A 1153433-nucleotide genomic window follows, 5' to 3' on the forward strand; every position below is an offset into this window, starting at 1 on the left:
CCTACTGCAGCAGCCCACAATAGCCAATCAGCTTTCTGTCTACTGACATTAGATCAAAAAACAATTAAAGTACATCTCTACAATACATGCCCAGCTTTAAGTTGCTAATCTACACAAACCCACCCACTCACCCATGCCCACTACATAAAGAAAAGGGCTAGGTGGGGGTTGGTAATTACTATCCTTGATATAACACAGAAACTGAGCACTGAGCATTGACTAGCTATAATGTTCTATAGAGCATATAATAGCTCTTCAGTTCTGACATGATCAATAGGTATTTTTTGCGCTTATCACACAGATATAGCCAAACACCTTCAATTATATATTAAATAGACAAAAAGGCAGCAAATATGAGAGGCTCATTGTTTGGGTTTGCATACACTTTAACCACTTGCCGCCCTGCGGCTCTTGTTCTGGGTGGACGGCATATGATCACGCCCAGAACGGCCACTCTTGCGCGCCCCTGGGGGCACGCAGCACCGCGATCGTGGCCGCGCCGTGTTTGCTAGGACATGGCATGACCCTGATCTCTGTAAAGAGCCGCGGCCGTGGCTCTTTGACCATGTGATCGGCTGTGTCCAATCACAGCCGGTCACATGTAAACACGGAGATGCCGGTAATTGGCTCTTCTCGCCTCACACTGACAGAGCGTGAGGAGAGGAGCGCCGATCAGCGGCATCCCCTCACAGGGTCAGTGCCCTGATTACAATGAAGCGCCCACAGTGCCAGAAGTGAGTGCCCACCAGTGCCAGCAGTGTGCCCACCAGTGCCAGCAGTGAGTGTCCACCAGTGGCAGCAGTGAGTGCCCACCAGTGCCAGCAAACAGTGTCCACAAGTGCCAGCAATCAGTACCCATCAGTGATGCCAGTCAGTGCTGGCTATCACTGCTGCCCATCAATACCTATCACTGCTGCCCATCAATGTCACCCATCAATGCCCATCAGTGCCACCTGTACCCACCAGTGCCGCCTATTTGAGCCCATCAGTGCCACCCACCAGTGCCACCCATCAGTGCTCACCAGTGCCACATATCAATGCCAACTATCAGTGCCCATAAGTGTGGCATATTCGTGCCTCCTCATCAGTGCCACCTAATCAGTGCCCATAAGTGCCACCTCATCAATGCCCATCAGTTCAGCCTATCAGTGCCCATCAGTACCGCCTCATCAGCGTCCATCGGTGAAGGAGAAAAATTACTTTTTACAAAATTTACTGACAGAAACTAAGATTTTTTGTTAATAAAAAATAAAAAACTCAGAAGTGAAATACCACCAAAAGAAAGTTCTAATTGTGTAAAGAAAATGATAAAAATTTCACATGGTTACAGTGTAGCATGACCGCGCAATTGTCATTCAAAGTGTGACAGCGCTGAAAGCTGAAAAATGGCCTGGGCAGGAAGGGGGTGTAAGTGCCCGGTATTGAAGTAGTTAAATTAGCCTGTATCAGTTACTGGACTGTCACTTCCACATGCATCTCCTAGTTTCCCAACTTGTTATTCTTAACTAAAATAGTAGGCAAGAATCTGCAGTGATTGATGAGAAAGATGAAAATGTCACTCATTATACAGAACTAGAATAGAGAAGCCAAGCTATCAAACAAACATATGTTCAGAGATACAGGCGCTGCACTTCTCCTCTATAATCCTTTATAAAAAGCTGACACCAGCCTTATTGCAGTTTATTTACACAGTGCATATTCTACAATTCAGCTCCTGCAAAAATCCTCTAGAATTACTTGATGCTTATACAGTGATTACAGCAGCAGGAATAACCCAGCCCTGCAAAATTTTCTATTCCACGTTGAGTAGAGCAAATTGCCCATTGATATTAGCAACTGCAGCTGAAATGGAAGATGACAGACTAGACAAGCTATTAGGTCCTTATCTTCCACGGAGTTCTTTGTGCTACTGTAGGCTGCAAAAACAGTATTTGCTGCCTGGATATGCACAATCGTATAGATCTAACGGATAAGCTAGATGTAAGTAGAGATGAGTATCTTATTTCAACTAATAATAAACGTGTTCCATCATTACTACTGTCTTATTTTAACCAGCTACAAGCAATAATTTAATGTATAACATCCAGGTGAATAATCTTCACTGATGGGCTCCGAGAAGCTCTGCATAGATTTCTATGAGTTGAATAATGTATTTCCTGCATTATTACTGACATTTTCATTATTTTTCAAAATTTGCTCCTTCTATACATACATGATATTAGGGGGTGGGGTGCAGATTTATACCACAGCACATTACTAAGCACTGTTAGGGAGATTTAAATATATTTAAGGGGCCAGTGCATCTAATGCCTTGTACACACGGTCGGACATTCCGACCACAAAATCCGTCTGATTTTTTTCAAAATTATCCAAAACTGGTGTTGCATACACACGGTTGGACAAAGTTGTCAGAAAATCCGATCGTTTGGAACGTAGTGACGTTTGTTGAGTACGACGGGACTACATAGAGGCTAGTAGCCAATAGCTTTGGTCTCGTTATTGATCTGAGCATGCATGGCACTTTGTCCATCAGAATTCTCTACAAACGATTGGATTTTTTTGTTGGAAAATTTTAGATCCTGCTCTCAAATTTTTTCCGTCTGAATTTCTGACAGAAAAAGTCCGATAGAGCCCATGCACGATTGGATTTTCCGACAATATAATCCGATCTGACCTTTTCCGTCCGTGTGTACAGGACATAAAAGTGATATTTTAGGTACAGGGGGAGCCTGATGAGCCCAGTTAGTCCTTGTCTTCTTGGATGTCTTAGCCCTTGTACACACGGTCGGAAATTCCAACGCAAAATGTCCAATCGGACCGCGTTGTCGGATAATCCGACCGTGTATGGGCTCCATCTGACTTTTTCCGTCGGAATGTCCGACCAACAAAGTTTGAGAGCTGGATATAAAATTTTCCGACAACATGATCCGATCGGACTTTGTCCGATTGTTTGTAGAGAATTCCGATCAGACAAAGTGCCACGCATGCTCAGATCAAGTTACGAGACCAAAGCTATTGGCTAATAGCCTGAACATAGTCCCGCCATAACAAACGAACGTCATCACGTTCTGAACGATCGGATTTTCCGTCAACTTTGTCCGACCGTGTGTATGCAATACCAGTTTCGGACAAAATCCGGCGGAAAAGAATCTGGTGGATTTTGTGGTCGGAATGTCCGACTGTGTGTACAAGGCATTATATAGTCTAACAACAAAGTCTCTATTGCTAAAATGACTCATTATGCTGGTTTCTTAAAGAGTAACTCCACTTCTATTGAGAAAAAAGCATTCCCATTTGGGTTATCTATGTACATTGCAAGGATTTTAATAAACTTTGTTCCAGATTCCTACCTTTTGTTATTCTGAAGAAATCCCTGTGTGTTTGTCTGTGTCCATGGGTGTACAGAACACCTCCAGGTTGCCATATTGCATTGCACTTTACAGAAAATTACAGAGCTACATATTGAAAAAGAAAGGTCATTTTTAATAACATTCAATAACAATATGATTTGAGTCGCAATTGTATATGCTATATTATTAGTTTTTTCCCCTGCGAAAGTGGAGTTACCCTTTAATAATAAAAAAAAAAAACAGGGAGTATTGGCCACAGCTGTGCAGTCCCAAAAAGTAAAGCACATACATTTCTGACCCAGATTTATCAAACCATCAGGTAGTTTAATTCTAAAGTAGTAATGGGTATATGGTGCAATAGGTGTTGTGTGTACATAAATGTCTATGCAGAACAGAAAATGTTCATATCGGAGTGTTGAGGGTAACTTTCCGCTAATTTCAATGCACCAGATGCAGCACTTCTGAAGAGACTGAAGTATCTCTAGGCAAACAGATAAGACGAACAACAGAGTACAATCTGAGTGTAGTATAGTAACAGATCATCCAGCCGGACATCCAGAACTTTCCAGGCTGCAAGTTGTAGGAAGAGGCTCCCCATCCCAGATGCATGAGCTGACCACTCATAGATTACATACAAAAAGTGAAATTTTTTCTTCTCATGTTAGTTGTTAATTTACTAGTATTTCTTAGTGCTACAACTAATGCTGCACTAAGTTTGCTGCCCCCCTTTGTGTTCTCTTGGTCCTTCAGGTGTATCCATCCACCCAGTATTTCTATCCTGGTCTGAAGTTCCCTGTTGTTGTGGGACTGTCCACCGGAAGTTCTTACTACAGTATGTGAGATGTCTGATTTTAACTATCACAAAGTGAGTTGCCATTTGTATTTTATCAGTAGACATCCACGTTATTTATATATCAAAAAAACAAAAAAATTGGATAAAATAATTTAGGCCACATCTCGAATTACCCCCTCATAAAGTGAACCTCCTGTGGCCAAGCTATAGACACTTATCGTATGTTTTTATGGGTCGCTTAGCCTTGTTCTTAAGTCCTATTAACGGAAACATAGAAACTGGGGTGCCGAAAAATGTCAGCAGCTGCTCTGGACTGATGATGAGTCAAAATTTGTAATATTTGGCTGTAGCAGGAGGTAGTTTGTTCAATAAAGGGCTGGAGAGCCGTACAATAATGAGTGTCTGCAGGCAACAGTGAATCATGGTTCACTGCTTCCTTGCAAGTTTACATGGCTTCCTCTGTAGGTTTGGGTCTGCATTTCTGCAAATGGAGTTGGGGATTTTGTCAGGATCAATGGTGTTCTCAATGCTGAGAAATAAAGGCAGATAATTATCCATCATACCATACCATCAGGGAGGCATGTGATTGGCCCTGAATTTATTCTAGAGCAGGACAATTGCCCCAAACATACAGCGAATATCATTAAGAACTATCTTCAGCATAATAAAGAACAAGGAGTCCTGGAAGTGATGGTTTGGCTCCCACATAGCCATGACCTCAATATCATCAAGTCTGTCTGGGATTACATGAAAAGCCTACATCCTCGGAATATCTGTGGTTAGTTCTCCAAGATGTTTGGAACAACCTACCTGCAGAGTTCCTTCAAGATCTGTGTGTAAGTACCTAGAAAAATGTATTCTGTTTTGAAGGAAAAGGTAGTCACAGCAAATGTTGATTTGATTTGGATTTGTCTTCTGTTCATTTACTTTAAAATGTATTCATTGATACAAATAAACGTATAACATAACACTTCTATTTCTGAACATTTTCCTAATGTACACAATTTTTGTCAAACCTGCCCAAGACTTTTGCACAGTATACAGTATATATACTGTATATAAATAATTGTGTGAAATCAGTCAGCGCAATCGAATACTAAATAATAATTCATGTAATAAAAAATAGTAGCTGCTATCAATCAAAGTGTTTTCACTCCACCTATAAAAAAAATGCATAAATAAACAGCGCTGCGCTACTAAAAATACAATGTGCATAAACAATACAATGAAGACATGAACTAAATATTCCAGTCCATGAAAAAGGATGAGTAAAATAGGTGACAGAAAACAATCCACCATTTGTGTAAAGATGATCCAAATAAACTGTGCTCGTGCTCTCCTCCACCGGTGTATTAAGCTGTTCACCTCATATTTGGACCCCTGTTTCACCAGCGGGTCAAATAAAGCAGTTCCCTTCTGGGGCTATCACAAGGGACTGGCGTAAAGCTGACTCCGGAAGTCCTCAATTCCATACATTTCCTCTAGGTGGTTGACAAGCTCTCCCAGTGTGCAACAGTCAGCATATGTATTAAAACAGAATGACGAGATCTAGTGATCTCCTTTAAAACTAATTTATTCCCATAAAAGATGAGTCAAACATACTCACAAGTAAGGCACTATAAGCGGTGCTAGCTGTACAGGCATAGCTACAAACCAAATTGGATAGCCACGGTGTGACCACAGAATGTGGGCTCCGTCCCCTATATGCGTATCTTTAAGGCGCAAGGCGTAGACTTCTTCAGTAGGGTTCTACTACCCTACCCTACTGAAGAAGTCTATGCATGGCACCTTGATGATACGCATATAGGGGACGGAGCCCACGTGCTGATGTCGCACTGCGGCTATCCAATTCGATTTGCATGTATGCCTATACAGCTAGAATGGCTTATAGTGCCTTACTTGTGAGTATGTTTGACTCATCTTTTATGGGAATAAATTGGTTTTAAAAATGGAGAGCACTAGATCTCGCCATTCTGTTTTTATACTTATGCTGAGCGTTGCACACTTGGAGAGCTTGTTAACCACTTAGAGGAAATGTATGGAATTGAGGACTTATGGTGTCAGCTTTACGGCAGTCCCTTGTGATATCCCCAGAAGGGAACTGCTTTATTTGACCCGCTGGTGAAACAGGGGTCAAAATATGAGGTGATCAGCTTAATACACCGGTGGAGGAGAGCACGAGCACAGTTTATTTGGATCATCTTTACACAAATGGTGGATTGTTTTCTGTCACCTGTTTTACTCATCCTTTTTCATGGACTGGAATATTTAGATAATGTCTTCATTGTATTGGTTATGCACATTGTATTTTTAGTAGTGCAGCACTGTTTATTTATGTGTGTGTGTGTATATATATATATATATATATATATATATATATATATATATATATATATATATATATATATATATATATATATAGATAGATAGATAAGCAGATACAAACAGGGAAATGTTCATATCAATTCTGTTACACAGCAAGGCAGTGCTAAAGAGGAGCAATGAGAGATTTATTATAATTTTGAAGTCTAATTTATAAGTTCCATTCTCTGCTTTTTTAAAGAGTTACCGCAACAGTTTATAACCTATTACTACGTGATCAAGTTTTTGTTTTGAGTGAAAATCTGTCTTTATAAAATCTGTCTAATCTCCAGTGGTTATTCTGTTGCAGACCTGTGTCTCATTTGGCTTTGCCTAGACTTTTATAAAGTAATGGCAGCCTATTTTTGCATTTACTTTTATTGTGTATTATCTTATTTGAATTATAATAATTCAATTATTTTAATTGGTTTATCTTATTTTATTGCCTGTTGAATATCTCAATAGTTTTTATTAATAGGTGAGCCCCTAGTATCTAAGAAGGTCAGAGTAAAGCTGCTTGTTAAACTTGCCTAGATGCAACACCGTACTTTTTTTTTTTTGCATAATCTCTACCCACACTTCCGCCTGTCAATCTTTCTGAGATGTAACAAATGCTGCACTGTATGAACAATTGGGATTGTACATCTAGATAGAATTGCATACATTGAGAGTAAAACATGGGAAAAATATGGGTTTAATCAGATTTTTAAGGATTGTTAATATGAAAAAAAAAAAAGTCAGGCATAAACCGTTAATGTGGTTCATGTACTGTATAGGGGGTAAGTGAATGCATATGCCTGTTAACTGACACAACTTTAAACCAAAAATCACAAGGTGAAATACCACCTGCATGGCAATTATTCCAGTGTTGAAAATAAAATTTTTTTTTTTCAAATATAAGTTTTATTAAGAATTTTCACACATATAGGGTAGAGTCCCCAAACAAGAAAGTACAACATAGACAGTGAAGGACGCAGCCTCCCGAATGTGCATCACAGTAACAGAAAGTACAATTGCCAACCTTGCAGTACATTGTAAATAGCGAGTGGATCCGACAGGTATCACTCCCGCCCCCGATTTCGGTGGAAGGGCCAAAGACATATCAAGGCCGATCAACATCTCCAGGACCAGGCCCGCTGACAGAGGTCAAGGCTATTGTAAGCAGGCAATAGGTAGCAACCAGAAGAAGAGGAATATAGTGAACGCACAAACAGAAGAAAGAGGGGGGGGACAAGAGACGTGGGAAGGGGAGTGGGATAGGGTAGGGAAGCAGTGAGGGGAGAGGAGGGGGGGTTTGAGGAAAGAGGGGAGTAGGGAAAGGAGAGACAGGGAATTAATTAGGAAAGAGGAATGGAGGCGATTCAGAGTTCCCCCCATTGATGAAAATAAAATTTTACCTGGACACTTGATCAACAAAGCCCTGCCTGGGAACTCCTTCACTGATGCATTTCACCCAAGGACAGGCTTAATCATGTCTATGTGGAGATGTTATGAACCCCTTTTCTTGTATAGCAGGCATCAAAGGGATAGGAAGTTAAAGAAAATCTCTGCAGTAGGATCACAGACAGCAATGAAAGACTGATAGAAAAAATGAAGTAGAACTAAAGTGAAAACTTTTTAATTTTGGGTCAGGTAGTGTTATAAGTTTTTTTGGACAGCGGAAGTGCAGACAGTCTATATAAAGACTGTGGATACACACTAGGACCCAATGGTCGGCACAACCAGAAATATATTTGCAGCAGTCATAGGGGGCTCATCCTTTAGATGATTGTATGTATAAAGGTTGAACTCACGGGGTGTTTTACTGGATATATATTACTGGGCTTCAATTAGACCTGGTTTTCCCTGATAGAGAGTGCGCTTCCTTCTCCCCATTCTTTGGTGTGGATAATATTTATGGGCAGGATGGCGTCTATCACCAAACAACACTTGGGACTGCTGGACTCTCACCTTTACAGAGAATTGATGATCTAGGTCCCATCTATCACCCTGTGGGAGTGCGCTATATACGGTTCTGATACTGGATGGTCTCTGGCTCACCTTTTTATCTGTCTGGGTCTGGTCTTTGGGGGGGTTCCAGCTGTTCCCCACATTTATTCTGATCAGCAGCACCCACCCAACCAGTCAGGGAAGCGAGAAATCTTTGTGAAATGCATTGACTTTCGAGAATGGAGTAATTGAGACATTGTTCCTGATAGCGACATTTATACTATCAGCAACACAGCAATTTATGCAACTTTCAGCACTATTTCATGTCAGCTGTGTGTCTCCATTTCTGGGTTGGGTATCTGTTACTATGCGTACAGAGGGTGTTGCAATTGTTTTTATATTCAAGTTTTTAATTGTTGGAGAAATAGAATATTAATATTTTTTATATAAGCTGCCTTATGTTGTGCCGATAAAGTCTGCCTTATATGTTAAATAGGCTTCCTAATTTTTTTTCTGTGTGCCCTCCAATAGTGAGGGAATTCCTGGTTGTCACTGGGTTAACCAAAACTGGTGTCCTATTAGAAGCCTTCCCCTCTATTTCTGTACTGGTGACAACCCAAAATGTGTTTTCTTTCATTTTCACTCTTAGTGATAACTGTAACCAAGACCAATAGAGATGGTGAATCTCCTTAACAGGGGTACAGCAATAAAACCTGACAGGTGTTCTAATCCCTCTCTACTCTATCCAAAACTAAAAAAAAAATGTTGCCTTTAGTGCCTCACTCTATACAAAAAATGTATATATATCTATACAGTATCTCACAAAAGTGAGTACACCCCTCACATTTTTGTAAATATTTTATTATATCTTTTCATGTGACAACACTGAAGAAATTACACTTTGCCACAATGTAAAGTAGTGAGTGTACAGCTTGTATAGCAGTTTAAATTTGATGCCCTATCAAAATAATTCAACACACAGCCATTAATGTCTAAACCACTGGAAACAAAAAGTGAGTACACCCCAAGTGAAAATTTCCAAATTGGGCTCAATTAGCCATTTCCCTCCCAGTGTCATGTGCCTCATTAGTGTTACAAGATCTCAGGTGTGAATGGGGAGCAGGTGTGTTAAATTTGGTGTTATCGCTCTCACTCTCTCATACTGGTCACTGGAACTTCAACATGGCACCTCATGTCAAAGAACTCTCTGAGGATCTGAAAAAAAGAATTGTTGCTCTACATGAAGATGGCCTAGGCTATAAGAAGATTGCCAAGACCCTGAAACTAAGCTGCAGTATGGTGGCCAAGACCATACAGTGGTTTAACACTGCGCTATATACAGAGGTTGTCTTTGGGAAATAGACGTATGAGTGCTGCCAGCATTGCTGCAGAGGTTGAAAGAGTTGGGGGTCAGCCTGTCAGTGCTCAGACCATACAGTATGCCACACACTGCATCAAACTGGTCTCCATGGCTGTCATCCCAGAAGGAAGCCTTTTCTAAAGATGATGCTCAAGAAGGCCCACAAACAGTTTACTGACAAGCAGACTAAGGACATGGATTACTGGGACCATGTCCTGTGGTCTGATGAAACCAATATAAACTTATTTGGTTCAGATGATGTCAAGCGTGTGTGGCGACAACCAGGTGAGGAGTATAAAGACAAGTGTGTCTTGCCTACAGTCAAGCATGATGGTGGGAGTGTCATGGTCTGGGGCTCCATGAATGCTGCCAGTATTAAGGGGCTACAGCTCGGTGAGGGAACCATGAATGCCAACATGTACTGTGACATACTGAAGCATGGCATGATCCCCTCCCTTCAGAAACTGGGCAACAGGGCATTATTCCAACATGATAACGACCCCAAACATACCTCGAAGACAACCACTGCCTTGCTAAAGAAGCTGAAGCTAAAGGTGATTGACTGGCCTAGCATGTCTCTAGATATAAACCCTATTGAGCATCTGTGGGGCATCCTCAAATCATCATGGAGGATTGGAAAAGGACTCCAGTGGCAACCTGTGAACCACTGGTGAACTCCATGGCCAAGAGGGTTAAGGCAGTGCTGGAAACTAATGGTGGCCACATAAAATATTGACACTTTGGGCCCAATTGAAAAAGTGAGTGCCTCAGAGATGGGATTTGTAAGGCAATTTGGAAATACGAAAAATATATATATTCAAAAAAGTTTTTTTATTACAAAAGTCATCAACATGTAAAAGGTTTCCAATTAGGGCAACACAGCAGAAAAAACACATGTACATATATCCTAATAGTGATCATCTAAAAGTGGTATCACCCACTACATAGGGTTAAACCATCCATACATATTCCAAATGATGGTAAGTAGTGAGAATCTCCAAAGCGTTTCAAAATGTGTATAAATTCTATTCTTCTTCAGGGGTTAATACCACTTCTGAAAGTAAAGAGTACAAATGCAATTTAGAATCCAAAAATGAATATCATGTGAACCTTTGAACAATTTTAGAATGTCAAAAACTTACATAGCCACTATATTATTGGAGAGAGCATTCCCTTAACCTCAATGGTTATCATCAAGATCCGAAAAAATAGCCTTTCACCACATAAGAGGACCACTGGAAGAAATCCCTTAAAAGTCACCCAAAAAAAAAGGGGAAGAAAAAGGAGGCCCAAATGTTCAGACTGCAAAAACTGAAAAAAGAAAAATGTAAGAAAGGAATATATCTATCAAAATAAATTCCAATCTGAATTAATGACAAATCCTTGCCTCACAGGAGATCCCTTAATTCCCCCAAAATGGGGGAATGCCTAGAGGCAAAGCAAAACAAAAATATAACCAAAGGTCAAAAAATATACTTACTGGGTGAGAACCTCACATTTATTCCACCAATCATCAAAAACCTATGGCCTTCCAAGTAGATTGCAGCCAGTGACTTGCCCCCCAAATGTACAGTAACCTCACTGTGGAGCCTTCAACGGCATATTGAGGAGAGGAATGGCGCCAATGTGATGCCTGGAATTCCCTTATGTATCATATGAGGGCTGTCACGTAGGCCGCATGTGGTGCAAGTGATGACGTGGCACCGGAATGCTGCACAAGGATCGGTGTAATGACACCGCACACGAGGAGGCACCGTGACGTCATCCGTCAAAGGAAAAACTATGGACTGATGTCACATGTAGTGCCAGAAAAAGCGGGAATCTCATTGTGTATCTAGTGCCGCACAGTGCACAGCACAAACATGGGGAAAGGGTGCATGAAGATAGAAACTGCACCCAAATGGGCAGCATTCCATGAAAATTCCAATGTTCTGGGGGAATTTAGGGATCTCCTGTGAGGCAACCATTCATCATAAATTCAGATTGGGGTGTATTTTCATAGATATAGTCCTTTCTTACCTTTTTTCAGATTTTGCAGTCTGAACATTTGGGCCATCTTTTTCTCCCCCTTTTTTTGGGTGCCTTTAAGGGATTTCTTTTTTCTTTGCAGTTCGCCCGGCGGACTTCTGGCGCTGTTCCCACGGCGGACATATGCGTTTACATTGTGAAAGAACTTTGACCCATGATGACACATCCATACAGGACAGCCAATTGAGACATTTCAGCACATGGATAATTAGACATTCCTCCTACCTTATAAATAGACCTGATCTGGCGGCCATTTTACATTCGGTCTTTTGTCAATGTAGGGAGAGGTTGCTGTGTGGAGCAGGGACAGACTGTAGTGACACAAATCACTAGCTATTAGGTCCACAAAAGTCCTTTTAAGGACTGGTATAGGTGTACAGTATATAGGGTTCTGGTGCACTGCTGCTGACTGCTGTGCTGCTGATTGCTGAGTGCACTGCTGATCGATTCTGCAGCTGTCCTTTGTCAGTGTAGGGACAGGACACTGTGTGGAGCAGGGACAGTCAGTTTAATTACTAGCTATTACTATTAAATCCACAAAGGACTGGTATAGGTGTACAGTATATAGGGTTGTGCACCTATAATATACTTTCTTTCAAATATAGAAAGCTGAGCTGAGTGCTGACTGATTCTGCAGCTGTCTTTTATCAGCGTAGGGACGGAGGGACAGTCTGCAAATCACTAGCTACTAGGTCCACAAAGGTCCTTTTAAGGACTGGTACACTGTAAGTGTACTATTTGATGTGCAGTATATAGGGGTGTAATACACGTATAAAATACTTGCACATATAGAAAGCATAGTATAGTGCATTTCCACTGTGCAGTATTGTGACTGCTGAGCGGTTCTGCAGCGATACTACAAAGAGTGACAAACGCAATTAAAAAAAAAGTATTATAACTGGTGTGATAGACCAGTGGCCCCCAAAATGACAGATTGAAGCGAGGTGTTATATACCTTCTTCCACATACATACTGCACTTCTCTAGAGACTTTTGTCACATGGTCATTTAAAAAATGACAGGCAGAGGAAGAGGCAGGCCCTTCCGCAGGGGTGGTAAGGGTAGGGCAGGAGCAACAGACTTGAGCCAAAGTGGCAAATTGCAAAAGGTGCGTGCGATTACGTCAAAGGACGCACCAGACTTGGTTGAGTGGCTTACTCAGCCTTACTCATCTGCACCCTCCTCATCCTCTCAATCTGCACCCTCTTCACTCTCTGCTGTGTGCACCCCCAAAGACACTACCAACAACAGTGGTCTCTATCACGGTGCTGGTGTCAATGCTCTCTATCACGGTGCTGGTTGGGTGTCAGTGCTCCCTATCTCGGTGCTGGTGTCAGTGATCCCTATCACAGTGCTGGTGTCAGTGCTCTCTAACTCTGTGCTGGTGTCAGTGCTCTCTATCTCGGTGCTGGTGTCAGTGCTCTCTATCTCGGTGCTGGTATTAGTGCTCTCTATCACGGTGCTGGTGTCAGTGCGCTCTATCACGGTGCTGGTTGGGTGTCAGTGCTCTCTATCTCGGTGCTGGTGTCAGTGCTCCCTATCACAGTGCTGGTGTCAGTGCTCTCTATCTCTGTGCTGGTGTCAGTGCTCTCTATCTCTGTGCTGGTGTCAGTGCTCTTTATCTCGGTGCTGGTGTCAGTGCTCTCTATCTCGGTGCTGATGTCAGTGATCTCTATCATGGTGCTGGTGTCAGTGCTCTGTCAGGGCACCTGAGACCAGGTGACAGGTGCACCCTGTAGGAGTCGAAAGTGCACTGCTAGGTAGTGGACCTTAGGACTGACTGCTGCGGATTGTACCCAGGGAGATTCAGGACACAGGTCTACAGGATCACTAACACAGATCCCAATGGAAGCTGTAGCATAGATTCCCCAGGGCGCGGAGTCTAAGGCCGCGTACACACGCGGGGACTGTTCGCTCAACTTTGTCCACTGAACAGTGTTTCGGCGGACAGTCCGCTCGTGTGTGGGCTTTCAGCGGACAGTTTCAGCGGACAGTCTGCTGAACAAAGTTTTTCGGAAATTCCGAAAAACTGTCCGCTGAAACTCTGTTTCAGCGAACAGTCCCCTCGTGTGTAGGCTTGTTCATCAAACTAAGTTCCGCGCATGCTCAGAAAGGATTTACACGCCGAAGTTTGCATTGCAGTGTATAGGACGTCGTATTTTTCGTCCCGTCGTACGTGCCGTTCACGTCATCGCGCACGGTTTCAGCGGACTGTTCGTTCGTCGTGTGTGGGCAAGTCCGTCCATGCTAATTTTGAGCGGACTGTCCGCTGAAACTGTTTGGCGGACAAAGTTGGGCGAACAGTCCCCGCGTGTGTATGCGGCCTTAGAGCCAGCGGGTGTTTGCCAGAGCCTCCAGTGGTGAGGATGGACTTCGCTGCAGTCTGGCTCCAGGTCACGGGCCCTAGGGTCCCACAGCTCACGCTCACAGTAGACTACAGGAGAAGGAAGCAGCAGGCTGGAACGACAAGGATAGTAAGGGGATACGGTAGAGGTCAGGGCAACTAGCAGACAGGAACAACAGAGTACACGCCAAAGGTTCAGGGTCACAGGCAGACAGGGATGGTCAGGGATATGCAAAAGGTCAAGGTCACAAGCAGACAGGAATCGTTGCGAACACGCCAAGGTCGGTAACAGAGTCAAACAGGAACCAGAAAGCCAAACACACAATTAATACACAATGGTTGATCAGCATCCATGGCTTGCAGTGCACAGGTTAATATAGGGTTCCCTGATAGGGCCTGGGGTGGGGCCATGCTTAGAGGAGAGGTTATAAAAACCACCAGGTGGAAGTGGCTGGCCTCTTAGTCTGAACACAGAAGGGGAGGTAAGCAAACACAGGAAGATCACTGTATGACATGCTCTCTATCTCGGTGCTGGTGTCAGTGCTCTCTATCACGGTGCTGGTGTGGTGTCAGTGCTCTCTATCTCAGTGCTGGTGTCAGTGCTCTCTATCTCGGTGCTGGTGTCAGTGCTCTCTATCACGTTGCTGGTGTCAGTGCACTCTATCACGGTGCTGGTATCAGTGCACTCTATCACGGTGCTGGTGTCAGTGCTCTCTATCACGGTGCTGGTGTCAGTGCTCAGTCTCTATCACGGTGCTGGTGTCAGTGCTCAGTCTCTATCGCGGTGCTGGTTTCAGACAGTGAGGAAGAGAGCAGCGGATAAGCCAATCAGCAGGCAGTGCCAGCCCCATGGCTGAGGATCAGCACTGCACTGGCACCTCCGGACCACCGCAGTGGAGCCCTGCATAGGTGGGGGTAAGGGCCGGGCAGATGGAGAGGCTCAAGCACAGGTTGGCACACTGGGACACTGGCACAGGACTGCGCTGCCCTGACTGTGGCACTGATCATCTCCTGCACACCCTTCATAGCCTGCCCTAACCTTGCCTCTCCTCCATGGCCTTCAAGCGCTCCTGAATTGTCAAAAGTTCACAGATAAAAAAAGAATGTTTGTCGTTGTCGATCCCAGATTCACTTAATACTTTTGTTATGTCAGTGTCCATGTTGTGGGACTATGTGTGCATAGCTAGTAAGTATTTTGTGGCTGAAAATATGACTTGTAGGTTTTTAAGGTTCGCCTGCCATTGAAGTCAATGGGGTCCGCCACGCACTTTGCGGTTCGTGAACTTTTGGCCGCGTTCGCGACGAACGTCCAGTCAGAAGTTCGTCCATCACTACTTATGTGGTGAAAGGCTATTTTTTGGGATCTTTATGATAACCATCGAGGTTGAGGGAATGCTCTCTCCAATAATATAGTGGGTATGTACATTTTTGACATTCTATAATTGTTCAAAGGTTCATATGATATTCATTTTTGGATTCTAAATTGCATTTGTACTCTATACTTTCAGAAGTGGCATTAGTACCTGAAAAAGAATAGAATTTATACACATTTCGAAATGCGTTGGTATTCCCACTACTTACCATCATTTGGAATTTGTATGGATGGTTTAACCCTATTTAGTGGGTGCTACCATTTTTAGATGATAACTATGCAATATTATGATATATGTACATGTGTTTTTTATGCTGTGTTGCCCTAATTGGGAATCTCTTATCATGTTGATGACTTTTGTAATAAAACATTTTCTTTGAATATATATGTTTTGTATTTCCAAATTGCCTTAAAAATTCCAATTATATATAGGGATGATGGAAATTTACACGCCAAGCTGCATGAGTCATTCAATATACTTTGGGCCCAACTTGGACATTTCCACTTAAGGGTGTACTTTTGTTGTCAGCGGTTTAGACATTAATGGCTGTGTGAGTTATTTTGAGTGGACAGCAAATTTACATTGTTATACAAGCTGTACACTCACTACTTTACATTGTAGCAAAGTGTCATCTCTTCAGTGTTGTCACGTTAAAAAATATTATAAAATATTTACAAAAATGTGGGGGTGTACTCACTTTTGTGAGATACTGTGTATATATATATATTTTATATATGTATCTGACAATACTCTGGTACTCTGGAATATTTGTGAATTTGGTGATATCGTACTCTGATCCATTGATCATTGACTCAGACAGGGTACCTCACCTTATTCTTAAGAAAGACCTATTAGAATTTACAGGACAAATGTTCTATTATAAGGTGGGATTCTCAGGGGTGGTATATCATGAGGTTGTAAGTGACAAGATCCAGAAGACGCAAATCAGGACTCATCGTTCACTAATGTGTCAGGTGTGAATGTCTGAATCCATAAATAGCTTTCTTAGCCAGGCAGCATATGTGACACAATGGGGATCTTACACAAAGTTCCCCGCTGACAGCTGTTCTGTATTCTCACCATTATTTAATACTTTGCCAAGGTAAAACAGAACAACCTAATATGTAAAATGGAAAGTGCATTAAAAAAAAAAGAAAATCATGTTTGCTGTAATGCAATAAATTGCTACATTTAGCTAAGAAGAAAAGTGCCGAACGTACCAACTAAACTAAGAATCATCTCACATCAATGATTGCACTAAGAACTGACTTCTGACTGCTCTGGGTAAGAGAACATATTGCAACTAATACTTTACTGCCATGCTACGGCTTAGACTAGAGAAAGTTCATAATTCCTATAAATAACCTAAATTTACCAACTGGATATATGCATTGACTTACAAGATCAGCAGCACAATCAGCACATACTTATTAAGGCCCCATCTAGAATCACAAGCTTAATTGCTGCAACACTCCCCGCGATTCCAAAACACGGCAAAACCCGTGTCGCACATTTGTCACACACCCCAAATGTAGTGAGATTGTGCATGTAAATTGCTTTTTCAAAATCACAAACACGAATGTTAGTTCCCACAATTTGATATCTGAATGGGGACTTCCAATTCCCCTTGTATTCTTTAAAGCAGTGGTTCTCAACCTCAGTCCTCAAGTACCCCCAATGGGTCATGTTTTCAGGTTTTCCTTTACTTTGTACAGCTGCTTTAAATCAATATCAATGACATGGTATTAATAAGAGCTATTTTATCTAAGGAAGGTTCCCTAAACATGGCCTGCTGAGGGTACTTCTACTCCACTGCTATAAAGTGTATATCAGGCCCAAACCATTTTTTTTTTTTTTGTAGTTTGAGGGTTAGGAATGGTTAAATGTAAAGCCTAGGCTGACTAAAAAGATACACTATATTTTCAAAAGTATTGGGACACTTGCCTTTACACGCTCATGAACTTTAATGGAATCCCCACCTGGGCAAAATCACATACCTGTAGGTGATTTCTAGTTCTGGGTCTGGGACGTGCACACGCGCCGCCGGCGACCCACTGCCGCTGTAACTGGACACAGCGGGAGCCAATCAGCTGGTCCGGCGGACCCGATGTTCGCTGGCACCCTGCAATCGTTCCTGAGTGAGACAGAACAGGGGTCTGCCTATGTAAACAAGGCAGATCACTGTTCTGTAAAAGGGGAAGATGGAGATCTTGTGTTTCTGCTAAGCTAAGCAGGAACACGGATCTCTGTCTTCCCTCAGTCAAAGCATCCCCCCACAGTTAGCAAGCACTCGCAGGGAACTCATTTAACCCTTTGATTGCCCCTGACGTTAACCTCTTTCCTGTCAGTATCATTAATACAGTGACAGTGCATTTGTTTAGCACTGATCACTGTATTGGTGTCACTGGTCCCCAAAAAGTGTCACTTAGTGTCAGATTTGTCCCATAGTTTGTAGATGCTATAACTTTTGTGCACACCAATCAATATATGCTTATTGGGATTTTTACCAAAAATATGTAGCAGAATACGTATGGGCCTAAATTGATGAAGAAATTTGAATTTTTACATATTTTTATTGGATATGTTTTATAACATAAAATAAAAAATATATACATATTTTTTCAAAATTGTCAGTTTTTTTTCATTTATAGGGCATAAAATAAAAACCGCAGAGGTGATCAAATACCACCAAAAGAAAGCTCTATTTGTGGGGAAAAAAGGACATACATTTTATTTGGGTACAGTGTCACACGACCGTGCAATTGTCAGTTAAAGTAATGCAGTGTTGTATCGCAAATAATGGCCTGGCCATGAAGGGGGGTAAACCTTCTGGAGCTGAACAGGTTAAAGTGGTGCAGAAATCTTGTGCAAATTCTATATCTCACACAAACCAGATTTTCCCTATAATCAGTTATAATCACAGATTGCTATGGGTTTATATACATTGCATTGTTTGCTGGTACTTTTTCTAAAACTGACCTCTGTTTATATTGTTTTTTTTTTTTGTTGCTTTGGTCCAGCTTTGATCAGGGCCATCTTTAGGACAGAGCAAAAGGGGCAGCTGCCCTGGGCTCCATCATTTTAGTGAGGCCCAAAGCAGCTGCCTCATACTTGCCAACTATCCCAGTTTAGATTCCCTCGTCCCTTGAAGTTTTAGTCCTGTGCTGTGTTCCGATATCGCAGTGTGTTGCCATGTACAGACCATGTGTTTACCTGTAAATAACCTGTATTGATATGTAAATAGAGGCAACATTAATATGTAAATAGCCATGGATTGGCTGCATTGATATGACCCCCCCCCCCCCCCCCCGAGGTCATATCCACCATCACTTTTGCTGCCCACTGGGGAGATAAAGGGGCATGCTTGAAAGTCCTGCATACAACTGTGGTCATTAAGCATAACATCAGCCTGTTCTGTAAAGGTAAGCAAATTGGAGGTGGAATCTTTTTTTTAAATAACATGGTGCCACAGCACCCTGAGTTTTGGTGAATGTTAATACCCACATATCAGCAGATTTGTGAGGGTGTCATTAACAATTAATGGCACTGCTGTGTATCTGTTAAAGGGCAGCACATTTATGTGGTGTCAAGAAAGTTATTTTGCATGCTTTCCCAAGACATACAAATGTGAACGCAGGCTAAATGTCTCAGTTACATTGGTGGTCAGTGTAAATCTTCTCATTACATTGGGGCTTGATGTACAATCCTTTCATTCACACTGGTGGCCAGTGAGAAGGTCTCCTTTACATTGGTGTTCATTGTAAATTTCTCCTAACACTGGTGGTCACTGTGACCGCTCCTATTACACTAGTGGTCAGTGTAGAAACTCCTCTTTATATTGATAATCAGTAAAAAAAAATCCAAACTTGCATTTGTGGTTGAATGTGATTACATTGGTTGTCGATGCAGAAACCCCTTTAAATTGGGGGTGAGTGGAAATCCCCCCTTCAGGGGCGTAACTAGAAATCACAGGGCCCCATAGCAAAATGTTGTATGGGCCCCCCCCCCCACAAAAAAATAATTAACTAATGCCATTGAACAACAGACTACCACATCCATGTGGCACAGTACCCAGGCAACGGTTTATATTAATTTTTAACAACAAAGTATGCAGTATACTGTATGCAGCCCCTGAAGGGAACACATTGCAGACCTCCAGGCCTTCTAACCAATTTCTGTTCTGTTATATAAAACAAAATAGTTCAACTCACCATAATGCAAAATCAGTGGGATCCCTGAGCGTGTAACTTGCCATCATCGCCTGCCACCAGAAGCAGATCTTAACTTGTCACACGTTGCAGAATGTCACCTGCCACATGTTGCGGATTGTCCTCTTGCCACATCCCAGATTGTCACTTGCCACGTCACTTGCCACGCATTATGGATTGTCACTTGCCACGTCCTGGATTGTCACTTCCCACACATTAAGGATTGTCACTTGTCACATCACCTGCCACACGTTGCGGATTGTCCACTTGCCACGTCGCCTGCCACCAGGTGCAGATTGCCACACGTTGCAGAATGTCACCTGCCACATGTTGCAGATTATCCACTTGCCACGTCCCGGATTGTCACTCGCCACACATTACGGATTGTCCCTTGCCACGTCCTAGATTGCCACTTGCCACACATTACAGATTGTCACTTGCCACGTCCTAGATTGCCACTGGCCACACATTATGGATTTTCACTTGCCACGTCCTAGATTGTCACTTGCCACACATTATGGATTGTCACTTGCCACGTCCTAGATTGTCACTTGCCACACATTATGGATTGTCACTTGCCACATCCCGGGTTGTCACTTGCCACGTCACCTACCACAAATTACGGATTGTCACTTGCTACGTCACCTGCCACACATTACGGATTGTCACTTGCCACGTCACCTGCCACACGTTACGGATTGTCACTTGCCATGTCATGGATTTTCACTTGCCATGTCACCTTCCACATATTACAGATTGTCACTTGCCACATCCAGGTTGTCACTTACCACATCACCTGCCACACATTACGGATTGTCACTTGCCATGTCCCAGGTTGTCACTTGCCACGTCACCTGCCACACATTATGGATTGTCACTTGCCACGTCCCCTGCCACACATTACGGATTGTCACTTGCCACGTCACGGATTTTCACTTGCCACGTCACCTGCCACACGTTACGGATTGTCACTTGCCACGTCACGGATTTTCACTTGCCACGTTACCTGCCACACATTACAGATTGTCACTTGCCATGTCGCCTGCCACACATTATGGATTGTCACTTGCTCTGTCACTTTCCTGCTGTGTCACAGAGTCAGGCAGCAGATAGTCAGGCAGCAGAGAGATAATGTCATCTCTCTGCTTCCTGGCTGCCTGCACAGTGAGGGGGAAACTGCACTGCAGGGATGCAGGACGGGCGCCGGGCAGTGAGAGATGATGTAATCTCTATGGTCCCCCACCCGTCAGCTCCCTGATTGGCCATCCCGCTCACGCCCACTCTCACCCGCGGAGCCGCCCGCTCTCGCCCGCAGAGCCGCGAACCACCCGCGGAGCTGCGGGCCACCCGCTATCACCCACGGAGCTGCCCGCTCTCGCCCGCGGACCACCCGCGGAGCCGCGGACTACCCGCTGTCAAAATTGCCCTTACGCTGGTGTGCAGTGTAAATCCCCACTAACATTGGTGGTCGGTGTAGAAGTGTCACCTTACACTGGAGGTCAGTACAAAACTCCTTGACTATGGTTGGCAGTGTAAATTCCTTACACTAGTAGTTGGTGTAAATGCTCCTATTACATTGGTATCAGTGGAAAATCGCCCATTACATGGTGGTCAGTGCAAATTCCCCCTCACTTTGGTGGTCAGTGCAAATTCCCCCTCACATTGGTGGTCAGTGCCAATTCCCCCTCACATTGGTGGTCAGTGTAGAATCCTCTACTATATACTTGCCAAAGATTCCCAGCTTTGCTTTACATTCAGATATTGACCCAGTGTATTGTCTCCTAACTAATCCCATCCCTCCACCACTGCCACTGATCCCATCAATCCCCCAACATTGCCACTGATCACACCCCCCCCCCCCCCCCAGCATTGCCACTGATCCCAGCAGTTCTATGATCCTTAGATGTTTTCTGTCTACTGATAAGTCCCCTCAACTCCCAGTCCATGGTTTGCAGGCAGTGAGCAGATGATGTGCTGTAACATTTAGCAACCAATCAGTGAGTAGTAATGATGTGCACTAACCTCTTGCAACCAATCATTGAGCGGTAAGGATATACAGTGACCTCTATCAACCATTTAGTGAGCAGTAATGATGTGCAATGACCTCTAGCAACCAATTAGTGAGTGGTAAGGATGAACAGTAATCTCTAGCAACCAATTAGTGAGCAGTATTGATGTACAGTAATCTCCGGCAGCCAATCAACAAGCATAAGTCATGTGCTGTAACCTCTAGCAGCCAGTCAGTGAGCGGTAATGATACACTGAAACCTCTGGCAACCAATCGCAATCACTGCCTGATCTGTTAGTTAAACGGTTTTTGAGTCTAGCTGCTATTTATTGTATGTCTCAGAGCAGATGGAGAGCGAAATTGCATGGGGGGGGCAAGAACATGTTTGCCCAGGTTCCAATCAATATTAAAGACTGCCCTGCTGAATTTTTCTCAAGGAATGAAAGACATTCTCTGATTGAAAAAAGTGAAAACGCAAGGCAGTGATGTAATGATCTCCACCTTGTCCATCCAGAAAACATCTTGCATTAATTGAGAATACCACAAGGCGTTCTGTGAATGGTGTCCATGGCGAGAAAGTGGCCCACTGTGGTTACTATGCAGAACAGCAGCTACTTGGCAGAGGACCTGGAAGGCATCAGTGATTGCTGTAGTAGCGGTGACTCCTACAGTGGTTCTTCACCTCCACAGTGGTGCCACAGACATGGCACATGCATACTTACATTGGTCCAAGCTAGACCAATGTAACTATGCAATAAAATCCATGGCGGGGGGGGGGGGGGGTCAGCTTTAAAGCTCAACTCCAGGAAACTTGAAAACTCTCCTTTGCAGTAGGACTTCACCCACACTGCAAGGGCTAATTGCTTGTTTAGGGTGCACAGAAAAGAAAATTTACTGACTCGATCCTCCAATCCTCCACCCTGCTAGACTGGTCCCCACAGTGTCTTCTCCCCCATGCTTTGGCAACCTAAGGGCCTGATGTCATCAAGACCAATAAAAACACTGGGTACAAGGATGCTGAGGGACAGTCCACTGCTGAAGCATCGGGGAGCTAAGGACTGGGTTAGTAAAACTGTTTTTAGGGCTTGTTTACACTTGCAATTTTGGGGTTTGTTAACTTTTTACTGACACCCACAGCAAATCGCATTAACACAGTGAGATTGCTATGTGATCCGATGAAATGCTGGAAACACAGCAAATCCTGTGCAATTCCCGCATCACTGAGCCTAAACGAGCCTTACTTCCCCAAGAATAAATAAGCAGTTAAAGTATTACTGAACCCAGGACCCTGCATTCACTATATCTGGTCTCCCACAGTACACAGAACATGGAAATACAATTATTTTAGTAAATATAAACCACTAAATACCTTTTCTCATCAGCAGTATATTGAAGTCTTGTGACTTCCATCAGTGTCTGGTTAAAGCTTGCAGGAAGTGTTTTCATTCTACTCTGACTGTCCTATTAGGCTGCAGGGCCGCTGGCCCACCGTCTGGATATGTCTGGACAGTGCTGATTGGCCCGGTGCTGATCACATGCACCTTCCCAAGAAAAAAGAAAAAAATACCCTCTAGCAATACACAGCAAACTAAACATGTGCAGAGCGTCCCCAAGGATCTGTTTTTGGGAGAAGGATTGGGGACTGTGGAAGAAGGGGAGGATCAGAGAAAACAGGATCAAACAGCCTTTTTACACAATGCGCAGGATTAACCCCTTAGGTTCCACAGTATAACCAGCATGCATTACTGCATATACAGACTGATTTTACTGCTGTGGGTTTAGTAACACTTTAACCACTTCAGCTCTGGAAGGTTTTACCCCCTTCATGACCAGAATATTTTTTCCGATATGGCACTGCATTAATTTAACTGTGAAATGCGCGGTCATGCGACATTGTCCACAAATCAAATTTATGTCCTTTTTTTTCCCACAAATAGAGCTTTCTTTTGGTGGTATTTGATCACCCCTGCGATTTTAATGTTTTGTGCTATAAACAAAAAAACCTGACAATTTTGCAAAAATTAACAGTATATTTTATTTTTTGCTATAAAACACATCAAATAAAAAATAAAAATCGAATTTCTTCAAATTTATTTAGACAAAAATGTATTCTACATATTTTTGTGCAAAAGTTATAGCTTCCAAAAACTACGGGGTATATGTATGGATTTTTTTTTTTTTTACTAGTAATGGCAGCAATCAGCGACTTATAGCAGGACTGTGATATTGTGGGGAACAAATCAGACACCTAACTGACACTTTTTTTGTGAACCGGTGACACCAATACAGTGATCAGTGCTAAAAATATGCACTGTCACTGTACTAATGACACTGGCAGGGTAGGGGTCAACATCAGGGGCGATCAAGGGGTTAAATGCAAGGCCAACATGTTTTTCTGTGTTCTGTGTGCGGTGTTTTTACTAAGCAATGTGATGTTTTTTTCTATCTGCTTTGGAGGAAGAACAAAAAAAAAACAGCACATTCCTGCTGTCAGGAGAGAGGCCTGTGTTTGTTTACCTACACAGGGCTCTCTTCAGTAATGTCCAGAGCTGATTGTCGGGTGCCAGCGATCAATCAGGGCCGGTACCTGCTAAATAGTTTGTGCTGCAGCCAATCGCATCACAGCCGGGAGAGCAGGGGCGTGCGAGCGCGCTCCCTAGGCTGGCGCGCGGATCACGTACTGCACAGGAAAGCCGTTTTGCTGCCGTATATGTACGGTATATGGTCGGCAAGTGGTTGTAAAGGCACAAGTTTTTTTTTTATTTCATAGGAATGCATGAAGGTAAAAAAAAAAACTTTTGTGCAGCAGAACCCCACTAATACTTACCTGAGCCCCCTCTCAATCCAGTGATGTCCATGAGAGGGACTGCCACTTCTGACTGTCAATCACAGCCAGTGAGACAATCAGGAGACGGAGGGGACAGGTCCATGTGTGAATAGACACACAGAGCTGCGGGCATTCAGCAAGGGGGAGGGGCCAGAAGTACCAGCGTGGGACCCAAAAAGAGAAGGATCCAGGCTGCTCTGTGCAAAAACACCTCACAGAGCAGGTAAGTATACTACGTTTGTTATTTTAAATACAGTGCTGGCTGGTGGTATAATTTTTGGGGGTGACAAACAATCCACCCCCCTGGGGCGGTTGGGTGACATGCACTCCCCTCAACCCCCCCCCCCCCCCCGGTCGGCTGTCAGTCCCCAGCCCTGCACCTACCCCATCTAGGTTGTGGGCAGCACTTCTTCCAGCCGTCTTCTCCTCCTCCTGATGCTTCACAGCGACTTCCCATGCGTCTCCTCCCTCCTTCTCCTCGATGGCCAATAGGATCACTTTTCCTCTCTGCTATTCGGGTGATGGGTCTCAGGACCCGCTTCCTGATTGGCGGGGAGGAGACAGGAAGACCATTAATTTTCTATTGTCACACAACTGAGTGGGCTCGGGCGCAGTGCTCTGCCTCCGAGTCCACCCTTTTTCCCTTTTTTAAAGCCTATTAGAGCCTCCAGCTCTAATCACGTGCTTCTAAAAAAACAAACAAACATTGGAATCCATGAGTCTGGCACCCCGCATGTATATCAGGGTGCTAGACGCATAGATTAGGGGGGTAGTGCCCCATGCGTCCTGAAATACGGACCACCACTGTTTAATAATAAATAAAAAACACAACTTTAATATTCATTTAACCTATGGGTGTTTAAACTGTTTTCCTGCAGCTGCTGCGGAACTACAAGTCCCATCATGCCTCTTCCTTGGGGAGTCATGCTTGTAATGGTCAGCCGCTTGCAATGCCTCATGGGACTTGTAGTTCCGCAACAGCTGGAGGAAAACAGGTTGCGCACCCATGCTTTACAGCACTGCAAGGAAGAATGTTCAGCTTTCTTGGAGCTGGGTATTAAATAGTTACATTACATGTAGCAATGATAAATAAATAGTATGGCTATACAAGGGGTAATAACAAGGCAACAAGTGACAAGAGAATTACAAGTGGTGTGCTAGACATCATAAAATTCATCTAAATATTTTTCTGAGTCTAATAACTAGCAAGAAAATCAGACTTTAAACGTGCTTTTAATCCTTAGAGCTATAGGTGGAGGATTTCCTCAGCCCAAGGTCCTGCAGCCCCCTGCTATGCAGTGTAGATTTGTTTTCTGGGGGTCAGTGTTCTAATCCTCCTGACAACTACACCCCCCCCCCCCCCCCCATTGTATCTTTTTGTCCACTAGGGGGCCATGCTAGACTGAGCACAGCTGAGGGCTGGAGAAGGAGAAGGAATATGCCAGCGCTAGCTCTGTGCACTCTAATAGACCCCAGTAGCAGGCACAGCTCCGGGTGCACAGTGTTCTAGAGGCAGTCTGAGCCCACCAAGCCGGCAATACAGGCACAGCCAAGGGCTGCCAGAGGAGCTGGACTGTCCCCAGCAGAGGACAGGGACTGGAGCCTCCTTATTCTGCAGGATTGTGCTGAACAAGCTGAATATTCTTCTATCACAATCAGCGCTCTTCCCATCCCGGAGAAGACCTTCCAGCCCGGTGAGTTCTCTACTTCTTCTCCATCTGCATGTCTTTCAGCACCTTGGACAGCGCACAGCGCGATCAGCACCCTGGACAGTGCTCGCTCCTATTACCGGCACAGTCCCCAATTACCGCATGTACTGTACATACAAGGCAACGTGCGGTCCAGGGATAGCCGCCTATTCCTCCTAAGCCTAGCCGTCTTATAAAGAGATGCCTTGCACTTTAAAAATGCATTTTAAACTTATAGAAGGGGGACTGTGCTGTACTGGCATTGCTGAAAGGTGGCTGCTTCAGAGAGCATTGAAAGCAATATTAAATGCAAAATCAAAAATGTAATAAGTTGCAATATACCAGTTCTTAGATGAGATGGCTGCATTCGTTTCCTTTTTTTTTTCCTCCCCTTTATTTGTACTTGGTGATCCAGTCTGTAAGTCAATTATTTTGCAACTTCCTTTAACAGACTAAAAGTGGCAGTTAGAGAGGGTTGAGACAAACCAATATCCACTGGCAGGGGTGCTTAATGCTTATCATGGTCAGCTATTATTCATTTATGTGAAACTGTTATTGGAAAAGGAAAAAAAAAAAAAAGCAAAAACAAGTTGCTGTAACTGCATAATAAGAATTAGGCAGGGCTTGTCCACACTTAGCTAAATCAGTTAGGGCTTGTTCACACTTAACTACATTTTTAATGCTTAACAAATGCTCTTATAGCGTTAGTATGGGCGTTAGACTCACTTTAATGAGCGTTAGTATGGGCATTAGACTCACGTTAATGAGCGTTAGTATGGGCATTAGACTCACGTTAATGAGTGTTAGTATGGGCGTTAGACTCGCTATCTTTAGTATGGGCATTAGACTCACATTAATGAGCTTTAGTATGGGCGTTAGACTGGCGTTTTACAAGCGTTATTGATGAGTTAAAAATGCTCCCCAAATGCTCTTGAAAGGAAGGCATTGATAGGCTTCAAATGCCTCCTGACTCGACATGGGGCTTCAATTTTGAAGCGACAAAACACTTATACCCTGTACACACGGTCGGATCTTGTTGTCGGAAAATCCGATCGTGTGTGGGCTCCATCTGAGTTTTTCCGTCTGAATTTCCGACACACAAAGTTTGAGAGCAGGATCTAAAATTTTCTGACAACAAAATCCGATCGTTTAAATTAAAATCGTGTGTAGACCATTCCGACGGACAAATTGCCATGCATGCTCAGAATAAATTACGAGACAAAAGCTATTGACTACTGGCCCGTTTATAGTCCCGTGGTACAAGTTCTACGTCACCGCGTTCTGAACGATCGGATTTTCCGACAACTTTGTGCGACAGTGTGTATGCAAGACAAGTTTGTGCCAAAATCTGTCTGAAAAAATCTGAGGGATTATGTTGTCGGAATATCCGACCGTGTATACAGGGCATAACACTTCATGTTTTCATAGTGTAAACAGCACCGTGTGCTGTCCATTGTATCATTTACATTGGCATTTGAGGGGCATTTTTTAGCTCCTCTCAAACACCTGCTTTTAATGCCAGTGTGAACTTAGCCTTATGCTTAATATGTTAATAAAGTTCATCCGAAAGGGCATCTGCTAGTGCATCTAACACTGTCTAAAGGTGTCTGTTGCATCTCCATCCAAAGTGAATTCATTTATGTGAAACTTTTATGGAAAAGGAAAAAACTGTTTCTGTAACTGCTTATAGAGTGTTAGGCTGGAGTATGGCTTTAATTTGTTTGTCAAGTCCATCCAAGGCTAGGTTCACATTTATGCAACCTGCGGGTAAAAAGCACATTTAGTTCAATAGGCTGCCCTATACGTAGAAACGCAGGGAAAGAAATCCCTTTTTTTTTTCAAATTGCTCTGCACTGAATTACATCACCATATGACTTGACATGCATAAATTATCCACATTTGCTGATGTATGGGGGTGCCGTTAAGAAATAATGACACCCTGTGTGTCTACCAAACAGCAGCTCATTTTGCTTGTGGGTCGGGAACGCATGCGACTTTGGTAGCATTCCCAACCCCCACGGGTTTTAACCTAGCCTAAACCAGTAAGTAAATTATTTTTCAACTTCCTTTAACAGACCAAAAGTGGCAGTTAAAGGATTGAGACAAACCATTTACCACTGACAGGGATGCTCACAATGGTCAGCTTTTATTCATTTATCAAACATGTAAAAACATTGTTTCTGTAACTGCTGACTTTAATTTGCTAGTCAAGTCCATCTACGGCCAGGTTCACCCTTGTGCAACCTGTGGGCAAGAAGCCCATTAATTTCAATGGGTACCCTATATGAAGAAATGCAGGGAAATAAGTCTTTTTTTTTCTTTTTAAATGTGCTGCACTGTGTTGCATAGTACCGTAGCACCATGCAGCGTGGCAGGCAAAAATGATCCACGCTGCTGATGCATGCAGGTGCCATTAAGAAATAATGGCATCCTTTGTGTCCCGTATCTATTAAACAGCAGCATGTTTTGCTTCTGGGTCAGGAATGCGTGCAGCTTTGTTAGCGTTCCTAACCGCCACAAGTTTGAACCTAGCCTAAATCTGAGGGTTTCTCAACTAAGGTTCTTCCAGAGGTTGCTAGGGGTTCCTTGAGCAATAAACAATGTTGCCTCTCAGATAAGGTCCCAGTGACACCATTCATCTTCTGAGCTAATTGTAAAGGGGGTAATTCTTTCCGATGACCCCAAGTGTAAGGAACATTCTTCCCAATGTGTAGGAAACGCTTGCGTCTTTGGTAGCATTCCCAACCTACACAAGTTTTACCACCGCCTAAAACTGCTAGTGCAGGGTTTCTCAACTAATGTTCCTCCAGAGGTTGCTAAGGGTTCCTCAAGCAAAGAACAATTTCTGCCTCTCAGATAAGGTCCCACTGACACCACTGATCTTGTTATCCATCTGTAAGGGGGTAATTCTTTCCAATGACAAGTGTAAGGAACATTCTTACTACTGACCATCACACTAATGTGTCATGAGTTGTAGATATAGTCATTTTTAGCAGGGGTTCTCTAAGACCAGAAAGTTATTGCAAGGGTTCCTTTGTGTTGAAAAGGTTGACAAAGGCTGTGCGCTAGTGCCTACACCACTACCCTCACCCCAAATTTCACATGCTGCTGTCCAAAGGTGTCTCCTTAACTCCCCAATCCAGAGTCAAGGAAGTATTTTACTGCCCACATCACAAGATAAAAATAAAGGAACAAAAACCTTAAAAAAAAAAGAAAAAGAATGCAGCCAACACATTTAAGGATTGGTAAACTGCATTAAAATACAGTTTTGCTTTTGGGTTTAATACCACTTTATTCTGTCTACCTGGCTGTTACACCTATATAGTGATGGCCGAACGGTTCGCCCGGCGGTCGTTTCGCGGCGAATTTCCGACATTCGCGGTCCGCACGTTCGAACGCCTTTTTCCGTCGTTCGCCGCGGCGGACTTACGTGTTTAATGTATACAAGAACTTTAACCTTTGGTGACACGTTTATCATGTGATACAGGACAGCCAATTGAGACATGACAGCACATGGACACTTGTACATTCCCCCTAACCTATAAATACACCCGATCCGGTGGCCATTTTACATTCTTTCTTCTGTTACGATAGGGACAGGTTCCTGTGTGGAGTAGGGAGAGATAAACCACTAGCTATTTGGTACACAAAAGTTCTTTTCAGGACTGGTATAGGTGTTAGGTGTTGATAGGTTTGCTGTGCTGCTGATTCTTGCAGCAGCCTGAGTGTCTTTTGTTAGTTTAGAGAAAGGGAAAGGACGGTGTATGCTACAGGGACAGCCAGATTAGTCTTTCATCATCATCATCATCATCATCATCATTAGCTGTTACTATCAAGGTCCACAAAAGAGCTGTTCCAGTAACCACTAATCGTTCTCTTTTTTTGCCAATTTGTATAGGGACAGGAAGGAAGCAGTGTTGTCAGGCAGTGAGGGTAATTTTAAAGACTTGCTGTTATTATTAGTTCCACAAAGGTTCTTTTCAGGACTGGTATCAGTGGTACAGTAATAGGCTTGTACATGTATAATATTCTTTCTTCCAAATATAGAAAGGATATTATACTTGACTGCTGCCCTTCTGCTGCAGTCTGCTAAACATTCACAACTCACTTGTTCCACAAAAGTTCTTATAAGGACTGGTAACTTGGTATAGGGTGCTACGGTACATAGGCTTGAGTGCGGTACAGTCTGCTGTTCTGTAAGGACCGCTATCGGTCCACAATAGATAGGGTTGACGTGCACCACTGCTGACCGCTGCCCTATACTGCAGCAGTCCTTCAGCGGTATAGGGACTGACGTACAGTCTGCTAATCACTAACACACAACCTGCTTGTTCCACAAAAGTTCTTATAAGGACTGGTAACTTGGTATAGGGTGCTACGGTACATAGGCTTGAGTGCGGTACAGTCTGCTGTTCTGTAAGGACCGCTATCGGTCCACAATAGATAGGGTTGACGTGCACCACTGCTGACCGCTGCCCTATACTGCAGCAGTCCTTCAGCGGTATAGGGACTGACGTACAGTCTGCTAAACACTAATACACAACCTGCTTGGTCCACAAAAGTTCTTATAAGGACTGGTAACTTGGTATAGGGTGCTACGGTACATAGGCTTGAGTGCGGTACAGTCTGCTGTTCTGTAAGGACCGCTATCGGTCCACAATAGATAGGGTTGACGTGCACCACTGCTGACCGCTCACCTATACTGCAGCAGTCCTTCAGCGGTATAGGGACTGACGTACAGTCTGCTAATCACTAACACACAACCTGCTTGTTCCACAAAAGTTCTTATAAGGACTGGTAACTTGGTATAGGGTGCTACGGTACATAGGCTTGAGTGCGGTACAGTCTGCTGTTCTGTAAGGACCGCTATCGGTCCACAATAGATAGGGTTGACGTGCACCACTGCTGACCGCTGCCCTATACTGCAGCAGTCCTTCAGCGGTATAGGGACTGACGTACAGTCTGCTAATCACTAACACACAACCTGCTTGTTCCACAAAAGTTCTTATAAGGACTGGTAACTTGGTATAGGGTGCTACGGTACATAGGCTTGAGTGCGGTACAGTCTGCTGTTCTGTAAGGACCGCTATCGGTCCACAATAGATAGGGTTGACGTGCACCACTGCTGACCGCTGCCCTATACTGCAGCAGTCCTTCAGCGGTATAGGGACTGACGTACAGTCTGCTAAACACTAATACACAACCTGCTTGGTCCACAAAAGTTCTTATAAGGACTGGTAACTTGGTATAGGGTGCTACGGTACATAGGCTTGAGTGCGGTACAGTCTGCTGTTCTGTAAGGACCGCTATCGGTCCACAATAGATAGGGTTGACGTGCACCACTGCTGACCGCTGCCCTATACTGCAGCAGTCCTTCAGCGGTATAGGGACTGACGTACAGTCTGCTAAACACTAATACACAACCTGCTTGGTCCACAAAAGTTCTTATAAGGACTGGTAACTTGGTATAGGGTGCTACGGTACATAGGCTTGAGTGCGGTACAGTCTGCTGTTCTGTAAGGACCGCTATCGGTCCACAATAGATAGGGTTGACGTGCACCACTGCTGACCGCTGCCCTATACTGCAGCAGTCCTTCATCGGTATAGGGACTAAGAGTTTTGTCACAGGGTCATTTAAAAAATGACAGGCAGAGGAAGAGGCAGGCCCTTCCGCAGGGGTGGTAGGGGTAGGGCAGGAGCAACAGGCTTGAGCCAAAGTGGGAAGTTGCAGAAGGTGCGTTCAATTACTTTAAAGGATGCACCAGACTTGGTTGAGTGGCTCGCTCAGCCTTACTCTTCTGCACCCTCCTCATCCTCTCGATCTGCACCCTCTTCTTCACTCTCTGCTATGTGCACCCCCAAAGACACTACCACCAACAACACGACCACCACCACCACCACCACATACCTTCCGCTTGAGTCACTGGAATTATTTTCCGATCCATATCAAGAGGACATTTCTGATGCGCAGCCACTCTTGGTATTGGATCAGGAAGAGGAGGTAGCAACAAGCGCTACTCAGCAGTCTGACGCCAGTACCCAGATCAGCCCAAGGAGGAGGTTGGTCCCCGGTGTTGCTGCCTACTCCGAGATCTCTACTTATAGCGGTGGGGAAGGTGACGTTGATGATGACGTGTCTAGTGATGTCACGTGGGTGCCCACAAGAGAGGAAGAGGAGGGGAGTTCAGAGGGAGATATGGACCAGCAGATAGGGAGGAGAAGCAGCAATGACTTACATTGCACAGCAGGGACAAAGCAGACTGCAAATGTATCAGGAGCGAGTCATCGACCATGTACGGTCACATCTGGCGCTCCCAGGACACCGGCACATGGCTCCGCAGTGTGGGCTTTTTTTAACGTGTCCGCTGCTGACAATAGCGTTGCCATCTGCAATCTTTGCAGTCAACGCGTTAGTCGCGGTAAGCCCAATACTCACCTAGGGACGACCGCCTTAAGAAGGCACATGAGCAGCCATCACCGAGCCCAGTGGGAGCAACGGAACACACAAAGCCACACTGCAGGCTCTCACCGTCCAGCCTCGTCTTCTACTTCTCCTTCTCCTCTCTCCTCACAATTGTCCTCCACTCCACCTTCCATCACGCCAAGCTCACATTTTTCTGCAAAAAGGCAGGCTTCCGTGGGCCTAATGTTTGAGCGTAAAAAAATGATGACGCCGGATAACCCTCTTGCCCAACGGTTGGCGGCTGGCTTGTCAGAACTCATAGCCCGCCAACTACTGCCATATAAACTGGTGGACTCGGAGGCCTTTCGCAAATTTGTGGCCATTGGAACACCACAATGGAAGGTCCCAGGAAGGAAGTATTTCTCAGAGAAGGGCATCCCAGAGCTATATGGCCATGTTCAGCGGCAAGTGAATGTATCTCTGGCACACAGTGTCGGTGCCAAGATACATCTGACCACAGACACGTGGTCTAGCAAACACGGGCAGGGAAGGTATATCAGTTTTACTGCCCACTGGGTGAACCTTCTGACGGCCGTCAAGCATGTAACCCGTGGCACCCGTGTAGATTTGGTTTTACCGCCACGGATTGCATGCAGGCCTGACTCTTCTTCTCCTCCTCCTACTCCATCCTCCTCCCTCTCCTCCTCAGCTGCCTCCTCCTTTTCCGCTGCTAGCGTCTCTTCCACTGCACCGCCCAAGCTCCCCAGAACCTATTCCACATGCCAGGTGAGACGTTGCCATGCCGTGCTGCGTCTGTTGTGCCTGGAAGCAAAGAGCCACACTGGCCCGGCACTCCTTTCAGCTTTGCGTTCACAGGCAGATGAGTGGCTAACACCGCTCAATTTGACAGTTGGTAAAGTGGTGTGTGACAACGGTGCCAATCTGCTTAGCGCATTGAAACAGGGCAAAATCACGCACGTGCCGTGCATGGCACACGTCTTAAACTTGGTCGTGCAGCGATTCCTTGTCAAATACCCTGGGGTCCAGGACATCTTGCGGCAGGCAAGGAAAATCTCGGCCCATTTCAGAAGATCTTACACGGCCATGGCTCGCCTTGCTGACATTCAGCGGCGACACCATCTGCCGGTCAGACGTCTTATTTGCGATTGCCCGACGCGATGGAACTCAACCTTCTATATGCTTGATAGGCTGCTCCAGCAGAAACGTGCAGTTAACGTCTACCTGTATGAACTCTGCGAAAGAAACGGTTCTGGGGAGCTGGGTTTTTTTTCACCGCGCCAGTGGCTGCTCATGCGCGACACATGCAGACTTCTGCGGCCATTTGAGGAGATCACCAAACTGGTCAGTCGCAGCCATGGCGCCATCAGTGACATGGTACCTTATGCCTTCTTTCTGGAGCGTGCATTGCGTCGTGTCATTGATCAGGCTGTGGAGGAGCAGGAGCGGGAAGATGAGGAAGTCGCAATGCTGGATGAATTCCCAGGGGGGGCTACTCTATCTGAGACAAGTCAACAACAGGAGTCTGATGAGGAGTCAGAGGAGGATGGTGCCGGGGCGGATGAGCAGGAGCAAGAAGAGCATGCTTTAAACCTTTCTGGGATCCCTGTTGTGCGAGGATGGGGAGAGGAGAATGAAGAGGACGACATTATCCTGGATGATGAGCAGGAGCCAGGCCACCACACCGCTTCCACTTTAGTGCAAATGGGGGCCTTCATGCTCCAGTGTTTTAATAGGGACCCCCGTATAAAAAGCATGAGGGTCAAGGACCAGTACTGGGTGGCAACGTACTTAGACCCCCGGTACAAACACAAAATGGCGGAAATGTTACCGCCGTCGCAGAGGGCTGTCAGAATGCAGCACTTCCAGGCCTTGCTTCGAGAAATGCTGCATTCTGCTTTTGCGTGCGCTGGCAGAGGAGCAATTCCCACTCCCAGAGAAGGATTTGCGGGTACCAATCCAACAGCGCCTGCAAGAAGAGGCCGGTTTGAAGATGTGTTGGTGACTTCGGATATGAGGTCATTCTTTCAGCCGACCCATCGACAGGTGTCATCCGGATCCAGCATCAGGGAACGCCTAGACCGTCAGGTGTCCGACTACATTGGGTTAACGGCCGATGTGGACGCTCTGAGGAGTGATGAACCCCTAGACTACTGGGTGGGCAGGCTTGACCTCTGGCCAGAGCTTGCCCAATTTGCAATCGAACTGTTGGCTTGCCCCTCATCCAGTGTCCTGTCCGAAAGGACGTTCAGCGCAGCAGGGGGGATTGTGACCGATAAGCGTACTCGCCTAGCTCACCACAGTGTTAACTACCTCACATTTCTAAAAATGAATGAGGCATGGATCTCGGAGGAATTCAACACATGTGACCAGTAGACCATGTATATGTCTATAAACTATTTTTTTAATCAAGCACACAGACCTTCTTAATTCATTTGGCTCACTTCCTTGACCCAAAAAAGCACACCGTACTATATGCCCCTACCCTCCTCTTTGAAGAGGTTGAGCGGTGTCATATTTCTACTGGGGCTGCTTATGATATCCCTGTGCTGTGCTGACTTCCTCCTGGGGGTTCTTATTATGAAGGGATCACACTATCCCTGTGCTGTGCTGACTTCCTCCTGGGGGTTCTTATTATGAGGGGATCACACCATCCCTGTGCTGTGCTGACTTCCTCCTGGGGCTGCTTACGGTGCTGCTGTCAGTGCTGTATGTCACGGTGCTGCTGTCAGCGCTGTATGTCACGGTGCTGCTGTCAGCGCTGTATGTCACGGTGCTGCTGTCAGCGCTGTATGTCACGGTGCTGCTGTCAGCGCTGTATGTCACGGTGCTGCTGTCAGCGCTGTATGTCACGGTGCTGCTGTCAGCGCTGTATGTCACGGTGCTGCTGTCAGCGCTGTATGTCACGGTGCTGCTGTCAGCGCTGTATGTCACGGTGCTGCTGTCAGCGCTGTATGTCACGGTGCTGCTGTCAGCGCTGTATGTCACGGTGCTGCTGTCAGTGCTCTGTATTACGGTGCTGCTGTCAGATGCCTCTATCACGGTGCATGTGTCATTCCGGTATGTCACGCTGCTGGTGATCATCTCCTGCACCCTCTTCTTTGCCTACCCTGGTCCCTGACCTTCCCTCTCCTCCATTGCCTTCATTAGCTCCATAGTCCTGAATTGTTAGAACAATTTCCCAAATAAAATAAAAATGCTTGTAGTTATCGATCCCAAATTCACCTCATACATGTATTATGTCATTGTCCAGATGGTGGGACTACGTTTTACCCCCTAATAATTACCACGTGGCCGCAAATTCGACATGAAGGTTTGCAAAGTTCGCCTCCCATTGAAGTCAATGGGGCCCGCGGCGAACGTTCGGTTTCGCGAACGTTTGGGTCCGTTCGCATTTCGCGTTCGCGAAACGTCCCGTCGGAAGTTCGTCCATCACTACACCTATAATAGGTTGAAGAAAAATGGAATTGTGCTAACTCTAGCTGGCTGTTATTCTTTTGATTGATCGTGCTTACGAGTCTGTCCCCTATGGTATCAGTGGAAGGGTTGTACGTTTCTTCTAACCAATGAAGGATTTCTGAAAGTTTGGTAATTATTCGCCAGTCTCTTTTTTTTTTGCCTCTGTAACTCCAAACATTAATACAAGCAAATGCTCTGTGCTTAAGTTTCTGTCTGCTTTCCGGCTATATGAGGGGAGGAAAAATAGAAAGCAATTTAATACAGAGATAGCTTGCAGCAGCAGTTGAAGCAGTGTTTAATATTGATCCAGGCTTCTGCAAAATGCTATTCTGATAGAGAGGATGAAAAGCCTGCTCTTCACAGTGTGCCTTTTTCATATTTATATATTTTCATAGTGAGTTGCCTTAGTCCCTTACTCAGTGGATGAAATGATTTCTGGAGCACCATTGAGTTCCTTCAGCAAATCACTCCAAAGTCCCTCTCCAGCTTCTTGTACCAACGCAGAATAACTCAATCACGGCAAAGTTCAGCCTTTCAGGTCTAGCATTAATAAACACACACACGCGCCATGAGCATAGATCATCGGGTCAGGTGCTAGACTCTCATCTGTAATATGAGGAGAAGATAGCATTGGAGACCAGCAAATAGAGCCATGGTTCATTTTTGGACAAATCTAAAAATAATTGGGTCTAATACCTTTTGCTGTAGACTATTTTATTGAATTATACTTTCAATTAATTGGTGTATCTTTACTTTATTTTGCTGTTATCTGAAAAACTTTCCATAAGAACACAACTGAAAACTGCTAATGTTCAAAAAGATTTAGCTGTGTTGTTTATTGCAGCCTTTCTCAGCCAGGGTTCCATGGAACCCTAAGGTTCCTCCAGAGGTTGCTAGGGGTTCTTTCAACACTGAGCAGCTTGAACAAAAATGTAACCACTGAGAAAAATATACTTTTTAGTTATCTGTAAGGGGGATTCTTCCTAATGGCCAAGAATGTATGGAGTATTCTTCCTACCAACCATCACACTAATGTACCATGAGCTGTAGATATAGCAGTTATTTACAAGGGATCCCTGAGCATGGGACATTATTTCAATGGTTCCTGTGTGTTAAAATTGTTGAAAAAGGCTGATTTAATGTTTTTAGCCATTTCAGGCTGATGTAGGCTCACCAGAGGCTGCCCACATTTTTCGATGGAATTACTTTGCAGGAGTCAGCTGTGTAAGAAGATGTTTCTTACCACAACAGGCTTATCGTAATTGTCCTCAGTTCCTATATGTTCCAAAATCTCTATATTACAGAGAAGCTCCAGTCTGTAAAAAAGAAAAAAAAAAAGAAAAGTCAGCAGCTACAAATTGTGCTGATTTTTCATATAAGGACACTTACCTGTCCAGTGATCCTGTGATGTCGGCACCCTCAGCAGATATGTCAAATGGCTTCGGGTGCAGTCTCACTTTGCTTTCTGAATGGTACTGCTGTCTTCTGGGACCTGAAGGCAGTGGGGGGGGGGGGGGGTGAGGAGGTTCCAGAAATGTTGTAGATTGCTGATCAGCAATCTTATCCAGAAGTGTGTACCTGTCGAATCCAGGTACCTGCTCCCCCCCAAGTGCTAGATTTGGCAGTGGAGGGTGGAAGGGTACAAACAAGATGACTAATTGGTAGTTATTGCTTATTTTGCAAACCAAGTTGCAATTGAGATTTACAGGCAAACTGTAGGTCCTTTTTCTTTTATACCCAATATGTTTTATGACACTTATGACTACTGTAAATGCACTATGAACACCTGCATGCATGTACATTATTGTAATAGAATTAGTGCTGCACACATATCCACAATACATTGCATCAGGTGTTCTTACACCTAAGCTTCCAGGCATAGTGCAATGTAAATCTTAAAGCTGAAGTTTAGCTAAAAAAAAAAGAAAATCCTTACAGCTTCAGTCACATCACTCACCTCTAATGAAGTATGTATCAGAGATCGCAGTGAAATCAATGAAAGAACTTCGCTCAGTGGAGGAGGAAGGAAGTGGTGTGTTCCCATTGGATCATCTGTACTGTGGTTCTACCTGATAACCTGAAGTTTTTAATCACTGCAAGTTCAGAAACAGGAAGAGAACAGGGCATCCCTGCAGCGAAGATTTCTTGAGAATCTAGCTGCCTTCACAATATGGGATATTACAGGTAAGAGATGTGGCAAAAGCTGTTTTTTTGTTTTGTTTTTTAATGCTAAACTTCAGTTGTAAAGGTAATATAAAAAGGTATATTGTCCCCTGAGGAAGATAAGGCAATCTCCTTGTATCGACACGCGTTGGGTAAAGGGGACAGGACAGACAGCTAGGCAGCGTATCTGCCGAAGATAAGCGATCAGCATACCACCCAGTTAACGGCCGGCATATCTCGCTGTTTCACGCTGTTATAGAGTGGCGCTCTGACGCCCCATGGTAATGTGAGAACCCTGTGTGGGATTTTTAATGTGTTTGCAATAAACATTCTTTATAAACTACACTATGAATTCCTCCTCTCTCTATTGATATATTGAGGCACAAGAGGGACCCCACTGGTACACTGAGGTATATGTGAAGTCCACCTAGGATTCCGGAGATACAGCTGAACTATTTTTAGGTTCTAAAGCGTGTATTGATCTAGCCTAAACAGTGGGGTCACACGCTCTAAGGTGAGGGGCTAATACCTATTGGGGACACCGGAGTGTGAACACAACACTTTAATATTGATTTTGATTGTACAACATCCACTGAATCGCATGAAGGATTTTGCAGCACTCGTGGACTGGAATTGTGAAATTTGCACAGCGCACTTTAGCACTTTTTATACATTTTCACATGCTTAATATATGTATGAACTTTTAGATTGATGTTTTATATTTATGTGCACTTTTTTTTATTATAAGGATGTTATGATAATTTTCACGAGTGCACTTTATTTGCAGCGTTGCATGTATATGGTAGCACTATTGTCACTTTATTGTGGATGATTTATAGTTTTTTTGAAAATTTTATTTATAGCAGTGCACGGATATTGAAGCACTATTGTCACGTTATTTTTGAAAGTTTAATTGTGATAGCGCAGTGTACTACAGTATATTTGAACTAATTTTGCACGACTCATGAGACATGTATAACGTTAGCAGGTGATTCAAAATTCGGAACAGTGTCTGTTAACCCTATAGAGGTACATAGTGGTGGCTCACAGGACATTGCATTATTTATAAAATAATAAATTATAAGATAACTCTCTAATAACTCTCTACTATGGGAAACACTTTTCTTTTTAAACTTTCACAGAGAAACAGTGTTTAGGATCTTAGCAGAAAGCCACACGTATCTGTTAGTTAAAAGAGAAGTATGGGGTTATGTTTTTTTTAAGAATCATACTTAGGTGGATGCAGCATCAGTCTGATGCTGCTTCTGTCCCTCGCCGGCTCGAACACTGAGAACTGACCGTTCAAACACAGCTGATCGCTCAGTTCTCAGGGCTCCCTAAGCATGGAGCTGGTAACTGTCAGTCACCGGCTCTCTGCTCTGCCCCCCACCCGCGCTTAATGGAGAGGGGGTGGGAGAGGCCGGCTCAGGTTCTCAACGACTAGCTGAGATGCTGAGCCTGGTGCTGGTCCAGGCATGTAGGTGAATCCCAACTTCATTGTCCTGATCTTGCCCAAGCCTTGACCAGCTCTGTGATGTTAGCAGACAGAGGACTTCAGCCCGCTAAAACGGGGTCACAGGAGTACAGAACTGCACTCCTGTGATCCACAAGAGGAGTACAGCCAAATGAGCTATGGCTTCTCCTTTAATGAGATCATATAAAATGTGGACTGTCATAGAATCAATCAGTGTTCACATGCATGGCATGAATTACATACATAGCAAAATCCTTCTAATTTTACACCAGATCTAAGTGAAGCATCTGGTTTTGGTCCTGAATGGAACTGCAATCTAGAAATTATAGGACTATATAAAATAATAAGAAAGTATGTTATAACAGCTATAAGAAAGATGCACCAACACACGGAAACCAATCAGAATGAATCTTAAACTGATCTGACTACAATAAACTAAAACCTGTTTGGTTGCCATGGGTTACCGCACACAGCGATCATATCTTATTCTGCTATATTAAATATACTGCGCTCCATATTGGGAATTACGCAGATAGTTAAACATAACAGGAGTAATATTCTCCCCTATAAATATTATTGGAACTAAGCAAATATTTCTTATGTGTTTTCATGCTTGGCATAACAGGATAATGTTCTTCTCAGCCATCATTTAGACTTCATGCCACCACTGGATGGGATCATCAAGTAACATATATTATTTCTAGTATAAACTGGTTTAAAGAAGGGGCGGGGGGTGCAGTCAGTAGCAGCTGAATGCTCATTTCTGATATAAATATTTAGCAGCAGTAATGGGAAGCGAGTCGCAGTAGCATATATTATACCCTGTCCCCTTGGAACTTATAGTTTACATAAGTAGCAATTTAGCAAACTCTGGAATTATAGCTCTGTTTCAGCAACTGGGGGCATCTACAGCTACCACGTACGATATTAAAACATAAAATGCCGCTTGTCAGTCTTGAAACCTTCCACTTAATCTATAAAAATTGATATAATGGATCAATTAATCTAAAAAATGAATCACGAGATGGGAAATGCTTAACCTTTTGTCAGCTGATGAGCCGTAATTTAACATAAAAGTGGTGGACATTTATTTAAACTTTAGAAGTATAGTGCTGAACTTCATTTTACAGTCATATATATATATATATATATAAACATTCCTCCCTGGGTGCGTACTGCACAAAACATTAATGCTATACGGTGCACCATCCAGCCATAGCAGCTGTAAACTTCTCATAGAGCTTTATGGCTGCCGGCAACAGGGCTGAATGGTCCACCTGGCAGCAGGGCTCAATGATGCCAAAGCCTCATTCACCAGGGCTAAACATTCAGGCTTTAAACCAGGGGTCTCAAACTGGTGGCCCTCCAGCTGTTGCAAAACTACAAGTCCCATGAGGCAATGCAAGACTGACAGTTACAAACATGACTCCCACAGGCAGAGGCATGATGGGACTTGTAGTTTAGCAACAGCTGGAGGGCCACCAGTTTGCGACCCCTGCTTTAAAGTGATATTAAAGGAAGATTTTTGGTTTTAAATAACAAACATTTCATACTTACCTGCTCTGTGCAGTGATTTTGCACAGCGCAGCCCCTATCCTCCTCTTCTCCGGTGCTCCTGGCCCCTCCCTCTTGCCGATTGACCCCATAGCAAGCAGCTTGCTGCGGGGGCACATGAGCAGGCTAGCTCCCGAGCCAATGCTGTGTGACCATTATAAACATACATACAAAACGTGGCTCTGCCCCACCCTTGCTCTCTCCTCATTGGCTCACTGGCTATGATTGACTATCATTGCTGTCTCAGCCAATGAGGAGGAAGAGAACCAGGAGAGCCGCTGCTCTTGTGCACATCGCTGGATTGGGATGGAGCTCAGGTAATTATTAGGGGGGCTGCTGCACACAGAATGCATCAATGTAAAAAACTTTCAACCTTTGCAACCAATTTAATTAGCCGAATTAGAAGCTAAGTGCATTTCTGGCAGATTCTGGCAAAACAGGTATTTAAAAAAAAATGCACTTGCAGAGCCTTTAAAGGGATAACACATTGGGAAATGTGCTGCATGTGTGTTTTTTCCCTGCTATACTGTTACTGTTGTTCAGTATATGAATGAATGAATATATATATATATATATATATATATATATATATATATATATATATATATATATATATATATATATATATATTTCAGTATATGAGTATATATTTACATTTACATTAATGGCTGTGTGTTGAGTTATTTTGCGGGGGCAGCAAATTTACACTGTTATACAAGCTGTACACTCACTACTTTACATTGTAGCAAAGTGTAATTTCTTCAGTAACATGAAAAGATTCATAAAAATGTGAGGGTGTACTCACTTTTGTGAGATACTGAATGCCTAGTGTAAATTACCCTGTTTTCCCATGACCAAGGTGTCAGAGGTGGGGTCTATAGCTACTCATAGAAGTGAATGACTGTACACCCATATACTCGTGTGAGTGCCAGTGTTTCTGTGCATCAGCATTTACCTGCACATGCGTGTACATTGTATTTCTTGAATGCAAAATGTGCACAATTGCAAATAGGGTTGCCACCTCATCCCTTTAAACCTGAACACGTATTAATTACACAGGTTCTGTGGCTGATTAAGGTGGTAATTAAACTCACTTGGGGCCTTATCTGCATTAAATCCTCAGAACTTGTGTAATTATTATGCGGTGAGGTGCATAGGCATGTGCAGGGGTGTGCCAGGTGTGCCCGGGTACACCCTAATTACTGCTTGCAGTGCCAATTCTCTCAATTGTGTGGGCTTCCCCCCATGTTGTGCCCCCCCTCCCCACAGTGCCGCTGGCTTCCTTTCTCTCCCCCGGCTTCTGCGGGGGGCGGGGGGGTGTTTCAGAATGGAGAGTGGGGGAAGGTGCTGGTAAATATGTAATTTACCAGCCCCTTCCTTTTGAAATTGAACATACTCACTCACCATGTTCATCCTCATGCCCCGTACACATGGCCGGATTTTCCGATGGAAAATGTTTGATGGGAGCTTTTTGTTGGAAATTTCCGACCGTGTGTAGGACATTTTCCATCGGAATTTCTATCACATAAAATTTGAGATCTGGATCTCAAATTTTCCGACAACAAAATCCGTTATCGGAAATTCTGATCGTGTGTACACAATTCCGATGCACAAAGTTCCACGCATGCTCGGAATCAAGCAGAAGAGCCGCACTGGCTATTGAACTTCATTTTTCTCTGCTCATCGTATGTGTTGTACGTCACCGCATTCTTGAAGTTCGCAATTTCCGACCAACTGTGTGTGACCGTGTGTATGCAAGACAAGTTTGAGCCAACATCTGTCTGAAAAAATCCATGGATTTTGTTGTCGGAATGTCCGAACGTGTGTACGCGGCATAACTGTGTAAACCATGTTTACTATGCTTCGGTTTGTGAATGAACAGGAAGCCCCTCAACACAGAGCACTTCCCATTCATTCACTGCCCCGTGCAGCTGAGGCTGCAGAGAAAGACATTTGTGTTTGAGCTTTGGTCTGCGCTCCCTAATGCAATAAGCTGCGCACACTTATTGTGAGGTGGCAACCCTAATCAGAAAAGACATCATACAAGCATGTGGGGGTAAGCATGCACAGAAGCATTGGCATTCATATAAGTACAGGGGTATATAGACATTCACTTTTATGGCCAGCTATATACCCCAGAGGTGTGGGAAAATGCCTGGAATTTTACATTAGGCATATTTTATGCCTGTAGACAGCCATATGCATGAGGCCTTAAGCCTCATACACACGATCGGACTTTGTGCAAACTTTCCAGTGGATTTTTGTACAAAGGGCGTTGGCCATAAGCTTGTGTTGCAGACACATGATTGGACTTTTTAGGCAACAAACACGAACGTAGTGACGTTTCAACTTCAAAAGAGGATGTTCAATTCCTCCAGCGCCACCTTTGGTCAACTTCTGTATTGTTGTCTGATCTTTTGCATTGGTTCTGAGCATGCGTGTTTGTACTTTGTACAAAAGTCCGATGGTTTTCTGTACACACGATTGGACTTTGCTCTATCAGACTTATGTTGTCAAAAAGTTTGTCCGTTCGCACAGCCAACAAAAGTCAGATGAAAACCGAAAAAGTTTGTCTGACGGAGCGTACATGCGGTCGGATGTCGCCCCCAAAACAGCTAATTTGCATGTTTGTTGTCAAAAAGTCCGATCGTGTGTATGGGGCCTTTAGACTCCTTGAGATAACACAGGAAGTATGCACAGGACAGTTCTGAATTTCTGACGTGATAAACGGTTTTATTTTTTTGTTTTTATCGGTTTTTTTTTTGTTTTTTTTGTTTTTTGCACTTATCGAACATGTAAAACAAAATACTTTCATGAGTTTCTTTTTTTTTTTTTTTATAGCAGAAAAGCGGAAGGGAGCAAGCAAGAGAAGGTCATTGTTAAGGTTTATATACACTTTAATCCTACAGAGTTATCAGAATACAATATTTTTACAACAGTGGTTCTTTAATGAAAGTATTTACTGTAGGCAATGACTGCTTGGGCTGCATGGTGCCTTATTAAAGGTGAATTGTGCACCTCTCCTGAGCCTCTAATTCAAGAGTATCTCACTTGACTATAATGGGAACACAGCTAGTACCACACAAAGCAACAACGTCTTCACAGCATGCATTAGTATGGCTCCTATCCTGGTAAAACCAACATGCACTCACGTACTGCAAAGCAGATCATTATTTTGAGGCTGTAGGGAGTGGGGTTATTGTTACATCACAAACTGCTACAGACCTACAAACTTAACTGAACCTTCGAAATACATATATGGAATTATTATTTTTTTTGCTTCCTGAAGGATTGATAATTCTGTGCAATCTTTGTTGTGATTGGGGCTACTTTGCCAGACAGAGCAGCCTACGTCGGAAAATGCTAGTTGTAGGTCTGTTAGTCTATTTGGCTACAATATTTTCAAAAGGGTTGATTATCCTCCCTGGCGGTATGATTATGTCAGATTTTTGATGCTCAAAGCTGTACAATGTTTTGCATGGAAATTTGGCGTTTTTATATTGTAGGCCTGTAATTCTTAGCAATAACACATTTAAATCTGCCCAGTCTAGTAGACATCCTGGGTATGATAAAGTTTGAAACACAAAATCATAAATTAGAATATAATAAATAACCATAAATATACCAAATAATAATATAATAATAATAATATTTTTTTCAATAATGTAATCAAATCAAAAACACTGAAATTTGCTTGGTTGCAGAATTGTCGCTGTCATTACTTTCAGTGTCTGATGATAAATTTCCCCGCAAATCACTATCGCTCAATTCTGCAAGTGATTCTAATTTATTATTGCTGTTTTCTAGCTGGTGTAAAACCACTTTTGATGTAAAGGGACAGTATTAGTTGCTACGCACAATCTCCAGTTTCCAGATAGAAAGAACAGTATATATAATATATAACTACATGCAGGGCACTGGACAAAGCACTAGGGAAAAAAGCAATGTGAAATAATTACATACAGTAATGTAATCTGTAAGATTAGTGTACTGTATGTATTGTCTGTCTTTCAGTTTTTGAATTTGGCGCCGTGCTCTGTCACTGTGCGTCACAACGCTCGCAGGGAACAGAGCTCGGCACTGTGATTGATTGAGCTGAGACACGGGCCACACACACACAGCGGGGAGACATCGCAGGATCCTGGGGACTAGGTAAGTAACTTTGCCTGGATTCTGCAATGGGATCCCGAGTGTCTCTCGCGGTTACCGTTTTTGGTGCTGAAAATTCACCCTGAGCCACACTCGGGAATACCACCATGGAGCTTAAGGCTAGGTTTCCACTATTGCGGCCCCAAAGTCACGTGATTTACAGGGCACCTTTGCAATGCGATTTTTGATGCAATGTCATGCGACTGGCAAGAACCATGGGAGAACAAGTTGCACCGAAGTCAGAACAAAGTAGTACAAAAACATTTTTTGTAGCCACTGTGACTTGAGTTGCACCAATTAGAACAGGGGCCATTGAAATACATGGATTTTGACTTGTTATGTGACTTCACATGTGTCAAGCGCACAAAAACTTGCAGTAGTGTAACACAGAGCCTTACTAAAGAAAAATAGTTGTTCATTTGGGAAGTTGAACTTTGCATGGGAATTTTCTAGAGGTCGACCGATATGGGTTTTTCTCTGGCCGATGCCGATGCTGATATTTAGAAATCATGGCGGCCGATAGCTGATATATGATGCCGATTTTTTTGGGCCGATATGTTAGGCCGATTTTATTTTATTTATTTATTTTTTTCCTTTTTTGTTATTTTTTTTTTTTAATCCCCCTTGATCTAACACACCTTTCCCACTGGGGCGTTTTTCAGGCGCTTTTGGGCTAAAAATAGCGCCTGTAAAGTGCCTGCAAAATGGCTCCCCTGCAGTCTGTGTGAAAGACAGAGTGCTTTCACACTGAGGCGATGCGCTGGCAGGATCTTAAAAAAAAAAAAAGTCCTGCAAGCAGCACGTTTGGAGTGGTGTATACCGCTCCTCCACCACTCCTGCCCATTGATATGAATGGGCACCACTGCCGAAGCGCATGCAATGCGATTTGGCAGCAGTGCTTCATGGGCGCATTTAACCTCTTCCTTGGCTGCTAGCTGGGTTATATGTGCCCCACTAGCAGCCAAATAGCACCGCTAAAATGATGGTAAAGAGCCGCTAAAACTTGCGTTTTACCGTCAACGTCTGCCCGCTCCAGTGTGAAAGCAGTCTTCATAAGGCTGCTTTCACACTGGGGCGGGAGCGGCGTCGGCGGTAAAGTGCCGCTATTTTTAGCGGCGCTTTACCGTCGTTTTAGCGGCGGTCTGCGGGCGCTAGCGGGGTGGTTTTAACCCACGCTAGTGGCCGAAAAAGGGTTAAACCCGCCCGCAAAGCGCCGCTACAGCGGCGCTACAGCGGCGCTTTGCCGGCGGTATTGCCGCAGTGTCCCATTGATTTCAATGGGTAAGAGCGGTTTAGGAGCGGTGAATACACCGCTCCTTCACCGCTCCAAAGATGCGGCTAGCAGGACTTTTTTCACCGTCCTGCCAGCGCATCGCTCCAGTGTGAAAGCCCTCCGGCTTTCACACTGGAGTGAAAGGGGCCGGTTTTTTTCAGGCGCTACACAGGCGCTATTTTTAGCGCTGTAACGCCTGAATGCCGCCCCAGTGTGAAAGCAGCCTTAGTGATACAGAAAATTTCTTACATTTAAACATTTATTAAACAAAACAAACCTCCAATCAGTTTACTTGTATGTATGATTTAGATAAAAAAAAAAAAAAAACCTATATATTAAATAAAAACAGGTAGTCAAAACTTTTGGACGAAAAAAAAAAAAATGGGCTAACTTTACTGTTTTTATTTTATTTTTATTTTTTAAATAGTGTATTTTTTTCCTAAAAAAATGCATTTGAAAGACCTCTGTGCAAATGCCGTGTGACATAAAATATTGCAACAACCGCTATGTTATTCCCTAGGATCTCTGCTAAAAAAATATATATAATTTTTGGGGGGTCTAAGTGATTTTCTGGCAGAAAATACAGGATTTTTACTTGTAAGCAACAAGTGTCAGAAAAGATTTAGTCTTTAAATGGTTAAACTGAGAACTTCTACACAGAGATGACTTCATTCATTCAAGTGTAAACATTGTATCTTTCTGTTCTTTTCTTGGCAGCCTGCCCAGAGAGGAGGAAAGGGTTTCTATGAAGACTCAGGCAACTTACACTGACTTCTAGTACAGAAGTCATTTCTAAGTCCCACTGCAGTTCTAAATCGGCTTTTTTATTTAAAAAACGGCAAATATCGGCCGATATATCGGCCGGCCGATATATCGGTCGACCTCTAGAATTTTCCCCAGAGCTTAGGTAATGTGGTGAAATGTCACTTCGCATATGCAACAAAAATAGGGGAAACAGCATTTCTGCTTGCACATGATTGGATAATTGAAGTCAGCAGAGCTTCAGCTTATTCTGTAAGAAACGTCCTTTGCAAAGTGCAACTTTTTTTGCTAACATTGGACACACACTATACAATTTTCTGTAGATTTACCAAAACCATATAATAAGATGAGGTCAAACCTTAGGAGTTTCAATTTGTATGCAATCAGGCAGGATATGGTAAATCTAAAGGAAATCAGACAACAAAAGTTGTATAGTGTGTATGGGGTCTAATTGGACAGTTTATTTGCCTTTGATAAATCAACCCCAATGACCCAGAACAAGTAAACAGATTGTGAAAATCATAAAGAAAAGTCCTCCTCTGCACGATTGGTCCAGGCCAATGACACAAAAGGCCTGAATTACTAAAGCATATGTGTGTATGCTGTCACGTCAATGTGTCAGTGGAGTAGTTTGAACAACCCATCTGTTAAGCATACTTATGCCAATGTCACTAACAATGTAGTTTGCTGTGGGGTGCGTACTACTATTCAAACATATGCCAGCTAAGTGGTGGCATACCTATATTAAAAATAGGATTTTCAGTAATATTTTAGTGGTTATGTATTTACCATCTGTAAGCTGTTTTGCATTTACACTACTAAAATGTAAAATGCTATAGTTCATGCCGTATATGGGCAACAGTAGTACACATTCAGAAGTACAGGCTTTAACTAAGGTACACAGTGTGGGTTATTTACTAAAGGCAAATCCACTTTGCACTACAGGTGCAAACTACAAGTGCAAAGTGCACTTGAAATTGCACTGAAAGTGCCCTTGCAAGTAAAGTAAATCTGAGGGGGACATGCAAGGAAAATAAAAAACAGCATTTTAGCTTGCACATGATTGGATGATAAAATCAGCAGAGCTTTCGCTCATTTCAGATCTACCCCTTAGATTTACAGCGACTGCACTTCCAAATGCACTTTCAGTGAAATTTCAAGTGCACTTTGCACTTGTAGTTTGCACTTGTAGTGCAAGGTGGATTTGCCTTTCATAAGTAACCCCCAATGTGTTGTGCTGCTTGTCATCGGAGGTTTCAATTACAAATACCCATACCTATCTAGCTTATGTGCTCCGGTAGCATGGTGCAATAGTCTTTCAGACTTGTTATATTGTTTTTCACATGCTCATTTCATCTTAGTGGGCAATTCTGGTGTTTGCTTTGCAAAAAAGCATATATATATTTATGTATTTATATATATATATTTCAGCAAAAATGTCCCTTTACTCTCTAAGCAAATACCAAATTGTAGTAGAACTATGGCTTCCCATAAAAAAAAATCTTATGTTGAAAAGTCCAGTCGTGTGTATGCGAAGTCAAAAAAATATGTGTGGAGTCTACTAGTGAAGTCCACCTAATGCAGTTTCCTGTGATGGGGTGGCAACAATGCTGCTCTGCTGCTGAATTCAGAATAGAGTTGCCACTCTCATGTAGGCTTTGCCTGTTTGCACTACCATGGGGGAAGAAGATGTTGCAGGGGGTGTGGCTATCGACATTGTCACTGCTGACCCACAAGCCTGTAGTTTGTCAATCTGAACCTGGTCACACCTAGCCCTGATCACTACTTTCTGCTGCTGCCTCTGTTGATGAAACCTTTCCGCTGTGAGATGAAGTGTCTGGGGAGGTGGAGGGTGTGAGACATACACTCACTGGTCATTTTATTAGGTACACCTTGGTAGTACCGGGTTGGACCCCAGTTGTCTTCAGAACTGCCTTAATTCTTCATGGCATGGATTCAACAAGGTGTTGGAAACATTCCTCAGAGATTTGGTCCATATTGACATGATGGCATCACACAGTTGCTACAGATTTGTTGGCTGCACATTCAAGATACAAATCTCCCGTTCCAACACATTCCAAAGGTGCTCTATTGGACTGAGATCTGGTGACTGTGGAGGCCATTGGAGTACAGAGACCTCATTGTCATGTTCAAGAAACCAGTGGTGAGATGATTGGAGCTTTGTGACATGGTGCATTATCCTGCTGGAAGGAGCCATCAGAAGATGGGGACACTGTAGTCATAAAGGGATGGACATGGTCAGCTACAATACTCGGGTAGTCTGTGGTGTTTAAATGATGCTCATTTGGTACTAAGGGACACAAAGTGTGCTAAGAAAATATCCCCCACGCCATTACACCACCACCAGCCTGAACCACTGATACAAGGCAGGATTGATCCATGTTTTCATGTTGTTTAAGCCAAATTCTGACCCTACCATCTAAATGTCGCAGTTGAAATTCAAACTCAACAGACCAAGCAAAGTTTTTCCAATATTCTATTGTTCAGATTTGGTAAACCTGTGTGAATAGTAGCCTCAGTTTCCTGTTCTTAGCTGATAGTAGTGGCACCCACTGTGGTCTTCTGCTTCCAGGTTTGATGTATTGTGCATTCAGAGATGGCATTCTGCATACCTTGGTTATAACGAGTGGTTACTTAAGTTACTGTTGCCTTTCTACCATCTCAAACCAGTCTGCCCATTCTCCTCTGACATCTGCAAGGCATTTTCATTCACACAACTGCCGCTGACTAGAGATTTTCTTGTTTTCGGACCATTCTCTGTAAACCCGAGAGATGGGTGTGCATGAAAATCCCAGTAGATAAGCAGTTTTTGAAAAACTCAGACCAGCCCATCTGGCACCAACAACCATGTCACGTTCAAAGTCTCTTAAATCCCCTTTCTTCCCCATTTTGATGCTCGGTTTCATGAATTTTACATGTGTTCGTGAATGTCTCTTACGGACATGCATGTCGGTAGCGGATATTCATGGACACATGTAAAAATCATGTCCTTGAATTTCATGATGGTTGGCAACGCTAATACCAGCATCAAAACCTTATACTGTATATATGATCATATTTGCAGTTGGTTTTCAGAGACGTTAGGGTTAGTTTTTGTCATAGTCTCTTTTCATTCCAAGCAAGTCTATTTTGTTTTTAAATTCTGCAAAACCTGGTTGAGTATTTGAAGTGAACGCAACTTAAATAAAAAAGACTCCTCTAGTAATTCAGCCCTTTTCTCTATATATCTTTTGCATTTTTCTATCAGTAATAATGATTTTGTTTCAACTAACATGTAGTTTACATTTAGTGGCTCTTTGGCTGTTGTAGGAATATCCTTTGTGGAGGACTTCAGCTAAGAAAATAATCCCCCACTATTTACAGTGCCTTTCAAAAGTATGCACCCCCTTGGGTTTTTACTTATTTTGTTACATTACAGCCTTTAGTTCAGTGTTTTGTTTTATCTGAATTATATGTGATGGATCAGAACACAATAGTCTGAGATGGTGAAAAACATATACATAAAACTATTTTTCAGAAATAAAAAACTGATAATTGGCATGTGCGTATGTATTCACCCTCTTTGTTATGAAGCCCATAAAAAGCTCTGGTGCAACCATTTACCTTCAGAAGTCACATAATTAGTGAAATGATGTCTAATGTGTGCAATCTAAGTGTCACATGATCTGTCATTACATATGCACACCTTTTTGAAAGGCCCCAGAGGCTGCAACATCTAAGCTAGAGGCACCACTAACCAAACACTGCCATGAAGACCAAGGAACTCTCCAAACAAGTAAGGGACAATGTTGTTGAGAAGTACAAATCAGGGTAGGTTATAAAAAAATCCAAATCTTTGATGATCCCTAGGAGCACCATCAAATCTATCATAAGCAAATGGAAAGAACATGGCACAACAGCAAACCTGCTGCACACCAAAACTCATGGAGCGGGCAAGGAGGGCATTAATCAGAGAGGCAGCACATAGACCTAAGGTAAACCTGGAGGATCTGCAAAGTTCCACAGCAGAGACTGGCGTATCTATACATAGGACGACAATAAGCCGCACGCTTCATAGAGTTGGGCTTTATGGCAGAGCGGCCAAAAGAAAGCCATTACTTTCAGTAAAAAACAAAATGGCACATTTTGAGTTTGCGAAAAGACATGCGGGAGACTCTTAAAATGTATGGAGGAAGGTGCTCTGGTCTAAAGAGACTAAAATGTAACTTTTTGGCATTAAAGAACACACCATGCATGGCACAAACCCAACACATCACATCACCCAAAGAACACCATCCCCACAGTGAAACATGGTGATGGCAGCATAATGCTGTTGAGATGTTTGTCAGCAGTCAGGACTGGTAAACTGGGCAGAGTTGTTATTTTGTTGTTTGCTTCACAATAATTTAAAAAAATCTTCAAATTTGTGGGCATGTTCTGTAAATTAAATTATGAAAATCCGAAAACAATCCATGTTAATTCCAGGTTGTGTGGCAACAAAACATGAAAAATGCCAAGGGGGTGAATATTTTTGCAAGGCACTGTATATATTTAATAATATCAAAGTAAAGATCATCTGTTTTTATATTTTTAGCATCTGTGCTAGATGGTGGAATCAGTTTTCCTGTACTACTACCCATACATGCGTAATCAGTAAGGCATAAACTAATGATGATGCACAAAGCAAAGTAAACCGTAGCAAGCTAAATTTTTCTTTTTTTTTTAGCAAGCTGAATTTAATTTTACTGTACTTACATCAGTGAAATAAGGTTTCTGGTATGGGTTGCTGCCTTTTGAAAATCATTGCATTACCTTTTTGTATATGCTGAAGTAAGGGAAGAAAGCGCTTTCTGCGGTATAAGCGGCACATGCAGCAAAAAGCATACAAATGGTATAGAGCTATGCAAGATGCAATTATTTGTTCCATTTTGTTATCATACATACAAAAAGGTGGCATTAAAAATCCACTGGGCGTTGACTGGACTACATTTATCATTCTGCCTTCCTTAAGCCATTTTACTTTTGATTGCAGCCATAATTCTTTTATTGTCCCTGTCTATATCCAGGGAGGCTGTAACAACCATAACTAATTAAGGAAAACATGCTTTACTCTTTCAGAAAAGCACTAAAATCTGTACTTCATTATGATTATCCTTTACATCGATTTTCTCTTCCTGACTGTGGACCTTATTTCTGTTAAGTGATGGAAGCAAAGAAATAGTTTGCATCCTGATTCATGTTTTTACTTGCTTTTATTACTATTATACTTTATACAGTAACAAAGCATTCTATAGCATCTTTCATAGTATGCTGGTACATGTATATCCATATTTGTTCCTAAATGAAGTAAGAGAGTCTCCTCCATACTTCAGTGGCTAAACAGACATCTGGAAATCCTTCAATTTTTTTGATTACAGTGCTGATTCACTATTATAGTGTTTAGGGCAGCCTTTCTCAACCTTTTCAACACAGAGGAACCCTTGAAATAGTTCTCCGGTCTTGAGGAACCCTGATAAAAATTAGAAATTTACAACTCATGATACATTAGTGTGATGGTCAGTGGGAAGAAAGTTCCTTACACTTGTGGTCATTGGGAAGAATTACCTCCTTACAGATAGCTAAAAAGATCAATGGTGTCAGTGGGAACTTATCTGAGAGGCAGAAATTGACCAATGCTGAAGGAACCCCTAGCAACCTCTGGAGGAATCCTAGGGTTCCACGGAACCCTGGTTGAGAATCACTGATTTAGGGGCTCAGACACCATTTCTGTGACTTGAACTTGAGGAGTTTTTGTTCATACCCAACGTCTCTAAGTCTTCTCCATAGTTTTTGAAGGATGCACATGTCTTGAGGTTCCATAAAATGGCTTGTTGTCTCATAGAATGGGCAGGTTGGCTACAAAATTGCCCATAAGACTGGACTGTGTCTTGGGTTGTGTCTTATCAGCTTTTGTGTTCCTTTTGTACCTTTTATGAGCTTCTTATGTATGAAAGTAAATGTACCATGAACACATTTTTAAAAGGTAGGAAAAAGTGCACAGTACTATGTAATCCACATCTTCAGTGGGCAATGGAATAATGCTTATCCACAGTGAAATGTGTGCAAAATTGAAGCCTGCTCACAGGCAGTAGGAAGTACATTTGGTCCAGCAACTCCAACAGTAGAGGGCATCCATAAGCTGAGTTGGTAATAACAGAAAGAAAAAGAAAGAGGAACCAGATATTTTTTGCTTGAGACAGCACATATCAGATCAAAGGTGATCAGTCCAGTAGCAGCCTGCACTCTATGGCCAGTGGCTGGGCTGAAATAGCTGTAGGGATAGCTGCCACTTCTGTAGAACGGGACCTACTGCACAGATCTTCAAACTAGCAGCAATGAAGATCTTCTGGGCACACCACTAAGGAGAAGGGATGAAAGCTTTGTCAAGGAGAAGGTCAAGTAAGCAAGGTGAGGCAATGTATACACTTTGTCAAGTTTTGTGATTGTAAAGCCTCGTACACACGATCAGACTTTCCGACGGGAAATGTTCGATGACAGGCTGTTGGCGGTAAATCCAACTATGTGTACACTGCATCAGACAATTGTTGTTGGACTTTCCGTGGACAAATGTTGGCTAGCAGGTTTTTAAAATTTTCACGGACAAATGTGTGTTGTCAGATTTCCCGAGCGATTGTACACAAGTCATTCGGACAAAAGTCCAAAGTACAAACACGCATTCTCAGAACTAAGGAAGAGCCAGAAGCAGTTGGTCTTGTAAACTAGCATTCGTAATGGAGAATTAACATTTGTGACGTGGCAAATTATGAAGTGATTTATCTATATATCTAGTGATATCAAGAATAATATTATTATGCTTTTTTTTTTTATTTGGGCAAGTTACCACAACATCATTATCCCGCAGTTTTTAAGATCAAAGATACAACTATGTTGGAGTCCCTTGTCAATGTTACATTGTATTGTTTTTAAATGTAACTGCCTACTCCCAAAATGTAATTTGAAGTAAAACACATAGCCAAGTATTATTCTCCACATTTTTTTTATTGTGCATTAAAAAAAGAAAACAAATAAAATTAGACATGCTATCTGCCAACAGAACTTATCAAAAAGTGCATTCTATGCATTCAAAAGTATAGAAAATATACCAAATCAAATCATTATTATTCAACCAAAACAATAATGTCAAAACAATAACTCCAAGGCCAATAATAAATAACACGTTATCTCCTCCAACTCCGCAACATGGCTAGTTGACGAACGGAGGTTCAGAAACAAACTGAAAAATGCAAAATGAAAAGTGCGAATCAACACTCACCAAACTTCTACTGACACGAAATTAGCAGAAGGAGCCCAAAGGGTAGCGCTAAAGAGCTGAAAAACAACGTAGTATATTACTAGGTTTGAAATTGTTGGTTAACAATTGTGTGGCCGTGTGTAAGACAAGTTTGGGCCAACTCCCATTGGACAAAATTCCATGTTTTTTTTGGCGAACAATTTGATCGTGGCATAACAATTACATTTTAGAACTGAAATCCTACTTTTATCAAATGCCAAAGTAATTTATTTTTAGGCCATCAGCTATCTTGGGATTTATCCAGGTCTGCGCTTACCACTTAAAGTCATTTTTTCAACTTTCCATCTAGTAAATCTTCTGTCCTTGTTGTTTTAACTTTGGATAGTAAAACATTTTTTTTCTGCCAGTAAATACCTTATACAGCCGATTTCCTGTTTCTTGTCTGATAAAAAGCCTAAGCTTATGATATCATGCACAGCTCTTTCCCGCTCACTCTCATGTGAGTTTGCCAGGAAGGTGTGTGGGGGGGGGGGGGGGGGGGTGAGTCATAAGAGGGCCAATGAGAGCTGCAGAGCTGGAGGTGTGCCTCTGTGTGTCTGTGTAAATCCAGGAAGTGAATAGACAGCAACTTCAGCTGCCCACAGTTAAAATGGTTGCAGCCAGACTCAGTGGAGGGAGATTTCTGCAGCATATTTGGCAAGTACAGAATCACAGTATATATGAAACAATATGCAAAGTGGTTGAAGGGAAGCTTCAGAATGGCAAAGATGTTTTTATTACAAATTATGTGAGCAGACTGCAGTTCCTCTTTAAGGTCTTCTTCAACAATGAGATTCTCAAGTGCTAACTCTTTAGTGCTGTAGTAACCAACCAGAATCCATTTTATACTGAAAAGAAAAGGAATTGAGTCAGTCAACAGTATGTGGATTCAAGCATGCTTGATACAAACATAGACCTATACTCAGACAAAATAAAGTAAAAAAAAAAAAAAATGGGGCAAACTAGATGGACCACTTGGTCTTTTATCTGCTGTCACTTTTATGTGTTGCTAACCCAAGCCCGATACACAGAAGCAAATATGTTGAAATAATTGTATGTGATCACTCAACGACGGAGTCATGTGCACATGAAACCAGTTTTATTGTTTTATTTTCAGAAATTAGTTTCATTAATAATTCCCACACCGTTGTGTTTTTCTTCTCTCCTTTTGTCCACAGTTCATTAATTTCCCGAGTAAATTAGGAGTATAAAATAATATAGTTACAAGCTTCCTTTTCTTGCCTTTGCAGATTTATATTTTGCATTAACTATGGGCTCTTAAGTTTCAAATAAATATTAAGCTGTGAAATGAAATTTATAAGCCAGGTCTCCTTGTAGTCTTGATGTTTCTTCTGCCATTTCTGTTTGATGGAGCATCAGTCAGAAGCAGGAATGTCCCATTGCCTAGAAATGTTGGGTTATTTTTCATTTTTTTTTCTTGGCTTTAAAAGCCATAAACTAAAATAGATCCGTGTGCGTGATTGTTCACTATAATAACACATGTGCAGCAATTTTCTGCACGTCTTTGGCAGGGAAAATGTAGGTTTGGATGTTCCAGCTTCTTAGCTGAATTCACAGACTACATAGAAAAAAAATGGAAATCGCGCCTTTGTGATGGAGCAATGCTCTGCAGATCTGTCATTCCGCAAAGGCATTTATAAAGCAATTTTTGTGCCATGGATGGGGTAATGGAGCAATGACAACACAACCAAGATTGATGATTTTTTTTTCTACTTGAACATAATTGATTAAGAAATTGCAAGGAGGTCTCTGGAATATTAGTGGGGTCAATAACTGGTTGGCAGTAGACTCACTTGGTGCTAGGAAGCAGCCGTAATTCAATCTTGTAAGGCCAGGTATAGGTATTTTTTTTTTTTTTATCACTCAGTTAGGCTATTTGATTACAGTAAAGATGAGACACTGAAAATACATACCCATACACCATTTTACATTAGCTGGAGATGCTTCCAGAGCTGTATGTGCTACGTGGTACCAGTGTCCTCTGTGTTAAAGAATAACTCTTGAGGGGGAGAAAAAAACAATCCTCTATGGAGGATTGCAGTGATTTTAACAAACTTTGTTGAAGAGTCCTACCCATTTCTCCTCTAAAAGAAAAGCTGATTGTTTGATTGCGTCAATGTGCACTGTAAATCTGAATGCGAGGGACTTTTTTATCATTAATCAGCTGATGCACATGCAGTGTTCTAATGAGGAAAGTTGCAATGTTACCATCCCTTTATATCCAATTAAAGTGGATGTAAACCCACTCTCACCCTTTCTAAACTACTGCAATATTAGTTATCTAGAAGGATATACATGCCTCCTGCATATATACTTATTTGTCAAATGTCCCCCCTCTGTCTGCTATGAGACCCGAAAAACTGCAGCTTTTGTGGGTGGGTCTGTTTTCCAGGGCTCAGTGGGTGGAGTCGTGATGTCAGTAGACTCCCCGCCCACCTCTACACTCCCCTTGTCAACATGCATTTTCTCCTGTGTATTTCTTACACTGAACTTCTGCTATGATCTCTAACATCCAGTCAAAACCCAGAAAAGTCCCCACATGACTTCAGCATGCCAAATCATGCTGAGGTGTGGAACAGCCAATCCTTGCAGAGCAGCAGAAGAAAGTAGTGGGAGGAAATTAAAAAATAATCCATGTCTCTTAGGCTAGTGCACGAGATATGTAAATCACCTGTCACTCACAGCAAGGGGGAGGATTTGACAAAGTTTTTCTCTGTTTGTCAAGATTTATCTCAATGAACAATAAAAGAGGATTGCTCAGAGCTGGATTAACTCTTTGTGGCAAGACTGGGCTCAAATGATAGGAAATCTTATACTCTACATTATGAAATTTTTTTTTTTTTCGGGTTTACATGCACTTTAATCCCCTGGGAGCATCTGAATCTTTTGTTGCAGAGGATGCCTAAAATCCGAATTGTATCTTAGTACAGACTTCTGGGAAAAACAGTGGGCCAATCACACGAGCAGGAAATTACATTTCTAGGTAAGTTCTGTACACCAACTGTATACAGAAGGCATCCAGGTTGTCAGACTGCATTGAATTTTACAGAAAATGTCAGTGCTTCTGATTGAAAAGGAAAGGTAATGTTTAATAACATCCAATTACGCTATGGCTTGTGTAGAAATTGTATGTTATTTATTTTTTATTTGCTATTTTCTTCAACGCAAATGGAGTTACCCTTTAGATTTAATGGTAGAGGGGTGGCGCCATAGCTCCAAATGCACACTCTGTCATTACTGTCTGTATTTACAACTAAAGCTCCCTAGGCAGGTCCAGCAAGTGTCCCAGGGTGTGAGAGTGCAGAAAACAATTACAAGGGTCAACAAGCTTCAAATAGATAGACTTCACAGTTCAAGGGAAACTTGGTAGGTAAAACACATGGTGCACTTCCGTTAGCTTATTCAGGTGTTCTGTTCATTATCATCCAGTATAAGCATGGATTAAGGGGATAGAGGTGATATAAAAAAATCAGCATTATTCATAAGTACATAAAGCTGCATGGTGTCTGATATTATGGATGTATCTGGAGTTGGCAATGCTGGAGGATCTTCAATCAAATGCTGAATGACTGACAGCATCTGTGTATGTCCTCCAGGCCAGCTCACATTAGATGCATGGAAGATATCACAGCTGTGCCTCCTGAACAGTTCCCTTCTGTGTACAGCTCTGGCTGGGTGTTGTAGTTCCTCAACACAACTGGAGAGACACACATTTCAAAATCCTTGTGTTGACTTTCTCGTGTGGTCATTTTTGTAAATCTTATTGGTTTGCTTAGAATTAGTACTAGAAACATAGAAAAGTGCCGCTAGAAAAATAACTGAGGTGTCCATCAAGCCTGCCCTTTTTATTTATTTATTTATTTTATTTTTTTAATATGTTTTGAATTTATTTTTTCAGTTTATTTGTTTTTTTGTTTTAATTTTGTGAAGGTGTAAGGGTTTTTTTTTTTTTTTTTTAATAACAAACATGTCATACTTACCTCCACTATACAGCTCGTTTTGCACAGAGTTGCCCAGAACATCGTCTTCTGATCGCCACATTTACTAGTATAAAAAAAATTTAAAAAATAAAAAATTCCAGTGTGTTTGTATATATATATATATATATATATATATATATATACACCAAAGTTTGTAGTCACTATAAATTTTGCTCAAACTAATCAGTATACATTTAGTGGGATTTTTTTTAGCAAAAATATGTAGCACAATACATATTGGACTAAATTTATGAAGAAATTCGATTTTTTTTACATTTTTTATTGGATATGTTTTATAGCAGAAAGGAAAAAATATTAGCGTGGAAAATAAAAACACAGTGGTGATCAAATACCACCAAAAGAAAGCTCAAAAAAATGGCCTGGTCATAAAGGGGGGTAAATATTCTGAAGGTCAAGTGCTTATAGGTCTCAATCATATCTCCCCTTTCCCATCTTTCCTCTAAACTGTACATGTTTAGTTCCTGAGGTCACTCCTGATATGTTTCATCCCCCTTTCACCATTTTTGTTACACTTCTCTGGACTCGTTCTATCTTATCAATATCTTTTTGTAAGTGAGGTCTCCAGGAACTGGAAACATTATTCTAAATGAGGTCTCACTAATGATTTATATGGGGTAATCAGAACCTCCTTCCTCCTGCTGGTGATCCCTCTAGTGATGCATCCTAGAATTCTATTCGCTTTTCCCAATGCTTGGTCACACCGTTTGCTCATTTTTCAATCATCTGAAATAAGTACCCCCAAATCTTTTTCTTCTGTAGTGCTGACCAACACTGTAACCCCGATGTTGTACTCTCTCTCAGGGGATTCTTTTTCCATAGGTGCATTATTTTACATTTATATAATGTAATGGAAATGGTGTGCTAATTCAATGAGTGAGAGTATCCAACTACTCTATAATTACGCAACATAAACACACAATATTGTGAAACAATAATACTAACACACACAATAATGAATAAGTATAGTATTTTGAGTGAACAAAATCCCATAAAGTTGATGCATCTAGAAGTCTTCCTTACTCCAATAAGTGCAACTTAACACTAAAGCCCCGTAACACACGAGCGGACTTTTCAACATCCAAAGTCTGACGGAATGATTCCGTCAGACTATTCGATCATGTGTGGGCTGCAACGGACTTTTGATTCGCAAAAGTCTGACAGACTTTAGAAAATGGAACATGCTTCAAATTTTTCCGACGGAACTCTGCCGGACCCAGTTCCTACCGAAAAATTTGCTTGTGTGTATGCTATTCCGACGGACTAAAACCGACGCTAGGGCAGCTATTGGCTACTGGCTATGAACTTCCTTATTCGAGTCCAGTCGTACGTCATCACGTTCGAATCCATCGGAGTTTGGTGTGATTGTGTGTGGCCAAGTCCGCTCATTCGGAAAGTCCGTCAGAACTCCGGCAGAACTCCGGCGGAACTCCTTCAGAAGTCTGTCGGACATAAGTCCGCTCGTGTGTACGGGGCTTTATAATCAGTGATAATAAACCACCTCCTGGTGAATTGCCCTTAGGAGAAGACCCTTTGGGTCCAATAACGGTATTGTGGTCATTAAAAACCTCCTGAGGGATAACACTGCTGTATCTTTAGTCTTTTTGGTCTCTTCAAATGTACTCTGAACATCTTCTTCAACATTAGCTCAAGGTATAAAGAAAACCTTCATTGTGCAAAACTGCTTCAATAATCTGAATTTTATTGCACTAAAAATGCTTACTCACATAGCAATCTTCTTGTGCATTACATAATATAGAAAAGCTCACCTCCTCATTTCTCCATCTGGATTTCAGAGACTACGGAAGTGACGTCGTCACTCCGCCCGATGCGTTGCTTCACTGGTGATGTGACTTTTCCCCCTGTGTGGATTTGACGATTTTCGGCTCTCCTCTCCTCACGCATGGTCAGCATTAGAGGTATTCTTGCCGATAACTGTCAAATCTGGTTTACATTGTGATCAGCTGTGATTGGACACAGCTAATCAAGTGGTAAAGAGCCTCCATATTTGTGTCTTTAACCACAGATCACAGGCAGCTTGAGCAATGTAAGGACATCATATGATGGCCTCCTGGCAAAATGTGGCTGCTCTGTAGCTGCCATTCGGCTATAGCGTGGTCACAAAGGGGTTAAAATTATCTGTCAAGGGTCCAACCACTACAGTATACCTTAAAGTTCTTTGAGATGAATACCATCGGGGCCCATTGCTTTATTAAGCTTTAACTCAGCCAGTTCATCTGCTACCTCTGTCTTCAAAAATGAACGATCATTACTAGAACCAACATGATTCTCCAACTTGTTATTGTTAGTGCAATTTATTTCTGAGAAGACCAATAATCAAGGTCACACCAGATTTCATCTGACAAAAATACCTGAAAGAAAAGAGCCTTTTTCCTAGCAACTGGATTCCTGCTTTTATTTTCTAAGATGCACTATAAAGAACAGGTATCTGATTGTCTATTATAGCTCACACCGCCACTAAATCAATCTTAGTAAATAAAGCAGATGATATTGGGAGTGCAGTTAGTTTGTATACAATACTGTTGATCCATATTGGCTAAATATAGTATATGCTGTGCTCAGCGTCTGTGATATTAATGGTAAGTGATTGGCATAATTCAGTCATGAGCAGTTTTAATGGCACACGGGTTCCCTATGGGCAGGAGCCTGTAATGAAAACAGAGGTTAACACATTTTAATGACCTCAGCTGTGTGGTCTGAATTTTCAATGCCACACTCCGGCAGCTGATGCCCCTCCCGCCCATTAACCCTGCGAGTTTGAAGTTAACGCCCATTGAGTTTGAAGTTAACGAAGGCCTGGCAAGCATGCAAACCACTGATTGATCAGCTGATCAATGAGTCCCTGTGCTCATTTAATTTAATCAGCAATCAATTAGCACTAGTGCAGTAATTGTGTGAATGCTGGATTGTCTGCATAGCCCTCACAAAACACAAGCAAAGCTCTGATGTGTTGCCAAGCAGAATGTGTCAGGACATATGCCAACCTCCTTAGCCAGTTCACTATGGCTACAGAAGTGTGGAGCACAATGCATTCAGGTACTTGAAGGGGAAAAAAAAAACTGACATAAGCCTGGGGGTATGTGTGCATTAATATACAGAAACCTCAGGGAGAAGCTCTGTACACCCCACCAAACAACATGCGTTTATGTGAAGGCCTGTAAATTGTTAGTTATGAGGATTTAAATGTCCTATTAACTACAATACAACTTTAGCTAAAAGTAAAAAGAACCGAGACTTATGAATATTAATATTCTGACTTTATTTATTAGAACAGCCTAAGTTTGCTTATTTGTGAATGGACCAGAGGAAGTCTAATGCCGCGTACACACGGTCGGACTTTCAGGCACAAAAAGTCAGATGGAATCTTTTCATCGTATATTCCGATCATGTGTGGGCCTCATCTGACTTTTTTTTAACGAAAATTCTGATGGACCTAGCAATAGACATGTTTTTAAATCATTCCGACAGAACCAATTCCTAACGGGAAAAACGTTCGTCTGTATGCTGTTCCAACGGACCAAAAACGACGCATGCTCTGAAGCAAGTACGAGACGCTAATGGCTACTCGCTATTGAATTTCCTTTTTCTAGGCCCGTCGTAAGTGTTGTATGTCACTGCGTTCTAGATGGTCAGACTTTGGTGTGATCGTGTGTAGGCTGTTTCAGTGGAACTCCATCGGAAAAACTGAGTTTACTCTGACGGAAAAAAGGGTCGTGTGTACGCGGCATAACAACTACCAATTGTCTGACATCCCAATATGTACATTCAATATTCTGAAAATGGTATATGAGGCAATATCCCTAAATGCAAGCACACTGGAATGGAAATCTTCATAGCAACCATATCTATACTACTGAGACCTCAAATGGACACCACAAATTGGTCCAAATCCTGCCCTCTTTCTTTATTAAACCTCGCCCTTAAAATTATGGAAAAATTACTCACTGGAACACAGTGATTCACCAAAGTCATAAAGAACAAGTGGCTTTCATTCCCAGTAGGCAACCAACAGACAATGTGCGTTGGTTACTTCACTTAATTCACTTCCTTTGCCAGGAAAATGCCAGTCCCCTTGTATCTTACTGTCACTTGATATATGAAAGGCACATGCTACCCTTCTGTGGCCTTATCTTTTCTATACCTTAGGAAAATGAGGTTTTAACTCAAACTTGAATCAATGGGTGTGCCACTCCATACCTTCTTCTCCAAAGCCTAACCACTTGCCGCCCCACCCCAGTAAATGAGCAGGCTCAGTCACATATAATATATATATATATATATATATATATATATATATATATATATATATATATATATATACGCACAGTACATGCTTGTGCAAGAGGCATCTCGGCACGCTCCTCCTGGGACCGGTAACCAGTAATCGGATATCATGTGATTGCTGTGACTAGTCATAGTGATCACACAATAACAAAGTAAACAATCTGTCATGAACAGCTTGCTTTATTGCTTTATTGTAAATCTCTCCTAAACCTCTGCGGTTTAGGAGATATTTCCAGCACCTACAGGTAAGCCTTAATATAGGCTTACCTGTAGGTAAATGTGGTTGCACAGGGTGTACAAAAACATTAAGCAAGCTGCTCAAGAATAGTTCACTGTAAAAGCAAGAACTGTGTAAAAAATAAAAATCTCTGATCACCTCCCCCCATATCCAGAGTAGTACAGTGTCACTATGGTGACACTAAGCTACTCTGATGAAAGGATGCAAACAAAACCCCCCCCAAAAAAATCCTTAAAGTGGTTGTAAAGTCAGAAGATTTTTTTTATCTAAATACAATATATGCATTAAGATAAAAAAGCCTTCTGTGTGCAGCAGCCCACATAAGCCCCTCTAATACTTACCTGTGCCCCCTCTCTATCCAGCGATGTCCACAAGTGCCTTGGTCGCCCAGGACTCTCCCTCCTGATTGGCTGAGACACAGCAGTGGCGCCATTGGCTCAATTGTCAAATCAACCAATTTGGAAAGGGAGGGGTGGGGCCAAACCACAGCTCTGTGTCTGAATGGATACGCAGAGCTGCAGCTTGGCTCAGGTGCCCTCCTAGCAAACTGCTTGCTGTGGGGGCACTCGGGGGAAGGGCCAGGTGCTCCAGCCAGGGACCCAAGAAGAGGAGGATCCAGGCTGCTCTGTGCAAAACCACTACACAGAGCAGGTAAGTATAACATGTTTGTTGTTTTAATAGAAAAAAAAACAAGACTTTACAATCACTTTAAGAAATTAAATAAACACTTTTTTCCTTTGGGCTGATCACAGATCGGGGTAAAGGGCCAATCACAGCTGATCACGGAAGTAAACAGAAGCCAGTTATTGGCTTTTTTTTCACTCACACTGACAGCGTGAGATGAAAAGAAGGAAGCCGTTAACCAGCTTCAGTTACAGGGACATTGGTCCCTTTATTGGCGATCAGTGCTGCTAATCAGTGCCCACCATGCTGCTAATCTGTGCCCACCAGTGCTGTTAATCAGGGCCCACCAGTGCCACCTATCAGTGCCCACCAGTGCTGCCAATCAGTGCCTCATCATTGGTGTCACTTATCAGTGCTGCCTATCATTGCCGCCTACAAGTACATATCAGTGCCACCTGCCAGTGCCCCCTATCAGTGCCCTTCGGTGCTGCCTATTAGTGGTCATCAGTGTCATCCATCAGTTCAGCCTCATCAGTGCCACCTCATCAGTGCCTATCAGTGCCCATTAGAGAAGCTTCATCAATGAAGGAGAAACATTTTATAACCAATATTCAGCCTTTTTTTTTGTTTATAAAAAACGTGGTGATTAAATACCACCAAAAGAAAGCTCTGTTTGTGCGAAAAAGAATGATAAAGATGTCACATGGGTACAGTGTTGCATGACCATGACTTGGGCAGGAAGGGGGTAAAGGTGCTCAGTAGGTAAGTGGGGTTGTTTTTTTTCTCCAAAGATATGTAGCAGAATACATTTTGGCCTAAATTTATGAAGAAATAACATTTTATCAGACAGGTTTTTATAACAGAAAGTATCTTTTTTTTTTTTTTTCAAAATGTTCAGCCTTTTTTAAATTATATACGGTAATAAAAACAAAACAAACAAAAAACAGTTATTATAAAAACCACCAAAAGAAAGCTCTATTTGGATGAAAAAAGTGTTGCACCACTGTACAATTGGCAGTTAAAATAGGAGTGCAGAGTGTCCTGGTCATGCAGGGGGTAAAACCTTCCAGAGTCAAGTGGTTAAAAAACATGCTGGCTTTTGCTCTCCCAGGCTTCTGAAGGCACACGCCAAAGATGCCCAATGTCCCTCTTCTTTTTAGCCTTTGCAGTTGTACTCCTAGCTATATCAATGTAACAAAATTCCAATATAGGAAGTCGCAGGTTACAAACATGAACATTGCATGATTGCAGGCAACGCCACTATTACAAATCTTCTTGCAAACTAGATTTGAGAACATCTCAAGCTTAGAGTTTAATAACAATAAGTTGAAAACTTTGACCAAAAACCTATAACCAAACATGGCCTCAACATTACAGTCCTCTTTCCCTTTCCAGTGGGAAACAAAAGGCATAGAATACCAGGGAATTCATATAACATGTAGGTATGAAACAATATACTTCAGTTATCTCAGCCCTGCTGAAGCAAACCAAACTAAACCTAGAATAATGGAAGCACAATCAGATATGGCTAGGAAGTATAAAGTGAAGAAAATGACCCTTCTCCCAAAAGTCCTATAATCATTAGATTATTACCCCTACATGTTACGGCCCAAGTATTGCACCTGCTACATTATTTACTCCAATTTATTTTGAGGGCATCCTACCATAGGTTCACTCCTACACATATCTGGTGAGAATGCCCAAATAGCAAAAGCTCTCTGGATTGGCGTCTACCACACACTGTATTTACATTATATTTTTGCCAGAACTATTTGGAAAAACTCTTGGAAAGTCCTATTGAATTTGAAACCTGAATGCTGAAGCATGTAGATACACATATTAGATACATTTTGTATGTGTATTTACCTCTTTTTATTTAGGACTGAATGATTACCTTCTTGCATAAATCCAATTTTGATCTTCTCTTTAACCACCTTCAGACCGGACCATTTTGCTGGTAAATGACCAGAGGTCTTTTTACAATTTGGCACTGCGCTGTTTTAACTGGTAATTGCGCGGTCATGCAATGTTGTACCCAAACAAAATTTGCGTCCTTTTCTTCCCACAAATAGAGCTTTCTTTTGATGGTATTTGATTGCCTCTGGGATTTTTATTTTTTGCGATATAAACGTAAAAAGACCGCAAATTTTGAAAAAAAATGATATTTTCTACTTTTTGTTATTAGAAAAATCCAATAAACTCAATTTTAGTCATACATTTAGGCCAAAATGTATTCAGCCACATGTCTTTGGTAAAAAAAAAGTCAATAATTGTATATTTATTGGTTTGCGCAAAAGTTGTCACATCTACAAACTAAGGTACGTTTTCTGGAATTTACGCAGCTTTTAGTTTACGACTGCCTATCTCATTTCTTGAGGTGCTAAAATGGCAGGGCAGTACAAAACCCCCCCAAATGACCCCATTTTGGAAAGTAGACACCCTAAGGAAATTGATAAGTGGCATGTTGAGCCCATTGAATATTTTATTTTTTTGCCTCAAGCGATTGAATAATGACAAAAAAAAATTTTTTTTTTTTTTTTTACACAAAGTTGTCACTAAATGATATATTGCTCACACATGCTATGGGCATATGTGAAATGACACCCCAAAATAAATTCTGCTGCTTCTCCTGAGTACGGGGATACCACATATGTGGGACTTTTTGGGAGCCTACCTGCGTACGGGGCCCCGAAACCAAGCACCGCCTTCAGGCTTTCTAAGGGCGTAAATTTTTGATTTCACTTCTCACTACCTATTACAGTTTTGAAGGCCATAAAATGCCAAGATGGCACAAAACCCCCACAAATGACCCCATTTTAGAAAGTAGACACCCCAAGCTATTTGCTGAGAGGCATTTTGAGTCCATGGAATATTTTATATTTTGCCACAAGTTGCGGGAAAATTACAAACTTGAATTTTTTTTTATTTTTTTTTCACAAAGTTGTCACTAAATGATATATTGCTCACACATGCTATGGGCATATGTGAAATGACACCCCAAAATAAATTCAGCTGCTTCTCCTGAGTACGGGGATACCACATATGTGGGACTTTTTGGGAGCCTAGCCGCGTACGGGGCCCCGAAATCCAAGAACCGCCTTCAGGTTTTCTAAGGGCGTAAATATTTGACTTCACTCCTCACTACCTATTACAGTTTTGAAGGCCATAAAATGCCAAGATGGCACAAAACCCCCACAAATGACCCCATTTTAGAAAGTAGACACCCCAAGCTATTTGCTGAGAGGCATGTTGAGTCCATGGAATATTTTATATTTTGCCACAAGTTGCGGGAAAATTACAAACTTTTTTTTTTTTTTTTTTTTTCACAAAGTTGTCACTAAATGATATATTGCTCACGCATGCCATGGGCATATGTGAAATGACACCCCAAAATAAATTCTGCTGCTTCTCCTGAGTACGGGGATACCACATATGTGGGACTTTTTGGGAGCCTAGCCGCGTACGGGGCCCCGAAAACCAAGCACCGCCTTCAGGCTTTCTAAGGGCGTTACAGTTTTGAAGGCCATAAAATGCCAAGATGGCACAAACCCCCCCCCCAAATGACCCCATTTTGGAAAGTAGACACCCCTAAATTTAGGGGTACACTAGTGAGACTAGGTAATAAATGGCGGGTGCCCTGAAACTATAAAAAAAATAACTAACCAACCAGCGTCACCTGTAACAGTTATATGGTGATCACTGGTGAAAGGGTTAACTAGGGGGCAATCAGGGGGCTTTATGCGGTAGTATATGGGGGTCCCTGGCGCTATAAAAAGCTGCGGCGAACCTAAATACCTACCTGCCTAACTAGCGTCACCTGTGACACTAATACAGTGATCAGAAAAAAACGATCGCTTATTAGGCTGGGTTCACACTGGAGCGATGCGGGAACGCCACGAATCCGCGGCGGGTTCCCGCATCACATGCCTCCCGGCGGCAGTTCACACTGCCCTATGCGAACTGCTGGGAGTGTCAGTGAAATGTTAATGACACCCCCAGATCAGTTCGCATATCGCAGTGCGATCTGCAAACTCGGATCGCATGGTGTGAACACCCATGCGATCCGATTCTGCTGCGGACCAAAGAAAGGGTCCCGTGCGAGTTTGCGGCGGGTGCGACACGAATTCAGCCATACTATCTGTATGGCTGAACTCGAATCGCACAGAGATCGGATGTGATTTGCACTGCAGTGCGGTGCGAATCACATCCGTTCTCATAAACCGCTGCAATGTGAACCCAGCCTTAGTGACACTGGCGACGGGGGGTGATCACGGGGTTAAACCTTTATTGGGGGGGTTAGGGGGGTACCTTAGAACTAAAGGGGGCTAACCCTAACTGCCCTAACAGTTATTACAGTCACAAATGACACCCGCCGGGTGATCAGGGGGTTAAACCTTTATTAGGTAATAAATGGCGGGTGCCCTGAAACTATAAAAAAATAACTAACCAACCAGCGTCACCTGTAACAGTTATATGGTGATCACTGGTGAAAGGGTTAACTAGGGGGCAATCAGGGGGCTTTATGCGGTAGTATATGGGGGTCCCTGGCGCTATAAAAAGCTGCGGCGAACCTAAATACCTACCTGCCTAACTAGCGTCACCTGTGACACTAATACAGCGATCAGAAAAACGATCGCTTATTAGGCTGGGTTCACACTGGAGCGATGCGGGAACGCCATGAATCCGCGGCAGGTTCCCGCATCGCATGCCTCCCGGCGGCAGTTCACACTGCCCTATGCGAACTGCTGGGAGTGTCAGTGAAATGTTAATGACACCCCCAGATCAGTTCGCATATCGCAGTGCGATCTGCAAACTCGGATCGCATGGTGTGAACACCCATGCGATCCGATTCTGCTGCGGGCCAAAAAAAGGGTCCCGTGCGAATTTGCGGCGGTGCGGCGGGTGCGGCGGGTGCGACACGAATTCAGCCATACTATCTGTGTCACTGTGTCAATTGGTGTCACTGTGACTGGGGGGGCAGGGGTAATTGGGGGGTGATCGGGGGGTAAAGGGGGGGGTGTGAGTGTGCCTGGCATGTTCTACTGTATGTGGGGTGTGTTGGTGCAACTCACCGAACCTCTCTCCTCGGTGCCGGAACGAAAACTACCGACACGGAGGAGAGAATACATCACTTCCTCTCCTGTGTTTACATTACAGGAGAGGAAGTGATGTCACCGGACATTTTCATTCGCCGGGAGCGATCGCGAGGGGGTGGCCATGAATGAATGGCCGTCCCCTCGTCCGGGATCGCTCCCGAACGAATACCGACCGCCGCAGGCACCGGGCGGGGGCCCGATAGGGCCCCCGACCGGCGGGCAGGCAAGGACGTACATGTAAGCCCTTATGCCTGCCCGTGCCATTCTGCCGACGTACATCGGCGTGCGGCGGTCGGCAAGTGGTTAAGGTGAAAACATAATTATTGAGGGTGAAATGTATTTTCACTTTCTCACTGTTGATATGTTTTAAAGCTGGTGTTAATGACTTACAGATCATTATGGGGTTCCTTAAGTAGAGTATAGTAGAAAATGCTTTCTTTCACACTATTCTCTATTTGAATTTACTGTATAAAGCCAAGTCAAAAACAGACCAGCCAGGTAGAGGGAGGATTGCACTGACTGTTTCTGTTGTGTGTCCATGTAACGTTGAGCAAACAGGCAAACAGATAAAAATTTAAGATTTAGGTATATGAGAGCCGTTTTACATACCAATGGATTTTTAATTCTGTTCATCCGGTCCTGAGGTATAAACAACACTTTCATACAGGGAGGTCTTGCCAGGCAGTGGAGAAGACTTTCTCTGCTGTGGTTTCCCTTTTCCTTACTGGTCCTCACCACACCATCCGCCTGTGACTGGACAGTGTAAAGAGAAGCATCGCTCGTCTGCTTATACAGAAAGAGGCTAATTCAAGGTCAAACTCATTTATACATACACTGCTTGTTAAAAAAAAAAAAAATATATATATATATATATATATATATATATATATATATATATATAATGCATTACTGAGTACAGAGCTGCAATAATTTGTGCCTTTTTATCTACCCTGGATTCAGCTATAAGCTTCAGCCATTGAGCTCTGTAAACAATGGGTTGCTTTTCAGTAAAGTAGTTAAGTATAGTTTGGTAGACATAAAAAAGAGCCATTTTCACCAGATAGACATTTAATTCTGAAATATTTACATCAAATATGATTTCCTGATTGAAAATACATTTTAAAATTATTTTCTTTTTAGTACTGATCATCATAAGGAAAAAATGAAAATGTAAAAAAAAACACTGTACCATCCATTTAATAAGTTACAAATATGTATGTAAATCTTTCTGATTTGAGTATTTGAGTTAAAGGTAGATCTGGGATTTCTTAAACTGAAAGTTGGCCAAAAAAACCTTCTGTACAGTAACATGAAAGGGTCCTTCTTCCTGAAACTTCTTTGAAGGGAACTTAGAAATTCTTCTGCTGTTGTTCCATGTATTAATTTAGGAACTGATTTATAAAGCACAGACTGTCCTAACTGCGGCCATACCACTGCTTTTCAATAGAAAAAAAAAACTGACATATTTATAAATTGCTTTACAAATGGGCTTTCTGCTTTGCTTGCTTTAGACTCTGAAGCGAATACAGACCCATTTATTTTAATGAATGCAGGGACAAAAAAAAGTTCTGGAAGGAAAACAGTCACATAACTGGCAGGTAACGTATTCTCTGCCACAAAGGACATCACAGGCACCACACTGCAATCATATGATGTATGCTTTATGTAGCCGCCTCAACCCCTGCTTTAACCCCTACAAGCTTGCAGCACCTTGCTGCCACCATGTGCATTGCACTCAGTTGTGGCGCGGTGGCCACGACATGTGAATACATGTACATAGGGGGAGAGGTTTGGGGGGGGGGGGGGGGTGTTATGTTTCTTTCTTTTTTTTATCATTTTTCTGGCTCCCCCTCCCCTTTAATTTTACTTTCAATCTTTTTTTATTGACAAATTTCAAAAAGATAGTGAACAGGACTGTCAGTAATCAAAGATGACTTGGAATACAGGAGTATGATACACAGAAATACAATACCTGCCCAAACATACAAGGGGGAGAGCAAATGCAATATATAGAACATAGCGGTTGCCCCAAGGGCTTTAGTCATCAATTTGGACTATTGTATCATTGGGGGTTGGATGCACAAAGAGCCGTGCACCAAGTTAATGGTTGCGAAACATACGGTCCTTGGGAGCCCAATCAGCGTTGGGACTAACTAGCCAGTAAATTGACAACTGGGATCCCGGAGAAGACCAAGTGATGAACACGGATGATATAGGGGTTTTGTGCTATACTGAAGCCACAAGGCTATCATAACCTCGACAAGAGCAGGAAGAACTGAGATGAGGGCCTGAATCTCTACTCCTAGACCTGCCATTATAGTAACACCAAATAGGTAGTTGCCTAGAGAAGACAATGTCAGATTGAACATGTAATAAAACCAAACTTGCAAGAAAAAAAGAGGCATTAGAAAAGAAAGGATGAAAACAGTCACCAATGGGGGGCTGTAATACAGCCATGTATTCAGCAATCATTAGGGATGCCCCCCCCCCCTTAATTTTACCATGGTTCCCATCCATACTGTACTACAAATTTGTCTGCCTCAGTTAATCTGCAGGTCCGTTCCCCACCCCCCCCCCTTAATTTTACTTTCAATCTTTTTTTATTGACAAATTTAAAAAAAGATAGTGGACAGGACCATCAGCAATCAAAGTTGACATGGAATACAGGAGTATGATACACAGAAATACTTTATCCGCCCCAAACATTCAAGGAGGAGGGAATATAGAACATAGCCGTAGCTCCCAGGGCTTTAGCCATCAACTTGGACTATTGTATCATTGGGGGTTGGATGCACAAAGGGCTGTACACCAAATAAATGGTTGCAAAACATATGGTCCTTGGGAGCCCAATCAGCGTAGGGACTAACTAGCCAGAAGGTCAATTGACAACTAGGATCCCGGGGACGACAAATTGATGAACATGGATGACATGGGGGGATTGTGTTATACGGAGGTGACAAGGCTATCATAACCTCAACAAGAGCAGGGAGAACTGAAATGAGGGCCCGGAGCTCCACTCTCAGACCTGCTATTATAGTAACATCAAGTAGGTATTTGCCCAGAGTATACCATGTCAGATCAAACATGTCATAAAACCAAACTTGCAAGAAAAAAAGAGAGGAGAACTGAAAGAGAGGGAAAAAAAAGAAAAAGGTGGAAGTTAGAAAAGAAAGGGTAAAAACAGTCACCAAGGGGGGCTGTAATACAGCCATGTTTATCATTTTAACCCTCCTCCCTCCTTAATTTTACCATGGTTCCCATCCACACTGTGCTACAAATTTGTCAGCCTCAGTCCATCTCCATTACCTGGGGAATTAGTAGTTTACAGATGATAAATTACATTTTTACTTGCTTTACAGAAAGTGACAAGGACAATGCATTTCTGGCAAGATCAACAGATATTTTCTGTACTTGCTGAAAATGTTCTTTGCTTGAAAAATGAAACATAATGCAGCCACATCTAAGGATTGTTAGGTTGTAATATATTAGTGTTTTTTCTTTATATTTGGTTACCTTTATGCCGCGTACACACGCCCGGACTTTCCAGCAGACTAGGTCTGACGGAATCTGTCCGTCGGACAATCCGATTGTGTGTGGGCTAATCCAATGATTTTTCATTAAAAAAAATCAGATGGACTTAGAAATAGAACATGTTTCAAATCTGTCTGATGGACTCAATTCCTATCGGGAAAACCGTTTGTCTGTATGCTGGTCCGACAGACCAAATACGATGCAAGGGAAGCTATTGGCTACTGGCTATTGAACTTCCTTTTTTAGTCCCGTCTTACATCATTGCATTCAAAATGAACGGACTTTCGAACGGACTTAGTGCGTTCGTGTGTGACCAAGTCCGTTCATTCAGAAAGTCCGTTGGAACTCCTCTGAAAGTCCGTTGGACCTAGTTTGTCGGAAGGTTTTTTTATGACGGAAAATCCGCTCTTGTGTACGGGGCATAAGTCTTCTCTCCTAAAGAGATGACAGTGCGATGTTCCCTACCCTCTACCTTTAATGGTACTTCTTCCAAGTCCAGCATCTTATTACTTCAGTCATTGGACAGCCAATGGTGATGTAACTTCTGTGTTCGTGTACTGGAATGACATGGTTTGTACATCTGGCTCCATTCTTAGCACCTTAAATTGAATTAGATGATGAATGAATGGACAGGAATGGACTGCCTGTGTGCACTGCACTGCGTATGTGCTGCATATACATACAAAAAGCATTGCTGGGGTAAAATATTAAAGAGTTTTCTGACAGAACTTTAATTCCACTTTAGTACTTGTACTGTGTGTTAGCTAAAGAGATATAGCACGGCAGTAATCTCTTTTCAGGTAGACCATTTCTCATTGTAACCTGGAACTGATATTGTGCATTTTACTTTGAGGTATTTACCCCTGTAAACAATAGTTTTAAACTACTACATACATGGAAAAATGTAAATAAATATGAAAAAAAGCTTTTTTTATTTTAGTCTTGACCTGATAAAAAAAAATATTATTTACAAAACCATTATACATTCCATTTGAACAAACTGCATAACATCTCCAATCCTGGAAACAGTACAGGATGCATTACAATATCACCCAGTACTTAAAATGTGACCTGTCTGTGCTGACAGCATTTTTTTGTACTTTAATTGTAATTTAGATTTCAATTTGATGTATTGATTGTGTTTAGTGCATGGCAGATCCCATTATTCACATCTGCGGGTAAAGGCAGGCTCTATATTATCTGCTTGGAACAAAACTGTAGCAATTACATGTATTCTCAATGAAAATCAAGTATTTAAAATGATGCAAGATTTGAATTACTTTCTTTCTGCATACAGCCTTGGTGTAAATTTATTTGGCAGTCCTGCTGACAGGCAGCGCACACTGCCTCGGCTAGCCTCCTTTATACAAATATGGTTGATAACACTGCACAGCGTGATGCCCAGTAAATGTAAATGCAATGCCAAACAGTTCACATGCAAAGGACTACAGATGATCACATATGTGTTTATAGTACAGGGTTCCTGGAGAGAGGGAGGAAGACTCTGGTATGCTATGGTGCTGGAGTTGTGTATGTTTGGCCTCCCTTGGGCTTCTCACCTTGAGATCGCATTATTTGCATAAAGGTAAGCTGTAGAACAAATTGCATCTCAATATTAAAATTCAGAATGAAGACACCGATCAAACTAAGCTTAGCCAGTATGAATTAAACAGAATTTTACTCCTGCTTACATAGAATGCTTGCTTAGCTGTGAAAGTTACAATATAAGGGGTGATTTTTACGGCCCAGTATACCAAAAACAGATACTGTATATCTTAGGTAATATATTTGAGGTGGAAGGCAGATATTTAAATAAAACAGATTTAACTCTCAGGAACCCTGGTGCTGAGATATCTAGGTCAAAGCACCTAGCATTTATTTACATGCAATTTACAGCAATGAGATGGCGGTACAAGGAATTGAACTCACACTGAAGCAACACCCTAATATTTAACTTTCCCTAACTGAAAATGTAACCAACCCAACACTTAAAATGTAACACCTTTCCAATACGTAACACTTTACCTGCCCCATAAAGCTGTAGTAAACTGACAAAAAGAAATGGGTCTCCAGCAAGTTTTTGACATAATGTGCTAGTATGCTAGTATACACTAGCTACTATGACAGACTTATCTGGAAAGAGACCATTCAGCGTAGCGCTGTGACGGCTTGCCTGGCACTTCCATCTTCTTCCTACCAGATTCGCAGGCTCCAGCTGTTTGAATGGCCGGGGCACAGCCGGATACTGTATGCCCTGAATGCAGAGCGTCACTGTGCATGTGCGGGTGATGCCATCGGCTGTTGCCAATGTGAATATCTCCTAAATGGTGCATGTTCAGGAGATATTCATTGTACCTACAGGTAAGTGTTATTGTAAGCTTACCTGTAGGCACAACTTTAAATACAGACTTTACTACCATTTTACCCACTTGCGGACTGGGCCTTTGACATTTGTTCAGTATCAGTATTTTTTGCTAGAAAATTACTTAGAACCCCCAAGCATATATATATATATATATATATATATATATATATATATATATATATATATATATATATATACGTATATTTTTATTTTTATTTTTTTAGTAGAGACTCTAGGCCTCTAGAGAATAAAATGGCGGCCTTTGCAATATTTTATGTGACACTGTATTTGCACAGTGGTCTTTCAAACGCAATTTTTTGACAAAAAATAAACCTTAACAAATTTTAAAAAACAAACAGTTAAGTTAGCCCAATTTTTTTTGTATAGTGTAAAAGATGATGTCATGCCAAGTAAATAGATACCTAACATGTCATGCTTTCAAATTGTACACGCTCGTGCAATGGCGTCAAACTACGGTACTTAAAAATCTCTATAGGTGACGCTTTAAACATTTTTACAGGTTACCCGTTTAGAGTTGCAGAGGAGGTTCTGTACTAACTCTTCTCTCATTAGGAAAAGTTATTTCACTGATTACACTGCTTGCAACAAGACCTGTAAATGGTGGAGAGTCTGGTCAGTCACAGGATTCTCTTCCCCATTCGCAGATCGTGTAATGCTGCGTACACAGGACCGGACTTTCCGGCAGACTAGGTCTGACGGAATCAGTCCGTCAGACAATCCGATCGTGTGTGAGCTAATCTGATCGTTTTTCATTTTAAAAATCCGAGGAACCTAGAAATAGAACATGTTTCAAATCTATCCCACGGACTCAATTCCTTTTGGGAAAACAGTTTGTCTGGATGCTGGTCCCACGGACCAAATACGACGCAAGAGAAGCTATTGGCTACTGGCTATTGAACTTCCTTTTTTAGTCCCGTCTTACGTCATCACGTTCAAAACGAACAGACTTTTGAATGGACTTAGTCCATTCGTGTGTGGCCGGTCGTTCGGACGGTCCATCAGAACTCCACTCAGTTGGGAAGATCGCCGGACCTAGTCTGCCGGAAAGTCCGGTCGTGTGTACGCGGCATAACAAGCAGTGTAATCAGTGAAAGAACTTTTCTCAACAGAAGAAGAGGAAGGTGTGTCCCCGTCAGTCCATCTGTACTGCTGTTCTGTCTGAAGACCTAAAGCTGGTAACCATTGCAGCTTTGGAAGTTCAGAGCCAGAAAGAGGATGGTGCATCCCTGCAGTGAAGGTTTCTCCAAGGTCCAGCTCCCTGCACAACATCCTTCATTACAGGTAAATGAAGTATAGGCCTAGATAAATGTATCCATATCATATCCATATCATCCTAATATTATAGTCAAGAGAACATTTAGGGGCATCCCTCATATGTCCACCAAAAAGAGCTGAATGGACTATCTCAGTACCCAAGGATCATAAGCATATTTTTATTTAAAAAAATACTATTTATCTATTCAAAGTTAAAATCAATCAAGAGATATGTCCATAATTAAATATAATATAATAAAAAATTTGTTAAAGTAACATTTCCAAAATCATTGCTGGCATTGTTAGGTAGGCACTGTCCTCAAATAAGGCTGCGGATATCCATGCTCTTGAAAGTACTTGAAAGTATGCTGAATCTGCTACATGTTTTGCAGCGAAAACCACTTCCTCAGGAGGAATTACATACAAATCATCTATAATAAAGCAGTACAATATAATTTCAAGGTGACAGACTGTCCTGTAAAAAGGTATAGGAAGGAAAGTTTTAAATACTGTAGTGCTTACCCAGAAGGAGCAGGCAAAGAGGTGCCTGTTTGCCAGCTCCGCCTGGGTAAGCACTACAGTGATAATTTTGGAAATGTCGCTTTAACTAATGTTTTTACATGTAGGAAACTTTGGATAAATAAAACTGTATTTTTGTGTTTTATATAAAAACATGTTTGTAATCCTTGGGTATCAAGATTGTCCATTCAGTTCTTTTTGGTGGACATATGAGGGATACCCCTAAATGTTCTCATTACAGGTAAATTATGTGACTAAAGCTGTAAGAATTTATATATGACTGCAACCAATAAATGATAGCAAGTAGTAAAGTAATAGTGGCCTGGAGGAACTTATTCAGTATTGGATGGCACAGTGGCTTATTGATTAGCCGTTATGCCTTGCATACCTTGGTTCGAATCTGCATGGAGTTTGCATGTTCTACCTGTGCTTGTGTGGGTTTCTTTTCGCACTCCAAAGATATGCTTGTAGGTTATTTAGCTCCTGTCTGAAATTGCCCTAGTATGTGGGTACATATTGAAAACTAATTTATTCAGTAAAGCCTATCCCACACCCACCTTACTGTCCCCGAGCCACCCCCATTAAATCATTATCTGCAGCTATTAACTTTTGTACCACCACCCCCTCCCTTTAGAATGTAAGCTCTACGAGCAGGGCCCTCCTGTACCTTTTGTATTGGACTGTAATTGGGTTGTCCCCCCCTATACATTGTAAAGTGCTGCGTAAACTGTTGGCGCTATATAAATTGTGTATAATAATAACATATTGGATATGCCACTGCACATTCTGTATATCAATCCCAAACCCAAGTTCTTGGGTGAGGGTTCAGGAAAGGCCTGTGACCTACTCTGTAAAAAAATGCAACAAGTAATTTATATGAAAAAGGCTCAGTGTCAGTCATGGTGTCTAAATAGCTGGCCTATAAAATTACCAAGAGTTGGATATGACTGAACAAATGTACAGTGCATCAGGAAAGTATTCACAGAGCTTCACCTTTTCCACGTTTTGTTATGTTACAGCCTTATTCCAAAATGGATTAAATTAATTATTTTCCTAAAACTTCTACAAACAATACCCAATAATGACAACGTGAAAGTAGTTTGTTTAAAATCCTTGCAAATTTATTAAAAACTGAGAAAATCACATGTAGATAAGTATTCACAGCCTTTGCCGTGACAAAAACTCAGGTGCATCCTATTTCCACTGATCATCCTTGAGATGTTTATACAACAACCATCTCTGCAGCACTCCACCAATCAGGCCTGTGTGATATACTGGCCAGACAGAAGCCACTCCTCAGTAAAAGGCACATGACAACCCACCTGGAGTTTGCCAAAAGGTACCTGAAGGACTCTCAGACCATGTGAAACAAAATTTTCTGATCTGATGAAACAAAGATTGAACACTTTGGCGTAAATGGCAAGCGTCATGTCTGGAGGAAGCCAGGCTCCGTTCATCACCTGGCCAATACCATCCCTACAGTGAAGCATGTTGGTGGCAGCATCATGCTGTAGGGATGTTTTTCAGACATGAACTGGGAGACTAGTCAGGATCGAGGGAAGGATGAATGCAGCAATGTACAGAGACATCCTTGATGAAATTCTGCTCCAGAGCGCTCTGGACCTCAGACTGGGGCAAAGGTTCATCTTCCAACAGGATAACGACCTTAAGCACACAGCCAAGATAACAATGTCTATGGGACAACCAGAGCCCAGTCTTGAACCCAATTGAACATCTCTGTAGAGATCTGAAAATGGCTGTGCACCGATGCTCCCCATCCAGCCTGATGGAGCATGAGAGGTCCTGCAATGAAGCATGGGGGGAAACTGCTCAAAAATAGGTGTGCCAAGCTTGTGGCATCATACTCAAAAAGACTTGAAGGTGTAATTGGTGCCAAAGGTGCTTCAACAAAAGCTGTGAATACGTATGTAAATGGATTTGTTTTTTATTTTGAATAAATTTGCAAAGATTTCAAGCAAACGTTTGCGTTGTCATTAGGGGTATTGTTTGTAGAATTTTGAGGAAAATAATGAATTTAATCCATTTTGGAATACAGCTGTAACATAGCAAAATGAGTAAAAAGTAAAGCGCTGTGAATACTTTCTGAATGCATTGTATACTTCCATACAGAAGGTTACTGAATGTGCTCTTTAAGTTGAATTGCTGGGTTTGTATTACAATTTGCATCATCTAACTTGTCACTGGAATCTCTAACATCTCCCAGAGACAAATTAGTGAAAACATCTATGCCCGACATTCGGAAATATTTCCAATTTTGCAGCAGAAGAAACGACACCGTACCCTGTTTATAACGTATTACCATAGCAAAGTATTCTTCTAACAAGGTAATTCTGTGCACAGCAAAGCAGAGCCTCAAAGCAAACATTAACTTGTATTGACAAACAGACAAATATATTTCCACTAAGAATTGCATTCATTCATATAATAGCCTAGTCTAATGTCTACATGCGTTTGCATGTTTTCTTTTTCGGTTTGTTTGTTCTTAGCTCAATGTGAAAGCGTAATGTCTTATTTGTGCGGTGTCGGTTGGCTGCCTAACGTTCTGCTAATAACGGCTACATGCAAGACAATTAAAACACAACATTGGCAATCTTTCAGTCTTATTAAACAGTATGGATTGCCCCGTCCTAATATTAGCGGGCACCTCATAATTGTCTAATTTATATAATCCTTGAGCTCAGGCCCAAAATTGGGAGTCTTACATTGAGTCTAATATGGCAGGGATTTAGAGGATTAAAATTTTGGAAAACATAAGACAATGCAGCTAATGAAATCCTGCAGTATCTCCAATTACAGTAAATATGCAAATAGAATCCTACCTACATCAAAGACCCTCATTCCTATTTACATGTTTTACTTAAAGTGGAACTAAACCCATCAATATACATTCGAGGCATGCTGTGAATTATAACTGTCATAGTTGCTTGAGTCTTCAACCAAATTGTCAAGCCATCAAATGGCTGGTGTCATAACTGATCACATGTGCAACACCATGGCAATTGCAGATCAAACAGGGGCTAAGATGGCAGCTACCTTGGCTGTAAAGGATATAAGGGTTTAGTTCCACTTTAATTTTACTTATCCCCTCCGAGCAATATATTTTTCTTTTTGGGGGAGGGTATACATGTTTAGTGATGTGCACCCCAAATGTCTACTTGTCTTGCCTAGGCGAGAATGGCATCCCCACCTGGGATACCCACATCACACAGCCTAGGAGGCTTTGGGGATACATACAGTACATTGCACATGTGCACTGGATTGTCATCAGAGGGCCAGCTGTTAGGGCCCAAAAAAGACAGCCAGCCTCCTGATGACATCAGCAAAGAAGTTGGTGGCTTGAGACCCAATGTGCAGCAGGTTTTTGCAAATTACTCATGACAATGCTGGATTTGCGGGGCAGTTGAGTATGTTTGTCTGCAGTCAACCCAGCAGTCCTGGTGGAATGGTGTTAAGAGGAAAATTATCCCCATGGTAGGGAGGAGGTGGGATTCCTCTAAAGGGCCAGAATGCATTTTTGGTAGAAAATTTAATTGGATCTCATAGGAAATAATTTTACATGTGACCAGTCTTCAATTCTGTTTAGGGATATTTTACGACTGATATTAAAATGTGATAAGGTGTTTGCACATGACCATTTGTCATATGCTACAGGCCATAATACTAAGTTTATACAGTGACTATCAATGTAGCATATATTATTAGGCATAGATCTAATAATCCTGGTGATTTTGCTTGGCATCTATTTATTACTGACCTTTTAATCATCTGCCCTCCTCTATTCATGGATTGCTTTTCATTCGTGGTAGAGATAGTACAGTTCTTAGGAAAGGACAAGGTTGGCAGAAAAGGCAGGCATAGTCGGGCACTCATGATACCTTTTCCAGCAACTGTCTAACTGTCTAACTGTCTAAGCCCTCGTACACACGGTCGGAGATTCCGACAACCAAATCCGTCGGAGTAATTCCGACGGATTAAATCCGGAAGAGGTCCGGAAATGATGTTGCATACACACGGTCGGACAAAGTTGTCGGAAAATCCGATTTTACATAACATGATGACGTTATTTAGTTACGACGGGACTACGTTCAGGCTAGTAGCCAATTGCTTTGGTCTAGGAATTTGATCTGAGCATGTGTGGCACTTTGTCCATCGGAGTAGGCTACACATGATCGGAGTATGTCCAATCTATACATTTTGTCGGAAAATTTTACCGGCAAGTTGGAAAAGTTGGTCCGTCGGATATTCCGACGGAAACAGTCCGATGGAGACCACACACAGTCGGAATATCCGACAAAACGGTCCGATAGGACACATTCCGTCAGAATCTCCGTCTGTGTATACAAGGGCTTAGGCTGGTCAGAGATGCCCCATTTGGAAATGGATTTCCCCATCCACACATGTGAGGTGGATCCACACAACTGTGTTCTGTCAGAATACAATGATCAAGTTTTTCAATAGTCTTGTTTAACAGAAGTCAATTGTTAGTTTGGTTTCTGTCAAGCGGGAACAGCCAATGATGGATCAAAATTTTGGTGGTCCCCGTTGAACCAGCCAAATTTAGATCTTTCTATGAGCAGCTTGAGGTATATGGACCTCAATTTGCATGAAAGTCGGACCAAAGTAGTACAGGGACTACTTTGAAGTTGACAAGACTTGAAGTCGCACATATATTAATGGTTATCATTGGAAACCATGGATAATGTTTTGTCATGCAACTTTGCAGTCCCAAGTCGCAGGACAAGTCGCACAAGTGTGAAAGGGGCCTAAGAGGGTTCTTCTCCTCACTTTAGAGCGATTTCCTTTCACTTCCTACTGTGTTTCTGAGGCAGGAGGTGAGGACATACCTCTCCAATAGCAGCCCCAATCCAAGCACAAGGCAATTTCTCTTATGTCCTATGGCTTCAGCTCACACCTATGTAGATGCACACTGTAAAAAAAAAAGGACAAGTTGCATTTTTCCTATGCTGTAATGCAGTGGTCATCAACCCTATCCTCAGGGCCCACTAACAGGCCAGGTTTTATGTATTACTTTGGGGAAATGCAGACTAGAATACTGCAATCATTGAGCAGCAAATGATATCACCTGTGATGTATTTCAGTATTTCTTCATTTAACCTGGCCTGTTAGTGGGTCCCGAGGACAAGGTTGATGACCACTGATGTAATGCATCACAATGCACTGCAGTGCATAAAAATCACTAACAAGTTATTAAAAAAGGAAGCACTGCACTTCAATTAATACAGTAGAACAAGTTGACAACACACACCAACACACAGTATATATGTGCACAGTAATGCATACTTTGTGGTGTCAATGGGCTCTTTTCTCTATTAAGAACTAAACAAAATTTTTTTGGGGCTTTGGATATACACTATATTGCTGAAAGTATTGGAACACTCCTCCAAATAATTGGATTTAGGTGTTCCAATCACCTCCATGGTCACAGGTGTATAATATCAAGCACCTAGGCATGCAGACTGCTTCTACAAACATTTGTGACAGAATGGGTCACTCTCAAGAGCTCAGTAAATTCAGTTGTGGTACCGTAATAGGTTGCTCACTGATTGGTTGCTAGAGGTTACTGCATATCCTTACTGCTCACTGATTGGTTGCTAAAGGTTACAGCACATCATCTCCTAACTGCCTGCACACCATGGAGTGACGAGGTGATGGAACCCATCAATAGACAGAAAACTCCTAAGGATCCTAGGAGACCTGGGATGAGTGGCAATGCTCGGGTAGGGGTGTGTGTGATAAGGGGCAATACTGGGGGATTGATGGGATTAGTGACAGTGGTGGGGGATTGGATTAGTTAGGAGGCAGTACACTATGGCAAATTCTGAATCAGGTAGAACAAAGCTGGAGATCTTTGGCAAGTATATAGTGGTGGATTCTACACTGACCACCAATGTAATGGGGAATTTGCAATGGCCACTAATGTGAGGGGGGGGGGGGGGATTTACACTGATCATCATTGTGAGGAGGAATTTGCACTGACCACCATGTAACAGTGAATTTTATGCCACCCGTCCATGTAAAGTGGGATTTCTACACTGAAACCAATGTTTTAGGAGCATTTACCCCAGCCACCAGTGTAAAGGGGGATATACAATGACCTCCATGTAAGGGGGGATTTACACTGACAACCATTGTCAAGGAGATTTGTACTGACCATCAATGTAAAGTGACACTTCTACATTGACCACCAATGTAAAGGGGGATTTACACTGGCCACCAATGTAAATGGAGATTTACACTGACCATCAGTGTAAGGGCAATTGTCCATTTACCATCCATATGTAAAGGGAAATGTACACTGATCACCAATGTAATGAAGAATTTACACTGACAACCAATGTAATGGGCAATGCATGGGAATTTTTACACTGACCACCAATGTAAGGGGAGGATTTACACTCGCCACCAATTTAAAGGGGTTTTTTACATGGACCACCAATATAAGGAAGGATTTGAAACTGACCACAAATACAAGTTTGGATTTGTTTACTAATTACCAATATAAAGATGATTTTCTACACTGGCCACGAAATGTAATGGGGATTTACACTGACCACTAATGTAATGGGGATTTACACTGACCACTAATGTAATAGGAGCATCCACAGTAACCACCAATACAAGAAGGGATTTACACTGACCACAAATGTAGGGGGGCATTCACACCGGCCACTAGTGTGAATAAAAGGATTGTATACCAAGTCCCAATGTAATGAGAAGATTTACAGTGACCAAAAATGTAACTGAGACATTTAGCATGCGTTCACATTTGTGTGTCGGGAACGCATGCAAAATCGCTTTCTGACACCACAGAAATGCGCTGCCCTTTATCAGATACACAGCAGTACCATTAATTGTTAATGACACCCTCATGTATCTGCTAAGATGTGTGTATTCACATGCACCAAAATTCAGGGTGCTTTGGACCATATTATTTTGAAAAAAGGGTTCCACCTCCAATTTGCTTACCTTTGCAGAACAGGCTGATGTTAGGTTTAATGACCACAGTTGCAGGCATGACTTTCAAGCATGCCCCTTTATCTCCTCAGTGAGCAGCATCAAGCAGAGGTAATGGTGGATATGACCTCAGGGGGGATGATATACATATGAATGTCACCTTTATTTGCATATCAATCAGGCTGGGACATGGCTATTTACATATGAATGCATACACTATTTACATATCAATTCCGGTTATTTACGTGTAAACACATGGTCTGTATGTGAGTCATCTGTACATGGCAAATAGGGCAAAGCTGGGCGGCATTAGTAAAAGAACTTCACACTGAGATATTAGGACACAGCACGGGGCTAAAACATGAAGGGATAATGGAATTTAAACTGGGATAGTTGTCAAGTATGAGGCAGCTACTTTGGGTCCCACAACAATGATGGGGCCTAGGGCAGCTGCCCCTTTTGCCCTGCCTTAAAGACGGCCCTGCCTGGAGAGCTTCAATGAATGGGTTTCCATGGTTAAGCAGCTGCATCCAAGCCTTACATCACCAAGCACAAGGCAAATCATCGGATGCAGTGGTGTAAAGCGCGCCGCAACTGGACTCTAGAGCAGTGGAGACATGTCCTCTGGAGTGATGAATCACACTTTACTGTCTGGCAATCCGATGGACATGTCTGGGTTTGGCGGTTGCCAAGAGAATGATCCTTGCCTGACTGCATTGGGCCAAGTGTAAAGTTTGGTGTAGGGGTGATTAAGGTGTGGGATTGTTGTTCAGGGGTTGAGCTTGGCCCCTTATTTCAAGTAAAGGGAACTCTTAGGCCGCGTACACACGCGGGGACTGTTCGCCCAACTTTGTCCGCTGAACAGTGTTTCGGCGGACAGTCCGCCCGTGTGTGGGCTTTCAGCGGACAGTTTCAGCGAACAGTCCGCTGAACAAGGTTTTTCGGAAATTCAACAATTCAAAGCGAACAGTCCCCTCGTGTGTAGGCTTGTTCGTCAAACTAAGTTCAGCGCATGCTCAGAAAGGATTTACACGCCGAAAGTTATAATGCAGTGTATAGGACGTCGTATTTTTCGTCCCGTCGTACGTGCCGCTCACGTCATCGCGCACGGTTTCAGCAAACTGTTCGTTCGTCGTGTGTGGCCATGTCCGTCCATGCTAATTTTGAGCGGACTGTTTGCCGAAACTGTTTGACGGACAAAGTTGGGCGAACAGTCCCCGCGTGTGTACGTGGCCTTAGGGCATCAGCTCCTGACATTTTTTTTTGGGGGGGGGGCTCCTCTTTAAGTGGTCTTTTCATTTCAAATTAATTTCACTGCAGAAAAATTTATCAGTTTGTAAAGAACCTAAAGCTGCCAGTGATTGTTCTTCCTTTTAACTTTTGCTTGATAAGGGCAAATATAAGTCAGAATCACCATGCATACAAAGATAAGCACACAATTGACCCCTATTAGCAATTCTATTAAAAAAACAAAACAGTTCTTTAAAGAGGTGATGAGATAGCAAAATATATGCCCAAATTAGACATCTTGGCATAGCGCATGTTTTGTCTGCATATTACTGGGGAAATCCTACTATTTTTGTTCATAGTACCAACAAGAGGTGAAATAGAAGAGTAGACATTTTTAAATCAGTTCCACTGGCAGTTCTCCAGATTGTCTCCTGCAATCTTCTTAACTGGACTCAGGTATCTACCAGTTTATCTACTAATTTATTAAGGTTTGCCTGCTGATTTTTTTTTATACCTTTTTCACATAAAAAAAAAGCCAGTTTCCCCTCCCAAATTGTTGTTGGATGTGGTCTTTAAAGCCTAAAGCCTAGTATACACTAAAAAAAAAAAAATCTTTTGGGTTGAATGAAATAAAACCTGACAGCACCAGTGGGAGCTGCTGTACTAACAGTCCGATGTTAGTACAGTGGTCTCCTCCATAATATATATATATATATATACATATATATATATATATATATATATATATATATATATATATAAATAAATATATATATATATATATATATATATACTGTATATATATATACACACACACACTAAACTGCCTGCACGCCACTAACTAGCCTGCCTCTAACTAACATTCTCTAAATTTTAACACTATATACGGCTGCTGTGTAAGCAGCCTTATATAGTGCAGGGCATGGATTTAGCCCCCTCAGCCACGATTGGCTAAAGACACCCTGCCTTTGGCCAATCATGGCTCTCACGGCAGAGCGTGCTGTGATTGACCAAAGCATACAGGTCAGGTGCATGCTTTGGGCAATAATCAGATGTCAAAGCACTGCGATATCGCAATGCATTATGGGGCGTTCTGCGGCACTCAAATTTGCTGCAAACACCCCATAATGTTCGATATTCAGCGAGCGGCCAAACACCCGATGTTTGACTCGAACATTGGGCCCATCCCTAGTACCTAGCCATTAAAGCAGTATTAGGCTCGTTTCACATCTATGCATGTTGCTTTTGAGCGTTTCTGCAGTGCTTTTTGCGGTGCTTTTGCCGCGGTTTTTTTACAGTGTGGTTGCTTAGCAACCATCTATATACAGTGTAAAAAAATGGAAAAAAAAAACGCAAATCGTGGTAAAACGCGGTAAAAACTCGGTACTTACGTTTTAGATGCGGTTCCATTTACTTCTATTACATTCAAAACGCTGCATTTTGCATGGAAAGTAATCCCCGACCCTTTCCAAAAACGCAGAGGCACAGAAATGCATTGATGTGAACATGTTCCACAGGAACCCATGTTAAAAAATTTCCCTGCATTTCTGCAAAATGCAAAATGCATCAAAAAACGCATTAGTGTGAATCAAGCCTTAAGCCTAAAAACAAAAAAATATTATATTGCAGCTTACTAGCTTATATGTGGTTGCTACGTTACTATTTTTTAGACCTTTTTTTTCACCTATTAATCTGGCCAGTCTGCTTTTTTGCACTCTCCAATTTTAGTAAATCAGTCCCTATGTATACTTCAAAAGCTTGCAAAAAGGTAAATAAATAGTTATCAATATCAAAGTTTATATTTTCTGCTTTGTGTCCAGTATAAAATCTGGTAGAAATCAGGAGATTTTGCTAATGTTCAATGGACACAATGGAGAGAAAGAGAGTGTGAGAGAGAGAGAGAAAGGGCGAGCGCAATAGAAGGGATTAAGAATAGAGAAAAAAATAATGTATGCCTGTAAGTGCTAGTGTCAGTCTATGTATATACATGTGTGTGCATGTCGCTGTGTGCGTTGAATGAGTACTTATGTATAAAGGAACATTATGCAATTCAGCTACAATTTTACTTCAAAATCCCAGCTACCCAACCTTGACTATGTTTCATTGTGATGGGAACAATTTGCAGCAGAGCAGTACACAAATCTGAAGGCAGAAAGCGGCGCACTAGCTAAATGCAGTAACATGCTCTGAATAGCTATTTACTTTGTAAATATTCCATTAATTCAGTGAAAATGGCAAGGTGGGTCCACAGAACCTCATTTCCCCACTGGAACTCTTGAGAAGATGCATTGAGCCTGTCTTTTTTTTCTTTAAAACCTTTTAACGGTCCAGCAGAAAAGTTGTTCATGTGTGTAATAATGTGGTTTATAAAGTACCTTTCAAAGATAATTTCACATTCAAAGTCTTCTAATCCGTAATTCCATCACAAGCGGTAAGGGTAACCAGCCCACAGTGTCACACGAGCAAGGCGAGAGATAAATAGACGTGGCAAGAGGAGCTAAAATAAATACCTTAATGGTAAAAATAAAGAGAGGTGGGAGGTTAAGAATAGAAGCGAAAAGTGCAGGAAGATGGATTAAAATAGGTCTAATGTGATGTTTATAAGGGGAACAGTGAAAGCACATTGTATACCTGTGGCACAGAGATATGAGTATTAACTACAAATATAATGAATATTAGATCTGTTGTGCAGTGTTTGGAGCTCGGTTAAGTTGGATGCTGAAAGAAGAGCTCTACACTATTTGCATCTGAAATGGCCATATAATAGAATTCTTCTTTGAACCTTGGACTAAAGAAAAATAATATATTTTTAAGATATCCTAATGCCCTTCCAGGACCTTGACATACAGTATAGATGTGCATCGAATTAATATTTTGGTCCTGAAACCAAAAATTCAGAAAAAAACGAAAATAATAGTTTTTTTAAAAATATATATATATTTTTTATAAATTGTTGTATTATATTGGACTTTTAAAAAAATATAATGAATTTAAATTAATATGAATTTATTGTCAGCCATTGTCCGCAAGAAAAGCTCAAGAAAATGTGTCTCTTTAAATTTTATGTATGTCTTTACACTGGTCCTTTGTGCTTCCACTGTCATGTTAAAAAACCTTGCTTACTGCATTTTTGGTAATTAAAAAAAAAAAAAAAAAAAACACACCAAAAGTGCACTTCCCCTTTGAAATGCATTGAAAATGCAGCAAGAATGCATCGATAACACCCCGTGTTATGGAACGGAATGGATGCGTTTTTTGACATGACCTATGAAAAACACACCATAAGCACAGTAAGATAGCGGCAAAATCGCGTGCGCTTTCGTTGCCATTATCGCCCATCCCCCCCCCCCCCCCGATACGTTTCGGCCACTGAAATTTCAATGCATCTCTAATACAGTATACATCAAATGTCATAGGTCAAAGAGAGCATCAAACAAAAAATCCTTGAGAGTCCAAAGTCTTTACTGTTCCACTGGCTACAAGAAGCAGGGCAAGGGACGGCTAATGTGTATGGGAGTAACACAATCTTCCTTCATCAGGGCTGGAGTAAAAGTAAACAAAACACACATAAAAATTATGACAAAGAACAATTGCTACTAAAAATGATCCTTTCTTGTTGTAAGCAGTTGGACAATACTTTTGACTCCTTAGGATTTTTTATTTGGACTTTTTACAATTGGATTTCTCAACTCAGGTTTATGTCCTCTCCTGGGGGATCCCCGTCTTTATGATGATCTGCTGAATGCAGTTCAGTTGGGCTCAAGTAATGGCTTTTGTCCACATTTTGATAACCAATGAAAATCAGTGTCCTCTCTACTACTACCTCTTTGATATAATTCAAATGTCTGCTGTGGTTTCTGCCAATGTATTTTGTTTTAAATATCTAAAAAGAGGGAATCCGCCCCCCCCCCCCCCCAAAAAAAAATGACATGCCAAATGCGGCATGTCAGGGAGTCATCTCCCTTAAAACGGAAGTTCCATTTTGGGGTTTGACAAAAAAAAAAACCTAGAAGCCGATTTTGCACTCCAGTATTAGTAAGTCAACCCCTATGAGTCCGTATTTGGCCAGCCCTGATTGGTGCTGTGCCAGTCACAAGACTGAAAAAAACTGTTTCAGAAGAGCAATTCAAATAAAATTATAAACATCAAAAACTTTTTTATAGCTCTCTATAAATCTTTATTGAACATCAAATGTGTATTTTCTGTGCATTAATATGGTGTAGACCGAGTCAAAGATGATTGATACTAGCTGTAATTGTATTCCTGTGGAATCTGGATCCAAGGCTATTTTTTTACTTTACAGGTATTAGCAGTTACATTAGATATACTTAATATTGCTTTATATTAAAACTAAGCGTTTTTCTGAGTTTCTTAGTGAATGTACCCAATCAGCATACTATGCCCCCCCCCCCCCCATAATGTTTAGCAACAGGAGTAAATGAAGAAGGAGGGAGGGGAGCATCATTTACCACTGTTTATACACCTACATGTGTGACTCTATAGTCACCTGGGCTGCTCAGATATGAAAAAGGAAGAAATGAAGAGCTTAGAATGAAACTGAAATGGAGCGTGCTCAATAGAGGACACCAGCTGGTCTACACAATCTCAGGCTGTAGTGGGGACACAGAGAAGATGGGAGGGATAGCTGAAGGCAGGATCAAGCAGGTATATTTCACTCTACACAAAACAAATGCTTTAGTGGCTTTTTGAGTATGCATGAAATGAGAGTTTTTCATAGTCTGGGTTTTCAAGAAAAGATAGTATAAAGATTGGCCACCAAATCTGGGATCTATAAAATATAATGAAACATTTACATATACCGCTGTGAAATACATATTTTTTTAAACTCTGCACTGTGACCCTTTTATTTACTTCACTGACTCCATGCACACAATTACTGTGGAATTCCTTATAAGTGGAAGGTTTCCAAGGACTGAGTGAATTCAGTAAATGATATCCAGGCTCGATCTTGTGCCAATCTCAGAGCAGCAAGCAGACAAGGCACAGCGCCTTCAAAGCAGTTTTAGCAGTGAGACAGGATAACAATTCTCATGTCTGATAGTTTTTCACAGGAGCATGCATTGTTTCATTTAGCACGGTGTCCCTGGCATCTCTAGTAAAGTGATTGGATCTCACGTTGCCCCATAGAAGGGACATTTTCAACTGGAAAGTATCCATGGTTAGTTACAATTGGATCTTGTCAGAATGTCTAAAGAGAGTTGCTCCCATTGCCCACAGTAACACACTTTTTGAGATGGGAACAAGGGACACCTATTAGATAAAGTATGTAGACATAGGACACACCCCCTGCCACACCCCCTTAAAGGAGAATTAAACAAGAAAAGAATTAGTTAAACCCGTTTTACATTTTATTTTTATTAGCCACTACCATTCCTTTATATTGGCTTTTGAACTTTCCAAATGCAGAAATGTAGGAATTTGATGAAAGGTTTAGCACTGGGAAACACTTTTTGAAAGATAGATAGTGTATTTTATATACAACTATATAGATCAGACCAAAACAAGGAACAAAAGAGGAGGAAAGAGGGACAGAGGGACTTTGTTCCAAATCATGGAAACAGGGGACATTTGGGAGCTATGACGGGCCTGTCAATGGGTTCTGAACGTTCAGTGCCTAGAAGATGGACGGGCAGCCTCCATATAGTTTTATTGGCTGCTTCTTAGCAATAGATGCCACCATTTTATAATACTTCCGTTTGCTCCTTGAGCCAGTGCAATTTAGCTTTGTCAACAGGAATTCTTTAACCACTTGCCGACCGCTGCATGCCGATATACTGTCGGCACAATGGCAGCGGTGGGCAAATGAGCGTACTTGTATGTCCCCTTTAAGAGACGGAGATAGGCATGACCACAGGACCGGCGGACCTGCGATCGTGTCACGGAGCCATAGAACGAGGAGATGACTATGTAAACAAGGCATTACCCCGTTCTGCCTTGTGTCATGACAGTGATCACTGCTTTTGACTGCTGAGCTCTGAGGAAGAAGGGTTTTCCCCTCGAAACGCGTCAACTGGTAGTGGTCCTGTGATTTCCTCTGTGACCTTTGGAGAGTATATGTTCGTGTAAGAGAAAATCAATTCCATAGCTCAACTCACCAACCAGTCTGCTGACCAACCAAATTAACCTGTCTGACCATCTGTTAAAAGCAGGGGTTTAGTTAGCACACATTTGCAAATGCATATGAAAGCTGCAAGGCCTCGTCATGGCACCCTGTGTTGTTTACAGTCCTAACACTACAAATTTATAAGTGTCTCCACAGTGGAAGCACATGCATGGAATGGATAGATGTGGGACAGGTGAGTATTGTTCGTTTCAGACTTTATGCTGCTACTTGGCAAATATTTTATTGCAATAATTCTACAGTCGTTTGTGAGTAGTTTTCTTTTTTATCACTTTTGATAAATACATATCCAAAAGATAATGCACAAGGCTGGTGCACCCTTTCTTCTCTTTTTAAATCAGAGATCACTGCTCCCTGTCATCAGGAGCAGTGATCGGTGTCATGTGAGTTGAAGCCCATCCCCCCTCACAGTTAGAATCAATCCCTAGGACAAACTTAGCTCCTTCATTGCCCCCTAGTGGTTAATTCCCTTTCCTGCCAGTGTCATTTACACAGTAATCAGTGCATTTTTGTAGCACTGAGTGATTGCTGTATAAATGACAATGGTCCCAATATAGTGTTAAAAGTGTCAGATGTGTCCCCCATAATGTCGCAGCCACAATAAAAATCGCAGATCGCCGCCATTACTAATAAAAAAAAAAAGAATAATAAAAATGCCAGAAAAATATCCCCTATTTTATAGACGCTACAACTTTTGTGCAAACCAATCAATATATGCTTATTGCAATTTTTTTTTTTTACCAAAAATATGTAGAAGAATACATACTGGCCTAAACTGAGGAAAAAAATATTTTTCTTTATATATTTTTGGGGGATATTTATTATAGCAAATAGTAAAAAATATTGCGTTTTTTTTCAAAATTGACGCCTTTTTTTGTTTATATCACAAAAAATAAAAACCGCAGAGGTGATCAAATACCACCAAAAGAAATCTCTATTTGTGGGAAAAAAAGGGCATCAATTTTATTTGGGTGCAACGTTGCATGACCGCGCAATTCTCAGTTAAAGCAACGCAGGGCAGAATCGCAAAAAGTGCTCTGGTCAGGAAGGGGGTAAAATCTTCCGGGGCTGAAGCAGTTAAAGAATATTTTGCTTTATGCAGTCAAATTTGGATAACACCTAAGTTATATTTTTTACATGTCTCCAACCACATATTTAATTGAAATACTGAAATCATTTGTATATGTGCTGAGGCTTTGTGCATTGCTGAAAGCTGCTTCTGATCTATTGACAGACTATATTAGGAGGAGGAGTGCAGCATTCATTCATAGATTGCATTCAATCGTTTTCTGCACTTTGAGGTGAACACTTATAAAGTGACAGTGGATTGATTCTCCAATCATTTGCTGCTATCAGTATAAAATACCTCCGAGAGGGTCTGCTGCATTTATAAGAAATAGTCCCTATCCCCAATGGTCTGTGTATTTGCCTGATTAAATCCTTTTTGCCGGCATTTACTTAACATCTACATTTCTTGGCCATAGAGACATTCAGTGGCAAGATTCATTAATTTTAATAAATTATTCACCATTGATTACTATAGAAGACTCACCACACTCTGTCTTTCTTGCAGGCCTTTAAACATCACCCTCTGTTTAAGCTACAGTGTACTTAGCTCCTTTACCTTCTTAAATGAAATACATTTTAGTAAAAAGGACTCTTTACGAGGGTTCAGTGAGAGACATATTTTGTACCTTTAGGAGTAGGTGACATTGGAGGGTCTGATGTTGCTTATTGTCATACCCATTAAAGTCTTTTATATATATATATATATATATATATATATATATATATATATATATATATACATATACACACATATATATATATATATATAAACATGTTATACTTACCTGCTTACCTTGCAGCTCCAATCCTCCTTTTCCTGGGTCCCCGTCAGTGCTCCTGTCCCCTCCCTCTTGTTGAGTGCCCCCACAGCAAGCAGCGTGTTATGTGGACACCAGAGCCGAGTCACTGCCCTGTGTGTTCATTCAAACACGGAGCCGCGCCTTGGCCCTGCCCCCTCTCTCTCCTCATTGGCTCACTGACTTTGATTGACAGCAGTGGGAGCAAATAGCACCTGCTGTTGTGTCTCAGCCGGTCAGGAAGGAGAGTCCCTGACAGCCGAGGCTCTCATGCAACATCGCTGGATTGAGATGGGGCTTGGGTAAGTATTAGGGGGGCTATGGGAGGCTGCTGCACACAGAAGGTTTTTTTTTTTATCTTAGTGCATACAATGTATCAAAGAAAATAATATAATGGAGTTTCACATTTATAAACTCCAGAGACGTTTTCAAGGACACAATTTTCAGAACAAAAATGTGAACAATGTACATATACATATGAATAGCGTGGTACACTTACCTAATGTTTTAATAACAAATACCAACAAAACTGTGGTCACTACCTTACAAGTGCTTCTGGAGGCCCAAGTAGTCCTAGGCTGATTTTGACTTTATTCAGTCGAGTATAGACCAGTCTCCTTCACACCCCACAGTGTAATACAGCTGCCTTTTAATTGATTGCATAGACCCCCGTACTGTATTGTGGAATGTGGTTGCCATGGAGAACATAGAAGGACCTTCGAAAACAAAATGGGGCACCCAGGGAATAGAGGAAGCACTCAAAGTAGTCACAATGGTCCTCAAGCACAGGATCTGCTAATATCACTTAAGATAAGTGTACTATGTTTTCTTAGATGCATATTTACTTGAATACTTGAGACTCTTTTTTGTTAAATATAAAAGCAGACTAAAAGATGTAGCATTGGCATATTTCCTGAATACATGGAAAGGTAACAGGCTAGGGCCAATGATGTGTTTAGGGAGAAACATCGTATACATTTGGTATACAACTAGAATATCAAGTGTACAGAAGTGTACAGCTGCAAGGACTTTTTTTTTACAGTATTTAGTTTCCAATAGGACAAAGTACACATAGTACTGTGTCCCATCTTCTTAGGTGTCCTCTACCGCCCCCTTGGCACATGGTTGGCATGTAGCTAGCACAGAGTTGAGGGTTTTTGCTAGCTCTGTTCCTACCTCTGTTTCCCAGCACTTGCCCAAGGCACGCATCGGCAAGAAGAACACAAAGGGAGATGAGGTGTATCCGCCTCAAGTCACTCTGCATTCCTTGTGCCCGTGCTTTCCTCAGACAAGTGCTGGGAGCCAGAAACAGAAGCCCGCTTTCAAAGCTGCCAACTCATTGCTAGCTATGGTGTCAGATGGCCATGAACCAAGGGGAGATCGCAGCTAGCATTATAGGACATTTAAGAAGACGGCACAAGGTACCACATGTACACTTGTTTCTCAAATTGGAAACTGATACTGGGTGCTTCTGCCAAACAGTGCCTCCTGCCCTCCAAACCCTTCCAGCAGATCGAGAGCTATTACCAGCATTGTACAATGACAAGATGTGGAGGTAAAAACCAAAGGAATGACCATTCTCAGACACATACTTTATATCTCCCAGGAGGTTAACTAAAAGTGATCTTAATTAAACAGTAAGCTAATTAACAACTAGTTACCTAGACAAGGCTAGGTGACTCAGGTCAGTGGCTACCCAAACAGTTCGACACCAGTATTCAAGAAGATCCAGGGCTTACCAAATTAATGTATTAACCACTACCAGCTTTCTTTTCACATACTCTACATCTTCCCACTGTGTTTCAAGTTGGCAGAGACCACCCTGGCTTCTTTGACTGTTAAATGTTATCATCTTGCATTATGAACCAGGACATCTTCCTGAATACTTGTCGCTCCCTCAAATGTCAAGGCCCATAGTCAGTAGGCAAGAGGTTCCCCTGCAGTCCCCACCAAAAGCAAAAAGTTAAAAAAATAGTGTTTTTTATTTCAAAATTATTGGTCTTTTTTCATTTATAAAATAAAAAAAAAACAGTGGTGATCAAATACCACCAAAAGAACGCTCTATTTAGGTAAAGAAAAATGATATACATTTTGTTTGGGTACACTGTTGCATGACCAGGCAATTGTCAGTCAAAGCATAACTAAAAGCAAAATGTGTTTTAGTCTTGGATAGAGTAAAGGTGGTTTAGGACCTCTGTCAGTTTATATTGTTGACCCCCGTTCTGGAGATTTGCCCTCTCGATTTGTCCTGTTTGCCATTATCAGTGAAAGTGAAAGTAAACAAAAATCCCAAATTTTGGGTTGTCCCCAGAAAATTAATAGACAGGAGATCTTCCAATGGGGACACTAGTTCTGGTGACCTGGGGGTCCTCAAGAAATTCCTTTAATTTTCAGGGATTTCCTCTCACTTCCTGCTTGGCCATTGGACAGGACGTGAAGGGAAATCTCTGCAATGGAACACAGATGGCAAAACAAAATCTGACAGGGGTTATAACCTTCCGTTACTTGATCCAAAATGAAAGAAAACTTTTTGCCCATAGTTCTAGTTTAAAGTAGCGTATGAATAGCAGAAAATTGCCTGGTCATGAAATCTTCCAGAGCTGAGGTGGTTATGGATATGGGAAAGGAACACTGAGTTTACATTTAACCGGATACAAATCCAGTAATCAAATTTTGACTTTAATGAAAAGTCAATGCTGAGGATTGTTTCTAAGGCATCCCATAGTGCAATGCATGACCTCAGCATCCCACTAATAGGTGCTATTGTAGGATGCATGTATGTGGCAGTAATGAAAGGAAATAAACACTGGCACCCTGCAGCAACATACTAACAAGTAGGATCAACCCCCATATGGTGCTTAGATTACACCTGTAATAGATGATTAAGAAATTAACAATCCAAAAAATGACCAACACTTAATCCAGCTAACCGGGGGGACCAAACTATTAAGCATTTCTAATAGCTTATTGGTTTGCACTTATGGCAATATTTCTATCAGCCCCCCCCCCCCCCCCCCCCCCCATGGTGACTGAGATTGTAGACTTCTTGGGAAGATTACTGGCCTCACAATCTCTTTCCTATTAATAACATTGGCAACATATTTTTACTAGCAATGCAGATAAATTGCTAGGCAGGGGGCAACCCATGGGGTAAAAGGTTTGTTTCAGTGATTTAACTTCAGCCCCCTTACTTGTATTTTCATACCAATGAAAAAAAAATCGAAAAGCCAGCATCTTTGTCTATCACTTTCTACTTTTTTTTTTTCTCGGCTATTACTATTCAGGTCTCCATAGCAAACAGTTAAAAACTCGATCACACAATCTCAAGGCATCCAAGCTCTTTGCATATATTGACAGATTTATAAATCCATCAGATTGATAGTCCATGACCTTGACTAGGAACTTGTGCACCTCTCGTAATGTGAAATCCCAAGGATTCTGAGCCAGTCACTGCTCCAGTAACTGCAGAAAGAAACAGAGAAAAAGACCCCTCCCTGGCCCACAGGCATTTTGACGGGCAACTGCATTGTGCAAGAGGTTCTGCAACATCTGTCACCGACTAAAGTGGTCCCTCTAATAGTGCCATAATCACAGCAGTAATTTCCTCTGCATACACCCAGGCTATGGTGCCCCTGCTGCGCCCTCACACAGAGCTGGATAGAAATATCTTGCACCTTCCTATAAAAGAATATGGAAATGAAAAGGGAAAATGCAATGAGAGAGAGGGGGAGCGGGACAAGGGAAACAAGTGGCAAGGCGGCTCAGAGAGGAATCAAGGCATAAACACTCCGCTATTCTGCTCGTCATTAGGACAGTCAATGAGACTGCACCTGGGGGGATCTGGCGCAGTAATCAGGCAGCAGACGAATCCGTGTGAATTTCTCTGACCGCAGCAGCGGGAGGTTGATATCTTCACCATTTTAACAGAGAGAGCGACAAAGACATTGTATAGGTGAAAACGAACTGTGAGCTCAGGCAGGCTGGGTGATGGGCAATGAGCATTGTTAAAATTATTTATCACACTTTATAGGCTCTTGTCCTTTTAATCATAGATCCTTTATCTCCTTCCCTCTCTATTTCTTCTCCAAGACTGCCTGCTTTGCCATGATTTTCTGAGGCTCAGCTTCAATTTATGCCTGGGCTTCTATCCACCCGCTTGCCTTGGTTCCTTACTGCTACTCTGTATCACAGTAAAGGTTATACATCGTAATGTGTCTGACATTCACAATATGGCACAATCTATTACACTATTTCTTTACTGTTCTACAGCTCTGTATAAACGTCTCCATTTCTTACACTGGATACATGCATTACCAGTTTAAACTGCTAGGTAACACATACCTAGGGTTCTAGTAAAAGAAAGCAGAGCTTTAAAACAAATCTTATGCCCCGTACACACGAGCGGACTTTTCAACATCCAAAGTCCGTCAGACCGAGTCCGTCAGACTATCCGATCGTGTGTGGGCTGCAACGGACTTTAGCTTCGCAAAAGTCTGACGGACTTTAGAAATGAAGCATGCTTCAAATTTTCCCGACGGAACTCCGCCGGACCCGGTCCCCTTCGAAAAATCCGCTCGTGTGTATGCTACTCCGACGGACTAAAACCGACGCTAGGGCAGCTATTGGCTACTGGCTATGAACTTCCTTATTCGAGTCGGGTCGTACGTCATCACGTTCGAATCCGTCGGAGTTTAGTGTGATCGTGTGTGGCCAAGTCCGTTCGGCCGAAAAGTCTGTCAGAACTCCGTCGGAACTCCGGCGGAACTCCTTTGGAAGTCTGTCGGACATAAGTCCTCTCGTGTGTACGGGGCATAACAGACACAGTCTTTTTTGTTGTATTTTGGCGCACCGTTTAACCACACTAAATTCCACACTATTTGTGTTTATTGAGCCATACAGTATATTATCATGCAGAACCAATAAATGCTAAGGTTAGCAGTCTGCCTATCAAGAGTGCTGACTTACTACTTTACATACTCAAGTAATATCTTTCCAAACAGTAGACTTAACATTATGGAGAGTACTTGACGTGCAATGGACTAATGACCCCTGAAGAAGCCCAGAGGGCCAAACATGTCGGCATTTACCCATCAAAATACAATCATGCCAAGCAGGAAGTGTATGATATAAAAGCCAAAGTGTATATGTATTTTTTTAATATGTGCAAATATTTTATGATGTCTAAATAAATGTTGTTGTTTTTTAACGTAATGTGTTCTGGTTGTTGTAAGCACCTAAAAAGTCCAGGGCTGTCCTTAATATTGATTGGGCCCTGGGCAAAAATTCTCATGGGGCCACCAACGCCAAAGCCCAACCCGCCCCCCCCCCCCCCATGCAATTTCGCTCTCCGCCTGCTCTGAGATATACAATATATAGCAGCTAGACTCAAAATCGGTTTACTGTATCAGATCAGGCATGAATGAAAGGATTCTACACCAAGCCCCAATGTAATGAGGAGATTTACACTGACCACCAATGTAACTGAGACATTTAGCCTGAGTTCACATTTGTGTGTCAGGAACGCATGCAAAATCTGCAGCTGCCCTTTAGCAGATACACAGTAATGGCATCAATTGTTAATGACACCCTCACACATCTGCTGACGTGCTGACATGTACACCTTTGCATTATAAAAACCCCTGCTAACCTCTGCACCCCAAACCTCCCCCATCCTCTCCACACCATCCCTCCACCCCCTTGAACTCTACCTGCCTACTCTGCTCATCTTTGGACCCACCTATTCGCTTGCCTTTGCAGAACAGGCAGATGTTAGGCTTAATGACCACAGTTGTAGGCAGGACTTTCAAGCATGCCCCTTTACCTCCCCAGTGGGCAGCATTTAGTATAGGTGATGGTGGATTTGACCTGGGGGGCATGATATACATATGAATGCCGCCACTATTTACATGTAAACACAGGGTCTGCAGTTGAGTCATCTGTACACAACAATAGGGCAGAGCTGGGCAGCATTAGTAGCAGCACTTCACACTGAGATATTGGGACACGGCACGGGACTAAAACTTCAAGGAACAAGGGAATTTAAACCAGGATAGTTGGCAAGTATGTAGCAGCTGCTTTGGGCCCCACAACAATGACAGGGCCCAGGGCAGCTGCCCCTTGTGCCCTGCCTTAAAAACGGCCCTGAAAAAGTCCCAAACAATTCTCCCCCTCTTTGTCCTATACATATGGGATGTGGTGTAATTATTGATCAGCGATTCACCTACAGTACGTTCACCCCTCTATACTATTACATAGCTTCCACCTGTCCCTGATTTTGAGGGACTGTCTCTGATTTGGAACAAAGTCCTGTTGTACCTCTTGTGTCCTTCATTTTGGTCTGATCTATATATTGTATATAAAATGCACTTTTTATCTCTCAAAAAATGTTTCCCTGTGCTAAAACTTCCATCTCATTTCTAAATTGCTGCATTTGTAACTTTAAAAAGCCATTATAATAGTAGTGGTAAAAAAAGCACTTGTGGGTTTAACTAAACATTTTTCGTAAAATTTTTCTTTAAGGGTATGACAGGGTGTGCGTCTTCTTTCTACATAGTTTTGCTAATAGGTGTCCCTTGTTCCCATCTCAAAAAGTTGGGAGGTATGCTATTAACTGACTTCTGTATTCAGTAATAACCAGGGAAGGAGTGTCTTATTGGGGATTCCAGGGAAGAGAGTCCTCAAGACATTGGGGCCATTGATATCTGTGGCCTTCCATCTGTTTTGAAACTACAAGTCTCATAATGCTGCTGCCTTTGGGAATCATGCTTGTTTAACCAGCAACCTTGCAATGCCTCATGGGACATGTAGTTCCACAGCTACTGAGCCACAGACTGATGAGCACCCATGTCTTAAAAGGATTCTGCAAATTAAATAAAATCCTGTACTCTTGGCTGGCACTGCCAGGACTGGCTTGGTGATACACAAGGGCTAGCGTGATGGTGGATGCTCACATATAAAAACGATCATCTTCTACGTTAGTCATATGAAAGTCGGGATAAAAAAACGAGAAACTAGCACTTGTGCAGGTCTTCCTCCACCTTCATAATATGTAATTAGCCAGGAACAAAGGAAGAGGCTCTCATACTGCTTTAAGGTTGAGACTGGGGGTGGAGTTGGTTGGGCTGTATATAATACATTGTGTTCGCTGGGTGGGCATGACTTGATAAAGGAAGCCATACCTCGTGGTAATGGTTACCATTGTCATGGTAACCGTCCTTACATCCCTCCATTCCTCTCTTGAATCATGGGCTCCTGGCTACAGAGCATGACACTGGCTGGACCATCATATTAGTGCAATTCATAGTTGTTTGCATTTGAATGAATAAACTGAATAAAACAGGGGCAGTCGTGTGCTCTCCTTCTTTTGTGTTGTTTCATATGAAAGTTGGGGCCTGCTGAAGGTGAGGAGGCAGGGAGACACGTATTTACCAGTAAAGTGATGGTGGGCAACAGGAGATGCAGCCATGATTGTGGTGGGTGAGCATAAAAGTTAGTGCGCCCATGACTCCAGGCACAGATAGGCGGTGGTGAGGCACAGGCACAGTTATTGTGACTGCAGCTCTAGAGCAGCATTGGCTAGAGTGGGCCTTTGCAAGAAGACCTTGTCACAAGTTGCGAGTTGGCAGGAAGCAGAGTGAATGTTGTTGGCATGTGATGGGCAGTGAATTTGAGCTGAAGACAGTGGTGGGCAATAATTTTGGGCTGAAGATGGTGGCGGACAGTAAATTTGTGCTGAAGAAAGTGGTGGGCAGTGATTTTAGGCTGAAGATGTTGGTGGCCAGAGAATTGGAGCTGAAGTTGTTGGTGGGCAGTACATTTGAGTGATGAGCAGGGAGCTTGAGATGCCCAGCTGGGCAATGAAAGTATTCTCATGATGCCGCATTTCAAAATTCAAATAATGGTTTGTAAGTGTTTAAAAGATTTCCAGTTATCATATATATCTGTCAAACTGGTAATGCTTTTGGGCCCATCTTTGTACTTGAACTTGATGTGCCTGCTCTATTGTCTTAATATACAGCACCTGCAGCAGTCTGTGTATTTATAGGTTAAAAAAACAGCAGTACACACATATTGCAGCAATTGACTGTCAGGCAACAGGGGGACAATTCTAGTGGGCAGGCTGGAGGAGAATCTCTAACCAGGCTCTCTTAGGCCCCAAGCTGCATAGCAAATAAGTCAACGCAATGGCAATAAGCCCACTGTTGACTGTAAAAATCACTGTCTATACAAAACTTCATTACAAAACTAATTTCACGGTGATAGAGTCATCACATCAAACATGATGTCATTATGTCAAAGGTACCAGTGCACAGGAGCGTTAAGATACATTATTGCTTGTGGACTGAAGTATTTGCATGAGTTTATATCTTACTCTAACAACCAGTATCTTTAGGTTTTACAAACTACGGATGCATTTTTCCATATAGCAATCCAAGGTACTGGGAGTTGTGTTTAGCTAATCATTGTTCTACTCCTCTCACTAGTTTGAACTCAGAGATATTTTCAGCAAGCCCTGCTCTACACACTTTTAATCACGAATCAGTTGAAGCATGGGAATGCAGACAAGCAAAACATGGATTGGCAGACACTGCAGTATACAGGTTACTGTGGTGATGGGAAACTAAGAAAAAGTCAGTGAAGTTTGGAAAATGACTGAAAAGGACACAGCCTGTCAACCTTTATCTCCATTGTTCATTTACAGAGAGCTGTGCAAACAGGATTGTATCAGTTTTATAAGGGAATAGGAATAGTGAAGAAACATTCTATAAATTCCTTTACCAAATGAACTAAAAGTGCGTAACCAAAAGGTGTAATAGTATTAACAAGTAAAATAAACTAACCTACCTCAGAGCCTCTAAAAAGTAGTAATGTTAGCAAAGTTTACTACCGATTTAATATCACAGGATCCCAGGAGCCTCTCATGGGGCCCCCTACTGACCCGGTGGCCCTTGGGCAGTGCCCAGATGCAAAACAGTTGCCAACATTTCGAAAATATTTTCAAGGACACCTTTTTTTTTATCAGTTCCTCTATACATAACAATAGTAATCACAAAATTAAATGAGTACTAATAATGGGCAGAACAAATCTGAGGAATGAGAAGATTTCCTTTAATTTGAACTAACAAAAGTGTGTCCATTCTAGAGCTGGTAACATTAAGGATATTCAATATAATTGTAAAGAACTGTTTTTGCAGGTAAGAGGCATAGTGGACTAGTATGGATGGTATATAAAAGTGGGAAGTGTGAAGGTGAGGGAGAGAAATGTGGAGGGTATAACAGTGGGCAATATGTACAGGAGAGGAGTGTACAGGGTATGACAGGGGGCACTATGTATAGGAGAGGAGTGTGGAGGGTATGACAGCGGGCACTATGTACAGGTGAGAAAGATGAAGGAATCTGGGAAAAAGGTAAATGGTTTTTGGAAGGATGTTTAGGGACTGTGTAGTGAATAAGCGGCCATACATGGATTGAAATTAAGCCAATTAAGCAGACCAATTAAGAGACCAGCCACAGTTGGTCTGTGTATGGGTTACCTGGTTGTACACAAGTCAATCGATTAATTGACTTGAATACAACCAGCCTGTCAGGTTTTTCCCAAAACAATCAGTGCTGCCAGCTATAGTTAGCAACACTGATCATTGTATTGTGTGGGTTGGGAAGGCTCCCCTGTGGCATAATACAATAACACTGCGGGAGGGATTCCCCCATTCACAGGTCAGCAGGTGAGAGGGTGTGCGGGGACAGGCTGGGGAGAGAGGACTGTCAGCAGGGGGTATGAGGTTGTCATGGAGGGATATCGATCAGCGGGTGGGGGGAGTAATTGGGAGTGATATCTTTTGGAGTAGGGACTGTCATCTGCAGGTTGGGAAATGGCGACCTGTGATATAATTTGTAGGGAGGTGGCTAACATGGGAAGTGGCTGAGGAGTGACCTGGTTGGTGGTAAGTGTGAAATGGATGATGTGTTTCAAGTTTCTTTTACATTGCGATAATGCTTACTGTCCTCTGAAAAGTGATCCGGTGGTGGATTGCTTTTCCAGGAGTGGTATAGCAGCAGCTGATGGGCATTCATGAGATGCTACTGCCAACTCCATGTGTTTTTTTTTCAATTGCTGAATGGTAATTTTACATTGTTGGACTATGCTGCTACTGCGAGCGAGTTTGGCTTGTAGTTGCAGAGTGGCCCCATTGAAATCAATAGGTGAATGTTCAAGATGGTACAGCTAAAGAAATTACAAAAAAAAAAAGGTTACAGCTGTGAAGTAAAGCATCACAGCTACGACATTCGTACAGCACTGTCCAAATGTATTTTTAAGATTTGGGTCAAGGACGTGCAGTGAGGTCAGTGGCTGGTGAGGCACTGGCTAGTATCAGAGCCAGATATACACACAGGTTACATACGCCGCAAACATTAGAGCGAGAGCAAAAATTCTAGCACTAGACCTCCTCTGTAACTCTAAACAGATTTTTTAGTACTGAAGTTTGGGTCCATTTCACAAATGTGCGCAATTGTAAAGTGTGACATGTTAGGTATCTATTTACTTGGCGTAACATCATTTTTCATAGTATACAAAAGAATCAGGCTAACTTTAGTGTTTTTTTTTAATTTTATTTTATTCATGAAACAGTTTCTTTCAAAAAACAAAAACATGTGTAACATAAAAAGTTGCAACAACCGCTATTTTATTCCCTAGGGCAGTGATGGCGAACCTTGGCACCCCAGATGTTTTGGAACTACATTTCCCATGATGCTCAACAACACTGCAGAGTGCATGAGCATCATGGGAAATGTAGTTCCAAAACATCTGGAGTGCCAAGGTTTGCCATCACTGCCCTAGGGTGTTCTGAGTAATTTTCTAGCCCAAAAAAATATGATTTTTACATGTAGGAGAGAAGTGGCAGAATTGGCCTGGGTGGCAAGGGGTTAATTACCATAAGTAATATACAAACAATTATTATATATTGTTTGTAAGGTAATTTACTATATTTTCAAAAACTGTACTTAAGCAGGTGGCTTAATGGACAAATTACTGAAGTTTGAAGTTAGGACTTCCAACCAGTAATTTCACAGTAAATAGATATATAATAAAATATTATGTTATAACTAGGGATGAGCCTGTTGTTCGAGTCGAACGTAAGTTTGACTCGAACATCAGGTGTTCGCCTGTTCGCCGAATAGCGAACAATTTGGGATGTTCGCGGCAAATTCAAAAGGCGCGGAACACCCTTTAAAAGTCTATGGGAGAAATCAAAAGTGCTCATTTTAAAGGCCTGACCCAAAGTATATAGTTGGTTAATAGTTGGTGTTGCGCTCCTATAAGTTATGTTAAAATTAACTTGCAAATTTACAGTAAAATAAAGTTAAATAAGTTAAAGTGAAATGAGCATGAAACAAGCAATAATAATTCATATATCGCAATAAAGTGCTAGTGTGCAAAAAAATAAATACATGCAAATATGAGCAAGAAGTAACTCAAATGGAACAATTGTGAATATAGGCTTAAAGCAGCCGTGGGTGAAGAAATAAATAATCTATTAAAAGTCCAAAATGTGAACGGCTGGACACTCTTTGGGGTCCAGTGTGCAAAGTGCAGATAGGACGATAGAATAACATCTGGTGGCACTGTGACTTTAAGTGCAAGGTGTTTCTTCGGTGTCAGTGACACCCGTGAGGGTGCTAAATTATTACCTTCCTCCTGTAAGGTAAACAGCATGTAGAAGAGAGAGAGGGGGCAAATCCCTTAAGGTGGAATGCGTTCCTGCGCGTTCCTCCTAGTTATCCTAGTGTGTATGGAGCTTTACCAGAGGGGATCGCTTCCTTTCCTTCCAGTCGGTGGGTGTCAGGAACCACTCAGATGCTCAGTATAACAGGTAAAGAAAAAGGCTATGAAGCCTACTATGGAGTAGTATGTTTAAAATTGTCTGAAGTTTATTTAAAAAAAAAGAAGATAACTCACATTTTCATATGTGGACTAGCGCAATGTAAAAACGAGCGCCGAGCTCGTACCTGATCGTTGTTTCCGGTGTCCGTATGCCTCAATCCTACGCGTTACGTCACAACACATGTGACTTCAACTTGATCTCAACTTCAACTTTAATCCCCAAGCAGCAGGTGGTCAGTTATAGGGTAATGTTAGGGTGGCCCAACAAGGATTATGGTCTGAGAGTGATAGCCGTGAGTACTTTTAAATTACTTTTTTTACTTTAGAAATGTCATTTTGTGCAGGGACTGTTATAAACATGGGAAAAATGCGCCACTCTACAGGCATACTATAGGCACCCCCCCAGGTACGAAATTTAAAGGAATATTTCACCTTTATTGTTTCACTTTAAGCATTATTAAAATCACTGCTCCCGAAAAAAAACTAATTTTTTTTTAACTTTTTTTTGCATTGATATTGATACATGTCCCCTGGGGCATGATCCGGGTCCCCAAATACCCGGTTTGGCTCATCCCTACTTATAACATATAGCATAATAATATATGATTTAGCTTGATTATAACGGTACCTTTTCAGCAGAAGAAGATTCTCATTCTCCCTCTTAACTGTGTGAGGTAAACCTTATACCCATAAACCCATGTATTTTCTTGTAATTAAGAGGGTTGGGAGGGAGCATGTGTCTTTTTATTGAACAGCTTGTTCCAATAGGGCTTTACCATTGGTCCAAGGCTCCAAGCTGTCCATTGAGCTCAGTGCCTCTAGCAAAAAGTAAGGAGAGGCACTGTGAGCTCATCCTCTCAGTCTGCTGAAGAGTGTGCCAGCTTGTATTTAAACTGGCCATTCTGTGTGTAGTTTCTGACAGGCTGTGAAATATCTTTGGAACCATAGGTCCTAGGAGCTCCATTTTGACCAGTGGTGGGGTAGGTCTTCGGCTACCTACCCTCCAAATTTGGGGTCTCTATGATGCTCGATCTTTGTTTTGTTTTTTTGGGCAAATGGGCCTATCTTAAAGCGGAGGTCCACCCTAAAATGGACCTCCGCTCATCGGAATCCCCCCCCCCCCTCCGGCGCCACAATCGGCACCTTTCAGGGGGGAAGGGGGGTGCAGTTACCTGGATAATCCAGGTAACTGCACCCACTTCCGGGCTAGCTCTCTGCGGAAAGGGGCGTACGTTACGCCCCTTTCCGCAAGCGCCCGCCCCCTTCAGCAAGTGCCCCGCTGCCTGCTGGGAAACACACAGCTCCCAGAGGCAGCGGGGACCGTCCGTATTGCGCCGCGCGGCTCGCGCATGCGCAGTAGGGAACCGGGAAATGAAGCCGAAAGGTGGCAGGCGGCAGGACCCGACAGACGAGCGAGCGATCGGCTTCGGGTGCCGACATCGCGGGCGCGCTGGACAGGTAAGTGTCACTATTTAAAAGTCAGCAGCTGCAGTATTTGTAGCTGCTGGCTTTTAAAAAAAAAAAAAAAAACGCGGAGTCCCGGTGGACTCCCGCTTTAAGGTAAAGGGCCTGGAGCTACAGCTCCAATAGCCCCTATGGTAATCCGGCCCTGCTTGGATAGAGATGGACCGAACACCCCCCTGTTCGGTTTGCACCAGAACTCCCAGACAGAGAAAAAGTTCTGACCTTAACAGTGAACCCTATTAACCATTTAAGGACTGAGCCTCTTTCTGAGATTTGTTGTTTACAAGTTAAAAACTGTTTTTTTTTTTGCTAGAAAATTACTTAGAACCCTCAAACATTATACATTTTTTTTCTAACAGCCTAGAGAATAAAAATGGCAGTCGTTGCAATACTGCATATTTGCGTAGCTGTCTTACAAGAGCACTTTTTTTTAAAAAATTTACTTTTTTTAATTAAAAAATAAGACAGTAAAACAGTAAAATTAGCTGAATTGTTTTTATATTGTGAAAGATAATGTTACGCCGAGTAAATTGATACCCAACATGTCATGCTTCAAAATTGCGCCCACTTGTGGAATGGCGACAAACTTTTACCCTTAAAAATCTCCATAGGCGACGTTTAAAAAATTCTACAGGTTGCATGTTTTATGTTGCAGAAAAGGCCCAGGGCTAGAATTATTGCTCTTGCTCTACCAATCACGACGATACATGTGTGGTTTGAACACCATTTTCATATGCGGACGCTAGTCACGTATGCGTTCGCTTCTGCACGCGAGCTTGTCAGGACAGGGCACGTTTAAAAAATTTTTATTTTTATTTATTTTACCTTTTAAGGGGACAGGTAGTGAGGTTGGCCATGGAGAGGAGTTTACCAACTTCATCTGTGGTAACTGGTCTAACGGAGGAGAGTATTGAGTGTGGTGTTGGACCTGATGTGTTGGGTAGGGGAGGAATTTGAATGCTTGATATCTCCTTGTGAATTGTGTCGATTTTGCTATTGAAATGGTTGGCAATCTGTTGAGTGGTAAGCAAGTTTGTGGGTACCGCCCCACCCGTAAACCCCAACAACTACCACCCATCTTCTTTCGGGAAGAGGCCCTTAAGCCTTCACCTACGTGCCCTATCAGAATCCCCCTCATATTCCCATCATCACAGTCCCCCTACATCAGTGTCCCCCTTACATTAGGGTCTCCCTTATATCAATGTCCACTTTTACATCAAGGGTCTGATAGAATCCTGGAGCAGGCTGGATTTGGTATAGATTGTAGTTTGGAAACCCCTGGCATAGACCAAAATTCCCCAGTGAGTGGCCTAGGAGTAAAATGTGACTAACTTACTTTTGAAGTTTATTTTTGTAACTTCTCAACAATTGCTTACAAATATTCGTTGTCAATTTGCAACTATATACATTCTGAAACTCTTTTTTTTATATTTTTTTTTTACATTTTTTGAAAATTGGGGAAGGATTAGACTCTCTATCAACTTTTCATTGCTGCCTGTGCTCTCATTTAGAACCATTCCCCTCTACTGTCTATGGGCATACCTGGGAACTTTTCGGCTTTTGGCCTGAGACTCTGGCTAATCAGAGAGATTACTGGAACTCAAGGTCAGCTGCTCTAATTTTCAACCCTCCATTAAGCTGATTGAAAGTAGTGGCAGCAGCATCATGTGCTTACGCAGTACAGTCAATAGTGCACAGTACAGAACTTTTCCTCCCATGATGCCCTTTCATTCCTCTCTTTGGAATCACTATTTTAAACTGGATTGCATTTGAAGAGCAGGCCCCAGGCTGTATTTAACAGAATGGAAGCTGTGGGCAAATGGGTTGCAGGATTAAAACTATGCCTCATAATTTACAAAATTTGATGTATTTTTTTATTTTTTTTTATTTCTATCTTCTAGACACCTTTAGCTAAATTTAGCAAGAGAAATATGGAGTTCAAGGGATGTTAAGAGGTGTCAGATGTTCAGAGGTTCTTTATACTGTATTTATCGGCGTATAACACGCGCTGGCGTATAACACGCACCCCAAGTTTAGGAGGGAATTTTAAGGAAAAAAACTTTTAGGAGGGAAATTTAAGGAAAAAAAAAAACTTACATTTAAATGCCCATCAATGCAGCCTGATCAGTGTCCATCTGAAGCCTTGTCAGTGTCATTTGCAGCCTTGTCATGCAGCCTGTCCATCATTGCAGCCTTGTCATGCAGCCTGTCCATCATTGCAGCCTTGTCATGCAGCCTGTCCATCATTGCAGCCTTGTCATGCAGCCTGTCCATCATTGCAGCCTTGTCATGCAGCCTGTCTGTCATGCAGCCTCTCCATCATGCAGCCTGTCCGTCATGCAGCCTGTCTGTCATTGCAGCCTTGTGCATCGTTGTTCCCTCAGTGAGTCAGCTTTTGTTTTTAAAAATGGCGCCGCCGAGATGTCCTGTGTAGTTTTCATCGGCTTTCGGCCGCCTTTGGCCGTACTCGGTGGCTTTTGCCCACCTTCGGCCGGACTCGGTAACTGGCCGCTGCCGCCCAGAACCCAAAATTCATGGAGGATCGGCGTATAACATGCACCCGCGATTTTCCCCTGATTTTAAAGGGGAAAAAGTGCGTGTTATACACCGATAAATATGGTAGAAACGCAACACTACTTTAACTTGTTTTGTGGGCTGTAGCGTTGAAAGGCAGATTTGAGTATAAAACAGACCCCAATACTGCCTGCAACAACACCTTCTAGATTTTTTTATTAAAATAATCACATGACACAAGGGGTGGAGCTTGTACAAGAGGGCACCAACATAGGTGTGAGTAAGCCCTTTAATGAGGTATGTTGACACCACTATCCCATTCTCTCTGTTACTGAGGGCCTTCAGTAAATCATTTAGGAAGTATTTAAACAGACTGGTACAAAGCCAGTTACCTGCACATCAGACCTTACTTCAGTAAAAGATGGGTATAGAGTTGCCACCTCATCCCTTTAAACCCAAACACATATTAATTACACAGGTTCTGTGGCTAATTGAATGCAGGTAAGGGACTAAGTGAGTTTAATTACCACATTAATCAGCCACAGAACCTGTCTAATTAATATGTGTTTTGGGTTTAAAGGGATGAGGTGACAACCCTAGATGGGTATCTGCTGTATAAAAACCCCTGTGCCAGCACGGAAGGGCTTTGCCTATGTAAGCAATCCAAGGAACACATTAAGAAATAAACATGAACAGAAAACCCATCTATATTATATGTAGTTAAAGCTTTGCATGGCCACAAAGGTTTGTGGTCATAGAGGGCAGAACAATTTAAGATGCCCGTAGGGTAGGTATAACTGAACTATTGCACGGACTGAAAAAAAAAAAAAAAGAAGAAGAAGAATCTGAACTGTACTACAGTTGTACACTTTAATCAGGCCTACCTTGCCTAAGCCTAGCTAAGAAGCAAGTAAATACTTAGCACATAGTGTTGACTCAATTTATCTAAAATATAAATACAGGGTTCATATTGATCCACAGAAATAATCTGTATCTAGGCTTATTGACAGCTTTACAGTACGAAAATGAAGTGTAGAAGTTGTGCGTTCTGCTAATTGCGCTGTGTAATCAGCTGTGAAATAAATTGTTAGTCACTTTCAAATGTCACTAATATGAAATATTAAGAGATTACATTACAGAAATCTAAATTAGGAATACATTTACAGTCATTTGGAAATATATTTCCAGCAGTTATCTAATGGACATTATATGCAGTACATATAGTGTTAACATGCTCTTGCGTTGTCTGTTCAGTGCCTTGCTTTTCTCGTTCTCTCTATTTTGCTCACGGTGTTTTTCACACATGATTTACATCTTTATTAGGTGCTCTGAAGACATATAAATAATCCCCCTGTTTAGATTTCTGGCACCGGAGGTAAAGGAATGAGATCTTTATGCAAAGGAAAATGCTGTTCCTTACTCGAAGACTGCTCTTTTCTTTAGATATGTGATTTTTGATAGTTGTGTCAAGTGTTATGAGAGCAATTTATCTAGTATCTTATGTACAGTCACCATGTATCTTCGAAGTTCTAAATTACACTTGTCAGCATAAACTAATATTTTACAATGAAAACTCTGTAAAGATTGGACACAGGGAATCAACTCCTCATAGTTTGTACCTACTGATGTTAGCACATACAGCCAAGTGAAAAGGTAAGTACACCCAATGGAAATTATTGACTTTTTCAACAAATATGAACAAGCAAATACTGGATCTTGATTCAAATAGGACCTACAGGTAAAAATTATATACTGCAACAAATGGCACATAACATTGACATGGTGTATTCATTTTCAGGATCCATATTATTATTATTATTATTCACGATTTATATAGCGCCAACAGTTGTGCAGCGCTTTACAATGTATAGGGGGGACAACACAGTTACAGTACAATACAAAAGGTACAGGAGGGCCCTGCTCGTAGAACTTACATTCTAAAGGGAGAGGGTGGTGGTACAAAAGGTAAGAATGGCGATTTGTCATATAAAAAAAGTACATGCTGCTATTGACGTGTATGGTGTCATCATACCAAGATCAACAAAGCTCCATAATGTCCTCAAAAAAAAAAGTTGTGGATGCCTGGGGATCTGGCGAGGGATTTAAAAGATTGGCAAATAGTATGAATCCATTTATAGGGAGAAGCATTTATAAATGGCTCCGATTTCAAATGATTGTACAGTCGTTCAGAAGCGGACGTCCTGGAAAACTCAGTCTTATGCCCTGTACACACGGTCGGACTTTCCAATGGAAAATGTACTATTGGATCGTGTTGTCGGAAAATCCGATGGAGCCCACCGAACTTTGTGGGCTCCATCTGATTTTTTCCGGCAGAATTTCCGACACATAAAAGTTTGAGTAAAGTAAAATTTTCCGACAACAAAATCCGATCGTGTGTAGACACAAAGTGCAGAATAAATTGAGACAAAAGCTATTGGCTACTGCCCTCTTTATAGTCCAGTCGTACATGTTGTACCTCACCTCGTTCTGAATGATCAGATTTTCTGACAACTTTGTGCGACCGCGTGTACGCAAGTTTGGGACAAAATCCGTCGGAAAAAATCAGACGGATTTTTCGTCGGAATGTCCGACCTTGTCGTACTTTCCAACAACAAAACCGTGGAATTTTGTTTGAATGTTGTTGGCTCCAAATTGTCTTGCATACACATGGTCACAGAAATGTTGCCCAACAATTACAAACGTGGGAACGTGGTGATGTACAAGATGACATGTACGACAAGCAGAGAAAAAGGAAGTTCAGCATGTGTGAACTTTTATACATCGGACTTGTGTACACACGATCAGAAATTCCAACAACAATGTTTTGTTGGCGGAAAATTTGAGAACCTGCTAGGCAGCATTTGTTGGCAGAAAGTCCGACAACAAATGTTTGATGCAGCATACACACGGTCGGACATTCAGCCAACAAGCTCACATCCAACATTATTTGTCGGGAAATCTGATCGTGTGTACGGGGCATAAGAGTAGACCGTTGATGCTAAAGGAAGTTCTTAGGAATTTCAAAATTTCATCACAAGGTGTTCCGCCAATTGCAGCAATTTACTCCACCTTTGTTGTTTAAAAAGAACATTAGAGCAAGACCTAAGGTTTGCCATTGATCATGAAGGCAAAGAGCAGGCCTTCTGGAAGAATGTGCCACAGTTTGATAAATCAAAGATAGATTTGTTTGTTCACAATAGCATTAGACATGTTTGCTGCAGATCAAAGACAACATTTAGGAAAAAGATCCCCATAACAACTGTGAAGCAGGATGGCGAAAATGTTTCCTACTTCAGGGCCTGGACAGGTCACATTCATTGAGTGAACAGTACATTCTGCATCATATGCTTGATGAGAATCTATCCAAAAGTTGAAGTTGAACTGGAATGGGTCCTCCAACAATTATGATCCAAAACACACTAGCGAGTTCACCTAAGAATGTTTTAAATAGTAGAAATAGACAGCTATGGACTGCCCTACTCAAAGGCCTGATACGATTTATATTAATATTTTGTATTGGGACTTTGAAATTGGGAGTTCATTGAAGGAACTCCAAAACACATTGCAACTGAAGGAATTATGCATGGAAAAGTTGTCAAAAATTGTCAGACACTGGTGGGTAGTAATCTATTCTAAAAGGGCAATACAAGCTTCTGATGCCAAGGGTATATCACTTTTTTGCAATTAAATAAAGATCTATTTTCCTGTTCAAATATTTTGAAAAAGTCAACACATTTTCTATGGGGTATACTTAATTTTTCACACGACCGTACCTTGCTCTTAATGTAGAGCTACCTACTTGTGATAGTGGTGAGTGGTGGTTGTCTTGCTTCCTCTGGCTGCTGCTGTTTGTTCTCAAAACAGGGCAGAATATAAGGACATACTTGTGGTAATTTGACCATTGCACTCATTAAAGTGGTTGTAAAGGTTAAAGTTTTTTTTACCATAAAGGAGTTGTAAACTCAGAAGGTTTTTTATCTTAATGCATTCTATGCATTAAGATAAAAAGCCTTCTGTGTGCAGCAGCCACCCCAGCACCCCCTAATACTTACCTTAGCCCCATCTCAGTCCAGCGATGTCCACAAGTGTCTCGGCCATCTGAGACTCTCCCTCCTAATTGGCTGAGACACAGCAGCTGCACCATTGGCTCCCACTGCTGCCAAAGTCAGTCAGCCAATCAGGAGAGAGGGGGCGGGGCCAGGTCACAGCTCTGCATCTGAATAGACACAGGGAGCTGAGTCTTGGCTTGGGTGCTCTCATAGCAAGCTGCTTGCTGTGGGGGCACTCAACAGGAGGGAGGGGACAGGAGTACAGAAGAGGGACCCGAGAAGAGGAGGATCAGGGCTAATCCACTGAAACAGAGCAGGTAATATGTTATTTTTTATTGAAAAAAACAAAACTTTACAATCACTTTAAGGTATTCTTTGCATTAAGGGTAAAACTTTTTCATGCCCCCTCCCATTAAATAACTAAGCCTGGCCTAAAGCCAGCACTGTGTCCATCTGCAGCAGAGCTGCTGTCTCTCTCTCTCCTCACTGGCACAGAGACAGCAGCAGGGGTCATTGCCTCCTCCTGCTGTCAATAACAGCCTGTGGGGAGAGAGTGGGGAGAGAGTGGGGAGAGAGTGGGTGGCAGGGCCAAGCCTGCCTGTGTCTATAGTAATTGAGCCCACAGGTGTGCCACCATAAGAAGTAACTTCCTATGGTGGAATACAGAGAAGAGGAGGAGCTAGAAGCGGGGACCTGAGAAGAGAAAGATCTGGACTGCTCTGTGCAAAACCATTGTACAGAGCAGGTAAGTATAAACTGATTGTTATTTAAAAAAATAGCCTTTACAATCAGTTTAAGTCCTAAAATTTGTATGTATCTGTTACTTTTTAAAAGCTCAGACCATTGGAAGGTTTTGGTTAAGTGTGTTATATGGGATTGCCTTGCATCTGCCAGTTTAATAAGATTTTGAATGAGTTTTGGTGATGTCACTGCAATGCTGCTCATTGTTCTCCTTGCTGGAGCCTTTGACTTGAGGAACCAAAACCCTGCCTCTATCAAGATGGCTGCCTCAGTACAGAGACTGTGCAGACAAAGGCAATGAAAGTCAGTAATGGGGAAAGATCAGCTGCAGGCTGACCATAGGCAATGCAGGTTACTAATCCTTTGGTCTTAGTAAATTATGGCAGTTAAAAAAAAAACACCATTTTTTTTTCAGTTTTGTAAGCCAAAACTGAAAAATACAGTTTTAAAAAAAGTATATTTTTTTTATATGGACCTTTTTAATTAACCCTTTCATGTCTAAGCCTATTTCTGGCATTTGTTGCTTACTAGTGATGGCCGAACGGTTCGCCCGGCGGTCGTTTCGCGGCGAATTTCCGACATTCGCGGTCCGCACGTTCGAACGCCTTTTTCCGTCGTTCGCCGCGGCGGACTTACGTGTTTAATGTATACAAGAACTTTAACCTTTGGTGACACGTTTATCATGTGATACAGGACAGCCAATTGAGACATGACAGCACATGGACACTTGTACATTCCCCCTAACCTATAAATACACCCGATCCGGTGGCCATTTTACATTCTTTCTTCTGTTACGATAGGGACAGGTTCCTGTGTGGAGTAGGGAGAGATAAACCACTAGCTATTTGGTACACAAAAGTTCTTTTCAGGACTGGTATAGGTGTTAGGTGTTGATAGGTTTGCTGTGCTGCTGATTCTTGCAGCAGCCTGAGTGTCTTTTGTTAGTTTAGAGAAAGGGAAAGGACGGTGTATGCTACAGGGACAGCCAGATTAGTCTTTCATCATCATCATCATCATCATCATCATTAGCTGTTACTATCAAGGTCCACAAAAGAGCTGTTCCAGTAACCACTAATCGTTCTCTTTTTTTGCCAATTTGTATAGGGACAGGAAGGAAGCAGTGTTGTCAGGCAGTGAGGGTAATTTTAAAGACTTGCTGTTATTATTAGTTCCACAAAGGTTCTTTTCAGGACTGGTATCAGTGGTACAGTAATAGGCTTGTACATGTATAATATTCTTTCTTCCAAATATAGAAAGGATATTATACTTGACTGCTGCCCTTCTGCTGCAGTCTGCTAAACATTCACAACTCACTTGTTCCACAAAAGTTCTTATAAGGACTGGTAACTTGGTATAGGGTGCTACGGTACATAGGCTTGAGTGCGGTACAGTCTGCTGTTCTGTAAGGACCGCTATCGGTCCACAATAGATAGGGTTGACGTGCACCACTGCTGACCGCTGCCCTATACTGCAGCAGTCCTTCAGCGGTATAGGGACTGACGTACAGTCTGCTAATCACTAACACACAACCTGCTTGTTCCACAAAAGTTCTTATAAGGACTGGTAACTTGGTATAGGGTGCTACGGTACATAGGCTTGAGTGCGGTACAGTCTGCTGTTCTGTAAGGACCGCTATCGGTCCACAATAGATAGGGTTGACGTGCACCACTGCTGACCGCTGCCCTATACTGCAGCAGTCCTTCAGCGGTATAGGGACTGACGTACAGTCTGCTAAACACTAATACACAACCTGCTTGGTCCACAAAAGTTCTTATAAGGACTGGTAACTTGGTATAGGGTGCTACGGTACATAGGCTTGAGTGCGGTACAGTCTGCTGTTCTGTAAGGACCGCTATCGGTCCACAATAGATAGGGTTGACGTGCACCACTGCTGACCGCTGCCCTATACTGCAGCAGTCCTTCAGCGGTATAGGGACTGACGTACAGTCTGCTAAACACTAATACACAACCTGCTTGGTCCACAAAAGTTCTTATAAGGACTGGTAACTTGGTATAGGGTGCTACGGTACATAGGCTTGAGTGCGGTACAGTCTGCTGTTCTGTAAGGACCGCTATCGGTCCACAATAGATAGGGTTGACGTGCACCACTGCTGACCGCTGCCCTATACTGCAGCAGTCCTTCAGCGGTATAGGGACTGACGTACAGTCTGCTAAACACTAATACACAACCTGCTTGGTCCACAAAAGTTCTTATAAGGACTGGTAACTTGGTATAGGGTGCTACGGTACATAGGCTTGAGTGCGGTACAGTCTGCTGTTCTGTAAGGACCGCTATAGGTCCACAATAGATAGGGTTGACGTGCACCACTGCTGACCGCTCACCTATACTGCAGCAGTCCTTCAGCGGTATAGGGACTGACGTACAGTCTGCTAATCACTAACACACAACCTGCTTGTTCCACAAAAGTTCTTATAAGGACTGGTAACTTGGTATAGGGTGCTACGGTACATAGGCTTGAGTGCGGTACAGTCTGCTGTTCTGTAAGGACCGCTATCGGTCCACAATAGATAGGGTTGACGTGCACCACTGCTGACCGCTGCCCTATACTGCAGCAGTCCTTCAGCGGTATAGGGACTGACGTACAGTCTGCTAAACACTAATACACAACCTGCTTGGTCCACAAAAGTTCTTATAAGGACTGGTAACTTGGTATAGGGTGCTACGGTACATAGGCTTGAGTGCGGTACAGTCTGCTGTTCTGTAAGGACCGCTATCGGTCCACAATAGATAGGGTTGACGTGCACCACTGCTGACCGCTCACCTATACTGCAGCAGTCCTTCAGCGGTATAGGGACTGACGTACAGTCTGCTAATCACTAACACACAACCTGCTTGTTCCACAAAAGTTCTTATAAGGACTGGTAACTTGGTATAGGGTGCTACGGTACATAGGCTTGAGTGCGGTACAGTCTGCTGTTCTGTAAGGACCGCTATCGGTCCACAATAGATAGGGTTGACGTGCACCACTGCTGACCGCTGCCCTATACTGCAGCAGTCCTTCAGCGGTATAGGGACTGACGTACAGTCTGCTAAACACTAATACACAACCTGCTTGGTCCACAAAAGTTCTTATAAGGACTGGTAACTTGGTATAGGGTGCTACGGTACATAGGCTTGAGTGCGGTACAGTCTGCTGTTCTGTAAGGACCGCTATCGGTCCACAATAGATAGGGTTGACGTGCACCACTGCTGACCGCTGCCCTATACTGCAGCAGTCCTTCAGCGGTATAGGGACTGACGTACAGTCTGCTAAACACTAATACACAACCTGCTTGGTCCACAAAAGTTCTTATAAGGACTGGTAACTTGGTATAGGGTGCTACGGTACATAGGCTTGAGTGCGGTACAGTCTGCTGTTCTGTAAGGACCGCTATCGGTCCACAATAGATAGGGTTGACGTGCACCACTGCTGACCGCTGCCCTATACTGCAGCAGTCCTTCATCGGTATAGGGACTAAGAGTTTTGTCACAGGGTCATTTAAAAAATGACAGGCAGAGGAAGAGGCAGGCCCTTCCGCAGGGGTGGTAGGGGTAGGGCAGGAGCAACAGGCTTGAGCCAAAGTGGGAAGTTGCAGAAGGTGCGTTCAATTACTTTAAAGGATGCACCAGACTTGGTTGAGTGGCTCGCTCAGCCTTACTCTTCTGCACCCTCCTCATCCTCTCGATCTGCACCCTCTTCTTCACTCTCTGCTATGTGCACCCCCAAAGACACTACCACCAACAACACGACCACCACCACCACCACCACATACCTTCCGCTTGAGTCACTGGAATTATTTTCCGATCCATATCAAGAGGACATTTCTGATGCGCAGCCACTCTTGGTATTGGATCAGGAAGAGGAGGTAGCAACAAGCGCTACTCAGCAGTCTGACGCCAGTACCCAGATCAGCCCAAGGAGGAGGTTGGTCCCCGGTGTTGCTGCCTACTCCGAGATCTCTACTTATAGCGGTGGGGAAGGTGACATTGATGATGACGTGTCTAGTGATGTCACGTGGGTGCCCACAAGAGAGGAAGAGGAGGGGAGTTCAGAGGGAGATATGGACCAGCAGATAGGGAGGAGAAGCAGCAATGACTTACATTGCACAGCAGGGACAAAGCAGACTGCAAATGTATCAGGAGCGAGTCATCGACCATGTACGGTCACATCTGGCGCTCCCAGGACACCGGCACATGGCTCCGCAGTGTGGGCTTTTTTTAACGTGTCCGCTGCTGACAATAGCGTTGCCATCTGCAATCTTTGCAGTCAACGCGTTAGTCGCGGTAAGCCCAATACTCACCTAGGGACGACCGCCTTAAGAAGGCACATGAGCAGCCATCACCGAGCCCAGTGGGAGCAACGGAACACACAAAGCCACACTGCAGGCTCTCACCGTCCAGCCTCGTCTTCTACTTCTCCTTCTCCTCTCTCCTCACAATTGTCCTCCACTCCACCTTCCATCACGCCAAGCTCACATTTTTCTGCAAAAAGGCAGGCTTCCGTGGGCCTAATGTTTGAGCGTAAAAAAATGATGACGCCGGATAACCCTCTTGCCCAACGGTTGGCGGCTGGCTTGTCAGAACTCATAGCCCGCCAACTACTGCCATATAAACTGGTGGACTCGGAGGCCTTTCGCAAATTTGTGGCCATTGGAACACCACAATGGAAGGTCCCAGGAAGGAAGTATTTCTCAGAGAAGGGCATCCCAGAGCTATATGGCCATGTTCAGCGGCAAGTGAATGTATCTCTGGCACACAGTGTCGGTGCCAAGATACATCTGACCACAGACACGTGGTCTAGCAAACACGGGCAGGGAAGGTATATCAGTTTTACTGCCCACTGGGTGAACCTTCTGACGGCCGTCAAGCATGTAACCCGTGGCACCCGTGTAGATTTGGTTTTACCGCCACGGATTGCATGCAGGCCTGACTCTTCTTCTCCTCCTCCTACTCCATCCTCCTCCCTCTCCTCCTCAGCTGCCTCCTCCTTTTCCGCTGCTAGCGTCTCTTCCACTGCACCGCCCAAGCTCCCCAGAACCTATTCCACATGCCAGGTGAGACGTTGCCATGCCGTGCTGCGTCTGTTGTGCCTGGAAGCAAAGAGCCACACTGGCCCGGCACTCCTTTCAGCTTTGCGTTCACAGGCAGATGAGTGGCTAACACCGCTCAATTTGACAGTTGGTAAAGTGGTGTGTGACAACGGTGCCAATCTGCTTAGCGCATTGAAACAGGGCAAAATCACGCACGTGCCGTGCATGGCACACGTCTTAAACTTGGTCGTGCAGCGATTCCTTGTCAAATACCCTGGGGTCCAGGACATCTTGCGGCAGGCAAGGAAAATCTCGGCCCATTTCAGAAGATCTTACACGGCCATGGCTCGCCTTGCTGACATTCAGCGGCGACACCATCTGCCGGTCAGACGTCTTATTTGCGATTGCCCGACGCGATGGAACTCAACCTTCTATATGCTTGATAGGCTGCTCCAGCAGAAACGTGCAGTTAACGTCTACCTGTATGAACTCTGCGAAAGAAACGGTTCTGGGGAGCTGGGTTTTTTTTCACCGCGCCAGTGGCTGCTCATGCGCGACACATGCAGACTTCTGCGGCCATTTGAGGAGATCACCAAACTGGTCAGTCGCAGCCATGGCGCCATCAGTGACATGGTACCTTATGCCTTCTTTCTGGAGCGTGCATTGCGTCGTGTCATTGATCAGGCTGTGGAGGAGCAGGAGCGGGAAGATGAGGAAGTCGCAATGCTGGATGAATTCCCAGGGGGGGCTACTCTATCTGAGACAAGTCAACAACAGGAGTCTGATGAGGAGTCAGAGGAGGATGGTGCCGGGGCGGATGAGCAGGAGCAAGAAGAGCATGCTTTAAACCTTTCTGGGATCCCTGTTGTGCGAGGATGGGGAGAGGAGAATGAAGAGGACGACATTATCCTGGATGATGAGCAGGAGCCAGGCCACCACACCGCTTCCACTTTAGTGCAAATGGGGGCCTTCATGCTCCAGTGTTTTAATAGGGACCCCCGTATAAAAAGCATGAGGGTCAAGGACCAGTACTGGGTGGCAACGTACTTAGACCCCCCGGTACAAACACAAAATGGCGGAAATGTTACCGCCGTCGCAGAGGGCTGTCAGAATGCAGCACTTCCAGGCCTTGCTTCGAGAAATGCTGCATTCTGCTTTTGCGTGCGCTGGCAGAGGAGCAATTCCCACTCCCAGAGAAGGATTTGCGGGTACCAATCCAACAGCGCCTGCAAGAAGAGGCCGGTTTGAAGATGTGTTGGTGACTTCGGATATGAGGTCATTCTTTCAGCCGACCCATCGACAGGTGTCATCCGGATCCAGCATCAGGGAACGCCTAGACCGTCAGGTGTCCGACTACATTGGGTTAACGGCCGATGTGGACGCTCTGAGGAGTGATGAACCCCTAGACTACTGGGTGGGCAGGCTTGACCTCTGGCCAGAGCTTGCCCAATTTGCAATCGAACTGTTGGCTTGCCCCTCATCCAGTGTCCTGTCCGAAAGGACGTTCAGCGCAGCAGGGGGGATTGTGACCGATAAGCGTACTCGCCTAGCTCACCACAGTGTTAACTACCTCACATTTCTAAAAATGAATGAGGCATGGATCTCGGAGGAATTCAACACATGTGACCAGTAGACCATGTATATGTCTATAAACTATTTTTTTAATCAAGCACACAGACCTTCTTAATTCATTTGGCTCACTTCCTTGACCCAAAAAAGCACACCGTACTATATGCCCCTACCCTCCTCTTTGAAGAGGTTGAGCGGTGTCATATTTCTACTGGGGCTGCTTATGATATCCCTGTGCTGTGCTGACTTCCTCCTGGGGGTTCTTATTATGAAGGGATCACACTATCCCTGTGCTGTGCTGACTTCCTCCTGGGGGTTCTTATTATGAGGGGATCACACCATCCCTGTGCTGTGCTGACTTCCTCCTGGGGCTGCTTACGGTGCTGCTGTCAGTGCTGTATGTCACGGTGCTGCTGTCAGCGCTGTATGTCACGGTGCTGCTGTCAGCGCTGTATGTCACGGTGCTGCTGTCAGCGCTGTATGTCACGGTGCTGCTGTCAGCGCTGTATGTCACGGTGCTGCTGTCAGCGCTGTATGTCACGGTGCTGCTGTCAGCGCTGTATGTCACGGTGCTGCTGTCAGCGCTGTATGTCACGGTGCTGCTGTCAGCGCTGTATGTCACGGTGCTGCTGTCAGCGCTGTATGTCACGGTGCTGCTGTCAGCGCTGTATGTCACGGTGCTGCTGTCAGCGCTGTATGTCACGGTGCTGCTGTCAGTGCTCTGTATTACGGTGCTGCTGTCAGATGCCTCTATCACGGTGCATGTGTCATTCCGGTATGTCACGCTGCTGGTGATCATCTCCTGCACCCTCTTCTTTGCCTACCCTGGTCCCTGACCTTCCCTCTCCTCCATTGCCTTCATTAGCTCCATAGTCCTGAATTGTTAGAACAATTTCCCAAATAAAATAAAAATGCTTGTAGTTATCGATCCCAAATTCACCTCATACATGTATTATGTCATTGTCCAGATGGTGGGACTACGTTTTACCCCCTAATAATTACCACGTGGCCGCAAATTCGACATGAAGGTTTGCAAAGTTCGCCTCCCATTGAAGTCAATGGGGCCCGCGGCGAACGTTCGGTTTCGCGAACGTTTGGGTCCGTTCGCGTTTCGCGTTCGCGAAACGTCCCGTCGGAAGTTCGTCCATCACTATTGCTTACAAGTTAAAATCCCTATTATTTTTTTGGGGAAAAAATACACTTTCATTAATAAAAAAAAAAGCTAAACAGTAAAGTTAGTCTAATTTGTTGTATACTGTGAAAGATGATGTTACACCGAGTAAATAGATACCTAACATGTCACGCTTTGAAATTGCCCACACTAGTGGAATGGCAACAAACTATGGTACCTAAAATAAATCTCCATAGGTGCCGCTTTACAAAAATGTAATGGTTACCAGGTTAGAGTCACAGAGGAGATATTTTGCTATAATTATTGCTCTCACTCTGACGATCGTGATACCTCACATGTGGGATTTGAACACCGCTTTTTATATGTGGGTGTGACTTACGAATGCGTTTTCTTTGCTGCGCGGGGACGGGGGCGCTTTAAAAAATACATTTTTTTCTTATTTATTTCATTTCTTTTTTTACATTGTCACTTTAAAAAAAATACAATTTCTGATCACTTTTATTGCCGTCACATCCTTTGTGAGAGTAATAGGTGGTGACAGGTACACTTTATGGAGGGATCTGGGGTCTAAAAAAAAACGAATCCCTCCATTGCACTTAAAAGTATTCAGATCAGCAGAATTGGTGATTCTGAATACCGTAATTTTTTTAAAATTGACGCTAAGGGGTTAATATCATGAATTTAAATGAATATAAATATATTTATCGCCCCCTTTAGCACAATAAAAACTCAAGAAAAATACATCCCTTTAAATTCTAGATGTCTTTACACTGATCCGTTATGCTTCCATTGTGGTGTAAAAAAAAAACTTGCTGCATTTTTGGTCAGTTAAAAAAAAAATGCACCTCCCCCTGAAAAGCATTGAAAATGCAGCAAGCACACATCAATGACCTACGAAAAATGCACCATAAGCCCAGTAGAATCGTGGTAAAATTACTTGTGTTTTCGACACCATTATCGATTCCTTTTTCTCCATCAGCAAAATGCCCAAAAACATGATTTTCGCTCGATATGTTTCAGCCGCCGAAATCTCGGTGCATCTCTAGGTGAAACCCAGTGCTTAAAACTGCACTTGGACTGCCCCCAACCACATAGCTCCCAACTGTCCCTGATTTGAAGGGTCTGTCCCTGATTTGGAGGGACTGTGCCTGATTTGGAGCAATGTCCCTCTGTCCATCATTCCACCTCATGTTTCCCTCATTTTGGTCTGATCTACCGTATATACTCGAGTATAAGCCGAGATTTTCAGCCTCTTTTTTGAGGCTGAAAGTGCCCCCCTCGGCTTATACTCGAGTCATCGCTGTCTGCCCGCTCGATCAGCGTGTCGAGCAGACAGACAGCGGCCATTCTATTCAAAAGCCGCGCCTCCGGCTCCGCCTTCGCCTGTGATAGGCGGAACACTGAATTTCCCAGCAGCCTGTGTTCCGCCTATCACGGACATCGTATCATCCTCGTACTACGGACGAGGATGATACGACGTCAGTGATAGGCGGAACACAGGCTGCTGGGAAATTCAGTGTTCCGCCTATCACAGGCGAAGGAGGAGGCGCGGCTTTTGAATTTTACAATGGCCGCCGAAGAGGGCACGGGACGGAGGCAAGGCAAGGCAAGGCAAGGCAAGGCACGGCACGGCACGGGACGGGACGGGACGGGACGGAGGCAAGGCAAGGCACGACACGACGGCACGGCACGGGACGGCACGGGACGGAACGGAGGCAAGGAGGCAAGGCACGGGACGGAACGGAGGCAAGGAGGCAAGGCACGGGACGGAGGCTCGGGACAAAGGTAGGCTGGACACACACACACACACACACACACACACACACACACACACACACACACACACACACATGGATACACACACACACACACACAGGGATGGGTGGATGGATGGAGACACACACAGGGATGGATGGATGGATGGAGACACACACACACAGGGATGGATGGATGGATGGATGGAGACACACACACACAGGGATGGATGGATGGATGGACACACACAGGGATGGATGGACGGACACACAGGGATGGACGGACACACAGGGATGGACGGACACACAGGGATGGACGGACACACACACAGGGATGGACAGGCATGTCTCACCCTCGGCTTATACACGAGTCAATAAGTTTGCCAGTTTTTTTGGGGGTAAATTGGGGGCCTCGGCTTATATTCGGGTCGGCCTATACTCGAGTATATACGGTATATAGTTGTAAATAAAATGGACTTTATCTTTCAAAAAGTGTTTCCCAGTGCTAAACCTTTCATCCAATGTCTAAATTGCTGCGTTTGTACATTTTAAAAGCCAATATAAAGGAATCGTAGTGGTAAAAATAAGTCCTTGTGGATTTAATTAACCTTTTTTTTTGGTTAATTCTCTTTTAAGCGGGTATGGCAGGGGGCATGTCCTATGCCTACATACGTTTGTTAGTAGGTGTCCCTCATTCCCATCTCAAAATGTTGGGAGGTATGCAACTGCTACCTCCTTTAGCTGAAGAAGCAGCAGCTGGGGGTGTACACATGCCATATCCTCTACTGCCTGCCAAATGTGGTCCATTCAAGTTAGTGGAGTCGCTCTGCAAGCACCCCGCAGCCACGGGCAAAGCGTAGCACCAGTGTAGGGTTCAAGGGTTTAAAGAAGGCAGTTAGGAGGTGATACAATGCCTGTCAAATGCTCTGAAAAGCAATCCGAACACTGAGAAAGAAAAGCTAGTGCGAATGAGCCCTAATGCCCTGTACACACGGTCGGACTTTCCGATGAAAAATGTGCGATTGGATTGTGTTGTCGGAAATTCCGATCGTGTGTGGGCTCCATCTGAGTTTTTCCATTGCACAAAGTTTGAGATCTGGATCTAAAATTTTCCGACAACAAAATACGATCGTTTAAATTTCGATCGTCTGTAGACAATTCCAACGACCAAGTGCCACGTATATTCAGAATAAATTACGAGATGAAAGCTATTGGCTACTGGCCTTTTTATAGTCCCGTTGTACGTGGTTTACGTCACCTCGTTCTGAACGATTAGATTTTATGACAACTTTATGGGACCGTGTGTATGCAAGACAAGTTTGGAGCAAAATCCGTCAGGAAAAATCCGACGGATTTTGACGTCAGAAATGTCCGACCGCCTGTATAGGGCATTAGAGATATATTAGGAATTTGTGGTAAACAAAAACAGGCTGCATTGTATTCCCCAGCATGTTGTCCCTTTCAGTAGAAGCTCCCTTGCTTTTACACTCCAATAAAACATAGCATACTGTATGTGCAGTTGCTAGGAAGGGTATAAAGTCAAATCACTGCAGAGTAATGAATTCAGCCAGATTTGCCTATGGGCAAGGTCAGACTTTTAATGCTGCATCTAAGAACGTGGTCAGTTTGGTCTATATATTGCTATTGGATACTTCTCATAGTGTTTTTCAATAGCAGGTTTGGTAGTTGAGTCAAAATGTCATTTGAAATTCCACCAAGCAAAACGCTGATATTTAGAATGTGAGGAATGAATCAAGAGTCTGAAGTTCTGGCATATACACTCCATGGCTATACTAGGACATCTGTAGTGTAAATAAAATGTAACTTTTATTCACTGCAATAAAATAGAAGTGGAGTTGAATATAAAGCTCAAAGAGCCAGAACGGTTATGTGTGGCTGGGCATACTTCATCGGGGGCTAAGAAAATACACTCTTGTGCTACAACCTTATTAAAGTGATGTGGTTTAATCACAATTTGTATTATCAGCTCAAAAGCTAACAAAAATTAATGTGGAAAGATATACTTAGTTATGTACAGCAATTTAATGTTAACCACGTCTGCCCTGGACCATTTGGCTGGCCAAAGACCAGAGCACTTTTTGCGATTTGGCACTATGCCGCTTTAACTGACAATTGCGTGGTCGTGCGATGTTGCTCCCAAACAAAATTGACTTCCTTTTTTCCCCACAAATAGAGATTTATTTTTTTGGTATTTAATCACCTCTGGGTTTTTTTTATTTTTTGTGCTATAAACAAAAAAACTGCAATTTTGAAAAAAATATATTTTCTACTTTTTGCTAAAATAAATATCCCCAAAAATATATTAAAAAAAATGTTTTCCCTCAATTTAGGCCGATACTTATTCTTCTACGTATTTTTGGCAAAAAAAATTGCAATAAGCGTTTATTGATTAGTTTGCACAAAAGTTATAGCATGTACAAAATAGATATATTTATATGATATATAGATATAGTTTTATGCCATTTTTATTAATAATTTTTTTTTTTACAAGTAATGGCAGCGATCTCCGATTTTTATCGTGACTGCGACATTATGGCGGACAGATCGGACACTTTTGCCACTATTCTGGGACCATTCACATTTATACAGCGATCATGTGCAATTAAAAATGCATGGATTACTGTGGAAATGTGACTGGCAGTGAAGGGGTTAACCAGGAGTGGGTGCTGAAGGGGTTAAGTGTGTCCTAAGGATGTGTTCTAACTGTAGGGGGGCTACATGTGTCACGACATCGGTGTATCGATCCCTGTGATATGGTACGCCGGTCTTCTGCTTGTCTCAACACCGCTAGATGTTTTTCCCGCCAGCAGTGGTGGATGGGCATCCGCACGAGGCTTGGAACGCAAGCTAGACTGCAGGCGAGGGGGGTGACGTCACCGGACATGCAGCGCGTTTCCTGAGCTGGCTAAGCCGTGAGCGACATGACGGCCGCACTCATTTGTCAAGCTCAAAGTTTGACAGGGTCAGGGGTCATACAGCTTCATAGGATAGAGGAGAATGAAAACGCCTTCTACAAGCTTTAATCAGACACTGATAGAAGTCACAAGACTGCTACATACTGCTGATGAGCAAAGGTATTTAGCAGTTTATATTTAGTAAAATAATTGCAATTCCATGTTCTGTGTACTGTAGGAGACCAGATATAGTGAATGCAGGGTCCTGGGTTTAGTAACACTCTAAATGCAAAACAGACTAACTTTTATGTAGTACTAGCAAATCACTTGTGACTGTTTTTTTGTTTTTTTTGTGTGTATATGTGACCCATATGCCTGCAATCCTAGAAAGCTAAGTAGAACAGATTTGCAACGTTCTGACACCCATGTAGCACTGAAGATGAGATGGAATCGCATTTAAAGATGCACATTAAAAAGTGGTCAGAGGGCAGGTTGTATTCTGTTGCAGTTCTGCTTCAGAGCAGCAGAGGGAGGAATTTATGAATCAAGTTGCTATCTTATAGTAAATCAGTTCCAATATTTCTCTCGCTGCTCCTGCTTGGCATTGCCTTGCTGGGCTACAGAACTAAAGTATATGTGAACCCTCACCTTGCAAAACATTCATTTTAAAATAGGCTTGAAAGGTAAAACATTTGTATAAAAAAAATTATTACATATATATATATATATATATATATATATATATATATATATATATTTTTTTTTTTTCCCCCAAGTTGGGGCCAAATTTATAAGAGGGCAAAAGGGAAAATTTCCCCAGACCCCTTGACAGAAGGTGACCCCCCCCCAAACAACAATTATATAAAGCAATATTTAAAATATATATATATATATATATATATATATATATATATATATATATATATATATATATATATATATATATACAAAGAGAAACAAAATAAAACATAAAATTAATAATAAAAAAAACATTTTCTTTTAATAAATGTGTCTTGGGAAGTAATATTTTGCCAGCCATCATCTTTAAAACTCTGGTCTGGTATGTTGTATAATTTTTCAAAAAGGAATTTTTTTTGCCACTCAAACAAACCACACCTAGAGCACTATGACTGAGTGTGACATATGTGACTTCAAAATGAAGTCGTGTCATGCATTTAAAAATGTGGGACTGTCAAGGTCTAAATCTGGCAATGCACTCTGTTCTCAGCTGCATAAGAATCTCAAAGGGCTATGGGAGGAGAAACAGCAGAACGCTGGTCTGTGCGAGGGTGGGGGTAGGGGCGTCAGCACAGGTGTAACCATTGGAGAACAGCCACAAAACTGACCATGTTGTGCTCTCATAACTAGTGTGCTCAGTTTTTAATAGGAAAGCAGAGGGACTGGCAGGAACACCATTTCACACAAAGGAAACAATACAAAGAGAACAGGATTTAAAAAGAGTAAACACAGTTGATTGATAATAAATGGCTTCAGCCAAACACTAACCAGGAGTGAAAGAAATGTATTTGTGTTATCATTCATGTGCTCTGAAAAATGGCCAAGAAATCATAAATTCTGCCAGGGTATGTAAACTTATGAGTACAACTGTACATGGTACAGCAGGCACATATCAGAAATATGAAATGTTGGAGTAACATATTCTTTATAGATGCCCCCCAATGTACAGTAAATCTAAATTAACATTTAAAAGGGCATCTGTCATAAAGCAAATCAATTCAGTGAGAAGACTTTAATAGGATCAGATATTGCTCAACTCATTCCCCAAACTCTGGGGTTGTAAAGCGGATTCACTGCCCCGGAGTTGGTATGTGGTCCATGCATAAGGGAATGGCTGCTTCTATCAGAGTCTTCTCACATGCCCATTGTGATAAATTTCCCTTAAACTATGCAGGTCACATATTCCCCATTATTGATGTTTCCTCATCAATTCCCTTTGATTTAGGATTCCCCATGCTTTTTGCAGCACACTCTAACAACATCAATAAATACAGAGATTTGACAGTTCATGGATGTTTAGGAAAATGTCAGTCCAAGCTTGGACTCAATATTATTGATATTCAATGTTCCGTATAAGAATGAGCTCAGGCGTGTTCGCAAACAGCACATGCAGAGCCCGCCAGGAAGTCGGCATTGCGCAGCGCTAATCACAGGCAGTGAGACATTGTTCTGATACGCGGCTGCAGAGATCAGGAAATGTGTCACTGCCTGTGATTAGCGCTCCCCAGTGCCGACTTCCTGGCGGGCTCTGCATGTGCTGTTTGTGAACATGCCGAAACTCATCCTTAGTTCCTTAATGTACAGCTTAAAGTGTAACTCCACTTTTGTGGGGGGAAAAAATAGCAAATAAAGAAAAAATAATATAGCATATACAATTGTGACATAAGTCATATTGTAATTGAATGTTATTAAAATTTAATTTCAATCTGCAGCCACTGTAAATCTCTTAAAATGCAATGCATTATGGCAACCAGGAGGTGTTCTGTAAACAGAATGTGTACAGAACGCCCCCCCCCCCCCCCCCCCTCCCCCAGAAACATCATTTCCTGCTTGTGTGATTGGCTCCCTGATTTTCCCACAAGTCTGCACTAACATACAGGTCAGATTTCAGGCATCCCCTGCAACAAAAATGTAATTTGTGGTGAGATACTCCCAATAGGAAATCACGTCTAAGGGGATGCAGACCCTGCAGCTTTCCTCATTAGTTCCTTGCAGGTGCAGCAGCTGATTGATCATTATGAAACCACTCCCATTAGATTCACTTTCCGCCATGGACATAGACAACACACAGGGATTTCTTCAGAATAACAAAAAGGAATCTGCAACAAGGTTTGTTAAAATAATTGTTGGGTATATACAGGCATACCCCACTTTTAAGTACACAATGGGGTTTATTTACTAAAGCTGAAAAGTGCAAAATCAGGCTCACTTCTGCATAGAAACCAAAGAGCTTCTAACCCCAGCTTATTCAATTAAGGTTTTGTAATAAAACCTGGAAACTCATTGGTTTTTATGCAGAAGTGAGTCTGATTTTGCACTTTCCAGCTTTAGTAAATAAACCCCATTGTGTACTTAAAAGTGGGGTATGCCTGTATATATAATATATATATTTTTTTACAACCACATTAAAGAAATTGTTGATTCTTATAATACAATGTGGTTAGCACTCTTGCCTTGCAGCTTTGGGTCCTGGATTTGAATTCCACCAGGAATACCATCTTCATGGCACTTGCATGCTCTCCCCATGTTTGCATGTTCCTCCCAAAGCATATTGGTAGGTAAGTTGGTGCCTCGTTAATTGGCCACAGATTACATTTGACTGTGGCAGAGATTTTAGGCTGATATGACCCATTCTGTGTACTCTGCGAAGCACTATATAATTATGAGAAATAAAGAAATCAAACCTATACAGCTGAAGAGATACAATGCCTTGCAAATGTATTCACCTCCGTTGGCTTTTTACTTATTTTGTTACATTACAGCCTTTAGTTCAATGTTTTTTTAATCAGAATTATATGTGATGGATCAGAACACAATAGTCTAAGTTGGTGAAGTAAAACTAGAAAAATATATACATAAAACTATTTTTCAGAAATAAAAAAATTGATAATTGGCATGTGTGTATGTATGTATTAACCTCCTTTGTTATGAAGCCCATAAAAAGGTCTGGTACAACCAATTATCTTCAGAAGTCGCATCATTTCACTAATGATGTCCACCTGTGTGCAATCTAAATGTCACATGACCTGTCATTACATATACACACCTTTTTGAAAGGCCCCAGAGGCTGCAACACCTAAGCAAGAGGCACCACTAACCAAACACTGTCATGAAGACCAAGGAACTCTCCAAACAAGTAAGGGACAATGTTGTTGAGAAGTACAAGTCAAGGTTAGGTTGTAAAAAATATCCAAATCTTTCATGATCCCTAGGAGCACCATCAAATCAATCATAACCAAATGGAAAGAACATGGCCCAACAGCAAACCTGCCAAGAGACGGCCACACACCAAGACTCACAGACCGGGCAAGGAGGGCATTAATCAGAGAGGCAGCACAGAGACTTAACCACTTGCTGACCGCCGCACGACGATATACGTCGACAGAATGGCACGGGCAGGCATATGGGCGTACCTGTACGTCCCTGCCTTCCCGCGGGTGAGGGGCCCGATCGGGCCCCCCCCCGGTGCCAGCGGCGGTCGGGATCCGTTCTGGAGCGATCCGGGATGAGGGGGCGGCCATTCGTTCATGGCCACCCCCTCGCGATCGATCCTGACGAATGGAAGTGAGGCGTGACATCACTTCCTCTCCTGTAATGTAAACACAGGCAGAGGAAGTGATGTAATCTCTCCTCCGTGTCGGTATTTTTCGTTCTGGCACCGAGGAGAGAGGATCGGTGAGTTGCACCAACATGACACTACACAGTAGAACATGCCAGGCACACTCTCACCCCCCTTCACCCCCCGATCACCCCCCAATCACCCCTGCCCCCCCAGTCACAGTGACACCAATTGCATTTTTTTTTGTTGCATTGGTGTCATTTGTGACTGTAATAACTGTTAGGGCAGTTAGGGTTAGCCCCCTTTAGTTCTAAGGTACCCCCCTAACCCCCCCAATAAAGGTTTAACCCCGTGATCACCCCCCGTCGCCAGTGTCACTAAGGCTGGGTTCACATTGCAGCGGTTTATGAGAACGGATGTGATTCGCACCGCACTGCAGTGCAAATCACATCCGATCTCTGTGCGATTCGAGTTCAGCCATACAGATAGTATGGCTGAATTTGCGTCGCACCCGCCGCAAATTCGCACGGGACCCTTTTTTTGGTCCGCAGCAGAATCGGATCGCATGGGTGTTCACACCATGCGATCCGAGTTTGCAGATCGCACTGCGATATGCGAACTGATCTGGGAGTGTCATTAACATTTCACTGACACTCCCAGCAGTTTGCATAGGGCAGTGTGAACTGCCGCCGGGAGGCATGCGATGCGGGAACCCGCTGCGGATTCGTGGCGTTCCTGCATCGCTCCAGTGTGAACCCAGCCTAATAAGCGATCATTTTTCTGATCGCTGTATTAGTGTCACAGGTGACGCTAGTTAGGCAGGTAGGTATTTAGGTTCGCCGCAGCTTTTTATAGCACCAGGGACCCCCATATACTACCGCATAAAGCCCCCTGATTGCTCCCTAGTTAACCCTTTCACCAGTGATCACCATATAACTGTTACAGGTGACGCTGGTTGGTTAGTTATTTTTTTATAGTTTCAGGGCACCCGCCATTTATTACCTAATAAAGGTTTAACCCCCTGATCACCCGGCGGGTGATATAAGTTTGAGGGTCAGATAAGGTCTGCGTTGCCCCAGGCAGCGTCAGGTTAGTGCCAGTACCGCTAACACCCACGCACAAAGCATACACCTCCCTTAGTAATATAGTATCTGATCAGATCTATATTAGCGTCGCCAGCAGTTTAGGTTTCCCAAAACGCATTGTTAGCGGGATCAGCCCAGATACCTGCTAGCACCTGCGTTTAGCCCCTCCGCCAAGCCCAGACCAGCCCACCCAAGTGCAGTATCGATCGATCACTGTCACTTACAAAACAACAGTTTTTCTTGTAGCGTTTTGATACAGTCGCTGACAGCCTAGGTGCTTTTTTACCTGTGAGTCTCACTAGTGTACCCCTAAATTTAGGGGTGCCTACTTTCCAAAATGGGGTCATTTGGGGGGGGGGTTTGTGCCATCTTGGCATTTTATGGCCTTCAAAACTGTAATAGGTAGTGAGGAGGCGGTGCTTGGGTTTCAGGGCCCCGTACGCGGCTAGGCTCCCAAAAAGTCACACATATGTGGTATCCCCGTACTCAGGAGAAGCAGCAGAACTTATTTTGGCATGTCATTTCACATATGCCCATAGCATGTGTGAGCAATATATCATTTAGTGACAACTTTGTGAAAAAAAATTAAAATAAATAAAAGTTTGTAATTTTCCCGCAACTTGTGCCAAATATAAAATATTCCATGGACTCAACATGCCCCTCAGCAAATAGCTTGGGGTGTCTACTTTCTAAAATGGGGTCATTTGTGGGGGTTTTGTGCCATCTTGGCATTTTATGGCCTTCAAAACTGTAATAGGTAGTGAGGAGTGAAGTCAAAAATGTACGCCCTTAGAAAACCTGAAGGCGGTTCTTGGCTTTCGGGGCCCCGTACGCGGCTAGGCTCCCAAAAAATCCCACACATGTGGTATCCCCGTACTCAGGAGAAGCAGCAGAATTTATTTTGGGGTGTCATTTCACATATGCCCATGGCACTGCGTGAGCAATATATCATTTAGTGACAACTTTGTGAAAAAATAAAATAAAAATAAAAAGTTTGTAATTTTCCCGCAACTTGTGGCAAAATATAAAATATTCCATGGACTCAACATGCCTCTCAGCAAATAGCTTGGGGTGTCTACTTTCTAAAATGGGGTCATTTGTGGGGGTTTTGTGCCATCTTGGCATTTTAGGGCCTTCAAAACTGTAATAGGTAGTGAGGAGTGAAGTCAAAAATTTACGCCCTTAGAAAGCCTGAAGGCGGTGCTTGGTTTTCGGGGCCCCGTATGCGGCTAAGCTCCCAAAAAGTCCCACATATGTGGTATCCCCGTACTCAGGAGAAGCAGCAGAACTTATTTTGGGGTGTCATTTCACATATGCCCATAGCATGTGTGAGCAATATATCATTTAGTGACAACTTTGTGAAAAAAAAATAAAAATAAATAAAAGTTTGTAATATTCCCGCAACTTGTGCCAAATATAAAATATTCCATGGACTCAACATGCCTCTCAGCAAATAGCTTGGGGTGTCTACTTTCTAAAATGGGGTCATTTGTGGGGGTTTTGTGCCATCTTGGCATTTTATGGCCTTCAAAACTGTGATAGGTAGTGAGGAGTGAAATTAGAAATGTATGCCCTTAGAAATCCTGAAGGCGGTGCTTGGCTTTCGGGGCCCCGTACGCGGCTAGGCTTCCAAAAAGTCGACCACATGTGGTATCCCTGTACTCAGGAGAAGCAGCAGAATGTATTTTGGGGTACAATTCCACATATAACCATGGCATGTGTGAGCAATATATCATTTAGTGACAACTTTGTGTAAAAGTTTTTTTTTTGTCATTATTCAATCGTTTGAGGCAAAAAAATAAAATATTCAATGGGCTCAACATGCCTCTTATCAATTTCCTTAGGGTATCTACTTTCCAAAATGGGGTCATTTGGGGGGGGGTTTGTACTGCCCTGCCATTTTAGCACCTCAAGAAATGAGATAGGCAGTCATAAACTAAAAGCTGCGTAAATTCCAGAAAACGTACCTTAGTTTGTAGATGTGACAACTTCTGCGCAAACCAATAAATATACAGTTATTTACTTTTTTTTTACCAAAGACATGTGGCTGAATACATTTTTGCCTAAATATATGACTAAAATTGAGTTTATTGGATTTTTCTAATAACAAAAAGTAGAAAATATCATTTTTTTTCAAAATTTGCGTTCTTTTTACGTTTATATTGCAAAAAATAAAAATCGCAGAGTCAGTCAAATACCTTTAAAAGAAAGCTCTATTTGTGGGAAGAAAAGGACGCAAATTTTGTTTGGGTACAACATTGCATGACCGCGCAATTACCAGTTAAAGCAGCGCAGTGCCAAATTGTAAAAAGACCTCTGGTCATTGACCAGCAAAATGGTCCGGTCTGAAAGTGGTTAAGGAGCTTCAGGAGTTCCACAGCAGAGACTGGTGTATCTGTACATATAGCCGTATGCTCTACAGAGTTGGGCTTTATGGCAGAGTAGCCAGAAGAAAGCCATTACTTTCAGCAAAAAACAAAATGGCACGTTTTGAGTTTGCAAAAAGGCACGTGGGAGACTCCCAAAATGTATCGAGGAAGGTGCTCTGGTCTAATGAGACTAAAATTGAACTTTTTGGCCATCAAAGAAAACGCTATGTCTGACACAAACCCAACACATCACCCAAAGAACATCATCCCCACAGTGAAACATGGTGGTGGTGGTGGTATCATGCTGTGGGGATGTTTTTCAGCAGTCGGAACTGGGAATCTGGTCAGTTGAGTTGAGGGAAAGATGGATGGTGCTAAATACAGGTGTATTCTTGAACAAAACCTGTACCACTCTGTGTGTGATTTGAGGCTAGGACAGATATTCACCTATCAGCAGGTAAATTACCCCAAACATACAGCTAAAGCAACTCTTGAGTGATTTAAGAGCAAATATGTAAATGTGTTGGAATGGCCTAGTCAAAGCCCAGACCTTAATCCAATAGAAAATCTGTGGTCAGACTTACAGTAAAGATTGCTGTTCACAAGCACAAACCATCCAACTTGAAGGAGCTGAAGTAGTTTTGCAAAGAAGAATGGGCAAAAATCCCAGTGGTAAGATAAGGCAAGCTCAGAGTATTATCCAAAGCGACTTGGAGCTGTGATAGCCACAAAAGGTGATTGCTTCACAATAAATAAAAAAATCTTCAAAGTTGTGGGCATGTTCTGTAAATTAAAAGACGCAAATCCTCAAACAATCCGTGTCAATCCCAGGTTATAAGGCAACAAAAACCATAAAAAATGCCAAGGGGGGGGGGGGGGGGGGGTTGGGGGTGAATACTTTTGCAAGGAACTGTATTTCCTGTTAAAAATGCATGCATTGAGGTCACATGAAGCTAATTAGTGCTTTTACCAATCTATTTTTAAAGACATTTTGCTGTAAATGCTCCAGCAGTGCATGTTTAATTCTCCATGGTGCTGCCTGCTAAACGATGGATGCAAAATACCTCCATTGTTGTGAATTGAAGAATTCAAGTCTAAAAATAGCTTCTACACATATGCAGTTGTATTTATAGCCCAGCTTCACTAGCTGCACTCAGAAATACAGCTGGAGTTTTAATTCAGACTATAGACAATATCTCACAGGCTTAGCACTTGCCAGGGACACTTGTCCTCCCAGTGTGTCTATTGGAAAGACACATTCTTCCTCTTTATTCTTCTTCCTGAGAATACTGATCACCCGAGCCCTAAACCCCTTTGTTAGAATTATTTTTATGATAGTAAGGTACACATAAAATACATATATTTGCAAGGTGATAATTAGTGCAGAATTCCTAATTTACTAAAACTGTATAGCTGGCCATGCAAATTACAATTTTCTTTTAGATTTACTAACAAATACAGTGCTTTGAAAAAGCATTCCTGCCCCTTGAAATTTTGCACATTTTGACATGTTACAACCAAAAACGTAAATTTATTTTATTGAGATTTTATGTACTAGACCAACACAAAGTAGCACATAATTGTGAAGTGAAAGGAAAACGATAAATGCTTTTCAAAATCTTGGACAAAATATGTGAAAAGTGTGGTGTGCATTTGTATTCAGCCCTCTTTACTCTGATACCCCTAACTAAAAGCTTGTGGAACCAATTGCCTTCAGAAGTTATCTAGTTAGTAAATAGAGTCCACCTGTGTGCAATTTAATCTTTGTATAAATACAACTGTTCTGTGAAGCCCTCAGAGGTTTGATAGAGAACCCTAGTGAACAAACAGCATCTTGAAGGCCAAGGAACACACCAGACAGGTCAGGGATAAAGTTGTGGAGAAGTTTAAAGCAGGGTTAGGTTATAAAAAAAAAATCCCAAGCTTTGAACATTTAACAGAGCACTGTTCAATCCATCATCCGAAAATGGAAAAAGTATGGAACAACTGTAAACCACCAAGACATGGCCGTCCACCTAAACTGACAGGCCGGGCAAGGAGAGCATCAATCGGAGAAGCAGCCAAGAGGCCCATGGTAACTCTGGATGAGCTGCAGAGATCCACAGCTCAGGTGGGAGAATCTGTTCACAAGACAACTATTAGTCGTGCTCTCCACAAATCTGGCCTTTATGGAAAAGTGGCACGAATAAAGCCATTGTTGAAAGAAAGCCAGAAGTCACATTTGAAGTTTGCAATAAGCCATGTGGGGGGCACAGCAAATATGTGGAAGAAGGTGCTCTGGTCAGATGAGACCAAAATTGAACTTTTTGGCTTAAAAGCAAAACGCTATTTGTGGTGGAAAACTAACACTGCACATCACCCTGAACACACCATACCCACCGTGAAACATGGTGGTGGCAGCATCATGTTGTGGGGATGCTTTTCTTCAGCAGGGACAGGGAAGCTGGTCAGAGTAGAAGAAGACCTGTTAGCCCTTGTACACACGGTCAAAGAATCCGTCGGAAGGTGTCCTATCGGACCGTGTCGTTGGATAATCCGACTGTGTGTGGTATGCATCAGACTGATTTTGTCGGAATATCCGTCGGACCCAATTTTCCAACATGTTGAAAATATTTCCCGACCAACTGGGCCGATCGGACATACTCCGATCATGTGTAGAGAATTTTGATCGGACCAAGTGCCACGCATGCTCAGATCAAATTCCTACATCAAAGCTATTGGCTACTAGCCTGAATGTAGTCCCATCGTAACGAAATTACGTCATCACGTTCTGAAAGTTCGGATTTTTCGCCAACTTTGTCCGACCGTGTGTATGCAACAGTTTCAGACAAGATCCGACGGAGAAAATCGGATGGGCAAAATCCGACGGATTTGGTTGTGGAAATCTCCGACCATGTGTACAGGGGCTTAGAGTCTGCAAAAGACTTGAGACTGGGGCGGAGGTTCACCTTCCAGCAGGACAATGACCCTAAATATACAGCCAAAGCTACAATGGAATGGTTTAGATCTAAGCATATTCATGTGTTATAATGGCCCAGTCAAAGCCCAGACCTAAATCCAATTATGAATCTTTGCAAGACTTGAAAATTGCTGTTCACAGACGCTCCCCATCCAATCTGACAGAGTTTGAACTATTTTGCAAAGACGATTGGACAAAAAATGTCACTCTCTAGATGTGCAAAGCTGGTAGAGACATCCCCAAAAAGACTTACAGCTGTAATTGCAGTAAAAGGGGATTCTACAAAGTATTGACTCTCTGGTTGTAACATGACAAAATCTGGAAAATTTCAAGGGTTATAAATACTTTTTCAAGGCACTGTACAAGGTGATAATTAGTACAGAATTCCTAATTTACTAAAACTGTATAGCTGGCAAATTAATTTGTACAATTTTATTTTGTTTTACCAACAACTATGTGCTAGTGTGAGGGAATACCTGTGCTGTTCAGACAATAAGGCTTCTTATCGGACAGGAGTGATTTCAAACTATACAGATCATATGCGCTTTTTTCTCCCCAGGATGGCCGACACTCTAACCATCAAGCATCCAGGTAGTTCAGTGACCCCATCAGTAAGATCCAACAGTGGTGTCTCCTCACCAGGAACACACGCATTGGTCTTTACTCCAAACAAGAATCTCCAGTAACCGCATACATTAGGCACAGAAAAGGAGAAAAGCAGAAGCCACATAGAGTAATATTGCAAAGAAACTTCTTTTAATAAAAGAAATGTGCTGCCACTGAATCATCTAGCGTTCTCATGCATGAGGACGTCACAGTCTAGCTCCGCCTAACATGTTTCTCCATAACAGGCATCCTCTGGAATTGGAGGACCACTCTGGAGGAATGAGAACAGGAGACACAGCGGGCAGAAGTATTGTCAGTCTTGGGGGGTGAATGGTCGTGGTGAATGTGTTACCAGATTTAGATACACTAACAAATGGAAGCCAAACTCAAGCTCACATTTTATTATCAGTTACAGTTTTTTCCTTTTGTGATAAAGATTTTACACAGATAGATAAATGCCGATCATTCTAAAGTGGTTCTAAATGCAGAAGGTTTTTTTTCTTAATGCACGTTATGCATTAAGATAAAAAAAACTTCAGTGTGCAGCAGCCCTCCTCAGACCCCCTAATACTTTCCTGTGCCCATCTCGATCCAGCGATGTTGCACGAGAGCCTCAGCTTTCCAGGAATCTCGCCCCTCATGGGCCGAGACAGCAGCTGGTGCAATTGGCTCCTGCTGCTGTCAATCAAAGTCAGTGAGTAAATGAGAAGCAAGAGTGGGGGCGGGGCCGAGCCATGGCTCCATGTTTGAATGAACCACAAAACAGCAGATTGGGTGCCCCTATAATAAGCTGCTTCCTATGGGGCCACTCGGCAGAAGGGAGGGGCCAAGAGCGCCAGTGAGGGACCCGAGAAGAGGAGGATCTGGGCTTCTCTGTGCAAAGCCACTGCACAGGGCAGGCACTTATAACATGTGTGTTATTTACAAACAAAAACAAAATTTTTTTTATATCACTTTAAGCACCCCTGACATTGTTAAATGGTTTGTCTCCTCCGTGTAAACTGATACATTCTGCTGGAGAGCTTGTGCTTTTGAAAAAAACACAGATTTGCTAGCTGGATCACCAGATGAAAATATAAGAAAGAAAGTCTAAACAGAAAACGAATGCAGCCACCACATCTAAGAATTGGTAAGCTGCAATATAATAAATGTTTGCTTTTGCGTTTAATATTGCTTAAACCATTTTGTGGTTGAGACATTTTTTTAAAACTTTTCAGTGCACTCATTGTAGACTTAAAAGATCGTTACTATACCACAAGCCATATATATTGTGAAAGCCAAAATCCTGAAGAAGAAAAAAAGACATTCAAACAGATTTGCCATAAATTGTAGCAATCCTCGGCAGCAGGATGTTCACTGCAGGCTTCTGATTTGCTCTGTTAAGTGCAATGATTTCAACGTAAACTGGTAAAAGGGTCCTATGGACCAGCATGCATATTGCATGTGTCCAATTATGGAGGATTTATCTGATGTTAGCACCAGAGTAAAATACTGACTGTAGTGAAAAGGATTTACTAAGATCACACCACCAGTAAAAGCATAGTTTGTCCTCATCTTTTGTCTTTTCACTGTAATCTTTCAACTTTTCCAAAGGTTTCTGTCAAGGCTCATGAAATGAAAACCTTGTGAATTACTTCACGCTCAGCCTCAATTTGTGTTCAGATGAGTACCACATCTATTTCAAAATAACCTTGATGAAGAGCATTGCTGCTTCATCCCATTCAATGGGTATGACTTTAACCTCTACGCGTCAGGAACTAGTGTTTAACCAGTGTTTATCAAGGGGATCCACTCTGACTAGATGCATTTTTGTGCATTGTGGTAAAGCTTGTTACCAAAATGCATAGTCAAGCATCCGAGAGCACCTTACCATTGTACCTTGCACCTTACCGTTGTACCTTTGCACCTTACCGCTGTACCCCGCACCTTACCATGGTACCTCACACCTTACTGCTGTACCCCGCACCTTACCATTGTACCTCGCACCTTACCATGGTACCTCACACCTTACAGTTGTACCTCGCACCTTACCATGGTACCTCGCGCCTTACCATGGTACCTCACACCTTACCGCTGTACCTCACACCTTACCATTGTACCTCGCACCTTACCATGGTACCTCACACCTTACCGCTGTACCCCGAACCTTACCATTGTACCTCGCACCTTACCATGGTACCTCACACCTTACCATGGTACCTCACACCTTACCGCTGTACCTCACACCTTACCATTGTACCTCGCACCTTACCATGGTACCTCACACCTTACCGCTGTACCCCGAACCTTACCATTGTACCTCGGACCTTACCATGGTACCTCACACCTTACCATGGTACCTCACACCTTACAGTTGTACCTCGCACCTTACCATGGTACCTCGCGCCTTACCATGGTACCTCACACCTTACCGCTGTACCTCACACCTTACCATTGTACCTCGCACCTTACCATGGTACCTCACACCTTACCGCTGTACCCCGAACCTTACCATTGTACCTCGCACCTTACCATGGTACCTCACACCTTACCATGGTACCTCACACCTTACCGCTGTACCTCACACCTTACCATTGTACCTCGAACCTTACAGTTGTACCTCGCACCTTACCGTTGTACCTCGCAAAAATCAGTCAGTATCTGCTGTGACCAACATTTGCCTCACGCAGTGCAGCACATCTCCTTCGTACAGAGTTGATCAGGTTGTTGATTGTGGCCTGTGGAATGTTGGTCAATTCCTCTTCAATGGCTGTGCAAAGTTGCAGGATATTGGCAGGGACTGGAACACGCTGTGGTAAACGCCGATCCTGAGCATCCCAAACATGCTCAATGGGTGACATGTCCGGTGAGTATGCTGGCCGTGCAAGAATTGGGATGTTTTCAGCTTCCAGGAATTGTGTACAGATCCTTGCAACATGGGGCTATGCATTATCTTGCTGCAACAGGAGGTGATGGTTGTGGATGAATGGCACAACAATGGGCCTCAGGATCTCATCACAGTATCTCTGTGCATTCAAAATGGCAGCAATAAAATGCACCTGTGTTTGTTGTCCATAGCATACACCTGCTTATACCATTGGCACCATGGGCCACTCGATCCACAACATTGACATCAGCAAGCCGATCACCCACACAACGCCATACACCATATCTGCCATCTGCCCTGTACAGTAAAAAGCGGGGTTCCCCTGTGAAGAGAACACCTCTCCAAAGTGTCAGACACCATCAAATGTGAGCAGTTGTCCACTCAAGTCGGTTACGACGTCAAACTGCAGCCAGGTTAAGACCCCGATGAGGACAACGAGCAAGCAGATGAGCTTCCCTGAGACAGTTTCTGACAGTTTGGGCAGAAATTCTTTGGTTATGCAATCCGATTGTTGCAGCAGCTGTCCGGGTGGCTGGTCTCAGACAATCTTGGAGATGAAGATGCTGGATGTGAAGGTCCTGGGCTAGTGTGGTGACATGTGGTCTGCTGTTGTGAGACCGTTTGGATGTACTGCCAAATTCTCTGAAACGCCTTTGGAGACGGCTTATGGTAGTGAAATTAACATTCAATACAACGGCAACAGCTAGGGTTGCCACCTCATCCCTTTAAATCCGAACACCTATGAATTACACAGGTTCTGAGGCTAATTTAATGCAGATAAGTGAGATTTATTACCACCTTAATCAGCCACAGAACTTGTGTAATTAATATGCGTTTGGTTTTAAAGGGATGAGGAGGCAACCCTAGCAACGGCTCTGGTGGACATTCCTGCAGTCAGCATGTCAATTGCACGCTCCCTCAAGACTGGCAACACCTGTGGCATTGTGCTGTGTGATAAAACTGCACATTTTAGAGTGGCCTTTTTTGTGGCCAGCCTAAGGAATCATGCTCTCTAATCAGCATTATATATATATATATATATATATATATATATATATATATATATATATATATGTCACACCTGTGAGGTGGATGGATTATCTTGGCAAAGGAGAAGTGCTCACTAACACAGATTTAGACAGATTTGTGAACAATATTTGAGAGAAATAGGCCTTTTGTGTACATAGAAAAAGTCGTAGATCTTTAGGTTCAGCTCATGATAAATAGGGGCAAATACAAAAGTGTTGCATTTATAATTTTGCCCAGTGTAAGGTAAGGGTTCAAGGCAGGAATATGGAAGCTGGTATTAGTGTTTGGATTTTTAAAAAGGTAGAAGCTCTTGGTGTGCCCTCCTTATCCTTGGTTTACTAGTTGTGGACCATTGATCTGAAACTTACAGCCAGCAAAGTCAGAAATCCCACCCTGGATATTTGTTCTAGTTCACGGATCGAATAATTATTGAAGCGAGGATGATAACACAGGAGCCTACACATTGAAAAACAAGTCAGCGATAGAAACTTTAATATTTTTAACCTGACAGAGGCCCCTTATGCGTTCAGGTCCACACATGGGGTTTTTCCTTAGAGCATAAGACTAACCCCTTGTTTAGGCACATACAGCGAAACCGTCATTCCTTTTTCTTCATATGAAAAGAATTTGCTATTGAAAGCAAATACCTTTTCAAGTATGTTGGAAAATCTCATTATGTGATAGCAACCACTTTCAGCGTTCAGAAGTGCTCATTACCCTTTATGGCATAATTGTTGTTAGTGCTTCTCGAAAATGGTCATATCACTTGTTTCTTTGGGCCGTTTTCCTCTCTGCGTTCATCGGGGAGGTTTGTCTTTTGCAGTCAAAAGCCCACAATGAGAGATTAACAGAAGATCATCAGGTCATCAAGTTTGTCCGTAAAGTAACCCACAGCAGATCTCAGGGCTGAACCCCAGTGAGTGGAACATGGATTCTCATGGGTCATTGTGTGTTATTGCACATTCATGGGAACTCAAAGGGGTTGGTTTATTAAAGGCAAATAGATTGAGCAGGTTTGCAAAGTGCAGTTGCACTCTGCAAGTACAGTTGCGCCATAGCTTAGTAAATGAGGTAAACCTTCACTTCACAAAGGATACCCAATCACGTGCAAGGAAAATAATAAATAAAAAAAACAGCATTTTTGCTTGCACATGAACGTATGATGGATGTCAGTAAGCACTGGCGAAACTGCACTTACAGAGTGCACAGTCTTTTTGCCTTTAGTAAACCCACCCCAAAGTCTTTGCAATATATTTCTGGTTGTAGTTTAATTTAGAACTACATATGCCTAAACCAGAGGTGTCCAACCTGCAGCCCAGGACGGCTATGAATGCAGTCCAACACAAAAGCGTAAACTTACTTAACCACTTCCGGACTACCCACTATCAATATATGTGAGTCCTTTGACGTTTAATACCATTATTATGGCTGCAGATAGCTGCCATATCCCGGTATTTTCTTCAACAGAGGGCGGTCCATTTTAAGCTAAAATTGGTCTTCATGGCGGATTCGCCACTAGATTACCTTTATTGGCTGTTGGAGAGGTGCCCACCACCCTCCCACCACGTCCTGGTCGTCTTCGCCGCTTACAGGATCCATCGCTAGTGGCTGAGATTTGATCCTTTCCCCTTAGAGGCAGGAAGTCGAGTGAGGGAATGATGGCCCCCACTCGACTCCATACCATTGGATGATGGAAGCGATGTCAAAACATCACTTCCGCCAATGAACTTAAAAAGGGACAAATTAGTTTTTTTTATTGAAAGAAAAAAAAAAAGAGACTTTTTTTAATTTTCTTTTGTTATTGCTTTTAAGTATAAATGTGAGATCTGAGGTCTTTTTGACCCCAGATCTCACATTAACCTCCCTAGCAGTATTCCCGAGTATGGCTCGAGGTGAAGATTCATTACCAAAAGTGGTAACTCCGAGCCACACTAGGGATTGCATTGCAGGATCCAGGCAAAGTTACTTAGCTTGTCCCCAGGATCCTGCGATGTCTCCCCGCTGTCTGTGTGAGCCGTGTCCTCCGCCGGATCTATCATAGTGCCAGGCTCCATTACCTGTGAGCGATGCACGGGGACGGAGCCTGGCGCCAAATTCAAAAAGTGCAAACAGCATAATACATACAGTACACTGTAATCTTACAGATTATTTTACTGTATCAAATAATTTCACCTCCCTTTTGTCCCTAATGCTTTGTCCAGAGCCCTGCATGCAGTTTTATATTACATATAATGTTCTTCCTACCTGGAAACTGGAGATTGTCCATAGCAACCAAAAAGTCTCCCGTTACTTCAAAATCTGTTTTAGACCAGCTAGAAAAACAGCGATAATAAATTAGAACACTTGAAGAATTGAGCGATAGTGATTTCTGGGGAAAATCATCATCAAACACTGAAAATGACAGCGATAATTTTGCAACTGAACAAATTTCAGTGTTTTTGATTTGACTACGTAATTTAATACATTTTATTATTATTTGTCATAATTATTTATAGATATTTATTATATTATAATTTATGATTTCGTGTTTCAAACTTTATCATACCCGGATGTCTGCTAGACTCTGGTTTGGACAGATTTATGTGAGTTATTCCTAAGAATTACAGGCCTACAATATAAAACGTCAAATGTCCATGCAAAACAATGTACCACTTTGAGATGCAACAATCGGACATAATCATACCGCCGGGGGGGTCCTGTCATGCTTTAGGGATGTTTTCATTTCCTGTAATAAGAATAAAAGTGATCCAAAATGTTCTTTTAACGGGCCCGTGTAAAATATAAAAAATATATATTTTTTAAATAAATAAGAATTTTTTTAAAGCGCCCCGTTCCTCCGTGTTTGCGCACAGAAGTAAATGCATACATATGTCGCGCCTGCATAGGTAAACTGTGTTAAAACCACACATGTGAGGTATCGCTGTGAGCGGGAGCAATAATTCTAGCAAAAGACCTCTTCTGTAACTCAAAACTGGTAACCTGTAGAAATTTGTAAACAGAGATTTTTAAGTGTCAAAGTTTGTCACCATTCCACGAGCGGGCCCAGTTTTGAAGCATGACAAAGTTACATAGTAGGTGAGGTTGAAAAAAGACACAAGTCCAACCTATGTGTGTGATTATATGTCAGTTATACATTGTATATTCCTGTATGTTGTGGTCATTCAGGTGCTTATCTAATAGTTTCAAAAAACTATCAGTGCCCCCCCGCTGAGACCACTGCCTGTGAAAGGGAATTCCACATCCTTGCCCCTCTTACAGTAAAGAACCCTCTACATAGTTTAAGGTTAAACCTAATTTCTTCTCATTTTAATGAGTGGCCACGAGTCTTATTAAACTCCCTTCCGTGGAAAAGTTTTATCCCTATTGTGGGGTCACCAGTATGATATTTGTAAATTGAAATCATATCCCCTCTCAAGCGTCTCTTCTCCAGAGAGAATAAGTTTAGTGCTCGCAACCTTTCCTCATAACTAATGTCCTCCGGACCCTTTATTAGCTTTGTTGCCCTTCTTTGTACTCGCTCCATTTTCAGTACATCCTTCCTGAGGACTAGTGCCCAGAACTGGACAGCATACTCCAGGTATGGCCGGACCAGAGTCTTGTAGAGCGGGAGAATTATCGCTTTATCTCTGGAGTTAATCCCTTTTTAATGTATGCCAATATGACATTGGCACAAGCGTATATGGTAAATATCTCCTAATCCATGCAGGTTTAGGAGATATTTCCAGTACCTACAGGTAAGCCTTATTATAGGCTTACCTGTAGGTAAAAGTAGCGTGTAAGGGTTTACAATCATTTTGTCATTTTTTTTTGTGTAAAAATGTGTCTACATATAGCGAGCACATGTAGCAGAAGAAAAATTGTCAGGCATTTCTTTACTGAAATTTTATAAATGTTATCTTCCCAAAGAAAAATATCTTCACAATCACGCCTTATTCATGTCATAATTTTTTTGGCAGCACCTATATTGGAGGTTAAACTCTTTCGCTGCCAGGTCTGTATGGACCTGACAGTGGGTTGTTCCACTAAACTGACAGACAGACTTCTGACCGTCAGGTGGAAGCATTTGGACACCTGAGCCTGCAATAATTCCAGCACCAGACCTCTGGAACTGGGTGGGCAGAGCTTAATAGGGAATTGAGAGACTAGTTTCCCATCAGGTCCACTTAGCTGTAGATTGACAGCATACAGCAACAGGTGGATTAATAAACTTGTCAGCCATGTGCCAGTTAGCCCTTGTACACACGATCGGAGATTCCGACGGAATGTGTCCGATCGGAGCGTTTTGTCGGATATTCCGACTGTGTGTGGTCTGCATCGGACTGTTCTGTCGGAATATCCGTCAGACCAACTTTTCCAACTTGGCGGAAATATTTTCCGACAAAATGCTCCGATCGGACATACTCCGATCATGTGTAAAGAATTCCAATTGGACAAAGTACCACGCATGCTCAGATGAAATTCCTACATCAAAGCTATTGGCTACTAGCCTGAACGTAGTCCCATCGTAACGAAATTACGTCATCACGTTCTGAAAGATCGGATTTTCCGACAACTTTGTCCGACCATGTGTATGCAACAGTTTCGGACAAGATCCCTCGGACAAAATCCGACGAATTTGGTTGTCGGAATCTCCGACCATGTGTACAAGGGCTTAGTGTGACAGGCGCAGTGGCCAATGAGGAAAGGGGGAAGGGAGTGCGCTGATGAAGTGTCCAGCATGGAACTTTGCTGGCAGGTATATATTAATCTACATATTTTTGACAAGTACAAGAATTGGGCACAAGAACTGACAATTTCGGAGCTGTGCCCTAATGGGATGTTAAAGTGTGTAATACAGTTTATGACACTCTTTATGAATTCTCCAATTGTTCTTTGCATTTCTGAAGCTGATTCCATGTAACTGCAGTTCAAAACCGGTACCAAGGATGCTTTAACCACTTCCTGCCCATAGGATGTCATATACCGGATAGCAAGCAATTGAGCTGCAAGTTTGAATATGACTTGCTATGCTATTACTAGACTTGCCAGGCTTTACAAGTTTGTTGCACATTTGCATCAAGTCTGCATTGTTATGGTTCAGTTATGATGCTCAATAGTCATCCCACCACAGGGGTCACTGTGGCTTGTAGAGCTCTTGATGTAGACTCACCGCTGCAACTTTGCTCATGCTAGAGACTTGCTGTGCAAATATGCTACAAATTGGAAACGTGTCAACTAGAACTTGTGCTTCAAGTGCTCCAGTGAAAATGTGCAGAAAGTTATCAGACTTACAATTCAACACTGCCACAAACTTGTGGCACATTATCCTTGTTATCTAGGATAATGTCTTGGACTTTAAGTGTTTACAATCATCAGCCTGGCATCTGTTTTTTCAGCTGGTGATGCAATTTTATGTAAAGACCCCCACCCCCAACAGGGGAGACCTGAAATGACGCCGGTGCTTCCACTGGCTTACCATAGAGATGACCAAGGACTGGAACATCCCTGATCATCTCTATAGTATAAGAAATGGTTTTGTCACTCCCGGTTTTGCCAGGATGTAAACACGCCATCACTGGCTTGTGAAAGCATTTGATTACACGGATCTTGGTTTAATCAGATGCCTTTAAGGTTTAATAAACCCCAGATGACCTGTTACTGCTCCAGCTATAATTTTGTTCATCCTTTGTGATAACAATAAAAGGAAAAAAAAATGAACGATACAGTGTAAACAAAACAGTGTTTGCACTACGCATGTAATGTATTTCCAGTAGACCGAGAGCACCAGACCTCCTGTGAAACTCTAAATTGGTAACCTGCATAGGCTTTTAAAAATTTCGCCTATGGAGACTTTTAGATACCGTAGTTTGGCGCCATTCCACAGGCATATGCAATTTTAAAGCTTAACATGTTAAGTATCTGTTTACTTACATCATCTTTTATATTTTGCAAAAAAAATAAAAAAAATGTGTGTTTGTGTGCACTAAAATTCAATAACGTGTATTTTTTTAAAAATATTCGCGTTTAAAAAACTGCTGCGCAAATACCGTGTGATATAAAAGATTGCAACACCCACCATTTTATTCTCTAGGTCCTCTGCTTAGAAAATATTTAATGTTTGGGGGTTCTACATCATTTTCTAGCAAAAAAATTAGGATTTTTACATACAGTATAGTAGATGAATGTCAGAATTGGCCCAGTTGGGAAGTAGTTAAAAGTCTGTGTACGCGAACACTATTTACATTTATGTTCTCCTGCTTTGCAACACCGTATTTGTCAGAAAGGTGACAAAGGAAAAGTAATTAACACACACACACGCATAATAGAACACAATTCAATTATATTTTCATGGGTGTCATCAACCTTCAGAAATGCAAATACCGGTAGATTTGTAAGGAAAAATAGGTGCTCCAGAGGAATATGCATTAAAAAAACAACACAAAAAAAAACAAAAAAAAAAAAAAACACCTTCAGCGGAAGAGTTTTTTTTTTTAGGTGTAAATTGTAGTAAGTGCTGAACAGTTAAGTAATGAGCAGGTGTCTCACGGAGGTCCACTTATCGCACAGGCTGCAAACTGTTGCTTGTAAAGAATCCATAAAATGAAGCTGTTTACAAAATGGAAATGGAGCTCACTGAGAAATTATTGCCAATCTGTACATGCTGCGGAGATAAGTCTACAGCAGAGGATATTTTGTAAGAGAGAGATTTATGATGGCACAGGTTTATGTGAATAATACAAATTATGTTCCCAACATCTAAAAATTATGGCTACCTAAAGCCCTACTGACTAATAAAATTAAAAGTGAAATTTGAATTATAGCTTATTTTGTAGCGTTGCAACCTGGAACTAAGTTGTTTAACTTAACATTTTACCATATATTTTACCAAATGATGTTTACAACTTACAAATTTCAAAGAGCAAAATATATTTTATTTTGCCACAAAAGCCAAATACATTTGTTTTTTTTCAACCCACCCCCCTTGTGAATCAATACTAGGGACCAACTTTGGCTGCAATTATAACAGGACTTTTTGGATATGTTAGTGGCGGCTGGTGAAGTTTTTGGACTCCGCCCCTTCATTGTGACCCCTCCCACTTCTCATAAACCACACCCCTTATATAATCCACCCAATCTGTCCCCTGTATTCCACTTCCTTCCACCCATAGTGTCAGGAGACGGCGCAGTACACGTATGTGTTCGCTTCTGCACGCAAGCTCGTCGGGACTGGGTGCTTTAAAAAAAAAAATTCTTATTTATTATATTTATTTTTTCACAGTTTAAAAAAAAAAAAAAATGGTGTCACTTTTATTCCTATTACGAGGAATGTAAACATCCCTTGTAATAGAAAAGAGCATGACAGGTCCTCTTAAATATGAGATCTGGGATCAAAAAGTCCTCAGATCTCATATTTACACTAAAATGCAAAAAAGGTTTGTAAAAATTTCTTTGCCAGCAAATTACTGTGAGTAACAAGCACAGAGCAGACCATTTACTTTGTTTGCACTTTGCTGAATAAGAATACCGCATGGCATGTACATTATTTCCTTCTGCAAGCATTATGTTATTTTTCTGCTCAATTTTACATTCTTTTAAAAATGGCTTTAATAATTCCTGCACAGTTGACTAGTACTACTACAGACAAGAATATAAAGGCCGCCAACGTCACTTCCGGCTTTCGGCTGCTTCACGAAACCTGGAAGTGACCTGTCCGTGTTTGAACGACAATGCTCCCGCCCGTAGAATCACAGTGATTTTACGGGCGGAAGCTAGTCGGCGTACTACATTTTTTTTACATTTTTTTACATTTTTTTTCTGAGACTACAGGGGGGGGGGGGGGCAGCGCCCGGGCACCCCCTATGGACGGGCCACCACTGGGATATGTCTATACTAGTTTTAGCACATCTGTATCTTGCAATTTTTGCCCATTCTTCTTAATAAAATTGCTTTAGCTTAGGTTGGATGTGAACCAGCCTGGATGTTAGTAAGATTGCTTTAGTTCAGGTTGGATGGAAACCAACCTGGAGGTTAGTGAACACCACTGTTCACATTTTATTGAATTCAGGTTTAAGCTTTGACACTGGGCTATTGGTTTTTGGTGCTATGATCCACCCATCACCATGCTACATGGGCATGGTGTTCCCATGTTATTTCTACCACACATAGCATTGTGCACTAAGGCTGAATACATCAATTTACACCTCAACAAAAAAGAAAACCCTTACTATGCGTTTAAAATGTTCGTCAGATGCCTTTCAGCAAACTTCAAATCAGATTTGGATATTTTTATTTTTCAGTAATGGTTTCTTATTCATCACTCTTCCATAAAGCTCAGCTTTGGGTGTCATTTAAATTACAGTAGCCTCATATCTTGGCAGTGACTTTCTTCAGCTACTTGATTGCTACTGTGTCTAAAGTCTTCCTTACCCACCCAAATCATGCTTTCGATGGCTGATTGCAGTAGTGCCAAATTGTTTCTATTTCTTCCAATTTTTTGGTAGATTTAACAGCACTACTTGTACCAGAGGGAAGGAGAGAATCTCTTGAAAGCTTGTCCTGAAAAAAGAACCATTGGTACAAATAAAAATATCACGTATTGTACTTTGGATTTTTGTTTAAAAAAAAAACGATTTTGTCTTTTGTCGTTTTTATATGTTCTGTGCCTTTTTCTGGAAGGCTTCAGCGTTTGTTATTTATTATGACATTACATGACACTTTAATTGCACACAGGTGGACTCTATTCAACTAATTATGTGCTTTCTGAAAGCAGCTGGTTGCATCAGGGCTTATTTAGGGCTTCATAGCAACAGGTAAATGCTTGTATAATTAAGACTTTTCAGTGCTTTCTTTGTAATTGATTTGGAAAACTATGTAGAATGTTCTACTATTCAATTATGGACTAGATCCTAAAAATCTAAAATCCCAATTAAATCAAATTTTCATTCCAAGCAAATTGTGGAAGATTCTAAGTGAAGTAGGTGGTAACAGTTATGCAATTATATAATCTTAATTTCCCTGTGTTGAAAAGGTAATATGGAATTGTTAGCAGTTGCAAATATACAACACATGGTTGTGGTAAGGTTAATTTGTGAATCAAGTTACATGGTATCAAAAGGATAGTTTGGTAAAAAAAAAAAAATAATATCACACTGTCACAGACAAGCAAGAACAAAAAACATAATAGATGCATTTTCTTTTTCCCCCAATGAAAATTCAATTAAACACCGTTGTCACCATTGTCTGTGCTACGTTTATATGTTCTACCTTAAAATAAAGAAATCAAAAGTTGAAACCTCCATAAAGAGACTAGACTGTGCATTGACCTTCTGGGATGTAAAGTGTCACCAGCATGTTGGTACCTGGATTTGCCACCTACTACCTCCCCTTTACAACTGGCAATCACATTCATAGGCCAATGATTAGACATAGGAGAGGTTGAAGCAAATAACCAAGGAACTTGGTATTTGCATATTAGGAGTACCCCATGTTATGGAATTCCTAAGGTGCTGATTTCTGAACTAGTAAGCTGGTGGCACGTTACATACCAGAAAATCCGTAAAGTTCCTTTAAAGCTAGCATTTTATAAATTAGTCCCATCAGACTCTCTGTGCCTTCCACCCAAAAAGCACTGGTCTTGTGACTTGGAGACTGACAAACTACATTACAGAATTTGAAACATAGCTTCTGGTTAATATTGCTTCTTGAAACATGCATTGTTAATGAATCCTGCAATTACAGACAATCTCTGGAGTAATGTGGTTAGTAACTCAATCTTCTGTGTGAATTACTGCCTATGTTAGCTGTGGAGTTTTCTTCAGGTCATTATATCATATTATATCATGTAACTCCTTCTGTCAACTGCTGTCACTGCAAGCATGCGAGAGAGGTTCCTGGACCATGGCTGCCACTCAAAAGCAATTAAGAAAAAAAGTAGACTTTCTAGAGTGTCTGCTGTGCTGTTCTACGAATCCTCTTAGTTCTTACTCTGCTGCATTCCTGGAGGAGTTAAACATCATGGGACATCAAGAATTTTAAAACAATGGAGGAAATAGGAACATGCATATGAATTTATTTGTTACCTCTCATCAACTATTAATTTATTTTTTGCTGACGGAGACCCACAGGAACCAGAAGGTGGCTGGACATTCAGGCTCATATGACCACCAAAAGGTCTTTTTTATGAATGATACTTTCACAAACATTCACATCTGCAGCAGGTCAACCAATGGTTTGTTTAGGTCAGCCAGTGAAGGAGGGAGAGGAAACTATTTTGAGTTGCCCTTGTATCTTGAGGGGAATCAACAGAAAATTAATCACTGACTCTCAATTCTTTCCAAGTTCAGCCAGGAGATGTCTGACAATGTCAAGGATATAACATATAGGGGTTGATCTACTAAAAGTGGAGAGTACAATATCTGGTGCAGCTCTATATAGAAACCAATCAGCTTCCATTTTTTATTTCAAAGCTTAACTGAACAGGCTGAAGTTAGAAGCTGATTGGCTACCATGCAGAGCTGCACCAGATTTTTCACTCTCCGCTTTAAATAGTAAGTCATCATTTGTATGCAAATCAAGATAAGTAGGTACAAACAGCAGAGAGCATACTCAGACTTGCTGTTATGCTAACACAGATTCATTGGACCTAGAGTGTAGGAATGTGCTATGTAATATCATTGTCTATTACTGCTTTCGAGACACCTGCAATTTAAAATGACATAGTTGAAACTATCTTTCTGAGATTTGCAGGTCCAGTAAGGGCTGATCCAATGGACAGGCAGACAAAGCACAATGGACAATACCGAGTGGGTGGGAATGAGATGAACTTTGCCACCATTGCCTTGATTGGTAGAGCTATATATTGTTGGAGATGACGCTTGACTGACTCGCTCAGTTGTCGGTCTAGGGGTGGGTAATCGTGGGGGCAGGTTGGAAGAGTTTTCTCCCAAAGATTTCTGCCCAACTTATCAGAAAGGTGTCAGTAAGCCCTTTTTGGGGGCTTGGTCTACTACCTATGGGTATGGCCACAAGGTAGTTTCTGCATTTACATGTAAAAGAAGGTAAAAAGGAACACCTGATATCCATTGAAATGCAAATTGGAAGGTAAATTTGTGATTGTTTTATTGAAAGTAGCAACAAGTGATCAAGCCAATGTATTTTGGGGGAACAGAGACTCCACCTTCCTCAGCGCTGTTGGGGTATGCTAATGGTGAATAGGGAAGGATCCCAAACAGGTGTCTATGTGACAACGAAATAGAAATAGTGAATGTCTGCTGTGTTTGCAGAGACAGCATTGATTGGTAGAGGTCCTTGCCCTTGCAATGCCTGACCTAAAATGCAACTTGACTTATTTAATTATCTTGTAGGCAGGTGCAGTCCGCTTTCTCCACTGTAGGTGGTGCTTGATCTGAGCATTACCGCAGCCTAGAGAGGAAGTCAGGAAACCTGATTTCTCTAGATTTTCCTGGTTCCTGGAGGCAGTGTTTTTCGATTGGCTACGCTGCTTCCAGGTGAACTCTGGCGGCAATCTTTTTTCAGCAGAGGCTTTATAAGTCCATGCCCTCCAGGTTTTGGCACTTTTGTGTAGTGGTTAGGGAAGGGAAAGCACCCCGGTCTGCAAGGAAAATAATTAGTGGTAGGGAAAGGTTCCAGACGAGTAGGGACACGAAATCTTGCTACAGAAACCTCTCCTTTGGGACTGGACCATCTTTACCTGCTCCTTCTCTGCATTGAACAGAACTGCTATTCTTACCCAAACCGGTGCTCTCCCGCTGGGGTTCTTTGTAGTTGAGCATACTATGCAATACAAGTTTTGAGTTATCTGCAACTGGACTCTGTCATTACGGCTGCTGTACCACGATGCACCTCCCCACAATTTGGTAAGGGATTAAAGAACTGATGCACAATAGCCACTGAAAAGCCTATATAACCCTAAGTGATAACCTCCCTTTAAATATGGCCAGAAAAGCCTGAAATTACCACAACAGACATATACTACATTTGTTAAAGCATGTTCGAGCTTTACAGCATCTTGTGCATCCCAAAATTCAGTGCACGTACCTCAGAGGCCTGCGATGAAACTTTGCATAGTGGCTTGTGAGACAAGTGAAGGGTATGTATCAACCCTTAATGATTTCTGTGCATACGGTTTCAGTCATGCTAGTTTATATAGTGTAACCTAACCACGGGTTTATTTTAAAAAATAAGAATGGTAACAGAAGCACAGAATTGAAGTAATATCTTGTCTGACACCTTTTAAATCACTTTGTAAGGATATTCCCCAACACCCTGTGTCTGAATTGCCTAAAATAGAGCACACACAGTTCTTTGTACTTGTTCTTCCACTACTTGTGCCACTGTCCCCAGTGTCCACTTATTTTCTTTTATTCATTTATGTTGTTGGGTTTATTAGTATTCAGCGTTAAGAGTCCAGGCACTCAATTCAATAAGAGAAGGATGATGACTGAGATGAAGGGAAGACTGAAGCATCTGAGAGGAGGCAGAGGCAAGGAAGAGAACAGAGTAATAAAATCTAGAGCAAGACATTCAGCAAACAGTATAAAATGCACACATATACAGTATAGTATGAAGGAATTGAAAATCAATAGGACTGAAACAGAGAGGAAGAAAAACACATTCACACACGTACTACCTTTATTTTGTCCTCATATCAGTTTTACACCCAGAATTGTCCTGTTTTATATATAATGTGTAAATTATACTCTGGAATGTATCGAACAGCTATGGTGGCTCCAGGGGCATAGCATAGCATTTCTATCAGCAGCTGCCTTTGCAAAAAAAAGTGTTAGGAGCGTTATGCATTCTAGCACACGGACAGCTGCAATTTTACTTTGCATAGCAAGGTGGAGGGATCTCCTGCTGGACAGATAATTTATAGTTCCAATAGCAGAACAGGAGAGAGGCACATTTGCTGGCTTAGGTGCTCAAGAAAATTAAACTACTATACACCAATTTTGGGGGTTATGGCTGGGAAGGAGAGAGGGTTATTGGCAAAGGGGTTATTATTGCAGTGGGCTTGTATTGACTGTGTTTATTGCTTGCCCTGGCACTTGCTGACACTCGCTGGGTGTTATTTCTGACCCTGGCACTTGTTTTTTTTTTTCTCTGGCTTGGGGAGTCTATCATTGCTGGTCCTGGAACTTGCTGGGTTTTATCATTGCTGTCCCTGAATCAAGCTTGGGGTTATTGCTGTCATTGACACTTGTTGGAAGACATTGCTGACATTGACACTTGCTGGGGTGATCATTGCTGGCTCTGCAATTGCTTTGGCTTATTGCTGACATTGATACTTGCTGGGAATTGTCAATGCTGCACCTGACACTTGCTGGCAGGACCGGATTAACATAGGGATTGGAGCTGCAGCTCCAGTCCCCTTACCTTAGGTAAGCTCATTTGCCCAAAAAATAAAATAATTGACTTCGAGGATCATGTCTCAGAAACCCAAGATGGGGGGGGGGGGGGGGGGGGCTAGCAGAAGACCTATCCCACCGCTGGTTAAAATTTGGGGCTCCTATCATCTATGGTTCCAGACATATGAGGCTCCTTGAGCAGCCTGTCTGATGCTACATACAGGGCGACCAGTTTAAAGGAGAAGTTCAGCCTGAGCTTGTTTGGCTGGGCTTCTCCTCTGGGTCACAGGAATGCAATTCGTTTTTCACTCCTGTAACCTGGTCTGAAGTCCGTTCTCTGCTATCAGTCAAGGCAGCGAGTCATCCCAACTTCCGAAGTCTGAATCCGCCAGGTGCCTGGACTGATGTGATTGCAGTCTCAGCGGCTCAGCTTCCTCATGACATTGTAAAATGAAACGTACGTCGAGGCGCGTCCTGGTTATGTCACTTTCAGTCATCGACTTCAGTTTTCCTATACCACGGCGGTGGAACGCATGCCAGACACCGAGTGGAGGCTTGGCGGCTGTGGGCTTCACCACTTGATGGTTTTCTGCTTTTATCCCTAGTGCCGGGACAAGGCACTATAAAATGTGAGCAGCCAGTGTGGCATTGTTTTTATAACATTGCTTTTATTAAATGTTATTACACTATGGTCCCGTTTTATGTTTATTTCATAATAGTTTACCCATGGTGGAAAGGAGAATCGTAAGGGTTTCCAGTTACTGCACCAGTGACAGATCAATAAAACCCACAGATATATACAAAAAAGCCTGTTGTGATCTTTCTTTTTAATTAAGGAGGTCGTGTCCATTTGGCGAGTAGGCAATTCACTCACATCTCCATTTTATGTTATTCACAAAATTTGCCTTTGTGACGGTGTTACGGATAAGATTCACAGCACAAAAGATCACTAATGGACTTTGAAAAATTTATTTATGAATGTATCGCCATTATTATGAATTGATATTTACTTAGCATGATGCACTTTAATTGTTTTGATTAGTAACTGTATATAATTTTCTGTTATATACAGTATATACATATATTTTTTGTTACACTTTTTTGATATCAACTTGAGGATTCTAGTTCTCTAGCGCCCCCTACCATTTAACACCCTAACATTCAAAAGTCAGCAACTGCACTTTTCAGGGGAGCAGCTCCAACACAAAATTACCTAATTTAGCACTTTTAAACACAATTCATCATTATGCCATAATGTACTAGTATGCACAGCATATTATCACATTGGGGTACACTTACGTATCATGCCCTCCCCATCCAAGATGAAGCTACGCCACTTGCCGTTGTGAAACGCGTTGACGTCATCACGGTCATGTGATGCCGCTCACATGAGCCCCCATCCATTGGGCATAGGAAGAGCTCGAGTTCATCCGACACATCCACGAACCCGCCTACAACCATCGTCGCATATTCAGCGTCCATCGCTCCAACATAAGATCACTGCTAGCTATGAAGTAGCATTGTCTCTTCAACTGGCCAGGGACAGCCTGAGACATATAGTGAGGACTCTAGGTTCGGCGGCCATGGAAATGGAATTAATTTACCATATCGGCCTCAGACTTGGTAAAGTAGGATCTTTTGTATGCCCTATTCAAAACTACAAGCCCCATTCTGCCTCTGCCTTTGGGAGTCATGCTTGTACCTGTCAGCCTTGCAATGCCTCATGGGACCCATAGTTCTGCAACAGCTGGAGGGCCAAAGGTCGAGCACCTATTCCCTAAAGCATATCTCTGGAGCCATTATCACTGTAATAGCTGCATTACCCACCTTGTCACCTGACAAACTATTTCCCAATGGGACTTAACTTTTATGTGACAGGATTTGGTTTGTGCATATTGTTGAGCACACGCACAGTATTTTTTACTATTGCAGCTGTTTAAATGGAAATTCATCTTGGATGAACTGTATATGTGTATACATCCTATGTTGAGACCCACTACTGCATGGCTTTTAGGAGCTAACACAACATTTGCTCATATAAGTAGCGGACTATACCAGCAGCCTCTTGGGTCCATCTACTCTGGATGTCACTATTTATGGCAATATACAATTCTGCTCTGTAGGATTTTCTTATATGACAGCTGCCATCCTCAAATATAGTTTCATCTGTTTTTCAGACACACAGCTACGCAGCATCGGAAGATATAGGCATTCATGCAATGAACTTCCGTATGAGATCCTTTACCGCAAGCCCCAGCATTTACTAGTTTCTATTTAGCATTCAGTAGACTCACCACTACATACATCTTTTGCGCTTTAATATCCCCTGGGGGACCATGCACACACAGCCCGCCAAATAGGACTTTTTTCCTTGTTGCATTTTTTGCTCAACCTCTTATGTGGTTATTACCACTGGCGGTATTTGTGTGCATGGTTAATTGGTGTCTAGACCTTGTTATTAATGTTTTGTCAGTTCTTCTTTATTTGTTCATTTGTCCATTGTGCTTGTTGCGCACTTCAATTTTGCAGTGTGCAACTTAACAAACAATTACCAGTGTGCACATTAACTGTTTTTCTAGCTTATTCTATTCATTTCTCTCTGAATATTTATTAATAAAAAAAATTTTGTATGATATTACCAGATGTAAGTATTACGTTTGGACGCCGCTTTATTCTCTGGGACTTCCCCATCTTAGCCCCTGTACACACGGTTGGAGATTTCAGGCTAGTAGCCAATAGCTTTGATGTAGGAATTTGATCTGAGCATGCGTGGCACTTCGCTACACATGATCGGAGTATGTCCGACCGGCCCAGTTGGTCGGGAAATATTTACAACATGTTGGAAAATTGGGTCCGACGGATATTCCGACGGAATCAGTCCGATGCATACCACACACAGTCGGATTATCCGACAACACGGTCCGATAGGACACATTCTGACGGATTCTCCGACCGTGTGTACAAGGGCTTAGGGTTCTCCCAACTTTTCTTTTTTGCATAGTATGTTTGGCTACGGCACCTACACCCTCTATGGGTGAATGGCACTTGGTTTATATCAATTGTTTGTACGATAAAGGTGTTATCAGTGGACTTGTCACCCTCTTGTGTTTTGTACTCTTACCTGTCAGACTGAGCCCTCCAGCTCTGTGCAGTGATCAATCTGGTGGGTCCTGGGTGCTTCCACCTTCACCCGGTCTTCCTTCCGGTTCTGTGCCGCGGTCATTTGCTTTGGCCAGGCTGCGTTGCTGTCACTCCCACACATGCTCATGCGCATCCTCTCTCTCATTCATCCTCCCTACCTTACCATTCACCCTTCTCTCATCATTTAATTTGTTATAACAAAAAATGATTTGCATTTTTATTTTTATTTTTTTGTGAAAAGACCCACCAAAATCCTCAGCACCAGGCCCATGATGTTCTTAATCCAGCCTTGCTTGCTGGTGGTTATTGTTGGCCCTGACACATGCTGGGGGGTTGTCATTGCTGTTCCTTACACATGCTGGGGGTTATCATTGGTGGCACCAGCACCAATGCTAGGGGTTATTATTGCTGCCACTGACACCAACAATGGGGCTTACTTTAATACCAAACTACAAGCCATACAAGGTGACAAACTAAAAGTAATACACCATGAAGCAACACCCGCTTTCCTGATCATACTTACTTGTTGGCCACACCCACATGTGTATGGTTATTTCCTTCTGAAATCCCTGTAAGGCGAGTGGTAGGTAGTCCAAGTAGCACACCACATATTTTTCTTAATCTCTTTAAGATTAATTTTTTGTACTTGCTGACCACTTGGGGCACTGCTAAATACTTGTGACCACTGCACCCTGTACTCCTCAGTGTACTTGAAAGGGTCTTCAGTCTCCTAGTCAGACATACACTATCTGGAATAAACACCCTGCTTTTACAAGAAAACTATTCAACAGTAATGTCCTCCATACAGCAATGGGTAGAAAATCTGCAACTCAGTTTCACCCCAGAACAGAAGACAAAATCATTAATTTCACACACTCTATATCTCTTAACCATTCCAATCCCTTCAACATTTCTGGTGATACATCACATGTGATAGATTAAATTGGGTTTGATTTACTAAATTTTGGGAGTACAAAATCTGGTGGAGCTGTGCATGGTAGCCAATAAGCTTTTAAAGTCAGCTTCTTCAATTAAGCTTTAAAAAAAACGAAAAAAAAAAAACTGGAAGCGGATTGGTTTCTGTGCACAGCTGCACCAGATTTTGCACACTCCAGTTTTAGTAAAACAACCCCAATATATGTTAAAATGTGCATCATATGCTTGCTTTTTGTATTAGGTTGTGTATACGTGGGGCGATGGGAGTTGTCTATAATCTTTTTTTTTTATTATTTTTATTTTATTATAATTTATTTTTTAATGACAGGGAAAAACAATTCTGAACCTGGAATTGGCAAAATGCTTGTGGATTGCAGGTTTATTAGTCACAGAGAAGGAGATCCACACGCCATACTTCCCCCATCTAGGTCGTGGGCAACTTTGGCTCCTTCCTGCATCTCTTTCTCCTCAGCATCTCAGGCTTCATGACGGCTTCCTCCTCAGTGGCTTCCCTCCTCCTTCCCTCAGTGTGGCGACCAATACAATAGTTTCTCCTCTCGGCCAATCAGGTCTCAGGAGGAGCCACTTTCTGATTGGCCAGGAGGAGAATCAGGAAAACAATAGCAAATATTAATTTGCTATTGTCACACAACTGAGTGAGCTTGGGGCGCAGTGTTCTGCACCCCGTGCCCACCCTTTGTTTATAGCCAATTAGAGCCTCTGGCTCTAATCACATGCTTCTAATATAAATAAAATATTGGAATCCATGCGTCTGGCACCCTGCATGTAAATTAGGGGCCGGACGCATGGAAAAGGGGGGCGGCTCCCCTTTGCCCCTAATAGACGGGGCGCTACTGCTACTCAAGCGGCTTATGTTCCGGACAATTGTTCATGGGGGCATATTGAACTAAGCATATCGAACTAAGCTTAGGTACTGCTCAGTAAACCATCCATCCTCATCCAACCCCAGTAGCTGTCAGTCTCTTAGAATTTGACTAGGCCAATGGCAGCAAAGCTGGACAGTGCACCTTTACCTTCCACCTGCACCTAAAGCCTCGTGCACCGGGGCTAAACGCACAGTGCGCACGAGTCCCAAACAGTATGATATGCAGAGTAGAAAAACAAGCAAAATGTAATGCAATGGGTTAAAGAACCTTGCAGTAAAGTTTTAGAAAGCTAAGCAAGATAATGCAAGATGCATATGAGGGAGAGCAGAGCAAGTGATGGAAACATGACAGGAAGGTGGGCGTACGAGAAACTCGAGATTTACAAAGTTCTGCAGTGACAAAAAGCAAATGTTTTATTTGACACTCTCTGGATTTTCACTCTGCTAAAAAAATAAAAAAATAAAAAAAGCAACTGGCATTCTTCTAGTGAGTGCGAATTGTTGTCTCCCTTGGCAAAGCCGTTCTAAAGCAATTTGTGTGTGAATCAGGAAAATGATTATATATTAAAAAATAAAATAAAATAAAAAAAGACATAAAGTGGAAATAATTTCTCTATTCATCTTGTACTTGCAGAGCCTTTGTACCTGAACCATGGCTTTAGTGCTGTCTGTGGAGCCATGATATAAACAGTGTTACTGGTCTGAAGATAATTTGGCCAGTAAATCGTGAATCCTTTCTCTTGGTAAAGAGACCAGGTAAAGAGCCCTCATCTGGCACTAAAGAACACAGTGGTGTCTGATCTTCATGCCTAGTGCTTCTAGAGAAAGAACTCTTCTCTATCTTCAGAAATAAAACAAACTTACTGTAGTGCTAGACCAGGATTGCTATATATTATACCACTTGAGTCAGTCTTTTCATACAAGCAGTGCAAAAAAGCAATGGTTTTGTGCAAAGTTCATTGGATGATTTTTCCATTGCTCAGAATTGCATTTATCCCTGGTCTACAAGTGTGTTATAAAGAGAATCTTTGTCTTTTCTTAAGGCTGCATTCACGCCTAAGCAGAGAGATTTTAAAGCATTTTTATTTGAGAGTTTTGCAAGCATTTGTAGCGGCCATAACTCTTTCAGGGCGGCTTTAACTTTTTGGGCTTACCGGTTACCTCCGCCTGGCTTGTTCTTCCACGTCTAGGGGTTCCCAGGGTTGGTACCCAACAACTGTGGACGCTGACACCAATAAAGTCCTTTTGAAAGGTTTGTATCTGCAGGGGTAACATCCAACAACACAGTCTCGTATGGGAACAGAGGTCAAGGGTGAAGAACTCAGGCACCTTGACTTGCAGATATAATAAAGTCTCTAGTACCACACAGAGAGTAGACACTCGCAGTTGGGCACTTCAAGGCTGAACAAATCTCTAGCCAGAGATTATGGCAATCAGCGTTTCGACTCAGAACTTGTGAAATCTCTGACCTTGAACAAGTTGTAACTGAAAGTGAACAGGAACCTTTTTCCTCAGTACCTGGAATGTTCTCGGCCTCCTTGGTAGTACTGGAAAAAGCGTGATTTCGTCAGTGTCCTTCATAACTCAGTAACCAGGCACTTCTCAGGATGCCAGCTTGTTGGCCCTCCTCCGAAGAGTCCTCCCCTGGTCACTTGCATGAGCTGCGGTGCCCCTCCAAGCCGAGAGCACACCCGGACGCCTTGAATCCTCCCTCAGTTCCGAGACTCGGGAACAGATCCTTACCCCAGACCAGGCGGGTCTATTAGGTTTAACCAACTGAAGCATGTTGTGGAGCGACAAACGCTCCCGTGACTAGGACCCCTCGCGGGGCTACCCCGGTCTAGAAACAGGAACAGACCACTAGGGCCTCACGGACGAACCACCCGTAACACGTGACCTCCACATCTTAAGTACCCCTCCCAGACTCCTCAGCGGGGCCGGCACACCCACTGATTGGCTCTGAGGAAGCCGATACCCAAAACGTCCAACCAGGCCTGGTTCTGGCCTGTCAGGTGCACCTCACTGTACACATGACCAGGCAGAACTCTAACACAGGCCAGCCAAACTGATGTCAAAGTTAACCTAATAATTAACCCTCAGAACCCCATTACTGTTCTGAGGCAAAAAACTAAATTTACACATAAATGACACGTTGTCCAAAATGTCGTCCGCTACACATATATCATACCTCCCAACATTTTGAGATGGGAATGAGAGACACCTACTTGCAAACTTATGTAGGCATAGGACACGCACCCCTGACACACCCCCTTAAAAGGAGAATTAACCCCAAAAAAAGGTTAATTAAATCCACAAGGACTTTTTTTTGACACTCCTATTCCTTTATATTAACTTTTAACATTTACAAATCCAGCAATTTAGAATTTAGATGAAATGTTTATCACTGGGAAACTTTTTGAAAGATAAAAAGTGAATTTTTTATACAATTATATACCTTATTTATACGCGTATAACACGCACTTTTTTCCCCTTAAAATCCAGGGGAAAATCGTGGGTGCGTGTTATACGCCGATCCTCCACGATTTCTCTGTGATTTTTTGGGGCTCTGGGCGGCTTTCAGCCGCCTTCGGCCCTTCTCGCAGCTTTCACCCGCCTTCGGCCCTTCTCGGCGGCTTTCGGCCGCCTTCGGCCTTTCCTCAGCGGCTTTCAGCCACCTTCGGCCCTTCTCGGCGGCTGAAAACTGCAGAGAAGGGCCAAAGCAGCCGAAAGCCATGAGTACGGCCGAAGGCGGCCGAAAGCCGTCGAGGAAAGGTCGAAGGTGGCCGAAAGCTGCCCAGTACGGCCAAAGGCGGCCGAGAACTACCGGGCGCCGCCGAGATACACAGGACATCTCGGTGGCGCCATTTTTAAAAATAAAAGCCGACAACGATGCACAAGGCTGCAATGATGGACAGGCTGCATGACAGACAGGCTGCATGACAAGGCTGCAATGACGGATAGGCTGCATGACAAGGCTGCAATGATGGACAGGCCGTAAATGACACTGACAAGGCTTCAGATGGACACTGATAAGGCTGCATTGATGGGCATTTAAATGTAAGTTTTTTTTTCCTTAAATTTCCCTCCTAAAAGTTTTTTTCCTTAAAATTCCCTCCTAAACTTGGGGTGCGTGTTATACGCCAGCGCGTGTTATACGCTGATAAATACGGTAGATCAGACCAAAATGAGGCACAAATGAGGAGGAAAGAAGGCCAGAGGGACATTGCTCCAAATCAGGGACAGTCCCTCAAAATCAGGGACAGTTGGGAGCTATGCATATATGAGCATTTTGTTAAGAAAGAAAAGAGAAGTTGGGACTTTAAATGAGACACTGGTCTCCATCACTATGCATACATGAAAAGGAGAGGTTTTAGGACTTTAAATGAGGTGGACAAATGAGGCCAGAGGATCAGTCACCATTGTATAAAATAATTTTATTGATAAACAATAACATGATAAGTATACAAGTATGGATTAGCAGTCACATCATATGTATGTACAAGCTACCAGGTGATACAGGGAAGATAATCCTTGATAGGTGAGACACCAATTTAAAATGCACATAGTTAAAGAGCTTTTTAGATAAAAGTCTATTGGTATATACACCTGGTGGGGAAAATAATTATTTGGTGCATATCTTTATCCCGACACGTTTCGTGTATCAAAACACTTTTCAGGGGCGGTTTTGCACCAGAGTCTTAGAAAGAGAGAGGATAAAACGTGTAAAAATTCAATGTGCATTGTTGTAAGGTGGGGTATGCATGTAGGGGAGGCGAGGGATCACTCACCCCAAATGGATGCTCACATGCCAAAGGAGTGTGAACTACATGAGGTTCACGGTCACAGGCCACCAAATGAATCAAGTCCGGGAGCTGAGGGGGGAGCTCAAAGGGGGGGAGGGGCAGCGCACAATGTAGTCCCCATTTGATAAGTATGTCCACACTGGTGATAACTGACCTCATTTGCCCACCTCATTTAAAGTCCCAAAAACTCTCCTTTTCATATATGAGCATGTTAGACATGTATGAAATGCATTTTACATGTGTATTCCAGTGGCAGATTTTTTTTTAGCCAAATAGAAAGCACTAGGGGGAGAAATTAGGGGTGGAGAATTGTGGTTTGGCCAGAAAACAAACAACAAAGTGCTCATAAAACGCTCATGATGAGCAGGTTTTCAGACATTCCTACTGGGGCCAAAAACAATCCAATCTGCCTTAAAGAAGTTCATGTACTTTCTGAGTGACAGAGATTTTGCTGCAGGTGACAAAATGCTCAGATGTGAACTGAGACCATTGAAATGAAGGGGATTTTGCTTGTTGAGCATCTTGGAGCTTCCAGCTACAAAAAGCTCAGGTATGAATGGGGCCTAAGGACACTTTCACACTGGAGTGGGGGGGGGGGGGGTGTCGGCGGTAAAGTGCCGCTAGTTTTAGCGGCGCTTTGCCATAGTTTTAGTGGCACTTTTCCAATAGCAGGGCCCTTTTAACCCCCCCCGCTAGCAGTCAAAAAAAGGTTAAAAGCTCCCGCAAAGCACTGCTGCCAAAGCACTTTGCAGGCACTTCAGCAGTGCTGGCCATTGATTTCAATGGCAGGGGCGTTTTAGGAGTGGTGTATTCACCGCTTCTGCAATGCCCCCTGCAAGTGCACTGCTCCAGTGTGTAAGCACTCGGGGGAGGCGTTTTTCATGCGTATTACAGGTGCTATTTTTAGCCCTTTAGTGCCTGAAAAACGCCTCAGTCTGAAAGTTGCCTTACAAACAAACAAAAAAAAAAAAAAAGCAAAGAGTATGATACTTTATTACCTAATGTTCAGAAAAGGTTGGTATGGCTGTGGTAGAGGGCACAGCTACTCGTCTTAGCCTGGGGATGGCCCCATCAGGGTGTCCACAGCATATTAGAAAGCTGGGGAGTGAGCCATACAGTTGTTGTCCACCAACAACTAATATTGTGGCTATGTACATATCAAAGACCTTAAAAATAAAACATTGCAAGTTGCTATCCGTGGCTCTGTCTTTTGCCACTTTGTCTTTAAAGTGTTACTAAACCCAGGACCCTGCATTCACTATATCTGGTCTCCCGCAGCACACAGAACATGGAAATGCAATTATTTTAGTAAACTGCTAAATGCCTTTTCTCATCAGCAGTATATACAGTAGCAGTCTTCTGACTTATATCAGTGTCTGGCTAAAGCTTGTAGGAGGAGTTTTCATTCTACTCTGATTGACTCTCCTACGAGGCTGCAGGACCCCTGCCTTTTTGTCTAGACAGTGCTGATTGGCCTTGCGCTGACTACATGCACTCTCCTAAGAAAAAAATAAAACTCTCTAGCAATACACACCAAACTGAGCATATGCAGCCTGACTTCAGCAGCTTTGTCTTACCTGGACACGTTTTGGGGGTAAAGCAAGAAGGGGAGGAGGAAAAGAGGATTAACCCTCTAGGTTCCACAGTGGGTATAACAAGCATGCTTTATTGCATATGCAGACTGATTTTACTGTTGTGGGTTTAGTAACACTTTAAGACCAGTGTTTCATTCTGTGCCAGTACAAGGTCTTCCAGCGCACAGGGCAAAGATGCCAAACTACGCACCACCCCCCCCCCCCCCAGTCATAATGTGAAAGCTTAGGGGATCCTACGCCCAACAGTCGCTTGCTTGTCAAAATCACTGTTGCCATCAACCTTGTAACAGAAGGAAGCTGCCTCCATCCCTAAAGTAACCTACTGATCCCTCCTGCCCTCCCGTGTCCTAGCCCTGGTTTCATGCCATTTGCATTCTGTTAGGTTAGCCCTTGATCTTACCCCTCCATTGTTGCTAAAACTCCTTATCTTTTAGTAGGGAGATGCTAGAACTACTCCTACCCACTAAAATTATAGCATTTGATATTTGCCCACCATTAGGTGGGGCTTAGCACAGCGAACTGCAATATCAAGAGACATCAAAGCCACAACTGGCACCTATCAACCAAGGAGGCCCTACAGCGACACAGATATCAGTCTAAAGACAAGCACAGGTACTTGCAGAACTATAGCGTTGCTGTTGCTTTAGAAACTTTTAGTCCAGGTCAGGTTGACTTGAGTTTACAGATACGACGGGTGCAAAGTAAAGGTTTTTGTTCATAAGGCTTTGCTTTCTATTACTTAACATTACCCTCATTCCACTTCCAGTGCCTGACAAAGGGTTATAACTGCCTACCACACTTGTGACATTACATTACTCAGACTTTTGACACATGACATCTTTCAGACACTAGTTACATGACTACAAAAGCCACTCCAATCCCTTGCCTCAGCATGCTTCACCCGCTGTGGCGTTATGGTAAATGCTGCTAAAGTATCCTGTACATGTCCAGTCTTAACCCAAAAAAACTAAATGTGGAAACTGAACCAGTAAGCAACGAAAACAGCAAAAATATATTAAATGCAAACATGGCCCCTATGCCTTGAACTGTATATACATATATAAAATACAAACAGAAACAGCTTGTAAATCATTACCCCAGACACATAGGATTTGTGATAGGACGGATAGGATTTGTGGTGGAAGATTATTTTCTCTATGTTTAGCTTGATAAGAGACCCCCAGCATGAAGATGTATGCACATTATTCTTTAAACCCTGCCTGTGCGGTGATATCTCACTTTGGACCTGTGTGATGATACAGGCGGCAGACAGAGACAAATGAATACAGGTGTAAAAATGGACAAAGCTGGGAAGAGATTCAATAGGATATCAATAAACCAATAGATGTGGCGGAAGAGAGACAGAGAATCAGTACCAGAGATGAAGAGATAGCATTGCATCTATTCATTACATAGGAGTGTTGCTAATGAAAAATCTCACTTTGCTCTCAAGTGCATTGTATGCCTTCCACTGGAACGATCACTTTTTTAGTTTTTTTTTTGTTTTCTTAGATATTTTACAAGACTGTTGTGTTTGTAAACGTAATCAGAAATTCTGTAAAAATAATATACCCCAATTAACATTGTTTTAATTTAGATGCTAATAAGTTCATAAATATATTCAATACATGTAATCTTATCATATGAATTTACATGGAGGCATGTCATGAAACTGCTTAGCCATTGTCAAACTAATAAATGCTGGCCATACACTACAGGCATACCCCACTTTTAAGTACACAATGGGGTTTATTTACTAAAGCTGGAAAGTGCAAAATCAGGCTCACTTCTGCATAGAAACCAATGAGCTTCCAGGTTGTATTACCAAAGCTTATTTGAACAAGCTGGGGTTAGAAGCTCGTTGGTTTCTATGCAGAAGGGAGCCTGATTTTGCACTTTCCAGCTTTAGTAAATAAACCCCATTGTGTACTTAAAAGTACTTAAAAGTGTATATGAAAAATCTGCAGAACCCATTTTCGAAAAACGAACATTCAGCCGTGAGCACAAACGATAGTGCCATCATGTAATGACCGATAAATCGTTCAGAGGTCATAAATTAATGCATTTTTTGTTTGTTTTTTTACATATACCTAGTGCAGATAGTTTGGACAGGAAACACATTAACCTTTAAATTTATCATTCGTTCGGCAGAATTTCCAAACTTGTCCTTGTTTTTTTTTCAGCTCAAAAAACATCCCAACGATTATCGATTTTGTGCTCAAAAAACAAACAAACTGTTTAAATGACCGAATTTCAGTTGATTTTTCGTATAGTGTATGGCCAGCATAAGGCAAGGATGTCATTGTGGCAAATGTGATATAATTTCAAATTGATGTGCTGACTGTAATGAGATCTGGTAAGCAAAAGCACACGTGACTATACAATTGGCAAACAGTTCCTTGCCATGCATGGGAGGATCTGAAATCTATCTGCTACCAGACATATGCCCTGTACACACGGACGGACATTCTGACCACAAAATCCGTCAGATTTTTTACGACAGATTTTGTCCGAAACTTGTGTTGCATACACACGGTCACACAAAGTTGTCAGAAAATCTGATCATTTTGAATGGGGTGACGTCAAACAAGTATGACGGGACTATAAACGGGCCAGTAGCTAATAACTTTCATCTCTTAGTTTATTCTGAGCATGCATGGCACTTTGTACACGATCGGAATTTATGCGATCGGATTTTGTTTTTGGTAAAATTTTAGATCCTGCTCTCTTGGACCCAATCCCAAGGTCCACCCAGGAAGTAATGGAGACATTTTTTTTTTATATAGCCAGCTAGACACCAAGGTCTTGGAGTGCTGACTGCCATATACATACAACCATTCCTGCCGTTGAGCGATACGAACAGCTGTGCAGAGGGAGACCTGCTTAGCGCGAATCATATCCTTGGGGTGGATGGATGATTCCGGATCCCAGGTCAGGGGAGACATATCCCATCACACTCAAGTGCGGTGAGGAGATAAGCCATATGTGATTGGCAATCTGGTAAGGCTAATACCTATAGGTGGTGGACACACAATATGGTGAAGCATATGAGGATCTAACACCGGGTGTTTCTCCTGTGGTTGTTTCGTACTTCATGGAATGGACTTTTTTGTTTATTAGATCATAATGTGTACTTATGCAGTATATTTGTGATTTATTGTTTGTCACTATTTGAGTTGTATTCACTTTTGTGCATATTTTATTAATTTTACACTCAATCATTCACGTGGTTTATCAGCATCATATATCATGTTTTTGTTTGTCTATATTTAATTCATATACATTTTTTTATATATATACAAGTGGTTTTATTATCACTGTTCTTAGATGGTACATATCTATTTTTAGCGCAGCTCCATTTGTTTTCAGGAATTTATAATGGTTCACAATCAGGTCTGCAATCTTAATTTTTCTCTACTCCAGTTAATGAATGACACTTGTTCACCAATATACCCCATCTTGTAATTAGACCATGAGCCTGGGTTCACACTGACAGCGGGAATTAAATTGTGCAAGAACAGTAGACCTTACACGATTTCATTCCTGCATGTCAGTCCCGCCATCGGGGGCAGGTTCAGCGACATCTGTGTGGGTTTCTGCACAGATGTCTATGGAAATCGCACCCCGAAGTTGCCAAAAGTAGTACAGAAACTACTTTTGGGAATTGGTGCAGTGAGGCGTCGTCACACCAAATCAGGTGATGCCATTGCCAAAAATTTCCGCTGATTTGGCATGCGATTTGACATGTTAACCACTTGCTTACTGGGCACTTAAACCCCCCCCCCCTCCTGCCCAAACCAATTTTCAGCTTTCAGGGCTGACATACTTTAAATGACAATTGCGCGGTCATACAACACTGTACCCAAATTACATTTTTATAATTTTTTTCACGCAAATAGAGCTTTCTTTTGGTGGTATTTAAGCACAGCTGGGGTTTTTTTTTTTGCTAAACAAACAAAAAAATAGAAAATTTTGAAAAAAAAAATCATGTTTCATAGTTTGTGATGAAATTTTGCAAACAGGTAATTTTTCTCTTCATTGATATGCGTTGATGAGGCGGCACTCATGGGCACTGATAGGCACAGACAAGGCGGCGCTGATAGGCACAGATAAGATGGCACTGATGGGGACAGATAAGGCGCCACTGATGGGGACAGATAGGGCAGCAATGATGGCCACTGATAAGATGGTACTGATGGGCCCTGATGAGTGGCACTGATAGGTGTTACTGATAGGTTCCACGGATAGATGGCACTGATGGTCAGCGATAGGTAGCATGGATAGGCACTGGTAAGTGACACTGATGGGCAGCACTGTTGATGAGGCACTGATTGGAGACACTGATAGGTGGCACTGTGGGCACCGGTAGGTGGCATGGTGGGCACTGGTTGGTGGCACTATTGTGCACTGGCAGGTGGCACAGGTAGGCACAGATGAGCTGGCGGCAGCTCTCCTTGATCGATGTCTCTCTGATAGCAACCGTGATCGGCTTTTTTTTTAGCATGAGGAGAAAAAATAGCCAATTACTGGCTCTGTTTACATCACATGATCAGCTGTCATTAGCTGACAGCTGATCACGTGGTAAAGAGTCGGGATTGACCCCTTACTTCAATCTGTGATCTAATGAGTCTCATAGACTCGGTGATCACAGAACACGCCACGCACGCCCTGCAGGGAGTGCAGGCCACTCGAGCAGAGGAGGACATCTATTTACGCACTCCCGGCAAAGTAGGTCTGCGCTGTAGCCATCATTCGGCTATAGCGCGGATCTGAAGAAGTTAAATCGCATGCTAAATCTCTCCAATGTGAACCAATGCTGAAGGAAAATCACAACACCAATACAATCATCACCTAGCATCCCTCTTCATGACATATGGTACATTTTTGAAGTGACAGCTTCCTGCAAGTTAGTAGAGCTCTAAATGGTTTCTAGTGGCCACTTTCCCAGTATGAGTGCTGCTGCCTACAAGATTACTGGAGGTCAACAACAGTGTATTTTTATGTAGGCGTTATGTTGGATATGTTTAAAAATATATAATTGATGTTTTCTATTAGTTTTATGAATGAATTCTTTTTTTCATCAGTTTTAATTGACAAAAAACATTCCAATAGGCTTCATTATTTCTAAGTGCTTTCTTCCTCCCTGTTATTACTGCTCTTTTTTAGCCATTTCAAGTGATGTTTCAGCCTGGCAGGATACATTAAAAAAAACTTCACAGTCTGCAGATCACAAAAGCAAATATGATGTTTCAAACTGGTATAACAAATAAGAGTAACTGGATGATTTTAGGTCCAGATCAGGACAGAGATCATTTTGTTAATTTCTTTGAGAATTGTTGATGTGCTAAGCATTAGTAGGAGTTTGGACTTTATCCTTCTTCTTGTTCACTATACTTGCAAGGTACTATTATGTAGGAAAAACATCCAACATCTATACAGGCATCATTTTGCAAATAGTTTAACGTTACATCATATGTACATAAAAATCAAAGCCACCTCCCACCCACCCATGCTTATCAAGAACCCTCCAAAGCACCTGATAAATCCTCCTAAACATTCTGATATTCTGAGTACAAACATATATGCCAAATCCTCCATCTTTGTACAGGAGTGATCCATTACTATGCCCAAGCACTGCTATGTAGTTGAGTAGGAGAAGGGGAAGGGGGCTTTCCCAGCCATATGCAGACACTAGATTTCAGAAAAAGACCATATTAGCATAGACTCACACAAAAGGGCCTTTTTTTTTTTTAAGTACTGAATAATCAGTTCATTTTTTTTACCGCCAAATACTGGAATATTTACTTTGTTTGTTAAGGCCATTCGGTTGCTGGATTTTTCTGCATACTCAAATTGAAAAAAATGTTTTTGTTGTGTGCTTCAAAATGGTATTTCCCATTCTTCAATAAGAAATCCAGTTCTTAGTAACATTTTCTATATTTATAACATCTACTAGTCTGATCAGTTTTCAGCTTTCTCTGTTTTCAGCTGGTGATTTTTTTTTGTTTTTTTCTATCAATGATTCACCATTAAATCCTATAAAAGACGTGCTGCTCCCTATTCATCTCACTCGTCACACACATTCGTTGCATAGTTGATGCGCTGCAAATGGAGATTTTAGCCTAAAATCTCAATTCGCATTTACCAGACTTTGCTCCCTGGGCTACCACTTCACAATGTTATAATTGCTGCAAAAAATGAGAGTGAATGAGATGGAATGCAGGCACATTATGTTCTAGGTTCCTATCTCAGTTTTATAAAAATGACCCTTATAGCTCCAGTTCTTGTATCAAACATTCCTCTGCTGAGTGAATTCTATAAACGTTCACTAATGACTTTGTTTACTGAATTAAATTTTTTTTTCAATACAGTGGATTCCAGCTTAGAAATTTGACGTTTTATTGAATTCTTAATGCTTATGCTGAGCATGGAATGCTATTCAGACTTCAAAGCTTAATAGGTCTTCTTAAGGAAACTTGACAGATTCTTTGAGGGACACCTACCCCTTAAGACAAATACAATTTCACAAAATGTATTAAAGGGTTATTTCATCAATTACTCTTCCAAAATGAGAGTGGATGGAGAGAGGAGAAAGAAAGACGCAAGGATGAGGAAGGAAGGTGAGCGGGGGATGATGCATTACCCAACGTAAGGAAGGTGTGAGAGGCAGAGATAACCAGAGGGAAATTGCAGGCACTTACAGAAGTGGGCGCCAAGGGACAGAGAGGAGAAAGAAATTTAATGAAGAGTAAGTAGAAAGAAGAAAGAAAATATAAAGAACGTAAGGATGAGAGATTCTTATAGGTACGCAGCATTCAAAGAGGAACGAGACGTTTGAAGTGTAAGAGGAAAACGCAACAATTTAATAAGACAGGGTAGCTGGGGGAAAACACAAAGACATAAAAAGAACTATTTAGCTGAAGTACACAGGTAAAATACATTTTAAAATCCAATGCATGCTCTGTAAAGCAACATGGCTAATTGGAAATGTTTAAACTGGAAAGGCTGGTTAAAGGAAAAATATCACTTGGTTATAAAACAGATGCCATTTATTCTTTACTTATTTTGAAGGTGCACATGGCCTTGGCACATGGTATTTGTCATTTTTCTGCTGTCACTGTGTGCAGCAGACCGTCCCACTCTACAAATCCTTTTGCCAGTAACTAGAATCCTTCTCCATCCTGAGACTATGCAAGCTAGGGAATTTCAAACTCTCACCTTTGCCTATTCAAAGGCACAAAGGCAGCATAGATCTTTTGATGCATGTCTATTCCGTTTGTGTACATCTTAGTCCTTTCAGTAATGCAACAAAGTAATCTGATTACTGTTATATAGCACTTTGAGCGTATTGACAGTGTTTTCTAGATAGTACTTGAAGTCCTTAGAAATTGTACTTGCCTGGGTTTAATAGAAGATTGTCTCATTTTGCAACATGCATTATATGCCTATATATAGAGTAAACAAACAGATAGATCAGCCTTCCTCAACCACATTATTCTCCCGAAGAACCCTTAAAATAATTCTCAGGTCTTGGAGAACCCGCGCTAAAAAAGAATATACCTACAGCTTAGAAAGTCTTAAATAAAAGAGTAAAGGCTGGTACACACGGGCCGAATTTCGTGTCGACCAGTTCAACAGAAAAATGGCCAACATGTGGTCAGTGTGTACAGTAGCTTGTCTGACAGAAGACAGTCTAACGACCAGCTTCTGTCAAACGAGCATGCTCGGAAATTAGCATCCGATCAGCGCTGGCAGCCAATGGCTGCAAGAACTGGTCAGTATATTCTGGCGGGGAGGGGGGCAGTCCTCCTGTCAGAACACAATAGCATAGCGGGAGTGATCTCCGCAGTAGCATTGCTTAATTATGACGGCAACCACTCCATTTTTTTTTCGATAAAGCCCGCCGAGTTGAATTACAAAACTTCTAGTTTGTAACTAGCTTATGTAATGTGGTGTAACTATGGGCTTATTTGACATCCCCGCCAATATTTTTAACACCTTTCTACAATATGTATTTCAGCAAAAAAATGTATATTCTAAAATTCTATTTCATATATAATTTCCCTATCTGGATTGAAGTAGTAACTATATACTCATTTCAAAGGTAAACCTATCATTTATGGTTAACCTGTGCTCGGATCATGCACACTAGTATTTACATGTGGTGCCTACTCCCAATGAAGCTGCTTGATATGTCGGGTCCTCTGTTCTTGTGCCTTTGACTTTGCGAACAGCTCTGTACTCTCTGAACAAGCTTGTAAAGTACTGCCATGATTCAGCTGGCAGGGGTGATGACATCACGGCCAGGCCAGGGTATGCACCTTTGTTTCATTTTCACTGAATTCATTCGTATTAAGTTTTTTTATTGATGGATTTTGTGGATTTGTGATATTTATTTGTATTTGCACAAATTGTCACTAACTTTAAGGGATAGTGTACCGGTTATATATTTTTTGTGTAGTTTGATCCTGTATTTGGATGCTTAGTATGCTAATTTTCCATTTTAGATACACTTAGCACAGACTTTTTTTGTTTTTTAAACAATATACTGTAGTACTCAGTAGGGATGGGCCGAACATACCCCTGTTCAGTTTGCACCAGAACTTTCGAACACTGCAAACTTTTCGACCCGAATATCGAACATCATTAAAGACCCGAACCTTTAAAGACCCGAACTTTAAAAATGCCCATTTTGAAGGCTTATATGCAAGTAATTGGGCATACAGGCATACCCCACTTTTAAGTACAAAATGGAGTTTATTTACTAATGCTGTAAAGTGCAAAATCAGGCTCCCTTCTGCATAGAAACCAATGAGCTTCCAGGTTTTATTACCAAAACTCAATTGAACAAGCTGGGGTTAGAAGCTCATTGGTTTCTATGCAGAAGTGAGCCTGATTTTGCACTTTCCAGCTTTAGTTAAATAAACCCCATTGTGTACTTAAAAGTGGGGTATGCCTGTACAATGGTTGTAGGGGTCCGGGTCCTGCACTGGGGGAAATGTATCATTAAAAAAAAAAAAAAAGTTTCTGAAAAACTTAATTTTTAAATGAGCAGTGTTTTTTTTATTTTTAAAGTGAAAGCATAAAAATGAAAAATTCCTTCCAATATAGTGTCTGGGGGTCCCCTTAGTCTACCTGTAAAGTGGCAGATCTGTACCATGTCTAGAATCTGCTGCAGCAATAATTACATTTATAAAGCCCCCCCCCCCCCCCAAAAAAAAAAAAAAAATCAAATTTTCCCTGCAAGCTGCCTTTATTTTGCTCAGCAACAACTGAGGAGCCAGTGTGTATGATGAGGCCACAATGAAGTGCACTGGGAACAAGATTTTTTGGATATATTCTGGTGTCACTTTGACTTTGGATAGAATTAATGGGCGCATAAAAATTGCTCTTTGGTTGTCGTGGCGCCTTCCCACCATAACCCTATAGAGGTAATCTTGATGAAAGCAAGAATTGGTCTTGCTGTAAAAAATTGCAATGATATTCACCTGTCAATCAGGTGCAGAAAATTTGGTCTTTGGGTGTTAATTGTGCCCATGAAACCTATACCAAAAAAATTCTTCCAGGTGAGATGATTGAACACCCTCAAAGCTAGGCAGCCTCAAAGTCCTGCAGAGATTCCACATCCCAAAAAGATTTAATCAGTGACATCGGCATCAGGAGCTTCATAGCTGGTAGTTGAGGACTGATTATTTTTTATAAAAGTCAAACGGTCCACAAAGTCTCTGGACAGATGCGTTCTATGATCAGTAACAAAACCTCCTGTAGCACTGAATGCCCATCCTGAAAGCACGCTGAATGCAGGGCAGCCCAACAACTCAATAGCATCCTGGGCAAGTTCTGGCCAATGTTCTATTCTCATGACCCAGTAAGTCAGTGGATCATCAGCTGGAAAGCTCACCATCTCTGTTTTGGCCCTCGAGATAATCATCCACCATGTGATGCAGATGCTGCTGATGGGATGTGGAAGCTGACAGCCCTGGGCAGCAAGGACTAAATAAATTCTGATATGCCTCACCTAGACAGATGCCTTCTCCAACGCTCCTCTCTTGACCAACAGAAGACTCAAAACTATGTTTTCCACGACACTGTAACCTTCTGGAGTCAGGAAAAACATTCAATAAAATCCTCTTTAAAGTGTCCTCAAGAGATTTTATCTTCTGTACTCTCTGTTGAGACTAAATTCGTTCTGAGACATTCCCCTTATAAACGGTGGCCAAGGAGGGTTGCCAACCACTAATCATCCTTCTCCTTTATGCCACGTATTCTTGGGTCCTTTTGCAGGCTTTGAAGCATGAGGTTGCCAATGTGCCTCAAATTTGCAGAGGCTTGAGAAGCAAACTCCTCGGGTTCACTCAGGATGACACCATCTGGAACTTTCTTCTCCCAGCCACGTACTAGTCCCAAGGGTCCTGGGGTTCTAAAACCATCACTTACAGATTGACGCATGTCTTCCTGTTCTGTGACATAGGAATGATGGTGTCTGCATAAAGTGGGCCTTGAGAGGAAAAGTAGTCCTCTTCCTCCTGCTGCTCTGCCTCCAGTGCCCTGTACATAATTCCACGCAGAGTCTGCTCCAGCAGGAACACAACAGGGATTGTGTCACTGATACATGCACTATCACAGCTCACCATCCTTGTGGCCTTATCAAATGGTGACAATATATGCATGCATCCTTAATGATCAGCTGTTGGTGTGGGGAAAAAAAGCCAAGGCGGCCTGAGCCTGTCATCGTGCTCTACTGGCACAGATACTTGTTGATGGCCCTCTGCTGCATGTATAGCCACGGCAGCATTCCCAAAGTTGAGTTCCACCTGGTGGGCATGTCACAAATCAAGCGGTTTATGAGCAGGTGTAATTCCTGCTGAATTTCAGCCAGCTGAGCACTGGCTGTGTATGATCACCTAAAAATGACTACAGACTCTTCTGCCAGCTTTAGTACATCTTGCAACCCTGGGTACGTATTTAGGAAATGCTGCACCACCAAATTGAGCACATGTGCAAGGCATGGCACATGTGTCAACTTTATCTGTCTAAGGGTGGACAGGAGGTGTGAGCCATTATTGCACGCCACCATTCTTGTCTCCAGCTGGCGTGGTGTGAACCACCTCTGGGCCCGTCCCTGCAGAGCTGCAAGAATCTCTGCTCTGGTGTGGTTCCTGTCCCCTAAACACACCAGCTGTAGCACTGCATGGCACCTTTTAGCCTGACTCGTGGAATAGCCCTATGAACACTTAATGGGTACCTGATGTTCATAGGACAATTCTGCAAAGGAGGGCATGGAGGTGGGGGAGGAGGAGGAGGAGGAGGGGGGTAGAGCTCACAGGTCTGGCATCATCACCACAAGCTGTATGGAGACATGGGGGCACAACAAGCTGCTGCACCGAGCCCTGTCCTGCATCCTTTCAAGTTGCAAGCAGTGTTACCCAGTATGCTGTGGACGAAATATATCGTCCCTGCCCATACTTGCTGAACCACGTGTCAGCAGTAAGTTGGAGTTTATGCCTGACTTCCTTGCCCAACAATGCCAGAACATTCCCTTCCACGTAATGGTAGAGAGATGGAACTGTTTTATGCGAAAAGTAGTAGCGACTGGGAACCTGATATTGTGGTACAGCACATTGTGCAAATTCATGGAAGGGGGCAGAATCCAGCAGGATGAAAGGCAGAAGTTGGAGAGCCAACAGCTTTGACAAGCTTGCATTTAGACGCTGGGCATGTGGGTGGCAGTGACTGTATTTTTTTTCTGCTACAGCAAATGGGGCAGAGAAATTTGCCGTCTACAGTTTACAGCTGGTGGTGTGCTGCTGGCAGATGTGCTGCTAGGACCTGGGACAACCTGTGTTATATCATCATCCTGTCAGTGGAGGCTGCTGAGAGGTAATGACACAGTATAGCAGGGGCAGGCTGAAGTGGGTAAGGAGGAGGAGGGACATATTTGTGCCTCTTTTATGGGGCTTTTAGGTGCTCTTGCCAAACGGGCTGAATGGTTGGACATGAAATGCCTTGTTAAGCATGCGGTACCCAAATGATTGGTGTTTTTGCCACATTTGATGTGCCTGAGACACAGTTTGCAGATATCAACAGTGCGATTTCCACTGGAGAACACTTGCAATACGCTGCGGATTGGGGAACATGAATGCCAATTTGTCTACCCGTGTTCCTCCCTCTCTGTAGGCTCATGCTCCTGTCATCCTCAACCCCAGAACCACCATCTGAATCCAGTAATGGCTGGGCATCATCAAGGAGCATCTCTAAAAAAAAAAAAAATCATCTCTAAAAAAATAAGCCATGAAATGCACAATACGGACGTTAGAATGTAAGCTCTGTTGGGGCAAGAACTATGCAAAAGGCTGTCTAGTATTGCAGAATATGTTGACTCGTGTTATGCTTTTTTTTCCTTTTCTTTCCTGTATTAAACTTTATCTTTGGTTTTCATAAACAGTACATTTTTATTCACTATCTGATATATTTGAGAAGAAAAAAAAAGTCTTTAAAACATTTATATGCCTCTGATTTCAATAGCTAAATATCATCTCAAAACCTTTTATTGGAAAGGTTAAACTGATAAAAGGCACTCAAAAAAGAGGTCACACAAAGAGACAGAATCTTTTTTTTCATACATCCTATGACAGGTGCCATTATAGAGCACTTTCCTAGTTTTCTGATGAAACTGGATGGGATCTTCATGTATTCAGTTGTGTCAAAGCATTATGTCTATTAGAGCCATTAAAATCTGCCCATCAATTTTCTGACCTGTCCAAGAAACACTATAGCAAAAAGAACCCGATTAGGTGCTGCAGATAGTTTTTTGTTCAGAAAACTTTATCTATTTAAGTGTAACTAAAGGCAAAACTTTTATTAGTTTTAAATCGAATGGAGAGGGATTGGAACATCTGGCAGTTTTATATTAATGTCCATATCCCCATTAAGGAGAATCCCCCTCTTTATTTGCTAGGTTGACTGTTATGACCAAAACTAAAAGAGTCCCACATTTTAGGTTGTCTCTCACAGAAATAGAGGGGCAATCTTCCAATGGTGACAACCAGGGATTCCCTCATTTTTTAGGGATTTCTGTTCACTTTCTGTTTTGACTATGGAACAGGACATGAAGGGAAATCTTCCCAAATGGTCATAGATGGCAAAAAAGTTTTACCATTTGTTTTTTAGGATGTTTGTTCTCCAGGCACAGATATTTAAATCAGAACTCCTTTTTAATTTTTTTTTAAGTCACACTTTAATTTTATACCAAATAGTTTGACATGGTAAAAGGTTAAGTGCACATAAATGAATAATATCAGGCCTACTTAAAAAAAGTCTGGTTTTTGGTGCACCCAGGTTTTATTCTGCTCGTCTTTCCACTCTCCTGACGTTCAGCGAGGTGTTTGCTTTACATCAAGTCCCAGTAATGCATACTGCAGCAGTTGGATGTTGTAGTTTACGTTAAATGGAACACCAGGAAAAAATTATGTGTGGAAAATCAAAAAAGTTAAATAAATTACCTCTAGTGAAGTATATGCTAGGACCACATTGTTGGTTACTGTAGAAATTACAGTTTCAGTTATGTCAGTTACACAGAAAAAAACTAAAAATGGTGTGCAGTGTTCAGCTATGACAAACATATAAAGTCTTAATAAGTGATGTACAAACAAAGTTCTGAAATGAATAAATCCGTGACGTGATTGAAGAAAAACTTCCGTTTGTTCAAAATAATTCCAATGACAGGTGTGTTGAGCCCAAAACACTCACCAGAAAGAAAATAATAATAAGCATCAAATGAAACACACTTCGCCCAGCATGTAAAGGATATGGACAGCCACAACCATGCACCTCCACCAATCTAGACACTCACCAGATAGCAGACATCAATAAGCCTAGAATGATTGCTATGAAGCAAATCAGATGTTGCAATCAGATGTGAATTCCAGAGGGAACATACACGAATGGTGAACATTAATGCACAATGATCAATTGCTATGAAGCATAATGGCCTCCTGTCCTGGTGTAGCGATTAGGTGATGATATCCAAAAGAGGCTGCCAGCTGGAGCCCAAATGATGCTCACATAGTATAGTATTTTATTGATAAATTCATGAAAATCATTTATAGTTTCTGCAGCATAAAAAGATAAAAATTGTCCAGAATAAACTTTCAAGAGTAACCGCCGTTCCTGCTCCGAGAACTCAGCCACAATGATGTCAGCAAGTAGGCCCCTTGCTGCTGTGCCTTATAAACCAGCACTTGGTATATACAGTGTTGTGTATGTGTGTGTGTGTGTGCACAAGATGGCTGCCCCTCGCTCCGTTACTGGAAGTTGATTGTGGGTCACCGCCGAAAGTTACATCAGCGAATGTTGTGTGCTCCTGTGTGTTTGGTCGTCTTCAGGAATCTCAAATTCTACCATGTTTGTTTACTGGTTTTTATACCTTTCAGGCATTAACCATTTAGTAGCTAATTTATTTATTGAACATAATTTATTCACAGATGTTTTATTTTTTTTTCTTGTACTGTATACTGATAGCTTTCTGAAATGTTTATTTGAAGAGTTATAAGTTATTTATGTCCTGCTTGGCACATATAAGACTGCAGCATTCACATATACTTTGCTTTAGCACATGTTTATTTAAATAGCACATCCAAGGCACAGAGCAACTTTATTACTTACTTACTTACTTACCAGCGCTTAATCGTAACTCAAAAAAGCCTTAGGTCTCATTCACTTGGGCACAAGCAAACAGTCACTTCCAGTGCTAAGATGTCCTCTGTGGTTGGAAAATAAGTAACAGCAAAGCCAAACACTAGGCGGATGCAGCCCTCCTCAGACGGGTTGATGGAAAGTAGAGCTAAAAAAACATAGGGACAAGAAGGTGCATGCCACATGCATTAGCAAACACATTTATTAATAATATAAAGCCACTGCAAGTGGATACTCACAAAGTAGTAACTGATAAAAGCCAATGAATCACAAGATGCCATATAGTGCGGACGCATGTATTCCAATATCATCATAATAAAACTACTTAAGCCAAACTCTGAGGAAGGGGGTGCGCCCCTGAAATGTGTCAGCTTGACAACCCTATGATGTTATCGGAGTACGTGCGTGTGCACTTTATGGCATCTTGTGATTCATTGGCATTTAGCAGTTGCTACCTTGTGAGTATCTTGTAGTGGCTTTATAGTATTAATAAATGTATTTAATAATGCACCTTCTTGTCCCTTTGTTTTTGTAGCTCATTCACTTGGGGGGTATCAACATGTACACCACACAATGACTGTGTTTACCCACATGCAGGATGCACAGGTGATCAAGTCCCATTGATGTCAATTGAAATGCAGTTGTTGCATGGACACAGGTTCTGCTTCCAATATGACATCCATATGAGTATGTGTCTCCAAACTCACAATGTCTGCATTTGAGCCTGTGCAATTGCACCCACACCGACACCCACATTTAAACACATGTCATATTGGGAGCAGTATCTGTATTTGTGAACCTGGTACATCCCAATCCACATCAATGGTATTTCCTGCATTTGGAAGCATGGAAAAATTGTGAATCCCCATGCAGGTAAACATAGTTAGATAGTTACGTAGTAGGTGAGGTTGAAAAAAAAGACACAAGTCCATCAAGTCCAACCTATGTGTGTGATTATAGGTCAGTATTACATTGTATATCCCTGTATGTTGTGGTCATTCAGGTGCTTAGCTAATAATATCTTGAAACTATCGATGCTCCCCGCTGAGACCAACGCCTGTGGAAGGGAATTCCACATCCTTGCCGCTCTTACAGTAAAGACCCCTCTATGCAGTTTAAGGTTAAACCTCTTTTCTTCTAATTTTAATGAGTGGCCACGTGTCTTGTTAAACTCCCTTCCGCAAAAAGTTTTATCCATATTGTGGGGTCACCAGTACGGTATTTGTAAATTGAAATCATATCCCCTCTCAAGCGTCTCTTCTCCAGAGAGAAGTTCAGTGCTCGCAACCTTTCCTCATAACTAATATCCTCCAGACCCTTTATTAGCTTTGTTGCCCTTCTTTGTACTCTCTCCCTTTCCAGTACATCCTTTCTGAGAACTGGTGCCTAGAACTGGACAGCATACTCTAGGTGTGGCCACACCAGAGTCGTGTAGAGCAGGAGAATTATCGTTTTATCTCTGGAATTCATTCCCTATAAACACGGCCCTCGCAAAGGGTATGCATTGATATGCAGCGTGTGAACAAGACCTTATATTCTTTTCACAAAATGGCGTTCTGTGAATGGACAAGGGGACAGCCAGTCATTTACCCACCCCTCCTCTCCCCTTGTCCATTCAAAGAACACCATATAAGTCTTTTTGTGAATGGGAGAGGAAAAGGAAAAGTAATGACTTGACCCCTACACTGTACTATAGCTGGAGCTATTATGCCGCATACACACAATTGGACTTTCTGGCAGACTCAGTCCGACGGACCGGAATCCGTTGGACAGATTGATCGTGTGTGGGCTCCAGCAGACTTTTTTCCCCAAAAGTCCAACGGACCTAGAAATAAAACATGTTTCAAATCTATCCGACAGACTCAAGTCCGACGGACTAAAAATCGGGCAAACCATTCGTCTGTGTGCTAGTCCAACGGACCAAATACGACGCAAGGACAGCTATTGGCTACTGGCTATTGAACTTCCTTGTTCAATCCCGTTTACGTCATCACGTTCAAAATGAATGGACTTTCAAACGGACTTAGTCCGATCGTGTGTGGCCGTTTCGTTCAGAAAGTCCGCCAGACCTCCGCCGAAAGTCCTTCAGGAAGACCATCAGACCTAGTCCGTCGAAAAGTCCTGTCGCATGTAAGCGGCATAAGTCGCATCAATTGTTTTTGTTGTTTTCTTGGAGCAAACTAATTATTTTATTCTTTACTCAATGCCCTTTCCCCTCTGCTTCACTGGCCAATGGGTGCTGGCTTCAGGCGTTGTATTGCCACTTCACAATCATAGCATTCCACCCAAAAAAAAGAAGCCCCCCTTCATCATAAAAGCACCTTTACAATTAGGCTCTTGATGGAGTGAAACACCTTAGAGGGGCAGGGGATCAAGTGGATACCCATAGCACCTGACAGTATTATATTTTCATGCCGGACTATTATGGTGGAGAGCAGCTTCCATTTCATTGATGGAATACCATGATCTTGGAATTCCGCTTAAATTTTCACATGACACATAATCTTTAATCCTTTTAAGTGGTCAACTATGCTTATAGACCTCCAATGAGGAATTTTTTTCAGCGTTGCTTCCCATTGTTGGTGTTGAGTTTATACTTCCATCGAGGCCTAGGTATGAGACAGCAACAGGTATGCTTTGAATTTCAACACGTCTGGAAAGCGCCACACTTACAGCCAAAGCGGCAGTTGGCTTGGCTTTATTTAACTTTATTCGCTAAATTTTAAACCAGACATGTCTTTCACCATTTGATAAGTAAGTCCCCAGGAAAAAGATTTTGTAGAGAAGTAGGAAGTTGGCAGGGGATAGGAAACAAAACAAGCAGTGAAATGTACAGAAATGGAAGGACGGACAGGAGGGAGAAGAAAAAAAAAAATCAATCATCCCTCAGCCCCCGTTTCTGTTTGTTTATAACATCCGCTGGGAATGTGAGTGGAATACAGATGGCGCAGCAGATTTCTAGACTCTTTAAAGCTTGTGAATTGTGAGGTGTTTTTCCTGCAGTACCGCGGTGCCCTTATTAAATGCTTTTCTGAGGTGTCGTTCTTTGCAGAAATGCTATGCATGCTACCGTTCTGAATGTCAGGAAGTAAACAGACTGTAAAGTCACCTCAAATATTTGAATATCTTTATCTGTACAGAACCACAAATGCAGCGGCTGGCCGATAAAGGGAGGAAACTGGAGGAAACAAATGTAATTGTTTTGTTATATGTCTGATTTCATTGAACCTGATTGGCTCCTATAGTCCACACTAGACTCTTGTCTACTCCATTCGGCGTCATACCAGAAACGTCTAAAAGAAAGGTTCTCCCAAAAGCAATCCAAAGATTTCAACTTTCATTTTATTACTACAGGTTATATTTAGCTTTCTTTAGGATGGAGCAACACGTTATTAGAATATACAAATCTACTGTACAGTGTATATATATATATATATATATATATATATATATATATATATATATATATATATATATATATTTACCAGCCACTTTATTAGGTACACTTGTTCAATTGCTTGGTAACACATATTGCTAATCAGCCAATCACATGGCAGCAACTCAATGCATTTAGGCATCTAGACGACTTGCTGAAGTTCAAACCGAGTATCAGAATGGGGAAGAAAGGGGATTTACGTGAATTTGAACGTGGCATGGTTGTTGGTGTCAGATGGGCTGGTCTGAGTATTTAAAAAAACTGCTGATCTACTGGAATTTTCAAGCACAACCATCTCTAGGGTTTACAGAGAATGGTCTGGAAAAGAGAAAATATCCAGTGAGCGGCAGTCGTGTGGAGGAAAATGCCTTGTTGATATCAGAGGAGAATGGGCAGACTGGTTTGAGATGATAGAAAGGCAAAAGTAACTCAAATAATAACGTGTTACAACCAAGGTATGCAGAATATCATCTCTGAATGCACAACACATGGAACTTTGTAGCAGATGGGCTACAGCAGCAGAAGACCACATCAGGTGCCACTCCAGTCAACTAAGAACAGGAAACTGAGTCCATAATTCGCACAGGTTCGCCAAAATTGGACAATAGAAGATTGGAGAAACGTTGCCTGGGCTGATAAGTCTCAACTTCAGATGCAACATTCAGATGGTAGGGTCAGAATGAACGTATTGGATCCATCCTGCCTTGTATCAGCGGTTCAGGCTGATGGTGGTGTAATGGTGTGGGGGATAATTTCTTGGCACACTTTGTACCCTTAGTACCAATTGAGCATTGTTTAAACGTCATGGCCTACCCGAGTATTGTTGCTGACCATGTCCATCTCTTTATTACTACAGTGTACCCATCTTCTGATGGCTACTTCCAGCAGGATAAGGCACCATGTCACACAGCTCAAATCACCTTGTATAATCTATGCCATGAAGAATTAAGGCAGTTCTGAAGGCAAAAGGGGGTCCAACCCGATACTAGCACTAGTATAGAGAAATCAATCTCATAGGGTAGTGTCAGCAGGGCAGAGATTGGCATCAGTAGGACAGTTAGTGATGTCAGTAGGGCAGTGGGCAGTGTCAGTAGGGCAGAGATTGGTGTCTGTAGGGCAGTGAACATTGTCAGTAGGGCAGTAGGTGGTGTCAGTGGGGCAGTAGGTGGTGTCATTAGGGCAGAGATTGGTGGCAGTAGGGCAGTGAGCAATGTCAGTAGGGCAGTTGGCAGTGTCAATAGGGCAGAGATTGGTGTCTGTAGGGCAGTGAACATTGTCAGTAAGGCAGTAGGTGGTGTCAGTGGGGCAGTAGAGGGTGTCAGTGGGGCAGTGGACAGTGTCAGTAGGGCAGTTGGCAGTGTCAGTAGGGCAGTGGACCGTGTCAGCAGCGCTAAGGGGGGGGGGGGAGGAGAGCAAAATGGGGGCCTGAACAGCAGGGGGAATCTGTGCCACAAAGGATGATTATGGTGTGCCCAGGCACATCCAGCACACCCTGTGTGCACACCTATGCTGTGGAGAGCTACTACCTGCTAAAGTGGTTCATGATCTACAGCACAAATGGACATACCTTAAGGAGCATTTTTACAGACTATTATAGAGAGCCCAAAACCTGTGGTGCTCAGGTATGCAGGCAGTTTCTGGGGTCATGCTCTGGTCCTTTCCCTTCTGTTTAAGCAGTTTCGTACTAGTCACTACATATAATGAGCAGCTCCAAATTTTACGTATTCTGGGCCAGACTTCATAATCTGAGCAGGTACTGTTTCTAGCAGCTTAAGCACATATGCACAGAGACATACCACCACAATGCATGCAAACACTTTGTACGCATTCAAATAAATACATAAATAAAATGCAGGAAAAAAATTATATCTAAAGCCCTTCAATCAGAATCTATCAAGTCTCAGCTGCACAATATACCCCTGGGGCATAAAAGGGGTTAAAAATACTTGGCTTGTGTTGTGAGATCCGAGATCGCCTTCCAGAGGGATTATGTTTAAAGAGGTCTGCTCCTCTGGGCATTTGTTTATTATTTAGAATTATTCATCAATGGTAACGTATTCTACATGTAACGCTACCTTTCTGCAGTTTATAATATCAAATGATGTGCAGTAGCTTGCATTAGGTGGTTTCATATCCAGGTGTATTTGGATTGATATCTTCCATCATGGAAAACAGCTTTGGGGCAGGACTTAATTTCAATTATAAATAGATAGAATAATGTATGAGGTATTGATTTTTCTTAAAGGCCCTTGAATATAACATCCTGGGTGAATTAAGTTTGCTTTCTTTACAGCTGAACGCCAAACAGAGAAAAACAATATAATATAGAAAAAGGCACTGCTTGACCTGCCAAATAATTTTTATTTACATTCATCCTCCCCTGAGATATACACAGCTTTGCCATATAGTACAGGAGGCTGATGACCTGCCTTGTCTCTTCTATTGTCAAGTAATAATGAGAGGTCACCTCCCCACCTCCAACCTATTCCAACCTATAGCTGGACAGTGAATGAGCAGCAGCAGCCAATGCCTTTGTCTCAATGCCTTGCCCTCCTGTCAGCACATCTGATTGGCTCCTAGTTCTGGGCCTCCCTCTCCCAGTTTGTGCTGCTGTAAAGGAGGAAATGTGGGTACTTACACTAGCATCACTTGCAAATATATTATTTTAACAAAAATTGAATAAAAATGGAACATACGGTATAAAATTGCTACACAAGCCATTCTGTAATTTATTGTTATTAAACAATATCTTTTAATTTTAATCTAAAACTGTCAAAAGAGTCAACGCAATATGGCAACCTCTAGGTGTTCTGTATGCCCCCAGGGATGCAATTTCCTGCTTGTGTGATTGGCTCACTGATTTTCTCAGACATCTGACATGAGTCTCTGATACGTATCAGATTTTTTGCATCTTCTGAAAAAGGAATAAAATTTTTGTTTAAATTGTCCCTTATGCCGCATACATTTTCCGACGGGAAATGTTGGATGTGAGCTTGTTAGCTGAAAGTCTGACCGTGTGTATGCTCCGTGGAACATTTGTTGTCTGACTTTCCTCCAACAAATCTTGGCTAGCAGGTTCTCAAATTTTCCATCAACAAAACTTTGTTGTCGGACTTTGCTATATTGTGTACACAAGTCCATCACACAAAGGTTCACACATGCTCGCAATCAAGTACGAGCCGGAAGCGATCGTTCTTGTAAAACTAACATTCATAATGGAGATATTATGTACGTCTTGTACGTTACTATGTTCGTAATTGTTGGCCAACATTTGTGTGACTAGACAAGTTGAAGCCAACATTCTTTGAACAAAAATCTACGATTTTGTTGTCGGAAAGTCTGATCGAGTGTACAAGGCATGAGAGTTAAATACTTCCAAAGAGATGCCGACACTGCAACTTCATTAGAACTCTGAGGGGTGCACCAGGTGAATATATTGAAACAAACCTCTCATTCAGGAATCAGTCTTGAAGGGATATGGTGAAACCGTTTTTTTTTTTCAGAACAGAAACCTGCTACAAAATTGACTAAAGCAGTGTTTCTCAACCTTTTTTCAGTCAAGGCACCCTTTAAGATTAGGGACAGTCTTGAGGCACCCCATTCTAAAATATAAAAAACGATTATAATAGTTTTACATAATTCAGCAACATCCACCCATGTAGGATACCCAGCGTTATGCCACGTACACACGATTGGACTTTTTGACGGCAAAGGTCCGTCGGACAATTCGATCTTGTTTGGGCTACATCGGACCTTTGCTTGCCAGAAATCTGGCGGACTTTAGAAATAGAACATGTTTTACATTTTTCCACCGGAACTCCGCCGGACCCAGTTCCTACCGAGAAATCCGCTCGTGTGTATGCTAGTCCAACGGACAAAAACCGTCGCGAGGGCAGCTATTGGCTACTGGCTATGAACTTCCTTATTCTAGTCCGGTCGTACGTCATCACGTTCGAATCCGTCGGACTTTGGTGTGATTGTGTGTGGCCAAGTCTGTTCATTCGGAAAGTCCATCAGAACTCCATCAGAACTCCGCCGAAAGTCCGTCGGACCTAGTCCCTCGAAAAGTCTGGTCGTGTGTATGCGGCATTAGAGGGGATTTTGTTCTTCCAAAGCAAATTACACCTTTGCACACTGGTACTGACTAGTATTCCAATATTTCTCTTCTCCCTCAATTTCACTCCACCGGTCAGCCACTGTGACCCGGCACTAAGGGAAAGAGTCAAACAAGGATGCTGTGGAGGCAACAGACATTCTCCTTATCAACTGTTGGCATCATTGATTGTTAGGATGACAGTGTCTAGAAAGTCCTAATGGTGCAAAATGAAAATGTGTAGCTTTACGTAACTAAAAGGCAGGTTTCATCTATCTGCTGTCTTGTATACAATTTTTTATCAATCTTTAAGAATTTTGCCTAGGCACCCCTGAAGCAGTGTTAATTTTGTCAGTGAGAATGTTTTTGTCAAAGTTTTCATCGGAGAAACGAAAAAGTACAGAACATTTTCGTCCACTGACGAAAACTATGAGGAAAATCAAATCTGTTTTTTCTAACAAAAGAAAACAGAACTGAAATGGCAAGGAATGATGTTTACCCTCATGAACTAACTTCCCGTTTTTTCGTGGAGCTCCATTCACTTCCAGTCCCAGAAAGCAAGCGAATGTGTGCAACGTGTCTGCCAGAGACCAGAGCAACACTGTGCATTACAGACAGCAAGGTCTCCCGAGTCCCGACAAGACAGTCCCACTCCTGAGTCCCGACAAGACAGACCCACCTCACGAGATGACCGCCAGCCAAGTGCCCTTGTCCGGAGCAGAGAGCAGAGCAGACTGTGAGTGTGTAGTACATTACAACTACAGCAGCTCTGAGGCTTCCCCTCAGACCACCATCCAGCATTGTGTGTGCACTACACAGGCCTCTTCTGACCACTGTGCATTATAGGCCATTCCTTCACACCTGAGACCACCATCCAGCACTCTGCAGCATTACAGGCCTTCTCAGGCCACCATCCAGAGCACTGTGCAGCATTACAGGCCTCCTCAGGCCACTGTCCAGAGCACTGTGCAGCATTACAGGCCTCCTCAGGCCACTGTCCAGAGCACTCTGCAGCTGTAGAGGCCTCCTCAGACCATCCAGAGTGGCTAAATCTGTATCTGAGTTTGTTCAAACCTTAATACCATAAATAATAACATATTCGATTTTTTTAATCCAGGAGTATCTAACAAGTTTGGAAATTCTAGAAAAATGCCTAAATAATGCATTACAATTTAACTAAACACATTTGATTTTAGTTCACTAAAATGTACTAGAGATTTTAGTTGACTAAAATATGATGACTAAAATGGGACTAAAACTAAAATTGCATTTTAGTCAAAGTCTATGACTAAAACATTTGCAGAAAACTAAACTGGAACTAAAAATAAAATGGCATTTTAGTCCCAAGACTAAAGCCTTGTACACACGATCGGACTTTCCGACAACAAAACCGTGGAATTTTGTCCGAAGGGTGTTGGCCTAAAAACTTGTCTTGCATACACGCGGTCACACAAATGTTGGCCAACAATTATGAATGTGTTTTTTCAGCACTTTAGCACCACCCTTTGGGCTCCTTCTGCTAATTCTGTGTTAGTAGAAGTTTGGTGAGTGTTGATTTGCGCTTTTCTTTTTGAGTTTTTCATTTATCTTTTTCATTTTGTGCTTTTCAGTTTGTTTCTGAGCGGCCGTTCGTCAACCAGACATGTTATGGAATTGGAGGAGATAACCTGTTATTTATTATTGGCCTTGGAGTTATTGCTTTGACATTTTTTGGGGGATTTTTTTGAATAAGAATTTAATTTGGTTAATTTTCTATATTTTTGGATGCATAGAATGCAATTGTTGGTTATTTTCTATTGGCAGATAGCATGTGTAATTTTTTTTTTTTTGCAATGCGCAATAAAAAAATTGTGGAGAATAATACTTAGCTATGCGTTTTACTTCAAATGACAGTTTGGGAGTAGGCAGTTACATTTTAAAAATACAATGTAAAATTGACAAGGGATCCCAACATAGTTGTATCTTTGTTCTTAAAAACGACGGGATATTGATGTTGTGGTAACTTGCACAAATTTAAAAAAAAGAAAAAAAAACACATAATAATATTATTCTTGATGTCACTAGAAAAAAAAAGCCTTTGAAAATTTGTTTGAAAAGCCTCCATCAGTATCACCAGCAAAGCAGCTTCATTATTATCCCATTAAAGAATAGAATTGTGCGCTGCATTTCGAGATTTCATAATTTGCCACATCACGAATGTTAATTCTCCATTACGAACACTAGTTTACAAGACCGACCGCTTCTGCTTCCAAGCATGCGTGTTTGCAATTTGGACTTTTGTCCAATGGACTTGTGTACACACGATCGGAAAAAGTCCAACACCACACATTTGTTGGCGGAAAATTTGAGAACATGCTAGCCAACATTTTTTGGCGAAATGTTCCGATGGAGCATACACACAGTTGGACTTACTGCCAACAAGCTCACATCCAACATTTCGATCAGGTGTACGAGGCATAAAGCTAAAACTAAATTGAAATTTGCTTTCAAAATGAACACTGCCCTGAAGAAGCCTCAAGGCACCCTGGTTGAAAAAGGCTGGGTAGTAAACTCCACTGAAGAAATTACACTTTGCTACAATGTAGTGAGTCTACAGCTTGTACAACAGTGTAAATTTGTCGTCCCCCTAAAAATACCTGAAAACAGCCATTAATGTTTAAACTGCTGGCAACAAAGGTGAGTACACCCCTAAGTGAAAATCAATATCTTGTGTGGCCACCATTATTTTCCAGCACTGCCTTAAAGTGGAGATTCACACAAAAATTGAACCTCCACTTTTCGGAACCCCCCCTCCGGTGTCACATTTGGCACCTTTCAGGAGGAGGGGGGGTGCAGATACCTGTCTAAGACAGGCATTTGCACCCACTTCCGGGCATAGACTCCCACAGGAGTCTATGCCTCTTCCTGTCCGGGCACGCTGTCTGCTGGGACACACACGGGTCCCAGAGACAGGCCAGATCATTCCCATTGCGCTGCCGGCTCACGCATGCATTTTGGGGAACGGGGAAGTGAAGCCACAACGTTTCACTTCCTGATTCCGTCCCCGAGAATGGCGTCGACAGTAGCCGAGAGCCAAGCGATTGCTTGGCATCGGCTGCCGACATCGCTGGACTTCAGGAAAGGTAAATGCCACTTTTTTTAGTCAGAAGCTGCAGTATTTGTAGCTGCTGACATTTTTTCGCCGGACTCCTTCTTTAACCCTCTTGGGCATGGAGTTCACAAGAGCTCCACAGGTTGCCAACTGGAGTTCTCTCCCACTCCTCCATGACGACATCACAGAGCTGGTGGATGTTAGAGACCTTGTGATCCCCCACCTTCTGTTTGAGGATGCCCCATTGATGCTCAAAAGGTTTTAGGTCTGGAGACATGCTTGGCCAGTCCATTACCTTTACCCTCAGCTTCTTTAGCAAAGCAGTGGTTCATCTTGAAGGTGTGTTTGGGGTCGTCATGTTGGAATACTGCCCCGTGGCCCAGTCTCCAAAGGGAGGGGATCATGCTCTGCTTCAGTATGTCACAGTGCATGTTGGTATTCATGGTTCCCTTAATGAACTGTAGCTTCCCAGTTCCGGCAGCACTCATGCAGCCCCAGACCATGACACTCCCACCACCATGCTTGCCTGCAGGCAATACACACTTGTGTTTGTACTCCTCACTTGGTTGCAGACACACACGCTTGACACCATCTGAACCAAATAAGTTTATCTTGGTCTCATCAGACCACAGGATATGGTTCCAGTAATCCATGTCCTTAGTCTGCTTGTCTTCAGCAAACTGCAGGCTTTCTTGCACATCATCTTTAGAAGAGGCTTCCTTCTGGGATGACAGCCATCCAGACCAATTTTATGCAGTGTTTGGCATATGGTCTGAGCACTGACAGCCTGACCCCCCCACCCCTTCAACCTCTGCAGCAATGCTGGCAGCACTCATACGTATATTTCCCAAAGACAACCTCTGGATATGATGCTGAGCATGTGCACTCAACTTCTTTCTTCAACCATGAGGAGGCCCATTCAGAGTTGAACCTGTATTGTCAAACTGCTGTGTGGTCTGCAGCTCAGTTTCAGGGTCTTGGCAATCTTATAGCCTAGGTTATCTTCATGTAGAGCAAGAACTATTTTATTTCAGATCCTCAGAGAGTTCTTTGCCATGAGGGGCCATGTTGAACTTCCAGTGACCAGTATGAGAGAGTGAGAGCGATAACACAAAATTTAACACACCTGTTTCCCATTCACACCTGAGACCTTGTAACACTAATGAGTCACATGACATTGGGGAGGGAAAATGGCTAATTGTGCCCAATTTAGACATTTTCACTTAGGTACTCACTTTTGTTGCCAGTGGCTTAGACATTAATGGCTGTGTGTTGAGTTATTTTGAGGGGACAGCAAATTTAAACTGTTATATAGGCTGTACACTCACTACTTTACATTGTAGCAAAGTGTCATTTCTTCAGTGTTGTCACATGAAAAGATATAATAAAATATTTACAAAAATGTGAGGGGTGTACTCACTTTATATGTTAGTGGATTAATTTGTGTTTTTTTTTTTTTTTATATATATGTGCTGAATTGTGCTTTGAAGGCATGTTTTTATTTGTTCAGTGACAATTGATGAGTTATTTGAGTTACTTTACATTGTAGCAAAGTGTAATTTCTTCAGTGTTGTCACATGAAAAGATATAATAAAATATTTACAAAAATGTGAGGGGTGTACTCACTTTATATGTTAGTGGATTAATTTGTGTTTTTTTCTTTTTTCTTTATATATGTGCTAAATTGTGCTTTGAAGGCATGTTTTTATTTGTTCAGTGACAATTGATGAGTTATTTGAGCCAATCCATTACTTGTTTTTGTACGTCTTCCAACTGCATCAAAATGACAACTGGAATAAGGCGCACACACACACACACACACACACACACGCACATTTTATACAACCACATCTGCACAGCCATAATACTTGTTGATTCTATTCTGTAAAACAGGACTAAATACATAGGAAATGCAATAGCAGAGTTTCTGTATATAGAAACAGCTGTTTGTTTACCACTGTTCACAAATCAAGAGCAAAGAGTTTGAGTATTTTTATTGTTATAAGACTCATACCTGCTTTTTCTATTTTATTCATTTTTATTTAACTTTTCGAATCACTTATACACAAATGCTTATGCACAACATTTCCTAATAAAAGAACTTCTGCTGCACATAGCGGTCAGCTTCTAACCATTATTTTTTTTGTTAAGTGTAAAACAAGAAATACATTTCTTCTTTAAAAAATACCGTTTGCCTGGCTTTCTTGCTGATCAAAAAGCTTATGCGTTCACCGACCTGTAATTGCCAGGCACATCAGGTTTCTGACTGTATTCTTTTCTTTCTGCGTGCTTGTACCTAGTTATTCAGAAAGTTTTAAAGTTCTTTTAAAGTTTGTTGTGAAGTTGGCTCACATGAAGAGGTTAAAGTGATACTAAACACACACTTTTTACATTTACATTGTCCCTTCTATTTCTGTATGTGGATGATAGCACTGTAATAATTTTCTGTTTCAATGGTTTTTATTAAAAGGTTTAAGCAACACAGTAGAGAATAGTTAGGTAGAGCTGCAAACAATCCTTGCTTGCCCCAAATGTGTCAGATTAACAAATAAACAGACAAATGTGGGGCTTAACACTGAATGATGAAGATCCAGAACGAAGGTGTGTGTTTCCTCCCCAACACATTTTAACTTGAATTTAGAGAAAAAAACATGAAAACCTGATACCAAAAAAAAGGGAAACGGAAGAAAAGAGGGAAGGAAGGGAGAAAGATAGCCGAGTCTGTCCTGGAATTCTCAGTCATCTAAATGAACAGTTTTACGAATCTAGGACCTGTAGGTATGTAAGCCAGGGGGACCATATTTTCTGAGAGAGGTCGTTTATCGTGCAGAATGCTTACTATCGTTTCGTTCAACATGATCCACGTTAGTTTATGTTTCATCAGAGTTATGTCTATAATAGGACTTTTCCAAGCTGACGCAATGGCAATTTTAGCTAGCAAGAATATACAGTATATGAACGTTTGAGTATGTCTAGGGATATTATCCACTGGTTTGTTCAGTAGGGCGACGCTAGCATCTTTAACAATATTGACCATTGTGACTGAGAAAATTAATGAGTAGACCCTCATCCAGAAGCGACGAACCTTGGGGCATGTCCACCATACATGTAGTGGCAAACCTACCTGGTCACAACTCATGAAGCAAGAGGCTGAGGTTCCTGGATACATTTTGGAGAAGCGCTCTGGTACCAAGTACCATCTGGCATATACTTTGTATCCCGCTTCGATCAGGGCGACATTAAGGATGCCTTTGTGGATTCGGGTACTCCATTTGCACCAGTCCTCCGCCTCAGGGCTTATTTCCAGATCCCTCTCCCATGCCACTTGATATGATAGCCTGGTAGGAGTGACAGTAAACTGTTAATAGAGCACAGAGATGCCCCCCTGGAGGGCAGCATCCTGAATGCACCTGTTCTCGAACATGGTGCGTACTGCCAGGTTGGACCTGTCTTTCCGTCGTAATTGAACGAATTGCGCGGGGGGCATCCCCAAGCTGCCTGTGAAGTGTGAGGAAGGACGTATTCCTTTGTGGTCTAGGTAGTCACCTATGCGATATAGTCCCTTACTTATCCACCAACCAAATCTATCGGGCTGCATGTCGGGGGGGGGGATTTCCGAAGAGGGGGGCCACCGGGGTATGTGCAGACTGTATGGACCATCTCCTGCAACTCATATCCCAGATGTATAAGGAATGTGAAAGCGCTGGACACAAAATAGCTTTACGATGCTGTGGGGAAATCCAAATGATAAGGTCCATTGCCAGCGGAGTGCCCTCCAGAGACTCAAGTGGAACCTACTCAGGGCAATAGTGATGGTCGTGGAGTTGGAGTAATTGAACCAACTGCACAGCCATTTAATACTTCCGAAACTATTATAGGACCTTTGGTACCCCAGATATAATGGAGGATTTTAGATTGGAAATGGCGCGTGGCAACAACAGGGACCTGGATTGGCAGACTTCGGAAAAAAAATACAATAACCATGGTAGGAGTTTAATTTTAACCGATGCAATTCTATTGATCCAAGACAGACTCACATCAGACCATGCCTTCACGTCTTCAAGTAATCGAGCAAACAAGGGAGGATAATTGGCTTTGTACAATGAGGTTAAATCAGAAGTCAGTTTGATGCCCAGATAAGAGAAGGACGACTGTTGCCATAGGAAAGGGAATTGAGATTTAATACTCTGAAGAGTTGAAGTTGGTAAATTAATATTCAGCGCTTCGGATGTATTGCGATTGACTACCAGGCCAGAAATTTTCCTGAATCTATTTAATAGGGATAGAAGATTGGGTAGTGCGGTATGGGGGACATGATAAACAATAGAAGGTCTTCTGCAAATAGGGCACACTTATGGTTCTTCCCCCCGCTTTCTATTCCCAAGATGTCTGGGTTATGGCGGATTGTTATCACCAGTGTTTTGATGGCAGCACTGTAGAAAAACATCTAAGACCCAGACCTTTCCCAGCCTGTCTGCAGGGAAACATAAGCAAGAGGAGCTTCTAGTCCTCTGCTGCTGGTCACATGTTAAAAAACAAAAAAAACAAACAGGACTCCCACAGTCCTAGCAGCCATGTTCCCTGGACATAGCCCTGGGTTTTGGAGATGCAGTGCAAATGCAGGTACACTGCTCCATATATTTTGGGAATGCCCGCAATTGTCCCATTTCTGGGGGCAAGTTCTCAAGATTATACTGGATCTCACAGCTATTGATCTTAGGAATCACCCAGCGGCAATCTTTCTTAACCTGACTCCACTTTCTGGTAAGAGGTTTCGCAAGTCACTTTTAAAACACCTTCTGAACGCAGCCAGGGCATGCATACCTAGTATGTGGTAGCAGCAGGCCGCCCCGACGGTGTCTCAATGGTTTGCGAGAGTTTGCGACATCTATCGAATGGAACAGCTTACAGCGTCCCTGCATGATAGAGAGGAGGAACACACCGCTCGATGGATGCCTTGGAGCCTGTTTAGGTATTCTGATGCATACAGAACTTACTTGTGATACTTGGCATGGGAATAGAATGGCAGTGCCGATATGGGCTCACCACCGGGATCACCGCAGTCCGTACCTCCACCTGAGGACCGTACGGGTCCACACCACCCCCCTTATTCCCCTTCTACCTTCTAACCCAATTTACCCCCCCTTCTTTTCTTCCCGTTCTTTAACCTCCCCGCCCCTCACCCCCCCTTCCATTCCCTCTTCCACTTCCCACAATCCCAATAAAAATAACTAGTGATTGCGAGGGCTTTATCAAGCTATTTACCCAGTTTTCTTTCTAATGGCTGCTGACCGTGGGAGTGGCCCTGACTGGGCTTCCCATTCTGCGAGTGACCCCAAGCCATTAATGAAGACCCCTCGGGGTCGGCCTAGGAGGGACCACCCAATGTGCCGCATTACTATTTCAGGGAGTACCGATCGGGAGACTCAAAGAACCCAGTAGCCTGATACAGATGTACGGTGATAAACTATCAAATACTCCCCACCATGTACTGAATGTATTATTTGATGTAATGAGACGACTGGGTGTCTATTTCTTTTACAGTTTGCTTTTGTATTACCTGCAATCCATAAATAAAGAATTAAAAAAAAATAAAAAATAAAACAAACAAAAAAAACAAACAACCTTTGCAATACAGAGTAAAAATAAATAATATCAATAAACTGTTTTAAATTGGCATACAAATACATATTTGAAATCAAATATGTATCATTTTGTGGAAAGATCATAGTAATATCCCTCCCAATGTAATATCCCACCCCCATTGTGTTTAGCCGGTTAATGGGCATGGAGGAGAAGGGAGTGGGCTGTTATTTACCACTGTGTATATGCCTATATGTGTAACTCTATAGTCACATGGGCTGCTCAGATGTGATAGGGAGGAAATACTCAGCATAGAAACTCACTGAAAACTGAGCATGTGCTGAGTTGCAAACAAAGCTGCAAAATCCCTAGATTAATTGGGGACATGAACAAAAGGTGGAGATACTGTAGGGAACAGCAAGACCAACCATTTTTTTTTGCAGAATACAGAAAACAAACCCCATAGTGACAGAGTGAGTATGAACAGCATGTAACAATACACCAATTATTGATAGTTTTTTATGATGTGGGTTTGGTGACACTTTAATGTATGGGTCGTAATGGACTTATATGTATGATCTTTGATATAGGTCATGGTCCCAATCCATTAGTCTCTAATATACTAATATATATATATACACCATCAGAAGGGCATATTAAGAGGATCTTTCATTTTATTTGGTTGGTTCACAGCATTAGTTTAGAGTGGGGAATTATATATTATGATGGATATTTACGCATTCCTGCTTTCCTTCTAGCTCCTCCTTTTGATACACGCCCATTCTCACACCCAGGGAACCTACCAACACGAGTATTATATGGCTACAGAGTTTTGTCTTTGACTACTGTGAGCATCCTGAATTGATTTGAACAATATTTTTATTAAAACCTTGTATTGGTAGTTGCTAATGTATGTTTTTATGCATGTATTTTTACAAATGTATGTTTGATTTATAGATATTTCCTGTCCTCCTCATTCCTGATGAAGCGGCTTAATATCCGTGAAACGTGTTGAGAAACAGAAGCTCGTTCCTTGTGATAACCTGCTTTCCGGTATGTGATGTGGTTTTATCATTTTTGTATGGGTCACCTTGTAGCTTGGGTACCAAGGAGCTTTAAGACTCAGGAGGAAACCAGAAATATTGTCAATTGAGACAGGATGCTTTTTTTTTTTTACCAATCTTATAGTTTTTGTATGACATTTATTCAATGAAAAAATTTTTTTTTTTTTAATAAAAATTTGTGTAGATACTTGAAGCACAACATGAAGTCAATTTGGCCAAATATACCTCTTGTTTTTCTAGAAAGTTTGAGAGCTCATTTATACTTTTTTGTTGTGGTAATAGCCATCATGGCATTGGCATTCATTTTGAATTGCACCAACGCACTTAGGTACCACAACTGAATTGTTGTGTATGCAAATGCACTGTTGTGTGTTATGGTGCGTTGTGTTGGTGAAGAAAAAAGGCGAGATATGATTTTTAGCATGTTAGGGTACCTCCACAGCCTATTTATTTCAGGCTGCTGCCTTAAAGTGGTTGTGAACCCATACCTAAACCTAGTGAAGTGACTCAGGTGATACACAAAAGGTGAAACAAACTCTCCTACATAAGTTGTACCTGTCTATCTGGAAGTTTTCTCTCCTCAACATTGGTTGAAAGTGCAGAATTTATAAAGCTTGTCTGAGAAAAAAAAGGGGATTCGAGATGAAATCACATTCTGCAGAGCTCAGTGAGCAGAGGTCTGAGAGCTGATTGGAGGGAAGGGGCACAGCCCCTTCACACAGCACACAGGAACAGATATGAGGTTGTGAATCAGCTGGAGATCCCTCCCCTGTCACCATTTTTCTCTTGGTGGCAGGAAAAAAAAGAAGTGATTCATGCTGATAGCAGAAGGAGGAAGCAGCAGACAGAAATTATGCTCAGTTCTCCTAATTGAGACAAATACGCACTAGAGAGGGATATGCTTTGTTCATATTTCATGTCTGAAGTTTACAACTACTTTAACTCAAAATTCGTTAATGTACTCTCGATATCAGATAAAGTCGGGCCGCAAAAATTTTAAAAAATAGGTCAGAAATGGCAGCTTATGCACTCCTTTGAATAAAAATGTAGCTGAGAAGTTGGGTTGTCAACAAAATGCATTGGGTGGGGGTGTTCATGGATTCAACTAATTCTTACATGAGAATTGAGGAAGTGTAGTATCCAGTGTGGGTTTGACTAGATGTGAAAATTCCTACTGCTGTTATGCATACGTTTCAGGTATGTGCTTTTATGTTTTAACAAAAGCATAGTTTCGTCATTGGAGGCTTTTTTTTCCTCTCCTTCTGTTCTTATTATATATCTCAAGTGTGAAAGTGTGAAAATCATGTGAATGACTCATATGCCAAATTTCTCAAGGTTTGTGAACCATAGGTCTCTTATGAGTTCCCCTCGCTCCAATCACCTTGTTTGGGCCTTGTCTGATTTCTCTACCTGGGGGGTGTCTATAGTATGCCTGTGAAGGGGCACATGTTTCCCATGCTTAGAACTGTCCCTGCACAAAGTGTCATTTGTGCAGGAAAAAAAAGTCTTTTAAAATCACTTGCGGCTATATTATCGGCTCCCGTAATACAGAGGACACTCAATTAGTGTTCTCTGTATTAACCGACGATTCATTCATTCATTGAGAAAAAAAAAAAAAGAGTGGGGGTTCCCCTAAATTCAATTACCAGGCCCTTCAGATCTGGTATGGATATTAAGGGGAACCCTGTGTCAAATTAAAAAAAAAATTGACGTGGGGGTCCCCCCTGGATATTAAGGGGAACCCTGCATCAAATTTAAAAAAAAATTTGACAAGGGGGTCCCCCTAAAAATCCATACCAGACCCTTTCTCCGAGCACGCAACCTGGCAGGCCACAGGAAAAGAGGGGGGGTGAGAGAGCGCCCCCCCCCGAACCGTACCAGGCCACATGCCCTCAACATTGGGAGGATGCTTTAGGGGCCTGCAACCCCTCAAAGCACCATATCCCCATGTTGATGTGGAGAAGGGCCTCATCCCCACAACCCTGATCGGTGGTTGTGGGGGTGTGCGGGCGGGGGGCTTATCAGAATCTGGAAGCCCCCTTTAACAAGGGGACCCCCAGATCCAGGCCCCCCCCTGTTTGAAATGGTAAGGGGGTACAAAAGTACCCCTGCCATTTCACAAAGAAAGTGTAAAAATGGTTAAATAAGACAAACACACTTTTGAAAAATTCCTTTATTAAAAAAAAAATAAAAAAAAAAGATTCCAGCGGTGCTAATCCACTCTTGCTATCCAGCGATGGATGATCATATCCAGCGATGGTGGATCTCTCAGTCCAGCGCTGTCCATACATCCGTCTTCTGTCTCCACTGCGGAAACACTGCGGGGATCCCAGCGCTGACGTTTCTTATATTAGGAGAGCGGGGCCACCCGTCACCTGACCTTGCCCCCTCTGACGCTGGTGAGGAAAGCTATGGGGTTCCCCAGTGACGTATGGGTGACCCCGCCCCCTCTGATGTAACGCAGGTTTCCGTTACATCAGAGGGGGCGGGGTCACCCATATGTCATTAGGGAATCCCTGGCTCCCCTCACCAGCGTCAGAGGGGACGGGGTCAGGTGACGGGTGGCGACTCGAACTCGAAGCTCATCCCTAATAAACATATTAGAACAAAAAGCAAAAAAAAGAAAAAGGTGGAAAGAAAAAAAAAAAGTTAAAAGACTAAGAGGCAGTTGCATTAAAAAAAAAAGCTGTAAATCCAGTATGAGATAGTATACACTTTTCTTGTACATATATGAACCAGTAAGTACTAGAAACATAATTATAATTTTCAAACCGTTTCATAATAAGGCTCATTCACAGGAGCGTCTAAAACACAGCATGTTTTAGATGTACACCGTTTATAGTTTTGTACTGCATCTAAATGCGACAGAAGACCATGCTAGTAAAAGAGCTATAAGAAGATAGCGGAGGCCCAGCAGAAGAACTGAAGAGTGGGACAAGACCCCAGAAGAGCGGGACAAGACCCCGAAGTTGGAAGAAGACCCCCGGACGGTGGCAAGCAGCCTGGTACAGCTTAGGAGGGGGGGCGCTCGCTCGTCCCCCACCCCCTTTTCTGACCGGCCGGGCTGCATGCTCGGATAAGGGTCTGCTATGGACTTTGGGGGGACCCCCACGCCATTTTTTTGGCGCAGGGGTTCCCCTTTAAATCCATACCAGGCAACAGGGCTAGCAAGGTGTCAATCTCGCCGATGGAGGCGGCGACATTTACTTCCTTCGCTAGTCCCGGCTACCTGGAGCCACATTCAAAATGAACAGACTTTTCTCCGTGTGTGGGCAAAAGTCCGGAGGACTCCCGCCATAGTCTGCCGAGTTGTCCACCGGACCTAGCCCACCAGAAAAGTCTGGTCATGTGTGGGCAGGTCCGCTCATTCGGAAAGTCCGGCGGACCTCAGCTGCAGAATCCGGCGGTATGAGAATCACTGGTGTCATACACACTGCTGTGTCTACAAACAAAAATGTGTGATGTGTGTGTAGCAAAAAAATTTAAATAAAAATGACATAGTTGCACCCAGGATGTACATATCTGTAGATTTTAAAATTGTTACATTTTACAAGTGTATGCCGGTGAAGGTGGGCCTGCATTCTGTACAAAAAATACACATGTGCCATGTGAATGAGAAGTTATATGACAATTGGGTATGAAGAAGTAGCGTTTTTAGAAGTCCGTATGAAAACCAACATATTTTTATAAGGATGGGATTTTCGATCAATAAACACATTAGATAATAATATATTTATATTAATAATATTGATGCATTACCCTCCTAGTTAGGCTGCTAGGAACATTTAGTTTAGAGCCTCTGTAAATCAGTGGAACAGGGATTGATTTCTTAGGGCTGTTCAGTAATTCACAGGGTGTTGTTCTTCTACTTTCCCCGTCTTCTAGAGAGTTCTAGAAGTATAATGGGAGAGAGAGCAGGACAAGCAGTATGAAAATAGTTATGGACGTTCAACCAATCCCTGGTGAGGTGTGCCAAGAAGGTGGAGGGAGAGCTCAAAAGTAGTATGAGGCCTGGCAGTACCAGTGCAGTGTTCCTGAGTTTAGTCCTGCAGTAGGAGACCAGGTGCAGGGGCTCTGCCCCTGTGGCAGAGAAGACTAGAGGAGCCCTTTTAAAAACATTGAGGTCCCAGCTGGGCTGCCTACCAAAAAAAAACCTTTGTCTAGAGCAGTGATGGCGAACCTTGGCACTCCAGATGTTTTGGAACTACAATTCCCAGGATACTCATCTACACTGCAGAGTGCATAAGCGTCATGGGAAATGTAGTTCCAAAACATCTGGGGTGCCAAGGTTCGCCATCACTGGTCTAGAGACTGGGTTGAGCCACAAGGATGTTGGTAAGAAGAAGTCCAACCATCCTGTGGCTGAGTAATTGCCCCCTCCCTTTTTATTTTTTATATTTTTCTATTTTTTTACAGAGGAGAAGTGACAGTGGGGTGCTTTGATCTCCTAAGGGAGTACAGGCCACTATCAGTGAAAGGAATCCTGCGGAATATTACTTTTTCAAGTCCAGTACAGCCAGGAGTTGTGCAATACAGCCTGAACTTTATACATAGCAGCTAGAAGTCTAGCAATTCTCAAGTTGTACAGTCCTACAGTTTCGGGGTATCCCATGCTCCCCATCCAAGTTACTGTTCTAATACTAAACCCTAAAAAGCAACCCCCACACTGATTTTTGGACCCAGAGGAAGAATGCAAAAAAATCTGTGTGCTCTGAGAGGGGGAAATAGGACCAAACTACCAATGGCTGGTCAATACTCAATGGTATTTCCAGAAATAGATCTGCAATACGCAAGACTAGCTCTTGAAATCACAGTCAGTTGGCAATTATGAGTGAGCACAAAAAATATATGAAAAATCAGCAGTTTTACTTCGATTTAATTAGCTTTTTTTTGGTCATCCTCCCGTTTTCACTGGGATCAAGCACAGCAGGTCTTGATTAATGGAAAATATCTGAAAAGTCTTAGTCCCCTTTCACAAAAGCTGTCCGATCAGGTCCGCTGGTCTGTTTTCCAAGTGGACCTGATCGGACCATCCATTCAGCCCTATGTGTCCGCTACATCCGCGGCTATCCGATTCGATCCTGTCTGCCAAATCCAGATGGATGGTGGTCCTATTTTCCATCCATCTGGCAGATCGGATGGGATCAGATAAAAACGGACAGGCGGTACATTTTTATCCGATCTCTCCAAAGAGGAGAGCAGGTCTGTCTCTGCACAGTGAGTGGAGACGGACCTGTCATCCGCCTGCTCAGCGGGGATCAACAAAGCAATCCCTGCTGATCAAGCAGAGTCCATCAAAACGGATTTTCTCCATATGAAAGGGGGTCTTAGAAATTCACCATATCACCTAACATATGAGGCCAGGAAATGTTTAGGACAGATTCACATTTTTGTGCGGTAATTTGCGGTAAAGTTACGGTGAATAAATCCAACCCATGAACCATGATGTGTTGCACCACATCAAACCTGTGTTAAACGCACCACAATGTACATATGTAAATCATCTGTGCATTATGGTACACTGAGGGAAAAAATAACATTTGCAAATCCATTAAAGGGCCCATTGTGGTGCATTTGTAGCCCATTCAAAGTGCTGGTCATTTGCCATATTATAACTATACCCCATAGACTTTACATCATAATCATGTTCTCAAATCAATTCTCCCATTCTTCCAGAGTTCAGATCATTACACAGCATTCTTTTTTCCTTTCAGTAGTAGCGGCTTTTCCACATTTAAATTTCTGCCATCCCTAAATGATATGAAAAGACTTAATCCAATGTCAGCCTTTGTTCAGTTAGACTTGCATTCTTCTTAATCACACAAACAAATGACGCAAATGCAATTGGCTCATATTGTTCTCTGTGTGTAGAGATTGCATTGCCATTGCTGAGTTTGTAGCTTGCAGTTATATCTCCTGATATATGGCATACTGCAACATATTCCACTTACATTAGGGGACATATTGTCACAGGAACAGAGAGGGAGTCTCCCAATGAGGGTTGCCACCCTGAAACAGGAACAGAGGGAGAAGCACAGACGCCTAAGTGTAGCTTTGTAGCAAAGATTTATTACAAGTTAAAATGAAACTACTCACAAGTGTAGTTAAAAATCAGGCATGTACAGTAGCTAAGCACTATGTCGGGTAGGGTCCTTAGAAGCGCTGTCTGGGGGGCTCCGAGGGACATGGTCATCCATCCGGTGGTCCAGGTGGTCATCACCAGTGGATTTCAACACTCCCTGGTTCATGGAACGTACTGGTGGACTGGGGATGATGCCACTTCCTGCATACAACGCTGGGATGTCTCAGCATCGGCAATGCATTAGTGGAGCATGAGCTCCTTCTTCAGGCCGTTGTGACACAAAGGCCTGAAGAAAGCTCATGCTCCGCAAACGCATCGCTGATGCTGCGTCATCCTAGTGTTCTACCTGGGAAGGATGGATGAGCACGTCCCTCTGGGACCCCCCCGGACAGCATTGCTAAGGACCCTACCCAACACAGTACTTAGCTACTGTACATGCCCGATTTAAAATTAAACTACTCACAAGTGTAATTAAACTTATAATAAATCTTTGCTTCAAAGCTACACTTAGAAGGCGTCTGTGCTTCTCCCTCTGTTTCTTCCAGATCTACTTCTTGCTTCTACGCAGAGCTGCCCCTGGACCTATATGGACTTCATTTATTAATGGACTCTGTTATATGAGCCATTCTGTTTACAGTTTGCTACACATATGTTGTTCATGAACTGGTATCTCTTTAACTTGGACATTGTTTGCAGAGCCAATAATGCACCAATAATCACCCCTTTTCTCTCTGAGACAGGAAGCATGGGAGTACTACAGAACACAGCCCCCATTCCTCATCCCAATAACATTAGGTGAGGTACTCTTTTGTACACAGAAGAGAACTCAACCCTGTCTAATAACATTGCAGAGTGTACAAGACTGAAGTAACAGGTATTTTTTGCATTTAAAAAAACCTCAAGATATTCGGCACAATAACAGATGTACACAAACGAATTAACCATTTACAGTCCTATAGCAAGGTGCTATACAAATTGAAAAAGTCCATGATAATTCATAAAGTCCATAATAAAAGTTTAAGCACAAAAGGCAGCTTCTCCAAGAGACAGAAACAATAAATGCAGTATTAAAAACAGTGTTTGATTAGGCAGCTAAATGTGCACTCACATAAATTCCCAAGAAGGAATGCCTGCAATGTAACAGCTTGTCAGCTGTAGAGGAATGACATCTGAAACCACGACGGAGGGCGGAACAGGAAGTGATGTCACACCGGGACAATTTGTTGGCATGACGTCACTTCCTCTTCCACTACAGCTGATGAGCAGCACCCGGGCTCTCTCATCCATACAATTCTGCCGCTGCTACTGATATTCTGGACTACGTAGAGGACAATCTATACAGGAGGTGATATCTGGTCACCCTACTTTAAGACCCATTATTACTGGCAGTATGGTACATTCTGTCACCATAATTCTTGTCATTGCATGCATATAGTCTGCATTTCCCTATGGACAAAACATGGGGTGCGGCACATGGACAGTATAGGTATGAGTATGAATGCACAAGAATGTAGATTTATAGAGATTCTTCAGATGTGAAGGATGTATTGTACTTTGGGGAAACCATAGCGTTGACACACCCAGGAAGTGTCGAATACTGGCAGGAGCCTGGGAGTTTTAACAAATGGGCTACCAGAACAGTAAGTAAATAGCATCTCCTTTTACAGGCTGCCTTTAGCTTAATTTAAACCCCTCAATTAATGGTGTAAAGAGTAGAATTTTTCATAATAATAGAATACCACGTTTCTTACTTGCCACCATTCCAGCATCAATAATTTACAACAAAGTTCAAAATGGGACCCAGGTAACCCAAAGCACCGTTCAAAGCTCCATCAAACCCAGTAATTCCAACTCTCCCGGGTGCTAGCTTCCTAACAGCCCACCCTACCCAGTTGCAGACTCTAAAAGGAAATAAATGGAAGGGCACACTGGAAAGATGCCCGGTTCAAGGAGTATCAAAAAGGCTTCAGCTCTGTCTCTTCCCAAGCCACGCCCCTCCAACGCATTTCACCAGCTATGGCAATCATAAACTATATTCCTATGAGTGGGTGAAACGTGTTATGCCCCATACACACTATCAGTTTTTCTGCTGAGTTTTTCCTTAAGATTTACCAAAACCATGTAGTGCAACGGCCTGCCTGATTGCATACAAATTGAAACTCCTAAGGTTTGACCTCATATTATATGGTTTTGGTAAATCTGAAGGAAAAACTGATAGTGTGTATGGGGCTTTAGAGGGTCATGGCTTGGGAGGAGGCAGAGTTGAATCCTCTCTGATATTCTGTGAATTGGGTGGCTTTCAAGGGTGCACTTCTATTTCTTTCCAACAAGATCAAAAAGGACTTTAAGACTCCTTTCACACCGAGGGATTTGCGGGTGCTATATCGTTAGAAATAGCGCCTGCAATCCGCCCTGAAACTGCTGCTCCATTCACTCCAGTGTAAAAGCCAGAGGGCTTTCACCCTGGAGCTGTGCGCTGGCAGGACGTCAGGGAAAGTCCTGCCAGCAGCTTCTTTGGAGCGGTGAAGGAGCGGTGAAGGAGCGGTGAACTCACCGCTCCTCCACCACTGCTCCCCATTGAAATCAATGGGGCAGCGCTGCATTACATTATATACACACAAAAATATACATAAAAAAAAATTAAAATCATAGTGAGAATAAAAACTAGAAGAGGGAGAAGGGAATTATCAAATTTTTACATGGACCCTCTCTTGAATTCTGATCACCAGTGTGGATGCTTGCAGCAAGTGTGCTGGTTGGTGTCTTCCATTGGCTTTGTTGTAAATAATTTGGACCCCATAGTGACAGGGTAATTTTAAAGTAAAACTACAGGCAAACTTTTTTTGCATTTTAAATAGAAAGACAGGTTATTACCCCTGTTTTTTTGCCGTCTCATTGGGTAGATTTCTCTTTACTTCCTGTCTCATAGCCACAATGAGAAGGGAGTGGAAATCCCTCCAAATTGGTAGTCACCAGAACTAGTGTCCCCATTGAAAGATTTTCCTTCTATTCTTGTTCTTGTGACAACCCTATGTTGCCTCCTCGCCGCCTGTTTTAACATACTCTGTATCAGGGCACTGTAAAGACTGACATTGGGGGTTGCCTGCCTAATACATCAGTGGGAATAATGTTTGTATAGATACGCCCCCTCAGCTCAATTGTGCATTTTTATACCCCCCAACTACAATTGTAAATGAGGCCCAGGGGCAGGCATATTACTCTGTATAATGATGCTCTCCCTCTAGTGCTGGATATTTCTCTTTTACTTGAATACTTATCAGCCACCCAACATATTCCCATTTTCTACCTTTCCTCCCTACTTTAAAATGATTGCTTGAAAAGGGCCAGTTGTAGTGAAAAGCAGCAGACTGAACTTATGGGGTCAATTCACCATATGCAAATTATTATGGATGCATTTATTATTTTCTATCTAGATAATTTTCCTTCCATACACATAAATATCAAAAATACAGTAGATGTGAAATTGTTATTTTCTCCCATGAACTAGATATTAAATTCTCCATTTCCCATGAATCACTATATTCTCCACCTCACACGGCTCTAATTCCTTAACGGTAAGGAGTGAGAACTATAAAAAATAAGAATATAAACTGCACACCAGATATTACAAAGCTGATAATGCGTGTATGTGGAAAGCTCAGCTGATCCATGCAAGAAAGCCCCTAGGCTCCATTCACACATTACTGTTCTTGTGTGTTGCATTAACTCACATAGGTTTATGTTCCCTCATGTACTGGCCATTGGAACTACCAGGAGTTTCCCGGTGGGCCGATGGCTCAGTGGGCCGGTTTCAGTGACAGCCAGTGGGGGGGTGACTTTTACGGCTATAGCCCTGAATCTGGGGCCCATAGCCCCGAGTCCCAGGGGTCCCAAACCATAGGGCCATGGCCCACTACCAGGCCGTGGCCTCTCTGAAGCCATGTGGCGGGCAGCACAGGAGAGCCGCAGAGCAGACGAGAAAGCAGAGAGATAACATCATCTCTCACTGCCCGCCCTGCATTACCGCTATTACGCCTTCACTGTGCAGGCACGGGCAGCAGAGAGATTAGATAATCTCTCACTGCCCGCCCTCTCTCTGGTGACCCTGATGTAAGGAGCAGTTCTCTGGGAACTCTGAGGTAAGGAGGGGCTCTCTGCAAACCCTGATGTCAGTGGGTGGGTCTCTGGGGACCCTGAAGTAAGGGGAGGTCTCTCTGGGGACCCTGATGTAAGGGGGGTCTCTCTGGGGACCCTGATGTAAGGGGGGATCTCTCTGGGGACCCTGATGCAAGATTGAGGCTCTCTGGGCACTCTGACGTAAGGGGGGGGGGGCTCTCTGGGGACTCTGACGTAGGTGGGGTTTTCGGGGGACTCTTTTTTTTTTCTTACCTGCAAGGCAAAGGCTCAATGTGCTAGTATTAATTGCATACTAGCACATTATGTGAAACTTACCACAAAACAAAGCCTTCCAGAAATGTCATGCCATCACTGGAGACAGCTTGCATCACCCGTCTTGCTTCCACGTGAGCAGACTATGGCTGTGTGATTATTGGTTGGAGCCGCAGTGACCTCATTCCCATGCATGAGCATGGGAGCCACCAGTCATGGCACAGGGCACTGAAGAAATGGCACGGGCAGCCATTCGTCAGTGATTTCACTGGCTGCATGTACAGTAAATATCTCCTAAACGGTGCACGTTTATGAGATATTTACACTACCTATAGGCACACCTTATTATAGGCTTACCTATAGATAAAATTTAAAGATGAACGTTTACTTCCTGTTTAAGTCGAACATATTTAAATGGTTGTCATTGGAAAACATGGGGAACGACTTGTCATGCGACTTTGATGTCTAAAATTGCATAATAAGTCACACAAGTATGAACGGAGCCTTAAAGTAGAGTTTAAAATGGAACGTAACTCCTTACAGCAACATTTTTCATTTTTTGGTCCTCTCCGCTCCCTCTTACAAAAAGGTACAGTATATAATATTTATTTATAATATTTTTTATAATTTGTATCTTTGGGTGCTTTTTGTTGTGCTACGAGGTAGCACTTCTTTCTTTTCAGTCTAGGCCAGGCCCCAATGCCTCCTGGGATTGCTACATCACCCCCTATTGCGTTTAGCAGGCACTGCTGCCCACCAAACAGGACCCATTCTAGTAAATGGGGCTGCGCTGCAATTGTGTGCAATAGTGCAGCATTTAGGCCTGTCGTACATGGGAGTAACAAACGCTGAGTTTTTTACTGATCTGAAATGAGATGCATTATTGCCTAATCGACAATGCACATCTCTGGGTGAAGATCAGTAAAGCTCGGTTCACATTGCTGCGACTTGGGATCCGACTTGTGAGACCCCAAATCACGTGACATGTGGAATCTCATGTTAGTCAATGAGAGCGGTCTTAATTAGCACTACTGAAGTCGTTCCAACTTTAAAAAAGGTTCCACTTCAAGGTGACTTCTGACTTGTGCCCATAGACTTTAATGGAAGTCACCTCCTAATCAGACCCTCATCTATATTGATGTGATTTGGATACAACATTACAATAAGATAACCCAGGCATTCACCGAAAGTCGCTTCAAAGTTGCATCACATCATACTCAATCGCTATCAAATTGCCAGGAAATCGCCCGGCAAAGTCACACCATACTTCAGGTGACTTTCAGGTCGTGGCAGTGTGAACTGAGCCTAGTATAGCGTTGAGTACAGAGCCATAAAACAAAAATAGAACATTTTACACATGCTTAGTCGTTTAATGTTTCTGCGAATGTAAGGCCTCGTACACATGGTACTGATGTTTGAGCGTTTGCATTTGTGGACGTAATTTCAGGAGCTTGTTTTATGCATATTTGCAGGTATTTATGTGCATTCACACGTACAATAGATTCCTATGCCAAATCCATGAATATTTATGCTCATACGCATGTATTTGCATACCGGCGCAACATACTGCCCAGGAATGCAGATTTTTCCTTTTTTTTTTTTTTTGACTTACTGTAAGAATACGCAGAGCTTGTTTATGCGTCTGTGTGTCCAGGCACATTGTAAACAATGGGCTGCATTTTAAATCAGTAAAAAAAAAAAAAAATGCTGTACAAGAGGCTTAAAGCGGAGGTCCACCCTCCCCCCCCCCCAAAAAAAAAAATTAAAAACCAGCACATACTGCAGCTGCTGGCTTTTAATAATAGAACACTTATCTGTCCAGGAGTCCAGCAATGTCGGCACCGCAGCTGATGTTTCCATTAGCTGTTGAGTGCTGCCGTCGCCATTACAGGTAATGGTAGCCTTTTGGCTTCACGCCAGGAACCCTACTGCGCATGCGTGAGGCCCCCTCTTCTCTTCTACTGACCAGAGCACTTTTTGCGATTCGGCACTGCTCCCAAACAAAACTGACATCCTTTTTTCCCCACAAATAGAGCTTTCTTTTGGTGGTATTTGATCACCTCTGCGGTCTTTATTTTTTGCTCTATAAACTAAAACATTGCGTCAATTTTGAAAAAAAAAAAACACATTATTTATTACTTTTTGCTATAATAAATATCCCCAAGTTTAGACTGATACATATTCTTCTACATATTTTTGGTAGAAAAAAAAATAAATAAAAAAATTTTTTTTATATATATATATATATATATATATATATATATATATATATATATATATATATATATATATATATATATATATATATATATCAATACACATTTATTGATTGGTTTGCGCAAAATTTATAGCGCCTACAAAATAGGGTATAGTTTTATGGCATTTTTATAAAAAACATTTCTTTTTACTAGTAATAGCATCGATCAGCGATTTTTATCATGACTACAACATTATGGCGGACACACCGGACAATTTTGACACATTTTTGGGACCATTCACATTTATATAGCGATCAGTGCGATTAAAAATGCATTGATTACTGTGTAAATGTGACTGGCAGTGAAGGGGTTAACACTGGGTGGCGCGATAGGGGTTAAGTGTGTCCTAGGGAGTGATTCTAACTGTGGGGGGAGGGGCTGCGTGTGACACATCACTGATCACCGCTAGGGAGCTGTGATCAGTGACAGTGTCACTAGACAGAACTGGGAAATGCTTGTTTACATTAGCATTTCCCCATTCTTCCTCTCCATGAGACGATCGCGGGTATCCCCCCGGGTATCGAGTCCACAAGACCCGCGATCCTATTCATGGAGCTCGCAGTGGGTGTGCACGCCGACGGTCGCGGTATGCTCATTTGCATAGCCGTGCCATTCTGTTGACATAAATCTACATGCGGTGGTCAGCAAGCGGTTAAGTGAGTATATTACAATACTGGCAATGAAGAAGAATTTTACTTGTAGATATGCTTGTAAACCTTAAGGCTGGGTTCACATATGAGCACGCAATGGCTCCAAGCAGGAGTACTTTGCGTCCTGGTTCACCATTTCAGGCCGAATTTTTGGCTGAATTTAGACCCGAAATGGACCAAAAGACACACAGCATTCCTGTGCAAATCGCACCGGAGCCTCGGGGCTTTCACATTGGAGTTCATTGAGCGGCTCTTTCAAGGCGCTTTGCAGGCACTATTTTTACTTTACTTTTTACTTTAGTGTCTGCAAAGTGCCTCAGTGTGAAAGGGGCCTAAGGCCTCATGCACACTGGACATTATAAGAACACCAGTAGCTTTAGCTGTAGAATGCCACAGGGATGAATGAATGGATGCAGTAGTAAAAATCCACTTTAACCTGTACAACATACAGTCTTTTAAATGCTGCCTCCCTTTTATAGTGCATACATTTTAGCATAAATCACAACTCAAAGGAGAGCCAAAGCTCTTACAGCTGACTAAAGTTGGCTGATGCCCCAAAGCTGGTCCAGGGTCTGCAGGGATCCCGACAATAATGCCAGGTTCAGCCCAGGTGGCTCGGCCTCTCAGCACAAACCATTAGATAGCTGTTGCGCTTTTTAGCAAAACTGTGCTCCCACAAAAGCTTATGGCTCAAAAACGCAGAATAGCTGCATTTTTCAGAGTAAGAGCATTGCTGAAAAACTATTCTACAAACCCACTAGTTCTGGGTGTTTTTTTCCAGCCAAAAAACGCCCTGCCAAAAATGCCAATAAAAGCCTATGTATGCATGAACACATAGGATAACATGCTAGGGAGTTTACTGGCTGCAGAAAAAAACGCCTGAAGCCAAAAACAGCAGCTTTAGGCCGGGTTCACATATGTGCAGCCGCGGGATCATGACTGGAGTCTGGTGTGTGTCTGTTCACTGGTTCAGGTGTGATTCAGGTCCTAATTTTTGCCTGAATTCTCACCTGAGCCGGACCCAAACAAGCACAGGACCCTTCCGTAATCCAGTCTGCGGCCGCCTCACTTGCCTGTCATGCAAATTGGATGCGGTTAACTCCACATGCAATTTGTAGATACGTGAACCCGGCCTTAAAAATGTTCAGTTTGCATGAGGCCCATACATCAGTAAGTAATGATGCCCGTGTAGGGTTGCCACCTGTCTGGTATTGACCCGGACAGTCCGAGTTTAGACACTTGTGCCCAGGTTTCAGTCCGCCTGTGTCCCAGGCATATGGCCGGACAAGGGGTGGCGGGATGGGTGGAGGAGCCCCGCACGCAGCAATTTACTGTGAGAGGGGGGATGCAGGTGAAGTCTCTCACAGTGCAGACAGGCTGCTATAGGACCAGTACAGAGATTACTGCGGCTGCCCCTACAGTGTGCATGTGAGTAATAACTGGGCTGGCAGATCCTGCTTCCCTTTGTCCTGTGTTCTGCTCCTCACACACTGCATACTGTGAGGAAAATAGCCCTAGAGCGGCTCCGCCTCCCAGTTCTGCCCCCTAGCTTGGCTCTCACACTTCCTTCTTTAAAGCGGGTCCTGCTGGTAAGGCATGAATGGATGTCTTAAAGAGGGCAAGGGGGCGCTGATATAAGGGACGGGGGTTCTCTCTGATCTCTGGAGGTCTCTAAGAAAGGGGGGCAGCAATGATATAAGGAGGCTGTGAGCTAATGGAGGTCTAAGACCCCTTTCACACCGAGGGCATTTTGCAGGCGCTATAGCGTTAAAAATAGCACCTGCAATCCGCCCTCAAACAGCTGCACCATTGTCTCCAGTGTGAAAGCCTGAGGGCTTTCACACCGGAGCGGTGCACCGGCAGGACGTCAGGAAAAGTCCTGCCAGCAGCTTCTTTGGAAATCAACAGGGCAGCGCTGCTATACCGCCAGCAAAATGCCGCTATTGCGGCACATTGCGGGCGGTTTTAACCCTTTCTCGGCTGCTAGCAGGGGTTAAAAGCACCCCGCTAGCGGCTGAAATGAGCCGCAAATCCGACGGTAAAACGGTGCTAAAAATAGCAGCGTTTTGTCGCCGACGCTATGGGCGGCGCAGTGTGAAAGGGGTCTAAGAAATGGTACTGACTGCTGATCTAATGTGTGGTGACCAACCATTAGATCAGCAGCACCCCCTTAGAGACCCGCATTAGCTCACAGCCTCCTTACATCAGTGTCGCCCTCCTTCTTTATCAGTAATTTCTGTTAGTGCCGCCTGTCAGTGCCCATCATTGATGCCCATCATTGTCACATATCAGGGCAGCCTCACCTGTGCTGCCTCATCAGTGCCACCTATCAGTCCTGCATATCAGTGCAGCCTCATCTGTGCCACCTCATTAGTGCCCATCATTGCCACCTACTAGTGCAGCCTCATCAGTGCCCATCATTGCCACCTATCAGTCCCCGATATCAGCGCAGCCTCATCTGTGCCGCCTCATCAGTGCTCATCATTGCTGCCTATCAGTGACGTATATCAGTGCAGCCTCATCTGTGCCACCTCATCAGGGCCCATCATTGCTACCTATCAGTCCTACCTATCAGCGCAGCCTCATCTGTGCCACCTCATCAGTGCTCATCATTGCCATCTATTAGTGAAGCCTCATCAGTGCCCATCATTGCCACCTATCAGTCCCGTATATCAGCACAGCATCATCTGTGCCGCCTCATCATTGCCCATAATTGCTGCCTATCAGTGCCGTATATCAGTGCCCATGATTGCCACCTATCAGTGCCCATCAGTAAAGGATAAAATCTATTTACAAAATATTATAACAGAAACTAAGAAACACTTTTTTTTCATTAGTTTAACAAAAAATAAAAGTTGTAATTAAAGTGATTGTAAGGGCTCTTTTAAAAAAAAAAAATAACAAACATAACTCTACTGTGGAGCTCGTTTTGCACAGAGTGGCCCCCAATCATCGACTTCTGGGGTCCCTTGGTGGCTCCTCCCCATATCAGATAACCCCCTAGGAGAAGCGCTCTCCGGGAGGGGGGGTGTTACCTTGCGGGCACGCTCCTGAGTTCAGCATTTGGCATCCATAAACACGAATACCAGACTCGGCACCCGCATCATTGGAATTGATTGACAGCAGTGGGAGCCAATGCTTGGACTGCTATCAATCTAGCCAATCAGGAGCCAGGACCCTGTGCAGAGAGGGACAGAGTGTCTCCGCTGAGGCAAATACGTGGCTCAGGTAAGTAAAACAGGGGGCCGTCAACTGCCAGAAGTATAGAATGCATTAAGGTGAAAAAACACAAGGGTTTACAACCCCTTTAAATACCACCAAAAGAAATCTCTATTTGTGTGAAAAAATTATAAAAATGTCATATTGGTCCAGCATTGCATGACCATTGATATAAGGGGATAGTGGTGGTCTCTATGGGGGTTCCTGTATTATTAGTGTGGGACACTGATCCCTGTATTATGGGGGGGGGGGGGGGTTTACAATGACCCTTGTATACAGTCTTTCAAACCCCAAATAGTGTCTTTCTAGAGCAAATAATTTGGAAAGATGGGATTAACTTAATAAATGATTAGAAATGTTATTTAATCACAAAATATATGCATAGTGTATACTAAAAACAAACTAAAAAAAGAATTACTGTGCACTGCTAAAGTGTTCGGATTTGGCTAGAAGAAAAAGTGGCAACCCTATGGTTGTGTGCAGGGGGCCTTGGGGGGTTAAAAAGGCAGCGAGGCGACTAGACTGGCTCATTTAAAAGGTTGGGTGTTGTAAGGCTGCTTTCACACTGAAAGCACCGGCCATTAGCGGTAAAGCACTGTTCATTTTAGCAGCGCTTTACCGCTGTTTAAGCAGCACTTTTGTGCCGTATTTGGCCGATAGTGGGGTGCTTTTAACCCCAAAAAAGGGGTTAAAAGCTTCTGAAGCTCTTTTCAGGCGCTTTGCAAGTGCTGCCCATTCATTGCAAAGATGCTGCTTGCAGGACTTTTCCGCATGTCCCGCAAGCGCACCGCCGTGGTACGAAAGCACCCATTGTAATGAATGGGAGGCAGTTTACAGGCGCTATTTCTAGTGCTAAAAACTGCCTCAGTGTGAAAGGGGTCTAATGGCTAAACTACTTCAAGTTGTACTTTAAGTACACCTTGAAATGTAAAAAGAAGGGTAAATGAATATCTTACCTCAGTCCAATTTTGCTGTAAAGAAAATGTTATTTTCAGGCTTCCCTGCACAAAGCAATGGAACCCAGGTGTCTGATAATGACTGTCAGGTGCTCAAAGAATCTCATTATTTGGAATCTTTGTTAAAGAAGGCGGTGCCCACAAAAAAAAAAAAAATGTAATTAGTGTTTCAATCCTGCTGGAGAAGAATAACATGTAATTTTGTTGGTTGTGATGGGTGGCATTCTACATTTTGCCCATTTTTATAAACAAAAAAAAAAGAGTGGACCACCGTGTGTTTTTAAATTGTCTCTTTCCTTTGTCTCTCTGTATTCTTGCTCTCTTGCAAAGCTGTGTTTAGTCACATGTATAATTGGATGTGAGCTAGCAGCTCCGTTAGGTATTAAATGTTAGTCACAATCCAATTAAAAATCCATCACAGCAGAGGAGGCTTTCTTGAAATATTCGCCACTGCTTCAGCCCTTCTTCAGCTACTTGGTCAGGATCACGAAAAATACACACATGAATCTATTCTAGCTAAACTTTAGTGGACACATGAGGCATTCCATTTAATTCAGTTACCTATTTCATAAAAAAATCAAAAAATAAAGTATATGTGTATATATACTGTGTATATATATATATATATATATATATATATATATATATATATATATATATATATATATGTATGTATATTTTAAAACCTGAACTCTGGGTATGATTTGTATTGCATATTTACACCGGTCCAGCTTGGCACAATACATATCTACATATGGTATGTATATCTCATACATGAATGATTGCTATGGAAGTTGCAAATCCCTGTAATCCCTGCTACTATAGAAATAGCAGCAATCTTCTAGTGAGAGGCTGCCCTTCTGCACCTTGACCACAGGAGGTCGCTATTTTTATCGTTAAAAAAAAAGCGCCTGTAAAGCGCCTGAAAGAAGCCTCATCTGCAATCTCAATGTGAAACCCTGAGTGCTTTCACACTGAGACCCCTTTCACCCTGGGGCGTTTTTCAGGCGATTTAGCGTTAACAAAAAGCGACTGTAAAGCGCCTGAAAGAAGCCTCCTATGCAATCCCAATGTGAAAGCCTGAGAGCTTTCACACTGAGCCGCTGCACTGACAGGGTGTTAAAAAAAGTCCTGCAAGCAGCATCTTTGCAGCGCTTTTGGAGTGGTGAATACACAGTTCCTAAAGCGCCCCTTCCCATTGAAATCAATAGGAAGCGCCTACAAAGCGCTTTTGGCAGCGGTGCTTTGTGAGCGCTTTTAACCCTTTATTTGGCCACTAGTGGGGGTTAAAAGTGCGCGAAAAACACTGGTAAAGCGCCGCTAGTTTAAGCGGAGCTTTACCAGCATTTTTCGGTCGCTGACAGTGTGAAATGGCTCTTAAAGCACTTAGGCTTTCACATTGGGATTGCAGATAAGGCTTCTTTCAAGCACATTACAGGCGCCTCGTGTGTCAATGCCACGTATCAGTGCCATCTGTCATCAGTGCCACGTATTAGTGCCACGTATTAGTGCCACGTGTCATCAGTGCCACGTATAAGTGCCATCTGTCATCAGTGCCACATATTAGTGCCATCTGTCATCAGTGTCACTTGTCATCAGTGCCCCATATTAGTGGCATCTGTCATCAGTGCCACATAAGAGTCACATGTCATCAGTGCCACGTATCAGTGCCATCTGTCATCAGTGCCACATCAGTGCCACGTGTCATTGTCCTGGTGCTCCAGGGCCTCCAAAAGTGTAATAGGTAGTCAACAATTTAGATGTGTAATATATGCTCCTAGAACACGTGATGGTGCTCCCTGCATATTGGGCCTCTCTAAGTGGCCCGGCTGTGGAAAAGTCCCACACATGTGGTATCATAATACTCAGGGAGAGTAGCAGAATTTATTTTGGGGCATTATTTGTGATATACACATGCCATGTGACAGAAATAACCTATTACATTGACAATTTTGTGGGAAAAAAAAAATCTTCATTTTGCAAAGAAATGTGAGAAAAAATGACAACATCAAAAATCTCACCATGCCTCTTACTAAATACCTTGGAATGTCTACTTTCAAAAAAGGGGTCATTTGGGGGGTATTTGTACTTTCCTGGCTTGTTTGGGTCACAAGAAATTAGATGAGCCACCAGTACATCAGGTGTGATCAATTTTATATGATTCCTACCACAGCTTGTAGACTTTCTAACTTTCACAAAGACCAAATAATATCCACGAAGTTAGGTTATTTGTACCAAAGATATGTTGCAGTATAAACTGTGGGCAAAATTTATGAAGAAAAATTTATAATTTGCATAATTTTATCACAGAAACAAAGAAAAATGCGTTTTATTTCAAAATTTTCGTTTTTTTTCATTTATAGCGCAAAAAATAAAAAACCCCAGAGGTGATCAAATACCACCAAAAGAAAGCTCTATTTGTGGGAAAAAAGGACAAAAAATGAATTTGTGTACAGCGTTGCATGACTGAGTAATTGTCATTCAAAATGTGAGAGCACTGAAAGCTGAAAATTGGTCTGGGCAGGAGGGGGGTTTAAGTGCCCAGTAGGCAAGTGGTTAAGTGTATGTTATTTACACTGCCAAGTTATAATTTTAACAAGGTACTGTATATTGCTAAAATGTGTTTAAAAGTTGCATTTGCAAATAACGTCTTTTAGTATTGAATCGCTTGTGTTTGGATCCAAAGTATGATGGAGATTCTGTGCTGTCTTGTATATCACGTGCACGCACATGCACACACACATATATAAATCACCTTGCTGACATGACGAGGAACATTGATGAAGAACCTCAAACCATTTTCAAGCCATCTTCATGCTTTATGAAAATCGGAAACTCATAAATATACATGCAGTAAAGTATTTATAAGCTGATGTGCAAATGTTACAACACCCAGTGGTGTGTTACCGAATGCTTAGCAGTTATTTAACACTTCTCTGTGGGGTTTTTTAGGACAGTTGAATGAATGTGCTGCTTATACCATAATATAGGCAGGTCTCATTAGCAGCCAAGATAGTCGACAGTCACGCAGCCTGACAGGTAAAAATTTATACTGTGTATCCAGGCCGCTGAAGTATGCAATTAGTGCGTTATAGTACATCTCACAAGCCGCTCAGCAGAGATCAGGTAAAAGCTCGGCCTATTGATTTAATGCTGTGTGTTGATAATCCAATCTCTGTAGTTAGTGGATAGAATGACGGAGGGAGGATGGGGATCAGTATTGCTCACACTTTCTGTTCAAGTGTAGGATTTTTCTGCATGACTGCTCTCACCTCCTCTCCAGATTCTCTATCTGTTGTGAAGCTTTCCCATATCGCCGTTTCTCCATCAATGCTCGTAGCAGCTCTACTGGCATATCAAAGTCTCATTTCAAACTTTTTAGTTATGCCAAATTGACCTGAACTCAAAAACTGAAGATTTGCTGTTTTAGGCTAGGTTCACACTAGTCCGCAAGTGCGCAGGAATCGCATCAATACCCGCATCCGAATTGTGCTGTTCTTACAAGATGCGCGGGTCTGATGTCCATTCTGAACGGCACCTCCACGCATTTCTTGTCAAATTTGTTTATTGAAATTTAACAATAAGTATACATAAATACATATGGTGGAAGCAAAAGAAAAGATCACATGCAGTGGAACCTTGGTTAACGACTAACACGGTTAACGAGCGTTTTGAAAGACAAGCAACGTTTAAAAAAAAAAAAATCCTGATTCGGTTTGCTGGTGTTGTTTTGCAAAACGAGCAGAATTCAAGCATATGGGGTGTGCAGTACAGGCATACCCCACTTTTAATTACGCAATGGGGTTTATTTACTAAAGCTGGAAAGTGCAAAATCAGGCTCCCCTCTGCATAGAAACCGATGAGCTTCTAACCCCAGCTTATTCAATTAAGCTTTTGTAATAAAACCTGGAAACTATGCAGAAGTGAGCCTGATCTTGCACATTCTAGCTTTAGTAAATAAACCCCATTGCGTACTTAAATGTGGGGTATGCCTGTACCGCATTTGGCCAGAGGTGTGAGGGCGCCAGTGAAACTTGGAATGGTTCAGAGCCGTTTGGAAATACTCAGAATCACTTGGAAATACTCGGAAACACTCGGAAATACTCAGTTCCCAAGTGTTTTCGAGCCTTTCCGAGGGTTTCCGAGTTCAGCCGAGCTGTCCCCGAGTATTTTCAAGGCTATCCGGTGCCCCCCCACCTCTGGTTACATGCGATATTGTATGCAATAGAAGTCAATGCGGAACGAATTATCTTTATTGACTTCTATGGGGAAACTCGCTTTGATATGCGAGTGCTTTGGATTACAAGCATTCCCTTGGAATGGATTATGCTCGTAATCCAAGGTTCCACTGTATATGGTAATAATATTGAGATGTAGTTCCAACATAAACTAAAAGTAAACTAAAAAGTAAACTAAAAGTAGTTTAACTAAAACAATTTTAGCGTGGATCTAACTACTCAAAAGATTGCGTCATACATTGTATAAGAAAGGATAAAACCAACTTAGACCAGGTTAATATAAGATGACCTCAGATAAATAAAAAGAAAAAGGTCTAAATTATTATCAAGAGTATATTTTTTTAAATAAATAATAATAATAAAAAAAAATGTATTAGAGAATGTAAAATCGTATACTACATATTGGAACTACCAGTATGTACAATTGGTATAATGATAACCAAGGAAATAAAAGTTCTGCTACCAGAACTATATAAAGAGTAAATTGAAGGAGGAGAGAGAGAATAGGGGGAAGACGTAGAAGAGAGAAAGAAGATTAGAAAAAAAGTAATCTTAAGTAGGAGAAAAAATAGATAGGGAATAAGGATGAGCCGAACACCCCCCCCCCCCCCCCCCGTTCGGTTTGCACCAGAACCTGCGAACAGACCTAAACTTCGTGTGAACTTTAGAACCCTATTAAAGTCTATGGGACTCGAACTTTCACAATCTAAAGTGCTAATTTTAAAGGCTAATATGCAAGTTACTGTCCTAAAAAGTGTTTGGGGACCCGGGTCCTGCCCCAGGGGACACGGATCAATACAAAAAAAAGTTTTAAAAATGCCCGTTTTTTCAGGAGCAGTGATTTTAATAATGATTAAAGTGAAACAATAAAAGTGTAATATTCCTTTAAATTTTGTACCTGGGGGGTGTCTATAGTATGCCTGTGAAGGGGCGCATGTTTCCCGTGCTTAGAACTGTCCCTGTACAAAGTGTCATTTGTGCAGGAAAAAAAGTCTTTTAAAATCACTTGCAGCTATATTGTCGGCTCCCGTAATACAGAGAACACTCAATGAGTGTTCTCTGTATTAGCCGACAATTCATTTATCCATTGATTAAAAAAAAAAAAAAATGCGTGGGGGTTCCCCTAAATTCAATTACCAGGCCCTTCAGGTCTGGTATGGATATTAAGGGGAACCCCGCATCAATTTAAAAAAAAAAATTGACGTGGGGGTCCCCCTAATATTTACCAGACCCTTTATCCGAGCATGCAACCTGGCAGGCCGCAGGAAAAGAGGGGAGGACGAGAGAGTGCCCCCCCCTCCTGAACCATACCAGGCCACATGCCCTCAACATTGGGAGGATGCTTTGGGGGTCTGTGACCCCTCAAAGCACCTTGTCCCCATGTTGATGTGGAGAAGGGCCTCATCCCCACAACCCTGAGCGGTGGTTGTGGGGGTCTGCGGGTGGGGGGCTTATCAGAATCTGGAAGCCCCCTTTAACAAGGGGACCCCCAGATCCTGCCCCCCGTTTGAAATGGTAAGGGGGTACAAAAGTACCCCTACCATTTCACAAAGAAAGTGTAAAAATTGTTAAATAAGACAAACACACTTTTGAAAAATTCCTTTATTAAAAAAAAAAAAAAAAAGATTCCAGCGGTGCGAATCCACTCTTGCTATCCAACGACGGATCTCCGGGGTCCAGCGATGGATGATCATATCCAGCGACGGGGGATCTCTCAGTCCAGCGCTGTCCATACATCCGTCTTCTGTCTCCACTGCGGAGACACTGCGGGGATCCCAGTGCTGACGTTTCTTATATTAGGAGGGTGGGGCCACCCGTCACCTGACCCCGCCCCCTCTGATGCTGGTGAGAAAAGCTATGGGGTTCCCCAGTGACGTATGGGTGACCCCGCCCCTCTCTGATGTAACGCAGGTTTCCGTTACATCAGAGGGGGCGGGGTCACCCATACGTCATTAGGGAATCCCTGGCTCCCCTCCCCAGCGTCAGAGGGGGCAGAGTCAGGTGACGGGAGGCCCAGCCCTCCTAATATAAGAAACGTCAGCGCTGGGATCCCCACAGTGTCTCCGCAGTGGAGACAGAAGACGGATGTGTGGACAGCGCTGGACTGAGAGATCCCCCGTCGCTGGATATGACCATCCATCGCTGGACCCCGGAGATCCGTCGTTGGATAGCAAGAGTGGATTAGCACCGCTGGAAACTTTTTTTTATTTTTTTTTATTTTTAATAAAGGAATTTATCAAAAGTGTGTTTGTCTTATTTAACAATTTTTACACTTTCTTTGTGAAATGGTAGGGGTACTTTTGTACCCCCCTTACCATTTCAAACAGGGGGGGCGGGATCTGGGGGTCCCCTTGTTAAAGGGGGCTTCCAGATTCTGATAAGCCCCCTGCCCGCAGACCCCCACAAAGACCGCTCAGGGTTGTGGGGATGATTCTCCACATCAACATGGGGACAAGGTGCTTTGAGGGGTCACAGACCCCCAAAGCATCCTCCCAATGTTGAGGGCATGTGGCCTGGTATGTTTCAGGAGGGGGGCGCTCTCTCGTCCCCCCTCTTTTCCTATGGCCTGCCAGGTTGCATGCTCGGATAAAGGGTCTGGTATATATTAGGGGGACCCCCACGTCAATTTTTTTTTTTAATTGATGCGGGGTTCCCCTTAATATCCATACCAGACCTGAAGGGCCTGGTAATTAAATTTAGGGGAACCCCCACGCTTTTTTTTTTTTTTTTATCAATGGATGAATGAATTGTCGGCTAATACACAGAACACTCATTGAGTGTTCTCTGTATTACGGGAGCCGACAATATAGCCGCAAGTGATTTTAAAATACTTTTTTTCCTGCACAAATGACACTTTGTGCAGGGACAGTTCTAAGCACGGGAAACATGCGCCCCTTCACAGGCATACTATAGACATCCCCCAGGCACGAAATTTAAAGGAATATTACACTTTTATTGTTTCCCTTTAATCATTATTAAAATCACTGCTCTTGAAAAAACTGACGTTTTTAAAACTTTTTTTTGCATTGATCCATGTCCCCTGGGGCAGGACCCGGGTCCCCAAACACTTTTTAGGACAGTAACTTGCATATTAGCCTTTAAAATTAGCACTTTAGATTTCTTCCATAGACTTGTACAGGGTGTTCCGGCTTTTCGAATTTGCCGCAAACAGCCCAAATTGTTCGCGGTTCGCTGAACAGGCGAACAGGCAATGTTCGAGTCGAACATGAGTTCGACTCGAACTCGAAGCTCATCCCTAATAGGGAAAAAAGAAATGAGAGGTAGTAGGGTTCCCAGGAGTAGTACATGGTAATAAACACATACCATGAATGCAGAGAATGGAAGTATAAATCGAGATTACCAAGGTCTTAGTAGGGAAGCATCAAAACTGGAAGGCAAAAAATTTGTCAGAGATTCCATATATTCTCAAAGTTGGATATTTTATCTTAAGTTATAGCCTCAGTTTTGGCATGGATCATTGCTTGATTGACTCTATTTTTAGTTTCAGCAATTATTAAGTATAGGGATTTCCAAGCTTTGGCAATTGTTTGTTTTGCGGACCCCCACGCATCTCAACCCACAGCGCAAATTGCAGGAACCACAGGGACACCGCAGAGTAAAAAAGACCATGCCCTGCGGCTACGTTTTAAAAAAGGCACATGCACTCTTTTTTCTGAGCTTCGCGTGGCACTGCAGCCTATTCCAATTCAGGCTGTGCCTGGGATAATGCAGGCCGCCGGCTCATTCACACTAGTGGTTGGCAGGGGAAGTGTTAGAACCATGTGGTTGAGCTGCGCTTTAATAACTCCTCAACCTCCGCTCCCATTAGCTGTAGAGACAGTGGCCAGGGGTGTACACGTGCCACAGATGGGGCAGTAATTGTACCCCTTGTCATTTTTGTCAGGGGTAGTGTCTGCTGAATGGGACTCATTCAAGTGAATGGGGCTGATGTGCAAGTGCCCCTGTAACTGCATGCTTTGACCAACACTTTTGTGAACGAGCCCTTTGGGAACTTTGAGTCTGAGATTATAATGGACAGAAAATGTCTCAATAAAGCCCATAAAAAGAGGAAACGGGGCACCAACTAAGTGTGGCATTAAAATCACACGCTTTATTAAAAGATAATTGTCAACTCCCTGGGTTAACGAATAAAAGGGTTGTCAATTGTATTTTAATAAAGTGGATGACTTTAATGTCTACATTTAGATGGCGCCCCCTTTCTTCCTTTTTTTTTCATTACAGAGGCTGCTTTCTACTCTAGGATGGCTGCCTTAAAGAGGAGCTGCACCTTTTAAAAAAAATATTAAAAGCCAGCAGCTACAAATATTGCAGCTGCTGACTTTTAATAAATTGACACTTATCTGTCCCAGGGTCCAGCGATGTCGACGGCAGATGACGAGCAATCGTTCGTCTCTCTGCTGCTCCTGCCGCCATCCTCTGTCAGGGAATTGGGAAGTGAAGCATTCCGGCTTTACTGCCCGGTTCCCTACTGCGCATGCGCGAGTCTCACTGCGTATCTCCACTGGTCCCCGCTGTGACCTGGGAACTGTGTGTTTCCCAGAACACAATGGGGGTGGGGCATCGTCTGCGGCGAGCTTGTCCCGGAAGTGGGTGCAGATACATGGATTATCCAGGTATCTGCACCCCCCTCCCCCCTGAAAGGTGCCGATTTCGGAACCGGAGAGGGGGAGGGATCAGATGAGCGGAACTTCCACTTCATGGTTGTGGTCCCCTTTAAGTGTGCCCATAGATAATAGTACAGGATTATATACTTAAAGCGTTTGTTACCCCAACATTTCGAATTCCTGATATGTGTCTGCTGTACCATGTGAGAAAGTCTCCTGGTCTCTTTGTATTGTTTCCTTTATGTAAAATCCCTGGTGTTCTTGCCAGTCTCTCTACAGAACAACTCCAGGTAGCCATATTGCATTGTATTACATTGGCTGCAGATTGAAAAGGAAAAGTCATTTTTAATAACATTCAATTACAAAATGATAAGTGTCACAGTTATATGCGCTATATTATTATTTCTTTATTTGCTATTTTTTTTCCCCCAGGTAGGTGGAGTTACCCTTTAACACTTGTGTATTTTTTGCTGAAAATTTGATTGATAAATGAATGCATTAATATCATATGACCTAAAAATTAGAACAATGCCATTTTATTCTCCAAGGTCTCTGCTTTCAGAAAATATATGCTGTTTTTTAAGGAGTTTAACTAACTTCATGCCTTAAAATTTTCTTTAACATGCTTGCAAAAACCTCAAAAATAGGTTTAAAGTAAAGTTTGTGATGGATCCACTCCTCTTTGGCAGTCAGGTCCCCACTCAGTGGACCAAAGCAATAATGGTCGCCATACTCCTGTACTGTTTTGCAATCTCATGACTGCGTGGCTTCATGCGTGGGCTGCTGTTGATTAATGGAGATGAACCACCCACAGCCTCTGATGTGTATTTCAGACACTCTCAGATGATGGGAGAACACTGTACGTAGCCACAAGTTTGATCAAATATATAATGGGAGCATGTGATCATGTTAAGAAGGTAGCATGGCTGCATGCAAAAAGAATTTAGCATAGCTGCATGCTAAGAAGGTAGCAAAGCTGCATGCAAAAAATAAATAAAAATAGGAAAATGGCAGGATAATTTTTTATTTTTACACATGTAAGGAATAACTTAGCAAGCCAAAGATGAATTTTGATTTGTCAGGTTTAGAGACACTTTAGCTAAAATACAGGGGCATGTTATTGCTGCATCAGCAAATCTTTGACAACTGAAACAATATAGTGTATTAGAGGGCCACAGGGCACTACATTACTCATATATCATGCCTATTAAAAGGTCAACCCACCCAAAATCATATTTCATATTTTTGTAGCTGCAGCAGAGTTAAATCACCCAGAAGATTTTTAACAGGGACTCCTGTGGAGATCTTCCCAGGTCTGCAATTATGCCACAACCATTATAAGGAGGTCCTACTGTCTCTGCTAATTTTTTAAGATTTATTTTACCTTTTTCTTTTGTTGAATGCAGCAAAAGACGTGGGAGCACATAAAGGTGAATTTCAGTGGCAGACACTATTAGAAGCTTGGATACTTATCTTACGCACACATCAACTGAAATCTCCCAACAGATAATGAAAAAACTGTAGAAGCAGACAGAGTGGGGAGCTATCATCCAGTTAGTGAAAAACTAAAATTCAGGGCTAGACACCAAAATAGCTAAACAGCTTATAAATAGATGAACTACTGGATTATGGGAATTAGTTGTATTAAGTGAATCAGAGAGTGAACTACTAAGAGATTAATTTGGGCAGGTCACGTTAATGGAAGACGAAATAAAGAGAATGAATGCGTTAGAAAAATAACTGTCTTCCAAAACAAAGATCTTTCGTATCTTTGAACCTTGCCCCTGTGTTTTCCCTCTAAGATTAAGCTTAATTAAGATTAAGGGTGAAACGCGTTAGTCAGGAGTTCTCTCATGGGTGGAGACCAAGCTGAAGCCTTTTTAACATAATTGTGATTAGCCATATGCCTGGGCAGTGTGCGGGAGGGCACCATTTTGTTGTAGTTCTTGCCTCTGTGATGACACAATTGAAAGTGAGATGAAAAACAAGGGCAACACTACTTTGACTCTCATTGGAAGAATATATTTATTCAAAAAGAAAAAAAATTCTTCCCAAATTTGCATGCATATTTTGTCAGCCCCCTTTTTGGATTCCCAAAAAATTAACCATATATAACTTTTTTTTCTGTGGGTGAGTAAGCTGCCTAGGTTATCTTTGAAAGTCCTAAAATTATCGGTGGTATGCTGAGAACTAGCCATGTTACACTTTTAGTTATATTATTGTTATATTGTTGTTAGTTACTACTAGATGGTGGTTAGTCCACGTTGTTAATAATTCAGAAGTAACTACAGAAGCTACCACCCATAGTTTATATTTTGCCTTTACCAACCTACTTATAGAGGTCCCAAATAGTCAGTAAAAGTAATCTTCATAATGAGGGCAACATTGAAAGTATGAGACAATGCTAGAAAAGCCAGAAACTGCCCCCAAAAATATCACTGTAAGCCCCATACACACGATCAGAAATTCTGCCAGCAAAAGTCGGATGTGAGCTTTTGGTCAAAAATTCCGACTGTTTGTATGCTCCATCGGACTTTTGCTGTCAGAATTCAAGCCAGCAAAATATTGAGAGCAGGTTCTCTATTTTTAGGTCGGAAAAAGTTTAGATTAGAAATTCCGACGCCCAAAATTCCTACGCATGCTCGGAAACAATTAGGCGCATGCTCGGAAGCATTGAACTTAACTTTCTCAGCTCATCGTAGTGTTGTACGTCACCGCGTTCTTGACGGTCGAAAGTTCAGAGAACTTTTGTGTGACCGTGTGTATGCAAGCCAAGCTTGAGTGGAATTCCATCGGAAAAACCATCCAAGTTTTTTCCGACGGAAAATCCGCTCGTGTGTATGGGACATTAGCTACTTATCTCAAAGAAAGCACGAAAGTAAAAAAAAAAACTATGTAGCTGTAGGTACTGTGGAGTTATTCATCCACAAATATCACAACAGAGACACTGAAGTCAGGTTTCAGACAGTTTCTAACAGCTCATAGCGCCTTCAGATTTTTATGTTTCAAGGCTGGCAGGGTATCAAGCCCCTGCTGCCAGAGAAAATAAAGAAAAAGGACTTGTGGTTTCACTGCTTCTGTTGGAAATGTTAAAGTATAACTAAAGGCAAAATCTTTCTTTCAGTTTTCGATAAGGTTGAGAGGAATTAGAACCCCTGTCAGTTTTTATTGTAGTCTGGGCCCCCGTTAGGGAGATTCACCCTCTTTGTTTGTCCTGTTTACCATTATCATTGAAAGTGAAAGAAAAAGAAAATCCCACATTTTGGGTTGTCCTCAGAAAAGTAATAGGGAGACATTTTCTAATGGGGACACTAGTTCTAATGGCCTAGGGTCTCTAAGAAATTCCCTTAATTTGCAGGGATTTCCTCTCACTTCCTGTTTGGCTATGGGACAGGAAGTGAAGGGAAATTTCCTCAATGGGGCTCAGATGATGGAAAAAAAATCTGACTGGGGTTATAGCCCTCCCTTACTCTATCCAAAATGAAATAAAAAAAAGTTTTGTCCATAGTTCTACTTTAAAGATGAATATTGCCACAGTACATGCAGGTGCAGGAGTCAGCAAGAGCTTTTAAAGTGATGTTATTGCTTGCGTGTTCATGTTACATACTTTAATGTCCATAGTCCTGGTAAAGGTTGATTCTTTAGAACACCATATTGGAAGAAATATGTGTTTATCAGTAGATGTGCAGCATTACCCTGACTTGATGTGACTGGGTCCCATGATTCACTGTTTTAAAAGACACCCACTCTGCACCTCTTCCAATTCTCCTGCACAGCTGTTTATGCTCTGGTCTGAGCAGAATGGATTCCTTAAAACAGAGTATTAGTGATGGAGGTATATTTCACCCAGACATTTAGGAGGTTACCCTTTAAGTTTATGCAAAATCTGCATATATTTTTATTTTTCCATTCTCTCTTTTTTTTTTTTTATATATTATTTATGGAACATGACAATGGCTGCACACATATACACTATATTACCAAAAGCATTAGGATGCCTGCTTTTACACGAACATGAATTTTATCGTCATCCCAGTCTTAGTCCGTAGGGTTCAATATTGAATTGGCCCACCCTTTGCAGCTATAACAGCTTAAACTCTTCTGGGAAGGCTGTCCACAAGGTTTAGGCTTGTCTATGGAAATGTAACCATTCTTCTAGAAGCGTATTGTGAGGTAAGGAACTGATGGACGAGAAGGCCTAGCCCACAGTCTCCGCTCAAATTCATTTCAAAGGTGTTCTATTGAGTTGAAGTCAGGCCAGTCAAGTTCCTCCACCCCAACCAAACTCACTCATCCATGTCTTTATGGACCTTGCTTTGGGCACTGGTCCAAATCATTTGGTGGACAGGGGATTATGGTGTGGGGGTTGTTATTCAGGGGGTTAGACTAGGTACTTTAGTTCCAGTGAAGGGAACTCTTAAGGCATCAGCATACCAAGACATTTTGGACAATTTCATGCTCCCAACTTTGTGGGAACAGTTTGGAGATGGCCCCTTTCTGTTCCAACATGACTGCTCACCAGTGCACAAAGCAAGGTCCACAAAGACACAGATAAGTGTGTTTGGTGTGGAGAAAGTTGACTGGCCTGCACAGAGTCCCGACCTCAACCTGATAGAACACCTTTGGGATGAATTAGAGCAGAGACTGTGAGCCAGGCCTTCTAGTCCAACATCAGTTCCTGACCTCACAAATGTGCTTCTGGAAGAATGGTCAAACACACTTCTAAACCTTGTGGACAGCCTTCCCAGAAGAGTGGAAGCTGTCATAGCTGCAATAGGGGGCCAACTCAATATTGCACCCTATGGACTAAGACTGGGATGCCATCATGTGCATGTAAAGACAGGCATCCTAATACTTTTGATAATATAGTGTATGAGGGGTGTCTATTAAATAATGAGACTGTGATCCCACCTAGTAAACAAAGCAGTCAGAATTGGTTTCCCTTTGAGAAAGTCACGTGGTATGTGACGCAACGCGTCAGGGAGGAGCTAGGTGTCGATGGCCGAGACCGGAAGTATCACTGTTTACATTCGTGAATTACTGGATCTTGATGTAAGTGTGGATATTTTTATGAATAAACGCTGTTTGATTATACTACACATTGGAGGCCCCTTTATTCTCTTTCCCCATTATGATATAAACCAGATTGAAAGTTGTGGAGATTCTAAGCTGGTGTCCTTGTGGTTATATCTAAGAGAAGGTAGAAGATTGTCAGCCCAGTATCCCTGAAGTGTATTCCGGTCCTTGTTTTAAGGTGAGAGGCTGGGGGAAACAAGGGGTGCACCTTAAGCACTGAAGTGTGGAGGAACGGAATAGTCTGCACCTTTATTCACTTTGCATGGTTATTATTACCTGTTGGACTGATTGCACATTCTGGATACATCTGAATGGACTGATTTTTATGCACTTTGCACTTTAAAGTTTAAGTTTGCTTGGAGCAACACCATTTTTTTATAGGTCTTATGTGATCGTGTGCTTTATGAATTGCACTTTTGCACATTTGCACATATTTATATATATATATTTTTTATACAAATATTTTTTTATGTTTGTGATATTGTATATAATTTTTATTGGGAGCAACACCGGTTCTTTGGTTTGATGGTGGATTTTATGAATTACACTTTTGCACATTTGCACATATTGATATATTTATATAATTAATTTTGAAGTTTGGGATATTGGTAACATTCCCTTTGCATTTTATATATTTTTTGTAAATTGATGCACTACATAAGGTGTTAATATTTATGATAATTTATTTATTTCACTGAGAATTCACATCTATTAGAAACGATATATGATTTATTTATCTAGGTAGCGCCACATAAACACTTTTTATTTAGATTTTTGAGTGCAGAGAACAATTTTATATGTGAGCAGCTTCCTAAAATTAATATCAGACCCATCTGGCAAAGGTTGTGCGCAACAGTATTTACCAAATTTACAGAATTGGTTATAACTGCATGCTTAGTCACCTTGAACATGTTTGAACCTGCATGACAAGCAACACTCTATGACGTTCAGTTGATTGTTAGTTGCCATTTAGTTTGGGTGTGTTTTCTGTAGTGTGCCGAAAAAATGCTACGTTTAAAAGTTGAACAACGTGTCAATTTGAAATTTTAAGTAAAATTGCACAAAATACCAAGAGAATGTTTTCAAATGCTTATTACAGTTTATGGGAATGACGGCCTGTCTTGTGCGTGTGTGTTTGAGTGGCACAAAAGATTCAGTGAGGGACGTGAAAATGAATTCCTAAAAGTTAAATCAGTGCTTAAAAGGACACGTTTTGAGTCAGTTGATGCTGTAAAGAGGAAAATGGAGGATGTGTTGAAACAGCTGACAGAAATAGATTTTCTCCATGAATATGACAAGTCGAAAACAAGACTGCAGCAAAGTATTAGTGCAAAAAGTGGATTTTTTTGAAGGGAACAGGCATTAAATTTGTAATACATATAAATAAAGGTGAGCTATTTAATCAGTCTCGTTATTTAATAGACACACCTCGTATATCGATATTTACTATATATATATCGCCTTTTTGCTTGTTTGTCTGGTTCTTCCCCAAGGAACAAAACTGCGGAGACCTTTTTTTTGGCTGATGTTGACTTGTTTCCCTTAGACTGCAGTTATTTTATTTTCTTTATTGCTGTTTTCATATTCTTTTATGCCTTTTTGGTGTATTTTTATGCGTTTTTCTATGTTCTCCTATAAAAATGTTTCTGCAGGAGAGTTTGGCAGCTTAACTACTATCTATATAACCAGTTTGATTTAAACACTACTCACTTTCTGTTCCATATACAGTAGCTGTAATATGTCCCATTCCCCAAAAACACATAAATGGAAATATTTGATAGATGGATATTTGGAAGTTTGTTTAGCCAGGTATCAATATTCAAGAAATTAAAATAACGTACCTGTGGGTTGGCTATAAATAAACGAACATGATATAAACAAAAGAATAAGTGTACAAACATGATAAACATTCTATTATTGTAGTGTAATATTAAAATTCTAGTAGTTTTGCTTGGATCAAATGAATGTTACACAAATCAATTGTATAATATGACAAACCATAAAGAATTAAAGAAGGACTCTGAATTCAGCCAGAATTACAATATGCATTTGCACAATCATGCTGAGGCATTTACAAATTATAGTAACATTTTTTGCTGTACCTGCTGAGATCTGCTTGAATCCCTAATATGTAAATGCCTTTCCCTGGCAGGCCCATGAAGCACAATAAGTAGAGGGTGAACCGTATGTTTCTTAGCAGTTTCCCAGGAAGAGGATAAAAGGAAAACAGTTGTTCTTTTTGTAAGGGCTATTTAAATTTAAAGGTTGCTTCTTTTAGTTGCTTAAAGTTCTTAAGATAGAAAGTAAGAACAGACATTTGTTTGATGATGCGAACTTAAAGAAACCAAAAAGCCCTCTAATAATACAGTGCAAAACACACTAGAACCTTTGAATGTCATTGATTTACTAAAGGAGCTGAGAATTTTCACACAATAAATTGTGTGAATACTTACTTCAATTGCCCAAGCATGTGAAAAGCTAATTCCTGTTTACCTATTTCATCTGTGCATGATTGGGTATTCCAAATGAGCAGTAGTTTTCTTTTTTGCTTAAGATAATTGAACTGATTATTCACACAATCCATTCTTAATCTTTTAGTAACTCAGTGTGAATAAAGACAGGTCCTGGGAGTATTTTACAGAATCAAATGTGGTTTTATTTACTGTATGTAGCACTACCCCCATAGGAGCCGCTGGTAATTTTGGATCCTCTGCTCTGGTCTAGGCCTCACCCTTGCTGACACCACCAAAATACCTTGTCGGGAAGCACCCAACAATTGCACAGGAATTATACACACTACACTTTAAAAGATAAGCAGAATGTACTGGTAGATTAGGATTCCAAACATATACAAAATATAACAAAGCAAATTGCCACATGAAAATCAATGCAATTAAACAGTACTGGTACAGAATACCCTACAGGGGTTCCTATAAAAGTCAATTCCCTCAGTAGCTCTCCATATGAGATGTTACACCTCAAGTGACCAGCAAAGGGGGTAGGTTTATACCTTCAAACTCTGCAGTAGGACACAGTTCTGTCCTAAGGAGAGAGTGACTCTAGCAAGTATTTATGTTGAACTTTCTGCCGGCTACATTGGGGCCCTTTAAAAACATTGGCACGCAGGGTGATGCAGATGAAACAATAGGTGGCATTCAACAGCAGTATATTATACAGCTTGGGCTCAGTAGATGTAGGAACTTCTTTATGGCAACTGCTGCAAAGGATGAGGCAAGCCCAGATGCAGCAGCTGGAGAAGAGTGGCCTAGAACATTATGCAGCAATAGCAGTCAGATGTGAAACCAAGAACAAAGTCAGTATTCTGTAGTATCAACTGCCTTATGAACTGTGTACGGCTCTTGCCTGCTATGGTTTGGGGATAGATGCAACAGCAGGTATAATGAGTCTAGTCAGTAGGTTGGAATAGCTTATTAATGGATCAGGGCTGAGGATGGCTAAGAGGTGGTTACAGCTTAAAGCAGGGTCAGAGACCTTCTCACCAGATCCCTTCTTGGCAGTCCTCTGGTGCTGACAAGTGCATTGCACAGTGGTCGGCCAGTGGTACAGCAAAGGTGACAGCCAATGCAATGGTGACCCTTACAATTATGGATGCAGATCTTCTGAGTCACTAAAGCTGCTGCAGTCACACTCTGGTTCAGCCTCCTAGTTCCAGCAAATCAAGCACAGCAGCCTGCTCGCTGGGCACAGCACAGCTTGGCACAGCACTCTCCCTCCAATCCTCTTCGGTTGGTGCTGTTCCCTAACTACCCCAGGTCTTTGCTTATATCTGACCCCTCCTGCTCCCAGGTGTCTATGAGCCTTGCCCAAACTGCTCCTGTGTAAAGCCAACTATAGCTAGGTAAGGCATAACAGGTATCACCATCTTACTACATAATTCACATTCCCTCATTAGATAAATTCTAATGAAAAACACAGGTGAGCAAAATTGCTGACTCAACAGGGAGCTGGTGGTGTGATAGAAGGTGGTTTGATTGACACACACTGTGAATGGCATACACGTTTCAAGATGCTTTAGCAGAAATGTTAAGTCGTCTTTACAGCCAATGACAGAATCCATGCCTCACCTTACTAACAGGTCCCTCACTCGATATTATAATATAAGTAATATAGCAAATGAATGTTCATGCTTCGGAATGTCATGCTTTTTAGGAAAATGTCATGGATAAAAGAATGGTGGTTCATCTCTGTGTGGCTGAGAATTATTTTCTCTCCTTTTAGCTTATGTTCTTTACGGTGGACTTGCCATGCAATATAGAAAATCCTTTTTTAATTACACATTGCTCTTAAGAAAGGGAAGCCTATGCTTCTCTACAATTGATTTGGACATTTGTTTTTTTTTATAAATAGTTTAACAGCAGTTTGACCATTCTGGCTGTGATTCTTCTCCCTGTGTCACGAAGGATGCTGGACAGCTACCTGCTGATTCCTTGGACAACACTACCTTGTGTCTTTTTTCACTATGCTTTTGCCTGATCCGTCCAGCTGCTACTTATTACTGACCTTTGGCTTGTTTACTGACTACCCTTCTGCTTGTTCCCTACCTGCTATATGTACTACTGGACCCCCTCGCCTCTTATCCAATGGTATAGCAAAGGTGACAGCTGATGCGATGGTGACATTATAGCATACAGTGCCTTGAAAAAGTATTTATACCACTTGAAAATTTCCACATTTTGTCATGTTACAATTAAAAATGTAAATGTATTTTATTGGGATTTTATGTGACAGACCAACACAAGGTGGCACATAATTGTGAAGTGGAAAGAAAATTATAATTGCTTTTCAAAAATTTTAACAGATAAATATGTGAAAAGTGTGGCATGCATTTGTATTCAGCCCCCCTAAGTCAATACTTTGTAGAACCACCTTTTCTGCAATTGCAGTCTTTTTGGGTATGTCTCTACCAGCTTTGCACATCTAGAGAGGGAAATTTTTGCCCATTCAAAATAGCTCAAGCTCTGTCAGATTGGATGGAGAGCATCTGTGAACAGCAATTTTCAAGTCTCGCCACAGATTCTCAATTGGATTTAGGTCTGACCTTTGACAGGGTCATTCTAACACATGAATATGCTTTGATCTAAACCATTCTATTGTAGCTCTGGCTGTCTGTTTAGCATCATTTTACTGCTGGAAGGTGAACCTCCACCCCAGTCTCAAGTCTTTTGCAGACTCTAACATGTTTTCTTCTAAGATTGCCCTGTATTTGGCTCCATCCATCTTCGCATCGACTCTGACCAGCTTTCCTGTCCCTGCTGAAAAAAAGCATCCCCACAACATGATGCTGCCACCACCATGTTTCATGTTGTGGATGGTGTGTTATGGGTGATGTGTTTGTTTTGTTTTTGTTTTTTTGTTTTGCTTTTAGGTCAAAAAGTTACATTTTGGCCTCATCTGACCAGACCACCTTCTTCCACATGTTTTCTTCTTGCCACTCTTGCATAAAGCTCAGATTTGTGGCATGCCTGACTAATAGTTTTCCGGTGGACAGATTCTCCCCCCTGAGCTTTGGATCTCTGCAGCTCCTCCAGAGTTACCATGAGTCTCTTGGCTGCTTCTATGATTATTGCTCTTCTTGCCTTGCCTTGGGAGGTTTGCAGCTGTACCATACCCTTTCAATTTTCGGATGATGAATTGAACAGTCCTCCTTGAGATGTTCAAAGCTTTTGATATTTTTTTTATAACCTAACCCTACTTTAAACGTCTCTACAACTTTATCCCTAACCTGTCTGGTGTGTTCCTTGACCCTCATGATGCTGTTTGTTCACTAAGGCTCTTTAACAGACCCCAGATGGCTTCAATGAACAGCTGTATTTATATTGAGATTCAATTACACACAGGTGGACTCAATTTACTAATTAGGTGACTTCTGAAGGCAATTTGTCTCACTGGACTTTAGTTAGGGGAGTCAAAGTAAAGGGGGCTCCATACAAATTATTTGTAAATAAAATTGAAAACACTTTATAATTTTCCTTTCACTTCACAATTATGTGCCACTTTGTGTCGGTCTATCACACAAAATCCCAATAAAATACATTAACATTTTTGGTTGTAACATGACAAAATGTGGAAAATTTCAAAGAGTATGAATTCTTTTTCAAGGTACCGTACACAATGGCAAGATCTCAGTCAGATCTTGGACGCGTTTTGCACCAAACAGTGCTTGCTCGTTAGGTTAACTTGGGTGTTTCTGATTTCCATATTTAAACAATAAGTCCTCAATCAATTAGCATATACACTCTAATCTCTTACAAATATTACACTAAAGTGATACTAAAGCCTCCTTTTAAAACAATATCAGGTGCTGGTTACAAGATTTAAAGCGAAGCGGTTGTACATGCTAGACATTTTTTTCCTTAAAGTGGTTCTAAAGGCTGAAGGTTTTTTACCTTCATGCAGTTTATGCATAAAAAAGATGCAGCCCCCCTACAACTCTTCTAATATTTACCTGAGCCTGATCTTGATCCAGCGATGTGCACAAGAGCAGCTGCTCCCCCCAGCACTCTTCCTACTCATTGGCAAAGAAACAGCATGGAGAGCCATTGGCTTCCACTGCTGTCAAGCTCAGCCAGTGATGAGGGAATTGGGGTGGGTCTGAGCCCCACTCTGTGTGTCAGTGAACACACAGAATGGCACACAGAGCGAGCATGCATTAGTGCCCCCATAGCAAGCCATGATCAAGCGATGTGCAGATGCTGATTGTCCAAGAACAGGATGGAAGGTGTAAAAGTTGTGGAACCACCTTGTTCCAATGATTAGTGATTGGATCAAGGTATCGGTGCAATCTGTGGGGATATAAATGTTGGGATATCTTCCTGATATTTATCACAACCAAAGAGGTCGCTTGGATGAGTATCTTCAACTCTACAGCTTATCACATTAGTTGCTTTCCAATTTTTTTCTTTACTTCTTTATGTATGATATGACATACTTATGTCATACTTATGTCATACTTATTTTAATTAATTTCTTGCACAGTGTATCTCTGTTCATAAAAAAATGTCATACAAATAGGACTGGGAGAGGCTTAGGAGCTGAAAAGCTTACGAGGAATCACTAGAGCTTTTAAAACTTAGCTTAAAACAAGAATCCCCAGTAAGCCTTCTTACAATATTTCCTAGTTGTTTACCTTATTCTGTAATTCTAAAATCATTTGTCCTATAGGTTGCTCTGGCAGGCTGGGGTGGTAATGAGTATCAGGAGACTCTGTAGCATGGCTTATAACAGTCGGGGCCAGTTTTCATGACTCTGTCAAAAGCCAGTTTTTCATAACATCATAAGAGTTGCAGATGCACTGCTTGATGTTGGCCACAGCTTACGAGGAAGTGGTATAATGAAGAAATTTCCCTTTTGTCAATGGTTTAAAGCAGTGGTCTCCAAACTGTGGCCTGGGGGGTGGATGCGGCCCTTTTCTTTTCTTTATCTAGCCCTGAGGGCACTATTCCCTCCATTGATACAAGACCCTATTCTGCCAACTGACATCAACAATAAGCCACCATTTCTCCCATTGACACCAAAAATGGCACACTATTCCTCCCAATGATACCACAATAGGGCACTGTTCCTCCCCCTAATACCAAATGTGGTGATGTTTTTTCCCACTGATGCCTGGAAAATCTCCACTCCCACTGGCCACAGCCCAGCTCCCCTAAAGTTTGAAGGACAAGAAACTGGCCCTTTGTTTGGAAAGTTTGGAGACCCCTGGTTTTGGAGACCCCTGGTTTAAAGCTAACGAAACTATCCACAAGCCTTTTTGTGAGAGAGGTTGGGGGAGAGAAACCGCAAACAATATTTTCCTTGCTTTAAAAATTAACTCCAGGAATCATCTGTATTGCAGTTACATTGGTCCAGCTTGACATCTCATACTTGATGGACCATTGAGAAAGCTGGAGATCACTGTAGTAATAACCGCTAATACAGTGATACTCATGATCTTCCGAATCCTGCATGGGTTCTTTGCAAGAGGCTTCTCCTCTACATATTGACCACAGGGGGTTGCTCGCTCTGCACCACCGTCATTCATAGAACGTCTTATAATTTTTGAACACAGGACATTCTCTGATTGGACAAGACAGAGATTGTGACGTTACTGTCCCTCCACTTCACTCCATCCAAACAGAGAAAACCTTGTATTCATTGACAAAAATACAAGGCATTCTGTAAATGGTGGTAGTGCCGAGTGAGTGACTTCCCCTGTGATCATTTTGCAGAGGGGTTAGCTGCTCTAGCAGGACCTGAGCAGAACCTCAACTATCACTGTAGTAGTGCCGACCTCTTCAGCGATTAGTAGTTCCCCAGCAGTCAGTGAGGTATGGAATATGCATACTTACACTGTGCCAGGCTGGAGTAATGTAAATATGCAATACAGATAATTCCTGAAGTTCAGCTTTAAATCACATGTGTCCTTATATTGCCGTTAAGTTTATCTTAAGCTTCTTTGTGCAATGAACATATATTTTAGGAGGACTGAGGAGGCAGGGGATTAATTAGTGATACAGGAAAGATGCAAGAATATATATAAATGTGGTGTTCTGTTAGTTCTGCATTTATGCCTAAAACATACTTAAAAAGCAGCGAACTACATAATTCACATTCCCTCATTAGATAAATTTTAATGAAAAACACAGGTGAGCAAAATTGCTGACTCTACACAACAGGGAGCTAGCGGTGTGATAGAAGGTGGTTTGATTGGCATGCACTGTAAATGGCATGCAAGTTTCAAGCTGCTTTAGCAGAATTGTTAAGTTGTCTTTACAGTCAGTGACAGAATTCATGCCTCACCTTACTAACAGGTCTTTTACTCTTATATTATAGTAATATAGCAAATGACTGTTCATACTTCTGAATTGCATGCTTTTTAGCAAAATGTCATGGATAAAAGAATAGTGGTTCTTCTCTGTGTGGCTGAGAGTTATTTTCTCTCCTTTTAGCTTATGTTCTTTACGGTGGACTTGCCATGCAATATAGAAAATCCTTTTTTAATTACACATTGCTCTGATGAACGGAAGCCCAGAAGCCTATTTTTCTCCACAATTGAATCAGACGTTTGTGTTTTTTTATTTGTAAAGAGTTTAACAGCGTTTTGACTATTCTCCCATGTGAAAGTCAGGACCTGGGTGTGAACCTGAAAACTCTGCAGTGTCTGGCTGTGGCCCTTCTCTCTATGCCACCAGGGATGCTGGAAAGCTCCCTGCCTGATTCCTTGGACAACCCCACCTTGTTTCTTGTTTCTCTACACTTTTGTCTGATCCCATTCAGCCACTACTTGTTATTGACCTTTGGCTTGTTTACTGACTACCCTTCTACTTGTTCCCTACCTGCTATATCTGTTACCGAACTTGGCTTGCCAAGCTCCTGGTAGGGCAATCCAATGACCTGGTGTTGTCAGGAATCAGCAGCAGAGATGGACAAATCTGCATAGCTACACTCAAGAAACAGGGACCAGACTATGTATGATTTATGAGATGTATGTTCAAGGAATCAAAATCCATCTAAAGTACACCAGCATACAGAATATACAGCAAACTAACTAACTATCTAACTAACATCCCGACTGAGTGACAAAAGCCTAACAAACTAACTATGAATGAATGAATGAATGAAATACTTATATAGCGCACAATGCGAACTGAATCGCCTCTAGGCGCTGTGGCGAGCTTTGATCATCTGCTAAAAGAGGAAGGTCTTGAGTTTTTTCCTAAAAGCCAGGTGATTTTCTTCCAGGCGGATGTTGATTGGTAGAGCATTCCATAGCCGAGGCCCTTGGACAGCGAATCTCCGATCACCCTTGGATTTATACCGGGCTTTGGGCACGAGGAGGAGGTTTTTGTTGGCTGATCGAAGACTGCGGTTTGGTGTGTAATGATTTATTTTCTCCATTAGGTATTGCGGAGCTTCTCTATGCACGCATTTGTGGGTGAGGCAAAGGGTCTTGAACGTGATCCGATTTTTTACGGTTAGCCAATGTAAGCTCCTCAGTATATACAATATATACAAAATAAAGGACACATATCAACCAGGGGTGGATCCAGGGTGCGGCAACGGGGCAATTTCCACCCCACCCCCCCCCCCCAGAAAATATTACCGACTCCAAGGCTTTCTCCCTCCGCCACCTCAGCATATTTAAGTTTGGAGAGCCATCATCTACATGCAGCTGCAGGAACTTTGTTTCTGCCTCCCCCTCCACTCCTCCAGGCTCCCAGGTGGCCTGAGATATATTCAATGGGCCCTATCAGTTAATTTAGGGGGGCCCTGGCAGTGGCGTCACTATGGGGGTATAGACCGCTGTGATACTGGGGCTGACGCTAAACACACTGTGCAGCATTACTGGCAGAGCTGTAGCAGAGTGGTGCGAGTGTGCCCAGTGTAATCCTGCCTTTCTAAGCAGTTACTTCCCTCTCGTTCCCTTCGCTGGCGTGACATCACAATTCAGAGGCTCGGAGCGTGAGATTGAAGACAAGATGCTGCCGGCCTGTATCCAGAGCCCATTTGCACTGAAAGTGAATGATCACTTAACTGCATTAACTCCTTAACACAACACTGCCTTAGCTGTCTTAGCTGTGTGAACTCGCTGAAGTGGTTAACACTTGGGGGAGGTTAATTCAGTTACAATGGTAATTGTAATATGCAGCATGGAGGGGGTTATAGTATTCACTGATGCATTAGTGACCAATGGTAATTAATTAACCCCTTTGTTCTGCATTAGTGGTACCATCATTGTTAATTAACCCCTTGTATGCTGCAGCATGAAGGGGTTTAAAAAAACACTGCCACTAATGCAACACAAAGGGGTGAATTAATTGCCATTGGTCACTAATGCATCAGTGAGTACATTAACCCCCTCCATGCTGCGTATTACAATTAGCAATCATCATCATCATCATGAGCCACAGCACCTGTATTGTGTGATGATCATGATAATAATGATATAGAATGACAGTAAACTTCATCTTAAGGCCTTAATGCATAAAGTGTTGCATATATAGCTGTGCCGGCATCCCATTTATTTCTACTGACACACACAGCTATTGTGTCTCAATATGTCCTGTGTGGTGGGACCCAGAATGCATGCAGGGTGCGTTCAGGGACCCGCACCAGCATGTCATAATGGGACATAGTGGCTGTGTCAGTGCAGCCATGTGTCAGAAGACAAATAAATGGAAGTGTCACTGTTTTAAACAAGGTTAGGACTGTATGATATGTTAAATACAGTTCTGTAAGCAACGATTATTATTTTCTGGCCGTGCCCTTCCCGAGACTAGACTCTGGATCCGCCCATGATATCAACAAGGTAAACTGGAGATGCATGGAGCAGATGGTGAGGGGCAACCGGCTCCTGCTAGCCTTGACCCGAAGATGTGCCTGCTTGGTCTGTTGCCGGAGTTAGACGCTGACAAACCTCTTCGCACCTTTTTACATGAAACGCTGTTCCTGGCGAGAGGGGGGATTGCTCGTGGCTGGATGCAGGCCCTCCCCCCCACTGTCCAGTGCTGGAAGAAGGAGATTAACGATACCCTTCCATATAAGAAATTGATTTATGCACATAGAGGATGTCCACTTAAATATGAGCAGATCTGGGGTAGATGGTTGGAAGATGGGGAGACATGTACCTGATTTGCTGCTATATTGATCCCTTACCCCCCTCCCCCCTCTGCCTCTCCCTTTCTGTGTATCTTCCACCCATTGGGCCTCCTCTTATTATTTCCCCCTCCTCCTCCTTCCCCCCCCCCTTTTTCAGTTACTTTTGTATTAAACTTCTCCCCTTTTTCTTTTTTTTTTTCTCTCTGCTTACTCCCCCTACCCCGGCTGATACACAATGGCTCTATCATGACTTTGCCAATGTTTAGTGTTTATTTTTCTACAGCACAGCTAATCTAATGTACTCATATAGGCGATACTGTCTTGGCCATGTTGGCCTATGTTACCCTCTGTACCGATGGCATGTTTGCTATGTCTGCTTTTTACCCTGTTTTCTGCTCCTTTCAATAAAGTTTGTTTTTCAATAAAAAAAAAAAAGGGGCAACCGGGATTGGGATCAGAAACAAGGGGAGCAGATAAGAGGCAGCAGGGCACAGGAGGCAGTACAGAAGAAAGATCAGGGCCAGGATCAGAATAAATGGCGTACAGTATCTGGCAGCAGAGCAAAACACTAGGTGGATCTAGGTGGATGCAGCATTGATCCGGTGCTGCATCTGTCCCCCTGCACCTCTAACACTGAGAACCTGAGCGTTCTCACACCTCCCCAAGCAGGGAACTGGTGACTGTCAGTTACAGTTCTCTGCTCTGCTCCATCCTCACTCAGTGATGGGCTGTGGAGGGGGACGAGAACGGCCGGCTCAGCCTCTCAGCGGCTTGCTGAGGGGCTGAGCCAGGTGTCAATCCAGGGATCTGGCAGATCCCGACTCCATGGTCATGATGACGCGGAGCCTGAACCTGCTCTGTGACTTCAGCAGACAGCGGACTTCAGCCCGCTCTCCTCTGAAAACTGGTCATAGGAGTGCAAAACGGACTGTACTAATGTGATCCACAGGAGAAGTACAGCCAAACGAGCTGTACTTCTCCTTTAAGGAGTGCCTTTCTTAGTATTGAGGGTACATATATTGCTACGTTAGAACACAGCGGCTGGTAAGCGGTGAAATGGCAGCCGTGCAGATGCACCGATCGCAGAAAATTGCACTATTCACTTTTTTTAATTAACTTTATTGAAATGTAATGGTGACATTTCATAAAATTATATTGGCCATCATGTAGTCCTACTGCACCTAGTGTGAATCTGCCCTTAGCTATGTCTTTTTGTCTGGTACACCAGATTTATTACACTTTCACTTTTTGTGTTCCTAATTCTTTAAATTCATACTGGGCTCTTATACCAAGTGAAAAATCTGCAGAATTCTCTATATGTTTTGAGTTTTGGGGATTATACACATTTGATGTTGGCACTGCCACTCTGTTGTGCTTCCCTTTTTCTGCTGCCTTGTACACACAATGAGATTATTGAACGAATGATTGCATGATTTTGCGCATGCTAGTTTCCATATTAAAAAGGAAGAAGTTAATAAAGTTATAAAAATTCACGACAGGATAAAAATTTAGAAGTGATGTCATGTATTGTATTTTCTGGGGAAGACTGTACTGATTAAATGAAAATCGTACGAGAAAGATTTTCATGTTTGTCCCTTCGAATAATATCGAATGAACTGTCGTGTTCGGGTCTCGAAAGCTCTGTACTATACATCAGATTATTTTACGATCGCTGCAAAATCCGTATTTTTCATCCGATTTTCTGATCGTGTGTACAGGACTTTAGGTTCGTTTTTCAATCTGGCAAATTTGCATTTGACTAACAATTCACTCAGAACTATGGCACGGTCATTTTATCTATGGATACTTATTATTCAAGGTCTTATTATTCCTACATTTCCTGTTTAGAAATGGAATACAGATTAACATATGTTGTGATAAGTAACAGCGAGTAATGTCTTCTCATTATCCTAAGTACACCTTCACATTTATGCAAATATTACATTTAATCTCAGATGTGCAGCTCTTGATAATGTAATATAATAATGCTATATTCTGCATTGATGAGGTCTATAAAACATTATCAGCATATGACATTAATATTTAAAAATGCAGAATTAATGACTCCTCTCGCACCTGCTGATTTGTTAATGTGCTAAGCCTCACACCGAATGCATTTATTTATTGTGAACGAGATGAGGTCTAAAACATACATTTTCATGCTGCATGGTTTGCTTACCTGAATAAATTGATATTTCAGAAAATGCCAATCAGCGAAATGATTTTTACGAGACATTACCATTAGCAGATAGAAGTAACATACATCACAGCTTCAGTTAAAAAGAAAAACCTGTTTTCAAACTGTTAGAATAGTTACTGCCTTCATTTTCTTATTATGTGCAGCCAGCCTTTGGCCTTGCCACTGATAACCAGCTGATAGCTGAAGATATCTGCTATAGAAGATCCTTGCTTCTCATTTTTTCCCAACTTCAAAGGGAACCTGTCGCAGCATAAGATTTGTATGTGTAATGCCGCGTACACACGATCGAATTGTCCGGTGGCATTGGTCCGGCAGATTGCCGGACTTTATAACGAATGGACTTGGCCACACACAGATGCTCCGAAAGTCCGGCGATTTCTAACGCGATGACGTACAGCACGTACGACGGGACTAGAAAAAGGAAGTTCAATAGCCAGTGCCAATAGCCTTTGTCTCGTACTTGCTTCAGAGCATGCGTCATTCTTAGTCCGCCGGACTAGCACACTGACAAATGGATTGTCCACTGAAAGCCAAGTCCGGACAAATTTTGAGTCAAAACTACTTTCTAAGTACGCCGGACTTTACGATGAAAAAGTCCGCTGGAGCCCACACACGATCGAATTGTCTGGCGTACTGTGGTCCGGTGGACTGAGTCCACCGGGCAATTCGATCTATTACAATTACTGTTGCCCCTTCTTTGGTCCTTATTTAGATTTGCCTTTACCTAGTTACAAGTGTTGAAAAATTCATAGGAATCTGTCACTTTTACATGCAGCCTTTCTCAACTTCTCAACACCGAGGAAAATAATTCTTCAGGCTCGAGAAACCCCTGCTAAAAATCAAACATCGATAACTCATGATACATTAGTGTGATGGTCAAAGGGAAGAATGCTCCTTACACTTGTGGTCATCGTGAAAAATTACCTCCTTACAGATAGCTAAAATGATCGATGGCGTCAGTGGGAACTTATCTGAGCAGTAGAAATTGACCATTGCTCAAGGAACCTCTAGCAACTTCTGAAGGAACCCTATGGTTCCACGGAACCCCGCTCACTGCTCTCCACACTCCCTCTGCATGTTGCTATGTACCAGTCCTTGGGTGCACATCCCTCCCATCATGAGATGTCAAATGACAAAGCAGAGCCTGGGTGGCAGATCATAAAATTTTGGCCAGCATCAGCAGTACAATTCTTTTAAAAATATATTTTTATAAACTTTATTTATCAATATTCACAGTACAGAGTTATAATTGCAAAGCTTGATACAGAATATGCATTATGAAATAAAGAGTACGTAGCAAATAGGTCTGGGTTTTTTCAAACCCAACAAAGTGGTTGTAAAACCTTTACATGTACCCAGTGAAGTGACAGGCCTTAGGTGATACACAGAGTCCGAACAAATCCTCCTACATACATTGCTTATCTGCAGTCTTCTCTTCTCTAAAGCTGTCCAAAGAATTTATAAAGATTGTCTTGGCTTTTAGAAAACAGGGTGTGAGCTGAAGTGACATACTACAGAGCCCAGTGAGGAGAGCTCTGGCAGCTGATTGGAGGGAAAGGACACACCCCCTGCACACAGCACATAGGAACAGAGCTGAAGCTGTCAATCACAGTCTGTGTGCTGGAGCTCCCTCCCCTGTCAACTTTTTTCTCTTGGAGACAGGAAAACTTCTCAGAAGTGATTGATACAGATAGCAGAGTAATGTAGCAGCAGGCAGAAATTACAGTCAATGCTCTTAATTGATTAAAGTACACACTTAGAGCAGTGGTTCTCAACTCCTGTCCTCAGGACCCACTTGCAGGCCAGGTTTGCAAGATAACTGAAATACACACAGGTGATATAATTTGCTGCTCAGTGATTGCAGTATTCTAATCTACATCTCCCCAAGGTAATACATAAATCAGGCGTTGAGAACCACTGCTTTAGAGGGATATGCTTTGTTCATATTTTATGTCTGAGGTTTACAATCACTTTAACTGATTTTATGGATTAGTCTTAATCAGGTGTCTCAGCCCTCCAGCTGTTGCGAAACTACAAGTCCCATCATATCTCCGCCTGTGAGGGTCAGTCTTGTAACTGTCAGCCTTGCAATGCATTGTGGGACTTGTAGTTTTGCAACAGCTAGAAGGCCACCAGTTTGAGACCCCCTGGTCTAAATACATATTATAGAACTTTTAAACAAATCACATGGGTCATATAGTCTGATACTGAAACAAGCAACATGCAAGATGTCTATTTTCTTAAAGTGGTTGTAAACCTAACATTTGCACTTTGCTGCATCAAAATCATTTCTAATCAATGTACATGATGCTCTTTAACCTTTGTCATTTTGTTGAAAACGAGCCAGAATCACATTCATGACGTCATTGGAGCATGCGCTGATTTGTGGCTATTAACGGCATGAGGTGTTTGCCGTCAGTCTTTTCCAGCCGATGCTGTGCCTCTGTCATCCACTCCCTACGACATTGCATTGCAATCCCGTGAGACTATAGCCTTGTGCTCTTCTTCCTGAGATACCCCATGTGACTTAGCACCAATCACCGAGGACAGAATGCAACTTGCTAAAACTACACCAAAACAACAAATATCCTACAATGTTATATTTATTTTGACTTTTATTAGTACCTCTGTTCGGAAAACAGGTACAGGTGTGTAAATTGGAGATATGACTGAATTTGTTGCCATAGTAATCATAGAATGTAAATAAGGGTTGCTTTTCACGCAATGCGCATGTGCGAGATTCCGGCCATTACCACAAGAAAGGGCGGAAGTTTTACAGTGCACAGATGCGGAAGACAGAAGTAAAAATGGTGCCGGCTTTGGACCAGAGGCATAGAAACAAAAATAAGCTGCTATAAAGTAAGAAAGGACCAAGGAGGTTTATTTATAAGATGAAATGATTTAAATGCTTTTGTGTATATGCTATATTCATTATCGGGATTTGTTTGGCTGAGTTTACTACCTCTTTAAAGTATATTTAAACTCTCACCTTGTAAAACAACCCATTCAGTTTAAAGTAGAAAAGCAGGGCAAAAAATTTGAGGATAGATTAAAAAAAAAATATGTGCAAGGGGTATGTCAGCAGGAGACTTGGCCATTGGAGGACAGGCAGGCTGTGTTTCCAGCACAGCCAGAAAACTGACGACGCTGGGATGGACGACATGCTTCTATGCTTACTGTGGTCATTTTGAAATAAGAAAGCAGGGGGACTGACAGGATCACTAGGTATTTCACACAAAAAAAGATATACAAAGAGAACAGGATAATTTTAACATAAGTGCATGGCACAGGGGACACCTATCAGTATTATGAAATGTTGGGGTAATGCCGCATACACTCGACTGGACTTTCTGGCAGACTAGGTCCGACGGAATCAGTCCGTCGGACATTCCAATCATGTGGGGGCTAATCCGATCGTTTTTCATTTAAAAAATCTAACTGACCTAGAAATAGAACATGTTTTCAAATCTGTCCGATTTCTGACTCAATTCCTATCGGGAAAACCATTCGCCTGTATGCTGGTCCGACGGACCAAATACGATGCAAGGGAAACTTTTGGCTACTGGCTATTGAACTTCCTTTTTTAGTCCCGTTGTATATCATCACATTCCAAATGAATGGATTTATTCAGTTCGTGTGTGGGCAAGTCCGTTCGTCTGGAAAGTCCGTCGGAACTCCGTCGAAAGTCCGTCGGGAAGACCGTCGGACCTAGTCTGCCGGAAAGTCCGGTTGTGTGTACGCGGCATAACATACACTGAAGTCCTGAGCATAGGCATTGGGGCATTTGACAAATCAAAGTGTTTCCAGGATGCCCAGATGTTGTAGAATCTGTCATATTGGTCCCTACTAGCTTGAAACTACCTCTTTGTTGGCATTTTTATGGTTACTTTTTTTTGGGGGGGATTGCTAGTTGTCGTCCGTGTATCCAATGTAGGGGGATCAAACCCTTTGCAGCATTCATTTAGTGTGCGTGTGAATATGTGTGTGTGTATATGGGGGGGGGGGGGGGACTGCATTTATATTGCTCTAAAGAGCGATGGATGATTTGGAAAAGCATTGGCAAGGGGCATCCGACAAGGAATCTCTTGTGACGTTCTCTATAATCTAGGAAGTATGGTCTTCTTTTTCATAATCTTTATTTACTTCATTTAGGGGGCGTGTTGGATCAATGTTCACAGTAAAGATTTATAAATGCAAAGCTTGATACAGAGTCTGCATTATGTTTGGTTAGTGCACAGAAAATATATATGTTTTTTTTTTTTTTAAAACCCAACATGATCTTTAAAGGAAAAAACTGAACCAGCAAAGTAACCAGAGGAGAGGTACCGGGGAGGGGAGGTTCTTTAACAGAACACAAGGTTTTCCAATCCCTGTCCCAGGGAGAGTGGTAAAGTAAGGAATGGGGAGAGGGTAGAGAAAAAATGAACTTAACATTTTGATTAGTCTAAATGCAGTATTGCATAAAAAGGTCACATGGGTCAAATAGTCTAATAGGAAACTAGTAGAATACAAGATGTTTATTTTCTGAAGTCCTGTACATAGGCGCAGGGAGAATTGGAGGAACCAAAGTGTATGCAGCAGTCCCAGATTTAAAAAAATCGGTCATATTGGTCTACCAGGATGAACCTACCTCTCTACCATCATAATGTTGGTTACTTTTTTAATCCATTCAGGGAGTGTTGATGGTCTTTTATGTCTCCAAATGTAGGGGGATCAAACCCATTGCAGTATTAATTATGTGGAAGGTACTATGCCATTTATGTTGCTAAAAACAGTGATGGGTGAGGTGAAAAAGCATTGGCAAGGGATTATCCGATAGGTAATCTCCTGTGACATGCTCCATTATCTAGCGGTATGGGTCTTTTTATGGCACATCCAAGATGTCCAAGTGCATAGTTCCGACCTTTCAGGGAATATTACACTGCATAAGTAAGGCCGCGTACACACGGGCGGATTGTCTGGCCAACTAAGTTCGTCAGACAATCCGACAGACAGTCCGTCCAACATTTGAATGAACGGACTTGACCACACACGATGAACAGACAGTCCGCTGAAAGCTTGCGCGATGACGTGTACAGCACGTGCGATGGTACTAGAAAAACGACGTCCAATACACTGCAATGCAACCTTCGGCCGTGTAAATCTTTTCTGAGCATGCGCCATACTTAGTCCGTCCAACTTGCCTACACACGAGCGGACTGTCCGCTGAAACCAAGTTTGGACGGACAAAACCAAGTTTGGACGGACAAAATTACGGAAATTCCGAAAGACTTAGTCCGTCAGACTGTCCGCTGAAAAAGTCCGCTGAAGCCCACACACGAGCGGATTGTCCGCTGAAACACGGTTCAGCGGACTAAGTTGGGCAGACAATCCGCCCGTGTGTACGCGGCCTTAGTCATCTGGATACTAGGAACTAGAGTGAAATTACATCTGACAAGGAATATCTTTGGATAGGATGGAGGAGATTTGCCATTCTATTGTTATTTAATAAACCGATCAGGTTCTTAGTGCACAGTGCAAGGATAGTGGCATGTAGCTTATTCCCCACCACTACCACCACTTCCCTCCACCTCCTCGTAGGGTAACAATGGTTCAGAAGAGATAGGTGCTTTCCAGCACTAGGCTGGTAATTTAAAAGGATATGTCCACTTATTTTTGACCTGATTTTAGCAAACATATGGTATAATATTAGTATAAAAAGAAGCCTTATGCTTATTGGCCCTCTACCTAAAGGAATTCACTTAATTCTAATCAGCACTGGACATGCTCCATTATCTACTAGTGTGGGTCTTTTGATGGTACATCCAATATGTCCATACCAATTGCATAGTTCTGACCTTTCAAGGAATATTACACTGCATAAGTAAGTCATCTGGATACTAGGAACTAGAGTGAAATTACATCTGACAAGGAAAATCTTTGGATAGGATGGAGGAGATTTGCCATTCTATTGTTATTTAATAAACCGATCAGGTTCTTAGTGCACAATTGCAAGGCTAGTGGCATGTACGTCATCCCCCACCGCTACCACCACTTCCCCCCACCTCTTTGTAGGGTAACAATGGTTTAGAAGAGACAGGTGCTCTCCAGCACTGGGCTGGTAATTTAAAAGGATAGGCCCCCTTCCTTTTGACCTTATGTTTAACAGTCATATGGTATAATATTAGCATAACAAGAGACAGTATGTTCGCTGGTCCTTCACCTAAATGTTTTTTTCTCAATTTCAATCAGCAGTGGAAAGCTCTTAGAATACCAGTGCTATATTTACGCCCATAGGAGATCAGAATATATGGCATACGTATGTGCAGTATTAGTAACACTTGTATTTATTGCTTTGCTTTGAATTCACTGTTTGCCTTTATGAATCGAGTGCTAATCAGTTCTTATTGTAGAGCAACAATGATATGTAAATGAATGCTGTGCAACCCATTGATCTTCTGTAAATAAAGGCCAAAGGGTGAATCCCGGCAAAGTTTAGGCATGTGTCAGATGCAGAAGATGAACCATCCTTGAGTAACATGTTTGCTCTCAGTGATTGGAAGGGTCACAGTTTTGGACGCGTAGTATATTTTACAAAGACAAAAAATGATATAATAGAAAAATATTCTTGCTCATAGAACTGCAGTGAACTACGTTTCTAGCTCTACTCCTGCTCTCCCTTTTTGAAATACACTGAGCAAAATTATAAACGCAAACCTTTTGTGTTTGCCCCTATTTATCATGAGCTGAACTTAAAGATCTACAACATTTTCTATCTACACAAAAGGCCTATTTCTCTCAAATATTGCTCATAAATCTGTGTTAGTGAGCACTTCTCCTTTGCCGAGATAATCCATCCACCTATTGCATAGGTGTGCGTTAGGTTGGCCACAATAAAAGGCCACTCTAAAATGTGCAGTGTATTGGGGGGGGGGGGGGGGTCACGGGGTCCAAAAACTAGGCAGTATCTGGTGTGACCACCATTTGCCTCACACAGTGCAGCACATCTCATTCACATAGAGCTGATCAAGTTGTTGGTTGTGGCCTGTGAAATGTTGGTCCATTCCTCTTCAATGGCTGTGCGAAGTTGCTGGATATTGGCAGGAACTGGAACATGCTGTCATATATGCCGATCCAGAGCATCCCAAACATGCTCAATGGGTGACATGTCTGGTGAGTATGCTGGCCGTGCAAGAACTGGGATGTTTTCAGCTTCCAGGAATTGTGTACAGATCCTTGTAACATGGGGCCGTGCATTATCATGCTGCAACATGAGGTGATGCTCATGGATGAATGGCACAACAATGGGCCTCAGGATCTCCTCATGGTATCTTTGTGCATTCAAAATGCCATCAATAAAATTTGCCTGTGTTCATTGTCCATAGCATACGCTTGCTCATACCATAACCCCACCGCCACCATGGGCCACTCGATCCACAATGTTGACATCAGCAAACCGCTCACCCACACAATGCCATACATGCTATCTGCCATCTACCCTGTACAGTGAAAACTGGGATTCATCCATGAAGAGAACACCTCTCCAAAGTGCCAGACACCATCAAATGTGAGCATTTGCCCACTCAAGTCTAACTGCAGTCAGGTTGAGACCCCGATGAGGATGACAAACATGCAGATGAGCTTCCCTGAGATGGTTTCTGACAGTTTGTGCAGAAATTCTTTGGTTATGCAAACCGATTGTTGCAGCAGCTATCTGGGTGGCTGGTTGCAGATGATCTTGGAGGTGAAGGTGCTGAATTTGAAGGTCCTGGGCTGGTGTTACACATGGTCTGCGGTTGTGAAGCTGGTTGGATGTACTGAATATTCTCTGAAACGCCTTTGAAGATGGCTTATGGTAGCAAAATGAACATTAAATTCAAGGGCAACAGCTCTGGTAGACATTCCTGCAGTCAGCATGCCAATTGCACTCCCCCTCAAAACTTGCAACATCTGTGGCATTGTGCTGTGTGATAAAACTGCACATTTTAGAGTGACCTTTTATTGTGGCCAGACTAAGGCACACTTGTGCAATAATCATGCTGTCTAATCAGCATCTTGATATGCCACAACTGTGAGGTGGATGGATTATCTTGGCAAAGGAGAAGTGCTCACTTAGCCCTTGTACACACGGTCGGAAATTCCGACCACAAAATCCGTCGGATTTTTATAGACGGATTTTGTCCGAAACTGGTGTTGTATACACACGGTCGGACAAATTTGTCGGAAAATCCGATAGTTCAGAACATGATGACGTTTGTTTGTTATGACGGGACTACGTTCAGGCTAGTAGCCAATAGCTTTGGTCTTGTAATTTGATCTGAGCGTGGCACTTTGTCCAATCAGAATTCTCTAGGATCATGTTGTCGGAAAATTTTATATCCAGCTCTCAAATTTTGTTGGTCGGACATTCCGATGGAAAAAGTCCGATGGAGCCCACACACGGTCGGATTATCCGACAACACAGTCCGATTGGACATTTTCCGCCGGAAAGTCCAACCGCGTGTACAAGGGCTAACACAGATTTAGACAGATTTTGTGTACAAAAAGTTGTAAATCTTTAAGTTCCGCTCATGATAAATAGGGGCAAACACAAAAGTGTTGCGTTTATAATTTTGTAAAAGTGTATGTAATTAGGTAGGTAGCACTTAGATAAGAGCAAGCTGCAGTTCACTAATTAGATAACTTCATATATCTTTGCTAGTATTTTAATGTAATACCTGATTCACTCCATGTCCGACATGTAGAGTAATTATTTTCAGTTCCTCAGGCACAGAGCAGTGTCCACAGTTCTCAACCTCACGCACTTTTTTGCGGTATATCTGGAGGTATAGGAACAAGTTACAGGGGAAACATCATATGGTGGCAATACAAAGCAGTGTGCCCAACTTAATATCCTTTATATGACATTTCCTATTATTTCATACTTAGTAAAGCTGGCCATATACAATTATCAAGTTTTGGTAGTTTCCTGCTAAATTGGCATACATTCAATCTGTGGATGGCCCTTCCAGCTCGGCAAACTTTGATCTGAAGATCAGACAATCAGCTGCATTCACTGTTCGGGTATTCCGAAAGGCATAGGTGACGGCTGGCAGAAGACAACAGACAGCAGGGTTCATGTTGTTCATCTGCACTGTTTAGCTTATATGGAGGAATCTGGTAGATTTCTTTAATTCAACCTGCAATGCAGCTGATTGGCTGCAGTCACTGTTTGGCCAACAATTTTCTGCAGGGCCACTCACAAATTAAATGTTTGCCAGTTCAGCAGGGAACAGACGAAATTGAACCTGTGTATGGTCAGCTTTACTATGTCAGCACACCGAGTGAATCAACTGTCATACTACAGATTCAGCAAAGACATGTGATGCTAATTAGTGAACTGCTGCTTATACTAGTCTAAGTGCTACCTATCTAGTGACATACAGCGGGCAAAATAAGTATTGAACACATCACCATTTTTCTAAGTAAATATATTTCTAAAGGTGCTATTGTCATGACATTTTCCCCACACGCCGTAACAATCCACGCAATCCACACATACAAAGAAACCAAAACAAATACGTTCAGAAATGAAGTTATGTGTAATAAAATGGAATGACACAGAGAAAAGGTGTTGAACATATGAAGAAAGGAAGGTACAAAAAGGCATGAAAAGCCAAGACACCGGCTGAAATCTATCAGTAATTAGAAAGCAATCCTGCCCCTTGTCATTGCAAATTATTATCAGCTGGTTCAGTCTCAACTGATGACCTACAAAAAGGTGTCTGATTACCAAGGTGTCACAAAAGAAACATCTCATGATGGGTAAAAGCAAAGAGCTCTCTGAAGAGCTTTGCAACTTTATTGTTGCAAAACATACTGATGCCATTGGTTACAGAAGGTTTTCTAAACGTTGTACCCTTGCTGACAGATGACGTGTAAACAAAACAGTTGCCAGCAGTGATGGGATGGCTCTAGGGTTGCCACCTCATCCCTTTAAACCCAAACACCTTTGAATTACACAGGTTCTGAGACAAATTAATTGCAGATTAGGCACCAAGTGAGTCTAATTACCACCTTAATCAGCCACAGAACCTGTGTAATTAATATGTGTTTGGTTTTAAAGGGATGAGGTGACTCCTTCAGGTAGATATAGGTAATTGGTATCGACAAGTACAAGCATTGGTACTTGTAAGAAAAATGGAATGGGTTTATCCCTATAGTCGATTCACTGTGGAAGTAATGGGGCTACCTATCACTAACACATCTAGAGGATGATGGGAGGGGGGGGGGTGTTTCAGGGGCAAAATGCATCTTAGCCTGAGTAATTGTATATGCTATATATGGTATATATCTTTTTTTTTTTTTTGCTATTTTATTTTTATCATTAAGGTGGAGTTACCCTTTAAATAGTAGGCATCAACATTTTTTTTTCTTTTTCTACTGTGGATTGTTTGACAGTAATAGTATAATCAAACATGTAAACAGTTTCTGTATTGTTTTATTCATTTTTTTTTAACACTGTGACTTAATGGCACAACAATTACTTTCAAAATTTAAAAAAATTAGTTGTTCAGATCTTTGGTTGTTATGTCATTTGTTGATTGGTTCATTATTATTTCACAAAACAGTACTAGAAATAACAAGAAGAGGTAATACAATGAGAAATGAGCAAGTAGAAATGTGCAAGGATACCTTTATTTATTGTAATACATCATGTATTATATTCATATGTCTCTATTATGTATTGATCAGTAACGAACAAGAGTGTTAGAAAGATGAAGCAATAATAAAATGAATTCTGGATAACAATGGGAAGCTTTATTGGAGAGCAGATGACACACATGTAGACTGAGTTACATCATTTGAGCTGAAACACAGATTCCTTAAGTAAGCTTTCTGCACGCACTGAGAATTAAGCAATCGATAGAGACTGTCAGGACCATGTTGTACAGGAGAGTGTTACTAAGTACTTTACAAACTAGAGGTGGGAGGAAAGATTAAAGCTGAACTTCAGCCTTCCCTCCAGTCTTACACAGATGCACAGCACATTGTACAAACTCCTATTCTGCGCTGGAATTGTTTACTCCGATTTTGCAGCACACTATGAGCCTCTACCAATGTATATTAGAAGCTGCAGCAAGTTAGAGAGAGCCAGCCTCATTTCCTTGCTTGAGAACATTAAGCATCATCTAGCTCTTTCCTCCCCAACATGACTGCCCTCCCCTTTCATTTACCGGATTTAAGATCTTTTAATTATAAAACCTTAGCATCGCATGTGGGAGTTACCAAGGGCAGTCTGCTTAGGATCTCCCAATTTGCCAGACTAAGCCCCTGTACACACGGTCGGAGATTTTGCCAACCAAATCCGTCGGATTTTGTCCGTCAGATTTAGTCTGATGGATTGTGTCCGAAACTGTTGCATACACACGGTCGGACTAAGTTGTCGAAAAATCCGATCTTTCAGAACGCGATGACGTAATTTCGTTATGATGGGACTAGATTCAGGCTAGTAGCCAAAAGCTTTGATGTAGGAATTTGATCTGAGCATGCGTGGCACTTGGTCCGATCAAAATGCTCTACACATGATCGGATTAGGTCTGACCGGCCCAGTTGGTCGGGAAATATTTCCAACATATTGGAAAATTGGGTCGGACAGAGATTCGGACGGAATCAGTCCGATGCATACCACACACAGTCAGATTATCTGACGACACGGTCTGATAAGACGCATTCCGACGGATTCTCTGACCGTGTGTACGCGGCATAACACCAGTCCATCAAGGCATTTTGATATTTGTAAAACTCCTCCCAAGAGCCAGCCTACTACTTGCATCAAGACTGGGGGGCTCTTGAGAGAAGTACTGTGGCGGAAGGATGTGATATTCATGAGGCTATGTACAGCAACCCCCCCCCCCCCCCAACCACCAGCCATGATCTGCCGGCATTACATAGAGTAAAGTAGAGTAAAATGATGACATTACTGGGTCTACAATATGTTATGTACTGAAAACGAAAAGATTTTATTAAAAAAATATATTAGCATGTTGATGAGAGGGGGAGGGAGGAACCAAGGGTGGCAAAAATATAAGCAGATTAACCACTTGCCTACTGGGCACTTTCACCCCCTTCCCGCCCAGGCCAATTTTCAGCTTTCAGCGTCGTCACACTTTGAATCACAATTGCGCGGTCATGCAACACTGTACCCAAACAAAAGTTTTACAATTTGTTTGAGACAGAGCTTGCTTTTGGTGGTATTTAATCGCTACTGTTTTATTTTTAAACAAATGGAAAAAAAATGAATATTTTTCTCCTTTACTGATGTGCGTTGATGTGGCTTCACTGATGGGCACTGATAGGCTGCATTGATGTGCACTGATGAGGCGGCACTGATGAGGCGGCACTGATGAGGTGGCACTGATGAGATGACACTGATGAGGAGGCACTGATGGGCACTACTGAGGAGACACTGATGAGGAACAAGAATCCCCTTGTTTTCAAAGGGCCTGTTCACAGTTGAGCACTGAGTTGCGATAAGCTCTAAAAAGTACATAAGCTTTTTTGGGGCAGAACCATGCATTTTTAGCCCTATTGACTTTAAAACACTTGAGAAGAGTATATTTTTGTGCCTACCTCAGGCGCTCACATTTAAAAAGTCCATAAGGGCAAAAATGTGGGATTATACTCCTGTAATATACCCATACAAACATGCAAAATACATATCTATAAATTGCCTGGCTGCACTCATGCTAAATGTGAATGGGAGCTACCTTTGGGGCAATTAATAGTCACCAGCTGATAAAATCTAACGTCGTCTAGTTGGCCAAGGGATGTCTGGACAAGTCAAAGAGGGCTCACAGTCATATCATTTTTCCCAGTTAGGGTTGCCACCTCATCCCTTTAAACCCGAACACATATGAATTACACAGGTTCTGTGGCTGATTAAGGTGGAAATTAAACTCACTTGGTGCCTTATCTGCATTAAATTAGCCTCAGAACCTGTGTAATTAATATGTGTTCGGGTTTAAAGGGATGAGGTGGCAACTCTATTCCCAGTCTAGCCATAACCAACCACATTGGTCCAAACAAGAGATCGGCTGGGGTGCTCTTTAATCCAAACTCCAAATTCCCACTTTTTGCAATCAAATGAGCTATGGGCTGGGTTATTGATCCGGGAATTACCCAGCCTGCAGCTCAGTGGAGCACTCAGGGAATGTTGAGAAGAATTCTGCTTGGTATCTGTGACAGGGAACAATAGGATCCTGTGGATGAAGGACCTCTGTTTGCCAGTTTCTATAACTTAGAAAGGTTTCTACGTAATGCCATCTGTTCCTCAAACAATTAAAAGAAAACTAATATCACAAAAACAGTTATTGATTCTCCGCTTTCTGTTTGCTAACAATTATCTATTCTAAGCAGTACTCAGTTTAAAAAAAAGTAATTTTAATGAGACTCCAATCAATATCTATATAAAAAAATAGCAGACCATTCTAAGTATTCCCAGAGAGAAATAGCACTGAAATGTTTAGCAGATAGGAATAAATATTAGATTGGTGTTAAATCTTATATTGCTGGAAAATAACACCGGGAATGTTTATTCCTCCCAGAGGAAAGAACCTGCCCAGAGAGGAAAGCCAATCTATCACACATTAACACCCTCCTGCTGAAGATCCTGATAAACTAGGAGATGTTTATCTCTACAGAATCGAAGGATCATTTTAACTTCATTTTGGCGAAGTACTCAAGTGCGGTAATAAATAAAGAGGAGATGTTTGAGTCTGGTAAACTATTGGGCTGATAGGAGACAGATACTGATGTTTCTCTGAATAATTCTGTATATACATTGGAGTCTGATGAGACCAGAATGTGACTACGGAAAAATGTAATTATTCTAATGGAGTGTCTCTAAAAAAATTAAAGGAGAATGGCAGAGCGGATAAAAAGGCTATTCTTTTTAGCTTGATCATGAGCTGTAACAAAGGTTGCGGTGAATTTTTCTTGTAAAAGCCTACTTGTTCTTAATGTAGAACTAAACCCCAAAACAAAAATGTTATAATAATGCAGCTTACCAGTCCTCAGATGTGATGGCTGCATTCATTTATTTTTTCAGAAATTTTTTAGCAAGTACAGAAACTTGCCCCAAATTTAGTGCCCATGTCACTTCCTGTGAGCTGAACTGGAAGAAACACACAATTTAATATTTATCTTTTATCTGTAAACGACTAATCCCATCACCTCCAATGTGATGGAGATGAACAAAGGTAGACATATATGAAATCCAGCCTGGGTGGCAATCATGCTCTCTTTAATTGATACAGGGAAGGAGTGAGCAGGTTTAGATATTAACTTTAAAATAAATGTCAAAGTACACAGAGTGACGGGGATAACTCTATGGATTCCCTGCACATGACCGCTATTCCAGTAATACTGCAATATACTGTATTTGCTTAACCTCCCTGGCGGTACGATTATTTCGGATTTTAGGTGCTAAAAGCGGTACCATTATTTTGCATGAAAATTTGGCGTTTTATATTGTAGTCCTGCAATTCTTAGGAATAACTCACTTAAATCTGTCCAAACCAGAGTCTAGCAGACATCCCGGGTATAATAAAGTTTGAAAAATGAAATCATAAATTATAATATAATAAATAATTATAAATAATTGTACCAAATAATAATATAACAATAATAAAAATTATTCAATAATGTAATCACATCAAAAACACTGAAATTTGCTCAGTTGCAGAATTGTCACTGTCATTACTTTTTAGTATTTGATGACAGATTTCCCCACAAATCACTATTGCTCAATTCTGCGAGTGATTCTAATTTATTATCGCTGTTTTCTAGCTGTTCTAAAATTTTTGATGTAAAAGGACAGTTTTGGTTGCTATGGACAATCTCCAGTTTCCAGGCATAAAGAACAGTTTTTATTACATAAAACTGCATGCAGAGCTCTGGGCAGACCACTAGGGACAAAGGGGATGTGAAATTATTACATACAGCAATGTAATCTGTAAGATTACATTATACTGTATGTTTACTGTTTGTTTCACTTTTTGAATTTGGCGCCGATCTCCGTCCCCGTGTGTCGCAACGCTCGCAGGGAACGGAGATCGGCTCCGTGATAGATCGAGCGAGACACGGCTCGCTCGTACAGCGGGGAGACAACGCTGGATCCAAGGGAGAAGGTAAGTAAACTTCCTCCTGGATCCAGCGATGCAGTCCCGAGTCTGGCTCGGGGATACCGCTTTTGGTATGAAAATTCCACCCCCAACCCAGACTCGGGAATACCGTCAGGGGGGTTAACTCCTCTTTCAATGTTTTTCTATGCCATAAGCTATAGAGTCACTCCCACCAATTTATAGACCCACAGTGTGATTGTCAACCCAGACAGGTTAGATAGATATGCATGGTGGCTTTGCAAAGGGGAAGCTCTGCCTATTTGCCCCCCCCCCCACTCGGTTGACACATTTGGTACCTTTTTTTTTGGGGGGGGGCAGGGGAGAGAGGGTACCTGGTTTTGACAGGTATCTGCTCCCATCTCCGGCTGACTTGTGGATGACTGGGGGCCGTCCACAAAGCGCAGCATGCTTTGCTCATGTTCAGCAGGGAACCAGCTGTGAAGCAACAAGGCCAGTTTCCGTGAGCCGAGATGGCAGTGTCAACACCTGAGAGCAGATTGAAAAATCGGCTTGGGTGAAAACACCGCTGCATTCGTGGACAGGTAAGTGTCAAATTGATGTCCTAATATTAAAAGTCAGCAGCTACAGTATTTTTTTCTGAAGGAGCCTGAAGCTCCGCTTTAATACTAATCTCCTACCACTTCCATCAGCTCATTCCCCGACAGTTATAACCTTTTGTACCACCTGCCCCACCCTATTAGATTGTAAGCTCTTCTGAGCAGGGCCCTCCTAATCCTCTTGTATTTTATTGTATTTCAACTGTATTGTCTCCTTTTTATATCGTAAAGCGCTGCATAAATTGCTGGTGCTATATAAATCCTGAATAAAAATAATAATAATAATAATAAGAATGCCATCCAAGAGACCATAGTGCTGTCTGGCTCTCTGCAGTTTATCTAGCTTTTTCTTTGGCAGTTACTTCCCCTGGGTTGCTGGATGCCCATGTTTGAGGGGCAGGAGTGTCTCTATGAAACATTGGGTTTGATTTACTAAAGGCAAATAGGCAATTCACTTTGAAAAGGAATTTTTCCCTACCTTAGGGAATGTAAGCAAAGTTCTGTTGACTTCCAACATCCAATCATGTGCAAGCAAAACTACAGGTTTATTTTTTTTGCATGCGATTGGGTATCAATAGCAATGTGAAATTTTACCACATTGAATCAACTAGGAAAAAATTTCCATAGCAAAGTGAATACTGTCTTTTCCTTTAGTAATCAATGCTATTGTTCAACGAATCAATCAATCAATACATCCACCACTAATTATCCAAAAACTGCATTGCAACTTGTTATCCTTTTGGGGAGGTTCATTTACCCTTTTTCATTGTCATTGTTATGCTTAAGACTGGAGTTCCTGACCTACGTACTAACTGCATCCTCAAGATCATTACCTCCAGATGTAGCCAACTGTCCCATAAAACCCTTCAGCATATTCTCTCTGCAATAGAAAGTTTCCTCCATTGGGCGTGCGCATGGTGGGTGCCGGTTTTGCCTAGGTATACCCTAATCACCCCCTGCCCTAGCAGTATAGTGTAGGTTGGCTGCATCTGTCATGAAGTCCCATGGACATTCCATCAGAGCCCAGCCACCCTAGCCCCTCTCCACTTAACCCCTCTTTCTTTCTTTCTTTTTTACCTTCTTTCCAAACGGCCGGCTTCTGTCGGACCGTCTGGCATACACACCGGCCAAATGTCAAATGGTTTTTATTGAACCAGCCGATGTCTCCCGACATTCGGCCCATGTCTACTATGCACAAGTGTAACTTTTTTCTGGTAGTCCTTACTTACATTGCTATTGTTAGTGCTTTAGTCTGAAATGTTTAACACAAGTTTTCAAGTTTGTTAGTTATATTGCTGAGTGTTTTCAAGTTACAATTCTAGCAATGTGCATGAATCCCACAGAGAGACTTCAAAGTCCCTTTGTCACTTGCTTTTATACTGGCCATAGACAGATCGAAATCCAGCTGCTTCACATGAGCGTTTGGCTTTGCCTGTTCAATAGTCAATCGATAGATTGCCTTCTGTTGAACGCACAAGCTGAGTCGATCAGTGGCTGCAGCTGCTGATTCTGCTTGCAGAATACAATGTCCTGTTGGGGGGTCATTGGGATTCCTCCATTCACCTCATTCGTATGGATGGAGGAATCTGTTTTTTTTTTTTCATTCAGCCTGCTGATTGAACAAAAAATCTACTCATCTAAGGCCAGCTTAAGTGCAAACATTTTCGTGTTGATCTTAGGAAATTAAATTAACTTTCAGTGGTGGTTCTAAAGTCTAAATGTTTTTTTACCTTGACTCATTCTTTACATTAAGGTAAATAAAGGCCACACAACTTCTCTTACCCCTACACTTATCTGGCGCCATCTACCTGCTCCAGAGTAGTCTCCGGCTCCAGCACCGCTCTCCTCACTTCCTGTTCTCACTGGAGAAATTGAGGGCAGCAGAACCATAGGCTTCTGCCGCTGTCAGTTAAACTCCTGTGAGGAGGGAGCGGGGGGGCAGGGCTTACCAGTGTTGTGTTTGTCTGTGGACACACACAGCCTGGCTCAGGAGTGCACAACACACAAGTGCCCCATTAGCACCTGGCTTTCACAGAAGGAGGAAGGAACGGAAAGTGCCAGTGAGGAACTGGCAGAAGAGGAGGAAAGGGCCCTTTCTCTGCACACAGTATTTATTTATTTTTTAAATGGAAGCCTTCAGTGTCATTTTAACATAGAGCGGAGTTTTGGATCACATATCAGGACACTAACAGTTTTCAAGCCAATGGCCAAATATGCTATGAATTTTCATTCGCTCTGTTTTGTTAATTTACTTTGGCGGATTATGGTACTTTCCAAACATAAAAATATTGAATAATGTCTCCATGTTCTGCCACTTAACCATAAGTGTCTTTGCATCATAAGAATTGCATGATTCGATGTGCTCCTAGAGGTGATCATTTAGATAAACCGTAGAGAGACAGAGAGGAATTGCATCCTTATAAAGGAAAGAACACATTACCGTGGATATTATAAAATATAATCAAGCCTGGAAAAAAAAAATAGACCCTGAATCCAATAGTAGCAGAGGAGCAGAAGAGACAATAGGAATTTTACTTTGTGTTAAAAAAGCCTTTGCCAAGAGACTGAGCCTATTCACTTGCTTTTAACAAAACCGGATGCTGTAGCAAAGAATATACTCGTAAGACAGAAAGCAGGCTTTACAACAGCTCCATTATAACCCATATTAGAGCTGCACGATTCTGGCTAAAATAAGAATCACAATTTTTTTGCTTAGAATAAAGATCTCGGTTCTCTCACGATTCTCACGAACTAAGATCATCTTTCACATTATACAAAAAAATTGGGCTAACTTTACTGTTTAGTTTTTTTTTAATTCATTAAAGTGTATTTTTTCCCCCCAAAAAAATGTGTTTGAAAGACCGCTGCGCAAATACAGTGTGACATAAAACGACAGCTGCCATTTTATTCTCTAGGGTCTCTGCTACAAGAATATATATAATGTTTAGGGGTTCTAAGTAAATTTATAGCAAAAAAAAAATGGTTTTAATTTGTAAGCAACGAGTGTCAGAAAAAGGCTTAGTCTTTAACCACTTCAATACCAGGCACATAGACATCTTCCTGCGCAAGCCCATTTTCAGCTTTCCGCGCTGTCGCAATTTGAATTGCGCGGTCATATAACACTGTACCCAAACAAATTTTCTATCATTTTGTTCCCACAAATAGAGCTTTCTTTTGGTGGTATTTGATCACCTCTGCTATTTTTATTTTTTGCGCAATAAATAAAAAAGACAGAAAATTTTGAAAAAAACAAGTTTTTCTTTGTTTCTGTTCATTTTTTTTGAAAATAAGTAAGTTTTCTTCTTCAATAACAGGCATTGATATGGCTGCACTGACAGGCACTGATAAGGCGGCACTGATGGGCACTGATGAGGTGGCCCCAATGAGGTGGCACTGATGAGGTGGCACTGATGGGCACTAATGATGGGTACTGATAGGCGGCAATGATGGGCACTGATAGGTGGCACCGCTGGGCACTGATAGGTGGCATTCAGGCAGCACTGATGAGCACTCATAGGCGGCACTGATGGGCACACGTAGGTGGCACTGATGGGTACTTATGGGTGGCACTGATGGGTACTTATAGGTGGCACTGATGGACAATGATGGGTGGCACTGATGACACTGATGGGTGGCATTACTGGGCATTACTGATATCATTTGTTATATAATGGTGCCAGTTAGTGCCCATTTGTGGGCACTGATTGGCACAGTTTGAGCATTCATTTTCACATGTGGATGGCCATGGGGTACATACCTGGCCATCCACATGTTGCTTCCTTCCCTGGTGGTCCTGGCAGCTTCCCTGGTGGTCCAGTGTGGGCATTGGCGGGGGCGCTGTGCTGATAAACAATCACCACAGACCCCCCCGTCATGAGATCTGCCGATTGGCTCTCCTCTACTCACGTCTGTCAGACGCGAGTGAGGAAATGCTGATCAACGGCTTTTCCTGTTTACATCGTGATCAGCCATGATTGGACACAACGGATGCTCTTTACTGAGATCGGTATAGTGGTGTGTCAGACTGACACATCGCACCACTGATCGCTGCGATGCGCACCCCCACGGGTACACGGCGGCTGTTATTCTGAAGCACGTCATATGATGCCCAGTCAGGATAACTGAACCACCACCTAGCCGCCATTTTGCTATAGGCCAGGCAGGAAGTGGTTAAGAGGTTAAACTGACCTCATTTACGGACCGAAGTTCATCCCTTTGATTTAAAAGAACTAAATTTTACTTTGGATCTCTTCTCTATCTCTCAGCGCTGCCAAATGTTGATAATTTTTTTTTTTTACAGCTCGGCTCTGCATTGTTTACATAGAATCGCAGAAATGGCTGATTAGGATTGAGAGGGGGTTAAATAGAGATCGTGATTTTTTTTTTAACGATTAATCGTGCAGCTCTAACTCCATATAGACAATTTTATCACCCTTAATTCCAAGTTTGTCCTTCACTAGAGCAATAAAATACTCATACAAATCCACACATTCTATAGTCCATATTACTGCTGTATTAAAAGTAAACAGGTATATGCTTTTCCCTTGACATGCATGAGTGCAACCAAAGGCAATACAATTTTATATACCTTTGGTAGAATAATTCACTAAATGGTATACAATGGAGGTTGTTTACTTTTTTTTCTTAGAAAAATGTAAAGTAGTATTAAATCCAAAAACAAAAATGCATTACATTAGAGCTTACCAACTCCTAAATGTGGTGGTTGCATTAGTTCGTTTTTATAGACTTTTTTTCTTTATTTATTTTTTACTATTTTATTTTATTTTATTTTACTTTAACAGACCAAGTTGTCCAACAAAAGTGGCAAGTACAGGAGAGGGCTGACACAAACCATTTACCACTGGCAGGAGTGCTTACAATGATCAGCTTTAAAAAAAAAATAATAAAAAGATTTACCCGTAGTTATACTTTAAAGTGATTGTAAAGCTTTGTGTTTTTTTTTTTTAAATAACAAACATATCATACTTACCTCCACTGTGTAGCTCATTTTGCACAGAGTGGCCCCGATCCTGCTCTTCTGGGGTCCCTCGGCGGCTCTCACGGCTGCTCCCCACATCAGATAACCGTTACCGCACTCCCGAGATCAGCATTTGCGTCCATAGACACGAATGCCGGACTTGAGCCCCGACCCCAACTCCCTCATCATTGGATTTGATTGACAACCCCTTTAAGTATTGGAAAGCTGCAATATAGTCTTTTTTTTTTTTTTTTTGCTTTGTTTTTTTGAGCGGGGGCGTTCAATACCTCTTTAATATAAACAAACAAGAGAATATTAACTCAAGGTAAGAGTAAATCTTAAAGGGATAGATTATCTTTTCAGAAAAAATGAAAAGGTGAACTGACACCTTAAACCCTCCCCATCCTCATGATCCGTGCTGTATTTACTTTCATGGGTGATGAGCTGTTAGTGCCCACGCACCTGGTGTTGCGGCCTAGGAATTTGAAATTCCCACTCTTCTTCCCATTCTTTCTTTAGGGTTTCTGGGAGAAAAAGCAATTCTGATTGGTCAGTGCTGGCATGTGACTGCTTTAACCAAACTGAATCTCTCTGATCTACCTGGAAGTCCTATAAAAAGTAGAAGAAGAAGAACTGAGATTTCGAAACCCCGGAACACTACACTACTGCTTGGGCACTGATAAAAGGTAAGTACAGGGGGCACCAGGTGGAGGAAGTGGGGAGGGTGCAGGGTGTTAGTTCACCTTTTAATTTTTTTGTGAAAAGGTGAACTTACACTTAGAAGTATTAGTAAAGCCCTGCATTTATATTTGTATGCACAGGTTGAACAAAGGAGAATAGTTGCTTACTTAACGTGACACTAAAGGTTCAGGTTTAAAAAAAAAAAAAAAAAACATACTCATCATCCAAATCATACTTACCTCCATTGTACAGCTCATTTAGCACAGAGTGGTCCAGAATCTGGTCTTCTGGGGTCCCTCAGCGGCTCTCTTAGCTCCTCCCTGCATCAGATAACCCCCTGGGAGAAGTTCTCTCCCAGGAGGTTATCTTGCGGGCGTGCTCCCAAGTCCAGCATTCAGTGTCCATAGACGGCAAATGCAGGACTCTGCTCTGCCCCCCGGCGGCCGCGTCATTGGATTTGATTGACAGCAGGGGGAGCCAATGGCTGCACTGCTATCAATATATCCAATCAAGAGCCGAGTACCCCCTGCAGAGAGAGATCGTCCCCATGGGACAAGTTCGAGGGTTCAGGTAAGTAAAACGGGCGGGCTGGGGGGCTGGTCACGGACAGGTGTTTTTTTAACTTAATGCATAGGATGCATTAAGGTGAAAAAACACGAAACTTTAGTGTGCCTTTATTTTAAATAGAAGTTCAGAAACACTTTTCATTTGGAGAGTTTAACACGGCAACCTCTGGGCTGCTTCTCCAGGGTTCCGGTTCTATGCTCATTACTTCTTAGAAAGTCCCCCTAATCCCTCTCCTCAAGACTACATGCCTTACTACAGATAATTCCAAGTTTATCCTTCACTGGATCAATAAAATACCCATATATATCCAGAAATTCCATAATCTATGCTTCGGTTATATAAAAAGAAGTAAACACATACATGTTATTCCCTAGACATATGTATGTATGTACAGCCAAAGGCAATATAGATATAGATGTTTGCTAGAAGAATTCAGTAAATGTTGTTTATTTGTATTTTTTTTATTGCAGCAGGGTGACTTTAAGAATATACAAGGTGCCAACATCCCAATATTCACATAAGTACAAAGCGAAAAAAAAGGTGAGGGGTACTTTAAAGGCACCATGTATTATTAACAAACCAGATCATAAAATCAGCAAAGATTTATTATTATCAGATTAAAAGCTTAAAAAGTGGAAAGGTCCTAGACAAGCCTTATACTGTTAAACATCATATATTGCTCACAAAAACATTGTTGTGTATGGCATAACATGTACCAACATATTCATCCCATGCATAACATGTAGTGCCTACATGCCCAACTCGTTTCAAAACTTGCTCTTCCTCATGGAAAATACATTGGACTTTCATATTAAAAATAAAGAATATAGTGAAATATGTGTACAGAAGGTAAAAGTTTGTTTGTCAGGGGCCTAATAGATAGGATCCATGTAAAATTGTTTGCACTGTTTGTTGCAGCAATTCAAATTATTGTGATTTTATGAATACCGTACTAACATAAATTGTACATTGCCCAATGATGATAAATACAATCCACGTCACTTTGTTAACTGTTGCACTGAGGGTGTCATATATCTGTTATTCTGTAATTGTAGACCTTTTGTACATGGGGAAAAAGAGACAGTGAAAAAGAGAACATGATCCATGATAATGTTTATGCCATAAAAACTGGAAATATATATCTCCCAATAGGCAGACATGTGGGCCAGGTCCACCACTACCACTTCCCACACCACTTCTTCCTGATTGCTCCTTAGAACATACTCCGATTCCCGTGGGAGAGACTGGGGCAAGGCACTATTGCAAAGGGAATTGCGCTGCATTCAAAGACTTAAAGCAACTAAGGCCCCTGGGTTACAGGAGGCTGTGGGTCTTCCAAAATTGATAAGCATATAAAAATGGATCAGGGCTCCTCTGCTGTTAATTGAAACTTAACAATACACATTTAATTGCTATTGTTTTTTTTGTTTATTTTGTTTTTGTTTAACAGTGCTTTTCTACTCATAGTTATGTATGTAACCCATATCCTTTTTTGGTTTGTTGCTTTTGTATATTGTTTATTTTTTGCATTCAGTGTGTACACCTTCTGTGTCCCCACTTTCTTACTGCAGTGGGTGTTTTTGTGGGGGAATGGTGTTATGCATTGCTTGGCATGGGGTAGCCCCTGGACTATTGACCACCATTTGGTATCCTGGAGAGTGTTGGGCTTGTGGAGGGATCTGTGTGAAGGATTGGTGGCCTGGTTTTTCTCCCAGTGTCCTGTGCTTGGGCAGGGGTTCTTGGTTCTGGTCCCCGCTCGGTAGGCCTGTCTAGTTCTGAGTATCTGATATGCAATCTTACTTTCCAAGGTGGCTGTCCCATACCACCGTTATGCATACATGTGACATCCATGTGGTCATTTTGGCAATGATGAACATGGTGTGCATGTGTGGAGGTGGATCCAACTGCAGGCACTCATCATGGAGTTTTGTGAGTTTGTTGTGTAATGTGGACAGGTGTGCTGGCAGGCCGCGACTCTATGGTTGTGCAGCTTCCAATGGCACCCCCTCTTCCCATTTAGGCATATATAAGGCATGGCTGCTACTGCTGTCCTCCTCCATGTTTTGGGTTGGCCATGTTCCCCTGCCTGTAATGTGAAGTTTCATTTGGCTTCATTTATATATTATTTTGATTCATAGAGTAATACCTATGTTTGTTTCATTCCTTTGGGGTTTTGCACCTGTCCCTGTGTTTTTTTTTTTTGTGTGTTTTATGTTATTTCAGTGCCTTCAGGATCTCTGTGTGTGCAGGCATTCCGCCCCTCTGCTTTGGCCGTGATAGAAATGTACAGAGTACCGTGTTTTCAATCAATTTTGCATGCTGTTCTTTCATAAATTGTGTTTATCTTCTACTCATCATCTTTGTAAGTGGACCAAAATGATGTATAACCCAAAATTAATACTATTATCACATTTTTTTGTAATTCAATTTGTATGCATAGGTTTAGAAAAGGACAAAAGGTGCTTACTTGCAGAGAAGTCCAGAAATACTTCAGTGTCCAGTATTCACCACCACATGCTCCGGGTTCCTATGCGCTACTTCCTTGAGCAGCTGGCTGGGGAGCATGCACTAATTGCTTAAACCCCCTCCTTGGGACTACATGTCCCATGGTTGCAAGGGCCACCACAGTCACTATACATGTGTGCCCCATATAGCCCTCCCTGGCTAACTGTGCTTGTCAGTGCAGGCAGTATCATAACAAAGACTAAGAATCTCTCCCAGGAGCGAATGTGAAGTGTTGGCTCCATGGGACCAAGTGAGCCGCCTGAGGGCCAGGAACCAGGAGCAGTTATCTTTGGGCCTGCTTAACTGAGAGGATGGGTAGACTTTTGGAGAGAAAGTGTAGCAAGCAAAGTAATTACTAAGGTCAGGTGCTGAAATTAATAATAACATTTTGGGGTTTGATAATTCTTTAAGTGTATTTCCACTTTTGCAGCCAAAGTTGGATAACACCTACTTTATATTTGTTACATGTTCCCATTCACATAGTATAACTTAATACTTACCTATTTACTTGCTCTTTTCTAAAACCGCCAAAACTAAAGTGTTCCACTTGTAATGTAAAGAAGAGGCTAGGAGTAATTTTCACCCTTATTAACCCTGTTTGTGCTGTGCTGGCAGATCTCCATTACCAGATGTACACTAGCTGTGCCCACTATCTGTCCTAACAAAAGGTTTAAGTATGATTTTAAGACTAGGGTGCTACATTATATGTTAATGTACTTTTAAATCAATCTGTCCTAGAGCTGCACAATTAATCATCAAGAATCGTTATCGCAATCTTGACTAAAGTGTTTCACAATTCTTTCTCTGCAAATAATTCTCTCTGCTCTTCTGAAGCCATATCAGTCAAAAAAAATGAAGAGAAAAACTGGGCAGTTGCCAAGAATCAAAACATTTTTATCAGTTGAACTTAAGTATAAACATTGTAACAACTTGTCAATGGAATAGACTTTGTGTGTAAGTGAAAAAAGTTTAACCACTTAAACCCTAAACCCTTTTCTGACATTTGTTGGTCTCAAGTTAAAATCATTTTCTTTGCTAGAAAATTACTTAGAACCCCCAAACATTATATAAATATTTTTAGTACACACCCTAGAGAATAAAAAAAAAAATGGTGGTTGTTACAGTATTTTATGTCACACTGTGAAAGCGGTCTTTCAAATGCAACTTTTTTGAAAAAATGTACTTTAACGAATTAAATAAAAAAAAAACAAAAAAAAAACGAACCAGTAAAGTTAGCCCATTTTTGTTTTGTTTTTGTATAATGTGAAAGATTTTTATTCTAAGCAAAAAAATCGAGATTCTCTTTTTGGCCAGAATCGTGCAGCTCTAATCTGTCCCTAGCAAGTCTGAATGATGAAAGCTGTTTTTAGAATCCTATGTCTAACTCTGCTCCAAAGGAAGAACTAAAAAAAGGTAAGAATTATTTTAAAATATTTTGTGGCATGGTGTGTAAATGGGAACACTTAAGAGACATATAGCAGGAGCTTCTCAAATTTGACAGCAAATTCAGTAATCACCCTGCTTGCTGCCTCTTCCTCTCCAAAAGCTTATCCATCTTGGAAGTGGAAATACACTTTAAACAATTAAAACAATCATTATCGTGTACTAACTACATTTATAGAACAAAGGTTTTGTTTCTGAACACCATGAATCTGCTTATTTATGCCAACTCCAACCTAAGCTTGAAAAATTGGGGGTGAAAACACTAACTCTTTGGGATGGGGGGAGGGGGGGGGGGGTTAGGCTGTTTTTTTAAGCAAATAGATTGCAGCATATCTATTGCTGCATAATGTATTGTAATGTTGCTAAACTAATGCTAAATCAATGGAGCTATCAGAGTTACAGGGTGAATTACTCAGTCAGCGGTGACCAATTTGTATTTCTTTTATTGTATTATTATTTGTTATCTACTGTTGTGAATCTGTCCACTACCATCCTTAAGTCTAAGGCTGGCCATAAATTATACAATTCTCTTGTACAATTTTCTTTAAGATTTACCCATACCATATAATATGAGGTCAAACCTAAACACTTTCAACTTGTATGCAATCAGGCAGACCCTTGCACTACATAGTTGAAGGTAAATCTAAAGGAAATTGAAAAAGAGAATTGTATCATGCATGGCAGTGTTTATCAACCAGGGTGCCACGAGTGCAGAGCCCAGTTTAACATGGTGCAGATGGGCCAGCTTCCAGCACAACAACAACCAATAACACCTTATGGATCAGAGGCATCAATGACTTTGTTCCAGGGCAGGCAACTTGCAGGGCCTTCCCCAACATTTAGAAGAAGACGGAAGTCCGCCTCCTCCAAACCTTCTCCACCTCCCACCCTCTCGTCCTCTGGCACACTACTGAAGCAAAAGTAGGGCTCTGACATAGACCGTGTGAATGGGAAGCTCTGTGATGTGTGACTGTGCAAATGGGGGACTCTGATTATATGGAGGACCTCTGACATGAAAGGGGTCCTCTGATGGGATATCTGAGGTAATGGGGGGCTCTGATGTGATGGGGAGCTTCTGTTGTAAGGCTACTTTCATACTGAGGTGCTTTACAGGTGCTATAGCTCTAAAAATACCCCCTGCAAAGCGCCTGTAAAGCACGTCTCCTGTCACTACAGTATGAAAGCCCGAGGGCTTTCACACTGGAGAGGTGCACTTGCGGAACGTTAAAAAAGTCCTGCAAGCAGCATCTTTGCATCACTTTAGGAGCGGTGTATACGCAGCTCCTAAAGTGCCCCTGCCCATTGAAATCAAAAGCGCCTGCAAAGCACTGCCACTAGCGAGGTTAAAAGTGCCCCACGAGCAAAAAGTGCCTCTAAAATAACAGTAAAGCTAAAACTAGCGGTGATATACCACCGGCACACCCCCGCACCTCAGTGTGAAAGTGCCCTAAAGGGGGCATCTGATATGAAGTTAATTTCATTAAGGCTGTTGTTTGCATCGTCCTAGGGTCATGTTTCCCCATGAAATGTAAACATTTTTTTTTTACTGGGTTGCCTGGAGATTTTGCATACTTTTAAAGGGTACCACAAATGAAAAAAGGTTGAGAATTCTTATCTAGAGATATAAAGTTACTCAACTGTCTAATACAGTTCTATGTGGTGACATGAGAAACACCATCATAGTCAAGTAAAGAATTTCTGCTTAAAAACTCTCAGGAATAAAGACATGTTTTTGCTTGAGCTGCCCACCCACCAATATGCAGGAGAAATGGAAGGGGCTTCATTTTACATCAGGTTGTGAAAGTATACAATGGAATATCAGGCAAAAAGTGTATAAATGTATAATTAAAATATACATTCATTTACTGCCTTACCTGTTAAAGCATTTCTTATTTTGGCCAGGTATTCTTGTAATAAGCATACGTCTGCCTTCTACTACCCAGGAAGATCATGCAGCTATTTCTTAATTTAACATTACTGCATGCTGTCTTAGCTTTACTATTTCATGTTCAGTTTCCTGTTAATTGGACAGAGGTGATGATGCTGATTAAATGCCCAATGGGGATGCCTGGAGGCGAAGAGGTGATACTGGAAAGTGCATTGCTGAACCAGAAAATATGTGTGCCACCTGACTGATTACAGATTTACAAATATAAAAATATATATGCATTTCGACTATTTCTTTAGGTGCTTGATCAGAAGTCTCACTTTAACAGCTGATCTTATTTTTCACAGGGTTAAAAATTAAGTGCACCCAAGTCTAATACTACAACCTAGAAAAAAAATGGTAAATGTAACCCTTTTGTGATAAGGGTCACTGAAGTTTAGTTAATCAGACCAAATTTAACTGTATCAATTAACCTAACTACAATTCTATGACTAATTTGTCAATTTAACATCCGGTCCTGAGAAGTAGGGATGCACACAGTTGTTCTTTCCTGGTTGCATGCTACAAAATTCATATTCTCATGGCATGGGACATCAGATGTGAGGAATTATGAAGGTGTATTGTGGTAACCAAGGTGCTTTTTCATTGGTAATGTGGTGGGTTGCAGTTCTGGCACTTCCAGCACTAAATGTATGTGATGGCAAGGGATGCTGAGGCATGCTGGAGGCTTTACTGATGCTGGCTGCCGTGGGATCTATTGTTGGAGGGAGTCTATTTTTGCTAGGGAGGTTTATTGTTGGTGAAAAGTCCAATGGGGGGGGGGGGGCAGTTGGGGGATCTACTGTTTTGGTCCTGGAAGTTCTATCTATTCTGGCTGCTGAGATATCGATTGTTGCTGGGCAGGGGTCTATTGTGCTTGGGTGGTTATATTGTTGTGGGGGTCTATTGTTGCTGGCTACAGGGAATCTATTTTACTGCTTTTCTTACTATCATTAAGCATTACATACAAAATAGATAGCACCACAAAATGCTATATATATATATATATATATATATATATATATATATATATATATATATATATATGTAGCCTCTGTCTCGCACTTGCTTCAGAGCATGCATCGTTTTTGGTCCATCGGAACAGCATACAGATGAACGGTTTTCCCGATAGGAATTGGTTCTATCAGAAAGATTTAAAACATGTTCTATTTCTAGGTCCGTCAGAATTTTTGTAAAAAAAAGTCAGATGAGGCATACACGCGATCGGAATATACGATGAAAAGATTCCGTCTACACGGCATTATGTGTGCTTGGACAGCTCCCTGAACCCTGGTGCTGATTTCCTTACTTTCACTGTGACACAAGCCAAACAGGAAGTCTCATTAGACAACAGGGGGTTGTCCATGTTATAGTGAAAAAAAGGTGAGGAGCTAGCCAAAGCTTCCAGTCATAGCTAAAATAGAAACCCATGTAAAGAATGTGTTTGAGTGATTTCCATGGTGCACACAAGGAATATGGATATAATTTATGGATATTCCAGTACCTTAAGGTTCCTGTTTTTCATTATAAAGGTTCACTTTAGAGCTGATGTGTCCTTATTTAACATCCACAACTATAGCTCTACAGGCGTTATTATCTACTGACTTATTTAAAGTTTGCATTATATTACCATGCTGTTTAAACTCATCACCCACCCAAAACTATGCATTTGATATGCATTTGATTTTGAAAAAAACAGTGTGGGGCCCTTTGGGTCTGGTATGGATTTTAAGGGGGAAGCCCATGCCAAAATTAAAAATAAAAATTGCATGGGGTCCCACCCAAAATCCATACCAGACCCTTATCGGGGCTTATCGGAGCTTGCAGCCTGGCAGGTCAGAAAAGGGGGGGACAAGTGAGCACCCAGGATAGATCTGTCCCTTCACCCCAAAGCACCTTGTCCCCATGTTGATTGGGACAACGGCTTCTTGCCCACAACCCTAGGCTGTGGTTGTTGGTTGTTCGTGGATGGGGATGGGGAGCTTATCAGAATCTGGAAGCACCCTTTAACAAGGGCGCCCCCAAATCCCGGCCTTCTCATGAATGAGTGAATGATTATGGGGTACATAGTACCCCTACCCATTCACCAAAAATGTGTACAATGTCTATAAAGACAGTACATACGTTTTTGACAATTCCTTTATTTTTTTTTACATTTATGGTGTGGGGTTCCCCTTAAAATCCATACCAGACCCTAAGGAGAACTGAATCATTCCGGAAATTTGGAATTAGTTAGAAAATGAATAAATGAAACTAAATTTAACAAAAATGCAACAAAACTAAACAAATTCCGAAACAAATCAACTAAACAAAATTAATAACATAACTAAACTATCCGAAGCAAAACTAAACCCATTTTTCTGTTTTGCACATGGCTAGTCATAACGTCACACAGAGAATGCAAAATGCTCTTCCTTCTCATCTTAGAAAATATTAAAATTTATTAATATTAATATGAATAAGTGCTACCATTATTAAAAACATTTGGAACGTCACCTGACTTATTGATGGAATTGTTACTGTTTGGTTAAAATTTGGTTAAAGTGGTAGTAACTAGCTTTGTGATTTTTACCTACCTGTAGGTAAAATGAATTTCTCCTAAACAAGTTTAAAAAAAAAATGAATATCTCCTAAACGTGCACAGCTTAGGAAATATTTACCCTGGATGCAGCTGCTGACGTCACCGACGCATGAGTTCTGAAGTTCGAGCATACCGTCGGCTCTGGCCACTCACAGCGCAGCCCAGAAGAAAGACCTGGGGAAGATGTCAGCCCTCTCAGTGGTGACATCGCACTGCTGAAAGGGCTTCATTCTAAGGTAAGAATACTAGCAAATTATGCCATTGTCTTACAGGTGTTTTTTTGTTTGTTTTTTGTGTAATTCTGCAGCAGTTTACTTATGCTTTAAGCAATAAATATAAATCCTATCCTTATAAACGAACTTAGCAAAAACGTAGTGATAAACTTTATCTATGGTTTAACCTAATCCCTATGCAACCCAAAAATGCTAATTAAGTTTCCACATATGCCCATGAGGAGTTTTCTAGAAGCTGTATCACCTGTGTAAAGTGGATTTTTGATAACAATTTACTGTAATGAGAACTCAGCAAGTAATACTGAAAGATTGGCTGAAAAGCTTACAGCCATGTCTAAGAAGATCTACCTCTCAGGACCCAAAAATCTGTACCTTTTCCAAGGCATGATTTATGCTGTCACTTACTTTGACCCGTTGAATGACATTCAAAAGACCACCAATCCCAATAGCCCTTACATGTTTTATTTATTTTTATTTCATGTTCTTTCACTTTAATCCCTCCATCATATTTCTTATTCCTAGCAAACATGGATAAGACTGCCATCACAGACACGCAGTGTTCATAACAACAGCATGTCAAAGCTTAGAATTTATATAACATTTACTGAACAAACAAATAATAGTGCAATCTTCCTCCCAGCATATTTGCTATTGAAGGTATTACAAAAAAAAAAAAACAGATGACCCTTTTGTATGTTTAAAGACTGCCTATAACTGTAATATTTATGGAATCCATGTAGGAATGGATCTTCTTTAATTTATTTTTATTACCACTAGAAATTTCTTCTGTGGGAAGGTTTGACTTTTTGCAGATGATATAAAGGTCCGTAAGACGATCAGTACGGTAAATGATTAATGACTTAGGTAAATTAGAGGAACAGTTAAGAGTTTGGCAACTTCAGTTTAATGCCAGAAAAGTGCAAAATAATGCACCTAGGCTACAAAAATCTAAAGGCAGGTTAGAGGATTAATGATACGATAATGTCAACTATGACAGTAGAATGAAGCCTGGGAGCCATTATTTCCAAAGACTTAGAGGTACCCAGGCAACATTGCTAGGCTTTGGGAAAGTCAGCAGGATGTCAGTTTATGCAGAAGGAGCTATTCAAGGTAAAAGAGAAAAATCATAATAAATATTTATAGATCATTTGTATGGCCTCACCTAGAGTCCTGTGCTCAGCATAGTGGATGGTATTTTCAGAAGAGGATCATAAAATCCACTCCATTACCAAAGAACTGAAAACTTTTATCAGTATGGAAGATAAACCCGGCTTAGGGAATATTACAGAATTATTCAAATATATATTGAGTCATTATGTAGCAGTGCTAAAGGAGGTCTGAAAAAAAAAAGAAAAATTACAGGTAAAGAGAGCAAAATTTTGTTCAAAATATGAATAGTTTTCGAAGTGACTTAAAATGTTAGGAGTCACCTACTTTGATAATATATGCTTACTTATTATTGGAAACTATATAATGTAATACTCATGCTATGTTGTTCTGTTTTATCATGTTATAAAGCCCAATAAAATTCTTGAAACAAAATATGAAAAATTTTCACAGCCTGAACACTGAGGATAAATGGAGTCAGGAAACCATTAGGTTTACAATGATATTTTGAGAGGCACAGCTGTCACTGGACCCTAAATCCTTTACCAAAAGACTGAGACCTGTTATTGACAAATACAGGAAAAGAGAAGGGGATCCCCCTTGTGGTGGACTTTTAAGACATGATATATTTGAGAAGAATATGGAATTCGAGAATATTTGAGAAGAAAAATATGTAAAACAGATTAAAAAAAAACAAGGAATGCTTTAACATATCTACAACTTATTCACCGTCATTAGATACAAAATACAATCTATACCCCTATTGTACTTTGTATCTAATTTGGAGATGGAGAGGATATGTGCTTAAAACACCAAAACAACATAGTTTCCAGGTAGCAATCATCGGGGGGAGACAAAGAGGGAGTCGGTCTGTCCGACAGGAGATCACATTTGCTGGATGTGAAGGGCGTGGATGTGGTTGTCTGACTTTTCTAAGCTGCCTAAAAGCCCGTGGGAGCATTTTTCTTGTTTTTTTAATAAACATTTTGAGGCAAGCAGCACTTTGGTTTTATCCAGGTGGGTGGTTCCCCATCTTTCTCTGAGCTAAGAGTTATGTTGGCAAATGTCATGCAGAGAAACACACATTTCAGCCCAGTAAAAAAAAATTGGGATTCCCTTTTAGAAACCATTAGCATAGGTGTGCATAGCCTATTACATTAGGGTGTACACCCCAAAGCCCACACACACGTGTGTGCGTGTATATATATATATATATATATATATATATATATATATACACACACTTATAAGTACACAACATTTTTAAATGTAATAAAACAGACGGTGTAGTCAGTAGTAGGGCAGAGGATGGTGTCAGTTGGGAAGTTGACAGTGTCAGTATTTTTTATTTATTTATTTATTTTTACAATTTTTTTTTTAGAGGCTTTGGTAAAATATAAGAAGCCTAAACAGACCCCTGATGTCTCACTTGAGAAAGAGAAAGGGACTGAGGACAGAGATTCCCCAGTCTCTTTCTCTGCAGCCTCAGCTACACTAGACAGTTAATAAATGGGAAATGCTCTGTGCTGACTGGCTTCCTGTTCATTCACAAATGGAAGCATAGAAAACTGTTTACTATGTTTCAGTTATAAATGGACACAGGAGCAATCAGTACCAAACTGTGTTCATTCAAGGAAGGAAGGGGCCAGTAAATTACATTTTTACCATCCCCTTCCTGCCCCACTCTCCATCCTGAAACATGTGGGCCTGGACAGCAAGGGGAATCTGCACCACATGGGGTTATTAGGGCGTGCCCAGTCACACCTGGCACACCCATGTGCATGCCTATAACCTTTAGAGAAATGTTTTTGGATGTCCTCTTTAGAAACCGCTTGAGAGTTTTGATGAGAATACTCTAAGTTAGACAAAACCCTCATTGTAACCCTCTAACAACACTCAAGAAAAAGAGCAGTTAAAGATAACATAAGCTTCAGAATTAATTTAAACCAGCACATATACTGGGCACAATGGCTGTTTAGATGTCTTTCAAGCTAGATTTTCTGAGAAAGAATGTACATTTTCTGAAATCATCCAACCACTTGAGATTTCATATAATTATGAATAATTCATTCCAAGCAATTATCAAAGAGTAATAAAAATACACATTTCTGCCCCACTTCATCACTTTCAATCCCTATATTTACACAGCACTAAGAAGTTGCACTCACCAGGATCATCTGCTGTATAACTGGTGGCTTCCTTATAATCAGTATTAAGCAAATATAAACTTAGTTAATACCGTCCAGAAGGACAAAATGGAAGATGGTAACCCTTCAATTAAACTACATAAAATTGGTATTAAATCACCCTTGATTTTACACTGCTACAGAGTTGATTAATATAAAGAATCTTAGCATACAAACCCTGTAGATTAATAAAATGTTTTGTAATTTAAAATTCATTTAGGTTAAGGGTTCATTTATTTAACATTATATTGTAATTTAAAGCACTGGTGTGTAATGTTTTTTTAAAACTTGAGTTCACAGGCATTTGTTTTCAACTGAATTGAATTTTCTCAAACAACTCAATTAAAATGCTAAAGCAGCCAGATCAACTCAGAAGCAGCTCTAAACAACTTTAAGCAGCTTAAGTGACTCAAATAAAGTCACAAATAAGTCAAAGCAACATAAAACCATACCACGATCATATGGCTACTAGTCTGAAGAGTCAATAAAATACATTTGCACATTTTTCAGGTCAACAAAAATGCTAAAACAACTTAAGCCCATTTACTAAAAAAATAATAATGGTGGCTTAAATATTAACATCACTTAGGGTATTAAAGTGGTTGTAAACCTTTACAACACACTTTGACCTACAGGTAAGCCTAGATTAAGGCTTACCTTTAGGTCCAAGAAATATCTCCTAAACCTATACAGTTTAGGAGATATTTGCCCGAAGACAGGCACAGCTGTCTACGGCGCATGCGCCCGTAGACAGCGGGGCGCAGGCGCACTGAGCGCGGCATCTTCAACGACGAAGATGCCGCGCGTGTCGGCTCCCTTGCGCATGCCCGGGAGTGACGTCATCGCGGCTTCGCTGAATGACAGCGGCGGAGCTGCGAGACCCCACCGAGAAGATGGTGACTTCGCTGGCTCCTGTGTCAGGTAAGTGACACATAATGGACTACTATGCGATGCATAGTAATCCATTATGCTTTGCCTTTGCAGGGAATGAAAGAGGAAGTAAACCCATTAGGGTTTACTTCCTCTTTAAGATGCTAGGGCTTCAAGTGCTACTGCAACTATTTAGAGGACATATATTTATCTATCCTGTTATGGTCACCTGGTCACCAAATCTCATAGCAATGTTTTTTTCTGGAACCTTTTCAGTCTGCCAATGTTTTTCTTTTTGTGCAAAAAGTATTCTAGGAAATTAAAAATAAAATCCAGTACCTTATATGGAAACCAGACTGCCTACTGTGCAAATAAAGGCATTCTGGACGCCCCTTGACATTGCTTTCAGTTCATATTGTATTTTAGTGCCCATTTATTCACCATATGCAGGTTCAACTCCCTGGGTTCCTATACCCACCCAGGGAGGGAGTATAAATGTCTCAGTTACCCTCCCTAAGGCCCCTTTCACACTGGGAAGGTTTTCAGGCGCTACAGCGCTAAAAATAGTGCCTGTGTAGCGCCTGAAAAAACCGACCCCTTTCACTCCAGTGTGAAAGCCCTTGGGCTTTCACATTGGAGCGATTCCGCTAGCAGGATGGTGAAAAAAGTCCTGCTAGCCGTATCTTTGGAGCGGTGAAAGGAGCGGTGTATTCACATTGAAATCAATGGGACAGCGTGGCTATACTGCCGGCAAAGTGGCGCTTTGCTGGCGGTTTTAACCCTTTTTTGGCTGCTAGCGGGGGTTAAAACCACACCGCTAGTGGCCGCAGACCGCCACTAAAACGACAGTAAAGAAAAAATAGCGGCGATTTACTGGCAACGGCCGCACCGCCCCAATGTGAAAGGGGCCTTAGTAGCTCAGAGAGGCCACACTTAATGAGGCAGCGATAACTTGGCAAGTGATCTGCTGCCAAGTGATCGTCCCATCACTATCAGAACCAGCATGCAGACAGTTGGGCCAGATCCTTAGTGTTGGTTCACACAGGGACGGCTTCAAAGTCGTCCGACTCTGAATCCGCCCGCACGGCGCAACCTCAGCTAGGGTTTGCAAACTACTTATTTAATAGAAGTCAATGCAAGCAGTTCTGAAGTGAGGGACGCTGTTTATGAGCATGATAGCAGATAGTAGTGATTCTCAGCTTGACTCTCTGTTGTTATAACATCTTAAAGAGACTATGCTATTCAAAAATAGTTTTTAATTATTCTGCAGTGTATGCATATTTTTGCTGCTGTGAACCTGTATTGCATTATTGTTTCCCACTTTGCACATGTTCAGTAAAGTACAAGTTACAGTTACTCCATCTCTAACCATTCGGACAACTACTTATCCTGGTAAATATTTACTGATAATTGTTGTCCCCTTTATGTCTTTTTTTCGTATTTTTGTTCTATGATACAGCTGCTGTCCATAAGTAATAGATGTGACCAGGGCTGCTGTCACAAATCATGGGGCCCCATACAGCATTCCTGACAGGGCCCCCCCAGCCCTGTCTCCACCCCCCCAGCCCTGTCTCCACCTCCCCAACCCTGTCTCCACCCCCAAATCTGTCTCCACCCCCCAACCCTGTCACCACCTCCCCAACCCTGTCTCCACCACCCAACCCCTTCTCCATTCCCCAACCCTGTCTCCACCCCCCCCAAGGTGCAGCAGAACAGCGGGAATGACTCTATCCGCCTACGTCCTAAAACTTAAATAAAAGTCCCTTCTCTGCTCCCACCTCCTGGGCCCTTCTGTTGACATAATGGGGCCCCAGGGAAATGTAATTTAAGCCCTGGTGAGAAAGTAGGAGTGAAGGTATTGTCTAGTAACATAATATATTAATTTTGGCTAGAAATTAACAATAAAGCTGCCCCAGGCCCCCCTGTTTAGCCGATGAGGCCAGGGCCCAGTACAACAGGAATGGTTGTACTGCCTTATCAGTAGCCCTGGGTGTGCCAGAAAGTAGAATATCATGTATAAACCCAAACTACATATATTCTCTTGGTTTCCATTCAGTGTAATTTCAATATACAGTTTCTGGTGCTCCAGCTCATAAAAATAAAATACATTTACAACATGCTAGTAGCATTTCCTTCTTTGTGTAGCTAGTAGTCCATTCTATGTATTTCAGGACATGTTGCTTGCCCATATTACAGATCTTATACAAAGCAGTAACAGTGTTCCGCTTGTTAATCGCACTCTAGTAAGATGGATTACAGGGGCTGCATTCTTGTGGATGAGTTTAGTAACTCTGTCAGCCCTAGAAAACAAATTACTATTCATCTTCAAGTTAACACAATGATGCTTTAACTCTTGTAATGTTATTTAGTTTATTTGGCACTCTACCGCCATTTCGTTAGCGAGTATGAATAAAACATGTTTGGAGACTTGGAAAAGCTTGTTTAAAACATGCTGCCACTAATAAACAGGTAATAGCGGTAATTTGATAAATGGAGCTAAATGCTAGCTATTGAGCAAATTAAATTAACATTTCATGTCATGGGGTGGGTGCTGTAAAATGCTCTGTTGCTGTATAACTACCATCTAAGAAGTGCCAGCATTTTTAAGCCAGATGGCTATGAAGGAGATTTTACCGTGCTCATCAAGGGGGTGTAAAGTTTGGTTAAGGAGTGGGACCTCTAAACTGTATAATTCTAAAAGATAATGATTATCTTACATGAGCCAAGGTATACTTTGTTTATATTTTTCTTTATAAATGATGTATATAAATAACAAAAAAGTAATGCTAAACCAAAAATGTTAGTGATGCAGTGATACAACAATACAATAAAATAAAAACTCTTGCTGTTGGTGTCACGATTGCTTGAGTGGCTGCTTTGTCATTTATTTAAAAATATATGCGTGTAATGCCACGGTCCTGCAGACTGTCTGGGTAGCTGTCTGCCCATACCTCCAATATACCTCCAGCTCCCTGGTAGTTCATTGAAAACAACAAGCCGACAGCTACAAAGGCTGTTGATACTTGTTGTTTTCCCAGTCACAGAATCCTAAATATGGATGTAACAAGTAATATGTTACACAAGGCAAACTAAAGCTAAATTCCACATACATATCTATTAAAATAATGAAAGGTAATAAAGGTTTTAAGTAGAATTATTATAATTACCTATATTACTTTTAATATTAGCTTTCTTTACTGCTTGGATACATTTTAATTAAAAAAATACAGAAAGGGGTGCCAGGCCAAAACTGGATAAGAGTCCAAGATAGAGTAATTCAAATTGTTAGTAAAAAAAAAAAAAGTCTAGGACACCACATAACAACAACATCAAACTTGTTGCATGAACTTTAGTTGTTTATGTGACATGTTTGCTGTTATTATGTGATGTTTTAGATTTTTTGGTCTATACTCATATGCATATCTAGACATATTTTTTCATTGTTATGACAGTTTTTTGCTAATTCTTGTAGCACTGATGAAGGGGATTGATGTTGCCCCCAAAATGCATTGGTGGTTTTAGATGACTTTTGTTTTAATCACTCCAGGCACTTCTTTCTGTATTTATTTATTTTGGGCTACTTTTGGGTGCCCATCAAGGGAAGCCTTTCTGGGTGTTCTCCCAGCAGCCATCAGATCCCAGTAATCAGTCTCCATTGATGTGAGGGTACTTAACCACTTGCTTACTGGGCACTTAAACCCCCCTCAGTCCCAGACCAATTTTCAGCTTTCAGCGCTGATGCACTTTGAGTGACAATTGCGCGGCCATACAACACTGTACCCAAATGAATTTTTTATCATTTTTTTCCCACAAATAGAGCTTTCTTTTGGTGGTATTTAGTTACAGCTCGGAGTTTTATTTTTTGCTAAACAAACAAAAAAAGATGCAAAAAAAAAAAAAAAAAATCATGTTTTAATAGTTTGTTATAAAATTTTGCAAACGGGTCATTTTTCTCCTTCATTGAAGTGCGCTGATTAGGCGGCACTGATAGGCTGCATTGGTGGGCACTGATGGGCTGCATTGGTGGGCACTGATGGGCTGCATTGGTGGGCACTGATAGGCTGCACTGGTGGGCACTGATAGGCATAGTTAAGGCGGCACTAATAGGCACAGATAAGGCGGCACCGATGGGCACAGATAAGGCGGCACTGATGGGCAAAGATGGGCACAGATAAGATGGCACGGATGGGTGGCACGGATAAGTGGCACGGATGGGTGGCACGGATGGGCACTGATAGGTACCACAGATAGATGGGACTGATGGGCACTGATAGGTGGCACTGATAGGTGGCTCTGATAGGTGGCACTGCTGGGCACTGATGGGCGGCACTGCTGGGCACTGATGGGCGGCACTGCTGGGCACTGATGGGCGGCACTGGGGTGCAGCACCTGAGGCAGATTTTGGGTGGCACTGTGGGTGGCACTGCTGGGTGGCACTGCTGGGTGGCACTGTGGGCACTGCTGGGTGGCACTGTGGGCACTGCTGGGTGGCACTGTGGGCACTATGGGCACTGCTGGGTGGCACTGACAGGGGGGCACTTACTTTATTTCAGGATGGCACTGCGGGTGGCAGGTGGGCACTGGCAGGGGGCAGGTGTCCTTTTAAATTGCTGGCCGTGATCGGGACTGATGTCCCGAACACGGCCGCCGGCGATCGGCTTTTTTTTTTTCTCCTCGCGCTGTCAGCGCGAGGAGGAATACTAGCCGATTACCGGCTCCGTTTTATCACATGATCAGCTGTCATTGGCTGACAGCTGATCACGTGATAAGGGGTCGGGATCGACCCCTTACACGGATCGGTGATCAGGCGAGTCTCACGGACTCGCCGATCACAGAGCGCGCCGCGCGCGCCCCTCAGGGGGCGCGCAGGCCGCTCGTAACCGGGACTACGTCAATAGACGTAGTCCCGAAAATGTGGGTCCGCGCTATTGCCGTCATTTTGCAATAGCGCGGATCCCAAGTGGTTAAAGCAGAACTTCACCCAAAAGGGGAAGCTTCACTTGTTTGCATTGGTGGTTTTGACAGGTAACTGCTCCCACCTCTGGGTCAGATCACCACGGTGATCTGAGCTGGAAGTTCAGCCCCTCCTCCTTCCCCTCGCAGCCTTCTGGGACACATGCAGGTCACAGAAGACTGCGGGACCATTCACAAAGTGCAGCGTGGCTCACGCATGTGCAGTAAGAAATGAGCTGTGAAGCCGGATGGCTTCACTGCTGGACCAGTTTAAAGTGGAGGTCCACCCTAAAGTGGACCTTCCGCTCATCGGAACCCTCCCCCCCTCCGGTGCCACAATCGGCACCTTTCAGGGGGAGGGGGGTGCAGTTACCTGGATAATCCAGGTAACTGCACCCACTTCCGGGATAGCTCTCTGCGGAAAGGGGCGTAACTTACGCCCCTTTCCGCAAGTGCCCCGCTGCCTGCTGGGAAACACACAGATCCCAGAGGCAGCGGGGAGCGTCCTTATTGCGCAGCGCGATTCGCGCATGCGCAGTAGGGAACTGGGAAATGAAGCCGAAAGGCTCCATTTCCTGATTCCCATACCCAAGATGGCGGCGGCAGGACCCGACAGACGACCTAGAGATCGGATTCGGGTGCCGACATCGCGGGCGCGCTGGACAGGTAAGTGTCACTATTTTAAAAGTCAGCAGCTGCAGTATTTGTAGCTGCTGGCTTTTAAAAAAATAAAAAAAACGCGGAGTCCCGGTGGACTCCCGCTTTAACATACCTAAGATGCCACAGCGTGCACCCAAAGCTGATGGAAGAATCGGATCGGGTAAGGACATTAATAGATCCTTGGACAGGCAAGTGTCCTTATATTAAAAGTAAGCAGCTACAGTATTTATAGCTTTTGAATATTAATTTTATTTGGAGGGGGTGGACTGGAGCCCTTCTTTAAGTCCCTATTTTGCTGATGCACTTGTCTGCTCTTATCTTGCATCCTGTACCCTGTACCCCACTGCCTTATATCTGCTCCCCTTATTCCAAATCCCAGTCCTGGTTCTCCCCTTCCTCGAATCTGTGGTATTTCCTGTGACCTGTAACCCTCATCTTGTATAGTACATATTGAATATAGTAGTGTGTAGTTGGGCTCCCTGTTAGTTAAGCATTTTGGTTATATGGTTGTGGTTCACTGTTTTCTAGTGTGTCCATGTATTTTGTTTTACTATTAATAAATATACTTTACTATAAATATAGTCTGGTCTCAGTTTCCAAGTGTAGCCACACAGATTTGGTCATCTCTACAGCAGGTTTAAGGACAGATATTTTCTGAATTACACAGTGATCCTGAGTTTTGAATGGAAGAAAAAGATATATTGCATCTTGTTCTCCTTCCTATAGGAGAAAATTAAAATGTAATGTAATAAAAAAAGTATAAAATAAAAACAAATAAAATTAAGTAAAAAATAAAAATAAAAAATAAACACAAATAGCTAGATTAGGGGTTGATCTTAGGTTAGGGTCAAAGGTCAGTGTATTTTATGGTAGTTTTTTTTTTTTTTTTACCTTGATGGAACTCTATTCTATTTTAGATATTGTTTGACATTTTAACATAGTTTAATATCTATATATTTTATTTGTATTTTTATTTTTATTGTTAATTGTTTAATTAGCTCTGTTAGTCACAGCCCCCCACCCCCCTTTTTTTTTCTCTCTCTCTCTTTCCTTCTTGTCCTTTTTTTTGGGTGTCCCTTCCCTCTTTCCTTCAACTCCCTTTAAGAGGGCAGAGGAGAGAGGGCAGGAGGAAAAAAGTTTGCGTCTTAAGCAGAAGACAATGTAGGTTATATGTATGCTTGAAATGTGCAGATATATTAATTAGACCTTATTTTGTGAGCTACATGTTTAAGAAAAATGTGATTTACGCATTGCTATGACAGGATTAGTGCATTTTCATATATTATACATTGCATTTTTTTTAAATTTAAATTTGCAATAAATTAATTAAATTATATATATTTTTTCCAATCAATTGTATTGTGTTTTAAGAGAAAGTATAGATGTGGATGCAGCTGCTGTGATAACAATGAACAGTGGAAGGTATCTTGTTAAAGTAGCCGTAAAGAATAGTATGACACACACAATGGTACTAGTGTCATACATCTGGTAATCATGTTACAAGGCATTGATCAAGCTGTGAATAGCAAGCAAACCAAAATAGAATAAAATACACTAAAATATATAGAAAAATCTTGTTCCAAGGCCCATATTGTAGCATACATATCAAACTTTTTCTAATTTGGGGCCTAAGGGAAGACACGCATGGCTCCTTTGTAGGTTTGGATTGAACACGTAAAAGAGAAGATGTAAGGATAAAAAAGGAAGGAGGTACTAGCGAAGAAATAGGGGGTGAGATGGGGGTGTGGGTGCCGTAAGTGGCCTTTCAAGGTAAGGGCAAGGGTGAGAAAGGGGGATACTAATTCCTGTCTTCTCTCTCGTCCATGGTGTGAGCGGACAGCTATGTTGGGTGCCTCTTGTATTCATCTGTCATGATGAAATGCAACCAACAGGACCATGTGTGCAATAAAAAATTATAAAAAATAAATAAAAAATAAACATTTGTTAAATTTATATCAGTGTCAGTTAGTGTCAGTGTCTGTGTGTTGTTAGGTAGGATTAAAAAAGCAAAATGCACACTATTGTTTTTGGGCCCAGCTATGGATGCAAACAAGAAATAACATACACATATGTGGTATCGCTATGAATGTCAGGAGCAGGAACATTTCTTTTGGGTTGTTTTCTGGTGGTATGTTATTTACATTTTCAAAAATTATATTTTTTTACTATTTTGTACCACTTTTCCTTTGATAATAAAACAAATCGGGAGATATCTGTTACTTTTTAACATCAAATGAAAGCCCAATTTGTTTATAAAAAAACTCCCAAGTTATAATCTTCCTGAATACACTTAGTAGTTGCGATGATATGTACAGATTTACTTACACATTCCTTGTTTCTCACCTTCTTTTGTTATATTTTTTACTAACATATGTCAAAGTTGCAAAACTGTGTTCAGGCATTAGGATTTTTTAACCTTCCATCATGAAGGGGTTAATGATCCTATATACACACGATCAGAATTTTAGGCGGAAAAAGCTCTGATGGTTTTTCCGACGGAATTCCGATGGCATTTCTGTCAAGCTGTCTTGCATACACACGGTCACACCAAATTCCAACCGTCAATGACGGGATTTCGCTCAAGCTGTCTTGCATACACACGAAACACCAAATTCCAACCGTCAATGACGGGATTTCGATCAAGCTGTCTTGCGTACACACGAAACACCAAATTATGACCCTCAAGAATGCGGTGATGTACAACACGTATGATGGGACTAGAAAAAGGAAGTTCAATAGCCAGTAGCCAATAGCTTCGGTCTCGTAGTTGAATCTGAGCATGCGTGTTTTTGCACATCAGAATTGCATACACGTGAACGGATTTTCGGATAGGAACTTTCTCCGACTGAAAAATTGAGAACATGCTCTCAATCTTTTGCTGGCCGAAATTCAGCTATCAAAAGTCCGATGGAGCATACACATGATTGCATTTTCCGACCAAAAGCTCTCATCTGTCTTTTGTTGGCCGAATTTCCAATCTTGTGTACGCGGCATTAGAGTTTAGCTTTATATGAACACCTGAATACTAATATGCTTCAATTTTGGATTTATTATATGTGGTTCATTTTGTGGAGGAGAATTCCACAGGGTTGTTTCTGGAGCAGCTGTACCTGTCTTACCCTGCAAAAAAACATACAGTTATTGGTTGCTGATCAGCACTATAATAAAGGATTCCAGACTTGACATTCCATTGGATAACCTGTCTCCCATGTTTATAAGACGGATGGCAGGGCTCCCCTGGGCCCAGAAAATGCTTGTTGTCTTTGTGTCCTGCGTTTGGCTTCCTCCTGTGAATTGTTAAGCAGCACCGATGCGCTTTGTTCCCAGCTGCACCAGTATGTTCTTAATCAAACCTGCTTCTGATTTAGCTGCTTTTTATGCAAATCAACTCATTTGAATTTGCTAACTTGATAACATTTCTGAATGTAATGACTTGAGCTGATGCTTGATTGAATCAGCTCCGATTACCAGCAACTGGCTAATTAAATGATTTAACTACAAACAGCTTAATTGATTCCAACGCATAACCCGATGGGCTCGGGGTTGCCGATATCCTCCTTCACAGTTGGCTGAGCCGGAGGGTTTGGTGTAGCGGCTGAGCCATTGCACTCTTTCTGTAGCTCACGGTACATATGTAACCTGTACCTCTGACAAGTCAACTGTGAAATCTCATAATACTCTGAAATGCACTATGACAATCTAGAATGATGCTCAACATCTGGGTTATTCTTTCTTCCATAAGCAGTTGTCTGTTTTGCAGGCTGCTCACATCTGTCTAAGGTGTTTTTTTACAAGGGAATCTGGGCCCGGACTCAGTTGTATTGAACCCTATGGTTGCTATGTCACCTCTTTATAAGTGAAAGATTTATGATACGTGACTCTACCGGATTCAAGTACGTTTCATTATACAGTTACAATGAAAAGAAATTTGTGAAAATTCATTTTGGTGTAGCTATGGAAATTCTTTATTTTATATATTTCTCATTGAAATGCTAGCAATGCAGTGTGCTGCACAATATGAATGGTTTAGTGCCATTCCTTCTGCTAACCATACAATTGCATTTATTTGAAGCATTGAGTGGGTTGGTTTTGATTCACTATGTGCACAAAGGTGCCATCTCTACATAGGGATAAGGGAAAGAATAAGAGTCTGCATCATTTGCTGACTGGAGGACATTTTGCCTTATCCAGCTGTTTCCTCCCCAGCCTGATTGTACCTGGTCCCTTTCATTCATCGGATTTTAGTCCTTTCAATCATGGAGACATAGCTCCCAACTGTCCCTGATTTCGAGGAACTGTCCCTGATTTGGAGCAATGTCTCTCTGTCCCTCTTTCCTCCTCATTTGTCCTTCATTTTGCTCTGATCTATATAGTTGTATAAAAAATGCACGTTTTATGTTTCAAAAAGTGTTTCCCAGTGCTAAACCTTTCATCCAATTTCTAAATTGCTGCACCTGTACATTTTAAAAGCCAATAAAGGAATGGTAGTGCTAAAATAAAAAGCACTTAATTGAATTAACCTTTTTTGGGGGGTTATTCTCCTTTAGGGGGTGTGGCAAGAGGTGTGTCCTATGCCTAAATGCGTTTGATAGTAGGTGTCCCTCATTCCTATCTCAAAATGTTGGGAGTTATGTGGAGGATCATCCTCATTTCGGGGCTTTAGCTAGGACGGTCTGCATACAAATGAGGCCAGCCTAGGAAGCCCACTCCGTTAGACTGAGGCCGCGTACACACGGGCGGACTGTTCGCTCAACTTTGTCCGCTGAACAGTGTTTCAGCGGACAGTCCGCTCGTGTGTGGGGCTTCAGCGGACAGTTTCAGCGGACAGTTTGACGAACAAAGTTTTTCGGAAATTCCAAAAAACTGTCCGCTGAACCTTGGTTTGAGCGGACAGTCCGCCCGTGTGTAGGCCACTTTCGAAATGAGCAAACTGTTCCCGCTCGGAGGAAAGTCTGCTCATTTCGAGCGCGTCTCCAGGTAGGCGGGGCCCGCGAAGGAGACGTCGCGGGCCCCGCCGCCTGGTATGGACTTAAAGGGGAACCCCAACGCCGAAAAAAATCGGCGTGGGGGTCCCCCCAAAGTCCACAACAGACCCTTGTCCGAGCACGCTACCCGGCCGGCCAGGAAACGCTACCCGCCCGCAGACCCCGACAACCAACGGCCAGGGTTGTCGGGAAGAGGCCCTTGTCCTCATCAACATGGGGACAAGGTGCTTTGGGGTGGGGGGGCCTCGCGGCCCCCCTTCCCCAAGGCACCCCCCATGTTGAGGGCACACGGCCTGGTACGGCTCGGGAGGGGGGGCGCGCTCGCTCGCCCCCCTTTCCTGGCCGGCCGGGTAGCGTGCTCGGACAAGGGTCTGTTGTGGACTTTGGGGGGGCCCCCACGCCGATTTTTTTCGGCGTTGGGGTTCCCCTTTAAGTACATTCCAGGCGGCGGAGCCCGCGACGTCTCCGTCGCGGGCCCCGCCTACCTGCACACGCGCTCGAAATGAGCGGACTGTTGCCTCGTGTGTGGGCGAGTCCGTTCATTTCAAAAGTTGCGCGGACTTAGTACGACGAACAAAGTTTGCCGTATTTGTCCGCTCAAAAAGTGCCGTGTGTGGGCGTGTTCGTTCATTCAAAAGTTTGAGCGGACTGTTTGACGAACTTAGTTTCGGCAGACAGTCCCCGCGTGTGTACGCGGCCTGACACCCAAATTTCAGGGCATTAAAATGTTACTAAACCCAGAAGCTGCATTCACAATATTTGTTCTCCCACAGTACACAGAACATGGAAATGCAATAGTTTTAGTAAATATAAACTGCTAAAAACCTTTTCTCGTCATCAGTTAGATCAGTCTTGCGACTTCTACCAGTGTCTGCTTAAAGCTTGTAGGAGGAGTTCTCATTCTCCTGATTGTCCTATGAGGCTGCATGACCCCTGACCCTCTGTCTGGACAGTCTTGAATGGCCCTGTGCTGATCACATGCACTCTACCAAGAAAAAATAAACTCTGTAGCAGTACACACCAAACTGAGCATGTGCAGCTTGCGCCCATGGCTCTGTTCTATCGGCAAATGTATTGGAGACAGTGGAAGAAGGGGAGGATCAGAGAAGACAGGATGAAACAGCCTTTTTACACAATGCAGAGGATTAGCCCCATAGATTCCACAGTGAATGCTGTACTGTATATGTAGACTGATTTTACTGTTGTGGGTTTAGTAACACTTTACGTTTTTGCATAACCCCTCCCAACAGTCAGCCTACTAAGCACTAAGACAGGTTGCTGTGTTGTTTTCAGGAAGCTATGTACAGTCCTCTTCAGGTCCTATGAGCCATGATCTGCCAGCATCGCATAGAGAAGCTCAGTGTCGCCACTGGGTATTAAATTAGGTAGGTACCATATTTATCAGTGCATAATGTGCACTTTTTCCCCCCTGAAAATAGGGGGCAAATCAGGGGTGCGTGTTATACGCTGACATCGTACCTCGGAGGGAAAGGGGGGGGACGAGCGCCGCCGGAATTCACGACCCGGCATCTCCTCTCCACTCGGCTCTCACTCAGCTCTCACCTCACATACACATTCCCGCCTCCGCCATCGGCATTGGACCAGTGTTCTGTCTATCACAGGAGCTGGTCCAATGCCGATGGTGGAGGCGGGACTGTGTATGTGACTGCCGACTGAGAGCTGAGTAAACAGGAGATGATGGCTTGGTGATTTCCTTCATTGAGAGATGGTGAGGCTTAATCAGGCAGCTGCATTGATGTCCCCCATGGGGATAGATCAGGCTGCAGATGGGTGCAGATCAGGCTGCAGATGGGCACAGATCAGGCTGCAGATGGGCACAGATCAGGCTGCAGATGGGCGCAGATCAGGCTGCATTGATGCTCACTGACCATTAAGTGGTTTATTATAAAAAAAAGTTTTTTTTCCTGAAACTTCCCTCTTAAATTGGGGTGCGTATAATACGCCTGTGCTTGTTATATGCCGATAACTATGGTAATTTAAAGAGAAAGGTTTTGTTTAAAAAATAAATAGTAAAGCCACATGGGAACCCTGGGCACAGCATGTAGGCATCTCTCTCTCTCCAATCTCTAGGCCAGACCGAGACCCCATCATAACCTAATGTTAGGCAATTCTTAATCCCTATTTCTCTCTCGACTCTCTACTCTTTCTCTCTTTTCTCTACTTAACCTATCCTTCATTTGACTCCCAAATACATTGGGTAACAGAAGTGTATAAGAACGTTTGGAGTTTTGTTTCACAGTTACTGTCCATAGGAAGCTGACATATTTAGAAGGGTGGGGGGGGGGGGGGTAGGACCAGGCACGGAGACCCACACCTGGCACAGCTAGATCCCCTTGGGGGTGTCGGGTGACAAAGGGGTCCCTCCAGGAGCGCTCTACCCTTTCCAGACCTTTAAGTAATCTTTGGCTTCCTGTCGACCATCATTCCCTGGACTATGACTCTGGGTAATGATTCGGGCAAGGTTGACAGATCTAGAGTTTTTCTCTAATTGTCTGCCGATGTTCTCCAAAGGCTCCTCGCTTCAGTTCTTCAAGTAATTGTTAACTCCCCTGGACTTCATCTTGGAATCCCCCTGTTTCTTATCCTGTAAGAACAATTACTTCTCCTGTTGTATCAATGTTTAGAATGCATATGTATGTTTCTCTTTTTTACAATAAAATTTTAACTTTTGAAATAAAAAATAAATAGTACGTTGAAGGGAGGGGAAATAAGGAACATGAAGAGACATATATATATGCAGATTAAACTTCTGCCTTAAAGCGGTTGTATTGCCCACTTGGTGAAGATATTCATCTTGCATGCAGCCGCTTACATCAGCAGTCCATGTGCTCTGAAGGTCCAGCGTATCATGCCGGAATTTCAGAGCTCTTTGCCGAAACAAAGGGCTCCCGCGTGCGTGGGAGTCACGCCATCGCGGCTCCATCCACTCAAAGCCCCCGGTCCCACAAACTCTGAGAAAACACAGAGGGAGCATGTCAGCTCCTTCAGCGGTGATCGGGCACCACTGTGGGGGCTTCATTCTAAGGTAAAGTATTTCATGTGCTAGTATGCATACAAGCACATTAGGCTATCATCTTGCAGGTTTTTTTTTTTTTTTTTTGCGGTTCACTACCGCTTTAAGTAAAGATATGTAAAAATATGTCAGGCAGATTGGTGATCCATAGACATGCATGGTTAGTTAAAGAGGAAGTAAACCCTTCCAAACAACTTGGACCTATAGGTAAGCCTAGATTAAGGCTTACCTGTAGGTCCAAGCAATATCTCCTAAACCTATATGGTTTAGGAGATATTTGCCCGAAAATGGGCACCGCTGTCTACGGCGCATGCGCCGTAGACAGCGGCGCGCAGGCGCACTAAATGCGGCAAATCCAAGAATGGATTTGCCTAATTTGTCGACTCCCGTGCGCATGCGCGGGAGTGACGTCATCGCGGCTTCGCCGTATGGCAGCGGCGGAGCTGCGAGACGCGACTCCCGTGCGCATGCGCGGGAGTGACGTCATCGCGGTTGCGCCGCTGTGATTCATTGGAGCTGCGAGACGCCACAAGCAACATGGATGCGGCGGACTACAGGGGACAGCGGCGACTTCGCTGGCTCCTGTGTCAGGTAAGTGACACATAATGAGCTACTATGCGATGCATAGTAGTCCATTATGCTTTACCTTTGCAGGGAAAAAAAGAGGAAGTAAACCCATCAGGGTTTACTTCCTCTTTAAGGGAGCTTTTAGGCCAGTTCATATAATGGGGTGGCATTAAAGGCTGGCAGTACCTAGAAAACAAACAAACATTCTGACCATGGCTGTAACAGGATACTGAAGATATAGCAACTAAATTCTAGGATATTTGTTAAAAGCTTACATTTAAACCTGATACTTTGTGATGTCAGAGGCAGGTTTACAGCATGCAGTTTCCAAATGAAACCAGCAAATGGAACATGCATATGTCTAGGAAGAGTGAGACCAGCTAGAAAGATAAGATGGCAGTGTTATAGCTGGATTGGTGGTTGATGGATTGACCACTGTTCTGTCTCTCAAGCCACTTACAGCCATTGACCTCTATGAATATTTAGTATAGGTTGACCTATATAGATATATGTTTAATGTCAACATACATATATACTAAAAATTTTGTAAGTGGAACAGTTACAGCTATTTTTACCTCTCAGTGAGATCATAGTATTCCAACTGACAATGCCTTCATCTTCCATTCACATGAGAAAGGAGGTGCCATCTTTAGTAAGACTTCATCTAGTGTTGGTGCCTACTTGCCTTCCTCGATGAGGGTCATGTAAATCTGGTGTCTGTGGGGCTTCCATTATGCTCTGGGCTGTGTGTGCACACATTTCTCATGGGTCACCCCTACTCCTGTCTCTCACCTTCTGACTTCTTACAAACTTACCAGTTACAGGTAACTGTAAGTTAGGATTCCCAGATTGGGTGGTGAAATGCTGAACCCCAAGCTTGGTAGAAGTTCCAACTAATTTAAATGATCATAGATGCTCCCTACTTTCTGGTAGGCTCAGTGGGGCTCCTGGGAGAATCAGCTTGTATGTAATGAAAGGACAAGAGCACCAAGCTGTGGGAATTAGTTCAGATATGAATTTGTATTTTTCACCTTGAAAGCATCGGCAAATGGATTGTTGTTGTGTTTTTGAGGTCATATAAATATTGCCCTTCATCGGGGCTTGGATTTATTTTTTGAGAACATTTCAGATAATTGGTTTGGTTAGTTTTGGATTTTTGCTGATCAAGCCTGTTCCCGTGATAGTACATGGGCCTTAAAGGAATATCTCGGAAGAATGATGTCATCAAAACAGCTGCAGGCAGGAGAAAACATTTCCTTAGTCTTCCTTCCTACAGTTATCACTAAGGCCCCTTTCACATTGCCACAATTTTGGCGTGATTTCAGGGGGAATGCCCGTGTACACTTGAGGTCTATGGACCTCAAATCGCATCAAAGTTTGAAGTCGGATGATTTAAAGTCACACAGATCTGAATGGTTATCACTGGGAATCATGGGGTACAACTCTGATGTCCAAAGTCACAGGAAAAGTCACACAAGTGGGAAAGGGGCCATACTGGATCTGGTACATCATTGCAGTTGTGTGGCAGGCAGCAGCAAGGAGATGTGCTGTGTGATACATGTGTGCACACAGCCAAAATTATAGAAACTACTGGACAGGCTGCATAATTGTAACATTCATGTGGAGAGAAAGGCAGGTTAAAGCGTTTCAAGGGCATACTGTGATCTCATAAAATTAATAAATACCATAAGTGTTACACTTATGTCCTGTACATATGAGTGGAATTTCCGTCTGAAAAATCTTGGATAGTTTTCTGATGGAATTCCGCTCAAGCTTGGCTTGCATACACACGGTCACACAAAAGTTCTCTGAACTTTCGACCATCAAGAACGCGGTGGCGTAAAACAATATGACGAGAAAATAAAGTTCAATGCTTCCGAGCATGCGTCAAATTGTTTCCGAGTATGCTTAGTAATTTTGCGCATCGGAATTGCTACCGACGATCGGAATTTCCGATTGGAACTTTTTCCATCTGAAAAATAGAGAACCTGCTCTCAATCTTTTGCTGGCAGAAATGCCACCAACAAAAGTCAGATGGAGCATTCACACGGTCGTAATATCTGACCAAAAGCTCACATCGGACTTTTGCTGGAGGAATTTCCGATCATGTGTACAGATCATTACACTTTACTTATGCATGCATGTACTTAAAGTGAAAGCTCACCCTAGATGTACTCTATGAACATTAAACAGCCATATACCACAGATACTTTGATAAAAACATAGCACCATGTTTGACTTCTGTCCGCGTTGCAGTTGTCCAGCAATCAGCACTGGAAACTGCTGGCATTTACTGGCAGCCCCATGCAACTCATGTGGGCCATTTATCTAAACTGAAGCAGCTGTGCATGGCAACCAATCAGCTATCTTCACCTTTTTCAGTAAAGCTTTAAAAATAAAAGTTAGAAACAAATTCATTGCCATGCACTAATTAATTGCACAACTGCTACAAATTCTGGCTCCATTTTTGATAAATCCCCTTCATGGTGTCGCTCAACCTCCCCATCCCCTATGCTATTTACATTTTGTGATTGCAAAGCCTGATTAAGACGCAGGGTGTAAATGGTAAACGGCTGGTAGTTCCCAATGCTGATCGCTGGACAACTGAAGTGCAGCAGAAGTCAAACAGTTCTTTATTGTTCGTAGATTTCCAAGGTGAACATTTACTTTAACATATAAATGTGTCTGTCACTAGGCCCATTATGTTTTACACTGTTGCACGACAAATGAACATAATACATTTAGTTATATTAAAACAATTAACTTGGAACATTTGTGAAAATGGGAATTCATATAACAAACAACTTGCCACTGCAGTTTTTAGAGTCCAGATTTATTTATAAAAATCCTTGTATTATTTATATAGATGTCCTTTCTGACATTTACTATTTTAAGAATAAACTGTAATGCCAATAACCAGCCAGCATCAGTCTGCCCTGTTCTCCCACACACAAGACCCATGATTCGAGTCCTGTAAACACTGCAACCTAACGGCATCATTTTATGAGCTGATGCTGTTGCAAATACTTTAACGATGCTCTGTGGACAGGCGCTAATGTGGTAATAATGAATAGACAATGGATGGTATATTGGTATTGTTTTTCCTATCTTTTTTTTAAAGCCCCCCTGTAGTTTTTAGAATTATTTAACATTTTTTAACAATTATTTAACATAGCTTAGATGTCCAGACTTGTGGGAGGTAGGTGTAACATGCAACCTTTGTGGTTTCCTTCATTAGATCTGCTGCTTTGGAGTCTTGGTTTTTCCCCATAATTTAGCCGCTGTCTGCATGCCAGTCCAGATCTGGAGGAAAATCAAAACCCTCCAGCATACTATTCGTTTAGGGCTTTTTTTTCCTCCCATGCCGCCTCTACCCAAAAGTACCCCGCTCCAATATCCTGATAATATATGAAACATATCAACAAATGTTTTCACCACTAATAAATAGTCCATATAACTACTTTATTATCTGATAGAATGCAAACCCATCCCTATATATTCTAATAAATTGTAAGTGCTTTCATCTTCTAATCCTACCTAATACCCTTATAGACTGTAAGTTCTTCTGCCTTCTGTATCTTACCTTATACTGTAATAAACTGTACGCTTTTCCACTTTATGTATCCTATCTTATACCATATTGGACTGTAAGCTCTTCTGCTTTCTGTATCTTACCTTATACCAGGGGTAGGGAACCTCGGCTCTCCAGCTGTTTTGAAACTACAAGTCCCATGAGACATTGCAAGACCCTAACAATCACAGGCATGACTCCTAGAGCCAAGGTTCCCTACCCCTGCCTTATACTGTATTATAATGTAATAAACTGTAAGCTTTTCCACCTTATGTATCCTAGCTTATACCCTATTGGACTGTAAGCTCTTCTGCTTCCTGTATCGTACCTTATAGTGTATTATAATGTAAGAAACTGTAAACTTTTTCACCTTATGTATCCTATCTTATAACCTATTAGACTGTAATGCCGCGTACACACGACCGAATTGTCCGGTAGACTTAGTCCGCTGGACCGCATTACGCCGGACAATTCGATCGTGTGTGGGCTCCAGCGGACTTTTTCATCGTAAAGTCCGGCGGACTTATAAAGTAGTTTTGACTCAAAATTTGTCCGCCGGACTTGGCTTTCAGCAGACAATCCGTTAGTCAGTGTGCTAGTCCGGCAGACTAAGAATGACGCATGCTCGAAGCAAGTACGAGAAGGAAACTATTGGCTACTGGCTATTGAACTTCCTTTTTCTAGTCCCGTCGTACGTGCTGTACGTCATCGCGTTAGAAATCGCCGGACTTTCGGAGTGTCCGTGTGTGGCCAAGTCCGTTCGTTAGAAAGTCTGGCGGATTGTTTGCCGGACTAAGTCCACCGGACAATTCGGTCGTGTGTACGTGGCATTAGCTCTTCTGCTTTCTGTATCTTACCTTATTCCCTAATAGGCTGTAAACTCCTCTGCCTTCTATATCCTCCTTTATATCCTAATAGATTGTAAGCTCTTCTATCTACCAGTATCTCACTCTGACAGGCCACAGTGGTGACAGCAGAGGAAAGCAACAAAACAATGATAGCCAAGTCATTTCATTGCTGCTCTCCTCAGTTATTGCTCAAGATAGTGACAGGAAACAATAATGATAGAGAAGAGTAGTCCTACACTATGGAGTTGAGTTAACTAAATGTCCTTAAAATTAAAAATGTATGAAAGCAGAAGACCTAAAAATAAAAATTTGGCAGTACCTATTTTGTATGTCACGCAATATTTTCGCAAATGTTGGCAAAATTATTTTTTTTAGTAAAAAAAAGAAGAGATTTAGTGCAAAGAAGAAAAAAAAACCATAACCTGATCTCCAAGTCTTCCATTAAATATAAAAGATTACACTACTTCAAATTAATGAATGAATATAAGTAGCATATTGCATACAAATGTGAAAAATCTGAAGAAGACTACAATGTTCAAAACTGTAAGAAGCTTTACATCTCTTTAGTTTGGAGTTAAGGCTTATGTAGACAGACATTGTCAAACACTGAATTTTTATTTCAATTGCAGTTCTGCTCAAACACATGTGTTTGAATCCAACATAAAAAAAGACTGCATTTGACCTGCTTTCCCATCAATGCTAACACAGCTCAATAGGACCAGCTGTATCCAAAGAAACCCAAAGCAGGTCATACGTAGCCTCCAAGCTCTTATCTGTGTTGCTCATTTGGAAAGATTTGACCTGCTTAAGACATATGTTTTTAAACATAAAGAAATGGCCTTAAAATGATTCTCTTACCTCTGGCTCCTGTGGGAATACCCAATGTTTGTTGCATAATTATTATTACTATACAGGATTTATATAGTGCCAACAGTTTGCGCAGCGCTTTACAATGTTAGGGCAAACAGTACAGTTACAATACAATTCAATACAGGAGGAATCAGAGGGCCCTGCTCCTTAGAGCTTACAATCCAAAAGATAATAATAGATAATTAAGACGTTGGTACTTCCTGTGTTTATATACATAGTGAGGGACTTTTATTTGATTGTATTTATCCTTTTGGGTATTGAACTACATTATTGTGACAATAGGGATAACATACCCCAAATTATATGTGCCTGTACAAAATAGAAATGTGTTCTTTATGGAGACATTAGGGGTCTTTTAGAGCAGTGGTTCAAAACCTCTGTCCTCAAGTACCCCCAATGGTCCATGTTTTCAGGTTTTCCTTTACTTTGAAAAGCTGCTTTATATCAATATCAATGACATGGTATTGATAAGAGCGATTTTATCTAAGCGAAGTTCCCAAAACATGACTCATTGGGGGTACTATGCCAGGAACTTATATTGCATACAAATGGTACACAATTGTTGGCCAACAAAGATGAACATAGTGACGTACGTGCGCCACCCTTTGGGCACCTTCTGCTAATGTCGTGTTTGGTGAGAATTGATCCTGAGTATGTGTGTTTGTACTTTGAACTTTTTTGTGACGGACTTGTGTACACACCACACAAAAATCTGACAACAGCTGACAATGTTGTCCGCGGAAAATTTATTAGCCTGCCATCCAACAATCGTTGGTGGAAAGTTGGACAACACTTGTCTGATGGAGCGTACTAACGGTCTGATTTTAAGCCAACAGTCTGTCATCACGCAATTTCCCTGCCGTATCTGATTGTGTGTACGGGGCTTAAATCTTCAAAAGTGAAAATAGTGATCACAACTCAATTAAATAAACAAAGTTCATGTACTGTGATGCCTTAAAATTTGTTAAAGTGGATATTGTGCCCAAAACTTCAGTACTGTAACGCTGCTATTAGTTGCACCTTGCACATATGACCCAAAACACTATTTAGGTCATACAGTATATAGTTTTTCCTTATGTTCACTGAAAGAACCTATGGTCCATTGTTTCCACTTTGACCTCTCTGGCAACAGCAATATTTAAAGGGTATATGTCCCTTTAAGATCAGGGTCCAAACCATGTGGATGTTCAGTATCGCTCCAGTATCAGAAAGCAAAAAGAACCGCCATGTTGTATCAAAAAATATCTCTAATCTTTATCTAAAACCACACTTACAAGATAAGGAAAAAAGCCTTACATATCACAATTAGATTCACAATACCGAAAACTCTGCTCCAGGCATCACTTCTGCTTTTGTGTGTGATGTCACCTGGCTCCTCCCTCCGCGTTACGTCACAAGTCACGTGACTTCGTCAGGGGGAAAGGGATTTGTGCGCATTACCAATCTTAAGCACCACCAAGTACCATGCTTATCTGTAACCAAGGTAACAAATGGCAACCATATTATCTATACCTATAATAGGTAATGTAGATGCAAATATATCGCCAACCATGTTTCTGGATACCAAAGAAGTAACAAAACAGAGACAGCCATTAAATTGTAAATAAACAATCTATGGTTATGATTAGTATGATAATTGTATGAAAGTCTGAAATATCACCAAACCTGTACTTTATAATACATATACCATACCTTACCATACCATACTAAATATTAAATATATATACTCATTGGCTGATTTATTAGGTACACCTTGCAAGTATTGGGTTGGACTTCCTTTTGTCTTAAGAACTGCCTTAATTCTTCATGGTTAGACATGTGCATTTTGTTTTGTTCTGAATTTTTTTTTTTTATGAATTCCAACAAATTCGTTAATTAACAAAAACCCGTTTAGTTAATTTTTCCGAATATTTAAAAATTCGGAAATTCAACAATTCGTAATTCCAGAAATTTGGAAATTTAAACATTCGGAAATTCGGAAATCCGAAAATACAAAAATCTGAAATAATAACTTACTAATAATAACTGTTACTAACTATTAAATTATAGGTATTGGAATTTCCTTTCAAATTTGGCTGTTAGTGAACGTAACGAATACTAATTAATACGAAGTTAAGAATTATCCAAAATAACGAATGCTGTATCTAAATGAATGGAACGTAATAAATTAATAATAATAAATAACAATAATAATAAAAACGTTATTATGATAATTTGTAACTTCAGTTAAATTCGTATTTGTTACGTTCACTAACAGCCAAATTTGAAAGGAAATTCCAATACCTATAATTTAATAGTTAGTAATAGTTATTATTAGTAAGTTATTATTTCAGATTTTTGTATTTTCGGATTTCCGAATTTCCGAATGTTTAAATTTCCAAATTTCTGGAATATATAAATATATTATATATATTATATAATTTAATAGTTAGTTATTATTAGTTAGTCAGTTATTCCTTTTGATTTATTTTTTTATTTTTTTATTCTTATTTTTTGATTTTTGAATTTACAAATTTTTAAATTTATGAATTGATGAATTGCGATCATGACGAATGAACCAAAAAAAAAATGAATGAAACAAAAAGGAACACATTTTTCGGCAGTACACGTGTCTATTCATGGCATAGATTCAGCAAGATTTTGGAAACATTCCTCAGATTGTGGTCCATATTGACATGATAGCATCATACAGCTGCTGCAGATTTGTCGGCAGCGCATCCATGATGCGAATTTCCCATTCCACCACATCCCAGTACAGTGACCTCATTATCATGTTCAAGAAACCAGTGGTGAGATGATTTGAGCTTTGTGACATGGTGCATTATCCTGCTGGAAGTAGCCATCAGAAGATGGGTACACTGTAGTCATAAAGGGATGGACATGGTCAGCAACAATACTCAGGTAGGCCGTGGCGTTTAAACAATGCTCAATTGGTACTAAGGGGCCAAAAGTGTGCCAAGAAAATATACCCCACACCATTACACCACCAACAGCCTGAACTGTTAATATAAGGCAGGATGGGTCCATGTTTTTCATGTTGTTTATGCCAAATGCTGACCCTACCATCGGAATGGCACAGCTGAAATCAAGATTCATTGGACCAGGCAATATTTTTAAAATCTTCTATTGTCCAATTTTGGTGAGCCTGTGTGAATTGTAACCTCAGTTTTCTGTTCTTAGCTGATAGGAGTGGCACCCGGTGTGGTACTCTGCTGTTGTAGTCCATCTGCTTCAAATTTCGATGTGTTATGTGTTCAGAGATGGTATTCTGCATACCTTAGTTGTAACGAGTGGTTATTTGAGTTACTGTTGCCTTTTTATTATCTCAAACCAGTCTGCCCATTCTCCTCTGACCTCTGACATCAACAAGGCATTGTCATCCACACAACTGTCAATCAGTGGATATTTTTCAGACCATTCTCTGTAAACCCCTTGAGATGGTTTTGTGTGAAAATCCCAGTAGACCATCAGTTTTTGAAATACTCAGACCAGCCCGTCTGGCACCACCATCCATGCCATGTTCAAAGTCACTTAAATCCCCATTCTTCCCCATTCTGATGCTCGGTTTGTACTTCAGAAACTTGTCTGCACTAGGCCTAGATGCCTAAATGCATTGAGTTGCTGCCACGTGATTGGGTGATTAGCAATTTGCGTTACCAAACAATTGAACAGGTGAACCTAATAAAGTGTCCGGTAAGTGTATATACACATATGATGCAGGAAAGTGGGGTTGATAGGGGCATCATTCTCATCTAGGCGAGAATCCTGGAAGTATCAGGAAGGGTCCTGAATAAGAAGGTATTTAGAAAATAAAGAAATAAATGTCCAATTGTGAGAGAGGAAGGGGGTAGGAGTGGAATGAGGGAAGGTGGGTGGGAAGAGTGAAGACCTACTTTACCATATCTGAAGAGCTTTCCAAGGAAGAACACAAGTGATGAGATTGTGGAATGATTATCAAGGCATGATATTAATAATACAATAATATCCATATGGTAGAGACTTTTCTATAAATATAATCTATATTCTTTACTCCAATTCCTGGTTTGAAGCTCTGATGTCTCTGTCTCACCCTACATGTTTTTCCAACAAAGAATTGAGATTCAGCCGCACAGTAATTTTTGGTCCCTCTTTTGCAACATTTACCTTTGAAAGGGAGTAGTTAGAGAACAGACAATAAAAATAACTGAATGTGTAAACAGATTTGCTGTTATTATTATGCAGCAGTCTCTTCCCGGATTGGTGTTTCATCTAGCGGAATCACTGGCGCTAGAATCATTTGTATTTTCAGCGCTTACTGTTACTATATCACTTGCCAGCTTTGTATTCTGCTGCCTTTATCATGCTCGTTTCAATATGCGTCCCAGGGAAACGCTGGTGCCTCACTACTGCTTATAATGATGCCACTTCAAGACGTGTTATAAAGAACAGACGCAGCTTGTTGGATTTATTGTATGCTATGAAAATGTATTTTTTTTTAAATAGCAGTGCAGATGTATTGTAATTGCAAATGTTGCTGATGGGTAAATAATACCAACCAGTGGGATAACTAGGATATACAAAGCCTGATAGAAGCTATGAAAAAAGGCACCTCATCAATGGGTGTCAATAAAAGGTTGCATAGGACAATAAAGCTCGACTCCAGCCCACACTTTCTTTTATTTAGTTTTGGATAGATTTTCATCTGTAAAGACTCTTGTCACATTTTTAGAGCTTTCTAAAAAAGGACGAGGGTAATAATTCTTACATAGGGGAATGCATTCACCCCTTCACATTAGACACACAAAAAAAAAAGAGAAATCTGAAAATGTGAATTTTTTTATCATATTACAAGTAAACAACATATCCATATATATATATATATATATATATATATATATATATATATATATTTTTTTTTTTTTTTACTGTAACCAAATTAAAATGTATCAGTCATAAAAGGCTGATATAATCTACAAATAACCTAGTTACACCCCTATCCCTAGTTATATCTCTCCATCTCCGCACAAACACCCCGACTCATATTTTTCCACCATCCATTGCTATAGACTTGTGCTATTGCTTGGTGGTGGGGTTGAGCACATTTTATAAATAATTCTTCAGGAGTCGGAAAGGATGTATTTTTTTTTTTTTAAGGATTAACTGACCTTATCAGATCACAATAACACTACTTTATGTCAACTATTGTCCTAACATTTGAGGGGAACCCGTGACCATAGACCAAGTGACGGGACCACAAGGATCTTACCCTTGGGATGAATTATGCCCCATACACACGATCGGAAATTCTGCCAGCAAAAGTCCGATGTGTATGCTCCATCAGACTTTTGCTGGCAATTTTTTCGGTCAGAAAAAGTTCCAATCGGAAATTCAGATCGTCTGTACCAATTCCGACTAACAAAATTCCTATGCCTGCTTGGAAACAATTTGACGCATGCTCTGAAGCACTGAACTCAATTTTCTTGGCTCGTCGTAGTGTTGTATGTCACCGAGTTCTTTATGGTCGAAAGTTCTGAGAAGTTTTGTGTGACCATGTGTATGCAAGCCAAGGTTGAGCTTAATTCTGTTGCAAAAAACATCCACATTTTTTCCAACGGAAAATCCGCTCGTGTGTACGGGGCATAAGAGTTGAGTTTGCGATCCAGGCCTTCTCATCCACATTAGTGTCTGACCTCAGGCTGACACCTCATCCCTTTAAACCTGAACACATATAAATTACACAGGTTCTGAGGCTAATTTTGTGCAAATAAGGCACCAAGTGAGTTTAATTACCACCTTAATCAGCCACAGGACCTGTGTAATTAATTTGTGTTCAGCTTTAGAGGGATGAGGTGGCAACCTTAGCCTGACCTCACAAATGGTCAAACATTCCCATAGACACACTCCTAAATAGTGATCGCCGAACGGTTCGCCCAGCGGTCGTTTCGCGGCGAATTTTGGCTGTTCGCGGTCCGCCCGTTCGGCGGACTATTAGCGCCGTTCGTCCGGCGGACTTCCGTGTTTACTGTGTAAAAGAACTTTGACCTATGATGACACATCCATCATGGGGTACAGGACAGCCAATTGAGACATTACAGCACATGGACACTTGGACATTCCCCCTAACTTATTAATACACCCGATCCGGCGGCCATTTTACATTCTTTCTACTGTCACTATAGGGAGAGGTTGCTGTGTGGAGCAGGGAGAGATTGCAGTGACCCAAATCGCTAGCTATTTGGTACACAAAAGTTATTTTTAGGACTGGTATAGGTGTTAGGTGTATATAGGTTTGCTGTGCTACTGATTGTTGCCACATCCTGAGTGTCTTTTGTCAGTTTAGAGAAAGGGACAGGACGGTGTGTCTGCTGTAGGGACAGTCAGTTTAGTCATTAGCTGTTACTATCAGGTCCACAAAAGTGCTATTCCAGTTATTGTTCCAGTAGCCTCTGTTTTGTCAGTTTATATAGGGACAGGCAGGAAGCAGTGTGTGAGGCAGTGAGGGTCAGTTTAATCAGTAGCTGTTACTATATTAGGTCCACAAATATTTTTCAGGACTGGTATCAGTGGTATGGTAATAGGCTTGTACACGTATAATATTCTTTCTTCCAAATACAGAAAGAATATTATACTTGACTGCTGCCCTTCTGCTGCAGTCTGCTAATCATTCACAACCTACTTGTTCCACAAAGCTCCTTATAAGGACTGGTAATAGCCTGGTGTAGGGTGTAGGGTGCTATAGTACATAGGGTTGAGTGAGGTACAGTCTGCCATTCTATAAGGACTGGTATAGGTCCACAATACATAGGGTTGAGGTGCACTACTGCTGACCGCTGCCCTATACTGCAGCAGTCCTTCATCGGTATAGGGGCTGACGTACAGTCTGCTAATCACTCACACACAACCTACTTGTTCCACAAAGGTCCTTATAAGGACTGGTAAGGTATAGGGTACTACAGTACATAGGGTTGAGTGAGGTACAGTCTGCTATTCTATAAGGACTGGTATAGGTCCACAATACATAGGGTTGAGGTGCACTACTGCTGACCGCTGCCCTATACTGCAGCAGTCCTTCATCGGTATAGGGACTGAGAGTTTTGTCACAGGGTCATTTAAAAAATGACAGGCAGAGGAAGAGGCAGGCCCTTCCGCAGGGGTGGTAGGGGTAGGGCAGGAGCAACAGGCTTGAGCCAAAGTGGGAAGTTGCAGAAGGTGCGTTCAATTACTTTAAAGGACGCACCAGACTTGGTTGAGTGGCTCACTCAGCCTTACTCTTCTGCACCCTCCTCATCCTCTCGATCTGCACCCTCTTCTTCACTCTCTGCTATGTGCACCCCCAAAGACACTACCACCAACAACACCACCACCACATACCTTCCGCTTGAGTCACAGGAATTATTTTCCGATCCATATCAAGACATTTCTGATGCGCAGCCACTCTTGGTATTGGATCAGGAAGAGGAGGTAGCAACAACCGCTACTCAGCAGTCTGACGACAGTACCCAGATCAGCCCAAGGAGGAGGTCGGTCTCCGGTGTTGCTGCCTACTCCAAGATCTCTACTTATAGCGGTGGAGAAGGTGACGTCGACGATGACGTGTCTAGTGATGTCACGTGGGTGCCCACAAGAGAGGAAGAGGAGGGGAGTTCAGAGGGAGATATGGACCAGCAGATAGGGAGGAGAAGCAGGAATAACTTACATTGCACAGGAGGGACAAAGCAGACTGCAAATGTATCAGGAGCGAGTCATCGACCATGTACGGTCACATCTGGCACTCCCAGGACACCGGCACATGGCTCCCCAGTGTGGGCTTTTTTTAACGTGTCCGCTGCTGACAATAGCGTTGCCATCTGCAATCTTTGCAGTCAACGCATTAGTCGTGGTAAGCCCAACACTCACCTAGGGACGACCGCCTTAAGAAGGCACATGAGCAGCAATCACCGAGCCGAGTGGGAGCAACGGAGCACACAAAGCCACACTTCAGGCTCTCACCGTCCAGCCTCGTCTTCTACTTCTCCTTCTCCTCTCTCCTCACAATTGTCCTCCACTCCACCTTCCATCACGCCAAGCTCACGTTTTTCTGCAAAAAGGCAGGCTTCCGTGGGCCTAATGTTCGAGTGTAAAAAAATGATGACGCCGGATAACCCTCTTGCCCAACGGTTGACGGCTGGCTTTTCAGAACTCATAGCCCGCCAACTACTGCCATATAAACTGGTGGACTCGGAGGCCTTTCGCAAATTTGTGGCCATTGGAACACCACAATGGAAGGTCCCAGGAAGGAAGTATTTCTATGAGAAGGGCATCCCAGAGCTATATGGCCATGTTAAGCGGCAAGTGAATGTATCTCTGGCACACAGTGTTGGTGCCAAGATACATCTGACCACAGACACGTGGTCTAGCAAACACGGGCAGGGAAGGTATATCACTTTTACTGCCCACTGGGTGAACCTTCTGACGGCCGTCAAGCATGCAACCCGTGGCACCCGTGTAGATTTGGTTTTACCGCCACCGATTGCATGCAGGCCTGACTCTTCTTCTCCTCCTCCTCCTACTCCATCCTCCTCCCTCTCCTCCTCGGCTGACTCCTTTTCCGCTGCTAGCGTGTCTTACGCTGCGCCGCCCAAGCTCCCCAGAACCTATTCGACATGCCAGGTGAGACGTTGGCATGCCGTGTTGCATCTGTTGTGCCTGGAAGCCAAGAGCCACACTGGCCCGGCACTCCTTTCAGCTTTGTGTTCACAGGCAGATCAGTGGCTAACACCGCTCAATTTGACAGTTGGTAAAGTGGTGTGTGACAACGGTGCCAATCTGCTTAGCGCATTAAAACAGGGCAAAATCACGCACGTGCCATGCATGGCACATGTCTTAAACTTGGTCGTGCAGCGATTCCTTGTCAAATACCCTGGGGTCCAGGACATCTTGCGGCAGGAAAGGAAAATCTCGGCCCATTTCAGAAGATCTTACATGGCCATGGCTCGCCTTGCTGACATTCAGCGGCGACACAATCTGCCGGTCAGACGTCTTATTTGCGATTGCCCGACGCGATGGAACTCAGCCTTCTATATGCTTGATAGGCTGCTCCAGCAGAAACGTGCAGTTAATGTCTACCTGTATGAACTCTGCGGCAGAACAGGTTCTGGGGAGCTGTTTTTTTTCACCGAGCCAGTGGCTGCTCATGCACGACGCATGCAGACTTCTGCGCCCATTTGAGGAGATCACCAAACTGGTCAGTCGCAGCCATGGCGCCATCAGTGACATGGTACCTTATGCCTTCTTTATGGAGCGTGCATTGCGTTGCGTCATTGATCAAGCTGTGGAGGAGCAGGAGCGGGAAGATGAGGAAGACGCAATGCTGGATGAATTCCCAGGGGGGCTACTCTATCTGAGACAAGTCAACAACAGGAGTCTGAAGAGGAGTCAGAGGAGGATGGTGCCGGGGCGGATGAGGAGGAGCAAGAAGAGCATGCTTTAAACCTTTCTGGGATCCCTGTTGTACGTGGATGGGGAGAGGAGAATGAAGAGGATGACATTATCCTGGATGATGAGCAGGAGCCAGGCCACCACACCGCTTCCACTTTAGTGCAAATGGGGGCCTTCATGCTCCAGTGTTTTAATAGGGACCCCCATATAAAAAGCATAAGGGTCAAGGACCAGTACTGGATGGCAGCGTACTTAGACCCCCGGTACAAACACAAAATGGCGGAAATGTTACCGCCGTCACAGAGGGCTGGCAGAATGGAGCACTTCCAGGCCTTGCTTCGAGAAATGCTGCATTCTGCCTTTGCGTGCGCTGGCAGAGGAGCGATTCCCACTCCCAGAGAAGGAGTTGCGGGTACCAATCCAACAGCGCCTGCAAGAAGAGGCCGGTTTGAAGATGTGTTGGTGACTTCGGATATGAGGTCATTCTTTCAGCCGACCCATCGACAGGTGTCATCCGGATCCAGCATCAGGGAACGCCTAGACCGTCAGGTGTCCGACTACATCGGGTTAACGGCCGATGTGGACGCTCTGAGGAGTGATGAACCCCTGGACTACTGGGTGGGCAGGCTTGACCTCTGGCCAGAGTTTGCCCAATTTGCATTCGAACTGTTGGCTTGCCCCTCATCCAGTGTCCTGTCCGAAAGGACGTTCAGTGCAGCAGGGGGGATCATGACCGATAAGCCTACTCGCCTAGCTCACGACAGTGTTAACTACCTCACATTTCTAAAAATGAATGAGGCATGGATCTCGGAGGAATTCAACACATGTGACCAGTAGACCATGTATATGTCTATAAACATTTTTTTTAATCGAGCACAGAGACCTTCTTTCTTCATTTGGCTCACTTCCTTGTCCAAAAAAAGCACACCGTACTATATGCCCATACCCTCCTCTTTGAAGAGGTTGAGCGGTGTCATATTTCTACTGGGGCTGCTTATTATGAGGGGCTCCCACCATCCCTGTACTGTGCTGACATCCTCCTGGGCCTGCTTATTATGAGGGGCTCCCACCATCCCTGTGCTATGCTCATTATGAGGGGCTCCCACCATCCCTGTGCTATGCTCATTATGAGGGGCTCCCACCATCCCTGTGCTATGCTGACTTCCTCCTGGGGCTGCTTACGGTGCAGGTGTCAGTGTTGTATATCACGGTGCTGATGTCAGTACTCTCTATCACGGTGCTGCTGTCAGTGCTGTATATCACGGTGCTGGTGTTAGTGCTTTATGTCACGCTGCTGATGTCAGTGCTCTCTATCACGGTGCTGTTGTCAGATGACTCTATCACGGTGCAGGTGTCATTGCTGTATGTCACGCTGCTGATGTCAGTGCTCTCTATCACGGTGCTGCTGTCAGTGCTGTATTTCATGGTGCTGGTGTTAGTGCTTTATGTCACGCTGCTGATGTCAGTGCTCTCTATCACGGTGCTGTTGTCAGATGACTCTATCACGGTGCAGGTGTCATTTCTGTATGTCACGCTGCTGATGTCAGTGCTCTCTATCACGGTGCTGCTGTCAGTGCTGTATTTCACGGTGCTGGTGTTAGTGCTTTATGTCACGCTGCTGATGTCAGTGCTCTCTATCACAGTGCAGGTGTCAGTGCTGTATATCACGGTGCTGGTGTTAGTGCTTTATGTCACGCTGCTGATGTCAGTGCTCTCTATCACGGTGCTGTTGTCAGATAACTCTATCACGGTGCAGGTGTCATTGCTGTATGTCACGGTGCTGGTGATCATCCCCTGCACCCTCTTTGCCTACCCTGACCTTCCCTCTCCTCCATTGCCTTCATGCGCTCCACAGTCCTGAATTGTCACAACAATTTCCCATATAAAAAAAGAATGCTTGTAGTTGTCGATCCCAGATTCACCTCATACATGTGTTATGTCATTGGCCATGTGGTGGGACTATGTTTGCACAGCTATTAATTATTTTGTGGCTGCAAATTTGACCTGTAGGTTTGCGAAGTTCGCCTCCAATTGAAGTCAATGGGGCCTGCCGCGAACGTTCCGGTTCGCGAACTATCGGCCGCGTTCGCGAAACGTCCCATCGGAAGTTCGTCCATCACTACTCCTAAACCTTGTGGACAGAAGAGCTGAGGCTGTTATAGCTGCAAAGGGTGGGCCAACTCAACATTGAACCCTATGGACTAAGACTGGGGTGCCACTAAACTGTGTTCAGATTAAATGCCAAAATCATGAAACACAGAGTTTTCTAGCCGTGTTTACAGGATGCTGGCTTGATTTACTACAGGATCAAGGATGGAAGACTGTGTACAGCAATTTTTCTTCGTGCTTATGTGTGTTTTTCAGCTGAAAATGTTCTGAGTGTGCTGTAGCTTTTTCTTACATGCTTTTGTGTTTGTATACCTGCTTCAATGTTTTGGGCCAATATAAAGAGAGTTTGGCCCTTACTTATGTAGGATCAGATTGAGGGCCTTTTAGAAAAATAGTAGATGGGCAGTTAAAGTACTTAGTTACTTTAGGCAAAACTGATGGGAATATGAGTTACAGGGAGCACAACCTGTAGCATCAGGGTTGCCAACCGCCAGTAAATTTACTGACAATTTGTAAAAATCTGTGATTTTTTTACAACTGCCGGTTAATATCAGGGGCTGATAATTTCAAGCTGTGTTGACTTTTTAAGTGTTAATCAAGCAAATTACTTTGTTATAGGTATTGTCAGTGTTTACATATCATGTTTATACTATTCAAATATTCACTGTTAGTTTTTAATAGGAGTTCTGTCATTTCTCAGTTTCCCAGTGAAAAATGTGCTCTGCCAGTAAATTTTCTATGTTTCGCCAGTAAAAAATGCTGCGTGAGGTTGTTAACCCTGAGTAGCATGGGTTGCCAGAGTCCGGGGCAGGGCAAGTATCGTGATTCCTACCCCATGAACTATCCTTTCCGCCATCCCTTCCACCTACAACTTCCCAGCTGGATCCACCCACACAGCCTAAGCGGGAGAGAGAGGGAAGGGAGCAGAACGGGAGTGCACACAGATTGATATCTGACTTTTCAACCCCAAATCCTTAATAATTTTGCACACAGGACAACCACCCCTACAGGCCAGCCTAGGCTATTCCATTGCTTCCTACCTGTTCAGTAGTTCAGTTTTTAAGGCATTGCTGTAATACACCAGTTCACTCAATAGAGCCGGTTCACACATGTCCAGGACGGCCGTGGTCCATATTTCAAAATGGTCCTGTGTGTGTTTGAGTCCAGTTCAGGTGCAAAATTCAGACCTGTTACTGATTGCTTTCACTTGGTGCCTGTAATTTATCCTTAAATTGCCCATATGCACACATATAAGAGTCATTTCACTTAATGTGTTGCTAATATTAACAAGCATTGATAAGGGACACCTGCAGCTAACAAATGGCTAGAATGGAAGATCATGTCACTCAAGGACACCTTCATTATGCCCCATGGAATCGATGTTGGTTTTAGGCACTTAATGCCTTGGGCTGTGCATTTGATTAGGCATGTTAAATGAAAAGTCCTAGTAAAATACATAATAATTCAGTCATAATCGACTGCAAAGTCAAAATTTACTAGCATCTGTTTCTTAATAGGGATGAGCTGAACACCCCACCCCGTTCACTTTGCACCAGAGCTTGCGAACATGCAAACATCATTAGAGTTTATGGGACACAAACGTGAAAAATCAAAAGGGCTCATTTTAAAGGTTTATATGCAAGTTATTGCCATAAAAAAATGTTTGGGGACCCGGGTCCTACTCCAGGAGACATGTATCAATGTAAAAGAAGTTCTAAAAAAGGCAGTTTTTTAGGAGCAGTGATTTTAATAATGCTTAAAGTAAAACAATAAAAATGAAATATTTCTTTATCGTGCCAGGGGGTGTCCTTAGTCTGCCTGTAGAGTAGTGCATCTTCCCCTGTGTTTAGACCAATACCACATCAAAATTACATTTCTAAAGGAAAAATTTCATTTAAAACTGCTCGCGGCTGTAATGATTTGTCAAATCCCAGCAATATAGATAAAAATCATTGAAAAAACAGCAATGGGTCCCCCAGTCAATTACCAGGACCTTGGGGTCTGGTATGAATATTAAGGGGAACCCTGCACCAAAATGTTAACAAAAAATTGCATGGGGCTTGTTATCCTCACCATGTCATATGACGTCCAGTCAGCATATCGCAACCACTTTGCTGATGTCATTATGCTATATGGCGGGCAGCAAGTGGTTAATAGCCATACCAGACCTGAAGGGCCTCGATCTCGCAGTGCATTGATGGTCTCACCAATCATTATGAGGCATTCCGCGGCCCTCAAATGCCCCGTAATAAATTTCTCTAGAATGCCCCATAATGTTCTGAATTCGGTGAATACTCAATACTCAATGCTCAATGTTCGAGTCGAACTTACGTTCGACTCGAACATCAAGCTCATCCCTATTTCTTAATTTTGGATGCATTTTTTGAAAGACATTTGTTGATTTACTAACTCTGGAGAGTTCAGAATCGAGTTTAGCTCTGCATAGAAACCAATCAGCTGCTAGGTTTTTTGTCAATGCTTAAAGTGGTTGTAAACCCTTACAAACCACTTTGACCTACAGGTAATCCTAGATTAAGGCTTACCTGTAGGTCCAAGAAATATTTCCTAAACCTATACGGTTTATGAGATATTTACCTGAAGACAGCCACCGCTGTCTACGGCGCATGCTCTGTAGACAGCTGCGCGCAGGCGCACTGGGTAAGCCGCAGATCGCGGCGATATGCCACAAGTGTCGGCTCCCGTGCGCATGCGCGGGAGTGACCTCATCGCTGCTCCGGCGCTGGAGCAGCGCCGGAGCAGCGAGACCCACGGAGACCCACCAAGAAGATGGACGCTCGGAACTACAGGGGACAGCGGTGACTTTGCTGGCTCCTGTGTCAGGCAAGTGACACATAATGGACTACTATGCGATGCATAGTAGTCCATTATGCTTTGCCTTTGCAGGGAATCAAAGAGGAAGTAAACTCATCAGGGTTTACTTCCTCTTTAAGGAGGCCATACATGGGTCGAATACGGAATAAATTTATCATTTTTCTTCCCCTTCACAATTATGTGCCACTTTGTGTTGGTCTGTCACATAAAATCCCAATAAAATACATTTAAGTTTTTGGTTGAAACATGACAAAATGTGGAAAATTTCAAGGGATATGAATACTTTTCATAACAAAAAAGTATTATATTTCAGATTACCATTACTTAGATGTGGTGGCTGTATTCGTTCTGTTCTTCTTTTAGGCTTCTATTATTTTCTTTATTTTCACCTGGTGAGCTAGCTGGTTAGGTCTATTAATTTTCAACTTCTTTGACAGACCAAGCTGTCTTAGCAAAAGTGTCTGTCAGAGGGGTTGAGACAAGCCATTTACCACTGACAGGTGCTAACTATGAGCTTCAGCTTTTATTCATGAAAAATCTTTATTCCAAAAGAAAATAAACTGTTTCTGCACAACTGCTTGAAAATTGTTAGTTGGAGTTCAACGCTGATTTGTTAGAAAAGTTAATCTAAAGTTGCCAGACTAACACTACCCTTTCCCCAGATCCAATGACTACAACCGTCTTACTGGCAGGACCACCAGGTGAATGCCTCCACCACATTTAAGGCATGGTAAACCGCAATATATTACTTTTTTTTTTTTGTACTGCTCTAAATTAAATAGACATTTTTCTTCTTCTCTGTCCTAATTTCCTAATTTGTGGCTATCCACACAGGTAGCTGAATTGAATAAACTGACACCCTATTTGCTCCACCAGCGCATAAATGAGTTAGTGTTGGTGAGAAGAAAGGACAAGTTGGGAAAACACTGAAAAAAACATGCACATAAATTATCGCAATCATTTTCACATAAAATATGTCTCAGACCTGCTGATGCCTTATAAAGGTGTCAATGGATGTTAGAGTCAGGGCTAGATAAGTAAAATCTGCTGAGGTGATGAAAGGTCAGAAGTCGTGAAACAGTTTACTTTTTCCACTTGTGTTCAGGCCTGAACTGACATTTTGGAATTTTAGCATTTGCCTGAGCCCTTGTAGACACGGTCGGACATTCCGACAACAAAATCCGTTGGATTTTGTCCGACGGATTTTGTCCGAAACTGGTGTTGCATACACACGGTCGGACAAAGTTGTCGGAAAATCCGATCGTTCGGGAACATGATGACGTTATTTCATTACGACTGGACTATGTTCAGGGTAGTAGCCAATAGCTTTGGTCTAGAAATTTGATCTGAGCATGCGTGGCACTTTGTCCGATCGGAATTCTCTACAAACGATCGGACAAAGTCCGATCGGATCATGTTGTCGGAAAATTTTATCGCCCAGCTCTAAAACTTTGTCGGTCGGATATTCTGACGGAAACAGTCCGATGGAGCCCACATACGTTCAGATTATCCGACAACACAGTCCGATCGGACATTTTCCATCTGAATGTCCGACCGCGTGTACAAGGGCTTAGGCCCCTTTCACATTTGTACAACCTGTCCCACGATTAGCATGAAAAGTCTTTCCCCATGATTTCCAATGACAACCATTCCTATTAGTACTACTTCAAGTTGTTCCCGACTTCAAAGTAGTCCCTGCACTACTTTGGTCTGACTTTGATGCCAGTTACACAGGCATTCCCTGAAATTGCTGCAAAATCGTAGCAAAATCAGAGGCGCCAAATCACGGTAAAATCTCACAACTTTGAAGTCGCAGTAGTGTGAAAGGGGCCTTAGGCTGCATTCACACCTGAGAGTTTCAAAGTTGCACGTTTATACCGCGATTTTGCCGCCATTTTGTTCAGGTCATCAATGTATAAGGCAGAAAAACACCTGTATTCTGCCCCAAAGAAGCTCATGTTATTTTCTGAGCTTAGTGCATTTTTCAGGCATTTTTCTTTAGGTGACAACATGCTTAGATGTGAACAGGTGCCATTGAAATTAATGGGATTTTGCTTGTTGGGCGTATTTCAGGTGTTTTACGATCCTTTTATGAGCTAAAAACACTCAGGTGTGAATGCAGCCTTAAAGTGATTGTAATCGATTATTTAGGAGGTCTGAAACCCGGACACACAGTTCTAAACCCGAACTGTCCAGGTGAATCCCGGACAGGTAGCAACCCTACTTTGACACTGTATATCTAAGTTATATGGTCGGCAGATCGTTACAGAGATGTGTCCCTTGTGCTGCTTGCGCCTACATTAGTTGAAATCTTTCCCCTTTGATTCCCCCTCCCTTTGCAGGTTGGGGTTATTAAAGCCAAAAGACTTGTTCTATGCGCTCATCAAAAGTGCTGACTGTGCCTGCCCTGTCCTCCTGCCTTCTTCATTTATAGAACTGTACTATGGCTTCTATGAAAGAAAAGCCATCAATTAAAGTCAATGTTTACACAGAGATTTCACAGCTGCTATCTAGGAATTGCTAGAAAGCTGTTCCACTCCATTACAACACGGCAATACATTACGTGCGTTCGTGCACATTACCGCAATGTGGAAGTGTGAAACCGGCCTAACAAATTTCAGGCGTGAATGTGTGATAAAACACGTTAAACTTACAGGATCCTATACATTTTTTATGTGCCGGTTTATCACTATCATTCTGAAATCTTTTAAAACTCGACAGTGCCCTAGGGGATTTCCAGCTCAGAACATCATTTTTTTTTAAACAACAGAAGAGAGCCAAAACTAGCACTTGGATATAAACTGTTTAGAAAATCAAAGTTTAAGGAGATGTAGGATGACTTTCGCACCAAAACATTTTTATCTGCAGCTTTGATGTTGTCCATTGGCCAGAACCATTTTAATTCTCCTTTACCAAGAAGCTACTTATGCAGGTAAGTGATGCCTGTAGATAAAAACAAATATGCAGCTTGGAACAAAGTTCAGTAATGCCTCTGCTATAGGTGAATGCAGAGATGTTATCAGCCCACCCTGCCTTGTTGCTAGGATGTTACTAAGACACTCCCAGCCAGAGATGTTATCAGCCCATCCTGCCTTGTTGCTAGGATGTTACTAAGACACTCCCAGCCATTTCAAACAACCCCCCTATGCGTTTTCTCTCCTTTTTCAAAGTTCAAAGCTCAGTGATTCTGCAATGGGGGAGATAGTGGACCAAACATGTAGGGGCGTTGGAGAGCTCACTCCTGTGATGGTGGGGTAAGCAGTAAGGCTCTGTTCACACCTGAGTGATTCAGATCGCAATCGGAATTGCAGTGATTCTGCCAACGATTCTAGATTCATGGCAAAACGCGAACACGTTTGCGATGCCATTATTTCTTAAAGTCGACTTCCACCCAAAAATTGAACTTTCGCTTATCCGATCCCCCCCCCCCCCAGACCTCCGATGTCTCATTTTCCACCTTGCATGGGGGGGGGGGGGGGAGATACCTGTCTAATACAGAATCTGCGGCGATCTATGCCATGTCCGGCCCCTCCCCCCACTGTCTTCTGGGAAACACACAGGTCCCAGTCCGAACGAGCAGCACGTCTTGCGCATGCACAATAGGAAACAGGTTGTGAAGCCACAATGCTTCACTTCCTGATTCCCTTACTTAAGATGCCTGCACTTCCACCCAGAGCTGTGGGATGGATTGACTTCGGATGAGGACATCGCGGGCGCCCTGGATGGGTAAATGTTCTTATTTTAATGGTCAGCAGCTGCAGTATTTGTAGCTGCCGACTTAAATTTTTTTTTTGCTTTAATGGCATCCCAAATGCTGGGGGATTTTGCTGCGATTGCGGAGTGACAAATCACACTACAATCGCAGCAAAAATCACAACCACAGACACTCTTGACTCTGTGCCAAGATTTGGTACCTGAGCTGCTTTGGAGCATTTTTGGAGCAGAGGGAGGCCCATTCAAATGAATGGTGCTGCTCCAAAAACACACCACTAAAAAACAAAACAAAACAAAAAAATCTAAAAGAAATGAGCTGCAGCAGCTGCCCCTGCAGATCACTCAGGTCTGAATGAAGCCTAACAGCTTGGAGTGTCTAAGCCCAATTGTCATCAACCCTGTCCTCAGGGCCCACTAACAGGCCAGGTTTGCAAGATAATTGAAACACATCACAGGTGATATCATTTTCTGCTCAGTGATTGCAGTATTCTAGTCTGCATCTCTCCAAGGTAATACATAAAACCTGGCCTGTTAGTGGGCCCTGAGGACAAGGTTGATGACCACTGGTCTAAGCAATGTCTTAGCAACAAGGCAGGATGGGAGGATGCCATTACTGGGAGTTATTCAGTGAGGACTTGGGAGGTACATGCAAGAACTACCTCTTGCGCGCAAATGTGGTGCTTAGAGAACTTTCCAATCTTCTGGCTTATAGGTACGGCGCTGACATGCCTTGCCACCCTCTTAGGACTGTGGGTGTCCTTTCATTTGCAGCGCTGCAAGACAACTAAAAGAGGGAGCACCTGGCTTGTGCATTATCTTAATAAACTTTTTATTGATGGATAAAAGCAAATACCGTATATACTCGAGTATAGGTCGATCCGAATATAAGCCGAGGCCCCTAATTTACCACAAAAAAAATGGGAAAACTTATTGACTCGTGTATAAGCCGAGGGTGAGACATACCTGTCCATCCCTGTGTCCCGTCCATCCCTGTGTGTCCATCCCTGTGTCCCGTCAATCCCTGTGTGTCCATCCCTGTGTGTCCAGCCTACCTGTGTCCTGTGCCTCTTTGTCCTTCTGCAGCCTGTGTCCTTCTGCAGCGATCTGCATGTAAAAACATACGGCAGCCATGCCAGGATCGCCGCACCTCTTCTCCTCGTCTGTGACAGACGGCGGCCATTCCACTGTTCAAAAGCCGCGCCTCCGCCTGTGATAGGCGGAACACTCAATTTCCCAGCAGTCAGTGTTCCGCCTATCACGGACATCCTCTCATCCTCGTCCATAGTATGAGGATGAGCGGATGTCCGTGATAGGCGGACCACTGACTGCTGGGAAATTGAGTGTTCCGCCTATCACAGACAGGGAGGCGTGGCTTTTGAATAGTGGAATGGCCGCCGTCTGTCTGCACGACACGCTGATCGGGTAGACAGACGGCGGTGACTCGAGTATAAGCCGAGGGGGGCACTTTCAGCCTAAAAAAAGGGGCTGAAAATCTCGGCTTATACTTGAGTATATACGGTATTATACCCACAAACAAATTCAGCCAGCAATCATATCAAAGAATCTAGACTCAACGTTCCACAGATCCACAATGCTTGACTTATATCACAGGAAGACATTTCGATGTCCATTATGGCTTACATGTTTCAAGGGGGGCCCCTCTTCTTCAGGGCTAAGGGTACATAAAAGGCCTACACCTTTTAGAACTGCATAATTTGTTTTTATCTACAGGCATAGGCAGTTTTCTGGTGAAGGTGAGATCACCCTATACGGCAGGCACATACACAGAGTGAATTTCTTTCCTGCAACCACAAAATTCACTTGATTCCCCCATCAACAAGAACTTTGCTTTATTCTCCCATTAAGACAGGCAGTGTTGACAGGGTAATCCCTCCCGCCAAGCCATTGTAATCTCCTGGGGGGGGGGGGGGGGGCATCCCTGCCGGAAGATAGTATTGCTAGTGACCATATCAGCCACCAGTTATAATCATATATAAAATCTGGCTGGCTGGTTGTACCCAAGTTAATCGATTGATCAACTTGGTACATTTAGCCTGCCCATACATGGTTTGAATCTTGGCAGATTTCTGCTGAACTGGCCTAGATTTGAACCGTAAATTGCCGGTCTAATGACGTGTAAACGTAATCGGATTTTGCAACGGGAAATGTTGGATGTGAGCTTGTTGGCTGAAAGTTTGACCATTGGATATTTGCTGTCAGACTTTCCACCAACAAATGTTGGCTATCAGGTTCTCATTTTTTCTGCCAACAAAATTTTGCTGCTGCTGTACAGAAGTCTTTCGCACAAAAGTCCACGCATGCTCGGGAATCAAGTATGAGTCAGAAGTGCTCTGTCTTGTAAAACTAGCGTTCGTGACGTACGTCTTGTATGTCACTACATTTGTAATTGTTGGCCAATATTTGTGTGACCGTGTGTATGCAAGACAAGTTGGAGCCAACACCCTACGAATAAAAATCCACGGTTTTGTTGTCGGAAAGTCTGATCCTGTGTACGGGGCATAAGAGTGAATTATTTTAAGTGTATGAAAGATAAGATGATCAGTAAAGTGTTATGATTGCAGGTTATTTTGTATGGGAGGCAGAAGAAACTTAAACTACGTGTGCAAGAAAAATGTAGGCATTGCCTGTTTCATTTTACTTGCATCTACACTGCTTAGCAACATTGTCTACAATGCAGGAACCTTATTACAAATCCACACCAAGTGCAGGGGGGCTCTTGTCACCTCTCTGATCTGAATTTTCAGAAGTCCTTTCCATTCAGAATGGCATGCAAGTGTGGATCATTTAAAAACAAAACATTAATTAGATGCCGGTAAATTATAACGGCTTAGTTAGGTTCATTTAGAGCTTTAGGCCAGAGAACGATATTCTGTAATTACTGCTTCTGTAATCCTTAGTCAGCTAGAGGTGAGTGGAGGACTGTTCTGGCTATATTGCAGTCCTCTTCAGCTGTACATTTGCCAGACACCTACCACCCCCCCCCCCCCCCCCCCCAGCACTTCCACCACCTCTTGCATTACCTGTACCACTTGCTTGGTCTCTTTGTTCTCTGAATTACTCCTTCATTTTTCAAATATTGACAGCATTTAATCTTTCATGAAATCACATTTTAATTACTTAACTAAATTGTTTTATTCTCATCAAGACGAATTGGAAATGGAAAATGTCTGCAGACAGCACATAATGTGTTTGTTCCAGTCCAATAAATGCTGGCAGGAACCTGATACTAGCATTGAGATGCTGGAAGAATGGCGGCATCACCAAAAAGGCTCCGCTCACACTAGCATGATTTCAAATGAGACTTGAGTCACACAGAATTACATGACAATGGAAATCACATTGTTTTCAAAGGTGCCGTTCACATCAATGCAACTCAGCACGGTACAAATTTTGAAAAGGTTCTTGTACTACTTTGTTGCTATTTCAGCATTAATTTGGCCACACAGAAGATAAAAATCACATCCAAGTATCATCCAAATTGCACTACATAATTGCACTGAAAATTGTATTAAAATAGTTCTGCAGTAGTGTGAACCTAGCCTAAAAATGCAACATAGGGTGCAGCTGTGCACCGTGCAAAGCAGGCAATTGCCCATCTTGGGCTCCTGAAGTAGGATTGACAGCACATTTCTCTATCGACATATAGCTAGGTGCTGGGCTACAGCAATATCGAGAAGGAGACATTGCCTTTTATTCTTCTCTCCCTCTACTGAGATACTGATGTTATGCGGCATCATTCTCCTTCAGCCAGCAAGGGGAGAACTCAAGCAAGCCCATATATTTCTCTGCAGAGCACTGAAGATCCTGGGAGTTGTAATTTGAGACTGCAGCCATATAATGGGACAAATAAAATACTTAGATTACAGATCCCAATATGCACTGTTAAGCTGCCTGGTAAAGGTATTCCTCTTGGCACCAAGGGAGTTAGAGAAAGAGAGCACTTCTATCTGGATGTTATCCTGCTAGTGGGAGACCATGCAGGTGGAGATCCAAGACTGAGACTTGGAGTGAGGACACAGGGGGCAGCAAAGCACTGCACATATCACAGCACCTGCACTGGCACGTCCACTCACCCTCTGCTTCCCACAGCTAATCACTGGAGGCTTTTGTGTAGAGAATGAGGGGCCCCCCTTCTACAGCGAGAGGTCACTCTTGCATCTCGAGGGACTGGTGAGAGGGCTATTCGCCCATTGCTGTTACTGTTAGCAGGAATTGAACCAAGTTGATGTTACTGAGAGCAGGAAACCAAGTGCACCCAATCCTCCATACCACACTAATGCTGCACTCTATACCGCACCTATTCCAAACCTAAACTGCACTTATGCCAACACTATACTGCATTGTACCAAACCTTTACTGCATCTGAACCACTTCTACCTTGATCCTGTGCCAAAACTATACATTATGTATACCATGCCTATACTATATGCAGGTTAACTGGGACTGTTAAATGCTCCAACGCTCTTAAAGGGCCCCAACGATAGCCAGTAGAAGAAAATCTCAAAGAACTGCCTCTCCTGTAATACTTAGTCTGCAAGCCCCCTTTGTTACCCCGATCTCTCCTCTACCATTCTCCTTTTCTTTTGGAAAGTGCATATTCAGTTGGTCTTGGACTAGCATTGCCGCCTAAAATGCGCTCTAGAAGTATAGTTCCAGCACTTGGTAGAACAAATTTTACTACTGCCCACTGCGGCACCTAAAGTGGCCTTGCTACTGTTTATGCTAATCCGTATGCCAAATGTCATTGTATGCCTAGTCCTTACTGTTAACCACTTATATGATAATTGTATTACCATTGTTAATCCATGGCATGCTTTCCTAATTACCAACCATATTGGGTGACAATATATTAAGTTTACCTTTACTATGTTGTTTGGTGCCTGTTTTTTTTGTTTGTTTTTTTATATTTTACTACTATTGGGTACAATTCCTGTGATATTGTAAGTTTGTACATTGAAACTGGTGTATCAGAGGGGCTGACATTCTTGAGAAGGTTGAGGCAAAGAACAGAGGACCCATCCTATCCAGAATCTCCTACAGGGGTAGTGCTACATACAGGAGCTTAGGAAAATGATGCAAAGGCCCTGCTCAGTCGTCCCCAACCCCCCCCCCCCCCCCCAGCACTGTTTAGCATGGTGAATGAGCAGAGGAAAACCTATAAATCATGAGGCCCCATAGCAAAATTTGATGAGGCCCCTAGCAACCTCTCTCTGTGGCATCTGACAGTGTCAACTACGATAAGACATGTCACTGATCTTAACATTAAATATGCCTAAATCAAGGTCAAACAGGCTTAGAGTAATTCCAATGGAAGCAGAGGGTAGCTCTTCCCAAATAAGGCATCGCATAGACAATAGGTTTTTGTACAAAACAGATGGCAATAGGTGGCCATCTCATTCAGACATTTTATGAAATCCCTGCTTTCATTAAATGTGCAAATACTTGGTATTGTAACTGATCCCGATATCGGTGCAGCCCTAGTAGAATAAATATTTAGGTAAATAGGTCTATAGTGGCAGTGCTTCTAAGCTAGAATTTTGCGACCAGTGACTACTGTATTTATCGGCGTATAACACATACTTTTTCACCCTGAAAATTTTGTACAAATAGTGTGTGCATGTTACATGCCGATATTGCAATTTGGGCTGCCTAGAAGGGAACGGGGAGGGGGCGGGACGCGAGCTGTCAGATTACATACAACGAGAATCTGCTGTTTACTCAGTGGCCTCTGTAATAGGAAGTCCCATCTCCTAGGCCAGCATTGGACCAGTGTTCTATCTATCATAGAAGCCGGTCCAGGAGGCGGAACTTTGTATTACAGAGACCGCCGAGTAAACAGGAGATTCACGCTGTATGTAATCTGATGACGCTTGTCCCACCCCCCTCCCTGTTCCCTCCGAGGCAGCAGTAATCTGAGGTGAGACTGCAGATGGGCACTGATCGGGCTGCATTCATGGCAATGGTGAGGCTGCAGATGGGTATTGATCAAGCTGCAATGATGGGCACTTATGAGGCTGTAGATGGGCAATGATGAGGCTGCAGATGGCCAATGGTGAGGTTGCATTGATGAGCACTGACCCTTATTTTGCTTCAAAGTTCTTTATTTAAAATTTACGTTTTTTTCCCTGAAACTTCCCTCCTAAAATGAAGCTGCGTGTTATACGCCCATGCGTGGTATATGCATACATACAGTATTTTTTTTGTTGTTGTTGTCCTAAGTTTCTTTTAAAGCTGACCACCACACAGACCAAAAAAAAAAAAATCATTAAAATGGTTTTGTTTTAGTGCAATTGATGTAAATACCAGAATTCTATTTGATATCTGCCTCTTTCAATCTTTTCTACAGCCATTTCAAACTGGTATGGGCAGGATTGGCCAGCAAGTGAGGATGGAGATAGGACACCACTGTATTGCTAAACCCCAAGTTTGGGCAACCCCCTTCCCTCCCACGTGGTCCACTCCTATCTAAAGGCCCTGCTGGCAGTATTTTAGGGGTCTTCTTGTTGAGTCCTCATCCTCCTTGAACCTCTCCTGGTAGTGGGTGGTCCTGAATGATGCAGAGAGTGGCTGATGTCATTATGTCAGAGCACTCTCTACATCAATGCACTATGAGTGCAGGGCACAGTGCTTAGGGGTGGGGTCATGACAACCTGCATTCACAGTCTTTCCTCAGGCTTCTAGGTTGAGTAACATTTAGCATCATTCAACCCAGGAAGGACATCTGGTCGTGAAGAAGAGGTACTGCAGGGACATCTCCGGATTATACTGTAGACTGCCAGTACTGCTTTTCTCCCACTCTATCTGGGGGTCATTTAAGAAAATGGCTTGGTTATTTAATTGTGTATTTAGCTGCTTGCCTGGGGTTCAACTTTCAACCAATTTTCTTTAAGAGCATGAAAATTGGGTATCTTAACCCAAAACCACACCTTTGGGAGACATCACCTATAGTGTTTATGGCAAATACCTACAACACATTCCACTATAGTTGGGGAAATGTGGTGAAACATTACTGCTGTATTAAAATATCCAACCCAGCAGATCAATCCCTAATGCTGTCTTCCAGGGTAATTGTTCCTACCCATACATGCACAATTCTACCAAAATCATCTCATTCACGCAACAATATATGCTTGCATAAAGCCAACATAAATTCTTGTTGCCTGTTACAGGAGCATTTACCCACTGCTAATGCTTTTGAATTATTCGTCTTTGTGTTATGTCCTCTATATTTTATCTCAGAGACAGCATTGTGTACAGTAAATGGGCATTAATGCCCGAAGTGTATTTTTAATAGTTTGAATAACCATTTAGTAATGTGAGATGGCATCTAAAACCCATCTAATCTCTTTTGGTGCATCAAAGGCTGCACTAGAAAAAATATTATCAGGTTTTTAATAGCAGAATGATTACCAATAAAACATCACTAATTCAGACAATGGCATCAAGAAAATGTGCTTTTAGAAAATTGATTTCATACATTTTCTGCCTACCTAATCCTGCAGAGATAATAATCACCTCATTTTGTCCACAGCCGTTTTGTCAGTGATGCTCTCTATGAACTAATATATATTGGGTATGTTTTATCATAAGGTACTATAAAACTATTGTATGGTCGGGTTGTGCTGGGCCTGAATGCAGCATTTTAAATATAAGGCAGAAATCCTCTGAAAATATATTTTTACAGTTTGGAGGGATCTGGATAATGTTAGCTGGTAACAACCAAAAGATCCCTGCCCCCACCTATAACTGGCCTTCACAGCAAGGAGCACATGGAAGGGCAGACACATGAAAAACAAAGACAGAACATACCATAGCTCAACTTACCAACCAGTCTGCTAAATGACCAAATTAGCCTGTCCAACAGTCTGCGTTAAAAACAGGGGTTTAATTAGCACACATTTGCAAACGCATGCATAAGCTGCAAGGCCTCTTCACGGAAAATGTGTGCAAAGGAAACCCCTGTTTTTAACGCAGACTGTTGGACAGGTTAATTTGGTCAGTTAGCAGACTGGTTGGTAAGTTGAGCTATGGTATGTTCTGTCTTTGTTTTTCATAATGTTAGCTGGGCCTTTACTGCTACTTGGGGCTCCTGATAGTTGGACAAAGTGTGTCTTTTTAGCCAAGCTTCCAGTGTTGTCTGTTAAGTGGGTTCTACGTATAAATTTCGATGGATGATGTACCAGATAGCAAATGATATAGCTCCCTCCATAAGAATTAATCAACGTTTTTTTCTATTTTTTTTTCCTTTATCAAAAGGTTATGCTGTAAGATTGGCTGAAAAGCTGAACATGGCCCAAACAGCTATACAATGGGTACTGGGATAGCACTCCACCAATTCTCAAGTTGCTGTTGATTCTAGGGATCAAACCTTTCCCCACTCTAGAGTAAGCAAAAAAAAAACAGCTATGCTCCATTAGTGGGAACATGATAATGCCAATAAAAATGAATTGGGTTGTATATAACTACATTTACTGTGCTGGCAATTAAAACATCCAGCAGTGATGGGTGTCTGGGGTTCAAGGAACATACCCAATCCTATAGCCCGTGTGTTATCTGTTCTGAACATTTTCTTTTTTTTTTTCTTTTTTCTTTTTTTTCTGTTTTATATATTTTTTTTAACTATGCTTTTGTTCTATACTGCACTAGTAATGTGTAAATCGAATGTATAATTGTCCCTTGTGGACCACTGTAACATGTACGGGCGACATCGACTGCCATATTGTGCTTTGACATTGTCTGATTTTCTATGGCATGTAACATTTCAATCTTTAATAAAAACTTCTTTGATTTAAAAAAAAAATGAAAACATCCAGCACAACAAGAAATAATCCGGAAGCTGGTATCACTGTTTTTTAGGTGGTGATCACTGTCAATGTAAAGTGATCACTCAATAAGAATAGCTAATTTTGTTAAGTGCATGAAGTAGGTGAATCCTACATGCATTGTGCATTTAGTTATGGTTCTAGAAGCAAATTGGTTCATTAAAGTTCTTCTGTCTTTTTATCTGACATGTTATGCAACTCTGCAGTTAGACTGACCAAGGGACCATACATGATTATTATCTGACTGTACAATCTTCTTTAAAGCCACAAATAAAATAGGTTGTTAGGAAGGCCCAAAAATTATAATGTTTTGGTAAACCTAAGTAAATTGTATAATCGGAATGTAGTGTGTATGGCCAGCATTGTAAACACTGAGTAATATAAATTTCAGAGACAGTAACATTAAGTCTAGCTTCACACAGGGGTGACCTGTCAGGCGACTTAGCCGCCTGACAAGTCGTGCTCCATGCATTGAACTATTCTAATGGGAGTGACTCAAGTCCCTCCGACTTAGAAAAAGTTTCCTTCAGAGCTGCTTTTATTGACTTCTCTACAGAAGTCATTTTGCAAGCTACATTGAAGTTGCACTGTATGGGGCGGCTTCAGAGTTGGGCGAGAGTCGGGCGACTTTGAAGCCGTCCTTGTGTGAACCGGCACTAAAGGGTATATTTATAAAGCACTAAATGTTACATTTATCAGGCATTCTCTGTGACAAATCGTCCTATGTCAATGTGTTTTAATATAGGGAGAATGATTGCCCACTGAATGTTCACATCAATTTTAGTCTCATCCGACCATGACACTTTTTCCATGTGGCCTCAGAATTGTCAAGGTGCATTTAACCACTTAAGCCCCGGACCATTTTGCAGCTAAAGGACCAAGCCCCTTTTTGCGATTCAGCACTGCGTCGCTTTAACTGACAATTGCGCGGTCGTGCGACATGGCTCCCAAACAAAATTGGTGTCCTTTTTTTCTCACAAATAGAGCTTTCTTTTGGTGGTATTTTATCACCTCTGCGGTTTTTATTTTTTGCACTATTAATAAAAATAGAGCGACAATTTAAAAAAAATTCAATATTTTTTACTTTTTGCTATAATAAATATCCCCCAAAAATATATATAAAAAATGTTTTTTCCTCAGTTTAGGCTGATACATATTCTTCTACATATTTTTGGTAAAAAAAATTGCAATATTTATTGATTGGTTTGCGCAAAAGTTATAGCGTCTACAAAATAGGGGATAGTTTTATGGCATTTTTATTAACAATTTTTTTTTACTAGTAATGGCGGTGATCAGCGATTTTTATTGCGACTGCGACATTATGGCGGACACATCTGACAATTTTGACACATTTTTGGGACCATTGGCATTAATACAGCGATCAATACGATTAAAAATGCACTGATTACTGTAAAAATGTCACTGACAGTGAAGGGGTAGTGAAGGGGCAGCATAGGGGTTAAGTGTGTGTTTTTTTTACTGTAGGGGGCGTGGCTTGGAGTGTGACATCACTGATGGTCTATGACAGGTAACAGAAGATCAGTAACAGGCTAACTAGGAAGCACGAGATAAGGTTTGTTTACACTTACCTCTCCTCGTTCTTCAGCTCTGTGACAGGATCATGGGACACTGGCGGGATCGGGTCTGCGGGTCCCGCGGCCATGGTCACAGAGCTCAGGACCGGGTTGCGAGTGCTCCATTGGCAGTGCACACGTGACCCACGGCTGGGCACTTAAAGGGCAACGTACCTGTGCGTGCTTGTGCCCAACCATGCCATTCTACCAACGTATATCACCGTGAGGCGGTCCTTAAGTGGTTAAGGTGCTCAGATAAGACTGGCATTGGATTATTTGACCTCAACACCAAACTATATATCTGGCAAAAATCCAATACAACTCACTATCCAAATAATACTGTTCCGACAGTAAAGCATGGAGGTGGTAATATCCTGTTATAGGGGTTTCTCTGCAGCAGGGGCTGGAACACTTGTCAGGATAGAAGGAAAAATGGATGGGACAAAATACCATCAAATTCTTGGGGAAAATCTGCTGCCCTCTGCCAGAAAGTTGTCAATGGGAAGAAGGTTTAACTTCCAACATGACAATGAGCCAAAGCACACAGCAAAAATGGTTGAAGGAGAAAAGGGTGAATGTCCTTGCATGGCCTAGTCAGAGCCCAGACTTAAACCCAATTGAAAATCTGTGGAATAACTTGAAGACTGAAGTCCATAAACGGTCACCATAAAAAATTTAACTGAACTTGAGCAGTTCTGCAAAGAAGAAAGGGCAAATATTGCAAAGTCTAGATGTGCAAAGTTGGTAGAGACCTATAACAACAGACTAAAGGTTGTAATTAAAGCAAAAGTTGGTTCAACAAAATACTGACACAAGGGGATGATCCTTTTTCCAACTCAGTGATTATGTTTTTTTATTCTTTCTGACATGTTGGTGTTATATCTTTGACTTGGATGTTATAAGTTGCACTAGTAAAATGTGTCTGCCTTCATTTCAGACTGCAAAGCAACAAAATGTGATTATTTTAAAGGGGGGCGATTCTTTTCTATACCCGTGGTATTTACAAAGGGCACATTTGGCTGTATCAAAATGTTAACATCATCTTTATTTTTAATTATTATCTTTGCAGAATGATTATTGTTAAATTATTCATTCTCCTGCTGCTAAGGCTTTAAAAAGCAGCACTGAAAACTAAAAATAGGATCACTGCTTTAGTTCAATAGCAAGGCGGAGATAGAGGAGGATTCACCTGCAGCAACCTGTTTCTGAAATCTGGTATTTCCCCAGGTCATGTTCCAGGGCAACCTAACGGGAAATGGATGCCCCCTCTCATTTTGGCTAGAAAACACATTGCAGAGCCCATAAAAGCCACATGATTGCCACTACCAGCAGGGCTGGAGAGCAGGGAACGCCTGATTACCTAACACACTTGTCTGTGAGAATTGGTGGGTCTCTGGCTGGGGGCTGATGGAATACTGTGTTCTGTATTTTGGTTCCAGTTCCATATCTGCCTCTCCTTAGGTGGAGGAGTTCAGATTTTTTTTACTTGGCTATATGATGGAGTGCCTGTGTATGGTATATATTTTTAAAAAAAGAGGGACTAGTTGGGTACAACTAAATAAATACAGCAAATTTTGTCTGCGATTGAGGAAAATCGCAGATCCATACATTTATTTAGATTGTGTTTAAAAGAGCCACGTATTTTAACCCTGCATAAATAGTGGTTTGTATTTGAGAAAATTATTCCTTATTATTTTTTCCTGCTTCCCATAGTACCAAATCCACATTGATGTTAACACAATACAAGGTTAGTTTCAAGAATTGTAATCCTTTTCCTAATACACTTCAGGGTTGCCAACCATTAGCCAGTAAACAATGAGCACTTTTCTCCTGCCAGTAAATACCAGTGACAGGAAAAGGTTGCCATTAAAAAATATGGCTGTGATGGTCGGCTTGGAACTAGGCATGTGCACTGCAGAAAAAAAAAATGTTTTAATTTCATTCTTTTTTTTTTTTTCCTTTTTTGGGTCATTCGTTATGATCTTAATTCCTAAATTCATAAATTCGTAAATGAATTTGAAACTTCGAAAATAAGAAAGAAAACGATTAAATTATAGGTATTGCAATTTCTTTTCAAATTTGGTTGTTAGTGAACGTAACGAATACGAAGTTATCAAAAGTTACGAATTATCCAAAATAACGAATGCCGCATCTAAACAAATGGAACGTAGCAAATTATTAATACATAACAATAATAATAATAAAACGTTTTTATTATTATTATTGCTATTTATTAGTATTAATTTGTTACGTTCCATTTGTTTAGATGCAACATTCGTTATTTTGGATAATTTGTAACTTTTGTAACTTCGGATAAATTCGTATTAGTTGCGTTCACAAGCAGCCAGATTTAAAAGGAAATTCCAATACCTATATATTAATAGTTAGTAATATTTTAGTTATTATTAGTCAGTTAATTCAGATTTTCGAATTTCCGGGTTTTCAGATTTCAGGGTTTTCAGATTTTCGAATTTACGAATAATTGGAGAAATTTGTTAAACGGGTTTGTGGAAATTCATTAAAGAAAGAATTTGTAACAAAATGAATTACACAGCCGGCCGTATGAGTGCCTGCTTTAGTGTGTTTGGGCAGCGCCGGTGTCTGGCAGAGGTGATACCTAAGTGTGTCGTGTTGATGTCATGGTGCAATCTAATTGAGCAGAGCAGCCAGAGCCTTGTGCGTGTATCTGCATGATGGGAGCAAGGCAAGCCAGGAGCCAGTGACTGTCACTTAGCCCTTGTACACACGGTCGGAAATTCCGACGGAAAATGTCTGATCGGACCATGTTGTCGGATAATCCGACCGTGTGTGGGCTCCATCGGACTTTTTCTGTCAGAATGTCCGACCAACAAAGTTTCAGAGCTGGATATAAAATTTTCCGACAACATGATCCGATCGGACTTTTTTCGATCGTTTGTAGAGAATTCCGATCGGACAAAGTGCAACGCATGCTCAGATCAAATTACGAGACCAAAGCTATTGGCTACTAGCCTGAACGTAGTCACGTCGTAACGAACGAACGTCATCACGTTCTGAACGATCGGAATTTCCGTCAACTTTGTCCGACCGTGTGTATGCAACACCAGTTTTGGACAAAAATCCGTTGGAAAAAATCCGACGGATTTTGTGGTCGGAATGTCCGACCTTGTGTACAAGGGCTAAGACTGTCAACACAAATGTGTTGCCTTTTATTTCGGTTTTAAACTGAATGGGTTGTTTACATACACTTTAAGGGCTGGCAGAAGAAATCACAGCATGCAGCAGAGGACTAAGTGTTTGATTCCCCCAGAAGTGTCAGACTCTGCAGGATTTTTGACCAGCAATTTATTTTTCCTAAAGCATGGCTATGCAGACCGCAGGAGAATTTTATTTCTTTTTTTTATTGTCTTTGTGAAGGGGAACCTTATTAAGCAGCTGCTTCAAAAGAAAAACACAGTATATATTTTTGTTTCTATATATTTTATTTTTTCATTATTTTCAACCCTAAAACTATAGTTTTTTATTAGGTAAATATGAAATATTGCATATCAATAAGCTATAGTTACTACCAGCCAGCAGGCAGATCTGCTGGATCCTTTTTTATGTTTTTCATGCTCTCTGCTATGTAAGAAAAACAATCTATAATTTACAGAGGTAAATAGCTCAAGCTCAGATTTACACACACAGCTGTATGTCTGCTCTGTATAGGGTGGTACTGCAGAATTGTAATCCAGATTTAATTTAAAGATAGTCTGAATGTAAACAGCTTCTGTTGCACCTTCTCCTTATAAAAACATGCATAGTGATTTGAGCCGCCAGTGTCAGGCCGCGTACACACGCGCGGACTGTTCGCCCAACCTTGTCCGCTGAACAGTGTTTGGGCGGACAGTCCGCTCGTGTGTGGGGCTTCAGCGGACAGTTTCAGCGGACAGTTGGCCGAACAAGGTCTTACGGAAATTCCGAAAAACTGTCCGCTGAAACAAGGTTTCAGCGGACTGTTCGCTCGTGTGTAGGCTTGTTCGGCCAACTAAGTCTCGCGCATGCTCAGAAAGGATTTCCACGTCGGAAGGTTGCATTGCAGTGTATAGGACGTCGTATTTTTCGTCCCGTCGTACGTGCCGTTCACGTCATCGCGCACGGTTTCAGCAAACTGTTCGTCCGTCGTGTGTGGCCATGTCCGTCCATGCTAAGTTTGAGCGGACTGTTCGCTCAAACTGTTGGACGGACAAAGTTGGGCCAACAGTCCGCGCGTGTGTACGCGGCCTCAGCCGTGCATGCTATACTACGTGTTTATTAGGCCTCATGCACACTGAACATTTTTACAGCTGCTCCTAGGGGGTGTTGGGCGTTTTTTACAGCTTAAAAAACGTCTCTCCATGTTATTCTATGTGACCGTGCACACATAGGCTTTTAGGAGCTGTAAGTGGCATAAGCGTTTTCAAGCTGGAAAAAAAAACCATCGCCAGTGCGTTCCGGAGCAACAGCGTTACAGCTGTAAAAGCGCCTGGCACGGCTAAACGCATGTTAACACTGTGTATGGTGTTAAGCCGTGTCAAACGTTTTTTAAGCTGTAGTAATTGGATTTAGGAGTGGAAAATAGAAGAGGGCAGAGAAACGCTGCTAAACAGGAAAACTTGGCTAAAGTCCCATTAATGCCGATGCAAAACACTTCTAAAAGTGTGTTTTTACAGCCACTTTTTCCTGGCGTCGGGACTGGCTTTGCAGCCCATTTTTTAATATGCCCTGTGTGCTTGGGGCCTAAATAAAATACATTTTATATACAGTACATAATAAAAAACACACATATATATATATATATATATATATATATATATATATATATATACTGAGGGGAAATTATAATGGTTTGGGGACAATTTTATTTTAATTTTGTTTACAGTGTATTATATATATATATCTATATATCTATATCTATATCTATATATCTATATATCTATATCTATATATATATATATATATATATATATAGATAGATATATAGATAGATATATACATATACACAAATACTAATTAATACACTGTAAACAAAATTAAAATTAAATTGTCCCCAAACCATTATAATTTCCCCTTAGTATATCTATATCTATCTATCTATCTATCTATATATATATATATATATATATATATATATATATATATATATATATATATATATATATATATATATATGTGTGTGTTGTTTATTATGTAATTTGGTAATATATATCATAAAATTTTTATTATTTAGTCAACATTGCTCTGTCCCTGTTGTGTAGTCTAATCTGCAAGTATTGTGTCTACCTTCCATTTGACTACTGTTTGTTAAAAATCAAAGGTGAAGATCATTCACCTGCTATGCTGCCCAGTGCTGTCTGGATGTATATTGATATATGTAGCAGGAGAGAGCATTTGCCATAAAATTTCAGATGAAATTAAAGTCTTTGGAGATTACACACCTTTGTCAGACCGCTATGGAAAAAAATGACTACGCTGCGATGTTAGTTGTTCTGGAATGACACAGGTAGTGACATTATCTTTAAAGAGCAATTCCAGGCAAGAAATGAAACAAATCAGTGAGCTGCTAATGCAAGTCAGAAAGTTCACTGAATTTATAGTAATCTCAGCTTCTCAGTAATTTGGTCAGAATCAGGACAGCTCCTGAAATTTTCTCTGTGCTTGAAAAATCCAAATCAGAATTAAGGTAGAATTCCAGGTATGGAAATTCTATACATAATTACATTGGGGCAGTTTGGACAACTATAACTATGTGTATGTATATATATATATATATATATATATATATATATATATATATATATATATATATATATATATATATATATATATATATATATATATATATATATTATTTAAATATATATGTGTGTGTACTATACTTGGCAGATGCCCATGGAAGCTGGATCACTTCCCCATGAAGTACACGCCATTACTCCAGTGATCTCCACTTAAGTCCCGTGCTGAGCGGCTATCCTGATGCGTTCTGAACACAGGAAGTTGGCTACTCAGCACAGGCGCCATTCAGAGAATGCTTGTATTTTCTGAATGACTAAAAAGCATTCTCTGATTGGACGAGGTGGAGAGGCAGGGCAGCGATGTCAACATACTTGGATTTCATTTAGAACAAGCTTTTTCCGGCACTTTTTGTTTACAAGTTTAAATCAGTATTTTTTTGCTAGAAATGTACTTATAACCCCCAAACAATATATGTTTTTTTTTTTTTTTTGCAGAGACCCTAGGGAATAAAATGGTGATTGTTGCAATTATTTATGCCACACAGTATTTGTGCAGCGGTTTTTCCAAACGTATTTTTTTTTTGTACAAAATACATACAAAAAAAAAAACACAATATATGCCCTAATTTTTATTTTTATTTATATATATATATATATATATATATATATATATATATATATATATATATATTTGTATTTTTTGTATAATATGAAAGGTGATGTTATGCCAAGTAAATAGATACTTAAAGAGGGATTCCACCAAAAAAAAAAATATTAAAAGCCAGCAGCTATAAATACTACAGCTGCTGACTTTTAATAAATGGACACTCACCTGTCCCGGGTTCCAGCGATGCCGGCAGCCGAGGCCGATCGATCGCTCGGCTCTCGGCTGCTGTCGCCACCATTCTAGGTGAGGGAATCAGGAAGTGAAGCGAATCAGCTTCACTTCCCGGTTCCTTACTGCGCATGCGCGAGCCGCGCCGCGCAATAGGAAATCTCCGCGCTGTCACTGGGACCCGTGTGTGTCCCAGCAGACAGCGTGGCAGGGCAGGAAATGGCGTAGACTCCCACGGGAGTCTATGCCCGGAAGTGGGTGAAAATACCTGTCATTGACAGGTATCTCCACCCCCCTCCCCCCTGAAAGGTGTCAATTGTGACACCGGAGGGGGGGAGGGATCCGATCAGCGGAGGTTCCACTTTAGGGTGGAATCCCGCTTTAACATGTCACGCTTTAAAATTGCACATGTTCGTGGAATGGCTCCAAACTAACATATTTAAATATCTCTATAGGTGCCGATTTAAATTCCATTACAGGTTACCTGTTTAGAGTTCTTAAGCTAGAATTATTGCTCTAGCTCCAACGTTCACAGCGATACCTCACATGTTTGGTGCGAACACTGCTTACGTGTGTGTGTGCACGACTTACATATGTGTTCGCTTCTGCACGGCGGAATGGAGGGGCTTTCATTTTTTTTTCTTATTTACTTTACTTTTTATTTTTACACTGTCCCTTGTTTTTTTTTTCTTTTTAGTACTTTTTTCTTTTATTACAAGAAATATAAGCATCCCTTGTAAAATAAATAAAGATGACAGCTCCTCTTTATGGAGAGATCTGTGTTCAAAAAGACCCCAAATCTCTTATTTACCTTTAATAGCAAAAGACCAAAAACATTTTTTTTCTATCTTTTGCTTAAAAAATTAAAAATAAAAAAAGCTTGTTTACTTCCGTCCTGGACCAGAAAGGACGTCATGACGTCGCTTCGGTTTTTCAAGGCCGTAGAAGCAATCAAAGCGGATCTGCTCTTTGATCGCCTGTGTGACCAGTCAGCAGTGCCAACGGATAGTTTCCGGTAAGCCCGAGAAACACTGGCGAGCGGCAGGAGGGGGTGTCCCTTTCCGCTGCTTCTGAAGGCGGTCTAGTGGCTCATGAAAACTTTTAAGAGAAAGCAAGCTGCCGCCTGAAAAAACGATTCTGGGGTATGGCTGAAGATAGCCAGAATCCCAGTAAACCATTTGCAAACCATATATTATATATATTGCAGTCAACAAGTTTTAAATCTCATTGGTGGTTTTAAGCAAACCCTTGATTCTGGTGCTTAGATAACAAAGCCTTTTTTATATGTGGTGGACAACAAGGGGCTTGTAATGTGTGTCATTCTGAAATTTTAGCGTTACAATTTTTTTGCATTATAAACGTGGAAAAAAAAGGGGGTCATAGAAAAAATAAACATTGTGCTCCTCCAGTGCTCATAGGCATTTTAGTGCCTATTTAAATGCATTTTGGCACCAAGCTCACTTTAGAAAGTTGCTAAACTTTTTGTCATTTTTTAATTTTACTTACTTTTTTTGGCCCACCCATGCCCCCATTCTCACTTACTGTAGGTGGGAATGATGTTTCGCTCCTCTCCCACTGCCCTCTGGCATACCAGTGTTATATATCCCAGAAGGTATCACTTTTCCCTTTCATAGAATGGAGAAGTAAACCCAGAAAGCACCAAGACTTGCACATGCGCCAACAGAGATCTGCTGCCGTGTCTGTTTACATATCGTGCTACGAATAGAAGAAAGTAATGTCTCCTGGGATATGTAAAATTGATATTTTTGCAACATTAATGTCACTTCAGATTAATTTCAACTCTCCCTCTGGTAAAAGATCTGATCAATGAGTCCTGTAAGTCTATCATCTGCTTTGGAAGAGGTCCATATATTAGGATTTTGCTACATTACACGGCAGGAGGCCTAACCTGTAGGTAATAGATATCCCTCATTTTGAAAGCAGATACAAAATGAAGGACCAATCTGTACTTAAACTTTGTATGAACCTGCCATAGTAGATCATACATAACAGAAACTGAGGGGGCATTAGTTTTCTTAGGCAAAGTAAGCTTTTAATCCTGCAATTTTATAGAAAACAAGCTTTGAGCCGAACTTTTGCTACACCCTTCGTTGGCCAGGAACTGGGAGCTTCCTTAGATATGATGGACACAACCAATTTAAAGACATTCATTCTGATTAAAACATACATTTACTATCAGTCCAATTAGCATCGGACAGGTCATTACATTTAGCAATGAGACCATCTGTTGGTACATGTCTGATGTCAGTAAAGAAATTGCTTCAGTGCCTCAAAACCATTAATGAAGGATGTTGGTATTAAATGTAATAAGGTTTATAAAAAGATAGCATACAATATGCATACTCTATATGTAATTCATTTTGATCAGATACCTGTGTTAATAGCTGGAAACTATTTTTGATCCCAAGTATTTCCCAGTTTTGACTTACATTATTAGTAAGACTTTCTCAGCCGTAGCATAAGTGATGTGAAGGCATTGAGGCATTGATTAAAGTATGATTACATCCAATCACTAACATCTCATAATGAGCTTTTATATGTTAATGTACCTTCAAAGGTAATCTTCAATATTTTTAAATCTACAGCTTCCATTTAAATAATACCTGGTGATCCTGCCATGAAAGCCCTTCTTCAAACACTGTGCTAATTGCTGGAAACCATTCTTATTCCTTAGCATTTCCCAGTTTTAGACTTTACAACCTACATTATTAGTAAGACTTTCCCAGTCGTAACATAAGTGATGTGAAGGCCTTGATTAAAGTATATTTAAAACCAATCTCTAAAATCTCATATAAGCTTTTATATGTTAATGTAACTTCAAAAGTAATATTTAATTCTTTAAAATCTAAAGCTTCCATCAAAACTCACTTATAAGGTAACAGTTTTCTGCTCCTGCCTCCCAATAGTGCTTCTGAATTTGTATCATAGGACTTTAGTTTGAGACTACAAGGGTTCCTACTAATGCACATTACACTCACCCTGAAAAAATGGCATGCAGTCATCATTGGAGTCCCTGTAGATGGGAAATGGCTTTAGGAATTCAGTAGCACTGATATGCAATAAAAGTAAAAAAAAGTTTTATGATGTACAGTGCTTTAGCACATGAGTTTCCAAACATTCGAAAATACACGGTCAGACTTTAGTGGGTCATATTGTGGCTATTGGGAGTAGAAATTGTCTTGGCATCAGTGGGAGTAAACAACCTGGCATCAGTGGGAATAAACAGGTGGTATAATACATTTTTTGTAACACACCAACAGATGGCAAGGCTGCATGTACAGTCACAGGGAGCACCGACCTTTATAATTCAGTGTGCCAAAAGATATCTTCCTGTGTACATTGGGAGCTGTGCAACTGGTGCTATTCTGACAGTGTGTGTCACCATATCTGCTATTTCATCATGATCTGCAAGCTAGAACAAATGTGAGTTTCTCGCCGGAAACAACATGATCTCACTTCTGCACCCACCCTACTTACCGTATTTGGCTCCTGCATACTTTGCCCTCTTCCCAAAGATGAGGAGCCAGCTCAAAGTTCGCATTTTGACACCATTGCGAAGATCCAGAATAAATTGTAGAAGTTGCTTGACATGCTTCCAAGAGAAGACTTCCAGGACACATTCCAGAAGTGGCAGGAATGCCTGGAGTGCTGTATTGCTGCGCAAGGGTACTATTTTGAGGGTGATAGTATGTAAACATAGATAAAGTACTTTCTTGTAAATAAAGCTAGACTGGAAACTTTTTGATAGCACCTTGTATTTGGTATTAGGGTGAATAGTGCCCCATTGTTGGTGTCAGTGGCAGGAATTATGCCACATTGTTAGTGTCAGTGGGAGAAACAGTGCCACAAGGACCACATCCCCTTGGGGCGCAGTTTTGATACCACTACAAATGAAATGTCAGACAGGGGTTTATATATACTTTAATATGGATATAAAACATTGTAGTAATGGTTAACAATTAATACAGTAATGGTTAACAAATGAAATTGATAACATGTTAACTTTGACTTTCTAACCTGCCCCAGAAAAAAAAGCTTGATTTTTTTTAGCTGGTTGTTATACAGTGGTGTGAAAAAGTGTTTGCCCCCTTCCTCATTTCCTGTTCCTTTGCATGTTTGTCACACTTAAGTGTTTTGGAACATCAAACCAATTTAAACAATAGTCAAGAACAACACAAGTAAACACAAAATGCAATTTGTAAATGAAGGTGTTTATTATTAAAGGTGAAAAAAAATCCAAACCATCATGGCCCTGTGTGAAAAAGTGATTGCCCCCTAAACCTAATAACTGGTTGGGCCACCCTTAGCAGCAACAACTGCAACCAAGCGTTTGCGATAACGTGCAATGAGGCTTTTACAGCGTCCTGGAGGAATTTTGGCCCACTCATCTTTGCAGAATTGTCCTAATTCAGTTACATTAGAGGGTTTTCGAGCATGAACGGCCTTTTTAAGGTCATACCACAACATCTCAATAGGATTCAGGTCAGGACTTTGGCTAGGCCACTCCAAAGTCTTCATTTTGTTTTTCTTCAGCCATTCGGTGGTGGACTTGCTGGTGTGTTTAGGATCATTGTCCTGCTGCAGAACCCAAGTTCGTTTCAGCTTGAGTACACGAACAGATGGTCGGACATTCTCCTTCAGGATCTCTTGGTAGACAGCAGAATTCATAGTTCCTTTTATCACGGCAAGTCTTCCAGGTCCTGAAGCAGCAAAACAGCCCCAGACCATCACACTACCACCACCATATTTTACTGTTGGTATAATGTTCTTTTTATGAAATGCAGTGTTCCTTCTACGCCAGATATACTTGGACACACACCTTCCAAAGAGTTCCACTTTTGTCTCATCGGTCCACAGAATGTTGTCCCAAAAGTCTTGGGGATCATCAAGATGTGTTGTGGAGAAATTGAGATGAGCTTTGATGTTCTTTTTGCTCAGCAATGGTTTTCTCCTTGGAACTCTGCCATGCAGGCCATTTTTGCCCAGTCTTTTCCTGATGGTGGAGGCATGAACGCTGACCTTAACTGAGGCAAGTGAGGCCTGCAGTTCCTTGGACGTTGTTGTGGGGTCTTTTGTGACCTCTTGGATGAGTCGTCGCTGCGCTCTTGGGGTAATTTTGGGCGGCCGGCCACTCCTGGGAAGGTTCACCACTGTTCCATGTCTTCGCCATTTGTGGATAATGGCTCTCACTGTGGTTCGCTGGATTCCCAAAGCTTTGGAAATGGCTTTATAACCCTTTCCAGACTGATAGATCTCAATTACTTTCTTTCTCAATTGTTCTTGAATTTCTTTGGGTCTCGGCATGATGTGTAGCTTTTAAGGATCTTCTGGTGGACCTTACTGTGTCAAGCAGCTCCTATTTAAGTGATGCCTTGATTGTGAACAGGTGTGGCAATAATCAGGCCTGGGTGTGGCTAGAGAAATTGAACTCAGGTGTGGACAACCACAGTTATAGTATGTTTTAACAAGGGGGGCAATCACTTTTTCACACAGGGCCATGATGGTTTGGATTTTTTTCACCTTTAATAATAAACACCTTCATTTACAAATTGCATTTTGTGTTTACTTGTGTTGTCCTTGACTATTGTTTAAATTGGTTTGATGTTCCGAAACACTTAAGTGTGACAAACATGCAAAGGAACAGGAAATGAGGAAGGGGGCAAACACTTTTTCACACCACTGTAAGCAAAATTGATGTTTTCTTTGCCTTTGCTTTGTGCAAGTCAGTCCAAGAAAATCTTCAGAATGTCAGTCTAATGCCCCGTACATACGATCAGACTTTCCGACAACAAAACCGTGTATTTTTGTTCAAAGGATGTTGGCTTCAACTTGTCTTGCATACACACGGTCACACAAATGTTGGCCAACAATTCCAGCTCATACTTGATTCCGAGTATGCGTGGACTTTTGTGCAATGGACTTGTGTACACACGATCAGAAAGTCTGATCTGTGCGATCTCTGTGTGATCTCACAAAGAGGACACAGAGGAGGAGGCTTATCATTGTACGGAGGACACAGAGAAGGCTGATAGCAGGTTTCACAGTGGAGAACCTGACCGCTGCTGACATCTTAATGGGTGGAAGGATCATTACTGCTGAAACTTCTTTGTGTGTGGAGAGAAACAACTATTGGAGGTCCTATAAACAGCTGACCCTATAGATATCCATATCGGAGGGATACCGGCTACGGAATTAGGATTATATACTCCTGTTACCCCATGTGGAGTGAGGAGCTCTGGTGAGTACATATGCAAGAGGGGAGAGCTGAAGAAGGAGGGGAGCACTGAAAAGTCACCTGTTTCCTTGCTGTTTTTGCACATTTTTACACTTGTGGACTGTGGTCTAAAGATTTTCATTAATTTTTTTAGTATCACCTTTTTTATATTTTTTCTTTTTAATTATTAGCATTTGGAGTTTCATATATTTTTTGACACTTTATTAATTGCGGATAGTTTTATTTATATTTGCACTTTATATTTGCACTTTATAATTATATTTGTAGATGGAAGTTTACAGTAATTTTTAGGCACTTTATTTAAAATTTAAAATTTCATGAATTTATGTGCACTGTAGGAAGATATATACGTATTTATTTATAGAGTATTTATTTGTTTCATTTTTTGTTATTTGCACATCATTGGTCTTTTTATGCATTTTTTTGCACTTGATACGCTTTTGATTTTTTATATTATGCACTAGCACTTTAGTTATAGAGATATATAATATTTTCATACACAGGTGTATATTTCTTGTTTGCACATGGTGCATGTATTGTATGTGTATTCTTTTGTGAACAGCACCATTTTCCCTTTGTTTGCATATTATACTTTTAGCTTCACTTTGGTGGAGCCCTAGAGGGAGGCTGCGGTTATTTTTTCCTAAGCGCGGATATTTTTGATTTTCTATGGAGAGAGATAGAACAGGGCTCTGTTCAGTGCTATTAGTTAGTTACTGTGCTATACTGTGCTATTTTGCCTCAATTGTCAGGGTAGAATATCAGTTTAGTGTCAGTCTAGGGATAGTGTGAGTGTAGTGAGGAGGACCATCATTCAGCTTTGCATAGTGTGCAGCTAGAGTAGGGACAGCTCAGATAGTTTCACTGTAGTTTAGTGAGACTGTGTCATTAATACATACATTAGTGTAGAGTAGGGACAGCTCAGATAGTTTCAATGTAGTGTAGTGAAACCGTGTCAGTAATCTTTACATTAGTGTATAGCTAGAATAGGGACAGTTCAGATAGCGTTAGTGTAGTGACGGTTGAACAATGTCTATTTGATTGCATTACTACCAGTTTAACGCTATTTACTTCTGTGTGTGTTACTGCCAGTTTAACTCCATATAGTTCTGTGTGCATTACTGCCAGTTTAACGCCATAGAGTTTTGTGCATTACTGCCAGTTTACGCCATATACTTTTCTGTGCATTACCTCCAGTTTAACGCCATATAAGGCTTGTGTGTGTTATTGCCAGTTTAACGCCATATAGTTCTGTGTGTGTTACTGCCAGTTTAACACCATATAGTTTTGTCCATTACTGCCAGTTTAACGCCATTTACTTCTGTGCGTTACTGCCAGTTTAACGCCATATAGTTCTGTGTGGGTTACTGCCAGTTTAACGCCATTTACTTCTGTGTGCGTTACTGCCAGTTTAACACCATATAGTTGTGTTTGTGTTACTGCTAGTTTAACACCATATAGTTCTGTGTGCATTACTGCCAGTTTAAAGCCATATCATTTTGTGCATTACTGCCAGTTTAAGGCCATATTGTTTTATGTGCATTACTGCCAGTTTAACGCCATAAAGTTTTGTACGTTACAGCCATTTTAATGCCTATATAGTTCTGTGTGTGTTGCTGCCAGTTTAACGCCATGTAGTTTTGTGCGTTACTGCCAGTTTAACGCCACATAGTTTTGTGCGTTACTGCCAGTTTAACGCCATATAGTTTTGTGCATTACTGACAGTTTAACGCCATTTACTTTTGTGTGCGTTACTGACAGTTTAACGCCATATAGTTCTGTGCGTCACTGTACATTTTGTGCATTATATTGCAGTATATTATAGTGTATCCGTGGAGTGTGTCTGTGTAGTGAGAGTAATCAAATTAAAGTGCACCAAACACCTCTTTACATTTCTTAAAGTGCATATACGTACAGATTTCAACTTCTTCTTTACATTTGCTTATAAGCACCGCCCCCTCCCTCCCAATAATGTCTGGGAGGACAACAAGGAGAGGCAGACATTCCCTTGGCACTGTAAGGGGGCCAGCAACAAATGTGTCCACAGGCAAAGGTGGACATGGTGGTCAGTCCTCAAGCAGGGCATCATTTCCTCTGTTTAGTGAGTTTGCCCGTGCTATCCAGCCACAGCATTCAGAGGAGGTGGTGGACTGGCTTACTAAACCTTCCTCATCCTTTATCACACAAGCAGGTACTAGTGTGCAGTCCCCTGCAGTTGCCAGAGTGGATAAACCTGCCTCCTTGTCCACATCTATTACTGCCATAGCCCCAACATCAGCCATTGAAGAGTCAGCTCAGTTATTTGACCACAGAGTCAGCCACTTGCTCCTTGATGATGCCCCTACTGGATTCAGATGTTGGTTCTGAGGTTGAGGATGGCAGGAACATGAGCCTAGATAGAGGGATGAACACTGGTAGACAAATTGGCATTCATGTTCCCCAAGCCGCAGCATATTGGCAGGTTGTCTCCAGTGGTAATGATGAAGATGGAGGAGATGGAGATGATGATGAGGTCACTGAATCAACTTGGGTGCCAGATAGAGCAGAGGAGGAAACTGAAGGTGAGGTGGCACAACCCCAAGGAGGCCGACAGCAAGAAAGAGTAGAGAACAGCCACCCTATTCCATCACATTCTGCAGCTGTTATCTCCCAGCCCACTCCCCTTTTTCAGCACTTCTGCAGCAGATCGCACTGTTGCTGTCTGCAAACTGTGTTTTAGGTGCATCAAACGTGGCAAAAACACCAACCATATGCATATCATTGCAATTTTTTGCCTTCATCAAGAGCACCCCTATAGGGTTACTGTGGGAATGCGCCCCTGACACCCAAAGAGTAATTTTTCTGCACCTGTTTGACAGGTGCATATCATTGCAATTTTTTGCAGCAAGGCCAATTCTTGCTTTCAACAAGAGTACCTCTATAGGGTTACGGTGGAAAGGCGCCACCAACACCCAAAGACCAATTTTTATGCACCCGGTACTTCTATCAAAAGTCAAAGTGACATCAGAATGTATCCAAAAAATCTTGTTCCCAATGCACTACATCATGGCCTCATTGTACACACTGTTGCTGAGCAAAATAAAGGCAGCTTGCAAAGAAAATTTCATTTTTTTTGGCTTTATAAATGCAATTATTGCTGCAGTAGATTCTAGACATGGTAAAGATTTCCCACTTCTACAGGTAGACTAAGGGGACCCCCCAGGCACTATATTGGGAGGAATTTTTAATTTTTAGGCTTTCACTTTAAAATCAAAAAATCGCTGCTCATTTAAAAATTACGTTTTTCACAAAAAAGTTTTTATTGATACATGTCCCCCAAGACAGGATCCAGACCCCTATAACCATTGTATGCCCAATTACTTGCATATAAGCCTTAAAAATGTGCACTTTTGATTTTTGACGTTCGGGTCCCATTAACTTTAATGGGTTCGTTATTCAGGTCTGAACTTTCGCGGTGTTCGGAAGTTCTGATGCGAACTGAACAGGGGTCCGTTTGGCCCATCCCTATTAAGGAAGTCAAATTAAGATTGTTAGCTTTAGATGGCACACACCAGATAATCTTCTATCTAACAAAAGGTCTGAACGGTCAACACTTCTCCTTGAAGTGGAACTTCACTCTCAATTAACGTCGACTATTTTTAATCCTTATGTTGCTAGCATTAATAAATATATAAGAAATATGGTAGCCTCTTGCCTATTGACTATGTGCCCTGTCTTTTGAGGGGGCTCTATTCTTTGAGAGGTGTGTGCTTGGGGGACCTTTGGAGTGGTATTGCTTTAGTTTTTGGTGCATGCCTCCCCAAAACACGCAGACTCTAGGAACCTAGGACCTAAATACAGTTTAAGGGCCTGTTTACCCAAACCAGCAATGACTGCTTCACCCCCCGACTCAGAGACTCAGAGACTCAGAATATATGGTAATATAATCATTTCAAAACAACCTGATACTGGTGTCCCCTGCTGTTATATGTAATCTTTTTATTCAGGTGCCTTTTTCTCATGGTATAATTCCCCATTGTGTGCCTCCTAGGTGTGAATTCCCATTATTAATTGAGTCGCCTATTGTTTCTGTCTGTCTGCTAGTATTGTATCCACTTCACCTCATTACCAAACTATTGTGGGATGTTATATGTTTATGGTAATTAGATGCCTGTAATTAGATTACTGTTTATGTTTATGTTAGCTGTCCATTCGATGTACTGCTATTACTGTTTACAGTTTATATTGTTTAGGACAGAGGCGTAACTAGAACCTTCAGGGCCCCAGTGCAAGAAACCATGGAGGGCCCCCCTGACCTCCAGCCAGGGCTCTTCCCACTGATCCCGGGGGCAGCAGGACCTGGATAGGAGGGGGAACAAATCCCCTCCATTTTCCTCCTGCAGTCACTTAATGCCTATCAGAGGGACAGGAGGAGAAGCAGACTTTTAGTGGCTGCAGAAGAAAAATTGAGGGGATTTGTTCCTCTAAACGCCCCCCCTCCCCCATCCAGGTGTTCAGTGGCAATTGTGACCCCTGTAGTTAGGCCCCTGGGATGAGTGCCAGTGGTGGTGGCGGGGGATGGGATTATTGGCAGCAGTGGTGGTTGAGGAGTGATAGGATCAGTGGTATCCGTGGTGGGGGATGGGATGAGTGGCAGTGGTGAGGGAGAGATGGGATGAGTGGCAGCAGTGGTGGTTGGGTGGGGATGGGATCAGTAGTAGCGGTGGTGGTGGGGGAATGGGATGAGTGGCAGTGGTGAGGGAGGATGGGATCAGTGGCAAGGGTTGTGGTTGGGGGGTGGGATCAGTGATAGAGGGGGTTGAATGGGATGAGTGGCAGATGTGGTGGTGGGAATGGGATCAGTGGAAAGGGTGATGGTTGGAGGGGGGTGGAATGGGATGAGTGGCAATGGTGGTGGGAGGATGGGATCTGTGGTGAGGGTGGTGGTTGGGGGGGTGGGATGGGATGAGTGGTGGGGAAGGGAATGGTATCAGTGGCAAGGATGGTGGTTGCAGAATGGGATCAGTGGCAGCAGCGGTCATGGTGTGGTGGATCAGTGGTGGTGTGGGGGATATTAGTGGTGGTGTTGTGGGAGGAGGGGGAATCAGTGGCAGTAGTGTTGGTGTGTGGGGGGTATCAGTGGCAGTAGTGGTGGTGTGGTATCAGTGGCAGTAGTGGTGGTGTGTGGGGGGTATCAGTGGCAGTAGTGGTGGTGTGTGGGGGGTATCAGTGGCAGTAGTGGTGGTGTGTGGGGGGTATCAGTGGCAGTAGTGGTGGTGTGTGTGTGGGGCATCAGTGGCAGTAGTGGTAGTGTGGGGGGTGTCAGTGGCATTTGTGGTGGTGTGGGGGGGTATCAGTGGCAGTAATGGTGGTGTGGGGGGTATCAGTGGCAGTAATGGTGGTGTGTGGGGGGTATCAGTGGCAGTAGTGGTGGTGTGTGGGTGTATCAGTGGCAGTAGTGGTGGTGTGTGGAGAGGTATCAGTGGCAGTAGCGGTGGTGTGGGTGGTATCAGTGGCAGCTGTGGTGGTGTGGGGGGTATCAGTGGCAGTAGTGGTGGTGTGGGGGGTATCGGTGGCAGTAGCGGTGGTGTGGGGGTATCAGTGGCAGTTGTGGTGGTGTGGGGGTATCAGTGGCAGTAGTGGTGGTGTGTGGGGGGTATCAGTGGCAGTTGTGGTGGTGTGGGGGGTATCAGTGGCAGTAATGGTGGTGTGGGGGGGTATCAGTGGCAGTAGCGGTGGTGTGGGGGTATCAGTGGCAGTTGTGGTGGTGTGGGGGTATCAGTGGCAGTAGTGGTAGTGTGGGGGGTGTCAGTGGCAGTTGTGGTGGTGTGGGGGGTATCAGTGGCAGTAATGGTGGTGTGGGGGGTATCAGTGGCAGTAATGGTGGTGTGGGGAGTATCATGGGCAGTAATGGTGATGTGGGGGGTATTAGTGGCAGTAGCGGTGGTGTGGGGGGTATCAGTGGCAGTTGTGGTGGTGTGGGGGGGTATCAGTGGCAGTAGCGGTGGTGTGGGGGGGTATCAGTGGCAGTTGTGGTGGTGTGGGGGTATCAGTGGCAGTAGTGGTAGTGTGGGGGGTGTCAGTGGCAGTTGTGGTGGTGTGGGGGGTATCAGTGGCAGTAATGGTGGTGTGGGGGGTATCAGTGGCAGTAATGGTGGTGTGGGGAGTATCATGGGCAGTAATGGTGGTGTGGGGGGTATTAGTGGCAGTAGCGGTGGTGTGGGGGGTATCAGTGGCAGTTGTGGTGGTGTGGGGGGTATCAGTGGCAGTAATGGTGGTGTGGAGGGTATCATGGGCAGTAGTGGTGTGGAGGGGGTATCAGTGGCAGTGTTGTTATTAAGCGATGGGTGCCACTCACTTGCAGATAACTTCGTTCCTCCTCCGTGCTTGGTCTTGGGTGAGCAGAGAGGCTGGGCAGAGCCTGTGAGTGAAGGTGTGGCCTGAGAAGATGGGCGGAGCGGGAGGGGGGACAGAGAAGATGGGCGGAGACTGTGCGCACAGAGGAGATGGGCGAAGCGGGCGGGGACTGTCCCCGTGAGTGCGGGAGCAGAGGATGGGTGGAGAGAATGGGCGGGGATGATGGGCGGAGCAGCCGGAAAGGATGGGCGGGGCTTACAGGACTCTCCGTGTAAATGACTATATTCCGGGCGGCGGGCCCCCCTACAATGGCGGAACTCAAGGGCCCAGTCGCAGATGCGACTGGTGCGACCCTGATAATTCCGCCACTGGTTTAGGACAATATGATTATGCTCTTACCTGATTTTGTGTGGTCTATATTCTGTGTGAGTTTACAATAAAGTCAGCTCCAGTTCGCACATAAGCTAGTGTCATCTAGTTCTTGGGTGCAATGCTAAACTATAATACCTGGTTCATGGTTCCAGAGTGGAGGAAGCTGTATGTTGGTGGAAGCATTCAAGCAGTGTGCTAGGCTGTCCATCACATACCTGTTTTACACTTTTTTTTATATCTCTGCAGTTATTTCCTGGTTTCCATACCTAGGCAAATTATGTCATACATCTTAGGAGTCTTCAGGAGAAAAGGAGGAGGGTTTTTTTCAGCTAAGCACACCCTCCTGCCTGCATGCAAAATGGCCACAACCAGAAATGCTAGGGGGTGTTTTCCATTGTGATTTCTCATCAAAATAAAGAATTGAGACGTTGAATCGAAGAATGGATGGGTGAATATGGGTGAATATAAAAAATGAATTCAACAACATTTTTGGTTTTTGGTGCTCAGGTGTAGTGTAGTTTCACTTTCAACTTTGAAGAAGAGCCTATAGCAGGCCAATATATCCTATTTAATGAATCACAATTTTTGTGGATGCCAGAAAAATGCTTAGGTAAAGTCATCATGTAGTTATAAATTCAGGTCATGTCATTTGTAAACCACATAAATTCCTTATGGAATTTGGACAATGATACATTTTTCTGGCATCTTTCAACATCATGTGGTGAAAATAGAATTCTTTGTTCTTCCTTGCTGAGTTTTAAATATGTTTTATCTCAGTGGGCACGTTCATTAGAAGAGCTGTTAGAAGAAAAAGAAATTATTAGCACATTCCATCCTGAGGTTTATGATTTCCTGTCAATCTTCAGCTAACGCATACATTTTTTTCTTGATTGAATAAATTACAGTGTGTGATTTAATCTTCCATCGTACCATTTGAGTGGTTAGCACATCTAAAACTGAGCTCAGCTTTGCTGAGATAGAATGAAGTCAGTGACATAATGATTTGCTTGTTTGAAGAGCAAGAATCGGGTCAATGATACAATGTTTCGCTAACATCCGGAGCAGGGAGTCACTGATAATATACTGCACAAGCTCAAGTCATCTATACACTTCCCAATGGTTTTATTTCATGCAGGAAATGCTGATGAACATTATGTAAGATTACAGTTTCTGGTTAACTTGGACAGATGTTGGTGAATACTAAGCAGGGATGTGTCAATAAACTGTACTAATAGATTTTCAAACATAAGGAATGCAGAAATGTGCTGAACTTTCTAGAGGTCTTGATTTGAGCCTCAATAGCATGAAAAACTTTAGCAGGTTTGTCCTTTTGTTTAGAAAATTACTTGTAGATTTAATGAACTAAAAAAAAAAAAAAAAAAAAAAAAAAAGATGCGCAAAACACCATACAATTTGTGTGTCCTTCATTGTACACGAGTCATCCTTTCTGTTTTTGTTCATTTTTTGTCCTGCGTGCGGGTAGACAATCGAAGGACATGGGTGCTTCTTTTGTCTTCATTTTGAATGCCAAAAGCCAAATGTCAAAAGCAACTCCTTAGCTATGATAATACGTCTGCTATGCCACCAAAAAAAAACAGAGTTGATCATGCCAAGGAAGATTATGGAGAAGGAAGACTGCTAAGAATAACAAATGGGCTTCTTAAATTTGTTCTAAAGTCACATTTTTTTTTCTTTCTTTAACCTCCCTGGCGGTATGATTCAGTCTGGATTTAGGTGCTGAAAGCGGTACAATTATTTTGCATGGAAATTTGGCATCTTATATTGTAGTCCTGTAATTCTTAGGAATAACTCTCTTAACCACTTAAGGACCGCCGCATGGCAATGTACGTCGGTGCAATGGCACCGACAGGCACAAGCACGTACATGTACGTGCTCGCCTTCCAGCGGGTGGGGGGTCCGATCTGACCCCCTCCCGCTGGATGCGGCGGTCCGTTTCGCTGCAGGAGCGATCCGGGATGAGGGGATGGCCGTTGGTTTCTGGCCACCCCCTCTCGATCGCTCCTGGCGAATGAGAAGCTTCCTCCCACTGTGTATAGTAAACACAGGCAGGGAGGAAGTGATGTCATTCTCCTCTGGGCGGTCTTTTTGCACCAACACTACACTAACACATAGGCACACATAGGTACACAAACCCCCCTCCCCCCCCGATCGCTCCCCGATCCCCCCCCCGCCCCCTCCCTGTCACAGTGTCACTGATTGCAGTGATCATTTATTTACTGATCACTGCATTCAGTGTCAGTTGTGACAGTAAAAACTGTCAGGGCAGTTAGTGTTAGGTCCAGGGTAGCCCCCTACCACCCCCCAATAAAGGTTTAACCCCCTGATTGCCCCTAGAGTTAACCCTCTTACCCCCTTTTGCCAGTGTCACTAAGCGATCAATTTTCTGATCGCTGCATTAGTGTCGCTAGTGTCGCTATGTAGCTAGTTATTTTTTTAGGTTCACCGCCAGGTTTTTATAGCGCTAGGTACCCCGATATATTACCCAATAATGGTTTTAACCCCCTGGTTGCCCCTAGTTAACCCTTTCACCCCCTTTTGCCAGTGTCACTAAGCGATCATTTTTCTGATCGCTGCATTAGTGTCGCTAGTGTCGCTAGTTTCGCTAGGTAGCTAGTTATTTTTTTAGGTTCACCGCCAGGTTTTTATAGCACTAGGTACCCGATATACTACCCAATAATGGTTTTAACCCCCTGATTGCCCCTATTTAACCCTTTCACCCCCTTTTGCCAGTGTCAGTAAGCGATCATTTTTCTGATCGCTGCATTAGTGTCACTGGTGCCGCTAAGTAGATAGTTATTTTTTTAGGTTCACCGCCAGGTTTTTATAGCGCTAGGTACCCCCATATACTACCTAATAATAGTTTTAACCCCCTGATTGCCCCTAGTTAACCCTTTCACCCCTTTTGCCAGTATCACTAAGCGATCGTTTTTCTGATCGTTGCATTAGTGTCACTGATGCCGCTAGGTAGCTAGTTATTTTTTTAGGTTCACCACCAGGTTTTTATAGCGCTAGGTACCCCGATATACTACCCAATAATGGTTTTAACTCCCTGATTGCCCCTAGTTAACACTTTCACCCCCTTTTGCCAGTGTCGCTAAGCGATCATTTTTCTGATCGCTGCATTAGTGTCACTAGTGTTGCTAGGTAGCTAGTTATTTTTTTAGGTTCACCGCCAGGTTTTTATAGCGCTAGGTACTCCCATATACTACCCAATAATGGTTTTAACCCCCTGATTGCCCCTAGTTAACCCTTTCACCAGCGATCACCGTATAAGTGTCACTGGTGACGCTGGTTAGCCAGTTAGTTATTTAGGTTCCCCGTCAGGTTTTTATATAGCGCCAGGGACCCCCATATACTACCTAATAAAAATGTGAACCCCCTGATTGCCCCTAGTTAACCCTTTCACCAGTGATCACCGTATAAGTGTTACGGGTGACTCTGGCTAGTTTGCTTTTTTATAGCATCAGGACACCCGCCATTTATTACCCAATAAAGGTTTAACCCCCGATCACCCGGCGGGTGATATCAATTAGGTTTTAGGGTCAGGGTCTGCATCGCCCCAGGCAGCGCTAGGTTAGTGCCAGTACCGCTAACACCCACGCGCAAAGCATAAACCTCCCGTAGTGGTATAGAATCTGAACAGATCAATATCTGATCTGATCAGATCTATACTAGCGTCCCCAGCAGTTTAGGGTTCCAAAAAAACGCATTGTTAGCAGGATCAGCCCAGATACCTGCTAGCACCTGCGTTTTGCCCCTCCGCCCAGCCCACCCAAGTGCAGTATCGATCGATCACTGTCACTTACAAAACACTAAACACATAACTGCAGCGATCGCAGAGTCAGGCCTGATCCCTGCGATTGCTAACAGTTTTTTTTGGTTGCGTTTTATATTTAAATCCGGAAGGCAGTGCTTGGTTATCGGGGTCCCGTACGCGGCTAGGCTCCCAAAAAGTCCCCCACATGTGGTATCCCCGTACTCGGGAGAAGCATCAGAATTTATTTTGGGGTGTAATTTGACTTATGCCCATAGCATGTGTGAGCAATATATCATTTAGTGACAACTTTGTGCAAAAAAAAAAAAAAATTGTAATATTCCTGCAACTTGTGGCAAAATATAAAATATTTCTGTATCAATGTTTATATACAATCTGTTGTTGGTAACATGTAAAACTCTATGCTAATTGTAAACCTGAAAATATTCTCAATAAAACCTTTTTTTGACTGTGAAAAAAAAAAAATATATATTTCATGGACTCAACATGCCTCTCAGTAAATAGCTTGGGGTGTCTTCTTTCCAAAATGGGGTCATTTGGGGGGGTTTTGTGCTATTTTGGCATTTTATGGCCTTCGAAACTGTGATAGGTAGTGAGGAGTGAAATCAAAAATTTGCACCCTTGGAAACCCTGAAGGCAGTGATTGGTTTTCGGGGTGCCGTACGCAGCTAGGCTCCCAAAAAGTCCCACACATGTGGTATCCCCATACTCAGGAGAAGCAGCAGAATATATTTTGGGGTGCAATTCCACATATATCTATGGCATGTGTGAGCAATATATCATTTAGTGACAACTTTTTGTAAACTTTTTTTTTGTGTCATTATTCAATCACTTGGGACAAAAAAAATATTCAATGGGCTCAACATGCCCCTCAGCAATTTCCTTGGGGTGTCTACTTTCCAAAATGGGGTAATTTGGGGGGGAGTTTGTACTGCCCTGCCATTTTAGCACCTCAAGAAATGAGATAGGCAGTCGTAAATTAAAAGCTGTGTAAATTCCAGAAAATGTACTCTAGTTTGTAGACGCTATAACTTTTCCGCAAACCAATAAATATACGCTTATTGACATTTTTTTTACTAAAGACATGTGGCTGAATAAATTTTGCCCTAAATGTATGACTAACCACTTCAATACAGGGCACTTAAACACCTTCCTGCCCAGACCAATTTTGAGCTTTCAGCGCTGTCGCACTTTGAATGACAATTGCGCGGTCATGCTACACTGTACCCAAATGAAATTTTTATCATTTTTTTCCCACAAATAGATCTTTCTTTCGGTGGTATTTGATCACCTCTACGGTTTTTATTTTTTGCGCTACAAATAAAAAAAAATACTGAAAATTTTGAAAAAAAAATGTTTTTTTTTGTTTCAATTTCAAAACTTTGTAAATAAGTACGTTTTCTCCTTCACTGATGGGCACTGATGGGGCTACACTGATGGGCACTGATAAGGCGGCACTGATGGGCACCAATGTGGCACCAATGAAGTGGCACTGATAGGCGGCACTGATGGGCAACACGGATGGGCGACACGGACGGACACTGATAGCTGGCACAAATTGGCACTGATAGCTGGCACTGATGGGCGGCACGGATGGGCGGCACGGATGGGCGGCACGGATGGGCGGCACAGATGGGCATGGATAGGCGGCACAGATGGGCATGGATAGGCGGCACAGATGGGCATGGATAGGCGGCACAGGTGGGCACTGATAGGCGGCACAGGTGGGCACTCATAGGCGGCACAGGTGGGCACTCATAGGCGGCACAGGTGGGCACTCATAGGCGGCACAGGTGGGCACTCATAGGCGGCATTGGTGTTATACTATAGTAATGGGTGCCAATTAGTGCCAAACAATAATGCATGCCAATCAGTGATGCCCATTGTGGGCACAGATTGGCATCCATTATGGGCACTGATTGGCACCCATTGTGCTGACTGGCATCCCTGGTGGTCTAGGGAGGATTACCTTTTCCCTGGTGGTCTGGTGGTGTCCCTGGTGGTCCAGTGTGGGCATCTTCGGGGGGGCTGTGCTGATAATCGATCAGCACAGACCCCCCCTGTCAGAGGAGCAGCCGATCGGCTCTCCTCTACTCGCGTCTGACAGACGCGAGTGAGGGAAAGCCGATCACCGGCTCTTCCCATTTACACTGTGATCAGCCGTGATTGGACACGGCTGATCACGTGGTAAAGAGTCTCCGTCGGAGACTCTTTACCGAGATCGTAGTTGCCGGGTGTCAAACTGACACCCCGCAACAACGATCGCCGCGATGCGCGCCCCCGGGGGCGCGCAGCGACTCATAATCCTGATCACGTCATATGATGTCCAGTCAGGATTATGCAACCACTTTGCAGCCATCAATTGCCTATAGGGCGGGCGGCAAGTGGCTAAAATTGAGTTTATTCGATTTTTCTTATAACAAAAAGTAGAAAATATATTTTTTTCTCAAAATTTTCAGTCTTTTTCCATTTATATCGCAAAAAATAAAAATCGCAGAGGCAATCAAATACCATCAAAAGAAAGCTCTATTTGTGGGAAGAAAAGGACGCAAATTTCGTTTGGGTACAACATTGCATGACCGCGCAATTACCAGTTAAAGCAGTGAAGTGCAAAATTGTAAAAAGACCTCTGGTCCTTAGGCTGAAAATTGGTCCGGGGCTGAAGTGGTTAAATATGTTCAATCCAGAGTCTAGCAGACATCCTGGGTATGATAAAGTTTATTTAATATTATTTATTTTATATTATTTAGTTTAATATAATAAAGAATAATAAAAAATATTTAATAATGTAATCAAATCCTAAAACACTGAAAAAGGGACAGTTTTTGGTTGCTATGGACAATCTCCAAATTCCAGGCAGAAAAAAACAGTATTTATAATATAAAAGTGCATGCAGGGCATTGCACAGACCACTAGGGACAAAGGGGGTGTGTAATTTTGTAATACAGCACTGTAATCTGTAAGATTACAGTACTGTGTGTGTTTTGTGTACTTTTACTTTTTTGAATTTGCCGCATATACACACTATTTGTTTTGTTTTTGGCTTGTATAGGATCTTAAATACACGGGATGAGATGGGCGTTATTAATAATTTGCCACCAATAAGGGGTACATGTTCAAATTACATGTTTCCCTTACTTATTCAATTAACCAATTATAATGATATGTATATTTAGAATTCTTTACATTTCTGTAGCTAAGCAAACTAAGCAAACTATTATGTCACTTAGAATATATATATATATATATATATATATATATATATATATATATATATATATATATATAAACTATGGTTTCAAGACAATTGTCTGGTCACATATGCAAGTTCCACATTTTGAGTTTCAATTTCAACACAAGCTTACTTCTTAAGCAATTAACTAAGTGTAGCAAAATCAAGGCTTGTTTATAGTGTAAATAGTATATATCAAAAGTTGTGTGATTGCAATCCAACCCCTACAAGGAAAATGTAAAAAAAGTATCCCAAACAGATGGGGACAAGAAAAGATGGGGCTTATTGAAAGGCAAAACACATTGCTAGTACTTTTGTCAAAAAATAGATAGTTTATTGATATATATGAAACATGTGGGTATATGGATAAAAACCAAACTGTTGACTGGTCCTGGTACAAAATTGCAGACTAGTCCAAATGGGCTAGTCAATAGCAACCACAGACAAGGGGGGACAGAACAACATAAAACAAATAACAAAAAACAGCTTCCGGACGAAAAGGAAATTGGTGTCAGCTTTGCTGTTCACATATAGGAAGTATCCAGCAATTGCTGAGTGTGGCACAAGCTTGCACCAATCTCCCTAGGGGCTCGAGCCAGTGTAGGGGAGGGAAGGATGGAACACCGATTGGATAATAAATATTGTATATAGCCTACAGGCTAACTATGGGAGATAGCACATGTGTTTTGTCCATCTAACACACTAAGCAGGTAGAAACAGGACAGCTGGCACGGCATGGATTGCAGCACAGTCCATAAGTGCGAAAGTATCACTATAAATCCAAAATGACTGTGGGCTTCCAAAAATCCAAAGTATCCTGCTGCAGATATATCTTTGATAAAACAATTGTTGCCAGTCAGTATTGATAAAAATTTGCCAACAAAATGATAGAATTCAGCAGTGCAAGCAACTACCATATACCATACCGCTCCGGGTTGTGTTCGAGCGCCGTCTGTGGCTGCAAACGTAGTGCACACTTTCTCATGTGTTCGATTTCCACAAGATCCCCATGTTATACCAGGGATCACTGAATAGAGCGCTGTGTTTCGTAAGACAAGCAGAACGGCTGTGTGTAGAGACTTATCACCAAATTAGACAGAGTCTGTGGATGTGCACGTCAGTCTCCTTCCTTCTTCCTTGTTGCCGTGATCATATGATCATGGATCTCCCTTCAATTAGCCGGCTTACCAGCACCGAGCGGAACTGACGTCAACGCGTTTCACATTTGGGGGGTGTGTAGCTTCGTCTGGACATACTCCCAAAGTAAGAGAACACAATATTCCATGAGATAAACATCTGTTTGTGTACATTTTAAGGCATAAACAGAAACCCTTGCCTTAGGTACTTTACTGATCAAATAATATCTTGTGTATAACCCAAATTTTCCTTGACACAATGAAACACATTCTCATTCATTGGTGCCATTCACTTACTTCATTCATACAAGACATTCTCATATACCCATACCCCACTTTTAATTACACAATGGGGTTTATTTACTAAAGCTGGAAAGTGCAAAATCAGGTTCACTTCTGCAAAGTGGGATATTCCTATATATACATATACATATATATATATATATATATATATATATATATATATATATATATATATATATATATATATATATATATATATATATATATATATATATATATATATATATATATATATATATTGACAGTATATACCTTTTAATAATATGTTTTTGAGATATATATATATCTCAAATACATATTATTAAAAGGTATATACTGTCAATTAATACATAAATTACACAATGTCAACATTAAGTTGCTTCCCTTTTTCTTTCTTAGCCACCACTTCTTTGGCATAATGCCTGGAACACATATTTCAAAATCTCTTGCTACGTCTACTTCTGCAATCACAGCCTTATCCCTAATTATTTTTCTTATCAAGAATCATTTATATCTTACTGATGGTATAAAGTAAAAAGCAAACATTTTAAAATCCTGCAACATTGTTACAATTATTCCAAACATATAATTTCCCTTAATTAAACATTTACTCTCCTCTCCAGCACGTCTAGAACACGCTGAATATAGAGTGCAAACGTACCAATATGTATTCTAGGGTAATACATACACAGTATCTCACAATAGTGAGTGCACCCCTTACATTTTTGTAAATATTTTATTAAATCTTTTAATGTAACAACACTGAAGAAATTACATTTTGCTACAATGTAAAGTAGTGAGTGTACAGCTTGTATAACAGTGTAAATTTGCTGTCTCCTCAATGACTCAACACATAGCCATTAATGTCTATTGTCTAAACCACTGGCAACAAAAGTGAGTGTAGCAAAATGTAATTTTTTCAGTGATGTCACATGAAAAGATATAATAAAATATTTTCAAAAATTTGAGTGGTGTACTCACTATTGTGAGATAATGTGTATATATATATATATATATATATATATATATATGACAATAAAGTGAACACATAAAATAATTCACAAGAATCTACATAATGCTATCGACTTTTTTTATTATTATTATTTAACCCCTAATATTGAATATACAGTACAAAGATGTTAATATTATATGTGTCCAAATTAAGTGCTATTCATTCGAGAAACAAGGAAAACATTTTGTTGAGATATGTCATTCAAATCCTAGCTGTGAATTCTATATACACACCAGTGTCAGTCCAGGGCAATTCCAGAAATCTGATGCACAAAAATGCCCTGAAGACTCGCACCAATGTGAGCACTGGCAACTCCCACAAACATTATTATTAATATTATTATTAGGGGCTCAAATGCAGAGAAAAAAAAGGATTATACATATCATTCTATGGTGCATGGTACGTATGCAAGACTGGACTATATCCTTGTGGACCCTAAAACTGGAAAGCGTGGTAGACGCGGCGATTGGAAGCATCACTGCGTTGGACCATGCACCAGCGACAGTTAAAATCAGATTTAGGGAGATGGAGAGTAGAAAGGGTACCTGGAGACTCAATGAGGCTCTAATAGAAGATGTTGAAGTAGAGAGAATTATTGAACAATACTTTAAAATGAACAATACAATAGATGTGTCCAAAGCAACACTCTGGGAAGCCCATAAGGCCCTGATACGGGGGAAATTAATTTCCATCGGAGCAGGGGCTCAAATGCAGATCAGATTTTTAAGAAGTATGGCTGTGAAGCCCACATTTATATCACTAATGCCCCTACTGTACCCATAACCATATTCCTTCTTTTTCCTAAAATACAGTGGAACCTCGGATTATGAGTAACACGGTTAATGAGCGTTTTGCAATAAGAGCTTTCTTTTTTAGAAATCCTGACTCAGGCAGGATTCAAGCCTCTGTGGTGTGCATTATCGCATTTGGCCAGAGATTTGGGGGCGCCGGTGACATTTGGAGCCGCTCGGAAATACGTGGACATACTCGGAATTACTCCATTCTCAAATGTTTCCAAGCCTTTCCAAGGTTTTCCGAGTGTATCTGAGCAGTCTCCGAGTATTTCTGAGTCTCTGCGGCGCCCCCCCCCCCCCACCTCTGGTCACATGTGGTATTGTATGCAATAGAAGTCAATGTGGAGCGAATTATCTTAGTTTCCATTGACTTCTATGGGGAAACTTGCTTTGATATGCGAGTGCTTTGATTACAAGGATGGAACAGATTATGCTCGTAATCCAAGGTTCCACTGTATACATATACATAGACATATTTCAATTAGTAAAGGCCGCTCAGTGAAATCTTGTGGTTTCAAAATCAGCTCAGCCAAACCAACTTCCACAATTTCACTTAACCAGCCTGAAAGAACAAAATATTATCTCAAGGTGGAACTTTACACCTCTATCATAAACATCATTATTATTTATATTTAGAAGTTAACTTTCAAAATTCCTAATTGCAATATTTTCCCAAACATTAAATCTAGAATCCTTCCGAACACTTTACTGTACTACATTCATTAACCACTTGCCGCCCGCCCTATAGCAAATAGACGGCGGCAAAGTGGTTTCATAATCCTGACCGGACGTCATATGACGTGATCAGGATTATGAGCCACTGCGCGCCCCTTTGGGCGCGCATCGCGGCGATCGTTGTTGCGGGGTGTCAGTCTGACACCCGGCAACTATGATCTCGGTAAAGAGTCTCCGACGGAGACTCTTTACCATGTGATCAGCCGTGTCCAATCACGGCTGATCACAGTGTAAATAGGAAAAGCCGGTGATCGGCTTTTCCTCACTCGCGTCTGTCAGACGCGAGTAGAGGAGAGACGATCGGCTGCTCCTCTGACAGGGGGGTCTGTCCTGATCGATTATCAGCACAGCCCCCCCGAGGATGCCCACACTGGACCACCAGGGACGCCACTAGACCACCAGGGATGCCAAGGACAAGGTATGCCACCCTAGACCACCAGGGATTGCAATCAGTGCCACAATGGATGCCAATCAGTGCCCATAATGGATGCCAATCAGTGCCCACAATGGGCATCACTGATTGGCATGCATTATTGATTGGCACTGATTGGCATCCATTAGTACAATATATTATAATACAATGCCGCCTATCAGTTCCCATCTGTGCCGCCTATCAGTGCCTACCCATGCCCACCTGTGACGCCTACCCATGCCCACCTGTGCCACCTACCCATGCCCACCTGTGCCACCTACCCATGCCCACCTGTGCCGCCTACCCATGCCCACCTGTGCCGCCTACCCATGCCCACCTGTGCCGCCTACCCATGCCGCCTAACCCATGCCCACCTGTACCACCTATCCATGCCCATCCATGCCAATCCGTGCCAATTTGTGCCACCTATCAGTGCCCATATCGGTGTCCATCAATGCCACCTCATCAGTGCCACTTCATTGGTGCCACCTCATCAGTGCCCATCAGTGCCGCCTTATCATTGCCCATCAGTGTAACCCCATCAGTGCCCATCAGTGAAGGAGAAAACGTACTTATTTGCAAAGTTTTGAAACTGAAACAAAAAAAAAACATTTTTTTTTTCAAAATTTTCGGTATTTTTTTATTTGTTTAGCAAAAAATAAAAACCGCAGAAGTGATCAAATACCACCAAAAGAAAGCTCTATTTGTGGGGAAAAAATGGTACAAATTTCATTTTGGTACCGTGTAGCATGACCGCGCAATTGTCATTCAAAGTGCGACAGCGCTGAAAGCTCAAAATTGGTCTGGGCAGGAAGGTGTTTAAGTGCCCGGTATTGAAGTGGTTAAGAATAGCTCTCTTTTTTTTTAAAACAACTAATTTTAACCAAACTACAATGTAGGGTGTTCTCATTGCAAAAACACTCCCTCTCTACACATCCCTCCTGCACACCCAAAAACACCTTTGTCGGCAACCTTAAGACCGTTCTATACCTTCACCCTTAACCCTTGTACACACGGTAGCAAATTCCGATGGAAAATGTCCGATCGGACCGTGTTGTCGGATAATCCGACCATGTGTGGGCTCCATTGGACTTTTTCCGTCGGAATGTCCGACCAACAAAGTTTGAGAGCTGGATATAAAATTTTCTGACAACATGGCGGGATCGGACTTTGTCCGATCGTTTGTAGAGAATTCTGATCGGACAAAGTGCCATGCATGCTCAGATCAAATTACAAGACCAAAGCTATTGGCTACTAGCCGCAACATAGTCCCGTCGCAACAAACAAACGTCATCACGTTTTGAACGATCAGATTTTCCGACAACTTTGTCCTACCGTGTGTATGCAACACCAGTTTTGGACAAAATCTGTCGTAAAAAATCAGACGGATTTTGTTGTCGGAATGTCCGACCATGTGTACAAGGGCTTAGGGGGTTATCAAAATCACATCAAAACATTTATTTAAAGTGGTTGCAAACCCTTACAACACACTTTGACCTACAGGTAAGCCTAGATTAAGGCTTACCTGTAGGTCCAAGAAATATCTCCTAAACCTATACGGTTTAGGAGATATTTGCCCGAAGACAGCGCGGCATTTCCAAGAACGAAGCTGCCGCGTGTGTCGGCTCCCGTGTGCATGCGCGGAAGTGACGTCATCGCGGCTTCGCCGAATGACAGCGCCGGAGCTGCGAGACCCCACCGACAACATGGATGCGCCGGACTACAGGGGACAGCGGTGACATCGCTGGCTCCTGTGTCAGGTAAGTGATACAAAATGGGCTACTATGCGATGCATAGTAGTCCATTATGCTTTGCCTTTGCAGGGAATGAAAGAGGAAGTAAACTCATCAGGGTTTACTTCCTCTTTAACAATTACTATTTGCAAGCGTAATAAGCACTTATACTCTATATACAAATATATTCATAAAGGGGAGACCTCCCTAGACCTTGATCCTTCCGCTATCATTAGTACACTATCCAGAAAATAAAACCTAAAACAAGGTAATGGCACCTATCTATAATTATCTAACTCTTATTATTATTGCTTCCTTATTTCACCCCTATGTGTACTAATGTATTTCATAACCACTTCAGCCCCTGAAGATTTGACCCCCTTACTGACCAGAGCACTTATTGCGATTTGGCACTGCGTCTCTTTAACTGACAATTGCGCGGTCGTGCGACGTTGTACCCAAACAAAATTGACGTCCTTTCTTTCCCACAAATAGAGCTTTCTTTTGGTGGTATTTTATCACCTCTGCAGTTTTTATTTTAAGAATAGCTACAATTTTGAAAAAAACACATTATTTTTCCCTTTTTGCTATAATAAATATCCCCAAAAACATATTAAAAAAACATTGTTTTTCCAGAGTTTAGGCCGATATGTACTCTTATACATACTTTTGGTAAAAAAATCGCAATAAGCGTATATTGATTTATTTGCACAAAAGTTATAGCGTCTACAAAATAGGGTATAGATTTATAGCATTTTTATTATTATTTTTTATTAGAAATGGTGGCGGTATGCGATTCTTATCGGGACTGTGACATTATGGTGGACACATCGTACATTTTTACACTATTTTGGGACCATTGTCATTTATACAGCGATTGATGCTATTAAAATGACAGACTGGGTCCGATGGTCTTCCCGGTGGACTTTCGGCAGAGTTCCGACATGCTTTCCGAACGGACTTGGCTACACACAAGCACACCAAAGTCCGATGGATTCGAACATGATGACGTACGCCCGGCCTAGAATAAGGAAGTTCGTAGCCAATAGCTGCCCTAGCGTTGGTTTTCGTCCGTCAGACTAGCATACAGACGAATGGATTTTTCGACCGGACTCAAATCCGTCGGAAAGAATTAAAACATGTTTTATTTCTAGGTCTGTCTGACTTTTGGGGAAAAAAAGTCTGCTGGAGCCCACACACGATCATAATATCTGATGGATTCATTCCGTTGGGCTTAGTCCATCGAAAAGTCCAGTTGTGTGTACGCGGCATTAGAATCACTCCCTAGGACACACTTAACCTCTTCACTGCCCTCTAGTGTTTAACCCCTTCCCTGCTGGTGTCATTTACACAGTAATCAGTGCATTTTTAGAGCACTGATCGCTGTATAAATGACAATGGTCCCAAAATAGTGTCAAAATTGTCTGATGTGTCCGCCATAATGTCACAGTCACGATAAAAATCGCAGATTGCTGCCATTACTAATGAAAAAAATAATAATATTAAAAATGCCATAAAACTATCCCCTATTTGACGCTATAACTTTTGCGCAAACCAATCAATATACGCTTATTGTGATTTTTTTAAAATCAAAAATATGTAGAAGAATACATATCGGCCTAAACTGAGGAAACATTTTTTTTTTTTATATTTTTGGGGGATATTAGTATAGCAAAAAGTAGAAAATATTGTGTTTTTTTTTCAAACTTGACACTTTTTTTGTTTGTTTATGAAGCAAAAAATAAAAACTGCAGAGGTGATCAAATACCACCAAAAGAAAGCTCTATTTGTGGGTAAAAAAGGATATCAATTTTGTTTGGGTACAATGTCGCACGGCCGCGCAATTGTCAGTTAAAGCGACACAGTGCCAAATCGCAAAAAGTGCTCTGATCAGGAAGGGGGTAAAATCTTCCGGGGCTGAAGTGGTTAATAAAGTATTTTGATTCTGATTGTGGACCAGAGCAATTTTTACATTTTACCTCTATTGACTGTAAGTATCTTTTATTTTCATTGCCATACAATTACCTAAGAATTAACGTAAAATGTTAGCTGGGAAGGGTGGAGTTCCTCTTTAATTTGGGTGATTAGGGTTTACAACAGGTTAGTAAGGGATTAAATAGGAACATGGTTATTGTAGCATGCAAGATCTTTAAAACAGGCATCTTATGTAGTTCAAAGATCAATTCTTGGATCTGCTATGATTGAATAACAGCATTTACAATGAAGGAATAATAACGTTGCTATATGGTAACTCTTCTTGACACTGCAGACCTTGTTCTGTTAGTGTGACTTTACATTGGAATGGGAAGATCTGCTCCTGTTTAAATAAAACAAGTCCTGGCTTTCAAAAAATGACAGGTTCCATAGACCTACAGCATATCAGTGCATACCTGGGATATTGATCAAAGATGGTGGCAGGGGAGCAAAGCCCAGAGGAAGAACTTTGGGTTGGATAAGGACAATGCTGGACTCCATGCACTATGGGTATCTATTTTTTTTACTTACATCCAGGAACAATTACCAAGAGATGAAAGTAAAATGTAAGGCTAATCATACATTATACAATTTTCTTGTTCAATTTCCTTTAGATTTACCTTAAACTATGTAGTGCAATGGTCTGCATACTTATTGAAAATGTTTAGGTTTGATCTCATAGTATAGGTTGAACTTGATGGACTTGTGTCTTTTTTCAACCTCACCTACTATGTTACTATGTAACTATGTATATGGTTTTGGTAAATCTAAAGGAATATTGTACAAGGAAATTGTATAATGTATGGCCAGCCTTAGCTGGGGAGGGTGTAATTCCTCTTTACCGTAATTAAGGTGATTAGGGTTAACTACAGGTTAGTTAGGGATTACATTGAAACACATATATATATATATATATTTTTTTTTTTTTAAACTTGCAAGGTTTCTTTAACTTTCACCACATCCAGACCAACAATCAATCCTTTGATCTCCTATGATTAAATCAGAGAAATTACAATGAAGTAATAATAACATTGCTACATGGTAACTCTTCTTGACACTGCAGATGTTGCTCTGCTAGCACCGGTTTCATAGATCTGCTCCTAAATGAATCAAGCCCTGGCTGTCAGCCTTTGGCTACATACAGCATAACACACTGTGCTTTCCGGGTTCAAGCCGAGACTTCCTGTCTCATACCCAGAACATAGTAGAGGCTATTACAAAAAGCAATGTATTCTAGCAATGAATACAAAGCTAACTCTGATTGGCTGAGTCAGAGGTTGTGACATCATCAGCCCACCTCTCTGACTGATAGAATACATTGCTTTCTCTGAATGACTGGGGTTGATTTACTAAAGGCAAATAGACTGTGCACTTTGCAAAATGTAGTTGCACTCTGCAAGTACAGTTGCTCAAGAGCTTAGTAAATGAGCAGAAGCTCTGCTAACTTCCATCAACCAATCACGTGCAAGCAAAAAAGCAGTTTTTTAAATGTTCGTTGCGTGTGATTGGGTAGTCTTTGCAAAGTGAAGCTTTACCTCAAGCTCTGAAGCAACTGAGATTGCAATTTGCAAAGTGCACAGTCTGTTTGCCTTTATTAAATCAACCCCATTGAGTTCAGTGAGGAGGGAAATGGAGAACAGCAGTGCTGCTCTCTGGCACAGCTCTGGATCGAGAACGGGCTAAGGTAAGTATTTGATGGTCGGGTAAAGCTGGGGGAACTGCACCTAAAGGCTTTTTTTACCTTAACACAGAGAAACTTCGTCCTTTACAACCTGTGACAGACTCACCCGGGACAGAGGCTTTTGGGGGGGAATGCAGGCTAGCCTCTTGTCTACTGACTATGGGCCTTGGCTTTTAAGGGAGCACTGCTCTATGGGAGGTGTGTGCCTGGGGGACCCTTGGAGTAATGTTACTTTGGATTCAAGTCCATGTCTCCCCAAAACACACAGACGCTAGGAATCTAGGCCCAGGATCCATGCATAAACTACGTGTCTAAGTTTCAATAAACAGTCATTCCTTTGGAGTTTACCAAACATCTTGTCTGTGTATGATGTTTGGGGTAAAAAGGGCTGGCATTAGCTCTTGGCCTCCTTGGAATGGTTTGGAGGGCAGGAAGCACAGTTTGCCAGAAGGAAGCACCTAGTCGGGGCTAAGTAGTTCCATCACACAACCACTTTAAGTGGTTCAGTCACTAGGTTCTACACATACAGTGGCTCCATGTGGTCCACTATGGATGGCTGCAGTGGTTTACATGGAACTTACATTTTGCTAAATTGGGTGAACGTTCTGGATTTGGAACAGTTGCATACAATTCAGTGTCAGATTAAACTCTAAGGAGGCCTCTAAGCAGCTGACATCTTGGGGACCCCCTGGAGGTTTCTCGTGCATGCACTCTAGTGGGATAACATTGAACTATGTAGTGTGCAAATCGGCCGCTAGATAGAGATGACCATCACTACATGTATGTAGGTTGCACCAAAATATTTTACAAACTGACAGCTGAAAGAAGATGAACATTTAAGAAACAAACTGTAATGTGAACCTGCTCTATGTGCTTTAAGCTGTTATTGGTTACCTTACATTTATACAGTATTTTCTCTATAGAGTCTTTAATGTAAAGTTTTTGTTTGCTTTAGTTGATAATTTTTTTATATCTTTTGTAGACAATTTAACCACTTCCCACCCGGCCAATGCATATATACGGCCGGGTGGGAGCCATCTACTCCTGATAGGACGTTCAGGAACGTCCTTCAGAAGTAGCGGGATCGCACGCGCGCGTGCCCGTGCAGCGGCGCGATCCCGATGTGCTCGTGTCACCCGGACACGGCACATCTCAGATCGGCAGGAGGGCTCTGTGATTGGCCCTCCTGATCACATGACGGCCGTGTCCAATCACGGCCGTCATGTGATGTAAACAAACAGCCGGTTGCTAGGCAATCGGCTCTCCTCTCCTCACACAGAAGTCATCGCTGAGGAGAGGAGAGCAGAACGCTGCAGCCGGCTGATGATCAGTGAGTATGAGCTGTTTTTTACAGCTTTTTACTCACTGATCATCAGTCTAGTGTCAACACACAACACACCACACAGTACAAACACAGTCCCCACATATGTCCCCAAAACACACATGTCCCCAAAACATACATGTCCCCAAATAATAAAAACACATGTCCCTAATAATAAAAACATGTCCTCCACATATGTCCCACTAAAATCACATGTTCCAATGATTATCTACACACATATGTACGTGATCACCTGCACACATATGTACATGATCATTTGCGTACATATGTCCGTGATCACACAAACCAATTATTATACACTTAACGGAATTTTTTTTACCAAAAACATGTAGCAGAATACATTTTGGCTTAAATTTATGACAAAATTTGATTTTATTGGATTTCTTTTCAAATAGAAAAAAGAAAATATTGTTTTTTTTCCCGCTTATATCGCAAAAAATAAAAAACGGAGTCGTGAATAAATAACACCAAAATAAAGCTCTATTTGTGCGAACAAAATGATAACAATTTCATTTGGGTACAGTGTAGCACGACCGCGCAATTGTCACTGAAAGCGCTAGAGAGATGAAAGCTGAAAATTGGGCTGGGAAGGAAGGGGGCGAAAGTGCCCTGTATTGTAGTGGTTAAAGTGAAGGGCCACCCTGAAAAAAAAAAATATATAAAAAATTACAAAAAAATCTAAAAAAAAAAATTTTTTTTTTTACTTACCAGAATGCCTGTTGCTAGGCACATAATCCTAATCTTCCTCTTCCTCCTCCGCGGAGATCTTCTTTCTTCTCTCCTCGTGGCGTTGTCTTCTGGGTAATGGGTCGCGCTGTGTTCTGGGAACTGTGTGTTCCAGAACACAGCGCGTCCCATTCACAAAGCGCTGCGTGACTCGCGCATGCGCAGTAGGAAACGGGCAGTGAAGCCGTAAGGCTCCACTGCCTGTTTCCCTTAGAAGGAATGGCGGCGCCGGGACCCGAGAGCCGAGGGACGGGTCGGCGCCCTGGACAGGTAAGTGTGCTTATTAAGTCAGCAGCTGCAGTGTTTGCAGCTGCTGACTTTTCATTTTTTTTTTTTTTTAAACGGCCCTCCTCTTTAAGAAAGCTTCATTGTAATTTTCTTTTAATAGCAAATCAATATCATTTTGATTCATAGTTGCCGGACCCTTAAACAGCATGGGTCCCATAGGCTGGTGCCTACTCTGCCTATTTGGTAGTCTGGCACTGATGCTATTGCACATGTTGTCTGGAATTGCTCTGTGAAATAACTAGTCACTTTGTAATAGGTTACAGGCTTAGAAACATTTTACTAGTTACAGGCATACCCCACTTTTAAGTACACAATGGGGTAAAGTACACATTTACTAAAGTTGGAAAGTGCAAGATCAAGCTCACTTCTGCGTAGAAACCAATGAGCTTCTAACCTCGGCTTGTTCAATTAAGCTTTGGTAATAAAACCTGGAAGTTCATTGGTTTCTATGCAGAAGTGAGCCTGATTTTTCACTTTCCAGCTTTACTAAATAAACCCCATTTGAAGAACTCCAAGACATGGGGTCAACTGTTTCAGCATTACAGCAGTTTCCGGGTTCTGAGGTTCTTGACCCCTTTTCAGAGCAAAACAAATCCAATGTAGGAAAGCTATCTTTATTTTCCAACTGGCTACCTCTTATGCCCCATACGCACGGTTGGATTTTCCGACGGAAAATGTGCGATTGGATCATGTTGTCGGAAAATGTAACCGTGTGTGGGCTCCATCGGACTTTTTCCATTGGATTTTCTGACGCACAAAGTTTAAGAGCAGGATCTAAAATTTTCCGGCAACAAAATCAGATTGCATAAATTCCGATCGTGTGTAGACAATTCCGACGGACAAAGTGCCACGCATGCTCATAATAAACTAAGAGACGAAAGCTATTGGCTACTGGCCCGTTTATAGTCCCGACTTACGTATTTAACATCACCTCGTTCAGACAACTTTGTGCGACCGTGTGTATGCAACACAAGTTTCGGCCAAAATCCGTCTGAAAAAATCTGATGGATTTTGAGGTAGGAATGTCCAACTGTGTGCATGGGGCATAAGTAGGGCAACCTTGATTGCCCAGCATCATCAGCAGAGGGGTTCTGTAATTTGTTGCTAAAAGTGCTTTCAGGATTTACGGCGAGGGGTGTGCATACACATGCCCTGAACCTGGAAGCAGGCAGCTATATAGAGGTACATCGATTTGCCTGTTTGGGCTAGCCGTGTGCAATAGATTGTGGGAAGGCGGCAAGTGCCTAACAAACAATGCCAAGAAAATAAACAAAATTTGATGCCGCATTTGCAGTTCATTTATTACATTTTGCTTACAGGTATTACTACAGCTGAAGATTTTAATACACAATGTTAATTTTTACCCTAAACATTTCTCTGTATAGTTGACAACTGTGAACCACTTGGTCCTAAGAACGTCTTTTAACAGAAGTGGCTCACAAATAGGAGCTCAAGGGACAAGATTAATGTGCTGCTGTTCTGTTGTTGGCTTTGTACTTTACTTGATGGGTGATAAAACAAAGCTCTATTCAGTTCTATTAAGGAGAAATAACAGAAGCGTTTTCTGTACTCTGGGACAGAGCACTAAAACATCCTATTACCTGTAAGAATGTCTTAATACTGCCATAAGATATGGTGCAACCTAGACTGCTACTAATCTGGCATTATTGCACTTTATAGGGTCTATTTATAAAGCAGTGAATTGTGACTTTTTCTGGTGGAGAATCAATCACTGACATTTAAAATATATTGCCCTAAAATATTCTCCACCAAAGAATGTCTGGAGAAACTCTCAAAAGCTGCTTCATAACCACTTCAGCTCCGAAAGGTTTTACCCCCTTAATGACTAGGTCATTTTTTTGCGATACTGCACTGCGTTGCTTTATCTGACAATTGCTAAAAATGTACTGTCACTGTTTAAATGACACTGGCAGGGAAGGGGTTAACATCAGGGGCGATCAAAGGGTTAAGTGTTCTCCTAGGGAGTGTGGGGGAATTGCTGTGACTGGAAGAAAAGAGAGATCCATGGTCTGCCTTGTTTACATAAGCAGACCACCATTCTGCCTCTCCTGTGAATGATCAGCGGGTCCAAGTGGGCCATTGCGACCACCGGACCCACTGATTGGCACCCGCTGTGTCCAATCACATTAAGTCTCCGGCAGTGCGCGTGTGCACGCCCCAAAGCCAAAGAGAAGAATCACGTACAGGTACGTGATTTTGTGCTTAAGGGCGGCCCTGCTGCAGTATATGTACATGGGGCAGTCCTTAAGTGGATAAACAGACCCCTATGTCTTAATAGGCACATTAAATTTTTTTTGTTGTTTTAAAGCGGGGTTCCACCCTAAAGTGGAACCTCCGCTGATCGGATCCCCCCCCTCCGTTGTCACAATTGGCACCTTTCAGGGGGGAGGGGGTGGAGATACCTGTCAAAGACAGGTATTTACACCCACTTCCGGGCATAGACTCCCATGGGAGTCTACGCCATTTCCTGTCCTGCCGCGCTGTCTGCTGGGACACACACGGGTCCCAGTGACAGCGCAGAGAATTCCTATTGCGCTGCGCTACTCGCGCATGCGCAGTAGGGAACCGGGGAAGTGAAGCCGATTCGCTTCACTTCCTGATTCCCTCACCTAGAATGGTGGCGGCAGCAGCCGAGGGCCGAGCGATTGATCGGCCTCGGCTGCCGGCATCGCTGGAACCCGGGACAGGTGAGTGTCCATTTATTAAAAGTCAGCAGCTGTAGTATTTATAGCTTCTGGCTTTTAATATTTTTTTTTTTTTGGTGGAATCCCTCTTTAACTAGGTATTAATCTAGTTATATTCCCTGTGTCATATGTTTGCCTTACCTTGTAATGATGGGCTCACATGTTGTGGTTGCTGTTTGCAGTGTCATGGCTGACTTATTTCCTATGTCCATATATTGTTGCAGCTAGCCTGTCCCTATTTGCTAGACGCATGGGTGCTCAACCTGTGGCCCTCCAGCTGTTACAGAACTACAAGTCCCATGAGGCATTGCAAGGCTGACAGTTACAAGCATGACTCCCCAATTCATAGGTATGATGGAACTTGTAGTTCCGCAACAGCTGGAGGGCCACAGGTTGAGCACCCATAGAGGGACAGGCAACTGCTTGTTCTGGGTCATACAGCAGCCAATGCATGTCTCCCCATTTTCTCTAGGTTGCATTACAACTTTCAGAGTGCAAATGATTTGAAGCATTGCATGCTGGGCTTTCTGTTAATTGATCTGCCTGTTCATGCCTGTGTCAGATCTAATTACTGTTTAGTTCTCACCTGCAGAGACCAGGAATTGTGGGATATATAGTTTATTCACACAAAGTGTCAGTTCTCACACTACAGACGGACTTCATGCATTAACCTGGGAAGTGCCATGCTGCATGCCTCATGCTTGAACACAAATACAGATACTGATACAGGAATGTGAAAATGAACTACACTATAGACTGTGCATACAGGTCACCAAATCACACCGTGAAACTACATGATCAATGTACATTACATGCAGGTGAGAAACATAAGGTGCAGGTAGGAAGGTTTGTAATGTCTTTAAGTAAACACAAGTGCTGCCATCGCTAGTCTCTTGGATGCCTCTGGCTTCCTTGAAAACACTGGCCTGGAGCAAGCATGCAGATCATGAATATCAGCGTGACATAAAGGGATTATATCAGGACAGCCATGGATTTAGTATTTTCAGGACAGTAATGGCCTTCTATAGCTGGAGTCACATTTGTTATTCAACCTCAAGGTACATTTGTTTGTGAAAGTTTCTATTTTCTGACATTTTGTTAAAGTAGAACAGTGTTTCTCAACTCCAGTCCTCAAGGCACCCCAACAGGTCATGTTTTAAGGATTTCCCTCAGGTGAAACGGCTGTGGTAATTACTGAGGCAGTGAAACTGATCAAATCACCTGTGCAAAATAACGGAGGGCCTGAAAACATGACCTGTTTGGACGCCTTGAGGACTGGAGTTGAGAAACACTGACGTAGAAGTCTGGCCGAAGACTAACTAAGCTTAAACCTACTTCCATCTCATTTCTAAGCCTTATGCTAACTACCCTGTAAAGCAGGGATATGCAATCAGCAGGCCTTCAGTTGTTGCAAAAAGTCCCATCATGCCTCTGCCTCTGGGTGTCATGCTTGTGGCCATCAGCGTCTTGCTATGCCTCATGGGACTTTTAGTTCTGCAGCAGATGGAGGTCCGCTAATTGCATATCCCTGCTGTAAAGGAACGATGTGTATACTTACTCAATCTTAGGGCACTCTGGTCATGTGATCTCCCCAGTGGCCAGCTTCAGGGGAGAGGAGAAATCAGCTACAACACCGGCAGAGACTGGGTGGGGACATCACCTATTGATTTACTATGGGGAATCTGTTGTCTGCTGTCCTTCCTCTCCCCTGAAGCCGGAAATGGGATTCGATCACATAACATGTCTGGAGCACCCTTATGCCGCGTACACACGAGCGGACTTTTCAACGTCCAAAGTCCAACGGACTGAGTCCGTCAGACTATTCGATCGTGTGTGGGCTGCAGCGGACTTTTGACTCGCCAAAGTCCGAAGGACTTTAGAATATGGAACATGCTTCAAATTTTCCCGACGGAACTCCGCCGGACCCGGGTCCCTTCGAAAACTCCGCTCGTGTGTGTGCTATTCCGACGGACTAAAACCGACGCTAGGGCAGCTATTGGCTACTGGCTATGAACTTCCGTATTCGAATCCAGTCGTACGTCATCACGTTCGAATCCGTCGGAGTTTAGTGTGATTGTGTGTGGCCAAGTCCGCTCCGCCGAAAAGTCCGTCAGAACTCCGTCGGAACTCCGGCAGAACTCCGACGGAACTCCTTCGGAAGTCTGTCGGACATAAGTCCTCTCGTGTGTACGGGGCTTTAGATTAGAACTTTGGTTGTGGGAACAGGTTTAAGCTTAGTTAGCTTTAAACTGGACTTCTATTTTAATAATGCCATGGGGGAGATTTTTTCTATGCAGAGCTGCACCAGATTTTGCACTCTCCAATTTTAGTAAATCCCCCCATGCCTTCATGGTTTTCACAACACTGGTATGCAAGAAGCCAGCAGTTTCAGAGTCAACCCATACTGCATTCCTCTTTATCTCTAGCTCCAGCACAGCACATAGGATGATATGGACACAGACACACTGTATAACAAGTCATTGAATCAAATGGCCAAAAGCCCAGATTGGGGGGGGGGGGCTTTATACAGTATGTATGACATGTATCAGAATAGTTGTTTGCTATATTTTGTACATAAAATATGTGATTTCATCTGCATAGGCATGTGCAGGGGGTGTGCACACCCTAATCATGTTCAGTGCCGATTCCCCCTACTGCCCATGATCCCTCCTCCCCCTCCAACCTGCAGTGCTGCTGGCTGCCCTCCTCTCCCCACCGGCTGATGTTGGCGATGTTTCAGAGCAGGGGAAGGGGCTAGTCAATATATAATTTACCAGCCCTTTCCTTTTCTAAATGAACACAGTAAACACACTCGCTCACTGTGTCCATTCATAACTGAAGGATAGTAAACTGTGTTTTCTATGCTTTAGTCTATAAATGAACAGGAAGCCGTTTAGCAAAGAGCATTTCCCATTCATTCACTGCCCCGTGCAGCTGAGGTTGCAGAGAAAGATGTGTGTTTGAGCTTTGGGGTGCACTTCTTAATGCAATAGGCTGCACACACCTATATTCACCTGATAAACACGTACAGAATGAGGTCGCATATACACACATAGATTGTGGAAAAATACTCTCAAACTGTTTTCCCATGGGATTATTAGGCCCCCATACATATGATACAACTTTTGTTGTCTTATTTCCTTTAGATTTACCATAACCATATAGTGCAAGGGCCTGCCTGAATGCATACAAATTGGAACTATTACGGTTTGAAATGATATTATATGGTTTTGGTAAATCTGAAGAAGAAAAAATCTACAGAAAATTGTTTAGGGCGTATCCAGCTTTAGAGGGTTATGGAAAGCCCTGACCTGAATCCTATTGAAATGCTGTGGGATCATTTTGAAACATGCAGTTCATGTAAGGAAACCCACATATACATTTTCCAAACTGAAGGGATTTTGGATGAAGAAGTGGTCAAACATTGTTGATGTTGGAGATGGGTGGTCAGCCAGTTACACAAAATGCCCACAATAAGCCATTTTTACTACATTGGGGAGAATGTCAGCTTTTGACTCCAAGGGTGTGCTTACTTTTCCCACAGTGCAACGATACATCTACGAATTGAAAAGGCAAATTTCTCTTGTGTTCAGGTATATCCCATTTATCTGTAGGCACTGTTTGAATTAAGATGTTTGAGATTTGTTGAGAAAGTCAACAATTTACATGGGGTGCACTTATTTTTGTACATAACTATATTCGTTTAGAGTTCTCTTTAATACTGCTTATAACATAATGGATCAGTTGTAGATCTAAGGCTGGCATACAGTACATTACTTCATAATACATTAGAGTTCTGTTCGGTTCATCTATTATTTGACTATATATACCATGTAAATGAGGTGCTCTGAGTACTGAGTGCAATCAGCAGTGATGGCTTTCCTGTAATGTTTTACATAAAGAAAGTCCTTAATAATTCAAACACAGAGTGAGATGTATCCTTACTGAGCAGCCATCTGTCATCAGTTTTGTGAGCTGAAGGAAAATATCCTTTTATACAGATATAGAAAAAAAAATTAGAATTGCCAAAAATCATTCTTTCATGATGCCAGGTGCATGGATATGTTCTTTCCAACAATCTTTGCTATTTATAGTTTTGATGCCTTATGGTGGAAATCAGAGCATGTTGTATTATGCAATGCAAAGTGACATAAAAAAAAAAAATCTTTATGGCTTCTAAGGTAGACATTAAAGTGATATTAAAGGCAGATTAAAAAAATAATAATAATAATAACAAACGTAATGTACAAACATGTACTTACCTGCTCTGTGTAATAGTTTTGCAAAGAGCAGCCTAGATCCTCCTCTTCTCGGGTCTCCCACTGGCTCTCCTGTCCCCTTTCTCCTGCCATAGCAAGCAGCTTACTATGGGAGCACTCAAGCAGGCTCGCTCCCAAGCCGCTGCTCTGTGTGTCCATTTACACATGGAGCGTGGCTCAGCCCGCCCCTGCCCTCTCCTCATTGGCTCACTGGTTGTCTCAGCCAATGAGAAGGAAGAGACCCAGGAGAGTCACTGCTCTCATGCATGGGTCTCAGGGTAGTAGCTGTACACAAGTTTTTTTTTTTTTATAGAGATGCACCAAAATTTCAGCAACCGAAACATATTGGCCGATAAAGAAATAGCTGTCGGTAATGGCGCCCGAAAATGGATGCGATTTTGCCCCGATTTTATTTTATTGATGCGTTCTTGCTGAGTTTTTGGTGAGCTTCTTTTTTTAACTGACCAAAAATGCAGCAAGCAAGATTTTTAACACCACAACGGAAGCACAACAGAACAATGTGAAGACATACATAGAATTTAAAGGAATGAATTTTTCTTGAGCTTTTCTTGCGCTAAAGGTGCCGATAATGGCCGACAATAAATTCATATTGATTTAAATTCATAATATTAATTAAAAATTTAAATAAAATACAACTATATATATATATATATATATATATATATATATATATATATATATATATATATATATATATATATATATACCATATTTATCAGCGTATAACACTCACCCCAAGTTTAGGAGGGAATTTTAAGGAAAAAAACTTATAGGAGGGAAGTTTACGGGAAAAAAACTTACATTTAAATGCCCATCAATGCAGCCTTATCAGTGTCATTTGCAGCCTTGTCATGCAGCCTTGTCCATCATTTGCAGCCTTGTCAGTGTCATATGCAGCTTTGTCATGCAGCCTTGTCCATCGTTGCACCCTTGTCAGTGTCATTTGCAGCCTTATCCATCATTTGCAGCCTTGTCAGTTTTACTTGCAGCTTTGCCTTTTAAAAATGGCGCCGCCGAGATACAGAGCCGGATGTCCTGTGTATCTCGGCGGTGCTCGGTAGTTCTCTGCAGCTTTTGGGCGCCTTCGGTCGTTCTCGGCAGCTTTTGCTCACTCTCGACGGCTTTCGGCCACTCTCGTCCGTTCTTGGCTGCTTTCGGCTGCCGAGAACGGCCGAAGGCGGCCGAAAGCTGCAGAGAATGGCCAAAAGCGGACGAGAAGGGCCCGAAGGCGGCTGAAAGCCGCCCAGAGGCTCACAACACGTGGGATCGGCATATAGCACACACCCACGATTTTCCCCTGACTTTAAGGGGAAAAAAGTGTGTGTTATATGCTGATAAATACGGTAAATATATAAATATATACAGTGTGTATGTATATATATATATATATATATATATATATATATATATATATAAAACTATAAAATTTAGTTTCAGTTTTCAGCCAATTCGGCACCAAAATTTCCATTCAGTGCCCCTCAAGTTTTATACCTTTATGCATAGAAGACATGAAGGTAAAATCCTTGAGCTTTCACAATCACTTTAAAGCAGAGTTACAGTAAAAATTTCAACTTAAAGCGGAGTTCCGCCTGAAAAAAAAATTAAGTCAGCAGCTACAAATACTGCAGCTGCTCACTTTTAAAATAAAGACACTTACCTGTCCAGGGCACCCGCGATGTCCTCACCCCGAAGCTGACCTGTCCCTCGGCTCCGGGTGGAGGCACCAACACCTTAAGTAAGGGAATCAGGAAGTGAAGCCTTGCGGTTCACAGCCTGTTTCCCTATTGTGCATGCACAAGACGTGCTGCACATTCTCACTGGTCTCTGCTGTCTTCTGGGACCTATGTGTCTCCCAGAAGACAGGGTAGGGAATGGAGAAGGGGTCAGACATGGCGGGTACTGTGGCGATCTTTGGCTATAAGTGGGAGAAAATACCTGTATTAGTCTGTATTAGTCTTCAGATGCAAGTTTTGGCTAGAGATATATTTTTCTCAAATTAGGTGTAGTAACAGGCCAGTCCCATAGCAAACATCAGAAGGAATTTATACTTAACCTTTTCTGCTCTTCCCTGCTGCCCTGTGTGTCGGTACTTATCAATTTTTTATAGCCAGTACACGTTTTACCAAAGAATGCCCCTCGTTTGCTAAGATTATATCTACAAACAAAAAAATAAATATATTGCATAATCCCAGATTGAAAGGATAACGTGTCACAAATTTGTGGCAGTGTTGAATTGTAATTCTTGTTAACTTGCTGCACATTTTCACTGCCAAGTTGTACACTTGCAGAGCACTTGAAGCACAAGTTCTAGTTGACGCTTTTCCAATTTGTAGCAAATTTGCGTAGCAAGTCTCTAGCAAGAGCAAAGTTGCAGTGGTGAGTCTACAGCAAGAGCTGTGCAAATCTACAGCATGAAAATTCAGCCACAGTGACCCCCTGTGGTGGGATGACTTTTGCACAACATAACTGAACCAGAACTTGCAGCAGACTTACAGAATGTTTGCAAAGAAAGTTGATCTGGAGTTATGCGATGGGAACTTGCTGTAATTGTGCAACTTGTGATGCCTGGCAAGTCTAGCAATAGCTTAGCAAGTCATTTTCAAACTTGCAGCACAATTGCTTGCTATCTGGGATAAAATATTTGTATATAGGTTGGTTGGGACAAGCTGTCTATAAAATAACGTGAAAGGTAACCTAAGGACATCTTTTCCTGGTCTAGAAATACACTGAAATGTTTGAGTAGTTTTAATCAAATGTTCTCAGCACATTATATCGAATGAATTTGTACTAGCTTCTTAAATGTAGACATGTTATTAGCAGTGATTAATTTATTCTTCTTCAGGAAACACTTCACGGATCTAGGTGTTAGACCTCTTAATTAAGAATGTACTAGATCAAACACTTTGCTAAAACAAATTGCATGCATTAACCAACAACCACCAATCAGAAATTCGGTTTCTCCAATGAAGAGTGGTCATAATGACGACAAATGACCAGTGGGGTGGGTGCTGCGGGTTTATGCACACTATTGCTCTTTTAACAGTGATATTACAGCCAAGTAAGCATTTCATACCTGTACTTTGTTTTGCTGATGTGTGACTTTTACAGGAGACCACAAACTTGTTTTGCTATACTGTAAAAAAAAAATAAAAAAAAATAAAAAAAAGGTTGAACTCCCATAGATTCCAGTATTCTCGCGGCAGGTAACCAGCTCAGCAGATGTGCAGCTGCCACGAACTTGGCCTCACTGTGTGTTTGCCTTGGTACAGGTGCCTATACAGCATAAATGCTAAAAAAAGAATCCTATAAATCATTCCTGAAGATGAAGATACTCATTTTTTGTACTCAATGTCATCAGGAAATGTTACTGATATCCTCGACTTCTGTTATTTGCTCTTAAACACAAAATAAATCATCTGCTTCCCTGTTCCCTGCAAGGTATCATGTAGACATCATTCATATTGGAAGTCTTTCCTTGGACTGTTGGATCCTACAGATTTAATGTTCCGTTACTAGGTATCCAGAGAATGAGCCTCAAAGGCGTCAGAGAGGCAAAAGCTTGTACAGGGCGAATATTGGGTTTCTTCCTTAGGTTTCCCACATTCTACAGAAAGTGACTGATAGAATGCAGGGATATACAGCCAGGGGAGGCAGAGCCTCACCTGCCATAAACAGAAAAAAAACAGAAAAAAAAAACGATCAAGCTTCAAAGGTCATAGCTCGGCGACCTGGGGTCTCAAAGACTAGGTAGCTGAAGTCCTACCCCACCAGTGGTAAAAATGTGGGGCTCCTGCCACCTATATCTGCTCAGATACAGGTCTTTTTGTGCAGCCTGTCAGAAGCTACATACAGAGTGGGCAGTTTAAATACAAGCTGGCACACTCTGTTTGCAGCAGACTGAGAGGATGAGCTCGGTGTGCCTCACTTCTTGTTAGAAGCACTGAGCTTAATGGACAGCTTGGCAAGGTTGGGTGCCCATCTTCCCTAGGTATAGACAGAATGCTGCTAGCCCAATAATTGTATAGAAAATAAAAACTTTTTTCTCCCATGGGCCTATATGTAGCTCAATGAATTGATTACTAGTTTGTAAAAAAATTTGCTTTATTGATATATTAAAAAAAAAAAAATTCTAACTTTACATAGTATTATCAAAAAAATATGTCAAAGAACAAAGAGTGAAAAAAGAGAAATCCATATTTATTTAAAAGGATGACAACATGAGCTCTGGTGTACAATATTCTAATGGATGTCCAAAATACCACAATAACTATGTACAATTCACCACTATGGATTGCCATATGGGGTGTCCCCAACACGTTTCAATCTCTATTGGATATAAACGATCTTCTTCAGGGGGGAAAAATGTGGATATCTTAGATTGAAAACCAAATATTATTAACCAGAGTATATTTTAAAATCATCACAGTTGAATTTTCCACGAGGATCACCCAAACGAGCGGCAAACAGGTGGCCCCAATCTGCCTTATCTTTGGCTGCAAATCAAGGGAATATCAAATATGTCACTATTTCTGGCGCTGAAGGGAATGTCAATCTATCATGTATATACAATTGATGGTCAGATTAGATGTCCATCACAGGGATCCAAATTGTAAGCTGCATAAGAATTATGTGTGTGTATATATATATATATATATATATATATATATATATATATATATATACATATAATATGTATTCTAGCAGCTTTTTATTCAATCTTATTGTTCCTCCTGCAGTATGCCAGTGTGTTTTTCCAGGTGGACGGATAGCTTGGAGCCTTAGACCAATGGTAAAGCACCATTGGAACAAGTTGTCCAATAAAAAACGCTGCTGTGGAGGCATGCAATGTGAAAGATGATGTTATGTCAAGTAAATAGATACCTAACATGTCACACTTTAAAATTTCACACTCTTGTGGAATGGTGGCAAACTTCAGTACATAAAAATTTCCAAAGGCAGTGCTTTAAATTTTTTTACAGATTACATGCTTAGAGTTATAGAGGAAGTCTAGTGCTAGAATTATTGCTCTCACTCTAACGTTTGTGACGTATGTAACCGGTGTGTATCTGGCTTTGATACTAGCCAGTGCCTCACCAGCCACTGACCTCACTGCATGTCCCTGATTGGATGCTAAGAGCAATGTATTTATTGTGCACAGTATGTATGGGGCCAACAGAACATGGGAATAGAAAGTGCCATATATAGCATTTGCACATCTTTATTTTAGATTTTAAGCACTGGCCTAGATTTTAGAATTTAAGATACTTGAAGTTAGTGTCCACTGTAGTATTAATATAAACATATATACATATAAATAATAGCATACTTATTGTTACTATTCAAGAAATACAATACTGAAAATCTATCAATGTACAATCAAACAGTAAATTAAAGTGGGTCTAAAGTCAGAAGTGTTTTTATTATGTTAATGCATTCTATGCATGAAGATAAAAAACCTTCAGTGTGCAGCAGCTTCATCAGCCCCCCATCTCAATCCAGCAATGTTCACGAGAACCTCGGCTGCCTGGGACTCTCCCTCCTGATTGGCTAAGATACAGCAGTGGGTGCCATTGGCTCCTGCTGCTGTCAATTAAAATCAGTAAGCCAATAAGGAGAGAGAAGGAGCAAGCCTACTCAGGTGCTCCCATAGCAAGTCGCTTGCTGTGGGAGCACTCAGCAGGAGGAGCACTCAGCATATAACATGTTTGTTATTTTTAAATGAAAAAAAGCAAGACTTTAGTATCCCTTTAAATAGTCCACCATATGGATGTCCATGTGGAAATAGCAAAGAAGGCATATAGTGAAATGAAAGTATTTCTAATTTCTTTCAGAATAATGTTGCACCCCACCAGGTAGCAAGCCAATAAAATGTTAGAAGAGCATTTTACGTTTACTCCTGTTCCCCTGATGATGCGCTGTGACGCAAAATGTGTTGGGTGTGACCAAGCACATGTGACGTCACACGCCCACTGATGCCAGCTGTCGGTGAGGCTCCATGCTGATTGATTGCTTTTGATTCTCCTGAACCATATGAGAAACTTGTGGTGTTTTTAACAATAAATGTATACTAGCAGTATTCATGCTATGTGTGGCCTATGTTCCTTTCTCTTCTATGGCTCCTGCCTAAGTTGGATTCAAGGTTGTGACCATGGTATTGGTGAATATCATAAGTTGAAACCCAGTGGACCATACTGATTATATTTAGAGACACCAGGAGGGGTCTATTACTTCTTATGTGCTGTAGTTGGGGATCACGATCCTCTGGTAAGAGGCTTGAGTGCAGTGGAGGGACGTGTGTATGGTGTAATTCCCTAACATTTCACATGGCTTGCTACCCGATGGGATGCGTCTTTATTCTGGGGAGAATTAGAAACCCTTTTATTTCACTATATGCCTTCTTTGCTATTGGCACATGGACTTACATCTATATTGAACTTTATGGACTATTTATGTCACTGTTAGATTGTATATTGATACATTTGTATTTCTTGCATAGTAACAAGAAGAAAACGATAATTTATGTGTAAATACTGTATGTTTTCACTTCACTTTGAAATATAGGTGCAGCTGTTGAGTCATTATACTTCAGTGCAGAAACACACTTTTTTTTAAATCTTGATATAAATAACCTCTTGTTGGGACAGGTTAACATATGAACAAAGTTATTTTGGCCCTACTTCTCATATAGATCACAAGAGTTCAGTTAGTTCTGCACTCCTGTGATCTGTTTTCAGCCGACAGCTGACTTTAGACTGCTGTCGGCTGACCTCACATTTTAATATAAGGGATCCACCCAGATGTCTGGACCGACAGCTGGCTCAGCCTCTCAGCAAGCCACTGGGAGAATGAGCCAGCCCCTCCTTAGCCCAGCGCTCCAGTGAGTGCTGGAGGGGCAGAGCAGAGAGTCGGTGACTGACAGTCACTGCTCTCTGCGCAGAGCGGAGGGGAAGAACTGAGGGGTCAGTGGTATTTGATCGCTCAGTTCTCAGTGCAGAGCCGGTGGTGTACAGATGCAGCATCGGATCAATGGTGCATTTACCTAGGTGAGTATAAATGTTTTATTTGCTTTTTAAATTCAAACCTCATACCTTTTAAAGCGGAACTCTAAAACTTGAAAATCCTCCCTTACAGTGGGGCTGCACCCCCACTCCAAAGGTTAATTGCTCATTTAGATCTTGAGGGAAGTCTATAGCCCTGATGTGATCAAGAAGCATGCAGGGACCAGAATCTTACATTGTATGTGAGGTTTCCGAAGATCAGCCCACTGTTAGAGCTTAGGGAAGTCCTGTTTACCAAGGGAGCAGAGGATCAGGTATGCAAATATGTTTTTACTCTCCTCTAGACAAAACAAGCAGTATCGAATTTTCATATTTGTTGGAGTTGAGCTTTGAAGGAGAAACTTGGTGCCATACAAAAAATAAACATATTTTATATACTCATCTCTCTGCTGCAGCGGACTCCTGATGCTACAACTATCCAATGCGGTCTCTAAGACCAAGAGCTGACCATTCAAGTGACCATGAATCTGACGGCTCTTGTTCTCTGCTTTCAGCGACAGGGGAGGGGGTGGGCGCTGCTGGTTCTGTCTCTTAGCCAAGGTAGAGCCATCTGTCAATCAGACAGGGATACTTCTTATCCATGGATTGGCTGGGCCCCATGAGCTGCTATGGGAAAAAAGCCCACTATTGTCTGACTTTAGGTCACAAGAGTTCATTAGTACATATATTCATATGACCAAAAAAAGAGAAGTATAGCCCAAAATGTTTGACTTTACATCTCGTTTAATAAAGAGTAACAGAAGAGCTAACAATATCTAACTTTCCTAGAGAAATTGCAGTTCTATATTTTAATCACGTGTCCACAAGCTTAGGCTATTAGTCAGTTGATATCTATTGAAGAAAAGGATTAGGCAGTCTAAGCTCTAATCCTACCTTTGGCTGAGATCACATGGCTAGGTGCCTAGGCCAACAGACAGCTGCGAAGGGATCACAGATCAGCATTTTCTATGGGAAAATCATTTAGCCCCTTTTATTGTTCTGTATGTATCCATCTTATCAACACAGTTAAAGTGTATATAAAGTCTAATTCTTTTAAGTCTTTTGATAGAGTAGACAATAGTTATCAACCCTGTCAGATCTTTTTCACTTGAACAGGAATACAGGGGGAATATTCCAACGGAAACACTAAAACAATGATTTGAGCTTTAGATATACTTTAACAAAAATGTTAACAAAGTATTGTACCACTTTAATTAGGACTTTTCCTGCAAAACATACAGTGAAAACTTTGTTCCAGGTGGCACCATCTAGTGGTGGTGCATGAGAGGTTTCATAACGTTTATAGCTTTTCAAAGGCCAAGCTCACTTTTGAAGCATGTTACACATTACACCCATATTTAGGGTGACCAGACAACAAAGAGCGTGTACCGCTCAAGGCTCCAGCCTAGTCTTCTTCTGTAGTACACAGCTGGGAGTGCTGGCAAGAAATAGCTCATCCTAGCTCCAATAATACAACAGACAAAAAAGGTCCTATGCTCCGCACATCACTGCAAGACCCTGTGGATATGTGAAATGACATCCTCAGCTTTGGCTCCAGCTAAGCCACGCCCCCAACACATTTCATTCTGCCTGGATCATAGGAAATCATGATTAAGCTCTGGGGCAGAGTGAAACATGTTGGGGGTGTGGCTTAGCTGGAGCTGGGGCTGAGGATGTAATTTCACATATCCACTGGGTTTTGCAGTGATGTGCAGCACATAGGACCTTTTTGTCTGCTGTTTCCAGGTTTTTTTTCTCAGAGAATAGGTGCAGGTACTACCCCCTTCCAAGTCACCCATTATTTCCACCCCCTACCCATCTCCCATGTCCACCCCTTTTAGAGAATATATCATTTTTGGTGCAAAGTAGTTTGTCTGGAATTTGTTAATGAAAGGCAGTGAAATAGGTCTCCTGCAGCCAGCAACAAAAGACCCCACCCCCAGCAACAATAAACCCCCAGCAAAAATAGATCCCTCCCAGCATCCATTGATCCCCTTAGCAAGAACATATCTCCCTGGAAACAATAGATCACTCTCAGCAACTATAAAACCCCCAGCAACAGTAGATCCCCTGGCAACAATGGACCCCTGACAACAAAATACCCCCAGCAACAGTAGACCCCCACCAGCAACAATAGGTGTCCCAGAAGCTAGCATCAATAGACTCTCCCGCAGTCAGCAACAATAGAACCATTCTTCAACAGTAGATCTCTCCCATCAAAAATTGATCCACCAGAAAAAGTAGATACCCCTACCAGCAGCAATAGACCTCCCCAGCAACATTAGAACCCCCATCCCGCAACAATAGACCCTCCAGCACACCCCAGCATCCCTTTGACATTATATACATTTAGTGCTGGAGGTGCCAAACTGCATCCCCCCCCCCCCCGTTCCCACTGAAAAAAACATTGGCTGTACCCATATTTGGAGTGTTACGTGTAACATGCTCCAGCTCATGCCCCCCAGACCTCCCATCACCATGACTCAGTATTGCACCTGCAATCTATTAATCGCGGGTGCAATGCTCTGCAGGCTTCTGTGAAAAAAATTAAAATGCAAGTTTTTTCCTGTAAACATATGTTTTGTTTTGTTTTTTCCAAAATGGTCAATTTAGCCTTTAAACCTGTGAACACTGGTCAAACTGCAGAGTAACAATCTCAACAGTGTTCCATTTTTATCCCTAAAGTCTACAGAGACCAATAAAGTCAGTCATGATAGGATCGGTGAGGTTGGAGGTATTACAGATACAGCTTAATGTGTTAAAACTAGGATCAATCTGCTAAAGCGGGGATAAGTCTTCATTGGGTCCTACCATTTTACAATTTCTAATTGTGTCCAAGCCATAAACAGTCTTTTTTTTAAATTAAGCATTGCATGTTCTTCCTGTGTTTGCATGGGTTACTTCCGGGCACTCTGGTTTCTCCCACACGCCAAAGACATTCTGGTAGGTTAATTGGCTCCTTTCTAAATTGACCCTAGTATGTGTGTACTAAGTGCTATGCACATGTGTTATCATGATCCCAAAACAAATAATTAGGTAGGGTTGAGGAAAGTGGATTCAATGTGACAGTGCTATAAATTAACACATGAAAAAAAAAAAAAAAACAGCAGTGAAGGTAAGTGAATTACAACACAAAATGACATGTGAAAAATTGGTCAGCAGTCTATAAAAAACATCAGTGTAGGTTCTTGTAAAATCCACCTCTCAAAGACAGTGCACCTCCACCACGTATAATGCACGCTTACCAAAAGGCAAGTTTTAGGCCTGCAGATAATTACTCAGCCAGGACCTCTATCTGGGGAGATGCTGGAAATCCACAGGGAGAGCAACTGAAATAGGACACCAAAACGACCGGGGAAACTCAAGCATCAACCACAAGGATGGTGGATCAGACATTGGGGTAACATATTCTTTAAGCTTTGACAAAAAAAAAAATGGAAGCCGAATGGTTTCCATGCAGAGCTGCACCAGATTTTGCACTCTCCAGTTTTAATAAATCAACCCCTATGGTGTCCAGTTAGCTTGCCCATAGAAATGGCAAGAGTCAACTGAATGGATGTATAGATACATACATACAAAGGAAAACTGTCCGCATGGCACTGTGGTAGTATAATCTGACCACTGATCTGTTCCATTGGTACAAATGCAATCAGTGCAAAAAGGTTGTGTAGCAAAAAATACAAACAAAACATTTGATGGGTTTTACTTCCTCTGTCGTTCCCTCCAAAGTAAAAGCATAATGGGAAAGTATGCATTGCATACTTGCCCATTATGTAGCACTTACCTGCAATCGAAGCCCGCGCTGTCCCCGCTGGTGGAAGCATCCATCTTCTGCCCTCTTCCTTCCAGGGCCATGGACTCCGGCTCTGTGACTGTCCTGAGCCTCGTGACGCATGCGTGCGGGAGCCGTCAGTCACGGCACATACGAGTGAAGAAACGGCACGGAGGTCCATCATCGGCACGCATTACATCATCGGCACATGATGCGGTAAACATTTCCTAAACGGCACACGTTTAGGAGATATTTCCACTACCTATAGGTAAAAGTGGAGCAGGAGGGTTTGCAACCAACTAGCAAAGGGTTGAATTTTCGACCAGAGATATGTGCCATTTGTTTTTTTCACGGCTGCATGTTTTTACAGTGCTTTCACAAATCTCAACACCTGCTGGAGACTGGGCTCACGTGATTCTATTCTTCCATAGACAATGCTTCTTCGGAGCATAATCTAGGGTAGAAAAGTCAAAGGCTACAGTAAAGCAATTGAGTGTTTGAAGATGTGTCATACAGAGGACAACAGTGCTGCTCTGATTATATACTTCTCATGATTATGATAATAACTTCTCATTGTGTGCAGAAATCTTGATCAGTACATTTCAGGCTCTATTACATATAAAGCAAAAGAGCCTGTAAAAATATTCAAAGAAAAAAAAAAAAGCGCCAATGCTCCTGTATATACCTTGGTCATTATACACTAGTGACATTGAAGATAAAGTGGAACTGGTAATCATTTCCTGCTGTAAAAAAGTTTTCACAGAGATGTCCCGTTGTTGTCCAATGTAATTCCTTACCCTACGATTATCCCTTGAACATCCATGCATTGGACAATGCTATGTCTATAGGCAGGTTAGAGAATTCCCGCAGAGCATAATTTGAACCACTACAAATGTTTCTCGTCTTGTGCTGCTCTTATCTGATCAAAACGCGATCCCTTCCTCTCAAGGTACATGACTTTTGCATTTTCTAAGGAGCTTTTGGGCCCAGTAACGTTATCTTTGCCGCAGGCCAGCTCAATCCTAAAGAAGCTATGCTCGTCCTTCTGGATTAAAAGCAGAAAAAAAAATTGAGGCCTGATACCTTGGCAATAAAAATACTTCTAAAGAATCCTGCTTGCTTGCTTCAGAGGCTGTGAACTGGGTGCTGGTGTCAGTGTTGTAAATGGTTTTATCTTTAGTCTATGAAAATCAGTCTCTCTATTCTGCAAATTTAGTGGAGCTTCACTAAGGCCTGGTTTACACCTATACAGGTTGCAGTTTGCATTTTACAGGTGGATTTTGCATTTTTCAATACACATTTTTGATCCATTGAAGTCTATGGAACCAAAAACACAACCTTCAGGTCCGTGGCCCTTTCCATAAAAAGCACAGATGTGAACGTGACCCATAAGAAACCATGTTAAATGGTTTGTAGCAGTGGCGTCGCTAGGGGGTGGCTTTTGGGGCTATAGCCCAGAATGTGGGGCCCATAGCCCCAAGTCTATGCAGGCTCTCTGGGGACCCTGATTTAAGGGAGAGGCTCTCTGGGGACCCTGATTTAAGGGGGAGGCTCTCTGTGGAGATATATATATATATATATATATATATATATATATACACACACACACACACACAACACACACACGCATATTATATACATGTGTATGCCCACCCAAGCTTATGACTTTCTTTATTACGCTGCTATGGGCTCCAGCCCCAGATCTTTTGTAGACCTAGCAATGCCCCTGGTTTGTAGTGTGTTTCTGCAAAACTGAAAACGCACAAAAAAATGCATAGATGTGAATCAGGCCTTAAAGCCCAACTCCAGCACATTTTCTTCTATGCCTTCCTTTCTCAGTGACCACCACTCCTTACATTTACTGCAGGGGCTTCAATCTAAGGTAAGTATATCATAATGAGCTAGTATGCTATGCATACTAGCTCATTGTGCCTTTGTCTTGCATGTTTTTTTTTTTTCTCCCCAAGGGATTACAATCTCTTTAACAACAGGTTGTTGGAATCCTGCAACCTGGAGACATAATGAAGATGTATTATCTCGTATCAATTACCTAAGGCAAACACAATGCAAACCCAACTGCAGCCAAGCTTGGTAAAAGAAAACCTGTAATTGGTAGACAACGCTTGCTCTTTAGAAGCAGTACTGCTTGCAATTTTCAAAAATCTGCCATTTTTTATTCCTATTCATTCAGTCATTTCAAAGAGGTTTAATTTTTCTTTTCACAGGAGAAAGCTTGAATGTTATTTCAGGACAGCTGTATGTAAAGAATGATGTCAGCAGCTAATGAAAAAAAAGAACTAGTGGCCCTTTTACAAAATTAAATTGGCATCAGCCGTTAGAAATGGAAGTATTGTAATTTAATTCTTCTGGCAGAGCAATTAAATGGAGTGAAAGTGAATTATTGCACAGGTTGCTTTGCTGTGTCGGGCAACACTGTATTTTTTTTTGCTCATTATTTAATTAAGAATCTGGTAACCGGCAAGATGTATTGATATGCAAATCTTGTTGTTTTTTTTTTGTTTTTTTTCCTGAGCATGTCCAGGAACATAGTACAAAGAAGAGTCTTGGAATGCTCTGAACATAATCAACGAACAGAACTGAGACTAAACCGAAGCAGTTCAAGCAGCGGAAATTTTTACCGGAGCCTTTGAATTAATCGATTCAATCATCCTCGTGCTGCAGAGTACTCATAGAAGAATATATGTTCTCTTCAAAGGCTAGGAATACATATTAAGTGTTTGATGAGAACTTTTCTTTAAGAAACAATATCAATGAAATTAGATAGAACAAGTTATTTGTATATTCCTATAGTTGTTTTCTTATATCTGCAGAGCTATGTTTTAATAAAAATAGGCTTGACTAATTCATATATAATATAAACTGCACAGGGGGTTGAAAGGGTGCAACTGTCCAAAGACTAGGGCACAAACATAACTACTGCTTCTCCTGTGTTACATCTATTGTCACATTATAAGATTTATAGTTCTGTTCATTGTGTCTGTGCTAATGCATAGAAGCCCTAAACATGGAGAGATTGCAAGAGAGAGGGGGGCCTTTACCCAATAATGGTCATCTAGGTCAAGGGTCTCCAAACTATGTCCCTTCAGTTGTTCAGGAACTACAATTCCCATAATTCCTAGTCATGTCTATGAATGTCAGAGTTTTACAATGCCTCATGGGACGTGTAGTTCCACAACAGCTGAAGGGCCGTAGTTTGGATCGGAGATCCCTGATTTAGAAGGTTCTTCAATAGCGCAAAAGGAAAACAAGTAAATACATCATTTAAAAATGTACACATAGGCAGAAAAAGATGTTGTAATCCTGTTCCTGAGTCAGTCTTTTGGTCCAGGCATTCCTGCTAGAAACAATAGTTGGACCCCTGAACTAAATTTTGAAAATTGCAGGTAAAATAACAGTCAACTAATAGAAACCACAGTAAGCACAGGTCAAAGTTAGTGATGGGCCAAATACTCCTAGGTTTGGTTCAAGGCTGTACTTGTCAGAAACCATGAAATCAGACTGTGACAGATGTACAGTTAAATCACACTTGTTTAATAATAAAAGTAAAAAGAATAAATGTAGTCAAAACATAGCCAAAGTTCAGTAACCGGAACGGATAGCCAGCCAGATCAAAGTAGTGGAACAGCAAGCAGGATCTGGAGCCAGAAGGGATGTCAGCAAAGCCAGTCTTTAAACAGGCACGCAGGAAATTTATTTTGATGTGACAAAGGCGAAGGCAGAGCTCCTCTGGACTGGACGGCTTAGGGCTCCTTCACATGCACAGAGCCTGATCTGCTCAGCGGGGGATCGCTCCGTTGATCCCTGCTGAGCAGGCAGAAGACAGGTCCATCTCTGCACAGGGATGGACCTGTCAGAGCTCCACTCTCCCCAATGGGGGATCGGATGAAGACGGACCGTAGAGTCAGTCGTCACCCGATCCGATCCACAGATGGATGGAAAAGTATGTTTTTCCTCCGTCACACTTTTTTGGGTCGGATGTCAGCGGACATGTCACTGCTGACATCCAACGCTCCATAGAGGTCTATGGAGCGTCCGTTCAGGTCTGCTTAAAAAACTGACAGACGGACCTGAACGGACAGTCCGTGTGAAAGAAGCCTAAGGCCCCTTTCACACATGCAGATCATATGTCCATATTTCAACCATCCGTCTTCGCATAAAATACAGACATACATGCATCCCTATGAGATAGCGGGTGTCAGCGGATGAACATCCGCTGACACCCGATATCATCCGTCTCCACTATGGTTCGATTCTGCAGACGGAGGAAAATCCTATTTTTCTATTCGTGTTTTCTGTCCATGTTTATCCAATCCCCCATAGAGGAGAGCAGAGATCTGACAGTGTGCAGGGACCGCCCTGTCATCCGCTGGCTCAGCGGGGAACAATGGAGTGATCCCCGCTGAGCAAGCGGATGTTCACGGGGCGAATCATCATGGATCCGTCCTGTGTGAAAGGGGCCTTAAGTAGGCAGGACTGACGAGCAGAATCATTAACAGCTGAGTAACTGTGGAGAGAGATTGGAGCTGGCAATTAGCGGACAGCTAAAAAAAATTGTAATTTTCTAGGCAATGGCTATAGCACCCTTAGCAATACCCACACATTCACCTGTCTCCATCATTCAAAAGGTTTAGTGTGTTTGAGTGATGCCAGGGGTGATATATCTTCCGGATTTATGCTATCTGGCTTCACTTATGCAAGCATGTACAGTGCATGCAGCATTATCTGTACATTATAATGACCCATCCTTGAAGCCCAGAGCACCAGAGGTTGTGTCTATGATAGCTGGGCTACTGCCATTGGTCCAGATGTGCACCTTTTGTCATGGTAATTAGGGAACATTTTCAGGCCTACAACAGACACCTGCATCCCTATCCTATACAGAAACAAAGTTTGTAAAGTACATATTTTTTCTTCTGATTCTTTTATATGCATTGAATAGGAGTGTGTTGGGTGTGAGTCTCAAATTTCAGGTATGACCTGCAAATCGCAAATCTTGGGTATGACCTGCAACTCACAAGTTCCCAGTATGACCTGTAACCCACCTAGAAGTGACCTTATAAATGATATGTACATCTCCGATATGAATTGCAACCCATGGAATTTAAATGACCCTGCTATGGGCCTTTACTTCAGTGCTCATAGAAAGACATAGATTGCATGACACTAAAACTAGAGATGGATGCTTATACTTGGATTAAGGAGTGGTAAAAAGTAGACTTTTATCTATCTTAACACAAAAATAGCAGAAAGACTTCTGTGAGTAAAGCATCAAACAGAGAATAAAGAATAAAACAAAATTAAGCAGAGCATGCTTTTAACCTGTTTTACAGAAAAGAATGGACAAATCCTCCCTGTCTGATAATAAACTGCCTTTTTTTGGCACACTTTGAAAATTATGCTCCCCCCCCCCCCCCCTCCTTTCAATATCTTTGTTCCATTTTGTGTTGCTGAGATACCAGGCTTCGGGGCTGGAATAAATTGGTCACCAAGGATTGACATCATTAGAAAATACAAATCAATGTTATTTGCCACCAGGAATTTTTGAAATATAACAACTGAATTTAAAAATTAAAACAGAGCAGCTTTAAAGGAATAGCGCAGATTAAAGATTACTATTGATTTTCACTGCCATGCGATGTATCAGCAGGGGGGTAAAGAAGAAAAAAATCTATCATATAAAATGTTCATATGAGAAGCATAGATGGGTAACTAAGCCTTACTCAACTGTTTCACTGTAGCCCTATTTTTAAAGTAAAGCCCCATTCATAGGTGTGCACAGCTTGTTGCATTAGGGTGTGCACCCCAAAGCTCAAGCAAATACTGTATGCATTGTGTGTGCATGTGTATATATACTGACAGTGTCAGTAAGACAGAGATTGGTGTCAGTAGGTCAGTGGACAATGTCAGTAGTTTTTTTTATTTTATTATTTTATATATATATATATTTTTTTTTTTATTATTATTTTTTTCACCAAAATTTTAGAGGCTTTGGTGAAATATCAGGAATCTAAACAGGGGGAATACCACGTGGGGTGATTAGGGTGTGCCCAAGCACACCTGGCACACTCCGTGTGCACGCCTATGGCATAACACTGTAGACAAAAAAAAAATTACCTCTGGGTGAACTGGATGAATTTATCAAATTTTATTACAGTCTTAACTTCCCCTTGTTCAGTATTTTTTTTAGAATTCTTCTTAATCTGACTGCAGCATTACTACATTAGTACTACGTTAACCTTAAGAGTCTTAAAAAGCATCTCAGAGAAGATAACATTTCTGTTGAGGGAAAAGCTCCTAATTTGCCTTCCAGCTCAGGCAGACATCTTGGAAAAACAGTAAACTAATCACATAAGTAGGAAATTAAATTTCTAGCAGTGAATTGTTTAGAAATGGGGCAGAGAAAGGGTAGCCAAACTTGGTTCTGCAGCTGTGGGGAAACTACAAATCCCATCATGCCTCTGCCTCCAAGAGTCATGGCTATGGCTATCCGAGTCTTGCAATATCTCATGAGACCTGTAGTCTCCCCACAGCTTCAGTGCCGAAGTTGCCTACACCTAGCATAGAAATGGTAGGGCACAGAAGGGGTCAAGCATAGGGGTTTCCCGCACTGATATATCCCCTTAAGGGAGAGAAAAAAAGAAATTGTTGGAAGGGCTTAGTGTCACATTTGAGATTGCTTGGGGTAATCCTACTCTGGGAGCTTTCCTATAAGCCACTTTGGGTGCCTTGGTAATAGTGGGGGCTAGGTAAGGGTCTTCCAGTAGGATAGACCAATGTCCCCTTAAAATGTGTTCCATTTGTCTATGTTGAGAATGAAATTGGGTTACAAACCAAACGGGTTTAACCATGTCAGGTGAATGTTTTTTGGAGGAGTCTACATAGTCCTGAGTTCTAGTACAGTTGTGGCGGAGATGGCAGAACTGACTTTTTGGAATGTTGTTAACCCACCGAGGATGATGACAACTGGAAAAATTAAGAAATTAATTGTAGGATGTGGGTTTGTTATAATTGGTGGTGTAAATAGTGTCTCCATCATGGCACAAGGTGAGATCTAAAAAGACGAAGGAGGAACTGATTGGCGTTCTGAAACGCGTTACCTAGGCAACAGATCATCTCCTGGTGTGATATGATTTTCCGGTTTCGCGTTTCATGGAGGTTACAGACGTCCCTCCAGCCAACGAAACGGCGCCTCGGCTTACCAGTTTACATGTCTTGCTGCTGTTTCACATTCTTGTCCTTTGTGCGGATGATCCTAGCATAAGCGCTATTGCATCTACAAGCGCATATTTATGAGAACTATGTGCGATTCCTGTCTGTTGGTGGAGCTGCCTCTTTTGTGCCTGGAGTTTTGTATGGACTATATTAACAGTATTATTAACCACTTCAATACAGGGCATTTTCACCCCTTCCTGTCCAGGCCAATGTTCAGTTTTCAGTGCTGTAACATTTTGAAAGACAATTGCACGGTCATGCAACACTGTACCCAAATGAATTTTTAATATCTTTTCCCCCACCAATAGAGATTTCTTTTGGTGGTATTTGATCACTTCTGCGGTTTTTATTTCTTGCGAAAGAGGAGTGACACGTTTTAAAAAAACTATTTTTTTTTCTTTTTGCTATAATAAAGATCCCAATTTAAAAATGCAAAAAGTGTATATTGAATGGTTTGTGCAAAAGTTATAGTGTCTACAAAATAGGGGATAGAGTAATGGCATTTTGATTATTTTTCTTTTTTTACTAGTAATGGCAGCAATCTGCGATTTTTACTGTGACTGTGACATTGCGGCCGACATATCGGACACTTTTGACACTATTTTGGGACCATTCACATTTATACAGCGATCAGTGCTATAAAAATGCCCTGATTAAATGTCACTGGCAGGGCTTAACGCTAGTGGTGCAACGGATCAAAAAACTCAAGGTTCAGATCGTTCCTCGGATCAGAGTCATTGATCGGATCATTTTTCGGATCAGCAAATAAAAAAAAAGACGCCACACTGTAATATCCACAATCTCCCCCACTTCTGTAATATCCACGTCATCTCTCCACTGTAATATCCATGTCATCTCCCCCACTGTTATATCCACAATCTCCCCACTGTAATATCCACATAATCTCCCCCACTGTAATGGACATCTCCCCCACTCACTGTAATATCCACAGACATCTCCCACACTGTATATCCACAGACAGCTGCCGGGTGTACCAAGATGGCTGCCACTCCGGAGCTAGGACGAAGCCGCGGCCTTTCCTAAGGCTGAGGCAGCGTAGCACTCTGCGGGTCACGTGGTGTGCCAATCCAAACAAGTTGACCCATTTAGATCACGGATCGGTGATGATCCGTTGCACCACTAGTTAACACTAGGAGCCGATCAAATGGGTTAAATGTGTTACCTAAAGAGTGATTCTAACTGTAGGGGGAGGGGACTCACAAGGGAAGGAGACCGTTCGGTGTTCCTCTGTACTGGGAACACACTATCGGTCTTCTCTCACCTGTTCTGTTATTGGGCAATACGGGTGCCTGGCGGACATCATGGCCGCTGGGCACACACATCGATTCCTGAGTGACGTGGCGGGCCTGCACCCACTAGACGGCCGGGAAGCCAAGGACATCATATGATGCCTGCCCAGGATGGGAGAACCCTCCTGCGGACGTCATTTGATGATGGCTGGGATGGGAAGTGGTTGATATGGACTATTTTGGACTTTTTAAAACATCTTTTTTTTTCTTTGAGTATTTTTTTGAGGATGATTTGCTTATGTACATTCTGAGTTGCACCATATCGTTTGTGTTATTTGTTACACCTAGCATAGAGAATGCTGGTTTTTAAAGTGCAAGGATACAACATTTTAATATTTTGGCAGTTTGGGAAAGTCTCAGGGCAGCACAGTAGCTTGGTGTTTGGCCCTATTCCCTTACAGCAATGGGATCCCTGGTTCAAATCCTGGTCAGGATTCTATCTGTATTGGGATTGCACGCTCTTCCTGTGCTTGTGTGGGTTTCCTTCCACACCCCAAAGACATGCTGGTATGTTAATTTGCCCCTGTCCAAATTGGCCCTAGTATATGCACATAGGTAGGAGGATGGGATCTAAGACTATAAGCTCCTTGAGGGCAGAGACTGATGTGGTACATGTAGTATGTAAAGCACTGCATACATTTTTGCTGCTATATAAATACTAATCATGGCTGGCTGTTGATAAAAATGCAATTTTATTAACATTATATTGCGAAATGGCATGTGTAGCAATTACGCAATATATGCCTTATCTTTATTTAAGAAAAAGTAAAATTTCCTTTAGGCATCACAGGGTACTGAGAACGGCAAATTTGTTTAAACTCACTTTCTAACAATTAGTCCTGGCAGTTCGATTCAGAGTATCTGCCATTTTATGCAAATGTTCCCACTATGGTAAATGTTTTCTTTATTTGTTTGGAGAAGCAGATAAGAATGTTTCCTAATGAGTTCTCGCATATAACCCCTAAATTATTATTTAGCCGACAGTGAGAAAGATTTTGTTCACTACTGCAGTGTTTGGGAAACAGCAGCAGCTAGCGGCCATAGATGATGATAAGAATTTTTTTTTTTTTTTGGATAAGCATTAATTAAGTGAAGCAGTATCAGCAAACATAATTGGAGTTTGCCTGGAACCAATAGGAAAAATACATACGTTTGTTTATGCTTTTTCTGGATTTTTGTGATTCAGTAAGTCACAGTAATAACAACTGTCTACTTTGATAAAACAGAAACCACATCATTTTACATTGCCACATATTTTATGGAATGGTTTAATCAGTTGGGGCCATTGATGGAAAAAGTGTTCTAACCACTAGGCTAATTACACCCTAAAGAGGAGGTCCAGCCTGGGTGAAAAAAATAAAAAAAATACTGTAGCTGTTCACTTTTAATATTAGGGCACTTACCTGTCCAGGGAGCTCGGGATGTCGGCACCCCAGCCGACCTTCGGATCGACTCCCTGGTTCTTCTGCCATCATTCCTGGTAAGGGAACCAGGCAATGAAGCCTTTCGGGTACTACTACTACGTAAGCGGGAAACGCGCTGACAAAACAATAAAATAAGTCCCAAATAATAAAGTGCACAACTGCACATGCATCAAAAGGTGATGAGATGTGAAGATCATGTGCTCAAAAAAACAGTTCTTGAAAGTTGTGAACACAATTGTTCCCACCATGAGTGTGCCCTTAAACAAAGACCACAACAGGTCTAGTGGCGCTTTGGTATACAAATGGCAGTTCACGTTCCACTCTCCTCTCCTCACCTGCATTGAAATCCACAGCTGGTCTGACCAGGCTTTAATATATGGATCCTTTATGGAAAATCACATTCCACTCCACTCTCCTCTTCTAAAAGTGCCACTAGACCTGTTGTGGTCCTTATTTAAGGTTAGCTGCTAGCATATAAACAAGGAAAAATAAAACATTCCAAATTGAGCTCCATCAATGGGATATTAGTGTTAGTCACTCCTTGATTTCTACCTCTCTGAACTCCATAACAAATCTCATGGATACCAGTCACATCTCTTTACACCATGCCCCCGCACCAATTAAAGAAAAACCTTACACACAGCAGGTAGCAATGATGAAAATTCAGCCACAGTGACCCCTGTGGTGGGATGACTATTACACAACATAACTGAACCAGAACGTGCAGCAGACTTGCAGAATGTTTGCAAAGAAAGTTGATCTGGAGTCATGCAATGCAGACTTGCTGAAATTGTACAACAAACTAGTGAAGTCTTAGCAAGTAATTTTCAAACTTGCAGCACAATTACGTGCTATCTGGGCTATTTGTTCACATATAGAACACGAACTGAGCAACAGCTATGCTTATAATAAATGATTGATCAATTTCATTGTACAATCTATGGGCTTCACACAGGTCTCTTTAAGGAATCACTGTGATATTCCATATACTGAATTGGCCCCCATAAGGATGTTAGAGGACAAGGTTTACATTGTGCTACATGTTTGAGTGTGTTGTTACTAATATTATCAGTCCAGTCTCCTTGGATATTCCTAATGCAGGTCACATACCCTGGGCTCTCAGCCTGGCAGGTCCGGACATGTGGCACTGTTTTTTCCTTGTTCTGGGTTTTGTTTTGTATCCTTAACCCCTGTACACATGGGCCAAATGTAGGGGGACATTGGTCGGTTAAAAAAAGGTGGCCGACATTCGGCCCGTGTATATGCCCCCCCTGTTCGACTTCTGTTGGCCAAGTATGCTGGAAAACCAGCAGCCACTGGGCTCTTGATCAGTGCTCTCAGCCATTGGTGGTGAATGCTGATCGCAGAGGTTTGGCGGGGGGGGGCATCTACCTGTCAGAACACAACAGCTCAGCAGGGGAGATTGCTGCACTTACTTCCCATAGTTAGTACAGTGGCTTCAACCAGAGCTTACAGTTTTTTTTTTTGTTCAACCAGCTGGCTTGATCGAAAAAAAAAAACTCATAGTGTGTACCAGGCTTTATTGTCTACATCCTGAGCATTGATGAAACAAAAACTTTCCTTTCCTCCTTAGTCCTTGGCCGCACCACCGGCACACAATGGCATGCATAATGCAGCTAAGCTAACCAATGAGAGGAGACAATGGGGAGACCTTTATTTTCAGGCAGGACCAAAATAAAATGACATGTAGTGATCAGATCCTGAGATCCAGCTTTCCCACATCAGTCATGTTTTTACTGCTTTTCTGTACTGTCTTGATGGCAACCTCCGAGTTTGATGTTCTGTAAGCCTGTTGAGTTGCTTTTGGGAAAACAGTTATAATGACCCTTGAAAAACAACCCTTAAAAAAAAAAAAAAAAAGAAACTTGCCAGTCCAAAACTTTCAAACCCGTTTCAGCTTAAAAAGAAAAAAAAAGACCTTTGTGTAACTGTAATTATAACAAGCATTTTCGTAATCATGATGAGAACAAAGATAAAATATCAATTTGTACTTCAAAGGAACTTCACCTCTTGTGTAATTTATTTTAATGTAAATCCTTTAAACTTATTGTTATCTTCAGTAAACATAATAGCACACAAACAGCAAAACCACTGTTGCTTGTTGTGATCCACCGTTGCGCACCAGGTCCTTCAGTGCCACCGTCCACTCTGACATCATCGGGAGCCAGCTGTATCTTCTCTGTCCTTGCAGCCAGCTCCCCGATGATGCATGCCAGATCCTTCCTCCTCAGGTGCTGCCTCGTAAGCTGATGCCTCCTGGGGTATGTGACATAGATAATACAGGCGGCTGCAGGGGCAGGTGAAAATGGAGGCAGAGGGCAAGCTAGATTGGAAATTTAGATAAAAAAGTAAACAGACATAAAAAAAAACTTTTTATTTTTTTTCCGATTGTTTAAAGGGAATGTATACAGTGATAGAAAGGATAATTTTGCTATCAAGGTCCACTTCAGCTACAGTCATGCAAAAGATGTGCTTATTATTCTTTGTTGGAACTATTTATAATGAAGCTTTTGTCACGTAAAGAAAAACAGAATTTTCATAAGAAAACATCTTTTGTTATGCATTTCTGTTATTAATTAGAAAGAAAGTACTGTATGTTCTATTATTTTCAAATATATATATATATATATATATATATATATATATATATATATATATATATTGTGTGTAAAACAAAGATAAATTGATGTATGCTGAAGGTTATCAATCTCTGAGCACTGACTAATTCTATTTTAGAATTTTCATGAAAAAAGCCTTCAAATTATTGTCTAATTGTAGAGAAGGGAGTTAGAACAATTTTCATCTCTGTGTTACTTCACGTTGGCTGCTGCAGAGGACTTTAGAGAAAGTAGTTATTGTTTTTATCCTGCCTACAAGTATAGAAAGTATATGTACTTAATTGAAAGAGCCATTATCTCTCATTCTGAGCCATTAAGTTGAATGACGCTTAATGAGGTAATGGTAGCAGGTAAGTGATTGTGTCATTATGTTCTGTAGACCGAGTAGTGCACCCACAACAGAAGGGAGCAGGATAATTAGAAAAAGGGGTCAGATACAGCATACAAAAATTGCACTTGTACTCTTGTTGTAATGGCTGCTATATGTGGTTGGCAGTTGCTCTGCCCATTTCCAGTGTCTGAGAAGTGCATTAAATGGTTTCCACCGAGGACTATATTTACATTTAGAGATTTTTGTTTCATACAAAACTTCAGGTTAAGAGGGAAGAGCATCCGTGTACATTTAGTAAAGAACTTGAACTTCTCTATGATGTACATCTAGCAAAATGACTAATCTCTTGCTGTTCTGTTTGCAGCTTACAGAGGATTATAGGAAAAAGGAAAAAAGGTAATAGATCATGTTTGTAAACTTGTTTGATTTTCTAAAATATAACATCATTTTGGCCACAGCATGACTTTATAGGTCCAAATGTAAAATGATCATTGCCATGAGAACAATAAAGTATATGTGAACCCTTACCGTGAAACTCATTTGATTTAAAATAGAAATGAAGGGCAAAACATTTGTGTATATACACAATATATTACCAAAAGTATTGGGGCGCCTGCCTTTACACGCACATGAACTTTATTGGCAGCCCAGTCTTAGTCCGTAGGGTTCAATATTGAGTTAGCCCATCCTTTGCAGCTATAACTTAAACTCTTTTGGGAAGGCTGTCCACAAGGTTTAGGAGTGTGTCTATGGGAATGTTTGACCATTCTTCCAGGAACACATTTGTGAGGTCAGGCACTGATGTTGGAAGAAGGCCTGGCTTGCTGTCTCCACTCTAGTTAATTCCAAAAGTGTTCTATCTAGTGTTCAAGACTCTATGCAGGCGAGTCAGGTTCCTCCACCCCAACCTCGTTCATCCAACTGTTCTTGAATGGATGATTAATGAGGCCTAAGCTCAGAAAAGTGTAGACCTTTCTTTTAGGAGATGCAGATTCTTGATTGAGTGGCCCAGAATGTAAAGCGGGTGGCACATTCGTGTTTATTTCTTTCAGTAGTATCAGTTTGTAGTTTACATTAAAGTGTACTATTGGTAAATTTAGAACTGGTCTCAGTGGAGAGGACAGAGCAGTGGTGAAGCTAGAAATTCCAGGGCAAAAATTCAGTCAAACCCCCCCCCCCCACACACACCTGTGATAGAAGTTCCTCATCAGTATAGCTGATTGGCTGGCCAGCATCCAGTATGGGTGAGTGAACAGGGTTGACATTTGGTCTTAACATTGTATGTATTGCTGCACGTGTAGCGTGAAGGCCTACACAATCACCACATAGGTGAGGTTTGAAAGAAGAAGTCAGCCAAGAAGGTCTTTAATAAAGCTTGCTTCTGTCTACTCTCCTTCCTTCCCAGTGGTGCCCCACCTAATCCACTGTAGAGGTGAGGTTTGAAATCACCTCTTTCTAAAGTTATGGCTGGCTTATTAAAGGCTGTTTTTTTTTTTGGGGCAGCCCTCCTTCTAAACTGCTGCGGATATGAGGATTGAATGAAGAAATTTCAAGTCTCCCCTCTGGTCAGTGCCAGTGACTGGCATCATGGGCCCCCAGGCAAAGTAATGAACTGGGGCTCTTACCAGGGAGATGATGACCTGTGGCGTGGTACTCTCACCATGGTAAAAAGTGGGTGTGGCTAAATATTGGATGTAGCTTTTTAGTCTGATTATCTAATTATCCCAAATTGAATTCATCCCTATGCACACTGTTCCACCCTTTCTACACACTTCCCCTGTATACATCAACCCTTTAAATTAAAAACACTTTTTTTTTTATTTTATTTTTTTACAATTTTTCAAAAAAAAAATGTATTTCTTTTTACAGTGCTGTTGGTGGGTTTTTGGTGAGATATCGGTGTCTAAACAGACTCGGATGTCTCTTTTGACAGGAAAATGGACTGGGGACGTAGATTCCCCTTTTCTCTGCAGCCGCATCTGCACTGAAGATGAGTGACTAGGAAGTTCTCTTAGGCTCCCTGTTCATTCACACACTGAACACTTAAGTACAATTTACTATGCACACAGTAGGTGACTGATACCGATTAGGTGCTGTGATTATTAAGGAAAGAAAGGGGCTGGTAAGTATGATATATTTACCATCCCCACCCCTTTTCCCTGCTCTCTATCTGAAGATCCCCTGTGCCTTGCAGCAGCTGGCGGGAGCAGAAGGAAGTTGGCAGCCCTGTGGAGGAAGGATATAGAGAGCACATTACGTGGCAGGCACGTGGCATTGGACATACAACGAGCAGCTGGGAGAATCTCATATGGACAGAGCGGGTGATCAGTGCAGCAGGTTGGGGAAATTACTGGAGCCGATCTTCCGTGTGGCTCTCCCTGCTGCAGCTGGAAGCCGGCAAGAGGAAGAAATTCCAGCTTTCAGCTGCTGCAGGGAGAGCCACATAGAGGATCGGTTACAGGCCAGTGATTACCCCCACTGGCTACATTGATCAGTGGCGCCCCTGCTAATGGCCATGCCCCCACCTGCCTCCCCCCAGTTTTGGCCCTGGGGCAGAGCATGCTGTGCCACAGTTTCTTACATCTGAAGTCCTGAAGAATGTATTACAAGTGCTGTCGTCCTTCTGCTCCCTGTAGTAATTATCAGTATGTAAAAGTCTATGCTATATCACATACACCTAGTAAGAGCTAGGTCAAGTTAAACACAAGGCCATTTGTATCATGAGGCAATCTGAGAATCCCATCTTAGGTAGCATCATGGAGAGAACTAATACCCCTGTGTCCTTTGGTAGGAAGTCTTTCACACACAGCCCAGTTACTCAGATGACAAGGTTGAAACCAGGAGGAGCCCTTGGGTCTTTTCTTGTGATGTCCAGGGCTTCCCAAATGCTTAATATCACTGGTCTGGGACACAAACCCATCTTTCAGAGGGACAATAGATTTCTCTGGAGGGCACAGTTCTCAATACTTATTGATAATCCTCTCGGCACTAAATAATAGTAAAGTCTGAATTTCCTACAGTGTTATAGGAAGAAAGAAAAAGGAAAAAAAATGTAAATGAAAAGCAGAGTCCTAACTGCCAATCGGAAAGCAGATTTCTTATCATTATCATCCTTCTTCTGATGTTAGAAAAAGAAAACTGTAAGATTTCTATGGCTAGCAGACCTATTTTCCTTGGCATCTGTTTTAAATGAACAAGGGTGTATATTCTCATTGTCACACTGAAGTTTGTGCTAAATAGATTTCTTCAAAGGAGCTCAGCAGTCTGTCTGCGGCTTCCAAAACATCACACAAATCCCTGTGAAGTCCCCCTGGCAGAGTGGTATCCATCAACTTACTTATTTCCACAAAGTAACATTTTAAAGGGAAATCTTAAGAAAAGCACAATGAAGTCTACTAACTAAATCCTGCAGAAATTTTAGATGAAGTGATATCAAAACAGTTTGTTTCAAGGCTAATACAATGTTTGAGAATCCTCCAAGAAGCAAGACATGTAACACACTTTCACCAAATTGAAAATAATGAAACTGTACTGTCTTCTGGTGTTAAAGCGGAACTAAACTCTCGCAATCAACATTAAAGCGGAACTTCACCCAAAAAGGGAATTTCCACCCCCCCCCCCCCAAAAAGGGAATTTCCTATCCCCCCCCCCCCCCATGTAGCATAGGATGTTTTGTATTGGGCACCACTTGTCCATTCCTACATGGCTTTCAATCACAATTATATCTTTTATTCAATTTTTTCATCCATATGCTTGTTATATATGCATGGTAATAGATAAAACACAAATTAGGTTCTCATTGGGTTTTGATACTATGAACCATGGGAACATTAATCATAAACTAACGAATCATTGAATGAATTAACTAACTTGCCTGGTTCTATCACAAATATTATAATTATCATTAATCTTTAGTGATTATGTACCGAATTTACTTTCCTGAGAATCATCCTTATCATTATCAATTATGAATTAGTATTATTAATTTTAGTAATTCAAATTTAATATTTTTATTTCATTTTATTTTATATATATTATTTTTTTTCAATTCAATTTTATTTTTAGTTTTTTTCATATATATATATATCTTAATTGAGACATTTAATTCATATTATAACCATTGTTTCTTGTCCATCGTGGTTATTGTTATTGTTTTCCCTTGTCTGTCTTTTGTAGTGTATGTATAATAAGCCTTTGTCATCAGGTTGTTTAAACGATGGAGGTATGCTGCTGTAGAAAAACCAATCATGGTTCCTTTAAATTTGTGATTCTTTCCGTGGTCCGCCCCTATTTAAAACCCATTTGCAGTCTATGTCACATGACCTGAAGAAAGGCCACGCCCCGACATGTGTAGTCAAGATGACAGCTATCTTCCCTCTCTACGCTCCTCAGCTTGCTCTCCACCTGTGCTACAAGCTTAGTTTTGGACCTGCATTCCCCGACTGTATGACGTCACATTCGGGTGTCCCCGTCCACCAGCTCCTGTTGGTGGCTGCTCCGGTAGCCTCTCAGCCCCTCTTTTGCTTCCTGGCTGACTCATTATTCCACCACACATCATTGGAGATCCGATTGAGGCTCCACACGGTCCATCCAGCTCTGCACAGGCTGCCTTCCCTCTTCCTAGTGACATTCAGGAACACATGGAGGTTTTGCCATCACAGCACTGCCCCACCAAGCCAGTCCACCAACGACTGTTGCTTAAGGTTCTGTCACAGTGAGGAGCACGCTTTGCAGTTGTTCCATCTATGCAAGGAGATGTCTAGATAATTGTTAATCCAATCATATATTATTAATAAATTGGCACATGCTTTTATCTCATCAATGTTTTAATTGACTGTTTGTCCTTTCAAGACTGTCCCAATCAGCGCTTTCAAATGTGGTTGCTCCTGAATGTAGCTATAGTATTTGCAGATGCTGACTTTAAATTGTTTGGAACCTGGCTGGAGCTCTTCTTTAACTATTTGTAATCCTTATGCTGCTAGCATTATGAGATAGATAGGAAAGTATATTATATTTGCGTATTTATTTATTTTTTACTTTTCTTTAGTTGCTTCCTTGTTTCTGACCTAGGCCAAAATGATTTCATACATCCCAGAAGTCTTCATGGGCATTTTCTTTCCTTTCATCTGGAAGGTGGGATGAGGGGCTTTCTCAGCTAAGCAAAGCCTCCTGCCTGTGTGCCTGAATTAAGGGCAGTAGCCCATAGTCACCAATCAGATTACAGTGTATATGGTCAGATCAGTTAGAATGATTCACTGAAGCAGAATTAAACAATGTCTATTAGCATGAACTATTTTATCCCTTATGCAGTTAACATTATTAAGCAGAAAGTGAGGTAAACTATATTTACGTTTTTTTTTTTTAACCTTATTTTAACATTTCTTCAGCTCATTCCTTGTTTCTGGCTTAGGCCAAAATGATGTAATGTATCCCAGGCGTCTTCATTGGCATTTCTTTTCTTTCATCTGGAGGAAGAGAGGAGAGGCTTTCTCAGCTAAGCATGTCCTCCTGCCTGAGCTAAGGGCAGGTGGATTCCAGGAAGTAAATGTTACATGAATAATCTTCCCTTACTAATATTGTATGAGCACATTACTAGCATCTTACCAATTGAAACATAACCTGCTAGATAACAATGGGGGCAGAACTCTGTGTCATGTGCCCTTTCACCCTTTGTGGATATGTAACGCCACCCTTTGTGGCGTTACATATCCATAGAAAGTCTGTTTTCCAATGGCTTTAATATTGATAAATTCAATTAACAACTAGCAAGTCCAACAGCCACAGAACATATCAATCCTCAAAGAACCTTTGAAACAGTATTAGGTATTGTTAAAATAATAATGTTCGTATACATATGTGAACATTAAGCAAGGCAAGGTTAGCGCTTACATTAATAAATGTATTACTAAAGGACCATCTGCTATCTAATGTATGTGAGGACAGCTGGGAGATTTGTCATTTTGTCATGACTACCTGTTGTATTACTAATCAGTGACATAATTAAAAGATCCCGAAGTCAGTACTTTTAATGTCTATCTGTACTGCAGATGATTTGCAGTATTCTGGCTTTTCATTAATATTTGTTTCAGACTTATGACTATTAATACAACATACAACTACACAACAATAAACCAGCATCCTATAAAAAAGCACAGAACAGAACATTATAATATGCTGAACATGTGCTACAGTTTAACCTTGATACATAGTATAGCGATGTAGTTGTAAGATGATAATTATTAATTCTTATAATATTAGTTATTCCCGCAGCATTCGGTTCATCCAGAGAGATGCATTTAATGAGTCCCAGCACAGAGTAAAGTTCAGAGTAAATATTAAAATGAACAGTAGACTTCAGAGTTCCATTTGTTCTAGTATATATTAGCAAGCATAGAAACTAATATATATATATATATATATATATACACACACATACCCTGCATCCAGTGTAGCCTATATCTACAGTGCATCCAGTGTAGCTTATATCTACAGTGCATTCCGTGGTGTACTGTTTCTAATACACTTCAGGCGGTGTACACAGTATCTAATACAGTATGTACAGTTTCTACTACACTTCTGTCATGTACACAGTACACAATACAGTGCAGCCATAGTACAGTTTTCTACTACTTTTCTGGTGGTGTACACAGTATCTAATACAGTGTGTACATTTTCTACTATACTTCTGGTGGTGTACACAATACAGTGCAACCGTAGTACAGTTGTTAATACAGTGCAGGTGGTGTACACCGTATCTAATACAGTGTGTACAGTGTCGACTACACTTCTGGTGGTGTACACAGTATAAAATACAGTGTGGCCATAGTACAGTTGCTAATACAGTGCAGGTGGTGTACACAGTATCTAATCCAATCCTGTTGTCAAGCAAGGAGGAATGGGGAGTGATATAAAATAGAGAAGACTTACGGTGTAACCAGGAGTCCACAGATCAATGAAGGGCGGAGGGCATCCAGGTTTGAGGGAAAAACCGTAGCTGGGGGGGGGGGGCATAAGCCTTCTCTATTTTTTATCACTCCCCATTCCTCCTTGCTTGACAACAGGATTGGCTTTTATGTTTATCACTGATTAAACTAGATGTATTCATGTTCAACTGCCTGTTGTGACTCTGCTTTTTAACTAACTCACTAACCCGTTGAATGCTGGATTGTTTTGTTTTGTACAGTTTCTACTACTTTTCTGGTGGTGTACACAGTACAAAATACAATACATCCATAGTACAGTTGCTAATACAGTGCAGGTGGTGTACACAGTATCTAATACAGTGTGTAGAGCTTCGACTACACTTCTGGTGGTGTACACAGTATCTAATACAGTGTAGTGTGGTGTTGCAAAACAAAATATACATGTCCGGGAAAGTCCACCAAGGAGAGGCAGACGCTCCCAGGCCACTAAACGAGGGCAAGCAGCCTCCGTATCTACAGTAAACATTGGTGGTCTTGGACATGGTGCATCCTCTGCAGGTGGCCTTGGGGCACACTTGTCCTTTTTTCTGCTGCTGGCCATGTTATTGAACCGGAACATGCAGAAGGGTTGGTGGACTGGATAACAAAGCCGTCCTTATCCTCCTCATCCTCTGTCACCCAAGCTCAGAGTAGTTTGCCTTCCAATGCAGCTGCCAAATCGGCTTATTCCACCGGCTCCTTGTCCACAGTTACTCCTTCCATAGCCCCACCATCATGCACGGAGGAGTCCCCAGAACTATTCGACCACAATGTCGGGTAAATGCTGCTGGAGGATGCACAACGATTTGAAGGCTTCGATGTTGGTTCCTAGGTTAAGGAAGGGAGTAACATGAGCCTAGAGAGAGGGGGTGCCCAAGAAGGACAAGAAACTGGCAGTCATGTTCCCCCAGCTGCAGCATACTGCCAAGTTTGTTCCAGTGATGAGGAGGGTTGGGGTGATGAGGTCACTGACTCTACTTGGGTGCCTGAGAGAAGAGAGGAGGAGGCACAAACCCAATGAGGCAGGATGTCCTCTAGGGAGCAACTTAAGGGCAGCCACCTTATTGGTTCACACCGCAGAGCTCTGCAGGTGCAGGGCGCTGCTGACTCCCTGCTGACTTTTAAAAGTTCCTTGGTCTTTTTCAACACGTGTACAGAAGATCGCATCATTGCTGTTTGCAACCTATGTCTGAAGTGTGGCCAGAACAGCAGCCTCTTGGGCACCACATGCTTGACCAGACATATGACAACTTGCCATGCAGTTTGTTGTCAACAGCACTTGAAAGACCCACATCAAAGAAAAAGGCGGACTTCTCCCTGCTCCTCATCTGAGATCTCCAACCCTACTATACCTCTAGTCCCCTCAAAAACCTGCACTGAGAGGAATGAAGGTATAGCAATAGGTGTCCCAAATACTTGCAGCCAATTTGCTAGCAGTATACCACCATCTGATTTTAGCAGGCAAATTTGACCGCACTTACAGGTTTGAAGCAAAAGTGAAGACTTTATTGAAGATAAAAATCATCAGACAACATCGTAGACATCATGACATCTATGCACACCTGGCAGAGAATAATGCATTTCACAAATTGAAATGAGCTTAGTCCTAATCTGACAAAAACTGGTAGGTATAACTGGTAGGGGGACTGATGTAAAAGGGGTCTATGATGTGAAGGGGAGGGGGGGCTGAGGACACTAATATAAGGGCTTGTTCACACTTGTGCAGAGATCCATGTTTTTCTGCAGCAGAAAAACACAGGTTTCTGCAAAGGAAATATAAAACAATTGAGACGGGCACAGGAGGCTGTGATGTGAAGGATCTTAGTCATGGCACCAATATGACACTCGGACCTCCGCTGCAAGAAAATTTTACTGAGCGAACCCCTGTAAATTTCAATTCAGTACCCCTGCTCTAGAGGTATCCCACAGGTATGAAATACAACATGGACTGGGATTTTGTAGACAGTAATTAAACCACAATTATAAAAAAAAAATACAAAAAATATGTATTATTAAACATTAAAAAACATTGATAAAAACAAATGGCTCATAATAACTCAGTACATAAAAACCACAGTGTGTCATATAATATACATACATACATATAGTTTGTATTACCGGTATATGGTCTTTATGTATTGCATAACATCAAGGTATTTATCAGCCATTTGAGTTTTCTTAAATTTTACACATTTTTTTGGGGATGTTTAATAAAATATATTGTTGTCATGTTTAACTAGTCCAGTGATGGACTGTTCCTGTCTATCACTGGACTAGTTAAAGTTATGCTTTAAACTATATTAGGGATGTGGCACTTTAACAGTGGTCAGACAAATTTTTAGGTATGATATAAAGTATAGCTGGACCAATGCAATAATGTAAAAAGTGCCATGCTTGGAATCCTTTAATGAATAGTAGGGCCAATTAGCAAATAGGCTGTATCTTCAGAGCTGATTTATATTCAAAATTTTAATTTTTCCACTGGAATGAACTTAGGAACTCATACACATGATTGGATTTTCCATAGACAAAGCCTCGGACTTTTGTCCGAAAGGTGTGTGCCTGGATTTTGGGCTCCTTCTGCTAATTTCGTGTTAGTAGAAGTTTGGTGAGTGTTGATTCACGCTTTTCATTTTGTGCTTTTCAGTTCATTTCTGAACGGCCGTTTGTCAACCAGACATGTTGTGGAACTGGAGGAGATAACGTGTTATTTATTATTGGCCTTGGAGTTATTGCTTTGACCCAAGACCAATCCAGGAACAGGAGAAGGAGGATTTATTGGATCAAAAATTGGTTGCTTTATTATTCGTGACCAATTATGTCATATGCCTTTGCTGCGGGAGCTCCAGGAGAATAATCCGGATGTTTTTTGAAATTATCTCCAGCTGACGGACCCCTGCTTTCACCAACTCTTCATTGCTGACCCCCTATATTAAGAAGCAGGACACATGCATGAGGCTTTTAATTTATTTTTTGGTTGAATAATTTGATTTGGTATATTTTCTATATTTTTGGATGCATAGAATGCACTTTTTGGTTTAGTTCTATTGGCAGATAGCATGTCTAATTTTATTTGTTTTTTTTTTAATGCACAATAAAAAAAATGCGTGGAGAATAATACTTGGCTATGCGTTTTACTTCAAATTACAGTTTGGGAGTACGCAGGTACATTTAAAAAAATACAATGTAAAATTAACAAGGGACACAAACATAGTTGTATCTTTGATCTTAAAAACTACAGGATAATGGTGTCGTGGTAACTTGCCCAAACAAAAAAAAAAAAAAGCATAATAATATTATTCTTGATATCACTAGAAAATAAAAGCCTTTTAAAATACGTTTGGCAGAACTCCATCATTATCACCAGCAAAGCAGCTTCATTATTATCTCATTAAAGAAGAAGAGAATGTGCGCTGCATTTCGAGATTTCATAATTTGCCACGCCACAAATGTTAATTCACCATTACGAATGCTAGTTTACAAGACCAACCGCTTCTGGCTTGTCCTTGCTTCCGAGCATGCGTGTTTGTACTTTGTCTGACGGACTTGTGTACATACGATCGGAAAATCCAACAACAGACATTTGCCCGCAGAAAGTTTTAAAGCCTGCCATCGAACATTTGTCTCCGGAAAATCCAATCCTAAAAATCCCAAAACAATTGTCCGATAAGGTGTACAAAAGGTTGTATTTTCCGCCAGCAGCCTGTCATCAATCCGATTGTGAGTACGAGGCTTTACCCTATAATTTTATCCACATAATTTGTAATGTCTCCACCAGTTCTAAACCATAGTGTCTATGCTGATAATTTGAGGGCATAGCTGTACAAACATGTGCAGATGATATGTGCATATACCTTTTTGTTCCTTTGTATATGATCTTTTTTTTGTTTTACATTATATAAACAGAAGTCAGACATTCATTAGAACATGTCAAATTTCACTGTCATTTTATGACAACTCATGTAATATCGTATTTGCGTGGCACGCATTCTGAATTCACAAAAGACATTTTACAATATAAAGCTATTTTTGATTAAAATATAAAAAGAATGTAAAATTGATTTGCTGCCACTATGACTGAAGGGAAACATATAAGCTTTAGAATGAAAACAAAATTATTTATCTGAGATTTTGAAGTTATAACACTACCTTCTATACTTCATGGTAAATTGAAGTTCATTATTTGGGGTGGTATCTTTGTTTAGGTTATTAACTGAATGCCAGGATTTGTTCTTTTCTATATCTTAAAAAAAACACTCTAAGCCCTTGTACACACGGTCAGAGATTCCGACAACCAAATCCGTCGGATTTTGTCCGAAACTGTTGCATACACACGGTCGGACAAAGTTATCGGAAATCCGACCTGATGACGTTATTTCGTTAAGACAGGACTACGTTCACGCTAGTAGCCAATAGCTTTGGTGTAAGAATTTGATCTGAGCATGCGTGGCACTTTGTCCGATCGGAATTCTCTACACATGATCGGAGTATGTCATTTTGTCGGAAAATGTTACCAACAAGTTGGAAAACTTGGTTCGTCGGATACTCCGACAGAAACAGTCCGATGCATACCACACACAGTCGGAATATCCGACAAATCGGTCCGATCGGACACATTCTGTCGGAATCTCCAACCGTGTGTACAAGGGCTAAGTTAGCTGATGGCTTGGGTGCCCTCAAAGGAGAATTTTGATATTCACAGAAATAGGATTAGAAGAAAGGAATTATCATAGGTACAAGGGATGCACCGATACCATTTTATTTTTTTTACAGCGACTACCGATCCTTTTTTTTTAGTACCCGCCACTACCAATTACCGATACCTACCAACAACTGTTCTGTTTACAATTTAGCTGGAAGCAATGGTACAAAGCACTGAATAGTTATTTACAGATTATATACATTTTTTTTAATGTTTTCAATGTGAAACGTGTAAATATATGTTAAAGGTGTAAAAATATTAATGAACAAAGTAAACCAAAAAAAAAATGTAGTTGTTTTAATTGTTTATAGCTTATAAAATAGAAGTGAACAAGAAAATCATCAGGAAAATAATTAAATGGAGAAGGAGAATAAGGAGTTAATTAACCAGATGCCCGCCCCACACACATTTACTGTGGCAGGGCAGCTGCTCTGGGCAGAATTGCATACCTGTGCGTGATTCTGCACTTCTGCTGGTGACCTGCTCACATTGTGATTGGACACAGTGGGAGCCAATCAGCGGGTCCAGCGGACACGATGTCCACCAGGCCCCACCCGCCGATCGTTCTTTTTAAACTTTAGCTGTCAGCAATGGTACAAAGCACTGAATAGTTATTTACAAATGAAATACATTTTTTTTTTTTTTTTATGTTTTCAATCTGAAACGTGTAAATATATGTTAAAGGTGTAAAAATATTAATGAACAAAGCAAACAAAAAAAAATAATCTTTTGTTGTTCTAATTGTTAATAGCTTATAAAATAGAAGTGAACAAAAAAATCATCAGGAAAATAATAATTAAATGGAGAAGGAGAATAAGGAGTTAATTAACCAGATGCCGACATCCCCACACACATTTATTGTGGCAGTACCTGTACGTGATTCTGCATTTCTGCTGGCAACCCACTCCCATTGTGATTGGACACAGCAGGATCCAATCAGTGGGTCAGGCGGACACCATGTCCACCAGGACCCGCTGATCGTTTGGGAGACAGGCAGAATGGCAAAAATGTAAACAAGGCAGATCGCCGTTCTGTGGGGGAAGGCTGTGATCCTGTCTTCCTGCTAAGCAGAAACACGGATCTTTGCCTTCCCACAATGAAAAGACTTCCCACAGTTAGTAAGCACTCCCAGGGAACACATTTAACCCTTTGATCGCCCCTGATGTAAACCCCTTCTCTGCCAGTGTCATTAGTACAGGGGCAGAGCATAGTTTTTAGCCCTGATCACTGTATTAGTGTCACTGGTTTCCAAAAAGTGTCAAAAGCTATAATTCACTGATCGTTGCCATTACTAGTAAAAATAAATAGATAAATACAAATTCCAAAAATCTATCCCATAGTTTGTAGACGCTATAACTTTAGCGCAAGCCAATCAATATACGCTTATTGGGATTTTTTTTAATCAAACATATGTAGCAGAATACATATTGGCTTAAATCAGTGAAGAAATTAATTTTTTTACATTTTTTGTATTGGATATGTTTTATAGCAGAAAGTAAAAAAATATTTAAAGCGCTTTTCATTGATGGACACTATAGTACAGCTTCTATGAATGGATGGGGAGGGGGAAAGGAAAGGAAAGGGTGAGCATATTTGGAAATCTTGAGTGCTTGTAACAGGTTCAGCTGATCACATTAACCCCTGCAGCACCAAAAAATTGTGGCCAGAGGGGTATAGGAGGAGAGGGCAGAACACTTTGAATTTCAGAGAGAATAGTCAGCAACACAAAGGACACTTCACATAGAATACAAGTACTGTCCCTTGTGATAAATGTAGACTTTAAAGTGTTACTAAACCCACAACAGTAAAACCAGTTTGTATATGCAGTAAGGCATGCTTGTTTTACTGTGGAAACCTTAGGGTTTAACCCTCTGCGTTGTGTAAAAAGGCGGCTTGATCCTGTCTTCTCCGATCATCCCCTTCTTCCAGAGCCCCCAAACCCTCTCCTGATAGAACAGAGCCTTGGGGGCACTCTGCACATGCTTAGTTTGGTGTGTATTGCTAGACAGTTCTTTTTTTCTTGGGAGAATGCATGTGATCAGCACAGGGCCAATCAGCACTGTCCAAACAGAGGGTTAGGGGTACTGCAGCCTCATAGGACAATCAAGGGAGAATGAAAACTCCTCCTACAAGCTTTAACCAGACACTGATAGAAGTAACAAGACTGCTATATACTGCTGACGAGAAAGGGTTTTTATCAGTTTATATTTACAAAAAGTATTGCATTTCCATGTTCTGTGTACTGTGGGAGACCAGATATAGTGAATGCAGGGTCCTGGCTTTAGTAACACTTTAATAAATGAAAAAAAAACAAAAGAGTGAGGCTGAATATACAGTAGAAGGTAGTGTGAGCACACTTTTAGAAGCATGTGAATCATAAGCAGGCCTTTTTTAAAGCAACTGCTCTGCCATAGAGTCCAGAGCTCCTGGTTGATGCTATATACAGTAGACAAAGTGGGATGGCCCTCAGTGGCAGCTCTCTAATGACAGTAAAGGATAAAAAGGTAAAATATTATGTTTTCAAACTTCCTTAATTTGCCTGAATATATAAAAGGATGTTTGTGTTAACAAAATTATTTTTGCAGTTTAATAGTATTGATAGATGCCACCTCTAACCCTGACAAGCACAAGAACCTGAGCAACAAGAAAAGGAAATCTGCTTAGTAGGTAGAGAGCTTTTACAGTACAGTTCCATAAATACAAAAGCGGGAGGACATAATGGGGTTAATTCATTTACTAGGACTGGAGAGTGCAAAATCTGGTGCAGCTCTTCATAGAAACCAATCAGCTTCCAGTTTTTTTTATTGAACAAGCTGAATTTGAAAACTGAATGGCTACCGTGCACAGCTGCATCAGATTTTGCCCTTTCCAAGGTTCAGTAAATCAACCCCATATTGTCTAAGCTAATAACTTCCAAGCAAGATTAAATTAATAGTGGTGTCATGATTCTCACATAAAAGAAACAAGGGGAGTGGGGAGGCGCCTCTCTAAGTGTAGTTCTAAAACAGTATCATTTATTGCCCAAGATTACAAAACACTTACAAGATATAAGTGGGAGTCATGCTCATCATAAGTATGTAGACCTGGCTGTTCTACTGCATCCCACAGGCTCCTCGCACGATCCGGGTAGCTGGGAAAGGTTCTGGTGTAATGTTGTACTGAATAGCTGTACATTCAGGAAAACCAGGAAGTAGTCAGGTCCATGCTGTCCAGCTTGAACCGGAAGAGGAAATGATGTCACCAGCAGGGGGCGGGAGGAAGGGGTCAGGACTGTCTCTGTGGAATGAAAGGCTACACGCTCGGAGCTCACAGGTCCTTCTACTGGCCAGTAGATGGAGCTCTGAGTGTGTAGCCTTTCATTCCACAGAGACAGTCCTGACCCTTTCCTCCCGCCCCCTGCTGGTGACATCATTTCCACTTCTGGTTTAGAACTACCAGGACTACATACTTATGACAAGCATGACTCCCACTTATATTTTGTGTTTTTAATCTTGTGCAATAAATGATATTGTTTTAATACTACACTTAGAGAGCCCCCCCCCCCCCCATTTTTTTAATATGTTTTGCAGAGTTGCTGAACGCACTCTGAGGATGGCTTTCTCTTTTTAAATCACCCCCTTACCATGGTTAAACTTTGTTTTTACCTAAAGACTGACTTATCAAAGGTACATTATTAAAAACTAAGGGCATTGCCTCCTGAAGCACCAGATACCCAATTTACTTTCTCATGATTCTCACGGCTGCAAAGATTTCAGTGGTTCCCCAGTAGTTCTGTGTCTGGATGGAAAGTCCTGGACTGTGGTTCAAGTATATTATGCACTGTAGCCATTGACTTTACCTAAATACAGCTGGAGTCCTTTGAGAATAATACACAATCCCTGATAACCTGATGCCTTAAAAACATCAGCATGGCATTATAATACTTGAACAAGGTAGTGACTGAAGTAACTTGCCAAGACGGTGGATCAGATAGAGGTCAAGAGTGAGGCTAAGACCGGAATTTAGAAGGTAGGCATCAAACACCATAGGAAAAGAATAGGAAAAGAATTAGACCTGTTCTTTTTAGGCTTTGGCACAGTATGCGAAGCAGCTGCCACCTGATCAGCACTCCCGGTGGGAATAAAACACTCCTGGATACGGAAAAGGAGAGAAGTAAGGATACGCAGTAGTAATAAAAACAGCTTTATGTCAGATGTTTGCCTGGCGTTTATTGCCTGCCTATTAAAACAGAAGCTTCACAAACTTGTGAGTAATAACCCAATCAGTTTGGTGCCCAACTAGCACATTGTCAGTCATCCCCAAAGTGTACTTCAGTTGTCCCTGAAGTGCTAGTTGGCCATGAAACCGACTGGGCAAGTTTGTGATGCTCCTGTTTAATGACTTAAAAACAAAAGCTATGTTTTATTGCTACTACACATCCAATAGTAGCAAAAGTGATACCTGCTTTTACACTATATTGTTTCTTATTCAGATCGAAGACTGGTATTTTTTTTTTCTAGTTTTTAAAACAGTATGGAATTGATTTACTAAAACTTGAGAGTGCAAAATCTGGTGCAACTGTGCATGATAGCCAATCAGCTTCTAACTTCAGCTTGTTCAATTAAGCTTTGACAAAAAGCCTGGAAGCTGCACCAGATTTTGCACTCTCCACTTTTAGTAAATCAACCCCTATGTGTCACTCCAAATAAGAGGCACAAATAGCCCCTGGAGGCAGTATCATTACTCTACATATGTGTGTGTCCACATGGAAACTCATTGGGTTTGGAGGAACATTCCTAAATAGGATGAAAACAATCTAGCTGGAGCATGTGGCATACTACTGTCCTTACCACCTTCAGCCAAACTAATTCTGGAGAAGCCAGGGCATTGCCTTCTTTTTGACCAGCAATGCTGGTAGTGGGGCCAGGCTAAGAACAGATAGGGAGTTTTAATGTAATGTTCTTCCAGTACTGAAAACCTAAGTTTGGATCAGCCTTGTCTTAATTGAAGTGATATTAAAGTATACAGTAGCTAAATGAAAACTTTTTTTTTTGTTTTGGTTAGAGAGAAAAGGGATTAGAACCCTTGTAAGTTTTTATTGTGATCTGTGTCCCCATTAGGGAGATTCAACCTATTTGTCCTGTTTACCATTATCATTGAAAGTGAAAGTAAATGAAAATTACAAAGTTTAGGTTGTCCCCAGAAAAGTAATAGAGGGAAGATCTTCTAATGGGGACACAAGTCCTAGTGACCTGGGGGATCCCCAAGAGATTCCCCTAATTTACAGGGATTTCCTCTCACTTCCTGTTTTGGCTGTGGGTCAGGAAGTGAAGGTAAATCTCCTGTATGGGACAAAGAGGGCAAAAAATAAACCTTACATGAATTATAACCCTTCCTTACTATATTTGAAATGAAAAAAAAAACAAAAAACTTTTTGTCTATAGTTCTACTTTAAATGCAATTTTTTTTTTTTGTTAAAAATAAAAAAAGATGTTATACATATCTGCTCTGTTATACATATCTCACAGGAATGTAATTTTGGCAGTCCCCCATTGGTGTAATGCCCTGTACACATGGTCGGACATTCCGACCACAAAATCCGTCTGATTTTTTCCGACAGATTTTGTCTGAAACTGGTGTTGCATACACACGGTCGGACAAAGTTGTCGGAAAATCCGAATGCTCGGAAAGTGGTGACATTCATTACATATGACGGGACTACATAGAGGCTAGTAGCCAATAGCTTTGGTCTCGTAATTTGATCTGAGCATGCGTGGCACTTTTTCCGTCGGAATTCTCTACAAATGATCGGAAAAAGTCAGACCAGATTTTTTTGGACGGAAAATTTTAGATCCTGCTCTCAAATTTATTCCTTCGGGAATTTCTGATGGAAAAAGTCCAATAGAGCCCACACACGATCGGATTTTCCAACCATATAATCCGATCTGACCTTTTCCATTGGAGTTTCCGACCGTGTGTACAGGGCATTATAGGCTTCTCCCTGCTCCAGGTGCCTCCATAACAAGCTGGGTGCTATGGAGACACCCATGCATGCACACTCCCAAACAGGGCTCTGTGTCATTGTCATCCACCAAAGCCTAATGTTCGACTTGAATAGCGAACAATTTGGGGTGTTTGCGGCAAATTCGAAAGCCGCGGAACACCCTTTAAAAGTTTATGGGAGAAATCAAAAGTTCTAATTTTAAAGGCTTATATGCATATGCTTATATGCAGGTATTGTCATAAAAAGTGTTTGGGGACCTGGGTCCTGCCCCAGGGGACATGTATCAATGCAAAAAAAAGTTTTAAACATGGCCCTTTTTTCGGGAGCAGTGATTTTAATAATGCTTAAAGTAAAACAATAAAAGTGAAATATTACTTTAATTTGGGGGTGTCTATAGTATGCCTGTAAACTGCGCATGTTTCCCGTGTTTAGAACAGTCCAAGAGCAAAATGACATTTCCAAAGGAAAAAAGTAATTTAAAAGTATTCGCGGCTATAAGGAATTGTTGGTCCTGGCAATACACATAAAAGTCATTGAAAAAAATGGCATGGGATTCCCCCACAGTCCATTACCAGGCCCTTTGAGTCTGGTATGAATATTAAGGGAAGCACTGAACCAAATAAAAAAAAAAATTGTTTGTCCCCCCAAATTCCATACCAGGCGCTTCAGTTCTTGTGTGGATATTAAGGGGAACCTAGCCAGCAGCATCTGCGTGAATGGCAATGAAGACAACTGGATATTGTAAATGAGAGTTTTTCAGACCTTGCAATTATTTCAATGCAATATATAATAAATATGGATGAGCCCGATGTTCGAGTCGAACGTAAGTTCCACTCAAACATTGGGTGTTCGCCTGTTCGCTTAATAGCGAAAATTTGGGGTGTTTGCGGCAAATTCGAAAGCCGCGGAACACCCTTTAAAAGTCTATGGGAGAAATCAAAGGTGCTAATTTTAAAGGCTTACATAACTGGGTGGCCCCGCCCCCCTCTGACACTACGGGGAAGCCATAAGGATGTCCCCATGCATCAGAGGGGGCGGGGTCACCCGGTTATGTCACCGTGAGGCCCCACCCTCAGTTATAAAAGAACTGTCAAAGCCTTTAAAATTAGCACTTTTGATTTTTCATGTTCGTGTCCCTTAGACTTTAAAGTGGATGTAAACCCAATGTCATACTTTCTAAACTACTGCCATAGGGGTTATCTATAAGGATATACATGCCTCCTGCATGTATCTTTACCTGTCAAATGTCTCCCCACTGTCTGCTATGAGACCCGAAAAACTGCAGATTCTGTGGGTGGGTCTGTTGTCTGGAGCTCGGTGGTTGGAGTCGTGATGTCAGTAGGCTCCCGCCCACCTCTACACTCCCCTTGTCAATATGCATTTTCTCCTGTGTATTTCTTACACTGAACTTCTGCTATGATCTCTAACATCCAGTGAAAACACAGGAAAGTGACCACATGACTTCAGCATGCCAAATCATGCTGAGGTGGGGAACATCCAATCCTGGCAGAGAAGCAGAAGAAAGGAGTGGGAGGGAATTAAAAAATAATGCATGTCTCTTAGACTAGTGCACGAGATATATAAATCACCTGTCACTCACAGCAAGGGGGATGATTTGACAAAGTTTTTCTCTGTTTGTCAAGATTTATCTCACTGAACAATAAAAGAGGATTGATCATAGCTGTACATTGCGACATCAAAAAAAATTATAATTCAGGTTTACATCCACTTTAACGGTGTTTGCGTGTTCAAAAAATGTTTTGCCTGTGCGCATGTTCTTCTGCGAACCAAACTGGGGGGGGGGGGGGGGTGGGATGTTCGGCTCATCCCTTATATTGCTTAAAGTGGGGTGTACATGAAAAAAAAAAAAATATTTTGAAAAAAAACATTTTCCTTACCTTTTTATGCCTGTTGCTATGTGGTCCCTTGAAATCTGCCTCCTTCAGCGCCTGGGCTCCTGATGTCACTTCCATCAGCGCAGGAAGGGAGATCTCCCCTCTAGGCAATCATCTGTAACACGTGACAGGTCCCAGATGATTGCGCGCCCAGTCACGGCACGCTGCACATCTCGCGCATGCGCAGTGGAGACGGGCCACAGTTAAAATGCCACAGCCGGGCGCCCACAGTTAAAATGCCGGTGCCGCCAAGCGGAGGGGGAGACGACCAGGGCTTCGATCCCCCGCATTGCTGGACCCTGGGACAGGTAAGTGTCCGATTATTAAAAGTCAGCACCTGTAGTATTTGTAGCTTCTGACTTTTAATATTGCTTTTTTTAAGCGGAACTCCTCTTTAAGTATTGTTGGTAGTATAACCACTGTATGATTATATCACAATAAGCAGTACTTACATGCCTCTTTTTGGACATGATTAACGGGGGTTGTTATAAGGCACATATGCATGTAGCTGGGTTGGAATAGTGTTAAGTAGGGTTTTTTCTTTTTTACGGGAACGCGGGGGAATGCAGTTCTGCCACCTCCAACACTGAGTGTAATGGCAAGGGATTGTGGATTGTTCTGGGGGGTCTCATGTTGCTGGCTACTGGGGGATCTATTGTTGCTGGGGCATCTATCGTTGCTAGGGAGGTCTATCGTTGCTGGTGGGAGATCTATTATTGCTTGGGGGGGTCTAATAATGCTGAGGGAGGGGGTCTGTCATTGCTGGCTGCTGAAGGGTCTATTGATGCTGTCTGCTGGGAGATATATTGTTACTGGCGGGATCTATACTTGCTGGGGAGGATCTATTGTTACTAAGGGGGTATTTTTTGTGTAGGGTGTATTGTTGTTGAGGTTTATCAATTGTTGATGGGTGGAAATCTATTGAGGATGGCTGTAGGGGATTGGGGACAGTCCTCTAAGGTGGGCAGGGGGTGGAGACGAGGGGTGACCTGGAAGGGGGGGGGGGGGGGCTACCTGCACTTATTCTCTGAGAAAAAAAGCCCGGTCGTTAAGTGTTTTTTAAAGTAAATAAAATGTAAATCCAGCATGTTTCTGTTTATTTTGTGTTATAAGGAAATATTCGGTGTCTCCAGTTCATTTTTTGAGTGGGTGTTGATTCAAAAAGTACAGCATATGCATAAAGTAATGATAAACATAACAGTCCTTCAAAACTAAGTCAAGAATTGAAGCTCTAATAATGCTTTATCCTGACGGGTTCTGTTGAAACATTACTATTAGAAACAAAACAAAGCACATACTTGATGTGAAAATAAATCTCCATTTTTGAAATGTAAAACAGTATAACTAGCGTTGATTCTTTATCAGATTTTTTTATTTTTATTGTTTTTTATAGATTTTGTTTTTCGCCTGAAAGAGGCAAAGATAGAAATATGTATTTAGAACTGCAAGATAGTCAGTGTTTGATTTTCATGGTTGTCTCTTTCCAGAACACATAAACTTTTATGAAGATACAGTTTATGCCAAGGCACATTTTACTGCTGTCTGGATAGATGTACATGTTTATTTCTGAAGGATTTCTGTTTGAGCTTTCCTCAAGATTACTGCAATGTTCTCTCTTATTCAATTAGTTTTGTCAGATAATGAAAAAAAATGTATAACAAAAATAATATTAAACTGAAAGTACAACTATCCCATAATCCATAGAAGAAAAATTATTCCAATATTAAAAAATAGATTGGTGAATTGTATTTTCTAAAGCGCTGTAGAAAACTATCCAACAAAATCCCACCATGAAAATGGTTAGCTGCGTACAGTGCCCTCTTTAAGCCCCTTTCGCACAGTCATTCTTCATTCCATGTCAGCAAAGGATCTTTTTGCTGAATCAAATCGGGAGAGATGTCACTTTTGTGATATTCTTATGCATTAAGATTTGGCCCATACGACCTCTAGGAGTAGGCAGGGCAGCCATCAGAAATTTTGGGGCCCCTTACACAGCTTTAGGCCTGGGCCCCCCATGGTTGTCCAGTAGAGCAGTGGAAGATTTTACCCCCTTCCTGACCAGAGCACTTTTTACAATTTGGCTCTGTGTCGCTCTAACGGACAATTGTGTGGTTGTGTGACATTGTACCCAAACAAAATTTGTGTCCTATTTTTCCCACAAATAGAGCTTTCTTTTTGTGATAATTGATCATCTCTGCGGTTTTTATTTTTTCGCTATAAATAATAAAAAAACAATGTCTTCATCAGTTTAGGCCAATATATATTCTTCTACATATTTTTGGTAAAAAAAAAAAAAAAGCAATAAGCGTATATTGTTTGGTTTGCGGAAAAGTTATAGCATGCACAAACTATGGGAGATATTTATGGAATTTTTATGCCATTCTTTTTTTATAGTAATGGCGGTGATCCCCTTTTTTTTGCGGTACTGCAAGATTGCGACGGACAGATCGGACACTTTTGACAGTTTTTTTGGACCGTTAACAATTATACAGAGATTAGTGCTATAAAAATGCACTAATTACTGTGTAAATGTCACTGACGGGGAAGGGGTTAACACTAGAGGGCGATCAAGGGGTTACATGTGTGTTCCCTCTGTGTGTTCTAACAGTGTGGGGGTGGATGGAGGGTTCCTGGATGTATATGGGGATGTGTTGGGGAGACTGGAGGGATGGATGGTGCTGGGTGTGGGTGGTGGTGCTTTGTGGAGACTGGAGGGATGGATGGTGCTGGGTGTGGGTGGTGGTGCGTTGTGGAGACTAGAGGGATGGACGGTGCTGGGTGTGGGTGGTGGTGCTTTGTGGAGACTGGAGGGATGGATGGTGCTGGGTGTGGGTGGTGGTGCATTGTGGAGACTGGAGGGATGGATGGTGCTGGGTGTGGGTGGTGGTGCATTGTGGAGACTGGAGGGATGGATGGTGCTGGGTGTGGGTGGTGGTGCATTGTGGAGACTGGAGGGATGGATGGTGCTGGGTGGGGATGAGGATGTGTGGGGGAGACTTGAGGGATGGATGGTGCTGGGTGGGGATGGGGTTGCGTCATGGAGACTGGAGGGATGGATGGTGCTGGGTGGGGATGAGGATGTTTCATGGAGACTGGAGGGATGGATGGTGCTGGGTGGGGATGATGATGTGTCGTGGAGACTGGAGGGATGGATGGTGCTGGGTGTGGGTGGTGGTGCTTTGTGGAGACTGGAGGGATGGTTGGTGCTGGGTAGGGATGAGCCGAACACCCCCCGGTTCAGTTCGCACCAGAACTTTCGAACAGACCCCGCGTTCGAAACGAACGTTAGAACCCCATTGAAGTCTATGGGACTCGAACGTTCGAAATGGAAAGTGCTAATTTTAACGGCTAATATGCAAGATACTGTCCTAAAAAGGGTTTGGGGACCTGACTCCTGCCTCAGGGGACATGGGTCAATGCAAAAAAAGGTTTTAAAAACGGCCGTTTTGGCGGGAGCACTGATTTTAATGACGATTAAAGTGAAAAAAAAAGTGAAATATTCCTTTAAATATGGTGCCTGGGGGGTGTCTGTAGTATGCCTGTGAAGTGTCACGTGTTTCCCGTGTTTAGAACAGTCCCTGCACAAAATGACATTAAACGGAAATAACACCATTTAAAACTGCTTGCGGTTTTAATGTTATATCTGGTTCCTGCAATATGGTTGAAAATCATTCAGAAAAATGGCATGGGTAGCCCTCCCTGCCCATTACCAGCCTATTTGGGTCTTGTACGCATATTAAGGGGAACCCCGTACCCATATTAAAAAAAGGAAATGTGTGTGGCCCCCAGGCCCTATATACTCAGAACAGCAGTATACAGGCGGTGCAAACAAGACAGGGACTGTGTAGGTTTGTTGTGTTAAGTTGAATCTGTTTGTAATTTTCAACTAGTGCATTTTTAAAGTGTAGCTCCAGTCAAAAAAACTATTTTTAAGCTTTTTGGAAAACATAGGGAAGGGTTATCACCCCTGTATAATTTGTTTTGTCGTCCATCTTTTTTCATCTCACTTGCTGCTGTCTGATGTTTGTAAGTTGGATGTTTGAAAGTAGGGGCCTGCCCTATATGCTCTGCAGAAATGGCGGAACAAGGTGTTGGTTTTGCCACAACATTGTAAGCCCTCAAAGTGACTCTTGGTGGGCGCTGGAGCGCCCTGCTGTGAACGATTATATCAAGAATTGTAATTACATGCCATTGTTGAACAGTGGTATAAAAATTGACCTTTGGTGGTTGTGGTGCTGGTGCCACAACACTATAAGTCCTCACCGTTACTCTGGGTGGGCACAGGAAGGGGCCCTCCTGTGAAATATTATATCAAGAATTGTAATTACATGTCCCTGTTAAACAGGGGCCATAAAATTGGGCCTTAGGCACTGGTGCCATCACACTGCAACCTCTGCCATATACTCTAGTTTTATTGCAGGAATTAGCCCTGCTGCAAAGCATTGCATCAAAAATTGTACTTAAACGCCCCTGTTAATCAGGGGCAGAAAAATTGGGCCTTAGGCACTGGTGCTGGTGCCACCACACTCCAACCTCTGCCATATACTCTAGTTTTATTGCAGGAATTAGCCCTGCTGCAAAGCATTGCATCAAAAATTGTACTTAAACGCCCCTGTTAAACAGGGGCAGAAAAATTGGGCCTTAGGCACTGGTGCTGGTGCCACCACACTCCAACCTCTGCCATATACTCTAATTTTATTGCAGGAATTAGACCTGCTGCAAAGCATTGCATCAAAAATTGTACTTAAACGCCCCTGTTAAACAGGGGCAGAAAAATTGGGCCTTAGGCACTGGTGCTGGTGCCACCACACTCCAACCTCTGCCATATACTCTAGTTTTATTGCAGGAATTAGCCCTGCTGCAAAGCATTGCATCAAAAATTGTACTTAAACGCCCCTATTAAACAGGGGCAGAAAAATTGGGCCTTAGGCACTGGTGCTGGTGCCACCACACTCCAACCTCTGCCATATACTCTAGTTTTATTGCAGGAATTAGCCCTGCTGCAAAGCATTGCATCAAAAATTGTACTTAAACGCCCCTGTTAAACAGGGGCAGAAAAATTGGGCTGCTGGCATCACCCAGAACCAAAAATGTTCTTCCAACATATCAACGGAGGAGGAAGAGGATAGACAATCAACATAACAGGACAGTCACTCAGCATCAGCATAGGCAGTCTTGAAGGGATGTGGTATTTCAAAAAAAATTATTCGGTTACATCAGCTTCAGGTGCTTGGTAGCTGTGGGTGATCCAAGACTGATTCATCTTGATGAAGGTCAGTCGATCAACTGATTCGGTGGACAGGCACACCCTGTGATCGGTAACAAAGCCACCAGCAGCACTGAAGGTGCGTTCCGAAAGAACGCTGGATGCAGGACAGGCCAGTAGCTCAATTGCATACTGTGCAAGCTCTGGCCAGTGATCCATCCTCAAGACCCAGTAAGCCAGAGGATTTTCGGTGGGAAAGGTGTCCAAGTCTGACCTTGCCCCTAGGTATTCCTGCACCATGTAAATTAGACGCTGGCGATGGGTGCTGGAACCAATCATACCTTGGGGCTGCGGACTAAAAAAATGTCTGAAAGCATCAGTCAGACGGCCACCTTCTCCACCGCTCCTTCTGACTGATGCCTCAGCAACACGTTGTCCAGGACCATGAGTTTGTGACCTCCCAGTCTCTGGGAACGCGTTGCACAGAGCTTTCTGCAAGGCCTCCCGGAGATGTCTCATCCTCTGCTCCCTCTGCGATGGCAAGATAAGGTCGGCAACCTTACCCTTGTACCGTGGATCAAGGAGAGTGGCCAGCCAGTAATGGTCCCTCTCCTTGATCCGAAGAATACAAGGATCCTTCCGCAGGCTTTGCAGGATCAGGGAGGCCATGCAGCGTAGGTTAGCTGAGGCATTCAGTCCGGAGTCCTCTGGGTCACTAAGGACAACATGATCCGCAGCTACCTCCTCCCAGCCACGTACAAGTCCACGTGTTTCTTGGGACTGTAAATCATCCCTATAAGACTGCTGCTGCTGATGCTGATGAGTGCCAGCCTCCACCTCCATGCTGACACAATCATCCTCCTCCTCCTCTTCCTCCTCCTCACCCTCTTCCTGTGTGATGGGTGGCACAGCAGGAACACTGTCTGGATAAAGGGGGCCTTGAGAGGCAAGGAAGTCCTCCTCTTCCTGCCTCTGTTCTGCCTCAAGTGCCCTGTCCATTATTCCACGCAGCGTATGCTCCAAGAGGTGGACAAGAGGTACAGTGTCACTGATGCATGCACTGTCACTGCTCACCATCCATGTGGCCTCCTCAAACGATGACAGGACAGTGCATGCATCCCTGATCATGCCCCACTGGCGTGGTGAGAAAAAACCAAGCTCCCCTGACCCTGTCCTGGTGCCGTAGTCGCACAGGTACTCATTGATGGCCCTCTGCTGCGTGTGCAGCCGCTGCAGCATGGCCAATGTTGAGTTCCATCTGGTGGGCATGTCACATATAAGGCGGTTTTTGGGCAGGTTCAACTCCTTTTGGAGCTCAGCCAGCCGAGCACAGGCATTAAATGATCGGCGGAAATGCACACAGACTTTCCTGGCCTGCTTCAGGACATCATGTAAGCCGGGGTACCTGCCCAAGAACCGCTGCACCACCAGGTTAAGGACGTGAGCTACACAGGGCACATGGGTCAGTTGTCCCTGTCGGAGGGCGGAGAGGAGGTTGGTGCCATTGTCGCAAATCACCATTGCTGGCTTAAGCTGGCGTGGCGTCAACCACCTCTCGGCCTGCCCCTGCAGAGCTGACAAAACATCCGCCCCAGTGTGGCTCCTGTCCCCCAAACAAACCAGCGCAAGCACGGCATGGCATCGTTTTGCCTGCGTACTTGCGTAGCCCCTGCAACGCCTACGGAGCACCGCTGGTTCTGAGGACAGAGCACTGGAAGAGGCCATGGAGGAAGAAGAAGAGGAGGGGGTGGAGGAGAGAGGTGTGTCACAACCAATAGTAGCATTTTGGAGGCGTGGTGGCGGAACAACCTCCAACACTACTGCACCTTGTCCTGCATCCTTCCCAGCAGCCAGAAGAGTGACCCAATGGGCCGTGAAAGACAGGTAACGTCCCTGTCCATGCCTGCTGGACCATGAGTCAGCGGTAATATGCACCTTACCGCTGACCGCCCTGTCCAGCGAGGCAAGGACATTGCCTTCCACATGCCGGTAGAGAGCCGGAATCGCCTTCCGTGAGAAAAAGTGGCGTTTGGGGACCTGCCACTGAGGAACCGCACATTGTACAAACTCACGGAAGGGGGCCGAGTCTACCAACTGAAAAGGCAGCAGTTGAAGTGCTAGCAATTTAGCCAAGCTAGCATTCAACCGCTGGGCATGTGGATGGCTGGGAGTAAATTTCTTCCGCTGGTCCAGCAGCTGGGGCAGGGACATTTGCCTGCTATAATCAGATGTGGATGTACCACTAGCAGAGTTCCCGGAAGCACTTGGCTGTGACACACCTAATTCTACACCTTCATTCCTCTCAGAGCAGGTTTCAGAGAGGACTGAAGGTCTAGTGGGGTTGGAGATGCCAGCTGATGAGGAGCAAGGAGAGGTCCGCTTTGTTCTTTGGTGTGGGTCTTTGAGGTACGCTTGCCAACGAGCTGCATGGCAGGTCAACATATGTCTGGTCAAGCATGTGGTGCCCAAGCGGCTGATGTTTTGGCCACGTGAGATACGCTTGAGACATATGTTGCAAATAGCAGCGGTGCGATCTGATGCACTCGTCTCAAAAAAGGCCCACACCAAAGAACTTTTAGAATAACGCGCAGAGGAAGCGCTCTGCGCAGGCGGAGCTCTGCGGTGTGATTCAGTCGGTGTGCTGCCCCTAAGCTGGCCCCCGGAGGGCATCCTGCCTCGTTGGACATGTGCCTCCTCCTCCTCCTCCCTCCTTCCAGGCACCCACGTGGAGTCAGTGCCCTCATCATTCCCTCCCTCTTCATCACTGTAGCAAACCTGGCAGTATGCTGCAGCTTGTGGAACATGACTGCCAGATTGCTGTGCTTCTTGAGCATCCTCTCTCTCTGCGCTCACGCTACTGCCTTCCTCTAGCTGAGTGTCATCATCAGAGCCCACCAAACACTGGGCATCCTCCTGGAGCATGTACCCAACACTGTGCTCAAAGAGTTCAGGAGACTCCTCAGGAGGACGTGGTGGGTCTAGGGAAGGAATCACTGATGATGACATTGAGAGGAGGGAAGACGATGCGTTGGCAGCTGCTTTGCTACTACCCTGAGACTGGGTGAGAGAGGATGAGGAGGATGAAGAGGGCTTGGTCATCCACTCTACCAAGTCGTTGGCATGTTGCGGTTCAACATGTCCAGCTGCAGAAAAGAAGGACAAGCATGTCCCATGGCCACGTGCTGATGACAATGCACCGCGTCCACGACCAGCACTGTTGTCTCTAGACACAGAGCCTGCTTGCCCTCTTTTATCGGCTCGCGCCTGTCTGCCTCTCCTTGCTGGCCTTCCAGACATGGTAATGGCCTGAAGGGAGTTGGGTAAAACAGTAGTTGGGTAGTTTATATTGTGCTGGAGGCACACAACACCCACTAACTCCTGCAGATGCCTTTTTTATAGAACAGCAGAGTTAAAGGGGTATATACAGATGTATACTGTGCTGTGCTGGAAGCACACACAACTTCCAATAACTCCTGCAGATGACAATTGGGCCCAAATAGAGAACAGCTATGTAGGTGGATTATAGCGGTATGTACTGGGTACAGAGCACGCAGACAGCACGCACTATCTCCTGGCACTACTGACTGCAAGCTCTATTATTAAAGATGGACCACTAGCTATATAGGTGAGGTGAATATCACGGTGTATACTGCGGTCAGGGCACGCAGACAATAACCAGAAAACAGCAGAGTTAAAGGGGTATATACAGATGTATACTGTGCTGTGCTGTGCTGGAAGCACACACAACTTCCAATAACTCCTGCAGATGGCAATTGGGCTCAAATAGAGAACAGCTATGTAGGTGGATTATAGCGGTATGTACTGGGTACAGAGCACGCAGACAGCACGCACTATCTCCTGGCACTACTGACTGCAAGCTCTATTATTAAAGATGGACCACTAGCTATATAGGTGAGGTGAATATCACGGTGTATACTGCGGTCAGGGCACGCAGACAATAACCAGAAAACAGCAGAGTTAAAGGGGTATATACAGATGTATACTGTACTGTGCTGTGCTGGAAGCACACACAACTTCCAATAACTTCTGCAGATGGCAATTGGGCTCAAATAGAGAAGAGCTATGTAGGTGGATATAGTGGTATGTACTGGGTACAGAGCACGCAGACAGCACGCACTATCTCCTAACACTACTGACTGCAAGCTCTATTATTAAAGCTAGATCACTAGCTATATAGGTGAGGTGAATATAGTGGTGTATACTGCGGTCAGGGCACAGACAGTAACCACTACACAAGAGCAAGATAGGAAATCAGCCAAAAACGATTGGTGTGTAACTGTGTTGAAGGTACACAGAACACCCACTGCTTCAGATGCTAACACACTACACGAGGCCGCCTCAAAGGCGGCCTTATATAGTGTGGGGCATGCACTACACAGCCTGAGCTATGATTGGCCACAGGCAGGATGCCTGTGACCAACCATGGCTCTCCTCGCTGCTGGCGCTGCGATTGGCCAAGCATGCGGGGTCACAGTGCATGCTTGGCTAATCATGAGCCAGCAATGCACTGCGCCATCGCAGTGCATTGTGGGCCACACGAATTTTGCCGCGAACGGCCCAAACGTTCGGAATTCGGCGAACGCCCGAACGACCAATGTTCGAGTCGAACGTACGTTCGACTCGAACACGAAGCTCATCCCTAGTGCTGGGTGTGGGTGGTGGTGCGTTGTGGAGACTGGAGGGATGGATGGTGCTGGGTGTGGGTGGTGGAGCGTTGTGGAGACTGGAGGGATGGATGGTGCTGGGTGGGGATGGGGATGATTGAGTTGCATTGTGAAAATGGATGAGGATGACTCTGGGTGGGGATGAGAGTTAAACAGTGAAGAGGCTCTCCAAAATGTAAGTCTCATCTGCACCCAGAGTCATCCATTTTAACAATGCAACTCAATTATACCACATGACATAGTTGAGACTTACCCTCCATGCACTCTCTACACTTCACTCTCGATCTATCTGCATCATGGCACCTGTTATTGCTGTGTCCTGTGTCCATGTGCACTGAGCTGGCCACACCCCTGCCCCTATCCCGACCAATCACAGTACAAGTAAACCAAGTAAACCAGCAGCAGCCGCCTCTGCAGGGAATTGATGAGCAGAGAGCACTGGATACAGCAGAATCCTGCACTTGCTGGTGAAACTTTCAGTGTTAGATTCTTTTCTGCAGCCGCGCAAATACAAATTGTGTGATCAGCTGCTTAACCTTTCCTGCCTGAACTTGTATATTTTCTGACATCTGCCAACGGGGGAAGGGGGGGTGTGGGGGACACTGGTGCTAATGCTGTTGTGAAGTTTCTGTGCGGAGATCAGATGAGCTGCTTAACTTGGGGGGGGGGGGGGGGGGCAGCTTGTGCTGTCGGAGGTGAAGTTAAAGCGTCACATCATGTGGATGTGTACCTGCTGCGGTTCTGGATGGGGGGGAGCGGGCCCTGACCGACGGGCCCCTAGGGACACTCGGATCCCTTACATGTGTAATGCCTGTACCCCCCTGATGGTGGCCCTGGGGGTAGGTGAATATTCTTCTGTTCATATCAGTATTTATCTGCATCTTCCCCTTTCCCCCAAACTTTTTCCATTTGTTTTGGAGGACATAAAAATACTTTTATGTAGGTAGACGCACATCTTTTCATCTGCCTGCCCATAGAGGTACATGGGGTTGATATACTAAAATTGGAGAGTACAAAATCTGGTGCAGATGTTCATGGTAGCCAATCAGATTCTGGCTTCAGCTTGTTCAATTAAACTTTGACACAAAAAAAAAAAAACATGGAAGCTGATTAGTTTCTCTGCAGAGCTGCACCAGATATTGCACTCTCCAGTTTCAGTAAATCAACCCCATTGTGTTCCGTCTAGATTTGTACAGAAAATAGACAGATTGAATGCTCATCTGAATTGGTCTTAGGCACAAAAGAAGTCTGTTTCTTAGTATATCAGGAGCCTGTGTGCTACATTCCATTGCAGTACTTAGTTTCAGGCTCCAGAATAACCTGTTCCAGAAATAACAGGTTATCATAATGTTCTTTGCATTTAAAAGTGAAGTATGGGATTTTTTTTTTCCCATAATCATACTTACCTAGGTCAATGCAGCATTGGTCCGATACTGCATCTGCCCCCTGGCGTCTCTGCACTGAGAACTGAGCCAGCAAACACCGCCGATGGCTCGGTTCTCTCAGCACCCTGAGCAGAGAGCTGCAGCCTGTCAGTCAGCAGCTCTCCTGCTCTGCTCCTCCACACTCATTGGAGCGCTGAGCTGTGGAGGACCAGGAAGCGGCTATCTCAGCCTCTCTGCGACTCAAACTTTTGGGAAGTTACACGTGTAACAATTTTTGGACCACTATTGATTTTAGCGCACTAATATTTTTGTATATTTTATAGTACTTATTGAGGGATCAATTTTTTTGCAGCTTTTTTCAGCACAGAAACTGGTGTGGTTTAGGGTTAACGATTATTGATATTGTATTCATATCAGCGCTTGAGTAAACTTTTTATATATTATTTTTATTTTACTTCCCCCACCCAATTCTAGCAGCGATCTTTTCTCTCTATGTCGAATCTTTTCTCTCTACGTAGAATAATCCTGGACTAATAGATTTAAGGTTAGGTACATTCGACCACAGGTTCGATATACACAGATTGTTATTGTCAGTGTCATGTCTAATCTCCTATCTATATGGAACTGTTGTCACAACGAAAATGAAAATAAAGCATTTGTTTATGTTGGATCTTTCATTTTTCGGATTCTGCACTTTCGTTATCGTTTGTTAAAACAATAACGAAAATACCTGAAATTCTGACGAAAATGCATTCAGACGAAAACGAATGCACATGTCTAGTGAGTACACTTGTTAAGGATGTCCTTAAATTACTAACCCAAAAAACACACTCTCTGAGCATGCTCAGAAACATCCAAGTGCTGTTCACACACAAAAAGCTGAAAAAAAATCAAAGTCCCTGAGCATGCCCAGACCAACCCAAATGCAGCTAGCAAAAATAAGCCACCCCCTGTCCAAAATTAAGCACATCATCCAGTATGCTACAAAATTACAGATGGGACAAACAACCCCCCCCCCCCCTTCAGTCTAGGGGGGTCAAACAAAGAGCCTAACATGGGCAAAAGTTTTACAACAAATACCATTGCAGTCTATGGGAACTGACTTGTTAATGTTGCTAGTCCGCACTTGGCTGGCTTATCTCTTAGTTAGGAATGGAGTATGGGTAGGTATGGGGGCCCAGGTCCCACCCTGTGGGACATATCAATGTCACCAATTTGGACAATCCCAAAAACAAAATATCCAAATTGATACTTCAAAGATGAACCATAAATAAAAAATAGCCTGCCCCCCCCCCCCCCCATACATACAAGGCCATTTGGGTCTGTTAAGGCTTAAAATGAGAACCCCCATGTGAAAAATACCACCCCAAACGTAAAAAATATTGTGCCTCTCCCACACACTAACAAACCCCTAGCCAAACACACAGCAAGCCAGCCCATGAAAGGGGATGGATGCGTGGAGGCAGAAGGGGCTCGGGCATGCCAAAAGTCAACCACCTTGTTCCCATATTCAGCGGGACAAGGGCCTCTTCCACACAACCCTTGACTGGAGTTGTGGGGGACTGTAGACAGGGGGCTTTACAGAATGTGGAAAGGCCCTTTAAACTTATGGGTACAGGGTGCTTTGTGGATGGTATTGGCCTGAGCTCAACATGCCCCAGAGGCAGCCAGCTGTGTTTAGTGCATGTGGCCTTGAATTGTTCAGGAGGGGGTTGGGTGATTGCTCTTTTCACCCCTTTCCTAGCTGGCCCTGTTGTATGCTTTGAAAAAGGATGTGGTTTGGATTGGTGAAGGCAGCTCATAGCCTTTTGAGAATGGAGTGGAGTGTGGAGGTCCCCTTTAAAAGCAAAAGTTAGCCCATGGAAATCCAAGGGGTTAGAGGGGGAGACAAGAGTATTATAGAATGGAGTGTGGAGTCCCCCTTTAAAAGCAAAAGCTAGCCCAAAGAAATCATATGCATTAAAGGGGTAGACAAGAGCATTGGAGAATGGACTGTAGAGTTCCCCTTTAAAAGCAAAAGTTAGCCCATGGAAATCCAAGGGGTTAGAGGGGGGAGACAAGAGCATTGTAGAATGGAGTGTGGAGTTCCCCTTTAAAAGCAAAAGCCACCCCAAGGAAATTATATGCATTAGACGGGGAAGGTTAAATGCCCTTTTAGGAGGAGCTAGAGGAGCGAGAGTCGTTTTACATAATTTTAACAAGGTGCATGTCACACGTTGGCAATGTAACATTCTAACATGACCTGTGTGCAAAGCTCCTTCATAAAATACATAAAGGTGAACCAGTTTGCGCATGCGCAGTGCTTCCATTGATCTCACACAGTTCCAAACGTATTTTTCACGTTATTTTCTCATTCTATTTTAGGCATACAGTATTTGTTACTTGGGCAGTTGTTACTAAACTTCCTATTATCACCCCATAATATCGGCACCTCCATCTTCTGTTAATATTGAATTGAAGATGCAATGCGCCATGTCCATAGTGGCGCACAGATTGCGCCAAGATCGCTGTAGTAAATGGGGGATTGCCGCTCTGTCCCCAGCGCACCGTTGTGTAAATATGAAAATGTGCGTTGCGCCTTGCTGTGCGCCTCTAATGATGGCGCACGGCTTTCGTAAATCAGCCCCAATATGTATATCTTCACCAGTGCATCAGAATAGAATCATTACAACAGAGGGAACAGTTTTTTTCCTTTGATTCAGGCTCAATTATATTTAGTAACATGGCGGGATACACAACATTTGTTAATGGAAAAAATGTAACAGTGAAAATTATTCAGAGTGCAATTACTTTATAACTTGCTATGAAGAGACCCTTTTAATGTAGTCACATTCTTTGCCTCCATTAAGCTATTGTACAGGTTAATGGATTTTGCTGTCATTGACAAAGGCTTTGAAAAAGTATGATGACACTTTGAAAAATTAGCGAGTGGCACTCAAAAATCATGATTTTCAGTACCATTTTTAATTTCTTCTTCTATTTTTTTTTTCAGCTATTGTCAGATCCAGGCTCTGGATTTATTTTGTTAAAGTGCCTCCCCCCCCCCCCCCCCCAATAATAGTACTGACAGCACCAATGCAACCATAATTGTAAAACCATTTGAAGAGGAGCTCCAGGCTACAATATAATGACACTAAAGCCCCATACACACTATCAGATTATCTGCTGAGTTTTTCCTTCAGATTTACCAAAACCATATAATATGAGGACAAACCTTAGGAGTTTCAATGTGTATGCAATCAGGCAGGCCCTTCTACTACATGGTTTTGGTAAATCTGAAGGAAAAACTCAGCAGATAATCTGATAGTGTGTATGGGGCTTTACTTGTTCAGGGATCCCCCGATGTCCTAATCCAAGCCGATTCTTTAATCAGCTTTGGGTGCAGGCACCAGCATCTATAGTAAGGGAAACAGTAGTGCCGCGTACACGCGGTTGGAAATTCCGACGGAAAAAGTCAGATCGGATTATGTTGTCGGAAAATCCGATCGTATGTGGGCTGTAGCAGACTTTTTCCGTCAGACTTTCTGACGGAAAAAGTTTGAGAGCAGGACCTAAAATTTTCCGACAACAAAATACGATCTGACTTTTTCCAATCGTGTGTATAGAATTCCGATGCACAAAGTGCCACGCATGCTCAGATTCAATTTTATACGTCACCTTATTCGGAACGATCGGATTTTCTTACAACTTTGTGCGACCGTGTGTATGCAAGACAAGTTTTGGGCAAAATCCGTCTGAAAAAATCTGACAGATTTTGTGGTCAGAATGTCTTACCGTGTGTATGGGGCATTAGTGTTCAAAGCCGGTTTTCTACTGCGCATGTGCAAGACGCGCTGCACCTTGTGCATGGTCCCGTAGTCTTCTGGGACCTGTGATGTGTCCCAAAAGACTGCGGGGGAAGGAAGGGGGGGCTGAACTTCCAGCTCAGTTCACTGCGGCAATATGCATTGGAAGTGGGAGTGAGTACTTGCCAAAACCAGTTACCCGCTCCCCTCTTCCCCCCAAAAAGTGCCAAATGTGGCAGTGGAGGGGGAGACGATGCAAACAAGCGGAAAGTCCCCTTTTGGGTGGAGCTCCGCTTTAAGTTATTAATAGTGCCCTCCAAAACATACAAAACATAGGACTTCTTTGCCACCGTTTAAAACATTTTTATGATCAGCTGGCTTCTTTGTTCTTGCTCTGTGCCTGATTTGGCACAGTGTCTATTAATCAGATTTTCTGCAGATTTTTGTCTTCAGATTCACCAAAACCATGTAGTGCAAGGGCCTGCCTGATTGCATACAAATTGAAACTCCTAAGGTTTGACCTCATATTATATGGTTTTGGTAAATCTGAAGACAAAAATCAGCAGAAAATCTGATAGTGTGTATGGGGCTTTAATGTCTAATAGCAAACCACACCAGATCTTGTAGCGCATGTGTGAGATCATGCACATGCTCTGTGTTATTAAATAATCTGCCTTAACTAGTTGCTGACCGCCGGCCGTCAAATGACGGCCAGGCGGCGCAGCTATTGTGGCGGGAGGCCGTCATATGACGGCCTCCCGTTTAAACAGGGATGCGCGCGATCGTGCGCGCGCATCCCTGTTTCTTCGGTGGCGGCGTGTCACGGAGACACCGCTCGCCACCGAAGGGGGTGAACAGCCATTCGTTATGGCTGTTTACCACGTGATCGGCCGTGATGAAGTCACGGCCGATCACACATGGTCACACCCCCTACGTGCACGGCGCATGCGCGCGATCGCGAGCGCGCTGCGCGTGCACGTCGGTGACGGCGTGTTCCCCGGGAACACTGCTCGTCACCGACACTGGTAAACAGCCATTGGCTGGCTGTTTACCCACGTGATCGGCTGTGATCCTTTCACAGCCGATCACTAAAATGTAAACAAACCGCGGTAACGGGATGTTACCGGGTTCTCCTCCTCACACACGATCGTGTGTGAGGAGGAGATTGCGGTAACATCTCGTTACCGCATACGGTGTACACCAAACATACTGATTGACCCCCCCCAATAAAGAGGACCTGTCACCACCCCTCATAGTACCTGTCAATCACAGTCCATCAGAGTACCTGTCACAGTCCATCAGAGTATTTGAGTACCTGTCCCAGCCCATCAGAGTACCCGAGTACCTGTCCCAGCCCATCAGAGTACCCGAGTACCTGTCCCAGCCCATCAGAGTACCCGAGTACCTGTCCCAGCCCATCAGAGTACCCGAGTACCTGTCCCAGCCCATCAGAGTACCCGAGTACCTGTCCCAGCCCATCAGAGTACCCGAGTACCTGTCTCAGCCCATCAGAGTACCCGAGTACCTGTCCCAGCCCATCAGAGTACCCGAGTACTTGTCCCAGCCCATCAGAGTACCCGAGTACCTGTCCCAGCCCTTCAGAGTACCCGAGTACCTGTCCCAGCCCATCTGAGTACCCGAGTACCTGTCCCAGCCCATCTGAGTACCCGAGTACCTGTCACAGTTCATCTGAGTACCCGAGTACCTGTCCCGGCCCATCAGAGTACCCGAGTACCTGTCCCGGCCCATCAGAGTACCCGAGTACCTGTCACAGCACATCAGAGTACCCGAGTACCTGTCACGGCACATCAGAGTACCCGAGTACCTGTCACGGCACATCAGAGTACCCGAGTACCTGTCACGGCACATCAGAGTACCCGAGTACTTGTCACGGCACATCAGAGTACCCGAGTACCTGTCACGGCCCATCAGGGTACCCGAGTACCTGTCACGGCCCATCAGGGTACCCGAGTACCTGTCACGGCCCATCAGGGTACCCGAGTACCTGTCACGGCCCATTAGAGTACCGAGTACCTGTCACAGTCCATTAGAGTACCGAGTACCTGTCACAGTCCATTAGAGTACCGAGTACCTGTCACAGTCCATTAGAGTACCGAGTACCTGTCACAGTCCATTAGAGTACCTGTCACAGCCCATCTGAGTACCCGAGTACCTGTCACAGTTCATCTGAGTACCCGAGTACCTGTCACAGTTCATCTGAGTACCTGTCACCGCCCTTCAGAGTACCCAAATACCAGTCACCAAACCATCAGATTACCTGTCACCAGGCCATCAGAGTACCTGAGTACTTGTCACCAGGCCATCAGAGTACCCGAGTACCTGTCACCAGGCCATCAGAGTACCTGAGTACCTGTCACCAGGCCATCAGAGTACCCGAGTACCTGTCACCAGGCCATCAGAGTACCCGAGTACCTGTCACCAGGCCATCAGAGTACCCGAGTACCTGTCACCAGGCCATCAGAGTACCCGAGTACCTGTCACCAGGCCATCAGAGTACCCGAGTACCTGTCACCAGGCCATCAGAGTACCCGAGTACCTGTCACCAGGCCATCAGAGTACCCGAGTACCTGTTCCAGTCCATCTGAGTACCCGAGTACCTGTCACAGTCCATCTGAGTACCCGAGTACCTATCTCCAGCCCATCAGAGTACCCGAGTACCTATTTGCAGCCCATGTCTCATAGAATATACGTTGGGGTGTTTGCTTTCCAAAATGGGGTCATTTTGTGGGTAATTTCACTGTCCTGGTGGTCCAGGACCTTCAAAAGTGTGATGGGTAGGAATGAAATGAGATGTGTCATTTATGCTCCTAGAACGCCTGAACGTACTACTTCAATGTTTGGCCCATCTATGTGGCCAGGCTGTGTAAAAGTCCTACACATGTGGTATCGCCATACTCGGGAGGAGTAGCAGAATGTATTTTGGGGTGTAATTTTTGCTATATACATGTAATGTGTTAGAAATATCTTATAAATTGACAATTTTGTGTAAAAAAAAATGCGTTTTAATTTTTTTCCACATATTCCAAAAACTTCTGGAAAAAAATGAACCGTTCAAAAGACTCATTATGCCTCACAGATTATACTTTGGGGTGTTTGCTTTCCAAAATGGGGTAATTTTATGGGAAATTCCATTGTGCTGGTACTCCAGGGCCTTCAAAAGTGTAATAGGTGGTTGAGAAATGAGATGCGTAATTTTTGCTCATAGAACGTCTGAAGGTACTACATCAATGTTAGTGCTCTGTATGTGGCCAGGCTGTGTAAAAGTCTCACACACGTGGTATCGCCGTACTCGGGAAGAGTAGCAGAATGTATTTTAGGGTGTAATTTTTGCTATATACATGCTATGTGTTAGAAATATCTTATAAATTGACAATTTTGTGTAAAAAAAATGCGTTTTAATTTTTTTCCACATATTCCAAAAACTTCTGGAAAAAAATTAACCATTCAAAAGACTCATTATGCCTCACAGATTATACGTTGGGGTGTTAGCTTTCCAAAATGGGGTGATTTTATGGGAAATTCCATTGTCCTGGTACTCCAGGGCCTTCAAAAGTGTAATAGGTGGTTGAGAAATGAGATGCGTCATTTTTGCTCGTAGAACGTCTGAAGGTACTACATCGATGTTGGTGCTCTGTATGTGGCCAGGCTGTGTAAAAGTCTCACACATGTGGTATCGCCGTACTCGGGAAGAGTAGCAGAATGTATTTTGGGGGGTAATTTGTTGTATACATATGCTGTGTGTGAGAAATAACCTGATAATATGACAATTTAGTAAAAAAAAATAAAAAAAAATAAAAAATCTTCATTTTGCAAAGAATTGTGGGAAAAAATGACAACTTAAAAAAACTCACCATGCTACTTACTTAATACCTTGGGATGTCTACTTTGTAAAAATGGGTCATTTGGGGGGTATTTGTACTTTCCTGACTAGTTAGAGTCTCAAGAAATGAGGTACACCTGATGTACTGAAGGCCTGATCAGAAGTGATGAATTTTTAGTGATTGGCACCATAGATTGTAGACTCTATAACTTTCACAAAGACCAAATAATATATACTAATGTGGGTTATTTTTACCAAAGATATGTAGCAGTATAAATTTTGGCGAAAATTTATGAAGAAAAATTACTAATTAGCAAAAATTTATGACAGAAACGAAGAAAAAGGCATTTTTTTCACAAAATTTATGTTTTATTTTATTTATAGCACAAAAAATAAAAAACCCACTAGTGATTAAATACCACTAAAAGAAAGCTCTATTTGTGTGAAAAAAAGGACGCAAGTTTCATATGGATACTGTGTTGGATGACTGAGTAATTGTCATTCAAAGTGTGAGAGCGCTGAAAGCTGAAAATTGGTCTGGTCAGGAAGGGGGTGTAACTGCACTGTACTGAGGTGGTTAAAGTGATTGTAAATGATCACCCTGTAAAACAACCTATTCAGTTTAAAATAGAAATGAAAGGCAAAACATTTGTGTATGGATATAAGAAAAAAATTATAAATACCTTTTCCCCCCTTCATCACATTCCCTCTGTTCTCAGCTACATAAGAGCTGTGGGGGGAGGAGAAGCAACAGTACACTAATCTTCCCAGTCAATGGCTTTGCAACGGGAACATTTCAGGAGAAGTCTGATCATTGGAGGAGAGCAAGCTGAGTTCCCAGAACAGCTTTAGAACTGACCACAATGTTTTCTCCTGTATAGTGCCGTCAGTTTTTAATAGGAAAGCAGAGGGACTGGCAGGAACACCAGGGATTTCACACAAAGGAAGCAATACAAAAAGAACAGGATGCTTTCTCATACAATTACATGGTACAGCGGGAACATAGCAGGAATGTGAAATATTGGGGTAACAAACACTTTAAGATCCTGTAGTTTGCCTACAAGATCTCCCTGTAGGGCACTGATGATGTAGCCTTCCCAGGAGGCCCCTATGTGGCTCTGGCTTTGTCACCAGTGCCTAGATGTGCCAGGAAGTTGAAAAGCAATAAATGTAAGTAAAAAATTAAGCTTTTATGTGACTTAGATTGGCAAAGCTGTATGCAGTTGGAATTTTAAAGTTTAAGTGGAGGAAAAAGGTTCACTTTAAGGAAAGTGCCACTGTGAAAAAAAGAAAGACATGTACAATATTTAGCACACATCAAAACATCAACCAAGGAATATAACTGAAGCAAATGCATATCTCTAATGGCTGTATGTTAAGAAAACATCTGCCTATAGCCTTCAGCACAATAACACCTGCCATGTAAATTAGCATATGTCTGTTCCAATTTGTAGAAGTAAATTACTTGATTACATTTTTTTTATATTGAAGTTTTAATGATTGGATAAAGAAAACTTTCTGAAATGGCCCATTCACATATTTGCATTCAGAAAAAGTGGTAAAATGCACATTTTACGGTAATTACTTATCACTGCAACACTTCAGCACATGAGCCATGGTTTGTTCATTTTGAATGGCATCCCAATGCGATATTAAAAGGGTTGTAAAGGTTTGTTTTTTATTTTCTAAATAGGTTCCTTTAAGCTAGTGTATTGTTGGTTCACTTACCTTTTCCTTCGATTTCCCTTCTAAATGTTTTTCTTCTTTGTCTGAATTTCTAACTTCCTGTTTCTCCTCAGTAAACTTCACACCATCATCCGAGCGGTGTTTAGTCAGCCAAAACAGCTTACTGAACAGCTTACTGATGAGGAACAGGAAGTGAGAAATTCAGACAAAGAAAACAAAAAAAAAAAACATTTAGAAGGGAAATCGAAGGAAAAGGTAAGTGAACCAACAATGCACTAGCTTAAAGGAACCTATTTAGAATAAAAAAAAAACCTTTACAACCCCTTTAAGCCTCGTACACGCGATCGGACTTTCCGCCAGGAAATGTTCGATGTCAGGCTGTTGGCAGAAAATCTGACCGTGTGTGTGCTCCATCAGACAATTGTTGTCGGACTTTCCCCCAACAAATGTTGGCTAGCATGTCTTCAAATTTTCCGCCAACAAATGTATGTTGTCAGATTTTCCAATGTGTGTACACAAGTCCAACAAACAAAAGTCCAAAGTACAAACACGCATGCTCGGAAGCAAGGACGAGCCAGAATCAGTCGGTCTTGTAAACTAGCGTTCGTAATGGAGAATTCGTGACGTGGCACATTATGAAATCTGGAAATGCAGCGCACATTCTTTTCTTCTTTAATGGGATAATAATGAAGCTGCTTTGCTGGTGAAACTGATGGAGTTTTTGCAAACACATTTTCAAAGGCTTTTTTTTTCTACTGATATCAAGAAAAATATTATTATGCTTTTTTTTCTTTATTTGGGCAAGTTACCACAAACTCGTAGTTTTTAAGATCAAAGATACAACTACCGTATGTTGGTGTCCCTTGTCAATTTGACATTGTATTTTTTAAAATGTAACTGCCTACTCCCAAACTGTAATTTGAAGTAAAACACATAGCCAAGTATTATTCTACACACATTTTTTTTAAAGTGCATTAAAAAATGTAATAAAATTTAGACATGCTATCTGCCAATAGAACTTAACCAAAAAGTGCATTCTATGCATCCATATAGAAAATATACCAAATCAAATCATTATTATTCAACCTAAACAATAATGTCAAAGCAATAACTCCATGGCCGATACCGCAACATGTCTGGTTGAGGAACAGGCGTTCAGAAACTAACTGAAAAGCGCTAAATTAAAAATGTGAAAAGAAAAGCGCAAATCAAATCTTACCAAACTTCTACTAACACATAATTAGCAGAAGGAGCCCAAAGGGTGGCGCTAAAGAACTGAAAAACGACATAGTACGTATAGTATGTCACTAGCTATTCCCCCCTTTTTTTCTCTTAGTATGTCACTACGTTCGTAATTGTTGGGCAACAATTGTGTGACCGTGTGTTTGGGCCAACGCCCTTCGGACAAAATTCCACGGTTTTGTTGGCGGAAAGTCAGATCGTGTGTACGAGGCATTGCAGTAGCTGTCAACATACCCAGGGGCGGACTGACAACTCATGGGGCCCCCGGCAATAGGAGATTATGGGGCCCCCAGGCAATCAGAGATTATGGAGCCACACAGTAGACACAAACACACACACACACACAGTATACAATCACACAGTATACACAGACATGTTTCTATTGGCTGAGAAGGTACTGGAGAGGTGGAGCAACTATAATCTCAGGATTTTTAGACCAACTGTCCCTGGTTTTATTGAGGCTGGCAACCCTGATGGGGCCCCCTAGTGGCATGGGGCCCTCGGGCAGTGCCCGAGTGGCCCAATGGTCAGTCCGCCCCTGAACATACCTAGACTGCAGCACCCCACAATACATATGCCAGGTGTTGTGGTGCAGGGCATTGCAATGAAAGGTTCAGGTTCAGATCAGTTTTTTTCATGCTTTTCAAGCAGCAGTGTCAGTCCATTAAAAATAGGATCCCTGTCATGTATTTATTTATTTTTTTGATTGTGTTCCGTCTGGGAAATTTTCCTTTAATTCCTCCCCTGGACACATAGCAGTGGAGGAGATGTCTCAATAGGGCATATACCCTCTATGACAGTTTTTACTACAACAGGTTTCTATATGGAATAATACTCAGAGTCCTCATCTCGTGTTTCTGTGTTTCTATACTGAAGATGGTAGTCACTGAGAATATTAGTGAGGTGCAGGTAGTAAAAAAATTGGACAGGGGTTCAACCTTTCCATGTCCTATCCAAAACTAACTTTAAGAAAAAAAAAAGTTTTGCTTTCACATACACTTTAATGCATTGCGTCTAGGGATGAGCTTCGAGTTCGAGTCGAACTCATGTTCTACTCGAACATTGCCTGTTCACCTGTTCAGCGAACAGTGAACAATTTGGGCTGTTCGCCGCAAATTCGAAAAGCCGGAACACCCTATACAAGTCTATGGGAGAAATCTAAAGTGCTCATTTTAAAGGGTAATATGCAGATTACTGTCCTAAAAAGTGTTTGGGGACCCGGGTCCTGCCCCAGGGGACATGGATCAATGCAAAAAAAAGTTTTAAAAACGGCCGTTTTTTCAGGAGCAGTGATTTTAATAATGATTAAAGTGAAACAATAAAAGTGTAATATTCCTTTAAATTTCGTAGCTGGGGGGTATCTATAGTATGCCTGTGAAGGGGCGCATGTTTCTGCTGCTTAGAACTGTCCCTGCACAAAGTGTCATTTGTGCAGGAAAAAAAGTCTTTTAAAATCACTTGCGGCTAAATTGTCGGCTCCCGTAATACAGAGAACACTCAATGAGTGTTCTCTGTATTAGCCGACAATTCATTCATTCATTGATTAAAAAAAAAAAAAAGCGTGGGGGTTCCCCTAAATTCAATTACCAGGCCCTTCAGGTCTGACATGGATATTAAGGGGAACCCCGTGTCAAATTAAAAAAAAAAATTGACGTGGGGTCCCCCCAAATATCCATACCAAACCCTTCAGGTCTGATATGGATATAAAGGGGAACCCCGCATCAAATTTAAAAAAAAAATTGACGTGGGGGTCCCCCTAAAAATCCATATCAGACCCTTTATCCGAGCACGCAACCTGGCAGGCCGCAGGAAAAGAGGGGGGGACGAGAGAGCGGCCCCCCCTCCCTCCTGAACCGTACCAGGCCACATACCCTCAACATTGGGAGGATGCTTTGGGGGTCTGTGACCCCTCAAAGCACCTTGTCCCCATGTTGATAAGGACAAGGGCCTCATCCTCACAACCCTGGCCGTTGGTTGTGAGGGTCTGCGGGCGGGGGGCTTATCAGAATCTGGAAGCCCCCTTTAACAAGGGGACCCCCAGATCCCGCCCCCCCCCCCTGTTTGAAATGGTAAGGGGGTACAAAAGTACCCCTACCATTTCACAAAGAAAGTGTCAAAATGGTTAAATAAGACAAACACACTTTTGAAAAATTCCTTTATTAAAAATGAAAAAAAAAAAAAAAAAAGATTCCAGCGGTGCTAATCCACTCTTGCTATCCAGCGACGGATCTCCGGGGTCCAGCGATGGATGATCATATCCAGCGACGGGGGAATCTCTCAGTCCAGCGCTGTCCATGCATCCTTCTTCAGTCTCCTCTCCGGAGACACTGCAGAGAGCACAGCGCTGACGTTTCTTATATTGGGAGGGCGGGGCCACCCGTCACCTGACCCCGCCCCTCTGACGCTGGAGAGGGAAGCCAGGGGTTCCCCAGTGACGTGTAGGTGACCCCGCCCCCTCTGATGTAACGCAGGTTTCCGTTACATTAGAGGGGGCGGGGTCACCCACACGTCACTGGGGAACCCCTGGCTTCCCTCTCCAGCGTCAGAGGGGCGGGGTCAGGTGACGGGTGGCCCCGCCCTCCCAATATAAGAAACGTCAGCGCTGTGCTCTCTGCAGTGTCTCCGGAGAGGAGACTGAAGAAGGATGCATGGACAGCGCTGGACTGAGAGATTCCCCCGTCGCTGGATATGATCATCCATCGCTGGACCCCGGAGATCCGTCGCTGGATAGCAAGAGTGGATTAGCACCGCTGGAATCTTTTTTTTTTTTTTTTTTCATTTTTAATAAAGGAATTTTTCAAAAGTGTGTTTGTCTTATTTAACCATTTTGACACTTTCTTTGTGAAATGGTAGGGGTACTTTTGTACCCCCTTACCATTTCAAACAGGGGGGGGGCGGGATCTGGGGGTCCCCTTGTTAAAGGGGGCTTCCAGATTCTGATAAGCCCCCCGCCCGCAGACCCTCACAACCAACGGCCAGGGTTGTGAGGATGAGGCCCTTGTCCTTATCAACATGGGGACAAGGTGCTTTGAGGGGTCACAGACCCCCAAAGCATCCTCCCAATGTTGAGGGTATGTGGCCTGGTACGGTTCAGGAGGGAGGGGGGGCCGCTCTCTCGTCCCCCCCTCTTTTCCTGCGGCCTGCCAGGTTGCGTGCTCGGATAAAGGGTCTGATATGGATTTTTAGGGGGACCCCCACGTCAATTTTTTTTTTAAATTTGATGCGGGGTTCCCCTTAATATCCATATCAGACCTGAAGGGTCTGGTATGGATATTTGGGGGGACCCCCACGTCAATTTTTTTTTTAAATTTGACACAGGGTTCCCCTTAATATCCATGTCAGACCTGAAGGGCCTGGTAATTGAATTTAGGGGAACCCCCACGCTTTTTTTTTTTTTTTTAATCAATGAATGAATGAATTGTCGGCTAATACAGAGAACACTCATTGAGTGTTCTCTGTATTACGGAGACCCGACAATTTAGCCGCAAGTGATTTTAAAGGACTTTTTTTCCTGCACAAATGACACTTTGTGCAGCGACAGTTCTAAGCACCAGAAACATGCGACCCTTCACAGGCATACTATAGATACCCCCCAGCTACGAAATTTAAAGGAATATTACACTTTTATTGTTTCACTTTAATCATTATTAAAATCACTGCTCCTGAAAAAACGGCCGTTTTTAAAACTTTTTTTTGCATTGATCCATGTCCCCTGGGGCAGGACCCGGGTCCCCAAACACTTTTTAGCACAGTAACTTGCATATTACCCTTTAAAATGAGCACTTTAGATTGTGAACGTTCGAGTCCCATAGACTTTAATAGGGTTCTAAAGTTCACACGAAGTTTAGGTCTGTTCGCAGGTTCTGGTGCGAACCGAACAGGGGGGTGTTCGGCTCATCCCTAATTGCGTCTTACTTAAAGCGGAAGTAAAGTCTTTTTGATACCTCCCAAGTAGGTTATGCCATAATGTACTAGTATGCACAGCAGATTTACCTGTCATATGGTGTCCATCAGAGCAGCTCTAGGACCGATCTGGTGGGCCCCCGGCGCTTCCATCTTTGCCCGGTCTTCTACTTGATGCACTTAAATGTGTCTAAACAGGTCTAAGTGCACATTTCTAAGCAACTTTTTTTCCTGACAGGAGCAAAGGCATCCAGTTTATAATAAAGGGTTAAACTTTATTACTTCCGGGTTCCTATGTTCAACATTTCAGATATGTGGATTTGTTGCAATAATTCAAACTCAAAAGTTTAGTAATAAAAGAAACTGCCTTGGCTTGGTTTAAATATGTATTATAGTAGATGATAAAATATATAGATATATATGAGACAAAGTATTAAGTTCAGTTCATACATTTAATTACATTGAAACTCTATTAATTTAAATTTTTTTTATGCAGTAGTCATAAGTAAAAAAAATGCTATTGGTGGGCATTTATCATGCAAATTAGCGACATATTTGAGAACCAGGTTAGATGTACTAGCAGATTTATTACACTAACACATTAACGGCAGACTCCAGCTAACAAGTTATAATCCGTTACAGAAAACAGTTTTTTTTTCCCTTTTGAGATAAAGGTTTTACATAAATAAATAAAACTGATCATTGTAAGCACTTCTGTCAGTGTTGAATGATTTGTCTCATTCCTGTACCTGATCTACCTGCAAGCGAGCTTGTTCTTTTGGGAAAAAAAAACACAGACTTACTGGCTGAATCACCAGATGAAAATAGAAAAAAAAAAGCCACAAAAGGGGAAAACAGCCATCACATCTAGGAATTGGTAAGCAATATAATAAATGTTTGTTTTTGGGATTGATACCACTTTAAAGTGGAAGTAAAGTCTTATTTTTTTACTTGTAACTACAGATAAGCCTATAAGAAGGCTTACCTGTAGGCAGGGGTGTTGCTACGGGGTGGCTATTGGTGCTATAGCCCCTAATCTGGGGCCTATAACCCCCAGTCTCTCCTTCAACATCTCTCTGCCCGCTCCTCATTAGCACTCTTCACAGCCTGGCCTCTTCAATCTGGGAGTGAGGTGTGGCGAGCAGCAGAGAGATTACATCATCTCTCACCGCCACACATCAGCGCTCTTCCGCCCTCACAGCACAGTAGAGTGGAGGTCACATGTTTCCTGTCATTGTGGAGCTCCACTTTGCAGCCAGACCCCCTTGCTTCAATGTTGGAGGTCCGGCGGGGAGCAGCAAGATGACCTCATCTCTCACTGCCCACCCCGCATCACCGCTCTCCTGCTCTCACTAAATGGACCAATGCCGTCTACCTGCCACCAGTGTAGCGTCAATGCACATTTGGTTGCACTGACTCGCATGGCAAGTGACAATCCACATCTGGTGACCTGTGACATGGCAAGTGACAATCTGAAAATGGTAGACAGAGATGTGGCAATCTTCAAATGGTGCTAGGAGATGTGGCAAGTGACAATCTGCAAATGGTGGCAAGAGACAATCTGCAAATGGTGGCAGGAGATGTGGCAAGGGCCAATCTGCAAATGGGGGTAGGAGACTTGGCAAGAGGCAATCTGCAAATGGTGGCAGGTGACCTGGCAAGTGACAATCCACATCTGCTGCCAGGTGAAAGTGGCATGTGACAATCCACATCTAGTGGCAGGTGATGGTGGCAAGTAACACGCTGCATCTGGTGACAGGCGATGGTGGCATGTGACACACTGCATATGGTGGCAGGAGATGTGGCAAGTGACACGCCCAGGCCTCCCACTGATTCTGCAGTATGGTGAGTTGAACCACTTCATTATATATTATAATGTAACAATAGGAATAATGCACTTCAGTCACCCTGACACCATATCAACCATGGTGTCATGATGATTGAAGCGGCAACACCAGCCATCGCCCCGTGAAAAATTGCTTACCATCAGTCCCCCCCCCCCCCCCCCACGGGCATGCAAACAGGATGGAGCCCCAGATCTTTTCCAGACCTGGCAACGCCCCTGCCTGTAGGTACTGTGATTATCTCCTAAAGCATAGTTTAGGAGATATTCAGACTGCATGCAGCCGTCCCATAGCCGAAACAGGAAGTGGGAGTAAATCCCTGCAAATTAAGTGAATCCATTGGGGAACCCCAGGCCACCATAACTGGTGTCCCCATTGGAAGATTCCCCCTCTATTACTTTTCCCAAAATGTGGGGTTTTTGTTTGCTTTCATTTTCAATGATAATGGTAAACAGGACAAATAGAGAGGATGAATCTCCTTTATGGGAGCACAGACAGCAATAAAACCTGACAGGTGTCCTAATCTCTCTCCACTCTATCCAAAACTAAAGAAAAAGTTTTGCCTTTAGCAAAACTTATATAGGAGGTAGGTGAGGCTAAGTTTTAGGAGCAAAAGCTGTTTTTTTTTGCTGTTTCTTGTAGCACAAAGAATAAAAACACTTAGCATCTAGGCAACTGGGTAAATGGTTTATATAGGTTATTGAATGTCAGATAAAACAAAGCTCTACTTTTGAAAGCAGTTTTTATTATCTGTCATGATGTTCCCTTATGTATGTACAGAACTGAAAGAGCCAATTGTACCTAAAGGGATATGTCGTTTTTTTTATTGTCATGGGGAACAGAGTGCAGACACATTCCATAGAGAAGCCATAGACAGAGTCTAGACAGCTTTATTCACATTTCCCCTATGACAACTAGAAAAGTTTGAAACTTTCTCACTGAACACAATGGACATCTCGAAATCCTCTACAGGTACGGAGACACACCGTAATGCCACCTGCGCAGTTTATGGTGCCATTCTTCTGCCATATAGTAGAGTACTTACAACACCTCGAAATCCTCTACAGGTACAGAGACACACCGTAATGCCATCTGCACAGTTTATGGTGCCATTCTTCTGCCATATAGTATAGTACTTACAACACCTCGAAATCCTCTACAGGTATGGAGACACACCGTAATGCCATCTGCGCAGTTTATGGTGCCATTCTTCTGCCATATAGTATAGTACTTACAACACCTCGAAATCCTCTACAGGTACAGAGACACACCGTAATGCCATCTGCACAGTTTATGGTGCCATTCTTCTGCCATATAGTATAGTACTTACAACAATACCTAATTTATTACATCTTTTATATCGTAAAATGTATAATCATGATATTACATCTAACCTCAAATGTTAAAAAAAAAATGACGGAAATTCACTTTTCACTCCATAAAATATTACTCAAGGCTCCCCATAGATTTATTTTGTTATTTTCCTACTAATAAATCACAAGATAGCAATTACAGTAAAGGTGTCAGGATGAATCTTGGCAGGGGAGAACTCAGATTTAAAGGTGTTTTTAGTATGTTTTCAATTTAATAATAAGAAGGGCTATTAAACCTGTTCATTTTGTAGCTTAAAAGTAACCGTATTCTTTTTTTTTTTGACAATGAGAGACCTTTAAGCTGAAGGACATATACATTAATTTTTATTATTATAAAAGAAACTGATGGCTTTAGCTCACCTACCATAGCGGGTACAGGTTCTTTCTTCCCGCAATCCCCTCTTACCTCTTCGGGGCTAGGCATGCGTCCATTCCAAACTTCAAGCATAAATTCTTCTAAACATATTTTTTTTTCGTAATCTGTGTCCCACTGGGGAGATTTCCTTTCACTTCCTGTCCTATAGCCAAACAGGAAGTGAGAGAAAATCCCTGTAAATTAAGGAAATTCCTTGGGGACCCCCAGGTCACTAGAACTAGTGTCCCCATTGGAAGATTTCCCCTCTAAAGCCTCGTACACATCAGGCGACACTGGCCGGTTCAATAAAAAACAGCCGACATATTGCCTGTGTGTATGGTAGCCAGTCAGACAGAAGCTGGCCATTTGGCTGGCTTCTGTCAGACGAGCATGCTGGAAAACCAGCAGCTGACTGGCTCCCGATCAGCACTCTCCGCTGACCGGAGTGTTCTGGGGGGGGGGGGCAGTCCCCCTGTCAGAACACAAAAGAATAGCAGGGGAGATCACTGCACTAACATTGTATCATTAGTGCAGCGGCTCAGTTTTTTGGGGTTTTTTTTTCGTTCAACCCGAAAAAACTAGTGGTGTTTACCAGGCTTAATACTTTTCTGGGAACAAGCCAAACTTTGCGATTTTCTTTGGCTTTCACTTTCAATGATAATGGTAAACAGGACAAATAGAGAGGGGCACAGATAGGCACAGATAGCAATAAGAACTGACAAATGTTCTAATGCCTTGTACACACGGTCGGACATTCCAACCACAAAATCCGTCAGATTTTTTCCGACAGATTTTGTCTGAAACTTTTATGTTTATGTTATGTGTATGTTGCATACACACGGTCAGATAAATGTGTGGGAATATCCGATCGTTCGGAATGTGGTGACATTCGTTACGTACAATGGGACTACGTAGAGGCTAGTAGCCAATAGCTTTGGTCTCGTAATTTGATATGAGCATGCGTGGCACTTTGTCTGTCGGAATTCTCTACAAACGATTGGAAAAAGCCTGATCTGATTTTTTTGTCGGAAAATTTTAGATCCTGCTCTCACATTTTTTCCATCTGAATTTCCGACTGAAAAAGTCCAATAGAGCCCACACACAATCGGATTTTCCGATGATATAATCCAATCGATTATACCTCTACCTCTGCCTGGTTATGGACTATGTTTTTTCTTGATTTTTAATTTGACTTTGGATACCTGTCTGACTGTCATTGGGGTTGATATACCAAAGGCAAATAGACTGTTTCTTTTGCAAAGGAAGTTGCACTTTGCATGGGAAATTTCTCCAAAGCTTAGTGAATGAGCAGAAGCTCTGCTGACTTCTATCATCCAATCATGTATAAACAAAATGCTGCTTTTTTTAAATTTTCCTTGCAAATGATTGTGTGAAATGTCACCTTATTCTTTAAAGTGATTCTAAAGGTTGTTTAAAAAAAAAAAAAAAAAAAAAAAGAGGTTATACATACCTGCTCTGTACAACAATACTGCAAAGAAAGTGTTTTCTTCAGCTCTTCTGGCAGGCCCATGTTGATGCTGTCACCTTTCCCCTGCTCCAGGTGCCCCCTTAGCAAGCTGGGTGCTAGAGAAACACTCGTGTGTGCATTTTTGAGTTGTCCATTGACACACACAGTGGTGGTAAGCCACCACCTAGCTCCATCACAAGAGTTTGACTGACAGCAGCAGGAGCCTACGGCTCTGCTGTTTCCAGATTCTCCTGTGAAAACAGGAGCTGGAGCGGTGACAGGAGCCAGGTAAATATTTAGGGACATGGGGGACTAGAACAGATAGTGGGGTATTTTTCTTTACCTTAACCTCCCTGGCGGTATGATTCAGTCTGGAATAAGGTGCTGAAAGCGGTACAATTATTTTGCATGGAAATCTGGCTTTTATTTTGTAGTCCTGTAATTCTTAGGAATAACGCTCTGAAATCTCTTCAAACCAGAGTCTAGTGGACATCCCGGGTATGATAAAGTTTATAATATAATAAAGAATAATAAAAATTATTCAATAATGTAATCAAATCCAAAAAAAACTGAAAAAGGGACATGTTTTGGTTGCTATGGACAAGCTCCAAATTCCAGGCAGAAAAAACAGTATTTATAATATAAAAGTGCATGCAGGGCATTGCACAGACCACTAGCGACAAAGGGGGTGTGTATTTTTTAATACAGCACTGTAATCTGTAAGATTACAGTGCTGTGTGTGTTTTGTGTGTTTTTACTTTTTTGAATTTGCCGCCGTTCTCCGCTCCCGTGCGTCGTAACGTCGCAGGGAACGGAGCTTGGTGGCATTCGGCACTGTGAATCGAGCGGAGGACAGCTCGATCACACAGCGCGGCGGACATCGCTGGATCCAGGGGACAAGGTGAGTAACTCTCCCTGTGTCCTCCCCTGCATCGAGCGATGCGATCCCAAGTCTGGCTCGGGGTTACCGCTCCTGTAATTAAAATCCCAACCCGAGCCAGACTCGGGATTACCGCTAGGAAGGTTAAAGTGGTTCTAAAGGCTGAAGATTTTATTTTTCTTAAAGTGGTTGTAAAGGCTCTAGTTTTTTTTACCCTCATGCATTCTATGAAGGTTAAAAACCTTGTGTGTGCTGCAGCCCTCCCAGCCTTCCAATACTTACCTGAGCCTGATCTTCCTCCTGCGCTGTGCATGGGAGCTTTGGCTCTCCTAAATCTCTCCCTTCTCATTGGTTGAGACAGCAGTGGTAGCCATTGGCTCCCGCTACTCTAAATCACAACCAGTAAGCCAATGAGGAGAGAGTGCAGGCTTTGTGAATGAACACACAGAGCAGCGGCTCAGGAGCAAGTCTGCTTGGGTGCCCCACAGCAAGCTGTTTTCTCTGGGGGCACTTGGAAGTATGGAGGAACCAAGAGTACTGGCGTGGGACCCGATAAGAGTAGGACCGGGGCTGCTTTGTGCAAAACCACAGAGTAGGTAGGTATAACATGTTTTTGTTTAAAATGCATTCTATGCATTAAGGTAAAAAACCTTCTGAGTTCAGTTTGCCCCCCCCCCACCCCCCATGTTACTTACCTGAGCCTGATCTCGATCCATCGATGTGCACACGAGTGGCAGTTCTCTCGACTCTCTTCGTTCATCTATCACAGCCAGTAAGGATGGAGCGAAGGCGGGTCTGAGACGGGTACTGTGTATACATGGACACAGACCTGGCTCAGAAACGATCCCGCACGAGTGCCCCCATAGCCAGTGGCTTGCTATGGTGGGCACATGGCAGGAGGGAGAGATACTGAGAGATACATGGAGCTGACGGTCAGATTACAGCAATAAGGCTTATCCGGCTATCTGCAGCCAGGTTTACAGACCGGTTTAGCAGTTTTGTACCTGGACTATTTTATTCTATTGATGCAATCTATTACCAATTCCTATGACCACTTGTGACCGGCTTGGTTCTCTGGACAAACTTTGTCCATAAGAAACTCCTGTACTCAATGACCAGTCTTAAAAAGCTTGAGACATAGAACTTGTCTGTGCCGTGATTTCCCAAATCGCTCCGGCCTCCTTTTGGGTGGACACATCCCCGAGCGGGGTCACTTCTGGACACTTTCCATCTCCCACCCTGCTCTGATTCCTCTGCGCTGCTCTGGCGCTCCAGTCTCCCTTTTTGAGCTTGGATCTCTCTTGGTTGAAATATACAACACATGGGATTAATTACACACATCTGGAATTCTTCAACCCATTGTCCCTGAAGAAGACTTCCACTCTATCAGTTGAAACACGTTGGATTTCCTCTGTCATTCTGACAGTGGAATTGAGTCATTCCATTTGGTCCCATGTTTTCCTATTTCACCATGTGTTTGTTTTTATCATTATCAATGTATTGTTCAACTTTAACATTCATGTAATACATAACACAAAATAATTTTTCTTCATGGTCCAGTAAATTCCCATCTTTGAGGATTTTTTTCACGTATCTCGGGGGGGGGGGGGGGGGGGGAGCAACAGCGGGGGACACAAGCAGAGGGGGATCAGAGCTGCTCTGTGCAAAATCTTAGGTAAGTATAACATGTTTGTTATTTATTTATTTTTTTAAATATAAGAGTTTACTAATAACTTAATAGGGAGACTGCATTAAGGTGAAAACCTTTTATACTTTGGATGCACTTTAAAGTGATACTAAAGTCCTGTTTTTTTTTCTGTAAAAATAACAAACATGTTATACTTACCTGCTCTATGTAATGGTTTTGCACAGGGCAGCCCAGATCCTCCTCTTTTCAGGTCCCTCTACGGCACTCCTGGTCACTCCCTCCTGCCGAGCCACAGCTTTGTGTGCCCATTCAGACAAGGAGCCGCCATTCGGTCTCGACCCCCTGTCTCTCCTGATTGGCTAACTGAGTTTGATTGACAGCAGTGGAAGCCAATGTTGCTGCTGCTGTCTCTCAGCCAATCAGGAGAGTCCTGGATGGCCGAGGCACTCATTCACATCGCTGAACAGAGAGGGATCTCAGGTAAATATTAGGGGGGCTTCTGCATACAGAAGATTTTTTATCTTAACTGCTTCCCAACCAACCGCCGCAGTTATACTGCGGCAGGTTGGCTCCCCTGCATGAGCCGTCGTAGCACAGTGGGGGTGCCGATGCTCGTGGCCAACGGTCACGATGACTGCCGGCCAAAAGCAATCGCGAAACAGGACACACAGAACAGGGACGAGTTTGTGTAAACACACACTTCCCTATTCTGTTCTGACAGGAGTGACAGATCGTGTGTTCCTATTAGCTAGGAACCATGATCTGTCACTTCCTCTAGTCAGTCCCCTCCCCCTTCAGTTAGAATCATCTCCCAAGGAACATAGTTAAGCTCTATATCACCCCCTATTGTTAACCTCTTCCCTGCCAGTGAAATTTTTACAGTAATCAATGCATTTTATAGCATTGATCGCTGTATTAATGTCAATGGTCCTAAAAATTTGTCAAAATTGTCCAATGTGTCCGCCATAATGTCGCAGTCACGATAAAAATCGCAAATCGTCGCCATTACTAGTAAAAAAAATAATAATAATAAAAATGCTATAACTCTATTCCCTATTTTGTAGACGCTATAACTTTTCCGTAAACCAATCAATATATACTTATTGTGTTTTTTTTTTACCAAGAATATGTAGAAGAATACATATCGACCTAAACTGAGAAAAAAATTAGCTTTTTTAAAAAAAATTGGAATATTTATTATAGCAAAAAGTATTTTTTTTCAAAATTGTCGCTCTTTTTTTGTTTATAGCGCATAAAATAAAAACCACAGAGGCGATCAAATACCACCAAAATACAGCTCTATTTGTGGGAAAAAAAAGGACGTCAATTTTGTTTTGCAATCTATGACCAATTCCTATGACTATCTGTGACCGGCTTGGTTCTCTGGACAAACTTTGTCCATAAGAAACTCCTGTACTCAATGACCAGTCTAAGCCCTTGCACACACGGTCAGAGATTCCGACAACCAAATCCGTCGGAGTAATTCCGACGGATTAATTCCGGAAGAGGTCTGGAAGTGATGTTGCATACACATGGTCGGATTAAATTGCTGGAAAATCCGATTGTACATAACGTGATGACGTTATTTTGTTACGACGGGACTACGTTCAGGCTAGTAGCCAATAGCTTTGGTCTAGGAATTTGATCTGAGCATGCGTGGCACTTTGTCCGTCGGAGTAGGCTACACATGATCGGAGTATGTCCGATAGGAGCATTTTGTCTGAAAATTTTACCAGCAAGTTGGAAAACTTGGTCCGTCGGATATTCCGACGGAAACAGTCCGATGCAGACCACCTACAGTCGGAATATCCGACAAAACGGTCCGATAGGACACATTCGGTCGGAATCTCCGACCATGTGTACAAGGGCTTAAAAAGCTTGAGACATAGAACTTGTCTGTGGTGTGATTGTCAGTTAAAGTGACGCAGTGCCGAATCGCGAAAAGTGCTCTGGTCGGGAAGGGGGTAAATTCTTCGGGGGCTGAAATGGTTAATGCATAGAATGCATTAAGATAAAAAGCCTTTTGCCTTTACAGCTTCTTTAAGCTCTGGGGAAGATTCTCATGCAAAGTGAACAGTCTATTTGTCTTTAGTAAATCAACCCCATTGGGTCACAGTATGGCCGTAAACTAAAAGTGTCATACAGCAAATTCCAGGTTTGATAAAACTGAGCGGTTCTATAGACTGTAAAATCATTGGTCCCACACACCCAATGACATTTTTTATTATTATGATAACTATCGTTATTTTTCAGTTATATACACATCACCGTATTAAATAAAATCAACAAGAAATGCGGGTAGCAGCTGTCACAGAGATAGGAAGAGACTGCAGTTTGAGCTCCATCATTGCTTTTTACACTGCCTGAGACTGTTGGCAGGAGAAGATGTCATCAGCCATTATAAAGAGCCTGTCTGATTCAGACTCACAACTTTTAAGTCAAGCTATGGATTCAGAGATACATCCATCAGAAGTGGCTATAGCCTTGCCTTAATCTCCGCTTTCAACATTCTCCCTCTCTGGGGACCCATCACTGGAAGCAAATTAAACTGAAAAAGCCTACAGCATAAAATGGGCCCGAGGCACCGCAGCCAATATTAAAATGGGGCGACACCAAGCCAATGCACTCAGGTCACTATGATGCCTCTACCCTATGTGCCAGGGAGATTTTGGCAGGCATCGCAACACGCCAAGTTGACACCTGTGTGTACGAGGCCTTGTGCTCCATATGGTGTCAGGCGAGTGTTATACATTAGTTTCAATGCAGGATAAAATTAAAAACACTTTATTTACCTACAACTTTCTATCCATGAGACCTAATGTTCAACTTCATTTTCCACTCGTACTTTTTTTTTTTTTTTTCATGAATAATTTAATCAGTCTGGAAGAATTATATAATTGTTTTTAAACACCCTTGACATTAGTTAATTAAGTGGAATTAATTATCAAAAGATCCCAAAATTGTTTTATTTTTAAACATCAAGTACTCTTCCGTTTTAGAAAAGTCTTTATAATTTAGCGGTGAACCAGATAAAGCAGATAAGGCTTAACAGTTGTTTTCTTTCAAATTATTTGCTGAAGAGCCTACCGATCTCTCTTCAGCCTCTTCTCAGCGGGCAGAACACCGTCCGCAAGTCCCCAAGTGAAATTGATCGTGTTGGGCGGTATAAATGATATCTCAACTGACAACAGCCCTATACAGCAACTGTTCCAAAATACGGTGATTTCAGTATTGTCATGCAACAAGGCAACAGCGTAGGATGTAGATATAAAAGCAAAACATAACCCGGCATCAATTGCTTTTCTGAAGAAGAAATCCAGTGTAGTGGAAATGTTATACTCCATTTCACTATTTATATTCTGAAATAAGATGGTCCCATGGCAATACTGGATGTAGACTGAAGAATCCAGTTCTACAGAACAAGGTATTAGGTTTAGTACTCATCATGGCTGCTCTGATCTCATATTTTGTCAAGGTTCTACCTCTCTAAAAGGGGGTCATGTGGAACAGCTTGTGAAGGACCAGTTTAAAGTAAAGTTCACATTATGATTAAAGCCGTATTAAACCCAAAACCAAAAATGTACTACTGTATATTGCAGCTTACCAATCATTAGATGTGGTGGCTGCATTCGTTTTCCTTTTTTAGGCCTTTCCCTGCTGTTTCCACCTGGTGATCTGGCCATTAACACACCTCCTGTATTAGAGTGCCCCCCCTCACTCTGGATGAATGAGCCCAGAGGCACATTTGGACAGCAGCATTGTTAATCTGAGAAAAGAGTTATTCCTGCGCCTAATCAGAAAAGAATCCGATATTCGTACTGCTGCATACACTGAAGTGGGGTGCTTGAGTCCCAGTAACAGAGTAAAAAGATAAAAAAGTAGTGATGCGCGGTACTATGACAGGAAATTGGCCTAGGAGGCTAATAAATTCTATAGGCACTAAGATTGTGAGTGATATATATATTCCCGTATAAAGTAATATAAAGTATTTTTTATATACCTTCTCTTACTTTATACGGGAATATATATATCACTCACAATCTTAGTGCCTATAGAATTTATTAGCCTCCTAGGCCAATTTCCTGTCATAGTACCGCGCATCACTACTTTTTTATCTTTTTAGCATTGTTAATCTGCCAGGTCCCCATATGACCCAAATCACATGCAAACTAGGGGGGCGGCCCCTGCGCCCCTAATGAACTGGCCGCTCCTGCAATAAACATTATTTTGTAGACCATTAGGATTTGCCTTTACTATGTACACCCACCAAGAGGCTGAACAAGATGCAACATATATGGGACATGTTATTATCTATTAAAGCCTCATACACACAATCAGATTTTCCAATTGGAAATGTGTGATGACAGGCTGTTGGCGGAAACTGCTGTTGTCGGATTTTCCATGGACAAATGTTGGATGACAGGCTTTAAAATTTTCCTCGGACAAATGTCTGTTGTTGGATTTTTGATTGCAAAGGTAGTCCTCAGTAAGGATGTACTGGAAAGGTTGCGAGCACCTAACTTATTCTCTCTGGAGAAGAGACACTTGAGAGGGGATATGATTTCAATATACAAATACCGTACTGGTGACCCCACAATAGGGGCAAAACTATCGCAAAAGGGAGTTTAACAAGACTCGTGGCCACTCATTAAAATTAGAAGAAAAGAGGTTTAACCTTAAACAACGTAGAGGGTTGTTTACTGTAAGAGTGGCAAGGATGTGGTATTCCCTTCCACAGGCGGTGGTCTCAGCAAGGGGCATTGAGAGTTTCAAGAAACTATTAGATAAGCACCTGAACAACCACAACATACAGGGATATACAATGTAATACTGACATATAATCACACACATGGGTTGGACTTGATGCACTTGTGTCTTTTTTCAACCTCACCTGCTATGTAACTATGTAACTATATCAAGAATAATAATATTATGCTTTTTTTTTTCTGGTCAAGTTGTTGGTGTTCCTTGTTAATTTTGCATTGTATTTTTTAAATGTAACTGCCTACTCCCAAACTGGCATTTGAAGTAAAACACATGTATTATTCTACACAATTGTTATTATTGTGCATTAAAAAAAGAAAACAAATAAAATTAGACATGCTTTCTCACAATAGAAATTAACCAAAAAGTGCATTTTATGCATCCAAAATTATAGATAATATACCAAATCAAATAATTATTCAACCAAAAATAAAATAAAAGCCTCATGCATGTGTCCTGCTTCTTAATATAGGGGGGTTAACAATGCCAAGAGTTGATGAAAGCAGTTGGTCAAAGCAGGGGTCCGTCATCAGGAGATAATTCCGAAAATCATCCGGATTATCCTCCTGGATCTCCCGCAGCAAAGGCATATGACATAATTGCTCAAGATTAATAAAGCAACCAATTTTTGGTCCAAGAACGCCTCCTCCTCCTTATGTTCCTGGACTGGACTTGGGTCAAAGCAATAACTCCAAGGCCAATAATACGATGAGCGGCCGTACAAAAACCAACTGAAAAGCATGAAATGAAAAGCATGAAATGAAAAGCATGAACTCAAAAGCACGAAATGAAAAGCATGAAATGAAAAGCATGAACTGAAAAGCACAAAATGAAAAGCCCAAATCAACACTCACCAAACTTCTACTACACAAAATTAGCAGAAGGAGCAAACGTGTTTGTTGGCTGACAATTCCTTGCCGTTTGTATGCGAGACAAAATCCAAGCATATGCCTTCGGACAAAAGTCCAAGGTTTTTTCTGCAGAAAATCCGATTGCGTCGAGGCTTTAGGTTGCACACTGGAATCACAGTTTGATGTAAGTTTGGTTTATTGCGCTGATTCATTTTTCATTTGCAGTAAGGGGTAAACATTCATAGTAGATAACATATAGGGGTGCCAAAAAAACACCTTCTACAAAAGCCATGAATCCAGGCTTGAAATTATAAGTAACCACTTATTTTTTATATTTTCCATCCACCAGTTTATTGTACATTAGCACGTTTCTAGTGAATATTTCCCGGTACTTTGTGGCCTTGTGTCAAACTTGGTTATAGGAGAAAAAAAAAAAGTCTTCCAGCAGTATAATGGAATATAGAATTGGCTTTGTAGAGAAAGCCATAATTTTATGAATGGATTTTGTTTACAGAAACCTGCTGCTATTTGCAGCTCTTGTATTGCAGATAACCCCACTGTTCTGTGACACACTCATTATTTCTGAATACTGTAGCAAGTTCCTGTAATAGCAGGCACATTATCTTGTTCCCAGGTCTGGCTTATGTCTCTCTTTCTGTGGGATGTACACATCAGAGCTGCTTAAATAAAGAAATGGGCTTCCTTTATATTGCTTTTATTTAAATTCAGTGCTGAGGTCATGATCTCATTAAGTATTAGTTTGACCTTTAACTATAAGACAGACCTGCACCAAAATCCCCTATATCCTGGGGTTTAATAAAAGCACATACGTAGCTAAGCACACAAAATCACATACGTAGCTAATTCTTGCTGTGCCAGATTGTGGGTCTTCGGAAGGACCTCTAGGTTTGTTGTGGGAAAGATACACATTTGATCTTGTTCTTTCATTGAAGACAAATTTTGTGGATACCTCAACTTAAAGTGGTGTTGCCACCAAAAAATAAAAAGTTGTTTAAAATTCTTTAAAAAATAAAATAAAATAATAATTGGCAAAAACATTTTTTTTTACTCCCCTCTAAATACCTGTTGCTAGGGGGTCCCTCGTAGTCTGCCTTCTTCCTTGCCCGGGCTGGTCACATCACTTCCCCTCGCACCGCACAGTCACCTGGGACCTGTCACGTGTCCCAGGTGACTGTACGGCGTATCACGGCGCCCTGCGCCGCTCGCGCATGCACAGTGGGTGCCCGGCTGTGAAGCCACAGTCGTGGGCCCACAGTACGCATGACGGCGCCACGAGTGGAGCGGGAACGAGGGGGGGGCTTCGTTCCCCCACATCGCTGGACCCTAGGACAGGTAAGTGTCTGATTATTAAAAGTCAGCAACTGCAGTATTTGTAGCTGCTGACTTTTAATTTTTTTTTTTTTTAGGGGGTACCCCACTTTAAATATGGTACCAAATCCCTAAATAGAATATATGGACCAGACAAATTATGGGGATCTTTAGGTGTACAAATGATATCAAATAGCTAAGATAAAAAGTCGTTATTTTTTATTTGGAAAAACCAAAATAAAAAATGTATGTATTGTCATAAAAACAATCAAACATTGACATGTACAAAATATCACAGTATTAACAGGACAGCGCTATATGATGGATTACCCAACATGTTTCACCCATAGATCAGGCTTCTTCAAAGGGAGGCTGTCCAATTTTAAAGTACACGTCTTCTAACATAAAAAAACTGAAAAAATTTGCAAAGTCATAAATATAACAATAAAGTTACAATTCTTATGACACAAACGTGACAAAATACCAAATCAATATAATGTATGTAAAAATTCCACATGCACCTGCATCACTAACCCCAAGGTACTTGTTCTTTTATTGCTTTAGGGACGGTTCACACCAGAATCGCACAAGATTTGCACAAGAATCGCACATGTTCCTGTGTAATCTCCTGCAGAGCCATTTGGAAGCCCATTCATTAGAATGGGCTGCAAATCACACTGGATTGCAGTAAAAGTAGTGTGTGCACTACTTTTGAATAACGTGCCGCAACAAATCACAAAGCACTGCTGGTGCCCGCAAATGCACTTGGTTTTGTTTTTTGGGGTGCCATTAACAATGTATTGATGATAACTGTATAAAATTGGTGTTGCGCAAACTCAGTAGTGAATCAGTAGCATAATAAACAAACTCAAAATAATCTGTAATTAAACCGATATTCCAGATATATTGAATATTCAAAATATAATCCCAAAAATCTCACATTATTGATCAGTTCATAGTAAAGTGCACATGTGTACAAAGTGCATATAGTTCATATCCAGAGGTGATCAGCATGCCCAATTTTAATTTCTTCTGTGACATCAACTTCGGTGTGATAACATGAGAAAAAACAAATGGTGTGCTTCCACCCGTTGTGACAACTATGTGCTCCCAGTGTTCTCACCTTAGTGAGTAATCAAATGCCCTTTTGATTACACTTAGAAAATGCTCTCCCTTTTGGGTGATCCTGGTCTTGTTCAGTTTGTTTTGGTATATTGTAGTAGTGGTCCCTTTAAGACTCCCTCCACTGCGCTTGTCCATATGTTTGGGTAAAACAAAGTGACCTCCCATAGTGTAGTATTGTGAATAAAATCAATTTCTATTAAAGGAGTAACTCTTACATCAAAATTGTGGTAAAAACGCCTTTTGTATATCAAAATACTTAGCATAGTATGGTCTCCGACATAATTTCCGGTCCGGAATGCCCTATGCGTTACGTCATAACACGTGATTTCAGGGGAGAATCTATTGGCACCCTCAGCAGATCGCAAAGTCAGTGCATTTTCAATGCAGTGCATAAAACACATGTAGGCAAGTGCAGTCTGTATTCTCCACTGTAGGTGGCGCTAAACCGATGGGGAAGCAAGTTGTGAGGAAAAGGGTTCCTCTATGATTTCATGCGGTCACAAGGAGACAGCTGTCTGATTGGATGTGGGTCTCCCATATGTCTTTGGTTGTCATCTTTGGTTAAGCAAAGTCTTTTTAAGACTCTGGCTCCCGGATTTGACACTCTTTACGCAAGTGGCTAGTGTAGTGTAGTGTTTAGAGATAAAAGGTTCTGGAAAGGTTCTGGAGGAGTGGGGACAGTGCAGGAACTATGTCTACCTCTCTCTAGGAAGCCTTCCCTTTGGATGTGGACCAGCCAGGCTGCATTCCGCTCCTCTTTGCAGGTGCTGTGGACATCTTTCAAGGCATGCCTGATTGTACTGAGTTGAATTTTTCTACAATATATTGCTCTTGCCTAGTTTGAACTCTGCGTGTTTACTGCTCCCCACACCACACTGCACCCTGCTTACACACACACAGGATGTGCCTTCCCTGTACCACATTCTGATGTGAACCAACCCTTAAAGTGGACCTATATACTCTTGATAACCTAGCAAGAACTATTGGCCATGCGGTATCTGTGTAGCGAAAGATTAGGGCAGCTCCCCCTAGTGACTGCAAATACTTCAGAATTGAAATACGTTAGCACCAATTCTGGGAGGTTTTTAGAGTCCATCAACATTATATTAGCACCCTCCCTCCCACTTCTCTCTAGATGTGTTGCAAAAGCAGACGACTCATGCCTACCCTTTGGATAAACACATTGGGCACTTTGCCAATCGAACGGTCAACAGGTTTACTCTTACCTGCAGTAGAAAATTATTTGACATTTGTTTTTTTCAAATAGATTAATAAAGTAAAATGCACGAAGGGTATAGGTCCTCTTTAACAAAGCAACAATTTTTTTGTAAACAAACCAACACTAAGGCACTTTTCCCCCAGGTGAATGGGTAGGGGTATGATGTACCCCTTACTCATTCACATAGAGTGGGATGCCGGGATCTGGGGGCCCCCTTATTAAAGGGGGCTCCCAGATTCCGATAAGCCCTCTGCCCTCATCAACAAGGGGACAAGGTACTTTGGGGTTTGGGGGGCTGCAGGGCACCCCCCTTCCCCAAAGCACTCACCCCCATATTGAGGTCATGTGGCCTGGTATGGTTCAGGGGGGGGGGGGCGCTCGCTCGTCCCCACCCCCTTTCCTGACTGGCCAGGCTGTGTGTTCGGATAAGGGTCTGGTATGGATTTTGGGGGGACCCCCATGCCATTTTTCAGTGTGGGGGGTTCCCCTTAAGATCCATACCAGACCGAAGGGTCTGGTATCATCTTGGGGGGAACCTCACGCAAAAAATGTTTTTAATTTTCGCGGGGCTCCCCTTCAAGATTCTCAGCACACAAGTCGTATAATCTTGATCCGACTTCTGGTATGACCTCTATTCAAATCAGTGGGCTCCCATAGAGAACCATTGATTTGGAATGGAGACAGATAAACACGGCTGAAAGCTAGGGCAGCTTAACGTGCATTGAATTCAATGCAAAACGTGGAAAAAATTGCATTTTTAATGCTGCTTTTTTCCTGTACTATCTTTACAGCCCGTTTTTTAAAACGTCTGTGTTCATGCAGCCTTAAAATTAAAAGGCTTGTCTAAAAATAGGTACCACAAGTGGCCTACTATTATTTTTTTAGCCCGAAAACCATCTGTGCTTCCCTCAAACACAGGTTTCACCTTTATAACTCAGAACTTTTCAGGGTGTAACTACAGAACATAGAAAAATGTTGATCCCGCAAACCCTCTACTGTTATTTTATCCTAAAGAATATCTTTATTAAAGAATAGGTAGCAGGAGAGCTGTGAGTACACTACGAGGGACCAAAGCTGTGGACAGACATTGTCAGGGTAAAAAGTGGACATTGGTCCATGGAGGTAACTCAAGCCACTTCAGTCCCGGACCATTTGGCTACCCAAAGTCCAAAGTGTTTTTTGCGATTCAGCACTGCGTTGCTTTAACTGACAATTGCGCGGTCGTGTGACGTGGCTCCCAAACAAAATTGACGTCCCTTTTTCCCCCCAAATATAGCTTTCTTTTGGTGCTTGTTGAAAAAGCATGAAAATTCAGCCACAGTGACCCCATGTGGTGGGATGACTATTGTACAACATAACTGAACCAGAACTTGCAGCAGACTTGCAGAATGTTTGCAAAGAAAGTTGATCTGGATTCTGGGGTCATGCAATGCGGACTTGCTGCAATTGCGCAACACACTTGTGAAGTCTAGCAATAGCTTAGCAAGTCATTTTCAAACTTGCAGCTCAATTGCTTGCTATCTGGGGTGTAAATTTTAATGCTGTGCACACACGGTCGGACTTTCCGGCAGAAAAAGTCAGACGGAATCATTTCATCAGATATTCCGATCGTGTGTGGGCTTCATTGGACTTTTTTTTTTAAAAATTCTGACGGACGTAGAAATAGAACATGTTTTACATCTTTCCGACTGAATCAATTCCTATCGGGAAAACCATTTGTATGCTGTTCCGACGGACCACGAACTACGCAAGTGCAGCTATTGGCTACAGGCTATTGAACTTCCTTATTCTAGTCCCAGGGTACGTTATCACGTTCTAAACGATCGGACTTTGGTGTGATCGTGTGTAGGCAAGTCTGTTTCAGGGAAACTCCATCAGAACTCCTTCAGAAAGACCGTCAGAGTTTATTCTGATGGAAAAAAAACGGTCGTGTGTACGCGGCATAAGTCTTCCCACTCCTTCCACTGCCACAGTAAGCAACTGATGAAATAGTAACAAAAAAAAACAAAAAGAGTTGTAACAGCAATAATACAGACCATCATTGTAATCCTGCACACAATTACTCGATAACCCTTATGCAAACATATTTAACCCTCTCAAGACTAAGGGTAAATTCTAACACCTGAACACAGTTTTACAACTTGACATGACAAGGAACTGTACATATCATCCCAGGTAGGTGAATTATACCTTTTTTATTTTATAATGAATTGGGCGCTTATTTGTTAGTAAATGGTAATGGATATCACCTGATTTTTTTATTTTGTTTTATAAATGATCTGTATATTTCTTGTTATTACCATAACGTACCACCAAAGAACAACCCAAAATTAATTCTCCTGCTCCTTTTGATCACAGCAATATTACATATTTGTATATTCTTTGATTTTTGTACCCATAACAGGGCTTAGAAACAGTGGGGAACATTTTGCTTTTTGTGTCATACCTAAAATACAATGACACTAACTGATACTAATTTTAAATTTGCCTAAAATGCGCTGATCCTGACCTTTCACCAAAACCTATGACCTTGACCTTTGATCTCTGACTCTAACCCTGACTCTAACCCTGACACTGAGATTGATCAAACCATGATTTAGCTATAGTATCTTTATGGTTTCTTATTATTTTTTAATAATATTTTTTTACACACTTTTGTCTGTTTAAATTTTTCTCCTCTGGCAGGGAGAGAAATACACAAAGGAGCTGGAACATGCAAAATCTGATGCAGTTGTGCCTGGTAGCCAGTAAGCTTCGGACTTTAGCAGAAATGCACTAGATTTTGCACAATCCAGTTTTAGTAAATCAACCCCATTGCATCCTTTTATCCCTGTCAGAGGAGAGAACACACACAGGGGTGGGTGATTGATCACTGTGGTAGCCAGTCAGAGGCTATCACAGCCATCAGGTGATCGAGAAGAGGACCTCCCTGTTCCCATTCATCAGTACAAGACTCGGGGCTCTCGGTGGGAGCCTGGTCTCTTTGCAGGGAGCGCACACTCTCACCATAAACACATGTACGCCTATAGAAGACCCACTGTAGTGGTCACTTCATATATCTGTACAGGTGGCAAGGGGTTAAACGCTAGCTTTATTTTGCAGAACTACAGACAGCTATCTTGTCAGTTTTACCTGTGGAGACACTTTAGGACTTTATACAGTCTAAGCCCACGTACGTATTTTGCCAACCAAATCCGTCGGATTTTGCCGTCGGATTTAGTCCGATGGATTGTGTCCAAAACTGTTGCATACACACGGTTGGGCCAAGTTGGCGAAAAATCCGATCTTTCAGAACGTGATGACGTAATTTCGTTACGATGGGACTACATTCAGGCTAGTAGCCAATAGCTTTGATGTAGGAATTTGATCTGAGCATGTGTGGCACTTGGTCCGATCAAAATGCTCTACACATGATCGGATTAGGTCCGTCTGACCTAGTTGGTCGGGAAATATTTACAACATGTTGGAAAATTGGGTCGGACGGAGATTCGGACGGAATCAGTCCGATGCATACCACACACAGTCGGATTATCTGACGACACGGTCCGATAAGACTCATTCCAACAGATTCTCCAACCGTGTGTACAAGGGCTAAGGAAGACTGAATTAGGCATACAGGGTTCATTTCAGTACTGGCTGGGATGACCAGAAGCTTTGATGGCAATAAATATACACTTCTAGGACAGCTAAACGAGTTCATTTTACGGCACAGCCTGCAAAAAGGGGACCCTTGACTAGCAACAACAATTCTTAAGACCACTGCTGTATTTCTGGTCGCAGCTCTTCTTCATTGGAAATGTCATAGTGGGTTCAGGGTCAGTGTCATCATCCACCCCTACAATCCGCCCCCAGGCCACATAGAAGCTGTGTGGGCTGCTATGGCTATTTGTAAGCCACTGTTTTTATTAACAAAGTAAAACCAGGATCAAAGGTTTGCAAAAAAGCTTTCCTGCCTACGTCATTACATCATGTGGGAACGTTTATTTTTTTACCTTAAAATATATTAAAATACAAAAATAAATAAAAAAATAAATAAAACTTAAAATAAAAAATGATACCTCTAAAATAAAGTCCAGGTTTTCCCAAACAACAGAGATCTTGTCCCTGCACTATTCTAAACAATGAGCTACTGCCACCATATCCCCTTGTGTGTGGGACCCAGTTGAGACTTAGAGTCTGTCCCCTGGGGGGGGGGGGGCATTTAAAGTATATGTGAATTTGTGGGGGGGACACCATGTTTTACCCCACCAGTTGACACCTAGTGACACCATTGGATGGAGTAGGCATAGACACAACTCTTTTGAAGGTCTCATGATTTGCACTAAATATCAGTTGCTTTTCCATTGCAGGATGTTGTTAGAAGTCTTACTAGTTATATTTATTTTCATTTTGAAACAATTCTGTACATGGTAATTAGATGTGAGTTCTTTAATCTCAGCTTCTTCCAGGTGAAAACCTACTGTGCTTAGACAGAAATTCAGGTTTTATATCTATTGGATCCATGCCTCTCTCTGTATAGCAATTTATCATTTTACCACAAGGCACTCTGTGGATCACATAACCCTTCTACACAGTAAGAATTAATGTAATAAATAATGTATCATTAAAAATATGCCTTAAAGTAGCAACTAGCCAGTATACCTGTGCAAATAAAAAAATAAAAAATAAGAAAAACACAGCAGGCTGCCTATTGTAAGCTGAGAATAAAAATCTTTGTGAACAAAAAAATGATCATGCCGAGGTTATTTCAGAAAACGTATCAGAATCAGTTTTTGCTACAACATACAACTAAATGTATTTCTAATAATCTGACTTTGTGTGTGCATATTGCTAAAGCTCCCTGATTTGGAGGGACTGTCCCTGATTTGGAGCAATGCCCTTCTGTCCCTCATTCCTCCTCATTTGTCCCTCATTTTGGTCTGTTCTATATAGTTATATATAAAATTCACTTTTTATCTTTCAAAAAGTGTTTCCCAGTGCTAAACCTTTCATCCATTTTTGAAATTGCTGCATTTGTACATTTTAAAAGCCAATATAAAGGAATAGTAGTGGTAAAAAAAAAAAGACCTTGTGGATTTAATTAATCTTTTATTTTTTTTTGTTAATTCTCCTTTAAGGGGGTGTGGCAGGGGGCGTGTCCTATGCCTACATACATTTGTTAGTAGGTGTCCCTCATTCCATCTCAAAATGTTGAGAGGTATTCATATTGCAGCTGCCAAACTAATGAGGGTTTCAATTGTCAACACAGCAAGGGCTGCAATTATTCAGCTGCAGTTCTACCCTCTACCACAAGAGGGACATAACTGGGTATATTTTAATGCCTTACAGTATTGAGTGACATTCTGAAACAATACGCTGTAACTTTTAGACTGCATAACATTTGTCATTTAGAATACGTTTATATGTTCTCACCCCCTGCTTGATGTGTCTGACAGTCTCTAAGGGTGATTATTCCCCTTACTTAGCAGTACTTAATTCAAGTATTATTTTCATTAACGTGGTTAAAACATGTAACCTGTTGGAATTTTTTTTTTTTGTTTGGAAGGTATAGGAATTTAATTCTAATGCCCCATATACACAGTCGGATATTCCGACAACAAAATCCATCTGATTTTTTCAGACGGATGTTGGCCCAAACTTGACTTGCATACACCCGGTTGCACAAAGTTGTCAGAAAATCCGATCGTTCAGACCGAGGTGACGCAAACCATGTACAACGGGACTATAAAGAGGGCAGTAGCCAATAGCTTTCGTCTCGTAATTTATTTTGAGCATGCATGGCACTTTGTCCGTCGGAATTGTCTACATACAATCGTAATTTACGCAATTGGATTTTGTTGTCGGAAAATTTTAGATCCTGCTCTCAAACTTTGTGTGTCGGAAATTCCAACTGTAAAAAGTCAGATGGAGACCACACACGATTGGATTTTCCGACAACATAATCCGATCGCACATTTTCCATCGGAAAAACTGACCGTGTGCATTAAAGTATATACAAGGTTGACTAATTATATATATGTAGTATATAGAATAAAAGTGGAACTTCACTCTTTCAATCAACATTGACTATTTTTAATCTGTATGCTGATTGCATTAATAATTGCGGGAACATGGGAAATTATATTATATTTTTGTTTTAAACTTTTTTTTTTTTTTAAACATTTCTTCAGTTACTTTCTGGTTTCCAGACCTAGGTAAAAGATGTCATACATCCCAGGAGTTTTAAGGAAAGGAGGAGGGGTAGAAGCATTGTCTCAGTTAAAGCGGAGTCCCACCCACTTTTGAGAGGTGGTCTTAAACTAAAGATCACCTCTCCACCCCTCATTTTTAGAAATTAAATTGTATTTTTTTTTATTCTAGTCATGTTGGAATGGGAAAGAACCATCCCCAAACTGTTCCCATGAAGTTGGGAGCATAAAAGTGTCCAAAATTACTTGGTATGCTGACTCCTTAAGAGTTTCCTTCACTGGAACTAAGGGGCGAAGCCCAACCCTTGAAAAACAACCCCACATCTTAATCCCCCCTCCACAAACTGATTTGGACCAGTGCACAAAACAAGGTCTATAAAGACATGGATGAGTGAGTTTGAGGTGGAGGAACTTGACTGGCCTGATAGAACACCTTTGGGATGAGTTAGAGCGCTTACTGCAAGACAGGCCTTCTAGTTCACATCAGTACCTAACCTCACAAATGCGCCTCTGGAAGAATGGTCAAACATTCTCATAGACACACTCCTAAACCTTGTGGATGGCTCTTCATAAAAGAGTTGAAGCTGTTATAGCTGCAAAGGGTGGGCCAACTAAATATTGAACCCTATGGACTAAGACTGGGATGCCATTAAAGTTCATGGGCGTGTAAAGGCAGGTGTCCTAATACTTTTGGTAATATAGTGCATATACTTTATTTCCATTCACACAAGATATATAACCTGTTACAGCTTTCCCTGACACTTCCCATCATCTTACATAAGGCACACTGACATCTCCCACTTGCAGTGACGCTCCATCATATTATACATGTTACACTTTTCATCAACACCATCATTATATAAATTGTTTTACAGCTTTCAACATACAATATCAACCACCCTGACAACTTTACCATGCACTGATACCTCTATCACAGCCTCCCTTCGCCCTCCTCTCTGGGTATTATGATGGTTGCACAGTCTTATTGCTTTCTTCATTCATTCTTTTTTTCTTTTCTGTTATCCTCTCCGTATCTCAGAAAATCTCTGCTCATTAGCTTAAGATTGCTCCTGGCCCCTTCCTCTGGAGCTGGATACTCCAGAGATTAGAGGGAGCTAATTATTCCTAGCAGCCGAGCATCTTTCCCTGGGGCAGCCGGTAATGAGGATCTCTACTCCCCTGTTATTCTCTATGCTACCTTGCACCGGCATTTCTGAGCCAGCTTGCTATGGCCATTTGCATGGTGCTTGTACTTGGGAGACAGAAATCTCTGCTATCTTGAGCTGCACAGCTGTTCTGCTGGTGCACGGGTTGCTGAGCACACAGCTGTATGGGCTGTAACTGGTTAGCTGCGAGCGTTACATATGTAACTCCGGGACTAGGGGAACAACATGCCGCTTTGAGAGTAAACAATCCTGTTCTTCCCACTTTAGATAACAGACGGATTGGAAGAGCACTTAGGGCCATGTTTAATAAGTCATATTTTTCCAGTAGACCTTCTGGTTCTACAACTGTTCGACAGGCCCACAGAGAGATGGGAGCGGTAAACTGCATTTAATTCCTGTCTTATGGCAGAAGCCATATGTATGTTGCATAGAAAAGAGTTCAAAAGGCCCTGTGAGGTGAAGAAAAGTTCATGAAAATTGGCATACGGTATATCCGCTACCTATTTCCATGGTATTTTAAATCCCTGTTATTGAAGCTAAGATTACTTTGCAGAGTCTTGGACACATATCACAAATCCAGCATTTCAGATTCTTAGTACATCCATTCCAGACCTCTAGATTCTGTTATGTGAATACAATTGTAGGAATTAAAGGAACATTTGAATTGGTAGATGGAATACTTTGATAACTACAGTATCTCACAAAACTCAGTACACCCCTCACATTTTTGTAAATATTTTATTATATCTTTGCATGTGACAACACTGAAGAAAAGGGGCCCTACGCGGCTCTGAAACGTTGCACTATTTTTGTGTTGTGATCATGCAATAAATCACCCGTTTGGATGCTATTAGTGTCGTTCCATGGTGTGCTGGCAAATATCTTCCCCGTGACTTGAACCAGTATCCAGCTGGTTGTTGCTACAGCACCCAAATCCGAGAGCGCATCCAGGAACGTGTGCAATGGGAATATGAAGTACACACCAACACTGAAGAAATTACACTTTGTTACAATGTAAAGTGGTGAGTGTACAGCTTGTATAACAATGTAAATTTGTTGTCCCCTCAAAATAACTCAACACACAGCCATAAATGTCTAAACCGATTCACACCTGAGACCTTGTAACACTAATGAGTCACATGACACTGGGGAGGGGAAATGGCTTATAGGGCCCAATTTGGACATTAGGGGTGTACTCACTTTTGTTGCCAGTGGTTTAGACATTAATGGCTGTGTATTGAGTTATTTTTGAGAGGACAGCAAATTTACACTGTTATACAAGCTGTACACTCAATACTTTATATTGGAGTAAAGTGTAATTTCTTCAGTGTTGTCAAATGAAAAGATATAATACAAAAAAAATTTAAAATGTGAGGGGTGTGCTCACTTTTGGGATACACTGTATGTTTGAGACCTTTTGGTACTCCATATTTAAAATGAAATTGCAGTCAGGTGGAAACTGACTACCTAGAAAAATACAGCATAACATTTCTGCCTTGCAGCACTGAGGTTGGCTTGGGTGCAATATCCCCCATGCACACATTTAAGAAAATGGCTATTCAGTAATGCTGGGTGCTGTAATGACCATAGGCTGGAAACCAAGGATGATCAAAGTGAAGAAAATGTCATGAGCACACCAAGGATTCCTTGAAAGCATCAAAAGCTTTATTTTCATGGTCACATGATAAACATACAGCAATGTTTCAGAGCCACACAGGGCCCCTTCGTCAGGCAAGTGTCCCAACCAGGACACTATCTGTGTGAAATTTATATGTTCTCCCTTTGATTGCATGACTTTTCTCCCATGTTCCAAAGGCACACTGGTAGATTAATTGGCTCTGGTCTAATTTGGCCCTAGTGTTCGGACTGAAAGGCAGCTTAAAATAATTAAATAAATTATATGTTATACTTACTTTCTCCATCCAGTGGTTTTGCACAGAGCATCTCTGATTCACCTCTTCTCAGGTCCCCCTCTGGGGCTCCTTGTCCCTCTCTCCTGCTGAGTGCCTGCATAGCAAGCAGCTTGCTATGGGGGCACCTGAGGAGGCTCACACATGAGCCTTTTCTCTGTGTCTCAATTTACATGTGGAGCATGGCTTGGCCCTGCTCTCTCCTTATTGGTCCACTGGCTGTGATTGACAATAGCGGGAGAGACCCAGGAGAGCCGAGGCACCTGTGCACAGCGAGACTGCTCCCTCTACATCTACTACTTCTTCCATGGGGCATTCCTTTTGCCGCTCTCAAGCTTGGCTTCTAGGGCAAAACCAGTCCAAGTTCCGTAAGAAGTCCTGGGTCTTCAAGGCAGCAAAATTAGTCTTGAAAGCTTCTTCCCAATGAAGGGATGCCTTCACCCCTGGACCTGGATCAATATAGGCGAACTGGGTGGATCGCCTGTAGTTTCAGATTATTTATGGGCAGTAACTTTTCCATAAGGGATCTTTCACTCCCCTCCAACCTTTTAAACTTGCACCCTCCAAGACAAGGGAAGAAAGGACTTCCCTGCCTCCAACTGTTGGTGACCCCTAGATGGTAAGCTCCTTGAGGGTAGGGACTGATGTGAATGTACAGTATGCTGAATAAACTGTTGGCACTATATAAATGCTTGAAATAAATAAAAAGCAAAGTATATCAGTCAACACTACTCTTACAAAATACGAAATAACTTATTTCACCAAATCATGAGCCAAACTTTAACAGAATGTGTTGGGGCACTAAAAATGTTTATGATGTTCTATGTTTTAAACTCAAGATCTAAATCACTGCTTATTTTCAAGTGCTAGTATAAAGGAAAGAAACACCACTGAATTCAGATGATTTGTATCTTTTGTAGTATACTTTTTTTTTTTTTAAAGTTGACTGCTGTAGGCATCTATAAATTCACAATGCATGTCCTTTGCTCGTGAATTCTTCATGGTCAGCATGATATGAGATAATGCCAGGGTATCTCTGTTGTTTAAGTATATTTGTACTAAATGCTTGCCCTCTTACCCATCTCAGAAAGTTGTCAAGTATGCCAAACCTAACCCCAAAACCGTAACAGGCAGATTTATTAATGGAATAATGACCGACAAGCCAATGTAAAAAGAAAAATGTGTCTAATGTTACAGTTATTCACTGGCATCCAAATTGCACTGCATTGTAAAGAGAGCCTGTAGGCTACCATTGTACCATTGCTGGTCTTTTCCTGAAAATGCTAATTGCATGTCTGCTTCTGGTTACAGATAACGCACTGGGGTTGATTTACTAAAACTGGAGAGTGCAAAATCTAGTGCAGCTCTGCATGGCAGAAAATCTGTAGGGGGAACTTACACTGGACCCCCTCCCCATCACACCCGGTCGCGCAGTACCTGAGACCGGCAATTTCCCACACTGACACATCGTATAGCCGCTTTACCTCTCTGGGGATTTGAAATCCCTGTGGCTTTCTCTCCTCTTCACCAGCGCTGACAGGACGGGCTATGTGGGTTCTGATTGGTCAGTGCCACCCACGTGACCAATTAGAATGCCTCCTATATGTACCTTTACAAGGTACGTGTAGCCATCCTGGCGGTATGATTATGTCAGATTTTTGCGTCTTAAAGCGGTACAATTGTTTTGCATAGAAAGTTGGCATTTTATATTGTAGGCCTATAATTCTTAGCAATAGCTCACTTAAATCTGTCCAAACGAGAGTCTAGTAGATATCCCGGGTATGATAAAGTTTGAAACACAAAATCATAAATTATAATATAATAAATAACTATAAATAATAATAATAAATAATAATATAATAATAATAAAATGTATTTCCCAACGATTCACTATCGCTCAATTCAGCAAGTGTTCTAATTTACAATCGCTGTTTTCTAGCCAGTCTAAAACCACTTTTGACGTAAAGGGACACGTTTTGGATGCCATGGACAATCTAAAATTTCCAGGCAGAAAGAACAGTATATACTGTATAATATAAAATTGCATGCAGGGCATTGGACAAAGCACTAGAGACAAAAGGGATGTGAAATGATTTCATACAGTTATGTAATCTGTAAGATTACAGTGTACAGTATGTGTTATGAATTTTCTATATTTTAAATTTGTCACTGGGCTCCGCCCCCATCCATTGCGACTCTTGCAGAGAACGGAAAATGGCACAAAGAGGCATCAGGCAGAGGAAACAGCCCACAGACACAGCGGGGGGGACATCGCAGGATCCTGGTGACAAGGTAAGTACACTGCACCAGGATCCTGCAATGCAATCCCAAGTGTGGCTCTGGGTTACCGCTAATGGTACTGGAATTTAACCTTGAGCCACACTTGGGAAACCCGCCAGGGAGGTTAAGAGATTAAGGTGTGGGGGATTTCTTATCCCCGGACCAGTAAATCGGCTTTACAATGTGTCAATACAGGAGATCGCCGGCTTCAGTTACAGCAGGGTACGATGAGGAGGGGGTCCAGTGTAAGTTCATTTTAGAGATTTTTCTGTAAAGGTGAACTTACCCTTTAAGCTTTGACAAAAACAAACCTGGCACACAGAGCGGGGCTAGGCCCCACCCCCTCCTCACTGATTCTGATTGACAGCAGCAGGAGCCAATGGCTCCTGCTTCTGTATCTCAGCCAATGAGAAGCAAGAGACCCAATAGAGCCTCTGCTCTTGTGCACATCGCTGGATCAAGATCAGTCTTGGGTAAGTATTTAGGGGAGGCTGCAGGGGAAACTGTTTTTTTTACCTTCATGCATAGAATGCAAGGTATAAAAAACGTTTGCCTTTAGAACCACTTTAAGCTGGCAATAGATATGTTTTTTTGTTTTTTTGTTTTCTGTTCAACCAGTGCGTTGAACGTAAAAAAAGCTGACCTGAATCCCCCATCCATACATTTGATGTGGATGGGGGAATCCTCACCACTGTGTCTTTTTATTCTGACAGCGGAGAGACTTCCCCTCTGTCAGAATACACTGATCAGTGCAGCAGAAATTTTCCAACAGATGTCGATCATTAAATTGACTTCTGTTTGACCACAGTGCCCATACATGAATCTGAATTCGATCCATATACTGTATGGCCAGCTTAACCACTTGCTTACTGGGCACTTAAACCCCCCTCCTGCCCAGACCAATTTTCAGCTTTCAGCGCTGATGCACTTTGAATGACAATTGCGCGGGCATACAACACTGTACCCAAATGAAATGTTTATCATTTTTTTCCCACAAATAGAGATTTCATTTGGTGGTATTTAATTACAGCTCTGGGTTTTATTTTTTGCTAAACAAACAAAAAAAGATGCAAAATAAAAAATAAAAATAAAAATCATGTTTAATAGTTTGTTATGAAATTTTGCAAACAGGTCATTTTTCTCCTTCATTGAAGTGCGCTGATGAGGCGGCACTGATAGGCTGCACTGGTGGGCACTGATAGGCTGCACTGGTGGGCACTGATAGGCATAGTTAAGCTGGCACCAATAGGCACAGATAAGGTGGCACCGATAGGCACAGATAAGGTAGTACTGATGGGCACAGATAAGGCGGCACTGATGGGCACAGATGGGCACAGATAAGATAGCACGGATGGGTGGCATGAATGGGTGGCACGAATGGGTGGCACTAAGGGGCACTGATAGGTACCACTGATAGATGGGACTGATGGGCACTGATAGGTGGCACTGATAGGTGGCTCTGATAGGTGGCACCGCTGGGCACTGATGGGCAGCACTGATGGGCACTGATGGGCACTGGTAGATGACACTGATGGGCAGGGATATGTGGCACTGGGGTGCAGCACCGTTGTTGAGGCAGATTGTGGGCACTGATGGGTGGCACTGTGGGAACTGCTGGGTGGCACTATGGGCACTGCTGGGTGGCACTATGGGCACTGCTGGGTGGCACTGACGGGGGGGCACTTATTTATTGATTAGGTGGCACTGGCAAGGGGCAGGTGGGCACTGGCAGGGCTGGCCGTGATCGGGACTGATGTCCCGATCACGGCCGCCGGTGATCGGCTCTTTTTTTTTCTCCTCGCGCTGTCAGCGCGAGGAGGAATAATAGCCGATTACCGGCTCCGTTGTATCACATGATCAGCTGTCATTGGCTGACAGCTGATCACGTGGTAAGGGGTCGGGCTCGACCCCTTGCTCGGATCCGTGATCAGGCGAGTCTCATAGACTCGCCGATCACAGAGCGCGCTGCGCGCGCCCCTCAGGGGGCGCGCAGGCCGCTCGTGCACGGGACGACGTCAATAGACGTCGTCCCGGCAAAGGAGGTCCACGCTGTAGCCGTCATTTGGCTATAGCGCAGATCTCAACTGGTTAAAGGAAGTCTTTTCCAGCATGTGCAATCGCTCTTATATCTCTGACTTCCCAATGTTTACCTCTATGTGTGAATTAAATCTAAAGTATTGGATGCCTGAAAATTACTCTTTGTTTGTGTCCTTGCAGAAACCTAGTCTTGTATTTGAAATATCAGACAATCTTTTAGAAGATGATAGTGGGAACTCATACAATTTGCATGCAATGGTTTCAAAGGTCTGACATAATCAAGGCAAAACGCTCCCACGGGACATTGCGAGAGAATAGCTTATGATTGCATTCAGAAAAAAAACAATTGAACTTGACAATCATAATCTGTAACCAACATATCATGGGCAATACTATAGCAGGGGGGGGAATGCATCTAGTGCAAATAAAATTTTTATTTTAGAAAACACATAAATACTAAAACATTCTGGAATTGCAATTGGCTGTACTTTAATGAGGAATACCTTACACAGAGTTGTATCTAGCAGCCAAAGATGAATTGTATGACATGACTGGACTGTATTGAAGATTAGGGGCATTTCCAGGGACAAAAATGTAATGCACAAACTTCAAAAACCTGAAACTGTCCTTGAAAGAAAGACACAGCCACAAACTACATAAGACTTTCTACCTGTCTTAGGATAAGGCTGAAAACTCCAGGGCTGGAAAGGAGAAAAGAGGAACAGTGAGGCATTATGCACTCTGGACGTTAAAATAACGTTCTAAAAATGACAGTAGCTTTGCAGTGAGTTTTTTTTTTGTGGCAATAGCGTTTTTTAGTATTCTTCCAGGTTAGCGTTTTTTTTTTTAACCTCCCTGGCTGTATGATTATTTCAGATTTTAGGTGCTTAAAGCGGTACAATTATTTTGCATGGAAATTTGGCGTTTTATATTGCAGTCCTGTAATTCTTAGTTATAACTCACTTAAATCTGTCCAAACCAGAGTCTAGTAGACATCCCGGGTATAATAAAGTTTGAAAAATGAAATCATAAATTATAATATAATAAATAACTATAAACAATTATACCAAATATTAATATAACAATAATAAAAAATATTCAATAATGTAATAAAATCAAAAACACTGAAACTTGCTCAGTTGCAGAATTGTCACTGTCATTACTTTTCAGTATTTGATGACGGATCTCCCTGCAAATCGCTATCCCTCAATTCTGCAAATGATTCTAATTTATTATCGCTGTTTTCTAGCTGGTCTAAAACCATTTTTGATGTAAAGGGACAGTTTTGGTTGCTATGGACAATCTCCAGTTTCCAGGCATAAAGAACAGTTTTTATATTATAAAACTACATGCAGGGCACTGCGCAGAACACTAGGGACAAAGGGGATGTGAAATAATTACATACAGCAATGTAATCTGTAAGATTACATTATACTGTATGTAATGTGTATGTTTTTCTTTTTGAATTTGGCGCCGTTCTCCATCCCCGTGCATCGCAATGCTCGCAGGGAACGGAGCCCGGCGATGTGATACATCGAACGGAGGACGAGCCGCTCGTACAGCGGGGGGACATCGCTGGATCCAAGGGACAAGGTAAGTAACCTCTTCCTGGATCCAGCTATGCGCTCCCGAGTCTGGCTCAGGGTTACTGCTAATGGTACAAAATTTTCACCCCGAGCCAGACTCGGGAATACCGCCGTGGGGTTAAGAAAAAAAAATATATGTGAAAAAGTCCAAAAAGGTCCAGTGTGCATGAGGCCTTATAATTAGACATGTGCAATTTGTTTTGTTCCGAATTAGTTTTTTAATGAATTTCAACAAATTTCAGCAGTCCCCAACCTTTTTGGCACCGGGGACTGGCTGTGTGAAAGAAAATTGTGCCAAGGACCAGGGAGCAATGGCTGGTGTTAGCGCGTCAATCATCATGATGAGATGATTCCTTTCTGCATGTGGGAGCAATAAGGGGCCATTTACAAGGAGACTATCTTATGCCTTAGCCCTTGTACACATGGTCGGAGATTCCGACGGAATGTTTCCTATCGGACCGTTTTGTCGGATATTCCGACTGTGTGTGGTCTCCATCGGACTGTTTCCGTCTGAATATCTGACGGACCAAGTTTTCCAACTTGCCGGTAAAATTTTCCGACAAAATGCTCCTATCCGACATACTCCGATCATGTGTAGCCTACTCCGACGGATAAAGTGCCACGCATGCTCAGATCAAATTCCTAGACCAAAGCTATTGGCTACTAGCCTGAACGTAGTCCCGTCGTAATGAAATAACATCATCACGTTATGTACAATCGGATTTTCCAACAACTTAGTCCGACCGTGTGTATGCAACATCACTTCCGGACCTCTTCCGGAATTAATCCATCGGAATTACTCCGACGGATTTGGTTGTCGGAATCTCCGACCGTGTGTACAAGGGCTTACACCGCAAACACAGAGGGCGAAAATAGCTCAAATAGGACCCAAAGGTCTTTCCTGTGTGCTATACAGTGGCAAATACAGTCAAGGCGTAATACCTCCTTGTGGGGTGAATGATTCCGGTGAGTGCATTTCGTATGGGGCACCTTTTAAGAAGCACTGAATAGCGTTTTATGAAGAGTACCTGTCACTATTTTTATATCACATTTTTATGATATTTGGACTTGCCAGTGCACCTTTTTTTTATCAGGGGACATCATATGTGTTTTTTGCTTGTTGTTATATATGATTATCACAGCAGATAATTGTTTTTAGCATTGTGTTTTTTGCACAGGAGGAATATATCATAATCACGGGTTGGATTGGTTACTAATCTGTATTCTAGTAATACACCAGGTTGTTGTAATAATTACTCAGATCATTGTGCACATTTGCACCTTTATTTTGCATTATCTGCACAGTTACTATACCAGGAATTCACTACATACGTTAGGGGTTTAAAGCACTCTACATCAGAACAGCGCCACTTCTACCCCCCCCCCTCCCCCCCATTTTCCATTGATTTACCAAAGGCTGTTCAGGTTGCAGGGGGGCTTGTTTCTTGTGAGAAAATTTTCCCAAGAGCTTAGTGAATGAGGTTGATGTTCTGTTGACTTCCATCATCCAATCATGTGCAAATGCTGTTTTTTTTCACGTGATTGGGTATTCTTTGCAAAGTGTAATGTCACCACATTCAATAAGCTCTGGGGCAAATTTCCTTGCAAAGTAAAACTTCCCTTGTAAAGTGAACAGCCTTTTTCCTTTAGTAAATCATCTCCACCAAGTCTTCAAACTGTGGTAAAATACACAATGTTGGATACAGATTATCTTTTTTTTTTTAATATGCATATTGGGTAATAGTACCATGGTTGTGCAAAGTAGTCGTTTTTTGTATCATCTTCAAGATGATGAGATTGCTCTGCATACAACATATTTATATCGGAAAGTATATCAAAAGTCATTTTCAGATGTGAACTACAGAGCTACTAACATCTCATCCTAGACTGTTCTGACTTCCGAGACTCTCACCCAAGATCATAAATCCAGGTTTAATTTCCTGTCCCGTTTTGATGTGCACACATTCTTGTAATCTTGTCATATTATTAGAAACAGAATTACTGGGGGCAGGCTTTGTAGCTGTATTCCTCATAATAATACATGCAGTCAAGTACATACATTTCTGAAAATGTTGCTTCCACCAGATTATTACATAAATCAGCAAAAGGTGCAAAATTAAAATCTAAGTGCCGTAGTCCATAGTCACCAATCAGGTGTATATAGTCAGATAAGTTAAAATGATTGGTTGCGTTGAGTCACTGACCTGGATACATTACTCTTGTCCTCAATAAATCAGAACTAAATATCAGTCAATATAAACTATTTTAGTTCTTATGCTGCTAGCCTTAGTAAATAGATAGGAAGGTATTTTACATTTTCTTGTTATAAACTTTTTTTTTTTACATTATTTCAGTTGCTTCCTAGTCTCTAGCCTAGGCTAGGCCAAAATGATGTCATACATCTCAGAAGCATCCATGGGCATCTTTTTCTTTCATCTAGAGGATGAAAAAGGGGCTTTATCACCTAAGCGTGCCTCCTTCCTGCATGCCAGCGCTAAGGGCAGCTGGATTCCAAGAATCAAATGCTACATGAATCATCTGCCCTTACTCAAAATGGCCACAGCTAGAAATGCTGGGGGGGTGTTTTTTAAATTGATTCCTAAACAAAATTAAAGCATAGAGGCATGAATGGGTGAGTTTTCTGTGAATATTAAAAATTTATTAACCACCGTCATTATACAGTGGTATTTTGAAGAGGAATATTGTTGTTATGGCAGGAGCTAGCTGCCATAAGCCCGGTGTCCTTTTCTTTAGCGGGTGGTCCGCTTTCAGATAAAAGCGGTCTCTGTGGCAGATTTGCCGCAAGATCACTTTTATCAGCAGCGGGCGAGGCCTCCCCTCCCGCCACACTCCGGTGCCATCCACTGCTCAACAGAAGCAATCGGATCCTGTGTCCTCTGTAGTATGGAGCTGAGTGAGGGGAAGATGGCCCCCACCCAGCTCCATACCAATGCAGGGCGGAAGTGATGTCAAAACATAATTTCCGCCCATAGGTCATAAAAGCAAATTTTTTTTTTCAAACAAATATATTAGTTTATTTTTATCGCATTTTAAATTAAATTTAATTATTGCGAATAAATATGATATCGGAGGTCTTTTTGACCCCAGATCTCATATTTAAGAGGTCCTGTCATGCTTTTTCTCTATTACAAAGAATATTTACATTCCTTGTAATAGGAATAAAAGTGACACAATTTTTTTTTTAAAAGAACAGTGTAAAAAAAAAAAAAAGGTAAAATAAATAAGATTTTTTTTTTTTAAACGCACCCTGTCTCGCCGAGCTTGCATGCAGAAAAGAACTCATACGTGAGTAGCACCCGAATATGAAAGCGGTGTTTAAACCACACCTGTGAGGTATCGCCACAATCATTAGAGTGATTACAATAATTCTAGCCCTAGACCTCCTCTGTAGCTCAAAACTGTAGAATTTTTTAAACGTTGCATAGGGAGATTTTTAAGGGTAAAAGTTTGTCACCATTCGATGAGCGGGTGCAATTTCGAAGCGTGACATGTTGGGTATCTATTTACTCAGTGTTCACAATATAAAAAAAAGTGGGCTAACTTTACTGTTGTCTCATTTTTTTTAATTAAAAACATGTATTTTTTCCCCAAAAAGTTTGCTTGTAAGACCGCAGAGCAAATATGGTGTGACAGAAAGTATTAAGTAACGACCTCCATTTTATTCTCTAGGGTGTTAGAAAAAATAAATATAATGTTTGGGGGTTCTAAGTAATTTTCTAGCAACAAAAAAAACTGATTTGAACTTGTAAACAACAAGTTTGAAAAGTAGGCCCGGTCTTAAAGTGGTTAAACAGTGTTTGCAGCTTGTGGTGCTCAGTTTAGTTCCACTAATAATAATTTATGTCTCCAGTGTATAAATCTGTCATAAAGAAAAAGCGTGGAAAAAAGATTACATCTACCATATAATGACATCACTGGCTAGCAATTAGGAATCAGCGACTGATATTCTATTTATTCTATTTGAGGCTTACGAAGTTGGTATTCTTCTCTGTAACAGTTCCTTCAGTTTTTAAAGATCTTTATGCCTTGACATTTAGGTTTTATCCACCTATAAGAAAGTAAATCTGAAAGTAAATCTAGCAAATTCTTCAGGCTTCCTCAAACAAGCCGTGAGCTTCACCTTTCAGATGTAGTTTGCTTAGTCCTGTAGCTCCTGAAGCTGTACGGGGCAGTGAGGCATCCATGACAGGCTGCAGGCTTTCATTGGTTGAATAGATCCGTTGTTTAAAAGCAGCAGGATGCGAAGGTTGCTACTGACATTCCCAAGACATATCCCTGTGTAATATCTAGTCATTGATAACGCCGATTGTGGTTAGTTCTGATGAAATGCAGTGGCATAACTAGAACCTTCAGGCCCCCCGATGCAAGAAACCATGAAGGGCCCCCCTGACCCCCGGACAGGGCCCTTTCCTCCGAGCCGGTGGTGGAACAACAGGGCCCAGTCGCCAGTGGGTGGCTTCATATAAAGGAACCGATTTCTCCACTCCCCCCCACCTGCTTCTCCTCTTCTTCCTCCTGCAGGCATTCAGCGGCCGCAGGAGGAAAATGGAAAGATCGGTTCCTTTATGCCAGTGTGTCTCAATCTTTTTTCAGTCAGGGGGGCACCCTTGTATATCCCTAGGTGAATGGGGCTGCACTGCAATCACTCTGCAACTGTGTGCATTGCATAAAGTTGCAGAATAGTGATGATGCATTTAAGGGGTTAAAACATGTGGTTAGGGGGCAACATATTGCCTCTTTACCGGCTGGCAAATGCCTCTGAAAAGCAATCTGATCATGGATCGCTTTTTAGAGGAACAGCATTTTTTTGCTTGTACTTTGAACAAGCAAGAATAAAAAAATCAGTTCTTATTGTACATATATATATGGGGTCAGGATTAAACGAGCATACATACAATGTGCATACATACATCTAAACACAGACACACACATATATAAACACACACACATATATAAATGCACACACTCATATATATAAATACACACACATATAAACACATACAAACACACACATACATACACATGCACACATACATACATACACACATATAAAACATACATACGCACATATAAAACATAGATGCATACAGAAAGCCTTTTAAAAATCGGCAGTGCTTTACCTTACTTACTTCTTCCTGCCAGGTACTACAATGTGGGGGGGGGGGGGCAAAAAATACAACTCACACTGTGCTTCCACTTTAGGTCTATCAGTGTGATGCGCTCCCTGCAATGCCGATTACAGTTCAGCTGAGGATCGGGGAGCTTGGTCTAAGCCGCCCCTGCTGCTCCTCCTATCGAGATATACAGGGGGCCCCTGCAGCATGGGGCCCGGTCATCATGGCGACCTCAGCAACCCCTATACTTCCGTCACTGCTGAAATGTTACTTGCAGTCATGCAATGAAATGAATGAATCCTGTTCTGGGTCCTAAACAACCCATATAGCTCCAGAGGAATGTAGAAAAGTGAACCACACTGCAAGAGTCAGCTCAATGCCCAGTACTTAAATCCAATATTTTTGCAGGTATGGGGACCTAAATGTGCTTATGTTATTATTAACTCTTTTACATTTAATTTGACCTCTATGCACACACACACACAAATCACCATATATGCAGACTTCTTCAAATGCATCCGAAGATCCCCTGAAGCTTGTTGTGCTCTAAACTGTAAGATCCCATACTTCCTGGGAATGTCAAACACTTACCTGCACCCCACCCCCAAACCTTTACATTTAAAGTTGTCAAGGACAGGGGTCTGTATCCAGTGGGAGAGAGACAGCCCAGGAAAAACAGGAGCCTACCTGACATTCATGGTGGCACAGGTGTTATGGAGGCATTCATTGCACGATCGAGTCACAGGATAACACAGGATGTTCAAGGGTAACTGCGTGACACAGGATACTCTGGGGTAACTGGGTGACACACATACTCTGGGGTCATTGGGTGACACACATACTCTGGGGTAACTGGGTGACACACATACTCTGGAGTCATTGAGTGACACACATACTCTGGGGTAACTGGGTGACACACATACTCTGGGATAACTGGTTGACACAGGATGCACAGTAGTCTCAGGAACACTAGAGATGCAGGATCTCAGAGGGTTTACTGAGGTAACTGGAGACACAGGCGTGTAGGAGCTGCTGGAAGCATAAGTGTACAGGGGTAGCTGGAAGCACAGGAGTGCACAAGGGTCACAGACTCTGCAAGCACATGGCCTGTTTCAGGTGTAGACATGCTGTGCTCAAACGGCAAGCAAGACTTTGCCTAGCCCTTAAAGGCGGTGTCTGAGAGCTGATTGGTTGTGGTGATAGCACTCCAGGAGGAAGCCAGAAGAGCCTGTGCCCATGCAAGGGATGACCTGGTGCTGGATTGGGGTTGAGGTGATTACCACTTCTTTTACGGGGATTCCCCACCTGTCGAGGTCCTTATTTCAATGAAAATTGGAGATGGACTCCTTTTTCAGATGCATTTGGGGCTGAAGCCCTTCCAATAAGATCTCTGAGTCCAGGATTTGATGAACCTAGTATGAAGTTGAAGGACAAGAGAATCTATTCCGTACTAGAGGTCTGAGTAACAAAACATGGAAAGAATTCAACAACTACCGATGCAAAAGCATACAAATTTTGTAGCTGACTGGACTGAGATTTGCAGTGGTTGGAACAGTGGTTCCTGCCAAGCTGGCCCATGTCCCTCCCTGCTTCTTCTCAGGATAGGACACTCACATACCTGTCTTTTGGGAGAAGCTTTGCCATACTGTGCGTGCCACTCATTCCTCTGGCATGAAGCCCACCTTCCTTCATATTCTTGGCCTGAGGCATGTTAATCCAGAATAAAGAATATCCACTCAAGTTGCTTTTTAATGGTTTATTGGAGAACATTGGGCTAACATTACAGTCCATAACCCTACTTCCTCACAGTTCCATTACAATGCATATCACAGACATATCAAATACATCCTTTTCTCTCCTTGCTCTTCCACAAATCTGCAGCAGTGGGTCCTCACCTGTGGAGTCTCTTCCGACCCAAGCCTCAAAGGCCTACTCCACTTACAGCTACAGACCTGCTAACCGAAGGTCAGGGGTAGCTACATCCTTCTACTTCCTCCTACTTGAGACCTTTGTTATAGCCTCTCTCCAGTTCAGCCCTGCAAAGGGGCTCTCTTACTCTCTACACAGGACACACACCTACCTATTGTTGGTCAGGGGTGTCCTGTTACCGTATCTGAACTCTCACCCACAGACTTCACCCATGACATCACCAGGGGAGTGGCACAACTTCAGGGGCACTACACCTACCAACATACAGTGTTATCTGATATCTGGATTGAGGTCTGCATTGATAACATATGCAGTGTACTGCATGGGTAAATTTAAAAGCAGTCAGCAGTTGGGCTTTATGGTTTATTCTTTTTTTTTGTTTTAGTAGTCATTTAATGATGTCTTACTCTCCCATAAACAGGAGCATCAATTATATGAGCTTTATATTAGGTCAAATTACATTTTACAAGTAATGCACATGCGGTCTACAATGCAGCCCTGACAAGAGCTATAACACACACCATATATCATAATGTACCATGACCAGAGTGCACACTGTAAAGGTAATTATGTCAAAGTTATTTTCACAAGCGAAGTTCCCGTTTTATTACGATTATCCACCCCCATCCCACTCGATTCACCGTGCTGAAAATGTCATTTGGAGTCACCCCAGCAAGTCTTATGCCTCCAAGAAAGAAGCGGCCTGCATTACTTTTCACACATGACAGAAGATGGCAGCGAAGTGCAGATGGGTTACAAAGAGCAGCCTGGCAGCATTCATTTCGGTTGTTTGGAAAAGGTGACTGGCATTTCAAAAATCTAGGTGTCTGTTCTGCTTAAATGAAAGGCTCTGAAGAGTGGCACAGTGAAGATTATTTCCTAAAAGAGCATGTTAACACCTTCATCACCAACCACACAAACTACAGTATTTCCTATGCAATGCTTAGGGGCTCATTTGTAAATGCAGTAACCCATATCAACCAATTAGAATTCATTCTGCACTGGATTGAGTTCAGCATAGTTTGGTTTCTGTGGGTTGCTGCTTAAAGTGATATTGAAGTGATATTGATATTGCTTAAAGTGATATTGATAGTGATATCCTTAAAGTGATATTGAAGTCGAACTCGATTTTAAAAAAATGGTAATTGATAAGATGCTAATAAGGATATACTAATTGTACATGCACTTCCTTTTGCACTTCCTTCCTTCTCAAGCTCTCCCCTAACTGTGCTGCCAGACTTCTATTATGTTAGGCTCCCATGTACCTGCTGGGACCTATAGAGTCCTGCTGAAATCTCCTCTACATGGAATGACAAAGTTAAGTGCAGGCATTCATAGCACTCCACGCACGAGCACCACAAGAGGGACACAAAGCCAAAGCCACACCTCTCCGCCCCACCCTTCTCCAGAGCAGTGACTGACAGCGACTCCCATGCTACTAAAAATGAATTACATGATTGTATATATAAATCCCTAACAAATAACTTCTTTTATTTGCTCAGTTTTGATTTGTTAAATATACAATTTTAGGCACTTGCTTGGTGGTTATACTGGGACGATGCCTGCAGCTGCAGGCATCATCCTAAAATTTTTTGTTTTCAGCAGGTGTAGCACTTTCAAAGCTTTAAAATCGTAGCAGCTAAATAGTCACCGGAATGCTTTTACAAGTGGCAGAAGGGTGTCCCTTCCTCTCCTGCCACCTCTGCTGCTTTTGCGGGCTCTCCCATCCCTCTGGGGAAACTGTCAGCTAGCAGTTCTGGCAGCTGACCATGGAGCTGATCGGAGACTGAAACTGCCCAATCATCTCTATGGAATAGAAAACCAGAAGTGACATGTATTTCATCACTTCCAGTTTCCATATAACATTACAAATATACATTTTCTTCTAAGATTGCCCTGTATGTGGCTCTATTCATCTGCCCATCAACTCTGACCAGCTTCCCTGTCCCTGCTAGAGAAAAGCATCCTCACAACATGATGCTGCCACCACCATGTCTCACGGTGGGGATGGTGTGTTCAGGGTGACGTGCAGTGTTTTCTAGCCACATATAGCGTTTTGCTTTTAGGCCAGAAAGTTCCATTTTGGTTTCATCTGACCAGAGCATCTTCTTCCAAATGTTTGCTGTGTCCCCCACATGGCTTCTCACAAACTGAAAACTGGCTTTCTTATGGCTTTCTTTCAACAATGGCTTTCTTCTTGCCACTCTTCCATAAAGGCCAGATTTGTGGAGTCCATGACTAATAGCTGTGAGAGTATGGTACAACTGAAAACCTACCAAAAATGAATGATGGGGAACACAGCAAACATGTGGAAGAAGATGTTCTGGTCAGATGAAACCAAAATTTTACTTTTTGGCCTAAAAGCAAAACGCTATATGTGTGGCTAGAAAACTAACACTCCCACCTGAGCTTTAGATCTCTGCAGCTCCTCCAGAATTACCATGGACCTTTTGGCTGCTTCTATGATTAATTCTCTACTTGCTTGCCCTGTCAGGTAGATGGCATTGTCTTGGTAGGTTTCCAGTTGTGCCATGCTCTCTCGATTCTCGGAAAATAAAATGAACAGTGCTCCGTGAGATGTTCAAAGCTTGGGATATTTTTCTATAACCTAACCCTGCTTTAAACTTCTCCACAACTTTATCCCTGACCTGTCTGGTGTGTTGCTTGGCCTTTATGATGCTGTGTGTTCACTAAGGTTCTCTAACAAACCTCTGAGGGCTTCACAGAACAGCTGTAATTATACGGAGATTAAATTATACAGAGGTGGACTCTATTTACTAATTAGGTGACTTCTGAAGGCAATTGGTTCCACTAGATTTTATTTAGGGGTATCAGAGTAAAGGGGGATGAATATAAATGCACGCCACACTTTTCAGATATTTATTTGTAAAAAAAAGTTGAAAACCATTTATCATTTTCCTTCCACTTCACAATTATGTGCCACTTGTTGTTGGTCTATCACATAAAATCAAAACATAAAATAAATTTACGTTTTTGGTTGTAACATGACAAAATGTGGAACATTTCAAGGGGTGTGAATACTTTTTCAATGCACTGTACTTGTCTGGCTGTTCAGAGTGTGAAATCTGCGTAAACCACAAGAGTGCCTGTAGAGAATCATAAATTTTTTTGAAAAACAATACAGATTTATGTATGTAGCCCTTACTCCCAAAGGAGCTACTGTTTCTTAAGGTCCCCCATGTGAGCCGGCGACTCTACAAGCAGCACCACGCTCCTTGACACACTCAGGATGAAGAGGGTATGTTGTGTATATATAGTACAGTATATATGCTGTGTATGTGGCAACCACAGAAAAGAAAATGGCAGAAACCCCTCAAACAAATATATAAAACAGTAGCAAATAGGATATACAGTTAGCAAACAATATATAAACAATAGCAATTAGGGTATACGTTTGATGTGTTACCTTGGGGAGATGCAGACTAGAATACTGCAATCACTGAGCAGCAAACAATATCACCTGTGATGTATTTCAGTTATCTTGCAAACCTGGCCTGTTAGTGGGCCCTGAGGACAGGGTTGATGACCACTAGTCCAAAGATAACCCCTAAACTTTATACTAGGGAGGGTCCTGACTAAGGGACAATGTTACAAAAACAGTCCATCAGTCTGTATTATACCCTTTCTCTGCTTGCCAGCATGTTGAGGCCCAGATCTGGAGCTGAAGCGATCAAGATAAGTACCTCCTTACCCATGTAGAGGCGTCTGAACTAGGTCCCAAGCAAACAATACTGTTCCTGTTAAATGGGGTGCAGCAGGGTTTAGCCAGCAGCCTCTCACCAACTCCTGCAGACAGCTGGTCTCCCTCTTTTGTTCTTCAGTGGCTCAGCGAAGTCATCGGCAGCAGCGCTCTCCCCAGCGATCATCTCCCCTGATGTGAAGTTGAAAGGTTCTGCTATCAGCTTTCAGCATAGTCTGCCTCCTGTAATATCCTCACCACATCTGCCTTGAGCCCAAGAACAGGGCTGTATGCACTTGAGCTGTATCATCAGCTGTTAGCCTGGAGTCCTACTTTAGGTGTTGTGCATGTAGACTGCTCCTACTCTGTTTGAAGTCTGTAGCAAAGCACTCATCTTTACATACTGTAGTTTCAGCATCCCCTGCCTAATAATACATTAAATTAATCCAGAGATCCTGGTATACCTACATGAGGTGCTACCCTTGGTAAAGTGTATTGGGGAAAAGAACTTTGTATCACTGGCCCAGAAAAACATAGATCAAGAGTTCTGACGTTCACTAGCTGTATGCTTGATTCAGGTCAGTTACTCATCAGGAATTGAACCCAGACTGCTAACATTTTTTGTAGGAGCTCAGGATGGATTTCCTTTCATTTTCAGCTATGACTGGCGTGTACCCTAAAGAATTTTTCATATACTATTTGTTAACATTAATTCCTTGTTTGTTGCTCTCATTGCTGTCAGTTTGGAAGTTATAGTGTGTCTGGGACAGGATTGCTGAAGGTTTCATGATCTGGTTTTATCAGACCTGACATGTACAGCAGTATATTTGAAAATGATAGTCCAAATCCTAAATATTCATCTTTTACTAGACATGTATTGACTTTTATTGGCAATCCCACAGAGAGGGTACAGATGATATTGCCTGCAACAGTAACAAGGAAACATCAACTGCAATACGTTTCCAGCATGTATCTGGCTCAAAAAAGACAGAACCTGAAATGTCTGATGTCTGATCTCTGGCGCCATGTCCTAATCTCTGAAATAATTGTGTGTGGTCAAGTCCAGAATGAAGCTATATTGCGCAATTATAATAGAGCCGTCTTCTGCTATTCTGTTCTTATCTGAAACTCAGAAATCAGTGTTCTGATAAAACATACATTTATTATGATATGAAAGCCTATAAAGTTATTAAAGCGCATTTACCGCACTGAGAGTTAACATTGCACTAAGCAGAGACAAGCAAACTGTAAATAGGAACTCTTCTTTGCAACCAACCTAGCCAGATATCATGTAAAAAATAAAGAGCAACAGTATTTGGGACTTTAAATGAGGTATACGTAGGAGCCGTTCAAAACCCCTCCTCCATCCCGGGTTCAAAATATCAAAAAAAGGGGGGAGCAGCAGAGCGGGACTTTAAATGAGGCACACGGAAGCTAAAAAAATCCAAATGGGTAAAAAAGACTGATTTTAATAAATTCAAATGGTCATGTAATGCATCTATTATTACATATAATCATAAATTAATTCTTTAGAATTTCATCAAAATGTACATTCCAACAAGGACTTAATGATACATACATAGAAGACTTGACATTGAATAAATACCAATTGGATATGTGACACTTTTACTACGTAATTAGGGATGGAGGCACATGGACGCACTAACTATCAATTATTTCCCCCTTTTTTTAATTTTTTAATTTAATTTTATTTTTATTTTTATTTTTCATTATTCTTCTATATACTAATAATCCATTGGACACTATACTCCCTTTGTTTATCCTTGCTGCGTGCGCATCGGTGGTGTGGGACGCTGTCTGTTCTATGGCTATGCTGTTCTCTGTTACGTCCTGGGGTTGCGATGCGCACTGGATTTCCCCTCCGCCCGGCTCTGACGCCGGGCGGGCGGGGTCCACTGCGCATCGACGTCATGTCTCCAGCGCCGGATGTTCGGCGTCCTCGTGGCGTACTTATACCAGCTGCTTGGTTGTCCACCTCCGACGATCGGAGGACGGCTGGTGCTCGCAGCTGCCAAGCCTGGTTGGCAATGTAGGTGGCTGTAGACGCTTCAGTTGCCCTCCTCAGTATCGGTTGCATGGCGTTGGGGGTAAGTCTGTGGCGGTGCCCTCTGCGTGGATTCTCTTCCCTGATCAGGTCCCTATACCTAGGTCTCCTTCCCTCTCTTTCTTGCAGTTTTCTGCTACACTTCCTATCAACACTTACACAACAATCTTCTCACCTTCTTTCATGTTTTCTCATGCACTCATACATTTGCATTTTTCAATCTCATAACCAATCATCATCTCTTTTTTTCTTAACCTTCTTTTGCACCTAGCTCCTTTTCACTTCCATTTTATTCTAATGTATTTATTAAAAAAAAAAAAAAAAAATTTTCCCTTCTTTTCACATTCCCCTGTCACATTTACATCCTTTTATTGTCTTATTTTCAGCTGCCTCTTTAGCATTCGTTACTCCACCCTCAACACTCAATCTCTGTCTCATCCTACACATGGACCTGCCAGGGTTGCGATTTGTGCATTTTGGGTATCGCTTTGGTTTTGCCCCCTCAACCCCGGATTGTGACATTTTTGGCTGGCCTGATCATCGGTGCTCTGCACCATCTGTGCGCAGGTATATATGCAAGTCTATGGATCAAGTATGCATGTGGGTTTCTCCACATTGTATATTTGTCCACCCTTTTCCTTAGACATTTCCAAACATAGTTGTTCTCTCTATTTTTATAGGTTACCATCATGGTTTTGCTCCTGATGAGTGATAAAAAAGTCACGAAACGCGTAGAGCTGTCAACTTCCATGCTGTGTACACATCTCATAACAAAGAATGAACGTTCCATTTTTGTTTTATTTCTATATTTGTTATTATTTATTTTCAGGTGACACTTTAAGTGTCACATATCCAATTGGTATTTATTCAATGTCAAGTCTTCTATGTATGTATCATTAAGTCCTTTTTGGAATGTACATTTTGATGAAATTCTAAAGAATTAATTTATGATTATATGTAATAATAGATGCATTACATGACCATTTGAATTTATTAAAATCAGTCTTTTTTACCCATTTGGATTTTTTTAGCTTCCGTGTGCCTCATTTAAAGTCCCGCTCTGCTGCTCCCCCCTTTTTTTGATAGCCAGATATCATAACCTAACATGGTTGAAAAAAAAATCACATTGAATTTAGCATCCAGTTTTATGTGGAAGAATAAAAAAGGACCTTCATGTCCACCTTACCTTATCTATCAGCAGCAGGGACAAGCAGTTAGGAGAGGCCATGAACATAAAAAAACACTGACTTTGAGGGTCATAGCTTGGTGACTTGGGGGGGGGGGGGGGGGGTGTAGGTAGCTGAAGTCCAGTCCTACCCCACCACTGGTCAAAATATGGGGCTCCTATGACCTATGATTCCAGAGATACGAGGCTCCTTATGCAGCCTGTCAAAAGCTACATACAGAGCGGCCAGTTTAAATACAAGCTGGCACACTCTGTTTGCAGCAGACTGAAAGATTGAGCTCACAGTGCCTCTCACTTCTTGTCAGAGGCACTGAGCTCAATGGACAGCTTGGAGTCTTGGACCAATGGTAAAGTACCATTAGCCCAAACTGTCCAATAAAAATGCTGCAGTGGTGGCATGCCTCTCACAGCAGTGCCATAGAAGGGGGATGTGTCTAAAAGACAAATACTCCCTTCCAGCTCAGCCCTCTTAACTACAAGGAAAAAACGTGTTTATGGGTATAAAATGTTCCCACAATCCCATGTTTTCTCACACAGTTATAAGGAAGACAGAATCTGCTGTTGCTGGAAAGGTACTGTTATAATCAAGCTAAATCATATATTATCATGCTATATATTATAATATAATAATTTATTAATTATATATTTACTGTGAAATTACTGGTTGGAAGTTATAACTTCAAACTTCAGTAATTTGTCCGTTACACCACCTGCTTTTTAAAAAAAAAAATATAATAAATTACCTTAAACACAATATATAATCATTCAAAAAATGTTTATACTATCGTGCCCTCCGTCTATAATCTGTATAAACACAAGCGCTGATACACTGTTGCGTATCTTTACTGGAGTCTGTAGAGTTTCAAGATACTGCAGCTGCTTAACCACTTGCAGACCGGACCATTTTGCTGGTCAAAGACCAGACCACTTTTTGCGATTCGGCACTGCGTCGCTTTAACTGACAAATGCGCGGTCGTGCGACGTGGCTCCCAAACAAAATTTACGTCCTTTTTTTCCCACAAATAGAGCTTTCTTTTGGTGGTATTTGATCACCCCTGCGGTTTTTATTTTTTGCGCTATAAACAAAAATAGAGTGACAATTTTGAAAAAAACGCATTCTTTTTTACTTTTTGTTATAATAAATATCCCCCAAAAATATTTAAAAAAACATTTTGTTCCCTCAGTTTAGGCCGATACGTATTCTTCTACATATTTTTGGTAAAAAAATCGCAATAAGCGATTATTGATTGGTTTGCGCAAAAGTTATAGCGTTTACAAAATAGGGATAGTTTTATTTTTTTTTATTAATAATTTTTTATTATTTTTTTTTACTAGTAATGGCGGCGATCAGCGATTTTTATTGTGACTGCGACATTGTGGGGGACCCATCGGACATTTTTGACATATTTTTGGGACCATTGTCATTTATACAGTAATCACTGCTATATAAATGCAGTGATTCCTGTGTAAATGACACTGGCAGTGAAGGGGTTAACCAGTGGGGTGGCAGTGTAGGGGTTAAGTGTTCCTAGGGGTGTGTTACTAACTGTGGGGGGGTTGGGCTTTCATTTAGTGAACACTGATCTCTGCTCCAATCACATGGAGCAGAGATCAGCGTCACTAGTTGCTAGGCAGAATGGAAAAATGCTGTTTACACGGCATTTCCTCCATTCGGCCGCTCCATAAAACGATCGCGGGGATGCCCGCGGCGATCGAGTCCGCGGGTCCCGCGACCGGACTCACGGGGGTCCCGACCAGCGCGGGAGCACGCCGCCGGCGGCGCGCTCCCGATGGCAGGGCGGCATTGAATATTGGACATACCTGTACGCCAATATGCCTGCCCGTGCCATTCTGTCGACGTACATCGTCGTACGCTGGTCGGGAAGTGGTTAAATTCTCTATTCGTGAAAATAAATTCATATACAAGTCAACAAAAGACCAGTTGTCAGAAGAGATGATATGCAACACAAAACCATCACACAACTCCACTGACACGCTGGGCAGCAGCGCAATATGTAAGTGAATATTTGCTGGTAATCAATTCAAATCGTACATTCAAATGATATATGTATACGTATGTGATTTCTATATGACAGTCACATATACAATAAAGCGATCATTGACGTTACAACAATCTAGAACAGTGTGCTACGTAGTCCAGACAAAGTTATTTTCTTCTCCGCACTGTACACACAGGAGGAACTATATCCCTTTTCTGTGTGTAAATAATCACCAAAGAAAACAGTTCAAAGAGAAGGCAGGAAAACTCCAATAAATGTCCCTTGTACTGGAAGCTACTATTCACCACCACCGTACTCCTTGTAACACCTCCACATGTGGTTTCCACAATCGGGGGGTTTTGTGACAAGTGGAACTCCCCCTTTGGTAGTGCTCTTACCGAAATACACTGGTGAGATCAGCACATCACATATGCTCATTAAAATCCCCAATGTTGGTTGGTACACTTTTCATCAGCTTTCCTTAGGATAAGGTTATAACCATTGCTTCCACCGTTCCCAATGGTTGTAATATAGATGAAAATAAAAACGTATATAGTGTGATACCGTAAAAACCACTTGAATTTATTTGAATAAAACAGCAAAAAAACACTCACAAACAATAATTTCCAAAAGGCATTTCAGATTGTCATCATAGAATAAACATCAGGATCACCTTTCCCCTGGACTGCATTAGGCTCTCATCTAATTGTATTCCTCTGGCCTTCTCGCATGGTCCTTTCCTGTACCGTTACCGTGACGCGTTTCGTCTATTATAAGACATCATCTGAGGGTGCCGGTACCTATGCTTACTTCCTATAAATATTGTAGGCCCTCAGAATAAGTCAATCTGCTTAATTACCTTATTTCTAAAGGTGTCCGCCGTTTTCCCCATTCAAACAGACGCGCCGCCATGTTAGTGACATCACTATACGGTAAGAGCACTATAAAAAGGGGCAGTTCCACTTGTCACAAAACCCCCCGATTGTGGAAACCACGTGTGGAGGTGTTACAAGGAGTACGGTGGTGGTGAATAGTAGCTTCCAGTACAAGGGACATTTATTGGAGTTTTCCTGCCTTCTCTTTGAACTGTTTTCTTTGGTGATTATTTACACGCAGAAAAGGGATATAGTTCCTCCTGTGTGTACAGTGCGGAGAATAAAATAACTTTGTCTGGACTACTTAGCACACTGTTCTAGATTGTTGTAACGTCAATGATTGCTTTATTGTATATGTGACGGTCATATAGAAATCACATACGTATACATATATCATTTGAATGTACAATTTGAATTGATTACCAGCAAATATTCACTTACATATTGCACTGCTGTCCAGCGTGTCAGTGTAGTTGTGTGACGGTTTTGTGTTGCATATCATCTCTTCTGACAACTGGTCTTTTGTTGACTAATATATAATCATTATTTGTATATTACTTATGGTAACTAACCCCTTGCCCCAGGCCAATTCTGACACTTCTTTCCTACATGTAAAAATCATATTTTTTTTTTTTGCTAGAAAATTACCCAGAACCCCCAAACATTATATATATTGTTTTAGCAGACACCCTAGGGAATAAAAGGGTGGTCATTGCAACTTTTTATGTTACACGGCGCAGCAATTTTCCAAACGCATTTTTTTGGAAATAAACTCATGAATTCCAAAAAAAAAAACTAAAGTTAGCCCGATTTTTTTGTATACTATGAAAGATGATGTTACGCTGAGTAAACAGATACCTAACATATCATGCTTTAAAATTGCACTCACTTGTGGAAAGGTGCCAAACGTCAGTACTTAAAAATCTCCATAGGCAACGCTTTATAATTTTTCACAGGTTACATGTTTAGAATTACAAAGGAGGTCTAGTGCTAGAATTATTGCTCTCGTACTAACGTTCATGGAGTATGTAACCTGCGTGTATCTGGCTCTGATACTAGCCAGTGCCTCACCAGCCACTGACCTCACCGCACGTCCCTGATCAGCAGGACCCAGTTGAGCAGGTCTGGATTAGGATTTTGCCTGGCACTTTTATACGATAAGCCTATGCATGAAAAGGCTACCTTACCTGATGTGGTATGATGACCACAAATGCATGTTTTGATCCCAGACTTGATTATATATATATTTTTATCTTTCTGTCATAAGACAGGGGGATCAACAACGTCTGGTGAGTGTGCAGCTACATTTTAATACTTATCGCATGACCTATGCAGGAGGACGTTTTTACTAGATGATACAAAAGACACTAAACAATTTTTGAGGGATTTTGCTTTATTATTATTATTTTAATTTCATATTTTGTTTGTAAGATTCTGTTTGCTCACTCATGTTTTTTGGCACCACATGATTGATGTGTTTTGGTTTCACATACGCATGTTGAGCTTGGATTGTGTTTGTAAAGACAGACCCTATGCTCAATTATATTATTTTTTATTATTTTTTGTTATTGGAGTTTTTATCAATACCAGTTTTGTTTGTATTTGGAGTTACACACAATCACAACATTTGTTTTTTGATTTTAATGTTAGCAAGCGCTGGTTTGCACATTTAAATTTGATTTTATATCCGCATTGTTGAATTAAATATAAAACTAAAATCCTGTGTCAAGTTAGGTAACCAAAAATATATACTCATCAGCCACTTTATTAGGTACACCTTGCTACATAGTTAGTAAGGTTGAATAAAGACACCAGTCCATCCAGTTCAACCTGAGTGAGTGTCTACAATTATCCCTATCCCTGTACATCGCACACTCGCATCGGTCCCTACCCTCAAGGAGCCCACAGGGTCCCCATTCATATACTAGGGCCAATTTTGGACAGAAGCCAATTAACCTACCTGCATGTCTTTGGAGTGTGGGAGGAAACCAGAGTACCTGGAGGAAACCCACGCAAGCACAGGGAGAACATGCAAACTCCAGGCAGGTACTGTCGTGGTTGGGATATGAACCAGTGACCCTTCTTACTTCTAGGTGAGAGTGCTAACCACTACACCACTGTGCCGCCCCGTGTTGGACCCCATTTTGCCACCAGAACTGCCTTAATTCTTTGTGGCAAAGATTCAACAAGGCGTTGGAAACATTCCTCAGATTTTGGTCCATATTGACATAATAGCATTACACAGTTGCTGCAGTTTTGTCGGCTGCACATTAATGATGCTATTGTGCCGTTCCATCACATCCCAATGGCGCTCTATTGGATTGAGAGCTGGTGACTGTGGATGCCTTTTAAGTAAAATGAACTCATTATCATATTCAAGAAACCAGTGGTGAGATGATTTAAGCTTTGTGACATGGTAAATTATCCTGCTGGAAGGAGCCATCAGAAGATGGGTACACTGTGGTCATAAAGGGATGGACATGGTCAGCAACAAAACTCAGGTAGACCGTGGCATTTAAACAATCAATTGGTACTAAGGGGCCCAAAGTGTGCCAAGAAAATGTTCCCCACACCATTACACCACTATCAGCCTGAACCGTTGATACAAGGCAGGAAGGACCCATGCTTTCATGTTGTTTATGCCAAATTCTGACTCTACCATTTGAATGTCGCAGCTGAAATCGAGACTCATCAGGCAACGTTTTTCCAATTTTGTCTTGTATTGTCCAATTTTGGTGAGGCTGTGTGAATTGTAGCCTCAGTTTCCTGTTCTTAGCTGACAGGAGTGGTGCCCGGGATGGTCTTCTGCTGCTGTAGCCCATCTGTGTAAAGGTTCAATGTGTTGTCCATTCAGAGATGGTATTCTGCATACCTTGGTTGTAACAAGTGGTTATTTGAGTTACTGTTGAGTTTCTTTCATCTCAAAATAGTCTGCCCATTCTCCTCTGACCTCTGACATCAACAAGGCAATTTTGTCCACACAACTGCCGCTCACTAGATATTTTCCCTTTTTTTTTGGATTCTCTGTAAACCCTAGAGAAGGTTAAAAATCCCAGTAGATCAGCAGTTTTTGAAATACTCACACCAGCCCGTATGGCACCACCAACCATGCCATGTTCAAAGTCTCTTAAATCCCCTTCCTTCCCTATTCTGATGCACGGTTTGAGCTTCAGTAAGGGTCCTTTCAAACAGGCATGTCCACTTGGCGGACTCCGTTTGCTCAGTGGGGGATCGATCCGTTGATCCCCGCTGAGCAGGCAAATGGCAGGTATGTCTCCGCTCACTGTGCAGAGACGCACCTGTCAGAGTCCTGCTCTTCTCTATGGAGAGATCACAAGAAAATGGACCACCTGTCCATTTTCATCAGATCCGATCCACCAGACAGATAGAAAATAGGGTCACTATTTGTCTGGAATTCATGGACAGGATTGGATTGGATAGCAGCGGGCGTCAGCGGATATGTCACCGCTGACATTCACCGCTCCATAGGAGTGAATGGAGGCTCCGATCAGGTCCATCTGAAAAACTGACAGGTGGACCTTATCATAAAGCCTGTGTGAAAGGGGTCTAAGTTGCCTTCACCACGTCTAAATGCCTAAATGCACTTAGTTGCTGCCATGTGATTGGCTGATTAGCAACTTGTGTTGCCAAACAATTAAACAGGTATACCTAATAAAGTAGCTCATGAGTGTACATTTTGGCTTGGAATATCAACCCTAGCACTGTCAGAGGAACTTTTGTTTGACAATATTTGTGAGCTTAAAGAAGTCCTGTGGACTGATTACCCTATGTCAACCCTGCCATAAAACACTGTAAAGTTATCTACAAACTGTAGCTATCCTATACTTGCCCCAGTTGTTTTCTTGCATAGACTGGTCATGTGTGCATCATACCCACGGCTAATTGTTAATTCCAGTACATCAAGGAATACATTTAAAGAGATTTTCTGGGAACAATAACCCTTGCAGCGTATTCATAGAAGGATTATGCTTCATGATTTTCAGCCTTCATCTCATAACGTCCAAAGAGTGTTGGGGCTATCGAAACCTCATCCTTATTTCTCACCAACACTACTGTGACCAGTGTTAATTTAGTCAACAAAAATATTTTCTTCTTAGTTTTCGTCAGCTGCATGTTTTCAAACTAAATGAAAAGAAAATTTGAATTAAGTCAGATGGCAAAAAATATGATGAAAATCAATTCCAATTTTCGTCAACAAACAAAAACAGTACGGAAATGTGAGGGAGAGACATTTACCCACCTGAACTTCTACTTTCCATGGAGTTCTGCCTGTCTGTTAAAGCCTCAGCCTCCTGACAATCTGGATTGGCTGAGCCCACGTACACACGGTCGGAGATTTTGCCAACCAAATCCGTCGGATTTTGCCCGTCGGATTTAGTCCGACGGATTGTGTCCGAAACTGTTGCATACACACGGTCGGGCCAAGTTGTCGAAAAATCCGATCTTTCAGAACGTGATGACGTAATTTTGTTACGATGGGACTACATTCAGGCTAGTAGCCAATAGCTTTGATGTAGGAATTTGATCTGAGCATGCGTGGCACTTGGTCCGATGAAAATGCTCTACACATGATCGGATTAGGTCCGTCCGGCCCAGTTGGTCGGGAAATCTTTCCAACATGTTGGAAATTTGGATCGGACGGAGATTCGGACAGAATCAGTCCGATGCATACCACACACAGTCAGATTATCTGATGACACGGTCCGATAAGACTCATTCCGACAGATTCTCCGACCGTGTGTACAAGGACTAAGAGATGTCTGCTCCCTCTGTATACACGCTACCTGGGAGTTCTGGAACAATGCCCTGCAAAATATTTGGTGAGAGCCTCCTCACTCAGGAAGGTAGCAGTGCTTAGTGCTGTGCAAAATAACAGCTTCCCCAGACTGTCCAGTTCTCTGTCCTTTGCACTCCCTCACTCCCATTTACTTCCCCATCCCCACTGTTATTAAGTTTTTATTCCAGGAGTATATGAGTTTGGAAATTCTAGAAAAATGCTTAAATTATGCATTTCAATTTAACTAAAACCATTCGATTTTCATCAACTAAAATGTAATGTAGATTTTAGTCAACTAAATATAAATTTTAGAAGACTAAAATACAACTAAAACTAAAACAGACTAAAATATGGCTAAAACTAAAACACCATTTTAGTCAAAAGACTATGGCTAAAACTAAATCGAAATTTTACATCAACATAAACACTGACTGTTATGAGTTGGTTGTTAGATGTGGTGCTACCATTGGTGTTAATGAAGTCCTACAGGTATTCATGTTGGTCACAGATATGGGCTGCAAATTTAGTCCCCAGTGTTTTTTGTACATTTTGGAGCTGAGATATATAAAATGAATGAAAAGCCCTTCTCTAACTATTTTCAAAAGAACTTGTTTACATCTTATTTATATTATCTTTGTTATATATGCTACACTATGCTTTTTTAAGATATATATTTTAATTACTATACGTATTACACTTAATACTTAATATACTTTTATTATTTTCTCAACAGACCATTTGGCTCAGGTTGTGGCACCGCTACCTCTATCGTGGGGAGAGGATGGGGAGCGAGGGAGCGAGTAGTGCTTTGGGTCCTCTGCAAGTTGGTGTGCACCTCATTGTGCTGCTTTTTATATTCAGACACTCAAAGTGCAACGCTGAAGTGACTACTGGCCAGACCCCAGGGATGCACATTCAGACCAGAGAAGAAGGGAACCAGACAGATCCAGGACCTAGTATCAAGCACCAACCTTTGGTTTTTAATCATGTCTACAATTTTAATGTCCCTCTGGGATTTCCCTGCACATTGGAACCCGAATCTCCAGAAGATGCAAGCTGGGTGTCTCAACAGACTGATAACACTGCAGATGCTGAAAGCCAGATAACCTTTACACACAGTATCCGAGTTCCACAAAGGTTGTGTCAGTGCTACACGGCCCCTCGTGCTGTGCAGCATCTCCTCAGCAGGATTGAGGCTCTGGAAAGGGAGGTGATGCTGCTCCGAGAGCGCTGTAATGAGAGAGGATGTCAAGATGCAGAAGCTACAGGTATGAACTATTACTTGAGATCCCATGAATTATATATTATATTTATTTTTATATGCATGTTAAAGGTACATTAATACCTTTTGGTATGATTGGAGGAAAAGGATATGGAACACAGCAACAGATTTCAGCTGTCACTTTGATTCTCTCAACTTAGGAAATGCAACTGTAATCTAATACAAACAACATCTCAAGCCTTCTGCCGGTTATACACTTGCTCAGGAATCCAATATTAAAGAGTAGCTCTACATTTGTGGAAAAAATACTGCAAATAAAAACAAATCTATAATACAAACAGTACAGTGCTACAAACATAAGACAAATCATGCAATGAACTTGTGATATAAAATATAAAGTCAAAAAGTATTTGAAGAAGGTAGGTCTAAGTTGAGAAGTCCCACATGCTGTGATAGATGGTAAAGAACAAATAGGGTAGGTGTCACCAGCCAAACCATAAACTGTGCTTACCAGAAGTTATGTGACCTTCTATATAAGAGTGGTCAATCTGCGTTTCTTTTAACAACATGATGCTCCAGAACATTGGATATCCTCCCTAGTTCCCCAATGTAATGGCACCAAAGGAGAGACAGACAACTGGCATGAATGCAGCCCTTAGTACTCCAGTTTTCTGGTGGGGATCACTCCACAATGCAAGACATGCAATAAACGTTGCTCACAGTGTGATATTGTACCAACAAGGAATTTATTAAAAAATAGTAACACTCACATGGACAAGGATATTAAAAGTGTAGCATTGCCCCCATAGGGGTTGCTGAGTTTTGTCTTCCCTGGGCCTCCCTCTGATTATCCTACTGCCAGACACTTGGGTGTTATCACTCTATCACCAGCACACTCTTCCACTCATTATCCAATGATCAGTTTAGAGTATTTGTTTTTTTTTGGTATTTATTGTCAGAACTTGGATAGGAGAAGGGATTAGTGGGATACTCCAACTTGAACTAGGCACAGATGAGGACAACTCTTTGAATTGAAGTGAATTGAATAGCACATTCCCTGCTGGACCACACTATAGCTGTGTGGGAGAATAAGTCCTTTGCTTACTCTGGCAGCAAACGCAATGCACCACTGTTCTTCAGGACACTCCCCAGTATCCCCTTTGGCTGACACCTGTCCACTGACTTCACTAGCCGGAAGGGATGGCCCTTGCAGTACAGGACCCTAGACACAGATCTGTGCTTACAGTAGCCAGGAACAGATCTTTCTTTAGGAGTCTCCCTTCTAGTCAGCTCTGCAGGACATCTGGGTTTCAGCTTCTGCAGTTTCAGCCCTCAGATCAACTACCTTAGACTGCATGGCAGCCTGTACAGAGGAGGGGCAACAGCCCCCTTCCTCGGGGACCCTGCTCTCCAACCAAAGACCCTGAGCACATTTTCCCTAGGCATATATACAGCCACCCAGCATGCTTTGAGGTACCTTCTTCTGTCAATGGCCAGGGCTGTAACTATGCTTATGCTCCCATTTGTCAGGTTTCCTCCCACTGTTCAATATGCCTCACCCTGTGGGACCAGTCTGAAACAGATAGACAACATCAGCAGCACACTGAGCAGACCCTATCAATGGATCACTGCTCCCTGGTAGGCAGAGAGCATCTAAATTACCCTAACAGCCCCTCTGTTAAGCAGGAAAACCCAAAAACTATACTCTCTCTCGCATCTACCTAAGAGGGTGCTACAAAATCATAAAACACCAAACAGTCTTGTTCCTCCAGGAAGCAAAATGACCGATCGTCATTCACACATGCATGGTAGCATGTGTGCGCAGCTCTGCCCTACTGTTTTTTGTCATATGTGACATCATCAGGTGTCAAATTTTATTGCATGTCTCATGTTATAGAGTGATCGCCACCGGGAAACTGATGTACTGAGGGCTGCATTCACGCCAGTTGTCTGTCTCTCGTCTTGGTGCCGATGTTCTGAAGTGTATATATAGTTAGACTGATACATTTTTTGTCTACTTGTCACTTGTGTGTTTTTATATCATGCTGTAATAGAATGAAGGAAAGTTATCTCTCATGTGACCAGTGGAAGTTTCACATGAGAGATAACTTTCCTTCATTTACAGCATGACATAAAAACATTAAGATAGGCCACAAGTGACAAGTAGACAATAATTTATCAGCCTAACTATATATACTCCAGAATATCTACTATTTATACCCCAGCACATTGGCTATGCTCCCTAGTTTGCCCACTCAGCGGGGGGTCGAACCGATAATCCCCACTCAGCAGGCAGATGACAGGTCTATCTCCTCTCACTGTGCTGAGACGGACCTGTCAGAGCCCTGCTCTCCTCTATGGAGAGATCGGATGAAAGTGGACTGCCTGTCCGTTTTCATCCGATCCCATCTGATCTGCCAGATGGATGAAAAATAGGGTCACCATCCATCTGGATTTCACGGACAGATCGGATAGCAGTGGGTGTCTGCTGAAATCCGCTGCTCCATATATGTGAATGGAGGGTCCGATCAGATCCACCTGAAAAACTGACAGGCAGACCTAATAAGAAAGCCCATGTAAAAGGGGCCTTAAATGTAAGGGGTCAAAAAAGGAGTAATAAATCCATTTTAGTTGCCTACTGACATCAGGTAACATTTGTCCAATCTGATCTAGTCAGAGAATTTTTGTATCCTCAAGGGAACCTCCACAATCATGGGCAACACTCCCCCCTGTTAAGCAGGGAATCCCAAAAACGATACTCTCTCTAGCACCTACCTAAGAGGGTGCTACAAAAACATAAAACACCAAACAGTCTTGTTCCTTCAGGAAGCAAAATGACCAATCGTCATTCGCGCATGCATGGTACCATGTGCCTTGCCCTACCGGTTTTGTCATATGTGATGTCAAATGTGACATCATCAGGTGTCAAATTTTATTGCATGTCTTGGGTTGTAGAGTGATCCGAACCAGGAAACTGGTGTACTGAGGGCTGCATTCATGCCAGTTGTTTTGAGGGGACAGAAAGGTTACACTGTTATACAAGCTATACACTTACTACTTTACATTGTAGCAAAGTGTAATTTCTTCAGTATTGTCACATGAAAAGATATAATAAAATATTTACAATAATGTGAGGGGTGTACTCACTTTGTGAGATACTATATATATATATATATATATATATATATATATATATATATATATATATATACAATACAATACACCAACATATACAACATACACAACATACACCATACATTCATTGTAAGTGCAAAAAATGCATGTAACAGTCAAATGTCCAGAGAAATAGCTCCTTCTTAATAATCAAAACAGTATTTTCAAAAAGTGTCCAAAGTGATTTCCAATAAAAAACTTCCAATAAAAGTACTTCTTTGTGCAGTTAAACAAACATGGGTGCGTCCACAGCGTGCAGATTTCACTACCACTATGCACTCACCAGAACAATGAGAAATATCAGCCTGTCATATCATTCCAGCCTCATAGAGCCTCCACAATGAGCTTCGATGTACCAATCCTGGATGGCTAAATAGGATGCCCTGTATGGAAAATTGCTCACCACACTAGGTCCCAGAGTAGTATTATAGTGTAGTATTTTTTATTGTGTTAGCATAAAAACAATTAAGAATTAAATCTTTGGACAAGTGGATAGGGCTTAGACTGGAAATTAGGGAAGCAAAGCTTTACCAACGAACGGAAACCAGAAATTAAAATAGGAAAACGGGAAAATATATACATATTTCCTGCTCTCATGTAGTACCTTTACGTTTAAATGCTTTAAGCAGTTGATGGGTTCACTTTTAAGTGATATTACACCCAAAAGCAAACATTTATTTTAAGGCAGTTTAACATTTCCTCAGATGTGATGGCTGCATTACTTTTCTTTGGAAAAATCCTAGAAAAGGACATCGGTAATCTGCAATATATTACATTTGTGGTTTTGGGTTGAATACCACTTTAAGTAAAGTTTTATTGCCACATCATCTCAACAAGAAAAAAAAACAAGCTATTCTAACTTACCAGTGACCATCCACAGTTCCCACACAGTATGTTCTTAGCTGTAGTCTCAGGTATTAAGCTTATCTACACAGGCAGCCATACCTTAATTCATGTTGTTTCTTTGTATGATACTAGAAAGAAAAGATACTTGTCCATGTATTACATCAGACAGTCTTTTAAAAGTCTACACAGTGCATTTAGCTCGCAGTTAACAGCTCTTACAAAAGCCCACGTACTCAGTCCATTCACTAAGTTAATACACTGTGTGCATTAAGACTGGATTCAAAGTATTGTGTAAGAGATCTGGCTGGCAGCACTGTATGAAAAATCCATAATCCATTTTCATCCTAGTCTTAACTCTGAACTGTTGTCTTCCAGTCATGACTTTTTAAAATTTACTTTTTGTTTTGCAAGAAGCGGATCAATAAACGACAATTAAAAAGCACATTTTCTTCATTACAAACTCTGTTTCTATTTTTTATTTTGTCCTTGCAAAAAGGCTAATATTTACTGCCTATATCCAAAAATGTGAAACTTTATGATTTTTTTAGTTAGGGAGAACAAGATTCATCCAGAAAGTAGGAATAAGACATGGTTCAGCAGCTGTTGAGGTACCACAAGTCTTAGCTTTTCTTGACAGTCAGGACTGGAGCTAAAGCTACATATATTGTGGCCCAACAATCAAATCAGGCAATATCTGAGTGTTTATCAACCTTCCAGATGAAAGGTCCTAGTACAACATGCACAATTGTGCACTACAAATGGTGTACCAGTTGTTATTGTTCTACCTTAAGATAAGTAGTGGTGACATTATTTATTTCAGTGCTGCTCATCTTCTGATCTCCCATGGCATCATCACAAAAACATAGGGCCTTTTTTTTTGGAAAGATCCATTTTTCTTACTAAATATAACATTTTGATTTAGTATTGCTGACACATACCCTTTTGAATAATTTGAAGTGTGAATTTTACAGATAGGTCTACTTTAAGTAAACTTATTGACCTGTATGCGTTCCCCAATGGCTGCCCTAGAATCAACCACTCTACTGCAGCTAAAGTCAAATACATTGTGGCTCTAAAACCAAATCATGTAAGATTTGAGTGCTGTTCTACCAATCTAATGAATGATCCTGGTATAAACATGTACATTTGTGTCAAGCAAACATGTATAAATCAATTTAATTCCAGCTTGAACTATGAACTGCCAAGGTTTGGGTGGGGGGTCAAAAAGTATAAACAAATGGTGCTGTCCAAGATCGGTCTCTCCGGCTGAAGTGGCACATCATCACTGCAAAAGTGCTGAAGATCTGTTTGCAAATGATGTACATGTTAGCTTATATGGCAGTGTTACCAACCAATTACATTGAAATTTACTGACAAGACACCCAAAATTTACTGGCACAGCCAAGTTTTTATTGGCTTTTCCAAAAGTTACAAAATTACAGTTTTAATTGCAAATTTCAGTATTTAGGCTACAAAAAAGTACAGTATGCAATATGTCATTTAAGGTAGATATTACAGCAAAGAACAAATTTCTTGTTTTATTTTCGATATGATATGTAAGTAGCTCAGGGACAGGGGGGCAAGAAATTAGAATGGGCGGGCACACATGAAATTGACTCTCACAGTGATGCTGACAACAGTGTGCAGCAGCACAGATCACCAACCCAACACGTCCCCTGCTAAGTCACAGTGACAGTCTCTCTCCATGCAAGGTGGTCCCTTCAACCCAAACAGCAACCCAAACAGCGCTGACAGTCCCTCTCCCCGCTTACCTTGATTCTGTCCCGCAGACAGGCTTCTGGCCGCTTGCCTCGGCTCCCTTGCACCATGACATTACTCTACGTGCTCAAGCTCCCCTTTGCCAGTTCCACCCTCCCATTAGTGGCACAGACATATTTTTATTTTTTTCACTGACAACCTTTTCCTGTCACTGGCTGGAGAAAAGTGCCCTTTTTTACTGGCTGCCAGTAAAATTACTGACGGTTGGCAACACTGAGTGGCACAGACATATTTTTTACTGTCAAACTTTTCCTGTCACTGGCATCTACTGGCAGGAGAAAAGTGCCAGTTTTTTACTGGCTGCCACTAAAATGACTGACGGTTGGCAACACTGAGTGGCACGGACATATTTTTTACTGGCAACCTTTTCCTGTCACTGGCATCTACTGGCAGGAGAAAAGTGTCTGTTTTTTACTAGACATGTGCAGAGTAAAATATTTCGTTTCGGAATTTCGTTTTCGTCCGAAAACTTAATTTATTTAGTTACTCCCCAAATTAGTTTTTATTTATTTCGTTTTTCGTTCAAAAATTGCATTCGTCCGAAAATCCACATGAATTACGGTCGAATCTGTCTGAAGGCTTATGGTGTCTGTCGAATGTATAAAGAAGATTCGACGGAGCTAGTATATAGCATACTTTAGAACCCTATTAAAGTCTATGGGACTCCAACGTTCAAAATCTAAAGTGCTAATTTTAAAGGCTAATTTGCAAGTTACTGTCCTAAAAAGTGTTTGGGAAAAGTGTGTTTGTTTTATTTAACCATTTTTTACACTTTCTTTGTGAAATGGTAGGGGTACTTTTGTACCCCCTTACCATTTCAAACAGGGGGGGGCCGGGATCTGGGGGTCCCCTTGTTAAAGGAGGCTTCCAGATTCTGATAAGCCCCCCGCCCGCAGACCTCCACAACCACCGGCCACGGTTGTGGGGATGAGGCCCTTGTCCTTATCAACATGGGGACAAGGTGCTTTGAGGGGTCACAGACCCCCAAAGCATCCTCCCAATGTTGAGGGCATGTGGCCTGGTACGGTTCAGGAGGGAGGGGGGCCGCTCTCGTCCCCCCTCTTTTCCTGCGGCCTGCCAGGTTGCGTGCTCGGATAAAGGGTCTGGTATGGATTTTTAGGGGGAACCCCACGTCAATTTTTTTTTTATTTGACGCGGGGTTCCCCTTAATATCCATACCAGACCTGAAGGGTCTGGTTATGGATATTTAGGGGGAACCCCACGTCAAATTTTTTCTTAAATTTGAGGCAGGGTTCCCCTTAATATCCATACCAGACCTGAAGGGCCTGGTAATTGAATTTGGGGGACCCCCACGCTTTTTTTTTTATTTTTTTATTTTTTATCAATGACTTTCAATAAGTGTTCTCTGTATTACGGAGCCGACAATTCATAATAGCTGCGAGTGATTTTAAAGGACTTTTTTTCCTGCATAAATGACACTTTGTGCAGGGACAGTTCTAAGCACCAGAAACATGAGCCCCTTCACAGGCATACTATAGACAACCCCCCCTTAGAAATTTAAAGGGATATTACACTTTTATTGTTTCACTTTAATCATTATTAAAATCACTGCTCCCGAGAAAACGGCCGTTTTTAAAACTTTTTTTTGCATTGATACATGTCCCCTGGGGCAGGACCCGGGTCCCCAAACACTTTTTAGGACAGTAACTTGCAGAATCTTTTCTCTCTGTCAAATCTTTTTTCTCTGTCGAATATTTTCTCTATATAATCTTGGACTAATAGAGGTAAGGTTAGGCACATTCGACCACAGGTTCTATAGACAGATTGTTATTGTCAGAGTCATGTCGAATCTCCTATTCTATATCGAACTGTTGTAACAATGAAAACGAAAATAAAGCATTTATTTATGTCGGATCTTTCGTTTTCCGGATTTTGTGCTTTCGTTATCGTTTGTCAAAACGAAAACAAAAATAGCTGAGATTCGGACGAAAATGCATTCGGATGAAAACGAATGCACATGTCTATTTTTTACTGGCTGCCAGTAAAACTACTGTTGGTTGACAACACTGTTATATGGTTGGAAGGAAGAAAGGAAGTAGAAGCTGAAGACTTGTGTGCAAATGATGTGTATGTTAGCTTATATGTTTGGAAGGTAATGAGTTAGCTGTTAGTGTAGTCTGCAGCGTTGGTGGTCAAGAATGGTATGGACAATGTATGAACACTCACATTGAAGTTCTTCTTACACCGATATTGCTTAAATCAGCCTTTCCCAACCATTTCAAAACAGGAAACCCCTGCTAAAATATACTATATCTACAACTCATAATACAGGAGTGTGATGATCAGTAGAAAGAGTGGTCCTTACACTTGTGGTCATTTGGAAAAATTTACACCTTACAGATAGCTAAAAATATCAATGGTGTCAGTGGAAACGTTTCTGAGAGGCAGAAAATGCTCATTGCTGGATTAAATGCTCACCTCCAAGTTACCATTTCATCTGTTTGACGTCATGCCTGAGTACTGGGCAATGCCTACTCTTTCTGGATTGTGGATTTCCCATAAACTCATAAAGGGCCAACACCAAACTTTCACGTAGCCATGACAGTTCCCAAAATCAGATGATCTTATTCTTGTGTTTATGGATAGCTGCTAGCCCCGCCAACTGTTTTCTGGGGGAAGGTTACAAATCCGGTACTGCTGTTATTTTTAAATTTTAAGATAAGTAAGTAGCAATAGTAGCAGAGAATTTCAACGTTGCTCATCTTCTATTCTCTACTTATATCAGCACAAGCATTTATGATTTGTTTGTGAAAAAGATCAGTTTTTATTACTAAAAATAAAATTGTGATTTGGTGTTGCTGACACATATCCTTTTCAATAATTTGAAGTGTGAATTGTATCGATGGGTTCACTTTTAGCAAAATGATTATGCTTGCACAAAGATTATAGTCGCCTGTGTGGGCCTCAATAGCTGCTGTAGAATCAACCAAGTCTAAATCTATTCAATCTATTCAAGAAAATCAGAGACATGTTTTATCACTTACAGTTATTAAGCATCGGCTCAGATCAAACTCAGCATGTAAAGTTCACAGTATCACACAAAGGCTTGACATGATCTGAGTAAAAACAAAAATCAATAAGTCTTCAACTTATCTAATTATCTTACAATAGTCAGAGAAATAAAACTGAAAGAAGCTGCAAGCATTCTTAACAGCAGGATATATTTCCTTTAATGCAAAAAACTAAAACCTTAGTTATATCCAGTACAGTCATATGTCAGTATTTAATGTAAAGGCTGACCATAAACAGGCGCAAGTAGGATGATTTGTATTGATACAAAGAACACTAAGCACTAACACCCAAAATTTCTAGTTCAATTTTAAATTAATATTATTAAAATTGTTCAGTACATTCCATTTTCATTTCCAACGTGTTTCAGGGACCAGAGAATCACCCCTTCATCAGCTGGAACAAAAAAAAAAAACAATTTATGTACACAAATGAAATAAAGCCAATAAAAAGTAATGGTATATTAGTCAAAAAATGTAACTATTAATTGCAATATTTAAGGAGAAGATGTCTAAGCCCTTATACACACGTCGGACATTCCGACGGAAAATGTCCAATTGGACAGTGTTGTCGGATAATCCAACTGTGTGTGGGCTCCATCGGACTGTTTCCGTCGGAATATCCGATGGACAAAGTTTTAGAGCTGGGCTATAAAACTTTCCGACAACATGATCCAATTGGACTTTGTCCGATTGTGTGTAGCAAATTCCGATCGGACAAAGTGCCACACATGCTCAGATCAAATTTCTACACCAAAGCTATTGGCTACTAGCCTGAACGTAGTACCATCCTAACGAAATAACGTCTTCACGTTACGTACGATCGGATTTTCCGACAACTTTGTCCGATCATGTGTATGCAACACAAGTTTCGGACAAAATCCGTCGGACAAAATCCGACGGATTTTGTTGTCGGAATGTCCGACCGTGTGTACAAGGGCTTATAGTATCACATGTCTAAAATCAACAATATATGGTATAGTAAGGATAAAAAGTATAAACAAAATACTTTGGTGATATGTATGGAATGGTCTGGTCTGTTTTATTATATTAAATGTGTCATTCATCTCCATTAGTATTCCAGTTCAGTGTGAAATGCCCTGCCAGTGCATAAATATTGTGGCGGAAAGTATTCACAGTGCTTAATTTTTTCCACATTTTATGTTACAGCCTTATTCCAAAATAGATTAAATTCATTATTTTACTCAAAATTCTACAAACAATACCCCATAATAACAACTTGAAAGAAATGTGAAATCTTAGTAAATTTATTAAAAAGAAAAAATCTGTACAAGTATTCACAGCCTTTACTCAATACTTTATTAAAGCACCTTTGGCACCAATTACAGCCTCAAGTCTTTTTGAGTATGATGCTACAAGCTTGGCACACCTATTTTTGAGCAGTTTCTCCCATTCTTCTTTGCAGGACCTCTTAAGCTCCATCGGGTTGGATAGTGAGCATTGATGCACAGCCATTTTCAGATCTCTCCAGAGATGTTTAATCGGATTTAAGTCTGGGCTCTGGCTAGGCCACTCAAGGACATTCACATTTTGGCTGTGTGCTTAGGGTCCTTGTGCTGTTGGAAGATAAACCTTTTCCCAGTCTGAGGTCCAGAGCACTCTGGAACAGGTTTTCATCAAAGATGTCTCTGTATATTGCTGCATTCATCTTCTCCTCAATCCTGACTAGTCTCCCAATTCTTGCCACTGAAAAACATCCACACAGTATGCCACCACCACACTTCACTGTAGGGATGGTATTTGCCAGGTGATGAGCAATGCTTGGGTTTCTCAAGACATGACACTTGCCACTCAAGCCAAAGAATTAAATCTTTGTTTTATTGGATCCGATAATTTTGTTTCTCATGGTCTGAGAGTCCTTCAGGTGCCTCTTGTCAAACTCCAGGTGGGCTGTCATGTGCCTTTTACTGAGGAGTGGCTTCCGTCTGGCCTTTCTACCATACAGGCCTGATTGGTGGAGTGCTGAAGAGAGGGTTGTTCTTCTGGAAGGTTGTCCTTGCTCCACAGAGAAATGCTGGAGCTCTGTCAGAGTGACCATCGGGTTCTTGGTCACCTCCCTGACTAAAGCCCTTCTCCCCAATCGCTCATATTGGCTGGGCGGCCCGTTCTAGGAAGAGTCCTTGTGGTTCCAAACTTCTTCCATTTATTGATGATGGAGGCCACTATGCTCATTGGGACCTCCAATGCTGCAGACTTTTCTGTAAATCTCCCCAGATCTGTACCTCAATACAATAGTGTCTCGTAGGTCTACAGACAATTTTTTGGACTTCATGGCTTGGTTTGTGCTCTGACATGCACTGTTAACTGTGGAACCTTATATAGACAGGTGTGTGCCTTTCCAAATCATGTCCAGCCAACTGAATTGACCACAGGTGGACTCCAATCAAGTTGTAGAAACATCTCAAGGATGATCAGTGGAAACAGGATGCACCTGAGCTCAATTTTGTGTGTCATGGCAAAGGCTGTGAATACTTATTGCTAAACGTGCACAAACCCATTGTGCAAACAGTGTTTGCCAATATAACATTAATAAGTATAAAGGTGTACCAATGTGAACTGTATAAACTTGGTGCAAACAAATTAGTTGGACAAATAATACACAAAAAGCAGGACTGCTTGGATAAACAGACCTATAAACAGTAAAAACATTCAGTGCCCAAAAGAATATATATGATTGTATATTGTCCAAACGTGCATAAATGTGAAAAGTCCCAAAGGAATTCCTTGAATAATCCAACAAAGATATATTAAAAAATTCCTCTGTAGAGTATACAATCAAAAAGTTAAGTGTGGATGTACACTCACCAGATGTAGTAGATCCCCCTGCCTTATGACAGGAAGGATCATATATGGCTTATGGGGTCTCCCCGACCTCCTTGGGTCTTTTAAGCGAATCCTCCTATATGCTCCTCATCTGGATAGGACATAACTTCAAACGGGATTTCTGCAGCGGTATGGATAAGAGAAAAGAGAAGACAAACTCCTCATAGTGTGAAACTGTAGAGGCCATTTATTAAAGGCCTCAAATAGCTACAGAAAATGACAGATAAAAACAATCTATGGATCTCCTGTGCAAACAACCGCAATGAATAGTGGAGGCTGTGGAAAACTGCAAGACCCACTCCAGAGTCAGTGTGCATTTCACCATCATGTGGCGTAACGCAACGTGCGTTCCATCCTTACGCATTTCGTCATCAACGGTGACATCATCATGTACTTAAGTACATATTTTTTTTCATTTTTTATTTTTAAAAAATTGCAAAGATTTCAAACAAACTTCTTCCATGTTGTCGTTATGGGGTATTGTTTGTAGAATTTTGAGGAAAATAATGAATTTAATCAATTTTGAAATAAAGCTGTAACATAACGAAATGTGGAAAAAGTGAAGCACTGTGAATTCTTTCTGGATGCCCTGTACTAAAACTGGTACACACAGAAACTGGTGCAGCTATGCATAATACCCAACCAGCTTCTGACTTCAGCTTGTTCAGTTAAGCTTTTACAATAAAACCTGGAAGGTGATTGGTTAACTTTGCACAGCTGCACCAGATTCTGTGTGCACCAGTTTTAGTAAATCTCCCTTTGTGAACAAGCTGAACCCCACACAAATCCGTGTTAGGGAACTCTACTCTAGTGACAGCAGTCCAAACTTCATGTATTGATACAAAAAAAATGATATTAAATAAAAAAAATAGCATCTTTAGCTGGCCTTACACCTGTAGGTTTTCATTCAAAAACTCTTATTTTAAGAATATTCATTTGTTTAATCTTTTAGAGTGGCTTATTTGACTATTGCTTTTGAGCAGAAGGATCATAGGACAAGGATGGAAAATTGTTATCGAATCTACTGGGAACAAACCTTTTGTATTCGTTAAATCAGCTCCTGGACGAGACAAATTGTAACTAGTGTTATGTGCATGCACTTAATTCGAATCGTCAACCGAAAATCGAGACATTGACGTGGTACTCAAATGAAAAGTTATTTGAAATTAGTGAGTGAGTGAAACCACCATTGAATGCTCAGATGAACGATTTTGATCCTTTCTCATCCAAACGTTTAAAGGAAAATCTGCAGGTGTAACATCAGCTTTAGGCCAGGAAGTAGGCGCTGACCCTGAATAATGCCTGACAAGGATAATTCTGTCTTTTTGTACAGAAGGAAGACATTGTCAGGGAGAGTATTGTAATCTTTGTGAGAGGTAATATATAAAAACCTAAAAAATACAGCGCTGTTCCTATGTAAACTTAATGTGAAGTAATGAAACAAAAAAATAAAAATAAATTGTGAATTATAAACGCAGCAGCAGCTTTAACCGTGAGATACCCACAATTCAAATAATTATTCCCAAATAAGCTGCGCTATACTGATCCGATAAATGCTATGTGAAGCAAATGAGTGAATAAATAAAGCATGAAATCAAAAAATATTAACAAAGTGCAGACAGGGAAATGCATATACTAATGTTCAAATATTAGTCCATCATCCCATCAACAAAAAACGTTTTGCTTGTAATCTCCAACGTGTTTTAAACACACCACACCGATATAGGAAAAGTGTCATCAGAGTTTGCAGGAAAAAAGAGGACTTCCACCACCAACACTACTGCTGCTTACCAGCTACACTGATCCCATCTCAGAGACCAGATATCGCCAAATCAAAAACGCTTCCTCTGAGTCAGGACTGCATGGAGGGTGTATCCTCTTTAAGCGCTTGGTTCAAATGGTTAGAAGAATCCTACGGCCACACCGCTTATTCCAATGGTTAGAAAAATCCTACGGCCACACCGCTCATTGCCCAGCACATATAATAACGAAAGGAATCGCCATAGTGTGATATAGTCACGAAATTTAATATAATAAAAAAGATTGCACTTACATCAAGTAGAAAAAACTTTGCTTTGTAAAACAAACAAATTCGCCGGCCGGCTTAGTAACGCTGCCCGTCGCTTCCGGGTCCAGCGTAGATCGCGGTGACGTCAGTACGTCGCTCCTCCCTACGCCGTTTCGTTATAGGTAACGTCTTCCAGGGGCACAGGCGGCGTACTGACTCACCGCATTAAATAGCACTGTGTACAATTAACTCCGCCCCGCTCTGAGCTTCCATTGACCATGTCAGTTAAGGGCAAGATTCCCTATAATGTGGGCGGAAATGAGATCACTTCCGCCACATGTGATCAGCTGTAATGAGATCACTTCCGCCCCATGTGATCAGCTGTAATGAGATCACTTCCGCCCCATGTGATCAGCTGTAATGAGATCACTTCCACCACATGTGATCAGCTGTAATGAGATCACTTCCGCCACATGTGATCAGCTATATTGTAAACAACATCGGCCATATTAAATCTAAAAGTAACCATATTAGATCTGGGCAAAAATTACTTTATATCAAACCGAACGCCAGGATATGCATTGACCTTGCGGCCAGCACATTCAAATCAATAGGCATATCGGAGCAAGGGAAAATAATTAATTAATTTGAGACAAAAAAGACAATATATAAATTATCTAAAAAATAAAATGAAAATTATTTTAAAAGACAAAAATATATATCTAAAAAATATAAAAAAAAATTATAAAATAAGGGAAAAAAAGATTTAATTCCCTTACATTATTATTTCTACCTATAGGATTACCAGCCACTATTCTACACATTTCTGAGGGGAACCTATAAAAAATATAGAAAATATATAAGGACCCCATTTAATTCAAATGGATCATATATGGTATGTCAGAAACCTTTCTTTTAAGATTGTTTATTGGTGGGCTATTTATGTAAATTGCCACCCCACAAATAATAATAACAAACGTTAATCTGCCATCATAATAGTGGGGCTCTCTAAAGACACCTCAAGAGAAAATTCATTTTATTAGAAAAAATAGTAAAAATAGTAAAAATAAATGGAGAGCAAAATTCATGTTACTTGGTCATAGAGAAACTCACAGTGGGTTCACAGCTTATCTTATCACCTGCCATCTAACTATTATCAATAAAAGCGTTAACATCCACTTCCACATTAAGGCCATAAGGAGTATAACAACGTACCCTATGTATCCAAGTCATTTCTAACTTGGATAATTCTCTTACCAGAGAGCTTCCCCTCCAATGAGCACTGTATTTATCTATTCCCAAGAACAACGTGTTAGCTGGGTTGCGATTATGATGAATAGCATAATGTTTTGACACTGAGTGAAATCTGAACCCGTTTCTTATATTGGTTAGATGTTCACCCAAACGCACCTGCATGGTGCGTTTGGTCCTACCTATATATTGGAACCCACAGGGACATTGTAAGAGATACACCACCCCCGTGGAACTACATGTGATGAACGGTTCGATTATGTGTTCCCTAGATGTACTTGTAGAAATGAAAGATTCAGTTTTCCTCTGTTTATTTTTGTTTAGTGCGCAAATTTGGCATTTGCGACACTGATGATATCCTGACATGTTCTGGAAAAAAGATATCTTTTTAGTGGGCGGATCTACAGCATTCGGAGCAATTCTATCTCGGAGCGAGGGTGCTCCCCTAAACACCACCTGAGGTTTAGCCGGTAAAAAAGTTTTAATGATCCTATCATTCCCCAACAGATGCCAATGTTTGCAAAGCAATTTTTTAATGAGGTAATGTTGAGTTGAAAATGTGGTAATGAAAGGTATAACCGGTCTCTCCCTCTTTTTCTTATTGTTGTTTGGGCAGTTTTGGGAATTGGAAGAATTTTGGACAGTTTTGGAATTGGAAGAATTTTTTATTAACTTAAACAATAATGAGAGAGGTATTAAGTTCACATATGAGGCTAATCAAGAGAGAATTAACTTTTTGGATTTAACTATTTGGAAGAGTGGTGATACACTTAAGACAGTCTCTTTTTTCAAGAAGACTGATAGGAATGCGTTTATACCCAAAGGGAGTTGCCATCATGAGGTATGGTTGGACTCGGTCCCAAAGAGTCAATTTTTGAGAATGAGGCGAAACTGTACTGACCTCGTTGATTATAAGCTGCAGGCAGATATAATTAAAAACAGATTAATAGAGAAGGGCTATGAGGTTGAGTCGTTGAATCAGATAATGCACCAAATAGGAGAGATTGATCGTTCTATCTTGCTAACTGTAGGCCCAAACAACAATAAGAAAAAGAGGGAGAGACCGGTTATACCTTTCATTACCACATTTTCAACTTAACATTACCTCATTAAAAAATTGCTTTTCAAACATTGGCATCTGTTGGGGAATGATAGGATCATTAAAACTTTTTTACCGGCTAAACCTCAGGTGGTGTTTAGGGGAGCACCCTCGCTCCGAGATAGAATTGCTCCGAATGCTGTAGATCCGCCCACTAAAAAGATATCTTTTTTCCAGAACATGTCAGGATATCATCAGTGTCGCAAATGCCAAATTTGCGCACTAAACAAAAATAAACAGAGGAAAACTGAATCTTTCATTTCTACAAGTACATCTAGGGAACACATAATCGAACCGTTCATCACATGTAGTTCCACGGGGGTGGTGTATCTCTTACAATGTCCCTGTGGGTTCCAATAGATAGGTAGGACCAAACGCACCATGCAGGTGCGTTTGGGTGAACATCTAACCAATATAAGAAACGGGTTCAGATTTCACTCAGTGTCAAAACATTATGCTATTCATCATAATCGCAACCCAGCTAACACGTTGTTCTTGGGAATAGATAAATACAGTGCTCATTGGAGGGGAAGCTCTCTGGTAAGAGAATTATCCAAGTTAGAAATGACTTGGATACATAGGGTACGTTGTTATACTCCTTATGGCCTTAATGTGGAAGTGGATGTTAACGCTTTTATTGATAATAGTTAGATGGCAGGTGATAAGATAAGCTGTGAACCCACTGTGAGTTTCTCTATGACCAAGTAACATGAATTTTGCTCTCCATTTATTTTTACTATTTTTACTATTTTTTCTAATAAAATGAATTTTCTCTTGAGGTGTCTTTAGAGAGCCCCACTATTATGATGGCAGATTAACGTTTGTTATTATTATTTGTGGGGTGGCAATTTACATAAATAGCCCACCAATAAACAATCTTAAAAGAAAGGTTTCTGACTAGTGATGGCCGAACGGTTCGCCCGGCGGTCGTTTCGCGGCGAATTTCCGACATTCGCGGTCCGCACGTTCGAACGCCTTTTTCCGTCGTTCGCCGCGGCGGACTTACGTGTTTAATGTATACAAGAACTTTAACCTTTGGTGACACGTTTATCATGTGATACAGGACAGCCAATTGAGACATGACAGCACATGGACACTTGTACATTCCCCCTAACCTATAAATACACCCGATCCGGTGGCCATTTTACATTCTTTCTTCTGTTAAGATAGGGACAGGTTCCTGTGTGGAGTAGGGAGAGATAAACCACTAGCTATTTGGTACACAAAAGTTCTTTTCAGGACTGGTATAGGTGTTAGGTGTTGATAGGTTTGCTGTGCTGCTGATTCTTGCAGCAGCCTGAGTGTCTTTTGTTAGTTTAGAGAAAGGGAAAGGACGGTGTATGCTACAGGGACAGCCAGATTAGTCTTTCATCATCATCATCATCATCATCATCATTAGCTGTTACTATCAAGGTCCACAAAAGAGCTGTTCCAGTAACCACTAATCGTTCTCTTTTTTTGCCAATTTGTATAGGGACAGGAAGGAAGCAGTGTTGTCAGGCAGTGAGGGTAATTTTAAAGACTTGCTGTTATTATTAGTTCCACAAAGGTTCTTTTCAGGACTGGTATCAGTGGTACAGTAATAGGCTTGTACATGTATAATATTCTTTCTTCCAAATATAGAAAGGATATTATACTTGACTGCTGCCCTTCTGCTGCAGTCTGCTAAACATTCACAACTCACTTGTTCCACAAAAGTTCTTATAAGGACTGGTAACTTGGTATAGGGTGCTACGGTACATAGGCTTGAGTGCGGTACAGTCTGCTGTTCTGTAAGGACCGCTATCGGTCCACAATAGATAGGGTTGACGTGCACCACTGCTGACCGCTGCCCTATACTGCAGCAGTCCTTCAGCGGTATAGGGACTGACGTACAGTCTGCTAAACACTAATACACAACCTGCTTGGTCCACAAAAGTTCTTATAAGGACTGGTAACTTGGTATAGGGTGCTACGGTACATAGGCTTGAGTGCGGTACAGTCTGCTGTTCTGTAAGGACCGCTATCGGTCCACAATAGATAGGGTTGACGTGCACCACTGCTGACCGCTGCCCTATACTGCAGCAGTCCTTCAGCGGTATAGGGACTGACGTACAGTCTGCTAAACACTAATACACAACCTGCTTGGTCCACAAAAGTTCTTATAAGGACTGGTAACTTGGTATAGGGTGCTACGGTACATAGGCTTGAGTGCGGTACAGTCTGCTGTTCTGTAAGGACCGCTATCGGTCCACAATAGATAGGGTTGACGTGCACCACTGCTGACCGCTCACCTATACTGCAGCAGTCCTTCAGCGGTATAGGGACTGACGTACAGTCTGCTAATCACTAACACACAACCTGCTTGTTCCACAAAAGTTCTTATAAGGACTGGTAACTTGGTATAGGGTGCTACGGTACATAGGCTTGAGTGCGGTACAGTCTGCTGTTCTGTAAGGACCGCTATCGGTCCACAATAGATAGGGTTGACGTGCACCACTGCTGACCGCTGCCCTATACTGCAGCAGTCCTTCAGCGGTATAGGGACTGACGTACAGTCTGCTAAACACTAATACACAACCTGCTTGGTCCACAAAAGTTCTTATAAGGACTGGTAACTTGGTATAGGGTGCTACGGTACATAGGCTTGAGTGCGGTACAGTCTGCTGTTCTGTAAGGACCGCTATCGGTCCACAATAGATAGGGTTGACGTGCACCACTGCTGACCGCTCACCTATACTGCAGCAGTCCTTCAGCGGTATAGGGACTGACGTACAGTCTGCTAATCACTAACACACAACCTGCTTGTTCCACAAAAGTTCTTATAAGGACTGGTAACTTGGTATAGGGTGCTACGGTACATAGGCTTGAGTGCGGTACAGTCTGCTGTTCTGTAAGGACCGCTATCGGTCCACAATAGATAGGGTTGACGTGCACCACTGCTGACCGCTCACCTATACTGCAGCAGTCCTTCAGCGGTATAGGGACTGACGTACAGTCTGCTAATCACTAACACACAACCTGCTTGTTCCACAAAAGTTCTTATAAGGACTGGTAACTTGGTATAGGGTGCTACGGTACATAGGCTTGAGTGCGGTACAGTCTGCTGTTCTGTAAGGACCGCTATCGGTCCACAATAGATAGGGTTGACGTGCACCACTGCTGACCGCTGCCCTATACTGCAGCAGTCCTTCAGCGGTATAGGGACTGACGTACAGTCTGCTAAACACTAATACACAACCTGCTTGGTCCACAAAAGTTCTTATAAGGACTGGTAACTTGGTATAGGGTGCTACGGTACATAGGCTTGAGTGCGGTACAGTCTGCTGTTCTGTAAGGACCGCTATAGGTCCACAATAGATAGGGTTGACGTGCACCACTGCTGACCGCTCACCTATACTGCAGCAGTCCTTCAGCGGTATAGGGACTAAGAGTTTTGTCACAGGGTCATTTAAAAAATGACATGCAGAGGAAGAGGCAGGCCCTTCCGCAGGGGTGGTAGGGGTAGGGCAGGAGCAACAGGCTTGAGCCAAAGTGGGAAGTTGCAGAAGGTGCGTTCAATTACTTTAAAGGATGCACCAGACTTGGTTGAGTGGCTCGCTCAGCCTTACTCTTCTGCACCCTCCTCATCCTCTCGATCTGCACCCTCTTCTTCACTCTCTGCTATGTGCACCCCCAAAGACACTACCACCAACAACACGACCACCACCACCACCACCACATACCTTCCGCTTGAGTCACTGGAATTATTTTCCGATCCATATCAAGAGGACATTTCTGATGCGCAGCCACTCTTGGTATTGGATCAGGAAGAGGAGGTAGCAACAAGCGCTACTCAGCAGTCTGACGCCAGTACCCAGATCAGCCCAAGGAGGAGGTTGGTCCCCGGTGTTGCTGCCTACTCCGAGATCTCTACTTATAGCGGTGGGGAAGGTGACGTTGATGATGACGTGTCTAGTGATGTCACGTGGGTGCCCACAAGAGAGGAAGAGGAGGGGAGTTCAGAGGGAGATATGGACCAGCAGATAGGGAGGAGAAGCAGCAATGACTTACATTGCACAGCAGGGACAAAGCAGACTGCAAATGTATCAGGAGCGAGTCATCGACCATGTACGGTCACATCTGGCGCTCCCAGGACACCGGCACATGGCTCCGCAGTGTGGGCTTTTTTTAACGTGTCCGCTGCTGACAATAGCGTTGCCATCTGCAATCTTTGCAGTCAACGCGTTAGTCGCGGTAAGCCCAATACTCACCTAGGGACGACCGCCTTAAGAAGGCACATGAGCAGCCATCACCGAGCCCAGTGGGAGCAACGGAACACACAAAGCCACACTGCAGGCTCTCACCGTCCAGCCTCGTCTTCTACTTCTCCTTCTCCTCTCTCCTCACAATTGTCCTCCACTCCACCTTCCATCACGCCAAGCTCACATTTTTCTGCAAAAAGGCAGGCTTCCGTGGGCCTAATGTTTGAGCGTAAAAAAATGATGATGCCGGATAACCCTCTTGCCCAACGGTTGGCGGCTGGCTTGTCAGAACTCATAGCCCGCCAACTACTGCCATATAAACTGGTGGACTCGGAGGCCTTTCGCAAATTTGTGGCCATTGGAACACCACAATGGAAGGTCCCAGGAAGGAAGTATTTCTCAGAGAAGGGCATCCCAGAGCTATATGGCCATGTTCAGCGGCAAGTGAATGTATCTCTGGCACACAGTGTCGGTGCCAAGATACATCTGACCACAGACACGTGGTCTAGCAAACACGGGCAGGGAAGGTATATCAGTTTTACTGCCCACTGGGTGAACCTTCTGACGGCCGTCAAGCATGTAACCCGTGGCACCCGTGTAGATTTGGTTTTACCGCCACGGATTGCATGCAGGCCTGACTCTTCTTCTCCTCCTCCTACTCCATCCTCCTCCCTCTCCTCCTCAGCTGCCTCCTCCTTTTCCGCTGCTAGCGTCTCTTCCACTGCACCGCCCAAGCTCCCCAGAACCTATTCCACATGCCAGGTGAGACGTTGCCATGCCGTGCTGCGTCTGTTGTGCCTGGAAGCAAAGAGCCACACTGGCCCGGCACTCCTTTCAGCTTTGCGTTCACAGGCAGATGAGTGGCTAACACCGCTCAATTTGACAGTTGGTAAAGTGGTGTGTGACAACGGTGCCAATCTGCTTAGCGCATTGAAACAGGGCAAAATCACGCACGTGCCGTGCATGGCACACGTCTTAAACTTGGTCGTGCAGCGATTCCTTGTCAAATACCCTGGGGTCCAGGACATCTTGCGGCAGGCAAGGAAAATCTCGGCCCATTTCAGAAGATCTTACACGGCCATGGCTCGCCTTGCTGACATTCAGCGGCGACACCATCTGCCGGTCAGACGTCTTATTTGCGATTGCCCGACGCGATGGAACTCAACCTTCTATATGCTTGATAGGCTGCTCCAGCAGAAACGTGCAGTTAACGTCTACCTGTATGAACTCTGCGAAAGAAACGGTTCTGGGGAGCTGGGTTTTTTTTCACCGCGCCAGTGGCTGCTCATGCGCGACACATGCAGACTTCTGCGGCCATTTGAGGAGATCACCAAACTGGTCAGTCGCAGCCATGGCGCCATCAGTGACATGGTACCTTATGCCTTCTTTCTGGAGCGTGCATTGCGTCGTGTCATTGATCAGGCTGTGGAGGAGCAGGAGCGGGAAGATGAGGAAGTCGCAATGCTGGATGAATTCCCAGGGGGGGCTACTCTATCTGAGACAAGTCAACAACAGGAGTCTGATGAGGAGTCAGAGGAGGATGGTGCCGGGGCGGATGAGCAGGAGCAAGAAGAGCATGCTTTAAACCTTTCTGGGATCCCTGTTGTGCGAGGATGGGGAGAGGAGAATGAAGAGGACGACATTATCCTGGATGATGAGCAGGAGCCAGGCCACCACACCGCTTCCACTTTAGTGCAAATGGGGGCCTTCATGCTCCAGTGTTTTAATAGGGACCCCCGTATAAAAAGCATGAGGGTCAAGGACCAGTACTGGGTGGCAACGTACTTAGACCCCCGGTACAAACACAAAATGGCGGAAATGTTACCGCCGTCGCAGAGGGCTGTCAGAATGCAGCACTTCCAGGCCTTGCTTCGAGAAATGCTGCATTCTGCTTTTGCGTGCGCTGGCAGAGGAGCAATTCCCACTCCCAGAGAAGGATTTGCGGGTACCAATCCAACAGCGCCTGCAAGAAGAGGCCGGTTTGAAGATGTGTTGGTGACTTCGGATATGAGGTCATTCTTTCAGCCGACCCATCGACAGGTGTCATCCGGATCCAGCATCAGGGAACGCCTAGACCGTCAGGTGTCCGACTACATTGGGTTAACGGCCGATGTGGACGCTCTGAGGAGTGATGAACCCCTAGACTACTGGGTGGGCAGGCTTGACCTCTGGCCAGAGCTTGCCCAATTTGCAATCGAACTGTTGGCTTGCCCCTCATCCAGTGTCCTGTCCGAAAGGACGTTCAGCGCAGCAGGGGGGATTGTGACCGATAAGCGTACTCGCCTAGCTCACCACAGTGTTAACTACCTCACATTTCTAAAAATGAATGAGGCATGGATCTCGGAGGAATTCAACACATGTGACCAGTAGACCATGTATATGTCTATAAACTATTTTTTTAATCAAGCACACAGACCTTCTTAATTCATTTGGCTCACTTCCTTGACCCAAAAAAGCACACCGTACTATATGCCCCTACCCTCCTCTTTGAAGAGGTTGAGCGGTGTCATATTTCTACTGGGGCTGCTTATGATATCCCTGTGCTGTGCTGACTTCCTCCTGGGGGTTCTTATTATGAAGGGATCACACTATCCCTGTGCTGTGCTGACTTCCTCCTGGGGGTTCTTATTATGAGGGGATCACACCATCCCTGTGCTGTGCTGACTTCCTCCTGGGGCTGCTTACGGTGCTGCTGTCAGTGCTGTATGTCACGGTGCTGCTGTCAGCGCTGTATGTCACGGTGCTGCTGTCAGCGCTGTATGTCACGGTGCTGCTGTCAGCGCTGTATGTCACGGTGCTGCTGTCAGCGCTGTATGTCACGGTGCTGCTGTCAGCGCTGTATGTCACGGTGCTGCTGTCAGCGCTGTATGTCACGGTGCTGCTGTCAGCGCTGTATGTCACGGTGCTGCTGTCAGCGCTGTATGTCACGGTGCTGCTGTCAGCGCTGTATGTCACGGTGCTGCTGTCAGCGCTGTATGTCACGGTGCTGCTGTCAGCGCTGTATGTCACGGTGCTGCTGTCAGCGCTGTATGTCACGGTGCTGCTGTCAGTGCTCTGTATTACGGTGCTGCTGTCAGATGCCTCTATCACGGTGCATGTGTCATTCCGGTATGTCACGCTGCTGGTGATCATCTCCTGCACCCTCTTCTTTGCCTACCCTGGTCCCTGACCTTCCCTCTCCTCCATTGCCTTCATTAGCTCCATAGTCCTGAATTGTTAGAACAATTTCCCAAATAAAATAAAAATGCTTGTAGTTATCGATCCCAAATTCACCTCATACATGTATTATGTCATTGTCCAGATGGTGGGACTACGTTTTACCCCCTAATAATTACCACGTGGCCGCAAATTCGACATGAAGGTTTGCAAAGTTCGCCTCCCATTGAAGTCAATGGGGCCCGCGGCGAACGTTCGGTTTCGCGAACGTTTGGGTCCGTTCGCATTTCGCGTTCGCGAAACGTCCCGTCGGAAGTTCGTCCATCACTATTTCTGACATACCATATATGATCCATTTGAATTAAATGGGGTCCTTATATATTTTCTATATTTTTTATAGGTTCCCCTCAGAAATGTGTAGAATAGTGGCTGGTAATCCTATAGGTAGAAATAATAATGTAAGGGAATTAAATCTTTTTTTCCCTTATTTTATAAAAATTTTTTTATATTTTTTAGATATATATTTTTGTCTTTTAAAATAATTTTCATTTTATTTTTTAGATAATTTATATATTGTCTTTTTTGTCTCAAATTAATTAATTATTTTCCCTTGCTCCGATATGCCTATTGATTTGAATGTGCTGGCCGCAAGGTCAATGCATATCCTGGCGTTCGGTTTGATATAAAGTAATTTTTGCCCAGATCTAATATGGTTACTTTTAGATTTAATATGGCCGATGTTGTTTACAATATAGCTGATCACATGTGGCGGAAGTGATCTCATTACAGCTGATCACATGTGGCGGAAGTGATCTCATTACAGCTGATCACATGGGGCGGAAGTGATCTCATTACAGCTGATCACATGTGGCGGAAGTGATCTCATTTCCGCCCACATTATAGGGAATCTTGCCCTTAACTGACATGGTCAATGGAAGCTCAGAGCGGGGCGGAGTTAATTGTACACAGTGCTATTTAATGCGGTGAGTCAGTACGCCGCCTGTGCCCCTGGAAGACGTTACCTATAACGAAACGGCGTAGGGAGGAGCGACGTACTGACGTCACCGCGATCTACGCTGGACCCGGAAGCGACGGGCAGCGTTACTAAGCCGGCCGGTGAATTTGTTTGTTTTACAAAGCAAAGTTTTTTCTACTTGATGTAAGTGCAATCTTTTTTATTATATTAAATTTCGTGACTATATCACACTATGGCGATTCCTTTCGTTATTATATGTGCTGGGCAATGAGCGGTGTGGCCGTAGGATTTTTCTAACCATTGGAATAAGCGGTGTGGCCGTAGGATTCTTCTAACCATTTGAACCAAGCGCTTAAAGAGGATACACCCTCCATGCAGTCCTGACTCAGAGGAAGCGTTTTTGATTTGGCGATATCTGGTCTCTGAGATGGGATCAGTGTAGCTGGTAAGCAGCAGTAGTGTTGGTGGTGGAAGTCCTCTTTTTTCCTGCAAACTCTGATGACACTTTTCCTATATCGGTGTGGTGTGTTTAAAACACGTTGGAGATTACAAGCAAAACGTTTTTTGTTGATGGGATGATGGACTAATATTTGAACATTAGTATATGCATTTCCCTGTCTGCACTTTGTTAATATTTTTTGATTTCATGCTTTATTTATTCACTCATTTGCTTCACATAGCATTTATCGGACCAGTATAGCGCAGCTTATTTGGGAATAATGAGAGGTAATATATACCTGAAAGTGAAATATCCCCATCCAAAAGCATGTAATATGCTTAGAAAAATATCAGCTGTCCCAGTCAAGTCTATGTTGTTAACATGGTTGAGATGGACTTAGCTTTTTACACTACTACACATGCCTTGCCCTCTGACATGTTTCGTCCCAACCACCGGGGCTTAGTCTTAGAGGTAAAGGGCAGAAGCAGGACAGAAGAACTGACTGGTTGTGAAGATGAGGCGATAAACATGTGGCATACACTTTCAGCTTCTCTTTCAGTTTCCGACTATTTTTCTCCTATATCTAATCCATTCACTTCATTACCTTAACCACTTACAGACCGGACCATTTTGCTGGTTAAAGACCAGACCACTTATTGCGATTCGGCACTGCGTCGCTTTAACTGACAATTGCGCGGTCGTGCGACGTGGCTTCCAAACAAATTTGACGTCCTTTTTTCCCACAAATAGAGCTTTTTTTGGTGGGATTTGATCACCCCTGCGGTTTTTATTTTTTGCGCTATAAACAAAAATAGAGCGACAATTTTGAAAAAAACGCATTATTTTTTACTTTTTGTCATAATAAATATCCCCCAAAAATATATAAAAAAATTTTTTTTTCCTCAGTTTAGGCCGATACGTATTCTTCTACATATTTTTGGTAAAAAAAATTGCAATAAACGATTATTGATTGGTTTGCGCAAAAGTTATAGAGTTTACAAAATAGGGATAGTTTTATGGCATTTTTATTAATAATTTTTTTTTTTTTTTTTTTTTACTGGTAATGGCGGCGAGCAGCAATTTTTATTGTGACTGCAACATTGCGGCGGACACATCGGACATTTTTGACACATTTTTGGGACCATTGTCATTTATACAGTAATCACTGCTATATAAATGCAGTGATTTCCGGTGTAAATGACACTGGCAGTGAAGGGGTTAACCAGTGGGTGGCAGTGTAGGGGTTAAGTGTTTCTAAGGGTGTGTTACTAACTGTTGGGGGCTGGGCTTTTATTTAGTGAACACTGATCTCTGCTCCAATCACATGGAGCAGAGATCAGCATCACTAGTTGCTAGGTAGAATGGGGAAATGCTGTTTACACGGCATTTCCTCCATTCAGCAGCCCCGTGAGACGATCGCGGGTATGCCCGCGGCGATCAAATCCTTGGGACCCGCGACCGGACTAACGGGGGTCCCGACCGGCACACAAGCGCGCCGCCGCCAGCGCTCGTGATGGCAGGGCGGCATTGAAGATTGGACGTACCTGTACGCCAATATGCCTGCCCGTGCCATTCTGCCGATGTACATTGCGTGCGCCGGTCGGGAACTGGTTAATCACTAGTACATTTTTATCTCCTAATCTTCATGGCTAGTGATTCATAAGTTCTTCCATACTGCTTCTGCCCTTTACCTTTACTAAGCCCCAGTGGGTGGGGCAAAACATGTCAGAGGCTTGTGGAGTGGTTTAAAGTGGTTGTAAATCCTCCCCCACAACTTTGTCCTATGTGATTTAGCATAAAAAACCCTAATGAACACTGCTTGTAGATATCTCCTTACTTGCTTAGTATTGTTGTAATCCTTGTTGTTCTGTAGAATGAAGTCACTGAGCATGCCCAGATCTCCCCTGATTTAAGGCACACTCTCTATGTCTTATCTATCTGTTATCAGGACTTCCTACGCACAACACTGAACTCTGCTAATCACTCAGAGCTTCCTCCTACACACCATGTGACCATGTGACCTCACATACAGTCTAAACTTGGCCATTACTGCAGTCTTATCAGCTGAAGCTGATAAGTCTGACAAAGGGAAACATTAGACATCGGCACAAGTAAATACTATGAAATAAACAAGTAAGCTATGAACAGGGAAGCAGGATTGCCATAGAAACTTTGGATTGAGAAGGAGGCTTGGTTAACAGTACAGGAAGTGCTCAATGTAAGGGCGGAAATAGACTCCACTGTGGACTCAGAAAACAATACTTAAAATAGCGCTGCCTAACCCCCGGAAACAAGTTTTTTAAAGTTTCTTTAAACAGAAAGTAATATGCGATTTGGGCTGGCTTACAGTAGCTATAGTCTGATGATTACTTATTATAATGGACTAAATGAAAAGAAGCATCAGAGTGGGAGAGTTTACTTCCTATCCTCTTTAAGGCTGAGGCCATCTCACACATAATAAATAATGTGACCTGACACAACCCCTAATGGCAGACCTCCATCCCTATTATATAATGCAGAAAAAAGGAAGGGAAAATGGGACTTTAGATGAGGCTTGTCATTACAAATGATGATTTATGATATATATATATGACAGTGGGCGGGTTGCTCTCTTGTTCTGGGACGTCATATGACATCGTCCCACTCTCACTATTCTTGTACATCCGCAGGGGGCACGTCGATCGGTGGCTCACTGTGTCCCAGGACACGGCACATCCCCGATTTTGGTAAAGAGCCAATGATGCAGTTCTTTACCCATGTGATCAGCTCTGTTCTATCACAGCTGATAACATGTAAACAAGGAAATGCCGGTTATCAGCTTTCCTCTCCTCACACTGACAGTGTGTGTGGTGAGGAGAGCCAATCAGTGGCATTTCCTTTCAGGGGAGACCTGCACAAATAATCAGTGCCCTGATTATCAGTGCAGCCCCAACAGTGCCCATCAGTGATGCCAGTCAGTGTGCATCAGTGATGCCAATCAGTGCCCGGTAGTGTTGCCAATCAGTGCTCATCAGTGATGTCAATTAGTGACCATCAGTGATACCAATCATTGATCATCAGTGATGCCAATCAGTGCTGCCTTTCAGTGCCCATCAGTGCCTGCTCATCAGTGCCACCTATCAGTGCCGTTCATCAGTGCCGCCTATCAGTACCCATCAGTGCCACCTATCAGTCCAACAGTGCTGCATATCAGTGCTAATTGGTGCTGCATATTAGTGCTGCCTATCGGTGCCCATCAGTGCTGCATATTAGTGCATCCTCATCATTGCCACCTCATCAGTGCCCTTCAGTTTCGTCTCATCAGTGCCCATCAGTGCAGCCTCATCAGAGCACATAAGTGAAGGAGAAAAATTACTTATTTATAACATTTCTACCAAAAACAAAGAGAAACTTTTTTCAAAATTTTCTGTTTTTTTTCTTTTTTTTTTTGCAAAAAAAACCCCAGTGTCAATTGAATACAACCAAAAGAAACCTCAATCTGTCTCAAAAAAAAAAAAAAAAAAAAAATTTGTTTATTGAAAGAGTGACAACGCTGAAAACTGAAAATTGGCCTTGGCAGGAAGGGTGTAAAAGTGCCCAGTAGGCAAGTGGTTAAGCATAGTAGCAAATTTCTGGTGCCCCCGGTCTATTTTTTCTTTTTCGATTTCCTTTATTTCGATTTATTTCTTTTTAAAGTTAAGACAAGTGCTGCTGCCCGAACCAGCTCCAATAACCTTTATGATGTAAGATAAATTCTGCGAGATGCGCGGAGGCTGAGAAAGCACCCTGGGTCAAACTGTGTGCTTGAAAACTTGCAAAAGCAGAAGTCTGTAATGAACATGATGGATGTGCAGACTAGACTGCCAGAATTTACATGAAGACAGCAATAAAGCTTTGAAAATGCTTAGAAAACACACAGGAGAGCTCTACGTGCCGAGGAAATAAAGGAAGGACTAATTAATACTTATCTGACAAGTATTTATGAGGAATGGAGTCCCTGCAATCTCATTACGCGCTAATCTCAGTGCTGTCAGAGCAGAAGGTTGCCAGGTCGATGCAGTGGTCAGTAGGAAATGTAGATTGTTAAGTGGGAGAGGAAGTTTGCAGTCTGGCGTATTGATGAGCGCTACGGGCTGAGAGCAGCGAGAGAAGCATTACCGACGCAGGAATCAATGCCGAAGGTGAAGAAAGGGCAAACACGGGAAAATGATGGGATGTGATTTCTTTGATTAGGATGTCATGGATGTATGAAAGGAGAAGGCATAACCGGTAATTATTATAATAGCCTGTAGTGTGAACTAGTATTTTTCAAATGAGAAGGAAGGGTGGAGGCTCTGGGCTCTACCACAATTAGAAGATGCATTATCTGCGTAGTCAGTTATGCCAGGAAAAGGAAAAAGCTAAAAGATACGTATGTGATGTAACCAAAGCATTGTTGGGTAAGGGGTCTTTTTTGCTGATGACACAATAGGGTGTAATAGGGTTGATATTCCAGGAGGTGTCTATAACATGGAACATGATTTGGTATTGCTGAAAGATTGCTCAGAACAGTGGCAACTGCAGTTCAGTGTTTCTAAGTGTAAAATAATGTACCTAGGGAAAAATAATCTATTGATAGAGTACTATATTGGGGTACAGTGTTGACAAGAGACAAGAAAAATATAGGAGTCTCCAGAGTGCCCATGCATTGTGGGCACACGGGCGCCACCCCCTATCCTTGCTGCCGCCCCCCCCATCCATGTGCCCATCCCCTTTCAGTTTGCCGGACGCATGGATTTCTATGGCGTGGGCAGGAGGGGGTGTATTTTTTTGAAGCACTAATAGGCTTCAAAAAAGGGTGGGTCCTGATTCCATCCATTTGTGTGATAATAGCGAATGAATATTCGCTATGTTCACACTGTATTGCCTCCCTACCAATCTGGAGGCAGGTCAGTGAGACCTGTTTCCTGATTGACCAAAGTGCCAGGCGTCCTTATTTGGGCGGGGGAGGTTTTTTTTGTGTCAATGTTGTGTCCCGCAATGCGATCCATCTGCAGGGGGGTGGTAGGGGTTGTACCCCACAATCCGATCCATCCATGGGGGGGTTGTGTCCCGCGATCCGATCCCCACCTGCGGGGGGGTGGGGTTGTGTCAGTATTGTGTTCTGCCATCCATCTGCAGGGGGGGTGAGAGCAGGGAGGGACACTGGCAGCATATGATGGGCACACTGGCAACATTTGCAGCATATGAGGGGCACACTGGCAGCATTTGATGGGCACACTGGCAGCATATGATGGGCAGACTGACAGCATTTGATGGGCACACTCATAGCATATGATGGGCACACTGCCAGCATTTAATGAGCACAGTGGCTGCAACTGATGGCCCAGTGGCAGCATTTGAGGGCACAGTGGCCGCATTTGATGGCACAGTGGCAGCATTTGGGCACAGTGGCAGCGTTTGATGGGCACAGTGGCAGCATTTGAGGGCACAGTGGCAGCGTTTGATGGGCACAGTGGCAGCATTTGAGTGCACTGTGGCAACGTTTGATGGGCACAGTGGCTGCAATTGATGGCACAGTGGCAGCGTTTGAGGGCACAGTGACAGCGTTTGATGGGCACAGTGGCTGCATTTGAGGGTACGGTGGCAGCGTTTCATGGGCACAGTGACTGCAATTGATGGCACAGTGGCAACGTTTGAGGGCACAGTGGCTGCAATTGATGATTTTTTGCGGCCCCCCAAAAATTTTGAGCACCAGCCGCCACTGAGGAGGACTCATTTCCAATTAATGCAAAATAAGCAAACAGTATGACCAAGCAGTGGGAAAATAGGATAGATTTTGTGAGTTTATCACTAGAGGGATCACCATCAGGAGCATTGATATGAAAATTCTCATCAGCACATTTGATGACTTGATGAATGCCCATTGACAGTACTTAAAAATGTTCATGAAGAACTAGTATGTAGTGTAGTAGATGTAGTACAAGTGCCAAGCATAGTTTCCGCTATGCAGAGTTGTGAACGGGATTGACAGCTGAGTGTTTCTGTCCACTCCCTCCTATGTACTTGTATAAAGATGGCCATACACAATGCAATCTGATTGTATATTGTGTATTTAGTGAGAAGGGTGATCAATGATTGATTGCATTTCATTTAAAAAAACTTCACCTGGGAATGGGAGGGTGGGTGATGCAGGGTGTGTGCTAATGAGGTCAGCTGGTCAACTCCTTCCTGTATCATGATCCACAGTCTGATCAGAAAGACAGACATTACAAATGGAAATGTCTGGAAACATGGATTGGGACAAGAAAAGTAAGTGATGGTAGATTTATAGTATGGAAAAAGTTTGGGACTTTAAATGAGGCCCACAGAGACATGTGCCTTTATCCCTGGGTAGATGCACATTAAAGACAATATTTATTAAAATGTCTGTCAACAATTGTGATCATGTTAAAACATGATTGAAGCATTACATTGAATCGGTTTCTACAGCAATGATGCAGCAAGAATGCTTGACAGAATCAGAGCAAAAACATTTAAGTACATGATGTCAAATTTTAAAAGCCAAAAGGATTGGCTATAGGAGACTATAAAGAACATATAGGCATGTATAAATAACACTACAGAGAAACCTTGGATTACCAGCATAATCCGTTCCAGGAGAATGCTTGTAATCCAAAGCACTCGCATATCAAAGCGAGTTTCCCCATTGAAGTCAATGGAAACAAAGATAATTTGTTCCGCATTGACTTCTATTACATGCAATACCGCATGTGGCCAGAGCCTCGGAAATACTCGGGGACAGCTCGGCTGAACTCGGAAAGACTTGGAAACACTCGGGAATGGATTATTTCCGAGTGTTTCCGAGTGATTCTAAAGGCCCATACACACAATCAGACTTTTTGACAACAAACATGCAAATTAGCTGTTTTGGAGCAACATCCGATCGTGTGTACGCTCCATCGGACAAACTTTTTTGGTTTTCATCGGACTTTTGTTGGCTGTGCGAACGGACAAACTTTCTGGCAACAAAAGTCTGATGGAGCAAAGTCTGATCGTGTGTACAGAAAACCATAGGACTTTTGTACAAAGTACAAACAGGCATGCTCAGAACCAATGCAAAAGATCAGACAACAATACAGAAGTTGACCAAAGGTGGCGGTAAAGAGCAGAAAAACTACATGATTTGGTGAAAGTTGGCTGAAAAAGTCCTGCTGTGTGTATGCAATACAATTTCAGGGCCGACGTCCTTTGTACAAAAATCCAAGGGAAAGTTTGTACAAAGTCCTATCGTGGGTATGTGCAGACTTGTAGAACACTCGTGTGGTACCAGTATCTTTCAGCCGGTTCGGCGATACCTCACAACATTTGATTCACTTAGGTCCCTCAGCCTTACCAGGCTCTTGCTAAGAAGCTAACCTGTGCGTGGCCTTCTCCTGAAGAGTCCTCCCCTAGATAGCTACAAAGTTGCTAGGCCTCTCCACAACCGGAGACGGCACCGGACCACCTCTGAATCCTTTCCTTAGTTTCTTTGCCTCGGGCTAGGCAGCCCCGAGACAAAAAGTCGTGTGGATCCACACCCCAGGCCATAGCCTTCCTGGGGGCTGGTCAGGAGGACCAGGACCATGGAGTCAGAACATACTTCTGGACCAGAACCCCGAACCACGTGACATCTGCATCTTAACTACCCTCTCCCAGAAAGCACAGCAAGAGTTACACTCCCACTGGGCTGGCTCCGAGAGAAAGTAACCTTAAAGCACCCAACCAGACTGTGTTTCCATGCCTGCCAGAAGAGACAGTGCCCCCTATGGCCAGGCCGAACACCCTATAGTCCAGTCAGACTGATGCTGAGGTAAAAATTTGTAATAATTATAACCAAACCAAACTGCAATTCAGGTGTAACATTAAATTTCAAAAACATAGCCCATACTCTTCAGGAACCGGCGCTACATGTACAATCTTGAGGAAAGAAGGTAGAGGGGAGACACGGCTAAAACCTTTAAATACATGAAGGGTGTGAATACATTTCAGGAGGGCAGCTTTTTCAAAATGAAATTAAGATTAAGAACATAGGGAAATGACCTCAAAGTAACTGGGGGAATGTTGAAAACAAATCTAAGAAAGTATTACGTGTTTTAACCTAAATCAGAACAGAGCTTGGGGGGAGGGGGGGGGCAACCTTTCCTGGGCCTGGTGGCTTATGGTCAACATACGTTTGAATTTGCCAACCTCCATCCTCCAGCCATCTTATCCAGTTCTTCTTCCATACCACATATTCCTTTTCAGCCATTTGGTGAGCAGTGATGATGCAACTCTTGCATACATGCTGGGGTTGCATTATCACATTTAAAACTGTACACTGCACCACATGTACCTTTAAAAGAAATCACTACTAAAAAACAACCAAAAAAGACCCTCTATTGTTGCTGCACAGTGCCGTTTTAATGCTCCAATTCATACACAGTGTTCTGATAGAATGGTATAGTAATTATTACAGAAACCTTAGAATCAGGTGAGGGTAGAATAATTATGTGCATTACAGCTACCTCCATGCTGATGATCCAGAGATGATCCAAAGATCCAGAGATGCAGGTATACAGGTGTAGCGGCCACAACCTTTGCTGTACGGCCTTCACTTGTTGGGCTTACCAGTTACCTTCTCTCGGCCTGCTCTTCCACGTCTAGGAGTTCCCAGGGTTGATACCCAATGACTTGAACACTGACACAGATGAAGTCCTCTTTAAAGGGTTTTATTTTGCAATAATAACTTCCAAACAACACAGTCTTTTAGGGAACAGAGGGCACGGGTGAAGAACTCAGGCACCTTGAACTGCAGGTCTAGCAAAGTCTCTACTTCCACCCAGAGAGTAGCCACTCGCAGCTAGGTACTTCAAGGCTGAACAGATCTCTAGCCAGAGATCATGGCAATCAGCACGTTGACTCAAAACTTGAACAATCCTGTGAACGTCGACCAGTTGTAACTAAGGGTGAACAGGAACCTTTTCCTCAGTACCTGAAACGTTTCCCGTCTCCTCAATGGTACTAGAAAAGCGTGAATTCATCAATGCCCTTCCCAACTCAGTAACCAGGCACTTCCCAGGATGCCACTTGTCGGCCCTCCTCCAAAGAGTCCTCCCCCGGTCACTTCCACAAACTGTGGTGCCTCTCCAAGCCAAGAGCACACCCGGACACCTTGAATCATCCCTCAGTTACTGCGCCTCAGACCAGCCGGGTCCGAGACTCGGGAACAGACGGATCCCTACCCCAGACCAGACAGGTCTATCAGGGGCCTTCCACAGGAACATGTTGCGGGGTGTCGAACACCCCGTGACCGGGACCCCTCACGGGGCTACCCCGGTCCTGGAACCAGAACAGACCCCACGGGTCTCGCAAACTCCTCTCCCCAGACACGTGACCCACACCTCTTAAGTACCCCTTCCCAGACTCCTCAGCGGGCCCCGGAACTCACACTGATTGGTTCCAAGAAGGCTCATACTTAAACATCCAACCAGACCTCATTCTGGCATGTCACGTGCACCTCACCATTCACATGACCAGGCAGAACTTCCAATCACAGCCTGGCCAGACTGGTGTTAAGGCCTACCTATACAATTAACCCTCAGAACCCCTACTGTTCTGAGGCAAAAACTAAATTTACATGTGTATGACATTTTATCCAAAATGTAATCTGATACACAGGCATACCCCACTTTTAAGTACACAATGGAGTTTATTTACTAAAGCTGGAAAGTGCAAAATCAGACTCACTTCTGCATAGAAACCAATGAGCTTCTAACCCCAGATTGTTCAATTAAGCTCATTGGTTTCTATGCAGAAGTGAGTCTGATTTTGCACTTTCCAGCTTTAGTAAATAAACCCCATTGTGTACTTAAAAGTGGGTTATACTGGTATGTATACCTTCTGCAGGGGGCCTATAATTAGAAAAACCCTCATGTACTCTTATGGACCTATTCATTGGAGTGGAGCACAAGGAGTGGAAGTGTGCCTGCATCACAATATGGAGGGTACATATCTCTGTATTGATGGCAATGACAATTAGTGTAATGTTTGTGTGAGATGTGAGACTATTCAGATATTTTATCATGATCCTACGACATTTGACTACACCTCTTCTTATTGAAAATAAAATTATAATGATTATGTATGACATGACACTTACCATGCATACTCTGTGATTGATTTACTCTTAACAATAAAAAACTTTAATATAATAGTTATGTATTATTGTAAATATTCTTAAATATTCCAACAATATAGAAAACATGTTTATTCATCCAGCATGTAAGTATTTTTACTTACCTAATTTTTTCCTATTTCCACAGGTCTCACAGAATTTGCGCCTCCTTGCAGTGGCCATGGTAACTTCAGTCTGGACTCCTGCGTGTGCAGCCAAGGCTGGGGAGGAGAGAACTGTTCAGAGCCTTTGTGCCCACTAGGCTGCTCAGGGAGGGGCACCTGTATAGAGGGCATATGTGTATGTGAGCCAGACTACACCGGCGAGTGGTGCACAGACCTGTTGTGTCCAGAGGAATGCAGCCCCCATGGGCACTGTCAAGATGGCCAATGCTTGTGCCAAGAGCCATATACGGGTATCAGCTGCAACGAACTCCGCTGCCCAGGTGACTGCTTGGGAAAAGGACGTTGTGCCAATGGAACCTGCGTATGCCAAGATGGCTATGCCGGAGAGGATTGCGGACGCATGTGGTGTGTGAATGCCTGCAGTGGGAGAGGGCAGTGCCAGCATGGTGTCTGTGAGTGCGAGGAGGGGTACAGTGGGCAGGACTGTTCTGAAGGTAAGTGCATATAGTCCAAAAAACCGGACCATTAATTATCATTGTTTGATGCAGGGATGTATGATAAAATACTATGGCTGTAAACAGTTTGCAACATATGGAGTGCTCTGTATGACCATGATTGTACTTGGTTTGTACCTAGAGCCATCTGTTATTAGAAGTTGGGGAGTGGCTGTAAAGTATGTTTTTTTCATTATGGGGGCTATGGCTTAACCCATTAAAAACTTTAATATGGCTCATGTGCTCCTATTTTTAAGTATACATTGTATGAACTCTGCGTTGATAATAGTAATTGAAATAGATGGATGAACAGACCCCCCCTGATAACAAATCTTATAAATGAGGGCATGAAAAGGTAAGTAGCAGCCCTGGGGTTTAATTAAACTTAAGTCTTGGGTGCAATTATATTTTAAGATTCATATTTTAATTAATATCTCATGGAAAAAAATGGATAATAGGGATAATAGAAGGGCTTTAGAACCCCCTTTTTTGGAATAGAATCAATAGAAATAAGATTCCATTGTTAGCAGAATAGTTTATGTAAAATCATTACTTCTAGCTGAGGCAATGTGAAGATGTTTACAGAAATTCGCACAGGCTTATTTTGCAAAATGAATTTACATTTTTGAAATTACAAAAGATCTGAAACTAATAATCATTTTAAATAAGCTTCAAAATTATACCTTTTTTTAAACAATTATTATTTTGTTACACATAACTAAGCACAAAAAGCCAAAAAGCCACAGACTAAAACATTGATGATAACACACCAGTTCTTTAATTAAACTTCAATATAGCAAAAATGTACTACGATAGACTTAGAAATTCCATTAAAAAATACATTCCACAACTGTGAGCGTCAGCCCCGCCTGTTTACCTGAGGGATGCCTGGCATAGGGGGTGGCACCACCTTAGTGTGCTAGGTAGAGCCCTACAACATGTAGCGACTTTTAAAGTACAAAACATATAACACCCCATAACTATGTAGGGCAAGGGCCTGCCTGATTGGCTACAGAGTAATTGCCTAGATAGGTGTTTTCTCCTATTATATAAATTTGGTAGATATAAAAGAGATTGTACAATCCGATTGTATAGTGTATGCCAATCTTATACTTTCAGTGCCATTGTTAACCGCACCCCAAAAACAGAAGCAAACACACATTTTGCCATATGAAAAACAAGTGGCAAATGCTGCAAAATGAACAGTAAAAAACACGCAACCCACAAAACACCAAAATGTCCCATAACCTGCATGTAATGCAGCCAATTGAAATCAACAGGCTGCCCTAAGCGTGTCACAGGAAAAAGGAGCCACAAAACGTGTGCTCCCACTATGCTAGATGTTAATGGGGCCTGAAAGAGAAATTGGTGCATTAACACAAGAACAATGAGGCTCCATTCACATCTGTGTGTTTCCTTGCATTTCAGAAATGCGCTGCACCAAAAATCACAGTAAAAAATGCACCAAGCTCCGATCTAAAAAAAAAGTGGGTTGCCCTATGTGTGAAGAGTAAAAATGCTCCAAAACCGCCTCCACCATATGTGGGAATGAAAGTTCCCGCTATGTAGAGATGTGAATGGGACTTGACAGCTGTGTTTCTGTCCACTCCTTCCTATGTACTTGTATAATGATACCCATACACTATGCAATCTGATTGCATATTATGTATTTAGTGAGTAGTGGGCAGGTAGGAGGGTGGATGATGCAGGGTGTGTGCTAATGAGGTCAGCTGGTCAACTCCTTCCTGTGCCATGACCTATACTCTGACCAGGAAGTAAGGCAGAAATAATGGATACATTTTTCAAACATTGATGAGGACAAGTGAAGTAAGTGTCTGTAGAATTCATGGAAAGCTTTGATATTTTTGCAGAAAAAGTACATTAACTGCTTGTCGACCAGTCACCATCATTTTACTGCGGCAGGTGGGCACGATTTCACAAACCATCATAGCTATACGTCGGCTCGCGGGAACAGGACAGCTGCACTGCAGGGGGGTGCAAATGCTCGTGGCTGAAGGCCGTGATGACTGCCAACCATGAGCAATCGTGAGCACAGGGGAGAGAACACGGAAGTGTATGTGTAAACACACAAATCCCTGTTCTGAGAGGAGTGATAGATCGCGTGTTCCTATTAGCTAGGAACAACGATCCGTTACTTCCTCTAGTCAGTCCCCTCCCCCTTCAGTTAGAATCACCTCCCAGGGAATACAGTTAACCCCTTGATCACCCCCTAGTGTTAACCCCTTCCCTGCCAGTGACTTTTTTACAGTAATCAGTGCATTTTTATGAGACTGATTGCTGTATAAATGCCAATGGTCCCAAAATGTTGTCAAAAGTGTCCAATGTGTCCATCATAATGTCACAGTCCCGATAAAAATCGCAGATCTCCGGCATTACTGTAAAGGAAAAAATAATAATAAAAATGCTATAAATCTATTCCCTATTTTGTAGACGCTATAACTTTTGCGAAAGCCAATCAATATACGCTTATTGCAATTTTATTTTACCAAAAATATGTAGAAGAATACATATTGGCATGATCTGAAAAAAATGTGCTTTTAAAAAAAAAAAAAATGGGGATATTTATTATAGCAAAAAGTACAAACTATTGTGTTTTTTTCAAAATTGTCGCTCTTTTTTTGTTTATAGCGCAAAAAATAAAAACCCCAGGGGTGATCAAATACCGCCAAAAGAAAGCTCTATTTGTGGGAAAAAAAGGACATCAATTTAGTTTGCGTGCAGCATTGCACGACCGTGCAATTGTCAGTTAAAGTGACGCAGTGCCGAATTGCAAAAAATGGCCAGCAGCCAAATCTTCTGAGGCTAAAGTGGTTAATGCTATATTGGTACGTAGGGGGGCTGGAATTGCGGAAAAAAAAATTGAACAAAGTTTAATCTCAGCCTTTAAGCCCTCAGAAATAATACCCTTGTAATCTAGTTTCTCAGTGTTTAGTATGGTCTGTATCCCGGTATTTATTTTGTCTAAATGACCTCTAAGTTAAAATGATATTGCGCAATCCACAACCAAATCTAGTAGCACCTGTGCTAGATATGTGTATTTCTTGTCATGCTCTCTATAGGCATAAAAATGTCACCTATAAATGTAGGTCTTCAAGCCTTGTATGAAAGGTGTTCACTGAAAGACATAGCAGGGTGCTATTCAGCTGAATGGAAAGCACCTGCAGTATCAAAAGATTCTTCTAACTAAAATCAGAGTTTACTCGGGTTGTATTATTCAGAAAAATACAGCAGATACTCATGCTGTTTACATCTGGGTCAGTGATATTTAGAAATTGAACGACTAATGGAGTATGGTAAAAAAAAAAAAATTCATTACCGTATTATTAAATACTCTTTAATCCCTAATGCCACTTGTTGGAGAAATTTGCACCACCAAAAGATACAAATATTCTCTACGGGAATCATTGTATTATATGTAATCACTGTCAATAACAACGAAACAGGGGTTCTGATTTTACACAGAGGCACTGTAGGAGATAAGATAAGAACACCCTAAGGGAGTGATTTAGTCAAGGAAGGGAAGTTCCACTGTTCTAGCAACATATCTATTAAAGTGGAAGTAAACCCTTCTATCTTTTTCAGTCAAGGAAGCTGCCATCTTGGCCTCTAATGATTCTTCAACTGCCATAATTCTGCACATGTGATCAGTTATGAAACCAGCCATTGGATGGTTTGAACGTTTGGTTGAGAGCACAACCAATGTGAAAGTTAGCATTTCCGTCATTCCGGGAAATGTAAGCGTTTTTTGAAACTGGGTTTACTCCCGCTTTAACAAGTTATCAGAGGTTGCCCAAACCCAAAGACCAGGCCTATGTTCCTCTCGAGGCATTCTGGATGACCTATTGATCTTAGATAGAATTATAATTGAGCACCAAGGTTATATTATCATAAAGACCAGCTTTAATCAAACTTTAGTTGTCTGGCACATTGGATATTAGGGCATGAACGAGGCAAACTCATTTTGTAAGCAGAGATGAATGGAAGTTTCCTTTATTCCTACACTGGGATTATACACTGTGCCAAGCAGGAAAGTTCTGGATCCTGCTTGAAAATATGAGAACTGGTATGCTTTCTTTAGTACACCTGTTGAAAGTTACTTTTCCTCAGCAATAGTGTACAAATTATAAATTACTCAAACCTTTCTTTTTCCCCTAATTCTTGGGTATCAAATAGCAAAGGATATCAAGGGAAAGAAACAAGTCATGGATTTTCTCTTAACCCCAAGAATTTTGAAAATGACAAATTTTATTACAAAATGCTAAAAAAAAGTGTTTAAATCAACACATAATTAAATGCAGGTCAACTTCCTTTCAATATGTAACATAATTCCCTATTCTAGATGGCTTGAGTCTCCTTGAAGGTGGACTCCACCCCAAGATTGTGAACATAAGGCAATATGCATACAGCAACCCTCTACATGTTTTGCAGAGGTGACTGCTTCATCAGGAGGAACAGGGAGTGTGCAATATCTTGAAAAAGACATAACATTACTCAAAAATACAGACACAAAATACAAAACATTTTATATACAGATTGTTCAACCAGCAGGAAAACCCGGAAATAACAGAGTTGGAATACAGGGATTCTCTACCAAACCAAATGGCAATCACCCAGTTGAGTGGCACAGACCAAAGGGCCAAGCCTTCCCTGGGGTGAACTTGGGAGCCACAATAAATTGGAGGATGTTGTGTCCTAGAGCTGTAAAACAAAATATTAACCATTAAAAATCTCAATGCTGCAGTGCAGTGGATTTTGAAATTATATGATGTCTGTTCAGTATCTGCTACCCCTTTCTGCCAATCCCTGCAATTGTTTCTGCTCACCCAACAAATGAAATATAAAATACTAACAACAGCTTACAAAACCATCCACAACTCAGCTCCCAGCAACATCACTAGCCTAGTCTCAAAATACCAACCTAATCGTGTTCTTCTTTCCTCCCAAGACCTCTTGCTCTTTAGCTCCCTCGTCACCTCCTCTCATTGTCGCCTCCAGGACTTTTCTTGTGCCACTCCCACCCTATGGAACTCACTAACCCAATTTGTCTGATTATCTCCTACTCTGTTTACTTTTAGATGATCCCTAAAAACCCTCCTCTTCAGAGAAGACTAATCTGCCCACACCTAACAACTTTTTATTTTTTTCTCCATCAGCTCATCCCCCACAGCTACTCCCTTTTGTATCACTTGACCCTCCTTCCTAGATTGTAATCTCTTATGAGCAGAGCCCTCTGATTCCTCCTGTATGAATTGTATTGTAACTGTACTGTCTGCCCTTATGTTATAAAGTGATGTGCAAAGTGTTGTAACCATAAAAATCCTGTATAATAATAATATATGCCCCACAGATGCCATTTGGATATAGCCATAATAGCCATAATCCCTGAACCTAAACAGTCACATGTTGCAATGCACAGGATAATATGGGCCCAGTAGGCGATATGAGATAATTGGCTACTGACATAGCGCCCCCATCAGTATTATTAATAATAATAATATTTTGTCTGTGTCTCGTTAGGAAGATTTCCTGGTCCTGTTTTGGTGACCATGTACCATGAGGGTGCAAGCTGCGCTGAAAAGAAAAAAAAGTGTTTTTGTTGCTTTTTTATCCATGTTACAGAGATTTACCATCACTTGCTGCTACTGATGATAACATTTTTTGGGACAGTCAGTGAAGGGAAACTCCCAAATGAGGCTGCAGACAGTAGCAAAACGTAATTAGGGATTGTAACTGGTCCCTTCTCCATCCAAAAACAAACATTTTTTAGCTAGATATACACTTTAATACTGAATTCCTTCAGTTTACAACTCAAAAGGTTCCACCATGCAAACTTAAAAAGCGAAGCAGATGGGCAATGTTCCCTTTGAAGTTTTCTTTGCCTGTAAATACTTGAGGGTCATCCGTAGTGAACTGACACTTATTTTAGATTGCACTGAAAACTTTAGGTGCTGTAAATGTTTAAAACTATACAGAATGAATAAAAAATTTTGATAATTCCAGCTTATTGCTGACCCTTTAATTACACTGTGGGGTTGATTTACTAAAGGCAAATAGACGGTGTACTTTGCAAGTGCAGTTGCACACTTGCACTCTGCAAGGAGATTTGATCCACAGCTTAGTAAATGAGGTGAAGCTTCACTTTACAAACAATATCCAATCACATGCAAGCAAAATAAAAAAAACAACATTTTGTTTTCACATTATTGAATGATAGAACCAGGGCTGGTGCAAGGATTTTTGACACCCTAGGCAAAACCTAATTTTGCCACCCCCCTTAGCTCCACCAGTGTTCATTTAGTCAAATAAAATGACTAAAACATTTTAGTTGACTAAATGAATACCATTTTAGTCAACTAAAATACGACTAAAATGAAAACAGTTGAGATGACTAAAATGAGACTAAAACTAAAATGCCATTTTAGTCAAAAGACTATGACTACAACTAAATTGCAATTACTGAAATGTACTGGAGATTTTAGTCGACTAAAACGTAGGACATTTTAGCCAACTAAAATGTACTGGAGATTTGGTTGACTAAATACGACTAAAACTAAAACAATTGCAGAAGACTAAAATGGGACTAAAACTAAAATGCCATTTTAGTCCTAAAACTAAAATTAACACTGGGCTCCACCCCTGACTCTACCCCCTTTGCCCTGCCCATGTATACCCAACCTTTTCAATGAAGCCCCCTGCAAATGCAGCCTCACCAGCGCCCATCAAATTCAGCCTACCAGCGCCCATCAAATTCAGCCTACCAGCACCCATCAATGCAGCCTACCAGCACCCATCAATGAATGCTTGGTTGCTTCCATTCATTCAGGAGCTGTGACACACAGACTGTGCCTCTGACATTATGTATAGCCTCCCCTCAGTTACTAAGCTTTGGAGCTAATGCATTACAAAGTTCACAGACTATGTGCCTTTGGTAAATCAAGTCCTTTGACTCTATTAGCGTTATATTGTCCTTGGATAGTCCTAAGTAGGGATACAGCTAGTTACTGGACAGCACAACTATATTCCTACATATTCTTTTAGGGCCATTCTATAGCTGTAAGCTGACTGATATATTATGTAAAGTCACTATTTGGCCAAAGGTTTTTGAAGAGGAATTGGTGAAGGGCCTGCCTGGTGGGATGTAGGGCAACAATGTCAGCAGGTCAGTCCATATGAGATCTAGTTTCTTCATAGTCATCCCAAATGTAGAACAATTAATGAGAAAATAACATGAAAAGTATTTGTAAGGGAACTGGATTAGCCAGCCATTCCCACCAAGCTGGCCCAGGTCTGGTCCCACTTCTTTGCCAGATGGGATAAGAACATTCCTATCTTTTGGGAGAAACTCTGCCATATTGTGTCATTTATACTCCAGGCCTGAGCCCCAACTGCTTCCTGAAAAAAAGGATATCTACTTGAGCTTCTTTTCAGCCACTTTCCTGGGCACTTTGCCATCAGCTCCTCTTGCATGAGTCCTCTTTTGTAATGTACTGTCAGGGCTAGACCCAGAAAGCTCTCGCGCTCAAGTCTACAGACCTGCTGAACAAAGATCAGGAGTTAGCTGTCTTGCTTCTGCCTCCTCCCTTGTGGTCCTTTAAACCAAGGGACCCTGTGCTCCAAGGCAAAAGTGCTAGCCACTGTGCTGCCCCATTTTATAGCATCTGATAAAGATTTATCTATGGACCTCCCAGGATGAGCATTTGGATTCAGGCCTGTGACCTTAAATTGGCAGTGTCACTAAAAATACAATGTAAGCTAAAGCAGTCCGTGAAAGTGAAATAATAATTGTAAGCAGTACCGACAGGTGTGTCAGATGCCTACATCTCCCCAAGTGTGCGCTGTGACTCCCCTTCTTTCTTGGCTGCTACATTAGTGTGTCCCTTTCAGGGCTGCAGAGGACTGTTTATTTTTGAATGTGTCAGATGCATGCTGTAAGGTGCACTGTGGAGTTGCAGGCTTCGAACATGCCCTAAATGTAAGGTTCTGAAGATTTCATCGGTGGGTATACAGTGGTGTGAAAAAGTGTTTGCCCCCTTCCTTATTTCCTGTTCCTTTGCATGTTTGTCACACTTAAGTGTTTCGGAACATCAAACCAATTTAAACAATAGTCAAGGACAACACAAGTAAACACAAAATGCAATTTGTAAATGAAGGTGTTTATTATTAAAGGTGAAAAAAAATCCAAACCATCATGGCCCTGTGTGAAAAAGTGATTGCCCCCTAAACCTAATAACTGGTTGGGCCACCCTTAGCAGCAACAACTGCAACCAAGCGTTTGCGATAACGTGCAAAGAGGCTTTTACAGCGTCCTGGAGGAATTTTGGCCCACTCATCTTTGCAGAATTGTCCTAATTCAGTTACATTAGAGGGTTTTCGAGCATGAACGGCCTTTTTAAGGTCATACCACAACATCTCAATAGGATTCAGGTCAGGACTTTGGCTAGGCCACTCCAAAGTCTTCATTTTGTTTTTCTTCAGCCATTCGGTGGTGGACTTGCTGGTGTGTTTAGGATCATTGTCCTGCTGCAGAACCCAAGTTCGTTTCAGCTTGAGTACACAAACAGATGGTCGGACATTCTCCTTCAGGATCTCTTGGTAGACAGCAGAATTCATAGTTCCTTTTATCACGGCAAGTCTTCCAGGTCCTGAAGCAGCAAAACAGCCCCAGACCATCACACTACCACCACCATATTTTACTGTTGGTATAATGTTCTTTTTATGAAATGCAGTGTTCCTTCTACGCCAGATATACTTGGACACCCACCTTCCAAAGAGTACCACTTTTGTCTCATCGGTCCACAGAATGTTGTCCCAAAAGTCTTGGGGATCATCAAGATGTGTTGTGGAGAAATTGAGACGAGCTTTGATGTTCTTTTTGCTCAGCAGTGGTTTTCTCCTTGGAACTCTGCCATGCAGGTCATTTTTGCCCAGTCTTTTCCTGATGGTGGAGGCATGAACGCTGACCTTAACTGAGGCAAGTGAGGCCTGCAGTTCCTTGGACGTTGTTGTGGGGTCTTTTGTGACCTCTTGGATGAGTCGTCGCTGCGCTCTTGGGGTAATTTTGGGCGGCCGGCCACTCCTGGGAAGGTTCACCACTGTTCCATGTCTTCGCCATTTGTGGATAATGGCTCTCACTGTGGTTCGCTGGATTCCCAAAGCTTTGGAAATGGCTTTATAACCCTTTCCAGACTGATAGATCTCAATTACTTTCTTTCTCAATTGTTCCTGAATTTCTTTGGGTCTCGGCATGATGTGTAGCTTTTAAGGATCTTCTGGTGGACCTTACTGTGTCAAGCAGCTCCTATTTAAGTGATGCCTTGATTGTGAACAGGTGTGGCAATAATCAGGCCTGGGTGTGGCTAGAGAAATTGAACTCAGGTGTGGACAACCACAGTTATAGTATGTTTTAACAAGGGGCGCAATCACTTTTTCACACAGGGCCATGATGGTTTGGATTTTTTTTTCACCTTTAATAATAAACACCTTCATTTACAAATTGCATTTTGTGTTTACTTGTGTTGTCCTTGACTATTGTTTAAATTGGTTTGATGTTCCGAAACACTTAAGTGTGACAAACATGCAAAGGAACAGGAAATGAGGAAGGGGGCAAACACTTTTTCACACCACTGTAGCTCTGCATGACAGCAAAGGTTAGATACAACAGAGTACGTATTGGCTTATCAACTTACCTTAATGGCATGACTTTGCTTAATTCGTGGTTTCGTTTTTTTAGCTGCAGTGTCAGCATACTTACATTCGTACAAAAAGAATACTGGTCAGTATTATAAAGATCAGGTAGTGAATAAAAATAGCCATAATGTGATTTAAATGGCTTAAAAGCTCAGAAAGCCAAATAATTTTATTATTTTAGCTATTCTTCCTGTAGCATATCAGTGTTTAATTACCCTGCAGTGAGCAAATTGGAGTTAATGAAGTCTGAATTTTATAGTCTCCTAGGGACATAACAGCTTAAATCATATACAAATGGTTATAAGCATAACCAAAAAAAAAAACAATGTACACGTTTACTGAAAATGTAGCTTCACACAATGAATGCAAAGACATAATGTTATTATCAGCCAACGGAAACCTCAATTTAAACAGATGTGAAGGCTATTATACTGACATCTTATTTTTGTTATATGCCTCATCCTGGAACTTTGGCTTTATTACTTTGAGTCTCTGTCATTGCAATATGTATGCAGATATGTTCTTCTGACTTTGCTTTGACTTTGATGATCTGCACACTTGCTCTAGGTCAGCGATTCAGAAAATATGGGGGATAGGCAGGGGAAGTTCTAGACCAGGAGTGCCCAACCTTTTGAAGAGCGAGGGCCACCTAAGCGCCTTGGTAACCGGCCACAATGAGCGAAGAGGGTGCATGGCAGCCCACTCTACTCTATAGAGCCCACTCTACTTTTTTCTTTTTTGCGGATTGGATTGGAGGTAGGCGTTTGTAAGCAAACACAAGTCCATTTACATCTTCTACTTTTTTAGAGGTGAATGGAAGGTCCAATTGGGTCGGACTGACCGTGTGAAAGGGGCCTATGGCTCAGTGCAGGTAACCTCCAGGTGTACTGCTCTGCACCTGCGGATCAGTTTGAAAGCAGCCCCATAACCACTGCAGAACAGATATGCCCATATATACGTTGTGATTTTAGTGGTAAACTTACTATCAATAACAGTATTCTATTCCATCACAGAGAAGGTGGTCACGGGCCACATCAGAGGGCTCCGCGGGCCACATCAGAGGGCTCCGCGGGCCACCTGTGGCCCCCGGGCCACTGGTTGGGCACCTCTGTTTTAGACAAATATTTTTGAGAGTGTTGTAAGTGGGGGCTAATGCGCCACTTGACGCAATGATAAAACAAATTGGGTGCGCCCAACAGCAGCAAGTGGCCAAAAGTGGATGTTGCTTCACAGTGTATGGCTTGTAGGATGCCAACTTTCTTTTTATGGTTGGACAAAATAGCCTGGGGGTACACAGAACAAAATGTGGGAATAAAATAAGCTCCACTGGGACCAGCAAGTGTCAAAGCAAGTGATAATGCAAAAAAGTGCAACACAAGTTCTAGTCCATATAAACAGGGAATAAAGAGACCTGTTCCAATCTTATATTGAAAACCACTTTAAACGAGAGACATTATTAAAGACCCCTTTCACACTGGAGCGTTTTTCAGGCGTTTTTCAAGCGCTTTAGCGTTAAAAAAAGCGCCTGTAAAGCGCTTGAAAGAAGCCTCATCTGCAGTCCCAATGTGAAATGTCAGCGCCCGAAAAACGCTCGTAAAGCGCCGCTTAAACTAGCAGCGCTTTACCAGCGTTTTTTGAGCGTTAATGGGGCGCTTTTAACCCCTGCTAGTGGCCAAATAAAGGGTTAAAAGTGCCCACAAAACGCTGCTGCCAGTAGCGTTTTTCAGGCGTTTTTCGGGCGTTTTACAAGCGCTTCCCATTGATTTCAATGGGAAGGGGCGTTTTAGGAGCGTTGTATTCACCTCTCCAAAAGCGCTGCAAAGAAGCTGCTTGCAGGACTTTTTTTGACGCTCTGCCAGCGCAGCGCCTCAGTGTGAAAGCACTCGGGCTTTTACATTGGGATTGCAGTTGCAGCTTCTTTCAGGCGCTTTTTTTAACGCTAAAGCGCCTGAAAAACGCCCCAGTGTGAAAGGGATCTTGGTGTGAAAGCACTCGGGCTTTTACATTGGGATTGCAGTTGCAGCTTCTTTCAGGTGCTTTTTTTAACGCTAAAGCACATGAAAAACGCCTGAAAAACGCTCCAGTGTGAAAGGGGTGAAAGGGCATGAAAGGTATACTAGCCAAGTTTCAGGAATTGATGTTGCTATAGTTCTGTCAATATTACACCCGAAGTTAACTGTTGATAGGGAGAACTTCTTGGCTAGTATATGTGCTCCTTCACATGCAGAGACTTGCAATTTTCTGCATTAAAAAACTTAGATCTCTGCAAGGGCACACAAAATTTTTTTTTTACTAGCAGGTATTTTTAGACTTGAACATAGCCTTTGGGTGAGCTGTGTCACGGAGCAGAAATCTGCAGCATGCCTGCATCCCACATCCCAGCTCAGTTTCTCCCTGCGTTTCTATGTATAGCAGCTGGTGGTACGGAACCTGGTGTGCAGCAGTTAGTATTTTTATTGCAGATAGACCAAGATAAATAAATATAAAAAAATTGCCTGAGGAGTGAAGTTCTTCTTCCACTAATTACTGACCTAAATCCCATCTTAGGGTTGGGGCCTTGTGTGGCTGTGCCTATATGCCCGTCTTGGCCTGGATCACCTGCTGGTGGCACTGTGCTTTCCAGAGAGAAAGTTTGAGTTCCAATGTGCACCAGTGGGTGTCTCCCAGCAGATCCCAGTAATCAGCTTCACCTGGTGCTGACTGCTGGGAAAGTCCCTCTTCTGCTGTTTTACCTTGCTCCAGTGTTTTGCGTGCTGCCAGACATTGTTGGCAGTTGGCTGTTATCTTGTTCCTGCTCTTTGATCGTGCTCTCTGCCTAGTGCCTTTACCCTAAACCCTGCTGCCTGATTCCTACTCTCCATTGTTCCAAATCTAAGTTTCGGTTCCCCCATAGTTTCCTGCACCTCGATTTTTACCCTGTTTTCCTGTGTTCTCCATTTATATATATTGTATATACTGTAGTTGGTTTGAAAGATAGGATTTCTGTTTTCTGGTCATTTAGTTAAGTATTTTGTCACTGGGTTTTTGGTTTACTTATGTTTTTTGTTAGCTGGTGTTTGGATGTCTTACTAATAATAAAATGTGTTTTACTAATGATAAAGTATTTATTTATATATATATATATATATATATATATATATATATATATATATATATATATTATATATGCATATTCTGGCTCCAGTTTCCTAATTTTGCTACACAGATTTGGCCATCCTTGCTGCTGACTCCTGGCAATATTTATATGTGTCTATATGTGTGGCTGTTTGCCTGATATACCTCCGTGATGAGTACCAGTCAACATAAAATCAGCCAAAAAGTAAGTTGGGCAGGAAAGAATTGAGACATTGTCATATTCAGTCCAGTATGATGGGAAACCCACCATGAAAATTTCAAAGGATCATGCACTACCAGGTCCCAACCTCCAGTCTATTGTGACATAAGAATTACCCCATCAGAGAATGAGTCACAGAAGAATTCTGGCACTAGACAAACATAGAGAAAAAATAAATGACAAAAAATTGATTTGTAGGTCAGCTTTAATTACATGTAAACAACCTACAAAAAACAATATAATACTGTCCTCAAACATTGCAGACAAATGCAAATGAAAGAATAAATATGGTTCTATCACCTGTAATCTTACTGGGTAGGAAAATGTATTTAACCACTTCGCGCCCAGGCCAATTCTGACATTTATCTCCTACATGTAAAATTCCTAATTGTTTTGCTAGAAAATTACGTAGAACCCCCAAACATTATATATGTTTTTTTAGCAAAGACCCTAGAGAATACAATGGCGGTCATTGCAACTTTTTATCTCGCACGGTATTTGCGCAGCAATTTTTCGAACACGTTTTCATGCTTAAAAAAAAAAAAACAGTAAAGTTAGCCCAATTTTTTTGCTTAATGTGAAAGAGGAGGATATGCCGAGTAAATAGATACCCAACATGTCACGCTTCAAAATTTCACGCGCTCGTGGAATGGCGCCAAACTTTGGTATTTGAAAATCCCCATAGGCGACGCTTTAAATTTTTTTACTGGTTACATGTTTTGAGTTACAGAGGAGGTCTAGAGCTAGAATTATTGCTCTCGCTCTAACGTTCGTGGCGATACCTCACATGTGTGGTTTGAACACCGTTTTCATATGTGGGCGGGACTTACGTATGCGTTCGCTTCTGTGTACGAGCTCACAGGGACAGGGGCGCTTTACATTTTTTTCTATTTTTTAATTGTTAATTTTATTTTTATTTTTTTAGTTTGACACTTAAAAAAATAAAATAAAAAATTGATGACTTTTATTCCTATTACAAGGAATGTAAACATCCTTTGTAATAGGAATATGGCACGATCGGACATATTTACAGTGAGATATGGGGTCAGTAAGACCCCATATCTCACCTCTAGGCTGGGAAGTAGGGATGAGCCGAACACCCCCCTGTTCGGTTCGCACCAGAACCTGCGAACAGACCTAAACTTCGTGTGAACTTTAGAACCCTATTAAAGTCTATGGGACTCGAACGTTCACAATCTAAAGTGCTCATTTTGAAAGGGTAATATGCAGGTTACTGTCCTAAAAAGTGTTTGGGGACCTGGGTCCTGCCCCAGGGGACATGGATCAATGCAAAAAAAAGTTTTTAAAAACGCAGTTTTTTCAGGAGCAGTGATTTTAATAATGATTAAAGTGAAACAATAAAAGTGTAATATTCCTTTAAATTTCGTAGCTGGGGGGTATCTATAGTATGCCTGTGAAGGGGCACATGTTTCTGGTGCTTAGAACTGTCCCTGCACAAAGTGTCATTTGTACAGGATAAAAAGTCTTTTAAAATCACTTGCGGCTATTGTCGGGTCCCGTAATACAGAGAACACTCAATGAGTGTTCTCTGCATTAGCCGACAATTCATTCATTCATTGATTAAAAAAAAAAAAAAAAAAAAAAAAGCGTGGGGGTTCCCCTAAATTCAATTACCAGGCCCTTCAGGTCTGACATGGATATTAAGGAGAACCCCGTGTCAAATTAAAAAAAAAAATGACGTGGGGGTCCCCCTTAATATCCATAACCAGACCCTTCAGGTCTGATATGGATATTAAAGGGAACCCCGCATCAAATTAAAAAAAATTGACGTGGGGGTCCCCCTAAAAATCCATATCAGACCCTTTATCCGAGCACGCAACCTGGCAGGCCGCAGGAAAAGAGGGGGGACAAGAGAGCGGCCCCCCCTCCCTCCTGAACCGTACCAGGCCACATACCCTCAACATTGGGAGGATGCTTTGGGGGTCTGTGACCCCTCAAAGCACCTTGTCCCCATGTTGATGAGGACAAGGGCCTCATCCTCACAACCCTGGCCGTTGGTTGTGAGGGTCTGCGGGCGGGGGGCTTATCAGAATCTGGAAGCCCCCTTTAACAAGGGGACCCCCAGATCCCGCCCCCACCTGTTTGAAATGGTAAGGGGGTACAAAAGTACCCCTATCATTTCACAAAGAAAGTGTCAAAATGGTTAAATAAGACAAACACACTTTTGAAAAATTCCTTTTCAAAATTCCTTTTCCTTTCCCAATGTTGAGGGTATGTGGCCTGGTACAGTTCAGGAGGGAGGGGGGCCGCTCTCTCGTCCCCCCCTCTTTTCCTGCGGCCTGCCAGGTTGCGTGCTCGGATAAAGGGTCTGATATGGATTTTTAGGGGGACCCCCACGTCAATTTTTTTTTTTATTTGATGCGGGGTTCCCCTTAATATCCATATCAGACCTGAAGGGTCTGGTTATGGATATTTAGGGGGACCCCCACGTCAATTTTTTTTTTTAATTTGACACGGGGTTCCCCTTAATATCCATGTCAGACCTGAAGGGCCTGGTAATTGAATTTAGGGGAACCCCCACGCTTTATCAATGAATGAATGAATTGTCGGCTAATGCAGAGAACACTCATTGAGTGTTCTCTGTATTACGGGACCCGACAATAGCCGCAAGTGATTTTAAAATACTTTTTTTCCTGCACAAATGACACTTTGTGCAGGGACAGTTCTAAGCACCAGAAACATGCGCCCCTTCACAGGCATACTATAGATACCCCCCAGCTACGAAATTTAAAGGAATATTACACTTTTATTGTTTCACTTTAATCATTATTAAAATCACTGCTCCTGAAAAAACGGCCGTTTTTAAAACTTTTTTTTGCATTGATCCATGTCCCCTGGGGCAGGACCCGGGTCCCCAAACACTTTTTAGGACAGTAACCTGCATATTACCCTTTAAAATTAGCACTTTAGATTTCTCCCATAGACTTGTATAGGGTGTTCCGGCTTTTCGAATTTGCTGCGAACAGCCCAAATTGTTCACTGTTCGCTGAACAGGCGAACAGGCAATGTTCAAGTAGAACATGAGTTCGACTCGAACTCGAAGCTCATCCCTACTGGGAAGAATAAAATCAAAATGAAAAAAAAAAAACGATCCTGGCTTCCTAGCCAAATCGGTGCCGTTAATTTGAATACCGAGGCTGGGCGTGACCTCATAACATCGCGCCCGGCCTCCGAACGATCATAGAGACTCCGGGGATGATCTAGTCCACCGGAAATCTCTATGGTAACTTGCGGGGGCCGGCGGATCCTGTGACCGACTCACCGATGGAAGCGGTGAGTCGGTACAAGCCCCGGAGGGCGGCGGGAGGGGGGGTGTCCCCTCCCGCCGCCCATAAGAACGATCAAGAGGCGGAACAGCCGCTATGATCACTCTTATGGTGCAGGGAATCGTCGGCTGAAAACGCTGATACCTGAATGATGTCTGTGGCCTCAGGCATCATTCAGATATAACCACCGAAAGCCCATGACGTCAATAGACGTAGTATGGGCGCCAAGTGGTTAACAACTGTGGTGCTTTTTTATGATGATTAGTGTGTCATGTAATTTTTGGGAATACAAAGGTTAATTTACACCGTTGCATTTTAACCCACGTGTAGCTCTACCTCAGAAGGAGCTGCTTGGTAATTTGGGTTATCCATTCTGTGCCTCGATTTCAGGAACGACCTCAGTCCCTGTAGCGCACCTGGTTGAGTGAAAGATACTACACACACGTATGGGAACATGAGCGTGGATAACTCGACTGGAAATTAGTATCAAGAAATAGACAAAAGGATGTTTGGTAGTAAATTAACTTAGTGTACTAGTATGAGTTTGAGTAAATGACGGTTTGAGCATAAATGAGCATGCAATAGGTAGGTTCAGACACAGACAGTATAATTACTATGCTAAAATACCACCAGACTGTAATTAACTCACGAATCTTCAAAGTTAGCAATAAACAGTGCATATAAGCATTAACTGCGATGTGAATAATAATACTATGACTTGTCTAAAGTGCACTCTAGGAGAATGGCTAGGATATGTTGCAATGGAGAAGAACCTTTTTGCATCAGCAGTAGGTGAATGTCTCTGTGTAGTTGCTGTAAAGGGACAGTCTTTAGTCCTGATTCTTCAGCCGGTTGGTGTTTGGGCCCATTTGTACAGTTGGTGCATATGAGAATTAGCCTTGTCAGGCGTAAAGGCCAATAAGGCTAGTATATGGCTGTATAGTCAGTTCCTAAAAGAATCAGCTGCTCTCTCTAACAGCAAATAGTAAATCCCAACAGCAGCAGCTCACAAGTCCCAACTATATTGCATCTCACCACCCAGTCACACATAGCGATTAGTCCACTCTCTTACTTTTTGTTTACAAGTATAAATATGTACCGTATTTTTTTGCTAGAATATTACTTAGAACCCCCAAACATTATATATATTGTTTGAGCAGAGACCCTAGAGAATAAAATGGCGATCATTGCAATATTTTGCGTCACACTATATTTGTGCAGCGGTCTTTCAAACACAATTTTTGAAAAAAAAAATACACTTTAATGAATTAAAAAACAAACAAAACACTTAAGTTAGCCCAATTTTTTGTATAATGTTAATGATGATGATGTTACGCCAAGTTAATAGATACCTAACATGTCATGCTTTTAAATTGCACATGCTTGTGGAATGATGACAAGCTACGGAACTTACAATTCTCCATAGGCGACACATTAAATATTTCCTGTTTAGAGTTAAAGAGTAGAATTATTGCTCTTGCTCTAACGATTGTGGCAATACCTCACATGTATGCATGCTTATGTATTTTGCTTTTTATTTTTTTATTTTTAAACTGTCCCTTTACTTTAATTTTTTTTTTCTTCTGATCACTATTATTCCTATTACAAGGAATGTAAACATCGCTTGTAATAGAAATAAGCATGACAGACCGATCCTCTTTATTGAGAAATCTGGGGTCAAAAAGACCCCAGATCTCTTATTTAACTTTAAAAGCAAAAGCAAAAAAAAATGTTTTTTTAACACTTTGACTTAAAAAAAATCTCTAAGTCCAGGAACCGGAAGTGCCATCAGAGGTTGCTCAGGTCCTTCAAGGGCATAGAGCCGAGTGGGGGCCGTCTTAGCCTCCCTCAACTTCCTGCCCAGCCATCAGCCGAATCGAAACGTTTCTGGGTTTACCGATGCCTTCGGTAAACCCGAAATCGACTGGAAAGCAGTGGGGAGGGGACACACCTTTCCGCCTCTTAAAAAGAAATCCCGTGGCAAATCTGCCGACAGGGTCACTTTTAGCAGATGCAGAATCGCCCACAGAAAAAAATTATACTGGGGTTATGGCAGCTAGCTGCTGCCCAACCCCCCGGTATTAAATGTCAAACTAGTGATGTATATATACTGTGGGCGGTCAGTAAGTGGTTAGAAAACAAAGTATTTGACCCACTAAATGCTATGTAAACCGTCATGGGGCTGACGCTAAACTGAAGCAATGATAAGTTGATTGAATCTGGGACAGTTAACAGTAAGGCTTCATTTGAAAGACGAAACCCGATAGGTTGCCATGAACAACCTGTGCTCCAGTTTTCTTTGCTCCACTTTCTGTAAACCTGGCCTGCCAACTGACAGATTCCCTTCCGAGCCCATGCTGGTTCTCCGCTGTGATTTTTTCATGTATAAGGCCCCACATTGATTCAGAAGGCAAGAGCTGACATTACTTCATAAACAACAGCAACAAAGTTCCAGCAATCAGAAAGACTTCAGGGGTTAAGCGCAGCATAAACCTAATCCATAAACATGTGCTCCTATGTTCTTATTTATGAATTATATTTATTTGAGCTTTTGAAAATAGGATACAGTGGATGTGAAATGCTAAAGAAAATAGGGTACTTGTTCCCACATGTAATGATTTATAAACACGAGATGCCCCAGTTTATCATGGCAGATATTTTACCATAAGTAGAATCCTCCAAGGCTGGGATTCTAATATCGTGTTCTCGTACTTTTAAACTATTAAACAAAAAGAAAACACTCTGGAAAAAAAATAACTGTAGCTGTTGTCTATGTAATAATGAAAAATTAACACACAAAGGTAGCTGAAGTAACTAAATTAGCAGTGAAATGGTCGTTTATCAAAGTCTCTGCACTGCAGAGGTGGGCCCCATCTTGTAAACAAAAGTAACCCATTTAAGTGAGAGTCGTTTGTCATGGGACAACGCATCACAGTTTTCCCGATGTCAGGGTACAGTCTAAAACCAACCGTGAAAGTGCATGTCACTTCTCAGCATTTATTAGACACAAAACCCAACCGATACATGATTATTAGAGCTAATATGTGATCTGCGGGGATTTTTTTTGTTTTGGAAAACTTTGATTAATAGAGCCCAAAGCCTCTAGACTGGGTAATTTGATAAGAACGACTGCACTTGAAATACAATGCATTTGTCAAAGAAGAAAATTGTTTGTCTCATGGGAATATTTCACGTTTTTTTCTCTAACCTAGATCACAAACAAAGCCCGCTCTAACAATAAACGTTAACAATTGGTGACTTAAATTCTGGTAAAGAAAACTGTCTATAAAGCAGCATAGGACGAATTAATAAATCAACATTTAAAAGGGAAAATCAGGACACTAAACTCTGGTTTAGAAAAAAATATATATTCAATTATGTATTTCTCCCTTCTATTGCTCTCAGCCTCCTCCAAATCTCTAAACTCATTTTTTTTTCTGCTGTGATTTGACTTCCTGTTAAAGGGTGGCAACATTTGTTCTCCATGGTCCCACTGTACAAAGGGCCTATGACAGATCCAACCAGGACAGAGAGGGGACTGCAGGCTAGCCTGTTGCCTACTGACTATGGGCCCTGGCATTTGAGGAGGCTCTATTCTTTGGAATGTGTGCCTGGGGAACCTTTGGAGTAGTTTTACTTTGGATTCAAGTATATGTCTCTCCGAAACACACAGACTCTGGGAACTGGAGGACCAGTATACAGATTTGGGGCTTCTATGCCCAAACCAGCATCGACTGCTCCAACTGCTTCCAGACTCAGAGTAGATGTTAATATAATAATATATCAATATTAACATGTAAATGTGCAATAAAAAAATAATAAAAATGTATTCATATGTGAGTGCATAAATCATAAATAAATGTTCATAGAAATATCAAAAAACTCCAACAAATAGTGTGACTTGATTGAATAAAAATAATATACTTGACCACATGGGACCCGTCACCTTTAATCACCACTAATAAGATGGGGGCTCACCAGATCATCAGCGACCCCCTGTTTAAGACCCCTTTCACACCACACCGCCCATAGCGTGGGCGGTAAAACGCCGCTATTTTTAATGGCGTTTTACCGCCGGATTTTTGGCGCATTTCGGCCGCTAGCGGGGCGCTTTTACCCCCCGCTAGCAGCCGAGAAAGGGTATTACAGCACTGCTCCATTAATTTCAATGGGGAGCAGTGGTGGAGGAGCGGTAAACACACCGCTCCTACACCGCTCCAAAGAAGCTGCTGGCAGGACTTTTTCCTGACGTCCTGCCAGCGCACCTCTGTAGTGTGAAAGCCCTTGGGCTTTCACACTACACATAATGGTGCAGCTTCTTTAGGGCGGATTGCAGGCGCTATTTCTAACGCTATAGCGCCTGCAAAACGCCCTGGTGTGAAAGGGGTCTAAGGGAGGTCAGTCAGCACGTATAATGTCACAAATTCCGGTTCCAGACGACCAGATGTGAAAAAAACAGGTGTCTCCTATCTGCAGACTCCGCAGCTCAGGTGATCAGTCACCGCAAACTTCCCAAATATTTGCCAGCGTGAAGGTTCATGCAAAATAAAATGTCGTGTAATATGTTTTAACACCCAAAAAAGTTTTTTTTTCCTTTATTGCATAAAGTCTGATGATGTAAAAAGGACTCCACCGAGTCTCCAATGTACATATAGTGTTTAAAATACAAAAACAGCGTTGAAAATGAAAAATAAAATTGCTAGCACATAAAAAAAAACTGTATGTGGTTTTAAATTGCGATCGCACAAGCACAGGATGTGTAGATGTGGCTACCCGATGATCGTTTCATCACAGGTCTGACATCATCAGGGGTACCTGAATATTCCATGATAACAATGTGAAAGAAGTTTGTTTGAAATCTTTGCACATTTATTAAAAATAAAAACCTAAAAAAATTCCATGTACATAAGTATTCACGGCCTTTACTTGATACTTTGTTGAAGCACCTTTGGGACCAATTACAGCCGCAAGTCTTTTTGAGTATGATGCTCCAAAGCTTGGCACATCTATTTTTGGGCAGTTTCTCCCATTCTTCTTTGCAGGACCTCTCAAACTCCATCACGTAGGATGCAGAACGTCAGTGCACAGCCAATGTCAGATCTCTCCAGCGATGTTATATCGGGTTCAAGTCTGGGCTCTGGCTTGGCCACTCAAGGACACTCACAGAGCTGTCCCGTAGCCACTCCTTTTAATAAATGCCTGACGAAGGAGCAAGCATGCTCTGAACGCATGCACGCAATTTATCATCACCACATCATGACTCCACAGACCGACAATCCCCGCAGCGCTCTGTCGACCTAAGCCTGGGACACTGGAATCCACTGGCCCCGCCAGACGGGGACCGCACAGCGCAAAAGGATCACCCCCACTGGAGCCTTGTCGCCTATCAGATTGTCCATCCGGACGTCACCCATCATGATGTGCCTGTTTTTATACAACACAGAGTGAGTGTATTTCTACTGCAACAAATAAAACATGTGTCATATTACTGCACTTAGGTTGGCACTGCTTGTTTCTGTTTTTGTAGTCGTCTGTTGGAGCACTGCCCTGCCGCCCAGTCTCTGAAGGGAGGGGATCATGTTCTGCTTCAGTATGTCACAGTACATGTGGACATTCATGGTTCCCTCAATTAACTGTAGTTCCCCCAGTGCTGGCAGCACTCATGCAGCCCCAGACCATGACACTCCCACCACCATGCTTGACTGTAGGCAAGACACACTTGTCTTTGTACTCCTCACCTGGTTGCCACAACACACGCTAGACACCATCTGAACCAAATAAATGTATCTTGGTCTCATCAGACCACAGGGCATGGTTCCAGTAATCCATGTCCTTAGTCTGCTTGTCTTCAGCAAACAGTTTGTGGGCTTTCTTGTGCATCATCTTTAGAAGAGGCTTCCTTCTGGGACAACAGCCATGCAGAGCAATTTGATGCAGCGTGCTTCGTATGGTCTGACCACTGACAGGCTGACCCCCCACCCCTTAAACCTCTGCAGCAATGCTGGCAGCACTCATACATCCATTTCCCGAAATCAGCCTCTGGATATGACACCGAGCACATACACTCAACTTCTTTGGATGACCATGGCGAAGTCTGTTCTGAGTGCAACCTGTCCTGTTAAACCACTATATGGTCCTGGCCACCATGTTTCAGGGTCTTGGCAATCTTCTTATAGCCTAGGCCATCTTTATGTAGAGCAACAATTCTTTTTTTCAGATCCTCAGAGAGTTCTCTGCCATGAGGTGCCATGTTGAACTTCCAGTGACCAGTATGAGAGAGTGAGAGCGATAACACCAAATTTAACACACCTGCTCCCCATTCACAGCTAAGACCATGTAACACTAATGAGTCACATGACATCGGGGAGGGAAAATGGCTAATTGGGCCCAATTTGGAAATTTTCACCTAGGGGTGTTCCTACTTTTGTTGCCAGCGGTTTAAACATTAATGGCTGTGTGTTGAGTTATTTTGAGGGGACAGCACATTTACACTGTTATACAAGCTGTACACTCACTACGTTACATTGTAGCAAAATGTAATTTCTTCAGTGTTGTCACATGAAAAGATATAATAAAATATTTACAAAAATGTGAGAGGTGTACTCACTTTTGCGAGATACTGTATATATTTTTAGCAGAAACCCTAGAGAATAAAATGGCAATCGTTGTAATTTTTTATGTCAAACTGTATTTGCACAGCAAATGTGGTGCAAACACTGTTTCTATATGTGTGCGAGACTTACGTATGTGTTTGCTTCTGCACACAAGCACAGAGGGAAGCACTGGAAGTGTTTACAAATATGCAGTCCATTCACAATGGAGGAAGTCCCCCTTCCTCTATTGTGTATGGGCTGAATGTTTGTAGGCACAAAAGGATCATGGCAAAGTTGAAGTGAGCCACTGAGCAAATGATTGTGAGATTGTTTTGGGTAGGGTCAAATACCACAGACCACCAATAATTGTGGATTTTTTAATGGGGGGGGGGTTAAAGTTCTACTAGCAACAAGTGATTATGGAATTCAATTTTAAAGGTGGGGAGATTTAAATTGCCACTTATTACCATTGAAGGTGGAATCATAGGTAGGTGTAAGCAAAACCAAATGTTGGTCTTTTCTTTAATCTCCTCCCATCCAACATATAGACAAATGATGGCGGGTGGGATCCCCTCTCATTTTGGGACAACATCATATGACGTTGCCCCATTCTCTCTGTGCTGGCACACCCACGTGGGCGCACCATGTTGCAATCACAGGATTGCCGTGTCCCTGAGATACGCCACAACACTGATCTCGATAAAGAGCCAATGATGTGACTCTTTACCCATGTGATGGGTTGTTTCCAATCTCAGCCAGTCACATGTAAACACGGAAGTGCCGTTTATTGGCTCTCCTCATCTCACACTGACAGAGTATAAGCGGCTTCTCCTCACAGGGGAGACTGTACAGATAATCAGGGCACACATCATCTTTGCCCTGATTATCTGTGCAGCCCCAACAGTGCCCAGCAGTGATGCCAGTCAGTGCCTATCAGTGATGCCAATCAGTGTTGCCTTTTAGTGCCCGTCAGTGCCTGCTCAACAGTGCCATCCATCAGTGCCGCCTATCCGTGCCACCTATCAGTGTCCATCAGTGCCACCTATCAGTGCTGCATATCAGTGCCACCTATCAGTGTCCATCAGTGCTGCATATTACTGCCTCCTCATCAGAGCCACCTTATCAGTGCCCTTCAGTGCCGCCTTATCGGTGCCCATCACTGTAGCCAAACAGTGCCCATTGGTGCAGCCTCATCAGCGCACATCAGTGAAGGAGAAAAATGATTATTTATTTTTCTAATTTTTCCGTTTTTTTTTTTTTTTTAGCAAAACATAAAAAACCCAGTGGTCATTAAATACCACCAAAATAAAGCTCTATTTGTGTGAAAAAAAATGATAAAAATTTAATTTGGGTACAGTGTTACATGACTGCACAATTGTCATTCAAAATGTGACAGCACTGAAAGATGAAAATTGCCCTGGGTATATAGGGAAAAAAGCACCCTGTATTGAAGCGGTTAATATAGTAAAAAAAAGGTATATAATTAATTTGGGTACAGTGTTGCATGACTGAGTAATTGTCAGTCAGACTATCACAAACTGAAAAATGACCTAGTAATAGAGGGGCATATACAGTGTGGTACTGAAGTGGTTAAAGGAAAGGGAAGATATTTGTATTTGGAATGAATATTGTATACTGTAGCAAATGTGAGTATTACAAGATGTAATGAGTGTGGCTCGGAGTGGGGCAGAGGGGACCAGAATTAATTTTTGCATCAATAAGCTCTAGCTATGCAAATCTGATAAATGTCTTTCTCTTTACGTAGTTTATTAGTGACTTTCAGTGATTTTAGGTCATGCTGCCTGTGTGACTTGTTCTGGGAGGAGGGAATTATGTGAGGAGCTGTCCGGTGCTGAATCCCTGAACACATCCAATGGGATTTCAGAACTTTTTTTAAAGCGGAGTTCCACCCAAAAATTGAACCTCAGCTTTAAGTGATGGTGACCCCCTGACATGCCACATTTGGCATGTCATTTTCTTTTTTTTGGGGGGGGGGGGGCAGATACCCTTTTTAGAGGCATCCAGCTCCTTCCCTACCAGAAGGAAGTTCACCTCTCCCCCTCCCTCCCTGCAATCTTCTGAGACACGTCACAGGTTCCATTCGCAGCACGGCATGTGCAGTGTGTGCCTGGCTGTGAAGGCATAGCCGGGCGCCCAGAATAAGAATGATGGTGCCGTGGAGAGGAGGGGGAGGGGAGCCGGGCTTTGTACGCCCACATCGCTGGACCATGGGACAGGTAAGTGTCCGATTATTAAAAGTCAGCAGCTACACTTTTTTTAGCTGCTAAATTTTAATATTTTTTTTTCGCGGAACTCCTCTTTAAGTGAACCTGCCATGGAAAATATGTAGATTACTATTATTTATCACAGGCTTAGAATGCTTGTTTCCTGGCTGTTATCTTGTCTTTTAGCTCTTTATGGGTCAAAGATAGATATGCAGACTTAGAATGTCAGCATAACATTCTTCTTAGCATACGCATTCATGGTCAGTGATTAAAAGTATTAAGACATGAGAGTTAGGAAACTTGCATTTTCAGAAGGAGAGGTCACCAATGACAGTCTTCATGATTCTGCCATGACAGATTTCATGTAAGGGCTGTGGGATGATACTAGTGCCATTGATTCTGGAATTATAAGGAAGCCATGCTCTAGGTACTGGTGATGCCAGTGAGCTGGAGAAAACTGAAGGGTGGTGAGATGGGGGGAAATATATACAGAATGATATACTGATCAGCCATAACTTTATCACAACCCACCTAATATTGGATAGGTCCGCTTTTGCTGCCAAAACAGCCCCCAAAAAGTCCTGACCCATCATGGCATGGACATCACTAGACCTCTGAAGATATATTGTGGAGTCTGGCACCAAGCTGTCAGTAGCAGGTCATTTAAGTCCAGTAAGTTGCGAGGTGGGGCCAATTCAACACCTCAAACTTGTGTTTTAAACCATTTTTGAACCATTTTTGTAGTGCGGCGGGACGCATTATCCTGTTGAAAGAGGCCACTAACAAATAACATCCACATGAATGGCAGGACCCAAGGTTGCCCAGCAGAACATTACCCACACATTATCACACTGCCTGTGGCAAATTGCCATCTTCTCATACTGCTCCTAGTGCCACCTTTTCCCCAGGTAAGTGACACACAAGCACCCGGCCATTCACATGATGTAAAAGAAAGCATAACTAATCAGACAGATCCCTTTTTTTTGCTGCTTTCAACACATTACCTTTAGGGACAACATGTGTATTGCTGCCAAATATATTCCACCAATTTTCAAATGCCATTGTATAATGGCATTACAAGATACAAGATATTTAATGTTATTCACTTAAAGAGGAAGTAAACCCTGATGGGTTTACTTCCTCTTTGATTCCCTGCAAAGGTAAAGCATAATGGACTACTATGCATTGCATAGTAGTCCATTATGTGTCACTTACCTGACACAGGAGCCAGCGAAGTCACCGCTGTCCCCTGTAGTCCGGAGCGTCCATCTTCTTGGTGGGTCTCGCTGCTCCTTAATCTAGGCTTACCTTAAAGCCTTAATCTAGGCTTACCTGTAGGTCAAAGTTGGTTGTAAGGCTTTACAACCACTTTAACCTTTCAGTGGTCATACAGTTATGGCTGATCGGTGTATATGCAGAATGGGCAGCTGGGCTTGAAGGTCTAACATACTATAACAAAAAAGATATTAACAGATACACTAACTTGCCAATGAAAAGCAGTATAAACATATGAACTAGAAAAATAATGATGCTAAAATGGTTCTCTAGGCTAGAGTTTTTAGTTGTCTCATGCACCAATATAGCTTATCATCAACATACAGTATGTATAATGCCCTGTACACACGATCGGACTTTCCGACAGAAAATGTGCGATCGGATCGTGTTTTGTCGGAAAATCTGATAGTGTGTGGGCTCCATCGGACTTTTTCCGTAGGAATTTCTGACACACAAATTTCAGAGCTGGATCAAAAATTTTCCGACAACAAAATCCGATTAAACTCTGATCGCGTGTAGACAATTCAGACGGACAAAGTGCCACGCATGCTCAGAATAAATTACGAGACAAAAGCTATTGGCTACTGCCCTCTTTATAGTCCAGTGGTACGTGGTTTACGTCACCTCATTCTGAATGATCGGATTTTCCGACAACTTTGTGCAACCATGTGTATGCAAGACAAGTTTGGGCCACAATCCATCGTCGATGTCCAACCGTGTGTACAGGGCATAAGTCTTTTATATAAATAAACATGTATTTTAGATTTAGTTTATGTTTTGTCAGTACATACTGTATTTTGGACCGTGATGTGACTGGTGAGTGTTTTCAGAAGAACTGGAAAAGAGCGAGGCATTCCCCTTTCATTGTTCAGCTGATTTGGTGGCCAACTGCTGCATATAACTGTGTACCAGCTATAGCAAGGGGAACTTATAGAGGAACTGCACTCTGATATGGCAAAATAAACAGATCTAAACAGAATAAACTGATATCAGCCCATGGAGTTCAGCGCTGTCTTCCCTGCATCTAATTCTTCTCAGAGCTTGCAGATGCCCGGTACTGCCATATTGGATTTGGACACCAACTGTGACTTCCTAAGGAATCACAGCCAGCTCCCCACTGTGCATGTACAAGATCAAGAAAGGAGGTCATGAGAAAAACGGAATCATATGCCCCCCCCCCCAAAAAAAAAAGCTGCAATGAAAATAGAGGCTGGGGGAGAAAGAAGATAGCAGCAACGTTCATCTCGGGCAAAGGATTGCTTTAAAAGAACATATAGAACTGATCTCCAGTTGGTATAGGCCACTCAAAATACTTATTTTTTTAATAAAAAGGTCTGTTTGAAAATAGCCATCACCATGCAAAAGAATAGCAGCATGGTAACTAAGTGGTTAGCACTTCTGCCTGGGGTCATTGGTTTTGAATCCTAACTACTTGCAGGTCATCTCTGTGCCTGTGTTTCCTCCGGGCACTCTGGTTTGCTCCCACACTCCAAAGACATGCTGGTAGGTTAATTGGCTCCTGTCTAAATTGGCCCCAGTATGTGTATGTAAGAATGTGAGTTAGGGACCTTAGATTGTAAGCTCCTTAAAAGGCCAGGGACTGATGTAAGTGTACAATTTACACTATATTACCAAAAGTATTGGGACACCTGCCTTTACACGCACATGAAAGGTAATGGCATCACAGTCATAGTCTGTAGGGTTCAATATTGAGTTGGCCCACCCTTTGCAGCTATAACAGCTTCAACTCTTCTGTAAAGGCTGTCCACCAGGTTTAAGCGTGTGTCTATGGGAATGTTTAACTATTCTCCAGAAGCACATTTGTGAGGTCAGGCACTGATGTGGACTAGAAGGCCTGGCTCGTAGTCTCCACTCTAATTCATCCCAAAGGTGTTCTATTAGGTTGAGGTTAGGCCAGTCAAGTTCCTCCACCCCAAACTCACTTATCCATGTCTTTATGGACCTTGCTTTGTGCACTGGTGCACAGCCATTATGGAACAGGAAGGGGCCAACCCCAAACTGTTCCCACAAAGTTGGGAGCATGAAATAATCCAAAATGTCTTGGTATGCTGTCACCTTAAGAGTTCCTTTCACTAGAACTAAGGGGCCAAGCCCAACCCCTATAAAACAACCCCACACCATAATCACCCCTCCACCAAATGATTTGGCCGATGCACAAAGTAAGGTCATTAAAGACATGGAGTTTGGGGTGGGGAAACTTGACTGGCTTGACCTCAACCCAATAGAACACGTGTGGGATGAACCTTCCCAGAAGATATGAAGCTGTTATAGCTGCAAAGGGCGGGCCAACTCAATATTGAACCCTACGGAGTAAGCCTGGGAATGCAATTAAATTTCATGTGCATGTAAAGGCAGGCACCCCAATACATTTGGTAATATAGTGTATATGTAAAGCACTGCGTACATTGTTGGTGTTAGTACCAGTAAGAATAATAATGTGTGTATGAGGATAAGAGAAATTTTGGGGCTATTTCCAATTAAATCTAAAAAAGTAAAGCTGGGTGATTGAAAACCCCAATGCAAGATTTTTCATTGAATTTATATCTTACTATGTATCTGTCTTTGTGATTATTGTCTTTATTAGTTTATTATACAAAGTAAAAGTTGAAGTTCTAATAAGGTGAAAAGCCATTTTACATTGAAAGATCCATGCAAAAGGAGAGCTCAGTTAATTAAAATATATCATCTCATAGCTCTCAATTAAATTGTCCTCTGCTGTAAACAAAGCATGTTGTTTTTTTATGGTTTTAAGAAGCAACTCTAAAATGAGTAATTTTTGATGTCTCTTCATCCTGGCTCATCAGAACACGACCTATAACCCTTTTCAATAATGGGGCTTTTTTATATCTGCAATCTTTCCAACTCATAAACAACCCCCTCCTGTCTACCTCGTTCTCTGTCTTGTTTTCTCCACCAATCGCTTTCTTTCTCATTCTTCTTTGATAGCTGTAAATTAAAGGGGTGTTTTACTGTAATTAAGTTAATTACCTTTTCTGTTCAGAGTTAATAAAGAGAGTGAAAAGCGGGGGTTAATGATTTGAGTGCACAGCATGGAGCACCCGCTGTACCAAATAATTTCTAGGCTCATCACGTTAACTGTTTCAGTATTTTATAAAAAGTCGTTGTGTGTTTTGTTTACTTGTAGCAACTAACAATTTATAATTTGGCATTGCACTTGGTTTCAGTAAAATTGCCCCATAGTATAGAGATCGAGCAACATGAATTAGAAGCCCAATAGGATCGGGCATGGGATTGTCTTGCTACGTCCAGGTACTAATGTAGGAACATCATATGGTAAGGCTATCGTTCTCAAAACTGAATAGAATGCCCTTTATTTTATCATAGCCAAGCAATTACTGGATTGTGCTTACGATTACTGTATAACAAGCTGAGAAACAGGTTGGGCTTAAAGGTACAACGATTGTATTGGAAAATCTGGGTCAGTTTGCCATTGTTCATGTTCATCTTTGTTCACACAGAAGAGATTTCAGTACTGCACTTGTGGGTGAGTGCAATGTGGTTTAGCGGTAATAACACACACAGTATAGGTGCAATTAAAATAACTTATAGTGTAGTAAAGGCAAAACAGTTCACAACAAACCTGGTGGCAGAGGGCCCAACCCAGAGCACTCATATATTCCAACAGCATGTAGCAGAGCAGGTATCAGCCAAACTGAGAGCATTGTCTGGAGGGGCAGAATCTAGCCTGGCCGTCTCTTACCCAAACAGGAAAATGTCCAAGAGATTGCAAGCCCTAAGCTTTCACTCCTTGTCTAGAACCTTTCCCTGATGCTAATTCTGACTCTGACAGACGGGTAACCTGACCCTACACTACACACATGCAAATGCGGGCCAAAATCTGGGGAGCAGGGACTTGAAAAGACATTGCTGACCCAAGATGGCCACCAAGGGTCACTTGGATGCTGCACAGCCAACCAGAACGCTGCCTCCAGGAACCAGGAAATCACAAAGAAACCGACTTCCTTTCCAAGCTGTAATGCCACTTTGTTTGGGCGCTAACTACAGTGGAGGAAGCAGACTGCTGGCAAAACAGGTCTGACCCATCAAACTAGAGCTGCATCGAAAGTTCGGCTGTCTAAAAATATCGGCCAAAAGAAGAAGAGGTGCCAGTAATGGCACTGAAAAGGGGGAGGTCCGCCCCGGGGTGCCGCACATTGCGGGGATGTCATCCTAGAGCTCAGTCGAAGTCCTCCCCTCCCTCCTTTTCTCCTCCCTCCTCCTCACGCAGAGCGGCAATCTCCCTGTGTCATGGAGCTGAATTGTCCGGGCAGCTGAAGTAACAATGTCCCACCACCTGTGATAGACAGCATACTGATCCAGTGCCGGGACATTGAATCAGTGTGACATATCACAGGAGGTGGGACATTGATACTGCAGCCCCCTGGCCTAGGAAATTCAAATCCAGCTCTGTGACACAGCGGGAGATCGCCTCTCTAATCCGGGCACTGGTGAGGCTGCATGTGACAGGCACTGGTGAGGCTGCATGTGACAGGCACTGGTGAGGCTGCATGTGACAGGCACTGGTGAGGCTGCATGTGACAGGCACTGAGGACATGATACAAGAGATGGTCAGAGACTGCAGACTGCATTTGTGTCAAGCTTTTCTCTCCACTAAAGGTGCCAATAATGACCAACAATAAATGTATATTATTTTAAATTGATGATATTAATTAAAGCTGAATATAATACAATTATATATAAAAATAGAAATATTTTTTTAAAAACTGTCATTTTCGGTTTTCAACTAAGTGCATTCTGCATATTTGGTTTTGGCACCAAAATTTTCATTCGGTGCATCCCTACATCAAACCAATGATGCCACTAGACCTCTGAAGATTTGCTATAGTATCTAACCCCTAACTGTCAGGAGCAGATACCTTAAGTCCTGTACGTTGTGAGATAGGGCCTCCATGGATTGAACCTGTTTTTCAGCACATCCCACAGATGCTTGATTGGATTGAGATCTGGAGGATTTGTGGGCCAAGACAACACATCCAACTCATTGTTGCATTCCTCAAACCATTCTTGAACTATTTTTACAGCGTGGCAGGGTGCATTATCCTGCTCAAAGAAGCCAGCACCATCAGGAAATACCATTTCCATGAAGAGGTGTACATGATTAGCAACAATGTTTAGAGAGGTGGTACTTACAAAATATACATAAATTCAGATCATAATGCAAATATATTATGCCCACATGAAAGGTAGGACAACGTTTTCCGAAGCATCACACTGCCTCCACCACCTTTCATACTGCATACTAGTGCCATCTCTTTCCCAGGTAAGTGACACATATGCAACTGGACATCCACATAATGTAAAAAAAACATTTAATCGGAAGAAGCCACCTTCTTCTTTGCTTTGTGGTCCAGTTCTGATGCTTACGTTGCCTATGTAGGTTCTTCTTGCTTTGGACACGGGTCAGCATGGGCACCCTGACCAGTCTGTGGCAGCCCCATACACAACATTTGTGATGCCCATTTTTTCTGCTTTCAAAACATCAACTGTAGGGACAACATCATAATGCAATCAACCACAGTGCAAAAAAAAAATTCATCCATTCAAGTTCATTACTTCCATGTGCAAAAAAATATATAAATATATATTTCATGTAGAGTAAATCAAAGAAAGTAATTTTCAATCCATAATTGACATTCTTCATCCAAAGTGCTGTGTGCATAAATATTAACAATAAAGTGATGAAGTGCTAAAAGCAGTGACATGCTGTGAAATGTGTTCCACACAGCCTCCTGTGCCCTTACTCACCAGAGCTTGTGGACCCCCAGCTGATGTGCATGAGGGTCTAATTGCTGGTTAGGAGAGTGATATAGAGAACGACGCTTCAAACACTTCCTATATGGACAGAATTGTATGATGTCTAGTTGTCAGCATTCCCATCACTCATATTCCATCGAGATTAAATAGAAGGAGAGAGCTCATTTAGTGTAGTATGTTCTATTTGTTCAGTAAAATGTATATTACCCACTTAAGAACCCAGCCTATTTCTGGCACTTGTTGATTACAAGTTAAAATCAGTATATTTTTGCTAGAAAATGACTTAGCCCTTGTACACACGGTCGGAGATTTCTATCGGACCGTTTTGTCGGATAATCTGACTGTGTGTGGTCTCCATCGGACTGTTTCCGTCGGAGTATCCAACGGACCAAGTTTTCCAACTTGTCCGTAAAATTTTCCAACAAAATGCTTCGATCGGACATACTCCGATCATGTGTAGCCTACTCCGACAGGCAAAGTGCAACGCATGCTCAGATCAAATTCCTAGACCAAAGCTATTGGCTACTAGCCTGAACGTAGTCCCGTTGTAACGAAATAACATCATCACGTTATGTACAATCGGATTTTCCGACAACTTTGTCCGGCTGTGTGTATGCAACAGTTTCGGACAAAATCCATCGGACAAAATCCAACGGATTTGGTTGTCAGAATGTCCTACCGTGTGTACAAGGGCTAACAGTGCCTTGAAAAAGTAACCAAACACCTAAATGTATTTTACTGGGATTTTATGTGATAGACCAACTCAAAGTGGCACATAATTGTGAAGTGGAAGGAAACCAATAAATGGTTTACAACATTTTTTTTACAAATAAATATCTGAAAAGTGTGGCATGCATTTGTATTCAGCCCCTTTACTCTGATACCTCTAACTAAAATCTAGTGGAACCAATTGCCTTCAGAAGTCATCTAATTAGAAGTGAGAGTCCACCTGTGTGTAGTTTAATCTCAGTATAACTACAGCTGTTCTGTGAAGCCCAAGGAGTTTTGTTAGAGAACCATAGTGAACAAACAGCATCATAAAGGCCAATGTACACACCAGGCAGGTCAGGGATAAAGTGGTGGAGAAGTTTAAAGCAGGGTAAAGTTAAAAAAATTTAAAATACCAAGCTTTGAACATCTCACAGAGCACCAGTTGAATCCATCATGGGAAAATGGAAAGAGTATGGCACAACTGCAAACCTACCAAGACATGGCCGTCCACCTAAACTGACAGGCCGGGCAAGGAGAGCATTAATCAGAGAAGCAGCCAAAAGGCCCATGCTAACTTTGGAAGAGCTGCAGAGATCCAAAGTTCAGGTGTGAGAATCTGTCCACAGGACAACTATTAGTCGTGCACGCCACAAATCTGGTTTCCATGGAAGAGTGGCAAGTGCACATTACACCATGAAACATGGTGATGGCAGCATCATGTTGTGAGGATGCTTTTCTTCAGCAGGGACAGGGAAGCTGGTCAGAGTTGATGGGAAGATGGATGGAGCCAAATACAGGGCAACTTAGAAGAAAACCTCTTAAGAGTCTGCATAAGACTTGAGACTGGGGCAGAGGTTAACCTTCCAGCAGGACAATGACCCTGGTGTGAAATGGTTTAGGTCAAAGCATATTCATGTGCTAGATGGCCTAGCCAAAGTCCCGACCTAAATCCAATTGAGAATCTGTGGCAAGACTTGTAAATTGCTGTTCACAGATGCTTTTCATCCAATCGGACAGAGCTTGAGCTATTTTGCAGGGAAGAATGGGCAAAAAGTTCACTCTCTAGATGTGCAAATCTGGTAGAGACATACTGAAAAAGACTTGAAACTGTAATTGTAGCGAATGGTGCTTCTACTGAGTATTGACTCAGGGGGGTTGAATACAAATGCACATCACACTTTTCACATATTTATTTGTAAAAAATAATTTATAATTTTCCTTCCACTTCACAATTATGTGCCACTTTGTGTGGGTCTATCACATAAAATCCCAATAAAATACATTTAAGTTTTTGGTTCTAACAACAAATGACAAATGACAAAATGTGGAATATTTCAAGGGGTATGAATACTTTTTCAAGGCACTGTAGGACCCCCAAACATTATATATATTTTTAGCAAAGACTCTGGAGAATAAAATGTTGTTGCAATATTTTATGTCACACGGTATTTGCACAGCGGTATTTTAAACGGAAATTTTTTGGAAAAGATACTCTTCACTGAATTAAAAAAGACTAAACAGTAAAGTTAGCCCAATTTTTTGTATATTGTGAAAGATGATGTTACACCAAGTAAATAGATACCTAACATGTTTAAAATTGCGCACACTCGTGGAATGGCGACAAACTACGGTACTTAAAAATCTCCATAGGCTATGCTTTAAACATTTTTACGGGTTACCAGTTTAAAGTTACAGAGGAGGTCTTTTTCTAGAATTATTGCTTTCGCAATATGGCGATGCATCGCATGTGTGGTTTGAACATGTTTACATTTGTGGGTGTGACTTAAGTATGTGTTTTCTTTGTTGTGCAAGCATGCAGGCCTGGGGGGTGCGTTAAACATTTTCTTTCTTCTTTTTTTTTTTACAATGTCTCATTAAAAAAATAACGAAATCTGATATCTTTTATTGTTGTCACAAGAAATGTAAACATCCCTTGTGGCAGTAATAGGCAATGACATGTACTCTTTATGGAGGCATCTAAAAGACCCCAAATCCCTCCTTTGCACTTAAAAGAATTCAAAACACCAAAATCTGCATTTTGGAATACTTCGGATTTTTTAAAATAGGCGCCATTGGCAGCTGAGTTAATTTGGCAGTGACGTTGTGAGACGCATCGGTTATCATCAGAAAACCACCAGCTCTAAAAAAAAGCGCTTCAGCCCGGTACAACCACTTCCTCCAAATGATGTACTGAATATTGTTTCACGTGAAGTGGTTAAATTACACTTATAATACTCCAACAAGTAAACCTCTTTGTACTCATATACAAAAGAATCACCAGCAAGGCTAGGATTTCTCCTGGTCTGTCCCGTGGGAGGGGCGCAACGTGTCAAAGGAAATTCTGGTCTCTTAGTGACGTCACATCTGCCAGCGGTAGAATACAAGTGAACTTGTATAGAGTTGGACTTTAATTACCAAAATACAGTTTATCAGACTTTATGTTTACAGTAAATAATGTGTGTCTCTGCCTTAGTTCTATGAAGGAATTCATTCAAACAATTTACATTTCCATACATGCAGTGCTTCTTTCATAAAATGCATTACATGTGGCATATACAGTATATTATTAAAGCTCTTTTTAGTGTAATATGGGAAACTGGGATCACCAATCAACCGGCCTTTCTTGTTTTTCAAAAATCAAGTAAACAAACAGCTTTCTACAGCAAAGGTAAATGTAGCCAGTTCATAATCATGAAAAACAACATGATGACTAACTGCCAGTTTACCAGTCCCACATCAGGGTTTGGAGCTCCTGCCTTCTTCAGGGTGCCGCCAAGGCCACAGAAGCTCGGCAAACTCTTTCTCAGTTGCCAGACAGTCCACACTTCTTCACAGCTGTGACCTGCCTCACACCCCATCTCACAGACAGGTACTGACTCATGTTCCTGTAAAAACTGTAATCCCGTAATCAGGGTTGGAGGCTCTTTCTCACTCAAAGTCTCTTCCAACCTTCGGACCCCGGGTACCAAATGATGACTTAACAATTCTGAGAGAACTGTAAAACAGTCCTCCCCTCTCCAAACAAACTACCCTGAAACCCCTTACCCTGCATAAGTGAGAATGCCTGAGTGCTAAAAACTGCATTCAGGTCATGCCTCTTAAGGGGACCATAATCCAACGGAGATATGTGTCTTCTGTCCAGAACCCATGCCTGGCATTATATTATATTTGCCTTCCCTGGTTCCCTATCCCTCCTCTTCAGCATGGCAATGACATTTTTAAATAAAATCTTTCCATTATTAGATGCAGTGATGTCATCACTGGGTCTCTGTGCGTCACCATGTACTGTAAAGTAGGCAGATCATGGATGGTGGGAGAAGCTGCCAGTATGCTGTACATTGCTTCCTGAAAACATCACAACACCCTGCCTCAGTACTACTCTCAAGAGCCCCCAAATCTGATCCTATTAGTGGGATGGCTTTTGGGAGGCATGGACCCTATTAGTTGCTGCCACTGTTGAGTACAGACAAGTAAATTGCACACTACTGATGTTTACATTTCCCCCTGAATAAGTCAGTCATTTGAGCATGACTGCATGTGCAGAATTACCTCACCCTTTACTCATTCAGAATCATCCATGGTCACTCTATACATGTGCTCTCATCATTGCATTGATACATGTCCCCTGGGGCAGGACCCAGGTCCCCAAACACTTTTTATGGCAATAACTTGCATATAAGCCTTTAAAATTAACACTTTTGATTTTTCACGTTCGCGTCCCATTGTCTAAGGTGTTTGCACAAATGTTTTGCCTGTTCTGTTGTGAATTAAACTGGGGGTGTTTGGCTCATCCCTAATGGCAAGGTGCCCTATCATGCTGGAAAAGACATTGTTCATCACCAAACAGTTCTTGGATGATTGGGAAAAGTTGCTCTGGGAGGATGTTTTTGTACCCTTATTTATTCATGGCTGTGCTCTTAAGCAAAATTGTGAGTGAGCCCACTCCCTTGGCTGCGAAGCAACCCCACACATGAATGGTCTCAGGATGCTTTACTGTTGACATGACACAGGACTGATGGTAACGCTCGCCTTTTCTTCTCTGGACAAGGTTTTTTTCCGGATTTCCCAAGCAATCAGAAAGGAGATTCATCAAATAACTTTACCCAATTTATCTGTGCTGTTTATCCTGGAAAGAATTGGTTTCTTTGCGGCCCTTCTTGACACCAGGCCATCCTCCAAAAGTCTTCACCTCACTGTGCATGCAGATATACTCACACCTGCCTTCTGCCATTCCTGAACAAGCTCTGTACTGGTGATGCCCTGATCCCGCAGCTGAATCAACTGTAGGAGGTGGTCCTGGTGGTTACCTTCACTTTCTTGGAGAATCTGAAGCCTTCTTTACAATTGAACCTCTCTCCTTGAAGTTCTTGATGATTCGATAAATGGTTGATTTTGGTTCAATCTTAGTAGCAGCAACATTCTTGCCGTGAATCGCTTTTTGTGCAAAGCAATGATGACTGCTCATGTTTCCTTGCAGATAACCAAGGTTAACAGGAAGAACAAGTATTTCAAGCACCACCCTCCTTTTAAAGCTTCCAGTCTGTTATTGTAACTCAATCAGCATTACAGAGTGATTTCCAGCCTTGTCCTTGTCAACACTGACACCTGTGTTAATGAGAGAATCACTGACATGATGTCAGCTGGCCCTTTTGTGTCAGGTCTGAAATGCCATGGAAAAGTGTTTTTTTTTGGAATTAAGTTAATTTTCATGGCAAAGATGGACTTTGCAATTAATTGCAAGTATTAATTAATTGGAGTATATGCAAATTGCCATCATAAAAACTGAGGCCGCGTACACACGGACGGACTGTTCGCCCAACTTTGTCCGCTAAACAGTGTTTCAGCGGACAGTCCACTCGTGTGTGGGCTTCAGCGGACTGTTTCACCGGACAGTCTGACGAACAAAGTTTTTCGGAATTTCCGTAAGACTGTCCGCCCAAACTTGGTTTCAGCGGACAGTCCGCTCGTGTGTAGGCTCGTTCGACAGACTAAGTTTCGCGCATGCTCAGAAAGGATTTACACGGCGAAGGTTGCATTGCAGTGTATAGGACGTCGTTTTTCGAGTCCCGTCGTACGTGCCGTTCACGTCATCGCGCACGCTTTCAGCGGACTGTTCGTTCATCGTGTGTGGTCAAGTCCGTTCATGCAAATTTTGAGCGGACTGTTTGTCGGATTGTCTGACAAACTTAGTTGGGCGAACAGTCCGCCCGTGTGTACGCGGCCTTAGGCAGTAGACTTTGTGGAAAAATAATATTTGTGCCATTCTCAAAACTTTTGGACAGGGCTGTAAATATTAGCATAAATATTACATCTGTTCACTCTATAGAGAACTTTTTATGAAGGATCTTGCTGCTGAAGACAGCCATATGAGGCCTTACAACTCAACTGTAAACAGCAGTGAGCATAAAACAGATTCTATGGAAATTACTAGTCTGCACTGGCTTGCAAGGTGTTATGTCCGTTTTATTTTTGGAGCTGTGACATTGGGGTGCCCCTCTATAAATGTGGGTGGAGTCTGAGTAGGGGAGTCTTCCTGGTACCACCAGGAAGAGGACTCCTGAGGGAGCTCTGTGTGCTCTCCCATTCAAAAGGTGAAGAAATAGGTTCAGGAAAGGCCTAAAAAATACAATTGAATAAGGACTGTAGTTCAAAGTATGAGTTGTGCAAAGCTCTCGTTCTCTTTACTATTTTTGGACAGTCATATAATGTTCTGAAGATGAACCTATTTACCAATATCTGGAAAGTTGTGTTACCAAAGATATGCACTGTTCTCATACATTATAACAAGTAAATAAATTACTTTTGCAACAAAAAGCCTCTTTGTGATGTCCTACTGTAAGTATAGCCAATGCCTGGGGTGAAGAGTGAATGCGATGTTACCAGTGCAAACTTGGTTGGCTCTGGAATGGGTGGTGATAGAGAAAAAGAGGTCCCCTGCCTGATGGTGAGAGGAAACCTCCCTCATTTATCATCAGTTGGCTTGGGCCCCCATGTCTCATGGATCCAGGGGTTAGTGTGAGCACTGTCCAGAAGGATGTAGAGAACAGGTATAGGATCAGCATCTGTACACTTGAACAGTATGTGGGTTTGGGTGTAACACAAGAGTGATTTCTTGAGACACTGTGTGTATATATGTATATATATATATATATATATATATATATATATATATATATATAGATCCCAGTTGCATGGGTCGGCCATGTGAAAAGAAGCTGGACCACCCTTACAGGCTCACCTCCAATTGCACACCTTTATAAAGGCAGATGAGTTCCCTTAGGGTTCAGGCTTCTTTTAAATGGTTTGCCAAGAGGTTGGAAAAAAAGGTGGTTGATCAACATTTTTACTGTCCCCCTGCTGCTCACATAAAAGTGGGCATGGTTCAGCCTGCAGAAATACATGTTGCCGCAGATGTGATGCATTACATCATGGTACCCTAAACATTTGGCTCACAATTGGGGCACAGCCCACAACCTAAAATTTCAATTTGGCAACAAAGAAAAGTGAAAAAATCGAAAGGCTTCAGAAAGGGGCAGTATCACCTCCTGAACTCCTGCTAGCCTGCTTTCACCACCCTCTGAAAATCAACTAACCACAGATTATTTTTCAAGGGGGACAGTGAATACCGATAATAGCTTGGAAGGAGCCTTAACGACACTAATAGACACCCAGTTAGTTTGGTTGCATAGAGCTAAATATACAAAATCCCAGCAAACTAGAAAAAGAAACCATAAAATACATAAACAAATGATACTGTAGATTATAATATAGAAAATGTTTGAGGAAATAAAAAATGTGTTATCCAATTAACTTTTGCATGAGTCTTCTTTCAGCAGCTTATGCTCCAAGTTCAATTCAACATAAACTTCAATAGTGTGTTTACTATTCCTAACAGACAGTTTTAGACAAAGTGATATTTCCAAATAATGTTTGCTAATCCCAGGTTATGTATTATTCATAAAATGCACCTAATATATACAAGATTACTGTGCAGATATCACCTAAGGCAATTGATACATTATTTATTCCTGTGATAAAACTAAACTGATTTAAAACAAGCAATCAAAGACAGCCTGTCATGCTTGTAGGGCCATTTCCATCCCTCCCAACATTTTAAGATGGGAATGAGGGACACCTACTAGCAAATGTATGTAGGCATAGGACACGCCCACTGTCACACCCCCTTAAAGGAGAATTAACTGAAATAAAAGGTTAACTAAATCAACAAGGATTTTTTTTACCACCACTATTCCTTTATATTGGCGTTTAAAATGTACAAATGCAGCGATTTGGAAATTGGATGCAAGGTTTAGCACTGGGAAACACTTTTTGAAAGATAAAAGGTGCAATTTATACACAACTATATGTATGAGACCAAAATGAGGGACACGTGAGGGGGGAAGAGGGACAGAGGGACATTGCTCCAAATCAGGGACAGTCCCTCAAAATCAGGGACAATTGGGAGCTATGCATTTCCTATAACTTACAGTAGTATATAATCTTTAACACATTTGAGAACCTTCACTTGTACTGGTTTATTAGTTTGATCTCCTTTTCTTTTACTTTTGTGGCAAGCGTACATTGTAAGGGAAAACATGAAGATCTTATACATGGAGCTTTGTGTATCGGGAAAAATTCCAATATCAGCCATTGTTCTGTTTCATATGTGGCTTTTTTCATTTACATAACTCCTTAGCCCAAGTATGTCTGTATAATATAGTCTAGAAAGAAATAGTTAAGGGGGTACCACATCCAATGAAAAAAGTTAGAAAATTGTTTTTGGACATCTAAGTGGACTTTGCCAGTACCAGAAAGGAACACTATATATTTTTACAAAAATAATTGTTTATTTAATGTTACAAAATAGATAAAAATATGTACAAAGTAAAAACAAGAGAAAATATGAAAATAGTAGATTCCCAATTACTAATGAGTCAAAGAAAAGTCAATGTTTCGCTATCGCTTCTTCAGGACTGATTTCTATTGACTGCAGGCAAAGGGATTCTATATGGGATCAATATAATAAATCCCATAAATAGTATAGGGACATTGTATATAGAGTGTGCCACTCACATAGCAGAGAGAACACTCCCATCCTACACACTACAATCTGCACAGTGTATAGCTGGCTAATGTGGCTAATGTGTAGCAGTTCTAACCTGTAAAATTCCCTGGTCAGAACAGCAGCTCCGCTGCAGTAGCCAGCTATTGTATATACTGTACAGATTGTAGCTGTGTGTAAGGGAATCAGATTTCAGCTACAGTGTGTGCTTTGCAGAAAGATGGAAATGCTGCTGTGCTCAGGTTGTGTACTGGAAGAAAGAGCTCTGTTCTCTCCCTTGCCAGCGGTGACCCCTTTCCTCTCTCCTGCCAGCAGTGACACCTGACCTCTCTCTAGCCAGCAGTGACCCCCATCCTTTCTCCTGCCAGTGGTGACTCCTGCTCTCTCTCCTGCCAGTGGTGATCTGTGTCCTCTCTCCTGTCAGCGGTGACCCCTGTCCTCTGTTCTTCTAGCAATGACCCTTGTCCTCTCTCCTGCCAGAAATGACCCCTGTCCTCTATCCTGCCAGCGGTGACCCATGTCCTCGCTCCTACCAGTGGTGACTCCTGTCCTCTCTCCTACCAGTGGTGACTACTGTCCTCTCTACTGCCAAAAGTGCCCCCTGTCCTCTCTGCCAGCAGTGACCCCTGCCATTCCTCCAGCTAGTGGTGACTCCTGTCCCCTCTCCTGCCAGCGGGGACTTCTATCCTCTTTCCTGCCAGCAGTGACCCCTGTCCTCTCTCCTGCCAGTGGTAAGATCTGTGCTCTCTCCTAACATGGGTGACTCTTGTCCTCTCTCGTGCCAACAGTGTCCCCCTGTCCTCTCTTTTGCCAGCAGTGACCCCTGTCCTCCCTCCAGCCAGCGGTGACTCTTGTCCTCTCTCCTGCCAGCAGTGATCCCTGTCCCATCTCCGGCAAGAAGTGACCCGTGTTCTCTCCTGCTAGAGGTGAACCCTGTCCTCTCTCCTGCGAGCAACAACCCCTGTCCTCTGCCCTGCAACTGGTGACTCCTGTCCTCTCTTCTGCCAGCGGTGACCCTTGTCCTCTGTCCTGCAAATGGTGACCCCTATCCTGTCTTCTGCCAGTGGTGACTCCTGTCCTCTCTCCTGTCAGCAGTGACCCCTGTCTTCTGCCCTGCTGACCTCTATCCTTGGCTCTGCTGACCCCTGTACATTTCCTTACTAAACCCTATCCTCGGCTCTGCTGACCCCTACCCTCCACCCTGTTATAAAACAAAAGCCACCACATCTAAGGACTGGTATCCTGCAATAGATTAAATTTTTGTTCCTGAAATGAGTTTTGTGGTAGCAGCATACACTTTCATTTTATAACATCAGCCCTGTAATAACAATATAAACAAAAGTAATTTTTTTGACAATCCAATATAAGCTTATGTGAAAAATCGAATTTCGTGTTGTGAGTTCTGTCTGTCTGCTGGTCACCTCTTTCCACAACTTTCTGGAAACCCTGCATGCTTTGGAGCTCCACTTCTGCTGTTTACGCTCCGTTTTTTTAAGGACTACATATCCCATGGTACCTTGCTGCCTGTATTGACTATGCCTCCTGAAACTCCTCCTCTCAGCAGCTCTGTAATCGATTAGGCAGGCTCTGTGAAATGTGTGATAAAAACTGCCCTATTAGCTAAAAAATAAACTTAACTCAAAATGTCATTCAACATCAAACAGAAATACAAAACAAGGGGGAGCTGCTCTAAATAAATTAGTCTATGAGGCAATACCTATTAAAAATGCGTGCACTCGCTTCTAATCCATTGAAATCACCAAATGGCGGACGACGCCGGTGCTAACAGGGGAGGGTTCCGCGGGTGCTTTGGCAGTGGAGCCCGGGGTCGCGGACGTGGAAGAGGCAGGGGCCGTGGAAGAGGACGTGGAGCCCGCGGAAAGGCCGATGACAAGGAATGGGTTCCCATCACCAAACTCGGCCAAGGACATGAAGATCAAGTCCCTGGAGGAGATCTACCTCTTCTCCCTGCCTATTAAGGAGTCTGAGATCATCGACTTCTTCCTGGGCTCCACTCTGAAAGATGAGGTCTTGAAGATCATGCCTGTGCAGAAACAGACCCGTGCCGGACAGCGGGCAAGGTTCAAGGCTTTTGTGGCTATTGGAGACTACAATGGCCATGTTGGTCTGGGTGTGAAATGCTCCAAGGAAGTTGCCACTGCTATCCGTGGTGCCATAATTCTGGCTAAACTGTCCATCATACCTGTCCGCAGAGGCTACTGGGGTAACAAGATCGGAAAGCCACACACTGTGCCCTGCAAGGTGACTGGTCGTTGTGGTTCTGCACTGGTACGTCTGATCCCAGGTCCCAGAGGTACTGGCATTGTCTCAGCTCCTGTCCCCAAGAAGCTGCTGATGATGGCCGGTATTGATGATTGCTACATCTCGGCTAGGGGCTGCACAGCCACTCTGGGCAACTTTGCTAAAGCCACCTTTGATGCCATCTCAAAGACTTACCACTATCTGACTCCTGATCTCTGGAAGGAAACCATCTTCACCAAGTCCCCATACCAGGAGTACACTGATCATCTTGCAAAGACTCACACCAGAGTGTCTGTGCAGAGGACCCAGGCTGCTGCTGTTCCTGCCACCTCCTAAATATTCTGTCAAAAGATAATAAAGACCAAGGTTTTCACGTTTCAAAAAAAAAAATGCGTGCACTCACAGTTATAAATGATATATATATATATATATATATATATATACATATATATATATATATATATATATATAAATTAAATAATAATAGATAAGTGAAAAAACACAATACAAAAATATGAATCTACTACCACAATGGGTGTGCACAGATGTACCAGTGAAATAACCTTCAGTTAAAGATACAATATCTAGTGGGTGTTAACCCAATAATGTAACAGTATGACTGAAATAAAAATTATACACATATGGTGACAATTAACCAACTAAATAGTGAAAATAATAAATGCTCAACTCTACAAAACAATTATAAAATAATTTAATGAATAATAATAATGTGTCCATATGTGATGGCAGTGAGAAAAAATCTAAAATACAAAAAAAATATTTAATCAAAATAGTCCGTGCAAAATAGTTGTTAACTCGTCCACGGTGACACAAACCAGGGCACCCGAAGGAAAGCGTGAAAAAATAGGAATTGGAAATGCCTCCATCTCTGCACACACTGCCATTTACCAGATAACTATGGTCCCTTATTACAGGGGACCACAGAGCGCAGATGGCTAATACCCCAGCCCGGAATCTCTGTGCAATACACTGGACTCCTTGGCCTCAGCGGTGGTAGTCCTCACACGAATCAGGCATTGTTAATGGATCCCCATAAAACAACAAAGGATTGCATAGTATAAAAATCTTCACATTTATTTTACACTATACACTTTGAAAGACAAATGAGCACTTACAGTTAAGTGGAGTAAAAATAGCGTTTAAAAAGAATTGAGCCGGCCGACTCTTGGACAGCAGCCCATAAATTCCAGGACTTAGCATAACTTGCAGTGACATCAGAAGGTCGCTCCTCCCTACACGTTTTGTCACACCATAGGATGACGTCGCGGGGTGAAATGTGTGACGCGGCTGTGCCTACTCACAGGGCATAGTGACTAAAAGTGTCACAGAATTCAAGGAACAAATGTGTGGGGATCTTCACAAAGTAAGTTCACAAACTTCAAGATCATTCAGATAGGCTAGAGTAGGCTAAAAACAATGAGGAAATTAATGTACAAGTTTACATTTTGATCATATAAACTGCTTGAAGTACAAAAAAAGGTAAATCTTTTTTGTTGTTTGGATGTATAAGGATAGAACCACTGTTTTTTTTTTTTTTTACTGTCTTTTTCCCGTTAGGGACATCTCTCTAAATGATCGCCCTGACTACCAAGGTCGTCTAGAATAAATGTGAGGGTAAAGCAAACATTTTCAGATGTCACCAGAACATGAACACAGGGAAACTTTCCTTGTTCCCATAACAATTAAGAGAGGATTTCCCTCACACTTAAAAAATATCTATCAACTGCCTGCTGAGTCTGTAGGGTAGGAAGTGAATGGAAATCACCCTGATGAGACACAGGCAGAGAAACTGCATTTTTAACCCTTCCCTACACTAGCCAAAATATAATAAAGCGTTTTAACTTTAGGAAAGCTGGAGATAGAGAGGTGATACGAATCTGAATTGCTGAACTGGCAGATTAGTTCATCACTTACCTGGGTGTTCATTGCTACTCCGCCACTTCTTCATAATTTCTTCATTTATTTGAATGACTACTGCATTATACATATTACGCTCATATCTTGTGTGACTCACCACTCTCCTTACAATTTTTGTTGCTATTAAGAAAATTAAATTGCTGTTTATGAAAGTCTATGTCACAGCAATTTCAGCAATGTATAATGCAGTCTCTGAGCAAAGGACATTTTTTCAGGATTTAAAGCCAGCTACAAACTGCCACAGAAAGTAATGGGAGACCAACAGCTGCTATAACCCTCTGCCGGTGTGACGTGGTCCTTCGTTGGGGCCCCTGCACATCTTGCAATGCATGGACCATCAGTATCCTAAGATGGCTAGCTGTGCTACAGCTATGAATTTCAATGCTTCACAAGGTCAGCATTCATTTAGCCCCCCCCCCCCTCGTGCCTATAGTGCATAGGGACCCCTTCCAAGACTCCTCAAGACTAACCACAGGTTAAAGCTTGCCTCTAGGCATAGCCAAATGCCCCTACAGGCCAACTACAGAGGGTAGAGGAGGCAGGGATAACTACAGAGGGTAGAGGAGGCAGAGATAACTACAGAGGGTAGAGGAGGCAGAGATAACTACAGAGGGAGGAGGAGGCGGAGATAACTACAGAGGGTAGAGGAGGCAGAGATAACTACAGAGGGAGGAGGAGGCGGAGATAACTACAGAGGGAGGAGGAGGCGGAGATAACTACAGAGGGAGGAGGAGGCAGGGATAACTACAGAGGGAGGAGGAGGCAGAGATAACTATAGAGGGAGGAGGAAGCAGGTATTACTACAGAGGGAAGAGGCAGAGATTGTTACAGAGGGAGTAGGAGGCGGAGATAGTAAGAGAGGAAGGAGGAGGTGGAGATAGCTACAGAGGGAGGAGGAAGCTGGGATAACTACAGATGGAGGAGGAGGAGGCGGAGATAGCTACAGAGGGAGGAGGAAGCTAGGATAACTACATATGGAGGAGGCGGAGATAGCTACAGAGGGAGGAGGAAGCTGGGATAACTACAGAGGGAGGTGGAGATAGATACAGAGGTATGAGGAGGCGGGGATAGCTACAGAGGGAGGAGAAAGCTGTGATAACTACAGAGGGAGAAGGAGGCGGAGATAGCTACAGAGGGAGGAGACGGCTAAGATAACTACAGAGGGAGGAGGCGGAGATAGCTACAGAGGGAGGTGAAGGCGGGGATAACTACAGAGGGAGGAGGAGGCAGAGATAGCTACAGAGGGTGGAGGAGGCGGGGATAGCAACAGAGGGAGGAGGAAGCTGGGATAGTTACAGAGGGTGGAGTAGGCGGGGATAGCAACAGAGGGAGGAGGAAGCTGGGATAACTGCAAAGGGAGAAGGAGGCGGAGATAGCTACAGAGGGAGGAGACGGCTAAGATAACTACAGAGGGAGGAGGCGGAGATAGCTACAGAGGGAGGTGAAGGCGGGGATAACTACAGAGGGAGGAGGAGGCAGAGATAGCTACAGAGGGTGGAGGAGGCGGGGATAGCAACAGAGGGAGGAGGAAGCTGAGATAACTGCAGAGGGAGAAGGAGGTGGAGATAGCTACAGAGGGAGGAGAATACTGAGATAACTACAGAGGGAGGAGGAGACGGAGATAGCTATAGAGGGAAGGGATAGGAAGATCCCAACTGATGTGGGGGTCCAATAATTCTTAGTTACACCTTGAATTCATATTCTAGCAACTGTAAAAAAAGTATATTTGAGACAGTGTTCCTCCATTTTATAAATGTATATAGCACTGGAAGAGGAAGAGAGAACAGTGAGGCGCAGCACTGGAAGAGGAAGTTACGTCAGTGTGGAGCAGCACTGGAAGAGGAAGTGAGGACATTGAGGATCAGCACTGAAAGTGGAAGTAAGAACAGCGAGGAGCAGTACTGTAAGAGAAAATTAGAACAGTAAGGAGTAGCACTGGAAGAGGAAGTGATGACAGCACGGAGCATTACTGTAAGAGGAAGTGAGAACAGCAAGGAGCAGCACAGTAAGAGGAAGCGAGAAAAGCGAGGAGCAGCATTAGACAAGGAAGTGAGGAAAGCGAGGAGCAGCACTGAAAGAAGAAGTGAGGACCATGAGGAGCAGCACTGAAAGAAGAAGTGAGGACCATGAGGAGCAGCACTGAAAGAAGAAGTGAGGACAGTGATAAGCAGTACTGGAAGAGGAGGTGAGGACAGGAGGAGCAGCACTGGAAGAGGCAGTAAGAACAGCAAGGAGCAGCACTGGAGGAGGAAGTGGGAACAGCGAGGAGCAGTACTGGAAGAAGTAAGGACAGCAAGGAGTAGCACTTGAAGAGGAAGTGAGGACAATGAGAAGTAGCACTAGAAAAGGAAGTGAGAACAGTCAGAAGCAGTACTGGAAGAGAAAGTGAGGACAGCGAAGAGTACCACTAGAAAAGGAAGTAAGGACAGTGAAGAACAGTATTGGAGGAGAAAGTGACGACAGTGAGGAGCAGCACTGGAAGAGGAACTGAGGACAACGATGTGCAGTTTAAATGAGCAAATTGGAAAAAATGAAATTCAGGTGCATCCTCTGCCTCACCTCAGCTGGCTATACGGTCCAATTACCCCAAAAATGTTTAACTGTATGCACAAATCTGGCACATCAGCATGTTTCTATTTCATGAGATAACATAGTGTTGTTGTGCACCACTTTTATTCATTTGGCACAAAATGCAAAACTTCTATGAGCATATAGAACTAGATGCATTTCTCTCTGTACGCCAATCTTTCTGTATTCCCCCAATTCTTTAAATAACAAAATACATACACACACTCACACTCTCTAAACTACAAAACACCTACAAGACACCCCCACTCTCGCTTTCTTAGGGCCCCAGAAGGTTCACTGCACATAATATATATTTTTTTAAATATGGGGGAATATATACACTTCCAAAGCTTTATTAATATATTCATTTCTGTGTATTTTTGAAGAAGTAAGCTACCTGTGGATGCTGTCAAGTCAGCAGGTGACCATGCTGTCCAGAATGACTGTGTCTGGTGGTATGTGAAAGCATAAAGCAGCATTTAAAACAGAACATTATGTAGGGATATTTATCAAAACTTGAGCTTTCAGAATCCGGAATAGTTGTACATGCAACCAATCAGCTTCTATCTTCAGCTTGTTCAGTTAAGCTTTGAAACTGAAAGATATAACTTAACTGGTTGCTATGTGCTATGACTCGCACATTTCTGCACTTGATCAATGCCAGTCACCCAAAGGGCCCATAGAAAACAATAATTTGCTTGCACCTGCATTTAAACATGCAGACATGCTGAATTTTTCTGCAACACGTTGAAATCACCTGAAGTTACCATCCATGAGCAATGAGAGAAATGTCAAAATTACATTTTAATAAAGATAATAAAAAAAGTAAACAGTGCCTTTGTACATAAGGCACCTCCTTCCCCCACCGCTGGCACACAACAGGCACTAACCTTCACACCAGAACGGATTGCTGCTGCTAGTGTGGATGGGCAAAAATTACTAACTTCCAGGTGCTACCAGCTTGCAATCAAGAGAAAGCAAAAACAATAAGGTATGGCGCTAACTCAAACACAAAATAAAATATCATATATTGTGATAATCAGCATAAATCAAACAATCCATAGTGTAAAAATTCCATAGGAAGTGACAGAATCTTCACATTACAGTCCAGTCATTGTTAAAGGGTTTTTCTTTAAACTGTGCTCCATCGCTAACAGTATGTGAGAAATGCACACTCACCAAACATCTATATTAAATGCACCTTGCAATAATTCCAGCTTCTCAGTCAGCAACTAATAGGGAAGTAGTGGCCCTTAACCCCAGAGATATCTCCTTACATTGTTCCAACAATAAAGCTTGGGAAAAGCATATTAAAACATCATTGTGCAGTACGTTTATTAAAAATTAGATCGCAGAACCAATAAAAAATGCTCACTTACTGTCAGAAACCATGAAATCAGGCCGAGACAGAAGTACAGTTAAATCACACTTGTTTAATAATAAAAGTAAAAAGAACAAACGTAGTCAAAACATAGCCAAAGTTCAGTACAGTAACTGGAACGGATAGTCAGCCAGGCCAGAAGTCAGGGATCAATGTTGTGGAACAAGAAGCAGGATCTGGAGCCAGAAGAGATGTCAGCAAAGCAAGTCTTGAACAGGATTGCAGGAGAGATTTTTTTCTGTGATGTAGACCAAGGCGAAGGCAGAGCTCCTCTGGACTGGACGGCTTAAGTAGGCAGGACTGACGAGCAGAATATCATCAACAGCTGAGTAACTGTGCAGAGATAGGAGCTAGCAATTAGCTGACAGCTGAACAGCCAGCTCAGAGAAGGAAGGGGTGAGCCCAGCCCTGACACTTACATTTAGAGGTGCTATAATTCATCACCAACATGTACAGCTTAAATGTGATTTTGCCATCTTACCAAGATGAGACATTCGTTCCAAAGCACTGGAGGTAGGAACCACTAAATCGGAAGTGACATCAGTACAGGCGGACGCGCAGCCTCAATGCATTTCGCAAAAAATGCATCATGAGGAAGTTTGCCCGCCATCATTTTCTTGAAACCTTATGTATCCCACCACTCTTTTTCATTTGCTAGCAAAAATCTCCCTCGCTCTATTTCAAATACAGTATTTTTATATTCAGTTTAAATCTATTGGGCAGGCGGCTGTACATAATGGTAGCTCACTTTTACAAAAATGAATTAAGATTTCTCTACATAAATGAAAAAAGACAACAACACCGTTTAGGAATCACTAAAAAGCTGGTCCATACAATATCATTAATTGGGGACCAAAACTCATATAAATCTATGAGTCCATAGGTGCCCAGTTAGCAACAAAATATCAACGCTTGAACCCAGAGATGTTTTGTTCCCAAAATTGATTAGCATAGGACCCTATTGACTCAAAATTAATTTACTCACAAAACCCTCATGGGCAATGAGTCTAGCGCCACCTAGTGGCTTCATAACATTATGAATTCCTAAATTACTCCAACCAACAATATATCCAAAACATAATCCTCTCTAATTAACATAAAATAACCAATATTCAAATGGCTTTAGATACTTCTCAAAGGTGTATTCTAAAGTAAAACCTGTTCACTAATAAAAATATAAAACCACATGCAAAAGCAATATGATTACCCTATAACAAAAGTTTACCATTAGATTCTAACAGGGATTGGTTTGGGGGGGGGGGGGGGTGGGGGATTTTGGGGTGGAGAAACTTGACTGGCCTGCACAGAGTCCTGACCTTAAGCTGATGGAACATGTTTGGGATGAAGTAGAGCACAGGCTGCAAGCCAGGCCTTCTCGTCCACCATCAGTGTCTGACCTCACAAATGCGCTTCTGGAAGAATGGTCAAACATTCACATAGACACACTCCTAAACCTTGTGGACAGCTTTCATGTGTGTGTAAAGGCAGGTGTTCCAATACTTTTGACAATATAATGTATATCAGTTCTTTGTAATGGGATATCACAAATCAATCGTATATGCAAATGATCCAAGGGTAAAAAGTATAATTTAAGTACAAAGAACATTATCAAAAGTCTTATAGGTTAAAAAAAGTTTATAGCAGTGAGCTTGCTTAAGCCTGGGTAGTAGGGGTAAGAACATTAGATGTTGCATACTGGCCCAATGATTTGGGAATCGCCAGGGAGAGCAGTAGGTTTGTAATCCAATCTATGTTATGCACAGGGGAACTCCAGGGGCGCTTCAAGGGGTTAATCACCAGGAAGAAGGTGTAATGGGAGAGCAGTAGTAGGCCAGCACCCGCACACTGGAAGTGATGTCACAGTGTCCCCAAAGTGTCCTATGAGGAACAGCTAGACAGTCAGAAGGAAGCCACAGCCACTGGAACAGAGAAAGGCTTGGCTAGCAAGCTACCAAGTTATCATGGCAACGCGTTTCATGGTCCTACCACTTTATCACACCCGAATGGTAACTGAAACAAAAGGCTTGTAGATGGGCCTTCATAGCTCTGCGATCAGTATTAGCTATTCTTGTGTACTTTTGAAGGGTTTGAGGATTACTTCTAGGTTTTCCATTTACAGCAAAAGTTGCTAAACATTTTAACGAATACTAAAAATCACAAAGGAATCTAATTTACATTCCAACCAAGTTGCCAAAGAAAATATAGTTTAAGATCACATTTTCTCTTAATGCTGATAGCATTTCAGAGAATTACGTCTGAGCTGATTGTTTTAAATGGCTCCCACATAAACAGTCTGGTGGTTTGCTCGTACCATCTTTGGAAATGTAGGAAGCAGAATGTAGAAATACTGTAAATATACTATCCCTGGGAATCGTTTCTATCAAATGCTGCATTTGTGAAATGGCAGTCCTGGGCCTTTATAACCAGACTAAGTGCTACATGAAGCGCAGCTGACGCACGCTCGCCGACAGCAATACATAAGCAATATGCATAGATTTTTCAGGTATTGTTTTCCTAATGACAAAGCCAATTGGCAAACATGGTTCTTGAAAAGGCTGTGATCATTTCTATTACATGAATATATCTAACCTTGAGATATTGAAAGTATAATCTGTGTTTACAAGCCATTTAAATTGTGTATTTATGTGTAAATTGTGGATGCAATTTAGCCTCAAGGCTTTGCACAGGACTATTATCACACCCCCTCCCCCCATAACACACCTCACCTTCACAGAACAATAGACCTTAGCAAACATTGACATTCCAAAGCACTCCAGATATTTTTTTTCCTGTATTTATATCATAACAAAGTATCCTGTAGTGCTTTTAGTAGTGCTTGATGTAATTATATTATTCCAAACTACTATAAATCAGAAATAAATACCATGTACTGCTTGCTCTATAGGTTTATTCAGGTCTGTCTTCATGAGAGGGCACACCTGGGCACTGCCCAGGGGCCCCGGCTGCATGGGGGTCCCTGCACTTTTCCCAAAGCAGCTGGTCCTTGAGCCCACGTTGCCCCAAAATTGGGGGCCCCATGATGGAACTGTGAATGATGAATACACAGGGGAGGCAGGCTGGCAGCGGTGCACCATGCTGTGCAGAACAATACCTATTATTTCACAGCCAGCAGGGAGGGGCAGGGTCCAAGTGCCAGTGATGCTCTGACCCCTCTCCAAGCAGCTTGAATGCTCGGGACTAGAAGGGTGTGGGGTAGGACCTGGAGTGGGAGCTGCTGAGTCTGCAGCACTGAGAGGCCACCTACAGAAGTTGCATTGTGGATGGTTGACATGCTAATGTGTCAAAGAAACGCAGGCACTAAAAGTAAAACAATAACAAAAAACGTTTACACAAAACAAACGTCCGGACGCCAAAATTAACTGATGCAGGGGGCGCCTCTAACTGTAATTACCGTATCAACTTGACCAAATGGGGTCTAAGCCCACGTACACACGGTCGGAGATTTTGCCAACCAAATCCGTCAGATTTTGCCCGTCGGATTTAGTCCGACGGATTGTGTCCAAAACTGTTGCATACACACGGTCGGGCCAAGTTGGCGAAAAATCCGATCTTTCAGAACGTGATGACGTAATTTCGTTACGATGGGACTACATTCAGGCTAGTAGCCAATAGCTTTGATGTAGGAATTTGATCTGAGCATGCGTGGCACTTGGTCCGATGAAAATGCTCTACACATGATCGGATTAGGTCCGTCTGGCCCAGTTGGTCGGGAAATATTTCCAACATGTTGGAAAATTGGGTCGGATGGAGATTCGGACGGAATCAGTCCGATGCATATCACACACAGTCGGATTATCTGACGACACGGTCCGATAAGACAAATTCCGACAGATTCTCCGACCGTGTGTACAAGGGCTAATGCCCCGTACACACGAGAGGAATTAAGTCTGACAGACCTCCAAAGGAGTTCCGCCGGAGTTCCGCTGGAGTTCCGACGGAGTTCTGGCGGACTTTTCGACCGAACGGACTTGACCACACACCATCACACCAAACTCCGACGGAGTCGAACGTGATGACGTACGACTGGATTCGACGTAGGAAGTTCATAGACAGTAGCCAATAGCTGCCCTAGCGTCGGTTTTAGTCCGTCGGAGTAGCACACACACGAGCGGATTTTTCAAAGGGGACCGGGTCCGGCGGAGTTCCGTCGGGAAAATTTAAAGCATGCTTCATTTCTAAAGTCCGTCAGACTTTAGCTTCGCTAAAGTCCGTTGCAGCCCACACACGATCGGATAGTCCGCCGGACTCAGTCCGTCGGAGTTTGGATGTCGAAAAGTCCGCTCGTGTGTACGGGGCATAAGAGGTGCACCAATGCATCGATCCCTTTGGAGGCTCAAGCTGTGGGTGTGGGCAGAGGGAAGCTAGGAGCAAAACAGAATTCAATGGAGTCCTGGAGGATTAACAACAGGCAGTGGACAGGTTTCTTAGCCAATAGACAGCCTGCTATTGGCTATGAATTCTGTCCAGTGCCTACTGACAGTCACAAGAGAGAGCAGACCGGATGGGGAACTAGTCCCTCGGCTTCTACATCAAGCTCGTTATCTAGGAACTGGAGGTAATTCTTTAAAATTTACAAAGTCTCTGCCCCAGTGGATTTCTAACCTTCCCTGGAGGCCTCCATGTGCAGCTCAAAGTACATTCATAACAAAGTGCCTTGGTGCCAGAATGAATGAACTCCCACGCATGTATGGGAGTTACATCATCCCATTCTGGCCAATCAGGACAGACACCCTACAACTGCAAATGCAATTGAGGCCTATGGGCTACCTAACCAGAGATTGTGTGCTCTGTCATTTAGCTCCACGCTATGATATTGTATTAGAGATGGACCCAGTTCCTCCAATCCACACCCTTCAAACAGTACCATGAATATGAGTACATTAAACTTCTCTTGCTTTTAATAAAGTGAAGTGTTTTAACAGTATTACACTATGTGGAGTTTGATTTATTTTTTCATTGCTTGAGGGAGCAGGGGAACGGATAACAAGTGGATGAAAAGATTATAATTATAGGCACATTTTGCCCTGAATAATCTAGTAAGGTCATTCACCTCTGGCGAGTTTGCCGATTGAGCACGGGTGTGGGGCACACCGCAGCTTGAACTGTATTTTATGCCCAAAATAATTCTTTTTGAATACAGATACAGACAGACATCCCAGTCCTGCTTCTTCACCTTGGGCTGCTGGAATATTAGGTTTTAAATTCGGGGTTTTTTTTGTCATTCCTCACAAGCTATAGTTTACCAGATTGTGCTTTTTCGATGGAGATATATAGTGGTCACAAAGCACTTTTACTTTTGGTTGGAAGAGATTTCACCATAGACACATTTGAGAACCAAAGACTATATCTATGATTTTAACCATTTGCCTACTGGGCACTTTTACCTCCTTCCTGCCCAGGCTAATTTTCAGCTTTCATCGCTGTCACACTTTGAATGACAATTGCGCGGTCATGCAGATGTACCCATATGAAATGTTATTTATTTTTTTCACACAAATAGAGCTTTCTGTTGTTGGTATTTGATCACCACTCGATTTTTTGAATATTTGTTAAACAAATGAAAAAGGGTCAAAAATGTTAAAAAATACAAGTTTTTCATAGTTTCTGTTATAGAATTTCGCAAACAGGTAATTTTCTTCTTCACTGATGAGCACTGAAAGTCAGCACTGATGGGCACTGACAGGCATCTGATGGGCACTGATAGGTGGAACTGGTGAGGAGCCACTGATAGGCGGCACTGGTGGACACTGGTTTGTAGCCCTGATGGACACTAATAGGCGGCACTGTTGGGGCTGCACTGATAATCAGGACAGTGATAATCAGTGCCCTGATTATTGGGACACTGATCCCTTTCTTACATATCGATTACTGGCTCTCCTCTCCTGACGCTGATAATGTCAGCAAGTATGTTTATATCATGATCAGCTGTGATTGGATACAGGTGTCACGTGGTAAAGGGCAGCCGTGATTGGCCCTTTACCCTGATCACAGTCTGCGACTAGTGCGCACCACAGCGGGCATGCAGGGGGCGTAGTTATGGGAGGACATCAATAGATGCCCTCCCTGAACTGGACCACAATGCTGTAGCCGTTATTTGGCTATAGCGCAATTGGCAAGTGGTTGAAGATTTCTTTGTAGCATTTTTTTTCAATCAAAATTGCTTAGTAAGTGCACATGTTGTTAGGTCCAATTGCCATATAGAATTTTAAGTGACACTAAACAATAACCTTATTCTCCAAACAATAACCCATGCACATCTACTACTTAAAGCGGCGTTCCACCCAAAAATGGAACTTCTGCTTTTCCGGTTCCTCCCTCCCTCCAGTGTCACATTTGGCACCTTTCAGGGGGAAGCAAAAATTGAATACAGGTATTTTGCTCCCACTTCTGGGCATAGATACCCGAGCCACCCGTGGGTATCTACGCCACTTCCCGGAAAACAGCAGGGACCAGTGGGACAGCACAGTGTAAGTTGCTCATGCTCAGTAGGGAACCAGGAAGTGAAGCCGCAAGGCTTCACTTCCTGATTCACTTACCGAGGATGGCGGCTGCAGCACCCGACAGCCGAGGGACAGATTGGCTTTGGGTGCCGACATCGCGGGCACCCTGCACAGGTAACTGTCCATATTTTAAAAGTCAGAAGCTGCAGTATTTGTAGCTGCTGACTTTAAAAAAAAAAATATGGCGGAGTTCCGCTTTAATGGAGTGGTCTAAGAGCAATAGAAGGTATTTTACTGAGTTAAGAATACATACATGAAATCTTTACATGCCAATCATTTTCAAGAGATGGACTACAAACTATTAACTAGGTGGTAAAAGTTGCCCTATACCCCACAAAATTAATTGTCATAACCCAAAGATCTGTTGAGATGCGGCAGGAACTATGGCTCACATCTTCTGGCATTGTCCTAAAATGTGGTCCTTTTGGAATGAGGTGATGGCCACTATCTCTTAAACTTCAGTCTAAGCCTGCAACTTGTCTTCTCCATGGGACAGACAGACCTATCTCAAAATCCAGACTTCACACTACACATGTTGTACAGTCTTTATTGTATTCTCAAAACAAGCAAACAAAAAACATTTTATTCAGCAAAAATAAGGCAAGCCGTCCAGAATACTGGTATCAGCAAGACAACATAATGGCTCTTCACCAATATAACAGTCCCACACTGGGGCTTAGGGTTCCCTTCTACTTCAGGGGTACTGCAAAGGCTGCAGGAGCTGAGCAAAATGGTGTCCCAGTCTCCAGATAATCCATACTCCCTCACAGCTACGTAACAGACAATTCCTGATTCCTTCCTTCTTCCTCATAAGCCTCCCTTGCAGGTGAGTTAACTCTTTCGAGACCAAAGTCCTTGTAATCAGAGTTTAGAGGCTCCTTCCCACCCAAAGTCTCTCTGATCCTCCAAATTCCAGGTCCCAAAAAAAAGGACTACCAATCAGCCCTGTCCTTTACAACCAAACTACCACAGAACCCCTCACCCTGCATGGGTAAGAACCCCTGAGTACACACAATAGGTATATGTTTGTGCACACTGTTTTGGGGAAAGGGAATAAGTAATCGCCCCCTCGTGTATCTTAGTAACTCTCTCTTTATATAAACTAAGTTTTTATAAACTTAGTTGATCATAACTTCTGACCATTTACTCCATTATGTTTCACTGCCTCTGTAAAAGTATTTAATTACAGAAAATGGCATAGAGTACAGAGCATGCAGACATAAAGAATACTACCTGCAAGTTTAAATTGACAAACCTACTGAAAAAAGCATGCATACCTTTTGAAAACATATAGAGAATGAAGAAAATGATGGCAATTTTTCTCACATTCATTTCATTTTATTGTTTCAAAGTACCTTTTGATTTTGGATCAGCTTGTATTTTATGCTTTATCGACTTGGATTTTAAATGCTGCTAAAACTCAAAGATATAAGGAACTACGCCGTGTCTGGGGTGTAAAAGATAGCAATATAACAGTTTTTTTTTAACATAAAATGGATTACCTCAAGGCACAGCCTCTGTCAAAGGATGTTTTCTACCCTCCATAAACCACAACGCCATGATACTGCTTTATGGCAAAACTATCTTTCTATGGAAGCTATTTTAGCTGTCAACATTTCATACCAATCAGTTTGTTAGTATAAACCACAGATAGATTTATTTTTTCAGAAATTGTTAAAAAAAGTTATTCCTCATCCAAAACAAAATCAATATGAAATATGAATGATATAAATTTACAACAGAAAAAAAGCATGCATATATAATATGTATAAAACAAAAATAAAACACAAAAAACGTGCACAGTATGTTGATCTGCAATACAATTATTGTTTTTTTATAGTCAGTTGAAAAAAGAAACAAGTTTATCTAGTTAAACTAATAGAAAAAAAAATAATAAATAGATGTCCTCCATATACAGAAACTTATACCAACTGTTGATCCAGAGGAAGGGGGAAAAAACCTATAAGCATGGTCCCATTTGCTCTAGCAGAGGGAAAAAGATCCCCTAGGAGACAGTTAGATATTCCCGGGATCATCAATCTCTGGTGTTGTTAACTGTAAATGTGGATATTTTGTTAATTTGTGAATGCACTCAGCTTTTCTTTTTTTTAGCAGTTCCTGGGCTGGCCTGGCATTTTCTTGAGGGAATCTATTCCACGCTTTCATAGCTCTAATGCCACGTACACATGATCTGAGTTCTCGTTGGAAGAAGCTCTGATGGTTTTTCCGATGGAATTCCAACGGAATTCAGCTCAAGCTGTCTTGCCTACACACGGTCACACCAAATTCCAATCGTTTATAACGCGGTGACGTACAACACGTACAACGTGACTAGAAAAAGGAAGTTCAATAGCCAGTAGCCAATAGCTTCTGTCTCGTAGTTGAATATGAGCATGCCTGATTTTTGGCGTGTCGGAATTGCATACACACGATCGGAATTACAGATAGAAAGTTTTTCTGTCGGGAAAATTGAGAACATGCTATCAATTTTTGGTTGGCAGAAATTCGAACAGCTAAATTCCGATGGAGCATACACACGGTCGCATTTTCTGGTGAAAAGCTCTCATCGGTCTTTTTCTGGCCGGAATTTCCGATCGTGTGTACGCGGCATAACTGTGGAGAAACCTTTCAATATGTGGGGTTAAATCTCGTTTACTCCAGATGTAAAGCTTCCTTGTCCTTTGAAATGACTTTAAAATTAATACTTCTGCACCAAGTTCACTATATTCCTGCTAACTAAACAAAGCTGCAACATGTTGGAACCCATTTGTTATTGTTATCTTCAGATTTAGGTCTCAACTTGCTCTGCCCAACCCAAACTCTCATACAAAAGCATTAGATCATCTAATATATGGATATGGATTTATTATAGGCCTGTGAGAGATAACATGAATGGCAGAATATATGAAACATAAAAGTATGTCACATCTATAGTTTTAAAGCTAAGGAGCTTTGGGCTGCATCATTTTTTGTATTGGATTAATGTGGATGTTGGAAGGCAGTTTCGTATTCCTAGGACTGTTTTTAAGTAAACTACGGCAAAGGGATAAAAGCAGCACTCTACTGGTAGAAGCCCAAAATAAAAAAAATTGTAATCAGATAAGCCAACGCATTTCAGGGGTTGCAAGGGTCTCCCTTCTTTAGGGCTGGATAAAACAGCAAATTTGATGCCTGGACTGAACTATTTCATGTAAACTGTTCCAGCTCAAGAATTTTATAGCACCTGTGTCATGTACCTGGAGATGAAGCCTTAAGTGGAGAGAAAGGCAATCTCTTACACCTCCGGCCTGGTACTCCTGGTAAAGTAAACAGGAAGCATGGTAGCCTGAAGTGGCATGAGTGCCTAGAAGTTCAGATGGTGATGGCTGCAGATGAGAGGTCTGTGCTTACTTGGATCCAGGGGAGTACCAATGGGAGGTGGTTCGCCCCCGGATGCCACACTGTAGGGGGTGTCAGTAGCGTTGCTATGGGGTTGTGCTCTGCACCCGGGTAGGGTGTTACACTATCCCGAGGGCTGCGAGAGCTATGGCTGCTCCCTTTGGCAGTTTTCTTTTGGCCAGAACACCCCTGGTGCTGCGACCATGGCCTCACTAGCCTGGCCTGATCTGTGTTTTTCTTCTCGCTCCTACCACCACTGCTGTGCTGCAAGCCTGTCACCATTCTCCACATGGGTGGCACGGCTGCTGCTGTGTCCTTCGGAGTCTGGACTGCCCTAGCTGCCACCCGTGTGTACCTGTGGCTGAGCCAACCGCCTTCCCAGGGGGGAGGGGGTTGCAGATTGCGATGGCAGTGTGCTCCACCACTCAAGGTGAGCTTGTGGTGGTGATGTCACTGGTGAGCCTGCACTGATTGGCACTGGTGAACTTGCACTGGTGAGCACTAATTGGCACTGGTGAGCTTGCACTGATGGACACTGATTGGCACTGGTGAGCCTGCACTGATTGGCACTGGTGAGCTTGCACTGAATGGCACTGGTGAGCCAGCACTGACTGGCACTGGTGAGCCTGCACTGATTGGCACTGGTGAGCCTGCACCGATTGGCACTGATGAGGCTGCACTGGTGGGCACTGGTGAGCACTGATTGGCACTGGTGAGCCTACACTGATTTTGAACTGACGAATGTGTGCAATAAATATTCTGGAACACATTACAAATATTTGTGGTGTTTTTACATTTTAAAGGGGGGGGGGGGGGGTTGCCAGATATAGGATCTGCCCCGGATGCCAAATGCTCTAGGTACACCCCTGCTAGATGCAGGCTGGGTTGTGCTGCAGGGCAGCAGTCACGGCAGGCACAGCAGGCTGGTAGATAGTCAGCAGGTACTAGCAGGCTGTAGGTCAAAGGCAGCAGGTACTTGGCAGCCTGGCAGGTGGCAGACAGCAGGTACTTGACAGGCTGGCAGGTCATAGGCAGCAGGTACTTGGCAGGCTGGCAGGTTGCAGACAACAAGTATAAGGATGGCTGGACACAAAGCAGAGTCAGGCAAGCTGGGTCAGTCACTAGGAACAGAGCAGTAGGCAGCAGAGTATTCAGGTTCAGGCTGGAGTTGGCAATGGCAGACAGACAGAGGATAAAGTAGAGGGGTTGTTCAAGTAGAGTGCAAACATGGTCCTAGAGGCGTTTAAACACTTCAATAGGGCATTTTCACCCACTTCCTGCCCAGGCCAATTTTCAGCTTTCAACACTGTAACAATTTGAATGGCAATTGCGCAGTCATGCTACACTGTGCCCAAATTAAATTTTTATAATTTTTTTTTTCCAACAAATAGAGCTTTCTTTTAGTGGTATTTAATTACCTCTGCGGTTTTTATTTTTTGTGCTATAAACAAAAAAAGAGTGACAATTTTGAAAAAAATTATTTTTTTACTTTTTGCTATAATAAATATCCCTCTTTTAAAAAAAAAAGTTTAGGCTAATATGTATTCTTCTACATATTTTTGTAAAAAAAAATTGGAATAAGTGTATATTGATTGGTTTGCACAAAAGTTATAGCGCAGTGATCTGCTGATTTTTATCATGACTGTGATATTGGGGCAGACAGATCAGACACTTTTGACACTATTTTGGGACCATTGACATTTATACAGCGATCAGTGCTAAAAATAGCCAATGGCTGAGAAGGAGTTAACACTAGGGGGTGATCAAGGGGATAAATGTGTTACCTAGGGAGTGATTCTAACTGTGGGGGGATGGGACTGACTAGGGGAGGAGAGCGATCGGTGTTCCTATATACTAGGAACACACAATCCATCTCCTCTCCCCTAACAGGACGTGAATCTGTGTGTTTACACACACAGATCCACGTTCCTGCTCTGCCTGGTGGACATCGCAACAGCTGGACACACGCATCAACTCCTCTGCGATGTGGTGGGCGCGTGCCCACTATTTTCACTGGGAAGCCGAGGACGTCATATGACTATGGGAGGTGGGAGATCCCATATGCGGACGTCATATGACCATGGGCAGGGAAGGAAGTGGTTAAATAGCCCACTTGGCGCCACTATAGTGGTGGACATGCACATCAGTACACACACGTGTGCATGTATGCGTGTACACATGGGTCAGGCTAATGGGGATTCTTTGTCTATGGATTTGGCTAACAGAAATTCTCCGTCTGCCCATAACTATGTGCCTAGGCTTATTTCTTCTTTCCTGACAACCTGTTACAGCTCAAGGTTTATCAGCCAAATCTCAGGAGCTAGAAGAGCCCTCATTGTGGACTACTACAAGTGGAGTGGTGCTTTGATCCTCTTGTCTTTGTTCACATTATATAAGCCAGGCAGCCCACTACACAGAATAAGTATAAAAGAGGTGGTTTCTTTCAGGTTTTGCGTTATCTCTGGAACCCTGAATCATGCAAAAAAAAGTGTGTCCTTTCCTTTCAACTATCAAGTAGATTGTATAAATATGTGGAATGAGTTGAATTGTTATCTAAATCTTTGCTTTTATTAAAACCTGTTGATTCCAAAAAAAAAAGAATGTCCCAATGTCCACATCAAGTCATAAACTGTGTCAAAATAAAACATGTCTGCAATACCCTTTTGGCTACACATGTTGCACATACTACAGTCCTTCCATGCATTAACAGCAATTAAAGAATGGGCTTTAATCAGTGGCATCGCTAGGGGGTGGCTTTTGGGGGTATAGCCCCGAATCTGGGGCCCATAGCCCCGAGTCTCTGCAGGGGTCACCAAGTGGAGGGGAGGTTCTCTGGGGGGCGCTGATACAAGGGGAGGCTCTCTGGGGACCCTGGTTTTAAGGGGGAAGCTCTCTGGGGACCCCGATTTAAGGGGGGGGCTCTCTGGGGACCCTAATGTAAGGGGGCTCTATGAGAACCCTCATGTAAGTGGGGGGCTCTCTGGTGACCCTGATGCAAGGGGGAGGCTCTCTGGGGACTCTAATGTAAGGAAGAGGCTCTTTGGGGACCCTAATGTAAGGGGGGCTCTCTGGGGATATATACACACACACACACGTATATTACTTTACATACATGTGTATGTCTGCCCAAGCTTATGACTTTCTTTACTATGCTGCTATGGGCCCCTGGCTTTAAAGCCCACATGGCGCACATATGCATCACTGCCCACATGGCGCACATATGCATATGCATCACTGGGCGGCCAATGTTTCTGTGCTGAGAACATGCACATTGCGCACTTACAGCACAGAGACAGAGCTGTCAAAAGCTGTCAGTTGTTGGTCCCTACTAATGATTGGTAGCTGGCAGGATCAGCTCAGTGTGACCACTGTGACAGCCAATGACAGAGGTCATGGGTGTAAAAGAATGTAAAATAAGAAATAACTCGTGCGCTGCTATGTGAACAAACCTTTATCTGTGAATATTACAATAAACTAGGAACAGCTGCTTCCATTCTAAAGTGACCTCACACTCATAAGAATATACAAACAATAATGGTTCACTTATTCAATAATATAGCTGTGAAAATTCAATATACCTTCAAACTGAATATATGATGAAAAATTGATAACAAAGTGTAAATACTATCGTATGGTATTTTCCAGAGAGGAAAGCTTGCTTGTTTGATTTACTTGGTGATCACGGAGAATCATATGTAGCAAATTGCAAGCTACAATATCTGTAGATTAACCACCTCAGCGCCAGAGCATTTGGCTGGCCAAAGACGAGAGCCCTTTTTACGGTTCGGTACTGCGTCGCTTTAACTGACAATTTGCGTGGTTGTACAACGCAGCTCCCAAACAAAATTGACGTCCTTTTTCCCCCACAAATAGAGCTTTCTTTTGGTGGTATTTGATCACCTCTGCGGTTTTTATTCAAAAAAAGAGCATCAATTTTGGAAAAAGGCATTATTTTTTACTTTTTGCTATAATAAATATCCCCCAAAAATATATAAAAAAAAAGATTTTTCCTCAGTTTAGGCCGATACGTATTCTTCTACATATTTTTGGTAAAAAAAATCGCAATAAGCGTTTATTGATTGGTTTGCGCAAAAGTTATAGTATTTACAAAATAGGGGATAGCTTTATGGCATTTTTATTAAAAAAACTATTTTTATACCAGTAATGGCGGCATCAATTTTTATCGTGACTGCGACATTATGGCAGACATATCGGACACTTTTGGCGATATTTTGGGACCATTCACATTTATACAGCGATCAGTGCGATTAAAAATGCTGTTACTGTGTAAATGTGACTGGCAGTGAAGAGGTTGCGCTGTAGGGGTTAAAGCGGTAGTAAACCCGCAAATTTTTTATTTATTTTTTTAAACCTGCAAAGCAAAAGGCATAATGAGCTAGTATGCACCGCATACTAGCTCATTATGAAATACTTACCTTAGAACGAGGCCCCGACATGTGGCCCGATCCACGCCGAGGGAGCTGACATGCTCCCTCGGCGTCTCTTCCGGGTATCGCGGCTCCGGCGCTGTGAGTGGCCGGAGCCGCGATATCGTCACTCCCGCGGATGCGCGCGGGAGATTTCAGTCCGGCCGGACGAGCGTTGCCGGATTTTCACGGCGCGAACCCCCTTGTGCGCATGCGCCGCTGCAGTCAGCGGCGCATACCGAGGGGAATATCTCCTAAACCGTACAGGTTTAGGAGATATTTTTTTTACCTACAGGTAAGCCTTATTATAGGCTTTCCTGTAGGTAAAAGTTAAAAAATTGACCATACAACCACTTTAAGTGTGTCCTAGGGAATGATTCTAACTGTGGGGGGGAGGGGCTGTGTGTGACACGACACTGATCACCACTCCCGATTACAGGGAGCTGTGACCAGTGTCCTGGCACTAGGCAGAATGGGGAAATGCTTGCTTACATCAGCATTTCCCCATTCTTCCTCTCCGTGAGACGATCGTGGCTATCCCCGTGGACATCGAGTCAGACTTAAGGAGCTTGTGGTGGGCACGCATGCGCCTGCTATGCAAGCCTCGCGAGATCACATACAATAACATGATTTTGCAAAGTAAAACTGCGGCGGCTGGTCTGCAAGCGATTAAAGAGTGAAGCTATCCGAAGCCTCAATATGACTTCTTATCCATATGTAGAACACTCTGGGTTATTTGGTAATAAACCTTCCGTGTTGGCAAAGAAACCTCTGTCTGGCATCCACCCCTGCAAACTATGTAATCTGTCATGTTTTTTGTCTTCTCTTTTTTTCTTTTCTTTTTGAAAAATGTATCTTTTTGATATGTCTTTTAAATTATCATTTCATGTTTGCATGATCGAACGATTTTATGTATACACAATAAATATATTCTTTAATCTATTCATGTGATTGTTGCCTAAAATGTCCCAACAAAGGGGATTCTTTTTTCTTGCTAGACAATAGGGATGTGGCAACAACACACACTTTTCTGACATGGTGAAATCGTTTTTTTTCTAAATGCTAAATAAAATGTAAATACATAAAATGTGCATTATATAAGTCCATAAATATGCAAAAAATCCAGAAAATCCACTCGAAAGACATGCTGGTAGGTTAATCGGATCTTGTCTAAATTGACCCTAGTATGTATAAATGTGAGTTAGGGACCTTAGGTTATAAGCTTTTTTTCCCCACAAATAGAGATTTCTTTTGGTGGTATTTGATCACCTCTGCGGTTTTTATTTTTTTGCGCTATAAACAAAAAAAGAGCAACGATTTTGAAAAAGAAGCCAATACTTTTACTTTTTGCTATATTAAATATCCCGCAAATAAAAAAAAAAAAAATGTATTCAACAGTTTAGGCCAATACGTATTCTTCTACATATTTTTGGTAAAAATAAAAATCACAATAAGCCTATATTGATTGGTTTGCACAAAAATTATAGCGTCTACAAAATAGGGGAAAGATTTATGCCATTTTTATTATAATTTTTTTTGTTTTTTACAGGCGGTGATCAGTGATTTTTAGCAGCACTGTGCTATTGCGACGGACATTGCACTTTTGACACTTTTTTGGGACCATTGACATTTATACAGCGATGAGAGCTAAAAATAGCGACTGATTACTGTATAAATGTCACTGGCAGGGAAGGAGTTAACCCTAGGGAGCGATCCAGAGGTTAAGTGTGTTCCCTGGGAGTGTTTCTAACTCTATGGTGTGGAATGACTGGAGGAGAAACAGATAGAACGAGGATTGACAGATCCCCGTCCTGGCTCTCGTTCCCACGATCGTGAATGGCTGGCAGACATCACGGCTGCCGGTCCCCCGCCATAAAGGAGCCGACATACAAATGCACGCAACACCTTTCACATATTTATTTTAGGGCTGTGAAAAATGAAGATTAATTCCTCGATTAATCGTAAATTTTTTTGATCGATCAATTTTTTTTTGATCGATCAAAATTATTTTGACTGGTACTCACCTCTCTGCCTACTTCCCGGGTCTTCAGGGAGTTCCACCGGAGATCCTGTGATGTCACCGGACTCCTCCCCCTTCCCCAATTGCCTCTATCTGCTAACAAAGGGAAGGGGGGAAGAGTCCGGTGAAGTTGAAGTTTCTGATTGAACGTAATGTGTACGGGGGAGGAGCTACGCATGACGCCACCCGCTGCTGCCCTATGGAACTAACACGATTGTCGGCTTTACATGCTGTGTTTTTATCATCTTTATGTGAGTAGTTTGTGTTTGAGCACAAAAATTTAATCTTATACTTAAGCGGTGACAAATTTGATCTTTTCTTTCTACCCATGACCTGAGATTGTGAGAGATGTTTATGGTCCGTGTTAACCCTTTTGATCCCACCAGTTTGCACAGGGGTCCATGCCATAAGGTGAGAGTGATTAGTTAGACCGGAGGTGGAGGGATTGTCACGCTACTGTGGAAAAAAAATGACTCACGTCAGTGCTACAGTTTGAATTTAAAACGTTTGTGTGAACTGTAAAGTTAAGTCATGGATTGTGGAAACTAACTAGTGTCGGGTGATTGTATATAGTGTATACCACATTTACCACTGACTTATGCAGAGTTGCAATGCAAGGAGATCAGCTAAAAGTAGTTGGATCTGTATGTGCGTTATAATTAATCGAAATTAGTCGATTAATCGATTTAAAAAAAATCGATTAATCGAACACAAATTTTTTAATCAGTAACAGCCCTAATTTATTTGTAAAAAAAATTGAAAACCATTTATCATTTTCCTTCCACTTCACAATTATGTGCCACTTTGTGTTGGTCTATCACATAAAATACCAATAAATTCCATTTACGTTTTTGGTTGTAATATGAAAAAATGTGAAAAATTTCAAGGGGTATGAATACTTTTTCAAGGCACTGTAGATGGGTAAGCTTTGAATATGAAAATTTATTCAAATAGCATTTTCAGTTATGGTGCTCAGATGTAGTTTAGTTCTGCTAAAAAAAAAAAACACTGAGGATTTAATACTACTTTAGTTATTTTTAAGTGTTAATGCTTGTTTTTCCTGACCCAAGCTCTTCTGTAACTGATATTTTTTTTTTTAGTTTTGCAAAATTGTGAAAAAAGATTAATGGAAACTGACATAAACCTTCCATATATGAATGCGTAATGTCTCAAAGAAAATACAATTATAAATATGAGTGACAGTTTTCCTTAAAATTCGTCATGGGACGAAACTTTCTAGCAGTGCTTTCTCTGTGGTGCGCGGGTAAAATATGAAGAAAGCTATACAATTGTCCACGGTATTTTGACCGAGTCTTACAGCTAAAAAAGACTTTGTTACTGGGATTTTAAAACACTCTTAGAGAAAATTTACAGAAGCAGTCATTTTCATCCTTTCCTCTGATCATCAAAGAATTGAAAACACGTTGGCTCACTTTTCATGCAGCGTCTCATTCCTCAGTCTCAGATGTTTTCAAAAGAAAGGTTGAAGAATTTACTTGTTATAACAATCAGGGTTTTTCAACTTATGTCCTCCAGGCGTCATCCTAACAATGCAGCTTTTTCTTTTCTCTTCTCAGCGGCACAGGCTGATCTGATGATCTCCAGAGTGGGTGGGCCTGTCAATAGAACGGAGGTTTTGTCCAAATGACCACTGGGTCACTCACAATGTACTGCTACGAGGGTAGAAGAAATAGAACAGAAAGCAAGCGTTTATTTAGCTTTGAAAAACTGAGCTGTGAGGGGTTGAAGATGAAGCTGTGCTCAGTGGTCTAACGGAGACAATCCCAAATGTGTGAAATAGCTCTTATTACAGTCTGATATAGTGATAACAGGAATATAGATTTCCAAGGTATGGCGGAAAATGCCAAAGGAGCGGGACAAAGTATTTCCATTTTGTTATATTTACACTATTTACAGAATTATGATTGACTGGCATGCATGGTCTGAGAGATACAGAGTGAGCCACACATAATGATGCACAACCAGGGGCGGCCTGACCATTGGGCCACTCGGGCACTGCCCGAGGGCCCCATGTCGCTAGGGGCCCCATCAGGGTTACCAGCCTCAGTAAAACCAGGGACAGTATGTAAAAATTTGTGTTTTTTTTACATCTGTCTATGAAATGTCCCTTACCGACATCCTTTTGGTCTAAAAATCCCGAGATTATAGCTGCCCCACCTCTCCAGTACCTTCTCAGCCAATAGAAACATGTCTGTGTATACTGTGTGTGCATGTATTTGTGTATACTGTGTGGCCCCATAATCTCTGATTGTCTGGGGGCCCCATAATCTCCTATTGCCCGGGGCCCCATGAGATGTCAGTCCACCCCTGTGCACAACCATCACTCCAGACTGAACTTTGACAGTGTAATATTTGGGGGTTTTGTTTAAGATATAGTGCCTTCCAGTGAGTTCAGACCAGCCAGCAAATATTGTTCCAGGACTCGTGGCCCAATCTTATTTCATGGAGAAGTTCAAAAGTAAGTTCAGCAGGGGCGTTGCTAGGTCTGCAAAAGATCTGGGGCTAGAGCCCATAGCAGCAGTCTCCAATCTTTTTGCACGCCCGCACACAGAGGGGGGAGTCGACGCAGGTGGTAAGCTATATTTTGCGGGCAATGGCTGGTGTTGGCGCTTCAATCATCATAGCACCATGGTTAATATGTTGCCAGGGTGTTTGAAGCGCATTGTTGCTATTGTTACAATCTAATATATAATGGAGTGGCTCAACTCACCAAAATACAGAATCAGTGGAGCGTGTCACTTGCCCTATCTCCTGCCACCAGATGCAGCATGTCACTTGCCACCGTCACCTACCCCCAGATGTGGCTTGCCACTTTCACCTAGCAGCAGATGTGGATTGTCACTTGCCACGTCAGCTGCCACCATTTGCAGATTGTCACTTGCCATGTCACCTGCCACCATTTGCAGATTGTCACTTGCCACATCTCCTGCCACCATTTGCAGATTGTCACTTGCCATGTCACTGGTCATGAGGTGGGTTGTCGATTGCCACATCACCGGCCACCATATGTGGGTTGTCACTTGCCAACTGATGTGGATTGTCACTTTCCATGCCAGCCAGTGCCACCAAATGTGCATTGACGCTGCATTGCTGGCAGCACTGGTCCATTAAGTGAGGGCCCGGAGAGCGGTGATGCGGGGCAGGCAGTGACAGATGATGTCATCTCGTTGCTCCCGCTGCACCTTCGACATTGAAGCAAGCTGGTCTGGCTGCAAAGTGGAGCTCCACCGATATCAGGAAACATGTGACCTCCACTCCACTGCACCGTGATGGCGGAATAGCGCTGATGTGTGGCGGGCAGTGAGAGATGATGTCATCTCTCTGCTCTCCACCGCACCTTGCTCTCACATTGAAGAGGCCTGGCTGTAAAGAGTGCTGATGTGGAGTGGGCAGAGAGAGATGCCATCTCTGCTAGTCCATCCGCTCACTCCTCTCATCTCCTCTGCCTGTCTCATGCAGCCAGCTTGCCCACCGCAGCAACTGCGATCTCGATCCACTGGTTAGGCAGGGACCCTGCAGCAAGAGACTCACTGCTATGGGCCCCAGATTCAGGGCTATAGCTCCAATAGCCACCCCCTAGCAATGCCATTGAAGTTCAGTATTACCTCCACAGAGTTTTCCATCACCACTTCAAAGCACACATGACATTCTATAACCACATGTAGTAACATTTGAGGTGCTCCGATAACAGCAGGTTTGGGGTTTCACAGTGCTCTAAGGGTGCAGGCTGCCAAATGTGCTTCAAGAAAGAAATGAAGCAGAAATTAGAATGAAAGGACAGCACACACCTCTAGCTCAACAGGTTAAGAGGAATATGAATGGCCTCAGCCTTGGGCTCCTCCTAATCCATGCACTTGATATGTTTCAGAAAACAGAAATCTCAAATGTCCACACCGGAAAGCAGGATGGAAAATGAGATGGGGGACTTTAAATGTGGCAAAAAACAAATTAAAACATATTGGGGGTTATTTACTAAAGGAAAATGCACGTTGCACTGCAAGTGCACTTGAAAGTGCACTTAAAGTGCACTTGGAAGTGCAGTCGCTCTAGATCCGAGGGGGACATGCAAGGAAAATAAAAAACATAATTTTAGCTTGCACATGATTGGATGATAAAATCAGCAGAGCTTCCACTCATTTCAAATCTACCCCTTAGATTCAGAGCGACTGCACTTTAAAGTGCACTTGCAGTGCAAAGTGGATTTGCCTTTTGTAAATAACCCCCATTGTCTTTATTTAGAAACATTATAAAATCATGTAGATTAAAAGTATATATCGGTACATAGTCTGGTATATCACAAGCTCAATACATTGAACAAATGATCATTAATAAAATTACATTGGCCGCTGTTCACAATTAATTAACTGCCAGGATTAACAGGTTTCGCTTGTCAATGCTTCATCGGAATCCATGCCGACAGTGTGGAACAGCATAACAAATTCATGTACGAAGAGTGAAATAGTAAACGAAAGTGCAAAAACAGGGGAGCCTCAAACAGCATGAGTTTAAGAAAATGGCAATCAGCAAAGTCAAAATTTGCTAAAATTCCTAAAAGTACAGCTCAGCCCAAGAGTTTATACTGGGATAACTTTACAGACTGCAGCTATGATCCATCAGATCAGATAACTTAAGGGGCTCCTGTGATATGCATACTCCGAAAGCTACAGTGCATTATTGATGTGTCTCACCCCACCCATCGGGACTGATTTGTAGAGGTCGGGTGGCAACACATCAGGGCCGTGGCTTGGGAGGAGTCCAAAGCTGAGGCCTTTCATATTCCTCTTCACTGTTATGCTAGCGGTGTGTGACATCCTTTAATTGTCATACACTTAAAAACACAAATGTAAATCTGGTATTAAGCCACCTGGTTTCTTCTTGCACTCTCACTGTTCAGGTCTTCCATTTAGGCCTTTTGTCTGGTCCCTCAGATTAATTCACAGCACCAATTTGCTCATGTAAAAACGCTGTAGCTCTCTCTCTTAGCTCCTTGCTCCTCTGAACCATGCCCTGACCTCTGGGCAGAGGGCCTCCTGTCTCCAGGGGGGAGCCCTTAATAACTGCTAGGCCCTTGATTCTGTATTCATGTGATCTTTAATCCTACTAACCCACAATATACACACAAATTCTGTGCTCAAATATATGAAATAAAAATAATAATAATAATAATAATGCTGCCATCTAACACAAATTAAGTGAAATAACAGCATCTAATTATCCCTGAGGGGAGCACCATTTACTTTGACCTTCTGGTAATGCAGGATTCATGGCTTTGTGGTGAGTGGCCAGTTTGTTTGGTGGTGGAACATGGAGCACTTCTATTTTCATGTTCATACATTAGGAGACACAGAACCTTTGATAATTACTAAGTGGGTTAGATAGTCACCATCAGGTGATTGGACACTGGCAACCTTAATTACAAGGCGAGTTCCTCCCCTATATAACCCCTCCCATATGGAGAGTACCTCAGTTTTTTCGCCAGTTTCTAAGGTGGTTGGTGACGTTGAAGATGTGCTAAGAAGAGAGCTCTGTTTGATGGTCTATGCGGGGGCCTAGGAGCTATACAACTGGATCCATACCTCGGGCCAATAAATACGCCTAAGATGGATGGTACCCGGGCCTCATGAAAGAAGAAACAATGTTTTGCCTCTTTGAGGACTGGGCTCTGGGATCTAGCACTTTGGGGCATAAATTAAAAGTTGCATGAAAAGTTTTCTGGCAGAGTCTTCTACAGGTCCAGGGAAGAGGATCCTGTAAGTAGGAATGCCGAACCCTGAAGGTTGGCACAAAATTAGCTGGTGAAGGTTGGATCTGTCTGTTCTCAGCAGTTTCTTGTGGCGGGGATAAGGTAAGTGAAGACAATCCTAGGTATATAACTTAAGGATTATCTTCTACAAGTAGTTTTCATGTCTTACCTGGTTTCCGCCACTAGAGGGAGCAAGCTACATACCTGGTGTTTACTTACATGTCTTCCAGGATACACGCTCAGTGAAACTCCCTTTCTCCCCCCTCTTCCCCCGGATGCCGCCATGATGGTCCTATGCATGCAGGGGTGTTTTAGGTGGCTCCTCCACCTCTCCCTAAATGGGCATCGCTGCCAAAGCACCTGCAAAGCGCCAGACCCTTAGCACGCAGCCTGGCCGGTCGGGAAAGGGGGTGGGGACAAGCGAGCGCCCCCCTCCTTAACTGTACCAGGCCGCATGCCCTCAACATGGGGGATGAGTGCTTTGGGGAAGGGTGCGCTCTGCGACTCCCCACCCCAAAGCACCTTGTCCCCATGTTGATGAGGACCTCTTCCTGACAACCCTGGCCGCTGGTTGTTGGGGTCTGCGAGCGGGGGGGCTTATCGGAATCCAGGAGTCCCCTTAATAAGGGAGCCCTCAGATCTTGGCCCCCACCCTATGTGAATGAGTATGGGGGACATGAAAGCGGTGAGATTGACTTCCTTCTCTAGTCCTGTCATACCTGGAGTCACGTTCAAAATCAACGGACTTTAGTCCATGTGTGGGCGAGTCCGTTCATTTTGAAAGTCCGTCGCACTTCCGTCAAAAGTCCACCGGAAAGTCCGTTCGTGTGTGTGCAAGTCCGCTCATTTGGAAAGTCCGGCAGACCTCCGCTGCAAAGTCTGCCGGACCAAGTCTGCCGGAAAGTCCGATCGCGTGTACGCGGCATTAGGTGTTCTCTGTACACCACAGAGTATCTGGTGTTTTACTCTCTTGATGGTATTCTCTGCAGAAGAAAAGGAAACTATGAAAGCGTCAGTACACCAGGTGTTTTGCAACTGTTCATTTTATGGTTTCTTGAGCTGCAGCAACCTATGTTGTGATTGGTTGTAGGACATTGTTATATTATCTAAAGGCCTGCACTGAGACACAGCATTCGTAACTTCCTGAAAACCTGTAAAACGTGCAAACAAAATATACACAGAAAGTCAATATTTCAGTCTTTCAATGGCATCTTATAACTAAAAGCCAATTTATCTTATGACATTTGAATATATTTGTAGGGCAAAGGAAGTGTCAATCAAGAGTGGTTAGGCATGGAATTGTGAAAGAACAAATAGCAATTACTAAGGTTGGCATAAAAAGAGCGGCAGACTGCCCTTTGTTTTATTTTCTTATCACAATTGTCTCCTGTGTATGCATGCAAGTATAAGGCAAAAGATATTTTCCATTCAGTTATAGTTACTGTGCACTTATTTATATTGTACACAGTATAGAGAACTGTAAAGCATTAAATATTTGCATCTTAGGAAGTTATATTAAAGGGCCGGTACACTAAGGCCGCGTACACATGGGCGGATTGCCTGCCCAACTTAGTCCGCTGAACCGTGTTTCAGCGGACAATCCGCTCGTGTGTGGGCTTCAGCGGACTTTTTCAGCGGACAGTCTGACAGACTTAGTCTTTCGGAATTTCTGTAATTTTGTCCGTCCAAACTTGGTTTTGTCCGTCCAAACTTGGTTTCAGCGGACAGTCCGCTCGTGTGTAGGCAAGTTGGACGGACTAAGTATGGTGCATGCTCAGAAAGGATTTACACGGCCGAAGGTTGCATTGCAGTGTATTGGACGTCGTTTTTCTAGTCCCGTCGTACGTGCTGTACACGTCATCGCGCAAGTTTTCAGCGGACTGTCTGTTCATCGTGTGTGGTCAAGTCCGTTCATTCAAAAGTTGAACGGACTGTCTGTCGGATTGTCTGACGAACTTAGTTGGGCAGACAATCCGCCCGTGTGTACGCGGCCTAAGGCTTAACCATACATGGTGCAAATTTCCTGTGGTTGCAGGAAAGATATTTGCACGATTCCCCCTTCAACCCAGACAGCGCTACATAGTTACATAGTTACATAGTAGGTGAGGTTGAAAAAAGACACAAGTCCATCAAGTTTTTTTAAACTATCGATGCTCCCCACTGAGACCACCGCCTGTGGAAGAGAATTACACATATGTGCCGCTCTTATGCCGCGTACACACGACCGGACTTTTCGACGGACTAGGTCAGACGGAATGAATCCGTCGGATACTACAATCGTGTATGGGCTCCAGTGGACGTTTTTCTTTCAAAAGTCAGACGGACCTTGAAATAAAACATGTTTCAAATCTCTCCGACGGACTCAAGTCCGGTCGAAAAATCTGTTCGTCTGTATGCTAGTCCGATGGACGAAAACCGACGCTAGGACAGCTATTGGCTACTGGCTATGAACTTCCTTTTACTAGTCATACGTCATCACGTTCAAATGCATCGGACCTTGGTGTGCTTGTGTGTGGCCAAGTCCGTTCGTTCGGAAAGTCAGCTGGAACTCTGCCGAAAGTCAGTCGGGAAGACCGTCGGCCCTAGTCCATCGAAAAGTCTGGTCGTGTGTACGCGGCATTATAGTAAAGAACCGCCTACGTAGTTTAAGGTTAAACCTCTTTTCTTCTAAATTTTAATTTTAACGAGTGGCTACATGTCTTGTTAAATTCCCTTCTGCAAAAAAGTTTTATCCCTATTGTGGGGTCACCAGTACAGTATTTATAAATTGAAATAATACCCCATCTCAATTGTCTCTTCTCAAGAGAGAATATGTTCAGAGCTTGCAACCTTTCCTCATAACTAATATCCTTCAGACCCTTTATTAGCTTTGTTGCCAAGCTTTGTACTCGCTCCATTTCCAGTACATCCTTCCTGAGGACTGGTGCCCAGAACTGGACAGCATACTCCAGGTGCGGCCGAACCAGAGTCTTGTAGAGTGGGAGAATTATTGTTTTATCTCTGGAGTTAATCCCCTTTTTAATGCATGCCAATATTCTGTTTTCTTTGTTAGCAGCAGTTTGGCATTGAATACCATTGCTGAGCCTATCATCTACTATGACCCCAGGTCCTTTTCCATCCTAGATTCCCCCAGGGGTTCTCCCCCAGAGTATAGATTGCATTCATATTTTTGCCATCCAACTGCATTATTTTACATTTTTCTACATTGAACCTCATTTGCCGTGCAGTAGCTGAGAGGGGAATTAGCAATTGTGAAAATATAGTGATTATTGCTAGCGGCTACAGCAGCCACTAGTGATAATCACAAGAGAATCCAGCAGGCTGGTTGAACCCAAGTTGATCGATTACATTCAATCTGCCGATTAATGGTTCAAGCTTCGATTTGAACCTTGTATGGCCAGCCTAACAGACTAACTTGTGCATTGTGGATTCTAAATGTAAAACAATAGCCAGGGTGTGTGGCATACATGTTAGGTATAATACCATAATTTCACCACAAAGCACATCATGTTCAAAATTAAAAAAAAAATTGCTTAAATCAGAACTAAACTTTACCTGAGCACCTCAAACTGAAAACCCTATTTAATTCATTTTTAATATTCAAAGCACACTCACCCATCCATCAATGTCTCCATGCTTTATTGTTGATAAATCAGTTTGACAAACACCCCCTAGCATTTCTAGCTGCAGCCATCTTGGATAAGGACAGATGATACTTTCACTTCCTTGGATCCATCTGCCCTCGGCTTAGGCATGCAGACAGGAAGTCATGCTTAGCTGAGAAAGCCCCTTCTCCAGATGAAAGAAAAAAATGCCCATGAAGACTCCAGGATGTAGGACATCATTTTGGCCTAGGCCAGAAACCCGGAAGCAATTGAAGAAAGATAAAAAAAAAAGTTTAAAACTAGTAAATATTACAAACTTAACTATCTATTTACTAAAACTAGCAGCATATTACAAATAGTTAATGTTGACTGAGAGAGGGAGGTTCCCCTTTAAGGTGCAGGGTAATGGGGTTGCTATAGTGCACCAATCCACACCAGTCTTGTTTGTTGGCAATTTTGTGATTTGAGTTGCTTGTTTGAGTTGACCTATTTGTGATAGTTATTCCCAAACACACCCACTGTGACCCCTTGCTGTCTCCCATATACAGAAAGTTTGATATAAAAATGAATTCCTCAAATAAAAACTTCCACACAGCCACAGATCAGATTTAAACCTGTTCTAGAATTTTTAAACTGATTGGTAATACCAGAAGCTTGAAGAGAGAAATAGAACACCGGCTTCAGAAAGTACACTGGAAATCAAGTGGTGTGCTCTCTGGATTAAAATGCATGGGATTACAGATAAATCAGATTAACTCAAGACAACAAAAGAATTGGGTGGATTGGTGCGCTGTAGCAACAACAGCTCCCTATATGAATTTCAAAGCACAAGTGTTCAATTTTAACCAGGTGCGTAGAAAACAAACATAAGAAGGGGGCGCATCAGCCTGATACATTAACGTAGGACTCTCTTTTTAAAAATACTACAATAAATACCAATGTACTCACAAAGTAAAAACAGATAAGTATATGTAACGATTCCTCAACACATCAATAGTTTAGCTGTGCCCTATCTGGTGGACATATAGTACCTTGAAAAAGTATTGATACCCCTTGACATTTTCCACATTTTGTCATGTAAAACGTAAATGGATTTTATTGGGATTTTATGTGATAGACCAGGGGTAGGCAATCTTAGCCCCTGTACACACGGTCGGAGATTTCCACAACCAAATCCGTCAGATTTTGCCCGTCGGATTTTGTCCGTCGGATCTTGTCCGAAACTGTTGCATACACACAGTCGGACAAAGTTGGCGAAAAATCTGATCTTTCAGAACGTGATGACGTAATTTCGTTACGATGGGACTACATTCAGGCTAGTAGCCAATAGCTTTGATGTAGGAATTTGATCTGAGCATGCGTGGCACTTGGTCCGATCAAAATTCTCTACACATGATCGGAGTATGTCCGACCGGCCCAGTTGGTCGGGAAATATTTCCAACATGTTGGAAAATTGGGTCCGACGGATATTCCGACGGAATCAGTCTGATGCATACCACACACAGTCGGATTATCCGACGACACGGTCCCATAGGACACATTCCGACGGATTCTCCGACCGTGTGTACAAGGGCTCAGAGAGATGGAGATATATGTGAACAACACATGGAGTTAAAGATCACCAGGTACAGTGTCCAGTTGTTAGGGCCGATTCACACCAGAATGCAGTGCCAGAAAGGCATGTTCCATGTGTGTTTTCTGCACCATATTCAAAACGCGCTGCCTTTGTGATCCACTGTGGGTGATAATACATTGTTAACCCCAAGCGTAGATTGCAAACGCAGTGTATTTGTGAGCACAAAAATAAAATAAGTATTACAAGAGAGTGCAGGGTCCAGAAGTGCGTTACACTCAGAATGCAGGGATCAGGTGTGCGTTGCTCTCAGAATTCAGGGATCAGGAGTGCATTGCGCTCAGAATGCTGGGATCAGGAGTGCGTTGCGTTCAGAATGCAGGGCCAAGGGGTGTGTTGCGTTCAGACTGCAGGGATCAGGAGTGCGTTGCACTCAGAATGCAGGGCCAAGTACTGTGTTGCATTCAGAATACAGGGATCAGGAATGCATTGCTCTCAGAATTCAGGGATTAGAAGTGTGTTGCGCTCAGAATGCTGGGATCAGGAGTGCGTTGCGCTCAGAATGCTGGGATCAGGAGTGCGTTGCGCTCAGAATGCAGGGATCAGGTGTGCATTGCATTCAGAATGCAGGCCAAGGAGTGTGTTGCATTCAGAATGCAGGGATCAGGAGTGCATTGCTCTCAGAATGCTGGGATAAGGAGTATGTGGCGCTCAGAATGCTGGGTTCAGGAATGTGTATGCTGTATTCCTTTCACTGCACTGGAGAAAAGTGAATGGTTAGAATCTGCATATGGTGTCTTGTAGGAGTCTCGGAAATTAGAAATCTTGTTGAACAGGATTTTTCTTTGGCAATTGAAACAGATCATTAACATATATTTCAACTGTGTATCTAGTTGTTTACCTGCACTTACACTTTAGAACCTAAATCCCAATAAAATACATTTAAGTTTTTGGTTGTAACATGACAAAATGTGGAAAATTCCAAGGGGTATGAATACTTTTTCAAGGAATTTGTTACATGTGCTTATATGTATTTTTTTCTGAGTATATTGGAATTGTTTTAGTATTTTTAATAAGGAGTCCCATTATAAGGCACTAGGCTAGTGCAGCACAGCCATACAATGCTTACAGTGACTTTCATCAGTAATGAAAACTTCCAGTGGCTTTTACTGACACAAATGTGAAGAGTTGTCCACTCTGAGCCTTATGAGGACTTGTTTATCTGGAGGGGTTTCCATCACCTGTAGCACTGACTTTGTTTCGTTTGTTAACCAGATGTGTGTTGAAATTATCAGATTGTACCATAAAAATTCACACTGGAAACATTTTCACCCTACAAAATCCACAAGGGGGCAGGTTAGACTTCAGCTATGAAGTCCCATCATATGCTTTTTGTGGTGCTTTTCCTAAACTGAAAGTAAATTGAGTGAATTTTATCACAGTTACAATGTTTGCTGGATAGTTTAAATGGCTCTTTCACTTTTGATTTGACTTACTCATTATTATTGGCTTTGGTCCAGATCTGGCAGACAAATCCAACAAAGGCCTCTGTGTAAAAATTATGTTTTGACCATTCCCTCCTATTTTTTCTGTGAAAGAAGAATTGTAAAAACATTATCATCCATGAGTGTGACAAAAATGAGATCTGGCAAACTGTGCACTGCCATCATTTCATTTTTCCCCAAAATGTGAAAGTCAGTACCAGAAATGGTCAGATTTTTGTCTGTGGTGGGCAGCCAGAGAGGTTGACCCATTCTGATAAGCCGCAGATGAGCTTGAAGCACTTTTGACAGAACATAGACTCACTAAGCCCACGTACACACGGTCGGAGATTTTGCCAACCGAATCCGGTGGATTTTGCCCGTCGGATTTAGTCCGACGGATTGTGTCCGAAACTGTTGCATACACACGGTTGGGCCAAGTTGGCGAAAAATCAGATCTTTCAGAACGTGATGACGTAATTTCGTTACGATGGGACTACATTCAGGCTAGTAGCCAATAGCTTTGATGTAGGAATTTGATCTGAGCATGCGTGGCACTTGGTCCGATCAAAATGCTCTACACATGATCGGATTAGGTCCGTTCGGCCCAGTTGGTTGGGAAATATTTCCAACATGTTGGAAAATTGGGTCGGACGGAGATTCGGACGGAATCAGTCTGATGCATACCACACACAGTCGGATTATCTGACGACACGGTCCGATAAGACTCATTCCGACAGATTCTCCCACCGTGTGTACAAGGGCTAAGAGAGAATGCTGCAATGTCCGACCTAAACCACCATTTGCTGAGCCTTGTCATAAACAACCAGGTTGTAAAACAACCTGGAGAGAGGTTTTAGTAAACACACATTCCGATTTTTTTATTTTTTATTTTTTATGTCAAGAGCCAAATTCCATTAATTTTGCATAATTCTTACTATGATGGTGTTACCTTCATAAACAAAATAGTTACATTAATGTATGAAAAGATGCCAATGATTTGGACATCAACCACGCCTGACTTACAAAAGTCAGGCTAATAAAACACATTAGAACTCCTAAGCAAAATATGCATATGATCTACAAATCTTTATTTTATTCTGTGCAATATTGCGTTGGTTGCCCGATAGGAAAACCTTGTCAGATGGAAGTTAATATATTTTGAATAGTTGACCTCTGAATCTTAAGAAAATACTCCTGAGCCCCTTCAGCACACCCCTCATAACCTTCGCTTGGGTGTGTTAATTCTGTGACACCCTCTCCAGAGATCAGAAATAACGGTGTCAGCTCTCATTTTTCATCAACACTACTAAGGATAATGAGAAAGACAAGTTCCTGAAAGCCATTGACTGTGATAAATCAGATTGAACCCTGTGCAGTGAAATGAACCCTGTTTTGTAATCTTTTTTGTAAATATTTTCTTTCTTCTGTGCGCCTTTTCATTAAAATGCTATTTTCAAACCAATAAGCTGAAACCCGGAATGCTCTAATAAGAGCTTTCGCCTTTGTGATGGGCTACAGTGATTTAAAACTCTGTTACATTCCTGTCTGGACTTGTCAGCAAGTGTTAAATACATTTCTTAAAGGTCAGAATTTAACAGAACAACAAATGCTGGGAACGGTGTGCATTTCTGTTAGGACACATTGGGGTTGATTTACTAAAACTGGAGAGTGCAAAATCTGGTGCAGCTTTGCATACGAACCAATCAGCTACCATTTTTTTTGTCAAAGCTTAAAGTGGTTGTAAACCCTTACAAACCACTTTGACCTACAGGTAAGCCTAGATTAAGGCTTACCTGTAGGTCCAAGAAATATCTCCTAAACCTATATGGTTTAGGAGATATTTGCCCGAAGACAGGCACCGCTGTCTACGACGCATGCACCGTAGACAGCGGCGTGCAGGCGCACTGAGCGCGGCATTTCCAACAATGGAGCTGCCGCGCGTGTCGGCTCCCGTGCGCATGCGTGGGAGTGACGTCATTGCGGCTCCACCGAATGACAGCAGCGGAGCTGCGAGACCCCACCGAAAAGATGGATGCGCCAGACTACAGGGGACAGCGGTGACATCGCTGGCTCCTGTGTCAGGTAAGTGACACATAATGGGCTACTATGCGATGCATAGAAGTCCATTATGCTTTGCCTTTGCAGGGAATGAAAGAGGAAGTAAACCCATCAGGGTTTACTTCCTCTTTAATTGAATAAGCAAAAGTTAGAAGCTGATTGGCTACCATGCACAGCTGCACTACATTTTGCACTCTCCAACTTTAGTAAATCAACCCCATGGTGGTAACTACAGTTTATGTATAGGTTAACTTGCCTCAGTAACAATCAACTTCAGTCTGTTGGTACTAAGATTGTTGTCCCAGAACAGGAAAATTCCTGCACAGCATGGCATCTAAAAATGCAATTGACACAATGGGTATTAGAAAACATAAAAAAATAAGAAAAAATGAAAACAATTTGCAAAGTTATTTGTGCATAAAATGCCTATTTTGTGCACAGAATTCAGTGTATTTACAGGCCCTGTTAGGATAGCATGATGCAGAAACAACACATTAGGCTTAATTCACAAAAGTATAATGCATGGATGATTTTCAATATTGTGTGTTGTTTGCTTGTTATGATGGAAAATTGATTTTGTAATTCCCTATAGGCATTACCTCACAGATTAATAATTATGTATTACAATTTCTGCACAAATGGTAATATATTGATATTTTCTTTCGTATTTTGACAAAAAAAAGTTGATTCATATGGATTTTAAGCAGGTCACTCACTACTCCTTAAATTAAAGGAATAGTAGTTTTTAACATATTTTTTTATTATTATAGCAAGGGTAAAAAAAAAAATTATAAATATTTTACTTTTTACTTAAGGTGTTGCATGTTGATATTTTACATTCATCTTTTGAGCCAGACGGTAGAGCTTTATGATTCCTCCACTTCCATAAGCAGCCCTTTAGTTGATGAAATGCTTTTGTTTACATGTTGAATATCACAAGCTGAAATGTTACTACAGTAGTGGATTATGTATTCTAGTGAATCAATTCTTACCAGATTGCTTAGTCTAAAATTTCAGTAAGACTAAAGCTAGCCATACACTGTTGGCCCATGGACCTGAATGAGAGAACTTTGAAACACGTACGACCAGCTTAATGGAGTCTTAGTGCAGGTGGACATTGCTCTACTTTTTGTTTAGGCAACCTAAAATCCTTTGAGAGTCCTTTGCCATGTATTAAATGTAACCATTTGCTGCCCACCTAACTGGGAAAATTCATTACTATACATTACGTACTGGGGTAATGGCTGCAGCTAGATGCCGCTGGTCTTTCAGGTAAACGTGGTTCGAGTGGCACATTTGTTGCTGGATCACCTTAAGAAGAGGCAAGAGGGGTCACCCTTCCGGTGGTTCCCAGGCTTACCTCAGGAATTAGTAACTCCAGGAACCGTTGCAACGCTGGTGGCAGCTGGGGACAGATGTAAGCAAAGGAAAGATGGCCTCCACCCTCCACTCATCTCTATGGCTTAGGAGGATAGGTGTGACGTCATGACCTAATTTCCAGTTTCCAATTCATGTAAACAAGGCCATTTTTTTTTAAAGCGAACGATCAAACTTTTTTTTATCTTTAGCTTTTAACCTCCCTGGCGGTATGATTATTTCAGATTTTAGGTGCTGAAAGTGGTATCATTATTTTGCATGGAAATATGGCGTTTTATATTGTAGGCCTGTAATTCTTAGAAATAACTCACTTAAATCTGTCCAAACAAGAGTCTAGTAGACATCCTGTGTATGATAAAGTTTGAAACACAAAATCATAAATTATAATGTAATAAATAACTATAAATAATTATAATACTATAATAATAAAAAAAATATTCAATAATGTAACCAAATCAAAAACACTGACATTTTCTCAGTTGCAGACTTGTCGCTGTTATTACTTTTAGAGTTTGATGATGAATTTCCCCACGAATCACTATCTCTCAATTCTGCAAGTGATTCTAATTTATTATCACTGTTTTCTAGCTGGTCTAAAAGCACTTTTGATGTAAACTGACATTTTTTGGTTGCTATGGACAATCTCCAGTTTCCTGGCAGAAAGAATTGTATTTATAATATAAAACTGCATGCAGGACACTGGACAAACCACTAGGGATAAAGGGGATGTGTAATTATTTGATACAGTACTGTGATCTGTAAGATTACAGTATACTGTATCCATACTGTATTTTTTACTTTTTGAATTTGGCGCCAAACTCCGTCCCCTTGTGTCGCACTGTGACAGATCGAGCAAGACACGCGGCTCATAGATCACAGCGGGGAGACATCGCAGGATCCAGGGGACAAGGTAAGTAACATCTACATGGATCCTGCGATGTGATCTGGCTCGAGGTTATCTCTTTTGGTACTGAAATCTTACCCAGAGCCAGACTCGGAAATACTGCCGGGAGGTTAAGGGTAGAGGAAAGATTTGGGCTTTTAGACTCCAGATCTCTCCATAAAGAGGACCCTTTAATGCTGTATTGTTATTGCAAGGGGTGTCTACTGTACATGCCTTGTGATAGCAATAAAAGTGTATTTTTTTTTTAAAAGGGACAGTGTAAAAATGTAAACATTTTTTTTTAAAGACCCCCTGTTCTCGCATGCTCGTGTGCAGTGGCAAACACATACATAGGTCACTCCCACATATGTAAGCGGTGTTCACACCACACATGAGAGGTATTGCCGGCGAACATCATATTGAGAGCAATAACGCTAGCACTAGACCTCCTCTGTAAGTCTAAACTGGTAACCTGTAGACATTTTTAAAGCATCGCCTTTGGAGATTTTTAAGCACCGTGTTTTGGTACTATTCCTTGAGCATGCACAATTTTAAAGCATGACATGTTAGGTATCTATTTACTCGGCATAACATCATCTTTCATATTTTTACAAAAAAAAAATATATATATTGTGGTTTTTGTCTTTTTTTATTCATCAAAATGTATTTTTTCTCCAAAAATTGTGTTTGAGAAACTACTGCACAAAAACTGTGCAACATAAAAATCTACAACGACCACCATTTTTTTTTTCTCTAGGGCTTCTGCTAAAAAATAAATATATAATGTTTGTGGGTTCTAAGTAATTTTATAACAAAAAAAATATAAAATAAAATACAGATATTACTTGTAAACAAAGAATGTCAGAAAAAGGCCTGGTCAGCAAGTGTTATAGCAAAGATTTAATAACTGTATAATAAAAATAGACAGATATAAATGAACAATGAAATGAAACCTAGTAACATTAAAAAATAAAACAATACAAACAAAATTGATCCAACACCATTAAAATACCCCTTTAAAATACCACTAGCTTCAGGCTGATAAGAGTACAAGAAACAGATCTTCTTGAGACGGTGATAAAATAAAACAGTGGGTTAAATTCACTAAGCTATAATGACATGTATTTGCCATAATAAAAACTACTTTCAGCAGTGTTGGCAAATGAGAACTGAAAGTAACAGTCACATCAAAAAGATTTGAAGAACATTAAGTAAATAGTTGCAGATCACATCACACTGTACTAGCAAATTATATAAGGCAGCAACAACAAATTATATCACATCGCAACGGCGGATTATATCACCCAGCAATACTATTTTGGACTTCAGTATCACATTATAGTAAAAGCATACAGTATAATGATACCAAAGCAATGTATATTAACTAGAAACATCAATTTATCACACTGCAAGTACACAATATTTGACAAAGTAGCTAACCCGCAGCCTTCAGTTACTCTACATTCTACCAGCATCAACTCCCCTAATGTAAAAGCCCCTTTAAAAATCACCCCCTTATTATACAACCCCTCTTAAATCTATTCCCTCTTATAAAAGCCCCCATAAATTAATGATCAGAGTAAAAACCACTCTTGCTTTATTGGTGGTTGTACTACAACATAACAAGAATAAAGAGACTGCATTTCCATTTCTTTTTAGTGTAAATGTAGTGTAGGCCAACAACAGGACTGTTTTTTTTGTTTGTTTTTTATAAATTCTTTTATTTAAAAAATATGAGATATTACAACTCAATAAAACATATAAGAGGCATTTGTGACAATCAATAGTTATATATGCAATGTTATAAAAAAACACAACATAACTTGTAAGTACACAAGGAACAATGAAGTAATATAATATTATTAATAAGGAAAGTGAAAGTTAGAGTTTGGAACCCCTGATCCAACCAAGACAAATAATTGGTCCTAACATATAAAAACATCATATAAGTGTCTAAAGATGTAAACCAATAATGAACAAGGCTAAGCCTAAATTTACTAAAGACAAAGCGTGAAGGTTGGTGTTTTACTAAAAGAATTAAGATACTGCAGAAGATAAAGAAGTGTAAAATTGAACAACAGCATAACAATTTAATTAGGGATGATAGGTCTTACTATTTTATATCCATGGGGATAGGGTTTGTTAACTGTGAGTGATATAATGTGAAGTGGCTGAGGTTTACACAGTTCTTCCACTCAGTTACAAAAACAGGTGGTCACTAATAAGTAAATGCTTTGTGCATCCCAAATTTTGCATTGGTGGCCAGCGTGGGATCCCCCATTTCATTGGCGGTCAGTGTTAATAACCCAGTTATGCTGAGGTCCATTGTTAATGTCCATGTTACATTAAAACTCCTTGAAATGTAGAAGTAACATTGGTGTAGTGAGTCAGTGAAAAAGGACCTCCTTACATTGATGACCATTGGGTAATGAGCCCCCTTACATTGATGTTAATAGGAGTTGTGCCTACTTACTTTGGCAGTTGTGGGAGAAGAGCCAACATTGGTTATCAATGGTAACCGATCATAGTTGTTGGTGATTGCTTACCCGAAGCAGGCAAAAGCAGAAGAAAAGCAAGGGGTAACTTCATTTTTAACTTGTGTTTACTTAACCCCCCTGACGGTATTCCCGAGTCTGACTCGGGGTGGATTTTTTATACCAAAAGCGGTATCCCCGAGTCAGACTCGGGACAGCGTCGCTGGATCCAGGAGGAGGTTTACTTACCTTCTCCTTCGGATCCAGCGTTGTCTCCCCGCTGTACGAGCGAGCCGTATCTCGCTCGATCTATCACATCGCCGATCTCCGTGCCCTGCGAGCGCTGCGACGCACGGGCACGGAGATCGGCGCCAAATTCAAAAAGTGAAACAAACAGTAAACATACAGTATAATGTAATCTTACAGATTACATTACTGTATGTAAATATTTCACATCCCCGTTGTCCCTAGTGGTCTGCCCAGTGTCCTGCATGCAGTTTTATATAATAAAAACTGTTCTTTATGCCTGGAAACTGGAGATTGCCCATAGCAACCAAAACTGTCACTGTACATCAAAAATGATTTTAGACCAGCTAGAAAACAGCGATAATAAATTAGAATCACTCGCAGAATTGAGGGATAGCGATTTGTGGGGAGATCCGTCATCAAATACTGAAAAGTAATGACAGTGACAATTCTGCAACTGAGCAAATTTCAGTGTTTTTGATTTGATTACATTATTGAATAATTTTTATTATTGTTATATTATTATTTGGTACAATTATTTATAATTATTTATTATATTATAATTTATGATTTAATTTTTCAAACTTTATCATACCTGGGATGTCTGCTAGACTCTGGTTTGGACAGATTTAAGAGAGTTATTCCTAAGAATTGCAGGACTACAATATAAAACGCCAAATTTTCATGCAAAATAATGGTACCACTTTTAGCACCTAAAATCCGAAATAATCGTACCGCCAGGGAGGTTAAAGTACCTAGGCCAGTTTCCAGCTTCAAAGATCCTGGGACACATTAGAGGCAGTGATTGTTCTTTGAATATAATAAGCCCCAGAACCTTGGAAGTCCATGTGCAGCTCCAAAGGAAGGTGGTCGGTTCACCCCTTGTTCAGCCTTTTTCATCCAGGACAAACAGCAGTCACTGAGCTTTGCATATACTACCCATGCACTAATAAATAGAACAAAGAAGATCATTGTATCAAATTATTATTTCAGTAGAGGGTAATGTGACCCCTCTTGAGTCTAATCTCCCACTTAATATAAAACCTGATGCCAGCCATGCCATGTCTATTTAAACCCACTTGTGTAAATAAACATATCCAAACAAAATCAATATCCTTATTAAACTGTAAGCAGCGAGTCCATTAAGGGTGTCTTTGTTTTGTGGAATGATATTGTATTGCAAAGCAAACAGAATCAAGGCTAATGGAATGATTTTTCTAGGTTGCTGAACTTCAGACTGCTGAGTTGCTATCTGTACTCTGCTTGTATCTGTCTGCCTTTGTTGTTCAATATATCACTGGGGCATTTTTGATTCAAGAGGTGATTAAAGGCACCCCTGGATATTAGACGACAGTCTCTTTATCTGTCCAGTTTCAGTATCAATTCAGTGTCCATGGGGCCGTTTTCAACAGCCCTGAACGAGTATATTTGAGGAACTAAAAAATTAGCTAGGTTAGAACATTTTCCAGTTTGGAGTGGTCTGTGAATGGCTCCCTCTTCCAAGATAGCAAGCAATTGTGCTGCAGGTTTGAAAATGATTTGCTAAGCTATTGCTTGACTTGCCAGGCTTCACAAGTTTGTTTCACAATTGCAGCAAGTCTACTTTGCATGACTCCAGATCAACTTTCTTTGCAAACATTCTGCTGTCTACTGCAAGTTCTGGTTCAGTTATGTTGTGCAACAGTCATCCCACCACAGAGGTCACTGTGGCTGAATTTTCATGCTGTAGATTTGCAGAGATCTTGCTGTAGACTCACCACTGCTACTTTGCTCTTGCTAGGGACTTGCCATGCAAATGTGATACAAATTGGAAAAGTGTCAACTTGAACTTGTGCTTCAACTGCTCTGCAAGTGTTACCAGTGAAAATGTGTAGCAAGTTAACAAGACTTACAATTCAACATTGCCACAAATTTGTGGCAAGTTATCCTTGCTATCTGGGTCACTCCTCCATTGCTCTAAACAGGAGTGTGCATGTGACTGGAATAATCCTCTTTAAGGGAGAGATTGGTTCATGAGTTGTTGTGAAATGGTTGGTTCGTTTCTCCCCATGTCCAAACAATTTGTGATGTCTGTGATCAGCAAACATAGCCTTCGTCTAAATTCCACTGTTTTATGTTCAGTGCAAAACTCTAGTAATTGCTATATCAGTAGCTTTGGAAAATATTCTTTGTTAAATACTCTAGCAATGCCAACTTATTTTGGAGTTGGAATCAAGGAGCGTCCATTAGAAAAGTTCCACCCGGGTGGTGGTTTATAGTGCTGGTAAGATTTAACAGTCTTTATCAAGCCTTCATGTAGATCTCCTATTGCATCTTATCATGATTTTAACATCACAGGTCAAGCCCTGAGGAATGGAAGCTCTTTACTGCAAAATGCATTGGCTATATTTGATGGTCTTAACCAATGAATGTTTCAAGAAGTCCTCAACCACCCTAGAGCTCATCTGCAAAGGGCTCTTTTTGTTGCAATCAGAGCCGTGGTTGCCTAGGACCAAAACAACCTACGCCATAGCTTCATTATGAATTGGCTCCTTTGAAAGAAGACACGTTCCATTTTATATTCATGAAGATGCAAGGATTGGAAGTAATGGACTTTTCAGGCATATTTTTCTTTTTTTTTTAAAACAACATTAATTCATTTTTCAAATCATTGATAAGAAAGACTAGCACAAATATAAAACACAATTACATCAGTGAATGTGATTTAAAACATACATTAAGAAAATTTTTTTTTGAGAGAAAAGGAGTCTGAGCAGGCCAGATACCACGACCCAATGTTTGTAAATACAACAAAGGAGAAAACCCCTGGGACTTTAACGGTATCGAATCAAAAAATATTTGCAAAAAATTTGAAATAAAATATTACAATTTTATTCATAATATACACAATTATAAATTAAACATTCATAAAAACAGTGATTTGACATCAATTTGCAAGAACAAGCATATTGGCATTTAATCACATTTTCCATTCACCAAACAAGAACAAGGCGTCTGACGTCACCGCCGAGCTGCGCGCAGATTCCCCAGCCCCTCCTTGGCCCTTTTTCTCCTTTGTTGTGATTTAAAACATGTCTCAGTGACCAACCATACAGTCCAGAGTTCAAATTGAACCTCAGTGGACTGGGTTCACAGGCTACAAAGGTTCTCTAAGTGTACCAGTGACCCCAATAGGTAGCATATGTGTATATGAGATGTCCTAAACACTTGTCATACTACAATCATAAATAGAGGGGTTAATAAAGCCAAACCAGAGTAAATCAAATCTGCTTAATGTTCAAGAAGTACAGTTGTACTCAAAAATTTGCATTCCATGGCAGAAATTGTGAAATTTTGGCATTTATATTGAAAATATGACTTATCATGCCAAAAAACTGTCTTTTATTCAGGGGTAGTGATCGCATAAAGCCATTTATTATCACATAGCTTTTTTGGTTCCTTTTAAAATCATAATGATAACAGAAATCACCCAAATGGCCCTGATGAAAAGTTTACATACCCTGGAATGTTTAGCCTTGGTACAGACACAGAAGGTGGTACACACAGGTAAAATGACTATTAAAGGTGATTTTCCCACATTTGTGGCTTTTTAAATCGCAAGTAGTGGCTGTGTATAAATAGTCAATGAGTTTGTTAGCTCTCACATGGATGTACTAAGTAGGCTAGATACTAAGCCATGGGGAGTAGAAAAGAACAGTAAAAGACCTGCATAACAAGGTAATGCAACTTAACAAAGATGGAAAAGAATATAAAAAGATATCCAAAGCCTTGAATATGCCAATCAGTACTGTTCAATTATTTAATAAGAAGTGGAAAATTTGGGGATCTTTTGATACCAAGCCAAGGTCAGGTAGATCAAGAAAGATTTCAGCCAGTACTGCCACAGGGATTGTTCGGGATACAAAGAAAACCCCACAGGTAACCTCAGGAGAAATACAGGCTGCTCTGGAAAAATATGGTGTGGTTGTTTTTAAGGAGAACAATACGATGATACTTGAACAAAAAAAGCTGCATGGTCAAGTTGTCAGAAAGAGGCCTTTACTGCAGAAGTTCCACAAAAAGCCTGGTTACAATATGCCCAACAACACCTTGACTTGCCTCATTTGGATTTTTTGTGACATTGGCACAGTAAAGGCATCCTTCTGGCAGCTCAACCATGCAGCTCTTTTTTGTTCAAGTATCGTCGAATTGTGCTAATTAAAAACAACCACATTGTCTTTTTGGAGAGCAGCCTGTATTTCACCTGTGGTTACCTGTGGGTTTTTCTTTGTATCCTGAGCAATTCTTCTGCCAGTTGTGGCTGCAATTTTTCTTGGTCTATCTGACCCTAGCTTGGTATCAAAAGAGCTCTACATTTCCACTTCTTAATAAGGGATTAAACAGTACTGACTGGCATATTGTCAGGAACTTGGTAGGAGACCGAGATGCCGGGAGGGCTCCCCTTGCGGCAGAGTGCAGCACAACCCTGAAGAAGACACAGGGATGCGGTGCCCACAGAAGCACGGGTTGCCTGGTAGTAGCAGCTGGTGCCAGGAACTTGGTAGAGCAAAGTCCCTGGAGGCAGATGTGCTTAAGAGGTCCAGAGGAGAGGGCCAATGGAAGTCCAGTAGCAGAATCAGAAGCCAGGCCAGGGGTCAAACATGATAAGTCCAAGATCAGAGCCACAAGTCCAGGTACAGCAGACAAGAATACACAGAATCCGTTAGCCAGGCCGGGGTCAGATGCAGTAAGCAGGCAGGAGGAAGTCAGATGCAAGCCAGTAGGTTAGAGCCAGTAGCTCAGAAGGAGCAGGTCAAACAAGCCGCGTCGGTGCACAGGAGATCGGGTAACAGGAATCATAAACACAGGTATACAGGGAAAGTGGATGATAATCCAGCGATGCGGCACTATCAGTGGAATGTTTAAATAAACAAGGCGCTTGTGTCACGGCGCGCCTGCGCCGCTGTGTACGCACGTTTACGTGACCAATGGTGTTGTTGCGCACACGCATTCGCCCGATCGCAGTGCTGGGTGTCCCTCTAATTGCGCATCCGAGTGCGCTGATGGAGTCAGCGCGACCTTGCCTGTGCTGGTTCACTAACCTTGCGGAATTGCGCATAAGGATGCGCCTATTTCCCTGACACATATTCAAGGCATTGGGTATCTTTTTATATCTGTTTCATCGTTATAAAGTTCCATTACCTTGTTACGCAAGTCTTTTGACTGTTCTTTTCTACCTCCTCGTAGCTCAGTGTTTTAGCCTGCCTATTGCATCCATGTGAGAGCTAACAAACTTATTGACTATTTATACACAGATACTAATTCTGATTTATAAAGCCACAAATGTGAGAAATTAACCTTTAATTGCCATTTTAAACTGTAGTGACCTTGCAAGCACCCAGAAGTGGCGGGTAGTACGCAAACACCCGCACTTCCGGGCCATGTCTTCTGCATGCACGGCATTGGCTGGATGTGCATGCAGGAGCAGAAGTGACGCCGTGGACTGCTGGAAGTTTTGGGTGGAACGCAAACACACCCACGCATCCTGGCGGTTTGAACGGCGTGCGGTTCATTCCGGGCTTCTGGCGGTCTTTCAGTATACAGGCCGTATATTAGCTACGATCTGGTGTTTTTTTTTTCTCTATACCCCTCTTCCCATTCACCTGCAGGGACTGTGAGGTTAAGGTAAGAGGTGCCTAATTATATTGGGGCGATGTATCCTCTTAGCATTCCCAGCTTGCAACACACCTTTGAATCTTGGATGGGGTTGTTCTTTCCTAACAGAAGATAGGTTTGGGCTATATTAGACTTGTTGGGAGGTGCTAGTCTACACAGATGGGTGTGACCCATTTGGGTGGGTGTCGCTTGGTGCATGGACACGTGGATACATATAGAGGGATTAAAGAGAGACGAGCCATTGTCCATTTAGACTCTGATGAAAAGGGTGCACCCTTGAAACGCGTCAGCCATTTGGGATATCGTCTGATCCCCTCAACATCTGGTCCAGTGCTTAGAGACACAGTCTCATCAATTGACAAGCCTTATTTACATGCTTGTTTGTGAGTAGAAACATTGTTTTTATGCTTTTGATAAAATTCTACCATTGGTAATGTGCAAGGTCAGTGCGCCCTTCCTTTTTTATTTTTGTAAATAGATATTCTTCAGGTTGTAAATAGGGTGGGTATTCACTTTCAAACATTTCTCCTGGCTCTGTAGATGTCAAGTGTCCAACGGACCCTAATATTTATATATATATATATATATATATATATATATATATATATATACACAGACGTTCAGTGAGACACTTCTCTTAAAAACCTTTAAAAGTGAATGCCCACCCTACTTACAATCTGAAGGGGATCTATTTACCCCACACTAAATGTATATGTCTATATGTCTATATATGTCTATATATTTAAAGTGATGCATACATTTATGGTGCTATATAAATATCTGTAATAAATAATAAGCAATTGACCTATAAAAAATTATGGGAGATAAAAGGCAGAGATGGGTCAATAAGGTTGTGTGGGCCCTTAAGTGCTAGAGCTTTGACAAATCAGATTGGTGTAGCATAGGGGAATTGAAAGTTGATGCCTGTAGATGTACACACCTCTATGGGGCCCACACTTTATACCTGACTTTGTTTTGGTAAAGTAATGCCACGTACACACGACCGGACTTTCTGGCAGACTAGGTCTGACGGTCTCCCCAACGGACTTTCGGCGGAGTTCCCGACAGGCTTTACGAACAAACGGACTTGGCCACACACGCAACAAAAGTCAAAACAACGACAAAAGTCCGTTCGTTTTGAACATGATGACGTAAGATGGGACTAAAAAAGGAAGTTCAATAGCCAGTAGCCAATAGCTTCCCTTGCGTCGCATTTGGTCCATCGGACCAGCATACAGACGAATGGTTTTCCCGATAGGAATTGAGCTCGTCGGACAGATTTGAAACATGTTCTATTTCTAGGTCCGTTGGATTTTTTTAACTATTGGATTAGCCCCCACACGATCGGATTGTCGGACAGACTGATTCCGTCGGACCTAGTCTGCCGGAAAGTCCGGCCGGGTGTACGTGGCATGAGTCACCTTAATAAATTATACTGAAAACAATATTAAAATAGATTGACAACAATTATGGAAATGGAGTTTTATATCTTCAAATATTTTTTACCAATGCATTAACCAATTGTATCCAAAGCTCGTTGGCTTCAAAATGTATTTCCCCCATAATGAAAGCAGCACAGGTGTAACAATTAGTAACTTTTCTAAGAAGCTCAGCAAATGTTTCGTTTCTTTTTTTGTAGAGAATTGGAATGGATGACTTGTCAGGCTCAGTGCTTTTCAGCACAGCAGTGGAAACATGTATTTTTCTCATTATAGCGGACCTAAAGTAAATTTACCAAGGCATGGTCTCATGGGGGGCTCCAAAACACAGCCAGATGTGCAAAAAAATCTTACATTCTTAAAATGAAATGGATCCTCAGCACTTCCCGGACACAGGCAGTGTAGTCATCTAACTACCTTCAAGATGCATCTTGGGAGATTGATGATGCCAGGGATCCTCTGTCTAACCTGTCCAGAACTCCTTCTCTGTTTTGCAAGAAGCCAGCTTTTAAAAAAACTCTGCATCCCCTGACTTCCTTTAATCCATTCATGAAATTCATTATAATTCAGTAAAAAGAAGTTAAAATGTCAGTAATTATGAGTAAAGCATCTGTAGGTACACGGTAACGGTGCAACTCTGTGCAGTTGGCTTTTCTGGTCTCTGCCCAATTTTTGTACAATCATTGGGGGTTGACCTAATAAAGACAAATAGGCTGCTCACTTTGCAAGGGACATTGCACTGTGCAAGCTAATTTTTCTTTGTGAATGTGGTGAAAAATCACTTTGTAAAGAATACCCAGTCACAAGCAAGAAAACGTAGAAAAACAGCATTTTTTTCTTGCACATGATTGGATGATAGACGTCAACAAAGCTTCACATCATCCACTAGGGGCTCTGGGGAAAATCCCTTTGCAAAGTGAAAAGTCTGTTTGCCCATCTAATAAAAGATGATGTAATGCTAGTAAAAAACTATGTGCGGCGCTTTGGATAAGATATATTTGTCTGGAAAATGGAAAATGCACAACCAGAGAGAAGCCGCATATGCCATTTTATGTAACAGCATCATGGCACTGGTATCCTCAAGCAAGAAAGAGATGTTACCATATGTTGTGGACTACTCCTGTATAGCATCAATGGGTTTAGAAGTACTCAGGAGTCTTGATAGATTCCTTCTGCTAAATGGCAGTAGCAGAGTTAGTTCTTTAAAGTAATATTAAAGGTTATTTTTTTTATTTTTTTTTAATGGTTCAATGGTTTTGCACAGAACAGCTCCAATCCTCTACTTCCTGGATCCCCCGCCAGCACTCTTGGCTCCTCCCTCTTAACCAGTGTCCCCATAGCAAGACTGGTATGTGCTGGCTCCCGAGCCCCGCTCTATGCATCCATAAGACACATACTGCTGCGGCTCGCCCCCACCGCCCGCTCTCCCCTTATTAACTTAATGACCGTGATTGTCTCAGCCAATGAAGAGAGAGAGAGACACAGGATAGCTGAGGCTCCCATGCAAATCACTGGATTGAGAGGGGGTTCAGGTGAGTATTAGGGGGGCTGTGGGGGGGGGGGAAGCACACATAAAGGTAAAAAATCTTCAGCCTTTACAACCACTTTAATAAAAACAGCGCTGCATGACCTTGGGCATCCTTTCATTAAAAGAAAAGAGATATAGTAAAACCTTGGTTTGAGAATAACTTGGTTTGAGAGCATTTAGATCCCTTTCCCTTAACGAACTGACCAGTGCCCCTCTGAAAAGCACCTTGGTAATTGTATGCTGGAGGTCCCAGGCCTCACCTGCCCATCTTGCCTCCTACAATCCTCCCCAGGCCAGTTCAGGAAAGTCCAGATGATACCCTGGTCTACTCTTTACAGCTACTTCCCGTTTCTTGAAAATAGGACCATCCCAGCCGGGATGCCTGGTTTATTCCCCAGGGTTTCTCGGGCAAGTTGATGTGTGTGAACCATCTGGCACTGGGGCCTCTGAAACCCCAGACCTTCAGGTTAGGTTCCTGCTCTCCTGCTCTCCAGCACTGGGGCCTCTGAAACCCCAGACCTTCAGGTTAGGTTCCTGCTCTCCAGCACTGGGGCCTCTGAAACCCCAGGCTTTCGAGCCTGCTCCTTGGAGTTACATTTTTGATTCTTTCACTGGACTCAGTTTCTTCCCATACTCCCCAGAAAGCATGTGACCTCAGAATATATATATCAGTCCCGCCCCTGCCCATACAAATTAATGATTGGGCCAGGGCCATATACACTGCCTGCACTCCAGTCCCTGACCTGCCTTCTTTCCAGAACATTCTTAGGCAAAGCAAGGGAGGGTTTCCCAGGGCAGAGTACAGGTGGTCACACCCCCCTCTATTCTACTACTCCTCCCAAACCAAATTAAACCACTAGGCCTAAACAAACAGGGTAAGGCCCTGGCAATTTCACCTAACTCTTCCCTATTAGCACCCACCTAAAGGTGGTGGGCGCTACATGTGGATGAATATTTTATGGTTACACAACCTATCACATTGCTATAATCTTTTTATATAGGCTTTAACCTCCCGGGCGGTATGATTCAGTCTGGAATTAGGTGCTGAAAGCGGTACAATTATTTTGCATAGAAATCTGGCTTTTATTTTGTAGTCCTGTAATTCTTAGGAATAACGCTCTTAAATCTGTTCAAACCAGAGTCTAGCAGACATCCCGGGTATGATAAAGTTTATAATATAATAAAGAATAATAAAAATTATTCAATAATGTAATTAAATCCTAAAACACTGAAAAATTTACACTTTTTGGTTGCTATGGACAATCTCCAAATTCCAGGCAGAAAAAACAGTATTTATAATATAAAAGTGCATGCAGGGCACTGCACAGACCACTAGGGACAAAGGGGGTGTCTAATTTTTTAATACAGCACTGTAATCTGTAAGATTACAGTGCTGTGTGCGTTTTGTGTACTTTTACTTTTTTGAATTTGCCGCCGTTCTCCGCTCCCGTGTGCCGTAACGCCGCAGGGAACGGAGCTCAGCGGCATTTGGCACTGTGAATCGAGCGGAGGACAGCTCGATCACACAGCGCGGAGGACATCGCTGGATCCAGGGGACAAGGTAAGTAACTTTCCCCTGTGTCCTCCCTTGCATTGAGCGAAGCCATCCCGAGTCTGGCTTGGGGTTACCGCTCCTATCAGTAAATTCCTAACCTGAGCCAGACTCAGGATTACCGCTAGGGGGGTTAAACTGAAGGACTTATGAATAAATGGTTGTGGAAGGAACCATTTGAGTTTCCCTTATTTCTTTGCTTTGATATACAAGTGCTTTGGATTACAAGCATGTTTCTTGAACGAATTATGCTCACAATCCAAGGTTTTACTGTATTATGAAAATATGAATTGGCATGGAATGGATGGTAAATGCCAACATAGTTTACATGTTTCATTTTTACAGTCACAAGGTAAGCTTTGGAGATTCTTGAGGACTGTATTTGAAAATATCAGTATCATTTATGTAAACTCATTGATAGTTTTGGGCTACAACAGACTCCTTGATTAAAGGAGAGATGGATTTAGATTTTTTTAATGGGCACAACTCCACTTCTGTTCCAGTTTTGTTTGTCTTTTCTTTTTTTATGAACAAAGTGATATTAAACCCTCCGTTTAAAGTGATTTAAAGTGGTTGTAAGCCCACATGAAAAAAAAAGGACCTGCAAGACAAAGGCATAATGAGCTTGTATGCACAGCATACTAGCTCACTCAGGGGTCAAGTCCTGGAGAAAAAAGTGTGGGAACTCCCAGCCAAGATCCACTCCCCCACCAAAAAATAAATAAAAATGATACGCTCATATGCACAAACGCTTCAAAAGTGGTATTTTTCATCCAATTTTTGTATCATGTGCATGAAGCTTAACTGTTAGTACATAAAAAAAAAAAAAAAATCCTCAATAAACATAAATACGGTAATTCTCTGAATAATCAGCATTCAATCAATTGTGCTTCCATGCATTTGTGAACATCATGTTCTGATCTTTATTTGGGAATTTTATTTTGTATATAGAGTGTTTATGTAGTTTACACTTTTCATTGAACAGAGTTTGGATAACACAGGGTTAAACGGAAAGGTCATAAATTAAGTGCACATTATCTGGACAGAATGCTTGGGGAGATAGTGATGTGTTCCTACTTAGGAGATGTATGTTAGCTTGGGGGGCTGCAAACTCTGCAGGGCTTCAACACACACTTGCTGCTATTCCAACCCTTCACATATTTCCACATAAACTTCCCTCCTGGCATTAAACTTTGCCAGGTATTGTGCTCAGCTTACCACCCCAAACTGATGTTCCTCCCTCAGCTCACCTCTCTCCCTGCATGTCCTGTGAGCAGAATAGCTGTGCTCCTCCTCTGGGTTCTCTCATCATATGGCACTGAAGATAGAGGAGGGGGGGATTCAGTGGGACACACAGAGCAAGTATGCAGGAGACTGGGGGGGGGGGGGATGAGGAGACAGAAAATCAGGAGGACTAAATACAATCTCTTAGCAGCAGGGACCTGATCTACCCATCAGCTAGCTGTGATTGACAGGTAGATCGAAGCGGAAGCTGTCATGGGGCCCCCTAATGGCAATGCCTGAATGGTCAGGTGTGCAGCACTTACTATTGCGAGCTCTGTCGGCGGCTGCTGGTTTAGCACCTGCCACACAGCTCGCATACTTCAAAGTCTTGCAGGACATGGCTGCTAACGGGAACTGAGTTCCTGTTGTGGAAAAAGTACAGGAACTCCATTCCCATGCGTTCCCGCAGGACTTGAGCTGCTCACTATGTAATACTCACCTGAGATCGAAGCCCCTGCTGTGGTGCCCATACATAGCACTGGCCGGTGACATTTCTCCCTGGAGTTACTTCCAGGTATCGCTGCTCCGGCGCTGTGATTGGCCGGAGCTGTGATGATGTCACTCCCGTGCATGCGCGTGGGAGCCGCCGGTAATGGCACACTCACTGAAGCAAACAGCACGTACATGCCATTGCTTCAGTGTGCATGTGCCAATGACATCGGCACATGATAATACAGGGCATATCTCCTAAACCGTGTAGGTTTGGGAGATATCCGGTGTAGCTACAGGTAAGCCTTATTATAGGCTTACCTGTAGCAAAAAAGTGGATTGTAAGGGTTTACAACCACTTTAATCACTTACTGGGTATACAGCTTCGTTATCTTTTAATCCTTATTCCTGTTTAAGCTGATGCCATCACTGCTGCCCACTCTTTCATGGTGGGTCCTTTCACTTGTAGCATTTTATGAAATCACCCTTGCATACAGGGACTAGAGCTGTGTCTCCCTACACCAGCCTTTCCCAACTATTTTTCTCTATAGGGACCATCATTTTCAGAGGTCAGGAAGCCCCTGCTAAAGCTAAAGCTAAAAATGTTCCCTTATAGTAGAGGTCAAAATTCCCCTTTACAGACAACTAAAAAAGATCATTAGTGTCATGCCACTGGCGCTTTCGGAACTGGCCGAGATTCGAACTATCTATGGGCAGGCTAAATGTATCAAGTTGATCAACCAAGTTGCCTACCATTTTTGCATCATATTAGCCAGCCTGTCATATTAGCACCAGTAGCTGTTGTAACCGCTAGCAGTAATAACTGTGTTCTCCCAGTGGGGGTGGCTTCCCCCGCCCTCCTGCCAGGAGAACACAATGGCTCGGGAGGCATTCCCCTGTCAACACAGTCCGTGTTTGCAGAAAATAAATTTGCTCCATCTATGGCCAGCCTAAGAACATCAAATGGGAAGTCAATCAGCCACAGCTCAAGGAATACTGAACAACTAGAGGAACCTTAGGGTACCATGCAACCCTGGTTAAGAATGGCTTCTCTAGGTGGAAATTATTAAGAGAATGAGCTCACCTTGCATTGGGGAGAAAAGAGGAGTTCTGAATACAGCTCCTAGATTCTTCCAAGACACAAGGCCATTCCTGAGAATCAATGATAAAGGATGCTGCTGGAGCTAAAAAATATTATTGGTGCCATACTTCTGGCTTTTTCAAGTGGTATTGGTTCCAGAACTTTGTAGTCACCATCAAATGGAAGATCAAACAGCTATAGCAACCTTTTGGAGGGATCCAAGGGTACCACAGAGCCCTGGTTTGAGAATGGATGCCCTACACTGTGTGTATCACTAGAAGCACATAGCACAGTAACCTAGGATGAGAAGGCACTCCCATGCTCTTCCCTCCTAATCCCACTCCCCTTTCCAAGCTAACAGACTGGCTGCAGACTGCACTGATCACTGTTAAAAGTTCAAGGCAACAGCACTAAGAGAACAGGAGGGTTTAATATTACTGTAGGTCAGGAATCTGCAATTAGCGGACCTCCAGCTGTTGCAAAACTACACGTCCCATCATGCCTCTGCCTCTGGGTGTCATGCTTGTGGCTGTCAGAGTCGTGCTATGCCTCATGGGACTTGTAGTTTTGCAACAGCTGGATGTCCACTAATTCCATATCCCCGCTGTATGTTATGCTGTAGCCAGCACAGTTCAATGTGTGTTCCATTAAAACTGTTACTGTTAATATAATCATGCATGTGTCATCTTGCATAAACTAGAATATATGTGACATGCAAACTACAGTTTAAACTTCAACCATTTTATTATTATTTATTCTCTCTAGTTGCCCCACCTGTGGATTTCACAGTGACAGCTGTCGGTGATCACTGGATTGACCTGGCATGGGAAGGAACCTCGGCTGTGGCAGAGTATGTCATTTCATACCAGCCTGCAGTACCAGTAGAGTGGGGAAATCAGCAGAGATTACAGCAAAGGGTACCTGGAGACTGGAGTGCTGTCACCATCAGAGAACTGGAGCCTGGAACAACCTACAATATCAGCGTCTGCTCCGTCATCAGCGACATCACCAGCGAACCTGCCAGCATCACTATGTCCACTCGTGAGTGTCTATAATCAGCAATGTATTATCTGTGCGTTGTGAAAGCTGTTGTGTAAATTCAGAGCTTGCTGAATCCTTTAAAGCAGAACTCATGCAAAAAATTATCAACTAAAAATGTGTGGCCTATATTCACCCTTAATTCAGAGATTTCCCCTGCAGTACTTTTTTTCTGCCCCTAGATGTCCTTAGTCTGATGGGCAGCATCATTCAACCCACTTCCTCTAAACCCGGGAAATCCTGGACTTTTTCACAGCCTGTGACTGGACAGTGAAAGGAAAAACAGTATAGTGATGAGCATATAGTGATGAGCTCATCTCCCTGCTACACTGATTTCTCTTTATATCAGCCTGCTGCTCGTCAGCACATAAACGAATTGGCTCATTGTACTGCTTCTTCCTTTCACTCCCCAGCACGAGGCTGAGAGCACCTTAAAAACAGGTACTTACACTTGTAAAGGGGACATGCGATTGGGCAGATATTGGCACCACATGATAGAGTCCCTGCCCTGCTTCTTCTTAGATAGGACAATCACCTACCTGTTATTGAGGGCCCGTTCAGAGGCCCTCTCACAACATCCCCAACCAAAAGCCTTAATATATAAGAATAAAAGGAATGTCCACACACAAATGCATTTCCATCACTTTACTGCAACTTCACATAACTTACCTGACATATCACAATTGACATCAGAATCTTCGGCGTGGAACAACCTTTGCAAGGTACTAGAACATACTGTAGAGTCACTTCAGTGCAGAGCACAAGTACACATCTTTTAGTTAAGCCACATTCCCTCTTCTCCATTGTTCTCATTGGGAGCACCACGGAGTTGGGATTCCTTTCCCCTGTATACTTAGCCCCCAGCCCATAGGATTCCATCACAAGACATGCAGAGGGTCAAGGGGGCAAGGTGCTTTCATGAATATATCAGTCTCTTCCTGATATACCTTTGCCTTGCCCAGCCGGACATACTCTCAGATGGCAAAAACATTCTCAGGCCTCCACCATTACTCCCAAATGAGGACTCTGTCCAGGCTCCTAATGACTTGCGTACCCCCACTGCAGGACTTGCAGAAGAAGGCCAGGGGGGGACAGGACAACTACAGCTAATCCTCCCATGATCTATACCTTCTTGCCTGGGAATTTAGACCTGCAAAGGGCCCTTTAGTTCAGCTCTGTGTAGGACTACATTTTAGCAGCTGTGGGGTGTCCTGTTTCCATAATATCGGCTCTCTAGGGTCCCCTCAGACACTGGCATTCATGTGGACACCAACTGTAAAAGTGGAGCTAACACCTGATTACAACTTTTTCCTTGCCAAACAACAGTAGCAACAGAGACGTCTAGTGGCAGGCAAGCTAACTGTACCTGCCAATGCACTGCTTGCATATAAAAATACATTTAATTAATGGCTACAGAATGTAATTTGTGTCTTTTATACCTGTCTAGAGTATAGTTTTAAACTTGCAATCCTTGCTAGAATTATTATAAGCTTTTGGGTGGATGTTGGATAGTAAGTCTCAGATCTACCGGGCACTTATCAAACAATTGTCTGTACTTGAATTCCCAGGTTCAGCCACTTACTGTGAGGATATCTCCTCTAAATTTTCCATTTGTTCTTTGATTTAACATAACAGTAAAGAACTGTAGCAGAGAAATCTTACCAATAGAGTTTCTGAGAGATACACAGTATAAGAGGCCAGGAGGTGACTATATCTGCCAAAAATGAAAGATCAGCTGTAGATGACTTGCTATTAAAATTGCAATGCTGAACAAAACTTTTTTTATTTAGTTTTACACAGAATGGAGAAGGGTAGGCCAGGTTTTACTACTGGGGGATCTCCCTTTACTTCCTGTCCTAGCACTATTGGGGAAAGACCATAGGTGTGCGCACAGGGTGTGCCAGGTGTGCCTTGGCACACCCTAATCACCCTGTGTGGTGCAGATTCCCTTTTTAAACCCCTTATGTTTCAACAAAGCCCCCTGATGGGGGTCCTAAAAATATTTGAATTTATTTTTTTTAAATAATAAAAAATTAAATAATAAACATTAAAAATATTTGACACCATCCACTGCACTTCTGACACTGTCAGTATATATACACATGCACACACACATATGTGTGCACACCTTAATGCATTAGCCCTTGTACACATGGCCGGAGATTCCGACAACCAAATCCGTCGGATTTTGTCCGTCGGATTTTGTCCGACGGATCTTGTCCGAAACTGTTGCATACACACAGTCAGACAAAATTGTCGGAAAATCCGATCATACAGAAAGTGATGACGTACGATGGGACTACGTTCAGGCTAGCAGCCAATAGCTTTGATGTAGGAATTTGATCTGAGCATGCGTGGCACTTTGTCCGATCGGAATTCTCTACACATGATCGGAGTATGTCCGAACGGAGCAGTTTGTCGGAAAATATTTCCGGGAAGTTGGAAAATTTGGTCCGACGGATATTCCGACGGAAACAGTCCGATGCATACCACACACAGTCGGAATATCCAACAAAATGCTCCGATCGGACACATTCCGATGGAATCTCCGACCGTGTGTACAAGGGCTTAGGCTGTGTGCACCTATGGGAAAGACATTTCCATTGGAGACACAACCGCAAAAAAAAAACGCCTTTATTAGTAGAATGGGGAAGAGCTAAGTTGGCCATACACTGATCAAATTTCTTCCAGATCTGCAAGGACTGGTGGAAATTCAATAAGTGGGTGGCTGTCCCTGTATGACAGAAGACAATCTAAAGGTGTAAAATGTGCTGATAAGGAACTTTTATCGATCAGTGGTGGCAGCTGATCAGGTCCTGCAGTCAGAACACAATGCATCACTCCGCTTGTGTGGATTTGGTAATCCCTTCATTTTTTAATAAATAAAAGACCCATCTATGGCCAGCTTTACAACCCCGGCTCTGATTGTTGTCTGTGACACCCTTTGAAGAGATTTCTTTTCATTTGCTTTGTCATTGGGGCATTGGGGTTGATTTAAATGGACTGTTCACTTTGCAAGGGAATTTTCCTCAGAGCTTAGTGAATAAGGTGAAGCTCTGCTGACTTCCATCCAATCACGTGTAATCAAAAATGCTTTATTTTTTATTTTCCTTGTACATGATTGGGTATTCATTGCAAGGTGAAATTTCGTTGCATTCACTGAGCTCTGGGGCAACTTCAGCCTATTTGCTTTGAATTAATCAACCCCACAAGATCAATGTATGATAGGGTACCATCAGGTCAGGAAGTGCAGGGTAGACCCTCAAATGGGCATACAGAGGTTGATTTACTAAAAGCAAACAAGGTGTTGACTTTGCAAGGCAATTTGCATCAGAGCTTGGTGAATGAATGCAAAGAATAACCAATCACATGCAAGAAAAAAAAATGAAAATGTCCTTGTCGTGATTGGATGATGACATCCTCTTATTCTGTTCACTGTGGGGAAACATTTCCTTGAAAAGTGGAGCTTACCTTGCAAAGTGAACTGTCTATTTGCACTTAAAGCGGAGCTCCACCCAAAAGGGGAAAGGTCCGCTTGTTTGCCCCCCATCCCCCCCGCTGCCACATTTGGCACCTTCCGAAGGGGGGGGGGCGGTTATCTGGTTTTGACAGGTACCCACTGCCACTTCAGTTCACCTCATTCCCCCTCCACCTCCCCCAGCCACTGGGCCATTCACAAAGTGTAGCACACTTCGTGCATGCGCAGTGGAGTACTGGCTGTGAAGCCGCACATCTTCATGCGGCGGCAGCACCTGAGAGCTGATTGAAAAATCATCTTAGGTGAAGATACCGCTGGATTCATGGACTGGTAAGTGTCATATTAAAAAGTCAGCAGCTACAGTATTTACATTTTATTTAAAGCTCTGCTTAAAGTAAATCCATCCCACTGACATCAGTAAAACCTGACAGCGACTTTAAAATTCCCTAAAAACACAAATAGAGAATTGGCTGGAATTTGGCTTTAAGGTATTGTTTGATTTACTTGAATTAACAATATAAAATCACTATCCCGACAAGTTAGTTAAATTACAAGTGACTTCATACAATCTCATCCCTGCTGCTCAAGCGACATCCGTGCTGGAAACATAGATGTGATCTGACATCTGCTAGTGGCATCCTCATTGCTGTGTAAAGTAGCGGTCCCAGTGCTCTCATTCATGGTGGGACCATTGGGACATTGTGGACAGAAATTCTTGGTGCTGAGCCTGTCCAGGTCTGCAATCAGTGTCAGCCGTGGAGAGAACAGACGGAGGCTCTGATCTCTGGTCTGTTTAGACTATTTAGACCCCTGATGTTTTATTTTACTGCCAGAGAGCAGACGTTTTTGGCAGGGAAAGGGGAGCTCATAGAGCAGCAATGCTCATCTCATTACTTTTGGGCTCTCGGAGAGATAAAGCTTTACAGGGGGAGCATCCCTACCTCTTATGACACCAATTAAGAGAAAAAGAAATTAAGAGTAAATAAAACAAAAAGCAGAGAGAAATACATTTACACATGTAAATACACATACAGTATGAATACATACCTGTACATATGATACATATTATACAGTATATATACTGTATATATAATATAATACACTGAGCAAAATTATAAACGCAAAACGTTTGTGTTTGCCCCTATTTATCATGAGCTGAACGTAAAGATCGAAGACTTTTTCTATGTACAAAAAAGGCCTATTTCTCCCAAATATTGTTCACAAATCTGTCTAAATCTGTGTTATGCCACCTACACATGACCAGACTTTCCGGCAGGCTAGGTCCAAAGGGATTAGTCCGTCAGACAATCCAATCGTGTGTGGGCTAACCCGTTCGTTTTACGGGAATGAAATCCGGCGGGCCTAGAAATAGAACATGTTTCAAATCTATCCGACGGACTAAAGATCTTGAAAACCATCCGTCTGTGTGCTGGTCTGATGGACCAAATACCAAGCAAGGGCAGCTATTGGCTACTGGCTATTGAACTTTCTTTTTTTTGGTTCCGTTTACGTCACCACGTTCAAAACAAACGCACTTGTGAATGGACCGGGAAGACCGCCAGACCTAGTTTGCCGGAAAGTCCGGTGGGGTGTACGCGGCATTAGTGAGCACTTCTCATTTGCAGAGATAATCCATCCACCTCACAGGTGTGGCATATCAAGATACTGATTAGACAGCATGATTATTGCACAGGTGTGCCTTAGGTTGGCCACAATAAAGGGGCACTCTAAAATGTGAAGTTTCACTGTATTGGGGGAGGGGGGTCGAGTGGGTTCGAAAACCAGTCAGTATCGGATGTGACCACCATTTGCCTCACACAGTGCAGCACATCTCCTTCGCATAGAGTTGATCAGGTTGTTGATTGTGGCCTGTGGAATGTTGGTCCATTCCTCTTCAATGGCTGTGCGAAGTTGCTGGATACTGTAACACGTTGTCGTAAACACTGATCCAGAAAAAGATTATTAGGAGAAACCACCAGTGAGTATCAGAGCTGGAAACCTATGCCACATCCCAACTGAAGAATTTGCAAAGGGAGGTGCCCCAGGGATTGTACGGGCAATCCCTGGGGCACCTCCCTTTGTAAACGCTGATTGCAAGAACTGGGATGTTTTCAGCTTCCAGGAATTGTGTACAGATCCTTGCAACATAGGGCCGTGCATTATCATGTTGCAAAATGAGGTGATGGTTGTGGATCAATGGCACAACAATGGGCCTCAGGATCTCCTCACAGGTTCTCTGTACATTCAAAATGCCATCAATAAAATGCACCTGTGTTCGTTGTCTATAACATACGCCTGCCAATACCATAACCCCACTGCCATCGTGGGCCACTCGATCCACAACATTGACATCAGAAAACCATTCACCCACACAACGCCATACACAATGTCTGCCATCTGCCCTGTACAGTAAAAACTGGGATTCACCTGTGAAGAGAACACCTCTCCAAAGTGCCAGACACCATCAAATGTGAGCATTTGCCCACTCAAGTCGGTTACGACGATGAACTGCAGTCAGGTCGAGACCCCGGTGAGGACGACAAGCATGCAGATGAACTTCCCTGAGACGGTTTCTGACAGTTTGTGCAGAAATTCTTTGATTATGCAAACCGATTGTTGCAGCAGCTATCTGGGTGGCTGGTCTCAGACGATCTTGGAGGTGAAGATGCTGGATGTGGAGGTCCTGGGCTGGTGTGGTTACACGTGGTCTGCGGTTGTGAGGCCAGTTGGATGTACTGTCAAATTCTCTGAAACGCCTTTCGGGATGGCTTATGGTAGAGAAATGAACATTCAATTCAAGGGCAACAGCTCTGGTGGACATTCCTGCAGTCAGCATGCCAATTGCACGGTCCCTCAAAACTTGCAACACCTGTGGCATTGTGCTGTGTGATAAAACTGCACATTTTAGAGTGGCCTTTTTTTGTGCCCAGACTAAGGCCCACTTGTGCAATAATCATGCTGTCTAATCAGCATCTTGATATGCCACAACTGTGAGGTGGATGGATTATCTCGGCAAAGGAGAAGTGCTCACTAACACAGATTTAGACAGATTTGTGAACAATATTTGAGAGAAATAGGCCTTTTGTGTACATAGAAAAAGTCTTAGATCTTTGTGTTCAGCTCATGATAAATAGGGGCAAATACAAAAGTGTTGCGTTTATAATATTGCTAAGTGTATATACAATATATATACTGATATACCACATACTGTAAACATACACTATATTGTCAAAAGTATTTGGACACCGGCCTTTACATGCACATGAAATTTATTGGCATCCCAGTCTTAGTCCGTAGGGTTCAGTATTGAGTTGGCCCACCCTTTGAACTATAACAGCTTCAATTCTTCTGGGAAGGCTGTCCACAATATTTAGGAGTGTATCTATGGGAATGTTTGACCATTCTTTCAGAAGTACATTTGTAAAGGTCAGGCACTGATGTTGGACGAGAAGGCCTGGCTCTCAGTCTCTGTTTTAATTCATCCCACAGGTGTTCTATTGGGTTGAGGTCAGGCCAGTCAAGTCCCTCCACCCCAAACTTGCTCATCCATGTCTTTATGGTCCTTGCTTTGTGCACTGGTCCAAATCATTTGATGGAGGGGGAATATGGTGTGGGGTTGTTTTTCAGGGGTTTGGCTTGGCACCTTAGTTCCAGTGAAGGGAACTCTTAAGGCATCAGCATACCAAGACATTGTGGACAATTTCATGCTCCCAACTTTGTGGGAACAGTTTGGGGATGGTCCCTTTCCTGTTCCAGCATGACTGCGCACCAGTGCACAAAGCAAGGTCCATAAAGACATGGATGAGTGAGTTTGGGGTGGAGGAAATTGACTGACCTGCACAGAGTCCTGACCTCTACCCAATAGAACACATTTGGGATGAATTAGAGCAGAGACTGTGAGCCAGGCTGTCTTGTCCAACATCAGTGCCTGACTTCACAAATGCGCTTCTGGAAGAATGGTCAAACATTCCCATAGACCAGTATTTTCAACTCCAGTCCTCAAGGCGCCCCAACAGGTCTTGTTGTCAGGCTGTTCATTATTTTTCACAGGTGATTTGATCAGTTTCACTGCCTTAGTAATTACCACAGCTGTTTCATCTGAGGGAAATCCTGAAAACATGACCTGTTGGGGCACCTTGAGGCCGGGTTCACACCGCTGCGATGCGGGAACGCCGCGAATCCGCGGCGTTTTCCCGCATCGCATTACTCCCGCCGGCAGTTCACACTGCCCTATGCGGACGGCTGGCAGTGTCAATGTTATGTTAATGACACCCCCAGATCCGTCCGCATATCGCAGTGCGATCTGCCGACTCGCACAGGAATCGGATCGCATGGTGTGAACCCCCATGCGATCCGATTCTGTTGCGGACCAAAAAAAGGGTCCTGTGCGAGTTTGCTGCGGGAGCGCTGCGAATTCAGCCATACGATCTGTATGGCTGAACTCGCATCGCTACGGAGATCGGATGTGATTTGCGGTGCGAATCACATCCGGATCTCCCCCCGCAGCAGTGTGAACCCAGCCTGAGGACTGGATTTGAGAAACACTGCCATAGACACACTCCTAAACCTTGTGGGCAGCCTTCCCAGAAGAGTTGAAACTGTTATAGCTGCGAAGCTTGGGCCAACTCAATATTGAACCCTACGGACTAAGACTGGGATGCCATTAAAGTTCATGTGTGTCTAAAGGTGGCCCGATACTTTTGACAATATAGTGTATTTATACATACATACAATTTATACCCATGGACAAAACCCTATTAGTCTCCATATATTAGCTACCCTTATACCCATTGGAGGTATTACACTAAATTTGAGGGACTTATGGTAATTTTAATACCTAATTTTAAAAGCAGCAAAAGCTTTTTGCCCCTTTTACAATTTAAATGCAGGCTTAGTTATTGCAATAACTCAAATGTTAGGTACCAGCTTTTCTAAGCAATGTGGATACTCTGCTCTTAAAATTTAATTTTAATCTGCTTATATTTTACCTTCCCTGCTTCTTTAGTTCCTCCCTCGTGAAAAAAAATGCTAATGAAATCTTTAAATAAACCTTGCCGTTCATTAAATACTTTATTTTAGACCCAGATATGCCATCACTGGGTTTCTGGGCTTCTCTATGTCGGCAGATTATGGCTGGTGGGAGAGGCTGGGAGGATACTGTAGAAGCTTCCTAAAAACATCAGAGCTCCCTGTCTCCGTACTCCTCTCAAGACCCCTCAGCCCTGATGCAAGCAGTGGGCAGGCTCTTTGGAAGAGCTGTGCAAATATCAAAATGCCTTAATAGGTGATGCCAGTCTGGAGGAGTGATTGGAATCCAGTGAAGGAAAGAAGTGGGGCAAGGACAGTAAGGCTGAGGAAAAAGAGAAATAGATGACGCTAGATGTCCTTCAACCAGGAAGTGTGGCAGGTTATGTCTTATCCGCTGCAGCATCTAAGAAACACCGTTAGAAGCTTACAATGTGCAGTGAGATCGGAGTAAGCAATTTTAGTACATGGCAGGAGTCTGTACAGCTGTGCAAGACTAAAGAGAAGTCTGGGGGTCAACTTTAAAATGCATGTCAATCCAAAAAAGTTTTTTTTGTTTGTTTCTAGAGGAGTGGAAGTGTTAGAACCCCTGTCAGATTTGTCTTGCTATTCAGGGCTCTGTTAGAACAACATTGTACCAAAAAAGGATTTTGGGGAAGGCTGCATATTTTATATCTGCCTGTAGCAGATTTTTCCTCACTTGTCTTATGAAACTGTTGTCAGCAAACCATGGAAGGAGGTGTTTTATGACGTTGATGATGATGATGCTGATAATAATATTTTTCTTATAAATAATAATGTTATTAATAATAATAATGAAGATTATATTATAATAATAATATTATTATTATTTCAACTGTTCTTACACAATTTATTTTTTCTGTGCTTTGCATTATTTGTTTTTTGATTAAGCCAGTCTACTAACCAACATTCTTATAAGTAGAATTTTACTGAAGCCTTTATTCTTTGTGTTCCTTATAACCACTCTCTTTATAATTTGTACACAATCTTCTCTTTGTGAACACCCACCCTCTTAGAGAATATATCACAGTAGAATTCTTAGTTACTGTATGTCAGGGGAATGTAGGCTGCACCTCTCCCCTCCTGAATACCTCATTAATAACGCTTAATTCATTAAATACACTCGACAACTTAATTTGGCAAATAATTGGCCGTGGTACACTTATTGGTGTAATAATAAATGAATTAAAGGGGTTGTAAACCCTTGTGTTTTTTTCACCTTAATGCATCCTATGCATCAAGGTGAAAAAACACCTGGCAGTCACCGGCCCCCTGGCCCCCCCATTTTACTTACCTGAGCCCCTTCATCTTCTTCGGCAGGGACACGCCATCCTTCTCTCCATGGAGTCCCCGGCTTTGATTAGATAGATTGATAGAAGCACAGCCATTGGCTCCCACTGCTGTCAATCAAATCCAATGACCTGGGCACCTGGGGAGCGGGGCAAAGTCATACATTCAGCTTCTAAGGACACTGAACGAATGACTTGGGAGCGCGCCCGCAAAGTAATCCCCTTTGGGAGAGAGCTTCTCCTAGGGGGTTATCTAATGCAGCGAGGAGCCGCCGAGGGACCCCAGATGAGGATGTTTTTTCTTTCTGCTCCAAAATTAAGTTTAACCATAGACCAATATCCTTATTACCCCACTTTAAAGAAGGGTAAATGGTGTTGGAAAAGACCGATACAGTATTCAGGATGTTTTCCCCATAAAACTCTAGCATAAATAGTAAAAACCTGCAACCAATTTTGAAATTACCTCACCACAAGCATAAGTCTCTCTTCCTCAGACTTATACTCAGACTTTTTGTCTGTTCTATTAATAAATTATTTAGCAGTGGCAACTAACGACAAAATGTCTACAAACTGCCCTTTCCATATCTTATCTTTAATCTGAGCAGAAAGGTGGTATCCCAATGGCTAGATTTCATACAGAAATGTTCCTTTCAAACATGACTCAGGAACTGAAGAATTAATAATATTAAGTTCAGCCAGCAATGAATTACTAGAAATTACATTAGCCGCCAACTAAGATTTAGCACTGTTAGCATTTGCCACGTTAATAAATCTATTCATTCAATCATTAAGCCATACGTTTGCATAATTGCTATCCTCATTACCAGGTGTATTAATGCTATCAGCATAAACTGTAATGGATTCCATTATATTATTTAACACTTGTGATAACTCACCCTGACCACTAGATGTTGCTGGTGTGTTAGTGTAGCACTGTCTCCTGAAGGAGTGGCTGGTTTTAATGGGCTTACCGTTGCCTTCTTCACCTCGATTTGCGTTTAGATGTTTCCCGTGGTAGATGGCCCAGAAACTATAGAGACTGATGACAGCTCCGCTTAAAGGGGTTTTATTTGCAAAAACTTAGTTAACAACAGTCTCTCAGTATAGGCTCAGAGGGTTAGGTGAAAAGTCCAGGTACTCTTGGTGTCAAAGTCAGTAATAAAGAACTTTCTTACTTTGAATAAAATCCAGAGTATAGCCATTCACAGCTGGATCTTCACTCTAGTTGGATAGTCTTTCTCTCACAAGGCCTAGCAGCCAACAGGGTGCTTGAGTCAGGAACAAGTCTCTGCCACAGACTTTGCTGTAGAACATGAATAGGAAACTGGAAAAACTTGTAGAAAACTCGTGTGGTACCAGTATCTTTCAGCCGGTCCAGCGATACTGCACAAGATAGGATTCACTTAGGTCCTTCAGCTTTACCAGGCTCTTGCTAAGAAGCCAACCCTTGCGTGGTCTTCTTCTGAAAAGTCCTCCCTTGGATAACTACGAAGTTGCTGGGCCTCTCCACAACTTGAGACGGCACCGGACCACCTTCGAATCCTTTCCTTAGTTTCCTTGCCTCAGGCTAGCCAGCCCCGAGAAGTAAAGTCGGGTGGATCCGCACTCCAGGCCATAGGCATCCTGGGAGCTGGTCAGGAGGACCAGGACCATGGAGTCAGCACATACTTCTGGACCAGAAACCCCGAACCACGTGACATCCTGACATCTGCATCTTAAGTACCCTCACCCATAAGGCACAGCAAGAGTGACACTCCCACTGGGCTGTCTTTAAGTAACCTTAAAGCACCCAACCAGACTGTGTTTCCATGCCTACCATAAGAGACAGCGCCTCTTATGGCCACGCCGAACACCCTATAGTCCAGTCGGACTGATGCTGAGGTCAAAATTTGGAATAATCATACCCAAACCAAACTGCAGTTTAGGTGTAACGTTAAATTTCAAAAACACGTAGCGCGTGCTCTTCACGAGCCGGCGCTACATTAGCCTGTGTTGAGTTATGTAGGTGTTGCTCACTAAAGCCTCTAGTGGTCACAATAGGTATTTCTTGATCACTGTGACTGGAATTACTTGCCTGCGCAGACTAGCACTGGGCGGGATATGTTGAATAATTATTCCTGCTGAAATTGCCTCCTCCTCAGCCACCCTAGTGGATGCTGCTCTAGTGGTCCGCCTCCCTCTGCTCCTGGGCAGCATAGGGTATAATGATCTCCTCCTCCTTTTTTCCCTAAGGCTGGTTCGCCTCTTCCAGCAGCACCAAAGTGGCTTCTTCTACCCCCAGAGAGGTATGTGGCTGAGACAGCGGGCCACGCTGCTTCTGACGGTGGGTTTGAGGGCTGCGAGTCACTGGCCTGCTTGGACGGCTGCTAGGTACCTCTAATGGCTTCCAAAGGGCCTCTTCTTGTATGTGCCCTCGCTGTCCTTCTTCCGTTCCACCCATCTCTAGGCACCGCCGCAGCCATTCCTCTCCACCGATGTCCCCGGCCCGATTCAGCACACATCTCATAAGAGTCTTTATGGCCATGTCAGCAGCAGCTCTAGTGACACAGCCCCTCTGAGCTTGTTTCTGACTCTGACCAATTGGTGAGGAAATTCCCATTGGGCCACCTTTATATAATGAGCCCCTTTCTGGAATGTTCTAATGGGTCATGTGACCCTCTAGAACATTCCCGGAAGTCGTGACAGTCCTGCAGTACTGCGGCGTCACCTGACCCTGTTTTCTCTCTTTTTTTTATTTTATTTAAAGAGACCACACCTCTTTTTTTTTTTAACTATCTATGCGGGAAGGGGGGGGGGGGGCAGCCACATGCCCACACTGACGGGCCTCAAAACATTAAGCCCTTTCAGTCCATTCTTTCTACACTTAACCATAACTTTGATCCTTCAGGTTTTCAATTATCTAACTTTGCTCTAACTTCATAAGCAGAGATAACCAAGGTTCTGCTGAACTCAAAGAACTGATTATCATAGCACTACCATGGTTTCAGTGTTAGTGAGACTCATCTATAGAATCCTGATTCTGGGGGAACAAATGGCCTGTAGCAGCAAATCAAAGGGTCAGTTTTCCCTTTATAACATGCACTAGAAGAAAAATAACAGCAGGAACTGAGATGGTTGATGTGACACCAGCTTTGCCTTTTTGCTTTTGCTTTTATTTAAAAAAAAAAAGGAAAATTATTAAATCCTTAAAAGGACCCTGATTTTGAACTTCTATGGACCTCATTCAAAAAAATAAGGAAAAAATAAAAAGACTGCGGTTAAATCCTGTGGAAAATTTTTATTTTTTTCATAGAAAACTTTAAAAGCATGTACTGGGTAATTTTACATGGGGGGATGGGTGTATATATAGTTCAATATTATGCATCAATTAATCCACTAAAGTACATCTTTTACTGTATTGTAGTATATAAACTCCAGCCTGTATTGCTTCACATGGGAAACATATTGTAGTGGCCAATAGTGTTCAATAAACAATGATACTTCCAAAAATATATACAGATGGGTGATGTGACATCAGCTGTGCCTTTTTGATTTAGTTTTCATAAATAAGGGAAATTATGAAATCCTAATAAGGACCCAGATTTTGAACTTCTATTTCCTTCATTCAACAATCAAAAAAAAATAAAAAATACATACAAATATAAGGTAAAAAGACAATACCTGGAGTTAAATCCCATTGGGATCTGTTTTTTTCCATAGAAAACTTTAAAAACATGTACTAGGTAAATTAAAATTTGCACGGGGGGGGGGGGATATGTTGTTCAATATTAGGTATCAATAAATCCACCAAAGTACATCTTCTACTGTATTGTTGTTCATAAACTCCAACTTCTATTGCTTCAGATGGGACATATTTTGTAGTGGCCAATAGTGTTCAATCAACAATGATATATTCCAAAAATACATACAAATATAAGGAAAGTAGAAAAAAAGACTGGCGTTAAATCCCCTTAGAATTTTTTTTTTCCCATTGAAAACTTTAAAAGCATGTACTCTGTAATTTAAAATATACACAGGGGGATGGTATATACAGTATATATTGTTCAATATTATGTATCAGTAAATCCACCAAAGTACATCTTCTATTGTATTGTTGTACATAAACTCAAACTTCTATTGCTTCTGATTGACAAACATATTGTAGTGGAAAACTATGTTCATTAAATATTGATACTTCATGGAGGAATGGACTCCACATATAAAGGCCAAAAATAGATTTGAAAGCTTACCAAAGTGGTTTTAGAGTAAATCTTTAAATCTCTCCAATATCTACGCTTATTATACCTTTACAAGTCAAGAAAGCAGGACACTGTGAGGTTGATTTACTAAAACTGGAGTGTACAAAATCTGGTGCAGCTCTGCATAAAAGCTAATCAGATTCCATGTTATTTTGTCGAAGCTTAATTGAACCAGATGAAAATTAGAAGCTGATTGGCTACTATGCACAGCTGCCCCAGATTTTTCACTCTCTAGCTTTGGTAAATCAACCTCAGTATCATAAGAATCGAACGCCTTAAAATTGTACTAAATATGCGAGTATAATAAATAGGCGATATAAGTATGAATTTCCTTGTTGGTGTAATGTTGAGTCCACCTCCATACAAAATCAACACATCAAGACATACTTATTAAAACATATTTTTTCTATATATTTGTATGTATTTTATTTTTTGATTGTTGGATGAGGTCTGTAGTCCATAAATAGGGTTCTGTCTATTAAGATATCTCAAACGAAATTTGCCCCAGTCCATACTAATAGGTTTAAATTTGCTTTGTAAAATAAGAGTTGAAATGTAAAAGTCTGGCATTGCCTGCAGATATAACCCTCTGCGGGGTCTAGGATGAGTCCAGAATGCCTATCCCACCAAGATCTAGGCGTACTCCTCACTCCAGAAAGGGGCCTTCCATCAGCTGTGCTCAGAGACACGATCTCCCAGACAGGAGCATGGCGTGTAGGAAAATAAAGAAGACCTCCAATAGTGTGTTATAATTTAAACACAGTTCATTTATTTGTTCAAAATGAATCCAATGTAGCATAAAAAAATGTAAAATGTAAGATTTGCCGGCAATAAAAATACAAGCGAACACCCACACTTCCGGGGTCACGTGGGGCGTGATGACGTCAACGTGTAACTCCACCCTCTGAGCACAGCGGACGGAAGGCCCCTTTCTGGAGTGAGGAGTATGCCTGGATCTTGGTGGGATCAGCATTCTGGACTCATCCTAGACCCCACGGAGTGTTATAACTGCAGGCGCTGCCGACTTCGCTTCTAATAGGAGGTCCTGTCTATCATGTCATTTCATTTTTAATTCTTCCGGTGCATACTCCAAGCAAAAAGGTTTTCCCAAGTTCCCTTCAGTAGTGGTGGATCATCTTGAATATTTTCCCATATTTTTTCTAATCCCATTTCACCTTTGGATTGGATTTACAGATTACTTCATGCAGACTTTGTACACAAATATTTTTGCGTTTATTATGCGACTTTTATTCATTTAGATCACCTCACGTGGACTTTCTATGCATGCATCTATATTGTTATTTATTCAATTTCTTTTTCCGATTTATTAATTTGTGTTTATGAACATTATCATTATTAACGTAAGGTTTATTCAGGTTTTAACCCTATATAATAGTGCAACTTTTTCCTTTTTATAAAGAAGGACAGTAAATAATGTCAGACTATGAATAGTTATTTAATCTGTAGATTTACGTTTCATCTGTAATTAAGCCCTAAAGGCATTCTGGAGCAGAGTTTATGAATACAAAAAAAACTCCTGCTCCAGAAGCCTAGAAGCCTTGTACAGATCATCACCTCCAGAGGATAAAGAACCAGTTTAAGTGCCACGAATGGAGAAGGATGACATATCCCCCCTTATTGGTAGTGGAAAAACGATTTAAAGCATTGGCTGGGTGAGAGGCAGCAGAATTCTTGCTCCCACAAAAATGCTCAGCAAGCCTTATACGCTTCACATGGGTTGTACAGCCCACATATTATAGAGAAGATGTCAAAGTAAAGAAATTACATAAATGACATTCTTTGTACCAGAATATATATATTGCTTGATAGGGAAAGTTTCTCCTGAACCAGTGATCGAACGTTTCATGTCTTAGCATGTGCTGCAAAATAGCGGCTTGTAGACAACCCAAATTGATAAGAACATTTTCACATTAAGTCATGCTGACTGCTGTCTAGTGATTAGATCTTCAAAATAACTGTAGGTGCTTTCCTGCAGGAAAATGACAACCATTGCCAAGAATCCAATGTCATTTTTTGTCGGCATACAGAATTATTAAAATCTCCTGTAGAAAAAATTTAAAGTCAGCAGCTACAAATACTGTAGCTGCTGACTTTTAATATTAGGACACTTACCTGTGCAGGAATCCAGTGGTGTCTTCATCTGAGCGGTGTCTTTTTCAATTGGCTATCAGGGGCTGCCCCCGCCATCTCCACTTAGGGAAGCCTTGCAGCTTCATAGCCGGTTCCCTACTGTGCATGTGCGAAGTGCGCTGCACTCTCTGATTGGACCTGCTGCAGGGGAAGGAGAAGGGGGGCCGAATTAACTCCAGAAGTGGGAACGGGTAACTGTCAAAACCAGGTACCCCCCAAAAGGTGCCAAATCTATCTTAGAATGGAACTAAACTTCCAAAAATACTCACTTCCAACTTCCAGCAGTGTAGCGGTTACATCCCTCACCAGTTCCTGTTATCTTCTCCCCGGGCTACTTCCTAGTGACGTGTTTTTGGCCACTTGAGTGATCTGTAAGGGGGTGATGTCATCCCATGTGTGCACACAAAGGTCTGTCATACTGGAATAGCCTAAAGAAAAATTCTAGGTATGGACATTCTTACAAAGATACATTGGTTCAGCTTATACCATATACCATACCTGGCCGATGCCCCTGGAAGCTGGAAATCCCTCAAGTAGACATCACTACTCCAGTGGTTCCCATTAGTCCCATGTCAAGTGATTATCCTGCTTAATTCTAAACACAGGAAGTCAGCTGTTCAGCATAGATACCATTCAGAGACTGCTTTGCATTTTCTCAATGGATATGAAGCATTCTCTGATTGGATACTATGGAGAGTATGATAACTCCTACTTTCATTAATCCTCAATATATATCTTTGATAGGTAATTCAACATAATCTGTGCTGCTCGAATCAAGAATTTTCATAAAGGCAGACAGAAACTATCCTTCAAAATCATCACATTTTGTAAATGCCACCTTGGTTCATATTCATCTGTTTAACGCGTTTTGTTTTTTTTAATTAATTTTTCATCTATTAAAATTTATATTGCATTTTTTAGATATTTCTCCACCCAAAGGACTGCAGTTTAAAAATGTGACTCAGACCTCAGTAGAGGTGCAGTGGGAGCCTCCTCTTTTTCCCATTGATGGCTGGGAAATTAGCTTCACCCCAAAGGTATGTAAACAGCTGCTTTACACACTATCCACTGTACATATGTTTGTGCATATTATAGAAAAAGCAATATACTGTGGACACAATGGGGTTGATTTACTAAAAGTGGAGAATGCACAATCTGGAGCAGCTGTGCATGGTAGCCAATCAGCCTCAAACTTCAGCTTGTTCGTGTAAGCTCCGGCAAAGAAAAAACTGGAAGCTGATTTGGTTTCTATGCAGAGCTGCACCAAATGTTGCACTCTCTGGTTTTAGTAAATCAACCCAATATTCCCATCATGGTTTGTCAGTTTATATGTCTGCCAGGAGTTCCATCTAATTTGGTAGGTTGGCATCAAATATATGTATTTGTGATATATCCTAGGTAATAATTTGAAAGAATTATTGTATGCAAAACAGGAATGTATTACAAGATCTGACTTGTATTTTAGCGTGGCGTTCTTTACGCAAGAAGGAAAATAAATGTTTTAAGGCATTCTGTATACAGGTCAACTCCAGGTTGCCATATATACTTTTACAGAACATTACAGCACTGCAGACTGAAATGGAATGGTCATTTTTATTAACAATAAATTACAATATGGATTATGCAGCAGTTGCCCAGTATATACTATACTACATGTGGATTAGGAGCTGGACACATAGATTAGTAGGGGCGGTGTCCCTGCGCCCTGCATGGATGGGCCGTCACTGACCAAATGTAGTTTATTTGTGATGCACAAGCCTTGTAAAGTAAGCAAAAACTTCCTTTTTCTTCCATGACTGAGTGTAATCCTTCTTCATTCATGTCTCACATGCTGCCCACACTTCAGCTCATAATGGGAAGATTTCAGCAACAGAGGCAAAACTGGCAATTGAAAAACAGTTGGCAGGATTGGGAATGGCCAAGTGCTGATTGCTATGAATCATCAGAGACAATACTGATAGCCACGCCTCCCTCAACATTTTTTCATCTCACTGTAGTTCAAGCAGGCATAGCCCTGGCAACCATGCTTTGAAATCAGAAGCAGTGCAGCATTGTTGCAACTCCCCCCCCCCCCCCCATCACAGGAACAGGGCCAATCCTAGGGTCACAGACACCTGGGTGCAGAAATATTTCTGGCTCCCTCACATGGGCGTAATGATCTTACCAACTCCCCCCCTTTATAAATGTTTTTATGGCAACGACTCACAGAGATGCTCCCCTAAGAAGTCTTCGTTACCCTGGGATCCTCCCTTGATCTTTTAACAATAAAGAAAATACAGGAAGAGTGCACACAGAGAGGGCTTGGAGGGGAGTCTCTCTGATGCACACAGAGAGGGTTTCTGTTAGAGAGTCTGAAAGAAAGAACCCCCAGACATAGTACAGGAGATGGTCAGAGACTGCAGACATGATACAGAAGATGGGCAGAGACTGCAGACATAGTACGAGATGGTCAGAGACGGAAGACACCATACAAGAGATAGTCAGAGACTGCAGACATGATACAAGAGATGGTCAGAGACGGCATACACGATACAAGAGATAGTCAGAGACTGCAGACATGATAAAAGAGATGGTCAGAGACTGCAGACATGATACAGAAGATGGTCAGAGACTGCAGACATAGTACAGGAGATGGTCAGAGACTGCAGACATGATACAGGAGATGGTCAGAGACTGCAGACATGATACAAGAGATGGTCAGAGACTGCAGACATGATACAAGAGATGGTCAGAGACTGCAGAAATCATACAAGAGATGGTCAGAGACTGCAGTTATGATAGAAGAGATGGTCAGAGACTGCAGACATAGTACAGGAGATGGCCAGAAAATGCAGACATGATACAGAAGATGTTTAGAGACTGCAGCCATAGCACAGGAGATGGTCCGAGACTGCAGACATGATACAAGAGATGGTCAGAGACTGCAGATATGATACGAGTGCCACCTATTAGTGCCCTTCAGTGCCACCTATCAATGTCCTTCAGTGCTGCCCATCAGTGCCACCCATCAGTGCCCACCAGTGCCACCTATCAGTGCCCACTAGTGCCACCTCAGTGCCCACCAGTGTTGCCTATTAGTGCCCAACAGTGCCCATCAGTGCAGCCAATCAGTGTCCATCAGTGCAGCCTATCAGTGCCCATCAGTGTAGCCTTATCAGCGTACATCAATGAAGGAGAAAAATTGCCTGTTTGCAAAATGTATTAACAAAATATAAAACGGTTTTGTATATATATTTTTTTTAATCTGTCTTCTTTGATTTTTTTAACAAAAAATAAAAACCCCAGAGTTGATCAAATACCACCAAAAAATAAAAATTTCATCTGGGTACAGTGTAGCATGACCAAGCAATCGTCATTCAAAGAGTGACAACGCTAAAAGCTGAAAATTGGTCTGGGCAGGAGGGGGGTTTAGGTGCCCAGTAAGCAATTGGTTAATTGGAGGCTATAGCTTTACTTGCTTTAACACGCACAAATGCTGTTCAGTTGGCGTCATATATAGAATCAAAACAATTTATTTATTTCCTCAGAATCTACATTAACTGTGAGTAATAAACATTTCCAACAAATGGATGCTACAGGTAGGAAATGAGCCTGCAGTGTCCATTCACTGATACAGCTCAGGAGTTTATTTATGGCTTTAGTAGTTTTCTGCCACTACAGAGACGAAGATACAAAGTTCCAGAACTAATGACTTACCACTATTAATTACTTAGCAACAGCAGCACAAGTTTCCAAAAGTGAAAGTGATTTCTATTTATTATTCAGTCTCCTGAACTCACCTTACTTCTTACGCAGCAGAGTCGCTTCACACGCTGATTAAAAACATAGCTGTCATTTTTCTTTACAGTCCTGCGTTACCTCAGCCAGGAGATCATTGCACTCCCTGACTGGCGATATGACTCTTTTTTTTTTTTCTTAGGCTTAATTTCCCCTAAGATAATTTTTTTTACAGCCATGCACCATAAAATTAATGTTAGCAATAAACATTTTGTAAGTCATTTTGTTTCCAGTAAAGACCTTTTTTTTTCTTCCCCCTTCGCTACTTCATTACACTAAATACAAACTGGTGCTAATGGCCTGTCAATGGCAGACATTTAAAAGTGCTGATAAATTTCTCCTTAACGCAACCCCAGATGTCCCTGGGTGGCGGCAGTTGCAGGGCTGTTAAACTGGGCTTAGGCCAAATGTTATTTCAGTTCTTTTTTTACCTGTCTGAGAGCTGCTGTGTTCATCTAGCTATAGCGGAAGGCTGTGTCCTTGTCTGCCTCCATGTGACAAGACTTAAAAAGATCTTTGAAAGTCATGACATGTGTGATTGAGCTTATGTCAGTCGCCTTTGATGAGAAAGAAAAGATCTTTTTAGAAGTGGTTATCAATGGCGTTTGATGGGATGAGAAGTGTGTGGGCGAAAGATCACCTCTCCTCCAGACAAGGAACCTCGGACAAGGATGGAATAGATCAAGCCTTTGTTTGCTACTGCGAAAGAATCGTCACGTTCTGGTGAATGATTTGATGTCACTGGATGCTCATAAGCTGCATGCTTCGCTGACCAACTGAATGGAGAAGCCATCAGCAATAATGGAAAATATAGAGGATGGAGGCAAGATAAGGAGCTTGTGTTGCTGTTTTCCTGGGCCCTGCGTAGAGCTGATACATGGCGGGATATTAAGCTCTCAATTATGTCAGGCAGAGAGGTGACTGATCATCCCTGGTATAATCTGCAGATGTTGTATAAGCAACAGGCTGAAAAGAACAGCCATAAAAAGGAATGCCAGTTTACTGCTTGAATTGATTGGCATGCATGGTTCGCAGAAATAAAGTCACATATATTACAATCAATCTACAAGCTGGAAACAGGACAGAAGTTGTTTTTGCAAACAAATATAAAGGCGCTTTTAACACTCCTGAACTGCTTGAATATTTATTAAAGCAAATAAAGTGTTTTTATGTAGCCAATATAAAACCTTTCACATTTGCTTGTTCCTAATGTTATTCTTTACTTACTGATTGCCCTATAGCACTTTTACTACTAGCCCTTATACACACGGTCGGACATTCTGACAACCAAATCCATTGGATTTTGTCCGACGGATTTTGTCCGAAACTGTTGCATACACACGGTCGGACAAAGTTGTCGGAAAATCCGATTGTACATAGTGTGATGACGTTATTTCGTTACGACGGGACTACATTCAGGCTAGTAGCCAATAGCTTTGGTCTAGGAATTTGATCTGAGTATGCGTGCCACTTTGTCCATTGGAGTAGGCTACACATGATCGGAGTATGTCCGATCGGAGCATTTTGTCTGAAAATTTTACGGACAAGTTGGAAAACTTGGTCCGTCGGATACTCCGATGGAAACAGTCCGACGGAGACCAGACACAGTCGGATTATCCAACAAAACAGTCCGATAGGACACATTCCATCGGAACCTCCGACTGTGTGTACAAGGGCTTACAGGTCAGCAGCTGTGGTTAGAATCACGTATATATATGCAGGGCTTTTTTTCAGCAGGAACTAGGGGGAACTCAGTTCCACCACCTCTGGCTCAGAATTTCTGCTTCCTGCTCACCACTATCACTTGGTAACACTGAATTCCAGCTTCTGCATTTACAAGTGATAGCTTATCTCCCAGTAGCTCCCACAGGTCAGATCTCCTGCACAGATCCCACTGATTGCCGGACAGGGACAAGGGAGATACAGAACAGATGCCCAGGGTTCATTGCAGTCATGGGCAGGAGAGGGTGCGTGGTAGGCTGCACCCTCTGTAATCTCCATTTTTTCCCTGGTGACCGTCAGTTGTTGATGCTCCTGCTGCATGATCTCCCTTGCAAGTGACTGTAGTATAGTATAGTATGCTGGGAGGTACTATAGCTGGATAGGTGTTTCAGCTTAAAGTGGGGTGCCCCTAAAAAAAAAAATTTTAAGTCAGCAGCTGCAAATACTGCAGCTGCTGACTTTTAATAATTGGACACTTAGCTGTCCCAGGGTCCAGCAGTGCGGGGGAACGAAGCCCCCCCTCGTTCCTCGCATCCTTCACAGCCGTGCACCCACTGCGCATGTGCGAGCGGCAGGTCCCAGATGACTGTGCGGCCCGAGGGGAAGTGATGTCACCAGCCCGGGCTAGGAAGAAGGCAGACTACGAGGGACCCCCTAGCAACAGGTATTTAGAGGTGAGTAAAACATTTTTTTTCCAATTATTTATTTATTTATTTATTTTTAAGAATTTTAAACAATTTTTTTTTTTGGTGGCAACACCACTGCAACAAAGGTAAGACATATGACAGATGGTGGAGCTTTTAACCTCCCTGGCGATATGATTATTTCAGATTTTAGGTGCTGAAAGCGGTAGCATTATTTTGCATGGAAATTTGGCGTTTTATATTGTAGGCCTGTAATTCTTAGAAATAATTCACTTAAATCCATCCAAACAAGAATCTAATAGGGTATGATAAAATTTGGAATACGAAATCATAAATTATAATATATATATATATATATATATATATATATATATATATATATATATATTATATATATATATATATATATATATATATATATATATATATATATATATATATATATATATATATATATATATATTATAATAAATAACTATAAGTAATTATAACAAATAATAATATAACAATAATAAAAATTATTCAATAATGTAATCAAATCAAAAACACTGAAATGTGCTGAGTTGCAGAATTATCGCTGTCATTACTTTTAGTGTTTGATAATGAATTTCCCCACAAATCACTATCACTCAATTCTGCGAGTGATTCTAATTTATTATCGTTGTTTTCTAACTCGTCTAAAGGCACTTTTGATGTAAACTGACATTTTTTGGTTGCTATGGACAATCTCCAGTTTCCTGGCATAAAGAATAGTATTTATAATATAAAACTGCATGCAGGACACTGGACAAACCACTAGGGACAAAGGGGATGTGTAATTATTTGATACAGTACTGTAATCTGTAAGATTACAGTATACTGTATCTATACTCTGTTTTTTACTGTTAGAATTTGGCGCCGAACTCCGTCCCCATGCGTCGCAAGGCTCGCAGGGAACGGAGCTCGGCACTGTGACAGATCGAGCGAGACATGGTGGCTCGCTGATCACAGTGGGGAGACATCGCTGAATCCAGGGGACAAGGTAAGTAACCCTGGCTCGGGAATACCACTTATGGTACTGAATCTCACCCCAAGCCAGACTCAAGAAAACCGCCAGGGAGGCTACGGAGGGGGGAGAAGATGAGGACAGTGGAGAGAGGGGTTTGTATGCAGAGGGAAGAGCTACTATTTGATGCCATTTCGCAGGTATGTGCATGTGGCGGGCATGGTTGAGTTCCTGCACCTATTCTCTGAGAAAAAAAGCCCTGTATATACGTGAGTCTGCATTTCCTCCTGCAGGGGGTGTGCGTCCACTGCAGAAGGGCTGATCTGTGGGTCCTGGGGACTCTGTATCCTCCAGCAAAACACAGAGAACTGAGATATGCCTAGATAAAACAAGGCTTATCTCAGTTTTGGAGAAAAAGACAGGTGCCTCTTAGACTGTTAACATTTAATAGCAAGTTAGCATTAAAACACTCACATGTAAAGACATGATTGTCCAGCGCAGGGGAGTCAAGTGTTAGCCATAAGTGATCTCTGCAGTCTAGATGGAAAATAGCTCTATTCCTCTGTACTGTTGGCTTGCCGGTCCACAGTGCACTTCTGGGATTCGGTCGCGATCCACAACGAGGCTTACAGCATGGCCAAACAGTCACATGGAGGGCTGGAGTGCAGAGTTCAGGGTATGGGCACAAGGAGCTTCATTGGCTCAAAAGACTATTTGGTGAACTTGCATTGTGTTCTGTGTTTCCCATACTGTGACCTGCACTGCTATTTGTTATTGTGTTTTTTTAATCTCAGTTTTGACAGGGGGGAAGGGACGGTCATGTGTCTCTGCAAAGCAAAGTCTAGAATTGGTCTCTTGACTTAGTGAAAGCACCACGCTGTGTACACAAAAACACTGGCTAGGTACACAGTTAACCCTTTGATCGCCCCCGATGTTTAACCCCTTCCTAGCCAGTGTCATTAGTACAGTAACAGTGCATATTTTTTTGATCACTGTATTAAGCCCCGTACACACAGGCCAAATGTTGGGTAGACAAGTTTTTATTGAAAATTCAGCCCACGTGCATGGCACCCTGTCCAACAGAAACCAGCCTGTTGTTCTGTTAGTAATAGAAGAAATGGCTGCACTCCGTAATCGATCAAAATTCTTTTATTCAGAACATCCCAAGTGTTGACAAAAAAAGAGAGAGCTGGTAGATGCGTTTCATACACTTCAAGTGCGCTTAATCATTACTGTTGGACAAACATGTTGGAAAACCAGCAGCCAACCGTCTCCTGATCAGCACTCTCAGCCAATGGCAGAGAGCACTGATTGGAATGTTCTTGCAGGGGGGCCGTCCCCCTATCAGTACACAACAACTCAGCAGGGGAGATTAATGTACTAACTTCGGATAGTTAGTACAGCAGCTCTGACCGGAGCTGACAGGTTTTTTTTGTTCAACCCAGCACTCATATTGTGTACCAAGCTTTATAGTAGTGTCATTAGTTCCCGCAGTGTCAAAAGTGTCAGTTAGTGTCAGAATGTCCACCGCAATATTGCAGTCCCACTATAAGTCGCTGATTGTCGCCATTATTGGTATAAAAAAATATAGATAAATAAATAAAAATTCCATTTAAAAATATTCCATAGTTTGTAGATGCTATAACGTTCACGTAACCCAATCAATTTTCGATTCAATGGCAGATACTGGGGACATTTCTGCCGTTTTTACTTCTGCATATGTGTGATTATTTTAATAGCAGGAAGTAAAAAATATATTTTTTTTCTTTTCAAAATTGTCATTCTTTTTTTGTTTATAGCGCAAAAAATAAAAACGCAATGGTGATCAAATACCACCAAAAGAAAGCTCTATTATTTGTGGGAAAAAAAATTGCAAAATGGTCTGGTAATGAAGGGGGTATATCTTTCAGAGGTCAAGTGGTTAAAATGAAATTTACTATAGAATTACTCTGTGAGTGTTAAACAGCCATAAAACACATGTACGGTATCTTGATAAATGTCCATCAATCAGCCCTGGAATCTTCCGGGCATTTACAATTGACACCATGTAACCCATGATTTTACTCAACCCTCCTCATGTTATCTGCACCTTTGACAGCATCAGAGCACAGAGGAAGTGTTTCCCAGTCAGGGGTTACAATCAAAAACATATGTTGAGGAACATCATTACTTGCATGGTGTTGTTGGTAGGTTTTCAGTGCCAACTGCTGGACAGTCAGAGCGTGGACAGAAGTTAAACAAAATGCCATGCACTTATCAAAGTCCATGTGTTATATAGCTATTTAATGTTCATTGAATAATTCTAGAGTAAACCTTCACTTTAGGCTGGGTACACACATCTCGAGAGCAGGAGTCCTGTGTGTTTTCCAGTCTATTTCAGTCTATTTTTGGGCTGAAATCGGACCTGAAACAGTGAATAGAGATGCACTGAACCCCCTGCTGTGAGCTACTCCGTTCCTCGGTGTGAACCCAGCCTTAAGTGTTGTACTGGGGTCATCAGGGGTCTTAGTTGAAAAATGATCTGCTTGATAAAGCTTTTAATAGACACATAGGGATTGATTTACTAAAACTGGAGAGTGCAACTCTGCATCCAAACCAATCAACTTCCAGAATTTTTTGTCAAAGCTTAATTGAACAAGCTGAAGTTAGAAGCTGATTGGCTACCATGCACAGCTGCACCAGATTTTGCACTCTCCAGTTTTAGTAAATCAACCTCAGAGAGTCTTGCATATACCGTAGAGTTGTACAAAAAAAGAAGCCTCCCTGGAATACCTTTAGATGTGTATACTTGCATGGAAGAGCAACAACGTAACAGCAAGCTGCATCATACATGAATCCCACTTGTAATAAATTTAGTTTGGTTCTAAGGGCTATTTTGTTTAGTACATGGCATGCATGTGCTCTATGGGTTTACAGCTCGCCCATGAAAATCTACAATTTTATCTGTAAATGTGGGCTGGGCCCCAAAACACACAAACAAATTGAATCAACAGTAACCAAAATTAAAGAGGCACTGCAAATAAGCAAAACTGATATAAAGGTAAGCTTGCACCTTAAAGCATGTATAAAGTATAAAATACCTTACCCTTTTCCTAAAAGACTATTAATTATTTAACCACTTCAGCCCCGGACCAATTGTCAGCCTAAGGACCAGAGGTCTTTTTACAATTTCGCACTGCACTGCTTTAACTGGTAATTGCGCGGTCATGCAATGTTGTACCCAAACGAAATTTGCGTCCTTTTCTTCCCACAAATAGAGCTTTCCTTCAATGGTATTTGATTGCCTCTGCTTTTTTTTTTTTTTTGCGATATAAATGGAAAAAGACCGAAAATTTCGAGGAAAAAAATATATTTTCTAGTTTTTGTTATAAGAAAAATCGAATAAGCTCAATTTTAGTCCTACATTTAGTGCAAAATGTATTCAGCCACATGTCGTTAGTAAAAAAAATGTCAATAAGTGTATATTTATTGGTTTGCGCAAAAGTTAGAGCGTCTACAAACTAGAGTACATTTTCTGGAATTTACACAGCTTTTAATTTATGACTGCCTATCTCATTTCTTGAGGTGCTAAAATGGCAGGGCAGTACAAACCCCCCCAAATGACCCCATTTTGGAAAGTAGACACCCCAAGGAAATTGCTGAGGGGCATGTTGAGCCCATTGAATTTTTTTTTTTGTCCCAAGTGATTAAATAATGACACTAAATGATATATTGCTCACACATGCTATGGGCATAAGTGAAATTACACCCCAAAATAAATTCTGCTGCTTCTTCCGAGTACGGGGATACCACATGTGGGGGACTTTTTGGGAGCCTAGCCACGTACAGGAACCTGAAAACCAAGCACTGCCTTCAGGATTTAAATATAAAACGCTACAAAAAAAAACTGTTAGCGATCGCAGGGATCAGGCCTGACTCTGCGAACGCTACAGTTATGTGTTTAGTGTTTTGTAAGTGACAGTGATCGATCGATACTGCACTTGGGTGGGCTGGGCGGAGGGGCAAAACGCAGGTGCCAGCAGGTATCTGGGCTGATCCCGCTAACAATGCGTTTTTTTGGAACACTAAACTGCTGGGGACGCTAGTATAGATCTGGTCAGATCAGATTTTGATCTGTTCAGATTCTATACCACTACGGGAGGTTTATGCTTTGCGCGTGGGTGTTAGCGGTACTGGCACTAACCTAACGCTGCCTGGGGTGACGCAGACCCTGACCCTAAAACCTAATTGATATCACCCGCCAGGTGATCAGGGGGTTAAACCTTTATTGGGTAATAAATGGTGGGTGCCCTGATGCTATAAAAAGCAAACTAACTAACCAGAGTCACCCGTAACACTTATACGGTGATCACTGGTGAAAGGGTTAACTAGTGGCAATCAGGGGGTTAAAATCTTTATTAGGTAGTATATGGGGGTCCCTGGCGCTATATAAAAACCTGACGGGGAACCTAAATAACTAACTGGCTAACCAGCGTCACCAGTGGCACTTATACGGTGATCGCTGGTGAAAGGGTTAACTAGGGGCAATCAGGGGGTTAAAACCATTATTGGGTAGTATATGGGGGTACCTAGCGCTATAAAAACCTGGCAGTGAACCTAAAAAAATAACTAGCTACCTAACGCCACCAGTGACACTAATGCAGCGATCAGAAAAACGATTGCTTAGTGACACTGGCAAAAGGGGGTGAAAGGGTTAACTAGGGGCAATCAGGGGGTTAAAACCGTTATTGGGTAGTATATGGGGGTACCTAGCGCTATAAAAAATCTGGCGGTGAACCTAAAAAAATAACTAGCTACCTAGCGGCACCAATGACACTAATGCAGTGATCAGAAAAACAATCGCTTAGTGATACTGGCAAAAGGGGGTAAGGGGGAAACTAGGGGCAATCAGGGGGTTAAAACCGTTATTGGGTAGTATATGGGGGTACCTAGCGCTATAAAAACCTGGCGGTGAACCTAAAAAAATAACTAGCTACCTAGCAGCACCAGTGACACTAATGCAGCGATCAGAAAAACGATTGCTTAGTGATACTAGCAAAAGGGAGTGAAAGGGTTAACTAGGGGTAATCAGGGGGTTAAAACCGTTATTGGGCAGTATATCGGGGTACCTAGCTCTATAAAAACCTGGCGGGGAACCTAAAAAAATAACTAGCTACCTAGCGGCACTAGTGACACTAATGCAGCGATCAGAAAAACTATCGCTTAGTGACACTGGCAAAAGGAGATGAAAGGGTTAACTAGGGGCAATCAGGGGGTTAAAACGATTATTGGGTAGTATATCGGGGTACCTAGCGCTATAAAAACCTGGCGGTGAACCTAAAAAAATAACTAGCTACCTAGCGGCACCAGTGACACTAATGCAGCGATCAGAAAAACGATTGCTTAGTGACACTGGCAAAAGGGTTAACTCTAGGGGCAATCAGGGGGTTAAACCTTTATTGGGGGGGTAGGGGGCTACCCTGGACCTAACACTAACTGCCCTGACAGTTTTTACTGTTACAACTGACACTAAATGCAGTGATCAGTAAATAAATGATCACTGCAATCAGTGACACTGTGACTGGGAGGGGGGGCGGGGGGGGGGTGATCGGGGGGGATTTGTGTGCCTATGTGTACCTACATGTCAGTGTAGTGTTGGTGCACTTACTATTGTGTTCTCCTCGCAGTCCGGTCAAAAAGACCGCCCCGAGGAGAATGACATCGCTTCCTCCCTGCCGGTGTTTACAATACACAGGCGGGGGAAGCTTTTCATTCGCAGGGAGCGATCGAGAGGAGATACCAGAAACCAACGGCCATCTCCTCATCCCGGATCGCTCCTGAAGCGAAACGGACCGCCGCATCCAGCGGGAGGGGGTCCGATTGGACCCCCCACCCGCTGAAAGGCAAGCACGTACATGTGCGGGCTTGTGCCTGTCGGTGCAATTGCGCCGACGTACATTGCCATGCGACGGTCCTTAAGTGGTTAATTAATACCAAATATGAATGTAACATTTTCCCATATCTATACAAATTTTACTAAATGATGCCTATTGTTCTACATTAGAATTTTATGCTAAAGGCATGCAGGAGTAGAATCTCATAAACATGACCAATTTTGGTAGAAGCTTCACTGACTGGCTGTTTACTGATGTAAATAATATATGTGATATTTTATTTTTACTTTTGCCAAACTACATACTGTCTTTAAAACTCTGTTCCATTTGATTCCATGCAGAATCTAGTTAAGGGAGTATAGTCACATCAGTATTTCATGTTGTATAGGAGGATATGGGGAGGGAGGTGGGTGCAAAACTGGTGGGATCAACATATATTATAAGAAACCCACAGGCATACCTCCCAACTTTTTGAAATGAGAAGGAGGGACACCTATTAGAAGTATGTAGGATCAGAAAACACCCCCTTAAAGGAAAAGTATAAGAAAACAAATTGTTTAATCCACAATTATTCCATTATATTGGCTTTTAACATTTACAAATGCAGCACTTTAGAATTTGAATGAAGGGTTTAGGACTGTAAAACACTTTTTCAAAGATAAGTAGTGCATTTTATATACAACTATATAGATCAGACCAAAATGAGAGACAAATGAGGAGAAAAGAGGGTCAGAGGGACTTTATTTCAAATCAGGTACAATCCCTCAAAATCAGGGACAGTTGGGAGCTATGCACAGGTGATCACACCCACCATGTTTCACCAAACACTGATTCGTTTCAGATGGACTTTCACTATAGGATTGGGATTCTTCTGGAAAACTGGTATTTAGGGATGAAAGGAGCAAGCTGTTATTCACAAATGGCAAGCCTGGAGTTAATCATTTTTATTTTCCATTGTTATATAGGCCTGCAAATCACTGATGGCATGGCAGTTGCTTCAGTAGCCTTAACCTTGAGCAAGTCTTGTACATGTTTTCTATTATCACTTCATCCATATTCCGCATTCCACTATCTCTTGTCTAAGTCAGTTTTTAAATTGAAAAAGTAATTAATATATAATTTTCTTCCAATGACAGAATAACGAGGGTGGGCTAACGGTTCAGCTCCCCAGCAGTGTCACATCTTATAACCAGACAGGACTTAAGCCTGGGGAGGAGTACACCATCAGTATCATTTCACTGAAAGAACAAGCCAGAAGTCCCCCAACTTCAGGCAGCGTAACAACTGGTAAGGAAAGTTATTTACTGACCAAGGTTAGAATGACATCACTGAATCTTTGTATGTACAAATCTATGAAGCCCTATGCCCCGCTCCTTCTATGTGGATATAGCTTGCTTTGCTGGACTAGATACTAGACTCAATAATAGTTATGCATGTTGATCTTTCATTTATCTTTCCTTGTCAAAAACCTATAGTAAAATAAGATTCCCCTTCAACGCATAGACCTTTAAATACCTTGGCTGGATAAAGCACTGCTTTAGGATTCCATTGCATGCTAGTTGTTTGACCAGATGTCCACAAATTTGGTCATGTGATCAGCCACCCCAAACCATGACTCCAATCCACAGCGGAATGTGACCTAAGGCCTAGATGTTTCGTCACATAATGGAGCCACCACAGCATCCCAGAGCAGCTAGGGTATTTATGCTACATTTTATGTTATGTACCGTATGTGGGGTGGCAAAAAAGGAATGACTACAGGTCTGCTTTGAAAATAAACCAAATTTTGAAATTTTGTCAATTACACAGTTACTATGTCTCGTATACACAGATCAAGGGAAATGCATTCAATAGTCAATTACTAGTAAATACAACTCTGCGATCTCTTTATACTATAAGTTGAGTCCATTGTATGTTCACATTTACAATTGTGTAGACATTGTTATTTCAATTTTTTTTAAAAAGATATCTCTAAGACTGGCCATCCATTTTAGAATCTAAATGTACTATTTCTGTATTGTAATATACTTTAGGTATGTCAACTATGTAATGTGTGGACCTACCTTATTGGTTATAAATTAAATTGATTGTTTCGGTAGACCATCACCCTTCATAGTTGTTAGTGAATCTAAAGGCAATTGAATACATTGCTCTTCTATCCTTAGATAGTTTTCTTCTTTATCAAATAATAAAGTTGGACCTGCTGCTTACATAATCAAATGTAGAGACAAAAGCAGTATTTCTGAACATATCTATGTATTATACTTGTAAACAGCACAGACAAACCTCTCTGAGAACCTTTAATTCATTGCCGCCAGAATAACAGAGAACAGGGAAATGATTAATATAGCAACAAATAGTAGAAGATACAGGAAAGATTTATGTGAAAAGTGCATTAAGTACATTGGTTAGCACAGGATGTATGCAGTATGGTAGAAGTATATTGTCTTACCCGTACAATAATGAATCTCTGTCTATATACACGGAAATATTTGAAGGCCTGATCAAGGGCACTGATACACTAAATTAGAACAGAAAACACAGTGGAGAAATGCCATTTAAATTGCCTTTCTTCTGTTTTAGCCATTGATGGTCCCTCCAACATCTTAGTCCGAGATGTATCTGACACGGTAGCTTTTGTTGAATGGACCCCTCCAAGAGCCAAACTCGACTTCATCCAGCTACAATATGGGCCAATCAACGGGGAAGGGGAGAAGACTACTTTTCGTCTACAGCCCCCCCTTAGTCAGTACTCCATGCAAGTCCTGCGGCCTGGTTCACAATATGAGGTGTCAGTATGTGGTATCCGTGGAGACACATGCAGTGATCCTGTCACTACAACCTTCACTACAGGTAACCCCCTAATTTAAGGTTTCTAGTAAATATTTCTGTTCTGCAATCCACTGTTAAAAAACACAGGTAATACTGTATCAATGTGGGGATTGGATGTTTGGGGAGTCACCTAATGCTGTTTATATAAATATTTTAAATGTGCTTTCGCACGAATTACCTTCGCATTATATTTATATGATTAGCCTGTTTTGAAGTCTGCTTTTACAATGTGAAGACTGTAACATGAGTTTCCCTACATTTAACTCAACAAAAGAATATTCTTCTTCTACACCAGTCAAACATCCAGAACCCATCTGGATGATTACTTCTTCTAAAGTAGACAAACAGTTGTATCCAGTAAGAATTTATTCTTAAGGCTCCATGCACACTGGGATTTAAAAAACAATTCCCTTGGCAGAAAAAGAAAGTGCTCATATAGAGAATTTTTGTAAAGAGTTTAGGAGAGTTTAGTGTTTTTTTTTTTTTTTTTTACCAAAAAAAGTTTTATTGATAAAAGATATGAACATTTACAGCATGAAAAGCCGACATAAAGTACCGCAATTACTCAAAAGTCATTCAAGCATGACAAATCTGTGAGGAGGGTAAAAACCCTGAAATGGTACAATACATTAAAACAACTTGAATAGCTTTAAATTCTTGTAATGGTCTACAGATATATAGACCTCAAGGATTGAAACAGTAGCTTAACCCAAAAATGAAGACAATTGATGTTCACATTCTCAAAAAAAAAATTTTTTCTTAACAAAAAGACACCATTAGACCAGTTGTTAGACAGTGGAGAAAGAATTAGGGGAAGCCCTAAAGAATGGTATAAGTTAAAATAAAAGTGAAAGTGTAAGGCCCTAGGAGATTAATGAGGAATATTCCGATGAATTTCGGAAATGCTGCCAGCAAGCCCAAATTTTCCAGAAACTTAATGGGGAATCTTTCGATTGGTGTATTAATTCTTCCATCTCAGCCACCTTAGAAATGCGATGGAACCAATCCGAGATGGAAGGTGGGGTGCTGGATTTCCATAGGACTGGGATGCACATTCTCGCGGCATTAATGAGGTGCTGCGTCAGTGATCCTCGATATTTTGATCTCGAGATCGAGGAATGGTGAAGAAGGAATTGTGCAGGAGTATAATCAACGGATAGGGTAGTGATCTTACAGAGGATACGGTGTACCTCCGTCCAGAAGGGTTGGATATTGGGACATGACCACCAAATGTGGAGGAGGGTTCCCTCGTCCTGGGAGCATCTCCAACATGTAGAGGACACTTGGGGGAAAAATTTGTGTAACTGGGAAGGAGTCTTATACCATTTAGCAGCAAGCTTGAAACCATTTTCTTGTACTGACACATTGACAGATCCCTTGTGTATATGGGAGAATATAGTTTCCCACTCATCTTCTGACCATTGCTAGTCCAGGTCTGATTCCCAACTGCTGGAGGATTTAAGAGATTTGGGATTACAGTCCGAGAAGAAGAGGGTGTAGATTTTAGATATGAGGTGTCTTTGAGGTTCTATCGTGTCGCAGAGAGATTCAAAAGGAGTGAGTGATCTAGCAAAGTCTGGTTGGTGCTGGTGTGATATTAGAAAGTGTCTAATTTGAAAGTATACCCATTGAGGAATAGGCTGTCTGGTGTCTAAACACGGTACAGATGTACGCGGTAAAAGATTCCCATTGGTGAAAAAGTGCTGTGCTAACATCTCTGAGTGTGGCCATATGGAACGGAGAAAGGACTCAGACTGACCAATCGGAAAGTCTGGGTTATGTCTAATAGGTGTTAGTGGGCTGCGGTGTGACGAGATACGCTGTGTTTGGCACACCAAGCGAAACACATGTAAGGTAGGAGCAACTAACGGGTGCTGTTTGCATATTGTAGGGATGTGTTTCTGGTCCATCCAGGGTAAATATCTCGTCTGAATGGGTGCAAGCGTATTTTCCAAATGTACCCAAGCTTTAGTAGTGTTATGTACTTTCCAGTCTACTACTCTGGATAAATGGCAAGCCCAATAATATTTCCTCATATCTGGTAAGCCTATACCACCTTTTGTTTTAGGAATTGTTAGTCTGTCGTGGCTTAATCTGGGCCTCTTTCCGTTCCACAGGAAATGGGTGCAAATCGATTTGTATGAGTTGAAAAAGGTCATTGGGATCCTAATGGGGATTGTTTGTAGTAAGTAAAGTAATCTGGGTAAGATATTCATCTTGATGATCGAGGCTCTGCCAAACCAAGAAAAGATTCCCGAGGACCATTTTTTAAGATCGGTTTGAATGGTTTGGAGTAGGGGGAGATAATTATGCGTATAAAGGTTCTTAAGGTCGGAAGGTAGTTTAATGCCCAGGTACGTGATAGCTGAGCTGCTCCATTTAAAAGGGAAATTTCTTTGGCATTGCTCCACAGCAGGTTCGCTAAGGGATACGTTAAGCGCTTCAGATTTGCCAAAGTTTATTTGTAAATTGGAGATGTGTTTGAATAAATCTAGATCTTTCAGGAGGTTGGGTAATGTAACATGTGGTTCTGTAAGGAACAATAGGATATCATCAGCGAAAGCTGCTATCTTTTGTACTGTACCTGCCATTGACACACCTCTTATATCACTATTTGCTCGAATACGGTTGAGTAAGGGCTCTAACGTGAGGACAAATAGAATGGGCGAGAGCGGGCATCCCTGACGAGTCCCGTTGGATACGGAGAAGGCGTTCCGACAGATGGCCATTCACTCTTACATGGGCTTTCGGCGAGGCGTATAGTGCCATAACATGTGAAATAAATTTGTTAGGTAGTCCTATACTCTGTAAAGTTTCTTGCATATAATCCCAGGCCACTCTGTCAAACGCCTTCTCCGCATCCAAGGAGAGGAGGAATCCACGGGTATTGGAAGAGGAAAGCCAATTATGTATATTAATTGCTTTAATTGTGTTGTCTCTAGCCTCCCTCCCCGGGACAAAGCCCACCTGATCCAGGGAGACCAGTCCCGGCAAGAGAGGCAAGAGACGATTAGATAAAATTTTAGCGTAAATTTTAAGGTCCACATTTAGTAGGGAAATGGGTCTATAGTTCGAAACTAGGGAATCGTCTTTATTCGGTTTGGGAATGACCGTGATGTGTGCTGTAAGCAGATCTCGAGGAGGGGGATTTTCGGTGGAAAAAGAATTAAAAGCCGCTAGAAAGTGAGGTTTCAAGATGTCAATAAATGATTTATAGTACCCAGATGTTAACCCATCAGGACCAGGGCTTTTGCCTGGTTTTAGGCTTTTGAGGGCTATGTCCAGTTCGAGTGAGGATATTGGTGCTTCGAGACTAGTGGCTGTTTCAGGGGTTATAGGATTAGGGCCATATTGGTGTAAGAATTCTCTAATCAGTTGTGTGCGTTGTGCGTTCGGTGAAAAATGATGGGTATCATTCAGGTTGTATAGATTTTTGTAGAATTGAACAAATTGCTCAGCAATTTGATGATTAGAGGAGATCGTGTTTCCTGCTTTGTCTATCAAATGGTGGATAGTGTTTGTGGCTTTCTGTTTACGGAGCGCTCTGGCTAAAAGTTTACCTGATTTATTACTAAACTCATAGAAGGTTTTGCGTGAAAGTATGTAATTTCTTTTAGTTCGTGTGGTTATGTAGTTTAATAACTCTTGTCTGGCCTCTATAAGTTCGGTAATAGAATTCTCTACCTGGGATAATTTATGTGCTTTTTCCAAAGTTTTAATTTTGTTGGTGAGATACAGTAGGTGAGCGGATCTATCTTTTCTACGTTTAGCCGCAGCCGCCATGAAAGTTCCCCGAATGGTGCATTTATGTGCCTCCCATAGCAGCATGGGGGAAATATCAGGGGAAGCATTCTCTGCAAAGTAGGTCACCAGACGTTCCTTCGTTGTCGCAGCTATAATGGGGTCAGTGAGAAGGGAAGGGTCTAATCGCCAAATTGGCTTGTTAGGGGGTTTATCTGAAAGTGCTAAGGTCATGGATATAGGGTGATGATCCGAAATGAATTTGGGATCAATGGTAGCACCAACCAGACAAGGTAGATCTCTCTGCGACAGGAATAGATAATCTATTCTGGAGTGTCTCTTGTGTGGGAAAGAAAAAAAGGTGTAATCTAATTCTTGCGGATTGAGGGTCCGCCAGGAGTCATGTAGATTTAGTTCTTGCAATCTCAGTTTAATATTGCGCAAGGTCTTGTGTGAGATTGAGGAAGTTTTGTTCGATGAATCTTGGATGGGATTAAGCGGTACATTGAAATCTCCTCCCGCAATGAGGACTCCCTCCTGAAAGTCTGATAGCTTATTCATGGTCGAAGTGAAAAAAGATGCCTGGCCATTATTAGGGGCATATATGTTAGCCAGTGTGACACGCTTGCCTAGCATCGTGCCTTTAACGAAAAGGTAACGAGCTTCTGGATCACGGAGGATGTCCTCAACGCGGAAGGAGCAATGCTTTGCGAACAGGATGGAAACCCCTTTCGATTTACTGTTTGAATTCGTGGAGTGTATTGCTGTGGTGAAATACCTGTCCGTTAATTTCGGAATGGAGGAAGATTTGAAGTGTGTTTCCTGTAAAAATACTATTTTAGCCTTGTTTTGTTTAAGAGAAAATAATAATTGGGATCTTTTTTCGGGTATATTCAGCCCTTGAATATTTAAGGAAATAATTTTGGTCCAATTTTGGGGGTTGGTCTTGTGTGGTCTTGTCATCCTGAATTTGTGGGAATGTTACAATCCCTATTGAGGAAAAGAAGGGGGGATAAAAAAGAAAACTCTACCTGTTTGGGTTAATTAGTCAATTAATGTATATCTGTACTACACTATAGTCGGTAGATATGTTCAGGGTCGAGCTAGCAAAGGAATTTCACCAGACACAGTAGGGAATTGTGCCTGGTGAACTGAAATTGTTGAGAGAATAACTCACTCGAAAGAGAGTGATGTAGTCTCACTCTGGTCAGAATTCCGGAGAAAAGCAAGTACCAGCTTGCTGATCCTATCCACCAGTGGTGGGCGGTGCAAAGCACAGTGTCCGGATTCTATACTGGGTAACACATGAAATGTTATCACTGAAGGTATGCTAACTGTTTACCACTGTATGTGGGGTATAGGCTCGGGTCGATTGGATGGATAAAGGATGTGATCCAGTGTCTACCCGCCAAACGAGGGAAAACCAAGTATCTGTAAATAATGCAACTGGTGAGAGGCATAACAATTAAATTAAGAATAATAACATAAGAGAAATAACATAAGAAAAGAAAAGAAAGGGCCCCTGTGTGGAAATAAAGAGGCGGTTGGAGGAGAAGAGAGTTCATATCTGAAAAACTCTTAGTGCGTGAAAGGCAATTGAGTTGTAGAGCATGACTTATAGGGCAGTTTGCACCAACTATTAAAGTATTATGTGTCGCAGAGTGTAACATGTATTGTTAAGGAACTTATCCTTGATCACAAGCCTTGTCAATCATTTAACCAGAACAAAATAAAAAGTTTAGAGCCATAGCCTAGACAAATAAACTGCTAATAAACGTTTCAAGAGAATGTCTACTGTTTGTAGAAAGCAGTGAATGTAATGCGACCGTAAAGAGATGGTTAATTGGGGAGCACCCCCCTTATGAACAGTGTAAACCTACTGGAACGTGTTCATCGTGTAAAAATGAAAAGTTCTGAAAAGGATAACCTGTTAAGAAATTCTAGGGATTCCAAATTCCTTTTCCTAGCCTCTAGGGTCCTCACAATACGAAAGGTGTTTAGTAGACGGGAGAAGCATAGGTATATAGTTCAGTCTTTCGGTCTCGTCCTAGTGATCACACTGGAAGAAGAGGAAGAACGATCCGATGAAGTGTCGATCGTACATCAAAAAACAACAAAACCATCGTTTACAAGACTTCAGAATCGTAGAGTGCACTCTTCGTTTTGAAGAAAAGAGAGAAAACAAGGATGTCTTCGTACGTTAAGGTTGCTAAAACAATAACGAATAAAAACAACGTGTAGAATGAAGCGAAGCAATTCTCATTCAGCGATCCCTTCGGGCTCTTCTAGAGTGAGGGGCCTTCGATGGGCTCTCTCGTACAATCTCGTCATTTCTCACGTCAGGGTTCCTATGATCCGAAGGCGAGCGTCTACGTCTGGATCTTTGTTCCTGGAACTCCATTCGTTCAGTTTGAACGTGTCCGTTTTTTGCTGCTTGCGGACGATATTCGGCGTACCAATCTGGTGCTTCAGTGAGGGGGATATCGATCGTTTCGCAGAAATACCTGATATCCTCCGGGACCCGGAGAACAGCCGTTCGTCCTCCCGCTGTGGCTGATAAAGCGAAGGGGAACTTCCAGCGATACGGGATTCCCTTCGTACGTAAAACTTCCAAGATAGGCCGAAGTTCCCTCCTCCGTTGCAGAGTAATAGTAGACAGATCAGGGAAAATGTTTATCACAGTATCTTTATAGGTCACTGGGGATGTTAATGCTCTCACCCTGTGGAGAATGTCTTCCTTCTGCCTGTAGTCGATCAGGCAACAGATCACGTCTCGCGGAGGATCCGATTCTCTGTATCTCGGGCGTAGGGCACGATGAATGCGCTCCATTCCGATGGGGGAATCCGGAGGCTGTTCCAAGATGGTGTTAAACAGGATGGACACTTCTTTGGCTAGATGCTCCGATTCTATTGATTCTGGAAGACCTCGGAGGCGAAGGTTATGCCTTCTCCCCCTATTGTCGAGGTCCTCCAGATGGCGATTCTGGTCCCGAAGCTGTAACGTGTGAGTATCAATCACTTGGCAAGCTTTCCGGAGAACAGTGGAGTGTGTAGCGGTGATCTTCTCCACGTCTTGAACTCTTCCCGCCATTGCTTGTAGGTCTAACCGCAGGTCTGAGATGGCGGACGTAAGGGCTGAGGTAAGTGTTTCTTTGATGTCCGCTGCCACGGAGCGTAGGTCATGTAGGCTGGGCTGAAGGTGAGGGGTGAGTGTGATGCCCTCAGATGGCGGGCCTTGCGGTGAAGAGTCTGGGACAGAGCCCGTTCTCTGTGATTGACCTCGTGAGGCCGCCATGTTGCTGTGCTGGGTGCGGAACATCTCCGGGATATTCTGCGAGATCCTGCTCGCCTCGTCTCTCGGGGATCTCGATCTGGAGGCGGACGAGTCGCGGGACGAGGTGCCCATGTTGCTGGGTACTCTTAGGGTGGTTTATCCTCCGTTAACTGTTAGGTTTTCCTCTCGTCAGCGGGAGCTAACAAGCTATGCTGCCATCTTCCGCCGAGGTCAAGCCACGCCCCCGAGTTTAGTGTTTTTTTCTGCCAGAAAGCACCAATAAAAAACCCAAACCAGAAGGTTTTTTTTCCCTGCTTTTAAATGCTAAGCTCAAAATATGCCTGTAATCTTCCTAATGTGCATGGACACCTAGGATAACACTCAGCTGCTTCTATGGAATTTCCTTTAGAAGCAGTTTTTTTTTAAGTTATTGTGCATGGACCCTAAATTTGAACTCCAGGCAGACATAAAAAAAAGCAATGAGTGTAATAAAGTTTTTGCTAAAAAAAATAAAAATAAAATACATTTTAAATTTATTTGACACTTTAAATTATGATCTAAAAAGAGGGGAAAGGGTGTTGATAGAATTAGAAAAAAGGCAAGATAGAAAATCTAAAGACTGAGAATTACAGGGGCAAAATCCAGACATTGTTGGTATAGTTGAAGTTGGATAGCTGAGTAAGAAGGTTATAAAAGAATATAGTACTATAAATAGTAAAATGTAAGTATGTAATCAGAAAAAATATTAAATATATGTTAACGAATGCAAGAAGCCTTCCAATCAAAATTGGTGAACAATCATTGCTGATGAATGGCCAACGTTACCATTTAGTCAGAACAGAAACCTGGTTAGATGATGTTTATGATGGGATAATGGATCTGGAAGGTTATAGCATGTTTACAAAGAATAGCTATGACAGAAAGCGGAGGTATTTGTCTGTTTGTAAAATCTTATTCAGACCATCTGTTAATAATATGCATATGGACTGCAATAGTATTGAGTCTACATACAGTGAAGATCATTGTTTTGATGTACAAACTGGCTAACTTTGTAACGTCTGGTGGATTATGAGCTATATCTTCTGTTTTACCATTCTTCTTGATAGGTTGATGCTCTCCAAGACATTTGAAAATGTGGTGTTAATCCTCAAAATGATTATAAGTCATATTTGCAATCTGCATGACATTACCCCCTCACCCTTGGCGAAAAACTGCCACACAAGCAGCCTATGTGTGAGCATTCACTGGCAGAGTGTGTTTTCTGGCCTCAAGGAGTAGTGATCTGACCATGCCTGGAAGGGAGCGAGACATTGCTTGAATAAGCAGGGGCCTGTACTCACCATGAGGCTGAAAGGCTTAAAGGTGCTAAGAGACAGTGCGGTTGATTTACTAAAACTGGAGAGTGCAAAATCTGGTGCAGCTCTACATAGAAATCAGCTTTCAGGTTTTATTGTCAAAGCTTAATTGAACAAGCTGAAGTTAGAAGCTGATTGGCTACCATGCACAGCTGCACCAGATTTTGCACTCTCCAGTTTTAGTAAATCAACCCCTCTCTATAAATAGGCAGGAACCTGTACAGCTCCAGATTCCAAAATGAATTTGCCGCAAGACTGAATGAGTCAGATTAAGCAATGAGTGTGCGCAGGAAGCGGCTCAGGGACTACATGTTCTAGATAACCATCAGGCTGCAAAACTTCTATTGGTGTCATTGTGAAGCTGAAAACCCCTGAAAAAACATTCATCTGATTGTGAACTTTTCTGTTAAATAAATGTGAGCAAAGAAAGCCCTTAAATCAACATTGGCAAGTAAGTTGCGTCCTTGGAAGCACTACACTTGAGTTGAACCCCTACAATATTTTTACATCCTTACAAAGACTATATATTCCCTGTAAGATACTAAGGTTATAGTTTATTAGTTCTAAAATACTTGCTGGCAAAGCCCTTCTCAGCTGGAAAAAAAAGCTTCGAAGTTTGTAATATGGGGCTTGGAAGCATTTATTTGTAGTTTCAGGGTGCCCAGACCTAAAACAACATCAACTTCCAAATCCACTTATTCTAAGCCCACTGCTATTTGGAGTCAGACAGCAGGCTTTATGCCACCACAGGGTTTATATGTCCTGCTGAGCTTTAAATTACTCAAGAGAGTTTCTGGCTGTTGTTTTGTGATTCTGAAAGTCATGAAAATAGCTTTTAAGGCCAAAGAATTCAAAAGAGAATTAAAGGCATAGCGCCAAATATCAAAAGTATTCAGAATTTTCTGATAAATATGTGAACATGCCCAATGCTAGAGGATAGGTCCATTGGGCGGATTGTGAAAATGTGTAAAAATGGTGTGCATTCATCTGTTGTGAACACGGGTTCAGAAACAACACATGGTAGATGGCATCTAAGAAATGTTTATTGCTTGTCTCACTAACAAAAAAATGAAGGACAAACTGTACCGCCATCTTAAACACAAACATCTGTTCAAGATTCCATTTAGAAGGGAAGCCAGACTTTAATCACAAGATACAAAATACAGTAATTAGAATGCAAAGTAAAGCTCAAGTAATTTAAAAGCTATCAGGTAAAAAAATTTGATCAGTACAGCACACCATCAGAGAGAAATTATTTGATATGTGCGACTGATTTTAAAGTACACTTGTCATTTGAGAAAGATGTGGGTGGTCATCACTGACTTTACCTGTAAAAGTTGTACTTTCCTGGCCGTCATGCTGATGCAGAATTGGAGGCCACTGACCCATCACAAATATAGATCCGAGTCATTATAACTTTCTGTTTCCATTTGCTTAATTTTTTCTGGGTCTGTGACTTAGAATCATTATACTAGGATAAAAGAAGGGATAAAAAAGACACAAAGACTCAACCTCTATTAATTAGTAATTGGGGCCAAGAGTACAAATTTTAATAGTGGTGCCTCAAAGTGCCTCCTAAATGCCCTCACCCCAGAACAAACCTACAAAGTAAGTCTGAGGTGTGTTCCTCTGAAATAACTAAGCATACAGAAAGAAAAAGGAGCCAAAGGGGTCCCAAAGCAATTCTTCAAAAAGAGACAAGCAAATGAGTACAAAAATTATGAGAAGTATTTATTACAAAATTCACTTTACACTAATCAAAAATAGAACCCTCACCATAATATAAAAATTAGACAAAGTTGTCTATTAACTCAGATGGCCACCACATTCAGATATACATCCCTCATAAGTATCGCTAAATACTTCATTGGCAATAACTATTTTGGTATAAGAAGTAGTATTATCAAAGCAATAGACTTGAGTCAGATGAATACCAGACATAAAATGGGGATCCCATCCTTGAGTCTATAGAACCATTGCAGTATACTGTATGTAAGGGATCTTCCCGGGGTAGGGTGTGTTTGGACACAGTTCACAGCAGACTTGGAATTTATAAAGCAGATCTTGGCGTTTATTCGTGGTACAAACAGTCCAGCAAACAAAATATACAGCAACACCGTGCTTTCTAAGTACAACAAAAATAAAAGTCCTAGCCCGGCTGGGCGCTTACTAACAGGTTCTGCTCACCTATCTGACACTTACAAACACAGCGTCTTTCGCCTGGATATCGCAGGGTGAGTTTTAGCTCCAGCAGTGGCTGTGCTTGCAGCTTCCTTCAACACACAGATTGTTCATTCCCTGGCTGAGCAATCACCTGCAGACCCTGCAGTGCCTTTAGCTTCCCAGGCTAATTAGGATCAAAGCTCACCTGATCCCAAACCCAGAACTGGATCGGGGGATGTGGAATGACAGGTCCCTCTACCAAACCTACCTGCCATTCCATATAAACCCAGGCCCGGCAAAATTAAATAACAACTCAGCAGCATATCGCTGCTGAGAAACTGATCCATCCTGGATTTACCATCTCACACTGTGTAGCAACCTAGGTGAGATGTACACCCCCTCGATCACTTCTCCAGTGACATGTCTACATATCCCCCCCTCTTTTTCAGACCGGAGGGCTGAGCCTTTTGTCCCCACAGACAACTTACCCTTGACAATGCGTCAGCATTTGCCTGTAATTTCCCTGGCCTGTGTTCCACAGTGAAATTAAAGTTTTGTAGGGAGAGAAACCATCTAGTCACTCTTGCATTTCTCTCCTTGTTTAACTTCATCCATGTTAGGGGGGCATGGTCTGTCACCAACTTGAATTTCCTGCCTAGCAAGTAATACTTTAACGATTCTAGGGCCCACTTTACTGCCAAACATTCTCGCTCCACAATGGCATAATTTTTCTCGGCCGGGGTTAGTTTTCTACTCAAGTACGTCACTGGATGCTCCTCACCATTCACTACTTGTGAGAGTACTGCACCTAAGCCTGTGTTAGAGGCATCTGTCTGGACCAGAAATTCTCGCCTGAAATCGGGGGTAACTAAGACAGGTGGTTGGCACAAGGCCGACTTAAGGCTTTGGAAAGCCTTCTCGGCCTCTGGGGTCCACGTGACCATTGCTGTCTTTCCGCCCTTTGTCAAGTCAGTTAGTGGAGCAGCAACTGAGGCAAAGTTCGGCACAAATCTACGGTAATACCCCGTAATACCCAGGAAAGCTCTAACCTGTTTCTTTGTCAGGGGTCTAGGCCAATTCTGTATTGCCTCAATTTTATTTAGCTGTGGCTTAATCAACCCTCTCCCAATAATGTAGCCTAGATATTTGGCCTCTTCTAGGGCTAGAGCACACTTCTCGGCATTTATGGTCAACCCCGCATCACTTATGGCATCCAACACGGCCTGTACCTTACAGAGGTGACTTTCCCAATCAGGGCTAAAAATGACCACATCATCGAGGTAGGCAGCTGAGTAATCACGATGTGGTCGCAGAATCAAGTCCATCAACCTCTGGAAAGTTGCAGGCGCTCCATGTAACCCGAATGGCATCACTACATACTGGAATAGCCCATCAGGGGTGGAGAATGCAGTTTTCTCTTTAGCCTCACCAGAAAGTGGAATCTGCCAGTAGCCCTTTGTGAGATCGAGGGTGGTTATGTACCTGGCGTTACCCAACTTCTCAATCAACTCATCTACCCTGGGCATAGGATACGCATCGAACTTGGAGATCTCATTCAACTTTCTGAAATCGTTACAGAACCTCCAAGTTCCATTGGGCTTTGGGATTAGCACAATTGGGCTGGACCATTCACTCTGTGACACCTCAATTACCCCCAGAGCAAGCATACGTTTTACCTCGGCAGATACGGCTTCCCTACGTGCCTCGGGTATCCTATAGGGCTTAAGGTTTACTCTGCTTCTAGGCTCAGTTTCAATGTGATGATGGATGAGGTGTGTACGCCCTGGGAGGTCAGAGAACTTGTTTTTGTTTTTCTGTAAAAATTCCTGAGCCTCCTGTTTCTGTGACACTGATAGAGTATCACCTACCTTGACTGGAGGGATTGGTGGTGACAAATTATTAACAGTATTTGTCGCCACCAAGGATTCCCTGTCTTTCCAGGGCTTGATCAAGTTTATGTGATAAACTTGGAAAGGCTTCCTTCTACCTGGTTGGTGCACCTTGTAGTTCACCTCACTGACCTTTTCAACAATTTCATAGGGACCTTGCCACTTCGCCAAGAATTTACTCTCAACAGTGGGGACTAGTATAAGGACCCTATCGCCTGGGTTGAATGTCCTGATTCTTGCGGACCGGTTGTAAATTCTACTTTGGGCCTCTTGAGCCCTCTGGAGGTGTTCCCTTACCAGGGGCATTACAGTGGCTATACGGTCCTGCATTTGTGCTACATGCTCAATAACACTCTTGTATGGGGTGCCCGCATTCTCCACCAATTGTAAGGGATCTTCCCGGGGTAGGGTGTGTTTGGACACAGTTCACAGCAGACTTGGAATTTATAAAGCAGATCTTGGCGTTTATTCGTGGTACAAACAGTCCAGCAAACAAAATATACAGCAACACCGTGCTTTCTAAGTACAACAAAAATAAAAGTCCTAGCCCGGCTGGGCGCTTACTAACAGGTTCTGCTCACCTATCTGACACTTACAAACACAGCGTCTTTCGCCTGGATATCGCAGGGTGAGTTTTAGCTCCAGCAGTGGCTGTGCTTGCAGCTTCCTTCAACACACAGATTGTTCATTCCCTGGCTGAGAGCAAACACCTGCAGACCCTGCAGTGCCTTTAGCTTCCCAGGCTAATTAGGATCAAAGCTCACCTGATCCCAAACCCAGAACTGGATCGGGGGATGTGGAATGACAGGTCCCTCTACCAAACCTACCTGCCATTCCATATAAACCCAGGCCCGGCAAAATTAAATAACAACTCAGCAGCATATCGCTGCTGAGAAACTGATCCATCCTGGATTTACCATCTCACACTGTGTAGCAACCTAGGTGAGATGTACACCCCCTCGATCACTTCTCCAGTGACATGTCTACATGTAGTATGATTAAACTTAGTTCCAATGGCATTGAATAGAAAGACATGAAAAGTTCATAGGTAGTGAGAAGGAAAAGTACTGGAGGTATGACTTAGGAAGTAAATTGGAGGTAATCATTCACAATTCCTTTACTGAGATCACATGTCTAGTGGCTAGTCAGGCTATTATACAACATATGCAGGTGGTGAGTATGTGTGTGTAAACTCCCTTCCAGGGGTAGGAAACAATACATCTCACTGCTGTCCACTCTCCCGATAACCACCTCTGCCACTGCAATAGTGTGAAGCCACAGTTCCACTTGTTGATGACATAAGGAATGGCCTCCATTGTCCCTCAAAATGACTTGCTTGTAGTGAGTGTTAATGGGGGTCTCTCTAGCTGTTTGTGGGCATACGTATGGCCCATACACTCCAGCAGTTCCTTCAGATCTCCCTGGAATTGCAAAGGGGAGTTCCTCAGCTGGTAGGCGGATCTGAGTCCGCGCCACAGGGAGTGTGATTGCATCACACCGACATGCCCCACTCGTGACCCACGTTTCTTCAGAGCATCTTCATACATGCTCTTCTTAAAGCTGAACTATTATTTAGTGTAAAAGATGCAATTTAATGAAATCAGAATCTGACCTTTTGCAGTCACTGTACAGCAGAATTAAGAGAAGGAGAAGCAGCATAAGTAGCCAGTAGGGTGTCCTGCACTACAAGGGGCATGCTGATAGGAGGAGATTGCAAAATGTCAGAGAGATGAGCTCATCAGTGAACTATTTCTCATTTCAATTCCCAGTCCCAGGGTGAGCATGGGGAGGGGACCTCTAAGTGACATTGAAATTGAGAAAGATCAGGTCAAAGGATAAAGTAGTGTGTGGGAGAGGCACAGCACAGAGATAGTAATAGCTAATCCAGCTTAATACTCAGAGGCCATCAACCCAGTGAAATGTGATCAAAAATAGAAAATAATGGGTGTTCAAGAATAACCTATTAGTATATCTATTTCAACAAAAGACATACATGATATAACATTTCATTTTTTTTTATGTTTTGTAATAAAGATACAAAACGATGGGGAATACATTCTAACCATACACCACATAAAACCATTGAGGCAGCCGTCAGACGGATAGAAGAGTTTCCAACGCATTTTGCGGTCCTCTTCATCTTACAAAGTGCCTAATGTTGACAATTAAATAAACATAATATATTAATACATGTTATGTGCGTACATAGCATATATGGTCTCACATCCCCCTATTTCATAGAACAAGGGAGACAGTCCACACATAGAAGTGAAAAAAAATGCATATGGGAGCCACAATCATGCCACAGCGCTCTGAATGGACAACATACAGTACTCAGTATGACGTCCGTTCAGGGCACAGTGCTCATGCACCTGAGTGAGTGTCTACAATTCTCCCTATCCTGTACATCACAGACTCACATCGGTCCCTACCCTCAAGGAGCCCACAATCCAAGGTCCCCATTCATATACTTGGGCCAATTTTGGACAGAAGCTAATTAGCCTACCAGCATGTCTTTGGAGTGTGTGAGGAAACCGGAGTACCCGGAGGAAACCCACACAGGCACAGGGAGAACATGCAAACTCCATGCAGGTAGTGTCATGGTTGGGATGTGAACCGGCGACCCTTTTTACTGCTAGGCAAGAGTGCTACCCACTACAACACTGTGCCACCCTAGAGATGGCTGACTGCTAATACCAACACTAAAATAAATCATGGAGAGGGTTAATGGGTCCAGTTCCATGAATACTGCTTGTGGCAGCAGAACTCCCGAACAGGGGAAAAGCTCTAACCCGAATGGCGAACCCCATCGAAGTCTATCGGAGCCGAACAGGAAAAATCGAAAGTGCCCATTTTGAAGGCTTATATGCAAGTATAATGCAGTATATGCAAGTATTAGCACTTAAAAACAATATTTTTTTTCAGGAGCAGTGATTTTAATGATGCTTAAAGTGCAACAATAAAAATGAAAAATTCATTTAACTATAGTGCCTGGAGGTCCCCTTAGTCTGCCTGTAAAGTGGTGCATCTCTAGCATGAATAGAACATGCTGTAGCAAAAAATAAACAAGTAAAATCACATTTAAAATGACTTGAAGTTGCCAGGAACCCGGCTATAAAAAGGAAAAAACGCCCCCTTTTTACTTCACTGATCCAGCATGCACTGGTTTGTGATGTCCGAAGGGGGCGGAGCCACCAGGTGACATAGCCAGACGAGGGAGCCTTCAGTAGGCAGCTAGCCTTCATGTCCGCGTTTTTGGGTGCAGCGGGTGGTGGGATTAACGATGGATTTATATCGAGGGACACTATTTTTTTTATTTTTTAACAAAGGAATTGTCAAACATTCTCTGTGTTTTATTACTTCAGCCCACACTGATCACCCAACTCTACTCTCTGTGGCATAATAAAGCTTTTTTTGTGTTGCTCTCAGAGAGACATAGGGTTCCTTTGGGCTCAGCCCCCCTGCTGTCCTTCACCAGCACATCACATTGGACACTCTGAGAAGCCCTAATAAAAGCGTGACCACACTGCCTCCACCAGTCTTGGAGCTTATGTCCCTTCTAAAATTGTAAAAACTTTACCAAGAAGCACACATATTGAGTCCAAAAGGAATCATGAATATTGTGTCCAAAAGCTGAGGCTACATACAGTTTATACAGCACTGAAAACATATGTTAGGGCAGTAAATAGTTTGTTTGGGCCAGCTTGAACCAAACAAGCTATCTAAAGGGACCTAAAACTTGGGAGTTAGGCTTTATTTTCTAAAAGAATAAAGGGTATTTTTTTTTTGTCTTTTGCAGCCTAATTATTGGACTATTGTGTTATTGTGTTATTGGGATAACACTTTACAACGTTGTATTTGTTATATGTCCCCATTCATATAGCATAACTTAAAAAAAAATCTAGAAATTGGACCCTCCAACAATATTCTGGACCCTCCAGCAAGGAAAAATGCTAGATAGCTTTCTTTGTTTGTGAGGGGGATGCACGGCTGTGTTTGCCATAGTTAATCCAGTCTGTACTTTGCAAGCAGGTCTTTATTATGAATTGTAACTGTATTTGAACACTGTCTGTCCTAACAAATTCTCCCGCTTTACAAGACCCTGGTCTGGCCGCACTTAGAGTATGCTGTCCAGTTCTGGCCACCAGTCCTCAGGAAGGATGTTCTGAAAATGGAGCACAAAGAAGGGCAACAAAGCTAATAAAGGGTCTGGAGGATATTAGTTATGAGGAAAGGTTGCGAGCACTGAACTCATTCTCTCTGGAGAAGAGACGCTTGAGAGGGGATATGATTTCAATATACAAATACCATACTGGTGACCCCACAATAGGGGTAAAACTTTTTTGCAGAAGGGAGTTTAACAAGATTCGTGGCCACTCATTAAAATTAGAAGAAAAGAGGTTTAACCTTAAACTACGTAGACGGTTCTTTACTGTAAGAGCAGCAAGGTTGTGGAATTCCCTTCCACAGGCGGTGGTCTCAGCGGGGGGCATCGATAGTTTCAAGAAACTATTAGACAAGCACCTGAATGACCGCAACATACAGGGATATACAATGTAATACTGACATATAATCACACACATAGGTTGGACTCAATGGACTTGTCTTTTTTCAACCTCACCTACTATGTAACTATGTTAAAGACATAGAGGCTGGGCATCTTGCATTGTAATTTTGAATAAGGACAGATTTGGGACAGACTCACTCTAATATTGTTGAAAAAAACAATCAGCCATGACACCTCCTCCTGTGAAACATCTAATAGGTAAGAAATATTTAAGAAATAAGAAATGAAGCATGCTGTCTTGAAGGGAGCATATAACAAACATATAGTGAGGTTTTCTCAAATTTGACTGTGAAAGTGGAAATAGGCTTTACAGACAAAACGCAATTGTAATGTGAAAAGTCAGCTGTCAGCGCTTAAGTGGTCTGGAAAAAGCAGCATGCAATATGTGTAAATATACAAACAGTACATAAAAAAGCAACAAGTATATAAATGTGCATAAACAAAACTGTGTTTTAAATCAAATAAAATAGATCACAATAAAGTGAATTAAAGCCCAAGAGTGTAAATTAAATAGTTCCAGTCATGTTATTACTCCACAATTTCAGCTAATCACTGTCTGTGTGTTACCTCCATCAAATACAGTAATGTCTTGGATTACAAGCATAATTTGTTTCAGAAGAATGCTAGTAATCCAAAGCACCTGTATATCAAAGCGAGTTTCCCCATAGGAAATAATGGAAACTCAGATAATCTGTTCCATAACCACTGCTTGTCTATGCAGTACCGCATGTGGCCAGAGGTGTGGTACTAATTAAATCATTAAACACCAATTAAAAACACCACCAAACCACAAACAGCAGGGAATGGTGTTTGGACTCTACAACCAACAGTGCAAGCAGTCCATATAAAATGCATATGAAAAGATAAGGCATATAAACTTACATAGTATGCCACTAACTGAGCTCAGAATGGCGGCATGATCTCCGGAATGTAACTCAAGCTCAAAAAGAGTTTAGTTTTCTTGCTTTGAACACCAACAATCCATTGCAGATAATTTGCTGTACTGCATATGCACCAGTGTATATCCAACAACCATCCACACAGTTAGTACCATGAGTCTACATTTTGTTTTTTGGGCTCTTAGCACAGAGGACAGGAAAAAATCTGCAGCTCCTTTTTTTTTACTCCATTCAAGTGTTAAAGAGACTGTCAGAATCTTCAACACTTTCAGTTCCACGTGTCACGGCTTGTGTGATGGCCACGGCTCCCTCCATAGATATAATGCAGAAACAAGTATGGACAAAAGGGGACAGGGACTATGTTATTTGCAGGATCACCAGATTAAAATAAAGGCAAAAGCAAGAAAAAAAGAAATGAATGAAGATGCCACATCCAAAGGCTGGTAAGCTGCAATACCGTATATTTGCAATACATTCTTATTCTTGGGTTTGGATGCACTTTTTTTCCCTAAAGCTCTGAACTCCCAATTATCTTAATCTAATTCCTAAACTAAGCCTTAACACTATAAACCTCATTCTGCTTTATACTCACCTCTCCAGAGCTGATAGCATGCAGTTCCTATGCTGAAAGCATGTTGAACGAAGATCTTAGCACCAAAGGAAACTTCTTCCTGGACAGCTAATCTTCATTTATCTGCTTAAACTCACAGCCAAAATAAAGAAACAAATAAATGATACATAATCCGATGAGTTATATTATACAGCTTTGGTGATATTATATTTATTCTTACTGAAGTGCGTATTCTGACAACCATTTATTCTAATGCCGCATACACACGATCGGAATTCCGGCCAGAAAAAGACAGATGAGAGCTTTTCATCGGAAAATGCGACCTTGTGTATACTCCATTGGAATTTAGCTGTCCGAATTTCCGCCAGCCAAAAATTGATAGCATGTTCTCAATTTTCCTGACGGAAAAACTTTCTATCGGTAATTCCAATCGTGTGTATGCAATTCCGACACGCCAAAAATCATGCATGCTCAGATTCAACTACAAGACAGAAGCTATTGGCTGCTGGCTATTGAACTTCCTTTTTCTAGTCCCATCGTACGTGTTGTACGTCACCGCATTCTAAATGATCGGAATTTGATGTGACCGTGTGTAGGCAAGACAGCTTGAGCCGAATTCCGTCAGAATTCCGTCGGGAAAACCATCAGAGCTTTTTCCGACGAGAATTCCAATCGTGTGTACGCGGCATTACATTAAATGAGGTTCCTATGTAGAGAAGAAAATTGCATTTATGAATCCTAGATCTGTACTGATCCTTACTTCTCATACAAGACTTTTAGAGGAGCACACCTAATGTTACAACAATGAGAATTCTGGCAACCCATAAAGGTAGCTAATAAGCAACAGTGCATATAATTTAATACAAAAGAATAAGGAAATAGACATTACCAATGTCATAAGAGGGTATTTTCAAGCTCTTGCTGACTGCAGCCAGGTATCAAATAAAATGATAAAGGGCATTGAAGGTGAAAGCTAACTTCTCTGCAGATATGTATATGATCTCTTCTGGGCTGAATGTATAATATATTAGAAACCTGTAGTTCAAAATATTCACTGTGAAATATTTTACAGATGGTTTTTCCTTCATTTACACAGAACTTGATGCTCCCAAAAATCTACGTGTGATGGGAAGAGCCTCGACAACCCTGGAATTGGAGTGGGATAACAGTGACGCTGAGGGTGATGGGTACCGCGTTGTCTTCAGTACTCTGGCAGGTGATCAGTATCATGAACTCAGAATACCACGTCATCCTGGTCAGACTACAAAAGCCACACTTACTGGTTAGTAAAGGAGAATTTTCTTTTTCCAAAATCTTGTCCAGTCATGTGCCATCATCATGGTCTTTGTAATGTCTAATTGCCACCAATAATGAAGCCATTCATAACTTGTACTCTGCAGATGACATATTCTGCAGAGAATTTCTATGCAGTAAAAACACTTTGGGGTTTTTTAGCATCATAACACAGCCATTATGAATAAGCCTTGCAATGTGTGTGATATGTTTACTTTCTATGAACGTCAGCTCCATCTCATGGCCATAATTTCATGAAGAACAGAGGAACAGAGGGCACAGAGTGGCACAGATGTCTAATGTCCTGTCCACCAGTGCTCACTTCCATAAGAAGGCTCTGGGTGTGGCTTGTAGTCAGGCTGTGGTCAGGAATTAGCTGGGTCAGCAACGAGAAGGCAAGACAGAAGCAGGTCTGGTGAGCAATGGGCTGGCGAATGAAGAAAGGTACAAGGGGAAGCTGGGTCAGTCACAGATAAGCAGGGTAACTGGAGGCTCAAAGGTAAACTAGGTCAATAATGAAAATGCAGAGTAGATACAGATCCAAAAGCAAGCCGGGTCAGAAATGCATAAATGTATAACAGGAACAGGTTTAGGTCACAGACAAATATCTCCATTTAGAATATTTATAGCTTAGCTTTGTTCCTTTAAGGCCTGACTCTAAGGTTGGAATTAGGTAAGTCTTCCTGGGTAGCTGTGCAGTATACATGCATGAGTTAGTGTATTTGTGCAAATGTGCATGCACACACAAGCAGCTTTCAGTGACCCTAGACCTTTGGCTGCATTCATTTTCTGATGTCATCTTGGCACACTGGTCCTCAGATAAGTACAACATCTAATCTAGACACTTTTGTTTCCCTAATTGCTACTGGAGCAACAGCAGCAGATATTTATGGTTTGTGGTTTAAAGTGTATCTATGATCACAATTTAAACTCATATATTAATTTCCACATTGTATTTCAAATATTTCTAGCCTACTTTATCATTAATTTGAACAATAATGAAATTTGTAAATTTACTTTGTGAAGATTTCCATACATTTACTTCCTTGAATTCTGTGACACGTAGTCAACAGAGGAATCACTGCTTGCAGGCAGCAAGGTACCATAGGATATCTATTCCTTAGAAATTGAAAGTAAATAGGAGATGAGAAGCTGCAAAGCATGCAGGGAACCCAGTAAGCTTTGGAAAGAGACAGCCAGCAGATAGGCCGAACCCACAACCTGAAAGGAGAGTTTTCAAATAAGATTATACTAGATTGTCAAAAAAATGATGTATTGTTATTACAATGTTGATGTTAAAAAATGAAAGTGTGTGCTGTGACTATAGATTTCCCACTGGCCGACCGCCCACAGTACATTTACATCATGACTTTGACGTTAAATACTGTTGTTACGGCAGCAGCTAGCTGCCATAACCCCAGTATAATTTTGTTCTGTGGGCGACTTGGCTTCAGTTAAAAGTAGTCCCAGTGGCTGATTTTCTGCGAGAACACTTTTATAGGCAGCGGGAGAGGTGCCCCCGCATCCCCCCCCCCCCCGCTTCTCATCGTTTCCGAGCTTACCGGAGCCATCGGTAAGCCTGGAACTGATCTGATCTTTCTGATGGCTAGGCAGGTAGTCGAGTGAGGGAAAGATAGCCCCCACTCGGCTCTATGCTCTTAAAGGACCGGAGTGACCTCCAACGTCACTTCCAGTTCTCGGGTATAAAAAGAGATAATTTTTTTTTTTTTTACGTCAAAGCATGTATTTTTTGTTTGTTATTTTTGCTTTTAAGGTTAAATTGGAGATCTGGTGTCTTTTTGACCCCGGATCTTTCGATAAAGAGGACCTATCATTCTTATTTCTATTTCCTCTGCGTATCTATTTAATCGGCATAACATCATCTTTCACATTATACAAATGGGCTAACTTTAGTGTTTTGTTTCTTTTTAATTCATTAAAGTGTATTTTTTCCCAAAAAAATTAGTTTGAAAGACCGCTGCACACAGTGTGACATAAAATATTGCAACAATCGCCGGTTTATTCTCCAGGGTCTCTGCTAAAAAAAATATATGTATATTGTTTGGGTGTTCTAAATAATTTTCTAGCAAAAAATACCAATTTATTCTTGTAAACAAAAAGTTCCAGAAAAGGCCTGCTCAGCAAGTGGTTAGTGTACCATACTTTAACAGGGCATACTCTATTCATGTGATGATTGCTGAGCTAACAGAGCTGTAAAACTGAGCATGACTGGGGGTAACAACAGCAGAGGCACCACATAGAGATCTTATAGCTGTATGCAGATGTGAATTATATGCAGGATTTGCCAAATATAAAGCAAACGTTAAAAGGTATCTACGTCCTCAAATATTTGAAGAGACGGCATTTGGTTGAGGCCAGCATGGACTTTCATGGTACTGTACAAAGGCTTTACACGCACAACGTAAGTATAAAAATATAGAACTTATTAAAAGATTACTTTTTAGATAAATAATTCTTGTAATAAATTCTATATTTTTATACTTACGTTGTGTGTGTAAAGCCTTTGTACGGTACCATGAAAGTTCATGCTAGCCTCAACCAAAAGCCCTTTCTTCAGATGTGAATTATGTTATCCTTTTTTGTGTGATTCACCGCCTTTCTTAACAAACATGTCACTTGATTATTTTTGTGAAAATAAAATCAGAAATCACCATTGGGACATCATGTAGTTTACTTTGCAGTTTTAACATGGGACTATAGAGTCCACCAAATGGCAAGGATGAATCGTTATCCTGTCTAAAACCTTGTGCACATGGGCCGAATTCTGGGGGGTTCAATAGAAACCGGCTGGCATTCAGCCCCGTGTGTACGGCAGCCAGTCGACTGTCCACTGTTGAAGGGCCATGACCGAAAAAGGTCTGCTGACCAGAGTGTTCTGGCGGAGGTCCATCCCTCCTGTCATAACACAATAATGCAGCAGGGAAGATCTTGAAATGTGTGTATATATACAGTATATATATATATATATATATATATATATATATATATATATATATATATATATATATATACACACACACATATATATATATACACATGTTTTTTTTTCCATTCAAACCCGCTCAGTTGAATGAAAAAAACTAGTTGTGTGTACAAGGCTTTAAAGCTCTTGCAGCTTTTTCCCCAAATCATGACTGCTGCTGGAGCGATGTCCACATCTTATGGTTGGTATTAGGGGGTACATTCAGGTTAATAGTTACATGGATGGTTTACATGGATCAAGGGTGAAGTTGACAGTTTATAATTATAGCTAGGGTTGGGTATAAGGTTTACGCTGAGCTTAAGAGTCAATAAGTGTCTATTACATTTCTGGATGTCATAAATTCATTTACGGAACACATTGGATAAAAACTGTTCATGTCCAAATGTGTGTGTTGTAATGTGTAACGTCAAAGCCAGACATAACAACTTTCTAAAAACCATACTGTGAAAAAATAGCCAAAACCTTTCTCAAACTATAATGGAGAACATTTGAAAGGTCCAATAGAGTGAGATATTTATAATATATATGCATTTCAAGACATGCACAATAATAGATTTAAAACTAGCTAGCCTAGCAATCTTAAAAATACCTTCAATGCATGTCATTGAGAAAAATTCTTAGACATTAGCTGTGCAGTAGCATACATAAGTACTGTAGAAAAGTTGAGAGGCTATGAAGTGCACTAGACTTCATTAGTACTGGGCAGCCTCCAGCCCTGCTGCTATCTTGGATGACATCCAGTAAAAACGTCCAAGTACAACATTAGGTTAAACTCTGCATTAACACACTGCACCAGATGTACACCTTAGTACTCTTCATTTCCACAAGGTTCATTGTCCATGCCAATCATTGAAGCTGCTTCATATTGCCAGTTGGAGAAACCCCAGAATTAAGTTAATCAACCTACTGCGTGTCAGACATTATCATAAAACTATGATGATTTAATAATACTGCTCTTCAACACAAGATGTGGGATGTGTTCAAAAACAGAAACATACTTAACACAACCCTGTAAGCACTAAATAGTGACTAAAGTGGCAATTAACTTTATAACTTCCAACTTCTTATGGCTGACTATTGTCTTGGCCCAATGTTAGATAGCCTCACTGACAAGTAGTGAGGTTGAGAAGGTGAAAGTGAGGGAAGGTTAGTGCCCATAACCCTATCAGTAGGTCATTATTACCATAAGGGAATGTTGTGGAGCTGTTTTGCAACTCAAATGCTACTTTACTATTTAGGTGCTCAGAAATGTAATTTTTGGAGTATGTTAACTAAACCTGACTTCGATATTCTGAATGGATGATAGGGGGCATGATATTAGGGAGATACACTGTAAACATCTTGGTTCTTTTCTTCTATTGTTGCAAGCAGAACAGACCTCTTACTTTTTTGATATGGTGCTTATCTACTAGGGATGAGCTAAACACCCCCTTGTTCGGTTCGCATCCAGGACATGCGAACAGGCAAAAAATGTGTTAAAACGCGCGAACACCATTAAAGTCTATGTGAAAGGAACATGAATAATCAAAAGTGCTAATTTTAAATGCTTATATGCATGGTATTGTCATACATAGTGTTTGTGGACCTGGGTCCTGCCCCAGGGGACATGTATCAATGCAAAAAAAGTTTTAAAAATGGAAACTTCTTTGGGAGAAGTGATTTTACTAATGCTTAAAGTGAAACCATAAAAGTGTAATATTCCTTTAAATTTCATACCTGGGAGGTGTCTGTAGTATGCCTGAAAAAGGGGCGCATGTTTCCTGTGTTTAGAACAGTCTGATAGCAAAATTACCTTTCTAAAGGAAAAAAAGTCATTTAAAACTACTCGTGGCTATAATGAATTGTTGGTCCGACAATGCACATAAAAGTTCATTGATAAAAACGGCATGAAATTTCCCCACAGGGGAACCCCGAACCAAAATTTAAAAAAAAATGCGTGGGGGTCCCCTAAATTCCATGCCAGGCCCTTCAGAAAATTCAAACCAGACCCTTATCCGAGCACGCAACCTGGCAGGCTGCAGGAAAAGAGGGGGGGACAAGAGAGCTCCCCCCCTCCTGAACCGTACCAGACCACATACCATCAACATTGGGTAGGGTGCTTCGAGGTAGCGCCCCCCCAAAGCACCTTGTCCCCATTTTGATGGGGGTCTGCGGCGGGGGGTTATAGGAATCTGGAAGCCCCCTTTAACAAGGGGACCCCCAGATCCCATCTCCCCCTGTGTGAATTGGTAATGGGGTATAAATGTACCCCTACCTTTTCACAAAAAAATGTCAAAAGGGTTAAAAAACACAAGAGGCGGTTTTTGACAAGTCCTTTATTAATTTATTTTTCTTTCCGCTTCTTCTTCCATCTTATTTCTTCTGGTCTTCCTTCAGTGTTCTTCTTCTTCCTCCATCTTCTTCTTCATCTTCTTCCTCCGCTCTTCTCGTCCCACATCTTGCACCGGCTTCTTTTGAGCTCCGTCCGCATGATCCGCCTCAGTGGGAGTCTTCCGCCGCGTGGCGCTTCTGTTCTTCTGACCCCCGCACCCCTCTGACGCACAGGGACTTCCCTATGGCTTTCCCCGTGATGTCAGAGGGGGCGGGATCATCCAGTTTAAGTAAACGCGTGACCCCAGACCTGAAGGGTCTGGTTTGGATTTTGAGGGGGTCCCCCACGCCATTTTTTTTTCAAATTTTGGTTCGGGGTTCCCCTGTGGGGAAATGTTGATGGCATGTGGCCTGGTACGGTTCAGGAGAGCTGCGCTCTCTTGTACCCCCTCTTTCCTGCAGGTCTGGTTTGAATTTTCTGAAGGGCCTGGTATGGAATTTAGGGGGACCCCAACGCATTTTTATTTTTTTTTTGGTTCGAGGTTCCCCTGTGGGGAAATTCCATGCCGTTTTTATCAATGAACTTTTATGTGTATTGTCGGAACGACAATTCATTATAGCCGCAAGTAATTTTAAATGACTTTTTTTTCCTTTTAGAAATTAAATTTTTCTGTCAGACTGTTGTAAACATGGGAAACATGCGCCCCTTTACAGGCATACTATAGACACCCCCCAGGTACGAAATTTAAAGGAATATTTCACTTTTATTGTTTCACTTTAAGCATTATTAAAATCACTGATCCCGGAAAAACATCCGTTCTCAAATTTTTTATTTTTTTTTCTCATAAACATTTTATTGAAATTAAGGAGAAATACACAAAAAGAACAAACACTGCCAATGTTTTTTTCCATCTAAACAAATTGGCAACTATTCTGGGTCGCGCCCATGACTCATGTATGCATCAACAAAAGTAGAACAAATACAATATGTCTAAAGGGAAGGATATAGTGAATTTAGCTTCAAGTACTTGAGCCTCAGGCCCGAGAACCTCTGACGACCCAATCCTAGTCAGGTTCTGAAGTGAACACTAACCACTTCATAAACTAATAAAAAATAAATAATATTAAGATGAGGAATAAAATAGAAAAAAATAAAAAAATAAAAAATAAAATAAATAAAAAAAGGGGGGGGGGGGAAACTCCCTAGGAGAAATGGAATAGTGGAAGACTCGAGGTAGTTAACCACTACAGATCCGCGCTATTGCCAAATGACGGCATTAGCGCGGACCTACATTTCCGGGACTACGTCTATTGACGTCGTCCCGGTTACGAGCGGCCTGCGCGCCCCCTGAGGGGCGCGCGCGGCGCGCTCTGTGATCGGCGAGTCCGTGAGACTCGCCTGATCACCGATCCGTGTAAGGGGTCGATCCCGACCCCTTATCACGTGATCAGCTGTCAGCCAATGACAGCTGATCATGTGATAGAACGGAGCCGGTAATCGGCTAATATTCCTCCTCGCGCTGACAGCGCGAGGAGAGAAAAAAAAAGCCGATCACCGGCGGCCGTGATCGGGACATCAGTCCCGATCACGGCCATCAATACAAGGGACCACCTGCCACCTGCCTGTGCCCACCTGCCTCCCGCAGTGCCATCCTGAAGTAAAATAAAAGCAAAAGTAAGTGCCCCCCGTCAGTGCCCCCCGTCAGTGCCCATAGTGCCCACAGTGCCACCCACAGTGCCACCCACAGTGCCACCCACAGTGCCACCCCACAGTGCCACCCACAGTGCCACCCCACAGTGCCACCCAATCTGCCTCAAAGGTGCTGCACCCCAGTGCCGCCCATCTGTGCCCAGCAGTGCCGCCCATCTGTGCCCAGCAGTGCCGCCCATCAGTGCCCAGCAGTGCCACCTATCAGAGCCACCTATCAGTGCCACCTATCAGTGCCCATCAGTCCCATCTATCTGTGGTACCTATCAGTGCCCATCCGTGCCACCCATCCGTGCCACTTATCCGTGCCACCCATCCGTGCCATCTTATCTGTGCCCATCTTTGCCCATCAGTGCCGCCTTATCTGTGCCCATCGGTGCCGCCTTATCTGTGCCTATTAGTGCCGCCTTAACTATGCCTATCAGTGCCCACCGGTGCAGCCTATCAGTGCCCACCAATGCAGCCCATCAGTGCCCACCAATGCAGCCCATCAGTGCCCACCAATGCAGCCTATCAGTGCCGCCTAATCAGCGCACTTCAATGAAGGAGAAAAATGACCCGTTTGCAAAATTTTATAACAAACTATTAAAACATGATTTTTTTTTTTGCATCTTTTTTTGTTTGTTTAGCAAAAAATAAAACTCCGAGCTGTAACTAAATACCACCAAAAGAAAGCTCTATTTGTGGGAAAAAAATGATAAAAATTTCATTTGGGTACAGTGTTGTATGACCGCGTAATTGTCACTCAAAGTGCATCAGCGCTGAAAGCTGAAAATTGGTCTGGGACTGAGGGGGGTTTAAGTGCCCAGTAAGCAAGTGGTTAAAGGGAGAGAAGAAGACATAGAAGAAAGAGGGGAGCGGGGGGGAGGGGGGGGAAGGGTATATTATGTTGCATAAAGAAACACGGGTGGAGAGACATCCAGAATGAGTTCTCCTAAGAGGGGATGAAAGAAAAAGAGGAGGGGAGGAGGGGGTGAGAACTTCACCAGCTGCCCTCCCCTAAGCTCACAGTTGACAGCAGTCTCACAGTAAAATGGTAAACTGGGGTTCGCTTTCATCCAGCAAGGCTCTTTACGGGGTCAACCTACTGCTTGAGGTGGGCAATTCCATGGTATCTTGGTACATCTGAGAGGCCTTAAAGGATAACCAGTCGCCCCAGATTGCAGCATACAAGGCAGTCTTATCAAGTGAAGTATGAATCAGCTCCTCCATTTCTGCCATCCTATTGATGCGATGAAACCACTCAGTTAAGGTCGGCACAGAAGCCGCTCACCAATGGATCGGTGCACACATTCTATCCGCATTGATCATATGTAACGGAAGCGATCTGTGATATTTTTTTTGGGGAATCTCAGACAGGTGTAGAAGATATTCTAAAGGAAAGGTAGATACTCTCGTCACCACCTCATGAACGCTTCGCCAGTATGGTAATAGAGAGGGGCAGCTCCACCATATATGAAGGAACGTGCCCATCTCTGCACCACAACGCCAGCACTCTTTTGGTACATCCGGAGCAAATCTATGGAGCACCTCCGGTGTTCTATACCAGCGTGTTCTCACTTTGTACCCATTCTCTTGTACCGAGACGTTTAAGGACCCCTTGTGTAAATAAAAGTTAATCTTATCCCAGTTCCTATCTCCTATTTCGACCCCAAGAGCCTCCTCCCAGTATGCACGCTCCGCCGCCGCCAAACTCGCCGGCGTTTTCCCCTGGAGGGTCCCGTAGAAGATGGAAATAAGGTGTTTCTGGGGGGAGGCGCTTGCACAGAGAGACTCCAGTAATGTTGGATTTCTGCCAAACCCTCTTCTACGTGTGGAGTGGTCAAGGAGATGCCTTAATTGATATAGGGCCAGAACGGGAAAGAGCGCGTGCGGGAGAGGTTCGCCAGGGCAGATTGCGTTAGGAATCGGCCCCTATGAAAAAAGTGTTTGGCCAACATTTGGTCGTGTGGCCATTCTGCCTCTAAAAAAGTCTCTGATAAGCCCGGTAGAAAGTCTGGGTTGTAGCGAACCGAAGTAATAGGGCAGACCTTCGCCGAAATGTCAAATTTGTTGCAGGTCCTGTCAAAGGTGGTCAAGGTCGGTCCAGTAAGTGGATGAGCCCATACCTTGGCTGGTATGTGCTCCTTGGCCAGCCACGGTAGATATTGTAATTCTGGGTGTAGCACCGTCTCTCTAGATCTACCCAAGCTTTACATCTTGTGTGCACATTCCAGTCGACAATTCATGCAAGATGCGCCGCCCAATAGTAGCGTTGTAGGTCAGGTAAACCTATGCCTCCTTTGTCTTTTGTTAGTATCATTTTATCCCAACTGATACGTGCGGGCCTGCCATGCCACAAGAAGGCCCTACATGTTGACTTTTACAAGCCAAAGAATGAGGCAGGCAAGTGTATAGGTAAGGTCTGAATTTTATATAAATAGCGTGGGAGAATGGACATTTTAAGGATAGACGCTCTTCCAAACCATGAAATATTGGACTTGTCCCATTTTTGTATATCTTGCTTCATGTGTTGGATTTCAGTCAGGAAGTTCCTGTTATACAATTGTGACAGATCAGCCGGTAATTGAATGCCTAAATACTGAATCGCATCTTGTTTCCACTGAAAGGGGAAGGCATGCTGGCATTGAGTCATCAGCTCCACAGGAAGGGAGATGTTTAGTGCGAAGGATTTAGTGTAGTTGATTTTTAAATTTGAAATGGAGCGAAATTGGTCAAGTACCTTCAAAAGGTTGGGCAGGGAAGTCAAGGGTGAAGAGAGGAAGAAGAGGATATCGTCCGCAAAAGCGGCTATCTTATATTCATGGTCTTGTATCCGAATACCCCTGATGTCTGGGTTGGCTCGTATACAACGTAAGAGGGGCTCAAGCGAGAGGATATATAGGAGGGGGGATAATGGGCACCCCTGTCTGGTGCCATTGTGGATGGAGAAGGCGTCCGACAGGCGGCCGTTAACCTTGACCCGCGCTCTGGGATTGGCATACAGGGACATAATTTGGGTCCTCATACCGGGTCCCAGGCCTATTGAGCTCAAAACCGCATCCATGTAGTCCCAGGCCAGCCTGTCGAACGCCTTCTCCCCATCCAATGATAAAAAAAAGCCCTCCTGTGAGGAAGAGGTGAGCCAGTGGTGTAAATTCAGCGCTTAAACTTTTTTTTTGCATTGATACATGTCCCCTGGGGCAGGAACCAGGTCCCCAAACACTTTTTATGACAATAACTTGCATATAAGCCTTTAAAATTAGCACTTTTAATTTCTCCGATAGACTTTTAAAGGGTGTTCCGCGGCTTTCGAAATTTGCCACAAACACCCAAATTTGTTCGGTGTTCGGCAAACAGCCAATGTTCGAGTCTAACTCATGTTCGACTCAAACATAAAGCCCGTCCCTATTATCTACCTGTTCACCCAGGGCTGGGACAAGCGGTGGGCAGGAGAGCCTACCTTCTGTTTCAAGACTGACAGGAGTAGTGACAGGGGCAGTGATTTTAAGAAGTGAGTGACTGCTCGGTATAGAATCCCCTAAGCTTGCACATCATGAATAGGGGAGGGGGCACTGTGCACTGGCACTGTGTTCACCTGACTGGTCCATGCAAATGTAGATTGTCAGTGGCTGTGTTGCCTGATTAGCAGTTAGTGATGTATAATGTGACAAACCTCATGAATGATGCCATTATTTGTGCCAATAGTGGCAATCATTTTGCATGGTTTTATGTGGTGAGCAGGTAGAGCAACAGCCCCACAAAAAATAAAGGTTTTGTATTAAGGGGAAATATGGCTTTAAAGAGGAAATTTAGTCTGCTCACATAATTTGTAATAAAAACATCTTTGCCATTCTGAAGCTTCCCTCCAACCACTTTGCATATTATTTTATATATACTGTGATTCTGTACTTGCCAAATATGCTGCAGAAATCTCCCTCCGCTGAGTCTGGCTGCATCCATTTTAAATGTGGGCAACTGAAGCTGCTGCTTCTTCATTTCTTGGCTTTACACGGAGGCACACCTCCAGCTCTGCAGCTCTCATTGGCCCTCTTACGACTCACCCCCTCCCTTCCTGGCAAACTCTCACGAGAGTGAGATAGAGAGCTGTGCATGATGTCATAAGCTTAGGCTTTTTACCAGACAATAAGCAAGAAGTGGGCTGTATAAGGTATTTACTGTCAGAAAAAAATATGTTTTACTATCCAAAGTTAAAACAACTAGGGCAGAAGATTTAATAAATCGAAAGATGACAAAATGACTGAAGCTCCACTTTGAGTAGAGACCTTCCTTGCTTCTCTCTCATCTCCAGAGAGATCTATTATCAGAATTCTTATTTCTGCTACTCTCAAGCATTGAGTTTCACTTTTTAATATACTACTGCATTCCATGCAATCAGAAATACTGGCTCCATCCTTTATTTGGCGTGGCAGTTCCGTGGAAATTTGGGCTTACAAGAACAGTAAGTATCGTTATTAGGCTTGAAGCGCCAGTGCAAACCCCCTGTTCTTGATACCCCCACGTCCCCAGGACACTCACAGTTCAATTCAATTAAGATAAATACAGTATCTCATAAAAGTGAGTACACCCCTCACATTTTTGTAAATATTTTATTATATCTTTTCATGTGACAACACTGAAGAAATTACACTTTGCTACAATATAAAATAGTGAGTGTACAGCTTGTATAACAGTGTAAATTTGCTGCCCACTCAAAATAATTCAACACACAGCCATTAATGTCTAAACAGCTGGCAATGAAAGTGAGTGCACCCCTAAGTGAAAATGTCAAAATTGGGCCCAAAGTGTCAATATTTTTTGTGGCCACCATTATTTTCCAGCACTGCCTTAACCCTCTTGGGCATGGAGTTCATCAGAGCTTCACGAGTTGCCACTGGGGTCCTCTTCTACTCATCCATGACAACATCACAGAGCTGGTAGATGTTAGAGAACTTGCGCTCCTCCACCTTATATTTGAGGACTACCCACAGATGCTCAGTAGGGTTTAGGTCCAGAGACATGCTTGGCTAGTCCATCATCTTTACCCTCAGCTTCTTTAGCAAGGCAGTGGTCGTCTTGGAGATGTGTTTGGGGTCGTTATCATGTTGGAATACTGCCCTATGGCGCAGATTCCGAAAGGAGGTGATCATGCTCTTGCTCAGTATGTCACAGTACATGTTGGCATTCATGGTTCTCTCAATGAACTGCAGCTTCCTAGTGCCAGAAACACTCATGCAGCCCCAGACCATGACACTCCCACCACCATGCTTGACTGTAGGCAAGACACACTTGTCTTTGTACTCCACGCCTTGTTGCCGCGACACACGCTTGACACCATCTGAACCAAAAAAGTTTATCTTGATCTCATCAGACCACAGTGCATGGTTCCAGTAATCCATGTCCTTAGTCTGCTTGTCTTCAGCAAACTGTTTTCTGGCTTTCTCTTGCAGCATCTTTAAAAGAGGCTTCCTTCTTGGATGACAGCCATGCAGACCAATTTGATGCAGTGTGCGTTGTATGGTCTGAGCATGGACAGGCTGACCCCCCACCCCTTAAACCTCTGCAGCAATGCCGGCAGCACTCATATGTCTATTTACCAAAGATAACCTCTGGATATGATGCTGAGCACGTGTACTCCTTCGGTCGACCATGGCAAGGCCTGTTCTGATTGGAACCTGTCCTGTTAAACTGCTGTATGGTCCTGGCCACTGTGCTACAGTTCAGTTTCAGGCTCTTGGCAATCTTCTTATAGCCTAGGTCATCTTTATGAGCAACAATTCTTTTTTTTAGATCCTCAGAGTGTTCTTTGTCATGAGATGCCATGTTGAACTTCCAGTGACCAGTATGAGAGAATGAGAGTGATAACACCAAATTTAAAACACCTGAGACCTTGTAACACTAACTAGGCCAAAGACCAAATTTTCACTTAGGGGTGTACTCACTTTTATTGCCAGCCGTTTATAGACATTAATGGCTGTGTGTTGAGGTATTTTACATTGTAGCAAAGTGTCATTTCTTCAGTGTTATCACATGAAAAGATATAATAAAATAGTTACAAAAATGTGAGGGTTGTACTCACTTTTGTGAGATACTGTATATATACAATCAGATAGACATTGTGCTCACTACCTCCTATTTCTTTGTGTTACCTTAACTTTCCTAATGTAGGAGTTGGGCAGTTTGTCTAAATATGACTATGTGGTCCCAAAGGCATGAGAAAAAACCCACTGCTCAGAGTAATTTATACAGACCTAGTTAGATACACCACCTCCCCTTTTCTGCAATACAAGGACAGTGTGAAGACACTTGCGCTGAGGGTGTGACTCATATATTAGTTCCGCTAGGACAGACCGCTGCAGAATGGGGGCAGGAAAAAGTATTATTAAAGTGCTACTAAAACCAGGTGCCTGCATTCAATATATCTGGTCTCCCACAGTACACAGAACATGGAAATGCAATTATTTTAGTAAATATAAACTGCTAAATACCTTTTCTCATCAGCAGTACATAGCAGTCTTTTGACTTCAATCAGTGTCGTGTAAAGCTTCTAGGAGGAGTTTTCATTCTCCTCTGACTGCCCTATAAGGCTGCAGGACCCCAGACCCTCTGTCTGGACAGTGCTGATTACACAGAGACACACCTCCACCTCCCTCTGTCTGGACAGTGCTGATTGGCCCTGTGCTGATCACATGCACCCTCCCAAGAAGAAAAAAAAACTCTCTAGCAATATACACCAAACTGAGCATGTGCAGAGTAACTCCTAAGGCTCTGTTCTATCAGGAGATGGGTTGGGGGCAGTGGAAGAAGGGGGGGATCAGAGAAGACAGGATCAAACAGCCTTTTTACACAATGTGCAGGATTAACCCCTTAGGTTCCACAGTGAGTATAACAAGCATGCTTTACTCCATATATAGAATTCAATTTTGTCCAGTTCCTGAAAAACTGGATGCAATTTGTGCCATGGGTGGACCTGTCAGCCCCTTCCAACCAGGCATGCACTGGTCATTGGGACTACAGGGAGTTTCCCGGTGGGCTGATGGCTCAGTGGGCCGGTTTCAGTGACAAAGTAATGGCTGCGTGGCTCGCCCTCAACTTCACAAAGTGATGTGAGAAAAATGAGAAAAATACAGAGGAGAATAAGTGAAATAATAAAAGAGGTTAGTGAGGACTCCTTATGTTATGCTACTTATGTTTTTTTGTACAATTACGTATAGTTTTATATACTGTTTTTGTGCTTGTTTGTAAAATTAAAGTGGGCTGGTCTGGATGAAATCCAGGGCCAAATGTTTGTCCAGTCCAGCCCTGCTTCCAACCCAATATCCTTTGGCCTGAATCAAAGGAGCTAGGTAGGCTAGGTAGGTACAATCAGATGCAGCCACCGTTTGGATATTCTGGCATCCACACAGTTTAGCATGGCTGGGGGAGTTGCTAGACCCAAGGAGCTGAAGGAGAGAAAATTTATTTTAAAGCATTTCTAAGCACAAATCAAAGCCAATTAAATAATACGGTATGCACAGATTATATATAAGGCTAAAAACGTATGAGGCTTCAATTAGGCTTTAAAGCAAAGTGCATCTCTTGAGTGCAAAGGACTCATAAGTGAGTGAACCCTGTTCAGGCCTCCTCTGGCTCATCTCTGCTAGGCCAAAGATAATATTGGCGCAGGTAACAGTATTGGGTAGACATGTGCACACTGAAATATTTTGTTTCGGAATTTCATTTTCGTTCGAAAAATGTATTTATTTAGTTACTCCCGAAATTCGTTTTTATTTATTTTGTTTAGTTAAAAAATGCATTCGTCCGAAAATCCGAAGTTATTAAAGTCAAATCTGTCATTGAAAGCTTATGGTGTCTGTTGAATTTTCTAAGAAGATTCGACGGAATAGCTTGTAGGCAGAAGATTTGACGGAGCAGCTAAACTGTACGACACTGCAATCGTACATTTCAAGTCGAATGTTCCGTTTACAAGCTATAGTAGAATTCTATTGTTGTATGACACTAGTAAAAATGATATTTATTAATCAGTCAACCAACATTAGAATTCTTCTATAGCCTATGGGCGGAGCATTTGACCATAAATGTCCACTCACAGTGACTGCTTCGTCGAATCTTCATTTCAAATCTTCATGTCGAATCTTTTCTCTCTGTGTCGAATAATCTTGGACTAATAGAGTTAGGTTAGGCACATTCGACCTTTTTTGCCATTGTCTCTATAATGTTGAATCTTTTCTCTCCATGTCGAATCTTTTCTCTCTATGTAGAATAATCTTGGACTAATAGAGCTAAGGTTAGGCACATTCGACCACAGGTTCGATGGACACAGATTGCTGTTGTCAGCGTCACGTCGAATCTCCTATCTAAATCGAACTGTTGTCACAACGAAAATGAAAATAAAGCATTTATTTATGTCGGATCTTTCGTTTTTCGGATTCTGCGCATTTGTTATCGTTTGTTAAAACGATAACTAAAATACCTGAAATTCGGATGAAAACAAATTCACATGTCTAGTATTGGGTAGCCATGCCCTCCTGGAACATGTACAGTGGTAAATACAACTGCTTTGACACCTGTGTCTGCATGAAGGGATCCAAAAGGTATAGGAAGCCTGAAAATATGTCAAAATTTTTTATTTTAGGCTAATCCTTTAAAAAAAAAAGTATTATAGCATCTGTTTCTCATTTCTCCCCTCTCTCATTTTCCTGCTGCTGCGTCCTTTAGATGGCTTTATGCACATCATCTGCAGCAGGAACGGAACAACAACAAAAGAAAGATGAGTGCTTGATGTCACTGTGTGTCTTTTTTTGGAAAACAGAAAAGTAAGAAATACAGGACATGTTATACATAATTCAGAGCCCACGACATATATCCTAGCAATCATAAACAAAGCTGCACTTGCACACAGCTTGATTCTCTTTCTTATTTTGTGGAGGGGCTTGAATATCCAATATTAGGGTCAGCAGGTATAATTATGGAAGTGCTTTGTCATGCTGTGCTTTGCTAGTTTCTCAAGTGGCTGTGCTCTTAGGCCAATGGCTCTTAAATATCTTTCTGCTTTTTCCCTGATTATATATTTCATTTTTAAATGTAAAGGCATATATACACCCTGTAATTTGCTGTAGATTCTAGTTATAGGGCACAAATGGAGGCAGGCAAGGTACTGGTTAAATGAAATGAAGAAAATGCCATTCTAAAGCTGGATATTGCTTATGAAATAAGGAACTAAAATCGGTAAATGTAAATTGTTTACTTAAAGCGGGGTTCCACTGTCTCCAAGGTTTTTTTTTTTGCATCATGACAATGATTAATATATGTAAAGATATAACTCACTTGATCATTTTAAAAATAATTCTGCAGTCCGTTTTTGCCACAAAAACTAAGTTATAAAAGTGTATGCTAACGGTTATCATTTTGCCTGTGGGCATGTGAAGCCCACAGGCAACCTCATCCGTACTGTGCATGCGCAGTACACGACACGGCACTATCCAACGGGATAGTATTCGACAGGACACCGTCAACAGCTCACAACGGCGGCACGGCTCTATCGAAATCCCACGAGATCTCGCGGCAGGCATCGGCAATGACTCCTGGGAATAATGACAGGAGCTCCCTGGAGTCATTGCAGGTGAAAAGGAAATGACGAAATAGCCGCAGTTGACCCGCCCATATCCGCAGATAAGAGACAGGAAGCAAAGAAGGACATTACAAAAAAGGTACAGAAGAAAAAAATATATATATCCATTTAGTTAAAAACACATTCATGGCATTTGGTTGAGCAAAACATTGAAAATAGGATGGAGCTCCGCTTTAAAGAAGAAGAAAAGAACTATAACTTTGTTTAAAAATGCTACCACCACCACCACCTATCCTGCCAAACTTGTATAAAAAAAAGATGTGTGTAATTCTTTTTTTAATCAACTCTGGTCCGCTAACATGATCCTGCAGCTTCGGTCTCCTGTGTCAGTGAGCCGCTGCTTCAAGGGAAGAAGGGGGTGCTGGCAAAGGCTGGGCAATGGGAGTCTATGGGTGATTTCACAGCTGTTCATGAGCACTCCCTTGCACAGGGGAGCTGGACACATAACAGGAATGGAGCAGATTGTAAACAGGTAAGTACACTCCTTTTTTTATACGGGTTTTGGAGGATAGGTGAGGGGTTAGCATTTTTAAGAAAAGTTATAGTAATGCCCCGTACACACGAGAGGACTTATGTCCGACAGACTTCCAAAGGAGTTCCGCCGGAGTTCCGACGGAGTTCTGACAGACTTTTCGGCCGAACGGACTTGGCCACACACGATCACACTAAACTCCGACGGATTCGAACGTGATGACGTACGACCCGACTCGAATAAGGAAGTTCATAGCCAGTAGCCAATAGCTGCCCTAGCGTCGGTTTTAGTCCGTCGGAGTAGCATACACACGAGCGGAGTTTTCGAAGGGGACCGGGTCCGGCGGAGTTCCTTCGGGAAAATTTGAAGCATGCTTCATTTCTAAAGTCCGTCAGCTCAACAACAAGTCTAGAGGTGTTCTTTTTTGTGTTTTTATTTTTGGGGCAACTTGGATAGGGTTGGGAAATTGAATGGGATACTCCAAAAAGAACTATTTAGGAAAGTGAACTTACTTTTATAGAACTGAAGGAAAAGTCCTAGCAAGAGCAAACTGTAGACTTGGCTTTGTAGTAGACGGAGCTCGTCAGGACACCATCCGATGTGCCCCAGAAACACACAGCTGACTCTCTACCACTGGATGGGTGGGATTAGCCCAAAAGTCTCTAAGACCTCTCTCACTGTCTGTACTCACAAATGTCCTTGGAAAGTTGGTTGCCTCTTTCCAAAACCCACGTGGCACCTTTCTCCTGTGACAACAGACTAGATCTTCAGATGATGGCCCCTCAGTCAGCTCTCTGTAGCTGCATCCAGGCTCCTCAGCCAGCCCAGCTGAGGCGTCACAACCATCAAGCACATGGAAAGGCTGCCCAGAGGGCAGCAAGCCATCCATGCTGGACTTCTTCTTTCCAGGGCAAGACAAGACCGCGCTGTGTCTCAGAGTATTTATACAGACTCATAGCAGCCTTCAGGGCCAACCTCCCTGGGAATGGCCAGTGCTTTATAAAAGTTTATGCTGCTCATTTGCCTTGCTTCAAACCTATGTTCTAGAGAAATCCACAGTTCTGAACACAGTGAGCCCCAACTAAATCTACCTAATCCAAGCACCTATCTGGGGAGGGGCTACACCCCTATCTGACCTGCTCATATATGCAATCTTTAGGTGGGAAAGTGTTCACATACGGAAACAAAGTCAAATATATCAACATATAGTAGTTAGAACCATGGGGAGACCATAAACAATATGTTAAATAAAAGGTTAGTAGTTTCTCTAAAATTATAATGGCCTTATTTGATGTGACCATATTAGGTGTGGATCAGGATTAATGGAGTTCAAGCTGAAGTCATCCAATTTTAAAGTTTATTAACCTGATAAAACCCCCACTTTCTCCATGGAGGAAGCGAGTTGATTGATGCTGGCCATCATTCGCCCTAGAATACTGAAGATAAACTAGTGGAATTGGTGGACTTAAGTGAACCACGGGACCTAAATGGAAACTAAATCCATCAATTTATTGGTTTCCCAAAACAGTTACAATCAAGACATGCCCCATGAACAATAACTGTTACCATTACTTATGCTCTTCAATATGAGAATTATAGATTATGAAATATTTCCAGGGTGGTCAAATTTTGTTGAATGGTAGTTGTCAGTGTGGGCTATGAGTTTCTCCAGTCTTATTATTGAGCATAGTTCATGTGTCTATTGAGGTATATAGGCAATAGAAGTGGTGCCTGTGTATGCTGCAGTGAGAAAGTAACAGATCAAGCTCTTTTTGATGTGAGAGAGAGAGGGGGCTTGGGATAATGGAAAGATTGGCTATTTGAGGCAAATTTGGCATGGTACACTTGTGCTTGATTTATTATCAATCAACTGATTTTACTCTTTTTAAATCATAATGGCAACAGAAACTACCCAAATGACCCTGATCAAAATTTTACATACCTCAGTTCATAATACCATGTAATCCTAGATTGAGAAGAGGGGGGTAAGCAGAAGGAGAAAGTTGGAGCTTGGATGTCGTGGTGGAGGGATCCAAAGAATAGAGAATGGAAGGTCAGGTGCCAGGTGACAAAATATTATTCGGGGATGCTGCTTAGGTACAAATAATATTTCTGGATGTTCCTTATAAAAAAGCAAATCTCTACTTTTTTTTTACTTCAGATTCACTTTAATGCTTATTAGGAGGGGATATGGTTAGAAACCCACTTCCCCACATCCCAAGGTGCTTGTGATAAAAATTGGCAATGGACCATCTGTTTCTTTCTGTAGATACATTCAAGCCAAATCCACTTGAAGCCTTGCAATGATAATATCACATTGGTACATTACCAGGAACAGCAATATAGCATTCCATAAAGGTTTGATAGAAGTCTGACTTGCTAGGATCTCTTTTTCCAACAGGCAGAGCTGCATTGCTTTATGTCTTTAGTGCTAATGGCATCACACCCCACAGTGAAGACCAAGGTATAGGATGCAGAGACATATGGTGTGACTTGAACAAACTGCAGTTTTGGCACTGACACCCTGATAAACTGGATGGCATTGAGATTCCAAAAAAAAAGAAAAGAGAAGCTTATAGTTTTTTATAGTCAAATTGGGATTATTATACGCAACAGAACAAAACTAATATGAAAAGTATAAAGCAATCATGCTCAACTGATGGTCCCCCAAAGTATCCTGCACAGCTTCCCTGACCTTGAGGTGTGAAAGTTAGATATATTGTTTAGAGTACTGTGCATTTTAAAGGTGTTCACTAATTGGTCAAATGAAAATTATACTTTTTGAACTTTCTGTGTATAGTTTGTAATTTCATATATACATAGGATGTTTGTTAATTCCGTAAGAAGACCTCAATGGTTCCTCCTTCTCAAGTCTCCCAAACAGAACTGTTTAACTGGAATTGATGATCCTTTGATATACTGAAGATATATAAAATGGACTTGTCATCTTCAAACACTGCCACTGCAAACTGGTCACACAGCAGGCACACCTAACAGGAAAATAGGGGGGTATGGGGCTATATGTCCCTTCTCTTCAGAGAAGCCTACCCTACCCACACCTAACAACTGTGTTTTCATTTTCTCCATCAGCTCACCCCCCACAGTTATTACCTTTTGTTTCCACTTGACCCTCCCTTCTAGATTGTAAGCTCTAACGAGCAGGGCCCTCTGATCCCTCCTGTATTGATTTGTATTGTAAGTGTACTGTCTGTCCTCATGTTATAAAGTGCTGTGCAAACTGTTGGCGCTATATAAATCCTGTATAATAGTATTAATAATAATAATAATAATAATATGTCAACCCAAAAACTTTGTTTTATGTTTGGAAAAAGTGGCAAAGGATTGGAACTCCTGCCAGGTGTTTACTGCTATTTGGGGGAGAGATTTACCCTTGCTTCCTGTCCTGCTAACAATGGTTTTACCAGACAGGAAATAAGGTATAACCTGCAACTGATAGAAGTAATAGAAGTCAAATTCGGACAGGGGTTCTAACCTTCCCTATTCTACTAAACATTTACTATGGATAGTGTTTCTTTTCTTCTATGTTGTTGATGCTCTGCATTTTGACTTTATTAGGGAGCTGAGCACTGAGTGACAGTGTGTGCACGCAGCGTTGTGGTTGTCTGCAAACCAACATGTTGCCGGGGTAAAACCGGTTGCCCTATGGAGTGTATTAAACACTGTTTGACCACTTTTAACTGAGGGTCATTCCATTCTGGTAAGCCTCCGCCTGTTGCACTTGGGTGGCATTGCTGTATGGCTGAGGCTTTTGGGACTTACATCTTTATTTCACTGAATTCGGGGAAGACCACCTATTTTCCCTATCTCCACCGGGACTCACTTATTTATTTATTTGATCTAATATTATTGTTTGTATTGATTAGGTGGAGTAAGACATTGTTTTAATGTTGGCGTACGACTGGAAAAATAAAATATTTCTCTTTTTTTGCTATGGGAATTTATATTTAATCTTTAACATTGCTCTTTTGGGTATCAAATAGCGTTTAGTCTTACATGAATCACAGCCTCTAAAGATCATCAGCAGTTGACTAATGAAAGCAAGTGTGACTCACTTCTTCCTAATGGTATAGCAGAAGTGGGTTGATTTACTAAAACTGGCCAGTGTAAAATCTGGTGCAGCTCTGCAAAGAAACCAGTTTCCAGTTTGTTTGTTTTTTGTCAAAGTTTAAAGTGATTGTGAAGTCTCATTTTTTTTTCAATACAAATAACGAACATGTTATACTCACCTCCCCTGTGCAGTAGATTTGTACAGAGCAGCCTTGATCCTCCTCTTCTCGGTTCCCTCTTCTGCTGTCCTGGCCCCTCCCTCCTGTTGTTGAGTGCCCCCACAGCAAGCAACTTGCTATGGGAGCACCCAAGTCACATTCAGACACAGCTGTGACCTGGCCCTGCCCCCTCTCTCCTTATTTTTTTTTTAACTGTGGTGGTGAAATCACCTCCTATAGCCCTGGAGTCACTGATTTACGTATCATGAGAGCAAACGATGATGCTGTCAAGATAAATAAATCAGTGCTGCAACTGAATGACGTACCTGACAAGCAAACAATGGTAACAATAAAACATCAACTCAATAAAACAAGTTCATCCTGAAGCTTTGTATAGCATATAAGAATTCCGCAGAGCCAATTGGAATAAATATACAGACACTTTTTTGTACCAGCGTCTGGCTTTATGGGCAATTAGGTACAGCGCCAACAACTGGTGGTTGAGGTCCACCCCTCCCATGTTATGGTTGTATTTGTGGACAGAAAGGGGTTTCTCCACAACACCAGCCACCGTAGGAATTTGGACAGTTGTATTTGTGTGAAGGGAGGACAGAAAAAAACATTCCGTGTATCCCTCCACTACACTGATAACAAATTATTACATTTCAAACAGGCTCTCTCCCCCCGTCTAAGTCAGGACTCTACAAGCCGTTGAGGGAAGCACGGTGCCACAAGCGCCAATTCCACAAACAAAAAGGTGACTAAAAGTGTCACACTTGTGTAACAATTGTCGACATACAAGTGGTACCCCTTTCCCAATAAGGGTGACACCAAGTCCAAAACATTTTTACCAGCGCTCACTATGTAGTCTGGGCAGTTTTCGGGCTCCACATGAATATCTCTTCCCTCGTAAACTATAAAACTATATGTATGTAACTGTCAGTTGAAGTGGTTTATGAGGGGCCGAATTTTGTGGAGTCGATCATATCCAGGATCACCCTGTGGACAACAGAGTACATTGTCATTGAAATACATAAACTGCAAGATCTGCTCGAATAGTGTCCTTGTCATGGAGGCAGAGAACATGGGCATATGGTGAATTGGGTCAGTGGACCAATATGACCGCAACTCACTTTTTTAAACTATGCCCATGGGGAGGGATAGGCCCAAAAAGGTCTTAAATTCAGAGACCATGATAGGTCTCCAATCTCTGGCAAGGGTCAACTGGGGATTAGCGATGATGAATTGACCAGCATACAAATTGCTTTGGTCCACAACAGATCTATAGAGATATTCCGTGATCTTTCCACCTGAATTCCTGGTTGGCCAGTGAATAGGGGAAGTATGGGTGCTGCAGAAGTGGTGGGCTCCCAATTTGGATTGGCAAATGCAGCAGGAAGGGCACTTTGGACTTGATGGGCCTGTGTTTGTCTTCTTGGTGGCTATGGGACACTACTTGTGCTAGCCACCTCACCAGCTTGAACTGCACTTATGGGACTCACCACAAGACCAAGTGTTACTGCAGTCCTGGATGTAGGAGCAGGATGTACTAGGCCGCTGGTGCTTTCCAGTTCACCAGAAAGATGAGCGTCACTATTACTGGCTCGCTGCTCCATACGAGAGCCCTGCGGTTTTTGCACCTCAACAACAGCAGGAGACCAGGGTTGGGTACGCCTGACCTTGGCAGGGGCCACTACTCCATCATCAGAGCTATCTGTCAGGGTGCCTCTGCTGTCTACCAGTTTGTATTCTGAGCCTGAATCTGAGATATGGGTGACTTCCTCTTCACTCTTATCTGTCAGGCTCAGAAATGTGTAGGCTTCTTCACTAGTGTACCCTCGATTGGACATTTTGACCTCTAAATTTACTTGCACACTAGTGCCACTCACAGGAAAAAAAGAGTACCTGACTGTCAGCGACTGCTTCAATCACTTCCAAAAAAACTGTTAAGCCTCATACACACTATCAGTTATTCCTTCAGATTTACCAAAACCATATAATATGAGGTCAAACCTTAGGAGTTTCAATTTGGATGCTATCAGGCAGACCCTTCTACTACATGGTTTTGGTAAACCTGAAGGAAAAACTCAGCAGAAAAACTGATAGTGTGTATGGGGCTTAAGTGTTCGCAGGAATCAGACCTGACTCTGCAAATGCTGCAGTTATGTGTTTAGTGTTTTGTAAGTGACAGTGATCTATTGATATTGCGCTTGAGTGTGCTGGGGTGGTCTGGGCTGGGCGGAGGGGCTAAATACAGGTGCTAGCAGGTATCTGGGCTGATCCCACTAACGCTGCATTTTAGGAACCGTAAACTATTGGGGATGCTAATAAAGTTCTGATCAAATCAAAGATATTGATCTGTTCAGACACTATACTACTAAGGGAGGTCTATGGTGCGTGCGTGTGTGTTAGCGCTACTGGCACCAATCTGACGCTCACTGGGGCGATGCAGACCCTAACTGACGCTAAAACCTAACTGATATCACCTGCTGGGTGATCAGGTGCTTAACCTTTTATTAGGTAATATACAGTGGCTGCCCTGACGCTATGAATAAATATCTAACTAACCAGTGTCACCCTTGATACTAATATGGTAATCACTGGTGACAGGGTGATCAAGGGGTTAAACCTTTATTAGGGGGTCCCTAGACCTATCTGGGCCTACTACTAAGTACCCTAACGAGTTTCCCTTCATGTACTGTGTCAGTGTAGTGTTGGTGCAACTTACTGTGAGATGTCTTCTCTCCTCTCTCTGGAACGAAAAGAGTTCCACGAGGGGAAATGACATCACTTCCCCTGCCTGTGTAAGTGTAAACACAGGCAGGGGAAGTGATGTCATTTCCCCTTGTGGAACTCTTTTCGTTCCAGAGAGAGGAGAGAAGACATCTCACAGTAAGTTGCACCAACACTACACTGACACAGTACATGAAGGGAAACTCGTCACACTCTCATGTCATGCGAACTGGATGCAGTGAAAACCACCTCCAATGCACACATATGTGAACCCAGCCTTAGGGTTGAAAATTCAATCCAAGCACTCCAGGTTTCCATGAATTTGGAATGGTGTTCCTGTACAGCTGCTGTTAGTTCCTCCAGTCCCATTATGTGATTGAGTTCAGCTACCCACTCCTTAGGAGGCAGACCTTTTATTCATCTGCTCATCCTCCATTTATAGAGTGCTGATGGAATTGATTGAAGCTATAGTACAGCTTCTATGATTGGAAGAGGTGGGGAGAAAGGGTGGGTGCAGTTGGCATAGTTACTGTTGTGGGGATGTTGGGTGCAGGGGGATTTTGGGGCACAGGACTTTGGTTTACAATTAAGAGAGCAGCCAGCAGTGCAAAGGGACACTTTGCAAGAACTATAAGTACTATCCTTTGTACAATTTTTTTAAAATTGTAATTAAACTTAGGCTTTATTTTACTAAGTTGTTAATCACAAAGGATACCTTATCCTGTCTGGTATACAGATAACCACTAGAGACAAATTCACAAATAGGTATAGTTAAGATAAAAAAATAGAAATATAATACAGCAAGCATACAAAAAGATAAAAATGTCACATCAAAAATGACTTAAAGGTGAATATTTCAGTAGATTTTCTTTGTTCATAAAGTTAAAACTATACATTTGTTTAACATCATTGCCTCTGTTTCAAAGTAAATTAACATTGTGTGGTGCCTTTTGGAGAAACCGGGGTCACATAGGTAACGGCATTGCTCTCAAAGGGTATCTTAGCTACTTTGAAGTGCTCACACGTCTAGCTTCCAAAATCTTCCACAATGATAGAATAAAATTCTGCTAATACAAGAGGAAGCTGTATTTTATGGGAGCTTTCAGTTTCAGCATGGAAGTGTGAAAACTCTTTGTGATTAATGAGTATAATAAAACTGTAATGAGCAAAATGGATGCCCCCTGTACATTTGTAATAGCAAACAGTGCACAGGAGCAAAGTTTTTGAAAACATTAACACACTGGGATTGAAATGCTGGATGCATTTGCATGAATATCTGAAAATATTAAAAATACTTTATATTCCTCATAAAAGGGATCAGGGCAGAATTTTACTGCTTAGTCCACAGCATATTCTATCCCTTATGTCTCACCTATTTTCAGTGTCCTGACCCTAATCTATAGGTGTGCACAGCCTACTGCATTAGGGTGTAGACCCCAAAGCTCAATCGGATGTGTGTCACACCCACTCCAGTCCAATGCGAACTCAGTCACAAGGTCACTGTCGCAGGTAGGATTTGTTACCGTGTTAGTCATGTCAAAATTCGTGGCCACTCACGGTGTCGCCCAAACCATGTGTTCGGTTCAGTGGAACTCATGAATTATTCATACGCGCTTCTCGCATTCTTTTTTCTACACCAAACCTTGTTGTTTTGCCTCATGCATGGTATCATGCCACACCTTCCTGATATGTTGCACTCCAGCCACAGTCCGCCACAAACTCATTTGCATGGTCCACTGTCACAAGTAAGATTTGTTACCACATTCTATATGTTCTATCAATTCGTTACCATTTGTTGTCTCCCATATCGTTTGTTAGTTTCCCCTACGAAACCTACTAATCAAGTGGGCGTTGTCCATATCCCTTATACCTGCTTGCTTACGGGTGTGGTAAGCCACCAAACACAGCAGGTGTTTCTATCCTTTTCTCAGTAACCCAATTCTCATTCGTTGAGACCCTTGCAGCCATGCAAAACCATCTCAGCAGCCTGTCACTCTTGTTGAGACCCTTGCAAAATGCAATATCATCTCAGCTACCCTTCACTCATAAAAAAAATTAATAATAATAATAAATTAATTAAAATAATAATATATAATAAACCTTTACCACCACGCAACCTCGGCCCAGCAACATGAGACCTGTTGAGACCCTTGTAACCATGCAAAATTGCCCCAGCAGCCTGAGACTCTTGTTGAGACCCTTGCAAAATGCAATATTGCCTCAGCAACCTCTTTGAAAACCCTTTGCCACCATGCAATTTTTGGCCCAGCATCCTGATACCTGTTGCAAATCATTTCAGCAGTCTGACACCCTTGTTAAGACCCTTCCAAAACGCAACATTGTCTCAGCAAACCTCTCACTCACATCAAAAAACCTTTGCCACCACGCAATCTCAGCCTAGCAACCGAACACCTGTTGAGACCCTTGCAACAACCATGCAAATCGTCTCAGCCTGACACCCTTGTTAAGACCCTTGCAAAAGGCATGATCGTCTCAGCAACCTCTAACTTGTCAAAAAAAGAAAGTATTTATATATATATATATATATATATATATATATATATAAAAATAAAACCCCCTTTGTTACCACGCAATCTCAGCCCAGCAACCTGACACCTGTTGAGACCCTTGCAACCACACAAAATTGTCTCAGCAGCCTGACATCCTAGTTGAGATCCTTGCAAATGCAATACCATCTCAGCAGCCTAACACTCATCGAGACCCTTGCAACCATGCAATACCGTCTTGAGCAACCTCTCACTCATCATGATCTTTGTGACCACCCTTGAGACCACGCAATATCGTCTCAGCAAGCCAGACTGAGAACCTTGCAACCATGCAATGTCTCAAAAACAAACCTTTATACTCGCCGAGACCCCTGCAACCATGCAATATCGTCCCAGCAACCTGACACTCAGCGACACCCTTATAACCACGAAATTTCGTCTCCAGTAGTATAAAACACTTTGCGGCACACATCTACGTGCAAACCTGCATACAAACTAACTTGCAAACAATCAGCCACACAAACACGTAGCGGCACCCAGTTGGCCATTCATCTCCAGTGGCACGCGGCCACTCATCTTTTCTCTGTCTTTCTCCCTGTGGTTGGTTCAGGTTTCCATCCAGCACCATGTTGGACTTTATCTCCACAGGTAGGTAAAAAAAGTGGGGAAGAACGTACAGTTCGCATCTTCACCAGGGTCAGTCGTATGACAGGGGTGAGCCAGTTAATTTCAGGTAAAGTCACACCAGGCCCACAATCAGATGGTTATCCACCACCTCAATGACTTCCTGCTCATCGAACAACCAGACACACCACCGGCAGATCTAGACAGGTTGAGAATAGTGCTCAGCAATCTCAATGTGCTCATAGCCGAGCATAAAGTGGAAGGCTCGGCACACTCTATGTCCTTCCTAGGTGTCACTCCGGACACGCGTACCATACAGGCTAGAGTGCCTCCCAACAAACTAGCCCGTACCAGGACAGTTATCCACGACTTCACAAGGGTGTACCATGTGGCAGTCCTCAAGGACGGTCCTTTATATCATAGCTTTTAGTTTTTCTCACACCAGTGCAAGATCCAGACCAAGTTTTAAAACTAGACCAAGCAGCAGTAGCAGACTTAGCTATGTAGGACAAGTTCCTCACCAGCTGGAACAGCATTTCAAAGTTCATACCGGCAGTGTCAGCCAAGCCACCACGGCTTCGCAGCCATTTCCAGCCCCCACTGGTTCACCGAACCTTGGCCCCAGAAATTCTCTTAAATTTCTGCTTTCACCCAGTCTTCATCACTGCCCCATTTCAACCTTACTTTGTTTTTCCAGCAGGAGCCTGGAGCTGACCCAACAACTACTCCTGTCCCACCCTGGTCGTTACTGAAGATGGACTGAAGTCGCATCTCGCCAACCCAACCCAGCTCATTAACCACTCCTTGGCATGCAACACACTGAAGGCCTAGCGCACTGCTTGGAACACTTACCGCAAGTTTTTGGCCTCTTGCAGCGATAGGCCATGTTAGACACGTCCTAGCCTATATATTGTATAGCCACACGCAGCCGGATCTTTCTCACAATACCATCAGGCTATACCTAGCTGGCGACCAGCATTTCCTGTCTTTACAGGACCCCAGAAAACCATCAATATTCTCGGCCCATGCAGTCAAGTCCCTCCTACGGGGCATACTGAAGCACCAACCCGTAGTTAGTGGCAAACGCCTACCTACTGTATCACAGAGTGCAGCTGTCTGGACTTTTGGAGCTTCCAGATGAGCTCATCAGTAGGCTGTCTTCCCTTTCACTGTCTAGTCATAGGGTGGGGAGAGGCATGTAGAGAAGGTTTAGGTTTCCTCCCTTGGCAGGCAGGACTAAGCTGTGTGGCAGAGCTGGCAACAATCTCTAAACTGGATGGTCAGAAATAGAATCAGCTCTTATTTATGTACTTCATCTGTGTAATAAAATGTTTGTCTGGAGTACACCTTCAAAGAAAACAATGTACATATAGTATTTTGTCACATGTTCCTAGATGCTTTGTAAAACTAGCTACTAGGTCGGACAGTAGCCCCCTCCCCATGGTCATCCAAAAACGTAACTTGCAATGAGATGGCTGTTTGGTAATGGAACAATAAACAAATGAAGTGAGATTTATTTTTTAACACCTAAATTAAAAGGAGGCTAGAGAGGAGCAGTATGGTTACCATATACACTCACCAGCCACCTTATTAGGTACACCTTGCTAGCACTGGTTTGGATCCCCCTTTGGCTTCAGACCTGCCTTAATTATTAATGGCATAGATTCAACAAGGTGTTGGAAACATTCATCAGAGATTTTGGTCCATATTGACTTGATAGCATCACGCAGTTGCTCTAAACTTGTTGGCTGCACATCCATGATGTGAATCTCCTGTCCAACCACATCCCAAAGATGCTCTATTGGATTGAGATCTGGTGACTGTGGAGGCCATTGGAGTACAGGTGCACTGTAGTCATAGAGGGATGGACATGGTCAGCAACAATACTCAGAGAGGCCGTGGCATTTAAATGATGCTCATATGGTACTAAGGAGTCCAAAGTGCACCAAGAAAATATCCCCCACACCATTACACCACCACCACTAGCCTGAACCATTGATACAAGGCAGGATGAATCCATGCTTTTATGTTATTTACACCAAATTCTGACCCTACCATCTGAATCTCGCAGCTGCAATCGAAACTCATCAGACCAGGCAAAGTTTTACCAATTTTCTATTGTCCAATTTTGTTAAGCCTGTGCGAATTGTAGCCTCAGTTTCCTGTTCTTAGCTGACAGGGGTGCCACCTGGTGTGGTCTTCTGCTGCTGTAGCCTATCTGCTTCAAGATTCGATGTGTTGTGCATTCAGAGATGGTATTCTGCATACCTTGGTTGTAACAAGTGTTTATTTGAGTTACTTTTGTCTTTCTACCATCTCACATCAGTAAGTCATTGACCAGTAAGTCACCAGCAAAGTCATTTTCACAATGTCTAGATACCTAAATGCAGTAGAGTTGCCATGTGATTGGCTGATTAGCAATTTGTGTTACCAAGCAATTGAACATGTGCATCTAATAAAGTGGCCAGTGAGTGTATGGATTCTTTCACATGAACGATATGTCAGTTTTTTAAGCGGACCTGAACGGATGCTCCATAGAGGTCACTGACATCCAACCCGCTCCGATCCGAAAAAGTGTGGCAGAGGAAAGACCTAGTATTCCATCCATCATCGGATCGGATCGGGTGACAACAGACTCTGCGGTCCATCATCATCCGATCTCCCATAGGGGAGAGGGGCGATCTGACAGGTCCGTCCCTGCACAGTGTGCAGAGATAGACCTATCATCTTCCTGTTCAGTGGGGATAGATGGAGCGATCCCTGCTAAGCAATCCGATGCCCACGGGGCGGATCATCACCCCATGTGAAAGAGCCCTATGTTACAATCTGATACAATTTTTGTACAATCAACTTTAAATTTCCAAAATGATGAAATATGAGAATCTAGCAAACCTATCCAATCAATTTTCTATCCAATCAGACAGGTCCTTGTACTACATAGTTGTTGGTAGATCTACATTAGATTGTATTACCAGATTGTAAGATGTGGTGAGCTTTAGCGATGGGGTATTCATACTGAAGAAAAATAGTTGGATTTTAATGTGTTTTTTAGAGATCTTCTGTAGCCCAGCTTTACTAAGACATTGCTTAGGAGAATCTTCTATGTGTTGCCATGCCATGGTGTCTACAGCAGCAAGAATGGAAAAAAAAGACACACAGGCAAGTGAAGATAAGAAACTCTTATTATATCTGCCATACATCCAAGTGGATAGCATCGGTGGGTAGATTAACGGAGCTGCCGACAGGTCAGGAGGAAAATAACTTTGGATATTACCTGTCGTTATATGATGCTATAAGATAGAAGGCTCTCACACTTGGTCATTTTGTCTCATGAAGATAAATGCACTGTCACTCCATCATTGAGGATGAGAAATAGCGATTGATAATCTACTTTGATAAAGACACCTACATCTTCTTTTACTTTACGGACTTCTAGAAAGCAGATTTTATGCTTGAAATTCAGGATAACTAATGCTTTTCTGCAAAAAGTAATGGAATTGCCTGTAGTTAATAGAAGTCCTAATTGACGATATAACGTCTGCCATTTTTAAAAGACACTTGCAGGCTTCTCATTTTAGGAGTCCAGTGGTCTGAATGTGTCTCTCTTCCATAAGGCCATAACTAAAGTGTCATTGATTTAGAAACGGATTCCACAACGTATTTTTTTGCCCTTTATGAAGAATCTATTGAGGGGGATGTGACATTCTCATTTGGTTTCTTAAAAAGAGCTTAATGTGATTGTAAAGTCTCTGGGATTTTTTTTCTCTAAACATAATAAACATGTTATACTTATCTGCTCTGTGCAGTGGATTTGCACAGAGCAGCCTAGATCCTTCTCTTCTTGGGTCCCTCTCCGGTGCTCCTGGCCCCTCCCTCCTGTCGAGTACCCCCGTAGCAAGTAGCTTGCTATGGGGATACCCGGGCCAAGTCACAGCTCCCTTCCCCATTCAGACACGGAGTACCGCCCCCTCTCTCTCCTGATTGGATGACTGACTTTGATTAATGATGCCACTGCTGTGTCTCAGCCAATCAGGAAGAGCATCTTGGATGGCCAAGGCACTTGTGGACATTGCTGGATCGAGATGGGGCTCAGGTAAGTATTAGGGGGGCTGCTGCGCTCAGAAGGCCTTTTTATCTTAATGCATAGAATGCATTAAGATGAAAAAAAAAACCTTCTGCCTTTACAAGCACTTTAACTGTATTTGAGCACCACAAACCAAAAACACAATTTAATTCATTTTTAATATGCAACGCCATCTCACCCATCCATCCATGTCTGCATAATTTATTGTGTTTAGAAAACACTTTGAAAAACACCCCCTAGCATTTCTAGCCACAGCCATCTTGAGTAAGGGCAGATGTCTCATGTTGCATTTACTTCCTGGAATCCATCTACTCTTAGCTCAGACTTGCAGCGAGATTGGTTGCTTAGCTGATAAAGCCCCTCTTCCCCTCCTTCAGATGAAAGAAAAAAAAATGCTCATGAAGATTCCTGTGATGTATGACATCATTTTTGGCCTAGGCCAGAAACCAAAAAAGCAACTGAAGAAATGTAAAAAGGATAGTTATAACATTAACATTATTTCTAAAGTTATTAATAAATGTACCCTGTATAGTTTTATTTCATCTGTTCTTTCGAGATACCTGGTGATCCTGCCAGTTTCCCTGGAGCCTGATACTGCCAGGCATGGAAGCAGATCCATGTGGGTTGGGTCAGTTTGCATCCCTAGGATTACTGTTAGGAAATGCAGGATGCTGTACACATGCACGGTGTGCCTGTATCTCCTGTAGTCAGTATTTTAGTTACGCCACTGCCTAGCCCTGCTAAGTTGCGTATGCAGTCTGTGGGAGTGTGGATCTGCCTTCTGGAATGCAGCGCAAAGACTGGGAAATGTATTTCTCTGCTCTATGTTACAACATACTTTACCTGTCCCCTTGCTATACAGGCATGCCCCTCGACACTGTGGGGAGTGAATAGACAAAGAAGGCTGTGCAGTCACGTGACCGCACAAAAAACTATAACTAAAAGGTACCTTTTTATTTCTATTACATTTTAAGCCACTGTATTCACAAATATGTTAAAGTGGAACAAAACCCTAACCCTATTTATTCCTAAAAATATTCCCTCCCCACTGCAACAAATCTTGCCTAACCTGTATAAAAGAGATGTATATTCATATTTACTTTCAATCGGCTCTGGTCGGTCACATGATCCTGCAGGTCTGTGTAAAGAAGCTCTGAACAACGGGTGTGAATTCTGGGAGCCATAACATCACCAATAGGCTACCATGGCCCAACTGTTGTTGGTGCTTCCTTCTCTCCCTTGTAGTAGCCATTCACGGACATGGGGTAGCTGCGGGATCACATGACTGGACTAAAGTAGATTAAAAATAGGTGAGCACACATCTTTTTTTTATACAGGTTAGGCAGAATAGGTGGGAAAAGAGGGGAAGGGAACATTTTTAAGAATAGTTATAGTCAGCCTTCTCTTCCACCTTAAGCAAATGTGAGGCAAGATTCTTTTTATTTACATTTCCTTGGTGGACCCGTCAATTTAGTCATAATAGCACTAGTAGAATTCCATTATATCAGAATGGACGAGCTGCCATAAAGCGTATGGACATCCTTGAAGTAGCCTTGTCTCCATCGCTCAAGGCAGAACTTAAAGATGCCACTTTTCACACTTGGCTTCCCAGTTATTGATGTAGTCTATATTATGGAGAATTCTTTGGTTGACTTTGACATTTGACTTTGTAATGGCTGTGTCTTAGGAAGAAGCCAGCAGAGTGTTTTTGAAGCTAGATAGAACTCAGATTTTATTTCAGGAGGAGCTGTCCTTTAATTCCATTTTGCTTTTTGGAACAGAACACATAAATAAACCAACGTGTTTTTGAAACCAGCAGGATGCATCAGAGTAAAAGTTATAGGAAATGGTCACATGAGGTCTTTTTAATGCTTTCTATCCTATCATACAAGAGAATCATCTTCAAAACTGTTTGGTCTGACAAGCTCAAATCATTTTCCATTGACTTCCACACTGCTTAATATCACACAAGAACTTTCATATTTTCAATGTCAAAATTGTTGCTTTGTAGGATAAGTGGATCTTGTTCCAAAAACTGCTGTGTGCTCAAACCCATCAGAGCATTTCATGCTGATGTCCACACTAAAATAATACAGGAATCTCCAACACTGTGAAGAGTTTTCATTATGTGATATAGAATAAAAAATCCACTGTCATGTGATTTGACGCTAGGATTGATGCAATGGTCAATAGTTTTTTTTTTTTTTTCATTTTAGGTAATTCTAACATTAGTTCATTTCCAGTCTGAAGTCTAAAAAATAACACTTATCAAATTAGAAAAATGTGTATTTTTTTATTTTATTATCTGCTCTGGTCTAAAATGGGTGTGGCAGTTAAAGTGGTTAAATTCAGTGTTAACACTGAAGAGTCACCCTTTTTCTTGCCTTCTTTTTAGTTGCACAAATTCATCTACATATTTTGGGTGTTTTTTATGGTTACCCACTAGTTTTCTTGGACACTGCAATATTTCGGATATACATTTATTATTATATTTTTTACTTTTTGGACATTTACTTATTTATTGACTTTTTCTTAATTCATTTTTTTCACTTATTGATTTTGGGATACCACCACTGAGACTTTGTTTGCTGTTATATTTTCTTATATTATTTTTATATTAACTTATTTTGGACACTGCCACATATTGGATATCTTTTTTTATATATATTTATCTATTTTTTCACTATATCATTTTGGTTTTGTATGGAGAGACAACTTTTTTTTTTATATTTATCTTTTCTTGCTGTTATAGATTTATATATACATATTTGAGTATTTTTTACATCATCTTTTTTGGGATCATTTTTTATTCTACTATAGATTGCTTGCACAGATTGTTATTTTTATTTTTTGGCATATGCACTTATATTTTTATATATTTATAATCTTAAGCACTTTGCACTTTATACTAAGTACTGTTTGTATTTGATCGTTTTTTTTTATTCACTCACACTACTCATTTGCACATTTTTAGTGTTGTCAGCACACATATATACTGTTTGGTGCCTGTTTAGTGCACCCACTTTATATTGGAATAGTTCAATTTTTTCCTTTTTCAGAGTGCTCTTTTTTGATTGGCTTCACTTCGGTGCAGTTTTTTGGGGGAGGCTGCAGTTCATTGTCCTAAGCGCAGAGATTTTTGATTACATACACCTGACCAATTGTTACATTAAATGTTCTGGGTTTTTCTTTTCTGTACATTGTACAAAGGTCAGAAAGACATTTCTATTCTGCAGCACAATGGTGCGGCTCTGATTTATGGGTGGGGCTTAAAGTGGACATTTACGTATATCATGAAAAATACAATAAAGGAACCTTTAAAAACGATATGAGATGGCAAATAAAAAGACATGTTACCTTTAAATGTAAACCTTTTGTTTGAATACCTTTGGCATTTTTATGTTTCATGCTCCCATGTAAGGGCAGAAGACTAGCTCTACCCTTACTTCCCAGCTTTTATTGTTGCCCCTCCTTGAAAGTTTGACATTGCTCATGGTACACTGGTGATGTAGCATTCCTATGGTGCAGCTGTGAGGCCAGGACTATGTCACCAGTGCCTCAAGAAAGCAGGAAGTGTAATTCCATTAAATATAAGTAACAGAGTTAATCTTTCATTTAGTTAACAATTGATTAGCAGATTTTTTTGTAAGCAGCACGAAGAGGTACAGGCACCATGTATTTATATTATTGTGGAGAGAAGATCCACTGTAAGGCACTATGCCTATAGACTTTAGTCCAAAGAAACAGTTGTATGGTTTATCTCTAACATAATTGGATGCTTATGAAACAACGGGCATACAGCTTATAAAATGTATCCTCCAATTTCTTTAAACCTGACCTAAGCAAACTTAACTTCCTATCCTAGGTTTGCCTTAAACCTGCCTGTATTCCATTGAACTCAAACTCCTTTGTAGAAAGTTCCCATCCCTCAAGGTCCTTTGGGAGATAACTTTGCATTTCCAAAGAGAATGCAGTCATTCTAGTTTTCTACATTTTAAAAAAGTGTGCTGTCTCAGTAGTACATGGTGGTATATTGTTGCCAACTTTTTAATATCATTTCCAGGAACACTTGCAGCTGGAGGGCTGTACCTGAGCTAGTTACCGAAGAAATACTCCTGGGGAACTTAGTGCAATACAATCTTTTATTGGCTCATTTTATTATGATAGCTTTTACGTTTAAAATTATTTTCTTTAGAATAGGAGCTTAAAAGATATCTGATCCTAAAATCAGTCATGTTATAAGAAAACACAATGGCTTCTCTCACTGACCTCCTCCTAAAAAAGCTTTCTTAGCTGTTATGCTGACCTATTGGGCAATACTTAAAAGATGAATTCCAGGTATGATAGTTTTTAAATAGTACATTGGTTCAGCTTAGACCAATGTAAACTATATTGCCATCCCAAAGGTGTTCTATCAGGTTTAGGTCAGGACTCTGTGCAGGCCAGTCAAGTTCCTCCACCCCAAACTCGCTCATCCATGTCTTTATGGACCTTGTTTGTGCACTGGTGCATGTTGGAACAGGAAGGGGCCACCCCCAAACTGTTCCCACAAAGTTGGGAGCATGAAATTGTCCAAAATGTCTTGGTATGCTGACATCTTAAGAGTTCCCTTTACTGGAACTAAGGGGCCAAGCGCAACCCATGAAAAACAACCCCACACCATAATCCCACCCTCCACTAAATTATTTGAACCAGTGCACAAAGCAAGATCCATAAAGACATGTATGTGCAAGTTTGGGGTGAAGGAACTTGACTGGTTCATACTGAGTCCTGACCTCAACCTGATAGAACACCTTTGGGATGCATTAGAGCAGAGATTATGAGCCAGGCCTTCTTGTCCAACATCAGTGTCTGATCTCACAAATGCGCTTCTGGAAGAATGGAAAAACATTCCCATAGACACACTCCTTAACCTTGTTGACAGCCTTCCCAGAAGAGTTGAAGCTGGGCCAATTTAACATTGAACCCTACGGACCAAGACTGGGATGCCACTGAAGTTCATGTGCATGTAAAGGCAGGTGTTCCAATACTTTTGACAATATAGTGTAGGTATGTATGTGTGGGATTCCCCTGGAAGCTGAAAATCACTGTAATAGGCACTGCTATTTCACTGATTGCTGCTTACTTACAGGTCCTGTGCCGAGCGCCTATATTGCTGCTTACTGAACACAGAAGGTTCCCACTCGGCATGGGCAATAGCTTTTTCTGATTGCATGAAGTGAGAATTGTGATGTAACCTCATTCATTAAGAAAATGCAACGTGTGCTTTGAATGGCACCAATGTCTAGCAGGTGACCTCCTGCGTTCATAATGCAGCAGGACGGCTGTATGGCAAAGGTCCAGGAAACTAGCAGAGATCACTGAATTAGGGGCGTCTAATACAGTGATTTCCAGCTTCCACAGAGATCCCACAGGTATGTATATATTAATTAGGGACGAGCCCGATGTTCAAGTCGAACGGTGTTCACAGAATAGCGAACAATTTGGGGTGTTCGCAGCAAATTCGAAAGCTGCAGAACACCCTTTAAAAGTCTATGGGAGAAATCAAAAGTGCCAATTTTAAAGGCTTATATGCATGGTATTGTCATAAAGTGTTTGGGGACCCGGGTCCTGCCCCAAGGGACATGTATCAATGCAATCAGTGATTTTAATAATGCTTAAAGTGAAGCAAAAAAAGTGAAATATTCCTTTAAATTTCGTACCTGGGGGGTGTCTATAGTATGCCGGTAGAGTGGTGCATTTTTCCCATGTTTAGAACAGTCCCTGCACAAAATGACATTTCTGAAGGAAAAAAAGTCATTTAAAACTACTTGCGGCTATAATGAATTGTCAGGTCTCGGCAAGACAGATAAAAGTAATTAAAAAAAAGACATGGGGTCCCCCCAAAAATCCATATCAGGCTCTTTGGGTCTGGTATGAATATTTGGGGAACCCCAAACCAAATTAAAAAAAAAAAACGTGTGGGGGTCCCTCCAAATTCCATACCAGGTCCTTCAGGGCTGGTATGGATTTTAAGGGGAGGCCTGCGCCAAATTTAAAAAAAAAATGGCATGGGGGTCCCCCCAAAAATCCATACCAGACCCTTATCCGAGCACGCAACCTGGCAGGGTGAAGGAAAAGAGGGGGAGACGAGAGAGTGCCCCCCTCCTGAACCATACCAGGCCACATGCCCCCAAAGCACCTTGTCCCCATGTTGATGGCGACAAGGGCCTCATCCCCACAACCCTTGCCAAGTGGTTGTGTGGGTGTTATTGGAATCTGGAAGCCCCCTTTAACAAGGGAGCCCCCAGATCCCGACCCCCCCCCGTTTGAAATGGTAACGGGTACATTGTACTTCTACCATTTCACAAAAAAAGTGTCAAAATGTAAAAAAAAAACACAAGACACATCTTGGGATAAGTCCTTTATTTAAAAAAAAGAAGTCCCAAGAAGTCCATTCATCTTCTTCTCTCGCTCCGCCGACGGACCAAAAAATAAAAATAAAAAAGATCCTCCTCCATGGGAGGCACCCGCCTTATGACGGTTCAGCGCGATGACAGTTCTTTTATAGCTGAGGGCGGGGCCACGCGGTGACATACCCGGGTGTCCCTGCCCCCCTCTGACGCACAGTGACTTCCCAATGGCTTCCCCGTGGCGTCAGAGGGGGGTTTGGGGTTACCCTTAATATTCATACCAGACCCAAAGGGCCTGGTATGAATTTTTGGAGGGACCCTCGTGCCGTTTTTTTCAATGACTTTTATCTGTATTGCCGAGATCCGACAATTCATTATAGCTAGTTTTAAATTACTTTTTTTCCTTAAGAAATGTCATTTTGTGCAGGAACTGTTCTAAACACGGGAAAATGCGACACTTTACAGGCATACTATAGACACCCCCCAGGTACGAAATTTAAAGAAATATTTCACTTTTATTGTTTCACTTTAAGCATTACTAAAATTTCTGCTCCCGAAAAAAATTGACGTTTTTAAAACTGTTTTTTGTATTGATACATGTCCCTTGGGGCAGGACCCATGTTCCCAAACACTTTTTATGAAAATAACTTGCATACTAAACCTTAAAATTAGCACTTTTGATTTTTCAAGTTCGTGTCCCATAGACTTAAACTGTGTTCGCGTGTTCAAACAAATTTGTTGCCTGTTTGCATGTTCTGCTGCAAACCGAACCGGGTGGGTGTTTGGCTCATCCCTAATATTAATGCAGGCCTTACATGGGTCGAATTCCAAACACATTTTCTTTTGAAAATCCAAAATGTTGTGCGTTTTGTGATCCAGTGGTGCCACCATTGATTTTAAAATTCGACCAACCTAGCCTTCAATTTCGCCTCATGTCGCTACAGAAAATAATTTTCGTGGTCAGGTTTTTTTTTTTTCTTTCCAGGTTACAGCTCATTCGCATTTCTTTTTCGATTATATTTCTTGCACGATTCTCCCATCATTGATTAGATATTTGTTTTTCAAAACATTCCAACATGCCGATTATTCCATTTTGATGATGGAAATCGGCCTAATAGTGACAAATTCTAATGAAAATTCTTAGTTATGATTTTTGAAAGAAAATTCTTTCAGAATTCGACCCACGTATGGCCGGCTTTACATTGGTCTAAACTAGACCAATGTAACTATGTAAAAATTGCCATACCTGGAATTCATCTGTATGTCACAAAACTCCTAAGCCTTTCATTGCATACTTCATCAAGGTCATTGAATCAAAGAGGGTCAGCATGACAGCCAGGAAACTAATGTTTCTAATAGACATGTGAAATTCGTTGTGCAAATTTGTTTTTTAATGAATTTTGACAAATTTGTTAATAAAAAATAAATAAATAAATAAAGCATTAAAATTCCGAATGACCGAAAACCTGTTTAACAAATTTTTCCGAATATTCGATAAATTTGATAAAAATCTGAAAAACAAAAAATCTGAAATAATAACTAGCTAATAACTTAATTATTAGCAACTATTAAATTATAGGTATTGGAATTTACTTTCAAATTTGGCTGTTAGTGAAGGTAACAAATACGAATTTATCTGAAGCTACGAATTATCCGAAATAACAAATGTCGTATCTAAAAGAATGGAACGTAGCAAATTATTAATAATAAAAAACAATAATAAAAATGTTTTATTATTATTGTTATTCATTTGTTCCATTCCATTTGTTTAGATGCAGCATTCGTTATTTCGTTTAATTCATTGGTTATTATTACTTAGTTAGTCTTTCGAATTTTGGGATTTTCTTTCTTATTTTCGGATTTTTGAGTTTACAAATTTGTGAATTTACTAATTTATTAATTTCCGAATTTTCAAATTTACAAATTTTGAAATTTAGGAATTTAAAAATTGCGATCATAACAAATGACTTGCAAAACGAAAAAAAAAAACGAAACAAAACCACCCCCCGAAAACTAACACATTTTTCGTCAGTGCACAATAGTTTAGTTCCTAATGGTAGGTTGACTTTAACGATAAACTCCAGACAGATAATAATGATACATATTAATTAATATTCATTAATAATCATTACATTTATTTTTATTAAATACAACTCTAAACATTTGATTTGACTCAATCTAAGCCTCTTTTAACACAGTAGCACACTGGGATAAGTAAGGGCAGTACTTGAAGCCAATCAGGTAAGTTGCAAGTAATTAGGTTGAAAAGGAAAAGAGATCAGCGTAGACAGAGAGATGCCCTTATTAATCTACTGCTGCTACTTTAATGCCCAATCAGGAGGTGGGGGGTAGGACAGCTCCCGTCATGCCCCCTTAAAGGAGAATTAACCTAAAAATAAAGGATTAGTTAAACCCACATGTGCTTTTGTTTACCAATACTGTTCCTATTATTGGCTTTTAAAATTCACAAATGCAGCTATTTAGAAACTGGATGAAAGGTTTAGCACTGGTAAACACTTTTTGAAAGATAAATAGTGCATTTTATATCCATCTATGTAGTTTAGACCAAAATGAGGGACAATGAGGAGGAAAAATGGGCAGAGGGACATTGCTTAAAATCAGGGACAGTTGAGAACTATGTATAAGTGGTGTCATCCAACTAGATGTGTAGTGTGGAAGAGCTGTGTAAAGCTCAAGACTGAATGGATAGAACTAGAAATTCTTTGGCAGGTATATCTGCTACGATATTTATATTTTGACTGTGTTTTAGATGTTTGCTTGAAGTTTGGTTTTACGCTGTAATTGCACAATAACTAAATTGGATTTTTAATTTTGCTTTCATGTGACCAACCCCCAGCCAACCAGCTATAGACTCCAGCTTTGCTGCTTCTGGTTGTAATCTGCTGAGCTGAAGAATCTGCTTTCAGCTACCATTACGGAAAAGGCTTGGAAGACAAAGAGGGAATTGCAATTTCTGATTATGGCAGAGCTGTGTTGGGTGGCAGCTGAGCAGCACAGCCAGATGTAAACATAAATTAAATGTTGCAGGCCATAGTGGAGAATGCAAAACACCACCCTACAAATGCTACCAAGTCAATGGAAATTGTAGTTTATTGGACATACATATATCAAAATAGTATATAACCTCCCAGGTCACCAGAAATAGTGTCCCTATTGGAAGATTTCCATTCCATTATTTTTCTGGGGACAACCCAAAATTTGTGATTTTCTTTAACTTTCACTTTTAATGATATCGGTAAACAGGACAAATAAAGAGGGTGAATCTCTTTAACGGGGGCAAAGACAGCAATAAAATCCCAACAAGCATTCTAATCCCTCTCTACTCTATCCAAAACTAAAAAAAAAGTTTTGTCTTTAGTTATACTTTAAACTTAAGAGTGCTTAGAAGGAGCAAAACATTAGACTGACCTCAGCCTAACTGCTCACTGCAGATCACAAAAATACGAAAGCACAGACTGCAAAGTTAATATTAATTATCATGGGAAAAATTTACATAAATGAATCTCAGGAGCCTTGGGTTGTCTCTGAAAATCGATACAATAATCAGCCATGAGAAATTCAACACCATGCTGGATCCCTTCTTTGGCATGATTCCCATTCTCACCCTGTAGTATAGAGGCGTACATTTGTCTCCCGTCTGTAAATATCAATATTATTTTGAATGTAAGCGTAGGTAACACACAGCCACGATCTGACTGAATAGTTTATTAAGGGGCATCAGAAAGTGTTGACCTGATTATATGGTGCGTTATTGTATTCTTGACAGCCGTGACTGCCTTTGCCGGTACAATATTGTAAGGATTGCAGGGCTGGTGTAAATTGTCTTTATTGCAAAATGCGGTGAATCAGGCACCTCAGAGAAACTTCAGCGAAGCAAGACACCAGCCCATTTATCAAGGCCCAGGATCAGCCACCTCGTTATAATACAGACTTCGCCGTTCACTTTGTGAACATCTCGGGTGATTGATGACCTGGTGACTAAAAGTTGCTCACCCAGATTGTCAGGGAAAAGATTTATCTGAAAATCTAAAAAGACTTTAATTTGTTTTTAGCCTTTTTTTTTCAACCACCCTTGATATTTCCTCTTTCCAAATTATATATACATTTTCACATTACCAGAAGATCTGCACCGCAACAACACTGGCAAATATGACTGTATTCAGTGACATCGACAGGTGTTATAAATCAGTGCTGTGGAGTTAATTTCATTTCTGCTTCCTCTTTCTGCTGTCAGAGGTGTCTGAAGTGAAATTACATTAGTGTCTCTTATTCATTCTCAGCATCAAATCACATCTCTACATTACAACTTGCTAAACATATTAAATTGGTTAACTGCACTTGTGAAGATAATTATGCCGAAATAGAAAACAGGGAATTTCAAAGTATGGGTTAGATTGATTTTAATTGTTCACCTAAGTATAATAATGGCTTTATAATGAGAGGGGACTGGCGTGATAACATCAAGGAGATAGGGAGAGAAACAGATCAATGGCACCAGGAGGTCACCATAATCTGGAAGAAATGCAAGAAATGGGTGAGCAGTAATAATGACCTAATAAAACTAATCACTGACTAAAAATGTTATGAAAGAAACAAACAAATAAAAAACATACATTGCTTTCAGATAAGTAGAACTATGGCCTCCTCATGTATACATATATCTATACGTGTAACAGCACTTAATTATACACTATATTGTCAAAAGTATTGTTGCAAAAGCACTGGTCCAAATCATTTGGTGGAGGGGGGATTATTGTGTGGGGTTATTTATCAGAGGTTGGGCTTGGCCCCTTAGTTCCAGTGAAGGGAACTCTTAAGACGTCAGCATACCAAGACATTTTGGACAATTTCATGGTCCCAACTTTGTGGGAACAGTTTGGAGATGTCCCCTTTCTGTTCCGACATGACTATACACCAGTGCACAAAGCAAGGTCCTTAAAGACATAGATGAGTGAGTTAGGGGTGGAGGAACTTGTCTGGCCTGTACAGAGCCCTGACCACAACCCGATAGAACACCTTTGGGATGCATTGGAGTCCAGACTGCAAGCCAGGCCTTCTTGTCAAACATCAGTGCCTGGCCCCAAAAATACGCTTCTGAAAGAATTGTCAAACATTCCCATAGACACACTCCTAAACCTTGTGGACAGCCTCCCCAGAAAAGTTGAAGGTGTTATAGCTGCAAAGGGTGGGCCAACTCAATATTGAAGCCTACAGGCGAAGACTAGGATGCCATTAAAGTTAATGTGCCTGTAAAGTCAGGTGCCCAATACTTTTTTCAATATAGTTTAAGTATATCTGTACATGGTTTTTCCTTGGTCTTAATGCAAAGTCCCTTAAATCTTTTGCTAATCCTCCCAGTGATGTCCACCTAATGCAGATTCCTGTGATGCCTGTTTGCACAATGGGATAAAAAATCTTGTAGGGGGCCTGTCTATCAGCATTGTCACTGCTGATGCATAAGTCTGTAGCTTGTCAATCAGTACTTTGCCACACCTAACCCTGTCCACTGCTTTTAAGATCGGTAGCACTGCCTCAGTTGCTGAAACCCTCCCACTGTGAGCTGCAGTGTCTGGAAGAAGAAGCATATGAGACAGAAATGGAGGATTTTGTTTACTCAGGAAAGGTAGAGGAATTTATTTAGTTTACTTAATAAAGCTTGTGCCTCATATAGTAGTGGGATTTGGGATTTGTATAGACTGCCATGCAGGAGCCTTTAGATGTTCTTTAATTTGTTCAGTTCTGGAAGTTTGCTATAGACTTGTGAAAGTTGTCAGACAATTGCCGAAGTATATGAACTGAAAATCATTAGCATAAAGTGAAGATGTCTAGCCGACAACCTCATGCTACATGCAAATGTGTTGTCGCATCTGTTTTTAGGATAGAACTTTCTCCATAAAATGCCCCACAAGTCTATTTTTAGATTTGCTGAAGGAATACGTATTTGCAAGTGTTGGTGGGTCAAGCAAATATGCTTGAATTGTCAGTGATGTTAGGGTAGAGATGTTTTAATATCTTTTTCTAATTTGGAACAGTTAGGAGAGTCACAATCTATCACCACATAAAATACTGTATTCTCCAACAGACTTTTAAGTATAATATACTTCATATATTACCTTTCACTCATTCTTGCTTCACCATCAGTTTACCAGTCATCTCAGTTGAGGTCTGAGTTTTAAGAATGATGCTATCATGTTCATGTTGGACATAAGTCCAAGAACAGAAATGTAATAGACTACAACTTTCTAGTCCCAAGAAGTGATGGCTTTCTAGTCCCAAGAAGTGGTGACCTAATGTGGCAATGCTCACCCACTCTACTATATCTAGAGGGGAAAAACATTATCAATCCAGGACAGGAAGTGAGTTAGGATTACCAAACATCTCCTCTCCACTTATTTAGAGGTGAGGTATTCTATTCTGTAGTCTACAACGAGAACTGGGAGCAATGATAGTTAATAAGAAACAGCAGAGGAAAAGAGCACAGGAAATTTTCTGGCAGAATCAACCAGCATTGTACGTGCTTATAAAACAGATATTACATAATAGCCAAAAGTTAGCAAATATGTGAAGTTTATTGTTTGAGTTTATATATACTTTAAAGCGGAGGTCCACCCTAAAATGGACCTTCCGCTCATCGGATTCCTCCCCCCCTCCGGCGCCACAATTGGCACCTTTCAGGGGGGAGGGGGGTGCAGTTACCTGGATAATCCAGGTAACTGCACCCACTTCCGGGCTAGCTCTCTGCGGAAAGGGGCGTACAAGTGCCCGCCCCCTTCCGCAAGTGCCCCGCTGCCTGCTGGGAAACACACAGATCCCAGAGGCAGGGGGGACCGTCCTCATTGCGCAGCGCGGCTCGCGCATGCGCAGTAGGGAACCGGGAAATGAAGCCGAAAGGCTCCATTTCCTGATTCCCATACCCAAGATGGCGGCGGCAGCACTCGAGTGTCGATCTAGAGATCGGCTTCGGGTGCCGACATCGCGGGCGCGCTGGACAGGTAAGTGTCACTATTTTAAAAGTCAGCAGCTGCAGTATTTGTAGCTGCTGACTTTAGAAAAAAAAAAAAAAAAACGCGGAGTCCCGGCGGACTCCCGCTTTAAATGTAATATCAACGTTTTTTTGTAATGATAGGGGTTGATTTACTAAAACTGAAAAGTGCAAAATTTGGTGCTTCTACCTTCAGCTTGTTCAATTAAGATTTCATAAGAAGACCTGGAAGTTGGTTTACTATGCAAAGCTGCACCAGATTTGCACCATGCGGTTTTAGTAAGTCAACCCCATAATGTATATAAAGAGAAACAGGATAAAAAATATTCTACAATATGCTATAATGGCCTGCCCACCATAAACTCATATCTACATTTTGATTGATGCTGGCTGGTTCAATCACCCAATAGCTATTTGTACTTATTGGGGACTTGTTGCCTCATGTGATCTGTGAGTATACATGAGTTTCCAGCCCCTCCCACCTACTACAGCTCTTTTAATAGGAGGGCTCACACCTTTAGTACTTACCCGCCAAGGAGCCACTGATGTATGGGTCTCCTGGTTCCAGATGACAAGGACCTTTCTGGCACCGCCATACACCCTGGCACACCAAGGATAACTAGGGAGGGTTTATTTGGGAAATAGTCCTAACAAGGCAACAAACTTAGTATGGCAATAGCAATGAAATGCAACACTAACAAATATTACACTGGCACAACACCACAAAAGTAATAGGGCCAAGTGTCTCTGTACCTGAACTGTGAAACTAGGAAGGTCCAAACTAAAAGAGAACTACTGTAAACTAATGGTCCATCAGTCTTTCCAAACTCCTCCCACTGGCTTGTGCAGTTTGTTCCAGCATTGAAGTGCTCAGGTTTAAACCGATCCCACAGTACAGGGCATAAGTTCCCCAAACTGTATTCTAATATAAGGTCACATTGTCTGTTAAATAAATGGGCAAGTAAGTTATAGCCAATGCCCTCTCATCTCCAAGTTGCCTATGATTATGCATCCTCCTGCTCTCTAGTATCCATAATCTGTGGCACCAGCGATGGCAGATGGCGATGGCAGGTCCTCACATTTCTTACAGAACTGGTAATGGCAATCTCTCACAGAACAGGTGACGCTCTCTTATAGCTGTGACCCCTGTGTAGATATGGCAGCCTTGTGTCTTTCCCTCTCTGACACTCGAGTAGGTAGCTCTCCAACACTGCAGCCCACTCTGATGGTCACCTCTCACTTTTTCACACAAGATTGTCCTGAGCCTTGGCTTCTGCATACATTTTCCTCCTCTCTCTAGCACCCAGCCTCTGGGACTTGTAGACCCACACAGATCTACAATCGTGAGTCCAATCCCTCTGAGGTCCACCTCCCCCAAAAGTATTTTCTATTCCCAGCAGTCTTCATGCAAGCGGGATGCATTGCAGCCATTAACATTGTCTTCTGTATCCTGGACAGTAGGTGGGCTCTCATCTAGCAGCTGTGGCTCCAAATGCTCTCTCTTCACCCTCTGTCCGTGAAGCCGCTCCACACACAGCACTTGCGGCCCCAAAGAGGGGGGAATGACAGCTCCAGTGTGAGGGCAATGGTGAGGGCAACAGTGGCAGTGCCGCAGGTCATGGCTACACTAGATTCTTAGTTTATTTTGCATAAAATATATACAGTACACCTTTTTTATAGTTGGTACATCCCAGAACTTTGACAGATTGATTACTGAAGTCCTCAAGATATATAGGAAATCAGACTATGGTTCAACCAGTTCTAATTTGTAACTCATAAAGCAGTGTCGGGTATGCTTAGCTTTTAGATGTTAAGTGAAAATAATAACTTGGGATATTATATTTGTATCAAGAAATACATGCAGGGCACATCAGAAAGGTTTGGCGATGCTGCTTTCATGACATCAAAGGCAAGTGATTTTTCAGCAGTCATACAGCCTCTCTACAAGAAATTATATGTAACCAACACTGCATCAGAAGTTAAGTGACACATATCATGAAAGCAGACATATTAATATCTTTGTCTGGGGGTGTCTCAGCTCTTGTGCTATATGCTTGAGAGCGTATCAGTTAAGAAGCGAGCTGACAAAAATTTGATTAAAAACTTGATAAATATGCGTCTTGCACTTAACATGACACTGGAAGAATGATAAGAGGAATTACAGGAATTTAAGGTGTTTAAAAGGTTCTGTTTTTGAAAGATTGATTGGACGATGAGAACATCACAAGGAGGAAAACGTTGTACGTAATCGTTTACAATGATGGACAGTGGATAAGCCCTTGTCCTTCTAATCATTATACGTCCTTTTTTTTCTTACAGATTTGATCCCAGGTACGGAATATGGAATAGGAATATCTGCTATTCGAGATAATCTCCACAGTGCCCCCGCAACAATGAACGCACGTACTGGTGAGTTATAGTCTGGCATTATGAGTGGCTATTTGTCTTATGCAGAATGTTAACTCCACATCCTGGCTTTTTGCAGTATTACAGGGACACACAGATCAAACTTTAAGTATTGTATGTATTGAATTACATACATTAGACACAACCTATCAGCCTGTGGCTTTTCTTTTTTTCAGCCTGCTTTAGTATACTAGGCTATCCAGGTACATAAAATGTTGTTGGGAAACCCCTACGAACGTTTAGTATTTTAATCTCTCAGCCTGTGCTACCCCAGGCCTTGCAGTTTAGAACTTTCAATGTTGCTGGCCCCTGCTCTCTCAATAGTGCTTCCCTGAACTTCCAGTTGTTACAGAAAAGAGTTATCAGTGGACAATGAGTCTTCAGCCAGTATGTTAGTTAGTAAGGTGAGGGAGGAAGAAGCGGGGGAGTTCCTTGCCACCCTGGGCTATGGGACCTTTAGTTTCTATTATTGTACACTGTGTATGGAGACCTAGGATGCTGCAAGAGAAAGAAGCCACCCTGATTCAGAAACCCTGGGGCAATGTCATAGCACCAGCGTAAACAGGAACTTAGGCAAATAATAAAAGATAAAGAAGCTGCATACTCATTAGGTGATTAAACCCGCAGCTGAAAGGCTTAGAAAACTGAAGGTTTAATATAATTTTAATTCCCTTCTGATTATGGAGGCCACCAGTCAATGACTCAGGCCGCGTACACACGGGCGGACTGTTCGCCCAACTTTGTCCGCTGAACAGTGTTTGGGCGGACAGTCCGCTCGTGTGTGGGCTTTCAGCGGACAGTTTCAGCGGACAGTTTGACGGACAAGGTTTTTCGGAATTTCCGAAAAACTGTCCGCTGAAACCTTGTTTCAGCGAACAGTCCGCTGGTGTGTAGGCTTGTTCGTCAAACAAAGTTGCGCGCATGCTCAGAAAGGATTTTCACGCCGAAAGTTATAATGCAGTGTATAGGACGTCGTATTTTTCGTCCCGTCGTATGTGCCGTTCACGTCATCGCGCACGGTTTCAGCAAACTGTTCGTCCGTCGTGTGTGGCCATGTCCGTCCATGCTAATTTTGAGCGGACTGTTTGCCGAAACTGTTTGACGGACAAAGTTGGGCGAACAGTCACCGCGTGTGTACGCGGCCTCAGAAGTTTTGTTATGCATGTGAAGAGTCATTTAGAAAAGAACGTATTTATGCACCTGCTCCACTTGCACTGAAAGCCACATGCAGCAGACCATGTTGATCCAAAGGGTCTTGTACAGCTCCAAGAGAATACATGCCACGATAAAGCATGTAGCTAATATGGGAATCAATAGCAATTGTAAGAAAAGTAATAAGTATAATAAACTTATCAACATGGAAAATAATAAGTAACATACATTGTCAAGATGCATATGCATGCATAAAATAAGTGTGCGTTAATGAGTATAGCCAAGAGGCCCACGCAAGACACTTTTGGTAACATCTCAATAGAATAATTACATATCAGAGCACTGAATTGTCCATAAAATCTATTTAAATTCATTTTAAAGTTGTCATGTTTACAGAATCTTTTTTTTTTTGCCTCTTCTGTCTCCAAAATCTCACGAGATTTAAGAAACATAACTGCCTGGGGAAGAAAGAAGCTGACATCATGACATATTACATGTAAAGCAAATGTCAGAAATGGACCAATCTTTTTAATGACAAAGTGGAGTTGACAGAGCCAGAAACTTTTTAACCAACATAAAATAAATATTTTGTAGGTACTCTATAGGAAAATGTCACATAAAGTGACAGTGAAAACTATTGTGATGCCTTAGATCTAATTTGATGATAAATAATCTCTGCATAGATTTCTTCAGAAATCCAAGACCTACAGTTATCCAAGCTGATATTTATTGAGTAGAGTAGAGTAGATGAGGATCACATTTAATTTACGTATTCCTTGTACAAAGGCTGATTTTATCCTGGGCATGATGTAGAAGTATTTTGCAGGAGCTGTACACCCAGTTTTATGGCCAAACCAGTTAAAGAGTTATTATATCCTAAATATAGCACAACTAGGGCAAAAAACATACAACACAAACATCCCCTGGGTTCAGTATCAAAATATATCACTCCACGTGTATAAATAAAAATGTGCTCTACATACCTTCAATTCTACTTTGTGATACAATGGGGTGGATTTAGTAAATCCATACAGATCTGGTGCAGCTGTGCATGGTAGCCAATCAGCTTCTTACTTCAGCTTATTGGTTTCTTTTCAGAGCTGCACCAGAATTTGCACTCTCTAGTTTTAGTAAATTAACCCCACAGTTCCAATAAACATGTAAGAGTGGGATCTCCAAGTTTCCAGGCATTCCTGGAAGCTGATTGGTTTCTATGGAGAGCTGCATCCGATTTTGCAGTCTTCAATTTTAGTAAATGAACCCCAATATATACCTATAAACAATAATAATCATTAAGGTCTCCAATTTTATTTATTTATTGTCTTGTATCACTTTTGTTCCCCACATCTGTGCTCTCCTATCTCACTCACTGGAGTTGATTGACCTTCAACTTGGTAAGGTTTTTTTTTAGAAGGAACTCTTTGCTCCATCTATACAGATATCTCCATATCTCCCAGGAATGCTAAAAAAGGCAACTCTGAATGGTGTTTACAATTTAAAAATATTTATAAAAAAAAAGTAAGATAATACCACTATTATGTGCTGTACCAGCGCTGTATACGCCGCTTCATATATTGCACCTTCCACATACATGCCTGATTTTGGAACCTCTTTTGCCTTTGTCACATGTCTGTAACTGTTCCCTTTTATTGCCTGTTGGCTGGATATACAAAAATGTGCTCCACTACCCAGCTTTCAAGCCCGGTCACTGCTTGACGTCTCTCACCGTTCTAGGTCAGCTGCTCTGTACATATACTGCTGATGCCGGCAATGTTTATGGACTGTAGTCTTACAAGTATCGACTCCTCCCGACATGTTTCATCAAAGGATAGGCTCCTACTCCTTGAGAGGGTCCTTAGAACAAAACGCGTTGAGTAATTTTTTTTTTTTTGCGATCAGGGCAAATCAGTGCATACTTCAAAGTAACCCTTTTATACATTTTAAAGTATTGAAAGTAAAAGCCTCCTCCATGCAATACTCTAAACTGTTTTAATTTTGTTGCTAAGGGTTTGACTTATTTGGCTTCAAGGAAATCCCCACAAATCCACTATCCCCATGTCTAATGAGAATGCTTCAGTGACCAATAAGGATACTATCATTGGACAAATAAATGATGGATGTGTATTATTTCTAGAAAAAGTGAAGCCCAACCCTTAGTAACAAAGCAAGAACAGTTTCAGAGGGGTGCACATACAGTATAGCTAATAAAAGTAATAATACATGTATTAAAGGTAATAAAAAATGACTCGGTGAGTTATTGTTAGATTGAATATTCAAGCACAATATGAACTGATTTTGGCAATACAAAAATTTCTCTACGACTAACTTTAAAAAAAATGGCAAGCTTGGATGGACCACCCTAGAGCATCTAACTACCTAAAACTGTACTTGTAATTATATAGTTACCTACCTCAAATTATAGTTTAAGTAGAAACTGCATCTTCTATAATGTATATAAGAGCAAGTTGACTGATCTACACCTACAGCTTGATCCAAATCGGGGTAGGCGAGACCTGCTAACTTGAATTTGATTTAATTTTGTTAATTGGCTACCTTTATACTTTTGTTAACTACCTTAAGAGATACTTATTCTTATAACATATAACAATAAGGAACTATGTGATGTATTGATGACTGTCATGAGTGGATGCTCTAGTTGTTAAATACATTTATAAATAAAAAAACGTAAAATAAAAAAAAAAGTTACTCTGTGGAAACTTCTCCTCAACAATAGTTATTCAAAAATATTGGATCAGGATCTGTTCCCAGTATGCACATTACAGTACCAACATCCCAGAAAGATTAATAGATATAGAAGAAGCTTGGAGGTAAGGGACTTTTAAGGTACCGATACATAAAGATATCACATTACAACCCATTAAAATAAATGTTATATTTATTAGAACAAATAATTAAAACAGACAGAGGATGAACACATAAAATAAATATTATATGCTCCGTCCCGATCTTTTCGACATGTTTCGCCGATGTGGCTTCTTCAGGAAAAGGGGATACAAAGTAATCGATCAAAGTAAAGAGAAATATGTCACACTCTAAATATATATATCAGAAGAAAACTCAAAAAATCAATAAAATACATTACATATGTTATTTACAAAACATAAAATAAACATTTCTACAAATGTGTGGCTCAAAGCCTCATGCACCAAAGGGACTCTATGGACAGCAACCCACCCCCTTCTTTTACACAAAACATAGTATTGCATATTCCCCTTACCTCCAAAAAGGGGAGACTTGTCTGTTTTAATTATTTGTTCAAATAAATATATATTTAACATTTATTTTAATGGGTTGTAATGTGATGTCTTTATGTGTCAGTACCTTAAAAGTCCCGTACCTCAAAGCTTTTTCTATATCCAACAATAGTTATAGCTAATAGTTTATCCAGCTTTTAAGGGGTACTTTTACTTTTTACATTCTCTATTTTTTGGAGAAGTATTATTCAATCTAAAACGGCAAGCAGGAAAAAAAAAACTAATGGGTCTTTCGAGGTACAACAATGCCATAGGACTAGAAAAGACTAGTGAGGTTTCAGAGTTACCACAATATCATAGAGGCTACAAAAGACTAACAGGACTTTTAAGGTACAACAGTACCATACGACAGCATTGCTGTGCCTTCGAAGTCCCATTAAGTCTTTTTTCCTGCTTGTTGTGCTCTACAATGAAGGGATGTGGTACACCCCTATAGGGTAAGATTTCTTGGAATCCATATATAATTAAGAGTATGGATTCCAGGAAATCTTACCCTAGAGGGGTGTACAAAATTCCTATACTGTATAGAAAAACAAGCTTCATCAATGCTATCTTAGAACATTGTTGTACATTAAAACTCCATTCACACTTGTGCAACTTGTCATGTGACTGTGGACATCAAAGTTGCATGACAAGTCCTGCCCCATTTTCAATGATAAACATTCATATACAGTATGTGTGACATAAAGTTGTAGCGACTTTAAAGTAGTTCATGCACTACTTTGGTCCAACTTTCATGGCACTTGAGGGCCATGCTCAAAAGTCTCATGAAAGTCGTATCTGAATGTTTTACGTGCAACTGTGGGTCCAACTTTGCAGAGGGACAAAAAGTCACATCCAAGTTGCTCCCATTCAAAGTTGCATCAACGTTGCACCAATATTGCACTGTTTTGCACAACTCCAGGCTGTACTGGACTTGGAAAAGAAATATACCACAGAACTGGCACTAATAGTTGCCTGTACTCCCTTAGGATATCAAAGCACCCCATTGTCTCTTCTCTTCTGTAAAGGGGGGGGGGCAGTCAATTATTCATTCAGCCACAGAATGGTTGGACTTCTTCCAACCAACTTCCTTCTGGCTTTGCTCAGTCTCTGGACAAAGATTCTTTGGTAGGCTTCCCAGCTAAGCCTAGCTAGGACCTCAATGTCTTCACAAGGGGTCTCCTCCTAAAGAACTGGACCCAGAAGCTATGCCGCTGCTAGGCCTCAGAATATTTATGCCCCCCACTTTCTGAGCACACCTCCCCAGGGATTGGACAGAGTTTTTTATAAATATTCAAGCTGCCTGTCCTACTCTCCCGCCAACACTCTAGAAGACAGGGGTAAGTAGAACAGCAACCTGTGACACACTAAGCAGTCCTAAGCAAATCAATCCTTGCTCAACTGTTTACAGAGGAGGTAAACTAATTTTACCTAGCAGCCTACTCTGAACTAGGAGAATGCTACAGTAAAATGACACATCGTATTCTCCCACTCCTGGATTCATGTATATCAAACATTTATAAATAGCACCAGTTGGGAGTAAATAATTTGTCTCCATTTTCAAAGCCAGAGGTCTTCATGAAACAGGCTGAAAGCATGTGGATTGTATGATTTGTCACAGTTCACATGTTTGTGACCCAGATGAAGGCTCATTAAACCCTCATACACTTTTACTCGGTCTAGCTCTGTTACATCCACACAATTCTCAGAGCAGATACAATCAGATTTTTTGATGTATGAAGTGTCATTTGAATTTTCAAAGTGTTGGGCTTCAGTGAAATCTCTGCTGAGCTACTGAGTGCCAGTGATTGAACTGCAGTTTCTAAATAATTTAGATATTTACTTGTATGTAGCTTACATTTTTTCATCCCTTTTTGTGACATGACAGACAGTCTAGAGCTGGGAGAATCACAACGGCTTTCCCTCAATTTACAGAGGGGCTAATTTACAAGCATTCACTTATGTGCAGCATTTACAATCAAGCACAGCGGCCAAGTACTGTATCTCCTTGACCTTTATTTAATGGGAAAGAGTTAGCATGTTTAGCAGTCTCTAACAACCAATCAGAATATACATATGATCCTATTAGAAAAGTAAAAACAATAAAAAAAAAAAAAAAAAAAAAAAAAAATGTTACATTGGCTCCTGTGGGTAGTAAGCTGAACATTGCTCTTTGCTTTGCTAAGTAAAACTCACATATCCCCCTAGATTCAGTACTAATGACTTACAGTCTCATGTCAGCAGACTTAGGTCTGCATGCACTGAAATTCAATAATGATCTGTAATTGCTTTATTGAATGCTGAATGGCTGCATTATTTGTGAAATAAGCCAGCATATTGGTAACAATTTTTTTTTAACAACAATTTGCAGCTTACCAGTCCTTAGATGTGCTGGCTGTGTTTAATTTTTTGGGGGATTTTTTGTCTTTTTTGTCTGCCAATAAAATGCCTTCTGTCCTAGGGGGACAACATTCACTGTACTTTACCTATGGAGAAGTAGCGTTGTCACCTTAACAAAGGATTAAAGGCACTTTCTCATCTCCTCCTTACATAAAATATCTAAATAATATATAATATATAATAATATAGTAATGTAGCACCCTCTAGTGTGCTACTAGTGTCAGTGTAGGTAAAAGCATATTCTGACTCTTGTTTAAACCCTGTGAGTCTATAACTGGGTCATAATTACTAGGGTTCAGGGCAATATGACTTGTACAGGCAACTCTCTGTTGCCTCTCCCTTGTTCTATAATGTTGGAGAATGTTCTGAAAGCTAGAGGGCAAAAACCAGGAGGGTTGTCCTGCATATTTAGGGGTCCTTAGCCAATCCCCAGGAGGTGGGCCTGGCAGGGGACTAAGTGGGCCCTTAAATAGAAACCAGAGTCATCCTGGGCAGGGGTGTTGGGTGAAAGATGGAGATGCAGTGCTAAGGAGGCTGTCAGTGGCTCTTGAGGCGAATCCCCTAGTCTGGGGGGGATGCTCTGCCTCAGGCCAGGGCTCAGGTGCTGGCCTGGAAGGATCCCATCACAGGAGAAGTTGGAAGAAGGCTTTCCTGAGAGGCAGCATGAGCAAGGGGGACAGTGTGAGTACTACAGTATGGTGCAGGGACAGCAGTGTGCTTAAGTCTACTATAGCCTCGCCCTGGGAGAGCTCCAGAGTGTCAATCAAGTAGACTGTTGAAGAGAAGCGCCCAGGTGGACTGGTGAAGAGACAGCAAAGTGGGCTAGCATTTTCTGCAGTAGTAGCACTGGGACCAGTGTCTACAGAGGAGTTGAAGGTACTCCGGGATGCAGTACACAACACATTGTGTTACTTACCAGAGGAAATGAGAGTTCCTAGCTTGTAAGAGGCTGTTGCTAATCTAACAGAGACTGTTAAGCCTCGTACACACGATCGGACTTTCCGAAGGGAAATGTGTGATGACAGGCTGTTGGTGGTTTGTATGCTACATCGGTCAATTGTTGTCAGATTTTCCGTTCACAAATGTTGGATAGCATGTTTTAAAATTTTCCATGGACAAATGGTTGGATTTTCTGAGCGTGTGTACACAAGTCCGTCAAACAAAAGCCCAAAGTACAAACACGCACGCTTGGAAAGAAAGGACATACCAGAAGCGGTTGGTCTTGTAAACTAGCGTTCGTAATGGAGAAATAACATTTGTGACGTGGCAAATTATGAAATCTAGAAATGTAGCGTACAATTCTCTTCTTCTTTAATGGGACAATAATGAAGCTGCTTTGCTGGTGATACTGATGGAGTTAGTGGAAACAAATTTTCAAAGGCTTTTTTTTTTTCTAGTGATATCAAGAATAATATTATTATGCTTTTTTTACCACAGCACCATTTTATGATGGAACAAAAAAAAACAACACCATTATCCCGTAGTTTTTAAGATCAAAGCTACAACTATGGTGGTGTCCCTTGTCAATTTTACATTGTATTTTTTTAAATTTAACTGCTTACTCCCAAACTGCCATTTGAAGTAAAACACATAGCCAAGTATTATTCTACACAATTTTTGTATTGTGCATTAAAAAAACAAATAAAATTAGACATCCGATCTGCCAATAGAACTTAACCAAAAAGCGCATTCTATGCATCCGAAAATATAGAAAATATACCACATCAAATCATTATTCAACCAAAAAAATTATGTCAAAGCATTAACCCCAAGGTCAATAATAAATAACACCTTATCTCCCTTGATTCCGCAACATGTCTGGTTGACGAACGGCCGTTCAGAAACAAATTGAAAAGTGCAAAATGAAAAGCACAAAATGAAAAGCACGAAATGAAAAGAGCGAAATGAAAAGTCCGAATCAACATTCACCAAACTTCTACTAACACGAAATACGCAGAAGGAGCCCACCGGGTGGTGCTAAAGAGCTGAAAAACAACGTAGTACGTCACTACGTTCGTATTTGTTGGCCAACAATTGTGTGCCTTGTGTATGCAAGACAAGTTTAGGCCAACACCCTTTGGACAAAAGTCCACGGTTTTGTTGGCCAGCAATCCGATTGTGTGTACGAGGCTTTTGCCTGTACAGAGTAATCAATTGGAGCTGTACAGAAGAATCAATCCAAGTTAAATATAGGGAGGAAGTCCCTGTGTTTTCACTTTCAAGTTGGGCATCCAATAATTCATATCCCCATCCAAGTTATTACCCTCTAATAAAACACAAAAGCAAACCTCAAGGGCTGTTCACTTTGTCTGGATAAAAGCTGAAAATGTTATGTGCCTGGCTGTGCAGCAGTGTGGAACCTTGTTACCTGCAACCCAAAAAGTATACTTTGCACTTATCAAACAGTTATAACGAGACATTTCATACAGCCCAACCATGAAGCCCAACCTGAAGCTGTTCATTTACAGGTTGTGTACTGGAGCTCCCTCCACTGTCACCTTTTTACTTCTTGGTGTCAGTAAACTTGTGAAAAAAGGACTCATTCAGATAGCAGAGGAACAAGGCAGCAGACAGAAATGACACTTAGTGCTCTGGACTAAGACAAGTTAACACTATAGAGGGATATGCTTTGTTTTTGTGCTTTGTTTATATTTCATGCCAGAGATTTACAACCACTTTAAGAAGCTTGTCTTAGCTTACCATCTCTGGACATTTGTAGGTGGAAGCTGAACACTGATTTCCAATTCTTCCAAAAGCTCTTTCTTAAAGCTTTAAACATATAGTTGCATGTACATTGTCCCCACCCAGGGACCCCCTCTCCTTGACAGGTTTCATCACTGCTGGATTGACCACAAGGCTTATAATCAAGCCAGTAGGGGCTTGATTATATATCACGGAGGGGCGTACCAGTCAGTACCCGCTAAGGCAATACAAAAGCCCTCCACCCAAATCAGTGCTTAAGTCAAGTCCTATTAGAAGATTATCAATTGATGATGGATTTCAGCTGAACTATTAGGCCGCGTACACACGGGCGGACTGTTCGCCCAACTTTGTCCGCTGAACAGTGTTTCAGCGGACAGTCCGCTGAACAGTGTTTCAGCGGACAGTCCGCTCGTGTGTGGGCTTCAGCGGACAGTTTCAGCGGACAGTCTGTCGAACAAAGTTTTTCGGAATTTCCGTAAGACAGTCCGCTGAAACTTGGTTTCAGCGGACAGTCCGCTCGTGTGTAGGCTTGTTCGACAAACTAAGTTTCGCGCATGCTCAGAAAGGATTTACACGGCGAAGGTTGCATTGCAGTGTATTGGACGTCGAATTTCTCGTCCCGTCGTACGTGCCGTTCACGTCATTGCGCACGCTTTCAGCGGACTGTTCGTTCATCGTGTGTGGTCAAGTCCGTTCATGCAAATTTTGAGCGGACTGTTTGTCGGATTGTTTGACGAACAAAGTTGGGCGAACAATCCGCCCGTGTGTACGCGGCCTCACTCAACTTTTCCCCATAGAAAAAGGTAATTATTTATTTGTTATATATGTGAAGGTGTCACATATAATATGAAATAAGGAAAGAGCCACTGAGGGTCTGGCAGTTGCACAATGGTAATCTCTATCCTGGTGAGATATCAATGTCTTTGTGTTTTCTTTTAGAGTTGGACAGCCCAAGTGATCTAATGGTCGCTGGATCTACAGACAAGACCATCTCCTTAGTGTGGACCAAAGCTCAGGGCCCCATTGACCATTACCGCATCTCTTTTACACCATCTTCTGGTATGGCCTCCGAAATCACAGTCCCCCCTGAAATCACCCAGTACGATCTCACCGACCTGGATGCAGGAACAGAATATACCATTACAATAATCGCAGAGAGGGGGAGACAGCAGAGCCGAGAGACAACTGTGGATGCTTTCACAGGTACAGCTATATTTCTTCTGTGTTTTATAGTCTGCTGTTTGATATTATCATAGCCCCTGCATTTACTTCCAGCTCCAACACTGAACCTTAATCCTGCAGACTAGATTTGGTGTTATTAATATTATTGTTCTGCCTACTCCCACATACAACCTGGTTAGTGCATCTGAGATTTGTTTTACAACCACCTCAGTGCAAAACAAATTAGGTCATAAATTGTACTTAAATATCACTGCATTTTTGTAGCAATAAAATAAGTAAAGCAAATTATTTATAGAAGACTATTCATTATGTTGAGACAATGGCCGGCCTTGCATTGCACTGTATCAATTAATTATCCCCTTTACAAGTGAAAACAATGTTTTAGACTTAAATTGTTACTGCCATTTCTAGACAATATGCAAATTGTACACGCAGATGAAACAAATTCAGCTCTATTTTCTCTATCCTTTTGACACAGCCTAGGTTTTTTTACATTGCTCTTTAATTGCTTTCCTCTACTTATGTTGACCCCAAAAAACAGATATTTATAGTGGAATTTCCGGGTTTAAATATTTTATACATAGTTACACTGGCCCAGCTATGACCAATATAACTATGCACATACAATAACTGGTCAATGTCCATGGAAACTGTATATTGCTAAAGTAGACACCGCTACTTCAGTGATCGTCATGTGTTTTGAGATCCCGTTTTTCAGTCCCATGCTGAGCAGCTGGCCTGATGCATTCTGAACACAGAAGATTGGCAACTCAGCATGGGCGTCATTCAGAATTCTGAATGAATGGAAAATGTTCTCTGGAAGAGGCAGAGAGCATGATGTCACTGCCCATGCCAATTGTCCATGCCGAAATGTCAACATCTGATGCTCAGAAAGCAGGCCAACTGCTCAAGCACACAGGATCCAGAAGAAAGTGGAGTTCACTGAAATAGCGGTATCTACTTTGTGATTTCCAGTCCCAGGAGGATTGGCCAGGTCTGGTATATATAGTTACATTGGTCCAAGCTGTAACTATGAATAAAATATTGATACTTGAAATTCCTCTTTAAAGCAAATCTGTGCTTTGCTTGTGTAGATGTATCCCTTCATCCAACAGCACATCCTTCCAGCATTCCCCGTTATATTAGGCTGCAGCGAGTGAAGAACATACTCTGTACCTCTAGCTACAGAGAAGCATGTGGTTCATCATGCTAGGCCAGTTACCTAGTATTAATGTTGTTACATTGGGAGAGTCTTGTAGATTGCACCGCGTGGCTTCTCCAACACTTGGAGGCAGGAAAGCAAAGGAAAGATGATGCTGGGGAGAGGATTGGTAAAATGAACCTGTTGTTTTGCCCTACTTGTGTCTTTGCCCCCACTCATGAGGCTATAATTAAGGTGTCATTTTATTGATGGGCTCCCTAATTTATTTTCTGTTCTGCTTTTTGGAGAATCCACCAATGGAGTATGACACCTTCATCTGACAATATAGTGACCATCACAGTACTTGGAATGTAGCTGGAGATATCTCAGGACCAGAATTCTTTAGAGATATGATTCAGTGATTCAGTTTGCCAAATACTCCAAAAAACTGAAATATTGGCCTTGGGTGGAGGTGGCTATAAAGTAAAGCTTCACTTAAACAAACAATATCACCACCAGAAGCACCCATATGCTTACTTAGCTCTCAGTAATGGCACCTCCTTTTTATATTCTGGGGCACAAAATCTTTGGTATTGACTGAACCAGCATAGATTCCAGGGGTTCCTAATTGCACCAATTTAAAAATGTGTTGCTAATTGCTATGGCAAATTCAGAAATAATTATTGCCAGTTCATTGACTAGTAAACTTTTGGTAACTAGGACAAAGTCTTAGTAGGTGTACAGAGGGACACCAGTGCTCAGAGTGATGCATGTAATGTATGTTCTGGTATGCTGTCATGCATGTGACAGCTTACTGCTCATGTCTAGGTAATTGTTAGGATTCAAATGGCTACTGGCATACTAACAACTAATGATGCATTCCCAGCCCCATTCAACTGCCGGCCAGGAGATTAACTTTATCTGCCCAGTTAAAATTTTGTTTTAGATTTAGCGTGGAAAAGATGGGAAGCCCGGTTGGGTTTTTACTGTTCTCCAAAGCTCTGGTTGAGACTTTTTCGATAATGTACTGTAATAGTGACAACAGTTTCAATAGAGAGGAAGTGAATGAACATCTGACAGGCTGATGGGGGTTCTATTCTTGCTCTACCTGATTTAGATCTGTGTTGCTGTAGGAGATTTTTCCTCACTTTCTGTCTTGTGAAACTGTTGTTAGGATAGTAAATGAGAGATAACCTCTCTGGTTTGGATAGTAATAAAAATTAGGAAGGGTTTGAACACTACCCTGCTGTCTTCAAAGCTAAAAAATAATGTTTTTAGGCTTCCCATACGCTTTAATGTCAGATATGGTCAACAAGACTTTATGTGTACAGGTGTGGGTACTTGAAATCATTTTGTAAACAATTCTAAATGTTTTTGATTAAAAAAGGCAATGCCCTCCTTCCTTTGGCAATTCCTTTAACCCCCCTGGCGGTATTCCCGAGTCTGGCTCGGGGTGGAAATTTTATACCAAAAGCGGTAACCCCGAGCCAGACTCGGGTTTGCATCGCTGAATCCAGGGAGAGTTTACTTACCTTGTCCCCTGGATCCAGCGATGTCCCCCCGCTGTACGAGCGAGCTGTGCTCTGCTCGATCTATCACGGAGCCAATCTCCGTTCCCTGCGAGCATTGCAATGCACGGGGACGGAGAACAGCGCCAAATTCAAAAAGTGAAACACACACATTACATACAGAATAATGTAATCTTACAGATTACATTGCTGTATGTAATTATTTCACATCCCCTTTGTCCCTAGTGGTCTGCCCAGTGTCCTGCATGCAGTTTTATAATATAAAAACTGTTCTTTATGCCTGGAAACTGGAGATTGTCCATAGCAACCAAAACTGTCCCTTTACATCAAAAATGATTTTAGACCAGCTAGAAAACAGCGATAATAAATTGGAATCACTCGCAGAATTGAGGGATAGCGATTTGTGGGGAGATTCGTCATCAAATACCGAAAAGTAATGACAGTGACAATTCTGCAACTGAGCAAATTTCAGTGTTTTTGATTTGATTACATTATTGAATAATTTTTATTATTGTTATATTATTATTTGGTATAATTATTTATAGTTATTTATTATATTATAATTTATAATTTCATTTGTCAAACTTTATCATACCCGGGATGTCTGCTAGACTCTGGTTTGGACAGATTTAAGTGAGTTATTCCTAAGAATTACAGGTCTACAGTACAAGACGTCAAATTATCATGCAAAATAATTGTACCGCTTTAAGCACCTAAAATCTGAAATAATCGTACCGCCAGCGAGGTTAAAAGATACTACACAAGCCCAGTATTGTGCAAGATATTGTGCACAAAACTCTCTGCAGTACATTTAAACTATGTGGCGAAGGTATGTTGGCATACTCATTTGATTCATGTAAGGATATTATTCCCAGTAAATGTTTTTTTCCATAACAGGCCCAAGCTAAGTTTCCCAATATTCAGTTATTAAAAACAAGGCATAGTTCACAAATCATAATCCATACTGCAGTGAAATTGCTTTCAGCTCCTTCTGTTCTTTTATTTCTCCCAAACATTTATAATCACTTTACATAATTTGCACCTCTATATAGGTCAGTCTTCACTAATTTTGTGAATTAATTTCAGACCAATAGACCAACAACAGGTAAAAATGTATAATCCTTGAAATGTATGTGACCAACCTAAATATGATTATTTTTTATCTGTAAAGTTGCACTAAATAGTTAAAAAAGTAGATAATATTTGAAAACTTTGTGCCATTTTTTTCGCACCATCTTCATTTGGAGACAAACCCAGTGTTGCATACTATTGAACATGCCAAACAGTTGGTCTTTCCTTGGCCAGCGTTAGAAGTCACTGTGCAGATGCAGAACACTGCACCAGTACTTTGTATTTGAAGCTAAATATCGCATCTGCTTCTTATATTGTGAAGGTACTTTGATGGCAAATTGTCTGCACCCGAGGCTCTGCAGATGCTACAACCCGTTACACATGTTAAGAAGAATGCACTGCCAGTAGTGAGGTACCCTTGCTTGTTTGATTAGTTTAGGAGGGAAATAAGGACTGAGTTGGCATCTGTGGAAGCAAAATCTTGCCAATGAAGTCCTGGAGAGGTATAAGAAGCCAGTAGATAATTCAAGTCACTGGTGCCTGTGAAGTATCAATATTGTGTACTATGTTATTAAATTAGCTCATTTGCAGCAATAAGCTTTTGATGGAACTGCTCATGAAAAAAATTTTTTTTTTCATTCTCCAAAATCTACAGGCTTTCGGCCCATCACGCAGCTTTATTTTTCTGGTATAACAGCATACAGTGTGAATGTCTCGTGGACAGACCCATCTCCTCCAGCTGACCGCTTCATCCTGAGTTATACCCCCATCGGGGGTGATGAACCATTAGAACTCTCACTTGATGCCTCAGTCAGGCAAACCCGTCTCATTGATCTGTTACCCAGCACAGAGTACCTGGTCACCCTCCTGCCCATACATGGGACATTAAGAGCGGAGCTGGTAGAAGGCACAGTAACTACAGGTGAGCTGGTTTAAAATTGTTTTTAAATTCAAGAAAAAGGTATTATTGATTTACTACATTCCTTAGAATCTGTTCCAAAATGAATGGTCCACCACAGAGCTATTTTAGTTTCTTCATTAAGGTATGCATATTAAGAAGTTTTAGTGTTATGTAGCAACCTGGTGTTTAGGCAGGGTTGCTATTAAATTTATCTGCCAAATAATAGTTGCCTTGGCTAATTGTCAGGAGGTCAATTGATTTCACCCTAATGCTGAAATTGCTGCATTTCTCTCTTCTGTCGCTAGGTGGCTGGGTAACTGGTGGCATTAGACAAGACAAGGACATTGCAAGGACAGACTAGTAATGAATGGGGTGTCTCAGCCAATGGACAAGGATTTTCTTGGATTCCTTGGCCTGCTGGGAGAACCTTTTTATTTGAGTGAGGTCAGGTGATCAGGATTCTGTGCCACTGGCCATCTGGGTAGACGTGTGTTGTAATGCTCCGGGTTGCTAGGCCATAAGCCTTTGGCCTATCCAAGGGACATCTGGCTGCTAGGCTGTCTAAGGGCCTATCCAGAAGCAAGAGAGCAGTGTAGGGTTGGGATTGCGGCTTGCAGTCCAACCAAAAGCAACGGTTCTGCCGGCCTGAGAGACGGTTCTGCCGGTTCTGCCAGCCCACCAGCTGTGATCAGAGGTAGAGGGGAAGCTGTCACCACTAAGGGATCATCCACCTTGCTACCAGAGACCACTGTGAGTAGCTGAAGCAAGCACCTGATCAGTATTCTCACCACCAGGGGAAGGTGATTAAGTGGAAAAGCATCAGCAAGTGCCAAGCCAGGGACCCAGCCAGTGGAGGTGAGGTTTGAAGAGCATTATTGTGTGCCAAGCCAGGGACCAAGCAGGCCAGCAGGGTGACGCTTGAGGAGTGCTAAGCTAGGGTCCCAGCAGGGACGCGGGGTGACTCTTGAGGAAGATACTGGGTGAGAAGATTGAAAGAGCTCAGGAGACCCAGTGGCAAGAGGATCTGTTATGCCCCGTACACACGAGAGGACTTATGTCCGACAGACTTCCAAAGGAGTTCCGCCGGAGTTCCGCCGGAGTTCCGACGGAGTTCTGACAGACTTTTCGGCCGAACGGACTTGGCCACACACGATCACACTAAACTCCGACGGATTCGAACGTGATGACGTACGACCCGACTCGAATAAGGAAGTTCATAGCCAGTAGCCAATAGCTGCCCTAGCGTCGGTTTTAGTCCGTCGGAGTAGCATACACACGAGCGGAGTTTTCGAAGGGGACCGGGTCCGGCGGAGTTCCTTCGGGAAAATTTGAAGCATGCTTCATTTCTAAAGTCCGTCAGACTTTGGCGAATCAAAAGTCCGTTGCAGCCCACACACGATCGGATAGTCTGACGGACTCGGTCCTTCGGACTTTGGATGTTGAAAAGTCCGCTCGTGTGTACGGGGCATTAGTCTAGTGAAAGACTGGGAGCTCAGCGGAGTGAAGTTCTACAATAGGAGAAGTGAAGGAGTTCATTGCAGTCTTTGTTAGAAACTGTTACAAGAGTGTTGCCATAGGAGACAGTGGTCCTACTCATTCAGATGTGGTATGGTACAATGGCCAGAGCAAAAAGAAGCGGGGATAGGGGACATCCCTGCATGGCTGTCTGCCTATAGAGGTCTCAGAGTCTGCCAATTAACATTACAACTACTAAAGGGTGTCCTGTCCCTAACCCTCTCTTCCACAGTTCTGTTTAAGAAACACTAAATCTCTTTGCATTCAAGAAGTGTTGGGAGGCCATAAATCCAACTTGCTCTACACCCACCATGCCTTGTGACCCACTCACAAAAAAGACCAAGTGGTCCATTAAGTCTGCCTCATTTTTTATATATAATTGTATTTATATAAATCCTACTAGATTAAAGTGTTTTTTTAATCAATTTTTTTCCCTTTTTATTGTAAACTTCAACATCTCCATACAATATTATACATTCTTATATTTCCATAGTTTACGCTAAAGTGCACAAAAAGAAACATTACAAGAAAGAACTAGGTACAAAGTTATCTTGTCACAAGTTTACCCGTTATATACCCCCCCCCCCCCCCCAGCATAGACAAACAAACAAAACAAAAGACAAATATTAAAGTGTTATTAAACCCAGGACCCTGCATTCGTTATATCTGGTCTCCCAGATACACAGAACATAGAAATGCAATTATTTTAGTAAATATAAACTGCTAAATACCCTTTCTTATCAGCAGTATATAGTAGTTGTGTGTGGTAGATCTTGGCTTCAATTTGATTACACATATCAATATCATATCATACTGTAGCTGCTGATCTCTTTTTTTTGCAATCAAATAATGTTTTTTATTTTTATTATAATACATACAAACAAATAATAAATCAGGTTAATCCATATAGTATAATTAAATAAGAAAACACATAAACCAAACAGCCATGCACCTCACAGACCAAAGTAACTTAATATATTAAAAAAAGAAAATAAAAGCATGATAGGAACATAAATACATTCTACAGATCTGATTAGACTCCCTAAATGTCATTCATTAGACTATGGCAGCTTCCTCCATTCAGTATCAAAGTATCTTTCTTTTACGTTCTTCTACTCCTCGCTCTTCTGCCTCAGCTCTTTGCTCCCTTCTGTCTCCTCTACCTTCACTCCTCTCTACTGATTAGACTGTCATATAGTCCATTACTAGGTTCTATCCAACATGACCATATTTTACCAAACACTTGCGGTGTACCTCTATGCTTATATGTTAATTTTTATTTTTTTTAAGTGTATAGTTAAGTTCCTCAACCCATCGTTTATGGGTTGGTGGGTCAACTAATATTCATTTTTGTAGAATTACTTTACATGCTAAATATAGAGATATTATCCACATAGTGTGCATCTCTACTGGTAATGCTCCATCAGGTATTTTACCTAATATTACAAGTTTGGGCATCCCCATTATCTCAGTGGAACATGATAGGTTTAAAGTTGTAAATACTTTGTTCCCAATATCGATGAAGCTTTGGACATCGCCACAGCATGTGAATAAGAGAGCCATAAGAGCATCGTGGGCATACCTGTGTTATATATTTTCCCCAAGCATAGAGTTTTTATGGAGTGTAATGAGCTCTATGTATAATAAAAAGCTGAGATAACCTTTGGGAGGGTGAAAGAGATGTCCTAGGAAGTGTTTCCAGAGCATGTGTCCATTCCTCCTCATTTAAGTCCTCTATGTCTGCTTGCCACCGAGCAAGACTCTTTTTATGTTTTTCAGTGTTCTCCATTATTTGTAAATTAGAATAAAGAATGCCTAATTATCCTCGTTTCGTACTTTGCTAATAATTTAGAGTGTTTATACTGCATACTGTAGTTGGATTTTTGAACTTTGAACTTGTAGTGGATGACGTATTTGAAGTTATTGATAGAAATTATTGTTCGTTAACTGATAAGCGGTCTTTTACTATATTAAAAGGAAGTAAGACATCCCCTTCATATCTCTGATAAAGAAATATTATGCTTGCCTTTTCCAGTCTGAGAATTCAGAAGGTTTAATTAATTCATAAAGGCAGTAGTTATCCCATATGTGTATATATTTCATATATCCCTTATGTTGAGTAATATTTCGTACTGCTCCCCATACTCTGTGAATCAAGTAGAAAGTAGGGAACATTTTTTTATTAAGAAAGTGGTGAGCTACTATTAGTTGAACTAAAGGGTATTTTTTAAAATGAGATGCTATTATCTTTTGTATAGGGTCCTCCATGTCCACTACTTCCCAACCATGCCACTTTTGTAAATGTGTTGCAATAAAATATAATCTTGCATTAGGTATCGTAACCCCCCCCTTATTAATAAGCTGTTGTAATATTTCTAATCTAATTCTAGGTTTTCCTCCCCTCCACACAAAATCCCTAAAAACTGAATCAATGGTTCTAAATAATCATAAAGTCGACCATATGGAGCAATTACGCAATACATATAACAACTGGGGCATCCACACCATCTTCACCAGATTCACCCTCACTAACACGGACAATGGAAATTTGCCCCATGTTTTACTCAGTTGTCTACATTTAACAATAAGAGGGAGTATATTCCTATCTGTATATTCTGTAACATTCAGTGTAATTATCACTCCCAAGTATTTAAATGATGTAGCCAGGGACATCTGATGAGTCTGGTGCAGATGTCCCTCTTGCTCAGCATTACATATTTGTCCCAGTTAATATTAAATCCGAAAAGGATCCATACAAATATATCAAGGACATGACAGCAGACATGGATGGACCCGTATCCCCCAAGAACACTGGAGCATCATCTGCATAGAGTGCTATCTTATCTTCACCTGTAGATCTACGGAATCCCACAATATCTGTAGATGAGCGAATATCCTCGGCCAATGGTACAATGGCAAAAAGAAGCGGGGATAGGGGACATCCCTGCCTCATCCCTCTGGCCAACACGAAAGGGGCCAAAACACATTCATTCACCTGTACCCTTGCACATGGGAAGTCATACAAAAGTTGTATCCATTTCGTAAATCTGGGGCCAAACTCATATTGTTTTAAGCAATTCCACAGAAAGACCCACTCTATACTGTCAAATGCTTTAGTTGCATAGAGTGACATTATAGCTCTATTTCCCATGTTATCTGTTGGGAATTGTAAATTAAAAAATAGCCATCTAATATTATTTGCTGTGGATCTATTAGGAATAAATCCTGATTGATCACAATGGATTAGTTTGGAAGTATATGTTGATAGCCTGGTCACCAGTATCTTTGCCAGCAGCTTGATATCTGACGTTAGCAAAGATATTGGGAGCTATGAGTCAGGGTTACTTGGGTCGTTATCAGGTTTCAATAGCACAATAATTATTGCTTCATTCAAAGGAGGGGGTAGAGAGCCCACCTCCATGGCGCAATTAAAAACATTGAGCAATTCAGATAACAACACACCTCTGTAGTTCCCCCGGTAGACCACCTGGTCCTGGTGCTTTATTATTAGGTAAGTTAAATGCTGCTTTTTGTAGCTCATCTAATGTTAATGGGCCCTCCAAAGCCACCCTTTTATCCTCTGAGATATTTGGTAATTCAATAGCATCAAAAAATCTATTCAAGGACTCCTCTGAATAGGATACCCTACTCTTGTATAATGCCTGGTAATATTCCCTGAATACCTCTAATATCTCTGGGGTAGTATCAACTCTCTTATTTGAAAAATATTGTATTTCAGTTATATTTGATGCCGGTGTTCTGACAAAAAGTGTCCACCTATCGAATAGTTTCCCCCCGTACTGCACAGGCGCAGCGCTTGCGCAGTACGGAGGACAAGGAGACTCCAAAAGTCTCAGAAAAAGAACGGCACCTGTGCAGTGAGTTCAGGTTGAAGCCCCACCATCCAAGTGGACATACAGTTGCTCATAGTAACAGGGCCCCTCACGGGCTTGCTTCGCTCCCCACGCTTCGGGCACGGCCTCGATTTGCTCGGCTATTTTTTATTCTAACTCTATGTCCACTTGGATGGTGGGGCTTGAACCTGGACTCACTGCGCTAGCGCCGTTTATCTTTGGAGATGTCCGGCTTCTCCTTGTCCTCCATATTGTGCAAGTGCAGTACAGGGCGGACACTATCTGATGGGGGACACTATTTGATACATCACCGGTCACTGAGCTTTTCCAATAGTTGCCAATAGATGTCCTGTCCCTCTCCCTCCTCAAAATATGGTTGTTGTAGAAAAAATCTTTTATTTTCTGCCTTCTTCTTAGCCACTGCTGCATAATATAGTTGACTGTGGAGCCATTCTTTTTTTGTCTTCATTTGGATTAATTATATATAAAGACTCGGCTTTCATCATATTATCAGTGAGGGTTTTTTCCCCACTGCCTAGATTGTTTTTTAATTTTTGATATCTGCGCAATGAGGAGGCCTCGAAGATACGCTTTCATTGCATCCCAATATATTAAAAGTGAGACCGAAGTTCTATTTATATTCTGATAAGTAATTAATTTAATCATAATTCCTTCAGATGAAGAAAAGAGTGAAAACCAATATGGATTCACCTTCCGTAGCGTGTATCCTAGATTAGTCCTGAAAGAAAAATTTAATATTATAGGGGAATGATCTGAGATACCCCTAGCCTCATATCTAATATCACAAAGACATGATAGCATGGAATATGTTCCCAGCTCTAAATCTATTCTAGAGAAGGTTTTATAACTACTAGAAAAACATGAAAATTGCCTATTTGTTGGATTACAGTGTCTCCAGAGATCTATCAATCCCAATTCCGCTATATATCTAGCAAAGGCCATAGGCCCCGATGTTTTTTATATTTACCTATTGCAGAATCCATATAATTATTAAAATCACTAACAATAGACATACACTATTTCATCAGATATAAACCATTGAATATGGCGAAGGGATATATATATTTCCAATCACAATCATAAGCGACCTAATATTGTACAGTACAAAAAAAAAAAATCGACCTTTACTCTCCTCCTTAATTTGTCTACATGTAAAATCCAGTCCATTAGATATAAGTATAGACACTTCTCTAGTGTATGTTGTATATGTAGAATGATACTGAGTATTAAATTGGTTTAGTTTTAAAAATTTGTAATGTCTCAGCATTTAAATACGTTTTCTGAAGGCATATTATCAAGGGTGTAAATCTCCCAGGGTGAAGTAAACACTGCTTGCCGCGTAGAAGGGCTACCAAGACCCCTTACATTCCATGAAATTAGTACTTCATTTAAAAAAGCCATGTCAAGTTAATCTCAAATAAACTAACCAAAATGATACAACCAAATATATCAAATATAGAACTTTTCACTCCAAACCATATCACCCTACTTCCCTCCCCCCCAGTCCACCATCCCCATCACCCAATCCCCTACGGGTTCCTCCCATGAGGGGAAGGGGAGAGGTGCAGACAATGGGAGGATGGTGAAACAAGAGTATATTCGGAGAGGTGCACATGAACTAACATACAAAACAAACATACACCAACAGTATGGACATAATTAACATAACAAAACAAAAACATAAACAGCAAATCTATACAAGCAAAAACATAATGAATGTAACAAAACACAAACATTGGGGTTATCTGATCGAAAGGGCTAAAAGAAAAATAGTACTGTAAAACTGCTGACCTTTAGTAAGAAACAGGTATCCGTTCCCCCCTCCCCCCTGAAAGGTGCCAAATGTGGCACTGGAAGGGGGGGAGGAGACAGTAGAAGTTCCACTTTTGGGTGGAACTCTGCTTTAATAGAAATGTGAAACTGTAAGGCAGTTTACCCACATCTACCAAAAATAGAAAAATACATTCTAGGTAGACTGAACCCCTAATTTATATTCTTGAGTGACTAGGTTTAATTTTTCGCAATTTCCATTAATGTACTGCATTTCCTTTTCTTACTTGTTTTCTATGTAGGAGTGGCACCACCTATGGATGTATCTGTGATAAATGTAACAGAAGACTCAATGACAGTAATTTGGAGACCACCTCCTTCCTCGCTCCACCATTATCGACTGTCTTACCAATCTACTAAAGGTAATGAAATGCCAGTGGGAACTCTTAGCTTGCTCTTCAAGACTTAGTGTTTTTTCCACTATATCAAAAATTGTTTAGGATGGAAGAAATGAATAATTCGAGAACCTACTGTAATGATCATATCCACCGAGGAAATATTCTTTGGTCACAGGAAACTATAAGAGTAAAGACTTAATCACATGATAATGACTAGACATGTGCAGAGTAAAATATTTCGTTTCGGAATTTCGTTTTCATCCGAAAAATTTATTTATTTAGTTACTCCCGAAATTCGTTTTTATTTATTTAGTTTTTCGTTCAAAAATTGCATTCGTCCGAAAATCCACATGAATTACGGTCGAATCTGTCTTTGAAGGCTTATGGTGTCTGTTGAATGTATAAAGAAGATTCAACTGAGCTAGTATATAGCATACTTCGCGTGAACTTTAGAACCCTATTAAAGTCTATGGGACTCCAACGTTCAAAATCTAAAGTGCTAATTTTAAAGGCTAATATGCAAGTTACTGTCCTAAAAAGTGTTTGGGGACCCGGGTCCTGCCCCAGTGGACATGTATCAATGCAAAAAAAAGTTTTAAAAACTCCAGTTTTTTCGGGAGCAGTGATTTTAATAATGATTAAAGTGAAACAATAAAAGTGTAATATTCCTTTCAATTTCGTAGGGGGGGGGGGGGGTGTCTATAGTATGCCTGTGAAGGGGCGCATGTTTCTAGTGCTTAGAACTGTCCCTGCACAAAGTGTCATTTATGCAGGAAAAAAAGTCCTTTAAAATCACTCGCAGCTATTATGAATTGTCGGCTCCGTAATACAGAGAACACTCATTGAAAGTCATTGATAAAAAAAGAAAAAAAAAAAAAAATCCGAGCACGCAACCTGGCAGGCCACAGGAAAAAAGGGGGGGACGAGAGAGCGCCCCCCCCCCCTCCTGAACCGTACCAGGCCACATGCCCTCAACATTGGGAGGATGCTTTGGGGGTCTGTGACCCCTCAAAGCACCTTGTCCCCATGTTAATGCAGAGAGGGGCCTCATCCACACAACCCTGGCCGGTGGTTGTGGGGGTCTGCGGAAGGGGGGCTTATCAGAATCTGGAAGCCCCCTTTAACAAGGGGACCCCCAGATCCCGGCCCCTCCATGTTTGAAATGGTAAGGGGGTACAAAAGTACCCCTACCATTTCACAAAGAAAGTGTAAAAAATTATTAAATAACACAAACACACTTTTGAAAAATTCCTTTATTAAAAATTAAAAAAAGATTCCAGCGGTGGTAATCCATTCTTGCTATCCAGCGAGGGATGATCATCTCTCCGGGGTCCAGCGATGGCTCATCTGAATCAGCGCAGCGAATCCATCCATCTTCTGTCTCCACGGAGAAGACACTGCAGGGATTCCGGCGGCCTGACGTTTGTTATATGCGGAGGGCGGGGCCACCCGTCACCTGACCCCACCCCCCTCTGACGCAAGGGGAAACCTGGGCTTCCCCGTGACGTATGGGTGACCCCACCCCCCTCTGATGTAACTTTTTTGTGAAATGGTAGGGGTGCTTTTGTACCCCCTTACCATTTCAAACAGGGGGGGCCGGGATTTGGGGGTCCCCTTGTTCGCACACCCCCACAACCACCGGCCAGGGTTGTGGGGATGAGGCCCTTCTCCGCATCAACATGGGGACAAGGTGCTTTGAGGGGTCACAGACCCCCAAAGCATCCTCCCAATGTTGAGGGCATGTGGCCTGCGGCCTGCCAGGTTGCGTGCTCGGATAAAGGGTCTGGTATGGATTTTTAGGGGGACCCCCACATCAATTTTTTTTTAATTTGACGCAGGGTTCCCGTTAATATCCATACCAGACCTGAAGGGTCTGGTATGGATATTTAGGGGAAACCCCACGTCAATTTTTTTTTTAATTTGATGCAGGGTTCCCCTTAATATCCATACCAGACCTGAAGGGCCTGGTAATTGAATTTGGGGGACCCCCACACTTTTTTATTTATTTATTGATTTTTTTTTATCAATGACTTTCAATGAGTGTTCTCTGTATTACGGAGCCGACAATTCATAATAGCTGCGAGTGATTTTAAAGGACTTTTTTTCCTGCATAAATGACACTTTGTGCAGGGACAGTTCTAAGCACCAGAAACATGCGCCCCTTCACAGGCATACTATAGACAGCCCCCCCCCCCCTACGAAATTTAAAGGAATATTACACTTTTATTGTTTTACTTTTAATCATTATTAAAATCACTGCTCCCGAAAAAACTGCAGTTTTTAAAACGTATTTTTTTGCATTGATACACTTTTTAGGACAGTAACATGCAGAATCTTTTCTCTCTGTCAAATCTTTTTTCTCTGTCGAATATTTTCTCTATATAAGATTGGACTAATAGAGGTAAGGTTAGGCACATTCGACCACAGGTTCTATAGACACAGATTGTTATTGTCAGAGTCACGTCGAAACTCCTATTCTATATCGAACTGTTGTAACAACGAAAACGAAAATAAAGCATTTATTTATGTCGGATTTTTCGTTTTTCGGATTCTGTGCTTTCGTTATCGTTTGTCAAAACGAAAACGAAAATAGCTGAAATTCGGACGAAAATGCATTCGGACTAAAACGAATGCACATGTCTAATAATGACCTCAGTAGGGAGTTATTATCATAGGCTTAAAGTACTGTAATGTATGTATGTTGGTCTGTATGTGTAGTGTAATATTTTCTATAATGTAAATTGTATTATAATTATACACATTATTTTAGCTGTGTATGCTATTCAGGCATATCATGACTGGTGAGAGGGGCCAGCAGGGGGCTGTACAAAGCTTTCTGAAAATGTTGCAAGACTTTGTCTCGGGACTCCTCCCAAGAGCCCCCAGCTCTGATGCAAGCAGCGAGTTGGTTCTTAGGAGGAGCTATGCAAGTATCAGAGTGGCTTGATGGGTGGATGTCAGTCTGGAGGGGTGGGTGTTCATAGGCAGACTGCATTTGCATGCAGACCCACCTCAGTAACACCCATATGTGATGCTGAGCCACCATGTTTGAAAGAACCAAAATCAAATGATTGAAAGGGTCAGGCCAGGAACAACGAGGCTGGAGAAGAAAGAGCTACATGACAATGGACACCCTCCACCCAGGAAATGGGGCAGGCTCTATCTCACTTCCTCCAGCTTCTAATGCACAGTATGACAATCTCACGGCGTGCAGTAAGAAATTTCAGTAAAAGAAAAGGGCCTTTACAACTGTGCAAAGCTGAAGGTAAAGCTGAAGTTCAGATCTAAATGATGATGGGTAGTTATCAGACTGGAACTACAGAAGAGAACCTAAAGTATATGTGAACAATTACTATGTAAAACAACCCAATAAAAATTAAAGCCAAAACATTTATATAAATATACACTATATTACCACATGTATCGGGACTCCTGCCTTTACACACACATTTAATTTAAGGGCATCCCAATCTTAGTCCGTAGAGTTCAATATTGAGTTGGCCACCCTTTGCAGCTATAACAGCTTCAACTCTTCTGGGAAGGCTGTCCACAAGGTTTAGTGTGTCTATGGGAACGTTTGACCATTCTTCCAGAAGCGCATTTGTGAGGTCAGGCACTGATATTGGACGAGAAGGCCTGGCTCACACTCTCTGCTCTAATTCATCCCAAAGGTGTTCTATCGGGTTGAGGTCAGGTCAGTCAGGATCCCTCACCCCAAACGCACTCATTCAAGTCTTTATAGACCTTTATAGACCTTGCTTTGTGCACTAGTGTGCAGTCATGTTAGAACAGGAAGGGGCCATCCCCAAACTATTCCCACAAAGTTGGGAGCATGAAATTATCCAAAATGTCTTGGTATGCTAACACCTTAACAGTTCCCTTCACTGGAAGGATGCCAAGCCCATCCTCTGAAAAGCAACCCCACACCATAATCCCCCCTCCACCAAATGATTTGGACCAGTGCACAAGCAAGGCCCATAAAGATATGGATGAGTGAGTTTGAGGTGGAGGAACTTGACTGGCCTGACCTCAACCCAATAAAACAATTTTGAGATGAATTAGAGTGGAGACTGTGAGCCAGGCCTTCTTGTCCAACATCAGTGCCTGACGTCACATATGCATTTCTGGAAGAATGGTCAAACATTCCTATAGACACACACTAAACCTTGTGGACAGCCTTCCCCGAAGAGTTGTAGCTGCTATAGCTGGAAAGGGTGGGTTAACACAATATTGAACCCTACGGATTAAGACTGGGATACCATTAATGTTCATGTGTGTGTAAAGGCAGGCGTCCCAATACTTTTAGTAATATAGTGTAGGTGTATATAGAAGTCAGAGGCAGGGATGTTTAGATGCAGGAAAAAAAACACTACCAGCATGACCAGGAGCAGGAGCATTTTGGCATAAAAAGGTTTGACTCCTGTAAACGCGCGTTTAGCGCTTTGGCGTTATTTCATTTCAATGGCCAGAATAAATTATTATTCTGGTCAATGAAATGAATTAATGCTCAAGCGCTTGAAGCACCCAAATGTGTCTAAATGCATTACACGCTTTTATAGGCATCCAGACTTTTTTCTGCCAAAACACGGCTTGCGGGAGGAAAGGAATCCAGTGGAGATAGCAAAACATGCAGTGTGTATGAGGCTTAAAGGAAAACTATGATGTCATTTCAGTAAGAACCCATCATTATTCTTAGGCTGTGTATAGACAAATTCCCCCATCCACACAAACATGGTGGATGGAGGAATCTTCCCCAGAGGAAACATATACAGTATATATAGATAGATTATAAATATTTTTTCTTGTTTATAGGTGATCACATCATTTCTGTTTGTCAGTTGCATAAGGGGGTTAGAGAGGTACCATCAGAGCTTTTTCTGACGAGAATTCCGATCGTGTGTACATGGCATAAGGCGGTGCGGGCGCCAGTGGTAAAATGGCGCTAAAACCGGTATTCGGCCGCTAGCAGGGCGGTTTTACCCCACTGCTAGCAGCTGAGAAAGGGTTAAAACCACCGCAAAGCACTGCTGCAGCGGCACTTTGCCGACCGTATAGCTGCACTGCCTCATGCATTTCAATGGACAGGAGCGGTGGAGGAGCGGTATACACACCGCTCCTTCACCGCTCCAAAGATCCTGCTAGCAGGACTTTTTTTTACCATACTGCCAGCGCACCGCTCCAGTGTGAAAGCCCTCGGGCTTTCACACTGGAGTGTGAGGAGCGGCTCTTTTAGGGTGCTTTGCAGACGCTATTTTTAGCGCTGTAGCGCCTGCAAAGCGCCCGAGTGTGAAAGAGGTCAAAGGAATACATACAAAAATACACAAGTACATGGTACAAAAGGCACTTATCAGGAATATGAAATTTTGGGGTAACGTATTCATTAAGACCACTTTCACACTGGAGGCTTTTTTTCAGGCGCTTTAGCGCTAAAAATAGTGCTGGTAAAGCGCCTGGAAAATGCCTCATCTGAAGTCCTGCAAGCAGCATCTTTGGGGTGCTTTGAAATCAATGGGCAGCGACACCGAAGCGCCTGTAAAGCGCCTCAGCAGTTGCCCTTTGCGGACGCTTTTAACCCTTTATTCGGCCGCTAGCAGGGGGGGTTAAAAGCGCCCCCGCTAGCGGCCGAAAAGTGCCTCTAAAACAACGTTAAAGCGCCACTAAATCTAGTGGCGGTTTACTGCTAGCGCGGCCGCGCTGTCAGTGTAAAAGGCCTGTTAGAATTGTGGCTTCAATAAAAGTGGAAGCTTCTACGGTTTTGTGTTAGTGGAATAGAAATCCATAATATGTGTCTTTTATGCAGTTTTTAAAGAGGAGAACAGAAAAAGATTTTGCCACCCAAGTGAAGAATTTTCTTACTTTTACAATAAGCAGGTTCAGAACAGCTCATTAAAACCATTTCTACAGTAGAGATGTCAGCGCTTTTCAGATTTTTTTTTCACTTTGGGGGGCTACAGAGATGTCTATCATGATGTGATTTTTTTACATGTTTCAAGAGACAACCTTATTGACAAAAGGGAATTTTGCATCTCGATGGAGAATTAAAAGACAAAAGATAATAGGTTTTATGGTTTATTCTCTACAGGGAGGATGGATAGCGTGGTGATTGCTAATGATCAGACTCAGTACACACTCGCCAATCTACAGCCAACCACTGAATATAGAATCAGCCTAAGCAGCGTGTGGGGACGTGAGGAGAGCGAGAAAGTCGCCATCATCGCACAGACAGGTCAGTGTAAAGAAATTACTTTTAAGGTTTTTACTTTTTAAATATTCCATAAAACTTGGGCAGCTTTAGACTTCCAACAAATGGCATAGCTGCATCCTCACAATGTTCTTACTCAATGATCTGCACCATTAAATAATAGCATGTGTCACGTATAGATGTACATATAATAAATTCATTAGACAGATTTGATTATGGACACAGTATGATATCAGGCAATTAAGACACAGTGATCAATCTTCTATAGTGGAATGTACGGTGGTTTTATACATAATGTATATTTTTTTATGCCCAGGACTAAAATAATTTTTATTGTCGAGTAAATATTAAATATTTAATATTAATAGTTTACATTTTCCTTTGAGACACCAGATGGAGTACTAGTTTCCTTTTCCCAATTTTCTTTCTCCCCGTTTGCATCTTTGATACAAAGCACGCATGTCAAATTTGTGTTTTATGGGCCTCATGCCTTCTATGCCGCCAACAGTGGTTTGAGGATAAAAAGCAAAATGTGCCCCCAGCTGTTCTCCAGTAGATGAGTTATGTTTTCTTACATAGTTTTGCAGCAAAATACATTAGTAAATCTTTATAGAACCTTTTCTCTGGGAATAAATATTGTATATTGCAATTTTATTAAAAAGTTAAGTTCTAAAGTGCCATAATCTGTTTTGGAGTTAAGAAGAAACATCCCACAATAGGCTTATTGTGGACCACACTGGGCATAATGTCCCGGTTGGCAGACCTTTTCCGGTCATGCCCCTCCGACAGAAGCAAAGGTCCGGCTTCTGTCGGACCGCCTGCAGTACACACGGCCGAATGTCGGCTGATTTCTATTAAACTGACCCAACATTCGGCCCGTGTATACAGGGCTAAAGGCTTATAGTTAACCAGTGAATGAATTAGAACAATGACTCAGAAGACCACATTGGTCTTGGTTGTGCTGTCTCTTTAGCTAAGCCATGGTGCTCTGGAAATCCTTTGAAATGTATTAAATATTTAATAATAATGTAAAACAAATATTGCATATAGATAGCAAATACAGATACGACTCAACAATTTAAAATGTATACACTTAAAAAAAACAACTAAACTAAAACTGACTCAAGATTATTAAAGTTTCCCTTTAAAATTTTACCTGCTGCTGCTTATTACATAAAGTGTGTTCATTAATATGGCAATAAATATCTTCTATTTGGTCCCCTTTGGACTGTTAAATATTGAAAGAGTTTATTGTATCTGTTCGATAAGTGCAAAAAGAAAAACTGGTTATCCATTCAGAAATTTTGTGAACTAATGACTTAAAGTGGAGCTAAACCCAAAAGGGGAAGCTCCTCTTGTCTGCCTCCTCCCCCTCTCTGCTGTCACATTTGGCATCTTTTGAGGGGTGGGGGGGGGAAGGGTACCTGGTTTTGACAGGTATCTACTCCCACTTCCAAAGACATGCAGGTAGGTTAATTGGCTTCTGTCAAAAATTGGCCCTAGTATATAAATGGGGACCTTGGACTCCTTTAGGGTAGGGGCCGATGTGAGTGTGCAATGTACAGGGATAGGGACAATTGTAGACACTCACATCAAGTTGAACTGGATGGACTGGTGTTTTTATTCAACCTTACTAACTATGCAACTATGCACTTCTGGGTCAATTCGCTGCGGCCAACTGAGCCAAGAGTTCGGCCCCCTTCCTTCCCCTGCAGCCTTCTGGGACACTTCACAGTTCCTAGAAGACTGCAGCTAATTCCCTTAGTCAGAATGGCAATGCCAGGACCGGATAGTCAATTCAAGCATCAGTTTGGGTGAGGACACCGCTGGATGCCTGGACAGGTTAGTGGCCTAATATAAATAGTCAGCAGCTACAGTATTTTGGGGGGGGGGGGGGGGGAGCCTGAAGCTCCTCTTTAATGTATTTTTTGCATCTGGAATGTTATCAGTTAGCATTTCTCCCTGCTGAAAATAAATTACAAACGCTAGAAACACATCTAAGGACTGTTAAACTGCAATACTATCTAAAACACATGCAACCATCACATCTAAGAATTGGTAAACTGTAATATAACTGCAATATAATAAATGTTTGTTTTTGGGTTTAATACTGCTTAGAGTTCATTAGCAATATTTCATTAATAATATCAATAGCTTACTGACATTGCACTTGTTCCCTGGAGCTGCTTTCAACATTAATAAAAAACAGTCAGATTCCGTATTGTATGTCCTTTATGTTAGCCTATGACATATGGTGGCATTTCAGAAAGTGCATTGTGCTGATCTAGTTTTAATTTATTTTCTTTCGTTTTCTTTCAATCTGTCCTTATAGAAGCGGCCCTGAGGTGACTTTAGGTGACTGCGTGTTGCTGCGCTCACATATTGCTGTGTCTTACAATCTGTCATTCATTGTCACACTTGTCATGTTTGTTTCTTTGTTTCTTGTTACAGGCCTGGATCCTCCGCTTGGCCTGAGGGCCAGTAACATTACTGACTCTGGAGCTGTTTTGCTATGGGAGCCACCAAGGGCAAACGTGGAGAGTTATATAATCACGCTAACACACCACACAGGTCAGTACAGATCACACATAAACCACGTGTTTACACATATTAGTTATATAGAAAACTACATATGTCAGCCTGTAGAGCTGTAGAGATAGTGTACAGGTACAGAAATGAGCTGCCACTGTCTGTGTGTCTATGTATTAACATCTGCGCAGCAAATAATACATAAAATGAGTATTACAAAGCTATACCGGTTACATTTCAAATGCATACCTTAGTAAAAAAATAAATGTTTATTTTTTTTAATGATTAATAAAAAAAGACCAGCTTGGCATGCTCATTAGTTTGCACTGATACCCCAATCTAACCGACAATTTCTGTATTTAATCTATGGTCAGTGGTGAACGGTATTTCTTATAATGTTTAACAGAGGTGTTCTGTTTTGTTTTGTTTTTTTAGTCATTTTTTTTTTAAATCATACAGCACTGTAATACCAAAAAAAGAAAATATATGAGATTAATGAATCAAGGCAAAACCGTTCCTATATGCCAGTCAAAGTGGGCCTATTATCATTTGATGAAAAGCATACAGTATGTTGCTGCGTAAACTACTTGAAAAAAGCTTTGATTGGAGTGTTGCTGTTGTATATAGGCCAAGCTAATTGCAAAAGAAAAAAAAATCTATTCCTCAATCAAATAAGAGCAGCCAGTGTATGCTGCTGCAGACACTGTCCATTGAAATCATACCGTTCAATAACACCATGTACAGTTTTAAGGTTTCTCTAAGTATATTATTTAACTGCTTCTAGCCCACCGTACAGTAAAATGACAGAAAGGCAGGAGCACTCTCATTCTGGGAGGATGTCATATGACGCCCTCCTAATCTCGTCGCGCATGCGCACCAGCAGAGGCAGGCAGCGTGCCGATTGGTGGTGCACTGTGTCCCTGGGATGCAGTGCATCACAGATCGCTGTACAGAGCCTGTGATGTAGGCTCTTTACCATGTGATCAGCTGTGTCCAATCACAGCTGATCACAGTGTAAACAGGAAATTGCTGACAGTGCGTGAGGAGAGGAGCGCCGGTAAGCAGCATTCCTTAGCAGCGACATCTGCCCTGACAATCAGGGCACTGATCATCAGTGTCCTGATTATCAGTACAGCCTCAACAGTGCTGCCAATCAGTGCCAATCAGTCCTGCCAATCAGTGCCCACCAGTGCTGCTTGTCAGTGCCCATCAGTGATGCATGTCAGTGCTCATCAGTGTCTCCCCATCAGTGCCAACTATCAGTACCCATCAGTGCCACCTATCAGTGCCACCCCTTGCCGCCTATCAGTATCCATAAGTGCTGCCTATCAGTGCCCATCAGTGCCACCCCTTGCCGCCTATCAGTGCCCATCAGTGTTGCCTATCCGTGCCCAATATTAGTGCCACCTCATCAGTGCCCATCAGTGCAGCCTATCAGTGCCCATCAGTGCATCCTGGTCAACGCACATCAGTGCATCAGAAAAATTACTTCTTTACTAAATTTTATAACAGAAACTAAGAAAAAACTTTCATTTTTGTACATTTTTGGTCTTTTTTCATTGGTTTAGCAAAAAACAAAAAAAGTGATGATTAAATACCACCAAAAGAAATCTCTATCTATCTCAAAACATAAGAAAAATGTTGTTTGGGTGCAGCGTTGCATGACCGCACAATTGTTATTCAGGCCGCGTACACACGCGGGGACTGTTCGCCCAACTTTGTCCGTCAAACAGTTTCAGCGGACAGTCCGCTCAAAATTAGCATGGACGGACTTGCCCACACACGACGAACAAACAGTCCGCTGAAACCGTGCGCGATGACGTGAACGGCACGTACGACGGGACTAGAAAACGACGTCCTATACACTGCAATGCAAACTTCGGCGTGTAAATCCTTTCTGAGCATGCGCGGAACTTAGTTTGACGAACAAGCCTACACACGAGGGGACTGTTCGCTGAAACAAAGTTTCAGCGGACAGTTTTTCGGAATTTCCGAAAAACTTTGTTCAGCAGACTGTCCGCTGAAACTGTCCGCTGAAAGCCCACACACGAGCGGACTGTCCGCCGAAACACTGTTCAGCGGACAAAGTTGAGCGAACAGTCCCCGCGTGTGTACGCGGCCTCAAAGTGCGACAGAACTGAAAGCTGAAAATTGGCCGGGGGCAAATGCTTCAGAAGGTAAAAGTGCCCAGTGTTAAGGTGGTTAGAGAATTTGTGAATTTTCAATGTTGCCATTGAACCCACATGAAAATACTCTCTCCCATTCTCTTGTATTCATTTGTTTTTCCTTTTGCTTTGGTACAGTACATGTGCCCATGGCAATGCCCAGCTTCCCATGCCTTCTTGACAGTAGTTTGCATATTAGCTTAGGTTTGCCAAACCATTGTTTAATCAAGCCCATACTGATGTGCTCATCCCTACTCAGCAGAATAAAACATAAACACCTACCTAGGATGATCCCAGAGCCAGGATCTTCATAACCTCAGCACTGTCACCCTGGTTTGTAATCAAGTGCCAGTGTTAGGAGATGCCATAGATAATAATAATGGCCTTCTCTATCAATAACCAGGTGCCAGGTATGACAGTTATTGCCAGTGGTGACTTCTGGGGCATGTGCTGGATTGCAAAGCAGGATGGGTATGCCAATGCCTGAGTAGCCCAAAAATCAAAACAGGCATTCTGAAGCATGAGAGCCTTCCCTACCCACTCTCTTTATTTTTTATACTCAACACTAAAATATTTTTTTTTCATATGAATATTTAATATTTAAATTTCCAGCCATCAGGTGACATTCCAGGGATGTTTTCACATGTATACCAAACTAATCTTAACAGCTTTAGTGATTAAGGCCTGTTGTTTACAAAGCACAATAGCTCAGGCATAGATTTACACATGTGACTCATCTCTTCCTCCTCATTGTTTGCTGTGTTCATATGGGGTGGTATCGTGTTTCAGTCAATAAGAGAGAGAGAGTCTGAAAGCAAACTGCTTTCTCTTTAGAAAACCCATACTGGTCTGACACCAGTGTAATGGATGCACCCTATAAAACATAGTTATATGTAGTATAAAGATCTTTTATTTATCACAAAAAAATGCAAAACATCAGTTTAACCAATGGAAACACATGAAACTTGTCTCAACACAAGTCAGCGTGATTTGACATGCATTGATGTTCATTTTAATGTGTGTTGCAATTCGCTTTACATTGCACAGCAGCACACATCATAATGGATTTCTATACACCCATCAATGTGCAAAAGAGTGTGTCATTGTGCGTGAGATGCACATGCTGTAACCTGCATTACAACATATTTTTTGATGTGTTTCAATTGTATTCAATTGAAAGTGCATCAGGCAAATATTCAATGGTGTGAATTTGGTCTTAACACAATTTAAATGGGGAGTACGTAAAAAGTTATATATATATAATTAAACCCACCCAGAATTAATGTGAAATCTGAATTGCAGTAAAATGTTATTATTTAGTTATAAAAACATATCACTTGTAGCTAAAACCTATTACTTAAATACATTTATTTGTGTATTTGTTTCTATTCCTACTATAGTAATATGATTTTAATCAGAAAGTTCTTTAAAACCCAACTCTGGGAGATTTTGAAATGATTGCTTGCAGTGGAGATACTGTAAGGGTAAACTGCTCGTTTAGTCTATGGGAAAGGGTCTGTGGGAAAGGAGAAGCATTTTTTTTTCACATAATTTGTAATAAAAACATATTTGCCATTCTGGAGCTTCTCTCCAACCACTTTGAATATTATTATATATATACTGTGATTCTGTACTTGCCAAATATGCTGCAGAAATCTCCCTCCACTGAGTCTGGCTGCATCCATTTTAACTGTGGGCAGCTGAAGCTGCTGCCTGTTCACTTCCTGGATTTACACAGACACACACCTCCAGCTCTGCAGCTCTCATTGGCCCTCTTATGAATCATCCCCCCTCCCTTCCTGAGAAACTCTCACAAGAGAGGGAGAGAGAGCTGTGCATGATGTCATAAGCCTTGGCTAATGACCAGACAACAAAGAGGAAGTGGGCTGTATAAGGTATTTACTGGCAGAAAAAAAAATGTTTTACTATCCAAAGTTAAAACAAGGGCAGAAGATTTAATAGATGTAAAGATGAAAAAATGACTGAAGGTCCGCTTTAACTTACCTGATCATCAGCTCCCCTGGTAGATGGTCCAGTGGTGAACTGTCTCTTGGTGTCATCACGTCTTGCCTTGTGTCATGTCTTCTCTGATGTCATCACATCTTGTACGTCTTGATGATGTCAGGACTTTAAACTGCTAGATAGTGGAGAAGACGCAACAGGGACTGGTTTAGCAGCATGGAAAGGATGAAGCACTTTAACTTACCTGATGATGACTGTATCTTGGTGTCATAACATCTAGTGCAGGGCTATGCACTCTTGAGGATGTCAGGACCTTGCTGCAGGGACTGGTCTAGAAGCATATTGGAGCTTAGAATTGGATAAGTATACCTACTTTAACAAGTCTCCTGGACCTAAACGAGCAATTAGCCCTTGCAGTGTGGACGCAATCCCATTGCAAGGCATTATTTAAGTTTCCTGCAGTTGGCCTTTAAATAAAAAATGCCTAAATATGTGTTTTTTTTTTTTAATCCAATTCAGTTTCAGGAGAGACAATTCTCATTGATGGGGACAGCCAGGAGTTTCAGCTGCAAAACCTTCTTCCTCATACCCATTACTCAGTCTCCTTGTCAGCCAGCATCGGGCCTCAAGCCAGCCGGAGCTCTGGTGTCAGCTTTACCACATGTAGGTACAAATCATGGCTTGAGCCAGGGCGCTCTTATTAAACTGTATTAAATGAAAGTGAAAGGTTCTGTTCATATTTCATTATGATAATTGATGCACACTTTCCATCCACCTCTCTTTTAACAGCGCAGAGTGTTGTGCGAAAATTTTGTATGCTGCCTTGGCAAGACTGTGCATCTCAATATTTATCTCAGCATGATTTGTTCTTGTTTTCCTTTTCTTTCTGTTGTCATGTAATTGTATTTGAAAAACTAATAACAATTCACTGAGAAAAGGAGTACTAAAATGCATTCCATTCAAATCGTATAGCCAGAAGATGCTGGTATAAACCTAGAGGGATTTTAGATTGAATTCCGAACCCATTGAGTTCAGCAGACTCCTATCTCTGCTTGTTATAGTAATAGATAATTCACTAAGTGTATTCAAAGCTACATTTTTTTTTTTTTTAGTTTGGATACATGTGTCCACCCTAGGGAGATTCACCTTCTCTGTTTGCCCCAAGGGCCAACATTTTACAGTTGTTGCAAAGAGAACGGGAAGGAAAAGCTTCCATTTTGGACACATTTTCCAGTAACAGGTGCCACTTTGGAGAACTCTTCAAAGAAAAACTTTTGACCATACACAGCCCACCCCAACTATTTTCTGCTTGAATTTCTCATGCCCATTCCCTACTCTGTTCCCCTAGGAGTCACATATTATTTAAGCTTCATTTCAGATCATGTTGGAACCTTTTAGAATACAATTTGGTCATGTCATCAGAGCAAAAGGAGAGTGTGATGAAGATGAAGTGTGCCCAATAAAAGATTTCCCTTCTATTCCTATTTTGATAAACCAAAATGTAGGACTTTCCCTGATTTCAGTCTTGCTGACAATGGTCATCCAAATACAGAGGTCAAAGCTCCCTGGTGGGAACACAGTCAGTTATTCCCTATCTGATGCAGAGTTTACATTTTTTTTTTTTAATTATGGGTACATTTTATGGAAAATTGTATTATAATAATATTAAGCTGTCCATAGATGGATCAAAATTTTCCCCACTTCAGCTGGGACCAGAGGAATTCCAATTCATCTATGGCCAGGCCCACTTGACAGAAGTCGATCTAAGGATCAACTTCTGTTGTCGGGACTGTTGTAACATTTCTTGATCAATGTATTCTGACAGCGGAGGAGATCCGTTGTCAGAATACAATGTTACTGCAGGGTGGATTCCTCCATTCTCCATGTTTGTGTGGATGGGGGGGGGGTTTGTCTATGCTCAGCCTAAGAATAATGAAGGGTTCTTACTGAAATCACATCATAGTTTTTCTTTAGGCCTCATGCACACTGGATTTTTGCTATCTCCACTGGATGCCTTTCCTCCCGGCAGCAGTGTTTTTGCAGAAAAAAACGCTTGTTGCCTTTAAAATGCGTTTAGGCACAATTGGTTGCATCAAGAACTTGGGCATTTATTAATTTCATTGGCCAGAATAATATTTTATTCTGGCCATTAAAATGAAATAACGACCAAGCACTAAACGCACCTAGTGCTTATGTGTGTTAATAGGCATCAAGCATTTTTTCTGCCAAAACGTGGCTGCTCTGGTAGTATCTCTAAACGTCCCTGCCTCTAAACTCCTCTATACACTTACACTATATTACCAAAACTATTGGGACGCCTGCCTTTACACGCGCATGAACATTACTAGCATCCCTATCTTCATGCGTAGGGTTCAATAATGAGTTGTCCCACCTTTTTACAGCTTCAACTCTTCTGGTAAGTCTGTACTAATATAATAATAAGTAATATAGTGTATGTGTGCATTAACACATACATAGGCTAACATGTAGGGGCATTTAGAGGCAAGAAAAAAGAATACCGGACGCTCCTAGTAGTAGCAGAAAAAGCATCCAGTGTACACAAGGCCTAATAGTGAAATAAATCTAGAAAATTCAAACTGCGAAAAAATATGATAAGCAGAAGTTAACTTCGACGAAGATCACATGTCAAAATACTTGGAAAATTTAGCAACAGATGCAGCTGAAATTATATGCATATGTTGTCTTTTCTTGTAAAAATAAAATTTGGCCCCTCCTGCCTTCTGAGCCTTTCTATTGGTTTGTATGATATAACTTCATCTGTATTATTGGATTTACACTTTATTTTTTACAGTCCATTTGTACTGGAAGTAACCTCTTCTTCTGTATTTCATATGATATGTTCAATTTGAATTGCCTAGGTTTGTGACAGGTTTGCTTTAAATTGAGAAAATTGAGAAAATAACAACATAGTAAAGGCAAAGTAACAGTATCAGTGCTAACGCACACCTTTATCAGTCTGCATCTGCTTTTCTGATTTTCTTCACATACTTTTTTTGTATTAAAACTCTAGCTGTTGTATACAGTATATTGCAGTACTTCCAAACTCCCTCCATAAATTGCCGGTGCATAGCCGAGCCGAGTATAGCCTTATTGTCTCATTTAGAACGATATGTTCTCAAATACATCACGATGCTGGTGCATGAATGACCTATTAAATTATGAATAGGACTTCAGACTCAATTTGCTCGGTGACTGGTAGCCAGTGATGTTCTTTAGGGTGCAGTGATCAAATCAGTGATAGATCCTGGGCTAGGTAAATTGAATTTATTCTGCACCAAAAATATGCAAATTGCATCCATTCTGCAGCATATTTGTGTTATGATAAAGGGAAAAAGGAAATCTTTCTTGATTCATTACTCATATTGATACTTTTGAAATCTTAAGGCGGAATCTCAGAGAATTTAGTTACAGCACAATAGATCACTGGATAATGAAGGTTGACAGTTGCAGAAAGTTTTTTTTTTTATATTAAGAAATGGTAGAACTTAGAAAAACAAGCAATTCGGTTAATGTGTATGTAAACAGTTAAAGCTTCTCTAATTTGTTGCCTTTGGTCTGTTGAAAATTTTTGTCATATCTGTTCAAGAAGTGCAAACAATTACCTGTTGATCCTGCCAGAAATCTAGTAAGCTCGGAAGTTTCTCTGCCCTCTGCAAGCAATGTTAACTCTAGCAGTGTTATTTGCCTTGCCCAGTGTACCGCTATGAACTACAGACCATCCCCAAGTTATAGAGGGGAGGTAGTGTCCTGTATTCTGTAGTCGGCCCTGTCCTAGGGTGACAATGCTACTCCTTTATAGGTACAGTATGATGACTGAGTGATGTCACCCCAGGGCAGAAAGTGAGTTACTGGCAGGATCACCAGCTGGAAATAAAGGTAATGCAATGTTGAAAAAAGGAAAACAAACAAAGCCACCACAACCCAGGACTGGTATGCTGCAATACATGACATTTATGTTGGGTTTATGCCCCACACACACTGAGATTGTCTGCTCTTTTTTTCCTCCAGGTTTACCAAAACCATGTAGTGAAAGGGCCTGCCTGATTGCATACAAATTGTAACTTCTAAGGTTTGACCTCATATTATATGGTTTTGGTAAATCTGAAGGGAAAACTCAGCAGAAGAAAATGATAGTGTGTATGGGGCTTTAGACACACTCTACAGCCAACTAAAAAATTGTGTTTCTGTTCTTGTGGTAAATATGGCTAAACAGGTTGAGAAATCGTCAAACAATACTCAACAATTGAAAAAAACATCATACCATGTCTAGCATGTAACAACCAGCAGATCAACCTCCCAGAGATCTTTTGGTTTGGAAAGTGTTGTACATTTTATTTTTTTCTTTGTGCAGTTTTTCTTTTCTGAATCCAATACATGTAATTTCCTCAAGGTAGGTGGACTGGCCTTAGAAGCCAAGTGAAAACGCTTAATTTTAATGGTTCCTAAGAGATATAAGATAAGAGAACAGGCGGTGATAAGAGCACAAGTTTAACCAACAGGGATCTACATTTAGGCTGACCATACGCTATACCAAGAGTCTCCAAGCTTTCTGAATGAAGGGCAAGTTTACTGTCCTTCATACTTCAGGGGGGGGGGGGGGGGGCGGGATTGTGGCCAGTGGGTGTAGAAAATATCCTGGATTTAGTCGGAATAAAGAATGCCACAAGCTTTCTGGTCAGTGGGAGTATAGAAATGACATAGAACCCATGGTTAGTAGATTGAATAGTGCCCCATCATTGATATCATGTTGGAGGAATAATGCTCCATCATTGGTATCAGTGGAATTTTGCTCCACTTTTGATGTCAGTGAGAAGAATAGTGTCTCAAGGGCAGGATAAAGACTAGCAAAGGGCCTCATATGGTCCATGGGCCGCAGTTTAAGACCACTGTCCTATACCATTTGATTGTATAATCTCCTGTAGATCTACCAATACCTACACTATACAGTAAAACCTTGGATTGCGAGCATAATTTGTTTTGGAAACGTGCTTGTAATCCAAAGCACTCGTATATCAAAGCGAATTTCCCCATAAGAAATAATGGAAACTCACATTATTCGTTCCACAACTATTTATTCATATAAAAAGGATTACAGCAATACAAAATACATTATTAATTATAAAACAAAACAAATTACCAGCACTTCAGGAGCTACAGAGTATAAAAGAGAAGAGAGGCAGTTCACACTCGGCACGACTTTGCCAGGCAACTTCAAGGTAATTTCGAAGCAACTTCAGGGAATGCTTGGGTAATCTTCCTGTAATGTTGGATTCAAATCACATCAATTAACAGCTTCCCGACTGCCTTACGCAGATATACTGTGGCAGAAGGGCACGTACAGGCAGAATCACGTACCTGTACGTTGCCCTTTAAGAGAAGCCAAGAGCTTCGTGAGTGTGAACGCGGGTCTCATGGACTCAATGTCCACGGGGATACTGGCGATCGTCTCACGGAGAGGAAAAACAGGGAAATGCTAATGTAAACAAGCGTTTCCCCATTCTGCCTAGTGACAGTGTCACTGATCACAGCTCCCTGTAATCGGGAGTGGTGATCAGTGTTGTGTCACACACAGCCCCTCCTCCCCACAGTTAGAATCACTCCCTAGGACACACTTAACCCCTACAGCGCCACCTAGTGGTTAACGCCTTCACTGTCAGTCACATTTACACAGTAATCAATGCCTTTTTAATTGCACTGATCGCTGTATAAATGTGAATAGTCCCAAAATCATGCAAAAAGTGTCCGATCTGTACGCCATAATGTTGCAGTCACGATAAAAATCGCTGATCGCTGCCATTACTACTAAAAAAAAAATAATAAAAATTCCATAAAACTATCCCCTATTTTGTAAATGTCCATAGGTGTCCTCCCAAGACCCCACCCCCCGTGCGCCCCCGGGGCCATGCATCAGGCAAGCTCTGTGCAGCCTCATCAGTGCTCTTCAGTGCACATAAGTGAAGAAGAAAAATTACTTATTTTAAATTATTTTCCTTAAAATTTTATAACAGAAACTAAGAAAAACTTTTATTTTTTTCAAAATTTTCTGGTTTTTTTTTTTGTTTGCTTAGCAAAAAATAAAAACCCAGTGTTGATTAAATACCAGCAAAAGAAAGATCTGTCTGTCTCAAAAAATGTTAAATATGTCATATGGCTACAGCATTTCATGATTACTACGCAATTGCCATTCCTTGGCAGGAAGGGAGTGAAAGTGCCCAGTATTGAAGTGGTTAAATGCTTGAAGTTGAGAGGGGTGAAATTCTACTTTACTCCACCCAAAATCCAAACCCTTATTGGAAGAAATTAGCGGCTACGTAATTTGGCTGTGTACAACCTACAAATTATATTAGGTAAATTACCAAATGCTAGAAATAATTACATATTTGATGAAATATGAGAAATATGAGAGAAATATGTAGCCTGCCTTTTCTCTTCCTCTTAAATTGCTAGTGGTCTAGCATGGCAAACCAGCAGAATACAAGTGAGGAATACATATATGGGAGTTTTTTTACCTGCCAAACAATTTGTATTTAAGTCCACCCAGTTCTGAGAATTAGAAAGTCCTGCTACACAGCACAGCCATGTCTGACAGGGCAGGAGACCTGATTTTTTCTCTTGCATTTAAGTAACACTGACAGGTCTGGTCCCTCCCCCAGTCTGTGAATGGACAGTGAAAGAAGAAGAAACAGATGATGAGCTCATGGTTCTGTCACTCCGTTGTCTCCATTTATCAGCATGCTATTCTTAATGCAACATAAGTTATTGGCTCCTTGTGCTGCATCTCCCCTCCCCAGTCTGGACTTTGCTGTACAGGCTCTGCATATCTGATATCAAGTCATATTCAAATACTCACACTACTTGCATATTAAAAAATACATTTAAGGCTGTTTTAATGATTATAACACTATAATTTATGTATTTTATGTATACCTGGAGTTCAGCTTTAAAATAGAGCTATGGGCAAAATTAAAAATGACAGTCTGTCATAAGCATTAACGCGGCAGATTTTATTTTTCTGCGTCCCCCCCATTACCATAGTTTTATTACCTGTAATTCCTGCAAGTAGCTCCAATATTTTTTCACTGCCTTTAACAAGATGACAGTGCTTTTCATTCTGCAGTGGAATCACGCAGCAGCATTGTCACTTTGAGGACAGGACAGTCTTAAAATTAAATGTAGTTTAAATAAGTAAAAAATTAAAGCTTAACTCCAGATCACTTGTTTAAAGCTGCTTTCACACTGCTGCATTGAAAAAAATGGGGTATGTTTCCAGTGCGTTTTCTGGTTGCCTGACTCCCAGCATGTACCTGTAAAATATGGACATATGACTCTAAAAACGCATTGGTGATGCAGTTATGACACATTTTCTATACATTTCAATGGGAAGCTGCATTTTTGGTGCATTTTTGGAAACGTTTAAGAGCGCAACTGTAAAAGCAAATGACAGGTGTGAAGAATTCTAAATGATTTAAAGGGATGCATTTTTCTTTGACCTTTCTCCAGATTTTTTTAAAGTGGTTGTAAACGATCACCCATTCAGTTTAAAACTGGAATAAAAAAGATATAAACACAAAAAAAACATTATAAATACTTTTCTTTCCTTTTTTATAAGTGATCACATTCCCTCTGTTCTGAGCTGCTTGGAGGAGAAACAACACTACACTGAACTGAAGGGGGGGGGGGGGAGTGACAGGACAAGTCTAATCATTGGAGGAGAGCAGGCTGAGATATGACCACAGTGTGGTCTCCTGCTAAGTGTGGTCAGTTTATAATAGGAAACAAGAAGGACTGGCAGGAACACCAGGGATTTCACACAAAGGAAGCAAAATAAATAGAACATGATATGTTTCCATACAAGTACATGGTACAGCAGGCATGTATCAGGATTATAAGATGCTGGGGTAACAAACACTTTAAGACCCCTTTCACACTGCAGGCGTTTTTCAGGCACTACAGCACTAAAAATGGCGCCTGCATAGCGCCTGAAAAAAGCGTTTTCATTCACTGGAGTAGTGCGCTGGCAGGGCGTCAGAAAAAGTCCTGCCAGCAGCTTCTTTGGAGCGGTGAAGGAGCGGTGAACTCAAATGAAATCAATGGGGCAGCGCTGCTCCGGTGGCGTTTTGTGGACGGATTTAATCCCTTTTTGGCCACTGGTGGGGGGGTTAAAACTGCCCCGCTAGTGGCCGAATAGCGTCGCTAAAACGACGGTAGAGCGGCGCTAAAAATAGCGCCGCTTAACCACCTAAAGGGCTCTAACTGAAAAACTGATCAGTGTGAAAGGTCGCTTAAGAAGTTACAGTTTTTCAGTTTGGAAAAAGGGTGCAAACCATATGAATAAGGTCTCATGCACACTGGACATTGAAAAAATATAAATAAAAGCCTGTGAAATAAGCAATGCAATTTATGTACTAAATGTAATCATTACAGGTATTGCCCCATAATGTTACTAGAATATAATATGTTTCACTATAATCATGTTTTAATGCTTTGAGCCTTTGACCCGGAACAAGTATGGTGATCAGGTGCTGTTGACTTCCCCCTGACTGCTCTTGCTGTATGCAGGACTAGAAACTCATAGCCAGGGACCACATGGCATCAAGCATTCCCAGAAAGAACTCAGCAAAGAAAGCTTATTTCTTTCCGTACAGGTTTTCTTTAAACCAGCTAAAGACATCTACATCATACACAATGTTCAGAGTCATGGTTGACGCTAATATGTTGAGATACATCTAATGCCAGCTTACGGCCAACTGCAGTTGACCAGGAAAGAGTTTAATGCAAATATAAAGTATTTTAATGTTTCCAAGCACCAAGTGAGAAGTATATTGCCTAGTGCCTGATGTGTGATGTGTGGAATGTATCATTTGATCCCCAGGCAGAACAAGACCACTTATGTGTGCAGTTTCTCCCACCCTCTTGGCTTGTTTTTTTCACCTTCACTAGACTCAGATTGCTAAAACTAAACTTTTTTATTGGATAGAGCGATGCGGAGTTAAAACCCCAATCAGGTTTGATGTCCTTATTTCTCCTCTTGACCATTATCACCAGGAGAAAAAGTGGGGGAAATCCCAAATTTTAAGTGGTCATCAGAAAAGAATGGAAGTGAAATCTTCCAATGGAAACGTGATTTCCAATGACAACATTTTAAAGGGGTTGTAAAGGTAAATATTTTTTCACCTTAATGCATTCTATGCATTAAGGTGAAAAAACATCTGACAGTGCTGGTGTTCTGGCAGATAGTGTCCTGCCATCATATAGTGTCCACATGCACAGTACGGGGCAGAAGAAGCTTCGGAAAATCTCTGAAGATGAACGGTGCCTGCGCCGTGAGTGGAGGTGGTAGCCCCACCATCCAAGCGGAAATAAGGTTTGGAAAATTAGAGGGCCCCTCACGGGTGAGCTTCGCTCGCCACGCTTCGGGCTCGGCCTCGCTGCGCTCGGCTCTTTTACATTCCAACTCTGTGTCCACTTGGATGGTGGGGATAGAACCTGAACTCACGGCGCAGGCGCCATTCATCTTCGGGTATTTTCGGAATCTGTGTGTGCTGTGACACCATGCACAGCTGCACCAGATTCTGAGTGCTCCAGTTTCAGTAAATCTCCCCCTTTGCGAAATTTAAAAAAAAGATTTAAAAAAACAGCAAACAGTGCTGTGTCACTACAATGCATTGGTACCTCTCCATTCACAGCATACATCAGTGGCTGTGGCGAAGTGTGGTCTCTGGTGTGAACTACCTCTGAATATACTTCCATTGCATTGATAAAGTATCCATCATGCGTGCAGAACTGTGAGAACATGCCACAAGGAGGGAAATGTGAACAACAAGAGCAACAAAAATATAAAAACAATAAAAAGAATAGGAAAACATATAGATACCAACAAGTGTGTATCACTCTCTGCTGATCTACCCACCTTCTGGCCTTCATATACTAGATATACCCAAGGACAGCAATTATATAATAGTTAAAGGTGCGTAGTGGATGTTTGGCAGCTGCTTACATCTGTGCACTCTTTTCTTGTTTTGTATGCTTGGATCTGTCGCCTTTGTTAATTCCTTTTTTGTTGTTCCCCGCATTAATTAAATGCCTTTTATAGAGAAAAAGAACTAGGGCGGTGAAAGGTTCTAAGACCAAATTAAAAATAAGGCTCATTTGTACAAGAGAGTTCCCTTTTTATCCCGTGCCCCAGGAGTGTCTTTTGTGATTTGCAGATGGTCTGTGACAATCTGTGAACCCTGGGCTTTTACAAGCTGTTGAGATATGCGTGCCTCAAAGGCAGCGCGGAACTGCAGGACTCCATCATTATTATAAAGCTGTCATCATAGACCTGAGCAGCAGCTCAACAGCACCATCTGCTGTCCATTGCCCTTTGGTTCACTTGAAGAGTCTAGAGAAATCTGTAATAAACAAGTGTAAAATATGAGATTAATAGCTTTTGGCAAGGTTAGTTAACGTGCTAATTAATTATTGTTATCTCAGGAATCCATTTGTTTGGGGAATGAAAAAACATGTATATTCCCCTTTAATATGTGCTTACACTATTACATTTTTAATGTAGGATTTTTATAATTTAACCACTTTCAGACCGGACCATTTTGCTGGCTTAAGACCAGACCATGTTTTGCGATTCGGCACTGCGTCACTTGAACTGACAATTGCGCGGTCGTGCGACGTCGCTCCCAAACAAAATTAACGTCCTTTTTTTGCCCACAAATAGAGCTTTCTTTTGATTACCCCTGCGGTTTTTATTTTTTGCGCTATAAACAAAAAAAGAGCGACAATTTTGAAAAAAAAACACATTCTTTTTTACTTTTTGTTATAATAAATGTCCCCAAAAATATATAAAAAAACATTTTTTCCATCAGTTTAGGCCAATACATAGTCTTCTACATATTTTTGGTAAAAAAAAATCACAATAAGCTATTATTGATTGGTTTGCGCAAAAGTTATAGCGTTTACAAAATAGGGGATAGTTTTATGGCATTTTTATTAATATTTTTTTTTTACTATTAATGGCGGTGATCAGCGATTTTTATTGTGACTGCAACATTACGGCGGACACATCGGACATTTTTGACACATTTTTGGGACCATTGTCATTTAAACAGCAATCAGTGCTATACAAATGCAGTGATTCCTTTGTAAATGACACTGGCAGTGAAGGGGTTAACCAGGGGGTGGCAGTGTAGGGGTTAGGTGTTCCTAGGGGCGTGTTACTAACTGTGGGTGGCTGGGCTTTGTGTTAGTGAACACTGATCTCGCTCCAATCACATGAAGCAGAGCTCAGCGTCACTTGTTGCTAGGCAGAATGGGAAGATGCTGTTCACAATGGCATCTCCCCATTCAGCCGCCCCGTGAGACGATTGCGGGTATCCCCGCAGCGATCGAGTCCGCGTGACCCGCGACCGAACTCACGGGGGTCCCGACCGGAACGCGAGTGCGCCGCTGCCGGCGTGCACGTGATTGCAGGGTGGCATATAAAAATGTATGTACCTGTATGCCAATATGCCTGCCCGTGCCATTCTGCCGACGTACATCGGCGTGCGCCGGTCGGGAACTGGTTAAAGAAGTTTGATTTGAAGAAAAACCTTTAGCTGTTTTCATCTTTAACCACTTTCAGACCGGACCATTTTGCTGGTAAATGACCAGAGGTCTTTTTACACTTTGGCACTGCGCTGCTTTAACTGGTAATTGCGCGGTCATGCAATGTTGTACCCAAACAAAATTTGCGTCCTTTTCTTCCCACAAATAGAGCTTTCTTTTGATGGTATTTGATTGCCTCTGCGATTTTTATTTTTTGCGATATAAACGTAAAAAGACCGCAAATTTTGAAAAAAAATGATATTTTCTACTTTTTGTTATTAGAAAAATCCAATAAACTCAATTTTAGTCATACATTTAGGCCAAAATGTATTCAGCCACATGTCTTTGGTAAAAAAAAAGTCAATAATTGTATATTTATTGGTTTGCGCAAAAGTTGTCACATCTACAAACTAAGGTACGTTTTCTGGAATTTACGCAGCTTTTAGTTTACGACTGTCTATCTCATTTCTTGAGGTGCTAAAATGACAGGGCAGTACAAAACCCCCCCAAATGACCCCATTTTGGAAAGTAGACCCCCTAAGGAAATTGATAAGAGGCATGTTGAGCCCATTGAATATTTTATTTTTTTGCCTCAAGCGATTGAATAATGACAAAAAAAAATTTTTTTTTTTTTTTTTACACAAAGTTGTCACTAAATGATATATTGCTCACACATGCTATGGGCGTATGTGAAATGACACCCCAAAATAAATTCTGCTGCTTCTCCTGAGTACGGGGATACCACATATGTGGGACTTTTTGGGAGCCTAGCCGCGTACAGGGCCCCGAAAACCAAGCACCGCCTTCAGGCTTTCTAAGGGCGTAAATTTTTGATTTCACGCCTCACTACCTATTACAGTTTTGAAGGCCATAAAATGCCAAGATGGCACAAAACCCCCACAAATGACCCCATTTTAGAAAGTAGACACCCCAAGCTATTTGCTGAGAGGCATGTTGAGTCCATGGAATATTTTATATTTTGCCACAAGTTGCGGGAAAATTACAAACTTTTTTTTTTTTTTTTTTTTTTTCACAAAGTTGTCACTAAATGATATATTGCTCATGCATGCCATGGGCATATGTGAAATGACACCCCAAAATAAATTCTGCTGCTTCTCCTGAGTACGGGGATACCACATATGTGGGACTTTTTGGGAGCCTAGCCGCGTACGGGGCCCCGAAAACCAAGCACCGCCTTCAGGCTTTCTAAGGGCGTAATTTTTTGAGTTCACTTCTCACTACCTATTACAGTTTTGAAGGCCATAAAATGCCAAGATGGCACAAAACCCCCACAAATGACCCCATTTTAGAAAGTAGACACCCCAAGCTATTTGCTGAGAGGCATGTTGAGTCCATGGAATATTTTATATTTTGCCACAAGTTGCGGGAAAATTACAAACTTTTTTTTTTTTTCACAAAGTTGTCACTAAATGATATATTGCTCACGCATGCCATGGGCATATGTGAAATGACACCCCAAAATAAATTCTGCTGCTTCTCCTGAGTACGGGGATACCACATATGTGGGACTTTTTGGGAGCCTAGCCGCGTACGGGGCCCCAAAAACCAAGCACCGCCTTCAGGCTTTCTAAGGGCGTTACAGTTTTGAAGGCCATAAAATGCCAAGATGGCACAAACCCCCCCCCCCAAATGACCCCATTTTAGAAAGTAGACACCCCTAAATTTAGGGGTACACTAGTGAGACTAGGTAATAAATGGCGGGTGCCCTGAAACTATAAAAAAATAACTAACCAACCAGCGTCACCTGTAACAGTTATATGGTGATCACTGGTGAAAGGGTTAACTAGGGGGCAATCAGGGGGCTTTATGCGGTAGTATATGGGGGTCCCTAGCGCTATAAAAAGCTGCGGCGAACCTAAATACCTACCTGCCTAACTAGCGTCACCTGTGACACTAATACGGCGATCAGAAAAATGATCGCTTATTAGGCTGGGTTCACACTGGAGCGATGCGGAAACGCCGCGAATCCGCGGCGGGTTCCCGCATCGCATGCCTCCCGGCGGCAGTTCACACTGCCCTATGCGAACTGCTGGGAGTGTCAGTGAAATGTTACTGACACCCCCAGATCAGTTCGCATATCGCAGTGCGATCTGCAAACTCGGATCGCATGGTGTGAACACCCATGCGATCCGATTCTGCTGCGGGCCAAAAAAAGGGTCCCGTGCGAATTTGCGGCGGGTGCGGCGGGTGCGGCGAATGGCTGAACTCGAATCGCACAGAGATCGGATGTGATTTGCACTGCAGTGCGGTGCGAATCACATTCGTTCTCATAAACCGCTGCAATGTGAACCCAGCCTTAGTGACACTGGCGACGGGGGGTGATCACGGGGTTAAACCTTTATTGGGGGGGTTAGGGGGGTACATTAGAACTAAAGGGGGCTAACCCTAACTGCCCTAACAGTTATTACAGTCACAAATGACACCAATGCAAAAAAAAAAAAAAAAAAAAAAAATGACATTGGTGTCACTGTGACTGGGGGGCAGGGGTAATTGGGGGGGTGATCGGGGGGTAAAGGGGGGGTGTGAGTGTGCCTGGCATGTTCTACTGTGTGTGGGATGTGTTGGTGCAACTCACTGATCCGCTCTCCTCCGTGTCGGAACGAAAAATACCGACACGGAGGAGAGAATACATCACTTCCTCTCCTGTGTTTACATTACAGGAGAGGAAGTGATGTCACCGGGGATTTCCATTCGTCGGGAGCGATCGCGAGGGGGTGGCCATGAATGAATGGCCGTCCCCTCGTCCGGGATCGCTCCCGAACGAAAACCGACCGCCGCAGGCACCGGGCGGGGGCCCGATCGGGCCCCCGACCCGCGGGAGGCAAAGCACGTACATGTACGTGCTTATGCCTGCCCGTGCCATTCTGCCGACGTACATCGGCGTGAGGCGGTCGGCAAGTGGTTAAATAGAAATCATGAACAATTGTGTCTCAGTTATTAAAGCTGATTATCAAATTAATTAAAGTAGAAGTAAGGCCAAAGCTTGTTTGGCCCTACTTTTACCTTGGGTCAAAGGAGTGCACTTAGCTCTGCAGTCTTGTGACCGGCATTCAGCCGACAGCAGGCTAAAATCTGCTGTCGGCTGATGTCACTTAGCCAGTCTAGGCTCTGGATGGATCTGGATTTATTTGTCAAGGTCCACCCAGATGTCTAACCGGCAGATGGCTCAGCCTTTCAGCATATTGAGAACCATTGAGAACCTGAGCCAGCCTCTTCAGCCCCCTTCACAGCTGGCAGTCTAGTGAATGCTGGAGGGGCAGAGAGCTGGTGACTGAAGGTCACCAACCCTCTGCTCACTGAGGACTTTGATTGCTCAGCTCTTAGTCTTTGAGCCAGTGGGGGACAGATGCAGCATCAGACCAATTCGGCATCCATCCTAGATGAGTATAAATATTTGTTTTTTCTCAATCCCATACTTCTCTTTTAATCTTCTAAACCAGACAACCATTAATTTGTTGTCTATACCCTGCCCACTTTAAAACAGATCTGCACCACCCCCACCCCTTTTTTAAATGAATCCCCTCCCCGTTACCTTAAGGTGGTATCTGCACATTTCAGATACTCACCCATCCAGCGGATCTAGCAATGTCACACTGAGATCCTCTCATGCCCCGCCATAGCTCTGTGACGTGTCGCCATGTACTTTCTGAGGTCATCAGGAGGCCCACTGGCTCTTCCTAGTACAGTGGGAGAGCCTCCTGATGAAGCGTAGATAGGGCCGCCCCATCCTCTTTTTCTGGAAGACTATGCCTCGTGGGATATGCGAGTAAGTGTAAAGAGGAAAGGATCGCTGCTACTCCCGACCAGCCCAGGTGAATAAATGATAAGGAACAACCTCAGCTTACATGTCTCCACCACACCACACACCCTCACTGATGCATTTCCCCCTGCCCACCAGGACATATATGGTTCGAATCTAGGCCATTTTAGCAGGGACCAGCCAAGATTTCAGCTATCTATGGGCAGGCTGATTGTTCCCAAATTGATTCATCTTATGAGCACCACTGCCATGCCACAACCTTATAGGGAATTTTATCCCACATACATAATCTTTACATCCCAACCACCAGAGAGTGAAAAGTTCCTGGTCTTATCCTCACCAGCTTTGAGAGTGACCAAACCTATACCAGTATCTGCATGGATATATTCTCCAAAGGCCATTTTTTGCAGATGCCACGTTGACTTCTAGCAACCCCTCCAGTGTAAGTTCAAAGAAACTAGATTTTTGTTTCACAGAACTTCCTTCTATTTGAAAATAACCACTACACTACAAGAGTCTCTTACCCTTCTCTTTCTTCTCCTTCCTTTTTTTGTGGAGCTTTTACAGAAGATTAATAGCATTCAGCACTCAAGCAGAATATTATAGTGTATTTAGTAAAAACACTTGTTCGACTTACATTAAATGGCCCATTAGTTACACAGTACTTTACACAAAAAAAATCTAACATGACTAGAAAAAGAACTGTTGCCAATTAGATGATAAGCAAACCTATACACAGTTTGTTAGCTGAAATATAACTGCCATAAATAAAGAGATATCAAAGGGTTTTAATACTTTCCTTTAATGGAGAAATTGTTGCTGCAGGCTCCTATGACAAAAGCCTAGGCATTGGCCAATATAAACCCTGATCCTCCTTTCAGCAGAGTTGAGATGACCAAAATTGTTCACTGTAAATGGAAACCCCCAACTCACCCCCTTCAAACGCAAAATGGTAAAATGGCATGGAAAAGGGACAGACAAAAAAATCAGAGGAAGGCTGTGGTTTTGACTAAAAACAGGCAATGTGTTGCAACATAAAAATGGAACATAAAAATTACTTGGTTGGTGGCAAGAAGGTGGAGACCATGATGTCATCACTCACATGTCTATGGCTGCATCATTCACAGGTCTGGGGGATAAATACAGCTTGGCCACCCCTGTGAAATTTTAAGCCCCAGGCCACATTCTCATTGTCTTTTCACAAACCTTAGCCTGTTTGTAATGTCACACGATAATGAGCAGCATATTAATGGATGACATCCATAGTAGCTCTGGAAGTGCAATAATCTACCCTATATAAGTCAAGCAAAGTCAAACAGCAAAGCAAAGCAGAAGCCCTCTGTATAACAATCCTTTCTCCAAGCAGAGCAAAAGTCCTGCTTTGCTACTGAATAATGTAGAGCTTTCATCAGCCAGGGGAATTGTAGACCTGTCAGAATCCATAATACTTTGTAATGGACCACGAAAGTTCTACTGCACCAGCAAAAGGTTGTATCTCGTATACGGGCAAAAGACACCTCTGAGAAATCAGACATTCACTGCTGAGATACACACTATTAAAGCTATGCTAATCCATTCAATGTACCGTAGCACATTGCCTCTCATTGTACTGGCAATAAAGTAGTTAAGAAATGGGCTGCGATCGGATAATTTCTCTTCAATGGGGCAAAAAAGAAACGATAAATTGGGCAATTACTAAAGACTTTGTGCAATCTGACATAGGCAATTTTTCATGTAAAGTCACATAGAATAAAATGACTACATTAATCAGGATTATAGTCTACTTGAAGAAGCCAGATACATTTATTCAACATTGGGCAGTGTAAAGAGCATAGTGAAATGCAATCAGAGATATTTTTGCTGCTCTTCGTTGCTTTCTGACAGTTTTCATGGCTATTGTGTGTGTGTGTATAACATATATACAGTAGGAAAAACAATTATTTGATCCCAAGCAGATTTTGTAAGTTTGCCCACTTACAAAGAAATAAAGGGTCTATCATTTTTATCATAAGTGTATTTTAAATGATAGAGACAGAATATTAACCAACAATCCAGAAAAAAACACAATACAAATGTTATAAATTGAGTTGCAGTTCAGTGAGTAATATAAGTATTTGATCCCAAAGCAAAACATGACTTAGTACTTGGTGGAGAAACCCTTGTTGGCAAGCACAGAGGTAAGACGTTTCTTGTAGTTGGTTACTAGGTTTGCACACATTTCAGGAGGGATTTTGGTCCAATCTTCTTTACAGATCTTATCCAAGTCCTTAAGATTTCTTGGCTATCTTTTGGCAACTTGAAGTTTCAGAAGCCTCCATAAATTATCTATAGGTTTAAGGTCTGAAGAACTGGCTAGGCCACTTCATGACCTTGATGTGCTTCTTCTTGAGCCAATCCTTTGTTGCCTTGGTGATATATTTTGGGTCATTGTCATGCTGGAAGACCCATAGGGAAGGCCCAATCTTCAGTGTTCTGGCTCAGGGAAGAAGGCTCTCATCCAAGATATTATAACACATGGCCCTGTCTATTGGCCCCTTAATGTGGCAAACTTGGCCTGTACCTTTAGCAGAGAAACAGCCCCAAAGCATAATGTTTCCACCTCTGTGCTTGACTGTAGGGATGGTGTTCATAGGGTCATAGTCAGCATTTTTCTTCCTTCAAACACATTGATCCCACTCCTCAAAAAGGCACATGTACAGGCCTGTCTGAAGTTTGCCAGTGAACATTTAAATGATTCAGAGAAGGACTGGGAGAAAGTGCTGTGGTTAGATTAAATCAAAATTGAGCTCTTTGACATTAACTCGACTTGCCGTGTTTGGAGGAACAAATATACTGACTATGACCCTAAGAACACCATCCCCACAGTCAAGCACAGTGGTGGAAACTCATAGGATATTGTCTTTTCTAGGATATTGATGATTTCAACATAATAATAAGTATATCATTTTCTAATAGTGCTTTATGAAACAAAAGCAAGAAAAGGCTTTTTATTTAAGGTTGAATATTAAATGTAACTTTTGCTCAAGAAATGAAGTGAAGGAAGAAAAAGAGGAAGCTGGCTTAACAGCAAAAATATATTTTGACAATTGGGTTTAGAAATGAGGCAGTGAGAAAGAATATGTCGGAGACAGTGTAAAAGACATGTCTGCATAATATGATATTATTATTGGTAAGATAGTCACTTATGGATATACAGTATCTCACAAAAGTGAGTACACCCCTAACGTTTTTGTAAATATTATATCTTTTCATTTGACAACACTGAAGGAATGGCACTTTGCCACTCCTTCCTTTGTTGCAATTTGTGACAATTCCCAGTACTTTCTGGGTATGGGAGAACATGCAACCTTTTTGTGACATTCAAAGGCAATTGCTAGACCTAAGCACTGTCACATGATAAAAGGAGCAATGCTACAACTCCCCCTAGCACCCAACACCACCCTAAGTGGGCAAGGTGACAGTACAAGCAAATATTTCTAGGTATGGTGGGCTCTTGCTTTAATTTGCAAGTATGCATAGTATGATTGCACGCTAAGACACACTTACCTCCATATGCACCCTCTTTCAATGGTGCAACATCTGAACTCTCCCTCTTTGATCCATTCCAGCTGCAGACATCTTCTGATCTACTTCTGGTTCTAGAATCTTGACTGGCCAGCCTGGGATACTGACTTCTGTATATGCGCAGCAAAGTCACTTTGTCCTGGCTATGCCACAGATCATGTGCCAATGAGCATGATCTGCTTATGGATGTGTTAATGGGTCCTTTACATATGTGTGTGCAGACCCTCTCCATGGTCAATATATATGTGCTGCGTTGTTGCCATAGTGATGGTGACCAGTTTAGGACCCTGAGTTCTGTTGTTCAGATTTTTGGGAATATTGATGTTTAGTCTCAGTGCAGTAAGACAGCTGATATTCTATTTCATTCAGGCAGATGGAAATCTTCAGTTCAAGAATTTTAGAGTGATATTTTCTGTTGTCATTTTAGGTTTAGGCAGGAATAAGATGTCGTTCTGACGTAATAGTGATGGTAACTTTTTTTTTTTTCTATAGGTGTTACATTTGTATAAATATAAGTTATTTTGAATTTTTTATGTCACTCCTGGTGGTCAAAACACTACACTTTTTTTTGTATGAGATGCTGAACATTGTCATTAAAAATATGACTTTATTGCAAAAGATTGAGGTGTGCTGGCAACATATTCTTCTTTTACTTTGTTCCAGCTTGCACTGCATTCTGAGATTGTACAAAGAGCTGCGCATGCGTGGATCAGTGTACAACTACAAGAATATTGCTGGCAGGCAGAAAAGGATCTTTTATTGCAGAAGAGACATACAGAGTCTCTACTGCAATAAAAACCTACCTGCTAGCAACTTAAAAAAAAAAAAGAGAGCTTTTTTTATTCCACTTTAACTGTTATTAGTGTCATCCACCCAGCTATGCAGTGTAGAGGGCTCTGTACATCTTGGGAATGGATGGACAAAAATCCTCTGACAGTTAAAACTGCTGTCATAAATGTATTCTATCTGTGTATTTAGCTGTTTGCCTGGAGTTCAGTTTTAAAGTGCATCTGTGGCCATTTTTTTTGTTTTGTTTTAGTCAGAATAGGGAACAATTTCCAGACCCCCTCTCAGATTTTTAGGGGAGGTTTACTTCCTTTAATGCAGAAAAAAGAGAAAGCCCCAAGGGATAGTATGGGCAAGGAACCATCACAGGATGAATGGAAAATAGTACAAAAAGTGTAGAAAAATATACATTTTATTGAATTTATAACAACGTAAACATCTAAAAACATTAATAGGAACAAAAACACAATAATAGAAATACTGCTGCTAAATACTGCAGCACACAATACATTTATAGACCGTAGGTCAAAAGTAGACCGTGATTACAGCATAAAACCCTACATGTTTCGGGAAATGCAAAAATAGTTTTTTCCTTTTTATGATATATTTACTTCCTTCTTCAGGGGTTCAAAAAAAAGCGTGCTGTTATATTTCTATGAAAATAAATATATATGTGTAAATAATCAAACAATGGATAAGCAATAGTATTTGCATATAACATTTGCATATTGTAATTGTTTTAAAAAAAAGGCAGACATGTATTAGTAAAAATACAGGTAGGTACTCACAGGTCATATGTTCCTTTTAAGAAAAATGGTATACAACATTATTCAGGTAGATGGAATCCCTCATGCGGAGGTCCACTGAATTTGGTAGTCACAAATGGTGCAGATGAATAGAAAGATTTCCTTCCCAATCGATGGGGTCTTGTTACCCTCTTAAATGTATCATAGATCTGTGTTTATTTAAAACTGGAGTGGACTTTGCCCAGATGATGGAGTGGCAAGTCAGGGCAAAAAAAGCATGGAGGGTGCAGATCTAACAAGCAGAAAAATGAGAGATAAAAATAAAAGTAAAAAAAAATAAAAAAAAAATAAACATATATATATATATATATATATATATATATATATATATATATATATATATATATATATATATATATATATATATATATATATATATATGCTGCTCACACCCAGGTTAAATAATCCCACAAGTGGGAGTGAAACTATTTTCAAGCTATAATCAATTGATTCTCTAATATTTTTCTACTTCCTTTAATGCTGACAACACTCTCACATGGCATGAATTAAAGGGAAATCTCCAAAATCAAAGAAAAGCTAAACTCTCCCAAATGGGGCAAATAACTGCAATAAAAATCTGGCAGGGGTTATAGTCATTTCCTGCTCTAGCCAAAACTAGCCAAAATTAATTAAATATGGCTAGAGGACATCTTTAGAAATAATTACTAAAACAATATTGTAATAACTATTATGATTTTATTTCGTTGCAGTTTTGGATTATCCTATAAACTTGACAGCCTCTGAGGTGTCAAGGACAAGTGCCCTGGTGTCATGGCAGCCGCCAATTTCAGCTATTGATAATTATATTCTGACTTACAAATCCACCAACGGCAGCAGAAAGGTGAGTCACCAAATTAGCGTGCATCTACCCTCCATGAGTTTTCAAAATACAAATTTTATTACTCACTTGAGAAAATACGCTTTAGCCACGCATACTGCCAAGTCCTGGCTTACCATTTGGCACCACATAAAAGTTAAATAGGCTCTTAATATACAAGATTCATCTTTTCATGTTAGAGGGGGTTTAACATGTGAATGGGTGGGCAGCTGAAGCTCAACAACCTTGTGTCTGTCTTCAAGTTGCCAAATTTGCCAGGATAGAAATATCCTCACCTTCAGGTAACATATGAACCAAGCAACAACAGAGCTAGGTATAGACATGAGATGATCATTGCCTATACTTCCCAGTTTCTGAGATAAGAAAAAGCGACATTGAGCCCAAATTATGTAGCCAAAGGATATGTCATGTCCTCAGTTATACAGGCCACAGATAACAAATATGCAGAAATTTATTGGTTAAACCCACAAGTGTATTTTCACCATTACTTTTCATATGTAAGGACTTTTCAAAATTACAAATGCAAAATAGAGACTGGGTAAAAGGTTTAGTGCAGCATAAAACTTTTGGTAAATAGTACATTTTTAGAGAGGTCTACTTATCAGACCAAAAAGAGGGCCAGCTGAAGAGGCAGGAGGCTCAGAGCAATTTGGTTCCAAAAGAAGGACAGTCTCTTCAAAAAGAACAGTTGAGAGGAATGCCAGTTAATTTAGGAAATTCTAATGCATTGCTGTCCTTGCGTGTTTGTGACTGTGATTGTACTATCTCTGTTAGACTCACAAACTACTCTGTAGTGCAAAGGCCTATCTGATTATATAAATTAAGTCCATCTAGGCCCTCATGCTACATAGTTGTGGGTAAAACTAAAGTAGCTTAAAGTGGAGCTCCACCCAAAAGGGGAAGTTCCACTTTAAGGCCTCCTTTCCCGCTCCTGTTTGTGAAATGGAGCTTTTGGGGAGGAGGGGGCAGCGGGTACCCAATTTTGACAGGTATCCGCTTCAACTTCCGCTCCGAGCGCCTAGGCAATCGGAAGCGGACATTTTCCTTACCCCTATCTATCACATGCATTGCAATCCACTAAAACACTTCCCTATAATAAAAAAATAGTGCCTGTCCCTACGTCAGCACAAAAGTTTTTTTTTGTACATTGTAGCGTGATGGGAGGCCCATAGAAGGACATTATAATGCAAAAAAACACGCATTATGATGTGTTGGCAATGGTTATTTATAATCCTTGGTTAATTACTGTTAACCATATCTACTCCAAATTTTTAATAAAAAAAAAAATCTCTTATCAAAATGCATGTCAATGCACAAAGATCTAAATGTGCCCTTAAATTATAGCTCATAACCATCCCTCATTTGGAGGAACTGTTTTTAAACCCGTCCCTCCAGTGTAGTGATCCATATTAATAAATGTACTATTGAACTTAAAAATAAATGTAATATATATATATATATATATATATATATATATATATATATATATATATATATCTTTTTTTTTTTTTTTTATTTCAAGGTACGGGCAGACAGCTTACACTGACAGTCTGCAGGAGCTCTGCATTGCACATACGATCTTCTGATCATGAGTGCGTTGTTTTTCAGGTTCCTACAAAAAAAAAAATGTAAATCCACGTTTTTTTACCTGCAAAAAAGAATGCATGAATGCTTTTTTATTTTTTTATTTTTTTTTAAGGTGAACTTATCCTGATAATATTTTAAGTTCAAATAAACCACTAAGGCTAGGTTCACATCAATGCAGTTGCGGATGATACGGTTACTGCCACGTTTTGCTTTTTTGAACATGCATTTTTGATGCGTTTTTGCATGTGGTTTTCATGCGTTTTTTTTCTCCTTAACAAACTGTAAATAGCCAGTTGTTAAGGATGCGGCTGCTGCCAAAGAGTTATTAGCTGTCAGCTAGATTCCCCTCTGACAGCTGAATGTAAAAAAAACGAATTGCCGGTGTTTCGTCACATATGGCTACCCATCACATTTTTCTGCCTGCTGGAGTGCGCATGCGCGACGTCGCCATATGCGTTCCCACACTATTGTAAAACCACTTTGTCACAGGACCCTTCGCTCGCCATGCTTCGGGCATGGCCTTGCTTCGCTCGGCATAATTATCATCTAATTCTATGTACACTTGGATGGTCGGGCTTGAACCTGGACTCAGGGGTAGGCATAGATTTGAACGTGTTCCATAGGAAACCATGTTAAATGGACTGTAGTGCGTTTCTGCAAACCGCTAAATGCACTAAAAATGCATAGGTGTGAACCTAGCCTTAAGGACCCTTTTTTAATTTGATTTTATATGTTAACCCTTCCCTCGTGCTCAGGACATGTGGTCTGTTATGGTTCGGAGGGGAGGGGGCGGCGCAGGCTCATCCTTCCCCTTCCTGGCCTGCCAGGCTGCATGCTCTGATTCAAGTCTTTTATTTTGGAGGTGGGGGGCACGCCATTTTTTTGTTTAGATTTTTATATTTTTTTACTGACAGGCTTTGTTCACATTATGTTGTCAGCTGGGTATCCCCAACCGATAAGTCACTGGTTGTTAGGACAGTGACAGGGCCGGCTCCCTAACAAGCTATAAAAACATGACAAAAATGCATGTACATGCATTTTGGTGCATTTTCATTAAATCCTATGGAGCTAAAATCGCTGCAACCACAACAAAGTAGCACCTAACCCTTTTCAAAAAACGCACCGCGATGTGCTGCATTGATGTGAACAGGAGCCATAGAGAATAATGGGATTTTCCTTAGCATGCGCTTCTGAGCGACTCAAGTCGCATCGGAAATTGCACTAGTGTAAACCAGGCCTAAGGTAAATGAATAGCCTGATTCATTTTTAAATGATTTTTCCTGAAGGTTTTGTAGGTTGTTAGTTTTTGCTACTTTTTTTATTTATAATTTTGTAAATGTGCATTATGGTCCCATAACCTGTACGCTTACATTGTGTTCATGGTTTTATTTTTGTTCATAAACAGCCCTGTGCTACTGCTGAATGTACATGCATACCAATTAATTCAGATTTATGCAGGTTTACAAGGCAGATGACTATAATGTTAATACAGCAACCCAGGAAGCCGAGAATAAAACTACAAGGGGCGTACAGTCATTAGTATAAGCCTACAGACAATTTATAAAAGCAGGAACACAAAATAAAATATTCATTGTCATAATTAAATGGTATCTCTGCTGGATTTGTCTACTAAGAGTGACTGAAAATGTATAAGCCAGCTTTCTTTCTTCTGTGCTCTTTAACTACAGATTTTTAATTTTTTTTTTAGCACAAATGGTTATTCTGTATATTCACTCCTGTGCTCTACAATGGGGTACACGGTATAAGAAAATCAGGCGACGATCGTCCGATTTTCCTCGTTTCACAGCAAATTGGAACTGAAGTGAAAATTTATAGAAACCAGTACACAATAAACAAAAATAATTTGTTATGTTCTCGTACGTGAAAAATTTTGGAGTTTGTACCTTTGGGAATTTTCATACAAAAATTGGAACTGGCTGTCGAAATTTGTGTACACACTAAATGAAAATCGTACGAAAGTTCCTCAGATGAAAATGTTCACCCGATTTTCTTATAGTGCTTAGGAGCCTTAAAGTGGTTGTAAACCCTTACAAACCACTTTGACCTACAGGTAAGCCTAGATTAAGGCTTACCTGTAGGTCCAAGCAATATCTCCTAAACCTATACGGTTTAGGAGATATTTGCCTGAAGACAGGCACCGCTGTCTACGGCGCATGCGCCGTAGACAGCGGCGCGCAGGCGCACTGAACGCGGCAGTTCCAAAAGTGGAGCTGCCGCATTTGTCGACTCCCGTGCGCATGCTGGTAAAGAAGAACTCAAAGAACTAAAGAGGTTAAAGTGGTTGTAAACCCTTACAAACCACTTTGACCTACAGGTAAGCCTAGATTAAGGCTTACCTGTAGGTCCAAGAAATATCTCCTAAACCTAGACGGTTTAGGAGATATTTGCCAAAACACAGGCACCGCTGTCTACGGCGCATGCGCCGTAGACAGTGGCGCGCAGGCGCACTGAGCGCTCCGCTGTCAACGGCAATATGCCGTTAGTGGTGGCTCCTATGCACATGTGCGGGAGTGACGTCATCGCGGCTTCGGCGAATGACAGCGCCGGAGCAGCGAGACCCCACCGAGAAGATGGAGGCTCCGTACACAAGGGGACAGCGGTGACTTTGCTGGCTCCTGTGTCAGGTAAGTGACACATAATGGACTACTATGCGATGCATAGTAATCCATTATGCTTTACCTTTGCAGGCAATCAAAGAGGAAGTAAACCCATCAGGGTTTACTTCCTCTTTAACAATGATTCCTGCATCCATTAGTGGGATTATGATTGAAGGATGGAAGATGATTAGAGGAATTCCCAGTTAGACTTTACTAGACATGTGCAGAGCTGTGTTTAGTTTTGTATAGAATTTGTTACTTTACTAATTTTGTTTTATTGATTCGTTTCAGTATGCATTTAGTTTAGTTTATTAATTTCTAACAAATTCCGAATTTTTGGAACATTTCGAATTTGGATCAGTTGTAAAATGATTGACTGATTTGAATTCTGTGTGAAGACTAGGCGGTTGTTCAGGAGCGGGCCAGGAAGCCGGCCGCGGCATCCTTAACAACCGATGACCGATACTTCCCCGCTGACAGATATATGTAAACAAAACAATACCAACGATAAAAAATTCAGGAAAAAAAAAATAGTGTGTGGACCCTCCCCCAATCTGTACTAATCCCTTCTGATCTGGTATGGCTTATAAGGGGAACTCCATGCGAAAATTTAAAAAAACGGTGTGGGGTACCCCCCAAAATTCATACCAGGCCCTTATCTGAGCATGCACCCTGACAAGCCAGGAAAGAGGGGGGATGAACTCGCCCCGGTCGATGATGTCACAGGTGGGCACGATCACCCACTGCCTTCATCAGGTGACTTTTCAAGAAATGTCAGACGCTGAAGCAGGCAGTCAGTGGTAGCCCTCGCCAAGCCTGTGGGAGTATTTGAATCATTCCAAAAATTTGGCATTCGTTAGAAAATGAATATATGAAACGAAAATAAATGAATTTTAATGAAACGTGTTACTATTTAATTCGGAGATTCACATACATCCGAATTTCCGAATAACCATTTGTCCGAATCTATATTCGTACCGAAACTAATTGTACATGTCTAGACTTTACAAACTTTATTCTAGGAATCTTTCAGGACAACAAGCCTACTTGCTATGGTCAGGACATCCTATTGGTGCTATACATGATGGCCTCCCACTAAGGACCAGTCAGCCCAGACTTTTTTAGGCTTGCTGTCCTGGAAGATGATTGGTGGAACGATGTTTCAGTGAAAGCATGAGAAAACAACTCAGAAAGATGTGCATCATGGTTGGCATTGCTGTCTTCTACACTCCTTCCTGCTTAATATTCTAGCTCTCAGATCACTCAGGACTATGGTTTCATGTCTAGATTTGGTCCTTGATGAATATGCATTAAATGATAACATTTATCTGCCTGCCTGTTAGGAACTGATTGTGGATGCAGAGGACACATGGATCCGACTGGAGGGTCTGCTTGAGAGTACAGAATACAATGTCACTTTACTATCAGTACTGGATGGAGAACGAAGTGCTGTCACTCACGCAGTCTTCACTACAGGTCAGTGTTCCTCAATGACACGGGGAATTCATCATTCCTCTAACATATGCTTGTACTACAGAGCTGTCAACTCTGTTGTGAGGGACATTCCCTGAGGACAGCTCTGGTTAAACAGCATGCAGTTAATCAGCTCCACAGTCATTTTCAGGTATATCGTAAAGAAATGACTTCTAGAAAATGATTGCAGGCTGATGGCGGAGGCTAGTCTCATTTTCTATTATCCCTATTATTTACCTTGGTTTTAATCATCAGTTCTGCACTGCACATCAAATACATTTCATAACATCAAGGCACATCTTAGGAGAGTATCATAGCGAATATATAATCCTTTTCTATTTAGTTTTACACTTCCATGTGAAGGTGATCAATTTAATATGCGTATAGTCTTCAAAACATATGTACAGAGGGGCAGACATATTTACTTTTTACATATGTAGGTTCTTTTTCCTACTTAGGAGTGCTGCACAGTTTCTCTCTGTCGAATTAGACTGATTTAAAACCAATAATTCTCATATCACATAGTTACATAGAAGGTGAGGTCGAAAAAAGACACAAGTCCAACCTGTGTGTGTGATTATATCTCAGTATTACATTGTATATCCCTGTATGTTGTGGTCGTTCAGGTGCTTATCTAATAGTTTCTTGAAACTATCGATGCCCCTTGCTGAGACCACCATCTGTGGAAGAGAATTCCACATCCTTGCCGCTCTTACAGTCCTCTACGTAGTTTAAGGTTAAACCTCTTTTCTTCTAATTTTAATGAGTGGCCACATGTCTTGTTAAACTCCCTTCTGCCAAAAATGTTTTATCCCTATTGTGGGGTCACCATTACGATATTTGTATGTTGAAATCATATCCCCTCTCAAGCATCTCTTCTCCAGTGAGAATAAGTTCATAGTTACATAGTAGGTGAGGTTGAAAAAAGACACAAGTCCATAACTACCAGAGTTCACAGGTCCAGGCATTTGACACAGGCAAAGCCAAGTAAAAGCATGGAGTGCAGATTTGCCCATGTATTCATATGCTTGGGCTACCTGAGATTGAGCCAGGCTAGACTTGTGTGAACAAAGGCTTAAAAAAATTAAATAAATTAAACATTAATTTGAAAAAAATAATTCAAGCAGTAGTGTAAGGCTAGCCATACATATACAGGAGGTCATTTTCTAAAGGCAGATAGACTATGCACTTTGCAAGTGCTGTTGCACTCCTCAAGGGTATTTGCTCCAGAGCTTAGTAAATGAGGGAAAGCTTTTCTGATTTCCATCTTCCAATCATGTGCAAAATGCTGTTTTTTTTGTTTTTTCCATGCATGTGATTGGGTATTCTTTGCAAAGTGAAGCTTCACCTTTTTTTAAAGAAGTTTCGGAGCAAATGTCCTTGCAGAGCACAACTGCACTTGAAACGTGCACAGTCTATTTGTCTTTAGTAAATCAACCCCTGTATGTGTCTGGCTAGCCTTACACCACTGCTTACATTTTTTTCAGATTTCTCTCATTTGGGCCTGAACAAAAGAGATCAAGAAAATCCCCCATCCACATTAAGCAGCATGGATGGATGAATCTCCCCTACCGGCTGTTATATTCTGACAACTGCTACTTCCAAAATTGTCAGAATACCCACACAGTGACTGTAGGCTAAGAATTTTACAGTGACTGTAGGCTAAGCCCTTGTACACACGGTCGGAGAATCTGCTGGAATGAGTCTTATCGGACCGTGTCGTCAGATAATCCGACTGTGTGTGGCATGCATCTGACTGATTCCGTCCGAATCTCCGTCCGACCCAATTTTCCAACATGTTGGAAATATTTCCCCAACCAACTGGGCCGGACGGACCTAATCCAATCATGTGTAGAGCATTTTCATCGGACCAAGTGCCACGCATGCTCAGATCAAATTCCTACATCAAAGCTATTGGCTACTAGCCTGAATGTAGTCCCATCGTAACGAAATTACGTCATCACGTTCTGAAAGATCGGATTTTTCGCCAACTTGGCCTGACCGTGTGTATGCAACAGTTTCGGACACAATCCGTCGGACTAAATCCGACGGGCAAAATCCGACGGATTTGGTTGGCAAAATCTCCGACCGTGTGTACGTAGGCTAAGAATCTTCTGACCGGCCCTTTTAAATTTTCAGATCAAAGTTTGTTGAGTCAGGTGGTGTTGACAGGGGTCACTCACGGCTTGAATTTCGACTCCATTATGCATTATTCAGCTCAAATGCAAGCTATGTATGGTCAGCATAACTATGGACATGTTTTTTAAGGCCTTCATTCCAGAAGAACTAATGTCAGATGCACAGGAACATACTTTTGGATCATACAGCTGCTATTCACAGATCTTCTTTGCATACCTCTTACCTGTGAGTAGATTTATTGCCTTCAGAGCTTGTGGCTATCCATGCCAGCACTTTTATTTTAAAGAACTCTCACTTAATTTTAATTTTCAATATTCTGACACCTCCCCCCCTCCCCATCCCTTTGCATTCCTCTTGGCTCCACTTGGCTCAGGCAAAGTACCATTTATAAAGCAGCTGTCGCCTTGCTAGCTACATTTCTAAATGACTGCAGGGTCATCTGTCCAACCTTCAAATGTAGGCTTACAAAGCACACAGGAACATGGGACGAAGTACTCTCAGGGCCGTCTTTAATATTGATTGGACCCTGGGCAAATCTTTTCTTGGGGGCCCCCCCTTGCAGTTTTCAGTTTTCTGCTTTGAGACATACAATAATTAGCAGTTAGACTCAAAATCAGTTTACTGAATCAGATCAGGAGCTATTGTGATTGGTTGCCAGAGGTTAGTGTATCATTACCGCTCACTGACTAGTTGCTAGAGGTTACAACACACATAACGGCTCACTAATTAATTGCTAGAGGTTACAGCACATGATTTCTGCTTGTTGATTGGTTGCTAGAGATTACGGTGGATATGACCTCAGGGGGGCATGATACACATATCAATGCTGCCAGCCGCTGATATTTACATATGAATGCCGTTGCTATTTACATATGCATGCAGGTAATTTACATGTAAACACAGGGTCTGCAGGTGAGTCATCTGTACACAACAATAGAGCAGAGCTGGGCAGCATTAGTAGCAACATTTTACACTGAGATATTGGGACACAGCACAGGACTAAAACCTCAAGGGACAAGGGAATTTAAACCAGGATAGTTGGCAAGTATGAGGTAGCTGCTTTGGGCCCCACAACAATGACAGGGCCCAGGGCAGCTGCCCCTTTTGCCCTGCCTTAAAAACGACCCTGAGTACTCTCATAGTGTCTTCTCCACAATTTAAAGACATTTGTATTAAACATCTTGTATTAAAGGATAAGTTCACCCTTTGGAGCATATTACACATTACACCCATATGTAGGATGTACCGTGTAATATGTTCGACTACCCCCCCCCCCCACCTCACAGACAAACACTTCTCCCCGCGCCCCCTATCACTATTTAAAAATTGAGAAGCTGTACCGGACTCCACCCACACAGTCACATTATTCATTCACATCGGTCTGCGAATAAATTAACTACAAGTTCTGAATTGCGCGGAAGCAGGTGGCTGGTAGTTCTCTATGATCTGTGAGTGTGCTGATGAACTCACAAGTCCGGCACCTTTCAGAGAAACAATTTGTACAGAGGTACAGCCCAAAACCAGTAGGGCTTGTCTGTAGAAACCTGACATTACACCCCTGATCTACTAATCACGGTTCCAATGCTCTTCAAGCGTCTCGTAAACTGCAAACAGGACTTCTTATGGCTTTCTTTCAACAATGGTTTTCTTCTTGTCACTTTTTTCATATAGGCAGATTTGTGGAGTGCACGACTAATAGATGTCCTGTGGACAGATTCTCCCACCTGAGCTGTAGATCTCTGCAGCTCCTCCAGAGTTGTCATGGGGCTCCTGGCTGCTTCTCTGATGAATGCTCTCCTTGCCCGGCCTGTCAGTTTAGGTGGACGGCCATGTCCTGTAGGTTTGCTTTTGTGCCATATTCTTTCCATTTTCAGATGATGGATTGAACAGTGATATGTGAGATATGCAAAAGCTTGGGATATTTTTTTTATAACCTAATCTTGCTTTAAACTTCTCCACAACTTTATCCCTGATCTGTCTGGTGTGTCCCTTGGCCTTCATGATGCTGTTTGTTCATTAAGGTTCTGAAACAAACCTCTGAGGGTGTCACAGAACAGCTGTAATTATACTGAGATTAAATTACACACAGGTGGACTCTATTTACTAATTAGGTGACTTCTCATGGCAATTGGTTCCACTAGATTTTAGTTAGGGGTATCGGAGTAAAGGGGGCTGAATACAAATGCACACCACACTTTTCACATATTTATTTATACAGTAAATATTTTTGAAAACCATTTATAATTTTCCTTCCATTTCACAATTATGTGCCACTTTGTGTTGGTCTATCATATTATCCCAATAAAATACATTTAAGTTTTTGGTTTTAACATGACCAAATGTAGAAAATTTCAAGGGATATGAATACCTTTTCAAGGCACTGTAAATACCCTGTTTCCCCCGAAAATAAGACCTAGCATGATTGTCGGTGATGGCTGCAATATAAGCCCTACCCCCCAAATAAGCCCTACCCTGTTTCCCCTGAAAATAACCCTACCCTGTAAATAAGGCCTACACGGACTTTAACAGGGCTTATTTTGGGGGAAGGGCTTATATTGCAGCCATCACCGACAATCACACTAGGTCTTATTTTCAGGGAAACAGGGTAGCTAGTTACAGACTGAGTTCCCTCCCTTGCACTTTTGTTTTGCTCTGGCAACGTCTATTCTTAGCACTGCTTCCTAATACCTAGAATGTCCTATAACTAAAACCTAATAGGTTAAAAAAAAATGACAGTTAAATTACAAAATAAAGAAAAAGCAAGAAAAACAAGGAAAACGAGAATAAAATAAGGAAAAATAAGATTCTGCTGGTTATCTAAGAGCTGTTTTCTATCTCTTTTGTACTTTTTATTGCTTACTACACTGGCACATAACAGGGGAATCATTTCATTGTGCTGTCAATGTCCACTTTAGTTATAAGTAATCTAGCCTCTGAACAACTAGGACACCCGTCAGCCTAGCTATAATGACACCCTAGTTAAAAATAGTATTTATTTCTACAATGTGCAAGACAGTTGAGAAAAATGTAGGGAGAAAGTGTATCTATTGACTTGCTTCATGACTGCAGATTGCCTTCTCTCTCTGTTCAGGAGGAAGAGTGTTCGCCAATCCCCAGGACTGTGCTCAACATTTAATGAATGGAGACACTCAAAGCGGAGTATACACCATTTATATGAACGGCGATCAGTCTCTGAGTGTACCTGTGTTCTGCGATATGACCACCGATGGAGGAGGCTGGATTGTGAGTCTTGTGAAGGAGACAAGTGTATATTTGTGAAATGCTACCATGGCCCTATTATCCATACATGAGTGCAATCACTTTTACTGAGGCCAATGGTACTTGCAGAATATCCACAGATTATGCAACGGTGCATTTTGTGAACATGACACACAGTGGGGGTTATTTACTAAAGGAAAATCCACTTTGCACTGCAAGTGCACTTGGAAGTAAAATCGCTGTAGATCCGAAGGGGGACATGCAAGAAAAACAAAAAACAGCATTTTAACTTGCACATGATTGGATGATAAAATCAGCAGAGCTTCCACTCATTTCAGATCTACCCCTTAGATTTAGAGCGACTGCACTTCCAAGTGCACTTGCAGTGCAAAGTGGATTTGCCTTTCGTAAATAACCCCCATTGTGTCATTATTAACCATACACGCAAATGTCTTACTAATATGGTAAAATTGTCCAGCGAGCATTATATCTTATTCTATACACGGTCGGATTTTCCGACGGGAAATGTTGGATGTGAGCTTGTTGTTGGAAAGTCTGACCGTGTGTATGCTCCATCGAACATTTGCTGTCGGACTTTCCTCCAACAAATGTTTGCGAGCAGGTTCTCAAATTTTCCGCCAACAAAACGTTGTTGTCGGAAAGTCCGATTGTGTCAAGTCCGTCATAACAAAAATTTGTGAGTGCTCAGAATCAAGCAGAAGAAGCTGCACTGGCTATTGAACTTCCTTTTTCTCGGCTCGTTGTACGTCTTGTACGTCACCGCGTTCCCACGTTTGTAATTGTTGGCCAACATTTGGGTGACCGTGTGTCTGCAAGACAAGTTGGAGCCAACAACCGTCGAACGGTTTTGTTGATGGAAAGTCCGATCGTGTGTACGGGGCATAACAGTTACAGTGGTTCTAAAGGCAGAAGTTTTTTTTTTTACCTTAACCTCCCTGGCGGTATGATTATTTTGGATTTTAGGTGCTGAAAGCGGTACAATTATTTTGCATGAAAATTTGGCGTTTTATATTGTAGTCCTGTAATTCTTAGCAATAACTCACTTAAATCTGTCCAAACCAGAGTCTAGCAGACATCCCGGGTATGATAAAGTTTGAAAAATGAAATCATAAATTATAATATAATAAATAACTATAAATAATTATACCAAATAATAATATAACAATAATAAAAATTATTCAATAATGTAATCAAATCAAAAACACTGAAATTTGCTCAGTTGCAGAATTGTCACTGTCATTACTTTTCAATATTTGATGACGGATCTCCCCACAAATCACTATCGCTCAATTCTGCGAGTGATTACAGTTTATTATTGCTGTTTTCTAGCTGGTCTAAAATCATTTTTGATGTAAAGTGACAGTTTTGGTTGCTATGGACAATCTCCAGTTTCCAGGCATAAAGAACAGTTTTTATAATATAAAACTGCATGCAGGACACTGGGCAGACCACTAGGGACAAAGGGGATGTGCAATTATTACATACAGCAATGTAATATGTATACTGTGTGTTTCACTTTTTGAATTTACCGCCGATCTCCGTCCCCGTGCATCGCAACGCTCGCAGGGAACGGAGATCGGCTCTGTGATACATTGAGTGAAGGACGAGCCGCTCGAACAGTGCGGGGACATCACTGGATCGAGGGGAGAAGGTAAGTAAACCTCCTCCTGCAATCAGCGATGCGATCCCGATGCGATCTGGCTCGGGGTGGAAGTTTTGTACCAAAAGAGGTAAACCCGAGCCAGACTCGGGAACACCGCCAGGGGGGTTAATGCATTAAAGAGGAAGTAAACCCTCTCTTTAAAAAAAAAAAAACACCCTGCAGGACAAAGGCATAATGAGCTAGGATGCATAGCATCCTAGCTCATTATGAATTACTTGAGATCGAAGCCCCCAAAGCAAACCTTGTTCACCTCCTCCGTCGCTGACATGTTGACTCGACGTGTCTTCTGGGTATCGCTGCTCCGGCGCTGTGACTGGCCGGAGCAGCAATGATGTCACTCTTGCGCATGCTCACTGGTGCCACCACTAACGGCATGATCAACGTTAGAAACGGCACGCACAGTGCGCCTGTGCCCGATGTCTACGGCGCAAGTGCCCTAGACATCGATGCTGCTATTTCTGAAAATATCTCCTAAACCTTTTAGGTTTGGGAGATAGTTCTTGCACCTTCAGGTAAGCCTTAATCTAGGCTTACCTGTAGGTTAAAGTTGTTGTAATCGGTTTACAACCACTTGAAAGTGTTACTAAACCCAGGACCCTGCATTCACTATATCTGGTCTCCCACAGTACACAGAACATTGACATTTCAATTATTTTAGTAAATAAAAACTGATAAGTACCTTTTCTCATCAGCAGTATATAGCAGTCTTGTGACTTCTATCAGTGTCTGGTTAAAGCTTGTAGGAGGAGATTTCATTCTCCCCTGATTGTACTATGAGGCTGCAGGACCCCTGACCCTCTCCCTGGACATTGCTGATTGGCCCTGGGCCGATCACATGCACTCACCCAAGAAAAAAAAGAAAAAAACTCTCCAAACTGAACATCTGCAGCTTGCCCCCAAGGCTTTGTTCTATCAGCAAATAGATTGGGGACAGTGGAAGAGGGGGAAGATCAGAGAAGACAGGAGTATAATTTTTTACACAAAGCAGGGAATAACCCCTTAGGGTCCACAGTGAGTATAACATGCATGCTTTACTGCATATACAGTAAATGATTTTACTGTTGTGGTTTTAGTAACACTTTTAGATAAAAAAAAACTTGTGTGTGTAGCAGCTCCCCCCCCCCCCCCAATGGCTTACCTGAGCACCATTTCAATCCAGCAATTTTGCACAAGAGCCTCGGTTGTCCAAGACTCTCCCTCCTGACTACTATTATCTAATTATGTGCAAGCAAAAATGCTGTTTTTTTTTATTTTCCTTGCTTGGTTATTATTTGCGAAGTGAATCTTTACCTCATTTATAAAGCTCTGGAACAACTGCACTTTGCAACGTGCACAGTCTATTTGCCTTTAGTAAATCAACCCCCATGGATCCATGTAATAGTCAGGAAACTAGAATCTTCAAAATGAGAATTCAGCAGAAGAGACAAGCATCATTGACTGAAACTCACATGATGGTCAACGACCCAGTAGACATTTTTGCCTATGTTACCCCACTGTGGCCAATCCAGTGAGGAGCAGAATTTACCTAAATGGTAGTAGAGGAGGGTCAGCTAACAACGGATGCCCCATAGTAAGTCTAATGCTGAATTTTGGCCAGCAAAAGACCAATGAGAGCTTTTGATCGAAAAATGGAACTGTGTGTATGCTCCATCAGAATTTAGCTGGCCGAATTCCCGCCAGCAAAAAGAGCATGTTCTCAATTTTTCCGACGGAAAAACTTTCTATTAGAAATTCCGATCGTGTGTATGCAATTCTGACACGCAAAAAATCATGCATGTTCAGATTCAACTACGAGATGGAAGCTATTGGCTACTGGCTATTGAGCTTCCTTTTTTAGCCCCATCGTATGTGTTGTACCTCACCGCGTTCTTCACGGTTGGAATTTGGTGTGTACGCAAGACAGCTTGAGCGAAATTCCACCAGAATTCCGTTGGGAAAAACCATCTGAGCTTTTTCTGACCAAAATTCCAATCGTGTGCTTGCAGCATAAGAGTGATATCAGCTCCCAGGCTCTGCAGTTGTTGTCGGGGATTTCTCCTATTCACTGAACCAGGCCTTTGGGGAGATCATGTGATTTGGACCGGATTGCTCTCAGAATAGGTAAGTATAGACATGGTAGATAGAACAGGGTTTAAAAGTGTGGTGGAAGCTAGTTTAAGATTAGTTAGGAATAGGCTGGACTTCCACTTTAAGCACATAGCATCCTGTTAGCATTACAATTCACGTTTGTTTTTGAGAATATTTTAGCTTATTTATAGTATATAAAAAAATGTAAGTGGTCTATAAATCTGCGTTGCTCTCCTAAACCACACAGTATTAGAAGATGAACTGCTGGAGTCTGGTTGATTGTTACAGGCGATATAATTGCAGAGTCCTATGTGGAAGTTTTCTGTCTGAGTTGTCCTTGAACTGTAGCAACAGTCAAGTGTGTGAAAATACAAGATGGCTGCACTTTGCTCGAGCTGCAGAGTCCTTTGACTCCTTGAAGCACTGAATGCACTTCACTGTTCAGTTTAGCTATGGGTTTCAGGCAGAATATCCAAATATTTTACTCTGCTAGTACCCCCTATTTTCAATCACCTCATCTACCCTTTAGCACTTTAGACACGCAATGCCTTATTTATATACCTGTCTGTTTCAGACAACTCATAGCAACCAATTTGATTCAAACCTGCACTGGAAAAATGACAACGGTAAATTAAAGTTTTGATTTGATTGGTTTCCATGAGTTGTCTAAGACAGTTTTTTCCTCAGACAGTGCCATAAATAAGGTCCATTTTTATTACTGTCTCAGATTTTACATTTAAAAAGCCTTCCATTTATATATCTGTATGTGTTCTCTTTAGGTATTCCAGAGACGTCAAAATGGGTTGACAGATTTCTTCCGTAAGTGGTCTGACTACCGAGTTGGCTTTGGAAACCTGGAAGATGAGTTTTGGCTGGGTAAGTCAATTATAATTGATGATTGCTAACTACGGCCTAAAATTTTTGCAGCCAAAATGTTTTAAATTGAAGAGGACCTTATGATCAAATAAATAAAAAAATACTATCTGGAAAATATCTAATTTTAACCTGAGTGGCCTTATGTCTACTTTGCTTTCTCTATGTGAATGTTACAATAGAACAATTTCACATTTATCCAGATGTAGCGCACCCCAAGTGGCGGCCCGTGCATTAAGGGAGCACGGGCGCTACCACCTCTCTCCTGCCACCCCCTCTAGCTCCAATAGATAGATTCATGCATTCGTTTTCCTAACACTAAACCACCCCTCCGCCAATCAAGTGCTCGGATCTGTTACCCGTCACCTGATTGGCTGAAACGCCAAGCGTCCAATCATAGCAGAGGATGGGAAGAGAGGATGGGAGGAGACATTGAGGAGCTGCCCCACCGAGACAGGTGGCACAGTGGCAGGAATTGATGGGCACAGTGACTGTGTTTGATGGCACAGTGGCACAGTGGCTGCGTTTGACGACACAGTGGTGGCAATTGATGGGCACAGTGGCTGCTATTGATGGTACAGTGAGGCTGCAATTGATGGGGTTCTTTTCAGAATTTTTCTGTTTGTTTGCGCAGTATTTATTTTTGCAATTTTGAGCACCAGCTGCCACTGTGCACCCCCGAGGGGGACGCTGGCTGATGACAGTCAAAGGCACAGTCACTGTACACTTCCAGCACAGATGATGATGATGCCCAGAGTTCTCCCTCACTTATTCAGAGCCTGCCAGCACACACAGAGCACAGTCCAGGCACACTGACACAGAGCAGTCTAGATGATGTACTTTTCTTGTGGTTTATTTTGGGTAACTTGGATTGGGTGTAGGGTAGTATGGGATACTCCAGAGCCATTAACGTGGTTGTAGAGGCAGAAGGTTTTTTATCTTAATGCATACTATGCATTAAGATAAAAAGCATTCTGTGAGCAGCATCAACCCTAATGCCGCAACCACACGAGCGGACTGTATGGCCTACTTAGTCCGCCGAAACACATTTCAGCGGACAGTCCGCTCGTGTGTGGGCTTCAGCTGACTTTTTCAGCGTGCAGTCCGGCATACTAAGAATTTATTTTTTTTCAAAATTCTGTCCGTCGTACTCGCATTTCGGTGGACAATCCGGCCGTGTGTATGCCAGTCCGCCGTACTTTTGAAATGAGCGGACTTTTCCCGCCCGGAGAAAAGTCCGCTCATTTCGAGCAGGTATCCAGGTAGGCGGGGCCCGCAAAGGAGACGTCGCTGGCCCCGCCGCCTGGTATGGACTTAAAGGGGAACCCCAACGCCGAAAAAAATCGGCGCGGGGGTCCCCCCAAGTCCACAACAGACCCTTGTCCGAGCACGCTACCCGGCCGGCCAGGAAAGGGGGGCGAGCGAGCGCCCCCCCTCTTGAGCCGTACCAGGCCGCGTGCCCTCAACATGGGGGGGTGCCTTGGGGAAGGGGGGGCCGCGCGCCCCCCCCACCCCAAAGCACCTTGTCCCCATGTTGATGAAGACAAGGGCCTCTTCCCGACAACCCCAGCCGTTGGTTGTCGGGGTCTGCGGGCGGGGGGCTTATCGGAATCCGGGAGCCCCCTTTAATAAGGGGGCCCCTGGATACCGGCCCCCCACCCTATGTGAATGAGTATGGGGTACAATGTACCCCTACCCATTCACCTGTAAAATAAAAGTACAAAAAAAAACACAACACACGAGATAAAATACTTTATTGCACAGCTCCGGGGGTCTTCCGTCTTCGGGGGTCTTCTCGCCGGACTCCTCCGCTATCTTCTTGTAGCTCTTTTGCTAGCGGAGGAGTCCGGCTTTCTTCCTCGCCGCCGGCCTCTTCTCCCGACTTCGGGGGTCTTGTCCCCCTCTTCGGTTCTTCTGCCGGGCCACCGCGCCTTCTTATAGCTCTTTTACAGGCGGTGGCCCGGTCTTCTGTCGCCGCCGCCGCCGCCGCCGCCTTCCGTTCTTCTTCTTCTTCTTCTTCTTCTCCTTCTTCTCCAGGAGATGTTGACTCGACGATCTCTCAGGCCACAATGCCAGGGCCGCGCTGCGCGGCCACTTATATAGGGACAAGGGGCGGTGTCACATGGCTTTATGTCACATGGGTTGGTGTCACATGGTGACCCCACCCCCTTATGATGTCATAGTCCCCATGTGACATCAACCCATGTGACCAACCCATGTGACATAAAGCCATGTGACACCGCCCCTTGTCCCTATATAAGTGGCCACGCAGCGCGGCCCTGGCATTGTGGCCGGAGAGAGCGTCGAGTCAACATCTCCTGGAGAAGAAGGAGAAGAAGAAGAAGAAGAAGAAGAAGAAGAAGAACGGAAGGCGGCGGCGGCTTCGACAGAAGACCGGGCCACCGCCTGTAAAAGAGCTATAAGAAGGCGCGGTGGCCCGGCAGAAGAACCGAAGAGGGGGACAAGACCCCCGAAGTCGGGAGAAGAGGCCGGCAGCGAGGAAGAAAGCCGGACTCCTCCGCTAGCAAAAGAGCTACAAGAAGATAGCGGAGGAGTCCGGCGAGAAGACCCCCGAAGACGGAAGACCCCCGGAGCTGTGCAATAAAGTATTTTATCTCGTGTGTTGTGTTTTTTTTTGTACTTTTATTTTACAGGTGAATGGGTAGGGGTACATTGTACCCCATACTCATTCACATAGGGTGGGGGGCCGGTATCCGGGGGCCCCCTTATTAAAGGGGGCTCCCGGATTCCGATAAGCCCCCCGCCCGCAGACCCCGACAACCAACGGCCAGGGTTGTCGGGAAGAGGCCCTTGTCCTCATCAACATGGGGACAAGGTGCTTTGGGGTGGGGGGGCCGCGCGGCCCCCCCTTCCCCAAGGCACCCCCCATGTTGAGGGCACGCGGCCTGGTACGGCTCAGGAGGGGGGGCGCTCGCTCGCCCCCCTTTCCTGGCCGGCCGGGTAGCGTGCTCGGACAAGGGTCTGTTGTGGACTTTGGGGGGGACCCCCACGCCGTTTTTTTTCGGCGTTGGGGTTACCCTTTAAGTCCATACCAGGCGGCGGGGCCAGCGACGTCTCCTTTGCGGGCCCGCCTACCTGGAGACGCGCTCGAAATGAGCGGACTTTCCTCCGCGTGTGTGGGCGAGTCCGTTCATTTCAAAAGTAGGGCGGATAGTACGGTGGTCTTAGTACGCCGTATTAGTCCGCTCAAAAAGTGCCGTGTGTGGGCAAGTAGCCCGTTCGGAAATTCCGACGGACAGTCTGGCGTACTTTTCCGCCAGACTAAGTACGTCATACAGTTTGACCGTGTGTACGCGGTACAGGCATTACACCCTATATTAAGAGAGAGGTGCACCAAGATGTCCAATGACATCCAATGATGAAACGCGTAGGGCGTGGCCTAACGTATACACTCTCTCCCACAAGGCGGCGGCTGTGTTTTGTGATGCTTTATGAACGTTTTTAATCTGTGTTTAGCGTATGTAGTAGCCATTTTTTGCATACAATAAAGGCGCTAATTTTAAAAACCAGTACAGTACTATGGATGTTCTATATCTTTTCTATAAACACGAGGAAATGAGGAACTGGATAATAACCAGACCAGCTTTATACAGCGGCACAGGAGCTTACACTGTGGATGCGAATTAACCCCTGCAGGGGAGCTGGTGAGTGCAGTAATTTGCTCTTATGCACGGAAAACGCACCGGTTGAGATTCAGCATACATCAGGCACTGGGCACAAGTCACCTTTATTGAACTTTTATTGAACTTTTGCAAAATCCTTTAGAAAAAATTCCCTCCTGATTGGCTGAGGCACAGCAGTGGCACCATTGGCTCGTGCTACTGTCAATCAAAGTCATTCAGCCAATCAGGAGAGAGAGGGTGGGACTAGGTTGCAGCTCTCTGTCTGAATGGACACAGGGAGTTGTGACTCAGCTCGGGTGCCCCCATAGCAAGCTGTTTGCTGTGGGGGCATTCGACAGGAGGGAGGGGACAGGAGCACCGAAGAGGAACCCAAGAAGTGTAGGATCCAGGCTGCTCTGTGAAAAACCACTGCACAGGGCAGGTAAGTATAACATGTTTGTTATTTTTATAGAAAAAAAAAAAACAAGACTTTACAATTACTTTAAGAGGACACTCTTTTTCCGTGGGAGACTAGTGGAGGCCAGAGTTATGTACTGCTCAGGAGGGGATCTACTTGACCCAGGTTCACAGGATGGTTCTTCCACAGGAAACTAATGGAGACTACTGTAAGAGGGGAGAGAGGAGAGAGGAGCTACTTAGCCCAAACTTAGTTTAAAGTCCACAAAACTAAAGAGGACTAGTCAGTATCTACTAGACATGCGCACACTGAAATATTTTGTTTCGGAATTTCGGTTTCATCTAAAAAATACATTTATTTAATTACTCCCGAAAATTCATTTTTATTCATTTTGTTTTGTTAAAAAATGCATTCATCCAAAATTCTGAATTAATTAAGGTTGAATCTGTTAGTTGAAGGCTTATGGTGTCTGTCAGATTTTCAAAGAAGATTCGATGAAGCCGCTCAACTGTACGACGCCATGATCATAAATTTTCAGTCGAATGCTCCGCCCACAAGCTATAGTAGAATTCTAATGTTGTTTGACTAGTAATAATTATAATTGTTATTATTACTAGTCAAACAACATGAGAATTCTTCTATAGTCTGTGGGTGGAGCATTTGACCATAAATGTCCTCGTGCGCCGATCGTATGTTTTTCGCTGCTTCGTTGAATCTTCCTGTCTCTATAATGTTGAATCTTTTCTCTCTATGTCGAATAATCTTGGACTAATAGAGTTAGGTTAGGAACATTCAACCGCAGGTTCAATAGACACAGATCGCTATTGTCACCGTCATGTTGAATCTTCTATCTATCTATATCGAACTGTTGTTGCAACAATAGGAAAATATCATGAATATGAAAATAAAGCATTTTTTTTATTTAGCATCTTTCGGATTTTGGATTCTGTGCCTTCATTATCTTTTGTTAAAACGAACACGAAAATCCCCAAAATTCGGACAAAACTGCATTTGGAAGAAAGTGAATGCACATATCTAGTATATACTTCTCAAAAGAGGATTTACATGGCCTAGCAATCCCAATACTACAAAATCACCAGGATTTTGCCGTAAAACAGTATTCACGAGGCTAGGGGAATTGCTGTCTCCATTCAGCTTCCTCCAGGTGCCTTCCAGTGGGGCTATGCAGAAAGGATCCTCAGGTGAAATTTAGGTATATTAGAGATACCTTCAGATGTAGGCATCCCCAGCTGTGAAGATCTGAAACTCGAAACTAGAGGAGGGAAATTAAACAGGTGAAATCCTTTCAACAGGATGACTCTGCTATTCTAAAGCTCAGCCTATTTATGTGCTCCTCAGCCACCTTTTGGGCACACCTCCCTAGGGATTGGCTGCAGTACAATTTGCTTTGCTGCACTTTTATATTCCAGAATAAAACAGAAATATAACTGCGCTACCCCATAAATACTTCACATATACACTACCAAGGACTAATTCCCAGTAGCGGTTCTCATACACATAAAAAGAAATTATTCAATATAAACACCATGTGACTAGTGTTAAATAAATAACTTATTAAAAAAATCACAAAAAATATATATAATGAATGATAAGAAACCTACAATCCTAATAAAAATATCAAATCAATAAATAAATAAATGAATTCATAATAGGATATCTGAAAAATAAATAAATAAAGTGCTCCAAAAGAAATAAGTGCAATAATTCATGAAACTACACAAATAATGTGCTCAATAAAGTGCTCAAAAGAAAAAAGAAAAGTGCAGGCAGTCCATAAAGCTGAAAAATGATTCTTCCAACGCACATTCGTATGGAGACAGGCTTCCTTCACCACCAATGTGCTGATAAATAGACCAAATGCACGCTTACCAGACCAGAGAAAAGTTCAGGCTTATAATACATATCATGTGAAGACCATCGGAATGGAACAGCAATAGCCCCCTCCAAAAACGACCTCCAATGACGGGATCTCTCACCGGGTACAGACAAGAAAAACTCCCATAGCGTAAATCCACATAAATGCCAGTTTATTATAAAATAAGTAACATACTCACAAGCGAATATATAAAAACAGCATTACGGTAAGTGCCGTCCGGCAAAACGAGCGCCCAATAGTTCCTGTCACGTGATGGCATCAACACATCGAGACCACCCTACGCACGTTTCGTCATATGTGATGTCGTCTGGGGTGTGGGCGATACGCTGACGCATCACGTTAATATCTCAATAATACAAACCAAGCCTCGTTCTGAGCTGAGGGAGGAAAACCGGAAATGAGTTGCATAAACATGGCAACCGCATGTAACCTCAAATGACATCTTAAATGAGGGCAAACGAAGCTAGCATCAAACCGCCAGCAAAGCAAACAAAAATAAAAAATAAATAAAAGGAAATTACGAATAATAAAAATATACATATGAATGAAAAAGAATAAAATAAAAGATGAAATAAAAAATAAAAAATAGTAATAAACAATAAACGATAGACTGGAAAAAATTAGTCCAATGGTAAAGACTAATATACCAAAAACAAAACAGACCCTGTATATCAGAGCAAGGGCAGTATATCAAAACACCCCATTTTGATATTTTTTATTTTTGTTTGCTTTGCTGGCGGTTTGCTGCTAGCTTTGTTTGCCCTTATTTAAGATGTCATTTGAGGTTACATGCAGTTGCCATGTTTATGCAACTCATTTCCAGTTTTCCTCCCCTCTCAGAACGAGGCTTAGTTTGTATTATTGGGATATTGACGTGATGCGTCAGCGCATCGCCCACACCCAAGACGACGTCACATATGACGAAACGTGCGTAGGGTGGTCTTGACGTGTTGACGCCATCACGTGACAGGAACTATTGGGTGCTCGTTTTGCCAGCCGGCACTTAGCGCTGTTTTTATATATTCGCTTGTGAGTATGCTATTAATTTTATAATAAACTGGCTTTTCTCTGGTCTGGTAAGCGTGCATTTGGTCTATTTATCAGCACATTGGTGGTGAAGGAAGCCTGTCTCCATACGAACATCCGTTGGAAGAATCATTTTTCAGCTTTATGGACTGCCTGCACTTTTCTTTTTTCTTTTGAGCACTTTATTGAGCACATTATTTGTGTAGTTTCATGAATTATTGCACTTATTTCTTTTGGAGCACTTCATTTATTTATTTTTCAGATATCCTATTATGAATTTATTTATTTATTTATTGATTTGATATTTTTATTAGGATTGTAGGTTTCTTATCATTCATTATATATATTTTTTGTGATTTTTTTAAATAAGTTATTTATTTAACACTAGTCACATGGTGTTTATATTGAATAATTTCTTTTTATGTGTATGAGAACCGCTACTGGGAATTAGTCCTTGGTAGTGTATATGTGAAGTATTTGTGGGGTAGCGCAGTTATATTTCTGTTTTATGCTTACTTTTGATGTGTGTTACATCGTAATAATTGCAGCTTTAAAATATTTAGAATTTATTTGGTGGTTGGGTTTTTAGGTAAGCGCAGCATTTTTCTCGTTTTTACTCTTATATTCTAGAGCTTTCTAGAATGCAGGGGAGAACAATCAAACCTGCAGCCTGTGAAATCCAAAACAGTCAAAAGAAATCAACAACCGTTCCAATAAATACAGAGAAATCAAAAAGACCTAAATTTAACTAACGTCCTAGCAACCTAACTAGGAGGGTGCTACACAGGCATCCAGAAGATCATTTACTGCATAGTATTCTTTCTTTCTTTCCTTTTAAAGACTTGTCAGATTTAGATTGAGACAGACCAGGGATAGGAAGAAGAGAGGCTCCTACCATCACACACCACATGATTAGAAGATCCAGGGTCTCTGAAAACACTACACTCAAGGCCATGACAAAGGGGGGCAGGGGGTGCAGGTGTCATGTGAGGTGGGGGGGCCTCTTTGAGCGTTCCTGCCCCTACAAGCTGACAGGGGTAGTGACAGCACCATCACTATTTCTGTCAGATTAGCAGAGGAAGTGACAATCAGCTTAGCGTGGGATGTAACAAACGGTTTTGGCCCGGAATGTCACAAGCAGCGCTGTCAGTAGCCGAATATGGAGAGAGGAAGAGAGCCATGAAGAGGCGCGGGACTGTCAGATAGGAACCATGCAGGGTTTGCAACCTGTAAATTCCCGATCTGACAGTCAGTGGTGTCCCCAGCCGCAATTCCATACCCTGCATCCGGAGCCAACATCTCTCTCCACCGGCTGCCTGGCAGAAATGTTGAATATCCACTTTCCCTAGTCTCCTCCTCAACTCTGATGTGCCAAGATGAAGAGGAGCCTGGGGGGGCAAGGGGGATGGGGGAGGACACCACACAGCCATCTGCCGTGCTGAATCTGAGGTCTGGGGAGAATTACAAGGGGAACATGGAAGGAGGGGGACAAAGTGAAAAAGGATGACAGTGTGCTAGAAGTGGGGAAGGAGAAGAGGATTAGAGAGAGGCTGAGGGGAATATGTGCTAGGAGGGGGTCATGGTGGGGAGGGGCAGAGGATTTGTGTATAGGGTGATTTGGGGGGGTGTTGCTAGGAAGGGATGATTTGAGGGGGTTTGTGGAAGGGGGATTGGGGGGAAGAATTTGATGATTGTGGGGGGGGGGGATTTGTGCAAAGAGGGGAAATTTGGGGAACTGTATTTGTGCTAGGAGAGGAATTTTGAAGGGGGAATTTGGGAGGATTTGTGCTCATGAAAACATTTGGGAGGGTTTATGCTAGTTGGAGGAATTTTGGGGTAATTTGTGCCGGGGGGTTTGATAGTAGAAGGGATTTTGGGGGGCTTTGTGCTGGGAGGGGGAATTTAGGGGGATTTTTTTTGGTGGAAATTTGCATTAGTAAGGGGGATTTGTGCTGGGGGGAGAAATTGTGCTCATGGGGAAATTGGGGGGGGGGGGAGAATTTGTTCTAGAAGCAATTTTTTTTTGCTAAGCATTTGTTTTAGGAAGGTGGGGGAGGGGATTTGTGCTGGTATTGGATAATTGGTTGGGGAATTGTGCAGGGGGGGAGGATTTGCACTGAGATTTAGGGGGATTTGTGCTGGGGAAGGATTTGTGTTTTGAGCGAAATTTTGAGGGATAGAGGATTTGTTCTAGAATGGGTGATTTTTTTTGGGGGGGGGGGGGGTTGTGCTAGGAGGAGAGATTTGGGGAGAGATAGGATTGGATCTGGGAGGGGGGATGGGTGTCAAAGATTTGTGCTGGGAGGAGGATTTCAGCAGGGGTGGGGAGGGGGATTTGCACTGGAAGGAAGAATTTTCGTTTGGGAAGAATTTGGGCTTGGAAAGGAAATATTTGCTTGGTGGGTTAGCGTGCAGAGTAGTGCTTGAGGAGTATTTTGCTGACACAGAATGCTCATAAATCTGGGGGAGGTGCATTTTGACATCTTTGCCTTGGGAGCTAGATAACCTTGTCCTGGCACTGAGTACATTGTGAACTGAACCATGGTCTGATGTACAATGAGGCTAGAGAAGACATTGTGGAACAGTTCCGTAACTTTTTTTGGGGATTTGTAAAGAAAAGCAAGGCAGTGCTGACATTTCTTATTTAAAATGTTTTATAGTGATCTTATAGCTTTAATACTTTCTAAGTCATTGACCTGGAATAGGTTTGCAGATCAGATGTCCCTACATTCCTCAGACTTCATCAGTTCTGTGCTTATTCTATGTCAGTAATTCCAAAATTGTTGATGCCGGAGACAGACAGGTAAATAGCATTTTCATTAGGAGATCAGTAACGGAAGCTATTGCATTTCTTGTGGTACAGCTGTCTTATAACAATGTGGTCTGAATAATGGATGTTGGTAGCTAGATACCAGTAGCAGAAGATGCTGATGGGACACTCACCACTGAAGAGCAGGACTATGATGTATATGGGTTATGCTTTGGTTATATTGATTGTAGATGGATATACAGTGGTGTGAAAAAGTGTTTGCCCCCTTCCTCATTTCCTGTTCCTTTGCATGTTTGTCACACTTAAGTGTTTCGGAACATCAAACCAATTTAAACAATAGTCAAGGACAACACAAGTAAACACAAAATGCAATTTGTAAATGAAGGTGTTTATTATTAAAGGTGAAAAAAAATCCAAACCATCATGGCCCTGTGTGAAAAAGTGATTGCCCCCCTTGTTAAAACATACTATAACTGTGGTTGTCCACACCTGAGTTCAATTTCTCTAGCCACACCCAGGCCTGATTATTGCCACACCTGTTCACAATCAAGGCATCACTTAAATAGCTGCTTGACACAGTAAGGTCCACCAGAAGATCCTTAAAAGCTACACATCATGCCGAGACCCAAAGAAATTCAGGAACAATTGAGAAAGAAAGTAATTGAGATCTATCAGTCTGGAAAGGGTTATAAAGCCATTTCCAAAGCTTTGGGAATCCAGCGAACCACAGTGAGAGCCATTATCCACAAATGGCGAAGACATGGAACAGTGGTGAACCTTCCCAGGAGTGGCCGGCCGCCCAAAATTACCCCAAGAGCGCAGCGACGACTCATCCAAGAGGTCACAAAAGACCCCACAACAACATCCAAGGAACTGCAGGCCTCACTTGCCTCAGTTAAGGTCAGCGTTCATGCCTCCACCATCAGGAAAAGACTGGGCAAAAATGGCCTGCATGGCAGAGTTCCAAGGAGAAAACCACTGCTGAGCAAAAAGAACATCAAAGCTCGTCTCAATTTGTCCACAACACATCTTGATGATCCCCAAGACTTTTGGGACAACATTCTGTGGACCGATGAGACAAAAGTGGAACTCTTTGGAAGGTGTGTGTCTATCTGGCGTAGAAGGAACACTGCATTTCATAAAAAGAACATTATACCAACAGTAAAATATGGTGGTGGTAGTGTGATGGTCTGGGGCTGTTTTGCTGCTTCAGGACCTGGAAGACTTGCCGTGATAAAAGGAACTATGAATTCTGCTGTCTACCAAGAGATCCTGAAGGAGAATGTCCGACCATCTGTTCGTGTACTCAAGCTGAAACGAACTTGGGTTCTGCAGCAGGACAATGATCCTAAACACACCAGCAAGTCCACCACCGAATGGCTGAAGAAAAACAAAATGAAGACTTTGGAGTGGCCTAGCCAAAGTCCTGACCTGAATCCTATTGAGATGTTGTGGTATGACCTTAAAAAGGCCGTTCATGCTCGAAAACCCTCTAATGTAACTGAATTAGGACAATTCTGCAAAGATGAGTGGGCCAAAATTCCTCCAGGACGCTGTAAAAGCCTCATTGCACGTTATCGCAAACGCTTGGTTGCAGTTGTTGCTGCTAAGGGTGGCCCAACCAGTTATTAGGTTTAGGGGGCAATCACTTTTTCACACAGGGCTATGATGGTTTGGATTTTTTTTCACCTTTAATAATAAACACCTTCATTTACAAATTGCATTTTGTGTTTACTTGTGTTGTCCTTGACTATTCTTTAAATTGGTTTGATGTTCCGAAACACTTAAGTGTGACAAACATGCAAAGGAACAGGAAATGAGGAAGGGGGCAAACACTTTTTCACACCACTGTATATATATATATATATATATATATATATATATATATATATATATATATATATCAGCAGTCATGTGGTCGGTGAGCACCTGTATGCTTTAAACCATTCCTGGCCAACATAGTCTTGACCCCTTAGGTTGACTGAGATGCTATGAGCATGGCATTCGTCCCTGAGCGCCATTACACCACTAGCCCATTTATACCTCCTCAAGCCTTGTGGCAATGGTCTCCAGCAGCAGCTTCATCCAACAGCACCCATTCATTTCCAGAAACATTCCCATCTTAAGGCTCGGTTCACACAGGGGCGACTTGTCCAGGCGACTTCGCCGCCTGACAAGTCGCGCCCCGTTCTGTACTACGGAACCGTTCTAATAGGAGCGACTCAAGTTGCTCCGACTTAGAAAAAAGGTTCCTGTACTACTTTTGCGGCGACTTCGGGCGACTTGCATTGACTTCTATACAGAAGTCGTTTTGCAAGTCGCCGCTGAGGTCGCGGCAGGTCGCGGCGCTGCAAGTCGCGCCGCCTACTGTGTGAACCGAGCCTAAGGTTAGGAGAAGGAAGAGTCCACACAGCTAAAGCCTTTTAACTCTTAACTTAGAAACACATTTAATTTACATATATACTGTACATACATCCAGTCTTCTCAAGAATGATGGCACATTCCTTAGTTGCACACAGAACAAGAATGAGAACAGCAGAGATGAGAACCATTCTGAGGAGTAAACTATACCTTAAGTCAGCCCTATATGCCTTAACAAGGGAATATTAGTAGTCCCATGAATCCTGTACCTCTCCTTCCTTGCTTACCCCCTAGGGTAGGGGTTCTCAACTCCTGTCCTCAGGACCCACTAACAGGCCAGGTTTGCAAGATATCTGAAATACATCACAGGTGATATCATTTTCTGCTCAGTGATTGCAGTATTCTAGTCTGCATCTCCCTAAGGTAATACTTAAAATCTGGCCTGTTAGTGGGTCCTGAGAACAGGAGTTGAGAACCACTGCCCTAGGTGGAAGTTCCCAGAACCTGGCGCTTCAAAGATTATATCTTTGTCCTTGCACTGCTTCACATGACCAGCTTCCCAGGTGGATTCCTGGAAGACTATTTATATAGAACCCACTTACCCAAGCTGCCCTACACTGGCAAAAGCTGGACTGGCACTACCACACTCCTGGTGATACACTCCAATTAACTATCCTGGGGACCTCTAATGGCTATCTAGGCACTTACACTGCCTACTCTCCACGAGTGGAATGCAGTATGGTGGAGGAGACTATGGACCATTTCTTGCTTCAGTGTCCCTTCAATATAGAAGTCTATAAGCGGGTGAGTGGGGCTCTGGGTATCCCTTTCCTTTCCTGCATGTGTTATGTGGAGTGGGCATACGGGGTTTTTCAGACTCACTGGAATTTTGATTTTTAGACACTTTTTCTAGTCAGTTTAGTAGTCCTTTACTACATGTGGAATGCATTGTGTCAGGTTTCCACTCTGAAAAATGTCCTTCCTGTTGAGATGGTGGTGCACAAACTTCTGGGTGAGTTTAGGAAAACTTGGAGTCTTGAGAAGGACAAGTGGCGGCGGGAGGCCTAGACAAAGACGTGAAGGAATGTCAGGTCTTTGTAGCCAGTGTCTGTCAGTCTCTGGGTGTGCAGCTTTTCCTTTCTGTCCTTTCACGTCCCTTAGATTTTGTTACGATCAGATGTTTGGAAAAAGTCTGCATGCATAGATTAAAGTAGTTGTAAACCCTTACAAACCACTTTGACCTACAGGTAAGCCTAGATTAAGATTTACCTGTAGGTCCAAGAAATATCTCCTAAACCTACACGGTTTAGGAGATATTTACTAAAAGACAGTCACAGCTGGCTACGATGCATGCGCCGTAGAAAGCTGCGCGCAGGCGCACTATCAACGTTAGCAGCATGCCATTGCTAACGGCGATATGCCATTAGTGGCGGCTCCCGTGCGCATGCGCGGGAGTGACGTCATCGCTGCTCCGGCGCTGTGAGTGTCCGGAGCAGTGATACCCGGAAGAAGATGGACGCTCCGGACTACAGGGGACAGCAGCGACATTGCTGGCTCCTGTGTCAGGTAAGTGACACATAATGGGCTACTATGCGATGCATAGTAGCCCATTATGCTTTACCTTTGCAGGGAGACAAAGAGGAAGTAAACCCATTAGGGTTTACTTCCTCTTTAAATGTTTAATCCTTTCTTAGCCTGAGGGTGAGTTTAGGATGAGGTAAGGTTGTGTTTTGCATAATTTAGTAGTTTACTGATAAATAAAACTACAAAGAAACATCATTTTATTATCAAGCGCAATGTTTATTAGCAACAAGCTCCACTCCAAACTCGCTCATTCATGTCTTTATGTACCTTGCTTTATGCACTAGTCCAAATCATAGGGTGTGGGGATGTTTATCAGGGGTTGGGCTTGGCCCCTTAGCTCCAGTGAAGGGAACTCTTAAGCGTCAGCATACCAAGACATTTTAGACAATTTTATGCTCCCAACGTTGTGGGAACAGTTTGGGGATGGCCCCTTCCTGTTCTAACATGACTGCACACCAGTGCACAAAGCAAGGTCCATAAAGATATGGATAATCAGGTTTGGGGTGGAGGAACTTGACTGGCTTGCACAGAGTCCTGATCTCAACCCAATAGAACACCTTTGGGGTGAATTCAAGCGGAGACTGCGAGCCAGGTCTTCTCGTCCAACTTCAGTGCCTGACCTCACAAATGCGCTTTTAGATGAATGGTCAAAAATCCTATAGACACACTCCTAAACCTCGAGGACAGCCTTCCCAGAAGAGTTGGAGCTGTTATAGCTGCAAAGTGGGGGCCAACTCAATATTGAACCCTACGTGCTAAGACTGGGATGCCATTAAAGTTCATGTGCGTGTTAAGGCAGGTGTCCCAATACTTTTGACAATATAGTGTATTACCGTGAATGTAGTGCTGCCTGTATTGCTCTGCTCCTCCACCGCAACATCATCTGCAAGCGGTGCAGTGTCAGTACAAGGACAGACTTGCACCTTCCTAGCTGTTAAGGTGACAATAGGTGATAACAGCAATGATGTGTCATAGTATTTGAGCGCGAAGGCCATTCTTCATTAACCTCAAGAACAGATTCCTCCAAAGTCATGAAAAATGATCTCTAGCCGAAGAATTAAGGAGGAAAGGTGTTCAGCGCTTGTGACAAAAATCAGTCAGGTCCCACATCAGCTATAATTACTTTCTCCTCCTGAAAGGCAACAACAGCTAAACGTAAGACAGCTATTATTAATATGACTATTCGGCAGAGAGATGCTCCCTCACATCAAACCTAATAACAGTTATACAGTTTTATGATTCAGAGGATTTCAGGGCAAAGTTACATTCCTGCTATGATGCATATTTTTTGGTGTTCTATAAAGAGATGCAATATGTGTGTACAAAATGCTACAGAAAAGGAGACTTATGCAGAGCTTTGTACTAAGTTTTGAAGGACAGCCTTTCACTGTCACTATTTCCATAGGTCTGGACACCCTTCACCAGGTGACGTCTCAGGGTCGCTACGAACTGAGAATTGACATGCGTGATGGACAGGAAGCTGTGTACGCTTATTATAACAAGTTTTATGTGGGCGATCCACGCAGTATGTATAAACTGCGCATTGGTGACTACAATGGAACCTCAGGTATAACCTATATTTTTTTTCTACGTTATAGATTCTTATTTATGAAGGCAAAAAGAAATGCTTATTGAGGCACAGCTGTCAATCAAAATATTCTTTATAAACTGTTGAAAGCTAAAAGTGGATTAGTGGCTCTGTATAACTGCAGATCTCTGTTCTTCAATCTAAGTTTGTCTTGCACAGTGGTATCTCACCTAGCAGTAAAAAGGGTCGCTGGTTCGAATCCCAACCATGACACTACTTGCCTGGAGTTTGCATGTTCTACCTGTGCCTGCGTGGGAGTACTCCGGTTTCCTCCCACGCTCCAAAGACATGCTGGTAGGTTAATTGGCTTCTGTCCAAAATTGACCCCAGTATATGAATGTGAGTTGGGGACCTTGGATTGTGGGCTCCTTGAGGGTAGGGATTGATGTGAGTGTGGGATGTATGTGTGGAGCACTGCATAAATTGATGGCACTATATGGGTACCTTAAAGTGGAAGTAAACTCCCCTATCGTTTTCATCCACGGAAGTTGCCATCTTTGCCTTGTTTAATCTTCAGCTGCCACGGTGCTGCACATGTGATCCGTTATGACACCAGCCATTGGGTGGTTTGACGGTTTGGTTGAGAGCACAGCCAATGTGCAGTTAGCATTCCCGGCATGCTGTTTTTTTAAAATGTTTAAATCGATGGGTTTACTTCCACTTTCAATAATTAATATAATAGATGAGCATCTTAATGAGACACAATGTACAGGGATTTGGACAATTGTAGAAACACACCCACATTCACTCAGGTTAGACTGGTGTCTTTATTCAATCTTACTAACTATGTAACCATACATGGTGTTTCATGTAGAAAACCGTAGTTTAAAGTGGATGTAAACCCGAATGATAATTTTTTTATGTCATAATGTGGAGTATAAGATTTCCTATCATTTGAGCCCAGTCTTGCCACAAAGATTTAATCCAGCTCTGAGCAATCCTCTTTTATTGTTCAGTGAGATAAATCTTGACAAACAGAGAAAAACTTTGTCAAATCCTCCCCCTTGCTGTGAGTGACAGGTGATTTACATATCTCGTGCACTAGCCTAAGAGACATGCATTATTTTTTAATTCCCACCCACTCCTTTCTTCTGCTGCTCTGCAAGGATTGGCTGTTCCACAACTCAGCATGAATTGACATGCTGAAGGCATGTGTGGACTTTTCTGGGCTTTGACTTGATGTTAGTGATCATAGCAGAAGTTCAGTGTAAGAAATACACAGGAGAAAATTCATGTTGACAAGGGGAGAGTAGAGGTGGGCGGGGAGTCTACTGACATCATGACTCCACCCACTGAGCCCTGGAAAACAGACCCACCCACAAAATCTGCAGTTTTTCGTGTCTCATAGCAGACAGAGGGGAGACATTTGACAGATAAGTATACATGCAGGAGGCATGTATATCCTTCTAGATAACCAATATTGCAGTAGTTTAGGAAGGATGAGAGTGAGTTTACATCCACTTTAATCATATAGAAACCCAGTCATTTAAAGTATATGAAAAATACCTTTGAAAGTTAAATTATGTAACATATTTGCAAACTTTTTACTGTCCTTCCTTAGGCGATTCCCTTACTTATCACCAAGGGCGCCCATTCTCCACCAAGGACAGAGACAATGATGTGGCTGTAACAAACTGTGCATCATCATATAAAGGAGCATGGTGGTATAAGAACTGTCACCGGACTAACCTGAATGGAAAATATGGAGAGACAAGGCACAGCCAGGTGAGATAGCAAAATTTATGTTATAAAGAATAATTTCAAGAAACCTTCAGTAGCTATTTTAAGGCCTCATGCACACTTGATGTTTTTACAGCTGCTTCTAGGTGCGTCTGCCATTTTCTTTTCCTGCCTCTAGACTCCCCTGCATGTTAGCTTATGTGTCCATGCACACACATGCTGAGTACACATGGTCAAAATTTACGACAACAAATGTTCAATGTGAGCTTGCTGTCAACCGACCATGTGTAAGCTCCATCGGTCATTTGTTTCCGACAACAAAAATTTAAGAGCTGGATCTCAAATTTTCCGACAACAAAATCCGTTGTCGTAAATTTTAATCATGCGTCGGAAATAAATCCAGGATTTTGTTGTCGGAATGTCTGATCATCTGTACGCGGCAATAGGGATTGATTTATTAAAGGTTAATGGACTGTGTACTTGCAAAGTTGCACTCTACAAATGCAGTTGCTCCAGAGCTTCGTAAATTCACGGAAGACGTAATATATGACGAAACATGTAGGGCTTGCTGCATGCTGACATCATCGCATCCCTATCGTAGGTTGAAATGGTTGTTGGAAAATACCATGTACAGTTTGACATTTTATTCATTTACAAGCATACCCCACTTTTAAGTACACAATGGGTTTATTTACTAAAGCTGGAAAGTGCAAAATCAGGCTCACCTCTGAATAGAAACCAGTGAGCTTCCAGGTTTTATTACCAAAGCTTAATTGACCGAGCTGGGGTTAGAAGTTCATTGGTTTCTATGCAGAAGTGAGCCTGATTTTGCACTTTCCAGCTTTAGTAAATAAACCCCATTGTGTACTTAAAAGTGGGGTATGCCTGTACTTGTGTAAGTGCAATTTTACATTTTTAAAATATATAATTGGAAGATTTTACACTATTGGACCGTTTTTTCCTTCCAAACTTCTGCTAATGGTGTCTGGCAAGGCCAGTCTGGAGGAAACCAGTGGTTTAGCCACCCATAGGAGTTTATCCCTATCTGCAAAGATCCCATTGATGAGATCTGGTAAACACTCTTATTATCAGAGGTGGAGGTTTCACACAAAGAGGTTTACATTGCTGCTGGTGTTGAATTTCTCTTAATGAACTCTTAAAGAAGAAATTTCATTTATTTCACTTATTCACGTGGACTATAATTGTCTTACTTTATTTTCACAGAAGTGTATTTCATTTTGGTTTGTATTGCATAAGGGCAGCTCTGTTTTATGTATATTAATAAGGTATTATGCAAGGAAAATAAAAAAAATGCATTTTTGCTTGCACATGATTGGATGATGAAAGTCAGCAAAGTTGCTCATTTACTAAGCTCTTGCAGAGTGCAATTGCACTTTGCAAAGTACATAGTCTATATCCCGATAGTAAATCAACCCCTTAAACTTTTAGCAGCGCTTAATGGCAGGAGAGTTTAGAGGGAAGAAAAACCCCACTTCCAGTGAATTCAGAAGCAGCAGAGTTTTGGCAGAAAAAATGCTTGATGCTGCTAAACGCATTCATTCATTTAAAGGCCAGAATAAATTAAGATTCTAGCCAATAAAATAAATAAACGCCCAAACATCAATCACTGCTAAACCGGTATGAAAAAATGCAGCTTGAGAGACTTTTTAATGATCATTTTCCCCTGTCAGGAGGCACAGCATTTTACAAAAAACAGTGTGCATGAGGCCTTAATATAAAAGGTGTAGCACTACCTCTGAAGGAGCCGCCGATAGATTTGAGTCCTCTGCTCTTCCTTGGTCCTAAGCGGAGTCCCATCCCTACTGACACCACCAAGATACCTTGGCCAGGTAGTCTCCCAACTGTCACACAAGAAGGATACATACCAGTATAATAAAAAAACTGGTTGTATTGGTAGAAATATAATAATAAGGCAATGCAACAGTTTAAGTGTTAGCCATTAAACACAGTGAGTCAATACAGTACAATCAAATACTCTTTAAAGTGTGGCCACCTATGTCCTGCAGGACCAAGAGAATAACCAAAAGCTTTCTGACTGGGAGATCACTCCCCAAGTGAGATGTATATGAATAGCAAGGAAACAACTGGCTAGCTCACTTGTAGGCCCTCAGTCAGGAGAGTCTAGGTTTAAGCCTGAAAATCTGTTAGACCTCCTGCACACCAGTATTGCCAATGAATAGACTCTGATTATGAAATCAATCTGAAGATTGAGGCTTCTGCTGGCTTAGTTGGGGCCCTTATGTTTGCGTGCAAAGCTGTCTCTTTAAGATGTGTAAAGAATGGGACAGCTTCCTTTAAAAGACAAAGTTATTGGCATAGGTCACTTTAAGAGATGAAGATGTTGGCATGGTTCACTGTAAGATATGAATTTGTAGGCAAGAGTGGATGTGGTTCTTTAAAAGGAGAGTTTGAGCTTAAGCAGCAAAAGCAACCTCTTTAAATGGCCTTGGCTGAAGTAGATGCAGCTACAGAGACAAATTCTGCCTAGCAGGGAGCAAAGGGTTGACTCAGTTCAGCAGCCTGGGGGCAGTGGCTATGATAGCAAACAAGGTATGGCATCTTGCAGCAATAAAGGGAAAGGGTATATTTGTCTCTAATAAAGGCCAACATTGAAGAATCGTATCATCTTGGCAAGCCTGGCTGCCAACAAAAACGAAATATAACTGGTAGCAATGAAGTCTGCAACCCTCTCACCCAGTCCTGCGACAATTCAGAGTGATGGTTGTCCTGCGGTTGGAGGCCCCCTTTAACTGAAGATGTGACTGTAGTGGTTGCGACTCACACACTCCTGCAGCTGAAAGGTCTCCACCAAAAAGCCCTCTCTGCTCAGTGTTTAGCTTAACAATCTCCTTCTTGACTTCTCTAGCTATACTGTAGACTCTGACTCAACCCAGTCAGATCCAGAACGGCATGGCTCTGTACAAACTCTTACACACTCCTTCCCTCTGCAATGTCTCTCTCCTACTTTCTCTGTGCTTTCCTGGGCCTTTCCCATCCCTTGGTGATTGCTTATGAGCTGTGTAGTTTGACTTCAGCTTTACTTCCAGCCCACAACTCTCAGAAGGCTCTGTATACCAGTATTAGGACAGTGCTGTCATCCTATGGATAAATAACATTTTGCATTCACAGTAACAATGCATGGTGTTACAAAAGAATAATTAAAAAAATAGGCACTTGTAAGATTCAAAATCTCAACTTTTACGATAGTACAACCTTACCTTATAAAGTTACCTTTGTGTGCCATTACTTACTTGTAGTTTCTCCCTGTCAAAATAGGAATATCAGCTTAGTGTCAGGCTGTATGGTTCAATGGATTCTAACCTGCGTAAAACTGATAAAAACGGTTTTGGCTGAGGTCCTTTGTAATTATACTGACAGTAATATGCCAGCTCCTAAATTCATTCTGGGGTGGGTCCACTTTCATTAAAATGAGTGGCTGAAGGCAGACAATAAATGTCTTCTCATGATTTTCATCAATCTACTTCTTTTTGCTTACATTTTTATCTTCCAATGTGAAGAATTCAACATATTCTAATGAACTGTGGGTGGCAATAAAAGTATAAAAGCCAAGAATGGTAAAATATTCAGATTACATTTTTTTTTATGATTCCATTATTATGACAGTAAGGAGACCTTGCTCACTAACACACGCAAAACGTCATTTATTCACTATAAAGGAGAAAGAATACAACCTTCTTTCATGTTTATTTCAAACTATTTCTGGTCTCCTTCACCGCTATGGATTCCACTGGAAAAGCAGGTATGGTGATTTTAATCTGTAACACCTGCCACTGCAAGTGCTACTGTTTTAAGCAGACCCTCAAGGTCGTTTTCTCTGGCTCGATTGCTGACTTGTGGGTACACCCTCATTTTGTTAAATATATATGTGCCACATACTGGTCAAATTGAATTTTTACAAACAAATTTCCCCTGCCCAAAGCACCCACCCCCTTCTCCCATGTTGAGGGTATGTAGCCTGGTATGGTTCAGGAGGGGGGGTGCTTGCTTGCCCCCCCCCCCGACCTGTCGGGCTGCATTCTCAGATAAGGGTCTGGTAGGTATTTGGGGGGCACAAGATTTTTTTTCTATTTGGCATGGGGCTCCCCTTAAAATCCATACCAGACCCAAAGGGCCTGGTATGGACTGGGGGAAAAGACACTACGCCGTTTTTTTTCTTTCTTTTCAAATATTTTATTGAATATAATGCAATAAAAAGAGTCATACAATAGATTTATAGTTAAGAAGAATGTATAAAAGTGTGAAATGAGGCTTCTCAGTATATTAACAGGAGGTGAATACTATAATAACAGTCATGTAATTTGGGATATATAAGTTTAACACATTTTAGCTAAAGATAAACATGTATAAAGTTTAATAACTGGATTAGATACATAGTAAAAATTGTAGTTTTAAAGTTTAGGGTTGGAGGAGATTTGATATAATATAGGGTAAAAGAAAGGTTGTTACCAGGAAGGTATAGAGAGGTAAGTAGATAATTCAGGGCCAAGATCCAACCATGTGGCTTGGTTATTCCCTGAATAAAAGATACTTAATTAAACCATCCCTAAAATCTCCTCTATAGTAATAACATTAGGAAATATATAACTCATTAATTTAGCTTGTACAGCTATATATAGTAAAAGGAGAGGGTGTGGGGAAAGCAAGGGTGGAGGAAGCATATATAAGGGTTGTGGAGGGAGGAGACCACTCCGAAAGAAAATGGTATGTTAATAAATTCCTACGCCATTTTTTTAAAAAAAAATTCTATTGCGGGGCAATTGCCAGCATTATTCATCTTTACATCCATCTGTTCTATCAGTGGGGAAGCCCGCTGACAGATGATAACTCACGGTTGTTAAGGATGCGTGCGGCTGGCTTCCCGGCCCGCTGCTTAACAACCAGGTATTTCTTTACACAGAATTCAAATCAGTCAATCGTTTTCTGACCGATCCGAATTCTAATCATTCTGAAAAGTTGGAATTTATTAGAAAATTTATAAATTAAACAAATTTTTATGAAAACTAAACTAAATTTAACAAAGACAAAACAAATTCAGAAACCAAACTAAACTAATTCTATACGAAACAATATTAGTAACATAACAAATCTATCCAAAACTAGACAAATTGTTTCCATGTTGCACATGTCTAAGCCCTTGTACACACGGTCGAACATTCCGACCACAAAATCCGTCGGATTATTTCAGACGGATTTTGTCCAAAACTGGTGTTGCATACACACGGTCGGACAGTATTGTTGGAAAATCCGATCGTTTGGAATGTGATGACGTTCGTTCAGGCTAGTAGCCAATAGCTTTGGTCTCGTAATTTGATCTGAGCATGCGTGGCACTTTGATCGGAATTCTCTACAAACGATCGGACAAAGTCCGATCGGATCATGTTGTCGGAAAATTTTATATTCAGCTCTCAAACTTTGTTGATCGGACATTCCGATGGAAAAAGTCAGATGGAGGCCACACACGGTCTAATTATCCGACAACACGGTCCTATCGGACAATAAAAGTAAGAAAATATGTGGCACTACCTAACCTATTAAATACAAAACAAATAAATTAATAATTACTAAAGTGCAAATACTGCAACAAATTGCAGAACAAAAGTGCTAAAATATATCCACCTCACTTATGTGGTATATTGTGCAATATATCCAAACCGTGCAAATAAATATAATACGTCTAATATAGAATAATATACATAAATAAATAATCAATATTCATATAAGTGCATAGGTAACCAAAAAGTCCATAAGTGAAAAAAGATAAAATTAAATAAATTAATAAATAAAGATGCTTGATAAGCAATGCTGTGCCAAATGCAATGGTAAATGGTGACCATAAAGCAAAGTCCATGCAGTGAAACAGTAACAATAGCTTCCAGTGCGTGACAGTTCACCACAAACTTCAGTGCTCAACTTGTGCACCACCAGTTTCCCCCAGCCTCTCACCTCAAACATATAGCATTAAAGCGCTGTATATAAAAAGATGCCACTTCACCACTTCGTCCTTAACCGTCCAGCCTCACATCTATAACACTGTACATATATAGGTGACACTTCCTCAATTTCTCCTCATGCGTCCAGTTAGAAAAATAAATGGTTCATAGAGGATGGAAGAAAGACAGAGGGGGCTCCCATGTGAAGTATGTAAACACACAAATTTATTAAAACGATATCCACACTTACATAAAGGCAGATAAAAACACGAATCCGTAACAACACCGACTTCCGGTCTCGGCCGCGACCGGAAGTGATACACGTAACACCTAGCTCCTCCCTGACGCGTTGCGTCACAACCTCGTGACTTTATCAAAGGGATTTTATCCGTCGGAATGTCCAACCGTGTGTACAAGGGCTAACAGTTACACAAGACGAGACCACATTCTGGTTACCAACCACCCCCCCCCCCCCCCCCCCAACTTGTATCTAGCTCTGAGATCAGTCAGATCACGCTTTGCATAGATTTAGCTCTGCAAAATGCACATCTTAGGGTCTGTCATAGAACACTAAACAAATCTCTTCTTAAACATGCTGATGTTCATGATCACGTGTCAGCAGCCCTGAGGGAATATTTTCAGTTGAAAGAAGGTAGAGTATCAGAAGCTTCTACAATGTTGGAAGCTCATAAAGCTTTTTTCCAGGGTCAGTACATCTTATTTCACGCTCGTATGAAAAAAGACACTGAATGTCCGTAGGACAGAGGCACAGCTGATTTGGTCCCCTATGATTCTTCTTTTTCATACTTTTACCTCATTGAGGAATCAAATTAAAGATATGGAAAAAAATTGGTGGAAAAGTCTTTGTTGTGAAAGCAGAGGTTCTATGCGTTCTACAAGAAATCACACAGAAGTTGGCCAATAAACTTAGAAAACACCCATTTAATGGAAAGCCTACTTACTGTTCCCAGTCTATAGCTAAAATATTCAATGACTACTACAGAAAGCTTTATAATTGCTTGCTTGTCGCTGGACAATCATTTGTCTTTTCTTAACCACTTCAGCCCCGAAAGGATTTACCACCATCCTGACCAAGCCCTTTTTTGCTATATGGCCCTGTGTCGCTTTAACTGACAATTGCACGGTCGTGCAACGTTGTACCCAAACAAAATTGACGTTCTTTTTTTCCCACAAATAGAGATTTCTTTTGGTGGTATTTGATCACCTCTTCAGTTTTTATTTTTTGTGCTATAAACAAAAAAAGAGCAACCATTTTGAAAAAAAAGCAATATTTTTAACTTTTCTGTTATAATAAATATCCTCAAAAAAGATATAAAAAAAGAATTTCTTCCACGGTTTAGGCCAATATGTATTCTTCTACATATTTTTGGTAAAAAAAAAAAAAAATCCCAATAATTGTGTATTAATTGGTTTGCAAAAAAGTTATCATGTATGCAAAATAGGGGATACATTTATGGCATTTTTATTATTCTTTTTTTAATTAGAAATGCCAGCAATCTGCAATTTTTATTGTGACTGCGACATTAGGTGGACAGATCGGACACTTTTGACACTATTTTTGGACCACTGGCATTTATACAGTGATCAGAGCTATAAAAATGCACTGATTACTGTGTAAATTTCACTGGCAGGGAAAAGGTTGAACACTAGGGGGTGATCAAGGGGTTAACTGTGTTCCCTCAGCATGTTCTAACTGTAGGGGGGATGGGCTCACTAGAACATGACAGAGCTCACTACTCCCAATCACTGGGAGCAGTAGATCCCTGTCAAGTTGCTAGGCAGAACAGGGAAATCCCTTGTTTACATAGGCATCTCCCCGTTCTGGCTCTCCGTGCCATGATGGCAGGCCCGGGCAGACATTGAGTCTGCGGGACCCGCAGGCACACTTCCTCTCCAGTTTACATGTAAACATCACTATGGAGGAACTTAGATACATTTTTAAACAGTTAACTTTGCATCCGTCTCCAGATCTGGATCGTCTCCTCTATGCATATTATAAACAATTTCTACCTATATTGTCCCCCATATCTTTAAGACTGTTTGCTACTAACAGAGAACCAACCCCATCCCCAATTTGTATACTCTCATATAACTGTTTTCCCTAAGCCCAGGAAAAATTCTGCCTCTCCAGCTAATTATCGCCCAATAGCTTTGCTAAATTTGGACTACAATAATTTTACAAAAAATTCTGGCAAACTGAATTTATGCTTTCCCCATAAACCCCACCTCCTTGAGTTGGACTGAGCTGACCTGTCCACTTGAATCACTGAAACCTCGACTTCTTGCTCCTATGCTATTTATGAGCTCCATCTGGAAGCGGAAATACTCCCTCACCCCAACATGTTTGCCTCTAACTAATGTACTTAATCCAGTGATCCAAGACAGTCTTTCTTACCTCCAAATGCTTTCATGGACCTAAGTTAATTTATTCCAATTAAGGCATTTAGTCAACCCAGTGGCACATAGAATGAAAACATTTGAAGCATTGAGAGTATTAGTAAAAAAAAAACTCCCTGTACGACTAGTGTATTCTTATTTATATTTTAAAACATACTTCTACTCCATACTGAATTCACTGACACTGCATAGGCCTACTGAGTTTGGGGTGGTCTATACTTAGGATCCCTTCCAACTTAATTTGATCTCTACCTTATATAAGCTGTTGCATGGTGCTTCTGGGGACTCACATCTCTACACGTTAAAATTGGAGACAATACTTCAACACATTAAATTACAACACCTCAATGGGATGAAATTTGGAAATGGCAGCTAAGTCTTGCCAATACTTGGTCTACAAGAAAATATTTATAAAATGTTAATGTTTTGGAATCGGACAACTGAAGAGCTTCATTCTTTTAAATCTGAAATATCAGGAACTTATTGGAGCTGTAATTCAGAAGAGGGTACACTATTACACATTTTTTGGAGCTTCTCCACAATTGGTTCCTTTTGGGAAGCAGTGCTGGAGCTTCTTGAACAGCAATTTGGGGTCCTGTACCCTTCCAGTCCCCTTCAGTGCTTGCTTGGCTTGCCCTTCCCTGGCATTCTGGAATTATCTAAACAATTAGTTCTACATGTTATAACAGTGGCCAGAAGGCATATCTCTCTCTTAACTGGAAATCCTCTACAACCCCATCTAGAACCCAACTTCTGAACACCATTGTAACCAAACAACTTTAGGTAATTTCAATCTCATATGGGATCCATGGAACACATTTATTTTAAGTTCAGAGTCTTAATGCATGACTTTTATATTATGTTTACTGTCCTAAATAAGAGCCACATATATTTGGCTCTACATTATTTGCTATCTCATTGGGGTGAACATCTTTATGATGGTTAACATTTATTTTCTGCTCCTAACAAATATCTTAAGGTCTATTGTTTATTGAATATATTCTTGTTTCTTTATAATATAATTTTTGGCTGTACCCCAGCTGTTTTCTGGGGTTACCATAATTTTATACCCTACATTAATATGTATGTTATGTACCGTTACCCCTGTAGGGGGTCTCTGTATATGTGCCTAGGCTCGTTCTCTAATCAGTGCAGGCAGCCAGGCACACAGCCATAGCTCATGCACTCAGACACAATAAATAGTCCAGATTTCCCCTTTTGAAGTATATTGCTAAGTATCTGGTAACTTGGGAGAACAGTGGGGTATGAGATACTCCAAAATGCTTAATGCATAAATTGCAGAGGACTCTTCTCTATCTGTCAGCAGCAGCAATATAGTATCCGCTCCCAGCGGAGAACCAGGGGGATTACTGAATCAGTGTAGAAGAAGTAGGCTGAAATTCCCTAGCTTCTTGCAGCATCAGGACCACTGCACACAGGGGTTTGGCTCCACTCATAGATCCTGGCAATGATCAGTCTAGAGATATGACCTCCAGCAGAGTTGCCCAGCTTCCAATCCAAGAAGGGGGGTCCAGAGGCAAACAGTTCCCTTTCCCTTAAGCAAAAGGATCCATCTCCACAGGACGAGAAAGGATTCCAGCATATTTAACTGTAGTCAAGTCACCATCTGGGCACACCTCCCCAGGGATTGGCTAGAGTGCACTGCACCTGTGGGTTACCTGCACTGAGCCATAGACCTCTGTTATTACCTACGGGTTTGGTGTACTTTTAGAAAGTGCACCACGCCTGCAGGAAGTAATAGGATTCTATGGCAAAGTGCAGCTAACCCACAGGAAAGCCAGCGGTGCACTGCTCTGGGTAAACCACAGCACATCAGTGTAAAAGCAGCCTTATGCCCCTTTCACACGACCGGTCCAATCCAATCAGACCCTCCATTCACCTCTATGGAGCGACAAATGTAAAAAGACTTGTGTCTGAAGGGGATCTATCCCCTACCATCTGGGCGGATTGGAGGGCCCATAGAGTAGTAGAGTAGAGTGGGCTGTGTCTGCTCTGCATATGCGGAGTGTACACAGACCTGTCATCTGCCCACTCTGCTCATTGTGGCCCGCGACCCGTTACCAAGTCGCTTAAGTGGCCCTTGCTCTTCAAAGGGTTGGGCACCCCTTGGGCTAGACTCTAATAAATATTCAGACCAAACATATGAATTCTCCCACCCTAAGCTCCAGAAAGGTCTTTTGAAGGCAGGGGGAAGCAATCAACTCCCAGCCTGTTAAACCCTGAACCATACTAAGCAATTACTGCTTCTGTGGATACAGCAGAAGCCAAAACACAAAATTTGCCTAGCAGTCTAGCTAAGAGGGTGCTATATGTATATATATATAAAAAATCTTCAATACTTAAGCTACGTTTTCATGGCTTAATTGCATGCTGGTTTTGCTTTTTCTGATTATGTGTAATAGCTGATTACTGGCTTTATGTAGACATTTGATTGCCTACATTATAAGTGTACTTTTTATCCCTTATTTATATTTTCTCCTATTTTCAAAACTTCAGTTTCACAATATCAAAAAAAAATAAGTTTCAGCCGGAAAACTGTATGTGTGAAGGTCAGCAAGTATCAGTTCTCCTGCGATTATAGATAAGTAAATTATCTGCAGCCAAATCAGGATGAGAAAAATTGAAAACCAGTAAAGACTTTGCAGTTTGGTAAGAAGCCAAAAGTGAAGACGAGAAGGAAAGATTAAAATCTTGCTTCATAGAATTGTCTTGGCCTCTAATCATGGTATTTCCTCCTATATCACAGAGGTGAAATGATATTTGCTTTAGCATCATACTTTATAGTTTGGATATAAATATGCTTTACTCTCGTGTATAAAACCCATCTTAGCACAGATACTTTTCATTAATATTTCATATACTCAAAAATCTGTTAATATTTATGAACTGATATTACAGTTCTGAAACAATAATGTGCTATGGGACTGACTACCTTCATCACAAACAAGGCCAAAGTATCACCAGTGATACTTGATACAGTCATATTGCTAGAGAAATAGAAACTTCTGTAAAATTCTGAATTCAGACAAACGGACTCTCGCTCCAACAGCAAGCCTAATCTTGGTGTACATATCACAAATCATAAAACTGTATTTAACAAACATAATAAACCAATAAAAGAAAAACTGTTAATGCTTTTTAACCACTTAAGCCCCGGACCATTTGGCTGGCCAAAGACCAGAGCACTTTTTATGATTCGGCACTGCGTCGCTTTAACTGACAATTGCTCGGTCCTGCGCTCACAAACAAAATTGATGTCCTTTTTTCCCACAAATATAGCTTTCTTTTGGTAGTATTTGATCACCTCTGCTATAAACAAAAAAATAGCGACAATTTAGAAAAAAATGCATTATTTTTACTTTTTGCTATAATAAATATCCCAAAAAATATATAAAAGAAACATTTTTTTCCCTCAGTTTAGGCCGATATGTATTCTTCTACATATTTTTTTTTTAAAATAGTAATAAGCGTTTTTTGATTGGTTTGCGCAAAAGTTATAGCGTCTACAAAATAGGGGATAGTTTTATGCCATTTTTATTAATAATTTTTACTAGTAAAAAAACTGCAACATTATGGTGGCATTATGGCGGAAAGGATCGAACACTTTTGGCGCAATTTTGGGACCATTCACATGTATACAGCGATCAGTGCAATTAAAAATGCACTGATTTCTGTGTAAATGTGACTGGCAGTGAAGGGGTTAAGTGTCTCCTAGGGAGTGATTATAACTGTGGGGTAGGAAGGGCTATGTGTGACGCACCATTGATCACCTCTCTCGATTACAGGGAGCTGTGATCAGTGTCAGTAGACAGAATGGGGAAATGCTTGTTTACATTAGCATTTCCCCATTCTTCCTCTCCATGAGATGATCGCCAGTATCCCCATGGACACCAAGTCTGCTGGACCGGCAATCACACTCACGGAGGCCGTGGTTGGCACGCACACCCACAAGCTGCTTCTTAAAGGGCAACTAAGAGGTATGTGATTCTGCCTGTACGTGCTCGTCTGCCGCAGTATATGTGCATGAAGCGGTCGGCAATCGGTTAAAGAAAACAAGCTAAATATTTGCACACGTTTCACGTTGATGCTTCTAGAATGTTTTTATCTGTTTTATACAGAATATTTAATTGGGTGTTAACTTTTCTTCATTGTGAATTAGCATATCTCCAATGCCTCTTCTCTGCACATTATTCTTTGGCAGTGCTGTCTACTTCCTTCTTGGTCTTCCCTTCTTTGCTTCTCTCTCAACAGCTTGTCAGCAGGTCTTCTTTGGCCTTCTTCTAAGCTGTTCTCCTTGGAGGGTGCAATCGTGAGCTTGGCTTGTGGGACCAGGTTTGCTGGCCTATTCAGTGCATTTTGTTCTTTGGTAATTTTTCCTATTGCAGGTTAGATGGTTGTTGCCCATAACCATCACTTCTGGCATTCTTGACCATCGACCTAAGGTGCCATGCAAAATATATCTGGCAGTAATGTGAAGGATCATCCATTTTTATTGCTGTTGATCTTTCATGATCTTCAGATTATTTGACATTGGGCAAGAGCTTCTCCAGCATTCTGATTCATCTTAATTCCTTCTGCTGAAAACATTCCACTTTTGAGTGAGTGGTCAATTGTGACTGGCAATCTCAGCATCCCTAAAGTTCTTTCATTATTATTGGCTACTGCAGTTAATTTAACTACTATTACAAATCCAAATATAACATATCTTTGGAAATTCAATGATAGAAATACTATCTACTGGAAAAGGTATGCCTGTTTGATGAAAGGGGTAGAATATGAAAACCCTAATGATTCAAATTACTTTTGCCCAATACAGTATATATTACTATGATGTTTAGTGTTAGGTAAAATATTGTTATTATTATTATACATGATTTATATTGCACCAACAATTTACGAAGTGCTTTACAGCATGAGGGTAGACAGCACAATTACAATACAATTTAATACAGTAGGAATCAGAGAGCCCTAATCATTAGAGCTTACAATCTAATGCCCCTTACACACGAGCGGAAATTCCACCAGCAAAAGTCCGATGAGAGCCTTTGGTCGGAAATTGCGACCGTGTGTATGCTCCTTCGGACTTTTGCTGGTGGAATTCCAGCCAGCAAAAGATTGAGAGCATGTTCTCTATTATTCGGTCGGAAAAAGTTCTGATCGGAAATTCTGATCGTTTGTACCAATTCCGACGTGCAAAATTTCTACGCATTTTCTCGGCTCGTCATAGTGTTGTGCATCACCGCGTTCTTGACAGTCGAAAGTTCAGAGAACTTTTGTACAACCGTGTGTATGCAAGCCAAGCTTGAACAGAATTCCGTCTGAAAAATCTTGGATGGCTTGAATTCCGCTCGTGTGTATGGGGCATAAGAGAATATAAAAGAGAAAAGCATTCAGAGAAGATCAATATGGAGTATCATACAAACTGCACAATGTACAAAATGGAGCAGTCAAGTGTATGTCGCTTACAGCACAGTATATTGAGAAAACACCCTGCCCTCCAATATATTCAGCACACCCCACCATTCAAACTTATACACATCCTACTGTGTGCCCCTTTACATTCATTACCTTACATTACCCCCCTCCAGTGCTTCTATAAGTGAATTAACAGGATAAAGTTTTTTGTCTTTTCTTGTCTTGCTGCAGAATCTACACATCCTGGCCAACAGTTCTCATTTTCCTCATTCTTTTTTAAGACGAGCTTCACCCACTACTTGCCCTCCTGTCCCTGAGCTACTTACTATATTGAAAATAAAATAAGTAAATAGTTTTTTTGCCCTAATATCTACCTTGAATCAAATTGCTAATTGCAAATTGTACTTGTTTTTAGCCTAAATACTAAAATTTGCACTTAAAACTGTAATTTTGTAACTTTTGGAAATGCCAGTAAAAACTTGGCTGTGCGAGGAAATTTTGGGTGTCGTGTCAGTAAATTCAATCTGGTAGGTTGGCAACCCTGCTTGTATATCTGCTGTCTTCAGCTTGCTATATTCTGTAGAATTCTTACATCGTGTTAGAATGTTCACTTCCTCATTCAGCAGTAGAGGTGTAGTCTTTGCTTTTACTGGGAGACAGCTGATTGGAGGAAAGGCACACAAACCCCCTCCACATAGGCAGCGACTTGCAGAGCTGTGCTGTGACAAGACAAGCTCTTTGCTAATCTATTTATAACAACCTCCCTCATACACAAATTTTCAGCTTCTTTTCCCATCTCAGAGAACTTGTCAGAAGTTATCATGCTGATAACAGAAGAATGGAGCAGAATAAAGACATGGGACTTAGAGCTTTGGAGAGTGATAAGAAAACACTTCAGATATGAAGTGTGTTATATGCGTTTAGGTCAGAGTTCATGAATAGGGTTTACATCCACTTTATTGCAAATATGCAAAGAATTTATATTACTCTACTGACTCTATACAGTGTTAGGAGATTAGTTGCAGATGCAAAGTATGCAGTTAATTTTTCTTTTCTTTGTAATAAAATAGGTCTGTGAGGACCAGTAGCCTCCAGGAGATCTTACTAGCTTAATGAAGCTCTTAAGTACAGCAGCCCTCATGACATCTGCCACGGTTGACAAATTTCTGTTAAGGGCTTAAATTGAACAGAATCACTGACAATCACTCACAAATGATTTTTAAGGAAGCTGACATATGCAGATTATTAATAATGATTAGAGATGAGAGAATTCTGGAAAATGTGCTCTGCCAGCAACTCTTTTGCTGGCAGGGTCATGTGTTTGCGATCTTTTTATCATTTTTGGGACTTTTCCTTCAAATTCTTTTATCCGCCCTTTGGCATTAACTCTCAAAGGGATTTGTCCCCCTCACGTACTTGCTCCCACATCTAAGACTTCAGTACTAACCACTGGTTAAAAAGACACCGTAACTTTGTCCATTCAGTGCCTGTGTAAAGCATCACCTGCTCCATTCCACTAATACTCACCTTTCCAGTGTAGAGAGACCCCCAAAGTAGTTGCTGGACACTAACAGGCCACCTATCACCCCTAACAATGACCTGCCCTAAAGGTGCACCCAGCGACACAAAGGGGTAGATTTACTAAAACTGGTGCATTCAGAATCGGGTGCAACTGTGCATGGTAACCAATCACCGTCCAACCTCAGCTTGTTCAAATAAGCTTTGGCAATAAAACCTGGAAGCTGATCGGTTTCTATGCAGAAGTGAGCCTGATTTTGCACTCTGCAGCTTTAGTAAATAAACCCCAAAGACTCACCAGTAATACTTGATCTGAAAGGAAAACCTGCAATAGCATGGGAGGAAATGCTACAAAATCTGCAATGGCATGGGAGGAAAAACAGACAATGGGTACAGACATCCAACTCTTCATAAATGTAGGACATTAATAAATCATAAAGTAAAAGAAGTTTCCTAACAACTTTGGTCTTAAGTCCAACACAACTCATTCCACACACGTATGCAAATTCTCTGCCCACCTGTCCCATATTTTGTGGTATTTGGCTGGACATCCACGATGTCTATATACCAGTTTAACAAAGGGTAGCTTGCGGTTTATTTCTACTACCCACTCACGAACGGTAGGTACGGCTGGACGCATCCAGTATTTAGCCACTAGCTTTCGTGCACTGAACAGTATAGAGCGCAAGAACGTGGCCAAAAAGTTATCAACAGTGACATCAGAAAATATGCTGAGTATGCAACTTTTTGGGTCCAGTTGAAGGGGTGAACCCATATGGTCGTGTAAGAACTTAATGATCTGCCCCCAAAACTCCTGGATTATTGGGCATTGCCACATGAGATGATAGAACGTACCAGCCGTACTAGAGCATCAGGGTGGTATCTAGCAATCCGGACAGGGGTGAGATATGACTTATGTACAATATATATCTGCGTTAAACGGTCAGGTAGGTTAAGTGAAGCCTATTTAATATTCTCGAGTGCATCCTCCCGTTCCTCTCTCTCAAAGGGACCCACATCCCCTTCCCATCTTATCCTAGCCCGTTCGGTGATTTGCGCCACCAAGCGGGCACGGAGCAAGTTGTACAGGGTCGAAATCAATTTAGTCGGTTCGTCTCCCATTATAACTTCTGTTAAAGCTAGTGGCTGTACACCTGGGAGGCCCTGAACAAACTGTGCACGGAGCGCGTGTCGCAATTGCAAGTATCAAAAGTGCATGTGGGGGGGGGGGGCATGTCGAATTCCGCTTGCAATGAAGTTAAATCCCTTATACCCAGAGGAGTCACCACCTGGTGTAGGTAGACTACCCCCCTAGAAGCCCACAATTCTACAGCAGGTAAGCTATGTAGTTCACGAAGCAAGGGGTTGCGCCATAACGGAGTATGTGAGTGGTAGTAGTCTGCTCCCATTAATCTAAGGGCTAGTTTCCAAATACACCGGTGGTGTGGTAGGATCCGGGCCCGGGCATCCCTTACCCCACCACCACGAAAAATAATCTCAAGGGGAGTATGTACATGGGATTCAGCTCCCCCGCCCACCAAGGCCTGGTACCCGTGACTGTCTGCTTTATGAAGGTGGTAAAAATGTGAGATTTGCGCTGCTATATAGTACGTGCGAAAATCAGGGAGAGCTAAGCCCCCCATAGATGTCGGATTTTTAAGAGTGTTCCATGCCAACTTATGTCTAGATTGGCCCCATATGAAGGTGTTCAGAACACCGTCCAGTGTTTTTAAGAACGCCACAGGGACCATGACAGGGGAATGCCAAAGTACATACAGGAGCTTAGGCAATAAGATCATTTTAGTAATATTGACCCTTCCCATGACCCCAATGGGGAGACGGGACCAAGCCTGAGTCTTCTCCTTCACATACAGAAGCAACGGTTTGAGGTTGCAAGGGACATATTCCAGAGGCTCTCTCGTAACCCTCACTCCCAGATACTGGATAGAAGATACCCTGGAGAGCGGGAGAGAGGCGGCACACCGGTCTGGAGGGGACAAGTCGAGAGGCAAAACCTGCGACTTGGTCCAATTAATACGTAGGCCGGAATGACTGCCAAACTCTTCTATGACCCCCAAGGCAACTCGCAGCGACTGGCCCGAGTCTTCTAAATACAGCAGAGTATCATCTGCGTACATACTTACTGATTCCACCAGAGAGCCACATCGGAGGCCTACTACATCCGGGTGTGCCCGGAGTGCAGTAGCCAGCGGTTCCGCCGCCAAAGCATAAAGCATAGGAGAGAGCGGACATCCCTGACATGTGCCACGGCCTAACTGGAAGGGGTCCGACACCCAACCATTACCGGCTACTCTAGCCATTGGGCGATAATACAGAAGAGTAATCCATTTAATAAAATAAGGGCCAAACCCAAATTTACCCAAGAACTCCCAGAGGTAATTCCACTCAATGGAATCAAATGCCTTGGCGGCATCTAGTGACACCACCGCCCTCGACCCCATCCTGTCATGCCCAGCCTGAATATTCATATATAAACGACGGATATTTATGGCCGTGTTTTTCCCAGGCATAAATCCCGTTTGATCAGGGTGAATAATTGATAGAACGATGCCACTCAGGCGGGTGGCAAGTACTTTAGCCAATATTTTTATATCTGCCTGGAGCAGCGAGATGGGACGGTAGGAATCCGGGGAGTGGGGATCTTTTCCTGGCTTGGGTATCACTATAATACCGGCCTGCCTTAGAGTATCTGGTAGGGATTCGGATTGAAATATGTGCGTATATAGCCTCAGTAGTTCTGGCACTAGTATCTCAGAGTATTGGGCAGAAAAATCTAGGGGATTACCATCTAGCCCAGGGGCCTTAGCCACGGCAAGGGAAGCTATTGCTAGGCTGATCTCATCCGCCGATAACGGAGCCTCAAGAGCCCTAATCTGTGTTTCAGACAGTTGGGGAAGAGAGACATCCTGAAGGTGTGCCCCTGTCTCATTTCTCGGCGTATGCACCTGTGACGCATAAAGGGCAGCGTAGTATTCACGAAACATATTGGCTACTGTCGGCGGATCAGTCACTTCCTCACCCCCACGGTCAGTCAACGAAACCACCACCGGGGGTTTGGAGTCCTGATGTGCCAAGTAGGCCAACAACTTTCCTGCCCTTTCCCCCTGCTCGAACACCCGTTGTTTAATAAAAAACAGCTTTTGTTTAGCCTGTTCAATCTGGAGGTGATCAACTAACCTTGTGTGGTGTCTTAGCATCTGGGCCTTAGCAGGTGTGGGGTCAGTGGTAAAATCAGTGGTCGCCAAGTCCAGCTCCCTCAGAGCATTGGACATCAGATTTTTGGAGGTACTCTTCAACCGGTTGATCCGGTGTGATAAAGTGGACCGTACATGCAGCTTGAAGGCCTCCCAGGTGCAATCAACCGAAGCCGTATCCCGGTTAGTATTAAAAAAAAACTGCCACTCGCCCCCTATATCTTCACACTCACGCAAGGCGGTTAACCAGAAAGGGTGAAGCCACCATGGTTTTGGTCCAGTGTGCCGGATCAGTGAGAACGTTGCCCAACAAGGGGCATGGTCCGACAACGATCTGGCACAATAGCCCGTGTCAACTAGCCTGGGTAACAATTGGCTGGATACAGCAATGTAATCAATACGTGACATGGTGGAATGAGTTGCAGAGAAACAGGAATAAATGCGTTTAGACGGATATTTAAACCGCCATAGATCAGTAAGGGAGAATTCCTGAAACGTGAGGCTTAGGCCAGTGTCCCCCTGCCGAGGTCCCCCTCGACCAGGGCACAGTTTATCTACCCCTGGGTTCAGAACCATATTAAAATCCCCCAGCCAAATCGCTGGGACATTGGGATGCTGAGCCATAAAAAAGAGCCCCTCCGTAATCAGTCTATGATCATAGGGCGGGGGTATATAATAGGCGAGAATAATGTACTGTTTACCATGTAAAAAGCAGTGTACAAATATATATCTGCCCTGTGGGTCTGTCTTCAATGAAACTAAAGTAAACTGTGCCATCTTAGCCACCAACATAGACACCCCACGGGAATATGACGTATGGGTGGCGTGGTAGGCCCAGCCAATCCATGGGTGACGCAATGCCAGTGACATGCGTCTCTACCAGGACCATGATATCCGCCCTATAGGTTTTAAAACACCCAAACACTGCCGCCCGCTTAAGTTTATCCCGGATCCCTCAGACATTCCACGTCAGTAACTTAAGAGTGCCCATGGTATGGTCTCAGCTACTATCTCAAGGGGGAAAATAGTATTCATACCCCTGGGCAGGGCTGCACCCATCCCCACAGTATATATACAAAGGAGAGACATTTGCCTGTAACATATCCAATTAAATCTTGTGCTATAAACTAAACATACAACATAAAAACCTTTAACGTAACACTTACATCCCATCCCCACCCTCCCTGCTCTCAGCCACCCCAACTTAGCTGGAGCTCTCTTCCTAGAACAAACCATTAAACACTTGGCAATGTCAGTAACAATAAGCCACGCGGGTGGACTCTGCTAGGTATGTGCCCAGCGACAAAGCCAAGGTCTTCCTCGTCATAACCCGACAGTTAGGCCGGAACCGGACCATGCGTCCATTCTCCACTCCTCTCCCAGTTGTGCAGTGCCCATCACAGCAGCGTAACATACAAGTCCGACAAAGGGCATGTAGCAGGAGGAAGTCAAAGCACTGCAGTCTCATGCAGCAAGTTAAGGTGTCCTGTGACCCCGCCACCTACCCAGGGAAAGGGCCCATATAGTTCCTCTGAGCGGGCCACCCAAACTTCAGGGGAAAAAAAAAGGAAAAAAGAAAAGGGAGGGGAGGGGTAATATGTAATAAAACGGGGATAGGCCCGCAGAACTTGGGCACAATCATCATCAAGCTCCTCAGACAACAAGGGTGGCATCCAGCAAGGGTGGGGGGGGGACATGGGTAGTATCTCAAGGATTGCGTTCAGTTAACAACACACAAGTAGTCTGACAGCGGCCTGCTTGCACACAGAAAGAGGGGGGCCAGATAAAGTACTCCCAGATCCTGTGTCGAATTTAGTCCCGAGGTGGCCGATTGCGAGCCGCGTCTCTCTGATCCAACCAGGACACCGCCATCTCAGGATCTTCAAAAAAGTAGGCCCTATCCTCCCCCACAACGCGGAGTCTGGCCGGATACAGCATGGCATACTTAATGTGATGTGCTCTGAGGCGCCTCTTGATTTCTACAAAGCGGGAGCGACGTTTTTGAACTTCAGTCGAGAAGTCGGGGAACAACAAGATATGCCCGTTCTGGAACGGGATATTGCCTCTATCCCGGGTAAGGCGGAGGATGGCATCTCTATCATGGTAATTAAGCAGCTTAGCAATGCACGTACGGGGGGGTGCTCCCTCCGGTGGCGGGCGGGCAGGCATCCTGTGAGCTCATTCAATCACAAAGGAGGCAGAAAAGGCCTCCCTACCATAAGCCTTAATCAGGAGAGATTCCAGAAATGTCGCCGGGTCAACTCCCTCAGAGCCCTCGGGGAGACCGATGAACCAGAGGTTAGATCTGCGAGCCCTGTTCTTGAGCTCATCCTGTTTCTGGGCTAGCTGGTGGAGCTGTCTCTGCACATCCTCCTGGGCATGCTGCGTGGGGAACAAGACATCCTCGGCCTGGCTGATCCGGGTTTCAGTCTCCTTCACTCTGTCCCGCAGTTTAGCCATGTCCTGTCGGATGAGTGACACATCTACTTTAATCTCCTCAAGCTTAGATGTCAGCGTGGCCTGGCAGGTAGAAATCGCCTCGAGCACTTTCGCCGTAACCGATGCGGTGGGTTCTGCAGGCGGAGAGGACTGTCCACCATGTTGGCCCTCATGGTCCCGCCGGAATTTATCAAGTGAAGCCGCCGCTGCAGAGTGTTTCTTCGTTGGAGACATGACCCCGAGCTACGCAGGGGACTAGCAGGTACAATACCGGTAAAGACGCAGGTAAAGTAGTCAGTGGGCACCTAAGATCACTGCAGGAGATCGCGGTAGGAGCGGAGATCAGGTCACAAGTGTCTTACTCCATCGCTGTCCAGGCCACGCCCCCCCTTTTTCTTTTTTTCTAATTAAGTCTGCTGTTTTGATTTTATGCCTGGATGGAGGAGTTGTTCAATAAAGAGTGAAGCATTTTAGCTGGAGGAGTCTTGCTGCAGGAATCTAATAAATCATGTTTTATCTTTGCTTAAACAAAAAGATATAGGGGTTGATTTACTAAAACTAGAGTGCAAAATATGGTGCAGCTGTTCATGGTAGCCAATCAGCTTCTAACTTCAGCGTGTTTAATTACGCTTTGACAAAAAAAAAAGAAACTGGAAAACGATTGGTTTTTAGGCAGAGCTGCACCAGATTTTGCCCTCTAACTTTAGGTGGAAGTTGGTAGATTTACTTAAACTCACTTCCTTATGAGTGGATCATAGATGTAAATTGTGAGGAGTATTCATTTTAAGATTTTCTGCTATAAGAAAGACATTAGCTAAAGTTTGAATACTTGGATTTTTCCTTCTGGAAATTAATGTGGCTGGTGGTTTTATTTTGTAGAAGAGCTAAAACATTTTTATACAATCATTTAATATGGTCACACCCTAAGGTGACCAAGGGCTCTTACCAAAATCGTTTGAACAGTTCTTACCACTAGCAGTCCAGAACCAAAGGCCAGTTGTCTTCTTGCTCAAGAATATTTTTGTTGGCACTACTGGTAGTCAAGAACAAAGAGGCCAGTGGTCTTCTTTCAGAAAAATTAACACTACTGGCAAAGGAAACAAAATTCTTCAGTTTTCTGATCAAGGAAACATATCAGTGCTATTGGAATTCAGACATAAGAAGTCAGCGGTTTTCCTTCACACAACAGCAGTACATCACAGACCAGGGATTCTCCTAGCAGGGAAATATCCTTTGCAGTTTACCAGTACTACCATGGATCTAGCAGCTGGACAGGCTTCCCCCTCTTGTCCAATGTGGTGATGCAATACTTAGTTTTTTGAAATACTTAATTTTATCAGGACTTCAAATGATAACTCTGTCCATGAAAATATGCCTACCATAGCCCCAGGTGGATTAGCAACTGTAAGGGATAGCATTCACTTGGATCCACAGGATCTAGACACTCCTGCATAGCTCTATTTCCTTATTATGGTCCTCCAGTACATGTGGACATTGCATTTCATACTCTTGAGCCACACTTTTGTTCACAATTTTCTGTGATCTTTTCAGCTTAGTGAGCTCTTTAGGGTTCCCACGCCCAGACAGCACGTTCTAGAACAAACAGCAGTCCTTGTGGGCAAGTTATTTTAATAGTCCCTATATACTGCAACTCTCCCTCTTTAATTTTAGATGTATGTGGTGCTGGTTCAGTGAAAGCCAAGGTTGAAGTCAATATCTCTGTGGGTTCAGGTGTCAGGGCAGCAGTGACCTCCTCCTCCCCCACCTCCTCCACCTCCTCCTTTATGTCTTCCCACTCTTTCTCTAGGGACAATGCATCACTAGGATCTTTCTCTTCCTAAAGTCTCCTAGGGTCTCTGCCAGGACAAGCTGGATAGAAGCCACGGCAGGCCCAAGACACTATAGACAATAAGAACCCCAGATTGCTCACTGGTCTCCATAGCAGATGCCCTCCCAGGTCCTAGGGCAGCTCTCTTACTTCTTCTTTGATGCAAGCAGCTGTAATTGCAGGCCTCAGCTGTGTCCACAGAAAGCCCAAGCATACCCCAGTTGATGTGCAGCAGTCCCAGGCCTGTCACTTTCTGTGGTGGTGGCAGTGACCGTGTTGGCAGTCATAGGCTCCTCAGTGCTGTGTAGTGTTGCCTAGTCTACTATCAACATGCTTGGGGGAAAATTAGACTGTAGCACCACTAGCATAATGTCTCCACAGTGGTTGCAAAGGCTCCAGGGTCTGATATCACCTAATCCCGGGGGTGCACAGGATCAGACTTCCTGCGGTTAAATGCGCAATCCAGTGTCAGCAAGGGTTCTGTCACCCGGGACAAATGCTAAGTGTATTTACTTTTACATTCACAGCTCTGATAAATAGTGAAATGGCACCAGCACATGGCTAACAGTTTTATCATATTGCTCTCTGGTACACTGCAATGCACAGGTAGCAGCAGCGTGCAGTGACTTCTTTCACTTCTTTCCTGATTCCCATAGGTTTCCCTAGGTGCAAAGCTTTTCTGGCGCTTAGGTCATGCAGTGGCCCTTTGGAGCCACAGAAAGTTACTTCTACATTTGTCATTTACACCCCTTTCACACCAGGGCGTTTTGCAGGCGCTATAGCGTTAGAAATAGCGCCTGCAATCCGCCCTAAAGAAGCTGCACCCCGAGGGCTTTCACACTACAGTGGTGCGCTGGCAGGACGTCAGAAAAAAGTCCTGCCAGCAGCTTCTTTGGAGCGGACAAGGAGCGGTGTGCTTACCGCTCCTCCACCGCTGCTCCCCATTGAAATCAATGGGGCAGCGCTGTAATGCTATTGCGGCGTATTGCCAGCGGTTTTAACCTTTTCGCGGCCGCTAGCAGGGGGTAAAAGCGCCCCGCTAGTGGCCAAATGCGCCGCAAATCCGGCGGTAAAACACCGCTAAAAATAGCGGCATTTTACCGCCGACGCAAAGGGCGGTGTGGTGTGAAAGGGGTCTTAAAGAGACAGAGACTTGAAGTTATCTTCCCCCAGGAAAACACAAAACTTTTTTCACAACAAAAGCAAGCACACTTGCACATGTCCTGTGGGTCCCCAGAGACAGAACTGAATAAGGTCCATCCATTGTCAGTTGCCAGACAAAAACTCACTGATCTCATAATAGATTTCTAAGAAATACTGCTTGGCTCTAATGGGCTCTCCTAGCCTTCCTTAAAGAAATGACACTACAGGTGTAGCACACCACTCCACCACAACACTCCAACACACCAGTAGCAACAATCACACTTTAGGCTTATTCTAGCTTTTAAATATTTTTTTGCTCAGCAACCTGGAGAGAGGGAAAGGGTCCAGTATACTCAAAAACAACAAAAAGATTCTGGGCCAGGCAGCAGCAAACTGATAATAACCCTTTAAAACAGTCCTACGCTATGTTCTGGAAATGTAGGCCGTAGGCAGGGCACACATACAAATCTCCTGTTTCTAATAATAATAACATTTCTGCCTTAATGATATAATACTTCTTACCTTCAAATCCACTCATCCAAGTATTCAGACATCACCCGCATTCCTACATCCTCATCCCAGCCTGGCTGCTTCTCAGCAGTCCACTATGGTTCCCCATTAAAGAGACATCACCAGCATTCTTACATTCTCCAATTGGTCAGCATGTCTGAGCGCTGACCTGAGCAATCTGCTTTTATATACATATCAACAGGAAACCACGCCCTGGAGGGTTTGCCTCCAACCAGCTAAACACCTCCTACAAAGCTTGTGACCTCACAGCAGCAACACAGGATGTGAATGCCCATATAAGGACAATACAATGCAATACAATACAGAAGAAAGTGGTGTCTTCACAGACAGCAAATCAGACATTTGTTTTCCTTCAAAAAAAACAATCACAGACATGTATACATTCAAATAGTCAGTGACACAAACTGACTAAATGCTTTCAATGATGGAAACCATACAAAACCAATGAACGATGACTACAATTCTGTTGATAGAAATCCTTAATATACATTGTTCCAGAAAACAATGTATACCTGGATTATTCTACAACTACGTGTGGATGGAAGGTTATCCACAGATGTACGCTGCGATCTCCACATGTGGTGATCAGACACAGCAGAGACAATGAGCGCACATCCGCCTACAACCAATCCTTGCAGAGCAAGCATATGCCCCCAGATGATCATCTGTATAAAGTACAGGGGCCCTTTCACTGGCGGACATACCCCTACTCCGCAAACACCTCTTTTCAATCCCAGGAAGTTATCCACTACCTAACGGATCTCAACCAGCGTCAGTCTGCCCCAGTCAGCTCTTTTAGAGCGGGCTAGGGGAGAATGAACACAGGGGAACTCTTATGACAATACATATAAAATACATATAACATTTTCCACAACAGCTATCAGTAAAGCCGGTGGTCAAATATTTTAGTAGAAGCTTCAGCTGTTTAGCATTAATTAAAAGATACTCCAGGTAGGCTGCTATCTTTCTACTGCCTAGGCCAGGGATATGCAATTAGCAGACCTCCAGCTGTTGCAAAACTACAAGTCCAATCATGCCTCTGTCTCTGGGTGTCATGCTTGTGGCTGTCAGAGTCTTGCTATGCCTAATGGGGCTTGTAGTTCTGCAACAGCTGGAGGTCCGCTAATTACATATCCTTGTCGTAGGTCTCTGCAACAGGCCAGTGTAGATTTTGTATGCCCAGACTAGCTGATACCTTTCAGTTTCTTTGGTCTCTTCCACAGGCCAGTTTGGGACTTTTTAGGAAGCGGATTGGAGGACAATGACTGGACCCTTCACAGATATACTCCTCAGACAAACAAGAGACCCCAACGGCTCTCCAAATATTTATCCTCTTTCCCAGCTCACATCACTGGTATAAACCACTTAGTGATTGTCCAAGGCTGAGAAAATATGTATGACCCCCATACTTTGTGACATCTCACTCTATCTGCTGAGAACATAGTAGCTGCAGGCAGAAGCAATCAATTCCTTGACCTCAGGAGAACCACAACAAACGCAGATATCATTCATAAACAAAGCTCAAGCTGTCTACAGCCTAGCTGCAAATACTAAATTTATATAAGGAACAATGCAGCTAAAGGCAGCATCTTTATGTTAGTAATCCCCCACCATTCCTTACTCCATTTCTGCTTGTGCAAAATACTAGACATGTGCATTCCTTATCGTCCAAATGCATTTTTCGTCCAAATTTCGGGGATTTTTGTGTTCATTTTAACAAAACGTTAACAAATGCGCAGAATCCGAAATCCAAAAGATCCAAAATAAAAAAAATGCTTTATTTTCATATCTATTATATTTTCGTATCGTTGCGACAACAGTTCAATATAGATAGATAGAAGATTCAACATGACGGTGACAATAGCGATCTGTGTCTATCGAACCTGCGGTCGAATGAGCCTAACCTAACTTTATCAGTCCAAGATTATTCGAAATAGAGAGAAAAGATTCGACATTACAGAGACAATAGTAAAAGAGCTGTTAGTGGTCGCTGCTTCGACATGAAGATTCGACAAAGCAGCTAAAAACATACGATCACCGCGAGCGGACATTTACGGACATCGTACCGCTACCCATTCACCTGGGGGAAAAAAGTGTCAATAAAAAAAACACACTAGACAGGTTTTTAAAGTAATTTATTAGGCAGCTCCGGGGGTCTCTTCCATCTTCAGGGGTCTCTTACGACTCCTCCGCTCTCTCCGGCTCTTCTCCAGGACTCTGGTTCTTCTCCCGCTCTCCGTCCTCCTATCCCGCTCTCCTGCCTTCTCTCCCAGTCTCCGGTTCTTCTCCCGCTCTCCGATTCTTCTCCCGGGCTCCTCAGCTATCTTCTGCTCTTTTGCTAGTGGTGGCCCGGTCTTTTCCATTGTCTTCCTCCCTGTTCTCTTCTTCCGATGTTGACACGACATTCTGTTCCGCTGTAATGCTGTGTGTGAGGTGCGCAATGACTTATATAGGCATGGGGCGGGTTAAGCAGCAAAAAAAGCTCAAAAAAGCAGCTGTTAAAACATCCGTGTGTATGAGGCCTAATGCAGAAGAAACAAAGCATGCCACATCTGCATTAAAAATCCTGCTTGTTCACCATTTTTTTTATTTTTATTTTTATTTTATTTTTTGTAGCTAAAGTTCCACTTTAAAGTATGGTACTATGAGCTTTTTTACGGTCAACCCAGTGGGTTGAACGAAAAGAAAACTGTCACTTCCTGTCGGAGCAGTTGTATTAAAGATTTAATGTTAGCACATCGATCTCCCCCACTAAACTATGGTGTTCTAACAGGGGGGGGGGTAAGATTGGGAGCCGATCGGCTGCTGGTTTTCCAGCATGTTCAACCAATAGAAGCCAGCTTTTGTTGGACTGACTGCCATATACTTGGGCCAATGTCGTCTGGAATTCAACCCGTGTGTACAGGGCTTTATATACCAAGAAGTAAAAACATTGATACACAGAAAATGTGTTTTTTAAGTGGTAATCTTCTCTACACAAACCAGATAAATTGATTACATGAAGCCCAACAGCTAAAAGCAGCAATTAACCTACTGACAGAACATCACCAAAGTGTAAGACGTGGATTGCTATTCAGGAAAAATCTGTCTTCAATCAACAGTAGGTTTTAGTAGGAATAGACACACCCTCAATTAGAGAGAAATGTAATTTTCTTTAATGGGCTTGGTACTTGCTACTGAAATAATACACAAATGTATTAGTGAAACTTGAGCTAAACATAAAGCTGCAATTACCGTATCTATTATCCTATTCTGGTTACCTTGTGTTTGCAGCAAAGAATACACTTACAAAGCAGAAACTTCTATTCTCTCCATATGAACTTTAAAGTATTTATGCTCTTAGGCAATCTGTTTGGAATGTGTTGAATTATAAGTACGTGTACCCAGATTTTCTGTTATTTCCTGTTCCTGTATCAGGAGTTATGGCAACAGGAAGTGTATTGAAATCTGGTTAACATGGACGGATGGTAATAAACAATCATCTGTGATTTATTATTTTTTAATGTTTTATTTATCTAATGACAAATGTAACCTGTCATTCTTTGGTGACTGGTGGTGATCCGCGTAGGTAGGGAATGGAAAACTCCCCACCATGTGCACACACGGTAATAAAAATCTGACAGAAGTTTCAAATCTTCTTTCCTTTATCTATTATTAAGACATGTTTTGGTGTAGGCCTATGAAAAAAATTAATTTTGCATGCCAATCTCCCATACACTGCCTACAATCTCCTGCAGACTACACTATGGGGTCTGTTTAAAAATGATACTGCACAAACGCTTCAGTATTCACACTGCTACAGTGTGGCCAATCATTTCTGGGATGGCATCATATGACGTCCTCCCCTGATCATGCCTGCTGTGGTGCATACACGGCATGCTCTGCAATCGTTGTGTCCTCAGGACACAGCTGATCACATATCAGGTTAAAGAGCCAATCAGCGGCTATTTAAGACGTGATTAGCTGTGTCCAATCACAGCTGATCATGATGTAAACGCAAGCCGGTTATCAGCATTCCTTTCCTCATGCTGACAGCATGAGGAGAGGAAAGCCGATAACCGGCTTGTGTGAAAGGGACATCTACACTAATAATCAGTGCCCCCTATCAGTGCCCATCAGTTTCACCTATCTGTGTCGCCAATCAGTGCAGCCTCATTAGTGCCTCCTCATCAGTGCCCACCAGTGCCGCCTTATCAGTGCCCATCAGTGCTGCCTATCAGGGCCCATTACTGCTGCCTATCAGTGCCCATTAGTGCCACCTATCAGTGCTGCCTATCAGTGCAGCCTCACTAGTGCCTCCTCATCAGTTTCCACCAGTGCCACCTTATCAGTGCCTATAAGTGCAGCCTATCAGTTCCCATCAGTTCCACCTATCAGTGCCCATCAGTGCAGTCTCATCAGCGCACATCAGTGAGGGAGAAAAATTACCTGTTTGCAAGATTTTATAACAAGCTGTAAAATAATGTTGTTTTTTTACAAAATCTTTTTGTTTATTTAGCAAAAAATGAAAACCCCATGGTGATTAAATACCACCAAAAGAAAGCTCTATTTGTGTTAAAAAAAAATAATAAAAATTAAATTTCTTTACAGTGTTGCATGACAGCGCAATATTCTGTGAAAATGCGACAGCCCTAAAAGCTCCCACATTATGGCCACTTGATCAAGCTGACAATTATAGGGAATACACATATTAAAGCAGTAGTAAACCTCAAAAAAAATAAAATCTCCCTGCAAATTAATGTCATAATGTGCTAGTATGCATCGCATACTAGCACATTATGAAAGACTTACCTGAAAGCAAAGCATTTCAGGAGGCGTGCTGTCACCGCTGACAGTGCTTCCATCTTTCCCTGGTCTTCCTTCCGGGTTCTGTATGACTGGCCAAGCCACAATGAAGTCACGGCCGGGGCACCACTCTCTCTATGAACAGCACACCGTCCATTGAAAGCGCAGTGCACATGTGCCGGTGACGTCACCGGCACTGCTAAATTAAACATCTCCCAGTTTAAACACATTGTGGAGATTATTTGAGATGACTGTGCAAATGCTTTTTTTATAATAGACCCCTATGAGTAACTCTACAATTAATTTAATTCCAGTAGAAATACATCATCATAGCTCACCGGATCTTGATGGATCAAGATTCAGCCTGATGAGCAAATATGCAAAAACAAGTGTCGAACAAAGCGCTCCAAGTGGATTTTAGCTCTCACATCCATCCACTATGGCCAGGTGCTGATGCCGTCTTGCTGGTAGATAAGTACCATGAATTGAAGGATCCACCACACATCCTGACTGTGGAAAGTTTCTTTATTAGTCTCTTAAATAGCACAGAATGTAGTTTTTAGGTGTTCAACATTTTTTGAAAAAGCGATTGTAAGCCTGAAACATTTTAACATCTGTGGTACTTTTCTAACTTAAAAAATGTAATTACCAGTTTAATAAAGCCAACCTAATCATTGCACAACCAGTGGCACAGAATCCACATGTGGCTTATGTCTTCTTTTCATTGTGGATCTTTGTAGGCTCCATGCATGTGCTCCAATATAGTCATCTGCTCCATGTTAAGTCTATACGTATGCATAAAAATGCTACTTATTTTTCTACTAATTAATATTTTAATATGGCAGATGACACACATGCACCATAATATAACTCTTATGCCACATACACATGACCGGACTTTTCAGCAGAAAAGGTCCAATGGAATCATTTCATCGGATATTCCGATCGTGTGTGGGCTTCATCTGACTTTTTTCTTCAAAAATTCTGAGTGACCTAGAAATAGAACATGTTTTAAATCTTTCCGACGGACTCAATTCCTATCGGGAAAACCGTTTGTCTGTATGCTGGACCAAATACTACCCAAGGGCAGCTATTGGCTACTGGCTATTGAACTTCCTTTTCTACTCCCGTCGTACATCATCGCGTTCGAAATGAACAGACTTTGGTGTGATCGTGTGTAGGCAAGTCCCTTCGGTTGAAACTCCATCAGAACTCCATCAGAAAGACCGTCAGAAGTTTATTTTGATGGAAAGTCTGGTCGTGTGTACGTAGCATTAGGAACTCCCTTGAAAAGATTTCTCCACTTGAATTCCCCATCCCAGGGACAACTACAAGAATGTAATACTCTTATCTGCCAAATACTTATTTTGGGCCCATTCACACTGGAATGCAGTGCAGGAGAGCCGATCACAATTCCCTTGCGATCTGCTGCGGAAGTCAGTTTGACACTCCAAACACATTGCGTTTGCCCGCACTGAATCGCATGCTACAAAAGTAAGTTTCAAAAAGTAGTGCACAACTAAAAGAAATTCAGAATTTGCTGCAACACTTCACCTTTATTGATCCTTCATGCAAAAGACATCACAGACAGTACCGGGTAGAGTAAAAGTTAACACCTTTTACGCTGTGACTAGTGCCTCCTCATAACCCTTAATTCATGCACTACTTTTGGCACATTCAAAATGAAGGAGCTGAAATTGCATTGAACATAACTGCATGTGAAGCGCACAGGAAACATACCGTTCACATTCAGTTCTAGTGTGAATGGGCCCTTATGTAGAACACAGGGCCCTTATGTAGAACACAGGTAGAAAAAGTTGCAAAGGGCTGTTTTTTTCTTTTTGGCTTTGTGGAAGCTGAAGAGAAATGTTATTGTGTGTGAATCTTTTTTCTGGAATGTGTGAGAGGCCTAAGAGGCCGGTATGTGAGAAATTCACTGGTGCCCACACAATTCTGAAACATACCTTTTTTGATAGAGTCTGTTAACGCATGCTAATAAAACCTTGGTTTGAGAGCGTTTTGCAAGACAAGCAAAATGTAAAATGGAATTTTGACTTAACAAGTGATGTCTTGATATAGTTATTTGTTCTAATTATATATATATATATATATATATATATATATATATATATATATATATATATATATTATAATTTATGATTTCATATTTCAAATTTTATCATACCCGGGATGTCTATTAGACTCTTGTTTGGACGGATTTAAGTGAATTATTTCTAAGAATTACAGGCCTACAATATAAAATGCCAAATTTCCATGCAATATAATGGTACCGCTTTCAGCACCTAAAATCTGAAATAGTCATGCCGCCAGGGAGATTAAAAGAGGCACATCTAAGTATGCAGGCTTCCGGAGTAAAGCTGTCCACATCAAGCCTCGCTTTAAGATCGCTCTACTGCAGGGTAGTCTTCCTGGTCACAATTGCAGACTGACAGCAATGAGAGCCGGCGGTGTGGAGAATGGTCTATGTGGACAGCTTTACCCCGGATGCCTGCATACTTAGATTGCCTCTTTTAATCATCAACCATGTGAGTTTTTAAATGTTGTACCTTCATTAAATGTAATCATATTACTACATTTAGAGGCGCCTCTCTTCTCTTTTATACACTGTATTTCCTGCTGGATTTTGCATCTAATACCCTTGTGGAGGCTTTCATTTGTGGGTGGACAGTTTATGGTTACACAACCTATCACATTGCTATAATCTATTTATATGGACTATAAACTGAAAGACTTATGAGTAAATGGTTGTGGAACGAATCATCTTTGATTCCATTGTGTCTTATGGAGAAAATCGAGCAATGTACAAGCATGTTTCCGGAGAAAATTATGCTCGCAATCCAAAGTTTTACTGTATATGTATGACCATTTTTATCTTTGGGTTCTTAATAAATGTATCACTAAAGGCCTCATGCACAAAATCTCTTTTACACGCATTTGGCATATTTTTCAGCCTGAAAAAGCTATGTTAGCATATGTGTCCATGCATACATAGTTTACGGGCACATTAGAAGAGGAGCATTTACAGTCTGAAAGAAGCTTTTGAGCAAAAAAAAAAAAACACTTGAAGTGCCTAATGTGTCTAAATGCATCTAAACACACTTTAAAACTGGACAAGTTTAGCTCTTGAGTGTTCATTCCAATGACCATAATAAGTTAATATTCTGGGCAGTGGAATCCATGAACACTCAAATGCTTGACGCTCCTAAACACGTGTTCAATATGCGGCTGTAGGTGCATTTTTTAAGCAGCTTTTTCGTGCCAGGAGTAAAAGGCATTCAGAGAAGAAAATCGAACTCCCTTTGCATGCATGAAGCCCAAGAAAGTGTGAGTGATACTGACTATTTTCATTTCTCCCACATTTCAGCAAAAAACTGGGGGATTAATGTAAATTAAGGCAAATCATTGCTATTTCATTTAAATACATCAGAGTCAATGGAGAAGGGAATATTAAGATGGTTTATAGTGGCTTTAAAGAGTGCAATAAACTGAGAATTATTGGAGCTCTTTTCAGCTATACTGGACTTGTCCTTGTGCCAAGAAACAGCCACTCATTTGCCTAGTTTTTCTTTTTTTCTCCACACTTTTTCTTACAAGAATATTAACTAAGCTAAAAAAAATAAAAAATAAAAAGACAGTACAGAAATAATGCCAAAGTGAACAAAAAGACAACAAACACACATTAAAACAATAAATAAATGAAAAAAAACAGAATTAAGCCCCATGCACACTATCAGATTTTCTGCTTATTTTTTCCTTCAGATTTATCAAAACCATATGATATGAGGTCAAATCTTAGGCGTTTCAATGTGTATGCAATCAGGCAGGCCCTTGCACTACATGGTTTTGGTAAATATGAACAAAAAAAACAGCAGAAAATCTGATAGTGTGTATGAGGCTTAAACCTAAATCTTGCCCATCATCCCGAGAACTACTGTAAATACAAAATAAATACTGTTATAGAAAAAGAGTAGATTTTTTTTTTTTTTTTTTTATCAAATTTCACCTAAGCAGATCAATAAGCAAAACTTATAGACCTCACTTTTGCAAAGCAAATTTGATAATTTAGCGGAAAAATTTAATTAGCCAAAATCACTATTCCTATTACTAAACCCTGATATTCAAGGGGGCTGATTTACTAAATGCAAATTGGTTGTTCACATGGAAAGGATTTTTTATGTTTAAATATATATTTATTAAATTTTAACAAAGAAAACAACAACAGATGTAAAACATTTTCAAAAAATGAATTCTAAATCAATACACAAAATGTGAACATTAAATAAAATATTACATACCGTATCAATATATGTTAGGATATGATACGATATGATGACAGAATTTATAGTCCTAAATCTTTCTGTCTAATGCATTTTTGTAATGATGACAAAAACACATAGAGGTTTATTTACTAAAGGCAAATAGTTGCCGTCTGCAAGTGCAGTTGCTCCAGAGCTTAGTAAATTAGGTAAAGCTTCACTTTGAAGTACCCAACCACATACAAGGAAAATTAAAAACACAGCATGTTTGCTTGCACATGATTGGATGATGGAAATGAGCAGAGCTTCTGCTCATTTAACCCCCCTGGCGGTATTCCCGAGTCTGGCTTGGGGTGAAAATTCAGCACCATTAGCGGCAACCCCGAGCCAGACTCGGGACCACATCGCTGTATCACAGAGCCGAGCTCCGTTTCCTGCGAGCGTTGCGACGCACGGGGACGGAGAACAGTGCCAAATTCAAAGAGTGAAACACACACATTACATACAGTATAATGTAATCTTACAGATTACATTGCTGTATGTAATTATTTCACATCCCCTTTGCCCCTAGTGGTCTGCCCAGAGCTCTGCATGCAGTTTTATAATATAAAAACATTTTTTTCTGCCTGAAAACTGGAGATTGTCCATAACAACCAAAACTGTCCCTTTACATCAAAAGAGGTTTTAGACCAGCTAGAAAACAGAGATAATAAATTAGAATCACTTGCAGAATTGAGCGATAGCGACTTGTGGGGAGATCCATCATCAAATACTGAAAAGTAATGACAGTGACAATTCTGCCACATATTTTATTTTATTTATTTGGTATAATTATTTATAGTTATTTATTATAATTTATAATTACATTTTTCAAACTTTATCATACCCGGGATGTCTGCTAGACTCTGGTTTGGACAGATTTAAGTGAGTTATTCTTAAGAATTACAGGACTACAATATAAAACGCCAAATTTTCATGCAAAATAATGGTACCGCTTTCAGCACCTAAAATCCGAAATAATCATACCGCCAGGGAGGGTAATAAGCTCTGGAGCAACTGCACTTTGCAAAGTACACAGTTCTTTTACCTTTAGTAAATCAACCCCAAAATGTGTATCATATACAATCACCACAATAAAGTTCTTGTGTACCTAAAGTTTGTACTGTATTCTTATTGCTCATCTCTGTTGTGTATGTAGGCCAAAGCACCGGACCTGAAGAATTATTAATTCACATTTTTCAAAATAAAATAGTTAATAAGGGTATGATAAGGGAATTATGATAAGGGAATTATTCCCCAGCTTAGTGAATACAGTGAAGGCCTACTTCCATTATTGGTCTTCCATCATCGAATCACGTGCAAGAAAAAAATAATAAAAAAAAAAAAAAAATCCACATGATGGGTATGCATTCATTCATGGGTATTCTTTGCAAAGGGAATTTCCAGCATAGTCACTGAGCTCATGGAAAATTCTCTTGCAAAATTAACAGCCTAGTTGCCTTTAGTAATCAACTCCTATAGCCCCATACACACTATCAGTTTTTCTGCTGAGTTTTTCCTTCTGGTTTACCAAAACCATGTAGTGCAAGGGCCTGCCTGATTTCATACAAATTGAAACTCCTAAGGTTTGAACTCATATTATATGGTTTTGGTAAATCTGAAGGAAAAACTCAGCAGAAAATCTGATAGTATGTATGGGGCATTAGACTTTTATCACTGTGTAGACTCGCACGTCTCAGAAGTGAATGCATCTAAAACAACAAGTGAAGCATCTAAGTTGCATGTAGCAGGCAGAACATTTTTTATTGCGTAATGTCACCATCACCAACATAAGCTATAGAGAAAAACAATCCCATTGAGGAAACATCTTAATTTTTAACTTAAAGCACTAAATATAGGTTCATGCATGTAGACACAGTGGCAGAGGCAATACAAGCCCTCTCTATATGGTGAACAGGCCTTAAGGGAAAGATTGTCTGTTAAGACTAAGCATCACCAAACGCCTAATAAATTCCCTCCAGCAACCCTGCACTAGCCTATTGACCGCTCCGAAAAATTATAGCTGCAACAAAACATACATATCTTAAAGATGCTTCAGGCTTCCAATTACATCTCAATTACCCTGGTGAAATCAATGAAAATAATATAGTGTGTACAAGCAATGTAAAATTGGTATATATCCCATCCTTTACTGCGAGGATCGCTTAATTACACATTAAAATACTTACATCGGCGAGGTCATCTGTGATTTACTGTAATTACTCTTTTGAATTACTGCTCGAAATGAGCATTTTACAATTCCTTTCGGCTAATGCAGAGTAAGATTCTGAAGAAATGTAGCTATATACTATAATCCCCTTACGCGCAAGTAAATGACAAATAGTTGTTTCTCATTTTGGACATAGAAAATTTGTAGTTAAACGCACTGGAAAAAAAAAAAGCAAAGTATGAATTATATCAACGTGACAGAAAAATGTGCACATAGCAAACGATTAGATTTTCATGCTAGCAGCACTTTCATTGTCAGGATAGAGAGCCAGAAAGGAAATTGAAAGAAGATGAGAAGAGGCATATACCTCTGTACAAGGACCTCAAAGGACAAAAGTCCATCAAAGTTTAGGTTACTCAGGTAGTCATTGTTTTATAAAGGGGCCCGGCTGACTGCTAACACCGCCATGTCCTTCAACAGAGGGACCAACCGTTGGTCAAAAAAAACTTAATTTGCTGCAGTATATGTCAGACTTTTATCAGATAACAATAATAAAAATAAGTTCAGGCAAATAAGGTGCCCTCTAAAGTCAGTTTTACTATGCCAACAATATGACCACATAACTTTGTGGACTTACAGCTTGATTTCATCATATAAATTGTAGGATTCTTGATAATTTAATGTTTCTGAGGAAGTGATAAAAAAAATTAGCCTGCTGCCACCTCCGCCCACCAGTCTTGTATTTTATTTACATATTACATGCAATTATATAGCATCAATTTATGCAGCACTTTACATATGTATTATATATTCACATCAGCCCCTGCCCCCAAGGAGCTTACAATCAAAGGTCCCTAAGGCCGCGTACACACGCGCGGACTGTTTGCCCAACCTTGTTCGTCAAACAGTTTCGGCAAACAGTCCGCTCAAAATTTGCATGAGCGGACTTGCCCACACACGAGCGGACTGTTTCAACGAACTGTTTGCCAAACAGTCCGCTCAACTTTTGAAATGAACGGACTCGCCCACGTAAGGCGGAGGCAAATCCGCCCATTTCGAGCGCGTGTACAGGTAGGCGGGGCCCGCGAAGGAGACATGGCGGGCTCCGCCGCCTGGAATGGGCTTAAAGGGGAACCCCAACGCCGAAAAAAATCGGCGTGGGGGTTCCCCCAAAGTCCACACCAGACCCTTGTCCGAGCACGCTACCCGGCCGGCCAGGAAAGGGGGGCGAGCGAGCACGCCCCCCCTCCTGAGCCGTACCAGGCCGCGTGCCCTCAACATGGGGGGGTGCCTTGGGGAAGGGGGGGCCGCGCGGCCCCCCCACCCCAAAGCACCTTGTCCCCATGTTGATGAGGACAAGGGCCTCTTCCCGACAACCCTGGCCGTTGGTTGTCGGGGTCTGCGGGCGGGGGGCTTATCGGAATCCGGGAGCCCCCTTTAAGAAGGGGGCCCCCGGATACCGGCCCCCCACCCTATGTGAATGAGTATGGGGTACAATGTACCCCTACCCATTCACCTGTGAAATAAAGTACAAAAAAAAACACAACACAGGGGAAAAAATATTTTATTGCACAGCTCCGGGGGTCTTCCGTCTTCGGGGGTCTTCTCGCCGGACTCCTCCGCTATGTGTGTGTAGCTCTTTTACTAGCGGAGGAGTCCGGCTTTCTTCCTCCCCGCCGCCGGCCTCTTCTCCCGACTTCGGGGGTCTTGTCCCCCTCTTAGGTTCTTCTGCCGGGCCACCGCGCCTTCTTGTAGCTCTTTTACAGGCGGTGGCCCGGTCTTCTGTCGCCGCTGCCTTCCGTTCTTCTGTCGCCGCCTTCGGTTCTTCTGCCGGGCCACCGCGCCTTCTTGTAGCTCTTTTACAGGCGGTGGCCCGGTCTTCTGTCGCCGCTGTCGTCGCCGCCGCCGCCGCCGCTGCCGCCGCCGCCTTCCGTTCTTGTTCTTCTTCTTGTTCTTCTTCTTCTTCTCCTGGAGATGTTGACTCGACGAGCTCTCCGGCCGGAATGCCAGAGCCGCGCTGTGCGGTCACTTATATAGTGACAATGGGGCGGTGTCACATGGTATATGTCACATGGGTTGGTCACATGGTGACCCCGCCCCCTTACGATGTCATAGTCCCCATGTGACATCAACCCATGTGACCAACCCATGTGACATATACCATGTGACACCGCCCCATTGTCACTATATAAGTGACCGCACAGCGCGGCTCTGGCATTCCGGCCGGAGAGCTCGTCGAGTCAACATCTCCAGGAGAAGAAGCAGAAGAACAAGAAGAAGAACAAGAACGGAAGGCGGCGGCGGCGGCGGCGGCGACGACAGCGGCGACAGAAGACCGGGCCACCCTTTCCTGGCCGGCTGGGTAGCGTGCTCGGACAAGGGTCTGGTGTGGACTTTGGGGGAACCCCCACGCCGATTTTTTTCGGCGTTGGGGTTCCCCTTTAAGCCCATTCCAGGCGGCGGAGCCCGCGACGTCTCCTTCGCGGGCCCCGCCTTCCTGTACACGCGCTCGAAATGGGCGGACTTTCCGAGCGGGAACAGTCCGCTCATTTCGAAAGTACAGCGGACAGGCCCACACACGGGCGGACTGTTCGCTCAAACACAGTTTCAGCGGACAGTTTTTCGGAATTTCCTGAAAGACTTTGTCCGTCCAACTGTCCGCTGAAACTGTCCGCTGAAAGCCCACACACGAGCGGACTGTCCGCCCAAACACTGTTCAGCGGACAAGGTTGGGCGAACAGTCCGCCCGTGTGTACGCGGCCTAACTCACATTCATACATACACATACTAGGGCCAATTTAGACAGGAGCCAAGTAACTTACCAGCATGTCTTTGAAGTGTGGGAGGAAACCCACACAGGCACAGGGAGAACATGCAAATACAAGCAGGTAGTGCCATGGTTGGGATTTTAACCAATGACCCTTGTGCAGTTAACCACTTAGCCACTGTGCTCCCCACAAAACTACATTCCTTATTGTAATAGTAGGTTGTATATGTGTCGTTACACATATCCAGGCCTGATGTAATGATCAACCTGTAACCGCGCTTGCTCAGGGCATAAACAGGTAGTTTCCTCTTCTCTTCTGAAGTGTATAGGAAAGTAGATCAGCCAGACATACCGTAAGTCTGTGGCATGCTCACATGACGTTTCACACCTGGCATCATTAGCAGTGTTTAAATTGAGACTGAACCTTTCTCTTGCGCTTGATATAAGCTTCCATTAGTCTGCCATTTGCTGCTTATCAGAAATGAAATCTATTACTAAGGTGATTTAACTGCTTTTTGACAGATATTAACATCACATATATACACAGAGGTTGATTTACTAAAGACAAATATACTGTATTATGCACTGCAAGTGCACCCGCAAGTGCACTTGCGCTAGATGTGAGGGGAAGCTGTGAAATTAGTGGAAGCTCTGCTGATTTCTTTCATCCAATCATGTGCAAGCAAAAATGCTGTTATTTTTTTATTTCCCTTGCATGTTCCCCTCAAATATAGAGCAACTGCATTTGAAGTGCACAGACTTTTAGCCTTTAGTAAATCAACCCCATAGTTACAATCAGTCACTCATATCTCCTCTAAAGTGTCCCTTCTCCAGGGTAAATCAGTTTAATGCATGTAGTGTTCTTTATAACTGAGGTCCTCCAGTCCCTTTATCAACTTTGTTGCCCTTCTTTGGACTCTCTCCAGTTCCAGCAAATCCCTCCTGAGGACTGGAGACCAGAACTGGATGGCATACTCAAGATGTGACTCAACCGAGTTCTGTACAGTGCAGTGGAATTATAGTCTTATCTCTTGAGTAAATGGCCTTTATAATGCATGATAATGGTCTGTGAATGATTTACAGTGCTCTATAGTGATTTTAGTGTGTTGAAAATGACATGACAGCCAACAAATGAATAAATCTTCTCATTTAAAAGAGATGTGATTACCCTGTAGCCTTAGAAACTTCACACCCCCTTTAGTGCTGGGTTGTCCTCAATAACCATACTCACACGCCCAGCAAATCCAGTGTTGTCTGGTGTAACCAGCCACTCTATAGAGGCAGACCCGGTCCTATGCCATCAGATTTTCTTCTGACATCATCAGATCATCAGGAGGAGAACTGTGTTTTCCAGGATCTTGCAGTTGACCTCTAAAAAAGGTCCAGGTAGGGAGGGGGCTTCAAAGCCAGAGATGCAGGGTTGGGTCCAACTTAAAACATATTTAGAGGGGAAAAAAAATCAATGTTCCAGCCAATGGATGGGATTGAAGGTTGTAATTCAAACCTTTTGAAGAGGGTAAAGGTTTGCTTTAAGATAATAAGCTGTTAGAGATGCTGTGATGCTTCACTCAAGGCCTGAACACTGTCCTGTGGGAGTATGGCCTGTGTAAAGTTCAAGTAGGTTAAAAATTTAAAATAACTTTTTGCTTTGGCAGCAGATCTCTACAGCGTTAAAGCCCCTGGGCCCCTGGTAAGTGATCTGTTAACGAACTCTGCAGTAACTTTACCTCGTTATACACCGCATATATAAAATACAGGTTCTGTTTAAGTAATGTTGTTTCTATTTCAAGGGACTAAGTAAGCTGTACATGTTAACTGTTTCACTTATATGATTTTTTTCTTTCTATTTTCTTTTACAGGGAATAAACTGGTATCACTGGAAAGGTCATGAGTTTTCTATCCCATTTGTGGAGATGAAGATGAGACCATACAACCAACGTACCATGAAGAAACGCTCCCTCCAACTCTAATCTTAGTTGACCCACCAGTCAAAAACATACTTCACCCTCATCTACCTAGCATTGCCCTCTTTCACATCACCAGCAAAATCACTTATTCCCATTTCCCTAATCTTAGACTGTCTTTTTTTCAGATCAGTGGTGGGCAATATAATATTTTTGGGTGTTTGCATTAATGCAGCCCTCTTTTTCATACAGTTCACTGAGCAAGTAAGCTCAAGGTTCATTGGTCAGAAGCCCATGCCTATATTTAGAGTTCTGCCCTAGGTATATGTAAATCTTTTTGTAAAGGATTCATCAGTTTTATTTTTTTTTATTATTACCCATGTCATAAGATATTTATTGCAGGCAGCAAAACAAGGTGGAGTTCTGGACACAATAAGTTGCTTGGTTTTTGCACATGAATGATTCCTACAGGCTCCGACCCTTTTCCCTCACAAGGCACATATTTTGATCTGGGAAATATAAAAATCTATTATATGCAGAATACTTTATATACAGATCTCCCCCAGCATAGATGGCTGACCCCCACCAACTTCACTATTCCATTACATCTAAAGATTGCCAGGAAAAGAAAAATAGGTCTGAAAAATAATTTAGATTTTTTGTGGCCCTTCTTTCCCTACTGTGTTTAGGCCCAAGGCCACGAGCAGTAAATAGGGCATTATTCATGAAATGTATTGTCCTCCAACTGGGAGCCTGCAGAGACAGGGGAAAAGGATATCCTGTGCGAAACATTAGACTGTCTTGTGGCTCTCCAGCTCCATTTCTCCATTCAGTTTCAAACTTATTCCAATACAACCTGAGCTTAAAATGTAGAAATTAAGGTTTGTCTAGCAACAGCAGACACTTCTTTCTAAAGTCTTTCTTCTAAGCAGCCACAACAAGATACCTGCTATTAACCACAATTATTTTGTACACCTCTCTGATTTATTTGAAAATAATGAACACAAGACAAGGAAGGGCGGAAGCAAAACAACCCCAAGCTTGTGAACCTAAAGGATGTCAAAGTGCCTCATCCTAGAATCAGATCACTTAAAGAAGAACAAATGTTGGACCGCGGTCCATGTATTTTATAGGCACTACCAATCTATTCAAATTTGATACAAACGTTATTATTGCATAATTAAAAGGTCATATGAACAGGCACACTGGTACAATATATCAAAAAAGTCCAAGGAAATATCCAAGGGAAATTCCAAACTCTACTTACCGACCAGCCTGCTACCAAATTGACCGAATCTAACAGTATGTGTTTTAAAAACAGGGGTTCTTAAACGCATACTGTTAGACAGGTCAATTTAGTTGGTCGCAGGCTGGTCAGTAAGTAGAGCTTGGAATTTTCCTTGGCCTTTTTTTGACGTGTTGCCCTCCAATGCTCCTTGCTGCATAGGCCAGTTATAGGTGAGGGCAATGGGTAACTTTTTGTAAACTGGTACAATATAGTAGTTCAAAATTAATTCCTCCAAAAATCGAATAGTAGAGAAACAGTATACAGAATCCCCCCAATGTGGATGTAGCAGGAGGATCCTGGACACTGCTTCTATACTATTAGATTTTTGGAGGAATGAATTTTGAACTGCTATATTGTACAAGTTTGTCTGTTCATATGGATCCCCGGTGTATCAAGCCTTGAAAGATATGCTCAGGCACCTTGTGATTGTTCCTATATAGGAGTGCATACTTAAGCTGAAGTGGCTACTGTTCTATTCCTTATATTTGGGTGGATCCTAATTTCCTCCTTTGATCTATGGAGGGGGCCGGATGGCTTTGGTGACATACCATTTTTGGGACTCTACCTTTCCTGGTGCTCTGTGTAGCAGTCCAGATTTTGCACTTCTGCTCTTGAGGAAGCAATATATGCAAAAAATGTTGAGATTTATGTGAAAGGATGGTGACAGTCCCCGGATTATGACATGTATATTATGTATCACTAATATTGTATAGTGTGTACTGTTATTACATTAAGGGATCACTACCATAAACTACATTTTAATGTGATTTTAATGACCTTTAAATTGTTCATTAATAAAGTTTGTATCAAATTTCAATAGATTGGTGTTGTGCCCATAAAGTTAAAGGACCGTGGTCCAATGTTTGTTTTTCTTTAATTGACCTCTTTGATTTAGTTTAATTTTGTTAAGGGTTCCTTGACTTTAAGTTCCACCATAAAGTCTCTGCCCAATGAAATTGCCTGAATTTAGGGCCCAGAAAAAAAGAGAGAACCTATGTCACAGGGTAATATAGAAGTAGCTTTTCTAGCACAAAAACAGCAATCTTGTGGTTTCTGCTCTTGGAAATTTAAAATTGAGCGGCTCCCTATAATACATTAGGCACTCAAGGCTCTGTAAACTGTATAAATGTATAGTGCAGCCCCGGAATAAAGTGCAGCCATGATTGTAAATAACTCGTCATCAAAGGGGCCACCACTGTCTTAGACTACCTTCCTATCATTAATACATTCTATTTTACAGATTAAGTTATTGAATTTTTCCCTGCACTGCACTTTCCTCTTTTGATTTATCCTTTATTGTACAGTATTTAGCCCCTCTTTTCCCATCAAAAATTATTTAACAAAATGTTCTGCATTGCCTCAGCTTTACTTTCTGCTACTAATACTGACTGTTCATTTGCCCATTGCTTGACCTTCTTCATCCTTTCTACAGCTGAATTATTCTTACCAAGGAAGCTATGTTTTTTATTATTATTATTATTAATATTAGAATTATTATTTCCCCCATTTTTCGCTGGGGCAAAGTCCATATTTAATTTTTATTGACCTTGCTCCCTGCGGAGACAGCTGTTCTTCAGTTCCTTTAGCACCTGCAAACATGTTTTTCAGCAGGCAGAAGAGTAAATGTCTTGCTAAAAATGAATGTGCCAAATTCAACTCCTCTCTTGCTCCTCTGATTCTTTTTGGTCAATGAAGATGTCTTTGTATAATTGCCTGACCTTTGCAAGAGGAGTAAGCTTCCTGTGTAGCACTGAAGACAAAGCAGCCATCCAGGAACCTTCAATAACTTTACTTCTTTCAAGCATCTTTAACAGAAACTATTTTCTGTGGACAGGATTCAACTTTTTAATTTTGATAACTTGCATTGGCCAAAAAAAAATATTACAAGCCAACGCCTTACTGTCTTGTTGTATAAAGGGTTAACTGCTATAGTCAGAAGCCAATTCTTTACTTTTCCCAAAATATGTGAGATTTCATTTTCTTTAACATTATTTTATGTGTGCCCTGGTTTACATCCAGTCCAAATGCTAGTGTTCCCCAGTTTTCAAATGACATAGTGCCAGGTAAGGTCTTACTTCCACTATAGTGACTGGATGCATATAGGGTAAGAGGCTTGGGAAGCAGGTCCTTACTGCCAAACAAAAGACTACTGAGAGGTGCCTGCAACAGGGTTCACTGCCCTAGTTATTCTTGTATCTCTTGTCCTGGATGCTGTTAGCCGATGTATAGATCCTTTTTTTAATGCATTTTCTATACGTTATTAAAAGATTCCTATGGGATGATATCTTTGTGTTTGAGTCTCTTTTATGCATTGTGGTGGAACTTCAGAGAACGCTAAGTCAGTCACTGAACATCATTTTTCTAAGAGCAATTTATTCTGAGGACCCACCTACTCTATTAAGCATTCACTTCTGAGAATCAGTAACTTCTATCTTATGCTGACCACACACATTGCATTGTACATGAAATATATGCAACACACTGATCCTTCAATCAGATAAGAATGTTTTGAACCAGCCTGGTCTGTCCGACAGGCTAAAAAAGCATTGGTCATTTTCATCAAAACCATCCTGATAATTACTGTTAATTTGTATTTAATCAATTTTTAGATCAATACAGTATCGTTTTTTTTATTCTTTATTTTTTCTGAACATTTAATTTTGTACTGTTTGTAAATATTACAATTTTTTTTCCCTTAATTATGGGAACATGATAAAAAAAAAACATCAGTTCAAAAACAAGTAAATAAAATGAACATTGCCAAAAATCATGATAAGGAGATTTAGAAGAGGTCTGTTCTAAAATATGAGTGACCACCCTTGCCACCTAGTGCACACTTACTTGGGAGCAAGTGTTCAGCTTGCCTCCTGGCTAGAACACCCCTTTTTCACAGTGTTCAATACAACGGCTATTATTACAGATGTTAACATGAATTACACTGGCAATCTTTTGTCCTGTAAATAAACCCATTAGCCAGCAATTATTTTATTCCAGTCCGAAAGAAAGACTGGAATAAAGTTTTTCATTTTGAAGGATTTTAGCAAACTTTTTATATTGCAGCTTACCAGCCCTTGGATGTAGTGGTTGCATTAGTTTTCTATTTTAACAATTTCATTAAGTACAGAAAATATCTGTTCATCTTGCCAAAAATGCAGTTTCCTCGTCACTTCCTTTGAGCTGAAAAGAATACACATATAATGTTATCTTTCTTATGTAAACTACTATTTCCATCAATTTATCATTTAATGGATATAAATAAAAGCCAACATGTTTAAAACTTAGCTTGCATGATATCAAACATTGGAAAAATGAGTGTAGCCCATCACACGAAAAACAAAGGGAAAAAAGTCTGAAAAAATAAAATGTATACAGCCTTCACATTTAAAGGGGTTATAAAGCCAGAAGGTTATTTTTTATCTGAATGCATTCTTTGCATTTTGTGCAGCAACCCCCCCCCAGCCCCCCTAATACTTACCTGAGCTCCCTCTCTGTCCATCTGAGGTTCTCCCTCCTGATTGGCTGAGACAGAGCAGCAGCGCCATTGGCTTCCACTGCTGTCAATCAAAGTCAGCTAGCAAATCAGATGAGAAGGGAGGTGGGGCCAGGTGGGGGCATCTGTGTTTAAAGCGGTTGTATACCCGCTGAATTTTTTATTTTTTTTGCTCACCTGCAAAGCAAAAGGCATGATGAGCTAGTATGCACCGCATACTAGCTCATTATGAAATACTTACCTTAGAACGAGGCCCCAACATCTGTCCCGATCCACGCCGAGGGAGCTGACATGTTCCCTCAGCGTTTCTTCCCGGGTATCGCGGCTCTGGCACTGTGAGTGGCCGGAGCCGCGATATCGTCACTCCCGCGCATGCGCGTGGGAGATTTCTCTCCGGCCTGGTCCAGCATCTGCCAGGCTTCCAGCTGGGAATCCCCTGTGCACATGCACCGCTGCAGTCAGCGGCGCATTGCGAGGGGAATATCTCCTAAACCGTACAGGTTTAGGAGATATTTTTTTTACCTACAGGTAAGCCTTATTATAGGATTTCCTGTAGATAAAAGTCTCCAATTTGACTATACAACCACTTTAAGTAAACACAGGGAGCTGTGACTCGGTTCAGATGCCTCCATAGCAAACTGCTTGCTGTGGGGGCACTAAACAGGAGGGAGGGGCCAGGATTACAGAAGAGGGACCCTAGAAGAGGATGATCCGGGCTGCTCTGTGCAAATCCACTGCAACAGAGCAGGTAAGTATAACAAGTCTGTTATTTTTATGAGAAAAAAAAACAAGATTTTACAATCACATTAAGGACTGGAAAGCTGCAATTATTTTTTTCTCTTTTTTGGGTTTAGATTCGATCGAAGGCTTGCTCAGGTCACCAGTTTAGCAGCCTGCAGACCTTACCTTGGGCCCATTGAATTCTAGAGTGCTGCCTCTGGTTAAATTTACACTAGGAGCCAAGAAATTCTGAGTTAAAACACCTCTCTGGTCTAGGGTTCAGTGCTCTGCTGAAATATCTCACCAAGTGCATTATAAGGATGAATGTAGAAGTCCCACCAAAAAAATGCACCGCTCAAAGCTCTGTAAACTGCTCCTCTCGTCTTGCTTAGCATATAAAGCAAAAAGTGAAGGCAAAGCTGTCCACTGATAAAATCACACCTGAATACTTTATTCAATGTGGTTGGCATCCAAAACACATTCCCCACCTTAGGCCATGCTCCTCTGATGCATTTTACCCCTGATTGGGTTTAGTCATAGAGGTCTGAGCGTATGAGAGTGCCACAAATTTCAAAGAGTCTATTAAGATTTTTTTTCATGACAAAAAGTCAAAAAGCCAATGCATTTGAGGGTCTCAAAACTCACCCAAGAAACAAGACATAAAAGAATATAAATAAGAATCTAAAATTACAAACATACACTCTATTGTATAAACATCCTATGTAAAATATTATTTAAATAAAGTATATATTATAGGACACTATTATACTGTAAAAGCTTATTTTTTACACCGCATGTCAGTAACAACCCATGCAATCCATACATACAAAGAAACCAAAACAAATAAGTTCAGAATTGAAGTTATATGTAATAAAATGGAATGACACAGGGAAAAAGTATTGAACACGCTAACTGAAATGTATATAATACTTTATAATCCTTTGTTGGTAATGAGAGCTTCAAGATGTCTCCTGTATGGAGAACCAAGTCGCATGCATTGCTCAGGTGGGATTTTGGCCCATTCCTTCACGCAGCCTTCAAATCTTGTAGGTTCTGTGGGCGTCTTCTATGAACTCTGATCTCTAGTTCTTTCCATAGATTTTCTATTGGAATCAAGTCAGCTTATTGGCTGACGCAGTACCTTATTGCAAAAAAGTGGCCTGGTCAGGAAGGAGGCAAATCCTTCCAGGGCTGAAATGATTAAGATCTACCTAAATCTGGCGCATGTGTCCGTCTCAAAATCGATGCAAGACTTTCACGATTCAGGCACATAGACATGGGTGGACAGCACTCAATGGGTTAAATCTGGATAAAATACCAACCAATGTAATCAGAGTCTTAAAAATCGGACAATGTTTAATAGCTTAAGAGAACAATTGAGTCTAGTGTCCCAAACAGCACGGGCATTGGCGCCGCCCTGTGTGCACCCTGGATCTATAGACGGCATTTAACTCCTCAATGCCCTTGAGACCTCCAATGACACCGTAGGCTCTTTCATCATCATTATACTCTTTCACATTCACCATCACTAGACTTAATTGTGATTTTAAGCCAATAAATATTGTCTGATTTGTATGACTCTGATTACATTGGTTGGTATTTTCTCCAGATTTAACCCATTGAGCACTGTCCACCCACATCTTTTTCAATACCACATCCCCATAGGTTTTCTTGGTCAGCTTCACTGGGTTTTGTTCCCAACAGACTTCCATATTGATATTCATGGTTTAGTGCTTGAGGGACAATAGTTTTTCTCATGATTCAGGCACAGGCCATGGTAAAACAGCCATACCGCCAGAAAATTGGCTACTGCTTTATTGAATTTCCATGTCTGTATCCTGAATGCTGGCAATAAATTAAACTTGTATTGGACAATACTCTATAAACAAAGAATGTTGCACTCTAATAAAATCACTGGTATGTGGCATGTGCACGTCAACATAGCTGACAAGCAACATAACTCCACCTAAGTATGTTCATCTTTGACATGTTTCACCTGGAAGGGTTTAATCATAGAGAGAGGATCTGTCTAATAAGGGGGGGAGGCAAAGTTGAGGGTGAAAGGAAAGGGTAAAAAGGGAAAAGACGGGGAAGAATAAAAGAGAAGGGAAAAGGGAGGAGAGGGAAGGGAATGAAAGGTGAAGGGAGAAGTTACTTCTCATCGTTCTTATATTTTCTATTTGTAAGGAGTTAGAAACCATTTGTAGTTCATTCACTTTGAGATAAATGTGTGCAATTAAAAAATCCAAAAAAGACTCCTTCTCTAATGAGACAATCCACAGTTTCTATAAGAGTTAATATTTGACCCATGATGTTCGACAATATGACTTGCAAAATAGGTTTTCCTATATATTTGAGAGATTACCTCACATTCAAACACACAGACACCTAGCCCCCCCAACACACACACACACACATACTGTTTTTTACATATTACACATGTGATTACATGTATAACCACACGGACTGCCCGCCACAGTTTTATGTCGGTACTTTGAAGAGGAATATCGTTGTTATGGCAGCAGGCGGTCCACTTTCGATTCACAGCAAGATCACTTTTATCGGCGGCAGGAGAGGGCCCCCCCCTCTCGCCACGCTCCGGTGTCCTCCACCGCTTACAAGAGTCGTCGGTAGCAGCGGAGGTGATCGGATCCTTCTCCTGGCTTGACATGGAGATGAGTGAGTGGAAGATGGACCCCACCTGTCTCTATCATTGCAGGGTGAAAGCAACCTCAAAATGTCACTTCCGCCCATAGCTCTTAAAGGCCCATTTTTTTTTCCTTTTTTCAAATGACAAATTTTTATTTTATATATATATATATATATATATATATATATATATATATATATATATATATATATATTTAATATGAGATCTGAGGTCTTTTTGATCTGTCATGTTTTTTTCTATTACAAGGGATGTTTACATTCCTTGCAATAGGAATAAAAGTGACAATTATTTTTTTAAAGAACAGTGTAAAAATAAAAAATAAAAGGTAAAATAAATAAGAAAAAAATATTTTTTTTAAACACGCCCCGTCCCGCTGAGCTCACGTGCAGAAGCGAACGCATACATGAGTAGCGCCCGCATATGAAAACGGTGGTCAAACCACACATGTGAGGTATCACCGCGATTGATAGAGTGAGAGCAATAATTGTAGCCCTAGACCTCCTCTGTAACTCAAAACATCCAACCTGTAGAATTTTTTAACCACTTGCTTACTGGGCAATTAAACCCCCCTCCTCGATCCACCTTCGAAGTAAACTCACTCCGGAGGGAATCCCATGTCTATCAGCCAGGGGTTCCATAGTATCCCAAATTTTCCCAGATTCTTTAATTTTATGAACATTGCTCTCTCACACCATACCATGGAATTAATTGCGTTAACCCACTGTTCAGTTTCCGGGGGACTTTTGGTTTGCCAATTTAGTGCTATCAGCCGTCTGGCCTGATATAAGCACCTCAAGATAGATGGCTTAATCGGCGGAGGAATGCTAACCTCTTCAAATATCCCCAGCAAACAAGCCCTGGCCACGGGTTTCAGGGCGGTCTTAAAAACCTTGTTTATTTTAAGCACTATTTCTAGCCAATAGCTATATAGTTTTGGGCATTTCCATACCATATGGAAAAGATCTCCCGGAGCCCCACATCTAGGGCATTCGTCACTAGGTTTCCTACCCATTTTCCACAGTTTTTGGGGGGTATAGTATACTCTATATATAAGGAACAGGTGGGACACACGTTGGGATGGAGATATAGAAGCCAAATGCCCCTGTTCGAGCGTCTTAGCCCATTGTTCCTGGGATATCGGACCTACATCAGCTATCCAGCCCTGTCTACTTTTTGCTGGGCCTTCGCCTTTCAGGACTTTACTTCTGAGCTTTATATATAGCCGCGAAATCTGGCCTTTTACTTGGCTTCGGTCCAAGAGACCTTGGAGCTGGGGGATTTCAGTGCGCTCAATATCAAATGTCCCATATTGAGCTTGAATTCCGTGTCTCAGCTGTAAGTATTTAAAAAACGTCCTGTTAGAGACATTGAATTCCTGCCTGATAGCTTCAAAGGGCTTCATTGTGTTCCCATCGTAGAGATGTACCAATCTATTAATCCCCTGACTATCCCATTCCAGAGATTTATCTATCTTGTTTAATTCGCGCAACTGGCGATTCTGCCATAGGGGGGTGTAGGTAGTTACTCCCACATAGCCCAGCTTTTGCTTTGCTTGCTGCCATACTTTCCTCATCAGGACAATAGTAGGGCATCTATAGATGAATGAATTGGCCTCTAGTGCTTCAGGTACCAGTTTATGGGGTGTTCCCAGTAACAGCAACTTATGATTTATAGACCCCCCTTCTTGGAGCCCCGCCCCTGCCAAGTGCTGGAGTTGAGCAGCCAGGAAGTATGTCCCCGGGTGGGGTATGGATAGCCCTCCCTCGGTAATGGGGAGCTGCAGCGTGTGTAGCCCTATGCGGGCATGCCTCTTTTTCCAGATTAGGTCCCGGATAAGCGAGTCTATGCCTTGGAACCATTTCTGGTTAATCCAGGTTGGGGAGTTATGTAAAATATAAAGTATTTGAGGCTGCCAAAGCATTTTTATTAGACTGCAGCGTCCCGCCACTGAGAGAGGGAGGCCGCACCATCTATTAAGTTTCGTCTTCATTTTCAGCAATAGTGGTGCTAAGTTTTCGTTGGGATATTGGTTTACATCGCCAGATATCCAGATACCCAGGTATTTCAGCTTAGTCACCGTCTCCAGACCTACAATCCTTGGCAGCCCCTCCTGGTCTCCGGGTCTAGGCAATGGCAAAAGGGCTGATTTGCCCCAGTTAATCTCTAGACCAGATTGTTGACTGAACTCACGCATTAGCTGGACCACTCTATTCAGGGTAGAGTCCACATTGCCAATAAAAAACAGGACATCGTCCGCGAATAGAGCAATTTTTTCTTCTTCCCTACCCCGACGGAATCCCTGGATGTCAGGGCAAGATCTTGCTAGGATCGCCAGGGGCTCCATGGCCAGTACAAATAGGAGGGGCGACAGCGGGCACCCCTGTCTTGTACCTCTCTCCAGCTGGAATATTTCAGAGAATTCGGTACCCATCTTGATTTTGGCCCTAGGCCCATTGTACAGTAGTTTTATCCACTGAATGAATAAGGGGCCAAACCCAAACCTCTCTAGCACCTTCCACAGATAACCCCATTCCAGGCTGTCGAAGGCCTTGGTGGCATCTAATGCCAGAATAGCTCCCAATCCCTCGTTGTCTCTGGGTATTTGAATATTAAGGAAGACTCTTCTGATGTTAACGCTAGTTGACCTACCTGGGATAAATCCCGATTGGTCTGGGTGTATTAATTTGTGGATATATATGTTTAACCGAGTTGCTAGCACCTTGGCGAGTATTTTAATATCCGAGCATAGCAGGGATATCGGCCGGTACGATGGGACTTCCTGGGGATCCTTACCCTCCTTCAGAGTTAAAATGATATTGGCCTCTAGCATCGAGGCAGGGAGTTCCCCCACCTCTAATGCATAGTTCAATGTCGCCAAGAGTTCCGGCAATAGCACCTCTCCATAACGTTTGTAGATTTCTACTGGTAAGCCGTCTGGCCCTGGAGATTTATCATTAGGCATTGCAGCTACTGCATTTTTTAACTCCTCCAGAGTGAGCGGTGCCTCGAGGGATAGTTTGTCCTCTATTGATAATGTTGGAATTGCTGTCTGAAGTAGGAAGTCAGTGGCTAGATTACCTCGTCGCTGACTGGCAGATTTATATAGGTTTTTATAATAATCCTGAAGTACCCTCATGATCGCAGGGGGACTCGAAACTAGGTCACCTTTTGGGGTCTTAATTACCTGGGCTACTGTTGGCGCACCGTTAGTTTGGACCAAAAGGGAAAGGGCTCTACCCACCCTCTCTCCTTCCCCAAAGTAGTGCTGGCGCTGGAATATCCGCCTATTCTCTGCTTTCTTCAAAAGAGCCATTTTATAGACTTGTTGACTAGCCAGCCATTCCTGCTGGCTTGCCGTCGATGGGGCCGCTATGTATGCTTGCTCCGCCTGAATAACGTTGTTACTTATTGCTAGATCCTGTTCACGGGCTTTCTTCTTGATTATTGCGACTTGTTGTATTAATGTGCCTCTAATGTAGGCTTTTAGGGCATCCCAGACTATACCAAGAGAGGCTGAGCCCCTATTTATTTGCAGAAATTCCCCTATCTTATCGTGAGGGGGACTTGAGCCACCCATTAGTACCAACCAGCCCGGATTTATCCTCCACTCCCTAAAACCTGTTCTAGCACCCAAACGCACTGTCATGGACAAGGGGGAATGGTCTGAGACCCCTCTTGCCCCATATTCTATATCCTGTACTACCTCCGCGGCTTCTTTATTCCCCAGCACCATATCAATTCGTGATAATGTACAATAGGTGCTGGAGAAGCAAGAATACTGTCTTACTTGAGGATGACCTATTCGCCATAGGTCACTTAGTCCTATTTCAGAGACAAACCCCTGCAATTGACCTATTCTTGCCCCTACTGGTACAGGAAATCTGTCCATATGCCAGTCCATTGTTTCGTTGAAATCACCTGCTACTAACCATGGAACACCCGGCTTATCTAGGCAAAACGCCAGTAATTTATACATTACCTCCAACTTGAAAGGAGGGGGTATATATATATTGGCTAAAATATATTGTTGCCCGCACAACAGGCCATATAGGAAAACAAATCTCCCCTCTTTGTCAATAGAGGACTCTTTACACAGAAAATGCGTGCCCCTCTTAACAAAAACACTCACCCCTCTGGAGTATGATGTATGGAAGGAGTGATAGTATGCCGAAAACCTATGATTGTTTAGCAGTGGGGCTGTGCTAGGGGTTAAATGCGTCTCTTGAAGAAAAAGCAAACCCGGCCCCCCCCCTCGCTGTTTCCAGCATAACTGCTGCCCTCTTTTTTGGATCACCCAACCCCCTCACATTCCATGAAATAATATGTACACTACCCATGCGTGTTAATAATTTCTAGCCCAGGCGGGGGGGGGGGGGGAGGAGGGGGCCCGCCCTCCCGCGACGGGACCCCCCCCCACCCCGCCCCCCCGATACCGCTATACCCGCAACGCGCGCCCGAGATACTCCCCTCAACCCCCCTACCCATCCTCCCCCACCCCCTACCCGCCCAACAGGGCCACCCCTAGGGGTCGCTATTGTGATCCGATTTTCCATACACTCAAAATCCTGGGCGCCCACTCCCGGCCCCCCCACTCACCCGATTTACCTGGAAACAGCTGAGCCCCCCAAATTCCTCACCCTCAACCTCGCTCGACCCCACCACTCAGGGTAATACCTAGATAACATAAACACGAACTAGGTTACCCTTGGATCCAACTTTACAGAGAAAAGAAGCTAAAAAAAAAAAAGAAAAGAAAAAAACAAGCCAAAAAACCGCACCCCTCTTGCTCTACATAATACCTTAACAATGGATTTACATGTTATAAACTGTGCTTTATCTGTGCGCCTATTTCATCTTTTCACTGCCACCCTCCCCCGGTAAATATTCAACTCATGTGCTGTGCTCATAAAAAGGATGGCTATAAGCTGCCACTCCCTCCAGAGATGTTAGCTACTTCCATCCTTTGCGTTTCTATTTTAATTTCCCCTTTGCTTCACCCCATTTTTCCCCCTTACTCTCCTTCCTTGGGGGGAAAAAAGAAAAAAAAAAAGGAAAAAGGGGGGGAGGAGGGAGGGGGGAACTCAGTGCTAGACCCCGTCATGCTTACCTACTAAGCCTTTATAGTGACATTTACGCTATGTTGTGCTATTCTTACGCTCACCCAACTATTCCCTCCTTTCTAATAAGTGAACTCGTAGTGACCTAACTCTCTCTAAAAATTAACTACCATATTAGGCATTTAGACATTCCATATTTGTGCTTGGTAAAATTATTGCTCGTGAGAATCACCCTACTATTCCCTCCTTTCTGGTAAGTGAACTCATAATAACATAACTCTGTCTAAACATTAGCTACCATGTTAGGCATTTAAGCATTCCATATTTGTGTTTGGTAAAGTTATTACTCGTAAAAATATTATACCGTCCTTGTCCAAAACCAAAAAAAAAAAAAAAAAAAAAAGGAAAAAAGGGAAAAGTCCTGGTTGTACTACAGGAGCTAAAGATCCTTTTCATGCTCCTCCAACCATTTTACCCCTTCATCTGGGGTACCAAAAAAAAAAGTTGAACCCAAAGCGGTTATGCGTAGCCGAGCAGGGTACAGCAATGCATAGCTTATTTTATATTTTTGAAGAGTGCGCTTGATGGAGTTAAACTCTGCTCTCTGCTTCTGTAGGTCTGGTGAGAAGTCTGGGTAGAACGAGACCCTAGTCCCTTTATAGAAGATGTCTCTCAGTTCCCTGGTCCTACGCATCAAAATGGTGCGGTCATTATAATTCAGAAGTCTCAGTATCAATGATCTAGTGCGGCCCTCTGGTGGTCGAGGCTTTATAGGGACTCTGTGAGCCCGTTCTATGGCAAAGAGAGGGGTAAAAGGGGTTTCGCCCAAGAGTTCCCTAAACCAGTTTTCCAGGAAGTTTATAGGGTTAGGGCCCTCGCTCCCTTCTGGGAGACCGATGAGGCGAACGTTATTCCTGCGATTCCTATTTTCCATTGCGTCTAGTTGCAGTGACTGTGTGTCTATTTGTTTCTGTAGCCCATTTATTTTTTGACGTAGTGGAAAGAGCTCGTCCTCGACCGTACTTACTCTTCCTTCTAGGGCCGTAGTTTGACCCATCGTATTGCTCAGTAGCTGGCCCATAGAATGTAGTTCCATTTTAATACTACTCAGCTGGTTATCGAGGCCAGCTATGGAGATTTTGCATTCATTAACTGCTTGCAGTATATCGCGTAGTGTAGGTTCACCATGCTCAGTCAAAGGAAGTTCTGTTAACGCTGTTGAATTATGTGCTGTCTTGCTTACTACTGCAGCTAAGTCACTCACCTTGTTGCACTAGGTGAATGGCCTGGGTTTGATGTTAGTTGGCTAGTACTTCTCCTTTCCGGAGCGGCCCCCTGTGTCCTTGTCTGACCTGCTGGCTGGTGAAGCCCCCTTCTAGTAGGGGAGGTTGCATGGGCAAAGCGTTCAAGTTTTGCTGCTGTTGCGGCAGATGCCTGATTTGCTTTTTCTTTAGCGGCCCGGGTTTTTTGGTTCCCTTCGCTACCCAGACCATCCTCATTAACCCGTTTACTAAGCATGATGTTGCAACTAGGAATAATAATATTGCTAGGTTACAATAAGGGACCCCGCCAGAAAAAACGAAGCACAAGGAGGGGGGGAGATATAGCCCACAAGGGGGGAGGAGAAGCTAATTTGCTGGCGGTAGCGGAATAAAAAGAGGGGTGTGGTCGGATGTGGGAGTGAGTGAGGGTGTGAGAGCTGGGCGCGCTGTCCTCGTCTCCCCTTACTCTCCCTAGATGGGATGAAATCGGCCTGGCAATGACAACGGAGGTCCGTGTCTGATACAGCAGCCTCCCCCATCCCGGAGCCTGAGCAAATCATCAACCCCCCTTGGTACAACGCCTGCGACGCCAGCGATAGCCGTGGGAGATCTCGCGGGCACTTGTATTATCGCGTGTCTGAAGACTCGGCTGGCCAGCCGCATACTACGAGGAACGAACCAGTGGAACTCGGGGGAACCCGTAGGACTCTACGTAGCGGCCTTGAGACATCGCGAGATCTGCTGTAGTAAACCCGGCAGTGCGAGCAACCTGCAAACAGTAGAACGCAGCAAGGGCAGCCGTACCTGAGGAGCTCTGGTGAAGCCTAAAGCAACGGCTTAGGCTAACGGTAACGCGGGAGAGTACAGCGGAGGAGAGGGAAGCAAAGGAAGGTATAGGAGCTGGGTATGAGCATTTGAATGAAGGACTAATGAAGGACTAATTAATGATTTCAGCTTCAGCTATAGGATCAATCAAACTATACTAATACTGATATGACCTGGCAGCTCTGCTCCCCACGATAGTGTTGTTGAAAATCCTCTCCCCCCTCTCTCTTTCCTCTCTCCTTGATTGCATTGCTGATATGCCGCACCGAGCCAACCTGACTGTGTAAAATTGTCATTTAACTGTGAAGAAGTTATGTGGGAACAGTGAGTGTGAATCCGACAATGCCTATGGTCGAGTCTGCATACATCTGCATGCATCTGCTAATATAGCATGTTTCTCTTCCCCTTTTGTTTTTTTCTTTCTTTTTTTTTTTTTTGACTGTGTCAGTGCAGGTGGAAAGATTTTTCCTTTTTTTTCTTCCCTGCCTGGTACGGCTAGTCCAGTGTACCTTGGACCTGAAATTATTATATTACTTAAGCTGCACTGAACTATATGGTTTTATATCGCATAGACGCTCGCTATAAAAAATAAGTTATCTGCTTGGAAAACGTGCTGCCATTAACCTTACCTCTATTAGTCCAAGATTATATAGAGAAAATATTTGACAGAGAAAAAAGATTTGACAGAGAGAAAAGATTCTGCAAGTTACTGTTCTAAAAAGTGTTTGGGGACCCGGGTCCTGCCCCAGGGGGCATGTATCAATGCAAAAAAAAGTTTTAAAAACGGCCGTTTTTTCGGAAGCAGTGATTTTAATAATGATTAAAGTGAAACAATAAAAGTGTAATATTCCTTTAAATTTCATAGTTGGGGGGTGTCTATAGTATGCCTGTAAAGGGGCGCATTTTTCTGGTGCTTAGAACTGTCCCTGCACAAAGTGTCATTTATGCAGGAAAAAAAGTCCTTTAAAATCACTCGCAGCTTTTATGAATTGTCGGCTCCGTAATACAGAGAACACTCATTGAAAGTCATTGATAAAATAAATAAATAAATACATAAATAAATAAAAAAGCGTGGAGGTCCCCCAAATTCAATTACCAGGTCCTTCAGGTCTGGTATGGATATTAAGGGGAACCCTGCGTCAAATAAAAAAAAAAATTGACGTGGGGTCCCCCCAAAAATCCATACCAGACCCTTTATCTGAGCACACAACCTGGCAGGCCGCAGGAAAAAGGGGGGGGGGGGGGCGAGAGAGAGCGCCCCCCCTCCCTCCTGAACCGTACCAGGCCACATGCCCTCAACATTGGGAGGATGCTTTGGGGGTCTGTGACCCCTCAAAGCACCTTGTCCCCATGTTGATGTGGAGAAGGGCCTCATCCCCATAACCCTGGCCGGTGGTTGTGGGGGTCTGCGGGCGGGGGGCTTATCAGAATCTGGAAGCCCCCTTTAACAAGGGGACCCCCAGAGCCTGCCCCCCCTGTTTGAAATGGTAAGGGGGTACAAAAGTACCCCTACCATTTCACAAAGAAAGTGTAAAAAATAGTTAAATAAGACAAACACACTTTTGAAAAATTCCTTTATTAAAAATAACAAAAAATAAAAAAAAGATTCCAGCGGTGGTAATCCACTCTTGCTATCCAGCGACGGATGATATCTCTCCAGCGATGGTTGATCTTATCCAGCGCAGCGAATCCATCCATCTTCTGTCTCCACGGAGGAGACACTGGGGGGATCCCGGTGGCCTGACATTTGTTATATGTGGAGGGTGGGGCCACCTGTCATCTTACCCCGCCCCCCTCTTACGCAAGGGGAAACCCAGGCTTCCCCGTGACATATGGGTGACCCTGCCCCCCTCTGATGTAACGGAAACCTGCCTGTGTTACATCAGAGGGGGCGGGGTCACCCATACATCACAGGGAATCCCGGGTTTCCCCTTGCGTCAGAGGGGGCGGGGTCAGGTGACAGGTGGCCCCGCCCTCCCCATATAACAAATGTCAGGCCGCCGGGATCCCCGCAGTGTCTTCTCTGTGGAGACAGAAGATGGATGGACTTGCTGCGCTGGATCAGATCAACCATCGCTGGAGAGATATCATCCATCGCTGGATAGCAAGAGGGGATTACCACCGCTGGAATCTTTTTTTTATTTTTAATAAAGGAATTTTTCAAAAGTGTGTTTGTCTTATTTAACAATTTTTTTACACTTTCTTTGTGAAATGGTAGGGGTACTTTTGTACCCCCTTACCATTTCAAACGGGGGGGCGGGATCTGGGGGTCCCTTTGTTAAAGGGGGCTTCCAGATTCTGATAAGCCCCCCGCCCGCAGACCCCCATAACCACCGGCCAGGGTTGTGGGGATGAGGCCCTTCTCCACATCAACATGGGGACAAGGTGCTTTGAGGGGTCACAGACCCCCAAAGCATCCTCCCAATGTTGAGGACATGTGGCCTGGTACGGTTCAGGAGGGAGGGGGGACGCTCTCTCGCCCCCCCCTCTTTTCCTGCGGCCTGCCAGGTTGCGTGCTCGGATAAAGGGTCTGGTATGGATTTTTTGGGGGACCCCCACGCTTTTTTTTAAATTTATTTATTTTATCAATGACTTTCAATGAGTGTTCTCTGTATTACGGAGCCGACAATTCATAATAGCTGCGAGTGATTTTAAAGGACATTTTTTCCTGCATAAATGACACTTTGTGCAGAGACAGTTCTAAGCACCAGAAACATGCGCCCGTTCACAGGCATACTATACACACCCCCCAGCTACGAAATTTTAAGGAATATTACACTTTTATTGTTTCACTTTAATCATTATTAAAATCACTGCTCCCAAAAAAACGGCAGTTTTTAAAACTTTTTTTTGCATTGATACATGTCCCCTGGGGCAGGACCCGGGTCCCCAAACACTTTTTAGGACAGTAACTTGCATATTAGCCTTTAAAATTAGCACTTTAGATTTTGAACGTTGGAGTCCCATAGACTTTAATAGGGTTCTAAAGTTCACACGAAGTATGCTATATACTAGCTCCGTCGAATCCTCTTTATACATTCGACAGACACCATAAGCCTTCAAAGACAGATTTGACCGTAATTCATGTGGATTTTCGGACAAATGCAATTTTTGAATGAAAAACGAAATAAATAAAAACAAATTTCGGGAGTAACTAAATAAATTAAGTTTTCGGACGAAAACGAAATTCCGAAAAACAAAATATTTTACTCTGCACATGTCTAGTAAGCACCACACTGAATTACATGTTTTGTATCATATAGATAGTTCTATTAAGTGGTGGCCTCCCTTGGCTTCCTCTGAAATCTTCAGACTGGTACTGGACTAAAGTTGCAAATTAAACAAATCTGGTAGAAATAAATGGTAAATGCAATGAAGATTAAAAGTCATAAAGTTATGCTTCCATATATATATTCATGTCAGTCCCAACGTGAATATGTTGATTTATGTTTTTATATGTATTCATGTTTTGCCGATACAAATATGCATATTGATTTCACGGACATCAATTTTTGGGCATGTCATGTACTGTTTTAAAATCAGAGTCAGCAATTTTAGTAAATGAGAGGAGCCTGTACAACTGTACAAGAGGGAAGGCAAGGCTGGAGTTCAGCTTTAGAATATTGATAGTCCTGGTTTCCAATACTTTTTAAGCGATTTCCTTCAGTCTAGATTCATATTGCTACTCTTGATGAATCGCATTTTACCTGGGTATCCCTAGGGCCATTTTCTAATTATTGCTTAGACATTCCTGTGCTCACTGTACTGTGACCGAACATGAAGAAACTTCTATGGACAACAAACCCAACAGATGCCATGAGACCACATAGCATATTCAAATCTGTGTTACAGCAGCGAGACATAATTAAGGTTTATGTCAGATGAAATTGTACTGTCGGGAAATACAGTAGAACACAGTTCCCCAGCCTTTACAAGCAAGAACAACTCACCAGGTCAGAAGCAAAGTACAAGCCCACAGCCCTGGTGTACTATATAGACAACAGCCCCTCATATTAAATCATTTGCTGCTCTAGGCAAACCCAATAATAGTATTGTGTAAATGCCAACATTTGTCAAATGGAACTTTTCAGGCACTATATACCACATTAAGATTAACATTCAACATTTTATAGCAATATTTAATGTATTAATAAAACATTTTTTGTATATTTCTGTCAATGTGGTATAGAGTGCCTGAAAAGTCCAATTTTACGCATGTTAGCATAAATGTATGGTATAATCAGGAATGTTGGCCCTAAGATTAACCACATTTTATATAAATATAAAAAGTACATTTAAAAAAAAAAACATGCAAATGAGAGGCAAGAGGCTGAAACAGCAGATAACAGACAGGTGTTAGGTTAAGTGTACATTGTGAGGGATTCACTAAAACTGGAGCACTCAGAATCTGGTGCAGTTATGCATGGTAGCCAATCACCTTCTAACTTCAGCTTATTCAATTATGCTTTGACAATAATCTCTGGAAGCCTATTGGTTTCTAGAAGATAATGCCCCTTCAACTGTAGTTATCGGTTGGCACCTACTAATCGATATGATAGAAAATAAAAAAAAAACTCTAGTGGGACTTTATCGGCAACCGAAGAAGTACACACACGTGAATCAACTTTTCTTTTTAAAAGATACAAAAATACACATCTTTATTTGTACATATTAAACGTCCACCACATCACCTGTGGTGTATTAAAAAATATCTTTACAGAACATATAGTACATCAATAAAAGTGTCTAGAACATTTATCTTGCACTTAACACCCAGTTGTAGTCAGCTGTACAAGATGTCATTTTCACAGTGAGCCTTTCAATTGTCACCATGCAATGGGTTTCGAACAATAATTGTAACACATTCTTCGCCAACATAGTACCACAATAGTAAGTAATTGTGATCCAACCAACAAGACCATAATCAAGTGAACCCACCAGGCATGGGAGGAGCCAAGCCGTCAGGAGGATGTCTGGCATTCACCGAATCTCCATAATAATAAAGGCTTTGTGCCTTCTAACACACTTTTAGCCAGCTCTCCTCTTGGTCCAACTTTGGTTGCCAACAAAGTCAGATTAGAGTTTTTTTATTTTCTAACATGCTGATTGGTATCTATGGAGAGCTACACCAGATGTTGCCTGCTCCAGTTTTAGTAAATCTCCCTCACTACGTTATTCAGTGCAGCAAGTAGTATGAGAAAACAGATGATAAATAAAGTAAAGGACCAAATAGAGATAGCTCCCTTAGCTCATGGGCCCAGTGAATGTTGGACCCTGTACTTTACGTTTAGTGTACTATTCCCTTAAAGATGTACACATTGTCAGCACCAGATTTTGAGGAAGTACACCATCAGTTTTTTTCCAGACATCCAGTTGATTTTTACCATACTGTACAAATAACACATGACCCTTATTCAAACAAATATCTTTCATTTAAAGCATCTTTTGGGATAAAAAATAAAAATCTCTGGAAGAGTTGCTTTTTAGATCATTTTGGTGTATACCGGTAAATAACAAGGTGCAGTGTAATGGGCACCAGATTGAAGAGGAAGTCTAGCCATTTGCAGAACAATGAAAAGTCAGCAACTACAAACACTGTAGGTACTGACTTTTATTAGACAGGTACTTACCAGCCCAGGGATCCAGCACTGCCATCACCCAGGCCAGTTCTTTGCCAGTCTTTGGTCTCCCGGTGCTGTCATCTTGAGCGTGGATAGCTGGCTGTGACTTCCTACTGTCTCACAGTGGGCTCCCTATTATGCATGTGCAAGTCACACTGTACTCTCTGAATGTGTCCACAGCCTCCAGGGAACTGGGACGTGTCCCAGGATGTTGCAGGCAAAGAGGGGAACATGAACTTCCATTAGGCTCGCATAGGCAAGTTGAGCTCAAGTGGAAGCAGGTACTTAAGATTAGGTACCAGCTCCCTGAAAAAAAACATATTTACATTAATGGCAAAGGAGGGGAGGATAAAGCCTATTGAAAGTAAAACGCTATTCAAACCAACCCCGCGTTAACACAATGTGTATGTATGTGTTTGGCCTCAGCCAGCATGGCTCTGGCTATGCCTTTTGATGCGTTTCGCCCTACACACCAGGGCTTGGTTACAGAGATGACCAAGCCATGTTGGGTGGGGCGATACGCGTCATGGACATAAATACATATTAAGTTAATGCTGGGTTGGTTTGAGCAGCGCTTTACCTTCAATATGCTTTACACTCTTGGTTTAGTGAATGTATGCCTGCTCCCATTCTCTGAACACAGATGGGGAATATTTCATCTTCCAGCTTTGAACAGCACCACAAGTTTAACGTGACCAAAGGACGGGAGGAGAAGGGAAAATGAGTGGAACTTCCAATTTTATGTGGGAGCCAGTGCTCTCTATAATTGCGATAGTCACATCTGTGGATGTCACTGTTTACAGTTGTTACATGTATAAGACTTTCTATGCTCTCAACAAGTTAGTTCCAGTTCCTTTTCCTGTTATAAAATACTCAGAAGATGCATGTGTTTTGTGGATGCCTGAACTTGTTAAAAAAACACTCTATGATTACTCTCCCTCCCAAAAACAGGACACAATAACATTGGTGAGGAGGGTGTCATGTTTACCCCTACAGTAGCCTCCACCTTTTCTTCCACACCCTGGTGAGCATGTAATGTCTTTACGTGCTTGGATTTGTATGTTGTGAGAATTACATACTTGCTACTAATTCAGAGGATTTACCTACTTCTTTCCTTTTTCACTGCTTGGGTGCAGAAGGACAGCATATTTTCTATACTCTACTGGCAACAGATGACACTTGTTATACAGCTCTCACTGCACAATAGGCTTGTGCAATTCGTTTCGTAATGAATCGAAATTCGGCCGAATTTTGCATCTTTGGGACATTCAGATGCATCCAAATGTCCGAATAAAAAAATAATGAATAACAACGAATATGAAAGAAATATAACGAATGAATTCGAATGAATTTGCCATGATTTGGTAATTCTTTAAAGATCTAATGAAACAAAAGGTCAGCTCAAAGTAAATCTTATAGTCCAATCAGCTAATTAATTTTGTGCCGGAGGATGGATTACTGGCAAAGTGCATTCCTGAGAACTGAGTTAGAAGGGTGTTGTATTGTATTTGAGCCGAGGAGAAGAGACGTTGTCATTGTGTGTGTTAAAAGATTCAATAAACAAACGACTTTCCAAACTACAAATCATTATCACGAATGTTTATACATACATAAATAGCGAATTTCAACTAATACGAACAAATGAATTAGACACTCTATGAATAATAACAAATTATCCGAACATGTATTAACGTAACATAACGAATATAACAGAACGTAATTATGTATTTTACGAATGCCAACGAACCGAAACTAAACAAAATTTTCCGTTGTGCACAAGTCTACTGCACAAAAGTTAATGTGGTTGCAGAACAATATAAATCCTGGCAATGTGCACAGCATATTGGTAAATCCACAGTACAATTTATACAGCTTCGAGAGAGTTGGATGACGCCAGTGAGTTTGGTGCTGTACATATTATAGAAAGATTGCTCTGGAAGCATGATTTTCCTTAGAAAGGCTAGTTCAATTTCATGCCAAACTTACACTGCTGGGCTGGGGCAAAATCCCTCAGTCAGGGGACCACTAGCACTATATGGGCTCAGAATCACCTTCCCATAATGCCCGCATTTAGACTCACTAAAAAGAAACTATTCTTAACTGTAATTCAGAGCTACACTACTTAAAGCGGAGTTCCACCCATTTTTTAGTTTATTAAAAGTCAGCAGCTACAAAAAACATAGCTGCTGACTTTTAATAAACTGACACTTACCTGCCCCATGGTCCAGCAATGTGGCCGCCCAGAGGCTGGCTCCTCTACCCCTCCTCTCCTCAGTGCCGTCATGGTAACTGTTGGCACCCGGCCGTGACAGCTTTACGGCTTCACGGCCGGGCATGCACTGCGCATGCGCAAGTCATGCTGCGCTCTCCTATTGGCCAGCCGATTTTCTGGGACCTGAGTTGTGTCCCAGAAGATTGCTGGCAGGGAGGGGCCGCCTAGGGCGAGAGGATGAGTCTTCTAGGTGGCCGAAGATAGGAAGCAGGAAGTGGGACAGGGAATCCCATGAAAAAAAGGGTACACGCTCCCCCTCCCCCCAAAAAATGACATGCCAAATGTGACGAGTAGTGCTTAAAGCGAAAGTTCCACTTTTGGGTGGAATTCCGCTTTAAGTATAGATAGGGGTTTCTGAACCAGAGTTTCATTCAGCCTTAGCTTTTCTCTAGCGGTTGCGGGGAGTTCCTTTAGAAATTAAGAGTTTCTAACTCCTTGTAACCACTAATATCAATTATTTTTTCTGTTGTGTATAAGGATGGCAATTTTCCCACTGGTCAGCATTGTAAGAGTGCCCTTCTCCCACTGACCATTAATACAATGGGTCCCTCTCCCATTGGCCACCAATGTATGGGACCACTACACCAACTAACAATATAAGAAGTCAATTTTCCATTGACCACCAATGCAAGGGGCCCTACAATTTTTCACCATTGTGTTTCTTTTCTGGCCATTATTATTATTGTTTCCATTTCATGAATTTTACTGTAACATTTTTGTTCTTACAGAACAGGAGACTGTTAAAAAAGAATCTGATCTGGGTATCAAATATGCTAGATGCATTACATATTTTATTCTTTGATGTATTATTATAATAATTATTATATTATTTACAGCATACTGACTACACAAATGTGCTGTGAGCTAGAGAGATAATAATTTAGCTGGGGTTTCCAAAGACATGGAAATTATTTTAAGGATTCCATTGTACTAAAGAGATTGAGAAAGCCTGAACTAGATAAATATGCCCTTCCAGATGGCGTTTTGTGCACTGCAACTCTTTCTACTGCTTCCGCTAGAAAGGGGTACTCCATTATCCTGATGCATGATACAGGATCTGCGGTCTCTATACTGTCTGAGCAAATCTGCCAGAAGTACTTTGCAAATGAAGCACTTACAGTGCCTTGAAAAAAGTATTCATACCTCTAGAAATTTTCCACTTTTAGTCATGTTACAACCAAAAACATAAACTTATTTTGTAGGGATTTTAAGTGAAAGACCAACACAAAGTGGCACATGATTGTGAAGTGGAAGGAAAATGATAAATGGTTTTCAATTTTTTTTTACAAATAAATATCTGAAAAGTGTGCCATGCATTTGTATTCAGCCCCCCTGAGCAGAGTAACTATAACCTTCAGGGCCCCAGTGCAAGAAACCATGAAGGGCCCCGACCCGTAGTATGATGGGGGTATTGTGAAAGGATGAGGGGCAGTGTGATGGGGGCAGTATGATGGGGTATTTTGAAAGCAGGGGGGGCAGTGTGGCCAAAGAAGGGTATCTGGAAAGTGTGACCAGAGGGGGGAGTGTGATAAGAGGGGCACTGTGAAAGAAGGGGGGCAGTGTGACAAGAAGGGGCAGTACGATGGGGGCAGTGTGACAGGAGGGGGCAGTATAACAGGGGAGGCAGTGTGACAGGACGGGGCAGTATGACAGGGGAGCAGTATGACAGGAGGGGGCAGTATGATGGAGGCCAGTATGACAGGGGGGAAGTATGACAGGGGGATTTTGCGACAAGAGGGGGGCAATGTAATGAGGAAGAACTGTGAAAGGTGGGGGGCTGTGTAACAAGAGGGGGGTAAATATGACAGAAGGGGCAGTGTGACGAGGGGGCAGAATGATGAAGGGGCAATATTACAGGAGGGGGCAGTATGACAGGAGGGTATTGTGCCAAGGGGGCAGTGTAACGGGGACAGTGTGACAGGTGGGGGTAGTATGACAGGTGGGGGGCAGTGTGATGGGGAAATAGTATGACATGGGCAGTGTGATAAAAGAGAGGCTATGTAGCAGGTGGGGGGGGGGCAGTGTTACATGTGATAGCTGGGGGACAGTGTCACAGGTGGGGGGCCAGTGTCAGGGAAGACATGACCGTGAAGCAGGAACTGAACGTCAGACGTGCACATTCACGGCACATCGGCGCGCATGTATGTGCACACATGCACCTGTGCGCACACGTGCACGCACACGTGCGCCTGTCACCAACGTTGGTGCCAAGGGTGCTATTTAAAGCGAATATACCAAAGACTCCATGCTGTTTGGTCTGCAGCTTCTGTGTGTCCTGAAACCTGTTATCCGTGCTGACCTCTGATCCTTGACCCGACTTGCTCTTACTAACCCTGTCTGGTTGATACCCTGACTCTGGCTTGTTTCTTGAACTTCCCTTTTGCCTGCTGCTCTGCCTGATCCACCAGAATGTTACCGACCCGGCCTGCCTGACTCTGCATCTACTCCTCCAGCCTACTGCAGCACTGCTCTGCGAATCTCACCTGTTCCTGTTCCATCTGCGATCCAGTCTGCCACGGTTCTGGTCTACTAGCCTGCTGCATCTCCAGCCACGAACATGCAGCCATTTTCATTAAAATACGTTTCACATACGTCAGGCTCAGGATCCAGGTATGTGACAGCCAGTGTCACAGGTGACAGATGGGAGGCCAGTGTCACAGGTGGGGGCCAGTGTTGCAGATGCGGGGCCAGTGTCTGAGGTGACAGGAGGGGGCCAGTGTAACAGGTGGGGGCCAGTGTGACAGGTGGGGGGCAAGTGTCACAGGAGACAGGTGGGAGGCCAGTGTGACAGGTGGCAGACAGTGTCACAGGAGACAGGTGGGGGCCAGTGTGACAGGTGGGGGGCCAGTGTCATGGGAGACAGGTGGGAGGCCAGTGTGACAGGTGGGGGGCAGTGTTACAGGAGACAGGTAGTGGGCTTGTGTGACAGGTGGAGGCCAGTGTGACAAGAGATAGGTGGGGGGCCAGTGCCACAGGTGGGGGGCCAGTGTGACAAGTGTCAGGTGGGGGGCCAGTGTGACAGGTGACAGGTGGGGTGCCAGTGTGACAGGTAGGGGGCCACTGTCACAGGTGACAGGCGGGGGCCCTGTGTCACAGGTGACAGGTAGGGGGCCAGTGTCGGGCTTACCTTGTGTGAGAAGTTCTAATGCAAGAAGTAGCATGCTTGCTTGTGATAACCGCGGGATGCCCTCCAGCAAGCCCAGTTCACTTCCCGAGTGTCAGTGTATACAATGTAAAGCCTTTGACCCGAGCATGTATCGGCAAGACTCAGAGTGTACAAGCAGAGTGAAAAACTTGTGCACTGTATCTGGTGCCTGCTCGGGTCAGAGGCCCCTCCCCTCTTCATTGTATACACTGACACATGGAAAGTGAACTGTGCTCGCTAGAGGGGCATCCCCCAGACATCACATAGTTGCCGATCACCCCCTCCCGCCCCCCTCCCCTATATATTTAGATGCCAGCTGGAGGGACAGGGGGAGGTGCAGGGTCTTTGGGCCACTCCACACTGGCAGAATGCCAGGGCCCAGACGCAAGTGCGACTGTTGTGACCCTGATAATTCCACCACTGTCAATACTTTGTAGAACCACCCTTTGCTACAATTACAACTGAAAGTCTTTTTGGGATGTCTCTACCAGCTTTGCACATCTAGAGAGTGACAAAAAATAGCTCAAGCTCTGTCAGATTGGATGGAGAGCTTCTGTAAACAGCAATTTTTCAAGTCTTGCCACAGATTCTCAATTGGATTTAAGTCTGGACTTTGACTGAGCCATTATAACACATGCATATGCTTTGATCTAAACCATTCCATTGTAGCACCGGCTGTATGTTTAGGGTTGTTGTCCTGCTGGAAGGTGAACCTCTGCCCCAGTCTTTTTTAAACTCTAAGCCCTTGTACACACGGTCGAAGATTCCGACGGAATGTGTCCGATCGGACCAGATCATCACGGGGCGGATCATTACTGATCCGTCCCGTGTGAAAGGGGCCTTACAAATTATGTGCCACTTTGTGTTGGTCTATCACATAAAATCCCAATAAAATACATTTAGGTTTTTGGTTGTAACATGACAAAATGTGGACTATTTCAAAGGGTATGAATACTTATTCAAGGCACTGTAGGCAGGCCATAGATGATGCAAATTTCTTTGCTGATAGGAGAATCCCTCCTGTTGAGACATTATCTTTTTCCTGCCTGCATGATGCAAGGCAAGCCACGCCTGCTGGAAGACGACAGTGATTGTTGCAAGCAGCTATAGCAGCCACTAACGATAATCACATGTAAAGTCCGGCAGGCTGGTTGTACCTAAGTTGATCGATCGATTAAATTGGTACATTCAGCCTTGCCTATACACAGTTACTCTGAAACTGGTTCATTGTCTTTAGTTATACACAAAAAAAACAATCACTTTGTCTGAGTATACCTTAAAGAAGAACTTCACTGAAACCATCAATGGTTAAGACAATGAACACTTTGGTCAGGACTATGCACATGCGACATATAGTGTAGGGTGCATGGTTTAGCATGTACCATAAAACACTGAATAGAGGCTGCAGTAGATGGACGGTAGAGGGCAGTGAGATGGAGAACAAGTGAAAGTGAGAGAAAGACAGAGGGACAAAGCGAGAAGGAGGGAGAGCCCCCTTTCACATCAAAATGTCACTCAGAGTCCCATTAACATCAAAGTCTCCTCTATATATCATAGCCCCACTTCACAACAAAGTCCCCCTATACTAGGGATGAGCTGAACACCCCCCCCTGTTCGGTTCGCCTCCAGAACACGCGAACAGGCAAAAAATTTGTTCGAACGCGCGAACACCGTTAAAGTCTATGGGACACGAACATGAATAATCAAAAGTGCTAATTTTAAAGGCTTATATGCATGGTATTGTCATATAAAGTTTTGGGGACCTGGGTCCTGGGTATCAATGCAAAATAAAGTTTTAAAACAGACGTATTTCCGGGAGCAGTGATTTTAATAATGCTTAAAGTGAAACAATAAAATTGTAATATTCCTTTAAATTTCGTACCTGGGGGGTGTCTATAGTATGCTTGTAAAGGGGCGCATGTTTCCCATGTTTAGAACAGTCTGACAGCAAAATTACATTTCTAAAGGAAAAAAAGTCATTTAAAACTACTCGCGGCTATAATGAATTGTCGGGTCCGACAATACACATAACAGCTCATTGATAAAAACGGCATGGAATTTCCCCACAGGGGAACCTCGAACCAAAATTAAAAAAAAAAAATGTGTGGGGTCCCCTATATTCCATACCAGGCACTTCAGGTCTGGTATGGATATTAAGGGGAACCCCGTGCCAAATCTTTTTTTTTAAATGGCGTGGGGGTCCCCCCAAAATCCATACTAAACCCTTCAGGTTTGGTATGGATTTTAAGGGGAACCCCGCACCAAAATTTAAAAAAAAATGGCGTGGGTCCCCCCAAAAATCCATAGCAGACCCTTATCCGAGCATGCAACCTTGCAGACCACAGGAAAAGAGGGGGGGTGAGAGAGTGCCCCCCCTCCCGAACCATACCAGGCCACGTGCCCTCAACATTGGGAGGGTGCTTTGGGGTAGCGGCCCACCCCAGACCACCTTGTCCCCATGTTGATGGGGAGAAGGGCCTCATCCCCACAACACTTACCCAGTGGTTGTGGGAGTCTGTGGGCGGGGGACTTATCGGAATCTGGAAGCCCCCTTTAACAAGGAGACCCCCAGATTCTGCCCCCCCCATGTGAATTGGTAATGGGGTACATACCCCTACCATTTCACACAAAAAGTGTCAAAAGGGTTAAAAAACACAAGACACAATTTTTGACAAGTCCGTTCTTCTTCCTCCGCTCTTCTCGCCCCGCATCTCGCGCTGGCTTCTTCTCCGCTCCATCCGCACGATCCGCCTCACTGGGAGTCTTCCGCCGTGTGATGCTTGAAGGGCCCTGAAGGGTCTGGCATAGACTTTGATGGGGACACCCACAGCATTTTTTTTAAAAGAAATTGGTGTGGGGTTCCCCTTAATATCCATACCAGACCTGAAGGGCCTGGTATGGAATTTAGGGGGACCCCCACGCATTTTTTTTGTTCGGAGTTCCTGTGGGGAAATTCCATGCCATTTTTATCAATGAGCTGTTATTTTTATTGTCGGACCTGACAATTCATTATAGCCGTGAGTAGTTTTAAATGACTTTTTTCCTTTAGAAATGTAATTTTGCTGTCAGACTGTTCTAAACACGGGGAAACATGCGTTCCTTTACAGGCATACTATAGACACCCCCAGGTACAAAATTTAAAGGAATATTATACTTTTATTGTTTCACTTTAAGCATTATTAAAATCACTGCGCCCGGAAAAACTGCAGTTTTGCATTGACACATATCCCCTGGGGCAGGACCCAGGTCCCCAAACACTTTTTATGACAATACCATGCATATAAGCCTGTAAAATTACCACTTTTGATTTCTCCCACAGACTTTTAAAGGGTGTTCTGTGGCTTTCGAATTTGCCAGGAACACCCAAAATTGTTTGCTGTTCGGCGAACTGGCGAACAGCCAATGTTCGAGTCGAAATCATGTTAGACTCGAACATAAAGCTCATCCCTACCCTATACATCAAAATCCCCCCCACATACATCATGCTGTACCACACTCTGAGGGCAGCACACATCATGCTGTACCCAATATAAAACAGTCAGTGTCGCCATATATATAGTCAAATGCGATTTTGATGCGATCCTAAGATAATCGGATCATTAGTACAGAGCTTTCGAGAGCCATCCGATATTATTTGATTGGACATACACGGAAAAAATTTCTCTTACGATACTATATTGTAGGATTTTCATTTAACCAGTAAAGTTGTCATGCAAAAATATTATTATTATTATTATTATAATTATACATGATTTATATAGCGCCAACAGTTTGCACAGCACTTTACAACATCAGGGAAGACAGTACAATTACAATACAATTCGATACAGGAGGGATCAGAGGGCCTTGCTTGTTAGAGCTTACAATCTAGAAGGGAGGGGCAAGTGGAACAAAGGGTAGTAGCTGTGAGGGATGATCAGACAGACAAAATGAAAATACAGTTGTTAGATGTGGGTAGGATAAGCTTCTATGAAGAGGAGGGTTTTCAGGGATCGTCTAAAAGCTAATAGAGTAGGAGATAGACTGACAGATTGGGGTAAGGAGGTCCATAGGCTTAGAGAGGCTCTGGAAAAGTCCTGGAGGTGAGCATGGGAGGAGGTGATGAGTGAGCTAGAGAGCAGGAGGTCTTGAGAAGAATGAAGAGAATGATTAGGTAGGTATTTTGAGACTAGGTCAGTGATATAGCTGGGGGCAGAGTTGTGGATTGCTTTGTAAGTAGTTGTTAGTATTTTGATATGAATTTGTTGTGTGAGTGGAAGCCAGTGGAGAGATTAACAGAGAGGAGTACCAGAGACAGAGCATTTGGTAAGGTAGATGAGTTTGGCAGCAGCATTCATGGTGGACTGAAAGGGGGATAGAGTATGCAGAGGTAGGCCAATGAGGAGGGAGTTGCAGTAGTCAAGGCGAGAGATAACCAGGGAGTGAATCAAGGGCTTTGTTGTGTCATTGGTTAGAAAGAGTCGTATTATGCAGCTGTTCCAGAGGTTGAGGCGGCAAGATTTGGACTTTGATTGGACGTGGGGCTTAAAGGAGAGTTCAGAGTCCAGGACTACTCCTAGGACCTTGGCATGTGGGGATGGGCTAACAGTTATGCCATCAATTTTGACAGAGAGATCAGGGGAAGTGGCATTTGGGGGAGGAAAAATTATAATTTTGGTTTGGGATAGATTATGTTTGAGGAAGTAGTGTGACATCCAGACTGATATATCTGATAGTAAAATAGTAATACGCGGGGAGACTGAAGGAGTGCGTTGAGGGGCAGAGAAATAGATTTGAGTGTTGTCAGCATAGAGATGGTATTGGAAGCTGTGGGAGGCTATCAGCTGACCCAGGGAGGAGGTGTAGATTGGAAATAGGAGAGGTCCAAGAACAGAACCTTGGGGGACCCCAACAGAGAAAGGAAGAGGAGGAAGTAGAATTGTAGGTAACGCTAAAGGTGCAGTTAAATAAGTAGGTAGAGAACCAGCAAAGACCAAAGGCAAGGAGTTTTTTTAAGGAGGAGGGGGTGGTCAACCGTATGAAAGGCAGCAGAGAGATCCAGGAGTTGGAGTACAGAATAGTGTCCCTTAGTTTTGGCCATTAGTAGATCGTTTGTTCGTTTTAGGAGAGCAGTTTCTGTGGAATGTTGAGGATGAAATACAGATTGAAGGGGATCAAGAAGGCAAGGTGGACACTCGGGAGGTTGTAGACTAGATGTTCAAGAAGTTTGGATAAAAAGGGGAGCAAGGAGATGGGGCATACATTGTTAAGATTGGATGGGTCCAGTGAGGGCTTTTTAAGTATGGGGCTGACAAGTGCATGTTTTAAAGAGTTGGGGAAGATGCCAGAAGAGAGGGAGAGATTGAAGATGTGGGTTAGAGAGTGCAGAATAGAGCTAGAGGGTGAATAGCATTTGCAAAGGAACAGGATCCAGAGGGCAGGTGGTGAGATGACGTTAGCAAGTAATTTAGCAACCTCGTCTATAGTGTCTATAGTTGAAAGAGGGAAGTAATGATTGCACCTGTGGACATAAGGTGTAAAGCATGGAGGGTATCTGAACAGTAGAGATCTCCTCACGAATTGTATCAATCTTCTGTTTGAAGTGATTGGCGATCTCCTGGGCAGTGAGTGATTTAGTGGGTGGAGACAGTGGAGGGCGAAGTAGAGAGTTGAAGATAGACAAAAGTTGACGAGGACGGGATGATAAGTTTTTAATAAGAGTGATCAAATAGGTCTGCTTGGCAGTGAGGGGGCTGGAATTGTATTTTGGAGGGCAGATTTTTACTGGCAGATGTCTATCGGGGACATCATCTTACGCCACAGGTGCTCAAAGCAAGGCTGTGTTTTTTAAGACTTCTAGTATCATCTGTTTGCCAGGGTTGAAGGGGACGGGCCCTGATTCTGTGTGTAGTGAGGGGGGCCAGTGTGTTGAGTGAGACTAGAAGTGAAGTGTTGTAGACAGAAGTGGCTAGGTTGGTGCAGGACAGAGGTGCGATTTTGTCATAGAGGTGGTCAGTCGCAGAGTATAAAAGAGAAGGGTTGAGATGGGGAATGTTTCTACGGGTAACCTTTCGGTGTATGGAGGGTGAGGAGGCGGAGGTGGGGGAAAGAGTGAAGTTAATAGGGTAGTGATCAGAGAGGGGGTAAGGATCACTGGAGAGGTTGCATGGAGTGCATCCAAAGGTATTGCCTTCAGAGTGAGTAGGAGCATGTATCCAGATTCAGATCAAAGGAGGAGGTTAGGCTGAGAAGTTTGGAAGTTGAAGGAATGTTAGTATTAGTTGGGATGTTGAGGTCCCCAAGAATGATTATGGGGAGTTCAGTAGAGAGAAAGTAGGGTAGCCAAGCAGAGAAGTCATCAATAAAGGGTGATACTGGATCAGGGGGCTGGTAGATCATAGCTATCCTTAGAGAAACTGGGTAGAAGAAACAAATGCAGTGCACCTCAAATAAAGAGAGTGACAGAGAGGGAGGTGGGTGAAGTACTTGAAAGGTGCTATGTGGGTCTAAAAGGATTCCAACAACCCCTCCTTTGCGTCCACTGGGTCTGGGGGAGTGAGTCCAAAGAAGACCACTGTGGGATAGAGCAGCAGAAAACGCAGTGTCGGATTCGTGAAGCCAGGTGTCAGTAATGGAGAGTAGATTAAATGAGTTAGCGATAAAGAGATTGTGGAGGGAGGTGAGTTTGATACAGACAGAGCGAGCATTCCAAAGGGAGCAAGAGAAAGGAAGTCTGGTCTTGGGAAGAAGAGAAATGGGAACTAGATTGTATGCATTGCGGCTGCAGCCAGAGGGTGTACTATAAAGGGTGTGTTGAGTACAGTTAGATGAAGGAGGCCCAGGGTTTGGGGATACATCTCCAGAGGATAGGAGAAGCAGAAGGGTGAGGGAGGTAATGTGGGAGTTCAGAAGAGCTCCCACTTATAGAAATACCCCCCCCCCCCCTTTGAGAAAGAACTCCATCTGCAAATGTGCCACCCCTTGGCAAACGTGCCTTTTCCAAGAGATTCTTAGTTATATACTGCTAGGAATGGGGGTAGGTGCTTCAATTGCTAATCAGGGAATTAATAAAACAAGGCTGGCTATGCCAAGAAAAATTCTCACTTCAGAAACAGACTTATAGGTGCATAGCTAATAAAGATAAGGAGGCCATAATTTAAGGAAAGGCATAGGGAGGAAACCAAAACAATAGCAATGTGGACAGTCTACAGGTGGTTAAGCAAAAAAGCATACCAAAGTTAAAAGGGACATAGGAAACAGTTTTCAGTAATGCGATTCCAGTTGGAGTTGCAGCAGTAAGAGCATACCCGTGGGGGGACAAAGATGATATTTTCAGATGAGACATTCAGATGATGATGAGTGCAGAGTCAGAAGTGCTCCCACTTATAGAAATACCCCCACTTTGAGAAAGAACCCCATCTTCAAATGTGCCACTCCTTGGCAAAATACAATACAAATAGACTACAACACATGACATCACTTCTGATTTTTTATTCTGTCGTACGAGAATTTTCGTAACTTTAGTAAACTCTTCAGGTTCGATATATGACTAGCATGCAAAAAAAAACCCAAAAAAACAGACGGCCTGTCATTCTGATTTTCAGATCGTGTGTACAGAGCATAAGCGAAACCAACACGCAGCCACCCTATTGTAGTGCCTTCTCCTAACTATCATGGACAGTTTACATGTTATAATGGGAAGTGTAGCTGTCATTGTCAACAACTGGGATATTTTTAAGGGTAGTTTCTCCCACTCACAGACTTATATCAAAATCTTGAATTCCCCTTTATAATTAGGGGCCTACAGATATCCAGCCCCTCCCAGGGGTACACTAGTACCCCTTACCATTTTCTAAAGTGTTAAATGTAAATAATCACACACACATCTTAGAAAAAGTCCTCTAGTTACATTATAATAAAAATAAATACAAAAAAAGGGTTTAAAATGTCACCGGATGAAATCCAACATCAATCACGTTGTTCAATGGTGTAATCCACATCAATCATGGTGTCCAGTGTAGTAAATCTATCGTCAATCACAAAAACAACCTACCACCCTATAAACTTTACCTGATGCACTCCCATTATTAAATGATTTCCCTTGCTAAATTCTGAGAGACATCATTCATTGTCATGACCATTTTTTGATTGGGGATGTCAATTAGGCAATTAGGCTCCCAGGCGCTGTGTTTACTTTACTGCAGCTTAGACTTTGGGCAGGCGAGTGGCTGTATCAGTGCATTGGGTCCACTAATGGTAAACCAGCTGGGTGTGTCTTGAACCCACATCCAACCTGAATCCAAATCTCCTCCTGGATGACAGTATTCTATAATAATTGTGAATGGTGGTAGTAATCTCTATTGGTGGAAATGGTGGTAGTTGTGAATAGGGGAGTAACTATATTATTCCCTACTTGCGCAAAGGTATCTGAAAAAATTATGAAAAAAAATAAAAATTTGTGCAAGAAAGAGGCTTCTCGTTGTGAGGTTGATCATTATAGATGAAAAAATAGTGGTGAACCCGCGCTCCCTTAAGAGTTATACATTAAAGTGCAAAAGTGGAATGATGTGAACAACCACTAGGTGTCCCCAGTGGGTGATATGACAAATATGCGATACAAACAATATCTGAGCAGTCCTCTTATCTTTTTTCACTGAGATAAAAACTGACACACAGAGAAATAGGAGTCAGTTCTTCCCTCTTGCTGTGAGTGACAGGTGATTTACATATCTCATGCACAAGCCTGAGAAAGGCATTCTGTGTACTTTAGTTCCCCTCCTCCTTTCTTCTCCTGCTCTCCCAGGATTGGCTGCTCCACACCTCAGCATGATTGGGCATGCTGAAGTCATGTGGTAACTTTTCTGGGTTTTGACTGGATGTTAGTGATTATAGCTGAAGTTCAGTGTAAGAAATACACAGAAGAAAATGTATGTTGACAAGAGGAGAGTAGATGTCTACTGACATCACGACTCCACCCGCCGAGCTCCGGACAACAGACTCACCCACAGAATCTGCAGTTTTTTGGGTCTCATAACAGACAGAGGAGAGATATTTGACAGGTAAGGATACATGCAGGAGGCATGCATATCCTTATAGATAACCACTATGGCAGTAGTTTAGAAAGGATGAGAGTGGGTTTACATCCACTTTAAAGTGCAAATAGTGAACACAGAAGAAACCACCTAATGTTCAGATGGATGACAAATGAATGCAATGTCAAAAAAAATTGTGCAATATCCAAAAAAAGTTATGTGTTTAAATAAAGTCCAGGAATATTCATCAAGTGATTCTAATGATTCAGCAATCACGTGGATCCAAATAAATAAATGACCGTAAATCTTCCTACACCAGTCACTCAGTCTACTCACCAGATATACATGACCCCCAAAACATAAGACCCCTTTCACACTGAGCTGCCCCGGGCATCAGCAGTAAAGCCCCGCTTTACCGTAGTTTTAGCGGCGCTATTCGGCTGCTAGCAGGGCAGTTTTAACCCCCTGCTAGTGGCCGAAAAGGGGTTAAATCCGCCGGGGCAGCATTTTGCCAGCAGTATCGCAGTGCTGCCCCATTTCAATGAGGAGCAGCGGTGGAGGAGCGGTGAGTTCACCGCTCCTTTAATGTTCCAAAGAAGCTGCTGGCAGGACTTTTTCTGATGCCCTGCCTGCGCGAGGGCTTTCACACTGGAGTGCATGGAGCAACTGTTTTGGGGCGGTTTGCAGGCTCTATTTTTTAACGCTATAGCACCTGTAAAACACTCCAGTGTGAAAGGGGTCTAAGAAGCAGGATATTCCCATGAATTGTCACAGTACTCTGCAATACAACCTCCAATTGAGCATCAAAAGAAAGGACGCCCACCAAATCTCCGGACACCAGGATCAAAAATGAAAAAAGGAACAATCGCCCATGGTGGAGAACGTTGGTGTTTTATTAAAATACGCATTTAAAAAATGGTGGTAGAACTCTGTTGATGTGAATGTTTGCAGTATTCTCTGCGGCTGTTCTGAATAATAAAAGTATTATTTAATGTTGTGAATAGTAGTCATATTCTCAGTAAATGATGGGGTATTCTCAACCTCGGGTGGATAATGTTTCCACTCACCAAATAAGAAGCTATTAATCTTTTTCTAAGCAATGCATAATTAAAAAAAAAGCACAGAACCTGCCAACTATGAAAAGGTAATTTCTGAATGACAAATTCTAGCAACTTGTATTAAGCACAGGGGAGGAATCAGAGGTGCTTTATTTTGAAATTGATGGGATAGTTGGCAGACTTCTACTAATTACCCAGAGGTGCTTGCTTATCTAGAGCCAGAGGAAGTCTTGGTCTGTCTCCCATTACTTGTACAAAATTGAAAATCTGGCACGGCCTACAGAAATACCTTGCTAGCCAACATTTTGATTCTGTAAAATAAAAGATGGGATAATTATTTTCGACAAGCTAGGGACATCTGAAACTGAACATGTATTTTGGGAAAATATGTGAATTTATGAAAGATGAATAGTGTCTAATGTCTTTCACAGTCTTTCAATATTCCTAACAGCTATTATTTGGAAAATAATTTCCACGCTTGTTTGATGGGGCCGAGAGCAATGATGTGAATTCTGATTCCAGCTTTTATCCTTTGCCATTTGGTTTCAGTGGGTTACTGACATTTGTAAACTGCTTTCTGATTTTAATTTGTTAAAGTTAATGGCTAGTAGTTCTTTAGACACGCCAGTTACCTGACTAGCAGGACTTAGCAGTCCTGAGCCAGCTGGAATAACATCTGAAAAACCATGTTGCCATACATGAGAAACACCAGCTGTGAAATGCTCACTCTTTCTGGCCTGAAGATGAAATGAAAGCTATTACACTAAACAGCATGTAACCATTCAGAACTTGTAAGGAATAGGTTGAACTGTTGGGCTGTTCTTAGAAACACATAAGCATGCTCTTAAGCTGCATTCACACCTGAGCGTGGTGGGTTTTTTTCCTGTGTTTTTTGCGTATTTTGTATGTACGATTTTGGCACATTCTTATGCGCAATTTGCAAGTTTTTCTGCTTCAATCATTTTTTATTGCAGTTATGCCTTGTGCACACAGTCTGACATTCCGACCACAAAATCCGTCTGATTTTTTCCGACAGATTTTGTCCGAAACTGGTGTTGCATACACACGGTTGGACAAAGTTGTCGGAAAATCCGATCGTTCGGAACGTGGTGACATTCAGTGCGTACAACGGGACTTTGTAGAGGCTAGTAGCCAATAGCTTTGGTCTCATAATTTAATCTGTACATGCGTGGCACTTTGTCCATCGGAATGCTCTACAAACGATCAGAAAAAGTCAGATCGGATTTTTTTGTTGGAAAATTTTAGATCCTGCTCTCAAATTTTTTCCGTCTGAATTTTCAACGGAAAAAGTCCGATAGAGCCCACACACAATCGGATTTTCCGACAATATAATCCGATCTGACCTTTTCCGTCTGAATTTCCAACCGTGTGAACAGAGCAATAGCATAGAAACATGCAATAATGTTGTAGCCACTGAGGCTGCCCACGCAGGGGCTAGAAGTGGAACGTAGAAAACATGGAACATACATGATAAACAGAGGAGGGAAGCCAATTTGCAAGTTTTTATACAGTGTTTCTGAACTTTGCTGTTTCTTTATTAGACAATAGAGAAAACTATCATCTGTTGCATCATTTGTTGCTAGGTTTTTAAGCTTTTTTTTAGCTTTTCCATCAGCTTTTATTTATTTTTTGATTACCATTATTCATTTATTTTTATTTTTGTTAGGGGAAAGGGTTAGAGTTATGGTTAGGATTAGAGTTAGGATTAGGGGTTGGGGTTGGGGTTAGGATTAGTAGTTGGGGTTAGAGTTAGGATTAGGGATTGGGGTTAGGGTTAGGATTAGGAGTTGGGGTTAGAGTTAGGATTAGGGGTTGGGGTTAGGGTTAGGATTAGGAGTTGGGGTTAGAGTTAGGATTAGGGGTTGGGGTTGGGGTTAGGATTAGGAGTTGGGGTTAGAGTTAGGATTAGAGGTTGAGGTTAGGATTAGGGGTTGGGGTTAGGGTTAGGATTAGGGGTTAGGGTTGTTTATTTATTTTATTTTGTTTGGGCAATGATTCTCAAACTGTTTGCCATGGCACACTAGTGTGCCATGTGAGATTTGCAGGTGTGCCGTGGGAGTTTTGAAATATATTTAAAATTGCTAGCATTTTAAAACCTTGAACATCGAAAAATGTAATGGTAACTCAATGTCGCAAAAGTTAAAAAAGTCAAAACGCAATCTCTGTCAGTCTGTCATTCATTGGTTTGTTTTGTAATGCGAGACTTCTGCGAGATCTCGGAGAACTCGATCACTCTAATTATATTATAATACACACCGTTCCATTTTTTTGTTCTGTTTGTCGACTTTTGTGCTTCATTTCATGCTGATATGCTCTTGAAAACTTCACATTAAATTCTTCACATTAAATTTTAAATAAAATAAATATGTAAAAATAAATAAGTTCTTCACCACAAAAAATTGTTAAATCTTTTCAGGTATGCCATGAAAATGTTTAGATCTTTTTTGGTGCGCCGCAGGACAAAAAAGATTGGGAAACACTGGGTTAGGGTGTAATAATAATAATAAATGTAAAATAAATATAATAGAAAAAGAAAAATAATCGTAGAAATAATAATAAATAAATACAATACTATGTAATAATAAATAAACAATTAACCCCTAACCTTAACCCCTAACAAAAACAATAATAATAAATGAACACATAACTGTAAAATAAATACACATTTTTTTAAAACACCAGGATGATCTCGCGCTCAGAAGTGAACGCATATGTGAGTAGCGCCCACATATGAAAACGGTAGTCAAACCACACATCTGAGGTATAACCGCGATAGGTAGAGCGAGCGCAATAATTCTAGCCTTAGACCTCCTCTGTAATGCAAAACATGCAACCTTTAGAATTTTTTAAATGTTGCTTATGGAGATTTTTGAGGGTAAGAGTTTGACGCCATTCCATGAGCGGGCGCAATTTTGAAGCGTGACATGTTGGGTATCAATTTACTCGGCATAACATTATCTTTCACAATATAAAAAAATTGGGCTAATTTTACTGGTGTCTTATTTTTTTATTAAAAAATATAATTTTTTTAAAAAAAAAGTGCGCTTGTAAGACCAATGCGCAAATAGTGTGTGAAAAAAAAGTATTGCAATGACCGCCATTTTATTCTCTAGGGTGTTATAAAAAAAACAATTATAATGTTTGGGGGTTCTAATTAATTTTCTAGCAAAAAAATGGTTTTAAACATGTAAACACTGAGTCTGAAACAGAGGCTCAGTCCTTAAGTGGTTAATACCTCACAACTCTCCTCCAGGCTGAAAAGACCAAGATCAAAGAAAAAAAAGAACTGTCTATGCCTTTCCAGCTGAGTCCCCAGCATTGTTTACTTCCGCCGGCCAAGACGTGACGTCATAATGTCACACCCGGGCCTCCGAGGGTCATAGAGATGACTGGGGACCATCTGGTTGTTATGGTGCACAGAATCGTTGACCGAAGAAGATGGTATCTGAATAATGTCTGTAGCTGCAGGCATCATTCAGATATCCCCACTCAAAGTCCAGGACATTATATGACATCCTTGAGCTGGAGGGGATTAAGTATTACAGCCAGTAACTGTTTAACATTCAAATGATACACAAGATCTAAAAATCTTTCAGTTCATGTGCAAAATAACAATATATAGTAATAAAATGCTGATCAAATAACAATTTATATACACTAAAATTTGAATATCAAGTGTCGCAAATCAAAGTAAAAGTGCAAAGTGCAAAAAAAAAATACAAGAATAAAAATAACTGTATATTAATCAATATTTTCCAAAAATTAATCATTTAAGAAAGTCCATCCAGGTGCTTGAAAACGTGCTCTCTGCTCAAAATTAGAAAAAGCACTTTAGTGCCTTTTTCACAACTGCCTTAGGGCAAAAGGGCTGCTTATCAGACCGATATGATCTCACACAAGGAGATCATCAGCGATTTAGTGTATTCCACTTTAGAGGAAAGACACTCTCACTGTCTTTACTAAGCAGCCCCATACAGTAAGTCACCACTTGCCATGGTATCCCTGCCATGAAAGGGTGGTAAACAGCCTGGACTCCACCAACCGACTCTGGCATACACATATGTCAAAGGCAAGGAATAGAAGTCATAGCACTAGTAAAAATGTATTGCACTTAAAAGATATAAAAAATGTTCCAGCAAACAACTCCGATAGGCATGGCTCTCAACCTGTCCGTGCGCACTGATGTCATACCACTAGCTATCTGAATGTTAAGCACTTACTGGCTGTAATGCATGATACTTAAAGAGACAGTACATTTCTTTTAAGCTAAATAGAAGCTTCTTAACTGCCTGTTAACACATTTCTAAAGCGTGTAAACTGAGCGGTGTATGAGCAGCTCACTGTACAAGCTCAGCATGCTTTGGTGACCGGCATAAATGAACTCCTATGTGCATGCATGAGAGCCAAGTCATCCTGGGCTAGCCAATAAGTATAACTGAAGATGCCAAATTTGGAAGAAGACCTGGTAGAGATGTCAGCAGTGGCGAGGGAGCTCATGGATGTTGCATCACTGGATAGGGAAGGTAAGTATAGTGAAGCTTAGTTCTAGTTCACAAAAACAAATAACTAATTGTGCTTATTAAGATTGTCTCTACTGCAATAAAAGCTTATCTGCCTGCTAATAGATTTCTAAAGAGTATACACTGAGCAGTGCTTGCGCAATACAATCTCGGAATGCCTTGGTACCTGCCATGAATGAACTCACATTGGCATGAGCAAGAGTTATGTTATCCTGAGCTAGCCAATAAGGATGGCTAAAGGTGCCAAACCTGGAAGAAGCCCTGGAAAGGTGTCAGCAGTGGCAAGGAAGCTGCACAGATGTTGCATCACTGGATGGGGGAGGTAGGTATTTTGGAGCTTGGTTCCAGTTTAAGAATAAAAATCTGCTAATTCTGCTTATTCTATCCTCAAACCTTGAAATAAAAAATGAAATAAAAAAAAAAATGTGTATGGTGAATATTCTATAATATCAAAGTATATCATACACAGTTCATAATGCTGTGGCTCCTGTAGTGAAACACTAAACCCACATATTGACATTAAACTAAAACATAAGATAAATAGAAAAATATAAAAAATGCGATGAAAGTCCTTTTCTGTGCAGAGAAAATCCCAAGTGCTAAACCAAATGCTGAGAGTTGCTGAAAGATGAATAGACCACCAGATCCAAGGATGCAACGTATAACAACCAACATCCAACACCACCACCTCTGCAGATGTAGGCTTACCAAATAGTTTGGACCCGCAAGAACATACGTTCTGTGAGTCACACACGCTATATAATATCAGTAGACAACTCTGGCTTCTGGCATTGCGTCCCAAAATTTCTGAAAGGTCCCTCTCCAGACAGATGTAAATAGTGTCAGGTTCCAATCATTGGAAAAGTAGGATAAAGAGATAGAACCATATAGCGTAATTCGGATTCGTATGAAATACGAATTTTCGTTAGATTCCTAAACTTTTCGTAAAATAATGAAAGTTCATTATGATGAATTTATCATTATGAGGGGTTCCCGCCATCCCTGTGCTGTGCTGACTTCCTCTGATTGGTGAACAAAACACCAGACATGTTTCTGTTGTAACGGAATTTGGATCCGAAATTTTGAAATTCGTTATTGAAATTTCGTATTTCGTATAAAATTCGTAAGCATAGAAATTCCCATAGGGTTCCCACCATCCCTGTGCTGAGTTCCCGGGTCTGTACACCTGCTGTGTGCCCATTATGAGGGGTTCCCACCATCCCTGTGCTGAGTTCCCGTGTCTGAGTGTACACCCGCTGTGCCCATTATGAGGAGTTCCCACTATCCCTGTGCTGACTTCCTGGGGTTTTAACTTTTAGGTTTGTTAACTTTTCATAACAATTACGAATTTTCTTTATGAACTTTGATCCGAAATTCGTAAATGAAATTTTGTATTTCATACAGAATTTGTATGCATAAAAATTTGTATTTCGGATTCGTACGAATGTACGAATTTCTGGAAATTTGTACGAATTTTTCGATTCGTACAAAACTAATCGCACATGTCTAAGTAATATACACTTACTGGCCACTTTATTAGGTACACCTTGCTAGTACCAGGTTGGACCCCCTTTTGACTTCATAACTGCCTTCATTAGATTCAACAAAGTGTTGAAAACATTCCTCAGAGATTTTGGTCCATATTAACATGATAGCATCACACAGTTGCTGCAGATTTGTCAGCTGCACATCTATGATGCGAGTCGGCCATTCCACCACATACCAATGGTGCTCTATTGGATTGAGATCTGGTGACTGTGGAGGCCATTGGAGTACAGAGATCTAATTGTTGTATTTAAGAAACCAGTGGTGAGATGATTTGAACTGTGTGACATGGTGTGACATTATCCTGCTGGAAGGAACCATCAGAAGATGTGTACACTGTAGTTATAAAGGGATGGACATGGTCAGCAACAATACTCAGAGAGACCATGGCATTTAAACGATGCTCAATTGGTACTAAGGGGCCCAAAGTGTGCCAAGAAAATATCCCCCACACCATTACACCACCCCCAGCCTGAACCGTTGATAAAAGGCAGGATGGATCCATGCTTTCATGTTGCCAAATTCTGACCCTACCATCTGAATGTCGCAGCTGAAATCTAGACTCATCAGACCAGGCAAGGTTTTTCCAATCTTCTATTGTCCAATTTTGGTGAGCCTGTGTGAATTGTAGCCTGTTTCCTGTTCTTAGCTGACAAGAGTGGCACCCGGTGTGGTCTTCTGCTTCTGTAGCCTATCTGCTTCAAGAGCTGATGTGTTGTGCATTCAGAGATGGTATTATGCATACCTTGGTTGTAACTAGTTTTTTTTTTTGTTACTTTTGCCTATCTATCATTTCAAACCAGTCTGCCCATTCTCCTCTGATCTCTGACATCAGTAAGACATTTTCTGCCGTTCACTGGATATTTTCTCTTTTTTTGGGCCATTCCCTGTAAACCCTAGAGATGAATGTGTGTGAAAATCCCAACAGATCAGCAGTTTTTGACCAGGCCGTCTGGCACCAACAACCGAATCATGTTCAAAGTCACTTAAATCCCCTTTCTTCCCTATTCTGATGCTCAGCAAGTTTTCTTCACCACGTCTAGATGCCTAAATGCATTGAGATTCTGCCACATGATTGGCTGATTAGCAATCTGTGTTACCAAGAAATTTAACAGGTGTACCTAATAAAGTGGCATGATTGTATGTCTAAAATAATTGCATAGAATAAGTGCCTTTCAGCATATTAGGGCAACTCAGGGTGTCAATGAAAGGAAATGTACAAAAACAAGAAAAACAAATAAATAAAATCACACAGGTAAATGACTTAAATAGACTTCACGGGTTCAGTGAAACCACCTCTTGTTTGAACTTTATAGTAATTATATTTTCCTATATCCAAATGACCACTAGAGGGGGGAATGACAAATATTTGCATAAAGTACATTCCTGAGACATACAATTACAGATGTAATTTTCTTCAACAATTATTTCAGGTAAATTTTATTGAAATGTGTACCGTAGATACATAATATTTTCCTTTTTGATTATCTTCAGAAATTAAATATAAATTTAAACACAAGACCAGGTTTTAAGGTAGTCATGGGCAACAGTATTGCAACTTCTTACAATATATTAACTATTAACTATTTTTTTGTTTTTTTTTTACATTTTCTTCAGCAAGCGATAATTCCTTGGCTTTCTGGCTAACCCTCTGGCATTGACCCAGAACATGTTAGCAGATAAGGACTCAAGGCTTTTCTTTGACTTGCAGTCATACTTGTTCTAACTCTGTAACTTGAAAAATACTGACACCAGCAGGTCAACAGCCAAGCAACTAGCATTTTCAGAGGAAGATCAGCAATAGCAGTTCTATTATTGTACCCATTACATGCTCATGATAAAGCAACACTCCAATGCCTGACCGCTATGCACAGAGTTGTTTTATCCACAGAGTGTTTTATTTGAAAGACAATATTATTATTATTTTTATTTTACAGGATTTATATAGAGACAACAGTTTACGCAGCACTTTACAATATAAAAGGGAGACAATACAGTCACAATACAATAAAATGCTAGAGGATTAAGAGGGCACTGTTTAGAAGAGCTTGCAATCTAATAGTGGCCGCACATATTGTATAGTGGCTGGAAAGACTGCAAGCAGCCTGGTAAGTCTACAATGTAAGAATGAGAATTACATAGTTATATAGTTAGTCAGGTTGAAAAAAGACACAAGTCCATCTAGTTCAACCAAAAAAAAAATATAATCCCATATACACAATCCTTCACCCACAGTTGATCCAGAGGAAGGCGAAAAACCCCAGCAAAGCATGCTACATCAGGGGAATAAATTTGTTCCTGATCCCCCGAGAGGCAATCAGATTTTCCCTGGATCAACTTCACCTATAAATGTTAGTACCCAGTTATATTATGTACATTTAGGAAAAAATCTAGGTCTTTTTTAAAGTAATCTACTGAGCTTACCAGAACCATCTCTGGAGGGAGTCTATTCCACATTTTCACAGCTCTTACTGTGAAGAAATCTTTCCGTATTTGGAGATGAAATCTTTTTTCCTCTAGACATAAAGAGCGCCCTCATGTCTTCTGTGATGACCTTAAAGTGAATAACTCAACACCAAGTTCACTATATGGATCGCTTATGTATTTGTACATGTTGATCATATCCCCCTTAATCTCCTCTTCTCAAGAGTGAATAAATTCAGTTCCTCTAATCTTTCCCCATAGCTGAGCTCCTCAATGCCTCTTATCAGTTTGGTTGCCTTTTTCTGCACTTTCTCCAGTCCCCCCAATATCTTTTTTGAGAACAGTGCCCAAAACTGAACTGCATATCCCAGATGAGTTCTTAGTAATAATTTGTACTGGGCAAAATGATATCTCTCTCTGGAGTAGGGTACCCACGTGTCCTGGATTGCCCGGGACAGTCTCGCAATTAGCAGGTCTGTCCCAGGTCCCGGGCACCTTCATTCCAGGACAATACAATGCCCCGGAATGAAACTGACAGAAGAGAGAAATCCCGCTATCGCCATGGCGCTGGCTCTCCCCGCCTCCACCTGAGAGACTCTTCTCTACTTCTACTGGCTAGGCCATTGGTTGCTAGAGCCAACTGGCGTCTATCAACCAGTGAAGTCACGACTGCCAGCTTTCAAAGCGGAGGAGGCGTTAACTTCCTCCTCCGTGCCCAGTGCTCTCAATGGGCCAGCCCCACTTCCACCACGGATGGCGGTAAATGACACGCTGCATCTGGTGGCAGGCAACGGTAGAAAGCTGTGTCTGCTGGCAAGTGACAAGCTCAGGGTTCCCACTGATTCTGCATTAAGGTGAGTTGAACAATTTTATTACCGTATATACTCGAGTATAGGCCGACCCGAATATAAGCCGAGGCCCCCAATTTACCCCCAAAAAAACTGGCAAACTTATTGACTCGTGTATAAGCCGAGGGTGAGACATGCCTGTCCATCCCTGTGTGTGTGTCCGTCCATCCCTGTGTGTCCATCCATCCCTGTGTGTCCGTCCATCCCTGTGTGTCCGTCCATCCATCCCTGTGTGTGTGTGTGTCTGTCCATCCATCCATCCATCCCTGTGTGTGTGTGTCTCCATCCATCCATCCATCCATCCCTGTGTGTGTGTGTCTCCATCCATCCATCCCTGTGTGTGTGTGTCTCCATCCATCCATCCATCCCTGTGTGTGTATCCATCCATCCCTGTGTGTGTGTGTGTCTCCATTCATCCGTGTGTGTGTGTCTCCATCCATCCGTGTGTGTGTGTGTGTGTGTGTGTGTGTGTGTGTGTGTGTGTGTGTGTGTGTGTGTGTGTGTGTGTGTGTGTGTGTCCAGCCTACCTGTGTCCCGAGCCTTTGTCCCGAGCCTCCGTCCCGTGCCTTGCCTCCTTGCCTCCGTCCCGTGCCGTGCCTTGCCTCCGTCCCGTGTCGTGCCTTGCCTTGCCTCCGTCCCGTCCCGTCCCGTGCCGTGCCTTGCCTTGCCTCCGTCCCGTGCCCTCTTCGTCGGCGCCTCGGCGGCCATTGTAAAATTCAAAAGCCGCGCCTCCGCCTTCGCCTGTGATAGGCGGAACACTGAATTTCCCAGCAGCCTGTGTTCCGCCTATCACGGACATCGTATCATCCTCGTCCGTAGTACGAGGATGATACGATGTCCGTGATAGGCGGAACACAGGCTGCTGGGAAATTCAGTGTTCCGCCTATCACAGGCGAAGGCGGAGCCGGAGGCGCGGCTTTTGAATTATAGAATGGCCGCTGTCTGTCTGCTCGACACGCTGATCGAGCGGGCAGACAGCGATGACTCGAGTATAAGCCGAGGGGGGCACTTTCAGCCTCAAAAAAGAGGCTGAAAATCTCGGCTTATACTCGAGTATATACGGTATATATTACAATGTAGTCATAGAAATAATATGATTTCATCATCCTGACACCATATAAAGCATGGTGTCGGGATGATTTAATTGCTAACACCAGCCATTCATACAACAAATCACCCACACCCAAATTCCCTGTCAACCCCGAGACTACATTAGCCCCAGAACCCCCAACCGCCCCCCCTCCAAAAAAAAAATGTCTTCCACAAAACTGGTCCCCCATGCTAAAGTGACCTCACTTCCTCCTAGCGCTCTATGATAGAGATAGCCAAGAAGGAGGGAAAGGAGTGACGATTCCATCGTCAGTGATCAGCTTTTTTGGGAAAAGAGTGGGGGTGTCCCTGAATGGCAGTTTGGAAATGTGGTCACCCTACTCTGGAGTCAATGCATCCACAGTTATTATTACACTTCTGGTGGTACACAGTACCATGCACCCCTAGTGCAGTTGCTACTACTTTTCTCGTGGTGTATACACAATACAGTGCACCCATAGTTATTAGACTTCTGGTGATGTACACAGTACTGTGCATGCATAATGTATATCTGTGAGCTTCCGCTCTCTATGGAAAATGTGGGGAAGGTAAATCGAAAGCAGCAGCAATCACTGTTATGAGTGAACTCTCAATATATAGGATAGATTAAAAAGGGGGGTGTGTGCGCTCGCTTTTCAACCAAAGATCAAAAAAAGAGGAAAAAAAACAATGTTTTAAATAGCAACCAGGTGTGAGTGAATGTGGAATATGTGAACCAGCACAAACAATAAATACGTGAGCATATACATAAACTATGTGGACTCACACAGGCAATTAAAAATGAAAAGTGACTTAGTGCAAAATTTAAATAGAAATTGCTGCATACATAAAAGATGCATACACCGTATGTCTAAAACATTCAAATTAAAATCGTATAAATGAATTATAACAGCAAACAGTGAAATACAATATGGTACGGACCATATATGTGAAACACAGTGATATCAGTGCATCAGGCTAAAGTGTCCTAAATAAGATGCAAACATGCAACTCGAAAAAAATCGCAGCAGAAAAAATAAATTTAAAGTGCAATGTGCCAAACGGGGGACGATCCTCTAGTGGTGATCCGTGCCAGTAGTGCTAGCGCTGGGTAATTACCTCCCCGCTGCAAGATAAGCATCATCCTCTGCCACCTGGTTGCCTGTGTGATTTTTCGCTGCTTATCTTGCAGCGGGGAGGTAATTACCCAGCGCTAGCACTACTGGCACGGATCACCACTAGAGGATCGTCCCCCGTTTGGCACATTGCACTTTAAATTGATTTTTTCTGCTGCGATTTTTTTCGAGTTGCATGTTTGCATCTTATTTAGGACACTTTAGCCTGATGCACTGATATCACTGTGTTTCACATATATGGTCCGTACCATATTGTATTTCATTGTTTGCTGTTATACTTCATTTATTTGATTTTAATTTGATTGTTTTAGACATACGGTGTATGCATCTTTTATGTATGCAGCAATTTCTATTTAAATTTTGCACTAAGTCACTGTGCATGCATAGTGCAGTTGCCACTACTTTTCTGGTGGTGTACACAGTACCGTGCACCCATAGTTCAGTTGCTACTACTTTTTCTGGTGGTGTACATAGTACACAATACAGTGCACCCACAGTTGTTATTACACGTCTGTTGGTATACACAATAGCATGCACCCCTAGTGCAGTTGCTACTACTTTTCTGGTGGTGTACACAGTACACAATACAGTGCACCCATAGTTGCTATTAGACTTCTGGTGGTGTACACAGTACCGTGCACCCATATTTTGAAAAGTTCTTTGGTGTGGGCCTTTTTTGACACATGTGCACTGTTGCTGCTTGCAACATCTGTCTGAAGCGTAACAAGCGTGGTCAAAACAGAAGTTGCTTGGGCACCACATGCTTTACCAGACATATGAGGACCTCTCATGCAGTCCGTTGGCAACAGCACTTAAAAGACCCATATGAAACAACCAGGCGGACCTCTCCTTGCTCCTCATCAGCTGGGATCTCCAAACCCACTATACCTCCAGTAATCTCTGAAACCTGCACTAAGAGGAATGAAGATATAGAAGTAGGTGTCCCAAGTACTTGCGGCCAATCTGCTAGCGGTACACCAACATCTGATTTTAGCAGGCAAATTTCCCTACCTCAGTTGCTAAACCATCAAAAGAAATTCGGTCCCAGCCATCCACATCCTCAGTGTCTGAATGCTAGCTTGGCCAAATTGCTAGCACTACAATTGCTGCCTTTTCAGCTGGTAGAATCTCCCCCTTTCATGAATTTGTGGAATGTGCAATACCTCAGTGGCAGGTTCCCAAACGCCATTTCTTTTCACGGAAGGCCATTCCGGCTCTCTACCAACATGTGGAAGGCAATGTCTTTGGCCTGGTTGGACAGGGTGGTCAGTAGTAAGGTGCATATTACCGCTGACTCATGGTCCAGCAGGCATGGACATGGACGTTACCTTTCTTTTACGGCGCACTGGGTAACTCTGCTGGCAGCTGGGAATGATGCAGGACAGGGTTCAGTATTGTTGGAGCTTGTTCCACCACCACGCCTCCAAAATGCTAGTGGGGATTCTGCCACAGCTTTCTCCTCCACCCCTTCCTCTTCTTCTTCCTCTATGGCCTCTTCCTCTGCACATTTGTCCTGTGAACCAGTGGTGCTCTTTAGGCATTCAAGGGATTATGCAAGCACACTCCGACAAAAAGATGCCATGCTGTACTTGAGTTGCTCTGCTTAGGGGACAGGAGTCACACTGGGGCAGAGATTCTGTAAGGAACTGTGGGAATAGGCTCAGAGGTGGTTTACGCCATGCCAGTTTCAGCCAGGAATGGTTGTATGCAACAATGGCACCAACCTCATCTCCACCCTCTGACAGGGGCACTTGACCCATGTTCCCTGTTTGGCTCATGTCCTGAATTTGGTGGTGCAGTGGTTCTTGAGCAGGTAGCGGGGCTTACAGGATCTCCTGAGGCAGGCCAGGAAAGTCTGTGGTCATTTCATATAATGCCAGTGCTTGGCTGGCTGACCTTCAAAGGGAATGCAACCGGCCCAAGAACCGCCTCATTTGTGACATGCCCACCAGGTAGAACTCAACATTGGCAATGCTACAGCGGCTGCATATGCAGCAGAGGGCAATCAATGATTACCTGTGTGAGTATGGCATCAGGAAAGGGTTTTTTTTCGCCACTTCAGTGGCTACTGATCAAGGAAGCAAGCACTGTCCTGTCACCATTTCAGGAGGTCATGAGGATTGTGAGCAGTGACCCGGGCCCCCAAACACTTTTTATGAAAATAACTTGCATGTTAGCCTTTACAATTAGCACTTTTGATTTGTCATGTCTGGGTCCCATAGACTTTAACAGTGTTTGCGTGTTCGCACAAACTTTTTTGTCAGTTCGCATGTTCTGACACAAACCGAACCGGGGGATGTTCGGCTCATCCCTAACCAGAACACAATAACTTCAGACCAGTCTCAAAGCGGTTAATATAACTTTACTGTTGGAACTTAACGTAACAGTTTAACAGGCAAGAGTCTTTCTCCTAACTAACCCTAACTGTGGCTGCCCCAGCATACCTGCATAGAAAGAGTCCATATATGGTAAGTCCAAAATAGCACTATAAGCCTTTGTACACACGGTCGGACATTCCGACAACCAAATCCATCGGATTTTGTCCGAAACTGTTGCATACACACAGTCGGACAAAGTTGTCAGATACAGAACGTGATGACGTTATTTCGTTATGATGGGACTACGTTCACGCTAGTAGCCAATAGCTTTGGTGTAGGAATTTGATCTGAGCATGCGTGGCACTTTGTCCGATCGGAATTCTCTACACATGATCGGAGTATGTCGGATCGGTGCATTTTGTCAGAAAATTTTACCAACAAGTTGGAAAACTTGGTCCGTCAGATACTCCGACGAAAACAGTCCGATGGAGACCACACACAGTCGGAATATCCGACAAAACGGTCCGATCGGACACATTCCGTCGGAATCTCCGACCGTGTGTACAATGGCTAACAATGGTGTCCTGACACGTTGGTGTTCCTTGAAGTGAACCACAAGTCCCAGTGGTCTTCTTTTTTCTCCTCTCTCCATCTACGGGGATCAGGACCCCTCTCCCTTTTATAAATGCACAAACACCAAAAAGCCAGCAAAGTGAGCTTGGGGGAGGTGGTAAAAACATTAACCCCTACCGTCTCTGACTGGGGTAGCCAAACTAGCTAACTTACAGCAGGAAACCTGCCTACAAGTTTTTATGGCTGGTGAATTAGTTTGCTGTATCTGTGAGCTCCAAAGTGCTGGGTTTGCCTTAAAGCCATGCTTGACCCAAACCCAAACCTCAGCCTTTATATCATGTGGCCAAATGCTTTAACTTTAAACTTTCTTTTAACAAATGCTTTTAACTTAGTTTTAGTGGGAGCTCTTCTAGTAAGGAATCTGAGCATTAACAGCCCGTTCACACCTGAACGTTTTGTAGCCCTACGCCTGAAGCTACAAAACGCTGGAGGGGAAAAAATCCATTATTCTCAATGGAGATGGTTCACATCTCCACTCCATGTCGCCTGAAGCCCTACGCCTGAAGCTCAAACAAGTTCCGGACCCTTTTTTGTCGCGCGAATTGGGCTGATTTGGGCGTTTTCATTCCCATAGAAACTAATGGAAACGCTCGATTCGAGCGTTTAGCGCGACAACGAGCGTTTCTACGAGCGTTTTGACGCTGTATCTGCTCAAGAAAAAATAAGCAGATGAAAAATATTTTTCCTATTGGCTGAAAAAAAACGCATTAGTTAAAAAACGCTCGTTGTCGCGCGTTGTAGTGTGACAAAACGCTCGTTGTCGCGCGTTGTAGTGTGATAAAACGCTCGTTGTCGCGCGACAAAACGCCGGTAAAAACTTTCAAACACGCTACGCTCAGGTGTGAATGCAGCCTTAAGGAGAGAGTGCTGAGAGTATTAGGAAAGCTGCCTCTGCTCAAACCTTCTATGAATTCCTTTTGCCTCCTTTACACTGTCTTCAGTACTTCCACAGTCTCTAAACCAGAACAAGCATGCAGACAGGAAAGCCATAATGAATCAGAACTCCGGCCCTAGCCAGTAGTGGTTAGTCACTTTTAACTGGGCTTTTTTGTAATGTTGAAGACATTATTCAACAAACATTCACACCTTTAGCCATGTAAAGCAAGTGATTACTACCCGATTCTTCCTTCTCAGACCAAGGAAAGGCAATTTCCATGTACTGTCACACCTACTATCATTTTATAGAACAACCGTTATCTGTCTTAACACATTCCATGGTATTTGCATTAAGCTGATTGAGTTACCCATGTGGCTGTTGGGGTATGCTCATGACACTCATTGGAACTACAGAAACAGCTCAGATGAGTTGCCAAATGTCTTCAACATTACAGAGCAAGTCCACTTGAATATGACTAACTACTACTAGCTATTCACTTACCTGGGTAAATGAGAACCTTTGCAAACAACTCCTGATCTGCATAATTGTTTCAGGCCAGAGATTCAGGAAGCATTTGGATTTAAAGCGTTTGTTACTCCAACACTTCATATTCCTGATATGTGTCTGCTGTACCATGTACAAGTATGAGAAAGTATCCTGTTCTGTTTGCATTAGGGAAAAAAATGCTGCTCCAAACCCAAATCCTCTTAAAGAAACTTGAAACACTTCAAGTGCAGGCTCTGCAATGGATCAGAGAGCAAAAACAAGTCCTGTAAGGCCGCACACCAATAAGGCACATTTATTGAAGGTAAAAATCCAAATACAGGCAGTTCATGTTGCAAGGGAGGGAATAAAGCACTAAATTATTCCCTGCCTCTGCAACATGATCTGACTGTATTTGGATTTTTATCTTCAATAAAAGTGCCTTATTTGTGTGCGGCTGTCCAGGACTTGTTTTTGCTCTCTGTTCTGTTTGTATTGCTTCCTTTATGTGAAATCCCTGGTGTTCCTGCTAGTCGCCTTGCTTTCCTATTAAAAACTGACCACACTAAGCAGGAGAGCACACATTTGTCAGTTATGCTGGGAACTCAGTGTACTCTCCTCCAATGATCAGACTTGTCCTAACATGTCCCCCGCTGCACAGCCTTTCACTGGGAAGCTCAGTGTGCTGCTGCTTCTCCTCCCCCCAGCTCTTATGCAGCTGAGAACAGAGGGAATGTGATAATTTATAAAAAAAGGGAAGAAAAAATATAAATTTTTTTTATATCTATACAGAAATGTTTTGCCTTTTGTTTCTATTTTACACTGAATGGGTTGTTTTACAAGGTGAACATTTACAATCACATTAAAGTGATAGTAAAGTCTTGTTTTTTTTTTGTTAAAAATAACAAACATGTTATACTTACCTGCTCTGTGCAGTGGTTTTGCACAGAGCAGCCGGATCCTCCTCTTCTCAGGTCTCTCTTCGGTACTCCTGGCCCCTCCCTCTGTTGAGTGCCCCCACAGCAAGCAGCTTGCTATGGGGGCACCTGAGCCAAGCCACAGCTTCAGGTGACCATTCAGACATGAAGCGGTGGCCCGACCCCTTTCTCTCTTCATTAGCTAACTGACTTTGATTGATAGCAGAGGGAGCCAATGGCACAGCACTGCTGTCTCAGCCAATGAGGAGGGGAGTCCCAGGCAGCCGAGACACTCCTGCAACATCACTGGATCTAGATGGACCTCAGGTAAGTATTAGAGGGGCTAAGGGAGCTGCTGCACACAGAAAGTTTTTTTATCTTAATGCACTGAATGCATTAATGCAAATAAAAAAAACCTTCTGACTTTACAACCCCATGACAGTCAAGCAAGTAGCATTTTTAAAAGGAGAAGTTAGCCATAGCAGCCCTCACATTCTCCCTGTGCAGGTTTCCTTCAATTGATTTGTTTTTCTTTGTTCTAACTCTTTCGTTTATCACCATAACTCAGAGGAGTCGATTTTCTGGCACTAAGCCTTTCTAACTGCTGCAATATATTAGTACAAGGAAGGCTGTAGCTCTGAAAGTGTAAGCCTTTGCTGACAATGTGATATCTTTTCTCTTTATTGTGTTGTACTTTCTTCCCAATAAGCAAACATCTTTTAATCTTTTACAATGTCTCAAATACATAGCAGCAGGAGATTGCCAGGGAATCACAAACAAAGCTGAACTCAAGGTAAGAAATTAAATGCATTTATTGGAACTGTTTTACCTGCTGGAGAATTTGTATCGTTGTACCTTCGCTTTTGTGATTCCGACCATGACCTGAACACACAGCATTGTTAGATAGACCATGACCAGGATCCAGACCACACAGCATTGTTAGATATTCAACCATCACTGGAGAATAGGGATGAGCTTCGTGTTCGAGTCGAACGTACGTTCGACTCGAACATTGGCTGTTCGGGCGTTCGGCGAAATCCGAACTCTTGGTCCGTTCGCGTCAAAATTCGTATGGCGCGCGCGGACCACAATGCACTGCGATGGCGCAGTGCATTGCTGGCTCATGATTGGCCAAGCATGCACTGTGACCCTGCATGCTTGGCCAATCGCAGCGCCAGCAGCGAGGAGAGCCATGATTGGCCACAGGCATCCTGCCTGTGGCCAATCATAGCTCAGGCTGTGTAGTGCACGCCCCACACTATATAAGGCCGCCTTTGAGGCGGCCTCATGTAGTGTGTTGGCATCTGAAGCAGTGGGTGTTCTGTGTACCTTCAACACAGTTACACACCAATCGTTTTTGGCTGATTTCCTATCTTGCTCTTGTGTAGTGGTTATTGTCTGTGCCCTGACCGCAGTATACACCACTATATTCACCTCACCTATATAGCTAGTGATCTAGCTTTAATAATAGAGCTTGCAGTCAGTAGTGTTAGGAGATAGTGTGTGCTGTCTGCGTGCTCTGTACCCAGTACATACCGCTATAATCCACCTACATAGCTGTTCTCTATTTGGGCCCAATTGCCATCTGCAGGAGTTATTGGAAGTTGTGTGTGCTTCCAGCACAGCACAGTATACATCTGTATATACCCCTTTAACTCTGTTGTTTTCTGGTTATTGTCTGCGTGCCCTGACCGCAGTATACACTGTGATATTCACCTCACCTATATAGCTAGTGATCTAGCTTTAATAATAGAGCTTGCAGTCAGTAGTGTCAGGAGATAGTGCGTGCTGTCTGCGTGCTCTGTACCCAGTACATACCGCTATAATCCACCTACATAGCTGTTCTCTATTTGGGCCCAATTGTCATCTGCAGGAGTTATTGGAAGTTGTGTGTGCTTCCAGCACAGCACAGTATACATCTGTATATACCCCTTTAACTCTGCTGTTTTCTGGTTATTGTCTGCGTGCCCTGACCGCAGTATACACCGTGATATTCACCTCACCTATATAATCTAGCTTTAATAATAGAGCTTGCAGTCAGTAGTGTCAGGAGATAGTGCGTGCTGTCTGTGTGCTCTGTACCCAGTACATACCGCTATAATCCACCTACATAGCTGTTCTCTATTTGGGCCCAATTGCCATCTGCAGGAGTTATTGGAAGTTGTGTGTGCTTCCAGCACAGCACAGTATACATCTGTATATACCCCTTTAACTCTGCTGTTTTCTGGTTATTGTCTGCGTGCCCTGACCGCAGTATACACCGTGATATTCACCTCACCTATATAGCTAGTGATCTAGCTTTAATAATAGAGCTTGCAGTCAGTAGTGTCAGGAGATAGTGCGTGCTGTCTGCGTGCTCTGTACCCAGTACATACCGCTATAATCCACCTACATAGCTGTTCTCTATTTGGGCCCAATTGCCATCTGCAGGAGTTATTGGAAGTTGTGTGTGCTTCCAGCACAGCACAGTATACATCTGTATATACCCGTTTATCTCTGCTGTTCTATAAAAAAGGCATCTGCAGGAGTTAGTGGGTGTTGTGTGCCTCCAGCACAATATAAACTACCCAACTACTGTTTTACCCAACTCCCCTCAGGCCATTACCATGTCTGGAAGGCCAGCAAGGAGAGGCAGACAGGCGCGAGCCGATAAAAGAGGGCAAGCAGGCTCTGTGTCTAGAGACAACAGTGCTGGTCGTGGACGCGGTGCATTGTCATCAGCACGTGGCCATGGGACATGCTTGTCCTTCTTTTCTGCAGCTGGACATGTTGAACCGCAACATGCCAACGACTTGGTAGAGTGGATGACCAAGCCCTCTTCATCCTCCTCATCCTCTCTCACCCAGTCTCAGGGTAGTAGCAAAGCAGCTGCCAACACATCGTCTTCCCTCCTCTCAATGTCATCATCAGTGACTCCTTCCCTAGACCCACCACGTCCTCCTGAGGAGTCTCCTGAACTCTTTGAGCACAGTGTTGGGTACATGCTCCAGGAGGATGCCCAGTGTTTGGTGGGCTCTGATGATGACACTCAGCTAGAGGAAGGCAGTAGCGTGAGTGCAGAGAGAGGGGATGCTCAAGAAGGACAGCAATCTGGCAGTCATGTTCCACAAGCTGCAGCATACTGCCAGGTTTTCTACAGCGATGAAGAGGGAGGGGATGATGAGGGCACTGACTCCACGTGGGTGCCTGGAAGGAGGGAGGAGGAGGAGGAGGAGGAGGCACATGTCCAACGAGGCAGGATGCCCTCCGGGGGCCAGCTTAGGGGCAGCACACCGACTGAATCACACCGCAGAGCTCCGCCTGCGCAGAGCGCTTCCTCTGCGCGTTATTCTAAAAGTTCTTTGGTGTGGGCCTTTTTTGAGACGAGTGCATCAGATCGCACCGCTGCTATTTGCAACATATGTCTCAAGCGTATCTCACGTGGCCAAAACATCAGCCGCTTGGGCACCACATGCTTGACCAGACATATGTTGACCTGCCATGCAGCTCGTTGGCAAGCGTACCTCAAAGACCCACACCAAAGAACAAAGCGGACCTCTCCTTGCTCCTCATCAGCTGGCATCTCCAACCCCACTAGACCTTCAGTCCTCTCTGAAACCTGCTCTGAGAGGAATGAAGGTGTAGAATTAGGTGTGTCACAGCCAAGTGCTTCCGGGAACTCTGCTAGTGGTACATCCACATCCGATTATAGCAGGCAAATGTCCCTGCCCCAGCTGCTGGACCGGCGGAAGAAGTTTACTCCCAGCCATCCACATGCCCAGCGGTTGAATGCTAGCTTGGCTAAATTGCTAGCACTTCAACTGCTGCCTTTTCAGTTGGTAGACTCGGCCCCCTTCCGTGAGTTTGTACAATGTGCGGTTCCTCAGTGGCAGGTCCCCAAACACCACTTTTTCTCACGGAAGGCGATTCCGGCTCTCTACCGGCATGTGGAAGGCAATGTCCTTGCCTCGCTGGACAGGGCGGTCAGCGGTAAGGTGCATATTACCGCTGACTCATGGTCCAGCAGGCATGGACAGGGACGTTACCTGTCTTTCACGGCCCATTGGGTCACTCTTCTGGCTGCTGGGAAGGATGCCGGACAAGGTGCAGTAGTGTTGGAGGTTGTTCCGCCACCACGCCTCCAAAATGCTACTATTGGTTGTGACACACCTCTCTCCTCCACCCCCTCCTCTTCTTCTTCCTCCATGGCCTCTTCCAGTGCTCTGTCCTCAGAACCAGCGGTGCTCCGTAGGCGTTGCAGGGGCTACGCAAGTACGCAGGCAAAACGATGCCATGCCGTGCTTGCGCTGGTTTGTTTGGGGGACAGGAGCCACACTGGGGCGGATGTTTTGTCAGCTCTGCAGGGGCAGGCCGAGAGGTGGTTGACGCCACGCCAGCTTAAGCCAGGAATGGTGGTTTGCGACAATGGCACCAACCTCCTCTCCGCCCTCCGACAGGGACAACTGACCCATGTGCCCTGTGTAGCTCACGTCCTTAACCTGGTGGTGCAGCGGTTCTTGGGCAGGTACCCCGGCTTACATGATGTCCTGAAGCAGGCCAGGAAAGTCTGTGTGCATTTCCGCCGATCATTTAATGCCTGTGCTCGGCTGGCTGAGCTCCAAAAGGAGTTGAACCTGCCCAAGAACCGCCTTATATGTGACATGCCCACCAGATGGAACTCAACATTGGCCATGCTGCAGCGGCTGCACACGCAGCAGAGGGCCATCAATGAGTACCTGTGCGACTACGGCACCAGGACAGGGTCAGGGGAGCTTGGTTTTTTCTCACCACGCCAGTGGGGCATGATCAGGGATGCATGCACTGTCCTGTCACCGTTTGAGGAGGCCACAAGGATGGTGAGCAGTGACAGTGCATGCATCAGTGACACTGTACCTCTTGTCCACCTCTTGGAGCATACGCTGCGTGGAATAATGGACAGGGCACTTGAGGCAGAACAGAGGCAGGAAGAGGAGGACTTCCTTGCCTCTCAAGGCCCCCTTTATCCAGACAGTGTTTCTGCTGTGCCACCCATCACACAGGAAGAGGGTGAGGAGGAGGAAGAGGAGGAGGAGGATGATTGTGTCAGCATGGAGGTGGAGGCTGGCACTCAGCATCAGCAGCAGCAGTCTTATAGGGATGATTTACAGTCCCAAGAAACACGTGGACTTGTACGTGGCTGGGAGGAGGTAGCTGCGGATCATGTTGTCCTCAGTGACCCAGAGGACTCCGGACCGAATGCCTCAGCTAACCTACGCTGCATGGCCTCCCTGATCCTGCAAAGCCTGCGGAAGGATCCTCGTATTCTTCGGATCAAGGAGAGGAACCATTACTGGCTGGCCACTCTCCTTGATCCACGGTACAAGGGTAAGGTTGCCGACCTTATCTTGCCATCGCAGAGGGAGAAGAGGATGAGACATCTCTGGGAGGCCTTGCAGAAAGCTCTGTGCAACGCGTTCCCAGAGACTGGGAGGTCACAAACTCCTGGTCCTGGACAACGTGTTGCTGAGGCATCAGTCGGAAGGAGCGGTGGAGAAGGTGGCCGTCTGACTGATGCTTTCAGACAATTTTTTAGTCCGCAGCCCCAAGGTATGATTGGTTCCAGCACCCATCGCCAGAGTCTAATTTACATGGTGCAGGAATACCTAGGGGCAAGGTCAGACTTGGACACCTTTCCCACCGAAAATCCTCTGGCTTACTGGGTCTTGAGGATGGATCACTGGCCAGAGCTTGCACAGTATGCAATTGAGCTACTGGCCTGTCCTGCATCCAGCGTTCTTTCGGAACGCACCTTCAGTGCTGCTGGTGGCTTTGTTACCGATCACAGGGTGCGCCTGTCCACCGAATCAGTTGATCGACTGACCTTCATCAAGATGAATCAGTCTTGGATCACCCACAGCTACCAAGCACCTGAAGCTGATGTAACCGAATAATTTTTTTTAAAATATCACATCCCTTCAAGACTGCCTATGCTGATGCTGAGTGACTGTCCTGTTATGTTGATTTGGCGTTTAAGTACAATTTTTGATGCAATGCTTTGCAGCAGGGCTAATTCCTGCAATAAAACTAGAGTATATGGCAGAGGTTGCAGTGTGATGGCACCAGCACCAGTGCCTAAGGCCCAATTTTTCTGCCCCTGTTTAACAGGGGCGTTTAAGTACAATTTTTGATGCAATGCTTTGCAGCAGGGCTAATTCCTGCAATAAAACTAGAGTATATGGCAGAGGTTGCAGTGTGATGGCATCAGCACCAGTGCCTAAGGCCCAATTTTTCTGCCCCTGTTTAACAGGGGCGTTTAAGTACAATTTTTGATGCAATGCTTTGCAGCAGGGCTAATTCCTGCAATAAAACTAGAGTTTATGGCAGAGGTTGCAGTGTGATGCCACCAGCACCAGTGCCTAAGGCCCAATTTTTCTGCCCCTTTTTAACAGGGGCGTTTAAGTACAATTTTTGATGCAATGCTTTGCAGCAGGGCTAATTCCTGCAATAAAACTAGAGTATATGGCAGAGGTTGCAGTGTGATGGCACCAGCACCAGTGCCTAAGGCCCAATTTTTCTGCCCCTGTTTAACAGGGGCGTTTAAGTACAATTTTTGATGCAATGCTTTGCAGCAGGGCTAATTCCTGCAATAAAACTAGAGTATATGGCAGAGGTTGCAGTGTGATGGCACCAGCACCAGTGCCTAAGGCCCAATTTTTCTGCCCCTGTTTAACAGGGGCGTTTAAGTACAATTTTTGATGCAATGCTTTGCAGCAGGGCTAATTCCTGCAATAAAACTAGAGTATATGGCAGAGGTTGCAGTGTGATGGCACCAGTGCCTAAGGCCCAATTTTTCTGCCCCTGTTTAACAGGGGCGTTTAAGTACAATTTTTGATGCAATGCTTTGCAGCAGGGCTAATTCCTGCAATAAAACTAGAGTATATGGCAGAGGTTGCAGTGTGATGGCACCAGTGCCTAAGGCCCAATTTTTCTGCCCCTGTTTAACAGGGGCGTTTAAGTACAATTTTTGATGCAATGCTTTGCAGCAGGGCTAATTCCTGCAATAAAACTAGAGTATATGGCAGAGGTTGCAGTGTGATGGCACCAGTGCCTAAGGCCCAATTTTTCTGCCCCTGTTTAACAGGGACATGTAATTACAATTCTTGATATAATATTTCACAGGAGGGCCCCTTCCTGTGCCCACCCAGAGTAACGGTGAGGACTTATAGTGTTGTGGCACCAGCACCACAACCACCAAAGGTCAATTTTTCTACCACTGTTCAACAATGGCATGTAATTACAATTCTTGATATAATCGTTCACAGCAGGGCGCTCCAGCGCCCACCAAGAGTCACTTTGAGGGCTTACAATGTTGTGGCAAAACCAACACCTTGTTCCGCCATTTCTGCAGAGCATATAGCCCCTACTTTCAAACATCCATTTTACAAACATCTCCTACTTGCAAACGCAAGGAGACAGCAGAAAGTGAGATGAAAAAAGATGGACGACAAAACAAATTATACAGGGGTGATAACCCTTCCCTATGTTTTCCAAAAAGCTTAAAAATCGTTTTTTTGACTGGAGCTACACTTTAAAAATGTACCAGTTGAAAATTACAAACAGATTCAACTTAACACAACAAACCTACACAGTCCCTGTCTTGTTTGCACCGCCTGTATACTGCTGTTCTGAGTATATAGGGCCTGGGGGCCACACGCATTTCCTTTTTTTAATATGGGTACAGGGTTCCCCTTAATATGCGTACAAGACCCAAATAGGCTGGTAATGGGCAGGGAGGGCTACCCATGCCATTTTTCTGAATGATTTTCAACCATATTGCAGGAACCAGATATAACATTAAAACCGCAAGCAGTTTTAAATGGTGTTATTTCCGTTTAATGTCATTTTGTGCAGGAACTGTTCTAAACACGGGAAACACGTGGCACTTCACAGGCATACTACAGACACCCCCAGGCACCATATTTAAAGGAATATTTCACTTTTTTTTTTCACTTTAATCGTCATTAAAATCAGTGCTCCCGCCAAAACGGCCGTCTTTAAAACTTTATTTTGCATTGACCCATGTCCCCTGAGGCAGGAGTCAGGTCCCCAAACCCTTTTTAGGACAATATCTTGCATATTAGCCGTTAAAATTAGCACTTTCCATTTCGAACGTTCGAGTCCCATAGACTTCAATTGGGTTCTAACGTTCGTAACGAACGCGGGGTCCGTTCGAAAATTCTGGTGCGAACCGAACCGGGGGGTGTTCGGCTCATCCCTACTGGAGAAGAAGCAGCCCCACTTGGTCAAGGAAGAAGGAGTAACAGGGAAGGAAGAAGCAGTAACAAAGTGGGGAGTCACCAGTTAGCTCACTGAGCTATCTCCACTGTTAATACTTGTCCATTGAAGAAGGGAATAGTTGGCTCCTCATGTTGGCCCCCTCACCACAGTCAGAATGCTACATTATAAAGGATTAAAGAAGGCTGATAAGAAATGTTTAGATGCTTTTAGTACAACCCCAATTACCAAAAAGTTGTGATGCTGTGGAAAACCTACATAAAAATAGAATGCAATAAATGGCAATTTTCATAAACCCATACATTATTCACAATAGAAAATAGAAAACATATCAGATGTTTAAATTGACAAAATGTACCATTTTAAGAAAAAAAAAGGGTAATTTTCAAATTTATGGCAGCAACAAGTCTCAAAAAAGTTGGGATAGGGCCATGTATACAAAGGAGTAGCATCCCCTCTCCTTTTCTCATTCAAAAGATTTATTTGTTTTAGAAATAATAAATAACAACAAATACAGAATATTTGACAAAACAAAAATATTAAAATATAACATTAAAGTATAAATGTTATATAAAAAAATAAGTAAATACATAAATAAATATGCAAATAAATAAAAATAAACACACTAAAACAAGAGAGGGGTGCAATCCCCTCTCCTTTTAACTACACTCTATAAAACGTCTGGGAACTGAGAAGACCAGTTGGTGGAGTTTTGGGAGAGGAATGTTGTCCCATTCTTGCCTGATATAGGATTCTTAGTGCTCAACAGTCCTGGGTCTTCTTTGTCATATTTTTTGTGTAAAGATGTGGCAAATATTTTCAGTTAGTGGAATGTTTAAACTGCAGGCAGGCCAGTTAAGCACCCGGACTCTTCTACTACGAAGCCATGCTGTTGTCATAGATGCAGTACATCATTCTGAAATATGCAAGGCCTTCCCTGAGAAAGACATTGTCTGGTTGGGAGAAAACCTGGATATATCTTCTAGCAATGAAGGTGCCTTTCCAGACGTGCAAGGTGCCTTTCCAGACGTGCAAGCTGCCTATTACATATGTATTAATGCACCCCCATACCATGAGAGATTCAGGCTTTTGAACTGAGGACTGATAACAAGCCGGAAGGTCACTTTACTCTTTAGCCTGGTGAGAGGTCTAGCCCTCACCATCTCCCGACCATTTTCAATGCACCATACAATATATTTTTAATGAGAAGAATTGCTTTTGCATGTCATGTTTGACCAAAAAATTCTAACACCTAGTAATTTTTCAAAGTGGGACTTTAGTTTCACTTTGAAATGTCCTTCTCCAGCAGTGACATTTCCAGCCACTCGTTTTTCCGCCACCACTCTTCCCCACTGATTTCAACAGATGGTTCAGCATGCATTCAAAGAGAAGATTTGTCTTTCTGTTTCTCTTTAGCCAAAAAACTCTAACAGCTAGCAGTTTTTCTAAAGAGGGACTTTAGTTCTACTTCAAAGTGTCTTTCTTCAGCAGTGACAAGTCTGGCCACTGCCAGCATGTTCCCCACCAGGTTCAATGCACCATGCAGTGTACATACATGTTTTGGTTTTTTTGCCCAAAGAGAAATGCAGAAAAAAATTACCTTTGCATGTCTCTCTAGCCAATAATTTGTCAAAGTGGAACTTTGAAGTGTCCTTCTCCAGAAGTAATAGATCCAGCCACTCTGTTTGCCACCACCATGATCTCCCCTGCTGGTTTCAACATACAATGCAGTATACATTCAAAGACAAGAATTATCATTCCATGTCTAGTTGGCCAAAAAACTCTGATACTTCGTACACACGATCGGATTGTTGGCCAACAAAACTATTGTCCGAAGGGCATTGGCCCAAACTTGTCTTGCATACACACGGTCACACAATTGTTGGCCAACGGTTACGAACATAGTGATGTACTAGGTGGTTTTTCAGCTCTTTAGGGCCACCCTTTGGGCTCCTTCTGCTAATTTTGTGTGTTATGGCGATTTTTATATCTCACTTAAATGACTAACGATACAAGAAAATAAGTGATTAAACCTTTGTCTACATAAGAATAAAAATGAACGATAACAGTGCGAAAAGATAAACAATTACATTTATTTATACAGAAAAGAAACTTCAGAATAATTTGAACTTATCATATAACTCAAGTGATGTTACAAGTACAGTGTTGCTTAGGCTGCCAAAATAATTTAAGTCATATGGTTACAACAAACATACACTTTCAATATATATTTATCAATATTTCAAGATAAGTCCTAAGAAAGAAATAATTCGATATAGAAAAGAGACACACGAAAGAAAGGAAGAAAGAAAGAGAGAGAGGGGGAGAGAGAGGGGGGGAAAGAGGGGGAGAGAGAGAGGGGGAGATACATTACACAGACTTCCGGTCTCCTTCCATGGTCTAGAAATCAAGCCACGGGGGGAGCTAATTTTAGCCCTATTTTATATGCATTCTGGGCCAATCAGCAGATGGAACGCACCATTGGCTCTGAGATTGCATCAACCTCTGACTGGCCGATTCTCAAGTCTACACACTGATTGGTTCAGGATGGCTCACACTCTGATTGGCTAATTCTCAAGCTCCCAAAAAATGTTCATAGATCAGGCCTGAATGTCACCTCCTTTGATCTCTGACCCTGCCAGTTCCGACATAAGACCGGTTTAATTATCTCTGGATTTACAACCGTCAGCCCTCTTTGATACAACATAAATTAGCACTTCAAGGACTTGTGGCACAGGAAGAGGCATTATATCTGAAATGGCCATCTCTGAGAACAATAGGGTATACAAACAGCAGACCAACAGGTTTGTGTGTTTGAGATACCAAGAACAGTAAATATTCTAGTATACATGTTACACATATATATATATATATCTAAAACAGGGCATAGTAAGTTAATTGGTCCTCACAATGGCTTTCTTTTAAGCTCTTTGATATAAATATTATCCTTCAAAATCGCTACCACAGTTCCCCCTGAAGTTCATTCTTGAACTGACACCCTGGTTCAGTGATTTTGTACCCACCCACAACAGCCCAGAAGCCCCAATCCTTCCCCACCACCACCACGGCCTCCTCGGTCTTTCTTGAACACGCCGCAACTCCTCCATGTAGGCTTGAGACAGCCACAAGAAATCCTGGTGCCCTTGAGACTTCACATCCAAACCATGAGTGTCTGTACTACAATGTTTCATCGCCCCTCTGCCTTGGACGAGTGGAACTCCAACATTGAGAGCGGGATCCTGACATATCTGGTCCTGTAACGGTTGCTCCAATTGGATCGGACCACGAGACAACACTTTTCAGCATGGTGAAGGGCAGTTCAGGAGAGTCCTATTTGTTGCACATTTGTCTCAAGAGATGACTTGTCTCAAGGATGTCTTCTGGTGGGGGTGGGGTGAGCCTCCGGACAGTCGTGCATGAATGCAAAAAAACAACAAAAAAAGGTAGAATGTCAGTGTACAGATAGTGGAGGAGTGCCAGACAGGAGCAGCGGGTTGGCCATTGAGACCAAATACTTATAAGGGGTGCAATGTGGACGAGTATAGTGGGCTCCCCACAGGGAATAGAGTCCAAGCAACAGCCAGTATCATCCATGGCCCTTGATGGTAGGGATAGTCAACACTGCCTGTTATTGCCAGGTCCCTGGGTTCACCACACCTGCTCGCAGGGCTTCAGGTTAAAGCAGGAAGTAGAGTTACATTAAGTAAGGCAGAAATGGTAAAGCCTTCCAATTTACAGCTCATCTCTGCTATTCAAACAAGAGTTCCAGAAGACTAATACATTTTACTCTTAAAGATATAGAAGAACATTATCAGCTAATTGACTGGTATCATCACTTAAAGTAATTAAAGATAAGATGAAGTAAAGAAAGTAGGAACAAGAAAATAAAAAGCAAAAAGAATAAAAACACATACAGGTTTAATGCTACTTCGACCCAGATGTCAAAGAACATTGAATCTGCATTCATAAAAAACGAACAATAAAAATTATTACAAGGTGACCTGAAAAATTATTACAAGGTGCCCTGAAAAATGATACATTGCCACTGTTACCACAGCAACTTAGCAAAAAATGTAAAAAGAGGAACAAAAGAATAAAAATAGGTGACTCCTCTCCCATATTAGTGATCAACAGGTGAACTGGATCACTGTCACAAAAAATTTACAAGTCCGGTACAAAAAATATATAAAAAAAAAAAAAAAAAAAGAAGAGAATACAACAATGGTTGCCAAAAAACTTTTAGAATTTAGTCAAACCCGACTGCAGTTTGTTGCTCAAATTTTCTTAGAGGCTTTTCCCCACAATAACAAAAAGAGAAAAAAAATATATAGTTCAAGGGTCCTCTTTTAAATGTGCATAGTACTCTACATCAGTCTCTTAATAGCTACCCACATCAGGACAGCAACAGGGTGGAGTTTACTAAAAGCTGTGGCCCTAATAAACTTTTCCCATTAAGAAACCTTATTTGGATATATTTAGATTCACCTCTCTTGATTGTGAGCTCACCCAAATCATCCACTTCACTCCTAAGACATCCTGATTTCAAGCTCTCTTGTTACCTCCTCCCATGCTCAACATTAGGATCGCTCCAGAACCTCTGGAACTCCACTATCCCCGCATGTCCAGCCAGCACCTACCCTGAGCACCACTAGGTGATCCCTAAAAAAAAACTTTTATTACGGGAAGCCTACCCCGCCTCCACCTAAAATGTTACCTCAGCCAGCTCCCTATTCCCAGCCGCTATTATTTTTGTACCACCCTCTTCTCCTTAGATCATAAACCCCTTGATCAGGGCCCTTCTATTTACGCCCTGCACAGACTGTTGGCACTAAATTTAAATCTAAATTCTGTTGCCCAGACTACCCAACTACCCAACTTTTAACTCCTCCCGAATCCCAATGGAGGTTTCAATAGGGATGTCAGGATTTTTTTATAAAACCTTTTCTCTGGGGTAATAGGGGTCCACCCTTGTGTCCCTGCTATATCTATTACCAGAACAGGGGAAGATGTGCAATAGACTCCCTGAGGTAGTGTACCATGCTGAGAACAGTTCAACCCGTATAGCAGCATAGAGGGCATCACTGGACGTTTGATACCAGCACCAATACCCTTGTCTCAGGTCTCGATTATTTTTAACTTTAAGACCAGTTGGGACACTACCCCGGCCTCCATTGGACCTGATCCCCCTCCTGTGCCAGTATTGTTGTCTTTTCCCATAGCACAACACCTTCCTTTCTCCAGCACTCATCAGTACCAGTCATCTGAGGCTGCCCAGACTCAAACCATCAGAACAAGATGGACTCCAGGGTGTAACACAGTAGAGTCTGATAGGATAGCACCCAGATTGACCACAATATCTGCACAACGTTCCATCCCTGCCATTAAGGATGCGAACAGTGCAAGTTAGATTTTTTTTTTTTTCATGATCCTGGAACGGAGTCATCAACCAATCTATTACGACTCATAGGTAACCTGGATACTACCCCCTGCCTGCTTATTCTTGCAAAGTGATGCTGGACAGAGCAAGTTGGTTTTACTAACCCCTTCCCCGATATGTAGCACAAGACCTCCCAATGTGGTCCAGAGTATCTCCAGCTCCGTAGTGTTATAAGGTACCCAGTGCCCCACCTCCCACTCCGAAGGCAGTCTCCCTTAACCCTCTCTTTTATCCTAAGTATGGGAAATGTTCTGAGTACCCGAATTGAAACCACCTGCCAACAGGTACACCTTCTCCCTCCTTTATCAATTTGGTAATCAGACCATGTTATCCTTCACTGATACAAAACAAACTGTCCACACTCTTTAGACCAGACTCCCATGAATGACCGTGGCATAGTGCAACACTGGTCTTCTTGGCACGCAGGCCATTGACCACTAGTTAAGGTACACTAGGACAGGGAGGACACTGATAGGTATTAACTGATGAGAATACAGCATGCCCACACATATATCCAAAGTGAGGGTCCTTGGAACAGCCAAGAGCACCCCATACAAACTTCCAGCACAACTTTTCTCCAGACTGAACCCAAACTATATAATACGGGGCCAGACCTATACACTTTCAACTTTTATACAATCTGGCATATAGTATGCAAACTACACATCTGCAGGTAAATCGCATGCAAGGAAATTGGAGAATAAAAATTGCATAATGTATATCCAGCTCGAGGAACTGTTGCTACCCGACACAACTTGCCAACAGGCAAAGAAAAATCCTTTGCAGGACTAAGGCGCTGCGATCACTGAACAGTAATAGGTACACAAGCCGACCGGTGTGCCTTGAAACACACCAATATTCATTAGGTAATTGATAACAAATAGCCACATAAAAGCAAACAAACAGGAAACTCTAGGAAAAAAAATAGGATTGCATGGTGACACAGAAGGAAACAGTTGTGAACTGCACTTGGGGACACCCAGATAGCTAGGCACATTAACATACTGTAGCCTAAGACAAATAGCTAAGCTTGCAAAGAGAGCACTGGCTGGGTGTGTACCTAATTACAATGACAGCAGGGGGGGTGAAGCAGTCTTTAACACAAGTCTTGTGAGATAACATCTAATTGCTGACCCTTACCAGTTAAATCCATGGAACTACAAGTATCAACATGGCTAATCAGTGGTGCAAAGAAACTCGTTCATACCAGAGCTTCATACATGTTGGATCAGAACATACCACACACGCTTAGGTAGTCCGAAACACAGCTGATTGGGCTAACAAATAGAAGCATCCACTAGATATCGGTGCTGAAACCAGGAAAAAGAAAGAAATTGTCTATGGTGATGGTGATAGTGATATTCTTTGTTCTGTAAGCCAGGAAACCCAATTATTGAATCTGAGGGATAAAAACACCAATAACATAAAACATTCAATTTTTCTCGCCTGAAAGAAACTGGTTATATACCTGTGATAAGACATTATTAGCATGTGAAACCAATATACATCACATTACATTACAAAAATAGTGCACTTTTTTTTAAAAATACCCAAAAAAATGTTGAGCTCAACTCATTAATATGCATTACTTAGTACATATTAATACCACGTGGATTTTTGTTTTATGGTATACCAATAATTCCCCCCAAAAAAATGTATTCACCATGGTGAGAGAAAAAAATTAGCAACTTGTAATAAACCTTCTAGCGGTTACCAATTCATCTCGCAGACCTGTCCTTTCTGGAAAAAACAAACACAATTTAGTAAATGCACCTTTTCAGTTCATTAGTACAAGTCTTGGCTCAGGTCATTTGCATGTCAATACAGTTTGCTTTACATTCTCACTGACCTGGTCAGAAAGAAGGGGGGTCATTAGAATGGGCTGTCAGCAGCTGAGAACAAACTTCACAGGACACATCAGTATTGCATACTCCACACCCACACTCACACAAATTAGATCAAAGATGACCTCTAGATATCACACCTATTAACATTTCTATCAGAACCTGTACTTCTTGTTAAACCCATAACATCTGTTTGGTAAGTTTGAAATTCGTTCCGAGATCCATCCCATTTCATTCTCCCCTTCTCCGCCTGTATGGGGGCAATAAAAAACTCTTACCTTCCTGGGATTTATTCTTGCAGAAACACCAGGAATGGAACATTGTTGGTACATACCTTAAGTGTGGAGGATGTCCCCCTGAATTCAGACATACCCAAATCCCTTACTCTGTTATCTCCTGGGCAGCTGAAGTCCTATGGCCGTGTCATCTTAGTGCGATGAGCACAGTACAGATCTTCCCGTACATTAAGTTTCTTACAATACCTCTTTACAGTCCACCGATCCCAATCTTGCATAACCCAAGGCCCATATTTATTACCCATCCTTTATGGACGATGGACCTTGATTCCCCCAACCTTTTTACCGGTTGTCTTTACCCCAGAGGTAGCTACTCTCTGGCCAAGAATTGGGTTGACAGGCCCTGCCCCTGTCATCGTTGCTGCTTTTTTTTCACTACTTGTCAGAACAGTTTTTTTTTTCTCGGGCTCTGCGTACAGAGAACCCGGCGCGTTACTTTTTTGGAGCGGTTAAGGTTTGCGCCTTTTATCACTATAACCGGCCCCGCATCTCCGATTATTGTACACGGCCTGTGCGGGCTGCTAGCGTACTACTCCGAATGTTGCCTGTTCTGACTATAGTCCTTCAAAAAAATTAGCCTGGAGATTATCCAAACTATAATAGTTCAATCTCCCCGTGGACTTTTCTGAAGTATTCCAAAAGAAATGCTTAATGAAGGGCTAGTACTTCTGTTATCTCAATGATTGGCATAAACTTGTAGTACAGGAGGCCATCCACTGAGGCACACCTCATTTCTATATGATTTGTAGCATTTATAAGGTATAATTTACAGGTCTAATTACAAAGCTTACCATCCACAGTTAGCAGTTTACAAAAAGACAGATTCATACTAGGGCTGAAACAACTAATCGGCCATGAAATCAATTGACTACTACCTTCACAAATCGATCAATCGGCCAGTAACATAATGGGGTAAAAGAAACAAAATTGAGCCCTCTATTGTACAAAAAACAACACTTTCACAGATCTACAGTACAAATTAACCCCTTATAGTAGTGACTATCTGCTCCTCCTGCACCACAAGGGAATCCCTAGCCTTCTCAACACCATTATGTTACCAAATGTCCTAAGCCTGGCTCACATCCATGTCCACGCCCTCTGGTGCTTTCTGAGACACATTCACATCTATGCTCTCTTCAGCCGCAGTATACCTGGAAAGGGTCAGGGAATCCTCCCTCAACGCAAAAAGGTGCCTTTTTGGTTCAACCCACTTTAATGGAGAGGCTGCAGAAAAACATGCAATACGTCCCTGCAGCCTCCAATCTGACCTACAACAAACTGGCTAATAGAAAATGAAAATCGCAGCAAAATCGCATGCATGAAAATCAAAAACGCACAGTAAAAAGCACTGCAGAAACAGATCAAAAGCAAACTGCATAGGCCTGCACCAAGCTCCATGCTGGCCACACATATCAACTCTCAGATGAGAAAACATTGACGAAAAATCCATTTACATTCGCTGAATGTTTGAAATTTAACTTGTTTTTAACATCCTGTTTTTAAAATCAACGTAATTTCTGAACGAAAACCACACACACCGCCAAAAAATTCCTTTGACCAAGAAGTTCCCTATTCTCTCCAAATCTTCCCATCACTGTAGTTGCAAACAAACATTGATCCGCCTCTGTCTGCCACTCTGTTCCCTAACCATATAGATGGTTGTTTACATTCACCACTGCATAGAAATATTTAAGAACAAACCGCCTCTTTCTTCAAACCCCACATATTAATCAAATCATACACCATGCTTTCCCCAAGGCTATCAGGACATTAATCGAAAAAATAATTGCCCAACCAATCGATTATGAAATCAATCGTCAGTTGCAGCCCCAATTTATACACACCAGATCATTCCGTGCGACCTAGGCTCTGTTTCCACTAATGCAACTTGCCATGCGACCTTGGACACAAAGTCGCATTACAAGTCGCAGCCCATTGATTTCAATAGCACCAGTCCCAATCAATGCGACCCAAAGCTGCAATGACTAAAGGTACCTGCACCACTCCTATGCGACCCCGGATGCGACTCCGACCCAGAGTGTAAATTTGGATCAAAGTCGCATTCAAAGCCACACCAAAGTCGCACCGCACCGTCACTCTAAATCATGAGACTTTGGAGTTGCACAAGTGGAAACACCTCTATGCCCAGCGGTGTGTGTCTCCATTACAATGGTTGGCCTAATCTCATTCAAAGGGTCAACTGAAATTGCTTTCTTGCAGAGACACATATCCTTTTCTCAAAGATTCCAAATTTCACCATTATTCGCACGCACGTACAATTTCATTTTATATATCCACATTATTCCAAATCAGTCTCATTAAAGTATTAGTACAGACAAAAGGTTATATAAATATAAACAATGTTCAAAAGAAGCTTGTTAGTTTGATGGTCCTACAGGGAAGACAGACATACAATGACATCAAATTCTTACCGTTTCTCGAGTTTGTCTTGCCCTCCACATACAAACGTTACGCTTCCTCACAAAGGGGCACCATCTGTTATGGCGATTTTTATATCTCACTTAAATGACTAACGATACAAGAAAATAAGTGATTAAACCTTTGTCTACATAAGAATAAAAATGAACGATAACAGTGCGAAAAGATAAACAATTACATTTATTTATACAGAAAAGAAACTTCAGAATAATTTGAACTTATCATATAACTCAAGTGATGTTACAAGTACAGTGTTGCTTAGGCTGCCAAAATAATTTAAGTCATATGGTTACAACAAACATACACTTTCAATATATATTTATCAATATTTCAAGATAAGTCCTAAGAAAGAAATAATTCGATATAGAAAAGAGACACACGAAAGAAAGGAAGAAAGAAAGAGAGAGAGGGGGAGAGAGAGGGGGGGAAAGAGGGGGAGAGAGAGAGGGGGAGATACATTACACAGACTTCCGGTCTCCTTCCATGGTCTAGAAATCAAGCCACGGGGGGAGCTAATTATAGCCCTATTTTATATGCATTCTGGGCCAATCAGCAGATGGAACGCACCATTGGCTCTGAGATTGCATCAACCTCTGACTGGCCGATTCTCAAGTCTACACACTGATTGGTTCAGGATGGCTCACACTCTGATTGGCTAATTCTCAAGCTCCCAAAAAATGTTCATAGATCAGGCCTGAATGTCACCTCCTTTGATCTCTGACCCTGCCAGTTCCGACATAAGACCGGTTTAATTATCTCTGGATTTACAACCGTCAGCCCTCTTTGATACAACATAAATTAGCACTTCAAGGACTTGTGGCACAGGAAGAGGCATTATATCTGAAATGGCCATCTCTGAGAACAATAGGGTATACAAACAGCAGACCAACAGGTTTGTGTGTTTGAGATACCAAGAACAGTAAATATTCTAGTATACATGTTACACATATATATATATATATCTAAAACAGGGCATAGTAAGTTAATTGGTCCTCACAATGGCTTTCTTTTAAGCTCCTTGATATAAATATTATCCTTCAAAATCGCTACCACATGTGTTAGTAGAAGTTTGGGGAGTGTTGATTTGCGCTTTTTACTTCACAGTTTTCATTTTGCACTTTTCAGTTTGCGCTTTTCAGTTCGGCCGTTCATCAACCAGACATGTTGCGGAGTTGGAGGAGATAACGTGTTATTTATTATTGGCCTTGGAGTTATTGCTTTGACATTATTTTTTTTGGTTGAATAATGTTGGTATATTTTCTATATTATTGGATGCATAGAATGCACTTTTTGGTTAAGTTCTATTGACAGATAGCATGTCTAATTTTATTTGTTTTATTTTTTTAATGCACAATAAAAAAAATTGTGTAGAATAATACTTGGCTATGTGTTTTACCTCAAATGACAGTTTGGGAGTAGGCAGTTACACTGTATAAAATACAATGTAAAATTGACAAGGGACACCAACATAGTTGTATCTTTGATCTTAAAAACTACAGGATAATGGTGTTGTGGTAACTTGCCCAAATAAAAAAAAAAAAGCATAATAATATTATTCTTGACATCACCAGAAAAAAAAAGCCTTTGAAAATGTGTTTGCAATAACTCCATCAGTATCACCAGCAAAGCAAAACCATTAAAGAAGAAGAGAATATGCGCCGCATTTCGAGATTTCATAATTTGCCATGTCCGAATGTTAATTCTCCATTACAAACACTAGTTTACAAGACTGACCGCTTCTGGCTCGTCATTACTTCCAAGCATGCGTGTTTGTACTTTGGACTTTTGTCCAACGGACTTGTGTACACACGCTCGGAAAATCCGACAACACACATTTGTCCGCGGAAAATTTGAAAACCTGCTAGCCAACATTTGTTGGCGGGAAGTCTGACAACAATTGTCTGATGGAGCATACACATGGTCGGATTTATTGACAACAGCCTGTCATCGAACATTTCCCGTCGGAAAGTCCGATACAGGGCTTAACTCCTAGCAATTTCTTAAAGCAGGACTTTTTCTATTTTTAAATTTTTAAAAACTACTTTATTGCATGAATTGGTCTTTTTATATCTTTTCAACTTGAAATCCTTTCTATATGTTTTTACAGAAAGATTTTTAGCTTTTCCAACAATGACTCTTCTTTAATGTAATATTGACATTTTATATATCTATAGCACATACTGGAGTTTTGCTTTAACAGAACAAAGCTTATGAAATAACTGCAGGAAAAAAAAAAAGATTTTATTTTCAGTTGTCACGCTGATTCAATTCTGTGAACAAGAACTAGGAAGCGCTTGCATTGCTGACAAGTGTCCCAGTATCACCAGGAGACATCTTGGTTGTCTGCTTCACTGAAGTGTGACGTTCCTGCTGGGCAGTGTTCATGCAGATCCACTTAGGGGAGTATTCTTTGTATGTGCAAAAAGGAGACTGGTAAACACATACCTCCATATTTCCATTTAAACATTACGAGCATCTGTCTCTGGCCCAGGAGGCCTCACAGCTGTCAAAAACGAGTGTGGCAGAAATGACTAAGTTCTGGCGTTTTGGAACAAATCGTGTCACTTTAATGGAATAAATCTGCAGGACAGTCCATTACAATCCAGACTATTAATTATGAAGATGTCAGACCGTCACTGAGAATAGGTCCCGCTGAACAAATGAGATCTTGCTGGCTCAGAAGCGTATTGATTCCTTTGCCTCGATTCCTGCTTAGCGCAGGGAGGGGCTATTAAACCGCAGTGAGTTAAATAAAACAAAGATGGATCCTGCAAACCTGGGGCCTGGTGGAAGCAGAATGATCAATCACATTATTAACCAGTTTCCTGCCAGAGAGGGACACACATGGGTGGCAGAGAGAGATAAGTGTTATTTATAATGATATTTTAATTGAAGTGTCGCAGATATGCTCATTACCATAATTAGTGTGCAATCTTCAGGCGGGAATCAGAGTGTAATGAATAGCGAGAATAATATTAGCTTGGGACACAGTCAGGCTGAGCTGTGTGCCAGCAGTAAATTGGGCAATTTGCATAACGAGATGGCAGCCTTGTTAGAAAAAGCACGGGGCTGTGTGATATGACAACCTCTTCTGAAAGCGGACTGAGCAAAGAGGGAGACACTACAGAGATCCTCTCTAGACGTGAAGGAAGCAAGCCAAATGTTCTCCTCTGAGTACTGGAGCACCTCATTTACAGAAGAACATCAGTACTGCCGCACGGCAGCTTCACCATATTGTTCCAGTAAAATAAATCACTTTCAAATGGTTCCCTTTATGACTTGGCTGCTTAAAGGGGAATTCCAAATTGCAGCAAAGTAAAAAAAAAAGCTGCAAGGAGATATTCATTGACATTGTTATCTAAAGCTTTGAAGCTTTCCATCTTTGAGTTTATTGCTGGTAATATAAAGATCAGTTTGGTGTTTCTACTGCTAAACTAATACTTCATATTCCCAATATGTGTCTGCTGTACCATGTACTCGTATGAGAAAATATCCTATTCTGTTTGTATTGCTTCCTTGTATGGAATCCCTTGTGTTCCTGCCAGTCCTTCTGCTTTTCTGTAAAAAAAAAAACTAACCACACTAAGCAGAAGAACACAATGTGGTCAGTTCTCTAGCTATGCTGGGAACTCAGTGTACTCTCCTCTAATGATAAGACTTGTCCTGACATGTTCCTGCTGCACAGCCATCCACTGGGAAGCTCAGTTTGCTGCTTCTCCTCCCATCAGCTCTTATGCAGCTGAGAACAGAGGGAATTTGATCACTTATAAAAAAGGAAATAAAGGTATTTATAATTTTTTTTATATCTATACAAAAATGTTTTGCTTTTAATTTTTATTTTAAACTGAATTGGTTTTACAAGGTGAGCATTTACAACCATGAGGAACCCTCCCTAACTTTATTACAGTACTGTACTTGATGTCATTTCTTTCTCTTTTCCATTTGCGGCCAATCAGAATGCCAGAAGATGCAAACTCTGAAGAAAGAACGGTCGTAGATATCAGCCCTGTCAGCGATGACAGCGTGCCGCTGGAGGGCTTTGTTCTAAGGTAAGTATTTCATAATGTGCTATTATGTAATGCATACTAGCACATTATGCAATTGTTTTGCAAGGTTTCAAAAAAAAATTGGGGTTTACTTCCGCTTTAATTCCCGGTCGAATATTTAGACTACAAGCTAGCAGGATTCTAATGTTGTATGTCTTCTATGGGTTCTTTTAAGGCTATTTGCATTGCACACAGGTCATTAGCATTAAGAAAAAAAAAATGGCATGGTGGTTCCCTCAAAATCCATACCAGGCCCTTCCAGATTCAGATAAGCCCCCCGCCTGCAGACCCCCACCACCACCGGCCAGGGTTGTGGGGATAAGGCCCTTGTCCTCATCAACATGGGGACAAGGTGCTTTGAGGGGCTACCTCAAAGCACCCACCCAATGTTGAGGGCACGGGCCTGGTACGGACGGTTCAGGAGGGGGGGCGCTCTCTTGTCCCCCCTCTTTTCCTGAGGCCTGCCAGGTTGCGTGCTCGGATAAGAGTCTGGTATGGATTTTGAGGGGGATCCCCAAGCCATTTTTTTAAATAGGTGCGGGGTTCCCCTTAAAATCAATGCCAGACCTGAAGGGCCTGGTATGGATTTTGAGGGGACCCCCACGCCATTTTTTTTTTGGTGCGGGGTTCCCCTTAATATCCATACCAGACCCGAAGGGCCTGGTATGCTCTTGAAGGGGAAACCATGCCGGTTTTTTTTTTTTACATTAAAGTCGTGTTGTATGTCGCGCTGTGATTCACACTCAAGTCGTGTCCAAGTTGCCCCCCAAAGTCGTGCTGGAAGTTGTGTAGCCCTGTGTGAATGAATGGACTGTTATGATACAAGTTCAATAGACACAGATTGTTATTGTCAGAGTCACGTCGAATCTCCTATCTGTATCGAACTGTGTCAAGACGAAAATGAAAATAAAGCATTTATTTATGTCGGATCTTTCGTTTTTCAGACTCTGTGCTTTCGAATGCACATGTCTACATTGTACTGTCATTGTTATTTCTCTGACATGTCACTAACTAATAATAAATAACCTTTGGTGGACATTGGCACTCACTTCCTTTGGCTACTATCAGAGTGTTCTCCAACCATAACAATCTACAGTGGTAACAGAGATTGATTATTTTAATGGATCAAGATAATGTCACCAGCATCTTCAGAATGTGTCGAAAGCTTCAATCAGCAATCACATTATTTATAATAGAAGCAACGCTTCAAAGCTTTGCAGGACCCCTTCATCAGTCACATGACAAAGTGAGATACAAAGAACAAACTAGTTAATATATCATCCACCAATCAGTGAAGAAAAAATCAGTCCAGCACTATCCCCTGATGTCATAATGACATCAAACTCCCGCTATAGTTACATCATTTAAAAGAATCACATAAGAATTATCATCACTTAAATATGCAGAGACAAAATAGCAATCACATTATTGTAAAATGTGGCATGGGGTAAGAATGTACCATGGTCACATGTACAGAGCAAAAACTAAGATGCTGTGGTGGGGGAGCAGTGCACAAATCAGCGCTAACATTTCTAAACAAAAAGCCGGGGTGGAAAGCTACTCCTGTAGGTATGGTTTACTTGGGTTGCTATGTACCCTTGGAGGCGTGTCATGGAGGCTGATACAGGATTCAATGTATGCATGTGGAGTGGGATGAGAGGGATAGGTGTATGCAGAATTCTGAAGTCTAGCAGGCAAGGCTTACAACAGAAATTGGGTTTCCAGTGCAGCAAAAGCCCTGAGCTGTGTGGACTGCGAGTGCAATGCTCTGTGCTCCAAGTCCACCTTTTTTTAAGCCTATTAGAGCCTATGGCTCTAATCAAGTGCTTAAAAAAAAGCTCCTGTGCAAAAATTGAGAGTATTGTCCATATAATGTGCATGTTTACACATGTATGCACCTACAAATTCTAGTTCCTAGAATGCCATATATTAAAATTTTGCCATATATTAAAATTTTAACACATTCAACACTTAACCTTTTACCATGAGATGTTGCTACTGTACCGATCATGCAGTGCTTTGTTGGATACCTTATTTGTATAAGTAAAGAATTCGAAGAAAAAAAATGTGGCGTTTTTGGAGCCATGTGCAAGAGCCCTTAGCGTTATTTAAGGCCTATTATCTATTGAGGAAATCCGAAAAAGGAGACATTTAATGTGATAATAAAATAATACTTCTTGAGATGTTATAATATTTTGTGAGAAAATATAGTTTTGTTAATTTAATGTGAAAAATAACAATTGCACACCCAAAGAAAGTTACAGTGCCTTAAAAAAGTATTCATATCCCTATTTTACACATTTTGTCATGTTACAACCAAAAACGTAAATGTATTTTATTGGAAATTTATGTGATAGACCAACACAAAGTGGCACATAATTGTGAAACGGAAGAAAAATGATAAATGGTTTTCAACATTTTTACAAATAAATATGTGAAAAGTGTGGTGTGCATTTGTATTCAGCCCCCCTTTACTCCGATGCCCCTAACTAAAATCTAGTGGAACCAATTGCCTTCAGAAGTCACCTAATTAGTAAATAGAGTCCACCTTTGTGTAATTTAATTTCAGTATAAATACAGCTGTTCTGTAAAGCCCTCAGAGCTTTCTTAGAGAACCTTAGTGAACAAACAGCATCATGAAGGCCAAGGAACACAGCAGACAGGTCAGGGATAAAGTTGTGGAGAAGTTTAAAGCAGGGTTAGGTTATAAAAAAACATCCCAAGCTTTGAACATCTCAACGGATCATTGTTAAATCCATCATCCGAAAATGGAAAGAGTATGGGACAACTGCAAACCTACCAAGACATGGCTGTCCACCTAAACTGACAGGCCGGGCAAGGAGAGCATTAATCAGAGAAGCAGCCAAGAGTCCCATGGTAACTCTGGAGGAGCTGCAGAGATCCACAGCTCAGGTGGGAAAATCTGTCTGACAACTATTAGTCATGCACTCCACAAATTTGGCCTTTATGGAAGAGTGGCAAGAAAAAAGAAAGCCATAAGAAGTCCCATTTGCAGTTTGCGAGAAGCCATGTGGGGGACACAGAAAACATGTTGAAGAAGGTGCTCTGGTCAGATGAGACCAAAATTGAACTTTTTGGCCTAAGAGCAAAACACTATGTGTGGTGGAAAACTAACACTGCACATCACCCTGAACACACCACCCCCACCGTAAAACATGGTGGTGGCAGAATCATGTTGTGGAGATGCTTTTATTCAGCAGGGACAGGGAAGCTGGTCAGAGTTGATGGATAAATGGATGGAGCCAAATACAGGGCAATCTCAGAAGAAAACTTGTTAATGTATGAAAAAGACTTGAGACTGGGGTGGAGGTTCACCTTCCAGCAGGACAATGACCCTAAACATACAGCCAGAGCTACAATGGAATGGTTAAGATCAAAGCATATTCATGTGTTAGAATGGCCCAGTCAAAGTCCAGACCTAAATCCAATTGAGAATCTGTGGCAAGACTTGAAAATTGCTGTTCAAAGACGCTCTCCATCCAATCTGACAGAGCTTGAACTATTTTGCAAAGAAAAATGGGTAAAAATGTCTCTAGATGTGCAAAGCTGGTAGAGACATCCCCAAAAAGACTTGCAGCTGTAATTGCATTGAAAACCGGTTCTACAAAGTATTGACTCGAGGGTTGAATACAAATGCACGCCACACTTTTCAGATATTTATTTGTAAAAAGTTTTGAAAACCATTAATCATTTTCCTTCCACTTCACAATTATGTGCCACTTTGTTTTGGTCTATCACATAAAATCCCAATAAAATACATTTACATTTTTGCTTGTAACGTGACAAAATTTGGAAAATTGAAAGGGATGTGAATACTTTTTCAAGTCACTGTATGCTTGTAAAAAGGGTAAAATAACTCATCTATCTTAGTGGATTGAGCCTATAGACTTTTTATTGTTTTCAGCTATAAATGTAGAACAGAACAACTTATGTGGACAATGTTATTGATATGTGGTAATGTATTAAAACCTTACTTCCATATATAGTTGGTAATTATCTGTTTATGTGGGGGAAGACATTTCGATCCTCTTCTCTCGCTGCTGATTAAAAACAATAGACTGTCTGCATTAATGATTTGTAGACCTAGGCTGCCTAGGTGGAGAGCTGGAAAACAGCGGTTTTGTATGTATAATGAGTATAGATTAAATACATTTTGAAAGATCCACATTAAAGCACATCTAAGCCTTAAAAATGCACATACTGCAACATACAAGCCCTTAGATGTGGTATCTGTGTACTTGTGTAGCCCTCTTTTGGGGGGTTATGAGAAACCGCCCTGCACAAACAGTATTTTTCACTAAACCTGTAAATAAATAAGAAAACCAGGACCTTCGCTAAGTGAAAGAGTGAGATTGATTTAAAAAAAAAAGAGTTGTCAGCGCCTCCACCCAGGACAGGGCCTCTGTGAACAGAGATAATTCCCTTTCTGGGAAATTAACCAGTAATCTATTTAAAGTATTTGGAAACAGAGAAACGTCTGCGACCAGCATGTAACATTAACCATAAGTGCATAGATGCATACCAGTGAGGAAATGCTACAAGCGTTATATAAAAAAATAATAATAGTGCATACATCTGTAGCGGTGTAGTTGCCACTAGTAACAAACATCCACCAATTCACCCCGCTGCCAGCCATCATATTTTAAAGATTTCACACACTAGCACATAAGAAGGAGACGGGATCTCCCCGCTCCAGGAGCACACATGCAGGCTGTAAACTGTCTCTTCGGCTGGGAAGCTACAGGTGCTGGCTATTACCACGAGCAATATACGAAAATATTGCTGACGTTTCGCACTAGCTGTAGTGCTTATTCTATGAATAAGCACTACAGCTAGTGCGAAACGTCCGCAATTTTTCCTTGTTCGCTGTGTTTGTTGAGCTGTGATGTGATTTTCCAATAAAAGAAAGTGGTCTTCTGAAGAGTGTTGCAGTCCAGAGCTTGTTTTTCATCACACACTAGCACATACCGTATTTATCGGCATATAACACGCACCTTTTTCCCCTTAAAATCAGGGGAAAATCGCGGGTGCGTGTTATACGCCGATACTCTGCGATTTCCACACAATTTTTTGGGCTCTGGGCGGCTTTCAGCCGCCCAAAGCCCTTCTCGCGGCTTTCGGCGGCTCTCGTACCTTCTCGGCGGCTTTCGGCCACTCTCGGACCTTCCGAGAGCGGCTGAAAGCTGCCGAGGTCCGAGAGCGGCCGAAAGCCTCCGAGAGCGGCCGAAAGCCTCCGAGAAGGTCCGAGAGCGGCCGAAAGCCGCCAAGAACTTCCGGGTGCCGCGGAGATACACGGGACATCTCGGCGGCGCCATTTTTAAAAACATAAGCGGACAATGCACTAAGACGGACAAGCTGCATGTCAAGGCTGCAATGAGGACAGGCTGCATGACAAGGCTGCAATGAGGACAGGCTGCATGACAAGGCTGCAAATGACGCTGACGAGGGTTCAGATGGACACTGATAAGGCTGCATTGATGGGCATTTAAATGTAAGTTTTTTTTCCCTTAATTTCCCTCCTAAAAGTTTTTTCCACAAAATTCCCTCCTAAACTTGGGGTGCATGTTATATGCCGGCGCGTGTTATACGCCGATAAATACGGTAGTTAGAGCCAGAAGAGATGATGTGCATTTAATAATCTCTATGATCTTCCTCCAGCATCACCATGCAGTCTGTTGCTCCTCCTCTGCTTAACTCCCGCAGACTATTGCTTCCAGGCATTCCTCATCCATTACCGTGTAAGGAATGAGGACACCACTCTTGACCATGTAAGATGTTCCCAGAACTCCTCTCCTCCTGTCCAAAGCTTATCCTGAAGTAAAGTGATGTCACATCTTCTTCGGTAAGCAAGACGGACCCACTCTGAATAAATCCTTAAGCTGGCTCTGTTTGTTCACTACTACTAGGCCAGAGGCCTGCAGCACCTCTCTCCGGAGGCCTAGTAGTTTAAAAGCATGTTGTATTGTGGACTACTGTTCCCAGCCAGCCCAGCTTGCAAATCCTGTGCCCTCAGGCCACATTTGACACATATCCCCACAGCCTTTCCTCTGACCCAGGAATCCCCATCATTGACCATGTAATGATGAAGACTTTGCTGGCGATCGTGTAAAAGCAAAGTTCCCTCACAGTTCCCCCACACTTCCTGGCACATCCAGCCCTCTACTGTGGTACACTCACCGACCTTTCTCTGCCCTGAGTCCTTGATGGAGAACTTGACCGGACCATACGTTCCGACAGCTTTACCTGCTCTTTGCTCCTGGAGTTCTTTACCAATGATGACTGTGTAATGGTAAAGACATTGCCAATGACCTGTAATGGCAAAGTTCCTTCACGGCTCGCTCTGGGCCTCCTCCTGTGATCGAGGCACACCCAACCCCCTCCCCCCCACGCTGCTGTCTAGTATTCCACCCTCCATTTCACTCAGCCGACAACTCTCCTCAGTGGCATTTTACCCCAGCTTATATAGGAGGCCCGCCCTCTGCCAATACCAGTTGGGGATTGGTCATGGCTCCCACATGAGCTGTCTGCTACTCCAGTCCCAGGCCCTGCCCCTCTTCCAGAACATTCTCCCTGGAAGCAGAGGAAGCGTCTCAGAACTAGAGCACAGGTGGTCACACCTACTGCTACGCTAACCCTTCCCAGCCCCAGATCAAAACAGACAGGCCTAGCTTACAGCATAGGCTTACCTAAATGTGCCTGTGCTGACAGTCTCCTAGTAAAAATCCTATTATTATCACCTACCTATTGGTATGTATATATATATACAGCCCTCAAAAATTGACTCGCCTGCTCGCATTTTGCGAGTGGATTTTGAGGTCTGGCGAGTGTGGGCTGCCTGGGAGCAGGTGGGTGAGCACCGCCGGCAGCTTGGATTGTATGGGAGCCATTCTCCCAGCAATTGTAGGGGAAATCGCACATTTCTAGATTCTACACACTGTAAATCACACATGTACACTTACATGTACATGTATTCTGTACACTGTAAGCCGCACATGTCTGCATTCTGCACACTGTAAATTGCATATGTCTGGATTCTGCACACTGTAAATAACATGTAGCATGTCTACAATAATCAACCACATTGTTTCAATGCGCTAAATAACTGTGCTGGTACAATCATGGAGATAGGGCTTCTGACACTTTTCCAACTTTGTTGATGTGCAGATTTTTTTCAGGTCAATAATTTAAAAGTTAACAGTTAGACAGCCTGCATAACAGCTACACAAGTAGCATCAGAAGAATGTCAGAACCTGCAGCCTCCATATTATTATTATTATTTCAGGTACTTATATAGAGCCGTCAATTTACACAGCGCTTTACATGAAAATTGTACATTCACATCATATTCCTCTTGTGGCAGGATTATATTAAGCCACATGGATGGGCACAAACTTATTTTTTTCTATACATCACAAACAGTTATAGGCAATGGCTGAAATCTCGTGATTGCATAGACGTGGCGCTTCCCATAGTACACTGTGTCTGGCGCCCGAACACAGTGCACTTAAGGACCTTTTTTTCTATTTTTTATTTTAAAGGGCCATTTAAAAAAAAAAAGAATTCTTATTTTTTGTGAGTGCCTGGAGTGGGGGCAGTGCCCGTGTACCCCCTATGAACGGTCACCAGTCTTTAAATATATACATATATATACCCATAAGCTATAAGCAAAAACCGTAAACTATTAAATATAGAAGCACTTGCCTAATAATTCCTGCTTCTGGCCAGGATTAGTAGCAGCTTATTCCAAGTAGGATATGTGATCTCAAACCCCCCTCACTATTTATTCCTCTGTTTGGGGTTTCTAACCCAGTGACAGACACTGAGACAGGAAATGATGTATATAAACAACTCTGTGACATTAAACAGCACAACCACTTATGCTGCATACACACGACCAGACTTTCCGGCAGACTTGGTCCAAAGGGATTAGTCCGTCGGACAATCCGATCGTGTGTGGGCTAGTCTGATCGTTTTTCGAAAAAAAATCACACGGACCTAGAAATAGAACATGTTATCCGACGGACTCAAATCCGATGGACTAAAATCGGGAAAACCGTTCGTCTGTGTGCTGGTCCAAATACGACGCAAGGGAGCTATTGGCTACTGGCTATTGAACGTCCTTGTTTACTCCCATTTACGCTATCACGTTCAAAACGAACAGACTTATGAACCGTTCATGTGTGGCCAAGTCCATTTGTTCGTAAAGTCCATCGGAACTCCGCCGAAAGTCCGTCGGGAAGACCGTCAAACCTAGTCTGCCGGAAAGTCCGGTTGTGTGTACGCGGCATAACAAATACAAACAATAGAGGGCAGCAGACTTTCACTTGCTAAAATGTTCTAAGCTCCAAAAAATGAAAACAAATACAGTCATCACATTTAAGTAAGTACTACTGAGCTGCAATATATTCAAATGTATGTTTTCTGATTTAAATATCCTTGAAGCAAAAACGTGATGTTGTTTGTTTAATGAGAAATTTACCAATAGAAATAAAGAAAGCACAGAATTATTTTATAGACCATTGCTCTCACAAAGTACCCAATTTTGAAAAAAATGGTCACATAGAAGAAAAATAATGTTTTAATGGAAAAGTGTACATAAATGCACCCTGTTTTTCCCATAAAGAATTACTATCTTTCTGAGCTTTTAGTGACTTTATTTTATGCAGCAGCATGCTGGGGTGCTATTGAAGTGAAACAATAATGTTTTTCGTCAAACCTACTTGTATTTTTTCACTGTTTACAAGATTATAAACTGTGTTTTATATCTATGATGTTACTCTTACATAAACATTTAAAGGGTTAGTTCACCTTTACATACCTGTTGAAGCCTGACGGAAAAACTGGCAAAGATGGTAGCCACTTTGACACCCTCAGCCAATTGAACCCGCCTCGCATGCACTGTTTGTCCCCTGCCACAGTAACTCTGAGCTCAGCAATTCTACAATGGAGGAGATAGTGGATCACACATGTGCAGGGGTTTGGATGCTCACTGGAGGAGATTTACTAAAGCTGGGGCAAATCTGGTGCAGTTCTGCATATAAATCAATTAGCTTCCAGGTTTTATTGTCAAATCTTATAATAGAATTATGGGGCAAAACTTTTTTTTTGTTTTGGATAGAGGGAGGGCTAGGATCCCTGTAAGTTTACCATCTTTGTCCCGTTGGAGAGATTTCCCTTCACTTCCTGTCCCATAGCCAAACAGGAAGTGAGAGGGAATCTCTGAAAATTAAGGGAATCTCTTGTGGACCCCCAAATTGCCAGAATTAGTGTGCCTTGCTTTGTGCACTGGTGTGCAATCATGTTGGAACAGGAAGGGGCCATCCCCAAACTGTTCCCACAAAGTTGGGAGCATGAAATTGTCCAAAATGTCTTGGTATGTTGATCCTTAAGAGTTCCCTCCACAGGAACTAAGGGGCCAAGCTCAACCCCTGAAATGCAACCCCACACCATAATCCCCTCCACCAAATGATTTGGACCAGTGCTCAAAGCAAGGTCCATAAAGATATGGATGATCAAGTTTGGGGTGGGGGAACTTGACTGGCCTGCACTTAGTCCTGACCTCAACCTGATAGAACACCTTTGGGATGAATTGGAGTGGAGACTGCGAGCCAGGCTTTCTCTCCATCATCAGTGCCTGACCTCACAAATGCGCTTCTGGAAGAATGGTCAAACATTCCCATGGACACACTCCCAAACCTTGTGAACAGTCTTCCCAGAAGAATTGAAGCTGGTATAGCTGCAAAGGGTGGGCCAACTCAATATTGAACCCTACCGGCCAAGGTAGGCATCCCAATACTTTTGGTAATAAATATATATATATATATATATATATATATATATATATATATATATATATACTGTGGGGACGGAAAGTATTCAGACCCCCTTAAATTTAAAAAAAGAGCCTTGGTGAAAGAGGTAAAGAAGAACCCAAAGATCACCATGGCTGAGCTCCAGAGATGCAGTCGGGAGATGGGAGAAAGTTGTAGAAAGTCAACCATCACTGCAGCCCTCCATCAGTCGCGGGTTTATGGCAGAGTGGCCCGATGGAAGCCTCTCCTCAGTGCAAGACACATGAAAGCCTGCATGGAGTTTGCTAAAAAAAAAAAGCACCTGAAGGACTCTCTCTGAAGGCACTGCTCATCACCTGTATAATACAGTCCCAACAGTGAAGCATGGTGGTGGCACCATCATGCTGTGGGTTTTTTTTTCAGCTGCAGGGACAGGACAACTGGTTGCAATCAAGGGAAAGATTAATGCGGCCAAGTACAGAGATATCCTGGACAAAAACCTTCTCCAGAGGGCTCAGGACCTCAGACTGGGCTGAAGGCTTACCTTCCAACAAGACAATGACCCTATGAACACAGATAAAATAACGAAGGAGTAGCTTCACAACATCTCTGTGACTGTTCTTGAATGGCCCAGCAAGAGCCCTGACTTAAACCCAATTGAGTGTAGCGGCCATAACCCATTGCAGGGCGGCCTTAACTTAATGGGCTTACCGGTTACCTTCTCTCTGCCTGCTCCTCCACGTCTAGGGGTTCCCAGGGTTGATACCCAAAGACTTGTACACTGACACAGATGAAGCCCTTTCAAAAAGGTTTATTTTGCAGTAGAAATTTTACAAACACAGTCTCTTTGGGAACAGAGGGCATGGGTGAAGAACTCAGACACCTTCAACTGCAGGTTTAGCAAAGTCTCAATTTCCACCCAGAGAGTAGCCACTTGCAGCTGGGTACTTCAAGGCTGAACAGATCTCTAGCCAGTGATCATGGCAGTCAGCACGTTGACTCAAAACTTGAACAATCAACTGAGGGTATACAGGAATCTTTTTCCAACCGTACCTGGAACGTTTCCCACTTCCTTTATGGTACTTCGTCAATGTCCTTCCCAACTCAGTAACCAGGCACTTCTCAGGATGCCACTTGCCGGCCCTCCTCTGAAGAGTCCTCCCCCGGTTACTTCCACGAGCTGTGATGTCCCTCCAAGCCGAGAGCACACCCGGACACTTTGCATCCTCCCTCAGTTATTGCGCCTCGGACCAGCCGGGTCTGGGACTCGGGAACAGATGGATCCCTACCCCAGACCAGACAGGTCTATCAGGGGCCACTAACAGGAACATGTTGCGGGATGTCGAACACCCCGGTCCTGGAACCACACGGGTCTCACGAAAACTCCGGAACTCTGAACTCTGAACACGTGACCCACACCTGTTTAAGTACCCCCTCCCAGACTCCTCTGCGGGCCCTGGCACTCCCGCTGTTTGGCTCAGAGAGGGAGGGACGATACCCAAACATCCAACCAGACTTGGTTTTGGCCTGTAATGTGCACCTCACGTTCACATGACCAGGCAGAACTTTTAAACATAGCTTGGCCAGACTGGTGTTAGGCCTACCAACAATAATTAACCCTCAGAACCTTTATTGTCCTGAGGCCAAAAACTAAATTTACAATGCGTATGACATTTGATCCTAAATGTCATCTGCTACATGAGCATCTCTGGAGAGACCTAAAAATGGCTGCCCACCAACGTTTACCATCCAACCTGACAGAACTGGAGAGGATCTGCAAGGAGGAATGGCAGAGGATCCCCAAATCCAGGTGTGAAAAACTTATTGCATCTTTCCCAAAAAGACTCATGGCTGTATTAGATCAAAAGGGTGCTTCTACTAAATACTGAGCAAAGGGTTTGAATACTTGGGACCATATGATATTTCAGTTTTTCTTTTTTAATAAATCTGCAAAAATGTCAACAGTTCTGTGTTTTTCTGTCAATATGGGGTGCTGTGTGTGTACATTAATGAGGAAAAAAATGAACTTAAATGATTTTAGCAAATGGCTGCAATATAACAAAGAGTGAAAAATTTAAGGGGGTCTGAATACTTTCCGTCCCCACTGTGTATGTATATATATATATATATATATATATATATATATATATATATATATATATATATATATATATACACACACACACACACGCTATACAAAAATACTTTACATTGCCAAAACATTCCTTTTAAGTGAGAGAAAAAAAATTGTGTAAACTGTTTTTTTAGCTCTATTACAATGCAGAGAATATATCTTTATACTGTCAATATTTCCAAGATAGGAACAAAGACATACAACAAGTCTTCTTTTAAGATAACAGTTTAGCCTTATCTTCCTCTATTCCCTCTGCAGAAACTCAGTTTATGGCAGTAAGCATAAAATTATCTCTATTGTAAAACAGAGTTACTGCAGTGTAAAGAAAAACAGAACAGCATTGCATCACTGACGTATATCCCAATACAGCGCTCACGAATTCTTACTTTTCCAATCCCAATGGCGCTTTCAAGCTAATTTACAGGCTGCATATTTCAAAGAGACCTTAATAAAGCTTTAAATAGAAAAAAAAATCATGCTATTCTTATTGAGGAAATGAAAGAAGTAAAGTTTATATGCCTATAAATAATTTATATTGTCGCTCGATTTGCATCTAGAACATTAATGGAAAACTTTCTTTGTACCTTCTTACTGTGTATTAATATTTTTAGTATGTGCCTTTGATGAGTTTTGGTTTTGTCTATATTTTAAGTTTTTATAGTGGAATTTTTTTTTTTTGTTAGAGTCTTTTTAAGAAACAAAATCTTTTAATGCATTTTCTTGCAGCAACTTTCTTAATTAATCAACGTAAATTTAAAAATGTTATTGTAACACTGCATAATAAACTCAAACTGCCATCTGTTTTATTTTTTTTATTTAATTGTTTTTTTCATCTCCGTCATTTCAAACGGCATATTGTATCGAAATGAGTCTTTGTCGGTTACCCTGTTGTTGCTGTAACTGTGAAAGTATTTTTCATATTAAATTTCATCTACTGTGTCCTCGACTATAGATGCAATTTAAATGATCACATTTGCTAAAATGTACTAATTGTAAACACATAGTGAAAAAGATGTTTCATACTGTAGCCAATCAGCTATATGGGATTCTATGATGCCATTCTCTTGCCGATCCCAGATCCTTCTTTTGCTGCACCCTGTCTGCAGCATATGCAACACATTTGCTCTATGGATCCTTTTCTTCGCAGCCCCTGTAAATGTGATACATTATGAATAACATCATATGAGCAGCTCCCTTGGTAAAAAGTGAAACAGCCAAACAAGTAACTTTACTGGGGGGGGTTTTAATTTATATGTGGTGGTGGAGTATGTTTGGTCAGATTGTATTACAAATAATTATACGAACTAGTATAGCCATAGGAAAGCCAAGAGCTTCAAACTTTGTTCTTGGGTTGTAGGCTTTTAACTAGAACTTGATTATTTTTAAAAATTTAAGCCACAGAAAATGATGGCCCTATCAACCAATCTGATGCTATGTCTGCGAAGGTTCTCATTTATTGAGGTCTCCGGGCACTGTCCACAGCAGAGGTGTCTGAAGAACTTACATTCCTGCCCGTACCTTGCATCGCTGCAGAAATGCATACTGACACACAGTGGGTGCACAGGTGCATGCAAAGATGCGCCCCAGAACATGCATGCATACCGGTTCATAGTTACACACGTTCTCAGCACAGTTTGGCACCAAACGGCCTTTATACGGAAGCCAGTCACTCTCTGCAATTGCTGGTTGTTGACCTTCAGCTCCTCCAATGTGTTTGTTCCTGTGATCACCTTGCTTCTGTGAATTCCTGTTATCGACTTGGCTTGCCCTGGACCTGTCTTCTGCCTGACTTCTGACCTGACCCCGGGTTGTTTAATGGATCTTCTCTGCTCTCCTGTGTATGTCCCCAGCTATCCACCTGACTTTGCTTGTTCTAATCCCTACCCGGCACCTGACCTTGACTTGAACCGACTTCTCTCCTGCCTCCGTGCTACCGAAGACCTGCTGCTTCTCATGAGCGCCACCTGTCTGCAGAAACCACTACAGGCATCAGCTGTACTTCCGAGTGTTCCTCTGACAAGAATCCTAGTCAGAACATCTCTGCAAGAATTCTAGCTGGCAACGCATGCTACTTCGGGCCTGGCTCCTCCTGTTCCACCTTCAGGGGAGTCTGGATGAAGATGTTTTGTAGCTTATCATAACATTCTTCACTTCTCACAGGATTAGAACAGAAGAAGCTGGTTGGACTGTCTGGGAAATATCTTTAACATTAAAGAACTGAATAATCCAAGTTGACTATACCATGGGCACTGGTGTCACTAGCGTGGGGCCTGAGGGGGCCACGAACCCACAATTTTACTGTGTGCCCCCCCCCCCCCAATTATGGCGCAACAGCCATCCGAGTGTCCGCCTGAATGACTGACTTTTTTGACAGTCTCTCTGAGGCTCGAGTAAGTCGGGGCTAGCCCAGGTGATATCACGTGAAGGTCGCCGCTGCTGTTTATGGGAGTTGTAGTCCGCGGTGGCTTCATGATCAAGCTCCATGCTCCCAGTGGGTGGAGTCAGTCTGGAGAGCAGCACCGTCACTCTTCGTGTTACAACTCCCATTGCTGCGATTTGATCTTTTGCCTGCCTGGACAGTGGAAACACGTCACATGGCTGGCTTGGGCGCGTCGCTGCTGACTGGTGTCTCCAATACAGTAACAGTACCGTGAACTTGACCCCAGGAGCAACATCACCCACCCCCCAGGACTGGAGGAAGCGGTGCAGGGCTAGGTGAAGGAGAAAGAGAGGACCTGTCCCGCTGAGCTCTGAGTCTATCTGAGCTGGCAGCTGCCGAGCAAGCTGAGTGAGAGACTGTGACACCCCCACATGATTAATCATCCCATCAATCTCCCCCCCATACACCTCATTTACCTTGCCTGTGATTCCCGCTGGGAGCTGCCCATGGCCTGTGAATTCTGCTGGGAGCTGCCCATGGCATGTGAATCCTGCTGTTAGCTGCCCATGCCTGTGATTCCTGCTGGGAGCTGCCCATGGCCTGTGGGTCCTGCTAGCCACTGGTCATGGCCTATAGGCCAACAGGACCCACATGCCATGGCCAGCTCCCAGCAGGACCCACAGGTCAATGGCCAGCAGGACCCATAGGCTATTGTCCGTTCCCAGCAGGACCCATAGACTATTGTTTGCTCCCAGCAGGACCCACAGGTCCGCAGTCAGCTCCCAGCAGGACCCACATAGGCTGTGGGTCCTGCTGGGAGCTGGCCACTGACCTGTGGGTCCTGCTGGCCACTAGCCTAGGGTGACCAGAAGTCCCCAGCCAGATTACAAAAATCTCCAGCTTACACGGCTCAGCCGCTGTGTGTAGTTTATCATAGGAGCCCATCCAGGACGCAGTAGTTTGTATAGCAGTGACTGTTTTATGGTTGCCCCCCCTACTTTTGTCCCTGCCCCCCCCCCGTGTGCCCCCCTAAATATGAAAGCTAGAGATGCCACTGACCATGGGTGAGATCTGAATAAGGATTTCTTTGATGTGCAAAACATTTCCATATCATGATCTGGTATCAGACTAAGAGTCCAGTAGCTGAAACAGCAAACAAGTGTATGGGTATAAACAGGATGGATTTAGTACATAAGTATCAATTGCAGTATGGGAGTGAGGCAGAAGCATATTTGAGAATCAAGCCAAAGTTGGTAGCCAAAGGTATCAGGTTTAAAGTAGAAAATTAAGAATCAGGGGCGAACTGGTTGTCAAGGGTCAGTACATGAGTAATGGTGCTTTAGGACACAGGGTAGCAGAAGCAACAAGGGCAAGATACTGGCAAGCACAATCACATGACAAAACAAAAGTGCAAAGGCATGGCTTAAATAGGATGTTCAAGGGCGGAGCAAGGCATTCAGAGTTCAACAAGAAGCTATGCATCAATGAGGACTGACCATGAGATCAAACAAGGAGCTATCCAGAGCTTCTGATTGTTCAGTAGGCAAATTCTGACAATAAAAAATAAGTGTTTGTAAACAACAAAACACATATTTCTATAGTGTTTACTGCCTCTCTCCAATGTGTCATGTAGTGCCCTTCTAGAGTGCTATCAGGTTAGTACTGTTAAATTTATTTGCATGACTCATTGTAAGTGTGAGTCTGGAACCTGGGTCAGTGTTCACTGCAGGTCGGGCTGGATGACTCGCAGAGACAGGTCTCTGGTGTCCCCCCAGTTCTGGGAATTTGTAGAAACTTCACACAGTCCAGGAGGGTTGATCTGCTTACTTAGGGGAACTATTTCAATCCCCAGGCAGTGAGCCTGGCAGGGTAGCCACTATCAGAAGCCAAGAAACTGCAGTGAACAGTCATGTCTTGTCCTGATAGATGCTATACCTTACCACAGAACAATGCTCCCCATGACTCCAGTGACCGGTCATACTGTCAAGACAATTTTCATGGCAAAGAGATTCCACGTGGAAGCAGAAAGTTATCTAATCATTCCACCAATTACACAACTTGTTACAAAATAATAAATAATTATTTAGAAAAATAATTGCCTAATTTTTAACATTTTTCTTAGCAAAATAACTGAATGTTGACATCCTATATGGACTCAGACGAAGGAACGGCATTTTAATCCAATTTCAGACAGTTAGTTAGGTGGCTTTGCTGAGGAGAAAAATACTAAATGTAGTTAATTATATTCTGACTCCACAGGATAGCTGTAATCACTAAGCTCTCCAGGCTTATGCACATACACCTATTACTAGAAATCTATCTTACCAAGCCAGCTCAATGTGCGGTACAGGACGTTTCTCCCTATGGCAACCGGGGGATTTAACAAAATCAAATAAATTCCACTAAATACACCAGCTTCCAGAGTGTGATAATTCCGGATAAAAAGGTACTCATTTTCAGCCACCCAGGCAGTCACAGACATGTTTACAGGAATGGGCCCTGTTGCAAAAAAAATCATCATAATTCCCCCCAAAAAAAAGTATGTGAGAAAAAATCATCAAGAAGACTCACCAAGTTCCTCTGTAATAGATCAGAGTCCCATAAATAAATACATGGAATGCATACAAAATAAATTTTATAGCCCCCCCAAATCCTATCAATACACCAATATTATGAATGTGAAAATGTGTGTTAGTAGTCTAGGCATGCCTCTCTCTCTTACCACTATGCATTGTTTGCGGCTGGTAATAGGTAAATTAGGCACGTGGGGGCCCAATACATAAGGTTTTTTGGTTTTTTTTTTTAAATTGATTGTGGACTCCATCATGGATAACATCTGGGGGTTTCTCTAAAACTTGAAGCAGCCAAGGCACCAGAATGTACTAAGGTGAACTGAGCATTAGGTGGCTTTTTGTTGGCATAATAGAGCATTATAATTGACATACAGTACACATTGCCAATGAGAGACCTTATATATATTAAATATATATTTATTATCTCATTATAGCTATATATAATATTTTACAGTATATATCTTATATTTGAAATATCTCAGGCTATCGGCTCTATGTCTGATTGCGGCTGTCTAGACAAAGGCAACTGTAGGGTAGGTCGAGCTTATGAAACGATTCCTTCCAAAATTTTTCAAATTTGTTGATATGCATAAACCTATATGTGACCACTTTAACAGAGCGGTCGTGTTTTTCTGGGTGGACGTCCATGGACGTACTCCTAGAATCTTGCTCTCGCACGCTCCCGCAAACATCCATGACTGCCGGGTCCAGAAGACCCGGCGCATCACGGGTCGTGTTAAATGGCCGCTAGTAGCGGCCGTTTACCACATGAACGCTCCGTCAAATGATGGAGCGATCACTTGTAAACAAACCGACGCCGGTTCCTCCCTCCCCTCTCTGTACCGATCGGCACAGTGCGAGGGGAGTGGGGGAGAGATGGCAGCAGCGCTGTGTGCTGGATGTGTTGCGCCCATAGCGCTGCTCAGTGCTAATAATCTGCCGTACTCTACCCATACTATGCAATAATCTGCCGATACTCTGCAACACTGTGCAATACTCTGCAATACTCTGCCAATACTCTGCAACACTGCAATTCTCTGCCAATACTCTGCAACACTGCAGTACTCTGCAACAATGCAATACTCTGCAATACTCTGCAATACTCTGCAAATATTTGCCAATACTTGCCAATACTCTGCCAATACTCATCAATACCCGCCAATACTCACAATACTCTGCAATAAATTTTAACAGAAACAACATTTATTTTTTTACAGAATTTTCGGTCTTTTTTTTATTTATAGCGCAAAAAATAAAAAATAAACTGTGGTGATTAAATACCACCAAAAGAAAGCTCTATTTGTTTGAAAAAAAGGACAAAAATTTCATATAGGTACAGTATTGCATGACTGAGTAATTGTCATTCAAAGTGTGAGAGCACCAAAAGCTGAAAACTGGTCTGGTTAGGAAGGGGGTTTAAGTGTCCAGTGGTCAAGTGGTTAAAGCCCAAGCCCAGGCTGGACAAACCAGAAATAATGTAGCCTGATCTCTGTTGATATCCCCTGCAGATTACCAAGTAATTCCTCAGAATACAAACAATACACCATAGGGATTGATTTACTAAAGGCAAGTAGGTTGTTCATTTTGCAAGGAAAGTTGTACTTTGCAAAGGGAATTTTTCCAAGAGCTCAGTGAATGTGGTGAGACATCACTTTGCAAAGAATACCCCAATCACATGCAAGGAAAATAAATATACAGCATTTTTGAGTGCACATGATTGAACGATGGAAGTCAGTAGAGCTTTACCTTATTTACTAAGTTCTGGGGAAAAATCCTTTGCAAAGTGTAATTTCACTTGCTAAGTGAACAGTCTAATTGTTCTCAATAAATCAACCCCATAAAAATCAACAGAATGGTTGGAAAATACATTGAATTAAAGTAAAGGTATAAATATGTTATCATCAAACATCTTTAACCACTTCCCAACCTTAGGCTGTTTATAAACGCCCTAAGGTTGAAGTGGCTTTACAGAGATTATGATTGCAGCTACAGTCATGATCCCAGTATCCTTTTTTAGCCCTAGAGATTCTCTTTCTAGTCAAAGTAATCCAAGCAGCTATACAGCTGCTGGATTACTTTTAGAGGAAGCAGTAGGGGTTACCACAATCCCCGCCCCCCCAACCTTTACTGGGCTCTCCAGTCCGTTTGGGGGGCATCCAGTCTGGGTACACAGTGAGAGGAACTGATGTTGTTCCTCCCACTGTGTGATGTCAGAAACCGGAAGTGAAAAGGATTTATTCCCTTCCTCTTTCCATCTCATATAAACAAGCCAATACCGGCCTGCGAAAGCATCAAATCAAATCGATCTCAGTTTGATCTGATGCTTTGGAGGCCACAGGAAAGATCTGGGGTCCTTTTGTTGTTCATCCCTTGTAATAGCAATAAAGTTGATCAAAAAAATGTAAAGGTTCAGTGTTAAAAAAAGTAATAAAATAAATAATAACATTTTTAAAATGTTAAAGCCTCCCCATTCTCCCCCCGTGCTCATACGTAAAGGCAAACGCGTGCATCGGTCCCACACGCATATGTAAACTTCAATCACACCACACATGTGAGGTATTTCCACCAGGGGCATAACTATAGGGGGTGCAGCAGTTGCGACCGCAACTGGGCCCTTTGATGCAGGGGGCCCATGCAGCCCCCTCTACATATGGCCGACAGCAGCATAGGCAGCTAGGAGTACCAGTGCACCATGCACACGGGTGGCTGGAGGTGGAGGGTGACTAGCAGAGCTCCATGCTCAACTATCGCACTGGCTGCTCTTTAGTTGTACATTCCCCGCATGACCTGTGTCTTCGGCCGGCTCCTCAGAGTACCCCTCTCCTGCTCCATGCAATGCCGCTCAGTCCGATGTCTGTTCTCCCCAGCCAGAGTCCCGCCCCCCCCCCCCCTGAATCCGGCCCACACTACACTGCATACTTCTCCCGGGTAAACAAACTTTAAGCACACAGATGCAGTGCAGCCCTATGAGAGTCAGCTCCCCGGAGGGCACTGCAGGCTTGTCTGCCAGCCCCCCTCCTCCCCGTCATACACAGATGATAAAAGGTCTTTCTGGGAGATATGTGCACACTGGATGGAGCCCAGGCCAACATGGATGAGTGCGTGGCCTGCAGCTTGGTGAGTGAGAGGACCCCATCCCCCACACACCATTACATACCCCCTCCATCTCCCCCTGGTGACAGGGACCCCTTCTCACGTGGGGACAGGGACACCCACCTTCCCTGGGGACAGGGACCCCTTCTCACCTGGGGGCAGTAACTTCAAAAAACTACTGATACCAGTGGTGGAACTACAGGGCTCACAAAGGTCATACCTGTGACCACGCCCTGGAGTTCCACCGCCAGACTCGGACGGAAGGGCCCTGGCTGGGGTTCAGGGGGGCCCTTCATGGTTTCTTGCATCGGGGCCCTGAAGGTTCTAGTTATGCCACTGATTTCCACGAATGTCAGAGCTTGAGAAATAATTCACCAGACCTCCTGTGTGACTCTAAACTGGTAACCTGTAAAATGCCACCTATAGCGAATTTTAGGTACCGTAGTTTGGAGCCGTTCCATGAGTGTACGCAATTTTAAAGTGTGACATGTTTAGTGTCGATTTACTTATTGTAACATCATCTTTTATATTTTACCAAACAAGTAGGTATTATATTGTGTTTTGTGCTTTAAAATTCATGCATTCAAGTGTATTTTTGCAACAAAGAGAATTTGCACAAATATCGTGTAACATGTTTTTCTATAGGACCTCTGCTTAAAAATAAATATAATATTTGAGGGTTCTGATTATTGTTCTAACAAATGTTGATGAGGAATGTCAGAATTGGCTCAGTTTGAAAGTGGTTAAGATGTGCATAGTCGTGCGCAGGGGGTGTGCCAGATGTGCCTGGGCACACCCTAATCATCCAATGCGTATGTCTCTCAACTGTCCTGGACTGGGTGTGGCCATCCCAAGATTTGAAGTAAATCCTGGTGTCCAATCAAACCAGGCTGAAGCCCAGTCCCCAGAACACATTCCAGCACTTGGCTCCACGAATTAGCCTGAAGGGGCAAAACACTGCTCCCGCACTCTGTGTTATCCCTGCAGCTGCGCTTGTTAAAGGCAGCTACAGAAAAAAAACAGTTTGCTTATTCCGAGGAGGCGGTGGGGAGTAAAGGACGGCACAGGGAGTAGGGAGGTAGGGATATGATTGACTGTAATTAGCTTGATACAGGGAGGGGGCAGGGGCTATAGGGTGGCGCATCAGTGGGGGCAGGGCTATAAACCAATCAAATTTAATAATAACCCCACCCCCTGCCTCCTTTAGTACCCACCCCTTCCCCATGTGTTAGGACCGATTTCACCTGCTGGTGCTCTGGGATGATTGCTGTAGTTCCAATGTCCACCAGCAGGTGTCTCCCAGGAGCCATCAGATCGACCTGGTTTCAGCTGCTAGGTGGCTATATAAGACTGCTCCCACTGGCACATGACATGTCAGTTTTTTTTGCCTGCCCCTGCCTTGTACCCTGTTTGCTGTGCTGCCTGACTGACTCTGTTGCCATTTTTTCTTGCTCTTGCCATCTATCCAGTACCCTGCTGCCTTGTTCCCTGTTGTTCCTTTCCCAGTTCTGTTCTCCCCTTCCCATCCGCTCCTCCAGTTTTCCCCTGCCTTGCATGTTTCAGATTTGTATATATTTGTATCTTTAGTTAGTTATTAGGTTGCTGCATTTTGTCATTAAGTTTTGGATTTTCATGCATTCTCATATTTATTGGTTGCTGGCGTGCAGTTATCATTTATTCACTGTAAATGAATCTCAATTTAAAGATATATACATATGGTTTGGTCCCAGTTTCTTGGTGTAGCTTAGCTACATACATGTGGTCATCCCAGCTGTTGACTCCTGACACAGTGTTTTTTTCTGTAGCTGATTGTGACAAGTGCAGCTGCAGGGGAGACACGGATAGAAGATTGGCTTACTTCTGTTTTTCTCCTTGGGACTCTTCACAGTACTCGGGGTCCTGCAGCTTTGGCTCTTCTGACCCTTCTCCTATCCCTTGGCCCAGTAGGCAGGGTTATAAGTAGATGTAATTTAGCCCCGCTACTGGACCAGGGAATAGAAGAGGGGGAGAAGAGTCCAAGCTGCAGTACCCTGATGTGCAGAGTCCAGGGAGGACACCTGACCCCTATACTCTACCTCACTTCCTACTGACCCCTGTACTCTGCCTCACTTCCTGCTGACCCCTGTACTCTGCCTCACTTTCTGCTGACCCTTGTACTCTGCCTCACTTCCTGCTGACCCCTGTACTCTGCCTCACTTCCTGCTGACCCCTGTACTCTGCCTCACTTCCTACTGACCCCTGTACTCTGCCTCACTTCCTGTTGACCCCTGTACTCTGCCTCACTTTCTGCTGACCCTTGTACTCTGCCTCACTTCCTGCTGACCCCTGTACTCTGCCTCACTTCCTGCTGACCCCTGTACTCTGCCTCACTTTCTACTGACCCCAGTACTCTGCCTTACTTCCTGTTGACCCCTGTACTCTGCCTCACTTCCTGCTGACCCCTGTACTCTGCCTCACTTCCTGCTGACCCTTGTACTCTGCCTCACTTCCTACTGATCCCTGTACTCTGCCTCACTTCCTACTGACCCCTGTACTCTGCCTTACTTCCTACTGATCCCTGTACTCTGCCTCACTTCCGACTGACAGCTTTACTCTGCCTCACTTCCTACCTACACCTGTACTCTGCCTCACTTCCTACTGACCCCTGTACTCTGCCTCACTTCCTACTGACAGCTGTATTTTGCCTCACTTCCTACTGATGCCTGTACTCTGCCTCACTTCCTACTGACCCCTGTACTCTGCCTCACTTCCTACTGACTCCTGTACTCTGCCTTACTTCCTACTGACCCCTGTACTCTGCCTCACTTCCTACTGACAGCTTTACTCTGCCTCACTTCCTACTGACTCCTGAACTCTGTAGCAAGTGAGGCAGAGCTCATAAGTGACTCAGAGGTCAGTATGGTAAAGCACAGCTAACTTCCAAAAAAAATCAGGTACACTTGCCTGCACCCATGGTGCGGGAAAATTGCACCACATCAATGTGAATGTGCACTACTGGGGGGAGAGAAGACCAAAGGCATATTTTATGGGTACAGTAAGACTTTTGTTTTATTTAACCATTCCCTTTAAGCCCCTCCCAGTGTAAACACAATTTGGCCACCGCTTGCTGCAGCTTTGGGGTGCAAACCCTATTGCAATAGGCTGTGTGCACCTATAGTGGGGTATATGGCACTCTAGGCAGAGACCAAGAATAAATGTGTTAACAGGCTCATCAATGATGTGGAACGCCCAGCGGCAGGTTCCCTGGATAATACTATTGGCCAGTGGTTGGAGGTGCATGTCAGAAACCCTAGATGTAGCCTGGCTGAACCTGTCTGACAGGCACCTCCAACCACTGGCCAAGTGGATTATCCAGGTGAACCTCTCACTGGGTGTCCCACATCATTGATGAGCCTGTTAACACATTTGTTCTTGTAAGTGTTTTTAACTGTATTTGGGCATTAAAGCCATGTTTTGACTGCACTTAGAAGCCTCTTCTTTATGTTCCGTGTGTAGCCCCCCTAGCATTGCTATAGTAAGGTTTTTTTTGTTATTGTAGGTAAATTAAGGTTTGGCTGGTAGCCAAGCCTGCGTGTTTTTCTGAGTCAAGTTTTAGTGACTCAGGGATGCTAGTATCACTCACAGGCAGCATCTCTGATACCCCCATCCCCCTACTTCTGGAAACTAGCAGAAGATTCCAGAAGGATGGGAGTGCAGGAGAGGAGGAGCTGCCTGAAGTTTTCTGAGGGCCCTGACCAATCCCCAACAGATGGGTTGGCAGGGGTTAGGCAAACCTCAAATACTATGCGACAGCCAAGCTGAGGCAGTGGAGTTCAGGTGGAAGATGGAGTGTTAAGCTAATGGAGGTCTTTGATAGTAACTCCCTAGTCTGGGGCAGGGTGAAGTCATGGCTGGGCTCGGGTGCAGAAGGGGCCCCTCTTCAAGACATACAGGGGGGTCCTGATCAGGAGGCATGGGAGCAAGGAGAGGACAGCAGGAGGACACTGCTGGGCAAATCTCAAGGGAGGAAGAAGGCCAGGTGGGCTGGTGAGTGCACAGTCATAGACTGAAAGGCATGCCTGAAGGGATTGGGTGCATGCAGTCTGGGATAGATGCAGAATCAGTCTGGGGGGACTGTGGAGTCTTAGCTAGGAGGGCTGGTGAAGGGGGCAGCTGCAGGCAGGCGAGCTGGCAGTGCCTGAAGTGGTGGTACTGGGATCAGTAGCCACAGGAATAGGACAGCTAAGCACTGGGACTTCTCTCCTGCTACACTACCAAAGGGGCCAGCAGTCCCTGCCTGCAAAGGGCATCTGCTACAGAACTCAGACACCTTTCACACCGGGGCCATGGCTGTGTTAGAGCTAAAGTGCCGCTCATATTAGCGGCTCTTTAGTGCTGTTTAAGTGGGATGCTTTTAACCCCAAAGAAAACTCCAATGTTGCGGTGCTTCCAAATCGCTTTTCAGGTGCTCTCGAAGCACTGCCAATTCATTCCAATGGTCAGGGCATTTTGGGAGCCCTAATTACAGCACTCCCAAACCACCCCAAAGATGCTGCTTGCAGGACTTTTCGGAAACCTCCCGCAAGCGCACCAGTGTGAAAAGTCACACTTGAATGAATGGGTGGGGGTTTTCAGGCACTTAGCAGAGGCTATTTCCAGTGCTAAAGTGCCTGAAACCCACCCAGTGTGAAAGGGGTCTTACTGAGCCTTGTTTGATTATCCTTACAGTGCTAGCTGGTCCTGGGAGATGTAGTTCTACAAGCAAGATTGTGCTGGAGGTGGAAGAGGAGAAGCGTATATATACTGTGTGTATATAGTTTGTGTCCCTAGAGAATTATTTCCGTGCTGATTAAGTGGGAAATCCATAATAACCCTATCCCCTATCCAAGTTCAACTCCCCTAATAAAATACAAAAAAACAAAGCTGCAAGGACTGATTCCTGACTCCAGCATGTGTGAAAAAGTTGTGTGCCTGGCTCTGCAGGGTGGGAGATACCCATATTCACCAGCGGCTCCTGCGGGGGTAGCACTACATGTGTGTACACCTATAGGATGTAGTCTTACACAATAAAAAAACTGAGCAAAGAGTGTCAGAACATATTGTAGTAAATAAGAGCATAAATTCCCAGCGCAACATGATGCAGAGTTAATGAAAAAAGGGAAATGTAAACACATGGGAGGTAGAAAGCAGAAATGTGTTTAAGGATTGCGCTCCCTATTGCTTTTATGTACAACACGAGACTCTTATAGTGCATGTAATACGATTATATCCCAAAAAATTATTCATTTTTATCCATCATTTCAGTGATTCACAACGCATTTTAATATAGGTGTGATGCTCCCACCAGAGACCACTCCAAGTGCTCAACAAAATCCCAAGTGAAAAATAAATCAAAGGAATATGAAAAATATATAAAAATCTGTAAAAAATGATAGGCAAAAATGCCACAATTGTCCTCAAATGCAATGGTCCTTATTCATATGCCCGGACCCCCCCCCCCCCCCCCCCATTGTGTGGATTCAGTCCAATCTCCAAATTGCGATGTCCATGTGCCTTATTTTCCACCGGCCAAAACTATTCGTGCCACCACCACCTTATAAAATGCCCACTCACCAGACTTTAATATCACAATACACCTTCGGTTCATTCAATGGATAACCACTCCTTAATACACTCTCCCGTTAGCAATTCCTTGGTTATTGTATATTCATAAAAAGGTATATGAAACCAACATAGTGTAAAACCGTTTCAACTTTAATTACAAAACTTAAAAAACATATTGTACTCACATCACAATGTGTCCTCTAGCCGAAACTAAGCTTATCCAGCCATATGTAAACAGTGTAGAATCGGGCAAGCCAATAATGTTGTACAGGTGGGTCTTTCCTCCCTCTCCTCAACCAACCTGTCTCTGGCTCCTCTTATTTCACCTCTTGTTCCCACAGCCTCTACGCATTTCACAGCACCCTCTGCGTCCTCAGGAAGCCTCAATTCTACACTGTTTACATATGGCTGGATAAGCTTAGTGTCGGCTAGAGGACACATTGTGATGTGAGTGCAATATGTTTTTTAAGTTTTGTAATTAAAGTTGAAACGGTTTTACAATATGTTGGTTTCATATACCTTTTTTATGAATATACAATAACCGAGGAATTGCTAACGGGAGAGCGTATTAAGGAGCGATTATCCATTGAATGAACCAAAGGCATATTGTGACGTTAAAGTCTGGTGAGTGGCCATTTTATAAGGTGGTTGTGGCACGAATAGTTTTGGCCGGTGGAAAATAAGGCACATGGACACACAAGGATTTGTGTTTTGATTTAACATTGTATCGCAATTTGGAGATTGGACTGAATCCACATAACAATGGGGGGGGGGGGGGGGTCCAGGCATATGAATAAGGACCATTACATTTGAGGACAATTGTGGCATTTTTGTTTATAATTTTTTACAAATTTTTATATATTTGTTATATTTCTTTGATTTATTTTTCACTTGGGATTTTGTTGAGCACTTGGAGTGGTCTCCGGTGGGAGCATCACACCTATATTAACATGCGTTGTGAATCACTGGAATGATGGATAAAAATTAATAATTTTTTGGGATATAATCATATTACATGCACTATAAGAGTCTCGTGTTGTACATAAAAGCAATGGGGGTGCAATCCTCAAACACAGTTTATATATATTTTCCCCATCCAGGTGAGGGAGTACTTGGGATTGCAGCGTACCAGTACATAGTAAAAGGGGTAGTGTTTGAGCTCTTTATATTTATTTTAGAAAGCAGAAATGGTTGGAGGGGTAAGTGGGAGCAAAGTCAGAAAAGAGAGATCAAATAAGGCAGGTGAAGGGGGCAGGGAGAAATAGTGATGGGGGTAGGGGGGGGGGGGTGGTTTGTTTTATTACACAATACTTTATTACAGTGTAATTTTTATTATTTTATTTTAATTGCATGCTACCCAAACCCCCAACGCTTGTACAGCAAATGTGTAATGCAGTTAGCAAATGAATGTACAGTACAAGAAGTGTTTATGATTTGAGAAGGCGGTGCTCTTTTTTTAACAGTTTAAAGCACATACCTCTAATTTAACAAACACAGAAGGTATTTATATGTCAAATTATTAAATGTGCTTATAAAACTATGGGTGAAGTACTGGCACTGAGTCTCAAGAGACATGATAATTTAAGTATAGAAAATACAAATGTGATATGTCAACTGTGAATGTCACTTCTGAATTATGTCTTCAGTTACCTTTACATGGTTTTGACTATTTTAATGATTCTGTAGACTACAATTATATTCTAACAATTTATTACACTTTTTATATTAAAGTGATTGGTATAGTACAGACAGTTCTTTCTTTAATTTCCTGCCTGCCACTAGGGTAGAAATGAAGTTTGGTCCAAACAGAAGATTGGACCGCCCTTGGCTGGTCGGGTGTTCAGGCGAATATTCAAATATTTTCGCATTTTGGGGGGGACCAAACGGCAAGTATAATAGCAGTATTACTACCACTATAAACATGACAGCCTCCCATTGTCAATGATTGTTAAAGCGGTAGTAAACCCGCTAATGTTTTTTTTTTTTTTTTACCACCTGCAAAGCAAAAGGCATAATGAGCTAGTATGCACCACATACTAGCTCATTATGAAATACTTACTTTAGAACGAGGCCCCGACATCTGGCCCGATCCACGCCGAGGGAGCTGACATGCTCCCTTGGCGTTTCTTCCGGGTATCGCGGCTCCAGCGCTGTGAGTGGCCGGAGCCGCGATATTGTCACTCCCGCGCATGCGCACGGGAGATTTCATCCCGGCCGGTCGGCCACTGCTGGATTTTCAGCCGAGAATCCCCTTGTGCGCATGCGCAGCTGCAGTCAGCGGCGCATACCGAGGGGAATATCTCCTAAACCGTACAGGTTTAGGAGATATTTTTTTTTTACCTACAGGTAAGCCTTATTATAGGCTTTCCTGTAGGTAAAAGTAAAAAAAAAGAGTATACAACCACTTTAAAGATGTTGTACAGGTACAGAACTACACTGCATCTGAGCACCACAAACCAGAAAAGCTATTTAAGACATTTTTAATATTCAAAGCAAACTCGCCCATCCATCCATGTCTCCATGATTTATTTTGCTGAGAAATCACTTTGAAAAACATCCCCCAGCATTTTTAGCATGGCTCTCTTAAGTAAGGGCAGATGATTCATGTATCATTGACCTCCTGGAATCCACCTGCCCTTAGCTAAGGCAAGCAGGCAGGAGGGTTTCCTTTGCTGAGAAAAGCCCTCTTCCTGAAAACTCCTGGGATTAATGACATCATTTGCCTAGGTCTAGAAACCAGAAAGTAATTGAGGAAATGTAATAAAAAAAGTTTAACCTCCCTGGCGGTATGATTATTTCCGATTTTTGGTGCTGAAAGCAGTACCATTATTTTGCATGGAAATTTGGAGTTTTATATTGTAGGCCTGTAATTCTTAGGAATAACTCACTTAAATCTGTTCAAACCAGAGTCTAGTAGATATCTCGGGTATGATAAAGTTTGAAAAATGAAATCATAAATTATAATATAATAAATACATATAAATAATTATACCTAATAATAATATAATAATAATACAAATTATTCAATAATGTAATCAAATCAAAAACACTGAAATTTGCTCAGTTGTAGAATTGTCGCTGTCATTACTTTCCAGTGTTTGATGACGGATCTCCCCACAAATCGCTATCACTCAATTCTGCGAGTGATTCCAATTTATTATCGCTGTTTTCTAGCTGGTCTAAAATCCCTTTTTATGTAAAGGGACAGTTTTGGATGCTATGGACAATCTCCAGTTTCTAGGCAGAAAGAACAGTATATATAATATAAAACTGCATGCAGGGCACTGGACAAACCATTAGGGACAAAAGGGATGTGAAAAAATTTCATACAGCAATGCAATCTGTAAGATTACAGTGTACTGTATGTATTGTGTGTGTTTCACTTTTTGAATTTGACGCTGTTCTCCATCCCCGTGCGTCGCAACGCTCACAGGGAACGGAGCCCGGCTCCATGAGGAATTGAGCGGAGGACGAGCCGCTCACACTGCGGGGAGACATCACAGGATCCAGGGGACAAGGTAAGTAAGGTCTTCCTGGATCCTGCGATGCGATCCCGAGTCGGGGTTACCGCTTTTGGTTCTGAAATTCCACCCAGACTCATGAATATCGCCAGGGAGGTTAAAACAAGTAAATATGATAATGCTTTCTATATATTTACTAATGCTAGCAGCATAAGGATTAATAATAGTCAATGTTGATTGAGAAAGTGAAGTTCCACTTTAATAACCAGTGACCACACCAGCCCATTTCACCTACATTGCCTGGAAACCTCTGGCAATGTATGCACAGGGGTAGGGATAGAAAAAAGGCATGATAATTGTCCCCATAATCATGCTAGGCCCTTCAGGGAGAACTTCAAGCAAAAAAAGGCAAAAAAGTGATCCCCCCTCAAACTCCAGCATGGAATTTAAAGGGGTACCTAGTACAAAAAGACTGGTGTGGATTGTTGGTGAGGATTTCGTGCTTTTTTTTTTTTTTTTTTGCAAAATCCATACGACACCTGAAGAATTTGGAAGGTTTTTTTATTTTGGGAAGGGGTTACTATTTTTTTATTGTTTTTATCAGGTGATTCTCCTCCTTAAAGTTAATACTAGGCCTGAAGAGCCTGGTATTAATTTAGGGGAGACCCCATGCTGTACTCCCCACTATAGGTGGTGCTCAACCAAAGCAGCAATGCAGAAGAGGAAGGAAGTTGTGAGGAACTTGGTTCCTCTTTGACTGTCAGATTGGACTCTGGCGCCCCATGTTACTTCGGCAGCCATCTTGCATTAGGCAGAGTCTATTTAAGACTTTGGCTCCCCGGGTTTGGCACGCTTTATGTGAGTGACCAATGTAGGGACAAATTCCCTGTCTGGAAGGGACAATGCTTAGAGTTAAGATAACCAGATAACACAAACTTTATTTGGGACTTTGTTTCACTTTATATGGCTCACATTCTTATAGTTTGTGATCATTTATCAATTATCACAGATTTATTTATTATTGCACATTGTTTATATTTATAAATATTAGTAGATGTATAGTAACAAGTTTGATTGTTCTAGGCCAGACCAATGCAACTAAGCAAAAATAGTCATACTTTCAATTCAGCTTTAGTTATTTTTTTGTTGGGAATGTTTAATACAACATGTTTCATAATGCCTCGTATAGGGTCATTGTGAAGTTCAGTGCTGCTGGAAGGATTTATAAAGATAGAGAGAAGATTTCCAAGAGAGGAGGCACAAAACCTAACCTACAAGGAGCAGTGTGACAGCTTCTAAGATCCACCAGGGAGAATGACAACAGTCAGGCCCTCCATTGTGCGTGACATGAATTAGCCGGATTTGTCAGGACTGATCCACTGTAAAGCTGGACACATACCATTTGTTTTTTTGTTTCTTCATTCAGTCACTGGGATAAATGAAAAAAAAAAAAAAACGAAAAGATTCCTGCATCCATTCAAGCAAACCCCCCCCCCCCCCTTGCTGTGCTATGGTATTCTGACAGCAGGGACCCCTTCACTGTCAGAATACACTGATCAGCACTGCAGCCAAAGCCGCTGATCAATAAACGTTTTTATCAGGACTGTTTGACAAAAATTGATCTAACAATCAGCTTCTCTCCATCAGGGAGGGCCGTACACAGATTGAATTTGGCTGGTTCCTGCTGCACTGGGCGAATCTTGATCTGTGCAGGCTTAAAGTGTTACTAAACCCAGTAATAGGAAAATAGTTCATCCCCCCCCTCCCCCCACATTGCCCACAGCTTTTAAATCTTATTTTTACATTGAAATATTTCCACTGTAAATAACTTTTTGGCTGATCTGTATACCACAGTCAGTGATAAACTGCACAGTTTCTCCAGTGCTGAGAGTTCAGGTAGGAGAAGATTTCCACTGCAGCATGTGTACATGTGTGATGCCAATATCATGTGACCTGGCTAGCTCTGAGAACAAGTAAATGTTCTCTCCAGCATAAAAGACACAACTGAGCATGTGCAGGTCAGCTACCCTGCCTGTGCTAGCTGGCTTTCCCCAGATAGACAGTGCAGGAGGGGGAGGATCTGTGCATAAAGGATAAAACAGCCTTTTTACACAATGCAAAGGATTAACCCCTTAAGTTCCACAGCGAGTATAACAAGCATGCTATGCTATATATATACAGACTGATTTTACTGTTGTGGGTTTAGTAACACTAAGCCCTTGTGCACACGGTCGGACATTCGACAGAAAATGTCCGATTGGACCGTGTTGTCGGATAATCGGACTGTGTGTGGGCTCCATCGGACTGTTTCCATCGGAATATCCGACAGACAAAGTTTTAGAGCTGGGCTATAAAACTTTCCGAAAACATGATCCGATCGGACTTTGTCCGATTGTGTGTAGAGAATTCCGATCGGACAAAGTGCCACGCATGCTCAGATCAAATTCCTAGACCAAAGCTATTGGCTACTAGCCTGAACTTAGTCCCGTCATAACTAAATAACGTCATCACGTTACGTACGATCAGATTTTCCGACAACTTTGTCCAACCGTGTCTATGCAACACAAGTTTTGGACAAAATCCGTTGGACAAAATCCGTCGGATTTTGTTGTCGGAATGTCCGACCGTGTGTACAAGGGCTTAAAGAGTTTGTGTGTGTCTTGCACGTGTGAGTGTTTTAACTCCATGAGAGAAACTTTCACCTATCCTGGATTTATGCGAGGGGACAGACCTCTGAAACAAAACTAGAGTCCCGTTGATAACCCATCACATAAATACTTTAAGTAACACGTTATATGCATGCAAATTCCTCTGCAAACTGTAACAACCAAGTCCCATTTCACAAGGCCATTATATCTGCCCGTCAGCTTCTCAGGCAGATCTGAGTTGTACTGCGGAAGCATGGCTCGGCTGCGCGAATCGCCATTATGTTACGTCGGTAACATAAACGGCCACTAGTTGGCACTTGCGTGCCCCCCGCTCTCTCCTTGAGCCATTGCGAGTGCCTGGTGGTTTTGATTACCGCCGGGCTTCCGCGATCGCTCAGGGCACACAGAGAACCAGGAGCTGTGTGTGTAAACACAAAGTTTCCGGGTCTCTGAGCAGTGAACTGACAGATCGTCTGTTCATACAGAGTATGAACAGCAATCTGTTAGTTTCCGTGGACAGTCCCATCCCCTCTTCAGTTAGAACACTTCCTAGGACACATATTAACCCCTTCACTGCCCCCTACTGTTAACCCCTTCACTGCCAGTGACATTTTTACAGTAATCAATGTACTTTTAATCGCACTGATCGCTGTATTAGCTGCTTGCCAACCGTCGGCTGTCAATTGATGGGCAGGCGGCACAGCTCTCGTTTGCGGGAGGCCGTCCCACCAGTGGGCATGCAGGCACTCGCCGTGTCACTGGGGACTCGATGCGCTTGCCCGGTAACACAGCAGGTTCATGGGTCTGTGTATGTAAACACACAGATCCACGGTTCTGTCAGAGGAGAGGAGACTGATGGTGTGTTCTCAGTACAGAGAAACACTGATCGGTTTCCTCACCTTGTGAATCCCCTCCCCCTACAGTTAGAATCACTCCCAGGGAACATATTAACCCCTTCATCACCCCCTAGTGGTTAACCCCTTCCCTGCCAGTCACATTTTTACAGTAATCAATGATTTTTATAGCACGGATCGCTGTATAAATGTGAATGGTCCCAAAAATGTGTCAAAAGTGTCCAATATGTCCGCTGCAATATCGCAGTCACAATAAAAATCCCAGATTGCCACCATTACTAGTGAAAAAAAATAAAAAATAAAAAAAATGTACTATAACTATAACCAATCAATATACGCTTATTGGGATTTTTTTTTTTTTACCAAAAATATGTAGAAGAATACATATCGGCCTAAACTGAGGAAAAGATGTGTTTAAAAAAAATTGGATATTTACTATAGCAAAAAATAAAAAATATTGTTTTTTTTTCAAACTTGTCACTCTTCTTTTGTTTATAGCGCAAAAAATTAAAACCGCAGACTATCCCCTATTTTGTAGAAGCTATAACATTTGCGCAAACCAATCAATATATGCTTATTGCGATTTTTTTTACCAAAAATTTGTAGAAGAATATGTATCAGCCTAAACTGAGGGAAAATTTTTTTTTTTTATATATTTTTGGGGGATATTTATTATAGCAAAAAAGAAAAAATTTATAAAACATAATGTGTTTTTTTCAAAATTGTCTCTCTTTTTTTGTTTATAGCACAAAAAATAAACACCGCAGAGGTAATCAAATACCACCAAAAGAAAGCTCTGTTTGTGGGAAAAAAAGAATGTCAATTTTGTTTGGGATCCACGTCGCACAACCGCGCAATTGTCAGTTAAAACAACGCAGTGCCAAATAGCAAAAAGTGGTCTGGCCATCCAAATGGTCCGGGGCTTAAACGTTTAAGCCTAGTACACACTGATAGTTTATTTATCATTCAACTCAGCAGGCTGAATGAAAAAAAACTGACAGCTTAGCCTCAGGTCATAGCAACTGTACTAACAATCCATTGTTAGTACAGCAATCTCCCCTGCTGTTCTATTGTGTTCTGACGGGGGTGGCCTCTCCACCAGAACACTCCGGTCAGCGCTCTCAAGTATTTCAGTCATGCTCCTTCGACAGAAGCCAGTTTGCTTAGGTGGGTGCAAACAAATATGCCTATTTACATCCTTTTACCTCTGATCGGTCATGCTTAGGTCTGAGAAACCGGAAAAGAATGCAAATGATTTCCATTTTTTTTCTTTTAGTGCTAGATGGTATGGTCATTTATTTACATCCACCTGCTTTTAGATTAAGGTACAAACAGACGGAATGTTGGCCAGTTTCTATTGCACCAGCTAATGCTGTCCAACTTTTGGCCCCTGTGTACTTGAAAGCAGGTGGATGTAAATGAACGTGCTTACCTCTGAGTCCACCTATCTCCAAAAGAAGAAAAAATTTGAAAAGATTTGCGTTCTTTTCTGGTTTCTCAGACATAAGCATGATGGTTCAGAGGTAAAAGGATGTAAAGGGCACATGTATGTTTACACTTATCTGCCCATAGACTAATATGGGCCGGTTAAAGTGGTGTAAACTCTCACAAACCACGTTGACCTACAGGTAAGCCTAGATTAAGGCTTACCTGTAGGTCCAAGAAATATCTCCTAAAGGAGATATTTACAAAAAGACAGGCAACGCTATCTACGGCACATGCACCGTAGACAGCGGCGTGCAGGCACACTGGGCATGCCGCTGCTAACGGCAATATGCCGTTAGTGGCGGCTCCCGTGCGCATGTGTGGGAGTGATGTCATCGCTGCTCTGGTGCTGTGTCAGGTAAGTGACACATAATGGGCTACTATGCGATGTATAGTAGCCCATTATGCTTTACCTTTGCAGGGAAACAAAGAGGAAGTAAACCCATCAGGGTTTACTTTCTCTTTAAATATTATTATTGAAAACATAGCAGGAGCCGTTGGCTCCTGCTGATGCCTTTGTGTCCTGTGAGAGCAGAGAGAGAGGATACAGCTACTGGGACATTTTATACCTTAATGCAGGGAACGCATTAAGGTAAAAAAATGTTTTGACTTTAGAACCACTTTAAATTCCTTATGTTCTTCCTGCTAAGGCCAATTCACTGTCTTCAAACCTTTAAACAAGTAGGAAAATCAGGATTGCTGACTTTTGATTGCATACTTGTTTTTGGTCAGTGGCTCAAAAAACAATGAAGTCCCTCTGGCCCTCTGGTGTCTGGGTTGCTTAGCCCGTTTCATGGGCCACAGCCCACAAGCAAGGTTCCAACTCTGTGTAGCTGGCTCCCCCCACACTAAGGTTTTACATTTCTTCAACCCTAGGCCTGGTCAGGAGTCACAACTTACATTTTGTTTACAAGGCCTTAACTTTCCAATGGTTCTTGGTTTAGTCCATAGGTGATCAAATCTAAGACCTGAGTCTCATAGGTGTAGCGCTACCCTCAAGAGGGCTGCTGGTTGATAATGAATAAAGTACTTGACTAGTGTAGTCTGAATGTTCCCCTTATATTATACCTTACCCATACCTTCCCCTATTAGAAACAAGACCACACCATAGGTTGGAGTAAACTGGCCACAACAGCCTTTATTAAACATAACTCAAAATTCACTCCAATAACTTGCAAATATAAAAATATATATAAATATATAAATATAAATAACTTTATTAACATTAAACCACATTAAATAACATTGACTGCCCATTCTGGTGATCTCTGACGGTGACCCCACTTAAGCCAATACCAAATCACTGCGGTACACCTCACCAACTTCCCAAAGGCCTCCACCTGTGACCGGTCGGAGACAACTTCCGCCAGTGAACATAACCGTATTCCCTCCAACGTTCAGGAATACCCAGAGGGGCCGATCGTTTGATGAGCCCCCCACACCCTCAGATCCCTTCTGAGTACCTGTCTACCGTCAGAAACCACCAGAAAACACACCGCCAAACACAGGAAAACCTTCAGCTGCCGTGACAAACGACGAAACCTGAAAAAGAAGAAAAGACCAGCAACAAACGACACAACAAAACAAACACCTAACATTAGGGCGGGAGGGTGGGAAAAACTGCCTCCTCTGTGTCACGCTGGGATCCGAATGATCCTCTAAGCCACACCCCTCCCTTTTATATGACCCCTCCCCTACACTAAACTTTCTTCCTGCAAACCTTTCCTATCAGCTCCACCGACAAAGCTTAACCCTCTATGTCCCTCATCCACACTGTCATATCCAGCACTCCTTATCATTGCATTCCTAATCCGTGCTTCTCTATACAATCACTACACTCCTCATAGCACCAGCACAGATAATGATGATTGCCAGAGTTTTCCTCACTAGTGCCAGGGTTGCCAGCACACACGGAGCACAGTCCTGGCACACTGACACAAAGAGCAGTCTCGGGGATGTCATTTTTGTGGTTTTATTGTTGAATAACTTGGATGGGGTGTAGGGCAGTATGGGATACTCCTGGACCACTAACGGAAACAGGAGGACACACTTCTCTATGTTGTAAACTTTAGGAACCGTTCTTCTACTCAGGTCAGAACACAACCTTCCTTTAAGACTAGTAAAGGCCAGAGGCATGTATTTATGTATCTATGGGACTTTAAAGTTAAACACAACATAATATCCTATGTTAAAAAGATTTTTAACAAGCTTTATTAGTAACAACCATAAAAGAAGAATAAAACAGATTATGACTTTTTGTTTTGTTTAAAAATAACACTGCACATTCATGCATTTATCGCATTGTACATAGATACTTCACATCCCTTGTTCACATATGTATTACCTCTTGAGGGCCCTGTGAGCAGAGAAACACCCAACACGTTTCAGACTTTCTTTTCTTCAAGGGTGTAGCATGTAGAAACATATACAGTAATATATCTATAACAAAGTACATTCAATAAACACTGTATATGTAAAAAAGTCAAGTAGCAAAGCATGATACTGTGTACATATATGATTTGTTCACTCACAATGTGGTAAAACAACTGCATAAAACCATGTATAGCCATAATGGTTCAAAACCTTTTGGATGCAGTCACTTGTTGAACCACCAGGAGGCCAATTTTCATTCCGGAAGGTCAAAGCAGCCAGGATGCACTAAGGCAACCAAAAAGTACTAGGAAGATCTTAAAGTGATTCTAAAGAAAAACTTTTAATAAAAAAAATAAAAACATGTCATACTTACCTGCTTTGTGCAGTGGTTTTGCACAGAGCAGCCCAGATGCTCCTCTTCTCCCCCCGCTGGTGCTCAGGTCCCCTCCCCTTGCCGAGTGCCCCCATAGCAAACCGCTTACTGTGGGGGCACTTGTGCATACTCGCTTCCAAGCTGGCTCAGCCCTGCCCTCTGCTCCCACTTCACTGGCTGTGATTGACAGCAGCAGGAGCCAATGGTGCTGCTCCATCTCAGCCAATTAGAAGGGAGAGACACCGGAGAGCCACGGGTCTCATGCACATCTCTGGATCAAGACTGGACCCAGGTAATATTAGGGGGGCGGAGGGGGAGCTGTACACAGAAGGTTTTTTACCTTCATGCATAGAATACATGAAGATTAAAACTCTTCAGCCTTTACAACCACTTTAAAATATACCTGCATATATGCATACTGTAGGTCATATATATCAATCATTCAAATGCCCATACAAATATTTATTACTTAGTAAATTACATTATTTTTATTTTGGATCCCATTGGAAAAAATTAGAAACCCTGTGCCCTCGGCAACAAAAATATTTAAATATGGGCTGCAATCAAAACTACACCAAAAAGGGAAAGAAAAGGCACCACCAACAAGCTGTCTCACCTGGATTCAAGAGCATCCCACAAACCAGCCAAGGAACAGAGAGGGCTCTCGGCAAGCCCAAGTAGTAGCAACCACTATGCAATTATGGCATATAGGGGGCCTCAAATTACTGGCCACCAAAACTGGACTGCCCATCACGCCAGAGCTTGTTTCCAAGCCGGATCCATCTTTTCCCCATGTGCTTAATGGCGCTGTCCCATTAAGATGGAGCACAAATATAATAATGGATAGATTGAGGGCAGGTATGCCTGGAGGAAGCCCACCCCTCCTTAAAGGTATAGGGACACACTGGACACACAGCAATAGTACAATGGGCACTCTAGTGAGGCTGGGTATTTGGTCCTTTGTAGCAGTGGAGAGATGACACTGAAGGCAGCACTTTGTAGAGAAGAAGCAGCTCTGGAGGGTCATAAAGAAAAGAGAAAGGCACCTCTAAGTGCAGTGGTTAAAAGATTTATTACAGGTACAATGGGATTAAAAACACTTACAATAGACTAAGAGGTCATAGGCATACAATGATTAGTCATCATGCAGATCGCTGTAATCGTCGTCTGTCTGGGGGAGAAAGAGAGTCGTTGTGCAGCTCCCTGGTGATGTGGATTAGCGAGAAGGCACCTTTCTCTTCCGTTTTTGTTTTTAATGTAAACTGTTAAGCCCCATACACACTATCAGATTATCTGCTGAGTTTTTCCTTCAGATTTACCAAAACCATATAATATGAGGACAAACCTTAGGCTTTTCAATGTGTATGCAATCAGGCAGGCCCTTCTACTACATGGTTTTGGTAAATCTGAAGATAAAACTCAGCAGATAATCTGATAGTGTGTATGGGGCTTTAGACAGGTCAATTTGATTTGTTGCAGGCTGGTTGGTAAGTAAGCTGTTGTTTGTTGTTTTTTGACATGCGTCACACTTCTATGTGCTCTTTGCTGCAAAGGCCAGTTATAGATTGGGGTAGCTGCCATTTGTTTGTACTGTTGTTGAATCGGTGAAGGGATGCACAGGATATCATTGCTGCCGTTGTGCTATTGCTGGGTGTGCCTATACCTTAAATGAGGTATGGACTTCTTCCAGGCATACCTACCCTTGATCTATCCATTATTATATATGTGCTCCAATTTACAAATGTGTGAAAATGCGCAAATGTGTGCAAACTACTACAACTACTACAACACCTTGTTTCTAATGTGAACTGTTAGACATGGTCAATTCGGGTTTGTTGCAGGCTGGCTGGTAAGTGAGCTGGGAATATTTGTTTATTACTTTTTAAGATGGCAGCTTCCTTGGCTGTGAGGGATAGGAGTGTTTCGTTTCCCCTTGAAATCAAACAAACATACTCGTTTGAAATTAACCTGAGCCTCACTTGCTGCTGGGGAAGCACCAGTGGAATGAAGCTGCAGAGGAAGGTCTCTTACTAATCCTGTTATTGTTGTTGAGTGGGCAACAGTGAGTATTGCTAGTGTGAATTTGCCCTACATGTAAGGTCCTAAAATTCAACTTCAGGCAAGTTAACACATAAACAGTTAACCAGTTTACAAGTGTATAAGCTAAATAATATTCTAACTTACCCATCTCAGTTCTCTCATCCCATTTTTTGGTAGTGAAACAAACTCATCTGTGCTTCTGCATTAGTAACTGACATAGCAATAAAGCAAAGGATCAGCATGACAGACAGGCAATTTTTTAAAGGAAAGCTGGCAATGATTATATTTTTCATACCAAAAGTTTCCTTTAAAATGCGGACAAAACCTTTTTTTTTTTTTTTTTTTTTTTTTTTTTTGCTTTTAACCTCTGCCAATTTTTTTATTGCAGATTAAGAAAAAAGCATCCAAAAGACTCCAGGGCTTTGATGTGAGTTCATAAGTAATGGGAAAACAAAAAACATCAGGGCTACACCCCTGTGGATAACCAGCAGCTAAACAGAAAAACTTGCACCAATGGAAGGAGCACCAGGCCAAATTATAAAAGAGTCCAATAAATAAATTTTTATCATTTAATCTGCTGCTCCTTCCATTGGTGCATGTTTTTTTTCTATTTTTTGTATTGCCATTTGTGTAGCAGTAGGGGACATTCCAGTTCTGGCAGGAGTTGTTAAGCCAGTTCTCCCTCCCTAGATCCACATACAGCTTTGTAGGCCCATTGACCTTAAATTCTATCCGCCCCATCAGTTCCACACATCAATCACAGATTCTGGCTTTCTGGCCTTTGGCCTTAGCAGGAGTGACACAGGAATCTTTTTTTTTTTAGGCCTATATCACACCTAAGGCCAGTGAAACGCAGGTGCCTAAGTGACAGATCAGGTAAACCGAAGGAATCTATCCAGTCACCAACAATGGCAGATACTCTGCCACCGAAATACCGTAAGTGAATTTAGGTGTGTTTAATATAAGTGGCCCCAATATAGTGTGCTGCAGGAGGGTATCCCAGTGTCTGATGAGGATCTTTTCCATGGATTTATATTTAGAATGAAATCTGAGTAATGAATCTGGATAGGTATTAGGTCTGAGATAGGTATGGGGACTTTTTGCAAGATGATCTAAATATGTGATAAGAGCTTCATCGACCGCTTTCTGACGGTAGCCTTTTTCTATACATTTTTGCACTATGAAGTTTTATTTTATTTGTTAACTTTAGAAAGTAATACACTGAAACCGTATAAGGGTGCAATTTCAATGAAGTTGATGATATTGACTTTCAGGGATGTTTTGTTTCCACCAGGGATGGTGGAAACTACTGGAATGGACCTACGAGTTTCCAGCTGTGATTTTAAAGAGATATTTGGAAATGGTTTGAGAACCTGAAAAATCCAATTCTAAGTTCAGGAAAGACTAAAGACATACTTTTTTTCTTGCTACTATATGACACCAACTATCAACTGTTTTTGCATTAGAAGGCCAAGTCAATCCTGGAAGAGGAGGCAAGGTGAACTAGAGCTTCTGAGAAGCTGACTAGAACTCTAATACAGGCGTATGCACCTTAAATATTTTTAAGTGTGCCCACTGAACATTGAAGAGGTGTCTCCCTGGGATTCCCTAAGACAGCACTGGCTATATTTGGTGTTAAGCCCCATACACACAATTGGATTTTTGGCAGGCAATTGTGTTATGACAGACTGTTTGCCTAAAATCTGATCATTAGTACGCTCCTTCCGACAATTGTTGTCCAACTTTCCGCAAACAAATGTTGGATGGCAGGCTAGTAAATTTTTCGTCAGACAATGGTCTGTTGTCAGTTTTTCATATTGTGTGTACACAAGTCCATCACAAAAAAGTCCAAAGTACCAACACGCATTCTCGGAAGCAAGGATGAGTCAGAAGCAGTCGGTCTTGTAAACTAGTGTTCGTAATGGAGATTTAACATTCGTGGCGTGGCAAATTATGAATTGTCCCAAATGCAGCACACAATTCTCTTCTGTAATGGGATAGTAATGAAGATGTTTTGCTGGTGATACTGATGGAGTTATGACAAACATATTTGAAAATTCTTTTGTTTTCTACTGATATCAAGAATAATATTATTATGCTTGTTTTGTTTTTTTTGGCCAAGTTACAACAACACTATTATCCTGTAGTTTTTTTAATCTCAAAGATACAACTATGCTGGTGTGTCCCTTGTTAATTTTACTCTGTATTTTTGAAAATGGCCTACTCCCAAACTGTCACTTGAAGTAAAACACATAGCCAAGTATTATTCTACACAATTTTTTTATTGTGCATACATTGTACATTGTGCAGACATGCTATCTGCCAAAATAACTTAACCAAGAAGTATATTCTATGCATCCAAAAATATAAAAAATATACAGTATCTCACAATAGTGAGTACACCCCTCACATTTTTGTAAATATTTTATTATACCTTTTCCTGTGACAACTGACAATTTACTGTCCCCTCAAAATAACTCAACAAACAGCCATTAATGTCTAAACCACTGGCAACAAAAGTGAGCACACCCCTAAGTGAAAATGTCCAAATTGGGCCCAAAGTGTAAATATTTTGTGTGGCCACCATTATTTTCCAACACTGCCTTAACCCTCTTGAGCATGGAGTTCAACAGAGATTCACAGGTGCCACTGGAGTCCTCTTTCACTCCTCCATGATGACATCACGGAGCTGGTTAATGTTATAGACCTTGTGCAAGGTGCATCCACCTTGCGTTTGAGGATGCCCTACGAATGCTCAATAGGTTTTAGGTCTGGAGACATGCTTAGCCAGTCCATCACCTTTACCCTCAGCTTCTTTAGCAAGGCAGTGGTCGTCGTGGAGTTGTGTTTGGGGTCATTATCATGTTGGAATACTGTCCTGCGGCCCAGTCTCTGAAGGGAGGGGATCAGGCTCTACTTTAGTATGTCACAGTACATGCTGGCATTCATGGATGGCATTCATGGTAGCTCCCTAGTGCCAGCAGCACTCATTCAGCCCCAGACCATGACACTCCCACCACCATGCTTTACTGTAGGCAAGACACGCTTGTCTTTGTGCTCCTCACCTGGTTTCCGCCACACACGCTTGACACCATCTGAACCAAATAAGTTTATCTTGGTCTCATCAGACTACAGAACATGGTTCCAGAAATCTATGTCCTTAGTCTGCTTATCTTCGGCAAACCATCTTTAGAAGAGGCTTCCTTCTGGGATGACAACCATGCAAACCAATTTGATGCAGTGTGCGGTGTATGGTGTCAGCACTGACAGGTTGATCCCCCACCCCTTCAACCTCTGCAGCAATGCTGGCAGCACTCATACGTCTATTTCCCAAAGACAACCTCTAGATATGACGCTGAGCACGTGCACTCAACTTCTTTGGTAGACCATGGCGAGGCCTGTTCTAAGTGGAATCTGTCCTGTTAAACCGCTGTATGGTCTTGACCACTGTGCTGCAGCTCAGTTTCAGGGTCTTAGCAACCTTCTTATAGCCTAGGCCATCTTTATGTAGAGCAAAAAATCTTGTTTTTAGATTTCCAGACAGTTCTTTGCCATGAAGTGCCATGTTGAACTTTTAGAGACCAGTATGAGAAAGTGAGAGTGATAACACCAAATTTAACACACCTGTTCCCCATTCTCACCTGAGACCTTGTTACACTAACGGGAGGGAAAATGGTTAATTGGGCCCAATTTGGACATTTCACTTAGGGGTGTGCTCACTTTTTGTTGCCAGCAGTTTAGACATTAATGGCTTTGTGTTGAGTTATTTTAAGGGTACAGCTAATTTACACTGTTATACAAGTTGTACACTCACTATTTTACATTGTAGCAAAGTGTAATTTATTCAGGGTTGTCACATGAAAATATATAATAAAATATTTACAAAAATGTGAGAGGTGTTCTCACTTTTGTGAGATACTGTAACAAATCAAATCATTATTCAACCAAAAAATTTAATAATAATTAGTAAGTGTGGAAGGAGTGAAAATCCCCAGACCATGGCCTTGTTTGGAGTCTTGTGGCTGGTATTGCCATTGGCTGCCATGCTGCTGTGGTGGGTGGGGTTACTGTGGTAGGTGTGGTGGCTGAGGAGGGTGGGTTGGCTGTGGAGGTTGTGTGTGTGAGCCCATAAAATCACAGAGGTGGGTGGTGTCATAGAGATCGCCTGTCGCCCCCCTGTTTAGGAGCTGCAGGATGAGCTCCTCACACTTTCTCTTCTGGTCACTGGCCATCCCCTATTGGCTGTCACCACGCCAAATCCCTTGCACTCATCTGGGTCAGTATAGATGGCAGTAGTGGCCTGGCTGAGGAAGGAAGCTGTGGCCTCATCCAGATTCCTACTCTTCCTGGCCGTTTTAGCAGGAGGGCATAGGGAACGGTTCTGGGACTCCGTCTTGCTGCTGGCCAAGGGCTCCTCCTGACTGACACATTTCTGTGTATGAAAATGGGACATAATTAGATTTTTTTTAGGGTTTGGTCGTCAATCACACACAATTTTGATCTCCTCACTGTTGCAAATTGAATGTGGACAAATAGCAAAGACTACCATTCTGACACCATCATTTTTCATTCTTGTTCAAATCATTATTGGGCACTACTCTCTATTGATATGGAAACCACTTTGTTAAGGCAGAAATATTTGAACAATAAAGTCTAGTTATCATCATTATATTTTTGGATACAAATATGTTCAGCAATTCTATATTTGGGTCAAGCTGGGCTCCTCCACATCTTCATCCTGTTCAGCAGGACCTGTGTGGATCTCTGGAGCTGTGGCCTCAGCAGAGGTCGAAGGGAGCGTAGACAGCGATGGCCTGTGTTCTGTCTGGTCTGTCAAAAACCGCAGGTTGTGGTAATACCACAGCCTGGGGACATATCCGTTATCTGCTGCTGCTCCAGATCTCTCGGAGTCTACGACCTTGTTGTGCTCCCTTTTAAAAGTACTCCTCAGGTTGGAAATTTTGTTTTTGACATAGTTGATGTCTGCCCTGGGGTATAAAGGCTTCACCAACTCAAGCAGTTTCTTCAACGCTGCCTTCCTTAAGATTTTATTGGAGTAATCTCGACTCTTGACCTTCCAGAGGCAAGGCAGCTCCCGGTACAGGTCGATGAATTGTGGTAAAGAATCAGGTGCTGTAAATTTATCCACCATGATCAATGATGTGATGCCTGTAAGACAGAACACAAGGCAAACCATAATATCTGGCTTAACTCATATAGGCCTGAATCTAAGCAGCATAGGACACTAACCACCTATGCACCAAATTCATATTGTCCCTTCATTTTATGGCTCCTTTCTTGCATTTGCGAGCGAACGCCCTTCCCTCCAAGATCCTTTCTATGCTCATTCCATCGACCAAGCGTTCTGGCTTTATATACACTGCCCATGCTTCAAACTCCACTCTCAGTGCGTCATGACGCTGGGGCATGACCATCTCTCTTTTGCATGTGACACACACGGCGGAACATTCGGGAGGGACAATATGGCAGAATCGGTGGATTACAGGCATCCCCACAGTGGTGGAGCTCAGAGGAGGCACAAAGCAACCCATATGAGCAAGGGAGAGATGGTGGAGATTGTGGGCATCCTAGAGAAGCACGACTAAGACTGCAAGCTGCGCAATTACGAAAGGCCCAACAGCTGAAAGGACAGCATTTTAGATAAGGTCATCGCCGTTTTGCAGGGTGAATTTTATATATGTGTAAATTAACCATCTGTATATGTGCTTTCTGCAAGTAATTCGAGAGAATTATATATAATGTGTTCTATAAACTTTGTCTAAATTGTTATTTTAAAGATGAAGTAAAATAGAAAGCAGATATGAGCATTCTTATTTGATTCTGTTTTTTTATATTTCTTTATTTTTGTACCTCATTTTTTTCTCTTCTTTCAACAGGAAGGCACCAAAAAATGAGGCATCAGCCAAGCCACCAGAAGGGACGAAGGGAGACTACCCTCCCTCAGGCCCCAACAAGGCCATCTTCCCACCAAAAACGTGCGTGCCAACTTCAAACACACTCATTAGTTAGCGACTGGTGTGATTCTAGGTGGGCCAAACGCCATGGGCTTAGGGCAGAACTTAAGGGGTAAAGAACAATTTCTGGTTGCTGCCTGGCTCATCAGTGCCCATTAATGCAGCCTTACCAGTGTAGATATGGGTAGAGGAGAGGCCCCGGGGATCACAGTGACACAGAGTCACGCCTGTTAGAATGATCATCATATATTCCCTATCCCATAGGAGTCAAGAGGGGTGGGGGGGGGGCAACTGCAGGACTTTTTCAATGTTGGCACTTGTCCAGTGTTTGCCCTCTGTAAAATGACATCACCTTCCCTTTTCTATGTATTTTTCACTGTAAAAAAAAAAACACACTGCAGCATGGTGGGGTCCACTAGTCAGGAGCAACATTGTCATCAGACCAGGTGCAATGTAGCAAACTGGATGCTAGAAACAGATAGGACTAGGGGTGGCTTGATAAATGGTGTATTGTTTCTTTTTAGAAGAAAGTGAGTGTGGTCAGCCCACCTAGGATGTTGGTTTGGAGGCATGGGATCTGGACTCCTGGACCCAGCACAGACCTGTCCATTGTGGATGCCAAATCCCCTGATGCAAGTCACACTGAGGGCCAAAGTGACCCCCGAAGAAGAAGAAAGTATTCGGGAGCCTCTTGTTTGCGCAAGTAAGTATTCTTGGAATCTGGCTTCAAATGTGTATACATGTCGAGTCTTTAGCTGAACAAACCAAACACCCACAGCACACATTAGCAAAGTATGTAGTACCTTAACATTAGCATAGAGAAGGAAGAGGTGGAAGGAGCTGTCAGTTTTGCTAGATACCCTAGTTTTGGAGACCCAGGCACCAGGGCCAAGATTACTGAGTAGTTGAAGTGTGTACATTCCTAGTAGTGTAGGTGTCTGAAGGGCAAGCATGTTGCAAGTAACAATAGACTGGGTAGGTAAGTATTTCCTGCATTTGACTAGTAACTTGACCATAATTCAGCCACTTGACCATTGTTCCCTTAATACTTTTTTGTCTTCTTACTAGGTCATGATCTTCCAAGATGCACAATTGGCCAAATGAGTGCAGATATGTTGCATTGTTTGAAGAATCGGGAGCAAAGGAGGCTGCCCTAAGTAATGTGAATTGTAATCTTTCTGTGTTTTTAAGAATAGCAGAGCCAAAATTTGAAGCTGCCCACAAATTGTGCCTTAACATTCTTATTTCCCTCATGATCCCATGCCTAAAATGTGTGTCTTTCCTTACATCTAGTTCGCTAGGGCCCCAAAACACACCGTGTGTCAACATGTGCATCTCCCATCATGGGGTATCAATGAATGTGTTTCGGGGGTGCAGCCCCTTCCTCTGACCTACTTTAGTTATGAGGAAGGGGTTGCACCCCAAAAACACGTCCATTGATACCCCATGATGGGAGATAGCACAAAATAAATATATGCACAAAGTAAAGGCCATTTGAGAACATATTATACAGATAAGAAACAAAGCAACTGTAGTTCAAATGAAATATGAGTTTATAATCAAATAAAATTATTATTCAGGATCAGCTCCAATTTGCTGCCAAGATACTGCCCCTCTACCCACAAAATAATCAAGGTATTTTTGACCTATATCTCTGGCATTTTGGGAGGGCAGGGCCAGTTTCTAAAGCTGTCATCACAGACACAGATGGCCGAGCTGCAGCCTCTTCAGCAGGGCCTGCCACTACAGGGTCCATATCAGTTGGTACTGTGGCAAGGTAGCTGCTAGCATTCCTCCGTAAAAAAATCATGACGTATACAGCAGCATAATACCACATGGTTGATTTTGTATAGTGCCAGGTTAATTGGTGTTAAAAAAAAGCCTGAACAGACTGGAGAGGATGCCAAAAGTGTTTTCAACCACCCTTCTGGCAGGAGAGAGCCTGTAATTAAATATTATCTGCTCTGGGGTGAGGTTCCTCATAGGAAACGGCTTTATAAGATGTTCCCCCAGAGCAAAGTCTTCATCTGCAACAAAAACAAAATTGAGGCCCTCAACATTCTCAGTGGAAAGTTTAAGGTGCCAATTTGGAGACACTTGTAGAACTCTGTCTGCATAATGACTCTCCATCAGAGTTGCTGTTGTTCTTCCCACCATCAAGAAACAAGAACTCATATGTGGCAGACACTACAGCTAGCAGGACTATGCTGCAAAAGCCCTTATAATTGAAATAATATGAGCCATCAATAGCACCACCACAGCTGGGAAAATCCCACTGATGGTGGAACTGGGCTGCAATGTCCTGCCATTGCTGTGGGTTGGAATGAAACTAAAAAAAGAGATTAATGAGATTAAAAAAAGGAAAATGAAATTACTACTTCTACACATAACACTGCAAGCAGATTTGACACAAACATGCTTGGCCAACATAAGTATAAAACTTAAATGAGTATTTAAAGACAAATGGGTAAGGTTAACTTATCTGATTCCTCACCCCCTCTGCTGGCCCATTCTAAAAATGTTATGGTGGGGGGAGGTAATGGGTAGATGTTTTGGACAGGTAACCCTCACTTCTATTGAGAGCTGTTTGCATAAATAATGCGTGATACTTAGGCCAGCCCCACCTTACTTACACTATTGACCGCCCAGTGGATGGGTAAGAAGTGTCATAATAAAAAAATATGGATGCACACTGTCCAAATTGCAGCACATTTTGACATTCAGAAATAATCTATCAATATAACAGGAGACAAAAACTTTCATACATTACAATTTGAAGATAATCAGGCAGGCCCTTGCACTACATGCTTTGGTGAATTCATCCAGAAATATGACCACAAAAGAGGGATAGTGTTTATGGGTTTTGCAAAGTCAGCAGACAGAGTATTTGTATCTGTTGACTTAGCATATGGGGAGGGGTTACAAATTAGTTTGGGCCCCAAAAAATGGCTTCTTGCACGCTGCCTTAGTTGGAGGACAACAATAACATGTGGACACATTTTAGGGGGTGTTTAGGGTGAGCACAAAAATGTAGCTGACAAAAAACATTGTTAAGTTACTAGGCTAGGTAATTGGAAACAGAAGGGACTGGAGGTCACAGACCTTGGGACTTTTTAGTATATGTATTTTTAAATTATAATCTATGGTGAATTTTTGTCATAGTGTGTAGACACATAATCAAACACCTAAAAAGTCCCAAGGTCTGTGACCTCCAGTCCCTTCTGTTTCCAATTGTTTATTTGTAAATTGGGATGTGGTGTTTTTTCATCTTTGGCTTCTCCTCTTTTTTTCGCTTTTGTTTGCATGTTACTAGGCTAGGTGTGTATGGGCCCAGGATATCTTGTTAGGGAGGTTAGTGAAGGAAAATATGCATGTAGACCAAAAAAGAGCAGGAAAACCTTACAGCATGCACAAGGACAAAAAGGACATTCACAGCATATTACAATAATGTTAATTATGGAATCAAGAAATTAATACAATACATTAGCAAACATTAAATACATAGAATGTGATGTTACTTACCCAAACATAGTCTTTCTGCAGGACTTGAATAATGACTAAGCAGGTCTCTGGAATAATGAGTCCCAGGGCCTGGGGGAGATCCCAGTGGTAAACTTGAGGTCCTGGAGACTTCTCCCCATCGCCAAGCACCGCAAGGTGGCTATGAGCCTTTGCTCAAGAGTAATGGCAAGCCTCATGCATGTGTCCTGCTTCTTAATATAGGGGATCAACAATGCCAAGAGTTGGTGAAAGCAGGGGTTTGTCATCCAGAAATAATTCCAAAAATCATCCAGGCATATGCCATAATTGGTCACAATTAAGCAACCGATTTTTTCATCCAAGAAATCCTCCTCCTGTTCCTGGACTGGACTTGAGTCAAAACAATAACTCCAAAGCCAATAATAGCATTTTCTCTCTTCCAATTCCGCAACATGGCTGGTTGATGAAGGGCCGTTCAGAAATAAACTGAAAAGCACAAACTGAACAGCGCGAATCAACACTCACCAAACTTCTACTAACATGAAATTAGCAGAAGGAGCCCAAAGGGTGGCACCTGGCAATTGAACTTCCTCTTTATCGGCTCGTAGTACGTCTAGTACATCACTACATTTGTGTTTGTTGACCGACAATTGTGTACCGTTTGTATGCAAGACAAGTTCCTGGCACAAGGCCTTCAGACAAAAGTCTGACGCTCTGTTGGCCAACAATCCGATTGTGTGTATGAGGCTTTAGTCCAAACATGGGCCCATATCTGAACTACTATCATATATTAAAAACAATCAGTGCAGCGCTATAAATAAACATTACTCTAAAGCCCCATACACACTATCTGTTTTTCTGCTGAGTTTTTTCTTCAGGTTTACCAAAACCATGCAGTGCAAGGGCCTGCCTGATTGCATACACTTTAAAACTACTAAAGTTTGACCCCATATTATATGGTTTTGGTAAATCTGAAGGAAAAACTCAACAGAAAAACTGATAGTATGTATGGGGCTTAATACTTAGGATTAATTATAACTAGTGGCAGTGCTTAAAACAACTGTCATAACATATAAATGTTCCTAACCACATGAATAGGTGAACTTAATATCAACAACCGTGCAGCCCCCAATGGATAACCTTATGTACTTCCACTTGTCAAGGAGACACCCGTTGATAACAGAATCAAAGACGTACCGGACATCATATGGCTGTTGGTGAAAGTGGATGAACGCAGAGGGGTTGTATAACCCTATTACCATCTAAAGCATGTTTTGACCATGATATATTAGGGGATAGGGATGAGCCGAACACCCCCCGGTTCGGTTCGCACCAGAACTTTCGAACGGACCCCAAATTCGAACGAACTTTAGAACCCCATTGAAGTCTATGGGACTCGAACGTTCGAAATTAAAAGTGCTAATTTTAACGGCTAATATGCAAGATACTGTCCTAAAAGGGTTTGGGGACCTGGCTCCTGCCCCAGGGGACATGGGTCAATGCATAAAATGTTTTTAAAAATGGCCGTTTTGGCGGGAGCACTGATTTTAATGACGATTAAAGTGAAAAAATAAAGTGAAATATTCCTTTAAATATGGTGCCTGGGGGGTGTCTGTAGTATGCCTGTGAAGTGCCACGTGTTTCCCGTGTTTAGAACAGTCCCTGCACAAAATGACATTAAACGGAAATAACACCATTCAAAACTGCTTGCGGTTTTAATGTTATATCTGGTTCCTGCAATATGGTTGAAAATCATTGAGAAAAATGGCATGGGTAGCCCTCCCTGCCCATTACCAGCCTATTTGGGTCATGTACGCATATTAAGGGGAACCCTGTACCCATATTAAAAAAGGGAAATGCGTGTGGCCCCCAGGCCCTATATACTCATAACAGCAGTATACAGGCGGTGCAAACAAGACAGGGACTGTGTAGGTTTGTTGTGTTAAGTTGAATCTGTTTGTAATTTTCAACTGGTACATTTTTAAAGTGTAGCTCCAGTCAAAAAAACAATTTTTAAGCTTTTTGGAAAACATAGGGAAGGGTTATCACCCCTGTATAATTTGTTTTGTCGTCCATCTTTTTTCATTTCACTTGCTGTTGTCTCCTTCCGTTTGCAAGTAGGAGATGTTTGTAAATTGGATGTTTGAAAGTAGGGGCCTGCCCTATATGCTCTGCAGAAATGGCGGAACAAGGTGTTGGTTTTGCCACAACATTGTAAGCCCTCAAAGTGACTCTTGGTGGGCGCTGGAGCGCCCTGCTGTGAACGATTATATCAAGAATTGTAATTACATGCCATTGTTGAACAGTGGTAGAAAAATTGACCTTTGGTGGTTGTGGTGCTGGTGCCACAACACTATAAGTCCTCACCGTTACTCTGGGTGGGCACGGGAAGGGGCCCTCCTGTGAAATATTATATCAAGAATTGTAATTACATGTCCCTGTTAAACAGGGGCAGAAAAATTTGGCCTTAGGCACTGCTGCTGGTGCCACCACACTGCAACCTCTCCCATATACTCTAGTTTTATTGCAGGAATTAGCCCTGCTGCAAAGCATTGCATCAAAAATTGTACTTAAACGCCCCTGTTAAACAGGGGCAGAAAAATTGGGCCTTAGGCACTGGTGCTGGTGCCACCACACTGCAACCTCTGCCATATACTCTAGTTTTATTGCAGGAATTAGCCCTGCTGCAAAGCATTGCATCAAAAATTGTAATTAAACGCCCTGTTAAACAGGGGCAGAAAAATTGGGCCTTAGGCACTGGTGCTGGTGCCACCACACTGCAACCTCTGCCATATACTCTAGTTTTATTGCAGGAATTAGCCCTGCTGCAAAGCATTGCATCAAAAATTTTAATTAAACGCCCCTGTTAAACAGGGGCATAAAAATTGGGCCTTAGGCACTGGTGCTGGTGCCACCACACTGCAACCTCTTCCATATACTCTAGTTTTATTGCAGGAATTAGCCCTGCTGCAAAGCATTGCATCAAAAATTTTACTTAAACGCCCCTGTTAAACAGGGGCAGAAAAATTGGGCCTTAGACACTGGTGCTGGTGCCACCACACTGCAACCTCTTCCATATACTCTAGTTTTATTGCAGGAATTAGCCCTGCTGCAAAGCATTGCATCAAAAATTGTAATTAAACGCCCCTGTTAAACAGGGGCATAAAAATTGGGCCTTAGGCACTGGTGCTGGTGCCACCACACTGCAACCTCTGCCATATACTCTTGTTTTATTGCAGGAATTAGCCCTGCTGCAAAGCATTGCATCAAAAATTTTACTTAAACGCCCCTGTTAAACAGGGGCAGAAAAATTGGGCCTTAGGCACTGGTGCTGGTGCCACCACACTGCAACCTCTCTCATATACTCTTGTTTGATTGCAGGAATTAGCCCTGCTGCAAAGCATTGCATCAAAAATTGTACTTAAATGCCCCTGTTAAACAGGGGCAGAAAAATTGGGCCTTAGGCATCACCCAGAACCATAAATGTTCTTCCAACATATCAGCGGAGGAGGAAGAGGATAGACAATCAACATAACAGGACAGTCACTCAGCATCAGCATAGGCAGTCTTGAAGGGATGTGATATTTCAAAAAACATTATTCGGTTACATCAGCTTCAGGTGCTTGGTAGCTGTGGGTGATCCAAGACTGATTCATCTTGATGAAGGTCAATCGATCAACTGATTCGGTGGACAGGCGCACCCTGTGATCGGTAACAAAGCCACCAGCAGCACTGAAGGTGCGTTCCGAAAGAACGCTGGATGCAGGACAGGCCAGTAGCTCAATTGCATACTGTGCAAGCTCTGGCCAGTGATCCATCCTCAAGACCCAGTAAGCCAGAGGATTTTCGGTGGGAAAGGTGTCCAAGTCTGACCTTGCCCCTAGGTATTCCTGCACCATGTAAATCAGACGCTGGCGATGGGTGCTGGAACCGATCATACCTTGGGGCTGCGAAATAAAAAATTGTCTGAAAGCATCAGTCAGACGGCCACCTTCTCCACCGCTCCTTCTGACCGATGCCTCAGCAACACGTTGTCCAGGACCAGGAGTTTGTAACCTCCCAGTCTCTGGGAACGCGTTGCACAGACCTTTCTGCAAGGCCTCCCGGAGATGTCTCATCCTCTGCTCCCTCTGCGATGGCAAGATAAGGTTGGCAACCTTACCCTTGTACCGTGGATCAAGGAGAGTGGCCAGCCAGTAATGGTCCCTCTCCTTGATCCGAAGAATACAAGGATCCTTCCGCAGGCTTTGCAGGATCAGGGAGGCCATGCAGCGTAGGTTAGCTGAGGCATTCGGTCCGGAGTCCTCTGGGTCACTAAGGACAACATGATCCGCAGCTACCTCCTCCCAGCCACGTACAAGTCCACGTGTTTCTTAGGACTGTAAATCATCCCTACAAGACTGCTGCTGCTGCTGCTGCTGCTGCTGCTGCTGCTGATGCTGAGTGCCAGCCTCCACCTCCATGCTGACACAATCATCCTCCTCCTCCTCTTCCTCCTCCTCATCCTCTTCCTGTGTGATGGGTGGCACAGCAGGAACACTGTCTGGATAAAGGGGGCCTTGAGAGGCAAGGAAGTCCTCCTCTTCCTGCCTCTGTTCTGCCTCAAGTGCCCTGTCCATTATTCCACGCAGCGTATGCTCCAAGAGGTGGACAAGAGGTACAGTGTCACTGATGCATGCACTGTCACTGCTCACCATCCTTGTGGCCTCCTCAAACGGTGACAGGACAGTGCATGCATCCCTGATCATGCCCCACTGGCGTGGTGAGAAAAAACAGAGCTCCCCTGACCCTGTCCTGGTGCCGTAGTCGCACAGGTACTCATTGATGGCCCTCTGCTGCGTGTGCAGCCGCTGCAGCATGGCCAACGTTGAGTTCCACCTGGTGGGCATGTCACATATAAGGCGGTTCTTGGGCAGGTTCAACTCCTTTTGGAGCTCAGCCAGCCGAGCACAGGCATTAAATGATTGGCGGAAATGCACACAGACTTTCCTGGCCTGCTTCAGGACATCCTGTAAGCCGGGGTACCTGCCCAAGAACCGCTGCACCACCAGGTTAAGGACGTGAGCTACACAGGGCACATGGGTCAGTTGTCCCTGTCGGAGGGCGGAGAGGAGGTTGGTGCCATTGTCACAAACCACCATTCCTGGCTTAAGCTGGCGTGGCGTCAACCACTTCTCGGCCTGCCCCTGCAGAGCTGACAAAACATTCCCCCCAGTGTGGCTCCTGTCCCCCAAACAAACCAGCGCAAGCACGGCATGGCATCGTTTTGCCTGCGTACTTGCGTAGCCCCTGGAACGCCTACGAAGCACCGCTGGTTCTGAGGACAGAGCACTGGAAGAGGCCATGGAGGAAGAAGAAGAGGAGGGGGTGGAGGAGAGAGGTGTGTCACAACCAATAGTAGCATTTTGGAGGCGTGGTGGCGGAACAACCTCCAACACTACTGCACCTTGTCCTGCATCCTTCCCAGCTGCCAGAAGAGTGACCCAATGGGCCGTGAAAGACAGGTAACGTCCCTGTCCATGCCTGCTGGACCATGAGTCAGCGGTAATATGCACCTTACCGCTGACGCCCTGTCCAGCAAGGCAAGGACATTGCCTTCCACATGCCGGTAGAGAGCCGGAATCGCCTTCCGTGAGAAAAAGTGGCGTTTGGGGACCTGCCACTGAGGAACCGCACATTGTACAAACTCACGGAAGGGGGCCGAGTCTACCAACTGAAAAGGCAGCAGTTGAAGTGCTAGCAATTTAGCCAAGCTAGCATTCAACCGCTGGGCATGTGGATGGCTGGGAGTGAACTTCTTTCGCCGGTCCAGCAGCTGGGGCAGGGACATTTGCCTGCTATAATCGGACGTGGGTGTACCGCTAGCAGAGTTCCCGGAAGCACTTGGCTGTGACACACCTAATTCTACACCTTCATTCCTCTCAGAGCAGGTTTCAGAGAGGACTGAAGGTCTAGTGGGGTTGGAGATGCCAGCTGATGAGGAGCAAGGAGAGGTCCGCTTTGTTCTTTGGTGTGGGTCTTTGAGGTACGCTTGCCAACGAGCTGCATGGCAGGTCAACATATGTCTGGTCAAGCATGTGGTGCCCAAGCGGCTGATGTTTTGGCCACGTGAGATACGCTTGAGACATATGTTGCAAATAGCAGCGGTGCGATCTGATGCACTCGTCTCAAAAAAGGCCCACACCAAAGAACTTTTAGAATAACGCGCAGAGGCAGCGCCCTGCACAGGCGGAGCTCTGCGGTGTGATTCAGTCGGTGTGCTGCCCCTAAGCTGGCCCCCATGTGGAGTCAGTGCCCTCATCATCCCCTCCCTCTTCATCGCTGTAGCAAACCTGGCAGTATGCTGCAGCTTGTGGAACATGACTGCCAGATTGCTGTCTTTCTTGAGCATCCCCTCTCTCTGCGCTCACGCTACTGCCTTCCTCTAGCTGAGTGTCATCATCAGAGCCCACAAAACACTGGGCATCCTCCTGGAGCATGTACCCAACACTGTGCTCAAAGAGTTAAGGAGACTCCTCAGGAGGACGTGGTGGGTCTAGGGAAGGAGTCACTGATGATGACATTGAGAGGAGGGAAGACGATGCGTTGGCAGCTGCTTTGCTAGTACCCTGAGACTGGGTGAGAGAGGATGAGGAGGATGAAGAGGGCTTGGTCATCCACTCTACCAAGTCGTTGGCATATTGCGGCTCAACATGTCCAGCTGCCGAAAAGAAGGACAAGTGTGTCCCATGGCCACGTGCTGATGACAATGCACCGCGTCCACGACCAGCACTGTTGTCTCTAGACACAGAGCCTGCTTGCCCTCTTTTATCGGCTCGCGCCTGTCTGCCTCTCCTTGCTGGCCTTCCAGACATGGTAATGGCCTGAAGGGAGTTGGGTAAAACAGCAGTGTAATGGAGTCACACAACACCCACTAAGCCCTGCAGATGGCTCTATTAGAGAACAGCAATAAACGGTAGATACAGGTGTATATTGTGCTGGAGTCACACAACACCCACTAACTCCTGCAGATGCCTTTATTATAGAACACCAGAGATAAAGGGGTATACTGTAATTGAGTCACACAACACCCACTAAGCCCTGCAGATGGCTCTATTAGAGAACAGCAATAAAGGGTAGATACAGGTGTATATTGTGCTGGAGGCACAAAAAACCCACTAACTCCTGCAGATGCCTTTTTTATAGAACACCAGAGATAAAGGGGTATATACAGATGTATACTGTGCTGTGCTGGAGGCACACACAATTTCCAATAACTCCTGCAGATGGCAAGTGGGCTCAAATAGAGAAGAGCTATGTAGGTGGATATAGCGGTGTGTACTGGGTACAGAGCACGCAGACAGCACGCACAAGCTCCTAACACTACTGACTGCAAGCTCTATTATAAAAGATAGATCACTAGCTATATAGGTGAGGTGAATATAGCGGTGTATACTGCGGTCAGGGCACACAGACAACAACCACTACACAACAGCAAGATCGAAAATCGTCCGAAAACGATCGGTGTGTACTGTGTTGAAGGTACACAGAACACCCACTAACTGCTTCAGACGCCAACACACTACACTAGGTCGCCGTGCTGGCGGCCTTATATAGTGTGGGGCGTGTACTACACAGCCTGAGCTATGATTGGCCACAGGCATCCTGCCTGTGGCCAATCATGGCTCTCCTCGCTGCTGGCGCTGTGATTGGCCAAGCATGCGGGGTCACAGTGCATGCTTGGCCAATCATGAGCCAGCAATGCACTGCGATGACGCAGTGCATTGTGGGCCGTGAGCGCCACACGAATTTGGCGCGAACGGCCCATAACGTTCGGAATTCGCCGAACAGGCGAACAGCTGATGTTCGAGTCGAAACGTATGTTCGACTCGAACATGAAGCTCATCCCTATTAGGGGACATATAATTGTGGTAAGCCCCTGCCTGCTGCACTCGGGTGGCGTGGTGCTATTATTTCCTCTTGGGATTTGGAAGTCTTCTGATTTTTGCTATTGTTGCACATCTTTACTGGATTTTTAGAGGACTCTTTCTGATGTTTGGACTAGTCTAATGTTTTAGGACACGTGTCAAAAATATCATATGATTTTCTAATATCATATATAGTCAGTGCTGTCACAAATCATTCTGGAGATACCTCCATATAATCCATATTTGGTATAAAATCAAGGGCAAAACACCAAGATATTAATGCATGCACCCAATGGAACTGTAGAACTCTACTGTAGATCTAATATCAAGGGCGCTCTATAATGTAAATACTTGCTTTAAATTGAAATCTGGACACAATTTGCTTGCCCTTGTCTCTTTAGTGGGGTATTCATTTTAAGGTCTACCTTACTGAACAGTAATAGGGGGGTCCGCATGTCAAGGTAGAGGTAATCTGGGGGGGGGGGGGGTGGTGTGGTGAAGGATCCTTTGTAGATACATTGTCCCTTTGCACATCAGAGTAACATCAGTCTGTGGCTTCTCTTTTCACTCTCTGGTCACATGCTGGGGGTGGCACAAGACCTGTAGGTGTTACTGAACTGCAGCAGAGACAAATCTGGTCTCCCACCCCTGCCAGGCAGGGCAGTGCTGTGTGGCAGAACTGTGTAAATCTCAGGATTGATGGACAGAAATAAAAATCCTTTGGTAGTTAAAACAGCTTCCTTATGTGTATCTTAACCCTGTATTTAGCTGTTTGCTTAGAGTTTAGCCTCAAGTATCACTGAATGAAGAGCAATACAAAAAGTAGCCATGATACTTTGCATCCATACTCTTTCTTTTTGTAGTTCTTCTCACCCACTGACACCCAAACCCTCTACTGTCAGTCATCTTTGTGTAACTTACTATTTTTTTTTTCATAAACAGTGAAAGAATAGGGTAAAATGTTTTGTGCATACAACTTTATCTGTAAGAATTCTCTTAGTGGCCTTAGCAGAATGCAGTGGTAATTTTCATCAATATGAGTAATGACATAAACCTGTGCTAAGCCAACAATTCCTAAATAAAAAGTATAGGCCTTCATGAAATATTAAATATCTTCCCTTCTTTCATTTTTGCTAAAATATCTTGAAGCAATAAACAACTGTGACGGTAAAGATGTTCTAGAAAGCAGAAGTGGAAAGGTTTGGAAGATGTAAGATTTGATGGTTGGGTGAAGACAGAAGTTTAGAGGGCGGATGCACTAAGTGTAAAACAGTGGTGTGAAACAGGTGCTGGGTATCGTGTGTGTGATCTTCATTGTGGTTTTGTGATTTCCTCTGTATGTATGCAAATATCTCTGATGCATGACTAAATGTGCACTAATTTCCTCTAATCTGTCTGTGCAACAGAATATGTATATATGTATATATTACAAAGTAATGTCTGCTATTCTATAAAGTTACATGTATTTAACATTTACACATACATATCTGTTGTATGTTATTTATTTATTTAATTTTTATTTAGGTGACTATAAAGCAGTTAATTGTGAAATAAAAGGTTATGGCGCTAAACCCTATCAGTGATGTGATGAGTTAACTTATCATCAAAACCTGGTGTTTATTTTTTTTTTATATATAAAAAGAAAAAGAAAAAACTGTTGGTGATAACGTGCAGAGATTTCCTAAAACAATTTTATCCAAAGAGAATTGTGTGTGATTAATGTGGAGTCAACATTCATGTTCCATTATAATTAAAACCAAATTGGGTATTAAATTATCCTATACGTATCAACCTACTAAAAACATGTAAACATTCATTTAAGTGTGCAAAATGGTGGAAATATTGTTAGTATTCAACAATGTGCTAGTTCAAAACAGATTGTGCAAACATGTGCAAAAAATGTGCAAAAAAGCAACTAAAGGTCAGAACAACCAGGGATCAGAAATAATTCAACCAAAAAATCGCATGAAGACGCAAAATGTGCAAATAGACAATAACTAAGGATCAGAACAACCAGGGGTCTGAAATATTTTCAACCAATAATCGCATGAAGACGCATCTATGTCCAATGTAAGTCCAAAGTTAATATTTGGCTTAGTAATACTGCCTCTTCAGATTATTGTTGTAATTGGTACATAAAGTCAATAGGGAATATTTGATTCACTCGTGCAAATAGTGCGGGTTTTCAATTAGAGAACTTCATCCCCGGTGCGCCACTCAGTGCTATAGTATGTGAATGCTCTCACCAGAGTTAATGCCCCTGTGGGGCTGGATGGACCTTCACAATGTAAGCCACTGTGTCGCTCTCTGGCTGCTGCTGGTGCACTGGGTGAAGCTTCGTTATTCCGTCCGTATGGTATCCAACGTTAATTATATAAGGAAAGACATATCCATAGTGTAATACGTTCTTAACCAAATCGTTCGTTTATTAGCCACGTTGTGTGCACTCGTTTGAGACGAACGGCTGAGTTTTTTTCCATACGCATATGCTTTTAATGTAAAATGTGAGTAGATCTTAATACTAATAAACGAACGATTTTGTTAAGAACGTATTACACTATGGATATGTCTTTCCTTATATAATTAACGTTGGATACCATACGGACGGAATAACGAAGCTTCACCCAGTGCACCAGCAGCAGCCAGAGAGCGACACAGTGGCTTACATTGTGAAGGTCCATCCAGCCCCACAGGGGCATTAACTCTGGTGAGAGCATTCACATACTATAGCACTGAGTGGCGCACCGGGGATGAAGTTCTCTAATTGAAAACCCGCACTATTTGCACGAGTGAATCAAATATTCCCTATTGACTTTATGTACCAATTACAACAATAATCTGAAGAGGCAGTATTACTAAGCCAAATATTAACTTTGGACTTACATTGGACATAGATGCGTCTTCATGCGATTATTGGTTGAAAATATTTCAGACCCCTGGTTGTTCTGATCCTTAGTTATTGTCTATTTGCACATTTTGCGTCTTCATGCGATTTTTTGGTTGAATTATTTCTGAATCCCTGGTTGTTCTGACCTTTAGTTGCTTTTTTGCACATTTTTTGCACATGTTTGCACAATCTGTTTTGAACTAGCACATTGTTGAATACTAACAATATTTCCACCATTTTGCACACTTAAATGAATGTTTACATGTTTTTAGTAGGTTGATACGTATAGGATAATTTAATACCCAATTTGGTTTTAATTATAATGGAACATGAATGTTGACTCCACATTAATCACACACAATTCTCTTTGGATAAAATTGTTTTAGGAAATCTCTGCACGTTATCACCAACAGTTTTTTCTTTTTCTTTTTATATAAAAATAAATAAATAAACACCAGGTTTTGATGATAAGTTAACTCATCACATCACTGATAGGGTTTAGCACCATAACCTTTTATTTCACACTTTTCATTTCCCTCTCCTCCCCAATAAGGAAGTGAGGGCTTCAGGCACAGGCAGCTCTAACCCAGTATATTTCCTTTTCTCTCTTCATTTTTCTAATTTTATTTCACATATTTCTATCACATTGGAGATCTGATTTTTCCATAGCGCGACTTTATTTATTCATTTATCTATAAAGCAGTTAATATTTATGTTCATTCTTTAATCATACTAAACTATTATGCACAATGGCTTGGTGCTCTGGTCAGATGGCTCCTAAGCACTCAAGTTATGAGTTCAAATCCAAGCCAACCTATCACCCACCAACTGTTTTTATTTTTCTAGTGCACAAGTGAATGAAAACTGCCCGTTAACTAGTGTGTGATGTTTGGAATTCCACACCATAATATTTTTGAATACTTGCATCCCATTGCATGCATTTGAAGAGTTAATATAATAGAATCAAATTAAAGTGCATTGGCTAATTGGCCTTGGCCCATTTTCAGCATATACTGCTGTGACTAATTGGCATTTGCCTTTTTATCAACAATGCAAACTTTTAGTATCCCTCTGTGGGATTTGAACCCATGAGTCCTTCCATATAGAAGCACTGACCACTAACCTATGGGGCTGAGCACAACCATACATAGAAAATACATTTACTAGTATTTGATGTTTTTAATTTTATAAAATATAATATATAGCAAATGAACCATTAATCTTAAGTAAACAAGCATGTGCATGCTAATGTGGCATTGGCTATTATGAAAAAAAATGCCAGTCCATACCAGGCCCTTCGGGTCTTGTATGGATTTTAGGGGGAAGTCAACACCAAAATATAATAATGGACATGTGGTCACCCCCAAAATCCCTACTAGAGCCTTATCTGAGCATTCAGCCTGGAGGTCAGCTTGAGGGGGGGGGGGGCGAGCACCCCCTCCTGAACCATACCAGGCCACATGCCCTAAAAATGGGGAGGGTGCTTTGGGGTGCTCCCCAATGCACCTTGTCCCCATGTTGATGGGGACATTACGCTTTCTACTCAAGGACTTGCTTGTGTGCACAACCAAATACTTTTTTGTGCAACTAGATTTACTAAAGATTTAAAGGGGTATGAAAAGTTTGCACTTAGAAAATCTGTAAAGTCCGCAAAAGTCAAACAAAGCAAAAAAGAATCAGCTTTTTATTTCAACATTAGTATAAACATTTGATACATTAATATACTTGGGCCAAAAAATAAAAAATAAAATAAAAAAAGGGCATGAAAATGATGGTCCAGCATTTGACAATATAGTTAGAAGGGTCTTGCTCAAAAGAACGTACAATCTACAAGGGTAGGACACAAAAAAACTTGACACATTAAAAATCACATTATAAAAGCAGGGATACAAATAAAGCTAATAACCATGACAAACATTTTTGAGTATCAGAACTGCTCACCCCAAACCCCTAAAAAGATAAAGTGCAGGATAATAAGCAAAAACAGATAAAATTACAAACTCAAACTCAGCCATTACATAAACTAGATTAACATTAACAGTTGTAAATCTAACATGTGAGAATTAGAAGTAACTAGAACAAGATAAAAGTCTGCTGAGGCTCACAAACAAACACGTGGTCAGAATGGGCAAAGACACAATTTGGAAACCATGCCCACAAAAACACACTTTTGAGGGCCTTAAACTAAAAACGATACCAGCAATCACCAAGCCACAGCCTTAGTGGCGTGTGGGTCAGGCCTTATGCACCCCCCCCCCCCCAAAAAAAAATGAAAGATCTATTCGTAAACCAATATAAGCACTGCAAGCAAAGATTCTGGTCTCTTGTCAGGCCAAACTGTCACAACCGCAGGCCTTTATATAACCTAGATAGGGATGCTAGCAGACCCACACAGTAAGAGCCCTTTCACACAAAAAGTGCCTGAAAAATGCCTCCAGTGTGAAAGGGGTCTAAAGGACACATCCACCAGTGTAATTGTTTCTGTCTCTTCATGTATGCCTCAAGCGGTCACACCTGTTCATCAGGAACACAGACTCTTTACAAATGAAAGAATGCATCAGCATATGTATCTGTGCAGGCTAAACCTAAAATTAACAAATGTCCAAGGCTCTGCCCATGATTAGTGATACCAAAAATGTAAACATTAAACCTGTATGTTGTTGGGCATGTGGAGGGTACAAAACAGGAAATGATAACTCTGTGATGGCTGCTTCACACACATTGTTGACAAAGCGTATTCATCATCAGCATACAACATTAAAATGTGTGCAGCATCACACCAGACTTACTTATACACTGGGCAAAAACACACAGTTCTAGATTTGGTGCAAATTTATAATGCTGCAAGAGAACCATATCAAAATTGGTTGTTTTTTGCTTGGTAAGAGGCTGCAATTAGCGGTGGTGGGGAAATGTTAAGGCTGATTAGTCCTTGCCCATGGAAAACATATGACACAATTTGCAATGGTGCTGGAACCGTCCTACACATAAATACTACATATATTGATGTACATAACTATTGACTACATAAATACTACACATAAATACTACTTGAGACATAATTAGCAAAAGGACCCGAGTCAGGAGTTATGCTTAACAACATAGACAGACAACTTTTGTACATGAAGTAGCATGCTTGGGATTTGAACCATTGACCCCCAGTGCTGCTAAGCAGACGTGCTAACCACTTAACCACTTTGCTTCCACATTAATGGGGGTGGCATCACTGTGCTGTCAAACAGTCCAAAGTCTCAGGGGTGTGTAGCGCCGGCTCCTGAAGAGCATGCGCTATGTGTTTTTTTCAATGTTAATTTCACCTCCAAACCGCAGTTTGGTTTGGGTTTATTTGTTCTAAATTTTGACCTCAGCATCAGTCTGGCTGGAATGCAGGGTGTTCTGACTGGCAATGGGTGGCGCTGTCACTTTTGGTAGGTATTGAATCACAGTCTAGTTGGGTGCTTTAAGGTTACTCTCTATCAGAACCAGCCCAGTGGGAGGGTCACTCTTGCTGTGCCTGCTGGGAGAGGGTACTTAAGGTGCGGATGTCAAGTGTTTTGGGGTTCTGGTCCAGAAGTGAGTTCTGACTGCATGGTCCTGGTCCCCCAGGACTTCCATGGCCTGGGGTGCGGATCCACCAGACTTTACATCTCTGGGCTGGCTAGCCCGAGGCGAGGAAACTGAAGGAAGGATTCGGAGGTGATCTGGTGTCGTCTCGGTTAGTGAAGAGGCCCAGCAACTGTGAAGGTATCCAGGGGAGGACTCTTCGGGAGAAGGCTACCGATACAGGAAGGACCTAAGCTTATCCAATCTCGTGCGGTATCGCCGGACTGGCTGCAAGATACTGGTACCGTACGAGTGTTCTACAAGCTTTCAAGTTTCCCTCACGTGTTCTATAGGAAAGTCGGTGGCAGAGACTTGTTCTTGACTCAAACACCCCATTGGCTTCTAGGCCTGGTGAGAGATCCAATTAGGGTGAGGATCCAGTTGTGAATGGCTATTCTCTGGATTTACTGAAGTGAGATTTTGTTCCAAACTGAGTTTGACAATAAGAGTACCTGGAGTTTTCACCTAAACCCTCTAATCCTATGCTGAAAGACTGTGTTGTTAACTACTTTTCACGAATAAAAATCCCTTTAAGTGGATCTGGCGTCAGTCTCCGCAGTTTTTGGGCCAACTACCTTGGGAAACCCCTAAACGCATACGAGGTGAAGAAGGTAACGGTAAGCCCAACAAATTCAGCCACTCCTTCAGGGGTCAGTCAGTGCTACAGGTGCAATAAGTTATTCAATGCAGATGTACTGTGGAAGGCCGGCGAGCCATTGAACAACCTGTTTCTGGCATATGCCATGTGTTTTGAAGGCTGATTACTGTCAGCATGCTGAACCATATTGAAATTGGTTAGATTTTGATTGGTAAGAGGCTGCAATTAGTGGTGGTGGTGAAATGTTTAGACTGATTATTGTCCTTGCCCATGGAAAACATATGAAACAGTTTACAATAGTGGTGGAAGCCTCCTACACATAAATACATAAATACTACATTTAGACATTATTTGAGAAAGGACCTGAATGAGGAGTTATGTTTAACAACATTGGAATGGCAGGCAACTTTTCTTCATGAAGTGACATGCTTGGGATTCAATCCATGGACCCCAGTGCTGCTTAGAAGAAGTGCTAACCACTTAACCCCCATGCTTCCACATGGATGTGGGCTGCATCTCTGTGCTGTCAATCAGTCCTAAGTCTCAGGGGTGCAATAAGTTAATCAATGCAGATGTACCGTGAAAGGCCGGAGAGCCATTGAACAACCTGTTTCTTGCATATGCCATGTGTTTTGAAGGCTGATTACTGTCAGGATGCTGAGCCATCTCGAAATTAGTTGGTTTTTGCTTGGTAAGAGGCTGAAATTAGTGCTGGTGGGGAAATGTTAAGGCTGATTATTGTCCTTGCCCATGGAAAACATGTGACATGATTTGCAATGGTGGTGTAACCCTCCTCTACATAAATACTACATTTATTTGGACATATGCCTATAGGTGTTGGAATAACATCAGTCAGGAGTTATGCTGTTTGATTTATTCTGTGATATATGTTGGTTCTTGGTGTGTGGGTGTAGAATAGTGATGTTACCCTCAGATTTTTGGGAATGACATTTTTATTTATTTTTTTATTTCTGATGTTGGTACACATATAAAAATTTTTGGGCCCAAATTCGGATCATTTGGAAATACTAAACAACACACAAACTTGTGACTCATTTTACATTTGCATCAGCAATGGTATTGTTTGTGGTTTGTAAAGACACCTGTGTGAGTTTGCGTAAAGATTTTTGTGAGATGGAGAGTAACAAGTGAGAGAGACAGAGAAAAAAATATTTTATAAAAACATGAAAACATTAAATATTCTTAAAAACAAAATAGATTAAGAAGAAGCAACATTGTTGCAAGGACAATTTATTTAACCTCCCTAGCGGTAATCCCGAGTCTGGCTCGGGTTGGGATTTTAGCAATATAAGCGGTAACCCCAAGCCTGACTCGGGATCGCATCGCTGGATACAGGGAGGGCACAGGGAGAGTTACTTACCTTGTCCCCTGGATCCAGCGATGTCCTCCGCGCTGTGTGAATGAGCCGTCCTCCGCTCGATTCACACAGTGCCCGAGCGCCGCCGATCTCCGTTCCCTGCGACGTTACGGCGCACGGGAGCAGAGATCGGCGCCAAATTCAAAAAAGTAAAAACACACAAAACACACACAGTACTGTAATCTTACAGATTACAGTACTGTATAAAAAAATTACACACACCCTTTGTCCCTAGTGGTCTGTGCAGAGCCCTGCATGCACTTTTATATTATAAATACAGTTTTTTCTGCCTGGAATTTGGAGATTGTCCATAGCAACCAGAAAGTGTCCCTTTTTCAGTGTTTTTGGATTTGATTACATCATTGAATAATTTTTATTATTATTTATTATATTATAAACTTTATCATACCCAGGATGTCTGCTAGACTCTGGTTTGAACAGATTTAAGAGAGTTATTCCTAAGAATTACAGGACTACAATATAAAATGCCAAATTTCCATGCAAAATAATTGTACCGCTTTTAGCACCTAAAATCAGAAATAATCATACCGCCAGGGAGTTAAGAGAAAGATACATTTCATCTAAACATTAAAAGTATTTATATGGGGAAGTTACAATTGTACCGTTATAATCAATGGCTGAAACTTGCTTTGGACTATATAGCGCAAATTTTCACTCTCAAAAATGCATTTTAGCCCAGAGCTAATTTTGGTATTTACTAAAGTGCCCTGTAAAAAAGGCATGAGAGTTAAAATGAGAGTTGTCTGAACATGCTCAGTTGTGTTGGCACCTAGTTGTACAGTGACAGGGAATTTATCTCTTCTCCGACTTTTAAAGATATTCCAGTGTATATATCACTTTTTCAAGCAGTTTAAAAGCAGATTATCTCTAAACAACATACCACATATTTCATTACCATTTAGGCAATTATATCATGCTCTAAACATTATTTCCATGTGCACTACCCCAGGTTCTAGCAGAGTAAGGGTTTGGGCACTATCTGTTTTCTGGGAGCTATAGTAAATTCAATTTTGGGAGTATTTTTTCACCAGCGCTATCGTGAATTCCATTTTAGAGCTAATTAGTATGATTACAAAAATGTGAGCACTAATTGTGCTAAGTACCGATAATTAGCACACGGCGCTATAGTAAATGACCCCCTGTGTATATATACAGTATCTCACAAAAGTGAGTACACCACTCACATTTTTGTAAATATTTTATTATACCTTTTCATGTGACAACACTGAAGAAATGTCACTTTGCTACAATGTAAGGTAGTGAGTGTACAGCTTGTATAACAGTGTAAATTTGCTGTCCCCTTAAAATAACTCAACACACAGCCATTAATGTCTAAACTGCTAGCAACAAAAGTGAGTACAACCCTAAGTGAAAATGTCCAAATTGGGCCCAATTAGCCATTTTTCCTCCCTGGTGTCATGTGACTCTTTAGTGTTACAAGGTCTCACATGTGAATGGGGAATAGGTGTGTTAAATTTGGTGTTATCGCTCTCACTCTCTCATACTGGTCACTGGAAGTTCAACATGGTACCTCATGGCAAAAAAATAATTGTTGCTCTACATAAAGATGGCCTAGGCTATAAGAAGATTGCCAAGACCCTGAAACTGAGCTGCAGCACAGTGGCCAAGACCATACAGTGGTTTAACAGGACAGGTTCCACACAGAACAGGCCTCGCCATGATCGATCAAAGAAGGTGAGTGTATGTGCTCAGTGTCATATCTAGAGGTTGTCTTTAGGAAATAGACTTATGAGTGCTGCCAGCATTGCTGCAGAGATTTAAGGGGTGGGGGGGTCAGCCTGCCAGTGCTCAGACCATACACTGCACGCTTCATCAAATTGGACTGCAAGGTTGTCCTCCCAAAAGGAAGCCTCTGCTAAAGAGGATGCAAAAGAAAGCCCAGAAACAGTTTGCTGAAGACAAGCAGACTAAAGACATGGATTACTGGAACCATGTCATGTGGTCTGATGAAACCAAGATAAATTTATTTGGTTCAGATGGTGTCAAGAGTGTGTGGCGGCAACCAGGTGAGAAGTACAAAGACAAGTGTGTCTACAGTCAAGCATGGTGGTGGGAGTGTCATGGTTAGGGGCTGCATGAGTGCTGTCGGCACTGGGGAGCTACAGTTCATTGAGGGAACCATGAATAGCAGCATGTGACATACTGAAGCGGAGCATGATCTCCTCCCTTCGGAGACTAAGCCACAGGGCAACATTCCAACATGATAACGACCACAAACACACCTCCAAGACGACCACTACCTTGCTAAAAGAAGCTGAAGGTAAAGGTGATGGACAAGCCAATCATGTCTCCATGACCTAAACCCTATTGAGCATCTGTGGGGCATCCTCAAATGGAAGGTGGAGGAGCACAAGGTCTCTAACATCCACCAACTCCTTGATGTCATCATGGAGGCGTGGAAGAGGACTCCAGTGGCAACCTGTGAAGCTCTGATGAACTCTATGCTCAAGAGGGTTAGGGCAGTGCTGGAAAATAATGGTGGTCACACAACATATTGACACTTTTGGCCCAATTTGGACATTTTCACTTAGGGGTGTACTCACTTTTGTTTAAACATTAATGGCTGTGTGTTGAGTTATTTTGATGGGACAGCAAGTTTACACTGTTATACAAGCTGTACACACACTAATTTACATTGTAGCAAAGTGTAATTCCTCAGTGTTGTCACATGAAAAGATATAATAAAATATTAACAAAAATGTGAGGGGTGTACACACTTTCATGAAATACTGTGTATAAATATATATATATATATATATATATATATATATATATATATATATATATATATACTAAACTGCCTGCACGCCACTAACTAACCTGCCTCTAGCCATCATTCTCTCACTCATTACACTATATATGGCCACTGTATAAGCAGCCTTATAAAGTGTGGGCCTCCTGAGCCATGATTGGATAAAGGCACTCTGGCTCGCACAGCAGAGTGTGATGTGATTGCACAAAGCATGCAGGTCAGGTGCATGCTTTGGCCAATCATCAGACATCAATGCACTGCGATCTCGCAGTCCATTATGGGGTGTTCCATGGCACTCGAATTTGCCGCAAATGCCCCATAATGTTCGGTATTCACTGATCACCGTACAGGTGAACATCCGATGCTCAAGTCGAACTTACGTTCGACTCGAACATTGGGACCATCCCTACTTCTGTATATACGATATTTAGTGCTGACATATCTTACAACACAATACACCATGCACTTCATTGCACTTCATTGATAAATTAATATTTCCTATACTGGTGGCAGTGGGTTGACATATAATCTATTGCTACCCAGCTAATTGTTTTCTGGTTTGCTTGGCCAGGAAAGTAGTAACAAGACACACTTCACACAAATATCCACACTGCTCAAAGGCAAGCCTGCTCCAGCGGCATGATCTCCTCACTACAGGGTGCTCGCCCAGTCGCAGCTGAAGCAATTAGTGAAAAGAAAGTCTGTATGACTGCACACCAACTGAGATACAAATGCCTTTATTCATATAAAACCATAAAGAACAAGAGGAGCACTACACATACAGGCAGGGGGAAACGACGTATGCATTTCACACCCAAGTTGTGCTTTATCAAGGCTTCATGGTTTTATATGAATAAAGGCATTTGGATCTCAGTTGGTGTGCAGCCACCCGGACTTTCTTTTCACTAAAAGACACACTTCCGTTGGTTCAACTGAGAGCAAGCAAATGAGGTGCTACAGTGACAGTCTCAGATAAGGATACATGTACAGGAGAAACAAAGCGCCAAATGGTCAGTTCCTAAGCCCATTAAACCTTTATTCTTGACAATGGTGTAACAACCTGGAAGAAATGCGGAGACCAAAGCATTTTGGGTTCTAGAAAACCTCCTTCATCAAGGCTAGAATTTGATTGCTGGGGTTCTAGATATGGAATGTATTAAAAACTCTCAAAATGAATATCTTGAGCAGGAAGTTTACTGAGCTCAATGTCTGTATGATGGTATGGCTTTGTTTCCTGTTCAATATATTAATTTGGGATTTTTTAATACAGTCCATATCAGGAAACCCAGCAATTAAATTTCATCCATGATGAAGGGGCATTTCAAAGTCTGACACAATTCTTACTCAAGCTGGTCTTCTTCGCTGTCCCACAGTTTTGTGACTGAAAATGCTGAGTAGATGGAAGCCCACTCAGGGGAACATGTGAATTCACTTCATCTACATTCTGAATCTTGCCTTGGTGCTTACTGCTCCCACCACCACCACTAGCAGCTTCACCACCTCATTTATACAGCCTAAGTAAGGTAAGGAAAGGCCAGCCCCAGAAGGGGTGGGAACCAAAACTAAAAGAAATGACCCCCTGCTTCCTTTCATTGTGCCTAAAAAACTGTGGTAGGATATCCCTCTATATGTATTTTAGGGCTGTCTTAAGTAGGAGACAATTTTCTCCCCAGTATGGATGTGGATTATGAAAAGAAACCAGAGCAGTAAGAACAAAACTATAGAACACCATTGACATGAAAACCCTACGTAGCCTGGGTTCAGGTCTTAAGACCTCAGTGTTGCAAGAGGTAAAGATATCAGTGATGTGTTGGCTTTAGATATGGTTGACCTCTTAAAATTAAAAGTCCTGCACAAAAATTGCATGCTGTTAGCTTTGTTAGCCGCTTTGACTATTCCCTACCTACCTACCTATTAAAGCTAAACTCTATATTTCCTTTCACTTTAAATCGTTTGTTTGGGCAAGCTTGGCCCAAATGAACGATTCAAAATGAAAGGAAATAATGGAGTTTAGCTTTAAGTAGCTGCCCATCGAGCGCCTCAGTGAGTAATAATGGTGATTTTATTGGACAGTACAATGGTGGGTGGGCAGGCCTTAGCTTTAAAGTCAGGGAAGTCAGTCCTTTAGTAACAAAGTTAAACCAAAGATGGGTTTCTAGCTAAAAAAGGTAGTAATGGGCACATTGTGCTTTCTGCTTAGAATGAACTTCATAAAAAGTAATTTGAATAAAATCACTCGAGGCAAGAAGAGTCACATAATGTTTATAAATCTTTCTAATTTTCTTATCATCTTTATAAAGCTTCAGTACTGTCACTTGTCATTTCCATCAATAGAAATTGTTCTCATTTTGACAGTTTTCTGCTAACTTTAACTCATGTTGTCTTACACATACAATTAAATATAAATTGATGATAATCCATGTGGTATATCCATGCTTTTCCAGTTGAAACTGTGTTTTTTTGTCACATTTTGAGTCTGGCTGTGCAGTGATGATTAGATGAAGTTCATATCTTATAATGGAATCATGTTTGATTGAATTGCTGGCTGTCAAATATTTTATCTAACCTAAACCTAGAATCTTAACTACCCTGAAAAATTATTTATCATAATTTGCACCATTATAGCTGAACTGCACACAAATTTAAGATACCTTCTAGTTATGTATTCATGAACATATTCCAAAGAACCAGAACAACTACTCAAATCTTGAATCCTAAAAGCATGGTGGTGTAATCTACTGCACAGCAGTATAGGAGGGGAAGGGGGGAACACAATGCTTTGTACAGTGCTGTTAGTAAAAAGTGTGTATGCTTAAAGGAAGGAAGAGAGGAGAGATGATCTCATCATTGTGCTGCTCTTGAATTGCCCAATCAGAGGCTGGGATGGGTAATGAGGGAAAGTGTAGCAGGAAGGAATGTCCAGACCTGTGCTAGATCACCAGTCTAGCTGCATAGACCTTCATACCCTTTAACACGTACAATAGCTCCCATATACAGTATGTATTTCAACTGTGTATTTGGCTGTTTACCTTTAACTTCTGTATGTCCTAATAAATCATCTTAATTAGCAGGACAGGAATGGTTGTCTTCTACCTGGCCAATCCCAAATCCCTTGGAGCTGGAGGGAGCTCCTGTGGGCTGTTTAGATCCAAAGATTTCGAAATCAATGCAACAAAGAGACATATATCAAATGGTAGCAGAAAAAATAATTTTGAAAGGTAGCTAAAATCAGTTTTTTTTTTAAGGGTTAGATATATCTGTCAGTAGAGTTGGGCTGAACACCCCCCTGTTTGGTTCGCAGCAGAACTCCCAAACAGGGGAAAAGTTCTAACCCGAGCAGTGAACCCCATTGAAGTCTATGGGTGTCGAACGGGAAAAATCAAAAGTGCCCATTTTGAAGGCCTATATGCAAGTAATTGACCATAAAACATGTATCAATGCAAATAAAAAAACAAAAAAACACATTACTTTTTTAGGTGCAGTGATTTTAATAATGCTTAAAGTACAATTAAAAAAAACGAAAACATTTTTTTTAACCACTTGCTGACCACCTGCTGCAGATGTGCTGTGGCAAGGTGGTTTGGCTGCGCAAATTGTCGTACCGGTACGGTGATTCGTGCAACAGCTTTTGTGGGTGCGCGTACGCACCACCGGAGGCACATGTGCTCTAATTGGCCAGTGGGTGAGCTAATCAGTGGGTCCAGCGGACCCAATGTCCGCTGCCCCCCCTTCATCATTCTCTGCAGAGACAGAACGGGGATCTGCTGAAATAAACAAGGCAGATCTCCGTTCTGTCAGGGGGTGACACTAAGATCTGCCTTCCTGCTAAGCAGGAAGATGGATCTGTGTGTTTCCCCAGTCACACAGTCCCCCATACAGTTAGAAAACACAAACAGCGAACACATTTATCCCTTGATTGTCCCTGATGTTAACTCCTTCCCTGCCAGTGCCGTTAGTACAATGTCAGTGCATATTTTTAGCACTGATCACTGTAATAATGTCACTGATTCCCAAAAAAGTGTCAAAAATGTCAGTTAGTTGTCTGATCTGTCTGCCACAATGTTGCAGTCTCTCTAAAAATCACTGATCATTACTAGTAAAAAAAATAAAAAAAAATAAAAAAAATAAAAATGCCATAGATCGTGTGCACGCTAACGCGATTGGCGCCAGTGGCCCTATTTAAAAATACAGCTACAGATTCTCTGTGCTGTTTGTGCTGTTTGTCTGCAGCTAGTACCTGAAGAACCCCGTTATCTGTCTGCTTATTCCTGTTATTTGACCCGGCTTCCATCTGACTTTGCTGCTCTCTCCTGCCCCGACCCCGGCTTGCCTGACCTTGTTACGGACTGCTTATTTTTGCTGAACCTCTGCCTGTCTGCTTGTCCCAGCCTGCCTAACTAGTTTTGTCAGTACCTACGTTCTGGGACCTTCCCGGATCCGCTGCTGCCTTCCAGGTTCACCGGTTTGCCTGCCCTGCTACAGCTGCCAGCTCTACTAAGCCGTCCCTTGCTTCCACCAGCTCCTGTGGTTCCAGCATCTGGAGGTTCACCTGCTCCGCCTGCATCAGCTGCTGTATCCAGCCAGACGCTCCTACCCCTCTGTGCTCTCGTACCACTGCCCTCACTCCAGTGGGACTTGAACCAGAGTCGTAAGAGAGGTCTTCTTCCGTCAAGTCAGGCTCACCACTCAGGTACCTAACAGTACAAACAGCCATGACTGAGCCTGCGGAAGGAGCCTCTGCTATGAAGGAGATATGTTCACCCAGGCCATGAAGTCTCTTCAGGAGGGGTATACCAGATTGGAGGAGCGGGTTCAACATCTGTCCAGTTCCAGTCCCACGGTCACAGTACCTCCGTCCTCCTTCAGCCCAGAACTTTTTCCCTGGAAGCAACCAAGGTGGGATTTGTCATCTCCCTATTGCCAGGAGAGCCTCAAACCTGGGCCCATCATCTCCTAGAGAATGACAATACACTGACTCAGACTCTCTCTTCCTTCTTTGAGGGGATGGCCCAGCTATACGATGACCCTCAACGGACTTCCACAGCCGAATCTGCTCTATCTGCGCTCCAGCAAGGCCGCAGAACGGCCGAGGACTATGTTACGGACTTCAGACGCTGGAGCGCAGACACCCTGAGGCATCAGTTCCGCATGGGCCTTTCTGAAGATCTCAAGGATGAACTTGCCCGTCTCGGTACTCTGCACTCTCTGGAGGGCCTAATCGCACTTGCCATCCAAATCGACCGATGGCTTCGGGAACGTAGAGCTGAAAGTTCCTCACAACCCCACCGCCCTGCTTGGATGACTGCGAGAGTTCCGACCCCTGCACCCTTTTTCTCACCCGTCCCACAAGGGGGCACTGCGGGCTCTGCCTCGGTCGCTGATGAACACATGCAGCTCGGACTGTTGCGACCCACCTTGTCACCAGAGGAGTGAGCCCGGCGCCGGCAGTTGAATTTATGCCTTTATTGTGGTGGATCTGGACATTATGTAATTAGCTGCCCTGCTAAGACACGTAAGTGCCTTTCTTCTGTGTCTGCCAGCCCTGTATCCTTGCCAGCCAACGCTACCCACATTGCTCTTCCTCTCTCGTTACAGCTTCAGGAAAAGATGGTCTTCATCAATGCCATCATTGATTCTGGGGCCTGCAGTTGCTTTATCGATTCCGCCTTCACCCGCCTGCATACCATACCCCTTCGGAGAAAGACCCACGGACTATTCATTTTTCTGGCAGACGGCTCTCGCATCAAGTCAGGCCAGGTAACCCAGGAGACACTTCCCTTACCGGCTATCTCTCCTTGTCAGCACAAGGAACTGTTAACCTTCGATGTGATCTCATCACCCCTGTTTCTGGTGATCCTGGACATACCCTGGCTACAGGCCCATAACCCCACCATTAACTGGTCCACTGTAGAGGTGAAGTTCCTGTCCCCCTATTGCTTAGACCACTGTTTTCCTGAGACATCTGACCGGCCTGGTACACTTCTCTGCCTTGACTCTGATCAGGACTTATGGCAATCTGCGCCCGAACCGTATCATGAGTTCCTGGACGTCTTCCGTAAACGGGGGGCAGACTCCCTTCCTCCGCACCGTCCGTATGACTGTCCCATCGAGCTCCTTCCAGGGGCTGAGATCCCGTGTCAGAGAAAGAACAGGAGCCCCTGAAAGTCTACATTGCGGAGAATCTCAAGAAGGAGTTCATTCACCATTCCACCTCTCCCGCAGGCGCCGGAATATTCTTTGTCACCAAGAAGGATCAGTCGCTTCGGCCCTGCGTGGATTACCACGAGTTGAATAAAATCACGGTCAAGAACCGCTACCCTCCGCTTTTCCAGAAGTTGAGGTCAGCCACAATTTTTACTAAATTGGACTTAAGAGGGGTGTACAATCTGGTCCATATACGGGCCCGTAATGAATGGAAGACAGCTTTCCGAACTCGTTTTGGGCACTATGAATACCTTGTGATGCCCTTTGGGCTCTGCAATGCCCCAGCCACCTTCCAACATCTTATAAACAATGTGTTCCGGGACTTTTTGGATATCTTTGTTATAGTTTATTTGGACGACATCTTGATTTTCTCCGGGTCCCTGGAGCAACATCGAGGGCACGTTGGCAGGGTGCTGCTCCGGCTCCGCCAGCACGGATTATATGCCAAGGCCGAGAAATGCAAGTTTGAGCAGCGTAACATTCAATTTCTCGGTCTCGAGATTTCCCCAGCAGGCATCAGAATGGATCCACAGAAAGTATCTGCTGTACTGGACTGGCCGGCACCCACGGACAAGAAGGGGATACAACGCTTCTTGGGTTTTGCGAATTTCTATAGGAAGTTCATTAAGGGGTTTTCTGCCATCATCACCCCCATCACTCAACTCACTAAGCAGAATGTACGCTTCCATTGGGGCTCTGAGGCACAGGTGGCCTTTGTGAGGCTCAAAGGCCTGTTCACTTCTGCCCCCATTCTCAGCCATCCTAACCCATCTCGGCCCTACATCCTTGAAGTCGATGCTTCCGAAGTGGCTGTGGGGGCGGTGGTATCGCAACGTCAAGGCAGTAATGACCTGATGCACCCCGTAGGGTTCTTCTCCCGGGAACTTTCTCCTGCTGAAAGGAACTACGACGTGGGAGACCGGGAGCTGCTGGCCATCAAGTCAGCATTAGAGGAATGGAGGTACTTGCTGGAAGGTGCTGTCCATCCTGTATTGATTTACACCGACCACAAAAACCTCGAATACCTCCGAACCGCCAAGCGTCTGAAGCCCCGGCAGGCCCGCTGGGCCCTGTTCTTTTCTCGATTCTGCTTCCACATTACATACCGCCCTTGCCTGCAGCTAGTACCTGAAGAACCCCGTTATCTGTCTGCTTATTCCTGTTATTTGACCCAGCTTCCATCTGACTCTGCTGCTCTCTCCTGCCCCAACCCCGGCTTGCCTGACCTTGTTACGTACTGCTTACTTTTGCTGAACCTCTGCCTGTTTGTGACGTTGCACTATCTACCACCTGTCTGCTTGTCCCAGCCTGCCTAACCAGTCTTGTCAGTACCTACGTTCTGGGACCTTCCCGGATCCGCTGCTGCCTTCCAGGTTCACCAGTTTGCCTGCCCTGCCTCAGCTGCCAGCTCTACTAAGCCGTCTCCTGCTTCCACCAGCTCCTGTGGTACCAGCATTTGGAGGTTCACCTGCTCTGCCTGCATCAGCTGCTGCATCCAGCCAGACGCTTTTACCCCGCTGCGCTCTCGTACCACTGTTCTCACTCCAGTGGGACTTGAACCAGAGTCATAAGAGAGGTCTTCTTCCGTCAAGTCAGGCTCACCACTCAGGTACCTAACACATAGATTGCAAACAGCTATGGTGCGATCTGCTGCACACATGTCGAAAAAGGCCCACACCAAGGAACTTTTCAAAGTCAGCGGGGAGTCAGCAGCGCCCCGCACCTGCGAAGCACTGTGGTGTGATGCAATAGGGTGGTTGTCCTTAAGCTGCCCCCTAGAGGACATCCTGCCTTGTTGGAGTTGTGCCTCCTCCTCCTCTCTTCTCTCAGGCACACAAGTGCAGTTAGTGACCTCATCATCCCCTCCTTCCTAGTCACTGGAGCAAACTTGGCAGTATGCTGCCGCTGGGGTAACATAACTGCCAGTTCCTTGTCCTTCTGTTCCCCTTCTCTGTAGGCTCACATTACTCCCTTCCTCCCTTCCTTAACCTGGGAACCAACATTGGAGCCTTCAAATTGCTGTACATCCTCCAGCAGCATGTACTCGACACTGTGGTCAAATAATCATATATATAATATATATATATATCTGCGAAACGGGCGAACACCCGATGTTCGAGTCACACTTATGTTCGACCTGAACACCAAGCTAATCCCTACTAGACATGTGCGTCGTCAATACATTTGTTTTGTTTCGTTCCATTTCGTATTAGCCGTTAATTTGTATTCGTGTCCGAAATTTTATTTGGATTTGTACGAAATACGAATTTTCGTTAGGTTCGTTAACTTTTCGTAACAATTACGAACGTTCGTTATGATGAATTTAAAAAGAAAAATACCTTTCTCAATATGGCAGTCGTCGACTCATTATGCTCATTATGAGGGGCTCCCACCATCCCTGTGCTGTGCTGACTTCCTCCTGGGGCTGTACCCCTGCTTTGCTCATTATGAGGGGCTCCCACCATCCCTGTGCTGCAATCTTTCCTGATCTGAGGACTGCAGTGGGAAGGGCTGAGGTTACTCATTGACATCATCAGGGAAGAGAATGGCTGGAGGTCATGTGAGCACACAGTAACACTGTGAAATGAATTAAAATATTTTGCTGCATAGTTTTTAAAACACAGATACTGCACAGTATAACTTTCTGCAACAGAGAGGATTCATTACTTTACAGCCATAGCAATGAGAGGAGAGGGGGTGGGGAGGAGATGGCGAGGAGATGGCTCACACACAGACTCCTGAGCTGACAGGCAGGGAGGGAGGGGTAGAGACTGGGGGCTGACAGAGGCATGCAAACTGACCGCGGTATCATGGATCAGCAGCCACGATTACAGTGGTCAGAATACTAAGGGGGACACAGGAACAGGCAGGATCAACCAGGTATTTTATAGCATAGAAAAGGACAATTGACCCCGCACAAGCACTATGCTGTATATCCTGCTTTAAAGGAACAGGATAATTTATTTAAAAAAAAATTGGGGGGGGGGGGGTGGGGGTTACAACCACTAAATGCAAAGCAGATCCTTTTTAATCAACCTACCCATGTACTACATATGTTTCCACAAGACTGGTTTGCAAATGCTGTATTTATTATTATTATATTCCCTAAAAACTAAAGGAACAACAGACTTCAGTTATATGAATGGCTACATATTAAATATTCTGGAATATTTCCATCAAGTAAGAGAGAAGGATTTTGCCCCTACATGGAGATATATTTCATTTATGTGTTCTTGATGAGGAAGTGTGTTTGATTTAATACCTAGTTACAATTGTGAAAAATAACATTGACAGTACCCAGCACAATGTGAACAAAGGAATGTTGGCATGCATTGTGTAGCTGCATTCCTTTGTAAATGGAAACAAATTAAAAAAAAATGTATTATTGAGAACTGGTTGATTATGTTGGAGAATTCATTTCAAGCCATACAAATAGTTAATAGTGCACCTGGATTTCAATTAAAATAAATACTTTTCTGTGGCAGTTCATTTAACAGACGGTACAAATAAAGAATTGCTACCAAATTGCAACATGAAATGTTAGAATTTTTTTTTATCTTTTTTAGCTAACTTTTGCGACATGCATGTCTATTCAAGTTCTTCCACAGGAGCTTAAAGAGGAAGTAAACCCAGATGGGTTTACTTCCTCTTTGTCTCCCTGCAAAGGTAAAGCATAATGGGCTACTATGCATTGCATAGTAGCCCATTATGTGTCACTTACCTAACACAGGAGCCAGCGATGTCCCCGATGTCCCCTGTAGCACGAAGCGCCCATCTTCTTCCGGGTATCACTGCTCCAGCCACTCACGGCGATGACGTCACTCACGCGCATGCGCACAGAAGCCGCCACTAACGGCATATTGCATCCGCCATAGACAGCGGTGCCTGTCTTTTTGTAAATATCTCCTAAACCATGTAGGTTTAGGAGATATTTCTTGGACCTACAGGTAAGCCTTAATCTAGGCTTACCTGTAGGTCAAAGTGGTTTGTAAGGGTTTACAACCACTGTAAGGGGATATTAAATAACCACAATGGTGTCAAGCTTTTCTGACCTTAGAGATAATATCTGGTACCCAGCAAGTATCAAGACTTTTTAATAACATTCACATACAAAAGGAAAGACGGTCATTTTGAAACAGAAAATGCATCAAAATGGTCAGATGTGGTTAATGTGGGCAAATAAAAAATAAATTAAAAGTTATCATTAGAAAAGTTGTTTGTGAGCTTGTTTTATTGCACTTTGTTTTCATGGTTTCCTCCTCGTATTTCACAATTGCATTTATACATGATTTCATTCTCTTTCTGACCAATTTAGGACTACTCTGAAACCAGACCATAATGTTGCACACACTCCCCAAAACAGATCATAAACAGAAGTATATGGGGCAGCTGGCCAATTTAGGTAAAGTGGTAATGTGTCTGAACACTTTTAGAGTTGATCATATATGAAAGATGTAAAAAGTCAGTACCTTGATGAGTTTCTAGATTAAATTGTATGTAGAGCCAAAATATTTATTGTTGTAGTTGTTGGTAGAATGTGAAATGATTAGACATTTAAATGTGATACCAATGCATGATAGAGTCACATGCCCATATTGGGATGTTTTGACTGGTTTTGAAGATGATATGTCTTTTTCTATCCTTTATAATGCCATTTCTAGCAGAAACCCAAATGGAGTGTAGCCAATCTGCCTAGTGATTGTAAATGATCACCTTGTAAAACAGCCCATTGCTTTTTAAATAGAAATGAAAGGAAAAAGATCTGTGAATGGATATAAAAAAAAAAACATTATAAATACATTGTCTCCCCTTTCTTATAAGTGATCACATTCCCTCTGTTCTCAGCTGCATAAGGAGAAGAGAAACAGCAGTACACCGAGCTTCACAGTAAAAGGCTGTGCAGGTGGGGCGTGTCAGGGCAAGTCTGATCATTGGAGGACAGCAGGCTGAGTTCGAGCACAGCTAGGTTTTGCAGCGGGACTGGCAGGAACACCAGGAATTTCACACAAAGTTAGTCCTCCCTTCTGTCAGTAGGTGGCATTGTCACCTTTGGCATTAGTCTAAGCTCAAACAGTAGGTGTGGGTTATGACTAGTCGTATCTTTTTCCTGCCAACTGCTAGGAGATCCCTGTGCCAATGAAGCATTATGAGAAAGAGTATAAATATTGGGGGATGGTTGATACAAGTTCTCGTCCCCTCTAGGTTCTGGCTCAGAGAGGGTACCCGCTAACCTGAAGGGGCATGGGGCTAATTAGACCTTGAGCTGAGGCCTGTGCTGCTGATCTTCACTGGAAGCAGAATGGAGTCCCATGGAGGCTCATTGACTCCCCTGTGGAAGATTAAAGACAGAATGGAGTCCAATGGAGGTTGGTTTACTCTCCTGCGTGAACTTTAGAACCCCATTAAAGTCTATGGGACTCAAATGTTCGAAATTAAAAGTGCTAATTTTAAAGGCTAATATGCAAGTTATTGTCCTAAATAGGGTTTGTGGGGACCCGGCTCCTGCCCCAGGGTACATGTATCAATGCAAAAAAAAGTTTTAAAAACTGCTGTTTTTTCGGGAGCACTGATTTTAATGACACTTAAAGTGAAAAAAAAGTGAAATATTCCTTTAAATATCGTGCCTGGGGGTGTCTATAGTATGCCTGTGAAGTGGCATGTGTTTCCTGTGTTTAGAACAGTCCCTACACAAAATGAAATTTCTAACGGAAAAAAAGGTCATTTAAAACTGCTTCGGTTTTAATGTAATGTCTGGCTGGTGGATGAAAATCATTGAGAAAAATGGCATAGGTAGCCCCCCCGCCCATTACCAGCCCCTTTGGATCTTGCACGGATATTAAGGGGAACCCCCTACCCAAATTAAAAAACTGAAAGGCATGGGGCCCCCAGGCCCTATATACTCAGAACAGCAGTACACAGGCAGTGCAAACAAGACAGGGACTGTGTAGGTTGCTTGTTAAGTAGAATCTGTTTGTAACTTTGAACTGGTACATTTTTAAAGTGTAGCTCCAGTCAAAAAATCTAGGGAAGGGTTATCACCCCTGTATAATTTTTTTTGCTGTCCGTTCTTTTTTCATCTCACTTCCTGTTGTCTCCTTCTGTTTGCAAGTAGGAGACGTTTGTAAGTTGGATGTTTAAAAGTAGGGGCCTGCCCTATATGCTCTGCAGAAATTTGGCCCAAAGGTGTTGGTGTTGAAACATTGGGCCTTAGACATTAATGCTGGTGCCATGACAGTGCAACCCCTCCCAGATACTCCAGTTTGAGTGCATTAATGAGCCCTGCTGCAAAGTATTGCATCAAAAATTGTAATTACATGCCCCTGTCAAAATTAGGCCCTGCTGGTGGCACCCAGAACCAAAAATGTTCTTCCAAGCTATCAGAATAACAGGATAGTCACTCAGCATAGGCAGTCTTGAAGGGATGTGACATTTCAAAAGAAATTATTCGGTTACATCAGCTTCAGGTGCTTGGTAGCTGGTGGTGATCCAAGACTGATTCATCTTTATGAAGGTCAGTCAATCAACCGAGTCGGTGGACAAGCGCACCCTGTGATCGGTTACAAAGCCTCCAGCAGCACTGAATGTGAGTTCCGAAAGAACGCTAGATGCAGGACAGGCCAGTAGCTCAATTGCATACTGCGCAAGCTCTGGCCAGTGATCCATCCTCAAGACCCAGTAACCCAGAGGATTTTTGGTGGGAAAGGTGTCCAAGTCTGACCTTGACCCCTAGATATTCCTGTACCATGTAAATCAGACGCTGGCGATGGTTGTTTGAACTGATCATACCTTGGGGCTGCGGACTAAAAAATTGTCTGAATGCATCGGTCAGATGCCTACCTTCTCCACCGCTCTTTCTGTGACTGACCGAAGCCTCAGCAACATGTTGTCCAGGACCAGGAATTTGTAACCTCCCAGTCTCTGGGAACGCGTTGCACAGACCTTTCTGCAAGGCCTCCCAGATATGGCTCATCCTCTGCAATGGCAAGATAAGGTCCGCAACCTTACCTTTGTACCGTGGATCAAGGAGAGTTGCCAGCCAGTAATGATCCCTCTCCTTGATCCGAAGAATATGAGGATCCTTCCGCAGGCTTTGCAGGATTAGGGTGGCCATGCAGCGTAGGTTAGCTGAGGCATTCGGTCCGGAGTCTTCTGGGTCATTAAGGATGACATGATCCGCAGCCACCTCCTCCCAGCCACGTACAAGTCCTCAAGTGCCCTGTCCATTATTCCACGCAGCGTGTGCTCCAACAGGTGGACAAAGGTACAGTGTCACTGATGCATGCACTGTCACTGCTCACCATCCTCGTAGCCTCCTCAAATGGTGACAGGACAGTGCAGGCATCCCTGATCATGTCCCTCTGGCATGGGGGGGAAAAAACTAGCTCCCCTGACCCTGTCCTGGTGCCGTAGTCACACAGGTACTCATGGCCAACATTCCACCTGGTGGGCATGTCACAGATTAGGCGGCTCTTGGGCAGGTTTAATTCCTTTTGGAGCTCAGCCAGCCGAGCACTGGCATTATATGACTGGCGGAAATGCACACAGACTTTTCTGGCCTGCCTCAGGACATCCTGTAAGCCCGGGTACCTGCCCAAGAACCGCTGCACCACCAAGTTAAGGACGTGAGCCACACAGGGCACATGGTCAGTTGTCCCTGTTGGAGGGCGGAGAGGAGGTTGGTGCCATTGTCGCAAACCACCATTCCTGGCTTAAGCTGGCGTGTCGTCAACCACCTCTCGGCCTGCCCCTGCAGAGCTGACAAAACATCCACCCCAGTGTGGCTCCTGTCCCCCAAACAAACCAGCGCAAGCACGGCATGGCATCGTTTTGCCTGCGTACTTGCGTAGTCCCTGGAACGCCTACGGAGCACCACTGGTTCTGAGGACAGAGCACTGGAAGAGGCCATGGAGGAAGAAGAAGAGGAGGGGGTGGAGGAGAGAGGTGTGTCACAACCAATAGTAGCATTTTGGAGGCGTGGTGGCGGAACAACCTCCAACACTACTGCACCTTGTCCTGCATCCTTCCCAGCTGCCAGAAGAGTGACCCAATGCGCCGTGAAAGATAGGTAAAGTCCCTGTCCATGCCTGCTGCACCATGAGTCAGTGGTAATATGCACCTTACCACTGACCGTCCTGTCCAGCGAGGCATGGACATTGCCTTCCACATGCTGGTAGAGAGCCGGAATCGCCTTCCCTGAGAAAAAGTGGCGTTTGGGAACATGCCACTGAGGAACCGCACATTGCACAATCTCACGGGGGCAGAGTCTACCAACTGAAAAGGCAGCAGTTGAAGTGCTAGAAATTTAGCCAAGCTAGCATTCAACCACTGGGCATGTGGATGGCTGGGAGTGAACATCTTTCAACGGTCCAGCAGCTGGGGCAGGGAAATTTGCCTGGTACAATCGGGCGTCGGTGTACTGCTAGCAGGATGTTCGCAAGTATTTGGCTGTGATACACCTAATTCTACACCTTCATTCCTCTCAGTGCAAGTTTCAGAGAGGACTGAAGGTCTAATGGGGTTAGAAATCCCAGCTGATGAGGAGCAAGGAGAGGTCCACTTTGTTCTTTGGTGTGGGTCTTTAAGGTACGCTTGCCAACGAACTGCATGACAGGTCAACATATGTCTGGTCAAGCATGTGGTGCCCAAGCGGCTGATGTTTTGGCCACGCGAGATACGCTTGAGACATATGTTGTAAATAGCAGTGGTGCGATCTGATGCACTCGTCTCAAAAAAGGCCCACACCAAAGAACTTTTGGAATAATGTGTAGAGGCAGCGACCTGCACAGGCGGAACTCTGCGGTGTGATTTAGTCGGTGTGCTGCCCTTAATCTGGCCCCTGGAGGGCATCCTCCCTCGTTGGATATGTGCTTCCTCCTCCTCCTCTCTCCTCTCAGGCACCCACGTGGAGTCAGTGACCTCATCATCCCCTCCCTCCTCATCACTGGAGCAAATCTGTCAGTATGCAGCTGGTGGAACATGACTGCCAGATTGCTGTCCTTCTTGGGCATCCCCTCTCTCTGGGTCACGCTACTGCCTTACTCTAGCTGGGTATCATCATCAGAACCTTCAAAACGCTGAGCATCCTCCTGGAACATGTAGGACATGGTGGGTCTAGGGAAGGAGTGACTGATGCCATTGAGACGAGGGAAGTAGCCACGTTGGCAGCTGCTTTGCCAGTACCCTTAGCATGGGTGAGAGAGGATGAGGAGGATGAGGAGGGTTTGGTCATCCACTCTACCAAGTCTTTGACATGTTGCGGCTCAACACACACGTCCAGCTGCCAAAAATAAGGACAAGCGTGTCCCATGGCCACGTGCTGATGACGATGCACCACGTCCACGACCAGCACTGTTGTCTCTAGACATAGAGCCTGCTTGCCCTCTTTAATTGGCTCATGGCTGTCTGCCTCTCCTTGTTGGCCTTCCAGACATACTAATGGTCTGCAGGGAGATGAGAACACCAGCAATTGGGGTAGCTTTAGGTCCACACTGAGCAGATGACACAGTACACTGACTGTAATTACTGCAGCTGCCTGTGGTATAGGATTAGCTGGACACCAGCAATTGGAGTAGCTTTAGGTGCACACCATGCAGATGACACAGTACACCGACTGTAATAACTGCAGCTGCCTGCCTGTTGTATAAGATCTGAAGAACATGAGCAATTGGGGTAGCTTCAGGTGTACATTGTGCAGGGGGCACAATACACTGACTGTAACTGCTGCAGCTGCCTGTGTTATAGGACCAGAACAACACCAGCAATTGGGGGTAGCTTCAGGTGTACACTGTGCAGGTGGCACAATACACTGACTGTAACTGCTACAGCTGCCTGTGGTATAGGACTAGAACAACAAGAGCAATTGGGGTAGCTTCAGGTGTACACTGTGCAGGTTGCACAATACACCGACTGTAAATGCTACAGCTGCCTGTGGTATAGGACTAGAACAACACCAGCAATTGGGGGTAGCTTCAGGTGTACACTGTGCAGGGGCACAATACACTGATTGCAATTGCACTAGGTTCAAAAGAAATGAAGACACTGTCTCTGCCTATCTGTCTCTCTGAGCCGCCGCAACACACTACGCAAGGCCGCTGCGTAGGTGGCCTTATATAGTGTGGGGCGTGTACTAAACCCCCTGAGCTATAATTGGCCACAGGCATCCTGCCTGTGGCCAATTATGCCTCTACTCGCTGCCGACGCTGTGATTAGCCAAGCATGCGGGTCATAGTGCATGCTTGGCCAATCATCAGCCAGAAAAGCACTGTAATGCCGCAGTGCATTGTGGGCCATGAGCGCCACTCGAATATGGCTTTATTACTTAGTGAATTATTGACCTGGAACAAGCATGGAGAATGTGAGCATTTCACCCACAAGATCATCACCCAAGAAAAAAAAAAGATTCTTCTTTTTTTCAGTAATGCTAATGCTGGGTATTATAAAAGTTATATTGTAAAGCAGTCTCAACATTACTGAAGTAAGATACAGTTCCTTGAAAAAGTATTCACAGCCCTTGAAATTTTCCACATTTTATCATGTTACAACCCAAAAGGTATATATATTTTATTCAGATTTTATGTGATATACCACAAAAAGTGGAAGGAAAATGATAAATGGTTTTCAAATGTTTTTACAAATTAATATCTGAAAAGTGTGGCGTGAATTTGTATTCTGCGCCCTTTACTCTGATGCCCCTAAAATCTAGTGGAATCAATTCCCTTCAGAAGTCACCTAATTAGTAAATAGAGTCCAGCTGTGTGTAATTTAATCTCTGGGCAAAAATGTCACTCTCTAGATGTGCAAATCTGGTAGAGACATACCCAAAAAGACTTGCAGCTGTAATTGAAGCGAAAGGTGGTTCTGCAAAGTATTGACTCGGGGCTGAATACAAATGCACGCCACACTTTTTACATATTCATTTGTTTATAAAAATTTAAAAACATTTATAATTTTCCTTCCACTTCACAATTATGTGCCACTTTGTGTTGGTCTATCACATAAAATCCCCAAAAAATACATTTACGTTTTTGGTTGTAACATGACAAAATTAGGAAATGTTCAAGGGGTATGAATGCTTTTTTAAGTCACTGTAAGTTCCTGTAATAGTTCCATCCCCTCTTGTTTAGTAAAATTCCACTGTAGTGACACATTTTTACAAAAAGAAAGAAGTTAGAACATGCCCTAGTTATCAGAGTTACTAGTCCTTCCTGTGTAAATTTTTATGAGTTGAAAACAAGCTGTGGGTTCCCTATGGTGCCCTACGTAACTACAAAAGTTGCAATTTGCTAAGGCCAGATAGGACTGTAGTACTATATTGAAGCAAGCAACTTATAAATTTGAACTTCAGGCACATAAAATAAAACAGAAACAGAACAGAAGATTTCCAGGTATAGATATATTACATTGGTTCAGCTTAGAGCAATATAATTATGCATATATATATTACATAGCTGTGTAATATATATATATTTAGAAGCTGAACATTACTGTAGTAATTACCCCTACTACAGGGGTTGGATAAAAACATGGAAACACTACATGATTTGCAGGTGTGAAAGTGACCACGTTTCTCATTGAAAGCAGAAATGATGTAGTATGGGACAGTGGACAACATAAACTCTAAAATCAAAGAATACTAGACACACCAAACCAGGGCTGGACTGGGACAGAAATTTGGCCCTGGAATTCATCCAGACTGGCCCACTTACATTTTGAGTGTCCCATCAGCACCCACATACATCAGAGTGTCCCATCACCAGCCCCCTTACAACAGAGTGTCCGATCAGCACCCCTTACATCAGAGTGTCCCATTACCAGCCCCCTTACATCAGAGTGTCCCATTACCAGCCTCCTTACATCAGAGTGTCCCATTACCAGCCCCCCTTACATCAGAGTGTCCCATTACCAGCCTCCTTACATCAGAGTGTCCCATGAGCAGCCCCCTTACATCAGTGTCCCATCAGCACCCCCTTGCATCAGAGTATCCCATTAGCACCCCCTTACATCAGAGTGTCCCATTACCAGCCCTTTTTACATCAGAGTGGCCCACTGAGCCATCGGCCCACCGGGAAACTCCCGGTAGTCCCGATGGCCAGTACATGCCTGCACCAAACTGAATTAATAACAGCCGCTGTTTATTGGTTTTCACAAATATAAACAATTCACCATAACTCTTTTCATCAAGAAATACTTTAAAACTGTAAACAAATTTAGCCAAAATCAGTGGGGCGCTCTTCAAAAAACCCTCTGGCGAATGACAAAGACCCCTCTTAACCTCCTACTTAAATAGGGGTCCTGGGAATTTCTGGAGTTTTCTGGGGCATCATGTTGAACTTTTATTACCTAAGTTAGAGGACCCCCAGAACGTCAAGAACATTTTCAATCAGCTGACCTTTTTTGACCTTCACAAAAAAAAAACATTGAAATCAATCAATGGAGGGCTTGAGTCTCCTACATCATCCATCATCCTATGAGGGTGAGGGGAACCTTAAAGCAGGCTATCCTCTCTTTCCTCACATTCTTTTGCTCCCACTGTGTGAGCCTGTGTCCACAAAAATTGTGTGGAGGGAACTCCATAAGTAAAACATTCACGGTCGAGCTGCAATTGCCAAACCACTAGTGACCGATATTAATGCTCAGAAGAGGAGAGAGTGGTGCAACACCCATACATTTTGGACTATCGTTTAATGGAAGACTGTAATATGATCCGGTGAATCAAGCTTCACACTGTTTTCATCCACCGGACAGGTTTATGTGTGGTGAACACTGTCCCGAGGCTATGACCAGGACTGTCTTGTGCTAACGGTAAAGTATGGTGGGGCGCAATCATGCTTTAGGCAGCCATTAGGGGTGCGCATCTTCACTGGTCACACTTATCAATTCGATTACGATTATCCTGTTAAGGATTCTATTCGATTCTGCGATGCATCACCATGCCTCACGATTACTGCACAAGGTTTTTATCCAAAAATTCAAGCAGTCAGAACTCCATTTTTTTATTTTCATTTGCTCTTAGTACAATATCATATTTTGAGAGGGTAATTCCCACAACCATCCCAAAAAATGGGTACAGGATATTCACTTTCAGTTCATTACAGAGAACAAAGGGGCATTCTTTACATCTAGAGGATAAACAGAAAGGCTTCTTTGCCGTAAGATCTGTGCAAATGTGGAATAGACTAACTCTGACAAACTAGTTCTGGGCTGCTCAGTAGCTTGTTTTAACAAAGACCTGAAATGCATTCCTGTCTTAAATGCACAAAATATAAGTGATAGTGACAGAGGGATGGTGGTGGGGTAATGGGATCAGGCAAAGGGAGGGATGGTGGGATGTATGGGATCAGTGACAGAGGGATGGTGGTGGTGATGGGATGGGATCAGGGGCAGAGGTATGTTGTGATGGATAGGATTATTGGCAGAGGGATTGCGGGATGGATGGGATCCTTGGGCAGAGGGATGGTGGTGAGGGTGGGATGGGATCATTGGAAGAGGGATGGATGGGATCAGGGGTAGAGGGATAGTAGGATGGATGTGATTGTGGCAGAGGTATGGTGGTGGGGATGGGATCAGGGGCAGAGGAATGGTGGGATGGATGGGATCAGTGGCAGAGGGATGGTGGGAGGGATGGGATCAGTGGCAGAGGGATGGTGGGATGGATGGGATCAGGGGCAGAGGGATGGTGGTGAGAGTGGGATGGGATCAGTGGCAGAGGGATGGTGGTGGGGATGGGATGGGATCAGGGGCAGAGGGATGGTGGGATGGATGGGATCAGTGGCAGAGGGATGGTGGGAGGGATGGGATCGGTGGCAGAGGGATGGTGGGATTGATGGGATCAGGGGCAGAGGGATGGTGGTGAGAGTGGGATGGGATCAGTGGCAGAGGGATGGTGGTGCGAGTGGGATGGGATTAGTGGCAGAGGGATAGATGGCATCAGGGGCAGAGGGATGGGGGGATGGATGGGATCAGGGGAAGAGGGATTGTGGGATGTATGGGATCAGAGGCAGAGGGATGGATGGGATAAGGGGGATGGTGGAATGGATGGGATCAGGAGCAGATGGATAGGATCAGGGGAAGAGGGATTGTGGGATGGCTGGGATCAGGAGCAGGGGGGTGGATGGGATCAGTGGCAGAGGGATGGATGGGATCCGTGGCAGAAGGATGGTGGTATGGATAAGATCAGGGGAAGAGGGATTGTGGGATCACTGGGATCAGGGGCAGAGGGAGGGATGGGATCAGGGGCAGAGGGATGGTGGGATGGATATAAACAGGGGCAGAAGGATGGTGGTGAGGATGGGTGAGATCATGGTGCAGAAGAATTGTTTCCCAAAGACAGTGCCATTTACCAGGACGATAATGCTCTGATTCCCACAGCTGGTGTTGCTAAATCGAGGTTTGACGAGCATGCATACGAAGACTAACGATTAATGGAAGACCGTAATATGATCCGGTGAATCAAGCTTAACACTGTTTTCATCCACCGGACGGGTTTATGTGTGGTGAGCACTGTCCCGAGGCTATGACCAGGACTATCTTGTGCTAACGGTAATGTATGGTGGAGAGCAATCATGCTTTAGGCAGCCATTAGGGGTGCGCATCTTCACTGGTCTCACAAATCGATTCAATTACGATATAATTTTATATCACCTAGCTGTTTAAGCCCCATTCACATCGATGCAACTTGCTATGTGATTTGACAGGTCCAAATCACATGACAAGTTGCACCCTATTGTTGGCAATGCAACTATTCAAATCAGTGCAACACCGACTTTGCGGTGCTGCATCGATTTGAAAAAGTAGTTCCTGCACTAATTTTGGCAATTTTAGGTGCGACTTGCATAAACATCTGTGTATGAAGTCGCACAGATGTCAGCCAAGTCACACCTAAGTCGACACTAACATGCAGCTTTGAAATCGAGCGATTTAAAATTAAGTTGTACAATTTCACAGCCACATTCAGTGTGAACCAGGGCTAAAACAACATTATTACACCTGCTTTACTGAAAGATGAACAGAAAGAGCAGTAGGCGCAAGTAAAGTCAAATAAACATGATTCAGTGCTAATATTATAAAAATGGACTTGATTTGTGACCCTAGTTTGTGATCCACTGCAACCAGATTTCACAAAATATCTAATGGGAAAGTAGGAGGCCCAGAAGAATTAGACTGCTAGCAGCATGTGCTTTTAAAGCCTAGGTTTAGCTTCTTTTTTTTTTTTAAAGAGAAGTTTGGGAATTGAAAATGAAAAATAGTTATACTCACCTAGATGGCTGCAGGGCGGAACCCAGCTGCAGCTATCCACCACAACCTCTGTACAGAGAACTGAGCAATCAAAGACTGATGATGGCTCAGTTCTCGGTCTTCAGTGAGCAGAAAGACAGGGACTGCCAGTCATCATTCTGTACTCTGCCCCTCCAGCGCTCACTTGAGCTGCGGGCTGTGGAGGGATTAAAGTTGGGATTGATCCAGAGCCTGGACTGGCTGAATGACTTAAGCTGACTTTAGACCACTGTCTGAAAACTAGTCAAAAGAATGCAGATAGAAGTGCACTTCTATAATCCCCAGAAGGTGTATGGCCAAAAGAGCTTTGGCCTTACTTCTCTTTTAAATCAGCAGCAGGGACAGTACTTACATTTAACACACATTGTCCCTTGTGCTTCGGGCTGCTCTCCCCCAAAGCTGTAATCTTCCAGTGCTGTGGGGATCAATATGATCGTGGCTGGATCTGTTCACATGCACTAGTCAAGAGTGCCTAATCTGTTTGCTCTTTCCATCCCCTCCTCTATTCATAGAAGCTTTACTATAGCTTTCAATTATAAAAAGTGATCTATGAAAGGAGGGGGCAGACCATTCATTCACCTGCCCATTTATAGAGTGTTTTTGTCATTGATGGAAGCTATAGTGTGGCCTCTTTGAATGGGGGGGGGGGGGGGGGGCAGAAAGGTTGTGCATAGTCAACATTTTTGACAAATTCCTATGACAAATTAGTATGATCCAGAATTCATCCAGATTATCATATTAACAATATGGGTATTGGGAAAGGAAGGGAGTCAGAGGACTTTGGATGGGTTTCCTCCGGGTTTTTCTCCCACGATCCAAAGACATGCAGGTAGGTTAATTGGCTTCTGTCCAAAATTGGCCCTAGTATATGAATGGGGATCTTGGATTGTGGGCTCCTTGAGGGTAGGGACCGATGTGAGTGTGCAATGTACAGGGATAGGGACAATTGTAGATACTCACTCAGGTTGAACTGGATGGACTGGTGTCTTTATTCAACCTTACTATGAAACTATGAGACTATGAAACTATGAAACTAAGAGCAGTCACCATCATAAGGGACACTTTGCATTAAATTAAAGTACCATCCCTTGTACTGATATTTTTTAAATGTTTAACTAAATGTAGGCCTTAAATTGCTCCTGCTTATGGAATCACTATTAACATGCACACTTCCAAGGCAGAGTTACAGGTGATTGGTGGCTTATGACTAAAGTTGGGCAAACAGTTTAAGCCGAAAAAAAAAGTTTGGCCTGAACATTGTCTGTTTGCCCCTTCGGCAAACACTTGAATTTGCTGGGCGCTCAGTGTGATTTTTGCCCGGCGAGCGCCCCACAATGCACTGCGTGCTGCACAGTGCATTCTAAGCCCTGATTAGGCAAAGCTTTGCCCAATCAGGGCACAGTGAATAACTGGGTGTTAAGGTGCAGGTCGGGAAGCCGGTCAACCCTTATCCGAGCATGCAACCTTCCGGGACAAGAAAGGGGGAGAGAAGAGCAAGCTCCCCCCTCCTGAACCATACCAGGTCACATGCCCTCAACATGGGGGGATGCTTTCGGACAGGGGCAAAGCATCTTTTCCCCATGTTGATGGGGACAAGAGCTTGTTCTCGACAACCCTGGGTGATGGTTGTGTGGGTCTGCAGGCAGGGGGCTTATCAGAATCTGGAAGCCCCCTATATATATATATATATATATATATATATATATATATATATATATATAAAGTTTTCAACACATTGATGAAACACAAAAGCACTAGATGGTCTATGAAAAGATATTAACGTATTATAGAGTGCACACGGCCTATGTTACACCTTGCAGAGCTGCTTTAATATCTATGACCCCCAGCTCCACCTGTAGCAACCCGTGAAAGCTGCTAATATTCCTCTCCTGACCCCTCATTACACCTCTGCAGCCATGAAACGCCTTGTAATATCTCCGTAATATTCCTGTAATGAAAACCCTCTTTTGTAGTTGTTCCGCTGCATCTTAATCCAGCCCCAAAGACCTGCTTTTCATTCATGTCTCCCTCAACCTCTTCAATGTTATCCTTACAGAGAAAAAAAAAAAAGAAAAGAGATGGGTTCTATTTTTAGATTACACTCAGCCTTAGAAATAAAAAAAGAACCTCCTGGCTCTCAGAAGTAGGGAATGTAAAAGTCTAAGCAGGGCAGACTTTCCATGAGTCAGTGTGTTAGTGAAGCCAGCAGATGTATGAACCCTGCCCACAGCTGGAGGAACAGAGGGTTGTGTGTCTCACTGCAGCCCCTGGACTAAATACTGTGTATTCTATCCGCCATTCAGTGAGATTACTTTATGTACACGGGATATTTGTCCACCTAAAGCCACCCAGAGGGTGCTAAAACTTTCAAACATGAGCTGTGAAAGATCTTTCAATTTCTAACATGTCTGGACACCTTGAATTAAATTTTGTAAGCACCTCGTAGCTGCTCAAGGTGGCCGAACCTCCAACTAGTGGTCTACAGCATAGCTCCCAGCTAATGCGGTCACTTCTTCTATTGGCCAATCCGGTCTTAACACCCGCTTCCTTATTGGCCAGGAGGAGAAGCAGGAAGACAATAGTGGATATTAATTCGCTATTGTCACACAACTGGGTGGGCTCGGGGTGCAGTGCTCTGCGCCCCAAGCCTACCCTTTTTGAAGCCAATTAGAGCCTCAGGCTCTAATCATGTGCTTCAAAAAAAAAAAACTCATTGTAATCCATGCGTCCAGCACCCTGCATGTAGATTAGGGGTCGGGAGCTTGGATTGCTTGGGGCCGGGTGCTTGGACCCCTAATGGAGCAGCCGCCACTGCTAGCGGGTTTGAAACCCCCCGACTGCATTCCTCTGAGCCACTTCCACTCTTCTTGCTGTGAGCCCATTTTCTTGCAGGGTCCTGCATATTCTGTGGGTCAGGCTAATGCTCTGCGTTTAGTCAGTAAGCCTGAGGTCCATTTGATGGGGGCCCAAGCTACCTGGCACAAGACACAATATGAGAGGTCTTAAAGTGGCTGTAAAGACACAAGTTTTTTTTTACCTTCATGCATTCTATGCATGAAGGTAAAAAACCTTCTGTATGCAGCAGCCACACAGCCCCCCCCCCCCCATACCTACCTGAGCTCCCTCTCGATCCAGCGACTTGCACTACTGATTGACTTTTGGCAGCAACGGGAGCCATTGGCTCTCTTTCACCTCATTGGTTCACACCTCCTGCTGCTGTCAATCACAGCCAGTGAGCCAATGAGGTGATAGTGGGGGTGGGGCTGTATCACTCTGTGGGTGTGAATGGACACATAGAGTGCGGCTTGGGAGCAAGCCTGCTCGGGTGCACCTATACCAAACCAGATAGCAAGGATAACTTGTAGCAGACATGCAGAATGTTTGCAAAGAAAGTTGAAATTTGGAGTAATGCAATGCAGACTTGCTGCAATTGTGCAACAAACTTGTGAAGCCTGGCAAGTCTGGCAATAGCTTAGCAAGTCATTTTCAAACTTGCAGCACAATTGCTTGCTGTCTGGGAAGTGGCTTGCTATGGGGGGCACTCGGCAGGGGGGAGAAGCCAGGACCATTGGGAGGTGACCCAAAAAGAAGAGGATCAGGGCTGCTCTCTGCAGAACCACTGCACAGAGCTCTATGCTGCGTGTATGACCATCTTAAACTCATGTCCCCTCGCTCCCTCTTCCACGTCATCATGATCACCCAGTCCTCATCCGGGTTTGGGCCCAGGGCTAGGACAAGGGGTGGGCAGAAGGGATGACTGCCCTGGGCACAGCGTATATTGTAGGGGTGGGTGCACTACAAGTTCTTTATACTAAAGCTGACATCAGTAATGACAGAATGGCCTCACTACTTTTGTCAGCCTAGAGATGGAAGCAGCAAGGAGAGAGCCGGGAGAGAGAGAGGGCAACTAAGAAGTGGCTCTGTAAGCGGTATCTCAAGGTCCTGGAGTGGCCTAGCCAGTCTCCAGACCAGAACCCAATAGAAAATCTTTGGAGGGAGCTGAAAGTCTGTATTGCCCAGCGACAACCCCGAAACCTGGAGGATCTGGAGAAGGTCTGTATGAAGGAGTGGGCCAAAATCCCTGCTGCAGTGTGTGCAAAATTGGTCAAGAATTACAGGAAAGGTATGATCTCTGTAATTGCAAAAAAAGGTTTCTGTACCAAATATTAAGTTCTGCTTTTCTGATGTATCAAATACTTATGTCATGTAATAAAATGCTAATTAATTACTTAAAAATCATACAATGTGGATTTTTGTTTTAGATTCTGTCTCTCACAGTTGAAGAGTACCTAGGATAAAAATTACAGACCTCTACATGCTTTGTAAGTAGGAAAACCTGCAAAATCAGCAGTGTATCAAATACTTGTTCTCCCCACTGTAAGTGCCACTCATCAGTACCATCTATCAGTGCTGCATATAGGTGCCCATCAGTCAGTGCCACCTATCAGTGCTCATCAGTCAGTGCCACCTATCAGTGCTGCAAATCAATGCCCATCAGTCAGTGCCACCTATCAGTGCTCATCAGTGCCAGTCAGTATTGTACTGTGAAAATTGTCACATGACCTTTAAAAAAGTATCGTAATCAGTATCGGTGGGTACTTGAAAAAAGTATTGATACTTGTACTCGGTCTTAAAAAAGTGGTATTGGTGTAACCCTAATGTCCATAGTCAGTACAGGGAGCAGATATGTTCAGTACAGCCAAAGTATTGGTCCAGGCAGCAGGCATGAACATGGTCCATAAAAAGTCCTGGGTCATTACAGGCAGCAAGCAGAGATATGGCCAGCACAGCCAAGATATGGAACAAGCAGCAGGCAGGAACATAAAGCTTAGGGCCTCTGTCAGGAAAGAATGGGGAAAGCGATAAAGGCTTCTTCCCACTCAAATCTCTTTGAAACTTCCAGTTTCCAGACCGTGATCTGGGAATTACAAATCCCAGAGAAAAACAAAAATAGTTTTTCTGTACTCTCCGGTTTTATCTTGAAGCCCACCACTATAGTGGCAGGGCAAAAGATCAGTTCAAGCTGCAGGTAAAAAAACATGGTCGATTAACAAGCTGAGGTCAGTGCAGGTAGAAGGCAAAAACATGGTTGATAATCCAGATGGCAGGCAGAGGCATAATGGATAAACAAGCCAGGTTAAGTTCACATAGAAGGCAGTGGCATAGTTGGTTGAGGCAGCAGGCAAATAGTCAGCACAGATATTGAAATGGGGAAATGACAGGCTGTTAGAAATATGGGCTAATATTTTAGGAAAGCATAACGTCTGAAGCATTCTCTGATGCATATGTGTGATTGGGAGGGACATTGGGGACAATGAAAACTGGTTTCTCTCCTAACTCCTCCTCCATTTTGTTTGGCGTTTTCTTCCATTTTCTGTTGGTAATTGTGGATACATCCAGGCTTTTGAAAGGGACTGCGTCTTCCATGAAGTTCCACTGAGGTGACATTATGGATAGTGGACAGGACATACACATGTCTCCTATTTCTCCTATCCCCCAACTCCACAGCCACCTTTCCTCGTTCCTCAAATCCCCCCTTTGTAGCGTTGTGGTGACTAGACATTTTGGGAAGCCCTTCCTGTTTGTTCTTACCGCAGACCAAGGTTTTCTCATGGTACAGGTTGTGGAAAAGGGGCAAACTGGTATAATAATTTTCTAGGTAGATGTGATACCCTTTTTGGAACAGTAGGAATGCCATATCCCAGACAATTTTTCCCCTTGTTCCGATGTAGGTTGGGCACCTCGGGGGGGGGGGGGGGCTGGAGCTGGGAGTTTGCCTTCATACACGAGGAAGGCATGCACATTTCCAGTGGCACTTTCACAGAGCTTGTTGAGCTTGTTGAGCTTCAGTCCATACCTGGCCCTCTTACTGGAAATGTATTACTTGAATCCCAGCCGACCAGTGAAGTGGACAAGGGATTTGACCACACAGATGTTCTGGTCAGGGACATAAAGTTCAGCGTATCTCTTATAAAAAAAATCAATTAGGAGGCAAATTCAATATAGTTTATCATAGTTGGGATGATCTCGGGGAGGGCACAGTGAGTTCAAACGCAGGAAGCGCATGATCATGTCATAATGGGACCTGGACATGACAGCTGAGAAAATTGGCAAGTGATGGATGGGGGTTGGTAGAGCAATAAGCAAGCAATTTTAGTTTTGTAGGTCCCATGTTGTTCTTAAGGCCCAAAAACAAATTAAACTCCTCCACTGTTAGATAGCATGAGTTGGGGTTGTTAACAATATATTGTTAGGCAAAAAGGTTAGTTTGGTCCACAATGCATTGTAGTAAATCATCAAGGAAAAATACATTTAAAAAATCAATTTTGGAAAAATTGTCAATGTTGGCAGAGTGTGCAGGTGTGCAACCTGGCTGTGCAGTGAAAGGGAGAATTGTAGCTGACCCTGAGCTGCAAGGCAGCCATAATAGGTTTGTTAAGATATCTGGAAGATGGGTTTGGGCCCTAATTCTTTGGGTCTGCTTTGAAAATCCAGTTCTGATACTGGGCCTTTCTTACTGGGGTCTAGCGCCATTGGCTTTTGCCAATTGACCATTGGGGTGTATAGCGATGCTGGTGGCTGCCTGGTTTTCAAAGCTTCTTCTTTTAGGATGGACTGCTTCCTCCTCTAATTCGGTCACTGATCCACTGCTTTCGACGACTCATATTCCAAATCGGAATCGGACGGTGAGAGCTCACTGCTGCTCTCATCTGTCATGCTTAGGATTTGATATGCCTCCTTAGTAGTAAAATATTTTTAGCACATGGTGGCTGTATGACTGATAACTGGTAACACTGATGGGCTTCAGGTACACAGGTACACTGTTGGGCTGCACGTTAGGTAGAGATGGGCTGCACGACAGGTACTGATGGGCTGCATGTCAGGTACTGATGGGCCGCATGACCAACAGGTACAGATTGGCGGCACGAAAAGGAATAATGGGCTGCATGACAGGTACTGATGGGCTGAACAACCAACAAGTACCGATGGGCTACACAACCGACAGGTACCGATGGGCTGCACAACCAACAGGTACTGATGGGCTGCACAACCAACAGGTACTGATGGGCTGCACAACCGACAAGTACCGATGGGCTGCACAACTCAAAGGTACCAATGGGCCGCACAACCGACAGCTACTGATGGGCTGCACAACCAACAGGTACCGGTGGGCTGCATGACAGGTACTGATAAGCTGCATGACAGATACTGATGAGCTTCACAACCAACAGGTACTGATGGGCTGCACAACAGGTACTTTGATGGGCTGCATGACAGGTACTCAGGTACCGATTGCCACACTGCGTGCCCCCGGAGGGATAAGGGGTCTGCCCATCATCTTCCCATTGGCCAGGTGGGAACCGGTTAAAGCAGGATCCATAGCCCTGCATTGGTTGTGATGATGCAGAGGGACAGACCACTGCCATAGCATGAGGGGGGCCCTTGCTGGACGAGTGGATCAGATTTAAAAATAAAGCATTTTTACTCTCCCCTATAGTAAATGAGCACTTCAGCCTTGCAGTGTAGGTGCAGCCTCATTGCGAGGGATCATTTTCAAGTTTCTTAGAGTTGGGCTTTAAGCTGATTTACTAAAAGAGTGGAGAATATGCACAGAGTGAAATTTGTGAAGTTCCACTTCAGATATCCAGACAAGTATAGACGAATCGTGTAAACAGAATTGAGCTTTTTTACACGATTGATTAATTAAAGTGAACATTCACACAATTTATTGCGTAAAGATTCTCGACTCCTTTAGTAAATCAGCCTCATTGTGTACAAGGCCCTATGCATACTGTCACACTTCAAATGCTGTTAATTATTCACCAGCTCTGTAAACCAAACCAGGGTTGTTATGCCACTAGAAAACTTCAGCGGATACTTCCCATGAGTTTTCACCCGGCCAAGTCCCGTAAATCCAGCCTTGTTACATCAGTTTAACCATCTTGGCTGGCCGCCATCCCCAGATATGTAGCGGCATGCACAAGCCTGAGGACTACACAGCAGGAAAAGCAAAGTGAAGCCTCAGACAGGGCTGAGTGACTCACAAGAACCTTCAGGTACCAGTAAAGAGAAGGGAGGGGATCCTGGGGAGGAGATCTACATAGGGAGAGGCAGGGGAGGCGAGCAGAGCAAACCTATGAGAGCAGTGACAGCAACACGTAGAAAAAAAAAAACAACCTCATACTAGTTCCTGATGTATCTAAGGATGGAGCTACGGGCAAGAAAAGTCAGCTTTGTAAATGAAGTTTATGGATCTAGCCTTCAGCAGTAAGGTAAGACGCAGCTGTTATTCTAGAAGACTAAATTTAGAGTTTGCTGTATATACTAGATGGAAGGGTTCAGTGCACAGAGGGGACCTGGAACTTTGTAGCTGTCAGTGAATAGTAAGCCTTCCCAGCTACAATCTGTCTACATGTTTCCATGTGAGTGCAGCCAAGTAACATGAAAGTCTGACAGCCTCCTCTTAAAAGTTTTAAAGCTAACTTTTTTTGTAACTGTTGAAGGGTTGACACACACACACACGGATGACTTATATATTTGAGTTCCTGATTTGACTCGCCATTACTGTATTATTTATTACAGCTATTTATAAAGCGCCGACAACTTACGCAGCACTTTGATTATTGTACGTTCACATAAGTCTCTGTCCTCCCCCACATAGAACAGAAATATACTTCCAATATATTTATATAATATATATTTAGAAAATAAATAAATATATATATATATATATATATATATATATATATATATATATATTTTTTTTTTTTTTTGTTTACAATATATTGTAAATATATGTCACATATATAATTTTTTTCTAAATATATTGAAAATATATTTCTCTTCCATGTGGACCAGAGGCTTACAATCTAAGGTCCCTAAGGCCAGGTTTCACATATGTGCGAATTGGATGCGTATTTTCTCCGCAGCCTATTCGCATGACATACAAGCATGCCTGGCTCGCAATGGAGCGGGTTCACACAGGTCTGGAGCAGCGGCGGTCTGCATTCCAAAAGGGTCCTCTGTGTCTTCGGGCCCAGTTCAGGTGCGAATTCAGGCAAAAATTCGGACCCGATTCATACCTGAACCGGTGAACAGGGATGCACCAGACCCCATGAACCGTGGCCGCACATATGTGAACCCGGCCTCACTTACATACATTCTAGCACGACCGGTGCTACCACTAGGCAAACTAGGCAGCTGCCTAGGGCGCAATGATGTCTAGGGAGTCCGGCCACCGGTGTTCCTACTTCCCTTCTCTCTGCAGCAAGCAACTAAGTCTCAGCTTCAGTAGGTAGCCACTGCTCCGTTTGCACATAGTGTCAGAGGTGTGGCGGCAGCGGAGGCCTGTGTCTGTATCACAAATCCCAAATGAATGGAAGCAAGCAAGCCTTCATTGATGGGTGCTGGTAGGCTGCATTGATGAGCGCTGGTAGGCCGAATTTGATGGGCGCTGGTGAGGCTGCATTGATGGGCATTGGTGAGGCTGCATTTGCTGGGCGCTTATTTAAAAAGGTGGGGTATACATGGGCAGGACAAAGGGGGTGGAGTCAGCGGTGGAGCCATAAAATGCATTAAGATAAAAAAAAATCTTCTGCCTTTACAACTCCTTTACATCATAATTTTTAAAGAGCAACTGTCACCTCTGTCCCACAGTGGCTCCTCCTCTGACCCGCTGTTAACTCACCGACAGTCTCATTCACTTTGACGGGACAGCTGGTGATGTGGCAGTGATACAACAAGGTGAGGGACGGGGCAGCAGCAGGTGAGTGGATGCCGCTAACATGCCCGCTAAGCTGCCATGATGGATCTGAAATGACAGGTGCTCATTAAATGTAAGGACTTATTCTTGCGGGTAGTTAGAATATTTAATATTTGCAAACAAACTGAAGGTTTCCTACCTATAATAAGCTGTCAGGTTATTAAAACAACGATATCAGAACCAATTCAGTCATACAGTTTGTAGTGTACAGGCATACCCCACTTTTAAGTACACAATGGGGTTTATTTACTAAAGCTGGACAGTGCAAAATCAGGTTCACTTCTGCATAGAAACCAATGAGCTTCTAACCCCAGATTGTTCAATTAAGCTTTTGTAATAAAACCTGGAAGCTCATTGGTTTCTATGCAGAAGTGAACCTGATTTTGCACTTTCCAGCTTTAGTAAATAAACCCCATTGTATACTTAAAAGTGGGGTATGCCGGTACATAGATTTGCAAAACAAAGGGATAAAGGAATATTCCTGAACTTTGTTTTATCTCATGGTTACTGTAAAATTGTGTGAATGCATCAATGCAGTGCATGTTATCACAGCTTTCAGAGCTTGGATTCATTTATTAAGTTTACCAAAAATGTATATATTGCAGAATATAGAGCCTCATGCTACATAACTAAACTCCATTTCATGTTGAATAATCTCAATTATTAATGCATCTTAAATAGAAAACTATCTTTGGATAGATTTTTACTCCAAAAGCATTTTATTAAAATAAATTTGATTTAAACAAAAAAAAAATGTGATTTATATTTTAAAAAAATCAGATTTTTTTTTTTTTTTTTTTTTTTTTTAATCATTGATTTTTATCCACCCTGAACCAAAAACTTTAGTGCTGCAAGACAGGAATGCTAAACACTAAAGCTGGCCAGGGTCAAAATGTGTCTGGTTCAGCAGGAACTGGACGAATTTTGATCCATCTATAGCTATTCCCACTAGAGAGAAGCTGATCTAAAGATCTGATCAGCGTATGCAGCCAATTGGCTGAAGCACTAATCAGTGTTTTCTAATAGCTGAGGAGTCTTGCTGTCAAAATACAAAGGCACAGTGGAGAGGAATCCTTCATCCACCCCTCAATTGTGTTGATGGGGGAATCTGTTCAATTGTTTTTTTGTTTTTTGAATAACTGTCTGGCTGGTCAAAAAAAAAAAAAAACGGATTCATCTATGGCCAGCTTAAAGTAATACTAAAATAATACTAAAGTCTCAATTTTAAAAATAACAAACATATTATACTTACCTGCTCTGGGCAGTGGTTTTGCACAGAGCAGCCCGGATTCTCCTCTTCTTGGGTCCCTCTTCGGAGCTCCTGGCCTCTCCCTCTTGTTGAGTGCCCCCACAGCAAGCAGCTTGCTATGGGGGCACCTGAGCTGAGTCACAGCTCCCTGTGTCCATTCAGACAAGGAGCCGAGGCCTGGCTCTGCCCCCTCTCTCTCCTCACTGGCTCACTAACTTTGATTGACAGCAGAGGGAGCCAATGGTGCTTCGCTACTGTCTCAATGAGGAGAGAGAATCCCAAACAATTAAGTATTAGGGGGCCGCTGCACATAGAATGCATTAACCACTTCAGCCCTGGAAGGATTTACCCCCTTCCTGAGCAGAGCGTTTTTTGCGATTCGGCACTGCGTCACTTTAACTGACAATTGCGCGGTCGCACGACTTGCTCCCAAACAAAATTGATGTCCATTTTTTCTCACAAATAGAGCTTTAATTTTTTGGTATTTGATCACCTCTGCGGTTTTTATTTTTTGCGCTATAAACAAAAAAAAGTGAGTTTTGGAAAAAAAACGCATTTTTTTTTACTTTTTGCGATAATAAATATCCCCCAAATATATATATAAAAATTTTTTTTTCAGTTTAGGCCGATACGTATTAGGCCGATAAAAAACCTTCTTCCTTTAGAACCACTTTAAGCCTCTGTGCTGCCCCAGGTCTTATGTAATAATTCCAAACAATGAAGACTGCAGCCAGAGAAGTGAGTCTCCCCAAGGGTTAGAGATATATAGAGATATATAGTCAGTGGATGATGCTTTGCACCAACATATGTTAATCACTCCAGGATGGGGTGGGGGGCAGGGTTGCCAACCTCCCGCAGCATTTTTTACTGATAAAACATGGAAAATTTACTGGCGGAGCACATTTTTTTACTGGTAACCTGAGAAATTGTAGAACTCCTATTAAAAACTAACACAGATAATATTTGAACAGTATAAACATGATATGGAAACACTGACAATACCTATAACAAAGACATTTGCTTGATTTACACTGAAAAAGTCAACCCAGCATGAAATGTTCAGCTCCTGATAGTCACCGGCAGATGTAAAAAGATTGATTTTTACTGATTTTTACAAACTGTCAGTAAATTTACTGGCGGTTGGCAGCCCAGGGGGGTGTAGTAAAACGCATGTCGTGCAGTCTTCTGTGTCTTTCTTTTAGGGCAGGTTTTAGGACCAGGTTGACGAATCCATTAGTCAAGTACAAGCAAGATGTAAATACAATAACATATGGATGCTAAAATGCAAAGATAGTACTAACAAAGAGTCCTTTTAAACTTCCATTGCCGAAAGGCAATGCATTGCGTCACCAGTTCACCATGAGACAGATATGGTTTTGGTTTTCAGGCTCTGGACAGACTACTGTATGTTGCAGGTGTTTGCTTTAATTCTCAATGTACATTTGCTGCACAAGTCTTGGGACACGCCTGCAGATTTTACTGTGCAAACATTTTCCTTTCCGGCCACGTGATATTTATATTCTATTATCATCCTGTATGAAAGAGCATACTGCTGCATTACCTTGGCCAGACATTAAGAGCCCATTTAAGTTGGTGCATGACACATGAACATGCGTTGCATCAAGGCAGTCCACTGAAATCAATGCACCAAATGAAGACTGATGCCACACAATGTCCCAAAAATCGGGCATATCACAAAATTGTTTTTTTTTTATTTTAAAGTGGGGTGCCCCCTAAAAAAAATAAAAGTCAGCAGCTACAAATACTGCAGCTGCTGACTTTTAATAATCGGAGACTTACCTGTCCCAGGGTCCAGTGATGTGGGGGAACGAAGCCCCCCTTCGTTTCCCCGCTCTGCTCGCGGCGCCGTCATTCGTACTGTGGGCACCCGGCTGTGCCTTCACAGCCGGGCACCCACTGCAAATGCGCGAGCAGCGCAGGGGTGCCGTGATACGCCGCACAGCCACCTGGGACACGTGACAGGTCCCAGGTGACTGTGCGGCGCAAGGGGAAGTGATGTCACCAGCCCGGGCAAGGAAGAAGACAGACTACGAGGCACCCCCTAGCAACAGGTATTTAGAGGTGAGTAAAAAATATATTTTTTGCCAATTTTTTTTTTCTTTTTTGTAAGAATTTTAAACAATTTCTTATTTTTTGGTGGCAACACCACTTTAATGTCTGAGACATCAACATATGATATTGAATAGTTCAACACATCTACCTGCTGCTGGCACTGTAGGATTGAGGTGGCGCTGAGTGGGTGACCCATAGGCCATAGTTATACCTCATTTATCTATATCACAAAATGCTTGCCATAATCTTGTGTTGTTATATGTTGCAGTGCATTTAAAATTAAAGGCACTGCAACGCGTCAATGCTTGTAATGTACATTGTGGTAACACCTTTGTTGCTACAACGCATAATTGCTCCTTACAAATGATGCAGCAACCTGCAGGTCCCCACCGGTTGTGAAGTCAGAGACTAAAGTAAAGCCCCATACACACTATCAGATTTTCTGCTGATTTTTGTCTTCAGATTTACCAAAACCATGTAGTGCAAGGGCCTGCCTGATTGCATACAAATTGAAACTCCTAGGGCAGTGATGGCGAACCTTGGCACCCCAGATGTTTTGGAACTACATTTCCCACGATGCTCAGCTACACTGCAGAGTGCATGAGCATCATGGGAAATGTAGTTCCAAAACATCTGGGGTGACAAGGTTCGCCATCACTGTCCTAGGGTTTTAGCTCATATTATATGGTTTTGGTAAATCTGAAGACGAAAATATGATAGTGTGTATGGGGCTTAAAAGTTTTCTGTCCCTTCTATCCATGTGTATAAAATCTCTCCATCTGAGCTGGAACTTCAAATCTCAAACCTGTCAACAAGGATTGCTGAGAAAATGATATATATACATTATATATATATATATATATATATATATATATATATATATATATATATATATATATATATATATATTAACATTTTAAGAAATAACTTTAAAATAATTGCTAAACATAGCATGACTTAGCTATCATGTCCTTTATACTTATGTAGCCATGAAGATTTATCTGTGGACAATAGAAAATGCCCACATTGTGCCAATTGTCAGGAAGGAATGTCAGGAAGACAAAAGGGATGCAATCTGCATATCCTTTGATTAGATAAGATGTTTGTATATTGGTTATTGGGCACTACACATTAGGGTCCTGGAACAGAGGAAAGCCAATATTTAATCCAGGCAGTAAATTGTACAGCTAAATCATTAATTGCACTAAACCTACCCTAATTTTGAGTCTTGCCAGATCCAGGAGGATCTAAAGGGTGCTTCTGGGGAACTGCAACCTCTTGTCAAACACAGAGGACAGTTCAACAATATCCACAAAATAAAGATACCAGTAACTGAAATGGATCTAGTGAGTCGTCAATCAGTTGTAAAAGGTGCACTTTAGATGACATTAGAACATAAAAGCTCTTAGAATAAGTCCACCCAAAGCTATCATTACATTTTTGGTCAGTACTAATGAGTTGAATCACCTACTATCTTCTTCCATCACTTGGAGACTTTGGGGGCAAAATTCCCAGGGCTAGATCTGTGCCACCCCTGACCATTTAGGCTGTGTCCAAGGCGGCAGCTTTACGGTTAGGAGCACCCCTTACATATACAGGCTCTGCAGCTGGTTGTGTTTCTTTGCTGTGGGAAGTTCATACTGTGGCTTCTTAGAAGACTTCAAATATTAAATGTCACATCAGGGTCTATTTACTGAATTCTGTTTCTTGTAGTATGTACTCAATTTATTAAGAAAAAAAATGTAAACTAAAAAAATGCAATGTGTCATCAGTTTGCATGCCAAACCCGTTGGCCTGGTATTACCAAAATTATAATTTTAAAGATTCCCTATAATTGCGAGTTCTGAATGTCACACCATAACTCTTACCTACTGCTGTAGCAGAGGTAGTTTCAGTTCCCCTTCTGCATTCTAATAGAAAGTAGATGAAAACAGACATGGGAACAATGAAATCCCCCCATCTTAGGGGCTTTCACAGGTAGACAGGCTTGGATAGTCAAACACACCAACATCTTTCCACCAAGAGTCCTTGAAAAATAAAATAGACCAAAGGTGTTGCAACTTACTAGTATCCCTCACAAAAACTGAAATCAATTGTGGGTGTATTAATCCTCGCAGTGGTGAAAAAAACGAGTTTGTTATGTCTCGCCAGTAAACTGTGGCTGGGAGCCTATGTGTGTCCAGAGAACGTGGCCGAGAACCTGACCACGGTCAATGACAGGTTGACAGTTGCCGTAGCTGAAGAACACGGAGAGATTACCTGCGAGTTAAAATATAACTAAAGGCAAAACTTTTTTTTTTAGTTTTGGATAGAGTTGAGAGGACAAAGAAAAGGACAGTGGGGTGAACAAACCCCGGGACTTTTAAGGTGTTAAACACAAAGTAGATAGATATTCAACAGATATCCATAAAAGAGTTTTTATTACAATGAAATGCACAATACATAACAAAATACAATTATCCACATCAAGATTTGTACAGAACAAAACAAATGGTTGAAACAAAATATATCACTAATGCCACGTACACGCGATCGGACTTTCCGGCACACTTGGTCGGGCAGACAATCCGCCGGACTTTGCAGCGGAGGTCCGCCAGACTTTCCGAACGAGCGGACTTGCGCACACACGAACTGACTTTCTGGCGGACTATGTCCAACAGACTTCCCGTCTGACTTTTGGCGGAGGTCCGACGGACTTTCAAAATGAGCGAACTTGCCCACACACGGACTAAAGTCCGTTTATTTTGAACGTGACTCCAGGTACGACGGGACTAGAGAAGGAAGTCAATCTCGCCACTTTCATCGGCGAGATTGACACCTTGCGAGCCCCGTCACCTGGTATGGATTTTAAGGGTAAACCACTTTCCCCCAAAAAACGGCGTGGGGGTCCCCCAAAATCCATACCCGACCCTTTTCCAAGCACGCAGCCGGCTGGTCAGGAAAGGGGGTGGGGACGAGCGAGCACCCACCCCTCCTGAACCGTACCAGGCCGCATGCCCTCAACATGGGGGGTGGGTGCTTTGGGGGTCTTCTTCCGACTTCGGGGGTCTTCTTCTGACTTCTCCGTGCTTTCCGGTTATTCTCGCCAGGCTCTTCCGCTATCTTCTGGTCTTTTGCCACTCTTTTCCTAGTGGAGGAGCCCAGCTTTCTCCTTCGCCTTCGTCTTCTTCTTCCTTCTTCTGTTCTTCCGATGTTGAAACAACGCTCTCTCCCTCTGTAATGCCGTGGACATGGTGCACGGCGACTTATATAGGCATAAGGGGCATGGTCACTGGGTGATGTCACACGGTGCCCCTGCCCCTTATGACTGTGACAACAGGGATTAGAACACTTGTCATTTGGTATGACTGTCTGTGCCCTGGTTAGGGAGATTCATCCTCTCTATTTGTCCTGTTTACCATTATCACTGAAAGTGAAAGTAAAAGAAAATCCCACATTTTGGTTTGTCCCCAGAAAAGTAATATAGGAGAAATCTTCCAATGGAGACACTGGTTTCTGGTGACCCGGGGGTCCCCAAGAAATTCCTTTAATTTGCAGGGATTTCCTCTTACTTCCTGTTTGGATACACACAGGAAGTGAAGGGAAATCTCAGCAATGGGACACAGATGGCGGAAAAAAATCTGACAGGGGTTATAACTCTTCCTTGCTCTATCCAAAATGAAAAAAAAAAGTTTTGCCTATAGTTCTACTTTAACCACTTGAGCCCCAGAAGTATTTGCCCCCTTAATGACTAGGCCATTTTTGCGATAACGGCACTGCGACGCTTTAACTGAAAATTGCATGGTCGTACGATATTGTACCCAAACAAAAACGTTTTTTCCCACAAATAGCGCTTTCTTTTGGTTGTATTTGATCACTTCTGCGGTTTTTATTTTTTGCGCTATAAACAAAAAGAGTGACAATTTTGAAAAAAAAAAAAAAACATTTTTTTTTACCTTTTGCTATAATACATATACAAAAAATATATATAAAAAACTAATTATTTATCAGGTTAGGCCAATATATATTCTTCTACATATAACGACGGTGGCTGGTCGGCAAGTGGTTAAAGTATTACTAAACCCAGGACCCTGCATTTACTATATCTGGTCTCCCACAGTACACAGAACATGGAAATGTCATTATTTTAGTAAATATAAACTGCTAAATACCTTTTATCATCTACGGTATATAGGAGTCTTATGACTTCTATCAGTGTCTGGTTAAAGCTTGCAGGAGGAGTTTTCATTCTACTCTGACTGTTCTATGAGACTGCAGGACCCCTGACCCTCTGTTTGGACAGTGCTGCTTGACCCTGTGCTGATCACATGCACCCTCCCCCCCCCAAAAAAAAACTAGAAATACACTCCAAACTGAGCATGTGCAGAGCACCCCCAAGGCTCTGTTCTACCAGCAGATGGATTGGGGACAGTGGAAGAAGGGGAGGATCAGAAAAAAACAGGATTAAACAGCCTTTTTTACACAATGTGGAATATTAACCACTTAGGTTCCACAGTGAGCATAACAAGCATGCTTTATTGCATACACAGATTGATTTTACTGTGTGTTTAGTAACACTTTAATTTTCAGATTTTTGCTTAAAACTAAAAAAACACAATTTTCAGTCAATCTCTATCTCAGTTTTTTAAGCACTTGCCGGGAAGTGTTTATGGTTGAAAGCTGATTGGATGCAATGAAATTGCCAAGTGCATGGCCAGAATAATAGAAGACTTAGATAAAGCAGGTTGTCACATCCAGGAGCCTTGACATTGACCACTGATGAACTGCCATCATTTTACAGCAGCTACCATGGTAATGTAAAGGACTGGGTGGACATTTCCATATTACATAGTCACATTGCCCTGTTTATAGATGACAGCAGAAATTCCCATGGATCAGGCTGTGGAGGAGGTTGAGGATCCCTCTTGTTGGGATGTTATTTTCCTGTCATCCGTGAAAGGTTCTCTCAGTATGGTCTAATCCTCCTTGTATACAATGGCTGTGTATGTGGAGGAAAAGCAGGCGTCTGTGTTTGTTTCACTAACATCTTGCATGATAAACAACTCCTGCTTCCCCTCCTCGCTAGAAAAGACACTGGAGCCATTGAACTTGCTCTCCCCTGGGTTTCTGTGAAGTCCTGTGATAACAATTTAGAGGAAAAAACTTTCACGCCCCCGCTCATTAAAGTTGAAAATTCCACTAGTCCCTAATATGGACAATCTAAGAGCGTGAGCCGAAAATAAAACCAGTTCCTTGTGCTGAGAGCTTAACCCTTAAATTGTGAGGGGGGAATAACGCAAACAGAGATACAAGTGCTTCTTGTTTAGGCAGAGCATAGTGGGCCTCATTTAGAAAAGTCTTCAACGTTGCCCACAGCCACCAATAAGACTCCTCAGACCGTAATCCTTCATAGCTATGAATTACCCCCCTTCCGGAGGGACAGGACCTTTTTCAGACCCCAATCATTTTGTCCCTTTTCTCCACACTCTCTCTTTCAGGTTTGTTTCCTAAATATGCAAAAAAAAATAAAAAAAAGTGTTTATATTGCCTTATTAAGGTCTTATTCACTCCTTGATTATTTCCCAACTTGACTATTGCAACTCTCTCCTTAATGGCCTACCCTTACGCAGGCTATTTCCCCTTCAATCTATTATGAATGCTGCTGGTAGACTAATACACCTCACTAATCGATCCATGACTGCTGCCCCTCTCTGCCTTGCTTCCATCATATAAAATTCAAAATGCTACGCACAACATACAAGGCCATCCACAACAACGCTCCCAGCTACATCACCAACCTCATCTGCAGATATCGGCCAAATCGTCCCCTCCACTCCTCCCAGCACCTCCTGCTCTCTAGTTCCCTTGTTACCTCCTCCCATACTCACCTTCAAGACTTCTCCAGAGCCTCTCCCATCCTCTGGAACTCCCTGCCCCTAACTTGTCCACCTTTAGGAGATCCCTGAAAACTCACTTATTCGGGGAAGCCTATCCCATGCCCACCTAACAACTGTCACCAAGCCACCCCCATCAAATCATTCCCCCGCATCTATTACCTTTTTTAACACCACCCCCTCCCTTTAGAATGTAAGATCTATGAGCAGGGCCCTCCTGTCCCTTCTGTATTGAACTGTACTGTAATTGTGCCGTCTCCCCTCTACATTGTAAAGTGCTGCGTAAACTGTTGGCGCTATATTTCACGCTGACATAGTCGCTATATAAATTGTGTATAATAATAATAATAATAATAATCTTGCACTTAGAGAAGTTCCACCCTATTTTTTCACTTTGGCCCCAGGCATTGCTTACCGCTATTCCATCAATGTTTGGGAATTGTTGTTTTTCTTTCCAACATGTAATTACCTTTAGGCTTCTGGAAGAGCTGCACTTCCATATTACCTCCCCGAAGTGAGGTACATCATATCCTCACACCAAAATCTCTCCTCTGGCCCCCCATGCAGCCGAGCAGACAGAGATCGTCTTGATCAGCTATTTTCCTGGCTGGTGGTCTGGTAAACAAAGGGGCGGAACCAAAAGTTACAAACTACTCATCGCTCCCATTTTCCAGGGTTACAGAGAAAGGGGAACAATGTCAATTCCTATTTCTCTGTACAGGGCAGCCATCGATGTTGGCCGCATCACTCCCGGCCTGGGCGATGGAACAGGAGAGCCCGGGAGAAGTGGCGGTGGGAGGGGGGTGGGACCCCCTTCCACCACCTGCAGAAGTGATCGAGTGGCTAATTAGCCACTCAGATCACTTCTGCTGAAAGAAAATCGCCGGCTGAAAAGAATGATACTAGTATGATGCCTGAAGATGCAGGCATCATCCCGGTATAAGCACTGAAACCCAAGGATGTACAGGTACGTACCTTGGATGGGAAGTGGTCAATGAATTAAAATGAAAAAAAAACACAATATTTACCCCAATTTTTTTTGCAAAATATGAAAGATGGTGTTACACCGAGTAAATAGATACCTAACATGTCATGCCTTAAAATTGCACACGCTCGTGGAATGGTGACAAACTACAGTACCTAAATATCTCCAAGTTAACTGTTTAGAGTTACAGAGAAGGTCTAGTACTGGAACTATTTGTCTTGTTCTAACGTGCACTCACATGTGTGGTATGAACACTGTTTACATACATGTGCGTGACTTACATATGTCTTTGGTTCTGTGAACAAGCACGAAGGGATGGGGACGCTTTAAATGTTTTTTTTCTTTTTCTTTTTACACTGTCCCTTTAATTTTTTTTTTTTCACTTTTATACCTATTATAAGGAATGTAAACATCCCTTGTAATAGAAATAAGAAAGACAGCTCCATTTTATGGAGAGATTTGGGGTGAAAAAGACCAAAAAAATATATATATCTTTACCTTCAGAAGCAAAAGATAAAAAAAAAAAAAAAGTGATCTTTTGCTTAAAAAAAAAAATAATTTACTTTCAGCTTGGACTGGAAGTAATGTCATGACTAGTGATGGCCGAACGGTTCGCCCGGCGGTCGTTTCGCGGCGAATTTCCGACTTTCGCCGTCCGCGGGTTCGAACGCCTTTTTCCGTCGTTCGCCCCGGCGGACTTACGTGTTTAATGTATACAAGAACTTTAACCTTTCGTGACACGTTTATCATGTGTTACAGGACAACCAATTGAGACATGACAGCTCATGGACACTTGGACATTCCCCCTAACCTATAAATACACCCGATCCGGTGGCCATTTTACATTCTTTCTTCTGTCACTGTAGGGAAAGGATCCTGTGTGGAGTAGGGACAGAGAAAACGCTAGCTATTTGGTACACAAAAGTTCTTTTCAGGACTGGTATAGGTGTTAGGTCAGCAGCCTGAGTTTCTTTTGTCAGTTTAGATAAAGGGACAGAGCGCTGTATGCTGCTATTTTAGGGACAGCTCAGCCAGATTAGTCTTTCTTCATCATCATCATCATCATCATCATTAGCTGTTACTATCAGGTCCACAAAAGAGCTGTTCCAGCTAATCGTTCCAGCCTACTCTTTTTTGCCAATTTGTATAGGGACAGGCAGGAAGCAGTGTGTCAGGCAGTGAGGATAATTTTAAAGACTTGCTGTTACTATTAGTTCCACAAAGGTTCTTTTCAGGACTGGTATCAGTGGTACGGTAATAGGCTTGTACACGTATAATATTCTTTCTTCCAAATATAGAAAGAATATTATACTTGACTGCTGCCCTTCTGCTGCAGTCTGCTAATCATTCACAACTCACTTGTTCCACAAAGCTCTTTATCAGGACTGGTAACTTGGTCTGTCTAGGGTGCTACGGTACATAGGCTTGGGTGCGGTACAGTCTGCTGTTCTGTAAGGACCGCTATCGGTCCACAATACATAGGGTTGCCGTGCACTACTGCTGACCGCTGCCCTATACTGCAGCAGTCCTTCAGCGGTATAGGGACTGACGCACAGTCTGCTAAACACTAATACACAACCTGCTTGGTCCACAAAAGTTCTTATAAGGACTGGTAACTTGGTATAGGGTGCTACGGTACATAGGCCTGAGTGCAGTACAGTCTGCTGTTCTGTAAGGACCGCTATCGGTCCACAATACATAGGGTTGCCGTGCACTACTGCTGACCGCTGCCCTATACTGCAGCAGTCCTTCATTGGTATAGGGACTGACGTACAGTCTGCTAATCACTAACACACAACCTGCTTGGTCCACAAAAGTTCTTATAAGGACTGGTAACTTGGTATAGGGTGCTACGGTACATAGGCCTGAGTGCAGTACAGTCTGCTGTTCTGTAAGGACCGCTATCGGTCCACAATACATAGGGTTGCCGTGCACTACTGCTGACCGCTGCCCTATACTGCAGCAGTCCTTCATTGGTATAGGGACTGACGTACAGTCTGCTAATCACTAACACACAACCTGCTTGGTCCACAAAAGTTCTTATAAGGACTGGTAACTTGGTATAGGGTGCTACGGTACATAGGCCTGAGTGCGTTACAGTCTGCTGTTCTGTAAGGACCGCTATCGGTCCACAATACATAGGGTTGCCGTGCACTACTGCTGACCGCTGCCCTATACTGCAGCAGTCCTTCATTGGTATAGGGACTGACGTACAGTCTGCTAATCACTAACACACAACCTGCTTGTTCCACAAAAGTTCTTATAAGGACTGGTAACTTGGTATAGGGTGCTACGGTACATAGGCTTGAGTGCGGTACAGTCTGCTGTTCTGTAAGGACCGCTATCGGTCCACAATAGATAGGGTTGACGTGCACCACTGCTGACCGCTGCCCTATACTGCAGCAGTCCTTCAGCGGTATAGGGACTGACGTACAGTCTGCTAAACACTAATACACAACCTGCTTGGTCCACAAAAGTTCTTATAAGGACTGGTAACTTGGTATAGGGTGCTACGGTACATAGGCTTGAGTGCGGTACAGTCTGCTGTTCTGTAAGGACCGCTATCGGTCCACAATAGATAGGGTTGACGTGCACCACTGCTGACCGCTGCCCTATACTGCAGCAGTCCTTCAGCGGTATAGGGACTGACGTACAGTCTGCTAAACACTAATACACAACCTGCTTGGTCCACAAAAGTTCTTATAAGGACTGGTAACTTGGTATAGGGTGCTACGGTACATAGGCTTGAGTGCGGTACAGTCTGCTGTTCTGTAAGGACCGCTATCGGTCCACAATAGATAGGGTTGACGTGCACCACTGCTGACCGCTGCCCTATACTGCAGCAGTCCTTCAGCGGTATAGGGACTGACGTACAGTCTGCTAAACACTAATACACAACCTGCTTGGTCCACAAAAGTTCTTATAAGGACTGGTAACTTGGTATAGGGTGCTACGGTACATAGGCTTGAGTGCGGTACAGTCTGCTGTTCTGTAAGGACCGCTATCGGTCCACAATAGATAGGGTTGACGTGCACCACTGCTGACCGCTGCCCTATACTGCAGCAGTCCTTCAGCGGTATAGGGACTGACGTACAGTCTGCTAATCACTAACACACAACCTGCTTGTTCCACAAAAGTTCTTATAAGGACTGGTAACTTGGTATAGGGTGCTACGGTACATAGGCTTGAGTGCGGTACAGTCTGCTGTTCTGTAAGGACCGCTATCGGTCCACAATAGATAGGGTTGACGTGCACCACTGCTGACCGCTGCCCTATACTGCAGCAGTCCTTCAGCGGTATAGGGACTGACGTACAGTCTGCTAAACACTAATACACAACCTGCTTGGTCCACAAAAGTTCTTATAAGGACTGGTAACTTGGTATAGGGTGCTACGGTACATAGGCTTGAGTGCGGTACAGTCTGCTGTTCTGTAAGGACCGCTATCGGTCCACAATAGATAGGGTTGACGTGCACCACTGCTGACCGCTGCCCTATACTGCAGCAGTCCTTCAGCGGTATAGGGACTGACGTACAGTCTGCTAAACACTAATACACAACCTGCTTGGTCCACAAAAGTTCTTATAAGGACTGGTAACTTGGTATAGGGTGCTACGGTACATAGGCTTGAGTGCGGTACAGTCTGCTGTTCTGTAAGGACCGCTATCGGTCCACAATAGATAGGGTTGACGTGCACCACTGCTGACCGCTCACCTATACTGCAGCAGTCCTTCAGCGGTATAGGGACTAAGAGTTTTGTCACAGGGTCATTTAAAAAATGACATGCAGAGGAAGAGGCAGGCCCTTCCGCAGGGGTGGTAGGGGTAGGGCAGGAGCAACAGGCTTGAGCCAAAGTGGGAAGTTGCAGAAGGTGCGTTCAATTACTTTAAAGGATGCACCAGACTTGGTTGAGTGGCTCGCTCAGCCTTACTCTTCTGCACCCTCCTCATCCTCTCGATCTGCACCCTCTTCTTCACTCTCTGCTATGTGCACCCCCAAAGACACTACCACCAACAACACGACCACCACCACCACCACCACATACCTTCCGCTTGAGTCACTGGAATTATTTTCCGATCCATATCAAGAGGACATTTCTGATGCGCAGCCACTCTTGGTATTGGATCAGGAAGAGGAGGTAGCAACAAGCGCTACTCAGCAGTCTGACGCCAGTACCCAGATCAGCCCAAGGAGGAGGTTGGTCCCCGGTGTTGCTGCCTACTCTACTTATAGCGGTGGGGAAGGTGACGTTGATGATGACGTGTCTAGTGATGTCACGTGGGTGCCCACAAGAGAGGAAGAGGAGGGGAGTTCAGAGGGAGATATGGACCAGCAGATAGGGAGGAGAAGCAGCAATGACTTACATTGCACAGCAGGGACAAAGCAGACTGCAAATGTATCAGGAGCGAGTCATCGACCATGTACGGTCACATCTGGCGCTCCCAGGACACCGGCACATGGCTCCGCAGTGTGGGCTTTTTTTAACGTGTCCGCTGCTGACAATAGCGTTGCCATCTGCAATCTTTGCAGTCAACGCGTTAGTCGCGGTAAGCCCAATACTCACCTAGGGACGACCGCCTTAAGAAGGCACATGAGCAGCCATCACCGAGCCCAGTGGGAGCAACGGAACACACAAAGCCACACTGCAGGCTCTCACCGTCCAGCCTCGTCTTCTACTTCTCCTTCTCCTCTCTCCTCACAATTGTCCTCCACTCCACCTTCCATCACGCCAAGCTCACATTTTTCTGCAAAAAGGCAGGCTTCCGTGGGCCTAATGTTTGAGCGTAAAAAAATGATGACGCCGGATAACCCTCTTGCCCAACGGTTGGCGGCTGGCTTGTCAGAACTCATAGCCCGCCAACTACTGCCATATAAACTGGTGGACTCGGAGGCCTTTCGCAAATTTGTGGCCATTGGAACACCACAATGGAAGGTCCCAGGAAGGAAGTATTTCTCAGAGAAGGGCATCCCAGAGCTATATGGCCATGTTCAGCGGCAAGTGAATGTATCTCTGGCACACAGTGTCGGTGCCAAGATACATCTGACCACAGACACGTGGTCTAGCAAACACGGGCAGGGAAGGTATATCAGTTTTACTGCCCACTGGGTGAACCTTCTGACGGCCGTCAAGCATGTAACCCGTGGCACCCGTGTAGATTTGGTTTTACCGCCACGGATTGCATGCAGGCCTGACTCTTCTTCTCCTCCTCCTACTCCATCCTCCTCCCTCTCCTCCTCAGCTGCCTCCTCCTTTTCCGCTGCTAGCGTCTCTTCCACTGCACCGCCCAAGCTCCCCAGAACCTATTCCACATGCCAGGTGAGACGTTGCCATGCCGTGCTGCGTCTGTTGTGCCTGGAAGCAAAGAGCCACACTGGCCCGGCACTCCTTTCAGCTTTGCGTTCACAGGCAGATGAGTGGCTAACACCGCTCAATTTGACAGTTGGTAAAGTGGTGTGTGACAACGGTGCCAATCTGCTTAGCGCATTGAAACAGGGCAAAATCACGCACGTGCCGTGCATGGCACACGTCTTAAACTTGGTCGTGCAGCGATTCCTTGTCAAATACCCTGGGGTCCAGGACATCTTGCGGCAGGCAAGGAAAATCTCGGCCCATTTCAGAAGATCTTACACGGCCATGGCTCGCCTTGCTGACATTCAGCGGCGACACCATCTGCCGGTCAGACGTCTTATTTGCGATTGCCCGACGCGATGGAACTCAACCTTCTATATGCTTGATAGGCTGCTCCAGCAGAAACGTGCAGTTAACGTCTACCTGTATGAACTCTGCGAAAGAAACGGTTCTGGGGAGCTGGGTTTTTTTTCACCGCGCCAGTGGCTGCTCATGCGCGACACATGCAGACTTCTGCGGCCATTTGAGGAGATCACCAAACTGGTCAGTCGCAGCCATGGCGCCATCAGTGACATGGTACCTTATGCCTTCTTTCTGGAGCGTGCATTGCGTCGTGTCATTGATCAGGCTGTGGAGGAGCAGGAGCGGGAAGATGAGGAAGTCGCAATGCTGGATGAATTCCCAGGGGGGGCTACTCTATCTGAGACAAGTCAACAACAGGAGTCTGATGAGGAGTCAGAGGAGGATGGTGCCGGGGCGGATGAGCAGGAGCAAGAAGAGCATGCTTTAAACCTTTCTGGGATCCCTGTTGTGCGAGGATGGGGAGAGGAGAATGAAGAGGACGACATTATCCTGGATGATGAGCAGGAGCCAGGCCACCACACCGCTTCCACTTTAGTGCAAATGGGGGCCTTCATGCTCCAGTGTTTTAATAGGGACCCCCGTATAAAAAGCATGAGGGTCAAGGACCAGTACTGGGTGGCAACGTACTTAGACCCCCGGTACAAACACAAAATGGCGGAAATGTTACCGCCGTCGCAGAGGGCTGTCAGAATGCAGCACTTCCAGGCCTTGCTTCGAGAAATGCTGCATTCTGCTTTTGCGTGCGCTGGCAGAGGAGCAATTCCCACTCCCAGAGAAGGATTTGCGGGTACCAATCCAACAGCGCCTGCAAGAAGAGGCCGGTTTGAAGATGTGTTGGTGACTTCGGATATGAGGTCATTCTTTCAGCCGACCCATCGACAGGTGTCATCCGGATCCAGCATCAGGGAACGCCTAGACCGTCAGGTGTCCGACTACATTGGGTTAACGGCCGATGTGGACGCTCTGAGGAGTGATGAACCCCTAGACTACTGGGTGGGCAGGCTTGACCTCTGGCCAGAGCTTGCCCAATTTGCAATCGAACTGTTGGCTTGCCCCTCATCCAGTGTCCTGTCCGAAAGGACGTTCAGCGCAGCAGGGGGGATTGTGACCGATAAGCGTACTCGCCTAGCTCACCACAGTGTTAACTACCTCACATTTCTAAAAATGAATGAGGCATGGATCTCGGAGGAATTCAACACATGTGATCAGTAGACCATGTATATGTCTATAAACAATTTTTGGAATCAAGCACACAGACCTTCTTAATTCATTTGGCTCACTTCCCTGACCCAAAAAAGCACACCGTACTATATGCCCCTACCCTCCTCTTTGAAGAGGTTGAGCGGTGTCATATTTCTACTGGGGCTGCTTATTATGAGGGGTTCCCACCATCCCTGTGCTGTGCTGACTTCCTCCTGGGTGTTCTTATTATGAGGGGCTCCCACCATCCCTGTGCTGTGCTGACTTCCTCCTGGGGGTTCTTATTATGAGGGGATCACACCATCCCTGTGCTGTGCTGACTTCCTCCTGGGGCTGCTTACGGTGCTGCTGTCAGCGCTGTATGTCACGGAGCTGCTGTCAGCGCTGTATGTCACGGAGCTGCTGTCAGCGCTGTATGTCACGGAGCTGCTGTCAGCGCTGTATGTCACGGAGCTGCTGTCAGCGCTGTATGTCACGGAGCTGCTGTCAGCGCTGTATGTCACGGAGCTGCTGTCAGCGCTGTATGTCACGGAGCTGCTGTCAGCGCTGTATGTCACGGAGCTGCTGTCAGCGCTGTATGTCACGGTGCTGCTGTCAGCGCTGTATGTCACGGAGCTGCTGTCAGCGCTGTATGTCACGGAGCTGCTGTCAGTGCTGTATGTCACGGAGCTGCTGTCAGCGCTGTATGTCACGGAGCTGCTGTCAGCGCTGTATGTCACGGAGCTGCTGTCAGCGCTGTATGTCACGGTGCTGCTGTCAGCGCTGTATGTCACGGAGCTGCTGTCAGCGCTGTATGTCACGGAGCTGCTGTCAGCGCTGTATGTCACGGAGCTGCTGTCAGCGCTGTATGTCACGGAGCTGCTGTCAGCGCTGTATGTCACGGTGCTGCTGTCAGCGCTGTATGTCACGGAGCTGCTGTCAGCGCTGTATGTCACGGAGCTGCTGTCAGCGCTGTATGTCACGGAGCTGCTGTCAGCGCTGTATGTCACGGAGCTGCTGTCAGCGCTGTATGTCACGGAGCTGCTGTCAGCGCTGTATGTCACGGTGCTGATGTCAGTGCTCTGTATTACGGTGCTGCTGTCAGTGCTCTGTATCTCCTGCACCCTCTTGTTTGCCTACCCTGGTCCCTGACCTTCCCTCTCCTCCATTGCCTTCATTAGCTCCATAGTCCTGAATTGTCAGAACAATTTCCCAAATAAAAAAAAAATGCTTGTAGTTATCGATCCCAAATTCACCTCATACATGTATTATGCTATTGTCCAGGTGGTGGGACTACGTGCTACCCCCTAATAATTACCCCGTGGCCGCAAATTCGACCTAAAGGTTTGCGAAATTCGCCTCCCATTGAAGTCAATGGAGCCCGCGGCGAACGGTCGTTTTCGCGAACGTTTGTGTCCGTTCGCGTTTCGCGTTCGCGAAACGTCCCGTCGGAAGTTCGTCCATCACTAGTCATGACATCGCTCAAGTCCTCCAAGGCCATAGAGTCGATGAAAGAGTATCTACTCTTTGATTGTCTCTGTAACCAACAGGCCACACCATCGGATCGTTTCTCTGGCAAATCAGTGGAAACAGTAAACCCAAGAAACACCGGCGAGCGGTGGGAGGGGGAGTACGTCCCCTCCCGCCACTTCAGAAAGGCATTCCAGCAGCTCATGAGTCGCTCAAAATGCTTTCATGAGAAAGCCAGTTGCCGTCTGCGAAAAACGGTACCGGGGTTATGGCTGATATCTGCAGCCATAATCCCGGTAAACCACTTGCAAACCGCAAAGTATATATACATATTGCGGGCGGCAAGTGGTTTACACCTATGCAGCTTGTGGTCGATGCATCTTCCAGGTGTTTTGTGTTTTTTCAAACATGTTTTTGATGTATTTTTAATGTGTTTTTATGCATTTTTGATACATTTCTACTGCCTTTCCATTGAAGTCTATGGAGCCAAAAACGCAGCCTGTTGTGGGAAAAAAAATCTCTTGACCCTTTCCAAAAAAACACACTGGTAGAAAATGCACAGGTGTGAACGTGACCCTTAGGAAACCATGTTAAATGGACTATAGTGCTTTTCTGAAAAACGCACTGAAAAACGCATAGGTGTGAACCAGTTCCCAAAACGGTTACATTCAAGGCATGGTGTCAATGATGACTGTAACATTTGTTTGTTCTCTCAACTAAACTGTTGAGCCATCAAACTGCTGGTGTAATAACTGATCACATGTGCAGAATCATGATAACTGTCGGTCAAATAGAAGGTTAAGATGGCAGCTTCCTTGGTTGTGATGAATAGGAAGGTTTAGTTCCGCTTCATGTTGGACTCATTCAGAAAAAATCTTGTAGGATTCAATTGTTGGGTAAAAAGGTTCTACACTTTTGATATGAAATCTTCCAGATTGGGTGGCAATCTCATGTTTATGGGTGTAGACAGATGTCTGCCAAGCAGCCACCATAAGACAGAGCTACAAATCTGATGTAATAGATATTCTTCTCCTATGGTAAATTCTCCTCCGTTTACCTGTCCTCGCCATTACCATACTGGCTACTGATATCTTAGGGTGGAAATACATAGTCTCATTTTCGAAAGTGTTGAAGCCAAAACACATCACTCACGATAAACAGATCCTGAAAGAGTTAGCACTCATGAGCATGGAAAAGGCTCTTTACTTAGCGAACAGATGTTCCTTCAGTATTTGTTCCTTTTTCTCTACTGACAAGGGAACAGACTATTTACATCTTGTTTGGCATTAAAGCAGAACTACACTGCATTTGAGCACCACAAGCCAAAAATGGCAAGCCACCACAGCCCATAGCAGTTAGGAAACCCTGGTCTTCATCAAGCCTTAACATATGCCCTTTAGTGCATTCTGTCATGATTTCATTAACATTACCTGCTCAAGCCCTGAAGAATAGGGAGGCTTATTCTCTGAAACGTGTTGGCTGTATTTCATTCTTTTAATTATTATTTATTATTAGTCTACAGGATTTATATAGCACCAACAGTTTACAAAGCACTTTACAATATAAAAGAAAGAGAGACAGTACAGTTACAATACAATAAAGTACAAGAAGGTTAAGAGGGCCCTGCTCATAAGAGCTTACAATCTAAGAGGGAGGGGCAAGTGCTACAAAATGTAACTGTGGGGAATGATCTGATGAAAGTGAAAAAAGATTAGTTGAAGGCTCGATAGGCTTCCCTGAAGAGATGAGTTTTCAGGGGTCGCCTAAAGGCTGCCAGAGAAGGAGATAGCTGGACAAATTGAGGTGGAGAGTTCCAGAGGATGGGAGAGGCTCTGGGGAAGTCCTGGAGATGAGCATGGGAGAAGGAGACAAGGGAGCTTGAGAGCAGGAGGTCTTGAGAGGAGCAGAGAGGATGCTTTGGGTCATATTGGGAGACAAGATTGGTGATGTAGCTCGGGGCAGAGTTGTGAATGGCTTTGTATGTTGTAGTTAGTATTTTGAATTTAATTCTCTGTGCAATCGGAAAGCCAGTGTAGACATTGGCAGAGAGGATTAGTAGATGATTGGTAAGATAGAGTCTGGCAGCATCATTCATGATAGACTGAAGAGGGGATAATGTGCAGAGAGGTAGGCCTATGAGAAGGGAGTTGCAATAGTCAAGGCGAGAGAAAACAAGTTAGTAAATGAGTACTTTGGTGGTTTCATTAGTTAAAGAAATGTTACGGAGGTAACTTCTTCAAACATTTAGCAGCAATTGAATTTGTGGCTGAAAGGACAGGTCAGAGTCTAGAATTACACTTAGTACCCTGGCGTGAGGGGAGGGATTGATAGTTGCATTATTGATTTTAATTAAAAAGTCATGGGTGGGGGGGGGGGATACTTTTTAGCTTGATTTTAGGCCTGTTTTACACAGGGCGAATCAGCTCAGAGGGGATCGCTCCGCTGATCCCTGCCGAGCAGGCAGATGACAAGCCCGTTTATGCGCAGGGACAGACCTGTCAGAGCACCGCTATTCTCTATGGGAAGATCGGATGAAAACGGACAGCATGTCCATTTCATCCAATCCCATCTGATCCACTGGATCGATGGCAACCTTATTGCTATCCGTCTGTTTTCAGCAGATCTTGTCAGATCGGATGGCAGGCGCCTGTCCATACAAGTCAATGGGTGGCCCGCTCAGATCCGCCTGAAAAACAGACAGGCAGATCTTTGCGGGCGGATCGTGTAAAAGGGGCCTTAGAGAGATTTAGTTTAAGGAAGTGGTGTGACATCCATGCTGATACATCAGTAAGTAATGCAAGAGGAGACTGAAGGAGTGAAGCAGTAGAGAGATAGATTTGCATTTAATCGGCGTAGAGATGGTATTGGAAGCCATGGGAGGTTATCAAGTAACCAAGGGAGGAGGTATAGATCGAGAAGAGAAGTGGTCCAAGAACAGAGCCTTGGGGGACCCCTAAGGAAAGAGGAAGTGAGGAGGAGAAAGAGTTGTAGGTAACACTGAAGGAGCACTGTGATAGGTAGGAGGAAAATCAGGGTAGAGAAGAATCTTGGAGGCAAGGGAGTGGAGTTTATTGGGAAGGAGCAGATGGTCAACAGTATAAAAAACCACAGAGAGGTCTAGCAGTAAGAGTATGGAGTAGTGGCCATTGGTTTCAGCAGTTAGTAAATCATTAGTGAGTTTTAGTAGGGCAGTTTCTGTGGAGTGCTATGAGCGAAAGCCAGACTGTAATGCCCCGTACACACGATCGATTCCAACAACAAAATCGTGGATTTTTGTTCGAAGGTTGTTGGTTCCAACTTGTCTTACATACGCGTGGTCACACAAATGTTGGCCAACATTTACAAACGTAGTGATGTACAAGACGTATGTGATATCTCCATTACGAATGTTAGTTTTGCAAGACCGAGCGCTTCCGTTTTGTACTTGATTCCAAGCTTGCGTGGACTTTTGTGCGACTGACTTGTGTACACACGATCCGAAAGTCCAACAACAAAAATTTGTTGGAGGAAAATTTGAGAGCCTGCTAGCCAACATTTGTTGGTGGAAAGTCCAACAACAGATGTTCGATGGAGCATACACATGGTCAGACTTTCTGCCAACAAGCTCACATCCAACATTTGTTGTCGGAAAATCCGATCGTGTGTACAGGGCATAAGAGGTCAAGAAGGTTGTTTTTAGTGAAGTAGGAGCCAAGACAGTTGTAGGCTAAGTATTTTAAAAGCTTAGAGGTAAATGGGTGCAAATAGATGGGTCTTAAGTTGTTCAGGTTGGTGGGGTCCACTGAGGGCTTTAAGTGAGATGAACCTTTGTATCAGGTGCTCCTCTGTACACATCCAATAATTTATAGTCTGGTGAGTGCTTCCTTTGTCAGAGAGGTAGCAGCCTAGGACCAGAACAGGGACCATCCAAACTATATTTCAACCACGGATCTGCTTCTTTGAAGGAAGAATCACGTTACAGTAGATCCCTTGCAACCAATTTTTACTTCTATTGATCCAGCCCTATCACAGACACATCAGCCATCCACTTTTCTCTGGAAAGTTTCTATTTCAACAGTGCATTGATCATTAATTGCTCATAGAGTTTTTCCAACATGTTGAGTAATCTTTTTGTGAGATAAGTAATGCTTACAATTCTTTGGGTGTATATATCTTGATTATTGCAACTGAGACGGCTGTGGATGAGCTGTCCTAAAGTGGCCTGAAATTCAGAAATGTGATTATTAGGGCGTTTACCAACTTAAAAAAAAGAAAATTGCTAGTGTTTCACCACATTTAACATGGTTTATCTGGCTTTGAATCTTTGGCCTCATACACACAGAGTGTTTGATTGTCAAAGGCCTTTTTACTTGTTGATGGAATCAGCTTGACTCAGGTTGAGACTCTTCTGAGATCATTCAGAATTCATTGACGGGTGCATTTGACATGCAGTTGACTTCCTTCTGACCTGCAATTGACCTGATTTAAGCAGGTTTTGCATAGACTTGTGTAAGCTTGTGCAGTTAGCAAGTCTGCCACTAGGTGGCTCTGTTGCAGAATAGTGTCTGATTACAGAGAATAGTGTCATCAGGTGCTAGGCCCCTTTTACTCAGAGCTCTCCTGCAGTGATGTAATGGGTGAGTCTGTGCCCACATATAAGCCAGGTTGGGAGGTCCCCAAGTGCAGTTGGGACATGGGAGCCAAATACCCCACATCCATGCAGATGTAACCTGCAAGCAAAGGCCCTAAACAGGGCTGTAGGCTGGGAAGAGATAGACCTGCATGCAGAAGAGCCGGCTTTAGACAGCCGGCTATAGACTTCCTGATCCTTATGGCGGTGGATGCTAGGGCAGGTTACAAAAGGCCTTATAGGCCAGGCTAAAAGTTGAGTGAGAATATTTTCTTGGGGGATCCTGGGAGAGGTGAACCTATGGAGGAGGCAAATTCAGAGGTCCTATCTCCATGAGTACTAATGACCCAGGGTTGGAGAGAGATTTTTAGAATGGTAGAATGGATAACTTTACTGGCTGCATGATGATTTCACATGTGATTATTGCAGACTGTCTACTAAAAGTGATTGTGTACCGTCAAGTGACCCCGGATAGTGTATCGGTGTATTGTCACTGTTTGTGCCATTCCTACCTTGGGGATATAAAGGTCAACGTCTGAGAATGTCTTGTGGAGGCCTCGGGCATGAAGTAGGACATAATATTGCAGAGGGTAAACTCTCAGCAAGAGGGTCACTTTTATGGGAATGCATAACCCACTGGATGTGAACAAAAACCCATTAACTTTGGCCCTTTGCCAACTTGAAAAAATACATATTTCCATTAAGGTCACTCGATGGTCATGAAAATAACTTCAAAGCCATTTGAGATAAGAGCTGAGCTACATGATTTCTGCATTCTTGGCACCACAGTCCTGATGTGTAAACATTATCAGATGTCATATGGTCATATAACCTTTCTAAATTTAATTGGAAAATAATGTTGAAAGGGTGACCATTGGTTGCCTTGGTAAAATGTTGGGGCAGATTTAATTGGAAAATAATGTTGAAAAAGTGACCACTGGTTACTTTGGTAAAATGTTGGAGCTGAGTGTAGGTTGTTTTTTGCTCAGTTAAATATCTTTTAATGAGCTTTTGAAAATCACAAAGGCTTTTATAGCTCCCAAACACATAGTCCCTTTTGGTATCTGCCTCATTTATAAGAACTGTAAACCTTTACAGTGTATAATTAATTATATGAGCAAAAGAGGAGGTGCCTTCATCCTAATGTGACAATAAAGAAGAACTGAAGACCACCCCCAATAGTCACCAGAAAAAAAGGGGTACGGAGAGTCAATTTTTCCCTTTTTTCTGGTGACTTTTGGGGATGGTCTCTGGTTCTTCTCTACTGCCTGGTTTATAAGATTTCGTTTCCAGGTTTTCGGTAGTCATTATTGGTGCCTCTTGAGAATGTTGGCAGACTTTAGCAACCACAAAACAAACATACGTATGTGGGTAACTATGTTCCTTAATAATTTCGACACGTAGTAAGAACACAGATGATTAGATATGAGCAATGGCAAATTCATTACTGAGTGTCAATCACAATGAGTAATGGACTTCCTGATTCTTATCTGTGTTCTCGTATATCTCCGCTTTGCAGCTGTCATTCAGTTACACTGGTCTATGTGTAAAAACAGCTGTAATGTACAAAAAAATAGCAAACATCTGCTGAGATGGCCACACATCAAATGTTAACAGTTTTTAAAACCATTATACATCCATGTGCTGCAAAAGTCACAAAAGTTTCGCTGTGCGAAGTAATTCATCTATATTATCCTGTATCTAATATTCTACTTTACACATTGTGATGTACTTAATGACAAGGATATTTTGATGAGGACTTTGATAATGATATTAAAAGGGATTGTAATTTTTAATTTCAAAATTTGGAAAACGATTCTGGTTCCAGTAGTTTCCAGCAAGTAGCATTACTAGTACCGTATTTGCCGGTGTATAAAGCGACCCGGCATATAAGACGACCCCCTAATCTTACATGACAAAAACGCTTTTAAAACTGTACTTACCGTATAAGACGACCCGGCTTTCGAGGCTTCCGAGGCTTCATATTTCTTCCTTCTTCCTGCATTTGCTTGAGCCAATCACGGTGAGCGATGTATTCTATTAATGAATGCAAAGCCTGCTTGGATTGGCAGAGGCTGTAACATCATCAGCCCGCGCCTCTCTGACTCTCCAAGCCAATCCGAGCAGGCTACAGAGTAGCCTGCTCGGATTGGCAGAGGTCGTTATTCCAATCCGAGCAGGCTTTGTATACATTTGAATACATCGCTCACCAGGATTGGCTCAGCGGTATATACTGTATGTAGCCGAAGCTACATACAGTATTACCGAACACCAAGCAGCCATCCGAGGGGCTGACCCGGCGTATAAGACGACCCCTGCTTTTTGGCCAATTTTTTTACATGTAAAAGGTCGTCTTATACGCCGGAAAATACGGTATTCTAAAAGACCAGGGGAATCCCTGGACACCTTGATTAAACTGTTGCAGGGCTAGTATCAGGCCACATCAGAAAGTGATTGTTTCTTGCCCCCCCCCCCCCCCCCCAGCCTTATATTCCCTCTCCCTTATGGTTCCTCCTTGCTGTCTGCCCCCATTGGTCTTTTCCCTTTATTTCCTGCATTCTCCTATAATTTGTGCTCCATTTGCTGACCGCGGTCCCTTGTCTGAGAAGCAGGGCATTTAAAATTGCCTAGCAATGCAATTACTGCCAACATACTTTATATTGGATATTCCTAATTAAGTCCTTAAATTGTTTTTGGATTAAATTTGGTGCTAAGACTAACGTAATTTGTTTTTGTTATAACTGTACTGGTATTAAGCAGTCATAACTTTCATTTCATATATGTGATGCCATGGCTGGGATTAAAGTCAAATGTATCATCATTCCCAAAAAAATTAGAAACAATTTGAAAGCAGGCAGGCTGTATGATGTTATAAAGGATTTTGTGCATAGATCTCAGAACCAAAGTTCCACAAACGTAAAAAGTGTTTGTCGGCAGCAGTGGTGATCAACCTGAAAATTATAGAGGCCTTTTGCTTTGGGAGGGCCACACAATAGCATTGTACTGTACTTCAAGTACATTCTAGCCCTGCGGCATTTTTTGCATCATAGAGCAACACACACTGAAAGTGGTTGTAAACCCTTACAAACCACTTTGACCTACAGGTAAGCCTAGATTAAGGCTTACCTGTAGTTCCAAGAAATATCTCCTAAACCTAGACCGGTTTAGGAGATATTTACTAAAAGACAGTCACAGCTGTCTACGACGCATTTTTCTAGCAAAAAAATATTGATTTTAACTTAAGAAACAAGAGTCCGAAAAAGATTTAGACTTTGTGGTTAAACTTCCTTCACACGACTCACAGAGGCGATCTGCACATGACTTCAGCAGCGACTTGCAAAACGACTTCTGTATAAAAGTCAATGCAAGTCGCCTGAAGTCGCCCCAAATATAGTGCAGGAACCTTTTTCTAAGTCGGAGCGACTTGAGTCGCTCCTATTAGAACGGTTCCATAGTACAGAACGGAGCGCGACTTGTCAGGCGGCTAAGTCGCCTGACAAGTCGCCCTTATGTGAATTGTTTAAAAACTTGGCAGACTGCCTGGATTTTTTTTCACACAGAAGTTTATCCCTTTGATCCAAGAAGGAAGGGTTAGTTACAATGTTTCATTTTAAAAATTTGGCAGACTGCCCTGATGTTTTCTTTTGACAGCTGAGTGAGTAGATAAGTCTCTCCACTTGTTATATGAAAGAATTGGCAAACTCTGCAATAGAGATCATCAGGGAGTTGAATTGAGAATACAATTTTGTATTGATTAATTGTGCAGCTCTACATTGTAGTCAGTAACCATTATAATGTCCAACATTAGTGTCACTGGCAACTCTATTAAACCCCCTGCCCTGGTGCTAAGTTTCTGTGCTACTTACAATGCCCCTAGTGGTGGTCAGTGGCAGTATTTTCTAATCCTTCCCCTGAACCCCACTGCGGATTAGTGGCAGTGGCAGTGAAATGTTACACCCATGCACTGATCACAAGCCCCTGTGCTCCTTTAAAAGAAAGCTTTTATGAGAACAAATAAACAAGAGAAAAAAGAATGAGGGGAGGGATAGCTTCTTCAGATTTAGTCTGAGACTTTGCTATTACTGCAGGATGGAGATCACTTGGCCTGGCAGTACAGTCTTTTTTTTTTTAGATGAAATCACTCCAAATTGAAGAAAATCTCTCTTAAACAGATGTCACTGGGATAGTTGTCTCAACTTGAATATTTCCCCTTAATTCATAGTTCAGTAACAACTGTTTGGATTTCTCATTGCTTTCTGTTGACAATGGTCACGAAGATGAACAAAGAGGCAAATATCGCTGGGATTTTAACCCTTCCCCACACATTGCAAAATTAAAGTGTAACAACTCTCACAATTAACATTGTTTTTATTCCTCATGCTGCTAGCAGTAGTAAATTGTTAGGAAAGTACTGTATTTATTGGCGTATAACACTCACTTTTTCACCATGAAAATCGGGTGCAAATAGTGTGTGCGTGTTATACGCCAATATTTAAAATTTAGTTGCCTTATTTAAAATTTTATTTTTTCCTGAAATGTTCCTCTTAAAATGAATGTGCGTGTTATACACCTGTGTGTGTTATACGCCGATAAATGCGGTATATCATATCTATGTAGTGCACCCCTTAAGGAGCCGCAGATGAACTTGGATCCCTCACTCCTGCCAGGCACACAGAATTTTCACAGGCACTCCAGAGTCAGAGAACAGTTTGTGACTTTGTTTTTATTATTTATCAGGGGTTAATAACTTTATAGGAACGGGTGGTTATGGGATGCCCACTTGACTTAGCAAAACTTCAGCAACAACTTCTGGACATCTTCCTATATATAGTCTATACACAGTCTCCTTTACACTCCTCCTGCACATGCTTGCTTGGTGGCTCCAGGTGAATCACTTTTAGTAGATCTGACAAGCTCTCAGTCAGATTTAGGCCAGGTTCACATATATGCGAATTGGAAGCAGGTTTTCCCACATCCAATTTGCATGACAGGAGAGTGTGAGCGGCTCTCAATTGAGCCTGTTCACAAAGCTCTAGAGTGGCCACGGTCTGCATTGATGAAGGGTCCTGGGTGTCTTCTGGTCCGATTTAGGTGCGAACACTTTCATTGGTAAACAGGGATGCATCGGACCCTGTGTGAGCCGTGGCCGCAGCATATGTGAATGGAGCCTGAAGCAATGGCACTTTGCAGGCAGGAACTCATAGCCCCTTGTCATATAACAAAATACAGTGATCGGCTTGTACTTCTCCCTTGGCTACTGATCCCAGCACCGCCTCGTCAGGAACTGCGAACCCGCCTGGCTGCATCTACACCTTTCACTAGGCCTCCAGGCTAACACTCCACACCAGTCCTCCAGACTGACTCTTAGGAGATCTCCTGGGGAAGGATGAAGACTTTAGCCCACAACTGTCTTCAGGGAGACCTGGCTACATGTGGAAGTCTTCCCCTTGTAAGTTCCCAACAGTACTGATCTACTCACACTGTTCTCTCATGCTCCTGTGCCTCCGGGAATGGCTTCCTCCCATGCGTTATGGCAGGATCTTTCCAGCACCTGAGCCCCAGTCCAAGGTAGGACACCCCCCTCAACTAGGGGGTACCCCTTAGGGCCACTGACAGTCTCCTCAGCACTGTGTCACCATCTTCCAGCCAACTGCCCCTGCTGGCATGGCCCATGACTATTTATGAGGTAAGCTCTGCCCCCTGCCAGCCAACTACTGGGGATTGGCCGAGGCTTCATAAATACTCAAGACAGCTCCTCCTCACCTCCACCCACTAAATCTAGAAGATTCTACAACCTTCTAGACCAGGGAGAGGCAAAAGAGGAGCTGTCAGGATGAGTCATCCAACCCAGATTCCACAGTTCAGGATCATCCCTAAGCTAACTAAAAATTACCTATACCACTTCTAGCACACACTGGAAAGTGCTACATTTACTTGTTTTAAACTTTTTTTATTTTTTTTATTTCTTCAGTTACTTCCTAGTTTCTTGCCTAGGCAAATGATGTCATAGATCCCAGGAGTCTTCAGGAGGGAAGAAGAGAAGGAGAGGCTTTCTGAGCGAAGCATACTCTCCTGCATGCATGCTTGAGCTAAGGGCAGATGGATTTCAGGAAGATAGCCATGGCCAGAAATGCTAGGGGGGGGTAAAAGTGATTTCTCAACAAAATAAAGCATGGGGACATGGATGGAAGGGGGAGTTCTCTTTGAATATTAAACATGAATTAAATAGTGTTTTTGGTTTGTGGTGCTCAGGAGCAGTGAAAATCCGCAAAAAAAAAAAAAAAGTTTTGGCTACTTATACACCTCCTAAAAAATGTATAAGCCTCAACAGGGTTGTAAAAAATGTTTTAAATCCAGGTACCATGTTTAGACTGGCAACTATTGTGTCAGCTAAAGAGGTATCTAAAAGGTATATTTAGTATCTAAAAACATTTTTAAGCTTGTTTCATGCTCATATGGGCTCATATAAATTCCATCAAGCCCTGTTGATTGTCACTAGTGCAGGGTTGGCAATGGTAGTTTAACACATGCTTATTGAGACATCCTGAATTTTTGCCATACACAAAAATGTGAACTGATGTGTTTTATTTATGCCAGAGATGGTTTTATTGCCCCTTATTTCCCCATCCTGTTGCTGGAAACCAGCAGTTTTCCTAACTTGGCTGTAAATGATACCATCAGATTAAAAACATGAGTTTTATAAAGGCTGCTGGGATACTTTTTTTTTTTGCAAGTTTGGCAGCCAAATGCAATCAGCGGAAATAAACGCCTATATTTCAAACCATCTATGCACCATAAAGACTTGCAATCACAGGTCTGGCTTAGGTAGCTAGGTAAACTGGTGTGTCTCTAAAAATATTAATACAATTAGTCATTGACCAATACTGAGAGCCCCTCTACTCATTCCCCTGCTCAGTGGTACATGTAATTGGCTCATAAACTTCCCAAGCACACACATTTCACTCCTGCTGTGCTCTAAACTCCAACTTCTCTGCCAACTCCTAATTCCTGCAATAACAATGACTATTTCTGCATCAGCCACACACAGAAGTGCCAAAAGTACCTTTCCTACGCTATGCGGCATGACTTCTTCCACTGTAAACGTCCACACATTCATCCTTGCCAATAAAAACGTCACCCTACCCTGTTGCATATCATTCTTATATTAACGCAGATACGAATTTTCAATATGCCCAGCATTGTGTTTCTCATTGCTTTCCTAAACTTTCAAACCATTGATCAGATCTAGGACAGTGCAGCAATGCAAACTTCAATGTAATGATCAGCAGTTAGTTAAGGTTGTTAGAGAAAGAAAAACCACCGCTCCGAGATAGCCCTTCAGGGCAAATGCTCTTCCTCCTATCAATGAGCTCCAGGCGCTGGCTGATACACACACAATAGGCAGGTAGGCAGAACAAAACTCTAGATAGCCGCACACTGGAAAAAGACTTGAAATCCCGTGTTTTATTGAAAAATTGTAGGTCACATCACATCAAGTAATCCACAGCAAAAAGAAAAGGGGGGGGTGCAATAGTAGCATTATTGCACCCCCCCCCCCTTTTCTTTTTGCTGTGGATTACTTGATGTTATGTGACCTACGATTTTGCAATAAAACACAGGATTTCAAGTCTTTTTCCAGTGTGCGGCTATCCAGAGTTTTGTTCTGCCTACCTGCCTATTGTTAGTTAAGGTTGTGTATGTAAAACTAAAACTAAAAAAACTGATGTTGTTCAACCATCTCCAGAATTAATAAATGGATCTACATAGCCCACGGTACATATTAAAATGACAGAAGTTATTAATATCAAAAAGGTAAGTAATGGAAAACTACATGTAAACACATATAACACAAGACATATTCAGCCTAAAATCATGACCACCATGGTTGTATAGTGAGACCAAATCTCTATGTGTGTGAATGACGGAAGTGCCTCCGATTGCACACAGCTCCTATGTGGGAACAACTTTGTAGAGAGTTCACTCTGTGTGCTGGCAAGATTTACTGTAGGGGAACGAGATATTTCAATATTTCCCAGGATGAAATGGACTGAGATTAGATCCCAAAATGAAAGTGCACCTGCAGCATAGACAATGGAAATAATCCAGTATTGAGCTCAATGCGACAAAGGCTGGTGATCATGGTCTAGAGGAGGTTTCAATCGTCAGGAAGTATATAACACAAATTGCATAGATCCACATATTCTGTTATAAGAGACATTTTCTGTCCCGGGCTCCCTCTTTCTCACTATATCTTTAAACCACAGTCTGTGTATGAGCTAGGAGCTACCAATAGAAATCTCATGGAGCTCTTGAATCTGTAATCCAAAATACTCCTGCAAGTGCAAAGTTAATATTCCAAAAAAGGTAAGGGGTAAGAAAGTACTTATACAATCCAGAGAGCTTAATCACTATAGACTATATCATCACAGGATATGCCATGTGTAAAGTCCTCAGGGGGAAATGGTAAGGCCACAACATCAGAGGTGGTCAAAAAGGTCGCCTGACTACTAGTTTCACTGGAGTTAGCCGGCTGCTTCAGAGGCTTGATCGGGAAAAGTTAAGGTTGTAGCAGAAATCCCTTAGTGGTAGAAATCTTACAACTTTTTGCAGGGGCCTTTCTGTATATACAGGAAGCTAATCTGGGATTTAGCTTGGAGTTCTGAGAACTCTACTGGGGAAATCTGGTGATCAGAAACATGGATAACTATCAGTTTAATTGACAAGATTCTGTTGGGTTGATAATGTTTTTTAATCAAAGGTTTAACTACATCCATAGTAGCCCAGTCACCTGTTACAGGACCAAGGGGGATAAGGAAGGGATCCCATTTATGTCTAAAAAGGGTACTTAAAAAAAATGGACTCATGCAATATTTTCATTAGTTTATCATTCTATGTGAATAAATTGCTCTAAGTGCTAGCTCAGGGGCTAAAACGCTTTTATGACTTTTCCTTCAAAGCCAGTTTGCCCCAGCATGAGCTTCACCACAACAGCACTGTAGCTTATGAGGAGGAAGTTGAGTCTCTGAATAGCCATGCCAGTTCCTGCGGGCTATAAAGTGGCCCATTCAAGACAACTAATTATAGCCTGTTCAGTTTCATTATGGGGTTCATTTACTAAAACTGGAGAGTGCAAAATCTGGTGCAGCTGCATAGAAACCAGTTTCCAGGTTTTTTCTATTTTTGTCAAAGCTTAATTGAACAAGCTGAAGTTAGAAGCTGATTGGCTACTATGTACAGCTTCACCAGATTACGCACTCTTCATCTTTGGTAAGACAACCCCTCTATGTTGCTAAAATATTGCTAAGCCTTAATGCTCCTGGTTTAAAGTGCCCTCTTGTACCCTGACAGAGCTACTCTACCAGGCTCCTATGGACATAATTGTGCAGTGGAAATAGGCTCACAAAAAAACTCATAACTACACAATAGTTAATTGTGCGTCTAGATAATTGTGTGTGCTAATGTTTGTATGGCTACATGCAGTTAGATCACCTTTTGGCTCCAAGCACACTAGTGTTTTAAGCAAAAAAACGCTGAAAAAATCACTGAATAAAAAACGCTGGTAATAGCTTCTTGTAATAGCGTTTTAGGAGTGTTTATGAGCATTAGCATTTTATTCGCATTGTAGTAGAAGAAAAAAAAATATATCTCAAAAAACGCCAAGAATGTTGGGTACCAAGAGATCTGCTCTTTGCCTTTGGACCAATGTGGGCCACACCATGAACTCCATTTGCCACTTTGTTAACAAATGGGAGAGATACACACAGGGTCAAATATTCCCTCCCTTGTTTCGCAGAAAAGTCCATGATTTGCAATGTCATACAAAAATATTCCAAATTTCAAAAAATCTTTGCATGCACTAAAGCAACCAATAGCACTCTGCTACAAATATTCAAATATTACAAACAATCCTAAATATGACACATAATTTGTATTTTCGGGCCGTGTGAGGCCATATTTATGCTGGATCAACCATGTGACCCAAGTTATGCTTAGGTTTAGGCATGGTGATTTATAGATTTATCTACATGCAACAAAAAACTGTATATAAGCTCTGAACATCAGACACCCTTACAGGACTTTGAACTATGCAGGGAACAGTAAAACTGGTTACACAGAGTCAACATAGATGGTGGCTATAGTCAATATGCTACCAATTCCATGCTGCATAGTCAATATCCAAGCAGATAGTCATTTGCTACTCTTTAATTTTCAAGCTAGGCTTGCAGAATGTGATTGAGATGTGTTGCACATTATTGGTGTTAATGTATATTGATTCTGAGGCAGAATGTCATACAAGATTACTATTAAAGTATAACTGAAGGAATTTTTTTCAGTTTTGGATAGAGTGGATAAGGAATAGAACACCTGTCAGATTTTAATTATGCTCTATAACAGCCACTAACAATAAACACATAAAATCACACAGCAGGAACCAGCCGAGATTCCAACCGTCTATGGCTGGCTTTAGTCACAGAAAAGCCTGAATTTTAGGTTGTTGCCAGGACAGGAATAGAGAGGAAACCTTCCAACAGGGATGCTAGTTCTGGTGGCAACCAGGGTTCCACTCACTTTGGAGGGAATTCCTCTAATGTCCTGCTTTGGCTATGGAACAGAAAGAGAATGGAAATCTAATGGGACACTTCTTAGCCCCTGTACACACGGTCGGAGATTTTGCCAACCAAATCCGTCGGATTTTGCCCGTCGGATTTAGTCCGACGGATTGTGTCCGAAACTGTTGCATACACACGGTCGGGCCAAGTTGGCGAAAAATCCGATCTTTCAGAACGTGATGACGTAATTTTGTTACGATGGGACTACATTCAGGCTAGTAGCCAATAGCTTTGATGTAGGAATTTGATCTGAGCATGCGTGGCACTTGGTCTGATGAAAATGCTCTACAGATGATCGGATTAGGTCCGTCTGGCCCAGTTGGTCGGGAAATATTTCCAACATGTTGGAAAATTGGGTCAGACGGAGATTCGGACGGAATCAGTCCGATGCATACCACACACAGTCGGATTATCTGACGAAACGGTCAGATAAGACTCATTCCGACAGATTCTCTGACCGTGTGTACAAGGGCTTAGAAGAGAGAAACTCCCCATTGAAGTACAAGGCAGCAGTACAGTCCTTTTCTATTTTCAACGGAATGTATAGACTGTATGTTCTGAGTTATTGTTGCAGTATTTACTATAGAGTATTATTCAATATGGTGGACACATTTCCTACAAGCTTTGTTTTTAATACTGTTCTTTATGCACGAAAGCCCAACGCGATGGTTGAGATCTCCCCACCACCACCATTGGTGCGCCCTTAAAATCTGGGCTTCATTCTTATTTTTTTCGAGTATCACCTGTACATTGGATTTCGTTTCTAAGGCCGCGTACACACGGGCGGACTGTTGGCTCAACTTTGTCCGCTGAACAGTGTTTCAGCGGACAGTCCGCTCGTGTGTGGGGCTTCAGCGGACAGTTTCAGCGGACAGTTTTTAACGAACAAAGTTTTTCGGAAATTCCGAAAAACTGTCCGCTGAAACTTGGTTTGAGCGAACAGTCCGCCCGTGTGTAGGCTACTTTCGAAATGAGCAAACTGTTCCCGCTCGGAGGGAAGTCTGCTCATTTCGAGCGCGTGTGCAGGTAGGCGGGGCCCGCGAAGGAGACGTCGCGGGCTCCGCCGCCTGGAATGGACTTAAAGGGGAACCCCAACGCCGAAAAAAATCGGCGTGGGGGTCCCCCCAAAGTCCACAACAGACCCTTGTCAGAGCACGCTACCCGGCCGGCCAGGAAAGGGGGGCGAGCGAGCGCGCCCCCCCTCCTGAGCCGTACCAGGCCGCGTGCCCTCAACATGGGGGGTGCCTTGGGGAAGGCGGGGCCGCGCGGCCCCCCCACCCCAAAGCACCTTGTCCCCATGTTGATGAGGACAAGGGCCTCTTCCCGACAACACTGGCCGTTGGTTGTCAGGGTCTGCGGGCGGGGGGCTTATCGGAATCCGGGAGCCCCCTTTAATAAGGGGGCCCCCGGATACTGGCCCCCCACCTTATGTGAATGAGTATGGGGTACAATGTACCCCTACCCATTCACCTGTAAAATAAAAGTACCCAAAAAAACACAACACACGAGATAAAATATTTTATTGCACAGCTCTGGGGGTCTTCCGTCTTCGGGGGTCTTCTCGCCGGACTCCTCCGCTATCTTCTTGTAGCTCTTTTGCTAGCGGAGGAGTCCGGCTTTCTTCCTCCCCGCCGCCGGCCTCTTCTCCCGACTTCGGGGGTCTTGTCCCCCTCTTCGGTTCTTCTGCCGGGCCACCGCGCCTTCTTATAGCTCTTTTAGGCGGCGGGGAGGAAGAAAGCCGGGCTCCTCCGCTAGCAAAAGAGCTACAAGAAGATAGCGGAGGAGTCCGGCGAGAAGACCCCCGAAGACGGAAGACCCCCGGAGCTGTGCAATAAAATATTTTATCTCGTGTGTTGTGTTTTTTTGGGTACTTTTATTTTACAGGTGAATGGGTAGGGGTACATTGTACCCCATACTCATTCACATAGGGTGGGGGGCCGGTATCTGGGGGCCCCCTTATTAAAGGGGGCTCCCGGATTCCGATAAGCCCCCCGCCCGCAGACCCCGACAACCAACGGCCAGGGTTGTCGGGAAGAGGCCCTTGTCCTCATCAACATGGGGACAAGGTGCTTTGGGGTGGGGGGGCCGCGCGGCCCCCCCTTCCCCAAGGCACCCCCCATGTTGAGGGCACGCGGCCTGGTACGGCTCAGGAGGGGGGGCGCGCTCGCTCGCCCCCCTTTCCTGGCCGGCCGGGTAGCGTGCTCGGACAAGGGTCTGTTGTGGACTTTGGGGGGACCCCCACGCCGATTTTTTTCGGCGTTGGGGTTCCCCTTTAAGTCCATTCCAGGCGGCGGAGCCCGCGACGTCTCCGTCGCGGGCCCCGCCTACCTGCACACGCGCTCGAAATGAGCGGACTGTTGCCTCGTGTGTGGGCGAGTCCGCTCATTTCAAAAGTTGCGCGGACTTAGTACGACGAACAAAGTTTGCCGTATTTGTCCGCTCAAAAAGTGCCGTGTGTGGGCGTGTTCGTTCATTCAAAAGTTTGAGCGGACTGTTTGACCAACTTAGTTTCGGCAGACAGTCCCCGCGTGTGTACGCCGCCTAAGGGAAAACAAAACTTGGTGTAAGATAAAAATTCCAATAATTAAACTCCAACAGGAATAGAATAGGACATAGTTTATATAAACTGCCACTATTATTTATTTATTCTTTTTTTGGTAAATTCTTTTATATAGAAGACAACGTAAATACCGTACATCAATCATAAGACAAAATATAAAATAGTGTGATGTTATGTCAAGATGAGATACAGGATGCCAATCAGTACCCTTATCGGAACTGTTCCAAGACAAGTGAAACTAAATTTGGTGTCCTGTCTTTTATCCACTAGGAGTTGTTATTGTTTCGTATTCCTAAGTCTACCGGAGAGAGAAACCAAGTTCTTGGTCATTTATAACCACCACTTTTAATGGGTCTTACACGTGCTTATCTGCTACCATTGTCTAGTGTCAGATTGTCTGCAAACTTGGTCCAGCACTATATATATTGTGCATGTGTAGTGACATAAATATATGTATATAATGCCTTTAGTAAAAAATGGTGCAAATCAAATAATACTGAGAATTCAAGAGTCGGCCTGTGCCATATATCAGATAGTAGATCTATAACCTAACACCATGACATGTAGTTTGTTAACCACTTGCCAACCGCTGCAAGCCGATATATGTCGGCACAATGGCAGCAGTGGGCAAATGGGCGTACCTGTACATCCCCTTTAATAATTATAATAGCAAAAAGTAAAAAACATGGCTTTTCAAACATTTTTTGCTTATAGCGCAAAAAATAAAAACCGCAAATTGTGTAACGTCCCATATCCGCGCAACTGTCAGTTAAATTGACGTTGTTCCGAATGGCAAAAGTGCTCTGGTCAGGAAGGGGGTAAAATCTTCCGGGGCTGAATTGGTTAAAGCACTATTTATCATACATAACTATCATTTTTTTTTTCTTTTTTTTCTTATTTCAACTTTTTACATCTCAATGCTCCTCTGCAAATTCTTTCAGATACTTCCTGTCCATGTGCTCCTGCATTACTTCTGGCTGTAAACTATTGTTCTGGATGATTGTGCACCGTCTGTACAATGCGTGTTGTCATAGTCACTTGTAGCTTTCCCCCAAGGGCTTATGTGACAAGGAGACAAAACATGGATACAATTGTGACAGCTGTCATCCTATATCTAGAAATGCCTGAATAAAGACCTTCATGGCTGGGTTACCAGGTGTTCTTTTAATTATTACTACAGATTTAAAAAGATTGGAAACAGCGTTTAAAATTATATTAAAGAGGAACCGCAGTCTGCTCACATAATTTGTAATAAAAACATCTTTTCCATTCTGAAGCTTCCCTCCAACCACTTTGCGTATTATTTTATATATACTGTGATTCTGTACTTGCCAAATATGCTGCAGAAACCTCCCTCCACCGAGTCTGGCTGCAACCATTTTAACTGTGGGCAGCTGAAGCTGCTGCCTGTTCACTTCCTGGATATACACAGACACAAAGAGGCACACCTCCAGCTCTACAGCTCTCATTGGCCCTCTTATGACCCCTCCCTCCCTTCCTGGCAAACTCTCAGGAGAGTGAGAGAGAGAGCTGTGCATGATGTCATAAGCCTAGGCTTTTTTCCAGACAAGAAACAGTAAGTGGGCTGTATAAGGTATTTGCTGGTAGAAAAAAAATGTTTTACTATCCAAAGTTAAAACCGAAGGACAGAAGATTTAATAGACGGAAAGTTGAAAATATGACCAAAGTTCTGCTTTAATGTATAAAAATTCTATGGAATTTTAGTGATTAGCTTTAGTTTTACGTTAAAGCGTAACTCCACTTTTGTTGAGAAAAAAACATGCCCTTCTGGGTGATCCATATACATTACAAGGATTTTAACAAACTGTGTTGCAGATTCCAACCTTTTGTTATTCTGAAGAAATCCATGTGATTTCCCAGTGTACAGTGATTTTAATGGGAGTGGTTTCATAATTATAAATCAGATGCAGCACCTGCAGGGCTCTAATGAGTAAAGCTGTTGGGCTTGCATCCTTTTAGACAAAATTTCCTATTGGAATTATCTCACCAAAAATGATTTTTTTTTTTGCAGGGGATGCCTGAAATCTGACTTGTATCTTAGAGCAGACTTCTAGGAAATTGCTAAGTCAATCACACAAGCTGGAAATGATGTTTGTGGGGGGGCCTCCTGTACACACTCTGTGTACAGAACTCCTCCAGGTAGCCATATTACATTGCATTTTCAGAAAATTACAGTGGCTGCAGATTGAAAAGGAAAGGTCATTTGTAATAACACCCAATTACAATATGACTTGCGTCACAATTGTAAACGCTATAGTATTTTTTCTTTGTTTTATATATTTTTTTCCCCACAAGAGTGGAGTTACCCTTTAAGTAGCCAAGGAGATCGGTCCTTAATGATTTATAACTTTTCAATTCGGGAAAATGAGAAACAGGGTTTAGAAACATATTCTATATTCCTAGATTTTAAAAATATGACACACCTTCAAAGAAAGTCATCTTGGTTGTTCTTGCAGCACTTACTATATGAGTAACTAGGGCACTGGCTATTTTTCAGTTTTACTGAACACAGAATGTGGGAAAGCCACAATGTCGGTGAGTAATTTAGAAATATTTTATACAGTCATGCATTATAGCATTTCAGTAAGTAACATAATGATTAACATAACTCATCATGCAGTTGAAAAGTTCACTTACAAGACTAACTTTGGTATCTTCTGGGTGACTTTTCAATATTAATACTGACAAGGACAACCTCAGCTAATACCCTTAGGTATTACAAGCCCGTCGCATTAACTTTGCTCAGTCATGCAATACTTTATCCCCTTTCAACAAGTCACAGCCAGCACAGTTGAGTTTCTTACCTGGTTTCCCTGGTTGGGACATTTTTTTTTCCACCATGAAGACTCTGAGATGGTAGGTTGAGTGTGGCAATTTGGGCACAAATGAGTTTGAATGCTAAAAAAACACAAAATGGACTAAAAAATAAATAGTATTAGGAGCTGTTCAATGTGCTGCTGTGCTGTGAAGGGAGTGGTGCTGATGTCATAGTGACACTGCAGCAGGTTGTGATGTATTACTTTGAAACATGTGCTGAAAAAGAAGTTGTGCATGTCCTTCTCTTTTTTTTTTTTAATGCACAACACAATGGTGTGAATTGAATTCATGGATTCATGGGACTCAAGGCCAATTGCCTTGTCTATGTGTTTGGACTGCACCGTGAATGAGCCCTATAATGCAAAGGAACTAGGGCTGTGGAAATTAAAGACTAATTCCTCAATTAATCGATCCATTTTTTTTGATCGATCAAAATTATTTTGATCCGTACTCACCTCTCTCCCGGCTTCTGGGTCTTCAGGGAGTTCCGTCAGAGATCCGGTGACGTCACGGACATCAATGTCACCAGACTCCTCCCCCCTTCCCCAAGTGCCTCCATCTGCTAACGAAGGGAAAGGGGGAGGAGTTTGGTGACGTTTAAGTTCTGATTGAACGTAATGTGTAGGGGGGAGGAGCTACGCATTAGGTCACCCACTGCTGCCCTACGGAACTAACGCGATTGTCGGCTTTACATGCTGTGTTTTTATCATCTTTATGTGAGTAGTTTGTGTTTGAGCACAAAAATGAAATCTTATACTTAAGCGGTGAGCACTTAGATCTTTTCTTTCTACTCATGACCTGGTGTCCTTGCTGAGATCTAAGGAGACGTGAGAGAAGTTTATGGTCTGTTTTAACCCTTTTGATACCCGCTTGCATGACCACCTGTTTGCACAGGGGTCCATGCCATAAGGTGAGAGTGATTAGTTAGACCAGAGGTGGAGGGATTGTCAGGCTACTGTGGAAAAAAAATTACTTACGTCAGTGCTACAGTTTGAATTTAAAACGTATTTGTGTGAACTGTGAAGTTAAGTCATGGATTGTGGAAATGAACTTGTGTCGGGTGATTGTATATAGTGTATACCACATTTACAGTACCACTGACTAATGCAGAGTTGCAATGCAAGGAGATCAGCTAAAAGTAGTTGGATCTGTATGTGCGTTATAATTGATTGAAAATTAGTCAATTAATCGATTCACGTGAAAAAAAAAATGTTGCCTTTAGTTCTTCTTTAACCACCTAAACCCCGGACCATTTGGCTGGCCAAAGACGAGAGCACTTTTTGCAATTCCGCACTGCGTCGCTTTAACTGACAATTGCATGGCCATGCGACGTGGCTCCCAAACAAAATTGACATTCTTTTTTTCCACAAATAGAGCTTTCTTTTGGTGGTATTTGATCACCTCTGCAGTTTTTATTTTTTGCGCTATAAACAAAAAATGCGAGAATTTTGAAAAAAACACACAATTTTTTACTTTTTACTATAATAAATAGCCCCAAAAAATATATTAAAAAAAACAATTTTTTCCCTTAGTTTAGGCAGATACATATTCTTCTACATATTTTAGGTAAATTAAATGTTAACCATTGTGTGTAGCATTGTACCCTAAATACAAGTGCAAAGGCCGTGTTGGCTTTGCACCAAAATTCCTCATCTGCATGCTCAGTTCCTTCAAATTGTTACTTGTGCCTGGAATATCTAAGCGGGTTTCATCTAAACGGGTTTCATCTAAGCGGGTTTCATCTAAACGGGTTTCATCTAAGCGGGTTTCATCTAAACGGGTTTCATCTAAGCGGGTTTCATCTAAGCGGGTTTCATCTAAGCGGGTTTCATAGGCACTTTCTGAGTTTCTTTGACATGCAGGCAGCCACAGACTACAGTTCCCATGAGTACTAGCATCTTCGAGATGAATTGAGGGTACTGTGCTCAAATAGGTACATGTAGTTTGGCTGTAGATTTCCGTCTGATAAAGCTGCTCATTATTCCAATGCAACAGTGTCCACATCATCAGCGCATAGAAGAAAGTTATGTACAGACAATATTTCCATCAGGATCATCAGGTTTCTAACACTACTAATAACATTCTACCAAAGAAATGACAGGGAACCATGCCCATGTGTATATATTGTAGTTTTGCTACAAAATTATAAACACACACATTTTTCCTAATTTCAGGTTATACCCTTATACCCCCCCCCCCCCTTGATGCCTGATGTATGACGCCACCAACATGTTAAAAAATAACCGGTATAAAAATACTTGTTTCTCTCCTCTCCATTTGGACAAAGTGACTACAAACCCATTCATATATATAATTTGGTAACCACAGATAGGCCAAACAAAGAAGGATAAACTATAAATAGGGCAGTCTCTCACCTCTGGACACAATAGTATTCTTTACAGTTTCCCCAATTAAATAAAATGTCTTTAACTGCTTCAGCCCCGGAAGATTTTACCCCCTTCCTGACCAAAGCACTTTTTGCGATTCGGCACTGCAACGCTTTAACTGAAAATTGCGCGGCCGTGCGACGTGGCTCCCGAATATAATTGACGTCCTTTTTTTCCCATAAATACTGGGCAGTGGGCACCTCCTCCTGCCCAGACCAATTTTTAGCTTTTAGCGCTGTCACTCATTGAATGACAATTGCGCGGTCATACAACACTGTATGACCACAAATAGAGCTTTATTTTGGTGGTATATGATGACCTCTGCCGTTTTTATTTTTTGTGCTATAAACAAAAAAAGAGCGCCAGTTTTGAAAAAAATGCATTATTTTTTACTTTTTTGCTATAATAAATATCCCCAAAAAATCTATAAAAAATAAAACATTTTTTTCTCACTTTAGGTCGATACGTATTCTTCTACATATTTTTGGTAAAAAAAATCCTAATAAGCGGTTATTGATTGGTATAGCGTCTACAAAATAGAGGATAGTTTTATGACATTTTTATTAATCATTTTTTTTTTACTAGTAATGGCGGCGATCAGCAATTTTTATCATGACTGCGACATTATGGCGGACACATCGGACACTTTTGGCGCGTTTTTCAGACCATTCATATTTATGCAGCCATCAGTGCATTTAAAAATGCATTACTGGGTAAATGTGACTAGCAGTGAAGGGATTAACCACTAGGTGGCGCTGTAGAGGTTAAGTGTGTCCTAGGGGGTGATTCTAACTGTGGGGGGGGGGGGCTGTGTTTGACACGGCACTGATCATCGCTCCCGATTTCAGTGACAGTGTCACTAGGCAGAACAGGGAAATGCTTGTTTACATTAGCATCTCCCTGTTCTTCCTATCCGTGAGACGATCGTGGGTATCCATCGAGTCCATGGGACCCGCGATCGCGTTCATGAAGCTTCTGGCAGCGCGCGTGCCCGCAAGCCGCCTTTTAAAGGACCGTGTACAGGTACGTTAATCTGCCTGTACGTGCCCTTCTGCTGCAGTATATCTGCGTGAGGCGGTCGGGAAGCTGTTAATGAACATTTTATACACCCAATTAAAAAATAACAGGAAACACCAGAGTTTAAAAATAAACTTAAAAAAATCAAATACCACCAGCCAAAAATCTTTAACAGAACAGTGAATCAAAGTCACACCCACTCAGGGTTAGAGCAAACGTCTGTTGTTGGAGTCAGTTGAATGTGTCCTTCCTGATACCATTATCACAGCACTACCTTGAAATCCACAATAACTAAGATTAGGTGGAACAAAGAAAGTCTAAACCAATACACACCCAAACAAACAACATAGTAGGAGTGCAGTATAAAAAAAAAAGTCTGCTTTCTTCATCAGTTTCTTTTTTAGCAATAGCTGCAGTTGCCAAGAATATAAACTTGCTTTGATCCTGCACAATAATATAATGTGGTCTCTGCAGAGTATCATAAGTCATTACGTCTGGACACTCCTGGACCTGCTATACAGCTGCTGCAAAATTACAGTGACCTTGCAGCTGGACTAGAATCTCCTCCCCTTCAGAATGCCATTCCAAGGAAGAAAACAAGAGAAAAGCGATCTCAGTATTTTGCCTTAGGACTCGTTCACGTCACGGGGTTGATTTAACCACTTGACAACTGGGCACCTAAACCCCCTTCCTAACCAGACCAATTTTCAGCTTTCGGTGCTCTCAAATTTTGAATTACAATTACTCAGTCATGCAACACTGTACCCATATGAATTTTTTGTCCATTTTTTCATACAAATTGAGCTTTCTTTTGGTGGTATTTAACCGCTTCCTGCCCGCCCTATAGCCGAATGCCGGCCTTAGGGCGGGCGGCTTCCTACGCCTGGCCGTCCCTGGACGGCCTGGTGTTTACTTCCGCAATGCGCGCCGCCGCGGGCGCGCATCGCGGAAGTTCTGTGTTTGCCGTGTCCCCCGGGGACAGGCAAACACAGATCGCTGTAAACGGCCAATCACAGCGGCCGTTTACAGCGTGATCGGCGTGTCCAATGGGAGATGATCTCATATGTAAACATATGAGATCATCTCTCAGCGCCGCTCTCCCTCCTCACACAGACAGCGTGTGAGAGGGGAGAGAAGAACGGCTGCAGCAGCCGTCAGTGTAAAAAAGAAAAAAAGTAAAAAAAAAGTTTAATAAAAAGTGCCATCCTCCCCCAGAGCCATCCTCCCCCAGTGCCACCCCCCCCCAGTGCCATGCCCCCCCCCAGTGCCATCCTGCCCCAGTGCCATCCTGCCCCAGTGCCATCCTGCCCCAGTGCCATCCGCCCCAGTGCTATCCTGCCCCAGTGCCATCCTGCCCCAGTGCCATCCGCCCCAGTGCCATCCGCCCCAGTGCCATCCACCCCAGTGCAATCCACCCCACCCCAGTGCCACCTGCCCGCAGTGCTATCTGTCCCCAGTGCCACCTGTTGTCAGTGCCATTTGTCCCCAGTGCCATCTGTCATCAGTGCCACGTATAAGTGGCATCTGTCATCAGTGCCACGTGTTATTAGTGCCACATAGTGCCATCTGTCATCAGTGCCACGTATTAGTGCCATCTGTCATCAGTGCCACGTATCAGTGCCATTTGTCATCAGTGCCACCTGTCAGTGTCACGTGCCATCTGTTGTCAGTGTCACGTGTCATCAATGCCACTTATCAGTGCCATCTGTCATCAGTGTCACGTGTCATTGGTGCCACATATTAGTGCCATCTGTCACCGGTGGCACGTATTAGTGCCACGTATTAGTGCCACATGTCATCAGTGCCACGTATTAGTGCCACGTGTCATCAGTGCCACATATTAGTGCCACGTGTCATCAGTGCCACGTATTAGTGCCACGTGTCATCAGTGCCACGTATTAGTGCCACGTGTCAGTGCCACGTATTAGTGCCACGTGTCATCAGTGCCACATATTAGTGTCATCTGTCATCAGTGCCACGTGTCATCAGTGCCACGTATCAGTGCCATCTGTCATCAGTGTCACGTGTCATTGTCCTGGTATTTCAAAAGTGTAATAAGTAGTCAACAAGTTAGATGTGTAATTTATGCTCCTAGAACACGTGATGGCGCTCCCTGCATGTTGGGCCTCTCTATGTGGCCAGGCTGCGAAAAAGTCCCACACATGTGGTATTGTAATACTCAGGAGGAGTAGCAGAATTTTTTGGGGGGTGTCATTTGTGGTATACACATGCCACGTGAGAGAAATAACCTATTACAATGACAATTTTGTGGAGAAAAATAAAGAAAATGAAAAATCTTCATTTTGCAAAGAATTGTGGGAAAAAAATGACAACATCAAAAAGCTCACCATGCCTCTTACTAAATACCTTGGAATGTCTACTTTCCAAAAAGGGGTCATTTGGGGGGTATTTGTACTTTCCTGACTTGTTTGGGTCACAAGAAGCGAGATAGGCCACCAGTACATCAGATGTGATCAATTTTGTGCGATTCGCACCACAGCTTGTAGACTCTCTAACTTTCACAAAGACCAAATAATATCCACTAATTTGGGTTATTTTTACCAAAGATATGTAGCAGTATAAATTGTGGCCAAAATTTATGAAGAAAAATTAATAATTTGCATAATTCTGTCACAGAAACAAAGAAATATGCGTTTTTTTTCAAAATTTTCGGTCTTTTTTCATTTATAGCGCAAAAAATAAAAACCCCAGAGGTGATCAAATACCACCAAAAGAAAGCTCTATTTGTGGGAAAAAAAGGACACAAAATTCATTTGGGTACAGTGTTGCATGACTGAGTAATTGTCATTCAAAGTGTGAGAGCACCGAAAGCTGAAAATTGGTCTGGGCAGGAAGGGTGTTTAAGTGCCCAGTAAGCAAGTGGTTAATCACCGTTGGGTTTTATATTTTTTGCAAAAAAAAAAAATCTTTGTTTCTGTTAAAATTTATTGGCGAGTATTGGTGGAGTATTGGCGAGTATTGGCGAGTATTGGCAGAGTATTGGCGAGTACTGGCAGAGTATTGGCAAGTATTGGCAGAGTATTGCAGGGTATTGGCGGAGGATTGCAAATTATTGCAGAGTATTGGCAGAGTATTGCACATTATTGGCAGAGTATTGCACATTATTGGCAGAGTATTGCACATTATTGCACATTATTGGCAGAGTATTGCACATTATTGCAGAGTATTGCACATTATTGCAGAGTATTGGCAGAGTATTGCACATTATTGGTAGAGTATTGCACATTATTGCAGAGTATTGGCAGAGTATTTCACATTATTGGCAGAGTATTGCACATTATTGGCAGAGTATTGGCAGAGTAATGCACATTATTGCAGAGTATTGCACAGTATGGGCACAGAGCAGTGCTGTGTGCACTACAGATCCAGCCCACAGCGCTGCTAAAAACGATCTCTCCCCCTCTCCCCTCGCACTGTACAGATCAGTACAGAGAGGGGAGGGAGAAACCAGCGTCGTGACATGACGCCGGTTTGTTTACATTTGACGGAGCGATCACCTGGTAAATGGCCGCTACAAGCGCTGGCGGTCACGGATGTTTACAGGAGCACTCCCCAGGGGGTGCGCGAGAGCAACATTCTGGTAGGACGTCCCACGGACATCCACCCAGAATAAGCCAACCGGGCTGTAGCCGTCTTTCGGCTATGGCCCGGCCGGCAAGTGGTTAATAAAGGAAAATAGACTGTGCACTTTGCAGTTGCTCCAGAAATTAGTAAAGGAGCAGAAGCTCTGCTGACTTCCTTCATCCAATCAATTAATCAATTATGTAATCAGCAAGCAAAAATTATGTTTTTTTATTTCCCTTGCATGTATTTGGTATTCTACGCTAGGTGAAGCTTTACCTCATTTGCTAAGCTTTGGAGCAACTAAAGCCTTTCGTAAAATCAACCCCTATGTCTGTTGAACTATGCAGATTGGCATAGGTCAATGCAGGCTCAACGGAAGGACACATAGGGGTTGATTTACTAAAGGCAAATTGACCAGACATGTGCACAAAAAAAAATGTATTTTTTTTCGTTACTTTACATTTCCTTTGATTCGTAATGATTCGTATTTTCGTAACAAATATATTTTCATTGATACGAAATGATTCGTAATTTCGTTAGTCTAACGATTCATCATTTCGTAAGACACGAGTTTTCGCATTCGGACTCGTTCATATTTTCGTAACAGTTATATTTTCTTTGATATGAAATGATTTGTAATTTTCTTTGATTCGAAATTCATAATTTTGTAATAATAATTTTCGTTTATTCATTACACTACTCGTAATTTAGTAATTGTTACTTTTGTGAGATTGCCTTTTTCGTAGATTTTTTATTTTTTTTGTAGGAAATAAAGAATAATAATCCTATGCTTGCTTTTCTAATAAGTCGTGTACTACGCCAGTCCACTCCCTCAGTCTCGAGACCGGACTCAGCCTCCTCCTCCACTGAATCTAAAAAGATTCAGGAATGCAGTGTGACTCATACATGGTCGAATTTCGAACAATTTTTTTTTTTTTTAAATCAGAACGTTTTTGGTTTTTTTTGTGATCCGATGATGCCACCATTAATTTTCAAAATTCAGTCGACCAAGTTTTCAATTTCACCTCTTGTTGCTACAGAAAATAATTTTCGTGGCTGGGAATCTTCTTTTCTCTCTATAAATTTTATTTTCTTGCACATGCGCATTTTTTTCTTATTAAATTTTTCGCATGATTCTCCCATCATTGATTAGAAAATCGTGCATTTTTCAAATAATTTCCAACATGTCCAATTCCTCAAATTAAATTGCTGCATGAAAATCGGCCATTGCTCGAGCCCACTAATGGTGCGAAATTCATACGAAAATTCTTAGATACGCTTTTAGAAAGAAAATTCTTTCGAAATTCAAACCGCGTGTGGCCAGCATCAGGCACAAAAGGGATCAACTGATTGATTAAAGATATTAGGTAAGATACATACCTCACTAATGCGTTGCCCATTCGTAAGAACGATTAGAGAACACGAAATTACGAACATACACATTAAGATACACTTACCGTATTTATCGGCGTATAACACGCGCCCCAAGTTTAGGAGGGAATTTTAAGGAAAAAACTTTTAGGAGGGAAATTTAAGGAAAAAAAACTTACATTTAAATGCCCATCAATGCAGCCTTATCAGTGTCCATCTGAAGCCTTGTCAATGTCATTTGCAGCCTTGTCATGCAGCCTGTCCTCATTGCAGCCTTGCCTTTTATTTTTAAAAATGCCGCTGCCGAGATGTCCTGTGTATCTCGGCGGCGCCCAGTAGTTCTCGGCCTCCTTCAGCCGTCCTCCGCGGCTTTCGGCCGCTCTCGGCCCTTCTCGGCGGTTTTTGGCTGCCGAGAAGGGCCGAAAGCAGCCGAGAGAGGCAGAAGGGGGCCAAAAGCCGCTAAGAAGGGCCAAAGGCGGCTGAAAGTTTGTCCGTTCATAAGTTCATATTTTCGCGTGTTCGCTATTTTGCTTATTCGTAATTTCGGAATTTTCGTATTTTGGTTCTTTCAACTATTTGGGTGCTCAAATTGATCGGAGTGTACGAATACTAACAAATTCGTACGAAAATCTATTTGCTACGAACTGAATTGCACATATCTAAAATTGACTGTGTGCACTAGTAAAAGAGCAGAAGCTTTGCTGACTTCCATCATCCAATCACGTGCAAGCATTATTATATTTATTTTTATTTTCCTTGCACGTGATTTTCCTTGCACAAAGCTTTGCCTCATTTATGAAACTCTGGAGTAATTGCAATTTGCAAAGTTCACAGTCTATTTGCCTTTAATAAATCAACCCCTAACAATTGCACACCTTCCAAATGTTTGAAATGGGAATGAGTGATACCTTTTAGCAAAAGTATGCAGTCATTGGACACCATCCCCCCCATGACCCCTTACAGAAGAATTATACAAAAAGAATGATTGGTTAAATCCACAAGTGCATTTTTTACCACTATTTCTTTATACTGGCTTTTGAAATTTACAAATGCAGAAATCTAAACAATTGGATGAAAAATGTAGCACTGAGAAAATGAGATGGTTGGAGTTTGATATGGGAATCAATATATATCAATATATATATATATATATATATTAATTTATGCCAGTTTAAAGCTGAACTCTGGGCAAAAAGTTTTCCCTTGCAGTGGGGCTGTGCCGGCTCTGCAAGTGTTAGGTCGGCCATACACGCTTCAAATCTGAACCGGCCGGGATTCGACCCTTAATGGACAGGCTGAATGTACCAAGTCGATCAACTGATTAACTTGAGTACAACCAGCCTGCCAAGTTCTCTTCCAATTATTGCTAGCAGCTCCTATAGCTGCTAGCGATAATCACTGTCCTCTCCCGGCAGGGACAGCTTCCCCCATCCGCCCCTGCCAGGAGCAGACAATTTCTGATTCCCCTGTCAACACGGTCTGTGTTGATGGGGGAATCATGCAAATTTCTTTCCTGCAACCTTGATTGCTTGTTTTTCTCTAGGAAAGAGATGAAGGGAGATATACTGTACTTACCTGATGCTCCGATCCTTTTTTTTTTGTCTGGAGTTGGGCATTAGAACAGGCATTCAGGAGGTGGCGGAATCACGGCGTGAACGCCTGACAGCAGCCGCACTCTGAAAAGCGATCACAGATCAATTTTCAGAGCACGGACTAGTGCGCACCTAGGGTTGCGACCTTTTCTTCAAGTCAAACCCAAACACTTCAGCATCGCACAGCAATTTTTTTTTCATAGTATGCAAAGATAATCTATGCATAGATGTTGCTATTGGAATAACACATCTAATCATATGAAGTTAATCACAAGAGTCCCCCTTTACATCAAAGTCCACAGAGTTCCCCTTTACATCAGAGTCCACAGAGTTCTCCTTTACATCATAATCCACAGAGTTCCCCCTTTACATCATAGTCAACAGAGTTCCCCCTTTACATCATAGTCAACAGAGTTCCCCTTTACATCATAGTCCACAGAGTTCCCCCTTTACATCAGAGTCCACAGAGTTCTCCTTTACATCATAGTCCACAGAGTTCCCCCTTTACATCAGAGTCCACAGAGTTCCCCCTTTACATCATAGTCCACAGAGTCCCCCCTTTACATCATAGTCCACAGAGTTCCCCCTTTACATCATAGTCCACCGAGTTCCCCCTTTACATCATAGTCCACAGAGTTCCCCCTTTACATCATAGTCCACAGAGTTCCCCCTTTACATCAGAATCCACAGAGTTCCCCCTTTACATCAGAATCCACAGAGTTCCCCCTTTACATCAGAGTCCACAGAGTTCTCCTTTACATCATAGTCCACAGTGTTCCCCCTTTACATTATAGTCCACAGAGTTCCCCCTTTACATCATAGTCCACAGAGTCCCCCCTTTACATCAGAGTCCACAGACTTCCCCTTTACATCATAGTCCACAGAGTTCCCCCTTTACATCAGAGTCCGCAGAGTTCTCCTTTACATCATAGTCCACAGAGTTCCCCCTTTACATCATAGTCCACAGATTTTTCCCTTTTACATCTGAACTCGCAGAGTTCCTTTTTAGTGTAAGGGGGGACTCTGCAGACTCTGATGTAAGGAAGGACTCTGGAGACTCTAACATAAGATGTTCTGGTGTACAAAGAGGACTCTGATGTAAGGGGGAGCTCTGATGTAATGAGTGCTCTGAGATCCCTGATTTACCTTAGCGTACTCACTTAGAGGCAGTAGAGAGAAGGGGGGAGACTTAGTCCAGTCAGTCCAGACAGTCTGAAACCCAGACACATGATTCCAAACCCGAACTGTCCGGGTGAATCCCGAACTGGCGGCAACCCTATGTGCACCTAGCTTAACAGTAACAAAATATATTTTGTGTTGTGTATTGTTATTCATTTAGCAAAAATGCAATATTTCATTGCAACAACTGTATGGATTTGGTGTAGGTAGGTGTTGAAATGACATTGAAGTGAGAACATACATAGTATATCCCTGGAAATTGTTTTAGAGTGTAACTTCATCTTTGCGGAAAAAAGAGTTCCGTGAATCCCAAGCTGCCATGTGCAAATCCTGAAATGTACTTATTTCCCTTTTATGGAGTGATTATGCTTTTCTCAGCCCGGTACTTTCTTTAGCAGCTTCAACATAAAAAATGTTATCGCTGCATTGGAATCTGTGTGCCAACAAACCTCCCTGGGGTCTCAGTGGAGCCATAGGACCTGATTTACTCCAGAGTGAAGTAAAATAGATACAGAGCAGATATATTAGCAGACATTCACACAGCAGTTTATCTGTGGTCAGGGGTGGCTCCTGGCAAAAAATCAGCGGATTGTAGCTGGCGGTTGTAAAAGCTGCTTGCACACACTGGGTGCAAACAGTTGTAGCTGTCTACAAAGTCATAGCTCCCAACTGCCCCTGATTTTGAGGGACCGTCCTATGTACCAATATACCATTAACCATTTAGTGACCGCCCTATAGAAGCTTTACTGCTACAGGGTGGCATAGCTCCCAACTGTCCCTGATTTGGAGGGACTGTCCCTGATTTGGAGAGCAATGTCCCTCTGTCCCTCATTGCTCCTCATTTTGGTCTGATCTATATAGATGTATATAAAACGCACTTTTTATCTATCAAAATGTATTTTCCAGTGCTAAACCTTTCACCCAATTTCTAAATTGCTGCATTTGTAAATTCCAAAAGCCAATATAAGGGATAAGGAGATTTTTGTATAATTCTCCTTTAAGGGGGAGTGGCGAGGGGGGGGGGTGTCCTATGCCTGCATACTTTTGCTGATAGGTGTCCCTCATTCCCATCTCAGAAAGTTGGGGGGTATGCAAATTAATGACCAGTACCTCTACTCCTCATCTAAGCAGTTCCATGCCAATGGAGCTACTGATTGACCCTGGAGGCAACCTGCATGTCCATGCTTAATAGCAATTCGGACAGTTTGTATTCGGTCGTAAAACACAATGTTGCTGCATCCAGAGGGGGTGTTCAGCCACCTCTGAAAGCAGAAAACCATTTGTGACTAAACTTCCATATGAATGTAAGGGTGGGCCCTTAGCAGCCAGATTTATTAATTAGCCAGCAGGGCTTTATATTCTACAGAACTAGTATATTCAAACCAATAGTACCATGTTTTCACAAACCAATTATCTCAGATCTGTGCCATCTGGACACTTTTTACTAAATTCTGCCAGAGAACTATAGAAGGATGAGGTGCAGTGATGGTAAGAGGAGTCAGAAGGCTTTTTAGAGTTCACAAAACATGAAATAATCTCTCCTTTCTCTATGGGTGGTCTGTACAATTGAACAGTATTTTGGCATATAATACAAACCCCATAGGTGTGCGCAGGCCTATTCCATTAGGGTGTGTATCCCAAAGCTTCTAGCACATGTGCGTGTGTGCATGTGTATATATACATACCTCTCAACTGTCCCTGTTTTCGAGGGACTGTCCCTGATTTGGAGCAATGTCCCTCTGTCCCTCTTTCCTCCTCTTTTGTCCCTCATTTTGGTCTGATCTATATATTTGTATATAAAATGCATTACTTGCAGGGGCGGACTGACCATTCGGCCACTCAGGCACTGCCCGAGGGCCCTGGGCCGCCAGGGGGCCCCATCAGGGTTGCCAGCCTCAGTAAAACCAGGGACAGTATGTAAAAATCTGTGTTTTTTTTTTACATCTGTCTCTGAAATGTTCCTTACCGACATCCTTTTGGTCTAAAAATCCAGAGATTATAGCTGCCCCACCTCTCCAGTACTTTCTCAGCCAATAGAAGCATGTCTGTGTATACTGTGTGTACATGTATGTGTATACTGTGTGATTGTATACTGTGTGTGTCTGTTTGTGTATACTGTGTGGCCCCATAATCTCTGATTGCCTGGGGGCCCCATAATCTCCTATTGCCCGGGGGCCCCATGAGTTGTCAGTCCGCTCCTGATTACTTGTCTTTCAAAATGTGTTTCTCAGTGCTAAACCTTTCATCCAATTGTTAAATAGCTACATACTAGTGGTAAAAAAGCACTTCTGGGTTCAACCAACCATTTTTTTTTGTACAATTCTACTTCACCAGGAGCGTGACAGGGGGTGTGTCCAATGCCCACATACTTTTGCTAATTGGTGTGTCCCTCTCATTCCCATCTCAGAAAGTTGGGAGGTATGTATGTATGTATATATATATATATATATATATATATATATATATATATATATATACATACACATTATATATATATATATATATATATATATATATATATATATATATATATATATATATATATATATATATATATATATATATATATATACACACACACACACACACACACACACACATACATATATTCTTTAAAATAAATGTAAACTAACATTTTGAAATGTTTTAAAGCATGGACGGTGTCAGTAGAGCAGTAGATAGAAGCAGTAGCGCAGTGGACAGAGTAATTAAGGCAGAGGATATGTCAGAAGGACAGTTGATGGTGAGACATACCTCCCAACTTTTTGAGATGGAAATGAGAGACATCTATTAGCAAAAGTATGTAGGCATAGGACACACACCCTGCCACACCCCCATAAAAGGAGAATTATATTAAAAAAATTGTTAAACCCACAAGTGCTTTTTATTTAACCACTACTATTCCTTTGGCTTAAGAAACTGTAGAAATGCAGCAATTAACAAATTGGATGAAATGTTTAGCACAGGGAAACACTTTTTGAAAGATAAAAAGTGCATTTTATGTACAAAAATATAGATCAGACCAAAATGAGGGACAAATTAGAAGGAAAGCGGGACTTTGTTCCAAATCAGGGACAGTTGGAAGCCATGGGTGAGAATAGAGCAGTGGACGTGTCAGTAGGGAAGATGTTGGTGTGTCAGTAGAGCAGTAGATGCTGTCAGTCAGTAGGGCATCAGAATTTGTCAGTAGGGCAGCAGGGTGAATTGGCACTGCATGGGGTGATTAGGCACAGCCGGCACACACTGTGCACATGCCTATGGCAGGCCCCCTGCTGCCTCCAATAGTGAATTCTAGACACAAGAAGCATAGCTTGTACAGAGATAATGCCATTACTTAGGGGTGTCTGGGCCAGCTTGACATTTAAGCAAAATCCTATATGTGAGTTTGTGTCTTTTTTCCACATTCTACAAACAAATGTATTCCATGGCTTCTTCTTCTCTTTTTTTTTTTTAAATAGTGAATGCTCAAGGCAGTATGTGAAATATTTTTAAGACAAAGATGACAGTTGCTCAATAGTCAGTGATAATTACAACTTTAAAATAACAGTTCCTTGACAATAGGTAGAATGTGCATGCATATTCCATTTTTTTGTTAAATTGGTATCTACAGCTTATTACCGGTTACTATGTAGGTATTATTATAAACCTCGCTGGTAGTTTCCTAAGTATATAGAAAAAAAAAGATTACTGTTCTCCCTCATAATATGGTTTTAATGCTTTTTTCTGCTGTTACAATTCCTATAATGCTGAATGCCATTACATGCTTGAAAGGTGTGCGTGCGTGGGGTGGGGGGTATAATATGTATAATATGCTCAGTTAGTATTTGTGCTTTATGCTCAAGAAAGCATAAAATGGAGTAAAAAATAACCTTTTTGTTTTTTTGCAATCTTGGGCTAGGACGCACACATCCAGGAGTGACTATATGCTGCCTAATTGAATAAATGGTTGACGATCTCTCCATCCAATTGGCAGAGCAGGACTCACCTTGCATGAATTTTATGTGATATGCTGACTTGTCAAGTACCACTGTCTGTGAGTATATAATATTACAATGTAGTAATGTTTTCAAGATATCACATTGTATTTCTATTTGTTTTGTAGTGTGTTGCAGTAAATGGCAGTAAAACGCAGATCGATCTCATGTACCACAACACACATTAACTCAAGGTGGGATTTCCCAATGAAAAATGTTCGATGGGAGCTTTTTGTCGGGAAAATTCCAACCGTGCGTAGGCTCCATCGGACGTTTTCCATCGGAATTTCCGTCGCACAAAATTTGAGATCTGGATCTCAAATTTTCTAACAACAAAATCCGTTGTCGGAAATTCAGATCGTGTGTACACAATTCCAACGCACAAAGTTCCATGCATGCTTAGAATCAAGTATATCAGTACAATCCCCCCAAATTACCCCAATTTGGAAAGTAGACACCCCAAGGAAATTGCTGAGAGGCATGTTGATCCCATTGAATATTTTATTGTTTTGTCGCAAGTGTTTGAAATAAAAAAAATTACACAAAGTTGTTACTAAATGATATATTGCGCATATAGTGATAACTTTGTGTAAAAAGAAAAAATGCCTCTCAGCAAATAGCTTGAAGTGTCTACTTTCCAAAATGGGGTCATTTGGGGGGGGGGGGGGGGTTGTCCTATCTTGACATTTCATGGCCTCCGAAACAGTGAGGAAGTAAAATCACCATTTTACGCCCTTAGAAATCCTGAAGGCAGTCCCAAAAAGTCTCACATATGAGGTATCCCCGTACTCAGGAGAAGCAGCATGAATGTATTTTGGGGTGAAATTTCACATATGCCCATGGCATGTTTGAGCAATATATCATTTAGTGACAACTTTGTGTAAAAAAAGAAGAAAAGAAAAAAAAAGGTAAGTCATTTTCCCGAAACTTGTGGCAAAATATAAAATATTCCATGGACTGAACATGCCTATCAACAAATGGCTTGGGGTGTCTACTTTCCAAAAACGGGTCATTTGGGGGGGTTTGAACTGTTCTGGCATTTTATGCACAACATTAGACGCTTATGTCACACATCACCCACCAAAAAAAACTGTTAGCGTTCGCAGGGATCATGCCCGACTCTGCGAATTCTGCAGTTATGTGTTTAGTGTTTTGTAAGTGACAGTGATCAATCGATACTGCACTTGGGTGAGCTGGGCTGGGCGGAGGGGCTAAATGCAGGTGCTAGCAGGTATCAGGGCTGATCCCACTAACACTGCGTTTTTGGGAACCCTAAACTACTGGGGACACTAGTATAGATTTGATCAGATCAGATATCGTTCAGACACTATAATACTAAGGGAAATGTATAGTGCGTGCGTGCGTGCGTGCATGGGTGTTAGCTCTTCTGGCACCAATCTGATGCTGGCTGGGGGCGACGCTGACCCTAATTGATGCTAAAACCCAACTGATATCACCCGCCGGGTGATCAGCGGGTTAAACATTTTATTAGGTAATATACGGCGGGTGCCCTGATGCTATAAAAAAATAACTAACTAACCAGCATCACCCGTGACACTAATACGGTGATCACTGGTGACAGGGGGTGATCAAGGGGTTAAACCTTTATTAGGGGGGTTAGGGGGGTCCCTAGAACTATCTGGGGCTACAACTAAGTACCCTAATGCTGATTAGTTTCACAAATGACACCAGTACAGTGATCAAAGAAAAATATGAACACTGTACTGGGTGACACAGTGACAGGGAGTGAAGGGGTTAACTGGGGGGGGGGGGGAGCGATGGGGGTGAAATATGTGCCTATATGTACTGTTTCAGTGTAGTGTTGGTGCAACTCACATTTAGTCCTCTCTCTGGAACATAAAAGAATTCGAGAGACGTAGTTGACATCACTTCCCCTGTCTGTGTTTACACTTACAAAGGCAGGGAAGGATTTCATTCGTCAGGACCAATCAGCAGGTTCATGCCAGGAATCATTGGCCTCGGCCTGGAGACTGATCAGTTCTGAAGCGAATCTGATTGGCGCGGCAAACGTAAGGTAACGTCGATTTGCCTAGCCGAGCCAACTTGCCACAGAAAAAATGCGGCGGCTGGTCCGGAAGGGGGGGGGGAATACAAATAAGTGGAATTTCCCCTTTTGAGTGAAGTTCCGCTCTAACTGTAGATATAAGCTGATTGGCTACCATGCACAGCTGCACCATGTTTTGAGTGCACCAGTTTTAGTAAATCTCCGTCTCTGCATAGTGTGCATGGGCCCATTATTTTGCTATGTTCCTATAAGAGATATTTCCTCTCACTTACTGAGCAAATGTGAGACAGAACAATAATTGAGCGTACATCTCTTTCATTGAGACATACCTGACCATGACACCTAGATGAGCTTATTAGACTTCCCATTTCAACACAATGGACATTATTATGGAGTCCCCCCCTCCCCATTGGGACTTTCACAACCTCCACCCTTCTGGGAAGGTTTTGTGGAGTGTGTCTGTGAAAATTTGTCCCAATTCAGTGAGAATAGCATTTGTAAGGTCAGGTATCAATGTTGGACGAGAAGACCTGGCTTGCAATTAGCTAGAGTTTAGTAGGGTTTAGGACAGGGTTCCATGTAGGTCACTTGCAGGGGCGTAACTATAGGGGGTGCAGCAGTCGTGACCGCAACTGGGTCCTGTGATGCAGGGGGCCCATGCAGCCCCCTCTACATATGGCCGGCAGAAGCATAGGCAGCTAGGAGTACCAGTGCACCATGCACACGAGTGGCTGGAGGTAGAGGGTGACTGGAAGAGCTCCATGCTCGACTACTGTAGTGGCTGCTCTTTAGTTGTGCATTCCCCGCATGACCTGTGTCCTCGGCTGCTCTCCTGCTCCGTGCATTGCCGCTCAGTCCGATGTCTGTTCTCCCCAGCCAGAGTCCCGCCCCCCCCCTGAGTCCGGCCCACACTGCACTGCATACTTTTCCCGGGTAAACAAACTTTAAGCACACAGATGCAGTACAGCCCTATGAGATCCCCCCGGAGGACACTGCAGGCTTGTCTGCCAGCCCCCTTCCTCCCCCATACACAGACGATGAAAGGTCTTTCTGGGAGATATGCTAATCCCCCATCCAGCACACTGGATGGAGCCCAGGCCAACATGGATGAGTGCGTGGCCTACAGCTTGATCATGGTGAGTGAGAGGACCCCATCCCCCACACACTATTACATACCCCCTCCATCTCCCCCTGGGAACAGGGACCCCTTCTCACGTGGGGACAGGGACCCCCACCTCCCCTGGGGACAGGGACCCCTTCTCATCTGGGGGCAGTAACTTCATCTGCCCTGGAGAAAAGAACCTTATCTCTTCTGGGGACGGAAACCCCATTCTGCCTAGGGACAGTCCCCCAATGGGGCACCTAAAAATGGAAAAAAAACTAATAAAAAAAAACTACTGATACCAGTGGTGGAACTACAGGGCTCACAAAGGTCATACCTGTGACCACGCCCTGGAGTTCCACCGCCAGACTCGGAGGGAAGGGCCCTGGCTGGGGTTCAGGGGGGCTTTTCATGGTTTCTTGCATCGGGGCCCTGAAGGTTCTAGTTATGCCACTGGTCACTTGAGTTCATAGCAAACACCTCAAACCATGTCTTTATGGACTTGAATTTGTATACAGGGACACATTAATGCTAGAAGAGAAAAGGGTCTTTCCTCAACTGTTGGCACAAGGTTGGTAGTGGTAGAGCACAATTGTCTAAAATGTATTTATTGTGGCAATAACAGTCCTGAACACAATGATTTGGAGGGGTGTTCACAAACCTTTGGTCACTCACATAGGGTAGGTTTGATTTTGAGGTGTCCAAAAACTTTTGGCAATATTCAGGGTGTCCCAAAAGTCTCCATATATAGGAAAAATTAACAAACTCATATAATATTTAATATTAATATTTTTTATATTTATATACTTACATAACAACAGATATCTTAGAACATGGGTGCTCAACCTGTGGCCCTCCAGCTGTTGCGGAACAACAAGTCCCATCATGCCACTGCCTTTGAGAGTCATGCTTGTAACTGTCCACAGCTTGCAATGCCTTGTGAGACTTGTAGTTCCGCAACAGCTGGAGGGCCACAGGTTGAGCACCCATGTCTTAGAATGTGTTCATATTTTGTAAAAAAAAATGATTGAATATTTTGTAACTAAGACCGGCCATACATGGTTCGAATCTCGGCCGGTTCAGCAAGAACAACACAAACTCCATCCCTTCCCACCTGTCTGAACGGCAATCTGCCTTATTTACATAGGCAGATCACAGTTCTGTCTCTCTACCCGACAATCGGCGGTTGCTGGCAGACATTGAGTACTACCCGAGAACCACCCATCTGCTTCCACTGTGTGTAATCAGTGCGCACACAGTGGAAGTGCGAAATCATGTATATATACATGATTCGGAGCACAGCTGCCGCCTTGTAGCACTAAAACTGCTATAGGGCGGTCAGCGATCAGTTAAAATATGACATTGTTGTCAAGACACATGCATAGGACACCTGGACCACTTACAGGTATTGATCGCTACCCCAGGTTCCTTGTTTTTGGGTGACTCTGTTGCATTGCGGGGTCCTATGGATTCACCTTTATGTGTGTTTTGCTGGTAGAGAGAGAATGCTATGACACTGCCTGTGCTGACATGACCAGGCAGCAAAGGAAGGCTGCTGAGGCATGCATGCATGCACCATGACCTTATCAATTTTGGGACATGCAGTCCCAAGATGGGGAGTCAAGCAGGCTAGTATGCAGTGCATCACACACACACCCAACTGCAAGTTTGTACAGGAACCCAAAGGCTGCAGCGGTGAAAATAATAATTATACATTTTTTTTTTTTAAATAAATGTTTCTCGCCTTCTGTTTAGTGTTCCGTACAGATGAAATACTCAAAAACACTAAACTTTAGTACTACTTTAAACTTTAACAGGTTGCTCACCGCTGACTCAGACATGGCACGGTAGAGATGTGAGGTATACACAGCCACACTGTTGGTTCCCCCCCCCCCATGTGATAGTAAATACCAATGTGGTGAGCTCTCAGTACTGAAGGCAGATGTAAAAACCACATTCCAGGGCAGGGCTGGGGCTGTGAATCAGGCTCCTGCTATTTGCCAGTTGACTGCACTGCTAGCTACACAATGTTCTCTGTGAGCTGGTAACTGTGACATTTGTGACGTTTCTTTTTCTCTTCTTTTTTTTTTTTTTGCGTAATCTAACTTGTTTAAATCTCCCTCGGCCTTCACTCCCATGTGTTGGCTAAGAGCAGTCATCACAAGTTGGGAAACTCTAGACTCCTTCACAGCTGTCAAGTTTTAGAGGAGCTCTTTCAATTGCTTCCCATTCAGCTATGTTACTTAATAACACCATGAAGGGAAACAGAAATGTCTAAATGTTTAGATTTATAAAGCTTCACCAGCGTAATGAGCGTTTCCCAGAAAAGGAAAATGACAGTCAGGCTATTCTTCATTTTGTATGATTCTGACCCGATAAAGGATCTCATGACTCTATTATGTTTTGTTTATACTGCAGACATTTCAAAGTAGGCCAGCCATTTTTTTATATAGTGAAAAATAGTTGTGACCTCTGTCAAATTTAATTTCTTGCTTGCTTGTTTCCGCCAGCTGCTGTGTCAAGTGCTTGCAATACAGCGTTTAAATAAGTGTTTGGAGTCCATACCGGTAGATACTGTATTTTTAAGCCCTAAACTCATCAGAAAGCCAACATTTTATTGGTTGGCACAGGAACAGATGATGGGAAACCTGTTTTGGTCTGGTGGCAACTGTCTTTGAAGGGATTTCCTCTAATTTTTTAGAGATATCTTTCCTGTTGTGCAACTATGTGTATGTGCCCACGCTAGGATCTAAATCAAATTTGAATGTGAATGGGATTTATTTATGATAAACCTTAATTAATTAGTGTAGATAACATGCTGTATGAGCGGCTGCTGCTCTACTAAGGCTGTACAACCTCTTATATATAAAAGAGCCGATCTCTTGGTTCTCAGAGATGCCTGAGCAGAGAGCTGGTGACTGTCAGTTCTATATCAATATTATCATTACATATTAAAAGTTCTGTATTAATACCCTTGCCCCCTTTAGAGGTGGAGCATAGGTACCATATGTAAATCAGTATTACTGCACCATCTAGTGCAGCCTTTTTCAACCTTTTCAGCACAGAGGAACCCTTTCTGGTCTCAGGGAACCCCTGCTAACAATGACTATATCTACAATTCATGGTACATTAGTATGATGGTCAGTAGGAAGAATGCTCCTTACACTTGTGGACATTGGGAAGAATGAGCTCCTTACATATACCTAAAAATATCAATGGTGTCATTGGGAACTTATCTGAAAGGCAGAAATTGCTCATTGCTCAAGGAACCCCTAGTAACCTCTGGAGGAACCTTGGATCTTCATGGAACCCTGGTTGAGAAACCTTGATCTAGTGGTGCTAACAAATGGATAGTGTGAGAACCACTACACTAAGGGGTAGTGTGTGAATAAATAAATGATCAAACTGCACTAGACGATCCCTTCTTCTTCTTCAAATATGTGTCATATTATTCTTACCCTGTGGGTGTGCATTCCAGTGATCCGCTTCCCTTTCCTCGGAGGATACATTTCTGCTCCATGTGCTCATTATGACTACCTGTGATGGGTGTTTGCTGAGTAGGATGTTTGCCTAGGGACTGGTGAAAGAAGACACATTTTGTTTTTACATCCTATGGTGCGATGATTTATGAAGACACCACTTATTCACTGCATTGGAGATATCTGATGGCGGTGTATGGACATTACACACAACTTAATATAGCGCATATGACTCATATACTATTAAGGCCCCTTTCACACGGGACGGATCAGTAATGGTCCGCCCCGTGATGATCCGCTCGCTCAGCGGGGACAACGGCACACTGTGTAGGGACCGCCCTGTCAGCTCTCCGTTCTCTTCTATGGGGGATCGGATGAGCATGGACCGTCTGTCCGTGTTCATCCGATCCGCTCTGCAGACGGATAGAAAAATAGTATTTTCCTCCGTCTGCAGAATCGGACAATTGCGGAGGTGGACAATAGCGGGTGTCTGCGGATGTTCATCCACAGACACCCGCTATCCCATAGGGATGAATGTATGTCTGTATTTCATCCGCAAACGGATGGATAAAATAGGGACATACTGTCCGCATGTGTGAAAGGTGCCTAAGAGTCCACGGAATTGGGTGAGTGGAAGCAATCCAAGGAAAAATTGCACTCATGTCAAAAAAAATCTTTCCTGTTGTGTCTCAGGACAAGACAGGAAGAAAAGAGAAATCTCCCAAAATAAACAAACAAAAAAAACCAAACAATTGAAGTAATCAGAGGTAGCTCATACCTAACACATGATGACAGTGGTCCAATTTATACCTTCCCAGAGACAGCATGTGAAAGCAGGCCAAATACACAAAGAGTAAAGCTGGATACACAAGGATCAAAACCGGGGCAGTTCAGGGACTGGCCGAATTTCGATCTGTGTCTTGCCCTTGCTGTTAAAATACAGGGGTTGATTTGTTAAAACTGGGGAATGCTAAATCCATAGCAGCTGTGCATGGAAGCCAATCGGCTTCAATCTTCTATCTCTATCTCCAGATTGTTCAATTAAGCTTTGAACACAAAAAAAAAAAATGGAAGCTGATTGGTTTGTATGCAGAGCCGCACCAGATTTTTGTTGCACTCTCCAGTTTAGTATATCAACCCCACAATGTCCCGGTGGGGGTATTCTCACATCCATCTTGGTTGTGTGGATGCAGGAATTTTTTGCTGGCTGAACAAAAAGAACTGAACCATGTATGCCCAGATTAAGACATAAACTCATTTAGCCTGTTAGTGAATCAGGCTAAATGCAGTACTCCTTTTATTGAAGACCAGTACAGTTCACTTTTGTAGATAAAAAAGGCAGAAAAAAGTACAATTCTCTACATCTGATATCATCTAGCAGCTTGTCCTTCTAATGTATGTCTCCTTTAAATTAAAAAGGAATTTATACAAGATATTATAGTGTGTACTCTGTGCTGTGTACACCTTTCAGGGCTCTAATTGCAGTCTATCCTTATCCGCAGATCTCTAGATTAATAACAAGACCTCTAGTTTGACTTGTTTTACATTGATCCCATAAAATAACTATTTCAATCGAACAGCAATTAAAATACACAGACTTGGCAATTATTTCTGACCAGCTAATGTTGAGTATTGGCATTCTGCAAAATTCATTGAATGTCGCAGCGTTTCATTAATAAACCCTGTTATCCACTGCCTAAAGTGAAATGGCTTCAAAACTTTTAGCTTATTAGTGCTGTATGCCATTCAAGACAAGTTTAATGTAATGGTTTTATTACTTTAGGCAAATAAAATACGTTACTCAAATGTCTGTAGCAATTAGACACCCATATTTTTCACTGAACTAAGCTCCGTTTTATATAGTTAGTGTAGCAATATGGACTACAATTGCAATGAACAGCTATTCCCTGCCCTGTCTGCATATCATATTGTCCCTCTAGTGCCCAGCGTTACAAGACTGACATCATATTTGTGAGCCCAACCAAATGGATTGTGGGACTAGTAGTTCCATCAGATGGCTATTTGCCTACATGACTGTACAACCGAACTACATATCCCAGGGGTCCTTGCTATCACCAAAAAGATTGCTGGGAAGAGCTATAAAAGAGACCAGAGATCCGCCCCACAGCTCTCTTCCTCCCAGGCCTTGTGTCTGAAGGATCTCTCCGTGTGAGGGGAGTGAGGTTTGCGGCCTACCACGTGGTCTACAGTCATCCAACCTGACTGAGAAGGGGTCCAGTGTTAACTGCTGTTCATCCGAAATCTGATCAGCACCACCTCTACAGTGCAGCAACCCACGATTCATGCTCCGCAATGGGTGATCATCACAAGCGCGTCTCCAGCCAGGACGTCTATCTGAGATTCACAAGCTGGAAGGCATCAAATCCGTCTGGTCATTGGTGAGAGGGCCACAGCCCATCGTTGCAAACCTTTCCTTTGTTGGACACTGTGCACAGACAGCTTTACTTTGGGAACACTTCACTGCACCTTTATTTGAACACCATACATAAGCATCTTTCGCTACAGTCATCACCAGATATACTACCACTCTGTTACTACACCTTATTGGATACCACTATTGAGCTCCAAATGCCGGTGAAGACCATCAGATCTTCAACAGGGACCTTCTGTCTTTTTCTCTCAATAGGATCAATGGTTAAACAGGCCGGCCTGGATTTCTCTTTATAGAAGTATTGTCAGAATTGATACTTAACCTCTGCTTATTTTCTGCTTATACTCTGCTGACACTTTTCCTTTCAGGTTATGTTCAAGTGGTACTCCATTGTACATATGTGTATATAATTATCTGTTGTGGCCCACCGTCTTAACTGGCATTTCATTAAGGAGTGACTCAACTGGGTTTGCGCTGTTATCCCTATTATTTGGTCAGGTACGCCTTACAAAAGGAGTAATTGTTAGAGTGATTCCGCTCAAAGTGGGGAGAGAACCTGCTGAGCAACAGCCCCCATCAAGGGCTCAGGAAAAAGGCCCAGTATCGGTAAGAGCTGACCCCCAAGGGGCCAATGTCCTGCCTCTCTATTTTTACAGAGAAATCAGCTGGCTAGTCAATAGTTTGAATAGTGAAGAATGGTGCTGGAGACTGGAGAGGTTTTTCTCAGGACAGTTACCAACTACTGTAGGGGAAGATGAGTTTGAAACCTGGATGAGTCAAGCTCTGCTGGCCATGGAAGAATAGAGTGTTTCAGGGGCTGTGAAATTACAACGGCTCAGTGAGAGTCTTCTAGGCAAGGCAGCTGATGTGATTCATAATCTGAGGATAGGAAAGAAAACTTGTGTTGCCATGGACTACATAGACACCCTGTATGCTGTATTTGGAAGAGTTGAAACTATTGCAGATCTGAAGTACAAATTCAACCACACCCACCAGCAGAAAGGGAAGAGTCTGTCTGAGTACATATCTTGAGTAGAAAGAATGCTGCATCATATTATCCTCAAGAGGGGTATTGATCTCAAAGATGCCGACCAAGCTTGTCTAGACCGGGTTCTGCACATGACTAGGCCAAATCATCCGATTGTATTAAAGTTGTTACTAAAGAGAACCAAAGTCGTGTCTACATATCCTGAACTGATAAGAGAAGTATTGAGAAGAAGAGGCTTTATTAGAAGAGAAAAGCCAAAGAACCAGGGAGGTGGGTCCTATTGCTGGAAATAGGGAGAAAGTGGTGGCCTGAGCTGTTCAAGCGGAGATGAGTTTCTCAGATGAGGACAGTGGAACTGAGTCTGAACCGGTAGGGATGTCCATTCCTGGCACTAATAAGCCAGCAGGTGCCAGCAACCGAACTTTTGGCTTAGGTAGTTCAAGCCCAGACTCAGATGTATTATGCCTTGATGCGGTAATGGAGACCCAAGAGAAAGTACAAAAACAAGTACAAAAATGGGGAGTTCTCTCCAAGGACAAGAGAAGATATGATATGGATGTGGGGAGGTTGGACACTTTTAGGTTGAGTGTCCCAAGGCCGCCATCAGCCCTCAATTACTCACGGATGTTCTGAAAGCCTTACAGGAACTATTCTTCCCAAAACTGGTGGAAAACTTCAGGGGACCTCAGTGAAGGAGCTAGTTGAGAGTCCCGAGGGAAAAGTGAGCTCCAAGGCAAAGGCCAATGACAGTCCTCCTTCTCCTGGAAACAGGGGCCGCTACCCCCTAGCAGAACTGCACCCAATCTCTTCCCCATCACAAAAGCTGACAATCGCATCTACAGCAAAGTTAGAGAACCAATGTTTCCCATCTTTTACAATGTGTGGGGGCGCAGTTCCTCCCCCTCAGTGCAGGAGTGGTGTGGGGAACTCTGATATTGGAATGCATTAGTGTTCCACTGACACTTCCCTGCGCTGCTGATGGGGAGGGAGTCGAGTGCTGGCAAAAGAGACTTTGAGTGCCACTGGCGGCACGAGTGCTGGGGGTTACCTACCCATGTGCTAGATGCTGTGGTGGTAAGAACAGTGGTAAGAGCAGGAATCTTCTTTGTTACCTGCCAAATTATTTGTATTTTTGGCCAGCCAGTCTTTCAAACATCACATCCGGGTTGGTGACCTAATTTTTCTCTGTATTTAGTGCAGTGCAGGACATTCCCAGATTAGGTTAAAGTGGTTGTAAGGCTTACCTGTAGGTCCAAAAAAAAAAAACCTATACGGTTTAGGAGATATTTGCCCGAAGACAGACACCGCACTGAGCGCAGCATCTTCAACGACGGAGATGCTGCGCGTGTCGGCTCCCGCGCGCATTCTCGCGAGTGACGTCATCGCGGCTTCGCCGAATGACAGCGGCGGAGCTGCGAGACCCCACCGAGAAGATGGATGCGCCGGACTACAGGGGACAGCGGTGACATCGCTGGCTCCTGTGTCAGGTAAGTGACACATAATGGACTACTATGCAATGCATAGTAGTCCATTATGCTTTGCCTTTGCAGGGAATGAAAGAGGAAGTAAACCCATCAGGGTTTACTTCCTCTTTAAAATGAATAGTCAAGTATTTATAATAATTTAAACTGTTACTAAACCCAGGACCCTGCATTCACTACATTTGGACTCTCACAGTACACAGAACATGGAAATGCAATTATTTTAGTAAATATAAACTGCTAAATACCTTTTCTCATCAGCAGTATATAGCAGTTTTATGACTTCTATCAGTGTCTGGTTATAGCTTGTAGGAGGAGTTTTCATCCTCCTCTGACTGTCCTATGAGACTGCAGGACCCCTGACACTCTGTCTGGACATTGCTGATTGGCCCTGTGCCAATCACATGCACCCTCCGAAGAAAAAAAAAAACTCTTTAGCAATACACACCAAACTGAGCATGTGCAGAGTGTCCCCAAGGCTCTGTACTATCAGGAGATGAATTGCAGACTGGGAAAGAAGGAAAGGATCAGAGGAGACAAACGCAAACAGCCTTTTTGCACAATGCGCAGGATTAACCCCTTAAGTTCTATGGTGAGTATAACAAGCATGCTTTACTGCATATACAGAATGATTTTACTGTTGTGGGTTTAGTAACATTTCAAAGCCCAACTCCAGGCAATTTGTTTCTTAAAGCGGAGTTCCACCCTAAAGAGGAACTTCCGCTCATCGGAACCCTCCCCCCCTCCGGTGTCACAGTTGGCACCTTTCAGGGGGGAGGGGGGGTGCAGATACCTGTCTAAGACAGGTATTTGCACCCACTTCCGGGCATAGACTCCCACGGGAGTCTATGCTTCTTCCTCTCCCACACGGAGACACACACGGGTCCCAGAGACAGCGAGGACCATTCCCATTGCGCTGCGCGACTCGCGAATGCGCAGTAGGGAACCAGGAAGTGAAGCCACAACGCTTCACTTCCTGATCTCCTCAGCCGAGAGTCGAGTGATCGGTCGGCCTTGGCTGCCAACATCGCTGGACTCTGGGACAGGTGAGTGTTCATTTATTAAAAGTCAGCAGCTGTAGTATTTATAGCTGCTGGCTTTTAATATTTTCTTTTCCAGTGGACTCCCTCTTTAATTGGAAAGACCCCCAGATGGTGTTAAAGTGGTTCTAAAGTCAGAAGTTTTTTTTTTAACTTAATGAATCGCATGCATCAAGGTAAAATTCTTCTGCAAGCAGCTAACACCGAGCAACCACACCCCCCCCCCCCCCTCCATACTTACATAAACACAATCTCAGTTCAGCTCTCTCTCCCCTCAATAGCTCAGACACAGTATTGGGAGGCCTTGGCCAGTAAGGAGGGAGCTGGAAGCTGGGCCAAGCCTTGCTCAGTGTGTCTTATGGACACACAGAGCCAACTCGGGAGAAAGCATGCGCAAGTGCCCCCATAGAAAGTGGCAGGGGATGCCAGCAGGGGACCTGAGAAGAGGAGGATTGGGGATGCTCTGTGTGCATAACCATTACACAGAGCAGGTAATGATAACAGCTTTGTTATGTAAAAACAATAAAAAGTGAGCCTTTAGAATCACTTTAACCACTTCCTGCCCAGGCTGTCATTCTGCTATAGGCCAGGCGGGAAGTGGTTAAAGTGGTTCAGTTATTTTGACTGGGTTTCATAGGACATCCAGCTGGATAACAGCCGCCGCACACCCGTGGCGGCACGGATCGAGGCGCTCGGTGGTGCGGTGTGTAAGTCTGACACACCGCTGCACCGATCTTGGTAAAGAGCCTCTGACAAAGGCTCTTTACATTGTGATCAGCTGTGATTGGACACAGCTGATCATGTGGTAAACAGGAAGAGCCATTGACAGACATGAGTAGAGGAGAGCCGATTGGCTGGTCTCCTTACAGGGGAGTCTGTGCTGATTGTTTATCGGATGCCTGCCCAGGACCATCAGGATGCCGCCGGGACCACCAGGGATTGCCACCAAACTGGACCACCAGATATGCCACCCTAGACCCCCAGGGAAATGCCAATATGTGCCCAGCCACCTGCCAATCAGTGCCCAGGCAGCTGCAAATTAGTGGTCATCCCCAATGCCTGCCAGTGTCATCAGTGATGCCTATCAGTGCCATCTATCAGTGCTGCTTATCAGTGCCCATCAGTGCCAGGTATCAGTGCCCAGCAGTGCCACCTATCAGTGCCCAGCAGTGCTGCCTATCAGTGCCACCCATAAGTACCCATCAGTGCTGCATAGCAGTGCCACCCAACAGTGCCACCTATCAGTGCCCATCATCAGTGCCCATCATCAGTGCCCATCAGTGTAACCTCATTGGTGCCACCTTATCAGTGCCCATCAGTGAAGGAGAAAATGTACTTATTTACAAAATTTTATAACAGAAACAAAATAAACTTTTTTTTTTTTTCAAAATTTCCGGTCTTTTTTTATTTGTTTACCAAAAAATAAAAAACACAAAGGTGATCAAATACCACCAAAAGAAAGCTCTATTTGTGGGAACAAAATGATAAAAAGTCTATTTGCGTACAGTGTAGCATGACCGTGCAATTGTCATTTAAACAGCAATGAAAGCTGGCTTGGGCAGGAAGGGGGTGTAAGTGCCTGGTATTGAAGTGGTTAAGAATAAAAAGTTGCTAAGGCTGCAATAATCATGTTTAATATGAAACATTCCACTGCAGTACATCATTATCAACACAAGATGTCCTCAGTCTTCCAGATTAACTAATGCCCAGTGTCACTAAACCCAGAGGACTGAGGAGATACTGTGAGTACAAGGTGTCATGGAACCTTCCCTGATGGGGCATCACCACAGCACACTTTATTCCCAATATAATGGTGCATTAGTATATATTTTTTTACAGAATGTCATAGTATACTTGTAAGAGCTCATCATCACTCCGTAAAGGATTATCATTCAGCCAGAATACCAAGCATATTTGTTAATCACATAGAATTTTATGCTTAAACAAAAGAAGCATTTGTCTATATAAACATATCAAAGTACTTTACAGAATATAAATAGCACATTACTGGCAGAACAGCTACATAGGAACAGCTTGGCAAACACGAAACCCACACGGTGGATTCTAACAATGGGCTGGACATGTATATTACTCAACTACGGTGACTTCTGACTCGAACCGGTGGCCGTTCCCTGCCATGGGATTTCATAGCTGTATAATGCTCCTTTTATTAAGAGAGCTGAATGAAAATTGTCCATGGAAATATCTAGTCCTCAAGGCAACGTTTTTTTTTTTTTTATCGTTTCCAAGCAACAGCACAGTAAAATTACATAAAGCAAAACTTTACTCCTTTTTTTTAACTTTATTTATATGTACTTTCCCCCTTCTGAAATTGCCTCTAACACATCTGGGTGGACTGTGAGTGCAATGCTCTGCCTCCGAATCCACCTTTTTTGAAGCCTATTAGAGACTATGGCTCTAATCACATAGCTCCCAACTGTCCCTGATTTCAAGGGACTGTCCCTGATTTGGAGCAATGTCCCTCTGTCCTTCTTCCCCCCTCATTTGTCCCTCATTTTGGTCTGATCTATATAGTTGTATAAAAATGCACTTTTTATCTTTCAAAAAGTGTTTCCCAGTGCTAAACCTTTCATCCAATTTCTAAATTCCTGCATTTGTAAATTTTAAAAGCCAATATAAAGGAGTAGTAGTGGAAAAAAAGCCCTTGTGGATTTAATTAACCTTTTTTTTTTAGTTAATTCTCCTTTAAGTGGGTGTGACAAGGGGGCGTGTCCTATGCCTACATATGTTTGCTAGTAGGTGTCCCTCATTCCCATCTCACAATGTTGGGAGGTATGCTAATCAGGTGCTTCAAAAAACCACCCCTGCGCTGGGTTTGGATGCAGGAATAGGGAGCGGCAGCCATGGATAGATTCATGTAATGTATGAATCTATCCATTAGTCATATAGGGGGATTGCATGATGGAGGGGGGCAGCGCCCGTGTGCCCTTAATGGACAGGCCACCACTGGTGCATGAACTACTCTAAAGTCTCTTCAACTTTAAAAAGTGGTGTATATATAAATGGTTATCATTGGAAAACATTGGGGAACGACTTATCATGCAACTTTGATATCCAACGTTGCATGACAAGCCACACAAGTGTGAATGGAGCCTAATGCCCAGTACACACGGTCAGACATTCTGACAACAAAATCCATCGGATTTTTTCAGATGGATTTTGGCCCAAACTTGTGTAGCATACACACGGTCGCACAAAGTTGTTGGAAAATCCGATCGTTCTGTGCGCGGTGACGTAGAACACGTACGACAGGACTATAAAGAGGCCAGTGGCCAATAGCTTTCGTCTCGTAATTTATTTTGAGCATGCGTAGAACTTTGTCTGTCGGAATTGTCTACACACGATCGGAATTTATTGTCGGAAAATTTTAGATCCTGCTCTCAAACTTTGTGTGTCGGAAATTCCGACGGAAAAAGTCAGATGGAGCCCACACACGATCGGATTTTCCGACAACACGATCCGATCGTACATTTTCCATTGGAAAGTCCAACCATGTGTACAGGGCATAAAAGTACATCTGTCATAACATAAGAGTAGAAGAGGTTGCCACTTTTGGTCTCCTCCTTAAAATGCTAGTTGCCTGACTGTCTCTGGTTCTAATGCTATTGCTTTTGTGAGTGTCAGAAATATGCTTGCCCCTGGGAAGTGACTCAGCATTGAGGCCAAAGCCTATGTCTTGATTGGACAGCAAAGGAGTAGCAGTACACTGACGAGCTCACCCTTCTGCTTACTCTGCTCTCCACTTCTGTCAACAAGTACACTGCAGCAGAGCCAAATTGGTAGCTTTTGCTCTCTTCCCCAGTCTTATTGCTGCACAAAAGGTGATTACAATAGGCTGCTATCAAGAAAGATTCAGGAATAAATACTAATTTGATGAAAAAAAATGCATTTTATGATTATTCATTGAACTCATAACTGCTTTAATTCATGTTTTTTAAATGTGTGTGTGTAGTTCATTGTTTAATTGTAATTATGTCATCCTAGTTTAGTTATGGCATTCACAGATACAGAAACTAGTTCTCATTTTATATAAGCAAGAACTGAGAAGTGGGTAGTTGCCAATCTTAGCACAAACAGGATGTGTCATGTTCTCAGACCCTGATCGGGGGGAGCGCAGGTCTAAACAGGAAGCATGCTACTTAATAAAACGTGTGCCAGTTTGTTGTTTTTGTACTTTATAAAGCAGTACAAGATTCTTAGTGCTAGGCTGCAGTATTCTGGATGATCTATAAAGTCAGTGCAATAACCAGCGTTGTTTCATCATAGTGTGCCATTAACAGCAGACCACAATTTTTTTCATACCAGGGACCCTTTAGCATTTCCACTGAAGTAATAAGAACTTACATGTGCATGGTATCACAGTCATTTTCTGTTTGTGGATATATCTTTTTGTTAAAGCTAAACTCCACAAAAACTTTTGCCCCTTTTGCCCCACACACGATCGGAAATTCCACCAGCAAAAGTCTGATGTGAGCTTTTGGTCGGAAATTCCAATGGTGTGTATGCTCCATCGGACTTTTGCTGGCGGAAATTCTCGCCAGCAAAAGATTGGGAGCAGGTTCTCAATTTTTCGGTCGGAAAAGGTTCGGTCGCAAAAGAATTGAACTTAATTTTCCTGACTCATCGTAGTGCAGTACATCACTGCATTCTTGACGGTGGAAAATTCAGAGAACTTTTGTGTGACCGTGTGTATGCAAGCCAATTCCGTCAGAAAAACCATCCAAGATTTCTCAGACGGAAATTCCGCTCGTGTGTGCGGGGCATTATAGTGACTTCCCACCTTATTGCAACGGTTGTCTGTTTGTTTCGTACCTCTGTTCTGTTTCAAATGCTTTATGCATTGACATACCTCTTTAGACCCGGTCTGCCCAGACAGTATGGTCACCTGCTGAATTGGCACCATCCACAGGCAGCTTAAAGTGGTTGTAAACCCTTACAATCCACTTTTTACTACAGGTAAGACTATAATAAGGCTTATCTGTAGCTACCGTGGATATCTCCTAAACCTGCACGGTTTAGGAGATATCCCCTGTATCAGCATGTGCCGACATCATCGGCACATGCGCACTGAAGCAACGGCACGTTTGTATGTTGACGTCACTGTGGCTCTGGCCAATCACATCGCCGGAGCCTGCGATACCCAGAAGTAACTCCAGGAGCGATGTCGCCAGCTGGAGCTGTGTACTGGGACCACTGGGGGGGGGAGTTTAATCTAAGGTGAATATTTCATAATGAGCTAGTATGCAGTGCATACTAGCTCATTATGCCTTTGTCTTGCAGGGGTTTTTTTTTTGTTCTTTTTGTGGGTTTCCAACCACTTTAACTCTTCTCTTAGACACAGTTGTTGAATCCAATGTAATTTTACTTCAGCTAATTGCAGTACAGAGGATGTTTTTCCAGTCCTTTTAAGTGCAAGAAGACAATGGCTTTCCTACGCCCCGACACTGTGAAGTACTAACAGTGACCGATCTCCCCTTCGGGGGAATCCAGAATGGAAAATGATATGGGGGTTCTAGTAGATCTCAGGTTTAGCAATGGCATGCAATGACAAGCTGCAGCAGCTAGTAAAGCAATCAGCTTATTAGCATGCATTAAGAAGGGGATTTCTCCAAGAGACAAAACTATAATGCCGTGTACACACGACCGGACTTTCCGGGAGACTAGGTCCGACAGTCTTCCCGACGGACTTTCGGTGGAGTTCTGACGGACTTTCCAAACGAATGGACTTGGACACACAATTACACCAAAGTCCGACGGATTCAAACGTGATGACGTATGACCGGACTAGTATAAGAAAGTTCATAGCCAATAGCCAATAACTGCCCTAGCGTCGGTTTCGTCCGTCGGACCAGCATACAGACGAACGGATTTTTTGACCGAACTCGATTCCGTTGTAAAAATTTGAAACATGTTCTAAATCTAAAGTCCATCTGATTTTTCGACAGCAAAGAGAAGCACGGATTATGAATGCAATGATATAAGGAGTGCTGGACATGACAGTGTGGATGAGGGACACAGAGGGTTAAGCTTTATGGGTGGAGCTGAGGAAAAAGGTTTGCAGGAAGCAAGTTCAGTGTAGGGGAGGGGTCATATAAAAGGGAGGGGGGTGGCTTTAGGGGATCATTCGGATCCCAGCGTGACACAGAGGAGGCAGTTTTTCTCTGCTCCTCTGTAATGGCCGACCTGGATGTGATTTTCAAGAGGCTGAGACGGGCGGCGGAGGCGTGCGGAGCGGAGTGGCTGCGGGACCGAGCGGGGACCTGGAGGACACCGCGGAGGATGTCGGGGAGGCAGGTGAGGCGCCGCTGCGTGCGCGGAGGTCTCGGCCTCCGGCGCGTTTTTTCCCCGGGCCTACACCTCGTCCACCTCGTGACTGGCAGAGCCCGGGGGCCGACCGCTCGGTCCCCCCGGCGAAGAGGAAGGTGCCTGGCTCTCCCTGGTCCGGGTGGTCATTGCGCCGCCGACCGGAGGGGGGCGGGGCCTCGCGGCAAAATGGCGCCGGCTACGGGTCGGGCCGGCACCCGGGAACGGGGGGGGGGGGAACGGGCGGGGGGCTCTGGGTCCAGCCGCCTTGGGGGTGCAGCGGAAGGGGGGGATCCTCGGACTGGGGGTTCCAGCATGGGGACACGCGCGGTGGGGGGGCAGGGTTGGCACGGGGGGGGGGTCGCAGCTCCCGGGCTGGGGCGGGTGGGATGAAGGGAGCCACCGAGGTGCCTGGCAGGGCTGGTCTTGGACACCAGCATGCCGGGGGTGGTCGGGGGCCACAGGCACTGCGGGATGCGCCTGAACGCGCGGACCAGGAGGTCTGCGATTCGCCCAGGGGGATGGCGGCGCCCCCAGCGCGCACCGCGGAGGACAAGTCCGAGGGTGAGCTGTCGCAGGAGGAGGAATTTTCACATGCAGCGCACGAAACCATGACTGTCGGCAAGGCCCCGGTGCGGCCAGGTAAGTCACGTGATCTTTTGGTTCTGATGGAAGCCTTGGGGGATTTGCTGGGGGACCCGGTATCCCAGAACGGCAAGGGGATGGCATATCGCCCTGGGGGGGCCCACGGACAGCTGCAGGACCTTCTTGGAGGGGCTGCGGGCCCTGGTGGGTAAGTTTGCCGGGGGTTCGGGGGCGCCGCAAGTGGGTCCCTGGATGGCTGCGGGCCCAGGGTCGGGGGGAGGGGGGTCCGGGGCCACGCCGGTGGTGGACCCCCCGACCGCTGCGGCTTCTGGGGGGGTGGTAGACATGGGGCCTGGGGGCACGGGGGTCCCCCCAGTGGTCACGGAACCTGGGGCGTGGACCGATGTGGTCAGGATTGCGGATGCTGCCCGGTGCGAAGTATATGTTGATTCGAGGGCCCGGTGGGGGCGTGCCTGGAGCAGGAGGTGCGGGAGAATATTGGCATGGGTGAGTATGAGGAGATTTTCTCTTTGCTCCCCCTTGAGAGGTTCAACTTGGATAGGGTCAAGCCGGACAGTTCAAAAAGGACGACGAGGAGCGGCGTAGGTATCGGTGATTCTGCGCACTTTCTCCAATTGGCTTCAGGCGTTCGCTGGCTTAGCTAGGGTGATTGGGGAGAAGAACCCCGAGCATTGCTCGGCGTTGTTCTGCTGTATGGACGCGACTGGAGAGGCTTATCGGGTGTGTGGGGGGTGGCATGGCTGCGTTATGACGAACAGTCCAGGCAGCGGTGCGGCCGGAACTACGCTGGGACCACAAGGACATCAGCCTCTGGATGAGGCTTATGTCTGCGGCTCGGACTCCTGCTCCGTTTCTTCAGGGGGGGGCGGGAGTGTGTTGTCCTCAGGGCTGCCGGCCGGGAAAAAGTGGGGTGTGTGCTGGCCCTTTAATGGGGGGCTTGTGAATTCGGGAGAGCGTGCCGATTTCAGCACGAGTGCTCCGGCTGCGGCGGCGCCCTCGCACTGTCCCGCTGTTTCAGGAAAGAAAAGCGTTCCGGCGATGTTGCTCACGAAAGGGATGACGCCGGTAACCCTGGAAAGGATACTTCCTTTCCTAAGTAAGTATCCGGATGGTGAGGCGGCGCGGGGGTTGATTTCGGAGTTTTCGGGACGGTTTCAGGATTCCTTGTTCATTGGCGGAGGTGCCCCCAGTGGCCCGGAACTTGCGATCGGCTTTGGTACACCCGGGGGGTGGTAGGCGAAAACTTGGGCAAGGAAGTGGCGTTGGGCCGGATGGGTGGGCCTTTCGAAGTGCAACCGTGGGGCGACCTGGTGGTGTCCCCGCTGGGTGTAGTTCCTGAGAAAGAGCCTGGGAAATTTCGCTTGCTTCATCACTTGTCCTTTCCTAAAGGGGGGTCGGTCAATTACTTCATCGGCCCTGATGCGTGTACGGTCTCATACACGTCTTTTGATGCGGCGGTGAGGTGGGTCAGGCTTTCTGGATGCGGGGCTCTTAGGGCCAAGGCAGATGTGGGGTGCCATTGGCGGGGCCAGTTCTATATGAGTAAGTGCCTGCCCATGGGTTGTTCCATTTCCTGCGCCTACTTTGAGGCGTTTAGCTCATTTTGGAGTGGGTGGTGAGTGACGTTTCGGGCCTGGAGTCGGTCATCCACTATTTGGACGACTTTCTGTGCGTGGGCCCCGCCTGCCTCCAGTGTGGGTGCGATTTTCTGTCCACGTTGCAGCACATTGCAGGTAAGTTCGGGGTACCGTTGGCGGGGGATAAAAAAGAGGGACCAGTTACGGACTTGAGTTTTTTGGGGATAGTGATCGATTCGAGGGCAATGGAGTGTCGATTGCCCGAGAATGAATTACTTGATCTGAGAATGGAATTGGTGGAGATGCAAGGATAGTAGAAGGTCCGGTTGAGGGCCCTGCAGTCTCTGTTGGGCTAGCCTAATTTTGCTTGCCGGATCATCCCTATGGGGGCGGGTGTTCTGCAGACAGCTGTCGGCAGCCTCGGCCGGGGTGAGTGTGCCTAACCATTTTGTGCGTCTGCGGGAAGGAACACAGGGAAGACTTGCGGGCGTGGCGTGAATTCCTAGCCTCTTGTAGCGGGCGGGACATGTGGATGTCGGGGCCAGCGAGCAATTTCGATGTGGAATTGGTCGCTGCCGAGGCTGGGTCGGCGGGTTATGGGGCGTATTTTCGGGGACGGTGGAGTGCTGACCCTTGGCCGCAATCTTGAGAGGTGGCGGGGTTGTTGGGCAACCTGGTTCTGCTTGAACTATTCCCGGTGGTGTTGGCATTGGAGCTGTGGGGGGAGGAGTTCCGTAATATGAAGTTGCGCATTAGTTGAGACGGCATGGGGGTGGTTCAGGTCCTCAACCATTTGGCTGCTACGGCGGCTGGTGTTTCGGTGCTTACGGCTCAATGTTTACGTTTCGGCAGTGCACATACCTGGGGTGGAGAATTCTTTGGCTAACTCGCTCTCTCGTTTTCAGTGGGACGAGTTCCGGGATCTGGCGCCGAGAACGGAGGAGTCTAGGGCGTCTTGCCCTGGGTGGATGTGGGGGATGCCCTTGTAGTCGCCGCAGGTTGGATTCAGGGGTCTTTGAGTGAGTCCACGTGGGCGGCCTATTCTAGGGTGTGGTCAGAATGGTTTAGTTGGAGCGGTTGGTCGGGGCTCCGACCAGCGCTGGTTGGGGCTGTATTGGGTGGCACGGAACATTTAGATGGGATTGGCACCTGCGTCGATTGATCGGAAATTGGCGGGGTTGGCATTTTGTTTAAGCTGTGGGGAGAGCCGGACGGGAATGCGGCTTTTTGGGTGCGGCAAACCTTGAAGGGGTATAGGAGGGAACGGAAAGGTCGGGAGGCGCACAGGCTGGTGAAGTGTGATAACTTGGTGGCGATTTGTTCCCGGCTTGTGGAAGTTTGTTCTTCCGCTTACAAGGCCATCCTGTTCACAGCGGCTTTTTCATTGGCGTTTTATGGGGCGTTTGGGACTGGGGAGTTGGTGTGTCGGTCTAAACGGGGTGCTGTGGGGCTGTTGGATCAGGATGTACAGGTGGCTGCTGATCGGGTGAGTATACGGTGGCGGAGGTCCAAGCCTGACCAGCTGGGCAGGGGAGTGGTGATTATACTGTTTGCCTGGCCAGGCTCGGCAGTGGGCCCTGTGGTGGCGGTAAGGGCCTTTCGGGCGGTGCGGCTGGAGGGGGGGGGGGCCTTTCTTGCTGCATGCGGGGGGCTCTTTTCTCTCTAGGTTGCAATTCGTGTCAGTTTTCAACGATGCCTGCGGACTGTGGGTTTGGACGACCGGGAGTACTCGTCGCACTCCTTCCGTATTGGGGCGGCCACTGAGGCGGCCCGATGTGGGCTGGCTGAGGCGATTGATCGCCGGATCGGTCGTTGGGAATCTAAGAGGTTCCGTTCGTATGTCCGGCCGCAGTTGATCCTGGGGTGAGTGGGGGCGCGGCTGGGAGTGTTTTGCAGTATGGGGTTGGGAGTTACAGGTGTTATGGTATATTACGTTTGTTGGTTGTTATGTGTTCTGTGTTATGTTTTTTATTCCAGATGGAGGTTCCTCACGCCTCGTTTGGATCCTAGGGCACTCGGACGTGTGCTGGGGGGCCGGGAGAGGTGATGCTCAGCCGGCAGGCGGGCCGTTGGGAATTCCTGGGGGGAGGCTAGGTTGATGTGGTTGGGATTCCCGGGCATGCGGTGGGAGCGTGTGATGAAGGAAGTTGAGCGCTTTGCAATGAGGGACAGGCCCCCGGATGTGTTGGTCATTTACGCAGGGGGCAACGACCTGGGCATACGGAAGGAACGGGACATCTTAGCTGATGTTAGGGCGGATGTTTTGCACTTACGAGTCCGCTTCCCGGGTACCATCTTGGTTTGGTAGGTCGTTGCGGGCAGATCGGTGTGGAGGTGGGCTAGGTCCATGGTAAGCATCAACAAAACCAGGATGGGGGTCGGACGTGGGTATTGACCTTTGGTCATTGGGTCTGCAGGAGGGTATACAAAATAGCTCTTAGGGTGTGGGGTGGCCCTCAAGGTTGAGGGGGTCACCCTTTCGGGCTGTGGCGGTGTGTTTTCTGGTGGTTTCTGACGGTAGACAGGTACTCAGAAGGGATCTGAGGGTGTGGGGGGCTCATCTAACGATCGGCCCCTCTGGGTATTCCTGAACGTTGGAGGGAATACGGTTATGTTCACTGGCGGAAGTTGTCTCCGACCGGTCACAGGTGGAGGCCTTTGGGAAGTTGGTGAGGTGTACCGCAGTGATTTGGTATTGGCTTAAGTGGGGTCACCGTCAGAGATCACCAGAATGGGCAGTTAATGTTATTTAATGTGGTTTAATGGTAATAAAGTTATTTATATTTATATATCTATATATATTTAGATATTTTCATATTAACAAGTTATTGGAGTGAATTTTGAGTTATGTTTAATAAAGGCTGTTGTGGCCAGTTTACTCCAACCTATGGTGTGGTCTCGTTTCTAATAGGGGAAGGTATGGGTAAGGAATAATATAAGGGGAACATTCAGACTACACTAGTCAAGAGAAGCACGGATTATGAATGCAATGATATAAGGAGTGCTGGACATGACAGTGTGGATGAGGGACACAGAGGGTTAAGCTTTATGGGTGGAGCTGAGGAAAAAGGTTTGCAGGAAGCAAGTTCAGTGTAGGGGAGGGGTCATATAAAAGGGAGGGGGGTGGCTTTAGGGGATCATTCGGATCCCAGCGTGACACAGAGGAGGCAGTTTTTCCCGCCCTCCCGCCCTAATGTTATGTGTTTGTTTTGTTGTGTCGTTTGTTGCTGGTCTTTTCTTCTTTTGCAGGTTTCGTCGGTTGTCACGGCAGCTGAAGGTTTTCCTGTGTTGGCGGTGTGTTTTCTGGTGGTTTCTGACGGTAGACAGGTACTCAGAAGGGATCTGAGGGTGTGGGGGGCTCATCTAACGATCGGCCCCTCTGGGTATTCCTGAACGTTGGAGGGAATACGGTTATGTTCACTGGCGGAAGTTGTCTCCGACCGGTCACAGGTGGAGGCCTTTGGGAAGTTGGTGAGGTGTACCGCAGTGATTTGGTATTGGCTTAAGTGGGGTCACCGTCAGAGATCACCAGAATGGGCAGTTAATGTTATTTAATGTGGTTTAATGGTAATAAAGTTATTTATATTTATATATCTATATATATTTAGATATTTTCATATTAACAAGTTATTGGAGTGAATTTTGAGTTATGTTTAATAAAGGCTGTTGTGGCCAGTTTACTCCAACCTATGGTGTGGTCTCGTTTCTAATAGGGGAAGGTATGGGTAAGGAATAATATAAGGGGAACATTCAGACTACACTAGTCAAGGTCCGATGAAGCCCACACACAAATCGAATTTGAATCGGATTCGTTCCTTCGGACCTTTGCTGTCGAAAAGTCCGGTTGTGTGTACACGGCACCATTTACAAAACTCTAGCCCAACTGCATCTTGAGTATGCCGTCCAGTTCTGGTCACCAATCCTCAGGAAGGATGTGCTGGAACTGGAGAGAGTCCAGAGAATGGTAACAAAGCTAATAGAGGGACTGGACTGGAAGACCTCAGTTATGTGGAGTGGCTACAAGTAACATATTCTCCCTAGAGAAGAGACACTTGAGAGGAGACATGATATTGATATACAGATAACTCAGTGGTGATTCTAGCATAGGGAAAAAAATATTTCGTTTCAGGGAGCCTATGAAGGCACGCGGCCACTTAAAATTGGAGGGGAAGCAGTTTAACCTTAAGCTGCATAGGAGGTTCTCTCAGAGCAGTAAGGACGTGGAACTCTCTTCCACAATTGGTGGTGTCAGCAGGAAGTGTCAATAGTTAAAAAAAAAAAAACTTTTAGAATGGCATCTTAGCGAACTCAATATACAGCGATATGGGCATTGGTATTGACATAAACACACACACATACCCATACACCCACACAAGTTGAACTGGATTAACTTTATTTTTTATTTTTTCAACTTTACCAGCTATGTAATTATTTAACTTTAAATTATGTAACGTGGAAGAAATGGGAAGGGAATAGCCAGGACTGAACCAACTACCATTAAACAGGAAGGGAAGACGGAGGGAGAAACCAAACTTGCATAGTAAACATGCTGTCATGGCCCAAAACGGCCACTAGAGGTCAGCATACTACAAAACAAAACAAAAACCTAATGCAGTACAATAAAACACATAACAATTACATACAAGTGTGGCAGAACAAACTTTATAGCATTGCTCTAGGGTGGGGAAGTGCAACTCACAATTTTAGGACCCAGATGGGATCCCTTAAATATTTATTTATTTATTTATTTGGGGGGGGGGGGGGGGCACTCTCAAATAACTCTCAATTTTTTTTTGTTAAATGTGATTTAATGGGAACTGGCTGTTTTGGGGGGATCCATATACATGACATATGCAGGGCTGTCTATATTATTGTATGGACCCTTGGCAAACATTTTCTTGTGGGCCCCCCATGCAACTTCGCTCTCCACCCCAACATTCAGAAAAAGTAAACACGAACATAGACTTTAAATTGGTTCCAAAGGCTGAATTATTTTTACCTTCATGCATTCTTTGCATGAAGCTAAAAAACCTTCAGTATGCAACTCCCTCCTCAGCCCCCCTAATACTTACCCAAGTCCTTTCGCAATCAAGGAATGTGCATGAGAGAGGCAGCTCTCTTGGGCCTTTGCTTCTTGATTGGCTGAGAGACAGCAGCAGGAGCTGCTTCATGGATGTCCTCCCACATGTGTAAGCCTTGCCGATTATCGGCTTTCTTGTCCTCACATGTCCGCTGACATCTGCCACTCCATAGAGAGCAATGGATGGTCTGATCAGGTCTGCCTGAAAAACTGGCCAGCAGACCTGATCAGACTGCCAATGTGAAACCAGCTTAAGGCAGGAGTTTCCAAATGTTTTAGTCTTTAGTTACAGGCAGGGCCGCTAGGCAAACTAGGCAGCCGCCTAGGGCACCCTGCTGCCTAGGGCGCCCCTCCACTGGTGTTATTACTCTCTTCTCTCTGCAGCAAGCAACTAAGTCTCAGCATCAGCAGGCCGCCGCCGCTCCGTTCACGCATGGTGTCCAAGGCGCAGCGGCGGCGGAGTACTGTGCCCATGTCCCGACTCCTGAATGAATGGAAGCAAGCAAACATTCATTGATGGGCACTGGTAGGCTGCATTTGATGGGCGCTGGTGAGGCTGCATTTGATGGGTGCTGGTGAGGCTGCATTTGATGGGCGCTGGTGAGGCTGCATTTGATGGGTGCTGGTAAGGCTGAATTTGATGGGTTCTGGTGAGGATGCATTTGATGGGCGCTGGTGAGGCTGAATTTGATGGGCGCTGGTGAGGCTGCATTTGATGGGTGCTGGTGAGGCTGCATTTGATGGGTGCTGGTAAGGCTGCATTTGATGGGTTCTGGTGAGGCTGCATTTGATGGGTTCTGGTGAGGCTGCATTTGATGGGTGCTGGTGAGGCTGAATTTGATGGGCACTGATGAGGCTGCATTTGATGGACGCTGGCGGGCTGCATTTGATGGACGCTGGTGAGGCTGCATTTGATGGGTGCTGGTGAGGCTGCTTTGGTGGACGCTGGTGGGGCTGCATTTGATGGATGCTGGTGAGGCTGCATTTGATGGGTGCTGGTGGGGCTGCATTTGATGGATGCCGATGGGGCTGCATTTGATGGGCGCTGGTGGGGCTGCATTTGATGGGCGCTGGTGGGGCTGCATTTGATGAGCACTTCATTAAAAAGACAGAGTATACATGGGCAGGGTAAAGGGGGTAGAGTCAGGGTTGCATCCGGGGGGGGGGGGGGCCTGGGCAGAAAAATTAGGTTTTGCCTAGGGTGTCAAAAATTCTTGCACCAGCCCTGGTTCCAGGGCCTTTGATGAATGTCTGCTGTTCATGGTCTCTCAAAATAACATGTGTTTATTTAATCCCACAGGATGAAGTCAAACCTTTTCATAAAGCAGTTGGATTATTAGATATGACTGTATTTCCATTGACCACATTAAAATGGATATCCAAAGCTTCACCTCTTCCCTCAGTACACCACTGAGTACATCATCAGACTACCAAGAACCTGCCACTTCTTCCATGAATCAAATATCTGCTTTCTTCCAGAGCATCTACACAATGTTACAAAGTAAACACGAAGAGGGACTCTACAACAGTATCTGCCTGGGGGTGTTGCTTGCCCTGCCATTGCTTGTTCTGTTCATTTCTAGTATTATCTGCTGTCACTATTGCTGTTGTCGGACCAAAAAAACCAACACCCTCAAACCCCTTCCAAGCAAGAAGAAAAAGAAGAAGAATGAAGAGGAGGACTTATGGATCCCCAGCCCTCAAGCCAAGTCCATCATGCTGGAGAAGGTCCCTTCGTTTAATGTATAGCAATGGGACTGTGGACATTATTGGACAGATTATTTTTGATAAGCACAGAATGACTGTTACAGCTTAGCAATAAAATAATAAGTGTTATGGCATTTCATGCAGAATACATACTGTAGCTCTACTGTTTATCTTTAGGTCAATCTGTGGATATTGCTACTCAAAGCATTCCACATATATCAATGTGAACCATCAGTGTGTCCATGTCTTTCTCTAATAAATAAACTGTAGACAAGCTTTTTATATAAGCATGACGTGGGAGTGCCTCATAAATCTGGATGGCGTGTAATCATTCACCTATGATCCAGAGTCTGCGTTATCAGCCATCCTACCAAGACATATTTTTTTTTTCATAAATCATCATTTCAAAATGTCAGTCTCTTGACCCAAATATCTTTGCCACATTAAAGGCTAAGTTTATCTTTTTAGTTTTCTAAAATCCAGTTCCCCTATGTACCAATATACCATTAACCATTTAGCGACCACCCTATAGAAGTGTTACTGCTACAGGGCGGCATAGCTCCCAACTGTCCCTGATTTGGAGGGACGGTCCCTGATTTCGAGGGAATGTCCCTGACTTGGAGCAATGTCCCTCTGTCCCTCATTCCACCTCATTTGTCCCTTATTTTGGTCTGATCTATATAGTTTTATATAAAATGCACTTTTTATCTTTCAAAAAAAGTGTTTCCCAGTGCTAAACCTTTCATCCAATTTCAAAATTTCTGCATTTGTACATTTTAAAAGCCAATATAAAGGAATAGTAGTGGTAAAAAAAGTCCTTGTGGATTTAATTAACCTTTTTTTGGTTAATTCTCCTTTAAGGGGGTGTGGCAGGGGGCGTGTCCTATTGCTAGATACATTTGTTAGTAGGTGTCCCTCATTCCCATTTCAAAATGTTGGGAGGTATGGGGCGGCAGCTGTGCGCAGAATCACGTATATATAGGTGATCCTGCACTTCCGGGTAGGGGGCGCAAATACGCACCACTGGAGGCTCGCTGCCGCTGTGATTACACACAGTGGGAGCCGATCGGCGGGTATCGAGGACTAGATGTCCACTGCCAACCACTGATCATCAGCTAAGAGGGAAGGCATGGATCCTCTGTCTCTGCAAAGTAGGGACTTGGATCCATGTCTTCCCCTAATAAAACACCACATCCAGTGTAGTAAAACACTGGTTAGGCACACATTTAACCCTCGCACAGTTAACCCTTTGATCGTTCCTGATGTTAACCCCTTTCCAGCCAGTGTTAGTACAGTGACAGTGTATATTTTTAGCACTGATCACCGTATTAGTGTCACTGGTTCCCAAAAAGTCAGTTAGTGTCAGAATGTCTGCCGCAGTATCTCAAACCCCCGCTATAAGTGGCTAATTGCTGCCATTACTAGTAACAAATCAAAAAAAATGAAAATATTCCATAGTTTGGAGCTGCTATAACTTTTGTGCAATACAATATACGCTTATTGGGATTTTTTTAACTAAAAATATATAAAAGAATACATATTGGCCTAAACTGATAAAGACATTTGATTTTTTTCAATTTTTTTATTGGATATTTTTTATAGCAGTAAGTAAAACATTTTTTTTTTTTTTTTCAAAATTGTGAGTCTTTTTTTGTTTATAGCGTAAAAATGAAAAAACGCAGAAGTCATCAAATACCACTAGTAATAGTCAATTAAGGTAACGCAGAGCCATGTCGCAAAAAATGGCCTCGTCAAATGGTTAATCTATCTCATTTGCAGAAAAATAAAAGCTTTCTTTGCCTTTTAGGACAAGGCCTTACCTTAATGCCTGCTGAGTTCATAGAAAACTTCATGAATTCCTGGTATGTAGATTTGGGACATGAGAATCAGTAAGACACAGGAAGCAGTTTACCAGCTGACCTTATTAGCACACACACACACCCTGCACCCATCGGGTAGGTTTGCATGGCATCTTTCCAAGTGCGAATTTGCCTAGCTTGTCAATGTATGCTGCCACAGCTGCTTTGTTTGTACAGCATCCACAGCGTCTCTCCAGACAGGCCCGAACCACATACTAAACTCTGTGGGGCCACATGCCAGACATCCTTGATCAGGGATGTGCAGTCAGGGGAGTCAGGTGAGGCAAACCCATGAACATAAAAACATTGAGCTTCAGGTAGTACTTTGGCGACCTGGGGTCACAGAGACCCCAAATTTGGGGGGGTGGGTAGCTGAAGTCCTACCCCACCACTGGCTCCTGCCACCTACAGAGATATGGGGCTTCTTATGCAACCTGTCAGAAGCTAAATCCAGAGCGGCCAGTTTAAATACAAGCCGGCACACTCTGTTTGCAGCAGACTGAAAGGTTGAGCTCACAGTGCCTCTCGTCACTTCTTGTCAGAAGCACTGAACTTAATGGACAGCTTGGAGCCTTGGACCAATGGTAAAGCACCATCGGTCCAAGCTGTCCAATAAAAATGCTGCAGTGGAGGCACGCCTCTCACTGCAGTGTCATAGAAGGGGGCCTGTGTCTAAAAGACAAATGCCCCCTTCCAGCTCAGCCCTTTTAACTAGAAGGAAAAAGCATGGGTTTATGGGTATAAGATTTACCCACAATCCCGTGTTTTTCTCAAACAGTTAAAGCAGTTAAAACTGACATGTTTGTTTGTTTTTCACATCTGCAAGGCAAAAGGCATAATGAGCTAGTATGCACCGCATACTAGCTCATTATGAAATACTTACCTTAGAACGAGCCCCCGACATCTCACCGAATACACGCCGAGGGAGCTGACATGTTCCCTCTGCGTGTCTTCCGGATAACGCGGCTCCGGCGATGTGAGCGATGTGCGCAGGAGATTTCTTTCCGGCAGGGTCCGGTGTCTGCCGGGCTTCCAGCCGAGAATCCCCTGTGCGCATGCGCCGCTGCAGTCAGCGGCTCATTGCGAGGGGAATATCTCCTAAACCATACAGGTTTAGGAGATTTTTTTTACCTACAGGTAAACCTTATTATAGGCTTACCTTTAGGTAAAAGTTCAAATTAAGACTATACAACCGCTTTAAGAGGGAGAATGAGAATCTGCTGTCTGCTGAAAAGGTACTGTTATAATCAAGCTTAATTATATATTATTATGCTATAAGTTATAAGATAATAATTTATCATTTATCTATTTACTGTAAAATTACTGGTTGCAAGTTATAACTTCAAACTTCAGTAATTTGTCTGTTACGCCACCTGCTTGAGTACAGTTTTTGAAAATATAGAAAATTACCTTAAAAACAATATATAATAATTATCTGTATATTTCTTACTTATGTTAATGAACCACTTGCCCCCCAAGCCAATTCTGACACGTCTCTCCTACATGTAAAAATCATAATTTTTTTGCTAGAAAATTACTCAGAACCCCCAAACATTATATTCATTTTTTTAGCAGACACCCTGGGGGGAAAAAATGGTGGTTGTTGGCACTTTTTATGTTTTGGAAAAAAAACTGTTTCATGAATATAAAAAAAAAACAAAAACAAAAAAAAAACAGTTAGCACAATTTTTTATATAATGTGAAAGATGATGTTATGCCAAGAAAATAGATACCTAAAATGTCACTCTTTAAAATTGTACACACTTGTGGAATGGCGACAAACTTCTTGACTTTAAAATCTCCATAGGTGACGCTTTAAAATTTTTACAGGTTAGATGTTTAGAGGTACAGAGGAGGTCTAGTGATAGAATTATTGCTCTCGCTCTAAAGATCTTGGCGTATGTAACCTGTGTGTATATCTGGCTCTGATACTAGCCAGTGCCTCACCAGCCACTGACCTCACTGCACACCCCTGCCCCTGATGTAGTGCAAGGGCCTTCCTGATTGGATACAGAGTGAATAATTAGATAGATGGGTCCTCCTATTCCTTCATTTTGGTAAATCAAAAGAAAATTATACAGAGATTGTATGGTGTATGGCCAAAAAAAGGTTAACTTAGCCTTTAAAGAGGGATTCCACCTAAAAAAAAAATATTAAAAGCGAGCAGCTATAAATACTACAGCTGCTGACTTTTAATAAATGGACACTCACCTGTCCCGGGTTCCAGCTCGGCTCTCGGCTGCTGCCGTCACCATTCTAGGTGAGGGAATCAGGAAGTGAAGCGAATCGGCTTCACTTCCCGGTTCCCTACTGCGCATGCGTGAGTCGCGCAGCGCAATAGGAATTCTCCGCACTGTCACTGAGACCCGTGTGTGTCCCAGCAGACAGTGCCGCAGGACAGGAAATGACATAGACTCCCATGGGAGTCTATGCCCGGAAGTGGGTGTAAATACCTGTCTTTGACAGGTATCTCCACCCCCCTCCCCCCTGAAAGGTGGCAATTGTGACACCGGAGGGGGGGAGGGTTCCGATCAGCGGAAGTTCCACTTTAGGGTGGAACCCCCGCTTTAAGCTTCAGAACTGTTTCTTTTGTAAGTCTCGTGTCAAAAACGACTTTGAAATCCCATTCTAGCCAAAATATGTCAAACAGAACATCACACCAGGGGAATCTCTTTTTTAGAGATAATGAAAGTAATTACTGTATCCAAAGTATGTACGCTATCCAAAATAAAAAATTTGACCTGGGCCTTTTAGCCCAAGATCTCCAAACTTTCTAAACAAAGGGCCATATTACTGTTCTTTAGGCTCCCGGCACACTGAAGCTCATAAACCTTTTTGGGAGTTTGGGCGTTTTTTTTTTAACAGCCCATGAACTCCCCTCTATGTTATCCTATGTGCCCATGGATGTTTTTGGATGTTTAGCAGCAGTGGAGTTTATGGGCTGTTTTCTGGACATCATAAAAACCCGTTCAGGAGTCGTTTTTCTGACCACAAACAAAATGGCAAACGCTCATAAACGCTCAAAAATGCTAACGCAGAAAAACGCTAGAAAACGCTATTAAACGCTATTGCAAAAACCTTAAAAAAAATTGAAAGACTCACTGCAAAGCTACTGGTGGTTTTTATAATGTTATTTTAATGTTCAGTGTGCATGGAGCCTTAGACTTTAGGGGGGCTGGACTGTGGTCAGTAGGAGTGGGAGCCACAGTGGGATTAAACAATGTTGCAGGCTGAAAAGTCAGTGGGACCAAGAAAATGACCGCCTGGCCCGTGGTTAGTAGGAGCAGAAACCATGGCAGTTGTAGTGTCAGTAAGAGGACCAATGCCGTATAGGTGGCAGTGGAAGCTATAGTGCCTCATAGTTGGTGTCAGTCGAAGGAATGGTGCCCCATTGTTGGTCTCAGAGGAAGGAATAGTGCCCCATATTTGGTGTCAGTGAAAGGAATCATGCCCCATTGTTTAGTTTGGGTCAGTGGAAGGAATAGTGTCCCACTGTTGGTTTCAATGGAAGGAATAGCGTCCCATTGTTGGTGTCAGTGGAAGGAATAGTGCCTCATTGTTTAGTTGGTGTCATTCAAAGGAATAGTGCCCCATTGTTGGTCTCAGAGGAAGGAATAGTGTCCCATACAGGGTGTCAGTGAAAGGAATCCTGCCCCATTGTTTAGTTGGTGTCAGTGGAGGGAATAGTGCCCCATACTTGGTGTCAGTGAACGGAATCATGTCCCATTGTTTAGTTGGTGTCAGTGGAAGGAATAGCGTCCCACTGTTGGTTTCAATGGAAGGAATAGCGTCCCATTTTTGGTGTCAGTGGAAGGAATAGTGCCCCATTGTTGGTATCAGTGGAAGGAACAGTTCCTCATTGTTTAGTTGGTGTCAGTGGAAAGAATACTGCCCCATTGTTGGTGTGAATGAGAGGAATTGTGCCCCATTGTTGGTGCCAGTGGAAGAAATAGTGCCCCATTTTTGGTGTGAGTTAAAGGAATACTGCTCCATTGTTTAGTTGGTGTCAGTGGAAGGAATGGATCCCCATAGTCTGTGTCAGTGGAAGATAAAGTACCCCATAGTTGGTGTCAGTGGAAGGAAAAGTGCCCCGTCGTTAGTGTCTTTTGGAGAAAAAAACCCCCTTGATTGGTGTCGGTGGGAGAAAGAGTGCCCCAGTGGCATGATAAAGGCAAGCAAAAGGCATTATCTGGCCTGCAGGTCACACTTTGAGGACCACTGTTTGAGACTTTAACCTTATGTTAGCGTTTAGCTTCTAATTGTTGCTGTTTACAATATTTTAGGACTGGGCTCACATTCCCTAAAAAACATACATGTGAATGTAGCCAAACATGTTTATAATAGTAGAAGAACTTACGGTAATAAGAAAAGAGTATTGCCTTCCTGACAAATGCTGCAAAATGTATTTTAACCACTTTCAGACCGGACCATTTTGCTGGTAAATGACCAGAGGTCTTTTTACAATTTGGCACTGCGCTGCTTTAACTGGTAATTGCGCGGTCATGCAATGTTGTACCCAAACAAAATTTGCGTCCTTTTCTTCCCACAAATAGAGCTTTCTTTTGATGGTATTTGATTGCCTCTGCGATTTTTATTTTTTGCGATATAAACGTAAAAAGACCGCAAATTTTGAAAAAAAATGATATTTTCTACTTTTTGTTATTAGAAAAATCCAATAAACTCAATTTTAGTCATACATTTAGGCCAAAATGTATTCAGCCACATGTCTTTGGTAAAAAAAAAGTCAATAATTGTATATTTATTGGTTTGCGCAAAAGTTGTCACATCTACAAACTAAGGTACGTTTTCTGGAATTTACGCAGCTTTTAGTTTACGACTGCCTATCTCATTTCTTGAGGTGCTAAAATGACAGGGCAGTACAAAACCCCCCCAAATGACCCCATTTTGGAAAGTAGACCCCCTAAGGAAATTGATAAGAGGCATGTTGAGCCCATTGAATATTTTATTTTTTTGCCTCAAGCGATTGAATAATGACAAAAAAAAAATTTTTTTTTTTTTTTTACACAAAGTTGTCACTAAATGATATATTGCTCACACATGCTATGGGCGTATGTGAAATGACACCCCAAAATAAATTCTGCTGCTTCTCCTGAGTACGGGGATACCACATATGTGGGACTTTTTGGGAGCCTAGCCGCGTACAGGGCCCCGAAAACCAAGCACCGCCTTCAGGCTTTCTAAGGGCGTAAATTTTTGATTTCACGCCTCACTACCTATTACAGTTTTGAAGGCCATAAAATGCCAAGATGGCACAAAACCCCCACAAATGACCCCATTTTAGAAAGTAGACACCCCAAGCTATTTGCTGAGAGGCATGTTGAGTCCATGGAATATTTTATATTTTGCCACAAGTTGCGGGAAAATTACAAACTTTTTTTTTTTTTTTTTTTTTTCACAAAGTTGTCACTAAATGATATATTGCTCATGCATGCCATGGGCATATGTGAAATGACACCCCAAAATAAATTCTGCTGCTTCTCCTGAGTACGGGGATACCACATATGTGGGACTTTTTGGGAGCCTAGCCGCGTACGGGGCCCCGAAAACCAAGCACCGCCTTCAGGCTTTCTAAGGGCGTAATTTTTTGAGTTCACTTCTCACTACCTATTACAGTTTTGAAGGCCATAAAATGCCAAGATGGCACAAAACCCCCACAAATGACCCCATTTTAGAAAGTAGACACCCCAAGCTATTTGCTGAGAGGCATGTTGAGTCCATGGAATATTTTATATTTTGCCACAAGTTGCGGGAAAATTACAAACTTTTTTTTTTTTTTTTTTTTTTTCACAAAGTTGTCACTAAATGATATATTGCTCATGCATGCCATGGGCATATGTGAAATGACACCCCAAAATAAATTCTGCTGCTTCTCCTGAGTACGGGGATACCACATATGTGGGACTTTTTGGGAGCCTAGCCGCGTACGGGGCCCCGAAAACCAAGCACCGCCTTCAGGCTTTCTAAGGGCGTAATTTTTTGAGTTCACTTCTCACTACCTATTACAGTTTTGAAGGCCATAAAATGCCAAGATGGCACAAAACCCCCACAAATGACCCCATTTTAGAAAGTAGACACCCCAAGCTATTTGCTGAGAGGCATGTTGAGTCCATGGAATATTTTATATTTTGCCACAAGTTGCGGGAAAATTACAAACTTTTTTTTTTTTTCACAAAGTTGTCACTAAATGATATATTGCTCACGCATGCCATGGGCATATGTGAAATGACACCCCAAAATAAATTCTGCTGCTTCTCCTGAGTACGGGGATACCACATATGTGGGACTTTTTGGGAGCCTAGCCGCGTACGGGGCCCCAAAAACCAAGCACCGCCTTCAGGCTTTCTAAGGGCGTTACAGTTTTGAAGGCCATAAAATGCCAAGATGGCACAAACCCCCCCCCCAAATGACCCCATTTTAGAAAGTAGACACCCCTAAATTTAGGGGTACACTAGTGAGACTAGGTAATAAATGGCGGGTGCCCTGAAACTATAAAAAAATAACTAACCAACCAGCGTCACCTGTAACAGTTATATGGTGATCACTGGTGAAAGGGTTAACTAGGGGGCAATCAGGGGGCTTTATGCGGTAGTATATGGGGGTCCCTGGCGCTATAAAAAGCTGCGGCGAACCTAAATACCTACCTGCCTAACTAGCGTCACCTGTGACACTAATACAGCGATCAGAAAAACGATCGCTTATTAGGCTGGGTTCACACTGGAGCGATGCGGGAACGCCACGAATGCGCGGCGGGTTCCCGCATCGCATGCCTCCCGGCGGCAGTTCACACTGCCCTATGCGAACTGCTGGGAGTGTCAGTGAAATGTTAATGACACCCCCAGATCAGTTCGCATATCGCAGTGCGATCTGCAAACTTGGATCGCATGGTGTGAACACCCATGCGATCCGATTCTGCTGCGGACCAAAAAAAGGGTCCCGTGCGAGTTTGCGGCGGGTGCGGCGGGTGCGACACGAATTCAGCCATACTATCTGTATAGCTGAACTCGAATCGCACAGAGATCGGATGTGATTTGCACTGCAGTGCGGTGCGAATCACATCCGTTCTCATAAACCGCTGCAATGTGAACCCAGCCTTAGTGACACTGGCGACGGGGGGTGATCACGGGGTTAAACCTTTATTGGGGGGGTTAGGGGGGTACCTTAGAACTAAAGGGGGCTAACCCTAACTGCCCTAACAGTTATTAGTCACAAATGACACCTGCCGGGTGATCAGGGGGTTAAACCTTTATTAGGTAATAAATGGCGGGTGCCCTGAAACTATAAAAAAATAACTAACCAACCAGCGTCACCTGTAACAGTTATATGGTGATCACTGGTGAAAGGGTTAACTAGGGGGCAATCAGGGGGCTTTATGCGGTAGTATATGGGGGTCCCTAGCGCTATAAAAAGCTGCGGCGAACCTAAATACCTACCTGCCTAACTAGCGTCACCTGTGACACTAATACGGCGATCAGAAAAATGATCGCTTATTAGGCTGGGTTCACACTGGAGCGATGCGGAAACGCCGCGAATCCGCGGCGGGTTCCCGCATCGCATGCCTCCCGGCGGCAGTTCACACTGCCCTATGCGAACTGCTGGGAGTGTCAGTGAAATGTTACTGACACCCCCAGATCAGTTCGCATATCGCAGTGCGATCTGCAAACTCGGATCGCATGGTGTGAACACCCATGCGATCCGATTCTGCTGCGGGCCAAAAAAAGGGTCCCGTGCGAATTTGCGGCGGGTGCGGCGGGTGTGGCGGGTGCGGCGGGTGCGGCGAATGGCTGAACTCGAATCGCACAGAGATCGGATGTGATTTGCACTGCAGTGCGGTGCGAATCACATTCGTTCTCATAAACCGCTGCAATGTGAACCCAGCCTTAGTGACACTGGCGACGGGGGGTGATCACGGGGTTAAACCTTTATTGGGGGGGTTAGGGGGGTACATTAGAACTAAAGGGGGCTAACCCTAACTGCCCTAACAGTTATTACAGTCACAAATGACACCAATGCAAAAAAAAAAAAAAAAAAAAAAAAATGACATTGGTGTCACTGTGACTGGGGGGCAGGGGTAATTGGGGGGGTGATCGGGGGGTAAAGGGGGGGTGTGAGTGTGCCTGGCATGTTCTACTGTGTGTGGGATGTGTTGGTGCAACTCACTGATCCGCTCTCCTCCGTGTCGGAACGAAAAATACCGACACGGAGGAGAGAATACATCACTTCCTCTCCTGTGTTTACATTACAGGAGAGGAAGTGATGTCACCGGGGATTTCCATTCGTCGGGAGCGATCGCGAGGGGGTGGCCATGAATGAATGGCCGTCCCCTCGTCCGGGATCGCTCCCGAACGAAAACCGACCGCCGCAGGCACCGGGCGGGGGCCCGATCGGGCCCCCGACCCGCGGGAGGCAAATCACGTACATGTATGTGATTATGCCTGCCTGTGCCATTCTGCCGACGTACATCGGCGTGAGGCGGTCGGCAAGTGGTTAAACATTAGCACAAAAGAAAAGTTAAAATTTTTCTATATAGAACAAACGTGTAATATATTGCATCTTAGCAGCCCTAAGGCTGCATTTTTTTTATTTTATTTTTTATTTTTAGGTTTTATTAATTGATATTCACCTGGTGATCCTGCCAGTAACACACTGAATGTATGAAAGAGCAGTCTTGTCTCCTAAAGACAAGAGGTTAGCACTTGAAAACACCGTTTTCATCTTCTCTTCTCCATAAGGTGGGGGGGGGGGGGGGGTGTTCTGTAGTCCACAGAGAGAACTGGGAGCAATGCTGACTGTAGGGAGTGCAGCAGAGGCAGAAAGCATGGAACTATCAGCTCACTGGATTTCTGTCAGAATCCTGACAGGTATTTTTTCACACTTACCAAACAGTGATAACAAAATGTTTTTATTTGTATATTTAAAAGACCAAAGGGAAGCAAAAAAGATACGTTCCTGGTTAGGGTCAACAATAACTTCAACCCACAATTCGATGAAATGTTACCGGCTTACCGCTATAATTACTGCTATATAAAATATACAATTATTTGTTTGTTGCACATTTGTTGGCTGAAGTTTATTATTGAGGTGCCAGTAACTGCGTGAAAATGATTCTAAGGGCTCATCCACATGTGCTGATATACTGCCATCCCTCTGAAAATCCATCCTGTTGCCTCCTCGCCACCTGCTTTAACCCTTATGCTGCGTACACACGATCGGAATTTTGGTCGGAAAAAGACGGTTTTCCCGGCGGAATTCAGACGGAATTTCGCTCAAGCTGTCTTGCATACACACGGTCACACTAAATTCCGATCGTTCAAAAGCCAGTAGCCAATAGCTTCCATCTCATAGTTGAATCTGAGCATGCGTGAGTTTTTTCACGTCGGAATTGCATGCACACGATCGGAATTTCCGATAGAAAGTTTTTCCGTCGGAAAAATTGAGAACATGTTCTCAAATTTTTGCTGGCGGGAATTCTGCCAGCTAAATTCCGATGAAGCATACAAACGGTCACATTTTCCGATGAAAAAGCTCTCATCGGTTTTTTGCTGGACGAAATTCCGATTGTGTGTAAGCGGCATAAGGCTCCATTCACACCTGAGCGATCCGCCATGATTCTGCGCGTGATTCAAAATTGAGGCAAATCGTGGGACATTTGTGCAATGCCATTACTTCTTCGCAGCGTGATTGTGATACGATTGTTGCACGATAAATCACGCTGCAATTGCGCTACAATTGCGGCAAATCACAACATGTCACTTGTTGCTCAAGAAGGAGCAGGAGCTTCTTTTAGGCCACAACGTTGCAATTTGCTACCATTACAGAGCAATTTATAGGGGCAAAATTGCGCTACAATTGGGGTGCCATTAAGATTTTGTTTTGCGGGCAGGATCGCAGCGATTCCACCCATGATTCGGATTGCTCAGGTGTGAATGGAGCCTGATAGTGTTTGTAAAGGCTCAATGTTTTTTACCTTCATGCATTCTATGCATGAAGGTAAAAAACCTTGAGTGTGCAGAAGCCCCCCTATTACTTTCTTGAGCCCAATCTTCCTCCAGCGATGTGCACAGGAGCCTTCTCCGGGGCCTCCTCCTCCTCATAGGCTTAGGGTTGACACTATGTGCGGACGCCGGGCACAGCACGGCGTCCGGGACGTTCCTGTTCACCATTTTAGGTCTGAATTTTTGGCTGAATTCGGACCTGAAACAGAGCCAAAAAATCACAGGACTCTTCTGCTGCGTGCTCTGTGGCCGCCCCGGAGATGTGTGAACCAGCTCCTTTGAGAGCCGGTCACACTCTCCTGTCATGCGAATTGGATGCGGAGGAATCCTCATCCAATTCGCAATAGTGTGAACACAACCTAAGACAGCAGTGGGAGCCATTGGCTGTCAATCACAACCAGTGAGCCAATGAAGAGAGGGAGGGGGCAGGGCCGAGCTGCAGCTTGGGAGCAAGCCATCTTGGGTGCACCCATTGCAAGCTGCTTGCCCTGGTGGCACTCGGCAGGCAGGAGGGGCCAGGAGCACCAGCAAGGGCCCCAAGAAGAGGAGGATCAAGACTGCTCTGTGAAAAACCACTGCACAGAGTAGGTAAGTATAACATGTTTGCTATTTAAAAAAAGAAAGAAAATTACTTTAATATCACTTTAAAATGCTGAATCACCGTGCCACAACTATGTGCATAGCATTGGCGCAGGGTACTGCTTGCCAAATGCAACATGCCAATGAACTTTTGCTTTGTGACTGCTGCATGGGCATGGTCCTGAGCAGGTGCATTGTTTTGTGTAGGAGGATAATTGGAGGACAGTAAAACTGGTACCACCTACCAACCACCCACCTAATGCAGCCACTTAGGGCTGTACCTATTGCCAAGGCTGCAATGCTTTACAGCAAAAGATAAGTGGCATGTTGCATAGGGCAGGCAGTACCATGTCAAACCTGACCCATTCAAGTGCAGCATTTTGAGGGTTAAAACATGATATGTCTCTACACCTAGGGTTGCCACCTTTTCTTCAAGCCCAATCCAAACACTTTAGCGACCTGGGACACCTTTGGGTGCCCCAAGGAGAGTAGTAGTGCGGTGCGCGTAGCATGCTGCAGTGAACAGTGGGTGTGGCCAAATTGTTCTTACTGACATCATCGCCCTGCCCCCACAGTGATGCCGAACCTACCTGCAGCTTCTGGGCGGCAACAGGTTTGTGCGTGACTATCCACTTGAGGTCCGGGCCATAGGCTACAGCGGGGACCTCAATTTCCAGGAGGCCGTCATAGGATGTCCTCCCCTGTGCACGCTCCCTGCACGCGCCCTGCAGGGCACGAGGGGTGCAATCTGTGATCACTGAGTCACAGAGACTTGGCTGATCACCGATCCTAGGGACCGGTCCCAGCCCCTTACCATGTGATCAGCTGTCAGCCAATGAGAGCTGATCACATGATGTAAACAAAAGCTCGGTGATCGTTTTTTTTTCTCCTCATGGCGACAGCGTGAGGAGAAAAAACCCAGATCACTGGCTTATGTTAAAGGGACATCGGTCCCGAATAGGAAGGGGGCACATCTGCCTCCTCTGTGCCATATAGTACCCCCTGCCAGTGCCACCTGTCATTGTACCCATAGTGCCCACAGTGCCCATCTGTATTACCTATCAATGCCCATGAGTGCCACCTATCAATGCCCACAAGTGCCATCTATCAATGCCCACCAGTGGTGCCAATCAGTGCCACCTAGCAGTGCTGCTTATCAGTGTAAGCAATCTACCCATCACTGCAACCCATCAGTACTCATCGCTGCCACTTATCGGTATTTTTTTTAAAAAAATTGGTCTTTTTCAATTTTTTTAACAAAAAATAAAAACCGCAGGGGTGATCAAATACCACCAAAAGAAAGCTCTATTTGTGGGGAAAAAAAATTATAAAAATGTAATTTGGGTACAGTGTTGCATGACCGCGCAATTGTCATTCAAAGTGCGACAGCGCTGAAAGCTGAAAATTGGTCTGGATAGGAGGGGGTTTAAGTGCCGAGTAAGCAAGTGGCTATCTTGGTTATTTGGGGAGCCACAGCCTGGTCTGAATAATGTGTCCAGGTTTCCATCCTGTCAAACACCCTCTGAAATAAGATCCATGGTGGATCATTTTTCAGAGGATGTTTGACAGGTAATTAGGAGGCATAATTTTAGAGGCAAAGGAGCACCTAAAAGATCTAGAGCTAAGGAGGGCCCCCCTTTCACATTTCAGAAATTTGGAAAACATAAGCAGGGCTTTTAGAGCAGATGTTCAGAAGGGTGTCACCCAGTATTCTAGATTGCCCTCTTCTGTAGTGGTCACAGATGACCCCTGACCTGACCCATGTTCCTACACCATCCCTTGCACATAGTTTGGAAAAGTCACCCACCCTGGCTGGCAGACCATTTTGTATAGTGTGGCACAGTGGTGTAGTGGGTAGCACTCTCGCCTAGCAGTAAGAAGCATTGCTGGTTTGAATCCCAACAACCACGCTACCTGCCTAGAGTTTGCATGTTCTCCCTGTGCTTGTGTGGGTTTCCTCCCACACTCCAAAGACATGCTGGTAGGTTAATAGGCTTATGTCCAAAAAATTGGCCATAATATATGAATGTGAGTTGGGGACCTTGGATTGTGGGCTCCTTGAGGGTAGGGACCGATGTGAGTGGGCAATGTATGTATGGAGTGCTGTGTAAATTGACAGCGCCATATGGGTACCTTAAATAAATAATAATAATAGATGAATATCTTAATGAGACACAATGTATAGGGATAGGGACAATTGTAGACATGCACCCACGCTCACTCAGGATGGACTGGCGTCTTTATTCAACCTTACTAACTATGTAACTATTATACTGTATGGAGACTGCATTGCACACATCATAGCTACATAATTGCAGCATTAATAGCAGTAACTAGTAGACACCTGAACTACCCCCCCACCTCAAATGTGATTTACATTTCTTTTACAAATAATACCATCAATTTAATCTTTGATTAAATTGGAAAGATGTAAAAAGGAAACCTTTGAAATGCATTCTTATTGTTACTGCACAGATAATAAAATATTAATGGCGCTGTAGTATATATTTACCGCACATTCACACACCTTCAAAATGACACCAAGCTATTATTGAGCAGTACAGCATCCCATTCATCTGTATTCCCAATGCTTTCCCCAGTCCCAAAATACATTATTAATGCACACGTTGCCAGGGCATGCATAGTCTTGTGGTTTGACAGCAAGTGTTAAGATGCACATTAAATATTCCTACATTGGCGAAAGAAATCATCTGATATCAGTACAAGTAGCAGCTAATTGTCACAACCCTTTAGGCTTGCCCATACAAATGGAAGGCAGCAGGTTTGCATTCATGCCCCCTTCTGAGCATCACATACTCCGCTTTCCTTCATTCCCCTATAATGCTGTTTGACAATAGTAAGATAAAAAATATATATGGTACTGCAGCATGTGTGGGAGCCTGGGGATCACCCCCCTTTGTGGTGCTTGGGCATTTGTCACTCAACCTCATAACACTTATACATAGGGGACAAGAGAGTCCGCATTGGACTGATGCTACATTCACCTAGGTAAGTATGATGGAGAAAAAACCGCCAAACCTATACTTTTATTTTATTTTTTTATTATTATTATTATACAGGTTTTATATAGCGCCAACAGTTTGCGCAGCATTTTACAACATGAGGGCAGACATTACAATATGGTACAAGAGGAATCAGAGGGCCCTGCTCGTTAGAGCTTACAATCTAAAAAGAAAGGGTCAATTGATACAAAAGGTAATAGCTTTGGGGGATGAGCTGATGGAGGAAATAAAACAGAGTTATGCTGCGTACACACGATCGGAATTCCGGACAGAAAAAAACCGATGAGAGCTTTTCATCAGAAAATGCGACCGTGTGTATGCTCCATCGGAATTTAGCTGTCCGAATTCTCGCCAGCTAAAAATTTATAGCATGTTCTCAATTTTTCAGACGGAAAAACTTTCTATCGGAAATTCCGATAATGTGTATGCAATTCCGACACGCCAAAACTCACGCATGCTCAGATTCAACTACGAGATGGAAGCTACTGGCTACTGGCTATTGAACTTCCTTTTTCTAGTTCCGTCGTACGTCAGAATTTGGTGTAACCGTGTGTAGGCAAGATAGCTTGAGTGGAATTCCATCGGAATTCTGTCGGGAAAACCATCAGGGCTTTTTCCGACGAGAATTCCGATCGTGTGTACGCGGCATTAGTTAGAAGCAGGATAGGCTTCTTTGAAGAGAAGGGTTTTCAGGAATCGCCTAAAGATGGATAGATTAGGGGACAGTCGTACAGATTAGGGTAGGGAGCTCCAAAAGGATGAGAGAAGCTCTGGAGAAATCCTGGAGGAGGTGACAAGGGAGCTAGAGAGCAGGAGGTCTTGGGATGACCGGAGAGGGCGGCTTGGTTGGTATTTTGGGACTAGGTTAGTGATGGAGCTGGGGGCAGAGTTATGAATGGCTTTGTAAATTATTGTTAGTACTTTGAATTTTATTTGTTGGGTGAGTGGAAGCCAATGGAGGGATTGGCAGAGAGGGGTGGAGGACACTGAATAAGGTAAGGTGAATGAGTCTTGCAGCAGCATTCATATACTTCTCTTTCAACCACTTAAGCTGCCTATATTTTACACTTATGCAGGCCATACATGGTCGAATTTCAAACAAATTTTCTTTTCAAAATCAGAATTTTTTTTTTTTTTTTGTGATCCGATGATGCCACCATTGATTTTCGCAATTCAGCTGATAAAGCCTTTAATTTCACCTCATGTTGGGACAGAAAAGAATTTTCGTATCCGGGAATCTTCTTTTCTTTCCGTAAATTTTCTTTTCTTGCACATGTGCATTTTTTTCTTATTACATTTCTCACACGATTCTCCCATCATTGATTAGAAAATCGTTTGTTTTTCAAAAAATTTCCAACATGTCTGACTCCTCAAATTTGATTGCCGCACAAAAAGCGTCTGTTGTTGCAGCCCACTAATTGTGCGAAATTTGTACAAAAATTCTCAGATACGATTTTCGAAAGAACCATGTCCTGTGGTCTGATGAGACCAAGATAAACTTATTTGGGTCAGATGGTGTCAAGCGTGTGTGGCGGCAACCAGGTGAGGTGTACAAAGACAAGTGTGTCTTGCCTACAGTCAAGCATGGTGGTGGGAGTGTCATGGTCTGGGGCTGCATGAGTGCTGCCGGCACTGGGGAGATACAGTTCATTGAGGGAACCATGAATGCTAACATGTACTGTAACATACTGAAGCAGAGCATGATCCCCTCCCTTCGGAGACTGGGCCACAGGGCAGTATTCCAACATGATAATGACCCCAAACACTCCTCCAAGATGACCACTACCTTGCTGAAGAAGCTGAAGGTAAAGGTGATGGACTGGCCAAGCATGTCTCCAGACCTAAAGCCTATTGAGCATCTGTGGGGCATCCTAAATATGGAAGCAAAGGAGCACAAGGTGTCTAACTTCCACCAGCTCTGTGATGTCATCATGGAGGAGTGGAAGAGGACTACAGTGGCAACCTGTGAAGTTCTGGTGAACTTCATGAACTTCATGCCCAAGAGTGTTAAGGCAGTGCTGAAAAATAATAGTGGCCACACAATATATTGACACTTTGGGCCCAATTTGGACATTTTCACTTAGAGGTGTACTCACTTTTGTTGCAAGCGGTTTAGACATTATTGGCTGTGGGTTGAGTAAAAAACAATCAGCCAGAGCTTACGGATTTTAACGGTACCAGAAAAGCACTAAACCACATTGAGTTCACATAAAAGGTATTTTATTACAAAAACAATTACATATAAAAGAGAATATAGAGCTCATGCTCTTAAAAACATCATATGATCATTGGATAGGCTAGTACATATATACTCCACATATTGTTTCTTTGTAAACCAGGTTAGGAAGTCGACACGTTTCACAAACAGCTTCGTCAGGACCTCAATTCCTTGACCACAAAGAAACTAGACCTATCTATGAAACAAAATTCACAGTAATTAATTATACAATATACAAAATATACATGATGTATATTATATAATTAATTACAGCAAATTGTGTTTCATAGATAGGTCTAGTTTCTTTGTTAATTATATAATATACAAATATACATCATGATGTATATTATACAATTCATTACTGTGAATTTTGTTTCATAGATAGGTCTAGTTTCTTTGTATAAAAAACATACAGGCTTTCAAGAGACGGAAATTGTGCTTTCTGAACGCCTGGATATTGCTGCTCTACATTCCTCTAAAAAGTGATCCACAGCAGATCGTTTTTCAGAGGTGAGGTAGAGACTGCTGGGCCTTACCTATAGTCATCTTTGGTATGACATATTTACAAGTTTCTTCTTTTGTATCTGTGTAAAGCTAGCCATACACGGCTCAAATTTTATCCGATTCCTTCTGAATCAATGTCAGACAAATCCTGAGCTGTGGGTGGCTGACACTGTTTGGTTGAGATTTTTCCCCCTTGATTTCTAAATCAGCTTTTGTGAAGATGAGTGGAAAATTCTAAACCAACCAGTGTCTGGGTTCTATCAGTTGCCATCACTGTTTGGGTAGTCAGGCAGCCATGGGTGTCCTGGCTTGTCTGAATGTCATAGCCAGAAGGTAAGATTCCTTCATCAATGCTGTTCAGTAGGGATGAGCCAAACACCCCCCGGTTCGGTTCGCACCAGAACTTTCGAACGGACCCCAAATTCTTACGAACTTTAGAACCCCATTGAAGTCTATGGGACTCGAACGTTCGAAATTAAAAGTGCTAATGTTAACGGCTAATATGTAAGATACTGTCCTAAAAAGGGTTTGAGGAGCTGGCTCCTGCACCAGGGGACATGGGTCAATGCCTAAAATGTTTTTAAAAATGGCCGTTTTGGCGGGAGCACTGATTTTAATGACGATTAAAGTGAAAAAAAAGTTAAATATTCCTTTAAATATGGTGCCTGGGGGGTGTCTGTAGTATGCCTGTGAAGTGCCACGTGTTTCCCGTGTTTAAAACAGTCCCTGCACAAAATGACATTAAACGGAAATAACACCATTTAAAACTGCTTGCGGTTTTAATGTTATATCTGGTTCCTGCAATATGGTTGAAAATCATTGAGAAAAATGGCATGGGTAGCCCTCCCTGCCCATTACCAGCCCCTTTGGGTCTTGTACGCATATTAAGGGGAACCCAGTACCCATATTAAAAAAAGGAAACGCGTTTGGCCCCCAGGCCCTATATACTCAGAACAGCAGTATACAGGCGGTGCAAACAAGACAGGGACTGTGTAGGTTTGTTGTGTTAAGTTGAATCTGTTTGTAATTTTCAACTGGTACATTTTTAAAGTGTAGCTCCAGTCAAAAAAACGATTTTTACGTTTTTTGGAAAACATAGGGAAGGGTTATCACCCCTGTATAATTTGTTTTGTCATCCATCTTTTTTCATCTCACTTGCTGTCGTCTCCTTCCGTTTGCAAGTAGGAGATGTTTGTAAGTTGGATGTTTGAAAGTAGGGGCCTGCCCTATATGCTCTGCAGAAATGGCGGAACAAGGTGTTGGTTTTGCCACAACATTGTAAGCCCTCAAAGTGACTCTTGGTGGGTGCTGGAGCGCCCTGCTATGAACGATTATATCAAGAATTGTAATTACATGCCATTGTTGAACAGTGGTAGAAAAATTGACCTTTGGTGGTTGTGGTGCCGGTGCCACAACACTATAAGTCCTCACAGTTACTCTGGGTGGGCACAGGAACGGGCCCTCCTGTTAAATATTATATCAAGAATTGTAATTACATGTCCCTGTTAAACAGGGGCAGAAAAATTGGGCCTTAGGCACTGGTGCTGGTGCCACGACACTGCAACCTCTCCCATATACTCTTGTTTTATTGTAGGAATTAGCCCTGCTGCAAAGCATTGCATCAAAAATTGTAATTAAACGCCCCTGTTAAACAGGGGCAGAAAAATTGGGCCTTAGGCACTGGTGCTGGTGCCACCACACTGCAACCTCTCCCATATACTCTTGTTTTATTGCAGGAATTAGCCCTGCTGCAAAGCATTGCATCAAAAATTGTAATTAAACGCCCCTGTTAAACAGGGGCAGAAAAATTGGGCCTTAGGCACTGGTGCTGGTGCCATGACACTGCAACCTCTCCCATATACTCTATTTTTATTGCAGGAATTAGCCCTGCTGCAAAGCATTGCATCAAAAATTGTAATTAAACGCCCCTGTTAAACAGGGGCAGAAAAATTGGGCTGATGGCATCACCCAGAACCAGAAATGTTCTTATCAGCGGAGGAGGAAGAGGATAGACAATCAACATAACAGGACAGTCACTCAGCATCAGCATAGGCAGTCTTGAAAGGATGTGATATTTCAAAAAAAATTATTCGGTTACATCAGCTTCAGGTGCTTGGTAGCTGTGGGTGATCCAAGACTGATTCATCTTGATGAAGGTCAGTCGATCAACTGATTCGGTGGACAGGTGCACCTTGTGATCGGTAACAAAGCCACCAGCAGCACTGAAGGTGCATTCCGAAAGAACGCTGGATGCAGGACAGGCCAGTAGCTCAATTGCATACTGTGCAAGCTCTGGCCAGTGATCCATCCTCAAGACCCAGTAAGCCAGAGGATTTTCGGTGGGAAAGGTGTCCAAGTCTGACCTTGCCCCTAGGTATTCCTGCACCATGTAAATCAGACGCTGACGATGGTTGCTGGAACCGATCATACCTTGGGGCTGCGGACTAAAAAATTGTCTGAAAGCATCATTTAGACGGCCACCTTCTCCACCGCTCCTTCTGACCGATGCCTCAGCAACACGTTGTCCAGGACCAGGAGTTTGTAACCTCCCAGTCTCTGGGAACACGTTGCACAGACCTTTCTACAAGGCCTCCCAGAGATGTCTCATCCTCTGCTCCCTCTGCGATGGCAAGATAAGGTCGGCAACCTTACCCTTGTACCGTGGATCAAGGAGAGGGGCCAGCCAGTAATGGTCCCTCTCCTTGATCCGAAGAATACGAGGATCCTTCCGCAGGCTTTGCAGGATCAGGGAGGCCATGCAGCGTAGGTTAGCTGAGGCATTCGGTCCGGAGTCCTCTGGGTCACTAAGGACAACATGATCCGCAGCTACCTCCTCCCAGCCACGTACAAGTCCACGGGTTTCTTGGGACTGTAAATCATCCCTACAAAACTGCTGCTGCTGATGATGCTGAGTAGTGATGGCCGAACGGTTCGCCCGGCGGTCGTTTCGCGGCGAATTTCCGACATTCGCGGTCCGCACGTTCGAACGCCTTTTTCCGTCGTTCGCCGCGGCGGACTTACGTGTTTAATGTATACAAGAACTTTAACCTTTGGTGACACGTTTATCATGTGATACAGGACAGCCAATTGAGACATGACAGCACATGGACACTTGTACATTCCCCCTAACCTATAAATACACCCGATCCGGTGGCCATTTTACATTCTTTCTTCTGTTAAGATAGGGACAGGTTCCTGTGTGGAGTAGGGAGAGATAAACCACTAGCTATTTGGTACACAAAAGTTCTTTTCAGGACTGGTATAGGTGTTAGGTGTTGATAGGTTTGCTGTGCTGCTGATTCTTGCAGCAGCCTGAGTGTCTTTTGTTAGTTTAGAGAAAGGGAAAGGACGGTGTATGCTACAGGGACAGCCAGATTAGTCTTTCATCATCATCATCATCATCATCATCATTAGCTGTTACTATCAAGGTCCACAAAAGAGCTGTTCCAGTAACCACTAATCGTTCTCTTTTTTTGCCAATTTGTATAGGGACAGGAAGGAAGCAGTGTTGTCAGGCAGTGAGGGTAATTTTAAAGACTTGCTGTTATTATTAGTTCCACAAAGGTTCTTTTCAGGACTGGTATCAGTGGTACAGTAATAGGCTTGTACATGTATAATATTCTTTCTTCCAAATATAGAAAGGATATTATACTTGACTGCTGCCCTTCTGCTGCAGTCTGCTAAACATTCACAACTCACTTGTTCCACAAAAGTTCTTATAAGGACTGGTAACTTGGTATAGGGTGCTACGGTACATAGGCTTGAGTGCGGTACAGTCTGCTGTTCTGTAAGGACCGCTATCGGTCCACAATAGATAGGGTTGACGTGCACCACTGCTGACCGCTGCCCTATACTGCAGCAGTCCTTCAGCGGTATAGGGACTGACGTACAGTCTGCTAATCACTAACACACAACCTGCTTGTTCCACAAAAGTTCTTATAAGGACTGGTAACTTGGTATAGGGTGCTACGGTACATAGGCTTGAGTGCGGTACAGTCTGCTGTTCTGTAAGGACCGCTATCGGTCCACAATAGATAGGGTTGACGTGCACCACTGCTGACCGCTGCCCTATACTGCAGCAGTCCTTCAGCGGTATAGGGACTGACGTACAGTCTGCTAAACACTAACACACAACCTGCTTGGTCCACAAAAGTTCTTATAAGGACTGGTAACTTGGTATAGGGTGCTACGGTACATAGGCTTGAGTGCGGTACAGTCTGCTGTTCTGTAAGGACCGCTATCGGTCCACAATAGATAGGGTTGACGTGCACCACTGCTGACCGCTGCCCTATACTGCAGCAGTCCTTCAGCGGTATAGGGACTGACGTACAGTCTGCTAAACACTAATACACAACCTGCTTGGTCCACAAAAGTTCTTATAAGGACTGGTAACTTGGTATAGGGTGCTACGGTACATAGGCTTGAGTGCGGTACAGTCTGCTGTTCTGTAAGGACCGCTATCGGTCCACAATAGATAGGGTTGACGTGCACCACTGCTGACCGCTCACCTATACTGCAGCAGTCCTTCAGCGGTATAGGGACTGACGTACAGTCTGCTAATCACTAACACACAACCTGCTTGTTCCACAAAAGTTCTTATAAGGACTGGTAACTTGGTATAGGGTGCTACGGTACATAGGCTTGAGTGCGGTACAGTCTGCTGTTCTGTAAGGACCGCTATCGGTCCACAATAGATAGGGTTGACGTGCACCACTGCTGACCGCTGCCCTATACTGCAGCAGTCCTTCAGCGGTATAGGGACTGACGTACAGTCTGCTAAACACTAATACACAACCTGCTTGGTCCACAAAAGTTCTTATAAGGACTGGTAACTTGGTATAGGGTGCTACGGTACATAGGCTTGAGTGCGGTACAGTCTGCTGTTCTGTAAGGACCGCTATCGGTCCACAATAGATAGGGTTGACGTGCACCACTGCTGACCGCTGCCCTATACTGCAGCAGTCCTTCAGCGGTATAGGGACTGACGTACAGTCTGCTAAACACTAATACACAACCTGCTTGGTCCACAAAAGTTCTTATAAGGACTGGTAACTTGGTATAGGGTGCTACGGTACATAGGCTTGAGTGCGGTACAGTCTGCTGTTCTGTAAGGACCGCTATCGGTCCACAATAGATAGGGTTGACGTGCACCACTGCTGACCGCTGCCCTATACTGCAGCAGTCCTTCAGCGGTATAGGGACTGACGTACAGTCTGCTAAACACTAATACACAACCTGCTTGGTCCACAAAAGTTCTTATAAGGACTGGTAACTTGGTATAGGGTGCTACGGTACATAGGCTTGAGTGCGGTACAGTCTGCTGTTCTGTAAGGACCGCTATCGGTCCACAATAGATAGGGTTGACGTGCACCACTGCTGACCGCTCACCTATACTGCAGCAGTCCTTCAGCGGTATAGGGACTGACGTACAGTCTGCTAATCACTAACACACAACCTGCTTGTTCCACAAAAGTTCTTATAAGGACTGGTAACTTGGTATAGGGTGCTACGGTACATAGGCTTGAGTGCGGTACAGTCTGCTGTTCTGTAAGGACCGCTATCGGTCCACAATAGATAGGGTTGACGTGCACCACTGCTGACCGCTGCCCTATACTGCAGCAGTCCTTCAGCGGTATAGGGACTGACGTACAGTCTGCTAATCACTAACACACAACCTGCTTGTTCCACAAAAGTTCTTATAAGGACTGGTAACTTGGTATAGGGTGCTACGGTACATAGGCTTGAGTGCGGTACAGTCTGCTGTTCTGTAAGGACCGCTATCGGTCCACAATAGATAGGGTTGACGTGCACCACTGCTGACCGCTGCCCTATACTGCAGCAGTCCTTCAGCGGTATAGGGACTGACGTACAGTCTGCTAAACACTAATACACAACCTGCTTGGTCCACAAAAGTTCTTATAAGGACTGGTAACTTGGTATAGGGTGCTACGGTACATAGGCTTGAGTGCGGTACAGTCTGCTGTTCTGTAAGGACCGCTATCGGTCCACAATAGATAGGGTTGACGTGCACCACTGCTGACCGCTGCCCTATACTGCAGCAGTCCTTCAGCGGTATAGGGACTGACGTACAGTCTGCTAAACACTAATACACAACCTGCTTGGTCCACAAAAGTTCTTATAAGGACTGGTAACTTGGTATAGGGTGCTACGGTACATAGGCTTGAGTGCGGTACAGTCTGCTGTTCTGTAAGGACCGCTATCGGTCCACAATAGATAGGGTTGACGTGCACCACTGCTGACCGCTCACCTATACTGCAGCAGTCCTTCAGCGGTATAGGGACTGACGTACAGTCTGCTAATCACTAACACACAACCTGCTTGTTCCACAAAAGTTCTTATAAGGACTGGTAACTTGGTATAGGGTGCTACGGTACATAGGCTTGAGTGCGGTACAGTCTGCTGTTCTGTAAGGACCGCTATCGGTCCACAATAGATAGGGTTGACGTGCACCACTGCTGACCGCTGCCCTATACTGCAGCAGTCCTTCAGCGGTATAGGGACTGACGTACAGTCTGCTAAACACTAACACACAACCTGCTTGGTCCACAAAAGTTCTTATAAGGACTGGTAACTTGGTATAGGGTGCTACGGTACATAGGCTTGAGTGCGGTACAGTCTGCTGTTCTGTAAGGACCGCTATCGGTCCACAATAGATAGGGTTGACGTGCACCACTGCTGACCGCTGCCCTATACTGCAGCAGTCCTTCAGCGGTATAGGGACTGACGTACAGTCTGCTAAACACTAATACACAACCTGCTTGGTCCACAAAAGTTCTTATAAGGACTGGTAACTTGGTATAGGGTGCTACGGTACATAGGCTTGAGTGCGGTACAGTCTGCTGTTCTGTAAGGACCGCTATCGGTCCACAATAGATAGGGTTGACGTGCACCACTGCTGACCGCTCACCTATACTGCAGCAGTCCTTCAGCGGTATAGGGACTGACGTACAGTCTGCTAATCACTAACACACAACCTGCTTGTTCCACAAAAGTTCTTATAAGGACTGGTAACTTGGTATAGGGTGCTACGGTACATAGGCTTGAGTGCGGTACAGTCTGCTGTTCTGTAAGGACCGCTATCGGTCCACAATAGATAGGGTTGACGTGCACCACTGCTGACCGCTGCCCTATACTGCAGCAGTCCTTCAGCGGTATAGGGACTGACGTACAGTCTGCTAAACACTAATACACAACCTGCTTGGTCCACAAAAGTTCTTATAAGGACTGGTAACTTGGTATAGGGTGCTACGGTACATAGGCTTGAGTGCGGTACAGTCTGCTGTTCTGTAAGGACCGCTATCGGTCCACAATAGATAGGGTTGACGTGCACCACTGCTGACCGCTGCCCTATACTGCAGCAGTCCTTCAGCGGTATAGGGACTGACGTACAGTCTGCTAAACACTAATACACAACCTGCTTGGTCCACAAAAGTTCTTATAAGGACTGGTAACTTGGTATAGGGTGCTACGGTACATAGGCTTGAGTGCGGTACAGTCTGCTGTTCTGTAAGGACCGCTATAGGTCCACAATAGATAGGGTTGACGTGCACCACTGCTGACCGCTCACCTATACTGCAGCAGTCCTTCAGCGGTATAGGGACTAAGAGTTTTGTCACAGGGTCATTTAAAAAATGACATGCAGAGGAAGAGGCAGGCCCTTCCGCAGGGGTGGTAGGGGTAGGGCAGGAGCAACAGGCTTGAGCCAAAGTGGGAAGTTGCAGAAGGTGCGTTCAATTACTTTAAAGGATGCACCAGACTTGGTTGAGTGGCTCGCTCAGCCTTACTCTTCTGCACCCTCCTCATCCTCTCGATCTGCACCCTCTTCTTCACTCTCTGCTATGTGCACCCCCAAAGACACTACCACCAACAACACGACCACCACCACCACCACCACATACCTTCCGCTTGAGTCACTGGAATTATTTTCCGATCCATATCAAGAGGACATTTCTGATGCGCAGCCACTCTTGGTATTGGATCAGGAAGAGGAGGTAGCAACAAGCGCTACTCAGCAGTCTGACGCCAGTACCCAGATCAGCCCAAGGAGGAGGTTGGTCCCCGGTGTTGCTGCCTACTCTACTTATAGCGGTGGGGAAGGTGACGTTGATGATGACGTGTCTAGTGATGTCACGTGGGTGCCCACAAGAGAGGAAGAGGAGGGGAGTTCAGAGGGAGATATGGACCAGCAGATAGGGAGGAGAAGCAGCAATGACTTACATTGCACAGCAGGGACAAAGCAGACTGCAAATGTATCAGGAGCGAGTCATCGACCATGTACGGTCACATCTGGCGCTCCCAGGACACCGGCACATGGCTCCGCAGTGTGGGCTTTTTTTAACGTGTCCGCTGCTGACAATAGCGTTGCCATCTGCAATCTTTGCAGTCAACGCGTTAGTCGCGGTAAGCCCAATACTCACCTAGGGACGACCGCCTTAAGAAGGCACATGAGCAGCCATCACCGAGCCCAGTGGGAGCAACGGAACACACAAAGCCACACTGCAGGCTCTCACCGTCCAGCCTCGTCTTCTACTTCTCCTTCTCCTCTCTCCTCACAATTGTCCTCCACTCCACCTTCCATCACGCCAAGCTCACATTTTTCTGCAAAAAGGCAGGCTTCCGTGGGCCTAATGTTTGAGCGTAAAAAAATGATGACGCCGGATAACCCTCTTGCCCAACGGTTGGCGGCTGGCTTGTCAGAACTCATAGCCCGCCAACTACTGCCATATAAACTGGTGGACTCGGAGGCCTTTCGCAAATTTGTGGCCATTGGAACACCACAATGGAAGGTCCCAGGAAGGAAGTATTTCTCAGAGAAGGGCATCCCAGAGCTATATGGCCATGTTCAGCGGCAAGTGAATGTATCTCTGGCACACAGTGTCGGTGCCAAGATACATCTGACCACAGACACGTGGTCTAGCAAACACGGGCAGGGAAGGTATATCAGTTTTACTGCCCACTGGGTGAACCTTCTGACGGCCGTCAAGCATGTAACCCGTGGCACCCGTGTAGATTTGGTTTTACCGCCACGGATTGCATGCAGGCCTGACTCTTCTTCTCCTCCTCCTACTCCATCCTCCTCCCTCTCCTCCTCAGCTGCCTCCTCCTTTTCCGCTGCTAGCGTCTCTTCCACTGCACCGCCCAAGCTCCCCAGAACCTATTCCACATGCCAGGTGAGACGTTGCCATGCCGTGCTGCGTCTGTTGTGCCTGGAAGCAAAGAGCCACACTGGCCCGGCACTCCTTTCAGCTTTGCGTTCACAGGCAGATGAGTGGCTAACACCGCTCAATTTGACAGTTGGTAAAGTGGTGTGTGACAACGGTGCCAATCTGCTTAGCGCATTGAAACAGGGCAAAATCACGCACGTGCCGTGCATGGCACACGTCTTAAACTTGGTCGTGCAGCGATTCCTTGTCAAATACCCTGGGGTCCAGGACATCTTGCGGCAGGCAAGGAAAATCTCGGCCCATTTCAGAAGATCTTACACGGCCATGGCTCGCCTTGCTGACATTCAGCGGCGACACCATCTGCCGGTCAGACGTCTTATTTGCGATTGCCCGACGCGATGGAACTCAACCTTCTATATGCTTGATAGGCTGCTCCAGCAGAAACGTGCAGTTAACGTCTACCTGTATGAACTCTGCGAAAGAAACGGTTCTGGGGAGCTGGGTTTTTTTTCACCGCGCCAGTGGCTGCTCATGCGCGACACATGCAGACTTCTGCGGCCATTTGAGGAGATCACCAAACTGGTCAGTCGCAGCCATGGCGCCATCAGTGACATGGTACCTTATGCCTTCTTTCTGGAGCGTGCATTGCGTCGTGTCATTGATCAGGCTGTGGAGGAGCAGGAGCGGGAAGATGAGGAAGTCGCAATGCTGGATGAATTCCCAGGGGGGGCTACTCTATCTGAGACAAGTCAACAACAGGAGTCTGATGAGGAGTCAGAGGAGGATGGTGCCGGGGCGGATGAGCAGGAGCAAGAAGAGCATGCTTTAAACCTTTCTGGGATCCCTGTTGTGCGAGGATGGGGAGAGGAGAATGAAGAGGACGACATTATCCTGGATGATGAGCAGGAGCCAGGCCACCACACCGCTTCCACTTTAGTGCAAATGGGGGCCTTCATGCTCCAGTGTTTTAATAGGGACCCCCGTATAAAAAGCATGAGGGTCAAGGACCAGTACTGGGTGGCAACGTACTTAGACCCCCGGTACAAACACAAAATGGCGGAAATGTTACCGCCGTCGCAGAGGGCTGTCAGAATGCAGCACTTCCAGGCCTTGCTTCGAGAAATGCTGCATTCTGCTTTTGCGTGCGCTGGCAGAGGAGCAATTCCCACTCCCAGAGAAGGATTTGCGGGTACCAATCCAACAGCGCCTGCAAGAAGAGGCCGGTTTGAAGATGTGTTGGTGACTTCGGATATGAGGTCATTCTTTCAGCCGACCCATCGACAGGTGTCATCCGGATCCAGCATCAGGGAACGCCTAGACCGTCAGGTGTCCGACTACATTGGGTTAACGGCCGATGTGGACGCTCTGAGGAGTGATGAACCCCTAGACTACTGGGTGGGCAGGCTTGACCTCTGGCCAGAGCTTGCCCAATTTGCAATCGAACTGTTGGCTTGCCCCTCATCCAGTGTCCTGTCCGAAAGGACGTTCAGCGCAGCAGGGGGGATTGTGACCGATAAGCGTACTCGCCTAGCTCACCACAGTGTTAACTACCTCACATTTCTAAAAATGAATGAGGCATGGATCTCGGAGGAATTCAACACATGTGATCAGTAGACCATGTATATGTCTATAAACAATTTTTGGAATCAAGCACACAGACCTTCTTAATTCATTTGGCTCACTTCCCTGACCCAAAAAAGCACACCGTACTATATGCCCCTACCCTCCTCTTTGAAGAGGTTGAGCGGTGTCATATTTCTACTGGGGCTGCTTATTATGAGGGGTTCCCACCATCCCTGTGCTGTGCTGACTTCCTCCTGGGTGTTCTTATTATGAGGGGCTCCCACCATCCCTGTGCTGTGCTGACTTCCTCCTGGGGGTTCTTATTATGAGGGGATCACACCATCCCTGTGCTGTGCTGACTTCCTCCTGGGGCTGCTTACGGTGCTGCTGTCAGCGCTGTATGTCACGGAGCTGCTGTCAGCGCTGTATGTCACGGAGCTGCTGTCAGCGCTGTATGTCACGGAGCTGCTGTCAGCGCTGTATGTCACGGAGCTGCTGTCAGCGCTGTATGTCACGGAGCTGCTGTCAGCGCTGTATGTCACGGAGCTGCTGTCAGCGCTGTATGTCACGGAGCTGCTGTCAGCGCTGTATGTCACGGAGCTGCTGTCAGCGCTGTATGTCACGGAGCTGCTGTCAGCGCTGTATGTCACGGAGCTGCTGTCAGCGCTGTATGTCACGGAGCTGCTGTCAGCGCTGTATGTCACGGTGCTGCTGTCAGCGCTGTATGTCACGGAGCTGCTGTCAGCGCTGTATGTCACGGAGCTGCTGTCAGTGCTGTATGTCACGGAGCTGCTGTCAGCGCTGTATGTCACGGAGCTGCTGTCAGCGCTGTATGTCACGGAGCTGCTGTCAGCGCTGTATGTCACGGTGCTGCTGTCAGCGCTGTATGTCACGGAGCTGCTGTCAGCGCTGTATGTCACGGAGCTGCTGTCAGCGCTGTATGTCACGGAGCTGCTGTCAGCGCTGTATGTCACGGAGCTGCTGTCAGCGCTGTATGTCACGGAGCTGCTGTCAGCGCTGTATGTCACGGTGCTGATGTCAGTGCTCTGTATTACGGTGCTGCTGTCAGTGCTCTGTATCTCCTGCACCCTCTTGTTTGCCTACCCTGGTCCCTGACCTTCCCTCTCCTCCATTGCCTTCATTAGCTCCATAGTCCTGAATTGTCAGAACAATTTCCCAAATAAAAAAAAAATGCTTGTAGTTATCGATCCCAAATTCACCTCATACATGTATTATGCTATTGTCCAGGTGGTGGGACTACGTGCTACCCCCTAATAATTACCCCGTGGCCGCAAATTCGACCTAAAGGTTTGCGAAATTCGCCTCCCATTGAAGTCAATGGAGCCCGCGGCGAACGGTCGTTTTCGCGAACGTTTGTGTCCGTTCGCGTTTCGCGTTCGCGAAACGTCCCGTCGGAAGTTCGTCCATCACTAATGCTGAGTGCCAGCCTCCACCTCCATGCTGACACAATCATCCTCCTCCTCCTCTTCCTCCTCCTCATCCTCTTCCTGTGTGATGGGTGGCACAGCAGGAACACTGTCTGGATAAAGGGGGCCTTGAGAGGCAAGGAAGTCCTCCTCTTCCTGCCTCTGTTCTGTCTCAAGTGCCCTGTCCATTATTCCACGCAGCGTATGCTCCAAGAGGTGGACAAGAGGTACAGTGTCACTGATGCATGCACTGTCACTGCTCACCATCCTTGTGGCCTCCTCAAACGGTGACAGGACAGTGCATGCATCCCTGATCATGCCCCACTGGCGTGGTGAGAAAAAACCGAGCTCCCCTGACCCTGTCCTGGTGCCGTAGTCGCACAGGTACTCATTGATGGCCCTCTGCTGTGTGTGCAGCCGCTGCAGCATGGCCAATGTTGAGTTCCACCTGGTGGGCATGTCACATATAAGGCGGTTCTTGGGCAGGTTCAACTCCTTTTGGAGCTCAGCCAGCCGAGCACAGGCATTAAATGATCGGCGGAAATGCACACAGCCTTTCCTGGCCTGCTTCAGGACATCCTGTAAGCCCGGGTACCTGCCCAAGAACCGCTGCACCACCAGGTTAAGGACGTGAGCTACACAGGGCACATGGTTCAGTTGTCCCTGTCGGAGGGCAGAGAGGAGGTTGGTGCCATTGTCGCAAACCACCATTCCTGGCTTAAGCTGGCGTGGCGTCAACCACCTCTCGGCCTGCAGAGCTGACAAAACATCCGCCCCGGTGTGGCTCCTGTCCCCCAAACAAACCAGCGCAAGCACGGCATGGCATAGTTTTGCCTGCGTACTTGCGTAGCCCCTGGAACGCCTACGGAGTACCGCTGGTTCTGAGGACAGAGCACTGGAAGAGGCCATGGAGGAAGAAGAAGAGGAGGGGGTGGAGGAGAGAGGTGTGTCACAACCAATAGTAGCATTTTGGAGGCATGGTGGCGGAACAACCTCCAACACTACTGCACCTTGTCCTGCATCCTTCCCAGCTGCCAGAAGAGTGAACCAATGGGCCGTGAAAGACAGGTAACGTCCCTGTCCATGCCTGCTGGACCATGAGTCAGCGGTAATATGCACCTTACCGCTGACCGCCCTGTCCAGCGAGGCAAGGACATTGCCTTCCACATGCCGGTAGAGAGCCGGAATTGCCTTCCGTGAGAAAAAGTGGCGTTTGAGGACCTGCCACTGAGGAACCGCACATTGTACAAACTCACGGAAGGGGGCCGAGTCTACCAACTGAAAAAGCAGCAGTTGAAGTGTTAGCAATTTAGCCAAGCTAGCATTCAACCACTGGGCATGTGGATGGCTGGGAGTGAACTTCTTTCGCCGGTCCAGCAGCTGGGGCAGGGACATTTGCCTGCTATAAGCGGACATGGGTGTACTGCTAGCAGAGTGCCAAGAAGCAGTTGGCTGTGACACACCTAATTCTACACCTTCATTCCTCTCAGAGCAGGTTTCAGAGAGGACTGAAGGTCTAGTGGGGTTGGAGATGCCAGCTGATGAGGAGCAAGGAGAGGTCCGCTTTGTTCTTTGGTGTGGGTCTTTGAGGTACGCTTGCCAACGAGCTGCATGGCAGGTCAACATATGTCTGGTCAAGCATGTGGTGCCCAAGCGGCTGATGTTTTGGCCACGTGAGATACGCTTGAGACATATGTTGCAAATAGCAGCGGTGTGATCTGATGCACTCGTCTCAAAAAAGGCCCACACCAAAGAACTTTTAGAATAACGCGCAGAGGCAGCGCCCTGCACAGGCGGAGCTCTGCAGTGTGATTCAGTCGGTGTGCTGCCCCTAAGCTGGCCCCCGGAGGGCATCCTGCCTCATTGGACATGTGCCTCCTCCTCCTCTCTCCTACCAGGCACCCACGTGGAGTCAGTGCCCTCATCATCCCCTCCCTCTTCATCGCTGTAGCAAACCTGGCAATATGCTGCAGCTTGTGGAACATGACTGCCAGATTGCTGTCCTTCTTGAGCATCCCCTCTCTCTGCATTCACGCTACTGCCTTCCTCTAGCTGAGTGTCATCATCAGAGCCTACAAAACACTGGGCATCCTCCTGGAGCATGTACCCAACACTGTGCTCAAAGAGTTCAGGAGACTCCTCAGGAGGACGTGGTGGGTCTAGGGAAGGAGTCACTGATGATGACATTGAGAGGAGGGAAGACGATGCGTTGGCAGCTGCTTTGCTAGTACCCTGAGACTGGGTGAGAGAGGATGAGGAGGATGAAGAGGGCTTGGTCATCCACTCTACCAAGTCGTTGGCATGTTGCGGTTCAACATGTCCAGATGCCGAAAAGAAGGACAAGCGTGTCCCATGGCTAGTGCTGATGACAATGCACCGCGTCCACGACCAGCACTGTTGTCTCTAGACACAGAGCCTGCTTGCCCTCTTTTATCGGCTCACGCCTGTCTGCCTCTCCTTGCTGGCCTTCCAGACATGGTAATGGCCTGAAGGGAGTTGGGTAAAACAGCAGTTGGGTAGTGTATATTGTGCTGGAGGCACACAACACCCACTAACTCCTGCAGATGCCTTTATTATAGAACACCAGAGATAAAGGGGTATACTGTACTGGAGGCACACAACACCCACTAAGCCCTGCAGATGGCTCTATTAGAGAACAGCAATAAAGGGTAGATACAGGTGTATATTGTGCTGGAGGCACACAACACCCACTAACTCCTGCAGATGCCTTTATTATAGAACACCAGACATGAAGGGGTATACTCTAATGGAGGCACACAACACCCACTAAGCCCTGCAGATGGCTCTATTAGAGAACAGCAATAAAGGGTAGATACAGGTGTATATTGTGCTGGAGGCACAAAAAACCCACTAACTCCTGCAGATGCCTTTATTATAGAACACCAGAGATAAAGGGGTATATACAGATGTATACTGTGCTGTGCTGGAGGCACACACAACTTCCAATAACTCCTGCAGATGGCAGATGGCTCAAATAGAGAAGAGCTATGTAGGTGGATATAGCGGTGTGTACAGGGTACAGAGCACGCAGACAGCATGCACAAGCTCCTAACACTACTGACTGCAAGCTCTATTATAAAAGATAGATCACTAGCTATATAGGTGAGGTGAATATAGCGGTGTATACTGCGGTCAGGGCACGCAGACAACAACCACTACAGAAGAGCAAGATCGAAAATCGGCCGATAACGATCGGTGTATACTGTGTTGAAGGTACACAGAACACCCACTAACTGCTTCAGACGCCAACACACTACACAAGGCCGCCGCGCTGGCGTCCTTATATAGTGTGGGGCGTGTACTACACAGCCTGAGCTATGATTTTCCACAGGCATCCTGCCTGTGGCCAATCACGGCTCTCCTCGCTGCTGGCGCTGTGATTGGCCAAGCATGCGGGGTCACAGTGCATGCTTGGCCAATCATGAGCCAGCAATGCACTGCGATGACGCAGTGCATTGTGGGCTGTGAGCGCCACACGAATTCGGCGCGAACGGCCCATAATGTTCGGAATTCGCCGAATGGGGGGAACAGCCGATGTTCGAGTCGAACGTATGTTCGACTCGAGCACGAAGCTCATCCCTACTGTTCAGCATAGATAGAGAAATAAACTGATTTCTCTCATTCACCCTGCAAGGTAGAACAATAGAAATCTTCATGTGTATGGCTTACATTATTGTATTAAATGTAGAGATATGTAGATTATCCATTAGAGTGATCTTCCAGTGCAACCATAATGAATAATTCAGTGTTAAAATAAGATGTCTCCATGCGCTTGATCAGCAAGCAGGCAGCATAATAATAAAATAAGAAAAAAGGGAAAAAAAAAAAGAAAATAAATATACAGAGTTCCTCTTCACAACAACCTACAGGCAATATAAACTCACCTGCCACTTTATTAGGTACTCCTGTTCAATTGATTAGTAACACAAATTGCTAATCAGCCAATCTCATGGTAGTAACTCAATGCATTTAGCTATCTAGACGTGGTGAAGATAACTTGCTGAAGTTCAAACCGAACATCAGAATAGGGAAGAAAGGGGATATAAGTGACGTTGAACGTGACATGGTTGTTAGTGCCAGATGGGCTGGTCTGAGTATTTAAAAACTGCTGATCTACTGGAATTTTCACACAGAACCATCTCTAGGATTTACAGAGAATGTGGTCCAAAAAAGGGAAAATATCCAGTGAGCGGCAGTTGTGTGGACGAAAATGCCTTACTGTTGTCAGAGGTCAGAGGAGAATGGGCAGACTGGTTGGAGATGATAGAAAGGAAACAGTAACTGAAATAACCACTTGTTACAAAGTTTGCACAATACCAGCTCTGAACACACAACGCATCGAACCTTGAAGCAGATGGGCTACAGCAGCAGAAGACCACACTGGGTGCCTCTCCTGTCAGCTAAGAACAGGAATCTGAGGCTACAATTCGCACAGGCTCACCAAAATGAGACAATAGAAGATTGGAAAAAAAAATCTGATCTGATGAGTCTTAATTTCAGCTGCGACATTCAGATGGTAGGGTCAGAATTCACTTTCATGCAAACAATATAAAAGCATGGATCCATCCTGCCTTGTATCAACAGTTCAGGCTGGTGGTGGTGTAATGGTGTAGGGGGATATTTTCTTGGCACACTTTGGGTCCCTTAGTACCAATTAAGCTTTGTTTAAATGCCACGGCCTACCTGAGTATTGCTGCTGACCATGTCCATCCCTTTATGACTACAGTGTCCCCATCTTCTGATGGCTCCTTCCAGCAGGATAATGCTCTATCTCACAAAGCTCAAATCATCTCACCACTGGTTTCTTGAACATGACAATGAGGTCTCTGTACTACAATGGCATCCACAGTCACTAGATATAAATTCAACAGAGCACCATTGGGATGTGGTGGAACGGGCGACTTGCATCTTGGATGTGCAGCCAACAAATCTGCAGCAACTGTGTGATGCTATCATGTTAATATGGACCAAAATCTCTGAGGAATGTTTCCAACACCTTGTTGAATCTATGCCACGAAGAATTAAGGCAGTTCTGGTGGCAAAATGGGGTCCAACCTGGTACTAGCAAGGTGTACCTAATAAAGTGGGTGAGTGTAAATGAACCACTTGTCAACCAGCCAGTGTATATATATGGCGGAAGGTCGACTCTATTGCGTGTGACACTGGGCATGCGTGCGCTGCAGGGGTGCACCCGCTGGTCCCGCGGACTCGATGTCTGCCGGCAACCCGCGATCACAGTACACAGAGGCAGAACAGGGATCAGCCTATGTAAACAAGGCGGATCCCCATTCTGACAGGGGACATGATAGAGATCTGCCGTTCCCAGTGATCGGGAACAGCGATCTCTTTGGTGTTCCAGTGAGCCCATCCCCTACACAGTTAGAACACACCTAAGGAACACAGTTAACCCCTTGATCACCCCCTTAGTGTTAACCTCTTCCCTGCCAGTATCATTTTGACATTGATCAATGCATTTTTTTTTTTTTTTAGCACTGATCACTGTAATACTGTCACTGGTCCCCAAATAGTGTCACTTAGGGTCAGATTTCTATGCCGCAATGTCGCAGTCCCACTAAAAATTGCAGATCGCCGCCATTACCAGTAAAAACATGAAAAAAAAAATACAAGTCTATAAATCTTTCCCATAGTTCGTAGACACAATAACTTTTGCACAAACCAATGTATATACGCTTATTGCATTGTTTTTTGTTTTTTTATTAAAAATATGTAGAAGAATATAGATTGGCCTAAACTGATGTTTTGTAATATAGAAGAAAGCAAAAAATATTAGTTCTTTTCCAAAAAAATTCAAAATTGTCTCTTTTTTTTTTTATAGCACAAAAAAATAAAAACCAGCAGAGGTGATGAAATACCACCAAAAGAAGACTCTATTTGTGGGGAAAAAAAGGACATGGATTTTGTTTGGTTACAACATCACATTGAGGGTTATTTACTAAAGGAAAACCCACTTTGCACTGCAAGTGGACTTGAAACTCAAGTTGCTGTAGATTCGAGGGGGACATGCAAGGAGAATAAAAAACAGCATTTTAGCTTGCACATGATTGGATGATAAAATCAGCAGAGCTTCCCCTCATTTTAGATCTACCCCTTAGATTTAGAGCAACTGCACTTCCCATTGCACTTTCAGTGCAAAGTAGATGTGCCTTTCGTAAATAACCCCCATTGCCAGTTAAAGCGACGCAGTACCGTATCGCAAAGAATGGCCTGGTCATTAAGGGGGTAAACCCTTCTGGGTCTTAAGTGATTAATGAACATACAACAGGAGAAGATAACAATGACAGTCCACAGAAGGGTTAATAGAAACTTTCTAAAAAAAAAAAATGTTTTCTATGGAGAAACTTCTAATGCCCTGTACACACGTCATATGGGGGGTTGCATGATGGAGGGGGACAGCGCCCGTGCGCCCTTAATGGACGGGCCGCCACTGGTGCATGAACTACTCTAAAGTCTCTTCAACTTTAAAAAGTGGTGTTTATATAAATGGTTATCATTGGAAAACATTGGGAAACGACTTATCATGCAACTTTGATATCCAAAGTTGCATGACAAGCCGCACAAGTGTGAATGGAGCCTAATGCCCTGTACACACGGTCAGACATTCCATTGGATTTTTTTCAGACGGATTTTGTGCCAAACTTGTCTTGCATACACACGGTCGGACAAAGTTGTCGGACAATCCGATAGGTGACGTTCGTTGCGTACGACGGGACTACGTAGAGGCCAGTAGCCAATAGCTTTGGTCTCGTAATTTAATCTGAGCATGCGTGGCACTTTGTCTGTCGGAATTCTCTACAAACGATCGGAAAAAGTCAGCTCAGATTTTGTTGATCGGATTTCCCAACAATATAATCCGATCGGACCTTTTCCGTCAGAATTTCCGACCGTGTGTAAAGTCATAACAAGTTCAGTGTTGTCAGAGTGTTTTATGCTGATTTCTGGTTGGTCGTCATTGATTGCATTATCAACTTTCATTGGTTACTGGGGGTCAACTTGCATAATTTGCACAAGTTTTGATTGGTTGTTTTGAGTTTTTAAGCCTTGTTGTTTTTTGCACTTGTTTGGATGTTTGATTGATCGCTGTGGGTCGCTGGACATTATCGCTCCAGTGCTCTTTATATACAAATCATTTCAGCATTGCACAGCAGATGTATTCAATTTGATTCGACAGTAAATCCGCACAAAGTACTTTATGTTCATTGCTAGTAATTCAGTTCTGCAGTTCGGTGCTTCTTGTCCACAGGGAAGACAACAACGCCAGTGCTATTAATATTCTTGTGAAATACAGGTGATTCGATCAGCACCACTCCAACCAAGATATCCTGGAGCTACTGCTGTACTCCAAGGACTACCTTGAGAAGATGCTTATACATCGAAGAATTTATTTTTATTGTTTTTACTTTGTACATAGGCAATGTTATTGCACTGCATCTGAATTTGCACCAATGCCTGTTTAAATCGGAACTCATGAAAATAAAATATTTTTTTTTACAAAAATGTAAAATATTTATAACATTGCTAATATGTGTTGTAATTCTTTTTTTTATAATTTTATAATCATTTCTCAGTATTTTTTCTCTCCGCTGATCTCCACTGAGCCGGCGGATGACTGGTCCCTCTCTTCTCACCGAGCGGGGAGGGGCTTGTCGAGTGCCGCTGGTTTCTATGGAGAGAAATCGGATGAAAACGGACGGATCCGATCAGTCGGATGCGGACGTAGGGCCATCTGATTTTAGCAGATCGGACCGGGTCGGATGTCAGCGGACATGTCACCGCTGACGTTCGCCGCTCCATAGACTAGCATGGAGCACCCGTTCAGGTCCGCCATCAAAACTGACAGGTGGACCTGAACAGTCCGACAGTGTGAAAGGGGCCTAAAGATACATGTACAAACACATACACACACACATACAAACACGTACACATACAGACACATACACAAACACATACAGACACATGTAGACACAAACACAGATACAAACACATACAGTATATATATATATATATATATATATGTAGCGGGGTCTCTTTAAGGACTATAAAACGACTGTTCCCAGAACCCCGCTGGTTCCCAGGATGTTTGGAGTTATGCCCCAGAGACTCATGGGGGAGGGCATATAAGGAGGGGGAGAGGCCTAGTTCGCTCTTTTTGGACACCCCCCCCCCCTCTCCTAGCAAGAGGAGGTCTGTGCTGAACTGCTGGAGGCACAAGGCCTGAAGCCTGGGCCTTGTGCTCTTTTCCAACGAGCCCTCTGCCAGCCTAGCTGCAGCTGAGAGACATTTTCTCATCCTTGCTGCAGTACACCAGAAGGATCGAAGACTCGGAGGTCGGTGAATTCCTGTTTCTAGACGAATCGGTGGAGGAAACGGACTTGGACTTGTCCGGGTGGTGAGAGCTGTTTAAAGACAGATACTTTATCTTTATTATTCATTTGGATTACAAAGTTGTTCTTCAAGTGCACCACCGAAAGATTGCTAGCGAATATTGTTTCACTGGACTTCCATCTAGATCAGTCAGGCCT

The 1153433-nt window shown here is 42.7% G+C and overlaps 2 protein-coding genes and 1 pseudogene across 5 annotated transcripts; all 3 read left to right on the forward strand.

Moving 5' to 3' along the window:
• Positions 1-26005: 26005 nt before the first annotated feature.
• On the forward strand, positions 26006-861813 carry TNR (tenascin R). 3 transcript variants are annotated; one of them, XM_077453200.1, is made up of 24 exons: positions 26006-26274; positions 196881-196976; positions 394782-394813; positions 494137-494671; positions 529751-530221; positions 628926-629201; positions 646322-646437; positions 659538-659688; positions 660985-661254; positions 680789-680974; positions 727978-728067; positions 738516-738779; positions 743155-743421; positions 750863-750982; positions 757041-757184; positions 759612-759731; positions 764336-764479; positions 785065-785195; positions 790741-790873; positions 796101-796252; positions 800759-800855; positions 815937-816098; positions 817681-817844; positions 858197-861813. In XM_077453200.1, exons 4-24 carry the CDS (start codon positions 494185-494187, stop codon positions 858305-858307), a joined length of 4056 nt encoding a protein of 1351 aa, XP_077309326.1. In that variant the 5' UTR covers positions 26006-26274; positions 196881-196976; positions 394782-394813; positions 494137-494184; the 3' UTR covers positions 858308-861813. The 3 variants fall into 3 exon arrangements, with proteins under 3 accessions (XP_077309326.1, XP_077309328.1, XP_077309327.1); XM_077453202.1 differs by having other exon boundaries at positions 529751-530047; XM_077453201.1 differs by lacking the exon at positions 394782-394813.
• LOC143928342 (small ribosomal subunit protein uS5 pseudogene) lies at positions 572978-573868 on the forward strand (annotated as a pseudogene).
• Positions 861814-1030782: 168969 nt separating the features above from the next.
• Positions 1030783-1114788, forward strand: KIAA0040 (KIAA0040 ortholog). 2 transcript variants are annotated; one of them, XM_077453203.1, is made up of 3 exons: positions 1030784-1030947; positions 1086624-1086758; positions 1114095-1114788. In XM_077453203.1, exon 3 carries the CDS (start codon positions 1114166-1114168, stop codon positions 1114541-1114543), a length of 378 nt encoding a protein of 125 aa, XP_077309329.1. In that variant the 5' UTR covers positions 1030784-1030947; positions 1086624-1086758; positions 1114095-1114165; the 3' UTR covers positions 1114544-1114788. The 2 variants fall into 2 exon arrangements, with proteins under 2 accessions (XP_077309330.1, XP_077309329.1); XM_077453204.1 differs by lacking the exon at positions 1086624-1086758 and having other exon boundaries at positions 1030783-1030947.
• Positions 1114789-1153433: the final 38645 nt, after the last annotated feature.

Source organism: Lithobates pipiens, unplaced genomic scaffold, assembly GCF_037356315.1.
Source record: "Lithobates pipiens isolate NorthernLeopardFrog02 unplaced genomic scaffold, aLitPip1_a1.2 Scaffold_23, whole genome shotgun sequence".
Classification (NCBI taxonomy): domain Eukaryota; kingdom Metazoa; phylum Chordata; class Amphibia; order Anura; family Ranidae; genus Lithobates; species Lithobates pipiens.

Excerpts from the sequence above, each read along its gene's own strand:
- TNR (XM_077453200.1), top strand. The coding sequence starts at position 494,185 with ATGGGGAGCGAGGGAGCGAGTAGTGCTTTGGGTCCTCTGCAAGTTGGT. Across the intron at positions 738,780-743,154 it reads AACTGTGGATGCTTTCACAG|GCTTTCGGCCCATCACGCAG; the intron begins GTACAGCTATAT and ends CAAAATCTACAG. Across the intron at positions 764,480-785,064 it reads TGGTGTCAGCTTTACCACAT|TTTTGGATTATCCTATAAAC; the intron begins GTAGGTACAAAT and ends ATTTCGTTGCAG.
- KIAA0040 (XM_077453204.1), top strand. The coding sequence starts at position 1,114,166 with ATGGATATCCAAAGCTTCACCTCTTCCCTCAGTACACCACTGAGTACA.